This window comes from Nycticebus coucang, chromosome 2 (assembly GCF_027406575.1).
Source record: "Nycticebus coucang isolate mNycCou1 chromosome 2, mNycCou1.pri, whole genome shotgun sequence".
Classification (NCBI taxonomy): Eukaryota; Metazoa; Chordata; class Mammalia; order Primates; family Lorisidae; genus Nycticebus; species Nycticebus coucang.
Genome location: NC_069781.1, coordinates 170,978,864 through 171,875,070, shown reverse-complemented (window position 1 = coordinate 171,875,070; position 896,207 = coordinate 170,978,864). Strand labels below are relative to the sequence as shown.

Below are 896,207 nucleotides of genomic sequence, written 5' to 3'. Positions count from 1 at the left end.
TTATGACCTGATATTATTGTTCTGTATTAGAGTTGACATTGCTCCAATGTGAGCAATTGGGATGTCTCCATAGGCCAACGGCCCTGCTCAATTGCTAGAGGTCTGTTAACATTCCTTTTTTTCTGCTGGTAAACCAAATGCAGGCTCACTACTGAAGTATCAGTTTCCAGAAGGTAAGATTTCTGAGGTTAGAGAAAGTTTCATGAAGGAATGGTGTTTTCTTAAGAGAGAAAAAGCAGGATTCCAAATGACAAGAAAAGTGCCATAGGCAGGTGAAAGGCAAAAAAATAAAGCAAGTTTACCAGGATAAATGAAGTGTACTAGAGGGGTAATGAGAAGAGTAGCCTGGCCATATAGGCAGAGAAAAGTATCTTTAGGTAGAAAATGAAGATTTGATTGTTTAAATGATGTCTTAGTCCATTTATGCTGCTAAACAAAATATCTGAGATTGACCTAGTAAATTTATAAAACTTCCAAGTTCCAAAGGCTTAAATGAAGGTGCTGGCAGGCTTGGTGTCTGGTAAAGGCAGTTGCTTCAAAATGGTACCTTGTTTCTGCATCTTCTGGAGTGTCCATTCACATGACAGAAGGGACAAAAGGCATAATAGGACTCTCCTTTAGCCTCAAGCTCTTTTATCAGGGTGCTAATCCCATTCAAGGCCCTGCCCCCATCTCAATACTGTTGTATTGAGGATTAAGCTTCAACATGAATTTGTGGGGGGACACCATCATTCAAACCATACAAAATGGTTTTGCATTTACTAGTAAGTGGTCATAGATTGTATGTCACAGGAAGTGATGAGATTGTTTTGAGTGGAAATTGGTCTATTAGAGATAAATAGGATATACCGGAGGTGGAACAGCCTGGCAGCTAAGAAATCATATTTCATCAGTTCCCTCACATGGCAAGTGTTGGGATGTCATTGCTCATATTGAGAACATAGAAGGAATGCACTGGAAGGGTATCGTAGAGGAAGGATGGCAGATTTTTATACTTTCTTCATGTTACTCCAAAAAGGATTTGTGGCTCTTAAAAATTAGATTCACTATACAAAATAATCCTGGGAAGAAATCCACAGGAGGAGTTTGAAAAGGACAGACAGCATCAAGGTTGAGTCTCATACGTAGTATGTATGATGTCAGGCTTGTCACCTTTGCAAGAAGGGACTGATCCCACTCCACCATCACAAAGAAAGCTGTTGTAGATTTCAGGGGCCCTCTTCAGGTTTCTCTTGGTCCTGGACATCAGAGTCTTAGGAATACCCTCAGTTTACATGACTTTGCTTTTTTGCTTGAGAATAAATGTGCCTTAGTCTGTTGCCTGCCTAGATTGCAGCATCTTCCCAAATGACAACAGAGGGGAGGGCATCCTTGCTTCCCTAATTCTGAGAGAGGCCTCCCAAAACAGCTGCAAGCACCTGGTGGGAAGTTGCACCTGGTAGGAAGTTAGAGGCCACAGTGCCTGGAAGGTGTTGGATGCTTCCACCTGGGCTTAGACGCTGTTCTGGCGTTATATTCTGCAGTTTAGAGGCTTCTCCACAGTAGTTGGTTGTGAAATGGGGAATAGGAATCGGTGGAGGAAAAGAACATTAGAGGAGCCGAGCACAGTGGCTCATGCTTCTAATCCCAGCTACTCAGGAGGCGGAGGCAAGAGGATCACTTGAACTCAGGAGTTCAAGGCTTCAGTGAACTATGATTGCACCAGTGTACTCTCGTCTCAGCGACAGACTCTTAAAATTGAAAGTGGAGCCCACCTCTTAAAGTGTTTTTAAGGGCAGCGCCTGTGGCTCAGTGAGTAGGGCGCTGGCCCCATATACCGAGGGTGGCGGGTTCAAACCCCATCCCGGCCAAACTGCAACAAAAAAAGTCGGGTGTTGTAGCAGGCGCCTGTAGTCCCAGTTACTCGGGAGGCTGAGGCAAGAGAATCACCTAAGCCCAGGAACTGGAGGTTGCTGTGAGCTGTGTGACACCACGACACTCTACAGAGAGCGACAAAGTGAGACTACCAAAAAAAAAGGGGGGGAGGGCATTTTTAAATGTTAAGAGGAATGTTGGGCATGGTGGCTTACACCCATCCTTGCAACCTTTCCTACCCCATCAGCTCTTCCATACCTGATGATTCAAATTCAACCCTCACTCTATTCCTCCCTTGGTCCTTATGGCCAAGTCTTGTGAGCTGCCCTGTGTCCCACCTCTCCTCCCTCAGTAGTCTGACCTCTGCTTCACCACTCCCCTGAAGTAAACTTCACCAAAGACACCTAGGACCTACTACATGTTCCTAATCAAAAAACCACTTTTTAGCTCGGTGCCCATAGCACAGTGGTTACGGCGTGGGCCACATACACCGAGGCTGGCAAGTTTGAACCCAGCCAGGGCCAGCTAAACAATGACAACTGCAACCAAAAAATAGCTGGGCGTTGTGGCAGGCACCTGTAGTCCCAGCCACTTGGGAGGCTGAGGCAAGAGAATCGCTTAAGCCCAAGAGTTTCAGGTTGCTGTGTGGGTAGTGCCTGTGGCTCAAGGAGTAGGGCGCCGGCCCCATATACAGGAGGTGGCAGGTTCAAACCTGGTCTTGACAAGAATTGCAAAAAAAAAAAAAAAATATATATATATATATATATGGAGAGAGAGAGAGTGTACTGAAAGATTTGGTTTTACGGCAGCACCTGTGGCTCAGTGTGTAGTGTCCAGCCCCATATACTGAGGGTGCAGTACCCAGCTGAATCCGGCCCGGCCAAACTGCAACAACAAAAAATAAAAGTCTTAAAAAAGTTTCAGGTTGCTGTGACGCTAAGGCACTCTACTGAGGGTCACATACTGAGACTGTCTTAAAAAAAAAAAACAAAAACACTTTTTAGTCACTCATTTTTCCTTCTCAGCAGCATTTCACTATGACAGACACTATGGACAGTTCCTTTCTCCAGCCACTCTTCTGGGGGAATAAAGTGACACACCTCACTTCCTCATCTTCCTTCTCTCTGATCCCTTTGAAATCTCCTCGGCAGACCCTTTCGTTCACCTCTTAAATGTGCCAGTTCTTCATGGCTCTATTTTGCGCCTGCTCTCTTTCCTCTGCCACAGGCAGTCTTGTTAATTCTTGTGGCTCTGTCTGCTGGTGACTCCCAGATGTATACCAAAACCTGATTGTTGAGCTCCAGAGTCATAGAAACAACTGCGTTGACACTTGTTTTCTTGGAGTCCTGTACTCCACATGTCCAGCATTGAACGCTTCAACTTAGACCACCACCACCACTCCAGGAGACCCCAGCTCTGCTGTCACTTCTTCTTCCAACTTCACCTCACAAAATGGCATTACAGTGAATTGCCTGTTGCTCAAGCCAGAAATCTGGGATTCATTATGAATCTTCCTACCCTGCAGTCCTTTTGTATCAATAATCCACTGCTGTGTCACACATTATCCCAAAACAATGGCTTAAACGGATAGCCTTTTTCACAATTCTGAGAGTTGTCTGGATGGCACTGTTGGTCTCTCTCAGGCTCTCTCCTGCAGCTTCCTTCACCTAGCTGTGTCTAGAATCGGCTAGGAACTCTGGGCTTCTCAACATGGTCTCTCACCTTTAATCACAGCATGGCAGGCGGTCTTTGGGTTCTTTAAGGGGAGAGAGCAGAGGCTGCAAGGTCTGTTGAGGCCTGGGCTCAGCATTCTCCCAGTGTCCATGTCTGTCCTTTCTTTGGGTCAAAGCTAACCACAGGACCAGCCCAGATTCTACAGACGGAGAAACAACTAGTAGGGGGAAGCCATGGAATATCCGTGGACATTTTTAATCCACCACACCTATCGATTCTACCTGGGTTAAAGCAAATGATGTTCCCAATATTCAGTCACTTTGAGCCTACAGAAGCAGCACTGGTTGAATTCATCCTGGTCTAGCTCATCTTGATTATCTGCTACACTAGTTCTCTAGCAGGTGCTTGTATCTCAGGATTCCCTCCAACTAATCTGTCTCACAACAGCCAGTATGATCTTTGCATACTTTGATAATTCCACTAGCTGCTTAACTTGCCCACTTCATCTGCTTTATGTTCCCTTTCACACACTTGGCTCCAAATTCCGCATGCTGGGCTATGTCATTGTGGTCCAGTGTATTTCCCGTCCTGTTGCTCAGCTTGGATGTTTTTCCTGCCCCCACACACTGTGAAGCCAAAGCAATTCAAAGAAACTGCCAGAACATGACCGGGCACAGTGGCTCACACCTGGAAGGTCAAGGTGGGTGGGTGGTTTGAGCTCAAGTGTTCCAGACCAGGCTCAGTGCCTGCCACATACACCTGAGCTGGAGGTTTCAAATCCAGCCTGGGCCTGCCAAACAACGATGGCTGCAACCAAAAAAATTGCCAGGCATTGTAGCAGGCACCTCTAGTCCCAGCTACTTGGGAGGCAGAGGCAGGAGAATCGCTTGAGCCCGGGAGTTGGAGGTTGCTGTGAGCTGTGATGCCACAGCACTCTACCCAGGATGAAAGCTTGAGGCTCTGTCTCAAAAAAAAGTTCCAGACCAGCCTGAGCAAGAGCAAGATCCTGTCTCTAAAAATAGCCAGGTGTTGTGGCTGGCCCTATAGTCCCAGCTACTTGGGAGGCAAGAGAATCACTTGAGCCCAGGAGTTTAAGGTGATTGTGAGCTGTGATGCCAGAGCACTCTACTGAGGATGACAGTGAGACTCTGTCTAAAAAAAAAAAAAAAAACTGCCAGAACTTATGGGTGAGGTAAAAATTTCTATTTTTAGTAGAGATGGGGTCTTGCTCTTGCTCAGGCTCATCTCTAGCTCCGGAGCTCTAGCCAGCTTCCCAGAGCACTAGATTACAGTCATGAGCCACATTTGGTGGCTAAAATTCACTACCATGAATTTAAAATTTTTCCTAGCTTCACTAATCAGCTGTAACCAAGACAGATAACTTCTTTACTCTGGAGAGTTCATATTGTAGTGGGGAGTGACAAAAAATAAACTGGAAGCAAACTAGATAATTCCTAATGATATATAGATGCTCACTGAAGTGTTACACATTACTAGTAAAACACTTGAAACTATATTTCCAAGGTAGAAGTGGGAGGGTACTTAAGTAACATGATAGGAGCTTGATGGACTATTTAAAAAATATTTTTTCTGGGTGGCGCCTGTGGCTCAGTTGGTAAGGTGCTGACCCCATATGCCGAGGGTGGCGGGTTCAAGCCCGGCCCCGGCTGAACTGCAACCAAAAAATAGCTGGGCGTTGTGGCGGGCGCCTGTAGTCCCAGCTACTCGGGAGGCTGAGGCAAGAGAATCGCTTAGGCCCAGGAGTTGGAGGTTGCTGTGAGCTGTGTGAGGCCACGGCACTCTACCCAGGGCCATAAAGTGAGACTCTGTCTCTACAAAAAATATATATATATTTTTTTCTTTCCTCTTTTCCACACACTGATGGACTATTATATTGCCATTACAGCAGTAATTGTGGCATTGAATATATTTCATCATTTCCTCATGGCAGGAATATGTGTGTGTGTGTATTAGGAATACACACTTCCAACTTCAGGAGGGGAAGTTGGAGGAAGAAGAGTTGAATTTTAGCAGGACAAATCCACATAGCTATTCCTGCAGACAGACACCAGCAAGAAAGTGACAACACTCTGGGCTGGGCTACGAATGAGGGTGCAGACAAGGACGGAGGCAGTGAGGACCATGAAGTCACTAAAGGGAGAGAGGGGACAAAGGGTGCAAGTTTGGCTGATGCCAGAGCTGAAGGTCAGGAAGAGGAAGGAGACGGAGCAGGGCTTTAAAATACCTCCATGCTATGCTGTTCTCTCCTGAAATCTTGCTCACGCTGTCCATTTGTACTCAGGAGAAGAGTTGGCAAGGCAAAGCAAGGGCCTACCATCTGTCTGAATCAGTAAAATGCCTGAGTCCCGGTATCCACAGGCATGAGGTTTTTAAAAAATTGTGCATAAGAAACATTTAATTGAAAGTGATTTTGACGATCATTCACTTTTAGAACCGAAGTCTCTTCATAGAAGTAACACCGTCGACAAGCTCGTTACATTTGCAAAGTCCAATGTGCCCTGACACAGGCACTGACATTGACTGACCACTAGCAAATGCTGTGGTCATTTACTGACAGTGTGTCACCCTTCCTCATTTACAGACTTTCCAAAGGACTTTTGACAGCAAGATCTGTTCCTAAAAATAAATTAATGGAGAAAAAAAAATATTTCATCATATATAAAAGGTTGAATTTAGAATTGCATGTATGCTTTGCATAGGACCATGTAAAATACCCCTACTATGATGCAAATGGACAATGTCTGAAAGGGCCCAGGAGGCAATGAAAATGCTTTTGTATTTACTGGACTGGCGGAATCGTAAGGATTTAAAGAACTTTTTGTTTCATTTTGGCTTTTGTTTTCTTACCTACGTCGTCGCGTTCTTAGTAGAAACTGGCATCATGAATAAAAAACTTTCCTTTGTGTAAAGCTCTACAGTTCTCAAAGACCTGACACGTAGCAGGTTGAAAATAAACTTTGGGGCTGGGCGCCTGTGGCTGAAGCGACTAAGGCCTCAGCCACGTACACCTGAGCTGGCGGGTTCGAATCCAGCCCAAGCCCGCCAAACAATGACGGGTGTAACCAAAAAACAAAAAACATAGCCAGGCGTTGTGGAGGGCGCCTGTAGTCCCAGCTACTTGGGAGGCGGAGGCAGGAGAATCGCTTGAGCCCAGGAGTTGGAGGTTGCTGTGAGCTGTGACGCCACGGCACTCTACCTAGGGCGACAGCTTGAGGCTCTGTCTCAATAAATACATAAATAAATAAATAAATTTTGATTTTTCAGTTTGGAGTAAGGCAACGAGCCGGTAACAGTTTCGCTTTGCAGAGCTCGAGGATTTCAAGGCACAATAAGGCCCAGCCCACCAAAGGTTGAGCGAAAAAGAGCCTCTGCACAGGAAGAGAGGCGGGCGCGTAGTGGTGACGTTTCCACCGGACGGGAACTTTCGTCAGTAGCGCGCCGCCACTGCTTCCGGTTCTCGTGAGAGGCGTTCTGGCTCGGGTGGCAGGCCCAGGGCTGGTGTGTGTGCGCGGTGCGCTGCAGTTTCTTGCAAGTCAGCCTCCCTTTTCCCGGACCATGGCCACGGACTCCTGGGCACTGGCGGTGGACGAGCAGGAAGCAGCTGTCAAGTCGGTAAGTGGCATCAGCTCCAGAGGGCCCAAGCAGCGGGAGCTCCCTGGGTTGGGCGGGCCTGTGGCCAGCACTGTCCTGGAGTTTGCCGCGGCAGTCACTTACCCGTGATTTTCTTCTGGGGTCCAAAAGACCAATATCGAGCTTTTTACGTCCATCGGGGCTAAAGACGTTTTCCTGTGGTTAATCCGGCGCAGGTGTGTATGCTAGCTTTCCTCTATTGCACCTCTTTCTCTACGACAGTTGTAAGGAAAGACAAATTTAGATACTAATTTCTTTTTCCTTAAGTGACTGCTCTTTGCGTCTGCCTGTGCTACTCTATACTTAACATTTCTTGGATCGATGCTTAATGTGGTTGTCAGTTTGTAGCTTTTTGCAGATTTACCGGGTTCAGGTTCATATTTAACGTTTCAATCTTATGCAAATATTGGAGGGAGACATTGCAAATAGTTCATTGGTGCTTAAGGCGACATTTAGCTTTTTTTTTTTTTTTTCGTAGAGACAGAGTCTCACTATACCGCCCTCGGGTAGAGTGCCGTGGCGTCACACAGCTCACAGCAACCTCTAACTCTTGGGTTTACGCGATTCTCTTGCCTCAGCCTCCCGAGCAGCTGGGACTACAGGCGCCCGCCACAACGCCCGGCTTTTTTTTTGTTGTTGCAGTTTGGCCGGGGCTGGGTTTGAACCCGCCACCCTCGGCATATGGGGCCGGCGCCCTACTCACTGAGCCACAGGCGCCGCCCGACATTTAGCTTCTTTTTTTTTTTTTTTTTGTAGAGACAGGGTCTCACTTTATGGCCCTCGGTAGAGTGCCGTGGCCTCACACAGCTCACAGCAACCTCCAACTCCCAGGCTTAAGCGATTCTCTTGCCTCAGCCTCCCGAGTAGCTGGGACTACAGGTGCCCGCCACAACACCCGGCTATTTTTCGGTTGCAGTTTGGCCGGGGCTGGGTTTGAACCCGTCACCCTCGGCATATGGGGCCGGCGCCTTACCGACTGAGCCACAGGCGCCACCGACATTTAGCTTCTTATACTGGTTCTTTGATTAATGAAGGTCCACCTAACTGGAGTGTAATTGTATTGCAAATGGTGGTTTTCTGTTCTTATATCTAAGACCTAAAGTTTAAGTTTGTTTAGTGACAGTGGACTGTTGGGTTTTAAGAATGTAGACTTTTTTTTATATTTTCAGTCTTCTATAACTTTTTAATGCCTATAAATTTTATTTCTTCCTCAGACATGCTTTATTGCTTTGTGGGTATTATCGGTTTGTAAGCAAGTGTTTGAAATGGACTTAACCCAGTAGAGTGTAGGTAGCAGTTTTGTGATCTAGTTAGGGAAGCTAAAATTGTGAAAGTGAGTAAGAATGATGTGTGGGCAGCACCTGTGGCTCAAAGGAGTGGTGAGCCGGCCCCATAAGCCGAAGGTGGTGGGTTCAAACCCAGCCCTGGCCAAAAACTGCAAAAAAAAAAAAAAAAAAAAAAGAATGATGTGATAAATGAGCTCTCAGATGAGAGAGGACATTGATAAGTAGAAAAATTAGAAATATTTCTTCTTGGGCGGCGCCTGTGGCTCAAGGAGTAGGGCGCCGGTCCCATGTGCTGGAGGTGGCAGGTTCAAACCTAGCCCTGGCCAAAAACCACAAAAAAAAAAAAAAAAAAAAAGAAATATTTCTTCTTTTTCTTTTTGCAAGACGGAGTCTCTGTCACCCAGGATAGAGTGCTACGGCATCTTAGCACACAGCAACCTCAAACTCTTGGATTCAAGTGATCCTCCTCCCTCAGCTTCCTGAGTAGCTGGGACTACAGCATGTGCCACCACACCTGCTTAATGTTTTTATTTTATTTACTTTTTTTGTTTTTTTTGAGACACAGTCTCACTATGTTGCCCTCAGTAGAGTGCTATGGCATCACAGTTCACAGCAACCTCAAACTCTTGGGCTTACGCAATTCTTTTGTCTCGGTCTCCCAAGTAGCTGGGAGTCCAGACACCCGCCACAACATCTGGCTATTTTTTGTTACAGTTGTTTAGCTAGCCCAGGCCGGGTTTGAGCCCGTCAGCCTCTGTGTATGTGGCTGGTGCCATAACCACTTTGGTATGGGTGCTGAGCCTTTTTTTTTTTTTTTTTTTTTTTTTTTGAGACAGAGTCTCACTTTGTCATCCTTGGTAGAGTGCCGTGGGCTCAAGTGATTCTCTTGACTCAGCCTCCTGAGTAGCTGGGACAATAGGCACCCACCACAACACCCGGCTACTTTTAGAGACAGGGTCTCGCTCTTGCTCAGGCTTGTCTCAAACTCCTGAGCTCAAGCATTCCACCAGCCTCAGCCTCCTAGAGTGCTGGGATTTACCGGCATGAACCACCGTGCCTGACCTTAATTTATTTTATTTTATTTTTTTGGAGGCAGGGTCTCACTGTGTTCCCCAGGTTAGAGTGCCCCAGTGTCAGAGCTCACAGCAACTTCAAACTCCTGGGCTCAAGGAATCCTCCTGCCTCAGCTTCGCTAGTACCTGGGACTACAGGTGCCTGCCACAATACCTGGCTCATTTTTCTATTTTTAGTAGAGAGGGGAATCTCATTCTTGCTCAGGCTGGTCTGGAAGTGCTGAGCCCAAGCAGTCCACCTCTCTCAGTCTCCCAGGATGCTAGGATTACAGGAGTGAGCCACCACCCCTGGCCAAGAATATTTATTGTGAAATTTACATTTGAGCTGGGGTTTTTTGTTTGTTTGTTTTGAGACAGATCCTCAAGCTGTCACCCTGGGTAGAGTGCCATGGCATCTTAGCTCACAGAAACCTCCAACTCCTGGGCTTAAGCGATTCTCTTGCCTCAGCCTCCCAAGTAGCTGGGACTACAGGTGCCCGCCACAACGCCCGGCTATTTTTTTTGGTTACAGCCGTCATTGTTGTTTGGCAGGCCCCGGGCTGGATGTGAACCCGCCACCTGAGGTGTATGTGGCTGGCGCCTTAGCTGCTTGAGCCACAGGCGCTGAGCCAGAGCTGGGTATTTTTTTTTTTTTTTTTTTTTTTAATTGAGACAGAGTCTCACTTTGTTGCCCTCTGTAGAGAGGCTATAGCGTCACAGCTCACAGCAGCCTCAAACACTTGGGCTCAAGCGATACTCTTGCCTCAGCCTCGCTAGCAGCTGGGACTACAGGCACCTGCCACAATGCCCGGCTATTTTTTGTTGTTGCGATTGTCATTGTTTTAGCGGGCCTGAGCAGGGATTGAACCCGCCAGGCTTGGTATATGTGGCCGACCCAACCCACTGAGCTCCGGGCGGCACCCTATCTGTTTTTTTGTGTATGTGTGCTTGGCAGGCTTGGGCCAGGTTCAAACCCACCAGCCCTGGAGCATGTGGTCATTGCCCTAACCACTGAGCTACAGATGCCTCAAAGAACTGGGTATTAAAGAATGAGGGATATTTAAGATAGAGATGGAGGTTACAGACATTTTAGGAGGAGAGAATTCACAAAAAGTGCTGGACATTTCTAGAGAACCAGAATCAGAATTCATTTTTGCTGCAGCTTAAGGTTATTGGATTGGGGAAGCAGTATAGTAACTATTACAGGGGGTATACTTTGGACCTTAACTTAGAACTCAAGGGCAGAAGGTTTTGTTTAGTAAGTTGAAGGATACTGACAAGATTAGATCTAAAGGCTGGCGAGATTTACTGGGCTATAAAGGAGAGATGCCTGAAGGAGAGATCAGTGTGGAAGTTATTTGGATACCCTAGAGAAAGAGAGCCTGTGTTGTGCAGTGAAAGTGATGATGGGTTCAAGAGCTATGAAAGTACAATGTGCAGAGTTTGCTAACATAATGGAAAAAGGAGAGAAGGAAGATAAAGGCAAGGGTTTCTGTTTTCGTCATGGATTCTTAGGTTTTATTACTGAAGTGTCAATAAAAGGAATAGGATAGTCAGAGCAAGGCAGACTTGATATGGAGAATCATGAGTTCAGCTTTGGCGGGTATGAATTTGAAGTAAGGAGACATCTTGATAGGGAGAAATGTTGGAGTCCCCAAGAGGTGTCTAGGTTTGAGGACCTACTAGGAAGACTTACAAGACTCAGCCTATGTATATTGTATATACATAGTTGTACTCACAGCTATGACTTATTACAATGAAAAAATACAGAGGAAAATTAGAAAAGGAAAAGTTTAATGGGGCAAAGTCCAGAGGAAACCAGGCACAGACTTCCAAGAGTCATCTCCCAGTGGAGTCTGCAAGATATGCTTAATTCTGGGCAGCGCCTGTGGCTCAAGGAGTAGGGCACTGGTCCCACATGCTGGAGGTGGTGGGTTCAAACCCAGCCCTGGCCAAAAAAAAAAAAAAAAAAAAAGATATGCTTAATTCTTTCAGCAACAAATAGTAACAACTTACCTGAAGTGTTGTCAGAGAAGCTCATTAGAGACTCAGTGCTCAGGGATTTTATTGGGGTTCTGTCAAGCATAGTCTCTCTTGACTAACAGTACCAAATTCCAGACTTACAGGAGGAAAGCAAGTATTTGCATCAACCACATGTTTCCACACAGTTTAGGCATAATCATAGTGACTTTTTTTTGTAGAGACAGAGTTTCACTTTATTGCCCTCGGTAGAGTGCCGTGGCGTCACACAGCTCACAGCAACCTCCAACTACTGGGCTTAGGCGATTCTCCTGCCTCAGCCTCCCGAGTAGCTGGGACTACAGGCGCCTGCCACAATGCCCAGCTATTTTTTTGTTGCAGTTTGGCCGGGGCTGGGTTTGAACCCACCACCCTCGGTGTGTGGGGCCGGCGCCCTGCTCACTGAGCCACAGGCACCGCCCAGTCATAGTGACTTCTTAACAGTTCTGGAAATGGTAGAAATCCTCCCAAAGTCCAAGTTCCTTGTTAACCACATGCCAACCTTGTAAGTAGGCTTTCCTAAGATAGCAGTCAAGCCTGCTATGTTAACTTTTTTTTTTTGTAGAGACAGAGTCTCACTTAATTGCCCTCGGTAGAGTGCTGTGGTCACACAGCTCACAGCAACCTCCAACTCCTGGACTTAGGTGATTCTCTTGCCTCAGCCTCCCAAGTAGCTGGGACCACAGGTGACCACCAGAATGCCCAGCTATTTTTGTTGCAGTTTGGCCCTGGCCGGGTTTGAACCCGCCACCCTCAGTATATGGGGCTGGCGCCCTACCCACTGAGCCACAGGCACCGCCCCGCTATGTTAACTTTTGTTCAGACCTCTCAGCATTCAGAAGTATGGCACTGGAGTTCAGAGAAGGATCAGGGCAGAGATATTAAACTGGCAATTTCCACAAAGAAATTTAGAAATATCGTAAAGGACATGATTCTTGCATTCTAGAGTTTAAAAATATAATGTTAGCCTTGTATTGTCCTTAAAAGACAGGTACTGAAATTGGTTCAAATCTTGTAAAATGTATGACCCTAATTTACCTGTGATGTGAATATCACAAATACAGGCCTAAATATAGTTGGTATCTGGTTCTAATGATTCTGCTTATTAGGAAGCTGGTGTAAATAATGTTTTCTGATAGTTGGTGAAAGACCCCCCCTTTTTTTACCACACAGATCTGTATACATTCACTTAATAAATGATTCATGGTATTAGGTTATCATATGGTTCTGCTCTCTAGAGATAGCGAATGAAATGACTGATGAGGACAGAGAAAGTACAGTGATAAACAGACCCTATATCTATGTGCGTATAATGAGAATCTTTGGTTTGAGCTTTAAGAAGCCACTGAAAGTTTTTGAGCTTATTTGGTCAAAGGTGTACATTTAGAGTCTTCTCTGGAAAATAAAAATGGGTTTGGAGCAGGAAGAGAGAAGGAGAGAGAGGTGTTGTGGGCAATCTAATTCAGATGTAATTTTAGGAATCTTAACAAAAGTTAAGAGTCTGAATTGAGGCTATAGAAACAGAAAGGACCCTGGTGCCAGTTCACTTGTCACTATCTTCACTTTTTCTTTCTTTTAGAGGCACAGTCTCACTTTTGTCACCCTCAGTAGAGTGCCATGGTGTCATAGCTCACAGCAACCTCCAGCTCGTGGGCTTAGGTGGTTCTCTTGCCTCAGCTTCCTGAGTAGCTGGGACTACAGGTGCCCGCCACAATGCCCGTTTTTTTTGTTGTTGTTGCAGTTTTCCCGAGGCCACATTCGAACCCGCCACCCTCAGTATACAGGGCCAGTGCCCTACTCACTGAGCCACAGGTGCCACCTTACTATCTTCACTTCTGTCTCAACCAGCTCCTTTTCCTGCTTCTTTCTGACCATATTAGCAGTTAAATTTCTTTTTTCTCCTTCCCTTTCCTTTCTAAGACCGGGGGGAAGAAAAGAGGCAACTTTAAGAATCTTTTAGAGACATAATTTGTGACTCTTTTAAAGTTAGAGTTTTTGTAGAGAGAATTCTTGCAGCCTCATGAGGTCTCTCATGAAATCCCTTGCATGCCTGAGTGTTCAGCTCTTAGTGGATGAGTGACTTGGGCATTGTTGTGATGCTAGCCAATATTGGCAGGAGCTATACCTTATTAGTTAGGAGAGGGGAAAAATACTTTCATTGTAACAAATCCTGTGTCCAGTGTCAAGGACACTACCTTTTGGTAAGGCAAGATTAATAATCAGAAAGTTGCTCCGTGAGGATGAATCCAGAATGAAGGATCATCGAAACTGATCGCTTACCTCTTTTCCCCAGTGGAGTTACCGTCTCAAGATAGGAATTCTTGTCTACCAGTAGTTATTGAATATGGCTGAGTAAATTCTGACAAATTCTTGCTAATAGGATCCTCTTGTCTAGGCTCTAAACATGTCACTATTTCTTAACATATCTGTTCTTCATACAAATTACAGAACCGTGGACTTGGTTGTAGTTTTGTTGCCTCCCCCCCCCACCCCCATGAGTTCAGTTTCCTAAAGGCCTTGGATTAGGAGACTCCGCATTATCTCAGTCACATTTTCAGACTATCCCAACAGTTAGTCTGCTTCTGTGGATCCCTGTGTACTCTGCCTGAAATGAGGAGTAACCAATGGAAAATTTTTGGTACAAGATACCTTCCCTTATGTGTGCCAAGCCTCTCACTGGCCTGCAGGGAAAGGGCATCTGTCTACCACCAAGGAAGAAATGTTTTGAAGTATATCTGATCTTTCTCTGGAAACCTGATTTCTTTTTCCTCTCTCTCTCTTTTTTTTTTTTTTTTGAGACAGAGCCTCAAGCCGTTGCCCTGGGTAGAGTGCTATGGCATTACAGCTCACAGCAACCTCCTTGGTTAAGATTTTTTAAAAACCTTGGTTTTTTAATCACCTGGGCTTAAGTGATTCTCTTGCCTCAGCCTCCCAAGCAGCTGGGACTGTAGGCGCCCGCCACAATGCCTGGCTAATTTTTTTTTTTTTTGGTTGTAGTTATCGTTGTTTGGCAGGCCCGGGCTGGATTTGAACCCTCCAGCTCTGGTGTATGTGGCTGGCGCCTTAGCTGTTTGAGCTACAGGCACTGAGCCTCTTTTTTTTCTTTTTCTTTTTTGCTGGGGCTGGATTTGAACCCGCTACCTCCAGTACATGGGGCTGGTGCCCTCCTCCTTGAGCCATAGGCACTACCCCATCCAAGCCTCTTTTTTTTTGAGATGGTCTCCCTCTATTGCCCCAGCTAAAGTGCAGTGGCATTGTCATAGCTCACTGCAGCCTCAAACTCCTGAGCTTAGTCAGTCTTCCTGCCTCACACTTCCAAGTAGCACGGGGTATGGGTGCTTGCCACCATCCCTGGCTTACTTTTTTAAAAAAATTTTTAGTAGAGACAGAGTCTCACTCTTGCCTAGGCTGATCTTGAATTCCTGACTTGAAGCAACACTTTGGCCTCCCATAGTGCTGGTTTATAGTCATGAGCCACTGTGCCTGGAACTTGGAGATCAGATGAATACTTTAGACTTTGGCGTTGGACTAGTGGCCAGGGAATTTCTTCTTTTTTTATTTTTTTTTTAATTTGTTTATGTTTTTATGAGACAATTTTACTCTGTTGCCCTATATAGAGTGCCCTGATATCAGACCTCACTGGGTTCAAGCAAGCCTCAGTATAGCTGGAACTACAGGTGCCTGTCACCAGGCCAAGCTAGTTTTTCTATTTTTAGTAGAGATGGGGTTGTGCTCTTGCTGAGGCTGGTCTGGAACTCCTTAGCTCAGGCATTTCACCTGCTTCCATAGTGCTAGGATCACAGGTGTGAGCCCCAGCACCCAACCAAATTTCTTCAAAGGCCAAGAGCAGGATCAGTAGTGGGGACATCAGACTGGAGGAGGAAATACCATTTGGTGAAGTGTAGTAAGTCCTCAGGAAACCCTGGCTGTTGTCGTAAGGATAATAAAATATTACCTAAATTAAGGGATCTCCTTGGTGGCAGGGCTTGAGCCTAGGGCTTGATTTGGGAATTCCCCAACCAGACAATACCTTCATAATACCATCTTTACATCACTTCTTTACTCTTATCAATACTGAACATAGAAAAATTGTTCTCATGAAAATGGAGGCTTGATGACTATTTTATCCATTATTGCTCTGTATACATTTTCATTTGCAGCTTAGTAAGCAAGTTTTTATTGACAGGACTACCTGGCCAAGAGTAAAATGAAGAGAACTTTTTGTTTAAGTTTCTGAAAAATTTTCAAAATCAAGAGCAGTTTGCTTTTATTGATTCCTTTATTGTAATAATTAATTTTTTTTGTTTGTTTGTTTGTTTTTGTAGAGACAGAGTCTCACTTTATGGCCCTCGGTAGAGTGCCGTGGCCTCACACAGCTCACAGCAACCTCCAACTCCTGGGCTTAAACGATTCTCTTGCCTCAGCCTCCCGAGTAGCTGGGATTACAGGCGCCTGCCACAACGCCCGGCTATTTTTGGTTGCAGTTTGGCCAGGGCCAGGTTTGAACCTGCCACCCTTGGTATATGGGGCTGGCGCCTTACCTACTGAGCCACAGGTGCTGCCCCAATAATTAAGTTTTTACCTAACAATGTGGGTGGTTGGTAATAAAGAGGACTGTAATTTATTTGCTTTAATACATTAAGAAAAACTTATTTCAGATATTTAGATGGCATCATTCTTCCTTGTGTTTGGAATGGAACTTAAGAGTGTGTGTACCTGGCTCAGCACCTGTAGCTCAGCGGCTAGGGCACCAGCACATACCCTGGAGCTGGTGGATTCAAATCCAACCTGGGCCTACCAAGAGAGTGTGTACCATTGAAAATATACACAGTTGGGGCCTGGTGCAGTGGTTCATGCCTGTAATCAGGAGTTCGAGACCAGCCTGAACAAGAGTGAGTCCCCGTCTCTAAAAATTGCTGGGCATTTTGGTGGGTGCCTGTAGTCCCACCTACTCAAGAGGCTGAGGCAAAGGGATCTCCTGAGCCCAAGAGTTTAAGGTTGCTATGAGCTGTGATGCCATGGCATTCAATCCAGGGGGACAGAGTGAGACTCACTCTCAAGAAAGAAAAAGTATACACAATCATGCATCACTTAACCAGAGGGATACTTTTTTTTTTTTTTTGGAGACAGAGTCTCATTCTGTCACCCTGGATAGAGGGCCATGGCTCAGAGCAACCTCAAACTCTCAAACTCCTGGACTTAAGTGATCCTCTTGCCTCAGCTTTCCAAGTAGCTGCAACTACAGGCCTGCACCACCATGCCCGGCTAATTTTTCTATTTTTAGTAGAGACGGGGTCTTGTTCTGCTGGTCTCAGACTCCTGAGCTCAGACCGTCCACCTGCATGGGCCTCCTGGAGTGCTAGGATTATAGGCACGTGTGGCCCAGAGGAATACTTTCAAAGAAGTGTGTCATTACTCAGTTTTGTCATGCAAACATCCTAAGAGTGCAGTTACCCAAAGCTAGATGGTATAATCTACTACACACCTAGGTTATAAGCCTCTTGCTCTAAGGCTACAAACCTATACAGCATATTACTGTCCTGAATACTGTAGGTGATTGTAAAAATGTGCTAAGTATTTGTGTATCTAGCCACATCGAAACATAGAAAAGAAACAATAAAAATATGGTATAAAAGATAAAAAATGGTATATCTACATAGGGTACTTAGATTGCAGAAGTGGCTGGAAGTTACTCCGGGTCTGTGAGTGAGTGAGTGCTGAATAAATGTGAAGGCCCAGGTCATTACTGCACATTGCTGTATACTTAGGCTACTCTAAATTTATAAAAAATAGACCAGGTGCAGTGGCTCAAGCCTGTAATCCTAGGACTCTGGGAGGCTGAGGTGAGTGGATCACCTGAGCTCAGGAGTTGCAGACCAGCCTGAGCAAAGACCCCTTCTCTACTACAAATAGAAAAACGGATCCAGGTGTTGTGTTGGGCACCTACAGTTCGGGTACTTGGGAGGCTGAGGCAAGAAGATCACTTAAGTCCAAGAGTTTGAGGTTGCTGTGAGCCATGACATCATGGCACTCTACCCAGGGTGACAGAGTGAGATTCTGCCTCAAAAAAATAAAAAATTATAAAGAAATACTTTTCTTCATTAATCTTGCCAGACACTGTGCCTTGACCCTCTAATTTCAGCTACTGGGAGGCTAAAATGAGAGGATCATATAAGGCTGAGAGGTAAAGGTTGCAGTGGGCTATGATCTTGCCACTGCCCTCCAGCCTGGGTGACAAAGAACTCATCCACCCAAGATTGATTTTAATTAACCTTAGCAGGCTTGGCGCCCATAGCTCAGCAGTTGGGGCACCAGCCACATGCCTTCAGGGCTGGTGGGTTCAAATCCAGCCCCAGCCTGCTAAACAAACAACAACAAAAAATATAGCTGAGGGTTTGTGGCAGGTGCCTGTAGTCCCAGCTACAAGGGAAGCTGAGGCAAGAGGATTGCCTGAGCCCAAGTGTTTGAGGTTGCTGTGATGCCACAGCACTTTAGGGACACGACACAGTGAGACTTTGTCTCAACAACAACAAAAAATCAACCTTAGCTTATTGTAACTTTTATTGTGCAAACTTTATATGTTTTTAACTTTTTGACTCTTTTGTAATAACACGTAGCTTAAAACACATTGTATAACAGTATTTTATGTATGTGTGTGTGTGTATATATATATATATTTTTTTTAAGTTTTTGAGACAGAGCCTCAAGCTGTCACCCTGGGTAGAGTACTATGACATCACAGCTCACGGCAACCTCAAACTCCTGGGCTCAAGCGATTCTCCTGCCTCTGCCTCCCAAGTAGCTGGGACCATAGGCGCCCGCTACAGCGCCCGGCTATTTTTTGGTTGCAGCTGTCGTTGTTTCGTGGGCCCGGGCTGGATACAAACCCACCTGCTCAGGTATATGTGGCTGGCGCCTTAGCTGCTTGAGCCACAGGTGCCAAGCTTTTTTTTTTGTTGTTGTAGAGACAGAGTCTCACTTTATGGCCCTCGGTAGAGTGCCGTGGCATCACACAGCTCAGCAACCTCCAACTCCTGGGCTCAAGCGATTCTCTTGCCTCAGCCTCCCGAGTAGCTGGGACTATAGGTGCCCGCCACAACGCCTGGCTATTTTTTGGTTGCAGTTCAGCCGGGGCTGGGTTTGAACCCACCACCCTCGGTATATGGGGCTGGCGCCCTACTGACTGAGCCACAGGCGCCGCCCTTTTATTTTTTTTTTTGAGACAGATTCTCACTTTGTTGCCCTTGGTAGAGTGCCCTGGCATCATAACTTACAAGCAACTTCAAACTCTTGGGCTTAAGGGATCCTCTTCCCTTAGCCTCCCGAGTATTGGGACTACAGGTGCTCACGACAATGTCTGGCTAGCTATTTTTTAGAGATGGGGTCTTGTGCTTGTTCTCTCTTCAACTCCTGAGCTCAAGCAATTCACTTGCCTAGGCCTTCCAGAGTGCTAGGATTATAGGTGTGAGCCACAGTGCCTGGCCTAGTTCTTTACTTTTTTATTTTCTTATTTTTGAAACGTCTCCCTTGGTAGAATGCTGTGGCATCTTAGCTCACAGCAACCTCAAACTCTTGGGTTTAAGTGATCCTCTTGCCTTAGCCTCCAAGGACGCTGGGACTATAGGCACCCATCACAATGCCTGGCTATTTTTTAGAGGCAGGGTTTCTTTCTGGTTCAGGCCCATTTCAAACCTGTGAGCTCAGGCAATCCACCTGCCTCAGCCTCCCAAGTGCTAGGATTTAGTTTTTTACCTTTATTTATTTATTTATTTATTTATTTATTTATTTTGACAAAGTCTCACTTTGTTGCCCTCGGTAGAGTGCTGTGGTGTCATAGCTCACAGCAACCTTAAACTATTGGGCTCAAGTGATTCTCTTGCCTTAGCTTCCCAAGAAGCTGGGACTACAGGCGCCCATTATAATGCCTGGCTATTTTTTAGAGACAGGGTCTCTCTTTTGCTCAGGCTGGTCTCGAACTCATGAGCTCAGAGAATCCACCCTCCTTGGCCTCCCAGAGTGCTAAGATTACAGGTGTGAGCCACCTCGCCCAGCCTAGTTTTTTAATGAAACAGCTTGTAGCACAGTAGATTTGTTAACACCAGCATCACCACAGACACAGGAGAAGTGCATTGCATCGTGATGTTTGGATGGCTGTGATGTCACTAGGTGATAGGCATTTTTCGGCTCCCGTATAATCTTGTTGTTGTTGTTTTTGTTTGAGACAGAGTCTCAAGCTGTCACCCTGGGTAGAGTGCTGTGGCGTCACAGCAACCTCAAACTTTTGGGCTTAAGCGATTCTCTTGCCTCCAGCCTCCCAAGTAGCTGGGACTATAGGTGCTTGCCTTAACGCCCAGCTACAGTTTTTCTATTTTTTTCTTCTTCTTTTTTTTTACAGAGTCTCACTTTATCGCCCTTGGTAGAGTGCCATGGCATCACAGCTCACAGCAACCTCCAACTCCTGGGCTTAGGCGATTCTCTTGCCTCAGCCTCCTGAGGATCTGGGACTACAGGTGCCCGCCACAATGCCCAGCTATTTTTTTTTGTTGTTGTTGCAGTTTGACCAGGGCCAGGTTTGAACCTGCCACTCTCGGTATATAGGGTGACAGGCATCCTACCCACTGAGCCATAGGTACCACCCAGTTTTTCTTTTTCTTTTTCTTTCTTTTTTTTTTTGGTTTTTGGCTGGGGCTGGGTTTGAACCCGCCACCTCTGGCATATGGGATCGGCGCCCTACTCCTTGAGCCACAGGCGCCGCCCCCTTTTTTTTTTTTTTTGCAGTTTTTTTGGCTGGGGCCAGTTTTGAACCCACCACCTCTGGTATATGGGGTTGGAGCCCTACTCCTTTGAGCCACAGGTGCCTCCCCAGTTTTTCTATTTTTAATAGAGACAGGGTCTTGCTCTTGCTCAGACTGGTCTTAAAGTTGTGAGCTCAAGCAATCTATCTGCCTCAGCCTCCCAGAGTGCTAGAATTGCAGGTGTGAGCCACTGTGCTCATCCTCCTCTATAATCTTAATGAGGCAACTGTTGTATATTCAATCTATCATTGAAACATCAGCTTGTCATTGTAATAGAAATTTAATGAAAATTAAATATTCTAGAAAGAGAACATTGGGACCGGGTGTGGTGGCTCACCCCTGTGATCCTAGGTTGCAGTGTACTGTGATGATGCCCTTGCACTTTACCCTGCAGATGGAACAAGACTGTGTCTGCTGCTGCCCATGAAAAGACAAAACATTGGAACATGTTCTAAGTAGGGAGAGACTAGAGACTTTTTCATACTTCCCCCTACTGCCATTACTTTTAGTCCACCCCCTCATTTGGGGACTACTGAGGCTATACAATCTTTTCACATAAGCTTTTGGCAGTTTTGCCTTGATTACACCAAACCAACTCCTCAACATAGGTACTGAAGTAGTTTAAGACTCGACCTTCTCTAGGAAACTTGTCTTTGTTCAAAGGGTTTTCTTTACGGGTTATTTGCTTAACTCTTACCACCTTTTATTCCTATTCAGCTGAGCAGTTTGCAGATCAAGGAAGAGAAAGTCAAACCAGATACTAATGGTGAGTCACCAGTAATGATAAGTTCGATCAGAGTTACACATGGGCTTCTGCTTTTGTATTCATAAGTGTGATGTACAGAGGAGCTTACATTTACTATAAGTTTCGGCAAATGTTTGAGAGACATTAAAGTAGGTTTGGTCACTGAGGAATATATCAGTAGCCTCTAACTCCTTAATATTAAGGATCATTGTTAGATTATACTGCTGTGCACTTGAAATGCTTCTTTAGGTTGTTGTTTTTTTTTTTAGAGACAGTCTCACTTTGTTGCCCTGAGTGCCATGGCGTCACAGCTCACAACAACCTCCAGCTCTTGGGCTTAGGTGATTCTCTTGCCTCAGCCTCCTGAGTAGCTGGGACTACAGGCGCCTGCCAATTTTTTTGTTGCAGTTTGGCCGGGGCCTGGCTCGAACCCACCACCTTCAGTTTATGGGGCCAGCACCCTACCCACAGAGCCACAGGCACCACCCATGCTTTTTAATTTGACTTTTTGTAAAGTGAAGCTGTGTTTGTAAAGTGTAGCTGTGTTCAAAACCCAGAAAGTATAAAAACATTCAAGGGTTAGGGACTACCCTGATGACCTCATGTTAACTAATTACATCTGTAACAGCTGTTTTTCAAAATAATGTTCTAAGTTATTGATTAGGACTTGAAGACATGAATTTAGGGTAGGACACATTTCAACTCATTATCTCATTACTGGATTTTTAATATTCTTCCAAAGTTTCTTTATGCGAAGCAGATACAGATGCAGATTCTCATATTGTGTCTCTCTTTCTTTTCTTTTTTGTTTAATTTTCTGAAAATTTTATTAGGCAATTTTTCAAACATATAATACAGTTGAAAAAATTATACAGTGATCACCCGTACACCCACCACATACATTTTATAGTTTTCTTCTTTTTTTTTCCGAGAGGGTTTTAAGTTGTCGCCCTCGGTACAGTGCCATGATGTCATAGCTCACAGCAACCTCTAACTCTTGGGCTCAAGCTTGTCTCAGCCTCCCTAGTAGCTGGGATTACAGGCACCCACCACAACACGCAGCTATTTTTTTTTTAGAGATTGTGTCTCACTCCAGCTCAGACCAATCTTGAACTCATGAGCTCAGGTGATCTGTCACCTCAGCCTCCCAAAGTGCTGGGATTACAGGTGTGAGCCACCGTGCCCGGCAGTTTTTTCTATTTTGAGTAGAGACAGGGTCTCACTTTTGCTCAGGCTGGACTGGAACTCGTGAGCTCAAGCAATCCACCCTCCTCAGCCCCCCAGAGTGCTAGGATTACAGGCGTGACCCCCTGCGCCTGGCCTGTCATAGGGAGGCCACAAGTTTTATGTGTACCTTATCACACTGATCCCAGATTCCTGCTGGGTGTGTTATAAACAAATGAGCCATTCTTTTATTTTTTTTGAGACAGAGTCTCACTATGTTGCCCTCAGTCGAGTGCTGTGCCCTCACAGCTCACAGCAACCTCTAACTCCTGGGCTTAGGAGATCCTCTTGCCTCAGCCTCCCAAGTAGCTGGGACTACAGGCGCCTGCCACAATGCCGGGCTATTTTTTGTGATTGTTGTTACTGTGGTAGTTGTCATTGTTGTTTAGCAGGCCCAGGTCCAGTTTGAACCCACCAGCCTGGTGTACGTGGCCGGCGCCCTAACCACCGAGCTACAGGTACCGAGTTCAGAGGAGCCATTCTTTAGGGGCCCCTGTGTGTGTCTCTTTTTTAACCAAAAGATAACATCTTGTATATAGTACACTTTTTCACTCAACAGTATATCTTGGCAATCTTTCCTTATCAGCACATGGACTTTCCTGGCTCTTTTATATAACTCTTTAATACTGTATTATGTCTGTATACCACAATTTGTTTAATCAGCCATCTACTCGTAGATATTTGCATTAGTCTCATTTTTTTTTGCCATTATAAACAATGTTTCAGGGAATAACTAGAAACTTAATCTTGCCAATCTGATAGGAAAAAACGGTAGATTGTGTTTTAAATTAGGATTGGCAAAATTCTAATAGTTTTTGACTAACAACTCTGTGGTGAGGTGGTAGGAAAACAGATGACCTCATGCTTTGCTGCTAGAAATATAAATTGGTACCCAGGCACGGTGGTTCACACCTATCATCCCAGCACTTGGGAGGCTCAGGTGGATGGATTGCCTGAGCTCACAGGTTCGAGACCAGCCTGAGCCAGAGCGAGACCCCATCACTGAAAATAGCCAGGTGGTGTGGTGGGCACTTGTAGTCCCAGCTACATAGGAGGCTGAGGCAAGAGGATCGTTTGACCTCACAAGTTTGAGGTTTCTGTGAGCCAAGATGCCCCAGCACTTTATCAAGGGTGACCAAGTGAGACTGTGTCTCAAAAAAAAAAAAAAAAAAAAGAAATTGGTATAAATATACCAATAAATAAATAAATTGGTATAAAATGTATGGAGGGTACTTTGAAAACTGGAAATGCTGGCTCAGCGCCTGTAACTCAAGCGGCTAGGGTGCCAGCCACATACACTGGAGTTGACAGGTTGAATCCAGCCTGGGCCTGACAAACAACTACAACCAAAAAAAAAAAAAAGGAAAGGAAACTGCAAATGTATATGCCTTTGATATAGCAAAACATTTTTTGAAATATACCCTGGAAAACATTTGCACACATGTAAAAATGAGAGGTGACATATTCTGATCATTCTGAAATTAGTTAAAACTTCTAGAAATTTTTTTTTTTTTTTTGTAGAGACAGAGTCTCACTTTATGGCCCTCAGTAGAGTGCCGTGGCCTCACACAGCTCACAACAACCTCCAACTCCTGGGCTTAAGCGATTCTCTTGCCTCAGCCTCCCAAGCAGCTGGGACTACAGGCGACCGCCACAACGCCCGGCTATTTTTTGGTTGCAGTTTGGCCGGGGCCGGGTTTGAACCCGCCACCTTCGGTATATGGGGCCGGCGCCCTACCAACTGAGCCATAGGAGCCGCCCTAGAAATTTAAAATTATCTTAAGCTCTTAAAAACTTCCTAGAACTAAAAATCCATTAAACATAAGGAAATGCTAACTGTTTTCTTCTGATCACTTAAATAAGTTTCAGTATTTATATCATTCCATCTTTGGGTAGGTTTAATGTTTATCTTGCCTTTCTAACTGTAAAAACTATTTTCTTGTTAGGTGTTATCAAAACCAGTACCACTGCTGAGAAAACAGATGAAGAAGAGAAAGGTAACTACTGTTGGGCAGTATAGGAGGAAGTTGATAATGTGGGAGAGTCGGTGTTGAGAAACTGGGAAGAGTGAGAGAATGACCAGGGCCTGCCTTCCTGGAGCTGGAGGCGCTTTGAGCTGGGAGATCAGGGATCTGAGAGGAATCAGCAGAGGAGATGAGAAAGAGTAATCCATGAGATAGAAGGAGGCCCTACCATGACGTCCCAGAAGCCAAAAACAAAGTATCTTTAGAATGTCAGATATAGGTCATGAGATGATTAAGAGAACTAGAAATTGACTGTCAGATGTTTGGCAGTATAGAAGTCATTTTTGAGCTTAACAGGAGCTACTGACGTCAAGTGTGGAGGTTAAAAAACAAACAAACAAAAAGCCCTGTTTTCTGGGTACATCCCCGTGCTTTGGGAGGCCAAGGTGGGAACATCACTTGAGAGCAGGGGTTGGAGACCAGCCTGGACAACGTAATGAGACTCTGTTTCTATAAAAAAATTAGTAGTTTGTGGGGGTGTGAGCGTGTAGTCCCAGCCACGAGGGAGGCTGAGGCAGAAATTCAAGATGGTAGTGAGTTATGATCATGTCATCACTGTACAGTGCTGCCTGGATGACAGAGTGAAACCCCATCCCTAAAAAGTGGTGGGATTGATCCAATGAAGGAGGAAACTAATAATGTGAGAAAGTCAGTGTTAAGAAAAATGTCCTTTTGAGTAGGAAGGGATGAGACCTATTGGACAAGCAGAAAGGTTAGTCTTAGGAGCACAAGTTATTTATCCAAAGGTACAGAAGGGAAGGTGGACAACATAGGCCAAATCTAAGTGGGTATGCAGCTGTGGTCATGAGTCACTGCTGGGGTTTACAAGTAGGAGGAAGTGTGAATAGAGGTCAAGGAGAAGAAGGATGTATGAGCAGACTGGAAACAAGGACTCGCTGGGCAGCTCAGTTCATTTGAGTGTAGCGCTTAAGGATTTAAAGTGAGACCTGTCATTGTGCTTGTGCTTTTCTCCAGCCACACTTGGCTGCCCAGGTGGCAGTGTGGGGAGGGAAAGACATGGTTTTACAAGGTTGGGGTTTAGCAGGTGAGTATGAAGAAAATCTACTGGTTTCTTCCTGACAGAGGACAGAGCTGCCCAGTCCTTACTCAACAAGCTGATCAGAAGCAACCTTGTTGATAACACAAACCAAGTGGAAGTCCTGCAGCGGGATCCAAACTCCCCCCTCTACTCCGTGAAGTCTTTTGAAGAGCTTCGGCTGTGAGTATACATTCCTTTGAATAACTGTTCCTTGCCAGTCCCTCCCCATAAAACTTAGCATCTCGGAGGTTCTTGTGGGAATTTTACTTTAAAAATTAATGTATTTTCTTTTCTTTTCTTTTTTTTTTTTTTTTGTTGCAATTTGGCTGGGCCCGGGTTTGAACCCGCCACCCTTGGTATATGGGGCCGGCGCCCTACCTACTGAGCCACAGGCACTGCCCTTAAAATTAATGTATTTTCTTCTTCAAATAGGTAATAAATCACATAACTCAAAAGTCAAAAAATATGAAAAAATTACAATGCTATCTCCTGCTCTTATCTCTTGGCTACCCAATTCTTCTCTTGGTAGGAATTTCTAAATGCCACAGATTTATTCATTATAGCTGAAAGTCTTTTTTCTTTTATGCTCTTAGAACTTTCAATAAAATATTGGCTGACAGGTGATTTCTGGATGTCAGGAACATTTCTTATTAGGTAAGCCCTTTCATTAGACTCTAGGGTCTTAAGAACAGTTTATCTGCTTCTATAAAAAATACTGTCAAAAGAGCCTGGGTTCCTGGTGTCTTCAGCGGAAAGCACCTTTAACAGTCCTGAAATTAAAAAAAAATCCAGAACCCAGAATGAAGCTTTAAGGGAACATATTTATGGCATTACACTAAGAATAATTTCTAATATTATTTTAAAGGGAGAGAATTATGCAAGGTCATACGATATTTTTTGTTTTCTTCAGTAAGTGAGTAAGAGGTCTTTATGGATCATTGGTTTATATACCTGCCATTGTCTATGGTGTTATGAGGAACACAGACATTCCTACCATTTTTGCTGTCTTCCTCAATCCCAGGCAGAAACACAAACAAGTGGTGAATATGAATGTGATGGAATAAATGGATTCTTTGCTTTCGTTGAGCAAAATTTATGTCATGCCCACTCTGGGCATACAGAGGCCTTGTTCCTTCCAGCTGTTACCAGTGAGTAAGAGATACCTAAAATAAGAATGCTTACTGGTTATTAAAGAAGGAACACGTTTGTTTGTTTGTTTTGTAGAGACAGAGTCTCACTGTACCGCCCCCGGGTACAGTGCCGTGGCGTCACACGGCTCACAGCAACCTCTAACTCCTGGGCTTACGCGATTCTCTTGCCTCAGCCTCCCGAGAGCTGGGACTACAGGTGCACGCCACAACGCCTGGCTATTTTTTTGTTGCAGTTTGGCCGGGGCTGGGTCCGAATCCGCCACCCTCGGCATATGGGGCCGTCGCCCTAGTCACTGAGCCACAGGCGCTGCCCGGAACACGTTTGTTTTTAATGTCACTTTTTTTAAAAAAGCATTTTCAGGATACTATACTTTTCTATGTCAAGGTCTTTATTCAACAAATTTGTCATCTCTGCTTCTGACTGTATCAGGGCAGGTAGATGTTCTTACTTCCTGAAACTGACATTTTCCAAGTATCAGTGGGTTTTTTGTTTTTTAAGTTCCTTCTATTTCATAGACTCAGGTTCTCAATTCAACCACCGATGAATTGTCCTCTTTGAAAGACAAGTTCTCTCTGAGTTGTTGGTAGCAAAAGGAAACACAGAATGAAACTTAAGTTTCCTAACATACTTTGTTTTGTACCGAAATGATTGGGATTAATCTGAAAAATAAAGCAGAAATATAAGAGGCAGTGGAAGCTGTTGGATCATTTGAATCTTGCTTAGGTAGTGACTGTTTCCTGGATGATCAAATTAGAAGCTGCAAAGTATCACAGCTTTTTGAGAACCAACATAACCCGGAAGAATCTGCCATTTATTTATTTATTTATTTAGAGACGGAGTCTCAAGCTGTTGCCCTGGGTAGAGTGCCGTGGCGTCACAACAACCTCAGACTCCTGGGCCTATGTGATTCTCTTGCCTCAGCCTCCCAAGTAGCTGGGACTACAGTCGCCCGCCGCAATGCCCAGCTATTTTTTGGTCCGGGCTGGATTCGAACCTGCCAGCTCTGGTGTATGTGGCTGTTGCCCTAGCTGCCTGAGCTACAGGCACCGAGCCAAGAATTTGCCTTTTAAAGAGTCAGTTAAACTCTAAGGAAAGCCTAGTGAACAGAAATCTGGACTTAGTTTTACTTTTCTTTTCTATTTTTTTTTTTTTTGTAGAGACAGAGTCTCACTTTATGGCCCTCGGTAGAGTGCCGTGGCCTCACACAGCTCACAGCAACCTCCAACTCCTGGGCTCAAGCGATTCTCTTGCCTCAGCCTCCCCAGTAGCTGGGACTACAGGCGCCTGCCACAACGCCCAGCTATTTTTTGGTTGCAGTTTGGCTGGGGCTGGGCTTGAACCCACCACCCTCGGTGTATGGGGCTGGCGCCTTACCGACTGAGCCACAGGCGCCGCCCTCTTTTCTATTTTTTTTTTTTTTGCAATGTGCTCACCACTGAGGAAAGACTAACTTTTCTTTAGAAAACAGTTTAGTAAGCCGAGCGAGGTGGTTCATGCTTAAATCCCAGCACTCTGGGAAGCTGAGGCAGATGGATTGCCTGAGTTCACAGGTTCAAGACCAGCCTGAGCAAGAGCGAGACTTCTGTCTCTAAAAAATAGCTGGGCGTTGCAGCGGGCGCCTGTAGTCCCAGCTTGGGAGGCTGAGGCAAGAGAATCACTTGAGCCCAAGAGTTTGAGGTTGCTGTGAGCTATGACACCACACACTCTACTGAGGGCAACAAAGTGAGACTCTTGTCTCAAAAAAAAGAAAAGAAAAAATTTAGTATGGTTTTTGTTAAACACCCTGTCAATTTAGAGGTAGCATAAAGTTTATTGTAAATGTAATGTAAAAGATTTTAATTGATAATTGTTATGTAGCCACTTACTTAAGAATTTGGTGTTTTTCTACTTTCTTTTTTTTTGGTGGTGGTGTTGAGACAGAGTCCCACCCTATGCCCTGAGCAGAGTAAAATGGCGTCATAGCCCACTGCAATCTCAGACTATGGGCTGTGGGTATCCCACTGTCTCAGCCTCCGGAAGCCGCTGGGATTACAGGTGCTCGCCATGGTGCACGGCTAGGTTTTTCTTTTCTTTTTTTTTTTTTTTTTTGTAGAGACAGAGTTTCACTTTATTGCCCTCGGTAGAGTGCCGTGGCATCACACAGCTAACAGCAACCTCCAGCTCCTGGGCTTAGGCGATTCTCCTGCCTCAGCCTCCCGAGTAGCTGGGACTACAGGCACCCGCCACAACGCCCGGCTATTTTTTTATTGCAGTTTGGCCGGGGCTGGGTTTGAACCCGCCACCCTCGGCATGTGGGGCTGGTGCCCTGCTCACTGAGCCACAGGCGCCACCTGGTTTTTCATTTTTTTATGAGTCGGGGTCTCACTCTTGCTCAGGCAAGTCTTAAACTCCTGAGCTCAAGCAATTTTCCCTCCTAAGCCTCCCACAGTGCTGGCATTACAGGTGTGAGCCACTGCACAGGGCTGGTGTTTGTCTAGTCTTGATTTTGAGTAGACCAGACCTTTTTTTTTGTTTTTTGTTTGAAACAATTGCCCTGGGTAGAATGCTATGGCGTCACAGCTCACAGCAACCTCCAGCTCTTGGGTTTAGGCGATTCTCTTGCCTCAGCTTCCCGAGAAGCTGGGACTACAGGCGCCGGCTATTTTTGTGTTGTGGTTTGCCTGGGGCTGGATTCCAACCTCCTTATATGGGGCTGGTGCTCTACTCACTGAGCCACAGGCACCGCCCAAGACCTGGCATCTTAACTCCGAGCATTTGTAAGCTCAGTGTAACAGCTGAACCACTGGTACAGGTTTACTGTATATCAGCCACTAGAAATTGGCTTCATCAGTTTTTTTCACCTCTTGGTGATCCTGAGCATCTGTACAGCTGGGTTTGGAAGGGCCATGAAACACAAAAGGACTGTGGTTTAGTTTTAATGTGTGCACGTCATACCGTAAAGAGACTTCTAAATCTTAGTAGTATAGTAAGCAATATTTATTTTTAGATACTTCTTTTTTAATGAATTTTATGTGATAAGTTAATAACTATTATTATCTTTGCTGTATCCAGATTTGTGGGTCTGCTGAAAGCATGAATTTCTTCAAGAAAAGAAAGCAGTCTGTATTTTATGAATTATAAAATAGTTGCAGATTAAAACTTCATAGGGAAAGATGGTGATTTTGTTTGGTTTTAAAGAGCTTTTTAAGACATAGGAAAATATGTCTCACAGAGGTAAGAAGTGTCATTCCCTGCTAGATAGAGGGAATGATAAGATTCGAGCTACTAGGAATCCATGCTCTCTGTCTTGGCCTCCTAGAAAACCACAGCTTCTCCAGGGAGTCTATGCCATGGGCTTCAATCGACCATCCAAGATACAAGAGAATGCGTTACCCATGATGCTTGCTGAGCCGTGAGTATGCAGAACCAGTACACCTCTTCCTAATCTGATTAAATGAATTCTTCTACAAGCAGCTATTGTGCCTTAGAACAAAGGCCTTCTGGGGCAAGCTGTTTCCTCAGGAAAGCAGTGAATCACATGGAGTTGGGGCAGTGAATCACATGGAGTTGGGTGCAGTTTTTGCCCTTCCCTCTTCATGATAAAAACTGATAAAGGGATTCGGCGCCTGTAGCTCAGTGGTTAGGATGCCAGCCACATACACCCGGGCTGGAAGGTTTGAACCCAGCCCAGGCCAGCTAAACAACAATGACAACGGCAACCAAAAAATAGCCAAGCATGTGGTGGGCGCCTGTAGTCCCAGCTAGTTGGGAGGCTGAGGCAAGAGAATCGCTTAAGCCGAAGAGTATGAGGTTGCTGTGAGTTGTGCCGCCTGGGTAGAGTGCTGTAGCATCACAGCTCACAGCAACCTCAAATTCTTGGTCTTAAGCGAGTCTCTTGCCTCCGCTTCCCAAGTAGCTGGGACTACAGGCGCTCACCACAATGTCCAGCTATTTCTCTTTTTGTTGTTTGTTTTACTAGGCCCTGCCTGGGTTCGAACCCACTAGCCTCGGTTACGGGCTGATACCCACTGAGCTACGGGCACCATCCTGTTCTATGCAGCTTTAGCAGTTGTGTTTTTTTGTTTGTTTGTTTGTTTAGAGACAGAGTCTTTGTCGCCCTCAGTAGAATTCTGTGGCATCACAGCTCATAGCAACTTTCAGCTCTTGGGCTTAGGCGATTCTCTTGCCTTAGCCTCCTGAGCAGCTGGGACCACAGGTGCCAGCACATTGCCCAGCTATTTTTTGTTGCAATTTGGCAAGGGCCGGGTTTAAACCTGCCACCCTCAGTATATGGGGCCGGTGCCCTACTCACTGAGCCATAGGCACTGCACAGCAGTTGTGTTTTTAAAAGTTATTTTGGGGGTGGCGCCTGTGGCTCAGTGAGTAGGGCGCCGGCCCCATATACCGAGTGTGGCGGGTTCAAACCCAGCCCCGGCTGAACTGCAACCAAAAATAGCCGGGTGTTGTGGCGGGTGCCTGTAGTCCCAGCTGCTCAGGAGGTTGAGGCAGGAGAATCACGGAAGCCCAAGAGCTAGAGGTTGCTGTAAGTCCTGTGACATCATGGCACTGTACTGAAGGCGGTATAGTGAGACTCTGTCTCTACAAAAAAAAAAAAAAAAGTTATTTTGGAGGCAGCGCCTGTGAGTAGGGTGCTGGCCACATGCACTGAGGCTGGTGGTTTCACACCTGGCCTGAGCCAGCTAAAATAACAATGACAACTGCAACAAAAAAAAAAAAATAACTGGGTGTTGTGGCAGATGCCTGTAGTCCCAGCTACTTGGGAGGCTGAGGCAAGAGAATCGCCTAAGCCCAAGAGTTGGAGGTTGCTATGAGCTATGACGTCATGGCACTCTACCCAGGGTGACAGCTTGAGAGTGTCTCAAAAAAATAAAAAAAGTTATTTTGGGCGGCGCCTGTGGCTCAAGGAGTAGGGCGCCGGTCCCATATGCCAGAGGTGGCGGGTTCAAACCCAGCCCTGGCCAAAAAAAAAAAAAAAAGTTATTTTGTAACGCTTGAGATCTTGTAAAAGTGTAAGGGGTAATACCAACAAACACCTGCAGCCCTGTCCTGCCGAGAAATGAAACACGAGTCCAAAAATAGCCGGGTGTTGTGGCGGGCGCCTGTAGTCCCAGCTGCTTGGGAGGCTGAGGCAAGAGAATCACGTAAGCCCAAGAGCTGGAGGTTGCTGTGAGCCGTCTGATGCCACGGCACTCTACCGAGGGCAGTAAAGTGAGACTCTGTCTCTACAAAAAAAAAAAAAAGAAAGAAACACAAGTCCAGTTGCCAGATAAAGCCACCAGATGCCCCTCCCTTCACATCCCTCTCCCACCCCCACTGGAGTAAGCTCCATCTTGAGATGGACTGTCCTTCCCTCAGGTTTCTTCATACTTTTTGTGTATGAGTCCCTAAGACTCTGAAGAGTAATTTACATGTTTTAAACCTTAAATAAATATCATACTTGGCTGGGTACAGTGGTTCATGCCTATAATCCTAGCACTCTGGGAGGCCGAGGCAGGTAGATCACTTGAAGCTCACGAGTTTGAGACCAGCCTAAGCCAGACCAAGACCCTGTATCTACCCAAAAAAAATAGCTGGAGCCAGGTGTGGTCCTAGCACTCTGGGAAGCCAAGGCAGATGGATTGCCTGAGCTTACAGGTTTGAGACCAGCCTGAGGAAGAATGAAACCTTATCTCTAAAAATAGCCAGGAGTTGTGGTGGGCACCTGTAGTCCCAGCTACTCGAGAAGCTGAGGTAGGAGTGTTTTTTTTTCTTTTTTAGAGACAGAGTTTCACTTTGTTGCCCTCGGTAGAGTGCTGTGGCGTCACAGCTCACAGCAGCCTCCAGCTCTTGGGCTTAGGCAATTCTCTTGCCTCAGCCTCCCGAGTACCTGGGACTACATGCACCCACCACAACACCCGCCTATTTTTTTGTTGTTGTTGCAGTTTGGCCGGGGTCAGGTTCGAACCCACCACCTTTGATATATGGGGCTGGCACCCTACTCACTGAGCTACATGCGCTGCCCCAAGCCTAAGAATTTGAGGTTGCTGTAAGCTATGATGCCTTGCACTTTACCGAGGGCAACAAAGTGAGACTCTGTCTCAAAAAAATAAAAATTAAATAAATAAAGTAGCTGGGCATTGTGGCGGGCGCCTGATAGTCCCAGCTACTCTGGAGGCTGAGGCAAAAGGATCACTTGAGTTTAAGGTTGCTGGCCAGACGTGGTAGCTCACACCTGTAGTCCCAGCGCTGTGGGAGGCTGAGGTGGGTGGATTGCCTGAGCTCAGAGTTTCGAGACCAGTAGGAGCAGCAGTGAGCCAGAGTAAGACCCCGTCTCTACTAACATCAAAACAGCCAGACGTGGTGGGCGTCTGTAATCCCAGCTACTGGGGAGGCAATGGGACAGAGCACCGCCAGAGGAAGAAGAAAATGAACAAAAAGAAAGAGTACTTCAAATGAAGAAGAATGAACAAGCAAGCTGAAATTAAAAAAAAAAAAAAAGTTTGAGGTTGCTGTGAGCAACAGCACCATGGCACTCTTAACTACCCAGGGTGACAAAGTGAGACTCTGTCTCAAACAAACAAAAAAAATCATACTTTGTATCTCAGAGTGAGATGTAACAACCTTTTTTGCTAAACATTATACGTATAATTATCTATTTTACTATTTAATTAATTTATTTTGAGGCAGAGTTTCAGTATGTCACCCTCGGTAGAGTGCCATGGTTTCACAGCTCCCAGCAACCTCCAACTCTTGGACTTAAGCAATTCTCTTGCCTCAGCCTCCCAGGTAGCTGGGACTACAGGCACCCGCCACAACACCCAGCTATATTTTGTTGTTGTAGTTGTCGTTTAACAGGCCTGGGCTGGGTTTGAATCCACCATCCCCGGTGTATGTGGCCAGTACCCTAACCACTGAGCTATGAGCACTGAGCCTTTTTTTTTTTTTTTAATTTGGCCAGGGCTGGGTTTGAACCCGCCACCTCCGGCATATGGGACCGGCGCCCTACCCGCTGAGCCACAGGCGCCGTCCTGCCTTTTTTTTTTTTTAATGCAGAGTCTCACTCTGATGCCCAGGCTAGAGTGCCATGGCATCACTCTGGCTCACAGCAACCTCAGACTCCTGGGTTCAAGCAATCCTCCTGCCTTGGCCTCCTGAGTACCTGGGACTACATGTGCCCTCCATAACTCTCTGGTGATTTTCTATTTTTAATAGAGATGGGGTCTCACTGTTGCTCAGGTTGCGTTCAAACTCCTGAGCTCAAGTGATCATCTTACCTCAGCCTCCCAGAGTGTTAGGATTAAAGATGTGAGCCATAGCACCTGTCCTATAATTATCTCTTTTTTGAGACAGAGTCTCAAGCAGCTGTTGCCCTGGGTAGAGTGCTGTGGCGTCAGAGCTCACAGCAACTTCAAACTCTTGGGCTTAAGCGATTCTCTTGACTCAACTTCCCAAGTAGGGCGGTGCCTGTGGCTCAGCGGGTAGGGCGCCGGTCCCATATGCCGGAGGTGGCGGGTTCAAACCCAGCCCCGGCCAAAAAAAAAAAACTTCCCAAGTAGCCTGGACTACAGGCGCCCACCACAACGCCTGGCTATTTTTCTGTTGCAGTTGTCATTGTTTAGCTGGCCTGGGCCGGATTCGAATGCGCCAGCCTCAATGTGTGTGGCTGGTGCCCTACCCACTGAGCTATGGGCGCTGCCTAATTACCTTTTTTAATGATAAAAATACTACCTAGTCCATGACACTGGGTCACATGAAGTAGAATATAAAAGTTCCCTCTAACACATCCATCTGACTTAGTATCTTGCGTTGTCCATAAAAATGGCAAAACTGCACACATAGAAGGACTTGAGTCCTAGGGATATGTTGTGGCTCAGCAGAAAATGTCACTGGGGACTTGTCTGGGCAGAGTTCTTACTCTGTACTCTTGATTTCCATGGGGCCCTTAGGGTATAAAACTAGGGGTACTCTAGCTGTCCTGGCATCTAGAATGAGGATCTCTTGATGAAAACTTATCTAAAACAAGTATTTCCTATTTAAGCTGGGTTTTTTAAACAGTATACAAAAAAAGTACGAAAGTGGGCGGCACCTGTGGCTCAGTCGGTAGGGCGCTGGCCCCATATACCAAGGGTGGCGAGTTCAGGCCCGACCCCGGCCAAACTGCAACCAAAAAATAGCCGGGCGTTGTGGCGGGCGCCTGTAGTCCCAGCTACTCGGGAGGCTGAGGCAAGAGAATCGCTTAAGCCCAGGAGTTGGAGGTTGCTGTGAGCTGTGTGAGGCCACGGTACTCTACCGAGGGCCATAAAGTGAGACTCTGTCTCTACAAAAAAAAAAAGTACGAAAGTGGCCAGGCACCATGGCTTACACCTATAATCCCGGCACTTTGTGGGGGCCAAGGCAATATGATAGCTTGAACTCAGGAGTTTGAGGTTGCTGTGAGATAAGATCGTGCCACTGGACAGCAGCCTGGGTAACTCAAAAAGTGTCAAAGTAATTTGTGCTCAATGCAGAAAACCTGGGTAATAAAGAGGAGCATAAAGGGAGAAATAGTCCTTTTATCCAGAAAGAACTTGACACTTTATTGTGTTTAACCAACATTAATTTCATTTCTGTTTTTCTTTGATGCAGTCCACAGAACCTGATTGCCCAGTCTCAATCTGGCACAGGAAAGACAGCTGCTTTCGTCCTAGCCATGCTTAGCCGGGTGGAACCAGTGGACAGATACCCCCAGGTGAGGGCTTGGGAAGCCTGGCAGCACTGGCTTGCCTACCCTGGGAAGGGCAGCGCCACCAGTGGGGGATTAAAGAGAGGGTTGAAGTTTCTGACATCTTAGGCTGTGGCTCAGCAGAGCAGGTTACTGCCCTGGCCCAGAGCTGGGTAGAAATCATTCAGAAACTGCAGCCTTCGACAATAGCAGTTTTCAAAGGCCTCCACCACGCCAGGGCTCCCTGCTGAGGGCTTGGGTCTGTAACTGAAAGGTAGGCCTGCTGGTGTGGAGGATGCAGGTCTGTACTATTCACTCAGTAATAACATCAGTGTACTTGTTGCTGATGTCTGTTACTAAACGGCTCTCCTGAACTCATCCTGTGTGATCTCTTTGCCAGTGTCTATGCCTCTCCCCAACGTATGAGCTGGCACTTCAAACAGGAAAAGTGATTGAGCAGATGGGCAAATTTCATCCAGAACTAAAGCTTGCTTATGCTGTCCGAGGCAATAAATGTGAGTATAAGGGGTGATACCTACACAGTGAGCAGGGTAGGGTGGTTCAGTTTGAATATTGAAGATGTCCTAAGTTTATTCAACTTCAATTTAGTCTGACCCTGGAGACTAACAGCATAGCTTTTAGCAAATTCATTTAAATACCTGCTAATTTGTTAACAGTGTTCTGTCTTAAAAGATTTTAAGTTGTTGGAAATCACTGCATGCCTCATGGAGGTCTTCACCTTGAAGCCTGGGTTTTGAATTTGGCATCCAGAGTTTTGGAACCTGTGTACTAAAGAGGGATGAGGACTGAGGGTGGCGGGTTGGGTCAGATGCCATTCTTTAGAAGTAAGCTTAGGCTGTAGTAAGAGTAACTAGCGTGTACAGTTCACTTGCTCTCAGCAATATCAGAAATCCTTTCTTCAGGCTCGGTGCCCATAGCACAGTGGTTACACATGCTGAGGCTGGCTGGTTTGAAACCGGCCCAGGGTCAGCTGGACAACAATAACAACTGCACCAAGAAAGATTGTCTGGGTGTTGTGGCCAACATCTGTGATCCCAGCTGCTTGGGAGGCTGAGGCAAGAGAATCGCTTGGGCCCAGGAGTTTGAGTTTGCTGTGAGCTGTGAAGCCACAGCACTCTACCGAGCGTGACATAATGAAACTCTCAAAAGAAAAAAGGAAATCCTTTCTTTAACTCTTTCTTTCACATGTTCTGCAAAAGTAATGTTTACAGTGTGGGTAAAATGGAGGGAGAGGTTTGAAAGATCCATTAGAAAATGTCATTATAAAGTTGTCAGGAAAGAGCACGCTTTCACCTGTACTGACAGCTGTTCCTCCACAATCTGGAGATCATCAGAATAACTAGGTGCAGTGTTGTGTCCTGTAGTTTTAGCTTCAGCCTAGGACTTCTGGGCTGTAGTGTATTATGTTGAGCAGGTGTTTGCTAAGTTTGGCATTGATATAACTTCCCCTGGTGCAAGAACTTCCAGGTTGCATAAAGTGGAGTGAACTGGCCTAGATTCAAAATGGAGCAGGTCTAAACTCCCATGCTGATAAGCAGTGGGATCGTGCCTGTTAGTAGCTCCTGTGCTTCAGCTTGGACCACATAGTAAGACCCTGTCTCTTAAGAAAAACATAAAGTTACCAAAATATATAAAACTTCTGCAGATCAACAAGAAAAAAAAAACAAGCTGTCTAATTGGAAAATGGACAAAAGAGGCCAATTAAACAGACACGTCACAAAATAAGGAATTCAGATGGTTAGTACACATGAAGGAGGGGAGCCTCACAGTCATTGGAGAAATCGGAACCACTTTCCACCTCTCAGTTGGGCAAAAATCAAGACATCTGACAGTACCAAGTGTTGGTGATTTGTGGGAGAACTGGGAAGCCTGCACACTCCTGGCAGGGGGTAGATAATGAGACAGTCACATTAGGACACAGTTTGGCATTAACCAGAAAATGTCAAGCAAGACATCCTTTTAACCTGGTTTATAATTGCCTAGAGCAGGAGCTCTCAAACTTCATGGTCTCAGCATTGTCTTATACTTCTAAACGTTATTGAGAACCCCAAAGTGTTTTGGTTTTTATGGGTTATATCTGTGTATGTTTGTCATAGTACAAGCTAAAACTGAGAATGTGCTTTAAAATTTTTATTATTATTTATTGTTTGGAATTCATTGTGGGTACAAAAAAATTAGGTTACATTGATTGCATTTGTTAAAAAAATTTTTTTTTTTTTTTTTTTTTTTTTGAGACAGTCTTACCTTGTCACCCTTGGTAGAGTGCTGTGCGTCATAGCTCACAGCAACCCTCAAACTCCTGGGCTCAAATGATTCTCTTGCCCTAGCTTCCCAAGTACCTGAGACTATAGGCTCCTGCCACAACACCAGCTATCTTTTAGAGACAGGGTCTCACTCTTGCTTGGGCTGGTCTCGAACCTGTGAGCTCAGGCAATCCACCTGCCTTGGCCTCCCAGAGTGCTAGGATTACAGGTGTGAGCCATGGTGCCCAGCCTGTTAAAATATTTATTAATTAAAAAATAATAGCACAAAAAATAATAATAATAGCAGGCTCGGCACCTGTAGCACAGTGGACAGTGGTTGCGGCACCAGCCACATACACCAAAGCTGGCAGGTTCGAACCCAGCCCAGGCCAGCTAAACAACAATGACAACCACAACAAAACATAGCTGGGCGTTGTGGCGGGCACATATAATCCCAGCTACTCAGGAGGCTGAGGCAAGAGAATGCTTAAGCCCAAGAGTTTGAGGTTGCTGTGAGCAGTGACGCCATAACACTCTACTGAGGGCGACATAATGAGACTCTGTCTCAAAAAAAAAAAAAAAACAATGGGCCAGGTGCAGTGGCTCATGCCTATAATCACAGGGAGGCCAAGGTGGGTGCATTTCTTGAGTTTAGGCATTTGAGACCAGCGTGAGCAAGAGTGACACCCCGTCTCTACTAAAAATGCAAATGCTAAAGCAAGAGGATGGCTCGGCCTAAGAGTTTGAGGTTGCTGTGAGCTATGGTGCCATGACACTCTACTTGGTCCACCCTCCTCAGCCTCCCAGAGGGCTAGGATTTACAGGTCTGAGCCACCTTACCTGGCCTCTTTTTTTTTTTTGGGAGACAGAGTCTCGCTATGTCACCCTTGGTAGAGTGCTGTGGCGTCACAGCTCACAGCAACCTCAAACTCTTGGGCTTAAGCGATTCCTTGCCTCAGCCTCCCGAGTAGCTGGGACTATAGGCACTGGCTAAAAAAGATTTTTGTTTTCTTTTTTTTTTTTCTGAGACAGGGTTTCACTTCGTTGCCCTGGCTGGAGTGCTATAGCATCATAGCTCACAGCATCCTCAAACTCTTAGGCTTAAGCAATCTTCTTGCCTCAACCATCCAAATACCTTGGACTAAAGGCGCCTCCCACAATGCCGGGTTATTTTTAGAGATGAGGTCTCAAAATGGCTTGGGCTGGTCTTGAACCCAGGAGCTCAGGCAGTCCACCCACCTCGGCCTCCCAGAGTGCTAGGATTATAGGTGTGAGCTATTGCACCTGGCCCTAAGAATGATTCTTGACATCATGCCTTAGTCATTTGGAAAATACTGGCTTACTGAGTTACACTGCTCTTTCATATGTTGAGACATTTCATATACAAGATTAAACGATTGTATGTATTGATATTGCCACCAAGCTCCTTAGAGCAGTTCACACATGTGGGGATATGCTCAGACTAATGGTGGCACATAGCAGTTTTCCAAAATTCTGATTTTCTTCTGAGTACTCAAATGTCTTAATGGCACAGGTGCAGTTGATTTCTATTGAAAAGGTAGGCTTTCTGTGTTCATTTTTAGGAAAGTGTATCAAATTCCCAACTTGAACATCTATAGTTTGTCAGTTGACCAGAGTGTCTAGCACAGCTATCATGCAATCATAAGGGCTTTTCCTGAAGAAAATCGTTGTTTGGTATGTAGCAAAAATGCTTTATCCAGAAATTATGAGGTTGTGTGTTTTGGATATTTTTGTGTGTATTTATCTGATACCTCAAACTGATGGGAACATCCTAAGTGAAATGTACCAGAAGGCTGTTTTGTAACATGAGGCTTCACCATGTGTGTGAGGGGCTAATACATAAACTGGTGGGATTACAGGCGTGATCCACTGTGCACCGCCTCTTTGACTTCTGCTAAGTTTGGAGCTTATTTCATATCAGTTCCTAAACACTTTTATCAACGTCACCCGTTGGGTGTATCGTGTTTTACTCCATCGGTTACATCTTTACTGTGTGCATGTTCTTGTGCATATTCTTTCACACATATGAATAGACCTGCAGGATTATTTTCTAATGAAGTGCTGCTCAGAGGGTACATGCATTAGTAATTTTGATAACTGTAACAGTTTCCCAAACCAGCTATAGTTTGGGAGTATAGTCATTTGCTTTTTGGAGACACTCTTGCCTGGGCTAGACTATAGTGGCATCATCGTAGCCCAACCTCAAATTCCTTGGCTTAAGATACCCTCTTGCCTGAGTCTCCCAAGTAGGCACAAGCCACCATGCCTGGCTAACTTTTCTATTTTTTGTAGAGATGGGGTTTTGCTCTTGCTTCAAGGTGGTCTTGAACTTCTGGCCTCAAGCATTCCTCCTGCCTTGGCCTCCCAGAGTGCTAGGAGTATAGGTGTGAGCCATAGCACCTGGCCGTAGTGTAGTTGTTTTTTTTTTTTTTTTTTTTTTGAGACAGCCTCAAGCTGTTGCCCTAGGTAGAGGGCCGTGGCATCACAGCACACAACAACCTCCAATTCCTGGGCTCAAGTGATTCTCCTGCCTCCACCTCCCAAGTAGCTGGGACTACAAGCGCCTGCCACAACACCTGGCTATTTTGGTTTCAGCTGTCATTGTTGTGTGGTGGGCCCAGCCTGGATTTGCACCCGCCAGCTCAGGTGGCTGGCACCTTAGCCGCTTGAGCCACAGGCACAGAGCCGTGTAGTATTTTTTAAATCAAAGAAAAGTTGTAATTAAAGTATGAACACAAGTAGAATGCCTGGAGACCAGATAACAGAGCAAAAAGATTATTGGCTCTTGGAACTCACTACTACTAATTTAGGAGGGGCCGAGTAAACTGTGAGTGAATGGATAAGAAAAGAACAAAAGTAAAGATAAAGTTGGATGATGTGGAATTATAGGAGGAGGAAGAAGGGAACTGGCACTTGTACTTGTTTAGGGTTTGCTATGTGGGATATGATTCTGTCTACTTGACCCCAGAAGAAGCCAAGACTTCAAGGAAAATAATGTATTTTACACAATTCAAAATTTGGGATTAACTTGTTCTACTAGTCCTAAAGGGTGGGTAGAACTTTGATTTCCAGAGCTGGCTTTGCCTTTGAAATACCGACGGAAAACATCTTGGGTCTCCACAGTGGAAAGGGGTCAAAAGATCAGTGAGCAGATTGTCATTGGTACTCCTGGGACCGTCCTGGACTGGTGCTCCAAACTCAAGTTCATTGATCCCAAGAAGATCAAGGTGTTTGTTCTGGATGAGGCTGATGTGATGATAGCTACTCAGGGCCACCAGGATCAGAGCATCCGTATCCAGAGGTAGGACTCTTGCAAGAGGAGGAGCTTTTCACCCTCCTGATCTGCAGCATCTTCTCCCTTTGCTCCCTTTAATATGCCCCTTCTTGTGTCTGTGGGGCTTTTACTTTGAGCTTTCAGCAGCATTACTTTGTTGGGCCATTTCCATGTTAGCACTGACCATGCATCCTCATGGTCACCCTCACTTTAGGGTGAGAAGTGGAGACCTAAGAACTCTCACCCAGCCCTGTGCCTGCCCAGGTCTGCTGCTCCTTCCCAAGATGCTCCTTTCAGGGGATCCAGCCCACCCAGGCTGGGGAGGCTGTGCACCTGCTCTGTCCACTGAAAACGGCAGGGTGGTGCCACATACCTGGGCCTTCCCTTGCAGGATGCTGCCCAGGAACTGCCAGATGCTGCTTTTCTCTGCCACCTTTGAAGACTCTGTGTGGAAGTTTGCCCAGAAAGTGGTTCCAGACCCAAATGTTATCAAATTGAAGCGTGAGGAAGAGACCTTGGACACCATCAAGCAGTATTACGTCCTGTGCAACAGCAGAGATGAGAAGTTCCAGGCCTTGTGTAACCTCTACGGGGCCATCACCATTGCTCAAGCCATGATCTTCTGCCATGTGAGTAGGTGCAGCAGCAGTGGGACACCTGCTGGGGCTCCCCTCAATTAGCCGAGGAGGACCACGTTCCCGCTGGGGGACGCAGAGAGAAAGGATATGGTTTGTAAAGATGTAAAAGACAGGTTCTTTGGTAATAGTGGTCCCCTGAGGGATACAGAACCTGAAAATAGAGCCCCTTGAACTTTGTATCTTATTTGTAGGTGATACTTTATTGGGAACCAACTGATATTTGCAGAAAAAATAAATTCAACAAGATTGCTAGTCATAAAATTAATATATATATAGTTTTCCAGCTTGCCGCCCATAGCACAGTGGTTACAACGCCAGCCACATACATACACAGAGGGTGGTGGGTTCAAGCTAAACAATAATGACCCTGCAACAAGAAAATAGCTGGCCATTGTGGCGGGTGCCTGTAGTCCCAGCTACTTGGGTTGCTGAGGCAAGAGAATCGCTTAAGCCCAAAAGTTTGAGGTTGCTCTGAGCTGTGATGCCACGGCACTCTACCAAGGGTGACATAGTGAGCTTCTGTCTCAAAAAAGAAAGAAAGAAGGGCGGCACCTGTGGCTCAGTGGGCAGGGCACTGGCCCCATATACCGAGGGTGGTGGATTTGAACTGCACTGGCCAAACTGCAACAAAAATAGCCGGGCGTTGTGGCAGGCGCCTGTAGTCCCAGCTACTCGGGAGGCTGAGGCAAGATAATCACGTAAGCCCAAGAGCTGGAGGTTGCTGTGAGCTGTGTGACGCCATGGCACTCTACCGAGGGCGAAAAAGTGAAACTCTGTCTCTACAAAAAAAAAAAAAGAAAGAAAGAAATAATATATTTAGTTTCTAATCTCAAACAGCAAACACTTGGAAAATAGAAAAATAGGCTCAGTGCCCGTAGCACAGTGGTTACAATGCCAGCCACATACACCGAAGTTGGTGGGTTCAATCCTAGCCTGGCCCAGCTAAAACAACGACAACTACAACAAAAAATAGCCAGGTGTTGTGGCGGGCGCCTGTAGTCCCAGCTGCTTGGGAGGCTGAAGCAAGAGAGCTTAAGCCCAAAAAGTTGCTGTGAGCTGTGACGTCATGGCACTCTACTGAGGGCAATATAGTGGGACACTATCTCAAAAAAAAAAAAAAAAAAAAAGACCTGTAATCAAAAACACGGGAATAAATATTTGAGATCTATGATGGAAATTTGAAAATGATATTAGGGGATGTACAAATACACAAGTCATACTGTGTTATTGGAGGACTTACTACAGTAATTACAAATCAGTAGCATTGCCAAATACGGTGACTCACGCCTGTAATCCTACCACTCTGGGAAGCTGAGGAGGGTGGATTGCCTGAGCTCATGAGTTCAAGACCAACCTGAGCCAGAGTGAGATCCTGTCTCTGAAAATAGCTGGGCATTGTGGCAGGCACCTGTAGTCCCAGCTACTTGGAAGGCTGAAGCAAGAGAACCGCTTTAGTGCAGGCTAACTCGCTTTAGTTCAGACAATCGACATACAAGCCAGTGCATGGATAATGCAAATGTGCCTAAACATTGACAAGAATTGAAGGGCATAATAATGCCCATTTTATTCTTACTTTTTGCCTTTTCTGTAGGTTTGAAAGTTTTAATCTGAAATAATGAGGAAAAAATGCTATTGATTTTTTTTTTTTTTTTTTGAGACAGAGTCTCACTCTGTTGCCCTGGGTAGAGTGCCATGGCGTCACAGTTCACAGCAACCTCCAGCTCTTGGGCTTAAGTGATTCTCTTGCCTTGGCCTCCCAAGTAGCTGGGACTACAGGTGCCTGCCACAATGCCCTGCTATTTTTTTGTTGTAGTTGTCATTGTTTTATCTGACCCAGGCCAGGTTCGAACCTACTAGCCTCGGTGTACCGGTACCCTACCCACTGAGCTACAGGTGCCACCCTTTTACTTTATTTATTTATTTTTTTTTTTTTTTGAGACTTGGTGTCATTACATCGCCCTCAGTAGAGCACTGTGGCGTCACAGCTCACATAACCTCCCACTCTTGGGCTTAGGCAATTCTCTTGCCTCAGCCTCCCACGTAGCTGGGGCTACTGGTACCCACTACAATACCTGGCTATTTATTTATTTATTTATTTAATTTTTGCAGTTTTTGGCCAGGGCTGGGTTTAATCCTGCCACCTCTGGGTTTAATCCTCCCTACCCCTTTTAGCCACAGGCACCGCCCTATTATCTGGTTATTTTTTTAATCATAGTTGTCATTCTTTAGCTGGCCTGGGCCAGGTTCAAACCTGTCAGCCCCAGTGCATGTGGCCCACACCATAACCACTGAGCTATGGGTGCCAAGCCTGGTTCTTGCATTTAGTTGTCAGGTCTCTTACAACTCCTTCATCTATAACAGTTTCCTGACCTTTTTGCCTTTCATAGCACAGACATTTTGAAAAGTAGACTAGTGCTCTTTCAGGATTACTTTATTTTTTTCTCCTTATGATTATATTCACGTTAAAATGTTTTCTTTTTTTTGAGACAGTGTCTCACTTTGTTGCCCCCAGTAGAGTGCTGTGGTAGCATAGCACACAGCAACTTCAAACTCTTAGGCTCAAGCAATTCTCTTTTTTTTTTTTTTTTTATTAAATCATAGCTGTGTACATTGATATGATCATGGGGCATCATTCAAGCAATTCTCTTGTCTCAGCCTTCCGAGTAGCTGGGACTATAGGTCCCTGCCACAGTGCCTGGCTATTTTTACTTTTATTTATTTTTATTTTTTATTTTATTTTTTTCTGTGGTTTTTGGCTGAGGCTGGGTTTGAACCCACCACCTCCAGCATATGGGACTGGCGCCCTATCCCTTTGAGCCACAGGTGCCGCCCTGGCTATTTTTAGAGACAGGGTCTCGCTCTGGTTCTGAACTGGTCTCAAACTTGTGAGCTCAGGCGATCCGCCCACCTGGGCCTCCCAGAGTACTAGGATTACAGGCGTGAGCCACACACCTGGCCTTCTCATTAAATATTTTTGTGGTACACATATTTTTCTAAGATTACTACGCAGGTGACATTGTTACTTCCTGTTGCACTAGATTAGGTTAGCAATTTAGGAAATTTAACCCTTAATTGCTAAGTTTCAAGTAAAGTCTTCCAGATCAAATATACTCTTTTCAGATACCTTCATTTCTCAATCATTTTCTTTCTTCCAGACCCGCAAAACAGCTAGCTGGCTGGCAGCGGAGCTCTCAAAAGAAGGCCACCAGGTGGCCCTGCTGAGTGGAGAAATGATGGTGGAGCAGAGGGCTGCAGTGATTGAGCGCTTCCGAGAGGGCAAAGAAAAGGTTCTGGTGACCACCAACGTGTGTGCCCGCGGTGAGCAGAGAGTGTTTCTGTCTGCCAGGCTCAGGGTCCCAGGCCCTGTCAGCAAGAGAAATCCTGGTTTATAGAAACTCAGAGGGAGATTGGTGATGTTGGTGGTGATATTCCTTGCTAGGAGAGACCGGTGGGTAGGGTGCCGGCCACATACACCGAGAAATTCAGATTTCTTTCAGGTGATGACAACTTACACAGAAACCAGGAGTCTTGACTTGGCGGAACAAGATGTACAGGCATCTGACTGGTAGAGGACGGAGTCTACTTTTCCCACGGCACTCAATTAGTTTTTAATTTATTTATCTTGGTGGTGGGAGGCTTCTTTGGTGCCAGAACCGAGAACCAAGGAGTTTCCAGCTGCCTTTCCATGTACCTGTATCAGAAGCTTTCTTATTGATGTCATAGTTGTGTTAGCACCTGAAGAGTTGTGGGGTTTTTTCCATGTGGGTTCTGCTACATGCCTGTATGTGCCCTCTCTTACCCAGTTCCGAGAGCTGGCCTCTCCCTGACTCTTTCTCTCCACCTGGAGTTGGTGGCTTCACTGTGAGCAACAGTCATTTTTTTATTGAGTTAAAATACACAAAATGTATATTTACTGGCTTGGCGGATGTGGCTCAAGCGGCTAAGCCACCAGTCACATACACCAGAGCTGGCCGCCAAACAGCAATGATGGCTGCAACCAAAAAATTGCCAGGCATTGTGGCGGGCGCCTGTAGTCCCAGCTACTCGGGAGGCTGAGGCAGGAGAACCGCTTGAGCCCAGGAGTTGGAGGTTGCTGTGAGCTGTGTGATGCCACGGCACTCTACCCAGGGTGACATCTTGAGGCTGTGTCTCAAAAAAAAATGTACATTTACTAAATTCATCATATTGTGCAGCCATTACCACTATCCAGTTCCAGAACATTTCATTACCCCAAGGAAACCCTATACCCATTAAGTCGTCACTCCAGTTTATCCAAGACCGTGTCAGTAGTGTCTGCTTTTGTCTTTGGCTTTGCCTCCTCTGGACGTTCCATATAAGTGGAGTCATACAATATGGGACCTTTTGTGTCTGGCTTCTTTCACTTAACATGTTTCCAGCATTCATCTATGTTGTAGCTTGTATTGGTATTAAATTCCTTTACAGAGTTGAATAATAATTATTGAATGGATATACTACATTTTGGCATTTTGGTTATCAATTCATCTAATTAGCAGGTTTGGGGGTTTTCTTTTTTTTTTGAGACAGAGTCTCAAGCTGTTGCCCTGTAGAGTGCTATGATGTCATAGCTCACTGCAACCTCAAACTCTTGCGCTTAAGTGATTCTCTTGCCTCAGCCTCCCAAGTAGCTGGGACTACAGGCATCTGCAGCAACATCCAGCTATTTTTTTTTTTGGAGTTGTCATTGTTGTTTAGCAGGCCTAGCTGGGTTGGAACCCACCAGCCCCAGTGTATGTGGCCAGCACCCTAACCACTGAGCGATGGGCACCGAGTCTGGTTTTTGAGTTTTTATTTTGAGGTTTATCATCCATATCATAGCATAATGCTGCTATGAACATTCATGTGCAGCTCTTTTTTTTTTTTTTTTTTTTTTTTTTTCATTTTTTTTTTTGTAGAGACAGAGTCTCACCTTATCGCCCTTGGTAGAGTGCCGTGGCGTCACACAGCTCACAGCAACCTCCAGCTCTGGGACTTATGTGATTCTCTTGCCTCAGCCTCCCCAGTAGCTGGGACTACAGGCGCCCGCCACAACGCCCGGCTATTTTTTTTTGTTGTTGCAGTTTGGCCGGGGCTGGGTTTGAACCTGCCACCCTCGGCATATGGGGCCAGCGCCCTACTCACTGAGCCACAGGCGCCGCCCGATGTGCAGCTCTTTTTATTTATTTATTTTTTAATTGAGACAAAGTCTCACTTTGTCACCCTCAGAAGAGTTCTGTGGCGTAACAGCTCACAGCAAGCTCAAGTGATTCTCTTGGCTCAGCCTTCCTAGTAGCTAGGACTATAGCCACCGGCCTCAACTCCAGCTATTTTTTTTTTGTTGTTTAGCAGACCCAGGCCAGGTTCAAACCCACTAGCCCTGGAGCATGTGGCTGGCACTTTAACCACTAAGCTATGGGTTCCCAGCCCGTGTACAGCTTTTTGTTTAAATATGTGTTTTCAAGTTTTTTCACATGTGCACAAAATGGAATTTCTGGGTCATATTATCATTCTTTTTTTTTTTTTTTATTGTTGGGGATTCCTTGAGGGTACAATAAACCAGATTACACTGATTGCATTTGTTAGGCAAAGTCCCTCTTGCAGTGGTGTCTTGCCCCCAAAAGGTGTGGCACACACCAAGGCCCCACCCCCCTCCTTCCCTCTCTGCTCTCCCCTTCCCCCACCCCCACTGTGTCCTTAATTGTCATTAATTGTCCTCATATCAAAATTGAGTACATAGGATTCATGCTTCTCCATTCTTGTGATGCTTTACTAAGAATAATGTCTTCCACTTCCATCCAGGTTAATACGAAGGATGTAAAGTCTGCATCTTTTTTAATGGCTGAATAGTATTCCATGGTATACATATACCACTGCTTGTTAATCCATTCCTGGGTTGGTGGGCATTTAGGCTGTTTCCACATTTTGGAGATTGTAAATTGAGCTGCAATAAACAGTCTAGCGCAAGTGTCCTTATGATAAAAGGATTTTTTTCCTTCTGGGTAGAGGCCTAGTAATGGGATTTCAGGATCAAATGGGAGGTCTAGCTTGAGTGCTTTGAGGTTTCTCCATACTTCCTTCCCAAAAGGTTGTATTAGTTTGCAGTCCCACCAGCAGTGTAAAAGTGTTCCCTTCTCTCCACATCCACGCCAGCATCTGCAGTTTTGAGATTTTGTGATGTGGGCCATTCTCACTGGGGTTAGATGGTATCTTAGGGTGGTTTTGATTTGCATTTCTCTAATAGGGAAGACGAACATTTTTTCATGTGTTTGTTAGCCATTCGTCTGTCTTCTTTAGAGAAGGTTCTATTCATGTCTCTTGCCCATTGATACATGGGATTGTTGGCTTTTTTCATGTGGATTAATTTGAGTTCTCTATAGATCCTAGTTATCAAGCTTTTGTCTGATTCAAAATATGCAAATATCCTTTCACATTGTGTAGATTGTCTGTTTGCTTTGTTGGTTGTCTCCTTAGCTGTACAGAAGCTTTTCAGTTTAATTAAGTCCCATTTATTTTTGTTGCTGTTGCAATTGCCACGGGAGTCTTCTTCGTGAAGTCTTTCCCCAGGCCAATATCTTCCAGTGTTTTTCCTGTGCTTTCTTTGAGGATTTTTATTGTTTCATGCCTTAAATTTAAGTCCTTTATCCATCTTGAGTCAATTTTTGTGAGTGGAGAAAGGTGTGGGTCCAGTTTCAGTCTTTTACATGTGGATATCCGATTCTCCCAGCACCATTTATTGAATAGGGAGTCTTTCCCCTAAGGTATGTTCTTGTTTGGTTCATATTGTCATTCTTTAGTTCATTGAAGGACTGCCAAAGTATTTTTCTGCTGATTATCCTATTTATTAAGGTCAAATGTGTGCCTAGGTGTATTAAGGTGCAATTTACATGAAATGAAATTTACCCTGTTCCAATGGTTATTGTCAATGATGAGTATTGACAGACTGACATGATCCAGGAACTGAAATCACAGTCAAAATGTGGGATACCACCATCACCTCTCCTTCACCCCAGCCCTGGCAACTGTTAAGATGATTTATGTCACTAGTTTGGCCTTTCCAGAATGTCATGTGGATCTTTCAGTGTGTAGCCTTTTTCATCTGCTTCTGGCTCTCAGCATAGTGCTTTGTTGTGCGTATTCTCATTTCATTTCTTTTTATGTTTTGCCACGCTCCAATGTATGGCTGGACCACATGACTGAGTTTTGTCTCCCCGTCCTTCTGTTCCCACTCTCCTTCATCCAGGCATCGATGTCGAACAAGTGTCTGTTGTCATCAACTTTGATCTTCCTGTGGACAAGGATGGGAACCCAGACAATGAGACCTACCTGCACCGAATTGGGCGCACTGGCCGCTTTGGCAAGAGGGGCCTGGCCGTGAACATGGTCGACAGCAAACACAGCATGAACATCCTGAACAGAATCCAGGAGCATTTTAGTGAGTCCCTGGGAGGGTCCTCTGCCCAGTGCCCCTTCCTAAGGAGCAGGGGTCAGGAAAAGAGTAGGTTTTTCTGTAGCCCCAAGAGAGGCCTTTGTCCCTGAGCATGCTCCCCTCCTTTCCTACCACGTAGAAGGTCTCAGGGAGAGTTCAGGACCCAGGGCCATGAATGACATTGTCCCCATGGTTAGGCCTGGGAGACCTGGGGCTCCAGCTGTTGCTGTCAGTGACCGGGCACTATGGTACTGGACACTGGAAGCCTTTGGGGCTAACTGAAGGATCCAGTGGCCCAAGGTGTGGCATGTTCCTAGGCAAGGCAGAGATCTGTGTATTTCTTTTCCTCAGATAAGAAGATAGAAAGACTGGACACGGATGATTTGGATGAGATTGAGAAAATAGCCAACTGAGAAGCTCCACCAGTCACTGGTACCCACCCTGGCGCTGCCCCTTCCTGGAAGACTAGTGCTTTCTCAGCAGAGGCCTGGACAGTCACCACGACGACGAAGGCACGAGCAGAAAGAACCTACCTACCTCATTTTAAATTACGTTTGGACTTGACCAAAATTTCTGCAAATGATGGGGGAAAATAGAAGGAAAATTTTGCATTTTGGAAAATTTAATCATCCTCCCCTCTTAAGCCATGGTTTCTCCCCATCTTTATAGTAATCTGGTTGCTATTGGTAATCACTGGCCCCAGGAGACTCCCTGCCTGTTTTCTGGTTTGGCGGGTTGTGTGAGGCCTTCATTTTCTAAGAAAATGCTAGAGGTAGTGGTCGTGTGAGGAAGCCAGGCAGGACATGGTGTGGCCCCACCACAGTGGGTGGGAGTAGTGGCCAACAGCAGAGAGGCCCAGGAACTGCCCCTTTCCTTGGACCCCTCATGAGCATTTGTCCTCCCCTCAAGGTTGGCCTTCTGCTTCTGAAATCTATAAATGTTCCAGCTTATCCCTTTTATCTGTGCTCTGTTGCAGAAGATACCCATTTCTCCCCAGTGCACATTTTGGCTACTTTTGTATACTTCAGATTTTGATAGAGGCATAGAAGTCAATGGATCCCAGCTCCTTGGAGACTGGTCCAGCCAGCATAGATGAATCCTTCAAGGATCTGGCCTGCCTTCTGTCAGTTACCCCATCTGCTCAGTCATGGCAACCAGGAGACACCAGGTGATTATCTGAACACATCTGGCTAAGTTAGTTGGTTCTTATCCATGGGCTGTCACGCTGTGCCTGGAGCCGAACAGCAATTTGGAAAGGAAGTTATGACCACATGAAAACTCTGGACTATGCTGTTCATCCATAATAGTGGACTTTATGGGTTACTTTAATTCATACATTGTATGAATAAGGATAGATAAATTATAGCTATACACACCATTATGCTAAGACATTTTAAAGTAATTATGAGAAATGCTTTACTAATCATGATTTGTTCTTGTTTGTACTACGTATTTTTCTGCTTACTAGACTAATATATACTCATTTTAAAAAGTGTGTGTGTGTATATAATAAAGTGAGAGTACCTTCTCTCCCCACCTCTCTGGGGTTACCATTGCTGGCAGCTTAGTGAACATAATACCATATTGTATTCTATTGGCATAAACCAACCAAGTTTTCTTTTATAAAAATGTGATTTTTTTTTTTTTTTTTTGAGACAGAGCTTCAAGCTGTTGCTCTGGGTAAAGTGCTGTGGCATCACAGCTCACAGCAACATCCAACTCCTGGGCTCAAGTGATTCTCTTGCTTCTGCCGCCCAAGTAACTGGGACTACAGGTGCCCGCCACAATGCCCTGCTATTTTTTTGGTTGTAGTTGTTATTTGGCAGGCCCAGGCTGGATTTGAACCACCATCTCTGGTCTATGTGGCTGTCACCTTAGCCGTTTGAGCTACAGGCAACGAGCCGTGAATGTTCTCTTGACACTGTTGTGCAACCTGACTGATCGGTGTGTTTGGGACACGTGGTATATCCAGTACTTGTAGCTCTTCCTCATTCTGGAAATAGCATGTGCCTATTACAATGCCACAGTGAGCATCTTTGCTTTTTTTTTTTTTTTTTTTGCGGTTTTTGGCCGGGGCTGGGTTTGAACTCGCCACCTCTGCATATGGGGCTGGCGCCCTATTTCTTTGAGCCACAGGCACTGCCTGCATCTTTGCTCTTAAATCTTTGAGCACTGGTGAGAAATATTCCTGGAAGTAGAATTGTTGGGCCAATTAAGCCTACCAAAAAGTTTTTACCATGCAAAAATACCTGTTATCTTACCTGCTTGTCAACACTTTGTACTATCCGTTTTAAAAACTTGCCAGCCTGAATAGCAGAAACAGATTATGCCATTGCTTTTTTTTCTTTCTTTTTTTTTAAGTGGGGTCTGGCAAATAGTTTATTGGATATCTGTATTTTCGCTTTTGGGGAGCTGCCTGTTCTCATTTCACCATTTTATTATTAGATTGTTGATCTTTACTGATTTTTAGCAACCTTTGTATATAGGAAAGTTAGACTTTGAGTGGGGCAGCTTTTCTAGTTTGTTTTCATAAACTTTTTTTTCTTTTTTTAAGACAGAGTCTTATTTTGTCACCCTCAGAGTACCGGGGCATCATAGCTCTACAGCAACCTCAAACTCTTGGGTTCAAGTGATTCTCTTGCCTCAGCCTACCAAGTAGCTGGGACTATAGGTGCCCACCACAGCGCGCAGCTATTTTTAGAGACAGGGTCTCCCTCTGGCTGAGGCTTGTCTCGAACTTATAAGATCAGGCAATCTACCTGCCTCAGCCTCCCAGAGTTCTAGGATTACAGGTGTGAGCCACCACACCTGGCCCCAAACTCATATTTTTTTATTGCTGCCCAAAATTTGAGTTTTATCTTTTTAAAAGTTTTTTTTGTTTTTTTTTTTTTTTTTAAGAAATCTGGATTTCATGTCAGGGCTAGAAAACCTTTCCTCATTCCAGTACTATAAGAACATTTACCCTACTTTCTATAGAGGCAATTCTTGGGGCAGTAAATTTTATAAGTTCTTACAGATTTTTATTTTTTTTAAAGTTGTCATTTTGCTCTCCTTTGGCTGTGAGCAATTCTGGTCTTATAGAGGGTGAGCGCGTGGCAGAGCTCTTGTGGGCCTCAGCCAGAGTCATGGCCACCAAGGCAACGGATAAGATGTGAGCAGGTGTGTAAGTTAAGAGCAGGTGCAAGACTGAGTGTGGAGAAGGTGGTGCTGGAGAGACTGCAAAGGTAGGTGGGCTTAGGTGCCATGACAGGGGTGAGGGGAAGGGGTCATAGCAAGAGGCAAGGGACAAGTTGAGGTGGGTGCTGTGAAGGGAGCCAGGCTGGGCAGGAGGAAGAGACAAGAGGCCAGGCAGAGTCAGAGCCATAGTTAAAGAGCTCAGTTATTGACACCACTCTGACTCAAACAACAGAGACAGAAAATGGAAAAGTAGAAAATAGAAAACACACCATTTGACTCAAAAACAAGATAAATATTTTCATGGGCTAGCAATGGAGTGAAAATACAAAGTGGTGAGGAGGGCTGCAGCTGAAAACTCATTGGGCTGCACTCCGGACAAGAGACTAGACTGAATTTAGATCCTGCGCCGTCGAGGGGACTCTGCTCTTTGCATGCTTGTCTTGGACTGACTGAGCCTGCTGTGACCTCCCCTGCGTGGTTGGACTTCAGGTGCATTAAGGCACAGGCCCAGAAAAGGGATAGGACAACTTGGAGCCCACCTTGCAATAGGTAAGTGACACTATTGACTACCCATTCGGTTCTGTGATAACCCCAAATGTCAGCTGAGTAGAAGCCCCACAATCTTTGACAAGGTCAGCCAATCTTGTTCTAGAATAACAGCCCCTGGGGATGGAGAGTTGGATGGAGCCAAGTGCTATGAGACAGCCAACTAGCATTGTGGGGAAAGAAAATCAAGAAGAAAAAAAAAACCCTTGGGGGCGGCGCCTGTGGCTCAGTCGGTAGAGCACCGGCCCCATATACCGAGGGTGGCGGGTTCGAGCCTGGCCCCAGCCAAACTGCAACTAAAAAAAATAGCTGGGCGTTGTGGCGGGCGCCTGTAGTCCCAGCTACTCGGGAGGCTGAGGCAAGAGAATCGCTTAAGCCCAGGAGTTGGAGGTTGCTGTGAGCTGTGTGAGGCCACGGCACTCTACCGAGGGCCATAAAGTGAGACTCTGTCTCTACAAAAAAAAAAACAAAAAAAAAACTGAAAAGCTGGTGAGGTGAGCGGAGCCTGAGACCAGACCAGAGGCCGAACTCCAGATCTGACAAGATGGCCGGGCTCCCACACAAGATTATTAAGGAAACCCAGCGTTTGCTGGCGGAACCAGTTCCTGGCATTAAAGCAGAACCAGATGAGAGCAACTCCCGTTATTTTCATGTGGTTATTGCTGGCCCCCAAAATTCCCCCTTTGAGGGAGGGACTTTTAAACTCGAACTATTCCTTCCAGAAGAATACCCAGTGGCAGCTCCTAAAGTACATTTCATGACCAAAATTTATCATCCTAATGTAGACAAGTTGGGAAGAATATGTTTAGATATTTTGAAAGATAAATGGTCCCCAGCACTGCAGATCTGCACAGTTCTGCTATCCATCCAGGCTTTGTTAAGTGCTCCCAATCCAGATGATCCATTAGCAAATGATGTAGCGGAGCAGTGGAAGACCAACGAAAACGAAGCCCAAGCCATAGAAACAGCTAGAGCATGGACTAGGCTATATGCCATGGATAATATTTAAATTGATCCGATCATCAAGTGTGCATCACCTCTCCTGTTCTGCCAAGATTCTTCCTTTTTTGTTTGCATTTAATGGACACAGTCTTAGAAACATTACAGAATAAAAGCCCAGACATCTTCAGTCCTTTGGTGATTAAATGCACATTAGCAAATCTATGTCTTGTCCTGATTCACTGTTGTAAAGCATGAGCAGAGGCTAGAAGTATCATCTGGATTGTTGCGAAACGTTTAAAAGCAGTGGCCCCTCTGCTTTTATTCATTTCTCCCATCATCGTTTAAGTATAAAGCACTGTGAATGAAGGTAGTTGTCAGGGTTAGCTGCAGGGGTGTGGGTGTTTTTATTTTACCTTTTATTTTTGTGGGGGGAGGTAGTTCTATTTTAATTTTATGGGCTCCTTTCCCCCTTTTTATGGTGATCTAATTGCAGCTAACCAGTTCTTTAGAATATCCTCTCTAGCCAAGTCTAACTTTATTTAGACATTGTAGATGGACAAGCTTGTTTGAGCCAAAATGGGAACATTAAACAAACATCACAGTCCTCACTAATAACATCGTGACTTTGCTGTCAAGTGTAGATTTCCCCCCCTTCAAAAAAAAGCTTGTGACCATTTTGTATGGCTTGTCTGGAAACTTCTGTAAATCTTATGTTTTAGTAAAATATTTTTTGTTACTCTAAAAAAAAAAACTGAAAAGCTGGGCCTAACCTCCCTGCCACTAGTAGAAAGGGAGACCAGGGACAGCCAGCTCCCAGTCTTGTTAACATCCCTTCCAATCAGCTTCAGAAGATTGTGTCCTGGGGTTGCATCTTCTCCAGTCCAGAATCCTTGAAGGCTTAAGTCCCATATCCCCAGTGCTCTCCACTGCTGGTTTCTGGCAGTAGCAGAATGTCGGCTTACCATGTGAGTAAATGAAGCATATGTCACTAGAACACAGCTCATGGAGGGTGGCAGGGAAAAGGTGCACAGGTAAGCAGAGAAGCCCAGGGAGGAACTTTGCCTCTAGCAGCTCTCAGAAGCCACTATCCCATCCTGTTAGCACCCACAGTTGAGAAGTTGGGTTCCTATTATACTAGGAGGCTGTGGAGAGACAGCAGGATATGCCAAAGTGGGGAAAACCTGGCCCAGATGAACTTGTCTTGTCCCCAGAGGAGTAGGGACGGCTCAGCCTGTGGCCCCAAATGCATCAGAGCCTCTGACAAGACCTGAGACCCTGTGTTTATAGAGGCAAGTGTTTACAGAACAGCCCCTGTGGGGAGTTGCTGTCAGGAATTCTAATGCATTCTTCTTTGGGGGGAAAACTAAAGAGGAGACAATGTATTTTTTTTTTCTTTTTTGAGACAGAGTCCCCTGTGTCCCTCTCAGAGCAACTTCTAACTCCTGGGCTCAAGTGGTTCTCTTGCCTCAGCCTCCCAAGTAGCTGGGACTACACGTGCCCGCCCACAATGCCCGGCTATGTTTTGTTTGTAGTTGTCATTGCTGCTTAGCTGGCCCAAGGCTGAGCTCAAACCTGCCACCTTTGGTGTTTGTGGCTGGCGCCATAACCACTGTGCTACAGGCGCCCAACTGAGACAATGTATTTTTTAACCATGTTCACATCCCTCAGATGTGTTTTAGGGACTTTGGATATTCAAAGGGCAAGGGTGTCTAGGAATCATCTCCCCTCCCTCCCAAGTCCCCATTCTCAGATCTGCCTTCTTCCCGTGATCACGCACATTTCAGAACAGGTGAAGGACTGTATGGTTTTGTTCTTTTTAATTCAAAAAGAGAGGGAAGGAAATTAAAAACTGTTTAAATAACTATTGCAGAGAAGGAGATCTGGGCTGAATGCTGGGACCTACATCTTCCAGAATGGGATTAATGGTTTAAACAAAACTAGAAAAAGAAACAAGAAATAAATTATTCTGCTCAATACTGTTTGGCATAATTGCATTGTTTTTCATTTTCATAACAGCCTCTTCTGGAAGCGCTGAACTGAGCTGAGACTGACAAGAATGGCTGGTGCCTTTACTGTCTAGGACTGAGGGGAAGCCCTGAGAGGCAGTCTGCAAAATCCCCCGTCCACCCCCATTCTTTATTCCTCCTGAGCTTGGAAGTGGGAAACAACAGACTCAATGTAAGTTCTCAATATATTAATTCTTCTGAGCGACCACTGCCTATCCTAACCCTTCCATAACAAAGTCCCCTGCTTGTCACTGTTCCCCCAGCCAGCTGCAGGAACTATACCAATGACCAAAAGGCTGTTTAGTGGTGTCAACTGAAAAAAAGGGGGACATGTGTGTCATCATTGGTGGGAAAGGGGATCCTGGTTGATTTGAGAGCTTCACAGAAGCCCTTTCTCCTCCTAAACTTCCCCAACCTCAAAGGCTGAGCAGCTCCCTCTAGGGACCTAAGCTGGGTTCTGTTGTGCCAGCAGCTTCCAGCTGGAACCCCTGATGGTCAGTGTCCCAGCCCTTCTGGGTTTGGAAGGAGGAGGCAGGTGAGCAGGGGGGCCCATGGCAGGAGGCATGCAGTGGGCAATCTATTCCCACAAGGCTCCTGGCTACTGGCACAGCCAGCTCAGAATTTTAAAAGGCTCTTTGAAGGTCAGCCATACCTGGTTACTAAATTATCGAGCCCAAAGCAAAATCACCCCTAAGCAAGCATCACTCTATGGGGTGAGGAGAGGACGAGGAAAGGGCATGCAGCGAGCAGCTGGGCTCCCCACCTCTGGCCTTCCATCCATAGTGTTGCTCTCCCTCCCTAAGCCGGCCAAAGATGAGAGGGAGAGAGAGAAACAGAGAGAAAGCAGCAGGGCCCCATCCCAGGGCAAGTTTTCTGATTTTTTTTTTTTCCCAGAGCAACAAGGCGGCTGGTGAGGCCCCAGGGCCTAAGGAGAGACGCTAAAAAGGTTGTGGGTGAACAGAAGGGGCTGAGGGCACACGTGAGTAAGAAGCACCTTACATTGGATGTGACAGGGCTTCCTTGTCCCCTGCCGTGTTCCTTACACCTATGTTCCGGGATGGGCCCTACGCAATATGCCACCCCCAGCAAGGGCGAGACGCGAGCGCCAGGGTCAGATCAGAGGCCGTTGGGGGGGGGGGGGCTGGGGTGAGGGGCCCGTGGGGCGCCTCCATGACCGCGTTTCTTTGGTGGGTTTGCACTCACCCTCTGGGTCGGACCGACAAAGGAAATACGGCGCCTAGGACCCTGCGGAGGCCTGAGCGATCCGGAAACCGCCACTTGGCTCTCGGTGAAAAGCGCCCCAGACCCACAGGTCGCTCCTCCGGCCGGCCAACTAGGATGCTCCCGGCTGTCGAACCCGGGAAAAGTACCACCAAGGCCCAGGTGACCCCCCCCCCCCCTGCTCAGACTTCAGAAAACCAACCAAAAGCGCGGGGGTGGGGGTTTGGGGGGATTGAGCGGCCGCCGGCCTGCCCCCAGAAGCCTTTGATTGGAAGGGACGGGCCTAGTGCCGAAGTTCTCCTTGAGTCGCATGATTGGCTGAGAGAAATAAGCTTCGCCTGACTGTAGCGCTGATTGGTGCCAGGCTCCGAAGTCTCGTGATTGGCGGGGTTCGGCAGGCGCCCGCTGGACTGCAGCATGATTGGTCCAGACCGCGCTCTGGCGTCCCTCCTCCCGATTGCCTGGCGACGCCCGGGGCGGGGCTCGCACGCAGGGCCACCGCCGTGGGGCTGGGGCTGGGGCTGGCTCCGAGTTCCGGGCGGGAGCGCGCGCCCGAGCTAGGGCTGGAAGGGTCGGCGACGGCTGACTCAGTTTCCTCGATAGACCTCGATCTTGCTGGCCTTGGCCAGCATGTCAATGATGTGGGCCTCGAAGTCTGCGTCGTGCACGCCCGTCTTCCGGAACTCGCCCGCGTACCGGTTATTCTCCCAGTAGTGGTGCCAGTTGCCCCGGCTGTCGGCCCCAAACCCGTACACGTTCACCTGCAAGGAAGGGAGGTTAGGGTCAGCTCACGGGGCGACCATGGAGGACAGGGCATGCTGTCCATGCTGACAGGGCTGCCTCGGGTCATGGTGGAGAAGGGGCATAGCGACAGACAATCGCCTGTGAGGCTGGCTGGCTGGCTGGCTCAACTCAGGGAGAGGCTGGGGGACACCCGGGCCTGGCGCAAGGACACTGACTCAAATGGGGAGATTCTCTTCCCTTTCCAGCCCTTGCTAACTTCCGTTTTTCTTTTGAAATGGAGTACTTTAATTTGAAAGCTGATCAAGTACCCAGTACTATACAGCGCCCAACTTACTGGGGAAAGTGGGTATGCCTTTGTGGCACAATAGCCCCTGCTGCTAGTGAAATGGTGTGCTTTAATGATTAACCTGCATTTTTATTTATTTTTTTGAGACAGAGTCTCACTTTGTCACCCTGGATAGAGTACTTGTGACATCATAGCTCACAGCAACCTCCAACTCTTAGCTCAAGCGATTCTCTTGTCTCAGCCTCCCGAGTAGCTGAGACTACAGGAGCCTGCTACAACACCCGGCTATTTTTAAACATGGGGTCTCTCTCTTGTTCAGGCTGGTCTCCATGGCATCATAGCTCAAACTTTGGGGTACAAGCGATCCTCCTGCCTCAGCCTCCCAAGTAGCTGGGACTTCAGACGCCCATAGCAACGCCTCGCTAGTAATTTAACTTTTTAATGAATTGATTTTAGATTTGGTAAAATCATGAAAGTAAGAGTTTGGGAAATGTAGATCTATGCTTTGCAGCTTAGAGATGGGGGAATCAAAGCTACAGGTTTCTATTTACAAAACACATTCCTCTGAAAGCACTGCTAAGATCTAAGAAGGGCTGCATTCCCTCTGTTCCAGCCCATTGTTCCCCCTACCCCCTGGCTGGGGCCTACCCACCTCATCACACACATGCAGGGCAAAGAAGAGAACCAGCATCCCTGTGGAGGGGTACCGCCCGTGATGTTCGGTCCACCTGTCGTGGATGTACTTAAAGAAAGCTGGGTTGTAGATCTGGACCTGGGAGGGAAGAGGTAACAGGCACATGAGGGGTTTGTGCTCAGAGATTTAGGAAAGCCTCTGAGCAGCTTTTTTCTTTTTGGAGACAGTCTTACTTTGTCACCCAGGGTTGAGTGCCACAGCATCATAGCTTACAGCAACCTCAAACTCATGGGCTCAGGCAATCCTCTTGCCTCAGCCTCCCACATAGCTGGAAGTATAGCCATCTACCACAATGCCCAGCTATTTTTAGAGACCAGGTCTCAATCTTGCTCAGGCTGGTCTCAAACTCCTGAGCTCAAGCAATCCACCCGCCTGGCCTTCCAGAGCACTAGGATTACAGGTGTGACCCACGATGACCCGCTCTGAGGAGCTTCTGCCAGTTCCTCCATGCCCGCCAATGGACCTGTGTGTCCAAGTTCCCCGGTTCCTGCAGCCACTGCTGGGGTCAGACATCCCAGCAGATGAGGACTCGGAAGATTCTAGAAAGTAACTGGGGCATACCTGACCCACAGGACCAGGCACATGTGTCAGGTGAAAAGTTTCCACTGATGTATGGAGCTTACCTTTTCTTTGTCCACTCGAAGGAAGGACTTCACTGGGGCATAGGTGCTGTAAGCAGACAGAAAGGTAACACTTCAGATAGACCTGTGGGACCCAGGGGGGCCTTTCTTCCCTGCTCAGCCCTTGCAACTTCCAGACTGATTTGTCCCAGGCTGTTCTCCCACTTTACTTCACTACTGCAGGGTCTAGCTCAGAAGCCTTCAATGGCTCCCCGCATCATTTAGGATAAAACAGATGTTTTAGATAAGCACTGGGGCCTTCCACAATCCAGCTGCAACCTCCCCCCACCTATCTGCTGTGAGCTCTACACTTGAGTTGACTTCATCTAAACTCACATCTGTGTTCTCACCACTGTTCTCTCTGTTCCCCTCAGTCTTGGCATGAGCTCCACTTGCTATTAGTCAACCTGCACCCTTCTCTGGGAAGCTATGGCACTTCAGCTCTATGGCACAGGTCTCCCAAACACAACACTATAAACACCTTAAAGTCAGTAAACTAAATTATACTTTTGTGTTTAGGTAAAACAACGTAAATGTCCATTGGTGTACGAATGGATAAATAGCCCTAAAAAATGGGAAATTCTGACACATAAGCTAACACAAAAGGACAAAAACGGAATGATCCCTCTTACAGAGGCAACTAGGAAAGCAGAATAAGGTTATCAAGGGTTGAGGGGAGGGAAGAACAGAGTTAGTGTGTAATGTGTCCAGAGTTTCCATTTGGGTAAAATGTTCTGGACATAGTGGTGATGATCATACAACAATGTGAATATGCTGAGCTGTTCAATTTAAAATGGTCCTTTTTGTATTATGTATATTTTACTACACAACAAAATACATGGTGAGACAGAGAGTAGATTGGTGGTTTCCCAAAGCTGGGAGCAGGTGGAGTGGAGTGATGAATAACATGCATGGGGTAACAGTAGAACTTTAAAGATCTTTAAAACATATGATCATGGTTACAAAATTCTGTGAATATACTAAAAGTCAATAGATTATACACTTTAAGTGGGTAAGCTTGTAAATTTTATCTTGATAAAGCTGTTAAACAATACTTAGTGAATTGGATTTCCTATGGTTCCTGGGTGTGATGGGACAATTACCCCCAAAGAAAGTCTTCAGAAGGCTGAGTTCCCGCAGAAAGGAGACCGAAAACGGATGGTCCTTTCCTCACTTCTGGCAGGATGCTGGATGGCACCATGCAGGAAATGACATGGAACAAACTGTGCCCTCAGCTAACTCACCATTTGAGGCCCTCCGACCTCACCAGCCCCTCTTGGTCAAAATGTTCAATTAAAGGAATTCTACAATCTGGGTCCCAGGAAGCTGCCTCCCAAGGTGATCCTGTCATCCATATTCACTCCCAGTTAACAAAGAGGCTCACAATCGGATCTGCCCCGTGGATAGGGCGCTGGCAATCCACAGTAAGTCCAGGGCCTTGAAGGGCACCAACACAAAGCTGACATTGGCGGGCAGATTCTTGGCACTCTCAGGGTACATGAAATGATGGGTGGTTCGGCTGCCAACATCCTGCTCAAAGCCCACAGTTGGTGCCTGATTCATCCTGCAAGGAGGAGAGGGTGACATGAGACACGGGTACAAGATTTTTAGAGGACAATTTGGCGCTATCTATCAAAAATGGATAACAAAAAGTAGACTGAAGGCCAGGTACAGTGGTTCATGCCCATAATCCCAGCACTTTGGGAGGCCAAAATGGGAGGATGGCTTGAGGCCGGGAGTTCTAGACCAGCCTGAACAAGAAAGAGACCCAATCTCTACAAAATATAGAAAAATCAACCCAGTGTGATGATATGCACCTGTAGTCCCTGCTACTTGGGAAACTAAGACAGGAGGATTGCTTGAGCCCATGAGTTTGAGGTTGCAGTGAGCTAGATTGTGCCATTTCACTATAGCAGGGACAATAGAAAGATCCTGTCTCAAAACAACAAAAAACAATAGATTACTGGCTTGGAGCCTGTGGCTCAAGCAGCTAGGCACCAGCCACATACACCTGAGCTGGCAGGTTTGAATCCAGCCCAGCCTGCCAAACAACAATGACAGCTGCAACCAAAAAATAGCCAGGCATTGTGGCGGGTGCCTGTAGTCCCAGCTACTTGGGAGGCAGAGACAGGAGAATCGCTTAAGCCCAGGAGTTAGAGGTTGCTGTGAGCTGTGATGCCACAGCACTCTACCCAGGGTGACAGCTTGAGGCTCTGTCTCAGAAGGAAAAAAAAAAAAAATAGAGAACTGATTTAACACACTTTGGCACATTCACATAACAGGACCCAGCACCCGCCTCTCCCTAGATCCGTATCTTTTGATGAACTGCCCCTCTGCCACCTGTTTCAGTGCCCCTCTTGGTCTCTTGGTCTTTAGGGTTAGTTGACGTATCTCCTAGACCTAGAGGCACCAAGAAGTATCTTTTCCCACCCATGAATAACTCTCAGCAGTTTGTGGAGCTGCTGCTATAACTCCACACAAAGGCACTGGTGTCCTAAGGTCACCATAGCTACAGTCTGAATGAATCTGCCTGCTGCCAAGTCACCCCCAGGGTCTGTAAAGAGCAGAGCAGGTTAGGGAGGAAGTCTTAACAGTGAGGTGTCAGCTGCCCGGAGTATGGCAGGGGTAAGCAGGAGATGAAATAATTGGGTTGGTGACACTCGGGTTGGCAAGGGCCTGGGCTGGGGTCAAGGGGTATTCCTGTGAGGACCTAAGAAACAACTTCATCTTAGTAGATGGAGAAGCCAAGCTGGTCCTGAGTATCAAAGGGCTCCAGCTGCCTGCCCCAGGTTGGCTTCTGAAGACCCACATCTGCCTTCTCTACTGAACTGGCAGTCTGAGCTTCCATCAGATCCCTCCTCAGACTTGTCAGCCAGGATCATGCTGCCTCCCACACTGCAGGTAGCCCTGCTGCAGGGCCTGTCCCCTTCACTGCCTCCCACCCCCCAATTGGCTAGGCACCAGCTTCCAAACTTCTGGGAATGAGGGAACAGAAAGAGTTCCCAGCCTCTAAGGGAAAGGGAAGACTTGGCACTTTAGTGGGGGCAGGACTGTTTTGAGGCTCTGATTCATTCTAGAGAAGCCAAGCCCTAGAAAGAAGCCAAAGCAGGACAGAGAGGATGAACTGTATCTCCGGGACTAGGGAGCAAAATATTCTAGAAATCTGTCTGTCCCTGGCTGCCTCCAGGAGCCAAAGCAGCTTTGGGGGACAGGGGAATAGGCAGGGTAGATGAACTGTCTCATTTAGGGTTGCTGTCTGGGTGCCTAGTCGTCTTTTTTCGATTAATCTGTTCGTGGGGTGCCCAGTATCTCCTAAGCACCATTCTAGAAGCTGTGGATATATCTGGCCAAGTGAGGCAGAAATAGCTCAAATAGCTCAACTCCATCTGGGTAGTCAGCAGGGTTCAGAGGACATGCAGGAGAGAAGGCAACTGGGGGGAAGGGAAACTGGATGATCAGGCCATTATCTCACTGTATCTCAGTTCAGTTCTCCCAAGGGGTATTGTTTCTAGGATGGAAATCCTCCCTACTTCTTCCACACCATGCTAGGCATATAAGCAGAGTCACCTCCGCTACCATGTGGCTCCTGTACAGACAGACAGATTGTCAATTACCACCTGAGTCACCCCTTGGAGAAAGCAATTCTGGGTCTACCCCATTACACATGGGTGGAGCTGGCCCCTTCAAGGGAGCATCTACAAATTTCCCTCTTCCACCTAGACTGCCCAGCTGAGTACCACCCAGCTGTCACAACAGCCAAACCTTTTGGGCCTCTACCCTGGAGCTCACTGAGCTCCACCATCACTGAGGTACTTAATGAGAGCTCCCATTTGGTGCAGGTGGCCTGGGTGGCAGGTGCTACAGGCACATGGAGAGCATTTTCCTGGGCTTCCCAAATGCCTCAGGGCCACAGAGTGATGGGAATAATGGATGCCTCATCCTCCAACCATCCCACCATCTCCAGCTCCCATCTCACCTCCCTCCTATTGAGGGAGATGATGATCGGCCACCATCTCTAGGTCCCATCTCACCTCCCTCCGATTGGGGGAGATGATGGTCGGCCACCGTCTCCAGCTCCCATCTCACCTCCCTCCTATTTGGGGGAGATGATGGTCGGCCACCATATCCAGCTCCCATCTCACCTCCCTCCTATTTGGAGAGATGATGGTCGGCCACCATCTCCAGCTCCCATCTCCCCTCTTATTTGGAGAGCCAGCAGGTAGAGGATGGAGATATTCTCAGAGGGCTCTGGGGTCCTGCATCAGGTCCATCGCCTCTCTCCCCATTCACCACCATTTTGCAACATGAGGAAGGTCTTGCAAAGAATGTTGAAAGCCTCAGAGACATATTCCTGCTTCCTCAGTGTTGCTATGGAGACAGCAACAGTTTCTCAGACAAAGCCCTCCCTTCTGCCTCCTGGGAAACCTGGTCTTTCTGCAATGCTCATCCTGAGAGATGTGTGAAACTGGGCATTTCCAACATCTCTAGTCTTTAGGCTCTTCCTTCACCAAGGAGGGGGATGGGGGATCCCACCTGGGATTTCCTGTCCCCAGCCAAGTCGAGAAGGGAACTGGAAACACCTGGGCTCAGGAGCAGGGGCAGCACATGACTCCCTGTTCACACCCAGGCTTGCTTGCCCTGTATCTCCTGTCTGAACACAGCGCCCTCCCAGCCCTCCCCCTCTCCTCACCACTGGGCACAGATGTCTGTAGGATGAATGAGCCCAGAGCAAGCACTGAATGGCTCCTTTTTGCACCTAGGGCCTCTGTCTTCCATGAGTTTGCCACAAAGAATCACCTGTTACTAGTAAGCAAGATGCTAGTTTGGATTAGGGCCCTTGCTCTTGGTCCACTGGCTGAGATTTTTCACCAAACATCAGCCAGCCAAGAGTCTAGTTTCTGCTCTTTTCAGAGGAATTCAGAACCCTGGAAACTGATTGTTGGTCTCAAGTGAATTCTGCCTCACCCTCCACCGCCAACAGAGAGCCCACCTGTCCCAGAAGGCTCTGGGTGTTCTGCAGCACGCTACAGCATCCCGCAGCTGACAACAAGGCCAATGAGGCCAGCCCCCCTCCTGCAGGCTCTGCAGGGCTCACCTCATGATGAAGTTGTGTCCATCCACATCCTGGCCGTAGCCAGAGCCCCGCAGGTTGCCCGAGTTGCCCACCACGGCACAGCGCCGGCACTGGTGGGGGTCGCGGACACGGTAGGGGTTCTCACCAGGTACTATCTGGAACAGCTTCTCCAGCACCTCGTTGGTGTTGTGTGATTTGAACTGGGGCTGCAACATCTGTAGGAGGGAAAGAGGAGGCAGGTGGAGGAGGGACTCCGGCCTCCGGTCCGCTGCCCTTAACCCTAGCGTCTGCGCACAAGGACCTCTTCACCCAGGGCTCCATCAGGCAGTGGGGACTCATGGGTTATGAGTCCCACTGTTCAGGGACCAGGTCCCTGCTAGTCATGGAGCTGCTCTCAGCACTCACTGGAGTGAGCCAAGGTGCCCGGCAGCACGTTCTCCAGGGATCTGCAGACCTGTGCTTCGGGGACCCCAGTGGCTTCTTTCAGGGGCTCTACAGGGGGCGCCCCGAGACTCGGCCTGACGGGGCTACCAGCGCTGCTTCCAGGGCAACATTCGCCGGACACCCGGAGCAAACCCTGAGCCCGCCGGAAAAGACGAAGAGGCAAATAAATTCTTTCACAGCCAGAATAGCTGAAATAAAACTGGTTCTCCCCATCTCCAGCAAGAACAGCAGCGGCAATCAAATGCCTACGGTCCAAACACCGGGAGCAGAGGGCAGGTGGAGCCCATGGCAAAATGGAGATCCGGAACCCAACAAAAAGGGACAACTGGGCTGGGCCTGGTGGCTCGCGCCTGTAATCCCAGCACTCTGGGAGACCAAGCCGGGTGGATCTCTTGAACCCAGGAGTTCGAGACCAGCCTAAGCAAAAGCAAGAACCGCCCCCCCGCCTCTCCCGCCTATTTTTTTTTTTTTATTGTTGGGGATTCATTGAGGGTACAATAAGCCAGGTTACACTGATTGCATTTGTTAAGTAAAGTCCCTCTTGCAATCATGTCTTGCCCCTAGAAGGTGTGGCACACGCCAAGGCCCCACCCCCCTCCCTCCTTCCCTCTGCTTTTCCTTCCCCCCACCATGAACTTAATTGTTATTAATTGTCCTCATATCAAAATTGAGTACATAGCATTCATGCTTCTCCATTCTTGTGATGCTTTACTAAGAATAATGTCTTCCACTTCCATTCAGGTTAATACGAAGGATGTAAAGTCTCCATTTTTTTTTTTTTTTTTTGTAGAGACAGAGTCTCACTTTATGGCCCTCGGTAGAGTGCCGTGGCGTCACACGGCTCACAGCAACCTCCAACTCCTGGGCTTAAGCGATTCTCTTGCCTCAGCCTCCGGAGTAGCTGGGACTACAGGCGCCCGCCACAACGCCCGGCTATTTTTTGGTTGCAGTTTGGCCGGGGCTGAGGTTTGAACCCGCCACCCTCGGCCGGCGCCCTACTCACTGAGCCACAGGCGCCGCCCCCTAATGCAATATTTTTAAAACACTGAGTAAGTTTGGACTTGGCCCATGGGCCACCAATTGGTAATGTCAAAAATAGGGCTTTAAAATATTCTCTGGATGGAGCCATAACTCCATGGTGTGTGGCCAATATAAGCTGCTCAAGGGATGAGAGATCTGTCTGGAGAGGGAGTTTGGCTCTGAGACAAGAATTCCCATGCTCATGGCAAAAGAGGGTGGCTGTGGGGAGCAGGAGATAAGTGTATTAGCTACTGAGTTCTATCCTCTGAGCAGGAGGCCTGGCCTGTTTGCTGGGCATTCCCCACTGCCCAGAGTCCTGTCCTGGCCCAATATGGCCACACTGAGACTATGACCCTGGGCAAACCCTGGGTACTCTCTGAACCTTGACTTCCTCCATAAAATGAAGGTCATGACTCTGAGCAATGGGCAGCACCCCTTGGGGCTCCAGTCTGTCCTGGAAGGACCCATGGAGCTCCTGGTGACTCCCTCCCCTGCAGACCCTGGCCTTGGGTTGTCTGAGAAAGAAGGCAGCTTCCATGGAGTTGTTCTGATAAGCCTGGTCATCAGCTCATCCTCACACTGCCTCTGAACTGAGAAAAAGGGAAGTCATGCTCTCTCTACAAGCCATCTGGTTGCCATGTGTCATCACAGGTTCACCCCACGCTGGGGCACTCTCCAGCCTCTCTGAATTCCCTGCTCTGCTCTCAAAGTCTGCAGGGCTAGGTGGAGGGACTCAGTAGAAGAAGAAAGATGAGCTACCAGGAAGATGGCGAACAGGACCTGTGCACAGAATCCCCAGCCCAGCAGTACATGAGGTTTTCTCATCCCAGCCCAGCAATTGTAAAGAACCATACAAGTGGCTCTTGTGTTTACAATTATTTTGAGCCAACATTTACAAATTAGGATATTTGGTAAAAAAAAAATCTAGATTTCTGGGTTTTCTTAAAAGGTCAGCACATGCAGTAGTGTGGGCTACATCCTTGCACGGCAATCACCCTGGAGCCAAGGGCCAGCTCCCTCCTTCATGAAGGCAGGCCCCCCCAGGCCAGGCAGCTCACTTCTCGCCACCTTCTCTTTCAGGACCTGCCCTCCTTCCCTTGCTACCTGCCTAGTCCAGAAAGCATCTCTGGCCTATGCCTGGCTCCTAAAGCTTGTTCTGCTCTCCAGTAATCTGTGATCCTAATATACATCTCTGGTCAACTGGGCCTCAAGTTTTGTCAAGACTCTGGGAGCCAGAAGACAGCCCTCCTCCAAGAAGGGGTTCTAAGAGTGACTCCAAAACAAGGAGCCCTGGAGAGGGGGCAGCAAACGGGAGGCTGAAGGGGCAATAGCTCTCACCATCCACCACCTCTGGACATCCGGGGGAAGGTCCATGTTCTCTCGGGTCCAGACAGGGGAGATGTTGCTGTCGAAGTGGCTGTCAAACCAGTCAGAGGAACCCGTGTCACCCATGCAGCGGTGGCAGGCACAGCTCTTGCCGGCAAGCCCTTCCTTGCTGAGGCGTTGCAAGCCAGCATAGCCAGGCACCAGCTTCACCCGGTGGGTGCCACCCAGGGCCCCTGAGTCCAGGTAGGGCAGGGTGGCCATGCTGTGGTGTGAGTAGGTGAAGAGCAGAGACATGATGAACACCAGCAGGAAGGCCACAGAGAGGAACCACACCCGCAGGGAGCACTTCATGGTGCTGGCAGGCAGGCAGCTGTCACCGTGGCCACTCCTTTCCCAGCCCACTGAGGGACCAAACACAGCACAGCCTGCCTATTCTGGCACTACGTACAAAGGGCATAGGGGCACGTGCCGTGGCAGGGGACAGCGGCAGGGGTCGCTTACCCACACCCTCAAGATAAGGAGAAAGCACGTCAGCAGGAGTGGCCGCCCTGTCCCTGAGCCACTTGGGCCCCTGCTTAGGGCTTCATTGGGTCTCTCCGTCACTAGCTAGGCCACAGAGGTTCTGCCTCTCCCGCTGGCCTGGTGAGGGGGAGGTCAGTCCATCCCAGCCCTCTAGTCTCTTGGGATTGCTGGCTGCCAGCTCTGTGGGGGCCCCTCTTTGGTGACTTGAAACAATCCAGTCTGGAGCAGTTAGGGTCCTTGTGTTTCATGGGCAGACACTGAGGCAGCCCCTCGTCCCCTGCCGTGGGGAATCCTCGTCTTCCAATCACAGTAGAGAGCACATGGGCTTCAGGGGACCTGGGTTGTTCCCTTCAAGAATCATCCCCAGCTTAGATGGCCCACCCCTCTGCCAGAGGAGGGTAACCAGACTCTAACCCTGAGAAGAGAAAAATAGGAAGCACTGAGGGTGTCAGAAGACTTTGCAGCAGAGACCAAGATCCTCCTTGCAGTGGGTTCTGCCTTTCTGCTTCCCATTCGAGGAGTTGCTTCCTTTTCTCCTGGTGGCCACCACCCCTACTGGATGTGCATCAGGGTTAAAAGCACCTATGCCTGCTGCAGGGTCCTCTGGGGCTAGGAGCAGCTGCTCAGTGGGTGCCGCGTCTGACACTGTCTGGTTAGCTGAGTGTCCAGGCCTCCCTGGTGTCACTGGCTTAGGCTGGGTGGCTGCTCTGCCCGGCCCTGCTCCCCTGAAGCCAGCCTGTCTTGCTGTTAGTTCACAGTAATCCACTGGCAGGTTCCTTGTGTCTTGCCAGGCGCCAGGCTGCTGCAGCATAACCCTGAAATTGCAGATAGGAAAAATGATGTGCAGATAAATCGCACAAACACCCAGGCTATGCTCCAGCCCCACCCCCCACCCCCAAGTCCCAGAGGGGACAAAGCTGGCAGGAGAGGAGACGCCTACTTAATCAGAGGGTGGACAAAAGCGAGGGTTCTCCCCTCTAAATCTGCACAGATAGCATCACTCTGCCGAGTGTGGGGCCTCAGAGGACTAGATTAGCCCTGCGTCCTCACTTCTTAGCCAGAAGGCAAACAAGCAGTAGGGTAAAGTCATTTCCCAGAGTCACACCTCAAGTCACTGGGAGTACCAGGTTTAGAAAGTTCCTATCCAGCTGTGAGCAGTTAATTTCAGGTGAAACATATGAGAAAACAGCCCAGAGAAAGTCCCAGGGGACTGTGAACACTGACTCCCTGACTCAGTACTCTGGAGGCCCCATAGAAGGCCCCTCCCAGAAGGACAGACTGGGCCTGATCCCTGTGACTGCTCCTCTCCCAACTGTGGATTACAGATGAGCCACTGCTGGGTAAGCTTGGTGAAGCATCAATAATCCTCCCAGCTCTAGTGCTGGGGGAGGATGGGACTACGCAGGAAATGCGGTTGCTGGGCTCAGTACCACACCACCAGCCAGCCCTCTGGGCAGCTGACTTCATCTGTCTGTATACAAAAAGAACTTCAGCGTCCCTGGGAGCACTTACAGCCTAAGGTCCCATGCTACCTGGCAAGCAGAACAAAGAAAAGAGGCCACCTACAGGGCAGTTTGGGTGTCAGCCCTAAGGAAAAGGAACTAGAATCCATGCCAGCACAGGGAGCCTGAGCAAGAGTGGCAGGCACGCTGAGAGGGCAGCGCCTGAGCGCTGAGCAGGCCCCCACCCTCTGCAAAGCTGGCAAGCCTGGTTCTGACCTGACAGCCCAGCCCTGCTCCCTCTCCTTAAGCTCTAGCCCTACCAGGGCTCTCTGGCTACATCTAGCAGCTGCAGAGAAGGTCTCTCAGGCTCTGTGCTGAAGAAACCCAGATGTTGGCCTGGTGGCTCATGTCTGTAATCCCAGCACTCTGGGAGGCTGAGGCAAATGGATTCCCTGAACTCACAGGTTCGAGACCAGCCTGAGCAAGAGCAAGACCCCGTCTCTAAAAATAGCCAGGTGTTGTGGCGGGCCCCTGTAGTCCCAGCTACACAGGAAGCTGAGTCAAGAGAATAATCACTTCAGCCCAGGAGTTTGAGGTTGCTGTGAGCGATGATACTACCACTGCACTCTATCAAAGACAACAAAGTGAGACTCTATCTCAAAAAAAAAAAAAAAAAAAAATCCAGCAGGGAAGAGAACTAGCCCATCACAATAAAGAGGACAATACTCTGGGTACGAGAATGATGTTCACCCAGTGTGGAAAATGAGAAAGTGGGCTGGGTGCCTGTAGCTCAATGGTTAGAGTGTCAGCCCTGAGCATCAGGCTTACTGGGTTCAAACCTAGCCGGGGCCTGCTAAACAAGGAAACAAAAAAGGAAAATGAAAAAGTGAAGGAACTTACCTAAAACCACAATCTTGTGAGTGGAGATGAGCTTGGGACAGCCAGAGCACAGAAAGAAGCCCATGAACTCCTTGAACTACCAAGGCTCAGGGTGAGAGGGGAGGAGAGACACAGTGATAGCTTTCCAAGGTCAGGAGTGAGGCCTGCCCACAGCCTAGGGTCCTGGCTCCCTTCCACAGAGTCCCCAGGAGCACTAGCTCAAAGGTACTTCTTCCAATGGTCCATTGTGCCCAACTGGCAGGTCTTACTCATATTTTTATTTTATATTATTATTTCTTTTTTAGAGACAGAGTCTCACTTTATCGCCCTCAGTAGAGTGCTGTGGCGTCACAGTTCACAGCAACCTCCAGCTCTGGGGCTTAGGTGATTCTCTTGCCTCAGCCTCCCAAGTAAGTTGGGACTACAAGGCACCCACCACAACCGCCCAGCTATTTTTTTATTGCAGTTTGGCAAGGGTCGGATTTGAACCTGCCACCCTCACACCGGTACCCTACTTGTGAGCCAAAGGCGCCACCCTGTATTTTTATTTTTTGAAAGAGTTTCACTTTATCGCCCTCAGTAGAGGGCTGTAGCATTATAGCTCACAGCATCCTCAAACTCAAGTGATTCTCTTGTCTCAGCCTCCCAAGTAGCTGGGACTACAGGCACCCACCACAACACCTGGCTATTTTTAGAGATAGGATCTCGCTTTTGCTCAGGCTGGTCTCAACTGCTGAGCTCAGGGCAATCCACCCACCTCAGCCTCCCAGAGTGCTAGAATTACAGGCGTGAGCCACCACATCCAGCCCTGTTTTATACTTTAAAATGAACTTAGGAGTAATTTTCTGTTTGTTTTTTCATTCTTTTATTTTTATTTTAAAAATTTTGGGGGGGGGCAGCGCCTGTGGCTCAGTCGGTAAGGCGCCAGCCCCATATACCGAGGGTGGCGGGTTCAAACCCGGCCCCAGCTGAATTGCAACCAAAAAATAGCCGGGCATTGTGGCAGGCGCCTGTAGTCCCAGCTACTCGGGAGGCTGAGGCAAGAGAATCGCTTAAGCCCAGGAGTTGGAGGTTGCTGTGAGCTGTGTGATGCCATGGCACTCTACTGAGGGCCATAAAGTGAGACTCTGTCTCTACAAAAAAAAAAAAAAAAAAGAGATGAGGTTTCGTTTTGTTGCCCGGGCTAGAGTACAATGGCATGATCATAGCTCACTGCTGCCTTCAACTCCTGGGATCAGGTGATTCTCCTGCCTGAGCTTCCCAAAGTTCCTGGCACCCCCAGCCTAGCATACCATAACTTTTAATTGTAGACCTTGTCGTTCATTCCAACTATCTAATTATATTTTTGTACCCATTAACCATCCTTACTTTATCCCCCTCATCCCCACTACCCTTCCCACCCTCTGCTATCATTCTACTGTCTCCGTGAGATCAACTGTTCTAATATTCAGTTTCCACATATAAGTGAGAACATGTGAAATCTTTCTGTGGTTACCTTATTTCACTCAACATGATGTCCTCCAGTTCCATCTATGTTGCTGCAAATGACAGGATTTTGTTCTTGTTTGTGGCTGAATAGAATTCTATTGTGTATAAGTACCACATTTTCTTTATCCATTTATCTGCTGATGGACATTTGGGTTGATTCCAAATCCTGGCTATTATTAATAGTGCTTCAATGAACACGGGAGTGCAGATATCTTTTTGATACACTGATTTCCTTTCTTTTGGATATATACCTAGCAGTAAGATTGCTGGGTCATAGAGTAATTCTATTTTTTTTTTTTTTGAGGCATCTTCACTCTGTTCTCCTTAGCAGTTGCACTAATTTACATTCCCACCAACAGTGTAGGACGGTTCCCCTTTCTCTACACCCTCACCAGCATTTGTCATTGCCTGTTCTTTGGATAAGTCATTTTAACTTGGGTGAGATGATATCCTCCTGTACTTTTGACTTGGAGGAAAACCTTTCTTTTTTTGTAGAGACAGAGTCTCACTGTACCGCCCTCGGTAGAGTGCCGTGGCCTCACACAGCTCACAGCAACCTCTAACTCTTGGGCTTACGCGATTCTCTTGCCTCAGCCTCCCGAGCAGCTGGGACTACAGGCGCCCACCACAACGCCCGGCTAGGAGGAAACCCTTTTTAAAAACTAACAGTAGCAAGACTTTGGTGAGGATGTTGAAGAGCAAGACACCTGGGGTGGGAATGGAAATTGGTACAGTGCTTTGGAAGATGATTTGACTTTAGTTAATAAGGATGAACATGGGGCGGCGCCTGTGGCTCAAGGAGTAGGGCGCCGGTCCCATATGCCGGAGGTGGTGGGTTCGAACCCAGCCCCGGCCAAAAAAAAAAAATAAATAAGGATGAACATGAGGATATCTCAGTGATTTTTTCAGAGAAAATAAAAGTCATCGGGCGGCGCCTGTGGCTCAGTCGGAAATGCCGGGGGTGGCGGGTTCAAGCCCGGCCCCGGCTGAACTGCAACCAAACATCATATAAATATGCACTATATACTCAAGGGCACCTGGCTCCTTTGCTTAGCATCATGCTTTGCAGATTCATTCATGTTGTTATATGTGTCAATAATTTGTTCTTTCCCATATTTGCATATTTGTTCTCAGCATTTAGGTGTTACAAATAAAACTGCATAAACTTTTTGTCCAAGTCTTTTGCAGAACACATATGTTCATATTTCTTGGATAAATACCTGAGAATGGAACTGCTGGGTCACAGGGTGGGCATATGTTTAACTTTACTAGAAATTATCAAATAGTTTTCCAAAGTGATTGTAATATTGTGGATTTCTACCAGTAATGTAATATAGAGTTCCAAGCCTCAGGGCAGTGGCTGAGGTGGGCAGGTTGCTTAAGGTCATGAGTTTGGTCTAGACCAGCCTGAGCAAGAGTGAGACTCTGTTTCTACTAAAAATGAAAAATTGAAGCAAGAGGATATCTTGGAGCTCAAGAGTTTGAGGATGCTGTGAGCTAAGATGCCACAGCACTCTACCTAGGCAAAGTGAGACTCTGTCTCAAAAAAAAAAAAGAGTTCCATTTGTTTCAAGGCCTTGATATTTTTAATCTTTTAAATTTCAGACATTCTGATGGGTGTCCAGTAAACTCCAGCATTTCTTTTTGTTTTGTTTTTTTCATTTTTTTTTGGCTGTGGCCGGGTTTGAACCCACCACCTCCGATATATGGGTCCGGCGCCCTACTCCTTGAGCCACAGGCACCGCCCCAGCATTTCTACTATCAGGTACATATGAACCTGTGCACCAGGAGTTCTGTACAAGAATGTTCATGTCACTACTATGTCACAGCTGAAAACTACAAACAACCCAACTATCTGTCAGAATAGAATGGATAAACTGTGGTACATTCATACCATGTAGTAAAATTAAAGAACTCCAGTTTCAGACATCAACATGAATGACATAACCCAAAACCATTATGTTGTGCAAAAAGAGTAAGTCATAAATAAACACTCACAGCACGAACCCATGAAAAGTCTAAAAATTTGCAAAGCCAAGCAAGACATTGAGTGTGCCTCTATTTATAGATAATAAAACAATAGAGAAAATCAAGGAAACAACACAAGATCAGGAAATCCCTCTAGAGCAGCGGTTCTCTACCTATGGGTCGTGACCCACAGGAACTGTATTAAAGGGCTGCGGCATTAGGAAGGTTGAGAACCACTGCTCTAGAGGGGATGGAAGGATAGGTAAGATCAGAGGTGCCCACAGACGCTTCAGGAATACTGGGTAATGTATCGCTTCTTAACCTGGGTGGTGGGCACAAGCATATTTTTTATGGTTACTCTTTAAAGAGCACACATATGATATATACCATATTGAATGTGTGATGCCTTTCATAATAAAATCTAAAATTATTTTAGGTTAAAACATGTTTTACTAAATGACTCTCTGACTGCTATGTGGACTAGCAGGGAGACCAGAGAGGAACTGTGGCCACACCCGAGGCGGAAGAGGTGGTGACAAGTGGCTGGATATATTCAGAAGGGGCAGATGGAGGGTGCAGGGGGTTGGAGGCAAGAGGCAGACAGAGACTAGAGAGACACAAAGGCTGTGTGTGGCCTGAGCAACCTGCTGGAGGGAGTGTCATTCACTAATACAGAAAAGACAGGAAATTAATGTGTTTGGGTGGGGAAAAAACAAGCGCTGTGTTTGAGAGAGGTAAATATAAGATGCCTTTTAGAGGCCCAGCACTGGTAGCTCAGCAGTTAGGGCACCAGCCACATACACCAGGGACGGTGGGTTCAAACCCCAGCCCGGGCCAGCTAAACAACAATGACAACAATAAAATAGCCGGGCGTTGTTGTGGGTGCCTGTAGTCCCAACTACTTGGGAGGCTGAGGCAAGAGAACCGCTTAAGCCCAAGAGTTTTAAGTTGCTGTGAGCTGTGACACCCCAGCACTCTACCAAGAGCGACATAGTGAGACTCTGTCTCAAAAAAAAAAAAAAATGCCTTTTAGAGGTGTGCAAATGGCAATAGGCAGCTGGACACACCTGTCTGAGGCTCATGAATGACGTCAGGGTTAGAGGGATGTATCTGAGAGTCATTAGAGTTCTTTTTTTTTTTTTTTTCCAGTTTTTGGCCAGGGCTGGGCTTGAACCCACCACCTCCGGCATATGGGGCTGGTGCTCTACTCTTTTGAGACACAGGCGCCACCCTCATTTTTAAAACTATAGGACCAGAAGAAATGATCTAGGGAGGGTCTAACAAGGACTAAAGAAGGCATCCCCAGACTGAGCCCAGGGAACCCCAACCACTAAAAGAGAGGCCAGTGAGGCAGTGAGGCAGGGGAAAACCAGCCCTATTCTTCCTGAGAAGCCAAGAGAAGAAACAGTTGTGAGAATGAATGTGGAATTAACAGTGTCAAACATTGCTGGAAAAGTAATGTGAGCACTGAGAACAGACCACTGGGTGAAGGTCAGTGGTGACCTTTGCAATGGCTGATCCTGGGACATGACAAGGGTGAAAAAAACCAAGCACAGGAAAAGATGCTCAACAGCATTACTCATCAGAGAAACACAAATCAAAGCCATAGTCAGATAGTCAGACACCACTTCCCACCCCCCAGAATGGCTGCACCCAAAAAGACAGATAATATCAAGTGTCAGTGAGGATGGGCAGACAGTGGTGCCCTCATACGTTGCTGGAGATGATGTAAAATGGTACAGTCACTTTGGAAAATAGTCTGGCAGTTTCTCAAAAGGTTAAACACAGTCACCATATGAGTCAGTGATTCTACTCATAGCTGTATACCCACAAGAAATGAAAGCTGTGTCCACATAAGAACTGACTTACAGCAGCATTATTCATAATAGCTCCAAAGTGAAAACCACTCAAAGTTCTACCAGCTGATAAACAAAATGTGGTACATCCATACAATGCCATATTATTCAGGCATCAGAGGAAGGAAATTCTGATACATTCCATAGCACGGATAAACTATGAAAACAAGGATAAAGTGTGAAGCCAGCCACAAAAGGCCTTGCTTTGGGTGACTTATATGAAGTGTATAGAAGAGACAAACCCCGAAACACAGAAAGTATGTTTGCCAGGGGCTGGGGGAAATGGGGAATGACTGCCAGTGGTTTGGAGTTTCCTTTTGGGGTAATGAAGGTTCTATTTTTTTTTTTTTTTTTAGACAGAGCCTCAAGCTGTCGTCCTGGGTAGAGTGCTGTGGCATCACAGCTCACAGCAACCCCCAGCTCCTGGGCTCAAGCAATTCTTCTGCCTCTGCCTCTCAAGTAGCTGTGACTACAGGCACCTGCCACAACACCCGGCTATTTTTTGGTTGCAGCCATCATTGTTGTTTCGTGGGCCTGGGCTGGATTCGAACCTGCCAGCTCAGGTGTATGTGAGTGGTGCCTCAGCAGCTTGAGCCACAGGCACTGAGCCATGATGAAAGTTCTAAAATTTGTCTGTAATGACGGTTGCACAACCATGCGAACAGACTAAAAACCACAGACTTGTATGCTTCAAATGGATGAACTGTGTGGTATGTGAATTTTATCTAAAGGTGTTGTTTAGAAACGAGGGGACAGGATTTAAGAAAGTGGAATGGGTGGTTCAGTCGGGAGACATTAGAGAATGTGTGTACGCTGATGAAAACAAATCAGTAGAGAGGGAGAAATTTATGATGCAATAAAGGGGTCGAGGAGCAAAGCCTCTTTGAGTGGGGGGGGTACGATCAGGTGTCCACCTGGAAAGACCACCTGTGGGACAGGAGGCAAAGTGGAACAGAGGGGCACAGACAGTGAGGAGGGCTCTTTATTGTGGGTGTTGGAGATTTACAGAGAGATCAGACGTGAAACTGCCTTCTAAGAGAGGAGGGGAATGATTAGGGAAATGTAGTAGTTGGCAAGGCCATGCTAGTAGGGGGCTTATAAGAGGTTTGTGATCATGAATTTGGCAAATTTGGAGAAACCATTTAACAACAAACATCCCCTGAATGGCTGGTCTGTCTCGAGTTGCTAAGGCTGAAGAGAGGAGCTGGCAGTCAGGATCCAGAAGGTCAGGAGCAGCAAGGGTCTTGAGGGGATGAGCCCAGCTCCCCACACCCCCTAGCAGCCACCTATCAGGGGTGCAAACTTAAGCTGCTTCTACAGAATAAGGAACCAGGAAGCTTGAAGGTGGCCCTCAGGAGCTCACAGGCAAAGGGAAGGAAAAACAAAAGCAATGGATTGAGAAGCTAAGGGTTCCCCAAAGGAGAACAGCATGTTTTGGAAGCTGGAGCAGCTCTGGAGCCATTCTCGGTCAGATCCCAGGAGACAGCCATCATCGAATTAACCTAATGAAGCACAGGATAGCAGGCCTCAGACCAGCACAGCTGAACACAACCTTCTTGGCAGGCAGAGAAAAGAAATGTCAAAATGAGGCACAAAGGATGGAGGGCTGGGAGATGGGAGGATGCTTGCTTCTAGAAGGGATGGGAGAAGAAAAGCTTAGCCCAAAATCAGGATAAAGCACCCTCTTTCCACCAGTCTGAGAATATGTCCCAGAGCCTCATTCTAAAGACTCAAACCACAGACTATTTCTCAAGCTGTGTGATGCTTTATGAATTTCTGAGCATTTGGGGGGATAACCTCTCATTTGGTATTCTCAGGAGGCCCACGACTGGCTGAACAAGGTCAGTCAGGCGGAAGTGAAGATGCTTTAACGCCACGCCAGGTCTGATGACTTCAAGTCCAATGCTCCTTCCACAGTACCCATTGCCTTCCAAACAGGCTTTTCCACTGACTGGGGTACAACTATCAAAAGGTTCCCTGTGCCCCAGATCCCCGCCAGCCTAGCAACCCAGCAAACTCCCTGCCTCTTGGGTGAGGCAATAGCCACTTCTGGCAGAAAGTGCCTGGGAGGTGGTGGTGGGGAGTGTCAGTTATCACCTTGAAGAAGAAATTACAAGCCCCTCCCCACTTACCCACAACTCCAACCCAGCGAGGCATGTCCTTGACCTGAGAGATGGCTGCTTCACCTCCACGTGCTTGGTTAACTGAAGTCATCCGCACTGCGACATCCTGGCACGGACTGCTTAGAGCTATCCTCATGACTCAAACCCTTTCCACTCCCCAGCTACTACTCCTTGGGAAGCCTCTGTCTCTCTAGCCCCTGTCTGTGGTTTGAAGCCTTTAGAATGAGGCTCTAAGACACATCCTCAGGCTGGGCTGGTTAAGTGGGGGGAAAGAGGGAACTTTATCGGAGTCTTGAGCTAGGCTTTTCTCCTTTTCCCACACCTCCCTGCCTTCCTGCAGGACACCTGGCCTTGATTTGATACCCAGTCTGAAATCCCAGCTCTGGTATCTCTGATGCTGCCCGGAGTTGGCAGACAGAAAACCAGAAGGCAAGACCTAACATATTTTTTCAAATCTAAGATTATAACTCAGGCTAAAACTTTTCAGTGAAGTCCTAGAAAAATAAACCATCGGTCTTCACTTCAAGAGGACCAGTGCTGCACCCTGAGAAACAGCCTCTGAGAGGAGAAATGCGGGGCCCTGAGGCATGGGGAGGAGGCAGCAGGCAGGAGAGCTGGGAGATGGTCCCCTTCAGTTACCTGCTCTGCCCATATGCAGTCTGTGTCGGGGTGGGCAGGAGACTTTGCGTACATGTCTACGCCAGGCAGGAAGTAAAGTCTAAAAAAAGTCACCTCAGTAGCTGGGCAGACAGGACAGATAGAAGAGTTGGGGTGAGCGCCGACCCCATAAACCGAGGGTGGTGAGTCCAAACCCGGCCCCGACCAAACTGCAACAAAAAATAGCCGGGTGTTATGGTGGGCACCTGTAGTCCCAGCTACTCGGGAGGTGAGGCAAGAGAATCACCTAAGCCCAGGAATTGGAGGTTGCTGTGAGCTGTGACACCACAGTACTCTACCGAGGGCAATAAAGTAAGACTCTGTCTCAAAAAAAAAAAAAAAGAGTTGCAGAGAGAGGGAAAAAGAAAGGGTAAAGACTAGAGAGCACTTTACAGAACAGAACCTCCAGGGTGGTGAAGAGCCCAGTGGCTTCTGCTGAGTCCCTGATTCCTACTGACCAGATCTCTCCATGTTCCACACCACTTCCTATCTGCCCTTTGTTCTTTTTTTGAGACAGAGTCTCACTCTGTTGCTCAGTTAGAGTGCCATGGCATCAACCTACCCTACCAACAACCTCAGATTCCTGGGCTCAAGCAATCCTCCTGCCTCAGTCTCCCAAGTAGCTTAGACTACAGGTGCTCACACAACCCCTAACTAATTTTTCTATTTTTAGTAGAGACAGAGTCCTCACTCTTGCTCAGGCTGGTCTCAAACTTCTGAGCTTCCTCCCACTTCAGCCTCCCAGTGATTACGAATTGAGCCACCAAGCCTAGACCCTATTTGCTTTTTATTTCACTTTAAGGTCTGTTTTGGGTTTGTTTTTTTTGTTTGTTTGTTGCCCTGGGTAGAGTGCTATGGCATTATAGCTCACAGCAACCTCCAACTCATGGGCTCAAGTGATCCTCCTGCCTCCGTTTTTCTATTTTTAGTAGAGACAGGATTTGCTTTTTGCTCAGGCTGGTCTCAAACCTGTGAGCTCAAGCTATCCACCCAAATCGGCCTCCTAGAGTGCTAGGACTACAGGCGTGAGCCACCATGCCTGGCTTTGTTTTTTGTTTGTTTGTTTGTTTTTTAATACATTTGTGTATGAGTTTAGGCTAGGTGTGGTGGCTCCCAGCTATAACCGTGAGGCCAACGCAGGAGGATCACTTCAGTCCAGGAGTTTGAGGTTGCAGTGACCTATGATGATGCCACTGCACTATAGCCCAGGCAACAGAATGAGACCCTGTCTCCAAAAAATAAAAAATAGCCACAAGTTTAATCCCTTATGCTTATAGGGATTTGCGTTACTATCTTACTTTGTGTTTTCTCCACTATTTTTCTTTAGACTTTTCTCTTCCATATGTACATTTTCCTGAAGTTAGTTTTTTAGTAATGCCATTCTCTTGACAAGGCAGAAATCTGTTGTGACTTAACAAAATGCCGTACTTTATTCTCCCCTGATAATGTGGTCTACAATTCTAGTTTTCCTTCTTTTTTTTTTTTTTTTTTAATTAAACACCTGCTTAGATCCTGGTTTTTTGTCTGTGTATTCTGCCATCTGGGGCAGCCAGCGTTGGCTGCCTCCCAGCGCCACTCTCTTCTTTTCTTGCAACAGAATCCTGATTTGTTCAGGCAGCTAAGGATCCAGTCCCAGGAGATGATGCAAGACTTCCCAAAGCCAACCACAGCCAACCACAGCCAGCCTGTTCCCTTTTTCACCAGGAATTAGTCTAAGAATGGACAAGTTCAGGTCAATGAGAACTAAGGAGATAGCTGCTAGGGCTATCTTGGAAAGTGTCTCCTTCCCAAAAAGGAGGCACATGAAGCGAAAGCATCTTTTCTCCTAGCATGTCCCTGCCTCCTGGCCTGAAGTGTTCAGGGTCTGGGTGGCAGTGGCACAACCATGATGAGAGACATCTCACACAGTGAGCGTAGCAGAACAGAAAGGCCCGGGGCCCGTAGCAGAACAGAAAGGCCCGGGGTCCCAACTCCTGCCCCAACCCTGGAGTTCCCCACCTCATGGTTTTCATTCAATACGTCTTCTAGTTTAAGTTATTGCAGGTTATTCTACTACTTGCACCCTGATAAACTATTAATAATTCATTAAGTTTGCCAACCTAATGTGTCAATTTCTCTGCTAACCACTGACAATAACAACCTGCTCTTTCCCCCAGGTTTACTTTTCCTACTGAAGTACACTCATAGTTGTCTTAGGAAGGGTCTATAGATAATGTCTGAAGATGCCAAAAATACCTTTATTTAACCTCATTTTTTCTTTTTTTGAGACAGAGTCTCATTTGGTAACCCTTGGTAGAGTGCCCTGGCATCATAGCTCACAGCAACCTCAAACTCTTGGGCTCAAGTGATTCTCTTGCCTCAGCCTCCCAAGCAGCTGGGACTACAGGTGCCTGTCACAATGCCCAGCTATTTTTAGAGACAGGCTCAAATCTGTGATCTCAGGCAATACACCCGCCTCAGTCTCCCAAGTGCCGCGATTACAGGAGTGAGCCACTGCGCCAGCCCCAATTTCACCTCATTCTTGAGTGATAGCTGGATATGGAATTCCCTTAGCTTCCCTAAGACATTTCTGTATTATCTCTTGGCATCTAATGTTGATAGGATGTTGTCATTGTAATCATCAATCCTTTGTTTTGAGACAAAGTCTTGCTTTGTTGCCCTGTAAAGTGCCATGGTGTCATAACTCACAGCAACCTCAGACTCTTGGGCTCAAGAGATTCTCTTGCCTCAGCCTCCTGACTAGCTAGGACTACAGCTAGTGAGCCCACCACAATGCCCAGCTAATTTCTTTTAGAGACCAGGTCTCACTCTAGTTCAGGTTGGTCTCTAAATTATGAGCTCAGGCAATCCACCCACCTTTGCTTCCCAGAGTGCTGGGATTACAGGCATGAGCCCCCATAGCTGGCCCATCCTTTGTTTTGTTTTGTTTTGTTTTGTTTTTTTTGCAGAGACAGAGTCTCATTTTATGGCCCTTGGTAGAGTGCCATGGCATCACACAGCTCACAGCAACCTCCAACTCCTGGGCTTAAGCGATTCTTCTTGCCTCAGCCTCCCAAGTAGTTGGGACTACAGGCGCCCACCACAACACCCAGCTATTTTTTGGTTGCAGTTGAGCCGGGGCCAGGTTTGAACCCACCACCCTCGGTATATGGGGCCGGCGCCTTACCAACTGAGCCACAGGCGCCGCCCCCTTTGTTTTGTTTTAAGATGGTCTTGCTCTGGCTCAGCGCCTGTAGCACAGTGGTTACGGCACCAGCCACATGCACCAAGGCTGGCCAGTTCGAACCCAGCCCAGACCAGCTGAACAACGACAACTGCAACAAGAAAATGGCCTGGCGTTGTGGCGAGTGCCTGTATTGCCAGCTACTTGGGAGGCTGAGGCAGGAGAATCGCTTAAAGCCCAGGAGTTTGAGGTTGCTGTGAGCTGTGATGCCAGAGCACCCTACTGAGGGCAACATGTTGAGACTCTGTCTTAAAAAAAAAAAAAAAAAGGGCGGCGCCTGTGGCTCAGTCGGTAAGGCGCCAGCCCCATATACCGAGGGTGGCGGGTTCAAACCCGGCCCCGGCTGAACTGCAACCAAAAAATAGCCGGGCGTTGTGGCGGGCGCCTGTAGTCCCAGCTACTCGGGAGGCTGAGGCAAGAGAATCGCCTAAGCCCAGGAGTTGGAGGTTGCTGTGAGCTGTGTGAGGCCACAGCACTCTACCGAGGGCCATAAAGTGAGACTCTGTCTCTACAAAAAAAAAAAAAAAGACAGCCTTGCTCTGTTGCCCACCAAGTTAGAGTGCTGTGGTGTCAGCCTGGATCACAGCAACCTCAAACTCCAGAGTTCAAGTGATTCTCCCACCTCAGCCTCCTAGAGTGCAAATATCACAGGCAAGAGCCACTGCTCTAGGCCTTGAAGTCCTTTTTTTTTTTTTTTTCACACATTCTTTCTTTTTGTCTATAGTTTCATTATACTATGTCTAGTGACATTATTCTGTTTGATATTCATGCTGTTTCTTTAAGTCTGGAATTCTCAGCCATTCTCTCTTTGAATACATTTTTTTTGTCATTTCCTTTATTCATATTTGGAATTCCTACTAGACACATGCTAAAGTCTCTCCATGTGTAGGCTTCTACATGGATTCCTCAGTATTGTTTTCCAATTCATGAAATTATCTGTCTCCAGGCCAGAGTTATTTTTTGCTACAAATTCTAATGACGTAACTCTTCGTTTCTAGAATTTTTTTTTTTTGAGACAGAGTCTCACTCTTTTGCCCTTGATAAAGTGCTGTAGCATCATAGCTCACAGCAACCTCAAACTCTTGGGCTTAAGCGATTCTCTTGCCTCAGCCTCCCAAGTAGCTAGGACTACAGGCGCCCACCACAATGCTCGGCTATTTTTTGTTGCAGTTGTCATAGTTGTTTTAGTTGGCCTGGGCTGGGTTTGAATCCACCAGTCTCGGTGTACGTGGCTGGCGCCACAAACATTGTGCTATGAGCGCCAAGCCCATTTCTAGAATTTTTAATAGGTACTTTCCGTATTTGCATATTCCTTTTTCTTTCTCTTTTTTATTTTGTAAAGACAAGAGTTTTTGTTGTTTTTTGTTTGTTTGTTTTGAGACAGTCTTTTTCTGTTGCCCAGGTTAGAGTGCTATGGCATCAGCCTAGTTCACAGCAACCTTAAACTCCTAGGTTCAAGCTATCCTCCTGCTTGAACTCCTACCTCAGCCTCCTGAGTAGCTGGGAGTACAGGCACCTGCCATAATTTCTGGCTAATTTTTTTTTCTTTGAGACACAGTCTCACTCTGTGTGCTGGGTAAAGTGCTGACATAGCTCTTAGCTCATAGCTCACAGCAACCTCAACTCTTGGGTTCAAGTAATCCTCTTGCCTCAGACTTTTTTTTTTTTTTGCAGTTTTTGGCTGGGGCTGGGTTTGAACTCACCACCTCCGGCATATGGAGCCAGCGCCCTACCCCTTTGAGCCACAGGCGTCGCCCCTAATTTTTCTATTTTTAGTAGAGACAGGGTCTTGCTTCTTGCTCAGGATTGTCTCAAACTCCTGAGCTCAAGCAATCCTCCTGTCTTGGCCTCCTAGAGTGCTAGGACTACAGGTGTGAGCCACTGTGCCCAGCCAACACAGGGTCTTGCTATGTTGCCCAGACTAGACTTATAAACTCCTGACCTAAAATGATCCTCCTGCCTTGGCCTCCCAAAGCACTAGGATCCACCATAACCAGCCCCCTTTCTTTTCTTTACTAGATTTAGTGTTTGCTGATCAAGATTTTTGATGGTCTTTGATCTATTTGTACTAAATATATATTCTAATTACTGTTATTTTCATTTCTTCTAAATTATTTAATTTTAATTTTTTTTTTTTTGAGACAGAGTATCATTCCATCACCCTGGGTACAGTGCCATGGTGTCATAGCTTACAGCAACCCCAAACTCTTGGACTCAAGCAATCCTCCTGTCTCAGCCTCCCAAGTTGCTAGTACTATGGGCATCCACCATCACACCTGGCTAATTTTTCTATTTTTAGTAAAAACTGGGATCTTGCTCTTTTCTTGCTCAGGCTGGTCTCGAATTCCTGAGCTCAAGCAATCCACCTGCCTTGGCCTCCCAGTGTGCTAGGATTACAGCTAGGCTGGGCCTTTTTTTTTTTTTTTTTTTGCAGTTTTTGTGGGGCTGGGTTTGAACCCACCACCTCTGGTATATGGGGCCGGTGCCCCACTCCGTTGAGCCACAGGCACCACCCTGGGCCTTTATTTTTTTTTGAGACAGAGTTTCACCATGTTGCCCTCAGTAGAGTACTGTGACGTCACAGCTCACAGCAACCTCAAACTCTTGGGCTCTAGCAATTCTCTTGCCTCAGTCTCCCAAGTAGCTGGGACTACAGGCACCCACCACAATGCCTGGCTATTTTTTGTTGCAGTTGTTATTGTTGTTAACTGGCCTGGGCTGGGTTCAAATCTGCCACCTTCGGTGTATGTGGCTGACACTGTAACCACTGTGCAATGGGTGCCAATACTGGGCTGGGCCTTATTAGCTTTTTTTTTTTTTTACATTATTTTCCCCTCAGTGTTTTAGACCTTGTATATAATACATTTCTTATTATTTTACTTTTTCCTGTCTTTCTGAGGGTTTTCACATTTGCCTCCCCAGGTCCTTTGAGTGCCCCAGTCTAGAGCATATCTTGTAGCAGCAGCTCAGCTTAGGTCCAGGCTAGGTTATGTCTCCTTTAGTAAGCATTGTTAAAATAAGCTATAGCCCCAGGAAATGATCAGTAGCAACTTTTTCAGATTACTTTCCTAGCCAGCAGCTTTAAGCAATGCACTCTAACTGCATGCTTCATGTGGAGTGCTGTTACCCCAAATTTCTCCTTCCAGACTTGAACTAGCAGGCCTGCAGCCTTAGCCTGCTGTCTCCTCTGTATTCCTTTTCCATTTCTCATCCACAGGGATAAACGTTTTATCATTTTGTGTGTGGAAGAGGGGGAGTGTGTGACTTTGAGTATGTTTTTAGAATTTTATCTTTTTGTGTATTACTGCTATGTGTTTAGAGTATAAATTTACAGTGTCATCTTGTCTGGATGGATTGGATTAAACTATTCATATCAGGGAACTAGGGATCTCTGCCAATACCAGTCTCCTGGGAACGGATATCAAACCATCTCTAACAAGATTCACAGAACTCCAGCCAACACAGTGAAGCAGACTGAGATATGCTGGGGTAAGCTGATCAAAAGTCTCAATTAAAACTGATCTCCCATTCCTACCCCTGCCTTCATTCCAGTCTACAGTGGGATGGGGGCAGGGGCATGCAGACAGGATCTTCCTTCCAGACGGGGTCTGAACAGATCTTCACCAGTGAAGGCCACCCCAGTCTCCAGCCCTCCTGCACACCACTTCACAGTTCAGTTTTGCACCTGGCTACTGAAAAACGCACACTGGCCATATGAATACCTATCATGAATAGATCTTTAGACTCTCTCTCAAATTCCCAGCCTATCTGCATGGGGCCAGCCTAAAGTTTCAATGCACATCAGAACAGTGGACTCAGGAGGCAAATTCTAGTCCAGTCTGTTATCAAGCACCAAGTTACTTTTAATTTCTAGGCCAAATCCTTTTTTTTTTTTTTTTTAAAGAGAGATAGTCTCACTCTATCACCCAGGCTAGAGTGCAATGGCATGATCATAGTGCACTACAGCCTTGAACTCCTGGGCTTAAGGGATCCTCCCACTTCAGCCTCCTGAGTAGCTGGGACTATAGATGCATCACTGCACCAGGCCATGGCGAGATTTTTTTTTGGCAATCAAAAGAAGGCAATCCTGGGCACAGAGGCTCACACCTGTAATCCTAGCACTCTGGGAGGCCAAGGAGGGTGGATTGCCTGAGCTCACAGGTTTGAGACTAGCCTGAGCCAGAGCGAGACCGCGTCTCTAAAAATAGCCAGGCGTGACTTGGCGCTTGTAGCTCAAGCGACTAGGGTGCCAGCTACATACACCGGAGCTGATGGATTCAAATCCAGCCCAGGCTCACCAAACAATGACAACTACAACCAAAAAATAGCTGGGAGTTGTGGCGAGTGCCTGTAGTCCCAGCTACTTGGGAGAGGCTGAGTGAGGCAAGAGAATCACTTAAGCCCAAGAGTTGGAGGTTGCTGTGACCTGTTGACACCACAGCACTCTACCCAGGGTGACAGCTTGAGACTCTATCCCCCCATCCCCAGAAAAAATAGCCGGGCGTTGTGGCAGGCACCTGTAGTCCCAGCTACTTGGGAGGCTAAGTCAAGAGGACTGGACAAGCCCAAGAGTTTGAGGCTGCTATGAGCTACCATGATGCCACAGCACTCTTCCTAGGGTGACAGAGTGAGACTCTGTCTCAAAAAAATAAATAAATAAAAATAAAAATAGGATGGCACCTGTAACTCAAGGAGTAGGGCGCCAACCCCATATACCAGAGGTAGTGGGTTCAAACCTGGCCCTGGCCAAAAAATAAAAAATAAAATAAAAATAGAAAAATTAAAGTCTTTAAAAAAAAAAAAAATAGCCAAGCATTCTGGTGGGCGCCTGCAGTCCCAGCTACCCGGGAGGCTGAGGCAAGAGAATCACATTAGCCCAGGAGTTAGAGGTTGCTGTGAGCTCTGACACCACAAGGTGTCTTATCACCAAGGGTGATAAAGCAAGACTCTGTCTCTAAGAAAAAAAAAAAGCAGGGCGGTGCCTGTGGCTCAAGGAGTAGGGCGCTGGTCCCATATGCCAGAGGTGGCAGGTTCAAACCCAGCCCCGGCCAAAAAAAAAGCATAATCCTACCTCCACTCTCCTCTCACATGATCTGTGTGTTTGTAACTTCTATACAAACCAGTCACTATAATCTATTTTTTTGACTTTCTGATACTTTCTTGCTTACTTCTGTCAGCTGCTAATGCATCCTGAGGGTCCTACCTTGGGTCCTTTCTGCTTCTTTGCCTCTCTACTGTGCACCATCCCCACTCAAACCTAAGAGTTTGCCCCTTGACCCTGGGTTGTGTATTCTCAATGGTCTCTAAAGAGGCCAAAGTCTCTAATGCTCAAGCATGTCTACATGGCATTTCAAACTTAACAAACTCATCATCTTCCTGTATTCAAAAGCATATGACATGAGTGCCCTTACTAATGGGGCCACGGTCAGGTTCCTTAACACAAACATGCAGAGATCCCCACACCAGACTCTCCTCCCAAGCCTCATGTATCATCACACCCTTCCCTCCAGGGATTATGACCAGTTTGGATCCCACACCAAATCTGGCCCACATTTATTAAGGTCCTATACTGCAGCTAAAAGAAATGTATCTGTCTTCCTTGCTTTCAAGGGTACACAGACCACCGTAGGACTTGGCACTGTCCGGCATACAGAGGGCATCAATGTTTCCCCAGAAGAGTACCATCTCTCTATATAAGCCCATGGCTATAAGAATCAGAAAAAATGATTATGAAAAAAGGCTTTAAAAACCGTTTTTATAAATCATATAAGTATGCAGATGGAAGTGGTAATTATATTCTGCCCCCACTCTTCTGTCTCTGACATTCTAGAAGTCAGAGCTTTCTCTAACTTCTCGTGGACCAGCAAGAAATTTGAGGCCTCAGGGCGACACCTGTGGCTCAATGAGCAGGGCACCGGCCCCATATGCCGAGGGTGGTGGGTTCGGACCCAGCCCCAGCCAAACTGCAACAGAAAAATAGCCGGGCGTTGTGGCAGGCGCCTGTAGTCCCAGCTGCTCGGGAGGCTGAGGCAAGAGAATAGCGTAAGCCCAAGAGTTAGAGGTTGCTGTGAGCCGTGTGACGCCACGACACCCTACCTGGGGGCGGTACAGTGAGACTCCGTCTCTACAAAAAAAAAAAAAAAAAAAAAAAAATGTGAGGCCTCAGGTACCAACCAGATTTAGCAAATTCAAGGAGATGGGAAAGCTAAAGCAGCTTCCTGGACTATGCGGACAGTGGGACTGCCCTGCTCAGGGCTACTAATGTGGGATCCCTGTGGGGTACTCCCCTAAGTGCCACAGCAGGCCTGGGCTCTCAGGATCACTCTTAGTCCACTTCAGCTCAAAGCATCCCTAAGTGAAGAAAGTGCTAGGAACATGTGAATTCATAATCCGGCTTTGCCACTTGTCAGCTGTTAAACATTGAACCTCTTATCTGTGTCCTCATCTGTCAAATGGGAATACCACCCACCTTGAGAGTATTCTGTAGGATGAGAGGAATAAAGCTCCTAGCTCCAAAGATGTGGTCTTCGGTTCTGCTAGGCTGGAACCCCATAGCCATGGATAGGCTCCTGGAGGTACAAGCCCCTCCTGCACAGCCCTGGCTCAAGTTCATTAGCACCTCTCCTCATCCAGCTTCGCCCAGGCCCACCTTGCTCCAGAGCTTCCCTTCCTGTCTCACTATGGGCACTATCCCCCAACCTGGCAGGCACCAGCTTCCAAGAAGGTTGAAACTTCACAGCCACCTCTGCCTCCTTGCCCCTTGCCCCAGGAAGGGGGGGCGACAGACTGCTTCACTGAAAGAAGGGCTGCAAGGCTGGGGTCTGTGTATTAAATAGAGTGCTATGTCTATCCAGTGAGTCACAGGGCCTGTCACCTCTTCTCCAGTCCCCATTTCATCAGACCACACACAGCATCAGCCTGACCTAGCTAGTCCTGAACAGCTCCTGAGGGCCACTCACAGTTTCCCACCCCTGCAGCTCTCTAGTCACAGGTCAGCAGCAAGTTCTAGAAGAGACTAATAAGGGGTTTCTCCGCAGGGCCGAAAGACTCAAATATTAAGATAGGCAGGAGACAAGTGGAAGACCCTGAAAATAAGAGTCGAGGGAGAAATCTAAGTGCCTTTGAGGACTTTTGGAGGAGCAGGGCGTGGGATGATATATGGTGGCCAAGGGGGAGCCAGACAGGAGTGTGGAGAGCTGGGGTGTAGACCTTCGTCTCCCAGATCTACCGTCTAACTGCCTCCAAGGACAATAAATTAAACTGGACCACACCACCTCCCAGGATGAAGGGACTGGGGTGCCTATAGTCTGCTCTGATTTTAAAGACAGGCAGGGTTCAAGGTGCCAGGTGACTGGTTGTTCATCACTGCTTATGATTCTAACCTTAGTCACACTGTGGAGGTATGATAAAGAGCCACTAAGAAGGCCGGGCGTGGTGGCTCACGCCTGTAGTCCCAGCACTGTGGGAGGCCGAGGCGGGTGGATTGTCTGAGCTCAGAGGTTCAAGACCAGTATAAGCAGCAGTGAGCCAGAGTAAGACCCCGTCTCTACTAACAACATCAAAAACAGCCAGCACCGCCAGAGGAAGAAGAAAATCAACAAAAAAGGAGTACTTCAAACATAGAAGAATGAACAAGCAAACTAAAATTAAAAATAAAAAATAAATTTAAAAAATTAAAAAAAAAAGCCACTAAGAAGCTGTCATAGAGTCCTCCTTTTCCTTCTGTGCCCGTCTATATGTCAAAGTATGCTTTGAATCGTAAGAGAAATGCAGAGGATGCCTTTGTTCATCAAATACTTACCACCAGAGAGTGGCAGCCAGCCTGGGAAGAGCCCAGTTCCACCTCCTTGCATCACTGAGCCCATAGAAAGCCCTTCTTTCCATGGCCTTGTGCCTCCTCTCTGGAAACAAGCCAGCCAACTTCCTGCTCTGTCAAGGAGCACAGCAATGAGACTCCTGCTCCAGGACTTCCTACAACCCCCTCCAGCCTGCCACAATGCCAAGGCTCCTTGGCTTGGATAGCTAGCCTTCGTCTAGGAAGGCTGCTCTTCCAAGGCCATGCCAAGAAGCAAGTGACCTCAAAGACTGGCATCCCAGGTCCCAACCACAGACTTTGCCCTCTTTAAAGGGGTGGAGCTGGTGATGTGCTCCCATACCCACTTCGCAGCCTCCCTTGGGGAAGAGGACCGTGATCCCTGTCAAATTCACCCTCATCAAGGCAGCCCTCCTTGTTCCTCTCAGAACACTGGTCAGTCTGCTCCTCCCTAAGCCCAGGCTTCCCCCACCTGCCATACACACACACACCATACCACTCCGCTGACCCGGTTTGGGAGGACCAGATTAGGTCTATCTAAGAGGTCTAGAAGAGAAGTCTCACTGTACACCGCCATCCTCCCCAGAAGCAGAGCAAGTGGCTTCTCTAGATAACCTTCGACTCTCTCTTCCCTAACCCATGCACCCACAGGCAGGAAATCAGTCTGTGGTAACAGAGCCTGCCACACAGTAGATAAGCTTCTTGGTACCATCCTGGGCAAGGGCACACAGCATGAACAGGAGCTCCAGGGGCCACGGACAAAGAGCAAATGCTCTTCTAAAGAGCTGAGCCAGGGTGATCACCACAGCATGGTGGAGAGGGAATAGGTAGGGCTTTCCCTCCCCAATTCCCAACTATTGGATATTAACATCAAGAGGGGAAGGGAAGGGAAGGGGAGAGTTACTGAATCTGATCACTCTTTCCCTAACCCAGGGAAAAGAATGGGGTTGCACTTCTGTTTCCTTGCCCCTTCTCAGCCTGGACTCTGGCAAGGGGCTTTGGTCTGGTTTCCACCCTCCCTCCACTTGTAAGCTTTGGAAAGCTAGATACCCTGGAGAATGCTCAGGCCAGCTAGACCCTAGCAGGGGCTGATAGAGAAGAGCTGAGCTAGGGCACACACAAGTCTTGCTCACACACAGCAAGGGAAGGAGAGGCTATGCCTCTGGAAGCCTCCAGGACAGACTCTGTGGCCCAGAGTTAAAGGACTGAACTTAAAAATGCAGCAACAGCCAGGTGTAGTAGGTCACACCTATAATTCCAGCATTTTGAGAAGCCAAGACAGGATTATTTGAGGCCAAGAGTTTGAGAACAGACTGGGCAGCATAGCAAGACCTCCATCTCTCAAAAAAAAAAAAAGAAAGAAAAAATTAACTGGACATGGTGTCCACAGTCTTAGCTACTTGGGAGGGTGAGGCAGAGGAGCGCTTGAGCCCAGGAATTCAAGGCTACAGTGAGCTCTGATCATGCCAATCCACTCTGACCTAGGTAACAGAGTGAGACCCTGTCACTGAAAGAAAAAAAAAAAAAAAAAAATCAACATCTATCCCCAGATCCTCTGAGGGAATGGGAAAATAGGAGATAGGAGAGGTCATAACCCACCAACCAAAACCGGGAACCTTCCAGACAGAAGCCCAGGAGGCAGGGCGACAGACTGTTTCACAAGAAGGAGAAGCTACAAGACTGCGGTCTGTGGAATCACAGCATATACACAAGACCCTCAGCAAGCCAGAGGGCAGCAGCAGAGCGCCCTGGCTGGCATCCTAGAACAGGCGTGGCCCAAAGCTCCAGCACATAGGAAACACTTCAGCCCCTGAGAACACGGGGAGAGCTTCTGGGATAAGACTTTCCAAAGCAGTGTTCCTGCAGAGGGCAGCAGTCTCAGATGCTCCCCTCCCAGCCAAGGTGGCACAGCGTGTTCACTCAGCTAGTGCTAGTGTCACACTTGAAAGTGCAGGTGACAAGATCCTTTTTCATGAGCCCTAGTCACGTGCCACATCTCCTCTACTGGGCTGGTACAACCTCTGCCTGTTACCTTTCAATCCTCCCGGCCCAGCCAAGCTACTAGGTGGGATGTGTGCCAGAGCCTCTGGGATCAGGCAAAATCATGAAGGCCACAGTCCAGCCTGCAAGTGTGGAGGTGAATTTCTCTAAAGGCTCCATCCAACTTTAGCAGTGGGGTGGGGTCATCAGGCTGTAACTGACAACTTGACCTTTCTTCTTCATCTATCCTGCCCCCACATTTCCCTGTGAGGCAGTGGTTCTTTTGATTTCTTGAACTGAATCTGACATTTGGTATGAAATGGAGGTATTGTGTGTGCTGGCAAGCAGCAATTTGGAACATGGAGAAACATCTGGCTCCTGGGCCCTACCCAGATGCCAGGCAGGACTTGATGCTGCAGGCTGGAAACTCAACTTCCTCCATCAAAACCACATGAGTACAGGCCAGGCATGTGGGGCTCACACCTGTAATCCTAGCACTTCAGGAGGCCAAGGCAAGAGGAACACTTGAGTTCAGGAGTTCTAGACCAGCTAAGCTACAGCGAGATCCCTTCTGTACTAAAAAGAGAAAAATTAGCCAGGCGTAGTAGCACAACTGTAGGGACAGGAGGACTGCTTGAGCCCAAGAATTTGGGGTTGCTGTGAGCTACTTGCCTCAGTCTTCCAAGTAGGTGGGACTACAGGTGACCACCACAACACCCAGATATTTTTCTGTTGCAGTTTGGCCAGGGCCGGGTTTGAACCCTCCACCCTCGGTACATGGGGCCGGCACCCTACCCGCTGAGCCACAGGCGCTGCCCAAAAATTATATATATATTTTAATTTATATACATATATGTATTTTATTTTATTTTATTATTATTTTTTTAGAGACAGAGTCTCACTTTATCACCCTTGGTAGAGTGCCATGACATCACAGCTCACAGCAACCTCCAACTCCTGGGTTTAGGCAATTCTCTTGCCTCAGCCTCCCCAGTAGCTGGGACTACAGGCGCCTGCCACAAGGCCCAGCTATTTTTTGTTGCAGTTCGGCTGGGGCTGGGTTTGAACCCGCCACCATCAGTATATGGGGCCGGCGCCCTGCTCACTGAGCCACAGGCACCACCCCATATATATGTATTTTAAATTTTTCTAATTAGTTTCAATTCTGTGGCCCAGTAGGAAGAAGGAACCAAATGGAGAGACTTCTATACTTTCTACCAAGATCAGATGTTAGAGGAAGACCAGCCCTTTGAGATTGGCATGGTGGCTCGCACCTGTAATCCCAGTTCTTTGGGAGGCCAAGGAGGGTGGATGTCTTTTTTTTTTTTTTTTTTTTGAGACAGAGTCTCACTTTGTCAGTCTTGGTAGAGTGCCGTGGTGTCATACCTCACAGCAACCTCCAACTCTTGGGCTCAAACTATTCTCTTGTCTCATCCTCCCAGGTAGCTGGGACTACAGGTACCTGCCACAACACCTGGCTATTTTTTTTACACCTGGCTATTTTTAAAGACGAGGTCTCACTCTGGCTCAGGCTGGTCTTGAACCTGTGAGCTTAGGCAATCTACCCACCTCAGCCTCCTGGGATTATAGGCGTGAGCCACCGTGCCCAGCCAAGGATGGATCTCTTAAACTCAGGAGTTCGAGACCAGCCTGAGCAAGAGTGAGACCCTGTCTCCATTAAAAATAGAAAAATTAGGGCAGCGCCTGTGGCTCAAAGAGTAGGGCGCCGGTCCCATATGCCGGAGGTGGCGGGTTCAAACCCAGCCCCGGCCAAAAACCACACACACACAAAAAAAATAATAGAAAAATTAGCCAGGTGTTGTAGAAGGTGCCTGTAGTCCCATCTACTGAGGAGGCTGAGGCAAGAGGATCATTTGACCCCAAGAGTTTGAAGTTGCTGTGAGCTGTGACAACACAGCACTCCACTCAAGGCTACAGAGACTCTGCTTCAAAACTCCGCCCCCCAAAACAAAAAATAAACAAGAGCAGCCCTTTATGTGGCAGCTTGTGGGCTAAACTGGGCCTGTAATCCAAGCAATGGGAGGCTGAGGCAGATGGATTGCGTGAGCTCAAGAGTTCAAGACCAACCTAAGCAAAAGTGAGACCCTGTCTCTACTAGAAAAAACTACCTGGGTGTGGTGGTAGGTGCCTTTAATCCCAGCTACTTTGGGAGGCTGAGGCGAAAAGATAGCTTGAACTCAGGAGTTTGAGGTTTCTGTGAACTATGACACCATCACACTCTACTCAGGGCAACTGAGATTGTCTCAAAACAAAAAACAAAAAGAGGTGGATCATACTACCAGACTTACTGAGAATAAGACTTCACTCCTAAAAGGGATATTCATGTAGGGGCCAATTCCCTGAGAAATATAGGGAAGGAGGCATCATCTCTTTCCACCTGCACAGCCAATAAACCCTGGGTAGAAAGAAGGGTCTGGCAGAGACCTGACCACACAATGGCTAAGTCTTCTCAGAGAGGATTCCTGGTGATATGAGTCCAGAGGGCAAGTTAGGCAGGAAAACAGGCCAGTACCAGGAGGCCAGAGAGTCTGGCAAAAGGGCATGGAGAGGTTTGGGGCTGCAGGGAGGGGTAGAAAAGGGCAGGGTCCGAAAATCCGTGAAACAAACCAGTAACCTGTACTTTGTGAGCCAGGCTGTTTTTACTTTCTATACCCTATCTTTAGCTTTCTTTTATTCTCCTTTTATATTTAGTAATGTCTTTGGGAAAGGTCACCCCGATAGCTATGCTAATGGAAACTCAAAGATGTCCGCATCCACCCTTGTACCAGAAGATTAAAGGGAAACCATGTAACCCCTGCCGCCCCAGGAGTGGAGGTGGAGAAAGGCAGAGTGAAAGGTCAGAGGAGACCAGGATTGGGCCATTTGCTCAGGTACAGTGTCCTCTGGACATCTCTTTTCCAATTCAGACCCTGTAAGTTCTAGCTAAGGAGAGAGCAGTCATGAGCCCATGGCCGGCCTGGTATCATCTGGTAACTTCTAGCAGTAACCCTGCAGGTGGCCAGGTGGCTTTGGGAAACACTCTTGCCCTGCTCTGCTTTTCCCTGACACTAAGGTTCAGCCCCAGAAGGCAAGGAGTGTGTAACTAGAATGGAGATCCCAACATATACTTGCTTTCATTTCTCTCTGCCTCTGGCTGAGCAGTCTTTCTCTCTACTGAAGAGCTGAAAATATGCTGTGACCTAATCAGGCAGGGTCCCTGGTTGCTAGGGAATTGCTTTATCGCCTCTGAAGAGTGGTAATATCAGCTGTTATGAGTAGGCCTCCAAGGGTGAGGGAAGCTGGGCTGGGGAAGCCTTGAGCCCTGCCCAGTCCCCACTGCCCCTTCTCAAGGAGTGACTCTTCTCCCAGATCTGGCCTAAGTTATAAGCTCTCTGCCAAGACGATATCCACCACAACCCCCACTACCACTGTCAACTTTGCAGGACATAGCAGGCAGGGGTACACAGACTTTGGGCCATTATGATGGCCCCAAGGGAGCTATGTTACCACATATTGGTGTTACCAACACTGTGGGTTGTGGAGGATGGGACCATGCTGGAGTGACTTGAGGCTGTGAGGAGGAGGGGCCCAGGCCCTCCTTCAAGTCCTTTGCCTTCTCTTGTGAGGCTGGGACATCCCCACCCCAACCTGTACCTATGAGTGAACATCTTACAGTGAACTGTGGACCAAGGATGGAGGACCTTGATTCCAGGACTGGCTCTGCTATTCGAAATTTCCATATCTTCAGGCAAATCCTACCGTCTAGGCCTCAGGTCCTCCACCTGTAAAATGAGCATGACAATACCTGCTCTACTAACTTCGCATTCTGCCTGCAAACACTAAATAAGCAATGCTATCAGCTGTGAAGGGCTATATACTCAAGTAACATAATTGAGTTTCAGCATCACAGGGAAGGAGGCAGGCTTGAGAAGCACCACAGCTAAGCCTAGGGAAAGGCGGGGTCTGACTCAGGTTGGAGGCCAGTTAGAAACAGGCCCCAGGGAGGAATAGACCAGCAGTGCCCTCTAGGCACCAAGCAGGAAGGGCAGACCCAGCACACAGGTCAGTACGGGCTGGCAGAGAAGTCACCAAAGAACTGGCTGTCAGCAAATGTCTTCCTGAGGGGAAAGGTTGGAATGAAAGAGGAATTCAACCCCAAACGCAGAAGAGCCCCACTCCTTGAGAGCCAAGGAGCTGTTGAGAAAAGCCTCAAGGCTCCCAGGACCTCCAGCATTTTGTTAATATATAATTTTACACTCTCAAATAGCCCATTGCCCTTATAGGGACAGCCTTCCCTTTCTAGGAAGAAAGGGCCATAGCAAAGTGACTTCACCCAAGGCAAGAAGCCTGTGGAAGAGTGAACTTGAGATCTCTTCTTGCTAAGTCAAAGGCTCAAAGCCCAGAGCACACTGCCGAGCTCTCCCTGCACTATTCCATTGCTCTGCCAACCTGGGTCAAATACCTGCACCCAAACAGATTGGAGGTGATGGGAAACTAAGTCCAGAAGAGAGGTATTTTTATCTTTCTCTACTTGAAACTGTCACCACTGTCCTGGGCATTCTCTTCGAAAGAAGATGACAAAGTGGCACAACTCTCCCCAGCATAAAGTCCTCCAACATAATTCAGCAAACACAATAGCACTAAAGCTATATCCTGACCTAGCTGCCAGCAAAAAACTACACAGGAGGCTGGGCATGCAGAAGCCCAGACAACAGGGGAGACAGAAGGTGGAGGAAAGGGCCGCGCCTGTGGCTCAAGGAGTAGGGCACTGGCCCCATATACCGGAGGTGGCAGGTTCAAACCTGGCCCCAGCCAAAAACTGCAAAAAAAAAAAAAAAAAAAAAAAAAAAGAAGGTGGAGGGAGGCAGTCCCAGGCAGAATCCAGAGCTGGACCAGTGCTGCCTCTGTTTATTGGGGCCTGGCTAAAGCCGCAGTGAGGGTCTCCATTTCAGATACAGCCTTTCACAACACCAGCCACCATGCAGATCACCCTGGGCCACAGGAAGAAGGAACCATTTGCCATAACATGCCTCTGTCAGCTGATTCTGTGCAGGGAATGACTCACTTGTCATAGATGGGGAACCAGGCGAAAAAGGGACTCCTGCCTAAAAGGTGGCACTTCATACCAGAAAGAGCCCTCAACCTGCAAGTCAGACAATCCAGGTTCTTACCTCAGTTTGTCTGCAGTGGTGTTTACTGACATGTAAGCCAGGCCACAGAGCTACTACAAGGTCTCAACGGGTTCAAATGCACACCTGACACTGCCACAGTCCACAACATCTTTATAGTGGGGATGGTTCCTGAACCATCTCTCCCTAAATTGCCATCTCTGTCCTTGTAACTCAGGCTTGGTCAATCAGAGCACTAAATGCACCCAGTCACAGTTGGCCCAGAGTTGGTCATGGCCCCAATTAAGAGCGAACCCTGCTGCTGGGCAGAGATGTTATGGAGGACCGAGGCCGGCTGATAGGTGCCCCCTACAATGTGGGAACTCAGAGTGGGTCATTTCCCCCCCACTGCACCAGGCCAATCATACCGTTGTGCACGTAAGTCAAAGGATTCTCTTTTGTCAAAGAATACTTCATGCTGGATTCTTAGCTTTTTAATTTCTTTTTTTTTTTTTTTTGTAGAGACAGAGTCTCACTTTATGGCCCTCGGTAGAGTGCCGTGACTTCACACAGCTCACAGCAACCTCCAACTCCTGGGCTTACGCGATTCTCTTGCCTCAGCCTCCCGAGCAGCTGGGACTACAGGCGCCCGCCACAACGCCCAGCTATTTTTTTGGTTGCAGTTCAGCCAGGGCCGGGTTTGAACCCGCCACCCTCGGTATATGGGGCCGGCGCCTTACCGACTGAGCCACAGGCGCCGCCCCAGATTCTTAGCCTTTTAATGGAAGAGGTCCAACTGATAAAAATCATGCACACATGGACAACCATCTTCCATTTCATTTCAAGGAACTTTAAGGAGTTCCTTGTATCAGGGCCAGGTGTGGTGGCTCTTGCCTGTAATCCCAGCACGCTGGAAGGCTGAGACAGGTGGACTGCTTGAGCTCACGCGTTCAGGACCAGCCTGAGGAAGAGCAAGACCTCATCTCTAAAAAAATACCTGGGCGTTGCAGCGGGTGCCTGTAGTCTCAGCTACTTGGGAGGTGGAGGCAAAAGGATTGCTTGAACCCAAGAGTTTCAGGTTTCTGTGAGCTATGACGCCACAGCACTTTACTGAGGGCAAGGAAGTGAGACTCTGGTCTCAAAAAAAAAAAATTCCTTGTATCACTTGCCATCTGATACATAAGTATTCCCCTGAACTTTTTTCCTAAAACCCTTGTCCTTGACAAGTCAGCCCAGCTCAGAGGCCCACAAGGGAAGTAGCTAATGTTCTGGGATTCCCGGCAGTGGCTCAGTTCTGGCCAGGACCCAAGTCCTTGTCCAGTCAGGGACATTACCCAAGACATGTAGATGGTGAGGGAAGCCCTGATGCATTACGACCTTCCAGGATGCCTGGAGTGAGCACTGCTCACCACCAGAGCCCCCAACCACAGGGAAGCCTCAGCGATGAGGGTGCCATGCTTTTTGCTGTCTAGCCACGCTCTGATCCAGCTGAAGTGGTCAGGGAAAGAGTACATGCCCCTGGACATGGAATGCAATAGGAAGTCAGGACCCCGGGTTCCATTTCTTGAATTTTTGACAGGAAGCCTTTCCAAACATTTTTCTCAATCTATAAGAGTCATCTCTGGTTTAAATGATCCCAGACACTCCCCTGAATACCAAACCCGTCTATCTTACTAACTTCTGAATGCTAACCCTTAGATGGTGTACCTTTGAGGTACCTCAAACTTGGCCTACCCCAAACCAAATTCATGCATAGTCTGAGCTCTTCAAACCCAGTTCTCTTTCTGTAGTCCCAATTTCTAAGAAAGGGACCATCATCTATCTAACCCTGAAACTTAAGGCTCATCTGTGATCACCTCCTTCTGGTAACCCCTTACAGCCAATTTATTATAAAACTCAACTGACTTTTACACCTAAAATCTCCCTCTAATCTTTCTATTTCTCTCCAGGTATATAACCATCATTCTATTCAAGGAAATGTCATCTTTCTTTTTTTTTTTTTGTGAGACAGAATCTCACTTTTTTTGCTCTTGGTAGAGTGCTGTGACATTATAGCTCACGGCAACCTCAAACTCTTCGACCCAAGCAATTCTCTTGCTTCAGCTTCCCAAGTAGTTGGGACTACAGGTGCCCGCCACAACGCCTGACTATTTTTACAGATGGGGTCTTGCTCTTGCTCAGGCTGGTGTCAAAAGGGATCCACCACCTCAGCCTCCCAGAGTGCTAGAATTACAAGTGTGAGCAACCAAGCCTCACCTCTGAAATGTCATCTTTCACCTACAGAAGCCTCCTAACTACTGGCCCCACATCTACTAAAGAGACCCTCTCCAATTCCTTCTCCACACTGAAGCCAAAGTGGTCTTCACAAATGCAAATCCCATCAGATGTCGGTGTCCATCGCCTCCCAAAAAAACAGCCAGATCTGCCAATGTTCTGATGCAAAGGCTGACCCCCCAGATGGCCACGTGGCTCCAGGTCTGGCTGGCTGAGAAGCAAGGTAATCCTGAGACCAAAATGAACAGGAAGGTCTAGAAATCACTGCTCAGTCCACAGCCCTGGCCCCAGTACTAGGGTGGCTCTAAACCCCTGGGTCAGGCTCAGAATTGGCTCAGTCACGGCAGGTTTGGCCCCTCACCCCCTAGGGTAGACCTTATCTAACCACAGATGGGAAAGGGAGCTGGCTGCTAAGCAGGAGAAACCCAGCTGGGCTGAAACCAGGGGCTGTGTATTTCAAGAAAGGTGGTAGAGCACCAGCAGCCCCACGCTGATGTCAGTATCTGTGGTGGAGCCAGCGAAGAAAAGGTGGCAGCTGTTAGGAATACAAAACCAAAAAGCAAGGAGTCTACCTCTTCCCTTCCATCAGACTGACTTCTGGCAGCCTACAGCCAGTGGAGAAAAGTCATTAACAACCCCTCCCACACTTCCTGTGGGCACAATCCTAAGTGTCCAGCCCAGCCTGATCCAGCCTGAGGCTGCAGGAAAGCATGCACCTTCCTCCCTGCCAGCTAAGGCTTGGGGCCCACCTCTCAGCCAGACCCTTCTACCCTATCCCCCGTCTCAGGCATGATCCTCACGCTTAGCTCAAACTAGTCTCCTCAAGGTCCCCAAATGTCCCCTGCCTTTTTAGTTCAGGCCTTTCCATCTCAGTAAATCTGGCCTTTTCCTTAACACCTTCCTTCTCTTCTCTACTATGAGGCCTGCCCTGCCCCCGTCCAGGCAGGTTCTCAACTCCCAGCAGATATGCCACGTGTCTGCCAGCTGCCCCGGGCCTCCCATGATCAGCCTAAGATTGCACCTCCCACCCCAGCTCTGGATGTGGGGAGAGCTGCCTAGAGAAGAGCACCGGATTTAAAGGAGTGGGGGAACCTGGAACAGAAAAACACAGGAACCCTATTAACAGTCACCCCAGGGCCTAACTGGCACTGTTGTAGGAAGGGAAGAATGTGAGAGACCAGATGCCTAAACGCAGGACAGAGCCAGAGCAACAGTTGAAAGTGGAGACCATGAACTATTGAAAATGGGGGACCAGAAAACAGCTCCCTGGGCCGCAGAAGCCTAAATCCCCCAGAGAGATGCCATGGGCTAGCTGCTGTCTAACGTACCCAGGAAGACTGGGAGAATGTTCAAACCGATCCCCACAGACATCCGGACTGCATGACGGCATTCCAGGCCCCAGCACTACCTCCCCTCTGCCAATCAGGTTGATCAGTGGTTTGAGAGTAAAAACCTGAGCAGACTTTCAAATTCTTTATTCACAGATGAGAACTCTAAGGCCCAGACAGGGGCAGTGACTTGCCCAGGTCACACAGCAGCAAACCCCTGGTGGGTAGCAAAGACACCAAGAACCCTACATGCATCCAACCAGACAGAGCCCTGAATTATAAAAATCACTGGTCCCCTCATCCCCCCTCCACACCCCTCAGCAAACAAACAAGCTGCTTTCCTGCAGAAAAGCCAAACAGCCATCCCCTGAGTCCCCTGAGGCAGCCCAGGACTCCACCTGACCTCTTGGCTGTCAACAGAAGGCCTACTGGCCCCTCACCCAGTTCTGCACAGAGAGGAGGGCAGGGTGGGCCCACAGATCCAGCAGGGGCAGGGATTGCTAGAGCAGCAGTATGGGTGGAAGAAGATGCCCGCCAAGAAACCTCGCCTGGGTTTGAGAGGGGCAAGGAACATAGACAGCTGGGTAATATCACTTGAGAGATTAAAACTCACTCATTCTAAAATTCTGCCTACTGCTGCTTTAAAGACAAAAGTAAATTGCTTTGCAGGCACTGAGGAAAATCTTTCACCAAATAGCTGCCTCTTTGATCTTGGGCTGAACCTCTCTGACACAAACTCTTACCTGCCCCCCATTTCTAAGCATCCTTCTGTCTAGGAAGTGCCAACACTGCCCCTCAGCCAAGACTCTGACCGAGTCTCCACTCTTCTCCTCACCCCCTTCAGGTTTTCCCATCTCTAGAACCATCTCCTCCTACCCATGAGGGCCCCCTGAGGGCCCTGAAACCACCCAGAGGCTGAACAGGCACCGCCCAGGGAAATACTAAGCCCTCTAGGACAAGAGGGAGCAGAGAGAAGGCAGACCCCCCTGGAAATTCCCTCATGGCCTGACAAACTGAACCAGAACCTGACTGTCTGGGGAAGTCACACCCCTCCCTAGGGAGGGAAAGGGGAAGTCAGAGGCTTTCCTGGCTCTCCCTACCTAGCCTTTACTCACATAGCCATAGTCCCTTTGGTTGCCACTCTGTCCACCTCCCCACCCCCCTGCACAGCCTAACTACTCAAGGCCCACAGAAACTTTCACTTCCCCCTGACACTCAGGTTCCAATTCACTGCCTGCATCAAATGGCTGGTATTTTGTCTTTAACTGAACTTGGGCCAGAATGAAGTGGGGGGCCACTTACGGGGCAAGGGAGACTCAACATTTTACTAATGTCCCTTTCAAACTCAAAGGAACCCTGCAAAGAAGGCAGGAGGGAAGGGTAGGGGAGTGGGGGAGGCAGCAGGGGTGGGGCAGAGGGGGTGCCGGTGGGGAGAGGTGGGGAGAACCCACCTCACTTCTACCATTCCCATGGCTGTGTCCCTTCCCCCAATCCACATCTCATCCCCCCTCCTACCAGCCCCATCCCCTCCAAACTCCCTTTAGCCACAAAAATAAACAACTTGTTGATTTTTTCTCACCAGAGCAGCTCCCTCTAGACCAATTAGCTATTTGCATTTGTTGCCAATTCTCTTCCTCAGAAAGCTGCTGACCTGCCAGAGCTGGGAGGCTGTTACCTGCCTGGGCTGAGACTCGAGAGAAAAACGCAGACTTGCCAGTCCCTGGGTCCTGCCATAAGACCTCAGGGTCTGCTTCCTTCTTTTGAGCCCTGCAAAACCACCCTCCAGGAGCAGGTGAGGCCTTTTGGCCTAAAGGTAAATCCCACCTGGAGAAAAAAACTGCACTGAGGAGCCTCAAGTTTTTCAGTATCTGACACCAGAATTATGCATGTTGTGCTACTAACACTATTGTGCAAGTAAAAGTTAAGTACTGGTCTGCAGTGGCTCATGCCTGACCTTCCTACCACTCTGAGAGGCTGAGGTGGGTGGATTGCATCAGCTCAAGAGTTCGAGACCATGGGTGGCGCCTGTGGCTCAGTCGGTAAGGCGCCGGCCCCATATACCGAGGGTGGCAGGTTCAAGCCCGGCCCCGGCCAAACTGCAACCAAAAAATAACCGGGTGTTGTGGCGGGCGCCTGTAGTCCCAGCTGCTCGGGAGGCTGAGGCAAGAGAATCGCTTAAGCCCAGGAGTTGGAGATTGCTGTGAGCTGTGTGAGGCCACAGCACTCTACCGAGGGCCATAAAGTGAGACTCTGTCTCTACAAAAAAATAAAAATAAAAAAAAAAAAAAGAGTTCGAGACCAGCCTGAGTAAGCGTGAAACCCCATCTCTATCAAAAACAGAAAAACAAGCCATGCATTCTGGCAGGTGCCTGTAGTCCCGGGTACTCAGGAGGCTGAAGCAGGAGGATCACTTCAGCTCAAGAGTTTGAGGTTGCTGTGAGCTATAATAATGTCATAGTACTCAACCCCAAGGCAAAAGAGTGAGACTCTGTCTCAAAAAAAGTTTAGCATTAATAGCAAAATAAAGAAACTGGCGGCGCCTGTGGCTCAAGGAGTAGGGCACCGGTCCCATATGCTGGAGGTGGCGGGTTCAAAGCCAGCCCTGGCCAAAAATCACAAAAAAAAAAAAAAAAAAAAGAAAGAAACTCTACATTTTTTTCCTCTGGATTTCCTCTGTTCACCTTATCATCCATGGTAGTATCCAGTGCATTAATACAGGGTAAAACAGCACATATCTTTGAATTGAGGAAAAGTCTTCTTCACTCCAGGAAGATGACCTTCTGCTCTGAAAATCTGTGGGGATAAAGTGCCCTTCAGCATAGCTCCTCTGCTTCCACCCAGAGGACCCTGTTCTCTCTCTCTCTCTCTGTACCCATTCCTGTAGAAGGAAACTCCCTCAGGGACAGGCTAGAAAGCTGGGTGGCCCAGAGCCCAGCCTATGCCCTGGAGCCCTAGAAGAGATCTGCAATGGCAACAGAAGACTGGATTGACAATATGTTGTAATTATGATAATGATTTATAAATAAGCAACAAAAGTACTCCAGAATGGCTGGTTAGGGACAGCAGGCAGGCATCCCTGATGAACACTGCATAACTGGAGGAAAAGCCTGTTTTCCCCAGATAGCAAAGTTCAGACCCTCTTCTTGGGAAACGTCACTTGGAGAGATCTGCCCTAAGAGCTAGCAAGGACTTATTATTAACAAGCATTCTGAGCAGACAGGGAGGGAACCTAGGTTTCAGCGAGCTGGGCCAGACCCCTCAGTTGTTCAGAGACCACGTATGCTGGAACATGGGGTGAGAGGGACAGCTAAGCTGAGCTGAGAGGAACACAGAGGAGAGAGGGCAAAGAAAGGGGAAGCCAATCCTGGACTGCCTGTGGAGACAGAAGATGTGCAAAAGCGCAGGGCTGGCTGCAAAGCCCCAGTTGCTTGCAAGATAGAGAGGCCTCTGAGACTTTGCAGCCCTACCTCATCAGGGCTGCGGGGCCCCAAACCTCAGGCAGCTCACCAGGACTCTGGGTGTGCTGTCCACATACTGCACACAGCTCTGCTAAGGCAGGGACACATCAACTACTCCTGAAACTCTGTCTCCTCCTGACTGCCCCATTTCAGCTAAAGGAACCAACTCCCCAGGGCCAAGCCTAGCCAATCAGACGGTCTGTTCTGAAGATGGTATCTCTTTGCACAACTTCTAGAATCAGACCTCTTTTCCATTTCTAGTGCCAAGTTCCATCCTTCATTCCATCTCTCCTGGACCCTGTCTAGTTTTCTGAGTCCTCCCTCCCTCCACTCCCTGTCCCCTTATGACACAGCCATATCCTGCTGCCCGTCTCCCTGGTCTGACAGAAACTTGTCTGACTAAAGTACCTCTTCACCACCTGTCAGTTCAAGTCCTTGTCTAGCATCTTTCTGGACTGACCTTTTGCAGTGTCTGGAGACTTTTGCTTTTCAATAAGATCTAGGGGGACTGTCTACTATGCCACCAGCCCTTGCCTGGCCAAGGGAGGGAACATGGCCCAGGCTGGCCAACCTGACATATCCTCTCTGGCATGTGAATCCCAAGAAATGGTGACAAAATTACCAACTACAGCTGCAGCAGATTTATCCTGGCAACAGAGGCACCCTGAAAAGTCTGACCTTTGGTTCCTGCCATACCTACTCCAAGACTATATGGGACCTGGGGCTCGGTGCCTATGGCTCAAGCAGCTAAGGTGCCAGCCACATACACCTGAGCTGGCGGGTTCGAATCCAGCCCGGGCCTGCCAAACAACAATGACAACTGCAACCAAAAAATAGCCGTGTTGTAGCAGTGCCTGTGGTCCCAGCTATTTTTTTTTTTTTTCTTTTGGCCGGGGCTGGGTTTGAACCCGCCACCTCCGGCATATGGGATTGGTGCCCTACTCCTTGAGCCACAGGCGCCGCCCGTTCCCAGCTATTTGGGAGGCTGAGGCAGGAGAATCGCTTGAGCCCAGGAGTTGGAGGTTGCTATGAGCTGTGATGCCATGGCACTCTACCCAGGGTGACAGCTTGAGGCTCTGTCTCAAAAAAAAAAAAAAAAATAGACTATATGGGACCTGGGTCCTGAATTATCCCTCTGAATCTGTAGCTCCCATAGCCTTCCAACGAAATCCTTTCTTACCAAAGTTGCCCAAATTATGGCTTGCAACCAAATAGGATTTCTCTCCTTTCTAAATATATTCCCTATGCTCTAGCAGTCTAGCCAAAAGGGACAACTCCCTAAATGTGCCACATGACTGCCTCTTCTTGCACTCACTGGCCTGCACACCACCAAGCCACAGGTACTTCTGGAACCCTACCCTTAAGGCCCATCTCAAATGCTTCTTCTGAGCCCTCTATTGGGTAAAGCCACCAGCTAGTCATAGACATACTGATGTACTTGTCTCACCCCCCCTCCCAGAGTACACTGACTTGGTCATTGCTATCTCCTATACAACACCCAGCAGAGTTCTAGGTTCAAAAAATTTCATCAGGTCAGACCCAGTGGCTCACGCCTATAATCCTAGAACTTTGGGAGGCTAAGAGAGGAGGATCACTTGAGTTCAGGAGTTTGAAACCAGCCTGAGCAATATAGCAAGGCCCTCATCTCTACAAAAAATTTCAAAATTAGCTGAGTGTGGTGGTACACATCTGTAGTCCCAGCTACTCAGGAGGCTGAGGCAGGAGGATCATGTGACCCCAGGAGTTTGAGGTTGCAGTGAGCTATGATGATGCCAGTGTAGTCTAGCTGGGTCAACAAAGGAAGACTTTGTCTTTAAACAACAACAAAAAAGCCTCATCAGACTTTTTGGGACAATTACTGGTTTTCCAGGCAACAAAGACTAAGAACCAATCTAAGAGCAAATATGAGTTTCAATACCAGGTCCTCCTGGCCGCCTGGCTTTGGGCAAGTCTTGTTAAGTTCTGTAGGTCTCAGTTATTCATCCACAAAATAGTTTTGTTTTTTTTTTTGCAGTTTTTGGCGAGGGCTGGGTTTGAACCCGGCACCTCCTTTGAGTATGGGGCCAGCACCCTAATCCTTTGAGCCACAGGTGCCACCCTCATCTACAAAATAGTGACAATGTCAACATTGCAATGTTGCTAAGAGGAATTGTTAACACCTAAGAACATCTAGCACAGTGCCTGCCAATAAGCACTCGACAAACAGCAGTTAAAATAGTTAACTATTAGTAGCCCCTGGGTTAGCAGACGCTCAGTCCAAGAGTTGGAATCAGTAGTTCAGGGGTCACTGTGCGCCACATAGAGCATCTCTTTGTTCCTCAATAACCCTATCTGGATCTCTATATGCCTTATAAACCTTCCATAAAACAACAGATGGAAAGTGCTTTGCAAAGCACAATGTTAGTGATGTTGCCTGCTTTTCTAAATTTCAGAGAGTCCCAGGCATCCTGTCCAGTGAGCAGCCATGGCAGGACTTTGCCTGGCAGGCACCCCAACTCGCTCAGTCTGGGAGACAGGCACAGGGCAGACAAGGGCCTGGTTCAACATTTGCTTCACTATATCCATGCAGCCACCCTCTTCCAAGGCCCTGGTTCCTAATGTCCAGGGGGTTCCAAGTAACTATCAGGCTGTTTCTGCTACGTGGTTACAGTGTGACCAGCAGCTCAGGCACCACAAGTAATCCCTATCATTAACATGCCCAAACCTGGGCAGCATCAGAATGAAAGAAAAGGCCAACCACTACGACTGCAGAACAGCCTGAGTGGAGAAGTGGAAGGAAGTTACTCTTAAGACTCTACATCTGGCTGCATTAATCTCCCAAACAACTGTAATGGTCCCAAGGAACTTTGTAGAGTTGCAAATTATAAACCCCACCCAGACCGACTGGATCAGAAAACTCTGGGGCCCAGTAATCTGTGCTTTAAGCAGATCTCTAGGGGATTCTCACACCTGGTCAAATATAAAGAATCCTGCTCTAAACCTTTAACCATAAGACCCCCTGCTTTTACTCACACATATACTGAACACCTACTATGTGCCAAGAACTGAGCCAGGTGGTGGTATTTCAGAAGTAAGGGAGCATATGAAGAATATCCACAAAATCAAGTACACAAATAGTGCCAAAACAAGGCAGCATATGAAATAGAAGAATGCAAAGGAATCTGTTTTCCACCCCTCTCCCCAGACCCTACCCCTCAGATCTCTTGCCGTGGAAAGAAAACAAATAGTTCTGAGAAACCCAGACTGCCTCACTTCCCCTAAACCCCTCAAACCTGGTATTTCAGACCCCTCAATCCCAGGAGGCCTTCTCAAGAACATTTCCTCAGAAATGCTCCCTGAGGCCATACCCAGTGAGTGGTTCTTAGGGGCTTACATATGGCTGTATATGGAATTTGGGCCTTCAGCATGCCACAGCACATCACAACAATGCACTCCCAGGCAGGGTCACTCCCACAGGCACCTGGCAAGCTTGCACACTAGTGTGCAGATGCAGACAGAACACTTGCACAGACAGTTGGCCCCCTGGCCTCCCTTCCTCCAGTCTCAGGTTACAAGGTTAAAAGCATCCTATTCACAGCCAAGGGGGAGTCAAGGGAGGGGGTGATGAACCATCTGGTTCACATCAAAATTGTTCATTTAGGACCCCACAGAATTCCTGGAGCTTCCTGTCCCTTCCTTCGTCCTCCCCACTAGGAAATTGGGGATTGGGGGAGAAAGGGAGGACCCTAAAAAATCTGTTGAAGGAAGACAACAAACAAAAAACCTGAATTATACAGACAAGTTTGTAGCACCTCTTTGAGCCTTCGTTCCCTCGTTCACCCCCTACAGATACTGTGCCTTCCTCCACCAAGAGCTCAGAGCACCTAGTAGATATCCTTCCCTGAAAGGGTGACCCCCTCCAAACTTAGCAACAGAAGATGAGGCTTATGGGTGTGGTCTGGCAGACTCCTCTTATGCCACCATCGCCCTTGAGGAAGGAGGTGGATGCCTTCCATCTCTGAGGGACTTCAGAGCCCACCAGGCATCATGGCAGGAAGGGATGGCCAACCAGCTTCCAGACATTCCTCCCAAAGATGAGGCCAGAGTGAGTGTGAGTTGCTGGCTAGGAATGACTTTCCCAGAGGCTTCAAAGTGCCCTGAACTCCCCTCAGCAGCTTTGGCTAAAAGAGGCTGTGAGTGAGTCTCTCTTTTTTTTTTTTTTTTGTAGGGACAGAGTCTCACTGTACCGCCCTGGGGTAGAGTGCCGTGGTGTCACACAGCAACCTCTAACTCTTGGGCTTAAGCGATTCTCTTGCCTCAGCCTCCCGAGTAGCTGGGACTACAGGCGGCCGGCCACAACGCCCGGCTATTTTTTTGTTGCAGTTTGGCCTGGGCTGGGTTTGAACCCGCCACCCTCGGCATATGGGGCCGGCGCCCTACTCACTGAGCCACAGAATGGGTTTCTTTCCACCACCTCTCTCTCCCTTTTGCCCAACACCACCTTAGACTTTGTTCTCTGGTCCTTTACACAGCTGTAAAGCAGAACGCAAGATGGGAGATACATGCAGCTGGCAAGAAAAGGAAATTGAAAGGCTAATGAGCAAGCAAGCAAGGGTGGGCGACTCTTCTACAGGCAGACAGGGCCAGGAATGGGATATTTGCAGGAGAAGGGGAAGGAGAAGAGGTAGAAAGCTGAAGGGGAGACTAAAGTGAAGCTCAGCTCCAGCGACAGCAGGGGTGGGAAGTTTGGTCCAGTCACAGGGGAATGACTGGGGGCAAGAAGTGACTCTTCTGTTCCAAAGCATGAACAGGAGAGACGAGGGACAGGGCTCCTCAGGCCAGCCACCACAGAACTAGCGCGCTGGCCGTTTCCGGCTCATGTCATGCCTCAGTTTCTCCAAAGTGGGAAGGAGGTCAAGCTGGGAGAACTGGGCCACTAAGGGTGGCCGGGGCAGTGCCAGGTAGAGGAAAGACCACAGGAGAGAGAGGGGAAAGGTGCTGATGGTTCAGGCAGCCTCTGTCCAAAGAGGGGCAGGGGACTAGCGTCCGGGTTTGGAGGTACGAACTAGGCAATAGACTAGAAGTCGAGACTGGGGCAGGGACTGGGGGCTGCCGGCAAGGAGTGGAACAGGAGCGCCAGGAAAGCTGGGAGGGGCTGGACGTGCACAGGAGAAGGCGGGGATCGGGACAGAGGCCAACGCCAGAGGACCCCCGCCCACGCGGGGGAGTCCAGCGCCCGACGCGGGGGAAGTTGCCGGGCTGGACCGGGCCGGTCTGGGCCGCCGGGCCGGCCAGCGGCCCGCGCAGAGGAGGGCTGGGGTAGCTGGAGCCCCCGGGCGCTTCGCATCCCGCCCGCCCTCATCCCGCCCGCGCACCTCAGTCAGCGCCGGGCGCCGCGCGAGCCATGCTCGCCGCTCCTGCTGCCTCCGCCCGCGCAAAAGCCGCCGCCGCCGCCGCCGCCGCCGCCCGGACCCGTTAGCTCCGCGGCGCTCTTGTCCGCCTGCTGTGGGCTAGTCCCGCCCTAGCCTGGCCCAGCCCTCCCCGAGAGCCGCCACCGCCGCCTCAGACCGGCCCCTCCCCCCACCCGGCCCGGCTGGAAGGGAAGGGTGGGGGCAAGGGGGTGGCTGCCCCCTCCCCATTCGCACACTCCCCTCATCCCCGCCCTCCGCCTCCTGCACGTGCGCGGGCATGCTGGGATACCGAGTCCGGCCGGCGCCGGGCCGCGGCGGGCTCCGCGCACCCCGGACTACCTCTCCCAGGAGGCAGCGCGCGCCCGCGCCAGGTATCGTGGGCTTTGTAGTTCGGCTGGGGACAGAGGGGCTACCGCGCGGGGTGGGGGGGCCGGCGAGGGGGTCGAGGGAGGGCGATGGGAGGGTTCTCGCCGGCCGGAACCGACGGCGTGGAGTGTCTGTGATGCTCTGGGCCCGGGTTGGATACCTTAACCCTCCCGGAGGTGCACACCAGCCGAGGATGCCTCTCAGATGCGGCTCTGGCCAGTTGCGGCCAACCCCGGCTAGAGGGGACTGTTCACACTCGCACTCGCAAAGAGCCACGACCGGAGACCAGCTTGGCTTCACACCCCGGCGCTGAGAGGCGGAGCTGCGGTGGGGCCGCTGTGCCCAGGCCGGAGGGGACAGAGCCCGCATCAGCGGCGTGGGCGTGGGGTTTGGCCTCGCTAGACTTCATGTTCCCTATCTGTGGAAAAGGGGCTGCGTGTCTATGGTTTTCCCAGAGCCTTCACCCACGGGGGCACCTTCTCATTCCAGACTCACCTAAATGTTCGGAGCCTCCCACTGTTTAGAATAAAATGCATGCACTTAAAATATTTTCCATGTCTTAGCTCATCCTCCAACTTCCAAACCTGGATTAAAACCTTTGTGAAACTGCAGGTGGACCACTGTTTCGTCCTCCATCTTCTTCCCATCCGGTGGTAGGTCAGAGGGTCTCAAACTTCAGTAGGAATAAAATTCTTCTGGAGAGCTTGCTGGCCCCCATCCCCAGCTTCTGGCGTTGTAGCTCTAGGGTGACCCCAGAATTTGCGTTTCTTTCTTTCTTTTTTTTTTTTTTAGAGAGACAGAGTCTCACTTCATGGCCCTCGGTAGAGTGCCGTGGCATCACACAGCTCACAGCAACCTCCAACTCCTGGGCTTAAGCGATTCTCTTGCCTCAGCCTCCCGAGTAGCTGGGACTACAGGCGCCCGCCACAACGCCCAGCTATTTTTTGGTTGCAGTTCGGCCAGGGCCGAGTTTGAAACCGCCACCCTCAGTATATGGGGCCGGCGCCCTACCGACTGAGCCACAGGCGCCACCCAGAATTTCCGTTTCTAACAAGTTTCCAGATGTTGCTGATGCTGCTAGTCTAGGCAACCACTTTGATAACAGCTGCTGTTGGTGTTTGTTGACTAGAATTCTCTAGTCTTTCAAGGATGGCCCTCCTATGGAGTAATAGTAGCCTCTGCAGAGCCAGGCTGTGGAAGGCAGGGTCCCAGTCCAATTTACCACAGGAGCTCTCTCTTATGAAGAAGGCCAGGCTCACTCCTGTAATCATACTGCTCTGGGAGACCAAGGCAGGTGGATTGCTTGAGCTTGCCTGTTAGAGGACAGCCTGAGCAAAAGCGAGACCCCATCTCTACTAAGGATGGAGAGACTGAGGCAAGAAGATCGCTTGAGCCCGAGTTGGAGGTTTCTGTGAGCTATGACTCCATGGCACTCTACCCAGAGTGACAGCTTGAGATTCTGTCTCAAAAAAAAAAAAGTAATAAACAAGTCAGGGCATTTAATAAAGGAAGTTACTACATGGGGCCATCTGACTGAAAAATGTTCCACATTTCAGCCCTTGAAATTCCTTCTAAAGCAGGGAAGTTTTTTCTGTTGTGAAGGAGGTAACAAAGATATTCCTGGTGGCCTCTTCCCAAGCCAGGGGTTGTAATGTCAAATCCCTAGGACAAGGTCAGCTCAGTACAATCTGCTGCCTGTGGGTAGGCTCTGACCTAAGACAGGGTGGGGAGTGACAAATGGGGAAGTAGATTCCTGATCTGTCACTCTTAGATGAGAGTGCCTCTCATTCCTACCCAGGTAAACCTCCCTACTACTTATTATTCTGCTGTTCTTGGAAGTACTAACTGCTAAAGAGGAAGCTTGGTGAACACCACCTTCAGGCAGGAACCCAACCGCTCATAAGGAGACAAAGACTACCCAAACTCCAGCCAGGCGCCACTGAGCCCTCTTTTTAACAAAGCCTCAACCTTGGCCTATACAAACTACAGAACACAAATGATTTTATCTACCCTCTTCCCTCCACATCAAAAGACTTACATACTAACATAGTTTCTTTTTTTTTTTTTTTTTGTAGAGACAGAGTCTCACTTTATGAGTGCCGTGGCATCACACAGCTCACAGCAACCTCCAACTCCTGGGCTTAAGCTATTCTCTTGCCTCAGCCTCCCGAGTAGCTGGGACTACAGGCGCCTGCCACAACGCCCGGCTAACTAACATAGTTTCTAATAGCTCAAGGCCACAACCCTAGAATGACCTTAGCTCCCCTTAAAGTGCCTGCCTGAGAAAGCTCCCTGCTGCCACAAGAATTTACTGTTTGTTCTAGACATCTGACTAGCCCATCTTTTTTTCTCCTTTTTTTTTTTTTCTTTTTGCAGCTTTTGGCCAGAGCTGGGTTTGAACCCGCCACCCGGAACATGGGGCTGGCGCTCTACTCCTTTGAGCCACAGGCACCCCCCTTTTTTCTCCTTGGTTTTTTTTTTTGTTGTTTGTTTGTTTTTTTGTAGAGACAGAGTTTCACTTTATGACCCTCGATAGAGTGCCATGGCATCACACAGCTCACAGCAACCTCCAGCTCCTGGGCTTAAGCGATTCTCTTGCCTCAGCCTCCAGAGTAGCTGGGACTACAGGCGCCCGCCACAACTCCCAGCTATTTTTTTTTTTTGGTTGCAGTTCAGCCGGGGCCGGGTTTGAACCTGCCACCCTCGGTATATGGGGCCGGCACCTTACCAACTGAGCTACAGGCACCCTCCTTGTTTTGTTTTGTTTTTTTTGGCTAGGGCTGGGTTTGAACCCACCACCTCCGGCATAAAAAGTTTTTAGAGACAAGGTCTCACAGGTGGGACTACCCTTTGTGAATCTGTTCTCTGATCCTTTGAGATGAGTATGTATCTCCCACAACTACAAATGTCTTTCTCAAGGACCTGAAAGCCATTTCTTTCAAATAAAGTCATCCTGAGAGATAAGGCCTGTCTCCCAGTCTCCTTGGTAAGGTAGAATCCTAACTTCAATAATTGCCAGCCAACAGACATAGCCCCTTGCAATTTTTCACATCCCTGCCTCTATTGAGCTCCTCCTTGTCACCTTCTCTCGTCCTTCAATCTCTCCTTAAAACACCCAGTCACAGGGTGGTGCCTATAGCTCAAGCAGCTAAGGCACCAACCACATTCGGGTTTGAATCCTGCCAGGCCTGCCAAAGACAACTACAACCAAAACAAATAGCCGGGCATTGTGGCGGGCACCTATAGTCCCAGCTACTTGGGAGGCTGAGGCAGGAGAATCGCTTAAGCCCAGGAGTTGGAGGTTGCTGTGACGCTACCCAGGGTGATAGCTTGAAGCTCTGTCTCAAAAAAAAAAAAAAAAAACACACCCACTCACAGCCAGGCAGTGTCTCATGCCTGCAATCCCAGCACTCTGGGAGGCAGAGGCAAGCTCACATCTTGGAGACCAGCCTGAGCCAGAACAAGAACCCGCCTCTAAAAATAGCTGGGTGTTGTGGTGGGTACCTGTAGTCCTAGCTACTCAGGAGGCTGAGGCAAGAGAATTGCTTAAGCCCAGGAGTTTGAGGTTGCTATGAGTTATGACACCATGACACTCTACTGAGGGCGACAAAGTGAGACTCTGCCTCAAAAATAAAATAAAATAAAACACCCAGTCACCCCTGTACGAGCTGAAGTTGGGTTCAGTTCATGCTGGACCTTCTTCCTTATGGCAATACATAGTGTATTACTGATTAAAATTCATTGGTACCACTTTAACCAGTGTTTGGTTTTGTCTATCTTTGACAAAACGGGTATTGACTCTGAGTTGTAGAGGCCCAGACTCTAGCCTCTCCTTATCAAGGATCAAAACAGTGAATTTACTCAAGGTCCTTGGGCAAGTAGCCGCATAGCTACCAGAGGCATTGGACCTTGACGAAGGTTAACTCAGGAATGCTTTCCTGTTTCCCTTAGAGTTGTGTCCCATTACAGGCATGGAGGACTCAGTAATCTACATGCAGTCCCAAGCTCGGCCTTTAGACCAGCTCCCAGGCCCTTCTTGCAAGGATTTTGCCTCTGTACCTAAATCACATGCTATAGTAATGTCCCCTCACAGGCAGAAGTTAAATGAAGCTTTCTGAATTTATATCCATTTCCCAAATCACTGTTAACAGATTATTCTGAAAGAATTAAAATACCTTTTCCTAGGCAGGACAGAGAGACCCTTTCTATCCCTCAGTTCCAACAAGAGCCCCCTATCCCTGTTAACCTCATTACCTCCTAATTGGATGTCCAAAGGGTTCACCCACTTCCCCCTGCCAATTGTGCTTTCTGGTCCTCCCTGTCCATCTAAACTCTGCCTTACTGTCCAAAGTCTGTTTTGAATTTTCTGTCCCTCCAGAAGGTTCTCCCCAGATGCCTCAGTCCCATGTGAACCTATAACACTCAATTTGTGTCATTCATTTAAAAGCCTAGCTTTGCTGGTGAACTGTCCAGTGCAAACCAGGCACGTGACTAGCTGGGTGCATTGGACAATGCCTGTGATCCTAGCACTCTGGGAGGCTGAAGTGGGTGAACTGCTTGAGCTCAGAGTTTGAGACAAGCCTGAGAAAGAGCAAAACCCCGTCTATACTAAAAATAGAAAAACTATCCACGTGTGGTGGCAGACCCTTGGGAGGCTGAGGCAAGAGGATCTCCTGAGCCCGAGAGTTTGAGGTTACTGTGAGCTATGGTGATGCCATGGCACTTACCCATGGAATTGGAGCAAGACTCTTTGTCTCAAAAAAAAAAAAAAAAAAAAAAGAGAGAGAGATTTCATCTCTACTAAAAATAGAAAAAATTAGCCTAGCACAGTGGCAGGTGGCTATAGTCTCAGCTACTCAGGAGCCTGAGGTGGGAGGATCACTTGAGCCCAGGAGTTTGAGGTTGCTGTGAGCTAGGCTGAGCCCATGGTACTCTGGCCTTGGGAAACAGAGCAAGACTATGTCTTAGAATTGAAAAAAAAAAAAAAAAAGAAAAGAAAAAAGGCTCGGCACCTGTGGCTCAAGCAGCTAAGGCACCAGCCAAGTACACCTGAGCTAGCAGGTTCAAATCCAGCCTGGGTCCACCAAACAACAATAACTACAACCAAAAAATAGCCAGGCGTTGTGGCGGGTGTCTGTAGTACCAGCTACCTGGGAGGCGGAGGCAGGAGAATTGCTTGAGCCCAGGAGTTGGAGGTTGCTGTGAGCTGTGATGCCCAGGGCAACAGCTTGAGGCTCTGTCTCAAAAAAAAAAAATTAATTAATTAATTAAAAAATAAAAGGGAAGAAGTAGCATGTGACTGTTGAGAACAGGGCTTTGGAGGTAGATAGCTACTAAACAAAGAGGAGTTGATGCTCTCCCTTCCTGGGCTTCTGTTTCAGGGACAGAAGCTCAAAGTCAGACCAAATTGACATAGTTCTCTCTTCTCTAAAATGAGAATAATAATAATAATAATACACTCTACACTTTAGAATTTGTTCTAAAGATTAAATGAGGAAAGTACTGTGATCTTGGCTAGGAAGCCTTTTTTTTTGTAGAGACAGAGTCTCACTTTATTGCCCTTGGTAGAGTGCCATGAAGTCACACAGCTCACAGCAACCTCCAATTCCTGGGCTTAGGCGATTCTCTTGCCTCAGCCTCCTGAGTAGCTGCACTACAGGCTCCCACCACAATGCCCGGCCATTTTTTTGTTGCAGTTCGGCCAGGGCTGGGTTTGAACCCACCACACTCCGTATATGGGGCTGGTGCCCCACCCACTGAGCCACAGGTGCTGCCCCGCTAGGAAGACTATTTTTTTTTTCTTTTCTTTTTTTTTTTGTAGAGACAGAGTCTCACTGTACCGCCCTCGGGTAGAGTGCCGTGGCGTCACACGGCTCACAGCAACCTCTAACTCTTGGGCTTACGCGATTCTCTTCCCTCAGCTTCCCAAGCAGCTGGGACTACAGGCACCCGCCACAACGCCCGGCTATTTTTTTGTTGCAGTTTGGCCGGGGCTGGGTTTGAACCCGCCACCCTCGGCATACTCACTGAGCCACAGGCGCCGCCCAGAAGACTATTAAAAAGAAGTCAAGAGCAGTGCCTGTGGCTCAGCGGGTAGGGCGCCGGTCCCATATGCCGGAGGTGGCGGGTCAAACCCAGCCCCGGCCAAATTAAAAAAAAAAAAAAAAAAAAAAAAAAAGAAGTCAAGGGTGGCACCTGTGGCTCAAAGGAGTAGGGTGCCAGCCCCATATACCGGAGGTGGCGGGTTCAAACCTGGCCACGGCCAAAAACTGCAAAAAAAAAAAAAAAAGAAGTCAAATACTCTTCCTCCCTGGCTGCCCAAGGATCGCCCGCCATCATGAACCACACAGTAACTATCCGGACCAGGTAGTTCATGACTAACCCACTACTTCAGAGGAAACAAATGGTCATTGATGTCCTTCTCCCTGGGAAGGCAACAGCACCAAAGACAGAAATTAGAGAAAAATTAGCCAAAATGTACAAGACCACACCTGAAGTCATCTTTGTATTTGGATTCAGAATTCACTTTGGTGGTGGGAAGACCAAGGCTTTGGCATGATTTACGATTCTTTGGATTATGCAAAGAAAAATGAACTCAGGGCAGCGCCTTTCGCTCAAGGAGTAGGGCGCCTGTCCCATATGCCGGAGGTGGCGGGTTCAAACCCAGCCCCAGCCAAAAACCACAAAAAAAAAAGAAAGAAAGAAAAATGAACCCAGGGCGGCGCCTGTGGCTCAAGGGGATGGGGCGCCGGTCCCATATGCTGGAGGTGGTGGGTTCAAGCCCAGCCTCGGCCAAAAACCACAAAAAAAAAAAAAGAAAAAAGAAAAATGAACCCAAACATAGACTTGCAAGGCATGGCCTGTATGAGAAGAAAAAGACGTCAAGAAAGCAGTGAAAGGAACACAAGAACAGAATGAAGAAGTCAGGGGCACTGCAAAGGCTAATGTTGGTGATGGCGAGAAGGCGAAGGAGTAAAGACTCTACAGTGATGTTATCTGCAGCCATCGTATAGATTTTTCACAAGAGGATTAATAAAAACCTTACATGTGAAAAAAAATAAAAATAAAAAGAAGTCAAGGCGGCGCCTGTGGCTCAGTGAGTAGGGCGCCGGCCCCATATGCCGAGGGTGGCGGGTTCAAACCCAGCCCCGGCCAAACTGCAACAAAAAAATAGCCAGGCGTTGTGGTGGGCGCCTGTAGTCCCAGCTACTCGGGAGGCTGAGGCAAGAGAATCGCGTAAGCCCAAGAGTTAGAGATTGCTGTGAGCTGTGTGATTCCATGGCACTCTACCCAGGGCCATAAAGTGAGACTCTGTCTCTACAAAAAAAATAATAAATAAATAAAAATAAATAAAAAGAAGTCAAGTTAATCTAGTATAAATGTAATGTGATCCCAATACAAATACCAGCAGGTTTCTTTGTGTAAGAAGGGAAGATACGTCTGTAATCCCAGCACTTGGGAGGCCAAGGTGGGTGGATCACCTCAGCTCACACGTTTGAGACCAGCCTGAGCCAGAGTGAGACCCTGCCTCTAAAATGAGCCAGGCGTTGTGGTGGGTGCCTGTCATCCCAGCTACTTCAAGAGAATCACTTGAGCCCAAGAGTTTGAGGTTGCTGTGAGCTCTGACGCCACAGCACTCTACCAAGGGCAACAAAGTGAAACTGTGTCAAAAAAAAAAAACAAAAACGAAGGGAAGATAAATTTATTTAAAAATTATTTTGGAAAAATAAATAAGCAAGACTATCCAGGAAATTTTTTCTTTTTTTTTTAAACAAAGTCACACTTTGGGCGGCGCCTGTGGCTCAGTGAATAGGGCACCGGCCCCATATATGGAGGGTGGTGGGTTTGAACCCAGCCCCAGCCAAACTGCAACAACAACAAAAAAAAACAAAGTCACACTTTGTTGCCTTGGGTAGAGTGTCCTGGTGTCATAGCTCACAGTAACCTCAAACTACTTGGCTCAAGCAGTCATCTTACCTCAGCCTCCTGAGTAGCTAGCTGGGAATACATGTGTCAGGTGCAACACCTAGATAATTTTTCTATTTTTGGTAGAGACAGAGTCTTGCTCTTGTTCGGGCTGGTCTCAAACTCCAGAGGTCAGGCAATGCACCTGCCTTGGCCCCCCAAAGTGCTGGGATTACAGGCATGACCCACTGCCCCTGGCCTAGCCAGGAAACTTTTCAAAACTATGTTTAGGGTGGCGCCTGTGGCTCAGTAAGTAGGGTGCCTGCCCCATATGCCGAGGGTGGCGGGTTCGGACCCAGCCCCGGCCAAACTGCAACAGAAAAATAGCCGGGCGTCGTGGCGGGCGCCTGTAGTCCCAGCTGCTCGGGAGGCTGAGGCAAGAGAATCACGTAAGCCCAAGAGTTAGAGGTTGCTGTGAGCCGTGTGACGGTACGGCACTCTACCCAAGGGCAGTACAGTGAGACTCTGTCTCTACAAAAAAAAACACAAAAAACTATGTTTAGTGAAGAGTGTTAGCCTTCTCAGATATTGCATATATTGTAAACCTATAGTTAAAAGAATGTAATACACTAATGGAATAGGCCAGAAAGTCCAGAAATAAACTGAAATACTAATGGAAATTTGGCATATTATAAAGAGGCATTTCAAATAAATGTGTGTGTGGTGGGGGGAGATTATTCCATGAGTGGTACAGGGATTTAGTATCTCTTGTAACGACCTGGATGGAAATGGAAACCTTTCTTCAAGTGAAACATCACTGGAGGCCAGGTGCGTTGGCTCACACCTGTAATACTAGCATTCTGGGAGGATGAGGTGGGTGGATTGCCTGAGCTCATGAGTTAGAGACCAGCCCGAGCAAGAGTGAGACCCTGTCTCTAAAAATAGCTGTGGCTTGGGCAGCGCCTGTGGCTCAACGGAGTAGGGCACTGGCCCCATATGCCGAAGGTGGCAAGTTCAAACCCAGCCCCGGCCAAAAACTAAAAAAAAGGTAAAAAAAAGAAATAGCTGTGGCTTAGCAGTTGTAGCTCAGTGGTTAGGGTGCCGGCCACATACACCTGGGCTGGCAGGTTAGAACCTGGCCCCAGCCTGCTAAATAACATTGACAACAACAACAACAACAAAAAAAAAATAGCTGGTCATTGTGGTGGGTGCCTGTAGTCCCAGCTACTTGGGAGGCTGAGGCAAGAGAATCACTTAAGCCCAAGAGTTTGAGGTTGCTGTGAGCCATGGCACTCTACTGAGGGTGACAAAGTGAGACTCTGTCTCAAAACAAAGAAAAAAAAAATAGCTGGGTGTTATGGCCAGCACCTGTAGTCCTAGCTACTCAGGAGGCTGAGGCAAGAGAATCACTTGAGCCCAAGAATTTGAGGTTGGCTCAGCGCCTGTGGCTTAAGCAACTAAAGCACCAGCCACGTACACATGAGCTGGCGGGTTCGAATCCAGCCTGGGCCTGCCAAACAACAATGATAACTACAACCAAAATATAGCCAGGCGTTGTGGCAGGCACCTATAGTCCCAGCTACTTGAGAGGTGGAGGCAGGAGAAGTGCTTGAGCCCAGGAGTTGGAGGTTGCTGTGAGCTATGATGCCACAGCACTCTACCCAGGGCAAAAACTTGAGGCTCTGTCTCAAAAAAAAAAGAATTTGAGGTTTCCGTGAACTATGACGCCATAGCACTCTACTGGGGGTAACAAAGTGAGACTGTCTCAAAAAAAAAAAAAAAAAAGAAAAAGAAAAAAAAAATCACAGGAATGGAGAAACAAGCACATGTGCTCCATACCAAATTGGAACTAATTGACCAACACTTAAGTGCACATGTGAAAGTAAACTCAATGAAAACATGCTGGGAGGGTAGGGAAGGGTAAATTCATACTTATTGGGTACAGTGCACACTATCTGGGTGACTATAGGTGCCCGCCCCAATGCCTGGCTAGTTTTTCTTTTTTTTTTTTTGCAGTTTTTGGCCGGGACTGGGTTTGAACCTGCCACCTCCAGCATATGGGGCTGGTGCCCTACTCCTTTGAGCCACAGGCACCGCCCCTGGCTAGTTTTTCTATTTTTAGTAGAGACAAGATCATGCCTGGCCTATTTATTTATTTATTTATTGTTAGAGACAGAGCTGCACTTTATCACCCATGGTAGAGTGCTGTGTCGTCACAGCTCACAGCCAACCCCAGCTCTTGCGCTTAGGCGACTCTCTTGCCTCAGCCTCCAGAGTAGCTCGGACTACAGGTGCCCACCACAACGCCTGGCTATTTTTTGGTTGCAGTTTGGCAGGAGCCAGGTTTGAACCCACCACCCTCAATATATAGGGCTGGCACCCTACTCGCTGAGCCACAGGCACCGCCCTATTTAATTTTTAAGACAGAAGCTGACTCAATTGCTCTAGAGTGCTGTAGTGTCATAGCTCAAAGCAACCTCCAACTCAGTTTTTCTATTTTTTTTTTTTTTTTGTAGAGACAGAGTCTCACTGTACCGCCCTGGGGTAGAGTGCCGTGGCGTCACACAGCTCACAGCAACCTCTAACTCTTGGGCTTACGCGATTCTCTTGCCTCAGCTTCCCAAGCAGCTGGGACTACAGGCGCCCGCCACAACGCCCGGCTATTTTTTTGTTGCAGTTTGGCCAGGGCTGGGTTTGAACCCGCCACCCTCAGCATATGGGGCCAGCGCCCTACTCACTGAGCCACAGGCGCCACCCGTCAGTTTTTCTATTTTTAATAGAGACTGGGGGCAGGGTCATCTCGCTTTTTGCTCAGGCTGGTCTCAAACTCATGAAATCAAGCAATCTGCCCTCCTCAGCCTCCCAGAGGGTTAGGCTTATAGACATGAGCAATGCTCCCAACCTAAGAATTTGTACTTTGAGCCAGTCGTTTCTTTTTATCTTTGTTCTTTCCTCTTCCAAAGATGGATGTAGTAAATCTTTAGCTAAAAGTTCCTTGATCCTTGGGTGGCACCTGTGGCTCAGTCGGTAAGGAGCCGGCCCCATATACCAAGGGTGGCGGGTTCAAACCTGGCCCCGGCCAAACTGCAACAACAACAACAAAAAAAATAGCTGGGTGTTGTGGCGGGCGCCTGTAGTCCCAGCTACTTGGGAGGCTGAGGCAAGAGAATCACTTAAGCCCAGGAGTTGGAGGTTGCTGTGAGCTGTGTGAGGCCACGGCACTCTACCTAGGGCCATAAAGTAAAACTCTGTCTCTACAAAAAAAAAAAAAAAAAGTTCCTTGATCTTTTCACAAGCCCTCCCCACTCAGTATCTAAAGCAGAATTTTTTTTTTTTTTTGAGACAGGGTCTTGCTCTGTCTCTCAGGCTGGAGTACAATGGTGTGACCATCTAGCTTGCTGCTGCCTCAAACTCCTGGCCTCAAACCATCCTCTGGATTTGACCTCTCAGAATGCTTGGATTTTACAAAATATGGAACACTTCACAAATTTTCATGTCATCATTGCACATAGGCCATGCTAACCTCCTCTGTATCATTCCAATTTTTTTTTTTTTTTTTGAGACAGAGCCTCAAGCTGTTGCCCTGGGTAGAGTGCCATGGCATCACAGCTCATAGCAACCTCCAATTGCTGGGCTCAAGTGATTCTCCTGCCTCTGCCACCCAAGTCAAGTAGCTGGGACTACAGGCACCCACCACAATGCCCAGTTATTTTTTGGTTGCAGCCATCATTGTTGTTTGGCGGCCCGGGCTGGATTTGAACCCACCAGCTCAGATGTATGTGGCTGGTGCCTTAGCCACTTGAGCCACAGGCACCAAGCCCATTCCAATTTTTTTTTATATATCCTCCTCAACCAAACACCAGACCTGGTAATTCTATTTTTTTCTTTTTTGCAGTTTTTGGCCAGGACTGGTCTTGAATCTGCCACCTCCGGCATATGGGGCCGGCGCCTACCCCTTTGAGACACAGGCACCGCCCCTATTTTAAAAATTTTTTTTTTCTTTTGTAGAGACAGAGTTTCACTTTATTGCCCTCAGTAGAGTGCCGTGGCGTCACACAGCTCACAGCTACCTCCAACTCCTGGGCTTAGGCGATTCTCCTGCCTCAGCCTCCCGAGTAGCTGGGACTACAGGCGCCTGCCACAACGCCTGGCTATTTTTTGGTTGCAGTTTGGCCGGGGCTGGGTTTGAACCCACCACCCTCGGTATATGGGGCCGGCGCCCTGCTCACTGAGCCACAGGCGCCGCCCCTATTTTTAAATTTTTGAGGAACTGATTTCCATAGCTGCTGTGCCATTTTCCAATCCCACCAATAGTGCACAAAGGTTCTGATTTCTCCACATCTTCACTAATGCTTGTTATTTGCTCAGAGCCATCACTCTTAATAAAAGAAATGCAAATAGGCTCAGCACCTGTGGCTCAAGCGGCTAAGGCGCCAGCCACATACACCTGAGCTGATGGGTTTGAATCCAGCCTGGGCCTGCCAAACAACAATAACGGCTCCAACCAAGAAACAGATGGGTGGGTGGCGCCTGTGGTTCAGTGAGTAGGGCGCCGGCCCGATATACCAAGGGTGGTGGGTTCAAACCTCAGCCCCCGCTGAACTGCAACCAAAAAATAGCTGGGCATTGTGGCAGCGCCAGTAGTCCCAGCTGCTTGGGAGGCTGAGGCAGGAGTAATCGCGGAAGCCCAAGAGCTGGAGGTTGCTGTGAGTCCTGTGACATCATGGCACTTTACTGACGGTTGTAAAGTGACACTCTGTCTCTACAAAAAAAAAAAAAGAAATGCAATTGAGAATCACAGTGAGATATCATTTTTCACCTCTCAGATTGGCAAGGATCAAAATGCTTGATAACTATCTTGGCAAGACCATAAGAACAGACACGCTGGCTCAGCGCCTGCAGCTCAAGTGGCTAAGGCGCCAGCCACATACACCAGAGCTGGTGGGTTCGAATCCAGCCTGGGCCCGCCAAACAACAATGACAACTACAACCAAAAAATAGCTGGGTGTTGTGGTGGGCATCTGTAGTCCCAGCCACTTGGGAGACGGAGGCAAGAGAATCGCTTAAGCCCAGGATTTGGAGGTTGCTGTGAGCTGTGATGCCGCTGCACCCTACTCAGGGCGACAGCTTGAGGCTCTGTCTCAAAAAAAAAAAAAAGACAGTGGCACCTGTGGCTCAAATGAAAAGGGCACTGGACCTATATGCCAGAGATGGGGGGTTCAAACCCATCCCTGGCCAAAAACCGCAAAAGAAAAAAAAAAAAAATGGGCGGCGCCTGTGGCTCAAAGGAGTAGTGTGCCAGCCCCATATGCCAGAGGTGGGGGGTTCAAACCCACCCCGGGCCAAAAACTGCAAGAAAAAAAAAAAAAGAACAGGTACACCGCTAGTGAAACTGGCAGCTATGTAACCTCTAGGAAGAGCTATTTAGTATAATAATATCTTCAAAAAAAAAGCCCACAAACCATATGACCCAGCAATTCTCTTCTAACAAAGTATCCTATTTACACATGTTCAAAGTTTCCTATAGAAGGCAGGGGCAGATGGCTCACACCTATAATCCTTGCACTCTGGGAGGCCAAGGCAGGTAGATTGCTAGAGCTCAGGAGTTTGACATCAGCCTGAACAAGAGCGAGACCCTGTCTCTACTGAAAACAGAAAAAACTAGCTGGGTTTGGTGGCAGGGCACTTGTAGTCCAAGCTATTCAGGAAGCTGAGGCAAGGAGATAGCCTGAGGCCAAGACTTTAAGGTTGCTGTCAGCCTTGATGTCCATAGGATACTCTACCCGGTGAGACTCTGTCTCAAAACAGCAACAAAATTTCCTATACTGAAGGACACTTGTTGCAGTATTGTGAGAACAAGATTAAAAACTATCTACCGGAGGTGGCGGGGCCTGTGGCTCAGTCGGTAAGGCGCCGGCCCCATATACCGAGGGTGGCGGGTTCAAACTGGCCCCGGCCAAACTGCAACCAAAAAATAGCTGGGCGTTGTGGCGGGCGCCTGTGGTCCTAGCTGCTCGGGAGGCTGAGGCAAGAGAATCGCTTAAGCCCAGGAGTTGGAGGTTGCTGTGAGCTGTGTGATGCCACGGCACTCTACCGAGGGCCATAGAGTGAGACTATCTCTACAAAAAAAAAAAAAAACAAAAAAAAACTATCTACCAGCTCTGTGCCTGTAGCTCAAGTGGCCCCAGCTACATACACCAGAGCTGGTGGGTTCAAATCCAGCCCAGGCCTGCCAAAGAACAGTGACAACTACAACCAAAAATGAGCTGTTGTGGCGGGCACCTGTAGTCCTAGCTACATGGGAGGCTGAGGCAAGAGGAGGCTTAACTCACTTAAGCCAGGAGTTGGAGGTTGCTGTGAGCTGTGACGCCATAGCACTCTACCCAGGGCAACATCTTGAGGCTCTGTCTCAAACAAACAAACAAACAAACAAACAAAGATCTACCAGGCTTGGCGCCCGTAGCACAGTGGTTACAGCGCCAGCCACATACACTGAGGTTGGCAGGTTTGAACCTGGCCCAGACCAGCTAAACAATGATGATGACAACCTCAACAAAAAATAGCCAGGCGTTGTGGCGGGTGCCTGTAGTCCCAGCTACTTGGGACACTGAGGCAAGAGGATCACTTGAGCTCAAGAGTATGAGGTTGCTGTGAGCTATAATGTGACAGCACTCTACAGAGGGTGACAAAATAAGACTGTGTCTCAAAATAAACAAACAAACCCAAACAATACCAATTGTTTCATTTTCGCCTTGGAAGACCCAAAAGGAGAGTTTAGTATCCTCTCCCCGTTTTCTTCACTCAATCTCCATTTTTTTTTTAAGCAGTTTTTGGCTGGGGCTGGGTTTGAACCCACCACCTCCAGCATATGGGGCCGGCGCCCTACTGCTTTGAGCCACAGGCGCTGCCCAATCTCGATTTCTTGAGTCCCCCTTCATCCTCTGTTCCCCAGCCCCGGAGCATCCCTTTGCAAAGATGGTGCACCCATTCTTAGATTTCCTGAGTGTTGGCTGCCAATATCTCACAGCTTCACCCTTCTCCAGAGAATAGCAATGCCTGGAAGTTCAGTTTCTCCTTCCCCCACCTCCCAGTGGCTGATACAGGGTACAAAGTCCTACTCCCTTGCTTCTGAGAGGGATAAACTTTGTGATGCATTTTATGCTGTAGAGTTCCCTGTAGGATCAGACTGAAACTAGACTCAGGTGAGCTCACATCTTTGCTGTTTTCTTTTCTTCCCTATCCTGCTCTTCTCATTCCCCTGGAGATCACTTGCAGAGGAATCCTTGTCTTGACTGCTGCATCTAGGGAACTCAACCTAAGATATCCCCATGGGCAGTCCTGGCTCCCAGAGGGATTTCCTGCTACCAGTATCAGCTACACATCTTCCCTCCTCCAAGAAGCAGACTCAGACCTGGACCCTTACACTCTGGGAGTGTGTTTGTTTCACAATAAGGAGTTGGGGCTGGGTGTGGAGGCTCATGCCTGTAATCCTAGCACTCTGGGAAGCTGAGGCAGATGGATTGCTTGAGTTCACAAGTTGAGACCAGCATAAGCAAGAGTGAGACCCCATCTGTACTAAAAACAGAAAAATTAGCCAGATGTGGCAGTGCAGTCCAGTAATTCCAGCTAATCAGGGATGCTGAGGCAAGAGGATTCCTTGAGCCTAGGAGTTTGAGGTTGCTGTGATTTGTGTTGCCATAGCACTCTAGCCTGGGGCAATAGAGTGAGACTGTCTCAAAAAGAAAAAAATAAATAAGAAAGATGGATGCCCACTCTTTGCCAGGCACCATAAGAATCCCTTTGTGTGCATTAACACCTCAATTCCTCCCAACATCCTGATTAGGTAAATACTATTGTCATCTCACAGGTAAAGCTGAGGCTCAAAGAGGTTGAGTGGTTTGTTCACATGGTAAGAAAGTGATGGAAGCTCAGAGGATTTGTCTGATTTCAAACTCATGGATTTAATAAACTAGAATCTATCATATATTATAAAATCAGAACTTTTTAATAAAAAAGATGGCTTTCCCGGCATGGTGGCTCACGTTGTAATCCCAGCACTCTGGGAAGCTGAGATGGGTGGATTGCCTGAGCTCAGGAGGTGAGACCAGCCTGAGCTAGAGTGAGACCCCCGTCTCTGAAAAATAGCCGGGCTTTGTGGAGGGCTCCTGTTGTTCCAGCTACTTGGTAGGCTGAAGCAAGAGGATCACATGAGCCCAAGAGTTTGGGGTTGCTGTGAATTGTGGTGCCACGACACTCTACGGAGGGCAACAAAGTAAAACCCTGTCTCCAAAAACCAAAACAAACCAAAACAAAAAATTAATTAAACAATAAAATAAAAAAAGATGACTCTGTGTACCCCAGACAGTAGGACCAGATAGGGTAGAAAATTCCGTTTTTTTTTGGTCTGCTGCTGACAAACTGCACTGAGGGCTTCATTTTCCTAACCTTCCTTGAGTCTCTTTGCTTCTTAGTCTGGGAATTGCTGGAGTGGCTGGGGAGCCACCCCTTTCCCTTCCCTGAAATGAGGCTGCATTAGGAGGTGGGGTGGAGCCCTTTTCATTTGAGCTCTTTGGGGGAACATTCTGTGTTCCTGAGCCCTGGCCAAAGGAGGGCTCTACTGCAGAGCCTGGGAGCTGCATTGCTGAGAACAGCAGCAGTGGGAGGCAGCTTGTCACTTCCCTGGAGGCCTTCTGGGTGAACGGAAGCAAGAGCAGGCACCAAAGTGGGGGAAGGAGGATGCAACCTGGGCCAAGTGAAGAGAAGGATGACTCCAGTGGGAAAAGACTCAGGGAAGGAGAGAGATTGTTGGGAAGAGGCAGGTTGGTGAGAGCCAAACAAGTGATTGCTCTTCATGCATTCCGTCATTCACTCGACAAATTGTTCTTAAGCATTTATAATGTCCTCTGCACAGGGAGAATATAACAGTGAACAAGCCAAAAGTCCTGGTTTAATGGAGCAGAATGGGAATGACCATAATCATAATAATGGTCAATTTTTTTTTTCACTTGGCAGTGAGTTTGCAAAGGTAATTTTTAAGCACTTACTATGGAGTCAATCATTTATCTTATCCTCACAACAATCAGGCATTTGATATTATTAACTCAGACTTTTTTGCGTTTTATTGTTGTATATTAACCCATTTTACAGATGGTTACATAGAGTTAAAACAAGGTGACTCATCTCCGTTGAGACTGACCGCAGACACCCTATTAACAAACGCCAGTAGAATTGAAATTAGACTCTTCGCAAGAAAAATCCAGACTAAACTCAAGTTCTTTTTTTTTTCCAACTTTTTTTTTTTTTTGGCCGGGGCTGGGTTTGAACCCGCCACTTCTGTTATATGGGGCCGGCGCCCTACTCCGTTGAGCCACAGGCGCCACCCCCAGATGCTCTCCTTTCCAGTTCTGTTCCTGTGCATAACCCATATTATACTTACACACATATTTTTGACGAGAGTGGCTACCCTTAAATAGTTGTTCTACACTTCGCTCCTTTTCCCTCAACAAAATGTCTCGAACATCGTTCTCTACTGTACAATGTGCCCTGTTCTAACTTCTACACAGTAGTCCATTGCATAGCTGTGCCTAGTTTAGCTTTCCGGTATCCTGCGGAGAGAGAGACCCAAGGGTGTTTCCAGTCTTCCGCCAAGACAAAACAATGCTGTCATTCACAACTTTTCCAAAAGCTCCGCAGATCCTCTTCCCGCTGCTGAGTTGTAAAGTTTCCGCGGGCTGCAAATCCACTGTTTCTGTTTCTGCTGGGGCAAGATTGTGACTTTTTCCTCTCATTGGGTTTTTCTCCAGAGGAAAGCGGGGGCCCCTGGCTGAGGCCAGAGGGAAATAACCCCCCCGCCGCCTGTCCAACCCCCAAACCAACACACCCAAAACTGGGACCCGGCGACGCAGAAAACGGGCCTGTGTCTTTAAGACGCACTGGACTCTCCAGGAGTTGTAGTTTCGCGGGCCACACGTGGCATTTCTGCCACTCCTCCCTTCTGACTAGGAAGATCCACCGCGCTTTGGGAAAGCCCTGCCCTGAAGGTATCAGCCGAGCCGCGGTCGCTCAGCGCGGGTCTTTTCAGGGTGGGCGGGCGCAGGTAACACAGTGCGCATGTGCGTTCGAAGGCGTGAACTACACTTCCCAGGGTGCACCGCGGGGGCGCGGGGCTCGAGTGAATAGCTCGCCCAGCGGAGCGCCGGGAGGTCGCAGGTACGTTTACCCCGCTTGTCCCTGCGGGTCCCCGCGACGCGCCAGTTCCCCTGCGGTTTCCCAGCGCGCTCTCCTTGGTCGGGAGCGCCGAACTGGGCCACGAATCTCCTGGGTCCTGACAGGGAAAGTCTCTGGGAACTTCACAGGCGCCCCAGCGAGCCCACCTGCTGCGGGAGGAGCCTTCTGGTCTCCAGCCTCCCCTTGGCCTGGGATTGGGTCTTCCAGCCGGAGCCCTGGGACCTGGGCAGTGCTGCAGCACCTGCAGACGCCCCGGATCCCTTACCTCTGAGGCCAGTGGGACTCTTGATGCTGGCACTGCTCTGATTTTGCTTTGAGGCCGCGTCTCCTTGCCTCAGTTTACTCCGTCAGGGCTCAACGTTACGCACCAATCTCATCGATACACTGTTGTGTAATGTACAGCCTGATTTTGCTCCCAGCCAACTTCTTTCTGCCCATTATTAAGAAGGCAGCAAATCAGAGTCCTCCGGGAGCCCATTTGTTTCTCTTTTAAAACTAAAATGCGCTAGCCGGGCGTTGTGGCGGGCGCCTGTAGTCCCAGCTACTCGGGAGGCTGAGGCAAGAGAATCGCTTAAGCCCAGGAGTTGGAGGCTGCTGTGAGCTGTGTGAGGCCACGGCACTCTACCGAGGGCCATAGAGTGAGACTCTGTCTCTATAAAAAAAAAAAAAAAAAAAAAAAAACTAAAATGCGCAAAGTCCCTGGCCCACCTCTCCAAAAAATATTTATGAAAAGTCCTTATTATTTTATTCTGTCTGTAGCTCCCACACCCTATCCCAACCTTGGAGGGCAGCCTGTGGCTAAGGACATTAAACAATATCTTACGTAGCACATGAAGTTCTATCAAAAGAGGATAGAGGAATATTGGAATAATTAGGGGTCTGAATTTTTCTCTAAGATTTGTATACAAACGTCAGGTGTGATAGAGGGGCTAGGAATTCTAAGATAGATACCTTCTTGCTGCAGGTATTTATGATTAACAGCATAAAGCTTTGTGTTGGATGCCTCAGCCTGCCTATATTAGCTGTGTGTGACCTTGGGCAGGCTGGCTCTTTAAGGTACAGTTTTCTCAGCTATGGCTGTAGTGAGATAAGATCTGACTCCTAGGGCTGTTGAGTGGGTCATGTGAGCTGATCCTAGAATGCCTTTGGTGTAGTTCCTGAAAAAAGCAGTGTGGGTGCTTGGAGCCTGTGGCTCAAGCCCCTAAGGCACCAGCCACATACACCTGAGCTGGTGGGTTCTAATCCAGCCCACCCGCCAAACAATAATGACGGCTGCAACCAAAAATAACCGGGCGGTGTGGCAGGTGCCTGTAGTCCCAGCTACTTGGGAGGTGGTGGCAGGAGAATCGCTTGAACCCAGGAGCTGGAGGTTGCTGTAAGCTGTGATGCCACCACACCTACCCAGGGCGGCAGCTTGAGGCTCTGTCTCAAAAAAAAAAGAAAAAAAAGAAAAGGCAGTGTGGGTTAGTTACCTGTGTCATTCTACGTTTTACTGATCTGTTGTGGGATGCCTCTCAGACTTGCTTGATTCCCCCAGTCCTTCTCTGATTCTTTGACACAAAGAATATTTCAGAGCTTTTAGTTCCTCCTGCTCAGGTCCGGGTTAAACTCTTCTGCTCCCTTGCCAGGCTGGAAAGATCTGCAATTTTTTTTTTTTGAGACAGAGTCTCACTTTGATGCCTTGCTGAGCTCAAGCAATCCTCTTGTCTCAGCCTCGTGAGTAGCTGGGACTACAGAAGACTGCCACAGTGCCCAGCTATTTTTGCTCAGGCTGGTCTTGAACTCCTGAGCTCAGGCAATCCACCTGCCTCAGATTACAGGGTTGAGACCATGCCCCACCTGAAAGATCTTCATTTCATTGAGCCACTGCTCTATGCCACGTACTTTATATTTTATTTAATGCCAACAACAGTCCTAGGAGTTTGGTGTCTGTAGCCCCAGTTTTCAGATTAGGAAACAGGCTCAGCATGGTTAAGGAACCTTCCTAGGGTCACACAGGATGAGGCAGAGATGGGCACAGAGCCCTAGGGGGATGATATTTAGCCCAGGACTGTTCCTCTGCTTCTGCCTGTAGCAGGGTTTGGTCCAGACAAGGGATACCTGTCCTCTCTGGCCAAAACCTATCAGTTGCTTATGTTGCTCTGTCACTATGCTGAGACTAAGACTGGGTGCAGACCTTCTGGACCATATCAATCCTTTGCTTAGGGCTGGATAGCATTATTATCATCACCTGAATAAGAATTTGAGTGACTCAAGTACTAACCTTGACTAAACCATTTCCCAGCCTCTGTAAAGTGGAGATAATAGTATCACAATATCTGTAGGGGGGTTGTGAGGATAAAAAAAATCATAGCTTCATGTATTTCATTTATTTATTATTATTATTTTGAGACAGAGTCTCACTCTCTTACCCCAGCTAGAGTGCCTGGTGACATCACAGCTCACTGCAACCTCAAATTCCTAGGCTCAAGCGATCTTCCTACTCTGCCTCCTGAGTAGCTGGAACTATAGGTGCATGCTACCACACCCAGCTAATATTTCTATATTTTTTTAGAGATGGGGGTCTCCATTTTGTTCAGGTTGGTTTTCAACTCCTCAGCTCAAGCAGTCCTTTCACCTTGGCCTCCAAGAGTGCTAGGATTACAGGTGTGAGCCACTGTACCAAGCCATAGTTTCTTTTTTTTTTTTTTTTTTGTAGAGACAGAGTCTCACTTTTATGGCCCTCGGTAGAGTGCCGTGGCATCACACAGCTCACAGCAACCTCCAACTCCTGGGCTTAAGAGATTCTCTTGCCTCAGCCTCCCGAGTAGCTGGGATTACAGGCGCCTGCCACAATGCCCAGCTATTTTTTGGTTGCAGTTCAGCTGGGGCAGGGTTTGAACCCGCCACCCTCCGTATATGGGGCCGGCGCCTTACCGACTGAGCCACAGGCGCCGCCCCCAAGCCATAGTTTCTTTATTTCTTTTTTGAGACAGAGTCTCCAGCAGTCACCCTGGGTAGGGTGCAGTGGTGTCATAGCTCACAGCAACCTCCAACTCTTGGGTTCAAGCCATCCTCTTGCCTCAGTTTTTCTATTTTTAGTAGGGCCGGGTCTTGCTTTTGCTCAGGCTGGTCTTGAACTCGTGAGCTCAAGCTATCCACCTGCCTCGGCCTCTCAGAGTGCTAGGATTATAGGCATGAGCCACCATGCCCTCAAGCCATAGTTTCTTTTTTTTTTTTTTTTTTTCTTGGCCGGGGCTGGGTTTGAATCCGCCACTTCTGTTATATGGGGCCGGCGCCCTACTCCGTTGAGCCACAGGCGCCGCCCAAGCCATAGTTTCTTAACTGTGGTCCAGAGTGGGTAAATTTGGTCTAGTAGCTGTTATCACTAATATCCCCATTCTGTTACCTTGTACATGTATTTGTTTAGGCTTTGTCATAATTGTATCTAAATATGTATTGAATACTTTACATATATTTACTCTTTTTGTTCTTTCCCAACCCTACAAAGTAGTTACAGTATAGTGGTTAACAGAATGGACTCTGAAAAAAAAAGTATTTAGGTTCAAACTTGGCTCCATCACTGGCTAGCTGTGTGACCTTAGGCAAGTTACTTTATTTCTTTGTGCTTCAGTTTCTTCATCTTTAAGGTTAAAGAAAATTTCTTAGACGTTAAATTAGAGATTCTTCCAGTGGTTTTTTGCTTTGACGGTACCAAGAAGAGGATATTATTCCTTCCATGTTAGTCCGAGTTTTCCTCAGAAAAGTAGCTGTAAAGATGAGATTAGACTTGGAAGAGATTCACTGGGGAAAGGAAAAAGAGGAGGGACCTGGAGGTGGTCAGTCTGCGATCCAGGTCTGACTCCCATGAAGGCACACAAGGAGGAGGGAGGGACAGACGGGAAGAGGGTCAGCCTGCTGTGCAATTCTAAGTTCAGCTGGGTTAATGGCGAGTCCTGAAGCCAAGGCCACCCGTTGGAGGGTCTGGAGTCTTGCAGGGATAGGACTGTCTGCATCCCTGTGGTGCTCAGTCATTGGTTGGGAGCATTTAGAGAAGCAGTTCTCAACCTGTGGGTCGTGACTCCCTTGTAACAATGAAAGTACATCGCAGCATTAGGAAGGTTGAGAACCACTGATTTAGAGGGAGGCATGGGGTCATGACCCACAGGTTGAGAACCGCTGCCTTATGCTCACACAGACCTGTACCAAAGGTTTAGAGCAGCTCATAACTGTAGAAAACTGGACACAGCTCAACTGTCCTTCAGTGGGTGAATGGAGAAACAGACTGGCACAGCCGTGCAAGGGAAGAAAATGAGTGGGCTGTTGAAATGTGCAGCAACTTGGAAGAAAGAAGCTAATCTCAAAAGATTGCATTCCAATTATTTGACAATTAAAAAAATTTATTGAAATAAAATTGTTTTTTCTTTTGTTTTAGAGAGCAGGGTCTCACTATATTGCAAGGCTGGACTCAAATTCCTGGGCTCAAGAGATTAGGAATGGGGTGGGAGGTCCCAGGGTCCTGGGCTGGGTGTGGGTGGGGAAAAAAAACCTTCTCCGCTCAAGGGATCCTCCCATCTTAGCCTTTATTTGACATTTTTGAAAAGATAAAACTATAACTATGGGGAACAGATCAGTGAGTGTCAGGGATGGAGGAGGGATAGCATGAAGAAGTTTTTTGGGGTGTAACAGTGGTGGTAAGCTATAAGAATCTAGACATGTATTAGAATCTATAGAGCTGTATACAGAAAGAATCAATTTTAGTGTAGGATAATTAAAAAATATTCACATGCCATATCGCTCCCTCAGAAAGCTCCTCTACTTGGCCAAAATGCAGCACTCAATGGGGGTTGATTGGACGGTTGTCATCCTAACATGTCAGTACAAGGACAGCGTCCAGGTCTTTCAGAAAGGTAGGTGATGCTCCCTTCTCCCCTTGTTCCAAACATAAACCCCCCTCCCCTTCCTTGCTATCTCCTTATAGGCTCAGAACCAGGCAGACCTGGGTTCGAACCCAGATCTCACTTCTTTTTTTTTTTTTGAATTATCCAAGTTCAAAGTATTCTATTTTTCTTTTATTTATTTATTTATTTTTTGGTTTTTGGCCAGGGCTGGGTTTGAACCCGCCACCTCCGGCATATGGGACCGGCACCCTACTCCTTGAGCCACAGGCGCCACCCAGATCTCAGTTCTTTCCATCCATGTGATCTGGTACACATCCTGTACTTCCTTATGCCTCAGTTTTCTCATCTATAAGATGGGAGTGCTTACTGATACTTCTACAGAGTTGGGTAAAGAGCTAGTGAACTACTACATAAAAGCTACTAAGTCAAAGAAGATTAAACTAGTGACCATTGTTGTGTGACCAGAGACGTGAAAGAACAGCAGCTTTGTTGTGGGTATAAGCTCGCTCCTGCAATTATTAAGGGTAAACAAGAAACAGACTACACAGTATGAGATGGCATGTAGCGAAGTTCTTCATTCAGGGATTTGATTTTATACACTTTTAGTCACGTACACACTTAATTTATCATCTGTTAGTTTCACCATTACCTCATTTTTTTTTTTTTTTTTTTTTTTTTTTTTTTAATTTGGCCGGGGCTGGGTTTGAACCCACCACCTCCGGCATATGGGACCGGCGCCCTACCCGCTGAGCCACAGGCGCCGCCCACCATTACCTCATTTTACCTATCTGAAATTAACTTGTAAGGAAATATCCTGTTACCACATCAACACAATCACTTCTGCAGTAAACATCTCTTGGGCAGGTATCTAAATAAAGATCACAAAGAAGAAAGCAGCCACAGGGGAACAGAGTTAATAGAAGAGTACCTTCAAGCATTCACTCAGTTTACTCAGCATGAAGTAACAACTGTGTCTCTCCTCAGGGCAGAGCACCTATAGACCTCTGACAATATGTTTTTAACATACGTCAACCCTCTGGCCCGAATCTCTGAGGAAGGGTGGCATGCCCTTTGGCCTCAGGTTTAACGGGGTGCACAACTTCAGAGAATTGGCTTGTGGAATTTTTTTTTTTTTTTTTTTTTTTTGTAGAGACAGAGTCTCACTTTATGGCCCTCGGTAGAGTGCCGTGGCCTCACACAGCTCACAGCAACCTCCAACTCCTGGGCTTAAGCGATTCTCTTGCCTCAGCCTCCCGAGTAGCTGGGACTACAGGCACCCGCCACAATGCCCGGCTATTGGCTTGTGGAATTTTAACTCCAGGCAAGCTAACTCTGAGGCGTGTCCCAGGGGGGCCCAGGTCCCTTAAGCCTCTGTAAAAATAGCAAGCCGTTTTAAACTCACACTGAGTTCACTTTGTGTGCTTGATGTAGGATATGTTTATTTCTAAATATTATCCTACAGACCATCATTAGGCTTGCTCAGGTGCTTTGGAGCAGGGCAGGGAGGGAGCCAGAGAGCAGGTCCCAGCACATGTTCTGATCACAGAGCTGGAGGTGCGGCAGAAGCGGGAACAGATCCCCGCTGGGACGCTGTTACTGGCTGTGGAGGACCCTGAGATACGTGTGGGCAGTGGAGGAGCCACTCTCAATGCCCTGCTGGTGGCTGCTGAACATCTGAGTGCCCGGGCAGGCTTCACTGTGAGTGCTCACGAGAGCCATCCCTTGGCCCTACTTTTCTGTTGAAACCAGATTGTTTCTGAAATCCCCAGGTCTTGTGGCTTCATTGCTTGGCCAATTCAGCTTTGGGTTCAGTTTTTGTACCTATAAATTGGGCCTTCATCTCTGTCCTGCCACCTGGGTGGGGGCAGAAGGCAGGGCCAGATTTTGTAGTGTTTTCAGAAAGTCACAATGAGGCTTCCTGGCTTCTCTTGAAAAGTTCAAAGATCTTGCTACCTTAGGTTGTCATTCTCTCATGGCAGCTGTTCACTGGGACTGAGATAAATCTGCCTCCTTTGGGCAGGACATGTGAGTCCGTGTTCCCTCTGGGCCCACGTCCTACACACGCCCAGCTGCTTTACTTTGTCATCTTTTCTGCATGGTACGTTGGCATGCAGAGTGAGAGAGCCACAGGCATGGACGAGCTCTGGTGATAGAGGTGGTACCTATAGGAGAGGGGACTGCCGTGTGGCTGCCATGGAGCTGACTTCCCACTAGTACCCATTCAGCCAGCTCTGACCTGTTGCCTGCAGCCTCCCCTCAAATCAGGGAGCAGAAGGTGGCTCAGGTGGAGGCCGTTGGCTCTTTATCCTTGCCTGCCTATGACCATTGGTTTTTTTTTTTTTTTTTGAGACAGAATTTCATTATGTCGCCCTCGGTAGAGTGCTATGGCATCACAGCTCCCAGCAACCTCAAATCCTTGGGCTTAAGCGATTTTCTTGCTTCAGCCTCCCAGGTAGCTGGAACTACAGGCACCCGCCACAATGCCCAGCTATTTCTTCCCATGTAGTTGTCATTGTTGTTTGGCAGGACCTGGCCAGGTTTGAACCCGCCAGCCCCAGTGTATGTGGCTGGCGCCCTTGGTATTGACCTTGCCTTTGTCCCTTTGGTACCTGAGTGGATTTATATTGGGATCCTTTCCTGGACAAGAGGGTACCACCCTCTAGTGCCATCTGCCAGAACCCTCTGTCAGCAGAGTGCCCCCTCCCCTGACAGGTGGTCACGTCTGATGTCCTGCACTCAGCCTGGATCCTCATTCTGCATATGGTAAGTGGAATTTGTGGCAGGGGTCATGTAGAAGGCAAGAATCCCAATTCTCAGGGTTGGGCAGGACTTTAGGGGTGTTCTGCTATTGTGTGTGTACAAGATGTCCATTGTGCAAATCCAGAAGAATCAGAATCTGAATCAATCTAAATGTCAAAAAATTGGGAACTAGCTGAATATCTACTGCATATTCTCCCAGTGGAATATTAGATTAAAAAGCCCATCTAACTCCCTGTAAATGGAGGAACAAAGCTTATCTGTGGAATGCTTAGAACAAGGCCTGGATTGCTCTGTGGAAAGGGCAATGACAGTTTTATAGAATGATCTGTTTTTTCTTTCTTTCTTTCTTTCTTTTTTTTTTTTTTTGTAGAGACAGAGTCTCACTTTATGGCCCTCGGTAGAGTGCTGTGGCCTCACACAGCTCACAGCAACCTCCAACTCCTGGGCTTAAGTGATTCTCTTGGCTCAGCCTCCCAAGTAGCTGGGACTACAGGCGCCCGCCACAACGCCCGGCTATTTTTTGGTTGCAGTTTGGCCAGGGCCGGGTTTTAACCCGCCACCCTCAGTATATGGGGCCGGCGCCTTACCGACTGAGACACAGGCGCCACCCTCTTTTTTTTTTTTTTTTTTGAAACAGAGTCTCACTTTGTCACCCTCAGTAGAGTGCCATGGCATCATAGATCACAGCAACCTCAAACTCTTGGGCTCAAGCAATTCTCTTGCCTCAGTCTCCCGAGTAGCTGAGACTACAGATACCTGCTACAATGTCTGGCTGGTTTTAGAGATGAGGTCTTGCTCTGGCTCAGGCTGGTCTTGAACCTGTGAGATGATCCACCTGCCTCAGCCTCCCAAGTGCTGGGATTACAGGCATGATGACCTCAGTTTTTTAATGGCAATTTTTTTAAATTACAATTTTTATTGAGATCATTGTAGATCCACATACAAGAAATAATATGGAGAGAAGCCTTTGTAAACATTGCCCATTCTCCTTAATGGTAACATTTTGCAAAACTGTGGTATTATATAATATCACAGCTAGGATACTGACAATGATATAGTCCCTAATTCCATTTCCTCAGTTTTACGTGTACTGTGTGTCTCTGTGTTAATTTTTTTTAGAATGATCTCATTTTTGCAAAAAAAAAAAAAATTTTTTTTTTTTAAAGAATGTATGAAGAGTAAGTAGTTTGATAGGATATACCTCAAAATGAGGGTAGTTATTAGTATCCCTGAGGGATTGTTTTTCTTTTTGGATATTGGCAGTTTCTAGTTTTTTATAATTAGTTAATCTTTTTTTTTTTTTAATTTGAGAGAGAGTTTCATTATGTCACCCTGGGTAGAGTGCCATGGCATCACAGCTCACAGCAACTTCCAACTCTTGAGCGTAAGTGATTCTCTTGCCTTAGCCTCCCAAGTAGCTGGGACTATAGGCACCTGCCACAACGCCCGGCTATTTTTTGGTTGTAGTTGTCGTTGTTTGGCAGGCCTAGGCTGGATTCGAACCTGTCAGCTCTGGTGTATGTGGCTGGCAACCCAGCCGCTGAGCCACAGGCCCTGAGCCATATAATCATGTTAATTTTAAAAATTATAAAAGGAAAAACCAGGAAAACATTTTTTGTCATTTATCCCCTATTCTCTGTGCTCCATCTACAAAATTAATGAGGTGGCCCCAGGCTCTCAGCCTCAGGACTCCTTCACCCCACAGGGCCGAGACTTCCCCTTTGATGACTGTGGCCGAGCCTTCACCTGCCTTCCTGTGGAGGACCCACAGGCCCCTGTGGAAGCCCTGGTCTGCAACCTGGACTGCTTGCTGGACATCATGACCTATCGGGTGAGGCCAGGCAGTGGCCCCTGGAGGCCCAGATAGAGCCACTTCTCTCCCACTGTGTGCCCAGCTGTAGTCTGTGCTGGCTCAGCTGGGGATTCCCAGGAGGAATGGTTTTGGGGGCAACTACAGTTAGAGCTTCAGGAATTAGTCTCAGTCATTTTGGGGGAAGGTATGGCCCCAGGTCCAATGAGGGTTCTGGACACACCTTCCCCAATGCAACTAAGACTAGTCCTTCCCTTAGAGGTTACTTCAGCAGTGCAGGGCTCTTAGGTAGGGTGGCTGTGGGGACATGAACAGGCCAGGCCAAGACTGGACTAGGGGAGAGCAGAGAAAAGGCTGGGTCAGGTACCAGCTATGGGTCTGTTCTTTCTCCCCTACATCCTTCAGCTGGGTCCAGGCTCTCCGCCAGGCGTGTGGGTCTGTAGCACAGACATGCTGCTGTCTGTGCCTCCAAATCTTGGTGAGTATGAGATGGCCTGGGACTTCCTTCTCTCCCTGGCAGTGAGAAGCCAGCTCTGCCTTTCTCGCCTGATCTGTCTCTGGGCCCAGCCCACTGCCCTCTTCAGATAGGAAGCTGTAGGATGTGGAGAATGAAGCCCAGACCAAGAGGCAGGGCTTCCACTGCTGGGCCTCAGTCTGCCTGTCTGTAGAATGGATATAAATATCCTTGCCCTTCTGCCCCTCACAGCTTTGTGGAAGAACTGTGGGAGAAGAGGGTGGTCATTCCCCTAGATGAATGTCCATTTAGCTTTGGAAACCATATTTCCATTTTAGAGGTACCCAAGTGCCCCAGCCTTGGGATCTTGAGTCCTGGCTGGGGTCTCCCTGCCTCGGTTTGGGTCTTCTGGCAGCCTCCTGAGTGCCTCACCCCACAGGAATCAGCTGGGATGGCTTCCATGGAGCCAGAGTGATCGCTCTTCCAGGGACCCCCACCTATGCTCGGAATCATGGTGTCTACCTTGCTGACTCCCAGGTAGGGCCTCTGGGGGCAGCGGTATGGGTGGCTGAGCTGGCCCAGGGTGGCCTTCTAGCCCTGTGCATTGGGCAACCTCTCATCCTGGATTTTGAGTCTTGAGGAATTTCCATCATGGCAATAGCTCTGGAGGTCACTTACTCTTCTGCCAAAAATTAATTTCACACTGACCATCACCAGGCTGTGTGCTCAGGCTCAGAGGCTGTGAAGACATTTAAAGGTTGCCCTTCACTGTCGCAGAGCAGAAGACTCAGGTGTTTGTGTCCCTGAGTACTCTGGCACCTCTGAGACTTGAGTCCTGAAGTCTTTTCATTTGGAGAAGTCCCTCGCTGGCACCTGTGGCTGGATCCTTTTTTGCTCTTTCTTATCTCGTTTCTCCCTTCACACAGGGCTTGGTGTTGAATATTTACTACCAGGGCACTGAGGCAGAGATTCAACGGTGTGCCAGGCCTGATGGGCAGGTGCCACTGGTATGGCTGCTGGGCCCACGTTGGGGGTCTTTGGAGTTCTTATGGGACAGGGAGGGAGGGTCTGCTTTCCCTCCAGAGGTGGAGCCCCAATCCTGGACCAGGTTAGATGCAGAATCTGAGGAAGATCTGGAACTGGCATCCAGATGAGCAGAAGGAGGTAGCATCTGAGGAAGGGGTAGTTTTGCAATTTCGGGGTCTTGTCCTGAACCCGAAAGCCTGGAACCTGAATGTGAGCAAGGCAAGGGATGTAGTCAGGAGATCTAGAACCAGACTTGGGGAATGCTTCCAGAATGAAGGACCAGGATGGGAGTAGTGGGAATATCTGGGACTAGACCCTGGTGGGGAGGATAGAAAAATTGGTTTGGGAGAAGGCCTGAGGTAAAGGGTGTTTGAAAGGTGCCGTGGTGGGAGCTGCCCAAAGTAAGTCTGGAGTCTGGGTGCTGTAGTGGCTCAGAGACCAGGGCGCTGCCTGGCGTGGCACCTGGCCTTGCTTGGCTCACCTGCATGTGTCCTCCTCGACTTGTGCCCGGGCCTGTCCCAAGGCCCCTGTCCTGACCCTTTTGGGGGCCCTCCAGGTCTCTGGGGTTGTCTTCTTCTCTGTGGAGACTGCTGAACACCTCCTAGCCACCCACGTGAGCCCACCCTTGGATGCTTGCACCTACATGGGCTTAGACTCTGGAGCCCAGCCTGTTCAGGTGACTGGGGAGGACAACTAGGGGGCCTTGAACTAGAAGTGAGGTACTGTGTGACCTCAGCCCCTTTCTCTTTCTGGGTCAGAGTCTCTGAGGATGCTGCTGCCCCAGCTCAGCCTTGGAACTTCAGGGCCCAACCCCTGCGCTGTCAATAGCTGTGCTTTTTACCCTTGTCCCAGCTGTCTCTATTTTTTGACATCCTGCTCTGCATGGCTCAGAATGTGAGCCGAGAGGATTTCCTGGTGGGGCGGCCCCCGGAGTTGGGGCAAGGTGACGCGGATGTAGCAGGATATCTGCAGAGTGCCCGGGCCCAGCTGTGGCGGGAGCTTCACGATCAGCCCCTCACCATGGGTGGGTACTGCCTCTTGGCTCTCAGGGCTCGTGAGGCCCCTGTCTGAGGCTGCTCCCTGCATTCTGCACCAGGCCAGAGCCCTCCCACTGAGCTCACTTTCTTCCTGTCTTCCTTCTGCCTCATTCCTGGGCTCCAGTCCCAGTGCATCCACTTTCTAGCTGTGTGACGTTGGGCAGGTTGCTGAACCCCTGGACCTCAGCTTCCCTTTGTCAGGCCCTAACATCACTGTGCCTGCCTGCCTAGTGTCTGCCGGGGAAGGCCTGCCTGGCACCTGATCTGCAGCAGGCATTGTGTTGGGGTCAGTACTTGTGTCTTTACAGCTTATGTCCCCAACGGCAGCTACAGCTACCTGACCTCCTCAGCCAGTGAGTTCCTACAGAGCCTCACACTCCGCAGGGCCCCCAGGGCCAAGATTGTGCACTCCCAGGTGGAGGTAAGACCTTCTTGCCCCTCAGAGGTGGCTACTGGGTGCCTGGGTTCAGGTGGGCTGGGAGCTCCAGGGGAGGGAATAGCCCATGCTTGGAACAGAGTACCTGAGTATGGGTATTATTATCCTCAGGAGACACTGAGGCTCAAAGAGGCTAGGTAACTCAGAGAGGCTCACAGAGCCAGTAAGTGACCAAGTCAGTATTCTGTATCCAGGTCTATCTGATTGAGAAGCTAAAGAAGACCTTTCTGCGGGTCTGCTTGGGGAGACAGCACATTTGAGGTGGTGGGCCTGTGTCTGTGCCCTGGTGCTGAGGAAGGAGACAGGCAGAGCATGAGGTGGCTATTGGGGTGGCTGGGGTGGGGAGAGCTGGACGGGGGTGATGAGAAGAGGCCTCAGGCCGGGGCGAGGGCAAGTCTGGAGAGGATCTGGCTGACAGAAAGGCATAGGGAGGAGTAGGCCTTGATGCTCCATACCCCAATGCTGGACTCTGGAGGAGGGTCAGGCAACCCCCTACCCTTGGCCCTTATGCCCTCCCCCCTCTGGCTGCACAGGAGGTGCAGCTCCTGGCTGGTGGGAGCTCCGTCATCAGCTGCCTGCTGGAGGGCCCCATCCGGCTGGGTCCTGGGAGTGTCCTACAGCACTGCCACCTGCAGGTGAGGTCTGAGATCAAGGGCAGGCAGGTGGGGGCCGGGCACTAGCATTGTATGTGTTGGGGGTGCGGGGTGCCTGCCCTCCCAGGACACCTGCCCTCTCCCCTGCTAGGGCCCGATTCACATTGGTGCTGGCTGCTTCTTGAGTGGCCTTGACACAACCCAGTCCAAGGCATTGTGTGGCTTGGAGCTGCATGACCTTGTCCTTCAAGGACACCACATGCGACTACATGGCTCCGCAGGCCGTATCTTCACACTTGCCGGACGTCTGGACAGCTGGGAGGTAGGCGCCCCTCCTGTATCCCCCCTCTTCAGGCTTTGGGAAGCCCCAGGCTGTCCTGGCTCCCACCTAACTGTGGGCCCTGGCAGAGGGATGGGCTGTGAGGAAGGTATGGCCATTGGAGTCTCAACAGGCCTTTGTCTTGCTGCTCTCGTCTGCTCTTCGAGGTGGGCTGGGTAGGGATTTTTATCGCCAGTTTATAGGCTGGAGACTGAGGTTCAGAGAGGGAGGTGACCTGCCTTGGGCCACAGAGGCAGTCATGGCAGATTGGGCCTGGAACCCAGGATTCTGCTCCAAATGCCAGCCCCTGGGTAAGAGTATTGAGGCTCCAAGAGTTTGAAGCAGTGTGTTCTGACTTGCTCCAGTATGTGCTGTGTCTCTCTTCCTGTCCTCCCTGGAGCAGCTCCCGGCCCTCTGGCTGAGCATCCCTAAGCCCTTTCTGTGGCCTCAGCCCTGACTGCTTCTTCCTCTTCTCCCAGAGACAGGGGGCAGGCACATATCTCAACATGCCCTGGAGGGAATTCTTCAAGAGGACAGGCATTCGGTGAGGTCCATGGCCCAAAAGGGCCTTGGTGAACCTGGGCAGCTAGGGGTGGCCTCTCTTAGAGGCATACCCCTCCCCCTGCTCTGGAGCAGCACCAGCCCCCTACCATCCACTGGGCCTGGGGTGGTTTTGGCAGCTTGATTCACTCCAGCACTTTCCCGCTGGGTAACTTCAAATCCCTTGCTGTGCTTAGACTTTGGGATTCTTGCTTAGTGGCCTGGGAAAGGAGGCAAGGCAGCTCAGCCTTCCTCCCCAAATTGTGCACTGTGCCGCCTCTGGAGAAGTTTGTCCCTGAATTGACAGATGGGTCAGAGTTTCCCTCCTGCTAATGTGCCTTCTCCCAATGTCAGAGACTGGGACCTGTGGGACCCAGACATGCCCCCCGCAGAACGCTGCCTTCTCAGTGCCCGCCTCTTCCCCGTGCTCCACCCCTCAAGGACCCTGGGGATTCAAGACATGCTGTGGATGCTGGACCCACCGGAGGATGGGGGTGCGGCCCTGCGGGCCTGGCGTGCCTCCTGGCGCCTGTCCTGGGAGCAGCTACAGCCATGCCTGGACCGGGCTGCCACACTGGCCTCCCGCCGGGACCTGTTCTTCTGTCAGGCCCTGCATAAGGCGCGGCATGTGCTAGAGGCCCAGCAGGACCTGAGCCTGCGCCCACTGATCCGGGCTGCTGTCCGAGAGGGCTGTCCTGGGCCCCTGCTGGCCACACTGGACCAGGGTGAGTGTGCTGGCCATTAGTGCTGGGCTGTCAGACTAGGGTCACCTGCCCTATCTAACTTCTGGACCATCACCCTGGGGGGATGAGGGAGGTTTGAAGTGCTAAAGTAGTGAGACATGCTGGAGTTTACTTTGAGGTTTCCAAGGTTAGTGGTTGAGGCCTCTGGGTCCTATGAACATTGGTAAACCTGCATGTTCTGTACTGTGTGCCAGGATATTGGTGCAGAGGTACAGCAGAGCACCCAGGGGATGTGGCCAGCTCTCCCTGAGGTCAGGCACACTTGGTGGGGCTCAGAGCCTTAGCCTGATAAGCAGCATCTCATGAATGCTCCCAGGGACTGTGGACTATTGTCCCTGTTCAAATCACATTCCCAAAGCCACACAGCTAGCTGGTGGTGAGACTGAGATTTGAGCCCAGATGGTTTGACTCCAGAGCCTGAGCTGTTAACAGCTCTGGGCACCCTGAGTGGGGGTGAAGAAGCACATTTGGGCTGGGGCTGGCAAGATGAGAAGAGCTTTACCAGGCAGAGAGTGAGTACATTTACAGACAATGATACATCTTGAGTAGTCTCTCAGGGCAGAGGGTATTGGGGTAGGCCCCTTCCTCTGCCAGTCTGACTCCTGGTTCCTCAGTAGCAGCTGCGGCAGGAGACCCTGGTGTGGCAGCACGGGCACTGGCCTGTGTGGCAGATGTACTGGGCTGCATGGCAGAGGGCCACGGGGGCTTACGGAGTGGACCAGCTGCCAACCCTGAGTGGATGCGGCCCTTCTCATACCTGGAATGCGGAGACCTGGCAGGGGGTGTGGAGGCACTTGCCCAGGAGAGGGATAAGTGGCTGAGCAGGTAGGTGCTAATGGAAGTCCGATCCCTTTGAGAAGTCCCCGGCTGTCTAGAGAAGTGGTCCCTGATGTTGGAAGCCTAGAGAGAGAGGCAGGGTATGTTTGGGTACAAGCCAGGCAGTCCACCCCTAGCTGTGTCTTCATGCAGCTATCTCTCCCTCTCCTTATGACAGGCCAGCCTTGTTGGTGCGAGCAGCCCGCCATTACGAGGGGGCTGGGCAGATCCTGATCCGCCAGGCTGTGAAGTCAGCCCAGCACTTTGTCTCCACGGAGCCAGTAGAGCTGCCAGCACCTGGGAAATGGGTGGTAGCTGAGTGCCCGGCCCGTGTGGATTTCTCTGGTGAGTAGGGGTGAGGGTGGCTGCCCCAGAGCTAAGCTGGCAGCCCCCTGACCCAGCCTGGTCTTACTGAACTGCCATAGGGGGCTGGAGTGACACACCACCCCTTGCCTATGAGCTTGGCGGGGCTGTGCTGGGCCTGGCTGTGCGAGTGGATGGCCGCCGGCCCATTGGGGCCAGGGCACGCCGCATCCTGGAGCCTATGCTGTGGCTGGCAGTGGGGTCTCGGCAGGACAAAATGGACATGAAGATACCGTGCCAGAGCCTGGATGACCTGCAGGATTACTGCCAGCCCCATGCCCCAGGTCAGTGCACCCCAGGAATTGGCAGGTGGGGATGGCAAACACAGCCAGCTGGGGGGTGGGGACAGAACCTAGAGACCCCTCCACAGAGGACTGTAGGCAACTGGGGCCTGGCCTGATGATGGCCAATCTGGTGGAGGGACCCTGAAGGATAGGAAAGGACTGGATGTTACTTTGTTGAGGCACATGCAGACACAGGAAATGGAGATGACACATTTTTCCATGTTGAGGACCCCATGGCCATTTTGTGGTTTGGGAATGGGGCCTTTACTGCTGCTAGCCTTTTGTCCCACCAGAGGAGCCCTGCATTGGACTGGGAAATAGTGGGGGTGTGGAGTCTGCATCTGCCTGTGGAGGCCAAATTCCTTGCTGTGTGCCTGTCCTTCTGCAGGTGCCCTGCTGAAGGCGGCCTTCATCTGTGCAGAGATTGTGTGTGTTCACTCCGAACTCCCACTGAGTGAGCAACTGCTCCGCACCTTCGGGGGCGGCTTTGAGCTGCACACCTGGTCTGAGCTGCCCCATGGCTCTGGCCTCGGTGAGCAGATCCTGTCCCTTGCTACCCACTCACTGTCACAGCCCTCCAGTCTTACCTGCGATCCCCCTCCCTGGACTTTGCTCTGAGGGGAGGGGGGCAGATGAGGCTGGGTACCGGTGTGTCACACCTGGTGCCCCCTCTTCACGCCCGGCAGGCACCAGCAGCATCCTGGCAGGTGCCGCCCTGGCTGCCTTGCAGCGGGCTGCTGGCCGGGCAATGAGCACAGAGGCCTTGATCCACGCCGTGCTGCACCTGGAGCAGGTGCTCACCACAGGTACGGGGCTGCCCTGGGCCTGGAGGGGAGATCTCTGGCACTTTCCCAAGGGCTTGTAGGGTTCCCCTGGATTTGGATGTGATTGGTGAACAGCCACATAACTGTACTGTTCCTTAAAATAGTTATAGTTTGCTTCTTATCACTGTGACCTTCTCTGATGGTTTTCAGCTTGATATGTTCTATTTCAAATGAGCTGATGTTTTGTGAGCACCTACTGAGTGCCAGATTCTGCACTGCACCTTTCATGCACTGGCTGGTACCAGGTGACTCTGCCCCCATCCAGGGCTATATCTGGACAAGGCCTGGCAGAGCTGGTTTGGATTTTCAGCCTCCCCTTCTGGATCCGTGTCCCTCCCTTGGGTTACGATCATCTGTGCCTCCTACCCCCTCTCTGGCCTTATGGTGGAGCAGAGAGAGCCCCAAAATGGCTATGATCTGATGAAAGCCACTAGCGCCAGGCTTCTCTCTCCTCCTGAGCACTGTGGCTTTTCTGGAATCCATGTGCAGTACAGAGTAGCCAGAGGTTTGTCTGGTCCCAGATCCTGGGACACCCTGCCTATCTCAGGGTGCCAGGCCTCATCTGCAGCATGACTCTGGGAGGAAATGTCTTGTTACTTTGCAGCCTAGTCTCCTCCTGTTATGACTCACATCCTATAGTAGGTAGTCATTAGCAAAAGAAATAGGTGGGAGGCTTTTTCAGTTTTCTTTTGAGGTGTACCGTTCAAGTTCTTCACTTGGTCAACTGACAACTTTTTATTGAGAATCCAACTCTCTTGGGCCCTGAAGATAAAATGAGCAAAAATAGGGCCCTTATTTTCTTTAGACATATGGTCCATGGGAGACAAATTAATAACCACCAAGTAAAGGTGTGATTACAAACTGCACCAAATGCTCTGAAGGAGAGGGGCACAATTAAGTTCCTGACATTTGGGGCCCTATGCTACCACCATGTTTTGGCTGTAAAATTCCAGATGCCTCTTGCTGTTTGTATTTTATACTTTAAATCGTTGCAGGCCCTTTCCCAAATATCACAGCCTTGCCCATAAGGGAGCTCAAGTTTTATCATATTTTTTTTTTTTGTAGAGACAGAGTTTCACTTTACTGCCCTCGGTAGAGTGCCGTGGCGTCACACAGCTCACAGCAACCTCCAGCTCTTGGGCTTATGTGATTCTCTTGCCTCAGCCTCCCGAGCAGCTGGGACTACAGGCACCTGCCACAACGCCCGGCTATTTTTTTGTTGCAGTTTGGCCGGGGCTGGGTTCGAACCCACCACCCTCGGTATATAGGGCCGGTGCCCTACTCACTGAGCCACAGGCGCGGCCCCAAGTTTTATCATATTTTTTTTTTGTAGAGACAGAGTCTCAGTTTATGGCCCTCGATAGAGTGCCGTGGCCTCACACAGCTCACAGCAACTCCAGCTCCTGGCCTTAAGCGATTCTCCTGCCTCAGCCTCCCGAGTATCTGGGACTACAGGCGCCCGCCACAACGCCCGGCTATTTTTTGGTTGCAGTTTGGCCGGGGCCGGGTTTGAACCCGCCACCCTCAGTATATGGGGCCGGCGCCTTACCAACTGAGCCACAGGCGCCGCCCAGTTTTATCATTTTTATATAGCTTTGTGTGGTAGGGAAAGAGATCCATACCTTGGGCCGCGCCTGTGGCTCAGTCGGTAGGGCGCCGGCCCCATATGCCGAGGGTGGCGGGTTCAAACCCAGTTCCGGCCAAACTGCAACCAAAAAATAGCCGGGCGTTGTGGCGGGCGCCTGTAGTCCCAGCTACTCGGGAGGCTGAGGCAAGAGAATTGCTCAGGCCCAGGAGATGGAGGTTGCTGTGAGCTGTGTGAGGCCACGGCACTCTACTGAGGGCCATAAAGTGAGACTCTGTCTCTACAAAAAAAAAAAAAAAAAAGAGATCCATACCTTTCATTGCTAAAGGAAGATGTAAACAACTCTTTCAAGATGGAGAAAGATAAGATATGCTGAAAAGGTGCTTTCCAACATAAACACTATGTATCAGAAAAGACAGCGTGCAGGAGGACTGTTAGATGACAGGGGAAGTACTGTATCACTTTTCCTGTGGCTAAAACTCCCCTAGGGAGTGGAGGTTTAGTGTAAAATCTTTATTTTTTGATGTGGTTTATCTCAATTCCAGTTACACATTAGGTCTGCAACAAAACTCAGGCCTTGAGGATTCCAAGCTTGGCTCTTGAGTGAAGTCCTTTCCCTTGCTGGGAATAGAAGCTACATACCTCACCTGTCCCATTGAGTTGGGGGAAGCTATCTTTTCCTTCCATGCTGGTCCCACCAGGGATGCAAGGCTGGGAGCCTGGGCTGGGGAGAGTGCAGTCGTGCCCAATAGGCTCCAATAGTGATGGGACCCTGGGTTTGCAGGAGGTGGCTGGCAGGATCAAGTGGGTGGCCTAATGCCTGGCATCAAGGTGGGTCGCTCCCAGGCTCAGTTGCCACTGAAGGTAGAGGTGGAAAAGATCACTGTGCCTGAGGGCTTTGTTCAGAAGCTCAGTGACCATCTGCTTCTGGTGTACACCGGCAAGACCCGCCTGGCACGGAATCTGTTGCAGGTGAGTCCTAGCCCCAGGATTAAGAGAGGGAGGCAGATGGCTTAGTTTGGTCCAGATCTTCAGTGTACCTCTCTCCCACCTCATCTACAGGATGTGCTGAGAAGCTGGTACGCCCGGCTGCCCGCTGTGGTACAGAACGCTCACAGCCTGGTGCAGCAAACTGAGCAATGTGCTGACGCCTTCCGCCAAGGTGACATGCTTCTTCCAGGGTGGATCAGGGCATCAGGAGCCAGCTTGTGGGAGTCAAGAGGCCAAGGTCCTTTGCAGCTTGACACAGGGCCCAGATATTAGGCCCTTGGGAATAGAAGTCTATTTAGTCTGTCATCTCTGGGGTCTCATACTTGGGCAAGAGCTGTGGGCAAGACTCAAGACAAAACTCGCATCATGGTACAGGCGCTTCAGCCCCACCTGACAAAAGCAGATGTGGGAAGAGGCCATAGCTGAGTTCCGTGAAGTTAGAGCCAAGCAGGGATCCCAGTGTGTGGCTGTACAGTTCACTGAACACCAACTGTGCTGGGTTTTATGCCCATTAGTGCTTGAGCAACTCTGTGAAGTGGGCTGTATTATTTCTGTCTTCAGCCAGCACTGAAACCCGGGTTCTTAACCATGCTACTGGGTCAATAGTGCCTCTTGGTTTTTCATTTTATTTTTTTAGACAGAGTCTCACTGTGTCACCCTCAGTAGAGTGCTGGGGCATCACAGCTTACAGCAACCTCCAGCTCTTGGGCTTAGGCGATTCTCTTGCCTCAGCCTCCCAAGTAGCTGGGACTACAGGTGCCCGCCACAATGCCTGGCTATTGTTTGGTCAGGGCTGGGTTTGAATCCGTTACCCTCAGTATATGGGGCCCATGCTCTGCTCACTGAGCCACAGGCGCCTCCCTTGGTTCTTCATTCAATCTACAGTTGGGTGTTGAGTATCTTGGCCTGTGGACACCACTCCCCTCTCTGCCCTCACCTCAGGAAGCCTGCCTCTGCTGGGCCAGTACCTAACCTTGTACTGGGAGCAGAAGAAGCTCATGGCGCCAGGCTGTGAGCCCCTGGCTGTGCGGCGTCTGATGGATGTCCTGGTCCCTCATGTGTATGGCCAAAGCCTGGCAGGGGCAGGTGGTGGGGGCTTTCTCTATGTGTTGACAAAGGAACCACGGCAAAAGGCAGCTCTGGAGATGGTGCTGGCCAATACTGAGGTACTTGATGGTGTTGGGATTGGTGGTTGGTGGGGACAAGAGACCTCACTATAGCCTACCAGCTAACCAGGGCTATATCTGCAAGTCTCTCTGGCCTTGCAGCCTCAGCCAAGCCTCCAGAAGGCTTGAAAGTTTTCCAGATTTCTCTAAATACCTCCTATTGTGTCCTATCTTGTCCAGGGTCTTGGAAATTGCAGCATCCACCAGGTAGAAGTGGACACTCAGGGCCTGAGCCTGAAGTTGCTGGGGAGTGAGGCCTCACCCTAATGCCCATTTCCATGAGGCTGGCCCCTCACTGTAAGAAAATCTGGAGCTACAGCGGCCCCTTCTCCTCCTTTGCCCGTGGGAGCTCTCGGCTTCCTACCCCTCACTCACCTCTGCAAATCTGCTCCTAAAGACCTGAGCAAGACTTGGGCAAGCATAGACAGTGCTCTCCTGTGACCTGGCTGTTAGCAGCCTACTCTTGGCCTTTCTTCTCTTTGGATATCAGGTCCTAAGCTTAGTGTCCCCTGTGGCCTTTACAAACCCCACAGCCCAGTGGGTCTTCTCACTTTCCATGAGGCCCCTGGAAAAAGATGACAACCAGCCTTAGCATATGGCTGGGGGGTCTCATGGTAAGGCCAGCCCTGAAGAGCCCTTTGAGGCATTTCCTGTGGCCTTCCTTAAGAATTGTAGAGACATTGTGCTCAACCCTCATGAGAGGGTGGGGGTCCATTGCCAAGTCTGTGGCAGTGAGCCAACAAGTCATTGCCAACCCAGGCCTTAACCAGCAACACTAAGGACTGTACTAAGTGACCTGATGCCTTTTGGGCAGTGGGTTCTCAGGATTATGACATTCCTGGAATAAATTCATTGCCCTTCTAGGTTGTCCTTATAAAGTATTTTTTGTTCTTGCTGGGAGCAATTCCCACTTCTACTGGCACTATGGGAAACTGCCTCCAGGAGGATGATCTAGCTTGTGGTGCTGAGGGCCCAGGACTGGATGAGGCTCCTGCTATCATGTGGGGCCTGGAGTAGATGTGCACTACTCCAGGCATGGGCACAGGCTGAGGTTCTAGGCTTTGCCTTCACATTTCAGTGCAATTAACTAGTGGACCTGTCCAGGCCCGAAGCACCCAGCCCTCCCTGGAAACAGTACACTGGCATCTCTCCACGGAATGTCTTTATTCAGGGATCATAAACATCACAGTCTTTCCTCAAAGTCAAACGTAATTCCCAGGTCCCCAGATGTACCCAAGTCTTCTAAGCCTGGCAGGGGCAGCATCTTGTAGTGTTTGAGGGCTATACAAAAGGCAGGCCTGGGATGCATGCTGCCTGCCTAAAATTTCCCACCTAATGAGTTGTCCACCTCTCTTGGTGGGGAAAGGCTATCCCCAAAGCATCACCTAGCTAGGTCTGAGGGCAGAGCAGGAGTGAGTCTAGGCCTTGTTTCCTTGCTGCCAGCCATGAACAGTCTGGGGGTCAGATCTCCCTCAAACCAGATAGTCTTGCTCAGCAACTTGGCTATGGCCACTTAGGGAATAACCTGGAAGTGTGATGGGCCAGGTGGGCTCACCCTGGGTGCTACAGGCGCAGCCTCTTGATGTCCTCACTGCGGAAGTCTATGCGCAGAGCTAGTACCTGGCGCACTTCAGCAGGGGTAAGGCGCCATGTCAATGGGCCAGAGTTGGCACCCCAGTAATCTAGGATCTCGGTGACCTGTAGAGAAGAATGCAGAGACCTGTTGGAAGGTCAGGGCTATCCTGAAGGAAGGTCCTGGACCCCACTAAGGGCAGAGCAGGGGTACCCAGGAACGGGAAGGTGCCCTGCAGCGGTGGCTGCTACCAGAGACATGGTTTGCAGGGAGTGGCAAGGATCCAAATTTTGTCTTTGTCCCGCTTTCTAGTCACCTTTCCTTGGCTAGGCCAAGGGAGTCCCACATACCCGTTCCAGATTGAGGATTGTGGCCATCTGGGAGAGCCGAGCAAACTTGTCTCGGATGGTCCAGGTGGTCACCGTGGTAAGGTAGGCAATAAGTGACCTCAGCTCCTTGTCAAACTGCAGACCGCCCAACTGCCGAAGAACATAAGCCAGTTATGCTGTTTAAACCTGGCCCTCTGGCTAAGCAGAACACACTTTCACTTGCCCTCATAGCTGGGTGACAAGGCTGGCCAGGCCTTACATGGTGTCCTATATGTAGTTCCAGTTAGCTCTAAGGCTTCAGAAGCCAGAATAGGACTGGGCCTAGACGTGCAGGGCCTATGGATAGCACACAGCAGGGAAAGAAGTCCCGGGGTGGCAGCATCACTTGTCTTCTTTAGAGGAGAAGTGATAAAGCTGTGCCCCCTTGACCTTACCCGGTTGAAGGTGGATTTCAGCACTACTCTCTCCAACTCGACGGCAACAAGGTTGGTCATAAGCCCAGTCAGGCTGTCATAGATGACTGGGGACAGGCTGGCCTGCACACAGAGGCTTGACATCAGTGGGAGTCCCACCTAGCCCCTCTGCCTCTATGCTGGAGTCTTCAGGGGATGGGACAGTTACATGTGGCCATGGGGAAGTGTTTCTATAGGCTAGGGTTGGAAGGGCTTTCAGGGTCCCCAGGAAGAATGTGATGAGAAGCCACAGGCTGCTAATTTGGGCAGAGGTGGGAAATCCCGTAAGCTGACCCTTGGAGCTCCTGTTCACCTTGAACTCTGCCATTTGCTGCTCCAGGTTAAGGATGAACTGCTGTACCCAAGGGTCATTGGCTTCATAGTCGTTGAATTCTTCCTATAGTGAGGAAGCAAGGTGGGTCACCATGGGCCTCTTTTTAAGTAGTACCCATTCACCCATCACTTCCTTCTGACCCCTCTAAGAGAATAATGTTAGAGGGTCTTCCTTTCCTGTAGCTTCTGACTCTTCCAGTTTAAAGCCAGCTTAACCACCCAGGCTGGCAAAAACCAGTGTACCACCCTGGGTGATAAGGCTCCTGGCGTTTTGTTCCCTTTTGCATCTCATGTTCTACAGGAATGAAATCATTAGACTGAGAACAAAAAAAGGTCCTAAGTCTATGAAACGTGGGACAAGAAGAGCCTCAATATTCGGCACCTGTGGCCCAGGCAGCTAAGGCGCCAGCCACATACACCTGAGCTGGCGGGTTCGAATCCAGCCCAGGGCCTGCCAAACAACGATGGCTGCAACCAAAAAATATCTGGGCATTGTAGCAGGCGCCTATAGTCCCAGCTACTTGGGAGGCGGAGGCAGGAGACTCGCTTGAGCCCAGGAGTTGGAGGTTGTGTGAGCTGTGATGCCACAGCACTCTACCCAGGGAAACAGCTTGAGGCTCTGTCTCAAAAAAAAAAAAAAAGGAAAGAAAAAGAAAAAAAAGAAGAGCCTCAATAAAAGAGGTTGAGTTAGGTCAAAGCAAGCTCCCTTCAGATGGCCTTCTGAGCCCTTCTGAGGCCTTCTTGACCCTTCTCACTGCAAGAACAAACTTTCCTGGGAGGAACCTAGTCTTCAAGGGGAAGACTGAGGAAGTGGGCCTCACAGCTCCACTGTGCTCCAGCTGGGGATGGGGTATAGGGGGATAATCTGGGGCATGATAGCTACATGTGGCCAGGCTGACCTCCTCAATGTTGTGGGAAACGGAGAGAAAGGTGTTGATCCAAGGCTGCACCTGTGGCTTGACTGCTGTGCTGTTGAGCTCTGCCAGCCCTTCCTGCACAAGGACAAGGCAGAGACACATCAGACACAGGAGGCACCTACCCCCATCCCTTTCATTTCTTCATTTATCCCATGACTGCAGGACATTCTTTCAGCTCTGCAGGTATCCTGTCAGAAGTATAACAGAGATAATGCTAATTAAAGAAGCCAGGAACACTATATCTCTTTCCAGATCTGTGTGGATTCAGGTCCAGGCTAGAGATGAGGCCCTGAGGTGGTTCTGGTAAACTTTCAAAAGAAGAGATTTCAGAGTGCCTGTTGGTAGGTGGCACCTGTGGCTAAGGCCAAGCAGCAGGTCAGAGCAACAATGTGGTTCCATTTCCTCTGATCATTTTCCCAAGGGCTATTGTTACTGTGGAGGCCAAGCAGAGATTCTAGAGGACTAGATATTGGCTTGTCAATGTGACAGCTTCACTGTTGAAAAACTAACAGGCCCTTTAGTCTCAAGAGACTTGTACAAGCTCAGAGGCTTGTGTGCCTCATTCCTCCTCCTATTCCCTGTACACAGTGGACAAGCCAGTTAATAATCCTCTCAGAGTAACCCAAAGGCACAGGATTCAGCTAGCAGTTGAACCTGAAACTTACCTGCAAAAGGTCTTGGAATTTGTTGGAAACAGCAGCCAAGTCAGAAAGGCAGCTCTCAAACTTGGCCTGAGCCTGCTCCCCTCCAATGCCCTGGCTGAACAGCTTGGTGCAGTCACTCTGAGGGAGAACAGAGTGTTAAGTCTATTGAGCATAGCCGGGCCATGGGAGTGTGGGGTGAGGCAGGGAAGAGGCCAGTACGCAGCCAGCCACTTCTCATCCAGCCTTGGCAAAAACCCTGGGTGGGCTTCAGAAAACCTGGATTCTGTCCTGGTGCTATCACTTGGTTCCCACTTCCCCCTTTATAACATGGGGGTACCAGTGTCAAGGGAACTGAAGAAACATAAATGCCAAAAATGTTTCCTGCCTATAGAGCAGACATTCCTAGATTCAAGTCCTGGCTCAGTCATGTACTAGATGAGTGGCCTTGGATAAATGATTTAAAGTCAGTCTCCTTGTCCATAAATAAGAAAACCAATTCCTGCTCCTACGGTGTTGTAAGTTACATATGATAATTCACCAAGTGCTTAGCCCAGTGCCTAAGGGGACATTACTATTATTACAGTTTCTACTTCTTAAATATTTTCAACTGGCTGCCAAAGGGAGATTGTTGTGATCCTAGCTAAGGTTTCTTTTTCTTTTTTTTTTGAGACAGAGTCTCATTCTGAGGCCCTTGGTAGAGTTCTGTGATGTCACAGCTCACAGCAACCTCCAACTCTTAGGTTTGAGTGATTCTCTTGCCTTAGCCTCCTGAGTAGCTGGGATTACAGGCACCCACTGTAGCACCCAGCTACTTTTTGTTGCAGTTGCCACTGCTATTTTAGCTGGCTGGGGCCAGGTTTGAACCCACCACCCTCGGGATATGGGACAGGCCCTACCCATAGCTAAGGTTTTTTCTTTTTTTTTTTTCGTAGGGACAGAGTCTCACTTTATGGTCCTCGGTAGAGTGCCGTGGCCTCACACAGCTCACAGCAACCTCCAACTCCTGGGCTTAAGCGATTCTCTTGCCTCAGCCTCCTGAGTAGCTGGGACTACAGGCGCCCACCACAACACCCGGCTATTTTTTTGGTTGCAGTTTGGCCGGGGCCGGGTTTGAACCCGTCACCCTCCGTATATGGGGGCGGCGCCTTACCGACTGAGCCACAGGCGCCGCCCTTTTTTTTAAATTTTTTTAAGACAAGAGTCTCACTATGTCACCCTTGGTAGAGTGCCACAGTGTCACAACTCACAGCAACCTCAAAGTCTTGAGCTTAAGTGATTCTCTTGCCTCAGCCTCCCAAGTAGCTGTGACTACAGGTGCCTGCCACAATGCCCGGCTATTTTTTTGTTGTAGTTGTCATTGTTGGTTAGCTGGCCCGGGCTGGGTTTGAACCTACCAGCCTCGGTATATGTGGCTGGCACCATAACCATTGTGCTATGGGTGCCAAGCCCACAGCTAAGGTTTTAAGTGCTTATGTGTGCCAGGCTCTGCTCTAAGCATTTTACTTCTATTAATTAAAGTACTTTTCTTTCTTTCTTTTTTTTTTGAGACAAAGTCTCACTTTGTTGCCCTTGGTAGAGTTGCTGTGGCGTCATAGCTCACAGCAACCTCAAACTCTTGGGCTCAAGCGATCCTCTTGCCTTGCCTTGGCCTCCTGAGTAGCTGGGACTACAGGCACCCACAATGCCCAGCAACTTTTACAAATGAGGTCTCGCTCTGGCTCAGTCTGGTCTCTAACCTGTGAGCTCAGGCAATCTACCTGTCCTTGGATAGAGTGCCGTGGTGTCTTAGCTCATAGCAACCTCAAACTACTGGGCTTAAGTGATCCTCTTACCTCAACCTCCAGAGTAGCTGGGACTATAGGCATTCACCACCATGCCCGACTATTTTTTTTCTGTTTTAAGTAGAGATGAGGTCTCAATCATGCTCAGGCTGGTCTCAAACTCCTGAGTTCAAGCAATCCACCTGTCTTGGCCTCCCAGAGTGCTGGGATCATAGGCACGAGCCACCGTATGTACCCAGCCCTCGAAATTTTACTTAACAAAGTCCAAAAGATTGATGTCAGGAATACAATCTAAAGTGCCATGACTTAAAAACAATGATGACAGCTGGGAGGTGCCTGTGGCTGAAGGAGTAGGGTGCCAGCCCCATATACCGGAGGTGGCGGGTTCAAACCCAGCCCCAGCCAAAAACTGCAAAAAAAAAAAAAAAATTATGACAGCCATCTTGTTGAACACATGCAATGTCATAGACAGGTTTTATCAGTACATTGTATCACCTCATTTTATTCCTTTTTAAGGATTTTTTTTTTTTGTAGAGACAGAGTCTCACTGTACCGCCCTCCGGTAGAGTGCCGTGGCGTCACACGGCTCACAGCAACCTCTAACTCTTGGGCTTACGCGATTCTCTTGCCTCAGCCTCCTGAGCAGCTCCTTTTTAAGGATTTTTCTGGTAAATGCCTAACTAGTCCAGTTTACAGTCCTACTCTAAACTCCCACCGGACTTTTCTCCCTGAGCCTCCCTCAGTGACCCTGTTAGTTAATGGGCCTTCTCTCCTATGTGCTAACTCTCTGCCTCCTCCTCGGCCTGCCCAGCTTAAAGCTCTCACTTCATGTCAGCTGGTGAGTCAAGCCCCTGCCTCTATTCCAAAGCATACTCTCTGTCCAGGTATCCCCTGTGGAGGCAGGACCCTGATCTCACTGTTTTCCCAGAGGCTGAGTTTGGGAGTAAGAAGAATTGGGCCCCTCATTTTCTCAGACTTAAAGTGATGGCTGCATGCTATTATTTTTAACCGTCAAGACAATAAGTACCATTCCATGCCTCTCACATACCAAGTGTTTATCCCACTCGTCTCACAACCCTGCTTTACCAATGAGGAGACTGAGGCACAGGAGGTTACAGAATTTGCCTAAGGCTACACATTCAGGGATCAAGTGGAGATCTGAATTTGTGGAGCTCTGAATTTAGGGGTATCTGAATTCAAAGCCCATGCAATTTCCACTAACTTTGTTGCCTTCTCTCAAAAAATAATAGCAACCAGCTTTGTACAGGGCTTGGTGAACCTTATCTTAATCTCTTAACATTTATAGGGGGTTTTGTATTTTTTTTTTTTTTTGAGACAGAGTCTCACTATGTTGCCCTTCATAGAGTGCTGTGTCTTCACAGTTCACAGCAATCTTAAACTCTTGGGCTTAAGCTATTCTCTTGCCTCAGCCTCCCAAATAGCTGGGACCACAGGTGCCTGCCACAATGACTGCTATTTTTTTTTTTTGTAGAGACAGAATCTCACTTTATCACCCTCTGTAGAGTGCCATGGCGTCACACAGCTCACAGCAACCTCCAGTTCCTGGGCTTAGGCGATTCTCCTGCCTCAGCCTCCTGAGTAGCTGGGACTACAGGCGCCCACTGCAATGCCTGGCTATTTTTTTGTTGCAGTTCGGCTGGGGCCGGGCTTGAACCTGCTACCCCAGGTATACGGGGCCTGTGCCCTACTCACTGAGCCACAGGTACCGCTCGTGCCCGGCTTTTTTTTTTTTGGTTGTTGCGGTTGTCATTTTTTTTTTTTTTTAGCTGGACCGGGCCAGGTTCGAACCCACCAGCCTCGGTGTATGTGGCCAGTGCCCTACCCACTGAGCTATGGGCGCCGTCCAGCTTTGTCATTTTTATAAAGTGCTTTCAATTCTGCTTTTTCATTAGGCTATCCCACAAGCCCACAATAAGGCAGGATGGAGATCTACCTGTATCTCATTTCCTGGATGAAAAAACTGAGGCTAAGGGCGGCACCTGTGGCTCAGTGAGTAGGGCGCCGGTCCCATATACCGAGGGTGGTGGGTTCAAACCCAGCCCCAGCTGAACTGCAACAAAAAAATAGCTGGGCGTTGTGGCGGGCGCCTGTTGTCCCAGCTGCTCGGGAGGCTGAGGCAAGAGAATCACATAAGCCCAAGAGTTAGAGGTTGCTGTGAGCCATGTGACGCCATGGCACTCTACCGAGGGCAGTAAAGTGGGACTCTGTCTCTACAAAAAAAAAAAAAAAAAAAAAACTGAGGCTAAGGTAGTTAGCCCCAGTTGACTCAGTTAAAAAACTGAGGACAAAAGACTTCTCCAAGGTCATATGCCAAGTATGTGCTAGAAGGACCAATTTGAATTTTCTTTTGTTGAGACAAGAGCCTCACTTTGTCACTCTTGGTAGAGTGCCATGGCGTCACAGATCACAGAAACCTTCAACTCTTGGGCTTAAGTGATTCTCTTGCCTCACCCTCCCAAGTAGCTGGGACTATAGGCACCCGCCACAATGCCCAGCTATTGTTTTTTGGTTGTAGTTGTTGTTTGACAGGCCTGGGCTGGATTTGAACCTGCCAGCTCTGGTGGTGTATATGGCTGTCACCCTAGCTGCTGAGCTACAGGCGTTGAGCCAGCCAATTTGAATTTTCATCTTCCGACTCTTGGCCTTTTCCTACTGGCCCAGGCATACCTTGCTGCCATATCAATCACCAGTGAATGAACTTAACTGTGGGTCACTAGCAGGGAATGCCCCTGTCTCCAGCAGGATGAGTGTATAAGGCTTTCTGTTAAAAGGGGGAGGCTATAGCTGCTGAAAGCGGACAGGCAATTTCTCCTATACCTCCAGTGTCTTCTTCAGAGTGGAGATGTTTTCACTGCAGACTTCCACGTTGTTCAGAGTTACCTGGGAGATGAGGGAGGAAGGAAGACTATGATTTCCTGCTCACTGGTGTGTGCTACCCACTCCAAAGCAAGACTGGTTGACAGTTGCACTTTTTGAAGCTCAGAGAAGGACTGGTTAGAGTATAGATTCAGGCTCATCAGGGAAAATCCACACCACTGTACTCAGGCAGGATGGTGAACCAGCCTTTTTCTTCTGTGCCTAATGCCAGGGAGCAAAACCATCAAGACCTCAGAGGTAGTGAGCCCAGGGTTCAGGTCTTTTGGCTGTATGTCACCTATATCCTAGAAATGATACAGGCACACAGATCTGGGATAAGTACTGAGGCTCCAAACTGCCAGGCCCAGGTGAGTATTACAAAGCCTGACATTAATTAAAGAAATGCTGGCTGGGCATGGTGGCTTACACCTGTAATCCGAGCACTGTGGGAGGCTGAGGCGAGTGGATTGCTTGAACTCACAGGTTCGAGACCAGCCTGAGCAAAAGCGAGCCCTAACTCTACTCAAAATAGAAAAACTGAGGCAAGAGTATTGCTTGAGCCCAAGTTGGAGGTGGCTGTGAGCTGTGACGCCAGGGTACTCTACCCAAAGCAACAGCTTGAGACTCTTGTCTAAAAAAAAGACAAAAAAAAAAATAAAGAAATGCTTTCAAAGAGCCTGCCACTTATGAGGTATTTTCTCATCCTTTCTCTCACTGACCCTGCCAAATACCCTCACAAAACAAGTATTATCAAGCCCAGTTCATGGGCAAAAATGAGAAATGATTCACCAAAATCTGCCAACAATTAACTCAGCAAATATTTACAGAGCACCTGCTAGGTGCCAGGCACTGTTCTAAGCACTGGGGAGAACGCAGTTAACAAAACAGACAAAGTTCACCCCCTCATAGAGTTGATATTCCAGAAAGAAGTCAGATGGTGAACAAGCATATATATTATATAATGTCAGGTAGTGATAAATGCCACAAAGAAAAATAAAGCAGAATAAGGGACAGAAACAGAGTGACAAGGCCACAGGGCTGGAGCCAGGCTTAGAATTCAGGTCTCCCTATCCTGGGGCCAAGAGCTTCTTTCCTAACTGCCTTGCAGACTAGATGCAGAATACCAATTGTAGTAAGTTGCACGTGACAAAAGTGATAATTAAGGCACTTACTGCTCTGGCCATTTACAGGAAAGAAAAAATTGTTGTGGTCTGAGGCTTCCTGTTCTCTTCTCTCTTACTCATTTCCTACCCCCCAATATAAAATAAATTTGTACTTTTATATCCTAAAAAAATAAAAGGCTGACAGCTATGATTTAATAAAAAAAAAATAAAAGAAAAGAAAAAAAAGAAAAAAAAAATAAAAGGCTGGAACAAGCCAGGAACAGTGGCTCAATAGTCTGAGGCAGGAGGATCACTTGAGTTTAGGAGTTTGAGATCAGCCTGAGCACCATAGTGAGATCCTGGAAAAAAAAGCCTGGAACATAATTCTGACAGAGTGAGCGTGTTTCTCTTTCCCAATTGGCCTCTCTCTAGCTCACTGTCCTAGTTAGTAGTTTTCTTTCTTTTTTTTTTTTGAGACAAGAGTCTTACTTTGTCATCCTAGGTATAGTGCTGTGGCATCATAGCTAATAGCAACCTGAAACTCTTGGGCTCAAGAGATCCTCTTGCTTCAGCCTCCCAAGTAGCTGGGACTACAGGCACCAGCCACAATGCCTGGCTATTTTTAGAGATGGGATCTTGATCTTGCTCAGCTGGTCTCAAACCTGTGAGCTCAAGTGATCCACCCACCTTGGCCCCCCCAGAGTGCTAGAATTATAGGTGTGAGCCATCTCACCAGGTCTCCTAGGCAGTGTGTGTGTTTTTTTTTTTTTTGCAGTTTTTGGCCGGGGATGGGTTTGAACTCACCACCTACAGCATTTGGGGCCAGTGCCTTACTCCTTTAAGCCACAGGCGCTGCCCGGTATTTCTTTTTTTTTTTTTTTTTGCAGAGACAGAGTTTCACTTTATTGCCCTCGGTAGAGTGCCGTGGCGTCACACAGCTCACAGCAACCCCCAACTCCTGGGCTTAGGCGATTCTCCTGCCTCAGCCTCCCGAGTAGCTGGGACTACAGGCGCCCGCCACAACACCCGGCTATTTTTTTTGTTGTTGTTGTTGTTGTTGCAGTTTGGCTGGGGCCGGGTTTGAACCCGCCACCCTGGGTATATGGGGCCGGCGCCCTGCTCACTGAGCCACAGGCGCCGCCCTGCCCAGTATTTCTTAATAGTAGGTAAGATTTCCCAAAATGATCTGGTTTGTTTCTTGTCTACCTTTTCCACTAAGAAAGGGCCCATGAAAGCAGGGATCTAGCCTGTCTTCTTCACCGCTGTATCTCTAAGATCGCCTAGATAATGGAAATATTCTAAATCTGCCCCATCCAGTATGGTAGCCCCTAGCCACATGTGGCTACTGGGGACTTGAAATGTGGCTTGTACAACTCATGAACTGGCTTTTTTTTTTTTGGTGGTTTTTGGCCAGGGCTGGGTTTGAACCTGCCACCTCTGGCATATGGGATTGGTGCCCTACTCCTTGAGCCACAGGCGCCACCCATGAACTGGCTTTTTAACTTAAATATAAATTTCAGTAGCCACTGTGGCTACCATGTTGTGCAGTTGAACTTTAGAACCCAGAATGGTGCTTGATAGAAGTTTCCTGATAAATGTTGAATGAGAGAGTGAAGGAATGTATTCTGGAAAGGAGGTAGTACAAGAAAATGCAGAATGGCAGGAAACCCAAAAGGTATTTGGGAAACAGCAGTCAGTTCTCAGACACGTGCTGGAAAGTGGCAAGACAAAGACGGGCAGAGGTGGGTAAAGTCTGACTGGGACTAGGGTGCTGTGCCAAACAGGCCTTTGTCCTGTGGGTAATGGGGTTGGCACTAAAGAATTTTTTTTTTAGAGACAGAGTCTTTTTTTTTTTTACTTTGTCACCCTCGGTAGAGTGCTGTGGCACTCTCCAGCTCCTGGGCTCTTACAGCAACCTCCAGCTCCTGGGCTTAGGCGATTCTCTTGCCTCAGCCTCCCGAGTAGCTGGGACTATAGGCGTCTGCCACAATGCCCTGCTATTTTTTTGTTGCAGTTTGGCCAGGGCCGGGTTTGAACCCGCCACACTCTGCACATGGGGCTGGTGCCCTACCCATTGAGCCATAGGCACCGCCTGGCACTAAAGATTTTTTTCTTTTTCTTTGAGACAGAGTCTCATTATATCACCCCTAGTAGAGTGCCACGACATCACAGCTCACAGCAACCTCAAACTCCTTGGGCTTAAGCGAGTCTCCTGCCTCAGCCTCCCAAGTAGCTGGGACTACAGGCTCCTGCCACAATGCCCAGATACTTGTTTTTGTTGTAGCAGTTGTCCTTGTTTTAGCTGGCCCAGGCCGAGTTCGAACCCATCAGCCTTGGTGTATGTGGCCGGCGCCCTACCCACTGAGCTACAGGCGCCACCAGGCACTAAAGATTTTTAAAAGCAGGTAAATGCCACATGAGCACAACTGTATTTGGGAATACCCATCTAGAAGCTCTGTGTGGAAGGAATTAGTGTTCAAGAGGCTCCCACTCCCACCAGGTGTGCTGGTGGTGTGACCAGGAAGGCAGGGTGAAGTGAGGAGGATCTAATCTTTTTTTTTTTTTTGTAGAGACAGAGTCTCACTCTATGGCCCTCGGTAGAGTGCCGTGGCCTCACACAGCTCACAGCAACCTCCAACTCCTGGGCTTAAGCAATTCTCTTGCCTCAGCCTCCCGAGTAGCTGGGACTACAGGCGCCCGCCACAACGCCCGGCTATTTTTTTTTGGTTGCAGTTTGGCCGGGGCCAGGTTTGAACCCGCCACCCTCGGTATATGGGGCCGGCGCCTTACCGACTGAGCCACAGGCGCCGCCCGGAGGATCTAATCTTTAAGACATGAGCCAAGAGCATTAGTGTAAAAGGAGAATCCCAGAACCCAGGGACTGAGTTTAGGAAGTCCTTCTTATCTTCCCCGTAGTGCTTCCTTTGTCAGTGTTCTGCAGCCAATACTGAAAAACCACACTTCTGGCTCTGCTTAGGCCACTCTGATTGTGGATGGATAAGCCTAAAGGCCCTTTAACACGCTATAAGGCTGCTAACGTCACAAGTTTCCAGATAAAATAACTGCACTGTCATGACGGCTTAAGGATAAAAGCCACAACATAAATGTTTCCAAGGCATTTAAGGACACCAAGAATAATTGTTACAAGGGGAAAATGGATTTGGGGTCAAATGGTATTGATTTCAAAGTTTCCCTTGTGTTGACAGACCTTGTAAGCATGGATTCATTGGGCTTATCCCCTGTCCACAGTGAATGACATGTCAGTACAGTCAGAGAATTTATCTTGACAGCCAAATGAATCAGGGTGACATAAAAAATAGGCCCTGCAGTAGGAGTGATGACATTTTAAGAACTTGGTATTGGAAAAACTAGAACCCTGTCATCTAACATTTAGCATTACCTTTGTTTTTGGCCTTACTTTCTGGGCCCTCAAACAATAAAACTGTGAATGGGAGGTCTTTGTAGGGCAGTGAAAGAGTGAACACATGTTGGCCAGCCTTTGGGATGTGTGTAGTCAGGTGGTGGAAAATATGACTAGATACATAGGATGGGTGAGATTTAGGAGGATTAAGAACAAACAGCCAGACTAAGTCATCTAGCTTTAATGTGGTGGTTAGCAAAGAGCCAATGAATGTTTCTGAGCATAGAAATTAAAGAATGAAAGTAAGTTCTATAAAAAAAAAATGAAACAGAACGCATAGAGGTTGGGTAGATATTAGCAAGTTTGTGTTTCTGTCTCTGAAAGCAACAGCTCTGAACTTTTTGGGGGTCATGGAACCTTTTAAGAATCTGACAAATGGGCTCGACGCCCATAGCAAAGTAGTTAGGGCGCCAGCCACATATACCAAGGGTGGCGGGTTTGAACCAGCCCAGGCCAGCTAAACAACTGCAATCAAAAAAAAGCTGGGTGTTGTGGCAGGTACCTGTAGTCCCAGCTACATGGGAGGCTGAGGCAAAAGAATTGCTTCAGCTCAAAAGTTTGAGGTTGCTGTGAGCCGTGACGCCATAGCACCCTACCGAGAGCAACACAGTAAGACTCTGTCTAAAAAAAAAAGAATCCGACAAAAGCTAAGGACCCTGCTTCCAGAAGAATACATTATGTACATTTCTGCATCCAATCCCATCTGTGGACTATTGAGAGTTCTGCTATTGGTTGTTTCCTTCAGGCTCTAATCTTGACCATGTGAGGGATGCAGAATAGACTTCGGACAGCATGCCAAGACATCTTGTTCCATAGAAGCACAAGTTTAGGATTCATGTTCTCTCTGGCTCATTACCTTGTACAGATCCTTTCATTCTACCATGCTTTTCTTTGTTGAGCTGTCACACACCTGTCATTCTGGGTAGTTGAGGGCTTTAATAAGGTGACCTTATCAGAGGAAGCTAAAGCCTCAGATGTGCACTAGAAAAGCAGTCCTGGTGGGCTTAAAGGACTGCTGCCCACCTGTGCTGTGGGCATCTCCTTAGAGAAGTAGTCTGGAGGTCTGCTGCAGATGTCAGTTACAGCTGGTTCTGGGGCTGACGTGAACCAAGCTTGACATTCAGTGCAGCCCCTGAATAGCTGGGCAATGATGCATATCCTGGCTCAGGCTGTTCAGAATAAACAGATCCCTGAGTGAGAAATAGTTTCAGAAATTTCTAGAAGGAGCTTTCCTTAAAGTAAGACTTTTCCTTCTATATTGACACTAGAGGGAAGAGTCTCCAGCTCAATGCTGATAATACTGTGGTTTAGAGATCGTAGTTCAACCCCCCAAGATAAACCGACCCAGCTGCTGGTCTGTGGGGTACCTACCAGGAAGGACTGCTTGGCCTCGTCGGTGCTCTCGATGCCTTTTGTGTCAAATTTGCCCTGCTGGAGGCTGCTGTGCATGATATTCACTGCACTTGTCACCCCGCGCTGGATGTCCTGGAAAGTGGTGGCTGGGAAGCCCATCCGCAGCTTGTTGCACAGAACATCCCTGGGGGACAAGGTGGCATATGGAGAGTGATAGCACTTGGCCTCCAGGGCGGCAGGACCAGAGTGTCCACTACCCTGATCCAGCAGCACAAGTTGCTCTTTAGGGAGGATAACAAATCCTTGAGACCACTATAGGAAATGAAGGAGGCAGGGTATGAGCGGGACAAACATCCCTCAAGGACACTGATGTGACAAGGAAATATAGAGACTAGCCAATTCTTTACTTCTTATGAGGCTTTCAGTTATCACCACTGCACTCCAACAAATGAAGCAGAGGCAGTATGGCTCAGTGAAAGGCAGCACCATACAGGAACTGAGAACAGGTTTTGAGTCACTCCACTTTGGACTCTATAGTAGTCTACCACTTAGGAGGTGTTGATTTGAACTGCCTGTTCTTTTTCCTAGAATCAAGGACCAACTGCTTCTTCAATCCAGTTCAGAGAACAGAAATTTGACATGTTGGAAGCCATGATTAGCTAGCTGATCAAAAGCATCCTAGAGAGGAGGATATCATGTTAGGGACAGGAGCTTATGTATCCCCTGTATAGAAGTGAACTAGAATTAAAAGGAAGAAACAAATAGGCTCTGGGAGTCTAGGACCTTTCTGCCTAGAAAGGAGAAAGGGAGGCAGCTGTACCTGAAGTCAGACTCCAGCTCTGTGGTAGCGAGGTTTATCATGGCACAGAGACAGTCGATACTAGAGCTGGACAGAGCCCGCCCAATGCACTTCTTAACAATGTAGAAGACATCATCCACCATGCTGGATGTCAGCTGGCCCTTCTCGTAGGTGTCCAGAGCCACAGCCTACCCAAAAGGCAAAGCACCAGTGAGAGTCCCAGTTCTGCATATCCTGATCTAGATGGTTCTAGTGACACTGGCCCTGGTGCTGCTCCCTTTTCTTTTTTTTTTTTGTAGAGACAGAGTTTCACTTTATTGCCCTCGGTAGAGTGCCGTGGCGTCACACAGCTCACAGCAACCTCCAACTCCTGGGCTTAGGTGATTCTCCTGCCTCAGCCTCCCGAGTAGCTGGGACTACAGGCTGCTCCCTTTTCTATACCTTGTTCGTGTTTCTCCCAAGATGGCTTATTCTGGTCACAGCTTGCTCTAGATCGGTGGTTCTCAACCCGTGGGTCACGAACCCTTTTTAACAATGAAAATACACTGCAGCATTAGGAAGGTTGAGAACCACTGGTCTAGATACTCCTTGCCACAACAGCTCGCTTCCCTATTGCTCTCTAGGTTAGAGATTTTTGCCTGGGGAACATCTATTACCTGGAATGTAAGACATCCCAATAGAGGTCCTGCTTCCCTGAGGCTCCTCAACCAATGCCTCCAGGGAGCCAGGAATAAGTAAGCACCCTGAGGAGTTGAGCTATTCTTTTGAAATCCTTGGGAAAGTCCCCACTGGGTATACAAAGAAAATGATAACTCCAAAGATGCCCTCTAACCATGCATGGTGCCACTCAGTTTACACGCAAGGGTATTTTCAAAGCAGGACAAAGAAATGCAGGGCGTGCTCAGCCATTTCCCTCAGCCTGCATCCTTGGACAGGAAGCCCCATTACTAAGAGGTGTGGTCTATGTCCTACCTTATTGACAGTCTCCCTCATGAAGTACTCCTCCATGGTAATATAAAAGCCAATTAGCTCCTGCATGGTGCAGCTCAATAGGCAGTTATTGAGGAGTTTGTCCAGACACTTCTGGTGCTCTAGGGGACAGCCAAGAAAGGAATACTCAATTTCCCCAACAAGAAAAACAGAGCAACTTTTCATTTTTTCAAGTTTTTTTCCTAGTCTTTTTCCAAATATGTATGTGTTTTACATTATAATCACAGTACAGATATGATTTTGTATTTTGCTTTAAAAAAGTATAGCATAAATATTTTCGATGTTTCTGCATACCTTACTCATTTTTTCTTCCTTATTTTTTAAAAACTAAAAATTCTTTTCAGAGACAGGGTCTTATTCTGTTGCCCAAGCTTTAGTGTGTGGCTTAAGCCAAGGCAGCCTTATATGCCTTGGCTTAAGCAATCCTCTTGCCTCAGGCTCCTGAGTAGCTGGGACTGTCGGTACATGCCATCATGGCCTGGCTAATGTTAATTTTTTTTGTAGAGATGGGGTCGTATTCTGTTGTCCAAGCTGGTCTTGAACAGTGAGAGATCTATTGCTTAACTATTACAAATAGTGCCAGCCCTCCCAGAGAATATGACAAGCACATTTTACCTTGTTTTACTTCTTCTGAGGCCATGGAGTCCCCCACCTCAAAATCAGAGCTGATCCTCTTCCTGAGGAAGCGTAAATATAGTTCACTGCGGGCATTCATCAGGGTGACCTCAGTCAGGATGGGGTCCAATTCCCTGAGACACACAAGAGCACAAATAGGATATGGGATTCCTTCAGATACAACAGCAAACATAGCTGGGTGTGGCGGCTCACGCTTATATAATCCTAGCACTCTGGGAGGCCAAGGTGGGTGGAAAGCCTGAGCTCACAAGTTGGAGACCAGCCTGAGCCAGAGTGAGACCTCATCTCTAAAAACAGCCAGGCATTGTGGCGGCACCTGTAGTCCCAGGTACTTGGGAGGCGGAGGCAAAAGAATCACTTGAGCCCAAGAGTTTGAAGTTGCTATGAGCTGTGATGCCAGAGTACTCTACCAAGGGTGACAAAGTGAGACTCTGTCTCAAACAAACAAAAAAACCCAAGAGCAAACATAATCCCACCCCACCCCTTCCTATTGGGCCCATGATGGTCAGTACTACAAGATTGTCATTCTGGCTCTGCTGGCCTGATTATAATCAGAGACCACTGTCAACCACATTTTCCATTGACCTGTTTCACCTAAATCCTTCACCCCCTTAAATTCTGCCAGGGCTAGCTGGATGCAATAGTGTGCAACTACAGTCCCAGGTATTCAGGAGGCTGAGACAGGAGGATCATCAGAGTCCAAGAGTTAGGGGGCCAGGCTGTGCAATATAGCAAGACCCTATTTCTAAAAATATTCTAGGCTGAGCATGCTGGCTCATGCCTATAATCCCAGTACTTTGGAAGGTCAAAGTGGGAAGACTGCTTAAGGCAATCAAGCAATATGACAATTAAAATCAGCCTAGGCAACACAATTAGACCTTGTCTCTACAAAAAAAAAAAAAATTCTGCCAGAGATAAATAACAAGTTGGGGAGGTTCTTTTGTGGTTTGAATAAAACTTATCTATGCCTCATATGAAGAACATACTTCTCCAACCTCTTTTCTTTCTTTTTCTTTTTTTTTTTTATTGAGTGCTGTAGCATCACAACTCACAGCAACCTTCAATTCCTGGGCTCAAGTGATTCTCTTGCCTCCGCTTCCCAAGTAGCTGGGACTACAGGCGCCTCTTGCAACACCCGGCTATTTTTTGGTTGCAGCCATCATTGTTGTTTGGCAGGCCCGGGCTGAATTTGAACCCACCAGCTCAGGTGTATGTGGCTGGCACCGTAGCCACTTAAGCCACAGGCGCCGAGCCCCCAATCTCTATTATTATTATTATTTTTTGAGACAGAGTCTCACTATGTTGCCCTTGGTAGAGTGCTGTGGTATCACAGCTCACAGCAACCTCAAACTCTTGGGCCGAAGCAATTCTCTTCCCTCAGCCTTCCAAGTAGCTGGGACTATAGGCGCCTGCCATAATACCCAGCTATTTTTTTTTTTTTTTTTTGTAGTTGCTGTGAGCTGTGATGCCAGAGTACTCTACCAAGGGTGGGTTTGGCATTGTTGTTTGGCAGGCTTGGGCTGGGTTCAAACCTGCCAGCCCCAGTGTATGTGGCTGGTGCCCTAGAGGCTGAGCTATAGGTGCTGAGCCAACCCCCAATCTCTAATTTAGCCCTGGCAGGATTTAGGAAATGTCATTAAACTGTCCATTTGGGCAGTGCCTGTGGCTCAGAGGGTAGGGCGCCAGCCCCATATGCCAAGGGTGGTGGGTTCAAACCCAGCTCCGGCCAAACTGCAACAAAAAATAGCCAGGTGTTGTGGTGGGCACCTGTGGGCCACAACTACTCGGGAGGCTGAGGCACGAGAATCACCTAAGCCCAGGAATTAGAGGTTGCTGTGAGCTGTGTGATGCCGAGGGCGGTAAAATGAGACTCTGTCTCTACCAAAAACAACAAAATTGTCCATTTATCTAACCCAATGAACAGTCAAAATAATCTTGTAATAAAAACCAAGATTATTCCCAATTATTCCTGATTTCATAACTTAGCCTACAAAACTTCAGCAATTAAGACTAAATGGTACTGGCATAAAGACAGACATATATATTAATGGAACAGAACTGAAAGTCCAGATGGTCAACTGATTTTCTTTTCCTTTTTTTATTGAGACAGTCTCACTTTGTTACCCTCCGTAGAGTGCTGTGGCATTATAGCTCACAGCAACCTTAAACTCTTGGGTTCAAGTAATTCTCTTGCCTCAACCTCCCTAGTACCTGAGACTACAGGTGCCTGCCACAATGCCCAGCTATTTTTTTTTTTGTAGAGACAGAGTTTCACTTTATTGCCCTCGGTAGAGTGCCGTGGCGTCACACAGCTCACAGCAACCTCCAACTCCTGGGCTTAGGCGATTCTCTTGCCTCAGCCTCCCAAATAGCTGGGACTACAGGCGCCCACCACAACGCCTGGCTATTTTTTTTTGTTGTTGTTGCACTTTGGCCGGGGCTGGGTTTGAACCCACCACCCTCGGTATATGGGGCCAGCGCCCTGCTCACTGAGCCACAGGCGCCGCCCAGCCCAGCTATTTTTTTCGTTGTTGTTTTAGCAGGCCAGGTTCAAAACCAACAGCCTGGGAGCATGTGGCCAGTGCCCTAACCACTGAGCTACAGGTGCCTGGTCAACTGATTTTCAATGAGAGTGTTAAGATAATTTGATAGAGAAAAAATGGTATTTTCAACAAATTTGTGCTGGGACAATTGATATCCACATGCAAAAAGAATGAAGTTGAGGGCGGTGCCTGTGGCTCAGTCGGTAGGGCTCCGGCCCCATATACCGAGGGTGGCGGGTTCAAACCCGGCCCCGGCCAAACTGCAACCAAAAAATAGCTGGGCGTTGTGGCGGGCGCCTGTAGTCCCAGCTACTTGGGAGGCTGAGGCAAGAGAATCGCCTAAGCCCAGGAGTTGGAGGTTGCTGTGAGCTGTGTGAGGCCACGGCACTCTACCCAGGGCCATAAAGTGAGACTCTGTCTCTACAAAAAAAAAAAAAAAAAAAGAATGAAGTTGAATCTCTACCTCATATTATATACAAAAATTAACTTTTTTGCACAGTGAAGTCCAAGAGACCCTTTTAAAACATAGATCATACCATATAGTTTCCATAGTTCTCAGGATACAAGATCCTGAACAGCCTGACTCTAGTCACCTTTCCATATTCATCTCATTCCAGGCTCTCCCCACCTCACTGAACTTCAGCTACACTGGCCTTCCATATGTGACCTCTGCACATGCTTATTCCCAAACTATCTGGAACATTTTTTTTTTTTTTTTTTTTTTGAGACAGGGTCTCAAGCTGTTGCCTTGGGTAGAGTGCCATGGTGACATCATAGCACACAGCAACCTTCAACTCTTTGGCTCAAGAGATCCTCCTGCCCTTGTATTTTTAGTAGAGTCGGGGTCTTGCTCTGGCTCAGGCTGGTCTAGAACCCACGAGTTCAAGCAATCCACCAGCCTTGGCCTGCTACGATTACAGGTGTGAGTGGAACACTCTTCACTTCTTATTCCTCCTCACTCTTTTTTTTTTTTTTTTTTGTAGAGACAGAGTCTCACTGTACCGCTCTTGGGTAGAGTGCCGTGGCGTCACACAGCTCACAGCAACCTCTAACTCTTGGGCTTACGCGATTCTCTCGCCTCAGCCTCCCGAGCAGCTGGGACTACAGGCGCCCGCCACAACGCCCGGCTATTTTTTTGTTGCCGTTTGGCCGGGGCTGGGTTTGAACCCACCACCCTCGGCATATGGGGCTGGCACCCTACTCACTGAGCCACAGGCGCCGCCCCCTCCTTACTCTTAAGGTCTCAGATCTAAGGTCATTTCCTCAGGAATTTGTTCGTTAGCTTCCCAGCATTAGGTTATATCCCCTTATTACATGCTCTCTTGCACCTTACACTTAGTGTATCACAGTGGTTAACAGCATGAACTCTAGAGTCAGATGGCCTGGATTCCATTTCTCTATCTGCCACTTTCTAACTACATGACCTCAGGCAAGTCTTTTAACCTCTCCAGGTTTCAGTTTCCTTATCTATAAGATGTTTATGGATTAGATAAGTGATTTTCAACTAAGGGCAATTGTGCCTTACTGGGGGATAGTGGGTAGAGACCAGGGATGCTGCTAACCATCTTACAGTACTTCGGACAGTCTCCCATAACTGTCCTATTATCCAGCCAAATTACCATTAGTGCAGAAGAAACCCTGGATTAAATGACTCAATATTTGTTAAGTGCTTAGAACAGTGTCTGGCATAAACCCTATATATTGTTCATTGAGCTATTATCTCTCTACAGATCATACAGGTATCACAAAGAAAGAATTACGTCTGTTTTGTTTGCTTCCTGCCATATTGAGAACCAGTATCTACCACATAACATATACTCAATAAAACTTTCATTGTTTAAATAAATTTTTATAATATTTAGATTATCTTTTAATATTTTATTTATTTGTTTATTTTGAGACAAAGTCTCACTTGGTCACCCTTAGTAGACTGCTGTGGCATCTTAGCTCACAATAACCTCAAACTCCTGGGTTCAAGCAATCCTCTTGCCTCAGCCTCCCAAGTAGCTGGGACCACAGGCGCCTGCCTCAATGCCCCGTTATTTTTAGAGATGGCATCTTACTCTTGCTCAGGTTGGTCTTGAACCCTCGAACTCAGCTTGGCCTCCCAAGTGCTGGGATTACAGGCGTGAGCCACTGTGCCTGGCCTTTTAAAAATTATCTTTTAAAATTATATTTTAACAATCATATATTATCTTTATTGTATAAAAGTAAAAGTTAAAAATTTTTAGGATAGCAGTTACCTTTGGGGGAAAGGGAAGAGAAAAGTCACTCTGGGGGCTTCAAAGGTACAATTATGTGCTGTATAATGATAGACTTACATGCACAATGGTGGTCTCATAAGATTATCACATTTTTACTGTACTTTTTCTATGTTTAGATAAACAAATACTTAATGTGTTATAGTTGCCTACAGTATTCAGTATAGTAAAATGCTTGGTTTGTAGCCCAGGCTCAATAGGCTATATCATATAGTCTAGGTATTTAGTAAGCTACACTATCTAGGCCTGTGTAAGTATACTCTCTGATGTTTGCACAACGGCAAAATGTCCTAACAATGCATTTCTTTTTTTTTAATTTTTTTTCTAACAATGCATTTCTCATTGTTCCTGTTGTTAAGTGATGCATGACTGTTCTGATAATGATCTATCACTCTTTATGAACCACATTATGTATACCTTTGTTTATATTATATATTCCACTGAAAAATAAGTAGGCGTAATTAATATTTTAAAAACATAGACCATGTTGGGCAGTGTCTGTAGCTCAAAGGGGTAGGGCGCCGGTCCCATATGCCAGAGGTGGTGGATTCAAACCCAGCCCCGGCCAAAAATAGAAAAATAAAAAATAAAAAAAAAGATAAAAAAAAAACCCACAAAAAAAAACATAGGCCATGTTGTAGTAAAGTAGTCTGCATTATTCATGATTACCAATTAAAATTTTTGTGGGTTAAAGAGAAGGATATATTACCTTGGTTCGATTTTTTCTGTCGTAGAATTTCTCATCAAGCTGTTCTGGACATGCCGGAACTGGAATATACCACAGAAATCAGAATACTGCCCCCCGACCCCCAATTGATCTGCCTCTCACTGGTCACTTCAAAATTTTGAGTACAAGAACATTTAGGTTTAGTTTGCTTACTAAGCAAACATTTTTTCAAGCTAGAGGTGGGCTTTCAGGATGATGGACCAAAGATTTGCTTTTGGTTTAGATGGTAATACCTCTATTACTATACTTAAAAGTGAGGCTAATGGTGTGTGTTTTTTTTTAAGACAGAGTCTCACTATGTCACTCTCTGTAGAATGCTATGGCATCACAGCTCACAGCAATCTCCAACTCTTGGGCTTAAGCAATTCTCTTGCCTCAGCCTCCCAAGTAGCTGGGACTACAGGTGCCCACCACAATGCCTGTCTATTTTTTTGTTGTTGTTGTAGTTGTCATTGTTGTTTAGTAGGCCCAGGCCAGGTTAGAATGTGCCAGTCTCAGTGTATGGGCTGGCGCCCTAATCACTGAGCTATGAGCGCTGAACCAGGCTAATGGTGTTTTAATGGACTACTGTCTAGAGTTTCCAAGTCTCAAGTTCTAGAAATAAAATTGTATGAGGTCACTCCTATTTCTTTCTTTTCTTTTTCTTTTTTTTTTTTTTTTTTTTTTTTTTTTTTTTTTTGTGGTTTTTGGCCGGGGCTGGGTTTGAACCCGCCACCTCTGGCATATGGGACCGGCGCCCTACTCCTTGAGCCACAGGCGCCGCCCTTCTTTTTCTTTTTTAAAAATAGAGTCTTGCTCTGCAGTGGCTGGATCATAGCTCACTTTAACTCCTGGGCTCAAGGGATCCTTCTCAAGTAGCTGAGACTACAGGTATGCATCATCACACTCAGCTAATTTTTAAAATTGTGTTTATTATGGAGATGGGGCTTCACTGTGTTGCCCAGGCTGGTCTCAAACTCCTGGCCTCAAGCAATCCTCTCACCTCAGGCTCCTGAAGTGCTGGGATTACAGGTGTGAGCCACTGTACCTGGCTACCCACTCTTATTTCTATATCCTGATTTTACTTTCTCTGCTAGAAGGAATGAAAAAATAAAAGTTCTGAAAAAGCAAACATTACCTTTAGCACTTAAGGAACTAAGGGGAAATTTGAGACAAATTTCTTTCTTTCTTTTTTTTTTTTTTGAGACAGAGTCTCACTTTGTAGAGCTCCATGGTAGAGAGCTGTGGTGTCATAGCTCACAGAAACTTAGGCTCAAGTGATCCTCTTGCCTCAGCCTCCCGAGAAGCTGGGACTAGAGGTGCCTGTTATAATGCCTGGCTATTTTTAGAGATGGGGGGTCTTGCCCTAACTCTGGCTGGTCTTGAACTCGTGAGTTTAGGCAATCTGCCTGTCTTGGCCTCCCAGAGTGCTGGGATTACAGGTGTGAGCCACAGCACCTGCCCTAAGACAAATTTCTTTTTTCTTTTTTCTAGAGACACAATTTCACTTTATCACCCTGGTAGAGTGCTGTGGCGTCATACAGCTCACAGCAACCTCCAACTCCTGGGCTTAGGTGATTCTCTTGCCTCAGCCTCCAGAGTAGCTGAGACTACAGGCGCCCACCACAACCAGCCCCCAGCTATTTTTTGGTTGCAATTTGGCCAGGGCCAGGTTTGAACCCGCCACTCTCGGTATATGGGGTCAGCACCCTACCCACTGAACCACAGGTGCCACCCTAAGACAAATTTCTTGACATTCAGTAGGACCATAGGAAATAAATTTCTCATAATATCACCAGAGGGCACTGTTGCATATTCTACGACAGATTTGGTCTACCATTTGTGTCCATCCTGTTCCTGTCTGGAAGCCTTTTTAATTTCCTTCTTAATCTTGTACTGAGGCCATCATCATTTTAATAACAGCTCATGTTCACTGTAAGCTGGTGATGGGCAAGATACAAGCCAGCCTGCATTTGGCATTTAATTTTTCTCCTGTTAGAGTCTTTTTTTATTTCCCCCCCTCTAATTTATTCTACTCAGTGACTCTGTCTAAAGCTGCTTCCAAACTGCCTGTAGCTCTCTTGGCTCACCTGCTGGTGGTAGTCCCTTTGCTTGATGAACTTGTCTACCACCTTCTCCACTTGTCTGTCACATTCCACCTGTAGATATTTGATCAGGGTATAAAGTTTCCCTGGCCCATAATAGGTCTCCACTATTGGTTGGTGGGTTTCCACGATTCGGGCAATCCCTAGAAGGAAGTGAGAGGGTTAAACTCCAAATATTCTTTCCACAAAAGAATGAATATTAGCTCCCATCCAGGACCAACCCAGGGTCTAACTCAATTCTTTTCCTAAGATTAACATAAAGTAAACTTTTGTAAGTTGACCACCTAAAGGAAAGTAACAAACCGGTCAACATATGGAGGTGGCAAACATAAGGAACTAGGCCTACTGTACTGATATGTACATGTGGTGCATGTTCGGTGTATAAAAATTAGGTGAATTTAAGGAGGTGGTCGAGGTATGGAGGTGGTCAACTACAGAGGGACTACTGTAGTTCTAGGCAGTGCTAAGGTTGCTAAGAAAATTTGTTTGTTGAGGCTGGGTGCGGTGCCCTATGCCTGTAATCCTACCACTCTGGGAGTCTGAGGGAGGAGGATTGCTTGAGCTCAGGGGTTTGATACCAGGCTGAGCAAGAGCAAGACTCTGTCTGTACTAAAAATAGAAAAATTATCCAGGTACTGTGGTGGGTACCTGTAGTCTCAGCTACTCAGGAGGCTGAGAAGGGGGATCACTTGAGCCCAGAAGTTTGAGGTTGCTATGAGCTAGGCTGATGCTGTGGCACTCTAGTCTGGGCAACAGAGTGAGACTCTGTTTCAAAAAGAAAAAAAATAAATAAAAAATTTGTTAAATATGCACAGTGGTATATCAGCAAGCATTTGGTAAGTTATATAGATATTATTTTCTACAGTAGCATTTCTGGAAATCAGCATCACTCTCAATCCTATAATTTATTTTAGGACTAAATTTGTTTGCTTATTTACTTATTTATTATTTGGAGATAGAGCCTCTGTTGCCCCAGATAAGAGTGCCAAGACATCAGCCTAGCTCATAGTAACCTCAAACTCTGGGGCTCAAGCGATCCTCTTGCCTTAGCCTCCTAAGTAGCTGGGACTATAGGGACCTGCCACAATGATGGCTAAACTTTTTTCTATTTTTAGTAGAGATGGCATCTCACTCTTGGTCAGCCAGGTCTTGAACTCCTGAGCTACAGTGATCCTCTGGCCTGGCCTCCCAAGGGTGTTAGGATTATAGGTGTGAGCCACTGCACCCAATTTAGAGTTATATTTATTCTTACAGAATTTGGGTCTTGAGGGTTAAGAAAGATCAAAATACCAGAGACTGTAACTAATCTTTGCTAATCAGGTACTGAATCTGAAAGTTAATTCTCCAGTAAGTCAATACATAGTGAACTATAGGATGACATTAAGGGCATCAGGCTAGAGGTGAGAGAAGGGCTAGGGTACATATGTCAGACAGAAATGTCTCCAGTCTCCCTAGAGTGGAGAAAGAGGCTTACCCTCAAAAAGAAGAGTGAGTGTATCTGCAAAGATGACCGCAGCTCTTCCATCATTCATGTCTGTCCCTAGTACCAAAAGCAGATTCTCTTCAGCTTTATTGGCCACCTGAAAAAAGTAGAAAATACATAAATATTCTCACATCAAAGGCTAGTCTCATGCCAGGTATGTCTCAGTTTTCTAAAAAGGCCTCTCAAGCTGAGCACAGTGGCTCATACCTACACATATAATCCCAGCATGTTAGAAGGCCAAGACAGGAGGATTGCTTGAAGCTAAGAGTTTGGGAGCAGCCAAGGCAACATAAAGAGATACCATCTCTAAAAAAAAAAAAAACAACACTAAATGAAAAACCCAAAAAGGCCTCCCATTGGTTTCCTAGATTCCATGTTTTCCTTGATGCTAGGAAGCCCAGGTAGCGCAGAGGAACCTCCCTCGGGGGGCTCTGGGCTATCTGAGCTTCAGGCAGGAAAAAGAAACTTGAGAAGGAGTAGCTCTTCTTCCATTCAGAGGTATAAAAATGGCTTTTTTTTGATAGAGTCTCACACTGTTGATAGCGTATAGCAAACTCAAACCCTTAGGCTCAAGAGATCCTCTTGCCTCAGCCTCGTGAGTAGCTTGGGACTACAGGCACCTGCCACTACAGCAAGCTAGTTTTTTTATTTTACTAGAGATGGGGTCTTCCTCTTGCTCAGGCTGAGCTCAGGCAATGCACACGTATTGGCCTCCTCGAGTGCTAGGATTATAGGCATGAGCCACTGTACTCATGAGCTGAGCCTCATTTTTCTTAGTGGCAGAACAGTGTTCTAGTATATAGAAGTTTGGAGGGGAGGCTTGGCACCTGTAGCACAGTGGTTACGGCACCAGCCACATACACTGAGGCTAGCGGGTTCCCGGCCTGGGCCTGCTAAGCAACAACGACAACTGTCAAAAAATAGTGGGGTGTTGTGGCGGGCACCTATAGTCCCAGCTACTTGGGAGGCTGAGGCAAGTGAATCACTTAAGTCCAAGAGTTTGAGGTTGCTGTGATGCCACAGCACTCTACCCAGGGCCACAGTTTGAGGCTTTGTCTCAAAAAAAAAAAAAAAAAAAAGAATTTTTGAGGGTAAAGGGTCGGGATGTGCTGACATTCAGATAAAAAAACCCCCCACAACTCTATGTACATATGCCTGCTGGATTTACTTCTCCATATCTAAGGGGTGGAAGTGGGAAAGCCTTAAGCTTTAACCAAAATCTTTCTTTTGGGGCTGGGTGCCTGTAGTTCAATGGTTAGAGTGCTGGCCCCATGCCCTGGGGGTGGTGGGTTCAAATCTGGCCAGGACCTGCTAAATAAACAAACAAACAAACAGCATATTTCTTTTTCAGGATTTAAGTAACCTTACCTCTTTCATCTCAGTATGCCTTATTTTGAGACTCAAGCCTGATTACAAAGTCATAAATTCACTGACCAAGAATTCTAGTTGCTCTTAAAAAAAGCCAGGTCCTAGAGAGAGGATTTGCATTGTCAGAGAGCTTGCATTTTAATTTTCCTATACTTTCATCTGGTCTGTTAGATATAGATGTACATCAGTAGATGTCTTAGCTGTGCCTGATACACAGTAGGCTGACAACAGATATGCTTATGAATGCATGCATCCTGTTCTGCCAGACTATAGCAAGAGCAGAAAGAGGAGTCACATCCAGAAGAGAGAAAGTATCTACAGAAAACTGGATTCATCCAGTGCTCCCATCTGCAGGTAGAGGACCATATAATTATCCTGACAAGCAATCAGGATCCATACCTGTTTGCAAAGGTATTCTGAGAACTTGCTTAAGCCCTCCTCATGCAGACCCAGCAGTGGGAAGATCTTGAAGAAGCGCTCCACTTGGGGCAGATTCCCTTCTTTGGTGGCAATGGCAAACTTCTCTGCTACAATGGCTTTGAGACGCTGCTCCGCTTCCTGCAGCAATTTTAGGTTGGCGTCAATCATGCTCCCTGCTCAAAGGGAAAGAGATGAGAATTAATGTAGAAAATGGTACAAATGAAACAAAAAACAGCCAGGCGTTGTGGTAGGCGCCTGTAATCCAGTTACTTGGGAGGCAGAGGCAAGAGAATCGCTTAAACCCAAGAGTTAGAGGTTGCTGTGAGCTGTGATGCCATAGCACTCTACCCAGGGTGACAGCTTGAGACTCTGTCTAAAAAAAAAAAAAAAAATTTTATCGGGAGGCTGAGGCAAGAGAATCGCGTAAGCCCAAGAGTTGGAGGTTGCTGTGAGCCGTGTGACGCCACGGCACTCTACCCAAGGGCGGTACAGTGAGACTCTGTCTCTACAAAAAAAACAAAAAAATATATAGATGACCTTATTAAACTAGAAATCAGCAGTTTGGGAAGCTTACCTTCTTTGCCCTGTCGGCTGAGCTCAATGACTGACTTGTCCAAGCACAAGTAGCGGTGAATATGGGCTGCAGCCTGCTCATAGTCTTCATTTCTCAAAGCAGTCTGAACTCCATCCATGCAGAACTTCAGGTCCAAAATATCATCAGCTCTCTGAATGGCCTGATAAAGGCGGTTCTGCAAAAAGACTTGGCACTTAGAGACAATGTCCCATTCTTTCACATATATTTCTTCAGAAGGTAGGGAGATGCAGGCCCTGAATCTGGCTAACCACGTGTCCTTTTCACATTTCACTGGAAACTCATAAAAGCTACCACCATCACTCACAAAACTGTTACTGATGATGATCAAGACCCAACAGGTATCACACAATTTCATTAGTCAAATCATTCATTTTAACGTAAGCAGAAATGGAGATAATATGTAATTTTATTTGGCTTATTTTGTTAAATTTGTAATAGAAACAAAATGTATCTGACATTTTGGGAATATGACATTGTAAAGCAATGAAGTAAGTGAAATACGTGGAAGGTATTTTCTTTTAGAACAAACAAGCATCTTTAAAAAAGCTTTTTCATACTCTGGTTTCTCTTTAGATCATAAACAACTTTTGCCTTTTACTAAAAAAAAATCCTTTTTAACATGTGAGTTGGTGACTGTGTGGCTATGTTTTGTGGCAAAGCTATTTTTGCAGAATCTGAGCCAACATATCAGGAAGAGTTATGCTACCTCCAGGGGCACACTGGGCTAGGAAAGATTTGTTCAAGAACCCAGGCTCTTGGGTGGTGCCTGTGGCTCAAAGGAGTAGGGCGCCGGTTCCATATGCCAGAGGTGGCAGGTTCAAACCTAGCCCCGGCCAAAAACTGCAAAAAAGAAAAAAGAAAGAACCCAGGCTCTGTGCTATTTGATACAGGAGCCACAAACTACAACTGGCTATTGAATACTTATAAAAGTGGCTAGTCCAACTTAAGATGTATATGTATAAAATAACACCAAATTTCAAAGACTCAGTATAAAATTAAAGAAGGTAAAATATCTCAATATCATTTTATAGTAATTACATGTTGAAATGGTATTTTGGATATAAAAGGTTAAATTATTAAATTATTTTCATCTATTCCTTTTTACTTAAAAAATGGCTACTAGGGGGCGGCGCCTATGGCTCAGTGAGTAGGGCGCCGGCCCCATATGCCGAGGGTGGCGGGTTCAAACCCAGCCCCGGCCAAACTGCAACAACAACAACAACAAAAAAATAGCCGGGCGTTATGGCGGGCGCCTGTAGTCCCAGCTGCTCGGGAGGCTGAGGCAAGAGAATCGCGTAAGCCCAAGAGTTAGAGGTTGCTGTGAGCCGTGTGACGCCCCGGCACTCTACCCGAGGGCAGTACAGTGAGACTCTGTCTCTACAAAAAAAAAAAAAAAAAAAGAAAAAAAAATGGCTACTAGAAAATTAAAAATTATATAGATAATTTATATTAGATTTCTAACTTCTTCCTTTCCAATCTGAATGCCTTTTTTTTTTTTTTTTTCTGAGACAGGGTCTCAATCCTTTGCCAGGCAGTATAGTGGCATTGTCATAGCTCACTACAACTTCAAACCCCTGGTTCAAGCAATTCTCTTGCCTCAGCTTCACCAGCAGCTGGGACTACAGGTCACCATGCCCAGTTAATTTTTCTATTTTTGTAGAGATGGGTCTCCTACGCTGCTCAGGCTGGTCTTAAACTTCTGGCCTCAAGTAATCTTCCTGCCTTGGTCTCCCAAAGTGAAGTGCTGGGATTACAGGCGTGAGCCACCATATCCAGTTTCTCTTAAGTGTTTTTATCATCAGGGGCTTTGGATTTTGTCAAATGCTTTTTCTGAGTCTATGAGGTGATTATGTGGTTTTTGTCCTTTTATTCTACTGATATGGTATATTACATTAATTAATTTCCAGATGTTAAACTAACCTTGCATTTCTAGGATAAATCTCATGTAGTCATGGTATACAATTCTTTTTATATGTTGCTGGACTTACTTTGCTAGTGTTTCTTGTTTGTTTGTTTTTTGAGATAGAGTCTCACTTTGTTACCCTTGGTAGAGTGCATCATAGCTCACAGCAACCTCAAACACTTGGGCTCAAATGATTATCTTGCCTCACCCTCCCAAGTAGCTGGGCCTACAGGCACCTGCAACAACGCCAGTTTATTTTTAGAGATGGAGTCTCACTTTGGCTCAGCCTGGTCTTGAACCTGTGCAGTCAGGAAATCCACCCACCTTGGTCTCCCAGAGTGCTAGGATTACAGGCGTGAGTCACCATGTCCAGCCCTTTGCTAGTGTTTTTTTTTTTTTTTTTGAGACAGAGCTTCACGCTGTTGCCCTGGGTAGAGTGCTGTGGTATCACAGCTCACAGCAACCTTTAACTCCTGGGCTTAAGCAATTCTCTTGCCTCAGCCTCCCAAGTAGCTGGGACTACAGGCAACCACCACAATGCCCAGCTATTTTTTGGTTGTAGTTATCATTGTTGTTTGGAAGGCCTGGGCTGGATTCGAACCCACCAGCTCTAGTGTATGTGGCTGGTGCCTTAGCCACTTGAGCTACAGGCGCTGAGCCTTTGCCAGTGTTTTGCTGTGGACTTTCATGTCTATATCCATAAAAGCTATTGAACTAGAGTTTTCTTTGGCTTTGGTATTTCACATTAGATTTCCACTGGATGGTACTGCTCTGTTCAGTAGTAGCTTCTTTAGTGAGTGCCCTTTGCCAATTCAAACATCAAAAGCTCAGTGGTATTTACCTTGGCCAGATCAAGCTGACGGACTTTGCTGGATACATTTTCAGCTAGGTTGCAGGTAAAGGTGATCATTCCAGCTAGCTGCTTTGCATCTCCCTCAATCAACTGCAGGTTGGGACTGGAGACACACATTATTAGCACATACATATTCACAGGGGCAGAGTAAGAAATGGAAATTTTTTTCCTATGGAGACTATATCTTCTACTTCTTTTGTACCACCTCATAACTCATAGCTCAGTTTCCTCTATACACAGCTTTTTCTCAAGTTACTTTACTGTAACTCAGACCTATATTTAACAAAAAATAAACTTCTACCACTACTAAAGATATCCTTTTTTAAATTTTGAGAGAGTCTGACTTTGTCACCCCAGTAGATTGCCATGGTGTCATAGCCCACAGCAACCTCAGACCCTTGGGCTCAAGTGACTCTCTTGCTGGGACTACAGGCACCCACCACAACACCCGGCTATTTTAAGAGACAGGGTCTTGCTCTTGCTCAGGTTGGTCTCGAACTCATGAACTCAGGTGATCTGCCTGCCTCAGCCTCCAAGAGTGCTGGGATTACAGGCATGACCTACTGCATTTGACTGAAGATGTCCTTAAATAGGTATAGCCTAAGAAGTAGGTAACAGATTCTCTCAATTGCTGAGTGAGCAATAATCTGACCAATAATCTGAGAGGGTAAGGACATCAAAGAGCAATTTTTTTTTTTTGTAGAGACAGAGTCTCACTTTATGGCCCTCGGTAGAGTGCTGTGGCCTCACACAGCTCACAGCAACCTCCAACTCCTGGGCTTAAGCGATTCTCTTGCCTCCGCCTCCCGAGTAGCTGGGACTACAGGCGCCCACCACAACGCCCAGCTATTTTTTGGTTGCAGTTCAGCCGGGGCCGGGTTTGAACCCGCCACCCTCGGTATATGGGGCCAGCGCCTTACCAACTGAGCCACAGGCGCCGCCCCTAAAGAGCAATTTTTATGACTAGTAAATACAAAATGTCTACAAAAACAGTGGTTTTTGGCTCGGCACCTGTGGCTCAAGCGGCTAAGGCGCTGGCCACATACACCTGAGCTGGCGGGGTCGATCCAACCTGGTCCCGCCAAACAACAATGATGGCTGCAACCAAAAAATAGCTGGGTGTTGTGGCAGGCACCTGTAGTCCCAGCTACTTGGGAGGCAGAGGCAGGAGAATCACTTGAGCCCAGGAGCTGGAGGTGCTGTGAGCTGTAATGCCACAGCACTCTACCCAGGGTGACAGCTTGAGGTTCTGTCTCAAAAAAACCCACAAAACAAAAAACAAAAACAGTGGTTCTCAAACTTTGAGTTGTGCATCAGAATCACCAGTTAAGTATGTTAAAATACACATTCTTGGACCCTACCACTGGATGTTCTGATTAAGTAAGTTTGGAATGGGGTGGCGCCTGTGGCTCAGTCGGTAGGGCGCTGGCCCCATATACCGAGGGTGGCAGGTTCAAACCCGGCCCCGGCCAAACTGCAACCAAAAAAATAGCCGGGCGTTGTGGCGGACGCCTGTAGTCCCAGCTACTCGGGAGGCTGAGGCAAGAGAATCGCTTGGGCCCAGGAGTTGGAGGTTGCTGTGAGCTGTGTGAGGCCACGGCACTCTACCGAGGGCCATAAAGTGAGACTCTGTCTCTACAAAAAAAAAAAAAGTAAGTTTGGAATGGGGTCCCAGAATTTGCATTTTTTTTTTTGAGACAAGAGTCTTAAGCTGTCTCCCTTGGTACAGTGTCATGGCATCGTAGCTCACAACAACCTCTGACTCTTGGGCTCAAGAGATCCTCTTGCCTTAGTTTTTCTATTTTTTTTTTTTTTAATTTTAATTTTTAATTTCAGCTTGCTTGTTCATTCTTCTTCGTTTGAAGTACTCTTTCTTTTTGTTCATTTCTTCTTCCTCTGGTGATGCTGTGTCCCGTTGCCTCCCCAGTAGCTGGGATTACAGACACCCACCACAATCGTCCGGCTGTTGTTGATGTTGTTAGTAGAGACGGGGTCTTACTCTGGCTCACTGCTGCTCATACTGGTCTCTAACCTCTGAGCTCAGGCAATCCACCCACCTCGGCCTCCCACAGTGCTGGGACTATAGGTGTGAGCCACCACGCTCGGCCTATTTTTTTTGTTGTTGTTGGAGATGGAGCCTCAACCTGTTTTACTTTGTCATCCTTGGTAGAATACTGTGGCATCACAGCTCACAGCAACCTCCAACTCTTGGGGTTAAGCAATTCTCTTGCCTCAGCCTCCCAAGTAGCTGGGAAAGGCGCCTGCCACAACGCCTAGCTATTTTTTGGTTATAGTTGTCATTGTTGTTTGGCAGGCCTGGGCTGGACTCAAACCTGCCAACTCTGTTGTATGTGGCTGGCACCTTAGCCTGTTGAGCTATAGGCGCTGAGCCAGTTTTTCTATTTTTAGTAGAGACAGGGTCTCTGCTCTTGCTCAGGCAATCCACCCACCTAGGCCTCCCAGAGTACTCGCATTTCTTTTTTTTTTTTTTTTTGTAGAGACAGTCTTACTTTATGGCCCTTGGTAGAGTGCCGTGGCATCACACAGCTCACAGCAACCTCCCAACTCCTGGGCTTAAGCAATTCTCTTGCCTCAGCCTCCTGAGTAGCTGGGACTACAGGTGCCCGCCACAACGCCCAGCTATTTTTTGGTTGCAGTTCAGCCGGGGCCAGGTTTGAACCCGCCACCCTCAGTATATGGAGCCGGTGCCTTACCGACTGAGCCACAGGCGCCGCCCAGTACTTGCATTTCTAAGAATTTCTATGTGATGCTGGTACTGCTGATCTAAGAACCTTTTGGGAACCACTGAAATAGACACTTATGTATTCACTTCACCTTGAGGTAATCCTTATTTACATTTCAAAATCAACTGGCAGTTTACAACAGTAATGAAAAATGGTTATTTGTCCAATGGAGTTCACAATAGCTCTTGCTGAGGTGCACAGACTTACCCCATTCGGTGGAGAGTGACCATCTTACTTTCAATGGTGTTTTGTTGTTCCAAAAGAGCATCTAGTTCTCTCTCTACCACTTTCTGAAACACAGAGAAACGTCTCTTCATCAGAATGGTCAGAAGGAACCTTAAGAATTGTCTAAACCTGGGCAAGCACCTGTGGCTCATTGGGTAGGGCTCCGGCCCCATATACCAAGGGTGGTGGGTTAAAACCTGGCAGCAGACAGCTAAAACAGCAGTAAGAATTGCAACAAAAAATAGCTGGGTGTTGGGGCGGGCGCCTGTAGTCCCAGCTACTTGGGAGGCTGAGGCAAGAGAATCTCTTAAGCCCAAGAGTTGGAGGTTGCTGTGACCTGTGACGCCACAGCACTCTACCGAGGGTGACAAAGTGAGACTCTTTCTCAAACAAAAAAAAAACCAAAACATTGTCTAACCTAACCATTTAGCTGAAGGGTGAATTCCACTTCAAATTTCTTCTTTCCTTCTATTATACTCCCCTCAGACTTTAACAAATAAGACTTCATTTTTGCACTTATCACAGAGCATAATGGTTGTTACCTTTTGTGTACCTTGTTCCATCTAGGAGATGAGCACCACCATGAGGGAAAATAAACTTTTTTTCTTTTGGACAACCAATGAAATCAGAGACCCAGAGGAAATAAGCTTTTTTTTTTGAGACAAGAGTCTCATTTTGTTGCCCTTGGTAGAGTGCCATGGCGTCATAGCTCACAGCAACAGCAAACACTTGAGCTCAAGTGATTCTCTTGCCTCAACCTCCCAAGTAGTTGAGACTACAGGAGCTTTCCACAATGCTCAGCTATTTTTAGAGATGGGAGTCTCACTCTTGCTCAGGCTGGTCTCCAACCCATGAGCTCAGGCAATCCACCCACCTTGGCCTCCCAGAGTGCTAGGATTATAGGCTTGAGCCACTGTACCCAGCTTAGGAAATAAACTTTTTTTTTTTTTTGTAGAGACAGAGTCTCACTTTATGGCCCTCAGTAGAGTGCCGTGGCCTCACACAGCTCACAGCAACCTCCAACTCCTGGGCTTAAGTGATTCTCTTGCCTCAGCCTCCCGAGTAGCTGGGACTACAGGTGCCTGCCACAATGCCCAGCTATTTTTTGGTTGCAATTTAGCTGGGGCCGGGTTTGAACCCGCCACCCCCGGTATATGGGGCCAGCGCCTTACCGACTGAGCCACAGGCGCCGCCCGGAAATAAACTTTTATTCAATATCATTAGCATAGTGCCTACCATAGGAAGGCATTTAAAATATAATGCCCCCAAAATGCAATTTCTAAAGTGGCAGGTACAGAAAAAAAATTTCAATTTCTTCTTGGTACATAATCAGTACCCAGAGGGGATAAGTACAATTCTATCTCAGTCAAGCCATTTACTGGTATTGTGCTATCTCAATTTATGCACCCTTCTTATATCTCACTTTTCTCATCTGTTAAGAAAAATAGATACCAATATACAGCAAGTTAAATTGGGTAAGATGAAGTGCTTAGTACAGTATGTTGCATATAAGTTAACCAACAGCCACCAATATTAGCTATACATTTTTATTAAAATGACTCACAGCAGGGTATGGTGGCATGCTACTCAGGAGGCTGACGTGGGAGGATCGCTTGAGCCCAGGAGTTCAAGGCTTCAAATGAACTATGATTACGATTGTACCACTGTACTTCAGCCTGGGCAACAGAGCATCTCTAAAAAATAATAGGTGTCAGGCTGCCCTTGCCATGACTGGTGGGCCAGGCTGGGGGTTGACCAAGACACTACTGCAGCCTGCCACTTTAAAATAGCCTACTTGCCCTGTCAATGGCGGTGCATTCACTGTCTAAGGCTACGCTATCTTGCTCTGTAAGTCTGTATCTTGCTGTTACTCTGTAAACCTACCTTTCTCTTCCCCAATAAATTTTGTTTCATGCTTCCCTTAAAAAATAAACAGCCCAGTAGGCTCCAGAGGGAAACTACTCCCGGACAATCATCAAATACAAATACATTACTGATATCATTCTGTCTGTAACATTTCCTTAATTTTCCTCTGAAAGTATTGATTGACTCAATAAATGCAAGTTTAGGAATGTTAAGTCAAGATACTGAACTTTAAAACACATTTTGCTGAAAAACATGTTAGAAACTGATAAAGTTGGTACAAGTTAATATTTGTAAAGATTCAACTCAAATTAGACATCCCATTTGATCCTGCAATCCCACTACTGGACATCTACCCAGAAGAAAAAAAAATCATTTTATCTTAAGTACATTTGCAGTAGAACATTTATTGCAGCTCAATTTACAATCACCAAAATGTGGAAACCTAAATGCCCACCAGTCCAGGAATGGATTAACAAGTTGGGGTATATGTACACCACGGAATACTATTCAGCCATTAAAAAGATGGAGACTTTAGGGCGGCACCTGTGGCTCAAAGGGGTAGGGCATTGGCCCCATATGCTGGAAGTGGCGGGTTCAAACCCAGCCCTGGCCAAAAACTGCAAAAATAAAGGAGACTTTACATCTTTTGTATAAACCTAGATTGAAGTAGAATACATTCTTCTTAGTAAAGCATCATAAGAATGGAGAAGCAAGAATCCAATGTGCTCAATTCTAATATGAAGGTAGTAGATGACCTCATACATGTGGGGGAGAGAGGGGGTTGGGGGGTCACGGTGTACTATACACCTCTTGGGGGCAGGACACAATTATAAGAGGAAATTTACCTATATAATCCGTGTAACCGAATTCTTTGTATCCTCAATAAATCCCAAACAATTAAAAAAAGTAAAATATTCAAAGATATCAATACCCCTCTCTCCCAGGATGAAACTGACTTTTGTGCTCAACCTTACTTAAAAATTTGATCTGGGAAAGAACTGATAATTAGGGCTTAGATCTTTCTTCTAACTTGGGTGGAACCCAGCTGACATTAGAAAGTGAATTGACAGGCTTGGCACCTGTAGTTCAGCGGCTGGGGGGCGTCAGCCACATACACTGGAGCTGGCGGGTTGGAATGCAGCCTGGGCCTACCAAATAACGACAACTACAACCAAAAAAACAGCCGGGCGTTGTGGCAGGCGCCTGTAGTCCTAGCTACGAGGTTGCTGTGAGCTGGGACGCCACAGCACTCTACTGAGGGTGACAAAGAGAGACTCCGTCTAAAACAAAAAAAAGTGAATTCACAGCTTTGGATTGCCATGCAAAAGTGAAGGCAGCAGAAGGAAAGAGATTTAAGAAGAGTTTCTTAGAATCTAGTCCAAGACCCTCATTTGTCAGAATGACAGGGATCCAAGGGTCCAAGCAATGAAGTGACTTGCCTAAGATTAGACAGTTCTGCCTTAGTCCTAAAAGCCCAAACTTGTATCAAGCTGTGCATGAACTGAAACGCTTCGGTCACACCCGTAAATCAATCCTCCCGAAAAGGAAGTCTTAAAATGCTTCAAGAAATTTATCTGGAATGACCTCCCTCTTAAATAACAGGATGAAACGGTTTCATAATTTTTAAATTACTAAGACAATGCACGAGGCCGATTATTATTTTGAGAATCAAGCGTTTTGGCCTTAACTGTCGGTGGAGAAACTAACTGCGGGCCAGGGAAATCAATGGGGAGTTGAAGGCAGAGGGTGCAGATCGCCCTTATATCGGGGCGAGTGAAAAAATAACAGGCCTCTCCAAATACCCAACTACATTTCCGGTTTTTTTTTTTTTTTTTGGTGGTCTGTTTGCTTGTTTCCCCCAGCAAGGAGAGCTTCCCAAGACCAGATTTCCCAACGCAAAAGCTCCTACGCCCTCTGCCCCTGGATTCCCCTGGAAAAACAGGAGGCTCGTCCCCCCCACCTCCTCGCCGCAGAGCCGTTCGTATACAGCCTCCAGCTCCTGCAGCTCTGTCAGGGAGCGAATGAGCTCGATGGAGACTTCGGAGCACCGGCCACTTCCCACCCCTTCAGACGGCGGAGGCATCCCTGACAACTTCTGAGGGGAACCGAGGTCCGCCATCTTGGTTCCCGTTCCGCACTTCCGGGCCCGCGAGGCCCGCTACTCGTTGGCGCGCTCGTCCTTGGAGCTGCCCACAGATGTGCCCGAAGAACTCTTGTGGGTTTTTTTAAAGTCTAATTTTTAAAAAAAAAGTCAACCATTTTTCTATTTTCTTGGAAAAAAATCAACGGTCATAAAATGTGTTTAAATCATTTTCAATCCGTTATGGAAGCAACTTGCCGTTTTGAAAAAATTACTTTATTTTTCTGCAGGCCCGGATTGGATAGCTTTTTCCGCCGCGCGCCACCGGAAGGCCCCTGTCTTGAGGGCTAATGGCGGACGCCGGCGGTTTGGCGTTGGAGGTTTTTTAGATCTTGACCGGACTTAGCATCTGCCTGATATCTACTCCATCCTTCGCGTTGTAAGGTAAAGAAACGGCCTCTCGACTTCCCCAGGCCTGGGGAGGTGGAGAGCGGCCATGTGGAAGCGGGGGTCCCGAGACGGCGGTGGCGGGGCGAGTCTCAGGTAGTCTAGGCCTGAGCGGTGCGGCCAGGGGCCGGGGAGGAGGTGTTGGAGAATCGGGTGCGAAAGGCTTCCCGACCCTCCTGCGTCCGCAGGGCGGAGGCATCGTGTTTTGGCTCCGAATAAGGCTTATAGAGATTGCTTCGTTTGGGGTCCTGGGGCCTTGGAGGCGGGGGAAGTGTGAAAGGAACCGGAGGGACATGTCTCTGGGGAGAATAAATGGTGCACAATGGAAAGATGGAGCATGCGGGTGTTTTAAGTGTAAATAAGGGAAACAGTCTTTGGAGCCAAGACTCTGGTTTGAATTTGTGTGGTTTGAATTTGTGTTTTGGTAGTTAGGCAACTTGTCGTCTTCTCTGAACCTCCATTTTCTCGTGTCCGAAACATGGGACGCTAATATCTATCTTGGAGACTTTGCAGAGTTTAAGTGCGACGATGTTCCCTTGCAACAGGGAAAAAAAAAGGTTGGACTTAGCAATGACAGGCTTCTCGTAGTAATCAGAGACGGTAGGTGGACGTAGGGGAAGTTAGAAAGTTTATACCAGGTTTTGGCGGTTGATGGTTCGTGATATGTAGTTCTTAGAGAACAGGTCTGATCTTCCTCCAAAAGGCAGCTTTCTGTATTACCCAAGATTAAAATGTAGGTGGAGAAAACTGGATTCTGCTAGGTTTGGGGATAACGAATTTCAAGTGTTTGTAACGGGAATTATAGAAGATCGGGAGTGTAGGCTGAGTTATTCCAATCAGCGGTAAAGTATGAAAAGTAGCCTGAGGGGGAGCTTTTCACGGTTTCCTGCTTTTCTTCTAGTTGGTCGTTTCTCCATTCCCTTCTCTTTAAACCTCAGACATTTTCGTCTTCTTTCACTGTGATTGTAGAGAATGTTCCTTAGTTTCAAGTAGAAAGACTTATGTATGGCAGACTCTGTAATATTTCCAGGTTGGAGGATTGGTTTTGTCATTTTATTTTTGCCTGGCCCCCAAATAATAATTACTTAGGAGGGCATTTATTACAATTCAAAAATAATTGTTTATGAGGAATTTTACTTAAGAGTTCTCTCTTCTGGTTTAACAACAGAATCAAATTTGCATGTTAATTACACATCCGTAATTTCTTGGATTTTTTAACATTTCTTTCTTTTGTTTCTTAAATAATTACACTGGAAAAAATAACTCGTTTGTTTTTTAGCAGTAACTGTAGGTATAGTTTTGGGTTAATCTTATGGCAGAAGTAGCTCAGTTTGTGGTGTCTTCAGTCCTGTCTGCTTAGAAGGAATCCTTTTTTTGTGACTTATACTCCTTTAGGGATGCCTTCTGGTAAAGGAGGAATTGGGTTCTTGTAGTTTTTGATGGGGAGCAGGTTTCAATTTTAAATGTGAACCACTCATCAAATAATAGAGCTAAATAAGAGATGCAAAGCAAAACTACACTAAAATACCAATTTTCCGCTTTTTTTTTTTGTAGAGACAGAGTCTCACTTTACCACCTTCAGTAGAGTGCCATGCTGTCACAGGACTCACAGCAACCTCTAGCTCTTGGGATTCCGCGATTCTCCTGCCTCAGCCTCCCGAGCAGCTGGGATTACAGGCCCCCGCCACAACGCCTGGCTATTTTTTGGTTGCAGTTCAGCTGGGGCTGGGTTTGAACCCGCCACCCTCAGTATATGGGGCCTGCGCCCTACTCACTGAGCCACAGGCGCCACCCCCAATTTTCCACTTTTAGATAGGTTGGAAAGGTTGGAAGTTTTATTTTTTATTTTTTTGAGACAAGAGCCTCAAGCTGTCGCCCTGGGTAGAGTGCTGTGGTGTCACAGCTCACAGCAACCTCAAACTCTTGGGCTTAAGCGAGCGATCCTCTTGCCTCAGCCTCCCAGGTAGCTGGGACTACAGGTGCCTGCCCCAATGCCCGGATATATTTTTTGGTTATAGTTGTCATTATTGTTTGGCTGGCCTGGGCTGGATTCGAACCCACCAGTTCCCGTGTATGTGGGTAGCACCCAGCTGCTTGAGCTATAGGCGCTGAGCCAGGTTGGAAATTTTAATATCACTTTGGCTGGTTGTGGGGAAACAGGGACCCAAACAATATTGAACATGGGTGTTTTTTTTTTTTTTTTTAGATACAGAGTCTCACTTTGTCACCCTCAGTAGAGTGCCATGGTGTCACACAGCTCACAGCAACCTCTAGCTCTTGGGCTTAGGCGATTCTCTTGCCTCAGCCTCCCGAGCAGCCAAAACACCCAGCTATTTTTTTGTTGCAGTTTGGCCGGGCTGGGTTTGAAACCGCCACCCTTTGTATATGGAGCCGGCGCCCTAACTCATTGAGCCACAGGTGCAGCCCTGGGACAGTGTTAATAAATTGTTGTTTCTGTCATGGCGCCAGCCACATGGGTTTGAGTTCGGCCTAGGTCAGCCAACCAACAGTGACAACTGCAATAACAACAACAAATAGCTGGGCATTGTGGTGGGCACCTGTAGTCCCAGTTACTTGGGAGGCTAAGGCAAGAGAATTGCTTAAGCCCAAGAGTTTGAGGTTGCTGTGAGCTGTGACACTACGGCACTGTACCGAAGGTGACATAGTGAGACTCTCTCAAAAAAAAAAATATAGGGCGGTGCCTGTAGCTCAGTGTGTAGGGTGCCAACCCCATATACCAAGGGTTTGAACCCTCCCCCGCCAAACTGCAACAAAAAATAGCCATACGTTGTGGTGGGTGCCTGTAGTTCTAGCTACTTGGGAGGCTGAGGCAAGAGAGTTGCCTAAGCCCAGGAGTTGGAGGTTGTTGTGAGCTGATGCGAGGGCACTCTACTAAGGGTGATAAAGTGAGTCTGTCTCTTAAGAAAAAAAAAATAAAGTAAATTGTTTGTCTCTTTCAAAGGCAATTTGGGGGTGGTGCCTGTGGCTCTAAGGAGTAGGACACCAGCCCCATATGCTGAAGACCAGATGCCAGAGGTGGTCGGTTCAAACTCAGCCCCTGCCAAAAAAACTGCAAAAAAAAAAAAAAAAAATCAAAGGCAATTTGGCAGTATCTATCAGAATTTCAAATGTTTGTAAAGCAATTCCACTTATAGGAATTGATCTTAGAGATAAACTCATGCACATATAAATGACCTATACAGAAGGGATTTTTTTCTCTGTAGCAGTGTTCACAATAGCAAGAGATTAGAAACAACCTGAATGTTTGTCACTAGGGTATTGCTAAATGTCTAATGTCCGTTCATTGGCATACTCTGTAGGTGTATAACAGAAATAAGAAAGCTCTTTGTTTATTGTTAATCTCAAAGTAGAAAAATAATAAAAAGTAAGTTGCAGTATAGTGTGAATATATAAAATATAGTGGTCAACCTTTGGTTAAAAAGAGGAAATAGGGCGGCGCCTGTGGCTCAGTGAGTAGGGTGCCAGCCCCATATGCCGAGGGTGGCGGGTTCAAACCCAGCCCCAAACTGCGACAAAAAAATAGCCGGGCGTTGTGGCGGGTGCCTGTGGTCCCAGCTGCTCGGGAGGCTGAGGCAAGAGAATCGTGTAAGCCCAAGAGTTAGAGGTTGCTGTGAGCCGTGTGACGCCATGGCACTCTACCTGAGGGCGGTACAGTGAGACTCTGTCTCTACAAAAAAAAAAAAAAAGAGGAAATAAAATACACATAGTACAAGACAGGCACAGTGGTGTGTGCCTATAGTCTCAGAAGCTCTGAAGGGTGACTTGGGAGGATCTCTTGATTTGGGAGTTTGAAACCAGTCTGGGCAACATAACCAAAACCTCTTTGTCTCTTTAAAGAGAAAACACAGCACAATATAAATGTATGTTTTTACTTGTGTATGTTATGAAAAATATCTAGAAGGATATAACTTTAAAGTTGGTTTCTTTAGGGAGGACTGGCAAGCTATGGAATGTGTTGTAGAGCTTTGTTTGCTTTTCACTTCAGAACCGTGTGAATGAATAGGCTATTGGAATATAAGTAAACACAAGCCTACTTAGCTTCTGTGACAAAGACAAGTAGACAGTATTGCATTAATGGTACAGATCCTAACTCTCAACGTTTTCACCACTTGTTATGTGACTTTGGTCAGCAGGTAAGCATCAGTTTCCCTGGATACTTGATAGGATTCTTGTGAGATTAAAGGCAAAATATATGGCATACTCCATTGGCATAGAGAAGAAACAAATAAAAAGATTTTGTTCCTGGATCGGGCATGGTGGCTCACATCTGTAATCCTAGCACTTGGGAGCCTGAGGTGGTGGATTGCCTGAGTTCACAGGTTGGAGACCAGCCTGAGCAAGAGTGAGACCCATCTCTAAAAATGACCTACTGTTGTTGTGGGCATTTGTAGTCCCAGCTCCTAGGGAGACTGAGACAAAGGAATCACTTAAGCCCCGGAGTTTGTGGTTGTTGTGAGCCATGATGCCACGGTAATCTACCAGGGGTGACAAAGTGAGACTCTGTTTCCAAAAAAGAAAAAAAATAATAATGTTCCTAAATAGGCCTCACTATTGGTTCTGCTAACTTTAGCCAGAAATTTCCATACAGAAATGTCTGTTAAAATAATAATTACCCAGCTCTTTTTCTGTTTTTATTTGTCTTTAGCTTTCTTTGACTTGGTACTGTTGGTATACCCAGGCCTGGAGTTCTGGGTGGCTCTGTTTTGCTGAAACCATGTTCCTGTACAACTTGACCTTGCAGCGAGCCACTGGCATCAGCTTTGCCATTCATGGCAACTTTTCTGGTAAGTTCTATAGTTACTATGTTGCTTATCTCTTCTGGAGGAAATGTTTTACATTTATGAGAAAACAGTTGGTGAATGTAAACAATCCAAATTTAGCTTGTAATTTATGAGATGTGGTGTTAATTGAGTGTTATCTGTGGTGTTATGTATATGTGGTGTTATCTGTTACCTAACGTCAGGTCATTTTGTCACTTTGTGTAATCTTATATGTGTGCACATTTCTTGATTACCTACTTAGTGCCAAGTTGTGTGTTTATTGCTGTGAGGTATAATGATATGTGTAAGACGTGATCCTTGATCTTGAATTTGACATCAAATTGGATAAAAAGAATGTCTAAAGGTGTTTGTTAGGTTGAGAGAATAGTTTAAAAAAGGAACGTTTACCTTAGCTTGGTGCTTTAAGAGGAGGGAAAGTGCAGTGTAGATGGGGAGTGCTGTAGAAACATTGCTATTGTTTGTTTACTACTATTTTGGCCGTGTATAGTAAGCTGGAGTGGTGGGGGATATTTTTGGAAAGATGAATTAAGACAAGGTGTGAATTGTGTGAAATTTCAAATATTGGATTAGGAAAAGAAGTACTAGGCTGGGCAAGGTGGCTCACACCTGTAATCCTAGCCGTGTGTTGAAAAACTAACTGGGTGTTGTGGTGAGTGCCTGTAGTCCCAGCTACTCAGGAGGCTGAGGCAAGAGGATCTCTTAAGCCCAAGAGTTTGAGGTTGCAGTGAGCTATGACGCCATGGCATTTTACTAGTGGTGACAAGTAAGACTCTCTCTCAAAGAATAAGAAAGGTACTAGGCAATACAGTTATTGAAAATGAGGTACTGATATGTATAAGATAAAAATTTTCTTGCCATTTGCAGATTTAACATTTGTGAGTTAAATTAATTCCAAAATTACAGTAGCTTCATGATTGTGTAGAATATTATATAATTTTGTCGAAGTTCAAATTGAATACCTGTTAATGCCTTAACCTATTGAGCAGGAACCTGACTGACCACATAGAGTTTACATTTCATGTTGGCAGTATTTTCTCTCCTCATTTATAACTCCTACTGTGGGTATGAGAGCTTCACTCAGATAAGTCATTTGCTACATTTTATGAAGAGGATGATAAGTAAACATGAATTTGAGGATTTGTTGTGTTTTTTTTTTTTTTTTTTTGCTTTTTATCTTTTTTAAAAATTTTCTTTATACATATACATGTGTTTATTTGGTTTCCACTTTTTGCCTTCCCTAAATTAAAAAGGCTTAAAATTTAATAACAGTAACAGTGTTTAAGATAAGGATTAGAAGCAAAAACCTCGTAAAGAACGAACCAATATAAATACATGCAGAAAAGAAATCAGACTATTGCAACGAAATATTGAGCAATAATAATAATAATGCAAAAAAAGTAACATTCACATTATCAGATAAAAGTATGTCTATCATAGAATGCTTTGACTCTGAGGTTCAGTATGGAGTCATCATTTAACTTCTTTGTTTTTGTTTCCAAAGTCTCGAAAAATAGACAACTAATATTTATAAATAAAAATGGACGATAATTTCAAAAAAACAGATCATGCCAAATCTAATAGACAATAGAAAAAGAAGAAATACTTCAAAATCATTCTACTTCATCCGGATGTACCTGATACTTAAATTGGAAAAAATGTATTATTATAAAGGGAAATTACAAACATATTTCACTTACAAATGAGGATGCAATATCCTAAACAACATATTAACAAGTTGAATTAAAAATTATTGTTCAGTCTCAGTGCCTGTGGCTCAAGTGGCTAAGGCGCCAGCCACATACACCTGAGCTGGCGGGTTGGAATCCAGCCTGGGCCCGCCAAACAACAGTGACGGCTGCAACCAAAAAATAGCCGGGTGTTGTGGCGGGCGCCTGTAGTCTCAGCTACTTGGGAGGCAGAGGCAAGAGAATCGCTTGAGCCCAGGAGTTGGAGATTGCTGTGAGCTGTGATGCCATGGCACTCTACCCAGGGTGACAGCTTGAGACTCTCTCAAAAAAAAAAAAAAAAAAAAAAATTATTGTTCAGATAATGTACTTTGGTTAAAATTAAATCCAATTTATGTGAGAATTAGTCACTATTTTCTTTTTTTTTCTTGTTTTCCTTTCCCACACCCCCTCCCTCCTTCTCTCTCTGTCTGCTGTCTGCTTCCCCTACCCCCCACCATATCATTAATTGTCCTCATATCAAAGTCGAATACATAGGATTCATGCTTCTCCATTCCTGTGATGCTTCACTAAGAATAATGTAGTCCACCTCTGTCCAGGTTAATACAAATGCTGCAAAATTTCCATTTTTTTAAATGGCTGAATAGTATTCCATGGTATACATATACTACAGCTTGCCAATCCATTCCTGGGTTGACAGGCATTTAGCCTTTTTTTTTTTTTTTTTTTTTTTTTTTTTTGAGACAGAGTCTTAAGCTGTTGCCCTGAGTAGAGTGCTATGGTGTCATCGCTCACAGCAACCTAGACTCAAGCTCAAGTGATCCTCTTGCCTCAGTTTTCTGTTTTTTAGTAGAGATGGGGGTCTTGCTTTTGCTCATGCTGGTCTTGAACTCATGAGCCCAAGCAATCCACCTGCCTCGGCCTCCCAGAGTGCTAGGAATTTGAGGAATTTATAACTGACTTTATTATTTAATGTAGTGATTTCTAGCTGGAATTTATGTAGGAGAATTTCTTCTTTCCTATTTATTAATCTATCTGAGACAGAGCCTCACTCTGTTGCCCTGGGATTGAGTGCTATGGCGTCATAGCGCACAGCCACTTCAAACTCTTGCCTCAGCCTGCTGAGTAGCTGGGACTACAGGCACCTGCCACAACCCCCCTTTTTTTTTTTTTTTCCATTTTTTTTGTGTTTTGTATTTTATGTTTTTCGTAGAGACAGAGTTTCACTTTATTGCCCTCGGTAGAGTGCCATGGCGTCACACAGCTCACAGCAACCTCCAACTCCTGGGCTTAAGCGATTCTCTTGCCTCAGCCTCCCAAGTAGCTGGGACTACAGGCGCCCGCCACAACGCCCGTGTGGCTATTTTTTTGTTGTTGTTGTTGTTGCAGTTTGGCCGGGGATGGGTTTGAACCGGCCACCCTCGGTATATGGGGCCGGCGCCCTGCTCACTGAGCCACAGGCACCGCCCGCCACAACCCCCTTTTAACGTTTTTTTCTATTTTTAGTAGAGATGGTGGTCTCACTATTGCTCAGGCTGGTCTCCAACTCCTAAGCGCAAGCAATCAGTGTGCCTTAGCCTCCCAGAGTATTGGGATTACAGGCGCGAGCCACTGCACCTGGCCCAAGAGAATTTCTTTTTTGTGTGTGTGTGTGGTTTTTGGCCGGGGCTGGGTTTGAACCTGCCACCTCCGGCATATGGGACCAGCGCCCTACTCCTTGAGCCACAGGCGCCGCCCGAGAATTTCTTTTTTTTTTTTTTTGTAGAGACAGAGTCTCACTGTACCGCCCTCGGGTAGAGTGCCGTGGGGTCACACGGCTCACAGCTACTTCTAACTCTTGGGCTTAAGCGATTCTCTTGCCTCAGCCTCCCGAGCAGCTGGGACTACAGGCGCCCGCCACAACGCCCGGCTATTTTTTGTTGCAGTTTGGCCGGGGCTGGGTTTGAACCCGCCACCCTCGGCATATGGGGCCGGCGCCCTACTCACTGAGCCACAGGCGCCACCCTCGAGAATTTCTTTTTAAAACTTTCTGTGTGTAGGAGAATTTTTTTCTTTTTCTTTCTTTTTTTTTTTTTTTTTTTGAGATAAAGCTTCAAGCTGTCCCCCTGGGTAGAGTGCTGTGGCATTACAGCTCACAGCAACCTCCAACTCCTGGGCTCAAGTGAGTCTCCTGCCTCCGCCTCCTGAGTATCTGGGACTACAGGCACCCGCTACAATGCCCGGCTATTTTTGGTTGCAGCCATCATTGTTGTTTGGTGGGCCCGGGCTGGATTCGAACCCGCCAGCTCAGGTGTATATGGCTGGTGCCTTAGCCACTTGAGCCACAGGTGCCGAGCCTTCTTTTCTTTTTTTTCTTTTTTGAGACAGTTTCAAACTATTGCCCTGGGTTGAGTGCTATGGCGTCATAGCTCACAGCAACCTCCAACTCTTGGGCTCAAGCAATCTTCTTGCCTTAGTTTTTCTATTTTTATTTTTTTTGAGACAGAGTCTCAACTATCTTACCCCCAGTAGAGTGCTGTGGCATCACAGCTCACAGCAGGTTTAAGTGAGTCTCTTGCCTCAGCTTCCCAAGTAGCTGGGACTGGCAGGCGCCTGCCACAATGCCTGGCTATTTTTTTGTTGTAGTTGCCATTGTTTGGCAGGCCTGGGCTGGGTTCAAACCCACTAGACCTGGTTTATGTGGCTGGTGACCTAGCCACTGAGCTACAGGCGCTGAGCCCTGGCTATTTTTGTATTGTTGTTGTAGTTGTCATTGTTGTTTTAGCAGGCTAGGGCTGGTTTTGAACCTGCCAGCCTTGGCTGGCACCCTAACCACTGAGCTATGGGCGCCAAGCCAGTTTTTCTATTTTTAGTAGAGAGAGGGTCTCGCTCTTGCCCAGGCTGGTCTCGAACTTATGAACTTAAGTTATCCACCTGCCTCGGCCTACCACAGTTCTGGGATTATAGGCGTGGGCCACTGTGCCCAACCTGTGTGTTAAGAGAATTTTTGAAAGCTTTGCTAACCAACCAACCTCCCTCCCTCCCTCCTTCTCCCTCATTCCCTCACTCTCTCCTTCCTCCCCTCCCTCCCTTCCTCCCTTCCCTTCCTCTTTTTCTCTCATTTTGTCACACAGGCTAGAATGTAGTGACGTAATCATAGCTCACTGTAACCTTGAACTCCTGGGCTCAAGTGATATTCCTACCTCAGTTTTAGCTTACAGTAACCACCGAGTATTGGGCCCAGGCAATCCTCTTGCCTCAGTTTTTCTATTTTTATTTTTATTTTTTAGAGACAGAGTCTCACTATGTCGCCCTAGGTAGAGTTGCTGTGAGGTCACAACTCACAGCAACCAAACTCTTAGGCTTAAGTGATTCTCTTGCCTCAGCCTCCCAAGTAGCTGGGACTACAGGTGCCTGCCACAACACGCGGCTGTTTTTTGTTGCAGTTGTCATTGTTGTTTAGTTGGTCAGGGCCGGGTTTGAATCCACCAGCCTTCGTGTATGTGGCTGGCACTGTAACCACTGTGCTATGGGTGCTGAGCCTATTTTTATTCTTTTTTGAGACAGAGTCTCACTGTGTTGCCCCTGGTAGACTGCCATGGTGTCACAGCTCACAGCAACTTCAAACTCTTGGGCTTAAGAGATCCTCTTGCCTCAGCTTCCTGAGTAGCTGGGACTGTGGGCGCCTACCACAACACCCAGCTAGTTTTTCTATTTTTAGTAGACATGGGGGTCTCGATCTTGCTCGGGCTAGTCTCAAACTCCTGAGCTCAAGCAGTCCTCCTGCCTCAGCCTCCCAGAGTGCTAGGATTATAGATGTGAGCCACTGTGAGTGGCCTAACTACATAGAATTTTAATATAATGATTTCATAGAACAGTATCCTTAAAGATGAACTGAAAATAGTCTTTGGAGAATTTTTTTTTTTTTAGATAGTCTCACTTGTCACCCCCAGAATGCTATGACATTATAGCTCACAACAACCTCAAACTCTTGGGTTCAAGCGATTCTCTTGCCTCCGCCTCCTGAGTAGCTGGAACTACGCCTGGCTATTGGCTCAGGCTGGCCTCAAACCTGTGAGCTCCGGCAATCCACCTGTCTTGGCCTGCCAGAGTGCTAGGATTACAGATGTGAGCCACTGTGCCTGGCGTCTTTGGAGAATTTCAATCTTATGTTGCTATGTATTATACACTAATACCATTTATGGGCAATTCCCAATTAGCAGGTTAATGACAACTCTTAACAAAACTGAAAAGGAGTTTTTACCAAAAGTAACTTGTGTGGGCTGGGTGCAATGGCTCACACCTAGCATGTGCCTGTATTCTTAGCTACTCATGAGGCTTAGGTGGGAGGATCCGTTAAGCTCAGGACTTGGAGGCTGCAGTGAAGTATAATTGGGCCACTGTATTCCAACTTGGGCTCTAGAGTGAGACTGTGTCAAAAAAAAAGGAAATTAATTAAAAGTAGCTTGTCCAACCACTTTTAAAAAGCTTTCTTTGATATTCTTTTGTTAGATTATTTCAGTTCTAGGAAAAATGCTTTTTCAAATAAAGTAAATTAACTTAAAGCACTGGGTCCTCAACTTGTTGAATTATCTTTAATATCATTTCCATTTATCCAGGTTATTTTTTAGACTAATTGTGGATGTTTATGATCTTTATTTTTTTGGTGATTTAGGAACCAAACAACAGGAAATTGTTGTTTCTCGTGGAAAGATCTTGGAGCTGCTTCGCCCAGACCCCAACACTGGCAAAGTACATACCCTTCTCACTGTGGAAGTATTTGGTGTTATCCGGTCACTCATGGCCTTTAGGTTGACGGGTGGCACCAAAGACTACATTGTAGTAGGCAGTGACTCTGGTCGAATTGTTATCTTGGAATACCAGCCATCCAAGAATATGTTTGAGAAAATTCACCAAGAAACCTTTGGCAAGAGTGGATGTCGCCGTATTGTTCCTGGCCAGTTCTTAGCTGTGGATCCCAAAGGGCGTGCTGTTATGATTAGTGAGTGACTTGCTCTACTTGGCTCTATTGAGTGCATCTCATTTTTATAAATGCTCAATTTAGTACAATAGTGCTGTGACCTTGACAATGTGCTGTTGCATCACGGTAAAGCTTGGCATTTCCTTTAAAAATAATGGAAAAAGTCTTAATGCACTTTTTCAGCTTTGCTTCTAGTTGGAAATAGGGTTTTTTTTTTTTATTTACTCCATTTGTATAGTAAAAAGTCTATAGTGAAATAATCTTACGGTATTAGATAATGAATATGGTTGCCTTCATCAGCCTGAAATGATGAGTCACATTCATGTCTCTTCTCTGATAAATTCTTGAAGAAAATTCTGTGAATCTGATTGGGCCTCTAGAGGGCAGCCCTTTCTGAGCAGTCAAAAAACTGCCAGGTATAATTCAAAGAATAAAATTAACCTGTTTATGAATTATTCTTTAGTTTTTCAGTAACCTTAAATCTAGGACACATTTAAAAATTTTAAAGAGTTAATGGATTATTAAGATCCTATTAGGAAGGAAGAGGCCAAAATTATGCTATTATTTATTTTAAGGATAGAATACATGGGTTACTGCATTTACAGAGGTAGTGCTACCTCTTAATCATAATAAAAGCTGTGATTTTAAAAAATAATAATCACAATGTAAATCTAGTTATTCTGTAAATCTCTCTTTTCTTTTTTGACTACAGGTGCCATTGAAAAACAGAAATTGGTGTATATCTTAAACAGAGATGCCGCAGCCCGACTTACCATTTCATCTCCCCTGGAAGCCCACAAAGCAAACACTTTAGTATATCATGTAGTTGGAGTAGATGTGGGATTTGAAAATCCAATGTTTGCTTGTCTAGAAATGGATTATGAGGTAAGGGGAACCATAGTTTTCTCTTTCTCTTTGGGTCACCTCATTGTTTCCCTAAGACTGTTTTCTTCCTTGTGCATATCTTAAATCTCATTTTTTTCATATTCCAAATGTCTTACTGAAATTCTTTGCAATGTTTCAGAGCTTAACTAACGATATATGTAGGTAAATTAGGTCATTCAATATGAAATGTCTGATTTTGAATCAGAAGTTTAGTTTATTATATCTCAAACAAGAAGCAGCACAATTAATCAAAGTATGCCCCTAAATTATCAAAAGTTTTCCATCTTAACAGTAGCTCATGTATACCAGCAGGAAAGAAGCCTAGAGAGTGAGTGGTGTTAAAAATCACAAAAGGTATTTTCCACAGCTTGTTGAGAATTGAGTATATTTCCTTGCAAAAAGTGGTAGTCAAATTGGTGAAAGTCTGATTAACATAGTGGATGCAGTAATGTTTGTGCAACAGTGTTATTTTGCAAGAGGATTAGCCTGTTGACCAGTCTCAGCTGCTTAATCACAAGCATCCTTACCATGTTGACCAATTGGTTGCAGTAGTCATCCACTGTAATCTTTTGACCAGTTTTCATGAAGCTGTAGTAGATAATACCAGCACTGGACCATCAAACAACACCATTAGCGTTTCTGATGAATATTCAGTTTGCGACTGTTTAGGCACTTCCATCTTTATCCAGCAATTGTGCTGAACACTTGTGATTGTCAAAAAGAATCCATTTTTCATCACATGAAACAATATGGTGTAGAAATTGGTTTGCAATTATGTCATGACAACAAAGGCAAGTTTAAAAATATCTTTTCTGCTATTTGTTGAGCTAACGTGGAACCCACCTATCCAGCTTCTTTACCCTCCTGATTTGTTTCAAGTGATCTAATATTGTTGGAATAGTAATATCAAACTTTGCTGCTAATTTGTACATAGATTGAGACGTATTCACTTCCACTACACCTTTCAGCTCAACATTACACACCTTGGTTTCAGGTCGCCCACTTAGCTCATTGAGACAAATACAAGCCAAAATGTGTTCAAAAGAATGAGGACATATCTTCCTGATAAAAAAAGCAAGCGTTGAAGTGAAATGTCAGAGATAGCAACTGTCAAACTTAGTACTTAAGGAAATCAGACATTTCTTACTTAATCTAATAATAATTTTTCGCTTAATCTATTAATAACCTTTGCTCCCCATGGAAAACATCTTTTCCCTAAAAGATGCATGAAAAATATTAGGGTATTTTTTTCATAGGGAAATAACGAAAAGCAGAACATACCATTCTTTGCCTTGACTGGAAGGCAGTATCTGTCCTTTAGTAGAGGGATTCTTGGATCCAGAATTTAAAGATTGGGGATTCTTGTTCAATGTCTGTCATTTTCTAGTAGGGTAAACTCGGTTAAACCATCGGACATTTGTGGACTTCTATTTCCTTGTTGGTAATACGGAGGAGTCCTGATGTCCTTTCCAGATGTAAAAATTATTTGATTTTATGCTGCTAATTAAGTGTTTGTGCCTCTCCTCTCTATAGGAAGCAGACAATGATCCAACAGGGGAAGCAGCAGCTAATACCCAGCAGACACTTACTTTCTATGAATTAGATCTTGGTTTAAATCACGTGGTCCGAAAATATAGTGAACCTTTGGAAGAACATGGCAACTTCCTTATTACAGGTACTTTTCTTTCCGAGCTGCTCTGTACCCTTTTACTTGGTCCATTTTGTACCCAGACTTAATAGGGTTTAGAAATTTAATCATTTGTAGTAAACCTGAGTACCTGTCTATCTTTTGGAGAGATTAGAAGTTCATGTGATGGAATAATGAAAAACGCATTGCATTGGTCAGGCACAGTGTCTCACACCTGCACTTGGGAATGCTGAGGTGGGAAGATTACTTGAGGTCAGGAGTTTTAGATCAGTCTGGTCAATGTAGTAAGACCCCCATCTCTGAAAAAGGTTGAAAACAATTAGCCATGCCTGTAGGCCCAGCTACTTGAGAGGCTGAGATAGGAGGATTGCTTGACCCAGAAGTTGGAGGTTACAGCGAGTTATGAAAGCACCAGTAAATTCTAGCTTGGGCAGCAGAGTCAGACTTTATCTCAAAAAAAAAAAATAAATAAATAAATAAAAAGTATTGTTGGATAAAGGGTATCTAGCTCCTTAGTAACTTACTCATGGGGGCAGGGAGGAAAGGAGAAGGAGAACAATCACCTTGGAATATTGATATGTTAGTTGCTGTGATAATTTGGCTATAGTCAGTCTTTCTCATCTGAACCCAGTGAAATTGCCAAACCCAATAAGATAAAAATGTTTATGAGTTTGAAAACTTCGATGAAATAGAATTATTTGCAAAATTGTTAACAGTGACCGGGCATACAGATCACATCTGTAATCCTAGCACTCTGTGGGAGGCTTGATGCACGTGGATTGCTTGAGTTCAGGAGTTTGAGACCAGCCTGAGCAAGAGCAAGACCCGTTCTCTAAAAAATAGATGGGTGTTGTGAGTACCTGAGTCCCAGCTGCTTGGGAGGCTAAGGCAAGAGGATCTTTGAAGCCCAAGAATTTGGGCTTGCTGTGAGCTATGATGTCATAGCATTCTACTGAGGGTGACAAAGTGAGAGTCTGTCTCAAAAAAGAAATCTGTTAACAGGTTAATTTCTTTTTGGATCAGTTTTGATAATGGTAATAAATTAACGTGATAGACTAACATCCATTAAAGAAATTTCAGCAGTTCTTAAAAATCTTTTCCCTAAAAGATTGAAGGTCCAGGATTTTCAGGGGAGCTTTTATTATCTTTTGCAGATATGTATTCTGTTCTAAAACAAATTTCTCCAGAGACTAGAAAGAATTAATAGTCTGTTGTACCACTTCATGAATCTAATAAATTGACTTCAATACCAAAACTGGGAAATCATAGTAACAAGAAAAATTTACAGACTAGTTAATGCTAAATGATTGTATTTAGAAAAATCTAACATTTTAGCAAGTCAAATTAGTATTTTAAATGCACATAGGGTAAGATTTTGGAGGAACTCAAAGATGGTTCACCAGTAGAAAATGAATATCACTCTAATTCATTCTTTTGAAAGGCTAAATGGGGAGAGCTTTATTTGTTATTTATATTTCCCCAAGTTTGGGGAAGGCAGTGATCTAGTTCTTTGTATTTTGAATCAGTTGCATTTGAATTGATAACCGAAACGTTTGTTGTTGAGGAGGACTTTGGAGAATAAAATAAGATAGCACTTGTTTTTGAGCATTAAGTCTTACAGAGACTATTTGTTAATACACGGATGACTTATTGAAAATAGGTTCTAGGGGCAGCACCTGTGGCTCAGAGAGTAGGGTGCCAGCCCCCACATACCAATGGTGGCAGGTTGAAACTTGGCCCTGGCTAGATTGCAACAACAAAATAGTTGGGCATTGTGGTGGGCACCTGTAGTCCTAGCTACTCGGGAGACTGAGGCAAGAGGATCGCCTAAGCCCAAGAGCTGGAGGTTGCTTTGAGCTGTGATGCCACAGCACTCTACTGAGGGTGACAGTTTGAGACTCTGTCTCTTAAAGAAAAAAAAAGAACTGACATAAGCAGGTACATAGTGGCCTTGGGAAATATTTAAGGAAATAAACAAGTGCCCTGCCAAAGTCAAAAAAAAAAAAAAAAAAAAAAGAAAGAAAATAGGTTCTAGTGCTTGCTTCAGCAGCACAAATAATAAAATTGGAATGATACAGGGAAGATTAGTATGGCCCCTGTCCAAGAATGACATGCAAGGCCGAACACCATGGCTCAGGCCTGTAATCATAGCACTCTGGGAGGCTGAGGTGGGTGGGTTGCCTGAGCTCAAGGGTTCACGATCAGCCTGAGCAAGAGTGAGACGCCGTCTCTAAAAAACAGCTTGGTGTTGTGGCAGCTCCTATAGTCCCAGCTACTTGGGAGGCTGAGGCAAGAGAATTGCTTAAGCCCACGAGTTTTGGGTTGCTGTGAGGTATGAGGCTACCATACTCTACTGAGGGCCACAAAGTGAGACTCTTGCCTCAAAAAAAAAATAGGGTCTCATCTCATTACTTAACATTATCATACCTTTCATTTATAAGGGCTTCATTATTGAACAAGTTTCTGTTTTTATTTTATTTATTTATTTATGTTTTTTTTGCAGTTTTTGGCCGGGGTTGGGTTTGAACCTGCCACCTCCAGCATATGGGGCTGGCACCCTTTGAGCCACAGGCGCCGCCCTATTGAACAAATTTTTATTGATCCTCTATAATCAATGTGTGCCAAGTCAGACTTGGGACTACAATTGTGAAGGAATTAGATATGGTACCTCCGTTTGTACAAGATCGAATCTAGTGGTAAATACAGATAAATAACAACAATAACAAAAAATTATTGGAGACTGCCAAGTGCCATGATAGCATAGAGGAGTTGTTCCTGACACAGGGAAAGGAAGGTGCTCTCTAAGCTGACAATTGAGGAGTAGTTAGAAGTTAGCTAGAATGGGAGAGGAAGTTTCTGTTCTAGGCAGAGGGACCAGCATAACAAAGGCCCAAATGTAAGAAGTAATGTGGTTCATTGAGAGAACCCAAAGCTCTTTGTGATTGGATTGTTAAAGCGTTGGGGTAGGTAGTGAGGTGGAAACTGCTGAAGGATTTTAAGTGAGGAAATGATACCCTGATGGGTGACATTTTAGAAAGGGTACTTGCTTACATTTTGGTTAATGGAAGATCAGACTGTAAACCAGGAGATTGGTCAGGAAGTTTTCATAAAACTAAGAGATATTGGCAGCACGAGAACTGCTAAGAAGGTAGAATCAATAGAGCTGTGGGAGGTGTAAGAATTAAAGGATAATACCCTGGTTTCTGGTTTGGTCTATTGGTTGATGGTAGTGTTCTCTAAGGCAAAGAATCCCAGAGTTAGAACATCTTTGGGAAGGAACTTGAGTTTATGAGAACAGTGTTTTTTTTGTGGTTTTTTGGCCAGGGCTAGGTTTGAACCTGCCACCTCCGGCATATGGGACCGGCGCCCTACTCCTTGAGCCACAGGTGCTGCCCTTTTTTTTTTTTTAACATTACTGTGTATTTTATTTTTAAAGTACCTGTAGGACTGGTTGTGGTGGCTCATGCCTTTAATACCAGCACTCTGGGAGGCCGAGGCGGGTGGATTGCCTGAACTCAGGAGTTTGAGACCAGCCTGAACCAGAGCAAGCCCTCATCTCTAAAATAACTGGGTGTTGTAGCAGGTGCCTATAGTCCCAGCTACTTGGGAGGCTGAGGCAAGAGAATTGCTTGAGCCCAAGACTGAGGTTTCTGTGAGCTGTGATACCATGGCACTCTACTGAGGGCGACAAAGTGAGACTCTGTCTCCAAATAACTAACTAACTAAATAAATAAAGTACCTGTAGAATTTCCATGTCTAGTAGATTGATAAGCTTAGGTCTGAAGCTAAGAAATGAGTCCCATCAAGTTGTGCTGAAGGAGATAAGGAGTTGGAAGCTAAAAGTGGTTTAAGATTATGTCAATTCACTGTTATGTTTTGTTTTCTCTGACAGTTCCAGGAGGGTCAGATGGTCCAAGTGGAGTGCTGATCTGCTCTGAAAACTATATTACTTACAAGAACTTCGGTGATCAACCGGATATCCGCTGTCCAATTCCTAGGAGACGGGTAAGGTCTTTGCCATAAGGAAAGAGATTTTGTGTTTGTGAAATGAATTTAATTATTCTTATTACAGTGTAGTCTCTTAGGTTCTCTGTTATCAAGTTTTATTTAGTGTTTTGTATATTTTATTTTTTTTTTATTTTTTTTTGTAGAGACAGAGTCTCACTGTACTGCCCTTGGGTAGAGTGCCGTGGCGTCACATGGCTCACAGCAACCTCTAACTCTTGGGCTTACCCTATTCTCTTGCCTCAGCCTCCCGAGCAGCTGGGACTACAGGCGCCCGCCACAACGCCCAGCTATTTTTTTGTTGCAGTGTGGCGGGGGCTGGGTTTGAACCCGCCACCCTCAGCACATGGGGCCGGCGCCCTACTCACTGAGCCACAGGTGCCGCCTGTATATGTTATTTTTAATAAAGCTGGTAAAATATTTTAGTAAAAGTAAAACATTCTTTGAGAAAGTGAATTAAAAACTAACATAATTTCCATTTCAGAGGAACCCGATAATTGTCTAGGTATCAGTTTAAAATTTCTGAATGTTTCCACTAGTTGCGTGTCATGGCTGGTGCCTTATAGTCCCAGCTACTCAAGAGGCTGAAGCAGGAGGATCTTTTGAGCCCCAAAGTTTGAGGTTTTAGTGAGCGATGATGCATGGCACTTTACCTAGGCAATAGAGTAAGACTTTGTCTCAAAAAAAAAACAAAAATTAAAAAAAAAGAAAAAAAAAGAACACTCTGTAAAAAGATATCAGGTAGGATTTGGGGCTGTGCCTGTGGCTCAAAGGAGTAGGGCACTGTCCCCATATGCTGGAGGTGGTGTGTTCAAACCCAGCCCTGGCCAAAAACTAAAAAAAAAAAAAAAAAAAAAAAAAATTCTGGACCGGGACTGTGGATTTTTTTTTTTTTTTTTTTTAAACAGAGTCTCCCTTGTCACCCTTGGTAGAGTGCCGTGGCATCATACCTCACAGCAGCCTCAAACTCTTGGACTCAAGTGATTCTCTTCAGTCTCCTGAGTGGCTGAGAGTACAGGCGCCTGCCACAATGCCCAGCTGTTTTTAGAGACAAGGTCTTGGTCTGGCTCAGGCTGGTCTTAAACCTGTGAGCTCAGGCAGTCTACCTGCCTCGGCCTCCCAGTGTGCTGGGATTACAGACGTGAGCTGCCCCACCCAGCCCTGAAGTTTTCTAGTTTGGAGAAGCCAGACATAATTGTTTTTCCAGTGTTTTATTTTGAAAAATTTCAACATATAGGAGATTTAAAAATAATAGCACAATGAATTCCTATATGCTCATTTAGATTCATCAATTATTGTTTTGCTACATTTGCCTTTTCTTTCTCATGATATATTCATCCACCTTTTCTAGGCTAAACAATTGAAAAGAAGTTGTAGACATTATATTTCAAGTAGCTCCTAAGATGTGGTTCCTGAGAACAAGGACATTTTCTTTTTTTGTAGACAGAGTCTTACTTTATGGCCCTTGGTAGAGTGCCGTGGCCTCACATAGCTCATAGCAACCTCCAACTCCTGGGCTTAAGCGATTCTCTTGCCTCAGCCTCCCGAGTAGCTGGGACTACAGGCGCCCGCCACAATGCCCGGCTATTTTTGGTTGCAGTTTGGCTGGGGCCGGGTTTGAACCTGCCACCCTCGGTATATGGGGCCGGCGCCTTACCGACTGAGCCACAGGCGCCGCCCACAAGGACGTTTTCTTACATAACCACACTGCCAGTATCAGTACCTAAGACATTTAACATTTTGTGTAATACTCTTATGTCCAGTTCTTTATATTTTTTTCATTGTCCCCTCCAAAAGTTTCTTTATTTATAATCTTATCTTTATCCACCTTTAATTTAGGATAGTTTTCTCTAGCCCTTTTTTTTACCTTTCTTGGTAAAGAATAAGCTGGAAGTTTTTTTAATAGCTTAGGCTGATTGTCTTGTTTGTCCACATAGTCTGTTTTCCTCATGATTACATCCAGCTTAATGTTTGTTTGTTTGTTTTGAGACAGAGCCTCACTTTGTCCCCCTTAGTAGAGTGCTGTGGCATCACAGCTCACAGCAACCTCCAACTCTTGGGCTTAAGTGATTCTCTAGCTTCAGCCTCCCAAGTAGCTGGACTATCGGTGCCCCCCACAATGCCCAGCTTTTGTTGTTGTTGATGTTGTCATTGCTGTGTTACATGGCTGGGGCTGGGTTTGAACCCACCACTCTTGGTATTTGTGGCCAGCACCCTACTCACTGAGCCACAGGTGCCACACCTAGCTTAATTCTTTTCATAGAGTGCTTTTGATAGGTAGTGATAGGTATTTCCCACTGTATCACATTGCATGTTGGTTTTTCTCATTGGGACACTGTTAAGGTGGCATGGGACTCACTCATTGTGAAGATACTTCTTTGTAATTGGTACGGGATCTGTGTTTTGGTTTTCTTTTCTTTCTTTCTTTTTTTTTTTTTTTTCCAATTTCTTTTTCTAAAGATAGGGTCTCATTATGTTGCCCAGGCTGCTGTTAAACTCCTGGCTTCAAGTTACTCTCCTACATAAGCCTTCCAAAGGGGTGGGATTATATGCATCTAAGTCACTGCCACCAGTCAAATGGAGATCTTAGAGACTAGTAAATATCCTTTTCAGCCAGTGGTTTTGGTGTTGACCCTTCCCCTGAATCATTTACTGTATGTAAATCTCTCTTACCCTTGGATTATTTATTATCCCAGTTTTAACCTTTAGGATTTGTTTAGTTAATCTAACACATGATATCTAAGTGGGATTCAGTCAATTTTAGAAAACCTGAGAAGAAATTTGGCAGGTTAAATTATTTTTGGCAAGGGATGGAAAGTCACTCAGTTCATCAGACATTTATTGAGCACCTAACTCTGTTAGGGCTGGCTTTGCAGCAACAAAGACAGGTAAAACTTTTTGAAGAGCTTCAAAAAATTTCATGTATTTTGTTATTTCTCTTGCTCATGAACATGAAGCTTCCTGTGAAAAATAACAAAATGTTAGAACATTAAAAAAAGAAAATCAAAACCAAGGCTGGGTGCAGTGGCTTATGCCTGTAACCTAGCACTCTGGGAGGCCAAGGGAGATGGATCACCTAAGTTCAGGAGTTTGAGACCATAGGGGCAAGAGTGAGATCCCGTCTCTAAAAAATAGCTGGGTGTTGTGTTTGGGTACCTAGTGTCCCAGCTACTTGGGAGGCTAAGAGTTGCTATGTGAGTTGTGATACTATGGCACTCTACTGAGGGCAACAAAGTGAGACTGTGTCTCAAAAAAAAAAAAAATTAGAGTTAAGGGACTGTACCTTTTAGGAATCAAGGCAGTTGATATAGAACCAGGGTGGTTGGATGTGAGTGTCATGGATATGTGTTATATTCACAGCCTGAAATGATGACTCTTAAATTTCATGTCTCTTTGTTGTTGTTGTTGTTGCAGTTTTTGGCTGGGTTTGAACTCACCACCTCTGGTATATGGGGCTGGCACGCCCACTCCTTGAGCCACAGGCACTACCCCATTTCATGTCTCTTTGACATTTTTATCTGAAGATATTTTCAGCTAGATCTGATCAGGCTGTAGAGTAGAATTGTGACTTTTTTGGTTACCCAGGATATTTATAGCAGACAAGACTTTTTAGCTGTTACAGTGCTTTGGCTGGCTGGCTGCCTCTAGGTCTTTATCCAGAACTGAGAAGTACCCATTTCTTTTCTTTCTTTTTTTTTTTTTTTTGCAGTTGTCATTGCTGTTTTAGCTGGCCGGGGCTTGGTTCGAACCTGCCACCCTCGGTACATGGAGCCGGCGCTCTACCCACTGAGCCACAGGCGCCGCCCTGAGAAGCACCCATTTCTTTTTTTTTTTTTTTTATTGTTGGGGATTCATTGAGGGTACAATAAGCCAGTTACACTGATTGCAATTGTTAGGTAAAGTCCCTCTTGCAATCATGTCTTGCCCCCATAAAGTGTGACACACACTATGGCCCCACCCTCCTCCCTCCATCTCTCTTTCTGCTTCCCCCCCCCCATAAACTTAATTGTCATTAATTGTCCTCATATCAAGATTGAGTACATAGGATTCATGCTTCTCCATTTTTGTGATGCTTTACTAAGAATAATGTCTTCCACTTCCATCCAGGTTAATACAAAGGATGTAAAGTCTCCATTTTTTTTAATAGCTGAATAGTATTCCATGGTATACATATACCACAGCTTGTTAATCCATTCCTGGGTTGGTGGGCATTTAGGCTGTTTCCACATTTTGGCAATGGTAAATTGAGCTGCCATAAACAGTCTAGTACAAGTGTCCTTATGATAAAAGGATTTTTTTCCTTCTGGGTAGATGCCCAGTAATGGGATTGCAGGATCGAATGGGAGGTCTAGGTTGAGTGCTTTGAGGTTTCACTTCCTTCCAGAAAGGTTGTACCAGTTTGCAGTCCCACCAGCAGTGTAAAAGTGTTCCCTTCTCTCCACATCCACGCCAGCATCTGCAGTTTTGAGATTTTGTGATGTGGGCCATTCTCACTGGGGTTAGATGATATCTCAGGGTTGTTTTGATTTGCATTTCTCTAATATATAGAGATGATGAACATTTTTTCATGTGTCTGTTAGCCATTCGTCTGTCATCTTTAGAGAAAGTTCTATTCATGTCTCTTGCCCATTGATATATGGGATTGTTGGCTTTTTTCATGTGGATTAATTTGAGTTCTCTATAGATCCTAGTTATCAAGCTTTTGTCTGATTGAAAATATGCAAATATCCTTTCCCATTGTGTAGGTTGTCTCTTTGCTTTGGTTATTGTGTCCTTAGCTGTACAGAAGCTTTTCAGTTTAATGAAGTCCCATTTGTTTATTTTTGTTGTTGTTGCAATTGCCATGGCAGTCTTCTTCATGAAGTCTTCCCCCAGGCCAATATCTTCCAGTGTTTTTCCTATGCTTTCTTTGAGGATTTTTATTGTTTCATGCCTTAAATTTAAGTCCTTTATCCATCTTGAATCAATTTTTGTGAGTGGGGAAAGGTGTGGGTCCAGTTTCAGTCTTTTACATGTAGACATCCAGTTCTCCCAACACCATTTATTGAATAGGGAGTCTTTCCCCCAAGGTAAGTTCTTGTTTGGTTTATCAAAGATTAGGTGGTTGTAAGATGTTAGTTTCATTTCTTGGTGTTCAATTTGATTCCAAGTGTCTATGTCTCTGTTTTTGTGCCAGTACCATGCTGTCTTGACCACTATGGAGAAGCACCCATTTCTAAAATGTTGATTTTGTATTTGACTTTGTTAGAATGACCTGGATGACCCTGAAAGAGGAATGATTTTTGTCTGCTCTGCCACCCATAAGACCAAATCAATGTTCTTCTTTTTGGCCCAAACTGAGCAGGGAGATATCTTCAAGATCACATTGGAGACAGATGAAGATATGGTAAGTAAGCCATGGGTGGAAGGGGAAAATAAAAAAATCCCATTCGTTGAGGTTAGTTTAGTTTGGTAAACATTATTACCAAATTTAAGAAAATCAAATAATGTTTTGAAAACTTGTATTTGTACGTACCTTTAAGGTTTACAAAGCTGTTTTAGAGACATTTATTCAGTACAACTACTCTGAGATGAGGTACAGGACAGTTAATATGTTACAAGTTAAAATAATGGGAACTTAAGGGTGGTGCCTGTGGCTCAAAGGGGTGGGGCACTGGTCCCATATGCCAGAGGTGGTGGGTTCAAGCCCAGCCCTGGCCAAAAAACTACAAAAAAAAAAAAATAATAATAATGGGAACTTAAAAAGTGGTTGCTGTTGGGACTGGTATATGAATATAAGTTTTCTCTCTCTGATTAACATATTTTTGATTTGGTAGCTTTATGTATAATGACATTGGTAATGCCACTTCTAGTGATTACTTTTAGGTGGTAATAATTGGTGTGACTAAGAAGAGAAAGCTCTCCTTTTCTACTGAAAACTGGTAATATACATGATCTGTTAACTACTTCATGCTATGGAAGAGCTCTGAACATTAGGGCACTTTCTTTGGTGGTGGCACTTTCTTTTTTTTTTGATTGATTAATTATTTTTTAGAGATAGAGTCTCATTTTGTCGCTCTCGGTAGAGTACTTTGGTGTTACAGCTCACAGTGACCTCCAGCTCTTGGCCTTAGGCGATTCTCTTACCTCAGCCTCCCTAGTAGCTGGGACTACAGGCACCTGCCACCAATGCCCAGCTATTTTTTTTTTGTTGTTGTTGTTGCAGTTTGGCCGGGGCTGGGTTTGAACCTGCCACTCTTGGTATATGGGGCTGGCACCCTACTCACTGAGCCACAGGCGCCGCCCTTTGGTGGCTATTTTGATCAGGAATTGGCAAACTTTTTGAAGGCCAGATAGTATATATTTGCAGCTTTTGGGGACCGTATAATTTCTGTTTCAAATACTCCAATTCTACCACTATAGCATGGAAACAGCTGTATGGAAGTGAATGAATGTGGCTGGCCCATGGGACCTCGTTTACTGACCCCTGGTTTAAATATGAAGTAGAGTATTTGGTAGTCAGTTCATACTATCTTCCTTTAGTACTAGGCTCACTTTTGGTGGCCTTACTTCACATACCTGTGCACTAGAGTTTTTATTTTCTCTCCAGGTTACAGAGATCCGGCTCAAATATTTTGATACCGTGCCTGTTGCTGCCGCCATGTGTGTACTTAAAACAGGCTTCCTTTTTGTAGCATCAGAATTTGGAAATCAGTAAGTAATCCTTTATAATCCTAGGTTACCCTCGTTACTGTAAAAGTTGGCAGGAGGGAGGTGTGGCTTCAAGGCTTGGGTAGCTTTTCACAAGACTATTTTAGTTTTTTCAAAACTAAAGTTTTGCTTTCCTTTTCCCAGTGGTTTGAGTCAGTTCCTTTGTGGCTAACTGCAAACATAATTTTAGAAGTGATATCTTTCTTGAGCTTTTTGCTGGGCATTTTATTGAATAAATACTTACAGAGCTACTTAACATAAGGAGATATTCTTTGAGCACTTCACTACTACATATCTAAAGTTGAGGCTTATTCATTATCCATACTTGCCCACCACATCACCAATCAGTCCTCCCATCCTTATTATTTCTATTAATGACTAATGGGTCAGTTCTAGCAACTGAAATGTAAAATCTCCAGTTTTTTTCCCTCCTCCCTCCACTTTCATTTAAATGTCAAGTCTTTTTATATTTTTTTGAGACCAAGTCTCACTCTGTTGCAGTGGGTAGAATGCTCTGCCCCCATCATAACTCATAGCAACCTCAAACTCTTGGGCTCAAGCAATCCAATCCATCTGCCTCTGTCTCCCAGAGTGCTAGGATTATAGGTGTGAGCTGCCAGTTGGCCTTAAGTGCAAAGTCTTTTTACTTTTGTATCCTTTTTTTATGATGCTAATGTGCACTAGTTCACCAGTTTACTTTTTTCATTTCATTGCCTTTCCTTCAAAACTCAGCTTTTTTAGAGTCATCTCATCAAGTAGACAGCAACCTTGATGAAATAATTTTCCCTATCCCTGCATTATGCTCTTAAGTGGCTTTTCACTGCCAAATGGAAGAAATATGAACTCCAGCTTCAAATTTAAGACCAGTGTCTAAGACTCCAAATTACTTACAAGATAAGATGACATGATTTTGTCAGTATCTGCTAAAGGTAGGCAGGCTAATTCTTTCTACTTTTAGAGATGGGGGTCTCAACTTTTGCTCAGGCTGATCTCAAATTCTTGACTTTAAGGGCTCTTCCCTCTTCTGCTTTCCAGAGTGCTAGGATTACCATTGTGAGCCACCACACCCAGTGTTAAGGCCCTTTTTAAATTTTTTGAGTATATACCCAGGAGCGGAGTTGCTGAGTCATATGGTAATTTTGTGTTTAACTTTTTGAGGAGCCACTAAACTTTTTCATAGCAGCTGCACTATTTTACCTTCCCAACAGAAGTGTATGAGGGTTCCAGTTTCTCCATATCCTTTACTGGCACTTAACTTATTTTCTACTTTTTTTGATCATAGCCATCCTAGCATGTATGAAGTATCTCATTGTGGTTTAATCTTGCTTTTCACTAATGATTAGTGATTAGTGATGTTGGTTGTGCATCTTTGCTTTTTTTTTTTTTTTGAGGCAGAGTCTCATTTTGTCACCTTCCATAGAGTGCTGTGACATCGTAGCTCACAGCAACCTCAAACTCTTGGGCTCAAGTGATTCTCTTGCTTTAGCCTCCTTAAGTAGCTGGGTCTATAGTGCCACCACAATGCTCGGCTATTTTTTTTTTTCCCCAGAGGGTTTTTTTTTTTTTTTTTAATTATTAAATCATAGCTGTGTACATTAATGCAATCATGGGGTACAATGTGCTGTTTTTTTTTTGTTTTTTTTTTTTGTAGGACAGAATCTCACTTTATGGCCCTCGGTAGAGTGCCATGGCATCACACAGCTCACAGCAACCTCCAACTTCTGGGCTTAAGCGATTCTCTTGCCTCAGCCTCCCGAGTAGCTGGGACTACAGGCGCCCGCCACAACGCCCAGCTATTTTTTGGTTGCAGTTCAGCCGGTGACGGGTTTGAACCTGCCACCCTCCGTATATGGGGCTGGCGCCTTACCGATTGAGCCACAGGTGCTGCCCAATGTGCTGGTTTTTTATACAATTTGAAATGTTTTCATCAAACTGGTTAACATCAGTGCTTGGCTATTTTTAGAGACAGGGTCTTGCTCTTGCTTAGGCTGGTCTTGAACCTGTGAGCTCAGGCCAGTCTACCTGCCTTGGCCTCCTAGAGTGCTGGGATTACAGGTGTGAACCACCGTACCCAGCCCTTTGTCTGTTTTTTAATTAGAGATAGTCTTACTCTGTTGCCCAGGCTGGAGTGCAGCTCAAACTCCAGGACTCAAGAGATCCTTCTGCCTCAGCCTTCCAAGTAGCTCGGATTGCAGGTGCATGCCACCACACTCAGCTAATTTTTAAAATTTTTTTGTAGTGATGGGGTCTCACTATATTGTCCAGGCTTTCCAAGAGTTTGATTGAGGCTTGTCTTGAAGTCCTGGCCTTAAGTGATCCTCCCTCCCAGAGTGCTAGGATTATAGCCACTGTCACTGCCCTCCTTTAAGTGTTTTGAACAATTTTCAGCTATCATGCTTCATCACACTTAAAATTAATAACAATAATATCTTAATAGCCCTTGTATTGTGTTGATGTTTTACATTGTCTTTAGGCAGAACATGTTAACTAAAGTTTGTCTTCTGTTTCTCCCTAGTTACTTATATCAAATTGCACATCTTGGAGATGATGATGAAGAACCTGAGTTCTCATCTGCCATGCCTCTGGAAGAAGGAGACACATTCTTCTTTCAGCCAAGACCACTCAAAAACCTTGTGCTGGTTGACGAGTTGGACAGCCTCTCACCCATTCTGTTTTGCCAGGTCTGAGCCTTTCTCCTTACCTCCGTAGTGAGCAATGCTAGCCACCTAACTTTACTTTATTTTCAAAAATTTCCCCCATGGCTCTGTGCCTTTACCTCAGTGGTTAGGGCGCCAGCCACATACTCTGGGGCTGGCAGGTTTGAACCCAGCCCGGACCTGCCAAACAATAATAACAACTACAACAAAAAAATAGCTGAGCATTGTGGTGGGTGCCTGTAGTCCTAGCTACTTGGGAGGCTAAGGCAAGAGAATCACTTAAGCCCAAGAGTTTGAGGTTGCTGTGAGCTGTGATGCCATGGCCCGCTACTGAGGGGGACGTAGACTCTGTCTCAAAAAAAAAAAAAAAAAATTTCTCCCCATGAGCCATTTGGGATTTGAAATCTAAAATTGAATGAGTTTAGTTTTCTTGCGATTAAATGAAGATTTGTTAGCATGTCTGTGAGATCATCAGTGTGTAAAGATGAATCAGAAATAGAAGTTCAGGCACTAAAAACAGTAAATTCTTGTGCCTTTTAAAAAATTATAAAACTCTGGGCAGTGCCTGTGGCTCAAAGCAGTAGGGCGCCGGCCCCATATGCTGGAGGTGGTGGGTTTGAACCCAGCCACAGCCAAAAACTGCAAAAAAAAAATTCAGTGGTGTCAAAAGACATTTTAAAAAAAAAAAAATTATAAAACTCGTGTTTTATGTAAAAATTCAAACCATGGTGTAAAATAAAAGTCCTCCCTTCAGTCTGTTCATCCCTTAGCTCCATTGAGGCCATTGCTATTGACAAATTCTTGTGTCTGCGTCTAGGCGTTTTCTTTGCATCTGCAATTATAAGTATGTCGATATGTGTTATCTTTTTCTTTTTAAAGTGGGTTCATACACTGCATAGTATTCTGACCTTTCCTCACTTACCTAGTCTATCACTTAACTTCTATTTATTTATTTATTTTTGGTAGGTTTTGGCCAGGGCTGGGTTTGAACCTGCCACATCCGGTATATGGGGCTGGCGCCCTATTCCTTTGAGCCACAGGTGCCGCCCAACTTAACTTTTATTTTACACCATGGTTTGAATTTTTACATTAAACATGAGTTTTGTTTTTTTTTTGAGACAGAGTATCTGTCTCCCTGGGTAGAATGCTGTGGTATCACAGCTCACAGCAACTTCAAATTCCTGGGCGTAAGCAATTCTCTTGCCTCAGCCCCCCAAGAAACTAGGACTACAGGTGTCCGATACAACACCTGGCTGTTTTTAGAGATGGGGTCTCACTCTTGCTCAGGCTAGTCTTGAACTTCTGAGCTCAGGCCGGGCATGGTGGCTATGCCTATAATTCCAGCAGTTGGGAGGCTGAGGTGGGCGGATTACCTGAGCTCACAGGTTTGAAACCAGCCTGAGCCAGAGCGAGACCCTGTCTCTAAAAATAGCTGGGCGTTGTGGTGGGTGCCTGTAGTCCCAGCTACTTAGGAGGCTGAAACAAGAGAATCGCTTGAACTCAAGAGCTTGAGGTTGCTGTGAGCTATGATGTGACAGCACTCTACAGAGGGTGACAAAATGAGACTTTGCCTCAAAAAAAAAGAAAGAGGCTCAGCGCCTGTGGTTCAAGCAGCTAAGGCGCCAGCCACGTACACCGGAGCTGGTGGGTTTGAATCCAGCCCGGGCTCACCAAACAACAGTGACAGCTGCAGCCAAAAAATAGCCGGGCGTTGTGGCGGGCACCTGTATTCCCAGCTACTTGGGAGGTAGAGGCAGGAGACTCGCTTGAGCCCAGGAGTTGGAGATTGCTGTGAGCTGCGATGCCATGGCACTCTGCCTAGGGCCACAGCTTGAGGCTCTGTCTCAAAAAAAAAAAAAAAGAAAAGAAAGAAAGAAATATTGTATTACATATGGGTCCAGTGGAAATGAACCCACAGCCCCAGTGTATTGTGGCTGCCGCCTTAGCCACTGAGCTATAGGCACTGAGTCAAAGAATTCGTGCTTTTTTTTTTTTTTTTTTTTTTTTGTAGAGACAGAGTCTCACTTTTTGGCCCTGGGTAGAGTGCCGTGGCATCACACAGCTCACAGCAACCTCCAACTCCTGGGCTTAAGCGATTCTCTTGCCTCAGCCTCCCAAGTAGCTGGGACTACAGGCGCCCGCCACAACGCCCGACTATTTTTTGGTTGCAGTTTGGCTGGGGCCAGGTTTGAACCTCAGTATATGGGGCTGGTGCCTTACCGACTGAGCCACAGGCGCCGCCCGTGCTTTTTTTTTTTTTGTTGGGGATTCATTGAGGGTACAATAAGCCAGTTACACTGATTGCAATTGCCGTGCTTTTTTTTTTAAAAGACAGTCTCATTATGTTGCCCTTGTTAGAGTGCTGTGACATCATAGCTCACAGCAAACTCAAATTCTTGGCCTGGCCTTAAGCTATTCTCTTGCTTCAGCCTCCCAAGTAGCTGGGACTACAGGCACCCGCCACAACACCTGGCAATTTTTTGTTGCAGTTGTCCTTGTTCATCTGGCCCAGTCCAGGTTGGAACCCACCAGCCTTGGTGCATGTGCCTGGCGCTGTAACCACTGTGCTATGGGCTCTGAGCTGATAAAGTAGTTTGTTACTTGTATAAACATACAAAGACACACACACTTTTTTCCTTTAGTGGTACTTCTTGGATTGAATGGTACCTATATTTTTAGTTGGAAGGGAATGTTGAATCCTAATTGGAGGTTATATAACACTTTATTTCACTAAATATAGAAAAGTTCCTTTGCTAACTTATGGACTGATTTAGGCTATTTTTTTTTTTTTTCCCCACCACGTTGCTCTTTCAAACTGGCGTCCTTTTTGGAACACTGTGGCTTTTTCTCTTTATATCCCAGAGGCACTAGCCAATATATAAATTAGAAAGTAGTTTGTGTCCAGAGAATCTGAGTTGTATTAGAAGCTTAGCACTAGTAGACACTTTTTTCTCCTTTGTCTTTGTGCAGATAGCTGATCTGGCCAATGAAGATACTCCACAGCTGTATGTGGCCTGTGGTAGGGGACCCAGGTCATCTCTAAGAGTCCTAAGACATGGACTTGAGGTAAGAGTGGAATTTCTAGATAATCTGCAGGATTTGGAGGGAAGGATTGACAAAGCTTATGTTTATGGCTTTACTTTGATGTGGTCAAAGAAAGAGTTAATGTTTCTATGAAAAAGTATTTTCCTTTTCCCTGTTTACCTTAAATTTATATTTTTCCTTTTTGGAGACAAGGGCTTATCCTTTCACCCAGGTTGGATTACAGTGGTGGGATTATAGCTCCTTGGCTAAAGGGTTCCTCATGCCTCAGCCTCTCAAATAGGTAGGACCATAGACACATGCCACCACGAATGGCTATTTATTTATTTATTTATTTTTGCAGTTTTTGGTGAGGACCAAGTTTGAACCCGCCACCTCCTGTATATGGGGCCAGTACCCTACTCCTCTGAGATACAGGCACCGCCCTATTTATTTTTTATAGACGTGGGGTCTCACTGTATTGCCCAGCCTAATCCTAATTTCTTAATCCTCGCAAAGTGCTGAGATTAAAGGCATGAGCTGGGTAGTCTCAGCCTTTATTCAGAATTTTTAGATAAGTTAATAATGCTATCTTTTTGTATATTATTAAAAGAATAATGTATATCTTTTTGTATGTTATTAAATTTATGCTTTATCACTACTGCTCTTTCAATGTTTCTGCAGTATTTCACCAAAGTGGATTGGATTTATGAGGATTTATTTAGTGAATCTTTTATTATTGGACTTTTTTTTTTGGAGATCGAGTCTCAAGCTGTCACCCTGGGTATAGTGCTGTGGTGTCACAGCTCACAGCAACTTCCAACTCTTGGGCTTAAGCAATTCCATCTGCCACAATGCCCTGCTATTTTTTGGTTGCAGTTGTCGTTGGGCCGGTCTGGGCTGGATTCGAACCTGCTAGCTCCGTTGTATGTGGCTGATGCCCTAGCCACTTGAGCTATAGGCACCCAGGCTATTATTGGACCTGTTGACCCTCAAAATTATCTTGTCAAATCCCACGTCTTTCTCTTTATAGTCCTACTATTGATGCCTTCTATTAAGAGCCTGGCTTTGATCTTGTTAATAGTAAAATAAAATTTCCTATAACATTTGTTTTCAGAGGTTGGGATTAGCAAACTGTAGATCTCAAGAGGCTTGCTGCATGTTTTTGTAAATTTTTTTTTTTTTTTTTTTTTGTAGAGACAGAGTCTCACTTTATGGCCCTCTGTAGAGTGCCGTGGTCTCACACAGGTCACAGCAACCTCCAACTCCTGGGCTTAAGTGATTCTCTTGTCTCAGCCTCCCGAGCAGCTGGGGTTTTTGTAAATTTTTATTAGAACACATCCAAGATGACTTCGGTTTTGAATTCTGGCTCTACCACTTAGTAGCTGTTATCAAGCTTTTATTAAGACATTATTAATCACAAATATTAATGTTAATCCATTATTAATATTAAAACAATAATGGACATCAAGTCCACTTTACATTTTCTTCTCTAAAATGGACTAATTGTGTAAATCAAATGAAGTGATGGCATATGAAGCATTTAGCTTAACATGGCATGAAGTGTTCAACAAATGTTAGCTACTAATACTACTATTCAGGGAATTTGAACATATTTTGTCTCTTCGAAAATATCAGTTTAGCAAATTTTCAATAATTTGGACCAAATTTAGATTTGTATTTCTTAATTATTTAGTTTCTTACTACTCATTGGATTGTAATGATCATCTGAGGAAAACATAATATTTTCTGCAAAAATATGTGTAAACAAAATTTGTGTACAGTGTAAGAGATTAAGAATCATCATTTTTTAGTTTTCTGCCACCTTATCCCTTCAAATCTGTAAACAAATCTTTGTTGTATATAAAAGTATTTTTAAATTATTGGACATTGTCTTGCTCCTCTAAGTCTGTTTGTTGTACTTTGTTTTCTGGCTAGGTAGTGGTCTCAGTTGAGCAGGGTTACTGTTAGTGTTACATTTGGTATAAAGTATAGCCTAGTTGACATATTTTATTAATGATAATGCTCTTAGATTTTCGTGCTATTATATTGGTAAACTAAGAAAAGGGGTAATACCTTCCTTGAATAAACTTGAATTATTCCTATAAAATGTGATTGTACACTGTAATATGTTAAGTAGTCTATTGGTTCTAGATCATTTAAATATGTGTGTGTATACATGTATTTATTTATTTATTTTTTGAGACAGAGTCTCACTTTGTCACCCTCCATAGAGTGCTATGGCATCATAGCTCACAGCAACCTTAACATCTTGGGTTCAAGCTATTCTCTTGCCTCAGCCTCCCAAGTAGCTGGGACTACAGGCGCCTGCCACAACACTCAGTTATTTTTAGAGACGGGGTCTCACTCTAGCCCAGGCTGGTCTCGAACTTATGAGCTCAGGCAGTCCACCTGCCACGGCCTCCCAAGTGCTGGGATTAGAGGCATGAGCCACCCCGCCCAGTCCCTAATTTAAATGTATTAATAAACTTTTTTTTTTTTTAATTGAGACAGAGTTTTACTTTGTCACCCTCGGTAGAGTGCCCTGCTGTCATAGCTCATAGTAACCTTAAACTCTTGGGCTCAAGCAATTCTCTTGCCTCAGCCTCCCTAGTAGCTGAGACTACGGGCACCTGCCACAATGCCCTGCTATTTTTCTTTTCTTCTTTTTTTTTTTTTTTTGTTTAGTAGGCACAGGCCACTAGCCCTGGAGCATGAGGCTTGCATGCAGCCTAACCACTGAATTACGGGCACCCAGCCACAATATATTAATAAACTTTTTTTTTTTTTTTTTTTGTAGAGACAGAGTCTCACTTTATTGCCCTCGGTAGAGTGCCGTGGCCTCACACAGCTCACAGCAATCTCCAACTCCTGGGCTTAAGGGATTCTCTTGCCTCAGCCTCCCGAGTAGCTGGGACTACAGGCGCCCGCCACAACGCCCGGCTATTTTTTGGTTGCAGTTTGGCCGGGGCAGGGTTTGAACCCACCACCCTCGGTATATGGGGCCGGTGCCTTACCGACTGAGCCACAGGCGCCGCCCCTATTAATAAACTTTTTATTTTACATTGGTTCAATATTTATAAAACAATTCTAAGAATTTAATTCAGAGTTCACATTATGCATACCTAGTTTCTCCCTCTAGATTATTTTATATTTATCTTAAGAAACTTCATTTGCTTTCAGTTTTGAGAACCTATAGAACATTTAAGATTATTGACTCTGACCTTAAGGAACCTAAAAATCTAGTAGGAAAGACAGAACAATTAGTTCCCTAAGAGGTGGTGATTGACTTCTCTGAGTGCTTATAGGAGGGAGAGATGATATTCTGCCAAGGGGATAAAGGAATGTTTTTCCAAAAGATGTAGCATTATATTGGTCCAGATGGGATTTGGTTTTATGGGATGCTAATTTAGATGGCTTTTTATGTTCCCAGTGACCACTGGGAACTTTTTCTGAGGAGGATGATGGCATGCCACACCTAAAGGGTGTGGTTTTTGGTTCCGACACCTGTACCTTCCTAGGCATAGACATTCCATGACTTTTGCTGAAGTCTGACATGGAGGTTGACAGTGCCTCTTAACTGTTTTGATTCTTAGTTTTTTTTCCCCAGTAGATGGGTTCCTCCTTTAAATCCAGCATGTAGTCTGAGCACTGCCTTTGAGACTATGACTGTACTGCCTAGTGTAGTTATAAGCAGGTAGCCAAATTGCATGCTCACCAGATTCTCCTGTCCTGTCAGGTGTCGGAAATGGCTGTTTCTGAGCTACCTGGTAACCCCAATGCTGTCTGGACGGTGCGTCGACACATTGAAGGTAAGCAGCCCTTTCCCAATAGTCAAAATGAGGGTCTGGGTGCCATTGTCATAGAAGGCTTAAGAGGTTGTATTTGTAATATTTCTTGATCACTTCATCTAGCACCAGACCAGACACATTTCTGACTCAACAGCATGGTTTTGAGGCTCTTCTAATTAGGGTGCCTTCATTTACTTCTTTTTTTGCAAGTGGGTAAGGGAACACAGTATGGCTGTTAATATTTCAGTACATCAACAGTTGAGTATCCTAGTGCTGTCAAGTGTGATGGTTTTTGACCTTATATTCATAAACTGGTTCTATCTGTGTAAGAGGTGTGGTGTGAGGAAATAGTGTGGCCTTTTCATCTTTCTTCAACTATGTACTCTCCTATTGCCCTGAAGTTCAAGGTGGTGGTGGTTTACAAATTAAGAGATTGACTAATTAACAAGCTAATTAAAGCTTGTTTATTAGTCAGTTCTACTTGAGCTTAAGGAAAGCAGAGTTTTGATTGAGTGGAATGAGAATTTTAGAGCAAGTGGACAAGCAGAGCTAGGGGAAGGAAAGGGGAGTCTGAGTTCCTGGATGAAAAATGGTCACCTCATTGTAAACTTTTGAAAGTAATGTGAGAGTGCAGAGTTGTGCAATAGCGTGGAAGTCTTGTGATAATTGAATTGCAATCCCATAAAATAAAATCAGTGTCGTTGCCCCTTTGATCACTGCCTGGCTGGAGGTCAGTATTAGATCTCATTTTCCTTTGGTTCCTTTGGGAATGTGATACTGGTGAGTGAGATCCTGGCCAGTAGGCATAGCTTTTTAAGAAAACAGCTGCAGTTCCGCCTGATATTTAGATGTTCTGGTTATATGAAACGTGTAAGAGAAAAACCTCTATCAGCAGAATATGCCTCTTTTGTGGATTTTTGTTTTCATTGTAGGTCTTAGAATCAAATCTGAATTGAGTAGAAAGGGAAAAATGAGTTAGGAAATTGGTAGGCTTATTTGAGCTGAAACGATAATTATTAGATAATTGTTTTTTTATGTAATGTGTACATAGGAAATTGGTCAGTGTTGATGTTCAACTTCGCCTTGGCTCTTGAAAATGTTGATACTACGGTTCTCGAAAATGTTGCTAGATTGTTTGAATTAGAAAGCTTCTTTGAGGTAAACTAATATGCTCTTTTTTTAACTTTTTAAGGCAGACTTCATTTTAATACAGAACCTGTAGAACATGTAGGATTATTGACTCTGACTAAGGAGCCTCAAGAAAAACCACCCGTCACTTTTATGAAGGAGGAAGAGAGCTACAGGAGTTAACTTTCAAGGTAGCCTAGGGAATAGGGAGTTTACCTGCCTCCTGAATCTTGGGCCAATGCCCATTTTCACTGATACTGAAGTCAGAGTCTGTGGGTCTTGCTGGCTTCTTTTAGGATTAAGTTCTATGCTTTCATCATGTAGTCATTTGAGTGCCTACCATGTACTCAAAACATGGAATCCCTGTTTCAGAGCATTTGCCATCTAAAAAAGAAAAGTATACAAGGGTCGTCTGAAGTGAACGGCACAAACATGTTGCTGGGTGGGGTTAGCGGAGAGGGAATGGCCATGTATTTCAGCACCAGGGAAGACTCTTTGGAGAGAAGCATTTGCTAAGTTAGTGATAGGCAGTATGTTGTATGATGGAACTTGTAGGTGAAATTTTTTCTGTTTTATTAAATGTCAGAATCTAGGAAAGGACTATATTATGGTAGATTTTACTTCTTAAATACTATACTTTGGACAGTTAGCCACAAAAACAGGTCAGGTTCTCTCATGCTCTTTTCAGATACCCCAAGTTACTGTTGAGTGAACATTCCTCCTGTCCACACATGCTGCAGTCTTCCAGGCAAATACTAACCTTGGCTGGTACTTGGTGATGCATACTACCAATACCAAGCCTTTTTTTCTCTTCCACAGGTGGCTGGTGAAGGTGCTGATAACCACAGGTGTGTACCTATTGCTAGGGTCTTTTGTGGGGTCTTATAGTTTACCCATGGAGAGGGACCTGCACAAAATAGAGGCTGCCTTGATGCTGTCTCTCAGAGGGTAACTTTGCAGTTGTATGTTGATGTGCATAATAGCGATGCACACCCATCTTCCTGTTTACCAGGTGGTCTGATGCAGGGATCATCTTCTCTACTTTCTCCCACAGAATTTGTAAAATTTGACTAATTTTTCTTTCATTAAGCTGAAAGGGCCGGTAGCTAGCAAACTTTAGCTTAATATTCTCCCTTGGAGTTGTATGTTCCAGGTGTACTGACTGAAAGATCAGGACCTAGGGGGAGCTTTTGATGAGTATATTCAGGACTTTGCTGAAATAAGAGAAGCATCAGGTACTGACTATAAAGTGACAAATATTGGAGGCTTTAGTCATCTGGATGGTGGCTCACTTTTACCCTTTGGAGTGAGTCAATTATTGAGCCTTAGATCCTAAGGCAAGGGAAGTAGTAAAGTGTTCCCCTCTCTGGCGTGCTTTAGCAGTGCTCAGACAGCAGTAAAATCTGGGACCTAAAGATGCATTCTCATACCTTAATAGATTCTTCACTGAGGTATGATGTAATAATGTTCCTTCACATGAGACCTGCAACCCCTAGAAAAGGGCAATGTGGATATTTATAGTTCCTATTTATTTACCATGACAACTTGGCTTTTTTAAAACTCAAACTTTAACCTGTAGTCACCCTATGACATAAGAGTAAACTGCTACACGTCTTTCTCCTTGTAGAATGGAAAGGGTAGAAGTTACAGTGTGCTTGGTATCCTCAGGGCAATGGATATTTTGAAGAAATCTGATGTAAAGCAACTTTCAGACGTCAGTGGTTGCTGCCCTGCTTATTGAATTGTATAGCAATTCAATTTAAGTCCACTAAACATCTCTTTTCTTTTATATGTGAGCATTCTGGGGCCTTGGTCAAATTCCAGATGAGGACCCAGGTACCCCTCCTTACTTTATTCTCCTCCATTTTCTTTGATGATCTGTTTTCTAGAAGCTCCCTTTTTCCCCTTGACTGAACAAAGAAGTTAAAAATCCTGGTGGGTTAGAGCCCTTTGTTGGCTTTTTAATTTGCTCTGACAGAGATTTTAAGTTACTAGGTGTCAGTAGTAAGACCATTGGAAATGATAACAATACTCATACAATGTTAAAATTAAGGAATTTCTGTTAATTTTTACACATCTGAAATCTCCAAGTTTGGTGTCATGTGGAGATGGATTTTGGTTATATTTTAAGCTATTAAGACATTTCAGGGACAATCATGTCTTTACTCACTTTAATATTGCAGTGCTTAGTCTTACAAAGTTGTTTTATAAGATGTCCTCAAAGCATTTGCTATACATTGACAGTTATGATAAAATAATTAGAAACTAAGTTTCTTGTCCACTTTTACTCCTTATGATTTGGAAATTGATCTTTGTTCCTTGCTTTTCAGCCACCCCAGTATACACACACACATGTATTATTAACTGAAAACGAAAGTTTTGCAACACAGTACTCACCCTTACTATGTGTCTGGCAATCTCATAAATTATATTTATTTCTGTTATGAAGTGCTGATTGCAAACCACCAGTTGACTTTATGTATATGTCCTGCTGATGGTCAGAACACTACTATAGGCCACGCCAGTGATATATCGTCACTTGACCCCTTTTCTGTAAAGAATACTGATTCTGCTGAAGTAATCTAGTAACTTAAGTTTATCTGAACCTCAGGGCAGTTAGAACCCAGTGTGTCCTTCATATGTGTGACTAGACCAGCCCTGTGGCATTGAAAGACAAACAGGGGCTTGGCACCTGTGGCTCAAGCAGCTAAGGCGCCAGCCACATACACCTGAGCTGGCGGGTTTGAATCCAGCCTGGGCCTGCAAAGAACAATGACGGCTACAACCAAAAAAAAATAGCCGGGCGTTGTGGTGGGCACCTGTAGTCCCAGCTACCTGGGAGGCAGAGGCAGGAGAATCGCTTGAGCCCAGGAGATGGAGGTTGCTGTGAGCTGTGATGCCATGGCACTCTACCCAGGGTGACAGTGTGAGGCTCTGTCTCAAAAAAAAAAAAAAAAAGAAAAACAGGGTCTTACAGCTGCTAGAAGTGAGTCAGCTGCTCCAATTTAATACTTTTTCTTGTTATTCTTTCCCTTATTTACCTGTCTTCTGGGTAAGGGGGACAGAAAATGGGGAGTTGATATAAAATTATAAAGTAGAGAAATCTCAATTCTTGAAAAAATAAGCATGCCTTTGTTCAGTATTTATCAAGCTTTATGCTAAACATTGTACTGGATGTGGGGGACACACATGGAGCTCTTCCATGTTATAGGGTGGATATACGGAAATAGATGGCCTTTATCTATGGGATATGTAGGAGGAACTTTGGAAGTTTCCTGTATATTTCAGATCCTCTGACCTCCTTTGGAAGCTCATTAGTGTTTATTTATCCAGCTACATTTCATTATGAAAAGCAGATCCTAATAGATTGCTTATGACCACAGGATTATTATATTTCTAAATAGTGAAAAACCAGAGAGGTCAAGGAATAACAATATAAACAACTCCCAACTTCCTACCCCCCCGCCCCATTTCCTGATTTTCTAGTGTTCTTACATCATTCCCATTAGGACTGGGGTTCTCCAATCCTAGAATGACTTTGTCTCATAGAGGCTTAGGTATTCTATTTTATTCATCAGAGCTTGTATTCCTACATAAGCTTTTGGAAGAAGTTAGGATCTTTCTTGGTTATAAGGAGTATCTCTTAAGAATGGATTGTGGTTGGCCAGTAGCACAAAGGGGCTCTAGCTTGAGAAACATAAATATTATAATATCCAAAAATTGCTCATCCCTTTGATTCCCTTGCTTTGTCCACTCTCATTTCTCCAACAATTATCTAAAGAAAATATGAAGGAAGCAGAATGTGTGTGTAGGCTGTTATGACCCCCACATAATAATCTTTTGATTATCTGTGCTCTTTGTGTGTGTGGTGACTATAACACAGAAGAAGAGCATTGGAAGGTTTCTGAAGAGAAAACTCTTAATGTTTCATTTGACTTTATAATTCTAATGAGTTTTTACCTAACCAATTCCTTTCTTTCCTTTTTCAGATGAGTTTGATGCCTATATCATTGTGTCTTTCGTGAATGCCACCCTTGTATTGTCCATTGGAGAGACTGTGGAAGAAGTGACTGACTCTGGGTTCCTGGGCACTACCCCGACCTTGTCCTGCTCCCTGTTAGGAGACGATGCCTTGGTGCAGGTGAGGATTGTCAAAGGTCACTCCCCTACTCAACTCGCTTTGTTCCTTCTTTGCCCCTCATTGTGGTGTAAGCTGCTGAGTTCTTGTCTCGTTTTCCCCTCATCTGCCAGCAAACCTTAGAGGAGGGAACATTTATAATAATTTTGACGTATAACATCACCTCTCTGTTGTTTTTCTGTTTGTTATAGAGCAGAGTCACATCACTGCTGCTTTCATCTCTGTTAAAGCTTTCCTTTTTCATTTTTCCTTCTTTTTTTTTTTTTTTTGTGACAGTTTCATTTTGTTGCCCTCGGTAGAGTACCATGGCATCATAGCTCACAGCAACCTCAAACTCTTGGGCTTAAGCAATTCTCTTGCCTCAGCCTCCCAAGTACCTGGACTACAGGCGCCCACCACAACACCCAGCTATTTTTGTGTTGTTGGTATTGTTTAGCAGGCCCAGGCCAGGTTCGAACCCACAGCCCTGGTGCATGTGGCAGGCACCCTAACCACTGAGCTACAGGTGCCAAGCCTCTGTTAAAACTTTTTATTAATGTTTTGTTGATGAGCTTTGAACTTGAAGTCGACATTGCAAAACAAACTTTTAAGAAGTTGACCTTGCCTATGGCCTATTAACTTCGTTTTTATCATTGATTCAACTGGTGCTTCAAGTGCCATAGTTCCAGATCTGACAAGGAAGACAGATGCAATAAGTGTGAGGGTCATTTTGAGTGAGAAATCAAATCCCTAAAGTCAGATTTCCTTCCATAATTGACTCCAGGTGTATCCAGATGGCATTCGTCACATACGAGCAGATAAGAGAGTCAATGAGTGGAAGACCCCCGGAAAGAAAACAATTGTGAAGTGTGCAGTGAACCAGCGGCAAGTGGTGATTGCCCTGACAGGAGGAGAGTTGGTCTACTTTGAGATGGATCCCGTATGTTACTTTATCATTCACTGTGAGACTTAATGTGTAGAGTAGAGAGGTAGAGATGGGAGTCATAGCTCAGGCATTTAGATTATAGCCACAAGAAAGAGAATCAGGAAATTTAAGTGTCCATAAGTCAGTCTGGTTCTTTAAGGACAGGGAAAGAGGATTAAGTTGGCATCTCATTGGAGTTATGAAATGCCTTCTTAGTAGTAAAATGAAACACTTGCTCCATCTACACGTAACCCTCTACTTTTCATACAAATACAGGGTGGCCATAAAGTTTGTGTGCAATTTAAAATAGACAGCTATTTCTAAGCCAGTCTCATTTGCAGGAATAGACAGCTATTTTAAACTACACACGAACTTTATGGCCACCCTGTATTTGGTGTAGATTTAATTTCTGTAATTAGAGTTCATTTCAGAAAATTACTTCTGTTCTTCTGTGTGGAAGGATAGCATGGCTATTCTTACTGTTAGGAAGTCTCTAGTGTGGCGTTTATAATCTCATTGTACTTTGATTATCATGTTTGAATTCTTTTTCGCCCAAAGTATTCTCGTGAAGAGATAAGCAGTTTTATTTATTTCCATTTCCTGCAAAAGAGGTTGGCTTACAAAATTGTGGCACATTGATCTTGTCAGAAGGTCTCTTGATTCTCTTCTTGGTGAGAGACATTGGTTTTGTTTGCTGTTAGCCTATATATTCAGTCTTGGGAACTCAGAAATTCTTGTCCTGCCTTTTCTGGGCCCAGGTTTTAGGGGTGAATTGAGCATCTAGACCCATCTCTTTGTAGTTTTGACTGCTTGCTGTTTTTACTCCTATAGTCAGGGCAGCTGAATGAATACACAGAGCGGAAAGAGATGTCAGCAGATGTGGTGTGCATGAGTCTGGCCAATGTGCCCCCTGGAGAGCAGCGATCTCGCTTCCTGGCTGTGGGGCTGGTGGACAACACTGTTAGAATCATCTCTCTGGACCCCTCAGTGAGTGACAGCCTTAATAACTTCAAGGATCTTCTGGTTGGAGCCCAAGCACCTGGCCCACTCCTGCTGTCCATCTCTGGGATCAGCTGGGCTGGACCTAGAAATCTATACCTGCTTCTTCTCTTGATTATCATAGCAGCATATCTCAGGCAGGAGTCTTCTGCTGTGGTTTTTAAATGTTGGTCAGATTACTTAAATGTTTCTTTGGCTTAAGCCCTAACCCCCTTTTGTAGTTACAAACCACAAAACTCAAGACTGTGTTTGCCTAAAAAAAGAATGACTTGCTCCAGAGCTATCTAGGTGACTTTTAGGGGAGGTGTCCTTTGTATGTTTACTTTTACCATTATCCACTTTGACAAAAAGACAAAAGCATGATCCTCTCAAAGCTTATTCTGAGACTTAGTTTAACTAATAACTGACTATCCTTTTAAAACTCGCTCCTGGGGTCTTGCCTATACATAAGAAAGCACTTCTTCAATCATAGGATTTAAAATTTCTATGGGTATATTTCTTCTAAAATTGGTGATTTTTTTAAAAAAATGTTTTTATGATTTCTCCCCCCTTTCCCATTAGGACTGTTTGCAGCCTCTGAGCATGCAGGCTCTCCCAGCCCAGCCTGAGTCCTTATGCATTGTGGAAATGGGTGGGACTGAGAAGCAGGATGAACTGGGTGAGAGGGGTTCAATCGGCTTCCTTTACCTGAATATTGGGCTACAGGTAAGAGCTCCAGAGGCTTTGGGTATGTTTCATCCCCACCTTTGTTTGATACAGGCATTTTCTATGCCTCTGGTTCTAGATCCCACCTTATGAAAAGTGAGCATTGCTGCTCTGGGTTCCACTTCTCTTAGCTCTTAAATTAAAAAAAAAAAAAAAGTATTTTCATGAAGAATTTTCACATCTAAAAATGCTTCGCAGTCACTGCTGTGAGTCAGAACTAGATGGGGTCCTCAAGGGTCACCTGTAGTTCCCACAGTTCATTTCAGCTTTTGAAATGAATACATTACAGTACATAATTGGCTCTATTAGTAATAAAGGACCCTAGATGTACCCTGTTGTTAAAGCAGCTGAGCTTTTCATGCAATGGAAAGCAGAAACATGAGATTGTGTCAGGGTTCTTGACTGTATACTTTTTATTTTCCTTAACGATTATTTATTCAAACATCTAAATAATCTAGCCCAGGTAAATTTTGCTTTTTAATTTTGCTTCTTAATTTAGAAATTACCAAACATACCCAGAAGTTAAAAGAGACTAATATAATGAATCTCTATGTACCTGTTTTTAACTGCTATCAGGAAAGAAGAAAAAGAGATGAGATACAAATTTTTCAAGCAAGGTTAATTGTGTGATTACATGAATAAATTCTGATGTTAGTTCCCTAGGAGAGATATACATGGGGGGGGGATATTTTGTGTGTATATACACACATACACATATATTTTGAGACAAAGTCTTGTTCTGTCACCCAAGCTAGAGTCTAGTGGTGTCATCATAACTCACACAAACCTTGAACTCCTAGATTCAAGCTATCCTCCTGCCTTAGCTTTCCACATAGCTGGGACTGTAGGCCTACACCACCATGCCCAGCTAAATATCTCTTTGTTGTAAAGTTTCCCCTCACCCTCATACTTACAGCTACTGATAAATATTGCCTAGACTTAGCAATTTCATTAAAGGTTAAAAATGATTTTCTGCTGGATTTTCTTGTCTAAAAACAAAATTAGTTCCATTTCTTTGGTTAGAATTTATACAGGAAATGGCAAAACTCTACCTAAGCCCCTAGTTGTTCACCTGCATTCAGAGTAAAGAGTTTGGGGTACAGCAGTCTCTCTTCTGTGGGGGCTGATAAAGTGGACGGGTTATTATTTTGTAAAGTAATACCATTAACTTGTGGATTTTTGCTTTGAACTATTTTTTTTTTCTTTTTTTTTTTATTAAATCATAGCTGTGTACATTGATATGATCATGGGGCATTGATATGATCATGGGGTGCTTTGAACTATTGTGAGTGGGGGGTACTAAGTTGCCTCATTTTAGGCAAGTGGGAGTTCCCCTTTGAAGTTGGTTTCTTTTTCCTTATCACATGATCCCACTATCTTCAGGGGCTTCCTTGCCTTCTTATACAGCAAGGTGTCCCCATATGTATCTGAAACAATCTTGCCCCAGTCCCAAATTAGTCATTTCTCTGAGGTGCTTTGACCCTTTTAGGGGGAATAATGTTTAAGACCATAGCTTGGGGGCCAGCACCTGTGGCTCAGTGAGTAGGGCGCCGGCCCCATATATCAAGGCTAGCAGGTTCAAACCTGGCCCCAGCCAAACTGCAACAAAAAATAGCTGGGCATTGTGGTGGCCCTCCTGTAGTCCCAGCTATTCGGGAGGCTGAGGCAAGAGAATCGCCTAAGCCCAAGAGCTGGAGGTTGCTGTGAGCTGCCACACTATGGCACTCTACCGAGGGCAACAAATTAAAACTCTTGTCTCAAAAAAAAAAAAGAAAGAAAGAAAGACTATAGCTTGGTTATTTTTAACTATAGATCTTTTTAAAAATAAATTTATTGATTGATTGAGACAGAGTCTTACTCTGTGCTTTAAGGTAGAGTGCTGTGATGTCATAGCTCATAGCAACCTCAAACTCTTAGACTTGACCAGTCTTCTTGCCTCAGCCTCCCAAGTAGCTGGGACTATAGGTGCTTGCCACAATACCTGGCTAGTTTTTTTTTTTTTTTTTTTTTTTTTTTTTGCGGTTTTTGGCTGGGGCTGGGTCTGAACCCACCACCTCCGGCACATGGGGCTGGCGCCCTACTCCTTTGAGCCACAGGTGCCACCCCTTTTTTTTTTTTTTGGAGACAGTATGACTGTCGCCCTTGGTAGACTGCTGTGGCGTCTCAGCTCACAGCAACCTCAAACTCTTGGGCTTACACAGTTCGCTCGCCTCAGCCTCCTGAGTAGCTGAGACTATAGGTGCCCACCACAATGCCCAGCTATTTTTTTTGTTGTAGTTGTCATTGTTTAGCTGGGCCAGGTTCGAATCTGCCAGCCTTGGTGCTTGTGGCTGACACCATGACCACTGTGCTATGGGGCGCCGAGCCTAGTTTTTCTATTTTTTTTTTGGTTTGTTTTTGTTGTTGCAGTTTGGCCTGGGCCAAGTTTGAATCCGCCACCATCGGTACATGGGGCTGCTGCCCTACCCACTGAGCCATAGGTACCGCCCAAGTTTTTCTATTTTTAATAAAGACAGGGTCTTACTCGGTTATGCTGGTCTGCTGAGCTCAAGCAATCCACCCGTCTTGGCCTCCTAGAGTGTTGATTACAGCCATAAGCCAGCACACTGGGAAAACTATTTCAAAATTTAAAATTGTAAAGAAGAGCTTAATGTACATGGTGAAAAAAGTAATTTATAGAGTATATAGTGAAAAATAAGTATTTTTTACTTCATACATGCTTAATAACTATTTGAACAAATAAATGATTTAGTGAGAGAATGAATGCATAGCTCTCTGATTATTAGGGTCTTTTTTAAACCACCAAGTCTTTTCTTTCTATTTGCTCTGATTTGCTGTATAAAATAGCGAAGGGAGAGGTCCTATCATAGCTGATAAGCTTCCATGATGAGTAGGCTTCACTTGCTTCTCTCCTTTTGATTAGAATGGTGTGCTGCTGAGGACAGTTCTGGACCCTGTCACTGGAGATCTGTCTGACACCCGCACTCGATACCTGGGGTCCCGTCCTGTGAAGCTCTTCCGTGTCCGCATGCAAGGCCAGGAGGCAGTAAGTAATGGAATGGGGCAGACAACATGTTTGAATGTTAGTTGCACCGACTGAGAAATACCTTTATTGTAAATTTCACTTTCACTAATTCGCCAGTATTTAGTTCATGACTTGATCTGTCACGTGGGAAATCTTGAATTCTTTATCCAGAGTTTCCTGACTGGGGTTCCGAGGAACTGTGCCGTGATTTGCTTATAGGTGGGTTGGTTCATCTGTCCCTTCAGCCCTCTGGCTCCGCAGATAGGCCTGGAGGATAGCTAGAAACTTCACATCTAAGGGACCACTATCCATGAATAATGTTGTGGGATTTATCCAGTCTTACATTAATACCATGGATGCAGTATGTTCACCTAATTTGAAAACAATTGGGAAACATTGTGTCCTTTGTATTTAGGAGTAATATTAGTGTTGTTGGATGCAGGTAAGATCATTCCATGTTACCTCATTTAATTTTTGCAGCTGTCTAGTCTTATGATAGTATTTCTATTTTATTTTATTTTATATTTATTTATTTTTTTTGAGACAGAGTCTCCAGCTATTGCCCTGGGTAGAGTGCTGTGGTGTCACAGCTCACAGCAACCTCAAACTCTTGGGCTTTGAAGCAATTCTCTTGCCTCAGCCTCCCAAATAGCTGGGACTATAGATGCCCACCACAATGCCTGGCTGTTTTCTGGTTACAGTTGTCATTGTTATTTGGCGGGCCCGGCTGGATCTGAACCCACCAGCTCTGGTGTATATGGCTGGCATCCTAGCCGCTCGAGCTACAGGCGCGGAGCCAGTATTTCCATTTTATACTCGTGGACACAGGCTCAAGAAAGTGATTAGTCTTGGTCATATGGCCATGCTTTTAGCATATACCAAGCCATACTGCCTTTTTTCTAGGCCTCTTTTTCTTATGATAGCCTATTAAGTTTATAGAATATTTTGGAATATTCTGTAGACTGAAATTTAGCGACAGGATATTTGATCAATATACCATGTTTGAGTTTCCAAGCTAATTTGAGATGTTTTTTTCTCCTCAGGTATTGGCCATGTCAAGCCGCTCATGGTTGAGCTATTCTTACCAATCTCGCTTCCATCTCACCCCTCTGTCTTACGAGACCCTGGAATTTGCATCTGGCTTTGCCTCAGAACAGTGTCCTGAGGGCATTGTAGCTATCTCCACTAACACCTTGAGGTGAGTATGTTTCATGTTTGAAGCTCAGCAGAAAGCCTTTTTTCCAGGAGCTCAGACTGTTTGACGCCAGTGTTAGAAGAGGTCAAGATATGGCAGAGAGGCGACAGTGGCTGCGGGTCCTGGCCCGGGAGATTAGGAGCGAGCGGGGACCCGTGGCACATCATAGGGGCTGACCGAGTGCCCTCTGTCTGCCAGCACAGATGGTCTCTTCCTCCCCCATGTAGCCAGCTCATGTCCCCGAGCCTAGGCACTGGATTTGGCAAGGGTACGGACCCACGGCCAGCGCTCCCAGGGCTCCTGAGCCAGCGAGAAGCGTAGCTGCTCCAGATGAGGAGGAGAGTGGGACAAGGGTGGAGGGGCGCCTGGCTGGTTACCTGCTGCTGCCCATGCCTCCCGGCCCCCCGGAGGTCTGGCCATGCGTACACTGTGAGTGCAGGTGGTCGGGAGTTATGTGCCAGTGACTTCGGAGGTAATGCTGGCTCATTTTTGACTGGCCTGGGGAGAGTAAATAAACTAGGACCTACAGCACCAGTGGCCTGGACAACAGACCCCTGTTTGGGGAGATGTCAGCAAAGGATCAAATCATCGATTTGTTAGCAGCTTAACATCTTTATTGATTCTGGTAACTCTGATCAGTGCTTTTGTTTTCCCTCAAGTACCTCCAAAACCATTGAGTACTTTTTGCTGTCTACATCTCTTCGAGTAGTATTACTGCCTGCATACTTACCTACTGGTATCAACAAGGAGACTTAGAACCAAAATTTAGAAAATCATTTACTGTATCATGTTTTCTATCATCATGTTATATATATGTGCAAACCTATACTTCCATGATGTGGGAAGGTGAGGCTGCCCGGGAGAAATACTTATCAGGACTCTTCAATTTGACAAAATAGGACAGAGAATAATTGTTGGATAATGTATCCTGAAGAAATCTTCTGCAGAAGTCGGATACATGATTTTCATGTTAATTGTAAATCTAAATTCCCTTTGCAAGGGAGACATATAGATCATTTTGCTTTTCCTTTTAGAGCTAATGCTGCACTTAAAATATTCCAACTTTCACTTTTGAAATTAAAATTTTTTATAATGTAACTGCATGGCAAAAGGCTCTGTAACAATCTTGCATTTTAAGACAAATATTCTTTTATTTCTGTTAAACTGAATGTATAATTGTTCCCTAGGCACCAACTTTTGCTTATAAGTACAATTAAATTTCACATTAACAAAACACAAATGGCAAAAAGACAACTTTGTGAAGATCTAATTATAATAATAAAATAATTTATACAAAAAAAAAGATATGGCAGAGAGCCAGCTCTTTACCATAAGACTCATGTGTTGAAATTGAAACCTTTATTTGGCTCAGGATTTCAGTACTTGGGAGCCAAGTTTCGATGTTTGGACTTTTTTTTTTTTGGCCGGGGCTGGGTTTGAACCCACCACCTCTTGCATATGGGACCGGCACCCTACTCCTTGAGCCACAGGTGCCGCCCTAGATGTTTGGACTTTTATAGTCTGTTTAGACTTTTAATACTTAGCAGTATAATCCAATCGTTTTGAGATTTGAGTTTTTGGGTTTTTTTGTTTGTTTCTTTGAGATGGGAGTCTCACTGTGTCATCTAGGTTAGAGTGCAGTGGCGTGATCATAACTCACTGCAGCTTCAAATTGCTGGGCTCCAGTTATCCTCCTACCTCAGCTTTCTGAGCAGCTGGGACTATAGGCACCCGCCACTGAACCCAGCTAATTTTCCTATTTTTAGTAGAAACAGGGTCTTGCTCAGGCTGGTTGCAAACTCCTGACCTCAAGTCATCTTTCCACCTTTTAAGGGCAACTAGTCTGTCTCAAATATGACAGTGTTAGGCTTTTTAACAGCACTGCAGTGAAAAAACTAATACATCATTCTACACGTGTGAATAAATCTGTGGGTTAAATTCTTAGATGTGGAGTTAGTGGGAGAAAGGATGTATTTCACGTTTTAGAAGATTATACTTACTTGCCTATCATTTTTCCTTCCTTCACTCAGGTTCCATATGTTAAATCTGAGATCCTATGTTTTATTTTGTTTTTAAGTTTTTCTTTGGAGTGAAATAGGCTCTAAGTTGCAAAAATTCTTATTTTTCCCCTGTATTCCTTTGTTCAGTCTTGGCTGCCACAGTCAGCAGGTGTAAGAACACTTTTTTCTGGCGTCTGTGGTGGAACCTGTAGTGGTAGACAGCAACTGCTCCAGCTCTGTCAGGTGGATTCACTCCCTGTGTTCCTCGTTCCAAACCGTTTTTCAGGTTTGGGGCTCAATGCATTGTTGGCTCCACATTTTTTTTTTTTTTTTTTGTAGAGACAGAGTCTTACTTTTATCGCTCTCGGTAGAGTGCCGTGGTGTCACACAGCTCACAGCAACCTCCAACTCCTGGGCTTAAGCGATTCTCCTGCCTCAGCCTCCCGAGCAGCTGGGACTACAGGCGCCCGCCACAACGCCCGGCTGTTTTTTGGTTGCAGTTTGGCCAGGGCCGGGTTTGAACCCGCCACCCTCGGTATATGGGGCCGGCGCCCTACCGACTGAGCCACAGGTGCCGCCCATGCTCCACATCTTTTTTAATTCCAAAGTTTTGTTTGGTATTTCAGGTCTGGTGTCATCTCCTATTTCATTTTCTTTGTAAGTTTTTAACCTTTTAATGTACAGAATATTCGAATTACAAATAACATTGCACGTGATTAGAAATCAAGTAACTATATTTCTAAGAGTACTGGATTCTGCCCATTTTGCAGTTTTGCTTAAGTGTGCATTTTGATGTCATTTGACAGAAGTTGTGGGTCTCCATTTGCTATCTCTTACATCGTCATAGATTTCCTAAAGCTGAGGTGATTTTCCTTTAAAGGGCATCCATCTTGTATGAAACATGATCAGTACAAATACCATATACACATATATTTAGGAAATTGGGGTGCTTTATAACACATTTGGTTGTTCTTTATTTCAGTTTGTTAGTAATCGAGAGGAAATTCTAACTTTCACCCTTGCGTTATCATTGGAGTGATAAAAAATTTCTTCGATGACCATAACATGTGTTTCCCTGGCAAAAAAAACCAAAAAAACAGAATTGCCATGAACAATTGCTGAAGATGGGGACCTTTTCTGTAGTATATTGTGTCTCCCATGCAGCATCTGGATCGTAAGGCTAGGTCCACATTGCCTAGTTGCCAACATGGGTATCAGGGATTGATGTGTTTGCTGTGACTGCTCATGGTCCACTTCTGCACTGATTTCTAGGTCCTCAGCGAGTGACCTGTTAACTCCCTTGCCTTTTGTTACAGGATTTTGGCTTTGGAGAAGCTGGGTGCTGTCTTCAATCAAGTAGCCTTTCCACTGCAGTACACACCCAGGAAATTTGTCATCCATCCTGAGAGTAACAACCTTATCATCATTGAAACAGACCACAATGCCTACACTGAGGCCACAAAAGCTCAGAGAAAGCAGCAGATGGCAGAGGTAATGAGACTGACATTCAGGGGTTCACTAAAAAGGTGTGTGGGGCGGCGCCTGTGGCTCAAGGAGTAGGGCGCCGGTCCCATATGCCGGAGGTGGTGGGTTCAAACCCAGCCCCGGCCAAAAATCACAAAAAAAAAAAAAAAAAAGGTGTGTGAAATGGTGTTGAAAAGTTTAAATCCCTGTGATTTTTTATTATATTCTTTGTTATTTTTAAAGATCTAAGCTCTTTAGTTCCTTTAAGGAACTTAGATGTAGAGGTTTTTGTGTGACCCAGGACTAATAGACTGACCTAGGTTTCTTCAGAATTTCAGCTCCCTCTCTGGAATAGAGGTCTTCACTCCTTGAGCTTCTAAAATAGACTGTTATACATTTCTTGGATTCAGGCCCAAAGGGGACAGCTTTCATATTTCCCACAATACCAGCTCTTTCCAAAAATCATTTCCCAGCAAAACCGGATAGCCACAACTATATTAAACTGTATCTAGTCTGAAAGAGAGGAGGAGATAAGTAGTGTTGGCAAGGGAAATTAGATAGGTTAGGTAGAAAAAATATGGGTTTCATTCTTACATTCTCAAACTTCTGGTCCGGTATTTGCCAAAACCAATGTTCTTTTTGGCATTTTCTGCTAATATGTAATGTAACTGGCAGGATCTGGTTTTCCCACTTTTTCCTTTAATCTTGATTTTAAAAAGTACTGGTTTTGGAGGGCAGACTTTGTTACTTTATATATCATGAATTCTCCCTGGTGTATTCTTGCTACTTAATCTACTCATATTCAGCCCCTACCTCTGAACTCACTGCCTTGCTTTTTTCATTTAGGAAATGGTGGAAGCGGCAGGAGAGGATGAGCGGGAGCTGGCTGCAGAGATGGCAGCGGCATTCCTCAATGAAAACCTTCCTGAATCCATTTTTGGAGCTCCCAAGGCTGGCAGTGGGCAGTGGGCCTCTGTGATTCGTGTGATGAATCCTATTCAGGGGAACACACTGGACCTTGTTCAGCTGGAGCAGAATGAGGCAGCCTTTAGGTAAGGAACCTGATACAATTCAGGCTTTGGTGGACTAGGACAGGAGCTGTCTAGGTGTTGATTAAGGCCTGACTCTTGCTGCTTTCTCTGTATATAGTGTGGCCGTGTGCAGGTTCTCCAACACTGGTGAAGACTGGTATGTGCTGGTAGGCGTGGCCAAGGACCTGATACTGAACCCCCGATCTGTGGCAGGGGGCTTTGTCTATACATACAAGCTTGTGAACAATGGAGAAAAACTGGAGTTTTTGCACAAGGTAGGAATCAGCCAGTGGTTCTCCTGGATCGTAGGAAAACCCACTTTTCCTTGACTTATGGGTCAGATCTTCTGGGGTCCCACTCTTCGATTCTAATCCACCTCTTGGCAGCACATGGAAAATGCTGGGCCCTCTATACTTCAGCTACCCTCTCAGTGCCTGAGAGTCCCACAGGAAGCCTGTGTGCCAACCACCCATGATGGGGAGATAGATGCACACTGAAATTGCCCCTTATTTGCTGTCTTACTAAGTAGGCAGCAATTGGTGGCCAAAATTCAGCAGTTTAAAGGAATACATTTTCTGGGCAGGCCCTGATTAATGGGCTCACAATTTCAATTTGGGAAGATGGAAAAAGTTCTGGAGATGATGGTAGTGGTTGCATAACTTAATGCCACTGAAGTATGTACTTAAAATGATTAAAATGGTAAACTTTATGTTATATATATTGCTGTGATATATGTTATATATATTCACTGTTACTCCGTAGTGCCAGTTTAACCAAGCACGGGTTCTAGGGCAGCCATTCATTGGGTACCAGAACTTATTTTCATTTGTGGCTTGATCTGCTTGCTGGGTAAAATGGAGAACGTGGTACCTGTTTACCCAAATACCCTGTATTGTCAAGGCTGCTGTCTTTGTGGTTTATCTCTTACTGTCTTCCTGACAGGTCCTATAGGAGAAGGCACTCATGGATGGAAGGGTTTGGACTGTTATGTGGCTCTATGTTCTGATAGCTGTGTCACCTGCTTTTCCTTTCACAGACTCCAGTGGAAGAGGTCCCCGCTGCCATTGCCCCATTCCAGGGGAGGGTGTTGATTGGTGTGGGAAAGCTTTTGCGTGTCTATGACTTGGGGAAGAAGAAGTTACTCCGAAAGTGTGAGAATAAGGTAAATGTGCTGGCTTTGGGGCTAGGATTTAGCTGTTGGGATAATGGGAGGCATTGGAGTGGTGGTGGACACTGATTTTTAAAATTATGTGTCCCTATTGGGACTGTGCTGTAGTCTCCAAATTCCAGCTTTGGAATTAGTCCTTTGAGTCTTGAAACAGTAGGAGCAGAAAGATCTTGTTGCTTGACTTCTTCAAACTCAGACCGGTTTTCCATCCTGCTTGTTTGTATAAGCTCTTTTTCTCACCTTCTGGGGCTTCATTGCTCACTACTGTTCTGCAGAACTTGCATGTCAGTCTTCCTGTGGTTTCTGAACTCCAGTCACCCCATTACTGTCCTTGTTTTTCCCAGCATATTGCCAATTATATCTCTGGGATCCAGACTATTGGGCACAGGGTAATTGTCTCTGATGTACAAGAAAGTTTCATTTGGGTTCGCTACAAGAGGAATGAGAACCAGCTCATCATCTTTGCTGATGACACCTACCCCCGATGGGTCACTACAGCCAGCCTCCTTGACTATGACACTGTGGCTGGGGCAGACAAGTTTGGAAACATATGTGTGGTGAGTTGATGTTTACTTGGGTTATATCCAAAAAAAGCTGGTTTAATTTGTTCACTTTGGATAAAGCTGAGGACCTAGGATTATAATCCCTAACACAGGAAGTAAAAATGGGTAAAAAATTTAATCCTACTAAGGCTGTTTTTAAAAAATATGTTCTTCCTAGCACTCTGGGAGGGCAAGGCAGGTGGATTGCCTGAGTTCACAGGTTCCAGACCAGCCTGAGCCAGAGTAAGACCCTGTCTCTAAAAATAGCCTAGTCAGGCATTTTGTCAGGTGCCTGTAGTCCCAGCTACTTTGGAGGCTGAGACACGAGAATCACTTGAGCCCAAGAGTTTGAGGTTGCTGTGAGCGATGACACTACAGCACTCTACCAGGGTCAACAAAGTGAGACTTTGTCTCAAAAATAGAAGTTTTTCCAGCCTGCTTGGTTCCCCCTCTTTGTTTGCCTCTCTCTTCCCTATGGAGCTTGACTTAGTAATATTTTCTTTTCTTTTTTTTTTTTTTTTGTAGAGACAGAGTCTCACTGTACCGCCCTCAGGTAGAGTGCCCTGGCCTCACACAGCTCACAGCAACCTCCAACTCCTGGGCTTAAGCGATTCTGTTGCCTCAGCCTCCCGAGCAGCTGGGACTACAGGCGCACGCCACAACGCCCGGCTATTTTTTTGTTGCAGTTTGGCCGGGGCTGAGTTTGAACCCGCCACCCTCGGCATATGGGGCCGGCGCCCTACCCGCTGAGCCACAGGCGCCGCCTGACTTAGTAATATTTTCATGTTATGCTGGAACTTTGGCTTATCTTTTTAACCCCAGCTAGATTTGTCTATGTTCTTTGGTTTGTTTTTTGCTCTTGGCTAGGACCTTTGCTCAGGGCGGATTCTTTTGAGTTTCTCACTCCTCACACATAGCTCTGCCCACCAGAGCAGGCAGGAGACTTGGCTTGCTTGCAAGGACTTGGGGCAGACATGTTGCTTGGTGAGCAGATACAGGACCCAGCACTGTGATTTGTGTCACTTTCTCATAGGTGAGGCTCCCACCTAACACCAATGATGAAGTGGATGAGGATCCTACAGGAAACAAAGCCCTGTGGGACCGAGGCTTACTCAATGGGGCCTCACAGAAGGTAAGATTACAGAAAGGCCCAGGGAAGGCATCGGTTAGTACCTTTTTTATTGCCCTTACTGAAAAAATGGTTTGTAATTAGTTATCCCCTGTGCACAGTCTAGAGTCTGCTGTGCATGGTCCTTTCTTCTTAGAAATCCCTGGGCTGATAATACTTAGCCTGTGATGGATGAATGCTGGGTTTGATGTCAGATGACTAAATCACTTTATGCTTCTGTAAAGTAGAAATTTTTCTGAGAGATTTTATCAATCAGTATAAAAATATTTTTGTAAAGTAGTTGAGTTCCTTAGATTAGTTGATTGTAAGGTTCATTTCCAGTACCAACCAGTTTGTCTCTAAGGTGGGCTTCCTCTGCTGTAGGCATGTACCTCTTTAATGGAGCATCTGTGGACTTCTGAAAATAGAGCTGTTTTAGAGGGCAAGCCTAGTGATTGCTGTTCGTTTATTATTTAATTTCCTGTGGTTTTATGATCTTTTATTGCAGACTTGATAAGTTAACAAAAAAGTTTTAGGTTATAATTATTCATGAGAAAGGATCTAACTTCCTATTTGTATGATATTAATCTTCAAGTAAATGATGAGAGAAGTTTAGGTATTTTTAGATTTTAGTACTTTCTAGATTTTGATAGATGGTGAAAGGTACCTTTGGGGGCACTGATTGCTCTTGGGAATCTGAAACAAGCACACCAAGTTACTAGTCTGCAACTTTGACTTGCAGGCAGAGGTGATCATGAACTATCATGTTGGGGAGACAGTGCTATCGTTACAGAAGACCACGTTGATCCCTGGAGGCTCCGAGTCACTCGTTTATACCACCTTGTCAGGAGGAATTGGCATCCTTGTCCCATTCACATCCCATGAGGTGAGGCTCACACATTGGTCTTGTCTTGGCTTTCTTAAGGTGTTTTTTTTTGTGCCATATGTGCCTAACGGTGCAAATCCATTTGTCTTCACTTGTAACTAGGAGTGTTCTGGAAATTATAGGGTAACAGACATGCCTGTGGTGATAGGAATTTATTTTCCACCCTGGGAAGGCTATTTGTTTATACTAGGATTTGGTTTGACTATAATGTAGATATAAGGCTATCTTGAGCCTAAAACCCCAGAACTGAATTCCATAGACTAGGTAGGATGAGATGAAGTCTTTTGGTACACCTGTTGCCTCATGGAATCACATCTACTATTGGCCAAGTTTGATATGTTTCCCAGTCAAGGAAGCTGGGATTAGAAATTTTTTTTTTTTTTTTTTTTGCCCGGGCTGGGTTTGAACCCACCACCTCTGGCATATGGGGCCAGCGCCCCACTCCTTGAGCCACAGGAGCTGCCCGGGATTAGAAATCTTTTTTTTTTTTTTTTTTTGTGTGTAGAGACAGAGTTTCACTTTATTGCCCTTGGTAGAGTGCCGTGGCGTCACACAGCTCACAGCAACTTCCAACTCCTGGGCTTAGGAGATTCTCCTGCCTCAGCCTCCCGAGTAGCTGGGACTACAGGCGCCCGGCTATTTTTTTGTTGCAGTTTGGCTGGGGCTGGGCCTGAACCTGCCACCCTCGGTATATGGGGCCGGCGCCCTGCTCACTGAGCCACAGGCACCACCCTGGGATTAGAAATCTTAACTCACGGCTCGGTGCCTGTAGTTCAGCGCCTAGTGCACTGGCCACATACACCGGAGATGGCAGGTTTGAACCTGGCCCAGGGCCTGCCAAACAACTACAATAACAGCAACAAAATAGCTGGGTATTGTGGCGGGTGCCTATGTTCCCAGCTACTTGGGAGGCTGAGGCAAGAGAATCTCTTAAGCCCAAGAGTTTGAGGTTGCTGTGAGTTAGAATGATGCCATAGCATGCTAGCTTAGGGCAACAGCGTGAGACTCTGTCTCCAAAAAAAAAAAAAAAAAAAAAAAAAGGCCGGGCGTGGTGGCTCACACCTCTAGTCCCAGCGCTGTGGGAGGCCGAGGCAGGTGGATTGCCTGAGCTCAGAGGTTTGAGACCAATATGACCAGCAGTGAGCCAGAGTAAGACCCCATCTCTACTAACATCAAAAACAGCAGGACAGCATTGCCAGAGGAAGAAGAAAATGAACAAAAAAAAAGGAGTACTTCAAACGAAGAAAAATGAGCAAGAAAGCTGAAATTAAAAAAAAAAAAAAGATGAAACAAATACAATAGAACCTCCATAGTTGACCGCCTCCTTAAGTTGACATAATTTTCATAGATTGGACATGCACCAAATGTATGTGTCAGTGCAGTAGGCCTAGTTCCTTATGTTGACCACTTCTGTGTATTGATCAGTTTGTTACAGTCCCTTGGGTGGTCAGCTTATAGAGAGGTTCTGCTGTATTTACCATCTGTTTGGGTGGTAAAGATCAGTGACTTGTCTATTCATGATGTTTGTGGAAATCATAGGCCAATAGGCAAAGTCATGTTTTTCTCAGTACAGATTCTTTACTTCTTCCATCAGGACCACGACTTCTTTCAACACGTAGAAATGCATCTAAGATCTGAACATCCTCCTCTCTGTGGACGAGACCATCTCAGTTTTCGCTCCTATTATTTCCCTGTTAAGGTAGGTTGAGGGAATCTGGGTTGAAAGGGAGATCCTTAGGCCATTTCATCTGGTCTTTTCTCTGGGCCTCTGCCTTTTAAAAATTAGAGAAGTCCTGATTAAAAAGCAGTAAGAGAGTGGATTGATGGAAGCAGTATGGGGTGGGGGCTTGCGTTTAGTGGTATTTGATTTTGAGAGTCCTCTTTCCTTAGGGCAGACTACAGCCAGAGAAAAAACTTCGCCTGTTCTGGTAGTCTGAACTCAGGGGTCAACTTAGAGTAGTGTTCCTGGTTCTACAAGTAGGATTCTGGGGGAGAATAAAAAGCTTACAGTGGTGCTTTAGCTTATACCATTTTCTTTGAGCATCTAACTTTTCCTTCCTCTGTTCTTCATGTCTTAGAATGTGATTGATGGAGACCTCTGTGAACAGTTTAACTCTATGGAGCCCAACAAACAGAAGAACGTCTCTGAAGAACTGGACCGAACTCCACCCGAAGTGTCCAAGAAGCTTGAAGATATACGGACCCGTTATGCCTTCTGAGTCCTTCTTTACTTGTGGGCCTTGCCCAAGACTTTGTGTTTTGTCCCTGCCCGTGCCCCCTACCATCACCACCACCACCTGGCTTCTGCCATATGGCAAAAATGTGACTGAATAATTAAGACTTTACAAAATGAAAGTCAATAGCTCTTTCCCCTCACCCTGAATGACTGGTTTCCCCCTAAAATTGGCAGTGAGATTTGCTGCACTTTTCCCCACCCGGTATGTAATAGTAATCCCCCTGGGTTCCAGTGTGGAACGTGATGCGCTCCATTCCCCAAAGTCATCCCTGCATTGGTATTCCAGACTCTTACTGACTTTTGTACACACACTTTGTTTTTCCTGTAAATACAGTTTTGTACAATGTTGTCTCTGCAGGAGGGAGGAAGGTAGGCTAAGGTGGGACCAGGTTGGATAGACTAACTCCTGAGTTCTGCCACTCTGGAGCCTAACCAGAAATATAAACTTAGTTTTTAAGGTAACAGATGTATGTGTCTTTTTCTGGGGGTGAGAATTCAGGTGGGAGATTGGAGCCCAAAGTGGAGCTAGAAGAGCTGAGAACACTCCTCCTTTACAGGCATATACTTGGGCTTCTGGCACCCTGTGACCTCTAGCCCCCAGTGGTTCTTTGTGTTGTGCTGATGAAATTTAGGCTCAGTAACCATGTGACCATCCACCCCTCTTCCCATTGTCTACTGATGTAGAGTGGCTGAGTTTTCTTCCTATTACAGGGCCCTACTACTCTGAGATCTTGGAATGAGGGGTTTAGCATAAATTCCAGCTGGGCTGTTTTTTAACAGATGGGTCTATGATTCCTGAAAAGATTTTTGGCCCCATGACCGTTAGGAAGGGTCAGTAAGTACAGAAGAACCCAGATACCTACCCTTGGGAATGCTTGGTATATATGCACCCTGTTTAAGAGAGTGGGGGCTGTCTCTTCACACATCTTAGGTAGGCTCCTGAGGGCCTTTGGGCTCCTCAGAACTCCTGAGAGTCTGTTAGTCAGAAGTGGCCCAGTTCAGAATTGTTCTAGCCCACACCTGGGAATCTCTACTCCTGCCTCACTGTGTGGGAAGCTCTCATCTTCCTGGCACATTGAACCTGGGGAAACCTGAGCTCACTGTTCTCAAAGAAAAGCCTTTCACCTGCATGTCAGCCACCCAAACTGAGCAGATTCTCTGTGGGTGAGACTCAAAAGTGGTGATGATCAGACGTGATCCGATTGAATGATCTGACACGAACAGTCCAGAGAGGGTTCTTACCCTCGGAACTAAGTATCTCTTTAGTCATAACTTGGTTTTAGATCAGTCAGTATAGACCTGGGTTTTGGCAGGAGTTGAGTCCCTAAATAACATGCTTTTTTCTCACTTAGCTCATAGATTTGCATTTGGAAAGCCTTATTTCAGTGCTCTTTTTTTTCCTTATGGTCCTAAATCCTTTCTGTCAAATGCAATAATCTGAGAAACTCAGCTTAAATATTTGATCAGTGGCTCTCTGTTCCTGTTGTGTATTCAGTTTGACTAAAATATGTATTCTTCCTATAGTAGTAAGGGTTATGTAAGATAGGAAAATATGTCACGACCAGTCATCCTCTGCAAGTTTATCCATCAATTTGCTTGTTCTCATTAAGAGGAAAGGCCCTGGCAAGTGGAAGTTCTGTTGTGCCAGAGCAAGAAATTACACTTGGATATGCTGAGAGAACAAATTTTGTTTTTATAAATGTTGCCTGAGAACCTACAAAGGGGTTTTAAGAACTTGCAGTGATTGGATGTGGTTTAGTTACAAGTCCCATCTGTGACATTGTCAAGGGCATCTAATTGGCTTCTGCAGTTTGAGTGACCAGGTAAATAGGAATTCTCCAACCTTGTAAAACACATTGGAGGCTGCTGCAGAACTTGGAAGGGATAATGTCAAGACACTCAGGCATCTGCCTTTGGTTATTAGGTTTGCTCTCATCATGCCTCTGTCAAGTCCCTGTGGCCTAGATCTAAGGACTGAAAAGTTTTCAGCTGTCTCAGCTTTTCCCTTGACCTTATGGGCAGAGGTTCTGCAGATGTTGTTTCCTTTGGAAGATCCTTGCCAAGAATTGCATTCCTTTGGGGGCAGGGGGTTCAAATTGGACTGCCAGTGGAATGTTGCTTTTCTTGGTTAGTGTAAGTGTATTGTGGGACAGCTGCTGGGGCCGGGGAAGGCTTCTGGAGGTCTCAGGTAGTGATGGTCTCCAGAATTTGGGCTGCTCCCAGGACTGCAGTCTTGCTTCAGGTCATTAGAAGGAAGCCAGAAATGTTTAGACATTCTTCCAATGAGATTGACCTGGCTATGGTTGGGTTTGATTTAGAGACAAGAGTCTCACTCTGTCAGCCAGGCTAGAGTGCAGTGGTGCAATCACAGCTCACTATAACTTGGAAACTTCAAGCAGCTTCCCACCTCAGCCTCTTGAGTAGCTAGGACTACAGGCACATGCTACCATGCGTGACCTACATTCTGTTTTCCGTTCAAAATAGAAATGGCATGTTTGAGTCATCCACTTGTTCATTTGCATATGGGATACTGTGTGTGAATATTTTATTAACACCCTTAAAATTATTTTTTAATTGCTATATTCAGAGCTTAGAAAAAACATCTCTGCTACTAAAAATCAAACTTTGTCCAAAAAAATAGCAATGGAGGGGAGGAAACATATGACTCTGGGGCACATGGCAGGGACTCATAAAAACACCTGTTAGGGGTGGCACCTGTGGCTCAAAGGAGTAGGGCGCTGGCCCCATATGCCGGAGGTGGCAGGTTCAAACCCAGGCCTGGCCAAAAACTGCAAAAAACAAACAAACACAACCTGTTTGGTCATAGTTGATCTACATTTGGGGACATGATGGCCCGTTATGCCACAAGCCTGTGCAGATCTGGCAGACTGAAATCAGCGTTTCTAGGCTGTGTGCCAGTCTGAACCAACACAACCAAGAGCTGTTTCTTTAGAAGTTTTGAAAGCTATCGTCAGGAGACATGCTAACCTACTAGGAGAAGGTGCTAAATTCATTTACTCTAGTATTTACTATGTGCTACCTCCTTACAGATTTGCTCTGCACTCAGGTTACAGGGAGAGTTGTTTTTGTTTTTGAGACAGTCCCACTGTGTCATCCTGGGCAGAGTCCCTGGGTGAAAACCTCAAACTCTTGGGCTCAAGAGATCCTCTTGTCTCAGCCTCCCAAGTAGCTGGGACTACAGGCGCCCACCACAATGCCGGCTATTTTTTTAGAGACAGTGACTTGGTCTTGCTTAGGCTGGTCTTGCACTCCTGAGCTCAGGCAATCCGCCCACCACGGCCTCCCAGAGTGCTAGGATTACAGGTGTGAGCCGCCGCACCCTGTCAGGGAGAGTTCTATCCTGTCAGTCTCTGTCCCTCTTAGGTTGGTGGTGAGGTGAGTGGCAGCAAGTTTCAGAAGAGCCCAAAGCCCAGCTTTGGGGCTTTTAGGAAGAAGTGAAAAGGTGCTACATCTGAAAATTGAGGTGAAGGTGGGTAGCCCAGGCTTTTAGGTCAGAAATGGTAGAAAACCTGTCATAGTGATTCTTAACCCCAGCTAGACAGATGTCAGGACAGATTCCTGGTTTCTGCCCTTATTACTTTTTTTTTTTTTTGTAGAGACAGAGTCTCTTTATCACCCTCAGTAGAGTGCTATGGTGTCACAGCTCACAGCAACCTCCAACTCCTGGGTTTAGGCAATTCTCTTGCCTCAGCCTCCTGAGTAGCTGGGACTACAGGCTCCTGCCACAACGCCTGGCTATTTTTTTGTTGTTGCAGTTTGGCCGGGGCTGGGTTTGAACCCACCACCCTCAGTATATGGTGCCAGCACCCTACTCACTTAGCCACAGGCGCCGCCCCCTTTATTACTCTTAAGAATCTGCTGATAGCTGGATGAGGTGGCTCATGACTGTAGTCTCCACACTCTTGAGAGGTAGAAGCAGGAGGATCACTTGAGGCCAGCCTGGGCGACATAGCAAGATTCCATCTCTACAAAAAATAAATTAGGTGTGGTAGACTGCCCCTGTAGTCCCAGCTACTCAAGAGGTTAAGGCAGAGGATCGCTTGAGTCCAGGAATTTGAGGTTGCTGTGAGTTATGAATGTGCTGCTGCATTCCAACCTGGGCAACAGAGCCAGACCCTGTCTCTAAAAACAATAAATAAATACAAATAAAATGAAAGAATCTCTGCTGGTGATATCTGGGCATCTGCATTTCAGTTCAGTTTTAATGATCAGTAGCTCTGATAGGGAATGAGAGAGAACATTGCGAAGGCAGAACATGATGGCTCATGCCTATAATCCTGGCACTTTGGGAGACCAAGGTAGGGGGAATACTTGAGGCCAGGACTTTGAGATTGGCCTGAGCAACATAGCAAGACTCCATTTCTACCAAAAAATAAAAAAATTAGCAGGGCGGCGCCTGTGGCTCAGTGAGTAGGGCGCCGGCCCCATATGCTGAGGGTGGCGGGTTCAAACCCAGCCCCGGCCAAACTGCAACAAAAAGATAGCCGGGCATTGTGGCGGGCGCCTGTAGTCCCAGCTACTCGGGAGGCTGAGGCAGGAGAATCGCCTGAGCCCAGGAGTTGGAGGTTGCTATGAGCCATGTGACGCCACGGCAATCTACCGAAGGCAATAAAGTGAAATTCTGTCTCTACAGAAAAAAAAAAAAAAATTAGCTGGCATGGTGACATGTGCCTGTAGCTCCAGCTACTCAGGATGATCACTTTGAGCCCAGGATTTTGAGGCTGCTGTGAACTAGAATCATGCCACTGCACTCTAGCTTGGGCATCAGAGTGTGACCTTGTCTGTTAAAAAAAACAGAAAATCAAATTTGGAAATTCCAGTATTATAGTTTTGGAAAAGGGGCTAGGAGAGCACAGCTGAAAGTAGCTGAAAAGCCCTGTTCTGCACCCCGCCCCTAGCCCCACATCAGCAACTGTCAGTACCCAGCCAGGCTCTATAATCCCAGAGAAATCCTACTTCAGCTGCCACCTCTAATTGGCTTCCAGAGTCTGGTCTTCAAGTTTTCAGTTTGTAGGCCCACCCAAAAGGACTGCTCCCTTCTGTAACAGCAAACAAAATCTCAGAAGAGAGGTGCATTTTTTTTATCTCTTATTTATTTTTATCTCTTATTTTATTTTTCTAGGGCAAGCACAGAACAAAGTTTTATTGAGGAAGAGAAAGGTAGTAGGTTTACGAGATGCATTCGACACAGACAGCAAACCGGCCTCCACTGCCAGGGCCAGTAGGCAAAGGTACTACTATTCACTTTGTTTATTTATTTATTTATTTTATTATTATTTTTTTTTCTTTAGAGGTGCTTTCTTATTTATTTTATTTTTTGTAGAGACAAGAGTTTCACTTTATCACCCTCGGTAGAGTGCCCTGGCATCACACAGCTCACAGCAACCTCCAACTCCTGGGCTTAGGCAATTCTCTTGCCTCAGCCTCCCGAGTAGCTGGGACTATAGGTGCCCACCACAACGCCCAGCTATTTTTTTTGTTGCAATTTGGCTGGGGCCGGGTTTGAACCCACCACCCTCAGCATATGGGGCCGGTGCCCTACCCACTGAGCCACAGGTGCCGCCCTTTTAGAGGTGCTTTTTTTGTTTTTGAGACAGAGCTTTGCTCTGTTGGCCAGGTTAGAGTACAGTGGTGAACTCCCAAGCTCAAGTGATCTTCTCCCCTTGGCCTCCCAGAGTGCAAGAGTGCAGGCATGGGACATGCTGTCCAGAGAGGTGCTTTTGGTCATTTTGGGGGGAGGGGTGTCACAAGGTTATTAATTTGGGACCATAACTATGTACGTATAAGCTAGTGACATGTAACAGTCAAGAGAAGTATTCATATTTACTGAGGATTGTCAGGGCCTAGTGCTGTTATAAAGATATGCTGGGGTGGGCGGCGCCTGTGGCTCAAGGAGTAGGGCGCCGGTCCCATATGCCGGAGGTGGTGGGTTCAAACCCAGCCCCGGCCAAAAAAAAAAAAAAAAAAGATATGCTGGGGTATCTGTTGCTTTTAGGGAGTTCATGCTGTAACTGCAGAAAGGCAACTTTGCTACAAAAGCCATCAGAATCAAGATTCCATCTCCCAAATGCCAAATGGAGGCAAAGTCCATGAGAAAAGCACTGCACATATGGTCAGGTGACCTGGGTCCTCTAACCTCCAAGCACAATCTCGGTTTCCTGTCTATAAAATGAAAGAACAAGATCGAACTCCCGGGATCATAGTAATGGAAAAATGTGTTCACTGAGTGTCCAGGGGGCTGAGGAGGCATGGCTACTGAACTGGGTCTGTAGCCCTGGAAGCCGCACCATCTTGTATGTGACATTTTGAGAGAGAGGGGCATCATTCTAAGCCAAAGGCCCCAAAGAGGGCACAGTGGGGTTTGTTCAAGCTTCTGTGAGGTCCCAGTGAGAGCCTGTGGTTGTGCCCCCCATCACCTCCACCCCCTCTGCCCTCCTACGGGCCATAAGACTGGCAAGAATCAACCCCTTGGCAGGGCTCTACAACAGGGCCTTGCAGAGGGAATGGCCAGGGTAGTCACTGCCTTGGGGACCGGGGTGGGGAGTTAGCTGGGACATTCCAGCGTGGGCCTTATTGTCCTGTTGCAAGTCCAGTTGTTTTGATCCAATGGAGAAAGCATTTCTTGAACAACTGCCTGTTGTGGGCATTGACATGCAGAATATGGCACTGCTGGCATATATAGGACAGCATTTCCCAAACTAGGTGTGGTGGAGTCCTAGACATTAATAGGGGGCCCCTTAATATTCAGGGAAGCCCTGCAAACTCTCCGCTTGGATAGTGCATGGCTTTGAATTCGGCTAAAGGATCCCTTGGGGAGTTAGCCCACCCTAGCTACTTCAAGTTCAAGCTACTGAAATCTGGGAGAGAGCCCAGACCTGCTCCTCTAGGTGCCCAGGTCCCTCTGACGCAGTGCAGGAAGGGCGTCTGTGCCTTGGGGGTGAGACTGCGGGAAAAGGCCTTACCTTTGCTGCCTCCAGGAACTCATGGCCATGACTGTGGTGTCTGGAGAGACCCAAGTCCTGGGGGGAAAGCCCAGGTTTTGAGGTCAGGCCTGCTGGGCTCATATTCCTCCCATAAACTGGTAGGTTGGATAATTCATCAGTCCTCATGCCAATGAAGTTTGTCAGAGTAAGGCCTTGTCTCCCTCTATGGCCCCTACCCCCATACGCATACAATCCAGTCACCACCACAGCACCCACTCCCACTTGTTTTATTTTTTCTTCTTTTAATTTCAGATTAATGTGAGGGTAAAATTAGGTTACAATGTCTGTATTTGTTAGGTAGAGTCCCTCTTGTAGTTGTGTCCCGCACCCAAGAGGTGTGCCATATACCCTTGCATTGTGCCCATTAAGTGAGAGCACACCGATCCTCTCCTCTCCTCCCCTCTCCCCCATCCCTCTTTCCTTTCCCATCACTTGAATTGAGTTTTTCTCTTATGTGGGCATGTATTAGTTTGTTTACTGGCTTTGTATTAGAATTTAATACATTGGATACTTCCTTTTTCATTCTTGTGATACTTTACTAAAAAGAATGTGTTTCAACTCCATCCAGGTTAATACAAAAGATGTATTTTTTTTGTAGAGACAGAGTCTCACTAAGTCTCCATCTTTTTTATGGCTGAATAGTAGTAAGTAGTCCATGGTATATATATACCAATTTATTAATCCATTTCTGGGTTAATGAGCATTTAGGTTGTTTCCAGATCTTGGCGATTATAAATTAAGCTGTGATAAACAATCTACTGCAAATGTCCTTATGATAAAATGATTTTTTTTTTTCTTCTGGGTAGATGCCTAGTCATGGGATTGTGGGGTCCAATGGAAGGTCTTTTTTGAGTTCTTTGAGGAGTCTCCATACTTCTTTCCAAAGAGGCCATATTAGTTTGCAGTCCCACCAACAGTGTAGAAGTGTTCCCTTCTCTCCATATCTGTGCCAGAATCTGCAACTTTGAGACTTTGTGATGTGGACTACTCTCACTGGGGTTAGGTGATATCTCTGGGTGGTTTTGATTTGTATTTCTCTGATGATTAATGACAATAAGCATTTTTTCATATGTTTGTTAGCCATTCATCTGTCTTCAGGGAAAGTTCTGTTCATGTCTCTTGCCCTGTGATAGATGGGATTGTTTGCTCTTTTTTTCTTGATTAATTTGAGTTCTCTGTAGATTCTAGTTATCAACCTCTTGTCAGATTTCTAACATGCAAATATCTTTTCCAATTCTGACAGTTGTCTGTTTGCTTTAATTGTTGTGTCCTTAGCTGTGCAGAAGCTTTTCAGCTTAATCGAGTACCATTTGTTTACTTTTGTTGTTGTGATCACCACTGAAGTCTTCTCCATAAAATCTTTCCCCAGGCTGACATCCTTAAGAGTTTATCCCACGCTTTCTTTTAGGACTTTTGTCATTCCATGTCTTATATTTAAATCTTTTATCCATCTTGAGTCAACTTTTGTAAGTGGAGAAAGATGCAAGTTCAGTTTCATGTGTAGCTGTAATCTATTTGCTCAGATTTTATTGAGTATTTTTGAGTTGATATTCATTGATGAAATTTGTCTGTAGTTCTCCTTTTTAGTTGGGTCCTTTCCTGGTTTTGGTATCAAGGTGATGCTTACTTCATAGAATGTGTTGGGGAAGGTTCCTTCCTTCTCAATGTTTTGGAACAGGTTCCGCAGTATAGGTACAAGCTCTTCTTTGAAGGTTTGATAGAATTCTAGTGTGAAGATATTTGATCCAGGGCTTTTTTGTTGTTGTTGGAAACTTTCATATTGTTTTTTTCAATTTCAGTGCTTGATATTGGTCTATTCAAGAGTTCTATTTCTTCTTAGTTAAGTCTAGGGAGATAGTGTAATTATAGGCATTGGTTCCTTTCCTCCACATTGTCAAATTTCTGGACATAGAGTTTCTTGTAATAGTCAGAGATAATGTCTCATATCTCTATGGTAGCTGTTATTATTTCCCTTTTTTCATTTCTGATTGAGGTTATTAGAGATTTTACTTTTGTGTTTCTAGTTAATCTGGCCAAAGGTTTATCAATTTGTTTATCTTTTTAAAGAACTAACTTTTTGTTTCATTAATTTTCTGAATGATTCTTATGTTCAGTTTCATTTATTTCTGATTTAATTTTGGTTATTTCTTTCCTTCTGCTAGGATTGCTCTTCCTTTTCAATTTCCTTGAGATGGTCATTAGGTTGTTGATATACTTTCTGTTTTTTGGGTATAGGCATCTAATGAGATAAATTTCCCTCTTAGGAATGTTTTTGCAGAATCCCACAGGTTTTGGTAGTTTGTGGCTTCATTGTTCTTATGTTCAAGGAATTTAATAATTCCCTCCTTTATCTCTTCCTTGACCAAATTGTCATTCAGCATAAGGTTATTTAATTTCCATGACTTTGTGTAGGGATGAAAGTTTTTTTTTTTTTGTAGAGACAGAGTCTCATTTTTTTGCCCTTGGTAGAGTGCTGTGGCATCACACAACTCACAGCAACCTCCAACTCCTGGGCTTAAGCGATTCTCTTGTCTTAGCCTCCTGAGTAGCTGAGACTAGGGATGAAAATTTTTGTTGGAGTTAAGTTTCACCTTCATGCCTTGTGATCTGAAAAGATACAAGGTATAATTTCAATTATTTTAATTTGGTTGATGCTTGATGTGTGTCCTAGGATATAATTTATTTTGGAGTATGTTCCATGGGCTGACAAGAAGGACGTATATTCATCAGCTTTGGCATGGTGTGTTCTGTATATGTCTATTAAGCCTGATTGTTCTAGGGTTGCAATTAAGTCCCTTGTTTCTTTGTTTAGTTTCTGTTTGGAGCATCTGTCCAGTTCTGTCAAACAGGTGTTAAAGTCCCTAAATATTATGGTATTATAGGATATCATACTTCTCAGACCTATTAAGTTCTGTTTCATAAATCTGGGAGCATTTAAGTTGGGTTCATAAATATTTAGAATTGAAATGTCCTCTTATTGTATTGTTCCCTTGATGAGTATGAAGTGAACATCTTTGTCTTTCTTTAGTTGCTTTAATCCCTTTTATCTAAAAATAAAATTGCAACCCCTCCTTTCTTCTGATTTTTTTTTTTTTTTTGAGACAGAGCCTCAAGCTGTCTAGCACCCTGGGTAGAGTGCTGTGGCATCATAGCTCACAGCAACCTCCAATTCCTGGGCTCAAGCGATTCTCCTGCCTCCACCTCCCAAGTAGCAGGGATTACAGGTGCCTGCCACAATGCCTGGCTATTTTTTGGTTGCAACCATCATTGTTGTTCAGCGGGCCCAGGCTAGATTTGAACCTGCCAGCTTAGGTGTATGTGGCTGGTGCCTTAGCCGCTTGAGCCACAGGCACTGATTTTTATTGGCCTGAAATATTGTTTTCCAACCCTTCACCCGGAGTGTCTTATTTTGTCCTTCAAGGTTAGGTGTGTTTACTAGAGACAGCATATAGATGGCTTGTGCTTTTTTTTTTGTTCTTTTTTTAGACAGTGTCTTACTATGTTGCCTTGGTAGAGCGCTATGGCATCACAGCTCACAGCAACCTCAAACTCTTCAGCTTAAGTGATTCTCTTGCCTCAGCCTCCCAAGTAGCTGGGACTACAGGCGCCTGCCACAATGCCTGGCTATTTTTTTGTTGTAGTTGCTATTGCTGTTTGGCAGGCCTGGGCTAGGTTCAAACCTGCTGCTGGCACCCTAGCCACTGAGCTACAGGGGCCGGGCCAAAGAATTCTTTTTTTTTTTTGAGACAGAGTCTCACTACGTCACCCTCAATAGAGTGCCATGGCATCACAGCTCACAGCAACCTCAAACTCTTAGGCTTAAGCAATTCTCTAGCCTCAGCCTCCAAAATAGCTGGGACTATAGGCGCCCACCACAATGCCTGGCTATTATTTTGTTGTAGTTATCATTGTTGTTTAGCAGGCCCAGGCCAGGTTCAAACCCACCTGCCTTGGTGCATGTGGCCAGTGCTATAACCACTGTGCTATGGGCACTGAGCTGCTTGTGCTTTTTTTTATTCAATCACCCAGACCATGCCTCTTCAGTGGGGAATTCAAGCCAATTACATTTATTGAGACAATTGATACATATGGTGGAGTTCTGTTCATCTTATTTGTGAAAGTTCATTGCTTAATTTTATCCTTTGCACTATTGTGGAAGGTAGGTTTTGTCTTTTAGTTTCTGGGTGTTTACTTTGCTGGTAGTCCATTGTGATGGTTAGTGGAGAGGACAGGTCTAAGTATTTCCTATAGAGCTGGTCTTGTTGTGGCAAATTTCCTCAATGTTTGCATGTCTGTAAAAGATTTGATTTCTCCATTGATTTTGAAGCTTCGTTTAGCAGGATACAGAATTCTGGGCTGAAAATTGTTTTGTCTAAGAAGGTTAAAGGTAGATAATCACTCTCTTCTGGCTTGAAAAGTTTCAGCTGAAAAGTCCCTGTCACCCTGATGGATCTCTCCCTTTGGGTCAATTGGTGCTTACTCCTGGTTGCTTGCAGAATTTTCTCTTTTGTTTTTACTTTGGACATGTTCATTACAATGTGTCTTGGAGATGTTCTGTTTGTGTTGAGACAACCTAGGGCTCGATATCCCTCTAAAACGGTGTCAGAATCTTTGGTGATGCTTGGGAAATTTTCATCTATGATCTCTCCAGTAGGACTTCCATTCTTTTGGATCAATCTTCTTCTCCTTCAGGGATACCTATAATTCTTATGTTTGAACACTTTGTGAAGTCCCGTAATTCTCTAAGCCAGTGGTTCTGAACCTTCCTAAAGCCACGTCCCTTTAATACAGTTCCTCATGTTGTGGTGACCCCCAACCATGCAATTATTTTCATTGTTACTTCATAACTGTAATTTTGCTACTGTTATGAATCATAATGTAAATATCTGATATGCAGGATGTATATAGGCAACCCCTGTGAAAGGGTCGTTCGACCCCCCAAAGGGGTTGTGACCCCCAGGTCGAGAACTGCTGCTCTAAGTGATTGCTCTGCTATTTCTCTCTTCTTTTCTGCCTCTTTAACTACCTGGAGGTCAAGAGCCTTATTCTTTAGCTCTAAGATTCTTTCTTCTCCATAGTCTAATCTGATATTGAAACTTTCTACTACACCTTTAAGTTCTCTGATAGACTCCTTCAATTCCTTAAGCTCCAGTATATCCTTTCTCATTTCTTCATGTCTTTCATTCATTATTTAGGTCAGTTTTTGGAAGATCCTTTTGTTGATTTTCCATTTTCCCTTCAATTCCCTTCTTTGTTTATGACATCTATTTTTTAATTTCCTTTCTGTCATTTCTATAATTTCTTTTTTATTTTTGAGACAGAGTCTTACTATGTCACCCTCAGTAGAGTGCCATGGCGTCACAGCTCATTACAACCTCAAACTCTTGGGCTTCAGAGATTCTCTTGCATCAGGCTCCCAAGTAGCTGGAACTACAGGTGCCCACCACAATGCCTGGCTATTTTTTTTTTTTTTTTGAGACAGAGTCTAACTATGTCACCCCTGGTAGAGTGCTGTGGCATTACAGCTCACATGAACTACAAACTCTTGGACTTAAGCGATTCTCTTGCCTCAGCCTACCAAGTAGCTGAGACTACAGGCACCCACCACAATGCCTGGCTCTTGTTATTGTTGTTGCAGTTGTCATTGTTGTTTTATCTGGCCCACGCCAAGTTTGAACCTGCCGCCTCGGTGTGTGTGGCCAGCACCCTACCCACTGAGCTACAGGTGCTGCCCCTGGCTACGTTTTTGTTGTAGTTGTGATTGTTGTTTGGCAGGCCCCAGGCTGGTTAGAACCCACCAGCCCTGGTGTATGTGGCTGGCACCCTAGCCTTTGAGCTACAGGAGCTGAGCCCCCCATCCCTTTATTTCTTGAGACAGAGTCTTACTCTGTCACCTTGGGGAAAGTGCCATGGTATCATAGCTCATAGGAAACTCAAACTCCTGGGTTCAAGCAATTCCCTTGCCTTAATCTCCTGAGTATCTGGGACTATAGTGCTTGCCACAATGCCTGACTCCTTTTTCTATTTTTAGTAGAGACAGGGTCTCACTCTTGCTCAGGCTAGGCTTGAACTCCTAAACTGAGGGAATCCACCTGCCTCAGCCTCCCAAAGTGCTAGGATTACATGTGTGAGCCACCATACCTGGCTTCATAATTTCTTTATAGGTGGAATCCTCTGTGGTAGCTATCTCATGATCCCTCAGGAGGGTTGATCTGTTTTGGGTTTTTCATGTTGCCTGAATTTTCCTGTTGGGTCCTCCTCAGGTGTGTTTTCTTCTTATCACTTCTTTCCCCTACTTTTCCCTCTCACTTTCTCCTTCTCTTTAAATTACCTCATCTCTGTGCTTAGATGTTGAAGTGTCCTTTTGGTATAGGGCCAAAAGGAAGAAAGGAGTAAAGAGTGAGAAGGGAGAAAAGAAAGAAAAAGATAAAGAGAAAAAATGAGGCTGTGAAAGGAAAACAATTGAAAAAATAAGAGAAGGATAGAAGAAGAGTGATGGGAGAAATAGTGGTGTTTGGGAGGGTGCTTTGACCCATACCCACATTTCCAGGACTCTGGGGAGCCAGGCTGAGAAGGTCCAGCGCTCTACTCACTGAGCCACAGGTGCCACCCAAAAGAGGGATCTTGGTTGTTTGAGAAATTTGTGAGAAAGAAAAGTAGAAACATTTCTACCAAAGGAGAGAAATAGAAAAGAAAGAAAGAATAAAAGGGGCAGAAAAGCCTTAGCAAAAACAGAGCTATTGAAGAAAAATGAAAAGATAAAAATACAACAAAAAAATAAAAAACAAACCCAAAAAAAGCCGAGAAAAACATTAAGAAAAAAAGTATTGCAATATATTTGTACACAGTTGGTACTCCACGAAGATACAAAAAAAGAGAAAAGATTTATAATGCAATACAGTGCCTGGACACCAGGTGCTATGTTGTTAGGAGATGCAAAACATGCATGATGATTTTACTGTATAAGATGAGGGCCAGAAGACACTATCTAATTCCCGAGGAGACCTGGTCCCTTCTTCCTAATTTGTTTTCAGTCAGGCCTTGGTTGCTTCACTAGCATTCAGTCCTCACAGGGTTGGGATCCTGAAACTCTCACCAGACTTTTTAGGAGACACAACTCAGCCTTCCAAACAGGGCCCCTTGACTACAAAATGGCTTTCCTGATGGGTGCAGTAGCTCTGCAATTCACGCCAAGGATGTCTGCCTGAGCTCAGCAAACAAACTGGAGCCAACCATGCACTAGGACCCTGCAGGCTATTCCTCCTGGCTGGCCCTCCCCCAGTGGCATTGTCCTGTTAGTAGCCTTACCACTGGGAGGTCCACCCCACCTGGTCGTTTATTCCCAGACACCAGACACTGTTCAAGTTCACTCACTCACTTAAGCCCTTCCAAGGCAGCTCCAGCCAGACCCAAGTCCAAAAACAAACTTCAGGACAGGCCTGCCCTGTCTCTAGCCCTTCAACCAGAGGACCAGCCGGCCTCTGCCCATACCCAGGCACTTGCTGGTTTTCCACTGCTCCTGACCTCCTCGTTGGCTCCTGGAGTCCCCTACTGTTTCACTGTCCCCCTGGAGTAATGTTTCTGGACAGAACACCCCAGCCAGAGGTGGCTGGAGTCCTTTCTTCCCTGTTTCACCACAGGTGGCTGCTAAAGAGATGTTTCTGGTCCACCATCTTGCTCCACCTCCCACCCATTTGTTTTTTTAAGAGACAGGGTCTCCTTCTATTGCGCAGACTGGAGTGTAGTGGCACAATCATACAGCAGCTTTGAACTCTTGGGCTTAAGCCATCCTCCCTCCTCGATCTCCCAAGTTGCTGGGACCACAGGCAGTTACCACCAGGCCTGGCTCTGCATCATTTAGCTTTATTGAGTTTGTGAGAAGAAGCTTTTTTCAGGGTCAGTGTGTTCTGGAGAAGAGCTGGGGTAGCTCTTTCAAACAGTGCAAGCTGCTCAGGAGCTTGGGGCTGGGGTTCCAGTGAGTCTTGTCATTAACTGGTGCACACTGGCAGTCAGAACAGACTCCTGGCTAGTCCCCTGCCTTTGAGGCTCCTTCCTACTCCTCACTCCCAGGCAGGCGGGAGCCACGTGGCCCTACCCCGCCCTTGCTGGCTCCAGTCCCACTTGGAGCTTCAGTGGCCTGTTTTCCCTGCTCTTCTCATTAGAGGGGAAGCCTGGACTGTGAGCTGGGGACAGCCGCAGCCTCTCCCTCCTGGCACCCACTGCCTGCAGCCCCTGGGCACACACTCCAAGCCCTGGAGCTCCTTAAAGTCACCAGCAACCTCTAGAAGACTGTTCTGGCTCGAGAACAGGTAAGAACGCTGTGGGTTTTCTCTCACATGGCTCACTTTCCTCTGCCTCTGGTGGCTGGGCTTCCTCACATTGATATTGCTGCTGCTTCACTGATCACAGCAAGAGAGACTTGAGCTAGACTTGACATAGAGAGTCCCAGCCAGGAAGCTCTGAAGTATGTATGCTTCAGGTAAATGCTGTGACTTGTCCAGTCTGGGTTCTGTTTTTTAACCTTTGCCTTCATCAGTCTTGCAAAAAAAAGCATGTTCATATAACCATAACCATAAACCATCAACCACATAACCACAAATCAAATCACTTCTCTCTGGGTGCCCTTCTGAGTTTCATCAGTTGATAAACCCAATTCTCCAATGGTTGTCCTGCATTACAGAGATTCCACCACTGTCTACTGCTGGAGTTTTTTTTTTTTTTTTTTTTGATGACACTTTGTCATCCTTAGGTAGAGCGCCACGGTATTATAACTCATGGCAACCTCAAACTCCTAGGCTCAGGCAACCCTCTTGCCTCAGCCTCTCGAGTAGCTGGGACTATAAGTGCCCACCACAATGCCTGCTATTTTTTAGAGACGAGGTCTAGCTCTTGCTCAGGCTGGTCTTGAACTCATGAGCTCAAGCGATCTTCCTGCCTTAGCCTCTCAGAGTACTAGGATTACAGGCGTGAACCACAGTGCCTGGCCCTTACTGCTGGAGTTCTTTAGACCTTAATGTACCATGTGCATGAAATATTGCTTGCATGAATCATCTTATCAAAATTAATTGATTTAAAGTTTTTTAAAGGAAAGGGGGAAAAATCAATGATATAGGTAAGGGTTCCTCATTTGGACAATATTTCTAAAATTAACATAAATCATTCTGTTTTTGTACTTTGCTTTTATGTATTTATTTATCTATTTTAGAGGCAGGGTCTCCCTCGGTTGCCCAGGCTATAGTGCAGTGGGGTCATCAATGCTCACTGCAGTCTCCACCTCCTGGGGGCAAGCAATCCTCCTGCCTCAGCTTCCCAAAATTCTGGGATTATAGGTGTAAGCCACTATACCTGGCCTTTATTATTATTTTTTATTATTATTTTTTTTTTTGTAGAGACAGAGTCTCACTTTATGGCCCTCGGTAGAGTGCCGTGGCCTCACACAGCTCACAGCAACCTCCAGCTCCTGGGCTTAAGCGATTCTCTTGCCTCAGCCTCCCGAGTAGCTGGGACTACAGGCGCCCGCCACAACGCCCGGCTATTTTTTGGTTGCAGTTTGGCCGGGGCCAGGTTTGAACCCGTCACCCTCCGTATATGGGGCCGGTGCCTTACCAACTGAGCCACAGGCGCCGCCCAACTTGGCCTTTATTTTAAATGCAGAGAAACCAGCTGATTAGATGTCATTTTAAGGTCCACATGTTAACAAATCCATGCCAGGATATGCAGTCTTTATTCTTTGACTGTTGTGGGATTGTCTTCAGGTGTTTTACAATTAATAATTCTGCTTTTGGGGCGGTGCCTGTGGCTCAGTGAGTAGGGTGCCGGCCCCATATACCAAGAGTGGTAGATTTGAACCCAGCCCCGGCCAAACTGCAATTAAAAAAAAAAATAGCTGGGTATTGTGGCGGACACCTGTAGGCCCAGCTAGTTGGGAGGCTGAGGCAAGAGAATCGCCTAAGCCCAAGAATTGGAGGTTGCTGTGAGCTGTGATGCTACAGCACTCTACTAAGGGTGACAAAGTGAGACTCTGTCTTTTTAAAAAAAAAAAAGAAAGAAAGAAGAGAAAATAATTCTGCTTTTATGGACAACTCTGTGGAAATAACGTATTTTCTTATTTTAAAAATATTTCCCCCCCCTCCTTGGATTTTACTCTCATATATATATATATTTTTTCTATATATATGTATAGAACATTTTTGTAGCTCAGCTCATGTTACACATGGGTTCAGCTCACTTATAAAAATTAGAAGACTGGCCAGACATGGTGGCTCACATTTCTAATCCTAGCACTCTGGCAGGCTGAGATGGGCAGATTGCTTGAGCTCTGGAGTTCAAGACCTGACTAAACAAGAGCAAGACCCTGTCTCTACTAAAAATAGAAAAACTAGCTGGGCATTGTGGTGGGCAATGTAGTCCCAGATACTCAGGAGGCTGAGGCAGGTGGATGGCTTGAGCCCAAGAGTTTGAGGTGGCTGTGAGCTATGATCCCATGGCACTCTACCGAAGGCTACCGAGTGAGACTCTGTCTCAAAAAAAAAAAGAAAAATTGGAAGACTAATTTACTGATTTCCAGGAGAGTGGTGTCAGGATAGGATGGGCAAGGGACATGGGATGTCTGGGAATTTTCAGGAAAGGGGATGAGGGCAGTCTCACATGCGCAGTGGTTAGCAGCTGGACCTCTGAAGGCAGACTACCTGGGTTTGTATACTGTAGCTGCCTGATCTTGACCTCTCACCACGTAACTTCATTGTGCCTCAGTTAGTTTATGTATAAAATAGAGATGTTGGGAGACAGAGACCTAGTACAAGGTCTGGTGCTTAATAAGCACCACCCCCTGGAGGGCTTGTCCATGCCAGGGGCTTTCCCTGGGCAGACTTGAAAAGGTAAAGTGTGTCTTCTTGACCCTCTCACCTCTTCTTTCTTAGTCCCCTTGTGACTGGGGTGGATGGCTTCATCGCTTGTCAAGGCCCCATCTATCTTGAGGCTGGAGGGCTGGGCATCTGGCTCAGGCCTCCCCCTGTGGTCACTCTGGGTGACCACCCTGACCATCTCAACCACCTGCTTCAAAATGCATGTTTAAGGGACCCCTGACCAGAGTGGAGAATTCCCAGGAAGTCTGTGCGTGTGCCTGCTATTTCCCACCCTGTTGCTGCTGAGCTAGGTTACTGGGAGGCCAAGTGGTATGTGGGCTCAGGGCCTGGAGTTGGTCTGGCTGGATTCTGTCCTGGCCCCACCATTTCCACCTGTGGGCAGTCACTGGACTTCTCTGAGCCTCAGTTTCCTTGTGTGTAAAATGGAAATGCGAACACTTGTACCATAGAATTATATGTGGCATCTGGCACTTAGGGACTCTTTACTATGAAATGTTAAGGTTATGCTCCAGAGCCACCGGGAAGTTACCAGAATTAGTCATAGAAGACAGGCAGAAAATTTGTGGGTTCATCTTCTCAGTCAACAAGCATTTACTGGGTTGACTGGCCATGGCACTGGAGATCAGGGTCAGAGATGCATCAGACAGCCTCCCTGACCTTGATCAAGGCCTGCGCTGTGGAAGCAGAAGGAACAAAGAACGGGTTGGCCTGAACATGCAGGAAATAGTTCCATACTTAAAAATGAAGAGCATTCATTTAGGCAGAAATTGGAAAGTGGCAGCCCTGGCAAGTTGGAAACCAAGTCAAGTGTGGGGAAGGGCGAGTTCGGGAGGGCTATGGGGCAGGGGTAAGGCAAGGGAAAGGGAAGCTGAATGGGAACCCAGCTGTGGAGAAATTTGAAGGTCAGGTGAGAATTTGGACTTGATCTCAGCCATGTGGGGATTTAGCAGGTTGTGAGATGCCTGTTCTGGCAGCTTTGAGAGGTAGGGGACAGAAGTGACAGCCTGGTATGCATCCAGCCTTCCATCCCATCTCAGGGGCTCTGACTGTGCCCCAAATAAACAGCTGCACAGAGTGGGATTTGGGAGTTGGGGCCCTGGGGTCCTGTCCTTGTCCCACCAGCAGAACATGGGGATCTGTTCTGCTTCACATCAGACTTCTTACACTTCTTTCCTTCTGGGGGTCTGTAGAATGTCTCTAGAGGTCATAGCCTTCCCCACCATCCCCCACCCCTGGGAAAAAACTGCCCTGTGGCCTTCCCTGACCCAGCTTTGGGAGGAAGAGACATCTTGTCTATCTGGTCCTTTGACCCCAAGAGAAACTCCACGGAAGTCTGAGAACTGTAGACTCCAGGCCCGGGGCTATCCCAGGGGGGTTCCTGGCTCTGGCTATCACAGTTGTGCATGCTTGCATGTGAAGGGCTTGTCCCCCAAGTGGAAGGGGTTTCCCTGGGGAACTGGGCTACAGTCATCTAGGGAAACTACCTCAGGAACTTCCCAGGCCCTGCCTTGGGAGCTCCAGCCCTGCGTTCCCCCAGGCCCGGAGCACCAGCTGGGCTTCCCCCTTGGGGCCCTGACCAGATGGGTGGGACTTGCATGCAGTGGGACTTGGCTAAAGTTAGGAAGGTTCAGGTCAAGGCCATGAGTTTGAAAGGCTGAAGACGTGACTTCCTGGCAGGTATCTGGAAAAGTCAGGACCCTGCTCTGATTCTGTCTGGGGCTCCTGTGGCCTGTCACAGCATGAGAAAGCCCCACACTCCGGCTAGGAATCTACCAAGTCCCGGTCTTCTTCTGGTCTTGTCCCCCACCTTGTCTTATTCATGTCTCCTCTCTCCAGCCCTTCTCTCTTTCCCAAGAGCCAGCACCCTGCTTCCCTGTCTTCTTTCTTTCTCACGACATTAAAATCTCTTGCAAGCATTTTTGTAGCCATCTTCATGACTTTTAAGTGTGTGATGTAATGGTGTTAAGTATATCCACAGTTTTGTTCGATAGATCTCCAGAACTTCTTCATCTTGCGGAAAGGAAACTCTGTTCCCATTAAACAGCTCCCCTCCCTCCCTGCTGGCAGCCCTTTCTGCTATCTGTGAGTTCAACTATTCTAAGGACCTCATATAAATGGAACCATACAGTATTTTTATGGCTGGCTTATTTCTCTTAGCCATAATGTCCTCGAGGTTCATCCTGGCTGTAGCATGTGACAGAAGTTCCTTCTTTTTCTAGGCTGAATGATGCCCCATTGTGTACATACCATATTTTGTTTATCGATTCATCCATCAGTGGACACTTGGGTTGCTTTCACCTCATAGGCATCATGAATGCTATTTCTATGAACACAGGTGTACAAATATCCCTTCAAGCCCCTGCTTTCAGTTCTTTTGGGTATATATCCAGAAGTAGAATTGCTGGATCATAGAGTAATTCTACTTTTTTTTTTTTTTATTGTTGGGGATTCATTGAGGGTACAATAAGCCAGGTTACACTGATTGCAATTGTTAGGTAAAGTCCCTCTTGCAATCATGTCTTGGAGTAATTCTACTTTTAATTTTTGGAGGAACTGCCGTACTGCTTTCCACAGAGGCTGCACCATCTTATATTCCCACTGGCAGTGCACGAGAGTTCCAGTTTCTCCATGTTCTTGCCAACGCTTGTTATTTTCTGGTGGTGGTTGTTATTTTCAGGTGTGGGGTGCTATCTTCTTGTGGTCCTGATTTACATTTCCCTAACGACTATGGCTCTTTTCCCAACCTTGTTGTCCATTTGTATGTCGTCTTGGGAGAAATGTCTATCTAAGTTTTTTGCCTATTTTTCAATTGAGCTATTTATTTTCCTTGTTATTGAGTTGTAGAGTTCTTTATATATTTTGGATTTTCACCCTTGGTCAAATGCATGTTTTGAAAATGTTTTCTCCCTTTTATATACTGCTGTTTCACTCTGATTGTGTTCTTAATGCACAAAGTTTTACATTTGTTCTTTTTTTGAGACAGAGTCTCACTTTGTTGCCCTCAGTAGAGTGCGTGGCATCATAGCTCACAGCAACCTCAAACTCTTGGGATCAAGTGGTCCTCTTGCTTCAGCCTCTCAAGTAGCTGGGACTACAGGCAACCACCACAACATCTGGCTATTTTTAAAGACAGGGTCTTGCTCTTGCTCAGGGTGGTCTCAAACTCCTAAGCTCAAGCTGTCCACCCACCTCAGCCTCCTGGAGTGCTGGGTTACAAGTGTGAGCCACCACACCTGGCCCAACTTTTAAATTTTGATATAAATTTTCTGCCTTTGTTGCTGTGTTTTGGTGTCATATCCAAGAATTAATTGCCATCTCATGGCTGCCGTGCCAACCCCATGGCTCCACTTCCTCTACCCAAACAAGAGGCTTCACTGGAAATGCCAATTTCAGAGTCACCTGGGTTGGGGCAATCCAGGCTCTGGGTGAGTCAGTTCCCCAGGCAATGGTGTCCTTCAGCTCACTGCCTCCTCCCTGGCTAGGCCCTGCTTGGAGATGAGACAATGCTGGAGGCCCCAAGGCGGTCACTGACCAGTTGGCCAGCAAGGATTTGTGGGGACAAGGGTGTTGAAAGCCCTGAGCTTCAATTCCAGCTCCGCCACCTGCTGCCTGTAGCACCTTGGGTAAGTCACCGTGTTTCTCTAGGCCCACTGTCTGCCGCCATAAAACAGAGCTAAGTAGGGTATCTTCCTATATACACCCCCATCAGGGGAGCTACTACCAAAAAAAAAACAAAAGACCACAAGAAAAACGGGGGTAACCAGTGTTGCTGAGGATGTGGAGAAGCTGGAAACCTGTGCGCCGTTGGCCGGAATGTAAACTGGTGGAAAACAGTTTAGTGATCACTCAAAAAATTAAGAATAGACTTAACATACATTAAGGCCAGCAATTCCACTTCTGGGTATATACTGAAAAAAATTAGAAGCAGGATTTCAAAGGGATATTTGCATACGCACGTTCATGGCGCCAGTATTCATGATAGCAAAGAGGTGGAAGCAACCCGTCCTCAACATAGATGAATGGAGAAACCAAATGTGGTATTTCCATAGGGTGGAATTTAATTCAGCCTCTAGAAACAAAGAAAGCCTGTCACATGCTTCGGTGTGGATGAACCTTGAGGACATTATGCCAAGTGAAATAAATCAGCGAGGCACAGAAGGACCTAGACTGTATGATTCCACTTACACGAGGTAGTCACAGCAGTCAATTTCAGAGGAACACACAGAGGCGGGGTGGTTGCCAGGGGCTGAGGGGAAGGAGAATGACTATGGAGTTTCCATTTTATAAGATGAAAAAAGTTCCGGAGGTGGCTGGTGGTGATGATAGCACAAAAGTATGAATTGAATGTATCTAATATCACTGAACTGCACGCTGAAAAATGGTTTAGCTGGTAAATTTTATATTCTGTTTTCCACCATTATTTCAAAAATTGGGGAAAAACAGTAGGCTCGTTACAGGAATTCTATAAGGATTGGGTGGGGCAGTGCACGTGAACTGCTTTTATTAGCATCAGACCAGTGACCATCCAAAGCTTTCTGCCTCCACGTAAGTGTAACAGGAGAGAAGGCAACAGACCCAGGCATTGGAGGGGTCGTCCGGGTCCCTGCGAAGGATTCTGAAGAAGCTGCTCAGGGCGGGAGACGGCTGGGACTCAGGAAGCACTTTCTGGAGCAGTGGCTGGGCCCTGCTCGGGGGGTTCTTGTGGGATGGGTGGATTGCAGGCATTGGAAAGTCTCTGGCAGAAAAATCACTTCCACTAAGGGGCAGTTGGCAGGGAGGAAATTTCAGCTCAGCCTAGAGAACTTGTGGTCAGGGCTGTCTGAATATGGAGCAGGCTGCCTTGTGGGGTTGTGAGCTCCGTGCTAATGGATGGGCAAAGAGAGGCTGGGTGAGCTGCTGAGGAGACTTCTGCGTGAGGTGGGGATGGAGCCCTGATGTGACCAAGTCCAGGTTGTATGTAACAACTGTCCTGTGTGAAGGCGGGACCCAGGACAGAAGGGTGGGAAGGCTTGTGCCCAGCCCTCCCTCAATAACTATAAAAATTAATGCTGTTTACACTGGGCCAAGCAAGCACTGTGTCAGATGCTGAGCGGCCATGTTCTCAAACTGTTACCATAACCCTGTGCGGTGGGTGCTGTCAACATCTGGGAACCAAGACCCCAAGTTAAGTCACCTGCCCTAGGTCAGCCTATCAGTGTTGGGGCTGGGATTTGAACCAGGCCGTCTGGCTCAAGCCCTCTATGCTGGGGGGGAAATCTACCAAATCCATCTCCCTGGCTCCTCCTTGTCCCCCTGGCCCTAGCAGACAGTTCCCCCCTGGGCCCTGCCACTCTCACTGGTACAGATGTAGTTGCTGTCCCTTCTTCCGTATCAGCCCTGCTGGTGAGGCCGCCGCCCCCTTCCTCAGCTGGCTTCACACTCTCAGCGCTGGCTGAAGACCACAGTCAGGCTCGGGCATGCCACACTTTCTGCTCCTTCCATTCAACCACCCAATAACTCTCTTCCAGGGCTCCAAGTCTTAGGAATAATTGTTGGGCTCATTTTGCCTTTTGCAACGGTGTGTTTTCCAGCCCAGCTCTTTGGGCGCCATGACCTTGTCCCCGTGAATGAATTTGCCCAGCTCCAGCCCAGCACCTGACAGGCAATAAAGGCCAGAGCTGAGGCAGGATTACTAGCACGTTTGCAGCTGTGGCAGAGGAAGCCCTAGCAGGAACAGTGATTTGTCCAGAATGATCCGGGGGGCTCAGGTGGCATTCACAGTGTGAGCTCGCATTTACCCCAGCAGCAGGCAGGGTGCTAAGCCCTGTGCTGGTGCCATCTTCCTGGACTCCTACAGGGCCCAGCAGGCAAAGTGCTGCTGCTGCCCCCATATTGCAGATGAGGGGACTGAGGCTGGGAGAGGTTAGTTCATGCTCGGTACCTGGAGTCTCTGTGCTGGTCACTGTGTCTGTAAGCACATGTAAGCTTTCCCTTCCCCTCCCTCCAGGGCACTCACTACCACTCTGTAGTGCCACTATATGTATGAAGCGGCTTAGGGGCTCCCAAGCCCCACGGTGGCCAGGGGCACAGCAAGCCAGGGGGTGGCCCTCCTGGCCCCCTCGCTCCAGGCTCTGTCCCTTCTCCACTTCCCTCCTCCACTGTGCTGGGTGTCTCTTTGGAGAGGCTGTCCCAAGACCCAGTAAAACCTGTGATGCCACAGTCCAACACACCAGCCGAGTGGGGCGGCAGCGGGACTGGGGCCAGGTGCTTTCCATTTCTTCCCACAGACAGAAAACCTTTGCTGGGTGACATCACTGGAGAGGGTGCCTCCTGGCCCTGCTGCATTCCCCTCCCGGTCTACTCCCTACCACATCTTGAGGTATAATAGGGGGCCACTCCTCTCTCTGTCCATGGAAATCACAAAGGCAGCATAGGCTGTGTGGACTCTCCTAGGGCAGTGACAAAGTTCTGGGACCCTTGACCACACCTTGTAATAAGCTGTGGCTGTTAAACCCAGAGGAAGAAGCCAAGGCTGTTTCAGGTGTTACAGAGGCAGAGCTAGAACTTGAACTCTGCCTGCAAAGCCTGTAACACTTGCTGAATAATTTTTTTTTGAGACAGAGTCTCACTTTGTCACCCTTGGTAAAGTGCCATGGTGTCATAGCTCACAGCAACCTCCAACTGTTGGGCTCAAGTGATTCTCTTGCCTCAGCCTCCCAAGAAGCTGGGACTATAGGCTCCCGCCACAACGGGGGTCTCTTTTTCAGAGATGGGGAGTCTTACTCCTGCTCAGGCTGGTCTTCAATGCCTGAGCTCAGGTGATCCACCAGCCTTATCCTCCCAGAGCACTGGGATTACAAGTGTGAGCCACCACACCGGCCTTTTTTTTTTTTTTTTTTGAGGCAGGATCTTGCTCTGCTTTTTAGGCTGGAGTGCAGTGCCATCCTCAGAGATCACTGCAACTTCAAACCTCAAACTCCTGGCTCAAGTGATCCTCCTGCCTCAGCCTCCTGAGTAGCTGGGACAGCAGGCAGATGCCCAGCTAGTTTTCCTATTTTTAGTTAGAGATGGGGTCTCACTCTTGTTCAGGCTGATCTCAAACTCCTGAGCTCAAACAATCCACCTGTCTCAGCCTCCCAGAGTGCTGTGATTACAGGTGTGAGCCACTCCACCCAGCCTGTCTCATTGTTTTATTTATTTATTTATTTTTTGTCTGTCTCATTGTTTTAATTTGCAGTTCCCTAAAGATGTATAATGTCGAGAATCTTTTCATATCCTCATTTGCCATCTCTCATCTTTTTAAGGGGTATATTAAGACCTGCTGTCCATTTTTTAATTGAGGTCATTTTTCTTATTATTGAGTTTCAACAGTTCTTTGTATATTTTGGATTCAAGTCCTTTATCAATGTATCTTTTGCAAATATTTTCTCTTCATTTTCTTGGCAGTGTTTTCTGCAGAGCAGAAGCTTTTAATTTCAACAAAGCCTCATGTCAGTTTTTCCTTTCATGGATTAGGCTTTTGGACTATCTAAAAACTCATCACCAAATGCAAGATCATCTAGATTTCTGCTGTGTTATATTCTCGAAGTTTTATAGTTTGCATTTTATGTTTAGGTCTAAGTTCTTTTATGTTTTTTATGTATTTTATGTTTAGGTCTAAGTTTTTTTTGAGACAGAGTCTCAACACTCTTCAGTAGAGTGTTGTGGCATCACAGCTCACAGCAACCTCAAACTCTTGGGCTCAAGCAATTCTCTTGCCTCCCAAGTAGCTGAGACCACAGGTGCTCACCACAGCGCCTGGCTATTTCTTGTTGCAGTTGTCATTGTTGTTTAGCAGGCTTGGGCCGGTTTCCAGCTCGCCAGTCTTGGTGTATATGGCTGGTGCTGTAACCACTGTACTACAGGTGCTGAGCTCTAAATTCTATTTTGAATTAATATTTTGTGAAAGGTCTAAGGAAGTCTGTATCTAGATCTGACCTTAGAATCTAGATTTCTTAGGCTGGGCATGGTGGCTCATGACTATAATCCTAGCACTCTGGAAGGCTGAGGTGGGCGGATTGCCTGAACTTACAGGTTCGAGACCAGTCTGAGCCAGAGCGAGACCCTCACCTCTAAAAATAGCCAGGTGTTGTGGTGGGCGCCTACCTATATGACACTCTACCAAGGATGACTCTGTCTTAAAAATAAATAAACAAGGGCGGCACCTGTGGCTCAGTGAGCAGGGCGCCGGCCCCATATGCCGAGGGTGGTGGGTTCAAACCCGGCTGTGGCCAAACTGCAACAACAACAAAAAAATAGCCGGGCGTTGTGGCGGGCGCCTGTAGTCCCAGCTACTCGGGAGGCTGAGGCAGGAGAATCGCCTAAGCCCAGGAGTTGGAGGTTGCTGTGAGCTGTGTGATGCCACGGCACTCTACCGAGGGCAATAAAGTGAAGCTCTGTCTCTACAAAAAAAAAAAATAATAAATAAAATAAAATAATTTATTAATTATTACAGAGAGGTAAAAGACCCAGAATAGCAACACAATACTGAAGAGGAACAAAGTTAGAGAGCTGACACCTCCTGACGGCAAGGCTGGGCCTGGTGGTGGGCTCCTGTAGTCCCAGCCACTCAGGAGGCTGAGGCAGGATGATCGCTTGGGCACAGGAGTTCAAGGTCAGCCTGGACAACATAGCAAGACTCTATCTCTTACTTTAAAAAATAAAAAGATTTACTATAAAGCTACAGCAATCAAGATAGTGCAGTAATGGCAAAAGAATAGACAAATAGATTAAGAAAACAATAAGAAGCCCATAATTAAACCCATACAAACATAACCACCTGATCTTTGCCAGTGGAGCAAAAGCAATTTAATGGAGAAAGGGCAGTCTTTTCAACAAATTATGCTTGGCTTGGCACCTATAGCACAGTGGTTACGGCGCCAGCCACATACACCGAGGGTGGCAGGTTCGGCCCAGGCCAGCTAAACCACAATGACAACTATAACAAAAAAAATAGCCAGGCGTTGTGGTGGGTCCCTGTAGTCCCAGCTACTTAAGAGCTTGAGGCAAGAGAATCACTTAGGCCCAAGACTTTGATGTTGCTGTGAGCTGTGATGCCATGGCACTCTCCTGACGGCAACAAAGTGAGACTCTGTCTGAAAAAAAAACAAAAAACGAAAAACCAAAACAAAACAAATTATGCTGGAACAACTTATGCTCCACATGCTGAAAAAAAAAAACAATTAGATACTAAGAAATCTAGATTCTGTGTGGCACCTGTGGCTCAGCGAGTAGGGCTCCGGCCCCATATAATGGAGGTGGCAGGTTCAAACCCGGCCCAGGAAGGAAGGAAGGAAGGAAGGAAGGAAGGAAGGAAAGAAAGAAGGCAAGAAAGAAAGAAAGAGAAAAACCTAGATTTTTTTTTTTTTGAGACAGAGTCTTACTTTGTCACCCTTGGTAGAGGGCCATGGCATCATAGCTTACAGCAACCTCCAACCGTTGGACTCAAGAGATTGTCTTGCCTCAACCTCCCAAGTAGCTGGGACAATGGCACCTGACACAATACCCCACTATTTTTTATTTTTTATTATTATTAAATCATAGCTGTGTACATTAATGCAATCATGGGGCACCATACACTGGTTTTATAGACCGTTTGACATATTTTCATCACACTGGTTAACATAGCCTTCCCCACTATTTTTTTTAGAGATGAGGTTTTGCTCTTGCTCAGGCTGGTCTCAAACTTCTGAGCACAAGCAATCCACCTGCCTTGGCCTCCCAGAGTGCTAGGATTATAGGCGTGAGCCACCTCATCTGGATTCGGTGGTGTTGTTATTATTATTATTTTTGACACAAGAGTCTTGCTTTGTCACCCTTGGTAGAGTACCATGGCGTCATAGCTCACAGCAACCTCCAACTGTTAGACTCAAATGATTCTCTTGCCTCAGTCTCCCAAGTAGCTGGGACTATAGGCACCTGCCACAGTGCCCAACTATTTTTAGAGAGCAGGTCTCACTCTAGCTCAGTCTGGTCTCCAACCTGTGAGTTCAGGCAATCCACCCTCCTCAGCCTCCCAGAGTGCTAGGATTATAGGCATGAGCCATTGTACCCGGTCTAGTGTTATGTTTTCAATTTCAAATGGGTACTACATGCCCACAGTAAAAACATTCAGAAGAGACAGGTTGGTTTACAGTGAAAGTAACTTTCACTTGCCATTCTCTAGGGCTCCATTTTCATCTGCCCAAAGATGATCACTGGTACCTGGTTCTTGCTGCTCGTTTTAGAGACTGTATGTGCATACTCAAGCTCATAGTAATTTTTATGATTCTTTCAGCATCATGAGCATTTATTATGAGCATAGGGGATGCGGCAGAGAACAATAGGAAGTCCTGTTCTCCCTGAACTTACATTCACTGCCGTTGGCATTACTGACTGTAATATCTAATCATCACAAAAACTCTGACTGGTAGGTCTTGTCCCTGTGGGAGGGTCCCCAGAAAATGACTGTCTGGGGAGGACTGTCTTTTTCTTCCAGAGCTCAAGCAAACAGGCTGGTCCTGTCAGGAGCTAGGGCTGGTGCTTCACAGGCCAGAGGAAACAGGTCCTGGAGGTGGCTGCTTCTTGCCAAGGCAGTGGGTGCAGATGAGGAGGAGGCTTGGGAGGCTGCCTGTCCAATTGGGGACAGATTCATAACAGAATAAAGGCTCTGGGCCTTGGAAGCCCTCCTGTTTCCAGGTGGCCGTATTTTAATTTCTTAGCTTGTTTCCTCCTTCGTTTCTTAGGAACATTCTTCTGGGAAAGAGTCTAACCTTCTTTGTCTGACTATGGAGAAACAGGATTTGCCTTAGTCAGCTTGGGCCGCCATAATGAAATGCAACAGCCTGATCATTTATTGTTGTGGAGTCTGGGAGAGCCAAGATCAAGGCAGCAGCAGATTTGGTGCCTGGGGAGGGCCTATATCCTGGACAATTGTTTTTTCCTTGTAACCACACATGGTGCCAGGGGTGCGGGATCCTCCTTATAAGCACCCAAATCCCATTTAGGAAGGCTCCACCCTCATGACCTAATCATCTCCCAGTCCCCCTACTTCTTAATCCCATCGCCCTGGGGTTAAATTTGGAGCAGATACAAACATTCAGACCACAGCAGAATTTATCCCTTCCAAAACCCCAACTGCCAGAACTGGCCAGATATCCTCAGAGGCACAAAGGTCACGACAGGTTGTGATGAAGATCCAGGGAGAATGAACTTCTGCAAACCAGGTGTCTGAGCAGCACGTCTGGGCCAAATCAGTTTCCCTCCCAAGCTGGAGGTGGCTGTCCTAGACACGGCACTGAGCTCCTTTGGCACCTCTGCCTCAGACACTGGAACCAGTGGGCTCTGCAGCCACATGTCTCCTGCCATCTCCCAACTCTGCCAAAAATACCCGTGTCCAGTTGCAGTGAGGGCAGAACTGCTATTTTCTGTGTGTGTCACGCAGCTTACCACTGACCAGGCCCAGGGCTCATAACTGGAAATCACTCCCATTTCACAGATGAGGAAACTGAGGCTCTGAAGCCAAATCTGTGCTTGTGCCCATAATACTCTATTGCAGTGTTTTTCATCCTTTTTTTTTTTTATCTCAAGGCACACTTGAACTTATAGTTAAACTTTTGTGGTACACTTAAATTATATTGATAAAAAAAAAAAAAAAAGGAAAGGCCAGGCACAATGGCTCACACCTATAATCATAGCACTTTGGGAGGCTGAGGCGCGTGGATCACTTGAGCTCAGGTGCTGGAGACCAGTCTGAGCAAAAGCAAAAACCCCGTCTCTACTAAAAGAGGAAAAACGAACTGGGCATTGTGGCAGTGGTTGGTGCCTGTCATCCCAGCTACTTGGGAGGCTGAGGCAAGAGGATTGCTCCAGCCCAAGAGTTTGAGGTTGTTGTAAGCTACAATGATGCCATGGTGCTTTACCCAGGGCCATAGAGTGAGACTATGTCTCAAAAAAAAAAAAAAACGAATACATTTACTGTGCTTTGAACTTCTTTGGAAAATAATTTAATTAATGATCTTTAAAAATGTTCACGGCACACCTAAGATCATCTCATGTGCAGTGACCACTGGTTAAAAATCACTGCTCTAGCTTGGCACCTGTGGCTCAAGCGGCTAAGGTGCCAGGCATATACACCTGAGCTGGCGGGTTCGAATCCAGCTTGGACTCGCCAAACAACAATGACGGCTGCAACTAAAAAAATAGCCGGGCGTTGTGGCGGGTGCCTGTAATCCCAGCTACTTGGGAGGCGGAGGCAGGAGAATCGCTTGAGCCCAGGAGTTGGAGGTTGCTGTGAGCTGTGATGCCACAGCACTCTACCCAGGGCGACAGCTTGAGGCTCTGTCTCAAAAAAGAAAAAAAAAAAAAGGAAATCACTGCTTTGGGCTGCTCCCGTAGCTCAGTGGGTAGGGTGCTGGCTACATACACCCAGGGTGGTAGGTTCGAACCTAGGTCGGGCCAGCTAAAAAGCAACAATGGTAATTGCAACAAAAAAACAGCTGAGTGTTGTGGTGGGTGCCTGTAGTCCCAGCTATTTGGGAGGCTGAGGCAAAAAAAAAAAAAAAAAAAGGGTGGCGCCTGTGGCTCAAGGAGTAGGGCGCTGGCCCCATATGCCGTGGGTGGTCGGTTCAAGCCCAGCCCCAGCCAAAAACCACAAAAAAAAAAAAAAGAAAATTACTGCTTTGTTGCCTCCACAGGGTCCCAGCACCCATGGTACAGGCACACACAGTAGGGGGTTCTTCCCAGCTCAGGCTATTTGTAAGTGGCTCTCCCAAGCAGGTCAGGCATGTGACTAATTCTGATTTCTCCTGGTGAGCTGAGCCCCTTCTCTCTGATGGGGGCTGGGGTATTACTCTGGCACCCAGCTGCCCAGATGATATTGGGCTATTACTGACCTGTTTGTTTTCTTGGGGTCCATCTCCTAAAATGGAGTTACTCCCTCGCAGAGTTCAGCCAGTATTTTAAGTTGTTTTTACAAATTGGTTCAAGTACGACCAACCCAGATTGGAATATTTTATCAACGAGTATTTTATCAAACATATGTGTTTCTTACCAAATGCATCTCTTTAATTCCTAAAGGCAGACTGTGTTTCCTTGCACAGGAAGGAAACATTCTGGGCAAATGGAAGCAGTGTGTTTTTCAGCTCCTGCATCTGTTAAGTGGTTCCCATTTCACTGTGTCAGGGAGATGATTCTTTGTATAGCTGCTCTTCTTCAGAATGGGCCAGGCAAATGCCAGGGTGGCGCAGGCCTTAAAGGGGCACTTCTTTAATGGGTCTGGGATGCTTCTCCATCTTGACATGGCTCAAACTGCCTTTCCTCCAGAAGTGTCCCCCAGGCCCTTCCAGACACACCTTCCATTTGTTTCTTTTTTTTGTTGTTGTTGAGACAGAGTCTCACTTTATGGCCCTCGGTAGAGTGCTGTGGCCTCACACAGCTCACAGCAACCTCCAACTCCTGGGCTTAAGCGATTCTCTTGCCTCAGCCTCCCGAGTAGCTGGGACTACAGGCGCCCGCCACAACGCCTGGCTATTTTTTGGTTGCAGTTTGGCCAGGGCCGGTTTTGAACCCACCACCCTCGGCATATGGGGCTGGCGCCTTACCGACTGAGCCACAGGCACCGCCCACACCTTCCATTTGTGACCCCTTAGACACTTGACTTTATCTCAGGGTTTGGAAGCAGGGTTGGTGTCCTGGTCTCTGGCTTCTGCCTCCAGCTGACCTTGCCCATTAGTATTCACTAAACTAATGTGTTCCTCGGGCCATGCCCCTGTTCAAGAACCTGCAATGGCTCACTGCTGCCTATCATAGCAAAAACTGACAAGCTTTCAAAGCCCTTTGTAGTCTCACCTTGCCCTGCCCATCCAAGGTGGAGTCCCATGACCCCTGGACACAGCTTCTCAGTTCCAGACAAACAAGACCTTTATCCCCGTTTCTCCCTCCCCAGCATCTTCTCTTTTCTATATTCTCTACCCTTCATCCTCTAGAGTAAGTTTCTACATGCCTTCCTGCCCTGAAGTCTCCTTTGGCCACCTTGACAAACTCCAGTCTAGCTCTTCTCCAAACATCTGTTTCACAAAACGAGCCTTGAACTGCTTGTAGATGTTCTCTGGGTTGGTCTCCAAGATTGTCTCCGAACTGTGATTTTCATAAGGGCAGGGGACCAAATCCTCCATGTAGGGTGGCACTGAGCACATAACGCCTGCTTACTAGCCATTGACAGAGCAAGACACTCACTGCACACGGAAATATGCACATCAGGGCCCTGGGGGTTACCTGAGCTTACTGATTCTAAAACACTCCTTCCTCCCCCCTTCATTTTAACATCTTCTTTGAAATCAGCATCAATTTCCCCCTCTCCCAGTGGTGTTTATAGTAATAGTGCACTTTATTATCAATTGTGTATTAGGTTTGATGGAATAATGTGTGAGAATCTATTAGTAACTGTTTTTGCTTTAGAGTTGGGGAAAAAAGCATTTGGGAAGATAAAGAATGTTGGGAAAAATGGGGGATGCTGGGAGAAGTAGGGTGTGGTAGGAGGAGTAGGGGATGCTGGGAGAGATGAGGAATCCTGGGAGAAGTGGGGGATGCTGGGAAAGATGAGGAATCCTGGGAGAAAGTGGGGGATGCTGGGAAAGATGAGGAATAGTGGGGGATGCTGGGAAAGATGAAGGGGCATTGGGAGAGATGTGGAATGCTGAGGGAAGTGGGGGGGGTTACTGGGAAGATGAGGAAAGTTGGGAGAAGTGGGGAATGCTGGGAGAAGCAGGGTGTGCCAGGAGAAGTAGGACACGCTGGGAGAAATGAAGAATGCTGGGAAAAGTGGGAGACACTGGGAGAGGAAGGGAGGGTGCCCTGTTTGGCCCAGAAGCTTCCTGAATCACCCTGCATTGATTCTCCATTTTCCATCCTCTGTGTGTGCTACCTCAGAGGCTGACTCCTTGTTAATCAGAAGCCAGGCTCCTGCTGGGTGTCCCAGAGTTCTTCCCTCACCTGGGAGGGGCCCTTCTCATGGCCCTGACAGAGCCAAGGATGCCCTGACCACTGGCTTCTCAGCTGAAGGAATGAGGAAACAGGGCTTGCAGCCCCAGTCTGAGCCCAGACAGGGAGGGCCAGGGGAGAACAAAGGGCATGGGCCACAGGCTTTCTGGCCTCTGAGGAAGTAAAGTAGGCAAACCCATCCATGGTCGGCTGTGGACTCCATCCATAGCTTGCCTTGACCAGCCCTGGGGTGGTAACGCTGCCTCTGTGTCCAGACTCTGCAGCTGTAGGTGCTCAGGGCACCCCCTCTTGCGCCAGATCCTCATGGGCTCACTCCCCTGGCCAGGCCTCCTTCAGCTTCATAATCAGGCTCTTGAGCCACACAAAAGTTCTGGGTTGGGGGAATATGGCCTTTTTCTTTTGCTCAGGCCATCCCTCTAATGTAGAGTCAATAGCGAGAGCTTAGTGGTTAGACACCTTTAAATTGAATACTCACTTCTCCACTAGCTCATCCTATGACTTTGATAGTTGCTGAACTTTCTGAGCTTTGGTTTCCTCATCTTTCTTTTATTCTTTTTTTTTTTTTTTTTGATACAGAGTCTCATTATGTCACCTTCAGTAGAATGCTGTGGGATCCCAGCTCACAGCAACCTCGAACTCTTGGGCTTAAGTGATTCTTTTGCCTCGGTCTCCCAAGTGGCTGGGACTATAGGCGCCTGCCACAATGCCCAGCTATTTTTTGTTGCAGTTGTCATTGTTGTTTAGCAAGTCTGGGCCAGGTTTGAACCTGCCAGCCTCAGTGTATGTGGCCGGTGCCCTAACCACTGAACTACAGGTGCTGGCCCAGTTTCCTCATCTTTTTTTTTTTTTTTTTTTTTTTTTTTGTAGAGACAGAGTCTCACTTTATGGCCCTCGGTAGAGTGCTGTGGCCTCACACAGCTCACAGCAACCTCCAACTCCTGGGCTTAAGCGATTCTCTTGCCTCAGCCTCCCGAGTAGCTGGGACCACGCGCCCGCCACAACGCCCGGCTATTTTTTGGTTGCAGTTTGGCCGGGGCTGGGTTTGAACCCGCCACCCTCGGTATATGGGGCCGGCGCCCTACCGACTGAGCCACAGGCGCCGCCCCTCCTCATCTTTTAAATGAGGGTGAGAATTCCTAGTTTTGGAATTGGTGTTGGGAGGTAGAGGAGGAATTAAATGATATAAAGTGACTAAAATTAACTATTCTTATTATTAGCCTTTGTCCCTGTAGTTCTTTTATTCCAACCTGGATAGCCCCAGCTCCCTCCCATGCCTCACTGCCAGCATTAATCCAGGTTTGAATGGCTCCTACACATCCTTGAAATGAGGCAACACCATCTCCATGGTCACCCCCCAGCCTTGACTGAGAGCCCTATCCATTTTTCCCTCACTCTGCTAGTTTTCACTGGGCAGCTCCTGTGTGCTCACTGGGGGATTGTGCCCTGTGGACATCAGAGCTGTAGAGTCGTTGGAGAAATAAGGCAAAAGTGCATGAAAAGTTAAAGCAAAAAACCAACACAAGGAAAAAGAATGTAAGGATAAATTTTCAGTCATATGGAAAATTAGATAGTTTAAGGAAGAAAAACTGTAAAACATGTGGAAATTTAGGTTGCAATGCAGGAAGTTTATTTTTTATGTGTAGCTGCACTCCATGGAAACAAGTAAAATTCTCAGGGCCAGAACTATAAAGGAAATTGAGAACCAGAGTGGTGCTTTGCTTACCCTGAGAGCCCTTTGCTGGTCTGGATGACTAAAGATTTAGGTTTTAAAGGCCACAAGGACAAGGGACAAGGTTTTGAGCCTCCATGAAGCAGTGAAGTAGAATTGAGGACCCCCACCCACCACTCGCATTTGGCTGGGACCCTCAAAAGTTTAAGCCCCTGTTGAAAGAGCAGAAAAAACTTATCCATTGGCAAAGGTAAGATAAGGAAAACTTATTTAATTTGGCCTGGGTTTGGGTTGGGGAAGCCCTCTTTTGAAGAATTTTAACTACGAGACTTCCCTCTTGGATTTGGAGTTCAAAGTTATACTACTTATGTGATCCTAGAATCTCTAAGCCAAAAAAAGGCCATAAAAGCTATTTCTGGTTGCCAAATTCATAGAGACAGAAGGTAGAACAGTGGTTTCCAGGGGCTAGGGAGGGGGTGGAGAGGAAAATGAGGAGTTGTTTAATAGGCACAGTGCTTCAACTTTGAAAAGATGAAAAGAGGGGCGGTGCCTGTGGCTCAGTGAGTAGGGCGCCGGCCCCATATGCCGAGGGTGGCGGGTTCGGACCCAGCCCCGGCCAAACTGCAACAGGAAAAATAGCCGGACATTGTGGCGGGCGCCTGTAGTCCCAGCTGCTCCGGAGGCTGAGGCAAGAGAATCGCGTAAGCCCAGGCGTTAGAGGTTGCTGTGAGCTGTGTGAGGCCACGGCACTCTACCCAAGGGCGGTACAGTGAGACTCTGTCTATACAAAAAAAAAAAAGCCCAGCGTTGTGGCAGGCCCCTGTGGTCCTGGCTACCTGGGAGGCGGAGGCCGGAGACTCGCTTGACCCCAGGAGCTGGAGGTTGCTGTGAGCCGTGATGCCAAGCTGCCCAGGACGACAGCTTGAGGCTCTGTCTCAAAAATAAATAAATAATAAATAAAATAAAATTATTAAAAAAAAAGAAAAGATGAAAAGAGTTCTGGAGACTGGCTGTGCAACAATGTGAAGGTGAGAAGTGTGCTTAAAAATGATCAAGATAGGGCGGCGCCTGTGGCTCAAGGAGTAGGGCGCCGGTCCCATATGGTATGCCAGAGGTGGCGGTTCAAACCTAGCCCTGGCCAAAAACCACACACACACAAAAAAAATGATAATAAAAATAAAATAAAATGATCAAGATAATATGTTTCACGAATTGTATATTTTACCACTTAAAAAAAATGGAAGCTGGCCATCAGCCAAGCCAAGAGGGTTTTTTTTTTCTTTTTGGTGGTTTTTGGCCAGGGCTGGGTTTGAACCCACCACCTCTGGCATATGGGACCAGTGCCCTACTCCTTGAGCCACAGGCGCCATCCCAAGAGGGTGTTTTCAATAAACCTATTACTCTGAAAAAAAAAATAAAAGGAAGCTGGCTAGGTGGGGTGGCTCACGCCTATAATCCTAACACTCCAGGAGGCCTAGGCTGGTGGATTGTCTGAGCTCAGAGGTTCAAGACCAGCCTGAGCAAGAGTGACACCCCCATCTCTAAAAATAGCAGGATGTTGTGGTGGGTACCTGTAGTCTCAGCTCCTTGGGAGGCTGAGCCAAGAGGATTGCTTGAGCCTCAGAATTTGAGGTTGCTGTGAGCTAGGACGCCAGGGCACTCTACTGAGGGCAATGAAGTGAGACTATGTCTCTAAAATAAATAAATAAATAAATAAAATGATAAATGGAAGCAAGGGAAAAGCTCTGTGTTGGGCTACACCTTCAACTACCCAGTCTGTTCACGATACCTGTCAAACTTGAGGGAACAATCCAAATTAGGAAATGCATGGGTAAAGCAGCCACCAGGAGGGAGAGTCAGCAGCAGTAACAAGAAGGAAAGCAAGAAAATAAATGTACACGTACATTTCCTGTAGCATTGTTTACAAGGATGAGAAAAATGGAAACAAGTAAAAGCCCCTTAGAGTGGGGATATTATGCTACCAGTAAAAATGTAGAGGCATTTTATTATTGAGGAAGGAGGCTGAGTGCTGGTGGAAACTGAGCTGCCCACTGCCTCTGCCTTCCTGTTGAGGACAGATGGTCCTTACTACTGGGCTGCAGGCCACTGATTCTGGGAACAAATGCTTCTGGAAATTCTGGAAAAACCCTTCTGTCCAGGCTGGGTCCCACCTTAAAAGTTTCACCCTCCTCGTCCCCTTGGGAAGAGTTGAGCTTCTCTGAGTTTTGAATTTCCCTTTTATCCTCATGGACTGTTGCATAGTCAGCAGAAGGGATGGAGGTGAGAGTTGGTTTCTCATCATTGGCTGGAAGGGTGGCAAAGGCCTCTTTAGGTTACCCCCTTCCCCATCTCCTCCCCTTTCTGTGCCGGCGCAGGCTCTCAGAGGCACCTCTTTGCCCTTGGTGTCTCCCTTCCTGTTTCCTGGCCTCTCCATTGGTGTCAGCCGTTTCAGTTTGGGCTTGAAGCTTTTCACCTTTGTGTACCAACCCCAGGTCCTTAGAAGAGGCTCTGCTGAACAGTATACACAGAGAAGGATCTGACTGTGACAGGAGACTTTATGACCCATTTAACAAGTGCCATGTGTTTATAGTAGGTGAGCACGGGAAGAAGGGGTGGGGGCTCCAGGGCAGATCCTGAATCTGACTTGAGTGTGTAAGGAAGGAGGATGGGGCCTGGTGACCCTTCACCCCACCGGGGTCTTCTCTTTCTAAGTGACTTGGGGGTGGAGGGTGCTGCAACCCAGGTCCTCCTCAGTAGCAATGCTGATAATCCTTTGCAGCAAAGACAGCCCAGCTCACCACCGTGGCCTCCCTGGGTTAATTGCATTAGTTAGCACAATGAGGCTCTGAGTCAGGTGCTTGGAATTCAGTGGGGCTGATGTTCCAGCAGAGGACAGAGATGCGAAACTATGAATGAATGATTGTTTTATTACAGTCACGATGGTTATTAAGAAGCCCAGTTCCCCATTGCTTTGTAAAGTTAACAGAACACACCCGACCATGAGCCAGAGCAGGACAGCCTGCAAGCCAGGATCTGGGAGGGGCAGGAATGCCCTCTCAGAAGAGCAGGACTTCAACTCACAGTAGGTCAGTGTGGGGCCAAACCTTTGCAGGAAAACAGGCCTCATGTGCCAAGACAGTCTCCATAGTGGAGACTTCTGAAAACCACTTTTCCTACACAATCGGCCCCTCCCAGCTTGAGGGGGAGTTTCTCAAGCTCCATCCTTCAGATAGGTAAAGTGAGGCCAAGAAGAGGAAATTATTTTCTCTCTAGTCCCAACTCCGAAGGGCACAGACACACAGGGTGCTGGGAAACTTGGTTTTGGTCATTTCCCGCCATCCCGTGTGTCTCTGCCCAAGTCCTCGCAATCTGTCCTCCGCATGCCAAAAAATTCAAACAAAGCTGCTCTGTTCACCAAGAATTCCGTTTTCTCCATTGTTCTCCACTGGGGACATTCCTGAATTAGTGAAAAAGGGACTGGTTCAGCCCAAGACCCTGGCAGTGGATCATCTCTGCTGGCTCAAGACTGGACTCCAAAAGTTGGGAGGCAGAAAAGAGTCAGGACGTTAAGGAGCTCCAAGCCTGGCGCTGGGACGCAAAGCGGATGCTGGGGACACTGCGAGCAGGTTAGAGGAAGAGGAGGACCCGGGGTCTGGCGCACAGAAGGGCATACCCCTTGCAGCTGGAGCAAATGGGAGGCTGGCCACCTTCTGTGGCTCAATGGCCAAAGTGAGAGAGCCTGTGTGTGCATGTATGTGTTTGTATGTGTGCCCAGGTATATGTGTGCACGTGTTTTGGATCTGCTGCTGATGATGGGGGAGGGGCAAGGGCATTCTGGTTAGGGGGTACAGCAGGTGCAGAAGGGCTGAGACCAGTCAGTCATCATGGAGGGGTGGGGGTGCAGGGTGAGGAGCTGACTGCCAGGACATCCTGGGTCCATGGAGCAAAGCGTCATGAGGGCCTTGCCCCATGAGAGAGGAAGGCTGTCTGCCGCATGGGCAGCAGGGCTGCTCTGAACCTCTCTGAGGACAGAAGACCCTTCTTTTTCTCCTCAAATTCAAGTGTCCATTTATATGTGGGGTTTTATCTTAGTTTTTAAAAGCCTTTTTATTGTGGTAAAATATATATACCATAAAATTTGCCATTTGAACCAGTTTTTTTTTGGCTGGGGCTGGGTTTGAACCCACCACCTCTGGCATATGGGGCCAGCACCCTACTCCTTGAGCCACAGGAGCCACCCCACCATTTGAACCAGTTTTAAGTATACAATCCAGTCTCCTTAGCAAGTCATGGTGTTATGTAGCCATCACTGCTATTTCCAGAATCTTCTCATCATCCCAAACAGAAACTTTACCCATTAAAAAGTAATTCTCCAGGGCAGTGCCTGTGGCTCAAAGGACTAGGGCACCGGCCCCATGTGCTAGAGGTGGTGGGTTCAAACCCAGCCCCAGCCAAAAACTGCAAAAAAAAAAAAAAAAGTAATTTTCCATTCCTCATCTCCCCAGACCCTTTACGGATATGCCTATTCTAGATATTTTAATTTATATGCAATATAAAAACAGCTTATTGGGCGGCGCCTGTGGCTCAGTGGTCAGGGCACCGGCCCCATATATCGAGAGTGGCCGTTTCAAACCTGGCCCCAGCCAAACTGCAACAACAACAACAACAACAACAAAACAAATAAACAAAAACAGCTTATTCGGGGAAACTTGATATGCAATAAAATGCACAAAGGTACACAATTTGCTACATTTTTTTCTTTTTATTTCAGATTAATATGAGGGTACATACAATTAGGTTACATTGTTTGTGTTTGCAAGATAAAATCCTAGCTATAGTTGTTTCCTTCACCCACAAAATGTGCCCTGTGCCCCTTCCTGGATTGTTCCCTTTGAGTGGGAACTGGCCTAACCCTTTCTTCCCCTCCCACCTTCTTGAATTTAATGAGTTTTCCTCTCAAGTGAGGACATAGTTGTTAATCTTACTAGTTTCAGTTTAGTATTGAGCACATATGATGCTTGTTTTTCCATTCCTGTGATCCTCTACTCAGGACAGTGTTCTCCAAATCCATCCAGGATTTGTTATAAAAAATACAAAATCTCATAGCAGGGAGTGTTGGCTCATGTCTGTAATCCCAGCACTCTGGGAGGCCCAGACGGGTGGATTGCCTGAGTTCATGGGTTTGAGACCAGCCTGAGCCAGAGAGAGACCTCATTTTTAAAAAATAGCTGGGCATGGGCGGTGCCTGTGGCTTAGTGAGTAGGGTGCCAGCCCCATATATCAAGGGTGGCAGGTTTGAACCCGGCCCCGGCCAAACTGCAACAACAACAACAAAATAGCTGGGGATTGTGGCGGGTGCCTGTAGTCCCAGCTACTTGGAAGGCTGAGGCAGACAGATTGCTTGAGCCCAAGAGTTTGAGGTTGTTGTGAACTGTGATGCCACGGCCCTTCACCAAAGGTGACAATGTGAGACTCTGTCTCTAAAAATAAAAAAGAAAAATAGCTGGGCATTGGCTTCGCATCCATAGCACAGCGGTTACGGCTCCGGCCACATATACTGAGGCTGGCGGGTTCAGCCTGGGCCAGTTAAACAACAATGACAACTACAACAAAAAAATAGCCGGGTGTTGTGACGGATGCCTGTAGTCCCAGCTACTTGGGAGGCTGAAGCAAGAGAATCATTTAAGCCCAAGAGTTTGAAGTTGCTGTGAGCTATGATGCCACAGCACTCTCCTGAGGGGGACATAGTAAGACTCTGTCTCAAAAAAACAAAACAAAACAAAACAAAAAACACAGCTGGGCGTTGTGGTGGGCACCTATAGTCCCAGCTACTTGGAAAGCTGAGGCAGACAGATCGCTTGAGCCCAAGAGTTTGAGGTTGCTGTGAGCTGTGACACCAGTGCACTCTAGTGAGAATATAGTATTCCATGGACAATTAGCTAAATTTTAAATATGCATACCAAAACCAAGATAATGGATGTGTTACTTACTGCCACATTCCCTCTTGCTTCTATATAATTATTCCCGCCCCCCACTCTCAACCCTAATGTGTTTTCTTTCTTTTCTTTTCTTTTTTCACTAATGTGTTTTCTGTCACTGTAGATTATCTTGGATTTTCTAGAGCTCTAAATATGTGGAATAACATAGTATGTACTCGTTCTTTTGAGGGGTCTGGTTTCTTTCATTCAGCACAATCAGTCTTGAAATTCATCTGTGTGTGTCTATCAATAGCTGATCCTTTTTTTTTTTTTTTTTTTTGTAGAGACAGAGTCTTACTTTATGGCCCTCAGTAGAGTGCCGTGGCCCCATACAGCTCACGGCAACCTCCAACTCCTGGGCTTAAGCGATTCTCTTGCCTCAGCCTCCAGAGTAGCTGGGACTACAGGCGCCCGCCACAACGCCCGGCTATTTTTTGGTTGCAGTTTGGCCGGGGCTGGGTTTGAACCCGCCACCCTCGGTATATGGGGCCGGCGCCTTACCGACTGAGCTACAGGCACCGCCCAGCTGATCCTTTTTTATTGCAGAGTGGTATTTTCTTATGTGGCTATACCATAATATTTTTCAACTTGCTTTTCTGCTGATGGACATTTCGGCTGTTTCCAGTTTTGGTGCTAGTGCCTAGACATAGAGTTGATTTTTGTTTTTGGGGTTTTTGTTGTTGTGGTGGTTTTTGTTGTTTTTTTTTTGAGATGGAGTCTTACTCAGTGGCATGGGTAGAGTGTCATTGCGTCATAGCCCACAGCAACCTCCAACTCTTGGGCTCAAGTGATCCTTTTACCTCAGCCTCTCGAGTAGCTGAGACTACAGGCGCCTGCCACAACGCCTGGCTAGTTTTCCTATTGTTAGTAGCAGTGGTGTCTTGCTCTTGCTGGCCTCAAATTCCTGAGCTCAAGGAATCCACCTGCCTCGGCCTCCCAGACTGCTAGGATTGCAGGAGTGAGCCATTGCACCCAGCCTAGAGTTGATCTTTGTGTGTTGACCTGGTGTTCTGCAACCTTGCTGAATTCATTTATTAGTTTTACAGTTTTAGAGATGAATTTAGAGACGATAAGTGATCCTATCATCTGGGAATAAAGACAGTTTTACTTTCCTTTCCAATACACATTCCCTTTCCTTCTTTTATTTTTTGTCTGAGTGCACTGGCTGGGATCCCCAGCACCACAGTGAAGAGAAGCAGTAACAGCTCCCATCCCCCCGTGTACCCATCCTTCTTTTTTTTTTTTTTTTTTTGTAGAGACAGAGTCTCACTTTATGGCCCTCGGTAGAGTGCCATGGCATCACACAGCTCACAGCAACCTCCAACTCCTGGGTTTAGGTGATTCTCTTGCCTCAGCCTCCAGAGTAGCTGGGACTACAGGCCCCTGCCACAAGGCCCAGCTATGTTTTGTTGTTGCAGTTTGGCCGGGGCTGGGTTTGAACCTGCCACCCACGGTATATGGGGCTGGCACCCTACCCGCTGAGCCACAGGCACTGCCCTCGTGTATCCATTTTAGAGGCAGAGCATCCAGCCTTCCACCATTTAGCTGTAACATTTGCACAGATGCCCTTTTTCAAGCGTTTTTTATGAGAAATGGATGTTAGATTTTGTCAGACTTTTTCCGCATCTACTGCAATGCCCATATGGTTTTCTTTTTATTTTCACTTTGTCAACATGGTGAATTACAGTAACTTATTTTCAAAAGTGAAACCAAGCTTCATTCTTGGGATTGTATGTGGATTAGGAGATTAGGCTGTGGGGAGCCAGCCGGGTTTCTCCAGCATATCCTGAGTCTGGTTGCCCAATAAGGCCTGGCTTTAGATCCAGTCATCCTGTGGTGGTGGCGGGAAGTAAGAGGCAAAAGTCAAGGGTGGGCAGAACGTGGCCTTTCAGACCCTGCAGCCTCTGCCAGCCAGGCCCTGACTAGTCCAGGCGATTGCCTGGGTGAGCCGCCCCAGTGGATACCTCCCAGGTGAGTTGCTCCAGGGATCCTTGGGCCACAGCCCCAGCCATGCAGGTGGCCTCTGCTGTCTCGCTCTCTCATCTTGGGATGTGCCTGGGGCTCACTGTGGGCAGTGCTCATATGTCCCTAAGCCTTCGTGTCTGCATCTGGGAAATGGAGCTGGTGTTTGGGCCTCAAGAGCCCTTGGGCTGGGGCATGGGCCAGCTGCTCCCCCTAGGAGAGGTCTCCAAGTGTGGAGGCTGCCCCGGAGGCCAGGGGCACCTGCGGACCTGGTGCTTTCCTTCTCTGTAAAACGGAGGTAATAACACCTTTCTCCCAGGCCTGCTGTGAAACTCAGGGACAATCCACTTCAATGTGTGAGATGCCAGTGTCAGGCTCTGGGTCCCAACTGCGTGCTACTGCTTAGTAGCTGTCTGTCCTCTCGCCTTGCCTTCATCTCTCAGCCACAGCCTCTTGGCTTGTACAATGGAGATAATGACACCTTGAGATTGGCCACAGTGATCATTTGGTGTCACTGCACAGATCAAGCAAGCAAGTGCATGCCAAGTGCTTGGCATAGTGCCTGCCCCTGGAATGCTGGGTGCTGCTGGGGGACCTCCCAGGCACCCCAACCGGATGAGGGAGGGAGAGACACCTCGAGGGTGGGGTTTATCCTGCCCTGCTTTCAGTGTGCAAAGGTATGTGTCTGAGTGTGCAGACCCCAGGGCTGGTGCTCTCAACTACCTGTGAGGCTGGTGGGACCACTGTGCCCCCTTTCTGGAGACAGTGGAGAGGGGCAGTCTCACATCTGGAGCTGGGACTGGAACTCAGGTGCCCCGGACACGTGGAGAGGCCTACACCTTCTACATAGGAGCTTCTCTCCCAGGCTGACCCTATTCTGACTCCCAGGAGAGGGGAAGGGGCTGGGGCTGAGAGGGGGCCTGGGAGAGGAGGAAGGAATCCAATAGCAGAGGAAATTCCTGCTGGACTCTCTCCTCCATCCCCACCCTGGCCTGTGTCCTGTTTCCCTCCAGCTCCTCGGGGTGCCAAGCCTTTAGCTGACCTAATTCTCCTTCTCTGTTGGAATTTCAGCATCTGGCCCAACTGTCCAATTCATTCACTCAGATGTTATTTGCCAGATGTTATAGAATTTCCTAAATGCCAGGCCAGTGCCAGGCATGGGGGGCCACAGTGATGAGGCCAGCACCAGGCTCTGTCCCCATGGAGGTCATTCCTGAGGCACAAGTGGGAACCTTTACTACCATGTCTGAGTGGCCAGTTCTGTGCAGAAAGTGCCGCAGAGGATGTGACAGGGAATGGCCTGGGTGGTCGGAGAAGAAATAGTCATGGAGGTGAGGTTTGAGATGACAAGGAGGAGCCAGCTGGGCAAAAGTCTGCTGTGGAACATTCTAGGCAGAGGGAAGGCAAAGTCCTTATGGAGCAGGGACAGTGGGTGTGGCTGAGTGGAGGTGGCAGGAGGGGCCGCTGCACAGCCTGCCAGGAAGTGTGGGGAGCAGTTAAGGTTTATTCTAAGTGCAGATTCCAAGAGTCTTCTGGAGATGAAAAAAATGCTTTATTCTTCCCTTCTCTTCTATCTTTTGTGATTTGGGGACCTCTTGATTGGAAACACGTTTGAGAGGCTCTGAGCACTGGAAGGTGTTACTGACTGAATTAAAGGTTCACAGCTGGGCTTCTTTGCCTCAAGGTGAAACAACTCTGTTATTTAAAAACAGCCCTTCCCATTCTCTCTCCTTGCTCCCTCACAGGTTCTCCTAGAGGCCCTCCCTTCGTTAGTCACTGAAGCCAAAGCTCTGTGGCAGGCTCTGCTTCTAGGGAAGTGGCCTCGGACAGGTGAACCGGGGCCATGTGTAGTAGTCTGGAATTGGGGTTCTGTGGTCAAAGAACCAGCTGATCCCTGAAGGTCACTCCCTCCAGCTCTGAGAGCCTCTAAAACTGTGTGATTTATTTAAGTCACGCAGCAAATAAATGGCAGAGTCAGGCCCACAAACCACTCACAGCCTGAAGGCAGAGGATGAGTGCTTGGGGCCCTGCTGCTGATGGTGGTGCAGAGCCCCAGGCCCAAGCTGTGGTCACCCAAAGCTGTGCTCCTGGATCATGTTCTGGATCTCCCAGGTAAGGTCTGTGTACCTTAATTACTCCAGAGACTTCACTTTCCTTAACTTCATGTCTTTTCTTCTGTGTGAGAATAATTCGTACTAAATTATGAAAGACTGTCATCTCAGAGCCCTCTCAGAGACAATGCATCCTGAAGAGAAGATGCTCGTTAGCCCAAATAAATCTCTAACTGGGTGGACTTTTTGACAGGGGGATAAAGTGTGTTGGGAAAAAACACACACAGTGCAAATCTGGAGATTGGAGGGGTCATGAGGGAGCCATGGATGAGGAGGTACCTCAGCTTTCCCAAGATCAGCTCCCCACCCCCATTTCTGCTTCTCTCCACAATCAGACGGTAAGTGAGAAATGCTGAGTGTCTTCCTCAGGCTCCCCCAGCGGGGCCTGTCAAAGGTGTGAGTCACTGGAAGAGAAGGTGACACAACTAAAATAATTTTCCCAAAAGTTCATTTTTGAAAAGAAGAGGCTAGTGGTTTGAACTAAGCTCCCTGGTGAATGGTTTATTTCTCAGGAGAGTGGAGGACTGTTTCAGGAAATCTGCATGCCATTTTCTAAAGGGTTGGCCTCCCTCATGGGCCCTCATATAGATCTGGAGGCTCAGGGTTGAGGACTGGGGAGGCACTCCGAGGGGATGGCTGCTATCCTGTGTGGGGTCTTCGCCCTGGTCTCTGCCCTGGCTGTCCAGTGGCTTTGGGGAAATCGTTTACCTTTTCCAGGGTACAGTTTCCTCATCTGTGAAATGGCTGGTGTTGGATATGCTACCTCGGTTTTTACAGTGTGGTCTGCAGGCCAGCAGCCTCTGCAGCACCTGGGAGCTTGTTAGACATGCAGAAAACTCAGGCTGTACCACAGACTTTCTGAATCAGAATCTGTATTTTACAAAGAGTCCCGGCATTTGTTTGCACATCATAGTTTGAGGAGTCCTGCTCTGGACTAAATTACTCAGGTGTGGTCCTTCCACTGGCTGCATCCATCTCTCCTGAGACAAAGTGTGTTAGAAATGCAAGTTCAGGGCGGCGCCTGTGGCTCAGTGAGTAGGGCGCCGGCCCCATATGCCGAGGGTGGCGGGTTCGGACCCAGCCCCGGCCAAACTGCAACCAAAAAATAGCCGGGCGTTGTGGCGGGCGCCTGTAGTCCCAGCTGCTCGGGAGGCTGAGGCTAGAGAATCACGTAAGCCCAAGAGTTAGAGGTTGCTGTGAGCCGTGTGACGCCACGGCACTCTACCCGAGGGCGGTACAGTGAGACTCTGTCTCTACAAAAAAAAAAAAAATAAATAAAAAAAAAAAAAAAAAAAAGAAATGCAAGTTCATGGGCCCTGGACCTACGGAATCTCATTTCTGAGGGTGGCATCTGGTAGTGTGTGTGTTTTATTTCAGATTACTATGAGGGTATAAAGGTTTAGGTCGGTGGTTCTCAACCTTCCTAATGCCGCGACCCACAGGTTGAGAAGCGCTGGTTAGGTTATAATGTTCGCATTTGTTAGGTGAAGTCCCTGTTTAGTGGTCCCGCACCCAGGAGGCGTGCCACTTACCCTTACATTGTGCCCATTAGTTGGGAGTACACCAGTCTCCCTCCCTCCTGCCCTCTCTTCTTTCCCCCAATAGGAAAAAATTGAATTTTAAAGTGAGGTTTTCTCTTGTGTGGACTTGAATTAGTTCATCTACTGGCTTCATATTAGTATTGATTACACCAGACGCTGGCTTTTCCATTCTTGTGACACTTTACTAAAGAGAATGTTCTCCAACTCTATCCAGGTTAATATAAAGGATGTAAAGTCTCCATCTTTTTATGGCTAAATAGTATTCCCTGGCCTACTGATACAACAGTTGTTTATTAATCCATTCCTGGGTTGATGGGCACTTGGGTTGCTTCTGCATGTGGGTTTTTGTTGTTGTTGCTGTTTTTTTGAGATAGGGCTGTCACCAGGGCTGAAGTGCTATATCATGATCATAGTTCACGGCAACCTCCAATTCCTGGGCTCAAGGGATCCCTGGGTCAGACTCCCAAGTAGCTGGGACTACATGTGTGCACCACTATGCTCAGCTAATTAATTTTTTTTTTTTTTTTTTTTTGCAGAAGACTTGTTATGTTGCCAGGCATGGTCTTAAATTTCTGGCCTCTTGTGTTCCTCCTGCCTCCACCTCCCAAAGAGCTGGGATTACAGGCATGAGCCACTGCACTGGCCACAGCCTGTGTTTTCACAGCTTTTCTGAGGTCTGAGATTCTCAGGTCTGACTCTCAGCCTGCAGCTGAGGTGTCGCTGTCAAGCAGCTGTTGTGTGTGGAGCTCGTTTTGGCTGCTTTGGGAAACATGCAAACACCTGCACTTCACAGCAATTCGTGATATTCTGTCCTATTTTTGCTCTGCCCAAGAGAAAATTAGGCTTTAAGGCAGGTTAAGCAAATTGCCCAATCTCTTTGTTTTTTCATTATTATGGGTCTGTAAGAGTTCTATATCCAATCTCTTTCTATCTCACAAAGTATTGCAGTAACAATATTGACCTAAGATGTTTCTGGCAAGTGTCAGTGAGCTATTACAAGTAATAAAATTTCTCATAAATATTATCTGATTATAAACGACAGAGGCTCTGTTAGAACAGGAGCTGGTGTAGATCTTGTAGGTCATGTTCAAGGCTTAGGAGCTTGTGGCCTGCAACTCTTCTCTTAGCAATCAGTGATTTTCATTGGATAATACATTCACATGTTTAAACACCTTGTCAAAAAGAATTATTGTGAAAAGTTTTCTTTCCACATCTGTCCTATAACCACTCTCACCTGGTAATTGCTTTTAGTTTATTGGGTTTAATCTTATTAAAGCTGATTCTTGGGAAAGCTGAGCAGTCTCCTTGTGACCTCCAAAATCTCTGGACTTGCATGCATTTTTCCAATTTACTTTTTTTTTTTTTTTTTGAGACAGAGTCTCAATTTGTCACCTTCAGTAGAGCGCTGTGGCATCACAGCTCACGGCAACCTCTTGGGCTTAAGCGAATCTCTTGCTTCAGCCTCCGAAGTAGCTGCAACTATAGGACTCCATCACAATGCCCGGCTATTTTTTTTTAGAAATGTGGTCTTGCACTTGTTGAGGCTGATCTCAAACCTGTGAGTTCTGACAGAGTGCTAGGATTATAGGCATGAGCCACTGTACCCAGCCCAATTCACATTATCACCCTGACAAAACACCAAGCATCTTTTTTAAAGATGCTCTGACAGATTTCTGACTTGCCAATCTTTCACACTTTAGTGTGAATTATTCTAATATAGTCTCATTATGCAAATACAAGCATATGGAAAATATATATATATAAATGCATTGCCACCTCTGCTGAACACAGTTTACAAAATAGACTGCACACATTCTGGGCCTTACTTGTTTCACTGATAATAGCATGCTGTACTCAAGTTTTTTTTTTTTTTTTTTTCAATCTGCTATCACAGACATTGCTGATGACTAACCTTGTGCTGGTGCATGTTATCTATGCAGAATAAGTTCCCAGAAATGTGAATGTTAGGTATCTGTATTTGGAGTTGTGAGAGATATTGCCAGTTTGTTTTCTTTCCATATGGTTAGTATTGCTTTCATTTCCATTAGTTTTTGGATGAAAAATTACCGTTTTCCCACATCACTGCCAATCCTTGAGTATCACTGGATTTTTACCAATCTGATAGGTGAAAAACATGGCCCAATGTAGCCTTAATTTAAATTTGTTATGAAAAGTTTTAAGTTTATAATACGTTTAACTGTTTCTTTCTCTATGATTGTCTTGCTCATATTGTTTGCTTGTTTTAAAGAGTAGGTGATCTTTTTTAAAATTTGTTTCCATATTAGGGAGATTAGCCTTTTTACTTTTTTTTTTTTTGGTTTTTGGCCGGGGCTGGGTTTGAACCCACCACCTCCGGCATATGGGACCGGCGCCCTACTCACTGAGCCACAGGCGCCACCCAGCCTTTTTACTTTTGATACTAGTTGGATTCAGTTCAGTATCTCTCTTTTGTTGATTATGTTGTTTTGTATGGACAAGTTTTTAATTTCATGCAAATTTATCCGCCTTTTATGGCTTCTGAATAATTGAATCATGATATAAAAACCCTCCCTTAAGAAAACTTTAAGATAGGGTGGCGCCTGTGGCTCAGTGAGTAGGGCGCCAGCCTCATATACCGAGGGTGGTGGGTTCAAGCCCAGCCCCGGCTGAACTGCAACCAAAAAAATAGCCGGGCGTTGTGGTGGGTGCCTGTGGTCCCAGCTGCTGGGAGGCTGAGGCAGGAGAATCGCTGAAGCCCAGGAGCTGGAGGTTGCTGTGAGTCCTGTGACATCATGGCACTCTACTGAAGGTGGTAAAGTGAGACTCTGTCTACAAAAAAAAAAAATAAATAAAAATAAAAATTAAAAAAAAAAAACTTTAAGGTAACAGGATGTGTTCTGTTTTCTTCTGTCATTTTATATTCAAATTTTGATCCATTTGGAATTTATCCTGATGTATGCTGTGGGGAATAGAGCCAACGGTATTCTCCCCCCCCCCCCAGATGACTATCTCTTCCCTATTAAATCAAGAAGCTGTTTTATCACAGGCTGGTTCATCATAAGCTCTTTCCCCACACATACTTGGATCTATTTCAGAACTTCCTACTCTTTTCCATTGGCTTCTCTGTTTATTCATGTTCATTCAAACTGTTTTGTTTATTAATGTTTATAATATTTTAAAAATATATTTAGTATGTGGAAGGGATGCCGCTTTTATTTTTTGAGTTCTTTTAGGCTATTCTCATTTTTCCATTTGAACTTGAAAATCTAATGTCTGATTACACAAACACACGTGGGTGTTTTTATTGGAATTGCTTTGATAAAAATGAAAGCATAACACATATAGAAAAGTGAATAAATTATAAGCAGACAGTTTGATGAGAGGAACACACTCTTGTAACTATTATCTAAATCTGGAAATAAAGCATTACCAGAAGAATCCCCTCTCAAACCCCTAGTCACTAGTATCCCACCCTTCTTCTGGAAGATAAATCATCCTCCTTTTTTAAAATTTATTTTTATTTATTTTTAAATTTATTATTTTTTGAGACAGTCTCAAGCTGTCGCCCTGGGTAGAGTGCCGTGGCATCACTGCTCATAGCAACCTCCAACTCTTGGGCTTAAGTGATCCTCTTGCCTCAGCCTCCCAAGTAGCTGGGACTACAGGTGCCCACACAATGCCCGGCTATTTTTTGGTTGTAGTTGTCATTGTTGTTTGGCAGGCCCGGGCTGGATTCGAACCCATCAGCTCTGGTGTATGTGGCTGGCATCTTAGCTGCTTGAGCTACAGGTGCCCAGCCAAATCATCCTTTTTTCATTCCTTAACTCATAGATTGGTTTTGTTGTGCTTTTTTTTTTTTTTTCTTTTAAACTGATTTTATCTACATGTATTCTTTTGTGTCTGGCTTCCTTTGCCCAACATTTTATTGTGAGGTTTATCCATTCTCTTGTTGATGGACATTTAAATTGTATCCCGATTTTTGGCTATTGTGAACATTGTAACATACGGCTTTTGGTGCCCACATGCACACATTTCTGTCGGACACTTAGGAGAGAAATTCCTGAGTCATGGAATGTGCATGTATTCAACTTCAGAAAATACTGCCCAACAGTCTTCCAAATGGTTGTGTAACAGGGCTGGGTGCAGTACTCATTCCTGTAATCCTAGCACTCAGGGAGGCTAAGGCGGGTGGATCAGGAGTTTAAAGACCAGCCTGAGCAACAGTGAGACCCTGTCTCGAAAAATAGTTGGGTGTTATGGCAGGTGCCTGTAGTCCCAGCTACCCTGGAGGCTGAGGCAAGTGGATTGCTTGAGCCCAACAGTTTGAGGTTGCTGTGAGCTATGACGCCAGAGTACTCTACTGAGGGCAACAAAGTGAAACTCTGTCTCAAAAACAAACAAATAGATACATGACATTTACTTTCCCAGGAATGTCTGAGAATTCTGTTTATCCCATACCCTTGCAACACTTGGATTTGATGATCTTTTTAATTTTATTCATTCTGGTTGGTGCATAGTGGTAATGTGGTTTTCATTTTCACTTCTCTAATGACTAATGAGGTTAAATACCTTTTTTATATGTTTGACCATCAATACCACTTTTTGTTAAATGCGTTGGGATTGCTTTAAACTTATACATTAAGAGAATGGACATATTTGTGATGTTCCTATCTAAGAACATAGTATATCTTTCCATTTGTTTAAATCTTCTGTGTCCTTTAGAGTTTATTAGAGTTTTTTAATATATCTTGCATATTTCTTGGCATCATTTTGTTTCTGGGTATTACCTTTTTTGCAGCTATTGTAAGTGGAGTCTCTTCTATTTGGGATATTGTTTATAGTAGATTCTTAGTTTATTTTGTTGGATGTTCTGGGGTTATAGTTATATCATCTATAAGTGGAAATAATTTTATTTCTCCTATTCAATTCTTTCATTTCGAATTTCTTTTGCTTGTGTAATTGCATTGGCTAGCACCTCCTGTACAAAGATAGTGAGCACATTTGTTTTGTTCTTGTCTTTGGTGGCAATGCTTCTAGTGAATTCAAGTTAAGCAAAATGCTGGACTTTATATGAGATCGATATATTTTATCATGGTAAGGAATTATCCATTAAATCCTACTTTAATAAGGATTTTTATCAGGAAGAAGGATTGAATATTATCAAATGCTTATTCAGCATTTATAGATTGCCTAAACTTTATTACAGTGACCTTTTGGTATATTCAAGGGATGGGTTCCAGGACCCCTGTGGATACTAAAATCTGAGGATGCCCATGTTCTTTATATAAGATGATGTGGAATTTGCAGATAACCTACCCACATCCTTCTGTATACTCTCAGGGGTGTTCAACCTTTTTTTCCCTCTGTTGCACATTAGAAAAATAAGAGTTGTCTTGGGCTACACATTAAATATACAAACACTAATGAAAGCTGATTAGCAAAAAAAACAAACAAACAAACAAACATAAACCCCCCCAAACAAACAAACAAAGCATCTGTGCATCCTTTTTTTTTTTTGAGACAGTCTCACTATGTCACCCCTCAGTAGAGTGCTATGATGTCACAGCTCACAGCAACCTCAAACTCTTGGGCTTAAGCAATTCTTCCACCTCAACCTCCCAAGTAGCTGGGACCATAGGCGTCCACCACAATGCCTGGCTATTTTTTGTTGTTGTCGTCATCATTGTTGTTAAGCAGGCCCAGACTGGGTTTGAACCGCCAGTCTCTGTGTATGTGGCTGGCACCCTAACTAGTGAGCTATGGCTGCCGAGCCAGTGCATACTTTTCTTGATATCCAACACCATAGATAACCAAAAGAAACTCTCACAAAATCAACATGCAGCCTACAGGACACCCTTGCTTAAAATAATCTCTAAATTACTAATACCTAATACAATGTAATGTAGATGCTGTGTCAATAGTTGTTATACTGTATTTTAGGGTATAGCGACAAGAAAAAAGTCTGTACATGTACAGTACAGATTCAATCACCATAAGCCCAACAACATTATTCTTTTTTGAGACACTTTGTTGCCCTCGGTAGAATGCTGTGGGGTCAGAGCTCCCAGCAATCTCAATCTCTTGGGCTCAAGTGGTCTTCTTGCCTCAGCCTCGTTAGTAGCTGGGACTAAAGGTGCGTGCCCCAATGCCTGGCTAGTTTTAGAGGCGGGATCTTGCTCTTGCTCAGGCTAGTCTTAAACTCTTGAGCTCAGGCCATCTACCTGCCTTGGCCTCCCAGAGTGCTAGGATTACATCTTTGATCTGTGGTTGATTGAATGTGCAGATACAGAATCTAAGGATACAGAAGGCTGACTGTGTTATATTTTAAGAGGTTTTCTGATATTGAGCCATCCTTGTAGTCTTGGAAATATACATGGCCTGTGGACATGGACAGAACCGGTACCCACAGGCTTAATTCTCCTTTCCTAAAGTGAGGAAACACTGGTTTGATTTTTCTACTAGGAAACTTAGCTCAAACTCCTTTCTAGTGTGATGGGCAATAGGAACTGGGGTTTCCCACAGAGTTAAGAAAAAAACTGCATGATTGTGGTCTAAGCCTTTTCCAGTTTAGCTCTGTTATTGTTTTTGTTAACTTAAAACAAAACATATTAAAACTCAAATAAGACCAAAGAATCTTTATCCTGTTACATTCAGTTTTGTTTATGTAATGTTTTGGAGGATGTCCCAGTGGCCTTTAGAATCTCTGGGCTATTATAAAACTTGGGACTAACTGCCGTGATGTTTCTCAAGATGGATTAAAAAATTGGCTAAAAGGGCCTGGTCATTAACAAAGAAAAACCACTTGGTGGGGGGCGGTGGACTGATGGTCCTGGTACCTGTCTGGGCTTTTCTGTGGCCTTTGACTCTGAGGGTTGGAGCTTGCTCTGAAGTGGGCTGGTTTGCTTGTGAACAGCACATCCGCATGGTGCTGCCCCTGTACAAGGTATTTGTGCTTGACCCAGCAAAGGGGGGTGATTTGGGCATGAAGGGAGAGCCACTGGGAGGGAACAGCTGGGCAGTGAATTCTGAGGGGCATGGGGCTGGCCTCTCCAGGGCTTCTGTCTCATCTAGCAGAGCATGAGCCAGGTTGGAGCTTTCAGAACTAACTTAGCTCTTTTTTATTGTGAAAATTGGAATATAATTTACTTAAAATGCACAGATCCTACATGTTCAATTTGGTGGTACATTGGTTTCCTAGGGCTTCTAATAATAAAGTACCAGAAACATGGTGGCTTGCACCAGAAATGTATTTGCTCACAGATCTGGGGGGCTGGAAATCCAAATTCCAGGTGTTGGCAAGGCCATGATGTCTTTGGTGGCTGTAGGGGAGGACCTCATTCTCCTAGCTTCTAGGGCCTGTGCTCTGTGGCTTGTGGACATGGCACTGTAATCTCTGTCTAATCATCAGATGGTCTCCCCCAGTGTGTCTCTGGTTTTTCTTCTGAGGACACCGGACATTGGATTAAGGTCTACCTAATACAGGATGACTTCACTCTAATTTAACTAACTACATCTGCAAAGACTTTTTCCAAATCAGGTCATAGTCTGAGATTCTAGGTAGACATGAATGGGGTAGGGAAATTATTCAACCCAGTACAGACTTTTTTTCTTCTTGTTATGAGACAGAGTCTCACTCTATTACCCTGGGTAGAGTGCCATGGTATCATCCTAGCTAACAGCACCCTCAGATTCCTGAGCTCAAGTGATCCTCCTGCCTCAGCCTCCTGAGTAGCTGGGACTACCACAATGCTTGCTGTTTTTTTATTTTTAGAAGAGATGGGGTCTCACTCTTGCTTAGGCTGGTCTTGAACTTGAACTCCTAAGCTCAAGGCTGGTCTTGAACTTGAACTCCTGAGCTTAAGCAATCCGCTGCCTTGGCCTCTCAGAATGTTAGGATTATAGGTGTGAGCCACTGCACCTGGCCAGTATAGACATTTTTGACTATTGTGTGTACTCACATGACCACCACTGCATCCAGAGATGGAACATTTCCAATACCCTAAAGGTTCCCTCCTGCCCCTTTCTAGTTAATTCTTAACACCACCATCAACCCCTGACAACCATGATTCTGATTCCCATCTCTGTAGACTAGTTCTTGTCTTCAAATGGATGGAATTACACAGTGCATGATGTTTTGTGTCTGGCTGTTTTTGCTCAAAATAATGTTTTTGAGATTCATCCATGCTACTGCAACAATCAGTGGTTTGTTCCTTTTTATTGCCAAGTAATATTCTGCTGTATGATTATAGCACAACTTATACATCTGGTCTTCTAGCGGTGACTATTTGGATTGTTCTCAGTTTCTGGAACTTCATATTATTCGTGATAGGAATATAGCGGTTATGCACGTGGCTGGTTGCCTGGTGGTTCTTTTTTGTGGACACATAGCTCGATTTTTCTAGGTTGGACTCTGGGGGTGAGATTGCTGGGGTCTGGGGTAAGTGTATGCTTAGCTTTTTGAGCCCTGCCAGTCTTTTCTGAAATGATTATACCGCGTTATATTCCCAAGAGCAGTGTGCAGGGTTCCAGTTGCTTCACATCTTCTTGAACTCAGATAGTTATTTTCTTGGGGATGGTTATTTTCTTTCATCGGGAGAGAGGATAAGCCCTCTGCAGAGAATTCCATGGCAGAGCTCTCATGCTGAACACCCTCCAGCTACTGACTTGCATTTGTTCCTTTTTGCTTTGTTTTGTTTTCTTTTTCATCCTGGCGCTCTTGGGAGGCTTTCAGCACAAAGACCTACTGGAGTCCTTTTGTCTGCTGTCGCCTTTGTCAGAGAAAGGCACCTGCATGGACTCTCCCACTCTGTTCTTCCATTCTGACCCCTGGCTAGTTCCAGGCAGATGTTGGAGGTCAGAGGTCAGAAGTTAGAGTCCTCTAGAAAGACATCAGCAGCTCCTTGAAGCAGGAGATGTTTGGAGCGTTCAAGGGTCCCACTGACTAGTCCCGCACTGGGTTTCTTTCTTTTCTTTCTTCTTTCACAATTAAGATTTTCCTCACCCATCTTTATTGATGGCACAAAAACAATAGCAAGAAAAGAAGTCATTAAAAAATAAAAAGAGCTTATATTTTCCAAAATGCATTTTTACTGTTATTAATAGAGAATTTGGTCAGGCACAGTGGCTCATGCCTATAATCCTAGAGCTCTGGGAGGCCAACATGGGAGGATCGCCTGAGCTCAGGAGTTCGAGACCAGGCTGAGTAAGAGAGAGAGAGACCCTGACTCTACTAAAAATAGAAAAATTAGCTAAGGGTCACGAGAGGCACCTGTAGTCTCAGCTACACAGAAGGCTGAGGCAGGGGGATCACTTAAACCTGGGAGTTTGAGGATGCTGTAAGCTACTCTGTTTCCCCAAAAATAAGACATCCTCCAAAAATAAGACCTACTTACAGGAAAGATAAGACATCCCCTGAAAATAAGACCTAGAGCATCTTTGGGAGCACACCTTAAAATAAGACACTGTCTTATTTTCTGGGAAACAGGGTAGGATACCACTCTAGCCTGGGCAACAGAGTAAGACTTTATCTCGAAAAAATAGAAAATAGTAAATAGTAGTAATAACAGTAGTGTGTACTGTGTGCCAGCTCATAGTACACGCTCAGTGTTCTAAGTGTTCTGTATATAGAAGCCCAGTACATCCTTACAATTCCCTTGAGGTCGGAATTTTGTATCAAGCCCATTTTACAAATGAGGAACTTGAAGGAGTAAGAGTCCTCACCTTGACCAAGGCAATGTGGAATCAGAATTGGAACCCAGTCTAGCTTCAGAGTCTGTATCTTAGACTCTTCATGTTTTCCCTTGAGGTCATTCACATTTTAGAAATGTAGCCACATTTATTTAAAAAGGCAACTTTATTCACCACCATGAATGGAAAATTCACCCTACTTTCTGTATACAGGAGACAACCATAAAAATGAATATTCCGATAACAACATAACATTCTAAATAGCACCTGTTGCTCCTTCCCCATTTTTTCTTTTTTTTTTTTGTAGAGACAGAGTCTCACTTTATGGCCCTCAGTAAAGAGCTGTGGCATCACAGCTCACAGCAACCTCCAACTCCTGGGCTTAAGCGATTCTCTTGCCTCAGCCTCCCAAGCAGCTGGGACTACAGGCGCCCACCACAACGCCCAGCTATTTTTTGGTTGCAGTTCAGCCGGGGCTGGGTTTGAATCTGCCACCCTCGGTATATGGGGCCAGCGCCTTACTGATTGAGCCACAGGCACCGTCCTCCTTCCCCATTTTTTAATAATGGTTTGTTCTTTTGATGTCATATCTAAGAAAATTTTGCCCAACTCAAAGTCACAAAGATTTTCTTGTTGTTGTTGAGAAAGAGTCTTGGTCTGTGGCCCAGGTGAACACCTGGCCTTGAGTAATCCTCCCACCTCAGCCTCCCAAGTAGCTGGGGCTACAGCTACTTATTTATTTATTTATTTTTCTGTACAGATAAGGTCTGGTTATGTTGCTCAGGCTGGTCTCAAACTGCTGGTCTCAAACGATCCTCCTGCCTCAGCCTCCCAAAGTGCTGAGCTACCACACCCAGCTTCTGCTGAGTTTTCTTCAAGAAATGTTGTTTTTAGGTTTTACAAACAAGTCAATGGGCCATGTCAAGTTGATTTTTGTGTGTGGTATGGGGTAAGGGTTATGTTAAATTTTAAAAATGGTTCACTAAATGCATACCAGTGGAAAAAAATGTAAATATATATATATGTGGATATCTAATAGTTTCCACGGTATTGACTGGGAAGACTCTGAGTCTTCCCTGAGTCTGACTTTTCTCAGGCACTGGATTAATTCTCAGAATTGCCACAAAGATAAAAAGGCATAATCATCTCACTACACTTTTTGTAATGCAATTGGCAAGTGATCAGCTCTCAGTAAACAGCAGTTCTTATTTTGCTAACTGCTTTTTTTGTGGTTTGGCAATTAGATTGTTTGCAGTTGTTTTTTTTTTTTTTCTTTCTTCACGTGTAAACAGGAATGCAATGGATATTCTAGGCATACAGCTTTTTTTTTTCTTCCTTAAAATTATTTTAGGCTGTATTTCTGGATCTTTCTCCACACTACGAAGTAGTGTTAAAAGTGTTCAGATCCATGTACTCTGCCGTAAGCCATGGATGGGTTTTAAATTAGCTCAGCTTCTAAGCACAGGGGGCTCCCTGGGAGGTTTGAGGGCTAGAGTCATTGCCTTCCCTGGGGATACTTTCCTGACCCCCAGTAACTCCTGGCCACTGATCACAGGGTTTCCATCCTGCGCATTCTTTCTCATGATGCTGTTTTCTATTCGTTTATTTACCTCTTAGCCTCCCCCACTGGCCTATGTGCCTCTTACTGGAATCATGACTTATGAATTCCCAGCACAGTGCCTGCACACAATAGGTGCTTAATAAATGCTGATTGTAAAGACAGAGTTGAATGCGGCTTCCTTATACTGCTGCTGGGCCTGTAGACTTTTGAGAGGCGAGCTTCCAGATAAGAGCAACTGTGTAGCACCGTGGCTGGGATCACCCTTGGGTTCCATGTCATCTTACTACCTAGACAATTTTCTCTAAGTGTGACGCATGGACTGTGGTTAATGTTGGTTGGTGTTATATGGACCTGGATTCTGCAGTTAATGACACTGAATCCCAAAGTGAGGAAATTACTTTTCAGTTTTTTCTCAACTTTTCTTATTTCTCTAGGACAGGGTTTCTCAACCTTGCCTCTATCGAACCTTGGGGCCAGAACATTCTTTTCTGTGATGTGTATTATGGGGAGTCTAGCAGCACCCCTGGATCTACTCACCAGATACCAGTAGCATCCCCAGCCCAGTGGTGGCAACCAAAAATACCTCCAAACATTGTCAAATGTCCCCTAGGGGCCCACATCACCCATGTTGAGAATTAACTGGTGTAGGAGAAAAACTCAGCAGCCCGTTGGTAATATATTTTAAACACCTCTTGAACCCTTACCAATCTCCTTTTTTTCCAAAAAGAGAGAGCATATTCCTAGCTCACAGCCTTTAGCAGGCAAAGCTCTCTCACTAGGATTCGATACCCATAACACTGTTCTGTTTTACTTGAAATTGCCTTCTCATTTGGACAAGTAAAAACTGTTTCTGTGTTTATGAAAGTGTTATAAAGTTTTCCTTACACATAAATTTAAGTAAAAATGTAGAATGAATGTAGAGAAATCCTTCCTGGTATAGGGAAATGTGGTCCAACAGTGTCACGGTAGGCACCTGACCTCAAGGTAGGAAATGCTGAGTAAGCCACCTTCCTGTTTTGGTGGTTCCGTCACCTGTAGCACTGGGGTGGATTTTCATGTCTGGTTTCATCTGAGATAACACTCCAGCTTGGGAGATGCCCTAGGGATATGGCATTGCACCAAGCTTCCCAAATGTGCTGACGGCTGATCACAGATAAGTGGTTCCCACCAGAAAAGTACAGCCTGCTTCAGGCGTTTGACCTCTGAATCCAGAAGGGTACTTGGTTAGGGCCATTCAGGTGACTTTGGGTCATATGAACAGAGGTATTGCATCCAGGACCCAACCAATCCTGTTTGAGAATCAGGCACTTGAAAACACATCACACAAGACTGGAGATGATCTGGTTTCAGAAAGAAGCCACGTGTAGGACGAAAGCACAATGTTTCTTTATATCAGACATTTTGGCAAAGCCATGGATAGGCCAGTGCCTCTGCTTGCCTCATGGTAAAAGACTTGATCAGAGCTGGGTACGGTGGCTCATGCCTGTAATCCTAGCACTCAGGGAGGCCGAGGCAGTAGGATAGTTTGAACTCAGGAGTTCAAGACCAACCCAAGCAAGAGTAAGACCCAAATGGGTGCCTGTAGTTCAGCAACTAGGGTGCTACCCACATACACTACAGCTGGCGGGTTCGAATCCAGCCCGGACCTGCCAAACAACAATGACAACTGCAAAAAAAAAATAGCTGGGCATTGTGGCGGGCACCTGTAGTCCCAGCTACTTGGGAGGCTGAGGCAAGAGAATCAATTAAGCCTAAGAGTTTGGGGGGTTGTTACGAGATGTGACGTCGTGGCACTCTACCGAGGGCAACACAGTGAGACTGTCTCAAAAAAAAAAAAAAAAAAAGGTAAAAATAGAAAAAAATAGCTGGGTGTTTTGGTGGGCACCTGTAGTCCCAGCTATTCACGAGGCTGAGGCAAGAGGATCGCTTGAGCCTAGGAGTTCAAGGTTGCTGTAAGCTGTGATGATGTCACTGCACTCTAGCCAGGGTAACAGAAAGATTCTGTTCTCAAAACAAATAAACAGACTTGATTAGAAAGCAAGATAAGTTAGACTGTCACATTTTGCAGCCCTCCATGAATTAATAAATCTAGGCACCAGGGGCTACCAACATCAGCAAAGAGTGAAAAGTAGATACATGCCGTCTACTGAATGAACACGGCAATGCTTGATGGGCACGCTTAGAACCTTGACTCAAGCATAACAAAAGCAATCCATATAATTGAAAGTATTTGTACCCCCATAATATTTTGAAATATTGTAAAATTTTTTTTTCTTTCTTTTTTTTTTTTTTGCAGAGACAGAGTCTCACTTTATGGCCCTCGGTAGAGTGCCGTGGCCTCACACAGCTCACAGCAACCTCCAACTCCTGGGCTTAAGTGATTCTCCTGCCTCAGCCTCCCGAGTAGCTGGGACTACAGGCGCCCGCCACAACGCCTGGCTATTTTTTGGTTGCAGTTTGGCCGGGGCTGGGCTTGAACCCGCCACCCTCCCTCCAACGGAGCCACAGGCGCCGCCCTGAAATATTATAAAATTTTAATAATGAAATAAATTGGGATACCATTAGGCTGATGTGGCTCCAGGGTTTTGCATTCCTACAGAAACAAACCAAAGTCCACTGTAAACACTAAAATGAATAGAGACGTTACCAATCAGAAATTGTCCCCTTACCTTAGACAAGTGTCTTATGACTCTGACCAATCAAATATATATATATTTTTTAATCGACTGCAATGACTTTATTTTAGTGGCTTTCCAAGCCCCCACAGGGTCTCCTTAGCCAGGGCTGGCATCCAGTCAACCATCTTCACAGTGGAGACCTAATTACTTGATTCTGTTTTGTAGATCACAGAGGTTCCTTCCAATGATCTCTTCTTTCATTTCCTCAAATCAGCTTACACATTCTGAAAGTATATCCATCACTCTCTAATACTTTGAGGTGGCGCATTCTGGTCTCCTACTTTGTGTTTGAAGCAGATCGCTTCTTCCTCTTCGCTATCATTAATCTTTTCATTATCTTCTTCTTTCTCTTAGCACAGTCAGGGCATAACAAATTATCTTTTAGGCCTGGAGATGGGAAAATGCAGGCTGGTAACAGGAAGAGGGAAATCATTCTCCTGGGAGTGCAGGCACCCAGGCCTGACCCGCATGAAACTGTAGGTGGACCCTCTGTGCCTGCGGGGAGAGCCTCGCCATGGATCACACATCACCTAAGGCCAGAAGCTGTTGCCAAAAAGGCCTCAGCAGAAGCAGGAATGGACCATGAATTCAGAGTCTTAGGCTGACCAGCTTTTGCAGGATGCCACTGCAGATTCCTGAGCTGATGTTATCACTTGCACTCTATCTGGCTCTTCTGTTTTCACACTCACCTTGGACCTTTCCTGAGGTCTTGCTCTCTTGGTCTCTGCCTTGAGTTTCCTTGAACATGAATGTAATCTGGTCTCCTTTGGTGTTTCAGGAATTTCACATTTCTGTTCAGGAAAGGCATCCTCCTGAAGCCTCAGAAAAACTTCTGTTTTCTTGCCGTCAGTACTCAGCTTGAGTTGCTGGCCCCAGTTCCTCAAAGTGTCTCGACGCACATCATTAATGGGAGGCAAAAGGGTTGGCAAGAGAAGATCAGATTTTTTACATCCAGCTTTTCGGATGGCTTTTGATTGTTTATTTGTTGGAGGTAGATGAATTTTCCTGAACTTCTCAGAGTTGTAGTGCTGGCGGAGGCAGTCCCTGTCTTCCTATCTTCATTGTGTTTCTGGGGATTCTTCAGTTTGACACCAGAAGTTGAAGAAACAGTTGGTTCCATTTGTTCATTATTTGAATCGTCTTTAACTGGAACCAATGTCAAAATCACACTTTCTTCATCATCTATTTCCTCCTCAGAGAAATCCTTCTGGCTGCTACCATGATTTGAGTCTGACATTTTTTCAGCAGGACCTGGGGAGGTAAAGCCAGCAATGGTTAGGATAGGTGCTAACCATTTACTTCTTTTAATCTCCAATCAAATATATTTTCTTCCCCTTCCTTCCTTGGCAGCCTGTGAAAGCTTGCTCTCCACATGGCTGCAGAGAAGTTCTCCTTTACCTCTTCTCATTCTGAGTGTTGATTCATCAATCATCCCTTGCTCAAAAAAACTTTATTCAATTTATTTATTTATTTTTTTTGAAGTCTTTCTTTTAACAAGTGTCATCAGCCCATAGTTTAGGGCCTTCTAAGTCCTTAAGCATGGCCTTTTTTTTTTTTTTTTTTTTTTTAATTGTTGGGGTTTCTTTGAGGGTACAATAAACCAGGTTACACTGATTGCATTTGTTAGGCAAAGTCCCTCTTGCAAGCACAGCCTTTTTTGACTGAATTCAAATTTTTTTTTTTTTTTTTTTTTGGTTTTTGGCCAGGGCTGGGTTTGAACCCGCCACCTCTGGCATATGGGACCAGCACCTACTCCTTGAGCCACAGGTGCCACCCGACTGAATTCAAATTTTACAGAACAAGTCCTAAGATTTGTTTTGAAAACAAAATAAAAATATAAAAGGTGGGAAAAAAATGTTAATAAAAATACAAAGGGCTTGGTTCCTGTAGCTCAGTGGTTGGGGCGCTGGTCACATATACCCAGGCTGGTGCATTCGAACCCAGCCCTAGCCTGCTAAACGACAATGACAACTACAACAACAAAAATAAATAAATAAAAATGAAAGGGATTTTATTCAAATAGAAGGCTACAGCCTTCTCACCCCTGGCTAGGGTTTGCGAATTGCAGACAAATGGTGCAGTTCAACATGTTAACATGTTCCCCGCCCTCTCTTTCTGCATTTACAATTGGAGCAGACTCAAACTCAAACCCTTTCTTTTTTTTTTTTTTTTTGTGGTTTTTGGCCGGGGCTGGGTTTGAACCCGCCACCTCCGGCATATGGGACCGGCGCCCTACTCCTTGAGCCACAGGCGCCGCCCCTCAAACCCTTTCTTATGTGTTGGGAGGGGCACATGAGGTCTCTGGGATAGCTGGCCAGCTTCTATTTTCTGCCTGGGTGGTAGTTGTAAGGTGTGATTATTGTATAGCAATCCATTAAACTATACATTTGCTTTATGTTATCTGTATCTGTGTTGTTGTTTTTTTTTTTTTTGATTGATTGATTTGATTGAGACAAATTCTCACTCTATTGCCCTGGATAGAGTATTCAGGGCAACCTCAAACTCTTAGGCTTGAGCAATCTTCTTGCCTTAGCCTACCAAGTAGCTGGGACTACCACAACCATGCCCGGCTAGTTTTTCTATTTTTAATAGAGTTGGGATCTTGCTCTTGCTTAGGTTGATCTCGAACTTCTGAGCTCAAGCAGTCTACCTGCCTCAGTCCCCCAGAGTGCCAGGATTACAGGCATGAGCCCCTGTGCTGGGCCTCTGTGTTTTATTTTTTTTATTATTACTTTTTTTTTTGTAGAGACAGAGTCTCACTTTATGGCCCTCGGTAGAGTGCCATGGCCTCACACAGCTCACAGCAACCTCCAACTCCTGGGCTTAAGCGATTCTCTTACCTTAGTCTCCCGAGCAGCTGGGACTACAGGCGCCCGCCGAAACGCCCGGCTATTTTTTGGTTGCAGTTTGGCCGGGGCCAGGTTTGAACCCGCCACCCTCGGTGTATGGGCCCGGCGCCCTACCGACTGAGCCACAGGCGCCGCCCTGTGTTTTATTTTTAAATACATTTTTTGGAAAGCAAGCTGCAAAAGAATATGTGTAGTATGCTCCATTTTGTAGGCAAAAAGAGAGAAAATATGAAAAATATACTTCTATTTTAAAAGAGAAACAACATCAGGATAAATAAAAACTAATATAAATGGTCATTTGTTGGGAGAAAGGAGTGGAAAAGATGGATAGGAAGCTAGATCTTTCTGAACATAACTTTTATAGTTTTTACTTTGGAATTAGGTAAATGTTTTTTATGATTAAAACAAAAAAAATTCACACACCCCCAAATCAAAAACAAATAGAAGTACATAGTCTTTTGACTATACAATCATAGTGGGAATATATCCTAAGATAAGAATGATAAAGAAATCTTGAACTTCACAGACTGTCTTATTGTTAAATTATAATGTTAGGGTTACTATTTTGAAACCATTATATATACAGTAGAACCACCATAGTTGAACACCTCCCTACGTTGACCACCTCAGGTTGGCCTAATTTTCACAGACTGGACGTGCACCACATGTACATATCAGTACGGTAGGGTTAGTTCCTTACCTTGACAACCCCCATATGTTCACCAGTCTATTACAGTCCCATGAGTGGTCAACTTACAGAGGTTCTACTGTATATTTTATATATACACAGACATACACATATATACAAGGTCAGGCAGGTAAGTTCATGAACTCATCCTAGAAAAAGTGTTACATACCTCATTGCTGAGTATCAGTATGGTCTCTAGACGGCCAAGGGGAGTACTTCAAAGGTGACCATAGTGATATGGCATTGAGGACCATTCTCCACTACAAGAGTACCTTGGAAAAGTCCCTGGCTTCAGGTCTGAGGCAGAGTATGTATAAGATGAACCTGGAATCTCTTGCAGTGCCTGAAAGCAAGAAGTTCTTAACTAGCAGAGCCAGGTCAATAGGACAGGAACCTACTGAAAGGAGTGCTCGCTGGTCTAATGATGAAATAATGTGAACATCAAAGAGAATAATAAATTGCCACTTTAGAAAACAAAAGGTTGGCAATTTCTAATGGTTAGATTTCCAGCTATAGCTCACACCTATAATCCTAGCACTCTAGGAGGCCAAGGTGGGTGTATCGCTTGAGCTCAGGAGTTCGAGAACAGCCTGAGGAAGAGTCAAACCCCATTTCTACTAAAAATAGAAAAATCAGCTGGGTGTGGTGATGGGGTCCTGTAGTCGCAGCTACTTGGGAGGCCAAGGCAAGAAGGATTGCTTAAGCCCAGGAGTTTGAGGTTGCTGTGAGCTATGAAGCCACAGTACGCTACCCAGGGTGACAAAGTGAGACTGTCTCAAAAGAAGTAAAAGAAATAGCTACTGATACACTCAATAACATGGATGAATCTCTACAGCATTTGCCAAGTGAAAGAAAGCAGGGTAGAAATGGCAATGTATTACTTGATTCTATTTATATGACATTCTGGGAAAAATGTCTTAAAACTCTAGGGACAGAAATTAGATCAGTGACTTCCCAAGATGAGCAGTGGGGAAGGAGATTTACTGCAAAGGGGTACAAGGGAGCTTTTGAGGGTGAGAGAAATGTTCTGTGTCCTGAATGAGGTGCAAACTGTACACTTAAAGAGAGTAAACCTCAATTATACTCCATTAGGCCTGATTTAAAAATCATTTTAAGGGGGCGGCGCCTGTGGCTCAGTGAGTAGGGCGCTGGCCCCATATGCCGAGGGTGGCGGGTTCAAACCCGGCCCCGGCTAAACTGCAACCAAAAAATAGCCGGGCGTTGTGGCGGGCGCCTGTAGTCCCCGCTGCTTGGGAGGCTGAGGCAAGAGAATCGCGTAAGCCCAAGAGTTAGAGGTTGCTGTGAGCCGTGTGACGTCACGGCACTCTACCCGAGGGCGGTACAGTGAGACTCTGTCTCTACAAAAAAAAAAAAAAAAAAAAATCATTTTAAGGATGGTTGTGGTGGCTCAGGCTAGTAATCCTAGCACCTTGGGAGGCTGAAGTGGGAGGACTGCTTAAGGCCAGGCTAAGGAAGAATGATATTCCTTCTCTACAAAAAAATAGAAAAATCAGCTGCGTGTTGTGGCTTGTACCTATAGTCCCAGTTACTTGGGAGGCTGAGGCAGGAGGATCACTTGAGCCCAGGACTTTGAGGTTGCTGTGAGCTGTGATGATGGTACTGCATTCCAGCCTGGGCAACAGAGCAAGGCCTTGTCTTAGACAGACAAACAAACAGAGAGAGAGAGAGAATATACAAATGGAAGCAAATGAGGTTAACCACCATTAGCTGTCATGGAAATGCAAATCAAAACCAGGATGGGATACCACTCCATGCCAAATTACATGGACATAATTACAAAGGAAGATAAAAACAAGCACTGAGGAGGAAGTGGAGAAACTGGAACTCTCATGCGTTGTGGTGGGAATGTGAAATGACCCTGCTGCTTTGGAAAGCAGACTGGCAGTTCCTCAAAAAGTTAAACTTGGAGTTAGCATATTATTCAGTAATTCCATTCCTAGGTAAGTACTCAAGAGAATTGAAAACCTACATCCAGGCTGAGCTCAGTGGTTCACACCTGTAATCCTAGCACTTTGGGAGGCTAAGGCAGGAAGATTGCTTGAGTGCAGATGTTTGAGGTTACAGAGGGCTACGAGCGTGCCAGATCCTGTCTCTAAAACAGTGGTTCTTAACCATCCTAATGCCACCGCCCTTTAATACAGTTCCTGGGGGTCGCAACCCACAAGTTGAGAACTGCTGCTCTAAAATAAATAACAGAATAAAATAAAATGTAGGTCCACACAAAAACGTGCTAATGAGTATTTTTAGTCATATTATTCATAAGAACCAAAAAGTGAAAACAACTCAATATGTCATCAACGATAAATGTACAAAGAAGATGTGGTATCTTCATGCAATGGTGTATTATTTGACAATAACGGGAATGAAGTATGGATACGTGCTGTGTTTTAGTTTTTTTGGGCTGCTGTGATAAAACACCACAGACTGGCTAACTTAAACAACAGAAATTTGCTTTTTCACAGTTCTGGAGGTGTGAGGTCAGGGTGCCAGCATGGTTGGTTTCTGGTGAGGGTTCTCTCTGTGGGCTGCAGATGGCCACCTTCTCCCTGTGTGCTCACATCGCCGCCTCTTTATATGAGCACAGGAGAGAGAGAGGTTTCAGGTATCTCTTCTTTTTGATTTTATTGATATAATTGCTCTTTCATTTTTTAATTTTTTGGTATTCAAACCTTTGCAAGTGATGTCTCATAAGGGCACTAATTCTACTGTGAGGTTCCCACCCTTGTGATCTCATCTAACCCTAATTATCTTCCAAAGGTCTCTTCTGCAAATACCATGGCATTAGGGGTTAGATCTTCAAAATATGAATTTTGGAGGGATACAAACATTCACTTCATAACATGTTACAAGATGAGTGAACCTCTGAAAACATACTAAGTAAAAGAAGGCACTCATAAAGGATCACATATTGTATGATTGATTCCATTTATATCAAATGACTGGAATAGCTAATTTATAGAGACAGAAAGACTATTAGTAGTTGCCAGGGGCCAGGGGGAGAGGAAACACGGAGTGACTGCTAATGAACACAGGGTTTATTTAGGGGTGATGAAAATGTTCTGGAATTATAGTGATCATTCCACATGAGCACACTAAAAACTCCCACTGAATTGTACACTTTTATTTTTTTTTTGAGACAGAGCCTCAAGCTGTTGCCCTGGGTGGAGTGCTGTGGCATCACAGCTCACAGCAACCTCCAACTCCTGGGCTTAAGTGATTCTCTTGCCTCAGCCTCCCATGTAGCTGGGACTACAGGTACTCGCCACAACGCCTGGCTATTTTTTGGTTGTAGTTGTCATTGTTGTTGGCAGGCCGGGCCTAGATTTGAGCCCTTCAGCTCTGGTGTATGTGGCTGGAGGCTTAGCTGCCTGAGCTATAGGCACCAAGCCTGAGTTGTATACTTTAAAATGGTGTATTTTATGGCACACAAATTATATCTTAATTTTAAAAAGAAATGAAAACTCAAGAGGCTGAGGCAAGAGGATTGCTTGAGCCCAGGAGTTTGATGTTGCTGTGAGCTATGATGATGCCACCGCACTCTACCCCAGGTCAACAGAGTGAGACTGTCTCAAAAGAAAAAAAAAAAAGTAGTAATGGCACATCTTTGTCCCCAAAGGCCTCCTGACCTGGCACTGAGCTTCAGTCTGATAAAGAAAACCATCTGAGCCGCTCCCAGAAGATGCTTCGGGTTGGGTTTGATCCAACTTTTACAGAGCATTTTGCAGACGTGATACATTTTCATGCTGTACCAATTAGCTTTAGCTATGGAACAAACCACTCCAAAACTTAGTGACTTAAAATAAATACTTATTGTTTCTCATGATTCTGTGGGTGGACTGGAACTCTGGGCTGACCTGGCTGAGGCCAGCTGGTCTCAGATGGCCCTTTGAAATGTCTGGGGCCTCTGCAACACCACCCCGGGGAGGCTGCTGGGACTATTTACCGGATATGAAGTCTCCAGTGTAGCAAGAGAGGGCAAGTCCCATTGCACAAGTATATCCCATTGGTCAGAGCAAGTCACATGGCCAAGCCCACAGAGACAAAGGTGGAGGGACAGAGATGCTTTGTAAAAGCATCTGAACGGGAGCTAAGGGTGCTAGCCGGGCAACTCTCTGTATGACACTGACACATTAGGTGTGGGCAGGAGTGGTCTTGTGTCATTCACATGCCCTAGGTCTGGAATCTCATTTCCACTGGTAGAACAGGGGCGGTGGGTGTAATGCTACCCAGAAGTATTCCTGGGTGATGACATTAGCCAGAATAAAGAATTCCTGTTTCTGCTTGTTTGTTGCCCTTTTTCTGTGGCCTAAACTCAGCCCTGTTTTTCTTCCACCTCTTCCTTGTAGAGAATGCCTGTGACTCATCTTCTTTACTGCTGCTTATTGTGTCTCCCCGTATTTTTCAGGGGCAGAGTAGCCTGACTCCTAGGCGGAGGGCAGTGTTGGGAGGCCTGGTGGCTATGTGGCCTTGGGCCGGCTCCCTTCATCCCCGGGTCTCTGTTTTCTCATCTGTGGGATATGGGTTTATAAGGAATGGATCAGAGGCCTTTCTGGCCCTGTCCTCCTTGCCAGAAAGTAATCAGGCTGATCAGGTGTCCCCTGGGACTCTGTCCTTGTGACTGTTAGGTCATACCTGGTATCTTTGGGGAGAAGAATATTCTGGCTGGATGTAGTAGAATGGTTGCAGTTCTACACACACATGTGTGCGCACACGCATCCATCCATGCCCTTTGCAATATATATACATATATTTTTGAGACAGTCTATGTCACCCTTGGTAGAGTGCCATGGTGTCATAGCTCATAGTAACCTCAAACTCTTAGGCTTAAGTGATTCTTTTGCCTCAGCCTCCCAAGTAGCTGGGACTATAGGCACCTACTACAATGCACAGCTATTTTTTTGTTACAGTTGTCATTGTTGTTTAGCTGGCCCAGGTCGGATTTGAACTCACCAACCTTGGTGCATTGGCGTAGCTCTTTCCATCCAGCCCTCTCGAATCTGCTTTGGCCCATAGAATGTGATGGAAATGATGGTGTGATTATTCTGAGCCTTGCCTTAAGAGGCTTTGACTTGCTTCATGTCTTGGAATCCTGCATCTGCTGTGAGAACAAGCCTAGGCTAGCCTGCTAGAGGATGAGTCATCCCAGATAAGGCAACCTATACCAGCCAGCACCCTGCCAACCCACCAGCATGAGCGAGGCCAGCCAGATCAGCTGAGCCCTACCTAGATCAGTCAAGACCAGCATAGGTTAGCAGAGCCCTACCTGGATCAGCCGAGCCCTACCTAGATCAGCTAAGTCCCAGCCAATCTATAGTTTGTGAAATATCATAAATGATTGCTGTTTTCAGCCACCATGTTTTGAGGGTGATTTGTTACACTGTTGATACAATAGGTACTTGGGATCTCTCACTGGCTGTATGTGACCTGAACATGAAACTGTACCACTACCTCAGGGCTGGGCACCACCTGCCAAGATTCCAGTGTGGATTCACTGCTCCTTCCCTGGGAGGTGGTCTTGGTTCTCAGGGGACAGAGGAGACAAAGTGGCTGGCTTTGGAAAGGAGGAAACAGTGAAGTCCCCAAGATGAGCCAGTCCTTAAACATGAATTAGGTGATTATCAGAACACCGCTCCAGCCCAGAAATCCTTTTAAAATTTAGTTTTTATTTTTTTTAGTCAAAGTTATAGTGGCACCTGAATTAAGAGCTCAATAATTTGATGTGATGTTATAAACCCTAGTTGGCCTCTGCCTGTTCCTTTCTGCTCGGTTTCTGATCCCTAGACACAAGACTCTCAACTTAAAAATGCACATTAATTGCTCTAAATAATGTGTGCACATTTCTGTTGCCTCCCCTCCATGGTGGACTTAGTTCCTTATGCTCTCCTTCCCTTCCCCCAACACTTGCCTTCTCCTTGACCTTGTATCTCAGTATCCTTAGTCATGATTTGGTGAAATTAGTATTCACTTTGTATTTGCCACTGTGACTTTGAAAATGCTATTCACCACTGAACTATGTAGAAAATGTTGCCAACTTTGACTTTTCTTGCACAACTTTTCTCTGCATGAGCTTCTCAGTGATGGTAGTAAGCCTCAGGGTGGAGCGGGCTGGGGTGGGAGAGGCACGTTCTTAACTCTTCACCCGCCCCATCTCTACCTCCGAGAGAGATGGAGAGGGACAGAGACAGAGGGACAGAGATGGAGAGACAGAAACAGAAGGATAGAGAGGCAGAGAGAGATAAGGATAGACAGAGAGGCAGGTCTGAGGCCTTTGGGGATCTAGGAAGGCTTCTGTCTGGGGGATAGATGGCTCACAGGCCACTGGTTGGCCTCACTTGCCAGGGAGGGCTCCTGTGGCCTCTGGGCTGTACCTGTGTCAGGCTCCATGAGTGGCCTGGTTTCCCCTAGCTCTGGCTTCTGCATCATCAAGTGACTCTCACTTTGCTTCCTCCATTGGCTTCCTCATATGCCCCCATTTCAGAAGGGCCCGGACCAGGGACCACAGATGGTACCTGGGTTTAGGACAGTCCAGGTGTGGTTTGAAGGTGACAGTGGCCCTATTCTATTCTCCCTGGCTTCTCCATCAGGGCCTGGAGGTCCAGGAGTTGTGGTGGGTTCAGTGCTGGGGGCCTGCCTTGGAGATTTCTGAGTGAGGAGGCTGTCAGGAGACACTCTTGGACATGGCCGTGGTGAAGAGCCTGATTCTGGTGTGTGCCTGTGGGCAGTTTCTGTGCTGTGGGAGCTGCAGTCCTGTGCATAACAGGGACCAGAGGGCTGCAGCAGCAGGAAGGTGCTGGGTGCCACGGTCTGGCTGTGGCACCTGGCATGCAGAGCCCAGCTGGTCTGGAGGACCATGGGGTGTGACTGAGTTACAGGTAGGCCTGTGGAAGATAAAAACTCCCACCTATACCAAAAGCAGCATGCAGAGGCTTGTGGTGGCTTTATTCATTTACCAAAACCTGGAAACAACCCACATGCCCTTCAACTGGCAGACAGTAGTCAGTCTATGTGATGAAAGACTACTCAGCAAGAAATAGGAACAAACTACTAGTCTTGACCTTATGGTGATTTCACTTAGGATTTTGGACTTTATGGGGGTGTAAAACCATGGCAATTTCAATGTAATGTACAGCTGTGGTTCTCAACTCCTGGGCTGGGGCCCAGTACCAGTCCATGGCCTGTTAGGAACCAGGCTGCCAAGCAGGAAGAGTGAAGCTTCATCTGTATTTACAGCCGCTCCCCATCACCGGCATCACCCCCTGAGCTCTGCCTCCCAGCAGATAAATAGCAGCATTCGATTCTCATAGGAGCACTAACCCTACTGTAATCTGCCCATGGGAGGGATCTAAGTTGTGCGCAACTTATGAAAATCTAATACCTAATGATCTCAAGTGGGAGATATAATGTCATTGAATCATCCCGAAACCATTCCCCAAGCCTGCTTCATGGAAAAATTGTCTTCCATGAAACAAGTCCCTGGTGCCAAAAGATTAGACCACTATAGTAGTCAGTCAATTATAGATGCTGGCATGGTGGTTCATGCCTGCAACCTTAGCACTTTTGGAGGCTGAGCTTTGAGGATCCCTTGAGCTCAGGAGTTCAAGACCAGCCTAAGCAAGACCAAGACCCTGTCTCTACTAAAAAATGGAAAAACGAGCCGGGGCTTGTGGTGGGTGCCTATATTCCCAGCTACTTGGGAAGCTGAGGCAGGGGGAGCCCTTGAGTCCAGGAGCTGAGCTGTGAGTGAGGCCAATGCCACTGCATTTAGCCTGGGAAACAGACGGAGACTCTGTCTCAAAAAAAAAAAAAAAAAAAATTACAAAATATTCAACACTTATTATAAAATAGGTTTTGTGTTATGATTTTGCCAACTCTAGGATAATGTAAGAATGTAAGTGTTCTGAGCACCTTTAAGGTAAGCTAGGCTAAGCTATGATGTTTGGTAGGTTAGGCGTATGAAATACATTTTCTTTCTTTTTAAAAAAATTATCAGTACATAATAGTGATGTGTTTTCAACTTTAAGTTTAAAAGATGTTTTTAATTTACGATGGGTTTATCTTAAGTCGGAGAGCGTCTGTACTAACACGTGTAACAACATGGCCGAAGCCCAAATGCAGCCTGCTAAGTGGAAGGAGCCAGGCATCCCGGGCTACACACTGCTATTGAGTTTAGTTCTGGAGAAGAAGAAAGTGCTAGACAGAAAACAAAGGAGCTGTTGCCTGGGGGTGGGAGGAGGAGAGGGCTACAAAGCTGGGGGAGGGAATTTGTTTGGGTGGGTGGAAATGTTTTGTGTCTTCCTTGCTGTAGTGGTCACGCAACTCTGCACTGTGGAAAAAGGCAAATTTTACTGTATGTAAGTTATTCCCCAATACCTGGAAAAAGCCTCCAAATGAAGGACAACTAAAAATTGTAGTTAGGTCTGGAGTGATGCTGGGCAAATGTCAGGGTGAGATGGAGGAAGGGGAGGAGGAAGAAAAGTCAGGGTATGTCCAGGGCTGAGATTCAGGGTGACCCCACATAAGGGGTGAGTATGAACATTCTGTAGGAGGCCCTCCCTGCCTACTGGGAACCTCCAAGGGTAAGGCCAGTACTTCTGGTACATTCTGTGGGGACACTGGGGAGGCTGCCAAGGAGAAGTCCCCCAAGTCATAACTTCTTTCCCCTTGTGGCCCTTTCCCCTGACCAGAGGAGAGGGTATGGGGAGGGGACAGGCAAGGGAATGGAACAGAACCCAGAGGCTGAATGTCAGAGCTGGCTGGGCTGCTGGTTAACTCGGCCTCATCTGCCAAATGGGGACAATGGTCCACACCTCGCAGAGTTCAATGAGGGTACATGAGATCACCTTGTGAGATCACTGAGCCCCGTGTGGGTGTCCACTTGGAGGGGTGGTCACAGTGGGCAGAGTTTGAAATTCCTGACTTCTTATAAGCTGTGTGACCTTGGACAAGTGTTTTAACATTTCTGGGCCTCATTTTCCTCATGGAAAAAACTGAGATTTTATGGTCTCCTAAAAATAGCTGTGAGGATTCAGTGAATATAAAAACCTTCTGGCCCATAGTGAGCTGTCAGGAAGAGGTACCCCCTTATTATCTTAAGGTTGCCAAGACTAGAAAAAAAAATAGGTTCCCCGTTACTTTGGATTGACAGACAAATAATGAATATTTTTAGCATAAGTATGTCCCACGCAATAGTTGGGATATACTTACACTAAAGTTTGCATGACACCATTATACTAAAAAGAGTATTGGTTATTATCTGAAATTAAAATTTAACTGGATGCTCAGTATTACCCCTGGCAACTCTACTGCCCGGGAGGTGGATTTGGGATAACAGGAGGATGGGACTAAGTGTGAAGGTGAGTGATCTGCTCTTAGATCTCCCCTGTAGCCAAAGTCATTCCTGGACTTGACCTGGACTCTCACCTCCTTCAGAAAGCCCTGGTGATGTGTGAGTCTGCACTGCCTGTTCAATCCCCCATCCTGCTTTTATTCAGATCTAAGGCTGCCAGCTGGTGTCACCGTAACCCACTCCTGAGCCTGGCAGCTGCTGGATGTTCTAAAGTCATTTCTCATGTGTGAGCGTGTCCCTGCGGCAGGTGCCAGGCAGGATGGTCCCACAGGCCGTGGGCGTGGCATGCACCCTGGAGCCTCCGCACCGGAGGCTGGTGGCTGAGTGGCGGTGGTGCTCTTACATAATCGGTCTCTCTCCTCCTTTCTCTTTCCAGTGCCAGATTTCACACTGAGCAGCTGCAGTCGGAGAAATCAGAGAAAGCGCCACCCAGCCCCAGATTCCAAGGGGCCTGCTGGGGACTCTCTCCTCCTCCTCCTCTTCGGGAAGGGAGACCCTGAGGCTGCATCTCAGGGCTGCCATGGGGCTCCCAGCTGCCACCCCCCGGCTGTCCTCCGTGCTGCCAGGCAGATAAGGGTCCCAGGAGGACCTGTCCTCACTGCTACCTGGCTGTTCCTCTACGGCCAGCCCTGCCCTGAATTGGTGGCCACCTTTTGCTGACCCAAGGCCATGTAGGCCCCTCTTGGGCCTCCGTGGACACACTGCTGGGGACAGCGCCTCTGCTCTCCGGGGACCCCAGTGCACCACCATGCCCCGGGGCTTCGTCGGTCTGCACTGTGAGTACGGGGGTCCCTGGGGATCTGCCCCTGGAGGCCTTGGCCCAGAGCTAGGCTCTGTGGTAACCATAGCAACCACAGTACTCTTGCTGGTGAGAAGCTGAGATGCTTCCCAGCTTGACAGGGTGTCCCCGGGGACTCCCATGGGGAGCTGACCCCAGGCTCTGATGGGCAGGCAGGGCAAGTGGGCTGTGAAGCTTGGGCTGGTGGGCACAGCCTGTGGGGTGGCTGCAGGATGGGGCAGGTGGCATCATCACATCTTTCCTTGGTGGAGAGAGCAGTGGCCAGGAGAGCATTTCCAGCCTCCCTGGGTGTGGCCAGCGGGGGTAGGGCAGGTGTGCGTCAGGGTTCCAGGGACCAGAGATGCTAGGGAAAAGTGCACGGGTACCCAAAGAAGGCACCTTGCTCCCCTCTGCCCCTCCCTCCATAACAGAACAAAATTTAAAAGCAGAAAGGTATAAATGTCTGGAACAGGAAAAATAAGTTGACGTGAGGACAGAAAATACAAGAGGGACCTGGAAGTTGGGCGGCCAGACCAAGATCCCTTCAGTCTCCAAAATTCAATTTAATTGATTCCAATTCAACACGTTTTTCTGGTGCCTCCCACATGCCTGCTGGAGAGTTACTGCCATGACAACAGGGACCTTGTCTGGTGCCTCTGTCTTCAATGCCTGGCATGGAGCTAAGCATTCAGGAATCATTGGAGCAATGGAGGTTGGGCTTTGAGCCTGCGAGGGACTCCAGGAAGAGTTGGGTCCACTCTGGCTCTTAGATGGACGGGATGTGACACAGGGTCAGGACATTCAGGATGGGTGGGAGGACCCAGCTAGACCTGGTGTTCTAGAAGCACCCAGGTTATGAGCAGGGGAAGCAGTGTGGGTGACGTACTATTGGGAATGGCCTCACTGTGGAGTGGTGTCCATGTGCAGACACCTGGGGAGGTGTGTACAGCACTCCAGACAGAGGGAACAGCATGAGTAAAGGCTCGGTGTGGGCTGGGGAGAGGTCAGGCTGGTAGAGAGTGGCTGGCACACCATAGTAGGAAGATCCCGGGGCACAGAGCTATGTGGGAGCATTGTAACTGTGTGGACAAGGAGGTGCAGTGAGAGAGGAAAGGTGAGGTGGAGGGGAGGAAGCCCCAAGGGCACACTCGAGGACCCAGCAGGACTGGCTGGGGACAAGAGGGAGGAAGGTCATATATCAGGGCAGGGGCACCAGGCAACGTTTTCTCACAGATCAGGGCAGGTGCACCAGGCAATGTTTTCTCACGGTTTGGGAGACCAGATGGCCACCCTCCTTCCGGAAGGCTCTAGAGGAGGCATTCCTGGCCTTTTCCACCTTCTGGTGGCTCCTGGCATTCCTTGACTCGTGGCAGCATTGCTGTGACCTGCCTTTGTCTCCACATGCCTCTGCATGTCCCTGTGCCCGCTCCTCTTCTTATGGGAATCCAAGTCATTGGACATAGGGCCTTCCCATGCGGTGGCTCATGCCGGTAATCCTAGCACTCTGGAAGGCTGAGGCAGGTGGATTGCTTGAGCTCAGGAGTTCGAGACCAGCCTGAGCAAGAGTGAGACTCTCGTCTTTACTAAGAAGAGAAAAAATTAGTCCTGGCACCTGCAGTCCCAGCTACTTGAGAGGCTAAGGAAAGAAAATCACTCATCTTCAGGAGTTTGAGGTTACTGTGAACAATGATGCCACAGCACTCTGCCAGTGACAGAGTGAGACTCTCTCTCTCTCTCGCGCACAGACACAAAAAAAGAAAAAGAAAAATATCTTTCACTTAATTTAATCTGCAAGGAGCTTCTTTCCAAACACCTGAGGTTCTGGGTGAATGTAAATTGAGGGGTGCTCTTCAGCCCACTTCACAGGCTCAGATTTGGTCTCTAGGGCTAGGGGTGTCACATCCCATTTATCGTTGGACAAAGGGGAGGGGAGGGTGCAGGCCCCCCGCTACCCCCTTTTCCAGGCCAGGGAGCCCAGCAGAGGGGTTACTGACACTGACCCTTTCTCAGCTTCCTCTTCTGGCTTATGGGTCCTTAACCCTGGAGGGAGGGGGCACGGTGGGCCTCCTGGCCAGGGTTGGGGGTTGCTGTGGCTGTGGAGCTCCAAGGGTGCAGAGACTGCGAGCAAGAGTGGCCTTGAGAGTGGCTTAAGTCTGTGCTGTCCCTGCCTGGTCCCCTGTTTACTGGACTGTTAGAGGCAGCTGAAAAGGACTTAAAATTAGGCATGTGGCTGCTACAGATTTAGGGGAAGGCTGCCCAGTGTGGGGGCAGGCAGACTGTCTATTGACAGCGTCTGGGAGGCAGCTGTGTGCCTGCCTGTGCCAGGCTGAGAGGCTCAGTGTCCCTCCAAGACAGTATTCCTGTCCTGAGAGCACAGTTGCCAGGCCCTGAGGGCTCCAGCATAGGACATAGACAAGGGCAGCTGGTGTAGGATGGGGGAGGAGTGGGCAACCAGTGGTGATGGCCACTTGAGAAAAAAGAAGACCTGGTGTGGACAGACACTGATTTTTAAAAGATGAAAATTTGGATTTCTGTGTGAAATCCCTGTGCCCTAGAGGTGGCCCTTGCTTGAGACTCCAGATCCTTGGTTCTCAAAGTGTGGCTCTGGACCAGCAGCAAGCGTTCACCTCCGAACTGGTTAGAGAGGCAGATTCTCTGCTCCACCCAGACCTGCATCTGAGACTTTGGGGCGGGGCGGGGACTTGTGCCTTAACCAGCTCCCCAGGGGCTTCTGATGTCTGTTCCCACTTCTACTGCTTGAGGCAAATCCCCAAATGTGCGTGTGACATGCTCAGGGCCTGGACAGTGCTGTGGTTAACCGTATTGTGGCTTCACATACCGAGGTCAAGGTAATGAATGAACTGGGTGGGTAGTGCTAGAGACAGAGATTGGTGGGGGGCTGGCATAGGCAGGGGAGACCCTGGGGCAGGGGATGGGAGGTCTCAGTGGGGCTTCAGAAGTGGTCTGCCCTCTGAGCAGATGTGGAAGGGGCAAACACTGGTTCTGTTTGTGTTTATCTGCCTTGGGCCCAATGCTGTATCAGGCCATGGGAAGGCAGAGGGGAGGGAGGAAGAGCAAGATGATCACAAACTTAAAACCTTGCAGTAAATGTGGTTATCAGAGTTCTAGAGCATGAAAGGGCTGGCCGGCTGCTGCCCATTCTGGGCCCAGGACCTCAAGACCTGAGTTGAGCAATGGGTCCCAAAGGAGCAAAGTCTAGGCAGTAGGACAGGACAGGGCAGGGAAGGTCTGGAGAAGAAGGTTGGGACCAGCTGGTGTGGCCCCAGCTGGTGGGGCTGTAAGTACAAAAGTCTTCTAGGTGCCAGGAAGTGAGTGGGGAAAGTCTGATCAGTAATTCCTGCTGTCCAGGGTGGATCAGGGGAGTGACTCGGCCTGCCTGGCTATTTTTGCCAAAGTAAATAAATGAAAGTGTGATTATTTCTTTTTGACTATAACAATAATAAATATGGATTATAGACTATAAAAGATGTCCTACAAATAGTGAAAAAAAAGTTTTAAAAAATCTCCCATAGATGAGGCCAGGTGTGGCTCATGCCTATAATCTTGGCACTCTGGGAGGCCCAAAGAGTGGATGATTGCCTGCAGTCACAAGTTCAAGACCAGCCTGAGTCAGAGTGAGACCTTGTCTCTAAAAATAGCTGGGTGTTGTGGCAGGCACCTGTAGTCCCAGCTACTTGGGAGGCTGAGGCAAGAGAATCGCTTGAAACCAAGAGTCTGAGGTTGCTGTGAGTTATGACACTATGGCACTCTACTGAGGGTGACAAAGTGAGAGTCTCTCAAAAAAAAATTCTCCCATAGAGATTTAGTACATATTTTTCCACCATTTTTTCCAAATACTCATGTATATAATGAACAAAATTAATATCGTTCTATGTACACAGATAGTGCTGAATCGTGCTGTTTTTAAAGTTTGCTAAGCAAATTGTGAGTTTTTTCCTTCTTAAACAAGTGATTTTTATTGGCTACATTTATTATTATGGAATGCCTATGCCACTTAAAGATTTTTCCTGTAACAAAATAATGCTGCAGAGTATATCTTTGCCCACAAATCTTTTGGTTATGTCTTTCTTTCTCTCTTTTTCCTTCCAATTTATTCCTAGAAGTGAGCTTAGTGGGCCAAAGGGTGTCAGCATTTTTAAAGCTTAGTGATGTGAAGGGTGTGGATGTTATTAAGTCCATTAATAACAAAAATTGCCAAATTGCTTTCCAGGATGAGAACATCTGCCTCGCAACTTTGTCAGTCGGCATCATCATTAAAACAAGCCGGGTGTGGTGACACTCACCTGTAGTCCCAGTTACTCAGGAGGCCAAGGCATGAGGATGGCACCAGCCTGGGCAACATAGCAGGACTCTCGCTCTCTATAGACGCACACATGCACATATCCACCCACGTAGACACACACCCTTCTGTTGGGTAGATGAAAAATGGCATCTGGTTGTTTTATTTTGTATTTTTAAATTTTATTTTTATTTCAAATTAATATGAGGTTACAAAGTTTTAGATTACATAGCTCTCACTTCCAAGGTAAAGTTCCCTTGTAAAAGAACCCCTCATGCATGGTGCATATTAGGTGAGATGCATCTGGTTGCTTTAATGTAAATTTCTTTTTTTTTTTTTTTTTTTGTAGAGACAGAGTCTCACTTTATGGCCCTCGGTAGAGTGCCGTGGCCTCACACAGCTCACAGCAACCTCCAACTCCTGGGCTTAAGCGATTCTCTTGCCTCAGCCTCCCGAGTAGCTGGGACTACAGGCGCCCGCCACAACGCCCGGCTATCTTTTTTTTTTTTTTTTTTTTTTGAGACAGAGTCTCACTTGGTCACCCTTGGTAGAGTGCCCTGGTGTTTTAGCTCACAGCAACTTCAAACTCTTGGGTTCAAGTGATCCTCTTGCCTCAGCCTCCCAAGTAGCTGGGACTACAGGTGCCTGCCACAATGCCGGCTATTTTTAGAGATGGGGTCTTGCTCTGACTTGGCTGGTCTAGAACCCATGAACTCAGTCAGTCCACCCAGACCTTGGCCTCCCAAGTGCTGGGATTACAGGTGTGAGCCACCACGCCTGGCCATGAATTTCTCTATCTTATCAGTGAGTTTTGCTTCTTGGATATGTCTCTGATCCATCTATATTTTATTCTTCCTACTCTGATGGACTTTACTCAGGTTTGTTGCAAATTCTCTCAGGGTTTTCTAAGTCTGTTCAAGCTTTTGGAAATCACAAAAGCTGTTTTTGAAGTGAGAGTGACTCCCAGTGGTAGAAGCTGGTAATGTTTCCAAAGGCAGCACCTCCTGGGTTGCAGGTAAAATGCCAGAGGGAGACCAGCTTAGCATCTCAGAGTGGCCACACTGGGAGGCGCTGCAGGCCGACTGGCACATTTAACTGAGAGGGATGTTAAGGTCACATGGAGCTGGGGATAAAGTGACTCCAGTGACCAAAGTGTCATTTGTAGGCTTGAAACTAGAATCTGTATCTCTGAATCCCTTGATGGAAAATCCAGCAACAGGCTTTGAAAATATGTTACCCCTGGACGAGGGATTGTCCTGGAGGGGAGGTTGAGCTTGCCTCATGGGCAAGAGTAGGGATGAAACTGGAGACTGACCTGGGGTGTGCCTCCCAGGGACTCTGCCAGTCAGGGCTGCGGGGACATGGTTGGACGGTGCTCACCTGCTGGTCCCTGCCGCTCCGAACCCGGCTCTACCTGTCCCGTAAGCTCTTGTAACCCTTGCATGGGAATGATAATCACAGTCAGCTTTGTACGCTGGGGGCAGTGTGGATGCAGCACATGGGCTCAAGTGCTCTTGCTGGGTGTGGTTCACAGATCTTATAATCCTGCTTGGCGTGACCTTGAGGAGCGAGGGTTTGGAGGTGAGGTCCTTGACCCAGAGTCAGGAGTGCACTGTCACCAGCTCTCTACGGGACAAGCTGCAGTACAGGAACCGGCTTCAATACATGGTAACCATGTGGGCACCAGCTGCTTCCCTGCTCCCTAGCCCCATGGCTCACCTGGAACAGGCTTCTAGACATTCAGGGCCCTTCCTAGTACCTGGGTCAGTCCCAAGCTTACCCTAGCCCATTTCTGTGCCTTTGTCCAACATACAACCCGGGGAACTGGTCTGTGCTTACTGACTCTCCGGCCACCTCCCAGGGCCTCTACCCTCTCCTTGATCTGACCTTTGGCCCCACCTCCACGTGGCACTTGTCCTGTGACTCAGGAATGGACTCTAGGAGCTCTGTGGGGAACCTCAGATAAAGAACTAGAGTAGAGGGCGGAGCCTGTGGCTTAGTCGGTAAGGCGCCGGCCCCATATACCGAGGGTGGCGGGTTCAAGCCCGGCCCCGGCTTAACTGCAGCCAAAAAATAGCTGGGCGTTGTGGCGGGCACCTGTAGTCCCAGATACTCGGGAGGCTGAGGCAAGAGAATCGCTGAAGCCCAGGAGTTGGAGGTTGCTGTGAGCTGTGTGATGCCACAGCACTCTACCGAGGGCCATAAAGTGAGACTCTGTCTCTATTAAAAAAAAAAAAAAAAAAAAAAAGAACTAGAGTAGAGACACCCACGTGGCTCTGTATGTCTGTATTTATTTAGAGGCAGAGTCTCACTCTGTTGCCTGGCTGGAGTGCCGGGGCATCACAGCAACTTTAAACTCTTAGACTTCAGCAATCCTCTTGCCTCAGCCTCCCAAGTAGCTGGGACTAAAGGTGTCTGCCACAACACCCAGCTAGTTTTTCTATTTTCAGTAGTGACAGGGTCTCACTTTTTGCTCATGTTGGTCTGGAACTCCTGAGCTCAGGCATCCCACCCACCTCAGCCTCCCAGAGTGCTAGGATTATAGCTGTGCGCCACCGAGCCCAGTCTATATATATATATATATATTTTTTTTTTTTTTTTTTTTGAGAAAGAGTGTCACTTTGTTGTCCATGGCTAAAGTGCCGTAGTGTCATAGCTCACAGAAACCTCAACCTCTTGAGCTCAGGTGATTCTCTTGCCTCAGCCTCCTGAGTAGCTGAGACTACAGGTGCCTACCACAATATCCAGCTAGTTTTTCTATTTTTTAGTAGAGATGGGGTCTCCTCTTGCCCAGGTTGGTCTTGAACTCCTGAGCTCAAGCAATCCATCTGCCTCGCCCTCTCAGAGTATTAGGATTACAGGTGTGAACACTGCATCTGGCCATGTTAAATTAAAAAAAATTGTTTTTGAGCTCAGGTCTTGCATTGTTGCCCAGGCTGGTCTCAAACTCCTGGGCTTACGCAATCCTCCTGCCTCAGCCTCCTGAGTAGCTGGGACTATCGGTGTGTGCTGCCATCCCTAGCTATCTTTAAAAACAAAACAGATTTATTGAGATATAACATACCTGCCATACAATTTAAAGTGTACAACTCAATAGTTTTCAGTATGTTCCGAGTTGGGCAACCATAAGAAGTTTTAGAACATCATCTTCATCTCAGCCCTGGTGGGTGAAACTTCTGCCTTGGTAGGAACTGTATGTTTTGTTTTATCCTCCCTATGTCCCAGAGGAAAGTGAGACCCCCTGTGAGGGTCCTGTCTGCCACCACAGGGATGGATCTAGGGTCCTCTTGTCCTACATTCAAAATTCCCCTGGGAAGTTGGGGAGCCTTCCTAAATCATCTCTGCCTCTGAACTCATGCTTTGTTTCTGTGCCCCCCCCCCCCAGAAATACTACTTCCCCATCAACTACATGATCAGCGTGCCTTACGAGGGGGTGCTCAGAATCGCCAACATCACCAGGCTGGTGAGAATCCCCTCCTGGGCTCTGGGCCCCAGCCCCAGGGGCACGCTGGTCTGGGCAGGCATTCCCCACCCCCTCAAGCAAGTCCGCCCTTAGCCAGGTGCAGGGTTGCCCGCCGTCCATGGCGGACACCCTGTGTTTGGCTCCCTATGCAGGGGTGAGTCCCTGGGGGAGTCACAGCTGAGAGGTCTGGGCGTTCTGGTGATTTCTCATGTCTTTGCAGCACAGGGCCCGGGTGAGCGAGCGAGAGCTGCGCTATCTGTGGGTCTTGGTTAGTCTCAGTGCCACCGAATCAGTGCAGGACGTGCTGCTCGAGGGCCACCCGTCTTGGAGTTATCTGCAGGAGGTGCAGAGGCTGTTGCTGGATGTCCATCGGGGCTTCAAGGTGAGCCGTGCGGAGGCGGGTGTGTGTGTGTGTGCATGTGCTATGGTGTGCTCTGGATCCTGGGCAAGCCCTGGAACCCTCTTGACTTTGCTTCTGCCTCACAGGGTCCCTTTGGTGGGCCTGGGAGAGAAAGGGGATTTCTTTCTCTATTAGTAGAGATGGAGACCCCATCTCTACTAAAAAACAGAAAAACTAGCTGGATATTGTGGTAGGCACCTGTAGTCTCAGCTACTCAGGAGGCTGAGGCAAGAGAATCACCTGAGCACAGGAGACTTTCAGGGTGGTGAAAGTATTTTGTATAATATGCTAATATGACATCATGTGTTTATCAAAACCCATAGATCTGTACAACATGGAGGGTGAACCCAAATATAAACTATGTACTTTAGTTAATTAGGAAAAAAAGGTCAGGTGTGTGGTTCATGTCTGTAATCCTAGTACTCTGGGAGGCTGCAGCGAGAGGATCCCTTGAGGCCAGGAGTTGGAGACCAGCCCGAGGAAGAGACAAACCCCATCTCTACTAAAAATTGAAAAATTAGCTGGGTGTTGTGGTGAGTCCCAGCTACTCAGGAGGCTGAGGCAGGAAGATCGCTTGAGCCCAGGAGTCGGAGGTTGCTGTGAGCTATGATGCTACGGCACTCTAGCCAGGGCAATAGAGTGAGACTCTGTCTCAAACAAACAAGCAGCAACAACAACAAAAAAACATTTAGAAGTTTTTTTTTTTTTTTTTGCAGTTTTTGGCTGGGGCTGGGTTTGAACCCACCACCTCCTGCATACGGGGCTGGCATCCTTTGAGCCACAGGCACCGCCCCATTTAAAACAGTTTTTGTGGAGATGGGGTCTTATTTACTATGTTGCCCAGGCTGATCTCAACCTCCTGGCCTCAAGTGATCCTCCCCACTTGGCCTCCCAAAGTGCTGGCATTATCGGCATGAGCCACTGTGCTTGGTCACGTGTTGTTCTTGTACCATACCCCCCGCCCCCCCACCCCTTGTTTTCATTAAGTTTCCTTAAAAACATACAAAATAAAAACAAGGTCCTAGATGAAGACCATGGGGCTGTGCTGGGGAGGGAATACATTTTATAACATAACATTGGCCATTTTGACCATTTTTAAGCATATAATTCAATGGCATTCATTAGTCACAATGCTATGCAAACATCACCACTGTCCATTTCCAAAACCTTTTCGAAAGCCTCCGTGTTGTGCCTGGGCCAGTGCTGGCATCTGGAATTACTCTCCCTGAGCCTGCAGGAGGGGGAGAAGTAGCTCCCAGGCCCCTGCTCACAGGAAATCTGTTCTCCTCCTGTGATTTGGAGCAGCCCAGGCTGACAGCCCCTGTGGTGCACTACCATCTTGTCACTGGTCTTGACGGCCTCCTCTCTTCCAGGATATGGAGGTCAGCCCCCAGGTGGAAGCAGTGTTGTCCCTCCTGAATGCCCCGGGGCTCAGCCGGAAGCTGGTGCGGCCCAAAGCCCTGCTGGACAACTGCTTCCGGGTCATGGAGCTGTTGTACTGCTCTTGCTGTAAGAAGCTTCCAGAGGCCTGGGGATGAGGGTGGGGGATGGGGGGAGGCTGGTGACTAGGCCCAGGTCAGCAAGCAGAGCTGGTGCCCTTCTGGGCCTGTTCTCTGCTCCTCAGGGCTGCAGGCCGTATCTGGGAGCTGAGACAGCCCTGGGTATGGGGACAAGAACATGTGGCTTAGTCTGGTGGAGACGGTAGTTTGGACAGTCTTATTCCTCTCTCACTCTTGCAGGTAAACAAAGCTCTGAACTCAACTGGCAGGACTGTGAGGTGCGAAGTCCTCAGCCACAGGGCTCACAGCCCTCCTTGCAGTGTGCGGCCACCGTGCTGTACCCAGCACCCCAGCAGCCCCCCACCTCCCTGCCCCAGTCCCTGGGCTCAGAGGAGCTGGTCGGGGCACAGGGCAAAGGCCTCCTGCCCTGAGCAGCCTTCTGGTGACCCCACTGGGGCAGCCAGGTGAGCTCCAGCTGGGCCTGAGACTTGGACCGGTGGTGTCAGGCAGCCCCTCCCCTGACAGAGAACCCCAGGGGGGTTTCTTTGAGGGGATTTTGTGCCAGAGCAGGGCTCAGCTGCCCATCATGGTCCCATCTGGAGTGGTGAGAGGCTGGGGAGCCCTGCAGGTGGCACTGCCCTGGCCTTCCCTCTAGGTGGTGCTGAATGTGTCCTGGTGCCAGGGAGGCACACCTGGACCACGTGGGTGGGAGCAGGGGCGCTGGTAGAGGGTGGTGACAAGTGCCACATCTTGCCACAGTGGATGCTCTTCGTTTCTTTTATTTTTTCTATTAAATGTGCACCTTTCTTTGGTTTGGTTTGTTTTGAATCTGGGAGGGTGAACCTGGTGAGGCTGGGAGCAGCCAAGTGCAGGAGGTGGGAGGGGCAGGGCTGAGGGTTTGGATGTGTAGCCTTGCCTAGCCTGCTGAGCCCCCGAAAGTGTGGGGGTATCTGCTGGGGGGTGTCAGGCCCTTCTTTCTCCCTCCATCTGGTTCCATCTGAACCTCCAGCAGGTTCACAGCAGAGGCCTTTCAAAGAACCCAGGCCGAGACCTGAGACCCCGGGTAAGCCCCCATCTTGGCTCCCAGAGGGGTGCAGGGGTGGGGGTGGCAGCCCAGGGAAGCCAGGCAGAGGCAGGGAGTTAATTACAGTACGACTTTATTAATACTGGGATCTTCACAGTGCATTTGTTACTTGTAGCAGTGACTATTTAAATCAAGGGAAGGATGGAGCAGAGGGGACAGGGTGGGGAGGAAAATTTATCCAAAAACTTGACAGAAAAGAAACAAAATGGTTCAGACGGGAATGGGACAGAGGGTGAGTAGGGGGCAGGAGGGGTGGCCAGGGCTTGGAAAATAAATTAAAAAAAGGAACAAGTTAACAGCACCAGAAAAGTTACTTCAGTCAAAAGACGCTTTTGAAAAGAATATTTCTCTGTACAAAATGAAAAACGAAATGAATGTAAAGAGGTCCCCCAAACAGGATGGCTGGCTTGGATCCCGAGGGTGGGGGGGTGTTGCTAAATCCAGGAGAGGGTGGTGGAGGGGCAGGGCAGCGTGGGGACAGCAGGGTTGGAGAGTGGGGAGTATGTACAGACCCAGGTGTGGGGTGGTATCACGCTGCCCCTCTCTGGAAGCCCCCTCTCATCAGGACCTCTCAAGCCCAGGGCATCCCCCTACTGCTGTGGCGTCACCTCCTGCGCCTCACTGTTCACATCTTGCATCCTGCTCCACACACCCATCGGGGCAACCCCTCAGTAGAAATCCCATCCCAGGGCTCCCCCAACTGGTCCCCAACCCTGGGGCTCTGGCGTCAGCCTAAGCTGGGTGGGCTACACACTTGGACTCAATGCTAGGCAGGGCCATTCTCTGTCAGCATTGTCTGCTGGGGCATCCTTGGTGCCCCAGACCCATCTGTCAGCCTACCAGGACCCCAGTTCATAGCACAGGAACTCCTAGGACCTTCCGCCTGGGGACAACAGGACCTTACTCCATCTGGACCCAGGACAACCTGGTTTCCTGACCCCAGGGGGGCTGTGCCCTGTAGCCTACGCTCCTCCAAGCCCTGCTGCTTTCCCTCCGGACCCGTGGGACCTCTAAGAACCCCTCCACTTGCCGTAGGCTCACGTGCTTTCACCTGCTGAAACTTGGCGTGACTCGGTACCTGGAGAGGGAGGGCTAGGCCCCCTTTCCCCTGCAGCCAGGACAGACTGAGCTGTGGCAGGACTGCCACAAGAAGAAATCTCCTATAGCAACAGAGTCCAAGCCAAGCTCCCCAGACTTGCTGCTGCCTGGCCCTGTGGTCTGCTCAGACCCAGCTGACATGGGGGCCCCTGGGACCTTATTCTGGCTATGTCCAAGACCTCGGTACACTGGAAAGAACAACAGCTTCCTCTGCATTTTGGGGCAGCCAATTCCACCCTTCTCTTCCTGCCATGGCCACTATGGGGAACCTTCTCAGACACACACCCTGTATCGTCACCTTGCTCACGCACAGTCCTCATCCAAAGTCAGCTCCATTTTATTACACTCATCAAAATAAACCCCCAACCCCTCTACTGCTCCAGCCTTCACCCCCCTCCCCCAAAGTGGCTAAAACTGTGACCAGAAAGTGCCCCCAAGTTAAAGTATTGATGTGTCCAGATAAGAACCAGACATCTGAAGACAGCACCCTCGAGGCTGGCCAGATGACCTGGCCTCGGGGCCCCTACCCTGCTGTCCTAGTTTCTGGGGGAGCTGCCTTGCCCATCCCCACCCCCCCCTGCAGGCAACCTCCTGGGGAGGGGAGGCCGCAGTGGGAGCCACCTTAGGACCCCCAGCCCCCCAGGTAAGCCCCCTGTATTTCCTCCCTGAGACGCAACCTGGGCCCCCAGGCTCCCTTCCCCCGTGGTGGGCCTGGCCTCCCAACTGCCACCTGCACAGATACCTCAGCCGATTGGGCCCCTGGTCCCTCCACAGCCGCCCTGCCTCCCAATGGACAGCAACCTGGGGAGGCAGAGAGAGGGCAAGAGGGAAGGAGGGCACTCAGGTGAGGATGAGAAGCAGCCAGGACAGGTGGCCTTGCTGTGGGTCCCAGGTCAGGTGGGGCTGGGATGGCCAGAGGGAGGCCTGCTGGCCCCTCTCCCATGGGCAGGGGCTGTGGCTCTGGTGCTCACTGGGGTATGGCAGAGGCAAGGCCTGTACGGAGGAAGGGGACAGAAAAGTATAAAACGGGCTCCAGCCCAGTTCCAGGCCCGTGGGCGCTGTCCTGGCAAGGTTGTTAAAGAGGTCACCTCCTGTTTAAATGCTGGAATCCAAGCCTGGTGTCTCTTTCCATAGAGTGGCTCTGCCTCTTCCCTGGCCCAGCACTCCCTCCTGACTGTGCCTTCGCTCTGAGCAGCTGCTGCTCATAGGCCAGGCCACCTGCTCACACCGAGGCCAAAGAGGGTGGGGAGGGCGGTGCCATCATACAATGCGGGGTGCTGACCTGTCATTGGTGACGGTCCTGCGGAGCCGGACCCCACGCCGGATTGCCACCAGCATGTCTTCAGCTGGGGGGTCACTGGTGGCAGCTGGAGGTGGGGTGGGTGTCTCCTCTGTGAGGGTGGCCGACAGGGTGGTGGGGAAGGGGAATTGGCCCTCGCCCAGGGCATGGGCGCCTGCCACCAGCTCCCCCAGCTTCTCCACCAGGCTGTGCCGGTTTGCAGCCAGCTGTTGCTGCTCCTCATCCTCAGCTGCCAGCCCGGACCCCGTTCCGACCCCTGGGTAGCTGGCTGCCTCTGGGGACGGGCTGCCCCACGCTGTGTTGGGCAGGCTGAGTCTCTTTGGGGAGGCCTTGGCGAGGTCTGCGGCCAGTGGGGAGGCGGCCTCATCCGTGTAGAAGACACACTCTTCGCTGCCTGCCCGGGTGGGCCCCACGTAGCCAGAGGAGTCTGGCACGGTAGGCGTCTTCACTGGGACGATGGGCGGCCGGATGGGGATGGGACCAGCGCTGGACAAAGTGCGACGCACGGTGGGCTTGGTGGAGGGTGTGCGGCGAATGGTGGCCACGCCAGGGGGTGCACCAGAGGGCAGGCCGCTGGCTGCTGGTAGCCCCGCAGTGGGCAGCCCAGCGGTAGAAGCTGGGCGCTTGGTCTGGATCAGGCGGCGGTAGTTTTGGGCGATGTTGCTGTTTCTCGGGATGGTGGATGACTTGTCGAACTCAGGAGGGCCCTCGCTGTCTGCATCCCCATTCACGGAGTAGCAGTCGTAGTCGGAGCCTGGGGACACAGCACGAAGTGAGCCTGGGTGTCCCTTCACCCCCACACTGGACACAGGGGAGGACAGGGCCCTCTTGTGTGGCTGAGTCCCAGCTCTCCCTGGTAGGGCTGTGAAGGTGGTTCGGGCCTACCTTGGGATGGGATGGTGTCCTCGGAGCATGAGGGCGTGGTGGTCTGCGTGCTATAGCCACTCGAGTACTGGAGTGAGTCTCGGCTGCTCTTCTGGTGCTCGAGACTCAGGCCTCGGGTCAGCACCATGGCCAGGTCACTGGCTGCAGGGGACACCTCCTCACCGTGCTAGGGGTAGCAAAGTATAGGGTGAAGCCTTGCTCCCCACAGACCCTTTTACCCGGACTCTAGGAAGCCCTGGTGGGAGCTGGCCCTAAAGACCACATGCTGGGCCTCCTGGCACTGACCTGGGAGTGAAGGAAGACACTGGTCAGGCTACTTGAGGAGCTGCCCACCTACCTTGGCTGCAATGGTGGCAGGGGACATCCGGGGTCGAGGCACCTCCTCCCCACTGGGGCCCACAATGCTCCCGCTGGCAGGGCCTGGCTCTGTGTCTCGGAGGAGTTCCACCCGGTCCTTCCTCCGCTGCAGGGTGGTGGCTGAGGGCTGCTCGTGAGGGCCAGCCTTGGACCAGTCCTGCAGGGCGTGGCAGCCAGGTCAGGGCACCCCTGGCCCTGCTGCCCATGGCCCAGGACCCCTCACTGTGGCTGAGGGTCAAGGTTTCCAGGGGCAGGATAGGGTGTCCCAGGAGGGACCAGATGTGGTGGTGTGGGGAATGACCACAGGTGGTACTCAGGTGGCTGGTCTCACAGGGACAGGCTGACCCTGGGCCCTCCCTGTGGTGAGAGTCCTGGGGCCGGGCTGGGGACACTGACCGAGGTGGGGGAGCTGCACTCGCTAACGGACTGGCAGGTTTCCGAGGCCTCAGAGGACGCAGAGCTGGAGGACTTCTGCCATGCAGAGGCGAGCAGGTGGTTGCACAGACAGACATGGGCCGGCGGGTGGACAGGGCAGGAGGCAGGGAGGAGAGGAAAGAACAGGCCTGGTCACAGCGCCGGCATGCAGGGGCCAGTCTGACTCAGAGCCTCGCCCCTCGCACCCCTCAGGGTCATGGCCGCTGAAAGTCCGCAGCAGAACGCAGCAGCCCAGAGCACACACATGACACTGATCACCCTGTGGTCCAGCCTCAGAACCACACATTCTGAGGACTGACCACAGGACTAGCTTGACAGCCTGGACGTGGTGGGCGCAGGAAAAAGACGCTAGGGGTGGCAGCTGGATGTCCTGTTTGTGCAGTTGGATTGATGGTGTCACAGTTTTCTCAGAAAAGGGATGGTGAGGGGGCGTATGAAGTCCAGAGTGCCACCCAGCACACGCTGAGCTGAGCTGCCTTTTAGGTCTCTACACACAACACAGGCAACATGTTTCCAAGCCCGGAGTTCAGGGAGAAGGAGTTCAGGTTGGAACTGTCAACACAGTGGTTGTGGGGCAGGGTGAGGCCACCCAGGCAGCGAGTGTAGTTAGAGACCAGGTCCTGGCCTGCGGGCACTGACACTTAGCAGCTGGGACGAAGACAAGAGACCAGCAAAGGAGCACAGGGAGCCACCAGAGGAGGGAGAGAGCCACAAGCAGGCAATGACACCAAAGTCAGGAAAGGGGCCTGCCCCGGGGCATGGGCAGCTGTGCCGATGCTGCGGGGGCCATCAGCTGAGGGCACAGGAGGGTCTATGGAGACCCCAAGGAGGATGATTTCAGTAGAATGGGCTGGGGGAAGCCCATGTAAGAGTGGACTGACGTGAGAATGGGAGACCCTGCTCTGGGCAGCAGAGTGGAGTCAGTGTCCTGGGAGGAGCCCCACACTCCGAGCTCCTGGGCACATGTGACAGGCAGGGTTCCAGGACAGATGTTGACTGTGTATGGCAGAGTGGGAGAAGGGGAACAGCTCCACAGAGGGGAGGGGCATAGGGTACTGCTCACCCCACGAGCTGAGTTGAACTAGGAAGGGATCAGAACCCATACTCCACTTCCTTTAAATTCTCGGAATCTTTTTTTTTTTTTTTTGAGACAGTCTCACTCTGTTACCCTGGGTAGAGTGCCGAGGTGTCATAGCTCACAGCAACCTCAAACTCCTGGGCTTGAGCAATCCTCTTGCTTCAGCCTCCAGAGTAGCTGGGACTAAAGGAACTTCCTTAATCAGATAAAGAATATCTGATTATTGATACTTTCCCCACTGAGACTAGAAAAAAGACAAGGAGGCCTAGTGGCATCATGTCTATTCAGCACTGGAAGTCTTAGTGCAAATAAAGCAAGGAAAAGAAATAAAAAGCAAAAGAAGCTGGGCACGGTGGCTCACGCCTATAATCCTAGCACTCCAGGAGGCCGAGGCGGGTGGATTGCTTGAGCTCGCAAGTTCAAGACCAGCCTGAGCAAAAGTGAGATTGAATCTCTACCAAAAATAGAAAAACTGAGGCAAAAGGATTGCTTGAGCCCGAGTCTGAGGTTGCTATGAGCTATGACACTACGGCACTCTACCCAGGGCAACAGCTTGAAACTCTGTCTCAAAAAAAAAAGCAAAAGAATTGGAAAGAAAAAAATGATCCTGATCTGCAAATGACATAATAGTGTACATAAAGTCTGTAAAAGAATCTACAGACTATCAGAATATGTGATTTTAACTAGGTTATTTGATAAAAGGTTAGAAAAAAAAAATCAACCATATTCTAAATACCAGCAGCTAACGGGAAGGAAATAGACCCTAAAATGCCAATACAATTTATAATAGAATCAATAAACATCAAATACTAGGGGAAAAAATCCAGCAATAGATTGCACACGATCTTACACATGAAAACCACAAAACATGGCCGGGCATGGTGGCTCACACCTGTAATCCTAGCACTCTGGAATACTGAGGTGGGTAGATTGCCTGAGCTCATGGGTTCTAGATCAGCCTGAGGAAGAGTGACACCCCATCTTTAAAAATAGCTGGGCATTGTATTGGGCACCTGTAGTCCCAGCTACTTGGGGGGCTGAGGCAAGAGAATTGCTTAAGCCCAAGAGTTTGAGGTTGCTGTGAGCTGTGATGCCATAGCACTCTGCCAAGGGTGACAAAGTGAGACTGTCTAAAAAAAAAAAAAGAAAAGAAAACCACAAAACCTTATTGAGAGAAGGTAAAGCTTAAATAAGTGGAGAGGCGTCTGCAATACCACTCAAAAATCCCAGTATTTTTTTTTTTTTTGTGGGAATGGAGAAACTGACGTTGAAATTTATACAGAAACACACAAGGCCAGAAATAGACAAGATGATACTGAAGATTAGCAAAGCTGGAGGACTTTACCGATCTCAACGTTTTCTATAAAGTTAAAATAATTAAGATGGCACAAGGACAGATAAGTCCACCAGCGGAACAGAAGACGAAGTCCAGAAATAGCCACACACATGCAGGCACCTGATTTATGACAAAAACAACACCATGGAACGTGGGGAAAAAGGCGATGCTATTGGCTGACTGTGCCCCCAAATTCACATGCTGAAATCCTCACACCCCCAAGATGAGGGATTAGTAGGTGACGGCTTTGGGAGGTAATTAGGTCCTGAGGGTGGAGCCCTCGTGAATGGGTTCAGTGCCCCTTATAAAAGAAGCTTGAGGGAATTATGTTTGTTTTTTGAGACAGAGTCTCACTATATTGCTCTCGGTAGAGTGCTGCGGCATCACAGCTCACAGCAACCTCAAATTCTTAGGCTTAAACAATTCTCTTGTTTCAGTCTCCCAAGTAGTTGGGACTACAGGAAGCACCCACCACAATGCCCAGCTCTTTTTTGGTTGCAGTTGTCATTGTTGTTTAGCAGGCCCAGGCTGGTTTCGAACCCCCCAGCCCTGGTGTATGATGTGGCTGGCACCTTAACCCCTGAGCTATGGGCGCTGAGCAGAGGGAGTTACTTTGCTCCTTTCTCTGGGGCGGTGCCTGTGGCTCAGTGGGTAGGGTGCCGGCCCTGGCCGAACTGCAACAAAAAAAATAGCCAGGAGTTGTGGTAGGCACCTGTAGTCCCAGCTACTCCGGAGATTGAGGCAAGAGAATTGCCTAAGCCCAGGAGTTGGAGGTTGCTGTTAGCTGTGTGACCCCATGGCACACTACTGTGGGCGACAGGGTGAGACTCTGTCTCTACGGAAAAAAAAAAAAAGTACTACCTATGAATCAGAAAGCAGACCCTTACCAGACTCCAGATCTGCTGAAACCTGGTTCCTGAGTGTCCTAGCCTCCGGAACTATGAGAAATCCATTTCTGATTTTTGTTGTTGTTGTTGTTCTTTGTTTTTTAAGACAGAATTTAACTCTATTACTCTGGATAAAGTGCCGTGGCACCATAGCTCAGAGCAACCAAAATCTCTTAGGCTTGAGCGATCCTCTGGTGGTTATGGTAGTACCCTGTTTCCCTGAAAATAAGACATCCTCTGAAAATAAGACCTACTTACGGGAAAGATAAGACGTCCCCTGAAAATAAGACCTAACGCATCTTTGGGAGCACACCTTAAAATAAGACACTGTCTTATTTTCGGGGAAACAGGGTAATAGTATCCTGTATTTTTTTTTTTTTTTTTTTGAGACAGTCTCACTATGTTGCCCTTGGTAGAGTGCCACGGTGTCACAGCTCACGCAACCTCAAACTCTTGGGCTTAAGTGATTCTCTTGCCTTTGCCTCTCAAGTAGCTGGGACTACAGGTGCCTGTTTTTTTTTTTTCTATCTTTAGTAGAGATGGGGTGTCACTCTTCCTCAGGCTGGCCTCCATCTCCTGAGCTCAAGCAATCTACAGACCTCGGCCTCCCAGAGTGCTGGGATTATAGGTATGAGCCACCACACCCCAGCCTACACTTCCGTTGTTGATGAGCTAGCTAGTTATATTACAGCAACCTAAACAGGCTAAGACAGATGCCTTTCCAATGGATGGTCATGGGCCAGCTGGAAATCAATATGGAGAAAAGGATCCCTACCTCACACCATACCCCACTGTCACCCTACACATAAATGTAACTCAATTCCAGGCGGTGCCTGTGGCTCAGTGGGTAGGGTGTTGGTCCCATATACTGAGGGTGGTGGGTATGAACCTGGCCCGGCCAAACTGCAAAAAAAATAGCTGGGCATTGTGGTAGGCACCTGCAGTCCCAGCTACTTGGGAGGCTGAGGCAAGACAATCACCTAAGCCCAGGAGTTGGAGGTTGCTGTGAGCTGCATGATGCCACAGCACTCTATTGAGGGCAATAAAGTGAGACACTGTCTCTAAAAAAAAGTAACTCAATTCTACACAAGCTGTGGTCTAAACAAAAAAGGTAAAAACAAGCAGAATACAAAAAGCTCAAACAATTTAAAGGATGGACAAACTGGGTTATACTATTAAAACTAAGAACTTCTGGTGACCCCAATAGGAAAGTAAAAAGGTACCCATAGCATGAGAGAAGGTAACCAATGAAAGACTTCTATCTACAAAATATGAAGAGTTCTATAAGTCACTAAGAAAAAGATAGACAGGGGCTACTGGGGCTGGAGAAACCAGGGCAGTGGCGCTCGATGGCGGGTGAAAAACTTGAGAAGCCGGTTTCTAAAGGGAAGAAACCTGTTAATAAAGAGAAGAGGCCTAAGGCCAAGAAGGGGAAGCCCCACTGCAGCAGAAATCCTGTTCTTGTCAGAGGAACAGGCAGATATTCCCATCTGCCATGTATTCGAGAAAGGCGACGTATAAGAGGAAATCCACAGCAGCTAAATCCAAGATTGGAAAGAAAAAGAAGGCGAAGGTCCTTGCCACTGTTACAAAACCAGTTGGTGGGGACAAGAATGGTGGGACTCGGGTGGTTAAACTTCGCAAGATGCCTAGATACTATCCCACCGAAGATGTGCCTGGAAAGCTGTTGAGCTTTGAGCAAAAACCATTCAGTCAGCATGTGAGAAAAGTACAACCCAGCATCACACCCGGAACCATTCTGATTATCCTCACTGGACGCCACAGAGGCAAGAGAGTGGTTTTCCTAGAGCAACTGGGCAGTGGCTTGCTACTTGTGACTGGACCTCTCTCCCTCAATCTAGTTCCTCTATGAAGGACACACCAGACATTTGTCATTGCCACCACCACAAAAATCGACATCAGTAATGTTAAAATCCCGAAGCATCTTACTGATGCTGATTTCAAGCAGCAGCAGCTCTGGAAGCCCAGACACCAGGAAGGCGAGATCTTCACCAGAGAAAAAGGGAGATACGAGATTAACAGGTTGATCGAAGTGCAAGTTGATCAAAAAGCTGTGGACTCGCAAATTTTACCGAAAATCAAGGCTATTTCTCAGGTCCAGGGCTACCTGTGATGTGTATTTGCCCTTACAAATGGAGCTTACTCTCATAAAATGGTGTTTTAAATTTCTTTAAAAGAACCTAATTAAATGGCTAATAGATTAAAAAGAAAAAAGAAAGACAGCCGGGCGTTGTGGCGGGCGCTGTAGTCCCAGCTACTCGGGAGGCTGAGGCAAGAGAATCGCTAAAGCCCAGGAGTTGGAGGTTGCTGTGAGCTGTGTGAGGCCACGGCATTCTACCGAGGACCATAAAGTGAGACTCTGTCTCTACAAAAAAAAAAAAATAATAAATAAAGAAAGAAAGAAAAAGACAGACAACCTAGTGGGAAAATAAGCACAGGATTTGAACAGGTCTTTCACAAGCGAGTATATTCAAATGGTCTTTAACAGTATGAAAAGTAGGCTGGGCACGGTGGCTCATGCCTGTAATCCCAGCACTCTGGGAGGCCAAGGCGGGTGGATCACCTGAACCCAGGAATTCTAGACCAGCCTGAGCATGAGTGAGACCCCCATCTTTAAAAAAATAGCCAGGCGTTGTGGCAGGCTCCTGCAGTCCCAGCTACTCACGAGGCTGAAACAAGAGGATTGCTTGAGCTCAAGAGTTTGAGGTTGCTGTGAGCTGTGATGCCCCTGCACTCTACTAAGGATGACAAAGTGATACTGTCTCAAAAAAAAAAAAAAGTATGAAAAGGTTGCTGCATGTAGTGACACATGCTTACAGTCCCAGCTTCTCTGGGAGGCTGTGGTAAGAGGATCACTTGAGCCTAAGTGCTCAAGGCCAGCTTGGGCCTTTTTTTTTTTTTTTTTGCAGTTTTTGGCCGGGGCTGGGTTTGAACCCGCCACCTCCGGCATATGGGGCCGGCACCCTACTCCTTTGAGCCACAGGTGCTACCCAGCTTGGGCCTTTTTTATGAGACCGTGTCTCTTAAAAAAAAAAAAAAAAAGTACAAAATTGATGAGCCTGAGCAAGAGAGAGACCCTGCCTGGGTGGTAGCAGGTACCTCCCAGCCTCAGGAGGTTGAGGCAGGAGGACTGTTTGAGCCCAGGAGATGAGCCACTGCCTTCTACCCAGTGATTTTGAGACAGGGTCTCAAAATCAAAAAAAAGAGGTACAAAAAAATGTTCAAATGTGGCTCACACCTGTAATCCTAGCACTCTGGGAGGCAGAGGTGGGTGGACTGCTTGAGCTCACAAGTTTGAGACCAGCCTAAGCAAGAGCGAGATCCTATCTCTACTAAAAATAGGAAAACTGAGGTAAGAGGATCAGTTGAGCCCAAGAGTTGGATGTTGCTATGAGCTATGATGACACCATGGCACTCTACCCAGGGTGACAGCTTGAGACTCTGTCTCAAAAGAAAAAAAAAAAAGCATTCAACCTTATCATTGTAAGGAAAATACAAATTAAAAATACAGGGTACTGGCTCAGCACCCGTAGTACAGTGGTTATGGCACAGGCCACATGCACCGAAGTTGGTGGTATTGAACCCGGCCTAGGCCTGCTAAACAACGACAATGCAGCAAACAAAAAAAAAAATTGCTGGGTGTTGTGGTAGGGGCCTGTAGTCCCAGCTACTTGAGACGCTAGAGAATCACTTAAGCCCAAGAGTTTGAGGTTGCTGTGAGCTGTGATGCCACAGCACTCTACGGAGGGCGACACAGACTCTGTCTCAAAAAAAAAAAAAAAAATACAGGGTACTGTTACTACTATAACCACCATGTATCCACCAGAATGCTGAAATGAAAAGGATGCAAAACATGAAGGGCTAGTAAGGATCTGAAATAGCAATAAATTGTCATGATCTTGGTAAGCTGGTATGATAGCTTTGGAAAACTGTTTGGCAGGACCTAGCAACCCGGACACATGTGCATCTTGTGACGCCGAGATTCCAGCCCAGAGTATAGACCCATACAGGGCTGAACAAAGGATGTTCATGGCAGTGCTATAAGCAGCACCACAGCCAAAAGGGTGGCAAGTATCCCAGTGTCCATGAAAATGGTTAAATAAATTGTATATGCACACGACAGAATGCCGGGCAGCAGTGAGAGTGACAGGCACCTCTACGTGAAGCTCGATGCGTCTGAGGACCATCACCCTGAGCTAAAGCAGCCAGCCACAGAGCACGCACACTTCATGACTCTACCTACGTGGAAAGAGTGAAAAGGCAAAACGAATCTGGGAGGACAGTAGTTACCCCTGGTACTGCAGTGACTGAAGGAGCACTGGGGACGTCTGGGGTGATGGTTATGCTGTTGTTTGTTCCTGATGCTGGTTACATGGGTGTGATGTATTTATTTCCCTACATGTATAGAATAGTTCAATAAAAAAGCTCCTTTTTTTTTTTTTTTTGAGACAGAATCTTAAGTAGTGTCCTGGGTAGAGTGCCTTGGCATTATAGCTCACAGCAACCTCCAACACCTGGGCTCAAGCCATCCTCTTGCCTCAATTTTTCTATTTTTAGAAGAGACAGGGGTCTTGCTCTTGCTCAGGCTGGTCTTGAACTTGTGAGCTCAAGCTACCACCTGCCTTGGCCTCCCAGAGTGCTAGGATTACAGGCGTGAGCCACTGTGCCTGGCCTAGTCTCACTCTTGTCGCCCTGGGTAGAGTGCTGTGGTGTCAGAGCTCACAGCAACCTCAAACTCTTGGGTTCAAGTGATCCTCTTGCCTCAGCCTCCTCAGTAGTTGGGACTACAGCTGCCCGTCATAACACCTAGCTAGTTTTTCTATTTTTTAGTAGAGACAGGGGATTGCTCTTCCTCAGGCTGGTGTCCAACTCTTAAGCTCTAGCAATACACCCGCCTTGGCCTTCCAGAGCACTGGGATTATAGGTGTGAGCCACTGCACCTGGCCTAATTTCCTGGTTTTGAGAATTGTGTAGTGTTACATAGGACATCAACGTTAGGCAGACCGTGATAAGGGTGTGTGGAAACTATTCCTTTTGTAACTTTTCTGCAAGTCTAAAATGATTTCAAAATAAAAAGTTAAAAAACAAAAAACAAAAACCAACAACTCTCAGTGGGTAGAATAAATAGCAAAAAAAAAAAAGAAAAACTAGATCGGAAGATAGACCTGAAGAAGTTATCCAGAATCTATGTGAAAAAACAAGGAGATGGAAATGATGAGTTAGTTAAGAGATGCAGAAAGACAGAATGAGGTGGTCTGACACACATTTAATTAGAATCCCAGCAGGAGAGAGCAGAAAAAATAAAAGAGGGAATAAAGACAAGGGCAGAAAACTCCCAGAACAAATGAAAGACATGAATTTTAGTTTGTACCAAGGGAGGTTAAAATAAAAAGAAATGTACATCATTAGATGCACTGTAGCAAAACTAAAGGAAAGCCTTAAAAGTGGCCAGAGGGGGTGGCTCAAAGCGGTAGGGTGCTGGCCCCAAATGCCGGAGGTGGTGGGTTCAAACCCAGCCCCAGCCAAAAACTGCAAAAAAAAAAAAAAAGTGGCCAGAGGGAGATGTCAGATCACTTACAAAGGGCAACAATGTCACTGACAACAGACCTTTCAACCAACAATGAGAGCCAGAACAACTGAAAAATATCTTCCAACTGTGGAAAGAAAATAACTTGCCAGCCTACAATTGTGTCCCTGGCAAAACTTAACTTTTAAGAAAGAGGATGAAATAAAGCTTGTCTATAAGTAAAATGAAAACCCAGAGTTTCCTATTGTGGACCTGTTCTAAAAGAACTTCTGAAAGATGTTCTTTACTTCAGAAAGAAGGAATCTAGGAATCTAACCTTAGAAGGAATATTTGAGATGCAAGAAAAAAATGATAAGCAAACGTATGAACATGAGTAAATCTAAGCAAATACTGTATGCATAAAATAATAAGAACAATGTCAATTGTAAGCACTGTTTAAAAATAAAAAGGAGAGATGGGCAGTACCTGTGGCTCAAGTGAGTAGGGCGCTAGCCCCATATACAGAGGGTGGTGGGTTCGATCCCAGCCCCGGCCAAACTGCAACAACAACAAAAAAAAATAGCAGGGTGTTGTGGTGGACACCGGTAGTCCCAGCTATTCAGGAGGGTGAGTCAAGAGAACCACATAAGCCCAAGAGCTGGAGGTTGCTGTGAGCTGTGACGCCACGGCCCAGACGAAGTGAGACTCTGTCTCTTAAAAAAAAAAAAAAAAGAGAGAGAGTAACATAGGACAGCTTTTGAGAGAGTGGGTGATTGAAGTTAAACTATATTAAGGACCTTGAATTATTCATGAGGTGGGGATGTGATTTTGCTAAGTATATATATGGTAAAATTTCAAGGTAACTTGTAAAAGAAAAGAAATACAGTGTAACTTGCAATCCAGTAGTGGAGAAATATGAGCAAAGGAAAAACAAAAGGCAAGGGAAGAGACAAATGTAGCACAGAATAACAAGAAAAAAGGTGCAAGTCCAAATATGTTAGTAATCATAACAAATATAAATGGATCAAAAATACCAATCACAAGATAGAGATTGTCAGATTGGATTAAAAAGAAAATCTAGGCATATGCTGTTTATAAGAGATGCATCTAAAATATAAAGATATAGTGAATTTAAATGAAGAAAGATGGAAAATGATGATCTAAATATTGACTAAAATAAAGGCCCTGGAGACCTCTATGCTGGTCTCAATAGCTGTTGTGGCCCAAGGCACGGACAGTCTGAGGCTGGCATGAGACTGTGGCAGCCCACCCCGGCAGTCCTCCGGGTGCCCCCTCACCTGGCTGGTGATGTCTGAAGGCATGGGCGAGGGGGGCTTGGAGTAGGTGGCATCCTGGGAGACGAAACCAGAGTCATGGGAGGAGACGCTGGAGAGGCGGGTGGTGGCGGTGGCTGGCTGCGCCAGGCTGCGGTAGCGACAAGTGGAACTGGGTGAGTATGTTTGGGCACCCCCTGGCCACGGGGCTCCGCCACCCTTGGCACTGCTACTGCTGCTGGGGGCACTGGGAGGCGGGGTGAAGGAGGAGGGCGGAGCAAACAAGGAGACACACAGGAGTGTATTTGGGAGGGGATGACAGACGAGGGTAGGGGGAAGAGGCGAGGGGGAAGAGGCGAGGGGCAAAGGAAGGAAAAGACAATGTCAGACTAGAAGGTTCCAAGACCCAGGTACTACAGAGGAGCTGTGTTCTGAGATGGTGTGGCAGGGCAGGGCTAGAGGAAGGGACATAGAGCCCCTGCCCTGGGAAGGCCCCACGGCTGATGGGTCTATGGTCAGGACATGCCCAGATGAGTTAATCTCTTTGTCTTGTACTCTGCCATTAACAACAGTGTCCTCAGTTTAACCACAGGGAAACCGAATCACCAGGTGTCAAACCATTAGAACCAAACACAGCCAGATCATATCTAAACTGCCTTCTCAAAGTCTGATATTTGCCATTCAATCCTAATTGGATGTCTAACACAGTGATGGTCTGTTGGAATACAGAGGTCACCTTCCAGGTGGGTCTTGGGGCACACCATCACTCTCATTTCCTCCCTGCCTTGAGGGTATCCAGCCCTGTGTGACTCAAACCCTTGGACAGTGTCCTTGGCTCTCCTGAGTCTGACCCTAAAGCTTCCCAGCCCCTGCCCCTGGGTTCCCCCTGCAATGAACTCTCCTTCCTGTAACCACCATTGGCCAAAGGTCTGACGAGCCTCCCATGGCCCTGGGTTCTCCTCTCACTGAAGGAGCAGCTGATCGCTGTGCCTGGTTTCTCCCAAGCCCTGGGTGTCTGGTCAGAGGTGATTCTGGGGAGAGGGATGCCTGGAACAGCGTGCGGGGACACCACCACTGACATGCTCTGTGCTCACTCGAGGAATGTTGAATTGTAAATATTCCCTCCAAATCTGGCCTCTGTGCTAGCCTGAGACATGGCCCTTGCTCCTGAGCTTGCCAGTAACTGAGCCAGCTCCATGGGATACCTGGGGCTAACCCAGGGCAAAGTTTGAGTCTATGGCAGTTCTTAGGAACAAGCCAGGCTGGAGTGTCCTTTACTTGTGGCCTTAGCACATGTCCCCAGAAGCCTCTCTAACCCTCCCCATGCTGGGCCTGGCAGAATTCAGTGGTTAAATGCTGGGATTCTGTACCTCAGTTTCCTGAAATGGAGACACCACCATACCCAGTGGTGTTAGGATTCAATTATGAAAATGCATAAGCACAGAATTTGGTGCATAGTTAATGCTTTTTAAACGAGACTGCGACTGCCTCTCCCCTACTGACCTGCCAACAAATGTCCCAGAAGCAGCCTTGGGAAGATAGGAAATATCTCCATTTGCAAATTCTTTGGCTGATGTACAAGGCGTGTAAATCTGGGTCCTTGCAAATTTGTCAAGAGCTTCCCCATTCCCTTTCGGGATCCTGCTCTCCTCCCTTCTCTCTGTGAACTCCACCCCCACTGACCTGCACATGCTGGACTTCCGGGAGCTGGAACTGCTGGGTGACGAGGGGGGGGTCTGGTAGGACCAGCTGTAGTCTGAACCCTTCAGGTCTTTGATCACCTAGACAAGGACACAGATGGGGGTTACTGCAAAAAGCCGGAGAACTTGTAGAGCCAGAGGGCCCCCCCCCCATTCTTGTCTCAATTGTGAGCCACGCCCTAGGAGAAGACCTGGGAGTCCGAAGCCCCCTTCCTCAGCCTTCTCCTAATATGGCAACAGTCATCCTTCTCTGAGCCCCTTCAGCTCACACACACTGAGCATGGATTCTGAGTCTAGCCTGGGCGAGGTGAGAGTGACCATGACACCAGGGGGTTCACATCGTTCCTGCACCCCTGTGAATTGGGGCCAACTGCCTCTATCTGGATTCTGAGTCTAGCTTGGGCAAGGTGAGAGTGACCATGACACCAGGGGGTTCACATCTTCCTGCACTCCTGTGAATTGGGGCCAACTGCCTCTATCTGGATTCTGAATCTAGCCTGGGTGAGGTGAGAGTGACCATGACACCAGGGGGTTCATCTTCCTGCAGCCCTGTGAATTGGGGCCAACTGCCTCTATCTGAAAGCACTGTTGGGGGGTGTTAATGAGATGAATGAGATGACCTGTGAATGTGCTTAGCAGAGTGTGGGGCATGCAGTAAGTGCCTGAACAGTGCAATGCTGTGTGGACTGTCAGGTGGGATTGGTCCAAGTGCAGTAGGAGCTGGGTGGGGGGTGAGGAGGGCAGGTGTGCCTGGATCTCAAGGGGTGACAAGTTTCTGGGTATGAATGGAAGCCAGGAATCCCCAGTGGGGGAGGGGGCTTGCCATGAAAGGGAGCCTTGAAAGGAGCAGACTCAGGGTTCCCCCAAGGATCTGAGACTTTGACCATCGGCTCTCAATCTGAAACCCACATTGGGTCTGGTGTCCAAGATCATCTTGTCACCAGGACAGGTGCTCCTGGACACCCAAAATGGCTGTTGGAACGCATCTGGTGTTCTACTCCCAGCTGCCTCCTCCAAATGCTATCCCCTTCTTTCCTCTGCTGTCCCCAACCAAAGCAGCCCATCTCCTCCCTGCCCTTGGGCCTTGGCCCCAGGGCCATCCGCACCTGCTCGCTGGCGGGAGGCAGCTTGTGGGGCTCTGCGGTCAGCACCACCAGGTCGTCGATGATGCCCTGCAGGTGGGTGATCTCTCCCAGCATGGTAAGCTCTCCATTCTGAGGAGGCAGTGGCTAGTCAGACGCCCTGCCCACCCCTCCCGCCTCCCTGCTAATCCAGGCTGCTGTGGGTGGGCAGAGGCAGGGCCTGTGCAGCCCTGATGGTTGGTGCTGCCGCCAGTCTGTCCAGACCCACTCGTGCACAGTGAGCTACGAGCACTGTTTCTGGGCCAGAAGCACGCGGCCCTGACATGCCAGCCAGGCCTCAGTGAAGAGTGGGTTTCCTTGGAGGTCAAGAGGTCAACCCTAGACTCAGCCCAACCCGCTGGGGCCTCTGAGTCACCAGGAGACCCACCACCACAGGCTGCAGGAAGGTGATGAAGGTACAGAAGCGGCCTCGCTCCTCAATCAGTGCCCGGCGCACTGCCTGCTTCTCCGTCTCCTCTAGCAGAAGGTACATGTCGTTGACATCCTGCAGGGCACTGTCCAGCTGGGGCTGCAGGTCTCCTTTCCCTGGGGGAGTTGGGAGGAGAGGCTATGCTGGGGATGCTGGCCCTGCTCACTGTGCCCAGGGCTCAGGCCCCCTTGGTGGTATCCCTGCCCATGGGGCTGGGTGCTGCCACGGGGCCAGGGGACTGGGGAGGGCAGTCAGGACTCTGGGGCTCATGGAAGGGCTGGTCCTACCAGAGCAGGTAAAGACGACAGACACACACGCACAGGAAAGACACCAAAGCTGCAAAGCCACCCAGGACCTAGGGTGGGCTAAGCCCTGGGCAGGCCCAGGATGGCTCCTGGAAGCCCAAGAACTCTGCGGATCCCTCAGGCACTCTCACTGTGTGTGGCATAGAGGCCCTCTCCTCACGGTCCAGGGAGGTGGGTGGAAGCAGGACAGAGCAGAGCATGGGGCTCAGCTATAGGCTAGGCCACTGGAGGGCATGGTCAGGAGAGCTAGGGGCTGGGACTCGGGGACAGGGCGTTTCGGTATGGGCCCCTGCTCAGCTCAGAAGCAACGTACGAGGACAGCAATAGCAACACAAAAAAGCAGTGAGAAAGAGAGAGGTGAGAGGATGGCTTAGAGGAGAAGATGAGATGGCAAGTGGGGAGGTGATGGGCAAGGTCACAGGGCTGGCCCAGTGGAGGCAGGGCAGCCAGGGCCTGTGCCCCCCACCCTACCCCAGCCACCCCTCCTGGCCTGGCAGACTGACCCAGCAGTAGCCCTGGGCTCATCCCTGGCCAGGGGCCCCAGGGGAACTGTGCCCCAGGCCCCTCCCTTGGTGGACCAACCGCCTTCCTCGCTCCTCCTTGGCCTGGAGAGGTTCCTTCCAATGGCCCTGAGCTGGGGGAGACAGACAAATGCAACAAGGACGGGAGGAGCAGGTGGAGGGACGGACATTTGACTTACCAAGTAGCTCTACAGGAAGGATGTGGGAGGAGAGGAGGAGAGACAGAGAAAGAAAGAATGTGTGAAGGACAGCCGGATGGACAGCGCCACTCCTGGGGGCCTGCCTGCGCCTCTCAGGCCACCTGCTGCCTCCCCAAGGGAGGTCCTGGGCCAGTCTGGGGTGCAGGGGACCTCCCTCTGTCCCACCCAATAGGTTGGAGGGGCCTGGGCTAGGGAGTGAGCCCCTGTGGCTTGGAAGATGCCTGGGTGCCCCACAGGGCTGTGACGGGAAGGTGGTGGGGGCCCTGTGGGGCTGTGACCCGCTGACAGCTGTTGCCCCTACCTTTGCGTGCCTTCTTCTGCAGCTTCAGCGTGTCTGAGGATTTCTTCTTGATCTCATGCCGAGCCCGTTTGTACTCTGAGCACAGGGGGAGAGGGGAGTGCTATAATAGGGCGGGTTCCCGGCGCAGCCAGTGGGAGTGGGAAGCCCAGCGAGGGACCGGCCCACCTTTTGCATGGTCCTTGTCCAGCTGGTTGGCCGACTTTTTCCAGTCCTCGATGCGCTCCTGCAGTGGGTTGATGAGGCTCTCCAGCAGCGCGCTGCGGGCGGGCGGGCAGGAGAGCGGGTCAGGCCCGCCAGGGGATGCCCCGTAAGCGCCCCCACCTTCAGCCCGCCCACTCACTTGGTGAACTGCCGCAGCTTGGTCTCGATGCTGCGGTGGCGCATGCACATGCGCGTGAGCGCTGAGCCGATGTCCCGTGTGGCCCCTGGCGAGGCAAGCGTGCGGCATGGGAAGGGGCCCGTCGGGGCCTCCACAGTCCCATCTCGGGCCACTAGGGGGCGCCTGGCTCGCAAAGCTGGCGCGGGGAGCTTGATCCTTAGTCTTTTCTGAGCTACTGCTGGGTGCCAGAGCCCTGGCCATCCTGGCCACGCCAGGAACCTCCCCTCTCTCCCACCTGGGAAGAGGCCAGCGCCAGCAACTATCCAAGCAGTGGCTACCCAAATTCCCCTCCAGCCCTACCAGGAATCTCTTCCAGGGGTGCCCAGATGCAGGCCTGAGAGTGCAAGTACACGCCCAAGGCTGGAAGGAACAGGAGTCCCAGGTTTCTGCTACTCTGACCAGAAGGCAGTGGAGATGCCATGCCCAACGGAGCGATGGAGCGCTCACCTGGCCCCATATGCTCTCAGAAGGGCTTAGGAGAAGGGTGCCAGAAAGCCATAATCAGGCTCATCACTTGGAAGCATGAACAAACTGCAGCTGAGGGGTCAAGTGAGCTGCCCACGGCAAGAAGGGAATCCCTCTGTGTGTCATCTGTCACCACACCCCACTCCTGCTTGCATGCCTCTTGTGAGGGGGGCTCACTCTCCACAACCAGCCATTCCATGCGGGAGCAGACTCTGGGTCTGGCTCCTCTCTCTGGCTCATACCCTACTCAGACTTTCCAGGTCCCAAGCCCACCCTAGGTGTCTCCAACCCCCAACCACGCTCCTCCCCACCTCGGGTGTTGGTAGCCATGTCAGCCACTTTCTGGAAGGCATCCAAGAAGGCCACAGCAGCCAGCACAGTAGTCCTGGGGAGGACAGTGGTGTGGGGCATCAGTGGGTGGGGTGTCCCCTCATCTTTCATGTGCCCCTTCCCAGCTGGGGTACACCCGAAGCCTCACCTCAGCTGGGAATGCAGCTTTGTGGCCTTGGAGTTGAAGTCCTCCCAGATGGGGTAGGAGCTCTGCTGGGCAGATGAGAGAGGAGGTGCAGTGAGCCCTGGGGGGCTGCACTGTTCCCCCTGAGCCATGTTCCCCCCACATGCCTCGTTCAGGCTCTGGGCAGTTTCTGGGGAGAGTGGCCCTGTCCCCAAAGGGGAGGCTCCTGGCCCTCTGAAGGACAGAAGACTGAGGACAGAGCCACCAGGCATGAGGAGGGCCATTCCTGGGAATGGGAGCCTCTGCAGACAGCTGGGAAGTTTGTCTACTGTCTACAGTGACAACCATTTCAGCCCACATCCCTTGGGGACATGGAAGCAGTCACTGGGGCCTGGTTGGAACCCTGGTTCCATCTCCTCAGGGTTTCCCAGGGGCCTGTCAGGGACTCTGGGAAAGCCCTGTGAGGGCACAGTGTTTCCAGAACACACTTGGGATAGTGGGTGTTTACCTGCCCACCTGGCTTAGAGATGGAGGTACAGTGTGGAGGGCATAGGCTGGCAAGGTGTGAGGCATATCAGGTCTAAACTGGGGCTTTGGGGGGCCCTGTCCTGTACTGTGGAAATTGCAGCTTGGCAGGCCGGCTATCCAAGGCCAGTAGCAGTGGCTCCTTGGCCCGGGGAGGCCATGGCTGCTGCAGGGCCCGGCCAGCCTGCCCGGGACAACCAGGCCCCAGCTGAATGGGGCCTTGTGCGGCCAACAGAGCCACCTTTCTCCACCCCCTGCACCCCTCCCCTCCTGGGAAACAGTGTGGTCTTTATCCCAGCCTGGCCCAAGGCTCAAGTTGGGAGGGGGTTTCCCAGTAGGGAGGTCGGGCTCTTGGAGACCGAGTTGTCCAGTCTGATGAAGGGGCTTTTCTGGCTAACGCACTTTCCCCATGGCTGCAGGCTCCCAGCTCCCAAGGTCTCAGAGGGGGCTCTGCCCATCTGGAACCCTAGGGGTGGGCTCTGGTTGGCTTCTCCAGGTGAGGAGTTTGCAGGGGTGGTGAGATGAGCAGCCGCAGCGAGTCTCAGAACCTCTTCCCCTGCCCAGCCACACCAGTGTCCGGGGAAAGCAAATATTTGAGAAGTCCACAGAGACCGGAGAAAGAAGGGGAGGCTGTGGGTGGGCTCAGGGTAGAAGGGACTGGGAGGCTATCCCTGGCAGTCCTGAGCAGCTGACCTATGCCTGGGATACCTTAGGGCTCTTCTGAAAGGAGGCATCCTCCTACTACTTAGACCAGGGGTCCTCAAACTGCGGCCCACGGGCCACATGAGATGGTGTGATTGTATTTGTTCCCATTTTGTTTTTTTACTTCAAAATAAGATATGTGCAGTGTGCATAGGAATTTGTTCAGTTTTTTTTTTTTTTTTGTAGAGACAGTCTCACTTTACTGCCCCCGGTAGAGTACGGTAGAGTGCCGTGGCGTCACAGGACTCACAGCAACCTCCAGCTCTTGGGCTTACGCGATTCTCTTGCCTCAGCCTCCCGAGCAGCGGGGACTACAGGCGCCCGCCACAACGCCTGGCTATTATTTTGTTGCAGTTTGGCCGGGGCTGGGTTTGAACCCGCCACCCTCGGTATATGGGGCCTGCGCCCTACTCACTGAGCCACAGGCGCCACCCCACATAGTTTTTATTTATTTATTTTTTAACTATAGTCCGGCCCTCTAACTGTCTGAGGGACAGTGAATTGGCCCCCTTTTTACAACGTTTGAGGACCCCTCAGTCTGGAAGCCTTGCGAAGACCTCCTATCTAAGGGCAGATAAGATGCTAGGGGTGTGGAGGTTCAGAGCCAGCTGTCTTGGCGCCAGGAAACCTTCTTAGTCCCCTCAGTAGCCCTGGGGCATTTTTAGAGATTAAGGGCTCTCCAGTGGGTAGGGGACAAGATGGGGCATGGGGGACACCAGGCCTGGTTTCCCTTTGGCAGATGGACCTGGGATTCCACCTCCTTCCCCATGTAATCCATACAGAACCTCAGAAACAGGGAGTTGAGGGGCCAGAGCAGCCAGCGCCGTAGTGAGTGTCCTCGGCCTTCACCTGGCCCAAGAGAAGAATGCTAATTTTGCTCCCATTATACACATGAGGAAACTGAGCCCCACACAAATTAGCTGACTTGTCCAAGGCCACAGGGTGGCAGGGTGAGGATCTGACTCCATGTGTCCCTGGTCACTACACCTCAGGTAGAGGGATCCCCTGACAAGCAGGACAATGAGCACCTGAGCCCCAAGGCTGGGGATGTGGCAGGGATTCCAGGGATGGGGACAGCTAGCTCTGCCCCAAGTAGTGGCTGCTCTGGAAGCTTCCCAAGGTGGGGTCTTGTCATTGGAGGTGCCCAAATGGATAGGAATGAGATAAGGGGGCATCTACTCAGTCTGGCAGTGGACATGGGGTGCAGGTGAGGAGCCCATGGAAAGATCCCAGAGAGGGGGCTTTCCAGGTGACCCTGGACCAGGGGCCTCCAGCCTGATTCTTCACAGGACTGGACCTACCTCCTGGGATCAGCTCTGGCCCAGAGAAGGAGGCTCTGGGTGGAGGGTGACCAGCATAGGCCCGTGCACGGTAAGCACCCAGTCCATGCTGGATGAAGGAGAGGATACAGGCCCTGCCCCTTGGTCAGGAGCCCTCAGCAGAGGCCTGGCCAGGGCCCATGTGTCCGGGTGACACTCCCCACTCTTGGCAAAGATGATGACCCCATTTTCTAGATGGGCCAGTGCTGGGTGGAGGTGCCAGTCCCTCTGCTTAAGGTCTGTGCCTAAGCCTATTCCTGTGGGCAGGTCCCTGGCCCTCCCGGGGCTTCAGTGGGTAGCCTGACACCAGCAGGCATTTGGCCTGGGCTATGTGAGGCACAGAAGGCAGTGAAAACTTCTGAAGCCCTCCCCATTCCAGAGCTGGTGCTCTCCTCCACACCATCTAGGCTCCAGGTATATTTTGGGGAGCCCCTCCTCCCTTCTGCACCCCTTAAGCCCAGGGTCAGAGCCTTCTAGAGGCCCCAGTGAGGGCTGTCGTTGGGCCTGTGCATGCACTGTGGGGCAGCCCCTTCCTCCCTGGAAGCCCTGCTACCTTTGCAGCTCAGGCCATGGAGGGCAACAGCCCCAAATCCAGGTGGTCAGCCTCCAGGTGGCCCAGTCCCTTCCTCTGCTCTGAGCCAGGGCCCCTGAACACATGCATGGTAGGGACATACTCATACTTGGCATGACCCCAGATGGAACCTCTCCCATTTTGCTTCCAAATGTCAGAAGATCCCATCTGATGTCTAGCCTGAACCTTTTGCTACAATCAGGGCCATATTTCCTTCTGTCTTATCCTAAAGTTCTTTCTGAATTGGCAGGAGACAGAGGACAGTCCTGGTACTCTTCTTTAAGCAAAAGCTGCTGCTCTCTGCAGTGGTTGCTGAAAGGTTGGGGTTGGGGGGAAAGCGCCCCCCTCAGTTGGCCCCAGCAGTGGTTGGTGGGGGAAGATGGTCTGGGCTGCCCAGCCCCAGAATGGAACCCTGTGGCCAGGGCTGTGAGGCTCACAGGGCAGGTGGGGGCTGCTAAGGGTCAGCTGAAGGGACCTGGAGGTAGAGAGAGCTATAAGGGATGGAGGTCCCCCGGGGAGGGTGCCAGGCCAGGCTGGCTTCAGGCCTCTTCCTGGGGGGCAGGGACCTGGCACTTGCCCCTGTGGTTGTTCTCACAAGGGTCTGTCCCAGCACTGTGGTGTGTGGTGTCCCCTTTGCCTCCCAGTGGGATTCTGTGTTGGATACTTGGTGAGTGTGTGCTGGGCTGGTAGAGGGGGTGCACTCAGGAGTTCCTGTGGGGAGCACAGTCCCAGTTCTGTCCCTTGCTCCTCCTGGCCCCTCAGTCCTTCCCCTTTATCCTAGCAAAGGGGCAGAGGAGACAGGTGGGAACACTGGATCCTGGCCCCTCCCGCCTCTCTCATTGGAGTTGAGCCTTCTTTACCTCCAGCTGGGACAGCTCTGCCAAAGCCTGCCTTCGGGGAGAAAGTCCCCCTAAGCCAACCCCCAGGACTAATAATGAGGGCTGAGGTCAAGAGCAGACTTTTAATAGTCTCATTAATGACCTTGAGCCGTTTCCAGGTCTCAGTTTCCCCACCCGGTGGGGTGAGGCAGGAATCAGAGGCCTACTGCAGCCTGACCTTGGGGAGCCGGGCCTGGATTGGGAATGGTGTGGGAAAAATGTTCCCTTGGGGTTGTTCCACTAACCCAACCTTTATCCTGCCCCCTCCCAAGGTGATGGTAAAGGCCATATCCTTGGATGCAGGGATATTCAGCATGGAGACCTTGGCCTCCAGAGCTTCCTGGGGCTTGTGGGTGCGGGGCGGGGCTAGGGGCGGCAGTCTCAGGGTCAGGCTCAGAGGTGGCTGGTTGGGAAGGAGTTAACGGTTCTCTGCTTTATTATTTTTTCCTGCTTTGGCGGTGACAGTATTGTCTGGGCTCCAGGCCGTCAGGGAAGGCGCGTGGGGGCGGGGGGCATGGTGGTGGAAGGGGGCGGAAGCTGGTGAGACCCTTCAAGGGTTGGAGCCAAGCCCCGCTCACGGTCTGGGGGTCTGGGGCACAAGGAGCCCGCGTGTGCGCAGGCTCGGGTCGGGACCCCACGGGGCGTCCCTGGGCACTGCGCGGACACCCCGACACTGAGCACCCACACCCCCAGAGGAGCACCTGAAGACATGGGCGCACAGACGCAGGCAGTACATGTTCAGAGAAGGACACACAGACACCGCAGGGCGCCGCCACAGCAGGGCACGGCTGCCCGCCGCCACGCGCCCCGGAGGGGACACGCACCCGAACCCGCGCGCCCGGCCCCGCCGCGCCCCGGTTACCTTCATGTCGTTGACGATGGCCTGGAAAAGCCCGCCCAGGGCGCCGCACTCCTTCTCCGCCGTCTCCATGCTCGGGCCGGGCGGCGGCGGCGGCGGCGGCGGGGCGCTCCGGGGCGCGGGGCCGCGCGGGGGAGGGGTCCGGGCCGCGGCGGGCGCGGGCTCCGAGGCCGCGCCGGCCTCCCGCCTGCGGGCCGCGCTCAGCGGCCGGCCGCGCCGCGCTCCGGGGTCGCGGGCCGGCGGCTGGCGGCGCGGGCCATGTTGCGGCGGGGCTGGCGGGGGGCGCGGCGCGGACAGCTGGCGGCGCGGCCCGGGCGCGGGGACTGGCGCGGCGGCTGTAATCGGAGCCGCCGAGACGCGCGTCACGTGGGTGCGGGGAGGGGCGCGCACGGGGAGGGGGCGGGACGCCGTGGGCTGTGTGAAAGGCCGGCGGGCGCAGGCCCTGCCGTGGCCCGGACCAGGCTTTGAAATCCGAGCCCAGGCACTGGCAGACTGGTCGGGCGAGCGGGGCGGGCGCCCTCACGGGTTTGGGTGGTGCTGGGGCGGGGCCTGTCCTGCCCACGCGGGAGCGGGATGGCTGCTGGGGTCCCAGCGTCCGGGCTAGGGCCTCCATTCCATCTCCTGGCCTTTGGTCTGGGAAGTATTGGGGGAGTGAGATGGGGTCGGTGCCGCCTCTGACAGATCCTTAGCACGGAGCTGGGGGCAGAGCAGTGTCACGGGACTGCCTGCCTTAGGACATTTCACCGGAGACACCCTCCTGCTTAAGTTCTCAAGCTCCTTTTCCGATGTCAAGGGATGAGATGACTGAAGCCTGGCTTTTGGGATGGAGGGTGGTCTCCTGACCTCTGAACAATTCCTTCCTAGTGGTTGGGAGCCTGCGTCGTCCCTAGTCCGTGGGTACACATTCATGTGCATGGGAGTGAGGGCAAGTGCAGCCTATCTTCCTGGGGCTCCAGGCAGGGAAGCCCACTCTGGAGGGGCAGCTCCATGCTGGAGGGTCTGGGGCAAAGCATTAACAAGCTCCTTCCCTCCTACCCCAGCAGCCTGTAGGAGCCACTTGAGAGCTTATGAAGACAAACTCAGGCTTCCTAAAGACTGGGGACAAGTGATCCTGGCTTACAAGTATGGTTAAGAAGGGACTCTTTTAGCCAAAGCAAGGGTTGGGGCACCTGGACTGGCCTCTGGGCCTTTCCTTTAATCACCCAGTGATCTGCAAAATGTTCTGCTTTCCATCCAGAAAACTTCTGAGGTTAGGCTCCCATTGTGGGGATGTCCCACTGCCCAATGACTCATGCTGGAGACAAGATGGAAATCAGATTAATGTTCAGGGTCCTGGGGTAGGCCAGTGCCTGTGCTCTGTAGGAAGGTGTGGGTCTTAGATGGAATGGAGAACTGGACCCCGGACTGCTTGGGGCACCATGAGACCAGGTGTCCAATACAAAAAAGAGCAGGTGGGTTTGGGTTGACAGTTTTCTGTTATTTCTTTATTGGGGTGTGGAGGTGTATCATTCAGTAGAGATTTCTGTGCTGGCCCCCATGTGCATACAAGTATGTATACACGTGTACAGAACACACATTCACGCATATATACACAAACACACACATAAGGCCAGAGCTTTGCTGGGCTGGAGGAGTCCAAGATCTTTTTCCAAGAGGGTATCAGAAAGAGACTGATTCTAAGGGATGGGTAGCATTTGAGGCTGTGCCCCTCTCACCCCACGGGGTGGGCAGCCAGCTCTATCTGAGTGGCAGGGTGCAGCTGACAGCACTGAGGGCCTGGGCCCAGAGAGGAGCTTGCGTAGATAGAGCAGCATCTGGCCACCCCCAGCCCAGGCCCAGGCTGGTGGTCAGGCCCAGCCCTGGCTCTGAGAGGCAGGTTCTCAAGTTCCTAGGGTTTGCGGGGGTGAAGACCCTGAGTGCTTCATGGGACCACTCTTTGGGCCCTTCATGTTAGGACTGTCAGAGGACGATCCTCCGGTCCGTGGGATCCCCACGCCCACTCCGCTGGTGCCTCACTTCCAGGTGCTTGTTCTGGACCTTCTCAAAGTGCTGCAGCAGCTCTGCATAGTCGATGCTGGGGGAGTCGGCCTTCTGAGACTTGGGGGCGGCATTCAGACTGGCTCTGGGAGGAGGGAGAAGGCTCAGCATCAGGCACCACTTCACATGGGGGCTGCAGGTGGAGAGCAAGGGGTCTGGAGCAGAGCCAAGGCTGGTGGGGCTCAGCCTCCTGCCCCAGCGAACTGGGGCACCCCATAAATACCCCTTCCAACCCCCGTTGCCTGCTGCTTGGATTGCCCTCAGCCTGTGGGCTTGGCGATGGCGCCCAGAGCAGGCATCTAATCGGGAAGCATTTCCTGTTTACCAGTGGCTCCCTTTGGGGTGAAAGCCAGAGCCAGCAGCCAGCCAGGAAGCCAGCTGGGGCCTGGAACAGGGTCTGGGGACAAGGGGGAGGGGGCAGCCTGGTCCTTTCTCTGGGGCTGGGCTTGGGCTGGGTACAACAGGCATTACTGAAGTCTCTGCTGAGCCCTCAACTTGGCAGGACTCTTGTTTTTGAGTATTGGGGCCCCAAGGCCTGTAGTCACTCCCTGTTTCTGGGGGAAGGGGAACTGGTCTCATCACTGGACACTGTGATAGCTCCTATGCTCCTGTTGTGACCATAGTCCCCAGGAGCTCTGGCCGTGGCTGTGCAGCGCAGGCTGCAGTTTTACACAGGGTTAGCTGTTAGGGGACTGCAACTTCAAGCCCAGCGCTTAGCTTGCTCTGGCTACCAGAGCCTATGGGCTGCTGTCCCATCCCTCTCTACTCTCCAGCTGAGTCTCAGACTGCTCCTTCACTCTGGCAAGTATCTGCTTCCATCCCTTGAGACCTGGTCAGTGTCTCATGAAGACCATGGTCTGCTGAGCTAAGTAGAGGACCCTTGAGCCCTCCGTATTCATGAAAAGACTCCAATACAGAGCATCCAGGCAGCAGCTGAGCACAGGAGCTAGACAGACCTTGACCCAGCCACATGACCCTGTCCTTGCCACCTAATGTTGGGCACGTGACTCAGTTTCCTCAGCTGTAAAGAGGGGTCTGTAAGGGTTCCTCCAGACATGGTGTCTTAAGAGCTCAGCCTGGTGCCCAGCAGCTCAAGACAGTGCATGTTGGTTGCCATTTTGAGGGAAACAGTGGCGCTCCCCCCAACAGAACTCTCACTCATGAGCTCCACCCGGCAGGACCAGGATGGTAGACTCTACCCATAGCTGAGACACCTTCCAGAGCCCAGACACCCAGTGTCTTATACCCCTGCTCAGTTTCTGCCTACTCCCACCTGCTCCCCTCCCTTCTTTCTATAAAGGATACACCACCAGAAAACACCTGGATGGTGTCTGGATGACTGTGTGCTGGGCCTTATCCCTCTGCCTCTTGAATAGGGCTCAGTCACCGCTAATGCCACAGAGATCAAAGCATCTGTGCACATCACCCCCAGCCTGCAATCTGGTGCTGGCAGCTCCCTAAAAACCCCCAGCCTCCCCTGGGCCTAATGCTTTGGCTTCCCAGGAGCACTGTGGGGAGCAGCATGCAGACCCATGGGCACCCATCAGTGTTGTCCCTGTGGCCTGGGCCCAAGTAGGTTAAGGGAGCATGTGGCCACACCCTGGGGTTAGGGCTCTGAGCTCTAGGTGTCCCTTGGCCTCCTCAGAAGCCCAGGCTGTTCTCTTTGCCACAGGGTGACTGTGCCAGGGAGGTCTCTCCTCCTTCCTGGGAGCCTAGAGTGCTTCCTGCAGCCTGACTCCCTGGGTGGGGTCCACCCGCTTTTGATTTTTTGTGGTGCTAGCAGTGATCGACCCCTCAGGAGGCAGGGGCACAAGGTCCGGTAAAGCATCAGCCACAGACACCAGGCAAGGTGTTTTCTGGTGGTGCACTCTCCATGGGAAGGAGGGAAGGGAGCAGGTAAGCATGTGCCCCCATGGGGCTAGGAGGCACTGCCTGGTCTCTGAGCATGGCTGCTGCTCAACCCTTTCACTCTTTGTTCACACTAGCCCCAGGCACTCAGGGGCTGAGGACATCCAGCCAGCAGAGCAAAGCTGGGATTCCAGCACCCTGAGCTGGTCTCTTCTGGTGCCACCCTACCCACACACCTGTCACTAGATTTTCCTTCAGAGGTTCCCTCCTGCCTCACTGAGATGGTCCCTGGGTAGTTGCCCAGAAGCTTAGGTGGAAGCATGGTTGTTGAGCCTTGCTGGAGCCTTCAGGACATACAATAAGGGACGAGGGACAGGCATGGAGCGCAGGAACTGCCCAGCTGTTCCTGCCTGGCAGGCCTGTAGGCAACTCGATGCTGGCTGCCAGCTGCCTGCCCCTCCCAGGGCTGGGACTGTCCCTCTATGCCCAACCCTGCAATCTGACCCCTCCCCAGCTGTTCCTGAGGCACTTCCTTGCCCACTGTCCATGTCTATCATCTCTCTTCCCAGGTCTTTGTAAAGAAAGGCTGGGCAATGCCTCAACACACCCATTTAGTCCAAATGTGCATTTACTGATGAAACCAAGGCATCAGACTTACCTGAGGTCACAAAGCAAATCCACAGCAAAGCCTGGACCACATCTGAGTCCAGGCCCTCAAACTATCCACTGTCTCATAAAATCCTCCCCCAGAGCCTCAGCCCCCTTGCTCAAGACTTGCCTGACTCTGGCTATGGGAGATGGTGAAGAAATCCTTTCTCCCAGCTTCTCTCTGCAAACTTGTTCTACCCTGGGATGAGGAGTGTGGAGAGAGGTCCAACTACTCTTGAGCCTTGTGCCTACTCCTCCAGGATGAGGAGATGCAGCACAAGGTCTCTGACAGTGACACTGACCCTTAACACCATAGGATCTGCTGCCTGACCAAGAGACCTCCCCTAGGAAGGCTGGTTCCCATGGGGAAACTGGAGGTCACAGTGAAGCAGCCCCTGCTGCTTCTTTCCCCTTCTAACAGTCCCTTCCCCTCCTAAGTGCCTTCCAGGGTGATTTAACACCCACGTGGTGCTGCAAAGGCCAACACAGAGGCCAGGCTGGTAACCTGCAGTGTGGCTCCAGGGCTTCTCTCTGCATCTCAGGGCTGCAGCTCTCTGCTTGAGGGAATCAAAGTGGCTGTCTCCCTGCTTCCTTGGGTGCCATAGTGCACCCAATGCCAATGCTGTCTCCAGGGGATTACCTGGGTGGCACCCTGAGCAGCTGGGACAACAGCTGGCACCAGGGCTATTCCTGTCACCTGCAGCACTGCTGTCTGGGGAAGGGACAGGCAAGGCAGGAGCTGGGCCTTGGTGAGGGCCACACTAACTAGGGGCTCAGTCTGTTTAGACAGCCTCGGGCAAGACAACCAACATGTGCCTCTGCCGGGCCAGGTTGGGTGGTGGAGGCGAGGCCTGCTGGGTGGGGAGGACACAGGAGCCTTGAGCATGGGTAGGCCCATCTCAAGGCTGCCTGTGTCCACCCTAAGGGCAGAGCCTGAGGCCCTTCACTGGAGCCAGGTGCCAGGCCCACTGAGTGGCTCTAACGGCCTGGGAGGGAACTGTAGACACACAGGGCATCTGATGCAAGCTGGGCACGCTCCATTCAGTGTAAATCTTCTCAGTGGCTCTGCCCGTTTCCATGGCGACCTGACAAGTGAAATTTTCCATCTCGGATGCCAAATGCCTGTGGATGAGGCAAAGCCTCCAAGGGTTACCAAATATAGACACAGCCCAACAGGCTCTGGGGCAGGGGCTGCACTGGGTGCACGATGGGGGCCTGGGCCCCTGCCCACAGGCTGCTGAGCTGGGCCTCTGGGGGAAGGGTGCCTGGGCCAGAGCAAGGAGCCCTGGTTGCACTCATCTGTCACCCCACCCAGCAGGGGGCTGGGAAGGTCCCAGTAGCACTGAGGTCTCCCAGTGCTCCCAAGTCCAGTCTGCCACAACCAGGGTGGGGAGGGCTATCTGAGGCCTGGGAGATACCTGGGCTGGGCCTTCTCTCGGTCTCTTGCCTGACTGCCACCAGAGTGCCATCTCTCAGCTGGGGCAGGGACTCTGGGTAACTCTTGGATGCCCTCTGAGATTTTAGAATTTGTCCTAAGCTTGGCCGGGACTGCTTGGAGAACTTACTGCTACTATATACCACCTTCCTTGTAAATAAGCACCTCGGCCTGCTGCTCTGACCTGGATGTGCGAGGCCAAAGGGCAAGTGGCTGAGGCTGGACTGTGGCCGCAGTGACAAGAAGGGTGAGTGCTGAGGCAAGGGGACCTCAGCAGCCCCTCAGACAACCCTTCCTCACCAGACTCCTCGGCCAGGGTCCTGCTCGATGGCAGGAAACTCCTTTGGGGACAGGGCCGCAGCCCCAGCTGCACTTACTCGGTCTGCAGCAACTCAGGGTTGGGCACACACTGGAGCCGGTGTGAGAGCAGCTGGAAGGCGCTGCTCTGGGGCAGCAGCATGAGCAGGCCGTACAGGGCCTTGATCAGGTAAGGGTTGTTCTTCACGTCCAGCAGCTGCAGGCGTAGATCTGTGGTGGGCAGGGGACAGAGGCCAAGGTTCAAGGGTCAGAGGTCTGGCACCGCTCTGGAACATATCCAGCCCACAGCCCCAGCCTTGGCCTGGTTGGGGCCACCAGCACAGTGGCACCCATAGCCTGCGAGTGGGGCCAGCCAGGCTGCCAAGCTTGCAGTGAGGCAGGGGCCCCTTCCCAGCCAGCCCAGCCTGCCCCCTCCTCTGCCAGGAGTGTCTTGGCTGTTTCCATGATCTCATCTTTCTTTCTTTCTACCCACCTGCCCATCTGTCTGATCTTTCCAACAGTCACCTCAGCTTGGTGGCCCCCAGACCTGCTGCTGGGCCTGGCCCATTCCCCTGCCCCCAAAGCCCAACTACCTCCCCAGTAATGAGGGCTCGGGCTTGTAGTGTAACAGATTCTCCAGTCGGCTCTGCACGTGCCAGCACAAGAGAGCTATAAATAGGGTGTGCTGGAGAGAAAGACGGTGGATTAGGACAGCTTTAAGGGAGGGCAGGATGGAAAAATGCTTTTGTGTGTGGTGTGACACACACCAAAGCCCAGGAGTGCCTGGGTGGAGCTTTTGGATCTCCAGCTCAGACCAGCTCTGCACCACTCTGCCAGGGGAGAGATGCACTTGGGTCTCTGCCCAGCACCCCCCAGGTCTCTGCCTAGCACCCAGTCCAACCTGAGATGCACGGACCTCCTGGTGGCTGGCTCCCACACAAGGCAGGCCCCACTTTCCCAAGGCCGGTGGGGAGACTGGACTCAAAACAAGCTCTCAGTGCTCTCCAGTGAGTCTCTTCAGGAGAACCAGTGGCTTCCACTGTCTGTGTCTCCAGGTCCAGTCTGGGCATCCTCTGTGGAGGGTGAGCTATACTCCAGGAGTGGCCATGTCTCCCCAGAGGCAGCTAGGCTTAGGGGCCAGGAAGCAGCAGACTAGGCCCTCTTCCCCAGAAAGCACAAGTGGAGGAGACCCATGTTGTTGTCCCCAGGGCTGGCCATTCCAGCAAAAGCATGGGCCTGCCTAGGAGTCCTTTCTTCCCTTTGGGCCTTGGGGAACCTGGGACTTCCTGTGGCTTAGATAGCCACCACTGAGGATCCAGGCAACTCAGAATGTTGGGCAGGGGCCACGAGTGTGTTCTCCTGTAGTCTAGTCACCCTTTCCCCAACAAGGCCCTGGGCCTGAGGAGAAAGTGCTCAGGGCTCCTCCAGGGTCAGGTTGGGTGAGTGGGTGCCTGTCCTGGGAGGCTCCCGGGGAGGTGACACGTCAGGCACACTTGGGACAAGCTTTAGTGGTCTCTGCTGACAACAGGGTCTCCCTCCTGCTCTTCTGTCCCTGGGACATCAGTCACCATGGTACTTTGCTGCTGGGGAAGCTGGCCCTCTGAGTGGGAGTTGGGGGAGGGCAGGAGGGCCCCTCAGCTCCTGCATTTACTTTGGGCTCCAAGGCTCAGGCTGGGTAGGTCAGACCTACTGCCACAGAGTGGCAGGTCTGGGTGGCCAGACTGGTGGGGAAGGGGGCCCCTGTCAGGGCTGCCTCCCAGCAATCTACGTGCTAACACATGGGTGTCTCTTGGAATGTGCCTGCTTTGGGCAGCAGGCATCATGTGTGCCGGGGCGCAGGGTGCTCTCCCAGCCAGCTGCCGCCTTTGCACATGTAGCTTGGGTGTTACAACCAGGCAGCTCCTGCCCACCTACTCTCAGCAAATGCCAACACTTCTTCCCAAGAGGTGTGGGCATGGCTCCTGGGCAAACAGGAGCACTTGCAAGGGGCCCCAAGACTTCAGAGAGCCAGGGCAGAGGGCAGCAGGCTTAGAGCAATGGCTGGAGACAGCCCTGGGCAGGCCCAGTATTAACCTCCAGGTGGGTTTTGCTGTCAGCACTGGCCTGAGGGACACAGGCAGGTCCCAAGTTCTGCGGCTGTGTGCCCCATCCCCACACCAGCTGGTCTCTCAGCCCTGTCATTCCCAGCTTTACATTCTTGACATTCCAGAAGCATCCCTGGGGTGACTGCCCTCCCTACCCTCCAGCCTTGGCCAAGAGCCAATCCTGAGATTGGCTCAGCTGGGCCTCCCTCCAGGCTGGCCAAAAGCTGCTTGCTGGGCCTGTGCTAGGTGGATGAGGCAGACGCAGGACTCTCACATGTGAAGATGGGGCACTCGATGAGCTGCACCAGCTTGTCCACTTCTGTGAGGAAGTCCACAGTGACCTCCAGGTCCCCACTGGGTAGGCAGTCAAGGAAAGTCTGACCACTGGGCCAGCATAGCCACAGCTGCAGAGCTGGTGCCAAGCTGGTCCCACCTTGGTAGCATGTGGCAGAGAGTGCAGCCTGGGGCTTGCCCTGGCAGCTGGGAGCACCATGTGGCCCTCCCCTCCCTCCCCCGTCTTCCTGTGCCCAGAGTGCAGACTTTGATGAGCAGGATCCAGTGTGCAGAGCACATGAGAGTGTCCTCCCTCCTTTCTCCTCTCTAAATGGAAGCCTCCTGTGTGTGCCCAGGCCTGCAACCTGCCTCGTCTACACCCTCTGGTATAGAGGCTCTTTTTTTTGAGGCAGAATCTCACTTTGTCACTCCCAGTAGAGTGCTATGGCGTCATAGCTCACAGCAACCTCAGGCTCCCGGGCTTAAGCGATTCTCTTGCCTCAGACTCCCGAGTAGCTGGGATTACAGGCACTTGTCTCAACACCCAGCTATTTTTAGAGATGAGGTCTCGTTTTAGCTCAGGCTGGTTTTGAACTCACGAGCTCAGGCGATCCGCCTGCCTTGGCCTCCCAGAATGCTGGGATTTCAGGCGTGAGCCACTGTGCCCAGCCCTTAGACGCTCTTATCACAGTCCCGCAGCCTGTCAGGGAGGGCTGGGCAGGAGACAGGGCCACATCAGGGCTGCAGCAAGTGTGCTAGGTGGTGGCCAGCCAGACTTCGGGTCACACAAGTGCCAAGAAGAGGAAGGAAAGCAGGAACCCTGCGAGGACCCAGGCAGGGTAGCTCATGCCAGTGCAGGGTTGCACATCCAGGCGTTCACAGACGAGGTTGTTTGCTTCTTGGTGTCTTTTGCGGGGGCAACAGTCGAGGTGTGCATAGGCTCTTCCCCTCCCGAAGCCCCTCTGTTCAGCCTGCTTCCCCCATCGCATCTTCTGCTGAGTCTACCTGGCTCTGGCTCTGTGGCCCTGAAGGCCCACTCTGGAGCTTGAGTCTGTAGGACTGCACCTGCCCAGGGCCTTCTCCCCTACCTCTGCCCAGGGCCTTCTTGCCTACCTCTGCCCTACAGAGCCCTGAACAAAGGTGGCCAGCAGGAACTGCTGTGAGCGGAGTGCACCTGCCTCATCCCTGGTGAAGGATCTGGGGGCTCACCTTCACCTGGTGGCCTGCCTGGTACCACTCGCTGGCACCTTCTAGGCTGGGCCCATTCAGCTCAGATCTCAACTCACAAGGTCTCTCCAAGGCCAGTCTCCCTCCAGGAGGCCCTTAGGTGGCCTGCTTGCTGCCAATTGTGCTCCCTCATAGCACCCTGGCCGGGCAGTCCTGGGGCTGAGCAGAGGACAGGGGCGGGAAGATGGCTGTTGGGCCCCACACTGGGTGGGGAGAGGTCCCCCAGCTCCTCCTGCCCCTCAGTGGCCTACCCGAACAACAGTGAGAGAAGGATACAACTTCTGGATGAGGTCATAGGCGTGCTGGTAGTTCTGGGTGAGGAAGCAAAGGGACACCGTGGTGACTGGGTTGTGGCACCAGGAGCGGTACAGGCAACAGAACAGGTTCTGGCTCTCCTGAGGGAGAAGAGTGTGAGCACTTAGGAGGGCCCTGCTCCTTGTGGGACCAGGATAGAGGGAAGGGGAGTGGGGAGCCAGCTCAGCACGTTGCTGTGTTTGGCAGCCCAGCTGGGAACAAGCTGTCACAAAGGAAACGCTGACAGTTCCTCCTCAGACCCTGTCATTACTTCCCAGTCCCACAGAGCTGCACAGTGGCGAGAGGCTGGTCAGGAGCCTGTCCTTTGTGCTGGCATTACTGCCCTGGGCAAAACAACAGTAATTGTGCTCCTCAGAACTCTGGGGCCAGTGGGACTGGGAAGGCAAGGGGGTGCAGGCGGGAAAAAGCTTCCTCAGGGGCCAGGCTCTCCCAGTGCTGTCCTCCCCTCTGTCCTCAAACACCACCTCCTGCCAGTGCAGGCCAGCCCAGGAGCTGAGCCCACACTTGGGGGAAACCTCTGCCCCTGATGAACATTCTTAAGGTTTCTGCGAATGTCTGGAAAGAACCACAGGAGGAAGGCAGGGCTGTGGCCTGGATCACTCTGAGCCACTTGGCCCTAGACGCCCTCAGACACGGTCTGGATGTCTTCGAGACTCCTGGGGAGGGTGTGGAGGCAGGGTCTGCGGGCCCTGCTAGGCAGAGGCTGTGGGGAACAAAGCCGGGAGCCCCGGAACCGAGAATGGGGCCTGCTGCAGCCCGCCACGCTTGGCCCGCTAGGCAAGTCCAGTGCCCTGCATCTCTCCTCAAGTCACAAGGGTAGCGAGTGTCTGCCTCCCTGTTCTCTCTGAGCAACCCTTGGTGTGTCCTCACCCAAAGTCTGGGATGGGCAGCAACCTGATAACCAGGCTTATGACAGGTACCTATGACACAGTTGTGTACAGCTATGGGAGAGAAGAGTTAGGCTCAGAAGGGCGAGGAGAATAATTAACCCCTTAGCTCCTGGCAAGGTTACTGTTCGGAGGCCCTACCCTGGCAGGGGTGGACCCAGAGCCAGTAGAGCCTTTGTTTACAAGGGTTGGGGGCCACAGCATTTAGGTGAGGGAGGGTGTCGGGTAGAAAAGGCAGGGCTGATGGGCGGCACCTGTGGATCAAGGAGTAGGGCACTGGCCCCATATGTTGAGGGTGGTGGGTTCGAGCCCAGCCCCAGCCAAAAACTGCAACAACAACAACAAAAAAGAAAAGGCAGGGCTGGGGGAGGGTCAGGGAGGGCACCTGAACCTGAAGAGACTACAAAGCCTTCTGCAGGCAGAGACCTCCCCAGCGGATGACACAGCTGGTGGTCAGCGCTTATACACAACCTTCCACTCAGGGGTCTATTTCAGTCTGGACTGGGCAGGTCTCGATTTCATCCCCATCTCCTGCCTGAGAGCATCCTGGGGCCACTGAGGGTAGGGCTGGGGCATGTGCGATCAAACCCAGGGGACAGAGTCTGACCCGGCATACCAGAGTCTTCAGGTCCTTGAGCTGATTTCGCAGCTGGAAGAGCTCTGTAGAGGTGAGCAGGATGGTGTTGAGGGCGTGGACCATGGTGGAAGCGAACTTGAGGTCTTCCTCCTGGAGCAGGATGTCAGCCATCGAGTGGAAGATGTTCTCTGCATTGAGTAGGAGGCAGAGCTGCCTGGAACGCAGGTGGGGAAGGTGGGGGTCAGAGCTCGGGCCTCTCTGGAAACCTCTGTGCCTCAACGTAGGAAGCCTGCTCTCCCTAGGAGGCTGGTGTGGAACCCCGTGAGACCTGTGTGGGTCGCTGGGCCCCACTCCACACCTCTCAACACTGCCTACATGGCCCAACAACTCTGGGCTCTTAAGAATATAGTGACCCCCCACCTCACCCCAACAAGGGAAATGGCCAGTCCTCTGGCTAGTGATGAACAGGGCCAGGGTCACACCCTGAGCTTCCCACCTGTGTCAGCAACATCCCCCAGGCCACGGGACTCCTGCCCGCTGCTAGGCTGCAGGGACTGCTCCACTGCTGCTCATCTGGCCTGGGTGTGCCCGCAGGTGGCAGGGGCTCAGTAGGTACTTATGGAATGGACCTCATGAGGACCTGGGTTTTTTCTCTCCTTGTACAGATGACACGCTGAGGCAGGGGGGAGAAGTGACCTGACCAAGGTCCCAGGATTACTGAGGATCAGAGCTTGGATCCACTGCCCCTTGGGCCACGACTCCTTCCACTGTCTACCCTCTAGCAAGACTATTGGGGGGAGGGGGACAAGGACTGGGCTCTGTGAAAAATCTATGTTACAGCCTCTATATTATAAGAAAGAGAAACAGGGAACCCTGAGAATGAAGAAAAGCAGTTTTTCTAGGGTCTCTGGGGGAAAGGTGGTGTCAACAGTGACAAGTGGGTCTTAAGGACAGGCTCTGAGGAAGCCTCTGACCACCCTGCTTCCCCATGTGCCCTCAGGAGCTTGGCTTCAGGGGACAAGGCTGAAGGCCTCCTGGGTGATGGTTTCCTAGCTGGGGAAGGGCAGGACTCCCATCAGGAGTCCCTGGGATCTGGAAGCTTCCTGAAAACTGAGCAGGAAGTAGGAGAGGGCTGCACAGGAGCGGGCAAGTGGATGATGGGGGTTGAGTGCTGCTTGCCTCCCATGCTCTGCTCCGGGGAAGCATCGCCATGCACCAGACAAGGGATCTGAGTCCTCAAGGTCCCCTGTGCTGCATGACGTGAGCCATGTTTGTGGCAACATGCCCGAATGTGTCCACATCCTGCCAGGTCACTGACCTTGTGCTAGACTCAGTGTTATCGGGCCCTGTTTCCTGCTTGCTTCTCAATACCAGCCATGGGTTTGGGGCCAGGCTGGAGAAGATTCCTCCCCACCCTGGCCCTGGAAAAATCCCAGAGAGTTTGGTAATGGAGAGGTCAAACCACGAAGCGCAAACAGTGGGCAGGCCATCTCCAGCTTAGCCCCAGCTGGAACAAGCAGGCCTGGTCAAGAAACCATGAGATAAATCTAAACAAGGCTGAGGCAGGGTGAGTGGGGGGCAGCATGCAGGGAGGGCCGTGGTGGACGCAGGGAAATGAGGCCACTTCATCTCAGCCTTACACGTGTTCCCCTGCTGTAAGGTGGTGGGCAGAGGCGTCAGAGCTGGAGCTCCCAACCACCAGCTGTGTGATCTCAAGGTCTCCGCACAACTTCTCCACTTTTTACCCAGGGGCCACCCCTGCTGTGAGGTAGGGGGAGCATTCAGAGACCAGCTGGGAAGACTGGAGGCAGCTTGTGTGAGGTGCCCAGTGTCTGGAACACGGACCACAGGGACCAGAGCCCTTCCAGTAGGGATGACAGCCAGCCCATGGGAGGGAAGACTGGCTAGGCTGCCTCAAGCCCAAGGCCGGGAGGTGGTGGCCCTGCTGAACTTGGACAGGGCTTCCCATCCCCTCTTGGCCCTCCCTCCCTGGGATAAGCCCTGTCTCCAGGACCGTGGGACAGAAATGTTCCAGAAGGGCAGGCAAGGGAGGAAGGGGAGCGTTCTGACAAATGGTCACAAGTGCCCATCGCCTGCAGCTGCTGCCGTCTCCAGGACAGAGGCCAACAGCTGAGCCGCTGCCAGGCAGCGCTCTCCAGGGATCACAGGCTGGGCCAGCCGGAGGGTGGGGGTGGCACGAATGTGAGGACAGCTGGGGAGGGTGCAAAGGACAGGCAGAGGGCTGGCAATGAGGAGGGGTAGGTGCCAAGGCCTCTTGGTGTCCCAGAGAACCTGGGGAATGCAGACAGTGCTGCATAAGGTCAGGGATGGCAGAGTTTCCGAATCACCCTCCTCTTCTCCTGCCACCAGCCGCACAACCCTCTCTTGGATTTCCTCCCACCTCACTGCTGTGCCTCCTCCCCTAACACTGGGACGGCCCTTCTGCTCTTCTCTCTAGTACGTGCCCCTTGGTGGTCTCTGGTCCCGTGGATGTGTTCAAAGCTTCTCTAGATTGGTGACTACCACATGTGCCCTCCTGCCCTGAGACCACCTGAACTCTGGATGGGACTGCTGCTTTTCAAAGGCATTTCAAACCAAAGTTTGGGGGCAATCCCTGACACCCAACTCCAGGTGTCCTCACATACTTGCCACCTCTCCCCCAATCTCCTGCCCACCCAGCTGCTCAAGCTGAACCAAAGAACCGTCCCTGCTGCCCAGCCCCTCCATGAACTCCAGAGGGCAGTCCCAGGGGCTGTGCCTTCAGAGGACATTCCAAGCTGTCATCCCTGCCCCGTCTTAGCCCCTCTGTCTGGGAGCACATACCCACCTTTGCCTAGTCAATCTCTTGCTGCATGTCTCACTCCTATGGCAGTCCTAAAAAGTGCCAACCAGAGTACACCCCTCCCCTGCTGGGGACATGGTGATGGCTTCCTACTGGATGTAAAATAAAGCCCACCTTCACTGTGGCCTGCAAGATCTCACACCCTTGGCCCCTCTCCAGCCTAAGCTCTTACTGACCCTTCTTCTCTCATGACAATTCTTGCCTTCTGGGCTTTTCTTCTGTTCCCGACCTGGTGAAGCTTTTGAGCTCCTTTACTCTGCCTGGGCCTGGCTGGCTCTGCCTTGCTGGGCATCTGCCTCCCAGACTTCAAGGCCTGGGCTCCATCCTCGGCTCTTGGCAAGGCCTTGGTCTGATGTGCACGCTGCCCCCTCAGAGCAAGTCCCGCTTCTTCCCAGGCACCCACCCTACTTAAAATCATCCTGTTGACGTATCAGGTCTGTCTCACCTGCCAGAATGTGAGCTGCAAGGAGCAGGACCTTATCTGTGATCCTTGTCACCCATCCCTCTCCCCGCAAACCAAGGAGAGGGCCTGGTTCAGCAGCTGCTCAGTCATTACCACCAGACACTGCTGTGTAAAGGAATGAAGTTCTCCCGGACAAGACTGCAGACATGCCCAGCCCTACTCTGCTCCTTCCCAGGCATCCACACTCTGGTCTACAAAAAGCAGCTGCCCTGATATTACATGTTTTGGGGTTTTCTTTTCTTTCTTTCTTTTTTTTTTTTTTTTGAGATAAGAGTCTTACTCTGTCACCCTGGGTAGAGTGCTGTGGCATCATCACAGCTCACAGCAACCTCAACCTCCTGGGATCAAGAGATCCTTCTGCCTCAGTCTCCCGAGTAGCTGAGACTACAGGTACCCGCCATAATGCCTGGTTAGTTTTTGTATTTTTAGTAGAGACACCGTCTTGTTCTTACTTAGGCTGATCTCTAACTCCTGAGCTCAAGTGATCCACCTGCCTTGGCCTCCCAGAGTGCTAGGCATGAGCCCTGTGCCCAGGCCAGGACTGGCCGTCTTGCCCGGTCTCCCCTTTTCTCTCCCCTGCCGTGGGGCCCCCGGGAGGCCAGGTTGTCTCGGGAGACTTGGGAGTGTTTGCCTGCATGACAGCTGAACGATCAGCAATAACACACTGCCCTGGCCTCCTCCTGAGGAGTGTCCCCTGAGCACTGCTAATTAAAACACCACAGGAGGGGAGGGGAAAGGGAGAGGCTAGGAGCGGCACCCACGGAGAGCAGCAGCTGTGGCCTGCCACACTCTGTACGCTCCTGTCAGCCCTGTCCAGGAGCCTGTAGAGGCAGCTCACGAGGCTCCACCAAGGGAGTGGGGTAAGGCGAGGGTTGCATCCGGCTCACCCTGAGGTCAACCCAGGTTTGGGGAGAAGGAAAATATTTCCTGGACCCCCGGTTCACAAGGCCTCAAGAAGACAGGAGTAACAGCGAAAGTGCCAGCTGCTCACAGGGTCCCTCTCAGTTTACTGGGTCCCCAGGCTGAGGGGGCTATGCCAGCCCACCTGGATCTGGCCAGGGTGGTGGGTAAGAACAGCCCTTCCAGAGGGCTTGTCAGGGGCAAGGCACTTTTCTGGGCAGCTGGGGAGATGGTGAATGGGGGTAGGTCAGCTGGACCTCACCATAGAGAGCTCTGGAACCTTAACAGGATGCCAATACCTCCTACTGACTCAAGGGAGGTCGGAAAGGGGGCCCACTTTTCACTTTAATCCTGGGGCCACACAGGATCTGCATAGATGGCCTCAGGGTTACTATGTGCCTGGTGCTGGGCTCTGGGCTCTTTGCTGAGCCCTCACATAACCTGGGCAGGGTATGTTGATTACCACTCTCATGCAGAAAAGAGGACTCCAAGGTTCAGAGAGGACCCATGCCACCAGTCACATTGCTGACCAGGGGAGGAGGATGGAGGATCCAGAACCCGAGTTCCTCCTCAAAACTCTGCCTCCTTGGTCCCTGTTGTGAGCGGCACCAGGGGCTGTCCCTGCCTGGTGAAGGCCTGGCAGATGGCTGCCTGGCAGGGCTGGTGTGTCATCACTTCTCTGCTGAGCCCCAGCCCGGTTTGAACTGCCTGCCTGGCTCTCAAGCACAGCGTCAATGATGGAACCCAGCTCGCGAGCATTAGGCATCTGTCCTTGTTTCTAACACCCAAATTAAAGTGCTATTTATCGTGAGACCGTAGCCTGGAAACTGCTTGGGGACAAGGCAGAGAGGTGAGGTGGCAGGGAAACCTGAACAGAGTCTGGGAGGGCACAGAAGCCCCTGCACCATCGCTCTGGCTAGAGGAGGACAGGGTCTGTACACGAGTGTGCGGCAGTGAGGCTGCTGGCCCAGCTGGGGCTCTGCTTCTCCCTTTTAGGCTCCCTGCCGTTGTCTGGACAACTGATCCCCTCCTTCCAGCCAGGTCTAGTTTCCGTGCTGGGAGTAGGACCTGCTTCTCTTTGGCTCCTCTGCCCCTTACCAGGAGCTCGTGAGTGAGCACTGGTATGCTCTGAACCACCCGAGAGAGGGGGCTATCACTCTCCCTTAAGAACCGAGAATACTGCCTTGTCCAGATTCCATTCTTTGGGGCAGCCTCAAAAGGCCAAGGCCAAGGGCCGTACTGGAGCCAGGGAAGGAAAGATAACTCTGGCTCCCCTCCCTTCCCTTGCTCTGGTTGGGCTGGTAAGGCACTCTGAAGCAATGTTTGCCCCGCAGTGGCTGAACACACCTGCCAAGCTAGAAGAGCCTCACATCTCTGTACCTTTGACCACCCACACTGGGTGTCAACATGCCCCAGGAGCCAGCCTGGACAGCCACAGGCCTCAGGGTGGCCCATGGTAGGAGGTGATCTTCTAAGCCCCTGCCTGACACCCAGCATAGTTCCTGCTTCAGGTGAAACCCAGGCCAGTGAGGAGGGATATGTCAACTGGCTTTGAAGCAGCCTTGGGCTTTACATGGCTCTAGACTGGTCAGTTATGCCCTAATGCTATGTGGCCTGGGTTGGAAGGTGGCAGAAGCCTGGCACCTTCTTCTCTGTCAAGTCCTGGGTTGGTGGAAGGGCCACACTCTACTTATCCTCTGGGGATTGGACAGGCTCCCAACTTAACTGAAGCTGAGCCTTAGTTCAGAGGACAAGGAGGCTCCTCTCCACCCCGGTCTATGGGTGGACAGCAGCAGAGCTGCTGCGTGGGCATTCTCTGTGAGTGTGGGCCCCAGAGGGCAGAGGGCTGGCCAGGGTGTCCTTCTTGGGAGTAGGCACACTGGCTCCCTGCTGTGCTTTGTCCTGGACTCTGCCTGCATCCTTTGAAAACAGGACCAGCAACGTTACCAGGACAGAAACAGCTTCCCCTAACTGCACCGTCAGGTGATTCTTCCCAGGTTCCTTGGCTGTTTGCTCAGGATGCTCGAGCCGGCCCCTAACTTTCCTCCAGCGCTCATCACCAAGTAAGGGCACACTGTGCTCCCACCATCTCCCACCACCCCACCCGCCCCATGGCGGCTGCAGCACAGAGCCACCTGAGGGTGGTGGGGGTCAGGACCAACCCCCTCTTCCCACCCCCTTCTTCCTTAGGCCTGGTGCCCAAAGCAACAGCAGCTGATGCGTCTGACCCATGGCAGGGATGACTGGGAGGAAGAGAGGAAGAGGGCCTAAGAAGGTCCCTGTGCCAGCTGGCCTGATAGTGCTGGCCTTCAGGGCCATTGTGGGCATAGCCTGCCCCTCTGGCCAGCTGACCCAAGGCTTGTAGACAGGCAGACTCAAGAAGTTTAAGGGGAACCAGCTTACAGTGATCACCTCCTCTTAGAACCTGTGATGTTCTCAACTATCCCAACTTGCAAGCTAACCACACTAACGAGGTGGCCACCAGTGGTGTGCAGAACGGTGGTGCCAGTGGAGATGCTCTGGAGTCCAAACCCCTTGAGCAGAAAGAGGTGCCAACACCGAGGGAAGGGCATGGACGGGAGGGCCCAACGCCCACCTGGGAATCCCCAGTTGCCATTTAGAGCTTATCTCCATGCCTGCCCTTGCCTGCCCCGGGACCAACAAAGGACTCAGAAGCCTTAGCAGACAGGGTCAGGGCAGGCCGGGTGTGTCCCAGTGCTTCAACCCCCTGCCTCCCAGTCCACCCTGCCACCTCACATGCAATCAGGGGGACAGGTCCTTCCCAATCATGCCTTGTTAGTGCCACCTGAGAAGCAGTTGTTTGGATGGTCCTGCTCCATGCCCCCCAATAGGCTAGGCCACAAACACAGATACAGGAAGGTCTACCAGCTGAGCCCTGGAACTGCCCCAAACACGGAGCGGAACCCAGCCCTCAATGCTGCCCCTCCTGGTTCTTTATGCCTCTGCTTCTCTGAGGTTTGGCCTCAGGACCAGCTCCTTGGTGGGTGGTGATGACAGGGGATGGAGGCAAGAGTCACTATGCCCCCTTGAAGACCACTGCCAGCTCTGGACAAGTTGGGGGACTCTAAGAAGTGACAGGACCTGTAGTCCTGCTTCATGGAAGCTCAGAGGCTGGGTTGGCTGCTGATTTTGAGAGGCCAGGCTGGGTGGACTCCGCTGCCCTCTGTCAGCAACCTCAAGGCTGGATCACCAGAGCTTCCTGGCTCGGTCCCCTCCCCTCCTGCAGCCTGGCGGCCTTCCTTCACTTCTATCCCTAGCTGCCTGAGGTACACTGACTAGGCCAGTGTCACACACAGAGGCCTGAGCCCTTATCTCCTCTCTACGCTGGTTACTGGCTGGTGTCCATGTCTCCATCAGTAGTCCAGGCCTAGTGGGCCACGGACACTTTCCTGGGAGACACCTGGAGTTGCATGGCCAGCAGAGCTGAAGTGCAACCTAATATCAAGGCCAGAAAACACAGAGGCACCCAGAGCTGTTCCCACAGGAAAAGGGCCTGTCCCTGCTTGGCAGCTGGGATCCTTTAGGAATTTAAAGAGAAAGCAGCTTTCGGGTCAGCACACCCGAGGGTGGGAGGGAAGGAGCGGGCTCCCAGCTACAGCCCAGAAAACTCCAGTTTCACTGCATCCGGCCCCTCCCCCCCAGATCTTCCCTTCCAACTCTCTGCTTCCTAAGTATGAAAATTGTAAATCTGTTTTATTTATTTCAATCAATCCTCAGCAGTGTGCCCCTCAGGGCAGAGGCAGCCATGGTAACCCTGCCAACTCATGCCTTAGAAATTCACCGTGTTTAATGCAGCCAATGCGGCTGGTACATTTAAAAGTTTCTTGAGGGGAGGTTGGAGGAGGTGCAAGGACTTATTTTTCTGGGGCTCGCTGGGAGCTGGTGGGAGGGGTATGGAGGAGGCCAGACCTACAGTCCTCTCAGCTGTCTGTCCCTCTGCCCAAGAAGAGCCACGGTCAGACTGTGGGGGGCGGCGGGAGTCAGACAACTGGGCTCACTTGTACAGTCAGTGGGCTGGGCTCATCTGGAGATCTGCAGGGGTCCTCACCCCTCTGTGAGGAGCCATTCCCTCACTTCAGGCTTGGGGTTTGCTCTAGGGACTAGCTGAAGGTGACACAGAGACATGAGAGGTGCAGGGGCTCTACCTTCTTCCAGGACTTTAGGCATTTTGCCATGGCCCAGTGGACAGCCCGGCCTTATTCTCTATGTGCTCTGGCCAAGCCTGACCCCACTGTCTTTTCACAGATCCTTTTCAATACCCCACCCCCTCACCCACTGCTTTCTCCCTACCAGCTCCATCTTAAACCCATGTTGGCCCCTTCTTCCACCCAGACCACAAGCTTCCCAAGGCTCTGCTCTTGTGGAACAGAGCAGTAACAGCCAGGAGAGGACAAGGTGGCCTGGGTCACCATGGTCATGGAATTCCGCTTGTACAGGGAAATGCACACTCAGGGGCCTGGGGATCAGGTGCACTGTGAAATCAGGGTTTATGAAGTGTCTGGTTCTGCTTAAAGGACTTTCAGAATTTGCAAGGAGGCTCTTGGATGGGACTCAGCAGGCATCTCACAATGAGGTGTGGGTTCGTGTTCCAGAAAAGAGGCTGCATCTTCTGTCCACAGGGAGATACTCCAGAACAGGGCTGGGTGCAGCTCAGAGGTGGGGGCTTAGAGGCAGGGGTGTGACCCCTGTGATGGAGGCTCTGAAGCCAAGATAGCAGGGAAGACTCCTGGGGACTTGGCTGAGACACTGTGTTGGTGCTGGAGAAAAATTGAGAGCCAGGCCGGATGTGGAGATAGCCAGTGGGGTATGGGAGTGGGGACAGTCTGGGCCCTGCCTGGAGGTCATCATTGCCCAGGCCACAAACCTGTATATAGAGGCATGTGGCTTCTAAGTGTTGAACCCCCCTCAAAGCAAATGAAAACAAAGGGACAGGTGACAACAGAAATCCTGACATCTCCCTGACAATCAACTCTAGGAAACTCTGAGAGGTGTCTGAACCCTCGAGTCTGCCCTGGGCTCCTGTCTCCTGCCACAGGGATTTCCTGTAAGTTGGAATTTCCTTCCTAATAATGGCCATAAATAACAGTGTGGGAATGTGTCCTCTACGTTAGGCACGTCATGTACATTCAACGTCTCAACATGGCTGCACTGAAAGACCACATATTAGCCCTGTGGCCTTTTTAAAACGGATGCACGTGGAGCACAAATTAGAGGCCGTGCCACTGTCCCTGGTGGGCCAGCCAGCCCCCAGCCCCTGAGCCAACTCTGCATGTCACTGCCATACACACAACACGCACCCCCCAGGCCCAGATAGTGCAGGGCTCCTCGGATGTGCTTTTCTGTGAAGACAGTTCAGGCCACCTGAGCTACAGATGTCATTGGGGCCTTCTGGTGGACTGCAGCTGAGTTTGTCCAGGACAGCATAACTGCAGCTGGCTCCTTCACCCCTCTCCACCCTGGGTGCACCACTGTGGGGGCAGGCACGGACCACACCTGGTCAGGATGGTGCTGTCCTGCTGGGATGATGGCTTGCCTCCAAGAGGCCCAGAAAGAAGCAGGGCCTGGAAACTGTACCCACAGTTCTACAGCCCAGACACAAACTCAGATCTGGGGGGAAGAAGGGGCCAGCGGGGTGACTCCAGAAGTAGGTCCCCAGAAACCTCTGTCAGATGGAGCAGCAGCTCCTGAACATGTGTCCTAGGCCAGCTGTGGCTTCAGGTCCTGGGTGGAGGGCAGTTAATATGACTCCTGGTGTCCAGGGAGCTGTGGCTAAAGCTGGTACTCTGAATCCGGGGACAGTGAGGCCAGGGAAACAGCATCCTTCAGCCCCAGCTGCCCTGGCATCTCCTTGGTTGGCTTAAGAGAACCACAGATGCAACCTCTCTCCCTTTGAAGCCCCCTGTAAGCAGAACTTCCTCCTGGGGACGTGCCACGCTTCCCTGTGGAGGTGAGCCCTGCCTGTGAAGAGGATGGTGCAGCCAGGGGTGCTGCTGCCCATCCCGGACCCTCCTGCCTCTCTATGCCCCTGCCACCTTCCAGTCAGGCATGTGTGCTCCAACCTCCTCGAGGGACACAGGAAGAGACTGAAGCCAAAGACTGGCTCCAGGCCACACAGCAAGGGCCATGGCTGGGACTGAACTTGGGTCCCTGACCTGGAGGTTGTATTCCCACTCTGCCAGACAGCCCCACACTGTGTGACATCCGCAGAAAGACACAGACCTCCTCTCTGTGGCCCAGCCCCTCCTCTAACCCATCTGAGGGCGCCAGTTCCCTGCAGCTCAAGTGCCCAGGGCAGAGATGCCCCTTCACCCACTGGCATGTGACCTCATGCTCTCATGTAGAAAGCTTGTCTAGAAACAGCTAATGGAAACATACCTTGTACCACTGCCATGTCCCCTGCAAACAACTGGGGTTGCCTTGTGAGAAATGAGGCAGTGCCAACCGCTGTGAGAGCCAGCCAGGGTTACCCCATGGTATCTGCAAAGGACTGGGGACACACTTGCCCAACAGTCTTCCTGTCACCAGGCTGCTGTGTTCACATTTTCCTTTACTTCATTTCATTATTCCCAGACTTCCCTTTGTTCCAGGCTGAGGGAGCACCCCCTGCTGCTGTTTATACAACCACAACATTTACAGATGGTGAGCATCCTCCTTTGCCTCTGCTGGCCCTGGGCTGGGGCACCAAGGCCTTTTCAGGGCTCACGATCAGCCCCTCCGGCCTTAAAGCCATGTCGTGCTTGGCTTGGGCCCAGCAGCCCCAGTGTCCATGTGGCCACAGCCCGAGGTGAGAAGGCTTCCCTTCCCTAGTCCTTGTGGTTATCCCTTGTGATCACAGTGACTCACTGGTATTTCATGTTCCCATGGTGACTTTCCTCCAAAGGGCTCAGTGTGCTCTGAAGGAGTTCCAACCTGGGCTGCCATTTTGATTTCTGGTGGCACCTTTGAGTGTTCACCAAGTGCCCTTGGGGCCATGAGCACGGCTTTGGCTCCACACCTCTCAGCAGAGAGCCACCACCCTTGTCCCACTAGTGTCCTCACCTGCCATGAAGGCTGTGCATTTACCCTCTAGAACCAGGAGTCCCTGGAAGACCTTTGAGGTGCCAGGACCAAGTGTAGCCCCCACCTCCAGGAGGGGAGAGGCCAGCAGCATTCTCAGAGGATGGGACCACAGAGCCTGGACCAGCATGAAGCCTGCCTTCCCTTGGCCCCATCCCCACCTGCAGAGCCTGAGCCCTGGTTCTTGAGTTTCTATCTGGTGTGGTGTTTCACTCACTTTCCCTGCTGGTCTCTACCTCGATGGTCCCAAGCCCACTGTATGCGGCTCTGACCTCCTCTGTTCAGACAGAAGGAAGAAAAGATCAGCTCTCAGGGAAGACCCAGGCTTCCTTCTCCCTGGCCTCCAGTGCCATTTCCTTGGGCAGCCGTGAGGCTGGGCTCCCTCCACAGCACTGGCACAGCCATTTCTGCCTTTCTGGCTCTGTGTGACTTCTGCAGAGAAAGGCAGTCCTGATCAGGAGCTAGAGCCATTAGTGCCTTTCTCGTGTCATGTCTTTAGTCCAGGGGTTTTGTGAAATTTTATGAACTGAGATGGGTTTCTGTAGCCTTTATAAGTACCCACTTAAAGGGCACTGAGTTAAGTGTCAGAAAACAGTACGGGAAGTTAAACACTAATACCCACCACTGGCAACAAAGAGCAAATATCACAGTAGCCCGCCGCAGTCTCTGGGAGGCTGGGAGACAGATGAGAGGATGGAAGAGCCGCAGCAGAAGTGGTGGGACAAAGGCAGTGTGGAGGGGACGCCTTCGGGTCTGTAGTCAAATGGAAGGGGGGTGGTCTTCTCATTGTACCCTCCCCCACCCCTGCCAGGAGGCTGAAAATACTCCTTTTGTGATCAGACATTTTCAGTGAATTTTAAGATGCATGAAATAGGCTTTTTGTCCACATATTCCCTGCCAGCCCCGGAAATCTTCACTGGCGTGAGAATGAGAGAGGCTCCTGTTGTGAGGTGCCCTAGGAAGTCACTCTGGGAGATGCGTCCTCGTCCCAGGTCTTGGTTACAGACCCCCCCTTAGCAAAACTCCCCCCATGAACATGCCACTGCCCCTCAGAGCAAAGAGGCCCGGTAACCACACACAGAGAAAGTTGGGGGGCAGATTTTAACACTGTGAGGAGAGAAAGTGCCCCTGAGCTACTGTGCTCTGGCCCAAGGAGCAGAGGGCAGTGTCCAACTGGGCTCAGGGTCCTGAGGGTGCAAAGCGGTGAAACCAAGGCAAGCTGAGCAGAGGTCCTGAGTCCAGAACCCAGTGCTGGAAAAACAGCACCAAACCAGGCCCTATGTCCATAAGTGCACCAAAAAGCTTTTGGAAGAAAATACACGAAGCTAACAGAGGCTACTTCTGGGAGAAGAAGCGGTGCCCAAGGATCTCTCATATTTTATGCTATATATTCTGCATTAATTAGTTTTTTTTTTGGAGATAGGGTCTCTGTCACCCCGGCTGGAGTGCAGTGGTGTGATCATAGTTCACCGTAGCCTAAACTTCTGGGTTTAAGAGATCCTCCTGCCTCAATTTCCAGTATTTCAATTTTTATTTTATGTGGTTAAATATTTCTAAACAATAAACAAGAAAGTATTTAGATCCTTAACAACTGTGACTTAACATCCTGGACTCCTTAGTTCAGAGTCTCAGCGGCAGAGCCTGGGAGCGGGACTGGGGAAGGTGGCGCCTGCCCAGCGTGTGTCGGCTATGGCCCAGGGACGGCAGAGCTCTCGAGAGGGGGCTGCCGCAGATTTAACAATGGAAACATGCATTTTACAAATGAGAGGATCAACTGCTGGGAAATGATATTTTTAGCGACTGTGGCTCTTTGCTTCAAAGGCGTATGTTTCATTTAAAACCAGGCAAACCTCCTACAAAGTCTGCCTGTTTGCAAGGAGTGATTAGCATAATATGAGCAAGAAAAAAAGGCCTGGCTTCACTCTGAGGCAGGAGTGCCTACTACAGGGGGAGGCTTTCTCCTGAAATAGAATCAGCATGAGAGAAGTCTTATCAATGGAGATAGGGAAGCCACTTTGTGCCAACAGCCTGGCCATCGTGGGTGCGAATCAGAACAGACCACAGGCCATGCCAACGGCAACTCGTGTGGGAACTTCTATCCTATGAACTACCTGCTTCTAATGTGAAGTACAAAGGGTCTGGGGCTACCTTTACAGATGTCCTGAGAGGCAGGACAGAGCAAGTCAAGGATGGGCCAGGGGATAGACTTGGCAGGCAGGGACAGTCACACCACAAGGACAAAGGTGATGAAATTTCAAGTTCTTCTCAGATGCCACAATACTGTGCCATCCCTGCCTTCCCTCACCCCTTGGCCACTGTCACCTGTATGGACTTTCCTTTTCTGGGCTCCCCACTCTCTGAGGCCATCATGCCTGGCCTGTGGGGACATCTTTCATCTCTGTCTTTTCTCTCCTAGAAAGCTATTAACAGGCTGAACCTGGTGCTGTGGACATGTGAGGAAAGGCCAGACTCTTCTCCAAACACCACAGAAAAGGAATGAAGGGTGTGACCTTCCAGGAGCTGCAATCACAGACCCTCATCTCCGCAGCCGCTGGAGACAGATCACACTTGGCAGCTGTGCAGGAGCGTTTTCCCATGGCCCATCCTGGGGGTTGCAACTGTGGGCTTCAGGGCAGGGGGCAAGGGCAGTCTAGTGGCATTTTTGCTGCCTATTTTAGGCATCGTTGGCAGGAACGAGAGAAAGTCTGAAAGGCTCAGTCAGTCCCCACCACCTTTCTCCCCACGGGGCCCCCACAGGGAAAGTGCACAGATAGGCCTTCCTGCAGGGGGAAGTACCCACAGGATGGGAGCAGCTGAAGATCTGAGAAACTAATTACCAGGCTGCTGGGGGGCTCGTGAGAGGCAGAAGGAGCTGGACTGGGACAGCCGCTCAGGCTTCAAGGGCAGGAAGGAAGGGAGGTGCTCCAGAAACCTGCCAACTGTTAGGGCCAGGGGCTTCTGACAGAGGTGGGTGGGGGTCTCCTTCAGGAAAGCTTTGAGCTCAGAGGATCCAGGCCCTGGTCTATCAGGGAAGGAGGGGCTCTGCTCATGTGGGAGGAAGGGAAAGCCTGCCTTTTCCCAGGAAAAACGAGCCAGATGAGGAAAGTCAGCTGAATTCACAGCACCTAGAATTAACTGACTGATGAAAGTGTCCCCTGAAGAGACAGACAAGTCCAGGGCAGGGATAACTGGGTTATCTGCTTAAACTGTCTGTCCCAGCAGCACTGAACTTTCTAAAATGATATAGCAGCAAGACTCCTTGTCAAACAAGCTTCCTGCGACAGCTCCTGAACCAGCCTTTGGTGTTTCATGAGGCTAATGACAGGGGACAGAGTGTAAGGCCATAGCTGTCACAGTGAATGAGGGTCTACCCCCACCCCCACCAGCGGCCTCTGGCCTCCACTTCCCTCCTGCTCCCTGGAAGCTCTGGGGGCCCCCGCAGAGTGCCGAGCTCTGGCAGCCAGCTCAAGCATGGCCTTCAACACACCGCAGCCCATCCCAAGGGCACCAGGGTGGCACCATGTCAGTGGCTTCTTTTCTCAGGGGCTTGGGTGCCCCACAAAGGTGGAGGGAGTTTTCTGAACCTGCTCAGGTCCTCCCGCCGCTCCCAGGCTACCTCAGGGCTGCTCGTGGGCTACCAGGGGCCTGACTTCTTGGCCACACTGCAAGCTGCCCAGAGCTTGGGAAGTGGCCTCTGGGCTATGCGCAGACTGTGTGCTCTCTCAGAAACACCTTCTCTCCTCCCCCAGTTAGTTCCTACTAATCTCTCCTGGCTTGGCTTAGACATCATCTTTCCAGAAGCTTTTTGAGACCTCACCAAAGGCCTGGGCACCCCCACCCCATCTGCTCCACAGAGCATCAGTGCACTGTGATGCTACCACCTGTAAGCCCAACTAACCCCAGTGGGAAGGGACTGGCTCTGTGCACTGCAGTGTCCCTGTTGGTGGGCACTGGGCCTGGCACTGACGGACACCGAGACACATCTGCTCAGTGACAAATGGCGCCTCCTGGCTAGGGCAGCAGCAACGCCCTCCCTTATCTCTCCTGCCGGGGAGGGGACAGGCTTTTGCTCTGGGCAGTTCCATTCTCAGAGATGCAAAGGCTCTCGTCCGGCTTGACAGCTGTGGCCTAATTTCCAGGGCTCTAACCGGGCTCCTTATTTTTACCCACTTGGTATTTTTCATCACTGCTGGGCGGGAGCTGGTGAGGGGCTGGGATGGGGGAGGGTGTGGACCAGTGGAAGACCTGGTGTGGGCATAGATAGGAGTCAGGCCGTGGGGTGAGGAGCTGCAGGTGGGAAGGTGAGCGGGGCGGGGGGACAGACTGACAGGATGTATGTGCTTATTTTTTAACTTTCAAAAGGGCAAAAAAAAAAAACCCAATCCCACCCTTTTGGTTTTCCTCAGTAAGCATTTTCAACAAGGTCACAAATGCACCAGCTCTATAGATTTTTGGCTCCAAACCACATTTCAGGCAGCTTTAAAAGCTGATTCTTGGCATGGCTTCAGCGGAGCTGAGGAGGGAAAATTAGGGCACTTTTAAGCTTTGAGAAAACTTCGATCCAGGTCACAGCTTCCGGGCTCCACTGAGGCTGTGGGGCACCCCCTCCCATGGGCTGGAAGCTGAGGAGCCCTCCCTGACCCCAGCATCTCCTGCAGAGCACGAATCATGACACGGGGTCACACATTTATGTTACTTGTTGCCTGTGGGCCTATCCCACTAGACCATACCTCTGGTAAGGGCAGGACCCATGCTTGGGAATGTGCGTGGGGTAGCCCGCCCCCCAGCTAGGCGAGCTTTCTCCTTATAACCTCACCATCACACCGAAGCCTCCCCTAAGGACTGTGGAAGCCGGGCCTGTGTTGGTCTAGCCCAGGCCTCTGCACAAAGGCAGCATGCGGGAAATATTTACTGGAAAAATCAGACACTCAGTTTTTTCCCATGTGAAACCCAGCTGATCCTTCAGGGCCTTCTGGCCATTCTCAGATGAGACTTTCCTGGTTTCTCAGCTGTGGCCCTGTGACTGCCACCCCGGGGACACACGTGTTCATAGAGGGCCCTGAGTGGGCCTGCATCCACCCTCCAACTCCACACATGACAAACAGTAGAAAGCACGTCTAGTCTCTGACAAGGCGCGATGCTGCTGACGGAAGGAAGCTAGGAAGGAGGGATTAGCTGGCAGCCTGCGAAGTCCTTGGAGGTCGCCCCCACCCCACCGGCTACCTCCCCACTGCCTATTCCCATTGTAGTCAAGCTTCCCTCTTCCCTCCTTCCTGTGGGGAGGGAGGCTTTGGCTGCCGGGAAGTGAAGGAGAGCCACTCCTAGTGGGTGGTCTAAGGCACTGGATTAAGGAGAGCCACTCCTCTGCCACCACCACGGTGGCCCTCCAGTTAGCACTTAAACCCAGAACTTAAGTCAGGTCTGCCTCCCAGTGTCCACTGCCTTGGGTTCTGGTTCCAGGACCAGGATGGTCCATGAATATCTGGTTCTCCTGTCCCTGAGGGTGGATGCACGGTGCCGCTGTCCTGGACAGTTGTGGCATTGATGCTCCCTGGCCATACTGATGGGTCTACTGAGATACAAGCCCAGGGCCATCGTGGAGTGAGCCATCATGTGTCAGAGTGGGTAGCCTGTCCACAAATGGGGATGGTAGAGGAGGAAGGACCAGCTGTGGTGGGGGACAGGGAGGCTGAGTCCTGAGGACAGGAGGAGACCAGCCTTGAACTTCCGGTTTGTGACAAGCCACTCCTTGTCCTTGCCAGCACGCTGCCTTTATTATTCTTACTGTTAGGGTGAGGGCTACCTTTCTGTCACATCCCACCCAGAGTCCCAGAGTCAGCATCAGAGGACTGACACTCCTTCTTGTCATCACCTTTGTAGCTGGCCTGCTACCAACTGCACCATTCCTACGTGCAGCACTCTCCCCATGCCGCATCAGCCAGTCCCCACAAGGATGAGGAGATAGCGGCCACTCCATCCTCATTTTCGTGTAGGAAAATCCTGCTCAGACAGCCTGCCCCATGGTGGCCCCTGACTCTGAGCACCGTGTGGTAACAGCAGCCCCCAGCATTTGGAGAGCTGTTGCTGCCTACTCCATGTGAGGTTCTGTTAGGGCTGTTAACTCCCAGCCACCTCCCCACTTCAACTCCCGGCTGCTGACCCTGTCTGAGTGATCACAGAAGCTTCCCCCAGGATCGTGATCTCCAGGGGTGCAATGGCCAGATGATGTGGTGGCCACGTCTCTGCCACATGGAAGAGGCCGAAGCAGTAGGACTGACCTCAAACAAGGGCTGGAGAGAGAGATGGTGCCCCCAGGAGATACAATCAGAGTTCCGGATCTTCCTGATCTCTGCCGTAAATGCACAGGCCATGCAAGTCCCCTGCTCACTATGGTGCCTTTGACTTGGGTTCCTGCTACGTGCCAACTCAAGGGCCACACCAGAAGCCCCACAAACTCCATCAGGAATCTGCGCTTTTACAAAGCACAGGCAGGCTGGACGAAGTGGGCTCTACGAACTGATGCCTCTGGGTCTCAGGTAGCTTGCCCCTCAGTACCCACTTCCCAGGAATACTGGAGAAACACCAGTCAGAGCAGGCAGCATCACGCGCATGTTCCCATGAGCTCTTAACCCCCTGAAAAAGCACCACAAACACTTAGCAAATGCTAACTGCAAAGAAAAGACTGATTACCTGGACTCCATCAAAAATAAAGAACATCTATTCATCAAAGGACACTACTAAGGGAGTAATAGGCCTGCTGTAGAACAGATGATAATTACAGTATATATAGCTGAGAAAGAGACAAGTCCAGAATATACAAAGAACTTTACAAACCAATTAAAAAAACACTGAACACTCAGCATGATAATGACCTAACAGGGCCATTACAAAAAAAGAGGATTTCCAAAAGGCCAACATGAGGCCAGGCATGTTGGCTCACACCTGTAATCCCAGCACTCACATCTATAACCACCAATGCAGCCTGAGGCAGGTACATGGCTTAAGCTCAGGAGTTCAAAACCAGCCTGAGCCAAGAGTGAGACCCTGTCTCTACTAAAAAAATTGAAAAACAGGCAGCGTCTGTGGCTCAAAGGAGTAGGGTGCCGGCCCCATATATCGGAGGTGGTGGGTTCAAACCCGGCCCCGGCCTAAACCTGCCAAAAAAATAAAATAAAAGAAAAACTAGCTGGACATTGTGGTGGGTGCCTGTAGTTCCAGCTACTCAGGAGGGTGAGGCAAGAGGATCACTTGAGCCCAAGAGTTTGAGGTTGCTGTGAGCTATGATGTGACAGCACTCTACCCAGGGTGACAAGAGTGAGACTCTGTCTCAAAAAAGTCCCTCCCCCAAACCCGCAAAAGGCCAACATGCTATGAAAAGTTGTTCAACTCCAATAGCTTTCTGAGAAATTCAAATTAAAGCTACAAAGTGATGCCACTACATATATACCAGAATGGCTAAAATCAAAGACTGATGATACCAAGTGTTGGTGAGGCCACAGAACAACTGGAACTCTCCCCCACTGCTGATAGGAGCAGAAGTTGGTACAAGCACTTTGGACAGTATCTCCCAAAGCTGGCTGTGTATCTGCCTGCCTATCCAGAAATGTTTATATATGTTTACCAAAAGATACGTTCACAGCAGCATTATATGTAATAGTGCCCACCTGAAAATAACTCATATGTCTATTAATTCTAGAATAGACAAATAAATCGTGCTATCTTCACACAGTAGAATACTTTATGGAAATGTGAGCTACTGCTGTGTCCAACAGAGGAATCTCACAAACCTAACGTGGACCAAAAGAAACCTGGCTTTATAAAAGAGCACAAACTGGGCTGGGCGCGGTGGCTCATGTCTCTAATTCCAGCACTTTGGGAGGCCAGGAGCTCGAGACCAGTCTGGGTAACATATCAAGACCCTGCCTCTAAAAAGAAAAAAAAAGCCAGGCGTGGTATTCACACCTGTAGTTTCTGCTACTCTGGAGGCTGAGGCAGGAGGATCACTTGAGCCCAGGAGTTCAAGGCTGCCATAAGCTATCATCAGGCCACTGCACTCAAGCCTGGGTGACAGAGCAAGACCCTGTCTTTCAAGAAAAAAAAATCCAAAGCCAAAACCAACCAAACAAAGCAAAAACTGTATGATTCCATTTATATGAAGTTCAAAACCAGGTAAAACAAACCTACTGTATTAGAAGTGAAGTGAGGACAGGAAGGAGGGCAGGGCCACACAAAAAGGGATTCTTTTTTTTTCAAAGACAGTCTCACTTTGTCGCCCTCGGTAGAGCACTGCGGTGTCAGAGCTCACAACAACCTCCAGCTCTTGGGCTTAGGTGATTCTCTTGCCTCATCATCCCAAGTACCTGGGACTACAAGCGCCCGCCACCCGGCTATTTTTTTGCTGCAGTTTGGCTGGGGTGGGGTTCAAACCCGCCACCCTTGGTATATGGGGCTGGTGCCCTACTCACTGAGCCACAGGTACCACTCTAAAAGGGATTGTTGGTGCTGGAAATGTTCTGCTTCTCGATCTGAGACTTGTTAGGTGGGTGTTGACAGTGAAAATCCCTGGGCTGCAGCACACTTGCTCGGCACGCACAGCACTGGCACACTTTGTACACTTCTTAAAAATATGTTCTTCAAATTTATATTCCATGAAGGCATCGTGGGCATCTCAGCATGGAGGGAGGTGAGGCTGCTACGCTGCCACACTGCCCTGATCAGAAGGAAAGAAGACATATCTAGGGCACTGAAACACAGGGTGACACGTGGCTGGTAAGGGAGAGGACTTTATGAGAGATGGCAAAACCAAGCTGAAAATGAGTCACACTTCCCGGGCACAGTGGCACTTCCAAGACCCCTTCTTTTTTGAGGCGACAGGAAGGGCTGGGAGTCCTTGAGTTTGGATGACTGTCCTTACTTCATTGGACACATGAACAGCAAGTATGGGGACAGAAAGGCCCAACCAAGGCCACAAGTTTACTGATGACAAAGCAGAGGGGAATAGGGAGAGGTTTCTGTGAGCTGACAAGTGCCCTTATCAGGCTAAAGAAGATGCTCTCTGAGGGAGCAACAAGGAGGTTTGGGCAGCTCTAAGCAGGCCTGGAGCTGGGGCGGGGCCGTGGTAGGGACTATGACAGTCAAGTGTGAGACCAGGCTCAAAGCAGACTGCCCAGGACCCTCAATGGGGGACTAGAACAGAATGAGATCTAACTCTAGAGTGAGCTGAATCTGCCTGGCTTGCTTCAAAATGAAGGGCCCATGGGGATGATGCTAGCAGTGTGGTAAGGAAGGAGGCAAAACACACCCCCGGAGGAAGGAGGGGGCGAGACACATCCTCTTGAGCAAGAGTCAAAGGAGATTTAGATCGAGAGAGACATTCACTGTCAAAGCTCCAGGAGTTCCCAAGATACGCCACCTGGAAACTGAAGTAGCCAGGATAATGAGCTGGCCAGCATGTGGAGGGGCCTGGCTGGAAGCCAGGGAAGGACACCTGGATTTACTTGGTATTTCCCTTTGGCCAGAGTGGTGGTAGCCCATGGGAGCCATCAAGACAGAGACAAGTGTTCTAGGGAGGACGAGGAGGAGGGCTCACCAGGAAGAGTCTCTGGGGGGATTTCTCTACCGGTTCACAACCCTGGGAGGAAGGGGAGCCTGCGAGAGGGCACAGCTTCTTCCTAATGAGGCCAAGAGCCTGGCAGGGTTCTGGCTACCAGATCTGGGGCCCCACATAGGAACTCAGCCCTGCCCTGGTTGTGTGGGATGGCCACTGCACCACTCTGGGCCCAGCCAGCCGTGGATTCTGGGCTGGTGAACCTGGTGCTGGTCTGTAGACAGGGTTAAGTGGGTCCCAGTATGCCAGGGTTGGACCAGCACATGCCCCTGGGCCTTTGTGATGTGCAGCAGGTACTTCCTGGCACATTTGTCCCACACCCTGGGCCATGATTCTCCCCTTCCCATAACATAAGACCCAAGGCCCGGAAGGGAAAACCTCACTCTGGGTCCCTGGCTGGCTATCCAGCACCCTGCATAGAGCTCGATGCCATAGTTCATGAGCCAAGACTTTGGTGAGGAAGGTGAGGGTAAAGGCTCAGGTGCCCCAGCAGCATTTAAAAGCTATGGCAATGACAACAGCAACAGACCCAAAGCTCACACTCCGCTGGGATTTGCTTACTTTGAAGCAGCAAAATTTTACAGAAAGCTCTTTTATCCACTTCTGATTCTAAGGGCCTCTTTGGTGGACCGTCCCGGCTGGCTTATGAAGAGGCAGTGGCTTGTCCAGCACCCTTCCCTGCGGACTGGGTGCTACTCATTCACATGGGCTGTGAGTGCCACCTGAGCTGATGTGTGTGCCACAGCTCCCCTGGGCCAGGCCCTGTCGAGGGCCATCATCATCATCTGTGCTCTGAGGTGGGAATTCTCCTTCCATGTGGAAAGGGCACCTGTCCGGATGGCCTTTCACAAACTATACATGATGGAAACCCTTCTGGGTATTTTTCTGAAGAAGAGGTCAGAGTGTGGGGTTCTGTGATCTTTGTGACTGTCTGGAAGGGGAAATGACTTAAGGAGAGAAAAGGGAGGACCATTCAGGAGACTCCAAGGGTAGCCCATGGAAACCCGCCCTGAAATGATACTGGGATAAAAGAACGAGCTCCCTGAGAAATAAGATTCTTGAAAGAATGGATGAGATCCACTCTGCAGCTGCTTTTCTACAAGGAGTTTAAAAGAACTTACAACCAAGGACACCCCTTGGTCTGTCCTGGCTCAGATGGATGGAGGCAGGAGGAAGGAAAATGGCTTCTAGGGACCAATCCTAAAACCACTGCCATTTTTCTCTTTTCTTTTCTTTTTATAGTAGAGATGGGGTCTTGCTATGTTGCCCAGGCTGGTCTCGAACCCCTGGGCTCAAGCAATCCTCCTGCATCAACCTCCCAAAGTGCTGGGATTGCAAATGTGAGGCCATGCCTAGTCTGCCATTTTTAAAAAAGATGCTACATTATGACACACATTAGCTACTTGCTAATTAGCCAAGCTGTCTGAGTTTCCAATGCTAAAACCTTCCAAGTTTCCTGGCACCCTTGGGTAAAGTATAAACAGTCTGATCCAGATCCTGCAGGTTCCACCTACAAATAATCCCTCCAGCTTTAGAAAGAAACTCATCAAGTTCTCAGCCCCTAGAAACAATTCCTGACCACCTTCCTGCTCCAGCCCCACGGCTGCCTGAGCTCTGCGTTGGGGAAGGTGACGCTTGCTAGGAATGGACATTTCAAAGGAAGTACTTTAGAGAAGGGCAGGTGCAGTGCCCACTGAAGGAGGAGTCTGACCACACGTGCTGTATGGTGGCACCGTGGCTGGGTGCTTTCCTACAGTTAGCTGCCGTGTCCTGCCCTCCATCCTAGGGACGGTGGCTGCTTGGGCTATGCAGACAAGGGGCTGGTGACCTCCCACCAGCCCTGCTCAAAGTGAGTGGGCCCTTTAAACACCAGGGCTAAACGCTCCCGGGGTGCCCAGAGCACACCATCCCAGACTGCTCTAGCCAGCATTTCCTTTCCTCCCCTCATGCCCCCGTCAGCCCTAATTAATCCCAGCACAGCCTGACAAGGCCCATCACACGTGGTTTCCATTTTCCAGTAGAAAAGACATCTTTTCTTACAGGGAGAGCCAGTGTGTGACTGTGTGGGGACTGCTCGGAGGCAGGGTAGCAAGGCCAGTGGCCTGCCCCCAGAGGGCCTCCACAGCCCACCCTGCCACCCCTGGGTCAATGAGGAACAAGAAGGGCCCAACTCAGATGGTTCTTGAGGTCAGGGACTAGGGGGCAATGTAAATACAGGCTGGGCTGGGCTCTCTGAGTTTTGCTCCTCTCAAGGCCACCTTTTTATCTTGGAGGGCAAGATTCTTTCTCTCCCCAGAGATTTTTTCTACGTGTCAGACTGACCCTTTGGGCCTTCCTGGCATTCACATTCCCACGGTGTTGTCGCCAGTGAGGCGATCAGAAGACAAGGTTGTGCAAAATGACTTCTGCGTGTGCTCCCTTCTGTATCCCCTGAAGCGCAGAAAAGGCACCCCAGCCTTGGCCCCTGGGGGGAGAACAACTGTGGAAAGCTCCAGAAGATTCACACAGGAGCTGAGCGACCTTAATTAAGCCAGCAAGAAGAGAAGCGTCTTCTCAGAGGGAAGGAAGAAGGCCTCTAGCCTGTTCAATGTCCTGAGCCTCTCTCCTTGGCGGGGGACCCAAGCAATATGGCCATAAACAGAAGACCAAAACCTACCTGTTCTGGGTAGGAGGGTCAGGGCCTCTTGAGCACCAACTCCAGGGTATGTGTGTTTGCCACAAAAACTTATTTTATGCTGAAGAAATGAATGTAATCCGCTAAAGGGGACAAGAAGAGGGGAACTGGGTGGGGTTGCTCTGAAGCCCTCTCCTAAACTGGGGACCAGAGGCAAGGCTTGGATGTGGGTCTTGTTAATTTGCTCCAATTTGCTTTCCATTGTGTCAGCATCATGGGCTTTTGGGGGCTTGGCCAATGTCCCCTGCACATTAAGTGGCATGAACAGAGACTCACCGTGTGGGGTACCTGATGCCAAATGGCCTTCAGAGACGTGACAGCCTGGGAGGATGACTAAGGGTGAGGAGGGAGCTGGGCCCAGGAGGGGTCATGGGTGGCCCCACACGTCGTGGAGAACCATCTCACAGGGCCAGCACGCACAGGGCCAGCAAAGTGGAATTTCCCAATTACGGCATGAAAGAGAGCTTCTTCTCTGAGGCCCTCCCTTCTGGTCCCCACAATTAAAAACAAGTGCAGTTTTTAGTGGCTGCCCTGCCCCACCACCCACCTCGGTGGCCAATCAACTCCCCACTTCCCCATCCCCCTGCCCAGCACAACTGCCCTTGTGTAAACCCAGGATGGCTGTGGAGAGGCAGGATTAGTAGGGCACATATTGGGAACTCCGCTTATTAGCTCAGTTGGAGAGGCTGCCCTGCCTGTGTGTGTCGGGATGATGGAAGGAACAGAAGGAGCCAGAGCCTTATCACTGGGATCCTCTGGCTTGGGGTCTAATGAAAGAAGTCCTGTGATTACTTGGGCCCAGGCCCTTCTCCTCAAATGCTGCCTCATCTTAGGAGTACCCCTTTCCCCTGGGAGGGTGCTCAGGGCCTCATCTACCATGAACCAGGCCAGCTTGGGCGGGAGTCCTCTATTCACAGCATACAGGGGCTCATTAAAAATGAAAGCATTCTCTGGCCAGCCCTCTTTCCGAGGCAGCAGGGAGGAAGAGGAGGGGAATGAGCACAGTGGCTGAAGCCAAAGCTGGCTGGCCAGAGGGCCGTGCTGGCCAGCAAAGTGGAGTGTCTTCAGATTTGCTCACTTCCCACACAGAAGCAGGCCTTGTAAAGATCACAGCTGTTGGGTCACGCTGGAGTTCATATCACAGTTTATCAAAGAGGCTGGGTTTTCTTCCTGCTTTCTTTTTCTACTGAGTATGAGTGGAATGGTTCACGGGGAGACAAGGCCCTGGCTTGTTCTGGCTGCCTCGGTGTGGAGGGTGGGAGGAGGCTGAAGGAGGGCAACGCACACCAACACCTACTTCGGGCAGAGTTGTGTTAGTGGGACCGGGGCAGCAGGCCTGGTGTACTGGCGCCAGGTTGAAGCAAGGAAGGGTGAATTATTTTACCCTCTGGTGCGGGTTCTGGTGTCCTTCCCCATAGACCACTGTGGAAGGCAGAGGCCAGCTCAGGAGGCTGGACAATAGCCCCCTCCATCAAACATGACCAGGATGGGGGGCTGGAACGCACATGATCCTGTGTAACCCCCATTGTCATAGGACAAGGCAGATGCTATTATCTGTTCACAGCCAAAGCAGAAAGGGTTTAAAACAGGTTGGGAAAATGGGAGGATCTGGGATATAAACCCAAGTCATGTTTTGCCGTGTTCGTCCAGCCTGCCGGAAGCTACTCTGCCTTCTCCTGCAGACTCCTATGGAGGGGCTGAGGGAGCAAGGGGGAGCAGGGCCAGAGCCTCACAGCACCCTCCCACATGTGCCTCAGTCTGCGGGCTTGGCCTCACCGCTCTGCAGCCAGCCTGGGACAGACGCAGGTTGCAGGGAGCCTGGCTGAGAGATAAAGGTCTTGGAGCTGTTAGCCTCCCAACCTCCACACGCATCTAAACAGAGGCCGTGTGGACACTGACAGGACACCCAACCCCCCATGCTCCGATGGGGTCTGGGTACCCTATTCCCACATGGACGGGTGGCCTGGGAAAGCCGTGTGGGAAGAGGAAATGCTCCTGGGGGCCTAAGGGAATCCAGGCGTCTTCTTCAGTGCCAAGAACCCCAGCAGATGTTTATCTGTAAGATCTGTGGTGCTTTGTCCTCCTACTGACAGCAGCGGCTCCTGGACCGGAGCAGAACACGCTACTGCAGAAGTAGTGGCCAGAAGGATCTCCTTCCTCTCTCTCAGCACTCAATCTCGGAAGCTGATAAGAGCAGTTTGTGTAACAGCTGAAGGAGAGGGTTAGGAAATGACTTAAACAGGTTCCTTATTGGGCCTGTGGCCTCGCCCTCGCAGTCTGTTATGCCCCTCTCTAAAGCCACAGAAGGACAGAATATGCTCTGGGGCAGTGGGAGGGCAGGGTGCCAACCCCCCCCCAGGGCTCTTTCCAGCAAGCCTCTGCTGCAGGGCCTTGGCCCTGTGTGACCATAGGGAGGATGGAGAAAGTGACACGTGTGCAAGGTCTCCTCCAGCCAGATACTATGCTGGATGGCTGGGACTGTGACCAGGGACTGGCCAGCAGTGGCCCAGTACACTTGGCCCTGAGGAAGCTGGGCCAGGTCGCTGTTAGCTGTAATATGTACTGACAGGCATTGGTGCCACTTCTGGGGAATGGCAGGTTGGACAAACCCGGCAAAAGACTAGGAGAGACCTGGTCCTGTGTGAGGGGCCCAACCACAGGTGCCTTCTGTCCCAGCCTACTGGTTCTTTGTACTAGTGCAAAAGGGTAAGAGATCTTCTCTGCCAGGTGGGAGTGAGGCCTGGCTCAATGTCCACGGAGAACCTAGTGTGACCCATGAGAAGTTTGGGCCCTGGGAATCCAGAGTGCTCAACTGCTAAGCTGGACATACTGAGCCCTTAGGAGGAGGAAGAAGGGCACAAATTCTGAGCCCTCCCAGGAGCTGGGGCCTGGGTGGTCCTGGATGCAGGCTGTTCAGGCCCCCTGATGGTACCAGTGGTGGCTGCTAAATTAGCAGAGTAAAAGGGTTTGCTGCTCAGCTCCAACCAAAGGCTTGCTGCGTTGGCGTATGCAAATGGGAACATGGCAGCGGCCCTGGGTGGGCAGGGGTGACACACTGCATGTAACCCTGGTTACTCACTGGCTCCCTCTCCCCAGGCCTCTAGGTGAGCATGTGAGGTGGAAACAGGATGGAAAAACCCATTATAGTCTGGCTCTTCTTACAGAAGAGAAGGAAAGGCCTCTTTTCTGCTACTGGCTCCCTGGAAGGCTTGCAGGTAAGGAGAACTCATCAAATGTGCTGATACCACTGCAATTTGGAAAACCACAGGAGGTTAGGTGCCACTCTTAAGAGAGCATTCCAGTTTCTCTGGGGACGGGGGCGGGGGGGGGCTCTCTGGCACTGCACCTAATCTCTACTTTAAGCCCTAACCTGAAAATGTCCAACTTGGTAGGAAGAAAAACCAATGAAGGTAAGAATCACTTTCTGGGCTTGGTGCCTGTAGCTCAGTGGCTAGGGCACCGGCCACAGGCCACCGGCCACCTGAGGGTGGCAGGTTTGAACCCGGCCAGGGCCTGCCAAACAACAATGATGACTACAACCAAAAAATAGCTGGGCATTGTGGTGGGCACCTATAGTCCCAGCTACTTGGGAGGCTGAGGCAAGAGAATCGCTTAAGCCCAAGAGTTTGAGGTTGCTGTGAGCTGTGATGCCATAGCACTCTGCCAGGGCGACATAGTGAGAGACTCTGTCTCAAAAAAAAAAAAAAAAAAAAAAAAATCACTTTCTGTCTCTGGAACAGTGGTTCCCAACCAGCTCCAACCAGGGGACATTTGGCAATGTTTAGAGAATTTTTTGTTCATCCCAGCTGGGTTAAGGGTGGAGGGCTGGGCTGCTGAACACTCCACACGGCACAGGCCCGCCCTGATCATGGAAGATTATCCAGCTCTAAATGCCCATAGTGCTGAGTGTGAGAAACTGCTCCAGAAGAGCCCAGAGAAGCAACAGGGTAGTGACGGTCTCTCCATCACCACGGGGGCATCCTTTTGGTAGTCTGGACCATCAGAAGTCCCTTGATTCTTCTGCAGTGATGCTATTTAACTTTCTGGTCAGGCAGGCCTGTCCCCTCCCATGACTCAATATTTTAGCCCCATCTTCAACTCCAGACTCAGCCCTGAACCAGTCAGTGGCCTCCACCCAGTGGGCAAGCTTCCTGGTCCCTTGTCTGTAGTTGCCCCGCCTCTAGGCTCACCTCCCAAACCTCTAGCTTGTCACAGCCTCTTCTTCTTTTTCCTTTTTTTTGAGACAGAGTCCCAAGCTATTGACCTGGGTAGAGTGCCGTGGCATCATAGCTCACAGCAATTTCAAACTTGGGCTCAAGTGAGCCTCTTGCCTCAGTGTTTCTATTTTTAGTAGAGATGGGGTATTGCTTTTGCTCAGGCTGGTGTTGAACTCGTGAGCTCAAGCTATCCACCCTTGACCTCCCAGAGTGCTAGGATTATAGGTGTGAGCCACCTTGCCCGGCTATAGCCTCCTTTTCAGCTTCTCCTCCTTCCCTGACCATCACAAACTGGAGCTCTCAGGGCTTAGCCTCAGACCCCTTCCCTTCTCACCCCACCCCTCCTAGTCCCCAGAATGAAAGCTCCCTATGGGCACAGCCATCTAGAACGGCACCTTGCTGAGTGGATAAATATCTGTTGAACGAACAAATGAATGTCTATAAACTTCTAGATTGGTACTTGAGCCTAGGTCCCCCCTTTGAGAGCCAGGGACAGCAAGTTACTTCTTCAACATCTTCCCTTTGATGCCTCTAAAGCAATCGATCAAAGTCAAACACGCCCTACTCCATGCCACTCTTCAAGGCTCCCCTCTCAGGGACTGGTGCCCCCCTCCACCCAGCTGCCCCAACAGAGGCCTGGCTGCTTCCCACTCCTTCTCCCCTCACTCGCTCATGCAGTTGGGCACTAGTCAGCCTTACTTCCTACTCATTCCTGAATCCACCTGCTTCCTCCCATTCCCTCACAAGCTGCCATGGTCTCATTCTGACAACAGTCTCCCAGCTAGTCTCCACTTTGGCTCCTCCAAGCCATTCTCTCAGCAATACAGTCACTTTCAAATCAGAAATCTGGTCATGTTGTTTTCCCCTCTAGCCCCTTCAGTGTCTCTCTGCAGAGCTCTGGGAAGGGTCCTGATCCTGAGCATGGCCCATGGGCTGAACCTGCTTTCTGGGTCACAGCAAAATGAGCTCCAGGCTCTTCCTTGCCTTGAGCCTTCATGCAGGCCAGGCCCTATGCAAGCCCCGGGCCCATGGACCACGTTACTTTATTGTGTTCCCAAGCACCTGGACCACTTTATAACCCTGGCACCCCAGGGGTTGATTTCATTGGTCAGAGGAGGGCCCAGGCATCCTTGGGTGCAGAGTCTGGAGAAAACTGTGCTCTGATATAGCTTTCACAAGAAGGTGATACCAGGCCACTCTTCTACTGACTACTCCTCAGAGCTAAGCTGGGGGCACTCGGCCAGTGCCAGCCATGCTGCTGGAAAGGACAGTTCTAGAGGCCTAGACCTCAGGTTCCCAGGGACTGTCTGGGGCTGGGCTCACATGATGCAGGAATCTGGCTCCACCAAGCCTGGGCAGATCCTGCACTGGAGGCTGAGCCCAGAGTGTAGCCCTTTGTCACGGGTAATGTGGCTCACCTCTTTTCTTCTCCAAAACACTGACCATGGCATTTAATGAGAGGATGTTCCAACCTCAAGGCAAAGGTATCTTCACAAAAAGTGAATTCCCCTTTTTTGAAAAATGTCAACAATGCCTTGCCTTAGGTTGGTGGTGTCAGTAACCTGGTATGAACCTTCTTCATCTCTTTTAAGAACAGACCCAAAGGTCAGGAAAAAGAGGAGATGGGAAAGAGAAGGCAGCTGTTTTGATGCCCTGTGCGGTGTGACTGTGAAAAGCTGTGGCCACGCAAGGAAGAGAAGGTGCGCGGAGGCTGACCTGATGATGAAGGGGCCTCTGACCTCCAGGAGCTTCCGTTCACTGCTGAACCTCTTGAGAAGGTTGATCATGAACTTATAGAAGTAGGAGTTCATGGTAGGAGTGGAAGGAGAACATTCTAAGCCTTTGGTTCCTGTAGAGAAAAGAGCCAGGATTAATTCTGATTATGTATGCACGGGAACGGTGAGATCCACACAGACAGTTGGAAATGCCAAAAAGGGGTGTGTAGGTCTGTGTACAATATTACCTACCCTCCACCCAAGCCCAAACCTCTCAGCGAACATTTCTTATGTGTTAGAACCTCCTAGGCACTAAGATTTTTTTTCTTTTTGTTGAGACAGTCTCACACTACTGCCCAGTGCTGTGGCGTCAGCCTAGCCCAAAGCAACCTCAGACTCTTGGCCTGAGGCGATCCTTCTGCCTCAGCTTCCTGAGTAGCTGGGACTACAGATGTGTACTATGTCACCTGGCTAATTCTTTCAATTTTCTCACTCTTGCTCAGGCTGGTCTTGAATTTCTGACTTCAAATGATCCTGGTGCCTTGGCCTCTTAAGAGTGCTAGAATTACAGGCGTGAGTCACCAAGCCTGGCCAAGGTTTTTATTCATTTTAATAGTATACTAATATTCCACTGTACGGATATACTATATATTGTTTATCCATTCATCGGCTGGTAGACATCTGGTTATTTTCATTTTTTGGCTATGGTGAATAACATTGTCATGAACATTCCTTTACAAGTATCTGTCTGAGCCCATTTCTGATTCTTTCTTTTTTGTAGAGACAGAGTCTCACTTTATCACCCTTGGTAGAGTGCTGTGGTGTCACACAGCAACCTCCAACTCCTGGGCTTAGGCAATTCTCTTGCCTCAGCCTCCCGAGTAGCTGGGACTACAGGCGCCCACCACAACGCCCAGCTATTTTTTTGTTGCAGTTTGGCTGGGGCTGGGTTTGAACCTGCCACCCTTGGTATATAGGGCCGGCACCCTACCCACTGAGTCACAGGCGCTGCCCCCGTTTCTGATTCTTTTAGGCATATATATAGAACTGCTGGGTCACACAGGAATTTTAACTTTTGATAAATTGGTAAGCTGTTTTCTACAGTGGCTGTACCATTTTACATTCCCACCAGCAATGTATGAGGGTTCCAATTCTTCCAAATCTGCACCAACACTTACTGTCTTTTTGATTATAGCCATCCTGGTGATGGAAAGTTGTATCTCATTTGGTGGGATCTCACCTAATGTGCACAAGGCAAGAGTATATTTCAAAATAACTAAGAGTAAACTATAAATGTCTTACCACAAAAAATAAGTGAGGTGATGGTTTATGTTAATCAGTTTCGTTTAAGCCTTACACGTTGTAGATCAAATCATATTATACCCCATAAATGTATAGTTATGATTTAATTAAAAAATGATATTAAAACTTAAAGGTTTTTGGTTTGTACTTCCTGAATGACACACATAACATTGGTGTGCTTATTTATGTATCTTCTCTGAAAAAACGTCTACTCAAATCCTTTACCCATTTAAAAAGTCTTTTTATTGTTGAGTTGTAAGAGCTTTTCACATATTGGATACAAGTCTGTTATCAGATACATGATTTGCAAATATTTTTACCTGTTCTGTGAGTTGTCTCTTTTTATTTTCTTTCTTTTTTTTTTTTTGTGATTTTTTGGCCGGGGCTGGGTTTGAACCTGCTACCTCCGGCATATGGGACCGGCGCCCTACTCCTTGAGCCACAGGCGCCGCCCTCTTTTTACTTTCTTGATGATGTCCTTGAAGCACAAAATCTCCAATTTTTTTTTTTTTGTAGAGACGGAGTTTTACTTTATTGTCCTCAGTAGAGTGCTGTGGCATCACACAGCTCACTGCAATCTCCAACTCCTGGGTTTAGGTGATTCTCTTGCCTCAGCCTCCCGAGTAGCTGGGACCACAGGCGTCTGCCACAATGCCTGGCTACAAATCTCTAATTTTGATTAAGCTCAGTATCTATTTTTTCTTTGGTGCTTGTGCATTTAGTGTTATAGCTTAAGAAATTATTACCTAACCCAGGGTCATAAAGATTTATATGTTTTAGGTCTCTAATCATTTTTTTTTTTTTTGTAGAGACAGAGTCTCACTGTACCGCCCCCGGGTAGAGTGCCGTGGCGTCACACAGCTCACAGTAACCTCCAACTCCTGGGCTTACGCGATTCTCCTGCCTCAGCCTCCTGAGCAGCTGGGACTACAGACGCGCCACAACGCCCAGCTATTTTTCTGTTGCAGTTTGGCCGGGGCTGGGTCCGAACCCGCCACCCTCGGCATATGGGACTGGCGCCCTACTCACTGAGCCACAGGTGCCGCCCTGATCATTTTTTTTTTTTTTTGGAGAAAGAATATCAATTTGTAGCTTGGACTAGAGTGCAGTGGTGTCACCATAGCTCACTACAATGTCACCATAACTCACTGCAATCTCAAACTCCTGGGCTCAAGTGATCCTACTGCCTAAACCTCCCAAAATGCTGGGATTATAGGCTGCATGGTCTTTGATCAATTTTGAGTTAATTTTTGTATACAATGTAAAGAAGGGGTCTAAATTCTGGAGAGATGTCCAGTTGTCTCAGTATAATATGACATCTTAACAGTCAATAGGTATCATTTATTAAGCACTCACTGTGTGTTATGCATGCTGAAACCCTTCACACATCGTACCGAATTTAATCCTCAAAGTAACCCTTGAAAAAATGCACCATGACCATCTTGTCATTTATATAGGAAAGTGGTGAATCAGTCTGGAGATGATCCCAAGTCACAGAGGTCGGGAGTGGTAGTTGCTAACCCCAGGCAGATGGACTTCAGAGCCCATGTTCTCAATCAACTCTTGGGCACTTATTTGGGGCAGGTCTGAGGCTCCCAGGTTAGGAGGGAGAGCCTTGGTAGGCAGGAGGGCAGAAGATGGCATCAACACCAATGCCACTGTCCCACCAAGTCAAGACTAAGGACACAGAAAAAGACACCACCAAGAGCTACAGAGCAAGCACCTGGCTGCAGCTCTCTGAAACCCAGGGAGGACACGGGAGTTAGCAGAGGGCAGACAGTGGGAGTTATGACTTCCTCCCCGGACGAGGAAGGTGACAGCAGGCACCAGCACAAGATAGGATAAAGATGTTTGAGAATCATCGCCTGGGGGCGGTTACACCAGCCAGCAGCATTAGCCCAAAAGTAAGAATGTGCGGAACCTTGTAGAGTATTACAAGTGAGTCTCACAGAGAAGCCTCTACGACTGACGTTAGGCCAGAAAACAGCAGTAAACCCTCTTCCCAGGGACTCGTTTTTGCTGAACTCAGACTTCCCTACATCCTCTGTGGTCCTTGTAGGGAAGTGGCTGGGCCCTAGAAAAGGTGTTTTTCCCAGCTGTGAATTATTCCAGGAGGATTCCTCACCAGGAGCCACATGTCCAGACCTTCCTGTCTCAGTCTTGAGAACCTCCTGGACGGTGCTTGTGAATGTGGGAACGGGCGCGCCTGAGTGAGAAGCCCTGAATTTGTTGTTTGGACTGTGTTGTTCTGGGTTCCTGCCCGGAACAGCCTGGCTTGGTAGGTCCTCAGTGACTCTGGGATGGCAAACAGTCTCAGCTCCGTGGCCCAGACGGGCTGTTTGCAGAATCAAGTGTCACATTCTCACAGATCAAGTTACCCAGGCCCAGCTAGGGCTGGTCTCAGAAGCGGTGGCCTTGGCCTCAGATCCAGCTGCAGAGCAAGACCTGCCTTGCAGTCCTCCCCCCCCCTCCCGCCCCATGAGGTGAATTCCTAGTTCCCCTGTGGTGGCCTGGCTGGAGGCACAGGTCCCCTGCACTGGAGGTGCCCAGTTGACTGTCCTGCTTCTCCAGGTGTACCCCCAGCCCACCCCACTTCCAGGCCTGTGGGGCCCCTTAGGCTCCCAAGTATTCTAAAGGACAAAAAAAGACCAGAAAGAAGCCCTCCCCAAGCCTAAGGTACACTGGGGAGGGGTCGGTGCCACCATTCCAGCCTTATGGGTGGAGCAGGAAGCATCAATCCCGGTGATTAAGTCTCAGTTTCCTTGTCTGTAACTCCCCTCACACCTGGGAAGGAAGATCAGCTCACCTCGCAGATGGCAGACTAGCCAAAGATGGAAGGAGAGACAGCCTGGGGTGCTCTGGACAAGTCTCTGGTCTCCTTAGCCACAGCCCCCTCTCTGGCCCCCAAATGGACTCTCAACATCTAAGCCATACAAGCTGTCCCCAGAGCTGAGGCCCTTAGTAAGGGAGGAGGGCAGAGTTACCTCCGGGAGAAGCCACGGCAGGCATTACCCTCTCTCACAGAGCTCCCACTGTCTAAAGACTAAAGCAGCAAGAAGCTGGGGCTCTCTGACAGGGGTGGGCCTGCAGCTGTCAGGGGCGGGACCCTCTGCACTCAAGGAAAAACCACCACCTCGAAAACAGCTATCTCCCTAGGTCAGGGCTGGGAGCCTTGGGAAGTGCTGAGCAGGGACTCTGGGCAGGGAGGCAGGGAGGCAGCTGTGGGCTGGATGGGGATGGGGCACTGTCTCAGCATCCACGGCAGAGACAGGGTGGGCCAACTCCATCTCTCCTGACCTGGGCCTCCCTTCTTACCCACAGCTGCTGACCTAGGCAGCCCTTCAGACCTGGTTGGCTTGAGCCAGAATCTGAGAAAAGATGTTCTCAGGCAGGGCTGAGGCTCGGGAGGAGGAGATGGATTGAAGAGAGGCCAAACTTGCCCTAGCAGTGTGACTATAGGCATGACAAGCCTCACAACGGCACTGATTTCCACTTCGCTGCTGCCTGTGCCTCCCTGTGGAGGCTCCCAGCGCCTCCAACCACCCTGCAGTTTCTGGCCGTGCCTGGGCCAGTGGCTGCTTGTGCGCTGGGAGAAAGGGGCTCTCTCTGCAGGATGAGGAGTGTGGGATTTCCATCCCTTAATCCTATGAAGTGGCCTGACCTGGGGGAGTGAGGAGCCTGCCAGCCCCAGCAGGAAGTTCACGTGACACCGCAGAGCTCTCTGAACAAACCCCAGGCCGCGCCGGGTGGCTGGGGGCCAGCCCTGCAGATATTCCTAAGTGAAGCCTGATGTGGCGACAAGAGAATCTGCAGAACTTCTCACAAACAACCTTCCCTGGGATGTTCTGGATTGAATTTTGTGGCTATGACATGAAGGAGCCTCACGTGTTAGGATAAAAATAGCTTTGGCCTCGATACACAACGCGAGTCAGTTTAGCAGAACCAGATGCGAAAACATAAGCCACCCAGCACAGGCTTGGGAAGGCCCCCTGCACGCCTGCCCCCTCCTGATGGGTCAGGGCCCGTGTACCTGGACAGCTCCCATCAAGCGGCATCAGGATCTGTTGCCCATAGAAGTGGGGGGACAGCCACAGGCTGTGCAGGGCGCCTGTGAGCCCAGGGACTCAGTGGATATAGCCCTGTTGCTGATTAGCAGGGCAGTGGAGGCAGGGATGGCTTCTCTGAGGTGGCTCCTCACGTGTGAGCCCCAGCAGGGCTGAAGAGCATCAGACCATGTCCAGCACAAGAAGTGCCCCATGGAAGGGACAGAGTGATGGGGAGGCTGGTATGGATGAACCAAGGGGGCCCGGTGCAGAAAGGCAGCTTCTGCACATAATCAAGGATCTGGGAGAAGGGGAGGCCCAGAAGAGGAGGTCTCAGGGATGCGGGATCTGTAAGATTGAAGGGGGTACAAACCCTGCGACTGCATGGACAAAAGAGGTTGCAGCACTGGTACCATCTTGGGACCTGATCCAAAAGGCGGTCACTTATCTATGGGCTGTCCCAGCTGAGGCTGGCAGGACAGAGTGTGTGGGCCAGCACCCGCAGCCAGGCTTTCTGGCTGTTCAGTTCAGAGCGAGAGATAAACTGATGGGCCACGGCAGGGCCTGGAGAGACTTCCAGCTGATGTGACAGCACAGAGACTTCCACCAGGCAAGAGCTGCTGCAGCTGCTGAGGACGACTGGGGCCAAGGGCAGCACAGAGACAGTGAGGAGGAAGGGACCACTTTCTGCCTATTGACAGGAAAGCCCTGAGAGCTGCCAGGCTGGGGCCATGGCCCGGCACCGACTGCTTCTCCTTTCCAGTGCTGAGTGAGGGTGGGCTCCCAGAATGTCAGGGTGGGGGTATAGGCTCTCAGGCTGGGCTTCTGGACACACTGAGACGGGATAACAGTGCTCACCTCTCAGAACTGCTGCAAAGAGGTCAGGGGCTCACTCACAGGAGCCAGCCTGTGTGAGTGGCCAGAACAGTGCTCAGTCCTATTGGGACTTCAACACATGCAGGCAGCCATCATTATTATTACTATTACTGTGATTATGGGGGAAAATGCCCTAAAGATGGCTTTATTGTTTGCTTCTAGAGCTTGTTTCTGTGTGGTGACACTAAGATGTTGGGTGCAGAGAGAGGGGTACATTGATGCACTGTTGGTGGGATTGCAAACTAGTATAGCCTTTTTGGAGAGAACTATGGAGAATCCTTGAAGAGCTAAAAGTAGACCCCCTATTTGATCCCACAATCCCATTACTAGGTATCTACCCAGAAGAAAAAAAATTATTTTATATAAGGTCATTTGCACTAGAATGCTTATAGCAGGTCAATTCACCATCACAAAGATGTGGAAACAACCCAAGTGCCCATCAATTTATGAATGGATTAATAACCTGTGCTATATGTATGCCATGGAATACTATTCAGCCACAAAAAGGGAGACTTTGCATCTTTGTATTTACCTTGTTGAATGTGCAGAACATTCTCCTAAGTATCTCAAGAATGGAAAAGCAAGCATCCCATGTACTCAGTACTAATCTGAAAATGATAGACCAACACAGGGTCACATGAGAGAAAAACAATTAAATTCAAGAAGGGGGGTTGGAGGCACCCGTAGCTCAGTGGGTAGGGTGCCAGCCATATACACCCAGGCTGGCGGGTTAGAACCTGGCCTGGGCCAGCTAAACAACAATGAGAACTGCAACAAAAATAGCTGGGTGTTGTGGCAGGTGCCTGTAGTCTCAGCTACTTGGGAGGCTGAGGCAAGAGAATTGCTTAAGTCCAAGAATTGGAGGTTGCTGTGAGCTGTGACGCCACGGCACTCTACCGAGGGCAACATAGTGAGACTGTCTCAAAAAAAAAAATATATATATATAAATAAATAAATTCAAGAAGGGGTAAGGGAGGCTCGATTAGTTCCCACCTATCAGGTACATTGTAAGGGTGCATGGCACACTTCCTGGGCAAATGTCTCCACTCCAACTCAGACTTTGGACTTGTCCTTAAAGATGCAATAATGTAACCTAATCATATGTACCCTCATATTAACCCATTCAAAAAAAGAAAAAAGATGCTGCTGACATGTGGCCACACTGGCCTGGAGTGTAAGGAACGAAACCGAATCAGAACATTTCATTTTTGCCTATTTTTAGAGGTAGGGGTAAAAACACTTTAGACCAGTGTGTCCTCCAGGTTTTGCTCACACAAGCAGTTTTCATCCCTCCAAAGATGGGGCCCTCGGTGGGCAGAAAAGTCAGGGGAGACTGGGCTTTAGGGGCCCACTACAGCCCTAGACTGCCACACTGCTGCTGCGTTTAGCCACGGATCCTGAAGGCTGGTTGGGTCTTGCCAGGTCTGGCTGCTCCCTCCCTGGCAGCCAGATATGCCCAGGTCCCAGCACAGGTATGTTTCTAACAAGGAAGTGATCCTAGAGGCCTCCTTGGTTCTGCTGAGCTTTCTGTGCAGGCTCAGGCCCAGGGTGGCCTGTGGGCCTGCTCATCATCCCCACTTCTCCAGAGCCCCGAGTAAAGTACAAAAGAAGCTGTGTCGCAGGAGACCAAGGGTGGGAGACAGGAAGGGGGTATCTCTCTGCCAGCTTTGTTTAGAGCCACCTGCCCAGGCAGCTCTTCCTCCTGACTGCCCCCGAGGTGACTCTCCCCACTCCTGGGGCTCTGCACCAGAGATGAGGCAGGTGGGGCAGGAAAAGTGAGACCTGGGCCTCTGCCCATGACATTTGGCACAGGAGGGAGAGATGTTTATGCTAGGCCAGGCAAGAGGAAAATCCCACGTGGACAGTTCTGCTTCCCAGGGCCCTGGGACCACTGCAGTAGGGGCATTCAGGCCAACACAGCAGCCACCTAGGCGCGTGATGGGTCTTGCGACCCCCATCGCACCCCGTGTGCGATCTGCAGCTCTTCACAGTTTACAGACATAATGCATAGGCGGGGCTCCTGGTTTTCAACAGATGCCACTGAATTCATCTTTGCTAGGCTCCCCGACTCTTTTGCTTTCCAGAAAGTCCCTTCACACCTTTGGGGTGATCTACCCTAAAGGGATACAGCACTGCAGCCTGCCAAGTTCTCAGAGCTGTGCTCCCGAGAGCCAGGGGAGAGAGCAGGCTCCAAATAGGAAGATCATCTGGCCTTGTCCATGTGCATGGCCAGATGGAAACAGACAGAATGGCTCCCGTGCATGCCTGAGCAGCAGTCTGGGGAAGCGGAGCTAGCTGCGGAATGAGCGCATGCTACCTGCATGCTTTCTGGCCTAAACACCACCTTTACACATCCTTGGCGCCTGGTGTATGCCCTCCCAGGCAGCAGAGGTAGGAGAGAGGATAAGGCACGCTCTGGCTTCCACCGATCTTCTGTTACTGGTTTGAGCTGACCTTTTAAAACTGTGGATCTGTCTGTAAATGCTGATGCCAGCTGTGCACATGCACATGTGAACACATGTGGATCTGCCTGGAGGTTCCCATGCTCCTTGAAACCCACACATGGGTTTCAGGTTAAGAGCTTAGGGCCCAGAGTTGTGGCTTCCTCTTTTTTTCTCACATGGCTCCTTGGCTATGATGTCGTAGATTCCTGAAGCAAGTTTTACTGGCTGCAGGCACTTCCTTGGTGTTCTTTCCAGGATGGAGTTTCTTCCCATCTGGCATATGCTGTTGTTTTTCTATGAATTCCAAGTCCCTGGCTGATGTGAGCCAACATGACAGCCTTGGTGAGCTGGGGCAAGAGTCTCCACAGCCTAACTTGGCAGGGCCGGGAGCTTGGATCAGAGTGCTCTGCTGTCCAGTCCCCCCCAGCCCTCGCTCCTAAGCAAGGGAAAGGGTGTGACGTCTGCAGGCCATCCAGGGACCCCTCAGGGCATACACCCCACTCTCTTCTGTCCTGGCTGCCCATAGCAGTGTCCCGGCCCATCCCTCCCACGAGTGGGAATCTATGTCACAGTCATCAACTTCTCTGTGCCCAGGAGGAAGAGAAGAAACTCCTACAGATGAAGGGCAGGTTGAGGAGAGTCTGGGAGATACAGGTGTCCTGGCCCTGCCCTGAGGTTGTGCTGTCCCAAACAGCTTTCTGAGCCACCATTCTGAGGACAAGAGAAGGTGCTGGGGTGGGGAGCTTGCTTCCTGGGGTGGGGAGCTGAGGGCAGGCACCCAAGGCTCCTCTGCCTGGCTTTCCCCCACAGAATGCCTCTCTCAGCTGCCCTTCTTCCAGTCAGTCCTCTGGGCTCCCTGAACACAGGCCCCCCCTTGCTAGGAAAAAGCCTCAGCTCTTTTCCCATCTCATCATGGCCTCCATGTGCTAAGCTGGGGATGCAGGATGGAGAAAGGATTCCTGTGCCAGGAGATAGGTGGGAGCCCGTCTCGGGTTTGGAAGTGGGAGCCGCTTCCCTGACCACAGCCATGGCTGCCTAGAACTGGGCTCATGGGCAAGGAAGCAACTGCATCCTGGCAGAACGAGAGATGAAGCTGGGCGGTGCTTCAGCAGGACATGTGCAGGGAGGTGGCCTGGGGCCTGGGTTCCCACGTGATACCCCGCTGCAGGGGCTAGGGAACCTTTGATGATCACTGCCATCGAGGAGGAGCCTTAAATACAGGAGCCTCTGTGACGTGACCTGGCATGCCCTGTGAGCAGGAGCTGGGCCTGGTCTCTGGGCCAAAGAGATGCCCAGCACTGGTTAGGTACTCTCCTGCCAACTCGCATCCCTGGGCATCTTCCAGGATTATGTCACTGGAGGGAGGTGGCATCTGCCTGGGCCCTGGTCTGCTGTCAGGAAGGAACCGAGGGCTGAGCAGTAGAACACCACAGCCACATTCACTTCCAAGGACTGCCTGGAAATTGGCTGTTTGAATTACCCCATCTTGCTTGGGCTGTCTGCTGGCTTGAGGGCTACTTTTAGCTTCTGGATGAGGAAGGAAATGGCTACCTTGTCTTCCACCTGTGAGATCTCAGACCAGGGCCCTTGATTCCTAACTGGAGAGACGCTGCCTAGGTAGAGTGGTGCCCGGCTGATGGTGTTGTGTTTACCCTATGGCTCAGAACCATCAAAGAGACGCAGAAAGATGGGGAGAAAGGGCTGGAGGGTCTTACTGGGGGCTGCTGGGGCTGCCCCACCTCTGGGGCCTCTCTAGGTGGCAGATCACTGGTAGGAAACCCACAGACCTTACACAGCCACGGGAGCTCTGGGGTTCATGGACAAAAAGTCCCAGGAATGGCCTGGCCTAGCATGAGATGCAACACGAACACGTCTATGGCTGGTGAAGCTGGGAGCCGTGGGAGATACTTACCAGGAGTTGTGGGCAGACCAGCTCTGCTGGGGGTGGGCACCTGGAGCTCTGAGTGGCTCACCCGGAGGTCAGGCCCATCCAAGGGGCCTGGGTCATCTGTCTGGCCTGCAGGGGAGGAAGCAATTTCAGCCAGCACCTCCAGATCCTTCAGGACAACCTGGGGAGACAAGCAGAGCATGAGGCTGAGCCTCTGCTTTGAGCTGCCATGACCTGGCAGGAGATGAGGTCAGGAGGTCTGCGGAGGACGACAGTGGGCTGATGAGAGTCACCTAGACCACTGCAGGTGAGTTCATAAAAGTAACAGAAGACATGGTTGAAGAGAACATAGATGACACCAGATGGGCCCCAGGAAGGAGGAAGCTTGCATGTGAGCCTCGTGAGTCAGCTTTCTCACAGCCCTCCTCTCTGGTCCCTAGGAGACACAGGGCTAGGTGAGCGTGCTCTGCAGCACGCGTCTCAGGGCCTTTGGCAGCGAGGAAATCCTGCGGTGCCCTCCAGGCCATACTCTGCTGCGTGCACAGCCACAGTCCTGCTTGCCTCTGGTCCACAGAGCAGATTCTCCTGTACAGCTGATGTCAGGCCACTGCAGACCGCAAATCACCCTTCACTTTGGGATGCAGTGATGGGCTCCAGGATCAAGAACTTCCTAAGCTCCAGACATGTCAATCAGTCCTCAGCTGCCTCCCCAGCCTGACTACCTGCTTGCTGAGATCTTCTGGGGCAGCGGCAGAGCATGGAGCCAGAGCAGAGTGTGAGCGCAGGCCAGTGCTCTGTTAAAGGGCCCCCAGGGCCGTCCCTACGAGCCTGAGAACACCCAACCCTTAGAAGCTACTGCCCTTTGTACTGCACCCATCTTTGCCTGGCACTGAAGCCCAGTGGGGTCCCAGAGTCCAGCCCACCAGCTCCAAGGCCCTGCTGGGAGGGGACTGAGTATGTGTGCATGTGCAGGTCACCTGCCCCAGGGCTCCTGAGACTTCCCAGCCACCTTCTGCTCATGGTTCTCCCCATCCCGCTCTGTTCTGAAGAGAAACTGCTCCTTTTCTATCCACAGGTATGTCCCCAGGGCTGCCCAGCAGATGCCCACCGGGTAGATGACTGTGCCTCTTCCTGGCTACTCTGGGCCCAGGCTGAGAATAACTCTAGCAAGCAGGGGCCTCAGCCTTGGACCAGTGGAGCAACGCAGAGCCTGGTGGGGGGCCTGCTGTGGGGAACATGGTGAATACAAGGTCAGGTCAAGGCTACCACAGAGTCGTGAGGGATGATGAAAATGTTCTGGAGTTAGATAGCAGTGATGATCGCAAAACCTTATAAATACACTAAAAACCAGTGAATTATGAACTTTAAAAGGGCAAATGTTATCTTGAAAGAAAAAAAAAGGGAGACAAGGCCGATCTCCTCTAAAGCTTGAAAGTGGTTCCTGTCAATGCAGAGATGTGCCAGCACCTTGTCCTACGCTGCCCTGTTGCTGCCCCCTCCTGGTACCCCCTCAGCTAGCTCTGGCCCAGCTGGCTGAGGCCCCTTTGCTCACCAGCCCATTGGCCACAGGGGTTTCTCCACAAAGCATCACAATGTGTTTGGCACGCCAATTCCTTGCCAGCTATGGCCTGGCCTCACCCAGGCCTCATGCACACAAGACACCACCTCCCATTGTCTGACCGCGTCCTTCCCTCTGTCCTTACCACTTCCAGGCACTGGGAGATTCTCCTGACACCTGAGCCCCCTCTCTGTGCCAGGGGCTGTGCTGAGCACTGGGGCTGCAGAAGTGAGTGGGAGCTACCCCTGGCCATGGCCCAGCAGGCAGCAGAGAGGTGAAGCTATCACTAGCATCCATGCAGTCCCAAGGAACTGAACCCTGGCCTGCCCTCCCCTACAACAGTGTACGTGATCCAGCAGCTCTCTGAACTTCCCTTTTATCCTTTTCTTAGAGACTGGGTCTTGCTCTGCATGCTGGCTGGAGTGCATGGTATGAGCACAGCTCGCTGCAACCTTGACTTGCTGGTCTCAAGTGATCCTCCTGCCTTGGCCTCTCAGAGCATTTTCCCTTGCTGGGCCTATGGGAAATGTACCCACAGCGGCTAAAAAAACGCAGCTGCTAAGTAGCTGGTCAGACAGGAGGAGCCAGGGCTGCTCCTGTGGCCCAGAAAAGAGCCAGATGGCCCTGGGTGGGTCTAGGCCCAGAAGCAGGGAGGGCCCAGGCCTCTGCTCCCACTGAGGGATGAGCCTCCAAAGGCTTTGTTTCAGCGATTTTTTTTTTTTTTTGGAGACAGTCTTACTCTGTTCTTGATAGAGGGCTATGGCGTCATCATAGCTCACAGCAACCTCAGTCTCTTGGGTTTAAGCAATCCTCTTGCCTCAGCCTCCTGACTAGCTGAGACTACAGGCGCCTGCCACGATGCCTGGCTAATTTTTCTATTTTTAGTAGAGACACAGTCTTGCTCTTCCTCAGGCTGGTCTCAAACTTGTGAGCTCAAGAAATCCACCTGTCTTGGCTTCCCAGAGTGCTAGGATTACAGGCGCGAACCACTTTGCCTGGCCTGCTTCAGCAATTGAAGAGACAGAGAGCAAGGAGGGTGGGCCAGGGGTGCAGAGGCCACATCCCTGGGTGTTCAAGTGTCCAAACGGGTTACTTTACAAAGGTCAAGGAGGGGAACTGAGACCAGAGAATGGGGGTAGAGGGATGACTCACCCAGCTAACAGCTCCTCACAAAATCAGACAGAGTTGCCATAGGTATACTCCCACTCCTAGGTAGTTACCAAGAGAACTGCAAACATATGCGCACATAAAAACTTACACATAAATGTCCACGAAGCATCCTTCCCAAAGCCAGAGTGGAAACAACCCAAAGGTCCGTCAACGAACAGATGGACAAACAAAACGTGGCATACCCATACTGAGGACTATCATTTGCTAATGAAAAGAAATGATGTGCTGATAACAGCTACAACATGGATGAGCCTTGGAGACATTTGCCAGGTGAAAGCCAGCTGCAAAGACCACATACTGTATGATGATTCCACCTACATGAAACGCCCAGGATAGGCATATCCACAGACACACAGAAAGTGGATTCAGGGTTTCTTTCTGGGGTAATGAAAATGTTCTAGAATTAGAAAGCAGTGATGGGCCAGGTGTGGTGGCTCCTGCCTGTAATTTTAGCATTCTGGGAGGCCACGGTGGGTGATTGCTTGAGCTTAGGAGTTTGAGATTAGCCAGAGCAAGAGTGAGATTCCCCTGGTTTCTAAAAATAGCCAGGTGTTGTGGCGGGCGTCTGTAGTCCCAGCTACTTGGGAGGGCGAAAGTGAGACTGTGGGTGGGTGAGTGGGGAGCAGTGATGGTTGTATGACCTTGTAAAAATACTAAAAACTATTGTATTGTATGCTTTAGACTTGCAGGGGTGTCTAACCTGCGGCCTGCAGGCCCATGCTGATTAGAGGACTGTTTTGCTTATCTGTAATGTCAGATTGCAAAGAGTATGCAGACACTTTATTTTTTTTGCTCGTCAGCTGTTTTTAGTGTTTGTGTATTTAATGTGTAGCCCAAGGCACCTCTTATTATTTTAATTTTTGGCACAGAAGAAAAAAGGTTGGACACCCCTGCTGGAGTTTAAAAGGATGAATTTTGTGGTATGTGAATTGCATCAATAAAAGGAAAAGCCCAAACCCCAAATCAGCCCCCTAACTCCCAGAGTCTAGGGTTCCTCACAAGTCTGTTGTTCTTGCTTTACCCACAGCCTGAGGTGGTGGGGTCTCCTGAGCCTCCAAGATCTTACACCTGACTCATACTCACGAGAGAGGTTAGGGTCTCAGAAAGGCAGCCTGTGTCCCTTTACCTGGCTTTGCACCTGCCACTCCCTCTCTCCTCTACTCAGGTCTGTCTGTGCAGGGCAGAGGCACATGCCTCTGGCAGCAAACCTTCGTGGTCACATGTGGCCAGGGAGAAAAGCGGGAGCCAGCAAGGCAAGTGGTCCCATGCCACACTCTGTCAGATCTGTGACACCAGAGTGGAAATACTGATACATTGACCTGTGCTAAGTGTCTAATGGGTACTAATTTTCCTGTTGGAAAACATGCTTGGGAAGAACGGCCAGCATCTGGGGTCATGGACTGTGCAGGACAGTCTCCACCCTCTGAGTGGCTCCAGGGCCAGACTGCAAGGAATACAGAGCCCAGATGAGCAGAAGGTCCTCACTCCTGGCCACAATTAATGCCCGCACTTGTCATCAGACCCACCTTATACACCTGATATGAGGAATCTGAGGCTTGGATGGATACCTGCTCAAGGGAGGCCGCCTCAAACCCAGCTCTGGCCTGAGCTTGTTAATAATGCTCCACAAGCTTTGAGACCAGACAGTCCTGACATCCAGCCCTGGCCCTGCCACTCAGCCGCCTGACCCTGGGTCAGTTATCTCTGTGCACGGAAGTGTCCTCTCTGGACACCTACTGAGCAGCTTGCATGGGCAAGTCCTGTGCTGGCTGCAGGAGATGCCAAGGCTGGGCAGGACAGAGTATCTCAGATGAGGTCACAGACCCCTGAAGGATGTGGGTGGTAAAGGCCAGGAGCCAGTAAACTCCCTGGCCTGAGGGGAGGCCAGAGGCTTTGGGGGGCATGTATTGGCCTGGGAAACTGAGGTGGGAGAAAAAGGCACTCGAACCTTCTCTTACCTAGCAGGAGCTGCTCCGGGAGGCAGAACCAGGACATTCCGGGAAATGAGGCTTCCCCTGGGCTGTAGCTGGGGAATGGAGCTGGGGACTGGGGTGTGGCTAGAAACTGGGCCAAAGCCATAGAACTCTGTTTCACAGGTGATGGGGGGTGGGAAGGGCTCGGTTTCCCCATACGAGCAAATGGAGATTTGACCTTGCAAAGCTGTCATGAAGATTACAGAAGACACTTTATGCGCAAAGTACAAAGAATCAAGCACGCTGAGAAAGGCTAGCTCACCACCTGGCGCAGGGACAGTGCTGCCTGTGCTTCCGACTCCGCTTTCTATCCCAAAGAGAACATGCATCGCCCACCCCGGACCACTGCCTTCCACCACGCTAGAGCACGGCCCTCAGCCAGCGAAGCAGAACATTTAACATTTTGAATTTTCTTATTTTAGAAAGTTTAACATCAAATGGCAAATAAATGCAAATTACATTTCAATTGCGCAATTAAAGCCGGAAATGTTGTCCACAGGTTCCTTTGGGTAATCCGGGCCACTCCTCTTGTGCTTACACACCACAGGATCTGTCTCTGGTCCCCAGGGACTGGCAAAAAAGCCGACAGCCCCGCCTGGGGTAACACCATGTGTACTTGTGTGTGTGGAGACAGACACAGACACACACACACACACACACACACACACACACACACGGCACTCTTTCTGTCCCTTAACTAAAGCATCACCATCTCCTCCAGCGTCTGAGAGGAGGGGAGGGGCTGTCACAATGGAGGGCATGAAATGGCTTCAAATGCTGACTGGAGTTTGTGGGAGGCCACTCTGGACCTCCAAGGTAGCTCTTGACATCCAGGCTCCTGTGCTCATCAAGCCCAGCTGCTGGGCTCTCCTGGCTGACCAGCTAACCTGACTGAGCCCAGGGCCTAACCCTGAGGCTTTGGAGCAAAACAAACAAACAAACAAACAAAAACAATGATGTTGCAGACTTAGGCCAGGGCAGCCCTGGTGAGGGGAAGGCCTTGGCGGGGGTGAGGGTGGGGGCAACCTAAACAGGAGGCCTAAGGGGGAGCAATAGGGGCTACGAACAGCCACCCTTCCCGTGGGATTGGCTTTTGAGTCTCTGTGCCAGGGCTCTGGTGCTCCACCTACCTGGAGACCAGGTAGCCCTTGGTGTGTGGGTAGGACCTTCTGGGACCAGGACAAGGTAATCTCAGTGGCCTTGCTTACTGGGCACCCTGCTCCACAGTTGCAGACCTGCTAGTTGGGCACTCCTGCCTCGGCTGCTAGAGCAGGCTGTCTGGGGCTAGGCCCATGGCCACCTGCAAGCCAGGCTCTGAGGATGGGAAATGGCTCAAAGAAAGCAGAGGGAAGCCACGCCAATTAGTATGCACTCCGCAGCTTTTTGCAAAATGAATATAAAACACTTGTGCTTTCTTTTTGTGTGAGAGAAAGAAGGGGGAAAGAGAGGGAGGGAGGTTACAAGAAAGCAATATTCTGCAGGAGCAGGGGTGCCTACTGTTACCATGGCAACAGGCTGGGGGTGGGGAAGGCCCATCAGCTGGTCGCTCATTTTTGAGGGGGTAGAGGAGTGAGCTGACCCTGATGATGTATGGCATGGCTCCTGCTGTCCTGGGGCTTGGAGTATCAGGCAGAGACCCTCAGAGGAGTGAAGGGGTCAGGGTGGGTGGTGACTGGGTCTGGAGGGCACCAGCAAAGCAACTCAAGGGAGGCCTTGGGATGAGAGGTGGGGTCTTCTTACCCTCCATGGTGTGGGTGGCAAAGACCAAAAAGCTGGGGGATTCCCAAGAAAGTCCCCCCTTCTTGGAGGTGTCTGTATGCCAGCAAAGGGCACATTTGAATGTGGGAGGGGAGTCAATGTCTGCATGGGGCTGCTGCAGGCCGTCAGCCTGTATGCCGAAGGCCAAGGACAGCCTCTCTGGGATGGTGGCTGCTTCTCCCTTTTCTGACTGGTCTGTTTGGCATTCACTGTCCCAACACCTCACCCACAGACTAGCCCTAGAAAGCCACGGGGTGCTGGAGGCTCCACTTTCTCCCCTCCCCGAGGGATTGCTGACTGCTCCTGGGGACAGCTGCAGGTTGGGCACAGCTGTGCTAGACGGGAGGCCTATCCTTGCCTTCTACCAAGGCTCCTGTACACAAGGGTCCCAGGGGGAGGGGGTCAGCAGATTTGAGTAAATACCAGCTGACTTGCTGCGAGGCGCAGAAAGGGGGAAGATGGATGGTTCTGAACAGCCTCTGCCAAGAGGTGGCTGGAGAGGCCGCCCTCGCATCCTCAAGAAACTAATGGCTGGCTGATGGGGGCCTGGGGGTCAACTGGTCCAGCCTCCATGCTCTTGAAGAGGGAACCCTTCTTATGTGGACAGGAAATGCCCAAGCTGGGCCCTCTCCAGTCCCAGCCAAGAGGAAGTTGCAACAATGTTTCCAAGGAACATGCTTGGCGCTGGGCACAGAGGTGAATCCAGGCTAAAGGTCTGGAAGCTGAGGTCTAGCTTATGTAGACCACTGCCAGGGGCTCGGCTGAGATCTGGGTTAGCTCGGGCTGTTCCTTATTCTTACAAAGTGGAGCTGATACTAAGCGTAGAGGGCACCGAGGCCAGGCATTCATGGGAAGGCTTGGGGCCTTCTGGTTCTATCCACACAGCAGCCTGGCCCCTTCCTTCACCAGGGGCATGGCCCGGTTGCCCAGGCCTTGGCAGGCCCTGATGATGTATGGCATGGCTCCTGCTGTCCTGGGGCTTGGAGTATCAGGCAGAGAACTAGGAAGCCAGGCTGCTTTCCCCAGGAAGGGTATCTTGGGGGAGGTGAGGGAAAGGGCTCTCATGGGCTGAAAGCAGTGGAAGAAGGTGGCACCAGGGCCAGAGGCCTCCGCCCTGGACACTGTAAACATGAGCCACAGAAGGTAGCAACCAGGCACTGGTCCTGGTCAGGAAAGGGATGGCATTCTGAGAAAAGCTTCAGTCTGTGGCAGGGTCACAGCAGCCCTGCCTTCTGCAGCAGGGAAGGAAAGCACTGCCTGAAAGAACATTTAGACTTGAGGGTGGACCAGGAGGATTGCCTAGGTTTGGACCTATTCTATTTCCCATTGAGAAAACCATCCTGATTAAAAACCTTCTGCCTTGGTAAAGCAACAACAGCTTAAAAAAAAAAAAAAAAGAAAGAAAAAAGGAGGCACCTCAGTTAGTGTTGCCTAAGTCTGAATGAGAGCCCGTGGGGATCAGGATTACCTTCTTCACAAATAGAAGAAATCTTTCCTTCAGCGCCTAGTACTGCGTCATCTGTGCAGAAGGCCAGCACCTGCCTGACATTTGTTAGGTTCCACTGGTTAATTGTGACAGTACAGTGTGGGCCTGGCAGCTGTCTATCCCTCTGAGTGCACAGGGTACAAGGCAGGCCAGCCTGGGGCAAGACTGTACGGAGACCAGGCCCCTGACCACCTCCCTGGGGTCTCCTTCCTGCTGATTCCACTGCTCATCTGCACCACTCCAGGCCTCTGAGCAGGAGGGACACTCAGGGTTATAGATTCTCCCTGTGGGCGTGGCAGGAAACAGGGTGGACCTGGGGCAGCACGAGAGTGGTGCCCACAAGCAGCAAGGAGGGCCCCTGCCCAGCTCCAAGGCTCTGCTTCCTTCTGGTTTACCTGCAAGCTACATGCAGCCCCCGTCCTGCAGATACAGATACTTTGCTATAGGTTTGGCTTCCTGGTTGGCGGGAGGCGCGGCTCACTGTCTAGCCAACCCCATTTGTTCACTTTCTCATAAAATGTTTCTGAGCATCTATTGATGCTGCTATCTTCTAGGGGCTGGACAGTCTGTCCTCACAGAGCTCAGCGCTGGGGTGGAGGGAAGGTCTGAGTTGACGGGGATGTAAAATCACAGAGGGGACCCGCCTCAATGTGCAGGAGGAGGGGCTTGTGTGTGAGAGAGACAGACACATACACAAATAAGGTTTTGTGGAGTATTTAGGTCGAGTCCTGGGTCTCACTTTCCTCTTAGGTGAAATGGGGAAAACGAATCACTGCACCGTGGGGCTGCGGTGGAGATGAACCAAGCTCACGATCGCAGGGCTGGGCTCAGGGTAGAATGGAGCGAGCAAGAAACAGCAGCTCTTCTTGTCACCACGGTGGTGGTCCCTGCCCACAGCCCCTCTGGGCTCACCCAAACTCCCTGCCCAGCCCGTGGGCCTTAGTGAACTGCCAACAGAGAGCGGCCTGGAAAATCCAGCTGACTCAGCTTCGGCCATAACCAGAGGAAAAACCAAAACACAACCTGGAAGAAATTTGGACTCCTGAAGACATTAGGGATGCTGAGTGGGGTGTGGGGTAGCAACAAGAGGCCTGGTGGGTAACAGGCCTAGGGCTGTGTGGAGAGGACACCGGGACTGAGAGCTGCGGGCACTGCCCTGGTCTCCAAGGGGGATCTCACTTTGGACCACGTACGAGGCTCCTGACCAATGGTGTGGCCATCGAATTCTCCTGGGAGCTTGTGAAAAACAGCAGTGCCTGGGCAGTCAGGCCCCACGGGAGGGTACAACTGAGGAGGGCTGTGATGAGGCCCATGCAGCTGATTTTTAAAGCTCCAGAGGATTCTGATGGCTGCCCTGGTTTGGGCAGCTCTACTGTGTGGCTTCTGAGCTAGGCTGTGACAGGAAAAGGGTCCCCTGGACTGTCCTTGCTGGGCCCAGTTCATCTTCCCATGTGTGCCCGGCTTTCGGCAAGAGGAACCAAGTTCTTGGCCATTGAAGGGTTACCCCTCCATTCTCTGGGCTAAGAGTTATCATGTGATCTGATTTAAAAGAAATCTGAAAATGAGGCAGGGATAGAGGGGTTGTTTTTGCGTGTTTTGGAGAATGGATGGAATGAAAAACAGAGTGAAATAAAAACTGAGGCACAGAAATGAGAAGGAAAAACAAGTCCCATTCTTCCAGAAGACTGTCTACTTTTGAGCAGGCAGCATTAGTATTCTGGGGAGTAGAGTCAGGACCACACAAATTCAGAGCTGGAAGGGAATTCACACAATCCAGTCCAATCCCAGCATTTGGGGAAGAAAATTGAGGCAAAGGGATGCTGTGAGACTTGCCTACCCCACAGGGAGCTGGCAATCGGTGCCAGAGCTCCTGCTCCCTCCTGTCCCCACCCCTCAGTGGTCCCAGCCAATGACCTCAACCCTTTTGGGAAAACACTAGATAGGTAGAGGATGGAAAGGGCTTCTGGACTGAGCCTGGAGGGAAGCCGGGGAGCCCCAGGTCAGTAAGTAACCTGGAGCAGCCCTTGGGAGCCTAAGAAGGGGCAGAGGAAAGAGGTCAAGATGAACTACTCAGAGAGGAAGATGTATCCAGAACTGAAGGTCCACCAAAACAAGACAGCCTCGTTGCCTTGTTGCAATGGATAAGGCAGTGCTTTCCTCTTCGGGGCTGGGTCCCTGCTCTGTAGTGAGGGGAGGCCTTGTGCAGGTTTTGTTCTTTTTCCTTTTTTTGAGACAGAGTCTCACTCTCTTACCTAGGTTAGAGTGTCAACCTATCTCACTGGGAACCTCAAACTGCTGGGCTCAAGTGATCCTCCTGCCCCAGCCTCCTGAGTAGCTGGGACTATAGGTGCCTACCATGACATCCAGCAAGTTTTTCTTTCTTTCTCTTTTTTTTTTTTGAGAGTCTTACTTTGTCACCTTCAGTAGAATGTCATGGCTTCATAGCTCACAGCAACCTCAAACTACTGGGCTCAAGTGATCCTCTTGCCTCAACCTCCCAAGTAAGCTAGGACTACAGGTGCCCACCTTAACACCTAACTAATTTTTTTTAGAGACAGGGTCTCGCTCTTGCTCATGCTGGTCTCAAACTCGTGATTTCAAGCTATCTGCCCATCTCGTCCTCCCAGAGTGCTAAGGTTACAGTTGTGAACCACCACTCCCTGCCTTAGTTTTTCTATTTTTAGTAGAGACAGGGTCTCACTCTTGCTAGTCTCAAACTTCTGAATTCAAGTGATCCTCCTGCTTTGGCCTCCCAGAGTGCTAGGACTATAGGCATGAGCCATGGTGCCTGGCCTGTTGTGTGGGGTTTTAGCAACTTTGGAATCAGACAGACTTGACTTCCAATTCTGACTGCTGGCAATGTGACTCTGGGGACATTATCTTCCTCCTACCTGCCTGCACTTCCCTGTATGTCAAACTGGGGATAACGGAAATCACTCCCGGACCACCATGCAGATTCGTTAAGACAGTAGAAAATGTGGTCCAAACAGGGCATGGACCCCACAAATGTTAGGCTGTGCCCTCTTTTTCTCCAAGGCCCTTTCCATAGACACACGGGGTCTGGCACATGGGACCCAACACAGTTCCTGAAGATAGCACAGCAGGGGTGCCACAGGGCTACCACTGGCTCTCTAAGCTGTGCTCTAAGTTTGGAGCAGACACTGAAGGATGGCCAGTTTCCAAAAAAAGACCCTCCCTCTGGACAAAGGAGAGAGCACCAGGAGGGGTCAGGCCCTCCCCCACCATAGCTCTCTAGTTTGGGGCTTTCCCTGGATGGAACCAATGCCAAAGTCCCTGTCATCACAAACTAAATCCCACTAAAGCAGGTCGAAGACCCAGTGACAAGGTTGCCCTGGAAAGGATCAGCCCAGGGAGCCCTTCTGTGGACCAGTGAGTACGAGGGTGGGGATTGCCAGTTAGTCTCAGCAGCGTGGCAGTGTCGCCATAGCCCGACCCTGAGCTATTCCTCTGGGCTCCTGAACCAGCCTTGACCGGTTTCTCTTCCTGGCAACCGGCCTGGCCCCAGAGAGCTCTCTCCTGTGGACTCTTACATTTTCCTGGTTCATTTCTCCTGGGATCTGAACCATGAAAACAAACGAAATCTCCCCTGTCCCCCAAAGCAAACTACCCCTCAGATGTATGGGGCACAGTGGCGCATGCTCTTGGAGACAGATGGGCTGGAGGGGTCAGGCCTTGCGCCAAAGACAACAGCCCCCAGGACGCACAATTCTTCTCCCCTCAGAACCAGCCGAGGCTGCGGCAGCCCTTGGGTTCCCACCTCCCAACACATAAGGCCGGGTGGGGAACAGGGAAGGCACTGGGCCCCTCGCATTGGGTATATCACTGAACCACATGATATACTGGAAGCAACTTTAGAAAAGCCCTTTCAGATGCCCCTAAATCACTTCTTAGCTCTAGCGCCCATACCCCACTCCTCCTAAGTGACAGCTGTGTGGCAAGTGTGATGACTGGCCCAGGTTTGTCATGCAGTTAGTGGGCTCCCAAACTGGAAACACCACCACTACCATGAACAATGCCCTCAGAATCCTACCTTCCAAATTTTCTAGGAAGCCCATTCTCAGTTTTTTCTTTCCCCTACATCCACACTGGTCACATAAGCCTTAAGCTCTCAGCAGCAATTTCTCCTCTAGTTACTTTGATGCTAGGTTGCTCTCGGGCTGAGAATCACCCTTGTAAGTGTTAAGGACACTCCAGGTCTGAGAGGTTGAGAGCCTGGGCAGGCTGTCTCTGCAGGCCTCACCACAGAGCAACCAATAAATGCCAATGACTGGGTCCAGCAGGGCGTGCCTTTTGGGTTGCACAGGCTTTGCTCTGGAGGTCCTTTGCCGACAATGCCATTTCCCTCATGTGTGGCAGCCAGCTGCAAATGCAGTGACAATGGGGCTCTGATGAGTGAGGCTCCTGCTGAAAGCCGCCTCCGTTCTGGGTACTGCCAGTTAGGGTACCAACCTAGGGTACTGGGGAGGCTGAGGGAGGGAGGACGGGAAGCGGGGGACAAACGCACAGGGGCAACCATCCTGGGGCCTACTGGGTCCTTGTTTGGCTTTCTATGACCTTGACATGGAACCTAAGTCTCTCAACCCCTGTGGTCCTTGGGCCTCTAAAGAGAGGCAGGAAGGCCGAGAGGAAGGAGAGCAGACACTGGCTTGAGGGCAGACACAGTGGATGGTCCCAGTGGCTATGGGCCCTTTTCAGAGATTATTTCCAGCACTGGAAGGGCTTCTGCTTCTCGTGGGTTTACACTGGATGGACCTGTGCTGAGCGTCAGACACACACGACCTCACTGAAACCTCACAAGGAACCCAGAAATGAGGTTCTATTATTATTCTCCATTCACAGCAGATAAGGACACTGAGGCTCAGAGAGCCTTGATCACTGGCTTGAAGTCAACCAACCATGAAGAGGCGGAGCTCTGGACTACTGGGCTGCGGACCCTGCAGCCTGCGCTCTCAACCACCAGGCTGCACTGGGAAGAGAACATTGCCAGCAAGAGATGCCACTCAAAATCACAGCAAAGATACCCAAAACTGAAAATGTCAAAGTAAGACTCACCAAAAGACCCTAAAGCGTTGCTGAAGGACATCAAGATGACGTGATGCCCTGCTCCTGAGAAGGGAGCTCAACTCAGTGGAAGGCCAATTTCCCCATAAGTGAACTTGTTAAACACTACGAGCTGGATGGGTACTTTATACATTCTCTTCAAACAAGCCTATGAGGCGAGGTATGGTGGCTCATGCCTATAATCCTAGTAATCTGGGAGGCTGAGGCAGTGGATTGCCTGAGCTCAGGAGTTCGAGACCAGCTTCAACAAGAACGAGACCCTGTCTCTACTAAAAATAGAAAAACTGGCCGGATATTGTGGCAGGTGCCTGTAGTCCCAGCTACTGGGTAGACTGAGCCCAAAAGACTGAGGTTGCTGTAAGCTATGACACCATGGCGCTCTACCCAGGGTGATGAAGTGAGACTCTGTCTCAAAACACAAGTACAGCAACAACAACAAGCCCCTGAGGCAGGTGCAGACACCATTAGTTTCATTTCATAGGTCCAAGGAGTACCTGGGCTTGGTGGTGGCCCCTTATCCAGGATGTCACAGGGGACATTAATGCCCTGGAGATCATCCTGAGAATTTTAAATGCAGGTTAGGATGCAGCTGTGCCTAAGAGTAGGGTGGCTAACTGGAGGCCCCTCCTGGGCCAGCTCATCAGGTACATGGACAAGACCCCTGTCCCAGGGGTGCTCAGAGCTGGGGCATGGCCTTTTACAGGCAGAGGTCACTCAGGCAGCACGGCAGCTGCTTGGCCTCCTGAAAGGGACATGGCAGGATGCTCTGAGGTGCACTTGGCATTCTGTCCTATGGAAATCAGGGTCACATTTGCACTTAGAAAGCAAGTGATTGGGCCCGTAGCTAATGGGAAGATTTCTATTCCAGAGCCAAGAATATCAATTTGACATCTGCAAATTCTTTCTGACAAAAGGGATTTTCAGATCGTGTTTGCAAGAAGCAGGTGGTAATGAGCAAACAGTTGCTTGTCCAGAATGACGGAAAGGCAGACACAACCAGGGACGTCAGAGGGTGTGGCCTACTGAGCTGTTACGTAGACCAGACACTCCGGTGGGGCCATGGCCAGAGTCCCATGGGACTGTGTCACATGGTCCTGGAGGCATAGTTAGGTTTCTGAGGCTCTGCCCCACTCTGTGGCAGCTCTTGCATCATCAACTCCTGAGCACGCTCTGTCCCCCAAGGCCAGTGACTCTCAGCAAGGGGGGGGGGGTATGTGGGCTTATCCCTATTGTCCTGGGAGAGAAAGACATGTGTAACACTGATGATAAAATGCAGGCCCCAAATATACAAAGAGCACCTACAAATCAATACAAAAGTAGGCAAAGTGAGCTGAAAGGGGAGTTTTTTCAAAACACTTACACCACACTGCCTAAGCTCAAGAGCTGGATGTTGCTGTGAGCTGTGATGCCACAGCACTCTACTGAGGGCGACAAACTAAGACTCTGTCTCAAAACAACAACAACAAAACCCCCCCACATACACCATACCACATTGAGAACTCTTCTCAAGAACTTGTAGAATAAGAGGAAAAGACTGGAAAACCTTCTCCTGATGAAATCATGAGGAACTGAGGATGACCACACAACCAAACACAAGCTCCCCTCCTCCCCAGCTGGTTCCGAGGGGGAGGCTGGGCCAGCATGGTGTGAGACACTGGCATGGTGGCTAACAGGGCTCTGGAGTCAAACAGGTCTGTCTTGGGGCCTGGGCTCCACCACCTCCTAGTTGTGTATAAGTTGCTTAACCTTCCCAGACCTTGGGCTTTCTGAATTGCAAAATGAAGCAACAGAACTCCCCCCCAGATAACTGCAGTAAGGCTTCTCTAGGTGCCACAAACGGAAGGGTCTGACACAGTTCCTTGCATAGCGATGACTTCATACACCTGAGAGCCTGACCAAGGTAACCTGTGCCTCAAGACCCCCAAGCTGTATGTACGAACCTTTGCAGGAGTGCTGAAGTTAAATTCTATCAGTGGAGGCTTCTAAGGGAAGGGACCTGCTAGCCTGGCTGGGGTCTTGTTTACCTGAATAGGCTTCCAAGGTCTTGGGCCCCAGGGAGCTCCAACTTGAGATCAGGGAGGGCTCTTTGGAAATACTTGAAAACTCCCAACAGAGAGCACTTTCCAGATATTCTAGAAAGCAAGTTCCAGGAGAAGATGGGTTTTGTCTTGTTCATGGCTATCTTTCCATTGCCAAGTATACAAGCATGTCCTCAGGGTCACCAAAGAAATTGAGAGGGGACACTTAGAAATGTGATTCTGGTGAAGAAGTAGGATGCGGCAGAATCAGGACTCACCACTGACTGTCAAGGTCTCCAAATCCCTCCACTGGAGGGGGGGTTAAGCAGCAGCTTTTCACTCTTGTTACAGCACCCCCCCCAACAGTCCCTAACTGTCTCCCAAGCGCAGCTTTAATCTTCTCCCCACCAGAGGCCCACAAGATGCGCCCCAAAGCCCTTGACAACATTTGGCACTTCAGCAAATCGAGTTTCCACAGCCGCAGCCTGAACAGAGCTGTTTAATGGACTGCATCTCCTCCGCTCCCTGAAAACGCAACGCACACAGAAACCAATTTCAAGCAAAGAAGGCTAGATGGGATTAAACAACTCAATTTAAAGGACTGAAAACTCAGCTGCTTCCAGTGAAGTCCTAGGAAAGGAACCAATCAGCAAAGTTCTTCTCTCCTTTTTGTATTGAAATGAGGGCCATGACTGTGCAGTGAGTCACTCCCAACTCTTGGGCAGAACTGGGCCATGTCCACCTGGGCCTCGCACCGCAGGGGGTGGTGCAGAAGAGAGGAGAGGGCCTGCGTATGGTGGGGGAGGGGGAGGCAGGAGAGGCCAAGGGCACATTCGCAGACCATCTGTTTTGGATTTTTCTGGAAATGCAGGAAACCTCAGGGGACCTAGAGGCTAATCACCTGCCTGTCCGCTTCTTTCTCCAGCTCAGGTTCAGAAAAGCAGATTCAGCTGCTTGGGTCCCCCACACAAGCCTGGTCCTAGCCCAGGGAAGGTCAAGATGCCTCACTCCACAGGGCGCTATGAGCAATGTCCTTCTCCTGTTCTCTCGGCTACCAGTCCTAGTCCACTCGTGCTCCCATGAGGAAGCGTGGGCAGGTCTGTCCATTTGAGAGCCCACTGCCTTGCGAACACAGCTTTGCCCACAGCCCACAGCTCACAGCCTCAGAGCCCAGAAAAGGAAGAGGCGTATGTCTCAGCTCAGACTGTCAGTACCTAACACGCAGCCCGAAGGGCTGGCACAGATGGGAGGGCAGGATGGTGCCCTTGCAAGTGGGCAGGTCTGGCTGCAAATGCTGCCCCTGGGCTGGAAGGCAGGGGAGCCCTGGAGAACTATGCTGCCCCAATTCCGTATTATGGAACGCTGCTGAGAACAGTGTGGGGAAGGGTGCCTGGTAGAGGAAACCCTCCCCCCACTGCCAGGAGGACCCGGGGTGCCCAGGCCAGCCCCTCTGCACTCTGGTCCTCTCAGAGGGTTGTTCCTGCTGTCTGGGATCAGGGGCAGCCTCTCCCTTCATGCCAGCAGCTCTTGATGACCCCAACAAAGCAAAGCCTAAAGTCTGATTTCCAGCTGGAGTAACAACCATCGCTGACTGAGTGCTTGGCTTGTGCCCGGCATGGCGCTTGCCACTTCACATGGACCATGGTGTTTGCACGCCCCAGGTACTGCTGCTGCCCCCACAGAACAGAGAAGAAAACTGAAGAGACTGGACAGTGAGGCTGGGCCAGGCCTTGCCCTCAGGCAGCCTGACCCCAAAGCCACGTTCCCCCTACCATCCTCCACTGCCTTCCAGTGTAGACCCCCAAACTCCTGCAGACAAGTGTCCTCATCAACGCCCTGCCCCAGGGTACTCCAGAGGGGACCACAGGGAGTCCTTACTTCCAAGGCTAAGAGCACAACTGTACCTCCAGGAAGGATGCACCTTACCAAGTATGAAGAATATGGTGACATTCTGGTGTGGATTTAAGAGTACAACAAAATAAGCACTTTTCAGTCACAGGACCCCGTAGGTCTGTCACAAGGTGAGGCAGGGTGGCCTGCTTTCTGTAAGGAAGGGTGGTGCTGGTGACTTACCTCATCGGACTCATCTGAGAGTGTCTGCAGCAGGATGGGGAACAGGCTGTCCGTGTGCCGGAACATCTGGAGGACAGAGAAGCAGGGGTACCATGAGCTGTCCCCCGATTGCGCTCGATTCAGTGTCCTAGTGATCTCAAGGGACCACCCACTCCCCGAGACATGGAGGGCTCCCCCTAGCACCTGCCTGCACTCCTCTGCTAGCCAGGGTTTCTCTAACTGTGGTGACCACAGCCATACTGAGCCCTAGTACGCCCTTGAGAACCCAGGTGGGTGCTGGAGAGGCCCCAGGCGTGGAGGGACCCCTTGGTGGCTGGGCTGGGGGCTCACCTTCCGAGGAGTCTTGATGTAGAGGTGGTACAGCCACTTCAGAACGGCAATCCTGGTCATCATTCCGATGGCCATGTCACTGAGGTGGCAGTTCAGGACCTGCACAATCCCGTCAAGGTGCAGGGTCACTGGGGCTCTCTCAGTGCTGTGGGCAAGACCAGGTGGAGAGCTGGCTGAAGCTCACTAGAGCCAAGCCCACCAGGCCACGGTACCACCCAAGGCCATGCACTCTGAATCACACACAGCTGCCCACCACCCCGCAGGCCTGAGCTGATGGCACACACCTTTCCTGGTCTCCCCGCCTGCGCCAGCCCCCGGGCTGGAAGGAGGGCTTCTCTGCCTCCCTTTCCAGGTGAGTTTGGAGCTTGTTGCTTGGTTGGAGTTATGATAACCACACTTGGGGGTGGAGGACCAGTCTTCTGGGTTCCCACTCACTCCCCTTTTCTTTGTGCAGTGCTATCCTGGCCTGGACAGGGGATAGGAGGAACCTCTTCAGTGTCAGGGAGCTGGCCACCTCCAGACTCTGGGTGTTACACTTGGACCCTCTGTTGACAAAGCAAAACCAGCAGGTCCGGACAGCACACCCCTGACATTCGACAGGCCCTTCACTGAACAACACAAAATGGGGACAGGGATCGCAGCCTGTCATCTTGCCCTGCTTCAGAGCATTCAGCACAGAAGCCTCAACAGCGCTGTAATTTGGAAGCTCGCTCTTCTGAGCTGGGGAAAAGGCAAAGGAGCTCAGGATGCACTTTTGCTCCAGTGGGCACAGGAAGCCCCTGGGCACCTGTGGATCCAAGCCTTGCTGGTCTCCAGTGGCAGACGTCCCAGTAGGTGGCCTGGGGCAGGGTAGGTGCTGCTGGGGGACTGAAGTCCAAAGCAATGCTCCTCAGGAGAAGCTGCAGCTTTCAGGGACAGGGACTGAGTGGGTAGAAAACCTTAGATGTTGGGAAGGGCCCTCTTCTTACCGGTTCTGCATTTGCTAAGAGATGTCCTGGGAGGTGCAGGCTGGAGGCCACCTTTCCTGAGGACCTGGGTCAGGTGGCCTGGTGGCCCGCCTGCACAAAGTGGTCTTTTGTGGCATTTCCAGCTGCTCAATTATTCATTAGCATCAGGAATTGACGGCTAAGCTTTGCTCATTCGCCTGCAGCCTCTCTGAAGCTCATTTGATGTGAATTCCCAAAGGGCACGATCTGAGCTCTATAATTGCTAAGCGGAATTGCTATTTAATATGGTTTGATGATCCCATAGTGCCTGTTCTAGGGGTGAGAGTGGGCACAACTATCCTCTGATGCCCAGATCTAGGCATGTGAAACAGTCACAGAGCCTAGAACCAAGCCTCTGGTGGGCGGCCACTGTGATTTCCCAGAAGTCACATGGCTGCAAGTTCCTGGTGTCTTCTGAGGATATCACAGCTTCTCAATTCTTTGGTAGTCTAAGACAGATGGGGAAACTACGGCACAGACAGAGAAGTCTAGGGGGGTGAATGCAGGCTCTTAGCCAACCTCTAATCAGTCTCTGGAGCTTTCTGTCCAACAGAAACACAATGCGAGACACAAATATAACTTTACGTCTTCTAGTTTTAAATTCAAAAGGAAAAAAACAACAGGCAAATTTTAACAATATTTTAATTAACTCAATATATCCAAAATATGAACATTTCAATGTATAATTGATACCAATATTGCGAACAAGATACCTTATGTTCTTGTTTTTATTGTGAGCCTTTGAAACTCAGCATGCATTTCGTGCTTAGAGTCTTGCTTTAGATCTGAACCGGGCCAGGTGCTCTGCAGCCATGTGACTCCTGCAGTGGTCAGCAAAGCAACCATGCGGGGCTTCCTAAGCATTTTTTATCATCTGACAACCTCTCAGATGCTCTCCCTCTGCCAGAGGCTCCTGCCCTGTCTGTATAGTCTTCTAGGGCCAGCCGATCCCTGTGGCTAAAGAAGCCCGTGTTCCTGCGTTTTACTGGGGGAGTCTACCTACAGCCAAAGCCTTATGCAAAGCAGGTGGTGAATGGCGAATGAATGAAAGTCCCTCAGCCCCCCTGGCTTGGTCTTTTCTAACTCAAAGTCCCAAAGTCCACAGTGAGCTCGCAAATCACTGCCACTTTCTCAACTGAAATGGCCTCCACGGGAGGAAGGCTTTGTTTTTATTTACTCAGGAGACTAGGGACTGCACTAGCCTAGTAACCGCCTGCTTGGAGCTGCAGGTTGGGAGGCAGTGCTGGGCCAGGCCCTCTACATCCCCCACAGGGCAGCCCAGGGGTGTGTGTGAATCTCCAGGAGGAATAATGGCTCTGAGAACAACGATAAGGATGGCACCGAAAATGACATCAGGAGTGCTCTGCTGAGTGCTTAACCCGCACAGCCTCACGTCATCCCTCAAAAGCCTAAGCAGTGTTATTTCCATTTTGGAGAAGGGGGATCTGAAGCACAGAGGTTGCACAGCAGGAGAGGGTGGAGCCGGTAGTTTGCATCTGAGCAGTCTGAATCCTGAATGGTCTCACCCACCAGATGGCCCTGCCTTCTACTGGGCAGCAGCTCGGGAGAGTCCATGGTGGCATCACCTCCAAGTGTCTCCTAACGGGAGTAGAATGGTGGCCCCTGTGCAGGCCCCTCTCTGGCCAGGGAAAGATTATCACACATACACTCTTGCAGTGTACTTTCTTGTCAGAAGGGGAGACATAGCCTCCACATGGAGAGACGCCTGGTGTTTCCCATCTGCATGGGGCATACACCAAAGCCAAATAGGGCCCAGGCTTCCAGGCTTCCAGGCTGCCCGGTCCTTGCAAAGCCCAGTGCTCTCATTCCCAGTGGTCTGGAGATGCTGCTGTGTCAGGGCCAAATAACAGAGGGATTTCATGGAACTGGTGTATAAATGGGCAGCATTTTATAACATTCTCCAACTTTCTCCACAGCAAATACCAACTGGAGCAAACGGGAAGATAAGGGTGTCTTCAGAGTGCTGGTCAGCCAGGTGCAGCCTCGACCAACCAAGAACTTGATAGCTGAAGGGGCCCTCAACCCTTCAATGCATGGATGAAACCCCATCCAAGGCCATGAGGCCCTGCACTGAGAATTCATTCCCTAGGCTGGAGACACTCTCCCTGGGTCTTTCTTCCCTTGGCTGCCTGGAGATGAAGATCATGGCAGGCAGGTGTAACCCAAGGTATCTTAGTGCCTGGGAAAGGGACAGCTCACCATCTCACCTGCCCCTAGGCAGGCAGCCATCAGCAGCTCTGCTGACTGTGGCCACTGAGCTCCGTCCATCTCAGCCGGGGAGCTGGGGCTCTGGGACCTTGGGTCTTCCCAGAGGGGCATGCTGCTAGGCTGGAGCCCGAGATGTGCCACCTTCCGCCTGGCTCACTGTGCCCACTGAGAACAGAAGGAGCTCACTCCCAGTTCAAAATATATTTCTGCATCAGTTCTAAAACGTCTAGACAAGTCACTCCTGGGGGCTTCTCAGTTATTTCAAGGTGTCTGCAAACCCCCATTTTCACCAAGCATTTTTTTCTCAGAAAGCATCTTACAACGAATATCTCACACGTATATGTACTACAATTCCAAATCCAAGGCGCTGCTGTGGTTACTAAAATACACATTTACTGAATAATGTTTCTGATGCTACCAATAAATTAATAATCAGTTCCAGTTGTTCTCCAGGAGACAGCACTTACTTCTGTAACGTCTAACTCTACATGGTGCTCGTGTTACAGGTCTAATCAAATTAGAAGAAAGGAAGTCTAAAAATAGAGTTGCTTCTGAATTTCCTATTTTAAAAAACAAGATCATTACGCATTTTCCCCATCATCAGATGCTAGGAGTTTGGAAGCCAGCGATGACTGCAGAAATGTGTGGAATGTCACTGGAGACACAGGTCCCGGGCATCACAGTGGAAGACCCTTCGGACCGCAACACCTGGTTGAGAATGCCAGCATCCGATGAGTCAGGCAAGGAGCTGACTGCAGAACTTCTGGAACTCCAAGGGCAGCTAATAAAGTTAAACCCATGGGCTCCGGAGTCAGTCAGACTGAGCTTGAATTCCAAATTGGCCCAGATTAGCTGAGTGACTTTGGGCAAGAAGTTAACTTCTCTGGTCCATTTCCTCACTTGTAAAATGGGGATAATGAGGTTCTTGTAATAGCAATTGCAGCGAAAATGTGTAAAGTGCTTTCTGTGTGTCAGGCACTGTTCTATGTTCTTTCCATACTGTAACTCATTTGTCCCCATGCCCTTGAAGGTCACTGCTGTCATCACACTCCATTTATGAATGAGGAAACTGAGGCAGGCACAGGTTAAAACACCTGCCCAAAGGCCACCACCACCAGGCATGCTGGAGTCAAGATCTGATCTCAGGCAGGTGGCACCACTACTCAGAGCACTCATGAGACACCAGGGACGTGCCTGGTGGACAGACACGTGGCGGTGAAGACTATTACCTCTTACTTGGTCCTCGGCTGTAAGTGTGCTCCCTCTACCTGGTTTCTTCACTTTCGCCTTCCACTCCCCTCCACCCCGTTTTTGGCATCCTGTGTATTTCTTGTACTCTGGAGGAGGAACTCAGACCTGCTTTCCCAGGCGGCTGCCCCATGACTATGGTTGGGGCCACCAGGGGCTTGTCCCAGGAAAGAGGGGGAGATGATAGGGGAGAAGAGGCTCATTCTCTTGAGGTGAATCAGTTGATTCTCTTTGTGTTTTGACCCAACTGTGGAATCATTCGAGGTAACTGCATTCAGTATTTTGTGTGGATATGCATTTTTTTGGGAAGAGGGTTCATAGCTTTCATCAGGCTTTCCAAGGGTCAGTGACTACTCAGAGGCCCTGGACTGCCACCACCCCTGGCAGTTTTCTTCTGGGTGGGAATGAACGCCTTTCTGCTATGGGAGGAATCCCCAGTCTGGCCACTGCTCTGGCAGCCCTGAACTGAGTGTAAGTGGCAGTTTCAGTGGTGCTGTGGCACCTGGAAAATCGCAGGTGGGTTTGTTTCTTGGTGACCCTGCATGATGCCATCTTATCCAAGCTCAGCTCAGTCTCCCTTTGCCAGCACCAACTGAAGGAAGGAGGCAGTGGGGCTGGGCCCAGCTCTGCAGGTGCCCACCTTTCCAGCACGGCCAGTGATCCACCCATGCGCTGCCACGAGGAAACTTTCCTTCCTTCGCCAGGAGCCAGGAAGCACCAGATGATTTGTTCTTGTTTGCTTTTTCATTTTAAAAGGGTAGGAATCAGCATTGGCTCCTGAATGACAGGTAGGAGCCAAAACCCCGGTTCCGGCCAGTTGGTTCCTGGCTTTCACAAGGGAACCAAGTCCTCCCGTAGACCTGTCCTTGGCAACAGTAGTGTGGAGCTGGGGTACCTCCATACCTATCACGTAGGTCCTCCTACTGCCACTCCCTCGTGAGCGTGACAACTCCAGTGGCCCAGATTATAGTGACAAGCCTACTACAGGCTTTTCAGCTGCTAGAAGGAGCTTCTAAATCCCAGATCTGGTCCTGCTGCTCCTATTTCCAAGGCTGGCTCTCGCAGCCTCCAGGACGACAGCAGAATCCCCAGCAGAATGCAATGTCTCCTGCATCTCCGTCTAGACCTCTCCCCGAGTTCTGGGATCCAGTGTACAAGGTGCCCCCTCCACTCCTGTATGCTCAGAGCCACCTAGAACAGAGCTCTGACTGCCCCACTCACAGCTGCTCTTTCTTCCAGCCCCAGTTTGGAAACGTTGCCAGGATATCCAGAGTCTGGCTCACACCAAACATCTAGAAGTCATTCTTCCCTTCACCTATGTCCTATCTACCCAACTCTAGCCATCAGCAAATCCTATTGTTCTACCCTCAAAGCAGACCTTGAACCCACCGAACTGTGTCCATACATGGACCCCCCCCCCCCCCGCCAGCCAGAGCCTCCGTCTCTTCTTGCCAGGAACACTACGATGGCTCCCTCACTGGTCTGCATCCACTTGAGTCCCTAAGTCCATTCTCTACATACAGCTCCCTCCTCATCCCTGAGACGAAGACACTACTACTGACACCATGGGACTTAAACGTAAACAAAAGTGGAATGATCCAGCACAAAGGACTTAGTGCAGCGCCAGGACTTGGAAGCACTTGGAGAGTGTCCACCATTATCCATCATCATCCAGGTCCAGCCAGGGCACGATGGCTTGTTCCCCCAACACCCTCTGTGAAGCAATCACCCCCATTTCCAGTAACTTCTCCCCTCCCAGCAATCACTCCCCTTTCTGGGAACTTCCTGGCTACTTCTCGGCCTCCTAACTAGAGTAGTACGTTCAGGGCTGGCTCTTTATCTTAGAGTCTGGACATAGGCAGGTGCTTGGAAGCGCGTGATAACTAACCAAAAGCGAGTGAACGATTAACCTTCACTGATCTTGACCAATGTGGAAGAGGTCCCAGGGTACTGACTTATAGCCAGCACGTGCACACTCAGAAAACATGCTCAGGGCCTTAGAGATAAGAATAAATTCACAAGTGATATAAAAGAAGCAAAGATCCTAAGGCCCTGAGAGAGGAGCCTCTTGAGGTTGAGCGGGCATCTTCTCTTTGTGAAAGACTGGCTCCCCCAGGGCCCAGGTTCACTATCAAGTTCAGAGGGAACAAACTTTCTGTAGCAGAACCGCCATCCAATCCAGCCCCGCAGGCACCAATGCTACCCAAACAGAAAGTGGCATGGGGCAAGTCCAGTGCCCCATGGCACTGAGACCAGGACAGACCTGTGACCATTCCCTCCCGGAGAAATTCCATCTCCCTACAGGGAGTGTGGAGGGAGCCATCAAGGAGGGGGATTGTTTCACAGCTTGGTCTGCACTGCCCTCGTGTGGAAGGCTTTGTTATTACAACTGACCTGGGCTGCCAACTAGCAGTTCATCAGTTAATGACTACACATGCTGGAGGCATCCTTGAGCAACCTTCCTCTTGTCAGTCTGGTGGGCCTCACCTTGTCCTGTACAAGCAGAAGGTGCTAGGCCCAGGAATCTGCCAGCATCTCACTGCAGTGACCACACAAGCAGCATGCTTACAACTTGCAGCTACTTGCCTTCTACAGCTTCTAATCCTTCCCCAAAGGCCACTTGCCTGCCACGGTGGGTGGGATGGGCTCGCTTCAGATCCCTCATCTAGCAACTCCTTTATAGACTCTGAGGGCGCCCCAGAGTCTGCACTGGATCTTTGCCTCAGTCTCCTGCACCCAGGAAAGATCTAGGTTGTGGCATACTTTACGCAAACACTTTTGGCTACAACAAACCACTTACCTGGCTGGAGTGAAGACACTTATGCCACTACTGAAGCTGGAGTCACAGGAAACATCTGTGCCTCCTGAGAGAAGAAGGGAGAAAAAGGTGTCAGGAAAGCCTGTTGGGTCTTTTGAATAAACAAGATCCCTGTCGCAAGCACACGCCAGCACCTCCAGAGCCCCACACCTTGATTCAGACTCTGGACTGGTGACCCAAAGTCCTTGGACAGTACCCATGCCCGCAAGTTTTTAGGCACAATGATCTCCCCAGGAAGGAACATCAGTGCTGAACACACCTGGTGAATCTCAGGAAATTACTGGCTTATAAGCAGTGGATGTTCAAAATGACTGGGATACTCATCATCCTTAGCTATGAGGAAAACGCAAATCAAAACCACAATGAGATGCTATTTTTCATACCCACTAAGACGGCTAAAATAAAAAAGACTGAAAATAACAAGTATCAGCAAGGATGCAGAGAAACTGGAGCCCTCATACGCTGCTGGTAGAAGTGGTGCAATCACTCTGGAAAACAGTCTGGCAGTTCTTCAAGAAGCTGAAGAGTGACTGTATGACCCAGCAATTTCACTCCTAGGTGTAGACCCAAGAGGAAGGAAAACCCATGTCCACACCAGCATGATCTACAACAGCCCCAAACCAGGAACACCCCAAACGCCTACCAACTGATGAACAGATAAATGAAATGTGGCATAGCAAACGACGGACGATTATTTAGCAATAAAAAGGAGCGAAATTCTGATCCGTGATACAACACAGATAAACTTTAAATACTTGCTGCCATGTTAAAGAAACCAATCACAAAAGACCACCAATGATTCCATTTACAGAAAATGTCCATAATAAGCAAATCCATGGAGACAGAAAGCAGATTACGGACTGCTGAGAGCTGGAGGAGATGGGGGAAAGGGGTATGCTGGCCAAGGGATTCACTTTAGGGAACTGAACATGACATAATTTTGGTGATGGTCACACGCCCTGTGAATATACAAAAGTCACTTTTTGACTAAAAGGAGTTTTTGTGTTTGGATATTAATTCCTTCATGGTGAAAAGAAATGCGAATATTTTCTCCCACTCCCAGTCTATCTGGTTTCAGAACTGGTAACCTTTGCTGGTTATACTCGTTTTGAATTTAAATATGGTGTAACTACCTTTTTCTTTACAATTTGTGCTTGTGGGCCTTGCTTAAGAAATTCTCACATGTATTCTTGCTGAGAAATTTCAACCTTGAACCTGACTGAGTGGCAGCAGTTTATAGGGAATGTAGGGAACAGGTGCCCATGATAGAGACACCACGGGAAACTATAGGACAAATGACCCAGGTCCTTAAAGAAGGATTGGGGGGGATTAAAAAGAGAAGGAGATGTAAGAGACATGTGAATCAACTGCAGTGTACGCAACGTGCTCTCATTCAAGTGCACTGTAATAAAGAAAAAAAAATTCTCGAGTCAATGGGGAAGTATGAAGCCTGAATAGGTATTTGCTAATATTAAGGACTTATTATTTTTTCTTTCCTGAGGTGTGATGATAGTAGTGTGATAACTTTTACAAAAAGACCTCTATCTTTCTGCTTTACATTAATGAAGGCAGGAGTCGTGGGCAAAAGAAGTACCAAGAAGTGTTGGGCCTGGTCACGAGCGGAGGGACGCTGAAGCAGAGAGACAAGCTGGGGTGCCTCAATCTCACGACTTTCACTGGCGACCTGCTGGGTGTTTTCCGGGCTCTTTACCAACTCTTAATCCTCTTAATGGCCTTACTTGATAGGTGGTGTTATTATCAGGTGAGGACACTGAGGGACAGAGAGGTTCACTAGCCTAAAGTCACACAGCCGGTAAAGTTCACAGCTGTGACCCAGAGGTGGCAGATCTGTAATCCAAGGAACTAGTATCATTAGTTCACAAACTGGAAAGGGCAAGAAAGTGGATCCTCTCAGAGGGGCACCAAAAGGCAGGCAGCCCTGCTGACCAGTAATAGGCTTCTCATCAAAAGTTTGCCCGAGGGCCTCACCCAGTCTGTGTTAGTTCCATGTTAAATGTGTGTTAACACCACCAAAGTGCTTGCTATTGAGAATATTTGCCACATGCCATGTGCTAAGTGCTTTAAGTACAAAAACCTCTTTTGAAACCCCAGAAAGGTGTGGTGGCTCACTTAGTACTCTGGGAAGCAGAGGTGGGTGGACAGCCTGAGCTCAGAGACCAGCCTAAGCAAAAGTGACACTCCATCTCTACTAAAAAAAAAAAAAAAAAAAAAAAAAGGAAAATTAGCCAGGCATTGTGGTGGGCACCTATAGTTCCAGCTACTTGGGAGGCTGAGGCAAGAGAATTGCATGAACCCAGGAGTTTGAAGTTGCTGTGAACTATGATGTGATGGTACTCTACCTAGGGTGACAGAGTGAGACTCTGTCTCAAAAACAAAACAAAACAAAACAAATCCCTGGCTACAGGTTAGGTATTATTACTCTCACTCTACTTAACAGATAAGCTGCCTGGAGTTTCAGAAAGGCTGAACAGTTGTCCGTGGGTAACAGACATGAAGTTAGCAGAGCTAGGACTCACAGGCAAGCTGCTGGGACCCCAAATCTTTGCTGCGATGCCTGAGACAATCAGAGAATGTCACACAGGAGACGAGGCTGGACTTGCTAAGTGGCATCAGAACTCAGAACCAGGGACAGGACACTGTGTTGTGACTCCCCCAAGTGGCAGGTCAAGGCAGGGGGTGGTGGAGGGAGTGAGTGAAGAGGGGCTGCCCTGACTGGAAGGCTGTGGTCAGTGGAGGAGGAGGAAGCTTGGGTGGCTGAGGGGGGTGTGTGCACATGTGTGCTCTCAGGATGCTGTGAAGAATGCAGTGCTCTGTGTGAGTCAGCACAGTTACACACAGACGGCCGGGCAGGAGGACCCTGTCTTCAGCCTGCACCAGGGATGGAACAGTGGGAGCAGGAGGAAGAGTAAGCAGGAGAGGCTGGACATGGTCCCCTGACCTCCTAAATCACCTGTCTCCTAGATTGCTGGAACCTTCTCCTAATCACTAAAACTGGTGATTAGTTCCCTAGGAGCTGAGTGGGGCTGAGAGTGGATGTGAGGGTCCCAAACAGCCGCTGCTCTCTCTGGGACTGCCACAAAATAAGCGTTTCATCTGCCTAAGTGCTGTTTATGAGGCAGTAAAATTCACAGCCAAACTGCCAGAACGTATCCTGCTTTAGGGTAATGCTCTCCTGAGCAAGCAGCTGCTTGAAAGATGCTCAGGAAAACTATCCAAAAAGGCAAACAAACTGCATTGGCCGGGAATCGAACCCGGGCCTCCCGCGTGGCAGGCGAGAATTCTACCACTGAACCACCAATGCTCCAGCTGGCAGTAAGATTTTTAGCTGCTGCCATGAACCATGGGATGAAGCAGTTCCTCCCAAGAGGCCTTGACTTACTGCCACATAAGCAGAAAGGGAGGGCAGGGGCCGCTGGGTTCCACTTTGGGGGAACAGGCACTAACTGGTTTTTCTTTTTACTTGAGAAGTAATTCATATGACAAAATTTCACATAACACAAAAGTATACAACTGGGTGTTTTTTAGTATATTCACAAAGTTGAATACCCATCATTTCTGTTTAATTTGAGAAGATTTCTTTACCCCCCCAAAAACCAAGCACTTGTCATCAGTTGGTCCCAATTCCTCCTGTCCCCCAAACTGAGGCAACTGTTATTCCACTTTCTGAATACATGGATTAAGAGGTGCCGTAAACTTTGCAATCAGCATAAAAGAATCAAAACTTCTGCATGTTATACTTGTCAAGCTAAAGACAAAGCAAAGAAAAACAAAATAAAAAATCCTTCGTCAAATAAAATGAAAGTACAATGTAAAGTTGTATGATCTTAACTATATACGTGTATATAAAAAGCCCTGGAAAAATATGCCAAATTTTAATACTGATTGCCTCTTGGTGGGAATAGTCTTCCTTCTGTGTATTTTTTCCTACTTTCAAAACTTCCTAAAATGAGAACCAGAAAAAGAAAACCAAAGTAAAATACTCTTATATCAGTGAGAATTCATAAATACTTCTATTCCTGAGATTCTTCTAGTTTCTCCTGGCGAGAAAGTTCCTCTCTTTGAAGGTCTACACTAACTTATCTCTGCAAGGTTATTTTCCCCTGGGAGCTGCCAAAAAGTTTATAGCTACTGCATTGGCCGGGAATCGAACCCGGGCCTCCCGCGTGGCAGGCGAGAATTCTACCACTGAACCACCAATGCTCCAGCTGAGCTCTCCTCTGCCTCCAGCTGTTTTGCTGCTCTGGCTTGCACTGCTGACCGCACAGCTGCAACATGACACCTGAGTCAGGTTCCACATGTACCACTGCTCAGTTCTACCAGCCAAACCCACGGGAGGGGGTCTACGGGACATGCCTGCCTGACATCTGCTCAGATGTTCAACAGAGAAGTCCATGAATGGCAACAGGAGAACACACTTTAGCAATTCTTTTGGCCCCTGGGGGCAGGTTCCAGATCTTGCCCTCGTATCCCTACAGATTTGAGTAGGTGTCCATCAATTTATTCTCTGGCTGATTCTGCAAAAGTGGATATCACCTCAAAGCTGATCTTGGTGAGGAAAGAAGCCCAAGAGATATGAAAAATTAGAGCATCATGTGGAGTCAAACTCTAGACACCAATCAGCATAAAAGTAGTTTTATGTCACAGATTAAACAAGAAAATATTAAAGGAGTTTGAAAGGAGAATAGAGAACAACTTCATTTTTTAAAGGTACTGATTTGGGCAATAAAATTCCCAAGAACTGAATAAACTACAGTTAGAGTTTTCTTAACTCTCCCTCACTAAGAACGACACGCACAGTTCAGGCAGCCAGGCTTCCAGGGGGTGGGACATCTACAGCCAAGAACCAAATGCATCCTGACTCCTGGCACCCTCCATGCTCCAGACCTCCCTACCTTGAAAAGGACTATTTCCTGTAGCTGAACCCAGGACAAAGATTAAGCAAAGGCTTACTGGCCTTTGAGGCAGAATGGGTTAAGATCATGGCCTCTGGAGGCAGGTTGCCTAGGTTTAAGTCCTAATCCCACCCTTGACCAGTTGCCAGATCCTGGTCATGCTGCTTAGCTCCACAGTCCCCCATCTGCAGAACAGTGACAGTAACAGTTTCTACCTTACAGGGTTGTTGCCAGCATTATTTGAGTAACATATATAAAGTAGCCCCACATCAAGTATTATGACTTCTGGCTGGGGCCCTCTGTGAGAGGTGAGGGGCCACAGGCAGAGTTCACTCACCATTGCCTGCCCCCTCTTGCCTTGCCAGGGAGTCATCCGGGTGGGGTTCTAACTGCCGCTGGAGCACTGGCTTCGGCTCGTCCGGCTCATCATCCTCGGGGGTGACCAGTTTCATCAGGCCCTGGTTGCATACATTGGCCACCTCCTTGATGCCTGATCCACTGATGTAAGGAGTGGCCCTGCCTAGGGAGTCTTCTCTAAACCTGGTGTTCCAGGTCAGGGACTCAGTCCCCCCCAAGGTTGTGCTGGGCAGACAGGGAGTCTAAACCCAGCCCCTGCTCTCCCATGCTACCTTGGTGCCCTGTCCCATGAGATGCTCCTTTTTCTTCTCATAGGACCCCTTCAGGTGGCCCTCCCACTCCCAGGTCCCTCAATTTTACAGTCCCTTTCAGGCTGCTGCTTCTGTCCCAGAGCAAAGGATACTTTTCTTGCGGTCATCATAGGCCAGACAGGGCAAAACGGCAGTCAGGATCCCAGAAGAATAGGGCAGCATGATGCGGCCGGCCAGCTGGATGAACTCCCGCATCCAGCACATGGCCGTCAGCTGGATTAGGTCGTCTGCAGGGAGAATGGGTTCATTCCAGAGGGATCGGCTTGAGTAGCTGGAGTGCTCCCTGCCACTGACTGTCCCCAAGCCTGAGGCTGGCTTGCTTCCAGCCTCACCGATGCTGTGTTACCTGTGTGCTTTGCTCTCTAAAGGAACTTCAGTTACAGGCTGGCACAGAGTGACAATCCTGTGCTAGACTGGGAAAAGGCCCTCTCCACATCCACACCCCTCTGCAATGTGACTCTGTATCTTCACTCATCTAGAAATGGGGTTTATGTCCCTACCCCTTGAATCTGGGATGGCCTTCTACTTTGGCCAGTAGAACATGGCAGAAGTGACGGTGTACTCAAGCCTAGCCCTCAAGAGGCCCTGCTCATTTCAGCCATCGATCTGAGAACGATGTTGGCATATGAAGGTGCCCAGGCTTGCCAGCTGCATGATGACACGTGACAGAACTGCTCCCGTTGCCCCAGCTGACAGCTAAACAACTGCCAGACATGACAGAGGCCACCCCAGACCACCCAGCTCTGCTAACCCTCCGGTTCACTGTATGTGCACAACTGAACCCAGCCACGCCTGACCCAGGTAAGCACAACCACACAGGTGAGAGAAACTACCCAGTTGAGCAGAAGACTCATGACCAGTAATAAGTGGCTGTTATTTTAAGCAATTATGTTCTATGGTGGTCTGATATGTACCAAAAGCTAAGAGAGACATAATTTCAACTTCAAGCATTTCAACTCTCAGTGGCCAGCAAGGAGGTGCCTGGATTTACTTTACTCCAGGTTACGCCTGGCAAAAGGATCTCCAAGTCAACAGAGACCCTAAATCTCCCATGCAGAGACCTTGCTCCCAGGGCCCAGCGTCACATGGGTCAATGCTCTTCCCAGGACTCTCTCCTGCCCCTCACTGAGACGGCAGTGGCCATGGGGCCTCAATACACTCACCTGTGGTCTGGCAATGGATCACCAGGATGTTGGCCATCTCGGCAAACTTAACACTGGAGGGGTTCTTCTTTATTTCTTTCAAGAATTCTCCAAGAACAACCTCACACCTACCAATGAGAACAGGAAAGTGGAAACAGCCCATGTCAGCCAGGGCCAAAGAGCCTCCACTAGTGCCCACTTCTGCTTGGGGTCAGCCAGCCGGGGCAGGGGGGAGGCCACAGTTGGTGACACGGCAGGTGAGTGTTCGTGGAGGCTGGTGGCGGCTGGGCTCTTAGCTCCTCGAGCAGAAAGCACCACCCAGGAAGAAGTGCGGGACTCATTCCTTGCCCCTTTGTGCTGCCCGCCTGTGTGATGGGTTCTTATGCACAGGGTGGGGTCCCCGCAGGTGCCAGCTGCCTGCCCCTCACATTTTCCGAATCTCTTTGCCATTGTCGCCCAGGATCTGGAATAGTCCATCCAGGATTTCCGGCAAGTAGTCCAGCAGATTGATGTCTGGCACGGACTCCAGAACCAGGATCTGACCAAGGAGAGGAGAAAGGAGGGAAGGTCACGCCAGCCCCAGAAACTCTTCTCCTCCTCCTCACCGATCTGCTGGGACTGCAGACCTTGTGGAAGCAGTGTTTCCCTGTGCTGCATGTGTCCTGTGGGAGTAGGGGACATGAGCAGCTAGGATGTTCTGTCACAAGTGCAGGGAATGATTTGGCTCTAAGGCTATTCAGACGCCTGGGGAGGAGGAAGTGAATAGGGAAGGCTAGGCAAGGCTAGGCAAGGCAGGTGTGCAGGACAGGACTCCTGACTTCACAGTGAAATCTGTGTTTCCTGGGGTAAGGGATGAGTTGGGTGGAGGGCCCCTTCAGGGCCAACATGATGAGCTTTGGGGGCAAAGGTAAATACTGTGCCTTTAGATTATCAGGTGTCGATGGTTATCCAGGGATAATAAGGAGGCATCCTGTGGCTAAAGGGACTGTCATTAGATTTTGCTAAATTAGAGGCTCCCTTAACTACAGGCTGGAGAAAAGGTGTTGGGGCTGGATCTTACCCAGGAGATGATGAACTGCCGGGCATACTGGTTGTTGGAGTAAATCCTCTCCCGCAACAAAGGGATGAAGCCCACCAGGTCAAACCTGTTGCTCTCTGTCACGATGTCCTGTGGACCAAGGAATGTGAGCTGCTGTTAACCAGGGACTGGGTATGGCCTAGGGTGGGCTCAAGGAGTCATGCACCCGCAGAGGGAACCGGCAGAGCCTGAGCCAGGCAAGAGATGCCCCTGGAACATGGGTATTCCGTCACAGACCAGAGAACAAGCAAAACCTGCCAGGACTCAAAGTTGAGAGAACTAACCCAATGGCCAAACCCTCCTCTCTGTGGTTTGGATGGACCCCTGTCTGGGCCCGGTCCTCAGGTGGCAACAACGTGATGGCATGTTTAGGGTGACAGCCAGTTCTATGTTTCTACTGACGTGGTGACACAGCTCTACACACTTGTCACAGAACTGCACACAGAAGAGTAAATTGCACTGTATGTAAATTAAAAAACTAAAACTAAAATTTGGAAGAACATCCCTAATGATGAAATTTCCAAGCTATACAGACAGATGGAAGAAACAGAGTCTAGAAATAAAAGTGGCCACAAAGGACAAATACCTTTAAAAGGCGGTCTAGGAGCTCAGATCCACTTTTTACATTGGGGTCTGGGTCAGCAGCCAGCTGCAAGAGACACGGGAGAGACATGGGGACCAAGATCACAGTTGATCAGAAGACACGGGTCTCCTGCAAACCGACAGTTGAGGCCTTGGTGCAGCTGGGAACACCTAACAGGAACCCCATTCAATGAGCAAACCCGAGAAAGGTCAGGGAGGTGGGATGGGCAAGATAGAGCTGGTAAGGAGCCCCATGCAGCAGCCCCCTTCTGCTTGGACTGCTCCTGTGATGTGCCAGAGTGCCTGCTCCCTGCCACAACTGGGTCAGAGGGTTGTTTCCCATCTCCCCTCCTCAGGGGGTTCTAATCTTAAAATGCCGAGTCCTCTCTCCTCTCCTGGAGTGGGGAAGGGACAGCTTTGAGGTATTCTGGAAAGGACCAAGGCATTCTACAGGAGCTGCAGGGCAGCTCTGCACCTGGGAGCCAAATGCCAGGAAGCTGAGAGAGGTTTGGAAGAGAGTTATCAGGGGCTCCAAAGCCCTTCTAAGAAGAGCTTTTTCTAGAGCATGTGTGAGCTAGAATGACCACCACCCTCCCCACAGGGAAACATGGTCTGTACAGCCAGTTCACTCTTATCACCTTCCACCAGGGAGGCTAGTGCTTCTCAGACTACTGGTTATTCCCCTCCACTGTGTGGTAACCTGATACTTTCAGAAAATGCAATAAAAAGGGGAAATAAAAAAATGTAAATATGATCCCATTTAAAAATTTTTAGATGGTAAGGGTTCCTTGCAGCCTCATGCTTATCTGCTCTGCCTGCTTCTGGGAAAAGGGACCCAAGCATCCAGGGTCCCAGAAGTCAAGTGAGGTGGGGTACTGAGCTCAGCCCAGCCAGGAGGAACAGCTACCTTGCTCAGCCCATCGAAGAGCACGTTGAAGTGGGGTAGCACAGCACCGCGGGCCACCTTGACGATGTTGTAGAGTGCCTCGCAGGCGTAGTAGCGCAGCCTGCTGTCTGCGTCATTGAAGCAGGTCAGCACTGGCTCGATCAGCTCCTTCAGGTACAGCCCTGAGTCCTGCGATGGGGCAGGAGGGGAAGCAGACTGCTTAGACATCCCAGCTCAGGGCTTTGTGTGAGCCCTTCCCAAGCCTGTCTCCCAGGAGAGGGACCTCGCCAGGTGACAGGGCTGCAAAGTCAGCCCTTGCTGGTCTTAGGTATGGAGAAAGTGGCAATAAAACACAGGTTTGTAGCATCCTGCCGGGTCTTGGGAGGGGAGGTGTCTGGATGGCTCAGAGTCAAGGCCATGGCTAGCGTGTCTGTCCCTGAGGAGAAAGGCCCACCTTGCCTAGAGCGATGGAGCAGGCAGCCAGGCCGATGAGGCCCCCTTTCCGACTGTGGGGGTGCTGAGACAGGGCGAACTCCTGAGACAGCGTTTGGATCACGTGCTTGATCTGCACTGTATTGTTCTGGGCCACGAACTCTCGCACCAGCCTAAAGAGAGAGGAGAGAGGGGCTGTGGGGACCAGACCACTCCTCCTGTCGGGGTCTAGGGGAAGAAAGGAGGAGACCTGTTTAGAAAGAGGAACTGGGAGTCAGGTATCTCGGGCAGGCCTTCTCAAGGTCTGGGTCATGGCTGCTTCCCTACTCTGGGTCTCAGGTTCCCTCTGTGTACAATGGACTGAGGAACAGTGGTATTCTCTCACTTCGGGAATCTGGGAGAATGCAAATAAACCTTTCATCAGAGACCAAAAAACACAGCGCACTGTCATTCATCAGCCATTTTCATTATGTGACACTTGCTCAACTTTCTTTCATGAGTCCAAGAAGTTCTCTGGAGCTGGGCCATTATTTCCAGGGACAGTGCTGGGAACACACAGCTGGACCAGGCCCCAGTCCAATCAGCTTATTACACACAAATGAGTAATTGCAGCAAAGTGGCACAAATAGTACCTCAGAAGCAAGACAATACAACAGGCCAGATCTCCCCAGCTCTCCCCCTCTCTCTAGTGGGGGCAGAGAGATGTCAGTTGAGTCCGATTTTAAAAACATTCTAGGCATTTCCCAGGTAAAGAAAGGAAGGCAGAGTGTCCCAGGCCCAGGGAAGCCTGGCCAAAGGCAAACAGTGCCGAGAAGACACGGCATATTGAGGGCAGGACCAGGCATCTAGCATGTGGAAGGGATAACTAGAGACAGTTACTCGGCATATTGAGGGCCGGGCCAGGAGTCTAGCGTGTGCAAGGGACAACTAGAGACAGTTACGGAAAATATGAAGCAGTAGAGGGACCCCAGCAAGGGATGACACTGCACTGAGGACCTGAAATGTGGCTGGGCCAGTGGGAAAGAGCAGGGGGGATTACTTCTAGAATTAAACAGAAAAGCATCAGTGGCTGGTGTTAATACGGGGTGGGTGGTAGATGGAGCCTCCAAGGTGTCTCCTTGGGCAGTGACACTAACAGGGAGATGGGCAGGCAGAAGGGAGGCTACCTTTGTGGGTGGGATGTTTGCCCAGGTAGGCCCTGCCCTGAGGGGAGAAGACCGGAGGGAGGCCTGGCTGTATAAGAGAGCAGTCTCTTTTCAGAGACCTGTGGATGTGAAGGTCAAGCCTCTGTCTTTCAGAAGCTCACAGCATCCCTGTGGAAAGAAGCCCTAAGTGAGATGATGCTAGCACAAGCACCCAGATCACTGCTGGGGCATCTGCGGCTGGGGTGGTCAGGGAAGGCTTCCCTGGTGTGGGGTGGGAGCCGGACCCTGTAGGAAGCAGGGTAAAAAGAAGGAAATGGGCCTTCTGGGCAAAAGGAACTGCGTGAAGAATGGCAAGGAGGAGGCACTAGGCTACTTTGTCTGGGGCTCCAGAAAACAGAGCAGTAGTGGGAAACCTTGAGGATGGGTGGGCTCTGGAAACTGGGGCATCTCTAGCTAGGAGAATGGATTTCATATACGTGACAGGAGCCTCAGATGGTTTTTGCTGAGCATGTGAAGGAGTATCTTGAGAAGCCTGGCGTGTGTGGGGTGGGAAGAGGGGAGTTTAGAGATGTGGACTTCCAGAAGCAGCTGCAGAGGCTCATTCTCCTGATGCACGCCTGCTGCATAAATGGAATCTCAATTGGCTTGAAGAATTTTAAGAATGGTCATGCCCAAAAGACATCAATTAGTCTGTGGGGTTTCAGCTCAGTGTCAGAAACTTCTAGTAATTGGAGCTGTCCAAGACCAACTGTGCTGTCCTGTGAGACAGTGACCACACCTGTAAAAAGACTGTTCAAAGAGGGGCTAATAATGATTTCATAAAGATTTAATACAGCAAGTCACATGGGGCATCTGGTTTGTGCCAGGTACTGTTCACAGAAGAGGAGACAAACAGGCCTGGCTCCAGCCTGGTGGACATTGGAGCAGAGAGGGATATTTCAGGAAGAGGCTGTACAAATGGCCCAGGAGGAACCTCTTCCTCTGTTCTTAATGGAGCTGAGGCTATGGATGGACCAAAAGCCTCTGGGTGGAAGATGAATGCCAGTTCAGAGGCTCCAACTCCCAAAGCAGAGTAATAAGGCCTGGCATGGATGCTTCTACAAAAACCTGGTCATACAAACTGGGCAAACCAGCCAGGTGAGGCCCAGTGACCTGCCAGAGGGCATCTCTGAGTAATGATAGAGAAAGAACCCCTTGTGAAAAGCCCTGTAGATGTTCCAGAGACCAGCTAGAGCATTGGTGGTTCAGTGGTAGAATTCTCGCCTGCCACGTGGGAGGCCTGGGTTCGATTCCCGGCCAAGGCAAATGCAGTGTTGCTTTTATTGCCTTTTCCTGGCTAGTCTCCTCACACAGATTCTGCTGGAGGAGCCCATCCTCTTGAGCATACCATGCCTGCAGCAGCCCAGAGAGCCCGTGAATCTGACACATTTCCTGCTGAGCCAGCACAGGAAGGGCAGCTGAGTTCTTCAGAGAAGTGCTCACTATAGGCGTTGGAATCTTGGCCTTGATGCCTTCATCACAAGGCATGGCTGCCCTGGCCTTGGCCAGTCTCCCAGCAGGACGCTGTAGTGAAACCTGAGAACAGTAAAACTGCTCAACACAAGCCTAAGCAGAATGGAAAGGCAGGATTTAGACATCAGAGTTAAAGTTCCCCCAAGTCTCAACATGCTTTGGCTTCTGAGAAAGAAGCTCTTGTTTCTGTCTGGAGGTCTCAAGGCAAATCAATTGCACACACACACCTTTCTGCTTCCTCTTCCTCTGGAGGCTAAACTGTCTGTTCCTGCAGTGGTGCTGACATGGCAGCATCAGAGACCAGTCTTCTAGCCTTTAAGCCAGCACAGGGTTAAAGGGAGGTGTCCACACAGCTGGTGACAGCTGGAGCATTGGTGGTTCAGTGGTAGAATTCTCGCCTGCCACGCGGGAGGCCCGGGTTCGATTCCCAGCCAATGCAGTAGCAAACTTTTCAATCCTAAAAAGGGATTAAACTGGATATTCCATACTGCCTAACCAATTTGTGAATATACTCAGAACTAAGGGTGACTTGTTTTTAGTTTAGACTTTAAATGTCTTCGACAAAAATCACTCGGTCTCCTAATTCCGTAAGGTCCAGAACCTGGTCTCCTTGCTCTTGAGAAGTGCAGGATGTGGGGAAGTGTCAAAGCCCACTGAAAGCAGCTGTGCCTCACATGCTTGCCCAGACAGCCTGCCAGGGGGCCAGGATGTGCTTCTGCTTGGTACAAGTCAGGGTGGCCCCAGGTGTTGGGTGTGGAAATCCTTGCGATGTCAGCAAGGGATCTAAAAGCAGACCCAACGTGCACAGCAGCACAGGCAGCCAGGGACCCAAAGGCTTTTCTGTCTCCTGGTCTCGGGCCACACTCACTGGGCCACCAGAAAGCGTGCTTCTCCCAGCATGTGGGATGCACCCCTCTGCCCTTGAGGGGCTCTCTGCCCTGGTGGGGAGGAAATGAGAGTACTCAGGACTACAGTGTAAACAGAGAACAAAACCAAGTAAGAGTGGAAGGCGACCCAGCAGGCAAGGAAGAGAACGCCCTGTGTCTGGTGGGAGGGACGGTGGGGCAGCTTCCCAAGGGTCAGTGCCGAGAGGGCTCCATTTGGGAGCTGCACAGGCTGAGGCTGAACAAAGGCTCAGAGGAAGGAAGGGCCAGTCCTGGCAGAAGTAGAGGCCACAGGAGGAGAAGCGGGCAACAGCCTGCAGAAGCTGCTCCCTGTCACATGGCTCAGGACCCTGAATGCTAGTAAAGGAAGTGGCATTTAATCCTGGTGGTGGTGAGGAGTCAGGAAGGCTACAAAGCGCAAGGAATGTGGTTCTAATGTCGAGTGACAGATTGCAAGAGTAACAGGGCCTCTGGAAGGGAGAAGAGGGACATTGTGCTCCGCACTCTCTCCCCACCTCCTTGTGAAAGCTGAGTAGCACCTCTGCCCTCGCTTGACATCCACTGGGAGGCCCGTCCCACCTGAATCTTACTAGGACTCAACTCGGGGCTCCCCAGGCCACTGCAAAGATGACGGCCCTCTCTTCAAGTCCTGTGGCTACTCTCTGTACACTTGTGCTTAAGGGTAGAATGTTCTTCTCCAGGTAGATAGGCAATGGCTGGAGGAAAGCTATGTTCTTGCCTATAACATCAGCCTGGAGAGCACTGAGGCTGGAGGCAGATCAACCCCTGGGTCACCAGCAGGAGGAATCTGCTCCAGGACTCAAGCCCATCTTCCCTATCTGGCACGTGGACCAATCAAAACAGGGCCCGGCTGTCCTCTATAGTCTTCCTGCCCGGTCCCCAGTATTAAGTGTCTCCTCCAGCCAGCCCTGCTTTCTGCCCCTATCAGCCTCTCTCTGGAAAAACTCCCACTCCCTTCCACATCCATCCAGCCCTCAAAGTCCATCAAGCCCAAGCCCCCACTTTTCTCGACTACCCCTGATCCTTGTACTGTGCCCAGCAATGCACTATCAGATGTCACCAGTTAAGTTCCTTCTCGTGTGTGTATTCCTATTTTTAAAGACCTTGAGGGCTGGTGCCACCATCTCTGCTTCTCCAGCACCAGTCCAGAGCTCTGCACGCAGTAGGTGGGGAATCAGTAAATAGCTGTCACAAGGCCAGCAGAGGCCACAGGTGACAAACCTGGGCAAAGTCCCATGCTGCTATATTGGTGCCACGGGGGGCTCTGCAAACCTAAGTCTAATCTGCTGGGCTCACCAATATTGCATGTGGATGGTCCTCGGCCCCTGGTCTTATCCTTTAATAGGAGAAAGGGTCTCATTACTGGAACCCAAAATGCACACTGAGAAGGGGCCAGGTCCCCAGAGCTGCTGCTGGTCACTGGGAAAGATGCACGTGTCGGGACCTGCTGAGGGCGGAGGCGAGTTCTGACTCCTCACTGTGTGCTCCTAAATTGCTCCTGTCAGCGGCCTGTGGCTCCGTCTCTCTACTTCACAGGGCAAGTGCAGAGAGGGAAAAAAGCAACTATAAGGGAAAGCAGAGTAAGTGAAGTTCAAAACCTGGGCCTCCCTGGTTTCTCTTCAAAAGACCACATTGTCCATCCTTTCATCTACAGGCTGGGAGCCAGAGGTGGGGGATCTGAAGTTGAACTAATTTTGAAGTTCATGTTTGGCCCAGAGACACTCATGATCACAAATCCCTGGAGACCATCACTGATGCAAAGGTCACAGGCCTTCGGCGGTGCCTCCTCCAGAGGTTGCTCAACTGTCAGCAGTGTCACGGGATGGCAGAAACACCTGTTACCCAGGAGACACAAACCCCAGAGTGGGCCACTGCCAAATTCCAAGCTCTCAACACCACGCTCCATGTGCTGACGACCACACATAGCAACCACCCACCCTCCTGGACCAAAGGAGAAGCCACAGACAGGGAGGGAGGCATTTGGGTCCCCATCAGCCAAGGGAGAACCTGGGGCCACAGTCTCAGCAGCACAGCCACAGCCCTGCACTGGACCTCTTCGTCTCCATAACACAGTACGGTGACAGGTACCTGGGGATAGTGAAGCAACCACATCCTAAGCACCTGCTCTATGCTAAGTGTGTCAGGGGTCACTTATTTCCCAGGACAACCTCTTCCCACAGCTACTCTTATTCTCATCTTCCAGACTTGATGCAGCCTCAGAGAGATTAAGTCTCTTTGCCAGGGTCACAGAGGGTCTGAACTCATGACAAAGTCCATGCTCTTTCAAGTGTCTTTCAGTTCCTCTCTCCCACCTCCTTAAGTCACTTCAGCTGCAAGCTGAACATGCCCCACACAGACCAACTCCTGGGGGCAGAACTGAGGCCCCCAGTGGAATGTAACTTTCTCTATACATTTTCCCATATGGGCCAGTGTTCAGGCATCCCTCAAGCACCCCTCCCCACCCACCCAGGGAGCACATGTAAGGTGTGTATTTGATCTAGCCCAGCAGGTTAGACTTGGGTTTGCAGAGCCCCCCGTGGCATCAATATAGCAGCATGGGACTTTGCCCAGGTTTGTCAACCGTGGTCTCTGCTGGTAAGGTAAACACAGGTAAGGTGTGTATTTGATCTTTTCAAAGGAAGCTCTAGAGCCAGTCTCCTGCTGGGAAGGCAGGAGCTGAGTGATCATTTGCAGAGCACTTACTATGTGGCAGGCAATAGTATGATCTAATTCAAACCTAGATGGGTACTAGTATGCCCATTCTATGGCTGAGGCTTAGAAAAGGTAAGAAACATATACAAAGTCATGCAACGTGCAGATGACAGGCTTAAAAACCAAACTTAGGTTTTTCTGATCCCGAGGTCTGAAATCTTACCTATAATGTTATTTTATCCTCCTTCCCAAATATCACAGCTACCACCTGTTGGATGCTTGCTGAGTGCCAGCCACTTTACACTTATTTAACTTCCATCCCATTTCATTTGGTGATGTCCAGACTCTGTCGCGGGTGGCAGAGGTTTTGGCCACTGCCTGCAGGTTCTCATGTGTTCAGAGTCCTCCGTGGCAAGGTGGACTTCACACCGTTTCTACAGCACTGAGCTAGATAACGCACAGTATGTGCTCTGCACCACATACGCTTAGCAGCAAACAGCATTAGTGCAGCCAGAATTAGGGAGGCAGGCTGTGATCTCACACATACCACGTGAGACGTGTACACTCAATAAAGGTCGGTTGAGCACCTCCTATGTTCCTGGCTCCAAAAAAGAATACTAGGATAAACCTAGAGCTGACAGTTACGCCTGTGATAGGAAACTTTCAGCATGGTCTTGGGGCTGCTGCCTTTTTTCTCCCTGGTAAGCCCTGGTCCCTACGCGACCTACCACATTCAGGCAGCCATGTCCCAAACGGAATCTGGGGAGATGTCTCCATCCGTTTGGCTGAGTATTTAAGTAATGTGGTTTCCATTTGCTCACTGGTCTCTAATAAAAGAATGGGGAAAACCAGTACACCAGCTTCTGAGGAAGGGCCAAAAGCCTTTTGAAAAGGCCTAAGAACTAATTGATGGAACAATTAAGTTTGTGATTCACCCTAGAAAAAGTGCTATATACCTAACTGCCAAATATCACTACAGTCACCTTCAAAGTACTGTTCCAGACAAAATAGTGCTTGTTGCAGCCAGGCTGGAGCTACAAAGGAGGCTGCCCAGGGAGGTACGACAGGCTCTGGTGAACTTCTCAGCACGGGTAGCAAAGGGCCTGCTGATCAGCTACGTGGGAACGGAACCCCACAGGACCACATCTCCCGACTCCCTAACGGAACCCTGAATTTCACTGTGAGATTTCTCAATCTAAGATACTCTCTGATCCAGGCCAAGCTAAACAGATCTGTGGCCAAGACATAGCCCCTGGCTGCTAGCCTGCAGTGCCTCGATTGAGCAATTTGCTGAGGGTCCCACTGCTGATAAACAGCAGAGCTGGGTGGAATTTTGACCTGCATTCCAAAAATTGCCTCAAGTTGTCAGGCAATATGATTACAGTCATGTGTCAGTCACTGAGGCTATTTCAGTCAATGACAGACCATATAGACCACGGCAGTCACATAAGATAATATCAGTTTTACTGAATCTTTTCTATGTTTAGATATGTTGATGTACACAAATACCACTGCGTTACAACTGCCTCCAGCGCTCAGTACAGTAACACACTGCACAGAGGAGCCCTGGGCCAGACCACACAGCCAAGGGGTGTGTGGAAGTGTGCTCTGTGACGTGTGCATCAGGATGAAATCATCCAATGACACATTTCTCAGAATATAACCCGCTCCAGTGATGCATGACTGTTTTGTCTTCTCCATAGACAAAACAGGCTAAAAAGGAGCCTGGTCAAACACTATAGCTCAACCTTTACTGATCACAGAGCTCTAGGGACTCCCTTCCCATAACACCCACCCCCCCTCTCCCCAGCAGTCAGGGAAGCAGATTCAGGAGCTGGGCTCCCACCTATCCCCTCAGGAAGCAAAGCCTGAGTCACCTTGCAGAGCATCTACATTTGCTGGCTTCTGAACGTGAAGTTCAAGAACCTTAGATACTTTGACCACAAAGGGCATCGGCTCTCCCAGCATCAGGGAGGCTGAGGGGCTGCAGCTTCACAGGGCCTCCTGGCACAGCGGGTGGCCCCCACGGTTGCCACACTGCCTGCGGGCATTTCTCCTCCTCCTCCACCTTAGACTCCTGGGGAGGACAGCCTGGGGTCTTACCAACCTTTTCATTAGAACTGACCAATAACCACATCCCCTAAAATCAGGAACCCACAAAATCCAAAACAGTCATTCTAAAAAAATCTTAACGTGAATGACTTATCCTATCAGAGGCTGTATAGTCATGTTGAAATGAGGTTTGTGTGTGTTCAGTGATCAGCAGACTCTGGTCACTGAATACCGTACCACAGGCCTGGAGATTCTGGATCCATGGGGTTCTTCACTTGAGCCGAGCATCATCTCTCTGCATTTTTAGTGTCTGAGAGGCCTGTCATTGTGCTAAACCCTGTTGTGAGTGGTTTTAAGCCCTCACTGGAACACCATACACAGTACTGGCTCTGTCACTGAGCAGACAAGCTCTGGAGAACCGAAAGTGGCAGCTAAAACCACCGTGGAGATGTCCAAGTTTCATATACTTCTTGTATGACATGTACAGAGAAACATTCACGTAGGAAACCTTTTGAGACATTAAGAACCTGAGTTTTCTAGCCAGGCTTTAGCTGTGGAGCCATGGGAATATTACTTAACCTCAGGATACCACCACTTAGCTCACAGGGCAGCTGTGTAAAATAAATGAGGGGTGTAAAATGGCAAAAGGGAAGCTTCTTTCCACCTTCCGCGTCACCTCCTACGCGGCCCAAAGGGGCAGATAGCATTTTGTTACACATTTACTCCCAGGTTTCACTGTGACCACTGTTATGTACTTAACTGTCCCCTCATCCCCAATTTCACAAGTTGAAGCTCTGATCTCTCCGTCCTTACAGGAAGAGCCATCAGAGCCACGAACTCCCATCCAAAAGAGGTCGTGGATGCACACATGAGATGGCAGCCGCTTAGAAGCCAAGAGAAGATGACTTGGAATGAAACCTACCTTATTGGCATCTTGATCTTGGATTTCCCAGTCTCCAGAACTGTGAGAATAAATGTGTCTAGCCACTCAGTCTGTGGTACTTGGCAGTTCTGGCAGACTCATATATTCCATCCTCTGGAGCTTTCCTCTAAAGAGATCCCTCATCAAATCTCACCATGACTGCTGGCTCAGGCTGACAAGGCAGCTGTGGACAGTAAGCTACTTGGTCTGGAAAAGCCAGGGCCAAACCCAATGGGCAGTTAGTGCTGCAGCCTTTTGCTGACAACTGCCACATGCTGGCAGGTACTGAGATATGAAGGTAACACGAAGGCGGGGGCCCTGCTGTCAGGGAGCTCACAGTCTAGGAGTGGCAGATTTAGAAACAACGACAATAGAGCTGTACTCATTTTCTATTTGCTACTGTAATAAATTACCACAAACTCAGTGGCTTAGAACACAACAAATTTACTATTATGGGTCTTACTGAGCTAAAATTTATCAGGCCTGTGTTATTTTTTGGAGAATCTAGGCGAGAATCCATTTTTATTTTATTATTTTTTTCTTTTTTGAGACAGTCTCATTCTGTCACCCAGGCTAGAGCGCTGTGATGTCATAGCTCATAGCAAGTTCAAAGTCCTGGGTTTAAGTAATCCTCCTGCTTCAGCCTCCCAAGGAGATGGGACTATAGGCATCTGCCACAATGCCCAGCTGGTTTTTCTATTTTTAGTAGAGATGAATCTGGCTCTTGCTCAGGCTGGTCTGGAACTCCTGAGCCCAAACAATCCACCTGCCTTGGCCTCCCAGAGTGCTAGGATTACAGGCGTGAGCCTGACAATTCATTTTCTTGCCAGCTTCTAGAGCAGTGGTTTTCAACCTTCCTAATGCCACAACCCTTTAATACAGTCATGACCCACAGGTTGAGAACCGCTGTTGTAGAGGCTTCCCACATTCCTTGGATGGTGGCCCTTTTCCATCCTCAGTGACAGCAGTAACTAGGTAAGTTTTCTCATATCACGTCACCCTGACATTGACTATTTCTGCTTCCCTCTTCCACACTTAAAGACTCTTGGGGTTACATTGGGCCCGCTAGATAATCTAGGATAATCTTCCTATTTGAAGGTCAGCTGATTAGCAATGTTAATTCCCCCTTGCTATATAACGTAACATATTCACAGGCTCCAGGGATTAGGATGTGGACATCTTTGTGAAGTCATTGTTCTGCCTATCAAAAAGTGATAAGATGGCTCGATACCCATAGTGCAGTGGTTACAGCGCCAGCCACATACACCGAAGTTGGAGGGTTCCAACCTGGCCCAGGCCAGCTAAACAACAATAACAACTAAAACAAAAAAATAGCCAGGTGCTGTGGTGGGTACCTATAGTCCCAGATACTTGGGAGGCTGAGGCAAGAGCATCGCTTAAGCCCAAGAGTTTGAGGTTGCTGTGAGCTGTGATGCCAAAGCACTCTAATGAGGGCGACATGGTGAGACTCTGTCTCAAAAAGAAAGGTGATAAGATACAAAACAATCATGTAATCTATATTACAAATAATTAGAACAATTATATAACAATTCTGTTACAGTGTATTATATAACAATTATAACATGCCAAGTACTGTGCTGTGCTAAGTAAGCACTTTACAACATGAGGTCAAATACCCCTATGAATCCTATTATTATTCTCATTTTACAGATGAGGAAATGGAGGCAGAGAGGGTAATAAGCTTTTTCAGGGTCACCCAGTTAGTAAGCAGGAGCTTGAACCTTAAATGTCTGACTCCAGTGCCTGCTCTTAACCACTATGCCCTGCAGGCGCTCAAGAAATAGGGTATCCTGGCAAGACTGCTTACCAAGAATAGGACTAAGCACTTTCATTTCTGAAGCATGTGATGCTACAGATAACTGCTAGTATTCTGACTTTTCTTTTATCAGGTGTCCACAGCCTACGTGAGAGCTTAGTTAACAGTCTGTGTTTGGCTGAGGGTCACTCTGACCAGGCGAAATGAAGAATATATTCAAATACACAATATTGTATGTACAATATTCTATGTGAACCTGACATAGTGCTCAGACATCCAAAATGCTGGACAAATACCAAGAAAAAAATCACTATCTGTCTCTGAACAACCTGTGAAAACATACATTCTTGAACATATTAAACTGGCCAGCCATTTCTCATTCCAAACATGACTGCAAGGCTGGAAATAGACTGGAGGGTCTGTGAGACCAGCACTTCTCAAACTTTAATGCGCACACTCATCACCCAGGGATCCTGTTAAAAAGCAGATTCTGATTTCACAGGTCTGGAGTGAAGCTGGAAAATCTCTTTCTAACAAGCTCCCAGGTGATTCTGATGCTGCTCTGTGTAGGTCACACTTTTGAGCAGCAAGGTCCTTAGACTGCACCCTGACACATGGTCGTTCATTTATTCAGACACCAATTATCAAATGCCTCTGGGCATTGTGCTAAGTGCTGAGGAGAAATAACACAGGACTTCTGCTCTCAAGGCCCTAGTGAGTTTCTCTGAATCCCACAAATCAAGAGTAATGTCCAATAAAAAATGAACCCATTAAAGACAAAACCTGTACAGAATTGCCGGCAGAGTGACAGCACTTACACGGGTTGTGCTGCAAGCAACAATAATGTTGAGATGAATACCTCTATTCGAGGGCTTGACGCATGACTCAAACTATGATAAAACCAGATATTCTTGAGAAGCAGAGTGGGTGAGGGACAAACTGGTGTCAAGGCAACTTCAAAGCCAACAAAACTCATGGATGTGAAACCACACCTACACATCCTCTCTGGCTTCCCCTAGTCAGTACAGAAATGCTCATTAAGACTCGCTAGCATTAGCGAACAGCCAAGAAAGTGCTGCCTGCTGAGAGAGGCAACTAGATGGTTGTGGACATACTGGATATTAGAGCTGAATGGGAAGGTCCTCTTACCAAGGTCCAAACCCTTTAGTTTAGGAGGACACTTAAATCCAAAGCCAGTGTAGGAGCAGTTCTCAACTGGGACCATGTTGCACCTTCAGGGGACATTTGGCAAAGTCTAGAGACATCTTTGGTTGTTACAACTGACAGACTGTTACTGTTATCTAGTGAGTAAAGGTCAGAGATGCTGGGAAAAACCTCAAGGCACAGGACAGCCCACTACAACCAAGAAAATGATCTGCTCCCAAATGTCAACAGTACAGCTAATAAACCCAAAGTTATTAACTATATTATTGTGCCCCAGGTCAAAGAGTGAGTGTTACACCATGGTATAGATTAGGTAAGCCAAACAGATCATTCTTTACTGACAGAAATGTTCCATAATCCGTCCTGCCCAATATGGTAGCCAAGAGCCACATGTGGCTATTGAACACTTGAAATATGGGTAATAAGACTGAAAAACCAAAACTTTAAAATTGTATTTAATCTTTAGTAAATTAATTTAAATAGTCATGCATGGCCAGCAGCTACCCTACTGGACAGGGATGAACTACAATCTACCTTTTCTGACTCCTACATCGGTGTTTTTCCACACTCAACTTCTTCTTTCCATTCTTCTAAAATCACCCACATGATTTGACTGGGGAAAAATACACAAAAGTAAAATAATACAGTAGTTAAAAAAAATCTTAATATAGCCTTCCCAGTTAAATAGTTCCTGTTTTGTACATAGAGAAATAAAATAAAATATCAGATAATTGTTACACATACATGTAATGCAGAAGCAAAAAAGGTCAAATGATCGCTACTTCCACTTGCAGGGACAAGAGTTATGACAGATAAAAACCACTCTCTGCACCTTGAGATCATGAGGTTTCAGTCCCTGTTTCTCCACTCGGTCACCTAACAGCCCCTTCCAAATCTCAGAAGCTGGGTAAGAAACCAGGCAGGTCAACATCAATAGTAAATTCTCCCGCTTCCGATTTCTCTCCCATCACAGAGGCCAACTCTCTCATTTGCTGGTTGAGGTGGCGCTGCCACACTGCAAGAACCACCATGTGCCAGGCACTGTGCAAAACACTACAAATACATTATGTCACTTAATTCTGAAGGCAGCTCGCTGGGGCACCAGGATCTTAAAAAACTTGGACCAAATCACACAGCCAGTCAGGACCAAAGCAGGGACTCCCAGAAATGACTCCAAATCTCCTTCTCTTAAAGTACCGCGCTAAGGGCCTGAAACCTGGGAAAGTACACTGGCTGAGAAGGTGTGCAAGCTTCCCTTCTAGAGCAGAGCAGCCAGGGGATGCACAGCCAGGGAGGTGTCCTGGCGGTCTTACTTCTCAATCTCCAGCGCTGCCACCTTCCGCTTTTCGTACAGCTTGTCATTCAGGGCGCGCACGATGTTCGGCGTGAGCGGCGCGAAATCCTTCTCGGGGTTCATGGTGGCAGCTTGAGAAGCCTCGCGACTCCTTAGCCCGCGGCTGCTGGAGCCGCGTCGGGGCCACGGGAGTCTACGGCTCCACGCCGCCCCCGGCGCCGGCTCATGGACCACGTCGTCCCAGGCCCGCTCGCTTCTCTCTACCGCTGCGCCTTGGAACCCAGGCCCGGATCCCTCCCGCACACCTGAACCTGGCCGTCTAACGACTCTCGCGACCCTCTCCCGCCAGATACCGGCGGCATTCAAGAGGCAGCGGCCATATTACTCGGGTCACATGACTCCTCAGCGGCTTCCGCCTTCCGCCGCATGGACCCACCCCTCTCCGGGCACGCCCCCGCACGCTGGCCGCGGGTGAGTTGACCACGCCTCTCGAGACCCCGCCCCCTCCATCTCCGCCCTCACCCCGCGCACTTTCCCACACTCTGTGGCCTGAGTGTGTTGTGAGACGTGCTTTACTGGCTTGTGTCAGAGACACTTAACTGTTGGCGCGTAGTGGGCTTCTGTAACGTTTGTGAGACAGGTTTCTTGGAGCCAGATTCACTTAGCATAATTTATTTTTAATACTCAAGGAGTTCACTAGTTCATTTACTGCTACCAATTTCGCATGTGACAATGTGTCCTAAACTGGGATAACACCATCATCATTTTCTCCATATGCTAGCCACTGTACTATTATTTATTTATTTTTTTCTAAAATCATCACTTTTAAAAGTCTTAAATTCCTACTTTTAGCTTTGCTCATACCCTAAAATCCTGGATTTCAACAAGTAGTTACATTTTTCTAAGACATTAACATAAATTCTCAATTTAAGACAGTGCTATCTGTCTACCACTTAGAAATCTCAGTTCCCAACAGTGGCTGTCATCCCACCATTTGGAAGTTGGGGTGCATTTACCCTGCTCTCGGAGGCCTGGGTTAAATGAAGAGAAGCCCCAAATCTGCTGAGTGTGGGTCTCCAGATGGATCTACTGGAAAGCAGCTTCTTCAAATGTTGTGAAGTCACACTAAATAATGAAATTGAAATTGCAGCTATATGGTAAGATTTTAAAAAGCAATTTGTGGCTTGGGGTATGGTTAAAGATGGAGCAACAGGGAAAGGCATTAGAGTTACTAACTGTAAGCTTTCAGAATGACCAGGGACTTAGACAAGGGCTAGATCACAAGCTCATATAGTGGTGCTCAATGAATATTAAATATGAATAGTTTTAGAATACATGATGATACTTTGCTTTCAGTGGAAAGTACACATATATAGCTTATAACAGTATTGAAAATGGAGTATTATTCTTTATTTATTTTTTGGCTGGGGCTGGGTTTGAACCCACCACCTTCGGCATATGGAACCGGCGCCCTACTCATTGAGCCACAGGCACCGCCCCAGTATTATTCTTTAATTCATAGGTCACAAATAGGGACACCATGAGTGAGGGACAATGGTAGGCAGAATTCTAGGATGCCTCCAAGATTCTTACCATTTTGGGCATCTGCTTTGTATAATACCCTCCCCTTTAGTGTGAATAGGACTTGTAAATATGATGGGCTTTCATTCACACAATCATTGTGTAATATAGCAGAAGGAATTTTGCAGATGTAATTAAGGTCCCTAATCAGTTGACATTCAGTTAACAAAAGGGGAGATTATCTTGGCTGGGCCTGACCTAACCAGGTGACTTCCAAAAGAAAAAAGAAATTTGAGGGCGGCGCCTGTGGCTCAAGGAGTAGGGCGCTGGCCCCATATGCCGGAGGTGGCGGGTTCAAATCCAGCCCCCGCCAGAAACTGCAAATAAATTAAGTAATTAATTAATTAAAAAAAAAAAGAAGTTAAAAAAAAAGAATTAAAAAAAAAATTTGAAGGGGGAGAGAGATTCTTCTAGATTTTGAGAGTAAACAGAGGTGTTGTGAACTATGATGGGCCACATGTGAAGATCTAAGAGTGGTCTCTGGTTGCTGAGAGTCATCCCCTGTTGTTAGTTGCTGAGAAAATGGGGAGTTTAGTCATAAGGCCTCAAGAAGAGGAAATGAATGTTGCCAGGGCACTGCAGGTGCTTGGAAGCAGGTAGCTCCCTAGTTGAGCCTACAGATGAGGGTGCAGCTGGTTGACAACCCGATGTCAGCCTTGTAGGACCCTGAGCTAAGAACTCAGTTCATTCCAGTCTGGACTCCTAACTTGTGGAAATTGTGAGATAATAAATTTGTGGTGTTTTAAGCTCCTAGATTTGTGGTAATTTGTCATGCAGCCATAGAAAACAAATACAGGGGCTAATCCAAAACTCAGTGAATCATGGAGATATTGTATCTCGTAAAATTCATGTTTTCTTTTTCCTTTACTGGTAGGGTTTTCATAGCTGTTATAACCTTTTCCAGTAAAATTTGATGGATGAAGGTAGGTATATCAGCAACATGAAAACTGTCCCAAATATAGATTCATCTCCAGAGAAAATATATTGTTTAATCGTTTCCTCTTCTCACCTTGATACTAAGTAGTATTGTCAATATGTTTCCAAATGTCTCTCCAAGTTTGTCTTTAGGATTTTGATGATGGTTGATGCAAAACAATGAAAAATTTAAATCAATGGAAATGATTTGGGTCTATTTCTCCAATGTGTGTTCATTTCCACTGGACCCATTTGTAATATAATATTTTTTTATTTTTTTCAGACAGAGTCTATGTCACCCTCGGTAGAGTGCCGTGGCATCACAGCTCACAGCAACCTCAAACTCTTGGGCTTAAGCAATTCTCTTGCCTCAGCCTCCCAAGTAACTGGGACTACAGGCACCCGCCACAATGCCTGGCTATTTTTTTTGTTGTAGTTGTTATTGTTGTTTAGCTGGCCTAGGCCAGGTTTGAACCTGCCTGCCTCGGTATATGTGGCTGGCACACTAACCACTGAGCTATGGGCGCTGAGCCTGTAGTATAATATTTCATCTGTTTCTTTTGCTTTTTGGTTTGGCTTTGTTGAGAAGTGAACTGAGTTTCCCAAGGGCCATAAAGTGATATGGTTTTAGTAATTGAAACGGTAAGGAATTTTTTTTAACCAAAAGTTCTTTTCTCCTGAAATTACATTCTGGATCACGTTGCTAAGCAACCAGTGCCTTATTCAAGGCCAAAACCAATGCTTTGTCCTAACTTTAGGTCAGAAGTTCTGAAACCGGGCTGGGCATGGTGGCTCACACCTGTAATCCTAGCACTCTGGGAGTCTGAGGCAGATGGATTTCCTGAGTGTTTGAGACCCCCTGAGCAACAGTGAGACCCTGCCTCTAAAAAGAATAGCCAGGCATTGTGGCGGACGCCTGTAGTCCCAGCTACTTGGGAGGCTGAGACAAGAGAATCACTTAAACCCAAGAGTTTGAGGTTGCTGTGAGCTAAGATGCATGGTACTTTACCAAGGGTGACAAAATGAGACTCTGTCTCAAAAAATAAAAAACAAACAAAAAACAAAAGAAGTTCTGAAACTAAGTGGTTAGTTTGATCAGGCTTGCCTGTCCTGCTTGTTCTTGATTGCTTGCTTTGTTTTATATTTTTTCCTTTTTCCATAAAGCTGAAGGGTGTGGTAGCTGAAGGCCTTACTGTTAAAACACTGAAACTCACCTTTCACAGTCACTATGGAAATGGTTATTCTAGCTATTTTTCAGGAACTTGGGCCACCTGTTGTCCAGTTCAAACCAATTGAGACCACTGACCCTTCAATGGGCCTGTGCCGGAGAAATGGCCTTTTGACGTCAAAGGGCCAAAAACTCTATCCTCAGATCATGTGAATGCCTCCATGTTCTATGGAATGCCATGAACCCCCAACTAAGATTCCGTAGGGCAAAGCTGTTACTTCGTTTTTCTCCACCACCAATCACCTTCCCCTGTACTTTACCCCCTCCCACCTTTCTTGACCCATAAAGACGCTTAAAGCCTTATCTTCAAGGAGGTGAATTTGTGATGGATTTGAGAGCTATTCTCCTGCCTCCTTGCTCAGTGGTCTTGCCATTAAATCTTTTCTGTTTTACAAAACCAACGATCGATTTACCGTGCAAGGGCAGAAGGGACTTGAACCTGGGTGGTAACAATTCACTGAAGAAGTGTTTCTTTTCTCCAATATCTTGGAAAATGCCAACTAATAAAAGTTATTCAGTGCCTGTGGCTCAGTGGGTAGGGTGCCGGCCCCATATACCAAGGGTGGCAGGTTTAAACCCAGCCCCGGCCAAACTGCAACAAAAAAATAGCTGGGCATTGTGGTGGGTGCCTGTAGTCCCAGCTACTCGGGAGGCTGAGGCAAGAGAATTGCTTAAGCCCAGGAGTTGGAGGTTGCTGTGAGCTGTGTGACACCATAGCACTCTACCGAGGGTGATAAAGTGAGACTCTGTCTCTCTTAAGAAAAAAAAAGTTATTTATGCATGATTGAATTGGCAGTGGTGCTGAGAATAAAGCCCCCAAGCCACCCTTGCCTCTCCACATGCCCTCCTTCTCTGACCCCTGTGGTCAACCCTGCACGGACTCTTCTAGATTAGGAGATAACTGACATGCCTGGCTGTATACTGGCTGTCATTTCATACTTAATATTCATCTGCATCTGTGTGGTGCCTGGTTGTTATTACAGAGCTTGTAATCGTTCTGTAACAACTATTAATAATAGCTATTATAAGTTATGTAAAAGTTACTGCATAACTCATAGCAAGGGGATGGTGGTGACATTGTAAGAAATTGTACCCAAGTCTTGAACTGGGTAAAGAAGTTTCACCAACAGCAATGTAATGTTAGCTTGAGTTTCATGGCAACATGGTTGAAGGTATTAAGAGGCATGGAGAGTCCCACAGTTGGGATTTTCTTGAGATTTGGCAGGCCCTCACTCATAGTATTGTCATCTCTAACTTGAGGCAACCAAAGAAGTGGTTAGACTGAGCACAGCACATTCACCAAGGCCAGGGAGCCCCATTCTCATGGTCCTCTGTGCACACTGCTCCCTGGAGTCCTTCCCCACAGCCACCCTGAACATCCCTGGAGAGAGGTCTTCTTGTTTGCTTTGCCAAGAATGGACTCTTTCAAATGTGACTTCCACAAGCTTGTGTCAGAAGGCTTAACTCACCAAGCCTCTGTCTGGCCTCTGGCCCCTACTTTGCCATTCTAAACTTGAGATAGGAAACTATTTTGTTATGGCTTTTTTGAGGCCAAAGAAGCATGGGAATTATCAAAAGGGAAGAAACCCACCTAATCTCAAGTCGGCCTGGAAGGGGGTTCTCGCAGGGGCAGGATCTGAGCTGGGTTCTCAGTCTCAGGGAGAAAGGGCTGCCTCCTTGCTCAGGACCCAGGAAGATTTGGACTCTGGACTCTGGCTTGGGGGGTGCTAGAACAGGTCTGGGGTGGGGGGAGTTGCCCCTGGCCACCTGAAGGCAGGCTACCAATGGCACCACTTTGCTGGCAGTGACACCAGAAAATGGCTGGTGTCGCTTCCTTGTGTCACCAGAAGGGACATTTGGGGGAGGGCTAAATTCATCAGCTAGGTCATAAGCACAGTTCCTTTTTTTTTAGACAGTCTCATTCTGTCATGGTGGCATCACAGCTCACAGCAGTCTCAAACTCTTGGGCTCAAGCAATCCTCTTGCTTCAGTCTCCCAAGTAGCTACGACTACAGGCGCCTGCCACAATGCCCACTTAGTTTTTCTATTTTTTTTTTTTTTTTTTTAGTAGATATGGAGTCTCACTCTTGCTCAGGCTGGTCTTGATCTCCTGAGCTCAAGCAATCCACCCACTTCTGCCTCCCAGAGTGCTAGGATTACAGACATGAGCCACTGCGCCCAGCCATTAAGACTCTTCTCTTGGCTGTAATGAAGAGGGTTAGGGCTGTGGATTTGCCTACAAAGTTCTGCCAGTGACCTTAAAGTAGCCTCTCAACTGCAGGGTATGGGCCAATCACCTCGAGGGCTGTTAAAATGCAGCTCTGATTAGGCAGTTCTGGACTGGGCCTGAGATCCTGCCATCTTAGCACCTTCCCAGGAGGTGCAGCTGAGGCTTTAGAGCTGTGGTTTCACGGTCTGATCCTACAAACAGCAGCAAGAGCAGCACCAGGAATTGGTTAGAAATGCAAATTCTTGCGCTCCACTCAAAACTTCCAAATCAGACTCTGTGTGGGTGGGGTCCAGCAGTCAGGGTTTCAGTAGCAGGCCCTCCAGGGGATTCTGATAGATACAAAAAATTGAGAACCACTGACTTTTACTCAGACTGTGTTCGCTAGTTCTAACACTTGCTTGTTGATCTTGGCACCACTAGTCCTAACACTTGCTTGTTGAACTTGGCATCCTCTCAGGTTGTTGCTTAGAGCAGTCTTTGGTTACTTAGCCACTGGGAAAATCCATCATCTAGTTCTTTGTTTTAATACCATTAGTGTCGTCTTCAGATCTCAACAATGAGTTGTCTATTCAGTTCAGTTGTTCCCCTGTATCCATGGTCTCAACTGTGGAATGAACATATTAAATGAAAAATTCTAAAAATAAAGTTGGTAAGTTAAATTGCCTACCATTCTAAGTAGCATCTAGAAATCCTGCACCCATCCTGTTTCATCCTGCCTGGGACATGAATCACCCCATTGTCCCATGCTGTGTACAATGGTCTGCCGGTAGTCACTGAGTGGCTGTCTTGTTTACCAGACCAACTGTCATGGGACCTCATGCTTGTGTTCAAGGAATCTTATTTCACTTAAAAATGGCCCCAAACACAAGAGTTGTGATGTTGGCATATAACTATGCTTGTTCCATTTTATTAGTTGTTATGGTTGTTAAGCTCTTTCTGCGTCCAAGTTATAAACTAAATTTTATGATAGGTATGTATGTATAGGACATACAGGTTCAACCCTCTCCACTGTGTCAGGCAGCCACTGGAGATCTTGTAACATAACCCCTGAAGATGACAGTGGATTACTCTTTAGATCTGAGTTTGCAAACATTCTAGAAAAGGCTTCATTTGGTACTAGGTGTCGGTTAGGTTTACCAGGCTGAGGGTTGTGAGAGGCACAAAGATGTGGAAGAGTCTCCATCCATCCAAAGGGCTTCCTAACAGATGCATTGCTGGGCCACACTCCCAGAGTTTCTGACTCAGTAGGTTGAGGGCAAGGACTGAGCATTTGAACTTAATAGATCACCAGGTGCTGCTGTGCGGGACCAGGGGCCATTTGTGAGGCCTGATTGTTTACAGCCTTCCTTCGTGGTGGCCACCTTCTTTCGTGTCCCCTCCCTTTCTTGCAGGTGGGCTGTGGGGGATAGGAGCTGGGGCCGGGTGGACGCAGGGCACCCTCAGCCATAGGAGTACATCTAGTGAAACAGATCCACTCCAGGGCCGGTCTTTAACAATCTTTATTTCAACAGGGGATGCTGAAACGGAAGTGGTGCTATTAATACACCCCGCAAGCCCCGGGAAGAGGCTGCTGTGGAGGGGATGCTGGAGAAAGGCACTGGCTTAGACAGTTGTGCTTTAGGTACGTACACAGTAGGTGCAGTTTCAACATATCAAACTGGGATGCGATCCTTCCCCTGAAAGGGATTCCTGACTCAACTGCAGCACATGTAGCTGGGTGGGTGTTTGATCTGTGGAGCTGGTCCTCAGCATTGTCATGTATAACGATGACCATGCCCCTCTCTAGACCAATTAAGTTGGAATTCGGCAAGGGGCTGGGCTCTGGGCAGATAGGTTGAGAATCACTGCCCTCCATCTGCTTGCTGTGGCCAGCCGTGTCGCCATTAGCCTTTCTCCAAGACCTTTCAGTGAGAATTTGCTTGTGGGGAACAGACAGGGGGATTCAAAGCGGATGGAGCAAAAGGCAAGGGGAAAAGTGATGGGAACATTCCTGGGTTGCCTTAATTTTATCTGGTCGTTGCTTTTAAAAATAGGTACTTAATTTGGCTTTTATGTGAAAGCAGGATAAAATGCCCCATCAAAAACACAGCCATATCCAAGGGCTCTTTAAACCATTATGGCATTTCAAAAGCCAACAGCAGTGCCCAGCATCATGCACTGCTAAGTGCTGTGTGATAGAAGGTCATGAGCGTGACACCTATGTCTTCTTGTTAAAAATGGGAATTATTAAAAAGTACTTGAGCTCTGCAGATGTGCCAAGAAATAAAATTTAGGGAGCCACAAAGATCCAGTTCTCTAAAATACAGATCTGTTGTGTTCAGCTATAATGTTTAATATGGAGTAGACATTTCATATCTATCTTTGGAAACCACACAATATGGAAATAAATGCCCCTATAACTGCATGGGGAGGATAAAACTGTCCCTTTAGAATTATTATGTTTTTCCCTCTTCGTTGTCAGGCTAAGACTATGTGTGGCTCTTAATGCCTAGGAAATGGCTTTTGGCTGGTGCAGGTGACCCTGGTTACCACTAAGGGGTGATCCCCTTCAGGTAATAAACCCATTTAATCCCAGCCTCACTGCCTTCCCCGGGATGGCAGCTGACGATCAGCTTGGTGGTGATGGGAGTTTTGCTGCCCGATGGGTTTCCTTCAAAGAAGACAGAAATGTTGTTGCTCTTCTTGGGACGCACGGAGTCGGTGGCACGGATGATGAAGGCGGGGTTCTCCACGGTGAAGGTGAAGGTCACCATGTGGGTGAAGACATTCTTGAAGGGGATGATTATGTTGTACCCAGCTCGGATCAGGTAGGGACCCTGGGGCTTGGGGGGCAAAGCCATTCCGAAGAGGGGGATGGTGTATTCCCCACCTATCAGCGATGACAGGATCAGGGTGCCCTTCGTCTCTCCCAGGTGGCTGGGCTCAAAGAAGACTTCCACGCTGACCTCAGTGCCTCCTTGGGCTCCTGGAGCTGCGTTAATGACCTTGTCCGAGTGGAAATCTGAACAGTCGGTCTGAAGGGAACAAACGAAGTTGGCTCACACTGGATCCCAGTGCGTACCAGGAGCTCAAGTCCCCACTGGGCCTCCCCTACGAGGCATCAGGCAACCACTCTGTGTGAGGCTGGGCAGGCTGTAACTCCCTTGCAGGGTGGGTGTTATCAATGATTATCCCTATTTTACTATAAAGAAATGGAGGCAAAGATGTTAACATGCCCACAGACACACAGCAGGCTCATAAGGTACTGAGGCTACTGCCCCAAAGTGGGCTCTTCTCCCCTTCCACGCCTGTGAAAGACTGAGTGTTCGGGCTCCCTGTGGATGGGCAGGGCTGGCTCTGGGCAATTGGGCATGAGCAGGAGAGACAGGCGTCACTTCCATACTACAGCCCGGAGCTGCCATTTCAACACAGGGTCTTTCTCCCCTCTGGCACTGTGTCTGGGGGCATTTGGGGGTGCTTGCTTCTGAGCCAGGAGCCTGAGTGACTGAGATGAGCAGTGCTCCATGGACCCTCACTGAATAAATGGCACATATGAGACATGAGCGTTGGTTTGTTTTAAGCCCCTGTGATACTGGGAAGTTCTAGCCTCCCCTGACTGATGTGATTGAGTGCTTTTGACCCTTGACTCCATCCCGAGACCCCCTCCCCCCATTTCAGGGTATGCTGACCACCCAGCATAAAGGCTACATTTCCCAGCTGCCCTCGTTGATGGGTGTGGGCCTGTGAAGTTTTGTTCAATGGAATATTAGAGAGAGTGATGTGTGCAATGCCCCCCCCCCCCCCCCCCCCCGCAGCTGGCTAGGATGTGAGTGTCATGGTCAGCTGTTGTGGCCCGTGTGGACTGCAGCAACTCCCTATGGAGAGTGGAGCATCAGGACAGAAAGTGTATGGGTATCAGAAGTCACGGAGCTGCCATTCCAGCTCACCCTGCCTCTGCCCAGATTTTTATTTAAGAGGAATAAACTTCTATATTGCTGTTCTTTTGGTTTCTGTTTTAGTAGTTATGCCTATATTCCAACTGCTATGAGAGCTAATGTATTTGGAATAGACTCTAAGAAAATTCCTACAGCAATCTTATTATCTTCATTTACAGATAAGCTTCAAGAGCTTAAATAAATGATCCAAACAGAGAGTAAGTGGTAAGGCAGGATTCAGCCGCTGTGTGTCTGAGCTCCCAGCCTGTGCTCAGGACTGCTAAGCCATACTGTCTCCCTCTGTTGACCACTGAGTTTGCTGTTAGAAGCCAAACTCCTCCCCGCTGCCCCCACATCAGCTAGTTAAGACAGAAAGTCTGAAAAGGAAGAACTTGGGCCTGGTACTATTTGTTTCTAGCTGGAAGTTTCTGGGCTAGATTGAGGCCTTCAAAGCGGGGTCACCATGACAATGAAACAACAACTCTCTCTGAGCTGGACATTTCTGGGCCAGCTGTGTCCTCCTCCCATTGTATTAGAAGCCAGGCTCCTGGCCAGGGGCAGGCAGAGGGAGAGGCAGGGGTGCTCACCCTGCAGTAGTATTCTGTCTTCTGCCGTGTATAATTGGTGAACTTTGCGAAGACGCTTTGGCTGCTGCCAAGAACTGTCTGGAAGTGGATGGGCTTTTCAGGAGGTGCTGGCAGGGCCTTCAAACTGAGCTCATACTGGTAGTAACCCAAATCACTGTTGTGCAAAGTTAGTTTCCCAAAGGTTTCTCCAGCTTTCAGGGGCTGGAATTCAAATGTGAACATGGCCTGAAAGAGAAGACAGAGGCCACCGTTGCTGAAAGTGCGACCCATCACCTGCCACCCAGTGTCCTTCACAAGCAAATGCTCACACTGACCTCAAGCCTGAGGAGCCTCTGTTCTAACCAGCCCATTCTCCCTCCCCTGTACCTCTTCTAGCTTTCTCTAGTCTAGATGCTTCCACGGTTGGGATCTCTATGAATCTAAAAACAGACTCAGGGTCCTCTCTTGAGAAGCACACTTCTGAGGTGGGGCTGGGTGAAGGTCAAGAAGCCCCCTCTTTGCTCATAGCCCATCTCAGAACCGCTCCCTGGATTCTGCCATCTCTTAGGAGAGGCTTTCTCCTTCCTCTGTTTCTACCCAGAGCAAAACAAAGCAAGAACCAAAAAGCACTGCTTATAATAGCAGAGCACGGGGAACAAGTCAAATGTGTTACCAGTAGCAGACTGGTTAAATAGATTGCAGTTTTCTCACTTTGGTAGAATATTACATCCTATGTAGACACTGAAAGGATCCGGTAGAACAGTGATCTTTGAAATGAGAGGTGTTGATGATACTGTAAATGGAAGAAAGGAGGTTCCAGAAATGTATGTAAAGTCTGAGCTCATTTTTATGATGAAGAGTTATGTTTGCATCTGTATAGAAGAGAGATTATAAGAATACATTATAACAAGACATCACCAGCAGTTATGTTAAGGTGGGGGAAATGGGATTGTGGGGACTCTGATTTTCTATTTCATACGCTTTTATATAGTTAAAATTTTATTTTAATATGAGTAGGTTCTTAAAAAAATAACTAGTTCTTCTTATTGAAAAGATCAGAATAAAAAGAGGACGTCACTGAAGTTATAAAGGGTTAACAGAAAAGAACACAGTGTAAAAAGTTAGATGATTTTTGCCACAATTAATAAAATGAGATGACATGGACAAATACATACACAAATGTAATTTATAAAAATAGACCCAACAAGATGTAGCAAACGTACATAGTCCTAGAGCCATTAAATACGTTTAATCAATAGTCAGAAAATTTCCCTTAAAGAAATTCCAGTATCACAAAGCTTTATTTGTAGGTTACACATGTATCAGACCATCAAAGATGAAAGAATTCTAGTAATCCACAAAGTCTATCTCATCTGTATACTCCTTATAAGAAACATCTAAATTGTAAGGAGATAAAAAGGTAGAAAGTGTGATGATAAAAGAATATACGATACCGGCAGCGCCTGTGGCTCAGTGGGCAGGGCGCTGGCCCCATATACCGAGGGTGGTGGGTTCAAACCCAGCCCCGGCCAAACTACAACAAAAAAATACCCGGGCATTGTGGTGGGTGCCTGTAGTCCCAGCTACTCGGGAGGCTGAGGCAAGAGAATGTGAACTGGGATGCTATGGCACTCTACCAAGGGCGACAGAGTGAGACTCTGTCTCTAAAAAAAAAAAAAAGAAAGAAAATGCGATGCAGAACTAACCAGAAGAAAGCTGAGTTAACATTAGACAAAATAGACTGTAGGGCAAAAACAATATGAGAGACAAAGAGAATCACTTCACAATAAAAACAATTTCAAAAAAATTTTTTCATAATAAAACATATTATAATTTTGTCTTTTTATTATTTAGAGACAATGTCTAGCTCTGCCACCCAGGCTGGAATGCAGAGCCACTGTCGTAGATGACTGTAGCCTTGAACTCCTGGACTCAAGCAATCCTTACTTTTCAGCCTCCCGGGTAGCTGGGACTAGAGGCATGAGCCATAGCCCCTGGCTATGTAATTTTTTTCTTTTACTAAAAACAACTTCAAAGTATATAAAGCAAATCATGACAAACTACAGCGAGAAACCCATTATAGTGGAGTGCTTTAATGTACTCTCTTAAAAAACTGATAAACTAGCAGACAAATTTATCAGTAAGGATATGGAAAACTGAACCCCCAAATGGAAAACATATTCTTTTTTTTTTTTTTTTGGCCGGGACTGGGTTTGAACCTGCCACCTCCGGCATATGGGACCGGCGCCCTACTCCTTGAGCCACAGGCGCCACCCGGAAAACATATTCTTTTAAAAAATATGTAGAGGTTTTGAAAAATTATAAAAAGACCACACACTGGGCCATAAAAGCATAAAAGTCTAACCAAATTCTAGAAGACAGAAATAATATGGAATATGATCTCTGACAACAAAGGAAGTTTTAAAAAATCACTAGAAAAATCCACATATATTTGGAAATTAAGAAACTCTCATGCTTTAAAAAAGGGCTGTAGTAAAAACAGAAACTCTTCTAATCAACATTAGTAAAGAAGAAGAATTAATCATGAAAGTTAGAACATTTTCAACTGAATGATAAAAACTATAATCAAAATTCATATTATACTGCTAAAGCCATATTTATAATTTTAAATGTATATATTAGAAAATCAAGACCAGATGGGAAAATACTAAGCATTCAACTTAGAAATCAGGTAAAGCTCCAATAACCCAAAGGAAGCAGAAAGAAGGAAGTAAAGGGAAGAGAGAAAACCAAGTAACTAGAACACAAACATACAACAGACTATCAACAAAGCCGAAAGATGGTTTTTCGAAGAAAATATCTGGTAAGAGTGACCAACAAACAGAAATAAAAGGCATAATAACTATTAGAAATGAAAAAGGAATGCCACACCAAAAGGTCATAAGATATTAACAACTATACTAATATTTTAAATTTACGGATGAAACAGACATGCTCGTATTACTGACTCGAGAAGAAACAGAAAGTCTAAGTAGTTCAATAACTCAATAAAGGAATTAAATAGTAGTGGTCAATTAGTAGACAATCTTCCCTTCCCTGACAAAAAAAATCCCACTCGGCTTAGGTGATTTCATCTGTGAGTGCAAGGAAGACATGACTTCAATCTTTTTAAAAATTCTTTCGCAGAATCCAGAAAGTGAGAAAATGTCTGCCTCTTTTCCTACAGCCAGCAAAACTGATACCCAAACTGGACAACGATAGGAGGAGAAAAGAAGATGGTGGTCCAGTCTCACTCATGATCACAGATACAGATATCCTACATGAAATGTTACCCAACTGAAATCACTTTGTTTGATAAAAGGGAAATGAAGACTACAAGGAATTATCAATGTACCCAGAGTTTATCAGGTTAGTAAATCTTAAAAAATCTAAGCATCAGGAACTCTCATCACTGAAGGGCAATTACTGTACCAACAGAAGTTAAAGGTAGGTACACCTATGACCTGCTGTTCTACTCCTAGGTATTCCTAGTGTGGAAAAACATTCAGCCACGCACATTAGGAGAACACGTGCTCAGTAAGATCCACGGCAGTATTTTTCGGGCTAGTGAAACCCTGAAACCACCACAAATGTCTGGTCACAGCAGAATGGACGTCAAAACTGTGAGAGACTCAGACAACGGGACATTTTATTTATTTATTTTTTTGTTGCAGTTTGGCGGGGGCCAGGTTCGAACCCACCACCCTCAGTATATGGGGCTGGGGCCCTACTCACTGAGCCACAGGCACTGCTCAACAATGGGACATTTTACAGCAATAAGACGTATGAACCTCAGTGGCATGCAACACGGATGGCTGGCACGATCACAATAGTGAGCGAAAGAAAGGGATTTATATAGTACGATCTCCTTTACATAAAGTATTAGATATGGTATAGTATCATTTCTTTTACATAGGGAAAGAATGTCTTCCCAACTACTAGCAGAAGTTTCTTGTGCATCCTTTCTGAACTAGTCTATGAAGAAGCAAAGATATATATGAGCACACACCTGTGGGTGGGTGTGAGCGAGAGATGCTTGCTATGCTATCATGGGCCAGGCTTTCCTTTTCACCACACATATTCCATGCTACTTTTATAATTAGCAAAGAAAAAGGAAAATATCTCTAGCTTGGAGAAAGCAAATAAACACACAGTAGAGAGCAGGTTCATAGTAAAGGAGCCCAATGTACTCATACGAACCACAGCTAAGGGCCCCAGTTCTTACGAAAGGAACTGGGGGTGATTGTCACCTGGCTTCCTGACCACTGCCAGGGCTGGCCCACCCTGGGAACATGCATTCAGGGGCCCCGTGGGCAGAAGCCTTTGTCATAGCCCTCAGGGGAACCCTGGCAGCCAGGGCTGTACCTCCGAGTTGGCGGGCACCACAAACTGGGAGGGCAGGCTGATGTCCGGCACCCTGCACTCTGTGGAGAAGGTCACCGAGTATGGCAGGGGGTTCTCCACCTTGATGGAGGCTGATGTATTCTGCCGGACTGGGGTCACCATTTCGATGGTTTTGATGATGCCTGAAGGGATGACCTTGAAAGTCACCGTGTAGAACAAGAACTCACCGGTTGCTTCATTTCGGAAGATCACCTGCATTCACAGGAGGGAGGGAGGAAGGAGGGCAGAGTGGGGGTTAGCTGAGGGTCCTCTCACTTTTCCAGGAGCTCCTTCCTTTTGTTGGCATCAACCAGGTACATGAAGCGCAGGTGCCAGGCTGGCACGGCCCTCCCAGCCTATCTGGATCCCTTGAGCCTTTCTACTTAGATGTCTCATCTGGCCTCTTCCAGGTGAGAGATTATTCAGTTACCCTGGGCTTGCTTGAGAGGCCAGAGCAGCTCTGCCCAGCACTGACGGCTGCTGGCCTTGGAACAAGCAAGGCCTCTGGAGGTTCAAGCTCTCGTGGGCTTTACTCCTATTCCTGCTGCTGCGCGAATAGTTAACACCCACCACACCGACGACAGCATCTAGCGCTCAATGTAACAGATGATTACTGTGTGCCGGGCACAGGTGTACTTATTCACGCAATGTGCAGGCACTGTTACTATGCCACCCCATCTTTTTATTTAAGAGGCGAGGAAACCGAGGCTTAGTAAAGTCAAGGACCTTGCCCAAGGTCAAATGCAAAAGAATGTCAGAACCAGGATTTGAATATAGGTAGGGTTGACTCCAGACTACACACTTGCTATACTATACTACAGCTGACTTATTGATGCGCAGCGCACCTTTTAAGTTCTTTTCCCTGGTAACTGATGATGTTGAGCACCATCTTGTGTCCTTATTGGTCACTCACATTTTCACTCTTGTGAAATGACTATGCTGTTTTTAATACATTGGGGTGTCTATCTTATTATTGTTAGGTGGTAATAGTTCTTTATAAAGTCTGGCTTTTCACTTTCTTTCTTTCTGTTTTTTTTTTTAGAGACAGAGGTCTTACTTTATTGCCCTCGGTAGAGTGCTGTGGCATCATAGCTCATAGCAACCTCCAACTCCTGGGCTGAGGTGATTCTCTTGACTCAGCCTCCTGAGTAGATGGGACTACAGGCGCCTGCCACAACGCCCAGCTATTTTTTGATTGCAGTTTGGCTGGGGCCGAGTTCAAACCCACCACTCTTGGTATATGGGGCCGGCGCCCTACTCACTGAGCCACAGGTGCCACCCGTTTTTTTTTTTTTTGAGATAGAGTCTCACTTGGTCACCCTTGGCAGAGTGCTGTGGCATCTTAGCTCACAGCAACCTCAAACTCTTGGGTTCAAGTGATTCTCTTGCCTCAGCCTCCCATGTAGCTGGGACTATAGGTGCCTGCCACAATGCCCGGCTATTTTTAGAGACGGGGTCTCACTCTTGCTTAGGTTGGTCTCAAACTCATGAGCTCAGGCAATCCACCCGCCTTGGCCTCCCAAGTGCTGGGATTACAGGAGTGGGCCACTATGCCCAGCCCCGGCTTTTTATTTTCAACCTTTTTGTGTCATAAATTTAAAGTGCTTCTGGGTTGGGCATAGTGTCTCACACCTGTAATCCTAGCACTCTGGGAGGCTGAGGGGGGAGAATCACTTGAGCTCCAGGTGGAATAAGACTGAGACCCTGTCTTTACTAAAAAATAGAACAAATAATATATGGGTTTTGTGGTGGGGAAGCTGAGACATAAGGAACTCTTTAGCCCAAGAGTTTGAGGTTGCTGTGAGCTATGATGACACCAGGGCACTCTACCCAAGGGTAGCAGAATGAGACTCTGTCTCAAAAAAAGTGCTTCTGATACTCTTTGTCTTTTGATTGTAGTGTTTAGTTTTTAGAGTTCTGTTTTTTTTGTTCTTTTTTGCAGTTTTTGGCTGGGGCTGGGTTTGAACCTGCCACCTCTGGTATATGGGGCCGGCACGATACTCCTTGAGCCAAGGTGACTCCTGTAGTGTTTAGTTTTTATGTTAAAGTAATTACATGTCTAAATGAATGACACCCCAATACTATCTTCAGCCTTGACCTCTCTCCCCTGAGCTACAGGTCCATCCATATGCCTTTTCTTCAAAACACTTATCTCATTTGGTAATTAGACATTTACAGGGCAATCATTTGAGCAACTGCATCTCTCTCCACGAGACTGTGTGCTCCATGAGGACAGAGACTGTGTCTGTTTTTGTTCATGACTATGTCACCGGCCCTTAGTATAGGACATGGTGTGTGTGCTCAGTGGGCACTTGTTGAACCAATGAATGAATTTGGCAAAATAGCTTATGTGTGAAAGACCCTGTGGTGCCTTGGAGCAATGACAGTGGGAGGCCACCTTTATTTCTTAACACCAGGATCAACCTCAGGGTCAAACCTCCAGAGTGCCAGGGCAATGCCTTCAACATGTAGATACCTTTGCAGAGTACAGTCCCTCCTTGTAGGAAAAGAAATTCAGCTTGTAGTCTTTCTTGGAGCCAGACAGGACATCAATATAGTCAAGGCCCTTCATAGTGATGCTTAGGTCTGGCTTCTCTGGTTTCAGCATTTCCACCATGACTCGGAATCTGGGGCAGCACAGGAGCACGTGGAGAGAGGAGAGAGAAAATGAGGCCCTTTACCCAAAGGACACAAGGGCAAGTGCTATATCTGCTCTTGATGTTATGGAATGTGCATGGGGTCCAGGGTTCTAGTAATTACTGACCACTTATTATGTGCCAGGTACTAAAAGGGTGCTCTGCATATGTTACAGGCACTTAATGCTCGAAATTCATAGGCGGTACATGTCACTATCAGCTCCATTTCACTCAGCGGAAACAGAGGCCAAGAGAAGGAAGATAACACGCTCAGGAAACGTAACTAGTTACTGGCAGAACCAGGATTCAGACTTGCATCTGGGCCTTTACCCACTGAGATAAGCAGGTGGCCTTCAGTAGAGTGCACCGTGTCTCCCAGTCTTTGGTTCCTTCTCTGTAAAACAGTGGTTCTCAACCTTCCTAATGGCTGTGGCCCTTTAATACAGTTCCTGTGGGTTACAACTCCCACAGGTTGAGAATTGCTGCTGTAAAAGAAGGGGACCTGGCTGGTTGGCCTGAAGCTCTTCGATGCTTGCATTCCACTCTACTCCTACTGTAAGTACAAGGTCCAGGGCTTCCTTCTCTGGCCAGTGGCTTAGGTGATAAGACAGATACTCAGTAATAACAATGATGACTACCATTCTCATAATAATAATAGCTAACACTTATTGAACACTTAATTTGTGTCAGGTAGCATTCTAGGAGATTTACAAGTAATAGCACCAAACAGGAGAATTTCTCCAGAGGCTTAGAGTTTAGGAAATGCCTGTCCACATCAGGGAATTTTGTCTCTGGCTCTCTGAGCCCCTCAACAGCCTCCAGAGGCCTCGAGCAAAGGAAGTCCAGGCCAGCTGGTGAAAGTACTCCCTCCATCTCCCCACTTTGACCCCCCTTATGACCATCCCTCACCTCTGGGGCTTATTCAGCCAGTTGGTGATGGGCAGGAGCTCAGTGTAGGGTGTCTTACATGGCACTTCATGGTAGATATTGCCTGCAGCTTTGGGGAGCTCTGAAGTCCCATGCAGAGCATATAGCCAGCCAGTCCCATCCGGGAGGGGGAAGAAGAGGGTCCCCTAAGGGAAGAATTATGATCAGAATGACACAGAGGGTCCTTTGTTAGGTACCTACCAGGCATGGTGAGGACACAGGAGTAGTGAAGGCTCTGAGAATAAATATAATGTTTACGGAAAGCAGCTTTATAATATGTTTTTTTTTTTTTTTTTTTTTTGTAGAGACAGAGTTTCACTTTATGGCCCTCGGGTAGAGTGCTGTGGCGTCACACAGCTCACAGCAACCTCCAACTCGTGGGCCTAGGCGATTCTCCTGCCTCAGCCTCCCGAGTAGCTGGGACTACAGGCGCCCACCGCAACGCCCGGCTATCTTTTTGTTGCAGTTTAGCCGGGGCCAGGCTTGAACTCGCCACCCTCGGTATATGGGGCCGGCGCCCTGCTCACTGAGCCACAGGCGCCACCCCTATAATATGTTTTAAGAGTTATAAAACATTCATATCTATTGGAATCAGGAATACCACCCCAGGGAACTTACTGAAGAAAAATCCCTCCAAAGGAAGAAGTTAGAACCACTTATAACAGTGATGAAAATTTGAAGGTAAACATTCAACAACAAGGGAATGTTAAACAAATTTTGGGACTCTCATCCAATGAAACATTAGGCAGCCATTAGAAGTAGTTCATAAGGGCGGCGCCTGTGGCTCAGTCGGTAGGGCGCTGGCCCCATATACCGAGGGTGGCGGGTTCAAGCCTGGCCCCGGCTAAACTGCAATCAAAAAATAGCCGGGCGTTGTGGCGGGCGCCTGTAGTCCCAGCTATTTGGGAGGCTGAGGCAAGAGAATCGCTTAAGCCCAGGAGTTGGAGATTGCTGTGAGCTGTGTGATACCATGGCACTCTACCCAGGGCCATAAAGTGAGACTCTGTCTCTACAAAAAAAAAAAAAAGAAATAGTTCATAAATAGAAAAATACTAATGATATAATATAAAGTGAAGACAGAGTGCCAACTGGGTAGGCTATGATGACCATCAAGGCTTTATCTTAATAAGAATTGGTAGTGGGGCGGCGCCTGTGGCTCAGTGAGCAGGGCGCTGGCCCCATATACCAAGGGTGGCGGGTTCAAACCCAGCCCCGGCCAAACTGCAACCAAAAAAATAGCCAGGCATTGTGGCAGGCGCCTGTAGTCCCAGCTACTCGGGAGGCTGAGGCAGGAGAATCACCTAAGCCCAGGAGTTGGAGGTTGCCGTGAGCTGTGTGATGCCACGGCACTCTACCGAGGGCAATTAAGTGAAACTCTGTCTCTACACACACACACACACAAAAAAGAATTGGTAGTGAAGATAGAAAAAAGAGTTTGTTCTTTTACAGGGTGGAAGATCATGGCTACTTTAATTTTTTGGTATTTATTATTATAGCTACCATCATGTTACTTACGTAGGTAAGCCAAATTTTGATTGATTGATGCTTGGTTTAGCACTATATTTCAGAACTGAGCCCCTGGCTCTAAGAAAATCCCCTGAACATGTGGACAGAAAAGGAAGCCAGCACTTGGTGATCTGCATGAGTCCCTGTTGTGCCAACACGATCTGGGTGTCTCCCCACCCCCCGTTCTGACATTCTTTGAGCTCTGACCTTGTCATATGGCTCCTCCCTTCAGCTATGCCAGGAAACCAACAGAAGGCCTCTACCTACCTGGTGCCTGCGGTTCTCCACGTTCATGGTGCGAGGCCTGTAGGTGATCTCGTAGGGCTTGTTTTGCTGATGAGCCTCCAGCGTAATGAACTCAGGCCCTTCCCAGTGCTCACCCTCAAAGATGGGGTGCAGGTTCCACGTCTGGTTGGTGCGGTTTGACAGCAGGATGGTCTGCGTGTGTTTAGAGCGCACCTGGCAGGTGAAATTCACCACCTGAAAGAAAGCAGGCACCTCATCTTCCATGGCACTTCCCCTGGTCTGTCTCTAGGGGCTGGAGGTGTAGAACATGCCAGGGAAGACTGACTTAAATGGTGCTTCCCATCGGGAGTTTCAGTGGACCATTTTCTTTTCAATGGACCATTTTCTTTTCCTTTCATTCATTCCGCATATATTTATTGGGTACTTTCCATGTGCCAGGCACTGGTCTTGGTGGTGGAGATACAGTGATGCCCAAAATAATAAAAATCCCTGCTCTCAAAGACCTTATGTTCCACTGGGGAGAGACAGACAAGTAGGACACAAGTATGTGCTAAGGGGAGCTACAAAGCAGAGCAAGGGGACGGGCACGACAGACTGGGCAGGGGGTTTGCAATTTTAAATAAGGTGATCAGAAAGGCCTCACTGAGCATGTGCACTTGATTAGAGACCAAGAAGGATGAAGTCAAGAAAGATCTGGGGAAGAGGCTACCAGCAGAGGAAACATTGATTGCAGAGGTCCCAGATTTTGACAAATTTTGGAGAGATTAGTCAAATGCTCTCTATAAGTCAAGGAAGATGAAGGCTGAGAACTGGCCATCAATCAGTCTTAACAATGTGGACGGTTAACAGCCAAGAATAGAGTTCAGCAACAGACCCGCATATAGGTGATCAATTGGTTTTTGAAAAAGATGCAAAGGCAGTCTTTTCAACAAATGGTGCTAGAACAATTGGATATCCATATACAGAAAAAGGAATTTTGATTTGTATCTTGCACTATGTACAAAAATTAACTCCAAATAGAGTGGCAACATAAATGTAAAACTTGTGTCCAGCATTCATAAAGTAAGGTCTCAAAACTTTAATAAGAGAACAAAATACCCAATTAAAAATAGAAGATTTAAAAAAATTATTTAATTTATTTATTTATTTTGAGACAGAGTCTGACTCTGTCACCCTGGGTAGAGTGTTGTGGTGTCATAGCTCACAGCAACCTCAAACTCTTGGGCTCAAGTGACCCTCTTGTCTCAGTCTCCTGAGTAACTGGGAATACAGATGTTTGCCACAATGCCTGGCTAATTTTGTTTTTTTCTCCCTGTTTTTAGTAAAAACAGGGTCTTGCTCTTGCTCAGGCTGTTCTTGAACTCCTGATCCCAAGCAATCTACCTGCCTTGGCTTCCCAGAGTGCTGGAATTACAGGTGTGAGCCATAGCACCCAGCCACAGATAGAACATTTGAACAAACACTTCATTAGTCATTAGGGAAATACAAGTTAAAAACCTTAGTGAGATGCCTCTACATACCTTATAGAATGGCTCAAATTTAAAAAACTGAGCATATCAAGAGTTGACAAGGAGGTAGAGCCTGTGAAGATGTCAGACATTGCTGGTAGGAATGTAAAAGGACACAACTATTTAGTTTTTATTTTTTTTGCAGTTTTTGGCCAGGGCTGGGTTTGAACCTGCCACCTCCAGCATATGGGGCTTGTGCCCTACTCCTTTGAGCCACAGGCACCACCCTGACACAACTATTTTGGAAAATAATTCGACAGTTTCTTAAAAGGGCAGACGTATGCCCATCACATAATCCAGCCAATCCACAACTAGGTATTGACCCAAGAGAAATGAAAGCATGTATTCTTGCTGAGACTTGTACCTAAAAGTTCACAGTGTGGTATGTGACTCCATTCACATAACATTTTTGGAATAATATTATATTATATTATACAAGGTGTCCATAAAGTCCATGTGCAATTTAAACCATTAAACTATTTAAACTGCACGTGACCTTTATGGACACCTTGTACATGCAGACATTGGGTACCAATTCTATCATAAGCAATATTGTCAGTTAACACAACCAACAGTAGTTAGGGGTCTAGTAACAGGGCAAGCAGATGGTTAACCCATGGCCATTTTAATTTATTTTTTATTTTTTTGAGACAAAGTCTCATTATGTCGCCCTTGGTAGAGTGCTGTGGTATCACAGCTCATAGCAACCTCAAACTCTTGGGCTTAAGTAATTCTCTTGCCTCAGCCTCCCAAGTACCTGGGACTACAGGCGCCTGCCACAATGTCCAACTATTGTTGTTGTTGTTGTAGTTGTCATTGTTGTTTAGCAGGCCCGGGCTGGATTCAAACCTGCCAGCTTTGGTGTATGTGACCAGTGCCCTAGCCGCTAAGCTACACAGCCAGAGCCCCATTTTTGTTTTTTAAACTATAGAGATGAAGAATGGTGTTAACCCTTTACTCACCAATCTCAGAATTTGATTGAGCCAAGGATAACAAGGCAGGCTTCCTTGAGAATGTAATGCTTGAGTTGAGAGCTACTGAGTGAAAGGAATTAACTAAATGAAGAATATTCTAATCATGGGAAAAGCATATTCACAGGCCTTGTGGAGAGAGGAGGGAGCAGGTCTGAATGTTTGATTCGGGTGGTGAGGACCGTTTGAACAGGACCGCTCTTTTGGAGGAGGCTCAGCTGAGTTCACCTGCTGAACTCAGTCCTGCCGCTGGTCCAGCCCACTAACCTCTTTTATTACAGGTGGTCCCACGCAGACTCCAGACAGGGTCAGGCTCAGGGGATTGCCTCCCTGGATGAAGCAGAGCAAGTTTTTGTAGAGACTCTCCTTCCCCACCTCGGTGGGATGGTAAGTCACTTCGAAAGAAACCTCCATGCCTGGGGTGATATAGCCTTCTTCTGGGCTGATGGAGAAATGAGGCTCGAACTTTTTGACATCCCATTTAAACCTTTTCCAAGACAAAAGAAGACAAGAAAGAGAGTTTACTAATGTTCTGAGGGTGTCCTCCACGCTACTGAGAACAAGAGACTTGGGCTTTTAGCTGTGTGGTTTAGCTCCCTTGCTACTCCCTGGGACCTGGAGGAGAAAGATCTGCCAGACAGCTGAAGCACTGGTGGGTGTGGGTGTGTGCTCGCTGGGGAAGGCGACTCAGTTCCCTCTCAGAGCTGATCCAGGGTGGGAAATGGCTGCAGCTGATTACCCAAGAGTAATTATGCACGGCAGAAGGGACAGATGCATGAACACGCACATACATGTGTACACAAGGTGGCATGGCTAGGATGGGAACCCTTTTGAAACCTCGTTTTAATCTTTATCCATACTGCCTCTTAGTTCAGATCCAGCAGGGTAGCAACAATCCGTTCACGTGAGAGTTGCGCCTGTTCTTGGTGGCGCTGGGATCCGATAGCCCTGTGTGGTCACCCCCCTGTGGTTGGTTGCTTGGTCTGGGCAGGAGACAGAGGCTGGAAGGTGTGCCTCTACCACCATGGATGCCACATCACCCCCAGGGTGCCGTGTGCGTGAGGTCTACGTGAAGGTGCGCATGCGGGTGTGTGGTGTGCAGCCTGGACCACTATGTCAGCATGCCCAAGTGGGAGGAGCCTGGAAAGAACAGATATACCTGGTTCCAGTCCCATCTTTGTCACTTCCTGGCTGTGTGACTCTGGGCACGTCACCTAACCTCTCTGAGCCTCAATTCTACCTGAGTAATGGGTATGATGTAGTACCTACCTTAGAGCTTACTGGGAAAAATAAGTGTGATATTATATGTAAGAATGCTCAGCATTGCGCTGCACATAGAAAGTTCTTTCTACATTCATGAGTTCAGAAAAGTTACTTAATCTCTCTGTACCTTCATGAACCCATCTGTAAAATATATTAGTAATAGCTGCACAGAGTTGTTGCTGGGATTGAATGAGGTGAGCTATATAATAAGCATTGAGCAAATGTTCCCCATCATATTAATTTTAGAAATCATGGCAGTAGTGATCAAGATGTGAGGTCACCGTGGTCACATCCTGAGGGAAGCAGGGGGGATATAGAAGGGAGAGAACAGAAATAAAAAGTGGCTGCACCAGAGAAACAGGTATCTATCCAGGGCAGTCCAGGGAGGGGGCAGCGGTCCTCTACCTCGCACCCATGTCGCCTGAGTTCAACATAAGGATGCGACGCGAGGCTTGTGTCTGATACACAACTGGTCCAAAGGGCAGATGGTCCTGGTCCAGCGAGATCTCCAGGGCCTGGCAGCAGCCGCTGAGAAGGAAGAGGGGGCGCAGGAGCCCCATGCACTCCATGAACACTTCCTCAGAGAAGGCGGGCACGCGCTTCTTTGGGGCGAAGGTGACTTCCAGTTTGCAGACTTCTTTGGGCTTCAGCGTGATGTTCTGGAAGGGCACCACGGTGATGACCTGGATGAAATGACACCCAGACTCAGCTGCTGAGGGTGGGGGATGGGGTAAGGCCTCGATTCCTAAGGTCTTGCTGCTGGGGCTGGAAGAGGGGCCAGATGTCACTTCTGCTGTTGGGCCAGCCGAGTGAGCTTTGGTAAGTTACTCAAACTTGCTGACTTACTCCATGGTGAAGATGAAGGTCATCTATGTAAAATATATGGCACACGACAGCCATTTAGCAAATGTCAACTCCCTCTCCTGCCCCTTTCCTCCTTCATTTTAAATTGTGACAGGAAATAGGAAACACTCAAGAGCTCCAGCATTTCCCCTGCATCACATTTCCCTGTGTGATTGTTAAAATGCAGATTCCTGCCTTAGGCCGACTGAATCAGAGCCTCCTGGAGAGAGCCTGGAACCTGCATTTCCAAAAGTTCCCCAGGTGACCCATGTATTCTAAAGTTTGTATAAATTCCCCTTAGTCCTGGGAGAAATCTCTCTTGAACACTGAACGGTCACCGTGGCAGCAGGGAGTGAGATAACGGGCTGGGCAGGGGCAACAGGAGAGTAATCTCAGGGATTTCGCAAAACACGATGACATTGGAGACTAGTCTCCAGGTGCTGGTGCCAGCACGCGTCTGACCAAGTCTGCCTCTTACTGTTAGGGGACCTGGCACACTGGAACTGAGGACTTTAATTTGGATTAATGAGGGAAGGGAAGAAAAAGGTCAACCTTCCTTGTCTGGATGGTGAAGTGGGCAACATGGGGTCCTGAGATGAGACGCCTACTGGGAGGGCGCGTGTCTTGCCTTGGCTGACCTCTCACAGCCCATTTCTCTGTATCCTGCAATCTCCAATGGTCCTCACTGCTCCTGCCACACTGAATCCTATCTAGTTTTCCAAAAGCACTGACCCTTTTGAACATATATTCCTTTGTCCACCAGGAACTCCCCTTTTCAACCTGTTTGCCTAGGAGATGCATCTTCACCTTGTAAAATTCAGCACAGGCCTCTCTACTCTGAGGTCTTCCCTAGCTCTACCCACCCCCCACCCCCATCATCCCTCTTCTGAGCAGACCTGCTCCCAGTTCACACCCTGCCTCTGCAGTTTTTATGCTGTCCTGGGATTGCTTGTGTCGGTAGCATGGCCAGCCTTGGCACGAGGGGCCATGAAGAGGCCACCAGGAGTCCCACTAGGCACCAACCTTGGGTTCCTGGAGCTCTGGAACTGAGAACAAAACTGACTGGTTGAATGTGATGTGGGTAAGGCTGTTGTTCATGATGGAAACTGTTTTTTTCACAACCTGTCCTGGTAGGAGGGCTCCCAACTTCACAACCCTGTTGGCTGGATCTAGGACTGAAACCTGTGGCATGAGGAAGAGTTCATGGTCAATGAGAAAAATAAACATTGTGCAACATCTTTCCTGGTGAGGTGGGGCTGTTCCCTTTCCTTCAGCGGCCTAACTTCTGCTAGTGGAAGGGCATTCACCTACTCAATGAACAGTAACATGCATCACACGCCCACTCAGCTACCCATCCCACAATTACTTAATTACAACCACGTTAAAGGATACAAAGGATAAGCAGGGGTCACCCTGAGAGCATAGTACAGGGGCTGAAGCTAGATGGGGGCTCAGGGAGGCCTTTTTGAGTGTGGCATGTTCACCCTGAGTGCTCATGAGAGGAGGATCCACTCAGCTTGGTGTGGGGTTGGGGATGCTCTAAGGCGAGGGGACAGCCTGTGGAAAGGCCTGTGGCTGGAAGCTGGGACTGAGAAGATGAGTCTAGAGGTGGTCAGATCTTTTAAGGTCTTGTGGGACATTTTTGGGTGGGAAGGAAGAGACGAGGCTTTATTCTGGGAGAAAAGGGAAGCAGGGGGTGCCGGTCATGGGTGTGCTGTGAGAGTGGGTGGGCTCACTCCTCCACAGAGAACAGAAGAGGGCGAGAGAGAAAGCGTGAGAAGTGAGAGGCAATGGTCTGGACCAGAATGGTGGCCGCAGGAGTGCAGAGAAGTAGACATACTTCATAGGACTCAGCTAAAGTGATGGTAAAAATGGGACCTACATCAGTCCACCACCAGGCTAAGCCTTGCCCTGCAGGGTGGCTTTGACCCACAATGACAGTGACCAGTGGGTCATTTTTCTGGTCACTACACTGCTCTCCTCTCAACTATTTTTAAACCCAGCCTGCATTTCTATTTTGCCTAAAAAGGCAAGAGAGCATCTCCCTTACCAATCATGAGCTCCTGGAGGTCAGAGCACATGTTTACTCTGGATCTACCCAAAGTACCCAGCACACAGTGGTGCTGAATGAACAAACAAAAGAACAAGCAAATGAGTGAAGACGCAGGATTGTAAGAGACCCTATCTCTCCTTGGGTCCAGACACAGCAGCTGGCAATGTCCTGTTGCCCCTGTGGCTTGATGAGAAGGCTGCCAGGAATACACCACTCCATTTTCCTTCGGTTCCTGAAACACCCCATGCATTCTTGAGAGTCTCCTTTTATTGAAGTAGAAATTCCCCCAATAGACAAATATCTTAAACGTCTGCCAGATACCGAGAAGGAGCAGGCTGGGACCGTTCCTTTCCTACCCAGAGTGCCTGTGCCTAGTCTCAAACTTTTCCAAGGAAAATAATGTTTCTCTAGTGCCTGAGATTACTTGTATCATTTGATATGGTAAAGTTTGGTATTGGATAAGTCCTATATTATTCAATGAGTCTGATTTGACAATTTGCCCTTTTGTATTACTAGTTGCATTATCTGACCCCGACAGAGTGGCTCAGGGGCAGAGACCTTGAGGGGGAGCAGCCCAGGTGGGCAAAGGAGGCTGAAGAGGGTGGGAAGGAGGGCGCCAAGCCCGAGGGCCTCCCTGTCTTGTTTTACCTTCATTTCGGTGCCCCTCCCTTTGATTTCGACTATTTGTTGTGAGAGTCCATTGATTTCAAAGGGGATGAGTTCATGATAGCTGATACTTTCTCGAGGATAAAAGATGATTGGAATCTCCAGCGTCATTCCTGGCTTTATCACTTCAACATGGAAATTAACCTCAAGGTAGTTGGTGTTGGTGTACAGACAATCTATGCTGGAGAAATCAAGAGGAGGGTGTGTAAACTCTGAGAAGACTGACCCAGACATCCAGGCTGTCTGTCCTGCACCTTTCTGGGCTGGACGGATGGATTTCCCATCCTGTTGTCCAGAGTTAAGAGCTGGAAGGGACCTCAGCAGTGACCCAGCTCATCCTCTCCTAGGCACAGCAAAGTTATTTAACATACCCCAAATCCCATCCTGAGATGCTGGCAGAACCGAGCCTCAAATTCAAAGAATCATAACACTTTGCCCAATGCTCTCCGTGCTCTTGTTCCCTGTTCTGATAATGCATCTTACGGTTTTGTACCACGAGGCTTTCGTACCCTCTCTTAAGAAGGAAGGGCTTCCAGAAGTACTTGGGTGGTAAAGTGCAGTGGGGAGAAACGTGTGCTTTGGAGTCAGACAGACAGGAGGAGTTGGATCTGGGCTCTATCACTCACTAGCCACATGACCTTGGAAAAATTACTTGGCCCATTTGGGTCTCCATTTCCTTATCTGTAAAATGGGGGTAATAGTAACTATTTCAAAGGGTTGTGAGCATTAAATGTGGAAGTGACTTAAACAGTCACTAAACAGGGCAGAGAGAGGAAATATTCTATAAAGGTGAACTTTTACTATTATAGTATTACTAATTGCTCAGCCAGAAGGGATCTTAAGGGTGTCCATCCACCCTATTCCATCTGGGGGCAAGAAGGCACCTACTTCTCCATTACACCTTCTCCTCGTCTGTCTTACAGGTATAGAGGGAAGGAGTCTAGCTAGGCCAACTTAAAAAACAAAGTAAGACTGAGATTACATTGACTAATGTAAGAAAGAGTATAGGTAGATAAGCTTTTTAATTAGTTGACGTGACACTCTTATAATTTAACATTCAGGATGATAATAATCAATAATAACAACAAAGCAGCGGCTAACAATAATCGAACATTTTCTATTTCCAGGAAGTATTACAAGTGTTGTTTCTAGATGAACTAATTTAACCTTCCCAATAGTTCCTTTTTAGAGGGCATGAATATGATTTCTCCTTTGGGTCAAGGAGACAGAGACACAGAGAGCTTAAAAAGTATGCCAAGGTCACACAGCTAGGGAAGAGTTGAAATTAGAATGTAAATCTGTGCTATCCAATATGGTAGCCATCTGTGCTATCCAATATGGTAGCCACTAGACACATGTGGCTATTTAAATTAAAATTACGTAAAAGAGTCAGTTCCTTAGTTGCACTAGCCATATGTCAAGTGCTCCATAGCTGTATCCAGCTGTTGGGCACCACATTGGACAGTGCAGATAAACATCTTCATCACTGTAGAAAGTTCTACACCATAGAACATATAATCCTTCCCTGTAGAAAATAATGACACAGAGAGCTTTGAGTGAACATAGTTTTTTGCCCAATGCTTGGAGATTCTGTTTCATTTGTTGGACAATGCCCTGTAACATACCACACAGGAGGGGTGTAGAGAGGGTGGACTTGCATCAGAAGACTTAGGCTCAGTACACATCTATTTCTTGAGAAGTCACAGGCCTGGGAAATTCACTTAACTCTCCCAAACTCAGTTTCTACATATATTACATGAGGAAAATAAATGGAAGCCATAACACCTCTCATCACGCCATTTGGCATTGCCCTCTAAGAAGTGGGTGTGTTGCAGATAGCTTATGGCTATCCAAGCATCATATCAGTGGTGAGGACAGGGACCCAAGATTCATGCCTACTGTGTTCTATGTTTGACTCTTTCCAACAATTCATTTTTTTTTTTTTTTTTTGTCTTGGCAGGACTTCACCTGTGTGGAGTCTGTGAGACCCACAGAAGGCTGTGGAATCCTGTGGAGCCTTTGGGAAGCCAGCTTACCTCATAGACGTTTCTTCCTTGTTGGTGATGAGCAGGATTTGTTTGTATGGGGGCATCCCGGCTTGGAAGATGAAGCAGGTCCCAAAGTTGTAGCTGGTGAAGGAGAAATGGACGGCTGGGCTCACGGCACAACCTAAGATGCTGCATATGTATGTTGGGCCGTGGGTGATCTGTGGGGAGGGAATGGCAGGTGCAGGGTGAGTAGGAGAAGTGGGGGGAGGCAGCACATAAGTTGTCAGGTGAAAGAGAAAAGCAATTGGTGTTTTAACAAATACAGGTCAGGGTTCCACCTCCAGAGATTCTGATGTAGCAGGTTAGAAGTTTGTTTATTGAAGAAAAACTGTTCTGTAATCAGGCCCTACATGGGCTCTTGCTTTGTTCACGCATCAGTGATTCAGCTTGAAGGTCCTCACTAGCAGAACTCTGGTTGCCAGTGTGCTTAGGTGAAAACGTATCATTTCCCCCTGTTCCTTGCAGCTCAGGGTGGCCATCAGGCATAGTACTGATTATTGGATGTAAACAAAAGAGGATAAGAGTGTGTTCAATCTTGAATACACAGGCAAAGCCTTGCTAGGGAAAGTGTTTTGCCTTTAGGATCTTCTTCTTCCTTTTCACTGTGGTGTGTAGACATTGAACTTCAGGTAGGACAGTCACCTTACGGCCAGGAGATGACAAGAATGAGGGCCAGGGCAATATGCCAAGGATGAAGAGTGGAAAGACAGTAAGATCAGAGTCACCATCTGGACTTTCAACCACAAGGTAACACTTGATCCATTGGTATGTGAACTTAATTTGTTCCTTACAAACCTCATAATATGAAGTTTCAAAAACTGATAACTGATTTAAAAGAAAATATCTAATATTTATTCTAAACATCATTAGAATAAACATAAGAATAAGCATTCATTTTAAACATTAGAATATATCAACAATCATTAGTACAAGTTTTCATAAACAACTTTGTAAATTTAAAGCCATTTTCTTATTTAAGGATTTTATATAATTTTTATGGCTGATTCTCTGAAAAAGATTTAAATTTATCACTTTTAACTCTTGCTAATCAGAGTGGGAAGATCGTGTAGCACAGTGGTTCTCAACCTGTGGGTCGCGACCCACAGGAACTGTATTAAAGGGCCGCAGCATTAGGAAGGTTGAGAACCACTGTTATAGCATGTTATATTTCTTTTTGCTATAAGAAATGAAGATTCTGAAAAAGACAGTTCTCAAAAGGGATGAGCCCTTCATATTTCTCAGGGAGGATGGCTTCCGACTTTACTGCCAAATTTCAAGCCAGGGAAATGAGGTTCCTGAACTCTCAATGGCCAGTGACTCATCTGCTATTGCTCAAATATTTGTCCCCTCTAGAACTCAAGTTGAAATTTAATTGCCACTGTGATGGGACCTTTAAGAGGTGTTTAGGTCATGAGGGCTAGCCACCACGAATGGGCTAATGCCATTACTGTGAAAGTGACTTCATTTTTGTTACCATTATGTTCACCCGCTTTTGTGTTCTCTCTCTCTCTCTTTTTCCCCTTCCACTCCCCCTCTTTCCTCTTTCACCATGTGATGCCATCCGCCATGTTGTGATGCAGCAAGGTCTGTTCCCTTGACATTGGACTTCACAGCCTCTAGAACTGTGAACCAATAAACTTCTTTTCATTATAAATTGCTCAGGCTCAGGTATTCTGTTATAACCTAGGACAGGACTAAGATAGGTTCCAGTTGTTTTACTCCCATCTTCCTGTGAATCACTTTCTTGAGGATTTGATAAAGATAATGTCTTAGGCTAGGCATCCCGAATTTCTTTTTGTTGTTGACTTCCAATTTTACTCCACTGTGGCTGAAGAATGCGCTCTGTACCATTACAGTCCTTTCACATTTGTTGAGGTTTGTTTCATAGCTTAATCTATTATCTATCTTGGATAATGTTCCACGTGCACCTGAGGAGTATGTGTATCCTGGTGCCATTGGATGAAATGTTCTATTTATGTGCGTTAGATGCAGTGCTTTGAGAGTGTTGCTCAAGACTTCTTATTTCCTTGATGATTTTCTATTTATTCTCTTCATTATTAAAAGCTAGCTACTAAAATCTCCAACATGATTGTTGAATTGTCTCTTTCTCCCTTTATCAGTTTTGTTTTATGCATTTTGAGACTCTGTTGATACATGCACATATGTTAATAACTGTCGTGTCTTTTTCTTATTTATGCATGGCTAATGAAGTATCTGCTTAGTTAGTTTTGTGGTCAGTTAATGTTTGGAGAGAGATTTCTTTAAATGCCTAGCATCAATAAGTCTTCCAGCTTTTGCTGAGGGGCTCTGTGTGTATGGTGGGGTATATCTTTGACACTTGGGCAGGTTGTTGCTGACTGTTTTTTCATTTTTTGCTTTCACAAAAGGTTAGCCAGAGGTGAGAGCTTAGGGCTTTCTCCTAAGCAGTCTTTATTGAGCGGTAGCACAGCCCTGAGATGGACACATCCTACACACACAGCTGTCTAGATTCCAGGGAATGTGTTGGAGCTTTTTAAAGCCCCCTGTGAACATTTCCTTCCCTAGCTTTTCATTTTAAGTTTTGGGTCAGCTTCTGGTTTGCCTCAGGGTCCTTGCTGCCTCAGGCTGCTACAGTGTTAAACAATTGCCATTGACTGGTTTTTGACAAATGCCCTATGGGAAAAGCTGTTTATATCATGTAAACTCTGGGTTAGGTCAAATAAAACCAAACCTTGTGCGTGGGGGTTTCCACTGAAATTTTAGACAGTGCAAATAATGACTATTATCTTAACTGGGGCTTTTGGGGTGTTCCAAACCTTTCCCTTCCAGTTGCTGATCACTTGCTTGTTTTCACTTTAATTATAGATTTGTTGGTTTTCAAGGCTAATGCAGAGGTGGAGGGAGGTGGGTGGAAACAAGGCAAGTTAAAACACCACAAAGCTCCTTGTCCTTATGGATATCCAGCCATTTTTCTTGAATAAATATTCCTTGGATTGTGGCAAGCCTGTGGTTAATTTCCAGAGAAAGTTGGTTTTGACAATTTTTGCCAATGCCAACCATTGCTATTGAAGGGCATATTTTTGGATGTCCTTTGTCATTCTTGATGACATCACCATTCCTTGGTTTTTCACTCAATAACTTATCTTGGAAAATGTTGTACATAGTTTCTTCATGCCTATCTATCTCCCTAATTGTTGTAATGGCTGATGGTATTCCAACACATGGATGGTTAACTGCTTTGCAATCAACACTTACTCATCAGGCACCCCAACCATGGATGAGGCCTTTGTCCTTGAGATTATGGGACTGTTTCAAGGACAGCACAACCACCTTTCAGGAGCTTCTGGAGGTGTGCAGAAGACAAGGAATATACAGGAGGACTCACCTGTCAAGGCAGCATGTGTAAATGCTTTCAGTGTTTGGACAATGTCTTACCTTGATTCTGAGTTCCAGGCCCTTCAAGACACACTTCTTAAATGGTTGAAAAGATAGGATAGCTTGTAAACTCTGCCCTACATCCACGATGCTGTCCTTAGGTGAAAATTCCAAATACTGAAGCAGGGATTTGGAGCCAGATAGCTCTGCCTGGAAGCTGAAGTTGAACTTTCCAGTGTTAATGAAGGTCAATTCACACTGGACACACTCATTTAATTCCACCTGGGGGTCAAAGAACAGAGTAGTGAACGTAAATCATAGTTCCCTTCTCTGGGGTCAGAAAACATCCTTTGGGAAATAAAGATGGCAGCTGATGTTGGTGAGTTAAGTATTATTAGCCCAAGGTAGTCAGACGTTCCAGCAAGAGCTACCAAGTATTGGGGTACTCTCCTATCTCAAGAGCAAGATGGCAATTTATTATAATTCTTAGACTTCCATTGGTAGTCAAACATCCTTCCTATATGTTTAGTACAGGCATGCTTGCCTCTCCCCACCATATTTCCACCCCCTGAAAAATAAAATGAGAAAAGCATTCGCATTATAACTATGTATATTCAGAGTATGGAGCTGCTCCTGGCATGTTTCTGTTCTCCTGGTCTCGCTGGCATTTGAAACAGACTCAACTCATTCTCACTTGTACCACCTCCCCCAGTCAGTGTGGAAACCAAGAGGGAGAGCAAGGCCTTCTCACATCCTCACCTCATAGAAGTTGATGATGTTGATCTGGTTGGGAGTCAAGAGAATGGAGGAGCCAGTCTTGTCCTTACACTTGACCTCTGCATTCATACTGTAGCCCTCAGCCTTGACATTTAATGTCAGAGGTTGGGCTTTCTTTGTCACATTGCAGATCAAATTAAAATTCACATCTCCTTCCTGCTTTGGTGTGAAGAAAATATCAATTGGCAACCTGGTTGGGGAATAAGACAACAGGATCAGCTGACTAGGTTTTATTAAAACCTGTTAGAAATAGAAATATGAGCTCACTGGAGCAGGAGATTCACTATGAGGAAAGGGAACCATAACTCCAAATTAACGATGAGTTTTTAAGTCTTGCTGAGAAAGGCTGAACATTACTCTGTGGATTTACATATATAGCAGATAGCAAGGAAAAAAATACAAACAAAAGAGAAAATATTGAGAACACAAGTATAGAATTCTCAATGCTCCATAATTCGTCAGGAAAATAAACACCAGAGAGTAAACAGGACAGAGGTGGAATTGTTAATATCCAAATCTTAGAGTTGAAAGAGATTTTAGAAATGGGGCACTCTAAGGGACATGGATGGGTACCCTGCCGTATTGGGAGGGTCCCCCCGAGGCCTTCATTTCTCTTTACCTGGACAGTGGTGGGATCCAGCCTTCCATAGGACATATAATCAGGCTGTTGCTGAAACCTTCAGAGAATCGGGAGTTGTCCTGGAAGGCAAAGTTGAAGCCCTGCTCCTCCTTGTTGATGATGTGTACGGTTTCCCTGGCTTCTCTGCCTGGGGAGGGAACAGCAGCCTTAGTGAGGCCTCCTGCCTACTTGCTGAAGTGTCTCAGCAAGTAATGATGGTGATGATGAACATCCTCCTCTCATTCCTCATTTTAATTGAAGTAGTTTTAGTGGTTTATCACAGGATAATATCTGCCTTTTGATTTTGGTTAATCTTCTTTAAGTTCTTCCATTTTTATTGGAAATGCCTGCTAAGTTTTAGCAATGCCTTTTCAGTGTATGGTAATATGATTACATGGTTTTTCTTAATCTATTAATACAGTGATTATATTGAAATGCCCCACCCTTGCATTAAATTGGATTAAATTTTTCTTGCTATGATTATTCTTATGCTACATTGCTCACTTATTTGTTCAAACCCTTTATCGATGCCAGAATTTCCCCTCCCACCTACTTGCTGTATATCGATCAGTAAAATAACACCCAACTATTAACATTGTTTCCTTTGATGAAGAAGAAAGGATGAGTTAGGATGGATGGAGAAAAATTAAACATTTTCTCACACAATACCACATTGACTTAGTATGAAGAATATTAGTTTATAAATAAAAAATATACTGAATTATTAAAAAAGCATCTGGCTCTAGCTGTATTTTACACACACACCCACACACAGATATCACAACCATGGGTAAGATTCATAAGGTTATAAAGCATGTGACAATTACTTCCTTTGTTTCCTTAGGTCTCTGGCCAAATATAATCATTATCCCTCAGCCTGCTGGCATTTCCCTATGTCCCCTACCCGATTGCATTCTTCTCTCGAGGACATATCAGCATCTGATGTGCTGTATACTTTAAAAGTACCCCTTTATTAAAAGGATTTTTTTCTGTAAAATTTAGATTTAGCCAAAAGGTTTCACTCAAGTAACCAGAAGGCCACATGTGGCCCCAAGGCAGCAGGTTCCCCACCCCTACATTGAAGCAAATCAGTGCATGAAAGGATATAAGAGAAATCTGGCCACTGTGACATAGACCGAGAAGCCAACAAATAAAGCCCATAACCAGGGGGCACATGCAGGAAGGATGGGGTAGTCCTGAGGTTCTAGAAGTGGAAAATCAGTTCGGGCACTCAAGGTATCTGCCCAGTAGAATCTTTAACAAGGCTCCCATGTTTCCTTGAGTCATTAGGGTGTAGGTTCAAAAGACAGATTCCCCTTGATGGAAATGTGATTGAGAGATAAATATTTTGTGGTATTCTGAAAAGTGATTGAGGCCCTCTGACGTGCTTCTGGACGCACCAGGGAAGTTCCTCACTCTGGGGCTGCTCCTGGAGCTTCTGATGACCTGGCCCAGGTCCTGCCAACTTTAAATATAAACTGGCTGGGTAGCCTTACCAATGAGCAGAGAACTGAAGTTGAGGTGTGACTTGTCCAGAGAGATGAGTGGGTCGGTGGTTTTTCCTACCAGCAGGAAGGGGATTGTGATGTTGTGTTCAGGGATTAGGAAAGTCCACAATGCTTCTGTGATGTCCACATGGGAAGGTATGAACTGGAACACAATCTGAGAAGACAATTTGGAACAGAGTGGTGACAGGAGCTTGTGTTTGCTCACTTCATGTGCCCTTGGAGACTTGTCAGCATCAGGCTCATGCCCGTTGACCTTACCAGGTTATTGCTACCTTTCTATAGTTTGGAAGGGCATGTAGGTACATCTGGACCAGCAATATCAATGTCTGTCTGCTCTACCCACAGTCTCTCCTGACTAAGCTGCTGCATTTTGTACAGTCTTAGGATAATGTGCTTGTACCATAGCTGGCTGGACCAGAGAGTTGGTACTGGTCCCAAAGAAAGACAATCCACTTGCTTGCCAACATCCTGGCATACAGCCCAATCAAATTAACAGGGCCAACCAGATTTCTCTTTCCCAAGTTGGAATTAGAAAGCGAGAGGCTGGGCCAGTTGGCAGTGGGTCCCATGGTGAAAGACGCCATGAGGGTGGGTAGGGTCATGGTGTGCCATTGTCCATTTGCTCAGTGAAGCTACAAGCAACTGGAAAGTAAATAAATAAATGGGGAGAAACTGGCTAGTGGAGAGAGAATGGGTAGAAACAAGCAGAATCCTGGAAGAAAGGGAAATTGTAAAAGATGCCATAGATCCTTCCTTCCTTCTTTCCTTTCTCTCTCTCTCTTTCTTTTTTTTAAGCTAACTTAAGTGAGTCTTTTCAACTAATCAGTCAGGATTGAATGTAAGAACACTGGCATCTGGCCATAAGGGAACTAACGGGTTAACATGTATGGTCCATGCCAATGCCAGGATGGTGCAAGGGAGGTTTTATGGACATATGTCACTTCAATGATGTGACTGTCACCCAAAGACCAGCATGACCCTGGATTCTGAAACTCGCCTCTCCAGAAATCAGGCTCATCTTTGATACATTCCTGGGCTGCAATGGGGCCACATCTAAGCAAGAGTGTCTGCAGGGGACCCAGCTCCTGGATCCTACCGTGTTTAACTAGATGGCTAGGCATTGATAACACATAGAGGTCAAATCAGGTGGATAGCCTACAGTATGTTTAGTTTAGTTTGGAAAGTAATTGCCAAGTCATGGAAGCTGCTCAAGTGCCCATTGACCCATGAATGGATTAACAAATTGTGGTATATGTACACCATGGAATACTATGCAGCTATAAAAAAGATGGAGACTTCACATCTTTTATGTTTACCTGGATGGAGCTGGAACATGTTCTTCTTAGTAAAGTATCTTAAGAATGGAAAAAAAAAAGTACCCAGTATATTCAATACTACTATGAAATCAGTATATAACACCTACACATTCATAGGAATGGTAAAACATAACTATAGTCCAGAAGGAAGGAGGGAAGAGGAAGGAGAAAAGGGGGGGAGGGGGAGGTTGGGAGGAGGGAGGGTATTTGGGGGGATCTAACCTATTGTGCATAATGCAATGATACATTTCTAAACTATTAAGAATGGAATACAAATGTCTTACCACAACAAATAAGTAAGCGAGGAGATGGTTATGTTAATCAGTTAGATGTAAGCATTCCATACTGTATATCAACTCAGCATATTGTACCTCATAAATGCATTAATGTACACAGTTATGATTTAATGAAGACTTAAAAAAATGAACTAGCTACCAATATGTAAAATAGGTTGATTCCCAAAGAAATTTGGAATTTTGGCTTTTCCTGAAAAGTTTGGGAGAGTTGGCCACCACCCCCTTGTCTGAGTGGTGGTCATTTGCCAGAGAAGAGTTGTGGCCAACAGGCCCTAGTGCCCTGCATTCCCCATCATTATTCCCTTGGCTTGCTTTGTTCATTTGTGTGACCTATTGAAGGTATTTCAAGTCATTTTTGTTTTATGGATTTATTTCCACTTCAAGATTCTCTGTGGAACTTATTGGACATGGAGCCCACAGATTTGTTTGGCAAGTAAGTTCATATTTCTCTAAGTCTGACTCCCTGCCCTAGTCCACTGTGTAAACATTTAGGATTTAAGTCATGGGACGTCACTCTGACTTTTCCCCTTTGGCCTGACCTTTCACTATTGTCAGCCCCTTGGACAAAGATAACCCTTTATTTCATGCTACTGATAAGTCCTGGAGACCTAGTATTGATGTGCAGTTACCCTTTGTTGATTGAATAACCCCAATTTTTAAAAACTGTAACTACTAGAGCTTTCTGCAGCTAGGAGCATTCAGGTCTGTCTTGTTCATCAGGATTGTCCAATGCATATGGTAGCTACTCAATAAATATCTGTTGATTGATACACCCTTAGGAAGTTCTCCTCAATTCCACCTACTGTCTACAGCACACTTGCTCTGCAGAAGAGAGTTGCACAGTCCCCACTTGTACACACCTCAGCTTTCTTGTCAGGGTGGATGAAGCCTTTCTCCGTAAGGCATGTGAAAGCTGGAGGGTTCTGGAGACTGTCAATTTCTTCAGAAATCCAGGAGAAAGAATAGGTGCTATTGGTCGGGTTCAGGATTGTAAAGGTCCTGGCCAAGAGGAAAGAGTTGACAACAGAGAGTGAGGGGGGGGGGTTTAAGGATTAAGAGAACTTTCTTGGAACCTGGCCCTAATGTAGCCCCCCATCCTGGAACCAGAACTGTTCTGAAGACTTTGTTACTATAGAAATGAAAACTCCATCTCATCTGGGGATCCAAAGCATGGCTAGGGGTTTGGACTTGGGAGTAACAATGTGGCTAAGGCCACATCTGTCCTAATGATGCCCTATGGTCAAGATGGAGGTCTTCCAAATTTTCCCCAGTGTCCAAACTAAGGAGACAGAATGCAGCTTCCTTAATATAATAGTTCTTTAAAGTCACATCTCTAAAACTGAGGTCTAACCTCAGGATAACAAGCCTGCTTCTAAGAGTCAATTTAGCTCATTTCTCTGAATTCTTCTGAGTTGTTTGGAAGGATTTAGTAACATGACTTGAACCAATGCAAACCTAAGGAGCTCACCGGAGATTCTTGCCTCCTACGCCCACAGTGATGAACTCGATCACCCGGGTGTTTGGATCCAGAATGCCACTCCCACACCCTCTCGGGAGCTCTGGGTTGCCCCGCTGACCAACGATGTAGTCTGAGTCCTTCAGTTCAAAATGGCAGATGGGCAAGGAGCTTCGCCCTTTTGCTACTAGGACCGGACCTTGTTTTCCAGGTGGCAGGTTTGGAATCCTGAAGGGATAAGGTGACTTTTATTTATATTTTATTTTGTAATCAGTTGTTATTCTTTCATAGTTGGAAATGAATATTCTATCTACCAGGATGTGAGCTCCAGGGGAGCACAGGCTGGATCTGTCTTGGTCAACAGCATTCATTACCTTGGTGTTGTAAAGGTATGCATCAGCTGAGCACGAGGAGCCTGAATTTAGCCCCTTCTGTGTACCTAAGGATGGTCACAGGTACTTCTGCCTTCAGTGGTGAGAAAATCTCCCTGATGTAACCTAAGTACAGTCTTATCCTCTAGACCTCTCATAGGCATTTAGTGGGATATGAAAAGTGACCTGGAAATCCTTTAAAAAGTATCCTGAGGCAGCTCCTTGGAGAAGGTGAAGTAGGTATGAGCAGACTCTCAGCCCCAGGTCCTCGCTGAGGTGGCCTAGGTGTGGGAGGGGTCTCCATGGTGTGACTTCAGGGGTTCAAAGAGGCTCCGACAGCTCTCATGGGTCTCTGCCACCCTAGGCCACAGTTTACAGGATTCCTCTGCATGTCTGAATTCTCCTTCCAGCTTTTCTGGGAGTAGGTAGCACATTAGGGACTTTCATTGTCAGATGTCATTGGATTAGCTTTCCTCTCACTGCTATGTGCTGGCTCTACCAATTCCACCCGCTTTACCACGACCTGATGTTTACTGTGTGCCAGGCATTGTTCTGAACTCTTTATGTGAATTAACTCATTTAATCTTAACTATTCTGCAAGGTAGGTATGGTTATTTGAAGTTAACATTTGAGGAAACTGAGTCTTAGAGAAGGTACAAAAAAGCTTGTGCAAGTTCATGCTTGCCCAAGGATTAGAACCCATCTGCTGTCACCATCTAGTGGCATCCTACAAGCAGCTAAGGGGGCATTAGGTAGGGGGAAGCATCAGGAAAGGGTTGATGAACAGGACAAGAAGAAAATTCTTGTTCTCCAAAGGCTGGCCACTTTCCATCTTTCCAAAGGGAAGAGTGACAATCTGGGTTCTAGAGGGGTCTAGGTGGGAAAGAATGGTGGCAGTGGTTGGACAGAGAGGAGATCAGAGCAGCAGAGCTTTGTGCTGCCTGCAAAGATGGGAGTTCTGCAGAACAGACACTTCCTTACTGGCAGAAAAGGTTGGTTTCAAAGTCTCCAGTGTCCAATGGGGAGAATTTCACTTTGAGCTTCTGCGTCTTTCCAGCAGGCACGATGCCTGAGGAGGGCTCCACAGAGAAGGGCAGTGAGGAGCCCTCTGTCCAGTGGTCCATGGCGCTGTCCAGGGTGCTGCCTGTATGCCCTGTGCCCAGACTAAACTGATCTTTTACAGCTGAACCTGGGGGCAGAGAGAGTGGGTGACAGTCTGAATTTGCAGGGAGAGGCATGTGGAAGGCAGCGAACTCACAGGGCATTAGGCACTCTCCAGGGGTCTGTGGGCTCATGGGTTTACTTCATCTTGGACCCTAGAGGCAAGGAATTGTTTCACAATTCATGAGTATCCCATAAGAGGCTTATGAAAATCATTTCTGTTAATCCCATAGTTTTCAAATTTGTTTCCTTTTGGCTCAAGGAAGTAGGTTAAGAAGGTGTATGTGGCTCTTTTTCCCTAGAATAATGGGCTGCAAATGTAATTTTTAGAGAATCATTGTTCTGAAGTAGGGGTTTACAATCTGGGAGCCCATGGACAGGGGCCCATTTGAAAGGTCTGTGAATCTCCAAAACTGAAATAATAATAATGATTGTTTGCCCACCAAGTGCTGGGCTTTTTCTAGTGCTTCACATGTATGAACTGCAAATGGGCATGGGTGCATATTTTCTGGGGAAAGTGGTTCATAGCTTTCATCAGTTTCTCCAAGGGGTCTGTAATCTTCCAGAAGGTTAAAACCTAATAGGGCAGATTCCTAGTGATCTGTGAAATGGGACATTGGCCAAGGGGGGTGGGGGGCAAGGTCTGGGCTCCTAGAGGGCAGAGGGCAGCTGTGGAGCCTCTCAGGTCCATGAGCTCTTTCAGACTCCATAGGCCTCTGCTCTGCTTTTCTTTAGCTACTTAGGCCATCTAAGTGGTGATGGCTTCTCCAGAAACAAGGTTATTCTTTAAGTGGTGACTCAGGCCAGGCCTGTCATTACATTTACCTTGCTTTTCTGGCATTGCGAAGCTGACTGCCTTTGAGAGATCTTCTGACATCCAGCTGAATTCCAGCTGTACAAGTCCTAAATTAACCAGGTCAAGCCTGTAAATCAATCAGGGAATAGATTTGAGAAATGTGCACAGGTGATTTTTGTCCTGCCTGCATGTCATCTATACTGTCAATTTTTTTCTTTCTTTTAAAATTATTTCTTATTTTATTTTTTTGAGACAGGGTCTTACTATGTCGCCCTTGGTAGAGTGCTGTGGCGTCACAGGTCACAGCAACTTCTAACTCTTGGGCTTAAGCAATTCTCTTGCCTCAGCCTTCCAAATAGCTGCCACTACAGGCACCTGCTGCAATATTCCGCTTTTTTTTTTGGTTATAATTGTCATTGCTGTTTAGCAGGCCTGGGCTGGGGTTGAACCCGCCAGCCCTGGTGTATGTGGCTGGCACCCTACCCACTGAGCTATGGGCACCGAGCCTCTTATTTTATTTTTATTTATATTTTAGAGACAAGGGTCTTGCTATGTCATCCAGGCTGATCTTGAACTCCTGGCCTCAAGTGATCCTCCTACCTCAGCCTCCCAAGTACCTGGGATTACAAGTGTGAGTCATCACACTCAGGAATTTTTTTCTTTGTCAAGTCATATTGTTTCTTAAGTATTTTTAAAGAGGTAAGTATTGAGCAATTTTATCTGAAATAATGCATTTGATGCACTAGTTATATTTCCTCCTAAAACACATTAACTACATACATGGCAACACATAAATGAAGGAGTATGGTTATGGGCCAACAAAACGTTATTCATAAAAACAGGCTGTGGGCCATAGTTTGCTACTCCTTGATTTAAGTGAAAACGGTGTCAGCAGAAATCACCACTTCCTGACAAATCTTGGGTATATAGTAATTTGAGAGGACATTTAAAGTTTAAAAAATGCAAAATAAGTTGAATGATTTAATTACCAATTTTTATAAAGTAGGAATATTAGTGTTTTACACTTGATCTTAGCCAAAAGGCCAAGAAGCAACAAAATATCAGTGTTTTACATTTTCGCCTGTGTATGTTGCTCTCTGCCTAGAAGGCCCTTCCTTCTCACTTTTTTACCTGGCTACCTCCTGTTTGTCCTCTGAAATCCACCCCCTTGCCTGGGAAGCCTTCCTTCACACTCCGTCTGTCCCCATATTTTGACCTGCTTTAGCTGCTCTTTGGCTGCATGCACATGACACCATCCTGTAAGTGACAATTCTCCTATTTTTACCCATCCCTTCATGGTCAACCCCGTCCTATGAGCTCTTCTAGAGCAGGGCCCATGGCATAGTTGAATCCTTGTGTCTGACTGTGGGAAAAGGGTTAACAAACTTTTTCCTCCTTTCAAAGACAAATTTGACTCTGAATTAACTTTTTAGCTCTGTTCCCCTGGACACCTGATAAAGAGTAAAAGTCAGCTGTATGATTAAGTGACATTGTTTATAGTAAAAATCATCCTTGGTTATATGTGAACTGAATGGAACAAGGATTGCTTGGAGGGGAGCCATAGCTTTGGGATTCTCTGAGCACAGTGACTTTTATAAGTGGGCACATTTTCTTCAAGGACCCTGATGCTGTATCTACAGAGTGGTTATAAGAAATGTTGGCTTCTGCTGGGTGTGGGCTTCTAAGCCATGGACCCCATACCCATTAGTGTGGATATTGTCTGGGCTGTCACCTGGGCGGCGGCAATAAGAACAATTTCTTCATAATAAAGTTTTCCCATGCCTATAAAACAAAACAAAACAAACAAACAAAAAAAGAAACACTTTCTATGTGGCTGTGTAGGCTGCTTCAAGGACTATTCCCTCTTAAAGTGGATTGCCTGATGCCACTGTCTGGGTAGACTATGTTTCCTGGCCAATATATATCTTGATTCTGAGCATGAATTTCAATGGCTTGGCAGATCTGAAAGTTTCACTGGAGCTAAGACAACACTCTGGTGTATGCTACACAGATTATGCTACCTGGCCTGCCGTCGTAGACACTAAATGAATGTCTGATGGATTAGTAAGTGAAAGATGGAATGAAAGAGCTTTTCTGGTGGGGCAGCGCCTCTGGCTCAAGGGAGTAGGGCACTGGCCCCATATGCCGGAGGTGGTGGGTTCAAACCTAGCCCTGGCCAAAAACTGCAAAAAAAAAAAAAAAAAAAAAAGAAAGAGCTTCTCTGGCTAGTGAAATGAGGCTGTTGATGACTCACTCAAACACTCGGGTCTGGTAAACCAGGGTTTCCTTGAAGTGCACGTCGCCTGAGTAGCACTGGTATGAAGCGAAATCCACATTGGCACTGATCTGAAGCTGCAGTTCTCGGTAGTTTTCTTCTAGCATTGAGTGGGCAGGCTCAGGATCCGTCTCTGTCACCTGGAACAAAGGCAGCTATGTCCTCAGCCATGCAGAGCACAGGGATAGAGAAACTGACAATGGAATGGAATCGAGAGACCAAAGACATCTTAGGCATGTCATAATATTCAGATACAGCTCATGACAACAGAGTCCTGGCAGGTCACTGGGAACAGAGGGATAAACAAATAAATAAACAGGGTGGTGCCTGTGGCTCAGTGGGTAGGGCGCCGGCCCCATATACTGAGGGTGGCGGGTTCAAACCTGGCCCCGGCCGAACTGCAACAAAAAAACAGCCGGGCGTTGTGGCGGGCGCCTGTAGTCCCAGCTACTCGGGAGGCTGAGGCAAGAGAATCGCTTAAGCCCAGGAGTTGGAGGTTGCTGTGAGCTGTGATGCCACGGTACTCTACCGAGGGCGATAAAGCGAGACTCTGTCTCTACAAAAACAAACAAACAAACAAAAAGATTTAGAAAGATTAGACATCTGGAAGAAAAATACAAAATTGGGTCCTTGCCTTGCATAATACATAAAGTCCAGGTGGGCCAAGGGCTTAACTGTCAAAAGCAAAGCTCTTAAAGTTAAAAAAAAAATGGAGGAGGTAAGTATCTTTCTGGGAGGGAAGTGTTTTAAAAATAAAACAAAAAAAAAGTAATAAGTATAAAATAAGAGGTTAATAAATACAAATATATTAAAATTATGAACATTTTTATTTAACAAAATGATTAATGAAAGTGCAAAGATAAGCTATGCATTTGGTAAGGATAACTGCAGACAAATAATATGAACAGAGGAGTTTATAAAAAATAAAATAACTAACAAAGGACAATTCTCATAACCTGAAAGATGGGTCAAAGGCATGCAAAGGCATTTATGTAAGGCATAACTTGCATGGCCAATAATCATATGAAGAAATACTCAACCTTATTAGTGATCAGGGACAAGCAAATTAAGGCCATTATGAGACCATTTCCTATTTGTTTAACTGAATCAAGAAGTCTAGCATTGCCACATGAGGATGTGAGTTAATAAGATCTCTTTGCTGCGAGTGTATAAATTGCTACAGCCACTCTGAAAAACCTTGGGCATTATCTTGGAAAGTTGAACTTTGGCATATTCAATGACTCAGCAATTCCACCTCTAGGAATATAAACTCTTCCATATGAACACCATGTGAACAATAATACTCATAGAAATACTGTCCATAATAGCAAAACTCCAAATAATTTTCAGAAGAAGAAAGAGGAATAAATAAAAAATGGAATTTCATATAGCAATGAAATAGACATACTTAAGCCACATGGAACAATGCTGACAATCAACATGCAAAAATCTTTTTAAAAGATAAAGGTAAAAAGTACAACCAAACTATATATCTTTTAGGATGCATAGGTTAAAAAAAAGAAACAAAAATCAAGGGAATAAACGAGGCAAGAGTCAAGACAGTGATTATCTTCTAGGAGGGAGGCAGCGGATGGAGTGGCTGAGAACTACACAGGTAGTCAGTGTTCTATGTTCCACATTGGGTGTGGGTTCATCTCTGTTTATTGTGTATTAAACAGAAATTAAGGAATGAATAAAAGAGGAGCATGCATAGGCCAAGGATGAGAGCCTGTCATCAACCAAAGACGATAGCTAATCTAATCCTGGACACCAGAGGGAAAAAGGAAACATAGACTCACCGTGACAGCTTTTGAAGAAGAAAAAGGGGAGAGGATTCGCTCAACTGGTATCAAAATTTAAACTGAAAGTTGATCAGTGAAGATGAGTGGTGTGCATCGTGTGGATGGCATGTGTGGAATTTTGATTTGTTGCTTTTGAAATCAAGATCAAGTAGATTGGGAACCTTTTCTCTTTTCCATGAAAGATGAAAATGATGGAACGCTGAACTCGAGAGCAGGAGGCAGCCAACCCTGGGCCTGTTTGTGCTCTGTGTCCCCACTTACTTTTCGTTTTGCAGTGAATGTCCCAGCAGTGCTCCTGGGCACGTCCACCCACTTGACTGTGCGCATGCAGTCATCCCAGTCGGGGACCTGGTCTGCAGGGAGCTGAAATGTGATCTTGGAGAGCTTGCATTTGACCCGCATCTTCTTCAGGTTGATGGGCACTTCTGACTTCACGGTCACCACTATATCCTTGGAACACCCAGGGTGGAGGTGGCCCATCTGGGGAAGAGCCTGCTATTAGTACTTTTGAGAACTCTTGATACCTGCTGGTGATATTCTAGAGAAAGGGCAGAGCCAAAAGTCTTGGCAAAAAAGTGCATCAGTCAAGCCTGCATATGTACATTGACTTAAATATGTATAAGAGGTTCTTAGATAGAAATGTAAGCATATCTGCCCAAGAATAAGCTACTGGTGAGAAGAGAGTTTGGATTTTAAGTTGAGTTAGACTCCAGTGTTCACAGCCTTGACCATCAAATTCTAGCCTTTATTTTTCACTGAGATAATAGTGGTAGCAGTACGGACATCTATTGTGTACATGTGTGGTATATGGTCCATTTGACTTGTATGCCCAAACAACAAGGCTTATTCCTTTTCTTAAAAATGAGACATGTAAGCATAATAATAGGAGCAACTAATATTTGCCAACTTGTTACTTGCTTCAGGCACTACCCGAAATCATATACAACTCTTACTAATCGCCACAACAACCCTGGAAGAGGTGTAGCTATTCCTCCCATTTTATAGACATGAAACTTATAACTTGCTTGAGTCCATTAACATTAGAAGAGCTGGATTCAGACCCAGGCAGTTTGGCCAAATGCCACAATCACCTTACGCTTCCTAATCAGTACCATCTACATGGATCATGGACAGATGAATACGGTGTAGGTCTCAGAGGGTGTTCTGGTGACCCTTGGGATCCCTGAGACCTGTTCAGGGGGTCCATGACCTTATTTTCATCATAATACCAAGATGTTATTTGACTTTTTCACTCTCATTTTCTCATGAATGGACAGTGGAACTCTCTAGTGGCCACATGCATGTGATTCTGCAACATACTGAATACAAAGAAGATATGAGAATCCAGCTACCTTCTATTAGGTCAGATATCAACAAAATTTATAACAATGTAAAATAATATAACTCTTCTCACTCAATTTTTAAAAAATATAGCCACTTTCGTAAAAGTACGGTATTTCTATTAACATGTAATAGGTTTTTCTTTTCTATTTTAAAATGAGTCATACATGTTTTTAAATCTTCTCAGTTTTAATTTCTGATATGGTAAATAAGTACTTTTTTTTTTTTTTTGAGACAGAGTCTCACTATGTTGCCCTTGGTAGAGTGCCATGTCGCAGCTCACAGTAACCTCAAACTCTTGTGCTTACGCGATTCTCTTGCCTCGGCCTCAGTCCCAAGTAGCTGGGACTACAGGTGCCTGCCACAATGCCCAGCTATTTTTCTTCTTGCAGTTGTCATTGTTTAGCTGGCCTGGGCTGGGCTTGAACCCGCCAGCCTTGGTGCATGTGGCTGGCACTATAACCACGGTGCTACGGGCGCTGAGCCAATAAATACATTTTTCTGAAATAGCGTCTCACTCTGTCATCCTGGGTAGAGTACAGTGGTGCCATAGCTCACAGCAACCTCTCTGCTCAGGCGATCCTCCTACCTCAGTCTCCTGAATAGCTGGGACTACAGGTGCCCACTACAACGCCCAGCTCGTTTTTCTATTTTTAGTAGAGATGTGGTCTCACTCTTGCTCACCTGGTCTTGAACTCCTGAGCTCAAGCAATCCGTCTGCCTTGGCCTCCCAGAGTGTTAGGATTACAGGCATGAGCTGCCACGCCCAGCTAATACAGTAAATATTGATAGATGTTATGTGCACAAACAAAAGCTCTTTGAGGATTTTTCAAATGTTTAAGAGTATAAAGGAAGCCTGAGACCAAAGAGCTTGAGAATTGCTGAACTATATCAGATATATGGGACATTCGGTTTGATCTGTAGAATAAAATCCCTTATGATTTGGTAAACACACACACGTACACATATCTACATATCATATATATGACAGTTCTATCATGTTTCTGACAGTTTCTTCTCTTCTGACAGGAGAAGAAAGCTTAGTACTTCCAAGACACATATGTGTGTGTGCATGGATGTGTTTGTGTATGTAAATAGAAGCTTATCTCTGCCTTCAAAGATGATGCTCAAAATTAGATTGCTCTATTAGGTTATACTATGTTTGTTTCCCTGCAGGTAAAATGAAGACGATAGTAGTGTTTACCTCGCAGGGTTCCTGTGAGGATTGAATGAATTGACCAAGTCTTAGAACTGTGGCAACAGTGAGCACTCGGTTACACCAGCTATCTACCATTCAGGGGAGGATTTGGGCCATGCTGGGGGTGGAATCTGTCAGGAGGATTCAAAAGACTTTACATACCTCTAGGAAGCAAAACTTTACTCCTAATCGCAGTCAAAGATTTCAAGGTGACAAAGCAGAGTCCCAATCTCCTTGCTCCATCCCCCTAGAGCAGTGTTTTTCAACCTTTTTTAAATCTCAAGGCGTACTTGAACCTATAAACTTCTGCGGCATACTTAAATTATGTTGATCAAAAAATAAGAGTAAACAGGCTCAGCTGAGCCTGTAGCTCAAGCAGCTAAGGCGCCAGCCACATATACCTGAGCTGGCGAGTTTGAATTCAGCCTGGGCCCGCCAAACAACAATGACGACTACAACCAAAAAATAGCCAGGCGTTGTGGCGGGCGCCTGTAGTCCCAGCTACTTGGGAGGCTGAGGCAAGAGAATCGCTTAAGCCCAGGAGTTGAAGGTTGCTGTGAGCTGTGATGCTACAGCACTCTACCCACCAGGGTGACAGCTTGAGGTTCTGTCTCAACAACAACAACAATAACAACAAAAAAAGAGTAAACAAAAAAACTTGTGCTTTGAACTTATTTTGAAAATAATTTAATTAATGATCTTTAAAATTTTTGAGGCACACCAGCGTGCTCGTTGAAAATCACTGCCCTAGGGTATTGAGCTTGGGCAGCACACAGTAGGAGGCAGAGAAGACACCTGGGTGGCCCAGAGTCTCAGGAACTCAGATGCAACCAAAGGCAGCTGCCGGGCAGAGTCAATGATCGTGCTGCAGGGCTATCCTAGGCCTTGGTCAATGGCAAGCTTTTATCAGCAATTCCTAAAATGTGCGCTGTGAGATGCTAAAAGAAGAGGTGAGAAAATTCCACATTGAACGAAGTTAACCAGATTTTAATCTGCTGAAAGACACTGGGAATCTTTATGAGAAACATGTAACTTGTGACATTTTCTGAACCTCGGTTGTCCACAGAACATACCATCCCCATTTTTGCTCTTGATGAGGCACTTGTGAATGCTTAAAAACACACACACTTTGAGGATAAAGGTCTACTCTCTGGGACGGGAAGGCTGGGGCCTGTATCCATGTGCACAGCCCTCCACAGATGTCCTCTGCTGATCCCTAGCAACAGTCTCTGCAGATTTCATTCCTGTTTTCTCCTCTTAACTAAGGGGGATGAGAACAGTGTCCCCACAGTAGCAGGTGTGAGTGAGGGCTGGTTCCTGGTTGCCTTCCAGCTTGAGGCGCACCCCATTCCACCCCTGCACCCATGGGAAAGGGTTGGTAACCAATGGGGTTGGCTCAGGCCTAAGCAAGTCCAGACACTGTGAATGGGTTTCACTTACCTGTGGGGAGAAAGTAACTGTAGCTAAAAGGGGCCATTCAAACCGTATCACGTTCACGTGGCTGTGATTAGTGATTGTGAAGCTCATGTTGTAGTTGTTTCCAATGTGGCAGTCCCCAAATTGGATGTGGTCCACCAGGGCAGCTAGGGGTTACAAGCAGAAGGCTGGTGAGTCCTCCCCCACTTGGCTACAGGGTCTGCTCCCCCAAGGAGGTAGTACCTGCTAGACTCAGTGCTTCATCCTTATTCATAGTTTATCTGAAGTTCAAATTTACCGGGGACTCTTGTGTTCCGATTTGCTAATTCTGCCAACCCCATTGTAGGTATGGAATCTGCTTTCTGAGCTTAGGTTCATTGCTGGCTCCTGCTTGGGTTCTGGCAGGAGAGAGGTCACCCCACAGCCTCAAATGGGGGTGAAACATCAGCTACATGAGGACTGTTGATTGAACCCACATTGTATAGACCACCCACTGCTTATCCCAACACTGCAACTGAGCTCTTAGAAAAACTATGGGGCTGTGTTATGACTCCCTTTGTGGCAATCTGCCATGTAATTAGGGTGCTTAAAAACTGCCTTTCGATAACAGTGGAGTATATTTTTCCTACCACTACTCTAAAGAACATGGTCAACTCAATGAAACTTTAGTGCCTGGTCAATTGTCCAGCAGCACTTCCAACTTTAACACACTACAAATCACTTGGAGATCCTGTTAAAATGTGGATTCTGATTTAGTAAGTTCCTGTTTCTAACAGGCTTCCAGGTGATGCTGGTGCTCTAACGGTGTTCAGATTGCCCAGAGTAGTAATGCCGTGGAACGAAGGTGGCCCAAACCCAAACCCTAATTGAACAAGACAGGGAATGACAACCCAAGCCAGCTAAAGGGTACACACAGGGCAAACTGAAACCTTATCAGCTTATCAGCTACCTGGGATTTGAATATCAAACCCTAAGCCCCCTAAGAGCAGAGACTTGCTTATCAACCTTTGCAACTCCAGGGCTCAGCGCGGTGCCTGACTCATGCACGTGGGTACTCAGTACAATTCGTCGAGTGAACACATGAATTAATGGAAGGTTGGAAGCAGTGACTGAGGCAGGCATGACAGAGCACACAGGAATGAAGAGGAGGTTCACTCAGAAGTACTCAGGATGCTAGCCAGCCTGTTTTCTAAATGTCCCCCTCACTTAAAATGCCCAGAGAGCCAGCACTTGTCAACAGCTTACTGCTGCCTCTCTCACCTCCTATCAAGTCCTCCATTGTGCTGCTGTCCTCCATCTCTGCGAGCTCAGAGATATTTGAGTCTGTCTGGCTGATGGGAGTCACCATCCCATGGATGTTGTCCAGGGTGATGTCATCCTCGTAGCCCTCTCCCACCAGGTGGATGAAGGTCTCCTCGTACTGGTTGTTGACCACTGACAAATGGATGGTGCCTTTCATCTTCCCAACCTTCTTGGAGTGGAAAAAGACATCAAATTCAGCTGTATTTCCAGGAGAAACAACCAGGGAGGCTGTGTGAGCTTTCTTTGCTGCAAAGAGAAAAGAGAAGGTATGATTTAGAAACAGTTTAAAGAGATATGTACCCAGAAGGGCCTTGGCAGAAGGGAAAGCAGCGCCATCGTGACAACTAGCCACAGTTAGAAGCCAGTGGTGGCGAAACTGGGCCTTCCCCTCTGGCAGGGCTCTGAGGGGCCTCCTAACAAATCAGCCACTGAGATCCGCACCCTCTGGAAGCAACTGCCCCCAACTAATGCCCCCCACTTACCCTTCTCATTTGGTTTGTTGCCCTCTGTGATATAGATGTAGGAGGTAGTGGGCCTCCCCTTCAGGGAGAAGGCTCCTAGTTGCTCCCGCAGGTCAACATGTACCTGGCAGAAGGAAAGCAGGGCTGAGTGCCAGCCTCGCAGGCCGCTGTGGGCTTTAAGACTGGGGTGACACACTGTGCTGCTTTGGGGCAGGACCCCCTAAAGTTACTATGCCTGGTATTCACTTTGAGTTTCCTTCCTTCCTTCCTCCTTTCCTCCCTCCCTCCCTCCCTCCCTTCCTTTCCCTTCTCTCTCTCTCTCTTTTCTCCCTTTCTCTCTCTCTCTGTCTTTGAGACAGAATCTCACTTTGTTGCCCTTGGTAGAATGCAATGGTATCATAGCTCACAGAAACCTCAAACTCTTGGGCTCAAGTGATCCCTCTGCCTCAGCCTCCCACTATAGGTGTCTACCACAACACCTGGCTAGTTTTAGAGACAGGGTCTTGCTCTTGCTCAGGCTGGTCTCAAACTCCTGAGCTCAGGCAATCCACCTGAGCTCCCAGAGTGCTAGGATTACAGGCATGAGTCACCGTGCCCAGCCTGAGTTTCTTATTAAGGTACAGAAATAATAAATATCAGGCTGAAGAGGACAGAAGAAAATTCAGTCAAATCAGCCCTTGTCATTTAAGTGAGGAACGAGAGGGTCAAGGAGCTACGTAGGTGATTTTCCTGATCACGCTGCTAGTCTCAACATGGGGCTGCAGTGCCTCTTTTATTAACAGACACAGTTGTAAGAATATGCTGGACTAATTAAATGGAAATGAATACTCATAATTCTATGAGGGCTTCTGTGAATGTGAATTCCTAACAAGCCAGTGTCTCTTAGGGACTCTGCATTAGTTGCTTGGAGTGTCATGTTGAGAATCTACTGAGGGAAGAGAAAAATCAAGAGACGATTTGACCTACATGGAGAAAAGGGGTGGTTTTCAGCCCATTGGAAAATAAGAGTAAAGCTATACATCTTCATTAGGTCTGAAAAATCAGCAGACATTGTTAGAAGACAGGAATTCTAGAGCCACTATGAACAAGGTCAAATAATACAAAGAATGAGGCATGAAGAAGGAAGAAATAGTTACATCACATCGGAAGCAAAAAAAGTATGTATTTAGAAACATCTTTAATAAGAAACTATACAGAGGGATTATATGTAAGAAATATTGGCATAAAAGAAGATCTAAATATAGGGGAAATCCTAATTGTTGTTCTTGGTAGAGAGTCTGAATTCTCTAATAAAAAGAAAATTTCCCCAAATAATTCAGAGGCTTTACAATGGGACTTTTTTTTTTTTTTTTTTTTGAGATAGAGTCTCACTATGTCACCCTTGGTAGAGTGCTATGGCATCACAGCTCACAACTGTCACCTGTGACAGTTGGGCTTAAGTGATTCTCCAACTCTTGGGCTTAAGTGATTCTCTTGCCTCAGCCTCCCAAGTAGCTGGGATAACAGGTACCCACCACAATGCTGGGCTATTTTTTTTTATTGTTGTTGCAGTTGTCATTGTTGTTTAGTAGGCCTGGGCTGGATTCAAACCTGCAGCCTTGGTATATGTGGCTGGTGGCATAACCACTGTGCTACGGGAGCTGAGCTGGGATTTTTTTTTTTTTTTTTTTGGAGGAACATTATAAGACATTCTAAAGTTCATCTGAGAGATTAAGAGGCAAACTTGTTCAGAAAAATGACAAAAACAGGGAGTGGGTGAAGAGGAATTCACTGAACTAGATGCTAAAACATTTTATAAAACCTCAATAGTGGAAATGATTTAAGGTAGGGGTAGACTAGGTAAACTGAACTCAAGACAACAAAAAATGCTAGATTAAATATACAAAAAAATTTAAAAGCATCACAGGGCTGAGATTATTAAGAGTAACTAGGCTAAAATCTGTGAAAGGCAGAAATCCAGAAAGGATTTTAGGCTGTTTTTGTACTGGAGCTTTTCCAATCCGTAAGGGGAAGATGGGAGGCTTTCCTGAGCTTTTGATGATCTCTTAGTGCAAAGAGAGCAAAGGTCCAAGGCATATGAAGGGAAGGGTGCTTTCTTTGCTCTGGGCTGGGACTCCAAAGGTGTGTACCATAAGATGAAAGGTAAACTGGATATAAACCAACTTTCCCAACGATAGCATTCTGCTCAGAGTCACCTGAGTAATCCAGAAAATATCAAACCCTAAATGTGATGAAAGGTCATCCTGAATTTTTAATTTCCCCAAATGTTGGGCAGAAGCAAATGAAAACTATCTCTGAAGAAAAAATAATTTCTAATTAACTTTTCAAATATAATACCTGAAACATGATCAAAAGATAACCGCGCGCATGAGGAGATAGGGCAATTTAGGCAAGAATGAGAAGAAACAGCAGATATCAGAAACACATCCTCAAGGACTTTGCGTTTTGGAATTATCAAGTATAGACTACAAAACGGTTATGGTTACTGTGTTCAAGAAATAAAAGCCACGTCTAGTAATTCCAGCATGAAGTTAGAAACCATAAAAACAAATTATTTAGATCTAAAAAACAACCTAATAGAAATTTTAGAACTGAAAAAATAACAATCGAAGGACTTAATGGAAAGGTCTAACAGGAGATTTGATCTGGCTAACAGTAGAGTTAGTAAACTGAAGACAAGCAGAAGAAATTATGCAGGATGATGCCCAGAGAAAAATAAGTAGAAAATACAGTGATGCTGAGAGACACAGAAGGTGTAGTGAGGAGGTCTGCTGTACATTTAATTGGCAACCCAAAGGAGAGATGAAAGAGAATGGAATCGATGCAATGTTTGAAGACATGGCTAGGAATTTTCCAAAACTGATTTGACATCAATCCATAGAATCAAGAAGCTGGTGAATTCTAAGAAGGATAAATTAAATCCTCAGTAGTCACATTGGGAAGGGTGCATGGGGATGGGGGGGAGGATGACAGGAGTAGTTAAAGAGTAAAAACATACAATTAGAGGAATAAATTCAATATTTGATAGCAGATTAGGGTGACTATAGTTAAACAAAAATGTATTTTACTTGGGAGATGGACATCCTTAATATTCTGACTTAATTACTATGCACTTATAACAACATTTCTCATGTACCCTATAATTTTGTTTTGAGACGAGTCTCACTCTGTTGCCCAAGCTAGAGTACTATGGCCTCAGCCTAGCTCACAGCATCCTCAAATTCCTGGGTTCAGGAGATCTTCCTGTGTCAGCCTGAGTAGATGGGACTACAGGCACCCACTAAAATGCCCTAGTGATTTTTCTATTTTTTTAGTAGAGATGGGATCTCACTTTGCTCAGGCTGGCCTTGAACTCCTGAGCTCAAGCAATCCACCTGCCTCTACCTCCCAGAGTGCTAGGATTACAGGTGTGAGCCACCATGCCTGTCCTAACCTATAAATTTTGACAAATAAAAATTAAATTAAAAACAAACACAGTGTTTACTATAGAAAAAAATTAAAAAATAAAGAAGATACTAAGAATATCCATAATCCTAACCACTCATTGTACATTGCCTTGCACAGCGGTTAGAAGTGTCCATGTATTGTATAATCTGGAGTCTACATTCCTGAGAACAGAGACCCCAGATTCCTGTTTGCATGTTCCTTACACACAGGTTAATGTACAAGGATCATCAAAGAAGTCCCCATTAGGGATGCCAGAGACCCCGGTGTCAGGTCCGAATGGTTCTTCTCCCTTTCCACCCTATGCTTTGTCCTCACGTAGTACCTGGGCAGGAATGGTGCCGTTGTTCTTGAGAATGAGGGGCAGTTTCTCGGACAGACCAAGCAGAAGCCTCTTAAAGAGAAGCAGGGGGTTTCCACGCAGGTTATGGAGAACCGGCCGCACAATGGTCACCCGGGGGAGGTTCCCCTCACCGGTGATATCAAACACGAGACCTCTGCTTTTGGCCAGGTTGCTATAGGGAATAGGAAGATGGAGGCCGGTCAGCAGCCACTGTGGGCATGACATTCCACCAGGGGGGTGGCCTGTAGCCCTCCTGCAGGGCTGGGGGGCCGGGGGCAGGTACCTGGGCAGGCCATCCAAGGTGGCCTCAAAGATACACTGGTAGGTCTGCATGGTCTGCGGTGTGAAGGACACTGTGGCAAAGGCATGTGAGCGGCTGCCAACACACATCTTGTTGGGTTCCACGTCAAAAATGTCGATGATGCGGGCAAAGGCCTGGTGAAGGGAAGCAGAGGTGAATACTTTGCATTCGTGCCAGGCTCGCTGTTCATGTCACCGCCCTGTTGTAAACCCCCCACCCCCTCTACGCTTTGTGGGAGACATGCTCTGCTACCTGCAGGGTCCTGGTCCTTGGAAGGAGCATCCTGGATACTCTGGGACCCAGCCCTGAGCAATATCTGACCAGATTTTGCTATATCTGTGATTTTGACTCAAATAGATGAACTCAGACATTCAGATATTCTTCCTGCCAACCCACTGCAGCCCCTGCTAATGGAACTAACACGCCCAATGAGTGTGTTGGTTGTTAAGGTGGAATGAGGCGGAAGTGCCTGCCAGGTAAGGAAGCCAGACCAGAGAATGGGGCAACAGAAACACCTTGGAGAGACACGTGGCCCCTGAAAGACGGACAGAGCACCTGCTGGTCTTCTGAAGGTCAGGCTTCAGGTAACAGTTCCAGTCCCCAAAGTCCTGGCTACGTGAGGTGCTGCAACCCACGTCTAAGGTCTCTGATTTATTGCAGTGACCCTGACTTTGTTCGGGCTAACCTGAGTAGGTTTCTGCTCCTTGTAACTCTAAGAGCCTTGGTAGAACAACCTTCCCTAGTGTTTTATTTGTTCCCATCTTGTGATAGTATTTTAGAACTGTAGGGATCCCTGGCAAGGCCTTCAAAGAGTTTTTCATTCTCGGGGGAAGTAAGGGGGATGTCCTCTTGTTCTTAAACTGAGGGCAGGCTGTTTCTTTGCTCTGTCCAAGGGACAGCCTTCAAATCTGCAAACTAGGGAGGGGGAGAACATACGGTGTCTGCAAACCCCCTGGTACAAAGTCTCTCTTTAGAAATCAGGCTTGCTCATGGTTTGTGTTTTTAGTATACAAAAGGGAGAAAGCGGTTCCTTCCCATTCCAAATAAGGTCAGAGAATAATCACGGGGTGTCACCAGGGCCTGAGGTGGGTCCTAAAAGGGACCACATAGTCCCCTGGGAATGCGCACGCTCTGTGTAGCTCTAAGCTGGTACCAACCCCCTTGGTGACCTCCCCTCCACCATCACTGTGACCAACACCAGCTCTGGGTCACAAAGGCTTCCTGGGTCTGGATCTCATCTTTGGGCAGAGAACTGAAGCAGCCAGCATAAGACTGGGTGGTGTGCTGCACGCTGGGTTGGAAATAAAGGGTGACAGAAATCCATTGATGAAGCCCCTTCTTGATAGTCTCAGTTTTCTCTTCCACTGTGAGGAAAAAGGGTCCTGGTATGATCAGAGTCAGAAAAAGAAGGCAGTTTTGAGCCTGGAGACCCTGAGATGAGCACTTAGTATTTACTGTGTACGCAGATCAAGTCTGGCTTTAAGTCCAGCCCTTACTCCCAGGCTCTGGGACCTGGGCGAAGAATTTAGCCTATCGGAGCCTCAGTTTCCCTAAATAAAATGAGGATAATTAGACAAAGTCTGAAAGAGTTGTCGTGAGAGTGAAATGAAGTGAGGCGATAAATGTAAATCAGCCACTTAGCACTCTGCCTGCCACACAGGAGGGCTCAAGGAACTCTCCCCATTCCATGGGGAGACACGCGTGGGCTGACATGCCTCAAGCCTCCCTTAGCTGGAGAATGTGCTGCTGGAGGTAGCCTGTCTGAAGCTGACACTCACCTCAGGCTGTCCCCCAGCTTCCCCTGTGTAGGCACTCAGGGAGTGTTCAACAGATGGGTGAGGGGCTCATTAGTGTAGATCAGTTCATCATAGGGGCACCCAGTGGAGACACCCCCTGGGACACGTGTGTGGCCCTTGGCCTAGGGGAAGCTGCCCAGTGACCTCGCATCTTCTCTGAGTTCTTTCCCTGGCTTTATGTCAGCCATGCTGGGCCTACGACAGCCAAAGCATCTTACCTTAGTGGATATAGGCTTCACTACGATGTTGACGTCACAGGCGATCTTTCCCACATTGCTGATCTTGAACCGAGCCTTGGCCTGATGGCCCACAAGGACATTACAGAAGATGAACTTATTCTCATCCTCCACAAACAGCCCCCCACTCTCCACGGTCTGCAGGATGTGGTGCAGGTTGGGGCTGGTACATATCTGGTGCTCCTCAAATATGGAGGCATAGTTGTCAGTCACAAAGGCTGGGGGTCAAAGGGAAGACAGTGAGATGCTGCCCCGCGGCCAGACGCCTGCCTCTCTGTAATTCCTAAGTTGGAGCTTTGGATTCTCACAGGGGAGGTCACAGGGGAATTCACACAAGGGAGAGAGTGATGGGACAGATTCTAGCATGTCCTCCTCTTTTGTTCCATATTCCAATCTGCCTTTTCCTCCCAATGGTAAGATCTGAGGTCTGGGGTAGGTTCTGGACAGAAGGAAGCATCTGGCCCACTTGGGTTCAAGCCCCCAGGGAGTCTGTGGTCAAAGCAAGAGGGTTTCTCTCTGTGCTCCTGCCGTGTTCTTGCTGGGTTCAAGGTGCAGTGTGCTCAGTTACTGAACATGGTTCTCTGCGTACGTGATGCCCACGGGGAGGGACCTGACTTGGTGTTCCTGCCATAGCCCTCTCTCACGGTGATTCTCAGATAACATTATTCATCTGAGGACCCAAAGCCAGATGCTGGAAGGCAGGGAGCTTGAAGTTGTATGCCCTCTCCTTGGGGGCGTGTCTTGGAGAAATACAGCTGAAGATACTAGAGGAGGTCCTAGGGTCCTAAGGAAGCATCCCAGCCACATCTGGTGGACATCTTTAGAGAGATTTGCCTGAAGGGGAGGGGAAGTTACAAGTGAAGGTCTGGCAAGTGGTATTGTTCAGTCTGAGTGGACAGTACCTGGCAGGCAGGCCTCAGCCAACAGGGTGTAAGGAATGCCACCAGGCTGATCTCTTGGGTCCCGATCAGTGATCTCGATGGCCATAAACTCCTCACACCTTCCCACGGGGTCAGCCACACAGTCAACGGTGATGACCTGCTGTCCACCAGCAGGCACGGAGCCAAACCCAGGGTACACGGTGAACATGCCGTGGGAGAAGCGGGCCTGTGGGACAAAGGCAAAGTGGGTGACAGAGCCTTGAGACCTTCCAGCAGGGCTGTGAGAGGGGTAGAGAAGGAAAAGGGGGCCTCTTTCCATAGATGCTCTCTGGACCCTCACTGCCCCCTCCTGGAGTGCCTCCTTCCAGCCACAGCCCTCTGACCAGCCAGGTTTGACCTGAGGGTCTGAGGGAACAGTCTCCACGACACTCAGCACTTGTCAGGTAGGACTCGCCAAGCAGAAGGGTGCAGGACAGAGTAGGGACACAATTATGGGGCTTTGAGTCAGATACATCCTCAGTGCTACTCTATATTAACTGGTTTATCCTGGACAAATTACTTCCCTGAATCTCAGTTTTTTTATCTATAAAATGGAGCCGAAGCTCCTACCCTAGAGATTTCTGGAGGCTTAAATGAAAGAAAAGGTGTGAAACATGTAGCATAGTATCTGGCAAAGGATCAGTGCTCTCAAAATAAAAAATACAAAAGGAACATTGGTGTCCTTAGCTGCCTGGCTCTTCTCCCTTGTGCTTGGTCTTCGGGACAACTGTAGCATGTGCTGGGAACGCAATACCCTAAGATAAAGAGAAACTGTCCCAACAGTCCGGCTTCGTCCTCATCTCTCCTAGAACAAGGTGCCCTCGATAGGTATAAAACACAGGGCGATACTTTTGGGATCCCTCAGCTGCAGTGCAAAGTGGGGCATATACCAAAATGACTCCATCTGCGCTGGGCAGCTTTCCTGAGCCTTCAGGAACCAGCTCACCATGAACCCCAGGCTTCTGTTGTTTCTTGCTGCCCATCAGTGTGATGAATTTGCTTTGCACGACCTGTTGTGTGTGAGTCTTTTGTCTCGCTGCACTCGTACTCTGGCAGCTGGGACTCCTGCTAGATCTAGAAACCCTGGAACCATCCCTGAAACCTACCACAATGGTGGGGTGGTGGCTGGGGATTTTGTTCTTGATGGACTTTCTTTCTTTTTTTTTTTTTCGAGACAAGAGTTTCACTTTGTTGCCCTCGATAGGGTGCTGTGGCGTCATAGTTCACGGCAACCTCAAATTCTTGGGCTCAAGCGATTCTCTTGCCTCAGCCTCCTGAGTAGCTGGGACGATAGGCACCTGCCACAACTCCTGGCTATTTTTAGAGATGGGGTCTCGTTGTGGCTCAGGCTGGTCTGGAACCTGTGAGCTCTGGCAATCCACCTGCCTCGGCCTCCCAAGTGCTAGGATTACAGGTGTGAGCCACCGTGCCTGCCCTTTCTTGATAGACTTTTCCTCTTTCCCTCAGAGACACACACTCCCCACTGCTCCGTCCTCTTTGCCCCCACCAAATCCCGTCAGGTGTGCTCTAGACGAATACCGTGTTAGGAAGTGATTTGTTCTGACAATGCTTGGACACAGACTCTGGACTCTTTGGGATATTAGGAACTTCCCTAAGTTCTTACCACGGCTGCTGCAAGTGGCTGGGTAGGTGGTGCCCTGCACACGTCTAGGGGCAGACTTCATATGGGCATCTGTGTGTGGTTGGAGCCCCTAGTGCTGTGTAGTATGCGTGCACAGCCATATGTGGACACCACTATTTATCTAACTCAGCCACTATTTACTGAAAACCTACTATATGCCAGGCGCTGTCCCAGGCTCTAGAGATTCCCAGATAAACCAGAGAGAGAGAAGGAGAAAGTTGGTGGGTAGTAAGGAAATGGTAGGGTGCTGTGTCAGAGGACCAAGGTCACAAGGGGGGCAAAGAATAGCTGAAATGGATGGACTCCAGCGAGCAAGCTAGGAGAAGGGGAAGGGGTGGTCAGAGAAAGGGATCCTGGAAATCAAGAGATCAGAAGCACCCAAGTTTCCTGTGATCCAGGGTGTGACTGTCAGAGTGAGTTGCCAAGGTGGAAGAGAGGATAAAGTCACTGGAACTGAAAGTTTAGCAGGGCTATGTCACTGAAGGCTGAGAGTATACAGTAGGTGAGGAAGGTAAAAAAAAATCATAAAGGGCAGTGCCCATGTCTCAGCCCCATATACCGAGGGTGGCAGTTCAAACCCGGCCCTGGTCAAACTGCAACAACAACAACAAAAAATAGCCGGGTGTTGTGGTGGGTGTCTGTAGTCCCAGCTACTCGGGAGGCTGAGGCAAGAGAATCACCTAAGCCCAGGAGTTAGTTGGAGGTTGCTGTGAGCTGTGACGTCACAGCACTCTACTGAGGGCGACAAAGTGAGACTCTGTCTCAATAAAAAACAAACAAACAAACAAAATCATAAATATTTATAGAAGAGATGAAAGTTAGGGAGACATTATGTATATTAGATAGAAGGCTTTTGTTGAGAAGAGGAAACCACTTCGAAAGACTTAAAAATCAACATGTAGAAAACCTGACTCAATTCAATCAATAATTAGTGGTGTTCATAGAGTGCAGGGTACATACTTCTCTTATTTTTGCCTTCAATGCAGATGTGGTGGCTGCAGCTGCAGCAGCCATTTTGGAACCATGAAGGAAAGGCCAAGAGAATTATAAACATCAATAAACTATTAAACCAACACCAGCAACTGGCTACCTTATTTAAATATATCCTATTTGTTTAAGCCACTAATGCTGGATTTTCTGTTACTTGTAGCTACTCTGTGAAGCCTTCAATGTGAACTCTTTGTGGCTACCAGGAACAGTAGCTAGAATCTATCTCTTTATACACACCTCAATTATAGTACTTACCATCTTGCTTAACAATTGCTTACTAAAAATTGTCTAAAATAATCTCCTCTACCTCCATTTATAACCATATCAGACAGCATAATCATTTTGCTTCAATATACAAACATAATTTAGAAAACCCAAGAAAAGGAAATTCTACTGAATTTACCCATTTTATTGCTTACTGTGTGTTTTTCTTTGTTCTTATGTTCCAAGAGTCCTTCCTTTATTATTTATTTTCTGCTTAGAGAACCTCCTTTAGCTATTCTTTCAGAGTGACTCTGCTGGTGACAAATTCTTTTAGTTTTCCTATGTTTGAGAATGTTGACTTTCCATTTCTTCCAGAGAAATATTTTTGCTGGATAATAAGATTCTGGGTTCACAGTTATTGTTTTCTACACCTGAACAAATATTATGCTACTACTTTTTTTTTTTTAGAGATGGAGTCTTACTTTATTGCCCTTGGTAGAGTGCTGTGACGTCACAGCTAACAGCAATCTCCAATTCCTGGGCTTAGGTGATTCTCTTGCCTCAGCATCCCAAGTAGCTGGACTACAGGTACTTCCAGAATGCCCGGCTATTTTTTTGTTGCAGTTTGGCCGGGGCCGGGTTTGAACCCGCCACCCTTGGTATATGGGGTCGGAGCCCTATCCACTAAGGCACAGGCACCACCCTATGCTACTACTTCTTGGGTCTCTATAGTTTTGTAAGAAATCTCTCTCAATGCATTTAAGGTATTTTTTGTCTTTAATTTTCAAAATTTTAACTATAATGTTTGTTGGTATAATTTCTTTAGGTTTGTCCTGTTTGGGGTTTGCTCAGTCACAATGCCAGGCTTTTTTTAATTTCTAGTAGAGACAGGGTCTTGTTCTTGCTCAGGCTAGTCTCGAACTGCTGAGCTTAGGCAATTCATCTACTTTGGCCTCCCAAAGTGCTAGGATAACAGGGGTGACCCACTGTGCCCAGCCTTCAAATCTTGTTTTATTTAGGCCTATTTGCACAGGCTGTTTCTTATGAACAATGGTTTTTGATTAAAACATAGATGAAGAGTTGAAAGAATTTTAAGGTAATGGGGAGCCAATGACAGTTTTACAGCAAAAGAGGATATCCAGATTGAAGATATAATATCTTAGTTTACACTAAACATGGTATTTCAAAATAATTACTTAATATTCCTGCGGCAGTACATTCAAATCCTTTTATCCTAGGGAGGCATTTGGTGGTGAGAGCTAGTTGAAAGGTGGCCTCATGGGGTTTCTGTGAACAAAGAAAAGGGTACTCACCTGGCCTGAGATGTTTACTTCTTTCTGATTCGAGTCAGAGAACTTGGCTGCTTTGGACGCGCCAGGCTTGTAGAAGTCACTTTCCCGGGATCTTGCATGTCTGATGTGGCCAGCTCTGATTAAAGAAACAAGAGTTACATACTCTCAGGTTGGGGTGGTGACATTAGATACAACCTGTCTTTCTGCTTACAGGGCCTTCCAGGATCAGGTGGAGGGGCTCTTCTTTGACCAAGAGGCACAGTTAGCTTGCTAATCACTGATTAAATTCATGTCACAATTGGAAGGAAATTAGACAGTAATCAGGGCAGCGCCTGTGGATCAGTGAGTAGGGTGCCGGCCCCATATACCGAGGGTGGTGGGTTTGAACCTGGCCCCGGGCAAACTGCAACAAAAAATAGCCAGGCATGGCTGTTGCCTGTAGTCCCAGCTACTCGGAAGGCTGAGGCACGAGAATTGCCTAAGCCCAAGAGATGGAGGTTGCTGTGAGCTGTGATACCACAGCACTCTACTGAGAGCGACAAAGTGAGACACTGTCTCTAAAAAAAAACCCCAAATAAACAACAACAAAAAGAAATTAGACAGTAATCATACTTATTAACTATTATTTATGAGGACACTGAAAATTACTGCAAGAAATTTTTAAATGCCTACTTGAGTTCACTGGAAATCAGTATATGGAAAATTATTTGTGGACATCGAATCTTTTGCCTAATCCCATTTTAATAAGAGAAATGGAAAATAGACTAAACTCTGTTTTCTGTCTTCATATTTATAGCCATGATTTTTAGGACTTTGCAAATAGTTCAAGTACATGTATAGGGTTTTGGAAACTGTTCACTTCTCTTGGAGCTAGTTTAGAGATCAGTTCACCCAAAATATTCAAATGTATTTGAGGTGTGCGTGTGTCTGTGTGTGTGTGTGTGTTTTAGAGACAGAGTCTCACTTTCTCACCCTTGGTAGAGTACAGTGGTGTCACAGCTCACAGAAACCTCTAGCTCTTGGGCTTAGGTGATTCTCTTGCCTCAACCTCCTGTGTAGCTGGGACTACAGGTGCCCACCACAACACCTGGCTTTTTTTTGTTGCAGCTTGGCCGGGGCTGGGTTTGAATCCACCATCCTCAGTATATGGGGCCGGTGCCCTACTCACTGAGCAACAGGTGCTGCCCTGAGGTGTGCTTTAAGCTTTTTAAATATTTGAGCATTTACTAGCTTAATGATCAGAACACCTGAAGTTCAAATCCCTTTTGCATGAATCTGTGCATGCTAAAATAAAAAAAATATATTAAAACTAAAACAACTTAAAGCAAAACATGGCTTGGCACCTATGGCTCAAGTGGCTAAGGTGCCAGCCACATACAACTGAGCTGGCAGGTTCGAATCCAGCCCAGGCCCACCAAACAACAAAATCTGGAGTCAGAAGATGTGGGTTCAGGATCAAGGGATTTCCTGCATAACCATGGACCTGTCATTTCTAAAAACTAAAAAATAGCTGGGCATTGTGATGGGCGCCTGAGGTCCCAGCTACTTGGGAGGCAGAGGCAGGAGAATCGCTTAAGCCCAGGAGTTGGAGGTTGCTGTGAGCTGTGATGCCACAACACTCTATCCAGGGCGACAGCTTGAGGCTCTGTCTCAAAAAAAAAAAAAGCAAAACACAATTTAAGTCACGAGCATTAAAAACATTATTAAATTATGATAAAATAAATTATAAGAAATCAGGTTGAAATTAAATTAGGAAGAAAGAGACTTTAGACAATTTAACTCCAAACTTCTTAAAAGGTTTAAACTGGGCGGCGCCTGTGCCTCAGTCCGTAGGGCGCTGGCCCCATATACCGAGGGTGGCAGGTTCAAACCCAGCCCCGGCCAAACTGCAACCAAAAAAAAAAAAAAATAGCAGGGTGTTGTAGCGGGCGCCTGTAGTCCCAGCTACTCGGGAGGCTGAGGCAAGAGAATTGCTTAAGCCCAGGAGCTGGAGGTTGCTGTGAGCTGTGTGAGGCCACGGCACTCTATTGAGGGCCATAAAGTGAGACTCTGTCTCTACAAAAAAAAAAAAAAAAAAAAGGTTTAAACTTTGTCAATACAAAAAAGGGTAGCCATAAAAATAAAAAAATGACTACAAACAAGGTAAAGCTGTAAGTCTGATTTAAAATAATTAATTAGAATGTCAAAATCAAGTTAGAAGTGTCCTGGGAGTTTGATAAAACCATTCCTAATTTCCCCAAAAAGAATATGACAGCCCAGTAGGAGCCAAAAGCACTCAAAAAGTAAATTGTTTTTGGTGAATTGATAGAGAGCCACATTTTGATGAATATAGAGTTTTGCTCTTGGAATAACTATTAAGGTAGCTCTTGTCAAAGTGTCTTCAAGGGAAGAAGGCAATGTCACAGGCCCTGGTAGACTGAGGCATCACTATACTTTATCTCTTCCAGGTTTCCAGAGCAGCCTTTGCCACCCCCCATCATGAAGCCCAACTATAATTTCTCTTGATTTAGCTTGCTGTTGTAACAGTCCCTTGACATCCTACAGAATGATAGATGGACCAATGACCTTGTAAATCTTCCAGCATATCAGAAGCACTTGGACAACAGACAAAGCCCCAAGCAAAAGACTTAACATTTTTCAACTAAAATTTATCATACATTTTACAGAAAATGTACAAAATCTGGAGTCAGAAGATGTGGGTTCAGGATTAAGTTCTACTGGTGATTTCCTGCATAACCATGGACTGTCATTTCTAAATTTTAGCAACTTCACCTATAGAAGAAGATTGGGTGAATTTAAATAAGACACATTGCAGGAAGAATGGGGACCAAAGGCCCCATTCTTGGCAAAAGAAAGCATCCCCAGAAAAAGAGGAAAATTAAAAAGTAAGCTGAGTGAGCTGGAACAAAGAAAAGTCAGCTAGTTTACATTTAAGCTAGCCATTGCTAGCAAGCTTCCTGCCTTTTCTGAAATTCTAGCCTGTTGGGAATACAGCTTACAAACACCCCTGCTGGGTCTATGAATACTCTGAGGAAAAATGGTCATAGAAGAGTCTATGAGAAGACCTAGAAGGATACATTAACTGGGTCGTTTCCTGCCTAGTAAACAGGCAAAGCAGATTCCCATTGTGAAGACTTACATTTGCGTGGGGCAGAGATCAGGGAGTAGCTTGAGCCCTGAGATATGGGCAGAAGACCTTATATCCCTTATCACAGAGGAAGATCCTCTGTGGTGGTGATGGGAAGAAAATGCCTCCCTCACAGGAGATTAATGCTGGTGGTGTTTTACTTCACAGGGAACTAGTGGAGTTTAACACCTCCCTAGAAATCTGTGTGTGTGATCTCAAGTAGGAGGCTCTCTTAATACAAGGCTCAGATTTCAGATTTCTCAAGGCTACCCTTAAGGTTAATAATAATAACAACAGGAGCTTATATGCTCAATCAGAGAAATGGCTGGCATCTTTTTTTCCTCCCTCATCTTACCCTCTGGGCAAATAGACTTCAATAAAAGCAGAGTGGAGCAAACACTCAGTGCAACCTGCCGGAATCCCACAAACGGGCAATGGACCCCTGAGCTCCCACTTTTAATTCTACTCTATGTTTCATGTCTCTTTCTTTACCCTCGTTTCTAACTATATTTCTTTAGTCGGTTGCCAACAGTTCCACAGGTCTTAGTGGACCCTGACCCTGGGGCAGGACCCCAACATTTGGCACCCAATGACATTTGGCACCTAAGTAGAAAGTGACAACACATGAAAGCTCTTTTTTAAAATATAAAGTACAAATTAACCAGGGAAGAGAATGAGTTAAGTGCATACTCATCTTACCCTTTCTTTGGATAAATAGCATTCTCCCCTGTCATCCTATAAAGGGCAAACTTGAAGTCAGTAACACCTTGATTTTCTATGGTGAAGGTGACGCTTTTACGAGTGCCACAGATCAAAGCCCCAAAGTTGATGATGGAGGAGGGGCTGATGGTATACTTGGAGTATACTGCATTCACAGAAATCTTAATTGGGATGCTGGCAATGATCTCACCTCCTTCTACCATACTGGGCTCAATAATCTAGAAAGGGAAAAAGAATTAGGAAGATGTCAGCCACCAGTATACCTATAGAATTTCTATGATTACTACTTTATTCCCTATTTTCATCATTGACATGAAGCGAAGTTCTTGATTTTACTGTCTTCGTATTATTGCATCAACAATAATACCAGCAGACATTAACACAGAGCTTACAGTGTCCCAGCCAAGGGTCAACATGGATCAACTTTTCCTCCTGTTTTCAGTTTCTTACTCATTTCTTGTACTGATGACTGAACTCAGCTTCCTTGCTGATGCTCCCCAAAGACTTGGGAGCACATTTTCTCTCTGTCTCTCTCTATTTCTGATGACTCTGCACACCTCCCACCTGACCTACCCATGCCTGCTAATTGGCTAGTTGGGACCCAACCCTGGTATATTCTATCTGGTGCCACCCAGGTCACTCCTCCTTCCATGTGCCCTGCCCTGAGCATGGGTTAGGCCATGAACCCTTGTTTTCATCAGGAGGCTTATGATCCTGCTATCAAGTCAGCCTCTCTCTTTGATCTCCCTTACCTGACAGCGCAGAATGGGCTGGTACTCGATCTTCATTTCCTTTCTTGCACGAAAGAATACTTGGACAACTGTAGGTTTATCTGCTGTGGTCAGTGAACCCTTTTTGGGTTGGACTGAGATCATGGAATTTACATTGGTTACTGAAATCCCTACAGAGTCCACAGAAAAGCTGAAAGATAACAATAAAAAGTCAGTTTGAGTCTTTATCCAGGCAACCCAAGATGCTAGTGAGGAGGATTGTTGAGTGCCTGCCATGTCTCCTGCCCTGGTTAACCATTATGCCCTGCAGTGTTCAATGTACTTTTTACTCTGTGACTTGCTCTTCTTAGCTGGGAGTGATTGGGCCAGGGATTGATGATTCAAACACAGAAAGCCATCCTCTATCCTACTGATTTTCAACTGGTGTGCCATGACAAATTTTAAAGATCATTTATTAAATTATTTTTGAAAAGTTCAAAGCACAGTAAGTATATTCGTTTTCTTACTCTTTTTTTTTGATCAACATAATTTAAGTGTACCATGGAAGTTTAACTATAGGCTCAAGTGTGCCATGAGATAAAAAAGGTTGAAAAATACTGATCTATCCTATGGTCAAGAAGGGCCCTCAAAGAAGATCCATGTCCAACAGGGACACCTGATACTGAAAAAGAAACAACTAAAAACTCTGTCTCTGTCTCTCTCTGCCTGTGACTGGATACAGTACACAGAAGGAAAAGTGACACAGAAACCAGGGGATCTCAGGAGAGAAAGTGGCATGTAGGGCAGGAGACACAGCAGAGGTGTGAGGGAAGGGAGTCCATGGCCCGTCAGGGTGAAGCAAGAACCACAGAGAGAAGCTGCCTCACCAGACTGGGGCCAGCATAGTTGCAAGGAACGTAAGCAGAGGCAAGACACCTTAAGTTGCTCTGGGGGCCTGAATGTCACCCCCATGCTCCAGGTGACCAGGGGCTCAATTGCTTGCATGCCCATATTTCTTCATGTCCCTGAACATTCTTTTGATGAGCCCCTGATCACCTGTTCTAACCCAAGGGGGGACACAATTCTATGTAAGTTAAAAGAGCAGAGCTAATGTCCCTGTCAGAACTTAAATGATATTCATAACAGGCAAGATTCCATTTAGCACTATTCCAAAGTGATAGTGGTCTTTTTTCTGGGTTTGCTTGGTGTTTATTGATATTCATTTATTTTGATTTAGTTTCATTGTTTCTAATTGATGGTAATATTGAGGTGGGATCTCTTCAATTTTAGCTTTCTTTTCTTTTCTTTTTTTTAAAGAGATGAGGTCTTACAATGTTGGTCAGGCTGGACTTGAACCCCTGGCCTTAAGGTATCCTCCTGCCTCAGTCTCTCCAGTAGCTGGGATTACAGGTGTGTATTATCATAGAATCAAGAAAACATTGAATTTCTTCCAGGTCTGTAGGGGAGAAGTCCTGTTGCCAACTTGAATTCGTCTGGGGGAAGGATGACCTTTCACAGAGCTCAACTGGGCCTGAGTGTTGGTGGAGTCTGAGTGCTGGCAGAAACGCAGGGGGCCAGATGGCCTTGCCTGAGGGAAGCTCACTACCATTTCCCCTCTGAGGGGCCTCCCAGATTTTGTGCTTCATTTTTAATCTCAAGAGACGAGCACCAGCCAGAGCCATGTGCAGTATTCTGATAAACCATTACTAAGATTCTATAATAGAGTGGTTCTTAAGATAAAAAAAAAAAAGGGAAAACCCTTTCTTCACATGAAATCTTCTGTGGAAGGGCACCTTGTAAAGCAGATAAGAGCTGGCAGCTGGTGGGACAGCTGGAGGCAAGTCCTCCATCTCTGGTCTCTCTTCCCGTGGCCCGGGCCTGCTCTCACCTCTGGATCTCACCTCCCCCTGCCATTCCCTCCCTCCTCTACCCTGACATCTGTGGCTCCAGGTGCATCCTGAGGGCCCTGAGAGGTCCCTGGTAAGCTGTGGAGTTGGAAGCTCTTAGCACCTGGAATTCCATTTATCTGAAGCCATGGGAGGACAAAAGCAGAGATGGGTCTTATGATTTCCTTGATTGATTTCTTTAAAAGCATTTCCCAGACACTTCCCAGACCTCTGCCCGAGTGGGCGGGATGGGGGTTACCTGTATAAGATCTCATATTTGCCTCGGTTCTTGAGTTGCAGTGGCTGCTTCACCTCCTCCATAACCCTCACGATCCCAAAGTCCAGGCCCCCTTCAGCTCCTGCAGGGTGCATGGGAGTGAGAAGCAGGGAGGTCCCTGCTGAAAACTCATGTGGAAAACCCACGGTGACAAGCTCAGGGGATTTGGTTTTTGGAAACACTATGGCTGGACGTCACTCTTGTCACTCCTCTGGACCCCATGACAGGAGCCTTGTCCTGCCGTGTCTACCACTGACTGCACCCTCCAGTATTTAAAAACAACTGTATGAAGTGTATAATTTACACAGTTGGGCTATTATACACAAATTTGTATTGCTTTACTTAGCATTATAGGCAGTGCTGGGTTACAAACAAGATAGGTTTGTTCTTAAGTGGACTTTGTATGTAAGTTGGAACAGGTACATTTACCTATTACCTGTAGTAGCCTCTGTTGGTAAGTGCGAGTTGTACATAAGTCGGATGTTTATAACTTGGGGACTACCTGTGTATTGTAAACATTTCCCCAAATGATTAAAAACTCCTCAGAAATGTGACGGTAGTGGCTGTATGATATTCCATGATACGGAATATAATTATAAGGTCTATAATTTATAATATTATTCCCACAGTAGTATCATTTCATCATTGGTAGACATTTAGGTTATTTCCAATTTTCTGTTATGATAATTGATGTTGCCCTAGGAGATCTTTGAGCATGTGACGAGCAAGAGCTCAGCTAACTCGTGAGTCCTGCTGAGGAGGAGATCCACGGGGGAGAGGGGAACGGGGGCTGCATGCCAGGGGCAGCTTCAACTCCTTGGATGTTAGGGCAAGTGTGGTAGATAGAACAACACCTGTGCCCCCCACTGCAGCCATCCTATTCCCTAGAACATGTGAATATGCTACCTCCCATGGTAAAGGGGAATTAAAGTAGCAGATGGAATTAATCAACTGACCTTAAAATACAGAGTTGACTTTGGATTATCTTCATGGGCCTAATAAAATCACAAGGGTCCTTAAGAGAAGAAGAGGAAGGTAGAAGGGGGAGAACCAGAGACATCAGCAGAGGAGGACTTGGCCTGACCTTGCTGGCTGTGAAGGTGAAGGAAGGGGATTGTGACCGAGGAAGGCTTGGGCAGCCTCTGGAAGCTGGGGAAGGCAATGGATTCTCCCCCAGAACTTCCAGAAAGGAACACAACCCTGCTGACATCCTGATGTTAGAACTCTTGAGAGAATAAATGTGTGCTGTTTTAAGCTAGAAAGTGTGTGGCAGTTTGTTATGGTAGCGATAGGAGACACATACAGACAGGAAGAGAGGCCTTTACTATCGAGCAACTGCTTGGGAAAGACCTCCCTGCACATTTTATATTTATGGCTGCCCCCTTGCTGACTCTCACTGGAAGCATTTTGGTTTGTGGTGGCGTTGCTAATATTACTCTGGGGCTCACATAACTATTGCCCTGGAATTGTCCCCTCCGCCTCCCAACCACCACAAAACTAGCAACACACTAGCTTTTCTCTGCACAGAAATACACTACATAAAAAGTCACAACTCTAAACACCCTTTCCTCGAAGGGCTGCACAGACCTTTGGGGAAGGTGATGTCCAAGGCAATGTCGTAGGACTCTGCAAAGACCGGGATATTTTCAATCTGAACAATACCAACAAGATTTTCTGCATCTAACACCTGTCAGGGTAAGAGAAATCCTTCAGTTAAAGCAAGGATCCATGAAGTGTGTGGAGCCTGCAGGTGGGATAATAAAAGGAACATGATAGGGTTTTTTTTTGAAATGTATTTAGCTGTAGGTCTTTTATTTTTGACATGGATTTGGCAGGATTAGTGGTTCTCATAACACTTTGAGGGGAATGCTGGTGTAGACAACACAGGAATGGGGGCAAGGGGTTGTGTTTTTCATTTTGTCCTTTTACTGGGTTTAAATTAATTGCACAATTGTTGCTACATTGCCAAGGTTCAGGCTATGAGTAGACATTGCAAAAAACTGTTTTTTATTTTTGAACTTTTCAAAATGAACCCACCAAATGAACCCACCAGTGTATGGTGCCCCATGATCACATTAATGTACACAGCTATGATTTAATAAAAAAAAAAATCAAAAGAACCCTAAGAGTATAATTCTGGCACTTGAAATGGAAAGGCTTTATAGTCAAGTCATCCTTACTCTACTTATTTTATAAATCTGAAATATTCTGTTTTTTTTTTTTTTTTGTTTGCGACTCAACCTGGGGCAAAGTGCTAGATTTTTCATATAAAGTGTTTACTGTTTGCAAAGTCAAATATTTTATGTATGTGAACAATAAGTGTTACTGCTGAGGTCCCCAGCTCAAGTTGCTCACTGAGCCCTTTTGTTGTCATGCTCATGGGTGGTCCCTTCCTTTGCTGTCCTGAAGCCCCTAGGACAGGTGCAGCTGTTTGCCCAACCCTGTTGACTTTTGGGACCAACCGGGAGGTGATGGAGGGTCTGTTTGTCAAGACAAAGAGCTGGTGGGCAGTGGGCTCAGCTCTCCTGGGTCTGCACGGAGCCTACTTGCCCGTCTGCTGAGGCCCCCAGTGGAAAACCTATGTCACCAACTCCCCATTACTTGTGCTTTGGGTGTGAAGAGGAAATCTATGGCTGTCACCAAACTCAAGCGTTAATTCAGAATTTCCATCTTGCCTTTCATCTGACTTTGACAATGTCTCCAAAGACAAACTGGACAGACTTGAGTTTTACCTGGCTGCTCAGCCTCTGACAGAGATGACAAGAAGGGCTGAGTGGATCTAGGCAGACCTTCTTCCTGGTAGATGCCAAGTACCCGGAGCATTCTATTCCCTTTGCTTCCCCACTGGGGGAAGGGGAAGATTACATTTTATAATTGAGAAAAATAGGAGGGACAATTTCAGAGGCACACAAATAAAACTAAGCAAGTTCACTGGGCCGTTTCCCAAAGGGAGCAGAGAGTAAGGCATTTCTTCCTGTGGGTGCTGAAGGAAGGCGGGGGCTGCCTAGAAAGTATCCAGCTGTGTAATATAAAAGGTAGCATGGACAATGGCTGGATACTTAATGGACAGCCCTCGTATAATGTGAGGAAGAGAAGCGATAGTTCACCTTGTGGGGCTTGAAGAGGCCACTCTCTACTTTGTGGCTGGGACACAGAAATGGCCACTACAGTTGTTCATGGCACTGGGAAATTAGCCACAAGCAATATGGCCTTTACGGAGCTTGCAGTCATGTGCATAGCAAGATATTAGGGGTTGGAGACATCAAACGGGGATCAGAGGGGGGCAGGTAACCAGGAGAGCTGACGGCGTGTGTGTGTGTGTGTGTGTGTGTGTGTGTGTGTGTGTGTGTGTGTGTGAGAACCCACATGGTTTGGTAACTAAGTCTGTGGCTGAGTGAAGCCTCACCTCCAGCCGAATGGCCTTCCTGATGTTGACGGGTTTGGAGGGCTGGAAGTGCACGTGCAGGCCATACTCGGCCTTGGGGGGGATGGTGCCCTGCATTGTAGATGTGGTAAAGTCATCGCCCAGGTGCTCCAAGGAGGAGATCCGCCAGGTCACAGGCAGGGGCGTGACATTGCGCAGAAAAACTACTTTGGTTTCCTTTCTGTGGAGACAGAAGAAAACTTAAAATTTCTTTTCAAATTCTGTAGTTTCAAATTTAAAATCACAAGGTCTCTTTTTTATGTGGATATTAAAAAACATTTCACCAAATTTGGGAGTTTCATCTACTTTTCCAATATTTTTTCTGCCCCACTCTCTCTCTTTTCCTTCTAGGATTCTAATTACAAATATGTTAGACTGCTTAATGTTGTCCCATTGTTTATTGAAGCCCTGCTCATTTTTACCAATATTTTATTTCTATTCTTTGATCGAATTATTTATATTAAATCTAACTTAAAGTTCATTGGCCTTTTCTAACTGCTACCTCTAATCAGCTGATTAGTTCACTCCATAAAATTTTCATTTCAGATATTATACTTTTCAAGTCTAAAATAATCACCTAGTACTTTTAAATAGCTTTTATTTCTCTGATAAGATTCTCCTCTAGTCCCTTATCTCGACCATATGTTTCATTATAGACTTAAACATATTTATTACAGCTGGTCCTATGTATAAGATGTCCTTGTGTCTCCTAATCCCCAAATCTTGGCCATCTTGGGGTCGGTTCCTTTTGATCACCCAACATTATTTTGCCTAAGATGGTTTGTTTTACATTATGTAATTAGTTGTTTTTAGGCGTTTATCTGCTTATTTTCACCACCAGATTTCAAACTCCTGCAATGGTCCCTTCAACACTGTGTGACCCAGCAGGTGTTCAGTAAATAACCACAGAATAGAGTTGCATCAAAGCCAAGTATCCCTCATCTTATGCAGAAAAGCAACCTGTCCTTCTTCACTCCCATCTTGAAGCAGGTGTCCTTACTTGCCCATCTGTCCTATCTATTTGTCTTTCTCTCAAAACTTTGCTGTCAGCCAGCAGCCAAGTACTCCTGCTAAGTGTAAACTTTTAAGCTGGCCAACTGCCTGGCAGATAACTATTATCCATTGACTGAGGACTACTATCACCAAGACTGTCACTCAGTTTCTGAATATGACCTAGTAATCATACTTTTAAAGATGGAAAAACTGAGGTAAGCAGCTATAATTACCTGACAGTAATACGTTGCATTGGTAGAATGTGTTACATTTTTAAAGATGAAGTAGATGGAGCTGATATTATTAATCTCAGGTGACTTAAGAAGACACTGAAACTTAGATTAATCAATGACTCCAAAGTCAGATTATGGTGGCAAGACTTGGGTGATAACTCAGACCACTTCTTTGACAGCCATTGTTACCACTAATATGGACCTCTTCATGGAGGTAAGAAAAATCACTTCTGGTTACTTTATTACATAGTTTGCTAATCAATATTTATCTGGAAATGGGACTTATTGGTGATGATCAAGGAATGCAGGATATACATCATAACAATATCCTCTCCAAGCAGTACCAGAGTTACACATTCTCTATTTTGAAAAATACAATTCCAATGAACATGCAAGTTCTAGTTTTGGTCTAATGTTTTCTGTTTATACTCTAACTTCTAGAACAAAGACTCAACCTTTTAGAGTAATGGACTACTTTGAGAAGCTGAAGAAAGTTAATCCTTCTGAAAAAATGAAAAAATGCAAATATGCATGTACTGTGGCAGTTGACCTCAGGGGGTCCTTGACGCTGTTAAAGTCCATTCACTAAACCCAAGTTAATAATCATTAACTAATTAGGATTACTAACCATCTTGGTTTACATAGGGCCAAGAAATTTCTCAGGATGCAGGACTTTGAGTAATAAAATCAAGAAAGTCTAGAGTAAATCAAGATGATTTGGTCACCCCACAACTAAATGTTCTTTAAGTTCCATTCTAGTCCTGGCATCATCTAGAATGCTGACCTGTGTAGCAAGAGCCGGTCAAAATGTAGTTGTCTGGGTTCCAGCTCTAGTTCTGGGCGGATCCCATGGCAGCTTAATTTGAAGACAGCTGGCTCTGGGTTCTCTTTGATGCAGCAGACAATGCTGTCTTCAAAGATGCCAGCTGCAGTAGGGTAGGCCCATATGCTTAGGAACTGATGGAAGAATGAAAAGAAAGTACATTTTACACTGACGATGCCAAGGCTTCAAATTTCCCAAGAAAGCATTTCCCTGGGAACTTGTTTCCATGTGACTGTACCTGCTTCTCATTGGGTTTCAGGATCATGTTGATGGGCTCCAGGAAGTAGGTGTTGGCTTTGACATCATTCTGAAAACAGAAGTACACCTCGACCACCATTGGGGAATTGTTTAGGATTGTTAGCGTCTCCGTGTTGCCTGGGTACAAGCATGACTTGTATCTGGGGACAAACAAGAATGAGGCTGTGGTTGTGAGGACTGAATGAGAATCCAGGCGGAAAAGGAGGCTGTGACAGGCAGTGTGATTCAAAGGGACAGGGTGGCTGCACTGAGGTTGTGGCATGTCAGCTAAGAACGTGAGGTATATGGTTGTGCAGATTCACCTCTGAGAATAAATGCTACACTGTGACTTGACTCCCCTATGGCTTGGTCTTTGAGCATTGAGATTATGCACCTGAAGCTCTTGGGACAGTTGCCTCAATGAACGGTAGTTGTTATTATTGCAAGAATTCTGAGACATAAGCAGCTCTATCCTTCTATGTGTTTATATCCACAGGAGAGATTATTATTTGATTATTTCACATCTTTCTGAGAGATGACCTCACCCCTCTCCTTCTTCTACATCCTCCTAGGATGCTATTATTTTTCTTTTTTTTTATTAAGTCATATATACATAGATCATGAATACATTGATGCCTTTGTGGGATTCAATGTGTTGATTATTTGTACAAATTGGAGTGCTTACATCCTACTAATTAACATAGCTTTCACCTCATTTACTTAATCACAGTGTTAAGACATTTCTGTCCAATACTTGATAGATTTGACTTGTACCCTTGCAATATGCGCCATAGGTGTGGTCCCACCATTAACCCTCCCTCTATCAAACCATCCCCTCCCTTCCCATCCCCCTCCTTTTCCCTCCTTCATCCTGGGCTATAGTTGTGATTCATCTCTCATATGAAAGTGTGAGTGATTATAAATTGGTTTTATAGTAGAACTGAGTACACTGGATATTTTTTTTCCATTCCTTTGCAGTTTCTGGCCAGGGCTGGGTTTGAACCCGCCACCTCCAGTATATGGGGCCAGCGCCCTGTTCCTTTGAGCCACAGGTGCCGCCCTTTTTTTTTTTTTTTTTCCATTCCTAAGATACTTTACTAAGAAGAATATTTTCCAGCTCCATCCATCTAAACATAAGAGAGGATGTTATTTGGATTGCCCTTCTTCACTGTTACAAGGCTGTTTCTTTTTTTTTTTTTTTTGTAGAGACAGAGTCTCACTGTACCGCCCTCGGGTAGAGTGCCGTGGCGTCACACGGCTCACAGCAACCTCTAACTCTTGGGCTTACGCGATTCTCTTGCCTCAGCCTCCCGAGCAGCTGGGACTACAGGCGCCCGCCACAACGCCCGGCTATTTTTTTGTTGCAGTTTGGCCGGGGCTGGGTTTGAACCCGCCACCCTCGGCATATGGGGCCGGCGCCCTACTCACTGAGCCACAGGCGCCGCCCTACAAGGCTGTTTCTGTTCTTAGTACTTCAGGGAGAGTTCTGCAGAAGAGAACACTGTGGGCACTGGAAGATGCAAGTGAACAGACAAGGAACCACAGGAGAAGGCACGAGAATGAACATGCACATCACAGAAGGTCACAGCACAGGTCGGGAAAGAACCAGTCGGAAAATCTTTGTGGATAAGCTAGGATGGAAGACAGTAGGAGAGAGAATGAGACAGACCAAACCAGAGTCAGAGAGACAGAGAACTCCCTGTGTGCATGACTGCACGGGGCGGTGGGCTACCATCCAGCACTGTGCTAATGGTCTCATATGCGGTCCCCAGTTCAGTCCTCATACATCTGCGAGGTGGGTGTCATTATCTTCCCATTTTTAAGATGATGACATTGAGGCTCACCAAGGTTTAAAGAATACATGAATAATACCCAGTTGCACGGGGGCTTGTTTTGGATCACCGTAGTGGCCTTCATCCTAGCTTAGTGTTGTCTGGCCCCACGTCCCAGTTAGTTCCAATGCTGTCCCACACCCTTGCCTCTCTGAGTAGCCATTGCTGCCCTGAATCCTGCCCCAGGCTGCTTTGAATATCATGTCCCTCAACCTGATCCCCATTCTTTCTCTCCAGATGTTCTACTGGGCTTTGAAGATACTCTCTGTCATCACCACACCATCACCATCACCTTCACGTTCTAGTTCAGCATCTCGGGAAGTAAAGTGGAGGTAATAAGGAGATGGAGGACAGAGATGGCTCATGAGCTGCACTAAGGCAGCACAGAAATAAACTCTCTCTACCTATATCAGATTGAATGAACTCATGATGGAGACTATGGTTCCAGTTTGGGTCTCTCTGGCCTGTACAATAAGAAATTTGTGTGTAACTGAAAAATCTAGTATCATTAAAAATTTATGCCCATTAGTCTCAGCTGGGACCCCAATTCTGCCTGATAATCTGTCTCTCTAACATGCTTCATTTCCTAACCCCCCACCCTCCACCTAAACTATTTTTCATACCTTCTCTATTTCTCCAATACTTTTAAATTGCTCCACTTCCCTCACTTTCAGGGGAGGATCACTCATCAGTTGTCATGGAGGAAACAGCCAAATTGGGTAGGAATATCCTCACCATTCCAACCAAATCTGTAAAGCCCACCTTCTCCTGAAGCCATCTCACCCCCACCACCTTGGTATGTGGTGATGGCCCCTTCTCATGGCAAAGGCCAGCATGCCCATGTCCAGCTGAGCTATGTCATGGATGCCCCTTACCTTCTCCTTAAACTCCAGCCTCTTCCTTGGCACACAAACATCCTAAGATCAACTGTATGAAAACAGATTTCCCTGGACTTCATGCCTCCTTCCATCTCTCTTCACAGCCAAGCTCTTCCAAAGAGTTATCTTCACTCCCTGTCTCCTTTCTCTCATCTCCCACTGAGTCCTCAACTCACTTTGCCTGGGTACAGGACTTTTGCTAAGGCCCCTGGTAACCTCCATGTTGTTGAAGCCTATGGATGTCTGTGCTCCCATCTTTCTAACCTCTCTGCAGTATTCAATGTACTGACCATGCCCTCTTCTCATGGCTCCATGACCTTTCCTTTCCTGGTTTCCCCTGATAGTCCTGGCCCTCTTTCTCATCTCCTTTGCTGGCTCTTCCTCTTGTGCATGGTAGAGTTCTCCAGGGCTTAATCTTTGGTCCTTCTCTCCTCCCTGTATACTCATACAGTATTCTTAGGTGATCTCATCCTTCCCCTGGCTTCTGTTGTTTTGAAGACAGACCTCTACCTTGAAAACCAAACCATATAGCCTATTCCCCTTATGTGGCTACTTAGAGATATTTTCTAAACATCTCAAACTTAACATTTCCCAGGGTGAACCCCTGGTGCTACCCTTCTGAAAGTTGGTCTTCTCCCCAGGCTTTCCCATTTGCAAAAATGGCATCCTCTTCATTTGGGTGCTTAGCAAAACTTGGGACACAAGAATCCTTTTCTCTGGATTTGTAGTTTGGGGCTAACTGAGGCTACCTCTATGTACATAGGAACCCTACTCGTACTATTCATGAGCTTAACCCACAAGTATGGAATCTGCTTTCAAATGATGGAACACTCACTTATCTCTCGATTTTCCACAAAGCAGTGGCCCGAAGTAAAACCTCTCCATGCTCATAACATACTTCTTAAAGACGAGCTCATTTGCCTTCATGTCCTTCTGCCGCTGAGGGAATACCACTCTGAATATGGGGAGGAAGAGGTGAGAAGAGGCTGACTGAATGGAAGTTCAATGCTGCCACATGGTGTGTACATGAACCTAACAATCGCTGTTCAGCGAGGGGCCCAGGTGTCTGGAGATGGAGTGATTCTTAATTTGAGGACCTCCATTGACACTTTATCCCAGTTCCCTGCCCCCTAGCACCTAGAAAAGATAGCACAGTTTTAATTTGAGAAAAAAGATACCTAGTGGTGTCTTCCTTAATAAGGACTGGTGAACTGGTGATAGAGCTGGGCAGATTTTTTGTTCCTAATGCGCCTGGCTAGAAAAATTTGAAAGAGTTCCCTAAGAAAAACTAGTTCTGGCAGATATTAATTGAATTCTTGTTCTTTGGTCCAGTGTGGCCCTCTGGTGAGAATTATAAAAAAGCTCCAGTTGATGGATAAGCTGTAAAAGGCCCCATCCTCCAGGGGCCCCTTCCCTGCTAGCTTGCTCAGCCAGCTGCCTCTGTGCAGGGTGCAAGCTGCATGGTGGTGTTCAGTGGCTCAGAAAAAAGCCTTCCATGGAGATTCATATTATAGTGTACAATATGTAAGCAATTTCAGTGTGTTTAATAGTTAAATAAGCAAACTGACTTGCCACAGGAAGACCTTTTCCCTCCCTTTTACTACACCTATTATCATTCTCTTCATCTCAGCCTGGGAATGACTCATGGAATCATGTCATCTTTGTGGCTCCAAGTCAATGTCCCAAACACTGCAGCCTGATATGAGAGTGCCAGGGATGTTGTCTCAGTTCCACGTTACCGGAGTATTTGGGAGAGAACTAAAATGTATTGGTCAACCTTTTCTTTAAAAGCAAAACACACTTACTTTGGGTCTTGGCAAATGTATGGGTAAGTGCAGACACCTCGACAATAAAGCTGGTAGTGGCGGCGAGTTCCAAGGATCTCAAAGCTGAATGTTTGGTCAAAGTTCCCAAGATCATTGGAGGAGAAGTGCACGCGAAGTGTGACCTCCCCATTGGCCGGCACGATCCAGCGGAAGTGACTCAGCCTGCAAAGGACCAGCAGGCTTTTAAAGTGAGGCTGCTCCCTTCTGGCCAAGAGAAGACAGGAGGGCCGCCTGGGGAAGTCTTGTCCTGTTGGGGTTAGGCACAGGGGTCCAGGGGGCCCCACAGCAGGACAGCCTTGCTCCCATCTGGTGCTGGGACAGCCACACTTCCATCTGGGGCTTCAGGATCCCCCCTCTGGGTTGCTCAGAGGCCCACCTGGTGAATTTCTCTTGAGAGTGCTGCCCCCCCAAGGTGTTCTGGTCTATGTCCGACAGTGGGGCGATGTTTCCAGTGGTCCCTGAAGAAAGGCCCTTCCGGTTGCCGGTCAAGCGGCGTTTGTCCTTTTGAGTCTCACGGGTTTGTTCTGGTTTTTCTTTCATTTTCTGTCTGCTCCCTTTAAGTGAGGTGGTCTGCTCCTCTTGAGCCTTCATTAAAAATCAAAAGAAGGTCTTCAATAGTCATCTTATGCACATACAACCAGAAGACAGAGAAACCTAGGGCGGAGCAGGGCCCAACCTCCCGTGTTAGTCACAGACCTACGTTTTCCTTGACATCTATTCCCTGAGAAGGAGCCAAACCCTAGAGAATGCTGCCAGCTGGCAGGGCTCCCAGCCCTAGCTCTCTTGGCATCTCCAGGCTGGTTACCCCACGTGCTTGTTCTCTGCTTTCCAAAATTATGTTGGCTTTTCTATGCACCAAACATCTCTCTCCCTTTTTCTTTGTTCTTAGGATTTATTCATAAAAAAAACAAAAACAAAAAAAAACAACTCACTGTTTTGAGCAGTGGAGATGAACATGTGTTTAAGCTGCATGTTTAGTACGAAGTTCCCATTTTTCTCGGTGATTGCCATGTTTCCTGATCGTTTTCTACCTTTTAATTTACTTGCCACTTCCATCTTTTTTTTTTTTGTAGAGACAGAGTCTCACTTTATGGCCCTTGGTAGAGTGCCGTGGCATCACACAGCTCACAGCAACCTCCAGCTCCTGGACTTAAGCGATTCTCTTGCCTCAGCCTCCCGAGTAGCTGGGATTACAGGTGCCCGCCACAGCACCCGGCTATTTTTTTGTTGCAGTTTGGCCGGGGCTGGGTCTGAACCCACCACCCTCGGCATATGGGGCCGGCGCCCTACTCACTGAGCCACAGGCGCCGCCTCCACTTCCATCTTTTTATTTTGGAGAACTTTCAAAGTTGAAGGCCCAGCACAGTGATAACTAGTTTTAATAGTTGTACCCGTTTAGCTATATTCATCCATCCTTCCTTCTTTGGACCCACTTATAGGTAGGCCGCAGATACAACAACTCTTTGCCGCTAAATACCTTCATCTCCTCAAAGCAAGAACATTTTCCTGCACTCCTACAAGACTACTATCACACCTAAGAAAATGAACGACAATTCTATATTATCATTCTAGCACTCAGTCTGTATTAAAATTTTCCTATTTATCCCAGGCATGTCTTTTGTAGCCATTTCCCCAGGTAAGTGTCTAGTCAAGGTTCCTATATTGTGTTTCTTTAGTATCTTTCAATCTAGACCCTCCTACCCTTTTCCAATCATGATGACTTTTTCCAAAGACCAGATATGTGTCCCTACAGAATATCTCACAGTCTGAATTTTTCTGACCATTCCACAGGGTCATTTAATTTACTCTGTTATTCTCTATAATTCCTGCAAATCAAAAATTGGGCTTAAAAGCTTGGTTAGATTCATAGATGACACCATGGAATTCATACTCCATCACCACAGGGAATGAAGAATGTTAAGTTGACCCATGGTGGCAAAGACAATGCATGTTCACAGCTGGGGTGGTGGCCCCAGACCCACCCAAGGTGAAGTGCTCTCCCCTACAGGTCACCCGCCAGCTGTGGGAGGGTGTCCTGGCTGGGGTGAGCGGCTTCTTCCGAAACAACTTTTCACCTAGTGTGTTTTTGCATCCACTGATGATCCTTAACCAGTTGTTTAAGTGGGGGTTACAAAATAGTGATTTTCTAATCCTACTTCCATAATTTTAAGCTGCTATTCTTCTAGAATGAAAAGCTTTCATTTGTCAGCTGGCTAAGAACCAAAGTTCCTCCTGAAATGGTAGGTTAAAGAATGCCTAATGCTTTCTTTTTCATGGCCAGTGTTCAGAATACGAGGTGGGTGTAATAATCACCTCCAATGACACTGTCACTTTTTTTTTTTTTGAGATAGAGTCTCATTCTGTCACCTTCAGTAAAGTGTTATGGTGTCATAGCTCACAGCAACCTCAAATTCTTGGGTTTAGGTGATTCTCTTGCCTCAGCCTCCCAAGTAGTTGGAACTATAGGCACCTGCCACCACGTCTGGCTAGTTTCTTCTGTTTTTAGTAGAGAAGGGGTCTCACCCTTGCTCAGGCTGGTCTTGGCCTCCCAGAGTGCTAGGATGACAGGCATGAGCCACTGTACCCAGTCAACACTTTTTTCTTTTTATCTTTTTCATTTGAAATTTCACCCTGGATCCTCTGCTCTGCTGAGGTATGACCACCAGATGCTGCTGACCTCAGATGTTGATTTTCTATTTACTTGTAAACTGAAGTTTGGGGTGGTCTCTGTCACTTAGCTGTGCTGTAGGAAGGACCTAGAAGTGATTTCATCAGCCCTCTTTCTGCTGCGCATGGTTTGAAGGGGGTTGTGCTAAGACATTCAGATTGTAGCCCACCATTTTCCTCTGGGAATAAAAAGCCCCTCTGTAATTGGTATATATATTTTCTGTCTATTATTGGCCAAAATTATTCTCCTTTGTGCTTTATTCTACTAGTTGTATATATTTTCTTCCACCTCTACATGATTTTATCTTGATTGTTTATATTTTTAATCCAGCTAGAATTTATGTGACTGTGTCAGACGAGGAGATAAGCAATGACTTTCCCCAACATATCCAATCTTTCCCTCCTTTCCTCTAGTGACTATTTTTTCTCTTGTGCTGTGTGTTCCCTTGACTTGTGTCTACTGATGCTTGTATTCTTATACACTGAATTGCCTTAGTTTCAAAATACATTTTAATATCTTTTTGGAAGAGCTAGTTTTCCTTATTTTTTTCTTGTAGAGGAGCTTCAGAGTAATTTGACAATTTCCCTAAACCTGACCATGGGGACTGGAAAGTTTGGGAGGTGAGAATCAATCATGTCAGTTTCCCCTGGAGAAGAAGGATGAGTGGGATGCATGATTTGGGGGCAGGATCTCCAGCTCAGGGAAGCACATGAATGTTTTTGGGGCAGGATCTCCAACAAATCAAGGGAGAACTCCCCTTGGTGAGCACACCTCACACCAGACTCAATTTGTGGCCATGTGGAAGGTGACCTTCTCCCTCTGCCCTCTGAAATCCTGCCAAGGTCAGGAACAAGCTGTTCACACTTTACCTTCACAGTGTTTGTGGTAGCCGAAAGGTCTGATTCTAATTCCGTTTCTTTTTTCTCATCCAGTACGGAGGGGTCATCGGATGGCGGCATCACAAACACAAAATGCTTCAGGATGTCTGTTGTGGTCAGAGACGAACGCTTCGGAGGGTAGGTGATGATAGAGAATAAGGTGGGAGGCGGGATGGGTGGTCCAGAGGAACCCAGACCCAAGACATCTAGGATCTAGAGGAAAGGCCCATTGTTAATTTCCTATGCAACCCCCATGCCTCTCTTATCCTAGCCTTTGTCACACTTTATGGTGATTGTTTACCGGTCTTTGCAATTGAACTGTAAACTCCATTAGGGCAGGAATGAGGAGGATACATCTTACAGCCTAGCACATAGTAACCCCTGAATAAATCTCCATTTAATAAAAAAGATCGGCTCTTGAGGTACTAACATCCCTAGTACAGAGTTATTCCATCTATTTTCAGATTACATGTTAATTTTTCTTTTTGCTTTAAATGTTCTTTCCTTCCACTGAAAGAAAGGATCAGAGCAGGTCAAATATAGCAAAGAAAAAGATAAACAAAGGTTCTGGGAATAGGGAAGAGAATGGGAATGAAGAGAGAAGTTGGAAAGAAACCTGAGAGAGAGAGAAAATTTATTTCTGTAGTTTTCTCCCATTCTGCTCTGATATAAAAAGACATGAGCAATTTCCAGAGAAAATGGGTTGAAAATTTAGTAGTAACTTCCTTCCCAGCATGTATGTAAAAATGCTCAGAATAAGCATGTTATCCCCAGGTTAATAGCTGCTATCACAACAGCAAATGGTTGAGCCAAGCCCAGAATCTGTCTGGCTTAGCAAGTAACTACCTCCCTCCCTGTAATCCTGTTGCTCATCCTATGGGCCAGGGAGCTTAAGACATTTTTTTGACTAATGTGTGGCTGAAGTTAACTCTGTGAGGAGGGGCATGAAAGATTCATAGCAATTATCAAATCACCAGAGCCAGAGTTCTTCAAGCAACAGTCTAACCTATGACTTGGAGAGAGGAGAGTATAAAACAAGGCAAGAAGATATTTGTGCTACAGTTCTTTTCCAAAAAAACATATCTCTAAAAAAAAAAAAAAAAAAATCACAGGTTCTTAGCTAGGGCTGGCTGGAGGCAAAATCATGAGATGAGTGGAGTGTTGCGGGTCTCCTGAATTCCCCTCCTTTGGCGCCACTAGGGACCACTATGGCAAGACTTAGTGCGATGCCACGGCACTCAGAAGGCTGCTCTGCTGAGGGATTTGCATCCTCCCACCAACTCTGACCTGCCCTCCCAGGTTCTTTTTCTTACTTTTTAAGGTTGCACCTAGTTTCTCTCTCTCTCTCTCTATCTCTCCTTTTCTTTCCTTTCTCCCTCCCTCCCTCCCTTCCTTCCTTCCCTTCTTCTTTTCCTCTTTCCCTCCTTCCCTCCTGCCCTACCTTTCTCCCTTTTTTCAGAGAGGTCTTGCTCTGTCACCCCAGGCTTGAGCGCAGTGGTGCAATCATACCTCACTGCAGCCTTGACCTCTTGGGCTCATGTGAACCTCTTGCCTCAGCCTCCCAAAGTGTTGGGATTATAGGCCTGAGCCACTGCACCCGGCCTGCAATTAGTTTCTGATAAACTAAACCAGAGGGCAGCAAACTCTGGCACTCTGGCTGAATGTGGCCTGCTCTTTGTTTTTGTAAATAAACTTGCGTTGGAACACAGCCACACTCATACAGTTACAAATTGCTGGTGGCGGCTCTCACCCTCTGAAGCTAGAGTTGGATAGTGGTGACAGAGACACATGACCTGCAGCCTAAGATACTTGTTTTCTGGTCCTTTACAGAAAAGGTTTGTCCCTGGACAGAAGGCACTAACTGTCTCCTTCAAACTGCTACCAAAAGGGCTTTGGGATATGCAACACTTTTATTTACAGGAACAAAAAGCTATGTCCTAGGATAATTTCTGTCACTGTGGGAGGCCTGTGGGAAAAAGATTTCGGAGTGAGTCTCTTGATTCACCCTGAAGAATACACACCTTACCATCCCACAGCACCAGTATTGTCAATATTAAAAATCAGGCGGCTTTCTAGGAGGTTAGATGAAATAATTTAGATCTGCGAAAACTCCTTTGCATTGTCTTTCACTAGGTAGAACAAGCTCCCTTAACCATGATTGATCCCCAAGAGGGCATCAGGGGTGAATGGAATTAAGGGGCTATGGACTTCAGGTGGAGAGGAACACTCTTGCCTATTGGCCCAGCACCTGCTGCCTGGCCCGTTATAGCGCCAACCCCGGCGCGGTCCGTACCTGGTCCACCCTGGGGAGCCTTTCGCTCTCCAGGGTGTGTTTCCAGTTGGCGCCTTCGGGGTCTGGCGTCGGGACGTTGAGGAAGGGCACGCCTATGTCCTTCTTGGCCTCGTGGTCCTCGTCCCCCTCGCCCTCCCCGTCGCTGCGCTCCTCCAGGGCGCGCAGTTTCTCCAGGCGCTCGCGCTCCGCCTTCTCCCTCTCCAGCCGCTCCTTCTCTGCGCGCTCCTTCTCCAGGCGCTCCCTCTCGCGGTCCTTGCGACCCCTGCGCCCGCCGGCGGGAGCCTGGCGCTGGTCTTCGGGCTCGTGGGGCGTCTCCTCCATGCCCGCGTGGGGCAGCAGGATGCCCTGCTTCCGGTCCCAGTACATGAGAACGCTCTGCACGTCCTTCAGACTCAAGTCGTAGGCCTTGAACTTCTGGGCCACTGGCCTGTCGTTGTCCTTTGGGAACTCCCCTTCGCTCTCCTCTTGTTCCTGGGCCAGAGGAAACGCCAGCATGTTGATGTCGGGCATGGTCCTTTTTTTCTTGTTCCATTCGTCCTTCTCAGACAGTGTCTGTTCCCTGACAGATACTTTCCTTTCCAGTAGCTCGCTCTTCACATCGACTTTGGTGAAAGAATGACCCTGGAAGGAAAAACACAGAAAACATGCTTACCACAGTTATTTAAGGAGGGAGGACAAATAGCGGGAGGAACAGAAGGCACAGTCTGTTTCTCGAAAAGCCCTCCTAGGATTTAGGGGCTTCTCATGCACACCGAAGTTACCACTGAGGATCACCAGGGGCTTTGATCTAACAGTCCACGCCATGGCCCTTTCCCGCTGGAGAGCTGGCTGCGTCCTGGCATTGTGCATTTTGAAAAAGGCGCAGAGTGATTTTGATGTGCAGTTTTTGGAAGGGTGTGGAAATCTGGAACAAGAGAATGACACGGGGTCCTCCCTTCACCTCGTTTGTGGATTTACATTGCAGGTAGTTGTGGGAGTGTGAGTGGCTGATGGCTAAAACTGCAGCAGAAAAATCCACCAATTTTCATCCTAGAGGAACTGGAGAAAGACACCCTGGCATAACCAGGGCCTCCAGAGAGTGAAGGGAGAGCCTGAGAAAGGAGACAGACAGACAAAAGGAACACCTAGTTCTGTGCAGAAACAGCCTGTATCTCTGGCTGACCCTTGAACTATGTGTGCGTGGGACAAACTGCAAACAGTTTGTAACTAAGGTTTAAAGAACTGTTCTGATACCTTAGCCACCGCCCACTGCAGGTGTGAAAAACTGAAACTTGACCATTAAACCACGTTTAATGGTCTGTGAAACCAAAAATACCAACATTCTTCAGAGAAATATAACACAGTACAGAATCTGTATAATAGAACATGCAAAATTTTGACATGAAGAGTTAGGAAATTTGACAAATTCTCAAAGGAAAAGACAGTCAATAGATGCCAACCTTGAGATGACTAAGGTGGAGGAATTGTCATACAAGAACTTTATGCAGCTGTTATTATTACTATGGTCAGTGACCCAAAGGAAAATACGCATATGGTCAGCGAAAAGAATGGAAATCTAAGCAGAGAAATAGAAAAAGAACCAAATGGAAACTTAAGAAATGAAAAATATAAAAGAAAAGAAAAGAAAACAAAAAAGAAATGAAAAATGTGGGAGGGGGGCACAAAGGAACTGAAAAATATGGTATCTGAAGAACTCCATCTAGATGGATCAAGCTGAGAATTTCACTTATAAAAGCCAGTATGTATATTTTTAGTTAATACGGTGGAATTGGGTTTTTACTTCTTGCAGTTTAAAGATTCCTTACTATCCACGAGACTGCACTTCTGCCGACGTTAGTGTTGGCTGCCAGGCAGCTGGCTAGGGCCTTACTACTCAGAGTGGGATCTGAGAGTCAGCAGCATGCAGCATGAGTGTGATGTGACTTGGGAACTTGTTAGAACCTCAGACTCTCAGGTCTGGCTCAGATCTACTGAATCAGAATCCATCTGCATTTTAACAAGATCCCCCCGTGTTTGTATGCATATTAGTATTTGAGAACCTGATACATCTTGGAAATGAAATAATGGACCGGAACACAGCCTGTCTCAAAACTTTGTAGTGACCTACGTACAGAGAAAAATCAGAATCACTAGCAAATTTGGTTTTACAGCATAAACAGTTAAACAGAAATAGGCCATGAGATAGAAGGAAACCTTCAGAAATAAAAATGTACCCAAATGTGAAATTAGTATTGAGCACCTTTCTGCCAGGCTCTATTTTAGGCGGGGGATTCGTGAATGACCAAAACAGAAAAAAAAAAAAAAAAAAAAAAAGAAAGAAAGAAAAAAAAAGATCAAAATAGTGATCAAAACAGACAAAAGCCTCTTCCTTCCTGGACTTTACACATGTACTTGGGGCGCCCCAGTGAACAGACAAAAAGGAGGGAAGGGGCTAAGAAATGTTTTTGTTTGCTTTTATTGTGCCTTGTTCAGTTTTAAATAGAGTGGCCCCAGGAAGGCCTTGCTGAAATATCTGAATACAATCCAGAAGAAGATGAGTCCAGTGGCCAAAAAACATGTAAGAAAAAAAAAAAAAAAAAAAAAAAGGCTTACCTCGCTAACAATTTAAGAAATGCAAATCCACACAATAAAAATATTCAATTGTTCATCAAATTAGCAAGTGTTAAAAGGAATGCTAAGAATCTGTTGCCTGTGTGAGGTTAGGGGCAGAATGCAGACTCTTGAACCGGGGAAGTATAAAGTGAAAGAGTAATCTTTCCAGAGGGCAACGGGGAAGCAATACATATTAAAAGACTTGAAAGTTTGTACATCCTTTAGTACAGGAATTACATGTTTAGAAATATGTGAATCCTAGTAAATGTGGAATGTAAAGGTCTTAGCAAAATAAGAAAATGCTATGAAAGCTATGTTAACTAGTGTGATGAAAATGTGTCAAACGATCTATGAACCAAGTGTATGGTGCCCCATGATCATATTAATGTACACAGCTATGATTTAATAAAAATTAAAAAAAGAGACTTATCCTAACAAAATAATCTTGAATGTGTGTACCATTCAGCTAAAAGCAAGATACTTGGTCTCTCCATGGATATTAAATTTACTTGGCAATTATTAAGAAATGCAGAAAAATACACTTTGTTTCTACAATCTGCCCCTCCCACAAATGGATATGGTACTGTCCCGATCGCTCTGCCTACCGTCAACAAAGCACACACAAAGCTCCTTGCTCTGTACCTGGAGGTGGGGACTTGGGGCTGGTGTATAAGTCATGCAACGTGAGCTGAGGGTGAAATAGAGGAAATCCACAAGCTCCCACCTAAAAGTTCCTACAGATTCTGGCTGGAGACTCCAATGAAGAGGTCTAAATAGTCTTTCTTTTAAAGATGAATGAATTGTTGTCTTTTAAAACCAAGTTTGGGAAGATAACTTTTGCATAGATTATTCTGAACTCGTTCTAAATCAGAAATTGACTTTGTTAATTGCAAGAAGAAATGGCTGAAACACACAGTTATTTAAATTCTCCCTCCTGGATTCATGAACAGAATCACCCTGGAGAGGTGAAGGGAGAGGGTCAGTCCTTGTAATTCTCTTTGGGGACCCTCTTTAGTCTGTAGCTTGCAGTGTTGTAAGCGACATGGAGCATCCCAAACCCACACCCAGTCCTGTAAGCTTTTTCTTCCCTGAGCTCTCCCGGACTGAGACCTCTGCACGCTGATTCCTCTGCCATTATGTCGGCCCAGCCACTGTCGCTCCCTCTTACTCACCTACTTGAACCTGTCTGCACCTTTTTTAGGAGTCTGGCTTTGGGGTGCTGAGTTAGTCATGATCCCCATTGTGGGGTCTCATCTAACCACTCTGCCCATCGAGTGTCATAGTGGACAGCGAGGTGACTGCAAAGCATGTCTGATAAGCTACTGGGACTTGCCTGCAGGATGAGCTTAAGCTGGAGTATCTTACTTAACTGTTGTGAAGGGTATGCTTTTTTTTTTTTTTTGAGACAGAGCCTCACTCTGTCACCCTGGGTAGAGTGCTGTGGCTCAGGGCAACCTCAAATTCTTGGGCTCAAGTGATCCTCTTGCCTCAGCCTCCCATGTAGCTGGAACTACAGACTCCCACCACAACTCCCGCCTTTTTTAGAGATGGGGTCTCACTCTTGTTCAGGCTGGTCTTGAACTTCTGAGCTCAAGCAATCCACCTGCCTTGGCCTCCCAGCGTGCTAGGATTACAGGCGTGAGCCATTGTGCCTGGCCTAAGGATACGCTGTTGATTGAACACACGGACTCAGTGCCCTCTGGAGCCTGGTCAGCACCATCTGGAGTCCTGCAGGGGGTGGTGGAAGCAGTAAGGGCTGCGGTCAGACATGCTGAAGCCCTGGGACTGTGACATTGGTTCTGAGCCTCCCAGGGTGGGTGCGATGCCAAAATGATGTGATTCTGTATAGCGCAAGCACAGTGCTTGACACACAGTGTTCAGCAAATGTGGGTCTCTTTCTTCCTACCTCTGCCCCATCACAAAATGCAAACATGATCAGATAATTTTCTGGAAGGGGCCTGTGCTGGCCGACTGGCTGGTCCCAGTGGCTGTCCTCCACCCCTGTCTCTGGGTGGGGAGCGGGTGAGGGCTGCTACCTGCATTTTTGCCACTTGGGATTTCTTCAGGGTATGCTCCTCCTTTCCCGGGGCCAGCTTCGGTTTTTTGACCTTCCGCTTCTGCTCGTCTTCCTCCTTCTGCCGCTCGAGCTCCTGCTGTAGCTTCTTTTCCTGCATCTCCTTTGCCAGCCTCTCCAGCTCCCTGCATCAAAGCGGCAGAGGGAAGAGAGTTCAGGGACCCCCGCCTGGGCCCCTCCTGTGCCTGGGATTGCCAGGTGGAGGGACAGCAGGCAGAACTTTCTTGGGTATAAAAAGAACAAAAGCAAGCTGGGTAAATCAGATGGGAAGAAGGAAAGAGAAATAGGAAACTCCGGTTCAATTGAAACTCAACTAGGAGGAATTATTAGTTAATCTGTAGTTAGGGTTAGGGTTAGGGTTAGGGTTAGGAATTGTTAGTTAATCTGTATTTCTAGCCCATCTCCTTTCATTCGAGAGCGAAAGTGCTAACATCAAGTTTCATAAACTTGATGTTAGCACTTAAAAAAAAAAAAAAAAAAAAGAGTAACTTTCAAAGCTTGTTCTGGTCTTAGTGTAGATGAGACCCAGTCTCTTATACTGTCACGGCTGATGTTCAGCTGACAGGAAGTGGCTGGCTTTGGAGCCATGGAGGTAGGTCCAAAAGTCATGTTGTGCTCCTCCCTTATTTTTTTTGTCCCTTTCTGCTGTCATTTAGGTGTGCCTGTCCCTGTTGCCAACAGCAGAGAGGGCATGAAAGCCAGCAAGGCACCATGCACAAACAAGTGAAAGATGCCACTTCTGAAAAGGATTAACCCATTTACACTCTTTTCTTTCTTTCTTTTTTTTTTTTGAGACAGAATCTCAACATGTTGCCCTCGGTAGAGTGCTGTGACGTCAGCTCACAGCAACCTCCAACTCCTGGGCTTATGTGATTTTCTTGCCTTGGCCTCCCAAGTAGCTGGGACTATAGGTGCCTGCCGCAACACCTGGCTGTTTTTTGGTTGTAGTTGTCATTGTTGTTTGGCAAGCCCGGGCCGGATTCGAACCCGCCAGCTCTGATGTATGTGGCTGGTGCCCTAGCCACTGAGCTACAGGTGCCAAGCCAACCCATTTACTTTCAACTCCAGAAATCCCCAGTGGTTCTTGGTTGCTGTGACTCTGCGCACTGAAACCAGCTCAGCATATGTTGTGTGTGTGTGTGTGTGTGTGAGAGAAATAGACGGGCAGCCCTTGGTCCCAACCTCTTCTTTCTTTCCAGCATCGCCTGCCGAATCTCTCGATCAAACATGTTTTTCTCCTCCTCTGTCAAGGCGTCATATTCGTCTTCATTCATATTTTGGAGACGTTCCTTCTCTTTCTCAGTAGCTTCCCTGTGTTTGAGCTCTGTGGGGAGCAGAGACAGGAAGGTGAGGAAAAGTCCTTCAGCTGCTTAACTCTTAGCTAAACAGGCTGAGGGTCTGTGGGGCGGAGCAGCTGGGGAGGCTTAATCTTTGGGGGGATTTCCTTCATTTATGCAGCCCCATGTTTGGACTCCATTCGAGTCTTCAAAATAATGGTCTCCAAAGATGCCCCTGACCTAATCCATGGTACCTGTGACTATGGTGTCTTCCACAGCAGAGGGATTTTGTGGGCATGATTGAATTAAGCATCTTGGCAGGGGGCACTTAATTTTGGATTAGCTGGGTAGGGCCAATCTAGTCACAAGGGTCGTTATGGAGTGCAGCAGGAGTCAGAGTCAGAGAAGGTGGTGTGACAATGGAACAGAGGCCAGGAGCCAAGGAATGCAAGTGGCCTCTGGATGCCTGAAAAGGCAAGAAAAAGGACTCCTCCTACGGCCTCCAGGGAACACAGCACTGAGAACACCTTGATTTTGGGACTTCTGAGCCCAGAACTGTACGATAGTAAATCAGTTCTTGCGGTGCTGTGGTCTGAATGTTGTGTCCTTCCTCCCCCATGATATGTTGAAACTGAATTCTCAGTGTGGGAGTATTAAGAGGTGGGGCCGGTGGGAGGTGATTAGCTTGTTAGGGTAGAGCTCTCAAGACGGGATTAGTGTTCTTATAAAAGAGGAAGCTTGTTTGTCCCTTCCTTCAGGTGAGGACTCAGAAGAGGCTTTTCATGGCCAGAAGATGGCCCTCATCAGACACAGAATCTGTCAGCACCTTGATTTTGAACTTCCCAGACTCCAGAACCATGAGAAATAAATTTCTTTTTTTTATAAGCCACTCAGTCTACATCTTTGGTTGTAGCAGCCTGGATGGACTACGGCAATGGTAATTTCTCACAGCAGCAATAGGAAAATAACATACCACCCATTGACTTTTGCCATTATAAGCAAATGCCGCTAAAGTGCTCATGGTGACAGATCCATTTGCAAACTCATCACACCTCCCTAGAACAGCATCGCACTACACATCCTCGCTGGTTTGAGCTGTAGACTCAGATACCTGCACTGGGGATTTTTCTCTGCCCCTTACCCAGAGATAATAACAGTGAAGAATGATAACTCCCCCTTCTAGGGTTGTTGTGAAGATTAAACAACAGTCACATGAAATGCTTAGTCCAGGGCTTGGTGTATTCATAGATGTTTGATAAACATCACATTTTAATACACTCAGAGTGTTTTCTATATGCTGTTTTAGGACTTTCTAAATGCAGATGGTTTAGGAGAGAGGAACTCACAATTTAAACATGAAAAACATCAAAGATAGGTGAGAAAGTAAAAAGTGATAATCTCTTTTAAGTTTTTTGTTATGAAGATATGAGCTTTCTGAGAAACTAGGAAGCTGGCAGCTGAACTGCTGCTGCGGGAAGGCTGGTCACTGTTCCTGGTTTCTCTGTGGATGAGAATATAAGGAAGCAGTCAGTGGGTTCTGTGCAAGAACCAGGCAAGCGCGGTGTTTGTAATTATTTCCTCAATTGGGAAAACATTAAGATGGTATAGATTATGCTAGAAGATCGAGGCAGGTGCAGTGGGGGTGGGGGGAAGGCTCCTCAGGGGCAGGGCTCACCTCCAGTGTAACTAACCCCTGTCCCTCAGCCCCTTCTGCAGGGGCTGAGATTTGTTGGGGCTGCTTCCGACTAAATTGGGAACTTGAGGTAACATTACTTGTGTGTGTAGGAGTGTGCGTACCTATTTTTCAATCAAATCCTTCAATTATTGAAGTTTTTCTCCAGATCTTTTAGAGTTACTCAGACTAATTCTCCCACTAATTTGCAATGTGATCTTATGCAAGACTCTTGTTTTCTCTGAGTTTCATTTTTCTTTTCTGTGGAATGGGGACAGTGTGAGGATTCAGTGGCTAAAAGTGTACAAAATGTCTGCTTCAGTGCCTGGCACACAGCAGGCTAAGAAGTAGAAGTTGTTTTGGAAAGTTTATCAGTATCTCTAGCTTTTTTTTTAATTGTTTTGTATTAAATCATAACTTTGTACATTGATGCATTTATGGGGTTCAGGATACTGCTTTAATATACAATGTGAAATGCTTACATTGAACTAAGTAACACATCCATCACAATTATACTCATTTCTTAATAGTTTTGAAACGTACCATTGCATCATGCACATTAGGTGAGGTCCCCCCGAATACTCTTCCTCCCCCCAGACCCCCCCTCCCCTCCACTCTCTCTCCTCTTCCCTTCTAGTTTCTGGACTATAGTTATGTTTTGCCATTCATATGAGTGTGTAGATGGTTATAAAATGATTTCATAGTAGTATTGAGTACACTGGATACTTTCCCCCCCCCATTCTTGAGATACTTTACTAAGAAGAATATGTTCCAGCTCCATCCAGGTAAACATAAAAGATGTGAAGTCTCCATCTTTTTTATGGCTGCATAGTATTCCCTGGTGTACATATACCACAATTTGTTAATCCATTCATGGGTTTGGGCTGTTTCCATGTCTTGGCTATTATGAATTGGGCTGCAATAAACATTCTGGTGCAAATGTCTTTGTTGTAAAATAATTTTTGATCATCTGGGTATATAGTTTTATAGGAAATGCTTAAACAAAACTAACACGCTAATTGGTCACCTGTGTCAGAATGGAAGTCGTGACAGCTGTGGTTACAGAGAGGCTGAAGGGGATGGTGTGTGGTATAGAGGGATGAAGAATGTACCTTCTGTCAGCAGAGCTGCCTTCATCATAAACCTCCCGGCAGGCTGCTATGACCCAAGTCCCTCAGAGTAAAGTAGAAATACAAACGCTTGTCCATGTCACAGGACAGAGGTGAAATGTCACTGGGACAGCAGATGTCAGAGTTTCATTTAAGCCCCATGAATGATCATCTCAGGGAAACATTTTGAAAAGCCTCCTGCCCTGTTTAAAGGAAAGACCTATTGCTGTGGGGAAGGACCGCCGGGAAGGGATGGGGCCTTACCTTCTAGCTCCTTTTTGGCTTTCTCCTGGGCCTTCATGGCGACATAATCCTGGGCCATGTTGAGGACATATATGTGCTCCCGGCTGCCAATGGCCTTCAGCAGGCAGAGGAGGGCAGCATGCATGCTCCGAGCAAAGAGTGTGTCGAGGCCGTCAAACACCACTCCTCGGAAGCAGTCACTCAGCTGAAACCCAAGAGAGCAAAGACAGTTACCATGGCCACGAGATGGCTCCTCTCCGCAGAGAGAGCTGTTTGTTTAGCTGGTGCTGTTGCTGGTGCGGCAATGGGCTCTGCTGACTGACTGGGCCCCAGTGAAAATATCATTACGCTGTCCTTCTGCTTGCTAAATCCAAGGTGCTGATAATAATAAGAGAAGAATTAAAATACCCAATCAGCCATGAACAGTTCTTTGTTGCATGCCTACACTGTATTTCAACCCACATATTTGTACAGGGTTTATTCTGTGAAAATAAATAAACAAACAAATGGTAAAGGGAGGGTCTGGGAAGACCCATGAGGTACACAAAAGTGAGGTACAAAGGAAGGATGCTCCATGCACAGAGTGACAGGCTGCCAGGTCAGCAGGCATGTAGGCCATTTGTATATTTCCTAGCAGTCCTACTGCCTTGGAGGGCCATGATTCTGGTAATATTAACCATCAAAGAACAGCCTCTGCAGTGCTACAGTGTCACGCAAAGGGGGGCCCACACACCAGCCACCACTGCGGGAAACTGATCTTGACATTTTTTCCCCCAGTTATTCACTGATGGACATTTGGGTTCTTTTTTTTAACTCAATTTTAAGCCCCATGAATGATCATATCAGGAAAACATTTTGAAAAGCCTCATGCCCTGTTTAAAGGAAAGACCTATTGCAGTGTGGGAAGGACCGCCAGGAAGGGATGGGGTATACATTTATGTACTGTATACTGCATACATTTATGGGGTACAATGTGACGATTTGATATACAATGTGGATTTGGTGGATCTCACCTAACATGCACAATGCAAGGGTACATTTCAAAACAACTAAGAGTATATTCTAAATGTCTTACCACAAAAAATAAGTGAGGTACTGGATCATTACTTTTCTTTTTTTTTTATTTTTATTTTTGAGATAGCCTCTCACTTTGTCCTCCTTGGTGAATGCCATGGTGTCATAGCTCACAGCAACCTCAAACTCCAGCTGGGATTACAGGTGCCCACCACAATGCCCAGCTATTTTTAGAGATGGGATCTCTTTTTTGCTCAGACCAGCTTTAGAGGCTGGTCTCCAACCTGTGAGCTTAGGTAATCCACGCTCTTTGGCTTCCCAGAGTGCATGAGCCACCATGCCTGGCTGGGATTGTGACATTTTTGATGTCCTGGAAGCTGTGTTAGGATGTAAATCAACTGTATCTCTGAACTCACTACTTAGATCAGCTGGCAGTTTTTGTTTTTATTTTGGTGGCAAGACTTTGTCCATTAAGAAGTTCTGGAAGTTCTGTGTCTTATCAGAGAGGAGTACCTTGAGCAGCAAGGCACCGCTGCCTTCCTCTGGGGTTCAGCAAGGCTTCCCAGCCCTTACTCTGGGGGTGCACTTGCTAGAACATTGTGCTCCAATCAGGTGAGAGCAGTAGTGCCTTTAATGAAGTAGCAGTGTAAACCCAACAGGAATAATTGCCAGAGATGATGTTGTTCTTCTTGTGGGAACCTTGAGTTTAATTTTGTTGTATCTAGATGTGAAATTAATCTTGTGGCCTCATTTGAAAAACCAAAGCAAACACATAGCTCCAGGACCTGATGAGCAATTCAGCTCTCTGTCTGGAACCCACAGGCAGTAAACAGGCTTAAGTGACACCCTCTCCAATCCTAGCCACGTCTTTTTCTTTTCTCTAACTGTAGAACACTTGGGATGGGGGTGGGCTGGGGAAATGGTATTGTTTTTCTCATTTTAAAATCAGTATGTCATTGTGAAATAATCCAGAAAGATATAAAGACGACTAAAAATCTGTAATCCTGCTTATCCAAAGATAACCATAATTAACATGTACTTTCAGACCAATCTTAATCTATTTTTTTAACTTAATAACATTGAAAAGTTAATTTTTTTAGAGACAGGGTCTTGTCCATTGCTCAGGCTGAAGTGCAACTGTAGCCTTGAACGCTGGGCTCAAACGATCCTCCTGCCTCAGCCTCTCAAGTAGCTAGGACTACAGGCATGTGCCACTACACCTGGCTGATTTTTTAGTTTGTTTCAGTGACAGAGTCTCACTGTGTTGCCTGGGCTGGTCTTGAACTCCTGGCCTTAAATGATCTCTTGTCTCAGCCGCTCAAAGGGCTAGGATTATAGGTGTGAGCCACTGTGCCTGACCTGAAAACATCTTTACAGCAATTAAAATAGCTCTGAATTCTAACTTTTCATGTCTCTGTATTATAATTTTTAGCATACTACTTTTTTTTTTTAATTTAAAGGACTGCTCTCTGGTCCTTTAAGAAGGCAAGTAGCTTCAGGCTATCAAGTAGGCCAGGATCAGGGACTGGCGAGAGGTATCAAGAAGCCAAGTGACTACTGGGGAAGGAGAAACCCATCTCTCCTCTTTAAGGCCCTGGGTTCTAAGCTGCTGAGGGTGACCAATGGCCCCAAACCTCTCACAGAATGCGGCCAGTGTGAGCGCTGCCCCAATAATGCGCAGGTGGGCAAGGACACACCTGTATCCGCTCCGCCAGGATCTGCACGAGAAGTTCATCCGGCAGCACGCAGCTCATGAGGCCAGTCTCGCCCCCGATGCTGGCGCTGACACTGAGCCGGCGCTGCGTGGGCCCCACGAGCAGAGGGCTGGAGGAAATCTGCTGAGTGGGAGAAAGATCAGCATTAGAAACCAGCTGTGTCTCAACAGCTCCTGCACCTACCAGCCATGCAGCCTCTGGATAATCAGACAACCTCTCTGGGCAGTGTTTCCTTATCCGTTAAATGGGAATTGCATTGTAAAATGGTAGAAGGGAGGTACTCTGTATGCGCTGAACTGCACGCAGCTTTTCATTCATTCAACAAACATTCATGGAGCACCTGCAGGCACCAGGCACTCCTTAGGTGCTAGGGATGCACCAACCAACAGGGCTGACAACGGTGCAACCCCTGAGACCCTTACATCCCATATGCAAATCAGTAATATTATTTCACATAGTGATGACCGCTAGGGAGGGAGGAAATAACCAGGAAGGGCAAGAAAGAACAATGACTGGGCGGGGGAGTGGATCTGTGGAGAGGACGGCCACATTACCTGGGTGATGTGAAAGAATAAGACAGGACCTTGGGAGAAGAGCTTCTCTGAGAGGGCACAGGAAGCTCCCTCAGCAGGAGTGTGCTTGGGGCATTTGGGGAGCACACAGGAGCCCAGGGGGGCTGGCGCTGGGGGAGCAGTGGGCAGGGCAGGCTGGAAGTCAAAGACACAGAGTCAGGGCCGGAAGATTCAGGGCTTGTAGGCCACGGTAAGGAATTTGAATTTTATTCCTAATATTATGGGAAGTTGTTGGTGTGTTTCAGGCAGACAAGTGATCTGATTTTTATTTTTAAAAGACTACTCTCTCTTCTACATGAAGTGATAAGAATGCTAGTCAGAAGGATATCTCTGTGGTCATGGCAAGAGAGGGCGGCCGCAGGGACAAAGATGGTGGTGGTGAGAAGTGGCTGATGGAGGATACTTTTTGGAAGCAGGGCCAGTAGGGCTTGGGACGGAATGTACAGAACGAGGCATCAAAGGTGACTGCTTGAGTTTTGAGTGAGGAACTTGGAACATGCTGAACCTATTTCCTAAAAAAGGAAAGACTGAGGGAAGAATGCTTTTTTTTGTTTTTTTATGGGGGTGGTGGTGAAATAAGAATCACTTTTTTTTTGTTATATAAATTTTGAGATGCCTCTAAACCATTCAAAAAAGATATCAAGCATGAGTTGAATATATGAATTTACACTTGGGAAGAAATTGGGGCAGGAGATAGAAATGTGAGGGTAATAAGTAAGATGAAGATATTTAAGTTTTGGAATATTTGAGCAATGCAACTGGGTGAGGTCACCTGGAAAGGAAATGCAGTTAGCAGAAAGAAGAGAGTAGTGTAAGACTTCATCCCAGGATACTCCAACCTCCTGGAACGCGGAGGACATGGAGGAACTGGAAAAGTAGAGGGAGGAGTCGCTAATGAAGTGGAAGGGAAAGTAGGGCGTGGTGTCTGAAAGCCACGTGAAGACAGTGCTTCCAGGAGGAGGGGGTCATACGCTGCCAAAAGGTTGAAAATCAGCAAACTGACCACTGGGTTTGGCAAGAGGAAGGTGGCCAGTGGAGAAGAGGAGCCAGTGTCGAGGTGGGGAAAGGCCCCGAGGACTCAGTAGAAGAGAGGATGGGGCCGGGAGGGGACGAGGAGGCAGTCAACACAGCAATTCTTTGGGGGAACAGCAGAGAAGATGAGCTGAGCGAGAACCCGATAGCTGCGGGGGTGGTGGGGTCATGAAAAAGTATTTTTATCTTTTTGAGACAGAGTCTCACTATGTTGCCCTTGGTAGAGCGCTGTGGTGTAACTGCTCAGAACCACCTCAAACTCTTGGGCTTAAGCGATTCTCTTGCCTCAGCCTCCCAAGTAGCTGCGACTGCAGGTGCCCACCACAACGCCTGGTTATTTTTTGGTTGCAGTTGTCATTGTTGCTCAGTAGGCCCGGGCTAGGTTTGAACCCACCAGCCCCAGTGGATATGGCTGGCGCCCTAACCACTGAGCTACAGGTGCCGAGCCAGGACAAAGTATTTTTAACATAATACAGGATGCCCAGAGGCCCATGGGAAGGGTACGAGTGAGAGGAGAACATGAGAGAGAGGGACAATTATGGGAATTTAGATCTGGGCAAGAAAAGGGGGGACCCAGTGCCCACAGGGGGAGGGCTCCGCCCTAGTTGAGGGCATGGCAGGCAGATCTGTGGTTGTCTCCTGAGGCTGCTGCATTCTCCACGAGATGAGAAGAGAGAGAATGAGGAAGAGACAAGAAAGAGTCTTAGAGGTCGCGAGAGTGATGAGAGCAATTAAACGATCATTTTGCCTAGAGGTAGGGCATACTTACTGGAGCTGACCAAATGGTCCATTTTAGATCTTAGATTTATAGTCTCTAATTTAAGACTAATCAGGAGAGGTATCTTCTCCAGCCATGTCCAGCTGCTCTGCATGAAGCAGGTGGAGAACTGGATTGAACAGGGCTGAAGCTTTGTCGGAGAGTATGATGAAGGAGAAGGTGTAAGGGCACACTACTGTGACGGGCGGTGGGATCCACACTGGTAAGCAGGGTGAGGTGGGGTGGGCGGCCATGAGGGCTGATTGTTTACCAGAGTAAGTAATTTGGAAAGTTAGACCATGGTTATCAGAAAGCAGGACATGCGATCGATTTTGGAGTTCACGAGTGATGATGAACAATGTATAGCACATGATCATGGATGGCAGTGAGTGACTGAGACGGCCATGGAATTTGGAAAGAGAAGTGTTGAACTAAAAATTATTCAAGAGTAAATGTGGAATGTAAAGGTCTTAGCAAAATAACTAAGAAAATGCCACGAAAGCTATGTTGATTAGTGTGATGAAAATGTGTCAAACGGTCAATGAACCAAGTGTATGGTGCCCCATGATCATACTAATGTACACAGCTATGATTTAATAAAAAATAAAATAAAATAAAATAAAAATAAACTCATGGAACACACACACACACAAAAAAAATTATTCAAGAGAACAGGATTTCTAACCGGTACTTTCCAGGTAAAAGCAAGTGATATTATTACATAACTATCACGTTTCTTCCCATTTGAGACATAACTAAGTTTTCAGCCATTGGAGAATTTGTTCTTTGTGAGAGCTTCAAGAAGGTCAGACGTCCCTCTGGGTAAACATTCTGACAGGAGAACTGTGTGTCCAGACCAGTTGGATCTTGTCACGGTGGAGCAGGAGGCCTATGAGCTCTGATTTTATTTCTACTGGGATCTTTACGCTTCCTTTTTTTTCTTTCTTTCATTTTGTCGCCCTCGGTGGAGTGCTGTGGTGTCACAACTCACAGCAATCTCCAGCTCTTGGGCTTAGGCAATTCTCTTGCCTCAGCCTCCCAAGTAGCTGGGACTATAGGTGCCTGCCACAAGGCCCGGCTATTTTATTGTTGCAGTTTTGGCCAGGGCTAGGTTTAAACCTGCCACCCTTGGTATATGGGGCTGGCGCCCTATTGACTGAGCCACAGGCACTGCCCTAAGTTTCCTTTTTATTGAAAGGAGTTTGGAGTCTGAATTGGAATATTCTGCTGTCTTTGAAGAATTCTTAAAAGATTGACTTCACTGCCCATATGGACAGAACCAAACCAAAGAAATGACTCCCCATAACATCCTGTTTGGTAACAAATATGTGAATTTTAGTTCATCTGTAAATGTCTGTCTAAAGAATATTGTATCAGATCTTGGGAAAGAGGGTTAATAGCATGGTACTCCAAAAGAAAATGAGTTGATGGTCCCCATTTTCAAGGTGTTAGAAGAATGTGCTGAAGGGAAGATCAGAGACATCATTTGGCGTGAAGTCAGCCACCAGGGATGCTCCATGCAGACCTTCACCTCCACACGATCCACTTGCTCTGTCTAACACGTGGGCCTTCTTTCCCACACGGATCTAAAAATTCCACCCACCTGTCCCATCCAGTTCGCAGGTCTCCTTTCTTGTGAAGACCTATGACTCCACTCTGCCCATCTGCCCTGTCCAGTGTCCACCTGTCATGGCCCCTGCAGCATGCTCAGACTGTAACAAGATCCACAGACCCTTAACTCTTCCTGTTCCTTCCATTCTATGTCCTCTTTTCAATTCCTTCTCTACCTAGGCTGGGCTTCCCACACCTCCTTTCCCCTGTTCTGGGTATATCTACTCATCTTCAGAGATGACAACTTCTCCCTCCACCTCTGGATGAGAGAGCTCCCAGGGACCACGTCAAGAAATCTCAGTTTTCAGGTTTCCAGTCTTGATTGGGCCATCACCATTCTCAACTATTTTTTGGCTATCACCAATTTCTGGCTCTATTCACTGCAGTGGAGACATCAGTGCTTTGCCACTGTACTCAAGCCTGCTCTGCAACCCTAACCTCCTCATTGCTTCCCACAAATGACTGTGCAGGTATCATAGAGCCATGGGACAATGTCCTCTCCAACCTCCATTTTCCACCCTGCTTCTCCCACCATTAGCTGTATCTGTTTTTACCTTTACCAAAGGAAGCCAGCTCCCTTCTCCTTTGAGCTCAATCCTACCTTTTCTCTCTTCCCAGAATCTCATTCCCTCTTGGGTGGATCATCACCTTAGACACCTCCAGGAGCTCCATTTTTTATAGGCCTGCTTGTGTCTCTACCTCCTTTCTAAGAATGGACTCTCCTGATGCTGGGTTTTCCCCTCTAACTACCACTCTTTTCCTTCTCCTTCAAACATCTTAAAACTCTGCCCTGACTTGATTCACCTTTCCACCTCCAACTCATTACTCATCTTTCTGCCTTGTCTCTGGTTTCAGCACAGGGAATCTATTAGGATTTCTCAGTCCCTTGGCACGTTGCTCAAACTCTGTGACTCCCAACTTTCCAAGACTTCTGGGCAGCCCTTCTGCGACTTATATTAATGTTTTCATCCTAAACATTCCTTCAGTATTAGGTTGAGTCATAGGAAATTGCTGCTATGGACTTCCGAACTTGTTGAATTTCAGCAATTTTCTATGGTTCAACCTAACACCTCTTTTGTTACTAATTTCATAATATTGCAAATATTTGCTAGTGTGGTTCTCTCCTTCGTCAGACTCTTAGTGCAGCTTCAGTGCAGGAATTTTTCTCTATCTTTACTTCAACAGCACCTAGCCCAGCACTTATAACATGAAAGGCTGGGTGGACATGCCTTTTGGGGTGGTGCAGGGACAGTGCTCAGGCCCTTTCGGTGAGGACACCTGTAGGAGCAAAAGGCACTGGCCTGGCAGCAGGATGCTGAGAAGGTGGAAGGAGCCCAACCCTGCTGGGGAGCCCTGATTTGTACCTGTGGCGTTTCCGACTGGTGCGGGTGATGCTGCTTCTGCGACCCAGAGGCATGGCTCTCCGCCTTGCTCTTGTTGACCATCACGCTCCCACGTACGCTCTTCCCAGGTTTAGATTCTGGGGCCACCAGAGTGATTTCTGAGGTAAACTTGCCCAAGGTCTCAGTGCTTAGTCGCACTTGTCCTGTGACACTTGGACCCACAGAAGCTTCCTGAGCTATAAGGAGAGAGTGAGTTTTTATCAAAAGTCACCTAAGGAGAATAAAAAAATGACAGTGGGGATGGCACACTGCAGTGCTGTGGGATTCTGTTGAGGAATACAAAGCCATCTCCATCTGTAGCTGACTGGGTGAGGCTCTGTCCCCCAGGACTGGTGAAGGGTCATGGAGGGCATGGCCTGGAGTCCTGGGCTCTGCAGTGCTCCTCTAGCTAGGAGATCACAGGCTAGCCTGCACTCACTTCCTCTTCTAGCCCAGAGGGAAACACTTTTTGAAACTGAGGCTACACTACAGCCCTGCTGTGGTAACCCATCACCTGCCCTTTCGTGGTTTTAGGCACTGGTGAGGCTGACAAGTAGCTTGGGCAGGGCATTTTCTGCCTCCTAAGCAGAGCCACACAAATGAACAAACAGCCAAGTAGTAACAGAGCATCTTTTGGCAAATGATGCAAAAAAAAAAAAAAAAAAAAAAAAAAAGCCCCATTTCCAATCAGATCCTCACCCTTAAGAACTCCCACCAAGAAGTTCCCTTCCAAAATCATGGACGATGTCAGTATTTAAAAGGGTTTCGGTGAGGGCTGTTCAGGGAACCCCTTGCCTTTGGCTTTTGTGGTCGATTCCTGCCACCTCCCAGCCTCCTGGTTTCCTAATACTCACCCCCACCCACAACAGCAAGTCCTGTCTCATCCTGTCCTCTGGGGCTCCTATTCTTCGAGGATGTGCCATGTGACCCTGGAGGAAAACAGGGGTGTAGCAGACTCGTGGCACCCTACGATGCGGTGATGGCATGTACGCTAAGTAGCTTCCATGTTTCTCTAGCGCTCAGGGAGGCTCATTAAGACTCATTATTCCCTATCGACCATTTCAGCAAATAAGTCCACAGAATCCCCTCAAGAGTTGATGCTGCAACTTACTCTACTTTATCTTTTCATGCTGTTCCAGCCTCCCTCCCCCCAGGAGCAGATGAGAAATATGAGGACTCCTCGCTGCACAGATGGGGAGTGAAGAGGCCGAGCCATGGATGGAACAGCTACACTCAAGTTCTGCTCTAATTACAGACCTGGCTGGTCCTGTGCTCATCCCTTGAATCCCTGTAGGCTCTGCCCCTTTCTTCAGAATCAAGCCTCTGGCCTTGAACATGACAGTCCAGCTTCCTGTCGTGCTCATACCTGCCCACTCCATCATCCTCGCCCTTCACCACCTGTGTGCAATCTTTCAGTCTCCACGTGCCTGTGCCCTTTCCCTGTCCATAGCATCGCTCCTCCTTATCCCCAAACCCAGTTTTTCTAGATTCCTTTCAGGATACCATGATGTCACTTTTTCTTTTTCCTTCACTGCCCAATTTCTTTCTTTTTTTTCCTTTTTCTTTTTTTTGAGACAGAGTCTCACTTTGTCACTCTTGGTAGAATGCCATGGCATCACAGCTCATGGCAACCTCAAACTCTTAGGCTTAAGCAATTTTCTTGCCTCAGCCTCCCAAGTAGTTGGGACTACAGGGACCAGCCACCACGCCTGGCTATTTTTTTTTTTGTTGTTGTTATTGTTGTTTAGCAGGCCTGGGCTGGGTTTGAACCCGCCAGCCCCAGTGTATGTGGCTGGTGCCATAACCATTGAGCTATAGGCACCAAGCCTGTGCCCAATTTCTTGAAATAGCAGTCTGAACCAGGTCAGCCCAACAGTCATACAATGTGAGCCATATATGTATATAATTGAAAAATATCCAGTAGCCACATTATAGAAGTAAAAAAAATTTTGATAATATATTTTATTTAATCTCATATATTCAAAATGTGATCATTTCAACATGCAAACAATTTTTAAAGAAAATGACTAGGCTACTTTAGTCTGTATTCATCTTGAATCTTCCAGATCCCAGTGTGTCATGCAGCCCGCCCCTTTGGACTTGTCACAGGCAGGTGCTTGGCAGCCCAGTGCCTGGTGGCTGCTATGGGCCACAGGAAGGTATGGATTTCATGGGCCACTTGATTGCAGCCTGGTGACTCCACAGCAGACAGTGAATGTAGGTGGGGGCTACCTGCTGCATGGAAAGGGCTCCCCGACTGAGGAACACAGCAGTGCTCCAGTTGGGGGCTGGGGCTATTTGAGCTTTCAGCCGTCTCTGATTCTGTGTGTTTATTGATTCAATACATTTTTTTTTTTAATTGTAGAGACAGAGTCTCACTTTATCACCCTCAGTAGAGTGCCATGGCATCACAGCTCACAGCAACCTCTAACTCCTGGGCTTAGGCGTTTCTCTTGCCTCAGCCTCCCAAGCAGCTGGGACTACAGGTGCCCACCACAATGCCCGGCTATTTTTTTGTTGCAGTTTGGCCAGGGCCGGGCTCGAACCCGCCACTCTTGGAACATGGGGCTGGTGCCCTACCCACTAGACCACAGGCTCCGCCCAATTCAATAATTTTTATATTAATGGGTTGACTGTGTTTCAGGCATTGTTCCAGGTGCTGGGAAGATGTTAGGGAGGGAAATTCACACAAATCCTTGTCCCTGCAGCTTGCACTCTGTGGGGGTGGGGGCAGGTGGATGTGCGGAAGCAGACAGTAAAATACGTAGGATAAAGAGGGTGTTGACTAGAGATGAGGGCGGTGAGGAGAGGGGCCCCCGGCCTGGCCTCTGTGCATGCCCTGAGCCCCTCGCTCTCCTGAAGTACGACTTTCCTGATGAGTCCTCTGCCCCTGTGACCCTTGCTTTGCTGTCTCATCCTCCCTGGTTTCTCCTCCATCTCCTCCTTCTACATGTAACTGCTCTCTAAGGTTCCATCCCTCCTGACTCATCCTGGGACTCTCTGGGCTGGTTCATCTACCCAGTGGCGTGCACCTGTCACTCTGCTGAGGAAGACTTCCCCAACTGTCTCTAGGTTGGTGGTACTTTCTCAGGTCACGAGCTGAAAACCTCCATTTGGCACAGGACGTGAACAAGGCTCCACAGATCACTACAAAATGTTCATTTTATAGAAAAGGAAACAAACAATATAAGAGAACCAGAATTATGACACAGCTGCCCACCAAAGACCGTTTTCTCTTATCTTCCTAGCTAAGAGTCCTCCATTTCCCCACGCGTCCCATGTAGAGGCATTGTGGGGAGGGGACAATCTGAGAACCCCAGCCAGTTGCATCAACTAGGAGGCTGGATGTACTCTTAGGAACTATGTCATACTGTCATGACTACTGACATAAAGAGGGCTCCACTCTGAGTACCCAACGTATTTTCCCATTGAGCAGCTGCTCTCCTGCCCAGCAGGTCCTCAGATGACCTGATGGAGCCAGGATTCCCAACTCACAACTATGGGATACAAAAACTCAATTCGTTTTCTCCTCCAGCAAACTTTCTCTCTCTCCTGTGTTCCTATCTTGGTACACGGCATCACTTTCCTCTTGGTGTCTATGGCTAGAAATCTTGCCACGGCCATTTTGAATGCTTCCCACCACTTCAACTCTCCACTACACAGCTGGCCCAGGCCCAGGCTTCTTTGACAAGATGTTACCAAGCCCCATTTTCCTATTGTGACTTTCTGACCTATAGTGTGATAACTGCCCCAACTACCCTTTTCCTTCAAAATAACCCCCCAATTCTTAGCCTTGACTTTCTAGCCTTGGTCAAATATGATTGGCGTCAACCTGCCTTCCTACCCCTAATCTGCTGTCAGCTTCCCTGCTTTCTTGGTCTGGACTGTCCTCATCCCCATTTAAGCCCATTAACATTCTCCTGCTTCCTCCAAGCCCATTTCCATGAAAACATACTCAAACCACCCTTTGGAACCCACTCGTCCTGATCTTTCTCTTTCACAGGGGTTAGTACTGCTGTGAACATTGTTTTCCTCTGCCGTGCACGAGCCCATGTCTGCCTCCCCTGGGTTGTCGGTCCCCACAGGCCACAGGTGCAGGCTGTATTCTACTCATCGTCCCGTTCCCTAAAGTGCCAGGGGCACACCTGTATCAGGCAGGGCAGGAGCCCAGCCATGCTTGGTAAGAAGAATTCTTCTCCAGGCCACCAAGTTGGGAGCATGCTGGCAGCCAGCCTTCAGCCAGCCTGTGGGAGGCCAGCTTGGGGGGACCAGAGAAGATGGGCATTACCAGTGGGGTTGCTGGTGACCTGTGGACACAAAGCCAGGGGAAATGGGCCCTTACCAGACTCCTCTCCTTCCCTCACAGACTGCTCGATGGCAGCCCTGATGCAGAGCTCTCGGGCCCGGATGCCTGAGACGTTGTTGCTGTCGGAAATGGCTTCCAGCACGACGGAGTCGATGTTCAAGCAGGCGGCGTTGTAGTACTTGGCCATGCTGACTGCGGTGGCTGACTTTCCTGTAAAAAGGGCCAGGGGGTTGAATTGCGTGGTTCTCATTTGCTCAGTGTCCTAGACAGAAGAAGTCTCTACAACACAGGTCCTGGTAAAGAGATCTCTCTGAGGATGCTGCTTCCAAGTCTCTCGTGTAGCCAGAGGTGGCAGCAGCAAGGAGGAAACCCCAGCCAGAGTTCAGGGAGGTGGGCCTGGCCCCAGTTCCACCACTGATGCAGCGAGGAGGAAACCCCAGCCAGAGGTCAGGGGGGTGGGCCTGGTCCCAGTTCCACCACTGATGCAGCGAGGAGGAAACCCCAGCCAGAGGTCAGGGGGGTAGGCCTGGTCCCAGTTCCACCACTGATGCAGCGAGGAGGAAACCCAGTCAGAGGTCAGGGTGGTGGGCCTGGCCCCAGTTCCCCCCACTGATGCAGCGAGGAGGAAACCCCAGCCAGAGGTCAGGGTGGTGTCCATCACCTCCAATTTTTATCATTTCTACATGTTGGGAACATTCCAAGTCCTCTTTTCTAGCTACTTTGAAATATATAGTACATTTTTGTTAGATAGGGTTAGCCTATTAGAACAAATTAGAACATATTCCTTTCATCTAACTGTATGTTTGTCCCCATTCACTAATTTTTCTTGATCTTCTCTACCCTTTCCAGACCACACAAATGTATAAATATTATGTATATTAATTAAAATTTAATAAAAAGATCACTATCTGTACTGTGACTTGATTAACCAGTTCCCTATGCCGGATGTTTCAATTGCTCCCACATTTTAAATTCTGGTAAACAGTGCTGCAGTTAATCTCTGTCCACATCATTCATTATTTTCCTTTTTTTTGGCCAGGGCTGGGTTTGAACCCACCACCTCCAGTATATGGGGCCGGCACCCTACTCCTTTGAGCCACAGGCGCTGCCCCTCATTATTTTCCTAAGAAATTTTTAGAAGTAACATTGCCAGGTCAAAGGGTTTGCACCTGCTTTTCCCTCTCTTTTAAAATAATTTAATGTCTTAGGTTTTCCTCTAATATTTTAATGTTTTAAATTATGAAAAGAACACATGCTCAAATAACTCAGGAACGTACGAATCCAAGATGAAGTGTCCTCCCTCCCCTTAACTCTGGATCTGTGGGGTCAGCAATTTAACACTTTGGGGATCATCTCTTGGCATATACATCATACACAAAAGGGTCTTTTACTTTTTCAAAAATTATATGTGCTAACTTATCCATAAACAAAAAGGGCAAAATAACTAAGTGAACAGTCTTCATGAAGACTCCTAGAGAACTGTAAGGCTCCATAAAAATGCCGAGAATATTACTGCTGTCCTCTGCACTTGGGTATACTTTTCATCTGCAGATGTAACTGTGACTGAACCCTCCCTTAGAATGGGGCTGGCAAGCTCCTTCCAAGTCAGTGCATTTTCACCGCTAAGTCTCTAGCTGCCTTCATTGTCTCCTGGTCAACGGACCTTCCCTTTCAGTTCTTTCAGGAAACACAAAAATGGCATGAGTTGCTGCACACGGTGGGGTCTTCAAGATATTGATTTAAATTATGTTCTTATTTGCCTTGTTTGATTTTTATCTCTTGCTCCCAAATCTGGCCTTCCACCATTTAGGTTCTGATTTATGACTTCTCAAGGAAAGGTTCTTCAAAGGGAATGGATTGTGACATTTTTAGATTCCTGGAGCTTCCCAGTGATTAGAACATCGAAAATGCCCCATACAATGTAACCTGGCTTATTGTACCCTCAATGAATCCCCAACAATAAAAAAAAAAATGCCCCATAAATGTTGCCTGTATGAGTGACAGTAATTGGATCTGAAAAAGGTTTCATTGCCCTTCTTCAAGTAAGCTGAAACTAAGAGAGGTTGCAGGGCATCTTCCCAGGGTCCCTATGCTCTGTCACTTACTAACTGGGTGACCTTGGGCAGATGTCCTTGAATTTCTCCAAACATTAACTTCCTGTGAGGTGGGGCTATCAAACTCTCTTCTGGTTGAGAAGTTCAAATGGACAAATGGATGGGAAGGAGCTCTGTAAACTGTGAATCACTACACGAGTTGAAGGTCTTGTGGTTTTGCTCCTTTGGTTTTTTGATGAAGTTAGCAAATGTAATTTTGGAGCCAATAAAGGGTTCTTGATAAAGGATGGCTCACTCTTTGACTGGTTGACAGAAAAATATTCCTTGAGAACACACAGCATGTGATTGGAGTCTTTTTCAATGGGGATTCAAACTCCAGACATGGTTATAATTATGAACGGCAATTGTCATTGTAGTAATAGTGATGATAATAACAAGAGAGTTTTCTTTGGGTATTTATTAGGTGGGTGGGATATGTATTTTATATAAATGTTCTCATTTAATTCTCGTGACTACTGTCTAAAACAGATATTCTTATGCCATTTTGAAGACAGGGAAACTGAGCATGGCAAACTTAACTTTCTCCAGTGCACCTGTCTATAAATGGCAGTGTTAGGATCTGACATAGGTCTGTTTGGCTCTGGGATCCAGCCTTGTAATTACTCTGCTATGCTGTGTTTCCCAGATAAGATCATTAGTGTCTGCCATGACCACACAATTGATGTGATGTTGCCACCCTGAAAGCGACAGAGTTTATGGAGGTGACATGGCACTCCTGACTTAACCTCCCTTGAGAATTATCGCATACCTGACAGGGGCGTCCCATGGATGATAATGGCGATGCCTTTCTGGTTCTTGGCCAAACGGGCTTCTGCAGAGATGTCGATGCCCAGGTGGCGAGCGATTGCCCTGCTCACTGGGTTGTTTTCTACCTCTCCAACTTCTTCAGCGGATTGGCTATCCAAGCTCTGAATCTTGTCAGCTGTAAGTTAAAAATATGTGTGTATGGGCTGGGCACAGTGGCTCATGCCTGTAATCCTAGCATACTGAGAGGTCAAGGTGAGTAGATTATCTGAGCTTAGGAGTTCAAGACCAACCTGAGCAAGAGTGAGACTCCCATCTCTACTAAAAATAGGAACCCCCCCGCCCAAATACCCAGGAGTGGTTGCAGGTACTTATAGTTTTAGTTACTTGGGAGGCTGAGGTTTGAGGTTATTGTGAGCCATGATGATGCCATGGCACTTTACCCAGGGCAACAGAACAGAGTGAGACTCTGTCTCCAAAAAAAAAAGTGTGTATGCACATGTGAGTGCATGTGTGCATATAGCAAGACTTTACAGGGGTACTGGTGAAAATGGGAATGAGTTTTTAAATACCACAGCAAATGTTGCAGCAGTCCTGGCCTGTTTGTTACGTATGAGAATGCCCTTTTGGGCTAATAATTTGTCTGTAGTTACTAAGATATAAAAACAAAAATACTCTTTGACTTTAATTATATTTGGGGGAATATCTTTTGCTGAATAAAAGAAAGGGCAGTTGTGGAAAGAGACTATTTATGGTGGGAAAATATTAGGAACTAGCTGAATTTGCAACATTTAGGGAAATGTTAAAGAGTCAATACACAGTAGTGATTAAAATAATGACTTAGCTATCACAGGCTGGTAAACTACAGCCCGCAGGCCAAATCTGTCCTGGGATATGTTTTTGTAAATCAAGTTTTATTGGAACACAGCCACACCCCTTTGATGACATATTATCTTTGGCTGCTTCCATGCTACAAAGGCTTGTAGCAAAGACAATAAGGCTCACAAAGCCCCAAATATTTACTGTTTGGTCTTTTATGGGAAAAATTTAACACATGGTGATTTGGATAAAAAGTATTGGCCTAGACAAATGTCTATAATCAAAAAAAGCAATACATATAGGATGCAGAGTGGTGTGCAGCCAAGTACACACGGTGACCCCAAACATGTTCCGTGTTTCAATACAGGACCAGGCTCACACTTTAAATTTTGTTTTGTAACTTGCTTTTTTTATACAATATATCTCGGACATCTATTTACTGAGATATAAATCTAGCTCATTCTTTTGAAATAGCTGCTAAATAACTCCTACTGTGTGGTTCATCACAATTTAACTGCTGATGGGCATTTAGATGGCTCCCAGGTTTACCCATTGTAAGCACTGCGGTGGGGTTGGCTCTCAGAGGGCCCAGGCATGGGGAGCAGAGCCAGGCTGTGTGGGGTGGGAAGGCTGCTGTGAGAAAGCAGGAGCCACTTGGGTCAGTAGAGCCAGGGAGGATTAAACACAAGGCAAGGAGCCGGGAAATTCCATCTTTAATCCCAGTTTTGCCATCAGGTTCTCCTGCCTTAATTTGCTCACGTGGTTGACCAGGGTGAAGGATGACAACTTAACCAAACCCTTTAAAGATCTCATTAGTCTTGCCCATGATTCCTATTCCCTGAGGGGAGCACCTGACAAGGTCTCTTATACTTTATTATGGTTTACTGACTGGCAAACAAATGGCCCCTGTGAACCCACTTTTTTTGAATCCAATTTTGTAAATATAGTTTCAATATCTCATGCAACTCAGGGTAAATAATTGCCAGAAAATGGGCCCACTGTGCTGGCAGGTCAAGAGGAGGTTTTCCTAATGGACCAACGGGGGGCACCCTGGGAAGAATGCCTCCTGCCCTCTGAAATGTTTCTCTAAACACCTCCCGGTCTGCTGGAATTTTAGTGCCGAAGATTCAGGCCTCCAGATTCACACTTAATTTAGCTAAAATGCACATGATGGTGGCAAGAATATGTTATATTCTGAGCTTATCAGCAGGCCACCATGCTAGTTCCTAGTGAGAGTCGGGGGGAGAAGTGCTCCTCCAGAGGGCAGGTGTGTGTGGCGGGGCAGGAGGCACTTTACGGAGAAAGGCAACAGTTTATTCCAAATCCATTTGGAAATCTACCAAATAGATTTCCCATTTCTGCTTAGAGATAACTGGTACCAAAGATTAAAATGCTTGGTTACTTTGAAACATTAATTTTTCTACGCTTTCCTCGTCCTCATCGTCATCGGGGTAGGTCTTAGACTCGACCCTAGGGACGTGCTCCAGGTTGGATGTGACAGAGATCCCTTGGCTGAGTGACGTCCTCTTTGTGCTCACAGAGGTTCCCTGATCTGATGTGGGAATATCTTCATCTTCTGCTGGGAGCAAAGGGAAGAGGGAAGAGTTGGGGGGGCACAAGGGAAATGGGGGCAGAAAAGGAAAGGAAGACAGAGGAGAATGACTATTCTGGCTCTGTGACCCTGCACGACCCAACCCCAACACACCAGTAGCACAGTCAGTTGGCTGTTATGTAAGCGTCTCTCTGCATAGTGTTTCTCCATCATAAAGTTTGTTTAAATACCCAAATTATGCATTTGCTTAGGAAATTGGGAAAATTCAAAAGAGTCCCAAATGATAAAATTTAGCTGTAAATAAAGATAGGGCTAGATGAAGAAATGATAACAGAGGAATTACGCTGAATTTCATAGCTCTCCGGTTGATTTTTAATTTTTCATAACTAAAGCTTGAGGTCATTTTGAACGTGCTGAATTGTAGTTTGCCGTCCCCCATGAACTTTCCCCACATTGTTGTTAGGAACAGCTACCAGTAGGTTGGCCCAACACCTCCTCGTTGTCCCTAGTCTGTAGTATTTTAGGGATGTAGAGGGCTGGGACTGCACAAGGTGACCCCCTCTTTGTTTAGAATTTGGATCTGAGCCCCGAGAGGCTACAGCTCTCTTGTGAATGGTGGAATGTGCTGAGGGCTGCAGGCCTTGCCTGGACACGGTCAGGGGAATGGAGAAGGACCATGAATAGCACGAGAGCAGAGTGAGGAGATGTTCAGGGAGTGCTGGTGAGAAGCAGACTGTGAGCCTTCCTGGGGTCCCTCAAGACCGACTGGTCCTGGCTCTAGACCATCTTCCATTGGAACAAAAGGAAGAGTGAACGTACAACCCCGATGTGTAAGGACATCGGGGAGAGCAATGAAGCCCTTCTCTGTCCTTACAAGGTGCTTTATGTAGGGAAGCCCCATGAAGCCTACTGCCTTACGCCACTGGGCCGTCCCTTTGACTTTCAGTATCTTTCCCCCACCTCCTTCCTGAATCAAAGGCAGTGGCCTCGTGTCATAGACTCTTTCTCCAGCATTTTCGCTCAGTGCTTGCAACACAGTGGATGCTTGTTATGGGCTTAATTGTACCTCGTCCCCCTCTAATTCACATGTTGAAATCCTAAGGCTCCAGGCATGTCAGAATGGGACTACTTGGAGATAGGGCCAGAAAAAAGTAATTAAGGTAAAATGAGGTCATATGGGTGGGTCCCAATCCAAAGGACTGGTGTCTTTATAAGAGATTACAGAGGGAGGACCCTGTGAAGACCGAGGGAGAGGGCAGCCATCTGTAAGAAGAAGGGCTTCAGAAAAAGACAGCTCTATTGACACCTTGATCTTGGGCTTCTAGCTTCCAGGGTTGTGAGAAACAGAATTCCGGTTGGTTAAGCCAGCCAGTCTGTGGTATCTGTATGGCAGCCCTAGCTGCCTACTACCGTGCCTTGAGCCTAGTACCATGCTCAAGGAACAAGACAGGAGGATGGGTGGGATGCAGCCTGCTTCTATTATCTTCTCCATTTAGGCCAAACCAGGATTTTCTGATTAGCTTTCCTTTCTTTGAGAGGTAGCGAGACTCCCAAGGACAGGAGAAAGGACTCCATTCAATCTTTAATGCCCTTGCCCCTCTAGCACTGTTCACCAGTCACTTGTTATGTCTCAGCCCCTGTTCCACACCCTGGACTTACAAGTGGGGAATATGAGATCACTGCCTTTATGGGGGTGCTTGGCTAATGGGAGAGGCAGGTATGAAGAAAATAATTGCCATGTGATGACTGTTCCACAGAAGACAGCAAGAAAGAAGAGGGAGGCATGTTTGCAGAAAAAGGGCAGAGAAAAGCCACACAGTCCCACAGTCAGCCAGGAACCTTCCCACTCAGGCATACAAGAGAGGTCCCTGGCAGACGATGGGACAACTTGGGGCTGCTGGGCTAGAAAGGGTGTGCTTATGAGAGCTCAGTGCCCCTTGTGGCTGGGCCTTGGCCTTGAGGCCCAGGGAGGGCTGGCCTTTTTCTTGTGTGAACTCCCACCTCCTATCTCTTTTGGGGTTCCGATTTTTACCTTGCCTGATGCATTACCCCAGTGCACCCACAGGAGGTGTGGACCTTGCCTTCTGTTCGCTGCAGTTTCCCATCTGTGTGTGCAAAGCCCCTAGCAGAGTCCAGCATGTCTTCCATCATCTATACCAGCTGTTTTTAAGACTTAATTCCCTACTGGATTCTACTGAAAGCAGAATGTGTTTCAGCCTCTGCATCCATGAAAGAAGCATAACAGGACCTATTTTGTAAGGATTAGAAATAAAACACACCAGGCACGTGGCCTCTCCTGGGCACCTGGCAGGTACACAGCAGGGTTAAGTGATTCAAAGAGGCCGGGGCAGTGCTTGGGCCATGGTTCCCCATGTTGAGTTCTCACCGTTATCCTGCGCCAGATTCTCCAGAAATTTTGCCTTCATCTGTTCCTCTCTTGACCTCTTTATCTCCTTAAAGTACTCATACACCTCCGGGGGCAGCTTCTCCCCTGGGTTGCGGGGAGGCAGCAGGATGGTGTTGTAGGAGTCGTAGCCCTTCAGCTTTCGCAAGATCTGCTCAAGGGGAGAATGGGAACCGCTGTTGGTGTCACGGGAAGTGTCCTCCCGGTAGCGCTAGGTGAGTTTGCTCATTGACCTTACAAAACTCCTATCTGAGGCTGAGACTTGCAGAAATACTTTCTGGATTTCAAAGGGTGGGCCCTTTGGCGAGGTCTAAGAAGCAGGGCTGAGCTCTGAACTTGTGGGGATACGGGATCTTTATTTTGCTCTATTTCAGCCTGCGCATTTCACATGGAAAGGAATTGTCTCCAAAAATAATATATATTGCTGGCCCCATATGCCAGAGGTGGCAGGTTCAAACCCAGCCCAGGCCAAAAACTGTAAAAAACAAAACAAAACAAAACAAACAAACAAAAAAAACACCCCAAAACCCATATATTGTTTTTCTATTTCATTTTTTTCTATGAAAGAAGTACAGAACTCTATTATCTAATTTGAGTGACACATTCTTAAAAAATATTGTGGTTAGTAATATTACACTAAGCAAGGTTGTTGTCTCATAAATAGAGGGTTTAGGGAAAAACAGGTAAAATGGTATTTAGTGTGTGTGTATGTGAATGTATATTGGAGTGATAAGATATAATAAAATACCTACAGTGCATTTTACAAGGGTACATGTTAAATTTACTAAGTATAGATTATAAATGTCTTAACACAATAACTAAGAAAATGCGGTGAAGGCTATGTTAACCTGTTTGATGAAAATATTTCAAACTGTATATAAAACCAGCACCTTGTACCCTATGATTGCATTAATGTACACAGCTATGATTTAATAAAAAATAAAGATATAATAAAATACAGGATGCCCGGTTAAGTTTGAATTTCTGGGAAATAAATACTTTTCTTTAGTACAATTAGGTCCCTGTAATATGTGGGACATAATTATACTAAAGAAAGGTATTTGTTATTTATTTGAAATTTAAATTTAGGTTGTCAGCTTGTTTTTTCTCCTAAATCTGCAATCCTAATGTGTATATATATATATTTATGAGGCAGTAAAATGAAGTTCTAGAAAGCATTTACTTCCTTCACAACCTGATTTCTTCGTGTGAAATCTGTTTTGGTAGGCAATTCTTCTCCAGGATCACCATTTTTATTTGTGTGAAAACCAGTGCTAATAAGTTCATTCTAAAATTTACAGGAAAAGGCAAAGTTAAAAGCCAAATGGAGAAGAATTCAGGGAGAAGACTGTCCTGCCAGATGCCAGGACTTACTATGAAGCTGCAGTGGTAGAGTGGGACTGATGCTGGGAGAGACAAATGAGCTGAGAATCTACCCACGCATGTATGGGACTTTGACACAGGACAGAGGTGGCAGGGCCAATCAGTGTGGGAAGAAGGAATACGCCAAGGACTGGATGAGGTAGGGGTCCAAAGTCCTGGCCAACTTGTAGCAGCTGGGGCAATCTGAAGGGCTGACCCAGCTCCCAAGCTCCTGTTTTGGTCAGCTGAAGTCCGTGTTGCAATGTTGCCACAGCTCATCCCTTTCTGCCCAGTTGGTTTCTTTCTCTTGACAGGTGTGCTCCTGAGTGTGCTCTCAGGAAACCTCCCAGTCAGCAGAGGGAGCTGTGCCACATAAGCCATTAAGGATCTCATAAATACCTATTGAAAAGATGCCCTTCCATAGGGCAGACTCCCATTCTGAGAAAAACTGAGAGTGGCCTCCAAAGCAGGCAGAGGGTACACATCGCAGTGAGGGAGATAGAAGATTCCACGACTGAGTGAGGTAGCATCCAGAGGAAGCAGAGCCGCCTCAGCTAAGCCATTCTCAAATTCCTGACCCTCAGAGATCAAGAGATGACAAATTTGTTTCGAGTTGCTAAATTTTGGAATACTCTGTTATGCAGTAAGAGGTAACTAATACGGCATCGGTTGCCATGGACAGCAACGCCTTATGAGAAAACAATTGAGCAACACATTTAAGATACTCAAGCAAAGAAAACTTGAGCCAAGGATAGATATTGTATCCAATCAAACTGATTCTCAAAAACCACAGATAAACAGTTATGATCACGGAAGTACTCAGGGAATACTGCTGCCATGATCCCTTCCTGAGGAATTCTCTAGAGCAGGAGTCCTCAAACTATTTAAACAGGGGGCCAGTTCACTGTCTCTCAGACCGTTGGAGGGTCGGACTATAGTCAAAAAAAAAAAAAAAAAAACTATGAACAAATTCCTATGCACACTGCATATATCTTATTTTGAAGTAAAAAACCAAAACGGGAACAAATACAATCACACCACTTAATGCGGCCTGCAGGCCTCAGTTTGAGGACCCCTGCTCTAGAGAATAGGTTTTAGACAACCCAGAAATGACTGAAAAAGCTTCACTGTAAGGATTGGTGTTGGGCACTGCTCATGAGGGTGTAGCACTAAGACTCCTTAACACTATCAGCTCCAGAAATATTGATAAAATACAAGTTGAAAGTATGGATGAAGTGTATATGAAATGATTACCTAGTAGGAATTAATTGGAAGTAGAAGAATATCATTTTAAATTATAGGGTGGGGAGGGACGAGGGAAAAAGAGATTACTAGCCAATTTCATCATTACTCAAAGTAGGGAATTATGAAGCCATTTCTAAGGAGTAGGGCTCTAAGGGTATTAGACAAGGTGGTGTAGTTCAAGGCAGGAGAGCCGGGTGTGAGTGTGAAACGTGGATCTGGAGGAGCAGCTAGAGGTTGTACCATGCTTGTGGATAACAGGACTTGGTGGTCTTATTGTTGGTAGGAATATTGGTATTGATATGTGAAATGTGAAACTATTAAATATATATTTTATACGATAAATTGATATGTAAGCTAATATCCAAGATTTTTAAGAAAAAACAGAAACAACTAACTATCAAAGAATTTAGATAAAATACTTGTAGCTGAAATTGGAGTCTGAAATATCATTATGCATTAAGATTTTTTTCTCTCTCTTAAATACAGTATTTCCTAATTCTGTCTACTAAAAAGACTTAGAAGGAGTCACAACTCAGTGGTCCAGACTCTGATCTATAAATACCATTTCCTACTAAATGGAACCAGGGACCCTCAGAGAAATGATTGACTCCAGATGTGGGCGGGAAATGGACTTATTGAGTCTAGGATATCTTAGGACTATTTTCCTTGGCTGTGGCTAATGAGACCTCACCTCCCTACAAACCTATCAGTAAAGGCCATGTGGGAAGCCTGGACTTTCACCTCCATCTGGTGGTAAAGAGGTGCCCCCTCCTCCTCTCTGCTAGGTGGTGTCAGACAAGGTCTAGTAGAGAGTCAGAGATTTTATCACCACCCAGTGGTACTAGGAAGTACCACAGCTCTTCCATCCCCCATATGGAGTCAGTAGAGGTCAGTAGTAAAGAGACTCTTGTGCCCTTCCCAGCCAAGGAGATGACAAAGGAGGCCTTGCAGGGAGAGTTACCATTCCTGCCAAGTAGCAATGAGGAGCCCCTCCTGTTATTGTCAAAGAAGGCTAAAGAGGAATCTGGACTATTACTCCCACCTGGCAGTAAGAAGGCAGTACCTCTCCCCCTTGTCCAAGCAGTGTCAGAGAAGGCTAGCTAAAACAGAAAATTTAACCGAAAATCCTCTATCATACTAATAACCATGACAATTTCAGCTTGAATTAGGAAAGAAAATGAATACACAGCAACACTAAGATAACAGTAATAGTAGAATTGTCTTGCAAAGATTCTAAAGCACTCATCATAAAAATGCTTTAATGAACAATCATGAACATACTTGAAACAAATTTATAGAGTCTTGGCAAAGAAACACAAGATATGAAAAAGAACCATGTAACAATTTTAGAATTGAAAAATATATTTACCAAAATAAAAAACTCAGTAGAGGAGTTCAACAGCAGAATAGAAGACACAGAGGAAAGAATGAGTGAATTTGAAGATGAAATAATAGAAATGACTTAATCTGAACAGCAGAAAAAAAATAGACTAAAAAAATTCTAAAAAAATTAATTTAGGGGGCTGGGTGCAGTGGCTCCCGCTTGTAATCCTAGCACTCTGGGAGACCGAGGTGGGTGCACTGCTTGAGCTCATGAGTTCAAGACCAGCCTGAGCAAAAAACAAGATCCTTTTTCTACTAAAAATAGAAAAACTGAGGCAAGAGAATCGCTTGAGTCTGATTTGGAGGTTGCTGTGAGCTATGACACTATGGCACTCTACCCAGGGCTACAGCTTGAGATTCTGTCTCAAAAAAAAAAAAAATTAATTTAGGGAACTGTGAGACTATACAAAAGATCTAACATTAGTGTAATTTGAGTTCTGGAAGGAGAATAGAAAGAATGTGAGGTTGAAAGAGTCTTAAATAAATCCTCAGCCATAAAAAAGGATGCATTAATGCCTTTTGCAGTAATTTGGAAGGAACTAGAGATTACTATCCTAAGTAAAGTATCTCAAGAATAAATAAATATACCACCTATACTGTCTAATAAATTGGAACTAACTAAGAGGCACACAAGTACACAGAGGAAAGTAAAAGTCAGAAAATCAAACAGCGGATTGGGGGGAAAGGGAAGGGTAAAAACTCACCCAACGAGTACAATGAACACTACTCAGGTGATAGGCACACCTATTGCCCTAACTCAAGCCATGTAGCACAAAGATCTGTAGTCCCTTCATATTTTGAAATGAAAATTTTAAAAAAACTGGTTGAAAATTTTTCAAATTGGGAAAAAGACAAAAAATAAAAATCTACAGATTTAAGAAACTGAGAAAATCCCAAACCAAATAAACCAAAGGAAGGACACATTGCAGTCAAACTTCCATGAACTAAGGCACAGAAAGATTCTTAAAAGTGGAGAGCAAGACAAGAAATCTTACCTACAGATAAAAGGCACTTCAAATAACACTGGATTTCTCATCAGGCTATAGAGGCCAGGGCTGAAAGAACTTTTAGGCAGAATTCTATACCCAGTGAAAAAAAATCATTGAAGAATGAAGGGGAAATCAAGACATGCATGCTCAGATGAAGAGAAAACTAAAAAAAAATTTATCAGCAGACCTGCACTAAAAGAACAGCTAATGGTAGCTCTCTAAACAGAAAGAAAATAACATTAGAAGAAACTTTGGAATATCAGAAAGGAAGAAAGAACAGAAAGAATAAAAAGATAGGTAGATATAATTCATTTTCCTTCTGTGGAGTTTTCTAATTTATGTTTGACAATTGTAATACAAAAATATTTAAGACAGTTGTATTAAAAAATAGGAAGGATAAAGGGAGACAAAGGGAAGAAAGGTTTCTAAATTACACTAGTACTGGTAAAATGTCAATACTAGTTGATTATAATGTTATGCATACATAATGTAATATCTATAAGAAATAACTAAAGAAGCTATACAAAGAGATACATTAAAAAACACTCTAGGTAAATAAAAATGGAATTCTAAATAATGTTGAAGCAACCAACAGGGAGGCAGAAAAAAGTAAACAGAACAAAAAACAATACATGAAATGGCAGACTTAAGCACTAACATACCAACAATTACATTAAATGTAAATGGTCTGAATACAACTAAAGACAGAGATTGGGAGAGCTTATTTAAAAAAAAACACACACACAAACTACCCAATTACATACAGTCTACAAAGAACTCTACTTCTAATATAATGATAGAGGTAGGTTGCTGCCTACAGCTCTTTACTGTTTGAATTTTAACCTTGAATGTGCGTTCGTTTTTCAATTAGTTGTTTACAATGAATAATGGAATCACAAAGAAGCAATGTATTCTGCTCATGTCAAACAAGGTCTGTCAGAAAAGCTACAGAGAAATGATCATTCAATTGACAAGGAAGGGTTTAAGAGGAAATGTCAGAAGGAAGTTTCTTCACCCAGAGAAGAGAGCATGAACACATGGCAGGGCCCAGCACACAGAGGAAAACGGAGCTGAGCTTTGGCCTCTGCTCACCTTTTCTTCTGTGAGATACTGCTGGTCAAATTCTAAGGAGTAAAACTCAATGGGGAAGTTGCAGGGATTCTTCACTATCACCTCTGCCTCGTCTCCAGGTGCAAAAGGCAGCAGTGGCCCCAGCTCCAAAACTGAAGGACTTAATTCCAGGCGTGGCTCCAGACCTTGCCCTTGTGCCACCAGCGTAAGCTTATGAGCATTCTGGGCAATCTGGAACACAAGATTTTGGCTGTAGAATTTCTGGAAAACACAAAAACCAAACAAACATCTGATTTTTTTTTCTATTACATGCCACATAAAACTGAACACCACTGAGAAGAAAAACTTGTCTGTTTAGATTGAATTTTCTTATAAAGTTGCATAGGAGTGATTTATATTACTCCTATACACAGTATCTAGCATGCCAGGCACTGTACCAAGTGCTTCATCACTTGTGGCAGCCTGAATGTCACCCCCATGTCCCTCAGACTTTCCAGTGTGCTCAGACTCACAGCTGCCTCTATCTGTGTCCTTAGGCCCGAAGGCTCTCATTTCATGGGCCTTGCTGCCCACGGGCAGGGGACAGCAGGGCAAAAGTGCCAAGGAAGTAACACCTTCTGGGAGCAGTTCTCAAGCAATGACTCTCAGGAGTTACTGTATAAATACTCCAGTTCCCTTGTTCCTGGGGAGGAATGATTCTGACGTGTGTACTTTGTATATTCCCTTGGCATTCCCAAGTTTGGCAGAAAGCCAGAGCTAGGGCATTCCATTCACTGGGTGTAATTATAATCAGGGACCAGTGGATGATACCATAACTAACAAGTTCTCTCAAAATGGAATAAAAATCTACTTTCCATTCAGGTGTTCCTAATGTGATTCTATTGGGGAAATGACATAATATGAAACATACAAATCCACAGGGCTGATCCCTAGAGATCCTGACTGAGCAGGGACAGGGTAAAGCTAAGGATTCTGCCTTTTTAGCCAGATTCCCAGGTCATTCCGATACAGCTGGGCTCATGGCTTGGGATTAGGGCCCTGAGTGGCAATACAATTTGAAGAGCTTCTCCTGTCTTAGCTCGAAGGGGAAGAAATTAAATGGATGGCACGTATACAGACATGTATACACATAGAAATAGCTATTGTGGAACATAATAAGAGAATAAATTATTAGCTAAGAAGGCTTTTTGTATGGCTATGGGCTTAGCACCATGTGGCCCAAACTTCTATATTTTAATTGCTTTCTAAAACATTTCATCCATGTCTTTGTTTTCTAGCAGTGTCCTGAACACATGTTCTGAAGACATGCTGTAATGTCTAAGAATTGTTAGCGTGGACGTCAGTGACTTCTCTGATACTGACAGAGGTGCAGGATTAGATTGGGTGGGTTACAGGGATAACCAATTCCTTGTGTTCAGTGAATAATCCTCTTTCAGTTGTTGGAAACTTTTTTTTTTTTTTTTTTTGAGACAGTGTCTCATTATGTCACCCTCGGTAGAGTGCCGTGTCATCACAGCTCACAGCAACCTCAAACTCCAGGGCTTAAGAGATTCTCTTGCCTCAGCCTCCCAAGTAGCTGGGACTATAGGCGCCCGCCACGATCCCTGGTTATTTTTGTTGTTGTTGTAGTTGTTGCAGTTGTCATTGTTGTTTAGCTGGCCCAGGCCGGGTTTGAACCTACCAGCCTTGGTATATGTGGCCCACACTGTAATCACTGTGCTACGGGCACCGAGCCTTGTTGGAAACATTCTTTTTTTAACTTTGACCAATGAGAATTCAACATTTATGAAACTGTCTTAACACATCTATTTCTTAAAAACTATCTCACTGATATTTCCCTCATTCAATAATGGAAAAAAATCCAAAAGCTTGAGTAAACCTGTGGACAGTCTTAAGACTCTTTAAGAATGATGAACATGTTATTAATATTCTTTTAAAAGGGTTTGAGAGATTTTGATAACGATTAGAAACATGGGTTTTATTTTAGAATGAGATATGAAGTCATTCACTTTTCTTCTTTTCCACTGCAGATTCTTAAGCATTTCCTCAAAGCCATTACCAGGAAAGTGGGAGTTAACCATAGGTAGTCTATAAAATGTACATCAATTTTTCTTTCAAAATAATAAAATAGAGGAAAACATCCCAAATGCTCAGGGCTGTGAATAAAAGTCTTTACAGTGCAACCTCTTGAGATCCTCTCGGTTCCTAAATTTTATTACTTTTACTCTGTTCTTGGTCAGGAATAACTTTGTGCTGGTGGTGGTTACAAAAGAAATGTTTGTGAGGCTCAGGGGAGCCTACCCACCAGCAAGTACTTATCACGACTACTGATGCTCGCAGTTAATAGCTATCAAGACACTACACATTGAGCAGCATGCTGGGTATATTTTATTCAATGCTGTGTATTTGATCTTTCAAATGACCTTTGGGGTAGTTATTACAGGTAACTGATATAACTGAATCCCAGGGGCCAGATACTTTTAAATTCAGATTTTTATAAAGGTAAAAACAAGTGCATATACCCTGTGCTACCTAAAACTCTCAGCAGGGTCGGTGCTGGTCCCCAGTAACACAAAACATTAGTATTTTTGCAGGTGCAATGTTTCATTCTGAAAACTAAGTAGTCTGAAATTTAGGAAATCCCCCCATCTCCCTGCTTTTGGAGCTTAGTGGATTTCACAATTACAAAAGGGATTTTTGATATGTCATATAAATTTTATTTCATCTTTGAGAAAACTGAAGCTTAGTGAAGCTGAGTGATTTGTTCAAGAGCACAAACTGTGCATGCAGAGGCAGAAGGCCTCTTACCCAGGTCTGCTGGCTGCAGACCACTGGGCCACACAGCGCCCACGTGAACCAGCAAGCGCGTGAGATGCCAGATGCAGAATAGCGAGGCCCAAGGCACTCAAAAGGGCTTCCCGTGAGACTGAAACAAGCATGGACTTTGAGCAAACCTCGAGATCCAGGGAATCTAAATGTAGTCACATTTCTTTAAAGCTCACCTCTTCTTTTGGCATGAATTTCACTTGTACGTTGGACCTCTCTCCAGGATCCAAGACTCCAGACGTGGGCTGGATCTCAAAGATCCGTGTCTTTGGCTTTAATTCAGCTCGTATCTTCTGTCTTAAGTACTTTGGCATATGTTTATCCAGCTGGTTTATAAATATCAGATAATTAGATTATCTCCTATGGAGAATGGACCCATTTCATCTTCCACTCACAACGACGTGCATTTCCCGAGTATTTCTCAGGTGTCAAGGAATGAGTGGATATCAGAGGTACAAAGACATCTGAGCTGACATTATGATCTGATAGGGCCTCAGATGTTGGGTCAAGGGCCCAGATTTTATTCAGGAGGCAATGATTGCCACTAAAAAGTCTTTGAGCAGGAGATTGAAATCATGAAAATGAAGGCCTATATTTAGGATTGAAACAGTGATAGGGAAAGTGGGACCAAGAGGACCAAGGGGCCATGACTCATTTACCTTGCCAGAAATCTTTATGGTATGGACAAACCATTCACAAGGGACTTGGAGGTGATTGGAAAGCTGAATCGTTTCCACCAGGCATTGTCCACACTGAATCGCGGCAAACTCCACTTTTTCACAAGACAGAGTCATGGCAGGAATGATCACATTGGCTTGGAGACAGATGTGAACTGTTGGCCCTCCAACTACCTAGAGTGGGTATAAAATTGTTGTTACCATGTGGCATGAGGTTGGGGGAAGACTCATAGCTCTGACATAATAATTGGATCATCCCAAGGGCATGACCAACTGGCAAGGCTGGGTACCTGGAGTGTTGGGTGGGCCCCATGGTGCTTCCTACCTTGATGGGCAGCATGACTTCTTTGTTTCCAACAGGGAGATTGGCCCCTAGTGGGTCAAATCTCACTTCAAATGTTTCTGTTTCACCATAAGGCAGATTCTTTACACGATCCAGCTCGGTACTGAATCCTGGAAGAGGACAAGACAAAACTTCTTTGTGGGAAAGAGAAACAGCAAACACAAGCTGCTCTAGACAGAGCCCTTTCTGGGGCAGGATGAACACTTGGAGTACCCCTGAATGGCCCAGCATCTCTTTTAGGTGACCCCTGCAGACACAAAAATGTTTTGCTCCAGAAGGACGGTATAGATGGGTTCCTTGTTAGAAAGGACCGAGTGCGATCGGAAAGGGTCTCCCCAGCCTGGTTACCTGTGTCTTGAAGGACACGCTTTGCTGCATGGAAGCACACTGGAAAGTGACTTGTGTTGGTGATCTTGATGATGTGGGTTCGGACCTCACCAAGGACGATGTAGCCAAAGTCCAGGGTATACTCTGGCAGCTGGACTCTGAAACAGGAACAAGCTTTCCTTATCAGTCACTCACGAACCTGGAAGGCTACTTTTCAAAAGTGAGAGAATGTGAGGTCCCGTGCACAGTTTTACTCTCCAGAGAGGAGAACAATCACTAGCCACCAGAATGGATCCTAGAAACAACAGAACTTCCTCAGAAGTTCACACCAAGTCAGCTGTCATCTCAGAACACATTTGGCATGGGCCTGAAATAGGACTTGTCTGTTAGGCAAAGCTGGAGTTTTCTGACCTGAAGAGGCAGAAACCTGCCCTGTTGGCTTGATGCTGGGGAAAGGCAGATCGCACGAGGAGGGTGGATTTCACTCCTAGACGATCAACCCATGTTTCAGGGAGGACTCTGCAAGGCTCCATGGCTTGCTCTGCTACCCTTTGAAACACACAACACAGAAGGGCACTCACTTGATCAGTTTGCGGAGATTCCAATTGCTGCAGCAGGTAGTGTCGGTGGCCTGGGGGATGACTGAATGCTGATGTTCTAGTGCATAGCTTTGGACTATAAGTCGTTCTATTTCCATCTGGAGATGAGCACTTAACTTGAGCAAGAGAGATGGGCAAGTTAGCAAATTCTCCTAGAATATTCATTCTCAATGGGGATAGTATCCCCACAAAAGGGGTGAAAATTGGTTCTTGTTGGGTGCTGTAGAAAATATCTTAGATATTACAATGGTTGGTGGCCCTCCAAAAGGGTCACAGCACATAAATATATACACAGTATATTTGTGGTATTAAAATTTTCATGGGAAGGGTCTGGGGGAGGGCAAACAAATGAATACATCCACACCTTGGAATACTACTCAGCAGAAAAAAGGAATGAACCATTCATGTACACGACTTGAATGGATCTCAAGGGCATAATGCTGAACGAGGAAAGCTCATCTCAAAGGTTACGTGCTATACAATTGGTCCCAGCCATGGCTCCAACTCCCTACTAGATGCTCCACTTGGAAGAGGCACAGAAATTTCATGCTCAGTAACTGTCTTATCTGTAGGGATTCATTTCCTTTCCTTCCCCTCCCACCCCAAATTGCTTTCCCTCCTGAGTTTCTTACTTCATCGCTTCTTCCTTACTTTGTTGTCCAAGCAAGACACGTAGAGGTTACCTCTGTTTCAGCCCCATATCCAATCAATCCCTAATCCTGGCCAGTCCAGCTCTGAAATACTTAGTGAACTTGCCCAGTTCTTTCGGCCCTCTGTCATCGCCATTGTCTGCAGCCCCGCCACTGGCAACACTCCATCAGCTTTTAAAAAGCTGGTCTTTCCACATCTATTCTCAACTACCCAAGTCCCTGTCCCCTCAAAGCTCCACTTGGAGCCAGAGGAATCTTTTAAAGATGCAAAACCAATTACACCTGGCTTGGGTGGAAACACTCTTGTATCTTCCTGTTGTCCTCAGGCTAAAGTCCAAAACCCTTAATAGGTCCAGCCAGTGGCTGCTCACCTTTGGGCTCATTTTGCCCATCCTATCTCCCTCTTCTTTGCCTTAGCTGTATCCCTCTCCTTTCTGACCCTCCTGCCCCTGGGCCTTTGCACACACTGTCCTTCTGTGCACTTCTTCTGTGCAGGGCAGAGTTAGTCTTACCTCCGTAGGTTCATCCTCAGCTATTTCCTCAGTTATTAGCTCAAAGTGATCGAGAGTTTCATATTTGTTGTACTCTTTTTCTATGTTTTTTCTAGCCTGATTCAAGAAGGTTTCATACTTTTCATTTTCTGTAGGGATTGGAAGAGCAGGGGAGTCAGAAGGTCAGAGAAACACGAGTTGTATCTAAAATACAGGGTCTCAGCTTAGGGTAAAGTGGGTTTTGTTTTTTTTAATAGTTTAGAAGTTTGTTTCTATTAAAATTAAAAAAAATTATAGATTTAGGGATAAAAGTTCTGTTACATGTGTATATTATATAGGGGAGTATAGAATTAGAATTCAATGGATCACACCAACAGGAGAGTTAGTGATTAGGGGGGAATGGGTAGAAGAAAAGAGGGGTGGGAGGGCTTTCCTTGACCCTTTGTCCTTTACCTGATGTCAGAAAGAAAGAGCTAGAGAGGGTCTATGGTGAAAAGAGCTGTTCTTTAGGATTTGCCAAGATAGAAATACCATCCTGGTCCAGAAGGTATACCATCCTTGGCTAGGCACAGGGGCAGGCAGCCATTAAGAGCTAAGCTAGTCCTCCCACTGGGTAATGCCAAAAGTAAGAGGGCAGCTCTTGGTTGCCTTTCCGTATAGTTTATATTTGGAGACTTCTACTCCCAGAAGTACATCAGCCTCTGCCTTCCATGGCCTCTACAATGGCCATCCATGAGTGTGTTACTGGGAAAGGACAACTCAGGGAGACATTGTGGCCAGTAGGGACACGCATGGGATGGAAAAGCCTTCGGAAGCTAAATTTCCCCATCCCTTGGTAAATAATTCAATAACAGCAAAACTGGCCAGGGTCTTAATTTGGGACTGCCATATGCTAGATCTTGTCTCACTGAACTCAGGTCACCAAGTCAAATTCAACTTTTGTCTTTTTTTTTGTTGTTTGGTTTTGAAGTTGAGGATCAGCACTGAAGGGAACAAGAAGGGATTTCCAAGCCAACTAAGTAAGTAGCCATCAATCTTCAAAGAAGCAATGCTGAACTGTATCTTGTGTCTTCTGGTGGGGAAATGCTATTATGGGTAGCTATACCTCTGAGGTTCCTGGGGAGATCAAGGCAGATTCGGGGAAAGATTCCCTCTCCACTTAGAGTGATCTTTTCTGGGTTCAGGTGGGCAATCTGTATCTGGAAACTTCTTTCAAAGATCTCAGGTACTCCAGGTAAGTAGTAAACCTTCAACACTTGCTCCTCACGTGAACTGATAAAACCCTATGCGGTGGAAAGACCAGAGAGAACTTTAAAATTTGCAAATGGACTTTGACTTTGGGAGTTTGGTGGACTAGATAATCCCAAAGGCTGATTATGTCTCCATCACACACCTCCCCCAAGATTCATTCCTATGAAGCAATAAGAAAATGACCAGAAAACAAGAGAAAAATAGGCCACACATATAAACAGACATTTCACAAGAGGAAAAACAAATGCACTTGATCTTAGCCAAAAGGCCGAAAAACGATAGGAAAAACAAATAAATAAAAACAGTAAGAAAGGCTCACCCTTCTAAGTCATCAGGTAAATGCAAACTAAGATCATAATAGAATTTTTTTTAAACTACAAGATTGGTACAATTTACCAATTTTGTTGAGAATATGCATCAGAAGGAACTGATGGGGATGTCAGTGGGAATAAGCACTGAAAACGGTGTTTTCATACCACCTTATAAAGATGAACGCACATGGCCCATGACCCTCGATTCCACTCCTGGAAAAGCTCCCCAGGAAAGCTCTCCTGCATGTGGACAGAAACATGTGCAAGTCTATTCATGGCCGGGTTGTTTCTAATAGCAAACTGCTGGGGGGAAAATGCAAATGTGCTCTGACTGGGAAATAGAAATGGACTTTCAATTTCCAGTAGTTAGAAAGGGAATGTTATTCGGTAGTGAAAAGAAATGAACTATAGCATGTGCAACAACCTGGAAGAGTCTTGGAAACACAAAATGAGGAGGAAAAGCAAATTGCATAGACTACATTTGATGATGCCATTTTTCTAAAGCTCAAGATGAAGAAAATCTCAGAGAACAAAAGCTCCACTAGGGCAAGTATATCTGTCTATTTTGTTTGCCACCCTATCCTCAGTACTGGAAAAAAATACTGGGGAAGAAACAGTAGGTGTTCAAAAAATTTGATAAAGCAATAAAGTACTTTGTTTAAGATGGCATATATGCGTATGTAATAAAATTGTCTTAAAAAGGAAATGGTAAACATGGAGTTCAGACTGGTGGTTACTGGTGGAGGGGTAACCTCCAGCAAGCAGGGGCGTCAGATAGAAGAGGCGCCCAGGGGGTTTCCATGTACTAAGTGCGTACATGGCAATACAGGAGTGGTTACAAATAGATTAGTCATCTTCTGGATTTAAAGACGGGTTGTAGGTCACGGTGTTCATTTTATGATAGCATTTTCTAAATCAATTACATTACAGAGATTTCTTTTGCATACATAAAATATCATATAATTAAACTTAAAAAATTATAAAGTCAAACTATAACCTCTAGGTAAGTAATCAGAATATACAATCTGGGAGAATTGCATGGTTGTAAGTGATTAGAAAAGGCAAAGGAGGCTAGAATCTGAACTGGGGAAATAATTACCAGGACCAGTTCAATTTATTTGGAAATGTTTTAAAAGTCAGTTTTGAATGGGCTCTTTATACTTTTTAAACATATTTTCTTATTTTTTTATGTCATAAGTAATGTGTATTCTTTGAAGAGAAATTAGAGAATGAGATGAGAAAAAAACTTAATAAAGATCACCAGCAGTGAGCAGGTACACATATAATAACAATATATTGGTTTTTATCCAGATTTTATTTCTTTGTTTGTTTGTTCATTTATTTATTTTTTCTTTCTTTTTTTTTTTTTTTTTGAGACAGAGTCTCAAGCTGTTGCCCTGGGTATAGTGCTGTGGCATCACAGCTCACAGCAACCTCAAACTCTTGGCCTTAAGCAATTCTCTTGTCTCGCTTAAAGAGGCCGAGGCAAGAGGATCGCTTGAACCCAGGAGTTTGAGGTTGCTGTGAGCTATCATGCTACCACACTATACCGGGGGCAACAAAGTGAGACTCTTTCCAAAAAAAAAAAAGAAAGAAAAAAGAAGGAAAGAAAATTTTAACAGAAAAAGATATAAAAGATTTGAATACTATAATTATTCAGGTTAAGCTTAATTTAATAGAAATTCATTATAATCTGCATTCTATAGCCAGCTAACATTATTTCCAAACATTTGTATTAAAAATCAATTTGGAATATTTTAAAATGGTAAAAAAAAATCAATTTGGATTACTAAAATGTTAATAAATTCACTAAATAGGAATTTAGAGGGCATATTATCCTACCATGATGCAAACCCCTCAATATTAACGAAAAATCTTAGTCATTCAGAAATTTGAACAGGAAAATATATTGTAAAATTACACTTGTAAATAAAACTATAATTCTAGACAACTTAGAAAATAAAGAAAATTATAATAGTAATAGTAAATATTAACATGTATAAAATATACACAATTGACTTCCACTCTTTTATCTGTAATTTTCTAAAATTCATGGGATGAGACCAACAGTCTACTCAGGCAAATGAATAGTTTTCCATTTTTTTCATCATTAACTAAGAAAAAAATAAAAGGAGACAGCTTAGAAAGTTTGCAAAACCTTAAAAGCAAATTCAAAAAATAACTAAGACAAATTGGAGAAAGAAGAACTAAAGAAGGGTTGACCTAACAGATACTGAGATGTATTTTAAAACTGTAGCAATTAAAATATTATAGCATTAATGGGGCGCAGTCAGAACAATGAACAATACGGAGACCAGCAATAAACCCAGAGGTATGTGATAATTTAGGGGAAGAACAGACTCTATCATGGTAACATTCATTATCTTTGGCTTGTAAGATTAGGGATGATTATAACTTTATTCTTTGTCCTTTTTTTATGTTTTCCAATTTTTCTCTAACAATCGTGTGCTATTTTCATAATGAGAAAAATTCAGCATGAGTTCCTTAAAACTGGTAGATAGCAGAGCAGGAACAGGGAACCACCTCCTCCATTTGCTTCTAAAGCCAATTTGGCTCACTGCAGTCTACTGATGTTTTCACACATGCTAATAAAAAGTTGCTTTTATTTGATGTAGTCAGTGGGGAGGACGTCCTCGGGAGTTACAAGGGATATGTGAAGACATCACTGGAAATAAATTAGTCTTATTATCAGGGAAAAAATTCCACGGGTTGCTTCTGCCTTGTCAGTTGCCATATCCCTGGTGCCTGGAAACAGACTCACACAGGACTTGATAAGTATTTGTATAATAAATGAGAGAAGTGGCCTGGATTTAGTTATTTTTTTTCTTGCTTCTGAGAGTTCTTTAGTTTTAATTAAAAGAAAAAGTCGCACCCATAATCCTGGCAGTGAACGCTCGCGGGTGTCTGGGCTGCAGGTTTGAACCGGGCCCTTCCCATTGCTTACTTACGGAGACAGGCAGGATGCGTGGCACTCCAGGGAAGAGGTTTTCTGGGGAGGAGTGGTGGTCATTCAGAACCTTGAACTCAAAGCCAACTTTCCCAGTGTTCTTGAGGATGATTTCCCTTTCTGTGACATGGTCAAACAGCTTAAGAAGAGGAGAAGGACAAGAGTGACTCCCTTGGGGTTGCTGCTACCATCCTGACAATGGGGAACAAACATGCCTCGCAGACACCAGATTGATTGCTCCCAATGCAGATGCCACATTTTAGCATCACAAAAAGGTGCCTAGAAGGTCAGGAGGACCACTGGTCACTGGAAACCTGGCTCCGATCTTCGTTCTAGCTGCTTTAGGGTAGGTAAGACCGTGGAGGGGGCAGTTTCTTCACCACAGGAAGTTACATTAGAAAATCGTAAAGTAAGCTTTCTTTCTTTCTTTTTTTTTTTTTTGTAGAGATAGAGTCTCACTGTACCACCCTCGGGTAGAGTGCCATGACGTCACACGGCTCACAGCAACCTCTAACTCTTGGGCTTACATGATTCTCTTGCCTCAGCCTCCCAAGCAGCTGGGACTACAGGCGCCCGCCACCACGCCCGGCTATTTTTTTTGTTGTTGCAGTTTGGCCAGGGCTGGGTTTGAACCCGCCACCCTCGGCATATGGGGCCGGCGCTCTACTCACTGAGCCATAGGCGCCGCCCAAAAGTAAGCTTTCTATACTAAGAAAATTTGCCTTCGGATTCTATCTTGTAAGAAAAATATGAAGAAAAATGATTTTGAAGTATTTCTTCTTTTTCTATTACCTATAAGATTTGGAAAGATCTGTTTTTTGAAATTATCTTTTATTTTTATTTATAAATATTAGTTGTCTATTTTTTGAGCCTTTGGAAAAAATAAGAAGTTAATTGATGACTCCATACTGAACCTCAGAGTCAAAGCATTCTATAATAGACATACTCTTATTTGACAATGTGAATGTTACTTTCTTTGCATTATTATTGCTCAGTTTAAAAAAAAGAAAATAAAAATAGAAGAGGTGAGTTTAGAATGTTCTAGAATGAATTTTCCCATTTAAATAAAGAGCCATAGGTAAACTAGGCAAGTCACATTCCTTTTCCTGGGATTTTGCTAACATAATTTACCAGTCGGTTTTGAAGGTTCAATAACTACAAACTGAGGCTACTTCAGGGGTCCTTAAGGACAAGGTAGAGCAAGGACTAGCTGCTTCGAAGACCATACTCAGAGATGAGCCAAAGCCAATTGTCCAGAGGACCCTGGAGCTAAGGAAAGAAAGAGAATTCTCTTGGGCGGCGCCTGTGGCTCAGTGAGTGGGGCGCCGGCCCATATACTGAGAGTGGTGGTTTTGAATCCAGCCCTGGCCAAACTGCAACAAAAAAAAAAAAAAAAAAAAGAGAGAGAGAGAGAGGGGGAGAGAGAGAGAATTCTCTCTGGTCAACACAGTAGAGAAAGTCTCCATAGGTGTTGGGTGAATCTGATTGTAGGCATGATCTTTAATCTATAAACACACATTCATTTAAGATGTTTAAGTCAAACCCATGAAATTTCCACCCGATGGTTTGCAATACCTGTAATCCATAGTTGATTTCCTTAGTGTCAAAGGAATAGTTGATCAGGGAAGCCTCTCCCTTGAGCATGATCTCGTAGGTGGGCCCTCCTTCTACTTCACACAGAGCTTTAGCCTGTGCAATGATATTACTGTGCCCATAGAAGGTGAAGGATATCTGGTTGCTGCTGTGTGGCCGCAGCACTCCGTAGAGGGGCAAAATATCAAATACCTGCAGAGAGAGTTGTTCAGTATGAGAGCAGCTATCAGGATGAGGGCCTGTAAAGGGTAAGTAAAAGTTATGTCAATTTACAGATTAATTCCTGACTTTAACGTCTTTCATTCCATAGAAGGTGACTACCTCGGCCCCCTGAAAACATATGAAAGTTGGTAACAGTGTTCTAGGGAGATTCATGTTTTTGACATGGGGAAAGTACTCAGAAAAGCTAGTATCCGGTGACATCAGGACCCCTGATATGTTACTTACTTCTTCCATCCCAATGGAAATCATGTCATCCTGTTCAAAGATCAATAGAGACTCCAGAAACTCCACTTGGCTGTGGCTTGAATATACTCTTTCTATTTCAGCAGAGTTAATTTTTAATCCCTAGAAATTAAAGATGTGAGGAAAAGCTAGCAAACATTCATACTGGACCATCAATGTGCTTCTCTGCATCAGAAATGAAGCACGTTGTATGATTATAAAATAGTACCTTTTACACCAGGGAGGTGAGTGGGTAGGTGACCAAAATACGTGTACAAGAATGTTTACTGCAGCGTTATTTATAATAGCAAAACTTTGGAAGCAAACTAAATCCCATCAGTGGGGAGAGAGGAGTATAGAAACTCTATCCAGGGAGGATGATGCAAAGTGTATCGGGGAATAACGTGCAAACATATGACTGAATGAAACAGCAATTCCATTGCTGTGAAATCACATACTGCTCACATGTCTGCAGAGATGAGTACATGTGCATTCATTCAGAGATTTGCAGAAGATGCCCCGGATCTTGTTCACTAAAAATTTCCATAGCATTTTTCTACGGTGGGATTTTGAGGACGTTGGCTTTGATCTTTCTGTATTCTTGAGTTTACTATAATAAATGTCTTAAGAAAAAAAGAGCATATTAACATTTAAAAGACAATAATCACTTTAAGAAAATTTTTAAAATTTGGAACATCCCCAAGAAAGAATAAAAATAAATCATTAGGTTATACTATAGATAAATGTATTGTATGTGTGTTTATACACTGAGTAGGTAGATCTGTATTCTCATTTTCCAGTTGACTTTGTAAGTGCCGCCTTCCCATGTGACTGAATATTCACAAGCATCATTTAAAATATTTTTTTTTTTTTTTTTTTTGTAGAGACAGAGTGTCACTTTATGCCCTTCGGGTAGAGTGCCATGGCATCACACAGCTCACAGCAACTTCCAACTCCTGGGCTTAAGCGATTCTCTTGCCTCAGCCTCCCGAGTAGCTGGGACGACAGCAGCCCGCCACCATGCCCAGCTATTTTTTGGTTGTAGTTCAGCCGGTATGTGGGGCCGGCGCCCCTCGGTATGTGGGGCCGGCGCCTTACCAGCTGAGCCACAGGCGCCGCCGCATCATTTAAAATATTTTAAAAAAATGGATGATCACACATGATACAAATTTGAAATATTCAAAAGGGTATAGGGTAAAAAATTTAAATAAGACTTCTATCCCCATTCCTCAGTCCTCCCACTTCCCCAGGGAACCACTGTCCAGTTTCTTGTATGTTCCATTTAGTTATTCTGTTTATTCAACTAGTATTCATAGAGGACTTAATACGAACCAGTTCTAGGCCCTGGGGATATAATAGTGGACAAAATTGAAAAAAAAAAGTCCCTGTCCTCATGAAGCTAATATTCCAAATATATTGCCTGCACCAGCAAATATATGTACTGAATTCCTTGAGAGATAACACAGCGGTTACGAATAGGTCAGACTGCCAAGTGTTCCAGCTCCACGGTCTGACAGACGTGGCCTCTCCCTGGTAAATGGGCAAAGATAACAGTACCCACTTCATAGGGTTGTTGGGAAAAGTAAACAAGTTAATGTTAACAAAAAAGCTTAGAATAGTGCAAATCATGTATTTATTGTTGCTCTTATACACTTTTTTCTTTACACAAATGGGAGCACACTGTACTACCTATTTTGTACTTAGTATTTTTTACTTAATATATCAGAGATTTTGCCAAATTAGAATATAAACTCTTGGGCGGTGCCTGCAGCTCAGCGCGTAGGATGCCGGCCCCATATACTGAGGGTGGCGGGTTCAAACCCGGCCCCAGCCGAACTGCAACAACAACAACAACAAATAAATAGCCGGGCGTTGTGGCGGGCGCCTGTAGTCCCAGCTGCTCGGGAGGCTGAGGCAGGAGAATCGCGTAAGCCCAAGAGCTGGAGGTTGCTGTGAGCTGTGATGCCACGGCACTCTACCAAGGGCCATAAAGTGAGACTCCTTTTCTAAAAAAAAAGGAATATAAACTCTCCTTTTTAATAAAAGGATTCATAGTATTGCCTTGTGCAGAATGTGATTTAGTTTATCCAACAGTCTCCTCTTGGTGGAATTACGTTGCTTCCAATTTTTCTTACTTTTACAAACAAAGCTGCAGTGTACAAGACAGTTCCATGTCTTTATGTAAATGCCAAGGTGCGCCTGGAGAATAATTTTCTAGAAGAGGAACTGTGCATTTTAAATTTTGATGCATTGGCCAAGCTGCATGTCAGAGAGGCTATGCCAACTCATGTTCCCACGTATTCGACTCCACTCTTTCCTACTATTGACATAAAATCGTTTTAAAAGATTGTACATCTTGTGGACAGACAGTAATTTATCTTTTATTATTTTTTCAATCTTTGGTTTTCCCCAAATGTGTTGTAACAAACATCTTTGTATGCATATCTTTGTATCTGCAAAGGTTTTCTTAGGCCATTATTCTCGAACGAGAGTTTAAGGGTATACATTTTAAAACTCTCTTATCTTTCCTTTGTTTCTGTTATGGGATTAGTAAGGAAAACAGTTTGCCTTTGGTAGCCTTCATTTAGGGAGTGGGAAGAGCACAAGATCACCAAGGTTGAGAGATAATTAGTTCTTCCATTGTAGAGAAGGTCCGTATGCTGAGGTGTCCCGGGCTCCCGCGGAGCTGCTGGCTCTGGGGGTGTTTAGTTGGAAGTGATGTGGATAAACTTACATGGCCTCATCTCACCTGAACCCCAGCGTTGTGCTTGCCACCCTGCCCCTGGTTCTGCCTTTGTTTTACGGGGAAGACCCCTGACTTTGCCAACCCTCTGCAGGGAAAGGAAACCGTACATCTGAGATCCCAACGGATGTTTTCACTTTTCCAAGTTCTTTTTCTTCAGGTCTGACGTCTTCACTCACAAGGATAGTCCTGGGGGGTTAATGGAACACAGAGAATCACCCACTTGGCAGTCTTAGCCCCGTCTTCCTCTTTCTCTTCTACTACACCCCAAAAGAGTAAGAGGGCGTTCTCATGCCAGGGACACTTTCCTCAAGAGGATCAGCTGCTCAGTGCTCTGTTGCCCCCTTCCCCACATTGCAGGGCAAGCCAGGGAACTGGTTGATTTTCCATAGGCCTCAACTCTTCTTTCCTGACCCATCATACCCAGGTCTGACTTACAAAAGAACTAGGAAGATCTAGCAGTTCTTCAGACAACTTGGATGTGTCCTAAGCGCTCAGTGTTAATGTCCATCCTTTACTGGAGCATTTTACTGGGAGGACATGTTTGCTACTGCTTGCTACTTGGAACCTAATCCTGGCACAGACCTTGGACACAGGGAGAGGACCCGTAGGAAGGGCTCAGTTCCCCAGGGCTTGGGATGACCTTCAGCTCCCTATCCCAGATACCTAGTCCAGGGCCTACATATAGACAATTTCATTCAACTGTTACCTGGTCAATGGTTGAATGAACAAATGAGTGATGAGAATTGAGAATGTAAGTCAGTGTAGAGAAAAGAATGCTATTAAAAAAAAAATACATGGGCGGCGCCTGTGGCTCAGTCGGTAAGGCGCCGGCCCCATATACCGAGGGTGGCGGGTTCAAACCCGGCCCCGGCCAAACTGCAACCAAAAATAGCCGGGCGTTGTGGTGGGCGCCTGTAGTCCCAGCTGCTCGGGAGGCTGAGGCAAGAGAATCGCTTAAGCCCAAGAGTTAGAGGTTGCTGTGAGCCGTGTGACGCCACGGCACTCTACCGGAGGGCGGCACAGTGAGACTCTGTCTCTACAAAAAAAAAAAAAAAGAAATGCTATGCAAAAAAAAAAAAAAATACATGCTGGCTTTGCATTTGTACTTACTTAACAAAATCACTTAAATCCATCTCGGGGGACTCTCTTGCAGGTGGGACTGTTGGTGAGCTGGCAGTTGCTGAGGTTGTTGGGATGGACTCCATCTGGGACACAGGGGCACTGTAGGGCTTCTTTGGCAATGTCACAAACCTACAAGGCACGAGAGGTGGAGGACAGGAGACATCATCTTTCGCAAGTCAGCTGGTGACTGTGGGCCATCAAAGGCTAAGCACCAAATTCCAGACCAGTCAGGTCTAGAAGGGACCTCCTTTTGCCCTCAACTGGTCTTGCCTTCTTCAAATCTTAACTAAGATTTCATTTGGTCCTAAACATTTTTCTGACTACTTCCTTCCAGTCTGGGCCTAGAATCTCTCCTCTGAGTACTGCAATCCCCGAGGTGTCCCCCTCACACTTACTTTTTCCATCCATACCATGCTGTGAACTCACTGGGGACTTATAACTAACATGGTGTGTGTGGCACAGTCTGGCTTGGAGAAAGCAGCCAGGTGTGGTCATGAATGAGTGCATTATCAGGGGTCCTGCCCCCAGCCAACCAGACTGCAGGATCAGGGCTAGGATGGCCAAGGTAGTGGGGTCACTCCCATTCTTCCTCTTCCCCTCCAGGGCATGTGGCTTTTTCTGGACTCCCCTCTAGCCCTTCCCTACCCATCTCAAGCCCTCGATATTAATTTCAGCCCATTTCGCTTGTGTATTAATTCCAGCCCCATATGCACTCAGAGGCTCAGCAGAAATGTGATCTATTAGATGAAACTCCCACCACTGTCCCATCCTCCCTCTTTTGGAAGCATCACAACATTTTATCGGCTTTTAGGACACGGTCCACTGACTACCATGTGCTGGAGAACCATTTCCTAAACTTCAGGCACCCCATTACCACCTTCATGATTTCTGCCATCTTCTGTATCATCTAAGAATTCAGCTTTATTGGGGAATAATTATTCACACACAAAATGTACTCATTGTGAGTATATAGTTCTATGAGTCTTTACAAACACATATACCCATGTAACTACCACCATATTAACCTACAGAATATTTCCATCATCCTAAAATGTTCCCTTGTGTGAACGCTTACTTGCTTTATATTAATGGAGATTAGATTTGCCTACATTTCATAGAAATGGAGTCAGAAATATATACTGTTTTGTGTCTGATTTCTTTTGTTCAGTGTAATGTTTTTGAGATTCATCCATGTTGTGTGGAACAGCAGTCTATTATTTTTTTATTATTTTTTAAAGATGTTATCCGTCTTCCTGTTGATGGACACCTAGACTGTTTCTGTCTTTTGGATGCTATGAATAAAATTGCTATGAACATTTGTGTACAACATTTGTTTTCATTCCCCTTGGGTAGACTCCTACAAAAGCAATTATGGGGCTGTGCATCATGTGGCTGTTTAACATCACAGGGGACTGCTGAACAGTTTTCCTAAATGGTTGTACCATTTTAGACAACCTCCTCCTGCAGGGTATGAGGGTTCTGGTTGGTTCATATTCTCATCCACATTTGGTATTCAGTTTTTTAAAATTTTAGCCATTCAAATGAGGACACAGTAATATGACATTGTGGTATTCATTAATAGGCTTATTATTATTATTATTTTGTTACTATTAGTTTTTATTGAGAAAAGGTCTCGCTCTGTCACTTAAGCTGGAGTGTAATGGCTTCGTCATACCTCATTGCAATCTTAAACTCCTAAACTCAAGTGATCTTCTTGTCTTAGCCTCCCAAGTAGTTGGGACTATAGGCATGTACCACCACGCCAGTTAATCTTTCTAATAGGCTCATTTTATAGGAAAAATTTACATCATTACTATAAATGAAAGTCTGTATTACCTCCCATATTTATAAAATTCAACACAATGGAAAAAAATATCAGCATTTGTTATTTTCTTGCCTGGTGAGGACTCTGCACTGAACCCTGCCTGCTCTTCTTTAAAGGACGATCATTCACTTTCTTTTTGGGAAACTGCTGGGCTAGTGCCATCTGTGGCTGGGCTTATGACTATGTAGGACTGTGAGTTCCTTCTTTATGGCCCCCAGAGCACAGGGTCTTCTATGTAGAGCCCAAGCTCAATGGACGTTTTACTGACAGAATGGATGGATGAATGGGTGGGTGAGCAGACGGTTGAGTAACAGTCAAACAGCACGGGGAGTAGTTTGGCTATTCTGTACACCCACACCCACCTGGGGTGAGGGAAAGTGTGGAAGACTCTTTCCACCGTCTTTCACGAGCTTCCATTTGGCTTGCTCCAGACCAGTTGTCTCTAGTTGACTTTACCTCTGGCTGAAACTATGCCATTCTGGGCACAGCACACATGTTGGGCTGGGTGCTGACACATCTGTTAAAATGAAGATTCCTGAACCTCATCCTTGGGGAGATTGTGATTCAGCAGGTCTCAGGTAGCGGCTGGGAGGTAGATGTTTAAATGTCTTCCCAGGTGATTCTAATGGACAGTAAGATTTAAGAGCTGGGCAGAAACAGCGTCATGACACTGAGGATGGAGCTGATAATTAACATGGGGTTATCACAGTCGCCTTACCAGCCAGAGATGGCTAAAATCAGCAAAGGACAAAGCTGGACACTTATTAAATCACCCCAGGTCAGCGGAAATGCCTAGGGAGACGTCATAGCATTCTTCCACCCAACATTTGCAGCCCCCTGGGATGTTGTGCTGAATTAACAAAAAGCATGTGTGGATATCTGTAAAGGAAAAATACCAAGCTGTAGAGGGTCTGCACACCTGAGGAAAAACAACACCTCAGTTGATAATGAGACCTGGACAACTGGGAATGAGAGCTCTCTTTGGAAACAGACTGAGGAGAGGGCAGATGGAGCCCTCGCCTCTAACAGCCTGAGCCACAGGAGACAGCGAAACCTTTACCATCATGAAGCTTTTGAGTTATTAAAATTGGAAAAGCTGCTCCGAAAAAAATTGAAATAGAATGTTGGTAGAGTTTTTGGATCAGATTTCATTTTACCCTCAAGAACAGATGATTGCTTTTCTGTTACACTGACCCCAATAGGATTGGATTCAGTTATTTTTAAAAGAGAGCGCATAGCACACAGGAAGATCAATATTGCTCTAATGCCAGAGCACCCTGGGTCAGAATCACTGGGGGAGCCAGGAAGAGACACCCCCTTAACTGTGACAGAATCAGTGTGTCAGTCACATGCTGATCTGCAACCCTGGCTCGGGCTCCGCAGTTTTCATGTTTTATTTTCAACTGTTGGGTAAGGATCAACACAGTCTTTTGTGCTGCAAGTTAAAAACCCCATCAAACTTGTTTCCTGTTCTGCCTTCGCTGGGAGCAGGATTGTGCCAGAATAAACCCTCAAAGAACAAGCTTGTGTTTCAGCTAACATTCTGTGTTGTAGTTCCCAGGAGATTTACAGATGGAGTGGTGGATGTTTGCCCTCCACCGACGTCTGCGCAGTTGAGGTCTGGGCGTGGTGGGAATGGGCAGCCTTGCAATAGAGATGATAACTTCTAGTTCCTGACTCAGTAGAGGTGGATTCTGGGAGTCTTCACCACAGAGGGTGAAAACAGCCACTGGATGGATAAAAAGGGCCTGTGTGTGCTGTTTGATATGTTTTCGCATTAACGACTGTGGCAAACGCTGGTGGTGCGCTTTACCAGGGTGACACACCCACCCCAGGTGCCACAGATGCTGGCCGTACTTTCCTTTCTAGAGGACTGCCCTGGCTGGATGGGAGCTGCATGAGAAGTTATGTGGTCCCTTCCTTTAGGGTGTGACCTGTAGACCCAGGATGATGGATGGAGGTGACTGTGACAAGTACCCAGTCTCTTGGTCTGAGTGGGACAAACTCCGTGCTGGGGCGCACACTCCAGAGCTCCCCATGGCATCAGGCACAGGTTAGAATTCTTCTGAAATCGCTCTCTTCCCTAGTTTCCTCCCTGTCCTATACTGCTTCCCTTACTCTCTTAAATAGTTTCTCTTGGGGTCTCTCCCTCAATAAACTACCTTAAGAATCACTACCCAGGCTCTGCTTCTGGTGAATCCACTGTAGCACTTTCTGAGTCCAAAGATGAGAAACCCAATTCCTGCTTTGAGCAACTGAGGCCTGTGGGGCAGAGTCAGAGACACAGGGATGGGTACACTTTAGGGAACAAGTGTCCCAGTGGGCAAACATATAGGAAGCATAGTGTGCCCCAGCATGGCTGTGGGGTTGTAGGGCTTGAATTCTGGCTTCCCCATTTATGTACTTTGTGATTTTGATAGAACCCTCCCAGTCTTACTGTGAGGCTAACTTTACACAAAGAACTCCATGGCACCTGCGTCCTGGCAAACGTCCAGTGAGGGTGAGCTGCTCTCGTGCTGGAGTGAGTGGCGATTACCATCATTTTAAGTGAGGGAGATACTAACCCTTCCCTGATGCATGGGGAAGTCTTCATGAAGGAGGGTGCAGTCTAACTGTTTGGAAGAAAGAATGGAACTTTTCAGGTAAAGAGTGGAAAGTACATATGGGCTGAGAGAAAAGTTTGTATAAAGGAAAAAGGATGGCGAATACTTGGATTCTCTAGGAAGGGACAGTTGGCTGGGGAGCTGGGTGTGTAGGTGCGGGATGGAAGCAGGTGTTAATGATGACAACAATGATAACAATGGTAATGAAGAAGCAGTGAGGCAGGTCAGAGATGGCCAGCACTGGAGCCAGACATGACAGAAAGCGGGACAGCGGCCACGATGACAGGGAGACACAAATGCTCTGGCAATCACCTCAGTTGATGGCTCTCACCTGCCTCTCCCCTTTGCACTGGGCAGAGGAGGCCACGAAGCACAAATAGCAAAAATGGGAGTACATGGGTAATCAAGGAGTTCTGAGTGTGGTGCCCCCCACTGTTTCCTCCTCTCTTCTCCTATTTCCACCCCTTTTTTCTAACAATTCACTCAGCCTTGATCTTGGGCTGGCCAGGGGAGTGATAATGGGAAGAGAATCTTGCGTCATGGAGTACCGGGGGACCCCTCACCTAGGGCCATGGTCCTGTCATACCACCTGCTAATGTGCTTTGGAACTTCTCGTTCCCCTCCATCCTCAGTTCTTGCTTCTTACCTGCCCATTCTAGACAAGGCTCTTTTCCCATCCACAGGCCTTAGAGTATGCTTGTCCCTCTGTCTAAAGTGCTGTTCCCATCCTCTCTGCCCAGTTAATGTCTATTTAACCTTTAGCCCCTAGCTTAGCTATTACTTTCACTGGGATATCGCCCCAGATCCCCAAGTCCAGGGTAATTCCCTCCACAGCTGGGACAGGAGCCGTGTCTGTCTTGCTCAACACGGTCCCCATAACTTGGCACTGACTGTACCAAGCTTAGAGTAATGCCCAATATTTGTTGAACAAATAATTCTAGTCAATAGTCTTATAGTTTAAAAGGGTTATAAAGATGTTGTTTTGTTCCAATGTTTCATCAGAGGGCGTGGTCTATTTTTTGTAAAGATGGCCCCAATAATCCATTCCATTCCTATAAGCAGGATGTTTTGCAGTGTGACCTTTGCCTGTCCTCCTGTGAAGAGATGGAGGCTCTGCTCTTCAGGCCTTGCCTCTGGGCTTGGCTTGACTTCTTTGGCCACTGAGGTCTTCAAAGATATGATGTAAGAAGCAGCTTGAAAACTATCCAGCCAATTCACAGATTCATGAGAACTTAGAAATATTTGTTGTTTCAACAACTGCATTTTGGGCACTTTGTGTGTGACGAGAGCTAATATGTATAGATTGGTTTTGTTTCTCTCTAGCACAGTGCCCTACACAAATATACTCAATAAATAACTACAGTACAAACAAATGAATAGAGACATTTCAAGTGTGGAAAGAAAATGTCAATATTCTTAGTAGTGTAAGTTGGCCATCATCCTTATAAATTATTGACATCAAAGGGAGAGCAGAACCCACAGTAACCACCAGTGCCTAGCATGGTTCAGAGGTCCAGTCTTTAGCATTTTCAACAATCCAAGGCGCTGAAGAATGTGCTGTTTGCCACAGCGCAACCGATTTCATTCTTGATACCATTGTTTCCCTCCACTTATACCTATTATTGCTGTTGCTCTTAACATATAGTCTGATGCTAATCAAACCAACTCATCTTTACCTGTTAGATCTTATCAGGTGGTCTTTTTATACTCCCATTCTTGCTCTTAGCCATTTAACCTTGGCTCCTGTCATTTGGTAAACACCGACCCCCTCCTATCCTTTTCTTCCTTCCTCTGACTCAACACATCACAAATCAGCTCTAGATTAGGTAGGCCCCTGATTTCTGTTTCTAAAGGGGACAAATTACAATTATCGCTTTAAATTGTATTCAAAGTGGCTAAATCCCTGAGGCCTCTGGATGCAAACACAAAGTCCCTGCCATGTTTCCCTATTTCTTGCCTGGATGTGTGGTCTTACACTTGCTGATCTTCCCACATTGGGAAGTGAATGACAGATAGAAACAGATGGGCTGGCTTAGTGCCTTCCCTACCAGCCATGTGAGAAGGGGAAGGCAACTACAGACATGTGGCCATTATGGAAAACAGCCTGCCCCAGTCCTCTCACACTATTATGTTTCAGAAAGCTTCTAACTAGCCACCTGAGCTAAGGTGGGACCTAATGAGAGATAGCTGGAGGGTGGAAAGTTTACTATGACCTTCGGGGGTGAAAATCATCTTTATAAAGGTTCTCAAAAGGAGTTGCAATTGGAGCTTCTAGAATAGTGGTTCTCACTGTTGGCTGTCCATTGGGACCATTTGTGGACTTTTTAGAAAGAGTAAGGCCTGATTCTAATGTGCACTCAAGGCTGAAGGTCACTGACCCAGAAGATGGTGGTGAGAAGGTGGTAAAGAAAATGGCAGTAGAAGAAGTGGATCGGGAAGAGCCCCAGGGAAGGATCTGCAGCCAACCTCACTCACCTCTGCTTCTCTACCGGGTACTATTAAGCACTTAATAGGCACTTCCTAATTTAATCTTCACAACAGCCCGATGAGGTAGGTGCTATGATTTTCCTCAGTCTTCTGATGACAAATTGAGGCTTAGAGAGCAGGTAAGGTAAATGGCTGAGCTAAGTTAGATCAACCATCAAAGCTCATGCTCTTAATAAGTTGGGTGGAGAGTCTACCTCATACACAGGTGACAGGTCTCCTGGGTTACTTCATGTCATGCTATGCCCCTGGCAGCAACTCCCAAAGAAGACCTTTTCATTTAAGAAACTTTATGTGCCACAACAGAGAGTACATACAATGTGTTGTCTAGAACCCCCTTTTCAGAAAAAGAGAGACCCATCCTGATTGTAATGTAGATAAGGCCACTGTTGACCTAACCCTTGAAGTGACTTCTGGAAAGACTTTTGCTGTGAGGTAAGTAGTAGAGGACTGTGCACAGAATCTACCATGAAGCTCTCTAGAGGAATATTTTTGTGTATAGAATGGCCACTTCTACAAAGCTCCAGAAGATGGCCCCACTGCTACATGCTCTTAGGTTGGCAAACAGGTAGGCTGTGAAATCTCCTTTATAATCAGCTTCAAAGCTCTTTAGAAATACCTTCAAAATAGGATGGTTTCTTAAGCCAATTTCTTTTAATGTCTGGCCTTCAGTAGATGTTGCTGGATTTGGGGGGATTTTAATTAATACGAACACCTAGATAAATCAAATGAACCCTTTTTATGAATCAGATCACTAAGTGGACCCGGCAGATGCAATCCTAATGCAGGTTCAGACATGCACTAATACTTTCCACTGATTTCTTTAGAAGTCAGCTTAGCTCACATTGAATCTCTAAAAGGCTGATGCCCTCCGCTGATACTAGAGACATTGAGAAAATGCCTTAAAAAGAAGGAATCTATAATAAGGCAACTAGAGTTCTTCTATAATAACATAAAAGCGGGACAAAAGTTTTATAACATTTAAAATGAAAAACAGCCCAATTCATTTATCTGTGGGGTAATAGATATGGCATCTCAGGAAATGGGACTAAACTGAATTGCAAATAAAAGCAGACTATGTGGGCCCTAATGTGTTGATAACTTTCAAATTAAATATAAAGAGAGCTAATGACCTACCCCCCTCCTTAGGTCTCCTTCTGCTTTGGCTTGAGTCATTTGCAGGTTGACTACAAAGACAGGAAAATTTGTCTCTGGAAGCTCAGATCTGAAAGATGCCTTGCAGCCCTCTCATTAGCCTCAGAGGCTAATCGGATCCCCTGGTCAGATAAATTAGCTGACCCATCACAGCAGAAGAGAAGATTCTGGATGAATGGGCTACAGGAGGCCTGGATGGTGAAGGCCCTTAGAGGGTTCTAAGAATGAGGTATAAGGTGGTGGTCTACTGTTTTCTTTCATGGGAGATTCCAAATTTTCTAATAACATCCTATTTGTAGTGGGAGTGATGAGAAATAGATGCTCATTTCATTATTAAAGTGTATGTAAGTGTCACACACACTTTTGCATATATGATGTACTTTCACAATAAAAAACGCATGGAGTAAGAAAGGCCTCCTCTGGGTAATGAAATCATCGGTGACCTTCTGCAGAGGCAGCTTCAGTTAAGTGAGAGGCCAAAAGCCAGCTGAAATTGGGTTTGGGAGGGGATGGAGGCAACTAGTGTGTTTTGTTTTCTTATTATGTTGCCTGGTATGAAGTTGGTGATTAATTCAACAAGAGGATTAAGGGCTTTGAAGATAAGGAGCACATGTGCTGAGTGCAAAGGCACAGGGAGTTTGAAGATACTGAGAGTGAGAGGAGGTGACTGACAGAGGGAAGCACAGACAGAAAGCCTGGCCTGGAAAGGCAAGGGATGCTATTTCCAGTAGATAAACCCTCCACATCTGTGGGTTCCACATGGAGAGATTCAACCCACCAGATACTGAAAACATTCTAGAAAAATAGAACAATAAAAATAACAATACAATAATAAAACATAATACATATAGCAAATCAGTACGATATGGCAACTGAGAGGGGAGGATTCCGTGAGCCCAGGAGTTGGAGACCAGTCTGGGCAATGGAGCTACAGTGGCTAATGCCGGTAGCTCCAACTACATGGAAGACTGAGATGGGAGGATTCCAGACCAGCGGTCTCCAACTTCTGGGTTCAAGGAATCCATCCATCTCAGTCTTCCATGTAGTTGGGACTACAGGCATTAGCCACTGTACCTGGCCAATATAGCAATTTTTTTTTTTTTTTTGGCTGGGGCTGGGTTTGAACCCGCCACCTCTGGCATATGGGACCGGCGCCCTACTCCTTGAGCCACAGGTGCTGCCCAATATAGCAAATTTTTATATAAAATTTACATTGTATTAGGTATTATAAATACTCTAGAGATGATTTAAAGTCTAAGGAGAATATTCAAAGGTTATATGCAAATACTATCCCATTTTATATAAAAGACTTCAGCATCTGTGGATTTTGGCATCTGCTGGGGTCCTGGAACTAATCTTCTATGGATACCTGAGGGACACAGATGCCTGTATACTTGAAAACATCCATGAATTCTTAAAAAAGTGGAGGGCTCATCCTCCTCTTGAGTGGGGAGAAGGAAATGAGGTGATGCAAGTGGCCACCTGAGGAAAAGCAGTCTCTGGTATGGGCTGTTGTCAGTGGTGTGACCAGAGGAAGGAAAGCCACCCACAGAGGGTGGTAGAAATCCCGGAGGGAGGATTTCTGGGTATGATGGCAAGAAGAAGAGACCATCTGGGAAACACTGCTGAGGAAAAACTGGCAGAATGTACTGACCAAGGGAGTACCAGGGAGAGGCTGAAAAGGAAAAATGACACAAAACCAGACAGGCTAGGCCTTGGAATGTTCATGATCAATCTTACCAGTGAATGATAAATTACTCTTCAAAGTTATTTTTATCAATTTACACTTCCATTAGCAACGTCTGGGCTGCTTTTCCTCCAAGCCTCCAACACCACTTGGTGTGGTCATATTTATTTTATCTAATTTGGTGGGTGCGTAAGGGTGTCTAGTTGGAAATGTTTTAATTTCCATTTTCAAGATGATTAATAAGGTGGAACATCCTTTTATTCTTTATTGGCCATTCATATTCCCTTTTCTATGAAATAACTGCTCATCCTTTTCCCCCCACTTTTAATTGAATTCTATCTTTCCCTTCCAGGGCACTTTTTATATACTATGTACATTAATCATCTGAAGGTAATATGTGTGCATAAAACTTCTCTCAGTTTGTGACATGTCTTTGTATTCTTTTTTAATGGTATCTTTTGATGAATAAAAGTTCTCAAATTCAATGTAGAAATTATGAATAGTTTCACTGTGATTTTATGCTTTTTATATCTTGTTTAAGAAACTATTCTTTATTCAAAGATCAGGAAGACATTATGATTTTCTTGAAACTTAAAAAATTTTGACTTTCACATTTATATCTTTAACCTATATGAAGTTAATTTCTATGGTGTGAATTTAGAAATGTATTTTTGTTTTTTTCTATACAGATAATGTATTGCTCCTGGATCATTTACCGAATAAGTCACCCTTCTCCTTTGTTCAAATATTTTTATTTTGTTATATTTCCATACATTTGTGGGGCTGTTTCTGGGCTCTCTACTCTGTTCCTTCTGCCTATCTGTACACAAATACCACACTTAGAACATTATTATATTTTTACAAAAAGCCTCGATATCTCTGATAGAGACAAACCTAGTTTGGGGGAGCTTGGCTAGTCTCTTCCCTTTCCTCTTCCATATAAATTTAAATTTTATTGAAAGGTTTTCCTTAATCTATTGAGATGATCATATGGTTTTTCTTCTTTCATGTGATGATGTAATAGACTGAATCAATTAGAAATTGATAGATTTTCTAATGTCAAACCAATCTTGCATTCTTGGATTGTACCCAACCTCATCATGATATTTTACCTTTTCATACTTTGTTGGATTCAGCTTGCTAATATTTTGATGAATGTTCTGCATTTCTATTTTTGTATTAGTGAATGAGAATGGCCTATAATCTTTAGGTACCTGATTTGTCTTGGGTTTTGGTAAGAAGATTAATTTAGTTTTATAAAATTATTTGGACAATATTGTCTTTTTTATTTTTTCTCTGAAAAGAGTTTGGAATTTGGAAGAACATTCCTGTTTCTATCAGGGCTCAGTGTTTTTTTTTTTTTTTTAATGGGGAGATTTGATTGCAACTATTCAATTTCTTCTAAGCAGAAACTAAACAAAGAAATAATGGACTTAAACATGACCCTAGAACAAATGGGCTTAACAAATGGACACAAACAGAACATTTCATCCTAACAAAACTGAATACACATTCTTCTTATCAGCCCATGGATCATCCTCCAAAATTGACCATATCTTAGGACACATCTAACCTCAAAAAATTCATAAGAATTGAAATTATTCCTGTATCTTCTTGGACCATCACTGAATAAAAGTTAAAGTCAACAGCAACAGTAATCTTCATACTCAAACAAAGTCATGGAAACTAACCTTATGCTGAATGACAGCTGGGTCAAAGAAGGGATTAAGAAGAAAATCATCAAATTTCTGGAACTAAATGATAATGAGGCCACAAACTATCAAATCTTTGGGATACTGCAAAGGCAGTCCTAAGAGGGAAATTTATAGTGTTAGATGCCTTCATCAAGAAAACAGAAAGAGAGCAAGTCAGCAGCCATCTTAGCAACTGGAAAAGGAAGAACAATGCAACCCCAAACCCAGAAGGAGAAAAGAAATAACCAAAATCAGAGCAGAATTAAATGAAATTGAAAACAAAAGAATCAGTCAGAAGATCAATAAAACAAAAAGTTGGTTCTTTGAAAAGATTAATAAAATTGATAAACGGTTGGCCAGACTAACCAGAAACAGAAATGTAAGATCTCTAATAACTTCAATGAGAAACAATGAAGGGGAGATAACAACAGATACCACAGAAATACAAAAGATCCTCAAAGATTACTATAAAAACTCTATTCCTAGAAATATTAAAATGTAGAGGAAATAGACCAATACCTGGAATCATGCCACCTTACTAAATTTAACCAGAAAGAATTTTGAATAGACCTGTATCAAGCATTGCAATAGTATTAACTATAGTATAGTTATATACTACTATTGTATAGTATTAATTATACAAAATCTGTCCCCAAAGTAATAACCAGATGGTTTCATACCAGAATTCTACCAAACCTTCAAAGAGGAATGAGTTCCTATATTGCATAATCTGTTCCAAAACAGAGGAGGAAGGACTCCTTCCCAACACATTCTATGAAGCAAATATCACCCTGATCCCCAAACCAGGAAAGGACTCAACACAAAAGAAAACTACAGACCAATATCCTTAATGAATATCAATGTGAAAATATTCAATAAGATTTCAGCAAGCAGAATACAGTGACACATTAAAAAAGTTATATACCATGATCAAGTGGGTTTTATCCCAGGGATGCAAAGTTGGTTCAACATATGTAAATCCATAAATATAATTCACCATCTAAATAAAATAAAAAACAAAGACCATATGATTCTCTCAATTGATGGCAGAAAAGGCTTTTGATAATATCCAGTGTTCTTTCATGTTAAGAACACTCAAGAACATAGGCTTAGGTGGGACATTTCTTAAACTGACTGAGGCCATCTACAACAAACCCACAGCTAATATCATATTGAATGGAATAAAACTGAAAGCATTTCCACTCAGATCTGGCCCTAGACAAGGATGCCCATTGTCACCACTACTATTCCATATAGCTCTGGAAGTCCTAGCCATCACAATCAGGCAAGATAAGGAGACCAAATATCTGGGAATGTATCTAACTAAGGACGTGAAAGATCACTATAAAGAGAACTATGAAACTCTGAGAAAAGAAATAGCTGAAGATGTTAACAAATGGAAAAATACACCATGCTCATGGCTGGGAAGAATCAACATTGTTAAAACGTCTATACTACCTAAAGCAATTTACAGATTTAACGCGATCCCTATTAAAGCACCTCTCTCATATTTTAAAGACCTGGAAAAAATAGTACTTCGTTTTATATGGAAACAGCAAAAACCTCAAATAGCCAAGACATTACTCAGAAATAAAAACAAATTGGAAGGAATCATGCTTCCAGACTTCAGACTTTATTATAAATCAATAGTGATCAAAACAGCATGGTACTGGCACAAAAACAGAGAGGTAGCTGTATGGAACAGAATTGAAGACCAAGAGGTGAACCCAGACACTTATCATCATTTGATTTTCGATAATCCTATTAAAAATATAAATTGGGAGAAAGATTCCCTATTCAATAAATGGTGCTAGATGAATTGGCTGGTAACTTGTAGAAGACTGAAACTGGACCCACACCTTTCTCCTCTAACAAAAATGGACTCTCACTGGTTAAAGGACTTAAACTTAAGACATGAAACTATAAATATTCTTAGAGAGAGTGCAGGGGAAACACTTGAGAAAATTGGCCTGGGAGAATACTTCATGAGGAAGACACTCCGGGCAACTGAAGCAACATCAAAAATACACTGCTGGGATCTGATCAAATTAAAAAGCTTCTGCACTGCCAAGAACACACTAAGTAAAGCAAATAGACAGCCCTCAGAATGCGAGAGGATTTTTGCAAGTTATGCTACCGACAAAGGTCTAATAACCAGAATCCACAGAGAACTCAAACTTATTACTAAGCAAAAAACAAGTAATCCCATTTCATTGTGGGCAAGAGACATGAACAGAAGCTTCTCTGAAGAAGACAGGTGCATGGTCTACAGACACATGAAAAAATGCGCATCATCTTTAATCATCAGAGAAATGCAAACTAAAACTACTTTGAGATACCATCTAACTCCAGTAAGAGTAGCCCACATCACAAAATCCCCAAACAACAGATGTTGGCATGGATGTGGAGAAAAGGGAACACTTCTGCATTGCTGGTGCGAATGCAAGCTAGTATGTTCCTTCTGGAAGGAAGTTTGGAGAACACTAAGGGATCTAAATGTAGACCTGCCGTTTGATCCTGCAATTCCTCTACTAGGCGTATACCCAAAAGACCAAAAATCATTTGGCAATAAAGATATTTGCACCAGACTGTTCATTGCAGCTCAATTCATAATTGCCAAGTCATGGAAGAAGCCCAAGTGCCCATCAACCCATGAATGGATCAATAAATTGTGGTATATGTATACCATGGAATATTACGCAGCAGTAAAAAAAATGGAGACTTTACCTCCTTTATGTGTACATGGATGGAGCTGGAAAATATTCTTAGCAAAGTATCTCAGGAATGGAAAAAAAGTATCCAATGTATTCAGCACTACTGTGAAACAAATTTATAATAACTCACACTTGCATATGAAATATGAAACACAACTTTAGGCTATGATGAAGGAGGGAAGGGGAGGGGATGGGAGAGATAGCAGGGGTTAGTAGGGGGACCACAACTATGGAGCACATTGCAAGTACAAGTTGGTTCTATCATGTATAGAACACAAATGTTCTAATGCTATAAATGGGTAAATGAGATGAAAGCTATACTGATTAGTATGATTTAAGCACTCCGATCTGTACAAATAATCAACACACTGAAATGGGCATAAATGTATTTATGATCTATGTACAAAAGACTTAATTAAAAAAATAAAATTAAAAAAAATATTGGCCTTGGAAAAGATCTTATGAGGAAGACCCACCCCCCCGACCCCCTGGCAATGCAGCATCATCAAAAACAAATAATTGGGATCTGATGAAGCTAAAAAGCTTCTGCACAGCTAAGGCTACCACAAACAAAAAAGATAGCCTTTGGAATGTGAGAAGATTTTTGCACATTATGAATCTGACAAAGGCCTGATAACTAGACTCTACAGAGAACTTAAATTAAGTGACAAGAAAAGAGTAAACAACCCCATTTCTATGTGTGCAAGAGACTTCAACAGAAACTTCTCTGAAGATGATAGATGAATGGCCAACAAACACATGAAAAAATGCTCATTGTCTTTAATCATCAGAGAAATGCAAATCAAAACCACTCCAAGATCACCTAACTACAGTAAGATTAGCCCACATCACAAAGTCCCCAAACTGCAGACCCTGGCATGGATGTGGAAAGAAAGGAACACTTCCCTGATGGTGGGATTGCAAACTAATACAACCTTTATGGAAAAAAGTATGGAGAATTCTCAAAGTTGACCTTCCATTTGGTCCTGCAATCCCATTACTAGGTATCTACCCAGAAGAACAAAAATAATTTTACCAGGGAGGCGGAGCAAGATGGCAACCGAGTAACAGCTTCCTTGCATCTGGGCACCGTGAGTCTGGGTATATAGGACTCCAGGCATCTCTGGCTGGTGGCATCTGCCTATCATCACCCCTGAGAGGATACAGGGAGTCAGCAAGAGGCTTCTGGACCCCAAGAGGAGGACTAAAACAGTGGAAAACCGGCAAGTGGTCGTGTGTGTTCAATCCGTCTAAACCCGCCCACAACTTCCACAGGCACGAGAACTTAAAGAGCAAGAGGAAGTGAAAGGAAAATTAGGGCAAGGAAACAGATAAAAGAAATCACCCATGAGGAAGAATCAGCAGAAAACTCCAGGCAACATGAAGAACCAGTCCAGAACAACCCCGCCAAGGGACCATGAGGTAGCTACTGCAGAGGATTCCACCTATACAGAAATGTTAGGAATGACAGAAAGGGAATTTAGAATACACATGTTGAAAACAATGAAACAAATGATAGAAACAATGAAGGAAACTGCTAATAAAGTGGAAAATAACCAAAAGGAAATCCAAAAACAGAATCAAATCAGAGATGAACGATATGAAGAATATAAAAAGGATATAGCAGAGCTGAAGGAAATGAAACAGTCAGTTGGGGAACTTAAAGATGCAATGGAAAGTATCAGCAACAGGTTAGACCATGCAGAAGAAAGAATTTCAGAGGTAGAAGACAAAGTTCTTGAGATAACTCAGATAGTAAAAGAGGCAGAAAAGAAGAGAGAGAAAGCAGAACATTTACTGTCAGAATTATGGGACTTTATGAAGCGTTCCAACATACGAGTTATAGGAATTCCAGAAGGGGAAGAAGAATGCCCCAGAGGAATGGAAGACATACTAGGAATATTATAAAAGAAAATTTCCCAAATATCACCAAAGATTCTGACACACTGCTTTCAGAGGGCTATCGGACCCCAGGTCGCCTCAACTCTAACCGAGCTTCTCCAAGACACATTGTGATGAACCTGTCCAAAGTCAAGACAAAAGAAAAGATTCTGCAAGCTGCCAGGAGTAAGCGCCAGTTGACCGACAGGGGCAAATCCATCAGAGTTACCGCAGACTTCTCTAATGAAACTTTCCAAGCAAGAAGACAATGGTCATCTACCTTTAATCTACTTAAACAGAACAATTTCCAGCCCAGAATTCTGTACCCTGCTAAGCTAAGCTTCAAAATTGACGGAGAAATCAAATCATTTACGGATATACAAACATTGAGGAAATTCGCCACAACAAGACCAGCTCTACAGGAAATACTTCAACCTGTTCTGCACACTGACCACCACAATGGATCAGCAGCAAAGTAAGAACTCAGAACTTAAAGGACAGAACTTAACCTCCACACTGATGCAAAAGATAAAACTAAGCAATGGACTCTCACAAAATAAGACGAATAGAATACTACCACACTTATCAATTATCTCAATAGATGTTAATGGCTTGAATTCCCCACTGAAGAGACATAGATTGGTTGACTGGATTAAAAGACACAAGCCATCCATTTGCTGTCTGCAAGAAACACACCTGGCTTCAAAAGACAAATTAAAGCTCCGAGTCAGGGGTTGGAAGACAATTTTTCAGGCAAATGGAATTCAGAAGAAAAGAGGAGTTGCAATCTTATTTTCAGATACATGTGGATTTAAAGCAACTAAAGTCAAAAAAGACAAAGATGGTCACTTTATATTGGTCAAGGGAAAAATACAACAAGAAGACATTTCAATTCTAAATATCTATGCACCCAATTTAAATGCTACCAGATTCTTGAAACAGACCTTACTCAGTCTGAGCAATATGATATCTGATAATACCATAATAACAGGGGACCTTAACACTCCTCTTACAGAGCTGGACAGATCCTCTAAACAGAAATTAAACAAGGATATAAGAGACTTAAATGAGACCCTAGAACAACTGTGCTTGATAGACGCATATAGAACACTCCATCCCAAAGATAAAGAATATACATTCTTCTCATCACCCCATGGAACATTCTCCAAAATTGGTCATATCCTGGGACACAAAACAAATATCAACAGAATCAAAAGAATTGAAATTTTACCTTGTATCTTCTCAGACCATAAGGCACTAAAGGTGGAACTCAACTCTAACAAAAATGCTCGACCCCACCCAAAGAAACTAGTTTCCACCCCATGGAAACTAAACAATCTTCTGTTGAATAACAGATGGGTGAAGGAAGAAATAAAACAGGAAATCATTAACTTCCTTGAGCATAACAACAATGAAGACACAAGCTACCAAAACCTGTGGGATACTGCAAAAGCAGTTTTGAGAGGAAAATTCATCGCTTTAGATGCCCACATTCGAAAAACAGAAAGAGAGCACATCAACAATCTCACAAGAGATCTTATGGAATTGGAAAAAGAAGAACAATCTAAGCCTAAACTCAGTAGAAGAAAAGAAATATCCAAAATCAAATCAGAGATCAATGAAATTGAAAACAAAAGAATCATTCAGAAAATTAATGAAACAAGGAGTTGGTTTTTTGAAAAAATAAATAAAATAGATAAACCATTGGCCAGACTAACGAGGAATAGAAAAGTAAAATCTCTAGTAACCTCAATCAGAAATGATAAAGGGGAAATAACAACTGATCCCACACAGATACAAGAGATCATCTCTGAATACTACCAGAAACTCTATGCCCAGAAATTTGACAATGTGAAAGAAATGGATCAATATTTGGAATCACACCCTCTCCCTAGACTCAGCCAGGAAGAAATAGAGCTCCTGAACAGACCAATTTCAAGCACTGAGATCAAAGAAACAATAAAAAATCTTCCAACCAAAAAATGCCCTGGTCCAGATGGCTTCACTCCAGAATTCTATCAAACCTTCAAGGAAGAGCTTATTCCTGTACTGCAGAAATTATTCCAAAAAATTGAGGAAGAAAGAATCTTCCCCAACACATTCTATGAAGCAAACATCACCCTGATACCAAAACCAGGAAAAGACCCAAACAAAAAGGAGAATTTCAGACCAATCTCACTCATGAACATAGACGCAAAAATTCTCAACAAAATCCTAGCCAATAGATTACAGCTTATCATCAAAAAAGTCATTCATCATGATCAAGTAGGCTTCATCCCAGGGATGCAAGGCTGGTTTAACATACGCAAGTCTATAAACGTTATCCACCATATTAACAGAGGCAAAAATAAAGATCACATGATCCTCTCAATAGATGCAGAAAAAGCATTTGATAAAATCCAGCATCCTTTTCTAATTAGAACACTGAAGAGTATAGGCATAGGTGGCACATTTCTAAAACTGATTGAAGCTATCTATGACAAACCCACAGCCAATATTTTACTAAATGGAGTAAAACTGAAAGCTTTTCCTCTTAGAACTGGAACCAGACAAGGTTGTCCTCTGTCACCTTTACTATTCAACGTAGTGCTGGAAGTTCTAGCCAATACAATTAGGCAAGACAAGGAAATAAAGGGAATCCAAATGGGAGCAGAGGAGGTCAAACTCTCCCTCTTTGCTGACGACATGATCTTATACTTAGAGAACCCCAAAGACTCAACCACAAGACTCCTAGAAGTCATCAAAAAATACAGTAATGTTTCAGGATATAAAATCAATGTCTACAAGTCAGTAGCCTTTGTGTACACCAATAACAGTCAGGATGAGAAGCTAATTAAGGACACAACTCCCTTCACCATAGTCTCAAAGAAAACGAAATACCTAGGAATATACCTAACGAAGGAGGTAAAGGACCTCTATAAAGAAAACTATGAAATCCTCAGAAAGGAAATAGCAGAGGATATTAACAAATGGAAGAACATACCATGCTCATGGATGGGAAGAATCAACATTGTTAAAATGTCTATACTTCCCAAAGCAATCTACCTATTCAATGCCATTCCTATCAAAATACCAGCATCGTACTTTCAAGATTTGGAAAAAATGATTCTGCGTTTTGTATGGAACCGGAAAAAACCCCGTATAGCTAAGGCAGTTCTCTGTAACAAAAATAAAGCTGGGGGCATCAGCATACCAGATTTTAGTCTGTACTACAAAGCCATAGTGCTCAAGACAGCATGGTACTGGCACAAAAACAGAGACATAGACACCGGGAATCGAATTGAAAACCAAGAAATGAAACTAACATTTTACAACCACCTAATCTTTGATAAACCAAACAAGAACATACCTTGGGGGAAAGACTCCCTATTCAATAAATGGTGTTGGGAGAACTGGATGTCTACATGTAAAAGACTGAAACTGGACCCACACCTTTCCCCACTCACAAAAATTGATTCAAGATGGATAAAGGACTTAAACTTAAGGCATGAAACAATAAAAATCCTCCAAGAAAGCATAGGAAAAACACTGGAAGATATTGGCCTGGGGAAAGACTTCATGAAGAAGACTGCCATGGCAATTGCAACAACAACAAAAATAAACAAATGGGACTTCATTAAACTGAAAAGCTTCTGTACAGCTAAGGAGACAATAACCAAAGCAAAGAGACAACCTACACAATGGGAAAGGATATTTGCATATTTTCAATCAGACAAAAGCTTGATAACTAGGATCTATACAGAACTCAAATTAATCCACATGAAAAAAGCCAACAGTCCCTTATATCAATGGGCAAGAGACATGAATAGAACTTTCTCTAAAGACAACAGACGAATGGCTAACAAACACATGAAAAAATGTTCATCATCTCTATATATTAGAGAAATGCAAATCAAAACAACCCTGAGATATCATCTAACCCCAGTGAGAATGGCCCACATCACAAAATCTCAAAACTGCAAATGCTGGTGTGGATGTGGAGAGAAGGGAACACTTTTACACTGCTGGTGGGACTGCAAACTAGTACAACCTTTCTGGAAGGAAGTATGGAGAAATCTCAAAGCACTCAAGCTAGACCTCCCGTTTGATCCTGCAATCCCATTACTGGGCATCTACCCAGAAGGAAAGAAATCCTTTTATCATAAGGACACTTGTACTAGACTGTTTATTGCAGCTCAATTTACAATCGCCAAAATGTGGAAACAGCCTAAATGCCCACCAACCCAGGAATGGATTAACAAGCTGTGGTATATGTATACCATGGAATACTACTCAGCCACTAAAAAAAATGGAGACTTTGCATCCTTCGTATTAACCTGGATGGACGTGGAAGACATTATTCTTAGTAAAGCATCACAAGAATGGAGAAGCATGAATCCTATGTACTCAATTTTGATATGAGGACAATTAATGACAATTATGGTTATGGGGGGGGAAACAGAAAGAGGGAAGGAGGGAGGTGGGTGGGGCCTTGGTGTGTGTCACACTTTATGGGGGAAAGACATGATTGCAAGAGGGACTTTACCTAACAATTGCAATCAGTGTAACCTGGCTTATTGTACCCTCAATGAATCCCCAACAATAAAAAAATAAAAAAATAAAAAAAAATAATTTTACCACAACCATTTGCGCCAGAATGTTTATTGAAGCTCAAATCATAATTGCCAAATCATGGAAGCCACCCAAATACTCATCAACCTATGAATGGATTAAGAAACTGTGGTATATTATGCCATGGAATACTATTTAGTCATTAAACGATGGAGACTTTACATCTTTTATGTTTACCTGGATGGAGCTGAAACACATTCTTCATGGTAAAGTATCTCAAAGGAAAAAAAAATCCAATGCACTCAATACTAATATAAAACATATATATAAACAATTACACACTCATACAAATGATAAGGTAAAACACAAATATAGTCTAGCAAGAGGGCGGTGTGAGGAGGGAAGGGGAGGGAGGAGAGAGGGCAATTGGCAGATCTCAGCTAATGTGCACAATTTGAGGGTGTTTAGCACGTCCCTATAAGTGCTATAAGACTATTTGGATTTCATTTTCTTTTTCTAGAGTCAGTTTTGGCAAATTGTGCTTTTCTAAGATTGTCCATTTTATCTAAGTTTTCAAATTTGTTGCTGTACAGTTATTCATGACTGCCTCATTATCTTTTTAATATCTGCTGCAACTGAAGTTATATCACTTGTTTTTTTTTAAATAATGTTTGTGTGTTTTTTTCCCCTTGATCGGTCTTGCCTGAATTTATCCATTTTATTAGTCTTTCAAATAATCAACACCTAGCTTCATGGATTCTTTGTATTTTATCTTAATTTTCTATTTCATTAATTTCTGGTCAGATATTCGGTATTTCCATTTGTTTACTCTTTGGATTTATTTATTTATTTTTCCGACTTTTTAAGCTGGGAATGTTTAGCTCAATTTTCAGCCTCCCTTCTTTTCTAACATAAACATTTCAGGCAGGATTTTTTAACAGAAGCACATTTCAGACCAGATAATTTGTTGTTGGGCGCTGTCCTGTCTGCTGATTGTAAGGTAGTTAGCGACATTTCTGGCCTCTGCTGACTAGATGTCAGTAGCAACCTGAGTTGCGATAATTAAAAAAGTCTCCAGATATTGCCAAGTGTCCCTTGGTGGGAAAATTCACTTTCAGTTGAGAACTACTGATTCAAGGCTACAAATTTTCATTTAAGTACATTTTAGATTCATCTCTGTTAGCTTATTTTCATCATCATTCAATTCTGAGAACTTTTTAGTTTTCTGGTAATTTATTTCACCCATAGGTTGTTCTAAAGTGTGTTTTAAAATGTCTAAGCCAGCCAGGTGTGGTGGCTCAGGCCTGTAATCCTAGCACTCTGGGAGGCTGAGGCAGGTGGATTGTTTGAGTTTAGGCGTTCGAGACCAGCCTGAGGAAGAGTGAGATCCCATCTCTAAAAATAGAAAAAACTAGCCAGGCATGGGTGGTACTTGCTGGTAGTCCCAGCTACTTGGGAGACTGAGGCAAGAGGATGTTGGAACCCAGAAGTTTGAGGTTGCTGTGAGCTATGATGACACCATGGCCATGCTACCCAGGGTGACAGAGTGAGAGTCTAAAAAAAAAAAGAATAAAATGTCTAAGCCTATATTTTGGTGTACTTGTTTGTTTTTAGTTTGTTTCAATATATTTGTTATTGATTTGTAACTTGACAGATTTGTTGAGATTTGCCTTAGGACCTAATATATGGTAATTTTTTCACAACTATTCCATGGGGCTGGAAGTTTTTGTTTTAGTGCAGTGTTCTACATGTATCAATTATATTAAGCCTATTAATTATGTTCAAGTCTGTGAAGTTATGAAGTACAAAACAAGAAGCAAAACATCATTCTTGATGAAAAAAGAAAAGAGAATAAAAAAGAAGCAAAATGAACCCTTAGATCTGAACACTCAGACCTGCTTGTCCCTGCAGTCAGGTACTGCTACTCCCTCAGGGGCAGCGAACCAGCTGTAGGAAGGATGCCCAGAAGGATAAACAATTCAGCGCCCATGACTTAGGGCTGAACTTGAACTTCCAAACTTGTTATCCTAAGGACAGTGTCAGAGATTTCAAGCCCTTCTGAATGGATGCAGGATGGCTTCTCCTAAAGCTCCTCCTCCCTGCCTTTCAAGAATGATCAGTTAGAAGCTGGAGGCAGGACCCCAGGGAAAGTGACAGTCTCACAGTGATAGTTTACCCAGTCTGTGGCTACCACCAGGAAACGCTTGCCCTCCAGTGATGGTGTTGCGACCTCAGAAGAGAGTCAGTGGAAAGCAGGCTCTGCTGCCAATGTGCTCGAGGGGACCTACACATACATGCACATGTGGGCATGCATACATATTTGCACACACTCATACATAGATACGTACACATGGGTACACACGCACACAGACAGACATGCACACTCACAGATGCATGTGTTGTGACAGGAATATTCAGAGTGTCTAGGCATCCTCAGACCTGCCAAATGAAAGAAAAAGAAAACTCTGTTTTTGTTCCTTCTACTAATTGCAAGGCTTAGAAGAATTCTAATTGGAAAAGAAAGGTTAGTGTTGTTATATCTGATAAAAGTGACCTTTCGCCGGCGAGTAGTTTATATTTTTCTGATGCCTGCACAGAAAAAGAGCCTGTCTGGAAGGAAGGTGGCCTTTTTTTTTTTTTTTTTGTCTGTTCTAGGTAGGATTTATGCCTTGAACCTTTCCATTTGACAGCTGCCAGGAAACCGACAGTTACGAAACTGTCTTCCTCTCTCTACAAACACTGGGGTGGCAGCAGGTGATTAACTAAAACGTCCCTGTTGAGGGTCTACCCTGTGCTAAGGATGGTGCTAGGTCTAGGTTGCAGCGGCGACAGGGCAGACATGCTTGCTGGCCTCTCAGAGGTGGAGAGCCATCTAAGAAGATGGACACTGAGTCATAGTAGAGGTGTGATGTGAATCATCAAGGAGATGTGACTCCCAGGGCCCACAATAGGGGCTCTGGCCTAGGGAAGAGTCCCAGAGAAGGCCTCCCTGGGAAGGGACACTGAAGCTGAACAGGGGGCTGAAGGCATCTGGGTGGGGGCTGGGGTGAATGTCCAGCAGAGGGGCCAGTTGGACAGGAACAGCCCTAAGTGGGACAGAAGTCAGCATGCTAGGTAAACGGTGTGCTGAGGGGAGAGTGACACTGTGGGGAACATGGCACCAGCACATGCTGAGCCTCACAGAACGCAGAAGCAGTTTGCACATGATTACAAGAAGTGTGGGTCATCATCAAGGGCTTAAAACCAGGGTGGTGACCTGGCTACTCTGTGAAGAGTGGACTGTGGGGTGTCTGTGGACACAGAGAACCCAGGCAGGCTGTGGCCACAGTCCCAGCAACGGGTGATGGTGGCTGCAGCCAGAGCAATAGCAGTGAAGACAGGATCAGGTGTTTAGAAGGCAGAATAGGTAGAACTTGGTGATGGACTTAATGGGGTGGCAGGGTCAGGGAGAAGAAGGAATCCTGACCTGGAGGACAATGGTGTCCATTTGCTGGGACAGGGTAGCCTGGAAGGAGAGGCAGAGATGGGCCGGGAGGGAGCAGGGCAAGAACCAGGGTTTATGTGGAACAAGAATCCGTGGGAACTATTCAAAAGGCAACATCAAGAGGGCAATGGACTTGGAACCTGCAGAGCTACGCGCTTGGAAGCCTCAGCGAGAGAGGCTGGCTGACTGTCTGGGGGTGAGTCAGTCTCTAGCAGAAGCTGAGGTCCTGGGGCAGGGCCCTGCCTCTGGCTCCCATGGCAGGGATGCTGGCAGAAGCTGAGAAGGAGTGCCAAGGGCATGAAAGGAAAAGCAGCAGCAGGTGGTGCGCTGCAAGCCAGCAAAGGGAGGTTTCAGGATGAAGGGGTTGGGCAACTTGCTGAACATGGCTAAGAGTTACCTTTTTGAAAAATCCCCACTCTGTCACTCTCTTGATTACAAATCTCACTGCTGCCGCATGAATGAGTCTACATTTCTTATGGAATACCAGGCCTCTCACACACTGCGCCAATGCACCTCTCCAGACTCCCTTCTGGTAACTCAGCACACCCCGCTGAAGTCTGTGTTCTGCATACCCTCTGCTGACACACGGTGGATTTGTGCCATTGCGCCCATTCTCTCAGGAGACGAACGCATCCTACCTTCAGTCCCTTTTGCTATGAGATCCCCATCCACACCTCTTAGGGTGGGGAATATGGCCAGACTGACAATGACAAGTGCATTGCCCTCCCCTGATGGCAACTGATTAGGGGTGGGGGCAAGAAATATGATTACATTGGTCTGACCAGAGAGACTCTCCTGGAAGTAAGACCTCCAGGGTCCAAAAGGACATGGACATAGGAGTGTGAGCAGCCATTTGGTGACCCTGAGGAAAGCTGATCTGAGGCGAGGTCAATGTACGAAGCTGGGCAGAGCTGCGAGAATGAGAGAAGCCGGCTCCAGTGGTGACATTGTTTGAATTCTTGCTCTAAGCTCAGCCAAAAGCCAGATAAATCTGAACTTTTGAGCTGTGGAAACCAACAGATTTCCTTTTCTTTTAATTTTTGCTTAGGGTCAGGTTTTCTATGACTTGCGACAGAACGAACCCAGGAATCCTAACAAGTACACCCCATTCCCGTGGCTTAGGGTGCTTCCCTCTGCTCCAGTGCAGCCTTTTCCAGTTCTTCTGGGAACCCCGTGTCTTCCTCCCAGCCCCAGAGCCCAGGATTGTCACGTGTTCCCTATGGTTTACACATCTGCCTTCCCCGCTGGCCTCAGGATAGGGATCGCGTCTTGTTTGTTTTAATGACGCTGATGCCTCAGTATCTGGCCCGCAAAATAACTAACCAAATGGTTTCTGAGTGACTCTGTGATTGAAGGAACAAACGAATTATAAGAAGAGGCTCAATGCAAAGAGAGAGGAAGATAATGAAGACAGAGAAAAATGGCTAAAGAAACGCCTAAACCAGTAAAAACTTAAGTGTATTATCTTCAGTCCTGGCCAAGTACATTTTCAAAATGTCATTATTTTAATTATGAAAATGGCCTCTCAAAAAATACAAAATAAATAAAGCATGTCCTTGGCTCCCAGATGGAATAAACTCATTTAGCTGGGTTACATCAGAATAACTTCACAAAATCTGGTATTCAAAGCACATTAGGTCAGGTTGGCTGATTTTTCCATAATTATTTTAAACATTCACTATCTACAGAATTTCATTCCAAACCCAAACAGTCCACAGCACTTAATGAGCAGGTTCCAATGCTTGGGCCTAAGACTGGCTGCTGGCTTCAGGGCTGCGCTGGGTCATCATTAGATGTCTATGGAAGATATTCAGAGCAAGCCACTGTTACCGTGGTAACAAGCACAGGAAAGGAAAGGTGGCTGTCATACATAAGATGAGGATTATGTACAGGAAACACATGGGATTTCTTCGGTTGAGAATGGCCGTTCCACATTCACAGGCTAAAAACCGAAGAGTCAAACATCCAGCGAGGAAATATACAAAAGCCCATTAGTCCTGGTTGCCAATCAAGAAGAAAAGGCAGCACTTGCCTCCTCCCACTAGGTTTTAACTGTGTACATACATATTTATATACAAACGCACACACACAGACCAAGTGAAATATGCAGAATAGGCAACCCCGAGCTCAGCACGGCACACACTTGCTATAGAGCCCTCTCGATCCCTGCTTTGGGTTTGAAATGCTTATTAAGTGAATTCTACAGACAACTAAATAATAATTAAAAAAAAAAACAAAACAAAACAAGCGGAACTATGTCAATTTAAAAAGCTTCTGCAGGCTTGGCACCCGTAGCTCACATGCACTGGGGCTGGTGGCTTTGAACCTGACCAAGGCCTGCTAAACAACGATGACAACAATAATAAGAAAATAGCTGGGTGTTGTGGTGGGCACTTGTAGTCCCAGCTACTGGGAGCCTGAGGCAAGAGGATCGTTTAAGCCCAAGAGTTTGAAGTTGCTGTGAGTTGTGACACCATGGCACTCTACCAAGAGTGACATAGTAAGACTCTGTCTCAAAATAAATAAATAAATAAATAAATAAAAATCTTCTGCACAGCAAAGGAAACAATCAACAGAGTAAAAATACAACCTACGGAATTGGAGAAAATATTTGCAAACCATGTATCTGTTAAGGGTTTGATTCCCCCAAATAACTCTTATGACTCACCCATTATGACAAAAAACCCTAATAACCAAATTAAAAAATAGGCAAAAGACTTAAATAGACATTTCTTCAAAGAAGACTTACAAATAGCAACAAATATATGCAAAATGCTCAATGTCACCAATTATCAGGGGCATGCAAAGCAATTCTTCATTCTGGTGACACATCACCTCAAACCTGTTAGGATGGCAACTATCAAAGAACCAAAAGACAGTAAGTGCTGGTGGGGACGTAGAACCACCAGAACCCTCAAACATCTCAAACACCATGAAGGGGCCTTTAAAAATTAAAAATAAAACTACCATATGATCCTGCAATCCCTCGTCTGGGTATTTATAAAAAAAAAAATTGAAGCCAGGATCTCAATGAGCTGTTAGCAGTCCTATGTTCACTGCAGCAACATAGACAATAGCCAAGATGTGGAAACATCCTGAATGTCCCTGGACAGGTGAAGACAATGTGGCATATAGTTGCAATGGGATAGAATATTATTCAGCCTTACAAAAGAAGGAAATTCTGCAATATGGGATAACATGAATGAACCTTGAGGACATCATGCTCAGAGAAATAAACCGGTAACACAAACATGGATACTGCGTGATTCCACTTACATGAGGTTACCTAAAATAGTCAAATTCATAGAATCGAAGAGTAGAATGGTGGTGGCAGGCATTGGGGAGACAGGAAAATGGATATCAACAGGCACAAAGTTTCAGTGAAGCAAGATAAATAAGTTCTAGCAATCTGCTGTATAGCATTGTACTTACCATCAACAATACTGTGGGCTACACTTTGTGTTAAGAGGGGAGATCTCATGTCATGTGTCCTTACCACAATAAAATCTTCATTTTAAGAAACTCTACAAAGACTTCATTTTTGTGGTGATGAATGTATAATGATCTTACTACTAGATTCAAAATTAAGGCAGACTTATAGACATTGCATTGTTAATTTCGTAGTGACTAAGCTTTCAAAGATGTTTTATACATTTGTCCTGTTTGGAAATGTAGGGTGGGCCACGATTTTTAAACTCCTTGTTATTTCTGTCAGTAATTCGTTGTCATATCTAAAAATACAAATGACCAGAATGAAGGATACACGGAACCCAGTGCAAAGCCTAAAAAGGAAAATAAACGGACAGAAGAGTTTTGCAAGATTTCCGTACCTTATCTGATTTCCCTCGTCGTTTACCAAGAAGAACCAGCGGAACTTCACAACCAAGGGGCTGCAGTTGGTGATTTTAACATAGCGAATGACCTCGGTATCATTCAGGATACAGCCGAAATCCACCTCCATCGTCTCAAAACAGAGGTTGGGGTAATTCACCTCTCCCCGCAGGGTCAGGCTGTCTACCTGAGGGTGCTCTATATACTTAATTGCTAGAATTTCTTCTGCCACCCAGTTATTCAAATCGCTTTTGTAGGAAGGGTCGAACTTGATCAGCAGGTTTTTTTCTTCATCAAGGTCCAGTTTAACAGGCTACAAACAAAAGAGATAATGGGGAATCACCAGCTTTTGCACTATGCATTTCCAACTTGACACATGAAACAGAAGCACCAAGGTCATTTACATGTATTTATATACACACAGATATACACACACATACATATTAGTATAAAATACACACATACCCACATGCATAATTAGACAGCTAGTACATATCAGCATAGATATTCATATATCTACGCACATTTGATTAGTTGAAAGTGAAAGCAAGGAGAACCTGGAGAGGAATTATTTGAAGGAAGAGATTGTGAAGAAGAGTCATATGTGGGGTAATAAGAATTGAGGAGTGGTGAAAGGGAGCGTCTGCAATGAATAACTGTTATGAAATTCTCTTAACTGAAAATAAATAAGATTATGAAAAGCTCTTCCTAGACACATGGGAAAAGTTCTTTGCTTAAGGCAAATTTAAAAAGGTATTCTAAAGTACTGGGGGGGGGGGAGCGTCTGTAGAGGGTGACCCAGAAAGGGACAGATTAGGTGATTTAATTTCTTTTCTAACATCTGCGGTCCTCACTCTTGAGCACAGTGTTATCCACTTTTCGTTCTTTTCAATTCAACTTAAAATGACGGCCCAGAGCTATACAAAGTTTGTTCAGGAGATTTTATTTGTTCTTTTCTCTGACTCAAATCCCCATGTGTTCTTTGAAGTCTGCAGTAACACCTTCCCATGGAAAGGCTGGCTATGAGTTAGCTTTTTTAGGCATTGCTCATTTCACTTAAGGGGCAAGAAAGCCACCTCATGGTTTTGCAGCAAGTGCCCGGAGGCAGTGGGGAAGAATGCAGAGAGGACACACAGAAGGGACCTGCTCACGGCGCACCCCAGGGATTGAACTTTGCTCTTCAGTGACAGGATGAGATGAGTGTAGTTGATAAAGCCAATCACCTGCTTCAACAGTCAGAGAAAGTCATGGCTCTTCAGGTGGCCTCACCCCACTTCAAAGCCAGGCCAGTCACCTGTCCTTTGACTTTACCGCTAGCACTGGGAGCTGGGCACCATTTAGAGCCCATCTGTGGAGACTGCCGTGTCCACAGCACTGGGTATCACAAGGCCTGGGGTTTAAATGTTTTGAAGACTGACTTAAAATTTTTCCCCCCAGGGGAATGACTTTGTTGTTGTGAGGAAATGATACAAAAATGTATATTATACATGAAAGTACAAAGAAGAAATTAGAAATTCGTCCAAACCGAATATTATTTCTCAGAGTTAATATTTGGCAAATGTTAGTACAGATGTGATAGAGGGATAATAGAATTTTTTAAAAATGACTACTCTATTTTCTAAAATATATCATGTTTGAATTTTTTCTCAAAAAAGAATCCTGAAGAAGTTTTTCTTACATAGAGGGATATTAATTCTTAAGGTTACGGACTCTGAAGCAAGACTGCTTGGGTCTAAATCTTGGTTCTGCCCATTACTAGTTGTATGAGACCTTGAGCAAAATGCAGGACCTCAGCATCTGTAAAATAAGGATAATAGTGTACCTACCACTTTTTAAGAGGTTGTAATGAGTAATTACATGTGTAAGGTGTTTCGGGGCAGTGCCTTACATGTAGTGCATGGTATATACATGTTTATTATTACCGCTTTCCTTTCACAACCAAGAAAGAAGATAGGTAAACATAAAGCAGTTTCAACTTTGGACAATCTCTTTGACACCTGGTTGTGAAAGGGGGTGAAACCAGCACGCTTATGCTTCCCCCACCTCCCAATTTTTATTGGCTATGGTGAAGTTTAAAAGGCTGAGGTTTAGAACAATTTACTCTGAAATGTTGACTGCCAAAGCTGTGTAGTCCCAGTTACATAATTAAATGGACTGAGACCGCCTAGGAGTCTGCTTCTCACAGTTTTTTCATTCCCAAGCACCTTATTTGAATCTTCTGGAAGGTTGTATTTCACTGGCAAATTAGTTTTTCAAGGGTGCATGAAGGTTGTACTCAATGTTTCCTTGTGTCCTTAGAGGGCTAGTCTGTTACTCAAAGGATACTTTGGCTGGTTATAAAATTCTTGGCTGACACTTTCTTTCCCTCAGTACTCCCAAGTCATTGCTTTGTGGCTGTCATATAGTATTAAGTGTTACTGTGGAAAAGTCTGAGGTTAGTCTAAACTCTAAAATCATCGCTTGATAGGTCTCTTCTTTTGGTTATCAGTAAAGTCTTACAACTTCACTAAGATATGTTTCATTGTTGAATGTTCTGTATTATTTTGTCCCAAGATAAGGTTGTGGCTTTATTTATAAAAATATTTTTAAAATATTTCATTTATATTTAGAACAGACAAAATAATGAAAAGGCCAGTCATCCTGTGCCCTTCTCCCCACTTCTTAGCTAAGTCAACTAATTCCCCCCACCACTGAGGCAACCAAAGTTGAAAGTGTCTTGTGTATCACTGTAGATTCATTCTATGAACATGGGGTCACATCTGTATCTGTATTATTTAACTTTTCACACACATGATGTCATACCACACTGTTCAGCGTTTTCCTTTTCTCACAGGGAGATCATTGCATATGGAGCTGCTTCATTCCCTCCAATCACTGTATTTCACCCCATCCAATGATTCTGCCATCATTTACTTAGCCAATTTCCTATTGACAGATATTGGTTCCCATCTTTTGCTCTTATAATCAATACCACAATGAATATCCTGTATATGTGTCATCTTGTATATTGTGTCTATGTCTATAGGATAAATTCCTAGGAGTGGGATTACTAGTCAAAGAGTGTGGGTATTTAAAATTTTGATAGCTACTGCTATTTTGCCTTCCAGTGTGTTCTGCCCAGCATTGTAGGAGACCACATGATTCCACATGCCCTCCCGGACACATAGCACTCCCAACGTTTTGATCATTGCCAATCTGATACATTATGAAAATCTATTTCAGGGCGGCGCCTGTGGCTCAGTCTGTAAAGCGCCGGCCCCACATACTGAGGGTGGTGGGTTCAAACCCGGCCCCGGCTGAATTGCAACCAAAAAATAGCTGGGTTCTGTGGTGGGCGCCTGTAGTCCCAGCTACTCGGGAGGCTGAGGCAAGAGAATCGCTTAAGCCCAGGAGTTGGAGGTTGCTGTGAGTTGTGTGAGGCCACGGCACTCTACCGAGGGCCATAAAGTGAGACTCTGTCTCTACAAAAAAAAAAAAAAAAGAAAATCTATTTCATAGTACTTTTAATTTGTATGTCCTCTATAGGATGTTTAGAAGTCATTTTATTTTTCTTTCTGTGAACTCTCTATTCATTTCTTCTGCCTAGTTTTCTATTTGGTTGTTGGTATTTTCCTTGTGGATTTGTAGAAATTCTTTATTTTCTAAATTATATGCGTGTGGTCTTATTAAAATTATAGGCACAAATAATATTAAAAAGTGAAATTGTACTATAAGAATTATCAAGAAACAGTAACTTCTGATCCACCCTGCTCACCCCCCTCAACTCAGAGGCCACCATTTCTCCATTCTAGCAGTAGGGTTGGTCTACTCAACCATTTGTTTGGACACACCCCAATACCAGAATGAAAATGAGGGCTTATTCCAGGGTACCATCACTGACAACACTAGAAGCATTAGATTTCCCCTGGTATTTTGACAAATTTCTTTGAGAAGAGCATTATTTTTGCTTTGGGATAAAAGCCAGATGCCCATGCTTTCTGGGTGAGATACAGTATACATAGAACAGCTCTATTTTCAACCTGCTCCTCAGAGTTGTTGCTTCTGAGCCCAGAGCTATTACAGAGCCCACTGGGAAGAACAACTTTTTAATCTTGTACAACTTTATTGGAACATTTTGTGGAATGTAGACATTTGTGCCTTTTTGTCAGCTCACTCCAAACCTCATTTTCTTATTGTATCTTCCAGAAGTTCACTTACATTCTCATTATTTGGTTACCTTCATCCTCCTTCCACCCCCCCCCCTTTTTTTTTTTTGTAGGGACAGAGTCTCACTGTACCGCCCTCAGGTAGAGTGCCGTGGCGTCACATGGCTCACAGCAACCTCTAACTCTTGGGCTTATGCGATTCTCTTGCCTCAGCCTCCCAAGCAGCTGGGACTACAGGCGCCCGCCACAACGTCCAGCTATTTTTTTTTGTTGTTGTTGCAGTTTGGCTGGGGCTGGGTTTGAACCCGCCACCCTCAGCATATGGGGCCGGCGCCCTGCTCACTGAGCCACAGGCGCCGCCATCCTCCTTCCCCTTTATTTAATGCTCTGGGTTCTTTCTCTTTTGAAAATTTCTACTTTTATCCTATTGAGATCTCAGGAGGGACAGGAGTGGGTCTAGTCTACCGCCCAGGCTGAGAAAGGTGCTCATGTCTGAATCTTCATTTTCCCATCCACTTGCTTTCCTGAGCTCTGTGAGTTCAGTTTTCATCTCTTTAAACACTCATATTTCCTCCTTCAGCTCTTTATAAAGATAGGTCAAATTATCTAATTTCTTTGAGATGGTAGCGATCTACATGTTTGTGTCTTTGGTCTTCTTCCTTGGGTCTGTTTCCATCTGCCTCTTACTTATGACCATTCCCTATTTCTCTTTCTCAGTTCAAAGACCTTAACTTGTGCTTGAATGAGACCCAATCTGTGGGGAGGGGCAGGTGACTGTGACAGGATACTTTGCAGCCTCCACTTTGGTACTGTCTAGACACCTTCTCACCAAGTGCTCTCTTGCTACCTTCCCCCCAAGATCTGTCTCTTTGAGTGTGGTTCCCAGCAAATGTCACAGGCTCCCTCCTCTGAGATCTCATGTTTGCTGCCTTCCCCTTTTCCCTTTCCTTCCACTTCTCCGTTAGCTGTCTCCCTAGAGCAGAGCGGGAGTCTGAGCAAAATGGTGTGGTTTCTCCTTTAATGTTCCCTCCTACAGCTCCGGCCCACCTGTTTCTACTGGTGTCCTTATGCTCAGCAAAAGATCATGGGGAAACCTTGCAGGGCTGTTTAGAGAACACCGCATCACCCAGAACTCCCTCAGCTTGGTTCAGATATCTCACCATTTGGAGGAGGGCATGTTGCTTTGGGGACTGGCCTTGGTATTTCTTTTCTTGTATATAGAGCTTTGGTTTGATTTGAGAGAAGAGAGAAAAATCTTTACTATCATTAGTAGGAAGCCATTGCTTTCCATAGATTGGGCAGGAGTGAAAGGGTTATCATAATGAGTTGGAAGTTCTCACTCCATTGATAGAGTTTCTACTGATTGGAATTTGTTTAGTTATTACTCATTTTTAAATGTTCTGCAGTCTTTTCTGTTTGTTTTTTTTTTTTTTTGGATTTTTCATGTTTTTCTGAACTCGTTAGGTGGTAGATTATTATCATTCTCTTCCTTTATCATATACACCCCGAGGAGCTTAGGACAGCCCCCTGTCAAGGTACCTGAGAAGATGCGGGCAGCAGGGATTTATCAGTGTCACATACATAGAAGGGTCCAGAGGTTGACAGCAACATGGTCACGGGCAAGGTGGAAATGTTCTTTAAGACCAAGGGCTGGTAATCAGGTTCCAGGCTAGCATTAGGTTTCTGCAAAAACAGAAACATAGGAAATAAACCATGTCATAGTAAATATAGTAAGCTTTAGCAACAAAAGCCCCCTATTCGTTATTAACAACAAATTCCTCCCCCAACTCCATGTGTGCCTGGGTGTATTTTTCCCCTTTGCAGAGGTTTAGATAAATCACATGGAATCATGAATGGTGGACTACTATAAAGTAGATCTACATAACCTAGATTAGACTTTCCTTTCCTGCTGCTACTTGAAAAAACCTATACCAGCCACGCTTTCAGATAACACTATTACCATACCACGAAGAAGTTTCCACAGTGTCATAAGACAAAGTGTAATAAATTAATGATATCTTGTGGATAAATTTAAGTATCATTACAATGAATAAAGCATTTTACCCTTATATTTTTTCCATGCTTAAAATATTCAATTTGCAAATATAGTTAATTTGTCATATTGACAAACACTCATAACTGTTTCCTATAAACTTTTCCTGGTAACACCAGGACAATTGGTTTAAAGGCATCCTTTTACTTTGTTAGACATATCGGATTAAATTTTCAACTGGAAAAAGTATCTGAAACGTATCTTGAGCCAGAAGTTCTGGTCAGACTGAATTTTTCTCATTCTGATTCTGGGGCCAATATTATTCCTTGTGTGTCCTGAAAGGGGCCATTTAATATTGGCAGGAGGTGACCAGAGCCTCAATTTCCAGCCTCCAAAGAGAACCTTTCCCCAATCATTCCCTGGCTCTTCCAATAACTCTAGCCTGTTTTTCCCAGGCCTCCTTGTTTTGATTTGCCTTTTCTCAGTGTTACGATTTCAGTTAAATCTTCCTGATTTCATATATTGATCTGACTTGGTCTTCCAGTTCTTTCTCCAGTCCAGTCTTCCTTCCACTGTGGTTCCCGGATCTCTTGGCCCTGGGCGAGCTTGAGTGACCAGCATCCACTGGCATCCTCCTGCCGCAGTTGTTCTCACTACCCCAATGTCTGGTCTGGCATTTACCATGGGACACCAGCCTTTGTGTCTCTGCTTCTAACATGCTACCGCAGGTGCTAAGACTCACCGGCACCTGCAGGTTCTGTGCTGAAGCTTAGGGAGGGATGAAACAGCTTTTTTGGGTTCAACAGGCTGTGTGGACAACTGTCCACTTGGTGACCTTCCCTGAAGGCTGCTGTGTCACTGCAAATGGCTTTGAAGTGAAGAAGCCACACTTGGTTGGTTTTGGCAAGAGGCCATTCAGAGGTTAATGATGAGAAGGAGTGGAAGCACAGAGAAGCTGTTCTATTTTAAAATGATCCCTTCTCTTTGGGTTTTTGTTTCCCCAAATACCAGCAGACAGAATTTGCTGCTAGAACTTCATGAAGCAAACTGGCTGCTAGTTTCAATTGACCTTTTCGGTCCCACAGAGATGTTTCTGCAGGGTTTCATCTCCGCGGCTTATGAATGGTATGATTGTTATAAAGTAGATCAAACCTGAGGAAACAGAGAAAAATTCTTTCCATAGACAGAGTTGGCATCATCGTGTTCTAATGCACCAAATCAGATGCTCTTAAGCCAAAAGCAAGCAGACGGAGCAGATAACTGGGTGTCACACCATTAAATCTGAACACTGAGGCCTAGCAGGGCTCTTGTTCATGCTGGGCAGTGAAGTTGAACTTTTTAATTGTCCCTGATATGGATTAAATGTGAGCAGGAAATGGAAATTAAAAAAAAATAGTAGGACATATTTCCAACCTCCTATATTTGGGGGGAAAGGGAGAAGGGCGAAAACAAATAAATAGAGAATTGTAGCTTAATTCACCTTTTGATTCAATAAGAAGGTAATGCCATATATTCAAAATATTTGCATATTTTAATCTACTGATAAACTCATATAATAGCAGACATTTAAATAAAAATATGCTTACCCTCCACCCCCCCAAAAAGGCATAAGGACATAAAAGAAAAAATGAGCAGGATACCACCCGCACATTTGTATGAGTGTTTATGGGCTTAGGAAAATCTAATAAGAAACTTGGTTGCATATTTAACATATATTACAATGTCATGTACAGACTAGCTCTTTAAATACATAGTCACTGAATTTTCTCTGAATAGCTGCATTCAGACAAAATATGATGCCACCAAATTCAGTGCAGCTGTTGCCAATAAATATGTTTACCGATTCCTTACAAAGGAAGAATTTAAAGTGGAGCAATGCCATGGTACATTTTACAAGGGTACATGTCAAATCTACTAAGTATAGAGTATAAATGTCTTAACATAATAATTAAGAAAGTGTGGAGAAGGCTATGTTAACCAGTTTGTTGTATTTCAAATTGCATATAAAACCAGCACAGGGTACCCCATAAATGCATTATTGTACACAGCTATGATTTAATACAAAAAATAAAATGAAGCAATAAAGCTTACGACCTGCAGGGGAAACTCTTGCAGTATTTTCTTTTTCCATGTCTCATGGAGCTTGTGGGCTCCATGTTTCACTTGTTAGTTTGGCCTCCTGTTGCCGAAACCCTTACTCTATTTCTTCAACGTCCACCTTCCCCACTCATCTGTTAAGTCAGGGCCTTTGCTCTGCCTTTTCTGCCTTATATATCGTAGGTGTCTAATGCACTTATATGGGCTCAAAAATTATTTGAGGATTTGAATTGAACTTGTACATCTTACCTCTCCAGCTAGACCATAAGCTCCCTGATTCATCTCTTAGCAGAACACCTTGCTGTGGTGGCGCTCAATAAATGTTCATTCATTTTAATGAATAAAACATAATGGAATCCACTACCAGAATAAATGGTTGTGAACATTCTCCTGTAACCCTCAAAGTAATGAAAGGAACCCCAGTTGATCATCCCATAACTGGTCAAGCACTGCCACACCCAGTATTTTTGTATGACAGCATAGATCACGCTACAGGACGATGGCTTACTTAATGCTTGGTCATCCCAGTAGGCTTTGAAATTCATCTGGGGCACTCTTCTCACTGCTGTAACCCTAGCACCCAACACAGCACTTGGCCCATGACAGAACTCAATACTCTATTCAGTAGTTAGCATGACTATCTCAATGAATAAATCTGATTATGCCACTTCCTTCCCTGAAACCCTTCCAGGGCCACCCAGAACAAACCCTGACATCCAGAGCCTGCCTACTGGACATACTACACCGCTACAGACAGAACTCCTGCCATCCTTGGCACAGTCTCTGTCAGACATAGCCTTTCAGTTTTTATGCCTGCCAAGCTGTCTGTTTCCTAAATCCGGCCTTCGTGTGCACTGTCCTCTCTGCCTACAGTGTTTTTTTCCTCCTTTGTCACCAGAACAATGTCCTTTTTTACTTCAAGTCTCAACTTGAGGCACTTGTTCAAGGCAGCCATCTCTGACAACGTGGACAAATAAAGCCACGTGTCCCCATGTGTGCCCTTGTGCCCATTTTACGCCTCTTCTTTACATTATTGTTTATGGTGGCAACTTTAGCAATTACATTTCAGTAATTTTTGAAAATTAACTTCATCTAGTGTCTTAGATTTGGTTATGCCTGTCTTAGATTTGGTTCATCATATTTTCAGCACCAGCACAGTCCCTGACTTCACAAATATTCCATACATTTTTTTGAATGGCAAATAATTCTAAAGTAGAAACCTGCCTAGGAGCAGGTCAAATCCTACTGTGGTGTCTCCTCTACCTCTTCACCATCCCAATCCTGTTCCCTGAGAAGCAGCCATTCCTATCTCTCCCTATCCCATGGATAGGCAGGAATAGGACATGCAAAGCCATTTACGTTAAAGAGTGTGAATCAAATACTTTAGAAGCTGATCATTCTCCATCTTAACTTGCAGCTCGGTTTCCCCAGGTGTATCATGGGAATGTTAACAGAACCTGCTACAAAGTGTTGTATGTGATGAACATGGCCAACACATACTAATAAATAAGGGAGAGCTATTCCTACTGATTGTTGTAATTATCAATGATTCTATTCCATCCCTTTCTCAAATGTGATGTTTATTTTGATTAAACATAAAAGTAAAATGGTTGACTAGAATGCATTTCCAGTGCACTGGAATATTCCTTTACTTTAGTCTTACACATCAGGAATGGCAGAAGTAGAATTTACATTTCAGAGGATTATGGGTTTAGTTGATTGCATACTAGCCTCTGAAGCTTAGAAACATAGGCTGTTAATGGATATAACACGATTCCCGTTAATTTAGCTTCCATAATGGAAATGTGACCACACTGGCCCTTAGTTGGAACATCCAGCTCCCTCCCCACCCTGGGTGGCCCCACTGACCTTCTCCAGTCGGTAGACGAGCTGCTTGGTGGAGAGCTGGATGAGAGGTGCAATGAACTCACAGGTGATGTCCACGGCCATCACCAAGCTCTTCCCCTTCTGGGACCCAATCATAGCATGGCATACCAGCTTCTCTTTAGCTATCTGCCAATAAGACAAGCCAGAATTTGGGGGAACAATCATAACTCAGTGACCTACCAAGAGCTAACTGATTCCCAACTACCTATCTGGGAACATGAGGGAACAGCACATTTCAGAGATTGCTTTCTGTCACACAATTAAATTTGGATTGGTTAAATATGGCTTTGATGCATTCTGTGTTTATTTCTGATGGTCCCTGAGGAGACAAACAATTTACATTCATTTCAATATGTGTGTGTGGGATCCATTATGGTCAGGAGCTGTGTTCAGGGCTAAGAGTACAAAACAGTGATAAACAAGGCAAACAAAATCCTTCCTGGGGCTTACAATTCAATGGAATTCATGATTGAATTCTTTGAATTCATGAATCATTGAATTCATGATTTCTTATCAAACCAGTTGGAACCTGTGGTTGGAAACGTTTCACCTTTTATGCTTAACTATTTTAAAAAATGTGCATTAGAAACTAATATTTCTTCAGACCCAGGAAGCCTTTTTATAAAGCAGAAAAGTCCAAATGTGAATTTATATCATAAACAGCTTATATTGAAGAGTGCTTGGGTTTGAGATATTAATGAATTCCAGTCTCTTCTCAACTATGTAGCATGATTTGGAAGAACGTTCAGGGAAGCTTTTAGTAAAGCTTCAACTGAATTTAGTCCCCCAGAAGTTCCGATTTAGTGCCTTTAAAAATATGGTCAACTCTTGATAATAACATTGAAAACAGCCTCCTCCTGCAGGCTGTCAGTGTCTTGAGATAAGGGGCTGTGTTCTATTCATCTTTGCATCCTCAGGCCTAGCTCAGTATTTGTCACATGGTATGTTCACAATAGAAATTGGCTCATGACCTGAATAACAGAGAGAAGGGACACATTATATACTCCATAATGAGAAATACCCTCCCCCTTTTTGTACTGAGAATGTGTTTTACTTGAAAATGTTCTGTAAAGAAATAATGTAATGAAATAAAGTGAAATCTATGACCTTAGAGAAGAAAAGCAATGGACTGGCTTTCCCATCATGTCTTCTGTGAGATAAATTTCTTTTTTTTTTTTTTTTTAATAGAGACATTTTTTTATTTTTTTGGCCGAGGCTGGGTTTGAACCCACCACCTCCGGCATATGGGACCAGCGCCCTACTCCTTGAGCCACAGGCGCCTCCCTGTGAGATAAATTTCTTACTGCTTCCTATTTCGTGAGAGGACAAGTCAACATCACCCCCTAACTTAGTGAAACAAATAGGAGCTTAAGCAGGCATCATCTCTCATTAATGAAATCTGCATTTGTGGGGGTGGGAGAGAAGCTTAAGCAACTTCAAAAGTCTTCCCTTTTGGTTTTTGATGGTTTTCAAATTCCAAGAGGGAATGGAACAGAGACAAGGTTTGGATCTACTTAAATGTTTTATGCACAATGTCTGGTAGTAATCTAATTCAGAGCAGAAAATCAGGGTTGCTGAAGATACATGCTGCTCTTTCATTGATAAAAAGATGATGTTTTAAAATGTGATGCTGTTGTCGTCAGACTGGGAGAAAAGAAACCAGGGAGGTCCCAATAGCTGGATAGAAGAGGCAGCTCAGAATGTCTATCAGAATATTTACTTTTCGAATAAATATTAAATTAATATGCTAAATGTTAATAGAAGAATTTGTTTGGGTTGAAACCTGATGTTTCTTTACCAGAAACTGACTAGTAGTCACTGTCAACACTGGAACCTGCTTTAAGTTGTCCTTTAAGGTTGGGTTCATGGTAGCTATAGAAACAAACAAAACTGAGCAGAGCTGAACCTTGCAAGCAAGGGATGCTGTCATGGCAACTCAATGCTGTACACAATCACTGAGAAACCACATCCCTTCTTCTCAGATAAATGTTGAGGGACTCTCCTAAGAAACAGACAGACCAAAGATTTATTTAGGAAAAAACATAGCTTCTAAATGTGCTGTCTTCTTACCCTGGGAGTAGCAGAATAGCTTTCGAGTATCACATTGATCGTCTGGCCTGGGTACAGCTCCATCCTGACAGGGTGGAGCTGAAACACTGGGGTCTGTGGACCAGTGGAGTCTTGGGAGCCACTGGGCTGGAGGCGGCCATGAACAGGTCCCTTCTTAACTTGGCTCTTCTTGCTCAGCTTGGCCTGGGGATGGAAACTGTCATTCATCCAGAACAACTGTTGAACCCGACGTCCCTTGTTGGTCAATTTAAATCGGTAATAATGGGTATCCAGGCTGGAAAAGAAGAGGCAGGTATTGAAAGGATTCAACTTATGGATGTTCTTCTGTTCAGCTGTACACCTTCCTCTGGAAGTATTTAAAATTGTAAACAACAAAGTAAGATATTCCTTTTTAAAACTGGACTAAGACTGTCATGATGCTACTAGGAACTAACATAGTAATGGGACAAAATAGTATCCACTCAAGGGGCTACTTGGGCTTGTGAACCAGGGGTTTTGTCCCAAAGTTGCTACCACCAGATAAGGGGCTGTGGAAAGCCCCACCCATCCTGAGTCTTCCCCAGGAGGACAAACACGGCAAGGGACACAGAGACACAGCTCACGTGAAAAGCATGCTCAGGTAGGTGAGAGGGTTCTGAGAAGTGAAAGGAAAGAAAATACCCCTTGGAGGAGAAGCAGGTTTCAAATTGTGTTGTGTAAATTTCTAGGGCCTGAGTGAACTTTAAAGAGAAACAATGTATATCCTAGGTGACTTAACAAAGGTCAGGGTGATGGAGCCAGGGCAGACAGTGTCTGGATTCCTCACTTTTCTCAGACAAATGTGCCTTAAAGATACTGCTATTTCACTCATTAATTTGTCCATCCATCCACCCATCCCTCCCTCCCTCCCTCCCATAAATATATATTATAGACCTCTTGATTGTCTGGATCTTTGCTAAAACTGAGATTTCTAACATCACGAACATAGTTCAAATGTGTGTTTTTGTTCGTTTGGAGTTTTAAAAAACTAATTTATAGGCTTACTTCAAAAATTTTTTTGGGGGGGACAGAATCTATATCAGGACTTTTTTATTTTTAAATTTTACTAGGTTTTGCAACTTCATCACATTTTTTCCTCCTTTGGAAATAATAGCATATATAATAAGTAAGTTGAAGCATCAAATAAATAATCAGAAGGAATATTTGCCAGGTGTCACGTATAACCATTACTATCTAAATATGTGTCCACAGGGCATGCTCACTGGAGCATCTTTACTTGGCAGTTTTAACTTTATGGCTAACGGTAGGTTTCAGGTGGGGGGGCGGATAATACATACTATGTACTGTTATCAACTAGGCAGGGCCTCTGTTACTTATTGACGTATATCTTTTAATTATCATAGCAAGCTGGTCATAAGAAAATATTTACTACCATTTTATAGGTAAAGACTTAGCAGCTCTGATACCATTCACAATAGCAAAGGTATGGAATCAAGCTAAGTGTCCATCAAGAGACAATTGTATAAAGTAAATGCGGTGTACGTATATCATGGGATGTAACTCAGCCACAAAGAAGAATCAAATCGTGTGTTTTGCAACAACGTGGATAGACTGAGAGGCCATTATCTTAGATGAATTAATTTAGAAATAGTCAAATTCTGCATGTCCTCATTTATAAGTGGGAGATAAATAATGTGTATACCTGGACACAGAGAGTGTCGTGATAGACAGTGCAGCCTCTGATGGGTAAGAGGGTAAGGGGATATGAACTTATGGGTACAAGGTACATCATTCAGGTGATGGGTAAGCCCAGACACCACAACCACATGCTATATCCACGTAACAAAACTGCATTTGTACCTCCTAAATATATAAACATTTAAAAAAGAAATAGCTCTAAGAATCTAAGGGAGTTATCCCAAAATATGCCATCAGAAGGAGTGGCATATGGGTATTTACCAGGATTGGCAAATTTTTCTTTAAAGGGATGACTAAAAAATGTTTTAGGCTTCTAAAATATTTAGGGCCACATGGTCTCTGTCACAACTAGTCAACCTTCCCAAAGCAGCCATAAGCAATATGAAAGGGAGTGGGCATGGCTGTGTTCCAATAAAACTTTATTTATAGCAACAGGCAGTGGGTTGTAGATTACCCAGCCCTGCTTTCAACAATCCTTGGAGATCGCTGGCATCATGATTTTATGTCAGAAAGGATAACAATAGGGTTTAGGCACAGAATAAAGTTATAGTTATATAAAGTTTGCTTTTATATTCATAGAAAACTGTTAGCTAACCCTCTACTTTCAAGCAAGGGTCAGAATAGCCTATTTACAGATTAAGAAGAACATGTAATTAAGTCTGGTTTTCAGTATATTGTTTTCTGTAATTATATCTGAGTGCATTTAAAGAAATTTGAAAATAGAAGCACTGGTATGCAATGACAAAATACCCTAGCTTACAGCCCACAGACAGGGAGATGAGTTTTCTATCTAGTTGGCTCAACATATAGGACAATTGGATACTTGTCAGAAAGCATGCAGTTCAAGTATCTGACTGGCCTGTTACTTAATTCTCTATTGGTTCATGGTGTTGTCAATCAATTCCCATGTTTTGTAGATGAAAGGAAGGAAAGGAGGAATGGGTGGGATTATGGGGAAGGCTCCCGACTGACTGATTCTTGTCAGTCCCATCTTTTCCAAGCACAGTGCATCTGACTTGGTTTCAGGGCCTGTTTGACTAGCGGCAGGAAGAGCGCCCCCCTGAGGTCTCTTTACAATACTGCAACAGACAGGCACAGATTCGGAAGCCCCCAAGAGTCAACTGCAATAGCTGCATGACTCCTGAGGACCTAAATAGATCCCCCCCCCCACCCACACCCTCTGCCCTCTATCTCTACATTGAGGTTGTTCTGCCCAGAGGTATCTCTATTTACCACATGCGATTGAAATATTTAGATCTAGCTTTTCCTGGGTGATTAAGTGAAGCCAATTGCATCCATCTCAGCTATTGTGGAGAGGGAAGGAGAGGACATGATACCAAAAAAATCTACTGGCTTGGTAACAACTAATAAAATACATTTTCCATAAGTTGTTACCTTCTAGGTATATACTATTTAGATTGCCACTAAGACATATCTGTATTTTCTACATTCATGAAAAGAGACGAGCAGCATATTGGAATCAGAGAGGGGCAATCATAGTTGGAATTCTAAATTCATTGCAGACAAGCCACTGTAAGTTTGAGAGAAGAATGTACATCCTAAAAACCAGATTGGGGAATACAACCAAGTTATGAGTAGTAAACATCTTCTCATGGCTGATGTACCCATCAGGAGGGGGAAGTAAGAATGGGAAAGGAAACGAACTGAGAAGGCTAGTTCTATTTACTCAAAAATAATTTTCTAAAGTAGGAGTGATGTTTAGCTTATGCAACATACATTACATCCATAAAAACTGACGCACGATATTTCTGTACCTAAAATGTGCCCCCAAATTGAGTTCTGGCGCAAAGGGCTTATCTGAAACAATGGTGGAACCAATTCCAGTAGCTTGGACATGAATCTGATAGGTGTTGCTATTTTCAATATCCACAATAACGGTGTCTTTGAATGTCACTATGTCATTCAGGTTGGCCGTCAGTGCCAGTTGAACATCAGTTTCCGGGGGAACTGTGCCTTCACTGGGTTCAATTGTCCACAGGGATTTTTTGTGTGCCTGAAACACAAGACTACAAGTTAACAGGGAAGATATTCTTGGCTTTTCATTCTGCACATGTCAAAGCCCTCTATGCTTCAAATGGTTGGCACTGTGGAATTCAACATAAGAGACAAACATTATTTTTTGAATCAAAGCAGCTGGGTGCTTGTTGGCTTTTCTTTTTCCAAAAAGCAATCTGATTCTGAAGAGCATGATTTTTACTTTTAAAAGCTCTGTGAAGATTCTTTACATCTCTTTCCCAGGCCTGTTCTCCAGCAAGCTTATACTACTTCTCTGCTCTAATCTCCAAATTCTGAGTTACAACAGAAAGTACAATATTCTTTATGGAGTTGAGAAATTATTAAAAGAAATGCTTTTACAATACAAAATTTCCTGTGTTATACTGAGGATGGGAAGTTTTCATTAATAAACAAAATTAAAAAGTCACCCAATTTCTGCCACTACATAATGATTAATAAAATTTTGTTAGCTGAAATTTCAAACTTATTTTGAAATGTAATCAGTGAGTTGTTTAACCATAGGGAAAGATTCTGAGAAATGTGTCATTAGGTAAATTTGTCACTGTAAAAACAACATAGACTATACTTACCCCAACACACATGGTGTAGCCTATTAACATGCCTAGGCTGTATAGTACAGCTTACTGCTCCTAGGCTGCAAACCCACATAGACTATTACTGTACTGAATACTGAAGGATTGCAGCACAGTAGTAAGTATTTGTGTATCTAAACATATCTAAACAAAGAAAAGTTGCAGTAAAAATATGGTACAATCTATGGGACCACTGTCATTCATGTGACCCATCTGACCAAAACAGCTATGGTCAGGACTAAATAGAGTTGGAAGTCACACCTATGAATCTGTTCCTTTTAACTGATCAGATCCTAATAGCTTAATCCTTTTCCTCCTTAAGGTATTCGGCAAAATAATACCTTTTGATGACACTTACTCTGAATCATCACATTTTAAATTGTAAACCCTCCCTCCAGCACTTGAGATAACCTTTACCTTGCTCTGTTTTCCCCCCTTAGCATGAATCATCTTTTAACGTATTACATAATTTGCTTACTTATCATGCTTCTTGTCTTGTCTCTTTGCACAAAAGAGATAAGCTCTACAGAGAAGGGATGTCTGTTTTTTGTTTGCCACTGACATATCTCCAGCATCTCTAACTATGACTGGTATATAGTTGATGCCTAATACACATTTGATAAATAAATGAATGTATCTGCTCTTTCATCAAATCCTTTGATGACAGACAACTCATGTCTTATGTAAGGTAACTTATCCTAGGTCTTAACAAGTCAAATGATTAGATATTACTTCCTTAAAGAGATATGCCTTTCTTCTGAGCTCTCTTCCAGTTCACGAATTCTCTCCTCAGCTGTGTTTAATATGCTGTTAAATGTATCTATTATGTTTTTAATCATGGTTTTTGTGTTTTATATTTAGGTCTTGCTATTTCACATTTATTTTTTATGAGATTTTCAGTCTTATGAGAGCTTTTACAATTCTGACTCTGACATTCAACTTATTAGCCACTACTACTAATAATTAGAAACAACTCCTTCTAGTCTATCCATTCATCTGCAAACTTGATGAGCAAATTGTTTTTAGGACTTTCCAAGTAATACAGCAAATACTTATTCAATGGCTCTGAGGTCACCCAAAGTACATTCCCTTCCCCAACAGTAATGACATTTAGGGAGAGTGGTATGTAAATAACAAAAATGCAATTCTGAATAAGTCCATAAAGCAAAGACCTCAGGGAACTCTAAAGAACAACCTGTTTTTTCCATGGCAGAAGATATAGAAATCCTTTGAATGTCTGACAAATGTACCACCATATTTTTTACCCCTTTCAAATGTGAAATTGGGCTTAATTATCAGGTGAAGGGATTCCTAATTATATTAGGGGATACTGATAATAAAATGGTGATTTACTCTTACTGCATATCTAAACAATGATCTCAAAATTAATAAGAAGTACATAACAAAAATACTTCTCCTATTTTGTTTTTTTAATCCTGATTTTTTAATTAATATTAAATCATAGCTGTGTATATTAATGTGATCATGGGGCACCATACACTGGTTTTATAAACAGTTTGACACATTTTCATCACATTGGTGAACATAGCCTTCCTGGCATTTTCTTAGTTATTGTGTTAAGACTATTATATTCTACATTTTAATTGCTTTATCATTTAAACCAATTGTGGTTTACTTTGTAGAAGACATGGCTCAGAGAAATACTTATGTGGGTTAATCTTCATAGAAAATATTTAATTTTAAAAAAATAATTAATTGAGAAAGGACTGAAAAGGAAAAGATGTAGAGATCATTTAGAAACTTCTAAGATGACAACTGAGAGGAAAAGCCAAACTCTCCAGTTCATTGGTGAAAAGTTGGACGATTCCCTCATTAATTTTCATTAGCTCCTCAGAAGAAGCCCTCTGAAGTAAAGCATATAGAAGAAAAAATGTTAAAAAACATTTACTTTTTGAGCTGGACCTTAGAGGACATTCCAGTCTAAAATTGTCCTTCTTTCATTTCATGTCTATTGTATACTTCTCCTAGCAAAAGAGAAAAGGAGTAATGTAGAAATTCATGTAGCTCTGTGGGGGCTCTGGTCCAATGGAGGTGATGAATTGGAAACTTCCTGACAGACTTAGGTCAGGTTCAGAATAGAGTTCCAATGGTGACCCTTATAAATGAGAACGATGTACACTGCAGATAAGAGGCGAGAGTTAAAGACTTCACCCAGGCAGAATCTTACAGGATGGCAGAGGCTTGGAATGTCATCAAAACCCAGCTCTGGCCCCACTACATATTCGAAAAATAAATTTGGTCAGTGGGTCCCGATGGACGCACTCTTAGGAACAGGCTCACAGGTACTTATGTAAGGAGAATCTAATATTTAAATAAAAAATGTCAATTTCCCAATATACAATTGAGGACAAATCCTGTTATACAGACCAGAAGGCTAGTTACATTTCCTCTGGTTTTAAAGTCTACATGGGAAATAAGTAAATTTCATTTTCAAATTTAAATACATTAAAGGAAAGAAGAATATTTTCAAGATGATAACTTGTATATAATGAGGTTGTAGATGAATAATAATCAGGAAATTTTATTTTAATTTTAGTATTAATGGAAAATATAGACTTAACTCTAAGTCGAGAGTCCTATTACTACTCCTGATCTTTGAATATGGAAAATCTCTAGAGACACAGAAATAGAAGAAAAGAATTAAACATTAAATATCACAGTAGATAAACTAGGGCCTGGATGAAGATATTTGTATAATTGCCTTTACACAAAGGACACTTGCAGAAAAAATGCTGAATCTTGCATGACACAATCTGTTTTTCAAAATTTTCTCTATAACTTTCCTTTTCATAGTAACTTATTTCTATGCAGAATACCAAAATATTCAGAAAACAGTATGCAAATTCTGTTTTTCCAGAGCATTAATCTGCATTTTAAAAATAATTTTGTATCAAAATATTAGTGAAAGATAATAAACTTATAAATTCAATTTTTAGGACCATATGTCAATTATTATTGGCAAGGAAAACTACAAGGATTGAGTGTCACAACGCTCTGCTCACATTTAAGTTCAAAGAAATAATTTCTAATGCATCTTTCAATTTATCCAAAAATATTTTAACTGCCCCAAAGTGAAAAATCTAAAATCCTCTAAAATAATCATAAAGATGACACTCAAATGAGTTTTAAAAGAACTTTAAGTGCAAATTAAATTTTATGTGGGTATTTAAAAATGAATAAACGTAGCTTCATTTCATCCAGAGTTCATAAGAGTCTTTGACTTATATCATTTTCAGTCTGCCCTACAGAGTCAAAACAATAATGGAAACAGATTTTGCATGCTTGAGTGACCAGCTTGTCTCTTTTCTTAGAATTACTTTTTTTACTTGCAATTTTTGAATTCTAGGCTCTTATTTTATGTAAGGTAATGACACCTGCCATTACAGAAAGACCCCTGAAACTCAAGGGCTGGATCCAACAGAAGCTTATTTCTGGGTCACATGAATTCCAATTGGTGACAGGGGCAAGGATGGGCTTCTGTTCTATTGGGTCAGTCAAGGACCCCAGCTAAACAGATTCTGACATATTTAACTCATGGCTTCTTACGATACTCAGGAGTTTGACATCCAGCTAGCCAATAGGAGAAGGAAAAGAATAGAGGGCTACATGCTAGAGTTTTGAGCACAAGCTTGGAAGTGCACATCACTTCTGTCCACTTCCACTTGCCAGACCTGTCATTAGCCACACCTAGCCCCGCAGGAGGCTGGGAAATGAAGTCTACTTCTCAGTCAGGAGTGAAGGGAGATGACTACCGGGAGCTGCCAGCTGCTCTCTGTCAAAGCTACCTTGTTGGTTCACTCTACTGCCACAACCTCGGGGTTTTCTCCAACTCTCCCAGATCTTAGATTTTGAAAGATGAAGAGCTAGCTCCATTCACACACAGAACTGGGAGATTAACCTGGTATTTCAAATCTTGTGGGAATTGTAGGCCCAGAGTCCACATCCATCTGCTGTTAGAACTAATGAAGGAGTAGCTAGAGAGAAAATAAGAAAGTTCTAGGCAAGAAGATCTCACTCTGTTGACCCTTCTTCTCAAATTTGTGACCTGAGAGCATCCTATATAGTTTTGTTCCTTTATGAGACTCAGCTTACAATTAAAACATAAATCAACGTCATTTTTTGTCCTTCCTTTATCAAAAAGAAAAATGCCTTTCAGAGAAGGCACTGTCAATGTCATCTTTCCCATTCTACCCATTTGTTTTCCTCCTGTAGCTGGTAGCACAGCCCAATCCTCAGTTCACAATGAAGTGAGGATGTCACCAGCGTAAGTGCTATTTCAAGTCAGGGAACATTAGTTTTCAACTGACCTATGTTGTTTCTATTCTGTTTCTTGCTGATACAGGTTGGCTGATCTGGAAAGACGACCTAAAGCTGCTCTCCAGACCTGAACTGTTGAATTTCCTTTTTGACGAAGTTTATTAATCAATGCTTGGCATAAAAGCAGACAGCAAAATATAGAATCCAAGAAGAAGGCACATTAACATTCCAGATGCTAAGGTATTAGACTATCCTCACCAAAAGTCAGGCTCTAAATTGTTCTACAACCCTTGTATCTCTTTGGTATTTGACTTTTAGTGTCCTTTGCTTTTAGGGAGGACTTGGTCTGTGTGATATTTTCTGTCATTAGTTGGCAAATTTAGCTAAAGAAGGAATGGAAGAATGGATAATCATCATAGCTATGGAAGATGTTTTGTAATCTTCTCAAAACCTCCAAGCAGCAAGATAACAGCTAATGAAAACAGGAGGGGGAGGGCTCTGGGGGAAAAGGGATGCAGGGTTGAGTCCCTGCTCTGCTGCTATCCAGACGGTGCACTTTGGGCATGTTTCTTAACCCTGCCCCGTCTCATCTGTAGCTCAGGATAAGAACTGTACCTTCCATACAGAGTTGTGGTGAAGGATAAATGAGACACTGTGTATAAAAACTCAGCCCAGGCTCTGGCACATAGCAAGTCCTCAGGAACCTACCTATTGTCATCTTTTCACCAAAATCTGAAACGCCCTAGCTGACACAAAGTATGGGCTTAGTAATACTTGCTAAATGAAAAGATGATGAAATTGAGAAAAGCAAAGAGGAATGCTAAGAAAGCATTTAAGGTACAAGACTCTTTCCAGGAGAGAAGCGGCCTGTGGAGGTCTGTGGTAGGCAGAATTCTAAGACGGCCCCCAAGCTCTCCGACCCCTAGAGCATGGTGGTCCTCTCCCAGTCATTTAGTCAAATACTAATCTTGGTGCTGTTGTGAAATGATTTTGCAGCTGTAGGTAAGGTCCCAAATCAGTTGACTTTCAGATAGGAAGATTATCCTCAGTGAGCCTGACTTCATCTCTCTAGTGAAGAGATTCTAAGCATGAGAGGACCAAGGAGGGGACGACACGGCGGGGAAATGTGGTGGCTCCATAGCAGCCCAGAGAAGTCGCTGTCTGATAACGACTAAGTAAATGGGGGGCCCAGTCATACATGGAATGGAGAGAAATTCTGCCAAGAACCTGGGGTGGGGGGACCTAGTGGTGGATCCTTCCCTAGCTGAGCCTCCTGAAAGGAATACAGCTAGCTAACACCTTGATTTCAGCTTTTCTGAGATACTGAGGGAAGGATGCAGCCAGACCATGCCTGGACCCTGGCCCATGGAAACTGACACATTACTATGATTTTAAGCCATTCTATGTGTGGTAATTTCTTACCCAGCAAGAGAAATCTAATACAGGATTCCATATATTTGCTTCAAAGATGATAAAAACAAGCCTCCCTCGGCCTCCCATTAAAATGTCAGCAGGAGTTGCTTCTGCTTTTTCTGTGAATTAGAGCTGGAAAGCCAGAGGCATTTCAGCAGCCCATAAACCACACGTACAAGAGGAGCATGGACGTCCGTGCAGGGAATAGGACAGCACAGGAGAAGGAACATTTTGTAATCTTGCAATTCAGAATTCGAGCCCACTGGGGGTTAGCATTAAGCCCTTCTCTCTGTGGTTTCCCATATCTAAAGATAACATTTGCTTTTTATTTTACAATAAGGCATCAACACCCTTTTTAGGCAGCGCTCAGTTCCCAAGGTACAGCCGACAGAGCTTTTATAAGTGTCCTTAGCGTGTATTTAATATGTGCCATGGAAGCCAGACGTGCCTGTCCTTGTTTGCACATGTCACCTCAACAATCACTGAGAGTGTGAAGTGCCCATCTGCAGTGCTAATGACTCTGAAGCTGGAAGAAAATAGCACCGTGCACTTTTCTTCAAAATAGCTCGTCTGCCAATTGAGATCTGTTAAGAATTTCCTTCCATGAAATGGGAGGAGGCGAGTAACAGGAGCCAGTGTGCAGAGTGAGGGCTTTCTCTGGATTTATACTATTATCTCAGCAGAGGATCGGTTCTTTGTAGAACAAGAACAATGAAGAGTCACAGCGGCCTTGCTCTTTTTTGTCTTCTAAATGGTATCTCTCTAGTCATGTGGGTCTCTTCCCTGAAGTGAGTCATTTTGTTGCTTAAAATAATTAACCGAAAATTAGGAGGTAAGATGCTGAAGAAACTGTGCTAGAGCTTTCCAAGGGAGGCAGTTTAGGGTCCGATTAAACATGTCACATGACCTGGCGGTCCACTTGAGACTTGGCCATTCATAGCCAGGTGACCTTGGGCAAATTTTAAAATCCAAGTCTTGGTTTCCCCAACTGTTAAATGTTAACTTGAACATGAACTAAAATAGGTGCCAGGCATCTACTATGGAGTAAATAATGAATGGTGGTTATGGCTAATGTCACTTCTGAAACTTCCCATTCATTTCTCCTGCCATCTGGCACCCTCTGCAGTCTACATGCTCACAGGATTATCTATCATAGATCTGACCCTCTTCCTCTCCAGCAGCAGATTCTGCATAACTCCAGTGTCTAGGTCAGTGGTGCTGAGTCTTTTATCCCCTTTGAGAAACCATGGAACCTCTTCATAGAAAAGTGCACATATACCCCTCCCCCAACTTTATATATAAATTTTAGAGTTCATTGGTCCCAGAAGCACATTTGTCACTTTTTTCTGTTAGATCCACATGGGAACTCACTTATTTTTTTGAGACAGACTCTCACTATGTTGCCCTCGGTAGAGTGCTGTGGTGTCACAGCTAACAGCAAGCTCAAACTCTTGGGCTTAAGCAGTTCTCTTGCCTCAGCCTCCTAAGTATGGGACTACAGGCACCCACCACAATGCCTGGCTATTTTTTGTCGCAGTTGTCATTGTTGTTTAGCTGGCCCAGGCTAGGTTTGAACCCACCACCCTCTGTGTCCGTGGCTGGTGCCAAACCACCATGCTATGGGTGCCGACCTATGAACTCACTTTTTATGTTTATGTGTTTGGGGAATCCATCATTTTGTGTGAGTATTGTTAGAAGATGGAATCTCACTTGCCACTGAGAAGTCACCCAGGCTATCTGCAAACATGGCAGGCCGTAGTCAAGACTGGTCTACCAGATACGAGCCTCTGGTCTGAAGGAGCTATTTCCACGTCTTCATAAAAGGGCCCCACTCAATTTCCAGGCTTGCTTCCCAGGACACCAGGTCATTCACCTTTCCTAAGTTTCCCAAGCGTCACTGCTGCATTAAATATACTGCTGTTTGGAAACGTATCTGCCATGTCCTGTCCTCTTTCTCCTTAGCCTTCAAGCCTCCATGCACATCTTCTGACCCATGAAAAACTTCACCTTGACAGAAGAATAAATCATTTCCTCCTCTGTGCTCACACGCTGTAACCTGGCTGATTTGTCGGTATATTCACTTCTTTTGTGATATTATAAAATCTTTGAAGAAAGAAACCATTCTAATTACCTTTTATCTGTCAACCTCAGTCAGCACAGTACCACGCAGGAGGAAAGGGCTCAGAAACAATATGTGGAAAATGTTCAGCCTCACCGCTAAGTCAAAGAAACACAAACTTAACAATAAAACAGTTGTTTCACCTGCCAGATTTGGCAAAACAAAACCAAAAATGTTGGTGAGAATCTTAGAGTGAAGTTCTTCACCGCTGCTGGGAGGCAGGATGGAAAATAGTACAAGTTTTCTGGGAGGTTATTCACAAGATATAGCAACACTTTTAGCTTTGTTTGGGCCATTTGACCAGGAATTGCATTTCTAGGAATTTTGTCAGAGGAAACAGTTGAGGATATGAGCTGCTTTTAAGACACAAGCATTGTTTACAGCAGTGAAAACCCGGGAACAATCTATCAGTCAGGGATTAGTTAAATCAACTGTGGTGGAGTCAAATGATGCAGTAAAATCAGTGAGTAAAAATGACCTGGAGAGGAATACTCCTTAATTATTCATATTAGAAGTGACTACAACATATCAAGGGGAAACAGCTGGTACCAACACAGTGTTATCCATAGGAGGGTGCAAGGCAATAGACCACTTATGCATTAAGAAATTTGCAAGTTGCACATACCAAATTTAATAGTGATTATCTGCACGGTGGGGCTGTGAGTGATTTGTTTTTTCTTATCCTTACCTTGTTTGTTCTCTGTGAATAATGTTATGTATTTAACAAGAAGACACAGTTAGAGTTACTGAATAAATAATTCATCTTCAAAGGATATGGTCACTCTTTTAGAGCTCATTGAATTTTAACTGTTTGCTTTCTTGCTTGAGTCTCATTCCTAGATTCCTTCTTTCTTAGAAGCCTTAAAAAAAAAAAAGTACACGTACCCAGTGTAAAATCCAAATGGAATCCAAGGGTCGAACCCCTTTCTCCTGCCTGTGCACGGTCACCACTAACCGACCACAGAGGCATCTATCGGTACAGTTTCCTGAGTGTCCTTCCAGATGAGCTTCAGGTTGGTATTTGCATGTGTGCTTTTTCTTACAGAAGTGACAGCAGACTATACAGTCTGCTCTGCACTGGGATTTACATTTTTTTGTTTTATTTTTATCAAATGTATATCCACACACAATTTACAAAGTCCAATGGTTCCAGAAAAGGCATATTGGAGAAAACAGTAGTCCTGGGAACCCACTCTCTCATCTTCCCCATCACTCCAATCCTTCTCCATGAACACAGTCAACCACTGTTAATTCTCTTAGCCTTTTCTTCTGATATTTACCTCTGTATCCCTAAGTAATCTACTGCTACTTCTTAATTTTTTAGTTTGCATACCGTCCATTTATTTCTCCCTATTGTAGATAATAAGAGTTTCCTCACGTCTTCTTTCTTTCTTTCACTTTTTTCTCCCTGTCCTCCCAATCTAGTTAAAAATTACTTTTTTAACTTTTGAGATATTTTCATTTACACAATTAGGAGTATGCAAATGGTAAACACAGGTGAGCGACCAAAAATGTTCTGTGATTACATTTCCTTTCTTGTACAACTTCCATGTTCCCAGGAATCAATTATCATGTCTTTGGTTAGTTTTTCATCCATCACAGACTCATCTCCAAACTTTCAACAAAAGGGGCAAATTGCTCCTCAGTACTTTCAGAAACATCCGATTTTCTGTAAGTTCCATCTTTTTGGAGACTCTCCTGAAGCCATCTGTTTTCCAACTCCCGCCTGGGCGGTGGCTCTCTGCACCCGCCTGTGATGTGGCTTACATCCCAGGAAGGCCAAGGGGGCTTCCTGCCTTCCACGACATTCTCTCCTGTGTTTGAGCCCCTGCTGCCTTCTTAACCGTGGTGGGGCATTCTTCAGTAGCTTCCTGACAATCGGTATGTGGAATGTACATTTTTGGAGATCTTGCACTTCATTTGTTTTTTGGCTGGACGATGAATTCAAGATTAGGATTTATCTTCCTATGGAAAGTCAGGGGTGGGGCTGGGGTGGAGGGTGAGGTTCGTAGTGTCTCTGTCAAGAAATCTGATGCCACTCTCTGGGTCCTAATGTTTTTGGTTTTGATCATTAATTTTTTTTTTTCTTTCTGGACATTCTTGTAGCTTTTTCTTTGTGTCTAGTGTTCTGGAACTTAATTATGGTGGCCTTGCCCTGGAAGTATTTTCAACCACAGTGGAGCACATTCGATGAGTCTTTCCCATACATTTCTCTCCTCGGTCTGAATACATTCCTTCTTGGATAATTTCTTTTTTTTTTTTAAATAACTTTTTATTATTTATTTATTTATTTATTTATTTAAGAGTCTCACTTTGTTGCCCTCAGTAGAGTTCTATGGCATCACAGCTCACAGCAACCTCCAACTCCTGGGCTTAGGTGATTCTCTTGCCTCAGCCTCCTGGGTGGCTGGGAGTATAGATGCCCACCACAACACCTGGCTACTTTTTGTTGCAGTTTGGCCAGGGCAGGGTTCGAACCCACCAACCTTGCTATATGGGGCTGGTGCCCTACCCACCGAGCCACAGGCGCCACCCATCCTTCTTGGATAATTTCATGACTTCCATTTTAAAATTTGCTCTTTCTGGAAAACTAATTGGATCTGAGAACTTCTGTTTTATTTATTTATTCGAAATAGTTCCAAACTGTCACCCTGGATAGAGTGCTATGGCATCATAGCTTACAGCAACCTTCAACTTGGGCTCAAGAGATCCTCTTGCCTCAGTTTTTCTATTTTTGGTAGAGATGGGGTGTTGCTTTTGCTCAGGCTGGTCTCAAACTCATAAGCTCAAGCAATCCACCCACCTCTGCATGCCAGAGGGCTAGGATTACAGGCATGAGCCACCATGTCTGGCCTGGACCTGAGAACTTCTGAACAAATTATCTAATTTCTAATCTTTCCCCTCATTTCTAGCTCTTTTTCTTATTTTTCTTATAATTCCTCAATTTTATTCTCTAATTATTCTATCAAGTTTTTAATTTCCATGCTCCTATTTCTAATTTCCCTTTAATATTTTTGATTTCACTGAGTACACTTTTTTTTTTAGATCATAACTGTATACATTACTGCAATTACAATGTGCTGACTCTATATACAATCTAGAATGTTCACATCAAACTGGTCAGCGTATCATTCACCTCACTTTTTCAATTGTCGTGTTTAGACATTTATACTCTACTTTTAATATACTTGACATGTACACTTGCAATATAAAAATCAGTCTGTTTTTGTTCAAAAATGAAGTTACCTTATATTAATAAGATTATTATCATTTTCTTTTATTTTAAACTTACTTCTCCTGAATTGCCTTTGTTTCCTTCAGGTTCTCATCTTTGGTTTCTTTCTTCTGGTTACAGGTTTTCCTGGAGGAGCTTGGTCAAGTATTTGTGTTTAAAAGTGAAGCACTAAAACCTCTGTGCCTGGGTGGCTACCAGCCAAGAACATATTATTTAGATGCCCAACTAACTGTTGATTTTGGCCTTTCCTTGTGCCTGGTCAAATTGCACAAAGAAGTATCTTCTATTCTTCTGGCCTTATTCTGGGGGTTGAGAGAGAAGGAGCTGGAGTTTTGCCTTTCAGCATGAAGATTTTTGTGTCGTCTACTTAGTTTTATAATGGCTCCCTGCCCTCAGCAGTGCCTGAGAAGTCACTGCCTATTTAGTGCTCTTCCTTTCAAACTGTGGTTTTCTTCTGATGTTTTTAATTTTAATTTAAGTTTCTCTTTTTCTTCAGCACTTTGTTATAACGTCCCTAGATGTGGTTTTCTTTGCATTTATCTAGCTCAGTTTTCATGGTGCTTTTTGAATGTGTGGCTTGATGTCTCAGACTTTATTCTTCCCAGTCTCTCCTCTTCCACTGGTATTCCAATAACCACACTCCCTGTGTTTCTGCTTTGCCATCCTTTCTGTATTTTTTACCTATTTCTTGCTCATGTTTCATTTTGGGAAGTTTCTCCTGGCCTGTCTTTGACTTCTTCAATTCTCCATTCATCTTTGTCTAATACGCAGTTAAACATAGCCATTGAGTACTTAATTCTAATTGTTGTATTTTTTTAAGTCTATAATTCCCAATTGTTTTTGTTTCTTTGCTTCCTTGATTGTTTTGAAACAGAGTCTTGCTCTGTTGTCCTCAATAGAACACAGTGGTATGATCATAGGTCGCAGCAGCCTCAAACTCCTGGGCGCGAGCAATTCTGCCTCAGTCTTCTGAGTAGTTGGGACTATAGGTGTGCACCGTGGTGCCTGGCTAATTTTTCTATTTTTTAATTTTTTTTTTTTTTAGTAGAGATGGAGTCTTACTCTTGCTCAGGATGGTTCTGAACCCCCAAGCTCAAGAGATCCTCTTGCCTTAGTCCCCACAGTGGTAGGATTACAGGTGTGAGCCATTACTGCTGGCCATTTGTTCTTTTTAATAGTTTCCAGATCTCCATCAAATTTATGTTCCTTGAACATACCAAGCATGTTTTAGTTTTCCACTAAATGCTCTTGTCTGCTTGCATGTCCTATTATTTTAAAATAACTGTTGGGCACTTTAGGTGCTTTGAGGGCTAAGGATAAAGTTGTCTTCTCTGGTGATGATGTATGTTTACTTCTGGGAAGGCTGTGGGGGAACTAACAACCCTGGACCTCCTTCACCCAAGCAGAGATTGAAATGACTTGAATTGGAGGTCTGCATAAGGCGAGGACTTTGCCAGAACCCGTCTTTTAATTTTTATCTCCTTAACCTGACCTGACTCCAATTTTTATCTCCCCAGCCCTGTAAATTTTGCGAAAGCTACTTTTAACTTTTCATCCTCTTCTGCAACTACATAGGAAAAGTAGTCCCAAATGCTAGGCATACATCTCTTGGTTTTCTTTTTCGTTTGGGTTCTCCCCGGCTCGGTTTCTCTCTGATTCCCTGAAGCTCGTGATTTTCTTGTTTTGTCCAGATCTTCTCCTTGTTCTTAGTTTAGGATGATAGATTGACTAGAGAGGGCTGGGCCATCCATGCACTGAGAGTCCCTCTTGAGTCAAGTAATTGTTCTACCTCTTGATTTCCCTATTTGTGAAAAAAATAGTCTGTAAAAAATATGAAGACAGTTGACTTTGATTGTATCGGGGAGGAAGCTATATGTAATTCATGTTGTTTTTCAAGTAATATGCACTAATATATTTTTAGGTTACTGGCTTAGCATTTTTGTAAAAAGACCATAATGTTTTTTCTGAAAGTCACTGCCTTCTTAAGACTCAGTTAACGGTTTCAGATCAAAGACAAGGCACAAAAGATGGTCAAATAAAAGAAAACAGGACAGCTCTTGAGCACACAGGCATGATTTACACCATGCTAATAGGCATCTGTATAAATAAGTAAGCCCCAAGAAGAAAGAAAATCAGACAGCTAATGAAGCTAAAATTTCTAAATAGTAAATTATTTGTTAATAAACCTATTATCTTTTTTTAGCTCATAGGAACCTCAAACTCTTGGGCTCAAGTGATTCTCTTGCCTCAGCCTCCAGAGTAGCTGGGACTAGAGGTGCCCAACACAAAGTCCGGAGATTTTTAGAGACGAGGGTCTCACTCTGGCTCAGGCTGGTCTTGAACCCGTGACCTCAGGCGATCTACCAGCCCCGGCCTCCCAGAGTGCTAGGATTATAGTGTGAGCCACCGAGACCAGCTTCCTATTATCTTTTTTTAAAATTTCAGCTTAATGTGAGAGTACAAACAACTACCTAGGTTACAATATTTGCATTTGTTAGGTAGAATCCTTCTTGTATTTGTGTCCCACAATAAACCTATTATCTTTGATATGGAAGGACACATATGCATTCATCACTGCAGATGTTTCATATAAGGAGACTAAAAAATTTAGAGAAACAAGTGAAGAGTGAGGAAAAGGCGGCATTTCAGAGCTCTGTTTCACATGAATCAGGTCATTTGAAACCTCAGGGCCTCTCTGAGTGTCCCTTATTTCATTTTCTTTCTTCTCTAAGAAAAAACTTTCAGATACAGTGCCACAAAAATTCATGACTTTCCACAAGTCATTTCACTTGGCTCTTTTTGTCTCTCAACATTAGTAATCAAAGCTACCGTTTACCGAATGCTTATTTTTTTCAACAGGCACTTTCTACATATGTTATCATGTTTAATCTTCTAGACGTCATTATTAGTTTCATTTAAAGGGAAGGAACCAAAGGTTCAGAAATATTAAATAACCTGCCCAGAGTTAATAAGTGGAGAACTAGGACATGATTTCAGATCTGTCTGAACACAGCATCCTTACTTACTTGGGATACGACTCCATAGTGTTTTCAACCGAGGCTGTATAGTACACGACTTCAGCTTCCATGTACTCAACAACTCCTTGTTGAGTGATTACTGTATGTGAGACAGATGTGCACAGCACATGACCATGTCTGCTCTCAGAAAATGTTGACCTTCCCTCCCAAATGCATTCCAATTTATTGTCCTAACATCTCAGAGGGAGTTTTTTTCTTCCAAAGCATAAAACTTAATGTTTTTTCTTCCAAAGCATAAAACTAAAGCATAAAACAATTTCATTGCAACTGATGTTAAAAGAAGACATACTCCAAGTGCCAAGCTGTGGAGAGTCCTACCATGTCATATATTCCTCTCCTGTTTCTGTCCTACTTGTGACAGGGAACAACCGGAAATGGAAGTGAGGAAGAGTGTTATTTCCTCTCTGATAAGCCGCATATAATCTTGATGGATGTGTGTTGGGGATTTCAACCATTAAATCTCTATACCATGCAGCACTTCTTCTTGTTTTTGTTCATTATGTAAAAGTGTTTCTTTCATTTTGTACTGGCTTGATATTAAACATGGCTGTCTACAGTCAGGGCACAAAACAGGCAGAGTAAATGCATTAGCTGATAATGACAACGATGGTCATCTTTTAAAAGTGACATGAGTTAGGTTGATGATAATGCTGGTAATGGGGAAGAAGTTATAAATTTCTATGGAGGAAGGAAGGTGGAATGCAAAGGACAAAAACTATATTTGGTCCATAAAAATGAAGTTTTATCTTAATTTCCTTCTGTGACAATAGGTACTAATTATATACCTGAAAGCCCAATAAATGCCCTGTTGCCACAGGACTGTATATAACAATGGCAAGGGATCAAGGAAAGTAAATGTTTTTTAAAAACTGTGCTTGAATGAGGTATCAGAATTCCTGTCTCCTGATCCAGGAATTCTAAATATCTAATTGCAATGGCCTCTCCCTGAAGACCATGGAAGCGCAAGATGTTTTGTGCCAGCTGAATCCTGAAATGACATTGACATTTGTACACAAGGCTTTGACCTACCTGCAGCTAAGGCTGAATTAGAGCCAAGAGTAAAAGGGAAAAGATTCCAGATGCTTCCAAACAAGTGCTCAGCAATGCATTTGCTTGGCCTAGCAAGGAGCACCCATCCTCTTCCAGCCCAGTGCTGAGGTCCCCAAGGCCCCAGGGATCCTGCCACATCCATGCCCTTGTGTCTGCAGCTCACCCAGAGAGGGGAGATCTCTCCTCCGGGTACAGCTTTCTGTGCGCAAGCAGAGCCCACACTTTCTTGCCAAAAGGGCCTTTCCGAGCTCTGTTGTCACATTCTGACATTTTCTTACCCCTCCAAACCAGAGGGACTTACTCAATTGTTAAATTAAGTCAGAATGCTGGGAAACTTCAGGGATATTCCAGGTTTTCCAAAGCAAAGGAGAACCTACTACTTCAGGTCACAGAACACTCTTTCTTGTATTAATCAATTTTGTTTTTTATACTCAGGCTAAATTAAGCTTTAATGTATCAGAGAAACTATAATCTTTACTATTTTTTAACTCCATACTATAGTAAGAGGTCATAGTATTTCCAAAAGTCATTTTGTGTTTGGGTGCACGTGTGTGTGTGTAGCATTTCTTTCCGAGAAACTCAAAATTGCTGTGTCATTTATCTTCCAACATCACTGTGAGGGTGGGCTTCCAGCTTCCCATCTCCTGGTCCCTCTGGCTGATAACAAACAGATGTTTGTTGCTAAAGGTGAGTCTAATCACAGTGGCTGCTGTGATGTGTGGCCACACACAAGGCTGAATGTGTCAGATGGACAGCAGACAGTGACCGGTGCATCTGGGGAGGGCTAACATTCACCATCAGACAAAGGAGCAGAGAGAGAATGATCCCTTCTGTCAGGACATTCAGAAAGAAAAGAGATGACCTTCTAGCATATAAATTTGCAGTAGGCTTGGTTGGGGGAACAAACAACTATTAATGGAAGCTCTTTCCTAATGCTGAATAGTTTCTGTAAGAATGAGTTTGAAGGTTTGGTGTTGTACATCGAGTTGACACAATAAACTGAATATTTCCATTTCTTTCAACTCTAGTTAATTTCCAAGTAAACCTAATTTCTATAATGTTAACACAGATAGTATTTACTAGCTAAAATATGAATAAACTTCAGTTTTCTCTTATGACAACTATAGTTGAAACTAGTTTTATGCTACAATTCAATAAACACCAGTTTTCAGAGACCAGACGGAGGGGAAAACACATTCTATAGTAGATAGTACACGTCTGGCTCCTTGGAACTGGAGCTTGCTAATTTAAGATGACATTAATGAACCAAAAGATGAAATCATGACATCTCTGTGCAAAAGTAAAAGTCCCATTTAAATAAACCAAGTAGGTCATTCAATATATACACCATATTAGTAGGAAACCACAATAAATCCTTGATGTGCTCTTTGTTTTATAAAATATACCAAAAGTTGCCATAAAAAGTAAAATCTGGAGATATTTGTAAATGAAAGGAGAGGTGGTAGTGGTGAGCAAGGGCCGAATACCAGTATTTGTACTTAAGCTTTCTTGTGGTCTGGCCCGTCTGCTTCTGACATGTCCCCTCCCCTGGGCCCGTCCCTTCCTGTTCTGATTCTCCCTCTCTCAGGCCAGCTCTGCTCTGAATGGGGAAGCCACCCTGGGAAGCAATACCCTGCGCTTTCCACCAAACGCATCAATTAACCAATTGGATAAAGGCTGGTGGAAATGGCTTTTCTATAGGATTTTTCTTTAAACATTATTATACAATATTCTTTCCACGAGATCTACAAGGTGTCTGAGAAAGATTGGGTTGTGTCAGAAACTTTCGTGTAGAAAGAACAAGGACCGCATGTGAAAGTGGCTGCCTTCCTGAGGAGTGAGGATAAATGACAATAAAAATGAATATTGATGATGCCAAATGGCTGCTAACTGGGGCCAATGTCTCTGGTGAGCCGTCACCAGTCAGCAGAAAACTATAATCCTATTCCTTCTGCTGGCGGCTTTTATAAAATAAATAATAATGGACTCTTCAGAAATATCTGTCAAATGCTGAAACTGAACGTCGATTCTGATTCAAATGCCAAAAATCTGGGGATAGGTGGGAGGCTATACCATTTAAACTTTTATGTTTAAAATTAGGAAATCATTTCTCAAATTAAGCATACTTTGAATTATTGGATTGGGAATTCCTAAATTCTGCAAAATAAACTACTCATTATATTATCTCTGTTCTAGTACAAAAAATAAAAAAGTTTATAGAAGACTAGTAGATCGAAACATCATTATGAACTACAGTTGACCCCCGAACAACTGGTGTCCTCTTATAAGCAGATTTTCTCCTACCTCTGCCACCCCCAGACAGCGAGGCCAGCCCTTCCCCTCCCTCCTGCTCCTCCCCACTTGGTGTGAAGGTGACCAAGATGAAGACCTTTAGAAGGATCTACTTCCACTTAATGAACAGTAAATAGATTTTTTTCCTCCTAAGGATTTTCTTAATAACAGTTTTTTTCTCTACCTTGTTTTATTGTAAGAATATAGTATACAACACACGTAACAAAGTATGTGATAATCAACAGTTTACATGGTTGGTAAGGCAGTAGGCTATTTGTAATGTTGATTTCTGACTGTAGGGGAGGGCCCCCAAGCCCCAGCTTGTTCAAGGGTCAATTGTACACAGATATGAGACAAACTTATTTCTAAAACCATTTTGTATCTGTCTTTGTATCTGTCTTCGCCTTGCTGCTTTCTTTTTTAATTTTGGTGAACAGTATCTTATATTTCATACATCCTTAAAAACTACCTTAAAATATTCCTAGAAGGAAGAGAGAATAAAAATAGAATAAACATACTAACATACTTGTAGCCTAAAGGATTCAAATTAAAGAAAGTACTTCTAGGTACAGAGACATGTCAAAAGTATTTTTTTGAGAGCGGAGGTTAGGCCTAGGCATGGTTCAGCAGGAGAAATTGACCTCTGAAGTGCCTTCTTGATCTGGGATTCTATAAAATGTACCAAAGACAGGCACATTGTGTTTCTTAATTAACAAAAGTATAATAAAGAGGAGTTGAGGAATAGGAATGACATGATTTAATGCAGCTTAATTTTGCAAATACCTGCTTCTGGTGATCGTTTTCAAAGACATGTTACATAAACAGTGCCTCTGCCTATAAGCCAAAGCTGTTTTCATTACCCGATGTCCCATGACTTACCATGCGTGCCCGAAATAACGCAGGGATGAAGGACTGGTTAGATAGGTTGAGACTCCGGGAAGAGTCTTTCAGGACATAGATGTTGCCAAAATGAACCTTCATGGGATGTATGTAGACGACCGGGCCTTCTCCGATGCTCCTTAGGTGACATACCTGAGTTCCGCACAAGAGAAGAACAGGCACCACTAGAAATGGCTGGTCTTTAAATCAGTTACAGCAGAAGCTTCTACCCACACCTTTAATATAGATCAAGGGCGTACAAGGGTGATTATGAGACGACAGCCCTCCCTGTCTGTACTCTGTGGTCACAGAGAAACAAAGACGGCTGTGCAGGGTCAGAGCTGACTAGTGTGGAAATCCTCCCAGGTTAGCTCAGAGCCATGCATTGAAGGGAAACTGGAATCTCAGCCCCGCACACCCGTGCAGCACTCTAGCTGAAGAACACTTAGCCTGGGGCTAAGGACCCCCACTCAGAGTCAGATGTGTCTGGGTCTGAGCGGCAGTTATGTCGCTTTCCAAGTGCTGTGGCAGGTAGGGCACAGTCACTGCACAAGGAGAGTTGAAATCCACCTTGCTCTGCTCCCCTCTCCCTGTGCCCTGGGTCAAGCCCTGTGTCCCCGAGGAAGCTGGGCCCTTTCTTTCACAAGGTGCTGGCTGTCAGCTCAGCAAGCTGCCCTTTCCTGGGCTGCATCTGTTGTCTAGTAGGCAACCTGGATTGGCCTGCTTTTGTGACTGCTTTAGAAATCAGCTAGCTTATCTGTGACACCTGATATGGAAGAGATAACAGAAAAATCCCAGTTTTATGTTCTCTAAGCAATCAGAGTCACTTCAGACAAATGTAAGCTGACATCACCCTGCTCCCACGTCAACCAAATGTCTAGGCATTCACAGCCTGTTAGGCAACCTCCTTTCAGATTCAAGATGTGTCTTTCAATTCAGCCCAAGCAGTGGTGAGTTTTCCATGTCTCCCTCTACCATGCTTGGAGAGAGACTATTTCTGTTAACAGCGTGAATAGGTTAATTTGGCCTGTGGGTTGAGTCAAGATACAGGAAAAGACCCTGTGAACAGTGAAGAAAACTGATCTCATTGCCCACAGGTGACAAACTAGCAATACCCAAACCCAGCTTTGCACCAGGAACAACTGAGGGGCTCGTTAGACACACAGATGTGCTGGCCCCTTCCCCTCAGAGGTTCTGATAGACTCCTCTGAAGAGGGGCTGTGCGTGAGTGTGCGTGAGAGTGCGTGTGCATGTGAGAGAACATGGAAGAGACTCCTGACACTCAGGCTTCAGAACAATGGCTATAAAACACCACTTCTGTTAGATGTATCTGCAAGTGGATTCTCTAACTAACACAGCACTGCTGTCTGACCCTTGCACAGTGAAAATGTCTAAACACAACAACTAAATAAGTGAAGTGAACGCTATGTTAACCAGTTCCATTCAAACATTCCAAATGGTATATAAAATCAGTGCATGGTACCCCATAAATGCAGTAACATACATAGTTACGATCTAACAAAAAAAAAAAAAAGGAAGAATATGTAATGCTCTTGAACTCCAGACAGCTGGAACATACGTGAACATGCCATGGGCCTTCCACGAGGAAACCCAACACGTATGACAAGAGACGCAGCAATTTTAAGTGCAGCTCTGAAAACTGGCTCTCACCAAAGGAGGGTTCTGGCTCCCAAAGGTCAAAAAGTGGACGGTGGAGCTGTGTTCCCCAGTGACCTGGGTCTCCAGACTTAGCATGATATCCACTGTGCCTTTGGGAGGAATGATCCCGAAAGGCGTGGGGCTGGAGAGCAGCACGGCAGGCGCATCCTCCGGCACCTGGAGGGAGAGACAAGCGGACGGATAAGAACGCTCACAGCCTGGTGTGGAATGAACAGTGTGTTAATTTATTTTGATATAAGTGTTGTCCTGAGTCCATGGCGCTCCTTTAGAGATGTTTCATTGCACAAGCAAGTAGCTGGGATGAACCTCACAATACAGCCAAAAGGAAGTCTGGTAAGGTGGAGTGTGTAAGGCCCCCCCAACCCAAAGTGCCCAACACAGCACCATGCAGAGATTATCCACAATGTGACTTCGTTAAGGACAACAGCTCTCCACTGCCAAATTCCTTAACCTGGCCCTGCACACTTGCAAGCATCGGTCCCCACCACCTCGTCCCTTTGGGGTCCATCAATAGAGGTCGCTGGTATTTCCTGCATACATGATGCTGCTTCCTGCCTCCAACCCTCTGCACTAGTTCCCCTTCCTAGAACGTCCATTCCCATCAACCTACCTGGCACACTCATCCTGAGTTTCCCCCACTTCAGGACCTCTAGAGCTCCAGGATGGGAGCTTTTCCTATGTCCCCAGGGAGCATCCTGGGAAGTCCTTTTCCATAGCACGCACTAGACAGCATTGCAGCCATCTACGTGTCCCCCGTCTCCATGACCATGAACTTCTAGGCACTTTCCAGCATCTCCTCTCTACATGGTCACCTTATGGCCCAAACTATATACCCAATACGTGTTCTTTTGAATGAGGGAATGAATTAATGAATGAAAGCACGTTGACCAGTGTTTACCAATGTGTGTCTTTCAGAACCCTGTTCTGTAGCACATTACTTGTTTTTATGTAATGATAACAACAAATACAAGTTTTAAAATCTCATTGAGTAATTCTAGGAAACACTTCTCAGACTGCAGCTCCTCAGGAGAGAGACGAGTGTGCAGGTTTTACCCCAGAGAGTTTCCACATCTCGTCCGGCCTCACACAATTGACCTAACTTACCCTCCATATGTAGCAGTGCTCTGTCAGCCCTTTAGAGTCTGAGGCAAAAGGAAAATTACTTAGACTGATCCTATCTTTTATTGAAATTTTGATGTTTTGTTCATTATGGGTCATTTTGGAATTACTTTTGATTTCTTAGAATATAGCATGAAAATATTAAGTATCGTGATTACTGAGTGTTTGGCTTCCTCTTCAATTTTGTGCATGAGTCCAGTGCCTCGCCCTCTTCCCAGCCCTGTTGTGTGGAAACTGCTTCCTGTGGCCCCAGATGTAGGCTGTGCTCTGAGCTGGTGAGATGAGGAAGCTGGCTGCAGCATCAGTCTGTCCTGCTGTGAGCATCTGAGCACTAGGCTGTGTCTCCTGTCACCCCCCTCCCATGGCTCCTGGTTCCATCCCAGAGAAGCCCATAGAATGATTCTAATTCTTTTACACGATAGCCCTGTGACTGGTGAAAGGTAGCTTTCTTATCCTAGCTAAGTCTTCTCTGTTCCAGATTAAACCCTTGAGTTGGCTCCTCTTCGGACTGGGAGGCCATTTTGGTTGCTCTGTGCATGTTATATTTTCTTTCCGAGTTTCCAGTTTTTTAAAAATACAATGACAAGAGCTGCAGATAAAATCCCGGCTGTTCTCTGACTGGTGGCTGTCTCCTTCCTTTACCTGAACACTGTGTGTCTCTGACGTGGCCTACACTGGCCTTGCTTCTGTGGCCTCTAGATTGCTGTTTTTAACTTGGATTGAACTTGTAGCCAAATAACCCCCCTACTTGATTCATTTTGAATGTAGTTTTATCAGAGTATATATTTATATAATTTGAGTTTTAAACTCAAATGCATCCTTGGTAAACCGCATCTCATTAGTAACCTTCTGTGGCTTTAGTCTGTAAAGATCTTTTTGAATTGTTTATCCATATAAACATTATATATATCCATATAAAATTTATATATCCATATAAAATTGTTTATCCATGTAAACTGCTTTGTCTCCCACCTAGCTGGGTGTAGGAGCTTGTGAACAAATATATTTCACAAAACATTAGGAGGCAATTCTTCCTTTTTTTATTCCTGTTTTATTGCTAGCCTCTGGTCCAACAAACCCACTTATAAATATTGCATTACTATATTTTACTGATGCCATTCAAGTCACAGCCATGGACATAATGAAAACTCCTAGCTCATTTTCCATGCATGGTTAATTCACAGGCAATTATTTGCAGGTGCAATTCTGCACGTTGGCTTAATTGACACTTTCCCTTCTTTATCAAGGGCAATTTCCCTGGGAAATTAACAACTGTTTACACCTGCAGCTGCTCACTCATGCAGATGGCAATCCAGCTGTGACCCCATCCCTAGAATGTCTGAGGGTTAAAAATCAGAATTACATAAGGTCATGTGTTCAGGAGCATGGCTCTTTAGAAGGGTTTCTCTTTCTTACTAAGGGACTGCAATGGAAGAATCATTCATATCCAAGCAAGACAAACTAACTCACCTGAGGCAGGACCTCATAGCATCCTGGAAGGTCATCTTGATTGACAAGCTGGATCGTTTTCTCATATGGGTATTTTAGGAAACAGCGTCCAAAGTCCACCTCCGTGTTAACCAAGCGTAGGGTAGGTACAATACACCTGCTCGGAGGAGCCCATTAAACAATTCAAAATAGAGAGCTTGTTTACATACAGAGAATGCAGAGTCCCGAGTTAAATACATTCGTCACTGTCACATAGTGGTTTTTCTCTAATAACTACATTAGTCATTTTCATCTTCTCTCCTGTCTTCCCTGTCTCTCAGCCCCCAGTCATCACTTTTTAATCAAAAGAAGACTAGAAGCAGAACTCTGTAAACTGCTGTCTTTGGTGGGTAATGACTCATAGTTCCATTGTTTTTTCATAGTTGGCCTTTCTTTGGCAAGGGGTCCTCATGGTGCTAATGGCTTGGGGTAGTGGATAGTGATCCATTTCCATGTCCAACAGGGCCAATGTCACCAGTAGCTGTCACACTTTGGACCAGTCAGAAGGTCCCCCAAGAACTAATCGCAGATCACATCATCTAAATAATGGTTAATAATTTTAATTCTGTGCAGAACAGCTGTCTTGAATCAGCAAGCTCAGGCAGCTGTTTGGCCCCAACTGGCGCTGTGCCAGTGGTTCTCAATAGGGACATAGGGTATGGACGAGAGGGAAGGAGGGAGAGCTGCACGCAGGGAAGGAGGAATGGAAGCCCTGTGTGGCAGCTGGTGACTTAGGTGTCATCTGCTGTCAGTAACTCTCAGTGTCCCACCTGCCCTATGTCCCTGTGGCCATATACTGCAGTGGTGAAGAGTGCTGGCTTGGGGTTAGCAGAACCAGGTTCAATGACTGACTTTACCAAGCAAACCTGTGTTACCTTGGGCAATTTGCTTTCTGTCTCATTTCTCTCATATGTAACATTAGGTCCTTCTAAGGACTGACATTAGCATTATGAACTCTTCTTAGCGTGTTGTGGGAAATCCAGGAGATAAAGTGCAAGAAAGTCATAGCCCAGCACCAGGTAAGTGCGCGGTAAGAGGTTGCGAGCCCGATGGAGGATGGAGGCCCAGCAAGCTGTCACCACTGGCTCTCTGGAGGGAGTTCCTTGAGGGTGCAGTTCTTAAAGCATCTCTTCTGTTGGGAGTCAGGGATCAGTTCCTACAGATTATTCCTAAGATAAGGACATGAACAAGCCTCCCTGTCACCCCAGAGTGTGTGATTTAGCATAAGATGAATGTCCATAATGGAAGTTGTCAGTTGACCCAATGACTTTCTTAAAGCTCATTCTTTACTGCCTAAAATTACACTGTGACTGACAGGGTTTATAACATTTGACTTGGGTTACAGAGTATATGTTAGTAGGAACTCAGAGCCTCTTTAGACTTTTTTTTTTTTTTTAGTCAGGATTTCCTATTGATGGCTGCAGGGGGCAAGGGGCTGGAAAGTATCAGAATGAGCCTGCCCTGAAAAGAAGGGCAAGACTAGACTAAAAGGCAAACTTGGGCAAAGAAAGAACCAGCTGAAAAAGATTTTGCTGTTTCTAAACAAAGTAAAACAAACATTAGGTCTTTAAGGAATTCTAAGTAGGCCAAGGCAATGCAGTGGCTTCCCTCTGGTACAGGGAAACCTAATTCAAGTTCCTCCAGCACTGTTACTTGTCTTCACCCAAGTCCAAGGCACAAGAAGTGGTGCCAGTTACTATCTCCCTACCAACCAGCACACTGTCCCTTCTCTAAGGTCTATCTTTCTTTTTTTTTTTTTTTTTTTTTTTGTAGAGACAGAGTCTCACTTTATGGCCCTCGGTAGAGTGCCGTGGCCTCACACAGCTCACAGCAACCTCCAACTCCTGGGCTTAAGCGATTCTCTTGCCTCAGCCTCCCGAGTAGCTGGGACCACAGGCGCCCGCCACAACGCCCGGCTATAAGGTCTATCTTTCTAAGATTCATGAGAAACCTGAATTCTAGAGACTGACATACAGGTAGTCCTCGAGTTACAAACACCTGACTTAAATACAACTCACACAAACAAAGGCTATTCCAGTTAGTCCCTGACTTATAAACATCCAACTGATGTATAACCACTGATGCTTATGAACTGAGGTTACAACAGGTAATAGCTTATGTTCCAACTTACATACAAATTCCACTTAAGAACAAACCTACAGAACCTTTCTTGTTCGTACACTGCCTGTATTAACATTATTGGTTTTACTAAGTCATTTTCTCGATTGCTGTGTATTCCAGTACATACCATTTTCACACAAACACTTTAAAGGCCCAGATGTGGACACTGTTTGCTTTGGGAAGAATGTGGCCCTGTGATTTCATCCTCACCCTCAGAATGACTGTAGTTTGGTCAAGGAGATACAGTCAATGAAAATGGCTGGGCCAGGATTTTAACCTGACTCCAGAGCCTGTGGCTGCCTCTTTGAAAAAGAGAGTTGGGGATGGTTTTGAGGAGTTTGTATTGTAGAAACCAGTCTCATTTGCAGGGCCCACTTGCAGCCCGCAACTTGGGTCGTAGCAACAGAGATCTGGGGCGGGGAGCTCTTGGCTAAATGAGTCCTCTCTACAGGACTTTGAGTGCCACCTTCCTGCTGTGTAACTCTGGAGAACTACATTGAATGGTAGAAATAAAAATAAAACCCAGCACCTCTTCACCTCTTCCTGCTAAAACCTTTTTGGTTATAGACTCTGCACTATTCTCTGCAAAACACACATATAACCCTTCTTATCCCTGCAAGGTGGTTTAGAAACATGAACTGTTTTAGAGCTTCATCATTTGAATGTCAGATTCAACTTCTCTTCCCAGAAAGGCAGAACAAATGCAGGACAAATGCAGTGTGGCCTGGTTGGCAAGTGAGCTTCCTGGGGGCTGGAGGAGGCCCTGGGACTGAGAAAGCCGGGAGTGTACCTTGCTGTAATTAAGAGCGCCAGCACTTCTTCTCCAACGCCCTCCACGTCCACCACTAGCGCTTGCTCATATTTCTGCACAGTGTTGGAGCATAAGGTCACCTGGAAAGAAAAAGGTGCTAAGTTGCTCTTCTAAAAGGCTAGCTGCCTCTCTGCACAGGTGAGACAGCAGCCGGAGGAAGGCCCCTGGGTGCGGTGTGGTCTCTAAGTGCTCTATGGATGTACGGCATCCTACAGTTTTAGTTGAACAAGTTACACTGTGGGTCACAGCACGCTGGGTGTTTTCAAAGGCCAGGGTAGAAACAAGTGGCTTTTAGCACAATGGGCTTGCCCATTTCTGAGGAGTTTTTTATAAAAGAAACCACACACCTGCATGAGGGGAAAAAGGACCACAAAGGAGGGGTAATGTCAAATCCACTTTAATTATTGCAATTTAAATTGTTCTCTCTACCTCTGGGCTAGATGAATTATGAAATACCAATAAAACACTACAGTGAAATTTCTCTTATGGCAAAATAAATGAAAAGAACCATGTCCATTCCAGAAAATGGCACAAGAAATCAATTAGTCTGTTTTACCAAAATCTTGTTCTCCCCTTATTCTTTATTAGAGCAGAAAATAGGAAGCTCCAAAGGAAGGTCTATTTGAGGATAATACCTGGCCAGAACATTTCACCCAGTTTTTATTTGCTGTTATGAAACTTTACATTTACACTTTGAAATCTTTATTATAATTTTTAATTGCTTTAAAATGATGTGTACTGGAAGAGATATTTGTAAGTCTAGAAAACAGCCTCTGGTATGGGTTAGGGCTTTTCTATCTATAAATTATGCATCAGGTACTAATTAAAATTTTTTTTGGTTGCAGAGGGAATCACTGAATGCAAATTTGAGTCCACACAGACTTTGCTGAAGGGAGAAATCAGGAGAGAAAATTGAAGCTTGGAGAAAACCTTGCCAAATATAAAGGAAAAATGGAGTTATTGATTTGGAAAGAAAACTTGCCAGATGTGGAGAGAAAGAGAATCCTTGTGTGGCTGTAATGGATGTGTCTGGGCTGTGGTTAGAAGAAAGGAGCTTGAGATGTTCTGGCAGAGGCTGCTGGAGGGGTCCTGTGTCTTTTAAAGTCTTCCCGAACTTTCTGGGAAGGACACCGGAACAAAGGAAAGATAGGTAACATGTGGGCTGAGCATTGCTTAATAAAAACAAAATAAATCCCGGAAGGTCCCAGTTAACAATCCTGAAAGGTTCTGCTAGGTGTTATCAAACCTCATTAGACCCCTGGAGAAGCCCCTGGAAGAACCAAAAGTTCCTGGAAAAAGATTTAGAATGAGTGGGTTTGAGGTGAGATATTGTGGGGCATTTATAATAATACAAGGGACAAATGACAGTGGGGTTAAGTATTCAATGATAATGACATAGAGAAAATTATCCACCTTAGCCGTGAAGTCTTTTTTCTTCCCCAGAAAGTAAAACAACCATTTCAATTTAGTAACCTTCAATCCTGCTAGACCTAACTATTTGGAGAAGCAAAAATGAGGGAAGACAGCTAAAACCTTTCCCAGTTAACCGTGAAATAATTCCGCTGGTGGCGCTGCAGGGCCATAACCAAGGCGTTGCACTGCCCTGATTTCAGACACAACACGCAAGAGTGAAAGAGCAGCCTTCTCAGCGCTCGCTGCAGACCTCAGTACAAAGCGCTGTGAATAACATCATATCCACGATTTGCCAGGAAGCCCAGATCCATATTACAAATCTGAATAAACTGGATATCATATTTGGCATGAATGTGACTATTGGTATAACAGATCTGAGTCTGAAGGAAATAGAACTTAAGTATCAGTGAGTTCTTAAATCTGTTTATATCAGTACTGAAGTGGGCGCTGTCTGCACAGGGCAGCAGTTTCACTGGAAATACCTAGAACTGACTCTTTTGTCGAAGGCACCACATCTAGATTAATGTAAAGCCACTGGGGTGGTGCCGATGTCTCTGCCCGAAGTACCTGTATATGGTTTGTTTTGCTGCAGCAGTTTATTTCCTTAGAGGCCAGCCCCTCCCACTGACATCCAACATAGTATCTGCCAGCACAGTTGTCTGAAGGCTCAGTTGCTTAGCTGTGTGTGCCCGAAGGCTGTGCACTTTACCCTGATGGCAGCAAATCCCTGGGAGCGAATGGTGCCACAGTCAGGATTGACGGTGAATTCTTTTGGTTTTATTGCAGGAATTTCTTTCTTGGTCCAAGATGGATTTTTGTTGTCTGAATAATGCTCACAACCTGAAATGCTTTCACAGCCAACGCCATCCCCGGGGATACGTAGTTTGAAGGTCATGGGTACCAAGGAAGTATTATTGAGGGAACATATTAAAGTACGAGGAAACCCTGGAAAACAAAACATGGGGTGAGAAATAAAAGCCCCCCAATAACCTCTCTTGAGCCTCAACTTCCCCTAGCAACTGCTAAACCTCACTACTTAACTCCAACTTGCCCTACATATTGTTTTCAATCATCTGATCTTTAAGTACATCTTCATTTTTTCGTTCATGCGTTCATCCAGTGAATACTTACTATGCCTGGACTCGGCAGCAGGTTAAACAGTAGAGACAAAGAAACCCCGTGATTATCACCCGGGCCCTTGCCAATAACATATGAGTTTGCTGAGGAGTCATGCAGAAGTATATTTTGCATTTACTTTTTGCATAAAAATACATATTCATTTTTTTATTAAGTCATATACACATAGATCATGAATACATTTATGCATATGTGGGGTACAATGTGTTGATTTTTTTTATACAATCTGACGTGGTTACATCAAACCAATCAACACGGCTTTTGCCTCATTTACTTGATTATTGTGTTAAGACATTTATGTTCTACACTTGACAGATTTAACTTGTACCTTTGCAATATGCTCCAGAGGTGTGGTCCTGACTTTTACCTTCCCTCCATCAAACCTCCCCCATCCCCTCCCTTCCTACTTCATTTCTCTCCTTTTATTTATTTCATATGGAACCACATTTGTTCTTTGATCTGCCAACGTGCGGAGGATCCTGTTCTCAGAGTTGATGTCACAATATTGAATAACAGCCCATCCCAAGAGAGACTCTGACCAGCTTCCCAGCTAGCCAGAGCCTAGCACCTGCCTTTCACCTCACTTGGCCAAAGCTGCTTTGTCCCATCATACCCAGGCCTCAGAGGTTCCGTTCAGTGAGAGTCACGTTCCTTTCTGAAGGATGTGGATCTCCCTTGCCTGGCAGGCAATAAACTGAGCTCTGATTTTTGGATTCCCTAGGTGGCCATTGTATCTGCCACCACTTTCAGAACAAGAAGAATTATCAATAACCATAGGAGAACAAAAATGCATATTTCTACTCAATGCAAACGCTACTCTCGTCTACCTTGAACACTGCTGCGATAAAATAAAATTGACATTGTCGAGTAATGACCGTCATTGCAGTGGTATTTTCAACCATCCACTACTGTCTCATGCCTCAGCCTTTGTCTCCACAGTAGGGCCAGTGCAAGAAACATGTCCCTGTCTCTTTTGTGACACTACATCTGCCAAGCTGAGGGATCTTCTATGGAAAAGAACTCTCAGATTAAGTGCACATGAACAGTTATTCTTGGAAATACCAGAGGAACTGCTAGAAAGTCAGTTTCATGATCATGAAATTGCTACAGAGACTTTTCTGAGCTTGCCCAATAATGACTCTTGAAACTGTAGATACCTTATGTTTATTTTGCCTGACCAGTTATGAGTTAACTGTTCTATGAATGTAAGGTATATTATGGAAAGTGGGTAAAGATTCAGATAGTTCTTCCAAACCATTGCCCAGACTACTTCCCTTTTTCATAGAATAAAGCCAATTATAACCTCCTACTTGGAATAGTTTCTTGTACTAGTACCTGTAACACTGCACATTGCTCATCAAGAAGCCTAAAGAAAGGGATAACAGTTTGTTAAAAACTGAATGGTTATCAATAACAATGTTATCACCTGCTGTGAGCTATGAGGCCATAGCACTCTACCCAGGGCAACAGAGTGAGACTCTGTCTCAAAAAAAAAAAAGAAAGAAAGAAAGGAAAAAAAAAAGAATGTTATCCCTAGGTTTCTGGTTATGCCCAATCCTAACACTATTCTATCTATAGTTCTACCTGAATGCAAGTATTTTATAGTTGTAGACCTCTGTATTCCCTTTCCGTAGCATCTAGTAGATTAAAAGTCAATATTTATTTTCCTTTTCTTCAAGTAATTAACACGATTGAACAGAATGTCTCAAGGATTCCCAGAGGCACCTCATACTTCTCCCAGTACTTAAATAGTGATTTAAAAGATAGCATCTTACAAGGGTACATGTGAAACTTAGTTAAATGTAGAATATAAATGTCTTAACACAACAACTAAGAAAATGCCAGGAAGGCTATGTTAACCAGTGTGATGAAAATGTGTCAAACTGTTTATAAAAACAGTGTATGGTGCCCCATGATTGCATTGATGTACACAGCTATGACTTAATATTAATAAAAATAAATAAAATAAATAAATAAAAGATAACATTCTTATGAGGTTCCATTCTCCTTTGAACTCGTATTTTTCACCTGATCTAAAAAGCCCCTAGAAGCTTGCTTAACGAAACTAGCAGCTGGCAATCATAAGTCTGCAAAGGGAAAATCACAAATCTTTAAAAATCTGGCATATTATTTGGAACATTACCTCTCTACTGAGGAATGGAGCCCATCTAAAGAGACTATTACATTGATTAGTAGCACATGTGACCAAAATTTAAATCATAATCGAGAAACTTTTTGGAATATTTTAGGCAATGATTTTTCTAGTAAAATAAGAATCCTTACAAACAAAGGGAAATGTGTTGGCAGATCATTATGCAAATCAAGTGGCTTTTTTTAGTTTTCAGAGAAATAATTCAGAATATGGGAGATCAATGAGCACATATATACGATCCATTTTGGACATATAAAATTCAGCCTTAGATTTCAAAAACAAACCTTGCTTAAAATTGGAATCCTCTGTCTACTCCAGCAGTCTCTGGCAAACCAAATCTGATCCCAAATCTCAGATGGTTTTTGACAAAACTGTTTTACCACTGGTCCCACCATACAGGAGATAAAATAATCACTAAATAAGAACCTATGGGAAAACATCTCCTGTGTGGATGGGCACATGGCTAGCTCCGGCCTCACACGGTGCCATCATACTCCAGAACATTGTGCAAGTGGGACATGAGTTTCCAGAATACAGACGGACTGTGCCCAGATCACTAAGTTCACAATATGTGCTTATAACTGTCTGTAAACTCTTCAGATGGGTTTAAGCCTTCCTCTACAGTGCAGGGGTCCTCAAACTTTTAAAACAGGGGGCCAATTCACTGTCCCTCAGACCATCGGAGGGCCGGGCTATAGTTTAAAAAAAAACAAACTATGAACAAATTCCTATGCACACTGCACATATCTTATTTTGAAGTAAAAAAACAAAACAGGAACAAATACAATCGCACCGCCTCAAGTGGCCCGCTGGCTGTAGTTTGAGGACCCCTGCACAAAGACATCTAACTGCGACTAAGAAGTTAGAAATTGTAGACTACTTTGTATTAACCTGGATGGAGTTGAAGCACATTCTTCTTAGTCAAGTCTCACAAGAATGGAAAAGCAAGTATCCAATGTACTCAATACTAATGTAAAGCCAGTAGACAAACTCATACAGGCCCACATAAGAGAAAAACTCATTTCAAGTTGGGGGAAGGGGACGGGGTAGAAGGGAGGGGACTGGCGTACTCCCGCTGAATGGGCACGGTGTAAGCATATATACGGCACGGCTCTTGGGCGCAGGACACAACGCAAGAGGAACTTTACTTAACAAATACAAACACTGTAACTTAGTTGTTTATACCCACACGTCAATTTGAAATTAAAAAAACAGAAATTGTAGACTATAACTTTCCTACCTGGGGAGTATCACCTTGTACTATTAGTTATGAAGAATTTTACAGTGTGTTAACCCTTTGAAGGGTTAACAAAAAAATCCAAAATCTTTGGGACATGTACAGTATAAAAACAGTGTCATTGATTGTGAACTGGAAAAGCTCTCTGAGGCTCTTGGAGTTCCTCGATGAAGAGTTTTACCTTTAGTTCTCATAGCTATTAGACCAGGTTAATTCCCTCTGTACCTCATAGGCTGTTCACCTTCTGAAATAGGAGATCCATGTGATTCCAAGTCTTTCATCAGTCTGAGCCAAGCTGGCTTCGTGCAGATGTAACTAAATATTATCAAGAACTAGTTCATCTACAAGCTTCTCAAGAAATCTTCCCTAAAAACTCAACCTCAGAAGCTCTCCCTTCTTTTCTTTTTTTAATTTCAAAATATTAAGGGGGTACACATGTTTTCTGTCAGGTGGATCAATTTTGTAATGCTTCAGTCTTGACTGCAGGCGTGCCCATCACCAAAACAGTGTTCACTGTACCTATTAGACAGGTTTTTCCCTCTCTGGTCCACTCCGCTTCCCCCTGCTTGATTTCCATTGAGTCTTGTTCCCTTGGTGCACATGTGTGCTCATTGGTTAGCTCCAATTTAAAAATGAGTACTAGTGGTGTTTGTTTTCCGGTCTTGATGCTTCATTTAGGAGACTTTCAACCTGAAGAATGAGTACCCGCAAAGGAATATTAATGAAAGTCTTCTCCGCAGCCTTCCAACAATGACCCTACAGCTGAACTACCATGTGGACCGCTGAGGGAGAAGATGCCCCAAATAAGCTGAATTATTGACTGAAGACATGTTGAAAAATATTCTCACCGGAGATCTTAAATGGAGGTTTTCTTAAAAACTTCCAGAAGCAGATGACCTTCAGAAATAGAATGCTATTTCAAACTCCTTGGAACCAGCAGACTTTACATGAAGTAAACAGCTTCTGCCCAAGACCGATTGGACGAGATTTTGCTAGATGTCTGACATTACTGATTCTCAGACTCTCTTTGCTGGCATTTGTTATTTTTCTTTTTGACATATTAATCTGTTTCTTATCTAAACATTTCTGATATATCTTGTTCTGTCTCCCTTCCTGTTAATGGCAACTTGTGTAGGTATGCTTTGCTTACAGCTACTATGATCTCTTCTACCAACCTTTCTAAGATCCACGATAGTTACAATTAAGCTTTGTCCTGATCCTCTACTTTACACCCTCCTAAAGTCAATTTTACTACTTCCCCTTGAGTTAAATACTGCCAGTTCATAGCAGGGTCATTGAAGAGACAACTGTAATGCATCCTTTTGATGTTTATCTCAACAACACTGCCCTCAAATCCCACAGGTCATCCTCATTTGTAGTAACTTCTCTGTCCAAATCACCCGGTGGCCAAGTCTAGTGAATGCCTGGTGCCTTTCACACTCCTTATTCTTGTGTCTCCTGAAAAACACTTGGGTTTACAGATGCTCACCCTGCCAGTTTGGTCTCTCACTTGGCCTCCAGGTTCCTTCAGGGACAATTATTGCCCAGATTCTGCAATCAGACTCTCTCACTTCAGTGGCTGAAGTCAACCTAACAGATTACTGGGTATGTCATCCAACGTCCACTTCTGCCACCAAAGTCTCACCAATATAAAACACTATTAGCCCCCACCTATTTTATATTTACGATATCCTAATATCATCAATCTCAACAAACCCTGAGGACAAATCTAGGTGTTCACTTCCTAGCCAATAATTGTCGCATCTTTCCAACACTAATTCATAATAGACTCCTCTTCAAAAATGTGACTTAGTGCCAATACGAGGACAACACTGTAAACTTTAGTTAATGTTATTTAACTGTCCCAAGACTCAGTGCTTCCATCTCTAAAGTGGGGATATTAAGTGGTACCTACATATAGGATTGCTAAAAGATTTAAAGGTAGTACTGCATGTAATCCACTTAGCAGTGACTAAAACACAAGAGGTAACCAGTAAATGGAGCTTCTACTGCTCCTGCTGTCATCGTTTTTATTATTGGATAAGCTTAGACAAGAAGAAATGGCTTAGGGAAGTAATTAAGTGAGAAGACAACACAAAAATATAGAAAAACCTTGAAATTGGAGTGATGAAACACCTGAATCGAACAACCACTGAGTTCACTTTACACTTAACAGCATCTCTGTGAAGAGGCTGGTGTGCAGCCAGATGGCAAATCAGAATCTGCATTGAAATAGAGTGTGCAGAGTGTCCAGACAGTGGAGTGAAGCCTGAGGCTCTCTGTTGTCTCACTGCTGGAAAGGGCAGGCAGCCATGGCCGGACAGCTGTTGGTTCCCAGGACACAGCTATGACTCAACTCTCACACAAACTGGGAAGTGGCACCATGAGGCTGCTGCCACAGAGTGATCCTCTTGGCTTTACCCATTAAAATGTGTTAAGAGAGGCTCTTTGTAAACCTCCCTCCTCCTTCATAGAGAGAAAAGGAATTATATTCAATTTCTAATTCAAAATAGAGAATTACTTACCAAAGGAAACATCTCCAAAGTGCAGAGCAGGAACATTAAAGTGAAAGGTAGGTCCAATGACACAGCCTCTGGAAGAAGAAGACAAGGTGGCGGGGGTCAGGAGAGGGTCCAGTGAATTCAGGGTGACCATAGGTGTGGGGTTCAGGAGAGAGTCCAATGAATTCAGGGTGACCATAGGTGTGGGGTTCAGGAGAGAATCCAGTGAATTCAGGGTGAACACAGGTGTGGGGTTCAGGAGAGAGTCCAGTGCATTCAGGGTGAACATAGGTGGGGAGTGAGTTACATTTTCCTTCCTTTTGAAAGAAACAAGAAAAGAACATTCAAAATAAACAAGCGGTATAAGAATTTGGGAGAATGGCAATGTCCAAAAGACAGAGTGACAGATTTAACCTCACAGAGCAATGACAGTGCTAACTAGTCCAAGTTTACTTGTAAGCACATTCCTGGGCGATTCCTAACTTCTACCATTCACAGTGGAAAACCCAAGTATTCCTGAACCTGCTCAGACACCCCTAGTGACAGGTACTACTACTTTAAGATCTTCAGGAGAGGAGATTATTGATTTAAAAAATTTGCCCAGGAAGTGACAGAACTTTTATTCAATATTATAGGCTTGTAGAAACTTTTTAAGATGGCAACTTTGTGGAGATATAATCCAGATACCATACAGTTTGCTCATTTAAAGGGTACAAATTAATGGTTTTTGTATATTCACAAATATGTCCAAACCATCACCACAGTCATTTTTAATTTTTTTTTTGCAATTTCAGATTAATATGAGAGTACATATGTTTAGGTTACATTGTTTGCATTTATTAAGTAAAGTTCAAGTTGAAGCTGAGCCCTTCACCCAGGAGGCGTGCTGTAAACCCCTACATTGTATCCACCGGGTGAGAGTTTACGAACACCCTCCCTCATCTCCTTTCTGCCCCCCTTCTGGAATATAATTGTGTTTTTTCTCTCTTGTGGGTGTGTAGTTGTTCATCTGCTAGTTTCAAATTAGTACTGAGTACATGGGATGCTTGCTTTTCCATTCTTGCGATACTTTACTTAGGATGTTCTCCAAATCTATCCAGGTAAATACAAAAGATGTAATGTTTCCACCCTTCTTTATGGCTGAATATATTCCATGGTATACATATACCATAGTCTATTTATCCATTCGTGAGTTGATGGATAAATCAACTGGGTTGTTGGGTTGTTTCCACGCCTTGGTGATTGTGAATTGACCTGTGATAAACACCCTAGTGCAAATGTCCTTGCACCACAGTCAATTTTGGAACATTTTTATCACTTCAAAAAAAACCCCATGCCCTTTTGTATCACCCTCTATTTTATGCCCTCCTCCCGACAACCACTAATCTGTTTCTGACCTGTGCAGATGTGCCTATTCTAAGCGTTACACATAAATGGAATCGTGTAGTTTGGGATCTTTGGTGACTGACTTCTGTCGCTCGTCCTAACGTTTTCAAGGCTCATCCATGGCACCATGTTGCAGCAGGTGTTAGTGCTTTGTTATTTTTTTCATTTCTTTTTAGGGTCTAATAACAATTCAGTGTAGGGATATATTCGTTTTGTTGATCTTTGTTGGCTGTGAATAAATAATACTGCTACCCACATCCAAGGGGCCAGATGACCTGTGAATGGGAGACAGAGGACAGGTTTTCAAATTTGCTTTCCCTGCTTCTCTAGATAGCCACCTGCACTGCTCATCTTGAGATGGAGTTGCCACGGGAGTGTGAAGCAGGGTAAAGTTCACGTAGCATGAACGTGTGCTCCTACCCTTCTTATCCTGTGCACACACCTGAAGGACGTTAACCACGGGCAGGGAGAAGATGCTGCGTTTTCCTCAAGGGTCAACATTATTCAAATATTTGGAAAATAGCCCTAATTGTTTCTATTATGACAAATACAGATGTATTGTGGAAAAGAATGTAAATGTCTTGTGAATGTTTCAGATGTATCAAGACTCAAAAGAAAAAAGATTATGATTGTGACAGGCTGGCTGGCCATGCCACAGAAGCCCTGAGGCCACGTGTTCATGCGCTTCCCACGGCTGTTGGGAGTTGTGTCAGTTGGCTGGGTTTTCTCCTCATGGACTGGGTGGCTTAAACAACGGAAGTTTATTTTCAGTGTTGTAGGGAGGGTCTCCCCATCTGTAGGTGGCCTTCTTCTCTTCAAGTCTAAACATCATCTTCTACGCATGTGTCCTAATGTCCTCTTCTTATAAGGACACCAAACCTTCGGGTTAGAGCTCACCCACATGACCTCGTCCTGCCTTAATTACCTCTTCAAAGGTCCTGTATCTGAAAGCAGTCACATTCTGAGGGACTAGGTGCTAGGACTTCAACATAGGCATTTTGAAGGGAAAGAATTCAGCCCACAGCAAGGGTACTTAGATCAAAGAGTTTGGGAATTAATGGTAACCACCTTTGAGCTGATCTTGACATTCTGAATTTCTAGTAGGTATCATAAGATCAATACATTTTCCCAGCATCCCTCAGGTCATATTCAAGGGAGACCTCAGCTCATAAATGATGGGAGCTCTTGGTAGCAGTCACCACAGTAGGAGAGATGGCCACGGTAATTAATAACCTGGTGCTGTGAGAATCCAGCTAGAGTCAGAGCTGTGTGTCTACAGTGCTTGGAGGCCGTATAGGGGAGGTCATGGAAAGACTGTCCTTCAGATAAAAACAAAACAAGGTTTACATGAACTGCAATAATAGCCAAAGTTTAGTCAAGAAGAAGTTCAGTGTTACTGTAATATTATTTTCTCTAAACATTCTCAAACAGAGTAACTAGAAATGACTTTAATGTTTAAATCCTTCTTTTATAAGATTATAACTTAGAGAGAAACTAGCTCCCCAAATGGCATCAGTATCCATATTACGTTATACATGTTTACGAGGGAAACACTGGTAGCAATTTAACACATCCCTCTCTATGCTAATGTGTTCATACCAACGGTTATGGACATCCAAGATTATAGCTGGTTATGATGCTCAAGAAAGCGGCAGGTGAACACCTCAGCTAGTTTCTATGTTAATTACCAATAGGCCTTACCTGATGGTCAATCTCACGGGCTCAGGTGCTCCATTGACGCTGACCAGGAACTCTTCTTCAAAGTGCCCCAGGATGGAAGAGCTGAAGGAGACCTGGACGGCTTGGACTCCACTTGGTTCAATGATGCCTTCCTTGGGGCTGAAAACAAAGCAGGTCCCCAGAGGCGAGGTTGGAGGCGTCACACTGAAAAGGGCATCGATGTGGCCTTTGTTGTGCAGTATTGCCTGTGTCAGTAAAAGGCGAGAATGAACGGTCAATGGCCCTCTGACCTAGTTCACATAAGCATGTGGCTGCACTGTTTGACACCAATGCTGGAGACAGCTGCAGGAATTAGAATCAAAGAAAAATTCTCAGGGATAAATGAACAGTCTGAGGTTCCAAATGTTTGAAGACAGGACTTCTAACCTGTTATGTTTTTACTCTCTTCTTTAAAATGAACGTAGTCATATGTATGATGCTTGTTCTATAAAGACTGATCGTAATCATATCTGCTGATGAAAAGACTTTACAATACCTTTTTTAAAAAGCTCTCTGTAGGGCGGCACCTGTAGTTCAAAGGAGTAGGGTGCTGACCCCATATACCGGAGGTGGTGGGTTCAAACCCAGCCCCTGGCAAAATTTGCAAAAAAACTCACCTCTCTGTAAATTAACCAAGGGAAGGAAGGTATTAATATTTCTCTAATATGCAGGAGAAGCCTGAGGTTAAGCAGCATGCTGAAAAATAAAGAGCCAGTTGGAACAGAGGAGCGAGAGCTGCCTAATCCTATGCTTGTGGTGTAGCTTGAAGAATGTAAATGAGACATTGTTGTAGATTCCAGTCAACAAGGAATCTCTTGGTTGTGCTATTAGATTTCATCCTACTGGGAAATTTTCATCTCAAATTCTGTTAAATGGATATTGTTGTGAGGTTCTTTTGCAAGCAATTGTTTTACTGCAGGAAAGTTTCCTTCCTATCTGTTAGTATTCTGGAGCATGTTGCAGACCAGGTTCTGTGTGTACGTGAAGAGCTCGTGCCTGACATCCAAGGCCTCTGCAGTGGACTGTGATCAGTCTAATGCTTCTGCCCTGCCCTCCCACGATTCCTGCACATGAACTTGTACTCTAGCCATACTGTTCTATTCCTGGCTTCTAAAGACGCCACTTCTACTCCTTGAGAACTCTGTTCTTACACCTAGAAGGGTGAACAGCATGTTCTCTCGATTTTATACAGGAACTGCCTCCAAGCTACACTTACGGCTTTGGAGGGACAAAGAACATGAAAGATCACAAGGAAACGTTCAGAAAGTTACCAGGAAAATAGGAAGCATATCAGGAGCCTGGAGGCTGAGGGAGGACGATTCCCAGAAGAGGTCAAATGTGGACAGCAGTCAGGAGAACAGGCTCTGAAAAAAGGTTACCAATTTTTAATTGTGAATTAGAACTCCTCCCTAACCTCGAGTTGTTCCCGTGAGGTAGGATTACAGAGTCCAGAGGACAAATGTTTAGGGAGTGAGTGGGTGCAGAGGAAATAGTGGTGGCTGTTTTAGATTCTTATCTTGAGAATATTCTGGTGAAAAGTGAGAAGGGAGTGGCAAAACTCTGGGAGGTGTGTTAGAGGAAGCTGAGTCTAGTGGCATTGAATGAGACAATGTGTCCGGCCTAGAGGGAATGTCACCAAGGGAATGGGGTCTGGATGGAGGCAGAGGAGGATGAGTTATGGGCTCAGGTTTCTTCTTGAAAAGTAGGGAAGGAGACATCAAGAGCAGATGTAAGAGAGAAAGGGTCAGCTGAAGAACACAGCCACTTTCACCACAAGGGTACTGATGCTATTTGGCGATCTAGTTTCTAAGTTATAATCTTATAAAAGAAGGATTTAAACATCAAACTCAAGTGGATATATAAGTAACTGCTGCTGCTGTTTTATTTATCTTTAACGTCTCTTTCCCACGGCCCTCATTCTAAGCTTGCTGGTAGTAGGAATCATCTTCTCCCTTCATTAATCTTAAAGAGAAGTGATTATGGCCACTGACTCTGGAGCCAAAAGGCCCCGGTTGAAATCCCAGCTTTGCCATTGACTTACTAGCTGTATAACCTTGGACGCTACTTAGCTTCTCTGTGTGACAGTTTCTCCGTATGTAAATATCACTATCTTCTCATATTGAGGAAAAGTGCAATTTATTAACTGATGTAACTTTTAGAATAGTGGGGGCAAATACTGCTTACAAATGATAGCGACTGTTGTTTATATCCCCAGTGCAAACAGAATGGGTTTAACATTCACCTGTGCTTAAGAAGCAACTAATGTATTCGAGTGGTAATGAAGGAAAATTGAAGGCATGAAGTGGCAACTTGAAGGGCCCTTTTCTCTTTGAAAAGATGCACGGATTGCCTTTTTTTTTTTTTTTTTTTGGTTACAGGAAAGTTGTAACCAGAATTTCAGCATTATGAAAGCTCTGCCATTTTCAAGCATACTCACGTCATTCCTCTCCCCCTGAAAAAGCAGCACCTACTTCTGAATACAGAATCCAGCACATAATTTGGGACATAAATCTGAGGTCTCTTACCCTTGCAGTCCAACTCTTTGGAGAAGAGACAATTTATAACAGAACTTCACCTCTCATTTGTTTTCCTTCTTAATTACACTGGGGAATAGCATATCCTCTTGGGGTTATGGCTTATTCTTCATGTATCTGCTAAGCTCAGCAGTGATGAAGGGTGATAGCTAGTTATTTGGATCTGTCTCGTGGAGGTAATGTAATAAAATGAAGGATGCAATGAAGCATCAGCATCAAATACGCCGAGAGTGCAAAATCTTCCCATAAGCAGCACCTCACCACATCCTTCCCTGCCACCGCACAACTCTCAAAACTGCCCAATCTGATGCGTCACCTCATTGAACACTTATTCAGCTGGCTGTGGTTTGCTTTACTATTAAAATCAGGGAGGGTGGAAAGTGGTGGCCCAAAGTATCCTTCTATTAAATTTACACTCAGGGAGTAAGTCTATAAGATGTAAGAGAAGTTCACACTGGATATATAATATTAATTTAATAAAAACTACTGTACTTTTTTTTTCTCTCACTAAGAGCCCCTTCTCCCAAATGCAATCCAGGACAATGGCTGTGCCACTTGTCATTTGATGACAGTCATGCGACTGATTTCTTCATTTCTATTGTGTTCCTATGTCTATTTCATCTTGTCATGACATTAGTCTCTCTTGTTACCTTTCACATCACCCATGTAGGCCACAGTTGCTCTAGTCACGCAGGGGTATCCAACCGTATTTCCCCTCTGCTGCACATCAGAAGAATAGTAGTCTTGGACCACACATTGAATATATAAATACTAACGAAAGCTGGTTAGGAAAAAATAAAAGTATGTGCATAGCTTCATGTTATCTGACACCAAAGATAAGCAAAAGGAAGTTCTCACAAAGTCAGTGTGTGTCCAACAGGCCACAGGTTGGACACCCCTGCATGTGGGATTGCAGGACACCGCCCCATGTCAGGTCAGGCTAGGCTGAGTGCTGGAGGCCTCAAAGAGTGAGAGGACAGCAAAGGCCTTCAATTCCCAGACAGGAGGCAGGGTCCTGCAGCACCTCCTCGCCAAGTCACTCGCGTCCTCTGGTGACCAGGATTGCTGCTCCCTGAATCCACTTTTTCTTTGTATTGGACTTAAAGTTACATTCAGTTACACAAATATTTATATTTGTTTGTTACAGTATCTAGTGTTTACCTTAACTAGTAAAACTTGTCTAACCTTCAGCTTATTCAGCTGTAAGCAGGAATAGTAACTGTACCTACTCCGTAGGGTCTTTGCAAGGACTAAATGATCTGATGCATGGCAAAGCCTTGGCACTGTGCTCAAAACACATTAAGGACAATGCTGTTGATGGCTCTAATCACTACAGGACTCACAGTTCTCATCTTTAAAGTAAGCATAATAACGCCTACCTTTCACAGTTTCCTAAGGATTAGAAATTACACACACACACACACAAACACGTAGACAGGCACAGACAATAAAGCATGGAATTGACTTATTTGCCACTCATTGAAGATTTGATTTTATTACATCTATAAATATACAACCACGTACAATTTAGAAAGCTTTCTAAAACAAACTTTCAAGGGTCATAGTTTTGAAATAGTGCAAAAAAATAAACCCTAGATACAGTGATAAGGTGACGCTGAGGTGACATCGAGCCTGAAGAACCCACAAGTGCATCTTATAAAATTTCATTTTCTATTTAATTGGAAGGACACAGCAAGAAGGTCTTTACCAGAAACCCTGATGCCTGGTTTTTAAAACACGGATTGCAAACTAGTGCATTCAGAGAAATTTCCAAAGTGTAAAAACAGCCATCCTCAATTAGGACCCTCTAGAAAATGTAAAAGGTTCTCTATCCTCTGATCTGCAGGATTTTTGTTGTTGGAGAACAAGCACTAAACAGATGGGGAGATGTATTTCTGGTTTTCCCCTTTGTGATCTACAAAATGATGAGGATAAAACGAATTAAACCATAGCTTTGATGCTTTTGAGCTTTTTAGTAAAGTTAGAGAGGACTGATGAAGTTGGAAAAAGTTGCTCCTCTCAATATGGCCAGGAGGAAGGAGAAAGAAATCAGATCATTCTGGAGTCTAAATAAGGATGAATAATAGAAAATGGATATGACAGTACAAGTTTTCTATGAAATAAAACAAACAAACAAAAAAGCCAAGTATTGTCTGAAGTCTCAGCGGACAATTCTAGCACTTACCTCATAACAGTGTGCAGAGCCCATGAAAACTTTCCCAATATCAAGCAGTTCAAAGTTGAAGTGAACCTTTGGTCCCATTCCTTCTCCTTTGATTCGAAGGGGCAGACGGATCTCTCGGCCTACAAAAACAATTCAGATTTTATTGCCCTAAATGGTGCTTTATTACCCCCAAATTACTACTTACCCCCCACAACTTGTTACTGCTCTGCAATCAAGATTATTAAACAATTCCTGGTACTGCACTGAGGGAATGGCAATTCCATCAATGCTCAAGATTTACCCAGTGTGGGAGCTGATCGTAATCCTGAAAGACATAATCCTAAGTGCTATAACCCCGGATGTTGAAATCCCCAGAGACCAAAACCCCAAAAATAGAATTCTGGAAAAAATAATTTTAAAAAGCTTTAAAAGATATTTGTTTACCTTAGTGAAAGGGGATTTATTTGAGAAGCACAAAAACTTAGGCTACTTTACACAATGATACAGGAAATAAGAAAATACAGATGTTTGCAAGCATAGCATTCAGGTAAAGTAAGGATAGTCACGTGGGCATAACAGTTAGGAGCAGACAAACAGATTCTCCAAGGAACGGTCAAAAAGGGACCATGTAACTGCATGCCACTGCGGTTGTTAACAGCAGGTGCCCAGATTTATGACTGCAGTCACCTGAAGTACCGCGATGAACAGCCTAGCTTTTGGCACGACTGATCAAAGATCATGATGGGTCACCACCACATACGCGGTAGCCCAGAGAGCTCAGATCTTGAGAAATTTTATCTTTCACAAACACATCTATACAAAAAGGATATCCCCCAACATTTTTATGTACATGCTCAATGCTCACACTCAAAGACAAACAGCATGACAATATGCTTTTGTGGAGTCAAATTTCTGATGTCCAGAGAACAAAAGAAAAGTTTGTCTGATGTCTGAGAGGGAGACCATTTTGTCTTCTGTCTCCGCAGAACCCTGGCCAGTTGGATGGTGCTTGCCCACACTGAGGGCAGATGTCTCCCACTTAGTGCACTCAGATTCACACACCAATCTCCTCCCAGAAAATAATAATAATAATACTTCTCCGGGTTTCTTGTTATTCCTCAATCCAGTCACACTGACACCTAAATTGAAGCCCACAGTCCACCCCCTGTCAAGTTGGCACCCCCACGCATCTCCTGAAGCCATACTACATTTCCAAATAAAGACAACAAGGTAATGACTCTGCCCACCAGATGCAACTATTCAATGCACAACGGAAATTCATGTTCCAGAATTCAGCTTTCAAGATGTCAGTGTTCAGGATTCTAATCTCACAGGATTGTGTTTCTTTAAATTTTTGACGTTATGGATTTAGACATCAGGGATTTTGATCTTTTAGGATCTCGACATTTGAGGTTATGGCATTCAAGATTGTGTGTTCTGGAATTATGATCCAAACACATTTTATCTTTAGCAAACAGGATGCTTCTCATGAGAACCACCAAGGGACATTGTTTACATCAATATTCCCTGGATTTAGGAAGATCCCTGAATCTAGGGCTATTGCCTGACCCTTACACTCTGCAGAGCTTCCTCCATACAGAGGTAACCATACGTACTCAACAGTTCCCATCATATACATCCACAGTGGACCACTGGGGCGAGACAGAGCACAGAGCCTTTGGAGTAATGACTAGTTTTGTTCTCTTTTTAAAAATAAAATATCTTTGCTTGATAATATCTGATCATTAAAAAAGGAAAGAGAGTTGAAAAATTCGCTCATAATTCCATCATCCAGAGGTAACTGCTGTTAACATTTTGGTGCGTATCCTTCCGCATATAATTATATCAAAACACTGTTAATGTGAATGAGAGCACACACTCCACTGCTTCGTAACCTGCTTCTCTTCACCTAACAACACACTTGGAGCATTTTCACGTCATTACCAGCAACTCTACCTTCTCCTTCCTCATGTTGCACAGTCAACTCTAGGGAGGAAAATGTTTGTAAACTTCTTACTGGACATTTAAGTGGTTTCCAACTTCTCACTACTGTAATTTATAATGTAATTATTATCCTCAAATATTCATCTGTGAACAATTTTCTTATATTTTCTTCAACCGCTTTGAAGACATCATTCCACTGTTTCCAGTGTGAAGGTGGCTCACAGTCTGACTGCTCCTTGGAGATAGTATACACTGTCTTCTGATTTTTTTTTTTTTTCTGGCTACATATTGATTGGTTTTTGTCTTTGGTTTTCAGCAGTTTTATTATGATGTTCCCAGGTGTGGTTGCGTTTATCTTTTGAATATGTGAATAAATGCCTTTCGTCAAGTTTTGAAAAATTTTCAGACATTATATTTTCAAATATGGTTTCTGGTTTGTTTTTTATCTGTGTATATACATTACATATATACACATACACATATATATGTATACATATGTGTGCATAAATACATATATATGTGTGTGTATATATCCTTTGTGCCACTTTCCATAGACTCTTCCGTTCTTTTTTTGTATTTTGTCTCTATATGCTTCAGTATTTTCAGATACTTTCTCTTGATTTATCTGAATTTCAGTTTACACAATATATCTCTGGCTAGACCTAACAAGTTGTCAAAACACCCTGAGTTCTTAATTTGTTAATATAACTTTTCAATTCTAGATCTTCCATTAGAATTTTTATAGTTTCCAGGCCTCCCCTTAATTTTGTCTGATAAGAACATTTGAAAAACCTGTGCCTGATAATTCTATTTGCTGGTTCTTCATGGGTTTGCTTTTATTGTTTATCTTAGTTTTCTATTATATTGTCTCATCTCCTCACATGTGTGGTTACTTTTGGACAGAATGCTAATTAGTGTGTATAAAAATTATGCAGATGATTTGAAGCCCTAAGAAGGTATCTTCCTCTAGTTTCTGGCTGGTGACTAGGGGGAATTATTAATCCCAGATAACTCAATATAACTGTTCTCTGCTAAGATTTTATAAAAGAATTGAGGCCTGCAGCACATCATTTGAGTGATTAACAAGTACCATCCCAGATGTAAAAGAGAGTAGTTCCTCATAAGCAATTGATGCCTTAGAATATTAGAGATTATTTTCTGAAACCTCAGTGGAGAATTGTCTCAATCAAATCAATATCTGAAATATGATTCAAAGCTGAGCTTCAGGCTTTTTGATTGAGGGCTGGTCCACTTCCAGTTCCCGCTTCACTGGGTCCCACCCCAAACCCTGATTTGATTACTAGAATCCTTCCTTCTTGGACATCCCAGAAACCTCTATGTTTTCTTCCCTAACCCTACTTCACTTTTCATACTCGCTGCAGTTTCTACCAGAAAGGCAGTATCTTCAGGGATGAAGTGGCCTGCAAAATCTGATGGTCTGGTATCTTTCTCCTCTTGGATCTTGGTTCCATAATTCTTCACTGTCCTAGTAATTCTCTTTTGCCTTCAAAACAGTTTTTAAAAATATTTTGCCTTCCTTTTGTTTCTTTCCTTTTTTTTGAGACAGTGTCTCACTTTGTCATCCTTGGTAGAGTGCTGTAGTGTCACAGGTCACAGCAACCTCAAACTCTTTGGCTCAAGTGATCCTCTTGCCTCAGCCTTCTGAGTAGCTGGGACTACAGGTGCCCACCATGGTGCTGTCTAATTTTTCTATTTTTAGAGAGACAGGGGTCTTGCTCTTGCTCAGGCTGGTCTTAAACTCCTGAGCTCAAGCAATCCATCCTCCTCAGCCTTCCAGAGTGTTAGGATTACAGGCATGAGCCACCACACCCAGCTGCCTTCATTTTCTAAGGCAGTTAATCAAAATTACCCAGCCTACCATTACCAGAAGTAGATTTCCAGGTTAAGGGGCACACACATGACATGTTGATAGTATAGCCATATTGCCCTCCAGGATGGCTGCATTAATCACGCAAACATCAATAGTATGTAATGGTTTCTGTCTCTCCATATCCTCCCCAGAAATTGGGATATTACTACTTTTGAAAATCTTTGCTAGTTTGATGGTTATCCTTAAATTTATACCATTTAAATTTCAAATTCTGTAAGAAAAAAGCATATATTTTCTCTGTATTTAACATTTTGAACATTCAAAATACTTATGATGCTCTGTTGGATATAATTTTCAGAATTATAGCAAATACACTTGGAACGAGCAAGTGATATTTCTATTTTATTATCATCATTATAATGCCTTATGACATTTTATCTGTCTTCTGTTGCTATTTTAGCCCTTGTATCTTTAATGCTTTCTCCCCATGAATGTCATTTTAAAGACAGGAATACTTGTCCCTTTGTTCCCTTTAGTTCTTAGCAAAATGGTGGTCATTAGGCAAGTATTACTTTGAATGTGAGAAACAATAGTAATCCTTGGAACAGCTGACTTATCCAAAGGTTTCCTCTACCCCATCTGATTCCTGGAAAAGGAGTTCCTCTAAAGATCAGGTGTTATTGTTGATGATACTCTAGAATAGGAGTTCTCAACCTTCCTAATGCCGTGGCCCTCTAATACAGTTCCTGTGGGTGACGACCCACAGGTTGAGAACCACTGCTCTAGAATATAAGTGTGGCTTTCAGAGGGCTCAAATCTTGTCATGCTACTCTGTTATTTTAGAGTTCTAATCCATTGGCAATGATGTGGTCAAGAGAAAAGTATTTTGATTGAGATCCAACTTTTGGAATGGCCAAGAAAGAGAACTGCAAATATATCATGGAATAAACTGCGGGACTATTTATAACTGTCAGGCCTGAAACATTCTCCATATGTTACCTTGATTGCATTCCTTAAAAAAAAAAAAAAAAATGGAGACATGTTGTAATAAAGCAGTGAGCCAACAATTCTTTGGTAATTATTAATTACTTCAAAGGAATTTGTCAAATTTTTAACTAGCCACTTCCCTCACTCAGAATACAACACGAGAACTAGTAATATCCAGCCTTGCCTTTCTAAGAGTTAGTCTAAATTTTAGGGTCACATTATAAGTGCTACTTCCCACAGAATTTCTAAGCAGATATTTTTTCTTATCTTGGAAAATGGCTGCAAGAGAGACAAACATGAAGGAACTTAGTAAGCTCTGAGGACAGATACCTACTAGAAGAGAAAAATATTAAAAGGTTTTATGAAATAGATCAGTTTCTCATCTATGATTGGTCTCCTGGTTTCATACACGAGAAGAGAGAGATGCACTTTAGAAGCCTATTAATGACCTTGAAACTCAGAATGCAACAGATTCCTTTGTATTACATAACCAGAAAATGCAAACAGTGGGCTTTCAAAATCTTTCCGTCTGCCATGGCAGAGTTGGGATGCAGTCCATCCTCTTATCCAAAATACAAAAAGGAAAAAAAAGTTGATTAATATATGACAAATACGTATAAATGATTATCTCATCTCAAAATGAAGGAAACGAAATACCAAGGGGTAGAAATAAAAAGGGAACCCAGTTAGCACAATAAACTAGCAAGATGACTCAAAGAGGGCTTGGAGATCTGTAGAGTAGATACAGCCCTTCTGGTCTAGTGATTATAGGTTTAGCCTCACAGACAGGGGGCATAAAGCCTTGTTTCTATCTGGGAATGGAAAATCAAACTAAGATCTTTGTATAAATCCAGGATTTTTACAAAAAGGAAACCAGGGAAATTCTATCTATTGGTCTTGGGATAGAAATAATGAAGCTTGCCTTCTATCTAGAACTCAAAATAGGGTGAAGAGGCTCTGATAAAAGCCCCATGTATAGGTATGAGATCCAAATTTGCACTATCTGATAGGTACAGCAATCAGAAACTGAGAAAATAAAAATCATTTGGTCCTTGTCAAAAAGTAAAAAACTGCTTTGAAGGAGTATTTTCACAATCTAGTACCCAGGCTAAAAGTGAACTCGTAATACAAACATTTCAAATCATTTGAAGAAAAAATCTAGTAGGAGACTAATCAATGGTTACACAAATATGTGAGTCAGCAGCCTAAGAGTTTGAGATAAGATAAAACCCTTGAAGAAACTCTACCATAGCATTCTTCAAATCTTTGATGAGGTAGATAAAGAAATGTAAACCATTTAGTAAATTTCACATGTACCTAAATGTAGAATATAAATGTCTCAACACAATGACTAAGAAAATGCCATGAAGGCTATGTTAACCAGTTTGATGAAAATACTTCAAATTGTATATAAAACCAGCACAGTGTACCCCATGATTGCATTAATGTACACAGCTAGATTTAATAAAAAAAAGAAATGTAAACCATAATGAAGGAATAAAATAGGAACATATTCAAACTATATATAACTTCTTAAAGTGAAAACCAAGTGAACGAAATTTAAAACTGAATAGATGAATATATCAAAGAGTAGATACAGCTGAAGAAAGAATTAGCCAACTAGAAGAAAGATCTTACAAAAATACCAGAATGCATCATAGTGAGACAAAGGAGAATGAAAATGCAAAGGAAAATTTAAGAGACACGGTAATTCCATGGGAAAGGCATACAAGGAATGTCTGGAAAGTATCCAGCTATGTAAACGTGAAAAATAGTATTGATAATGGCTAGATGCTTTCCAGATAGCCCTTGTATATCTTAAAGAATTTCCAGAAGGAAAGAAGTGACATAATGAGAGGAAAATAGCACCAAACAGACAACAGCCGAGAGTTTTCCAGAATGAAAACTTCTTAGTTTAAGTAAGTTTATATCAAGTACCACAGAGGATAAATAAAGGCAAATCCATCATAATGAAACTGTGCAACACCAAAGCATAAAGTCATTCTTAATATCAATCTGAGAGAAAAGACAGATAATCTAAAGGCGTGATAGACTGCAGCAGACTTCCGGTGGCAACAATTCAAGCCATGCTGTTAGGAAGCAAATTGCCACTCACAGAGGCCACAGACAGGGGTCCTGGCAAACAGCTCCAGGTAAAGTCCCTGCCAATACCCAACATTAATTGTCAGGTGGGTAAGTGAGCTATAAAATGGCATGAGACTCTACTTTCAAGATGCTCCAGCTGATACCATGTGGAGCAAACAGGAAATGTCCTTGCTAAGTCTTGATCAGCTTTCAGTTCTGAGAGTGAAATAAATGACTGCTAGTTGTTTAAGCCACCAAATTTAGGCTGGTTTGTTATACAGCAATAGATAAATGGAACAAAGTGGCTTAAACAAATTTGGAGTTTTGTTTTGTTTATACATGAAGGGCATTGAGAAATAAGGACAGTTGGAAGGTTAGGGGAGTAGGATATAATCATCACAGTGATGATTTGGTAAGGATGGAGAAAAGAAGAAATGTTGATAGCTACTTTCTCTTACGTTGCAGAATCATAAAATTGTATTTACTATAGCTTTCTTCTTTAAAGAATTTTTTTCCTAACAGACAAAGTCCTGCTCTATTGCCCAGGCTGGAGAGCAGCAGCACAATCACAGTTTACTACCACCTCAAACTTCTGGGCTCAAGCAATCCTCCCACTACTGCCTAGGGAGTAGCTGGGACTACAGGTGCACAACAACATATCTGGCCAATATTTCCAATTTTTGTAAAGATGGGGCTCTCACTATGTTGCCCAGGCTGGTTTTGAACTCCTGCCTCAAGTGATCCTCTGATCTTGGCCTCCAAAAGTGGTGGGGCCACTGTCCCTGGCCTCTACTACAGTTTTTAAGAAGTCTTAACACTCATCCTCACACCTTATTCTTGTGTGTGTATGTGTGTGTGTGAGAATATTCTAGGCAATTCTAGCTGATTTATTTCTCCATAAGAACTTCAGAATCACCTTGACTAATAAAAAAACTTCCTGATATTATAAATGGTATCACATTACATTTACAGGCAGAATTGACCTATTTGTGATGTTGATCTTCCTAAAAAAACAGGCATAAATTGCCATTTGCTTTTGTTTAAGACATCTTAAGTCTGGATTATGTATACATGGATATTTGTATATTTTTCTGTATATTTTCTCTATGTTTGAATAGTTGGTAATTGAGAATATAATTTAAACACAGCAAGTGTTCAAGAAATATCTCAGGATTAAGAAAACCTATTTTATTATGAGGTTGCAGTGTGATGAGCTTTGAGAAATAAAACCTAGTAGTACGTACAGAACTACTTGCATATTACCCTGAAAACCCAAAAGCATTTTTAATGATTAGGGTGATTTTTTTCTTTCCTAAGTTTACTTCAATCTCTACTCTTTAGTGCAATTATGATAAAAATAAAAAGCCCCAAATTGCCCTAAAAATTCAGATTTTTCCTTCTTAAGATGTACAATGGATGAGGTTTCAACTTAATTGCGTGTTTGAAGAAAGTGGGTGCATCTGGAATCATTTCCACCATGAGCTGTTCTGCATTTGACTCTGAAGCACCCATAACGATACATTTCACAGTTTAAATCAGAAAGGGTTATTTTCTTTTGATGTTCCCATACACTGATCCAAACCAAATTTGTATAGCTGCTCCTGGCATTTTTTTTTTTTTAAAAGGCAATCTTCACGATTAAGTTAGGAATTTCCTATTCCACTGGATAGTTAAAATAGTTGCAAGATCAGTTTTAAGACCTCCATCAAACCATTAGCAAGTCTTTACAAATATCTGATTTAGCTACTTCTAAGGAAATGTGATGATTTCAAATGTAGAGGAATCATTCAGTTTAAGATCAATGGAAAAGATTTTCATAATGCTGTGTTTTCAGTATTCAAATCTGAGCAGATCATACCCCTTCAGTGATTACTTGGAGCCAGGAGTTTGACTCTAGCCCAGTCAATATAGTAAGACCTCTGCCTCTCAACATAAAATAAAATAAACAAATAAAGAAAAAAATTATCCAGGCATGGTGATGCATACCTGTACTCAGGAGGCTGAGGCAGGAGGATAACTTGAGTCCAGGAATTCAAGGTTACAGTGAACTATCATCACGCTACCACACTCCAGTCTGGGTGATAAGAGTGAGACTCAATAATAAATAAATAAGTAGCTTTCAGAAGAAAAGAAGGTTGCAGTTGGAGAAGTGGGTTCAATCTCATGCATCCCGAGAGACCTCCGTCAAGAACAGCAGCCTTCCCTGACACTTTCTATCTCTGAACATATGTTCACAGAAGGGACCATGAAACACAAATAGAGCAAAAGCCACAGCATGGATGAGATAGGCGGGCTGATTCCACTTACTTACCTAAACTGTATTGTTTAAGGATATGTACATGGAGTAAAAACTGTAAATAAAAGCCAGGAAATGATGGTTGTGAAGCACAGAATGGTGGTCATCTCAGGGGAGGGTAAGTGAGAGGCGTGCGATTGGGAAGGGAAATATAGGAACAACCTTCAAGGGGCTTGGGGATATTCTGTTATTAATCTCAGTGGCAAATACATAGTGTTTGCCTTTTAGTTGTTATAATGTATATGCATTAGTTTTCTATTGCTGCTACAACCAGTAATCGCAAGCTTAGTGGCTTACTGTACAGATACCTCATCTTAAAGTTCTAGATGTCAGAAGTCCAAAGTGGGTCTCACTGGGTTAAAATCAAGGTCTTTGTAGGGCTGTGTTTCATTCTGGAGGCTTTGAGAGAAAATCTTATTCAGCTTTTCCAGTTTCTAGAAGCTGCCTAAATTCCTTGCCCCACCCATCTTCAAAGCCAGAAATGGCTGGTCAAGTCTTTCTCATATTGCTTTATTCTGACACTGAGACCAATACTTCCACATATCTCTTTGACACTTAGGGACCCTTGTGATTATACGGAGACACTTGCATGATCCAGGATAATCTTCCTAACTTAAGGTCAGCTGGTCAGTAACCTTAATTCCATCTGCTGCCTAATTCTTCTTTGCCGTGGAATGTAATATATCCACAGGAACATATTCACAGATGCTGGGGATTAGGACACGGGCACCTTTGGGAGGCTACTGTGCTTACTGCTGTGTGGATTATGGGCATTTTTGAATCTATGTTCTATTATATAATAACACAAGGTTAAAAATTAAGTTGTGATATATAAATAGAAAGGATTCCTATAGAACTATGAAAAAGAATGACACCTTTTATTTAGTGTTATGGAATAATCTCTAAGAAATATTTAAAAAGCGATGTGGGGCCAGGTGTGGTGGTTCCCACCTGTAATCCCAGCACTCTGGGAGGCCAAGGCAGGTGGATTGCCTGAGCTCAGAAGTTTGGAACCAGCCTGAGCAAGAGTGAGATCCTATCTCTACTAAAAATAGAAAAATTAGCTGGGCATTATAATGGGCAGCTACAGTAGCTGGGACTATGGCTGAGGCAAGAGGATCACTTGAGCCTAAGAGTTTGAGGTTGCTGTGAGTTATGATGCTACAGCACTCCACTCAGGGTGACAGTAAGACTCTATCTCAAAAAAAAGAAAAAAAGGCAATGTGACCAGCATTATATAAAGTATATTATGATTTATGTAAAAAGGCATGAGAGGGGGCGCACCTGCAGCTAAGTGGGTAGAGTGCCGGCCACATGCACCAGGGCTGGTGAGTTCAAACCTAGCCCTGGCCTGCTAAAAATAAAAAAAATAGCTGGGCATTGTGGCAGGCGCCTGTAGTCCCAGCTACTTGGCAGGCTGAGGCAAGAGAATTGCTTGAGCACAAGAGTTTGAGGTTGCTGTGAGCTGTGATGCCACAGCACTCTACTGAGGGCGACATAGTGAGACTCTGTCTCAAAAAAAAAGGCATGCGAGAGAGATAGAAATACCTGTGTGTATTTGTTTCTCTATGCCATGTATATCTCAGAGTAAAGCAAAACAAAATAAAACAAGGGAAGGAGCTTTTCTGTCTGCCTATGACATATTTCTTAGTGACCTAAGACCCGGAGGTTTTGCCATCTCATTGAAGATAATAGTAAGGAATCATTACTAGCTCTTGAAAAGACACAGAATTGCATAGAATTGACAGGGAAGATAACATGGAATTACCACATAAACAAAGCCCTTCCCTAGTAATCGTATCTTTTAATAAACCACTAACAAAATAAAGAAGAATGTCATGCAGATGGAAAATTACACTATTCACTTCACCCAGGGAGCGAATTCTGTGGGAGAATTCAGAAATACAAATGAAACAATAGATAAATATAACTAGCTGTGTAATGTTTGGGAACCTCCTGGAGAGCAGCCAACCCCCCTGGAATAAAGCCAAGCACGACGTCCATGGGGAGCTACAGATGGGAGGCAGGTCCCACCACCTGTGGCTGGGGGGGGGCCACCGGAGCATCTCCAGCCCACGCGTGACACTGCTGGGCCAGCATTTCCTCCAGGTCCGTGAGGAAGTCTGGTGTAGGTGATGCTGGTCTGAAGTGTGGAAACAGACTTATGCCAATCCAGAAACAACTAGACCATTCTGCATCCATTCTAGGGACCTCTTAATCCTACGCTCATGTGCAATGGAGAGACCAAACCAGGGTTCAATCAATCAATCATTCTTTCTTTTTTTTTGTGTGTGTTTTTTTTTTTTTTTTTCAGTTACTTGCTCATTCATGTAATCAACATTTACTGAGAAACTTTATTTTCTCGGTACTAGCAGCAGAAGATAAATGTATGATTCCAACATGTATAATTTTATAGACAGGCAAAAGTACACTGTTTTGCTTAGGGATGAATTTTTTTAGGTGGTAAAATTATATATATATGAAAACTAGAGAACAACTATCATAAGTTTAAAATAGCCACAGCACCATACTTTCCTGGGAAAACCATACATAAAAAAGCAAAAGTAAGTAACATCAGCTACTGTTCCAGAGGCTGATTTGCTCCATTACTACTGAGATTAATTAAGATAATATCTATCAGCCTTCTTCACTATAAAGTTAATTTTCTCTCCTTTATAACTGGTAAGTGTTTTCAGGGAAGATAAAATCCTCTTCCACGGCCCACTTTCACCCATTATTTTAAGATCCACTGATGCAGCTGGGCACAATGGCTCACGCCTGTAATCCTAGCACTCTGGGGGCCGAGGCGGATGATAGCTTGAGCTTATGGGTTCGAGACCAGCCTGAGCAGAAAGCAAGACCCCCATCTCTACTAAAAATAGAAAAAATGAGGCAAGAGGATGGTTGAGCCCAAGAGTTGGAGGTTACTGTGAGATATGACACCATGACAGTCTACTTAGAGCAATGGCTAGAAACTGTCTCAAAAAAAACAAAAAAAATCCACTGATGATGCTTTGCTTTTTACCTGCATTGGTTATTACTGTGCTGACTGCCAAATGGTGCATTTTTATTAAGTGGATTCATAGATTCTTATGTAATCAGTGGATTATAATCTATTAATGTCATAATTTATTTTGATTCTTAGCTCATTCCAAATGTGGTCGGTGGGCGTTTCTTACTGGCTTCTGTGTCTTTTTGACATGTCCTCATCATTCTTTGAGTACTTCCTTATTTTCCAGCAAAGGGGATGGTCCAGGCTCATCTTGCTCTTTCCCTGCCTCCGTCCTGGAATCAGCCAGGTCCTTTCACTACAGAGTAGCATTTAGAAGCCAAGCTTTGGGTGCTGGGTGTGCTCATTGTAGGGTCTTAAGCTTCCAGGACCTCTCAATGGACATAATCAGGAAATTTACATATTGATATATGTAAATACATACATTTACATATGCGTGTCCACATTTACATATGCATATACACACATTTACACATATATTTGTTTCTATATCTGTCCATACATATCAACAAAAACAAGTTCATACAAACAACTGCAATTCCAAAGGGTTTATCTTAACTGCCTTCTTTGTATCTCCTTCTTCCAGGAGTGAAAAATATTGGCTCCCATCATCCTCAATATATTTACCTTTTGGTCTAATTCATCTGTATTATTGAATCTCCTGATGCGTTTAGCTTGCTGCCCTACTTGTATACCTTCCTTGTTGCTCTGGCCTCTGCCAGGCTGCCTTCCCATCCCACTTAGCCTGCATTATCTTGATTAAAACTTAAAAAAAAAAGGTAGCCAAATACTATAAAAGGCACAAAAAAATAACAGTGTGGGAATTTTTCACAAGTAATGATCTTACTGCTCTAAGAGCCATGGTTCCCACTTCCCCTGACTGCCACCGCAATGATAAGGCACTTTAAAGTTCAATCTGTTCTAGAAAGAAGAAGCATCAATTGGTTCTATTATTCCCGTACTGATATGGCGCACAGCCCATGACTGAGCACACGTACACTCAGACACTTCTACTTTACGTGCTCTGGGCACTTGGTAACCTGAGTTTACCACATACAAAAGGTCTGTACCTGAAATGTCACAGTAAATGGTCTGTTGGTAGAGCTTGGCTTCTAGAGGCTTAAAGTACACTGTGATTTCAGCTGATGAATTGGGCCAGAGATCGCCTTCCTGAAAAACATGAAGGAAACATTAAAAAACAATATGGTGAAAGGAAGACACTGTTTTTAAGTGTTGTTATTATGCTATAATTCCACAAGTTTTTTCTGTATACATTCAAGGTATACAATATGCTTACACACACACACACACGCACACACACTAGTAATGAGCCCTGCAGTCAAGTAAATTAACAAGTCCTTTCGGTCACAGAGTTACCTACTATACACGTGTGTTGAGGGCCCATGCTCTCACAGCAAATTTCTAGTAGTATACGTTACTATTAATTGCAGTCACTGTGCTGTACACAGGCCTCTGGAACTTATTCATCTAATAACTTCAAGTTTGTGCCCTTTGACCTACACCTCCTCATCTTCCCCAGGCCCTCACTTCTGGTAATCACCAGTCTGTTCTGTTTCTGAGTTTGACTTTTTTCTGGGTTCCATAGATAAATGAGATCACATGATCCTTGTCTATGTTTGGCTTCTCTTAGCACAATGTCTTCCAATTCCATCCAGGTTGTTGATGAATGGTAGAAGCTCCTTGTTTCTTAAGGCTGAATAATAGCCCATCGTAGGTGTACATGTCTTTATCCATTCGTCTGCTGACAGGCACTTAGGCAGCTCCCATAGCTTGGCTGTTGTGAATAGTGCTTTAAGGAACGTGGGGGTGCAGACATCACTCCAAGATACCGACTTCACTCCCTTGGGGCATACACCCCGGAGGACTGCTAGGTCATGTGGAAGTTCTATATTTAATTTTTGAGGACCCTCTATGCCATTTTCTACAATGCCTATACATATCTACATTCCCACCAATGGCGGACAAAGGTTCAATTCTAGGAAATTCAAAGGGAATATTTTGACAACAAATGTAAGAAGGCGTCATTTCACCCAGCAAGTAGTCAACTTAGACTGATGGTTAGTTGGAAACAGGCTTCAGAGATCATTTCAGTGAGTTTATAAATATGTAATGAGTTGTAAAGGAAACTGGGGTGTATAGGGCATTTAAAAAATGCATATTGAGTGAACATTCACTGTCTGCCCAACGTGCACCCAGCCCCTGGGCTTCAGAGAAGCAGAAAGGTATGGGCCAGACGGCAGGGCGCTCACACCTCAGTGAGATGATAAACATGCATACAGACATTTTATATGTGATCAATGTATAGAAATAAAGTCCAGAGGGGCCATCGAGGAAGAACTACCTGACTTCCTCAGTGGAGGCACCTGCTACCTTTTGAGGGAACAGCACAAGAACACTCTTACTCTAGAAAAACACAGCAATCGTCTGAGGCAGAACAATGGCTGATCAGACTCTGCCTCTGCCCCAGTCTGGTGCTTCTCCTTTTAATCTGAACCACCCCAACGTCATATAGGGAAACCACGTTTTCAAACTGTAATGTAACATGCTATGTACCAGAATTCCCTTGTTAGATATACTTTGATTAAAAAATTTTTTTTGTACTGACCACAAAACCCAGGGCCTCTTCATTCACTTCCCAGGGCTGTGAAAGAAGATGCTAATAGCACCGGCCTCAAGGGTTTCCTGAGATCTGATGAGGTCATGCAGGTCAAACGCTTTGCCCACTCTTGGTAATGAACTCAGTAAGAACTCAGTAAATAATGATTCACTACAATCCATGTTATTTTCAGGATGCTTAAAAGCACTAATATGAAAGTATTGAAAAAAGGGGGAAATGTTTTTTCTGTTTTTAGGAAATAGGTCCAAATGAGCATATTTGATAAACACATGCAAAAATCTATAAACAGTCCCACTAGCTAAATAGAAAACTCAGGAAAGACAGCTTGATAAATAATTAGGCTCCAGTTGCAGACTGTCCCCAGTGCATACTCTATTTGCAAGTCTGGCTAGAAATGAACATACTTCTGGAATAAAGAATTGAGAAGAAAATGGCTTAAAATGCAGACACTAACAAGAGAAGGACAATCAAAATTATGAACACAGCTGATCGGTGTACTTCTCAGGCAGCATCCCTCCTGACTTCAGAATGAGGGATGAGACAGAGGCTCCAAGAAGTGGCAGGGAGGGTGGAAAGCATCATGTAAGTTCTGGGGGCTCTCACATTCCCCCTCAGATGAGCCTGCCAGAATGAAGGCTCCGTGTGGGCAGGCACTGTCCTGTCCCCACACCTACAGCAAAGATGGTTCTTAGTAGATGCTTAAGAAATATTTCCTGAATCAGCTGAGTCTACTCCCAGTTTGTACTCTGTGTAGTTATTAGCAGATACCTATTCATCCCCGCAACCTATTTCTGCCATTTTCTCTTCATCTGAAAGCCCCCAACCCACACACGTTTAGAGGCAAAAGACACCTGGGAGAACACACCAGGAACAGAGAAGTCCTGGGCACTTCCATTTATTCGGGCATTTCCCTGTGATGTTTTGGCAAACTTGAAACAAGTATCTGTTCTCTTCTGACAAATGACACATACCTGGCCTCTATGGATGGTAGGTATTTTTTAGTGATATGGAGGGTGAGCAGCACTCATGGCTAGACTTGGCAAAGAGGCTGGGCAAATGAAGCGGCTCGCCCACTCATGCCTTCGGCCAACCACTGGTGTGTCAGTGAGTTTCACATCTCAGAGCTACTAGAGTCCTGGTTTATTACTAACCTTTGAGACAAACATATTCCCCTGGTGGGTTTAGACTGTACGGTTTACAGCGTGGACACAGCCAACCTGCTCCTGGGCAAGGACTGCGTGGGGCCCTCTTGAATCCTGAGAGAATCCATGCTAGAAAAGACTCACCAGAAGGGCAGGAAGTGAGACCAAAAGGATATAACAGAAATTAGATAAGCTCTGCACATGTTGAAAGTCACAGACCTTCTGGCTTGAGGTAGGCTGGAGTGCTTTCAAATGCATCATCCCAGCAAAAGAACCCAGGATACCCGTGCTGAAGAAGGTAACACACTTAAGTTCTATCCCAGAAGCACCCTGGGATGGCCATCATCGCAGAAGTTGGCCCAGCACTGGTGGTTTGGGAAATAGGTGGTTATTGACATGCCCAAGAGGTGACCAGAATGCCCTCAGAGGAGAGAGCATGGGTGCTCCGATGTGATCAATGAGAGCATCACCCAGTGAGGAGGTTCTGCGGGAGAGAAACCTTTGTTTGTGGTCAGGGGAGACCAGTGCAGGGGACTCTGTAGGGTCTGGGTTGGAGCTACCGGCTCTGGGCTTTCTTATCACAGACCGCAGCTGTTCTCCTGTGCCTGCCCAGGAGATAATGCGTGGATGGACTCTATTTATTCTAAAATCCTCTCCTGGGCTTGCAGCGGATCCCGTGTATTAAGAGGGCTGCCTGTATCTGCAAAAACAGAGTGTGGCCATTGGCTTTCCTCTCACAGAGTGAAGTCTGCAGTATTAGGGCATTTGAAGGAGTTAAGAACGTTGAGAAGATCGCTTCTATTTTTCAGTTGAAATTCAAATAAAAGTTAAAGAATTTCTTTCCAGCAAAACCTCAATATATAGCATTTTCTAGCAAATAAGAACAAACCTCAGAAATAGGCAATAAGCCTAAAACTCAGACCCTACTTTCAGTTATATCTTTAAAACATTTCTTCTCCAACACTTCTGAAGTTAACTGCTGCGTCATTTACGTCTCTGAGTAAAATTTTTCTTTCTTTATCTCTCAGTTCTAAAGTTTCTGAAAATCAGAGCTTTCAGAATTTTCCCTCCTGGCTTTGCCATCAACATCCCTTCTTCTCAGCCCTGGAACACCTGCCTGGTCACACAGGGCCCCTCCCTCTTGATGTCCTCTGTTCCATAACCCCACTCCCACCACTGTTCGTTTTCCTGCTCCAAATGAGAGGGTGAGTATACAGGATTGAATTTGTAGGTGACTACCACCTTGTTTGTCAAAAATAATAGTCAAAACGGCCTTCAGTTATATTGTAATTATTTTCCTTCTTGGTCTTAATGTTTTGTTTTTCCTTCAGCTTTATGACGAGCAAAGTAATTTCATTTTACTTATTAATTAAGTGACCTGATGGAAGGAACTTTGAATTTTCAGGATTAAACTTAATTCACATATTGTGGGGTTTGTCCAAATATTAAGTATCTCTGGACACGGAACTTCACATTTCCTTCTGTTGTAACCTGAGTCCCAACAATCAAGTGACTTGATGGCCACAGTTCTGAGACTTTCTGATAGGTGTGAAATACAATCATGAGAAAGGTATCCTTTAAAAACAATCTCCTTTGAAAAATTATGTTGACGATGACTGAAGAGGCTTTTTAAAAAATCTCCCTTTAACATCCTTAAATAAAAAATTAAAATATTTTTTAAAATCACCTTCTGTTTCCTCTATCACCCATCTCTTTTCCTTCTTTCCTTCCTTCTCTCCCTCCCTCCTTTCCGTGAAAGACTATTTCATGCAAATCTTGCCAAATCAAAATCCAAAGGTCAAGAACAGAGACTTACAAATATATTTAATTTGGTTGGCTTATCTGAAAAATTTTAATGTAACTCAACTTAAATGATAATATAACCAAAATATGCTATTTAGTTATACTTTGGATATAACTTAAAATGTTAGAGAGGCATCAATACAACTAAATATTATATATTTTTATAATTAAAAATTATAACTCAGTACTTATATTTCCCAGCTTACAGTTAGAAGAATGATCCAAATGTTTGCCCACTCAAAAGCTATACTCTCTAATAATCTTACAAGAGACAAGTGTGTCTAACTACAAATCATAATACTTATAACTGAGAGTTCAGGTCCCACTCTGGTTAAGTGTTTATATACGTTGTTTAGTTCGATCTTTACAACCTCCTGAGTAGTAGTATCCTCATTTTAAAGATGAGAAAATGAAAGCAGAAAGAAGTTAAGTATCTCACCCAAGGCCGGATCAGTAGTAAGTGGCAGAACTAAGATTCTGTAATAATTTTTTTCCTAACTTCCCTAACCCCATGCACTTAAAATAAAAGGTCAGGCTTCACCTTTCTCACAACGTCATAAAAAAGGAGAGAAGAAATTTTAGAACACTACAGCCAGTAAACAGGCTTAGTATGCCCTACTGTTCCTGTTTGGTGAACACAGAACCACACCCTGAGTGTTCAGATCCTTCCAGTTACCTCTGGTAGGAGGTTCTTATGGTTGACACAGTCAACATTAATAGGCTGCAGCTCCTGAGAAATGCAGTGGCAGGTCTTTATCCAGCTATCCTGGTTGGGCACATGTCAGGGACCAGTCAGCTCAGGATAAGTGGGTGATAATGACTTCAAGAACAGGTACAGTATGTCATTAATTCCATTATATTTCATCCAAATGGAAATGTTCTTGACTATACAAACAAATATTTTCAGCTATCTTCTAATTTTTTAAAAATATTAGAGAAGCATCAACATAAAGAATTTCTCAGTCAGGTGTGGTGGCTCACTCCTGTAATCCTAGCTCTCTGGCAAGCTGAGGAGGGTGGATCACCTGAGCTTAGGAGTTCAAGACCAACCTGAGCAAAAGGGAGACCCTGTCTCTACTAAAAATAGAAAAACTAGCCAGGCATGGTGGCGGGCACCTGTAGTCCCAGCTACTTGGGGGGCTGAGGGAGGAGGATCGTTTAAACCCAGTAGTTTGAGGTTACTATAAGTTAGGCTGATGCCAAAGTACTCTAGTCTAGACAACAGAGTGAGACTCTGTCTCAAAAAAAAAAAAAAAAAAGAATTTCTCCTGGAACATGGAAATATGCTTTTAAGTTTATCAATGATTAAAGCAAAACAAACCAAACCAAACAAACAAACCAAAAAAAAGAGTCACCTATTGAAATCTATAATCTCTTCCACATCCCCATGATTACTTTTCTAGATCCTTGAAGATCAGTAAGAGAAATCATGGCTCTCTTTGATACCACATAGGGCAAATAACAGTTCTCTGAAAGAGAAATGGAAAAATGAAAGCTAAAAAACTGAAAGTAAACTATCTTAATTACCATGGGGAGAAAAGATCATATTGGCACATGACACGCAATGAGACTTTCCTTCTCCATTATATCTCCTGGGACAAGAAACTGTGAATCAAGTAGAATTATGATTCTCAAAATTATGGCCATTAAAGTTTCTGAAAGAGGGCTTTAAGATTTTGCCTTCTGTCAGAGGAAGTTTCATAAACGGTGTATTCTATCCTGATCTCAGCTCCAACCCAAATACAGTTAAAATTCCACTGGGGCTTTATAGAGCAATGGTAGTTGTGTGTGATGTTCATACATTTCTCTGGAGAGGAAAGAATTGTGTCTCGTCTAGCAAGGGAGAGTGTTAACTTATTTAATGAGCCATGAGGAACTAAGCTGTTTCTAAGACTTCCCCACCTACGCTGGTTCTCCAATACAATAGTGAATGTTCCAGCACAATTGGAAACACAGTGGCCCAGCTTGAGGATCTGAAAGGATGATCCTATTAAATGGGAGCTGAAGAATGGGAAGACCACTCTGCCGGAGAAGCCGTGACTTATCAAGGACAGTGCACTCTCAGCAGGTCCCTGTCCTTTCTTCTTTCTGGTGTCCATTTCCAGAGAGTCAGCTCCACATGTTTGCAATGTGACTCAAGGGTAATGGGATGAGAAGTGAAAAGGGCACGTGGTAAAAAGCTGGCTCTTCCTTCTTTGGTAGCCATCTGGGCTTCCACCCAGCCAGGTTCTGCTGAGCTCACATGCTAGGCCCATTTGGGAAAAAGAAAGTAAACTAAATTTGAGCCATGCTCTCAAAGTCAGAATTGCTGGAACAGCATGTTTTCCACAGGCTTAGATGACGATGAAGCATGGTTTACTATTACTTAGGTGGTACTAAAGAAATTATCAAGTTTCTTTTTCTTTTTAAGGCTTAGTTAAATTAAGCTTAAGCTTCCCAAGGGATAATGGATGAAGTTTTCTTTGATTGAGGAGACACTTGCTAGCAGAAGCAGAAATGTTTCCCTGCTCACCGATGGCAGCCAATCGCCTAGGGCCAATGTGGGTAAATAGCTTTTAAATTCTCAGATTTTTCTTTTTTGAGAAAATAGTAACTGTTCAACATTCAGAAAATTGCTGCATCTTCAAAGTGTGACCTGAGCCAGCAGCCCCAGAGTTTAGAAACAAGGACAGAACATCTGTGCTGTGATTTCCCAGAGGATTCCTCGATGCCCACGGAAAGTGAAAGCTTAATTCTCTTTCTGCCCTGCGATAGTCTTTTGCGTCTCAATTCTCAAAACTGTGTCTTTTGTCTTCGAATCTCTCTCTCTCCGAGATTACCCAAGAGATCTAAGCAGAGGAAACAAGAGAATGAAACTGCCAAAATTCTGTAAAGCCGGAGTCCATCTAGTACAATAGAATATTGTATTTCTGAAGTAGCCGATTCCACTAGCTTTTCTGGAAGGCACAAAACATGCACCATAGACTCAATTTTGCAGTTCTTTCCCAAAGGGCAAAAAACCCCACATGGAAGCAGGTGGCTCAAGAAATGATCAGTATTCTACAGCACCCAGTACCTTCCCTCGGTAAGGAATACCTGGAAAAATTTAGGCTAATGAGGAACTTGATATAAATAGTCATAACACATCACAATAATGTTGGTTGCTTTTAGAATATTAGTAAATTATCAAATAAGGTTAAAAAAATTTCCTTCCAGCCCTCTGTCCTGGACTGCCTTCTCCCTGTGGTCATTCTGGGTCCTCGCCTACTCCCCTTCTCCACCAATGACCACTTCCCGGCTCTCTCAGAAGATGAACTCCCATTTCTGTGCCCTGGAGCAGCTACCAGCGTCCCTCTGTTAGGGTCACAGGCTAGAAAGGGAAACAAGCAGGCCTGGGATTCTGTAGCCGCTGTAGCTCCGAAATGCCCGCGCCGACCTCCTCAGGGTTTGAGCAGCAGACACACCGCCCAGCATTTGATGAACATGGTGAGAAGAGGGTGAGCTAAGGGAAGTAACCTGTGGCCACGTGTGTGGCAGGTGGCAGGACAGAGTAGGAACTTGCTGTTCTGGAGTTTGGGGGTCTGTCATTCTTATGGCATTGAGTCAAACCATTTCTTACATGATGTTATTAACAAAATTTGATTTAAATTCAAACCCATCACCACCTCTGGGCAATGGAGGGACAGCAATTGATCTCTTGATCTTCAATCTCTCTTGTTTTAAATCGAAAGAACCTCTGAAACAGGAACTATGTCCCCATGAAATGCTTAACATGCAGAGAATTCAGCTGGAGCTAAACTAATCTTTTGTTTTGCCTTGATGCATTTGAAGAAGCAAGAGATACAGATGTAGTTCTGAGAAAATAAGCAAATGTATCTTATTTCTCAGAATATAAGATAACATTTTGTTCTTTTGTTTTTCTTTTTAAGTTTACCTCGTTTGAAAGCAATGACCTTCTTCAGCACACAGAGGTAAAGAGTCCCTCAGAAAGCAAGGTGGTCTCTAAGCTTCTTCACTGCCCTTTGAATTTTATTTTTTGAGCAGAATACCAATTAGAGAGTGATTATTAAATCAGGAGGTGACACTGCTTGGCTCTAATCTTCTCTGCTTCTTCTGTGAACTCAATTCATATCAAGAAGCTAATTAAAAGAAATCACAGTCTAAGAAAAAACTAATCACTGATGCATAGCTCAACCATCAGAAAGTAAGTAATCGCCCCTTAGCATAACTGAGCGGATCGTGGGCAAGACTCAGGAGAGACCTTCAGTACAGAAAGGTGCAGAACCAGGCTTGACAGATACATAGGGGACACGAGCTGTGACAGGCTCCCAGCTGATGGAGCCTCTTGGAGCCTTCTCTGTGAAGTTGTGGCCTCTACTCCAGCCGAGGGGCCTCTAAAGGTGAGCACCCGGAAGTCCTCTTGGGCCCTCTAGAATTGTCCTGTTTAGCTTTGCTCTCAGAATTCCCATCACTTTTCTTGGCTTCGGTGAAGACCTCCACACACACTAATCTTGCCTCCAGTCCTGAATCCTCATCTACAAATTTCAGTTCTGCACTCCCAAAACTTTTTGGCCATCTGTAGTCATGTCAAATTCAACACGTTTAGCGATAAACTCACTGGCATTTGTTGATTTACGTCCGCTTAGTCATTTGTCTATTTTTGGGAACTGGGCCAGGCACTGGGCTCCAAAGAGGACAAGGCACTCCTTGACCTTAAGGAGCTCAGAGTCTGATCCTAAATTGGAGAATCTGAATTCATGAGCTAAATAGGAACAAAGTGACCTCCCTGCAGTACCCTGAGTTTGTGTACAAGGCAACTGAAGCCAAGAGAGATCAAATGGCTGAAGGTCACATTTGCTGTTAGCAAAGCTGGGACTTCAGGCCTCCTATGTGTTGGCTCCTGTCACAGACATCATCATGCTCCCTGTCTATTCAGTTCAGCTTTGAGAATTCCATACCAGGTCTCTCCATCAATGGCCAGTCAATGCAAAAGCACCAGTGTCTTCCTTTTGACACCTCTCACACCTGCCATTTCCTTTCCTTTCCAACCACCCCTGGGTGGTTCTGGGTCAGCGTCACCCTCATGATTACCCTGTCCAGCCTATAGAGATGTGCCGTCTCCCCACCGGACCTGCCCTGGCCATCTTATCCTCTGTCTACCTCCTCCCATTCAACCCACACGTGGGTCCCAGAGGAGCCACTAAGTCCCTTAAACACATCCTGCTCCTGCTCCAAACCCTGAAGTGAATCTCAGACACGGGCAGCTCCATTTGCTGAACTGGGATCCTTAGAACACTGGCTCCGGGGGATACTCTGTGGAGAGGGCTGTGGCCACAGGGAAGCTTCTTGCACTCTAGCACTTGGGGACTTGCCTTTTCTTGAGCCAGTATTTCCCAAACTTATTGGACCACACAACTCTTCTTCTGCAAGAGTTTTGCATTATGACCTCTGGAATCTTGCATTTCTAGAAGACCATGCTGCGGACATAGCCTGCAGGCTGGCCAGGTAACTTGGGCTTCCTCTACTCTCCTTCCAACCAGAAACGTGTCTATTCATCATTATTTAACACACCAGGAATCTAACAGCTTTCTTTTTCTTTGCTTTTGTAATTTCCCCAGTTGGAAACATTACCCTTCTCCCTTTCCACTTAATTAAATCTTATCCTTCCTTTGGATAGTCAATTCAGATCTCATTTTCCTGTAAATCTTTTCCCAACTCTCTTATCTAAGACTGTAGCATTTATTTACCTGTATCAGAAAACCAAAATCTCAACAATAAAAAACACACATGGTTCACATTTGTGTCAAGAAGCTAGTGAAATGGCAGAATCTTCCATAATATACCCTCAAAAATAATTTATGTGGTAAGATTATATTGTACGCACAAATAAGAACAGCTTTTAAGTAAAACTAGCAGAAAGTATAGTTCTTAAGTAGAAAAAAATGGAAATTAACGTCAATAAATAATTCACTGTAACTGAATCTGAGTTCTGCTATTTGGACTAGAATTACTTTAGAAAGCTGCATGCCTTCATTTTCATTTTGCAAAAACTGTCAAGAACCAGCTAATGAATACTATTATGAGAAGAAAAACTGAATAGTGTATGGAAAAGACAAAATCAGGATAAATTTCATAAAGACTATTTATTTTATAAGTGACTATTACTCCCTTCCTATTTCTGGCATTTTTTCTGCATAAAACATATAAATAAAATTAGTCTCATTTATTTGAAAAATACCACTTCTGTACCATTTCTGAATATCACTGAAATGTTTTTCTTCCTAATGGTGAAAAGATGCCTTGTGATAAGAAGGCCTAATTCAGTTTCTGTCTGGAATTCAGAAACAATCACATTAAATGCCATATTTTAACACACATATGTCTCCATCATGAAGCTTTGGGTTGTGGAAGGAAGTATGAGGAGAAGAAAATCTGATAGAGTTCTTAGTCTCGCTCCTAAATTAGAAAGAAACAGGGCTCACCTGTAGGCCTCTCACCTGTCTCCTCCTGGCCACCATGTCTGTGATCCAGGCCCCCAAGCCCAGAAGGAGCCGTCGTTGGCCTGGATGTCTGGTACCATATGGGAAGGATCTGGATCGTGTGGAGCCTACCAGTAAGACCACGACTCACTGCTCTTCCCTGCCCCAGCCTAGCTCAGCCACTCACTGAGGTCAGTAATTCCTTCCTGACCTTTCCAGTATCTCTGGGATTGACCTCTTTTCACTTTTTGGTCCTGGTCTCCATTTACCCTCTTGCTGGTCTAACCCACCGTATGTGGAGATCCCTTTGCTCACTTGAGCCCCAGACAGTCTTCTGCCATGACAGAAGATTCAGCCTCAACCTACAACAGCCTTATTTTCCTAAATGGACCTTTACTTCAAGCCAACCAGTCTATTCATGGAGCCTTGGATGAACTATGCCATACACACCTACAGTTTCACTCTCCAAAAGTCCTGCCCACAACACCTACCAGAGTCTCCTCACAGAAAGCCTCCTCTAACTTCGTGGCCTGTGATGATCAGCTTGGCCTCTAGTACACTCACTGTCTTCTCTGTGATTCACAAAGACATCCCCAGGGCATGTCTCCAAGGGGAGAGCTCCTTGCAGATTTGCAACACATTAAATTCAAACTCATATTAAAGACTCTCTGAAGTCTTATAGCAAAAAAACGTTTCAGACAATATCGAACTGAGTGTTTCTCAAACACACGTAACCATGGAACCGCTTCTCCATGTCTATCTTTGAATAACCATTGCAAGTGCAGACATAAGGAAAACAAGCCTGCACGAGGCAGCGGCATTTCCTGGAAGTGACCTTGTATTTCAATGTGCCTTTGTGCTAATGTCTTTTCTCCAATTGGTGTAAATGACCACAACTTGGCAGCTCTACCCAGCTGTGGGCTGGTTTTTGCCTTCCCATCACTCTACCCCAAGTGTGTGGGAATGCACAGAAAGGAGAAAGCATGGTGCCCGGCAGACAGTGGGTGTTTCAAGGCAGTAGGGTAGAGTGGCTAGGAGCTTAATCTGTGGAATCAGACACAGCCCTTTCCAATTCTGGTGCAGCCCTCACTAGATGGACTGTGAGCTCAAGGACCATGTCTGTTTCGCTCTTGAACGCTTGGTACGCACCGTGTCTGGTACAGACCATGCAGTCAATCATATTCACCGAGTGAAGGAAAGACAAAGCAGTTTTGGGGCGGCGCCTGTGGCTCAGTGAGTAGGGCGCCAGCCCCATATGCCGAGGGGTGGTGGGTTCAAACCCAGCCCCGGCCAAACTGCAACCCAAAAAAAAATAGCCGGGTGTTGTGGTGGGCGCCTGTAGTCCCAGCTGCTCGGGAGGCTGAGGCAAGAGAATCGCTCAAGCCCAAGAGTTAGAGGTTGCTGTGAGCCGTGTGACGCCACGGCACTCTACCGAGGGCGGTACAGCGAGACTCTGTCTCTACAAAAAAAAAAAAAAAAAAGACAAAGCAGTTTTCAGCCCAGGTGACTTTGGCAGTTTTTGGTGATAGTTTTGGCTGTCACACTAGCATCTGGTGGGTGGAAGTCACATTAGACATCCTACAATGTCCGGCACAAAGAACTAGCTGGCCCCAAATGTCAGAGCGCTGGGGTCAAGATGTCCTGCTTTATAGTTGGGCTATTCGGGGACGGATTTTTCTTTTCTTTTCTTTTTTATTTTTTTTGAGACAGTCTCAAGCTGTCACCCTGGGTAGAGTGCCATGGCATCACAGCTCACAGCAACCTCAAACTCTTGGGCTTAAGCAATTCTCTTACTTCAGCCTCCCAAGTAGCTGGGACTACAGGGCGCCCACCATAACGCCCAGCTATTTTTTTGTTGCAGTTATCATTGTTGTTTTATCTGGCTCCAGCTGGGTTCGAACCCCAGCTTCAGTGTAAATGGCCAGCACCCTACCCAATGAGACTATGGGCGCCACCCTACCCACTGGTGGCTATGAGCGCCACCAGGGATGGATTTCTAACTACCAACACTAGCTGTTTGGTCTTGAGCATGTTATGAACTTTCACTCGATTTCCTCATCTGTAGAATGGGGTTCTAATTGTATCTTTAGGGTTGTTGTAAGATATATACACAAATGAGATAAACTGGGTAATATATATGAAGCATTTAAACACAGTGCCTGGTGCACAGAAACTGTGACCTTATAAAGGTGACCCATGAGTATTCTTACCATTGACCTTTACCCAATGTCTCAAAATGATGATGAGGCTCTTGAGATGGACTCTTTACTCTTTATGCTAATTCCGGAGAGGGCACTCTCACCAAAACAGGCCCTGCACTCCCATTTATCTTTACTGTATGGTCGTGTTTCATTTATGTACTCACCACGGGCTCAAAAGTGAAAACATTATTCAAGAAGAGCAGTCTGTCTTGCTGAACCAGCCTCCTCTGATTCTGAAAGGTGCGAGAGAGAATGGAAAGGTGGTCTCGGAGTATAGGGTCAATAACGCACTCTTCCAGAAACTCGTCCATCTCGTCCTTTTCTTCCTTCATCAGATCATCGCAGACTCTAAGGAAAACACAAGAAATGCCAAATCCATCTTGGCACTCCCATGAAGAACTTTGTAAAGAGCTCTGCTCTGGTCCATCTGCCTGGAGATGTCCTCACCTGTCAGCCAGGGGAGTTCCTGCTGGCCCTGAGTCTGTAACACTAGCCCGTGACCTTGTGCTCAGTCCTCAGACTGTCAGAGCCTCAGTTTGCTCATCTTTAGTCACCTCCTTTAAGAAGTCCGCCCTGGATTCCTTTTCCACTCCATGCCCATTTGTTTACTTCTAAGCCCCTGTGTATATCTGGAAAAATATTTTCCAGGCAGATTTTAAAATATTGAACATCTAGCCTGCCTCTCACACAGCAAGGACAATTTCCTTCCTTTTAAACTTGCTTAGCCTTAAGATACTCTTATCTCTTAGTTAACCAGAGAACAGCAACTGGGGCCAGCAAGGCCTAGGTTTGTATACCGATGCTCCAATCTATTTCTTTACTAGCTCTGTGAATTTGAGAGTTACCCGATTCATCTAAGCCTCAATGCCTTCTCCTCTTAGAAATAACAGGAACTCCTCCAGCAGAAAGAGGTGTTGAGAATTAAATGTGATCAAGGCCCTGGTTCCGGGGACAAAGCTGGTACTCCACAAATACCAGTTTTCTCCCTTGGTCCAGTGAAGGTGATTACCAAGCTGTCAAGTTTGCAGAATACTCAAGCTACACCTAAAAACACCTTTCCCCTCTCTCTCCTTCTAGTTTTTAATATCAAGTGTGATAAGTGAGAAAAGCAGCTTTTCCCAATCCTCGTCGCTGTCCCCGGAGGTGGGTTCACATTTCTCTTTAACTTTGCAGACTGAATTGTGTTTCCTCCCAGGACATCCGACCATGTTCCCAACATTATACTGGCATTAGAGATAAATTATTTAGCAATGTGAGTGTGGAGTGGGAGATTAAGATCACTGTATTCCCTGCCTCAACTCTATTTTCTAAATGACTTCCTGCAAACCATAAGCTCAGTGTTATCAAATAACTCTTTTTTAATAGCCTGTGCATTCAGGGTCCTTTGGTCACACAGCATAAAGAAGTCAACAAAATGGGCTCATTGTGTTCTGGTTCTAGGGAAGAAAGCATTAGATGCTTGTTTTTTATGGCCAAGTAGGAAGCAGTGTGTGAGGTACCCGGCAGCAGTCCTTCCCTACTGCCCGGCTGAGCAAGGTCCACAGGAGAGAGGAACACTTTTCTTTTTTATTTGATATTCTGTTACTTGACTCCCATCTGAAAAGCTTATACATTATATACTCTTAGAAACAAAAAAATTCCACTTGTAGGAGTAAATTCTAAAATGAATTACAGATGGAAACAAAGACACTGCTACAAAAATGTTCACTAAAATGCCGAAATGATCACCAGATAAAAGTGGGTAAATCTGATATAAACTAATGAAGCATTGGATAAACAAAACCGGGAATCAAACAGGACATTTATTGGGTACTTGGCAAACTCTTTACATGCACCATGTAATTTAATATTCAGAACTACCTTGTGAAGTGATTATTACTACAAGAATCATCTCCATTTAAGATAAAACTGAGGCTCAGAAAGGTTAAATCACTCTCCCCAGATCGTATAGCTAAAGCATGGAGCCTGGACTTCACGCAGGGCTTTTTGCAGTTTGGAGCCTCCAGTGCTAGTTACTACGCCACACTGCCTCCTAGAACGCCCTTGTTTCAAGAGAATAGCAAGCAGCAATGAAAATAGTATTTAAAAATGATTTAACAGTATTTTCAAATGTCTGAAATATTTTAAAGTCATAAAGGTTACAAATATACGGCATAATCTCAATTTTATAACAAAAAAGTAAAAGAAAAAACATACTGGAAAAGAAGAACAGATTTAGAGACGGCAAAATATTGGAAGGATTGGAAGGATGAGAATTGATTTTGTGCTTGTCTTGGTTTTCTAAATTTTATTAGTTCATGGTATTTTTTTTTAATGGAAAACAAGTCATTTTAAAAATTAAATGTTAATCAATTCTCGGCCTGAAGAACTACAGATTTGTCCAGGGTTCTCTAACATGTAATCACTGGCCTGAGCCCAGGGATGTCATCACCAGGGAAGTGCCCAGGCGAAATGTGTGGGGTGTGCGACAAGACACAGTCCACAGCAGCTAGAAGCAATGGGTTATGTACACATATAGTGACACCAAGTGATCTTGAACACAGAGCCTAGAGAAAAAAGGGAGAAAAGCCGCACACACAACACCATCACTCTCTCACATAGCTCTTTCCTCCCACACAGCAATATACATTTTGTGAGAACAGATTCACATGAAAGATACACATTAATGTATTAGAATGCTGCCTTTGGAGGAGTTGTGGGGATGTAAAAGAATGAATAAAATGCCTCGCGAGGAACAAGGATGGTACTTGACGTGAAGCATTAACTCAGCTGTTGCTCCAGAAAACAGAAGAGAAGAAAGACTCCCAGGGGCTGCTCTCCTCCCCTGCTGCGGGACTCTGAATCAGTAACAGCCAGTATGACATGAGGGGGAAGGAAGGGCCCCAGAGGTCTTTCTCTTGGCCTGACCGAGCGTCCCGGAGGAGCTGTGTGACACCACCTTCAGGGCCTTGACTCCAACAGGGCTTCCCATACCTGTCTACCTTCTGCCATCTTGCCCCGCTGGTAGTCTTGGTTTCCTGCATTCAGAGGGAGTTCTGTTTTAAGGATGAGGAGCCCTCTCTTTGGAGCACATACCAGCAGATCAGCCTTCTCTTTTAATAAAACCATGGACTTACACTCATTTACAAATGGTCTGGTGGCTGCCAGCACCATCTTGTGCAGCCTTCGGGCATCAAGGACAGGGCCGCCTAGGGACGGCAGTCAGTGGGGAGGGTGTGCGCCTCAGGTACAGCGAGGCCGTACCAGTACTGCCCCCTATTGTGAGGTGCTCAGGACCTGCACCCTGCTCCCTTAAAGCTTCCACAAGAGTTGGTAATGGATGCTGAGAAGATTAAAAACTGAGAACCACGGCCTTCAGAGCTGCAAGGAAAACTCCCAGGCGCACACTTGGGATGGAATGAAGGGAGACTTCCATCTTCAAATGAACCATATGATCCCAAACATGTAGCTACTCTGTGATGACTGTCATACACTGAAGACCAGGGGCCCTCTGCCTCTCCAGTAGCTCCATTCTTGTACAGCCCTAGGAAGGGAACGGGACTCTAAGCATAACTGAGATTAAGTTTGTTACAACCCAGGTGGCAAGCTCAAAGCCCAACTAAACTGATTTATCTAGAGAAAGGGTCATTCCCTGCACCTAAATGTTGTGTGGTGAATCTGTGCCCACTTTGGGGGCTCCATGGATAATTCTATGAGTTCTTATACAGGGAAAATCTAGAATCAGAGCCAACTGCTACCGAGACCATGACCATGACCTTGCTGGAGAAATAGGAGAGCAGAAATCCTTAAAGCCCGTGCCAGGTAAACGTGATGAGTTTTGAGAATGAATGTGAAAGAATTTTGCAGAATGTTTCAAAATCCCTCAGGACAAGGTTGAGGAAGCAAGCTGGGACGAATGCAGCCTCCATCTCTGAAGAGATTAATTTCTCTGCAAGTCCCAGAAAAACATCAAAAAGAGAGAGAAGGAAAGGAAATTTTTTAAAGGTCCCTATATCTGATTCCAAAGTTAAAAATAAAAGAAAAGTTTTAAGTCCAGAACTTCTTCCTAGGCGGAGGGGCATCTTCACTGCTAAAGTCTGGAGCAGAGGAAGGGCCCTATGTCCCCAAACCTGGATGTGTGTCCTAAAGTTTGTACCAATATGTTGACATGGGTGGAGAGAAAAGCCATCATTCCTAGAACAGAAATGGTAAACTCCCAGGAAGGAAGAGGGACTCTAGGGCTTAAATTCCTCCATTGGAAGAAGAGGTGTCCAAGTTTTGGCTGAGTTAAGACAGGAGAGGAGGAGAAACTGACAGCTATAATAGGACGTAAGGGGGTCTATTCTCAAAGTGACCTCTGAGCAACTTTCAGCCCCTGGAGATGAATTCCTCAGGATAAGCTGTAAGTAGCTGCCAGCAGACCTGTGGGCACACTTTTGAGTCTCACTAAGAGTTTATATGAAAGTTTATTCTCAAATCCACGGGGTGCTGATAAGGGAAATTTTAGTCTCCAGAAATATGTATCAGCACATTTGGGATAGGTTCCCTCTGCTCCAAGCTTAGGAACAAAGTCAATCATTCTTTCTACTCTTTTTTGTTGTTATTTTAACTACAGAGGATGATGAGCGAATAGGAGAAAACAAAAAGGTTGCTTCCATCACAAGCAAGAGAGTCAAATGCAGGAGGAGTGATGCCAGGGACACCTGCTCAGGCCTTGCTGGGAACTCAAGAGAGGAGTCACCCTTACTAGCTAAAAATCTCGCTGCTGCTTTTCAAGGATGGCCAAACCTCTGCCAGCAAGCAAGCTGTCAAAGAACATCCTGCTTTATCTGTCATTGATGTGTGGCCTGGGACACAACCTGGGAATCTGTGACGCCGAAGAGGGGCCTATACCCCATAGCAAGAGCACCACAGCCTGCAGAGGGGCAGCTCTCCAGGGACAGGAGATAAATGTCTGGCCAAGTGCCAACGTCTCTGGCCGTGCTTTTCCAGAAGATGGGCATTTAATGGCAGGTACTTCAAGGACAAGAACTTATGGCTAATAATATGGAAGTTGTGGCAAGCTTGGGAATGTATCAAGGAACAAGCCAGAGATGGGCGAGAGATCAGGTGTAGCCAGCATCATTTCCTCCCTTGCCCTGGGTTCCTGGCACTCAGGAGAGGGGACAGAGGTAAGGCTGGGGCACACATTCAATAGACTCTTTGCTTCGATAAACCAGTCCAGTATGGAGAAACAAGACTTCCGTGAAAGTCCTGTTTCAAAGTCCATCCAAAGTGAAAACGAAAGTATTCTTATTTATCTGAAGTCACTTTTCAAGTCTGCAATTTAAAAGAGGGCTGTGATCCTGTAGGACAATATTAGGCTTCCAATCACGGCTGTGAAAATGCTACGCTATATTGTCCCCTTGTTATAAAAAAGGTTTCCAGAAAAAATAATAGGAAGAACAAGTGAGGTAGTAAAAGAAAGATGATGCAAGAAAATAGGAAGAATAAGAGTTTCAAAAGACAATATTAGAGAGATAGGGGTGTGCGTGTTGAGAGCGGCGATGTGGAGAAAAAAGAAAAGAAATGCCCGTCCTCTGTGGCTAAAATTATATTCTCTAACATCTCTCATGACAGTTAGCTTTAATTTTTTTAGAGTTTATCTGCTGAAATTAACTTCCTTCGTGCTTTTGGACATTAGCACGGCATCAATTACATATTAGCTATATAGTCAAAGACACAGTTGAAATGAAAGCTGCCTTTCTCTCTCATAACATGCTCTCCTCCTCCCCGAAGGCTGAGCCAGGGGTGTGGTAGTGACACACTCCTCCTATCCACTGCTCGTTCACACTCCATATTCCTACGTCCTCTCTCACTTTATTTTCAAACGTGTTTGGGCCAGTTTGATTGCTGGTAATGACACGTGAGCTGGGGGATCGGGACACAGGACTCAGTGCACGAGCCCCTTTCCTCTTGCCTTTTAAAACCATGGGTGTTCTCATGCCATGAGAGCAGATGAAGTTTTTAGGCGGGAAAGGTTTTTCTTTTCTCACTTTTTAAAGATGGCACAGTGGTGATCCAGTGATTAAAGCTCATTGTCTGGATGACAAAGCTCCTGGCCCACTGTGTCCTCTCGTCCTCAGAGCTCCTTCTGATTCAATTAGGGACAGCACACGAGGCGGGTTTCTGTCTGGTTTTCATGGACCTAAGACTTTTATTTTTATCACATACCAACTTGGTTTTAAACAAAGCTTTGAAGCTTCCTGGGACTAATCTTTAATGAGAATGGAGAGGCAAATAAAAAAGCCTGAAATAAATTCTAATGAAAGTAGCAAAGTGTTAATTCGCGGAGGTTGGAAGGAGATAAAAATGAAAATGGAGTTTAAAAAGAGGCAAGGATGGATTCCGTAAAAAGAAATGTTTGAAATTGAACAGTGATGAGATTAGTCAAGTTAAAACAGTCCGGTTTTACATTTATTAATTCTCTCGACTTGTCAAAAGCAGTGTTTTAAAAAGCAGAATATTAAAGACAGCAATGAGAAATCATTATTAAATTATAAGGCTTGTACAGATTGAGCAATGCTACTAAAACCAAGAATATGAAAGCCATTACATCTAAGCCCTTCTTTTCCCTCATTCTTCATGTTTTCTGGAAATATCTTTTCACTGAAAAAAAAGAAAAAAAAACTTCTACATTGACATCAATCCAAAAGAGACTGTTTTTAGAAACTCTTTATGAAAGATGATCAACTTGATTAGGGTTATCAAAAGAAATACAGATGTATAGACTCATTTTGAGAAGTGAAGAATGATGCATTGGTCTTTTAAAAGCGAGGAGTTCCAATACTGCTAAATTCTAACCAGGGTAAGATTACCTGAGGATGGACAACATTCTCTTCCAGATATTTTAAATCAGCAGCTCCAAAAGAGCTGGAAGCAAGTTATAAAACTTTTTAAGTTGGTTAAAAATTTACTATAAAGGTCACTGATTTTTTATAATAACTGAGTCTTACACGCCCCCTAAAATCACTGCATATAAGTGATTTTTGTTACAAACCTAAGCTTTTCTCTGTCCTCTTCATCCTGGGTAGCATATATCTTCCACTGGAAATGGGCAATGATGTTACTGCGGTTGTAAATGGTTACAGTTCGCTGATTGGCCAGAGTTATGTAAGTTTTCTCGATGATCAAAGAATTCTTATCCAGCCTTATATTCATGTCTATGGCAGCTCCATAGAGAGATACAAACACTTTCTCACCTAGAAATTAACCAAGCACAAACATACTTCAAGATTTATTCTAGAATGACATTCCTGGGCTATTTTTTTTCCAAGTTGAAGTTAGGCAATGTAGGACAAGCATTAGGCAATTCATTCTTTCGCCCTCACCCCCATCAAGCCAGAGATGAGACAAAATCAAAAACTTAGATATTATGCTTGGTGCAGTTACAGAAAATCAAACTATCTTGCTTGGACATTGCAAGAAATATATGAAATATGAATTGTTGCGATGGGTGTTCTAAGACTTTTTCTTCTTTGCAAATAAGTATTCAATTCTATAGCATGACCAGGAATGCAACTGAGTTCTAGAATTACAACCATAGGCCTCATCTTTAGCTCCTGCATGGGTTAGTGATTCTTAAAATATTAGTGATATTCAGGTATACCTGGGAAGAGATGCTCAGCATGAAAGGATTTAGATCCAATCAAGAACAGGGACCAGGAAGGAAAATTCAATAACTTCAAACATAGAACATTAACTATTTAAAAGCTACTATATCCTTAAACGACAGCAGTTAAAACAAAAACAAAACACATCAGCACACAAATACATAAGCATCTGCCATGTCTAGGTAATGGTTACACAAAAAGAAAGCAAAAATAGATAAAAATTATATTTAAAATTAAAAACTGTGAATAAATTATGAGCATCTTTATTCACTATAGAAATTTAAACCCTTGAGTTTACTCAAGAAGCACCAATTGCCTTCATTCTAGTTGTGTAAGTGAGGCCCCTGGGCTTTCAAGAAGACACAAACTATATTCTATTTATAGTTTGCAAAGCAACAGCAGGTATATTATTCTGACACCAAACTAGAAAAAGGAAATACTTAAATACTGTGAATGTTTTGTTGTTCTGTGATGCAAAAGTTTTAATCAGAACCCAGAGAGCATAATTACTTGCACCTTATTTTGTAGCAAACATTTCTATTTCATTATTGTATGAACAAAACTGCCAATCAGTAAATTGACAACCCTTTAAATATTTTAAATGTTCTTTAGGCTCTATCACTTTGAATACAGAGAACTTCCCTAAACTTTCAAGAAAAATAAGTATCCAGGTACTTGACACTAAAAATTAAGATTTTTATTAAAAAGTTCATTGTCATGCCAAGATTTCAAGTACTATAAAAGCACATATGAAACTATCTTCCTCCCTTCACTAATCCCAAGCCCACTTTTTAAAGGTAAGAACTGTCATTATCTTCATGTACATACCTCCCAAAAGAAAGGTATGCACTCTTGTCAACTTTTAAACTTTGTGATGAGTGAAATTTAACACTCTGATGAGTGAAAACTCATTACTTTAATTTTCATATTTTAAATTATGGATTATGTTGAGCACCTTCCACATAGTCATTGGCTTAAGCCAGAAAGAAAACCTTCCCCATGATAAGTTAATACTTAAAAGTGAAGGTGAAATGGAAGTAGATTAGCCTTAGTACAGAGTTACATACCATGCTGGAATAGCCTATGTCTTACAGAGAATTTCAACCTTGAATTTAGTGGCCATTGACAGATGGTCAATGGAAATGGTATTTCCTTTTTCTATTTTCATGTCTTTGCTTTAGATTTCAGCATTTTAACCAAAATGCTTAAATTTGATTTTCTTTGTATTTGTACCACCACAGACTTGCTGAGCCTTGTGAACGTATGGATTAATGTCATACATTATGTTTGAAAAATACCCAGTTAAATATTTTTACCACATTCTTTCTCTCCTCTACTTCTGAGACTCTAGTAACACTGATGTTGATATGTGAATGCAAGAGTTTTATGTTGACTTTTTGACTGTGTCTCACATGGTTTTTTTTTTCTTCTCTGCTCTTCCCCCATCCCCCCTTTTTTAAAAATTTATTTATTTTTATTGTTAAATCATAGCTGTGTACAATCAAGGGGTACAATGTGTGGGTTTCATATACAATCTGAAATATTCTCATCAAACTGTTCAACGTAGCCTTCATGGCATTTTCTTAGTTACTGTATGTAGGCATTTGTATTCTGCATTTAGTAAGTTTTGCCTGTACCCACTCTAGGATGCACCGTAGATGTGCCCCCACCCATTACCCTCCACCAAAACCTCCCCCCTCCCTTCCCCTTCCTTGGTCCTTTCCCCATAGTCTTGTGCTATAGTTGGGTTATAGCCTTCATGTGAAAGCTATAATTTAGCTTTATAGTAGAGCTGAGTAGATTGGATACTTTTTCTTCCATTCCTGAGATACTCTGCTAAGAAGAATATGTTCTAGCTCCATCCATGTAAACATGAAAGAGGTAAAGTCTCCATCTTTCTTTAAGGCTGCATAATATTCCATGGTATGCTAGAAGCCCAAGTGTCCATCGACCCATGAATGGACCACCCCCTTTTTTTGTTTCTCTTTGTGCTTCAGTTTAAATTTTCTTTAGGTTCACTAATCCTATCTTCTGGTACATCTTTTCTGCTGATAAATTTATACAATTATTTATTAATTTCCAACATTGTATTTTTCAGTGAAAACACTGTTATTAAAATCTGACAAAGACAAAAACAAATAGGCCAACTGAACTTCTGAATATCAATGTAAAAATCCTGAATAAAAAATTAGCATATTAAAAGTGATACTTCATAACCAAGTAGAATTTATTTCAGGAACACAATGATGACTCACTATTAGAAAATCTATTATTGTAGCAATAGATCTAAGGGTAAAAATGATATGAGCTCTATAGATGCTGGAAAAAGAACCTGAAAACATTCAAAACACATTTTTTAAGAAGTCTATTAAATAGGAACTGATAGAATTAAAACACAGTGTAAAGACTCAGTAACTAAAGTGGCACAATACCAGTGCATAAAGAGACAGGTCAATGGAACAGAATAAAAAGTAAAAACAGACTCAAATACACATTGGAATCTAGTATATTAAAGGCATCTCAAATCACTGATATGAAGGTTAACTTTGTAACAAAAAAAAAAAGTCACTGGGACAACTTCATAACCATATGGAATAATGTACCTCATATCTCATGCCAGAATAAATGTCAAGTGAATCAAGTATTTACATGTTCAATATGAAGTAATATGTAGAACATACAGAGGAGAATTTCTTTGTAGCTTTAGAGAGGGGAAAGGCTTCCAACTATGATTCAAAATCTAGGTTCCTCTAAAAAAAAATTAAGAAGCTTGATTACTTAAAAATGAGAAAGAAGGGGCGGCGCCTGTGGCTCAGTGAGCAGGGCCCTGGCCCTATATACCGAGGGTGGCGGGTTCAAACCCAGCCCCGGCCAAACTGCAACAAAAAAATAGCCGGGCGTTGTGGCGGGCGCCTGTAGTCCCAGCTGCTTGGGAGACTGAGGCAGGAGAATCGCCTAAGCCCAGGAGTTGGAGGTTACTGTGAGCTGTGTGACGCCACGGCACTCTACTGAGGGCAATAAAATGAAACTCTGTCTCTACAAAAAAAAAAAAAAAAAAAAAATGAGAAAGAAATTTTGTATGCCATAAAACTCCATGAGCAAAGACAAAAGACTGGGAACATATTTGCAACTCAAACCTGAGACAAAGAAATTAAATACACAGTTGACTCTTAAACAACATGGGGGTTAAGAGTGCTGACTCCCTGCACAGTTGAAAGTCCATGTAAAACTTGACTTTTCCAAAACTTAGCCCACTATTGGTTAGAAGACTTGGTGTATGCTATGTTATATGTATTATATGCTGTATCCTTACAAAAAAGGTAATCTAGAGAAAGGTAAATGTCATTAAGATAGTAATAAGGAAGAGATAATGTATTATTTATTAATTGGAAGTGGATTTTAATAAAGGTCATTATTCTCATCATCTCCATGTTGAATAGGTGAGGAGGAAGGGGAGGGGTTGGTTTCGCCGTCCTGGTTGTCAGAGGGAGAAAAGGTAGGAGGAGTGGAAGAAGAGACAGGAGGGACAGGTGCACTTTTTGTAACTTTTATTTTTAAAAATCCACACCTAAGTATATGCACAGAATTCAAGTTCATGTTGGTCAAGGGTCAATTGTATAAATAAACATCTGTTAGAAATCAATGACAATCCAATAGAATTGTATAGGGTTGCAAAAAAAGTCACTCATATGCATAAAAATGCTCAACTTCACTCATAATAAATGAAAATAAAGATATACTTATATGCCACCTCCCCAATATCTGAATGATAAACATTTGAGAACATACTTAAAGACTGCAGGTAAAAGGCATTCTGACATTGATGTGGAAATGCAAAATGGCACCACTCTTGCCTACCCCATGGAGTCAACCAAGCAACATAGGTCAAATATTTACAAATATTTGATTACAAAACTATTTACCCTCTTGTCTACTTCTAAGAATTTATCCTATAGATGAGCCAGAATAAGATTGAGGGTATTTATTAATGCATTATTCCCTTTTTTTTTTTTTTGAGACAGAGTCACACTCTACCCTGGGTAGAGTGCCATGGTGTCATAGCTCACAGCAACCTCAAACTCTTAGCAACCTCACTCTAAAGTGATTCTCTTGCCTCAGCCTCCCCAGTAGCTGGGACTACAGGCACCCACCACAATGCTTGGCTATGTTTTTCAGAGACAGGGTCTTGCTCTGCCTCAGGCTGGTTTTGAACTCCTGAGCTCAAGCAATCCATCTGCCTTGGTCTCCCAGAGTCCTGGGATTACAGGTGTGAGCCACCACCTAACAACAGAGTTTGAACAGCCAAAGTATCTTATCCTTTTACCATAAGGACACTTGCACTAGACTGTTTATCACAGCTCAATTTACAAAATGTAGAAACAGCCTAAATGCTCACCAACCCAGGAATGGATTAACACGCTGTGGTATATGTATACCATGAAATACTATTCAGCCACTAAAAAAGACAGAGACTTTACATCTTTTGTATTAACCTGGATGGAAGTGGAACACATTATTATTAGCAAAGCATCACAAGAATGGAGAAACAAGAATCCTATGTACTCAATTCTGATATGAGGACAATTAATGACCTAGCTCATGGTGGGGGATGGGGGATAGGGAGAGCAGACAGAGGGAAGGGGGGAGAGGGTAGGGGGATCACGGGGGGTGGTGGTTCACCTTTTGGGGGCAGAACACTATTATATGATGGTCTATATCTAACACAAGCAATCAGTGTAACCTGGTTCTTTGTACCCTCAATGAATCCCCAACAATAAAAAAAAAAAAAAATCTTAAAAAAAACAAAAAAGAGGGGTGGTGCCTGTGGCTCAAAGGAGTAGGGTGCTGGCCCCATATACCAGAGGTGGTGGGTTCAAACCCAGCCCAGGCCAAAAACTGCAAAAAAAAAAAAAAAAAAAAAAAAGAGAGAGAGAAGACTGCTAAAATAACCTGTGCTACCTCAGTGGCAGTGGTACATGTCTGTAGACAGGAATACTGTTTACGTGTAAAAGTACACGGTGACACAGTGATAAGGAAAGAGCCCCAACAAACATGATTAAGTGGGAACATGAGGGTATAGAGTAATATATATAGTGCATTATTGTGTATAAGAAGGGAAAATAAGAATATGAATCCACGTTTGCATTTATTAGCAGAAAACCATGGGAAGGGTATATGAGAGAGTCCTAAAATGGGAAGGGGACAGGGAGAAGGGGGCAGCATGGAAGCAAGACCTTCAGATACGCTTCTAAAATGTCGCTTTAATTCTCAGACATATGATTACATTACCCATCTAAACCTTACATGTAAAAAAGAACACTGAGCCTCCAATTACACGTAAAGCTGCCAGATAGCACCAGCAATAAAATATGAAATGAAATAAGATCCAGTCGTTTCACGACCACCAGACTGACAAACAAAAATCAAACCGTTCGACAATATTTTTTTTTGGTAATACATTTGCAAGAATGTGGAAAAACAAGAATTTTCATATACTTTTGATGAAAGCATAAATGAGCAGAAACCACCTGACAGACCTATTTAGTATCCAGTAAAGCTCAGCATAAAATTGCAATGGTACTTGAAGGATTTATCCTAAAGGAAAATCTTGCACAGCCACGCAACATTGTACAAAGATGCTCAACATACCATTTTGTGATAGCAAATAATGAGGAACAGCCTAGATATTCAGTTTCCACATACTGGAATGTGGCAGATTGCTAAAATTCATCAGAATAATGTGTATTCACATGTTTAAATCTTTAGAACAACGTTGAATGAAAAAAGCTAGTTGGAGAATGCTATCTATGTTCGGTATGATACCATTATGTGAAATTTAATACTGCTCAATACTATATATTGTTTATGATAAGTAAATCCGTAAGAATAGCATAAAATGCAGCTCCTCTGAGGTGTAAGATACAGAAAGTAGATCAGGAAAAGGCAACAAGGTGACTTTAAGCCTGTAATCAGTTTAATTATCAAAAAGATAAAACCCTAAAAATAAATGTTTACGGCAAAACGTTGAGCTGTGTTAAACAAGGTGTCAATTACATTATTCTGTGTACCTTTGTGGTCATCTGAAATATTTCATTAAAAAAAAATTAATCAGTGAAAAAAAAATCCCAAGGCTTATTTCACACAAATCTAGGGGTTCAGAGAGACTAATGTCATCAATTTCAGTTGCTCACTGCAAAAGTCTTCCTTCCCTGAAATATAGCAAAAGCTATTATATATTTTTCAAGACCATTTAATATTGATTTTTTTCACCCCTATCTTCCAAAAATCATCAGATCCACAAAGTGAAGGAAGCAATAACTCTCCCTCTTTACCCCATGCTGTTGAAGTACTTGGTTTTTGCACCCACTTGAATAAAGACAACCTTAAAAAGTGTCCCCGGCCCTTAACTACTTAGAAGACTGATAGGATGGAAGTGGTGCCATGCCCCTGCGAATGAATAAGGAGCCTGTGTCTCAACATTAGCATTTTTTGTGCCCTTGGAATACCCGTTCCTAGCTGGTTCCTTTTTCGGTTTCTGGGGTTGAATGCCACAATCATTGTTGATGGGGTTAGACACAGTCATTTATTACATCCCAGTAAAGATATATTTCTGGAAGGTCTTATTGCTTCTTGCCAGTTTTGCTGCTATCAATCAACCAAAACCAAATATGAACAAAACTGACTTTACAAAAATAAATGCACAGCTAGCTATGTACACAATACGTCTCACCACACTTCCAGACAAGGGAGGACACTGAACAATACGTAGGAGTGGGGCCATAGATTTTCATAACAAGTTGATGAAAAAAATGTTTCTCATTACTTGGCCACAGCTAGGTCAAATTCACCGCTGTAGTGAACTGCTGAGCCAAACTTTGGAAGATTTTTCTTTGTGCTTTAAATTAAGCAACTTGACTGAGCTCACTCAACACGTCAGTGGCAATGCCAAAACCTGTGCTGCTAATCTGCACAAAAGGCAGTGTAGGACTGCAGTAAGTCTGCTAGCCTCGGGGGGTCCCGAAGACCTGGATTCAAGGCCCAGCTTCACTTAGCTGTAAAGTCATTTAATATTTCCGTGCCTCAGTTTACTTATCTCTAAAAGGAAGGCAGTTAAAGAAATGTCCTCTACTGTTCCTTTCACTACTACACCGGGTATTTTAGAATCTTTACTTCTTATGGATTTGTGGAAATATCATCTCACTTCTTCAAACAGTTCCTGACAATCAGGGTGTCCAACCTTCTGCTACTACCTATCTAAGCTTCAGAGGAAGAAATGAAGGAAAGAAAAGTAGGCTAAGTAATGTCTCCACTGCCTCTAAAGCCAGGCTAAAACATTTGCTTCTTTTATGATAACTATGTTTTGCTGATTTTTATTTATTTTTTTGGAGACAGAGTCTCACTCTGTTGCCCCGGGCAGAGTGCTGTGGTGTCATAGCTCACAACAACTTCAAACTCTTGGGCTCAAGTGAGCCTCTTGTCTCAGCCTCGTGAGTAGCTGGGACACAGGCATCCGTGTGTGTGTATATATATATGTGTATGTATATATATATTTTTTAGAGTGAGGGGGGTCTCACTCTTGTTCAGCTGGTCTCAAACTTGCCTGCCTCAGCCTGCCAGAGTCCTAGGATTACAGGTGTGAGCACTGCGCTCCACAAAGGCTGGGTGTTTCTTGGAATTTTTTGTTGTTTTCTTTATCAGGCCCAGGTGAGGCTGGAACCCGCGATCACTTGTGTGCAGAGCCGACCTATGGCAGTCAGCTATATGTTTTGCTGATTTTTAAAATTATAATGACACACATTTATAATTATATATAATATAAACTACAATTAAAACCAAGTTCATGCAGGTAAGTTTACATAGCTATATTTAGACAGATATTATTTACCAATTTCAACTGAAAAGTATCATATTACATTCAATTACTTACTATATTTTGGTATTCCTTTATTGGCCCTTACAAAGAAAAAAAACGCTTCATGGTTTTAGAAAGTTTACTGAAATATATAAATGATCATAAAGCTTCACTGATATTAGGATCATGTGTATGCTTAATAATAAAATATCATCATATCTTTGGGAAAAAAAGGCTACTTGCCAACTTCTGATCCCTGAATAGAAGAATATCCTCCTCAGTAAGAGACATAATACTTTAACAATCCTGAATAAGTGTATCAGCTCTATTTCCTGATTATGCCAATGGGTAATGTCACCTATAAGGTAAGAGCAACCTTGCCAGGTGCTGAAGAAAAAACCCCACTGTACTCCTATTTCTAGTTCTCATTCTAGTGACCAAAGGTTTGATAAAAATGTCTTTGAATCCTTAGGTTACATCTAATTTCTCAATACCCTTGAAAAGTGCAAAGCTTTAGCAGCTAAGCATTTGTCTCTTAAGAGTCAAATTGTATTTTCATGTCTCAGTTTTACTGAAATGATAGAATTAGTATACTAGTTGTTCCGTTTTTGGTTTTGTTTTGCTGTCTCTTCTGGAGGGATGAGTTTGTTAAAAGGTATCACGTTACTGCAGTTCTTTTTCAATTTTAGACTCTTATTATCTTTGTATGAAAAGGTAACTAAATCATTTCTGGGGTAAAATCAACTCTCTAAACAAACTTGACTTTACAACACACAGGCACCCACAGGGAGAAGGAGGGAGGGAGAAAGGAAGGGAGAATTTGGGAAGACATTCATGAGTAAAATATTAGGGATCAGTGAAGCTTTATACTCAACCTCCTTAATTGCCAGAGCACTGGGTCAAACTCTGATTGTCAGAAAAAGCAAAGAAATCCCCTATCTGCATTCAATCAAGAATATATCCAGTGGAGGGCCAGAAACTGAAGGAAGAAACAAAAGTTAGAAATGTGAGTCAGCACTTCCCCTGAGGAGTGTCAGTGCTGTTCCCTCCAGAGGATCCTTTGAGGAGGTACAAAGAAGACTGTTACCAACAGCGAATGGTAAATTTCCCTCCTTAAATCAATTCATATTTCAAACAGCCGTAGAAAGCTCAATCCGATGCTTACTTTGTGAAATGAGAAGCCAGTGATCAAAGCTGAGTGGAAAAGCTTCATGATTAATGGCGTTAGCAGTCATTACTATTTTTCACTAATGGAAAGTTATGGGTTCTGGTCACTGAAAACCATTCATAGCAGCAGTTTATTTCATGTAAGGAAAAATGCTACAAGGCAGTTTACCTCTGTCTGCAATCTTCAGAAAATGACTTCTATTGATTCGCCAAAGTTGATGACAGAATCTCAGGGGGTAGACCAACTTTTCCATGAATGATAAAATTGTAATACACAAACATTCACTGTGGTTCAACCTATCTTGCCTTTAGCATAGGAGTGTAAATGTATGTGTGTCATTCCAAACACTTACATGCAAATATTAGTAAAACAATAAAATCGAGATCCAAGGCCACTTGGAGATGCAGCTACATTTCAAAGACAGCAGATCAAGTGAGCAAAAATGCATATGCAGTCACGTGGGAGATTAGACCATCTGCTGTGGTGAAAGAGCAAAGCCCAGGATTGAAGCAGCTGAGGCTGAATTTTAATTGGGCTTCTTGTTGGGCATTTACTCATTATGTGACCTTGGTCAAGCAACTTCATTTGTTAGGGCATCAGGTGTTTATCTCTAACATCTAAGGACTGGATTAGATTATCACTGAAGTCTTCTCTCCAATTTTTTTTGTTTGTTTTTTGTTGAGACACAGTCTCATTTTTTGCTCTCAGTAGAGTGCCATGGTGTCATCTCTCAAAACAACCTCAAACTCTTGGGCTCAAGCCATCCTCTTGCCTTAGCCTCCTGAATAGCTGGGACCAAAGGTGCTCTATTTTTAGTATGGACAGGGTCTTGCTCTTGCTCAGGCTGGTCTCAAACTCCTGAGCTCAATCCACCTGCCTTAGCCTCCCAGAGTGCTAGGATTATAGGCATGAGCCACCCTGCCTTCTCTGCAGTTTTGATTCTATTGATCTACCAGAACTCTAAGTCAGCTGAGCTCAAAACTCAACCAAATAAAATTTTTTTGAAATTATACCCCCAACGTATGTAGACTTGTTCTTTATAAATTATACCCATATATTGGAGTGTCTACTTGTCATATGTATTAACAATATGCCCAAAATATTAAAAAGAATGAGATAAAGATGAAATAAATAATATTCTAAGGGTAATTTATTTAGTGTATTTACCAATGATTATTTTAGTGAGTGTAAAAGAATTGACTTAATTCTTTTTCAAACTCCGTGTTTAAAACCTTATGATATTATGATCTAAAGGCCACATTTTTCCCCAATATTTAGTTTTAGGGACTGACATAAATAAAAATGATACTTCAACAAAGATATGGAGACCCAGAGAAGAAATGTGACTACTGATGGAGTTTTATTAACACTCATTTATTAACTCATTTTTTTTTTATTCCATCCGCTATCAATACTAATAACACAAAGGTTCTGGTTGAAATTCAGCTAATAATTTTCCCATAATGGTAACAATTATTTAATAGTCAAACAGAAGATTCAATCCCAAATTGCATTCAACATAAAAAAACTGAATAATACAATTAAAAGACAATCATTTTCAGAATAGACTTAAAAAACAGCCTCCTAGTGATGCTTCCAAATGTCACACTTTAACTATGAGGACACAGAAAAGATAAAAGGAAAAGAATGAGCAAATATACATGTCTACACTATTCAAAAGAAAGCTTCTACAGTACATAATTATCAGATCAAGTAGATTTTAATGTCAGAAATCTTACTAAAGATTCAGAGCAATTATATAATGATAAAATGGTTAATTGAACAGAAAACTATAATAATCCTAAATGTATATACACCAAGTATTATAGCCTCAAAATATATAAAATGAAAACTGATAGCACCAAAAAAGAGAAAAACTAACACCATAATCATAGTTGTAGTTGTGGATTTTAATAACATCTTCCAATAACTGATAAAACAAAGAGACAAAAAATTAGTAGAGATATAGATTGGATGATACGATTATTAACAAATTTGATCCGATTGACATTTATGGAACTTGTACCCTTTCAAGTACACAGGGAATATTTACCAAAATAGACCACATTCTGGGTCATAATGTAAATCTCAACAATTTCAAAGTTTGAAAAGTCTGAAATTATATAGGATTTGTTTTCTGTCACTGGGGGAATTAAGCTAGAAATCATTAACAAAAGCATAACTAGAAAATGCCCTAGTGTGTATTAATCCGCACATTGCTAAATAGCCCATAAGTTGAAGAAGAAACAAAACCAGAAATTCTAAGATGTTTTCCATTAAGCATTGAGGCAAATGAAACATAAAGACATGTGGGCTGAAGATAAAGTCAACTTTAGAGAAAAATGTATTGACTTAAATGCATATATTATAAAAGAAGAAAGGTTGAACATCAATGCTCTAAGGACCTCTGCTAAGACTTACAGAAAGTACAACAAATAAAACCTGAAGAAAGTAGAAGGAATGAAATATTAAAGAACATAAATCAATGAAATTGAAAAGACGTGAACAATAAAGAAATTCAAATAAATATTGGTTATTTGAAAAAAAGGAATGAAGAACCAAATTACCAGTATCAATAATGAATGAAGAGATATTTCTAAGGATCCTTAAGACATTACAAAGATTGGGAATGGCTCTAAACAATTTTATGCCAACAAATTTAAAATTGTAGAGTAAATGGAAAAATTTCTTGAAAAACAGTTTAAGAAACAGAATCAATAATTTAAAACTTTAGCCTCCTTTTAATAAGCTTGGTTAAATACAGGCTTGAAAAATACAATTTTCAATTTTTTAAAGAAGAAATAACATGAATATTTTTCAAAACTTTTCTAGAGAATAAAAAAAGAGACTAATTCCCAACTTGTTTCATGATACCAATTTGTTTTGTCAGACCAAAACCTGACAAGTGCATTATGTGAAAAGAAAATTATAGGCCAATCTTTCTCGTGAACTTGAATGCCAAACTCTCAAGCAGAATATTAGCAAATCTAATCCAGTGATATATGATATTAAAATGATAATATTTAAAACTTGCTTTTACCTTAGAATGTAGTAGGTATTTACCATTTCTAAATCAATCACTTCACTGGAAGAATAAAGGTGAAACAATGTATTTTCAAGTTAATAAATTCAGAAGAAGTCAATACCCATTCAAGAGAAAAAGTCCTAGAAAACTGGCAATAGCAGAAAATTTTCTTAAGCTGATAAAATAGTCACTGAAAACCAATATGGCTAATATAATACTAAATAATGACATACTGAGCACTTCCCTTCTGATACTGAGAACAAGAGAAAGATGTTTGCTATCGTTACTTGGAAGGAACATTGTACTGAAGGTTTAGCCTCTATAAGAAAGAATAAGAAATAAAAAGCATAAACATTGAAAAAAACAAAACTGTCATTATTTGTAACTGATCTGATCTTGCATATATGAAATCCAAAATCGTCTACAGATGAGCTATAAGTTAAGTGACTTTGGCCGGGTCTTTAGACAAAAGATCAACATATAAAATAGTTCAGTAAACCTACACAAATTTAGAAAATAAAATTAGGAAAAAATACCACACTAGAGATAAAATAAAAAATTGGTAAAGCGTGCTTCATCAAAATTAGATTTTTTTTGCTTATGAAAAAACATTATGAAAAAATTAAAAGAGCAATCTGCTGTGAGAAAATATTGACAGTAATTATTTCTGAAAGACTTACATAGAGAATATATATATTTTTAAAAGTACAAGTCAATAACAAACTATCTCATAAAGAATGAGCAAAAGGTTTGAATATATACTTTGGAAAAGAAAGCATAGAAATGGGCAAAACTCATAAAAAATGTTCAACATTACAGTAGTTAGGAAAATGCAAATTAAAACCAAAATGAGATACCACTTCACACACACTGGGTGCCTGTAGTCCCGGCTACTCGGGAGGCTGAGGCAAGAGAATCGCTTAAGCCCAAGGAGTTTGAGGTTGCTGTGAGCTGTGTGATGCCACGGCACTCTACTGAGGGCGATAGAGTGAGACTCTGTCTCGAAAAAAAAAAAAAGACTGACCTGACCAAGAGTTAATGAGAACATGGAGTAACTGAAAACCTCCGTCATTGCTGGTGGGAATATAAGATGGTTCAACCACTGTAGAAAACCATTTAGAAGACAGGAATATAATGACTCTGACTCAGCAATTCTACTTTTAAATATTTACCCAAGAGAAAACAAAAGAAAAGCCACATGTACATCTATGTACACACACACACACACACACACAAAAGACCAGTGCAAGAGTAAATATTAAAGCTTTATTTATAATAGCCCAAAACTTTAAAAATACAGATTCACGGGCAGCGCCTGTGGCTCAAGGAGTAGGGCGCCGGTCCCATATGCCAGAGGTGGCGAGTTCATACCTAGCCCCGGCCGAAAAAAAAAAAAAAAAGAAAAAATACAGATTCACATTAATAGGAGAATAGATCAATTACATATAACCATATAGGGGAGTACTGCTCATCAATAAAAAGGGAATTACTGACACTCACAGTAATAAGGATAGACCTCAAAAATATTATGTTGAAGGAAATAAGAAAGACACAAGAGTATGTACTGTAAGAGTACATTTACTTGAATTCTAAGAACAAGCGACACTAACAGAGGGAGACAGAAATCACTGGAGCGGGGTTTGAAGGGATTGATTGGGAACAGGCACAAAAGAATGTTCTGTGGTGATGGATGTTTTATACCTTGAATGGGGTGTACATAGGACTTACATTTGTCAAAACTCATCAAACTGTATGTTTGTTCTCTGTGCATCTTACTATATCTAAATTAAACCTGAATAAAAACATAATTAAAAACCACTTATACTGGCTCAGTGCATGTAGCTAACACACCAGCCACATACACCGGAGCTGGCAGGTTCGAACCCAGCCCGGGCCTGGCAAAGAACAATGACAATTAAAAACAAACAAACAAACAAACAAAAAAAAACCCACTTATACTAACATCAAAAAACACTAAATGTATAGGTATAATTCTAATAAAAGTGTTCAAGAGTTCTACTCCAAGAACTATGGTGGAGAGAAAATAAAGAAAACCTAAATACATGGAAGGATAATCCATGTTTATAATATGAGGGGGAGAAAGGATTATAAAATAGTAGGAAAGAACAAACTACTCCATAAATAATGATGAACAATGTAAAAAAAAGGCACAAATTAGAGTCAGGGTTAGGCAACAGATGAAACTAGAGATTTAAATAATTAAAATAAGTGATGAAATATTTTTAAATTCATTACTAGCCTGATAGAAAAATAAAGAAGTCAAAGTAAATAGAAAACCAGGAAATCACCTAGTGTCAAGGCTGGCCTTTGCCCTTGGCTTTTGTTAACCTTTAAACTTCTGCCTGAAAGATTGTATTGTGTGCCTAGGATAGGAGATAAAGTCCAGAGCTGCCCAAAGCTGGGGATTCTAAATCCAGAAATTACAAACCACAAGAAGACATAAGATACCGTTGTCGAAAACTAGCAGAAACAATAAACAGCTGACCGAATAGGCTGACTTAATATATTTGAATTATCAGATACAGAGTATAAATAACCACGTTTAGTATATTTAAAAAATAAAAGGGAACCTTGAAAAATAAAAGAGCAGAGAGCAATCAGATTTGATAAGGAACTAATAAAAATTCCAGAAACAAAAATAATCACAATAATTAAGAAATTAAAACAACAGACGAGACTTCACCAAAGAGTAAATTATTGAATGGGATAATGGATGAGAAGTATCCAGATCAGTCTACAAAGAAGTAGAAAACATAAATCAGAGGTTAAAAGGAATGAATAATAAAGTAATAGCAGATTACGTAACAGAATAATAAAGTATCAATGTATCAACTTCTAATAAATGTTCCAAAATAAGATAATAAGAATTGGGAAGAACCAATAATCCATCTGAAGGGAAATGACACATGTTCCCTACCTCGCATATACCCAAAATTAAGCTAAAATTATAACCCTTCTAGAAGTAAACAAAAGAGAATATATCCATGATCTTGGAAAAGACAAAGATTTCTTAGCACAGAGGCAAAAACATTAATCTTAAAAAAGAAAAATGGTAATATAGATGTCATCAAAATTAAAAATTGGTACTCATTAAGAAATAAGAAAAAATAAATATTATTAAGGAAATAAAGAGTCAAGCTGAGAGAAAATATTATTTCTGAAAAATGATATTAGAACACTGAGTTATAAAGGACACTTAGAAATTAATAAAAACACGGAGACTTTACCTCTTTCATGTTTACATGGATGGAGCTGGAACATATTCTTCATAGTAAAGTATCTCAAGAATGGAAGAAAAAGTATCCAATGTACTCAGCCCTACTATGAAACTAATTTATGGCTTTCACATGAAAGCTATAACCCAGTTACAACCTAAGAATAAGGGGAAGGGGGAGAGAGGGGAGGGGATGAGGTAGCATGGGTGGAGGGAGGGTGATTTGTGGGATTATACCTACGGTGTATCTTACAAGGGTACACGTGAAACTTACTAAATGTAGAATATAAATGTCTTAACACAATTACTAAGAAAATGCCAGGAAGGCTATGTTAACCAGTGTGATGAAAATATGTCAAATGGTCTATAAAACCAGTGTATGGTGCCCCATGATTGCATTAAAATTAACAAAACGATACTATATGTTGGCAAGAATGTGAAGCAACTGAACTCTCACCTTGTCAGTGTGTAAAATAGCAAACTACCTTGGAAGATGGATGTCCTATATTATGAGCTGTGCTTTTAAACTCTCCCGTTGGGTTACACGAGTCAAAAGTTCTTCCTTTCACTTAAACTAGTTTCTCATGCTGGCAGCCAGTGCATTATGGCTAACATTAACAGATAAATCATACAGACTGTGCCTTGGTTATGTGTGGTTATGCTGGGCAATGTGGAGCCAGGACCACTTAACCATGGTTCCTCAGGCAGACATGCTTCCACAAAGCCAGCAACTCAGAACTGTGACCGAGGTGGCATTTGTCACTCCCTGGCTGTGTACTTCTGCTTTCTCCCCACAATGTTCTTCTGCAGATAATCTGGGTTGATCAGCATGATGGGTAAAAAGGAAGTGAGAGAGAAAAATCATGAAATAATAAATGGCACTGGTAAAATATTAACTTGAAATCTAGCTCTGGAGACGGTATAATGTACACGCCGTCCACATGACCATAAATTAAACATCTGCAAAACAATGCTTGCACAGGGCACAGCCCTCAAGAAAATGCCAGTGGTAATAGTTGCAGTCCTACATTCATGTGAGATGTTAAGTAACGTATTTGTATGTTCTAGGGATTAAAGTAACTGAATCCTACATAGAGCAGTGAGCACGTAGGGGAACATTCTGAACTGGGTTACATTTTTTAAATGTCAGATAAATGTGGCAATAAATCAAATGGAAAACCCACTGTGTTAAATTACCTTCAAGTTCCTATTTCCCCGCAAATAACCTTAACCTACCAGTGTGACTTCTGGGCCTGAGTTCCTTCCTGAGCCTGTATTTCTCAGGTTTTCACTGGGGACACAAACTAGGTGGAATTTCTATCTGTCTGACTCAACATCACTTCTTTTGAAAGTATTCATTGTTTGACTCTACATAGTGGATTTTCGTTTACTCTAAGGCAGCCAAAAATAAGCATTTCGTATTTAGCTTTATCATATTTCCAGTCTGATTGTTTTTAACACGCAGAACGTATAACAAAGAATAATGCATACCTGTGTCATAACACACGATAAGCCTTGCACTGTGATTGCCCACACTCTGTGGCTCAAACTCCACTTCCAGTTGCAGAGACTCGCCCACGTTAAGAGTTCCAACATTTGGTTCCACAGAGAAAGGCCTGCAACACACGTGGGGACCCAACGTGAGAGCACATTTCTGAGTTCTAGGGCTGCAGACAAGTAAAATCCCAAACTACAATTTTGTGATCCAGAGGTGAAGTATACTTTCCTCCCTAATGTGAAATCATTTTTATTTTAATGTTAAAATAACTATAATAAATCAGCACATGTGAGAAAACTTAGATGGTGCAGTAATATTCTTGTTTGTTAGCCCTTCCTTTAACTTCCATTGAGTGTACCTGCTGGGCTCAGAGAGTCAGGTTAGGGTGATTGCAGATGACTAAAATCCTGCCCTTGTCCTCAAACACTGAGATTGCAGTAAGGGATAGACTTAACATGTGTATGCAGATATTGTCACTTGCAAAGGAACAGTGCCTTTGAAGGGATAAAAATCAAATTTTGTGAGCGGTTATAGGAGAGAGGCCATCCCAGTAGTAAAACATATCAGAGTCTCAGAAGGAAATGATGGTACACTCACTCATACTAGGATGATCCCAGACCAGTTAAACAAAGGGCCTATGTAAAGTAGGTAGGGGACTGCAAGAGATGGGGTGTGTGTGTGGGGGGGAGGAGTGGCTTTGAAACTGGCAAGGGGAGGCCAAAGAGAAGGCTACTTTACCAGGAACAAGGAACCAGGAAGACAGTAGGAGAAAAAATACCCTGACCTCACATCCCCTTCTGTCTGATGGCCTGCGGGACTCTCACTGGAAGAGCCCAACCAGAAGCCAGAAGTCAGACAGCCTAAGGCTGTGCCGAGAGTGCATCCGGAAAGGCAAACTGGGGACAAGTTCTGTGTCTTGAAAATGGAATTTGGGGATGTAGACATTGTGGGGAGCGAGGGTAGATTTGGGAAAGGGAAATCATTCCATTTAATTGTCTTGGAAGGGAATAGGAAGAGAGAAGCTGGATCTAATCATGAAACACCTTAAATAACTTAGAGTTCTTTCTAAATAGGAAATCCAGCCTATTTAATTATTTTCATGGTCCATGTCACTTCTTTAAATTGCTAGTTTTTCAAGGTAATGTATTGTGCAATGTATCTCGCAGACCAAGCTATTTCTGATTATTTACTTTCATCACAACAGTTTTTAGAGTCATAATTCCTTAAATCTTCCCTTAGATGATGAAATCAATTGCAGAAAACCTAAGCCTTCTGTTATGAGGGTACAGAGTTTTCATTAAGGGTAGCACTGGTTGTGCCTGAGATTATTCCGAAGGGAACTCAAGGACTTCCTACCTTGGGCGATTGTTTCTTTTCTCTGGCACTTTCTTTTTTTTTTTTTTAAATCATAAAGAGGTAGATCATCTGGTACTTTCTACTTGACCTCTTCTCCTTTCACTTCTTGATTTTCCCACTTCCTTTCTCTGTTCCATCCTGGAAACTACAGCACCAATCTTCCGTGAACCCCAGGCATTGCTGTAGTGGCACTCTGGGCCAGTATTACCAGCCTGGACTCTGAGTTTAAAACCCAGCTCCACCATGACCTGGGGCAAGTCAACCTTCAGTTTCCTCTGGTGTAAATGAGGGTAACAACAACACCTATTTCACAGGAGGGTTCACAAAGTTGATAGGGGTAAAGTGCTTAGAACAATGCCTGGCACCTAGTGCTATATGAGCATTTATTATTATTTTTCTTATTTCTGTTTTTATCTCCTTCAATGGTATCCCCAAGATGCTGGAAGATGAACCCAGGATTGAGTCTGATGATGAGTTCGAGCTTTTATCACTCTTCTCTCAACCCCCTGCACTGCTCTAGAGAGAGTGTAAAAACCACATAGAGGTTGTAACACATCAATCTCTTGTTCAAACATCTTTGGTGGTCTTCATTATCCATGCACTCAGGTCCCAAATCCTAGACATCCTAGAATTTTTGCATTCTCTTTATGCACAGACATCTGTTTAAATATCTAATGTGCCTGTAACATCCCAAGTCAGTGCTAGCGTGAGATGGGGTAGGAGAGCTCTCTTCACCTACAGTTCCCCCCAGAACGGCACCTGCTCTCTTTTCTCACCAGACTGTACCCCACACATAGACCACCCAGAACTGCCAGGGCCGCCTCAGGGTAGCCCCCATTTCCCACATGCCATACTCCTCCTGAAGGCGCCTGTTCCAGCCCAGACTCAAAGTCACTTCTTAAATAGAATATTTTCTGGGAAAGGAAGAGCAGAGAGAGGCAAGGAGGAAGGGGAGTGGGGGGTCTCGGTGTGTGACACACCTTTTGGGGGCAGGACACAATTTTAAGAGGGACTTTATATAACAAATGCAATCAGTGTAACCTGGTTTCTTGTACCCTCAATGAATCCCCCCCCCAAAATAGAATCTTCCCTGATTCTCCTTTTTGTAAATAATTTCTCCTGCCTCTCAGAGGCTATAACTTCCTTTTTAAAAACTTCTTACTGCAGTTTACCTTGTACTACAGTTAGTTTTCAAACCTGCCTATCTCCATAGCAAGAAACCTGACAAGAATAAATAGGGAAAACAAAATGTCATGAGTGCATATTCTATGCTGGGCACTACACTGGGTGATTTCATTCTTTTAGTCCTCGAACAAAACCTGGGAAAGTAGGTATTGCTCTTTGCATTTTGGACATGAAAAAACAGATGCTCCACAACAACTTGCCCAAAGATGCCCAATGACGTATATTGGCAGAGCAAGGAGGACGCGTTCCCTCAAGTCCATGTTCTTTCTGCCCATCCCAAACCACCCTGAACATGGAAGCCAAGGGATTAGATTCATCTTTGTGTCTCTCACAACCCTCTGTACAGTTCTTAGCTCACAGAAGCCTTTCCAAAGAAACTGTTGAATTGGATTACACAAACTCTTACAGGGAAATAATCTCTGTAATCGGTTATTAATTTCGTTGACACCTTGAAGGAAAGGACCAGACCTCTGATAGCTCCAGAATATCTGCTTCATGGAAGAGGCAGGTGAATCTCCCAGTCTCAAAGTTCTTTCCTTCCTATGGGCTCAGTAAGAACCTGCAGAATTGAGAGGCGAGCCCAAGTCCCTGGCTTCAGGAACAAAACAACATTGCCATATTTTCTTCTATCCTTGCCTCTCTACTTCTAATATTTTTCTTCCTGCACTGTGCTTTCATTTTCTTTTCGAACATGTCTTGGTAGCAAAAGAATAATTTTGAAATGAATTGGATATTTTTACATTGCAGAACCTAAGCTAATTTACTACAGATAAGGGGACATTAGCTCCCACCTCTATGACCTCCAGGAATCCAAATTCCATAGACGGGTAACAGATACTCTCCCTTTGTGCTAACTTGCTAACTGTTGGGTTTAGATTACACCAATTAAACTTCTTCGTAAGTTAGATAATCACCTGGGATTGCCTTTGCTACTTAGAACTGCTAAGCTTTCTCAATAAATCACATGTTAATTGGGTAGAGTGCATTAAATTTTGGTACTTGCATGTTGTCTACAATTTGATTTTGTATTTAATTTTACTAAATGCAAATAGGCAGAACAGACTATAAAGTATCAAGTATCAGGAAATGCTCTTACAAAGTAGTAAAATGTATTTATCCTCAAGGGTTTAGGTTGGTTCAGTCTATCAAAACGTTTGGTTTTGATATCACTTCCTTATTAACATCAAATAATTGTAGAGGGAACTTGGTTTTGTGACAAATCATGAGCCATGAGAAAGATTCGAGGTTTTTTTTTTCTGATCGTGAGCTGCTCTTAAGAACCAAAAATATTCCATCCAAATGATTCAATATTTTAGCACAAGAATAAATATTGGTCCTATCATATTAAATATTGAATATGATATTTTTTTCTTCAGAATATTTCTTATTTAATTTGTACCTGGAGAGTTTAGATTTTGAAATTGCTTCCTAATCCTCTCTATTTCATCATCCAAAATTAATCCTCCTTTAATAGTCAAAGTTATTCTGAAACCTACTAGAGTTTTAGGTCAAATCTGTACTGAAGTTGAACAGTAATTATTTATGTTGTCTGTATATTTTACAGTACATTGCAGCTCCTTTTATTAGTGTAAAAAATATGCTTATTTGATAGTACCTGGATCATGTTTTTAAAAATTTTATTGTAGAGGTTTATAGTTGTAGCCTTCCCTTTGTGATATACTGTTAGTTAGGCGTTCTATAAACATGCATTGAGTGCTCATTTATTCTAGACACTTTACTAGACGCTGAGTACATACAAATGAAAGGAGTTAGATACAATCTTTGCATTTGAGAAGCTCACATTCCAATGAGGGCAAGAGTCATGTACAGAAAGTTTTAGCTTTTATAATTTACATGTACCTAACCATTTAAAAAATGTAACTATTAATTAAACCATTATTTCAATGAGAGAAAAAGATCTGGTTTTAAACAATTTCCTGTGAGATACTGTTTTCTAGCTGTATGTTGAAGCACTAAGAGTGGCAGCACCAAAAGTAGACTCTGAGCTTTTGACTCCAAATTCTCAAATACATCCATTGTTCCACCATGTCTATTAACAGTGATAGTCATGATTAATAGACATGGTTAACTGAAGAACTCTGTTCAGGGCAACAGAATCATCTCTGCAGTTTTTAGAATGAATACTTGTTAGGGGATCTCCCCAGGGATTCTGATTCAATATGATGTGACCACAAATCCAACCATATCCTTTCCCATTTAGCCATCAATGTTCTCAGTTGCAAACAACAGAAGTCAACTGTGGCTAATGTGAACAGAAAAGGGATTGATTGGAAGATTTATGGCAGCTTATAGAAAAAAAAACTTTGATGACAAGGTTTGAACACAAGCATTTTTGTGGAAAGATCATAAAACTACTATTAAACAGGAAAACGAACATATTTGTAAGTAGGGAATTTAATTGATTAGAGACTTGGTTTCACAGAAGATGGAAAAGATGAGAAACCCAACTTAAGATGGTGCTGGGATTAGTAACAACAGTTAGCTATTCCTACCCTTGGGCTGGAGACAAAAGGAGAGGAGGAAATGTTATTAGGTCCTAGGGATCAGGATAATCTGTCAGAAGCTAGATCCATGGCAGTCCAGTCTGACCACAGCAGGAACTATACAGGAGAGGCAACCACTGCTAGAGACACTGCTGAAGACGAGGAGGAAGGAGAAGAAACTCCCCAGCTTCTCTCTTCTTCCTACCCTCCAGTCTCTTTCTAGTCCCCTGAATGGTCATCCCTAGCTGGAATCCAGCTGAGCTGGGAGGCTGGGAAGACTGGGAAGGCTAACATAGCCCCCTAGTGACACTGAGCAGAGGAATGGCAAGAAACAGATCTGAGGGCAAATGAGCCCAGAGCTGGCCCATCTTTGTTCCAATCCAGGTTTAACTTGGGTAAGTCATGTTCCTTCTCAGACCTTACTTCCTTCTTTTGTAAACTGGAATGTTGGACCAGAGACGCTAATGTGTTTGTAATTCCTGGCTAGTCCTTTAGTTGGCTCCCCATTTCACCTTAGAATTTTTTAGGTAAATTAGAAAAAGGTGATGATTCATATCCACAGTTATATGGACAGAAGATTTTTAGACCTTTTTCTGCAATTCTGTACTATTAAATCTGTCAAGTAATTTTGCTTCACATTTACATGACTCTAATATGTAAGAAATTGCCATTTATATGTAGTTTTTAAGATTTATCCAGACAGTTCATGAAGATGTACTGCCTACACTTGTCTTTCCACCTCAAGTAGGTTCTTTCCTTCATAGAAAAAATATCAGTATGACAAGAAGTTTTAAATGTGTATTTTGAATGGTGGTTGTGGGAGACCATTTTTTTTTAATTGATAAAGATGGGTTCTTTCTAAGTCATGGTGAGCCAGTTGAATAACCTGTTTTTCTCCCTCAATCAAAATACAGTAGAACCTCTGTAAGTTGACCACCCAAGTGACTGTCACAAACTGGTCAGAGGTGGTCAACATGAGGAACTTCCATTGCATATATGGTGCTTGTCCAGTCCATGAAAACTAGGTTAACCTAAAGTGGTCAATGTAGAGAAGTGGTCAACTATGGAGGCTTTACTGTGTGGGTGGCTAATTGTGAAACAACAGACAAAGGCTGTACTATCTCTTATGAACCATGTTAGGAGTTGCTGCTTTCCAAAAAAAAGTTTTCCTTTGCCTTTGATAGTTATTTAAAGTGGTTCAGACTCTTGCTTACACCTAGGATACAGAAAGCTGGAAAGAGTGTTTCTCTCACCCTAACAATGACAAAAAGTCAGATATATAACAAAATCAAGACTTTTCTTGAGCTTGTCAGAGAGCTGAAGTTGCAGGGCAAACAGACTGAAATCTAAAGAGGGATAACCCCTGGGCCCCAAGGGAGATGGGACACACACATACTGCTTCATCTGTGGCTTTCATCTGAAGCAAGCAAAACTTCCCTAAAAGCAGAAGAGGATGGAGCATAGTAAATATTTAAAGGAATAATGGCTGAGATTTTCCAAAAATAGTGAAAGATCCAGGAAGTTCAGAGAACATCAGACAGCATTAAAACCAAAACCAAACAAAGGCAAAACAAAACCCGTAAAACAAAAAGCACAACAAAAAAACCAAAACCTGCACCTAGACACATCATATTTGCAGTTTTTTTTTTTTTTTTTTGGCTGGGGCCAGATTTAAATCCCCCACCTCCGGTATATGGGGCTGGTGCCCTACTCTCTTGAGCCATGGGCACCACCAAACACATCATATTTGAATAGTTAAAAACCAAATACAAAGACAAAATCAAAAAAGCCCAAGAAAAGAGGTAATTACATATGTAAGAACAAAGAAATACAGCAGACTTCTCATTAGAAAAATGTAAACCAAAGGACAATTGAGTGACATCCTAAGGTACTGAAAAAATAGTGTGTATGTATATATATAAATAATATATATATAAGACATTAAGCCTTGAATTTTAGTTTTCTCTAAGGATTACAAAGTCTACCCTACCTCAGTGAGGACTCTCATCTTTGCAATTAAAGATTGTAACAAGCAGTTTCACCCATAATGCTATTCTAGAAAATTACTTGTGCTTGGACTAGATTTAGCTATAACCAATCAAAAACGAGAGCCAAAGGAATATATACCTGTCCGTTTTGATGTGAAACACAGCATCTTTTTTGCCAATGTTTCGTACCAGCAGAATCTTCTGGGTGCTGTATTTGACAGGGCAAGTGGAAAAATTCAGCTTGTCTGGAAAATCTAGGATGGCTCGTGCACCTCTAGCTTTGATGGGTATAATAAACTTTTCTCTTTCAGTAACACAGGTCAACATATGGGTGTAGTCCTACAAGGGAAGTGTACAATCGTTATTTATGGAAAAACCAACACGATCAAGAGAACTGTGCAAGAAAAATACAGAACTGTGACTGGTTGTAGGCCAGGCATTCTGCAAAACAACTTAGTGTAATTCCACAAAAACTTCTCAAGACAATTATGGACGTACTTTTAACGAGATTCTCTTTTCTGAGGGCAAGAGAATAGGTCAAGCATTAAAACCCAGGGGCCAGTAGAGAAGCTCATGATCCATGTGTCTCCCAGATATTAGGGATGTGGGGTGGGAGACAGTGATAGGCAAGGCACATTCGTCTTCAGCTCAAAGGAGGGTTACAACAGTTCCCTCACATCCTCCTTCTAAACCCTACTTATCCTTCAGGCCCGTGGATAGAATGATGATTCTAATTAATGACCTCCCTAGGCCTGTACACTCGCAATGCGAATTTGCAGCTCCTCCATCCAGAGTGGAATCTCCCTTGCTTTGAGCTATAGGGGGTAGCATAAGTTATGTTATATCAGTTTCGAGCTGAGCCTTCAAGAAGCTTTGGGAATTTCCAGTCTTGCTCTTGGAATACTGCCATTGGCATGTGAGTAAGCCTTCTAGCTTACTTACTATAGCATGTGAGCCCGGATGTGCCAGCCAGGACCATACTAGACCAGCCCAGATATGTGAGAGCACCTCCCAGGATGAGCAGAGCTGCCTATCCAATGCATGAGTGGACCCAGAGAAGACCAGAAGACCACACATTTGAACTACAGTCTGTGAGCAACAATAAATATTCATTATTCCAAGGCACTGTACTTTAGGGTAGTCTGTTGTTACATAGCGATAGGAAACTGATACATAGCTCAGTTTAAACTGCACCTCCCGTGCAAAGCTTTTACTAACCAGTCCAAATAAAAGGCCAAAGCTCCAGGCATCAATGTTTCCCAGTCTTCAGCCTAAGTGCAACATAAACAACTGAATAAAGTTGTTCTTTCATCTGATAAGACAGAAATAGAATGCTTACCTGCAATATAGCAAAGGGAAAGTTAAAAGTGAACCCTCACCAATAAGCAAAACTAAATGTAAGAGGAAAGTGTTAACAGTTCCCTCAAGAAGAGTCCAAAAGCTCAGACGTCAACATGTAAGAAACTTGTTATCTAACCCAGGTTTGTTTTTATTTAAGTTTTCCCATCATTTTAGCTGCAAGGCAGTTTTGATAAATATAAAGTCACCTTGAGTTTAAATTTCCTTTGGGCAGGTGAAACTTACTAAATGCAGAATATAAATGTCTGAACACAATAACTAAGAAAATGCCATGAAGGCTATGTTAACCGGTTTGATGAAAATATTTCAAATTGTACATAAAACCAGCACATTGTACCCCATGATTGCATTAATGTACACAGCTATGATTTAATAAAAAAAATAAAAAAATTTTAAAAAGGAAAAAAGGTAGTATTAAGTGATGGAGGTTTTAAAGAAATCTCTCTTCAGGCTTCAGGCTTCGGGCATAGAGTGGAAATGAGGTTGTATGGCATACAGCCCGACATACGGACCTGGCCCCACATGTGAGTTCATGAGCAAGTGTGAAGCAATGGCACCCCAGTACTGTACTCATTCAGACGTGTTTATCAAGTGCCCAGGTGCCAGTGTGGTGTCAGGTCTAGAAACACAGTTGGTTAGGAAGAGTAGACACGGTCATGATCCCCTCCCAGCTTACTTAGGATGGAGATGAGCAGATGAATAAAGGAGGGATAACGCACTATGCAATTCATATATAAACAACTACAAAGACAAAGTGATCAGGAATGGCCACGAACTGCCTTTAAACCTGAAGTTCTGTCTGCCACCAGAATTCCAAACTCTTACCCAACTGCACAGTCAGCACCTCTCAAAACAAAGTCCCCCGTGAATGCCACTGCCTACCATGGCATCAAGACTCCCTGCCGAGAGGCAGGAATGGGGGTTGAAGTCCAGCCCACAGCTGGCCACAGCTGCATCACCTCAGCACAGGGACCTTTTTCTAGCACCCACAAAGGCTCCATGTGGCCAGCTAAGATCCTGCTCCTGACCCTCTCTGCTCCCCAGCCCCATTCCTGCTCAGCCCCCTAGTCTTAAACCCAGCCTCTCTAGCCTTCCCATGGCCTGAATTTAAAATCCTGGAAGAGGCATCCTTGATGCTATGTTCCTCAATTTCTTGGTAAATCGTTAGAACCTATCTTCAAAATATACCCGGACTGCAATTGCTGCTCCCCATCTCTCACCCCTGCCACCTGGTCCTAGCCACTCCAACCTTGCCTGGGGTAACTCCTGGGACTCTATGTCAATCCTTGCTCTCCTAAAATCTAGTTTTTGCCCAAGGGCCAGAGGGCTCCAGTTAAAATGTAAATTAGCACAGGCTGCTCTTGTGCTCAAAAGCACCCCGGCTGAGGCAGGCATGCTTGTGAAGGCCCCATGGCCTGGTACCCCAGTCATTTCTCTGTCCACATCTCCTCCTGTCCCCTTGCTCTTCCCCTGCAGAGTCTTTGCACATGGTGTCATCTCTTTCGCTCACCTCCCAGGACTGTCACAGTTGTTCACTGTCTCCCCGAGGGCCTCTGGCTGCCCCGTTTCCAGCTTACCTCTCCCTCTCCTGCTCCATTGCTCCCTGGCCTTCCATCCTTCTCTGGTCTTCCCCAAAGTCATCTAGAGTATTATCTATTCCACCTACACACTGAGTTTCGCGTGTCTCCCCCTAGAATCTCCCTGTCAACAGGAAGCTTGCCCATCTTCTTGCTTTTGGTAGACCCAGTGCCTAGAACAAGATCTATACTTAGAAAACAGTCAACTAATATTTGCTGAACAAAGGAAATTGAGCAATGAAATGGTGGGCAGAGATGAGAGATGAGAAAGCAGGCACACTGCGGGGACAGAGCGCGGAAGAGCTCCTTCACAGGAGCCTTTCCTGGGGGCTTCTGTGAGAGGCGACACTTCAGCAGACCTGAAAGGTGAGAGATGAACCTATGTGGGTGGATCACTCTCTGGGGAAGCACGACTTGGAGCCTGGCTCCAAAGCAGAGCAAGGGAACGAGAGTGGTTAGACACCTGGGAGAGAGGTGGCGGGGGCCAGATCTCACCGCATCTTCTAGGCCATTGTTAGGACCTGAGCCTGGGTGAGTGCATTCCTGATGCTCAAAGCTGATCACAGTGTAACCTGGCTTACATTTTTGAGAAGGCGCTAGCTACTGTGCAGCAACAGACTGTAAGGAGACTGCAGTGGGTGGAGGGAGGCCAGTTCGGAAGCCACTGCAACTGTCCAGACAAGAAGTGACATGGACCTGAAGGGGTCAGGGCAAGTGCTTAGCCTGTTGTTTGGTGAGAGGTGCTAAGTCAGCGTAGCTGTAGTTATTCAACTTTTGTATTAAATACAATGATTGGTGCATGGCATATAGGAAAAATTTCACAATAATAGTGGTAACGACAAAAATAGAACAAGATATTTCAGAGAGTGACGAGGGCTTTGAAGAAAATAAAACACAGTAAAGGGATTATATGGGACAGGAATGCTTTAGGTTAGAATAACCAAAGAGGCCTCACTGAGGAGGTGACCTCTGGTTGGAGACCTGAACAGCAAAAGGAGGCAGGCAGATGAGATCTAGGAGCAGAGTGCTCCTGGCAAGGGGAACTGCAAACATAAAAGCCCTGAGCAGGAGTGAGCGATAAAAATTAATGGACAGTATTCACGAAATTTATTGAAATTGAGTTGTTGGACTCTTACCCATACAACTGATTCTGGCTTCTAGATGGTAATGCCAGGCCCCGAAATTATGTTATCCCGACACCGAGAAGTACAAACCGCTCTAAGCACACTTGATTTTAGAAAATGTCCCAGAATTCAGCAATGCAACAGTCTAGTCTGATTACAACAGAATCCCAAGGAGATAAGCACTGTTTTCACTTTTTCTTAGGACACGGAATCCAGCCAGCACAGGTTTTGTTGAGAATTATAAACTGGAAAGCACCAGGCATGTGTGAAAACAATATTAACTGAGATACTAAAAGAAAGAAAATGCTGCCGAGTCCGAGAGGAGAGGAGATCCCGCAGTGTTTTGTCTTATTTTATTCCAAATTCACAGCTCCTCTGCCTTGTTCCATAAAAAATTTAAGACAGCTGAAAATAGTTTAGGAGACTAATTGAAATATTGAAGGGATGTTTTCAAGCCTTTTCAAGGTCTGAAACAAGGAAGGTTTGAAGTTTGATCAGAATTATGTATTTTTTTTTCATAATCAAGCCACACATCCACAAAAGAATACAAAGAAAGTTCTTTAAACACTTCCTTTAAAATGCGTCCTAATCTCTGAAGTTGGACATCTAAAATGATTATATTAGATCATGTAATACCCTGATCTACTGGATCTAGAATGGTAATACCATTATACATCGCTCGACTGGTTTAAAATCAGTTCAGACATTATGACTTGGGAGGCTCTGTCAGCCTGCGAGCCAAGGAATTACTTCAGTTGATGTACTTAGATCCAGAGCTATTGGGTCACCATTGAAAGCCAAAATATTTATTCTGAGCTCTTTCCCCTCTACTATGAGAAACTTAGCCATGAATTACTTTATATCCTTAAATGCTCTCCAGATGAAACTTCCAAACCATTTTTTTGTCATTAGCCTTCCTTCCAACATGCCCTTCTTCCAAACCAGCAGCAGGTGTGCCAATGGCAGACAGGACTTTCTGGGAAGTGACAAGAATGGATGTTGATTCTCATTAGCCCCAAGCACACATGGCATCGTTCTGTCCTCTCAAGTCTTAGGCAAAGGGGAATGATGTCTTCACTGCCGCACTCTGCTCTGTGGCGGGAGGGGCAAGGCCCGTGTGGTTATGCCCTCACTTCCTCTTGGTGCCTTTTCTCCACTTCTAAACTGGAGGGAGGAATGGCAACCCCAGTGACACCGTATATGAGTAGGACTTGGCAAATTTAATACTTGGTGAGCCAGACCTCAGGGTAGCTGAACAGTTGAGGAGGTAAAGTTTTGTTGTTGTCATTATTATTGTTTTTAAGATAATTCCAGCCAGTAAGTGCAAAACAAATTACAGAATTAGAAATTTAACCCTCAATGATCTAGGTGATGATCTTTATTAGATCATTATAAAAAACAAAATATAACAATAGATATTTTGTGCCTCTTGATTCTTGATGTGATACCATAGGAAGTACCCGCATCACGATAAAGGAGTCTTGCAAAAACAAAAACAAAACGTAAGCATGAATCTGACCAAGATCTAATTACCAGTTTATAGGTAACAGGACAGAAGGCGATTCTAAACAAGCCGATGGGCTGCAATCAGCAAATCTTGTCTGGATCTTAATTTAACAGAAGCAATTTAAAAAATTATGACTCAATTGGGGAGAGTTGACTACTGATTGGATATTTGATGATATTAAGGAGCTACTGCCATTTATAGGTGTGATAATGGTACTGTGGTTATGCCAACTTTAAGAGAGACAAATAATGAAGCATTTACAGATAAAATAATATGAAGTACGAGACTTGCTTCAAAATCCCCTGGGGCCAGGGCAGGATAGATGAATCCAGACAGGCTGTGTGCTGATAATCTGAAGAGCTGAGTGATGAAGTTCGCTATTCTGCTCTACTTTAAGTTATGAATGAAAGCTTCAATAATAAAAGCATTTTAAGTACTTTATAATGGCTTCCTATCCCATTTTGCATGGCTTCAAAGGTCCTTCACAAGCTGGCCTTCTGCACCCTACTATTTTCCCAGCAGCTTCCACCGTTCAGCGCTGCTGGTACGACTTTCCTGAGCCTGCTGCTGGGCATATCTCTGCCCCGGGGCCTTTGTACTTGCTGATCCCTCTCCCAGACGGCCCTTCCCTCAGATATTTGCACGGCGTAAATTCGTTCTCTGCCCAGGGTCACCTCAATGGAGAAATCTTCCCTGACCCAGCTATTGAAAGAAAACAGAGCCGCCATCATTCTCTATCCTCTATTACGTTAATACCTGACATTAAATTAGGTATTTGCTTGTTTTTTCATCCTGGAGAATAAGCTCCATGAAGCTCAAAACTTGTCCTATTCTCCATTAGATCCCGGCTCATAGAATGGTCCTGGCAAAGAGTGAGTAACATAACATTATTCACTTTAAGTCTTTACTTGGATACTAAACTATCGAGTTCTTCATAAAGAGAATTCCTAAGATCCTCGTTAGCCCTATTTTCAAATTGTATTTATCAAGTCCAGAAAGCTAAGAAGTAGTGAACCATGTGACTCATGGAAGGTACGAAACCAACAGAGAAGCATTCGTGTTAGACATCGTTTTCCTGGTTGAAGTGACAAGGAGAAAGTTAACATCTAACATGTTCATGACACAAGAAGGTGTTTTAGCCCTTTTTATACGCTTTTGTCATCTTTAGGCCATTTTCAAGTTGAAGACACGTCTTCATATTTTGAGATGAACTTTTCCTTACTTATCTCATTTAAATACTTACTGTGCACTTCCTATGTGGGCACGGTGCTAAGTAAGTACTGTGGTTTCAGGGGTGACCAGACAATAACTGGGGAGGGATGATTCCAGGCAGGAGGAAAATAAGATCCTGGTCATTATTTTTGCCAACGAATATTATTGATTGCAGAAAATTTTAGGATACCCGCATTTTAATTCAAAATGCTGGCAATATAAAACATATTCACATTTTCTATTCTTCTTAGACTACAATTTTTAAATTTCATAGTAACAAACCAGGAAGAGCATTTGGACAACAAATTAGAAATTTTCTTAAAATGTAACTGAGCGATCCAATTGTATCACCGCACACTTTCTCCAAAGCACGCTGCCATTTCCGCGTGACAATACTGGTGCTTTTCTCGAGGAAGTACTCTGTTTTGCATTCCCACAAAAGCCTACTATTTTTCATTCTCATTTTAATAGTAAATATACAAATTTAAGAGGTGAAGAAAAATGTCAGGCTTTGGAATTTTATAGTGTTACTTTATGATAACATTGACTATTAGATTTCCACAGTGCATGATCTGTACGCTGGGATTGTTAGATTAATGACATAACAAATCAGTCTTTTAAAAGTCTGTATGAAGAGAGATAAGGAAAACCATAATGAATTTGCTGCACCTGTTTTTCTGGGTATTTGGCATTCTTAACAAGTTCTAGCCACAGGAAGCCAGATTAATAGATGACAGGGAAAAAAATATAAATTGCATTGTCATCTTCGACGTGCTAATATACATGGGTGCTGAAAATCCAATTGCAAGAGGACTGGCTTATTAACTGTGGCATGCTACAATTTACATATCTCACCCTCCAGATGTGAGAAGGGTAAATGAGAATGGAGTCTGCTCGGATCAGCAGGGGATACGGAAGAGGAAAAAATGTGTGTACTCCGGCTATCAATTTGCCCAAGTGAGGAAACAACGACACAGTGCAATGATTGACTTTTATTTTTCCTAAAATAAATGTGGCCTTAGTCACTCCTTGGCTGCCTTCTGCAGTAGCCCAGAAGACTGCACCCCTGACCCTCGCTGATCATTCTGCCCATGGCCCTGTTGACTTCCCAACAGTGAGGGCAAATGCAGACACCAAGTACAAGACACCAGTCTTAGCCAGCAAAAGGAGAAAAGTACTCTTGCCTCTAGAAAAACGAATTTTATAAATTATACAGAGCTTAGAGTTCATGTCCAACACAAAATCTTACTTTATGTCATCAAAACCGGCTCCCTAATTTCTTCATCAGTAATCATGATCCTTATTATGTTTCCTCATACATTCCAGATAACTTTCAAAATATTAAGACAAAGGATCAGTAGAACAACATTTAACTTAGTTAATTTTTTTTTTTGGAGACAGTCTCACTATGTTGCCCTCGGTAGAGTGCCGTGGCGTCACAGCAATGTCAGCAACCTCAGACTCTTGGACTTAAGCGATTCTCGTGCTTCAGCCTCCCAAGTAGCTGGGACTACAGGTGCCTGTCACCACACCCGGCTATTTTTGTTGTTGTTGTTGCAGTTGTCACTGTTGTTTAGCAGGCTTGGGCCGGGCTCGAACTCGCCAGCCCGAACAGTGTATGTGGCCAGTGTCCTACCCACTGAGCTATAGGCACCGCTCAAATTAGTTAATTTTTTTAATTAGGAGTTTCCCAATAGATATGCAATGCTGGACAAATGGAATAGTAAGAGAGAATAAAAGAGCTAGAAGTAAAACAAACAGCCACAAAATATAGGTAAGCTGCAATCCTCAAGGGAAATGTAGCCTTTCATATTTACAATTTACCAATATAAATTTACATATTTACCAATATAGCTAAAATACATTTCAACTATTTATTTACTGTATTTATTCACTGTATACAGAAGAAGTAATAAAATCTTTCTCTCACTTACCTCTTTCATGTTTACATGGATGGAGCTGGAACATATTCTTCTTAGTAAAGTCTCTCAAGAATGGAAGAAAAAGTATCCAGTGTAGTCAGCCCTACTATGAAACTAATTTATGGCTTTCACATGAGAGCTATAACCCAGTTACAACCTAAGAATAGGGGGAAGGGGGAGAGGGAAGGGACGGAGGGGGGTGGATTGGCGGAGGGAGGGTGATTTGGTGGGATTACACCTGCGGTGCATCTTACAAGGGTACATGTGAAACTTAGTAAACGTAGAATATAAATGTCTTAACACAATAACTAAGAAAATGCCAGGAAGGCTATAGTAACCAGTGTGATGAAAATGTGTCAAACTGTCTGTAAACCAGTGTATGGTGCCCCATGATCTCATTAATGTACACAGCTATGATTTAATAAAAAACAAATCTCTCATTTTCTTTTCTTTAGCTTTTGATCGTGGAAAGTTTAAAGCAGAATAGTGTATCAAACACCCCAATATTAGGGGTTATTATACCTGTTACCCAGATTCAACAATTATTAACATTCTTTTATTCTGGTTTTATCTACACATCCACTCAAGACCTCCTCTATTGTTATATAGGGTACAGATATTAAATGTATAATTCTGACAAATGAATTCAGCCATAAATGTAATCCACATACCTATCACAACATGGAACATTCCACCCCTCAAAAGCCTCATGTATCCCTTCTCAGCCAAACTACCTACCGGTAGAACAATACTTATCCAACAGAAGACATATTTTGTCCAGCACAGAAAAAATAAAATCACAAACCCCAGCTCCCCGATATCTGCCATGCTTTGTATTTCAAGTCCCACAAAGTCTTCTAATCAGCTTCCTACAGAAATAACAGTATAGGAATCTAATATCCAAACTAAATCCAGGGAGCATTCTCTTCACAAACAGTTTTTAGAACCTCCAGGAGAGAGAGAGTGACATCTCCAATATATACCAAAAAAACCCCCCAACATCTGGAATTATTTCTGTCTTTAGTCATGTCAGTATTACTTCAAACAAAATGACAAGTCCATAAACACACCCCGAGATATAAACAGTAACACTACAAAGTGCTAAATAATGACAGCAGTATTATTACGATGGAATTTTTAGCCACTTACTATAGTGAGTACATGCTTAACTGACCACATTAAATTCTCTACCCTTGCTCTTCAGAAAAATAGTGACAATGGCAACAGTAGCAGGAATAGTGAACTGGGAATGACATTTACAGCAGCTAGTATTCGTGGTGGAGAGGCAGGGACCCGAGCTGGCGTCCCTCTGCACGCTCCTGATTCCAGCCAGCGCAGCGCAGCGCAGATAAGCACACAGGCTGTTAACAGTGTATACCGACTATACTTTGTCATGCCTATTTAAGTCTTGTTCTCCAGCCTCGCTGCTGCAATCATGCTGGTAAAACTCTCTCCTTCTCCTGACAAGTCTCCACTTAGGCCCACAGAGAAGAAAATTGACCAAGAATTCTGTGCCCTGCAGAAGGGCTGGGAAGAAGCCTCCACCCTTAGTCCCCTTACCTGCTCCTTCTGACTAAGGAGAGTCTGAGGATGGGCTAGATCCCCCACAGCAATGGCAGTGCTGACGGACACTGGCCTCTTCCTTTTGAATGCAGACTCTTCCTAGCCTGCCTGTGTGCAGACAGGGGCAAGCAGATGAGGCAGGTCTCTGCTCTCAGTAACATCCTCTTTGCTAGAGCTCGGGTACAGCTGTTCAGCATTTTATCGAGGACCAGTTATCTACTAGCTATTGGGGAGTGGGAACCTCATCTGGGCCTTAGGTCCTGGCCGTGTTATCTGCCATAAATGAGGCTGATACACTATGACCCATATTTGGGTCTTGGGACTTTTTTCTCAAACAAGTTAGAATCCAGGGATGAAAGCTATAACCAGCAAGGGCCTCAAACTTTCCAGAAACTATAATATTTATCCTGTCTGAGCTCATTGCATCTGTGCTAAACCTCTTCCTTTTTGGTATCTTTCTAACTGTACACTCAAATATAAATATACTGGGGTGGGGACTGGCCGGGGAGAGGCACGTGTCCAGCAAGATTATCCTCCCTTACGCCCTGGCTACTTACAGCTCATATAAGCCATCAGCACTGCTTGACAGTTCTCTCCTCATTCCCAGCAGTGCACCATCCCCTGCTTTCATGCGCGCTCCAATCACCACCTGCATCACCACCACCTCCACCAATACCATCAGTGGCAATACCACAACCACCCATCAATACCAACAGCGCCACCGGCGCCAACATCAACATTTTTGTGAATGCTCAAAATTAAATTGCCCCCTGTTAGTGACCAGTATTTAACCAGTTTCTTGCTATTACCTTGTTCTCCTCCGGCATGAAGAGGACTCGAAATATGGATGGCACTCCTGGGGCCACTTTGTGCCCAATATCTTTGGGGCTGATCACTTTAAAGTAAGGTGAACTTTCCTCGACAACTTTCACCAGCCTTGGAATCTGCAGGGAAAACACACAACGATGGATATTGTGCAGGTGAAAAGGCAGAAGAAAAAGCACAGGCTTTGGAGTCGAACATGGACTGACATCTCCATCAACTACTTACTTGACATGTGACCTTGATTCAGAATTCAGCTTCCTCAACTAAGGGAGATTGTAGTACCTACATTTATCTTGTACAAAGTAAGCACTCAATACATTTTAACTGTAATTTTTATTAGATTTTTTATTACTTTTAAAAAATTATTTCAAGTCTTTGTCCATGTTATTATTTAAATGTGACTATCTTCAAAGGCTAAGTGCCTAATCAGCTAAAACCCCACCCCCATGGTAGAGTTAAGCTGGATTTGCTAACATCTGAGAACTGCTCTGGGAGAAGAAATCACCCTGACTGCAGTCCTTCTCTGGGTCATCTACTGCACATGATGCCACTTCATCCTCCTGGTGGCCTTCGAGCTTCATTCTCCACCAAGCAATGGGGCTGGCAGTCCAGTCCCAGCCTCACTCTACCCTCTCTATGGGATGGTAATGAGAAACACATTATGAAGCAACATCAAAAATCACAGTGGGATATCCCTCAGCAGCTCCAAACAGCTCCATTCTGCTAACGTCTTATTTCCCTGCTGGAATCTAAACCCAGATTAGTCTGACCCTGGAGTCAGGGTTCTTGTAGCCCAAGTAGAACCCCTCTGGCTTATGGAGTGCTCACGGCTTAACTCTCACCCTATGTATGTGAGAGAGACCAAAAAATAATGACTGGACAGGCCCTGTCTTTTGCATTCTCTGTTAGTGAGGAAGCGTATAAAAGGAGAATGGTGCAGACATCGTTCCTTGGTGCCCCATATTTCTCCTGGTGGTTCTTTATGAGACTAGGAACCAAGCAAGTAGAGAAGCAGGTTTACATCGGCCACTCCACATGCGCATCCTGCAGTAACTCACCTGAGGACGAGCCTGCCTGGCCTGGAGGAAGCTGGCTACTTGTTGGCACCTGGACATTTCTTAAATGGGGACTTTCTTTCCCTGGGTCCAGCACTCTGGCTGCAACTTACCGAGAGGTGTTAGGTTATCTGTGAAAACTGACTTTCCTCCGGCAGATAAGCGAACCCTTGCCCTTTACCCTTGACTTGCTCATATATACCCACGGATAAGAATTTCTTGTTTCGGGTCTAGGAGGGGTGGCCAAAGGGCCTTTTGAACTAGCTCCTCTCTGCCTTTAATAGCCAAAAAACACCTGAGCAAGAGTCAAAATAGAAAAAGGGAAAGGGAATTGGAAGTGAGAGCTGAAGTGGCTGGCAGCCCTGTGTGAACAGATGGAGTCCTGACATCTATGTGAAGCTCCTCTTCCTGAGCTCTAGGAACACAGCCCTACACACCCTGGGTTTTTTCTCCTTGCCTACCCCTTTAGCTTGTCTCATGAGCTTTTCCTGCTAACACTACTGCAGCAAAGAACTAAATAAAACATTTTCTCCAGTGTGAATTTGCTGTCACTAAATCACCCCATTGATATCTGAAAGGCATCACTGATTCCCTTAATGAGCTCCTGTATCAAATACAACTGCAAGTCTTCCCATTTACTCTGGATTCTTGCACAGTCTTCACTTATTTCCTCTTTTTTCTTATGGCTAGAATTATTTGTCTCCACACTTGCAGACTCCTGTAAGTATTACGTCTTGTCCGGGCACCTGAAGTTTAGCATCTTTCAGACACCTTCCTCCCCGTCTGATTACGTTTCACATTTAAGTGTGCTGCGTGCTGACCTTCTACATTATTCCTTCTTTCATTATTGTTAGATGCCAAGAAAATCCTCAGGCATTTAATACCTTTTCTTGAAATAAACCTCTAATTTATCTCTGAAGAAAAAGGCACAAGGCTGGAGAGGAAACCCTCAGTTGCAGTTACAGGAGACAAGAGGCAAGATACAGGCAGTGAGAGAAGCCTTCCAGGACCAGCTGCAGACAAAATCTGAAGGCTATCTGATGTAGAAGGGAGAAAACCAAAAAGGAGGAAAGGGATCCAGATTTTTTAGAAAAGTAGTTTTTTTTTTTAAGGTACAGTTTACAGAATATACATGCATCGCAGACTATAAAAACACACATAAATGCTCAACAGTTGCAATTTGTTTGAGTAGGGTTTACATCTTGAATTGGGGAAGTCATGTCCTTAATGAAAAACACATGAACATTAATAGCAATTTCCCTGTCTTAAATGAAAACCCAGCCCAACTCGCCATACAGGAGAACCACATGCCATTCATCTAGTCAATCCTTTATTCAACAAAAATTTAGGGCACGTGTCGGGAGTTCACTCTTCGTTGGACACTGTACTAGGACTGAACACACAGCAACAAACAGACGCAGCCTTGTCTTTATCGAGCTTACAATCCAACGGCATGTCTTCATGTTACTTATTCCTAAATCTACTGAATTAAAGAACTTCTCTAAGATCCTCCAAGATCCGATTTTACTTATCCCTCCTCTCACATATCCTGGAGAAGTTCTCCTCCCCCAGTGAGCATACTTACTTTGTCATTGTTCCTCAAAACCAGTGGAACTTCATAGACTTCACAGGGAGTGTAGTTCTGAAATATAATCTCTGATGGGAAGGGCTGGAATAATGTTTGATCCAGGTTAAGTCCTGAAAACTGTAGTTGAAAGAATAAGTTATTCATATAGTCACACGGTGGCAAAAATGACTGGGGAAGATGAGATAATACTACATAAACTTATGGATATTAAAGCCAAGAACATGGAAAACATTCAAAAAGGGATCACCATTATAAACATTCATAGTTACACTTAGTGAGATTATTGTCACCTATTTATTTATGTATTTTTAATTGTTGGGGATTCATCGAGGGTACAACATACCATGTTATACTGGTTGCATTTGTTAGGTAAAGTCCCTCTTATAATTGTGAGGACACTCTTTTTTTTCTGAAGCAGAAGGCAAAGCCAGGTGCTGCTGCTTCGGTGTGAGAGTCAGGGAGGGGTGCGAGAGGGAGGGCAGCCTGAGCCTGGAGGCTGCTGGCCTCGCTGGAGGTTGCCCTGCTCTGTTACACTGCTTCCCCCTGCACTGACTGAGCACTGGGTCCCCCCAGTACAGAATCTCTTCCCAGGTCAGCTAGAAAAACACTGATGACTTTCACTTGTCTGCAGGAATATGGAAGAGGAATAGATGGAGACTCACTTTTGATGAAGCAACACTGTGTGCCAGGTATGTTGCTGGACACAGCAACTCCAGAGGGTACCAGAAAATGTATACACACTTTACAACAGGAAAAACCATATTAAAATCGTAATGCTCAATATATACCAATAACAAACGATGAAGACAAGTCACGTTTGACTTCTACAAAGATGAGAGGTGCTCAAAGTGGTCATCATCAGCGCCCAGACACTTCTGATTATGGCGAACTACGGACCAATTTATTTAACATAGAAAAACAAGCTAATAAGAACATCAACACTAGACTTCCATTTATGATAATTATGAAAGAGGTAATCCGAACCAACTCCCCTATGAAAATACCAGAAAAGCTATCAATAAATATTTGCTTGGAAACACTGGAGAACTAATAACATAGTTAAGAATCACTGGTTAGGATCCAGGAGAATACAGATAACTGGGGTGGTGAATGGAGACGAGAGAAAATGGGCTACTTTTTTCCTCCACCTACTAGAGTAGGAAACTGGGGCGGGGGAGACAGGGCATGCGGTAAAGCTTTGTACTTCCTAATACATTTTTCTGTAAACTTAAAATTCATCTTAAAAATGCTAATTAAAAAATTAAAATCGGAAAGAAAGAAATAAGCATGCCATTATTCTCAGATAATAACATTTTTTTGCAGAGACAATCCAAACAAGCCTATAATAAACTATAAATGTCTGAGGAATAAATAGAACAACAGATATGCAAAAGACTTCTGTAGGGAAAATCATAGCCCTTCACCGAAATAAATTAAAGACGTCAAGAAATGGAGAGATATGGTATGTCCATGTATTAGAAAAATCCATATTGCAAGAATATAAATTGTCCCAAATTAATTTCTAAATTTAATGCAATCTTAATTAAAACCTCTCTACTCAATAAATTGATTCTAAAATGTATACAGGAATGCCAAGAACCTAAATTAATCGAGATACTTCTGAAAAGTAATAGAGAAAATACCTTTAATGAAGAACAAAGTAACCTGCTTTATTAGCTATCCAGACTTAAAAGAAAATACATGATAATTAAGATACTATGTTTTGGAAAAGGATTAACAAATTGATTAAGGGTATCAGTAACTCAAAAACATACCCTTGCATATATAGACACTGAATATTTGACAAAGGAGGCCTTTTAGTTCAGGAGGAGAGAATGGACTTTTGCATAAATGGCATTTAACATCCAATATAGACTCTGCGTGGGTTACAACTGGCAACTCGAGCTTCCCTTCTCCCCTAAAGAACCAGGGTTGAGAGAAGGTGCCCAGCAAGAATATATCTGCAACTTCAGATCTTAGGCAAGGCTTGCGCTGCACAGCTGTCCAAAGCAGGTGCCACACTGTAAGGGGGAAAACCGCCAACCCTGCATTTGGAGTAATAGGAACAGCAACAAGAAATTCCCTAGATACCATATGGCACCATGGAACAGCAGGGAAGGCAGGGTCCAATTAGAAAACTCACAAATATGCTTATGGACAGGAAGCAGTCTGTCATAGAGGCAGGTTAGGAGAGAGGGGCTCTGAATCCTAAGAATCCTTACAGACACAACACTATTGGTTGGGGAGGAGAAAACGTTAACTCATCCCCCTTTGTCTCATACCCTTTCATCCCATCCCCCTTCCAAATAAATACACACTCACACACAGAGTTTCACTGAAAATCATGAAAAATTCCAGCTGGTCTGAAACAATACACAGACTCTGCCTTAACACTAACTGTCTTAAATGAGCAGCCCAGAAAGAATTCCCTTCTTTCAAAGATGGGTAGTATAAAAACAATAATCATCATAATAAATCAAGCCAGGAATATAAAACACTAAAGGCAAAAAAAAAAAAAAAAAAAAAAATGAGGATCAGAGAAAAGAGCAAATAAAGAACATTTAATCAGAAAATTGTTTCCATGAAGCAATCAAAATCTTAACTACACCATGTCATCATAAGCTCAAAGAACACCATGGGGGGGGGATGGGAGAGAAGTCAAATAGCACATAGCAAGTATTTAGGAACGTGGGGAAGATTTAAACAATGAGAAGCAATTTAAAAAGTCCACGTTTTCAATGAATAAATACTGAGTTTCTAATACGTCCCCAGTTCTTTTTCATACACTGTATATAGTGAACAAAAATAACAAAGCCCTTATCTTCATGAAGCTGACATTCTGGAGAAAATAGAAGAAAAAAAAAAAAAGGAAAAATGTAATATGAGGTCAGGTAGTAAAAAGGCTATGAAGAAAACTACATCAGGACATGGAATGGCAGGGGTTTGTTCTTTCAGATGGGGAGTTCAGGGAAGACCTCTCTAGGGAGAAGACTTCTAAGAGACATCTGAAGCAAGTCATGTGGACATCTGAGAGGACAGCATGCCAGTTAGAAGGAATGGCAAGTGCAAAGTCCCTGAGGTGCAAATGACGTCTGAGTGGTTGAAGGGCAGCAGGAGGGAAGTGCCTTTGGAGGAGGGTGGCTGAAGAGTGGGAGGAAGAAGGAGGCGGGACTCAATGGTGTAGGACTTGGAAGCTATGGCACGGGCTTTAGATTTCATTACGAGGGCAATGGGAAGCCACTGAATGGTTTTAACATGGAAGTAACGTTCTCTAGATGACAATTATATAAGTCACCTTTACTGCTTGGTGATAATGGGGCAGGAGGGGAGGATGAGATGGAAGTAAGGCTGTTTCAGCATTCTAGGTGATGGCAGCGTGAGCTGGAATGGCGATGGAGGAGGTGGTGAGAAGTGCTTTGATTAAAGACATGTTTGTGAAGGCAGAGTTTATGCTTCTTGCTATTAGATTATAAAATATGAGGGAAAAAAAAAGAAGCATCAGGGATAACTCCAAAGTGTTTGAGAAAACAGATAAGTGCAAGTGCTATACCAGAGAACACAAAGGAGAAAGATCAGGCTTTTAGGAATAGAATGTAAGGCAGCAATTAGATCTTACATCTATTATGCCTGGGCTGAGTTGAATATATGATCCAGAGTTCAAGGGATAGACCGCGACAGGAGATATAAATGTAAAAGTCATCTACAAAAAATAGAATTCAAAGCTGTATTCTTAGAAGAGATCACTTAAGGAGTAAACTTAGAAGAGAAAGAAATCTAAGTACCAAGTACTAGAAGATCTAATATTTAGTGATCAAGATGGAGAGAAAAAAATCTAACAAATAAAATAAAAAGAAACCAGCGAAGTAGGAAGAAAACCAAAGATGTGTAGTTTTCTCAGATGCACATAAATAAAAAGATACAGAAGTGAGACATTGACTGTGTTAAATGCTATAAGACAACCCAGGTCTGCGGAGCCGGTCAAGAACAAAGGTTAAGAAAAACACGTACATAAGTCAAAGTGGGGGATGCAGAGAACAGCCTGACGAATGTAAGTACAATTAAATGGAAATGAGCAGATGTCACAGATGGATGAGTGAGGAATACAAGACGCGAAAATGCAGCCAAAGAAGGTTCAACATATTCATGATTGAGGCTCCTGAGAACCAAAGGGTATTAAAAAATACTTGACAACACATACACACAGTGCCTCGGGAGAAATTTACCCCTATCCTAATAAAATTACTGGACATTAAATGAGAATAAATAATCTTTGGCTAAAAGATTAAAGTATCTATAGGGGAAGAGATCAAGCTGGCTTCAGTCTTCTAAACACCATCATTTAGAGAGAGAAGATGGTGGGTAAAATGCCTGCGAAGCTGTTGCGTAAATTTATGACCCAAGAATTCCAACAAACCTAACAAACCTATGGTGCCGTATAAAGGCAATATGCAAATTTTATCAAATACATAAAACCAAGGAAATGCACTTTCTATAAGCCCTGCTTGAAGAAATTAGTAAAGGATAACTGTCACCCAATTAAGAAATAAATGGGTAAATCCCAGAATATATATATTTTTTTCTTTATATATATTTATATACAAAACCAAATGAGTTGAGAGAGGAAAGAAGAGAAAAAATACAACGTAGTGAATTTTCTGATTTCCTCATCCTTCATAGCAGAAGACAAAATATGTTAAAATACACATACCAATAGTCCGCATCAAAAAATACTCAGAGTCTGATCTTAGTTATGTTTCCAGAAAAAAGGAATCAGCCCTTAATTCAGAAGAATTAGCTTTGGAAAAGGCCATGTTCCCTCCCCTCTACTTTGGAGGGTGGTTGTGGGGAAGAGAAGAAATGATTAATAACCAGAGCTAGCAATTCTCAGAAGAGCGAATTTTTTGCAGATCTTGGACAGAAGAGACGATGATGTAGCAGCAGGAGCAAAAGAGCCTTGGAGACTCATTGCTCATGTGAAATATAACTCAGGAGAACTCTCCAGAATGTCCTGAGAACCCTCGAGAGGAGGCTAACATCCGGCAGCCCAACTGATGGAGGTTTATGCCATAATTCGCACATAAAAAAGTGAAACACATAATTTAAGAAATTAATTAAAAAGCCAAGAATCTCTGGCTTACCTTAGAATATATAAACATGTTTAAAGAGCAGTTCTTTAGAGACTAAAGGATATTATCTGTTACCAGAAATGAGCCTCAATATACAACAAATGCCTACTTTCATGAACAATTCCGCCTTTTGTTTGTGGAGGACAGCTCAGATAAAGACAGATTTCTTGTTATGCTAAGAAGATAACTTGACTGGGCTTGGCTAATGTAATTCTTAGAATGCCTCCTAACTCATGAAGAATAATGTCAATTAGTATCCAGAAGGATCTAAGAAAGAAGTGTGACTAGTCAGAAGTTATTTTAAATGAGGTTTGCACTTATTAATTTTAATTGTCACCATACCAAATCACAGATGCTAAAATAAACAGGGATTTAAATGGAGTATATAAAACAAACCTAGTAAAGGATTATCTTAGTTAAGAAGTAATAACTTTTACTTAGTTACTGTTTTTCTACAAATTTCATATTTTTCCAGGGTCCGCTTTATATGTGAGTATGACGGAAAGTAGGTACCTTTTGATGTGTTGTCTCCCCCATATCTAAGAGTTCGATGATCTGTGGTCGGCACACAAAATGAGTATTTGCCAATTTCTGCTCTGTGGTAAGGGACATTTCCTTCAGGAACTCTGAAGGCGTAAGCTGGAATTTAAAACAGTAACAGCCAAAGATTCATAAGTGGTTAAACGGAAAAAAAGGTTTTCATAAGAGCTAGTAATAAATAATTTGTGTTTGTAACTTTCAGGATAATTTGAGAATGCTACTAAGTTCCCTTATAAAATATTTAAAATAACTAAATTATACAAGAGAAGTACCCTTGCACTTTGAGGTCTTTGCACAGTTAATTTAAAATGACATGTGGTTGCTGTTTCCTTATGATTTTGAAGGAATCACACAAATGAATCTGAGAAGAAAAAGTCAAGAAATTGTACAGGAACATGTCCAAAGAGTTTAACATTTATGTTCAGAAGAGACATCTGAGAATAAAACTCTCAGTTTGTAAAGTCATTTAAGGGCTTCAAAGATAGGGAGTTTGAAGTAGTTGTATCTCTCAACTAAGTTACAACATGCAAACAAAGCTTTTGGGTGTTTATTATATTAAGGAGAAATCTTATAAAATGCAAAGAATTTTAGAAGTGTGATTGTATTACTTAGGAATGACTTTGAACATTTTAGAAATTACAAATGCACATTTAGATCTTGTTTTGAAAGAGCCCTGAAGCTAATCATCAGATCCAGCCGCCAGTTATATTCACATATCCAACTAAAAACACAAAATGCTTTGACATGTTCGAGTGTTATGAGGGAAAAAAGTAACCTATCATTTAAATAAAACTAACCCAACAAGAGATTCACTAGCCAGAATCAATCACTATGATTTACTTATTGCTATTCTAAAATGTTCATTTTGTTTCAGGGCCTACTTTATATGTAAGGAGGTTATGGTTATCAGCAGCTACATAATGCTTAAGCATATGCCAAGATTTTTACAAACATTCAGGAGTATATAATTTAGCTGATTTAATTTTTCCTGGGGTTTGAGTTGGTACAATTCAGGAATGCTTATTTTTCTATAAATTTGATTTCTGTGATGAAATTCATTTAAATGAAGGCATATTTCTAATATAACTTTCAACTTGGTTTTTAAGTTATTTTTGATTAAACTTGGATTAGAATAATAAGTGTTAAGAGGCATCAGTTATATTGTGACTTAAAATAAGAAAGTCTTTTTTTTTTTTTTTGGTTTTTGGCCGGGGCTGGGTTTGAACCCGCCACCTCTGGCATATGGGACCCCTTCAGCCACAGGCGCCGCCAAAATAAGAAAGTCTTAAAAGCAAAAAGGCAGAAGTTTCTTTAAATATGTACCAACCACCATCACCATGAAAGAGAATGATGATTGATTTGATTTTTCTGATTGGAATGCTACTCGAGATTAGTTTTAAAAATGTAATGAATACTATCTCTGGTGCTATAAATTTTTTATTAATATTTTCTCCAGCATGTGGTTCATACTGAAATTCTCACAAAATCTTTATAAATCATTAAAACTATAAGTATGTTTTATTTTAAAGAAGAGAAAAAATTATGAACTTTTCCTTGGTAACATTTAGTCATTATTCTATGTTCTACAAATATACAAATAAAAATTACTCTTACTACTCAATAGACAATAAATTATCAAGTTGAATTCTATGAAATTCTGATATCTGACTATTTTTGAAATAAGCAATGACAGTTTTACATGGTTCTATGTGGACCTTAACAGTTTAAAAAACCTTAATAGTTTGCTTTTACAGGCTTACTTCGACTGATTAATTTAAGCAATTCAAGCCTCTACTTTGAAGTACGTATGTAATTTCAAAACTTCTGGGTCATTAAAAGGTGCCTAGTCTCTACAGCAAGCTACCATTCTAACTAAATTGATGTTAATCCGTCAGTAATTCTGTCTGATGTTCTGAGAAGGCTACGTAGCTGTAGCAACTGTCATTCTCCTAAGGAGACTACAATAAGTGTTTTACGCAGAAATTCCCCAATGTATTACCATTTGATTTACTTCTTCTTCTGTAACCACCTTTGGACTCATGGGTGGCACAACTTTGCTTGGGAATCCTTTGAGCATGTTGATCAATGCCATCTGGACAGCCCCCATGGACTCTTCAAGTCTTCTACTCATCATTTTTAGTTATTTGTTCGCCTAAGAGTGGGAAAAAAGAGTTTTAGAGTACAGCTAATTGCTGAATATAGGTCATAATTTCTTTTTATGTTTTTAAGCTTTTTCAAATATAGGAAGGTTTAGAAAATAGTCATCTTCAAAAATACATCGTCTACTTAGAATAAATATCTTAACCAAGAATACTAGTCCATGTGACTAGTCTAGGTTTATACTCCCAAAGACTAGACTCCATTAAGCAGACTACAGGATTCTAGTCTAAGCTCATAAAGACATAGAAATACAAGCTGTTTTTATATTTTGCCACTTTCATCTTCCCAATGAGTTAAATATATGCAATAAATATATGTTATAGTTTGCTGATTTATCTGCCTGTTTGAAAGTTCTTGCTCATGACAATCAACTCCTCAACAGAACAAACATAAGGCATTAGGCCTTAACAGCTGGACAGAGTCTCAAACAAGGCAGCATGAGATGAGATGGAGAAAAAGAAATTTTAGGAAAAGGTTTGAAGTTTATAATCATAAATAAGACACTAAATAGCCACCTAATATCATCAATACAAAGAAATATGACATCTCCTTTTTGCATATTCTTCCTCAGACTTCTGGCAGAACAACTGCGATTTCAAGAATCTATCTATAACCAAATAGAGATTTCTATTTTTTAGTAATAGCACTCTAGATTATGCAATCTTCATGCTAAGAAGAAGAAAACCTAACTAAAAATGCTTGATAAAATGTCATATAAAAAACCAGAAATCTGGGGCGGCGCCTGTGGCTCAGTGAGTAGGGCATCGGCCCCATATGCCGAGGGTGGCGGGTTCAAACCCAGCCCCGGCCAAACTGCAACAAAAAAATAGCCGGGTGTTGTGGCGGGCGCCTGTAGTCCCAGCTGCTCGGGAGGCTGAGGCAAGAGAATCGCGTAAGCCCAAAAGTTAGAGGTTGCTGTGAGCTGTGTGACGCCACGGCACTCTACCTGAGGGTGGTACAGTGAGACTCTGTCTCTACAAAAAAAAAAAAAACCAGAAATCATTAAAAAGCTCATTAGATAGTAAGACATTACCAGACCAAAGTATAAGAGAAAAAAGTATATGAAGGAAATAGATCTGAACAAAAATATAAAATGTACACCAAAATAAAGTGGTAAAACACTCTACAGAATGAATATAAATTTTTTAAAAAGGAAAAGAAAGGGTCATGAGGGTAGAAAACCTCTAAGATGACAGCCAGTGAAATAGAAGACACTCAAAGAAGGTCCAACATGCTATAACTGGAGACTGACAAGGAGAAAGGAAAGTACAGGGACGGGATTAATATTACCCTACATCTGGGCAAGCTGATAAGAAGGCTCAGGTGTTTCTTCCTTTGGTGCCTGTGGTAAATTCAAACAACACAAGGCCTAGACAGCACAGGAACCCTTAGTACAGCCCCACCCCAACAATGAAAATGCCAAACCAGATTCCCTTCCCTACTCTCTCAAGCTGTTTTTGAACCCACTTGGGGGCCTTCCCTGATCTTCCAGAAAGCCTCATTGTGAAAGTAATAATCTTTTCATATCTTCTAGGTACATGAATGGCATCATCATATTGGCATTCAAATCAAATTTTGGTTGAGGAGACCATTCTGAGTGGCAATCAAAAATAATGCCAATCAAAAACTGCAGTTTACGATTCTGATTTTAAAACTGAATTTAAAAGGTTATTAAACAAGACAATGAGTACTTTATGGGACTAAAAGTCATAATTCAAAATGAACATGTGACAAGTATGAATACCTATGCATCAAAACAAAATTCCTCCATATGAACCTGAAATTATAGGAGATGAAAAGAGTAACAAATATACAAGTAATAGGAAATTTTTCATAAGACATGCCAAATGGACCAAAAAATAAGTAAAGCCATAAAATATTTGAAAAATATAATGTACTAAATAGGTCTAGGGATATACTATATATACCAAACTCTATATCCTGATAATAGAAAATATGTGAAGAGCAAATGGAACAGTTACAAAAAATTGATTATATATTAAGGAATAAATAAAACAGTAGTAGGTAGTATAAGTTAGAAATATCACAAATAATACTCTGATCACAACGTAATAAAACTAGAAATTAAAAAAACAAAGCAAAACATCAAAACACATCTGTTCACTTGGAAATCTTAACATCTTCTACTAAACAACATGAGTTAAAAATCCACAAAAGGAAAAAGCTACATTATCGGTTCTGATTATATAATTATAATTACAAAGAGATAAAAATATGGTGGTAAAAAATATCTGGCAAAATTACATTTGCATATACAGTTGACCCCACAATCCCTACCTCAAGAATCTATAAAAAAGAGAGACTGACTAAAATATAAAATGATGCATAAATCAGTTTTGAGTCATGGAGGAATAGGGTAAAAGAGAAAGGAATGAAAGAAAGATTCTGTGAATGTATCTCACTATGTAGTATTGACTTTTGAACCATGTAAATATTTTACATATCAAAACGAAAAAGAAAATAAAAGGAAAAAAAATCAATTCTTAAAAAGCTGAAAACAAACTGAGACGATGAACCTGGCTATATATCAAGCTGGTCTCATAATCACAAAAAGAAAACAGTTACTCCAAGTGACCTTAAAACAACTTTTGGGGGTAGTACACAAATATAAGAGGGTCCTTATCTAACAAAAGTAATCAGTGTAACCTGGTTCTGTGTACCCTCAATGAATCCCCAACAACAACAACAACAAATAAAACCAGTACTTTGACAATGGATATATTTAAAAAACACAGAACAGCAGAGACATCTTACCATTTATTCAGTAGTCTTGCTGTTGGTCATAATATTATTTCTAAAATATATAAGTAATTATATTTAAACCGTTAGAAACCAAGCATTTCAGCATTTAACAAAATATAAAACAAAATAAGTTTTGTGTTAATAAATTCTATAATGTTAAATTTAAATGGAAAATATGAGTGCGAGCTCATGACAATTTTCTCTTTTTAAAATAATCTGCCCACTAAAAAAGCCCATAAGCAATGAAAGTTCAGTAGCAATGCCAGTGCAGAGACCTAGACTGTGGTCTCCAAACACTATTTACCACTAAAAAGCATCACAGATCCCTAGAGAAATGGATTATTCAAGGACAAGGGTATAAAATGTATAGGATGAAAGTTATCAAAGGATACTTGGGGTGTGTTAAGAACCCAGAACAACTCAAAAGAGTTCCCTTCCTATTCACTAAAGATGAGACAAATTTGAGCATTAAATAAAAGGAAAGTTTTAAAAGTCTGAAATGAATTAGTTTTTAAAAATCCCAGTTCAAATGATACTAAAAAAGAAATCATGGGTCACCTTTGGAATTTGCACCAAACTAATTATTTTGGAAATGATGAAAGAACCAACCATTTATTCTTTAATTTTTTGGTATAAATTACACAGTAGGTTAACCAAATAGTGGATGAAAGAAAATTATTCTTCACAGAATAATTCCAACTAATAAATGCAAAAACTTGACACAAAAGTAATCACCATTTTGCAGCAAACTCCTAATGAAATGAACGATCATCAAGGCTAAAACAATTAGGTAAGATGTTGCTGGAAAACTTTCTAATGATTCAGTCAAACTAACAACACCTGAGCCCTCTAAATCAATCTTAACACTGAAAGAAACAGGCATTATGAGCCTCCTGATGTGACTGCAGCGCACCACACCACCTACAGAGTACTATAAATAAAAATCTAAACCTAAATCTAACTAAGCTTCTAGCCCTATCAGCTAGGCTGCAGGAGATAGAGGGAATGAAGAAACATGTATATTCCATAAGAATACTATTAAGCCAAATCCAGAATGTTGGAAATGTAGATAATGACCTAGTTTACAACAGCCTGGTGAGGGAGGGAAAGAAAGAATGATTATGAATTAAAAATATACCAACCAAATGCCAGGGCAAACCTTGTTTGGATTATGATTCCTAAAAGTAAATAACAGATAATATAAAATAACTATTGTTCACCAAATAACTTTATTTTAAAATTTATTAAGTAATACTCCTATCAAACCATATCCATTTATTCCATAGTCTTACTGTGGGTCATAATATTAGTAACAACTTTTTTAAACAAATAAATAATTTTACCAATATTGCTAGGAACCAAGGAATCCAAAAGATTAGTGGTGGTATTGTTGCAGTTATTATTGTTATTTGCTATATATGTCAATAAACTTAAACTACTTTTAAAGATTATTGTTCATTTTGTTGGGTAGGATAATGGTAGTGTAGTAAGTAAAAACTTACTTTTTTAAAGAAAGTTCTTATCTGTTACAGATACTTAGTGTGGTATTTACAGATAGAGAAATTGTGTCTGAGATTTATTACTAAATATTCTAAAAAAAATGTGTGTGTGCATGTTTACACATGTATAAGGAAAATTAAACAAGAATGGGAGAATGCTGAGAACTGTTGAAGCTGGATTATACAATTATATCTAATTTTTTTTGCAGTTTTTGGCCGGGGCCAGGTTTGAACTTGCCACCTCCTGTATATGGGGCCAGTGCCCTACTCACTGAGCCACAGGTGCCGCCCTCTTATTTCAGCATTCTTTAAAATTTCCATAATTAAAATATTAATACATTAAATTCATTTTTAAAACCAGCAAGGAACTTGCACTACTGATAAAATAGAGAAAACACACATTTCCCTGTTCCTTCCACAAATATAGCTAAAAATCCTGACCATGATATATGAGGACAATTCCCAAAGAATTCAGAACTTTACAAATGGACAACTCATTTTGAGAAGTAATGCAGGAACGCTGAAGATTACAGTCTGCAGCAGCAAACAGTCCACTTGAATTTTCAAGGAAAAGATTCATCTTGTTCATACCTTAATTAAAGATGACTAATTATTATTATTTTTTTTTAAAGATGACTAATTATTAATAGCAGAAATGACAGCCAACAACATAGACATCACAGCCGGGTTAGCTTATACAACTCTTACTGAAAATTAAAGTTGTGCAAACTTACCACTCAATGGGTGTCAAAACTGTTGCACCCAGATCAGCCACAGACAAGACTAGAGCTTTCAATGGAAATTTTAAATAAGTGGGGTCAAGATCTGGAAGCATTTCTTCAAAGACTTGTTAACAGGAAATAAAACATAGCTTTCATAATATGATCCCAAAGACAAAGCATAACCAAACCAACGGCTGCCAAAAGATGGAACAGTCCAGTCAAATAAGACAAACCAGTCAAGAGCAAGCGCCGTGGCAACAGGTTTTTTTTGATGCTCAAGACACTCTGCTTGTTGATTTTCTTGAAGGCCAAAGAACACTAACAACCACTTGAATGAGAATGTTTGGGGGGAAATTAGCCAAAGCCTTAGCAGGAAAAAAATTTCCTAGGGAAGCGTCACCAGAGAGTCCTTCTCCACCGTGATGATGCTGCTCCTCATTCCCTTCATCAAACAGGAGAGATATTGTGGGAATTCTGATGGGAAATCATTAGGCATGCACCTCACAAGTCCTGACTTGGCTCATCTGACTTCTTTTTGTTTCTTAATCTTAAAAAAAAAAAAAAATTAAAAGGTAGCCATTTTTCTTTAGTTAATAATGCAAAAAAAGACTGCATATTTAAATGATCAGGATCCTCAGTTCATTAGGGATGAACTAAATGGTTGATATCCTTACTTACAAAAGTGCCTTGGACTTGATGTTGAGAAATAAAAGTTCTAATTTTTATTTTTACCTTTTAATTCCATTTTTCTATGAACTTTTTGGGGTATCCTCATATATCCTACAAAATTATCCTTCAGGACTGAAGGGGAAATCAAGACACTGCCAGAAAAGAAAAACTACGAGAAGCTGACAATAGCAGATGTAAAAGAAGAGCAAATAAAATTATGAAAACAGAAAGAAATTGATTTTAAAAAGGAATCCTGGAACATCAGGAAGGAAGAAAGAATAAGAGAAAGAGAAAAAGCTTGAATAAACACAATAGTCTTTGCTTCTACTCTTGAATTTTCTAAATTATGTTTGACTGGTCCGAAGGTAGAGAAGCATCTCACTTTATTGTTCACGAGTCAGCTACAGACGAAACTCCTTGTTATGCTCTTTCCTTTCTTCTCATTATTGCACTTGACTAGTCTTTAAAAATTTGTTTTAAAAATTACATTTGCTGGTTGATGTAGCTCTAAATATATGTAGATCAAACATTTAAAACAATTATGAAATAAATTGGGAGACTAAAGTAACATAAAAGGTGTTTATACTTCACTCAAACTAGTAAAGTGTCAGTTCCAGTAGACTGTGATAAGTTATGTGTGTGTATACGATGCATTTTAACTAGAGCAACCACCAAAACAGCTTAAAAGGGTAAGATGCTAAAAAGCACCAAGGGATTTTTAAGGAACGTTTAAAAACATTCATGGAGAGGAAAAAAACGCACAGAAACAAACAAATCAAGAAAAAACCCAGAAAATATAATTATAGACTGAAGTCTTTAATTTATCAACTAAATGGTAAGTTGTCTAACTACACAAATCAAAATACAGAGATTGAGAAAGTGAATAAAACACATGGCCTAACTATATGCTGTCAATAAGAGAATCATTTTAACCATACTCAGGTAAAATGAAATAAAAGGATGGAAAATGCATACCATGCAAATGTGACTCCAAAGAAAGAAGCAATATATGAATTTAACTTCAAATAAAAGGAAATAATCAGGGATGTAACCTAATTTAAAAAATTAATTCACCAAGAAGACATAACAATCCTAAATGTAAATGTACCCAACAAGAAAGCTCTAAAATCTGTGATGAGAAAACTTAGACAGATACACAATCATAACCAGAGACTTCAACACCCCTTTACAACTATTGATAAAACCATTAAACAGAATATGAACAGACTACAGAGCAGCAGTTCTCAACCTGTGGGTCGCGACCCACAGCAACTGTATTAAAGGGCTGCGGCATTAGGAAGGTTGAGAACCACTGTTATAGAGGAACTCAGTAACACCATCAATCAACAGGATTTAATCAACCCTAATGGAACATTCTACCCAATAGCAGCAGAATGCGCATGCTCTTCCAGTGTCCAGGGAACATACAGCAAAACAGACTTTACCCTGGACTGTGAAACAAAATTCAACAAAATTTTAAACATTGGAATCATACAGAATGTGCTGATTGACCACAAAGGGATCAAACTGGAAACTCACATAAAGATAATGGGAAAATCTTCCCACACTTGGACCCTACACAACACCCTTCTAAGTCATATGTAAATCAAAGAGGAAGTCTTATGGGAAAGAAAAACACAGTGAACTGAATGAAAATGAAAATGCCATTTATTTCAAAATTAGTGGGTTACAATTAAAACAGTATTGAGAGAGAAATTTAAAGCACTAAATGCTTAGATTAAAGTCTCAAATCTATCACCTAACCTTCTAACCCCAGGAAAAGAAACAGAACAAATAAAACCAAAGAAAGCAGACAAAGGAAATAATAAGACCAGAAATAAATGAAATTGAAACAGAGAAGCAATAGAGAAATCTAATGAAACAAAGAGCTGTTTCTTTGAAAGTATCAGTAATATTGACGTACCTCTAGCAAAGAAAATTACCAATATCAGAGGAATGGAACAGAAAATCACTGGAAACCACACAAATATCAAAAAATGATAAGGGCATACTATAAACAATTCTATACTCGTAAAATTGACAATTTAGGTGAACTGCATCAATATCTCAAATAACATACATTACTACAACTCATCCAATATGAAATGAGTAATTTGAATAGCCCTAAAGCTACCAAAGAAATTGGCTTTGGGCCAGGAGTGGTGGCTCACAAGGCAGGAACATTTATGCTCAACCTGAAGTTCAGAACGTATCCTGTGCTCACCCACCCGCAGATTCACACGTAACACTGGGAGCGCCTGGGTGTCCCCATCCCACCACAGCTAGTTCCCATTTATTTTTCTGGACTCAGCTGTCACCTTTGGAAATCCTTCCCTGACTCCCCAAGCTGGTGCTTCTTCGTGATTCACAGGTCTTCCTCCTCACTCCCAGCCTGGGTTCTGATCCATCGCCCTTCCCGACTGGCCTGTAAGTTCCTAGACGACAGGAACTCTGTCTTTTCCATCACCGTATTGCCAGCACTCAGTACATGGCCTCATACATATGCTTTATTAAATAAGTGTGTCTAATTAATTATTCATTCCATAAAAATGACCTTTCATGGTCCCCATATGTGCCAGGCTATTTCACAACTCTCTTATCTTTGTACCGGATCATTCTTTCTTATCAAATTCCTATCCCCCTCTACCCGGCAAACTTCTATTCATCATGCAAAACCCATCTGACTTCCAAATTTTGTAAGATGAATAGAAGTTTGCTGGGTCAAACTATATTTAAAATCAGAACATTGTACCCCATAAATGCATTAATGTTTACATGATCTATGTGTTTGACTTAATAAGAAACAAAAAAAGAAAACACACACACACACACAAACCCATCTTAAGAGTCGCAGAAGGATTTCTCTAATGCAGGGGTCCTCAAACTGCGGCCCGCGGGCCACATGAGGCGGTGTGATTGTATTTGTTCCCGTTTTGTTTTTTTACTTCAAAATAAGATATGTGCAGTGGGCATAGGAATTTGTTCACAGTTTTGTTTTTTTTTTAAACTATAGTCCAGCCCTCCAACGGTCTGAGGGACAGTGAATTGGTCTCCTGTTTAAAAAGTTTGAGGACACCTGCTAATGCATTCAAGGAGTGACAATAACTCTGCCCTTTGCATATGCCCCTATTACTGAATGCACTGAATATACTGTATTGTAATTATTTGCTTACAATCCTGTCTCTACCTGCAGAATATAAGCTTTTTGGCTATGGGCACTATGTACAATTGGGACATAGAAGGGTCTCAATAAATAATTGCTGAATTGAATGAATATTAAATTGCACTTATTCAAAGGCAATTTTTACCAGGCCAGAACATTTCTCAGAGGAACTATTTCCCTCTTTTGTTTTGTTTTTCTTAATTTAAATGTCAGCTTTTGGCTCCTTCCAGTGTTTTTACTTAACAGAACCCAGGTGAAGTAAATTTCCAGTATCTGTAACACTATGTCTTCCTTCAAAGAATATTGAAGGCAAAAGACAGGAAAATGCATGCTTAGCTCTCAAATATTAGGAAGGAGAACCAGGCAAGATGGGGTTTGCCATTAAAGCTCTGCCTTTATATATTTGCACCACTGCGTTCTTAAAAATAAAACAAGTTAAGCACAAAATTCATTTTCTGTAAAGAATTGAGCATTGTTCACCTCTAGGAACTCATAAGGAAGCTGAATCTAAAAGAGTTCAGATGTAGAGTGGATTGCAGCCTGGTGAAGGAGATTTTCATGATGTGTATTATTAAATTAGTGAATGAGCCCAGATGCTGCAGGGACGTGTACATGTCACATCAATAACTATCATAATCACCATAATCATGACCCCATCCTCCATTGCTATCTGTCTTTTCTTTCCCTTTATCACAAATTTCCCAAAAAATGTATTTCCTCGTATTTTTTCTGCCCTCTTCCATTCCCAAGCCCCTCCTTCTTTGCAGAAAAGCCAAGAAAAATATTGACATATTTGTTCCCAGTTAAATCTCAGAACAAGTTAAAATCCTTTCTATCCAGTAAGCAACAGGTAAGGTGTAAACAAATCTCAAAAAACTTTGATGTCAAACGTATTTCAAACGTGAAATATTTCATATTTACGTATGCGTATGTCATTCATGCATTTCAATAACCCATATCCTTTACCACATTGAAATAAATATAAACACTGATTTATAAAAGGTTTTCCCCCAGTTTTAAAAGAAAATGTTATCCTCTCAGGAAGGGCTGTGAGCAGTAATAAACCAACACTCTGTGAAAGTGTCTTCCTTCCATTAAGATCAAGGGTTTTGGAGTCATCAGGCCTATGTTTTAAATCTTCCCAAGCCTCAGTTTCCTCATCTGAATAATGGAGATACAATAACAAAAGCGAACCTATTGTGACAATTACCTACTACCACGTAACAAATTGCCCCCAAACTTAAAAACAACAGTAAATGTTAACTTATTTCTCAGTTTCGGTGAGTCAAGAATTTGGAAGAGCCCAGCTAGGTGATATTGGCTTGAATTCTCTCAGGAGACTGTAGTCAAGGATGACATCTGAAGGTTTTATTAAAGTTGGAAAATCCACTTTCAAGATGGCTTCCTCACTTGACCTGCAAGTTGGTCCCAGCTGTTGAGGGGAGGCCCCCGCACCTATCCCCATGAGCCTCTCAACAGGGCTGCTTGAGTGTCCTCAAAGCCCCATGACTGGCTACCCACACAGCCACAGCAGGCAACCCAAGAGACCATGGGAGAAACTACGGTGTTATTTTTGAACCAGAAGTCACACACTGCCATTTACCCAGTATCTGCTGGTCACACAGAGCAGCCCTATTCATCATGGGGGACAGGCACACTGGATGTAAATATCAGGAAGTGAGGATAATTGGGCACTATCTTGGAAGCTATCTACCACATCCATCTCATTTGTTTCTTATGAAGAATAAATGACATGATGTTTGTAAAATAGTTCAGTTTGCACAGTACTTGGCATATAGTTGTTCTTAGTGTCATCATTATAAGAAAGTTTGGTTCAGAAAAAAAAAACTAGACAGAAGGAAATTCTATTCACTTAGTCTTGCCTGCTGAAAGTAAGAAGGAACATATAAAACTGTTCACAGGTCTTTACCTTTTACTACTGCTATAATGAAGGCAGGGTCTGTTTTACTCTGGGATATTGGTAAACATTTCTTCACACACACCCCCCAACACCATTCTAATACGAAAATATCAAATTAAAAATAAGGGCTGGGGCCAGGTGTAGTGGCTCACACCTGTAATCTTCATGCTCTGGGAGGTTGAGGCAGGAGGATCTCTTAAGCTCAGAATTTCAAGACCAGCCTGAACAAGAATGAGACTCTATCTCTACTGAAAGCAGAAAAAAATTAGCCAGGCATGGTAGCACCTGCCTGTAGTCCCAGCTATTCAGGAGGCTGAGGCAGGAGGATGGCTTGAACCCAGGAGTGTGAAGCTGCAGTGAGCTATGATGATGCCACTGCACTCCAGCAGGACTCAGTGTCAAAAAAAAAGGAAAGAAAGAAAAGAAAAAAATTAAAATAAGGGAAATACTCAAGAAAATACAACTTGACTTTTGTTGTCAGTGGGGAGTTCTCCAGGCACTCACTGAGTAAAAGGATTAATTTTCATTTTTTACTCCTGCTTCATCTTCTGATTTCCGCTGTCTCTAAAATGGTTACACTCCTTGGTTTTCTATTTGTTTGATCTCTTTTAAATTGGATTATTTCAGATTGTATAGGTTTCACATTGGCCTCTGCTCTCTTTCCCTTGAAGTATTTCCTGAAAATAATTCGTCTCTGCAGGATATGTGACTTCTTATATCTGTGGCAGATAAAAGAGAGACAGACAGAATCTTCTTCTTTTACTCACGTTGAAGAAAAGGGAAATGCAGATGTACAGTGAAAAGTAATTTTTCCAAGACCTCTGATTGTAAAAAAAGAACTGCTTCTCCATAGGAATTTTTCAGGCACTAGAATCTTGTTCAAAATGTAATGCAGGGCAGACAACAGTTCAAACAGCCAACCAAGGGCCGCACGGGAAGAAGGTAACAACAGAAACAGCTTCAGTTGCAAAAAGTGCTTATTATTTGTAAGCCCCAATTCATATCATGTTCATGTCTTACAGAAAGAATCTATAAGTATTACAGTTCCCAAATAGATCATATTTCTCATATTGAAATTCAATTACCTCCCAATGTAATAAACAGTAGATGTGAGGGTTGATCTTACGTGTCAACTTGACTGGGTCATAGGATGCCCAGATATCTGGTTGAATGTTATTTCTGGGCGGGTTCGTGAGGGTGTTTGTGCAAAATATTAGCATTTGAATCAGTGCTAAATATTAGCATTTTGCTCTCATCAGTGGGGGCAGCAGCCTTCGATACACTGCGATCCTGAATAGAACAGAAAGGTGGAGAGAGGAGGATTCACCTCTGCCCGCCTGCTTACGCTGAGACAGCGATCTTCACTTGCCCTCAGTGCTCATGGTTCTTGGGTCTTTAGGAGCAACCTGGAAACTACACCACTGGCTCTCCAGCTTTGAGGTCTTCACACTATACCGCCAGCTTTTTAAAGATCTTATTGTGAAATATAATATGCATAAGTGCCTCATAATGTATAGCTCAATGAATTACCAAAGGGAACATCTGTGTAGTGAATGCCTGGGCTAAGGCCCTGCCAATACTCAGAAGGCCTTCCATGACTCCCCTCAGCACGAGGCCTCTCTACACTAACTTATCCTCACTTTTTATAGAAACCACTTCTTTGATTCCCTTTTAGAACTTAACCACGCATCCTTATCACTATTGCTTTGCCTATATTTTTAACATTTAGGTGAGTGGAATCACATAGTTCATAGTCTTTTGTGTTTAGCTTCTTTTTACTCCATTTTGTTAGATTCAGCTGAACACTGTTTTAATTCATGTGTAATAGTCTACCGTTTGAATTTACTGTAACTTATTTATCCATTCTACCATTGATCAACATTTGGATCTTTCCTGCTTACAGCTATCATGAATAATGATGCTATGAACATTTTTATAAATGTCTCTCCATGTGCAAAGGCAATCAGAGTACATATCCAGAAAAGGAATTGCTGGACCAGGGGGTATGTGCAGGGCAATTCTCTAGGTGGCCTTGGAATGACTCAGTCCTCCCCTCTTTCTTGCTTGTAGTTCTCAAGAAAAATTGCAGAATGTGCTGGGAATGCAATATCCAGAGATAAAAAGGGATTGGGCTGGGCTCTGCTGTGGAACCTCCCGACCTCCTAGAAGAGAATGTCCTTCAGCACTAAAGCCCAGTGACTTCAGCGGTCCTGGAGGCATAAAATCCAGGGAGGGCTGCTTTCTGGGGTCTCTCAGCTGCAGTGTAAGAAGAGAGTCCACATGCCCCGGGCAGCTTCCGGGAGCCTGAGAGGACTGGCTTGCACTGAATCTTAGGTTGTTATTGTCCCTTGCTGCCTACCTGTAAATAATAACCTACTTCATGTAACTTGTGAGTATTCGATTTCACTAGACCCAAACAAGTTGGTAACCGGTGCACAGTGAGCCTGCTTCACACTATGCATATCTTAAGCCATGGCAGATAATGCTAAATAGCTTTCCAAAGTATTTGTACCTATACACACTCCCACTAGCAGCCTATGAGAGACCTGGCTGCCCCTGAACTGCAAACACTTTCTATTTGCAATCTTAATTTTAGCTGTCTAGTGGTCATGTCATGATAGTGCATTGTGGTTTTAATTTGCATATCCCCAATGGCTAATGAGACTAAGTATCTTTAGATGTTTCTTGGCCATTTGGATGCCTCCTTTGTGAAATGCCCTGTGAAGTGGGCATTTCACAACCCATTTTCCATTGGGTTGTGTTTTTCTTGTTGGTTTGTAGAAGTCCTTTGAATATTCTGGATAGGAGCCCTTTCCAGTTCTGCCTTTACAAATACCTTGTCGACTCCCTGGCTTGTTTTTGCATTTCAAGTAGCTTCATGGGCGTCCTTCCAGTTTATCAGTATGTGTACTCCTTGGAGGCAGCCCTTTGAAATCCAAACCCAAAGACTAGCGGTTCACCAGGCTTCCTCTATCCTTGGCAAGCCCGGGTCACCAATCCCTGCTGCTTTAACCCATAAAGGCTTCCATCCCGTTAGTCTCTTAGCCCTTCCTTGAAATTTGCATGTGCTACAGAAAGAGAAAGGGCTATAAGTTTGCGATTCACCTCCCTGGGGCTTTTTTCCTCTCCTAGACTTAGCCTGGTAATTCTTCACCATCTTTCACTTTTCTCTTTGTCTTGAGGCAAGCTTTTATTTATAATCTGTTCAGCCTTGCTAGTTGTCCTTCAGCAGGAAGGTAGGCTTGAATTACCTAGTCTACTATGATCAGGAGCAGAACCCCCCCCCCCCATTTATAAAGTGAAGATGGTATAAGGAGAGAAATTCTAATTCATGCCTAAAGAATTTTGCAATGCAATTTTTTTTTAATTTAAAGAGAAAATGGCAAAAATTAAGGACAATACAAATAATGCTCAGGACTTACAAGTCTACTTAGAGTACTCCTCAGGTGTCTGGAATTAGCCTGGATCATATATTCAGGACACATAATCCAGGATTGGTAGAGCTGATGTATTGGTATCTTGATTGTTTCATTTTAGGTATCAGATTGAGATACAATTACTGTTACCTGAGATGGACACTTAAGTGCATTACACTGAATACCTACCTGCAGGATTACAATGTCACAGTGGCCAAAAGTAAACAGTTTTTACTTCTCTACCAGGTAAAGAAGGGCATATTTTCCAGTCCCCTGTCATTTGAAGAAGCCAAAAGAACAATCAAGTTTCTTAAAAAGGTACACTAAAACTGATATTCTCTGTCCTTCATCTACCTAAGCCTGGGCTACTGATCTTCTTTAAGAAAGTCTTAATCCATGTGTGAATCTGGATTGTGAGACTCACCATCATGGATGCCCTCACCCCACACAGTGAAATGCATAGTACTTGTCTGTGAAACACCCTCTCCTTCCAAGTCCAGAATACAACTGGTACACTCTGCCCCGCCTCGTCTAGGTTCTTCTCAGGCTTCCTTCTGTCCCTTGATCAGTACAAGCTTATTTAGGGCTAGAAAGCCTGGAACTTTCTTCTTCCATCCTGCTGCTCTCTGCTAACTCCGACGCATCCACAGACCTCAACCGAAACATCTCTGGGTCTAGAAAGACCTCCCTGAAATCCTCTTGTTCTATGTTCTCACAGCACCGCCCTTTCACATATTCAATAAATATGTAACTAGATTTTTATGTCTTCCTTCCGCACCAGAGAACATGTCCCATGAGGTCAGAGGCCTTGACTACCATGTTCACCACTGGTATACAGAACTGACACAGTGACGGGCATGGCGTCAATAAATGTTGGTTGAATTTGATTGTATCAAAAGCTGAATCACTGAACCATTCATTACATTTCCCTTTGCAAAGATACTTTCATTTAAAAAAAGAATCATTTGGCAGATTTATTGTTTTTTACTGTCCTACACCCATTTCTCCCCCTTTTCTGGGAATACTGTTCCATCAAGGAAACACCCTATTCCTTACTCCAGTTCAGAAGTAGCCTATCCCAGTATTATACCTCCCTAGCTACAGTGATTGGCACTGAACAAAACACATGACCCAAGTCAAGCCAATCAAAGCCAATAATGTTTAATTCTGATTTTACTGGAACTGCAGAAGAGTCATGCTTGCTTTCTGCCGAGGAGCTGAGAAGTCGGATACAGCTCTGAAGCTGACAGCAGCCAGCCATCTTGGCCCTAGGAGGGGAGGGACTGTCTGAGCCGAAGCCACACGAACGAGAACACTGCCAAGAGAGTGAGTTCTTAGGCATCATCTGAATCCTTAGATCCAGCCAGGCATTTTTGAGTCATCTGTGCCAATCAATAGTCTTGACACAAGTGCCATCTAAACTGAATGCTGTGATCACAGTCTCTTGACAAAGTGAATTCCTTATAAATAATTGCAGTCCATCTATTATTTTTAATGTATTACCACAGCAGGAATAACTTGTATAGTCATCTAGATCATAACTTGAAAAAGCAGTTTTTGATGATCTTGTTCAATTTGTCAAATATGCTAATTTAAACATGGTAGACAAGCTATTTTAAAGCCATGCTTGCCTTACTAATACAAATTCTTTTTTATATGCCATTGATTCTGTCACCCGTGCAGTCTAAGAGATGGGTGGGCTTTCAGAAATACACAGTGAGAATGCCTTTGATTTCTACAGCTGTCACAGATGATGAAAGCTCATCTGGAGACTTTGCTTCCCATTAGCAGATACATGCATGAGCACATACACTCTAGGTAACCTATAAACTTCTTACAAATGCTAGGAAACTCATACCATTTTCATTACAGCAAATTGTTGCAATGAGGAGGTATTGAAATTACCATTTATTGATAACTAAAATTCCTTACTTTGGATTCAATCATGAAATCAATGAAGGCTTATTCATATTTTAATGAAAACAGTAGATGTAATGCCCCCTTTTGCTGGTATAACAATAAATAAGCTGTAGTCTACCATTTCTTTGTGAAAGCAATCTAAGCAAAGGAAATCTTGGGCATATCAATTTCTTTTCCTAACACTTGCAACAATCTGTAACTCAATTATCCTTCCATCCAGCAGTAGTATCCTTTCATCCAATTTTTCTAATCTATGGAATTTTCTAACATGAGAAAAACCTTCTCATATGCTTATAATGAGGTTAGTAACACATTTTCTCAAACTTATTTATCTTGGGTTCAAAATCCTGTTTTCAATAATGAATATTCTTTAACAGCTTTTAAGCCTTTTTAACAATCTACTCTGTTAAAGTATTTCTTTTGGCTAACCCTTGGAATTTCCTTCCCTCCCTCATTCTCCTTCTGGTAAGAAACCACTCTCCTGTCCAGAGGGGTAGGTAGACATGGTCAGAGTATCCTATTCTAGCTGGTCTTGGGCTAAGCACGTGACCCTAACAATGCCAGTCAGAATGCTTTCCTTGAATGATAGCTGGACATTGGTAAACAAATTCTTTCTTTGAATGTGCCAGGCTGAAAATGAATTTGAATATTAGAGGCCAGCTTCCCCATCACAAGAAGAAGTCATTCTATAGAATAAAGTCAAGCAGAAGTCCTTATTCTTGATGACAGTGTGTTGTAATATGTCACCTGGACACCAGGTGGCGCTGTGGTTTTTTAGGAGACAGCTCAGCCAGCAACCTCTATGATCCTTCTTCCAAATTTAGTTGCCTTGGGTGATCATCTGATTGTTTCCTCAGCATTCAGACCCTGCAGGGTTGGGATTTTACAGCTCACAAGAATCGTTCAGGGGTAGGTCTCACAGTGCCCCCCGACTCCAGTTCTTATGGGGTGCAGGAGTCCCTTAGCCTATCCCAAGAGTGGAGTTCTGAGCCCAGCAGTTGGAATTAAGACAGCTGTGCTTTAGGCCCCTGCTTAGACCTTCTTACTACCTTCCCACAGTGGCAGCCCGGGCCCCCCAAGACCTTCTCAGCAATGCTGCCTCACTGTGCTCCCTGAGCTAAGACTCTGGATAGGGTCCCTGCCTGAGGTATGGCTGGGTTCTTTCTTTTTCCCCAGACATTCTAGGAGAGCTCAGCTGAACAATACTTCTATTCTGTCATCTTGCTCCACCCCTCTGATATTTTGTTAATGATTTGACTGCTTTGTAAAATCTGGTTATCAGCCATTTTCTGGATATACACATAGCATGCAAATATTTCCCCCCATTCTGTAGGTTGTCTGTTCACTCTATTGGCTGTTTCCTTGGCTGTGCAGAAGGTTTTTAATTTGATCAGGTCCTATTTATTTATTTTTTTGTGGTTGCTGTGATTGCTTTGGGGTCTTCTTTATAAATTCTTTCCCTTGGCTGATGACTATAAGAATTTAATATCTTTTAAAGCATTAAAGAGCTGTCAAGATAGTAACCAATTACAAGACCAAACCCTAAAGGAAATCAAGCACCAGAGAAGTAAGCAAACCACTAGAACACCATAGCCATTTTTGCCCTTAAGGTATTTTCTAATCCAGAAAAATGTGAGCTTTAGTTTTGGTAGCCTTGCCGGGCAATGAGATAGAAGTCAATGATTAGAGCCTGCTCAAGGTTGGAAATATAATGAGACCTTCTCCACCTTAGGCTGGGACCCCAAATTAAGAGCTGGTCACTCTATCACCATCTCCAGCAAGCCATAATAAAACCTGTCAGGGAGCTGAGCAACTAAAGAGAATAAGAAGGAAATGAAGGAGAAAATGTCCAGAAAGTTGAGGTTCTTTCTATTTCAAATTTGTACCCCAGATCTATACTACTTAAATCATCTAAAAAATTTCAAGCTATTAACTAGTTTAGTGTAGTCCAGACTAATGGATCTGAATGTGTCTGACACATGCAAATGGAAATTATCTCTGGAGGAAGGCATCATCATTCCAAACATCAAAGAATAAGAATATCTACAAATAATAATATTTCAAGGACAATGAACAGCACATAAGCTGTTCAATAAGCAAATACATAAGAAAACAAGACACCATGATCAACAATTAGCAGAAAGTGAAGATTGCAGAAATACCATCAAGGTTTCCTATAGGGCACTTCATAGATACAGACTACAAAACTACCATGTTTGATGTGTTTGAAGTAAAAGATATAAACTTGAAGGTATCTTCAGGGCACAAGAATTTTTGAAAAAAAATGATACAGCAATTCTGTAAAATTGCACTCTTCAAATGTCAATGTCCTTAAAAACAAAAACCAGAATAATAACCAGAACCCACAGAGAACTCAAACATATTAGCAAGAAAAGAACAAGTGATCCCATCTCAGGGTGGGCAAGGGACTTGAAGAGAAACTTCTCTGAAGAAGACAGACGCACGATCTACAAACACATGAAAACAAGATCATCATCCTTAATCATCAGAGAAATGCAAATCAAAACTACTTTGAGATATCACCTAACTCCAGTAAGAGTAGCCCACATAACAAAATCCCAAAACCAGAGATGTTGGCGTGGATGTGGAGGAAAAGGGCATACTTCTACACTGCTGGTGGGAATGCACACTAATACGTTCCTTCTGGAAGGATGTTTGGAGAATACTTAGAGACCTAAAAATAGACTTGCCATTCAATCCTATAATTCCTTTACTAGGTTTATACCCAGAAGACCAAAAATCACAATATAATTAAGACATCTGTACCAGAATGTTTATTGCAGCCCAATTCATAATTGCTAAATCATGAAGAAGCCCAAGTGCCCATCGACCCACAAATGGACTAGCAAATTGTGGTACATGTATACCATGGAATATTATGTGGCCTTAAAGAAAGATGGAGACTTTACCTCTTTTATGTTTACATGGATGGAGATGGAACATATTCTGCTTAGCAAAGTATCTCAGGAATGAAAGAAAAAGTATCCAATGTACTCAGCTCTACTATGAAGCTAAATTATAGCTTTCACATGAAGGGTATAACCCAACTATAGCACAAGACTATGAGGAAAGGGCCAAGGAAGGGGGAAGGAGGGGGGAGGTTAGGGTGGAGGGAGAGTAATGGGTGGGGCCACACCTAAGGTGCATCTTAGAATGGGTACAGGTGAAACTTACTAAAGGCAGAATACAAATATTTACATACAATAACTAAGAAAATGCCATGAAGGCTACATTGAACAGTTTGATGAGAATATTTCAGATTGTATATGAAACCAGCACATTGTACCCCTTGATTGCACTAATGTACACAGCTATGATTTAACAATTAAAAAAAGTTATAAAATCAACCTTAATTTCAATAGCAGAAAAAATTAAAATTCCTCGGCTTGGCGCCTGTAGCACAGTGGTTATGGTGCCGGCCACATACACCCAGGCTGACGGGCTCAAACACAGCCCGGGCCTGTCAAACAATGACAACTGACAAAATAAATAGCCAGGCATTGGGGCAGGCACCTGTAGTCCTAGTTACTTGGGAGGCTGAGGCAAGAGAATCGCTTAAGCCCAAGAGTTTGAGATTGCTGTGAGCTGTGACACCACAGCACTCTACTGAGGGTGACATAGTGAGACTCTGTCTCAAAAAAAAAAAAATTAAAATTCCTAAGGCTATACTGCAGATAAAATAATACATTTTTAAGAAAGATTAAAGATAATTTAAATAATAGAGAAATAAACTATATCCATGGATTAGAAAATTCAGTATTATAAAAGATTAATTTTTTCCAAATTGATACACAGCCTTAAATGGATCAACATAAAAATCTTTTTAAAACTTCAAGTTCTCCCCAGAAAACAGACCTTTGCCAGAACTTCACACGCTGAGTCTTAGATTTGTATAAGAACGAAATGGGCCAAGAACGACCAAGATTATAGTGAAGAAAAGCAAGTAAAATGTATTGGACAACGCTTGTGCCCAACCTGACATCCTCTAAGCCCACCAATAGCTTCCCACAGTAAAACCCCGTAGCACCTCACCAGGCTCAAGGAGCCAGCATATGAAATGATAGCAGCAGGCTCCTATTGGACAGGACCTTGTAAATCTGCAGTGAAATGATGCTTAATATCTAGTAAACCAGTGCTGAGTGCCAATTTGACCTACACTTAAATTTTAAGATTTAATCATAAATTTTTTAAGGTTCTCCTGTCAAGTTTTCTGCTGTTCTCTCAAACAAGCCATTCATTAAATCACAAAAATAACATGCAACTAATGCTAAAAGTGATTTTAAACCGGTTTAATACACAAATTTATCCCCATTTAAGACTCAGGGATGTTCCAAATTGTAATTCAGACAAGTTCATGAATACATGTACATCCATATTGATGTACCACTCTCCAAAACAAGGAGCCAAAAGAATTCAAACTAAGCAAAGATCTTGTTTGTCCCTGACCCATAATAACGTCTGTCCTACAGTCCTGTATTAACTACTTTACCCAAGTAGAAATACCACTTACCTACATAAGAATTTCACTTCAGAACAAAACAAAATAAAAATTTGTAAGCATTGACCTCAAAATGAACTGGTTAAATGTAAGGACTCATTTTTAAAGGTCAGTGTCCTTTGCTGCCAATACAGTTCCTATGCAGATGAGAAGTTGAACCTGCCCTATGGTGTTGAGCATAATTAGCCAGCTGCACCCTCATAATAAGGTGCAGATGGTTAATTGCACCAGCAAATAACTGCTTACTTGTGGGCACAAAAGCCTGTACCTAAAATCATTGAAAGTATACTTGGGCCTATTTATGTTCATGCAAACAAAACATATTTTCAAGGTTTCATCTGTGAACAGACCACAGCCAGCTCCAACGCCACAGCTTTTGGGAGAGAATCATTCACACTGCAGAGATCTGGTTCAAGGGAGGGACCGCTGGTCACGAAACCACATTTTAAATGGCGAAATATTTCTTGGGGTGCTGCATCCTTGCTGATAATCTCCCAAAGTTAATTTGCTGTAATAGGAATCAGTAAATAAGGTAAGATTTTGGTTTCCCTTGACCCCAAATTCTATATTCCTTTGATACAGGGTAAAAACCCAGAAAGGAAAGAAATTTTTTCACAAGCAAAATTACATCAACATTTAGTTCTCTGAGTGAGAAAAAAAAAAAGACTAATTTTCCTGTGCCCTTGAGGAATTTCACGTACTAGCTGAGGCCCCATAATTTGGCAAGCTGTATTAGATACAACACATTCAATGGTTGCTAGAGACTATTACAAATCCATTTTAAAATACATTCAATTAATCCCTGCACAGCGAGAACAGAATATGGGGAAAAGGAGAAAAGGGGGAACTGCTCGATCAAACTCGTGTTTGGAAGTCTTCTGCCAGCTGCAAAGCTCCCAGTTGGGCAAGGGGTTGCGCTGACAAGGCCAGGGGACTGAATACTAATCTACCCGAATTCACACAGAACCTTCTTCTGAAGAACCCACGGGGTTATGTGATTCTATTCAGTTTAATTACATATTGGGAAGGAGGAAAATCTGCTTGCCACGGTTTTAATTGCTAAGAACACACTATCTTTTTCAGGACCATCTGTTTAATTGTAATTACAAACAGAGATGTAAAAACGCAAATGATTAACAAGTACAAACTTCCTACCGCTAACAGTGCTAACATAACCGGAGAGAGTATGTTGTCTTTCCTCTCTCTGCCATATTGCATGATTTAGCAACTGACAACCTACCATTTTTTTACATAATCTCATTCTGATAGAGCTGCAGTTATTAATTAGTAGTCTTAATTACTGTGAATACATCCACCCTAATACTAAGATTACATCCCCGATGTTATTCCCTTTTTATTAAACCTAAATTCCCTCTGAGAATGAAAGAGATTTTATCAGAAATGAAATACATAAAGCCCCTTTTTTTTCCACGTCCCACCAACATCTTTGATATTTCATATGATACACATCACCCATAATTAATTACCAGGCACATTCCAAAGCACTGCAAGACTAATTTTTGGCTTTCATAAACACAAATTTCTGCCTTCCTGGTTCTGAAATATGCTTACCACACTGTTATTATTTTAAAAGCCATGAGTATTGGTAATTGTTTTCCACATCAATAAAAATAGCTTAACCTTGAAATTTATTTTAATTAGGGATTTTTCAAAGCCACTGCTGCAAAATTGGGTGGATTGTTTATAATAAAAACAAGCATCAACAACACAGTTGTGCAGAACATAGAATTAAGCAAAGTTGCTTAACTTGGGCTTACAATAGCAGTTTAAAGAAATAAAAACACACACAGATGCAGTCAGATCATAACGTTATTAGAGCAACCTTACATTCAGGATGTCTTAAATAGCTTATTAAAGCATGAAGATGCCATTTTAAAATAAAATACGGCGACTTATGAAGTACCAGAGAAATTATAAGAGATTTCTGTTTTAGTCATTTTGCACTCTTTCCTCTTTAAAGCCAACAAAATTGACTTTTTGGTATTCATTTTAAGATCACCACTTTAAGAATATCAGGGGCAGCGCCTGTGGCTCAGTGGGTAAGGCGCTGGCCCTATATATGGAGGGTGGCGGGTTCAAACCCAGCCCCGGCCAAATTGCAACAACAACATCAACAACAACAACAAGAAAAAAAAGCGGGGCATTGTGGTGGGCGCCTGTAGTCCCAGCTACTTGGGAGGCTGAGGCAAGAGAATCATCTAAGCCCAGGAGTTGGAGGTTGCTGTGAGCTGTGATGCCACAGCACTCTACCGAGGGCGATAAAGTGAAACTCTTGTCTCTATAATAAAAAAAAAAAAAAAGAATATCATACACTTTTTAACAAGTCCTTCAAGACACAGAACATGTTTTGAAAGTCCACTTTTCCTTCCTACCACCTCAGGGGATAAATGAGACCCTTTTTTAAAAATCAGAGAATAAAAACACTTTAAATCCTCAAAGGAGTGAAAACACTGACTGTACAGTTTTTCAAATCGAATTGTAGTAGAGGCATTCTGTGATGTGAAGTCCTCACGCCTCCTTCTCTGCCCAACCTGAAATCTTCCAACCACAATCTTACAATTATTTTTGCCTACTTCAAACCCTTATCACCCTCAAAAGACATTTTATATGAAGAGGATCCAAATGCTCAGTGCTTCTGCAGTGTTTAATGAGGAAATAGATCTTGGAAGAAATCATTCGAGAGGAAAAGCTCGCCCTCAGGAAACGGCTGCGTCTTCAGTTTTAATGATGGTAACTGTGGGCAAGCTTACTCCGGTCCATTGAGTTCTAAAATGTGCTCGTCCCAAACTAGTGATATTTAACCTTTGTGGTCCAAGTCCCACTGGGAAACTGATGAAGGTTATGAACACTATCCTCCCCCGCCCCCCCCAAAAAAACATAAACATAAAATCTGAAGATATACACACACACAGGGTCAAGAGTTTCTATTACACAGATCCCAAATGTGTACTAATTAAAACATGGCTTCAATACTAACAGGCTATGTGGGTTTCTCTTAAACCTGATGAGAATTTTCATGTTCTAAAATGTTTTTTCCACTAATATGGAGAAGAATTCTCAAAACTATTCTCAGTGGTTAGGGAGCCAGCCACATACACTGGAGCTGGTGGGTTTGAACCTGGCCTGGGCCTGCTAAACAACAGTGACAACTTCAACAAAAAAATAGTCGGGTGTGTGGCAGGTGCCTGTAGTCCCAGCTACTTGGGAGGCTGAGGGAAGAGAATCACTTAAGCCCAAGGGTTGGAGGCTGCTGTGAGCTGTGAAGCCATAGGACTCTACCGAGGGTGACGTGATGAGACTCAGTCTCAAAAAAAAACTAAACTATTCTTGATGCCTGTGAAATATATTATTAATAAGGGATAATAACTTTCCTGTACTTTGTGATTCAATGACTCATTCTCACACATAAGCCAGAGGTCTTGTTGTGCCTTCCTCCAAATAATTCTAACTTTGCCTCGTATGTAAGACATGAAATAAAATGGCACCTCACAAGTATCATTTCCTGAAGAGCTTTTCAGACATGTGTTTATTTTCATATTTCTAAATGTATATAGAATAAAATTAGTATACTCACTTTATATCAAAAGAAAATATTTAACTCCCTAGTCTGAAATATATATTCTTTAGTGGCATTTGCTAAACTTGAATTTTTTCTATCTTTGTCATACATGTATACAATTAATACATCCAAATTTCATATGAGATTTATTCTGATGCTCTCCATAAATAATGCAATAAACAAATTATTAAGAGTGATTACCTCTGGGGACTGGAATTGGGAAAGATAGGGGAGTAATGAGGAGACTTTAAAGTTCACATTTCCAAGGTTTTAAAATTTTTACAAGGAGCATATAGGCTATTGTGCTAGAAATTAAGATTAAAAAATAATACATGGTTTTCTAACATAAGGTACGCTGGCTTATTTGAACCAAACTTCCTGCTGAAAATAACGGAAAATGCTGGTTAAAAATATTTTTTAATCTTCTCAAAAGTATCAAAGAGCTAACAAGACCAGAAGGAATTAGCCAGCCAATGTCTAACTGAAAACAGGAACCAAGAGAGGTAACTAGAGCACTGCGAAGGATTCTGCTGTAAGATCACACTCTAGACAAGGATCACTTCACCTCTGCTTGTGGCTGCCTTGCAGGGAAGAGGGGGAAAGTATCAAGGTCCAGGGTCCACCCAAGGTAGGGAGACTGATAGGCGACTTTACCCTAAAGGCCTATACCTTCAAGGTAAGTCTGGACCAAAATAAACCCTTCCTATCTATCCCATCACCCCAGTTGAACACAAGGAGTTTCCTTAGTGCTGAACAGAGAAGGGAGATAAAAAACAACAAGTACCCGAGAGGTTGGAATTAAAGGCTAACCTTCTTACAGATATTCAGCCCAAGTCCATATCACCTGTGAGCTCCAAAAGCCTCAAGGTGTGATTGTACTTGAAAGTGAGCCTGGACAGGTAGTTCTTCAAGGTACCTGACAGAGGCCAATGCTAATCCTCTCTGGAGGGGTCCTTCTTCATCTTAGTCATCAAAGAACTTCCCATAAATAATTTTCCAAGAAAGATAAGCAGCTCACAGTCAAATTAAACAAGCACGCTAAACTAAGAGAGTGAAAAAAGCACCCTGAACCAGAACCAGCAAAAATGGACTGTAGGAAAAGAAATTCAAGAAATGAAAATTAAAATAATTAAAATCAAAACCTACTGAATAGAACTGCTAATCCTAAGATGAATGTATTTGATAGTTGTGGGCTCTCACACCTACTTCAACAACCAGAAAAAAAAATACAAAATTTGGGGCGGCACCTGTGGTTCAAAGGAGTAGGGCACCGGCCCCATATGCCAGAGGTGGCGGGTTCAAACCCAGCCCTGGCCAAAAAAAAAAAAAAAAAAAAAATCATATTTTGAAAGATATTTCAGAGCTGTAGAAGAAATACAGACTAGAAGAACTAAAATTCCAGAAGGGGAATGGCCCATCCTCGGTGAGTCAAGATCATTTTCTCTGAGGACATTTGCTAATTCTAGACAGAAGGAATCTAGCTTGGCGTAGGCAGAGGAACTCTCAGAGTAAGAGAGAAATCACCAGAATAGCTGAAGGTTGTACAATGTGGCAAGACTGACAGGTGGCTAGGAAGCCGTGGCCAAATTCCCTACGGCTGATTGGCTGAGAAGCAGGGCAGCAAGAGAGCTCTGGGATTGAATGGAAAAGAGTGTAGGATGCCCCAGCTCTCCCCACTTTCTTTCTGTGTCCTGACCAGAAATCACAGTGCCTTGTCTACTCTGTATCCAGCCAGATGCTATTTTCTCCCAGTAGGCTTGAATCCACCCTGGGGCCTTCAACATTCCTGGGCACTGACAGTTCTAGCATTGCCCAAAACATTGACTGAAAGAAACTAGACCTAGCCCTGAGCCAAACTCCTTCAGCTCTCATACAAACCCACATTCTGACCTGCTGGCTGCTGTCATACCAGCGTAAAACACCCCTTTTCTTTTGCTGTCCATCTATAACACGACTGCAGCACTCTGTAAGTTTCCAGAATAAATGCTTTGAACTGATCCCCTAGTGTCTAGTGCTTCTTTCTGTTTTTGGAATCCCAACTAGCCCCATCTTGGGACAATTTGGGGCACTGCCACCTGGAAACTGCACTGCTGCTGCTTTGGGGGTGATTCCAGCCTCAGGGTTGTCAGGTGAAACAGAGTGAAATGTGCTGTAGTCTCTTGGTGCTTAGAGCTCAAGGTCCACATAAAAGAAGGGTTGTGCGACAAACATAACAGTTTTCCTCCTCAAGACATTTGTAAGAGTTCAACACAAGTGGGTGTGAAGCCAAAGACCCAGCCTCAAGACCTTCAAAGGGCAGAACTTTCAAGCCTGAGGAGACAGAGACACAACTCGCATAGGCCTTGGGAGAACTATACCAAAGGAAGAGGCCAGCTGGACACGGTTGACATTGCCATCCGTCTTGCACGCCTAGGAAACAAACTTCTAGAAAAAGGAACAAGTAAGTCTCCATCTCAAAATATGTGCCAGGTTTGGTATCAGCGTGGGTGGGAAGCTAAAGAACTGAACTCAAAACTCTGAAGGAAAAATTAAATCTTCAGTGTGACAGGGGTCCTCAAACTTTTTAAACAGGGGGCCAGTTCACTGTCCCTCAGACCATTGGAGGGCCGGACTATAGTTTAAAAAAAAACTATGAACAAATTCCTATGCACACTGCACATATCTTATTTTGAAGTAAAAAAAAAAAAAAAAAACTAAACAGGAACAAATACAATCACACTGCTTCATGTGGCCCGCGGGCCATAGTTTGAGGACCCCTGGAAGGGCTGGGGAGACAAAGCTTGTAGTTAAAAGCCCACAAAGAGCCAGGCAGAGGGGCACATGCCTGTAATCCCAGCACTTTGAGAGGACAAAGCAGAAGGATCGCTGGGGCAACATAATGTGACCTTTTCCCTGCAAAGAAGTGAAAAAATGAGATGAGCATGGTGGTGCGTGCCTGTAGCCCTGACTACACAGGAAGTTGAGGCAGAAGGATCCTCCGAATTAGATGTATGGGCCTGTGGTGAGCTATGATTACGCCACTGCACCCTCAGTATGAGCCACAAAGGGAGACCCTGCCTCAAAAATAAATAAATAAATAAATAAATAAATAAATAAAAAATAACAAACAACCCTCACACCAAGAAGGCCAGGCCCAAGGAACAAGAACAAACCAGAGATGGACTCTAAACTTAACTAACACTGCAACCCAGCAGTGACAGAGTTCACATTCCCAATGGATTTATATCATCAGTTCCTCACCCTATTTGCCTAACACAGGAAAGGGCAAACCTCCTCTGGAGAAAAAATAATCAGCATCAGTCCATTTGGTTCTTTTAAATAAAATGTCTGGCATAAATCAAAACTTATGAGATGAACAAAGGAAGAAAATGTGACTGATAGTCAAGGAGAAGAGCACACATAGATGACTCAAGTGCTGGACGCAGGTCTTTAAAGTAACTATCTTAAATGTGGTAACAGAAGAAGATGAACAAAAAAGGAGATGAACAAAATTAATGGAAAAATGAATAATTTCAAAAGAAAAAATGAAATCTATGAGAAACCAAAAATTCTAGAACTGAAAAATATATGATGGCACACTAGATGAGTTTAACTGTAGACCATCAACCAAACACAAAAGACAGAATTAGAAAGCTAAAAGACAAGTCAATATAAAATGTTACGCCTAAAGCAGAGTGGGGAAAAAAGAATAGAAATAAAAGAATGATGCTTAGGAGAGATTAGAAGTATGTTTTTAAATTTCCAAATATTTGAGATACAGTATTTATGTTCTAACACACATTTAATTGGCATTCCAGAAAGAAAAAAAGAGAGAATAGGATATAAGCAGTATTTGAAAATTACTGGCTAAGAGTTTTCCAAAAATAGTGAGAGACATCAATGCAAAGTCAGAATAGCTCTAAAAGAATTAGGCAAATTAGAAATTAATTAATTAATTAAGGGAATAAAATAGAATAATAGAAGATTCAAGAAGCTCCAATAATTCCAAGCAGGGTGTAGTTAGTCACATCATAGTAAAACTCCTAAAAATCAAACAAAAAGTTAAAATCCTAAAATCAACCAGAGAAAAAAACATACTTCTTTGCATAGAATTGATGGCTAACTTTCAACATAAACTACAAAAGCCTTATTAACACCTTCAAGGGAGGGAAAAGACAGGGTAGATTTCTATAACTAGTGAAAACATCCATTAGAAACGAAGGCAAATAAAATGTTTCTCAAACAAACAGAAGCTGAAAGAATTTGTTACCAGCAAACCCACACAAAAACGATACTAAGAATCGAAAGGCGTTCCTTAGGTTTAAAAAAAAGGCTAAACCATGTCCTAAACTATAAGGCAAACCTTGAATTTAAGAGAACTAAAATCATAAGGTATCTTCACTGACCACAATGGAATTAAAACAGTTATCAAAAGCCAGAGATGTTGGGAAAATCCCCAAATATTTGGAAATTTAAAAACATACTTCTAAATAACTCATTAGTAAAAGAGAATGTTATAGGGAAAATTAGAAAATATGTTGAACTGAAAGGAATATAAAAGCACAATTTATTAAAATTGGTAGAGTGCAGCTAAAGCAGTGCTTATAGGAAAATATATAACATTAAAATGCATGTAGTAAATAGATAATAGCATCATATTTTCCAGATATGATGTAGGGGAATTGTTTCCAAAAAACGTAATAGATGCCAAGCAGAATATATAGAGAAATACACATCTAGACACATCATAGTGAGACTGTAGAACATCAAAGACCAAAGAAAAGCCCTAAAAGAGCTGGGGGTGGGGACAAAAATTCTAACTATGTGTATTATATATAATTACACATATATATCACATATGTATGATCCCATTAGCTCAAAGAGTTCTCTTGTACCTCACTGAAGTCAATCCCCATAATAGATATGTAAATACTGTATACAAACACACTCACAACTCAGTAAGCAGACAATCAAATAACTGAATAAGACTTGGGCAAAATTACGAACAGAAACTTCATCAAAGATACAATAACAAATCAGTACATGTTCAATCAACATCATTAGTCACTAGGAAAATTCAAATTAAAAGCCTAATGAGGTACCACTAAGACCTATGAGAATAAACAAAATTAACAAAATTTTCACTTGCTAGCAAAATTGTGGAGCAAAATAAACTCTCACACTATGCTGGTAGAAATGCAAAATGGTACAATTACCTTGGAAGACAGTTTGGCAGTTTCTTGTCAAATTAAACCTATACTTGCCATATAACCTAGCAAAATAATTAAGAACATATGTCCATACAAAGACCTGCACGTGAATTACAACAGTTGTATTTATTCATAATTACCAAACACTGGAAGCAACCCAACATCTATCACCTGGTGGTAAATCCATTCACTGGAATAGTACTCAGCAATAAAAAGGAGTGAACCTCTGTTTCCTTCAACAACATGGTTAAATCTCAAAAGCAATATTCTAAACAAAACAAGAAAGACAAAAAGTGCTATGAATTTTATGATTCTGTTTATATGTCACTCTATAGAATATAAAATCAGAAAACATAGATCAGTTGCCATGGGCTGGAGCAAGGCAAGGGGATTGACTACAATGAAGTACAAGAGAACTTTTTGAGCTAAAAGGAACATTCTACATACTTATTATGGTGGTTATGACTTTGTGTTTTCAAAACTCACAAAACCCTACCCCTAAAATGGGTGAATTTGACTGCATATAAATTATACATCAATATAACTTATTTTTTAATATAGCTAAGAACATATTCAAAGAAATATTAATTTTAATTATATCTCCAGCTAACATACAAAGTATCAATATCCAGGGTATATATAATACTCTTATAAATCAATACAAAAAGGACAACCAAATTTAAAATCAGGCAAAGATAGGCAATTCACAGAACAGCAATTATCAATAGCCAAGAATCATAAACTGGTCGACCTCACTAGCTACCAAGGAAACGTAAATTTTGGCAAAGTGATAACTATTATTTTCCCATTGGAAAGATAAAATTTTATATGATAATATCAAGTGTTGACAGGAATACAAGGGAAGTGAAATTTCTACAATAAGACCCCAAAAGGGCTGCATCAATGGGGATGATGAAATTTCAACTCTATTCATACTCGCATAAATCAAAGAAAGAATAAATTAAACTAGTAAATAAATTAAAATGAAATAAGTTTGGTGATTGTCTTTGGCATTCCAGTCAGTGGGCGGGAGCCACAGAATGAGGTGATGTGTCCTGAATGCCCAGGTGAGTTGCATCAGTGCTGGAACAATCAGTCCCAGCAGATGGGGAAACAGCCCGGTTGTGTGCGTCAATCATGCTAAGGACTTACCCACGCCCAGCAGAGTGTGTCCAGGTAGCCACAGAAACGACACAACCTCTCCTTGACATTTTCAAGGAAAAAACTGAAGTATGAAATGAAGACCATGGCAAAATTTAGAACAAAGACATAATGGAACTGATAAATTTTTCCTTCCATTAGTTTATGATGATAAATGGGGAGACCTTCTAAATTAGGATGTTATAAATTTGCTTAATTCTAGAATTAAAGCTTTTCAATGGTTTCTGAATCAGGTTGCTTCTGGATGACCTAAAGGATTCTGAGAATCAGTTTTGACTCTATTCAACTCTGACCTTAATTAAGCATTGGCTTCTAAACGCAGCAGAGTGAAACCTATACCCTCATTTGTATAAACCTCAAAAGTACATATCCTGTCTTACAATTTCTTTCCCTGCAAAATACCTAGCTAGGTTAGGACTAGCGATGAAGTAGACCTCAATTACTTGAAGGGGTAAAGAAAAGGAGAATGGATACGTACACCATGGAATATTATGCAGCCTTAAAGAAGAATGGAGACTTTACCTCTTTCATGTTTACATGGATGGAGCTGGAACATATTCTTCTTAGTAAAGTATCTCAAGAATAGAAGAAAAAGTATCCAATGTACTCAGCCCTACTATGAAACTAATTTATGGCTTTCACATGAAAGCTATAACCCAGTTATAACCTAAGAATAGGGGGAAGGGGGAGAGGGAGGAGAGCGAGGGGGGAGGATGGGAGGAGGGAGGGTGATTGGTGGGATTACACCTGCAGTGCGTCTTACAAGGGTACATGTGAAACTTAGTAAATGTAGAATATAAATGTCTTAACACAATAACTAAGAAAATGCCAGGAAGACTATGTTAACCAGTATGATGAAAATGTGTCAAACGGTCTATAAAACCAGTGTATGATGCCCCATGATCGCATTAATGTACACAGCTATGATTTAATAAAAAAAGAAAAGAAAAGGAGAATGGGAAGACTCGTCTTAGCAATAAAAACGCTTCTGCGCCGTATTCTGAAAGGTAAAGGATAGGACCTAATAGAGGCGGGGAGCAAGAAACCCAACATGAACAGGTGAGCACACAGAAGACAGGACGCTGTGCAGCTATCACAGGCTGAGTCACAAACGGCTAATCAAGGGGACACTTTCTGAGCCCACGCTGCTCAGCTGCAAGGGCGGCTTATTCATTACCGTCACTCCACAGGACTGGTCCGCTGTGAAACGAGGCCCTTAAGACAAAGCACACGAGAGAATGTACTTGGTCATGCACTTGGTCCTCGTAGTCACCCCGCGAAGGGAGCCCCCGGAGGCAGCTGAAGGAGGGGTGGGGGCGTGGCACCCCATTCTCCCGGGGAGCAACGACGGAAAATGATTCCTCCAAGGCCTCAAGGCTAATTCCAAGTGGGAAGCCAGACAACACCCAGGCCTCTGCCCTTCGGGCCGACGACACCTGCCCCGGTCTACCTGCCTGGCTGAGGAATCCCAAGAACAGAAATCTGAGGTCCCGTAATTTCAGGGGAGTGAGGACAAGGTCCTAGGGAGAGATGAAGAGGGGACGGATCTGGAAAGTCCGGGGAGCCCCTGGGACGCAGGGGAGGACGAGAAGAGACGCCCCGGCCAGTCCCCATGCCCCCAGCACTCTGACCCCAAGGTGTCAGCGAGGACCTTCGACCCTGGCGTTCCCCAGGTCCCACGTCAACTCCATATCCCTCTCCCGGCCGACACCACGCGTCCCGCTCCCGGACGCCGCCGCCGAGGGGCTCCCTACCCCACTTCCAGACGCCTGCTCTCCTGCGCCGCCGGGGTCCCGGGGCTGTTGCCGTCGGTTGCCACAGCAACCGTGGAGCGCCGCACCGTCTAGCAAGGCGCGCGCTGATTGGAGGAGGCGAGCGTCCATAGCAACCGCCCGGCAGCGCGGCGTGGTGGGCGAGAATTTGGTTTCCAGGGATTCTTCGGACAACCTCTCTCCCCAAAGCCATTCTTCCCCAAACTCCTGTCCTACTTCCTTAAAAGTGCTTCGTGGATTATCTCACTGAGCACCTGCCTCCCTGTGTTGCTGGGGGATCCCCATTTCTACAGGAATTTTTAACCTACTGCCCTTTGACCTCTTCTTCAGGAGGTCCTTGAACCCCCTTCAATTATAAGCGGAGATGTATGTCCATTTACCCGCTAAGAGAGTCCATAGCTGTAGATTCTCAAAGGAGCTGGAAGCAGAATCCGGGTTGCCGGATGCCCAAGGCTGTCAAAGAGAGTAACTTCCATAAGCATCAGCCCCATCTTCCTTCTCAGAGAACACAAAATTGAGGCTGATTCTTTCCCTACTTTGTTCACATTTATTGAAATCCTTGAGAAGTCTCTCGAAGACTTCAACTAACTCTTGGACTTTAACTCATTCATTCGTCTAATAAACATCTATTAATCACTAATTCTGGGTCACATATTTGTCGTGGAGACACTTCTAGGCACTGAAGGATAGCAATTATCAACACAGTCTCTGATTTCTCACAGCTTTACCTCCGATGTGAGAGACAACAGATCCGTAAACCGGATCATTTCAGATTGTGATGTGGAGAGTGGTAAGGTGACAGCCCTGTACACTGAGCAGTCAAGGATGGTATTTTGGGACAGATGGCATTTGAGCTGAGACATGAGAAGCCACCAGCTACAGAAGAACAAAGGAGATGGCAGCACAGACAAAGGAAACCAAGTTAAAAGCAGAAATGAATTTGGAGTGTTTGAGAAAATGAAAGGCCCACGTGGCCACCTTGCAGAGACACAGATTGCCTATTCGCTGGCTCTTCAGAGGACTGACTCCTTATCCAAACTCCCTGTTCCTCTGTCCCTTTCACATCCTACCACATCACCCTATTTATTTCCTTCATAGTTCTTGTTACTTTTTGTTGTCTGAGTTCCATGAGGACAGAGACTGTGTGTACATTGTGCTCTATCTAGCATCTAAAATAGTAACTGACCCAGAATGGCCACTAAATATTTATTGACTGTCTGAATATCCATATTACAATACCAGGAACTATGGTGGACTGTGGAGACACAGCAGTGAACGAGACAATGACACCTCCACCTTCATGGAGCTTAAAGTCTTGTGTAATAAATGAATTGCAAACTATGTGGGCTGTGTTTAGAATTGAATGATTTAAACTATAAGTGCTGTGGGAAGTTGTTCAAGGATGCCTAAGTAATTTCTTCATTCTTTCAATAATATTTCATTTCAATTTCACAAGTATTAAATGCCTACTGTATGCCAAAGACTGTAGCATATAGCAACGAACAAGACAGGCACAAACTTTGCCAACAGAACTTGCAGCCTACTGCTGTCCTGTCCATGATAACTGCCTCTAGTTAACTGTGGCCATTGAGCACTTAATATGTGGTCCTAATTGGAATGTGCAATAAGTGTTTCAAAGACTATGTGCAAAACAAGAATGTAAAATGTCTCAGTAATTTTTAAATTGATTTCATGTTCAAATGATAATGCATTCAGATATATTGGATTAAGAGTTATTATTCAAACTCATTTCACCTGTTGTTTTTTCTTTTGACTCCATCCTGCTAGAACATGTTAAATTACGTATGTGGGTTGTATTATATTTCTACGGGACCATGCTAGCCCCGTGGGAGCTTAATGCTAGTTGAACAAAAAAGTGAAATCTTTATACAGATGTTAAAATACGTATTTTGACTAAGCCATGCTACATAGTAAATTTCAAATAACAGACCAAGAATTTACAAACAAAACAAATTAGGTAACTCTTAAATCTTCCACACATTAAATGCATAAAAGAGCCAGGAGTGGGTAATTCGGGAGGATTTATAAAGAGGACTTTCAGGGAGGATTTCTTCAAAGAGGATTGAGCTATGAGTCTTACCTTCAAATCTCCAGTCAAAAGAAAGGGAGTTTGAGGAGGCTACTAGATGAGTTTAACATGTGGCACCTACAGTTCAGAGGGGCACAACAGGCTGGCATCTGAATCCCACCAGGAAATTCTAAAGGGCAAGAGATGGGCTCACTAATTGGCAGACGAAAGAGCAAAGGCAGAATTGCTTGGTTAGCAGCACCTCTTCCTCGTGCCCTTGGACTTGCCAAGGTGAAAAAATATATGTCTTTTATGGAACAGATGTGGGGTGCTCATGAAGGATTAGGCAGGGTCATTTTAGGTCCTTTCTAAGAAGGAAATGTAATGAGACAAAGAGACCTTGGCAAAGAGGAATTGAGTGCTATGTTTTGAATGTGTCCCCTTCAAAATTCATACGTTGAAACTTAGTGACCAATGTGATAGCATTAACAGGTGGGACCTTTAAGAGGTGATTAGATCATGAGGGATCCTCCCTCCTGAGGGGAATTAAGTGCCATTATAAAGGGACTCAAGGAGAGAGTTCACCGCTCTTGCCCTTCTGCAAAAACAACAGTCAAGGTGCCATCTTGGAAACAGAGACTGGACCCTCTCCAAACAACAAACTTGCCCTGATCTTGGATCTTCCCAGTCTTAGAACTATGAGAAATAAATTTCTGTTCTTTATAAATTACCCAGTTTCAGACATTTTGTTACAGCAGTATGGACTAAGAAATTGAGGGTATTGTTAGGTCCCCAGGGGCCAAGGAAAAGCAAAGAACCAGCTAGGAGAGACATATGTCTGATCCCATTAAGAGAACTGCGAGGTACAGAGTCCTAGCAAGGTTCCTGAAGTGCCCCATAAAAGGACGTACCAGATTAATCACAGCAGTATCAGACAAATAAGAACTTTCGTTCTGTCTTTTTCTCTCTTCCCTCCAATGCCATGATCTCAGAGGGGCAAGAAAGCAGTTCTCCAGCTGGTAGCACAGGCACAGAGACCTCAACAAACCCAAACGAGAGACAACAGGAAAGAGAGGAAGGCAACTATGCTTCCATTCCTCAACTATAGGTTTCCTGCCTGCAGCAGGCCCAAGCTAAGAAAGGGGAGAAGCTGCAACTTTTAGAAGTTTATTACCTTGGACACTTGAACAACTGTATTGACACCTAAGAGGGTCCATGTAAGTCTTGCCACCTGACTGTGTTTGCCCACGGGCCAGGAAATAACTGGCCTCACAGATAAAATTTAAAGAGAGAGACTGGCTAGAAGAGAAAAAATGATATTGCTTTATGGCTGTCATCTACAAGTCATGCTTTTTTGACTTACGGTTGCGTAAGAAATATAAAAGAGGCAGAAAATATGGGCAGAAACACATGGTTCTCTCAAAGTGTACAGAATAGGATATGTACAAAGTTAAGATAAGTGCATGTTATACAGGGAGGGAAATGGATTATCAAAAATCACATAGCACCTGGGTCTCAGATCTAAGATTAGCATCTAATCCCCCATCCCCAGAGGCCTTGCTGGGGCTGCTGAGACCTGTAGCCAGTGGCATATGGGCTGCTCCGCTGAGGCCTCTGCAGCTGCTACACAGTGATGGAAGGCTGGAATGTTCTTTGTGACAGATAGACCAGCAGGCAGGCACGAACCCTCTCCAGAGCAAACAACACAAACACACAAAAAGCCACTTGGCTGTAAATGGATATCGCACTGAAGACTGATTGTGGTATTAGAAAGTAGATCAAACTCGGGAATCATTTTTGTTTCCCTAAAGAGGCTAAGTGAAAGGATGAAGACATCATTCCTGATAGAAGCTACCTGACTCCTAAGGAACCTCAGACTTTGTTCACTTAGGTGAGAAAGAAGCAGCCGAGACTTCCTTTCTTCTGATGCATGAGTAGATAATTGAGTCATGAGCAGTGAAGACTGAGCCTCTTCAAACTTCAGAGTGGCTGAAGAGGCCAGTTAGACGCTGAGAGCCCCGGGCAAACCTACCCAAACAAGGAAGGGCTCTGCGCAAGAACCTGGAAGGCAAACACCCCCCAAATCATGGACTCATCATGATAAAGTCCCTTACAGATCAATGTGTATAAACTTGTATTACATCCCAGTTGCTTGATCACTTAATAAATGAAACTTTTAGTTGTTTCTTTGGGCCCAGAGATGCAGTGAAACAATTTCTAAGACACTAAAAATGTTACTCACCTTTTGCCCTTATTTTACCAGGAGTAGGAGATAGAATTGGCCCCCATTTTAAAGGCAAGCCATGTATAACACATCATTAATGCCTGCTGGGGAAGATTAGCTGAACTCTTCTGAAAGGAATGGTTTTCTGAGATCATTTGCTGCATTGTTTAAAAAATATGTTTTGTTTGCTTCTCTTATGGGAATGTCTGATATTTTTAAGTGAAGTCAAAATCATATATGGACCATTGACTGGATGGCTTAGAATAAAAACCTTCCGAACAGGAAACTGAGATTGGAGACTTAGTTCTACTATCTGTCAACCTTGCACCCTGAGGCTAGTTGCTTCACCTTTCTGAACTTCAGTTTTAGCAACCTCTAAAGGGTATGCTTTAATAATATCTTAAAAGATATTATTTAAGAACCTTCTATGTGCTTGGCAATGGGCAGAGTACTCAATCTTTCTTCCCATTATCCTAAGAAGCTTTTAAAACATTTTTGTCCACATTAAGACCTCCCAAATTTTAACTATATACCTGTTCAGGCATGGTATCTAAATTTTATACATGAAAAGAGTAAGATCTTTTTTGCCCCTCCAAGAACCAACTCTTGCACCTTTGGGGGTGTTACAGCTCCCACTGATAGTGTGTGCCCTAAATAGACAATGCAGATGGCATCTCTTCCCTCACAAAGCTCATATTTTAGGGCAAGAAGTTGAATGATAAACAAGTAAATATCAGAAAGCGAAAAGTGCTATGAAATATTAAAATGGGGTGCTATAATAGAGAGCAACCCGGGTGGGCGTGGTAGCCGAAGGCCTCTCTGAAGTGACCCCAATGGTGAGAGCAGAAGACAAATTGGGGGTACTGAGTTAGCCAACAAGGGGGAGCCTCACAGACAAGGCCACTGGTGTGGAGGCTGCTCGCCTGACAAGAGCTTGGGGAGAGAAGATGGGAAGGCAGACCCCAGTGAGTACAAGGTGACCCTGCCATGGAGTCATTTTGAAGACTTTGTAAACAATAGACTGCTGAACAAAAGTGAGGGATAATTGGGTGCGGAACTCTTCTCTTAGGCACTAGGAGCAGAAAATGACTAAGCTCCAGTCCTACAGGCCAAAAAGAGTTGTCTTTAGAACACAGATAAATAGTTTGAATTCTGGAAGATATTTCACACTATCAAAGATATCAGATATCTAAATAGACCTAAAAGAGAAAGAAATGCTACAAGAAATGATACCTAAAATGTCTGAAGTGCTCACTAGATGTTTTTTTGTGCTAAGATCTTTACATGCAGAAATCCTCACAATCCCTTGAGATTTTTCTCTTTGCTTCACAAATGAGGATCTGAGGCTCAGAAAGCGTAAGTGACTTGCCCAAAATCACCCAGCTAGCGAGTGGCAGGACTTAACTCTGCCTGACTTGCATCTAAGGCTGTGATTTTCAACCGGCTTGCCATGAGAGGGTCTTAGGTGTGCTGGAAACAATTTTTAAAGATCATTAATTGAATAGTTTTCAAAAGAAGTTCAAAGCACAGTAAGTATATTCTTTTTTGTTACTCTTTTTTTTTTTTTTTGACCAACATAATTTAAGTAGGCCATGGTATACTTGAACCTGTGTACCATGGCATACTTAAATACTTAAACAACACCAATCTTAGGTCTTACCCAACATGACACAACCTCCAGTTTCCCCAACACCACCTAGTTCTTTTCAGTACTTAATCATCTACACCTGCGCACCTGCTTCGGTGATTTATAATCATTCAATTTGTAGAACTAGACTTCGGAAACATCAGACTCAAATCAACTATGAAAAGAATAATTATAATGCTCTTACTAGGGCCTAGGAACAAAAGCTGTGGGGATCGCATTTACCCACTGTCTTGCTTGCAGAGTGGATATATACATGTATCATATTTTATGTCCCAAGGATTAGCCAATATGGATTTTCTTCCTGGGCTGGGAAGAAAATTTAAAAGCAGATTTTATTCCATTTTGAACTTCCTGAAAATGCAAATCCAGGGACTGTCCATCATGACTGGACTGCCAGTGATTAACTGTCAAGAGAAGAGCTGAAGAGAAACACTTGTCAAAAGGAGACACCAGACACTATGTCTGAAAGCCATGAGACAAAATTTAAAGAGCAGTAGACATGAACACCCAGGATAAGGGATTGATGAGTGCTGTGAAACTGTCATACAGCTCTGGGACTGGAAGCACGTGGTAGAGGAGAGCTGGTTAAAGAGGGGTGGAGCCAGACGCTAGTTTATGAAAAATGTTCCCCGTCAATCATGAAGGGTATATAATTGCAGTGAGAGGGTTTGATTCATGTCAACACCCAGACAAATGCAATGTTATTTCCTGCTAGGAAAATACTTGAAAATAGAGTATATACAATTACAGATGCATTATCTTTTTTTTTTTCCTCCAGAATTGTATAAGCTTTGAACACTACAAATCTGAATTATGGCTGGGTGTGATGGCTTATGCCTGTAATCCCAGCACTTTGGGAGGCCGAGGTGGGTGCACTGCTTGAGCTCGGGAGTTCAGGATCACCTTGAGCAAGAGTGAGAACACATCTGTACTAAAAAATAGAAAAACTAGCTGGGTAGTGTGTTGGCCACCTTTAGTCCCAGGTACTTGGGAGGCTGAGGCAAGAGAATCCCTTGAACCTATGAGTTTGAGGTTGTTGTGAGATATGATGCCATAGCACTCTACCCAGGGTGACAAAGTAAGACTCTGTCTCAAAAAAAAAAAAAAATTAGTTTTAGCCCCTGCATGGAGCTTACAATCAAGGGGATATGAGGCCCAAAATATTAAATAACCTGTGATAACCTCCAAAAAAATTCAATAGACACCAACAGTTAAGAAGGAAAAGATAGTGGCTGGCTAGAGTTGTCAGGTGGGATCCAAGGGAGGTTGAACTTGGATCAACTTCAATGGAAGTGGCCATTGAAGGGTCAGTAAGATTTTCACTTACTGTGAATAACCCAGTCCTCTCAAGAGCAGAGGAAGAGGAGGGTGAGGCTTCCTGATTGAGGGCCAGGGGCAGATGCAATATCTCAGTAAGCAGCGCATCAGGGCTTACAGAGGTGAAGATGACAATTGCCAAGATAAAATTTAATCTTAGAGACTTGGGAATAAAACGCCAGCAAGCAACAAAGCTAAGAACTGTGTGAAGGAGGAAATGACTATGGACTACACCTTTGAGCTTAGCGGGAAGAGGGTCGGCCAAATCTCAGATTCTCTTTTGTCTTTCTGGCAAAATGAGGATGGATTTATGAAACACCCAGACCAGATGGCCTAGGGGAAAAGAAGGAAAGATTTGATTTGAGTCCACATAGAAATTTAGCCTGATAATTACAATACCCTGTTACAGAAATGGAGAAAAATAGATAGGAACACATCTGTTTGTTCACATAAGCACACATCTAGCAGACACCTGAGTGATGCCATCTGTAACATCTACGTCAGATACCTGTCAAGGGACAGAGAGGAAAATCTGGACTTGTGTATTTTCCAGAAGAGAAATACAATCTCTGTTATGGCGACATGGCCACAGATCCCAAAGAATGCATCCTTATTTCCATCCTAAATATAGCTGTCTTTATAAATTAAGTCATCCTTGTAACTCACTTGAGAAGTAACGCAGAACACTGAGCTTAGTTCCACTGTAAAGCTAGAGAAACTGAGGATCAAGGACTTGGACAAACCTCAGCATTATTTACCAGGGGAGCTCAGAATGAACATGCAGCCCAGACTCCTGCATATTTTCATATTTTAAATAACACTTCATGTCCAGGAAGGCCTCGAGGCCACAAGAGGACTCTCGCAGCCTGATTAATGGAGCTGCTTATGACTTACTGAGCACAGCTCTGACCCACATGCTGCTGAGCCCAGGTCTGTCTTTTAAGTGGAACTTAATAGAAGGCCCAAGAACTGTGTCCTCCCTTTATTAACAGGAAAAAAAAAAAACCTAGTCAAGAGCAGTCACGAGGGAGAGTCATCAAGATCCGAGATGAAAAGATAAACAGAGCACTCTAGATGAAGGTTTCGTTTTCTTTTTTTTCTTTTATTTTTTTTTAAAGCAAACTTCCAGGACTTTATTTTTTTTGGGTGTGTGTGTGTGTGTGTAGCATTTTGTTTTGTTTTGCTTTGTTTATTAAGTCTTTTGTACATAGATCATAAATATATTTATGCCCATGTGTTGATTATTTGTACAAATTGGAGTGCTTACATCATACTAATCAGTATAGCTTTCATCTCATCTTCCCGATTATAGCATTAGGACATTTGTGTTCTACACATGATAGAACCAACTTGTACTTGCAATGTGCTCCATAGTTGTGGTCCCCCTACTATCCCTCCCACCCCCCATGAATGGATTAATAAATTGTGGTATATGTATACCATGGAATATTACGGAGCAGTAAAAAAAATGAGACTTTACCTCCTTTATGTTTACATGGATGGAGCTGGAAAATATTCTTCTTAGCAGAGTATCTCAGGAATGGAAAAAAAAGTATTCAATGTATTTTAATTAAAAAAAATAAAATAAAATAAAAATGTATTCAGCACTACTGTGAAACCAATTTATAATCGCTCACACTTGCATATGAAAAATGAAACACAACTTTAGGCTATGATGAAGGAGGGAAGGGGCAGGGGGAGGTTTCATTTTCTGAGCCACTCTCCATAACTGAGTTAAAGGGATCAAATCTGCCGTGATGGGATAAAGGCAGATCAAGTCTGCCCTGCACGTTGGGGAGCATTCTTCCTCGGGCCACACGCTATGCACAGAGGCGCTCTGTGAGTCCTGGTCTCCCTCCAGCCTGGAGGAAAAGGAAAAAGAATCCTAAGACGTGATTACCTTTCTGTGGTGCTTTATGGTTTACAAAATTACATTTTGAAAGGTTTAAGATTTTCACAGGTACCATAACGGGGAAGCCCTGGGCTGTCCAAACTATCATTTGTTCATTAACTCATTCATTCTTCCAACCAATGTTATTCGAATATTTCTGAGTCCCAGGTGCCATAAGAGGTGCTGAGAACACAAAAAGCAGTAAAAGATAGGCCCTGCTCCAAAAGCCATGATGTAATGGAAGAGTCCTAGACCATCCAACCCGGTTCTGTTTACTAACCAAGTCATTTTGGACAAGTCACTTGTCCTTGCTGAGCATCAGCTCTGATGCCTATAAAATAAGCCTAGTAATACCTGCCTCTCTCATTCTCAAATGTATCTGAGTTCAAGGGAGGTCATGGGCACAGAACGACTTTGGAAACTGCAAAGTTCTCACCTGGCAATAGAGCCCTGTGCTGACTCTGAGTGGTGCACAGCTATCCAAAGATTCATTACCCAGATGTGGTGACAACGGCATGGAAGTCTTTAAGAGAAAGAGGCCAGAAATTGAGGCAGACACGGATCCTCATAAGCTGAGCAGGCTGGATATTAGGAGGAAACAAAGTCATTGCCCTCATTTTCCCTTTAGACCAACCCCAAGGCTTTGCAGAGTCCTCAGGCCCCTGACCTCATTAGAAAAGCAGATGGACATATCAGAGGGGTTAATGGCAGCCTGCAATGACCCTGACTGATTCGGTCCTAGCTGTTGACCCTCTAGAGATGGTTATGACTTTGAAAATTGAAGGACTGACTTTTGGTGGGGAATGAACAATAAGTAAAATCTAAAATCACATTAGGATTTTAAAAAAAAACTCCCCTTTACAGGAATAGGACAAAAAGGAGAAATAATGGCTAACAAACATATGGAAATGTGCTCATCATCCCTAATTATTAGAGAAATGCAAATCAAAACCACCCTGAGATACCATCTAACCCCAGTGAGAATGGCCCACATCACAAAATCTCAAAATTGCAGATGCTGGTATGGATGTGGAGAGAAGGGAACACTTTTACACTGCTGGTGGGACTGAAAACTAATATAACCTTTTTGGAAGGAAGTATGGAGAATCCTCAAAGAACTCAAACTAGACCTCCCATTTGATCCTGAAATCCCATTACTGGGCATCTACACAGAAGGAAAAAAAAATCCTTTTACCATAAGGACATTTGCACTAGACTGTTTATCGCAGCTCAATTTACAGTCCCCAAAATGTGGAAACAGCTTAAATACCCACCAACTCAGGAATGGATTAACAAGCTATGGTATATGTATACCATGGAATACTATTCTGCCATTAGAAAAGATGGAGACTTTACATCTTTTGTATTAACCTGGATGGAAATGGAACACATTATTCTTAGCAAAGCGTCACAAGAATGGGGAAGCAAGACTCCTACATACTTAATCCTGATATGAGGACAATTAATGACCTAGTCCATGGTGGGGGTGGGGAAGGGGAGAGGGAAGGAGGGAAGGGAGGTAGGGGTCATGGTGTGTGGCACACCTTTTGGGAGCAGGACACAATTATAAGAGGGTCTTTATCTAACAAACGCAATCAATGCAACCTGGTTATTTGTACCCTCAATGAATCCCCAACAATAAAAAAAAAAGGAGAAGTAAAAATTAAAATAGAGTAACAGCGATATTGCAGACTCTTCGTTAAGTCAGATAGTGCCTGTTAGCCTCTTAGCTGTTTCACTAATGAGGGCCAAACTGGAAGCCTATTGGAGGAACATAGTTGCTGGCATATACATGGGTGGATACCGCAGTGCGTGTGTGGATGTGTGTGCACACACGTGCTCACATGCATGCATATCTCTTGAGAGCCAGGATGAAGATGAGGATGTGAACCTAAAATCACGTGGATAAAGTGAAATTGCACGTTGTGTTTTATCTCTGCTCTTCCTATTTCTGACCAGCTGTCTCGGTTTATCAATGTCTGCACCTTGCCACTAAGCCCTTCCCAAAGTGTCTTTACTTAAGCTGCTGACAACTCTTGACTGCCAGAGTTATCAAGAGCTGTGTAAGATTGAAACCTTCTGCACCCTGGATAAATGGGACTCCCAGAGACGCCAGCAACACTAGTGGATTTGGCTATCGCTGCTGCTTTTATCGGGTGATCAGTGGCTGTTCCCTATCTCTGAACAACAGTTCTTGTTACCCTCTTGGAAAACAGTTTTGTTATTTAGGAGCTCAGGAAATGAAAGAGTTTCCAAATCAGTGGTGACGATTTCTGCACAGTCTCTGCCTTTTCCCATTACAAGGCTTCGCTGAGCTGCTAACAGCTCAATGTTCATAAATATGCAAAGGTGGCATTAATCTCCCTGATTAATTAGTCCAGTGACTTATCCACACTCTCGCCTGTGAGCCTTCCTAGACTCACGGTTCCTGGTCTCTCCACTCTTCCCGCTCCACCTCGGTTAGTCCTTCCCTACCACTGGTGTTGAGTAGCATACAATAAAAGGGGTCCTGCATTCCTCAGCAGGCTGCCTACAAGAATTCCACCAACTCCTCAGGCACTTTGAAACTTTCCTAATGAGCACTGTGGACTTATGTGAACGAGTGGCAGATGGCATTTGAAAGGCAATTAATTTTGTTCATTAAAATTTAGGACAGCCATATTATACAGTCGAGCACAGTGAACTCTTTTTTTACATCCTGTGACACAGACAACTGGCTGGCCCCTGAAAGAAGGAATTCAGTTTGCATCTAAATGTCATTGCCAGAGTGTGACAGAGACTGTCCCTATACAAGTTTGAAGAAGTTGAGGTTTATCTGGTGAATTTTCAAAAGTATTTGCGATCCAAGTGCAAAAATGAATGGAGACGCCACGGCTTGATGATGCCTTGTGAGCAGCCCTGAGCCAGAGAAGCTACCTGAGCGGTGCCAGGGTTCCTGGCCCACAGGAATAATGAGATAAAAGGTATTCTTGTTTAGAGCCACTAAAAAAATAAAAAGAAGCTGAGATCTTGTTGAACATTCACACATATTTCTGGGCAACTAACTTAGTACAAACTGGGCAGCCCAAGGACAAAGTCCGTTGTCCACCAGACTTCAGGCCATGCGAAGCTCTTTTTCCTGCTCAACCTATGACCTGAGAGAAAAGTGAGTCCCCAATGAGGTCTGCGTACCACATTCATGCACACACGTGTACACTTGTCCATGCACACATCCACGCTGTTCTAAAAAATAAGTACTACTTTTAAAAACTTAGCGCATTAACTCTTCTGGAGAAAACAGGTTTGTTAAGAAAATCCAAGTATCGCGGGCGGCGCCTGTGGCTCAAGGAGTGGGGCACCAGTCCCATATGCCGGAGGTGGCGGGTTCAAACCCAGCCCCGGCCAAAAAAAAAAAAAAAAAGAAAATCCAAGTATCGCAAGAAGCGGGGGGAAGTATCCAATGTACTCGATACTAAGATGAAACCAATATATAAACACCTACACGCCCACACGAAAGAAAAACACAAGTATAGTCTAGCGAGGGGAGCAGGGAGAGGAGGGGGAAGGGTTATTGGCAGGAATCACCTTATATGCAGTGGTTCTCAACCTGTGGGTCGCCACTCACAGGAACTCTATTAAAGGGCCTCGGCATTAGGAGGGTTGAAAACCATTGACCTAATGGGAGACCTCACAATGTGAGGGTGTTCAACACCCCCCGCCCCCAGGTGTAGGGCTCAACTACAACTTGAACTTGACCTTAGAATGAAAACAATGTAACCTAAACATTTGTACCTGCACATCAATCTGAAAATAAATAAATAAATAAAATCCCAATTTCTTTTTGAGGTAAATAAATGCCTATAGACCATCAGATATAGAGGAAAGGAGCTGATACTTACCATGGTGAATAATGAGGCCTTTTGGAGCGAGCCCCAGAGGAGCCCCGAATTCTACATGAAGAAATTTGAACATTATGTTTTTGTTTTTGGCGTGTGTTAAGACATTTATATTCTACACTTAGTAGTGAACATTATTTTGTACGTGGCAGTGAACCAGCCTAAGACTTCTGAAGACAGAGTTGACATGAAACCAACAGTTAACTGATAATATGAAGAATAAAATAAAGATGGAGAGGAGGGAAATTAGAGAGACCAGTTGGGGACTACAGTAATATCTTCAATAGTGTATGGAGATGGTACTACGGCGTTAGCCAGCAGCAGTGCAGTGAGAGGAGGAGGAAAAGCCCCAACAAAGAGCATCTTGAAATTGATGACCATTTGGGTGGAACATGGAGAAGACGGAGGAGATGCCATCTCCAGCTTTCACGATAATGCGTGATCATGCCATGAACAGAGATAGGAAATACAGAACGGAACACAGATTCTGGGAAGGGGGAACAATGATAATAGCCTCGCATTTTAGAAGTTTACATATTCCCTTGATATGATGTGGTGAAAATGGCATTTCAGCTCTGTGATCTTCCCAGTAAAAATCCATAACCCCAGTCTAATCATGAGGAAAGCATCAGACACTTCCAACAGAAGAGCATCCGGCAATAGACTCTCCTCGAAACGGTCAAGGTCAACTTAGAAAGTCTGAGAAGCTGTCACAGCAGAGAGAAGCCCAGAGGGACAGGATGACTAAACTTACTGTGGGATCCTGGAGGGGACCATGGAATAGAAAAGGTCAGGTGTTGGGTAAAAACTAAGGAGATCTGAATAAATCATAAACTTTCCTTGAATAATAACACGTTGATATTGGTTCATTAGTTGCAACAAATGTGCCACAGTCATGTTAGCAACAGGAGAAATAGTAGATGGTGGGGGTGGAGAGAAAGGAGGGGAACTCTCTGTACCACCTGCTCAATTGTTCTGTAAACATAAAACTGTTCAAAAATAAAGACTACTTTTTAAAAGGTTGCTTATGAAAGCTTTTGATATCTGCTAACCCATCATGAGAATTAGGGTGGGCATTACACAGAGAACAAATAAGCTCTTCTTTTCTCCCCACAGTAGCCCCATTACATATTGGACCACTGATAACTCCCCCACCTTTCCACCACCTACCTGAATTGGAGGGCTGAGAGGCAGGGAATCACTCCGTGCCTGGAGCTCCCAATGCTGATGTTGAAATAGCCAGAAGGGGCATGTACAGTGAGATAGTCATGTGACAAAGGATAGGAAAGCTGGCTGAGAAGGGTAGGGTTTTTTTCAATGGCTGTGTAGGGGGTGCAAAGGCACTATGAGCTCTTACCTCAAACTCTGTGCTTTTGGATTTCATACAACAAATGTTTACTCACCGCCTTGCCCAGCTGGGTGCTGTTAGGTACAAGGATGTGAGGATAAACACAGCACAGCTCCTGCACACAAGGAGCTCGCAGTCTACTCAAGGAGCAAATTCATTACGGTACCTGGTCAGCACAAGGATGTTATTTTGGGTTTTTTTTTTTTTTTTCTTGAGACAAGGTATAAGTTGCCGACGTAGAGTGCAGTGGTATCATCTCACCTCACAGCAACCTCAAACTCCTGTGTTCAAGCCATCTTCCTGCCTCATCCTCCTAAGTAGCTGGGATTACAGGTGCCCACCATAACACCTGGTTAGTGGAGACAGGGTCTTGTTCTTGCTCAGGTTGGTCTTGAACTCTGAGCTCAAGCAATCCACCTGCCTCAGCCTTCCAGAGTGCTGGGATTACAGGCTTGAGCCAGCATGCTTAGCTGATATTATGTGTTAAAAAGGGGAAAAGGGGAGGTGGGTTGAGGAACACTGAGGAGGGAACAGTGAACTCTGCCTAGCAAGGCGGTGAGGGGGGCAGTACAAAGGGAAAGCGTGCTGACTGGGCTTCCAAGATCAGGAGGCTCATGCCATGTTAAGTGAGAAAGGTACTCTAAACAGATGATTCAGCATTCACAAAAACATGGTGGCATTCCATAGCACAACATGCTTGTGGGGTGGCGGCCAGGGCATCAGGCAAGGGACTCACAGCCTGGGAACTGTGACAAAGGTTGACTAGGAAGGAGAAAGGCTAGAGTCAGAAAGACCAGGTCGGAGGTTATTGTCATGATGCAAGCTGATGGCACTCTACAGTCATGATGGAATGTAAAAATATGCCCTGACTCTCCCACCCTTTCCTTCCTCCACCAACACATTCAAGCTAAAGCCTGAGCCCCATAAGGCCTCAAATCTTGGCAAAGCAGAAATATCCAGCATCTGTTTCTTGAGCAGCAGAAGCCAGAGGTTGGCAGTGCCCAGGTTCCCTCCCATGTGAGAGTCCCAAAGTCCAGGCTCAAGTCTGTTTGGGAGCACATCCACCATCTGCTATGCAACTCTCTTCCCCCAGTACAGTCCTCACAGCTCTGGCTGTTAGAACGGGGCTGTGTTCACAGCCTGCCTGGGAGCACTTCACAGAGCTTCCCACACTGAAACTGTGAAACCGCAGAGATTACTGATTAACAACATGTTTTGTTTCCAGGCAGACATGGACAAGGCCATGTACATGCAGGTTGCATCGTCCTCCCTTGAAAATACCGAAGACAACTAATGCAGAGAGTTTGCCCAAAATCCAGTTAGCCACATGAAACCTTAGGCGTTTGATCTCAAATTCTCCTTGTTGTTGTGGACATAGTACAAGGAACTCAAGCTCTGTGACCAGGAGCAATGGTTCCTGTGAGCATTTAGGCCCGTGGCTTTGCTGCCCCATTGGGCTGCCCCGGTTGGTGCTGAGAAGAGGCATGTGGGGGGATGGTGAAGGCACACAGACTCTGGAGTGCCCAGACCTGGCTTCAAATCCTGGCTCTATCACAAACTAGTAGTTGTATGCTGGGCAACTTACCCTACCTCTCTGCATCTGTTTCCCCATTTTTAAAAACAAGTGTAATGATAGCACCCACCACAAAGGCTGTTGAGAAGATCAAACAGTACAGACCAGGTGATGCAAAGGTACTTTATGTAGCACAGAGTCATCAAGCTGGCTGGTAGATGCCTTCTGCAGGGTCAGGCTGCACCAGCTCCACCTGTACCTCTGGGTGTATGGTGCCAACGCAATGCACACGCCAAATGCTGGGGCTGATGTGGCTTGAGGCTGCGCTGGGGAACACTGGCCTACAATGGGGAAGGGTTAGAACTCAACAGTCAGGATTTGAATCTCAGCTACTGGACTTCCTGGTTTTGTGATCTTACGCAAGTAATTTACTCTCTTTATTCTCAGTTTCCACATCTATAAAATGGGGTGATACTGGGGACTATCTCATAGTGTTACTGTGAGAAATAAAGGAGGTTCATTCTAAGGTTGCACGTAGAGTTCCTTTGTCCTCATTGTTATACGTGAGGTAACACCCAATTCGTGAATATACTATGATTTATTTATTCTACAGCTGGTGGAGATGTGGGTTATTTTCAGTTTGGCACTATTAAAAATAGCATTGCTATGAAAATTCTTGTACGTATTTTTTGATAAACATACGCTTACAATTTGGGGGGTTGGGTGGAATTTCTGGGTCAGAAATATCAACTTTAGCAGATGTTGCCAACCAGTTTTCCAGAATGGTTGTTGCGGTGTAAATCCACACCAGCTGTATGAGAATTCCCATCCTCACTAGCGCTTGGGATTTTCGTTTCAGCCATTCTCGTGGGTTTGTAGCACTGTCGCTTGTCACATCGATTTGCATCCCCCTGGTGACTGGTAACTGATAGAGCTGAAAACCTTTCCAAATGTATATAAAACACAGTGTCTGGCACACAGTAAGCATTCAATAAGTGTTAGCCATTATCATTACGCTTGTTGCTCTCTGGTCACGGAAACACAACTTTTTCAAGTAGGGATGTGGGCAGAGATTTCTAGAAACTTTAAAAATGTTACACTCTCTTAGCCTACTTTTTATCACCCACATGTGTCTTTCTTGTGTCTGTCTTTTCCTGGCTAACTTGTCTGTAAATAACAGTCCTCACCTCTAGCAGAGTTCAGACATGCTAAAGGCCAGGTGAGACTTCTGACCTTTACCCCAAGCAGATGCCCACCTCTGCTCAGATGTGTCGCTTCTAAGGGAAACAGAAAGCTTCCTTTCCTGGAGTCTCTAGATCACCCAGAATCTCATCTATCTGACCCTGCTTCTTCTGCTTTTTCCTGATGAATGGCTTTGACAACTTTCTCATTATTACGGCCTCTGCTCCAAATCTGACTTGAATCTTTAATGCTTTCTGTTAGGAAAGATGCATCACTTGGTTTTCAAGATGCACACACAATTTCCCTTGCAGAGTCAGTATCCTGAGGGGTTTCTTAATGCATCAAGCCACAGAGGAAAATTCCATGATGTCCCCAAAACAAGAATCCAGTTACGCTCATCCTTCAGTCTAGCCCCTAAAGTAAAAAAAAACAAGCTCCAAGAGAAAAATTAGTCTTGTGTAACTAGGGGTGGCGCTGCATCTTACAGAGTCTTGGGAAAAAGAGAAAAGGATGACAGCTTGATTAATTCCCAGTCAGAGTTAAAAAGTGGTACCCATGTTTATATAAAATAGTCTTCATTATGTAATGTAATAGAATTTTACTCTCTAAGTCACTAGGTTAAGAATTCCTCTTAGCTGAGACCCAGCTTTGTTGGAAAAGTTTCTCGGTATACCCACATGAAACAAAATATGGGACCTCTGCCACTGGGGACCTTGATGGGTTGAAATACTCTGGAGAAGATAAAAGAACGAATCTGCTGATTATAACAGAGATTGAAGGGAGAAAAAAGAAAAGAGGGATGCTGGGAAGCCAAACAGACAGTTAAACGCTGTCCAGGGGTCACCCCTCCCATCTTCAAGAAAGCTACTTACTCCACTAAACACATGGTAAGAGTAAATCTTCTGCAGAAACCCATGAAGGAACTAGGTCTTTCACAGACTCTCTAAAGTAAGAAAGCCAGAATACATCACCCACAAAGGAGGCAACAGAAAAACAAGTTGTTTGGAATGAGCAAAAATTGTGCTGGGGGCTCTGGATCCAGGAAAGCTCAGGGTGACCAACTTTTCACTATTTGGGGGGGATTGTTCCAATGCTAGCCTTGAAGGTCTCACATCCTGGGAAGCCCCCCTGTCTGGGCAAAACCTAGCTGTACTATACAATCAGTTGAGTTTCATTTACCTAAATGTTGTGGGACCCGGAGGTCCTGTTGACAACCGTATTATAATGAAAGTAGCACACGTACCGTTCAACTCTTGACTCTGAATATGATGACTTCCCCCCTACACACATATACACCGAGACACAAACACCCAAAGCATATGCCGAGTACTTCCTGATGAGTGAAACCCTCCTCCTGATCAAGAATTTCAGTTTCCCACCACTGTTGACTTGAGACTCTTTGGAGCACTGAGGAAGAACCACGACTTTGCAGGCTCCTGCGGGAAACATTCCTTCTGATCCTGGTCTTTTGAGAGGAAAAGAGAAAGCAGGGGAGCAGGGGCTTCCTTCCCAGGCACCTCCCCATTGATTTCTATTCCCCCCACCAACATTCATATGCAGTGTGGGAAAACTGACCTAGGGAAGACTTGTGTGTTTTGAGTTTATCAATATTTTTCAACCTTTTTTTTTATCTCATGGCACACTTGAACCTATCAACTTCCACAGCACACTTAAATAATGTTGATCCAAAAAAAAAAAAAAGAGCAAAAAAAAAAAGAATATACTTGCTGTGCTTTCAACTTCTTCCAAAAATAATTTAATTAATGATCTTTAAAATTTTTTGTGGCACACTTAACACCCTCTCATGGCACACCAGTTGAAAATCGCCCGCCTAGATCCACTGATTTCAGCTAAAATTATGTTTTCAATAAGTTGAATTCAGACTTAATTTTTGCAGTCTGAGAAACTGGTAGAAATAAGATTGTGGTCTCATCTGTAAACATTCACTCAGGCCAGGGATTCCTAAACTAGAAGACACATTCCAGGGGTCAGGTTAGAAGTTTATCTGCAGGCTAATGGGCTCAGAATAAGGCAGTGTACTCCAGGTGTGTTTTACAGCAAGCCATGCCTGGAGCTTAATCCCACATGGGCCGAGCAGGTCCCCTGGCATATGGCCTTGGGCACATTCCCTATGAATGAGGGAGATGAGAGATAGGAATGGAGAAGGGGCCCTCAAGAACTAAGAGGATGAGATAGAAACCACCTGAGATGATGAAGGCCGTCATAGGTAAAGCAGGTTTAGGGAGAAAGATCAAGAGTTCAGGATAGGACTTGCTAAGGAGATAGGCTGGAAATACAAATTCGGACGTCACTGACACATAGCTGTTATTTAAAGCTGTGACCAGATGAGCTCACCAAAGAAGTGACAGCAGGGAGCGAGATGTCTGTGTGTCCATTGCCGTGCAACCCTCGTGTGACCTTGGCTGGCCAACGTTACCCGCTAGGCCTCCTCCCCACTTATATTCCACGGATCCATCACAGAAGGCTTAGTGCTCTGTCGTAAGGAGGCAGTAGGTGTAGGACGAAAGGTTTGGAGACCCAAGACAGACTGGGGCTCAGCTGTGCCATAGTTAGTAACTAAGTAACCGTGTTACTTTGCGCAAAGCACTTAATCTTAGCAAGCCCCAGTTTCTTTACCTATAAATTAGAGATTTCGCCTTCCTATCGTTGGCTGCTCATTTGGGCTGTCACAACAAAATACCATGGTCTGGGTGGTTTAAACAACAAGCACCTATTTCTTATAGTCTAGAGAGAGGCTGGGAAGTCCTATGCCGAGGCTCCAGCAGTTTTGCTGTGTGCTGGGGGCCCAATTCCTGGTTCATAGACAGCCATCTTCCTGCTGTGTCCTCACACAGCCAGAGGGAGGTGGGAGCTTTCTGGGGTCTCTCAGAGAGGGGCATCACTCCATTCATGAATGTTCCATCCTCTTTACCTAATCACTTCACGAAGGTCTCACCTCCCAACACTATCATATTGGGGCTGAGGACCTCAACATACAAATTTGGGGGGGACGCATTTAGTCCATAACATTCCTTTACAGAATGTCTGTGTTAAATAAGTTAATTGAAAACACTTTGTAAAATGGTTTAATTTTTATATGTCATTATCACTTATCCCATTATAATCTCTGATCATTTCAGTGAGCAAATACTGTTTCTATTAGTGATTGGATACAAAGTTTAGAACAGCATCTATCAACATTTAAAATGCACTTACCATCCTCTTCGAGGCAGCAGTTCCAACTCTCCTGCAGATACAAGAAGAGTTGTACACTTATAAAGTTGCTGCACACTTATAAAGATAAATGTGTTAGGCATCGGTGATAATAAGGAGAAATTGGAAATGATATGTATTAGTAATGGATTGGGGTAAGAAAGGCACGGCGTGTTCATACTGTGGAATACCAGTCATTAAATGTAATGAGAAAATGTATGTATACTGACATGAAAAGATGCCCAGGATATTTATTTAAATAATAAGCAAGTTGCAGACAGCATACTAGAATATGGTTAAACTTCTGTTTTGATATGTGCATACCAAAAAGACCAAAGGCCAGTCAGGAGGTTCGTGTGTGGCTAAGGAGTTCACTTGCCTCCCCCCCAGTAGGGCTACTTTGGAAAAGAAAAAGCAAAAGCAAACATCTTCTGAAAGCAGATGGTGGCTGCAAGATAAAATGTGTTTGGCAACAAGGAAGGAACCACAGGGGAGGAGAGAAAACCAGCAAAACAGAGACAGCCAAAGGAAGTGGTAATGAAGTGGGAAGCTGAAGATCCCCTCTGGATGTCTCGGCTTTGCCGAGAGTCAGGCCTCTGGATGATTCCACAGAGGTGTGTAGACATTCTTTTTCATTTCTTTTCTTTATTAAAAGTATACCACTAGAACAGTAGCTCTGAATCATGATGTCCTGACACTAATTTATTTAGAATTATTCACCGTATTAAAGTTTTCAAATAATTTACTTTTTTTTAATAGCTAAAAAGCAGCTGAGGTAAGCCCTCTCCTCACTGGCCTTCCGACATGTTTCCTGGGGTAGGAGTCAAAGTCACTGTCAGGGTGGAGGGAGTTGGGTATAACCCGTAGACTATTTGTCTCACTGCCTCCTAACAAGTCACTTTTCTCTGGGCTCTGAGGCTTCCCACAGGTCACTGGTAGGGCGGACAGGTCAACCACAGTGTGAGGAGAGGCCTGGAAGGACACAGAATCACACCACTTCCCAGCCCTTTTACGGTGTTAACAAAGGCACAAACATCTGAAAGTTCTAACAACCGTGGGTTTATTAATGGATTATTTTGCCCAAAATTTCTCACTGGCACAGCTGCTGGTGATGTTAATGAGCGCCAGTGAACTCTGGCCACTCCAGCAGGGAACAGCTGTAGAAGCTGGAGGCCAGCTCCCCTGCCCAGTGAGGGACAGAAGTCCTTATGTCTACAGTAACCTGTCTGCTCATACCGCAACAGTTCACAGACAGGGTCATAAAGGATAGGTTTTCCATTTGGTCCTAAGTAACCTTTTAATGTCACATAAACTGAGCCAATGACCAGAATACATGATGACATCCCAAATCATCTGTTCTATCTTTGGGATAAGATGTATGCCAGGCACCAAACTAAAGGTCAGGAGAAAAGGTTTTCATTCCAGACAGGGTTCAAAGCAGAATCTGGGTCTTATAAAATAGGGCTTGTGATACAAGTTTACTTGAACAGGGTGCTTTCAGGTTAAATAAGCTCTAAACATTGCATTCAGAGGGCTGAGATTGTAGATACTTATATACCTATCTCAAGCTTAATCCCAAATCATATGTGTAAATTTATATATGTGTAATGTACATGAGTATGTATCTATCCATGGAATAGCAAATTACATGGTCCTTTCCACCAATATCTCACTTAACCCCCCCTTGAAGGTAGAGGTCACTTGTAAGTATGTCAGTTGTCTCCTCAAATAAGGATTATTTTTAAACCTAACTACAATATCTTTATTACACATAACAAAATGAACAATTCCTTGGTATCATCTAATTCTCAATTCATATAAAATTTCTCCATTGTCTCAAAATATCTTTTTATAATTGGTTCATTTGAACCAGAGTGCAAACAAGGTCCACACATTGCATTACACACACATACACACACAACAGAAGGTGCCCCCCAAATATACATGTGTTAAGAAAGGAAAAAACTGTATTAAATTTATAATACTCAATATATATCAAAGGCAAAAGATGAATACAAGTGACATTGAGCACCTCTTATAATTGCAGAAGTTCAATATGACTTGAGTTTAAAAATTTAATACAGTTTTTTCCTTTCCTAACATGTATATACATTTTTTGGCACCTTCTGTATTTTATTCAGCTCTGTCCATATTTTCTTTTAGCTCCCTAAGGAGTGTAAGGGAGCTGGGAACCTCCCTCAGGGGGCTGGGAACAGTGACATGCCCACGGCAATAACACCTGATCTTGGTTTCTAAGAGGAACCAAGGTCCTTGGAGAAATGGCCGATTCAAGAGTTGGGGCAAGGGAAGTACCAGGTGTGCTTCGAGTATATGAAACAAGAAAGCAAGGATGTGCCCTAAGAAAGATGAGGTATGCCAAACAGAAAACAAAGCCAGACTGATGGAGCTCCCACGTTTCTGATCGGAGAAATTCGAGCATCAAAATAAATAATGATAGTAACAAATTATATATAACTCACTGAATGAGGATCCTTGAGTTCGACAGACATAAATAAATGATTGAAATGAATGTTTGATGAGGAACCAGATATTTAAATATTTTCAAAGTACCTCCTCATAGAAATACTTATTAATTTCAAAGAGAAAAGAGTAACTTCACAGAGAAGAAGTCTGATAGACACCACCTCGAGTAAGGGCTCAAAGTGAACATCATCATTGAGGGGACACATCAGAAATCATACACCACTCAACGCTAAGACAAGAAGGAAGAGCGCAGCTTCAGTCCTGTGATATTCCTTCCAAAAACGTGTGACCTGAATCTAACCACAGGGAAACATCAAACAAATCCAAATTGAAGGACAGTTTACAAAACAACTGACCTGTAATCATCCAAAGTGTCATGGTCACCAAAGCCAGAGACTGAAGAAGTGTCCCAGAATGAAAAGGACTAAATCAACTTACAACTAAATGCAACACGTAATTCTAAACAGGATCCTTTTGCTCTAAAAAAAATGTTATTAGAACAATTGGCTTCTCAACTCAAAGGAAATTTCCCCAATTGTCTCAAAATATCTTTTTATAATTGGTTCATTTGAACCAGAGTGCAAACTAATTTTCTAATTTCGTGGACTATCCTGTGCTTATCTAAGAGAGCATCCTTATTTGTAGGAAATACACACTAAAGTATTCGGGAATGATGAGAAATCAGGTTGGTAACTTATTCTCAAATGGCTCTGGGTCGGGGAGGGAAGAAGTAGTTTCTTGTACTCTACTGGACATTTTCAGTAAGTTTGAGATTGTTTCAACATAAGAACAAAAACTACAATAAAAATAACTCTCCTCGTCAGCTATTTTCTCCTGGAGGGGGGGATGGGAACAAAGCAGAATCACTTCTTGATTCTGAATCCTTATTGATTTTCAGAGTAATGAGCCACTGCCATAGAAATTTGCAATGATGACAATTCTTTAAAGTATTAGTATGAGTTCAAATAGTTTTATAGTTCATATACTTCAATTAATTGCACTAATTCTTTTTGGCTGTTATCATTGTTCCTCTACCCATTGGCCACAATTCTGGTAGTCAATAGTTTCCTGCTTCCCATACATTATAAAAGGTTCCAAGTTCATTATTTACATTTCCTGCATGGAATCAACTTTTAGACCTTGAAAAACTCAAAGAAGTCTTTCTCTTCTTAGCTTCATTAATTCCTTAAAAAAAAAAAAATAGACAGGCATGGTGGTACACCTGTATCCCAGCTGCTGGGGGCTGAGGTAGAATGGTAACTTGAACCCAGGAGTTCAAGGCTTGCCTGAGCAATATAGTGAGACCCAGTCTCTAAATAAATAAGATAGAAAAATAAGAATACCTTTTTTCTCAACTCCTTTGTTGAAATTTATCTTTTTTTCCCTCCAATGTCTGACCAGCTTTGGACTCCTAAGAGAAATGGTAAGCAAAAAAGAGCATACACCAAGTCAAACTCTGTGGGTATTACAACTACTTGCTTGTGTGGGGAGAAGGTACTGGAAGGGGGTAATGTGATCCTTTCATTAACTCCCTTGAATCAGAAATGATGATGATTAAATTTTGTTACTTTTCTCATTCTAGACACTGAGAGATCTGTGAGATTAGTTCTTTATTTCCTTAATAAAAGCACTTACTGGCTTGGTGCCCGTAGCACAGTGGTTATGGTGCTAGCCACATACATCGAGGCTGGCGGGTTCAAACCTATTTTGCAACAGAAAATAGCTGGGTGTTGTGGCAGATACCTGTAGTCTCAGTTACTTGGGAGACTGAGGCAAGAGAATCGCTTAAACCCAAGAGTTGAGTTTGCTGTGAGCTGTGATGCCATGGCACTCTACCAAGGGCAAGAAAGTAAAACTCTGTCTCAAAAAAATAAATAAATAAAAATAAAAATAAAAAATAAAAGAACTTACCAAGTAGCAACGAGGTCAATTTTCAGAAGCCTCTTACCCTAAAACTAGAGCTGGCCAAGGTTATACTGTTCAATCCAGCCTCCCAATGTTCAAGTTTGATCTTAATTCTTTTGATGCAGGGCAGGCTAATCCAAACCTCTCACCAATGCTGGGGACGACTCGTGCAATCATTCATGCACTCGTTTGACTGAGTACCCACTATGGACCAAACACTGTTGTTGGTCCTGAGGACACAACAGTTCATACAACAGGAATAAATGCCTATCTTAATGGAGTATATTTTCTAAATATATAAGCAGGGTTGCATTCCTTTCCAGAAGGGAGAAAACAAACCATAGCAAGATAAATCAGTAAATTATAACATACAAGAAAAACAGAGCAGGAAAGGGTGAAGCAGAAGCAGACCCAGTTTTAAATAAAGGTTTTTAAGGTGGGCCCCAATAAGATGACATTTGAACAAATAGTTGGAGGAGGTGAGAGAGTAAGTCCTGTGGTTTTCTAGTGGGAGAGATTTCCAGGCAGAGAACACAGCTTGAGTGAAGATCTTGAGGTGCAAATGTGCTTTGAATATTTGTGAAATCATAAGGAGGCTACTGTGACTGGTGAAATGAGCAAGGTGAAGAGAGGAGAGAAGGTCAAAGACAAAAGGTGAGGGTCAGGGAGACAGAGCACCCAAGGCACCCAATGGCCTTGGAAGCCATTTTAAGGACTTGAGATTGTACTCTGAATGTCATGGAAAGTCGTCTCTGGTTTGGGGACAGAGAAATGAATTTACCCAACTTATATTTTAACCAGATCACTCTGGCTGGAGGAGGATTACAGAATGGAGGGAAATAAGACACAGAAAGACTAGTTAGGAAGCTATTGCAATAGTGCACGGGAGACGATGGCTGCTAAGACAGGTGCTGACAGCAAAGGACGTGAAAGGTTGGCACATTATCAATATCTTTTAAAAGTAGAGCCTACAGGATTTGCTAAAGGGCTAGACATAGGTGCAAGAGAGAGAGAAAGAGGGGGTCAGAGGTAATTGTTAGGGTTTGGGCATGAACAATTTAAAGGGTGGAGGCTCCATCAACTGATATGGTAAAGAATGGAGAGAAGCAGGATTAGAGGGAGTTGCTCAAGAGCTCAGTTTTGGAGAAAGCATGTTGGAGATAATCTCCCAAATGACCCAGTGGAGATGTCAAGTGGGTGATCAAACATACAACTCTGGAGTTCAGAAGAATGGTCTACACTGGAGATAGATATCTGGGCACTGTGGTAGGCACAAAGATGTTCATGCTGTAATCCTCAGAACCTATAAATATGTTTCCTTACATGGCAAAAAGGACTTTCCAGGTGTGATTAAGAGTTTGGACTTTGGGCAGCGCCTGTGGCTCAGTGGGTAGGGCGCTGGCCCCATATACCTAGGGTGGCAGGTTCAAACCCAGCCCCGGCCAAACTGCAACAAAAAGTAGCTGGATGTTGTGGCAGGCGCCTGTGGTCCCAGCTACTTGGGAGGCTGAGGCTAAGCCCAGGAGTTGGAGGTTGCTGTGAGCTGTGTGCCGACATGGCACTCTACCAATGGCAATAAAATGAGACTCTGTCTCTACAAAAAAAAAAAAAAAAAGAGTTTGGACCTGGAGTAGGAAAATTATCATGGATTTATCTGGATGGGATCAATCTAATGAGATGAGTCCTTAGAACCTGAGAACTTTTCCCGCCTACAGTCAAAGAAAGGTCAAAGAGATAAGACTTTGCTGTCTTTGAAAATAAAGAAAGTAACCATGAGCTAAGAAATGCAGGGGACCTGTACAAGCTGGAAAAGGCAGAGAAACACATTCTCCCCTGGAGCTTCTGGAAAGGAATGCAACCCTGCTGACAGGCTGACTTTTAGCCCAGTGAGACCCACGTCAGACACCAAACCTCCAGAACAGTAATATAATAAATTAGTGTTGTTTTAAGCCCACTAAGTTTATAGTAATTTTTTATGGTAGAAATAGAAAATTCATTCCAGTATCATCAATATAGAGATGATATTTACATCCAGAAGAGTGGAATAATTAGACAGAAGAGAGATGTCTTGGAACTGGGCCTTGGGGTATGTGAAACTTAAGTCTGAGAATAAAGGAAGAACCAACAGAGATGGGTGTGGCCATGAGGGAGGAGGAAATGAAAGAAAATGGCATTCTACAAGTCAAGTGGAGAAACTGCGTCACATGTCACATGGGGCCAAGTCAGATGAACAAGGCAGAGCAGGGAGGGTGGGTGTGGTCAGGCCAGCTGCTCCAGGAGGAAGAGAGTGGACCCCGGCGGTCACTACTCGAGCCACATAAATGGGAGGGATACATGAATGACACCCCCACACACACACAATGCTCACTTTTTCATGCAAGCCACCTTGGTCACTAGTGAACTTGGCCCAACTAGAACATTGGAATGTTTCCAAGCAGATTAGCACTCTTTCCCCCTGGAAAAGGGGATGTGAGTCAGTGGGAGACGAGGGGAGAAGAGGAAAGAGGAACAAGATGAACTGTCAACTTTCACTTCTAGACCCATAATATTCTTTCCTTTTACCATCCAATAGTCTTAGCCCTCCAAGGCCCTAATTTGTTAAATGCCATATGCCCTAAGAGAGTTAACATAATATCTCAAAACGAGAAAATAATCTTAGAGAAAATATGACCTCATCAAAATTAAGATATACAAGCTTCCAGCCCCTGACATTTTAATCCCCTATCATCCATTGGTGCAGACATCCTTTTATGTTTTGCCTTTCTTTATCTCAATACCCAAGTGTTTGGTGATCATCCACAAAGGACGGAATGAAGCAGGGCACGGAGGACCCTTGTGGCCTGAGACAAGTGCCTCCCTTATCAACTGCTTCCTGCTGACTTAGGGTATTTGTTTCCCTGCTCATCTTCTCCACTAGACGCAGAAGCCCTCAGAAGACTGCTGAATTACAAGAGTGATAATTCATGAATTGCCCATTCACTGAACTTGTCATATGTGTCAGACATGGTGCTAATTGCTTTCAGGCATTTAATCTTCATACAACCCTAGGAGATGAGCACTCTTTATTCCATTTTGCAGAAAGGTTAAAAAAATTTACATAGGCGTCATACTGAGCTGGAAAGCGGCAGAGCAGTCCAGTGCCCAAATCTGTGCTGAATAATGATCCCAAAGGGATCCTCGGCCTCACTCCTGGAACCTGTGAACATTCTCTTATATGGAAAATGGAACTTTGCAGATGCAATTCAATTAAGGATTTTTGAAATGAGAGGATTATCCTGAATTATCCTGGCAGGCTCGATGTAATCACCAGGGTCCTTGTAAGAGGGAGGCAGGAGGTCAGATTGAGGAGGAAGAGATGGGACAAAAGACAGAAGAGTGGCAGTGAGCTAATGAGGGCTACCCAAGCCAAGGAATGGAGATGGCCTCTAAAGCTAGAAGAGGCAAGAGAACAGACTCCCCCTACCTCCTCTAAAAAGGAACAGAGACAGTCCTGCCAACACCTTGATTTAGATTTCTGGACTCAGAGCAGTAAGATGATAAATTTGTGTTGTTTCAAGCCACTAAGTTTGTGGGACTTTGTTACAGTAGCAACAGGGAATAGACACAACCATCTCTGCCTCTGCCCTTGTGTGGTCTGCACACCCCTGGGCTCAAGGCAATGCCTGATATCCAGAAACTCCCCGGATGTTTGCTAAATGAATTGGTAGAGGAGGCAATCTTTCCTCTAAGGCTTCTCCTGTCTGGCCCAGCCTGAACCCCTGACCCACAGAATCTAGCCTACTGCAAGAGAGGCAGGCAGGAGAGACCAGGTATATCCAGGGCACTGGTAAGGTGGCGTATGTGTTTTCCTTATGGCTAAGTTGAATAGATAAGTTAATTATAGTCTGGAAGGGGCGGAGACAAGATGGCTGATGGAAGCCAGCTTTCCACAGAGGCTCCTGTCCAGAAGGAGAGTTAAAGGACAGAAATTTAGCAAGTAACATGGTGCATTTGAGCTGCACCAAGAGAGAAGGTTGAAGAATGCACATCAACCCTGCTGAGGTGAGCTGCGACCCCAAGGATACAAACAAAAGGTACAAAATCCATCACCAAGCAGACGGGAGTCCCCTCCCCCATGAGAGTGGCTCGGAGTGCCCCACAAACAAATGAGAAGAGTTCAAAGGTCCTCCCACTACACTCCACGGGACAGACCCTCTAAAAACTGGGCCTACCTCCCCTACTAGGGTACCACGGTGTTCTCCTACCAGGTATAAAACAGTATAAAACTGTATATATTCTCTACCTACAACTCTGAGCTCCCAGCACTCCCCTCCACTCTCACTCTAAGGTGTGGAGGCCTGTCCCCCAGGAGTCCAGATTCTTGGGTGATTTCTCGAGGGGTGTGGACAGGGCCTAAACTGCAGCTGGAGAGGGCTGACTCTGGAGCATGGGAGTGAGGAGAGGATGGTTGGCTGAGAGGGAACCACACCGGAGTGGCGGTGCCCCGAGGCACAGAGCAGCAGCTGTCTTTTAGCAACAATAGGGCTCACTCACAGATATTCTGAAGCCACACCCCCGGTCTCCCTGGGCAACCAGAGGAGGCCGGGCATCTACTCAGGTGGCAACCACCATGGAACAGATCTGGGACAGAAATGCAGGCCCGGTGAGTAAAGGGTTTGCCTGAGGCGGTACCGGCCTGTGTGGAGCGTGGGGACTAGAAACGCATGCGCAGAGCCGGGAAGTTCCCAGGGCGGGGCTGACCCTGAGGACCGCTTTACTGAGCCTAAGATGCACTCAGCCCTCAGGGGATCGTCAGCCTATAGACAAAGGAAGACAGGAAGCTAGAACTCACAGGTAACCAAATACAAACCTGCAGGAGCAAAGACAGGGCCTGAGGTGCAGGCTCTGGGAACTCAAAACAGCTTCTCTTCTGCAGGAGAATTTACCAGGGACAGAAACAAATTCCCACAAACTTGTTCTAGTCAGTTCTGTCAGTAACATCAATCAGGGGCGGGGCTGGAACTGAGTGAACACCCCCCAGCCTCCATCAAGCACTCGAGGTTGTCAGGCCTCATCTCCCCCTGCTAGATAGAGGCAGAGCGCAGCGGCCTAGCTGAGCAGAAATAGATTTCCTTGTGATTCAGGCAGGTGCAAACCCCTGGAGTATCTATTCACTACAGGCAACTGGGTCAAAGCCCTGTGGGACTATCAGTGACTGGGTGTGACAGAGGTGCAAGGTGGAGAAGGAGGCATCAACCTTCCCAGACTGATCTATTGCTGGGTGGGTCCCCCTGACTCCACGGAGCACTGGAGCAAGCCATATCAGAGTAGTCACCAGACCTCTGCGATCCAGTTGCTAGAGACCTTTTAAACTCTCCCACCTGAGACAGGTGCTGACTGAGACAATTGATTTGGACCTTATGAACTGACCCCATCGCCCGAGGACTATTCAGGTGGTGCCCTGGGTGTGTGGTTGTAGGAAGGTTTGATTTTCCTTTTCCAATTGTTGCCTGGGGGCGGGGGGGGGGCAGGGTGACTTAATTGCTGGTATTTCTCCACAGCTGAGACACCAACCCAAAGTAACTGTTTCACTAGCGTGGAACAGAGACCAGCTGAAAACAAGATAGAACCACTTAGCCCCACCACATCAAACAGGTCCCCAGTTTCTCAGGCCATAGCACTGTATAGGTCCTCGACAAAGCTCCAGGGGAAAAATAAAACGGTATAAAACAATCAAGGGGCGGAATCAGCGGAAAACCTCTGGTAACATGAATAACCAGAATAGATCAATGCCCCAAGGAAAGATATGGCAGATGTAACTGAAGATCCCATTCATAAACAGCTGGCTGAGATGTCAGAAATCAAATTCAGAATTTGGATTGCAAACAAGATTAATAGAATGGAGGAAAATTTGGAATTAGAAATTTAGGCAGCAATTCAAAAGTCAGAATTAGAAATTCAAGGAGAAATTCAAAAGTTGTCTCAAGAACTTAACGAATTTAAAGACAAAACCACCAAAGATTTTGATGCACTGAAGCAAGAATTTGCAACCCTCAAAGATCTGAAAAATACAGTAGAATCCTTCAGTAACAGAATGGAGCAAGCAGAAGAAAGGATTTCTGACAATGAAGACAAAGCCTTTGAATGCTCCCAAACTCTCAAAGAGGAAGAGAAATGGAGAGCAAAAATAGATCATTCTCTCAGAGAGCTCTGGGATAATTTGAAGAAGGGTAATATCTGCCTCATTGGAATCCCTGAAAGTGATGAAGTGGCCGCAATAGGCATAGAGGCCCTTCTCCATGAAATTATGAAAGAGAATTTTCCAGACATGCCAAGAGATTCTGAAATTCAGATAGCAGACAGTTTCAGAACCCCAGCATGACTCTATCCCAATAAGACATCTCCCAGGCATTTCATAATTAACTTCACTAAAGTTAATATGAAGGAGAAAATTCTGAAAGCTGCCAGATGTAAGAAATCCATTACCTACAAAAGGAAGAATATTAGAATGACTTCAGATCTCTCTGCTGAAACTTTTCAAGCCAGAAGAGGGTGGTCATCGACTTTTAATCTCCTAAAGCAAATAACTTTCAACCCCGGATCCTGTATCCAGCTAAACCGAGTTTCATTTATGATGGAGAAATTAAATACTTTAATGACATTCATATGTTGAAGAAATTTGCCATAACCAAACCAGCTCTTCAGGATATTCTCAGACCTACCCTCCATAATGACCAACACAATCCTCTACCACAAAAGTAAACTCACTCAGAAACTTTTGATCAAAGTCCAACTTCCACAGTGGCGAAAGGATTAAAAATGTCCACTGGACTTTCCAAAAACTCGATACCCAAAATTTTACCAGACTTATCAGTATTCTCCATTAATGTGAATGGCTTAAACTGTCCTCTAAAGAGGCACAGGTTAGCTGACTGAATACAAAAACTAAGGCCAGATATTTGTTGCATACAAGAGTCACATCTTACCTTAAAAGATAAATATAGACTCAGAGTGAAAGGATGGTCATCCATATTTCAGGCAAATGAAAATCAGAAAAAAGCAGGTGTTGCAATTCTATTTGCAGATACAATAGGCTTTAAACCAACAAAAGTAAGGAAGGATAAGAATGGTCACTTCATATTTGTTACGGGTAATACTCAACATGATGAGATTTCAATTATGAATATCTTTGCACCCAACCAGAATGCACCTCAATTTATAAGAGAAACTCTAACAGACATGAGCAACTTGATTTCCTCCAGCTCCATAATAGTCAGAGATTTCAACACTCCTTTGGCAGTGTTGGATCGATCCTCCAATAAGAAGCTGAGCAACGAAAGTTTAGATTTACACCTAACCATCCAACGTTTGGATTTAGCAGACATCTACAGAACATTTCATCCCAACAAAACTGAATACACATACCTCTCATTAGCCCATGGAACATACTCCAAAATCAATCACACCTTAGGTCACAAGTCTAACCTCAGTAAATTTAAAGGAATAGAAGTTATTCCTTGCATCTTCTCGAACCACCATGGAATAAAAGTTGACCTCAGTAACAACAGGAATCTGCATACTCACACAAAAACATGGAAGTTAAATAACCTTATGCTGAATGATAGCAGGGTCAGAGATGAGATGAAGAAGGAAATTGCCAATTTTTTGGAAAAAAATGACAATGAAGACACGAATTATCAGAACCTCTGGGATACTGCAAACGCAGTTCTAAAAGGGAGATTTATAGCACTGCAAGCCTTCCTCAAGAGAACGGAAAGAGAGGAAGTTAACAACTTAATGAACATCTCAAGCAACTGGAAACGGAAGAACATTCCAACCCCAAATCTAGTAGAAGAAAAGAAATAACCAAAATCGAGCAGAATTAAATGAAATTCAAAACAAAAGAATTATACCACAGATCAATAAATCAAAAAGTTGGTTTTTTGAAAAGGTCAATACAATAGATAAACCTTTGGCTAACCTAACCAGGAAAAAAAAAGAGTAAAATCTCTAATCTCATCTATCAGAAATGACAAAGATGAAATAACAACAGACTCCTTAGAAATTCAAAAAAATCCTTAATGAATATTACAAGAAATTTTATTCTCAGAAATATGAAAATCTGAAGGAAATTGACCAATACTTAGAAGCACGTCACCTTCCAAGACTTAGCCAGAATCAAGTGGAAATGTTGAACAGCCCCATATTAAGTTCTGAAATAGCATCAACCATACAAAACCTCCCTAAAAAGAAAAGCCTGGGACCAGATGGTTTCACGTTAGAATTCTACCAAACTTTTAAAGAGGAATTAGTACCTATATTACTCAACCTGTTCCAAAAGGTAGAAAAAGAAGGAAGACTACCCAACACGTTCTATGAAGCAAACATCACTCTGATCCCCAAACCAGGAAAAGACCCAACGAGAAAATCATAGACCAATATCACTAATGAATATTGATGCAAAAATATTCAACAAGATCCTAACAAACAGAATCCAGCAACACATCAAACAAATTATACATCATGACCAAGTCAGTTTTATCCCAGGGTCTCAAGGCTCGTTCAATATATGTAAATCTATAAATGTAATCCAGCACATAAACAAATTAAAAAACAAAGACCATATGATTCTCTCAATCGATGCAGAAAAAGCTTTTGATAATATCCAGCATCCCTTCATGATCAGAACACTTAAGAAAATCGGTATAGAAGGGACATTTCTTAAATTGATAGAGAACACCTACAGCAAACCTACAGCCAATATCATATTGAATGGCGTTAAATTGGAATCATTTCCACTCAGATCAGGAACCAGACAAGGCTGCCCATTATCTCCATTGCTTTTTAACATTGTAATGGAAGTTTTAGCCACTGCAATTAGGGAAGAAAAGGCAATCAAGGGTATCCATATAGGGTCAGAAGAGATCAAACTTTCACTCTTCACAGATGATATGACTGTATATCTGGAAAACACCAGGGATTCTACTACAAAACTCTTAGAAGTGATCAAGGAATACGGTAGCATCTCAGGTTACAAAATCAACATTCATAAATCGGTAGCCTTTATATATACCAACAATAGTCAAGCTGAAAAAATAGTTAAGGACTCTATCCCATTTACAGTAGTGCCAAAGAAGATGAAATATTTGGGAGTTTATCTAACAAAGGATGTGAAAGATCTCTATAAAGAGAACTATGAAACTCTAAGAAAAGAAATAGCTGAAAATGTTAACAGATGGAAAAACATACCATGCTCATGGCTGGGAAGAATCAACATTGTTAAAATGTCCATACTACCCAAAGCAATATACAATTTTAATGCAATCCCTTATAAGCTCCACTGTCATACTTTAAAGATCTTGAAAAAATAATACTTCGTTTTATATGGAATCAGAAAAAACCTCGAATAGCCAAGACATTACTCAGAAATAAAAACAAAGCAGGAGGAATCATGCTACCAGACCTCAGACTATACTATAAATCGATAGTCATCAAAGCAGCATGGTACTGGCACAAAAACAGAGAAGTAGATGTCTGGAACAGAACAGAGAACCAATAGATGAATACAGCTACTTACCATTATTTGATCTTTGACAAGCCAATTAAAAACATTCAGTGGGGAAAAGATTCCCTATTTAACAAATGGTACTGGGTGAACTGGCTGGCAACCTGTAGAAGACTGAAATTGGGCCCACACCTTTCACCATTAACTAAGATAGACTCTCACTGGATTAAAGATTTAAACTTAAGACATGAAACTATAAAAATACTAGACAAGAGTGCAGGGAAAACCCTTGAAGAAATCAGTCTGGGCGAGTATTTTATGAGGAGGACCCCCTGGGCAGCTTCAAAAATACATTACTGGGACCTGATCAAACTAAAAAGCTTCTGCACAGCCAAGAACACAGTAAGTAGAGCAAGTAAACAGCCATCAGAATGGGAGAAGATATTTTCAGGTTATGTTTCCAACAAAAGTTTAATAACCAGAATTCACAGAGAACTCAAACATATAAGCAAGAAAAGAACAAGTGATCCCATCACAGGCTGGGCAAGGGACTTGAAGAGAAACTTCTCTGAAGAAGACAGGCACACAGCCTACAGACATATGAAAAAATGCTCATCATCTCTAATGATCAGAGAAATGCAAATCAAAACTACTTTGAGATATTATCTAACTCCAGTAAGATTAGCCCATATCACAAAATCCCAAGACCAGAGATGTTGGCGTGGATGTGGAGAAAAGGGAACACTTCTGCACTGCTGTGGGAATGCAAATTAATACATTCCTTTTGGAAAGATGTTTGGAGAACACTTAAGAGATCTAAAAATAGATCTGCCATTCAATCCTATAATTCCTCTACTAGGTATATACCCAGAAGACCAAAAGTCACATTATAACAAAGATATTTGTACCAGAATGTTTATTGAGCCCAATTCATAATTGCTAAGTCATGGAAAAAGCCCACGTGCCCATTCATCCATGAATGGATTAATAAATTGTGGTATATGTACACCTTGGAAAATTATGCAGCCTTAAAGAAAGATGGAGAGTTTACCTCTTTCATGTTTACATGGATGGAGCTGGAACATATTCTTCTTAGTAAAGTATCTCAAGAATGGAAGAAAAAGTATCCAATGTACTCAGCCCTACTATGAAACTAATTTATAGCTTTCACATGAAAGCTATAACCCAGTTATAACCTAAGAATAGGGGGAAGGGGAAAAGAGAGGGGAGGGAGGGGGGAGGTGGGCTGAAGGAGGGTGATTGGTGGGATTACACCTGCGGTGCATCTTAGAAGGGTATATGTGAAACTTAGTGAATGTAGAATGTAAATGTCTTAACACAATAACTAAGAAAATGCCAGGAAGGCTATGTGAACCAATGTGATGAAAATGTATCAAATGGTCTATAAAACCAGTGTATGGTGCCCCATGATCGCATTAATGGGCACAGCTATGATTTAATTTTAAAAAGTTAATTATAGTCTGAAGCTTATTCTATGCCAGTCAGTACACCCTGGAAGACATGACAAAATATGACTCTAATTTACAGCTATGGTTTAGAGCCATGAGGGTGGAGGGAAGGAGGGAGGTGGAAGAGGGAAGGAAATTGGCTATTTTTATATCAACAACTTAAGATCTTTTCCCATTCCCTACAGCAGTGCGTCAGAAATGATCCAGTTAAAATAAGCAGCATTAGTAGTTTACAATCAAATTCCTTTAAAAAAGTATTTTATGACAAAATGGAGCAGTGAATATACACACACGTAACATTACCTGCCCCATCACGGCCTATTCTTTAAACAAAGAAGACGATATTTTCTATGTCAATATTAATAAGGGAAAAGTTTTCCAAATGAATAAAGTCAATATGACCCATGGCTTAGCTGCTGGAGAAATGAAGAGCTACAAGTCTGAATATTGTGGAGGTCTCATGAATGGCTCCTCGTGCCCTGGAGTGTTACTTCCCCTTTCTGCATCCCAGTTTCTCTAGCCAGTTAAAATCCTACCCTTAGAAACTTCAAAATAGCTTCTGATCTTTCAAGAACAAGTACCATATAAACAGAAAGATGGTTATCACTCCAGCTAAAAAACAGCCATTTAGAACTGAATCTCAAATCCATATAGTTGTACTCACAATTCATTTGCAGGTGACCTGGAAGGTAAAATAAATTATTGGGTAGATTTAAGCTCAGTCACTGCACTTCCCCTTTCTAAAACTTTGATTAGACTGGCAAGTCCTATGGTGTCCCTAGCTTGTCCAGATTTGCAGCCAAGGCCCCATGTGATCGTGAGTGGCTTTGGAATCTGAATAAATCATACACATTAGGGGTCCATCCAGACCACCCAGAGCTCAATGTATTTGTAGCACGAGACAGGATTTTATTGCCTTTCAGATTAACAGTTAAAAATGTTTTGCTTTTCTGCCTCAGGGGTATTAGTTTGATGTATGAGGCAGGGAGATTATTAAATCTTTGTTGCCTTCCAAAGATGCAAATTAAACCACAGCACCTCCTTAGATACCTTCCCTGTATGAGCTGCTGATTTATTATTAACTTGTCACTCTTGCAGACTCATCAAAACAACCGGAGCCATGATTAATTACTCCTGTTTAAGGGTGCTTGTCATTCCAGCTTTTTATGGACAAGATATCACAAAGTCTCCTGATTTCTTTGCAGAACTGTAGTATGAGGATTTTTAGAGGACTAATCATTTCTCTGGGTATATTTGAAAGAAATGTGACATGCACACAACTATACATTGTTCTATCAGTTTTAAATAAAGTTGCGTTTTCTTTTGGCTTCCCTTCCCCAGCACAAACATCACGTTGGCTGATTTTGTTTGTTTGGACATCTTGCCAAGACTTTGAAGAGGCCCGATATTAAATGAACATGAACTCTAAAATTCTTCTTTCAATTTTGTCACAATTCAATAAAGACAGAATTTACTAGGTATCTTCTAGGTGGCAAGCAGCAAATGCGAATGTATTCATTCCTTTTGTCCTACAATATTTATTTAATGTTTTTTATGTGCCAGCAGTGGTACTAGATGTACCACTCCTTGTTCAAAACAATGAACAGTCCTTGCCGCCATGGGGTTACAGCCTTGTTATTTCCCTTGCCAGGGCATTTATCTCTCCATATTATGGACAGGGGGGTATAAAAAGAAAATGAGAACCTGGATAAAGGGAAGGAAAGCACGATGTCTCCCTCCTAAGGTGAGTTTGCACAAAATAGAAACTAAGCTGAGTCAGGTTTAATAAGACGTCTGCAAGGCTCATTCCCCCATCCTGGTCCACTGTGAGTCCGCAGGCATCAAAACCACGGCATTTCGCCTCTTTTTTTTTTTTTTTTTACTTCTTTGTACCTATCTGTGTGTGCCATCGCAGATCATCTGGTTTTCTCAATAACCACTGAAGCAAGGCTGTTCAAATGAACTTTAAAGGCATGGCTGCCCGGCCTCTGTCTGCCAAAAGAAAAAGTCACCTTACCAGTTTAAATGGTAGGATAGTCACCTTATTATTATTATTTTTTTTAAAGATATAGGTTCCTAATTATATCCTTGTCTTTTTTAAAAGTTTTTATTATAGAAATTGTCCAAAAATGCACACAAAAAGATAAGATTATAAAATCATGAATCTCTATGTACCTGTCACCTAGCTTGAAAGATTATCAGCATTTTGCTATTCTTGTTTTTACTGATCACCTTTCTCTCTCTCTCCATCTTTTTACTGTTTTTGAGTATTTTAAAATAAATCTCTGCTATCATACTATTTTACCTCCATATCCATTTGAAGGTATGGCTAACAAATAAGATCTTAAAAAACATAACTATCACTATAATATCTTAAAATACTCCAATAATTATTTATTTTTTAATACCTAGTCCATGTTCAAATGTGTCTGATTCTCTCTCTCTCTCTTTCTATGTGTATGTATGTATGCACTGGATTGAAACGGGATCTAAACAAAGTCTAGACTTAGATTTAGTTGATGTATCTTTCACTTACACCTTTTCTCCCCATATCCTTTGGAATATCACCAAAATGATCTGGAAAAGAGCTAGAAAGAATTCCCCTCCCATGCTTACAATTTCATTAAAAAGCTGAACCAACTGCAAGTTACCAACTTTCCTTGGATCTGTCAAAGAGATAAAATTGAAGAAACAACTAGTTGAAGAAATGCCAGCTAGCCCAACATCTAAGGAAAGAGAATAGCCTACAAAAGACACCGAGGCAAGCACTTGTTTGCATAATTGAACGCTGTAAGGAATCACCTAGAATCGTTAACAAATTGGTGGACCTGAGTATTGGCTGGTGCCAGAATATGATCATGATAAAAGGGTAATTCACACCACTCACGCACTTTCTCAGTGACCCCAGTGGGTACCCACAAACAGCAATGGCAAGAGTTCTGAGAAAATATCCCTGGGGGAGGAGAGAGCAGCTGCTACTGCTGCAAGGCCATGGAACCCTGCCAGATCCTTCCTCCCTATCTCCCTTAATAATAAAAAAGATCTCACCTGCGGCAGGGAGGCAGGGGGACAAACACTGTCACCTTTAGGGTGTTGCCGAGCACCCACTGCAGCTTTGGGAAGGAAACAGGAAAACCCTTTCACACCCGAGGGAGGAGCAGGAATATATGGTGGGCCCAGAACTATCAATGGGAAGGACAGGAGCACAACAATGTCATAGCCCTGAGACCCAGGAACACAGAGCCCTCTGAGCACTGAGGCTTCGTCAGAACAGAGACTTCCTCCTTCCCTGCCTCCACCAGCGCGTGAAGCACGGCAGACAGCAGTGGACTACTGCCGACAGGGCCCAGGGAAGAGCCAGGGCATGGACAGAAACTCCCTAGGAGTCCACTGCACGGGCGAGGGAGTAAAGCTTAGGGTATGGCTGGCACCAGGAAAAGCCCTCTCAATGGATAAATCTACCCTCATCCTAAACATAACCTTTTTTTTTTTTTCTTTTTTTGAGACAAAGTCTCAAGCCGTCATGCTGGGTAGAGTGCTATATAGCATCATAGCAGCAATCTCCAACTCTTGGGCTCAAGCATTTCTCTTGCCTCAGTGTTTCTATTTTTAGTAGAACCGGGGTCTCACTTTTGCTCAGGTTGGTCTCGAACTCATGGGCTAAAGCAATCCACTCGCCTCAGCCTTCCAGAGTGCTAGGATTATAGATGTGAGCCACCGTGCCCAGCCCTAAACATAACCTTTTGCTAGAAGAACTTGAAGTCTCAGGTATGCTTAGGATAGCCCTAGGCACAACAAACCCCAAGCCCACCTCAATTCCTGTCCACGTTGATTCACATCCCCACTAAAAGTCAAGAAAGAAACAAATGTGCTGTTTGCAGGCATAAATCTATACTGTCTTACACAAGATGTCCAGCTTCAATAAAAAAGTATGTAGTATACAAAAAACAAAAGTAAAAAGGACAAAAACCACAATGCTAAGAAATGAAACAATCAACAGAACCAGACTCTATCTATCTATCTATCTATTTAATCTAGACTAGGGTGCACTGACATCATCATAGCTCACAGCAACCTCAAATGCCTGGGCTCCAGTGATCCTCCTGCCTCAGACTCCCAAGTAGTTGGGACTAACGGCACATGCCACCACACTTGGCTGTTTTTTTTGGTTTTTTTAATCTTTTGTAAGGAAGGGTTCTTGCTATGTTGTTTAGTCTAGTCTCGAACTCCTGGTCTCAAACAATCCTCCCACCTCATCCTCCCAACATACTAAGATTATAGGTGTGAGTCACTTCCTCTGGCCCAGACTCATGTGAAACACAGATGTCAGAACTATCAGGGAATTTAAAATAGCTATGAAAAACATGTTGAAGTCTACAAGAAAGAATTGGGCAGTATTCATTGACAGACGGATAATTTCAGCAGAGAGATGAGGACTATAAAGCATCTTTAAGTGAAGATGCTATAAACGAGAAACATAATAATAGAGATCAAGATTGCCCTTGACAGGCTCATCAGCAGACTGACAAAGCTAAGGAAAGGAATGAGGAACTTGATATCATCCAAACGTTCTGAAAGAGAAAAAAGAATAAAAAATAAAAACAGAACATAAGCATCCAGGAACTATAGAACAATAACAAATGATCTAACAGATGTATAGCCAGGATTCCAGAAGGAAAGGAGAGAGAGAGAAATGGGGTAGAATAAATATCAAAAGGAACAATAGCTGATCATTTCCAAAGCTAGAAACATACAACAAACTACAAATCCATACCACCAATCAAGGTAAATACCCAAGTCAGAGATAAACATATCACATTCAACTTATGAAAACACAAAGTCTTGAAGGAAACCAGAGAAGGATGGGGGAGAGGCACATTGCTGAAGAGAAATAAACACAATAATCATCCTGTTAGAAAACAAGTAAACCAGAAGATAATAGAACGACAATTTTAAAGACTAAAAGAAAAACAAGGATGTCAGCACAGAATCCTCTAGTAGGTAAAAATATCTTTCAACAATAAAAGATAAAAAAGACTTTCTCAGAAAAACCAAAACTAAGAAAATTAATTGCCATCAGGACATTATAAATTTTTAAAGGGTATTCTTCAGAAAAGAGAATCATACCAGTAGAAACACAGATTTAGATAAGAAATGAAGAATGCTAGAAATGGAATAAAGATTATAATTTGGATTTTATCACTTTTAATTGCTCTAAAAGGAGACAATATAAAGCAAAAAAAAAAAAAAACCCACAGTAACAATACATTGCACATTATAGCATATGTAGAAGTAACATATGAAACAAAAATAGCACAAAGGATGAAAAGACAGATTGGAAACATGATTGCAAGGTCTTTGCAGTACACATATACTACTATTGAGTGTAGACTCTGATTAGTGAGTTACAGTGTAACTATTAAAATTTTTTTTTTTTTTTCAGTTTTTGGCTGGGGCTGGTTTTGAACCCACCACCTCCAGCATATGGGGCCGGTGCCCCACTCCAATGAGCCACAGGCACCGCCCAAGGACAATGGTGTGACCTCCATTCCAGAATTTGGTTTTATATTCTTTTTTTTTTTTTTTTTTTTGCTGTTTTTTTTTTTTTTTGGCCGGGACTGGGTTTGAACCCACCACCTCCGGCATATGGGGCCAGCACCCTACTCCTTTGAGCCACAGGCATAGTAACTCAATAATACAGATGAATAAGAGGAATAATAAAAACTGCTCAATTGACCCGAGAAGGCAGAAAATAAGTTGAAAACAAAGAACTTACAGAAAACAGGTAGCAAGATAGATTTTATTCCAATATCAATAATCACATTAAATGAAAACACTTAAAACTTACCAGTTAAAAGGCAGAGACTCTCAGACTAGATAAAAAAGCAAATATACGCTGTCTACAAGAAACACACTCTAAATATTTTGAAAATGAAAATACAATGTATCAAAATCTGTGAGATGTAGCTAAAACAATACTTTAAAAGAAGTTCATTGTATAAAATGCTTATCTCAAGTCACTAAGGTAAGCTTCTACAAAACCTGGTTGATTGAAGAGATCAATGAATTTAATTTTAAAAAACAAAAAAGAAGAAAGGAGGAAGGGAGGGAAGAAGGAAGGAAGAACAGACTGAAATGACTAATTTCAGGAATGAAAAAGAGAACGTCACTACAGATGCCACAGGTATTAAAAAGACAGTAAGAGAATACTATAAAAGACTCAATGCCCATAAATTTAAAAACTTAAGATAATATAAACTAACTTCTCAAAAGATATGTACTACCAAAATTCACTCATCAAAATAACCAGAACAGTTACATATCTATTAAAGAAATACAACTTGTAGTTAAAAACCTTCCAAATAAACAGAAACTCCAGTCCCAGATGGCTTCACTAGAGAATTATACCAAACATTGAAGAAAAAAATATCAATTTTAAGAATCTCTTCCAGAAAATGGAAGAAAAGAGAACATTTTCTAACTCATTTTATGAGGCTAGAATTTCCCTGATACCAAAACCAGACATTACAAGAAAACTGCAAACCAATATTTCTTATGAATATAGATATCAAAATTCTTCAAAAAATTGATCAAATCAAATCCATAAATATATCAAAGGGATAAAATATTATAACCATGTGGAGTTTATCCCAGGAATACGAGGCAAATTTCAACATTCAAAAATCATCCAATTTAATCCACCACATTAACAGTCTAACGGAGAAAAACCATATGTTTGCCTCAACTGACACAGAAAAGGAATTTGACAAAATTCAACATCCATTCATGATTTTCTTTTTAAATCTCAAAACTAGAAATAGAAGGAAACTTCCTTAAGAAGATGAAGGATTTTTAAATGTACAAAAAAAAAAAATTAAAAAAGAAACCTCCATCTAACACCATAATTAATGATGAAATACAATTTCCCCCTAAAATCAGGAACAAGGCAAGAAAGTACTTTCTTAATACTCCTGCTCAACATCATATTGGAAGGCCTACCCAGAGCAAAGAAGCAAGAAAAATAAATTAAAAGCAGAGAGATTTGAAAGGAAAAAATAAAAGTCTACATTTCAAAATAACCAGATAACCAGATTAACTCTGTGGATAGTCCCAAAGAGTTCAAAAAAAAAAAAAAAAAAAAAAAAAACAGAAAGAAAGAAAACCTCTTATAACTAAAAAAAAAAATCTTACCAAAGTCAGAGTACATAAAGTCAATATAGAAAAACTAATGGTGTTTCAAGACACTGACAATGAAATATATACATGCAAATATAAAAATAATCTGTGCAAAAGTGTAAATATTGCAAACCAAAAAATGGGAAAGAAACTGAAGATAACCTAACCTAAATAAGGAGCTATACTTGTGTTCCTTGTTTGGAAGATTCAATATGATTAAGATGTCAGTTCTCCCAAATCTGATCTATAGATTCAATATAATCCCAATCAAAATCTTAACAGGACTTTTTTTTGTAGATATTTACAGGCTGATCCTAAAATTTATATGGAAAGACAAAGGATTCAGAATAGCCAAAATAATTTTAGGGGGGAGAAAGTTGCGGGATTTAACACTAACTGATTTCAAGAGTTACTCTAAAGCCACAGTAATGAAGACACTGTGGTTATTAAACAAATGACAGATGTAGAACAATGCAACACAAAAGAGGGTCCAGAAATAGATGCATACAAATATAGCCAACTATTTAAAAGCTGTAAAGGCAAGTCAGAGTAGTCCTTCAACAAATGGTGTTTTTTATACACAGTAACTTCCATATGCAAAAAATAAATGAACCTTGGCCCTTATCTCACACTTTATGCCAAAATTATCTGAAAATGGGTCATAGAACTAAAACTAAAACTATAAAATGTCTAGATGAAAACATAAAATGTTTGTTATCTTAAGTCAGTAGAAAGTTCTTAGATATACCATGTGCCTGATAAGAAATTGATACAGTGGGCTTTATCAAAGTTAAAAACATTTGCTCTGCAAAGCCACTGTTAAAAGAATCAAATTAACCTGCCACAGACTGAGAGAAAATATTTGCCTAACACACATCACACATTCCAACCCTTCCACCCAACTTTAACCCCTGGCAATCGCTAATATATTCTCCATTCCTATAATTGTGACTATTTTAGAATGTGATACAAATGTTGTTTCTAATTTTAGATTCCATGAGATCCTTAAAAATCTTATCTAAATCAAAAATAAGGTACATCAAGAATAAACAAAGAAATGAAGAAAGGAATAAAAACTCTTTGGCAATGGTAATTACTTAGATATTTTTTGGTTTGATTAAGTAGAAAGTTCTGAAATAGCTTCAAATTCAGGGATTGGCTCCAAGAACAAGCACCTTAATCAGACACAAAATAAATTATAGGTTTGGCCCATTCTGGTTTTGTAACCACAGAACCAGTTCAAGCTGCTTCAACTTTATCAATGACAGAATGGTTGAGTTGTTTTTCAGCTACAGTGGACACCTGGATTGCAAGGCATGAGCATGTGCAGATGAACCAAGCATGCCTGCTTAGCAACTCAGGAGCTGGCCAGAATGAAAAAGTTAAGCACATATGGAATCCAATGGTTTGGAAGATTCAATATGGTTAAGATGTTGGTTCTCCCTAGTCTGATCTATAGATTCAACATAATCCCAATCTAAATCTCAACAGTCTAAGTACCTGGACACAGAGCACAGACCAAATGAAGAAGCATAAGAAGCCCTAGTTTGCTGCAACACAAAAGTGAAAGCCAGGATCTGGCACCACCCTACAAAACCCAATTGAATCACTCCCAGTTACATTTCCCTATCCCCTTTGTCTGGCTTCCTTCCTGTAAAACCTGTCCTCCAGTCTTTTTTTTTTTTTTTTTTTTTTGCAGTTTTTGGCCGGGGCTGGGTTTGAACCCATCACCTCCAGCATTTGGGGCCAGCGCCCTAGTCCTTTGAGCCACAGGCGCTGCCTTGTCCTTCAGTCTTAAGCATTGCCTCCTGCCTTCTTGTTGGTCAACCTAGCAATAAAGTTTTTTCTTTTCATGAAAGCTAGTGCCATGGTATTTGTTCCTTTGTGTTTCAACCAGCAAGTAATAAAACAGTGATTCTTATTTATTGGGAGATGATCATTCTGCACAAAACCATCTTTAAAGAAATTAATTTTTTTTATTTTTCTAATATAAAATATTCCTATGCAAAATGTGCTCATTGAATTTTCCAATTTACTATGAAGTGTTATTGGCTATTTCTTATGTTCTTTCAATTTGTGGAAAGTGCATTAGAGTCAGGTCTTATGGGAATGAAAAGCAAGGCAGTTTGCTCCTCTCACAGAACTTATGTGTCTTTTACATAGAATGTCTGTTATGTTGTATGAATAGTCTGTCTGTCTTCATTCTATTTTTTTATTTTCCAGCTTAAGAGATCATTGCTTCTCTCAATACTTTGGCTTGCCTAGGAATGGCATTAAAAAATATTTACAGAGCATCAGCGACATACCAAGTTCTAATTGGCTCTGGGGACAATTGGGTGAATAAGAACAAAGACCTCTCCCTTCACTATTTTGGAAACAAACTGTAAGTACATAAATAAACAATTCAACCTGTGAAGAAAAACAAATCAGGATTCTGTGTTATCCAATGGTGATGGGAGGGGTAAGTGAATGGGGCTAGGGATTAGGTGATCAGTGAAAGTTTTCTGTTCTGAGAAGATAATATTTGAGCTGAAGCATTAAGGGTAAAGAAGAGCTAACCATGAGGAAAAATAAAATACATGCTTCATGAATTTGTAGGTTATGCTCTATCCTGGATTTTTCAGTCTGTTTCCAGCTCCTGAACTTACAGCTTTAAGCCTCATTCCTCACCACTTCTCTTTAGACTCTGATCAACTCAAATTATCTTTTGGTTTTACAGCCCAGGTAGCTGACTAAATTTGATTCAATCAAATGGTAGGGGAGAGTGGAATGGAAGGGCACATATCAAACACAGATGTTTAAGAAACAGGGGTTATGGGCAGACAAATCTTAAAAGGTCATATGGAACAGAATAAGCAATTTTGACATCTCTCCATAAGAACAAAACTAATAATCCCCTACTCACATATAAAAAAAAAATTGATCAATAAATAAATCCCAAATGCTAAAAATTGATAAATCGAGTTGGAGGATATAAGACAGTCATTGTGCAATCACTGCACTTTTTCTGTAAGCTTGGAATTTTTCCAAAAATAAAGTTGAAGGAAAGAAGAAACCTGCATATCTGAATTATGCACCTTTGAGTACACGTTAATGGACTGCATATTTTGCAATTTGTGGGTGTTAAGAAATTTTAATATAAATTAGAGATACAAAGATTAAAGGGAAAACCTTATCTGCATAATACTGTATTCCTAGTCCTTGAAATCCTAGTTAAAATTCCTGTGCTAATTACCAGAATCCCCCAAATTCATTATTTTCTCCCTTCATAGCAGAATTTATGGGAAAACATTCTTTAACAATATTTGTTATTTCAATAGTGCTGGGCAAAAATTGTATTTTTTTTTTTTCAGAAATAGTATTTAAATAATCAAAGTCAAATGTAATTCTGGAAGTCTAGTAAATATAACCTTCAAAATGAAAAGCTTTAATTTCTCACTCTTCATCAGAAATACTAGCACACAGCTAATTCATATAGGGACCAAACCGTATAGCCTGAAATTAACTCCAAGTTTCCTGTAACACTTCAACTTTCAGAAGAAATGTAACCAACATTAACAGAAATATGTGTATTTCCAAAGCTGACTTTTCCTAGGCATTAGTAACTATGTTCAAGCACTTAGTTTCCTTGATAAATAATTAGTGACTAATTTCTTTTCTTTTTTTTTTTTTTGAGACAGAGTCTCACTACGTCACCCTGGGTAGAATGCCATGGTGTCACAGCTCACAGCAACCTCAAACTCTCGGACTTAAGTGATTCTCTTGCCTCAGCTTCCCAAGTAGCTGGGACTACAAGTGCCCACCATAACACCTGGCTATTTTCTCTTGCAGTTGTCATTGTTGTTTAGCTGGCCCAGGCTGGGTTCGAACCCACCAGCCTCAGCACTGTAACCACTGTGTTATGGGCGCCAAGCCAATTAATGATTAATTCTGAGACCAAATGTAAACTATACTAATAAAACCACTTCAGTTACCTTAATTAAATTTAAGAATAGAAAAGCTTAAAAAATCTCTCTGCAATAATAATGGAGTAGCTTATATCAGATTAACTCCAGCAAATAATAATTATAACTCTGAACAAAATGCTAAAAAAAATTTTATCTGAAGGCACCGGAGAGAGATAGACCAAAAATGTGGCAGAAACTCTCTTCTCCTCAGAGAGGGGAGTTGATCTCTAAACTAAGGTAACTACACTTACTAATATTTGTATTTTAAAGGCTTTCCACTTGAGGCTTCTCTCTAATCTGTTACCAATCAAAAGGGAAAAATTCAAGTAGAAATCTGTAGTTCAACTGTCTTATGAAGTCAGATAATGGAGTTGGGAGTCTCCAATAGTAGCTGAAAATAAAGAGGAGAAATCCCAGCAAGAAGGGAGTCAAAGAAATAAGAGCTCTAAAATCTCTATATTTTCTGCCCAAATCCTTGACCAACCCTAGAACTAAAAATTCACAGAGGAGACCGTGAGGTTGCCAGTGAACAACAACAGCTGGAAGGCTGAAAAAAACTAAGCAAAACTTTTAGAAACCTCCCCCAAATAGAGAAGCAGTCTGGAATTTGAGTCCAGCCAAGTTAACTGCCTATTAGGACAAAAATCAACACTTTTCTGAGTGACATAAGAGATTCTATAATGTATCATCTATGTATGGTGGTAAAAAAAAAAAAAAATTAATAGATACACAGCGGAACATTAAATTGTAAATTGTAACCCACAGTTAAGAGAAATATCATTCAATAAAATCTGACCCTGATATGACCCAGATGCTAGAATTAGTAGGAAAAAAATTTAAAACCACTATTTTAAGTAGGTTAAAAATCTTAAAGGAAAATATGATCATATGGAATAAACATATGGAGAATATCATCAGAAAAAATAGAAACCATAAAAAGGAATCAAATGGAAATCACATCACTGAAACATCTAAGATGAAAAATTCACCAGATAAAATTAATATTGAAGATGGCAGAAAAAAGATGAGTAAACTCATAACAATGGAGAGGGGCCTACAACAGATTCTTCCCTAGTGCCTTTAGAATGATAATAGACCTGCTAACACCTTGATCTTGGAGTTCTGGCCTCTACAACTGTGAGATAACAAATTTCTATTGGTTAAGCCACTCAGTTTGTGGTACTTTGTTGTAGCAGCCTTGGGAAACTGGAACTAGACATGGTTGTCCACTGTCATCACTTCTAGTGAGCATAGTGCTGAAAGTCCCAGCCAGAGCAATCAGGCAAGAGAAGGAAATCAGGGTACCCAAATGGAGAAAGAGATCAAACTATCACTCTATGCTGATAATATGGTCTTCTATCTAGAAACCCCCAAGAATTCTGCCAAGAGACTCCTGGAATTAATAAATAAATTCAGCAGAGTCTCAAGTTACAGAATCAATGCACACAAAATAGTATCATTTCTATACACCAACAGCAGTCAAGCTGAGAATTAAATCAAAGACTCAATATCTTTCACAATAGCAACAAAGAAAATAAAATACCTAGGAATATATTTAACCAAGGTGGTGAAAGGCGTTTACAAGGAGAACTACAAATCACGGAGGAAGGAAATCACAGAGGATCTAAACAAATGGAAAAACGTACCACGCTCATGGATTGACAGAATCAACATACTACTCAGTGGTTTACAGATTCAATGCAATGCCTACTAAAACACCAATCATTTTTTGCAGATCTAGAAAAAAATAATTCTATGTTCTTATGTGGAAAAAGAAAAGAGCCCAAATAGGCAAAGCAACCTTAAGTAAAAAGACAAATCAGGAGACATCAGTTTACCAGACTTTAAGCTATACTACAACACTATACTACAAAAATAGCACGGTACTGGCGCAAAAACAGAGACATAGACTGGTGGATCAGAACAGAGAACCCAGATATAAAATCGTCCTCATATTGCCATTTGATGTTTGACAAACCAGACAACAATGTGCACCATTCAATAAATGGTGCTAGGAAAATTGGATAGCCATGTGGGAAAAGACTGAAACAGGATCCTGACCTCTCACCATTCACAAAAATTAACTCAAAATGAAGAATAGACTAAAACCCAAGGCATGAAAATATAAGAATGCTAGAAGAAAATGTTGGGGAAATCCCTATAGATGCCTGCCTGGGCAAATAATTTATGAAGAAAAGTCACAAGGCAATCACAGAAACAACAAAAATACAGGAGACTTGATTAAAAATCTTCTTCACAGCCAAGGAAATAATCAATAGAATGAATAGATATCCTACAGAACAGGAAAAAATACTTGCAGGCTACACATCTGACAAAGTACTAATTGTGGGAATTAGGTTTGTAGTGTAGTTTAGGCCAGGCATTTCTGGAGGGCTTGTTTACCAGAATCCAAGTTCCTCAACCCCCTCAAGGATAGCAATAGTCTGGTGGTCTATATAGCATTTGTCTGGCACCTGGCAGGTGCAGGGCTAGAATTATGGGGGTTTTGTTGACCACAGTCCAAGATCCCATGCCCCCAATTTTCCTGGGCTGCAGACAGCCCTATTGTTACCTGGTGGCTGAGAGCAGAATGCCTAGCAACCAAAGATTACTATCGCCTGAGTCCTGCCCAGGCATAGATAGAAATTATTGAAGTGAGTTAGGCAAGTTTATCCCCAATTTGTAAAGTTTAAGATGTAATCACATGGCGTACCTGCATGATTTCCCTTCTCGTGATTGTTAATGATTACTTGAGGCACCTTGCTTTGAATAACTTGAATTTATGCATTATACTGTAAACTTGATTTATGATTTTTGATTGAATAAAGAGACCAATGGGAGAATGGCCCAGTGCTGCATTTGCTGGCTACATTTGAGATGCTACTGGTTTAATGCATGCTTCTCACAGGCCTCCGTCAGTTATTTCACTAGAGATAACTGAGTCTGAGTTTTTTTTTCTCCTATCAACTGCCCTCAGTGCAGATCCAACAAAGGTTGTGGGGACCCAGGCCCCCACAACTAATAACCAGAATCTACAAATAACTCAAGTAAATCAGTAAGAAAAAAATCAAACCACCTCTTTAAAAAGTGAGCAAAAGACATGAACAGAGCTTTTCAAAAGAAGGTAAGACTAATGGCAAACAAACATGAAAAAATGCTCGCCATCTCTGACCACCAGGGAAATCCAAATTAAAATTACAATGACATATCACCTAACTCCTGTTGAGAATGGCTTTTATCAAAAAAAAATCCCAAAACAACAGACACTGATATAGACGTGGAGAGAAAGGAACACTTATACACTGTTGGTGGGACTGTAAACTAGTACAACCTGAACAAGTTTATGTGCAGAGTTTTCATAGTATTCAGAGATGTTTTGTATTTTTGTGGTATCTCCTTTTTTATTTCTAATTGAATGTATTAGGGTTCTTTTTGATTTTAGTTAATCTAGCAAGAATTTCATTTATCATTTCAAAGAACCAACTTTTTATTTCATTAATTTTCTGTACAATTCTTTTGTTGACAATTTCACTTGCTTCTGTTCTGACCTTATTTTTCTTCTGCTGGCTTTGGGATTGGTTTGCTTTTCTTCTAATTTCTTGAGCAAATTCATTAGATTGTTGATTTCTTTTTGTTTTCTTGATAAGCATTTAAAGCTATGAATTTTCCTCTTAGCACTGCTGTGGAATCTCAGAGAGTTTAATAACTCGTTTCTCCTTTCTCAGTTAGAAGAATCTTATGATTTCCATCTTAATTTCCTCTTTGACCCAATAATTGCTCAGCAGGTTTTCATGACTTTGTGTAGAATTGAGTGTTTCTGTTGATTTCTAATTTTATTCCTTTGTAGTCTGAGAAGATACATGGTATAATTTCTATTTTTTTGAATTTGAGACATTTTGTGGCCTGTGATTGATCTTGGAGAATGTTTGTTTGCTGATGAAAAGAATGTATATTCAGTAATTCTGGGATAGAATGTTCTATAAATGTCTGTCAAACCCATTTGCTCTAGAGTCAAATGTGGAAGGCTGACACCACAGCATCTATTTTGTAGGCCAAGTGCTATTTCCGGTACTAACAGACTTAAGTTTCGATTTCCCTGCAAATGCTAGGCCTAAGTTTCTATTTCCCTGCAAACGCCAGGCCTCTTCTCGTAAATCACATGAGTGAAACTTGGAAGCTTGTCGTTTGGAACTTATCTCCACCAAGGCCAGGTTGCTTGGATACCTGGTGACGTAAACCTCCTCCTTCACCTACCCTTATATACCCTGGAAGAACTTTGCAATAAACGAGACTTGATCAGATTCCTGTCTTGTCTCCATTCTTCGCGCCCCTTGCCCCTTCTCATTCTCACCCCCTCCTCCAGGTATCCCTGTCAACTGACCCACGGCCCGGGTCAGTCAAACATTTAAGTTTTATGTTTATTTCATGCTTGACAGATCTGTCCAGTTCTGTCAGTGGGGTGTTGAAATCTCCAGCTATTGTAATGTTGCTGTTTATCACTTTGTTTAGATCTAGTAGGGTTTGCCTTATAATTCTGGGTGCACCTGTGTTTGGTGCGTAACTATTTAGAATTGTTATGTCTTCTTGTTGAATTATTTCCTTTACAATAATAGAATCACCATCTTTGTCTTTCTTCAGTTTTTGTTGTTGTTGTTGTTGTTTTTCAGAACAGGGTCTCTCTCTTTTGCCCAGGCTGGAGTGCAGTAGCATCCTCATAGCTCACTGAAACCTGAAACTAAACTCCTGGGCTCAAGCAATCCTTCTGCCTCAGCCTCTCAAGTAGCTGGGACTAGAGGCATGTGCTGCCAAACCTGGCTAGTTTTTCCTTATTTTTTTGTAGATAGCCCAGTCTGGGTTCAAGTGATCCTTCCACCTTAGCCCCCCAATGTGCTTAGGATTACAAGTGTGAGCCACTTCATTCAGCCGTGCCATTGTTCTCTTAGCACACATACACAGAGTGGCTACTTTTACTAAAAAAAATGTCCTTGATAAAGCATTAAAAATTAATTTCATTAAGTCTTAGAGTACATGTCTTTAATATTTTTGATGTAGAAACAGAAAGTGCTATACACATAAAGCCTTGCTGTATACCAAAGTAGAATGTATGTCTCCAGGAAAACAATTGTGCAATCTGAGTTGCACTCAAATTGTGCATTTTTCAAAGGACACCATTTTTACTTGAAAGAAAAACTGGCAGAAAAACTATAGTTATTGAGACATGAGTATTTGGCAGATCTTAGTACTCAAAAATGAATAAAGTAAGCTGTCACTTCAAGGAAAACTGTCAGTATTTTTTCCCCATGATAAAATTTGACCACTCAAGTGAAAATTAGAATTTTAGAAAATTTGTGTTCACCACTGAGCTTGACAGATTTTTTTGATGAAATCAATGGTGATGTTTTAAAACATGATTTTTTTGGATACTGTATAATCAATTGTGTCAACATTTGCAAGATCTGCATCACTCAATGAACCAATATTTTCCAAATTCATGGTGTTAAAAAAAAAAAATCACATATGGGCAAATGATCCATTAAAGTACAAGACAGACCAATGAATTTTAATGTATACAGCACAAAAAGTCATTATTAATATAGCTTAAGATTTTCCGTTGGAACCAACTTTTAAGAAATTATCACCTGTTAAGCTTGTATGTAGCATAAAAAAATCCATGATTATCTAAAAAGATTATTAAACTACTTCTCTCTCTCTTTTCCAATTACACATTTATGTGAGGCCATATTTTCTTAAGCACTTTAACCAAAGCAATGTATTATAACATATTGATTATAGAATCAGATGAGAATCCAGCTGTCTCCTATCATAAAAGACATAAAAATAATTAGCAAAAATATAAACAATGCTACATTTCTAAATTTTGGTTTGAGAGATATTTTTCATAACAATGTTATTTATAACATAATGGTCTTATCATTATTTTTGAATAAAACTTGTTTTTCTCAAAGTTAATTCCTAATACAAATATTATCAGTATATTTAGCTTCCTTAACAACAGGTCTTTGGGCTCCTCGATAATTCTTGACACAGTAAATTTTGAGCCCCCAAAGTTTGAGACCACTGTACTAGAGACACTACCATTGAAGTAAGGGCACTATCAGCTCTGGAAAATATACACGATGAAACTGGCACATATTGTATAGAAGCTATCAATGATTGCTGAATTATACTTAATAAAAAAAAAAAAGACAGGGATCAGCATGAAGAAGCCCTTCTCCTAATGAACCAAGCCAAAATTGAGTAACTTGAACATCAAGTGAGAAAAATGGTTGTAACAGATTAAAATACATCAAATATGTAACCATCCATGAGTTCCTAAAAAGAGTTTTAAAACCAAATAAAAAAATCTCATGGTCACCTTCTGAGGTTACTAAGATATCTAACTTATTTTGATGAAAATTGATAAAGGTGTTACAAAAAATATTCACTTGTCCAGCTTTCCTGGACTATTCAGAAAAACAGTCAAATAGTTGAGACTTCAAGTACATCATAACACAGAAGAAGTATGGTTAAACACTCATTGCAGCCCCTCATAGAGCAAGTATGGCTACTGAACCTAGTAAGTGAAAAATTGATAGAAAACTTAATAATTGGATCAGACTGACAACATCTAAACTGATTAACCTAAATGTCACTGAGAGGAAACATTAGCCATTTTGTGCTTCCTGGAGTGAAGCACCTGGCAGCGCCTGGGGCTTAGAGGAGTAGGGCACCCACCCCATATGCCGGAGGTGGCAGGTTCAAACCCATTCCCAGCCAAAAACCACACACACAAAAAAGTACACAACACCATTTGCTAAAAGTAATCAATCCTCTAGGTCTACCTACCAATTCACAGCAAATCTTGGGCATAGAGAAACAACAACGACAAAAAAAAAATCACAAGTAAACAATCACCCAAATTCAGAATATAAAAAAGGATACAAGACTTCAGCAGTTAAAATGGCATGGTAAAAAAGTTGTAAGAGCCAGGGCATGGGGAGAGGGAATTAAGAGAGATTTAAGAGACATATTAAACAAACAAAATGTATAAACCTTATCGGGATCCTTATTTGAGACATGAAATTTTGAACATAGACTGGGTGTTGCATGATAATGAGTAATTTTGTTAGGTATGACAAAGTGCTCATCTATTAGCTATGTGTAGGTATGTATTTCATGAATTTTAAATGCTCAAAGAAAAAAAGTATAAGAGGATGATAAAACAAGTTCAAAATTCTGATAGTTATGGTACCTGGATGAGGAGTCATAGGAGTGTTATGATGTCATTTTAATTTTGTATTTGAAAGTTTTCTATAATAAAAAGACAATCAAATAGCACTCTGTAGACATCTGTATTGATGACATGGTATACAAAGTAAGTACAGCAGAACCTTTGTAAGTTGAACACCCATAAATGGGTCAACTCCATTTGGGGGTGAGTCACCTCCATATCTTGACCCATTTGCGGGTGGTCAATTTACAGAGGTTCTGCTGCATGTGTGATATGCTTGAAGAGTCTATAATCCTAGCAAGAAAATGAAAGAATGAAAAAATAGAATTAACAACGTGGTATCACTTAAAATACTGCTCAAATGAATGATGCAAGCAGCAAGTGTAATGGTTCCAGAAAGAAATTAGTACTACTGGAATTATCAAATAGTTGCAGGAATGGTGTTTACCCTAATAAAAAAATCAATCCACTAGAAAATATTTATGCTTGTTTTAACATCCTCAGCTAGTCTAATACACAGACTGATGTTTCAATCCTGGGATTCACTGGAAACAGAACAGAAACACTTTTAACAGGCACATCTCTCTTGCCCAGGAAAATAATTTGGTGTTGAAGCACAATCTTAACTAGCTGCAAATGCAGAAACACATAAAATATAGGTTTATTCACAAAAATCTGTACAATCTTTTTTAATAAAAATATTTGTGCAACACGTTGGACACAAATAGTTCAAAGAAAAAGAACAAGCTCTACAAATGTTTTCCTTAAATCACAATCAAAACTGAAGCCATTATTTAAAAATGTCTCCAGTAGTAATATTAAATGCCCAACAATAAGCTCAACTAATGTGCTACACTTGGTATAAATGAACATAGAATGATACCTAGTTGATTAAGACACTCTAAAAGACACAAAGATCAAGAGCTCAAGAAAATTAGAGAAACATCACGAGTACAATTTGTAAACAAGTCTGCAACCTATATGTGAACATAAGCAGATAACAACTTTTAAGTAAAAATTTCAGGTGAGTGAAACTAAAGGCTACTTTATGTTTATTGACAGATAATCTTTACATTTTTTTCACTAATAAAGACCAGCAGACACTTTCATGTATCTGTGTCACAAAGCTTCACCTCCTGCCAAATCATTACAGTATAAACTTTTACTTATCCAAAGATAAGTTATCTTCATTTTCTGTATTAGCCAACAATAAGGAAAAGCACATATTAAAGATATTATATAACAAGAGAATGGAAAGGGAACTCATTCAAAAATTACAATTTTATGTAAGCAAAAGAATGCACTGAGGCTGAAAATAACAACTTACCATATATACATTTTTAATTACACATCCTAAAACATACCTATGTACTATGAGTTATGATATGTAGTATCAAGCTTGGTGTTTACTTGCTATTTGGTCGTTCAGGCCAAAAAAATGTTTAAATTTTAATCAATGAATTTAAATATTAATTCATTTTAATTTCAATATTGAATTTGAAATATGAAATATTCATCTTTCATTTCAATATTGAGATTTGTTTTATGGTTATGCTCCTAAGATCACCCTGAAATGATTTATTCAATTTTTAAAAAGGGGAGTGTTGACTATTATCAAATAAGAATCTCTCTTTTTAACATTAACTATGTAGTATCAAATTTTCAGCCAGGTCTTAGAAACCTATACCATCTAGATATAATAATTTGTCATAATTTTAATAGGATATTAGTTACATTAAGTCTACATTTTGTTCAAATTATATTAAATAAACAAAACTTAAAAGCCTGTTTTAGTGTATTAATGTCTTGAATTTTTTAGAACACAAAGATAACAGACCACTTTTTTAGCTTTGCTAAAAATCTTTAAAAGCATGTATTGTTTGTATAAAAATAATCATTTATTGTTTAAAGTGATTTAAAAAACTGAAACAAAACTGGAAATGTCCTACTTCTTACTTTCATCTTATAAAGCAAATATACCATCAGTGTTACCCTTATTTTAAATCAATGAAGACTATTTTAATATGGAAAATGAGATTTTATTTGGATTTATAATCAACATTTTCCTTTCCAGAAACGTGAGGGATTAACTGACTTGCTGTATCACGGCACTGTAACTAATTCAAAATATACAACTAATGATCTCATCTGGAAATGAAAGCTGAGGCTTGGCTGAGCACAGTGCCTCATGCCTATAATCCTAACAATTTGGGAGCCCAGGAGTTCACAATCGGCCTGAGCAAGAGCTAGACCCCATCTATACAAAGCAGTCCCAGCTACTTGGGAGACTAAGGCAAGAAGATCGCCTGCGCTCCAAATTTGAAGGTTGGAGAAAAGTTCTGATGCCACGGCACTCTAGCCCAAGCAACAGAGTAAGACTCTGTCTCAAAAAAAAAAAGAGGGGGTGTATTTAAATATTTATAAAGATCTGATATTCTCACTAAAGTTAAGTAAAATAACAAATGCATCAATAAACATGTTTCTTTCATCTCTTCTAATATTTTAACCTTGCTTTTTCCATTCCAAGGTCTTTGGAATAGAAAAAACCCATCATCTTTAAACAAAAAATAAATTTTAAAAAAGTCAAGTCCACAAATTTGGATTTTAAATTTCTTTCAAAAAAGATGTTTTTAATAGACTTAAATTCTTAAACATTACAACAAAAGCCCCCAGCAAAATACAAAACTGACTTTTCCTTGGGGAGAACAAAAATTAATATTGAAGAAATTAAATTTGTAAGACTTCCTTCTCAACTAAGTTTTTAGGAAATACATCTGTGAAGTTTAACTCTTCTGGCTGTTAAAAATTTGAAAAAGCATAACAATTAAGAATCTCAAAACCTATAGAAAAAAATACTTTAAAAAAACAGTAACTATCTTGATAAAAGGTACAAACCATCTCTCACCTCTTTCTGTCTTCTCCTTTTTCATCTTTTGGGACAGTACTTTTTCCTCTCTCAAAGAGAAATTCCGATAAATCATTGGTTCCTGTCACCTATATGTAGCTCAAGTCCTACTTCATGTCAAAAGCAACGTGAATACAATAAATCCGATAGGTAGCAACTGATTCTAAAAGCCATGTTAAAAATCAAAACATATTCTAGTATGCTATATGCTCCAGTCTTATATATTCCAATACAGGTAAGTGTTCAAAAACTAAACATCCGATACTTACTTGAGGGGCTTAAAAGAAAATTTTAATATTAAGAATTTGGACCTAGGCTTTCATTCAGATCAGATGAGTAATTCAAGTAAAAATGAACGGCTTTATTACACTGAACTATGCCTACAAAGGCAAAAAGACCATTAAGTGCAAAATGGTTTTCCAGGAGTGGTTTTTCCTCTCTTGTTAACCAATTTTCTATCATACTACTGGAATAGCTTTCATACAGTCACCAGTAGGAAATCATATTTCTTTCAAAAATCTACTTCCAGGCCTCCACACATTCCCCCTCCCTATTCCCCTTAAGTACCTCTTTCCTGAAGTAGGTCTTCCATAAATATTACAACATTAAGGACTAAATTTTAATGAATGCAAATCAGAGGAAATGAAAGGGCATTAACTCTCATTCAAACCTTCCTTTAAAAAAAGGTCTGTTTCCAAGTTATATTTTTAACTTCCCCATGATTCCCTTTAAAAAAGTTGAACACAAAATCTCTCTGCTAATGACTTTATTCATGAAACTATAATGGAACTCAAAATAGCAAAGAACATGAAAATTTTTCAGATTAATATTTATCAACCAAATACATCAGAGAATGTATCTATTATTTATATAACAAAAATGCCTAAAATGCACAAGTGAGAATGTAAGTATTCTACACTTGGTGGAACCTCAAGGTAATGAAGACTCACCTAATATAGTTGCCAGAAAAATTCATTATACTATTAACTACATATAAAAGAAATCAATGTAACTGGTAAGAAAACCATTTCGTGACTAACCTTTTAGTAAAGTGCTATTTTCGTAATGAAAAAGAAATTAGTAAAGATTAAAAATTTCCAGATGCTGAGCCATCATTCCAAAAGTATTAACATTTCTCTTTAGCATTATGTTCATCAGATTCACATCTCCAATATGAGACAATAAACACTATTTTAAAGTTTTAAAAATCTTTTCATTCACAAATTTCCTGGAAGTTAAAAATCATGCCATTGCTAAATGAAATTTTTCATGATATGAGAGTATATTAGACACAACAGTTTTTCATTGTTTTAAACATGATCTTTGGTTTAAAGCTGTCATCTTTTTTAGTCGGATGGTTGTGGTTAGTAAAATATTCATACGACAGTGCACTAGTTTCATTTCAGCCATAAAATTGGGTCTATAGCACATGGGCAATGAACGGCAATATCAAGAATCTAGCAAGATGAATTCCCTGAAATCCATAAATGACAGTTTAAGTGTTAAAACATACCAGTGTTACTGAGGAGTGGCTCATCCCCTTTCATCAATGACCTCTATCAATTCATCAATACCATTAGCCACTGAGAAGAAATTAGCTGGAAAAAAACTACCTGAATGAAGGCACACAGGTGCAACTCTTAAGCAATAACTAAGACCATCTAAGCTGCATGTGTAGCATGGGTGATGGACACCAAACACACACAATCTCATATTCAGAAGTTGAATACCATCACTGCATAGATTCTACCACTCGGATGAATTCTATGCTATGGATGTATACATCCCAGAGATCAGAACTACATGATGGTTTTCCAGAATTAATGAGACTGTGAATGATGTAAAAATACTGGATAAATAGTAAGTCATAAAGCTGAATTTCACAAAGGACATGTTTAACTTCGTAACTGAAGGCTGCTGATGATTTCTTCTCTCTCTACTTGAATAATCAAATGTAAATGCCTTTTAGCAATGGCAGCATTCAAATCCCACAAAAAATCAAGCAATGCTCCCTTAAGGAGCACTTCCATTGGCACAAACTGTAAAACCTGCTGGGATGCCCCAGAGTTAAGCAAAGTGCTCAACAGTTCATTCACATTCTGCAGATACTGGAAAACGGGATTTGGAAGGTCCTTATAACCCACACATAGCAGGACTGCACAGGTCCTCAGGGGCTCAGGGGATGTGGGACAAGAAAATGTGATGAATCTAAAACAACTGTGGAGTACAAAGATCAAACCAGCCATAAATCTCGTAAAGCAAGAAAGTACAGGCAAAATCAGAACATCTCCTGTCTGAAGCTGTTGCAATGAATGTAGAAGGCAGTCCAAAAATAAATGTTGGTAAGTCAGGTCTCCATCATGAAGCAATGAACACCTAAAAGTCATGAGTTCAGCTGATTCCACTAGTTGCACTTCCAAGGGTAAATGCATTTTGATATCATAAAGAGTCGGCAAACCAACAAGCAGGCACTTTATTTGGTTGCTGGATTCTACACTCTGCTCATCCTGAAGGCACTTGATAAAGCTAAACAAGTCAGAAAATATCAGTTCTTTAGAGAAAACATGACAAGAACAATGATGTTGCTTTGGCCTTAACTTGGAATCTGAATTCAAAGCTCCTCCTAATGACTTTTCAATTACTTCATTAAGAGTCTTTAAAATTTCACCATCACAGAAGGGAGAACATTTTACCTTTGGCAGTTTCTTTCCTTCTAAAATATGCCATAAGTGACACTCAAGTTTGGAAGCTGTCCCTTCTAAAAGATAACTTTGCCCAGAATGATATACACCATGATCTTCTGCCCAAACATTAAAGTATCCTTGGGCTACCTTATCTTTCCATGGAAGGGTTTCCAGCATCTTTCTTTCATTATAGGTTTTAAAATATCTGTTCCTCTGCCCAAGCCATTTAGTATTTGTACTACAACCAATAGTTGACTTTTTTACTAGCCAATTATTTCTGGAAAGAGGCTTCAGTTGGAATTTTTGCATGAAATATTGTACAGCACAATCCCTTAAATTATTCAGCTTTGTTTGTTCCTCTTTTCCCATGCACTCAAACAGACGAATGTTCTCAGAAATAGTGTCTAGCTGATATTTATGGAAGAATGCACAACATTCTTCATGTCTTTTAAGAAAAGATTCAGGAATCACATGATGGGGAAAGAGGGCTTTCCTGGTAATTTCAGTCCCAAAATTCAGCACCATCTTAGATAACAGAGGATAGATGGCCTCTCTTCCCTTATAGTGAAGACATACCACATAGACTTCTGAGTTTCCTGCCTTGCTGGTAGCAGGTTTGAAAACATGGACTTGGTCAAAGGAACAGTTTAGCAGGTACATCAGGTTTATGGAACAATGTTCAAACAAAGTAAACATCTTCAGAACAAAAGAGCCACCATTTCCAAGAGTGGTCAGAGCAGTGACAACTTCACAGTAATGTAAAGAAGAGACTAAAGCTTCTTGTTCACCTGGGTTTCCTTGGCAATCAAAACTCCCATCTGCAGTGACCAAGTGAATAGTAGCCATGCTGCTTATGAAATTCTCAAGTCCATTCAGATATTTTAGGGTCATAATATCACCAGTGTCATCTGGACCAAAGTACCACCAATGCAAGGTATTTGCAATGAGCCGGTCATCCATGATCATCATAAGATTGTCATTTGCTTCATGGTAGGGATTCAGAGTATTAGCCACCCAACTCCAATCACAAGGGAACCTATGGGATTTTAAGTAGTGATTGAGACTAGCTATAAAAGCTCCAGGAGCTTCGCAAAGGTGTAGGGAATTCAGTTTTCCATTCTGAAAAGCTTCCTCTGGAATAACCGGAAAGCTACCCAAAATCTCATGGAACTTACACCAGGCTTGAGTACAAAGTTCCGCATTGACAGATTTTCTAACATGAGAAATGATTTTTCCTGCTTTATTGGTGAAAGCAGTGTGCTCATGCCATTCGTCCAATTTCTTATCATTCAGTAAGTTTTTTACTTCATTTAGAGAGTTCTTCAAATCAAGAAAGGCATCAAATTCTGTGTGGTCACAGGTGAAAATCTCACTGGGATCTGGTAACTGCCATTCATTATCAAGTGGCTTGCCATAAGAAAAATTCTTGGCAAAGAGTTCAAAAATGTCAGCAAAAACATCTGAGCTGAATGTCTCAAGACTTGCTAGCTGCTGAACTGGTGGCTTTCTGCACTTACTCATTTTCAAATCAAATTAAAATCTAGAAAAAGAAAATACATAATTAAATGAATCCAATTTATTATTGAGTGAAATCACATTAGCGGCAAATCTGATCACACGTGATGAACTCCATAAAATAAAAAAGCTAATGTCAGCACACTGTTACATAACAGGGTGATTTGGAATATTCAAAGACCAAAACCTTTGACATTCAACAGACATGAGTTCAAATTCCAGCTCAGCTACTTACAGCTTGATAAATCATCCTAGACAAATTATATCTCTGGAATTCGGTTTCTTCCCATTAAAAATTTGGAATATCATTTTTTTAGAAGAGGATAAAACAATTAAAATATAAAACGCCTATATCAAAGAATAAGCATCAGTGAGTGAAAGCTCTTATTATCTTAGTAACCCATCTAGCTCTTCCCCAAAGTTCTCTGCTACCTACAGCTGTGACAATACCTTCACGGCCTCCAACAAATATACTTTTTCATCCCTGGACATGACCTCTGTTCCATGAATTCCAGCAGATAAGAGCAATGAGTGTTATGTGGTACCTGTTAGTGTAACGTTAATCGACAGGTTATTAGTTCATGAACTCTGCACTTATTTAGCATACACAATGCATTCCACAGTGGTTTTCCAAAAAAAAAAAACTAGGCTGATTCTGATGGTGTATGCCTATAATCCTAGCACTCTGGGAGGCAAAGAGGGGAGGATCACTTGAGGCCAGTAGGCTGAGACCAGCAAGCTGGCACGCACCTGCGGTCCCAGCTACTCAGGAGGCTGAGGCAGAATTGCTTGAGCCCGGAGTTTGAGGATGCAGTGAGCTATGATCCCACCACTATACTCCAGCATGGGGGAGCCCCTGTCCCTAAAAATAAAGAAAAGAAAATGAGAAATAACTGGTAATTAAATCACCATCCTAGAGAAGATGTTAGCTGAACATAAAATGGGAAATGAAGAGAGCTACTGCCATAATAAATACAATATCCAGATGACTTCATACTTTTAGCATTTACTTTGTATTGTTCTATTAGCATACTTTTTTCATCCTTTTTAAATTTATGCTTAAATATTCACAAGTCTACTATATACCAGTTTAGTTCAGGTACTTCTAAGTCATTACTGTTTGCCACAATGTATTCACAAATTACATTTAAATAGAGTTTTAATAGTCATAGTTAACCCATCATCATCTTTTTCTTACCTTAGATCATTTTTTCCCCACTGGCAGAAGCAGCTGTACTTAAGACAAATTTCTGGAGGAAGACAAAATAGAGGCATTTCCACATTAACTAAAATCCTAAATAGGAGCAAATAAAAGTTTATTGTAATAAGTTCCTCTGTCTTAATTTACACTATGCTTGCTGCGAACTACAACCACATTGAGATCTCAGCCATATTCTTTTTCGGATAAAGTCTGATTTTAGTCATTAACTTCACATTCTAATTAGTAGCTGCAGTGAAGCTGTGAAATCTTACCTAAGCTAATATTAGGTAAGATTGTGGACAACTTGTGGACAACTAAAGTAATTCAAACACTCCACTGTTCCTCCTGACTATAGTTCAGCTATGGTGCCACCTAATTTTTATTACTGTTCTCTTCCTCATTTTTCTCCAACTACACACCTCCCTGCTGTTCCCTCAGGACACCAGGAATGTGCCAAGCTGAAAGCCTTTGCCTGGAATACTCTTCCCCCCATATGAACACAGCAAATTCTCTCACCTTCTTTCAGTATTTGCTCTAATTTTCTCAGGGAAGCCTATCCTGACATGCTTATTTAGAATTACATCCTGCATTCTCAATGCCCCTTACCTTGCTGTACTTTTCTTACCATTGGCACTAATTTCCTTCTAACCTATAATTTACTTATTTATGTTTACTGTTTATCGTTTGTCTTCCCCAAATTAGAATGCAAACTCCATAGGGCAGGGATATTTGTTTTGTTTATTCATACATCATCCCAAGAGGTGAGAACAATGCTTGGTACACAGTAAGCACCACCTATTTTACTGAATAAATGAGTGTACAAAAAGTACTTCTCTGTTCAGATTCTGAATATGAGTCATAATACTGCATCTCAACTTCACTACAGCACTTCAATGCATGACCAAAAATAAATAAATAAGGTCCTCAGAATGTGTGGAAAAGTTTTCTCGTTTATGATCCTCTGTCCCTTCCATGAAGCACTCCAGAGTTTTGTGGCATCATAATTCTGCTAGGTGGGTCACTATTAACCACCCTTATACTGCAGACTAGTAGGAAGTCAAGCGGCCCCGCCCCAAACCACAAAGGAAATAACCTGCAAAATTTGTGAGCCTAACACAAAACCCACAAGACCCCGTCAACAGTTGTGAGCTATCCAATTATCGCTTACGAAGCAGTTCTGAGTGCGTCCGCCAACAACTCCTCTCGGCAACTGTGGCAGCTAGTGTGTATCCCGGGCTTACTGGGGGCCAGGGCACCCAAGACCTCATTTCATCCAGTGGAAGCGAGTCCCAAGCCCCCATTCGAGCTGCCCGGTGCCTGACCTGGAACACACCCAGGCCGCTGTCTCACCCTCCGGAAAGTCCGAGGAGGACTCGGACTCGGAACCAGGCCTGGATTACCTTCGCTCACGCCCACCTGGGGCCCCGCTGTCTGGGGAGGTAGCGCTTCACTCGCTCTCGGGGGCCATCCTCTACTTCCGCTCCCGGGGTAGTCGTTCCTTTGGGTCCACGACGCCCCTAGCCGCGAGGGAGAGAGGTGGCGCACCGGGAGGCCAGGAAGTTTGCCCGGACACGCCCCCGCAGCACCGCGAACCGGCACCCACCTCCCGGCCCAGCCACCGCCGAACGCAGGAAGCCCCCGGGGACCTTGACAGACTAGCACTGCGCACGCGCCCTCTAGTCCCGCTAGCGTTGCCTGCGTCAACGTTACGCACGCCTGCTAGTATCGCAGCGCCCAGGCCTTGGCTCGTTAGATTTGGCTTCTGCACGGGATACCACAGGGAAAAAGCGCCAGCTTCTTGCCCCCACAAGCCGCTAGGGCAACGGAAGCTGCGCGCGCAGAACTACAGTGCTTTGGCCCCGCCCCTGAGGGGGGTGAACTGATGAGAGGGGCGGGGCATCTGTCAGGCCATACATTGGCTCCGCCCACCTGGCCTCTGTATCCGGAGGCTTTTTGGCGCTGCTGCACAGATGTGTTAGCCTGGTACAGACTGGGTTAAAACTGGAGCTCGAGAGACAAGATGAGGTTAAAAGTTAAACTACGGAAACGGCGACATAATTTTTTGGAAGTGTATTTATATGATTAAAACAATAAGGAAATGACAATCTCAGAAGGAAAATGGACGAAAATTCCAACAGGCAGTACAACAAAAAAAGTGAAGCAAGTAACAAATAAGAAGATACAAATTTGTTTAACCTATTATAAAATAAATTGAAAATGAAAACAATACGTTTTCTTTTACCCGGTTTGGCAAAGATTTAAAAAATGGATAATGGCCACTTGGTGAGACCAAGAGGAAACAGGTTTAGGTCTGTGGGTGGGAATAAAATTAGCATAGCCTTTACAGAAGGCAAACTTTAAAATAGGCTCACATTTTAACCCAGCAATTCTCACTCCTAGCAATTTACCGTTAGGAAATAAACATCTGGCATTCACTTTAGACAAAATGTTCATTTCCGTACATTGATAACAACAATAACAAATTTATGTTAATACTGTCTAAGAGGATAAATTAAATTATTTATGGTAAATAATGGGAGAATATAGAACTATGTTTTGAGTTTGAGCCATTTATGTAAATAAATACAGAGATACACATATAAATATGAAATGAAGAAAAAATGTATTTTCAAACAATGGTGTTAGGTCACTTAGATATCCATATGGAAATAAACTTTATTCATATTCTTTCTTCACATAAAATTACATTTCATTTGGATTGCCAATGTATACTTTAAAAGTCAAATAATAATAAAACATAAGGGCAGTGCCCGTAGCTCAAAGGAGTAGGACGCTGGGCCAGTATACCAGAGGTGGCAAGTTCAAACCTGGCCATGGCCAAAAACTGCAAAAAGAAAGAAAGAAAGAAAAAAAAACATAAGAACAATTTGTAACTTTGGCATAGGCAAAAAGTTTATCAGACATAAAAAGCACTAATTATAAAGTAAAAATATATAAGTTGAATTGTATTAAAATTAAGATACCTATTCATCCAAAGAAACCATTGAGAGTGAAAAGGCAAGCTACAGCATGAGATAGAATACTAAATATATTAAATATTTTGGGATATGTAACTTCTACAAATAAATAAGGGAAATATATTTTAATAGAAAAATGGATAGATACTTCAAAAAGATGATATCCATAAGGCCAACATATGAAAAGCTGCACATCTTCATTAGTCTTTGGGGAAATGCAAACAAAAACCACAATAGATAATATTACATGCACCCACCAGACTGGCTGAGATGGAAAAGTCTGAAAACATAAGTGGTGTAGAGAATGAAGGGCAACAGTGGAAAGTTGTTTGGAAGAAAACAATCTTCCAAACTCGCCAATTGGTTGCTTTTTCTTTTCTTTTTTATTTCAATTTTTTTGAAATGTACATCTATACAGTAAAGTACTCAAATCTTAAGTATTCTACCAGTTTTGACAACAGCTTATTGAATATTCCAGAACATTCTCATGAGCTCCTGCCCAATCTCCCACCCTCAAGAAGCCACCACTGATCTGTTTTCTACCATCATAGTTTAATTGTACACATTCTAGAAGGTCAAATAAATTCAGTCATTACAGTTTATACTTTTTTGTTTCCAGCCTCTTTTAATTTAATGTACTTCTTTTTTAAATTTATCCATGTTGTTTCAGGTGTCTAGTATTTTCCATTAATAGAAGAAACAGTGCCTTTGAGTGAGACTTGAGTGAACAGTGTTGGACTCAGTGGGGAGGAGGGGAATGTTTTTATGGTTCATTCATTTGATCTATTTATCTGATTCAGTGGAACACCACACAGTTTGGATTTTGACCATTATACATTCTTAAATTGTTCCTATTCTTTGTCACATAGTGTTCTACTTCCTGAATGGAATGGGACTATTGTTTAAAGGCAGCAAAGACAGTGTTCCTAAGTGATGTTGACGTTCCAGGCGTTCGTAAGGATTTAAACCTGGTAATTATTCCAATTTCCCTCAAGCACTTCACTAGATCTTTAAATAGCATTCTGATCAAAATTTTCACACACAACCTTATAATGCCAAAACACAATGTTAAAAAGAGAAAATAAAGTAAAAAACATAACTGGTTTGGCTTTTCAGTAGAGTATCTACACATACATTGTGGTATTTGTGGGAAGGTGCTTGCAAACAGCAGCCTGAATCATTTTTCTTACGGTAGGGTTCATACTCCTAAGAGAATCTAATGCTGCTGCTGATATGACAGGAGGCAGAGCTCAAGCCCTAAGGCGAGCCATGGGGATGGGGAACAGCTGTAAATACAAGCGAAACTTCATGGCACTCACCTCCTGCTGTGTGGCTTGGTTCCTACAGGACACTTATGTAACAATACCCATCCTCACCCAGGGGGTTGGGGTATTTAAACAAGAGAAATTTATTTTCTCAAGTTCTGGAGCCTGAGAAATCCAAGATCAGGGCTCTCTTCCTGGCTTGCAGACAACCATCTTCTTGCTATATCCTCACATGACAGAGAAAGCAAGCTCTCTGGTTTCTTCCTAAAAGGGCACTAATCCCATCATGAAGATCCCACCCTCTTGACTTCATCTTATAGGGGAGAAGGAAAATTTCCCCTTTATCTGGAAGGTTCAGAGAAAGGTCTATTCATAATAAGGCAAATTAATAAGAGAAAGAGGTTGTAAATTTATTTAGTGTGTGTAGGAGAAGAATCACAGAGTGATTACCCAATATTCCAGTGGGGTCTAGAAGTTTCTATACCCTCATTTTAGAGGGGAGGGGGAAATGAGGAACATATGTAATTCTCTTTAGGGGTAAAGATAAATGGTTCTAGGAAGGATAAATAGATACTTGAGAGAATGGATGGATGGGAGGGAACAGATTGACTTGGAAATTTTTTTTTTGGAAATTAAATTAACCCGAGACAGAGTATTATCTTTAAAATCCAGAGGACCGGGTCTGGTTGCATGCTTGATCTTCTTTCCTGCAATATATTGAAATAACAAGGAAGGGAAGGCAAGGCAATTGTTTTTTTTGATGGGTATTTATGGCTTTATGCAAATAGAAAGCCCCTTCATAAGCTAGTGTATCTCTAAAGGCCTTTAATTCAAAATACTCTTTATACTAAGAAGTCACATTTGGGGGTTAAATTCCCTGAGCTCCTTCAGTCTAAGCCTGATTATCTCCCAATGGCCCCATCTTCAAATACCATCACATTGGGCATTGGGGCTTTAACATGCAAGTTGGGAGGGAGGGGCAAATCAGTCCTCAGCAGTATGAACTAAAATAAAATCTTAAGGCTCCCCCTCCTCCAAAACCCCCGTCTTGGCCAAGGGGATCCCCTAAAACTAAATCACTAGCCATGAGAAAGGAGATCAGGCATGGCTCATCAAGACCCACTCCTTCCTTAGAAACGTCTTTTGTGACCCATTAATAGGCCTGAGGCTCTGCAAGACACACCTCCAGGTCTTCAATGTATATAACAAACCACTTGAGTCTGTGTATACATCCAGTAGCATGCCTCTGATTAACAGATCCTCATCTTAACTGGAACTTGCCTTTTTGATGATTCTTGGTCTATTAGACAAAGCCTAACTCAGCCAATTGTCAGCTAAAGAATCTTGAAACTCACCTATACCTGGAAGTGCTCCCTCCACCTGCTTTGAGAATCCCACCTTTTCAAGCCAATCCAATGTATGACCTCTATGTATTGATTTATGATGATACCTATAATTCCTGTCTCCCTGAAATATATAAAACCAAACTATAACCCTATCCACTTGCTCCATGGGTATGGCTCCAGGTCATCGTCCTCAAATTTGGCTTAGAATAAACATCTTTAAATTATTTTACAGAGTATGGCTTCTTTTCCACTGACAGCAGGTAATGGGGAGAGTACAAAAGACCAAGACCCAGGCATCAGATCAGCCACAGTAGGAAATGGTTAAGAGGGAAAGAAATAACTAAGTTTAGTTCTTACAGAGTCAGAGACAATACTGGAATAGGAAAACGAAAATATCTGGGAGGTAGTTAGAAAGCAATGGGTGGCTGAAGTTCAGGTAAGAAAACTAAAATAATGATCAGTCCTGTGAATTTTCAAGTACCCACTTTATTATGATTGTAACCTGCTCTCCAACAAATTACAGTGATCCCCTATATATTTTTGTATAACCTCTTCCCTTAACTATTTGAACTTTTTGAGTTGTTTCCCAAAAACGATGGAATTTTTACAAGACAGAGGAGATGAGATTCTGAAGACCCCAGAGGAAATTTCCGATGCCAAGAATTGCTACTCCCCATGACCTACCCCAGTGTACACGGCCCCTCCTGTGCAAGCCCATGATCTCTGGTGGTCAGGGAGACGGATTTGAGACTATTTCTCCCGTTCTCTTGACTGATGTCTTTCATACTGAAGTTCCTTTCTTCCTGGGCAATCCTCACTGTCTCAACAATTGGATCTTCGTGTGGTCAGCAACTGGATCTAGACTGAAAGGGCCTTGTGGTTTCTTTTTCTTTCTTTCTTTTTTTTTGGTTTGTTTTTTCTCTTCAAACAGAGTCTTACTCTGTTGCCCAGACTAGAGTGCTGTGGTATCAGCCTAGCTCACTGCAACCTCCAACTCCTGGGCTCAAGTCATCTCCCTACCTCAGCTGGGATTACAGGCATCTGTCACAATCCCCAGCTAGTTTTGCTATTTTTAGTAGAGACAGGGGGGTCTCACTCTTGCTCAGGCAGGTCTTGAACTCCTGACCTCAAGCAATCCACTCACCTTGGCCTCCCAGGGTGCTAGGATTACAGGCATGAGCCACTGGGTCCACCCCCTTGTGGTTTCAATAACATTGTTGTTTGTTAGTAATGACTATGATAATTAACTTAGAAGTGAAATCAGTACCCAAAGGTTTTAAAGCACTACCTTGGGGGCTCCTGACAATCATTCACCAAACACCATAAAAGGTTGGGCTCAATATGGCAGCTCTTTTTGAATGGTGAAACATACCAGTTCTGGTGGCCGGCTGATTGCCTGGGTTAAAATCTCTACCTACTAGGTATGTGACCTTGGGCTCTGGGAAGACCCTGACCCCCTCAAGGTCATATCAAAGATGACCAAACGAATGTAAAGTGCTTAGCACAGGTTCTTACAGTTGGCAGGTACCTGATAAATGTTAGCTGCTCTTGAAAAATGTCTGTTCTTTTTTGGAAAATAGGGTGCTAAATCCAGACCCTCTGTGCAGATTTCTCTAGCTGTTTCTTTTTATATACAAAATCCTTAACAGAGCAGGAGAGGAAATGAGGTGGGGAGACTATGGAGAAGAAAAAGGAAAGAAACAATTGAGGCCAAACGATTTCATATCTGCGAGAAAGTGTCAGATGTTCCTGCTTTCTGTCTTCAATAATTGGGAAGATTTCAAAAAGTAGAAAGAAGACAGGCTGTAAAATGAATGAACACATGAATCAACATGGATGCATTTCAAAAATGTAGTGTGGCAAGTTGCAGTACAGTTTTACATTGCCTGATCATTTGTGTAATGTTTAAAAACACACGGGACAATTCCGTTTAGTGTGTGTAATGATACTAACATAGTGAAAACATAAAAACACGGATGAGGAAGACACATACACTCTGGGAGAGCAGTAACCTCTGAGAAGGCAGAGAGAGTTAGGGAATCTAAGCACGGATGGAAAATGGATGGCTGTGTCTGTACTGAACTTCTTTCTTTGTTGTTATTCCCTAACCAATACAGTACAGCAGCTATTTTTACAGCATTTACATTGTATTAGGTATAAGCAATCTAGATATGATTTTAGCTTTAAATATTAAACATTAAGGTGAACGGAGGATGTGCATCAGTTATATGTAAATGCTACATCATTTTATATAAAGGACTTGAGCATCCATGGATTTTGGTATCATTGGGGTTCCTGAAGCTGATCCCCCACAGATACTGAGCAATGACTATACTTTTAAAATCTAGGTAGTGAGGCCAGGCACAGTGGCTCACACCTGTAATCCCAGCACTCTGGGAGGCCGAGGCAGGTGGATTGCCTGAGCGCAGGAGTTCGAGACCAGCCTGAGCAAGAATGAGCCCCCCCATCTCTAAAAATAGCTGGGAGTTGTGGCAGGCGCCTGTAGTCTCAGCTACTTGGGAGGCTGAGGCAAAGAAAATTACCTGAGCCCAAGAGTTTGAGGTTGCTGTGAGCTGTGACATCACGGTACTCTACTGAGGGTGACAAAGTGAGACTGTGTCAATAAAAACATACATACATACACAAATACATACATAAATATAAAATAAAATCTAGGTAGTGAATACATGGGTATTATCTTTTTATTGTTATTGAATGTTTAAAATATTTCCTAAAGGGCGGCGCCAGTAGTTCAGTGAGTAGGGCGCCGGCCCCATATGCCAAGGGTGGCGGGTTCGGACCCAGCTCCGGCCAAACTGCAACAAAAAAATAGCCGGGCGTTGTGGCGCGCGCCTGAAGTCCCAGCTGTTCCGGAGGCTGAGGCAAGAGAATCGCGTAAGCCCAAGAGTTAGAGGTTGCTGTGAGCCGTGTGATGCCACGGCACTCTACCTGAGGGCTGTATAGTGAGACTCTGTCTCTACAAAAAAAAAAAAATATTTCCTAAAAATGTTAAAAAGAGGACCATCTGCCCCATTCCTAAATACACTCAAACTTTCATACAGTTTAGAAATCCCTTATTTCATGTTAAATTACATGTACGAATGATTTTCAGGAATGAGTTATATGTCTCAGATTCAATTTGAAAAGAATATGATGAATCTATTAAAATATGCTATATATTTCTGTTATGTTTATTTTTTATTAATATTAAATCATAGCTGTGTACATTAATGTGACACATTTTCATCACACTGGTTAACATAGCTTTAATTCTTATTGTATTAAGAATATTTTGGGAACCACTGTTATGTTTTTATTACCAAATTATATTTCACATTCTGAAACATCTGGTTGAATTCCACATATTATGATATCATGATTAGGCTTTTATTTTATTAATGATACCATATAACCTGCCCCAAATGCTTTGTGGTTCACAAATTGCACATGTATACATTAAGATAGGAGACAAGCAATAGGTTTCATGTCAGGGGTGAACTCCCCCTGACTGGTGGTAGCTGCCCAGAAAGCTCTGTTGAGAGAAATTGTGAAACCACAAGTGGCTGCAGCAGAGAGGGCAATGATCAGCTAGTAGGGTGTGTCAAGGGCAGAGTGGTGGAGTGGCACCTACGAGTCCCACTGATATTCCTGACACTTTCCTGAAGCTTCCTCTACTTCTCTCACAGCTCCTTCTCTAGCTCCCCTCCCTTATCCCTCCTATCTTCATTTCCAGAATTCCCCCACCTTGATTCTCTCTGATCTTTACTCGGGCCGCAACGATCATTGACTGATTTCCTTCTCAACCACAGCAACCTCACATACTGACAATTCCTTCCCATCCCTGTCCAGGCCAGGTGTGACACCTCCGCAGCATGCACCATCCATGCAGCGTGCACAGAGCACTTCTAAGTATTCCAACTCTCTTTTCCCCATCTATCTCTGCTACTAGACTATGTGCTTTGAAAGGACAAGGCAAGATCTTATTAATCTAGGCACTCACAGCTTCTGGCACAGAGTAAGCAATCAATACATGTTTGTTAAATGAAAGACAGGTTTAAGGAATGGTGTCCTTATCTTGCGGAAAAGGAAACAGACTCAGAAGTTGGAATTTTCTCAAGGTTACCCTTCCTCTGAAACTTTCTCAACTTTCCTATAAAACAGGCATTGTGAAACATTTTCTGTAAAGAGCCAGTTAGCAAATATTTTCAGCTTTACAGGCTAGAGGTTTGTGTAGCAGCTACTCAACTCTGATGTGGCTGGAAAGAAATCATAGATGACATACAAATAAGTGGGTGTGGCTGCATCGCAATAAAACCTTATTACAGAAACAGGTAGGAGACTGGTTTCGGACCCTGGCTATAGAAGATGGTAAATGGACACTCCTGTAAGTCTAGTTTCTTTGTAGAACATTCTCTCTGCCTTGACCTGAAGCTGTCACCTGATCCCAGTGTTTCCGCACTGCCAGGGTTAGCTCCACCATCCCTTCCTGACAACAAGCCAAGGGATTGAAGAAGGGTCACAGAGAACTGGCTTCTAAGATGAGACCAGAAGGGCTAAGAGGAGTTTATGGACAATGGCTTTTAAGAAACCCAGAGGAATTCAAGCTCAGCTTACACACATCTTCCTTGACCACCCCTTTGGAAAACTTGTAACATTTTAAAAAGAAAAGAGATCCATTTCTAGAGTGCAGTGGGTAAAGAAAGTGGAACAAATAACCCTTCCATTTCCTCCATCCCCATCTGTGCCTCCAAATGACTCGTCTTTTTTTTCCCCCTTTGCAGGGACTATTTCAAACTTCCTGTCAGTCACTGGTAGGAGATGATCTCACCCTCTAGTTCACAAAGGAGACAGAAGCCATCATAAGAGAAGTCCTTCAGAATTCTGCCTCTCATCACAAACTTATCTGCATCTACGCTCATTTTCATATACTCCCTGTCATTATGGACTAGGTGTCTATGACAAATCCCTCTTTCTGTCCTCTGTTCCCTGACTCCCAGGTCTTTGCACCTTCTCAGAAAATGTTTCTATCAATCATCTCTCTCCCGTGTCCTTTAAATCAATCAATCTCTCTCCCTCTCTTTCTTCCTCTCTCTTTCCTCTCTCTTCTCTCTCTTCCCTCCTCACTTTTCCCTCTTGGAAACTTTCTATCAACATTCAGACATGCATGTCTCGACCATCTTGAAATTTAGTCTCTTAACCCTGCATATTCCTCTGATTAGTGCCCTCTCGCTTCCCCTACCTCCTTCATGGCCAAAGATCTAGAAAGGGTAGCATGCTGTTTCCATTCATTGTCTTCCAATAATTCCTCAACTGATGACAAATCTGTTTCTCCTGCATTATATCGCCGAAACTCTCTCATTGATGACCCCAAATAACCTCATTTGTTGCTACGTCCAACCTAGAATTCCTTAGTCTTTTCTCTCCTGAATCCCTGGCACCAGCCACCCCTTCCTGCTTGACGCCTTCTCTTCCCACATCTTTGGTAACAGTGGATCTCCTGCTTTTCCTCCAATGGTCATTCTTCCTTAGTCTTCTTTATACACTTTTATACGTCTGTCTCTTTATTAAATATTTACATCCTTACAGTTCCCACTAGGCCCTCTGCTCTGAGTCTACATGTCTCCCCTTCCCAGGATATCTCATCTAATCTCTAAGGAATTTTCAACACATTGAAGATCTCCAAATATATTTCTCCTACTTAGGGCTCACCACTGAGGCTGGAGCCAGCTGGCCAATTGCCTAACAGAATCAGAAATCACCGCTCTTATCCTTTATTGACCACATCCAGTCCCAGCTTTTGAAAAGTGTCTTGACCCCACCAACATAGCCTACTACCACCCTATTTCTTTGTCTCCTTTGTAGCAAAACTTCTTAGAAAAATAATTGTCCACATGTGTCATTCAAATTCCTCTCCAACTGTCTCCCTTAAACTCCCTCTAATCAAGCTTTCAACTGTACAACTCTACTGAAATAGCTCTTGTCAGGGTCACCCATGGCTTCCGTGTCGCTAAAGGCAGTGGACAATTCCTAGTTCTCACCTTACTTTGACCTTTCAGCCATGTTGGACATAGCTGATCACCATTTCCCCTTGATATCTGTCCTTCACTTGGCTTTCTAGATCTCTCTCTCTCTTCTGGTTTTCCTACTTCCCTATGGACTTTCCATCTCAGTCTTCTTTGCTTATTCCTCTTTCTCTCCGTGATTTCTTAGTATCTTATCTTTTTTTACTTGAGACAGAGTCTCATCCTATTGCCCTAGGCTAGAGCACTGTGGCATCAGCATAGCTCACAGCCATCTCAAACTCCTAGGTTCAAGTGATCCTCCTGCCTCAGCCTCCCAAGTAGCCAGGACTACAGGCACCTGCCATGACATCCATCTAATTTTTGTATTTTTAGTAGATATGGGATCTCACTCTTGCTCAGGTTGGTCTCCAAGTCCTGAGGCCCAGGGATCCTCCTGTTCCAGCCTCCCAGAGTGTCAGGATTATAGGTATGAGCAACCGCATGCCCAGCCTAATTTCTTAATATTAAAGGCTCATTCCTTCACCATTTTCTCTGCACTCACTCCCTGAGTGACCTTGTCCAATCTCAAGCCTTAAATACCATCTATACATCTATGACTTCCAAATGTATATCTTCATCCCAACTTCTAGTCTTTTATACCCAACTACCTACTCAACCTCTCCACGAGGACACCTCATAGGCATCTCCAATCAAACTGAAATTGAATTCCAGTTCCAAACACCCCTTCCACCCATGGCCTCACACATGTCCATGAATGGTTTGGGACTGGAATGAGATGATAATTCATTTTCCCAGTGGTGCAGGCCCAAACCTTGTTATTATTATATATATGAATTTGAGTCCTTTTGTTATAGTTTCTCCATTTACTTCTTTTTAAACATGACGTGAAGACTTTATTTTTCAAGAAGGCTCATAGTTGCCAAGTTTGAGCAAGCTTAAAAATGCCTCCTCCTGTCTTCATCCTGGAAAGACATTTATACTTCCCTTCTCTCAAATTTGTAGAAGTCGTCCCATGATCACACAGGAATGAGTGTTGCATTAGTTCTTCTTTCCTTGACCTCCTCATTCATCCTTTGATTTGTTGGATATTATCACTGAAGTGTTTGGGTTTTGTTTGCCTCTGGTTTTGGTTCCTATCCTGAATTCTTAGTAATTCTTCTATAGCTTGGAGCAACTGCAGAGAAGTTTTCCGGGCTCTCTGGATTATTTTTTCTTGCACCTTCCTCTGTGTTTCCCTTTCCTTCTTGTCTCCTGCAGAATGCTTGCTTAGTTACCACGTGGCTTCCTTTCATCCTGGTCATGTTTCAAGTGGACAGCTCTGCACAGTTCTTCTTTTTTCTCTGACAGAAAGAAGATAAATTCTCCTTGACACTTTCCCAACCTTATCTAGGATTTTTTTTTTCCTTTCAGATACTATTTAAGGCTTGAGGATTACATTCCACCCACTTCCCTTCAGCTTGAGGACAAGGATTTGGAAAGAGCTCAGCAAACTCCCGGCCGCCTTTGGTATAGGACTGGACTGGTCCTTTCCGTAAGGCTTTGGAACACTCCCTTCCCCTTCCCATGGAGCGGGTAATATTCCGGGCTTCAAATCAATCCCTGGATTTAGCATGGAATCCTAGCAAACAATCACATCCCCACTTTTCTGGCTCAGAAAAGTGCTATTGAAATCATAGGTAGGAACTCTGCTCTGGGAAAGATTTCCTTGACTTTTTTTTAAGTTCCCTCCTCTCAACTTTGTTTGCTTCCATCCTAATCAGGAGGCACTGGTGAGAGTTCTCAAGGTTTTCCTTCCCTTGTTTCACTTCTAGAGGAAGAGGTGATGTCGGAACTGCATTAAGTCACACTGAACGTTTCTGGTTTTCTTTTTGTTGGGTATTTGTCAGCTTATAGCATGAAGATAGCCTCTTTCCTTGTTTGGTTGTTATTGGTGATTTTTTTTAAATTCAGTGTGTTTCACTGAGTATTGGAGGGGTATAATTCTGGGAACAAAACCAAACAGATATACATATGTATATATATTATATGTAAAATATATATTTATATATACATATATATTATATATATGAGGATGCTGACAATTTTCCCGTGTCATTCTTGGGATCAGGACTGAGGTGAGACACATGAAATTTGATGACCTCAGAAGACCCTGGAAGACCGTAGCTTCACGGCCCTGGCAGCCCTACCCAAGGAACCTGGTATTTTTTGTGAAGTGTAACTGGCCTCCATACTTCTCATTACTCTTTCTGCTACCCCTTGTTTTCTCAGCAAGAAACAGTAGCCCTTTTCACGCAGAAGGGGCTTCCATTTTGCTTGGCTGCAGGGCAGCAATCGTAGGAGAGCTTGGGAAGGCCCCCATCCCCATCCCCACCCCTCCAGCAGTGTGAATGGATGGAAAAGAGGGGCTGAGTCCTGCTGTCTGCAACCAAGGCACAGCAAGGGCAGGTAGGACATCTGGGCTGCGGCCGTGGAGTGAAGAGGCGAGAAGAGAGAGGAGTGGTGGGGTCGGGGTCATGAACATCTCTGACTATCAATCATGCAAGGTCCACAGCTCCCAGCAGGAGAACAACAACATCTCAGAGAGGAATGAATGCACAGTAACTGAGAATTTGTGCTTGGAATTAATAAGCAAATTCCATCCAACCCTGGACACCATGGGCTCGGGCCTCAGAAGGCAGAAACCTTTTAAGTGCCAATAATTATCCCTGAGAGCTTCATCCTCCGGCTCCAGCTCTGTGATGGATTGTCACCTGCACAGTGCCCTGGCATTTCCATGCCCAAAATAATTGGCTGCAGAAGGTTGTTGGATGCCTTTCCATGGAAGGAAACTGCAAAAACAAATTCTGTTCTCTCCACTCAATTCTTCTTTATATTTTGAATCTGAGAGCACTAGCTTTGTTTTTGACTTCTCCATGATATGAAATTGTTCTTCACCATATGACCAAAATGAGCAAAATGAAAATAGTTTTCTATATTTTGTAATTCAATAGCCATTTGCTTCGAGATTTGTAGATGTTTCATGTTGCTTTCCCTAAGGAGCATAAAATTCCCCAGACTTCTTTGAAGATGGAACTGAGGTACCAATGACCCAAGCATATAGCTCCGCTCAGTAGCAATAGCTAAGCTTTACTGATATTGTTAACATTAATGAGTATTTGTTGGTTAGTTGATATTAATATAACTAAACTAAATTCAGGTACTAGGCTTATATTATGTCATTTAATCCTTATAATAACTGTATTGTTATTATTATCTCTATTTTACAAAAGAGAATATGGCTTGAGCAGGTTCCATAACTTACACAAAACCACATACAGCCTGTACATGGAAGGCCTCTGACACAAAGACACAGGCCTCTGACCTCAGTGCCTCTCCAATCATGAAATGCCTGTATTTCTTATTCATTGCTGCATGACAAATTATTCCCCAAATTTAGTGGCTTAAGGGCAGGACTTCTGTAATGGTGAGGCAAAACTCAGTGGCTTACCACGGCATCTGTTACCCCACCGTTTCTGGGGGTCAGGAATCTGTATGTTGGTCAGCAGGGTGCCTCTGCTTCAAGGTCCCTCATGAGGCTACAATCAAGGTGACAGCCCAGGTTGCAGTCATCTCAAGGTTCGAGTGGGGAAGGGTCCACTTCCAAGTTCTCTCCTGTGTTTGTTTTCAGTATTTAGTCCCTGGTGGCACTTGGCCACAGCCCACTCTCTGTCCCTGGCCACATGGACCTCTCCATAGGACACACATAGCAGCTTGCATTCTCAGAGCAAATAAACAAGAAGAACCAGAGAGAAACAATTCAAGCAGGATGAAAGTCCCAGTCTTTCGTGGCCTAATTTTGAAAGTCACATCTGATCGTTTTTGGTATAACCTATTCATGAGAAGCAAGTTGACTAGGTCCAGCCTTTACTCAAGGAGAAGGGATGGCAGAAAGGTGTGTCTACCACGAGGTGGGATCCCTGGGGGCAACTGCAGAAGCACCTGCCACCATGCCCTTCTCTGACAACTGCTCACACCCCTTACTCACAGGGGCAGGCTTGTGCTATGCCACTGTGGCCTCCTAGCCACACTGACTGGACCAGAGAGGGACACCTGATCCAAGCTAAGCCAATTAGATTCTTTCCCCAGGAATTCTGAATTGCAATTCAGAGGCCCTAGTTGGTTTCTGCTAGAGGCTTGAAATGAAATCATGTTAATTGGGAGCTATGGAGAAGCCATCTTCTGCTGTGTTCAAAGATAGAGAAGGTTAGATGTGAGGAAGGGGTGGGGGGAGAAAGAAATTGGCTGGATTTCTTCCCTTGGGTATAGGGAGACACACTAAAAACTGGATTTCTGACTCTTGTAACCAGGGGTGATATTCTTGTTTTTTTTGTTTTTTTTTTTGTAGAGACAGAGAGTCACTTTATGCCCTTCGGGTAGAGTGCCGTGGCATCACACAGCTCACAGCAACTTCCAACTCCTGGGCTTAAGCGATTCTCTTGCCTCAGCCTCCCGAGTAGCTGGGACGACAGGAGCCCGCCACCATGCCCAGCTATTTTTTGGTTGCAGTTCAGCCGGGGCCGGGTTTGAACCCGCCACCCTCAGTATGTGGGGCCGGCGCCTTACCGACTGAGCCACAGGCGCCGCCCGATATTCTTAAGATTTAACAACCAATAAGGCCTAAACTGCAACCAGTCCAGAGGGAACACACCAGAAACAACAGTGCAGCCCCACTGCAGGACACTGGGTGCCCACCAGCTTTTGCCATCCTGATGTGCACCATAATCTGGCCTGGACCACACTACTGCCCTGGGGAGGTAAAGGTCAGGCCTAAGAACCTCAGGTCACTAGGAGTGGCAGTCCCAGAGGCAGCCTAGCATAGAAACCTGTTTGATTGCAGATTTCCTCTGTAACCCACTGCAGAGATAGCATCTCTGGCAGACAACTTACAGATGAGGTTTGGGTGATAATGTCTAGTGCTTTTCTGGCTCATTCACTGTGATCCATGTAAGAAGAAATACAGTGCCCTAGACAGGGATGAACAGCCTCCCTCTGATCCATGTGAGAAGGCGCTGGGAAGAGCCACTTCCAGGTAATGGGACATGGGACACCTGGCTCTTCCTCTAAAACAAAGCCTGTAACTGGGTGCATGTAGCTCCCTGATGAGCTTCAGAGACTGTAAATCTCTTGATAATGTACAAGTGTTTTACGGACATTTCACAAGTATGTAGCTGACACCAGATACTCCAATGATATGACCGAGATAAAACAAAAAGGCTCAACAGTCAGTTTTTGAGGAAAGGGTCCCATTTACTCTTAGTATTTTTTAAACTAAATCGACTGAGAGTCAACAAAACCAGTAAATGCTCTCACCGCATAATTCTGCTCAGGAACAAGGAGTCAACACAACGTTCCTCTCTAAACAGGGAAGGATTTTCCACTGACTCCTCATTTCCTCCCAGAGAATAAACACCAACAGGTGCAATCTGGAAGCTGCTGAGGCATTGATCCCCAAAGTGTCACCCTGAACTTGAACTAAACCTATATCCAGTTTCCTTTTGTGACTGCCTGATGAATTACACTTTTGCATGAATGCTACATAGTCAGATGATTTTTCTCTCACCTTAGATACTGTGGATAATTGTTCGGCTTCTTTGTTCAACAGAATATGAGGAAAATTGTTACAACTCACAGCAAAAAGAGATTTATATCCCTGACTAACAGTAGAGCAGAGTGTGCACATTTCTAAGAAAATAAGGTTAATCTCAATGCACTGAGTTCAGTATTCATAATTACAAGTCATACTTCACAATTCAAATTTCATTTAATCAGCGATTTTGCTCGAGAAGAGATTTTAGATTAACATATACAGTACATGTTACTTTTTTAATTAAAGAAGAGCAAATGTATATGTAATTGTAATTCCTCTTTTTTTCAAAGCTTTAGATGAATTAATTGCAGAATATTGTCCCAGCTCAACAACTGGACTTACAACAGCCATATGCTGGTGAATAGTGATGTCCTTCGGTGATTTAATTCATTATTAATAACAATGTTTAACATTTATTGAACGTTCACGATGTGCCAGGCACTGTACTAAACACTCTACCTGTATTACCCTATTTTATTCTCACAACCATCCTCCCATCAACTATTATTATACCCATTTTGCAGAAGAGGAAATGGAAGCATAGAGAGGCTCAGGAATTTGGCCAAAGGTGGATTGGGTCTTTTTTTTTTTTCGAGACAGCTTCTGACTCTGTCGCCCTAAGTAGAGTGCCATGGCATCATAGCTCACATCAACCTCAAACTCTTACACAAACAAGTGATTCTCTTGCCTCAGTCTCCCAAGTAGCTGGGACTACAGGCGCCCACCACCATGCCTGGCTATTTTTGTTGTTGTTGTTGTCATTGTTGTCTAGCAGGCTCGGGCTAGGTTTGAGCCCACCAGCCCTGGTGCATGTGGCTGGCACCCTAACCACTAAACTATAGGCACCGAGCTGGATCAGGTCCTTTTTATTCCAGCGTTTGCTCTGAACCCCTATGTACTTATCACTAAACTTGATACTTTAAAAGTATCACTACTGTCTTGGCTGGGCATGCCTATAATCGCAGCACTTTGCAAGGCCAAGGCAGGAGGATCCTTTGAGTCCAGGAGTTTGAAACCAGCCTAGGCAACATAGCAAGACTTCACTTCTACAAAAAAAATAAGAAATGTTTGCCTGGTTTGGTGGCCCAGGCTTGTAGTCCTAGCTACTTAGGAAGCTAAGCCCAGGAGTTGAAGGCTGCAGTGAACTATGATCATGCCACTGCACTCCAGCCTAGACAACAGAGTAAGATCCCACCTCTCAAAAAAATAAACAATATATATCACTACTGCCTTAAGTATTTAGTGGTATAGTTAGTAACCTTCCAAAGAGTCCTACCCAGGATTTCTCCCTCCCTCCTTTAATTAGCCTCTACAAAACTTTGAGGAGTGTCACACTTAGCCTGTGATGCATAAGACTCTCCCAAAATGAAGAGACATTGGGCAGTAGGATTTATGATTGTTCACAAGCCTATTGGTGAGCTGCGGGGCAGGGGGCAGCTCTGCTGCCTTTAGCTCAGCTGGGCTCCCCCACATGACTGGGAGTCTCTGGCTGAGCCTAGACTGATGGCCTCCGTTAGGAAACTGGTCTCTGTGCCACGTAATTCCTATTCTCCATTAAGCTAGCCCAGGCCTTTTCATGTGGTTTCAAGAGCAAGCAAGAGAGAGAGAAGGAGTTGAAGGCCCCTGGAGGCCTGGCTTGAAACGAACACTGCATCACTTTGGCCAAAGTCACTTTGGCATTTTCTCAGCTAAAGCAAGACCCAATGCCAGCTGGGAGTCAGAGTAGGCAGGGACTCAGGCAGCCATCAGCTGGGGCCATCAGTGTGCTCAATCTTTCACGATGAGTAGTCATGAAAACAGCCCATCTTTTTCCATCCCAGTAGCAATGCTGACTCAATGCCAAGTGTATGCAGGGCTCCACTGCAACTGCTCTGTGAGAGAGACACTGTTATCACCACACTTTATATGATGGGAAACTAAGGTTTAAAGAGATGAAGAAACTTGCTCTGGTCCCAACTTCTGAGCATCTAGAAAGGACGGAGTCTTAGCTTTCACCAGCTCAGTCCAGCGAACTAGGTCGTGAGCCAGGAGCACTGTTGGCTTCTTTTCTTCAAAAGCACAAAGAAAGATCTATTCCCACTAAGTCGTAAGTATTGAAAGGGGTTAGTCCTTTGACTTCTCATCCTTTCAGCAGAGGGCCTAATGAGACTGATGGCACTCCAGAGTCTGTGCCTCTGAATAAGCCTTCATGTATTGCTTTGGCAGGTTTTGCTCTAATTCCAATGGTGTGTGGTGCCTGGGTGGTAGAATAGTCCTTTCTGCGACAGCAAACAATGTAACCCTCAGCTGTCACCTTCATGTCTTGTATCGCAGAGAAGATCAGCTGCTAGGGACCAGGCACCTCTCTAGACCTTTATGTCTTCTGCAAAATGATATTTCACCTGCCTCCACCTCTCTTGTAGAATGGAGGCAGCGGGTGTGAGCCCGCTTTACATCTATAAAAGGGGAGACACCGGGGACCGAGGGAGCAGAAGACAAGAAGAGACGTGAGCAAAGAGGGAAGAAAAGGTTGCATAAGCTCTTCCCAGACCTTCTTGTGAAAAGCAGACAGCCCCTCACTCACAAGGAACTCAGGGGCCGCACCGCCCCTGCTGACCACCGTGTGTAAGAGCATAGGTGCTCACAGACAAGGGCCAGGGGAACTGGTTTCAGACACCAGTAGGGGCGCCAGGGGGCCAGGAGGCTGGTCTCTCTAAAACCACACCTGCTAACGCCAACCGGTCCCAAGGCCAACCTCTTAGCCCTAGGTCAGTGAGCTAAACCCCCTTCCTTTTTCTTCTTTCCCAGGAATCCAGAGAGGCAGTATCTTTTCCTTTCGGCCAGGCATTGGTGCCATCTTATTCTATAAACTACGGCTGTAACATGGAGCCCAACTCCCTAGCTTTTCCAAAGCCCAAAGATTCTTTCCAGAGTTTTACTACTAATTGCCATGGGGAAATGGAGAGAGCGGAGGATGTAATACAGCAAAAACTGCACTCACATTACAAAAGTTCTGGAATCTCATCGAGTCAGTGATCTTAGTCTGAGATCTTAGTCTGTCACGCCTGGCTGTCCCTGAAATGTTACCTGAAAGAGAAAGCCCCTTGATATTTTTCTCTCCTTTTATGCCCAAGGAGGGACCTTCCCAACTACTCCCCCTGACCACCACCTGACTTTTAGTCCATTTTACCAAGACTCACTTTCTCCCAAATGGCTCCTTTCCCCAGCACATGCTCTGAGGATGAAACTGTGGCAGGTGCTCTGTGGCCCTGTAGCTAGAGCTGAGCTTGCAAAGAGGACAGACCTGTAACTTGGGAACTCAGCAGAGATGGATCGTGTGGATACTTCCTCCCAGCTCATTTGGAATCACAGTGAGAGGTTCATCTGGCTTCAAGTAAACTATAACGTCCAACAAACCTCTCTTGACCCCCTGCTCCAGCCTGAAGTTATGCAGAAGATTAAGAGAGGACCCTGCTCTCTTAGCAGTTGAAAATGTGGCTCTCGTTCACCTGACATGGCTGAATAATAATGACAGTATTTGCAGAATGCTTACAGGGTGCCAAGCACCATTCTAAACTCTGTACATATGTTAAATCAACAATCCTATGAAGTAGAATCCATTGTCACTGTTCTTCATTTATGGATAGGAAAACGAAGGCAACAGAAGTTAACGAAGTGACTTGCCCAAGGTCACGGACTTTGTAAGCTGGACAGGTGGGGTTGGAAGGCAGATTTCCCAGCTCCAGAATTCACCTTCATGGCCACTCTGCTATTCTGCCTCTCACCACCGGTTAATATGACTGATCTCTGTGGCATATGGGCTGTGGGAATTGGACTAGTTCAGGTTTGAATCCCCACTCTGCCACATGCTATCCTATGTAAGTTCTTGAAGCTTCAGTTTCCTCATCTGTAAAACAGGAAGAACAGACTCTACTTCAGATAATTATGACACATGTTAAATAAAATGATAGTTTAAAGCAATGAAATGAAATGATGCCTATAAAGCAGTCAATTAAATGATGGCTTATAAAGGCCTGGCAAACACCAAGCACTTAATACATGATAGCTACTCTTTTACTTGTGTACTTTTTCAACTGTACTGAATCCATTTGTTGTTGGAAGAAAACTGGATTTTTGCCCCTGGATCTGCCATGAACTCACTGTATGATTAAGGATTTACCTCTTATTTGGATCATGGCATATCCTCTCTCCTGTGCTCCCTGCTTCTTCCCGGCCAACCACCTGACCGCCAACCCATGAACTACTTTTCTTAAACAGCAAGAGAAGTCCTTTAAAAGTAAATAGATCACTTTACTTTCCTGCTTCAAGCTTTCCAGCGGTTTCCCATTGCACAAAGAATGAAATCCAAAACCCTCGCTGTGACTGACACAGCCGTACGTGATGTGGCCACTGCCCATCTCCCCTCTGGACATTTCTCTCCTCCCTCACTGTGATCCAGTCACACTGGCCTTCTTTCTGTTCTTGAATTTAACAACTTCTTCCCGTCTTGTGGTATTTTCCAGAGAAGCAGCCAGAAAATCCTTCACCTTGAACTTTGCAAGGCTAGCTCTTTCTCGCCATTCCAAGGTCAACCCAGCTATCGTTCCTGGAGAGGCATTTTCCTTTTGCTTTGTCCATCCTCTCTCCCAGGCACTGCCTTGCCACCTTGTTTTATCTCCTCCAGAGTATTCACCACTATCAGAAACTATCTTACTCATTTGTTCTTTGGCTGGTTGGTTTCTCTTCTATGTCCTTTCTCCGGAATGCAAACTATACAAGACTGAAGGGTGTAGTTAGGAAAACTTTTCATCATGGTACTGCAGTACATGAGTTTGGTGTCCGGCATCTAGACCTTCAAAACATAGATGTTGGATTAGTGAATAAAATAAAGGACTTCAATTAGCCCAAGACTCGTTTATGAAACAAGGTAATTTGGATTCAGTCATGTCAAAATTTCTTTTTAACTCTAAGATTCTAATATTGAGGCATCTTGGGGTCATGAGCCAGATAGAATTCTAGGGGGACCTGCTACTGGTAATTAATATTTACCAAATCATGGAAACAAAGCTGTAGTCATCTTAATGTAACTACAAAGGGATACATTTTGTCCAAGGGTCCCCAACACTTCTTTCACTGTGACACTTCACAATTCCCTCTTAGGTTCCGTTTTCTCACCTCTTCAGAGTCCCCACGATCATATCCCATGACAAGGAGGAAGGCTCTATCAGAAAAGATGATGTTGGTCAACTGGCTGATATGGGCTTTGCCCTTAATTCAGAGATGTTTGTTCACTCTCAGAGATCTCATAGTATTTTTCTCTTGAGAATGTTCTAGGATATACCTACCACCCAGGAACCATGAAAGTCCCTTGGGTGGTCAGCTTACAAAGCTTCTTCTGTATTGTTTCTTTTAACTCAATATTTCACAATTACATAGGGTGGGGCTGAGATTTAAATCCAGATTTCTCCTGGCTTCAACATCGTAAATAAAATATTCTCCTTAAAATGTGTAGGTATGTGGTCACCATTTTCTAGATGAACCCGGGTTTTATGCCACATCTTAACACTAAGACATTCATTTGGATATTTACCCACATCATTTGTAATTGATTAATTCAACAAACATGTAGTCAGCACTGACCATGAACAATCAAAGGGTGAGCAAAGGAAGTATCAATATCTTCTCTCATGAGTTATCAATTGATTAAACACTGAAATTTTGTGTTTGTCAACTATAATAAACACTCTCAGGGCAAAAAGTATACATTATCATCCTGTATAGTAGATAAGAGACGTATACAGGTTGAGAGAGCAGAACTGAACTTGCTGATGGGAGACAAAGTGTAAGAAATATTAACCCACATTGTAAGTAGAATTCAGAATAGCTTTCTGCACTTACCCTGTTGGAAATCACACTCTTCTGAGCCTGGCTTGTTTATGGGGTTCTAATTAGCATGTTTGATTAGAAGTCAAAGAACCATGTGGAGCTGAGTCTAATCATTTCTGCACAGGGAAAACGGGCTTTCTTAAAATCCTGATGTCACCACGTGTTGGTCTCCAACACACACATTAATTTGTGTTTTCCCTGGGGAGGGCAAAGAGGAATTTGCAGAAAGAGAAGAAAGGAACAAAAAGAGAAAGGTAAGAGCCTCAAGCCATCTTCAAATCCCCATAATAGGAAACTCTGGAAGGGAGGAGATTACATCAGCTTCAATAGCAAATGAGCCTTGTCTCATTTTTCTTTGCTCCTCTGACCAGGTACTCCATAAATGTCAGGTGGGGGATGAGACGAAGTAAACATGTTATCATCAAAGAAGAAGGGGATCATTTGGTTCGTGTCAGTTGTCCAGACTGTAAAATATTGCAATGCCCAAATGACCTTGGGAAAGCTCGCGCTGGTGTAATATTGACCATTTACATAGACATATTGAACTTTCTGGTTTAAACTAGAGTATTTTGGAGGATTGCAAATATAGGTGTTCTTTGAACATGTGTGTGCTCTTCCTGCTTTCTTGAGTTAGCTGTGCTCTCTTTTGCTGTATTTGCTCTAAGATAACATATATTATAAGTATGTGGAATGTATGTCTGCTGCTATGGGGGGAGGGGGTCTGCTGTGTTTAGCAATCCTACCAAACACAAAAGAGGCATTTCTCCATATGGCATGGTGCTTGGAGCTCAAAAGAATGTGGTTTTTTTCCTCCCTCAAGAAAGGCGTAGTCATCAGTGTTGGCTAGTCACCCATACTGACCCTCATGTGTAGCTCTGCACCGTGACTGTCCATCAGCAGCTCTGGGGCCTGGGGAGAGTACTGTTATTTGGACAGAAAACAAAGACCTTCTGTGAAAAGTAAATACTGTGCTCTGCAATTGACCTAAATGATTCAGCCCACATACCTACAGATCTTAAGGAGAATATTTTATTTAAAATGTTGAAGCCAGGAGAAATCAAATCTGGATTTAAGTCTCAGCCCCACCCTATGTAACTGTGCAATATTGAGTGAGTTAAAATAAATAATACAGAAGAAGCTTTGTAAGTTGACCCAACCCAAGGGACTATAATGGACTAGTCAACATATGGAGGTGGTCAACATAAGAAACTAGGCCTACTGTACTTACATGTGGTACATGACAGGTCTATGAAAATTAGGTCAACGTAAGGAAGTGGTGAATGTAGGGAGGTGGTCAACTGTGGAGGTTCTGTTGCGTATGCAAGGGTCTCAGGACAGTGGCTGACTGCTAGCAAGGGCTGCCTTGGCTGCACGCAATTCCACACTGGTACATACTACACTATAGATAGAGAATATATTTTAGGATGAGAAAGAGGAAAAACTGAGCATAAAAGTGCATCCTCTGGTGGCTAACTAAAGAGGTCTTAGACATTTTTTTCTATCAAATTTAGTAGGCAGAAATCAGCACTGTGGACAGCTCCACAAAACAGCAAAAGGGGCAGCTTTGAACTTGGACCACCGCTATCAGTGTTTTTGAAAACTGTGAGTCTTTGCAAAAGCAATACTATTCAGTTGTGACCAATGTTTTTAAAAAATAAAATAAAATGAATTGGACTGAATTGAACAAAAATGCATGGTGGATTTGCCCACAGACTGGGTGAGTAGTGTTTCAAGAACCTTTTGCTTGAATTTTTTGTTGTTGCTTGCTCTGTGTGTGTGTCTGTCTGTCTGTCCAGTGAATCAAAAAGTTGGACAAACACTGGTCCATTAGATTACTTTTCTCTAGAAAAATCCATTCTCAGACTATTTCTGGCTTGACTGACTATTGGTGTCTCCATCTGATTAAAGTTGCACGTCCCATTTCTCTTGGTAAACACCTCCCATATCAAAACACCCAAGTCAAAAATTCAGTCAGACATCTGGAATTGGATCTGGTTGATATGCTAGATAATCAACCTAAATATTTTCCTCCATAATTCTCATACATTAGGAAGTTCTATCTAAAAGTTGGCTCACTTCTGAGCATCAAGAGGACTGCTTATGAACTGCGGAGGCCTCTACAGAATCACCTTGCATCTTGGAATGTCAATCTGGATAACCATCAACCTGAGAGGGACCCTAGGAAATTTGTCTTAGCCTCAGACCACAGAGAAGAATCCTAGAAAGCATCTCACAAAAGATCCTGCCAGTTACTCAGTGAAAGAACTGGGACTCAGAGACAAGTATTATATTCACTAAATCTTACTTCTATGTGCCTGTGTGTATGTGTATATATATAGTGGCCATAAAGTTCGTGTGCAATTGCACACGAACTTTATGGCCACCGTTTATATGTTTGGCCTATGCTAAGCTTAGAGTTGAACATGCAGGCAAAATAAGAATCTTTCATTCCAAGTACAGTGATCCTTCATATTAAATATACAAGCTTATAATCATGTAATATGGTGATGTGCAATCACCAGGAAAGAAAAATATCTTCTTTCTCATAAATGGTTTCAGCATAAATATTACCAGCATCTAATGGTTGTTCGTGGTAAAATTCACTTTCCATCCCACAGTTACCCTACGAATTTAGCAAGAGACTTAAGTTTTCTCCCCCAGACCTGCAAAAGCAACGTGTTTAGATATTTGTTGCCTGTTGACCCCCCCTAGTACTCACTTCCTTCTTTTAAAAGCACCCCTGTTTTCCATTGAGAACTTATCTCTTCTTTTTAGGGCACAGTAATTCAGACCTTGCCCCTTGCCACTCAAGATGTGTCCATATGATCACAGCCTTCAGCAGTCAGACACTCCTTCCCTGGAGTTCTGTTCATGAGCACAGGGCCAAAGACACTGAACCTGGTGGGCACCATTCTCGACCAGCATCTAGCTCCTAATCACATTGGCTACCCCTGCAATGTTACACTCTGAACTGGCTTTTTTCATTTTATCCTGTCTCCAGTATGATTCTTCAGCCTCTAAAAAAAAAAAATCTCTGAGCTCTCAGTTTCTTCATTGAATTCCCTTTTGCTTAGACTAACTGGAATTAGTTTCTGTTGCCTGCCACTGAGGGGGTATTAAAAATATTTAAAGACCCAAACTTCTGAACCAGATGCCCTGAGCAATCAGAACACATGTGAACCATACAACCATACACCTGGTGTGACTGTCCTACTGTGTCTTGGCTCTACATCAACCCAGTTTGCAGGCAAAGAAGCATGGCAAAAACCCAGGCCAAAACACCCCAGCATTCGTGACCCACAGAAATAATCTTTCTCATGAGGATTCACAGGGATCGGAACCTTCGCCTGGCTCAGAAAAGAGATTTAATCAATGTCAAGCCAGTGAATGAATTAACAGCTTCCCCCCAAAAGATGGAGAATGGTGAATCAGATCTGCCATCTGTGGATAATCCAGAGCTAGGCACGCTCTTCTGTCCTCACAGAAGGATTTACGTCTGGTGCCTTCAATTCATAGCAGGCAAGATAACATAATTAATACAAGGATAAACATTGATAAAACTATAATAACAACACAAGATTATCATGTCTGTTTGTTAACTCCTGTTTATAGTTTTTAATGATAGTGAGATAAATTTCCCTTATGAAAGTAATTAAGTGAAAATGTAGAGCAGGTTTCTTAAATTATATAAACAAGAGGGTACAGGGTGCAAAAGTCATCATGGCAGCATAAGAACACCTGACATTTGGGAAACACTACGTTACACATGCTAGGCAAGGAATCTAAGTTCAAGACAAAGATCTGAGTCTTGGCTGGGCATAGCGGCTTACACCTCCAATCCCAGCACTCTGGGAGGCTGAGGTGGGAGGATTGCCTGAGCTCAGGAGTTCAAGACCAGCCTGAGCAAGAGTGAGACCCTGTTTCTATAGAAAAACTAGCCAGGTGTTGTGGTGGGTGCCTGTAGTGCCAGCTACTTGGGAGGCTGAGATAAGAGGATCACTTGGCCCCAAGAGTTTGAGGTTGCTGTGGACTATGATGCCATGGCACTCAACCCCAGGGCAGCCGAGTGAGATTCTGTTGAAAGAAGGAAAGGAAGAAGGAAGGAATGGATGGATGGAGGGAGGCAAGATTTGAGTCTTGATTTCCTTTCAGACACTCTAAATATAGCATCCCTTCTGCCCTTCACCTCTGTCTCTGCATCCACTAAACAGAGAATGAAAATGCTGGCTGTATTCACATGATTGTTACGAAGTGCAGCACCTAAGTACAGCTACGAAGTAGTATAGAAAACCCAATCATGATCGCAAACCGAGATCCCGAGTCCCTGGCTCATGGTCCACTGAGCAACTGTTGATGTTTACACGATTTAGACAGTTTGGCCTTGGGCTGGTTTCAATTCAGTGACCTAAACATGAAAAAAATGTCTGCGTCCTAGTTCCAGATTTCTGAGCTGTGTCTTCTGTCCCTCTGCTCTTAATATTCATAGAAACTCCAAAAGCCTGAAGAGTTTCCCTTTAATACATTTCTCTCTGACTTTTCTTTATATAAGGTGACTTTAAAAATTAAAGTAACATCCACATAGCTAAATGGACACTTACTCATACATTCGAGACACACTTCAGTAATCTCACTAACCGAAAGGCAGACTTTAGAGAAATTATTTTTAAAGGATGATACCTGCAGGACTAAAGGTCCAATATCGAATTTTTTAAAAGGCAAATGACCACCGGAGATGTTGAACGGGAACTGCCACATTCACCTGATCAAGTGGGTTGCGCTAAAACAAGAATCGTCAGTCAACATCCCCTAGATCAGTCATAGGTGGGTGTGAGAGGGTGTGGGAAAACAGGCAGGGAAGGATTTATTAGAACAAATGGCCCAAATATTAAAATTGGGAGCTCTCACATAAATGTTAATTTCCATCTTCTTTTGACAAAATGCAAATATCTAACAACACTGGGGCTCAGACCACATACAGCTTGATTTGAGATGGGCCAGGCACTTTCTAATTAATCACACTCCCCACGTATCCCTATGATACTATGCCCAATCCCTCTGCCTTCTTTATATTAACCTGCTTGAGACCAGAGGACAGTAAAAGGTTACTGTTACATCCCATCATGGAATTGGCCACCTCTGTCCAAAGGTACTCAAAAAAGAGACTAAGTTTCATGGGGAAAGGCGTGCACTCAAGGCGTGTGTACACTGTGCACATTTTATTTCCATTGTATACTGAGCATCTAACACGTATCAGGTGCCCAGTGTATTTCTGAATTGGGAGAGAGATGGAGGGATGGAAGGAGACAGAGAGAGATGAAAAGAACTTGGCTCGGTGCCTGTAGCTCAGCAGCTAGGGTGCCGGCCACATGCACCAGGGCTGGCAGGTTCGAATCTGGGCCAGGCCTGCCAAACAATGACAACAACAACAACAACAACAACAAATAGCCAGGTATTATGGTGGGCGCCTGTAGTCCCAGCTACTTGGGAGGCTAAATCAAGACAATCACTTAAGCCCAAGAGTTAGAGGTTGCTGTGAGCTGTGATGCCACAGCATTCTACCGAGGGTGACATAGTGAGACTCTGTCTCAAAAAAAAAAAAAAAAAAGAAAGACAGAAAAGAACTTGATCCTGTCATTGGAGAAGGGGAACATGCAGAACACTCCAAAGTCATTAGAGAGACTAGTGCCTTACTAGTACGGCTCTGGAGACATACAGGGGCTCCAGACTGAAGAAAGGGTTATCATCCCACACGTCATCCATTGTCCAAAGATTCTTTTTCCTGAAGAAGAAAGAAGCAAATGGAAGAAAGAAAAGAAAGAATTCCCCAAAGATTTTTAAAAGAGCACGTTGGCTAGGACCACAGACTTGGGTGTCAGAAGAATCTAGACTGGGATCTTGGATCTGTCCCTCACTAGTTGTCTGACCTTAGCTAAGCTGCTTCTCTGGATCTCAGTTCCCTAATATTTAAAATGAGGGTGATGCTTACCTTGTGGAGTTATGTGGGTATTTAATTAAATGATTCATCTAAGCCAGTGGTGCTCAACCTTCCTAATGCCTCGATGTATTTTCATTGTTACAAAGGGGTGGGGACCCACAGGTTGAGAACCACTGATCTAAGCACTTAGCAGAGAGGGGCCAAACAATAACATCTTAATAAACATTGTAGCTATTGTCTCCTCTTTTTACTGAATTGTCAGTTTTTTTCCCCTCCACTGCAATAGCTCCCATAAAAAAAAAAAAGAAAATTAAAATTCCTTCTCTTGATCCATATCCCTCTCCAGCTGTTACCTCATTGTTTTTCTCTTTTAGAGCAAAAATTCTGTTTTTGTTTTATTTTTTTCTTGGAGATAGAGTCTTACTCTGTCATCCTAGGTAGAGTGCCGTGGTGTCATAGTTCACAGCAACCTCAAACTCCTGGGCTCAAGTGATTCTCTTGCCTCAGCCTCCAGAGTAGCTGGGCCTACAGGCACCTGCCACAATGCCCAGCTAATAATTTTTAGTAGAGATGGGGGTCTCATGCTTGCTCAGGCTTGTCTTGAACTCCTGAGCTCAAGCAGTTCTCCCGCCTTGGCCTCCCAAGAATGCTAAGATTATAGGCATGAGCCATCATGCCTGACCTAGAGAAAAAAAAAAAAAAAATCTCAAGAAAGAAAAAAAGAAAAGGAAAGAAAAAATAAGTTATCCAAACTCAGTATTTCCAGATCCTCTCCTCTTATTCTTGCTTGAAGCTGTCAGGTTTTTATCTCCACTCCTTCCCTAAAAGAGCCTGGTTAGGATTACCCAGTACCTCCCACGGCTAAATTCACTGACCAGCTCTCAATTCTCATTTCACTTGACCATCACCACAGATGATCTCTCTCACTTACAAATGCTTCTTTACTTGGCTTATGAGATCCACTCTTGCTAACCCACTGGACACACTGCTCACTCTTATCACAACTGGCAATTGTTTTCTAGCCATAAGAATGTCTCCTTCAGTCTTCTGACTTCATTACCATTTCCACGGTCATGACTCTCAGATGTGTACTCCAGCCGAGCCCCTCCCTGAGCTCCAGACCTCTACGGGGAATGGCCACTTGTGTATACGCCTCTGCTCCCAGGATGAATGAGAGGTTTGAACTTGACCTCCTGGATGAGACACAACAACATTCTAGTAGCAACAAGCCCACTCAGCACCCATATCTTACTTTCTCATACCGTTCTCCAATAACAGGGCTCCTTGGAGAAATGGCTGATTCTAGGGATGGGGCACAAAAGATACAAGACAAGCCTAGAACACGTTGTGGTGCCAGAAAGTAAGAAGGTGCTTGAGACACACACACTGAGATAGTGATATATCAGAAAAGACCTAGGAGTCAAATGAAAGAGCTCCCAATGGTCCAACCTGGAACAATGTGAATAATAAAGTAACTAAAGTAGTATTGGATTATAATCTAAAGTAGAAAACAAAAATCCCTGAGTCCACACTGATATTATCGTAAAAGGTTTTCTATAAATCTAAAACTATTCTAAAATTAAAAGTTCATCAAAAAGTTACACTCCTCTCGCAATACAATGCAGTTTTTCCTAACACAATACATGGAAACTCCATCCTTCCAGTTGCACAGGCCAATACTTTCCAAGAGATCATCGCCTCCATTCTCTTTTTCACACACCACACGCAACATCCAAGCACTCCCCCTCCCAAGGCTTTCCTGTGATGATCCCTCTGCCTGGAACTCTCCTCCCCCAGGACAAACACACAGCCTCCTCCTTCACACCCTTCCAGGCTCTGCCCAAACTTCAGCTTCGTCAGTGAGGTCGTCCCTGATGGTGCCTGTGAAATAACACACTACACCAACACATGCCGTCTTCCCCTCAAACTGTCTTGCTATTCTTCACAAAATTCATCATCGTCAGAAAACAAAAAAGCAGCCCCTGACAGCCAAGAACCTGCTGGGCCCCCAGCCCTGGCTGTGGTGTTCTCTTGTCAAACATAAACAATTTCACAGGACAAGTCCATTCTGTGTCCATGACAGATCAAGGCTACGCCATAATCCTGTTTGAACATGAACAGGCCAAAACATGAGCATTGTCCCAAATGCAACAATGAGCAAACATCCCAATATTCTACCAAACATCAGCCACTGCTGATTTCCCAGCTTTGGCCGTACTCTGTTCCTGTCTTCTCGATGACAATTGTTGGTACACTATGGTAGGAGGAATAATGTTCCCCGCCCAAAGATGTCCATGTCCTCATCCCAAGGACTGGTGCATATGTCACTTTATATGGCAAAAGGGAATTTGCAGATGTGACCAAGCTAAACATTTTTATTTGGGAAGAGTATTCTGAATTATTCAGACTCAATATAATCACAACGGTCCTTATGAGAGGGAGACAGAGGGTCAGCGTCAGGGAAAAGATGTGTTGACACCATGCTGCTGGCTATGAAGAGTAAGGAAGAGAAGGGTCAGCCCTATTGACACCCTGATTTGGAACCCAGTGAAGCTGATTTTAGACTTCTTCCAGAACTGTAAAACAATCTTCTGTTGTTTAAAGCCACTATGGTTATGGTGATTTGTTACAGGCGCCCAGGTACAGAACAACCCTTGCTTCCTGGCGGCATCCATTCTGGATGGCCACTTCCAGGCCACTTCCTTGAATCCTCTCCAAACCACCCGACACAACCCTCAAACCTGTAATGAGTTCCCGCTAACATGCTACTGAGAAGTTTCCCGGTGTGCCTTCTCTCGCATTGCCAGGAGCCAATAATCCCAGCTTTGCTCAGCGACAGGCATACGTCTGGTGGCCTTTGGCTGGCGGGCATTGACAACCACCTGATGTCCCAAATATTTAGCTGTTTGTTTGCTGCCCCTCTAATCCAGCACTGCATCCCAATCCCAGATCATCACAGACATGCAATAAGTAAATCATAACTCAATCCATGAGTAATAAATTATGACTATTAAGGATCCTCAGCTAGTGTTCTAGGATGGTACCAGCTAAACCGGTGTATGGAAGGCAAATTTATTTTCCTTAATTTTTTAAGGGGCCAGGAAAAGAGTGTATTAGCTGGGCGAGGTGACTCACACCTGTAATCCTAACATTCTGGGAGGCCGAGGCAGATGGATTGCTTGAGCTCAGGAGTTTAAGACCAGCCTGAGCAAGAGTGAGACCCCATCTCTACTAAAAATTATTAGCCAGGCATTGTGGCAGGTGCTTGTAGTCCCAGCTACTTGGGAGGCCGAGGCAAGGGGATCACTTGAGCCCAGGACTTTGGGGTGACTGTGATCTATGACACCATAGCACTCTACCCAGGGTGACAGAATGAGACTCTGTCTTAAAAAAAAAAAAAAAAAGTTTATTAATCCTTCATTTCTTAGGAAATTTCACTACAAAAACGCTGGCCTTGAAAAAATGAGAAAAGGTGAGTCTATGTTGAAGCCAGGAGATCCTGGCTAGATTTAGGGGGTGGGCAGGAAAGAGCCACTCAGAGAACTGCTGTCATTGTGATGTCACAGTAGCTGTTACTTGTGTTGACTTGCTAACTAGGTGCCAGGCACTCTTCACATACACCTTCTCAAGCAATCCTGTAAATACCTCAAGAGTTAGATAAAACGGTTGCCTTATTCTACTGATGAGAAAAAGTGAGTCTCAAAAAAATGAAGCCAAACAGCTACCAGGAGGCAGAACCCACATTTGAACTCAGATCCGTCAGATGGTAAAGCTCATGGCCTCGACCATCATGCTACAGCCACCAGAGTCCAGGCAAGAAGAGTGCTAGAAACACCTGGGTACTAAGTGCTTCAGCCCCAATTTTCTCCACTCCTGTACAGCTGATGATTAAACAGGAGCTCTCAAAGTTGCCTGCAGAATTTTCTGACTCTAAGGTCCTTAGTTATGGAGGCAATCTATTCATGTATTCACTCCGTCAATGAATATTCATGGAGTGCCTGGGGTGTGCCAGGCACTGAGGCAGGGTACAGGCCCTCCACCATATTATTGACAACTGGAAGACATTCCCAGTGGGTCTGGTTTGCCATAGTTCAGCCTGCAGATATACGAGAGGAAAAGATGCCACTATTGTTCCCTTCCAGCTTTGGGTCTGGTGACTCTGGGTGCTCCTAAAACTGATCAGGTGGCCCCCCGGCAAGTTCTGCTCAGGGTGATTGGCAAGAGAGACAGTAAGCGCCAGGGCTTCATTTCAGCCCCAGCTTATCCCAAATGCCTGGCAGTTTGCAGGGCTCAGCCCTTGGCTGGGGCTGAGGAGTCTGGACAGGGCCCCATGGTGTTCCCTGCAGGGTCTCCAGTCAGCTTTGATAGGGTCCACTTGGCATTTGCTATAAAGGCTTATTAAATCCAGACCTTTTCCCTGCAGCTGGGGCTCCAGGACAGCTTCCTCTGCCACAGCAAAGAAGAGATACCGAAGCCATACCATCGGCTGGAATCAGCCCGAAACACAAACAAACAAGCAAAAACTGCCTGTGTGGTGCTATGGCAGAATAACTCCACTGCACCGTTGCTTTTCCACAGGCACCACTGCAGGACCCTTCCTGGAGGGCAGTGGCAAGTTCAAGAACTCCTGCAGCAGGGCCTGGCAGGGAAAGGCCTCCTGGGTCTAACCAATTTACTCCTATTGATTTTTAGATCAAAGAGTTTAGCTCACAAATCAAAAGACACTTCTCCCTCCCTCCTGCTAAGTCTGCAGCCTCCCTAAGACACCTCACAAATCCTTCCTTGGGCTTGATTAGCCAGATGCCTCCAGGATGGAGACAGTGTGGAGAGGGCAGGGATCTAAGGGTAATCAGAGCTGCAGCAGTCAGCTTGGCACACGTGTGCTCAAAGGGCTGGGAGCCTGGGTCCTGATGTGGGCATCACCACCCGCTTGCTCTATAACTTTTTCCAAGTCACTTAAACTCTCTTAGGGTATCTTTTTCTCAATTTTCAAATAGAAATAAAAAGCCACTCTAGCCCTATGGTCAAGGGTCCAGGGCTTCAGAATCAAAAAGAACCAGGTTCAGATTCCCACTATGCCCTGTGTGACCTCCAGAAAGGCACTTCACCTCTCCGAGCCTCCATGGTCTCATCTGAAAAATGGGTTTCCAGCAGTTCTGGGCTTTCCGCGTCATTGTGAGAATGAAGTAAGAGGAGGCACATGAGAATGTTCAGCCCTTACACAGCTTCTAGCAAGATCAGTAACCATCACCTGTCACTACTAAATGGCTTTGGTAAGAAGACAACAGAAATGTGTGCATACGTGAAGCACTTTGAAAAATACAACACAAAGACTAAAATACTGAGAAGCCTTCTGGAAATCAGTCTACCACATTTTGGAGGTAGGGTTAGGGAAGGTCTCCATCAAGGCAGGGTCCAAAGAAAGGCACTTAGAGCAAGATGCAGGAGGCCCAAGGAGACCACCCAGGGCTCCAGGCGGATGTCTATGTGATGATGACACTGACACTCCCCCCCTCAACCCACCGTCACCCCCAGAAATGCTTAGTCTATCTTATGCTTCCTTTCAGGTGAGAGCCATTCAGGTAACACTACTTGCTAGTAGAGCCTTCCAGCTGTGACAAGGACTATCACATGTTGCCTAAGACAGCAACCGTTCCCACCTTTCTCTTTATAACAGGACGCTGGTATTTGGGCTGTAATATTTCCCAGACTCCTTTGAACCTTAGTATAGCTAGGTGACTATGTTCTGGCCAAGAAGATGTAAATGGAAGTGTCGTATGGACTTTTGAAAAGACTCTAAAAAGGAAGGCATGCCTCCCCTTTTTTCACCCTTTATGACCTGGCATGGATATCTAGTAGCTGGTGCACCTGCAGCCATTGTAGCCTATGAAGGGACTCAAGGACGGTTGTGCATTGGAGGTGGCAAAGCAGAGATGGGAGTCAGCCTGGTGACACCATTGGAGCCTCCATTATCAGGCTTGAGCTAGTCATCTCTGGACTTGCCTAAATTTATATGTTTAAGTCTACATTTTTTTCCAAGCCCTTATTTATTTTTATTTTATTTTATTTTATTTTAATTTTGAGACACTAGAGTGTCATGGCATCATAGCTCACAGGAATCTTAAACTCTTGGGTTCAAGAGATCCTCTTGCCTGAGCCTCCCCGAGTGTCTGGGACTACAAGCACCTGCCACCACACCCAGATGTACTTCTAGTTTTTAGTAGAGACAGGCTCTCACTCTTGCTCAGGCTAGTCTCATACTCCTGAGCTCAGGCAACCCACCTGCCAAGGCCTTGTATTTCCCCAGCCTTTACATGATGAAAAAAAAAAAAATCCTACTAACTTCAACTGTTTAAAATTCTGTTGAGATGCCTAGTGACTAAGGCTTGACCAGCCTAGAGCCTGATCTGAGACTCATTACCAATGGTTTCAAATCAGAAGGATGCGAGTTGGGAACTTGTTCATCATCCTTATTAGTAAACACTGACTAAGGTCCTACCTGTGCCTTGGAGATAGGAAATGGTCTTGGCTTCTCCACTATGGCTTCCATAACACAGAAGTCCCTAGGCAGAGTCGGCAGAGGAGTCTCTGCTTCTATCTCTCCTGCTCCAATGGGAAGAATCAAAAATGGTTTCGTGGAAAGTTTTAATTCTACCAAACAATGAATAGAATTTCAATTAGCAAGAGAACACATCTAAATTTTTATGAGGCCAGACTCATATCAAAACCAGACAAAGACACCACAGGAAAAGAAAACTACAGACTGATATCCCTTATGGACACAGATACAAAAATTTTCAGCAAAATATTAGCAAACCAAATTTAACAGCATCTTCAAAGGATCATACACTATGACTAAGTAGAATATATCCCTGGGATACAAGAATGGCTCAACTATGCAAATAAATCAATGTGATAACACAACACTAACACAGGAAGGCTAAAAATCAAGCAATCATCACAATATATACAGAAAAGGACTTTGACAAAATTCAACACCCATGATAAAAATGCTCAATAAATTAGATATAGAAGGAACTTATTCCAACACAATAAAGGCCATATATAAAAAGCCAGTAGCTAACATTATACTCAATAGTAAAAGACCGAAAGCTTTTCCTCTAAGATCCAGAACAAGGTAGGGATAGCCACTATTGCTACCTCAATTCAACATAGTACTGAATGTCCTAGTCGGGCAATTAGGCAAGAAAAAAAAAAGTCATCCAAATTGAAAGAAAGTAGTAAATTATCTCTGTTTGGAGATTATGTGTTCTTACATGTTCAAAACCCTAAAGACACCACAGGAAAAATATTGTTAGGACTAATAAATTCAGCAAAGTTATAGCGCACAAAATCAATGTACAAAAATCAATTGTGTTTCTATGTACTAACAATGAATTATCCAGAAAGGAAATTAAGAAAACAATTTCATTTACAATAGCATCAAAGAAAATCAAATACTTAGGAATAAACTTAACTAGTGGGATTAAAGACTTGTACCCTAAAACTATGAAACACGGATAAAAGACATGAAAGCATATGCAAATAAATGGAAGGACATTCCATGTTCATGAATTGGAAGAATTAATATTGTTAAAATGTTCAAAATACCCAGCGGCTTACAGAGTCAATTCAATCTCTAACAAAATCCCAGTGACATCTTTACAAAAATAGAAAAAATTCATAAAATTTATATGAAACTGAAAAAGACCCCAAATAACCAAAGCAAATTTGAGTAAAAAGAATAAAGCTGGATTTTGAAACCACACTATCTGGTTTTAAAACATATTACAAAGCTGCAGTAATCAAAACAGTATGTACTGGCATTAAAAACAGATATATAGACCAATGGAACAGAATGGGGAGCCATGCATATATTGTCTATATTTTTGACAAAAGTGGCAAGAATACACCATAAGAAAAGGCTCATCTCTTCAATAAATGGTGCTAGGAAAACTGGATATTCACATACAAAAGAATGAAACTGGACCCTTATCTCACACCATATACAAAAATCAACACAAAATAGATTAAAGACTTAAATGTAAGATCTGAAACCATAAACTCCTTGAAGAAAACATAGGGGAAAATCTTCTTGATATTGGCCTTGCTAATTATTTATTGGATATAATAGCAAAATCATAGACAACAAAGGGAAAAATAGGTAAGTGGGACTACATCAAACAAAAAAAAAACTTCTGCACAGCAAAGGAGATGATCAAAAAAAAAGGAAAAGAAAAAGTAACCTGGAGAATGAGCAATTAGCCTGGCATGGTGGTGTGCACCTGTAGTCCTGCTACTTGGGAGGCTGAGCCAGGATGATTGCCTGAGCCCAGGTGCTAGAGGCTGCAGTGAGCTGTAATGATGCCATGGCACTCTAGTCTGGGCAACAGAGCAAGATATTGTCTCCAAAAAACACACAAAAACAAAAAAAAAATCCCACCAAAAATAGAACCTCCCTATGATCCAACATCCCACTTCTAGGTATATATATCCAAAGAAAATGAAATCAGTATGTTGAAGATACATCCATGAAAAGAACTCCCATGTTCATTGGAGCCATAGTCACAATAGCTAAGACATGGAAACAGCCTAAATTTTCATTGACAGATGAATGGATAAAAACAATGTGGTGTGCATACACAATGGAATACTATTCAATCTTTAAAAAGGGAAGAAATCGTGTCACTGGCACCACCTGGATAAAACCAGACGGTACTATGCCAATCAAAATAAGCCAAACACAGAAAGACAAATACATAGTGTGCTGAACAACCATGCACATGATCAGTCTAAAACTGACAAACTCATTGCCTGGGCGCCCATAGCACAGTGGTTAGGGTGCCAGCCACGTGCACCGGGGCTGGTGGGTTCAAACCTGGCCTGGGCCTGCCAAACAACAATGACAACTACAACCGAAAAATAGCCAGGTGTCGTGGCGGGCACCTGTAGTCCCAGCTACTTGGGAGGCTGAGGCAAGAGAATTGCTCAAACAAACAAACAAACAAAAAAACAGTCAAACTCATGAAAGCAAAGAGTAAAGTCGTAGTTGCCTAGAGCCAGGGGGAGGAGGAAATGGAAAGATATTAGTAGAAGGGTACAAAGTTTTAGTTACACAAGATGAATAAATCCTAGAGATTTTCTATACAGCATAGTGCCTATAGTTAATGCTGTACTGTATACTTAAAATTTTGCTAAGAGGGTGGATCTTATGTGTTCTTATCACAGAAATAATAATAATCAATTAGGTGGGAGGAAACTCTGGGAGGTGATCGATAAGTCCATGGCCCTTGATATGGTGATAGTTTCACAGGATACTTATTCCCAAACGCATCCAGTTGTATACATTAAATATGTACAGATTTTTGTATGTCAATTATACCTTAAAGGGTTTTTTTTAATAAAATTTCAACCTCCAAGGGGGAAAGGGGCATTAGACAGAACGGAAGCACGAGCAGATAACTGGAGAAAAGATTCTCCGTCCTTGGAGAATGATGGAGCAGAGTAGGTTTGGATGTTGTACCAAATTATTTAGGCTTTATCATATAAAATTGCCTTGGAGAGGGTCAATAAGGGGTCACTATTTTTAAAAAAATTTTTCTCAACTCTAAACTGCTAAGAACTACCGTACCAATTTCATAATATACAGGGTGGACATAAAGTTCATGGTCAGCTTACTATGTTAAACTGTTTTAAATTGCACACAAACTTTATAAACACATACGTATATAATACACAGATTATATGCATGCCTATATAACATACAGATTATACATATGCACATAAGCTTTTTTAAAGATGAGAATGAGTTAAAACACTTATTGAAGATTTATTGCACTCTGGGTGCATTATTTCATTTTATCCCCATGACAACCCTTTTAAGTCAAGTATTTGCTATTATCCTGCTATGGCAGACTAGTGCTGCACTAACTTGCCCACGTACTCACATTTAGTAAGAGGCAATGTCAGGATTTGAACATTGCTTGAGTCTGTTTAATTCTAAAGTCCATGTTCCTAACCACGAAGGTCAACGCCTTCCAAAATGATTCCCATCAATATGTCAACAGGGCCTACTTTGAGGTGGAGTGACCATAGGGAACTATTTTCTATTTTGTACCTTTTTTTTTTTTGTACTTTGTACTACTTTGTACTTTTCCCTGTTTTCCTAATCGTTGACAAAGTATATTTATTATCTTTATATTTCTATTGTGAAATATAGCACATTTAGAAGGTACACATAAAGCATAACTTTGCAACTTAGTATCTGGCCGAATAAACCCCATGTAACCACTACCCATATCCACAGCTCCTGCTTCCCACATAAAGATAACCCCCCGCCTCACTGTTAAGTTCTCAAAACCTCTCCTCACTGTCAAGTTCTCAGGCCCCTGTCTTTCTTTAAAATCACTGCCTAATCAGGTATCTCTAAACAACATAGTTTAATTCTGTTCTTTTTGAATTTTATATAAATGGAACAATATAGTCTGTATTCTGTTGGGTCTAGCTCCTTTCACTCAACGTTGTGTTTAAAAGAACATGTTATTTTCATAATCTTAAAAAAACAAAAACAAAAACAACATTAGTGTGGCAAAATATTTTTAACCTGGAACAACACAAGGCCTCAGCCAGACTCAGCTGATACCTTCCCAGTTGTTATTTTCTAAGCAGGAGTGAACCATTTTAAAAACTAGTATTTGCTTCCTTTAAAACCTATGGCCACAGAAAAAGAGGAGTGAGGGCCCATAGTTGGTTGTCTTCCCTTGGTCTCTCTCTCCCCCTGCCAGTCTCATGCCCTACTAGGTCAGCCCCGCCAGCTGCCTCTAAATGGATTATCCAATTCACTGCCAAGTTTTCTGAATCACTGCCTGGGTCACCAACCACACGCAGGTTTCTCTGCCCAATGGGCAATGTGACCTCTGGGGCAGAAGTGAGGGGCTGGGCTCCCTGGCTTTCTTTTTGGACAATCCGAGAGTCCTTCAACTTGGGAGATCTATGGAATGCACCCCCTACCTTCTCCTCCTCCTCTTCTTTTCTTTCTACTTAAAAAAATTTCTTTTCAAGTATTTTTTTTTATTTTTTTCAAATTAATATAAGGGTACAATTTTTAGGTTACGTCATTCTCACTTCCAGGGTAAAGTTCCATTTGTAGAAGAGCCCCTCACCCAGGGGGTACGTTATACAACCTCAAAATATGCACATTGAGATCCCACCTCCTGCCCTGTCTCCCTCTGCCATTCATCCTCCCCCCTCCCCACTCCCCTCTACCCCCGAACTGGACTATATTAGTGTTTTATTGTTCTTATGAACATGTAATTGCATATATATTGGTTTCATATTAGTATGGAGTACATTGGATATTTATTTTTCCATTCTTGCAATACTTTACTAAGAAGAATGTATTTCAACTCCATCCAGGTAAATGTAAAAGATACAAAGTTTCCATCTTTTTAACGGCTGAATAATATTCCACGGCATACATATACCACAGTTTGTTGATCCATTCATGAGTTGATGGGCACTTATGTTGCTTCCATGACTTGGCAATTATGAATTGAGCCGCAATAAACATTCTAGTGTAAATGTCTTTGTGGTAAAATGATTTATGTTCTTCTGGGTAGATACCTAGTAATGAGATTGCATGGTCCAATGGAAGGTCTACTTTTAGATCTTTGAGGATTCTCCATACTTCTCTCCAAAAAGGCTGTATTAGTTTACAATCTCACCAGCAGTGTAGAAGTGTTCCCTTCTCTCCATATCCACACCAGCATCTGGTGTTTGGGGACTTCGTGATGTGGGCTAATCTTGCTGGGGTTAGGTGATATCTTAGAGTGGTTTTGATTTGCATTTCTCTGATGACTGAAGACGATGAGCATTTTTCATGTGTTTGGCCATTCATCTGTCATCCTCAGAGAAGTTTCTGTTCAAATCTCTTGCCAACTTATAGAGAGGGTTGTTTGCACTTTTCTTATTGTTTAATTTGAGTTCTCGGTAGATTCTAGTTATCAGGCCTTTGTCAGATTCATAACATGAAAAAATCTTCTCCCATTCTGTAGTCCGTTGTTTGCTTTGTTTGTGGTGCCCTTAGCTGTGCAAAAAAGCTTTTTATTTTGATCAAATCCCAGTTATTTATTTTTGGTCTTGCTGCAATTGCCAGGAGGGTCTTCCAAAACAATAAAAATTCTAGAAGAGGGCGGCGCCTGTGGCTCAGTCGGTAAGGCGCCGGCCCCATATGCCGAGGGTGGCGGGTTCAAACCCAGCCCCGGCCAAACTGCAACCAAAAAATAGCTGGGCGTTGTGGCGGGCGCCTGTAGTCCCAGCTGCTCGGGAGGCTGAGGCAAGAGAATCGCTTAAGCCCAGGAGTTGGAGGTTGCTGTGAGCTGTGTGAGGCCACGGCACTCTACCAAGGGCCATAAAGTGAGACTCTGTCTCTACAAAAAATAAAAATAAAAATAAAAATAAAAAAAATTCTAGAAGAGAGAGTGTGGGGAAAACGCTTGAAGATATTGGCCTGGGGAAAAATCTGGAAAAAATTTTTTGGACAGACATTTGCAAAAATATAGTAAAGTACAGAGAATGAGATACTGAACTCCCCTGGGACCAACACCCAGCCTCAACAACCATCAACACATGCCCCATCCTTTTTCTCTCATACCCACTCCCAGCTTTCCCTCATTCCTACTGAATTATTTTGAAGCAACTCCAACATCTGTCATCTGTGACTACTTCAGTACATATCTTAACAAGGCACCTTTTAAAAAACATAGCCAAAGTACAATTATCATAATACCTTAATTGCATCAAACATCAAATCGGTCTTCAATTTTTTCCCTGTCATTTTATAAACATCTCTTTACAGTTGCACTGTTCAAATCAGGATTGAAACGAGACCCACACATTGCGTTTTGTTGATGGGTCCCTGGATTCTGGACCTCTCATTGTTATAAAGTTAGTCATCGCTTTCGGTTTACACAGGTAGGAAATACAAACAGGGTATGTGTGTGTGTGTACGTGTGTGTTTGTGTTTAAAATAGAACCCATATGGTCAGTTTAAATGGATACTTCCAATTCGAATCTTTAATTACAGAATGTTTTCTTGACTCCCGAATTTTATATTTACATTGCTTTTCCCTTATGCTGGAAATCTTGGTTCCGAATAACATTCTTACTTGTTTTATTTTACTGTGTGTGTGTATGTGAAATAGTTTTGGAATAATAATACTAATATTATTTTTAATGATATTTTTACTAACAACAGTTGACTTGAGTCCTTTTGTCCTCAGAATATATTCCACTCCAGATGTATAGTTAAATTACTGTGCTGTTGTTTCTTTTCTTTTTAAATCAGGCCCAGGCTTAGAACTCATGACCCCTGGTTTAGAAGGCCAGCATTCTAACCACTGAGCTACAGCACTCAGCTAAATTACTCTGTTTTAAAAATCATTTGAAATAATTTCTCTTTGTATGTTTCCAACTCAGTGCACAATTAATTTTACTTGTTTCATATTTCTCTCTTTGGGCCTGGGATTATTTTCACTTTTTTGATTATTTTCATTTTTGAATGAATTATGTTTTATAATCAAGTAAGACATTTACACTGCTCAAAAGTCAAATCTCCAGAGAAGTTATCTTCCAAGAGGTTTTGTCACTGTCCCTGTGTCCTCCACGTGTTCCTTCACTCCTCATAACTAGTTTTTAAAAAATATATATTATTAATGTCATCTCTTAATAGATAAAATCTAAATATAATGTAAATGAAAACATTCCTATATGGCAAAGAGACTCATCCTTTTAACAATAATCATGAAATGACTGCTATATGTTTACAATATGAAACATTGCTGTATGTTTTTCACATCTTTCCTCCGATAATTTCTGAGTTTGCAGAGTCATTGACAAGAAAAGAGGTGATTTACCTATTTAATAGATTAAAAAAATTATAAAAGAGGAAGATATTTTCCCAAGAGAGCATGGCGAATTCAGAGATGCTTCCTGCTGGCTACTTTGGAGTCTATCCACCACGTAGGAAGGCACAGGCTGGCCCCACCCAAGATGCCCTGAGTCTCCAATTGGTGATTTTTCAGTGTGCCCGGAGAGAATCTAGGGTGTGCCAAGAAAACTGTTAAAGATCATTAATTAAATTGTTTTCCAAAGAAGTTTAAAACACAGTAAGTCATTCTTCCTTTTACTTTTTTTTTTTTTTTTTTTTATCAGCATAATTTAAGTGTGCTGCTGAAGTTTAACTACAGGTTCACGTGTGCCATGAGATTAAAAAAAAAAAAAAAAGGTTTAAAAACACTGGTGTAAATGAAGCAGAGCCCAGCCAAGTGTGTTTTTGCAAAGCTCCCCAGGTGATTCAGAGTAGCAGCCCGGTGGATGAACAACTGGAATAAGCTAGTAACACCCAGTCAGGCTTCTTTTGAAGTATCTCAAAGCAATTGGTTGTTGTGGGAGCAAATCTTGCAACCAAAGCTCAGGACTATAAACAATATGACCTTCTTTTTTTTAATACAACTTAATCTCTATTCTGCTGTTTCATGGCATTGGAGCACAGACATTCAATCTTGGCCAAAATGAAGACTGCCCCCACCCCCAACCTCACTTCTCTACGATGCATCTAAGTCCCCAGGAGTGTCCAGAGGTGGGGCTAGAAGATTTGATTCTTGCTGTCCCTGGCACCTCCAAATACCAGCACAATTCAAAAAGAGCCTCTTAAAAGATACCTGGTCTCTGGTCTGTCCCCAGTCCCCAAGTTCTAAAAATCAGTCAGTTACCATGGCAGCTGCTGCCCGATTGAAACGTTCCCATTTATAGAAACTGGCTGAAAACATTGGAATCTGAAGGGATCTGGTCACGGAGTGGAGAACGTCACTCCAGACACGAAGGCTGCTTTTCCCAGAAACCATGGCCTGAGAGATAGACCCAGGCCCTGACACCAACTCACCATGTGACCATGAACAGGTGTCCCACCCGAAGACATTCCCTGCTCTCTCTAATGGTGCCAATTTCATCATCATCAATTCATTCTCTCGACCATATCTAGCACCTCCCCTGTGTTGAGCAAGACATTAAGGGATAAATGGTGAGCAACCCTGGGGTCACCAGGGCAGTTTCGTTGGGGAAGCCAATAAGAAAACAGAGAATTGCAATGCACCACGATAAAAAGCATAAGGGCAGAAGTGTAAGGGCTGGAGAAGTGCAGACTTGACCAGAGGTCACGGGCATTTTCCACATGAAACCTCAGCTGAGTCTTGAAAGGTGAGCAGGATTAGCTGGGTTGCGGGGAGGGGAAGAGCAGGAAGAGGAAAGAACTCCAGGCAGGGGACCAGCATGTGCAAAAGCCCGGGGCAGGGAAAAGCATCCAGGCTTTCTCAGGAGCTCAGTGATAGGCTCCCAGAGAATGAGGACAAAGGTGAGGAGGAACGGGGGCAGGTAAAGAAGGGCGCTGGGTTCTCTGCAGGCGGCTGCTGCTTGGCTCCATCCAAAGTGAGACAGCCCAGGGAGAGACTAATTGAGAACTAGTGAGGAGGAGGCTCTGTGCTTGGGGAAGGAGGAGCAGTGTCCTCAAAGAGAAGGGAGCAGAGGGGAGAGGAGAGAGCACCGTGGCCACAGCCGTCCGTTGCCTGCTCCCCCACTAGCTGCAGGGGCGATGGAAGAGGAGATACCTCCCATCTCCCGCCTCCTGTCTCCTCAGAGCATCGCCGCCACTTAGATCCACTGGAACCTGCCATTGCAACTTCCCATTTTCAGCCCTTCTAAGCAGGTGAAGAACAATTTATTGCATATCAACCCAGGCTCGGCGCTGTACCCCATACTTCACGTGCAAAATTGATTCATTTCAAAAATCACACTTGAGCACCTTCTACCCAACAGCCAATACAATTCAGACACTGGTGACATGGCCATGAACACAAAATGAACAAGCTCCTTATCCTTAAGGAATGTGAATTCTTGGGGTAGGGGGAGAGAGACAAAAGCAAATGTGTAATAGGTCCTAAGTGCTCTAGGAAAAGTAAAACCCAGTGAAAGGACAGAGGATGATGGCTAGGGGATGGTTAGAAAGGGGGTCGTCTGGGCTGAGACCTGAGGGAAGTGAAATGAACCACACGGAAATCTGGAAGAAAAATGTGTCACATTCAACGTGGACGGAACTGGAAACCATTCTTCTCAGAGAAACATCACAGGAATGGAGAAACAAGTGCGTGTGCTCAGTACCAAATTGGAACTAATCGATCGACCCGTAAGTGCACATACGGAAATCAATCTCATGAAAATCAGGCTGTGGGGGGGAAGGGTGGGTAAAATCACACCAAATGGGTACAATGCACACTGTCTAGGTGAAGGGCATATTTACAATGTTGACTCAATGTGTACAAAGTTCACAGATAAAACATGTGGCCCCTAATATTCTGAAAATTTTTTTTAAAGATAAACCAAAGATGTGTTATACTGAGGAAAAGGCAAGTGCAAAGGCCCTGTGGCAAACATGCTACTGGAATGTTCCATCAGTGAGGCTGGGAAGCAGGTGCAAAGGTGTAGGAAGGAGGGGACCAGGTCAGAGAGGTGGCAGGGAGGGAGACTGTTACCATGGGAACTCAGCAACGTGGACTACTATTATTCCATGTTACAAATGAAGAAACTCAGTGTTAAGGACTATGCCCAGGGTCCCCAACCTTTTCTCAGCAGAGCTGAGATTCAAACCCAGCCACTCAATCTCTACGCATGTGCCTTCTCCTTGCTCCCATAGAGTGTGTATTGTCAAGGCTCTATAGATAACTCAGAACAGATCGATAAAATTCCACCCTTCCCAAAGTTCACTCCAACCCCAATAATTCCACATTGAAAATCGTAAGGGCATCCTAAGGACTCCAGCAAAGATTTGGCTCCTTTGTTCATAATAGCAAGAAGCTGGGAACAATACATTCTCCCTAGTGATGGGGAACTGGCAAATAAAAAGGCTATAATACTTGAATGTAAAGGATATATCATGCATGATTATTTAAAAAGACATTGTAGGCTCGGCACCTATAGCTTAGCAGCTACGGCTCCAGCCACATACACAAGAGCTGGCAGGTTCGAACCCAGCCTGGGCCTGCCAAACAACAATGACAACTACAACCGAAAAATAGCCCGGGGTTATGGCGGGTGCCTGTAGTCCCAGCTACTTGGGAGGCTGAGGCAAGAGAATTGCTCAAGCCCAAGAGTTGGAGGTTTCTATGAGCTGTGACGCCACGGCACTCTGCCAAGGGCAACATAGTGAGACTCTGTCTCAAAAAATAAATAGATAGATATTGTAGCAGAGTATGCAAGGACAGGGAAAGATGGTTAAAATATGTAACTGAAACTAAGCACTATGCACAATAAGGATTGCATTTTGTAATAAATAATGTAGAAATACACGCAGTGGCAAATAACTGGAAGGAAATAAACCAAAATGTTAATAATGGCTAACCCAAGGTGTGGGGTAATGGATGGTTGTGTTTTTCTTTTTGCTTAGTGGTATTTAATACAATGAATAGAAATAATTTCTGCAAAAAAAAAAAAGTTTGTATGTGCACATGCACGCATGCTTACACACACACAAAGGTGGCCAGAAAGGTTGGCCAGCCACTGGGCATAGGGGACCTGGGTTCCTCAGCCCCCACCCTACTCTCCAACACATGCAGAAATCAAGGGTCTGCATGTGACCATTAGAGTCAGGCTGGAGCCCCTAAAATGAGGCAGCTCCCTGGCCAGAACTGGAAAATTCAGGGCATACTGGCAGCCTCACCTCCCTTCTCAACAAAGACTTCAAAATACAGCACTGGGGGGTGAGGCAGGGACTGCGGAGACACATCAAGAGGAGTGCTGGAGCATCAGGGTAATTAGCGCTCAACTTGTCAAAAGACCTGGTGCTATTTTTAAAATCTTTCCAACACATTGGTTTCACAAAGGATTCCAAGAGTCCTTCTAAGTCCACCCAGTGCTTTAGGAAGGCAAATGAACTAATAATTTAGTGAAAATCACCTGTCCTAGGAGTTTAGGGGAAGATGCATTTCCCTTGCCCCTGCCCCATACAGTTGCTACCCTTCCTTCTGGAGATGAGGGGGGAGTTAAGCCAACCAGAACCTTCTCGCCTGCTCCACTGTTTCTTTCACCCTGGGAGATACCAGGAGCCACTCACCGACCTGAGTAAGTGCACTAAACCCCCTCTTGTAGGAGATGAGGCAGAGCACTAGGTTGTGTCTTCAGTCAAAGCCCAGGCAACTGTGGCCCTCAGACGGAATCTGGCCCACTTCCTCTTTCTGTCAATAAAGTTTTATTGGAACATAACCACACACATTCACTTACATACTACCTGTGGCTGCTTTTATGCCATTATGGCAGGGTTGAGTAGTTGTGACAGAGACTGCATGGCCTGCAAAGCCTAGAATATTTATTCCGGCCCTTTACAAAGAGTTTGTCTTCTTACCTGCCTTAGGTGAGACTCTCTCAGAAGCAGAACTTGAGATGAGGATTTGGGTGCAAGCAGCTCATCAAGGAAATGCCTCCAGGAGCAACCAGGAAGGGAGTAATGAATGCGGAGGAAAGAGATCAAACGAGGGAGTGACGTCAGGCAAAGAAGCAAAGTCCTAGCTCAGCCTGGCCCTGAGGGAGACCTTCCCGGCCCTTGCAGGTGAAATGGTTCAAGTGGGCCCTGAAGAAGGCAGCAGGTGTGAGCTGTGAAAAGCGAAGCCCACAGCAGCTGAGGGGGGTTCCCAGGGCATGAAATGGGGAATCCAGGGGATCTGGGGAGAGCTCTGAGAGGGTTTGCTTTGGCTGTAATTAATGGCCCTATTTATCCAGGTTTTACGGGGACAAGTCATCGTGCTAATCATTCTATGTACTTTTCC

The 896,207-nt window shown here is 45.0% G+C and overlaps 11 protein-coding genes, 7 non-coding genes and 2 pseudogenes across 48 annotated transcripts; 11 read left to right on the top strand and 9 right to left on the bottom strand.

Moving 5' to 3' along the window:
• Positions 1 to 6,995: 6,995 nt before the first annotated feature.
• DDX19A (DEAD-box helicase 19A) lies at positions 6,996 to 50,310 on the top strand. 2 transcript variants are annotated; one of them, XM_053607309.1, is made up of 12 exons: positions 6,996 to 7,161; positions 21,049 to 21,097; positions 24,247 to 24,297; positions 25,408 to 25,543; positions 29,814 to 29,906; positions 35,120 to 35,222; positions 35,596 to 35,710; positions 40,604 to 40,781; positions 41,146 to 41,383; positions 44,548 to 44,710; positions 48,630 to 48,821; positions 49,167 to 50,310. In XM_053607309.1, the coding sequence occupies exons 1-12, from the start codon at positions 7,105 to 7,107 to the stop codon at positions 49,226 to 49,228; spliced, it is 1,437 nt and encodes a 478-aa protein (XP_053463284.1). In that variant the 5' UTR covers positions 6,996 to 7,104; the 3' UTR covers positions 49,229 to 50,310. The 2 variants fall into 2 exon arrangements, with proteins under 2 accessions (XP_053463284.1, XP_053463292.1); XM_053607317.1 differs by lacking the exons at positions 6,996 to 7,161; positions 21,049 to 21,097; positions 24,247 to 24,297 and adding an exon at positions 25,957 to 26,017 and having other exon boundaries at positions 25,410 to 25,543.
• Positions 50,311 to 53,049: 2,739 nt separating this feature from the next.
• Positions 53,050 to 55,149, top strand: LOC128597181 (ubiquitin-conjugating enzyme E2 N-like). The gene has a single exon (XM_053607352.1). The coding sequence runs from the start codon at positions 53,083 to 53,085 to the stop codon at positions 53,545 to 53,547; it is 465 nt and encodes a 154-aa protein (XP_053463327.1). The 5' UTR covers positions 53,050 to 53,082; the 3' UTR covers positions 53,548 to 55,149.
• A 124-nt stretch (positions 55,150 to 55,273) lies between these two features.
• Positions 55,274 to 108,588, bottom strand: ST3GAL2 (ST3 beta-galactoside alpha-2,3-sialyltransferase 2). Of its 2 annotated transcripts, none has more exons than XM_053607329.1 (7): positions 108,389 to 108,588; positions 66,928 to 68,252; positions 64,147 to 64,340; positions 60,436 to 60,615; positions 59,055 to 59,100; positions 58,390 to 58,509; positions 55,274 to 57,468 (listed from the first exon to the last, which is right to left on the bottom strand). In XM_053607329.1, the coding sequence occupies exons 2-7, from the start codon at positions 67,264 to 67,266 to the stop codon at positions 57,295 to 57,297; spliced, it is 1,053 nt and encodes a 350-aa protein (XP_053463304.1). In that variant the 5' UTR covers positions 67,267 to 68,252; positions 108,389 to 108,588; the 3' UTR covers positions 55,274 to 57,294. The 2 variants fall into 2 exon arrangements, with proteins under 2 accessions (XP_053463304.1, XP_053463314.1); XM_053607339.1 differs by lacking the exon at positions 108,389 to 108,588 and adding an exon at positions 77,833 to 77,970.
• Positions 108,589 to 120,160: 11,572 nt separating this feature from the next.
• Positions 120,161 to 120,262, bottom strand: LOC128580082 (U6 spliceosomal RNA). Its single transcript, XR_008378435.1, has one exon. It is a non-coding gene; the product is annotated as a U6 spliceosomal RNA (small nuclear RNA).
• A 6,330-nt stretch (positions 120,263 to 126,592) lies between these two features.
• FCSK (fucose kinase) lies at positions 126,593 to 148,409 on the top strand. 4 transcript variants are annotated; one of them, XM_053607231.1, is made up of 24 exons: positions 126,863 to 126,904; positions 131,708 to 131,811; positions 133,349 to 133,500; positions 134,515 to 134,565; positions 136,268 to 136,393; positions 136,778 to 136,850; positions 137,266 to 137,363; positions 137,753 to 137,833; positions 138,409 to 138,528; positions 138,705 to 138,876; positions 139,198 to 139,310; positions 139,859 to 139,960; positions 140,070 to 140,240; positions 140,717 to 140,781; positions 141,132 to 141,502; positions 142,138 to 142,345; positions 142,515 to 142,681; positions 142,762 to 142,983; positions 143,372 to 143,515; positions 143,670 to 143,789; positions 146,177 to 146,364; positions 146,455 to 146,554; positions 147,325 to 147,548; positions 147,729 to 148,409. In XM_053607231.1, the coding sequence occupies exons 2-24, from the start codon at positions 131,730 to 131,732 to the stop codon at positions 147,813 to 147,815; spliced, it is 3,237 nt and encodes a 1,078-aa protein (XP_053463206.1). In that variant the 5' UTR covers positions 126,863 to 126,904; positions 131,708 to 131,729; the 3' UTR covers positions 147,816 to 148,409. The 4 variants fall into 4 exon arrangements, with proteins under 4 accessions (XP_053463214.1, XP_053463206.1, XP_053463196.1 ...); XM_053607221.1 differs by having other exon boundaries at positions 142,135 to 142,345; XM_053607239.1 differs by lacking the exons at positions 126,863 to 126,904; positions 134,515 to 134,565 and adding an exon at positions 126,593 to 126,735 and having other exon boundaries at positions 142,135 to 142,345.
• A 286-nt stretch (positions 148,410 to 148,695) lies between these two features.
• COG4 (component of oligomeric golgi complex 4) lies at positions 148,696 to 185,973 on the bottom strand. Of its 4 annotated transcripts, XM_053607263.1 has the most exons (19): positions 185,789 to 185,973; positions 181,945 to 182,027; positions 178,982 to 179,096; positions 176,217 to 176,391; positions 175,622 to 175,815; positions 173,846 to 173,951; positions 172,357 to 172,514; positions 170,270 to 170,328; positions 164,736 to 164,869; positions 164,103 to 164,221; positions 163,152 to 163,318; positions 162,350 to 162,515; positions 156,416 to 156,478; positions 151,818 to 151,934; positions 151,135 to 151,227; positions 150,216 to 150,299; positions 149,885 to 149,986; positions 149,472 to 149,600; positions 148,696 to 149,246 (listed from the first exon to the last, which is right to left on the bottom strand). In XM_053607263.1, the coding sequence occupies exons 1-19, from the start codon at positions 185,945 to 185,947 to the stop codon at positions 149,112 to 149,114; spliced, it is 2,358 nt and encodes a 785-aa protein (XP_053463238.1). In that variant the 5' UTR covers positions 185,948 to 185,973; the 3' UTR covers positions 148,696 to 149,111. The 4 variants fall into 4 exon arrangements, with proteins under 4 accessions (XP_053463238.1, XP_053463247.1, XP_053463263.1 ...); XM_053607272.1 differs by lacking the exon at positions 156,416 to 156,478; XM_053607288.1 differs by lacking the exon at positions 149,885 to 149,986 and having other exon boundaries at positions 185,789 to 185,966.
• Positions 185,974 to 186,213: 240 nt separating this feature from the next.
• On the top strand, positions 186,214 to 243,490 carry SF3B3 (splicing factor 3b subunit 3). The gene is made up of 26 exons (XM_053607196.1): positions 186,214 to 186,352; positions 191,022 to 191,160; positions 197,497 to 197,823; positions 198,515 to 198,687; positions 200,221 to 200,362; positions 204,228 to 204,340; positions 209,589 to 209,726; positions 210,930 to 211,033; positions 213,546 to 213,711; positions 216,658 to 216,753; positions 220,448 to 220,520; positions 225,617 to 225,768; positions 226,529 to 226,684; positions 227,501 to 227,656; positions 228,230 to 228,373; positions 231,297 to 231,419; positions 232,442 to 232,596; positions 235,910 to 236,084; positions 236,904 to 237,109; positions 237,207 to 237,363; positions 238,125 to 238,250; positions 238,601 to 238,813; positions 239,832 to 239,930; positions 240,649 to 240,792; positions 242,387 to 242,491; positions 242,871 to 243,490. The coding sequence occupies exons 2-26, from the start codon at positions 191,091 to 191,093 to the stop codon at positions 243,009 to 243,011; spliced, it is 3,654 nt and encodes a 1,217-aa protein (XP_053463171.1). The 5' UTR covers positions 186,214 to 186,352; positions 191,022 to 191,090; the 3' UTR covers positions 243,012 to 243,490.
• On the top strand, positions 198,100 to 198,178 carry LOC128580330 (small nucleolar RNA SNORD111). The gene has a single exon (XR_008378626.1). It is a non-coding gene; the product is annotated as a small nucleolar RNA SNORD111 (small nucleolar RNA).
• On the top strand, positions 202,370 to 202,476 carry LOC128580090 (U6 spliceosomal RNA). The gene has a single exon (XR_008378443.1). It is a non-coding gene; the product is annotated as a U6 spliceosomal RNA (small nuclear RNA).
• Positions 233,012 to 234,878, top strand: LOC128569503 (transmembrane protein 243-like; annotated as a pseudogene).
• Positions 243,491 to 258,183: 14,693 nt separating the features above from the next.
• On the top strand, positions 258,184 to 327,675 carry IL34 (interleukin 34). Of its 6 annotated transcripts, none has more exons than XM_053607105.1 (7): positions 258,184 to 258,341; positions 316,341 to 316,740; positions 322,577 to 322,710; positions 324,428 to 324,505; positions 324,726 to 324,887; positions 326,279 to 326,414; positions 326,645 to 327,675. In XM_053607105.1, exons 2-7 carry the CDS (start codon positions 316,713 to 316,715, stop codon positions 326,833 to 326,835), a joined length of 729 nt encoding a protein of 242 aa, XP_053463080.1. In that variant the 5' UTR covers positions 258,184 to 258,341; positions 316,341 to 316,712; the 3' UTR covers positions 326,836 to 327,675. The 6 variants fall into 6 exon arrangements, with proteins under 6 accessions (XP_053463080.1, XP_053463098.1, XP_053463125.1 ...); XM_053607123.1 differs by lacking the exon at positions 258,184 to 258,341 and adding an exon at positions 281,092 to 281,189; XM_053607150.1 differs by lacking the exon at positions 258,184 to 258,341 and adding an exon at positions 285,418 to 285,512.
• Positions 326,300 to 352,713, bottom strand: MTSS2 (MTSS I-BAR domain containing 2). Of its 10 annotated transcripts, none has more exons than XM_053607021.1 (15): positions 352,399 to 352,616; positions 347,566 to 347,630; positions 347,399 to 347,472; positions 346,584 to 346,668; positions 346,409 to 346,500; positions 346,244 to 346,318; positions 344,875 to 345,032; positions 344,472 to 344,579; positions 343,349 to 343,446; positions 341,690 to 341,912; positions 331,525 to 331,599; positions 331,109 to 331,285; positions 330,772 to 330,937; positions 329,869 to 330,640; positions 326,300 to 326,433 (listed from the first exon to the last, which is right to left on the bottom strand). In XM_053607021.1, exons 1-15 carry the CDS (start codon positions 352,465 to 352,467, stop codon positions 326,388 to 326,390), a joined length of 2,283 nt encoding a protein of 760 aa, XP_053462996.1. In that variant the 5' UTR covers positions 352,468 to 352,616; the 3' UTR covers positions 326,300 to 326,387. The 10 variants fall into 10 exon arrangements, with proteins under 10 accessions (XP_053462996.1, XP_053462989.1, XP_053463042.1 ...); XM_053607014.1 differs by lacking the exon at positions 326,300 to 326,433 and adding an exon at positions 329,037 to 329,387 and having other exon boundaries at positions 347,566 to 347,627; positions 352,399 to 352,713; XM_053607067.1 differs by lacking the exon at positions 326,300 to 326,433 and adding an exon at positions 345,922 to 345,930 and having other exon boundaries at positions 329,037 to 330,640; positions 347,566 to 347,627; positions 352,399 to 352,702.
• On the top strand, positions 334,316 to 337,049 carry LOC128597069 (60S ribosomal protein L6-like; annotated as a pseudogene).
• A 1,150-nt stretch (positions 352,714 to 353,863) lies between the features above and the next one.
• VAC14 (VAC14 component of PIKFYVE complex) lies at positions 353,864 to 452,325 on the bottom strand. Of its 2 annotated transcripts, none has more exons than XM_053606981.1 (19): positions 451,944 to 452,325; positions 438,524 to 438,674; positions 438,091 to 438,258; positions 437,188 to 437,250; positions 436,584 to 436,691; positions 435,952 to 436,061; positions 435,545 to 435,651; positions 434,474 to 434,608; positions 434,051 to 434,203; positions 428,783 to 428,846; positions 421,520 to 421,664; positions 421,190 to 421,255; positions 404,096 to 404,252; positions 393,520 to 393,652; positions 364,063 to 364,237; positions 362,521 to 362,639; positions 361,019 to 361,098; positions 358,741 to 358,891; positions 353,864 to 354,517 (listed from the first exon to the last, which is right to left on the bottom strand). In XM_053606981.1, exons 1-19 carry the CDS (start codon positions 452,045 to 452,047, stop codon positions 354,355 to 354,357), a joined length of 2,352 nt encoding a protein of 783 aa, XP_053462956.1. In that variant the 5' UTR covers positions 452,048 to 452,325; the 3' UTR covers positions 353,864 to 354,354. The 2 variants fall into 2 exon arrangements, with proteins under 2 accessions (XP_053462956.1, XP_053462967.1); XM_053606992.1 differs by having other exon boundaries at positions 354,375 to 358,013; positions 451,944 to 452,313.
• TRNAG-GCC (transfer RNA glycine (anticodon GCC)) lies at positions 432,052 to 432,122 on the bottom strand. Its single transcript has one exon. It is a non-coding gene; the product is annotated as a tRNA-Gly (tRNA).
• Positions 432,951 to 433,021, bottom strand: TRNAG-GCC (transfer RNA glycine (anticodon GCC)). The gene has a single exon. It is a non-coding gene; the product is annotated as a tRNA-Gly (tRNA).
• Positions 440,880 to 440,950, top strand: TRNAG-GCC (transfer RNA glycine (anticodon GCC)). Its single transcript has one exon. It is a non-coding gene; the product is annotated as a tRNA-Gly (tRNA).
• On the top strand, positions 441,527 to 441,597 carry TRNAG-GCC (transfer RNA glycine (anticodon GCC)). The gene has a single exon. It is a non-coding gene; the product is annotated as a tRNA-Gly (tRNA).
• A 7,872-nt stretch (positions 452,326 to 460,197) lies between the features above and the next one.
• Positions 460,198 to 822,354, bottom strand: HYDIN (HYDIN axonemal central pair apparatus protein). Of its 4 annotated transcripts, XM_053606972.1 has the most exons (86): positions 822,306 to 822,354; positions 753,605 to 753,757; positions 751,579 to 751,704; positions 745,937 to 746,056; positions 743,281 to 743,415; positions 732,347 to 732,546; positions 725,168 to 725,292; positions 707,784 to 707,985; positions 700,930 to 701,113; positions 687,594 to 687,693; positions 674,392 to 674,510; positions 669,655 to 669,878; positions 666,592 to 666,659; positions 660,250 to 660,485; positions 658,107 to 658,207; positions 655,178 to 655,313; positions 652,580 to 652,744; positions 650,909 to 651,061; positions 631,771 to 632,009; positions 628,319 to 628,592; positions 626,231 to 626,374; positions 621,811 to 621,954; positions 616,126 to 616,439; positions 588,206 to 588,346; positions 587,203 to 587,281; positions 584,353 to 584,472; positions 583,888 to 584,097; positions 582,314 to 582,451; positions 578,888 to 579,065; positions 577,804 to 577,931; positions 576,624 to 576,757; positions 576,064 to 576,200; positions 575,698 to 575,825; positions 575,355 to 575,546; positions 574,872 to 575,021; positions 571,891 to 572,130; positions 565,802 to 565,970; positions 563,266 to 563,439; positions 561,049 to 561,222; positions 558,223 to 558,396; positions 553,863 to 554,077; positions 548,509 to 548,646; positions 545,819 to 546,002; positions 542,679 to 542,820; positions 541,459 to 541,621; positions 536,831 to 537,451; positions 534,529 to 534,750; positions 531,368 to 531,576; positions 530,971 to 531,153; positions 530,001 to 530,120; positions 526,457 to 526,616; positions 526,180 to 526,352; positions 524,152 to 524,350; positions 522,333 to 522,432; positions 520,728 to 520,827; positions 518,625 to 518,793; positions 517,852 to 518,090; positions 514,047 to 514,161; positions 509,880 to 510,084; positions 508,960 to 509,195; positions 506,928 to 507,079; positions 506,627 to 506,816; positions 502,879 to 502,981; positions 502,355 to 502,642; positions 501,119 to 501,261; positions 497,401 to 497,619; positions 495,317 to 495,477; positions 493,092 to 493,189; positions 492,087 to 492,294; positions 490,747 to 490,962; positions 490,139 to 490,277; positions 487,655 to 487,820; positions 486,159 to 486,306; positions 485,522 to 485,729; positions 484,823 to 485,044; positions 481,397 to 481,566; positions 479,343 to 479,541; positions 477,665 to 477,823; positions 476,204 to 476,481; positions 474,803 to 475,022; positions 472,078 to 472,290; positions 470,287 to 470,450; positions 469,218 to 469,368; positions 466,724 to 466,954; positions 462,380 to 462,604; positions 460,198 to 460,892 (listed from the first exon to the last, which is right to left on the bottom strand). In XM_053606972.1, exons 2-86 carry the CDS (start codon positions 753,737 to 753,739, stop codon positions 460,410 to 460,412), a joined length of 15,357 nt encoding a protein of 5,118 aa, XP_053462947.1. In that variant the 5' UTR covers positions 753,740 to 753,757; positions 822,306 to 822,354; the 3' UTR covers positions 460,198 to 460,409. The 4 variants fall into 4 exon arrangements, with proteins under 4 accessions (XP_053462947.1, XP_053462920.1, XP_053462930.1 ...); XM_053606945.1 differs by lacking the exons at positions 655,178 to 655,313; positions 658,107 to 658,207; positions 660,250 to 660,485; ... (11 more) ...; positions 753,605 to 753,757; positions 822,306 to 822,354 and having other exon boundaries at positions 548,509 to 548,649; positions 621,853 to 621,954; positions 652,580 to 652,691; XM_053606955.1 differs by lacking the exons at positions 530,001 to 530,120; positions 655,178 to 655,313; positions 658,107 to 658,207; ... (12 more) ...; positions 753,605 to 753,757; positions 822,306 to 822,354 and having other exon boundaries at positions 548,509 to 548,649; positions 652,580 to 652,691.
• Positions 822,355 to 843,651: 21,297 nt separating this feature from the next.
• CMTR2 (cap methyltransferase 2) lies at positions 843,652 to 895,900 on the bottom strand. 5 transcript variants are annotated; one of them, XM_053606844.1, is made up of 5 exons: positions 849,701 to 850,112; positions 848,298 to 848,349; positions 847,850 to 847,961; positions 847,550 to 847,644; positions 843,652 to 847,124 (listed from the first exon to the last, which is right to left on the bottom strand). In XM_053606844.1, exon 5 carries the CDS (start codon positions 847,103 to 847,105, stop codon positions 844,796 to 844,798), a length of 2,310 nt encoding a protein of 769 aa, XP_053462819.1. In that variant the 5' UTR covers positions 847,106 to 847,124; positions 847,550 to 847,644; positions 847,850 to 847,961; positions 848,298 to 848,349; positions 849,701 to 850,112; the 3' UTR covers positions 843,652 to 844,795. The 5 variants fall into 5 exon arrangements, with proteins under 5 accessions (XP_053462819.1, XP_053462839.1, XP_053462829.1 ...); XM_053606864.1 differs by lacking the exons at positions 847,550 to 847,644; positions 849,701 to 850,112 and adding an exon at positions 895,787 to 895,900; XM_053606854.1 differs by lacking the exon at positions 847,550 to 847,644 and having other exon boundaries at positions 849,469 to 850,112.
• Positions 895,901 to 896,207: the final 307 nt, after the last annotated feature.

Excerpts from the sequence above, each read along its gene's own strand:
- DDX19A (XM_053607309.1), top strand. The coding sequence starts at position 7,105 with ATGGCCACGGACTCCTGGGCACTGGCGGTGGACGAGCAGGAAGCAGCT. Across the intron at positions 29,907-35,119 it reads CCCATGATGCTTGCTGAGCC|TCCACAGAACCTGATTGCCC; the intron begins GTGAGTATGCAG and ends TCTTTGATGCAG. Across the intron at positions 48,822-49,166 it reads CAGAATCCAGGAGCATTTTA|ATAAGAAGATAGAAAGACTG; the intron begins GTGAGTCCCTGG and ends TCTTTTCCTCAG.
- IL34 (XM_053607105.1), top strand. The coding sequence starts at position 316,713 with ATGCCCCGGGGCTTCGTCGGTCTGCACT. Across the intron at positions 316,741-322,576 it reads GGGCTTCGTCGGTCTGCACT|ATCTTATAATCCTGCTTGGC; the intron begins GTGAGTACGGGG and ends TGTGGTTCACAG. Across the intron at positions 324,506-324,725 it reads TCGCCAACATCACCAGGCTG|CACAGGGCCCGGGTGAGCGA; the intron begins GTGAGAATCCCC and ends ATGTCTTTGCAG.
- ST3GAL2 (XM_053607329.1), bottom strand. The coding sequence starts at position 67,266 with ATGAAGTGCTCCCTGCGGGTGTGGTTCCTCTCTGTGGCCTTCCTGCTG. Across the intron at positions 64,341-66,927 it reads ATGTCCAGAGGTGGTGGATG|ATGTTGCAGCCCCAGTTCAA; the intron begins GTGAGAGCTATT and ends TCCCTCCTACAG. Across the intron at positions 57,469-58,389 it reads CCCTGCATGTGTGTGATGAG|GTGAACGTGTACGGGTTTGG; the intron begins GTGGGTAGGCCC and ends CCTTCCTTGCAG.
- LOC128597181 (XM_053607352.1), top strand. The coding sequence starts at position 53,083 with ATGGCCGGGCTCCCACACAAGATTATTAAGGAAACCCAGCGTTTGCTG.
- HYDIN (XM_053606972.1), bottom strand. The coding sequence starts at position 753,739 with ATGATGAGTAGAAGACTTGAAGAGTCCATGGGGGCTGTCCAGATGGCA. Across the intron at positions 588,347-616,125 it reads GACGAGGGAAATCAGATAAG|GTTTGTGACATTGCCAAAGA; the intron begins GTACGGAAATCT and ends CGTGCCTTGTAG. Across the intron at positions 579,066-582,313 it reads CACGCATCCTGCCTGTCTCC|GGTTTTATCAGTTCACGTGA; the intron begins GTAAGTAAGCAA and ends TCCACCGCATAG.
- VAC14 (XM_053606981.1), bottom strand. The coding sequence starts at position 452,047 with ATGAACCCCGAGAAGGATTTCGCGCCGCTCACGCCGAACATCGTGCGC. Across the intron at positions 437,251-438,090 it reads TCTTCGATGGGCTGAGCAAG|CTGGCTGCTGACCCAGACCC; the intron begins GTAGCTGTTCCT and ends TGTCTCTTGCAG. Across the intron at positions 421,256-421,519 it reads ACATCAAGACTCCTCGGAAG|ATGTTCCGGCACACGGACAG; the intron begins GTGAGCCCCCAG and ends TCTGTCCTCCAG.
- COG4 (XM_053607263.1), bottom strand. The coding sequence starts at position 185,947 with ATGGCGGACCTCGGTTCCCCTCAGAAGTTGTCAGGGATGCCTCCGCCG. Across the intron at positions 182,028-185,788 it reads AACGGCTCTGCGGCGAGGAG|AAAGTGGTAGAGAGAGAACT; the intron begins GTGGGGGGGACG and ends TCTGTGTTTCAG. Across the intron at positions 175,816-176,216 it reads CAGCCGACAGGGCAAAGAAG|GGAGCATGATTGACGCCAAC; the intron begins GTAAGCTTCCCA and ends CCCTTTGAGCAG.
- MTSS2 (XM_053607005.1), bottom strand. The coding sequence starts at position 352,467 with ATGGAGACGGCGGAGAAGGAGTGCGGCGCCCTGGGCGGGCTTTTCCAG. Across the intron at positions 346,319-346,408 it reads GGACAAGGACCATGCAAAAG|AGTACAAACGGGCTCGGCAT; the intron begins GTGGGCCGGTCC and ends CCCTGTGCTCAG. Across the intron at positions 345,033-346,243 it reads GCAGAAGAAGGCACGCAAAG|GGAAAGGAGACCTGCAGCCC; the intron begins GTAGGGGCAACA and ends CAACTCCCCCAG.
- FCSK (XM_053607221.1), top strand. The coding sequence starts at position 131,730 with ATGCAGCACTCAATGGGGGTTGATTGGACGGTTGTCATCCTAACATGT. Across the intron at positions 136,394-136,777 it reads TGGACATCATGACCTATCGG|CTGGGTCCAGGCTCTCCGCC; the intron begins GTGAGGCCAGGC and ends TACATCCTTCAG. Across the intron at positions 140,241-140,716 it reads GACGTCTGGACAGCTGGGAG|AGACAGGGGGCAGGCACATA; the intron begins GTAGGCGCCCCT and ends CTCTTCTCCCAG.
- CMTR2 (XM_053606864.1), bottom strand. The coding sequence starts at position 847,105 with ATGAGTAAGTGCAGAAAGCCACCAGTTCAGCAGCTAGCAAGTCTTGAG.
- SF3B3 (XM_053607196.1), top strand. The coding sequence starts at position 191,091 with ATGTTCCTGTACAACTTGACCTTGCAGCGAGCCACTGGCATCAGCTTT. Across the intron at positions 211,034-213,545 it reads GCATCAGAATTTGGAAATCA|TTACTTATATCAAATTGCAC; the intron begins GTAAGTAATCCT and ends GTTTCTCCCTAG. Across the intron at positions 225,769-226,528 it reads GAGACGATGCCTTGGTGCAG|GTGTATCCAGATGGCATTCG; the intron begins GTGAGGATTGTC and ends AATTGACTCCAG.